Source organism: Eurosta solidaginis, chromosome 5 (assembly GCF_040869045.1).
Source record: "Eurosta solidaginis isolate ZX-2024a chromosome 5, ASM4086904v1, whole genome shotgun sequence".
Taxonomy (NCBI): domain Eukaryota; kingdom Metazoa; phylum Arthropoda; class Insecta; order Diptera; family Tephritidae; genus Eurosta; species Eurosta solidaginis.
In genome coordinates, this window is record NC_090323.1 from 187,241,131 (window position 1) to 188,394,563 (window position 1,153,433).

The window sequence follows — 1,153,433 nt, forward strand, 5'->3', positions numbered from 1 at the left end:
TCGTCGTATCTCTGCGGTCGAACGCAAAAAGTTATTTTTAAAAATACTCTTTCTAATGTCATTGATGTTCTCTCTGGCGTCCCACAGGGCAGTCATCTAGGTCCAATTCTGTTCTTGCTATTTATTATAATAAAATATTCCAAAATCCTAATGTATGCCGATGATATACAACTTTTTAGGTCGTATGCGTCTATCGAAGAACGCCCCTTGCTTCAAGCGGATTTAAACTGCCTAGTTACCTGGTGCAACGTGAGCTCAATGCCGCTTAACCTCAATAAATGTAAATTCATGTCCCTCTCTCGGAGATCTTTGCCAGCAGCCTCGTATGTAATTAATAATTTTTGTCTTTTATCAGTAAACTATTTTGTGGACTTGGGAGTCACGATAGATACTTCAACCTTCATATTAATGGTACTGTGAATAAGGCTAGAGGTGTTCTTTCATTCGTGAAACGGTGGTCCAAGGAATTTAGTGACCCTTATGCAACTACAGCACTTTTCACCACTTTAGTTAGACCAATATTAGAATACGGACCAATAGTCTGGAATCATAAATATCGAGTTCATGCAGATAGACTTGAATCAGTACAAAAGCAATTTCTACTTTTCTCTTTAAGAAATGTTCAGTGGGACTCTGTGTATAATCTTCCCTCTTATACTAGTCGGTTGAAGCTTATCAACCTTCCAACTCTTGCAAGTCGTAGAGAAATGCTAGGCGTAATATTTATGGCTAAAGTACTGAATGGATTGATTTCTAGCCCAATTCTCTTAAACGAAGTAAACTTTAACGTCCCGTCACGAGTGTCAAGACATTACAAACCTCTTCTTTTGAGGCGGTGTAGAACTAATTTCGAATTAAATGAACCTTTTCGGTGTTTGTGTCATGATTTCAACACTCATTCTAGTTAATTTGATATAACGGATTCACTTTTTACCGTAAAGAAAACTGTCCTATCCTATCTTAACTCGTAACAAAAATAAATAAATAAAATAAAAAATTTACGTACTAAAAAGTTCACTTACTTAACAATGTAGTATATGCATAATTTCTAACTGTTATTTATAATACTCAGCTGATAATTTTTATTCTGTAGCTGAGCAGTTTTAGATCTCAACGCTTAACAAACCTCCTCCTATCAACAACTCGGCAAAAGCAAAAACAAATCCGCGCGTCATGCGGATGCGCCCCTCGCGTCGGTTGAGCGGGTTTTGGAGGGTATTAATCTGTTGGGTATTATTATTATTATTATATCTGGAGGAAGCCCCTTGTGTCCGGCTATCCATACCACCATTCTTGTCGCTTGTCTATTCACTACATTTCTGCATTTACAGACTACTCTAAAGTAGGTGGTGCTTCTCTGTTGATCTGTGATCGCATATAACGATAGTCAGCGTAGATCGTAATGCACCTTGCGTCTTTTGAGTGAACCGTTCGGCATCTTCTTTTTGGCGCTTAGTTCAGTCTCTAAAAGTCTGTAATAGTTCGGTTCCTTAACGAACTAATTAAGACTAATCACTATCTAGATTAATCACTATCTAGTAATACGAATTCCAGCCTTCGGTGCAAATAGCACTGGAACCTTCTCTGTTCTCCTGGCGTATTCCCATTCTTTCGCCTTGTTAACAGGTAACAGATATGTCATCGATTTACTATTGAAGCTTTGTTGGTACCCGTTTCATTACAAGCCATTTAATCGAGGTTAATTAATAGACATGCCAAAAATTTTTCGATATCAAATTTTACAGTTTTTAAGAACAATCGATAACTTTTCGAAACAAATCGATATCACGCCGATAGCATATCGACAACTTTCCGTTAAATAATCGATGGTAAATTAGATAACAAGCCAACAACTCGTCGATAACCTTGGTTACTTCGATAAAAAAAGGATAACTCGTCTATACTCCATCCATAGCACACCTATAACAAACCTTTCTTCTCTTTCCTTTCCTTTCTTTTCCTCTGCTATCTTGCCTTGATTTCGGGGTCGGATTTTGCTCATATCAGCTCTACCGCGTGCAAGGTTAGGTTAGGTTGAACTGACCGGTCAATAACGACCTCACATAGACTGAATGTGTCCATAGTGCTACCAGAATTTGAAGGTTAATGTGGTCATATTAATCAGGTCAGTACCTTTTTGGTACTTTGTTACCGGAACGTACCGGATCTGTATCCGGCAAAATACCATCAACATCGATAACACTCCCCAAAACCTTCCGGGAGTGTCTTTATCGTTAATACAATAACAACAACGAGCTGCGCTCCGTCCATGGCGGTGAACTGGTTACAGCTATGCTCTTGATGTTCACAATCCTAAATCAATCTGTCAGTATAAAGCTGGAGACATTGGTGCTTTATCGGTAACCGTATCGGTAACCTTATAACAGCTGATTCGACCAACCTTATGAGAATCAATGCAATCGATTATTGGTGCCACTAAGGTCGTAACCGTATGTAGCCAACCAATTGGGTTTTGGTTTACCGTCGTAACGATAAACAGCTGATTACGTTAGGGATACGGATACAGCGATACGACATACGGCACCAATGACTCCGGCTTAAAGCGTTATACGACGCCACTGCGTCATGCTCATACTCTCTCTCTTGCTTACTGTCAGGACAAACAGCTGTTTGTGTTTGCTGCCACGTTGTAATCTAAAAACGTCCACCTTTGTGTGGAGAACGCGTTTTGACAGCTCGCCAATGTCGTTCAAGCAGTATGACGCGTTGGAAGTTTATTGCATTGTTTGGTGCATACATACAAGAAAATAATAAAATACTTTATTGCAAAAATAATAAAATATAAATTCTATGTAAACAAATAAATAAACCAGTTAATTATATAAACAATCAGTATTAGCAAATCTGAGTTATTCGTTTACGCGTGCGTGCGCTTGTAAGCAAAAGAAAACTCCAATCCTAAAACAAATGCACATTACCTTTTTTAGAAGTTGCTATAGTAGCAGGTTCTTTATATGCGCTTTGTTGTAGGTTTATGCTGTTGGTTGTTCACCATTCGTGTTGAAGAACCTTTGGACCTCAATGTCCAACCAACAGCAGCCACAAACTTTAGTTATCATCTTAATGCGGCCGCGTTCGCAACAGTTCAGAGTGGCAAGAAAAAGGCAATGAGAGCAATGTCTATTAAGTCTTTGGTAGTTATTAATAATAAACAATAACAAAAACAACATACTAACATTGCTATGAACCGGCCATTTGGTAGGCCAAATCGAAAGCCTAACTAATTCGAAAAAAAAAATGGTTTGCTGTGCGAGAGCAAAGTGTCAATCAATCAAGCGAAAGGAGATCAAATTTAATGCTTCTGTGCAAACAACAACAACAATAAAATGTAATGTAGTACTGATGTGCGATTTATGAGATAAATTTAGACAACAATTTTAAGCCTTATGAAATTTTAATTAAAAGTGAAAAATTGTGCAATCAAAATGTGTGCTCGAAGTGTTTATGAAAGTGAAGGGCCGGTGCTGATGTAGCTTTTGTTCATAAAATGCTAAATTCCACTGATGAGTGAAAAGCAACAAAGACTAAGTTAGTTGACTTTTTGACTGTATTTCCACTAACTGCGTCGAGTAAAAGCATCGGAACTCTCTTAGTTGACATCTTGACCTATATCTCAAGATACTTAAAGCAAATTTTCTCGAAAATTTAACGATATTTTTGTTTTTAAATCTCTATTTTTCTAACAAATTTCTATATAAAAACCAAAGCAAACCCCAGTGTTGTCAACGATCTCTTTCTGAATACTTAGGCTATGTTGAAGTAGCTCCGCAGTTTCAGGAGACCCGTTATGATACCACAAAAGAGGCACCATTACCTCTCCTCTTCCAACCATTCCGAGGTTCTGATAAAGACATCCAAATCCTTGATGTCGTACTTCAGATAGGGAGAACCAGGCAGCGCTGTCTAGCACCATTTAATGCCTGCCAGTTGCACATGTGTTGATCAACCGTTACCTTCTTTGCGTCATCATACAATTTATACAGCACTTCTAGACTTTCAGTGTGCCTACCAATAAGGCGGTGGTCTGTTAGTACTTCTACAAGTGTTAAAATTTAGGGTGTAAAAGTTGCCGACTCTCTATAGATCCCATTTTCGCCTGGTTTGCTTAGATGTCCGATCCCCTTGACTTGTACTCTTTTAGCATTAGCTTGCATGTGGCAAAGGTATACCAAAGCGTTCCTTGTCAGGAAGAATTATGTTTTGTCGTACCCTGCCTAGCAAGTTCGTAAGCAAGACAATGAGAATATCCCTCAATGTCCCTGTGTTCGAGACCCATGTGAAGTGTACACGGTGCTGCTGGGTGATCTCCTGAAGAGATCGGCAGCAGTTTCGAGTTAGTTCAGAATTGAAAGGCTAGGAGAGAAGGAGCTTCATAGCCGCTTGAATGCCGCTAAAAACTAAGATTACCTTGCCAATATGGTGTTTTCCTATCCGATTTGTGGCTTTCATGATAGCTGATACTTCTGCCTGGAATACAGAATACACTACAATGAATGTCTTCACTTGAATAGGCCCCTCCTACAGCCTTATCGTTTAACTCAGAGGGGTATATGGAAATTCTGCCGCGAGCAGCGAAGCGCCGATCAATCATCGCTGCTAGAAATGCTTACAATAAAGTTATTGGCCGCAAATGTTGTGGTCGCACAGAGGACATTGCTCCTATGATGAAAACTTTAATTGTTTAGTAAGCTAGAGTGTCCTATGGTTTCAGTACTCCAATTTACGACTCTTAAACGCAGGACTGCCGCTGCTCGGTATCCATGATCTGAAACCCTACCTTTGGCACCACTTATGCAAATTTAGGTTTGACGCCTTGCTCAGGACTGGCCATACGACTACCCCAAACAGGTCGAATAATCGCGGTATAATTTCATCTGCATGAATTGGGACATAGTTCCGTTTTTTGCCACTGAGCCTTCTACACGTACATATATAATGCAATGTACGCTTTCTTCTGACGCTGAATGACGTTATCCTACGAGTTTGCGTTTTACCCACAAATACGCCTTGGAAATAAGCTTAATCGGCCAGATTAAGGCGCACACCATACACTAGACAAACTACACTTATTGGTATTAACGCTAAATCCGCATGGGGAGGCCCACAAGGAAACCTCTTGCAATGCTACCTGCATCAGGACCTCGAAAAAATATGTCGATTTATTAAGAATAGAAAATCTTAATTTTCTCGTAAGTTTTGCTCGGAATTGAAGTTTGATACATTTTTGTTACTCTACCCCACCAGTCAGTACTCCTTATATTAATGGAAAGATGTGGCTAAAATTCTTCAATTATCTCACAGTGCGGCACCTATCGGACATTTTGAAAAGTTACTTAAAAATCGATTGATAAAGAACTCAATATGTATCGATCCTTGTCCCTTCTATTTATACCTTTGATGAAAATGAAATCTTATATTAAGTTTGTCACGAATCTGAAAATTGTAAGTCCTTGAAAGAGAAGGGATATATCCACCAATTATAATACCGAAATGACCAGGATGACAAGCTTAGTTGATTTAGCCATGACAGAGTATCCGTCCGTCCGTCTGTCTGTCTGTCTGTTTGAACGCAAACAGTTCCTTTAATTTTTGAGATATCTTGATGAAATTTGGTGAGCTGGTTAATTTGAGTGTGCGATTGATCATTTGTTGGAAAAGACTGGATCGGACCTTACTTACTTATTTAATTGGCGCTTAACCGCTTAATGGATCGGACCACTATAGCATATATTCCCCTTACAACTGATTGTTTTCATTTATTGCTCATTTTAACAACTAGAACATTGAAATTGTCAAGATCGGTCCTATATATAATATACATCCCACACAACCAATTGTTCAGATAAGAGGTTTAACGCAGACCTGTTAAATTTGAATTAGCATTAGTAATCAATTAATTATATGCCTATTTTAATGGCCAATGATTATTTCAATTGTTTTCCGTAAAAAGCAATTACTAATTGATTACCATTAGAAAAAAATCATGATTTTTTCCGATTATTGAAAAAAATCAAAAAAAATCAAAAATAATCAAAAGTAATCAAAAAAGGCGTTTTTTATTACTTTCGATTATTTTTGATTTTTCGATTATTTTTGATTTTTTTCGATTTTTTTTATTATTTCTAATTTTTTTCTGCTTTGTTGAAAGAAAAATTCTCGTTTGTTGCATGCACGGAATAATTTCTACATACAAGTATATTTTAGGATGCAATATTAAATCGTAACCGCTTATCGAGGCAAATATATATATACATGCAACATATAGGGCGAATGGTATATGAGCGTTGATCTAAACATATTCTCCGGTTTTTGATTACTTTTGATTATTTTAGATTTTTTTTTTTTTTTGATTTTTTTCAATAATCGGAAAAACGTGATTTTTTTTGATTATTATTTTTAATTAATTGAAAAGTAATCACTAAAAATAGAAAATAATGGCAAGTAATCATTAAATGGCGTTTAAAGAAAATAATCAATGGAACGGCAAATCATTACCATTAGTAATCATTATTTAACAGGGTTGGTTTAACGTAATTTCTTCCTCATTTTAACCGCTAGAAGCTTCAAATTTTCCCAGATGCTCCCAAATACGGCATATGTTGTTGCCTGAAAAATTATTAAGGTCGTCCATGTATATAGTATATACATATATATATCCGATAGAACAGATAGTTCAAATAAAACTTTTTACGTAATTTCTTCTTCAATGTAACAGCTAGAAGCTTGAAATCTCACAGGATGTTTACATATAAGGCATACATTGTTGTCTGAAAAAATCGTTAATATCGGTCGTGTATATATATCTTTATATATAAAAATCACGTGTCACATTGTTTGTCCGCGATGGACTCCTAAACTACTGAATCGATTTTGAATTTGTTTTGCACCCCGTATGTAGTTTGATCTAACTTGAAATATAGGATAGGTTATATCTCAGTTTGTAGTCGCAATATTATTTTATTGCAAATTTTGTATATGTTTATACGTAATAACAAAATGTTACGTATACGCACCGGCACTCATATTTTCAGGTGGTGCGGATATACTTTCGTGTAATAGGTTGGTGTTTAATAAAACAACGTGCTTATCAATAAAAAATATTAAAGCGAATGATATGATATCAAGTATAGCACATCACCAGGCCAGTCGAGAGGGGGGCGGGATGGGGTGATTACCCCCGGACCACGGGTTTCTGAGGGGGCCCGCGATTTAGAAGTACTAAGACATTTTTGTTTTAATTCAGGAGAGTCTTTAGTTGTTCCATGTGCACTTTTTAAGCCGAATTTCAAAAGCAATAAATATCTGCATTTCGTTTTAATATTATAGTGAAGTGTGAAAAATAAAAATCTTTATATATAAAAGGAAACGCTAAAATGTGTGTTAGTTGGTCGCCGGTGTTTGAAGAGATGCGTCGGTCGATTTTGTTCAAACGTGGACCCGGGTACCCCTAGAATGTGTTTATAGAATATGGATAACAAATGAAAGCTGTTGATGAGTGCTTTAGTACAGAGTAATATATTATACCGCTTGGTGACTAGGGTCTCAAGATATAGGCCAAAACGTGGACCCGGATATCCCTAGAATGTGTGGGTAATATGGATATGAAATGAAAGCTGTTGCTGAGAGCTGTAAAGTAATTTTCATTGTGATATTCGATTTAGTCGCATCAACCTGGCAAAACTGATAAATATGCTTGCGAAGCCGAAATAGAGACATGAATATTTACATACGTCCTATTCGATTTGCCTGAAATTTGGTATATAAATTTGCCTATATTAGTATTTACGATCCTTCTTTCCGGTAAGTAGACCAGAGACGGACTGGGACTGGGATTAGGACTAGGACTGGGACTGAGACTCGGAGTGGGACTGGGACTGGAACAAAAGAGATATACTGAGAGATAGATAGAATGAGACGAAGATGGAGATAGATGAAGCGAAAAAGATGGAGGGAGGAGCGAATAAAAGGATTAGGAAAAAGTGAAGAGGGGGAGGGCAGAGTTAGACGGAAAAAGCTTTTTAAAATGTACGCAGATAGGCCAAATTTAGGGCAGAACAACGTCTGCTGAGTCTGCTAGTATATATATATATATATATAAAACTGATTGACTAGATTTTACGAATTTTTAAAATTTCATCGGATTGATGTTCAGCTTCATTCATGAAATAAATGAGGTTTCCGCACAGGCGAAGGCATTACCTCCTTACTTGTTTATCCTAAGTATTGCATTTTAAAAGTATCTATAGCAAAATTTCCAAACTCGTACTTGTGTTTTTAAATACCACGTTCCCGTTCGTATTGCATTGTCATCATGTTCTAAAGCAGAGCCGGCCAAAAGTTGCACATTGTGCAATTTGAGTTCGTATTTTCACACAGACACTAACGATGTGCGATCACGATCATTTGCTTTCGCTTGTCACTCACTAAAATCAACAGTGAATGCAAAAGGAAAAGTCCATGCTACTTTTTGGGCACATAATAAAAACAATATGCTGCAAGGTTAAAGTGACTTTTAATACGTTTTAGTTAGTATTATTAAGTTCCTTTGAGCATACATATTAATATTGACAATTTAAATATTAATAATTAATTAATTATTAATAAATATTGACAATTTAATATAAGAAACTTTTTATACGTTCTACTTAGTTTTATTAATTTTTATAATTTTTTTTTTATTGAATAACTATATGTTTTGAAAATATATATTTCTATCTTTACATTTACTTTGTTTTATAGTTCTTTCTTAATGAAAAAGTGATTTTTTTAAGTAAATTTTGCATTGAAGAAACACCATATCTTCTTTTATAAAAAAGTTTTATCTGGCTAGCTCGACCTCCGCGTTCTTAGTTATATGAATATAAGTAAATATTGTTAGGATTAGCTTGAAATCAAATAACCAGAGTCCTTTTTAATTTCGAACTTCACAGTTCACATTTTCTTTTAGCATACTGTGGGGAGTTGTCACTCAATTTTTACACACACTTATGCAATTGTTTTAGTAATTGTGTGGCCGGCTCTGTTCTAAAGTATGTTCCAAAACTCAACACTCTAGCTCCACTAGAAGTTACTCAAAAATAGATTGCGGGATCCCCTAGTTTTTAACTGGAACAAACATTAGACCTAGTACAAAGAAAGTACTTAATAAAATGTGTTCCTATAACTACAGCCTGTGAAACTAACAGTTCTTCAAAACAGTACAGAAAACTTAAAAAGGGTGTAGAAAATCCTTCAAAATTTCAATTAGCAAATTAAAAATGCTGTTTGATTTAAATTTCATTATTTAATCAGTTTGTTTACTTTCCTTTTTTTTTTCATATGCATTTTTTATTTAATTTAAGATTTTGCAATCTCTTTGGTGCTTTACGATGTTTGTTTTCCATTTTGCTTTGTTACCACTCATACGCGAATTGTGTACATACAATGTACTTTCAAACATACCAACATACATTTGCAATATACATGATGATGAGGCTAACATGACCTGCAGCCTGCCCATTGACCTCCACTGTTTGTTTACCATTTTTTATTTGTTTTGATGGTTTGCTATGCTTTTACATTGCCGCCTTTTCTATGTTTTATATCCATGTACATAAACAATTTTTATAGGAATTTTACGTTTTTTGATGAAAAACTTAAATTTAAAAGTGGTCACTATAAGTCAGGAGAATCTTTAACTTCCCAGCAGCGAATATGAGAGACAGTCATGCAAAGCGACAACTCCGCACAACAAATTTAATGACTACATCTGAACTGGTGCTAATCGCATGCAGAGCGGGCAGCCACACTTGCATCATAAGCGCTTAAGTCTGAGCTATATGTATTTAAAAATAAGCAGTCAAATGCATCGACTATCTCAGAAAGCACCTACAACATTTTAAAAACGCTCTTAAAGGGTCTGGAAAAGAGAAAATTGCCCCATTGTAGGACATCATAATGTTAAAAGTGTCAGTTAGAAGCACTGCGAGGGGACAAAACTATAACAAGTGCAGTTTCTTATGCCATAGTTTTGCAATAGGGCGATTCGCGACAGGGTTGTAACAGTAAATGGTTTTTGCTATTAAATACACTGAGGGTTTTGTTTAAGGTAATATCTTAAATTGAACATTTTACTTAAAAACAAGAACATTAAAACTATTCAAAATCTAATCTTATTTCGAATTTAACCGAACTTTATATGGTCAGTTATGAGCTTTAAAAACATATTTTGGATTGGGGTTAGCTGAAACATTTGTTGTAGTATGCAGGTGTATTGAGGATATGATTTGATAAAATTTCATTAGCGCAGTTCATTTAGTTTGAAATATAATTATTTTCCAATTTATACGAGCCACTTTTCTGACACTAATATACTGAGTGGGCGTGGTTATTTACCAAAAAAAATAAAAAAAAAAAAAATAAATGTAAGGCGCGATAACCTCCGAAGAGATCTAAGGCCGAGATTTTTTGCCAATTTGCGTCGTGCTCCTGCTTGATTTTCCCTACAAATTCGCCGGACGGGACCTACATGTTTTAAAGCGGAGTCATTGGTGCCATTTGTAGTATCGCTGTATTCGTATCCCTAACGTAACCCTATACGATACATTGCGATCAATTAATGGTGCCTTAACCTAAAAATCGTGAAAATTTTATAAATATGAAGAAAACGCAAAAAATTACAAACATATTCCACAAAAATTAGGTCTCTTAGTCATAACGTATCCAAAACAATGAATAAAATCTACAAAAAGTTATTAAATTCACCAACTCAAATATTTTTAGGTTATGTATATGGCGAAAAACCAAAAACCAATTGGTTGGCTACGATACGGTTACGACCTTAGCGTTACGATATGGCACCAATAATCGATTACATTGATTCCCATAAGGTTGGTCGAATCAGCTGTTATAAGGTTACCGATAACGCACCAATGTCTGCAGCTTTATGCCGAATCCGAACGGCATCTGCAAGGCAGATGAGTTTTCACTGAGAGCTTTTCATGGCAGAAATACACCCGGAGCGCTTGCCAAACACTGCCGAGGGGCGACACCGCTTAGAAAAATTGTCTTCTAATTGAAAACCCTTATTTCTAAAATTTTGATGTTGCTTTGCCCGCGGTGTGAACCCAGGGCAAACGGTATGGTAGGCGGAGTGCGCTACCATCACACCACGGTGGTCGCCAAACTTTACTATTTTCAACATGCTTATATTAGCTTCACTTGTATGTATGCTTGTTTGTAGCTCTCTAGGTTAGGCGCGCAAAGGAGAGTTAGACACATCTAGCGCCAATTATTGAAGACTCGCGACAGTGGTTAACTAACTCGCTACAAAACGAGTTGTACTTAAAGCGACGGCACGAACGTCTGAGCTCTTGTGCTATCAACATTAAATATTTAAGTGACTTGTAGATACTAAAACGGCAAGGGAAATATATTGTAACGAATTTACTGCAATTCCCCTTATTTGCAATCTTCTGCTAAGGTTCGAATCACTAAACTGTTGAATAAATAACTCCAATATTGAATAATGGAAAAATGGCCTTTATTAAAGTACTTCACAATAAATAGTACTGCTATTGCTCACCAGATAGCGTCTTAATCAAAACTGCTTCATAGCTTCAATGAAACTAAACTCTCGCGCCTCTACTGTCGCCTTTTTATACTGTCTGATTTCCTCGTTGCATACTTCTAGGCTTTTCCATTCCAGAACTTACTAGTTAGTTATCAGCTACAAAATCACCAGCCAAAACTATGTTTATTGCTTCTCATAATACTTGCACAAATTATTGCCCTCTCTTGTGGGCACCTTAGATAAGATATATGCATGTGTTTGTGCGTTGCTTCTCCGCTGCTCGTATGGACATGTGTGTAGACATAATGATTGAATTATTGATGTGCATACAAATCACTGTTTAGCATCGGCTTAGAGATGGCAATACCCCTTAGTGTTGCTAATATTCGTAACAATATGTACCAAATTATGTATCGATACGTCAATTATTCTGCGAGTTTTGACCCCAACTTCGTTATCAAATCAACCCTCAAATTCCAACCTACGCGAATGCTAAAACTACAACGACAAAAATATCTAAAGCAGTATCAAGTGCGCAGAGAAGCATGCAACATTTAATAACATGTATTCGTAAGGCATAACCGCCTAAGTTGTATGTAAAAATATATGAGATTGGCTTTCATTCCTTGTGGCCACATGATACTAAATGTTGCATACTTTTCTACGCACTCGATTCTCTTTGAGATAAATTTGGCGTAAGCGAAAGCTGGAGTTTGTGACAGGATTATTTTCAGATAATTTTTGTACTACTTCAAGTAATTTCAGAATTGTTTACGGAAACATATTTGACCTTTTCTGGGTAGTTTTGTGGATCATATCGGAATCTATATTTCTGAGATAATTTCGGCACTGTTTTCGTGATCACTTCAAGTCAATCTTCAGATATTTTCAGGATTGATATATATTAAAACGAGTTTCCGTCATTGCTTGTCAAACAAAAAACAAATGAATCGTTCCAAAATACATCAGTTATCTACGCTGTCCGAAAATCGCATTTCAGGATTGTTTTAAAGATTAATTTTCGTAATATCTCCCGCTCACTTTGGCACTACACCTGCCACTTTTTTCTTGATAGTTTATAGGTTGTTTTGTAGATCATGACGGATTCTTTTCGAGATAACTCGGAGATAATTTTTGCATAGTTTTCGCTATCATTTTGGGATAGTTTCGAAATAATTTAAAAACGTTCTACAGATCATTTCGGGAGTGTTTCACAAACATTCCAAAATCAATTCGGGTTAACCTTTGGATCAAATCGAACTTTTTTAAAATACTTTTGGATCTATTTCCTGGTCCTATCAGGACTACGTCGGCATTATTTCAAGATTGTGTCAAATTCTTACCTTTCGGGGTTGGTTTGGTTAGGTTAGCTGGCGCCAGTGGGTCACACCAATGGAATTTAAATTCGTTGTTCACCTGGATTGGGGGCCGTCTTCCTCTGCTTTCATAGGCTGCTTCGGGGTAACTTTTCAATTATTCTAGTATAATTTCGCCATTGTTTTTGAAATCATAAACAATCCAGATTATTTCGGGATTGCTAATGGGATCATTTCGGCATAGTTTTTTTCATCAATATTTCGCTACTATTTCGATAACATTTAAAACTGTTTCAATGTTGCTTTCGGGACGATTTCGGAGTTATTTTAAGGATAATATAAGTTATTTTTGGATTACCTCCGGTATGATCCTCTCTCGAGACAAATGTAGACATCCATACCAAACAGCATGTGCGAATTAAAATAGGGAATCGTAATTAAAAGTAATGAACATACTTTAAGAGGGTGTGGCACGACGCATTTCTGGTTAAACCAATTTCAGAAATGTTGATCATAAATCAAAAGCCATTTCAGTTATCATCACAATACTCGGCAAATATATTATTCTACAGGGAATATGCTTGAGAAAATCGGAACGAAATCCATTAAAAACCATGCCCACTTTTATGTGACAGATTTTTACAGGGGTTATAGACGAATAAATAAAAAATAGGCAACATCCTTGCGAAATAACTTTATATCAATGCTATTTTGCTTTCAATCTAACAAGAAATAAGAAAAATTTAAATGTTTGAAAAAATTCAAAACCGGTTTTAAAAAATATCTTTTCAAAAATCTCATACACCCTTTTTCAGTTTTCAAGTTTCCTATGTATCTTTGACCGTCAAAAAACTAACTTAAAAAAATTTTGTTCATTAATCAGTTTTTTCAACTGCCATCAAAACGCAACTTCATTTTTTCCGGATTTTTTTCTGTTCAATATAAAATTCAGAAACAAACAACAAATTGCCAGAAAAGCGTCGCGTAATCGTTGATTCTATTTGTCCACTACTGTTTCAAAAGAGTTTGAACTTAACAACCAAAAACTAATTCGATACCAAATAACATTTCTTACCGGCAAACGAATAATGAAATGAAAATTCTAACGCAAAAAATGTTTATATTTTAAAACGCGAATACTGATTGCAGAAGTCATTTTGTAAGATCAAAGAGCAAAAAATTTAACGGTTAAATAATAAAAAATTTTGCAAACCATAAACACTTTTGCCCATACAAAAGTAGCAACATTTTTACCATCAGACAAATGCACCAGAGTTCTTGCAAAATTTTTAACTACAATTCGTCACGCCAGTTTCAATGTGTACAATTCAGTACTTTTTTGTGTGTTAAGTGTTCACTTTGTGCGCCCACGGATCAGCAAATAGCCTTAGCCATTTAAATACATTGAAGGCGAACCAGTTGAAGTTTTCAGCAACAACCAAAAAATTGCACAAGTGCTGAAGAGATTTACAAATTATTGTAAACAACTACGTAACTAAGGTAATTGGAGATTTTTTGTTGTATTTTCATTAATAAAGATTGGCACAAAATTTTGGCATATAACTGTTTAAAGCCAGGGAATGTATTGGGCTGCCCAAAATTTTGTCTAGTAATGTTTTTTGTTCTATCTTTAACCGCCGATGGCTGTGTTGATTAAATCAAGAAAGCTTCCTTAGTTATTCTGTTGTTATCGGGATGGAGAGCAACTCTCGCGGTTGTTTTAACTCGATCAGGGCCCGTATTACGTGTTACGATCAGTGACTGAAAACCATTTTCCCTCAAGCGATAACTGTGCAACTCTTGAACTCTTTCTAAAAATTGCAGTAAGTTATGGATCTAAAGAGTACTTATTGTCGCTAATTCGCATATGTCATTAATCCGATCAACCATTTCAGAGCTATTGTGATTTAAAAAATTAGTTTCGATCAGAGAACTAGGGATAATTTTTCCTCCTTACAAAACCTGCAAACCTGCTGGTGCTAACATTTTGGCCAGAGAGACTTCATCTAAGGTAATGTATACGATATAAGTCAATATGCGAAAACTAGTTAGACAGTGCGAGCTTCAGGGAGAGTTGGTTGAGCACGTTTTGCGTTCGTTTCCAGCAGAGAAAACTTCGAGTATTCGCTAAGAGGCAGGGCATAAGTTTAGGCACCTAATTAAGAGTTTTCCGCTCGGTGCCAGGTTAAGTTAGGTTGAACTGGCCGGTCCATGAGGACCTCACATAGACTGAATAAGTCCGTAGTGTTACCAGAAGTTTGTTTTAACGGCTCGGTGCCAAGTAGTCATGAATTCTGGTAACACTATGGACACATTCAGCCTATGTATGTGAGGTCTTTATTTATTGGCCAGTTTAATATAAACTAATATGCATGACATGATACACATACTAGCAATCCCTCCCCCGTTTTGCTGCTGTTTTGTCATATTGAACAATAATTCTAAAGCAATCTAAGGCATATTATTTCCATCTTTCCTTATGCCTTTTCCATATCTTTATAGCTTTACTCTTGCTCTTATTCCCACTTTCCCATTTTTTGTGCCTCCTCTGACTTTCTCTAGCTTTCGGCCTCGATATCCCCCCCCCCCCCCCCCCCCCCCCCTCCCGCTTGGTCTGAGGTCTTCTCTTGTTTTTGTTGTTGCACGATAAATACTCCTAGAAGGTTTTGTACAATCTTATCAAAGTTGATGGTCTTTTGCCGGATATAGAACCCTGATGTTCGGGTAACAAGCACTCACCAGACCATCTGGGGAATAATTTATTATTACCACGTTGAACCTTCTAGGCTATCCTGCCCCCACCCCGGGGTCTGCCGTCTTTCCACTTCTCTTCCACTCGGCCTCCTTTGATTTCTGTGTATTCCTCTAAAATAAACAAGGATCAATAATCCCTCCCGTGAAAAAAGGTGTGTTCTACCAAGTGCTGTTGAAGTCCGATGTGTAAACATATTAATGTTTTTAAGTTAACTCGCGCAGGGGTTGAAATCAAACCATAACAAATGTAGATTTATTAGAAACAGATAATTTTGGGTTTTTCGACGAGAGCTTTTGCCGGCTTTTTATCAGATGCTACCGACAGTTTTTTCTGCTATTGGCTTTTAACGATAACGAATTATTATCGCCCACTTATCAGTTTATTACCGGCTGGTTATCGGCGAGTCATCGGCATCTTATTGGCTTCTTATTGGCGGGTTACATATGCGTCTCGATTTTATATAGAAGTTTTATCGGTATCTGTTTCAAAACAAGCCGAGTAGTCGTCAATAACAAATCGATACAAGAACTCACAGAGAAGATCCTGTTAACTTTTCGATATCAAGTCGATATTTTTTTATATCAAATAGATAACAAATCGAATCGAAAACATTTTAATAAAATATCGATAAATAATCAAAAAAATGTTGATGATACATCGATAACACGCCGATCAAAAGTGGCAGCACTCCTATAACAAACCGATAACTTTTCAATAGCAAATTGAAATTTTTTTTGATAATCTATCGATGACTTTTATGAAATTTGATAACTTTTTGATTGCACGCGAAAAAAAAACATAGATAACACTGATAACATATCTAACTGTTCGATAACAAATTAACTTTTCGATAGTATATCGATAGCCTTTCGATAAGTTTTCGATAATAAATCTACACCTTTTCGATTTATGACACTTCGATAACAAAATGATAACTCCTCGATATCCCATCGATAACACTCTTACATTCGATGTTCCCAATACAGCATACCACTTTCAAATGCTATGCTTACGCTTATACTTACCTTAAGCTGACCGTCTGAATGCCCCCATACGATATACATGTTGCAATCGTCCCTCCCTCGAGTAATAATCCATGCTGTAATGTCATATAAAACATACATTTTTTTTTTTTATTGCAAAACTAGAAATAAAACAAAAAGAAATTTGAATAAAATCAAGCAATCATGTCACATCAAAAGGTCAAACAGTAGACAAGAAGACATTGAAAGTCTACCTTAAGGCGTACGAACCTATTAATTTTACTTTGTTTTATTGCAAAAATGTAAACCTACGCACCCCAGCCTACAAATTTACGCTGCTTGTTGTCTATGCGTCTAATTTACTTGTTATGTATTTATAGTAGCACGACAAAGTAAGGCTTTACCTTTGCTGATTAATTACGGTATGACTTTAATGGAAAATAACCAAAAACAGCTCGGACCAAAACAAAAACAAGCAAAGATAAGCAAAATTTTAAAGAAGCAAATATCAAATAAGTTAAATTTAACCAAATTGCAAGCGTACCATCGATTGTCAGAATAGTAAAAATATAATAATAGTTAAAAAAAATTGCCAAAAATGAAAACTTGTTTAACTCTTTAAGATGCGTGTGATAAAATTCACTTAAGTCGATATTCATTTATAACAAAGCGACAGCCAGTGCAGTTGCCAGACAGTGAGTGAGTAGACGAAGTCAGCCAGACATACATATGTATGTAGATAGTTACAGATGACATGAAACATTTGATGAAGTTTGAAAATTACTTTAGAGATGACGAGATTGATTTAAAACTAAAACTGAGTGGTATATGATTGAAAAAGAAGTAAGGAAGGCCAAGTTCGAGTGTAACTGAACATTACATACTCAGCTGAGAGCTTTGGAGACAAAATTAGAGAAAATCACCATGTAGGAAAATGAACCTTACTTACGTATTCTCAAAGCTGGGTATTTGTTGCCATTATTTTATTTATTAAACTACCTCGTACCGAGTATTCCAAATTAGCAAGTAAGCACAGAAGATGTGGTTTATACTCATTTATTCCATTTGAATAAATGAAAAATAACGTTCCGAAGCTTCGTAATAAGTTAATACACTCAGTGTATCAGCGCCAGTGGCGCCACCAACGACGTATGCGCAGTGACGCAACGGCGTACGGCGTTACACAGCCTTAGTACGCTCATCATTAGTTTATGTTGTTGTTGTAGTTATACGGACACTTCCCGAAAGCCTTGGGGAGTGTTATCGATGTTGATGGTCCATTCCATGATGCAGATTCGGTACATTCCGGTAACAAGCACCATTAAGATACTAGCCCGACCATATCGGGAACGATTTGGTATGACCACATGAAACTCTCTGAACAGAAGAAATGTCCATAATCTCAAACGAAGATGGCGCCTCTATAAAGTACAGAGCAGCATAAAACGCGGCGGTGTCACGCCAGAACATCACGCTCTAGATTACTCTCTTTCAAACCTTTGACAACCATCTGTACAGGGAGCACTGATACTCAATATTAAATAGCATAGAAAAATAATTGACAGAAGATTATTCCTGGTAAGATGTTATTACAACGTGTATATGGAACTTTAGTCCCACCTTATTGCAACAGCATGTTTCTCAGGACAAAACTTTATTGTTCAGGAGGAGAGTCTATAATGCGAGCAGTTTTCCACGCATGATAACTAACATCTGTGAGTTAAAAACAAATCTAAAGAGTCTCAACATCAAACTGGTTACTATTTAAAGGCTCTGACTTTGTAGTGTTTTGTCTAACCGATGATATCTTCATCCTCCTGTCGACAAAAAATAGTAGCCACTCCTGGCTTTACCCAACATGCAGTACAAAAATGCGACTGTAGTGGAATGGAATCGTGTATTTTTTCGAGGCCGACAAACCATATCTACCAAAAACATTTGCCTCTCATATTTGCGCAGATTTTTCCCTCACTCACAAGATAACTGCCCATCTGAATATACCCTTCAACAAAGGTCTTTCTTCCTTAGCAGATACAATTTAGGGCCACCATAAAAGCTCGAGTAACCGCCAATTTTTGAGACATTTCCTAGTGGCATACTACTAATTGAAGGAGATGCTCGGTCTTCTACTCTTCGCTCTAATATTTAAATCTCTAAACTAAATGGAGTTTAATAAATGTCTCTCTAAAATACTTATACATTTTTCATAAGGTGGCTTGTGGAAAGCTGGGCTAACACTCGCCAACCAGAACGAAATAGAAGTCCCACTTGTTTTACTTAGGAATGAACGTTAATTTGTTAGTGTTGTTTGAGTCGCGCACACAAATAATGACGGCGAGTTCTAACCCAGTCGGGAAAATGTGAACATGAGCAGTAGTTGACTAAGTCCCCGTTCCAAGGTAAGAGATGAAGCGGACGGGCAATGGCAAATCTAAAAACGACCGCCGAAATGGGTGAACGGTAAATCAGTGGGCAGTTTGTGGGGTTCAGGTTATGTGAGGCACTTGGTTGTTGGGTGGGTAATAGTGACCCGTTGACTAGTGGTTGGTAAATCGTGAATGGTAGCACCACACTTCCGAACCTTTGTCAAGTGTTGACTTCAAAATCAGGCAGGCGAGGCTCTGACGACCCCAAGTTCCTCATGGAACTAGGAGGTGGGGAGGGGGGGGGGGGGGGGGGCGTTATTACATAGAAGGTTTAATGTGGCCATATTAATCGCTCCCGAGATGGTCGGGCTAGTACTTTAATGATGCTTTGTTACCGGAACGTACCGGTTCTATATCCGGCAAAGGACCGTCAACAACTATAACACTCGCCAAAACCTTCGGGGAGTGTCTTTATCATTAATATAACAACACCAATAACCTTGTCGAGGTGCGCGATTGTCTATCAAACGAATTGTTTAGCGTTTGCTGGGCGTCTATTACAACGGGGGTGCATGTGGTGGTAACGGCTAGAAGTGAGAATACGTGTGGTGCTTCTGACAATATCATTCAACCTTTGATTGGTGTGTTTTGCTTATACCATAAATATGACAATAAGCAAGCGACGGCATTCATAAAAAAGCGAAGGACACGTCACTTTAGAAATTTTCAAGGATAAGGAATGAGATGCTGAAAATTAAGTGGCTTTCTTATAATGACAGTCTTTATGAATATGTTAATTAAACCTATCTTTTACAATATCATAGTTTCCTTTACTACAATAATAAAGCTTCTTTATTGTAACAAGATCTCCTAATACTTGCTCAATCACCTACTTAAATATCACCATAATTATAAAGCAAATCCACGATTAGATATTTGTGTGCCACGCCGTGTCCTTTAATGAATTCAAATTCAATTTCATGCATAAACAAAGACAAAAGAGGAAAAAAACTGAAATTCGACTATCTTCGAACAAAAGCTGTAGTAGCAAAAGTAATCGCCAAGTTGCGCCAACTTTAACGAGCGAGGTGTTTGGGTTCTAAACGAATTTAGATAGTTTGCTGATGCCCGCCCACATTGTGACGCCACAGCGCTCTTGCTGCCGTGAACACTTTTTGTACAACTAATTAGCATAATTAAGTATTAATGTTAATTGAGTGCATTTTTTCGTTGAAATGAAAGAATTTATTACTTAACACTTCAGTTTTAAGGTGAGATTTTTGGCACTCTACATTGTGTCGTGAGAATAATGGCAGATACAACAAATGCGTTGTTTAAAGCGTGAGAAGCATTACTGAAGGGTTTCATTTAAAAAAAAAAGAAAAGTACTATTGAAAAGTTGGTTCGTACATCAACGAATGACTTAGTCTTATCTTACTTCTTTAGTAATATTATCTCACTTATATTACAAATTCGAATATTTCTGAGTGAGAGACTGTTGTACAGATCTTAATGTAATGGTTTCGGAGGTTTTTGTGTTTCAAATATAGTAGAAATTTACTGAAAGTTGTTTGTCTCGTCATATTTAATTTGGAGACAACCTGGGTTTGGCGATGTGCCATCTTCAGGGCAATTGTTCCTTTCTACAGAGCGAAAAATACCACTACCTAAAATACAAATTTGGCATGGGATGACGGATAATCGTTCCAATATACATCAACTATGCACGTTGTGAAGGTTAGGTTAGGTTGAACTGGCGGGTCCATGAGGGCCTCACATAGACTGAATGAGTCCGCAGTGTTACCAGAAGTTTATTTTAACGACCAAGCTGATAAACCCTAAAAAACCAGGACCTATGTTATAAAATTACTCCGTCCTCTTGGCAAATACTTGAAGCTTTTTAGGACTTAAGCCACTTGCTGCTTCTAGATATGACACTGTATCACTCCTAACAGCTAGAATCTTAGTCTAGCAAGCGCAGGGCACGAGCACAAAACGTGCTCCATCATTTCCTCCTCCATCCCGCACTTCCTACATCTGCTATCACTAAGCAAACCTAATTTGAAGGCATGTGACGCCAGAAATCAGTGTCCCAATCAGAATAACCGTCATGAGTCTACAGTCCTCTTTTTAATTATAGAAGCAACTTTGCTAGTCTAAGGTCGTAAGACCTACACCTAATTTTCGATACTTTACAGCCCCACGCTTGAACTCATACCTTTCCCGCTTGGTCGATCATGTGCATCTCTCGCCTTCTCTTAATCTCTCCCAATTTAATTGGGACGTCTACGGAGCAAGCTTCAAGGGATGCTAGCTAGTTCATATGCTTTTTCATTCCCATCTATTCCCATATGCCCTGGGACCCAATATAGATGTATGCTTCTCCCTGTTCCGATTTCCAGAGACTGCTTATACTCTAACACACTTTTAGATGCTGTGCTATGCCAGATTATTGCCTGCTGGTTGTCAATATAAAACTAAACACGGCTGCAGTTTAAGCTATTCTCCTCCAGTGTTTCTACTACTTTGGTTACGGCTAATACTTCCGATTGGAAAACGTTACAGTGATCTGCTTCCATTACTTTGGAACCATCTGTGTACACATGTATCGCCTCGTCCGCCATTTGAGCAACCTTGCGCCAAACATCTACCTCTATTGTGGCTTGTCAAATAATCAACAAAAAAAAGTACTTGTCGAATAATTCTTACCTTGTACTTCAACAGCTCGAGAGTAATTAAGAATATTCACTTCTGTAATTTTGTTTGTCAAAATTATTGTGGCTTAAAATTGAATGCTTGAATTTCATTACGCTTAAAATACTTTTATTATATACATATTACGTAACCATAATTTAAATGTTTTTTTTTTTTTTTTCTTTTTCAGGTAATGTGATCTCGCCTTAAATGTGAGTACTTGAATTTCATTTTAATTTGTTTTTATTTATTTTTTGCATTGTTTTACACTTTCTTCTTCATTCGTATATATTTAATAAGAACTTGTTAGTACATTTTTTTTTAATTTTTATTTATTTATTATTTTTTCATTCCTTGAAGTTTTTTTTTTTATTTTTTTCCTTAATGACTTTCGGTTTTTATTTAATTTTTGTAGTTAAACTTATTTGGGCGTGTTGTGAAAAAATGTAACACAAAGATAACAGGCTGAAAATGCAGTTTGTGTGTATGTTCGCTGTGAACTGTACAAGCAAACTTGCTTTGAGTAGGACCTTGAACATGTTGAATTAGATCGAATGGTGAAAATTTGCAGGATATCTTCACGCAATGCGGAGAATATTCCTGTGAAGTCTCGGGAACTGGACTAGGGGCCCTATTATGTAACTCTATTCGAAAGTTGTCAAATCACAAACCTTTTTTTTTTTTCAAATCCGTAAGAAATTTCTTTTGGCACTGATCTATTCGAACAAATTCTATTAACGCTTCGATTTGCCTGAAATATGGTATATAGGTAGACATTTGGTTCATAAGCCACTAATAAGTGAAGTTCCGATTCAGTCATTACTGAAAGATGCTATGGAAGCAGACACAACTTAAAAATGATAACATACGATTAATTCGAGAACTTATGCTACTTTAAATGTAAGAAATTAAATATCTATTTATTTAATTTTACAAATTTAAACTGAACTTTATTTACTATCTTCTTGCAGTCCTTTTATTATTTTATTGTAATTGACTATTTGCATGCAATTAAAAACATTTTTTTAATGATTCCAAAGAAATATATTCAGTACGAAAATTCTTAAAACATATTTTTGTGTTTTATTATTGTTTTTTTCTTTTTATGCTGTTTTCCTTTTTTATACTTCACATCTCATTCTCGAATAGAGTTTTAACTTAAATTTTCTTTTCTAGTGTCTGATATATTTTTAAAAATTCGTTTTCAAAATCCATTTGTTTCAGTTTTATTAAAACCAATCAATTCTAGTTTATGTTGAGATATTTTTTAATACAACGTTTTTCCTTTCTTTTACTATTTTGTCTCTCTTGCATTTTTATTGGTTTTATTTTTTTTACATATATAAATTTCTTTTTTATTGTTATGCTACATTGGAACTAATTATTAAAAAATTGTTGTTAAGTTTAAGTGGCTTGTTTTCAATAGGGCTTTATTTCATTTCATTACATTTTATTACTTTATTTTGTTTTAGTTTTTTTTCCATTTAATTTTTCTATTTATTTCGCTCATAGTATATAATTTTTATTTTTTTTTTTAATTTTTGTTTTATATTTTTCTTTGATTTTATTAAATTGAGTTATTTGATTTTGTATAATTGTTAATTTCTTTATTTAATTTTGTTTCATTATTTTGTACGTTTTAATTAAATTTAGATTTTTTATTTAATTAAATTTTTTTTTATACAAATTTTTGGTGTTATTTTTATTTTCATTTTCTTTATTTCATAAATTTTTTTACTAGTTCCTTAAAATATTTTTATTTTTTTACTTTATCGCACATTTTTTTCAAAATAAATTAGTTCAGTTTAAATTTTTTTTGTAACTTTTAAATTTTTGCACGGGTTTTTATTTAATTTAAATATTTGTTATTATTTTCTTTTACTTAAGTTTTTTAAACTAGTTTCATTTTCTTTTGTAAATTTTTTTATTATTGATTTTATTTTTATTTAACTTTTAGTTTATTTGGTAAAACTTTCTTATCTCTTTATTTAAATTATTTTACGTAGTTTTTTTTAATTTAATATTTTTTCGTTTGTTTTTTATTCGTTTTTAATTATTTAAGCATTTTGTTTAATCTTTATTTATTCTCTACATTATTTCCTTTTTTTTTTTTTATATATTCCAGTATTTAGTTAAATGTTTTAATGTACTCTTTTCATTTTATAATTTTTTTGTAAGTTTTATTAAAAGAGATGGTTTCTTTTTATCTTAATAATTTTTTACTCTATTTTTTGTCATTTTTAAGGTTTCATCTTTCATGCTGTTTTCCCTTATTTTATATAATTTAATATTTTTATTTTGTCTTTTTTCGTGTTATTATTTTATTTGGTTTTATTAAAAGAAGAAATTAATAAATAAATGTAAGGCGCGATAACCCCCGAAGAGATCTAAGGCCGAGCTTCTCGTACAATTTGCGTCGTGCTCCTCTTGATTTTCCCTACAAATTGGCCGGACTGGACCTACATGTTTTATGCCGATTCCGAACGGCATCTGCAAGGCTGATGAGTTTTCGCAGAGCTTTTCATGGCAGAAGTACACTCGGAGCGCTTGCCAAACACTGCCGAGGGGCGACCCCGCTTAGAAAAATTGTCTTCTTATTGAAAAACCTTATTTCTAAAATGTCGATGTTGCTTTGCCCGGGGTGTGAACCCAGGGCATTCGGTGTGGTAGGCGGAGCACGCTACCATCACGCCGCTTTTATTACATGTTTTATTTTAAGAACTTTTTTCTTTCATTTTATTTTCTTTCTTTCGCTTGGCTTTTAAATTAGTTAAAATTTTTTTTTTTTTTAATTTTAGTTATTAATTATTTTCTCTCGTTTGCCTAGTTTTACATTTTTATTTATTTTTAAAATTTTTGCCTCTATAAGTTTTTAATTTTAAAACTTTTTTTTAGAATTTTTTGATAATAATTAATAAATAATTTTATATATTTCACTTTTGTTTTCATTTATTTTCGGATGAGGTTTATTTAACTTTTTTTTGTAACTGAATTGGTTTAATTTTTTTATACAGTAAATTCCAATTTTACTTATTATTTTGTAAGGAAATAATTTTTTATTTACTTTTGAAAATTTCCATATTAATTAATTATATTTTGAGTTCGTTTTTTTACTACACACATATATGATTTTTGCATTTTTGACTTGGTTATATTTTAGTTTAAATAATTTTTAAAATCTTGTTTTGGTTTATTTTTCCTAATTTGATATGAGCAATTTATTTATATCATTTCCACTTATTCTCCACGGCTAAAAAAATTGCTGCATGAAGTGTAACTGAAATAAATTTTATTATTAGCCACGAATGCAAAATTTAAATGGTCACAAGATTCTTAAAAAAATATTTTTTTATCCAAACCTACATTTCTCACTTATCCTCTATCATTTGCGGACAAGGCCATAAGAAATTACACTGCGCTTATAATATTTTCTACTAAATTATTTAAATTCTCATAAATAACAACAACAACTGCTACGTGAGCTACACTTAAATGTATAACGGTGTAGTTATTTTGTTGTTGCTGTTGTTATTTTACTATTCTTATGTTACGTGACGTTATTTTCCTAGTTGCTGCTGCAATTGTAATTTCTAGTCATATTATTGTTGTTGTACACTATGTAGTAAATATGTCCATGTCTATTCGCTTTAAAACATTAAATTGCATAACTACAAAATCTCTGAGTCCATTGAAAAATTCATTGCTTTAGCTCGTCCGCTTTTGATTACTTACTTTGGCTTTATTGTATTTGAAGTGACATGAGAGAATCGCCATGTCTGAGTCATTTGTGGCAAGTGTTCCGTTGGTCCACCGTCGACCAGTTTTGTGTTGTTTAGTCCAGTTTTATATTTTCCTATAATTTGTAGTTAGGACAAGTAACGGAGTTCACATACATTTCTCTGAATTTTACTAATTGCTACTATGATAGATCGCGTTTTTTGCATACAAATATATTTACAGTGTTGAGCAAAACTATCTATAGCATCGCAATTCTATTCAGAAAGAAAGTCTTTTAATATAAATTACGGTGAATATAAGACAAAGACGAAGGCAAAGCGAAGAGAAATATAAAGATAAAGGTAAAGGCGAAGACAATTTCTATATTGACAAAGAAGAAGCTATGGAGCAACAAGTAAGGAAGACTAAGTTCGGGTATAACTGAACATTACATACTCAGCTGCCAAATTACAGCTTGCAAAACTTTTAAATTACCTTCTTTTAAAAGTGGGCGGTGCCATGCCCATTGTCCAAAATTTTACTAGTTTTCTATTCTGCGTCATAGGGTCAACCGACCTACCAAGTTCTTCGCTTTATCCGTCTTTGGTAATGAATTATCGCATTTTTCGGTTTTTCGAAATTTTCGATGTCGAAAAAGTGGGCGTGTTTATAGTCCGATTTCGTTCATTTTAAACAGCGATCTGAAATGAGTGCCCAGGAACTTACATACCAAATTTCATTAAGATACCTCAAAGTTTACTCAAGTTATCGTGTTTACGGACAGACGGACGGACGGACATGGCTAAATTAATTTCTTTTTTCGCCCAGATGATTTTGATATATAGAGGTCTGTATCTATCTCGATTAGTTTATGCCGTTAGGGGGCCGTTATGCGAACAAAATCAATATACTCTGTGAACTCTGCTCAGCTGAGCATAAAAAGGGGCTGCGGATGGGCGCTTAACGATCTTCGCGTTCTAGGCGGTTGTTATAATTTACCTATCAGGCTTCAACGTAATTGTCCTTTTGAGTCTTGCTTGAGTTACTTTTAGAAAATTTGATTTAAGTTCCACGACATGGGGATATCCCTTGCAATTGTCACGCTAATCTCTTGACCCGGTACCCACTAGTAGATATTTTAGGACCACTTGCTCTCTCTCTTTCTGGACAAGTGGGTATCCAGCCAGATTAGCAGGCACTGGATTAGCAGGTTCTGGCCAGTTTTTCACTCCAAGAGCTCGGCGGAGTTATTACGGTTTACTAAAGTCTATTTATCGATGGTAATTGGAGTGTGCGCTGCCCGATGGAAATGCACCTTAATATCCTACAGCAACCCTAACAATATTACCTGTATGCAGGACGATAAAATGGAAGGAGCGAGTCAACCAACCGTCACCAATCCGAGGGGCATCCTGCTAAGATGTATCATATATACATATGACTTGTGGGTTGGAAAGGAGAGATGATCTAGAAAGTTCAACGTGGTTATATTGAATCGTTCCCGAGATGATCGGGCTAGTGTCCTAATGGTGCTTGTTGCAACCAAATCGGTAAAACTCCTCAAAATTTTCGTCTTTATCGCTTCAAAACGAAGAATTATATAGGTCGAACTCCACTTTTCGGCGAGCATAAAATAAATAAAAATAAATGTAAGGCGCGATAACCTCCGAAGAGATCTAAAGCTGAGCTTCTCTTCCAATTTGCGTCGTGCTCCTCTTGATTTTCCCTACAAATTGGCCGGACGGGACCTACATGTTTTATGCCGACTCCGAACGGCATCTGCAAGGCAGATGAGTTTTCACTGAGAGCTTTTCATGGCAGAAATACACTCGGAACGCTTCCCAGTCACTGCCGAGGGGCGACCCCGCTTAGAAAAATTTTCTTCTAATTGAAAAACCTTATTTCTAAAATTTTGATGTTGCTTTGCCCAGGAGTTGAACCCAGGGCATACGGTGTGATACGCGGAGCACGCTACCATCACACCACGGTGGCCGCCATCGGCGAGCATATCCAAGATAAATGTGTGCCGTAGCTTTATTATTACCTCCGTTAAAGTTCGTTGGCGATGAAAAGGGGCTAGTATCAGAAGGTGTTTGTACCGGAGCGTACTGGACTCATATCCAGAAAAGGACTGCCCACATCTGCAACACTCCCCTAAACCTCCGATGAGTGTTACAACAACAACAACAAGGCAGAACGAAACAGCCGATGAGATAACACTTAGATCTTGACTCAAATGTAGCTCTCACTCATTCGGACTTCGAAGCAACTATTAGAGGTTAATGGGAAATTAATGATCGACATTGATAAGTATCGACGACCAAACCTCTACTTTATTGAACTTTTCGAAATCTGGTGTACCTCACTCATAACAGCCTTAATCTCCAAGCACCATTTGTCACATTGAATGGTATTAAAACAGAAAGCAACTAGAAATAAAAAAAGAAAATATCACACAGCTGGTGGTTTATCCTATACAACAAAGCACAGTGCATTGACACTTGCAAATGTGGCACCTACCCAACTATATCAACAACAAAAACAACAACACTTTCATTCTTTGCACATTGAACACCTACTTTACACTATTTGCTTGCTACAAATACAACAGAAAGCTTTAGATACGCCCTTGTATTTATGTAATTGCTTTATGGTTGAGTTGCCACTTGGCAGATTTCTGCATTCTGTCACACACACACACACATATATGTATATGACATTTTGACAAGCTTCCTCCAGTACTTTCTGCAATTGCCACTTGAATGTCCTTCTCTTGTGGTGGCATTGTTGCTATATTGCATCAACAACAAGCAACACGAAATGTCAACTGTATGAAGCTTAGATGCAATACATTTGAAACTATCAATGCACTTGGATTTTATGTCAACGATTGCAGTCAGCTCGAATTTTTAGTTCCCAATTAACAAGAGAAAGACAATTCTTTAGAAAATCCTGTAATGATTCAAGTTTCAAAAATGGCCCATAGAAACATTTTATTGAAAACCCCGATAGCAGTGGCAATTTTTAGCAAACTGCGTCAATAAAATTCTTCTATTATTGTTCTCGGATAATCTAAGAAAAACTTCCATGAATTTTGTAACTGAAACAATGCAAAACATTCTGAAAAATGTTTTCGAAAAAATTTGAAAAATTCAAAAAATTTACGAAAATTTTAAACTCTTTATTTAGAGTTCTCTGGGTTTTTTTTTGTCTTCAGCAGGGCTTTTCAAAAATATTTATCTTGAAGTAAAAATCACAATACATATACAAAATTATATGTACACTAAAACTATTTTAAATTGTAAGATCATAAATGCAACCATGCCAACTAATTAATAGAATAAGCAAAAATACATCACTGTAAAGGAAGAAAAGAGAAGATGGTGGACTTCCGGTTAATCAAGAAAAGAAAAAGCGTGTTTGTTTTTCAAGGAAAAACCTAAATCGATTTGGATCGTTTGATAACCAATCTAAAAGTATTAAATTTTATAAAATTAAAAAAAAAAAAAAATAAATAAATGTCTTAAATGTTTAAAGAATTTTGGTGCAGGCAAACGGGCAAACATATGCGAAACAGAAATCATGGATTTCATAATAGACGGCATAGGAAATGTAGTGCCAAATGCACATCTACTGTTACCGGTCAAAACCCTTGATGAATTGAAGGTTTTAGTGAGCCGTTTTCCAAGAAAATATTTCACAGTAGAACCAGACTAATATTTGTTAGAAATTAAGTTATACTGTATCGAGGTCGATTACAGTTTCAGATTGGCCGAGCGGTAACTCTGAACACAAATAGCGAATTGTATTAGATTAGGTATTAGATTAAGAAATATACGATAGTGAAGATTGAAATTAAGTTATAATGTATCAAGGTCAATACAGTGCGAGCTGTAACTCTGGACACAAATAGCGAATTGTATCAGATTAAGAAATGTATGACAGTAAAAATAGAAATTAAGATAATGTATCGAGGTCGATACAGTTTCAGGCTGGCCGAGTTGTAAGATCATAAATGCAACCATGTCAACTAATTAATTGAATTAGCAAAAATACATCACTGTAAATGAAGAAAAGAGAAGATGGTGGACTTCCGGTTAATCAAGAAAAGAAAAAGCGTGTTTGTTTTTCAAGGAAAAACCTAAATCGATTTGGATCGTTTGATAACCAATCTAAAAGTATTAAATTTTATAAAATTAAAAAAAAAAAAAAATAAATAAATGTCTTAAATGTTTAAAGAATTTTGATGGTCCCCCTGGAATAAATTTCAAACTAAAATATTTCTCAGTGCTCCGATATTTTTGCAAAATTTTTTATTGTCAATTTGTTAGTGTAAATTTGAATATTATATCGTAGTGCTTTGGCTTCATATGGAATTGCTTTTTCTTTGCACTTTCATATGAAATTCAGGCACTTTCATATGAAACCAATTTATGTATATGTGAGGGCATATGAGAGTGCTATGAATTTTTTTATTTTCAAAGTGTAAATTTGTATCTGTGCCTATTCTTCAGAGCAAAACAAAAACAAAAGTGCTATAAGTGTATAGGGGTTGAGCAGCTCTGTTCTTCAGTTTCGTAGCCCAATCAGTTTAAGTTTTACAAGTTATAGGTCTCTCAAAACTCGTCTTGAAATTTTTGACAATTTTTTTTTTCGGATTGTATCTTAGATTTTGTTCATATAAAAAATAAAATTATGCGCACTTTTTATGGAAGAAAATCTTAAGATAAAAACCTTCGGGATAAATTCCCAATTGACGGACTAAAATATGGGCTACAAAACTACATACTCAAAAAAAAAACTCTTAATAAAAAGTTCGAAATTGTAGTAAAATTTTTTCGAATTTTCGATTTTTTTCGAAAACGTTTTCGAAGTAACTTTGCAAATGCACTATTCAGTAACTAAATGCATATATATAAGTTTTAAATTATAAAAAACAAAAAAAAAATACGGATTTCATAAAAATTGTCATTGCTATTTTAGTTTTCGTGTTAAAAATCGTTCACAAATTTCCCTGTGCTCTGTATGGGGTTTCCTAAGATCTTAAAATATCGAACAATGTAGATAAAGTGACAATCGTTTCAAATAGATTTGTGTGTATTAGATGTTTCGGGACCTGCCGATCCTTCGTTAGATCTTTTTGAAGTACTGAGATTCGATCCCATGTACCAACATGAATGCAAGCGCCTACCTTGCCTGTATTTAAGTTTTGTGATATAATCTTAGTGCCATTCTCTACTATTTCCATTTATCTTTGACATCATCTTTCATCGATTCCAGTCATCGTTCTTTAGAGCCCTGAGGTCCTGCACTACTCATGAAAATCACATTATTTGGTTAGTGTAGGGTGGTATTTTCTTATACAAATTTAGTTTTTTATCCTCTTTAGATATGGCCAAAGTTTAGGCAACACCCTGCAATAATCCAATAATATCTAAATGCCACCATCCCTGCCCATGTGGTAGAATTTTTGTCCTTTACATTTATTGATAAAAGAGCTCTCAGCTTTGCTCAAAGTTTCAGGCCTCTAGCTCACAGGGAAGTCACTTAATTATTATCAATTTTCCTGCGTCACCTGGCGACGTTTTTCCCTCATGTCGCATTGTCATCGAGCTTTGAATTATGTTCAAAGTTTCAAAACCTAGGCTGTACAAGAAATTGCTCAAAAATCGTTTGCAAGATTTTCCAATTTTTTAGTGCCGTTTTCACTTACCTATTTCATAAATCATCGCAAGCCAAAATGGAAACAAAAGTCAGCTTTTTTGTTGGTTTTCGTATATTCGCAATAGATTTTTGGGATTTGTTCTACAAAATATCCACAATTATCAAACTAACTGGGAATCGGTCGACCTGTGTTGGTGAAATTGACATACGAAGCTATCTGCAATCCTCCAGCTAAATTCTAACTCAACTAACGATGGTGAAAACGGTTCTTAATATAAAGGAAGTAATATGGTAAAAACAATGTCAGCTTAGAAAACGGAGAACTACTATGGACTTAGTAGGTAACTGAAAAATCCTCTCTCGACGAACAAAAATCACGCTCCACAAATCGCTCATCATACTATTGCTCGGAATCATGCACGGTGTCGAGAGAAGATGAGATGGCTCTTGCTGTGTTTGAGAGAAGAGTTCTCCGGCAGATTTATGGCCCTGTCTATGATGCCGACGCCGAGTATCCAAGGAGGTATAATGATGAGCTTTACGCAGATATGAAGATATTGCAGCAAATAAAAATCCAAAGGCTTCGCTGGCCAGGTCATGTTATACGAAGGGACGAAGACGCTCCCGCTAAGAAAGGATTTCAGTCAAAACCGCAGTTTGGAAGCAGAGCTGAGACTTCCACTGAGTTGGGAGTGGCAGGTGAAGAATACTTGACCTCCCTTGGTGCTCTCAATTGGCGTTAGTTATTGCGAAACAAAGGTAGCTGGCGTGACTTGTTACGAAACGGCCAAAATCGCTTAGGCGGTTAACCACGAAGTAACTAATGAATATGGTAACATATGAAATGCTTATCAAATTAAGGTTGGACAAATATGTATATTGGGTTATGCACTGAGCAGTTAGTATCTGCAAAGCTGAGTGGGTAAAAGTTGGAATAGATTGCAAATTGATTTTCGTTGGAAATCGGGAAAATACCAAATGTGTTTAATGGCTTTTAAAATGTGAAGTGAATGAATTGTAGATTTAGTTTCCATACATGTCATAAAAGCATAGAGTAGAGGAAGACTAAGCGGTTCTTTGAAAATACCACTAAAGATGGCGTAACGCCATCCACATGTCTCTGGTACTCCAATGGAGCAGAATTTATTTATAAGAAATTTCTGAACCTCTCGGACACTTTACAAATTGAAAATACTCAACTCCCTTGTAGAGCTCCCAGTCTAAGAGTAGTTTACTCCTCTTAGCCTTGTTGTAGTGTCGGAAGAGCAGGAAACTGAGACCACTATGTATCTTCGTCCACCACTGAGGTTTTCCTTTACTATCGTGAGTTTGAAGCTAATTTAGTCTCTAATGTACATATTTTGTTTAAACCGTCGTTGTATCGTCAGGCGATATAATTCGAAAGTCAATCAATATTTTTCCCAATCGCCAAAATAAAAACGTAACCTGTCCTTATAAACTTCTTCCACTACAACTTTGCTTTGTATACTAAAAACTATTCAGAGGCAAACCCTCTACTCTTCACATGCCCTAAGCGAGTTTTGAATATCTGGACATTCGTCCAATCCGATATTTCTTATAAACAACAAGTAAGGAAGGCTAAGTTCGGGTGTAACCGAACATTACATACTCAGTTGAGAGCTATGGAGACAAAATAAGGGAAAATCACCAGGTAGGAAAATGAACCTAGGGTAACCCTGGAATGTGTTTGTATGATATGTGCATCAAATGGAAGGTATAAAAGAGTTTTTTAAAAGGGAGTGGGCCATAGTTCTATAGGTGGACACCATTTAAGGATATCGCCATAAAGGTGGACCAGGGGTGACTATAGAATTTGTTTCTACGATATGGGTATCAAATGAAAGGTATTAATGAATATTTTAAAAAGGAGTGGGCCTTAATTCTATAGGTGGACGCCTTTTCGAGATATCGCCATAAAGTTGGACCAGGGGTGACTCTAGAATTTGTTTCTACGATATGGGTATCAAATGAAAGGTGTTAATGGGTGTTTTAAAAGGGAGTGGGCCTTAGTTCTATAGGTGGACGCCTTTTCGAGATATCGCCATAAAGTTGGACCAGGGGTGACTCTAGAATTTGTTTCTACGATATGGGTATCAAATGAAAGGTGTTAATGGGTGTTTTAAAAGGGAGTGGGCCTTAGTTCTATTGGTGGACGCCTTTTCGAGATATCGCCATAAAGGTGGACCAGGCGTGACTCTAGAATTTGTTTGTACGATATGGGTATCAAATCAAAGGTGTTAATGAATATTTTAAAAGGGAGTGGGCCTTAGTTCTATGGGTGGACGCCTTTTCGAGATATTGCCATAAAGGTGGACCAGGGGTGACTCTAGAATTTGTTTCTACGATATGGGTATCAAATGAAAGGTGTTAATGAGTATTTTAAAAGGGAGTGGGCCTTAGTTCTATTGGTGGCCTTTTCAAGATATCGCCATAAAGGTGGACCAGGGGTGACTCTAGAATTTGTTTGTACGATATGGGTATCAAATGAAAGGTGTTAATGAGTATTTTAAAAGGGAGTGGGCCTTAGTTCTATTGGTGGCCTTTTCAAGATATCGCCATAAAGGTGGACCAGGGGTGACTCTAGAATTTGTTTCTACGAGATGGGTACCAAATGAAAGGTGTTAATGAGTATTTAAAAGGGAGTGGGCCTTAGTTCTATTGGTGGACGCCTTTTCGAGATATTGCCATAAAGGTGGACCAGGGGTGACTCTAGAATTTGTTTCTACGATATGGGTATCAAACGAAAGGTGTTGATGAGTATTTTAAAAGGGAGTGGGCCTTAGTTCTATAGGTGGACGCCTTTTCGAGATATCGAAATGGGTATCAAATGAAAGGTGTTGATGAGTATTTTAAAAGGGAGTGGGACTTACTTCTATTGGTGGACGCCTTTTCGAGATATCGAAATGGGTATCAAATGAAAGGTGTTAATGAGTATTTTAAAAGGGAGTGGGCCATAGTTCTATAGGTGGACACCATTTAAGGATATCGCCATAAAGGTGGACCAGGGGTGACTCTAGCATGCGTTTGTACAATATGGGTATCAAACGAAAGGTGTTGATGAGTATTTTAAAAGGGAGTGGGCCTTAGTTCTATAGGTGGACGCCTTTTCGAGATATCGAAATGGGTATCAAATGAAAGGTGTTAATGGGTATTTTAAAAGGGAGTGGGCCTTAGTTCTATTGGTGGACGCCTTTTCGAGATATTGCCATAAAGGTGGACCAGGGGTGACTCTAGAATTTGTTTCTACGATATGGGTATCAAACGAAAGGTGTTGATGAGTATTTTAAAAGGGAGTGGGCCTTAGTTCTATAGGTGGACGCCTTTTCGAGATATCGAAATGGGTATCAAATGAAAGGTGTTGATGAGTATTTTAAAAGGGAGTGGGCCTTAGTTCTATAGGTGGACGCCTTTTCGAGATATCGAAATGGGTATCAAACGAAAGGTGTTGATGAGTATTTTAAAAGGGAGTGGGCCTTAGTTCTATAGGTAGACGCCTTTTCGAGATATTGCCGTAAAGGTGGACCAGGGGTGACTCTAGAATTTGTTTTTACGATATGGATATCAAATTAAAGGTATTAATGAGGGTTTTAAAAGGGAGTGGTGGTAGTTGTATATGTGAAGGCGTTTTCCAGGTATCTACCAAAATGTGGACCAGGGTGACCCAGAACATCATCTGTTGGATACCGCTAATTTATTTATATATGTAATACCTGCCAAAATTGCAAGGGTTTTTTATTTCGCCCTGCAGAACTTTTTTATTTCATTCTACTTAATATGGTAGGTGTCACACCCATTTTACAAAGTTTTTTTCTAAAGTTATATTTTGCGTCAATAAACCAATCCAATTACCACGTTTCATCTCTTTTTTCGTATTTTTTTCCTTTCTCGTAATTTTCGGTATAGAAAAAGTGGCGTGATCATAGTCGGATTTCGGCCCTTTTTTAAACCAATACAAAGTGAGTTCAGATAAGTACGTGAACTGAGTTTAGTAAAGATATATCGATTTTTGCTCAAGTTATCGTGTTAACGGCCGAGCGGAAGGACAGACGGTCAACTGTGTATAAAAACTGGGCGTGGCTTCAATAGATTTCGCCCTTTTTCACAGAAAATAGTTATCGTCCCAGAATCTAAACTACTACCAAATTTCACAAGGATTGGTACATTTTTGTTCGACTTATGGCATTAAAAGTATCCTAGATAAATTCAATGGAAAAAGGGCGGAACCACGCCCATTTTGCAATTTTCTTTTATTTTTGTATTTGGTTGCACCATATCATTACTGGAGTTGAATGTTGACATAATTTACTTATATACTGTAAAGATATTAAATTTTTTGTTAAAATTTGACTTTAAAAAACCCTCACTATGGTAGGCACCTTGTCGTTGGTGTGAGGGCTTAGCCGAACTCCATAGCTCCCGACTATGAGGCGGAGCTGTTTAGGACTGACATCTACGCCGTTTAGCCTCATTGGAGGGCGGCGGGATGTCGGTGACCAAGAACTGCCAACCCCCTAATCCAGGGTATTATGCGGACCGTGCCTATTGGACGATTTGCAGCCAGGGGATAAATTCGGCTGTATTCGAACGGAGCCTTCCCGATACCGGGCCATCTCGGGAAGTATTTATGGCCTTACCGCAGTAAGGGGCGCTGCTGTGGCGGACGGTTCTTTCCCCGTATATAATACTGGACCGCTGAGCCCGCCTTGTCGGGCAGGTGGTCGTACGACCAAGATGAACAACTCATTACCTGAATGTAATAAGGAGGATGTAAAGAGGAGGACTGAGTCGCAATCCAAGGAAGACAAATACGAATTAAGCGATGCGTCGGACTCGGGGAGCGAGAGTAGTGCTGATTCAATGAACTCCGTGTTGGAGAAGCACACAAATGAAAACGGAGTAGAAGAGTGGAGAAGGGTACGGAGCAGAGGAATTAAAAGAGCTCTCTCGCAGTACCGTGCAGCACTAAGAATTGTACAACGCTTGGGAGCAGTGGTCGACCCAACAGAAGTGGAGATCGAGCGCTTGGAATGGGCCCATGAAGCGGTAGAAGTAGGTCGAAGGCAGTTCAAAAGGTTTGCTGCGAGAAACCCTCGGTTCTGCAACCGGTACGAGAAGGAAGAAGCGTCGAATGGCAGAATGAAGAGGCAACGTTCGGCAGAAGGCGACAAGCCTGCTTTCAAGAGGCAGAAAGGACCCAGTCCTAGAGCCGCGAGGCAGGGCAGTCGCATAGACAAGACAAGTAGGTCCAAAACTGTAAGACAGATGGGTTCCAATAGCGAGGTAGCAACTACCTCGAAAGCTGCCAGTCAGAGGGAAGTTCCAACTACGGAAGTAGGAGATAAGACTCCGGCTTTCTCGGAGGTTCCAAAGGGAGATAACACTAAGACTCCTGCTTTTCCCGAGAAGATGAGTGATGTGGCAAAGCAGTCACTGACTGTGGCGCTGGTTGATCGTAGCAGTCCGTTCGGACAAATGACTACTGAAAGGTGGAGATCTGTGGAAAGGGAGCTTATTAGCTTAATGCTTAAGATGATGCGGGAACAACCAAGTAAGCCCCTTCCAACCTTTGATTCGGGGGGATGGTATAATGGTGTGAAGATGATAGCGTGCGACAACATCGCGAGCTTGCGGTGGCTGGAGGAAGTCGTTCCAAACCTCCAAAGGCAAGGCACGAACGCGCGGTTTGAGGTGGTGGATAAAGCGCAAATCCCCACGGTACCAAAAGTTAAGGTATGGATACCATGCGTGATGAAGTCGGAGGATACACTGCGACTTCTGCAGAAACAGAATCCGAACATACCGACACAGGATTGGAAGGTACTTACTGTATCTCGGCCTATCGAGGATGGTCAGTTCTACATCTTCCAAATAAACAAGCAGGCGGAGGATATTTTGTACACGCAGCTTGGCAAAATGTCCTTTGGCACTGGCAAAATTTACATGCGACTCAGGAAAAGAAGTCCCGAGGATAAAAATCCTAACACGCTGGAAGTGGGCGAAGTCGAAAAGGACCTCAGAAGCCTAAGGGAAAAAGACAGGTGGAGGTCCCCGACGTCACCACGAACGTGCTAGAAGAGGACCAACCGCTAAATGGTGCTGTGACTCGCACAGAGGAACACACGGCACAACATTCACGAGGGGCTGAGGGGGCCTCGAATACTCTAAACCAAAAGGGCAAGAGGAGGACGACGACGTCAAGACAAAGGTGCTGGAGGGGGACAAACAGCCCAATGGTGCTGCGAGTCCTACAGATAAACCTCCAACACAGTAAAGTGGCGTCGAGCGAACTCCTCCTAACCCTTGAGGAGGGTTCGTTTGACGTGGCGCTGATCCAGGAGCCGTGGCTCTCATCGGGAGGAAAGGTTTCTGGACTTAGCGCGCGCGGGTTTGGCGTTTACTACGCACAAACGGAAGGACGGGTGCGAGCTGTAGTAATGGTAAGGAAACAGCTGCATTCATATATGCTGCCTAATTACACCACCGAGGATCTCGTAGCGGTGGCCGTTGAGCAAAAGAATAAGCAGGCATTTATCCTGGCGTCCTGCTACATGGCCCATGCTGCGGAGGTTCCACCGATGGAGTGCAAAAGGCTAGTACAGGAGGAAGGGCGCAAAGGGCGGTTGGTCATAGGCGCAGATGCAAATGCGCACCACAATGCGTGGGGAGGAGCAGATACGAACGAGAGAGGCGAATCTCTATTTTGTTACATCCTGCAAACCAATTTGCAGATAGCCAACAGGGGAAATGTTCCTACATACATTGGTCCAACATCCAGCAATGTTCTGGGTATTACATTGAACTCCGAGCGTGATATATCAAGGTATGATTGGATGGTTCTCGATAGACCATCCTTCTCCGACCATGCGTATAAAAGCTTCAGCATCCCACTAAAGAGGGTAGAGAAGGGAGGAACCTTTAGAAACCCTAGGGCAACGAATTGGACTAAATTCCAGAAACATGTAGAAACGAAACTGGGACAACCCAAAGAGGTTGCTAATGTAGAGGAACTGGAGGAGTCGAATGAATTCCTAACAAGGACGCTTATGACTGCGTATAACAAAGCTTGCCCTCTAAGAAGATTCAGAGGAAAAGCAAAGCCGCCATGGTGGAGCAATGAGCTGAGTCTTCTAAGAAGACAGGTAAAAGAAATGTTTAAACTCGCAAAGACCGCGGAAAGCGAAGCGTGTCGGGACGAGTACAGGGATCTACTGAGGATCTACTAGCGTGAAATTACCAGGGCGAAGAGAAACTCATGGAAAAGTTTCTGTACGGACATAGAGTGCTCCAGTGAAACAGCACGGTTGAAAAAAGTCCTAGCAAAGGGAAACATAGTCCAGGGACTAATAAAGAAAGAGAACGGGGAATGGTCACGTGATAGTGAGGAATCCCTTGAGGTGCTTCTCGATACACATTTCCCATCGGGAGACGGTTTAGAAGAACCAGCAGACATCACTCACACTTCGATCACGGAGCTAGTGGTGCCGGGCTTGGTGACCGATACCAAGATCGAGTGGGCAGTGAAGACGTTTTCTAAGTTTAAATCGCCGGGCCCAGATGGTATATTCCCGGCCATGCTACAAGTCTCAAGTAGGGCGGTCGTGGAATGGCTTAAAATAATATTCGATGGGTGCATAAGACTGAATCATGTACCGCACTCTTGGAGAACTGCTCGTGTAGCTTTTCTACCAAAGGCGGGGAAGATCGGTCACGTGTATCCCAAAGAATAGACCCATTAGCTTAACATCATTTCTGCTCAAAACCTTTGAGAGGCTGATAGATGTGTACATAAAGTCCAACGTGGATGAAAAGCTGCTCTCCACAACACAGCATGCGTACACCAAAGGCAAGTCGGTGGACACCGCATTGCATAGGGTGGTAATAAGCATAGAGAAATCCCTGGAATATAAGGAGTATGCTCTAGGAGTCTTCTTGGACATTGCCGGGGCTTTCAATAATGTTGCAAAATGGGCGATTATGGATGGTCTTAATTACATTAAAGTACATCCTGCCTTAATCAGATGGATCGGTTGCATGTTAAATTGCAGAAAGATTACATCACAATGGGGATTATACGAGGCCACGAAATCAGTGGACAGGGGCACGCCGCAGGGAGGGGTGCTATCACCTCTGCTGTGGACACTGGTCATTAACCAACTGCTCAGGCAATTCGATGAGGGACCCGTAAAACTTACGGCTTACGCAGATGACGTTGCAATTGTCATAAGTGGAAAATGCCTTCCAACGATTAGTTCTTTGATGGATCGGGCGCTTCGGGATATTCATACCTGGGCATCTAATGTCGGGCTGAAAGTCAATGCGGAGAAGACGGATATGGTCTTGTTTACAAAGAGGTACAAGGTCCCAAATTGGACCAGGCCTAAGTTAGGAGCGGTGACCTTACAGGAGAAACCTTTGCACAAAATATCTAGGAATCATCCTAGACAGTAAGCTGTCATGGAAGCTCAACGTGGAGGAGAGGGTCAAGAAGGCCTCAACGGCACTCTATGCATGTAAAAGAATGCTGGGGTGTACGTGGGGCCTATCGCCCTCTCTTTCTCATTGGGTTTTTACAGCGATTGTAAGCCCTATTCTATACTATGGAGTTCTTGTTTGGTGGAAAGCCACACAAAAAACAACATACCTCAAAAAATTAGAGGGGGTATGCAGACTATCGATGCTTTGCATTACGGGAGCCCTGAAAACAACCCCGACGGCTGCACTGTATGCCATTCTGCACATTCCACCTGTAGACCTGGTAGCAAAGAACAAAGCGTTAACGACCGCAACCAGGCTCGATGCTTCGGGGCAGCTTGAGCGCCGACCATATGGCCATAGTAGTATAGCGTCCTCAGTCACAAGACGAACAGAAAGAGAGGACTGTAGACTCATGACGGGTATTCTGACTGGACACTGCCTTCTGGCGTCACATGCCTTTAAATTAGGCTTGGTCAGTGATAGCAGGTGTAGGAAGTGCGGGTTGGAGGAGGAAACGATCGAGCACGTTCTGTGCTCGTGCCCTGCACTTGCCAGGCTAAGGCTCCAGCTATTAGGAGTGATACAGCTGTCAGATCTAGAAGCAGCAAGTGGCTTAAGTCCTAGGAAGCTTCTAGTATTTGCCAAGAGGACGGAGTTATTTTATAACATAGGTCCTGGTTTTTGATAGGGTTTTTCAGTTTGGTCGTTAAAACAAACTTCTGGTAACACTACGGACTCAATCAGTCTATGTGAGGTCCTCATGGACCGGCCAGTTCAACCTACCTACCTGACTTTAAAAAATTATTTTTTTTAAGTGGGCGTGGTCGTTCTCCGATTTTGCTAATTTTTATTAAGCATATATATAGTAATAGGAGTAATGTTCCTGCCAAATTTCATGATGATATCTTCAACGACTGCCAAATTACAGCTGGCAAAACTTTGAAATTACCTTTTTTTAAAAGTGGGCGGTGCCACGCCCATTGTTTCAATTCTGCGTCATAAGTTCAACTGACCTACCAAGTTTCATCGCTTTATTCGTCTTTGGTAATGAATTATCGCACTTTTTGGGTTTTCCGAAATTTTCGATATCGAAAAAGTGGGCGTGGTTATTGTCCAATTTCGTTCATTTTAAATAGCGATCTGAGATGAGTGCCCAGGACATACCAAATTTCATCAAGATACCTCAAAATTTACTCAAGTTATCGTGATAACGGACGGACATGGCACAATCAAATTTATTTTCGATACTGATGATTTTGATATATGGAAGTCTATATCTATCTCGATTCCTTTATACCTGTACAACCAACCGTTATCCAATCAAAGTTAATATACTCTGTGAGCTCTGCTCAACTGAGTAAAAAAATTAATAAATGTGTATAAGACAAAACGAAGTACTTGCTGTCATCCAAGAATTGACTCCAAGTGGTGTCTGTGATCGCGAAACAGGGAACGGCCAACATCTTTAAGCGTCAATTAATGATGATGTATGCTTTATAGGCGACCAAAGTACTCAACTGGGGGAGTGCAAGTGAGAGTAGATATAGGGGTTAGGTTAGGTTGAGCTGGCTGGTCCGTGAGGAGCGCGTGAGGTGTGGGGGAGTAGGAATAACATTAAGAGTAGCAGTGTGAGTAAGTGTAGGAATGAGAGTTTATGTAGAAGTGGGAGTCAGAATAGAAGTGGTGTGAGACTAGGAATGAGAGTTGGAGTAAAAGTGGGGGAGAAGGAATACAAGAGGAGTGCGAGTAGGAATGAGAGTTTAATTAAAAGTGGGAATAGAAATAGAGTGAATCTAGGAATGAGCGTTTGAGTACAAGAGGAATTGGGAATGGAGAAAAAGTGGGAGTGATAGGGGGAGTTGTAGGGAAATGACCAGTGATAGTGGAGTTTGAATGGGATTAGGAGTGAGAGTTAGAGCGTGTTAGTGGGAGGATGAACAATTTTTCAAATCTAGGCAAGCCCACTTTGTGGCATGATATTATTCACAGATTAAAATTAGATATCAACCTTTTTTCACTAACGACAAATGATCAGACAAAAAGGCCACAAGAAGCCTCATAAATATCTTATGTTTTGGAAAATTTAAGTAAGCTGAGTTCCTTGAGTATACTACATTCGATCAGATTTTCAAAACCCAGAACTCTTACCACTGTGACTTCAACATTTTACATATTTCAATCTCCAAAGCACTTTGCACTTCGCACCATTAAAACGCCATAACACTCCAACTCTCAATCTATGTAAGTGCAGTGCAAATAAGCTGCTAATATAACAGAGCACGTACAGCAAGTAGTATGCAGTAGCTGTGGGCTGGCAAAAACCGGCCGGTATGATATGTATTTGATTGTACTCATACGCACACTCACCTACCGAGTGCTGCCACTTCTTGTTAGTGGAGCACAAAAACACGTCATAAAATACAGAGGCGTCGGCATCACTGCTTGCATTGCTGCTGACGCTTCCACTTGGCAGTGATGGAAGTTTCAATGCAACCGTACTCTTCAATGTGCCAAAAGAGTACTTCGGTAAGGAGGCTTTATATCCGTACGCTGCTATGAATAACCAAGAACTAACTCATTAGCCCAGTAAAAGGTAAAAAAGTGCACCCAGGAGATCGCGTACGCACTACGTCTACGTCGTCGCCGCCACGACGTCGAATGCGGTCATTGCCAAATAGTGGCCTATGACACCCTGCGGATCCATTTTGCATTTATCTACTTTTCGATAAAGATGATCACTGGCAATTGTCACGCAGATCTGTTCGTGAGTTGAAGAGTATGAGCCGGACACGGGTGCCTTTGTGGACGTTGGAACAGCGCTAGGCACTTGCAGTCAGCTTCTGGAAAGTTAGGCCTTGAGGCCGGCTAAGCAAGCACCAGGCAACCACCACCTTATAGTTAGGCATAGACCGTCACCGCCTACAATTTTATTTCTGCTTGCTAGGCTACTCTGAGGTATAAGAAGTTGCAAATTTTTTCGCAGATGCAGCAAATGGGGTACATCCCAAGAAAGCTATTAGGATTGAGTTGTTTCATAGAGTTTTTCACTTTGGTCGGCGTACAAACTACTGGTAACACTATGGGTACATTCAGTCTCTGTTTGAGTTTCTTACGGACCATTCAGACCAACCAGCAGTAGTAGGTCCGGTGCTAAAAGCGGATTTTATTCTCAGAGCTGCTGTTAGCTGTACAGATGTTACCAGTTTATAACAAATCCTTATTTAAATTCTTTGGCTTGGAGATCAGAGCCGTACATTAGCATGGCTAGGGTAATGTACATTAACGGTTTGCTTTCGATTTTTGTTGATGCTCCGATCTTTGTCATCATGCCTATACAGTAATCAACAGTTTTTAGCTAGGTTCTGCCACTAAAGTAGCCTCTAAAAGGTTGCCACCTATTTGAATTTAATTAAACTAAATGAGATATGCCGTAGGGGCATTAAGCGAAAGGGTTTTCAAGTCGCATTTAAAAAATAAGTATTTTTAGACAGAGTTGCCGCTTAGAGAGCTGCCACCTAACCTTACAAAATATATTCTTTTGTATATCCGCTGCTATCTCAGAATCAACTTTACCCATTTGGATGAAATTTTTCCAATAGGTAACACGCATCATTATTGGCCCTCTTACTTGTATCTTATTGCTAGTATGTTTTTACAAGGTTGCCACCTGTTTCCATTTTTTAAATTCAATTAGATAGACATACTAACTTAAGTATTAGACGAAAAGTATTTTAAAAAAAAATACTTCGTTCAAAATACTTCCAACGCTGCCACCTAACCCCAACTGTATATATCGCTGTGTGTGTCCGCTTTATCTCGCAAACCCGTTCGGATAAAAATGTGTAGGCCGGTGTTGGCACCATGGATTTTAACGGACTTGCCACCTATTTGTTTGAGTTTTTTTTTTCAATTAAAGCATAAATCAATGGGTATCCAGGAAAAGTTCATAATGTCTCATTTTTATCATTTTTACAGAAATTGTTCTAAGCAGGGTTGCCACAAAACCCCATTATATTTATTCCTCTGTATATCTTCTAATATATCGGAAGTGATTTCAGCTATTTGTATAAGAAAAATTATACAGATAGTTAGCACCGCACCTATAGCTCTTTTACTTGGGACGTTTTCACAGGGTTGCCACCTGTTGCGAAATTTTTAAAATGCTGAAATATGCCAATTTTTATATCAAACGAAAGCGTTTTCACTTTATGTTTGAAATAGAAATATTATCGGCTAGGGTTGCCACCTAATCTTAATTATATATTCGTAAATTGCATATTGGGAAGCTGTAGAATTTCTGAGGCCAAGTTAAGTCACGTGAAGCAAAGCTCGAAAATTCGATACCATTTTATTGGTTTCAGTACTCTTTTATTCCATAGTTCTACTACTATGGAGCAAATTCTTCATCACTGCTTCAAATAAGGAATTCGCTTGGTTGGTCGATAAAGTGCAACTTTTCGACGCAGCTGACCAGTAACAACAACAACAAAGTCAAGTACTAAATCTCTTTGTTTTTATTTTGTTTGTTCCTACATAAAATTGCGCTGATAGGAGGAGGGTTAATGCGGTGCTTGGTAATGTTAATTTTGCATTAGTTTATTGCACATGAATTATTGTTGGAGCGGCAATGTGGTCGCTGCTGTTAGTGAGACACCGGTTTGTAAGCACTGCGCTGCTTTTGTTGCTGCAGCTGCTGCTGCTTTGAACGCCTTTGATTGCCGCTCGAGTGATTGCGATTCTCCCAAAAACGTGTTTAGTATTTTGTTGGCAGCATTGAAAGGCGGTCGAGAATTTTGTGTTCGATTATTATTTTTTATGTACCTTATCTACTTGTTCACATATTTATGCGTCATAATGTACATATATAACTATGCTTCGCAAATATCAGGTTATATTTAACAGTATTGTTGTTGTGAAAGAAACAAAAAATCATTGGGAAAGGGAGGAAAAGGTGCAAATTTAAGTATTTAAAGCTTACTTAAAAGCGAAAAATATTGAATTTTGATTAAAAAGAGATAAGAAATTTTGTGTGTATACTCGAAAAAAGATAATTTGTTAACATAAATTAAAAATTTAAGTTTTGTGAAAAAAAAAAATTTGTGTAGTGATTTATAAATGTAATTAATTTATGTCATCATTAAAGTTATCGCAAAAAATTTGGTCACCGCTGTACTTTGTTCCAGCAATAAATAAAATCAAACAACAAAATCTCAGCAGCAAGTAAATAGTTGAGAAACGTGAGAGCGGTGGATTAGCTGTTTTCTGCATCGGCAGTTACAAAAAACAAGTAAATCAAATTTGTTTAATTTGTTAATATAGTGACTTTTAGTCTTAATAAGACAACTTCATATTTCTTATAATTTTTACAAAATTTTAACTCTCTCTAGTGTTTCGACCTTTCTTTAAGAATAACTTCCACCTTTTTTTCAAAATATGGTCATCTAAGCTTATTCGCTGTTTAAACTCCTCAAATAACTGGTACAGAAACGATTGCTCAGAACGTTGAGGTACGTATAACCAGAGTGCAATGACCAATCGTTCTTCTTGTTCTTCTTGTAACAACGAAGACTCTCCGCTAAGGTTTTGGGCAGTACAATCGATGATGAGTCTTTTGCCGTTGCACGTTCCGGAAATTAATACTATTTGGGTACTAGCGCGACCATCTTAGGATTGATTTGATATGACCCACACAAGCCAGCTGGGTACCGCTGGGATAAATGCCCTATCATAACACCAATCATTAAGGATAAATGCACATAAATTTAATTTTACAAGAGTCTATTTGGCTCAAACTGTTAACATTTGTTTAGAATTTTGGAATAGTGAGAGCCACGACGCCTCCTACCCGGAAAATATTTAGTTCACTATATCTCCGCAATTTAAAGCAGGAAACTAATATTTGGTATGAGAAAAAACGCTTACCTTAAATGAGGAAAACCTTTTACCAAACAAATTTTATTTAAATTAAGGAAATTTTCAATGTAATGAGTAAGAAGTTCTTATTTTTATATAAAATTGTTCCTTTGATTGAGGAAATTTTTATTATTCAATCAAGAATACTTGATCGAATATTTTTCGCAATATTTACATTTCCGAGTTAGCTTAGTGAATAAGAGTACTCGATTGTAAAGTTGTGAACTCTGACCAGAAATCCTCGACCGTGACAAGTACACAATTCAATTTTTAAGTTTTTTTTAACAATTTCTCAATTACAAAAAAAATTGTTCCTATGACCAAGAAAGAAAAAACATAAAGGAATATTGTTTGAGGAATAGATTTGAAAGTGGGAGTGAGAAGTGGTTTGAGAAGGGAATGTAGATAATGGAAATAATACACAGGAATAAGGAGAGGTAAAAGAAAAATTGAGAGAGAGGGATGGGATATATTATAACTACGTAGAGGAAGGCAGAAACACTTTTTAAATATAGAAATACCAATCTTCAAACATCACAGCCTCTGCGTATAGTTGTTTATATAGATGAAAATCTGAAACATCCTTTGGAAAAAAGTGTCAATGCAAATTTCGAGACACCTATAACTTGGACTTTGCTAGACTTAAATTCATTGGGCTACAAAACAACGAAGAAGCACCTAGCGCGCTTCGTTTGATGCCAAACCGTTTAAAGCGCCAATTAAATAAATAAGTAAGCTTGCGGAGATGACTCTTTTTTTCCGTAGGATGCGGGGCCTCTTCAATAAGATGTTTATTAGAATGCCTAGTTTTCTGAGTTTTTAACAGAACTGTATGTTCAGCAATTCGTTTTTCTCCTTTAAGGGGAGTATATACGCCTCATACGGCGGCCGCCGTGGTGTGATGGTAGCGTGCTCCGCCTACCACACCGAGGATCCTGGGTTCACGCCTCGGGCAAAGCAAGATCAAAATTTTAGAAACAAGTTTTTTCAATTAGAAGAAAGTTTTTCTAAGCGAGATCACCCCTCGACAGTGTTTGGCAAGCACTCCGAGTGTATTTCTGCATTGGAGAGCTTCTCAGTGAAAACTCATCTGCCTTGCAGATGCCGTTCGTTGTCGGCATTAAACAAGTAGACCCCGTCCCGCCAATTTGTAGAAAAAACTAAAAGATCACGACGCAAATTGGAAGAGAAGCTCGACCTAAAATCTCTTCGGAGGTTATCGCGCCTTACATTTATTTTTTTAAAATACGCCTCAATGGAAAATATCCCATGTCAGTTTTGAGCGCGGTGTCTTGACAGACCAGCAGCTTCCTTCAGTATATTTCTCATAAACTATCGAAGACGCGTAGTACAAAAGCGGCTGGTCAATAACTTTATAGGTAGCCATGAGTGTTTCTTTACCGCAAGTGCTGCCAGGGAGGGACATGATGAATCTGTTACGGCTTTGAACTTAAGTTACAATTGCGGCTGTATTTTGCGTCGCGACTTCGTGAATATGGTCGTCTAATGGAATGTTGTGTTCTGCAAGCCATTTCAAAGACGCCTAAGAAACATGAATGGCAGCGTTATCCTGTTGAAAAATTCTGTCTTCATCAATTTTATCATCTGAAAATCAAACGAGAGCTTCGTCCAATAACTCATTATAAACTTTGGAGCTCATTTTAAGGGGTTCAAGGCACATTTTTGCATTTTCCTCTCGATGAAAATTCCGCCCACACCATAACGCTGTCACCACCAAAGTGCTTTATTAACAAACGAACGTCACTGATACGCACAATGGTGTAGGCGGCATTTCCATTTAGAGGAAAAGCAAAAATTTGCCTCGCACCCCTTAAAATGTGCCCTAAAGTTTATAAAGCGATATTGGACGATGCTCTCGTTTGATTTTCATATGATAAAATGGATGAAGACAGAATTTTTCAACCGGATAACGCTGCCATTCATGTTTTTTAGGGGTCTTTGAAATGGCTTGCAGAACACAACATTCCACTTATGAAGTGGTCTGCATGCAGCGCCGATTCGAAGCCGGTAGAAAAACTTTGTAGAGCATAATTTATGGACAAAATGTCCACGGATACCTTTACAGAACTCAATTAGAGTTGAAGTTTGCTATTAAAGAATCTTGGAAAGATTTAAGCAGTATGCTCCTGTAAAGTTTAGCCAAGACGATACCCAATCGAATATATGGAGCCATTAATAAAAATGGAGGACCAATTAATTGGTAAAAATTTATTAAAATAATAAATAGTAATATAAACAAAAAAGGCAACTCTTACAGACCAATTGTACAGCGAAACACGGGGCATTCATATGGCTTAGCAGCTAAAGGCTTGCACTGATATGAATGTTGGAGATTCGAGTTCAACGCTCAGCTCCCGAAAAGCTAGCTGATGAAGAAGTGAAGTTCAGAAACATGTCCTAGTAACCATCGCCGTTTGTAAACTTACAAATTTTCTCTAATATCAATTACAAAAACCATTGTATAAAGCAATATGAGCAAAGCTCGCTAATTAAATACATATTGTAACGAATTTGCTGCAAATCCTCTTATTTGCCTTTTTGCTAAGTTCGTATCACTAAACTGTTGAATAAATAACTCCAATATTGAATAATGGAAAAAATGGCCTTTATTAAAATACTTCACAATAACACTCAAACTGTGCAACGAATAGCTTAATAACCAAACTGCTATTGCTCGCTAGATATCGTCTTAATCGTAACTGCTCGACAACTCAAATCAAACTGAATTCCAGCGCCTCTACAATTGCCGCCTTTTATACTCTTTAACTTCAACCTTCGCATCTTCTAGGCGCTTCCAGAATCTACTAGTCCAGCAGCTCTCAAACTTCTCAGCTGTAACTACAATTGCACAATTTTATAGTTTTTCTCATTGCGTACTTATAGGAGTATCTCAGATACATAATGATTGAATTATTGATGTGCATTCACGTCACTGCTTAGCATCGGCTTAGAGACGATAGCATCGCTCAGTGCTGCTAACATTCGTTACAATATGATCATATTGATATAATAGTAACAGCGGAAGTATTAAAAACAAACACTGTAAAAATCCGAACAAATGTTACTAAGCTTTCAAAAGCGCGCCTAAAAATCATATCCACACCATTAGGAATAAACTACATACAGAGTGTATGTGCCTACATGGTGATCAAAAGGAATATAAACAAAAAAGGCAACTCTTAGAGACCAATTGTACAGCGAACAATGGGACATTCATATGGCTTAGCAGCTAAAGGCTTGCACTGATATGAATGTTGGAGATTCGAGTTCAACGCTCAGCTACCGAAAAGCTAGCTGATGAAGAAGTGAAATTCAGAAACATGTCCTAGTAACCATCGCCGTTTGTAAACTTACAATTTTTCCCTAATATCAATTACAAAAGCCATTGTATAAAGCAATATGAGCAAAGCTCGCTAATTAAATACATATGAAAATAATAAATATTTAAAAATAAAGTTGCTGCGTTTAAAGGAATATGCACCTGTTCGTAGTAGTATTTTTGAATATGTGATGATAAGAGTACAACAACAACGAAAACAGGGCCCGAATCGTAACATACGATCACGAATCGGCAACCATATGAAAGAAAATTACGTGATACGTCAAACGTATGTATAAACAAAATGGGATTATAACATACGATAGCAAACGGAACGTAATTTATTTTCAATTCACAATAAATTCTACGATCCACATTAGGTTGGATTGTATTTTTAGCTTACAATAGATTTTGAACTGTCAAATTGGTTGCCAAAATATAAAAAATAAAGTAAATAACTACGATGGATCAAATTTTATTGTTTTGTTTAAGCTCCAGTAATAGCGAAGGCGATGAAAAGATAGTCCAGAGGCGGTTAAGAGAGTGCAGTAACCCTTTGGAATTATCGAACAAAGCGCAAGCATATCATTTATGTATTATATCTTTGTAACAAAAAATTATTGCAGTTTCTTGAAGAGATTGCGCTTAACTAAAGAAGCTTTTAGTTACTTTCTGGAGAAGTTAAATTTGAAGCAAGCCGATACCAAAGCGGGTGTCTTGCCATGAATTCCGTCAATATTTCCGTTTGGCTTGGATTAATTTGTTATTATATTTTACTTGGTCATCTATTTTAACAATTCTCTAACATGTTCATTGAAATTTGTGTGTATACGATCGCCAGTTTGTGTTCGAATGAAAGTGGAACGGAACGTGTACGTTCAGCCACTCGTCACGTATGTTGCGATCCAAAATTACGATCGAAGTAGTACGTTCACGTATGTCATAATCCGAAAATCATATTTTTACGTAACGAGTTATACGAACACGGATGTTACGAGTTGGCCCCAGTTTTTTTGGGCTAGTCAAATTTCCGTTAGATTGACAAAGAATATGGCCTAGAATTTGTTGTTCTGAATGCATAAACAAAAGAAAGCCAAAGTGGTAAAGTTAAAATTAAGAGTGCGTTTAAACGAATATGTATCACTGTAGCTCAAAGTAAATAAAGCTAAAAGTATAATCGAAATTAAAAAATATTTTTACCTCCATGCTGTGTACAATGCTGTCGAGGAAAACGTATAGTTTACCCGCTAAAACGATTAAGAAATATAATATTTTAAGTAGATTTTTACACAAAAGAAGAGCTAATTGTGCTACGAATTTAAATAAATAAAAAATAGGCAGAAGACTGTTATTTAATTGTTAATTGCGGAACAATTGAAAAGCGTTAAAAATTTGTTTTTTTTTTTTTTCTTTAAGCGCTCAGGCGATTTTTATAATTTTTTGTTAGATTTTTCAGGCCAGTAAAGTTCTACGCTATTCTAAATTGCACTTAAAAGGCGTACAAATCTCTGTCTCTTCACAGCTACGTCTGAATGTTTTGCGCAAGACGTATGAAAGCCGGTCTAATTGTAACTTTGTTGGAATGTTCGTCTTTAGTGGCTACCTCTTTGGGTTGTTTCAGTTTTGTTTCTAAATATTTCTGTTCCATTTCGTTGACCTAGGGTTTCCAGCGTTTCCTTCCTTCTCTACTCTCTTCAGGGGGAGGCTGAAGCTGGTATAAGATGAGAAGGTTGGTCTACCAACTCGATTTGATATCAAAAACTTTGCTGGATGTTGGACTAACATATTGTGGCGAATGTTGACATCACTAGGCTGTTACTCAAAAAGCAAGAAAATTTAAAAATGAGTAAAAATCCGTTGTGTGATAAGAAAGTACGATGTATATTAGTATTATATACTTCATTACAGTCAATACAAAAAAGTTCCACCCTCCCCCCCCCCCCCCCCCCCCCCTGTAACCGCGCATGCATCAGCCGAAGTTCTTACTCCCACATACACATGCATATAGCTAAATTACCAAGCAGGAGATACAACAGTTCTAGAAGGTGAGACATCTAGACCTTTGGAGAAATATGGGAACGAGGCAACAGAGAGCATAAAGGCAGCGCAAGCTGAGTAATAACTAATCAGTTTTGATTTAAACACGCTATTGGTTGTGAAGTATAATTGTGAAGTACTACTCCCAAAGTAATCTACATAAAAAGCAGTTTGCAAAACTGAATGAGTGTGAGGAGTGACTTATTCAACAATTTAGCTATTCGAACGTTAGCAGAAGGTGCATAAATATCAGAAATCCCCAGAATTCGTTTTGCGTGAAATCGACCAGCAGCAATTACTGGATTTCTATGCTTCCATATTACACCCTTTATTCATTCTTTGTTTTTTATTGATGTTTGCTTTTCTTATAAACATATTACTCAACGAGCTACCGGTTATAATACAAACAAGCGTTACCAAGTTTGCACCATTATTAGCACCTTGAAACAACAAAGGTAGTCATTCTTTTCAACTGTTAAAAACTTAGAGACATTCGTTGGTTTGCATGCAATTTTTATTTTACTTCATTTCTATTGCGGCTCTTTCGTCGCTTCCTACTCTTCAACACTGCATCTATATGCTATTTCATGCTCTACTTTCCACACATACCAACTATTTTGTCTTGTCCGTTTTGTCAGCAACATTCCGTCGCGCATCCATTTAGTATTTCCGTTTTTTATTTTCAGTCAGTGGTCTATTCATCTTTTCCGCATTTCTCTAAACTGTTAGTACGGTTTTGAAGTAAATATTATTTTAAACCACGCCATCTACAAGTGCAAACAGTAAATTTAGTTACTCGCTCTCACTCACTTTTCTGTTGATCTGTATATGAGTTGCTTTTATAATATTGTTTCGTCGCTCTCAATGATCATTATTTTCGTTTCGCACGTTAGGTTTTCCCGTTGCAATTTAGCAATTGTGGAAACTTTTCGCCCACATGCTGAACAGCTGGTTAGAGTACCGCAAGAAAGCAGGTCATATGTTTTGATATGCTACATAGTTAGATTTTTTGTTTGTTATTTGTAACTGTCATGTATAATTGATATTATTCTTCAGTTCTCACTCTCGTATAATTAATTTGTGGGATCATACAATGTTCTTAAGCGTTCTCTTCTCTTCTTCTTTCGAAGTCTCTAATTTAAACATTTCACTTGTTTGTTTTGCGCTTTCCCTCGTTACATTCACTCTCAGTGTCTTAAGTACTCGTGTTGAGATTATTTTATTTATTTTTGTTTGCTTAATCTTCTTTTTATTTGTTTTGCTAGTCAGCCGTCATTCAATTGCGCTATTTTTAGCTTATTATCTGTTTTATTTTGTTACTTATATTTAATTTAAAATGCAAACAAATTTCCCACTTTGTTGATTACAGTGTGTACGTCAATATGTAAGTCTTATCGCTACGGAACATTTCCAGTTTTGGTGTACTGTTTTCGTATACATATCAGGGAACGTAATTGTTTTTAGTTTTTTAATAATCTCTGGTTGGGCAAAAATTATAACTTGCTTTTTGCTGGGAGGAAGCTTTACAAATGAGTAGCCAAAGTTATATTTTAATTTTCTCTCCCAAGAGTTTCGATACTTTTGAAGCTTCTTCAGAGACTCTTTTATTTATTAATTTTGTTAAACAAATTATGGTATGTATATTAATTTTTTTGTAATTTTTTAAAGGTCGTTTAAGGTTTTGTTTTGTTGATTTTCCGACAGGGTGGATAAACGATGTATATTGGAACGATTTTCCGTCATCCCTTGTCAAACTTGGTATCGAGGCAAACCGGTTACGGCGTGGTGCCATCATCAGTGTCGATTTTCGTTCGAGAACGAAACAAACCAAATTCGAACTTATCGACATACATATGAACGTCACTATCGCCAGCTAGTTCTTTTAGGTTTAGTTTGTACATTTCCATTCTCCACTCGTGAATCCTTGCCAGATTTGGTGTAACGTGAAAATACCAGATCTTAAACTGAAGGTCCCAATCTTTCTGACATCAAGCCACAGTCTCTCTCACAATACGCTGGATAGAGCGGAAATACTTCCTCATACGCGAGAATACTTCCTCATCGATTGGTATGGCTTCCGGGTAACACTTTCCCCTCTTTTCATCATTGAAACTCCAAAAGATTGGTATCCAAGTTATTGCAACGATCGGAAAGTATTTTCAAATCTTGAGAGCGAAGTACTGCAGAACGCATTGAACAACATGAAGGACTAGTCACCTGAACGTAGGCTCAAAGTTAAATAGTTCTATTCACCAGCCGAAACGCTCATTCTTTCACCAAAGGGTATATACTTATATACTTTGACAGAAACTATGACAAACATGTCGAAGACAGAATTAAGTAAGAGCTGTCTTATTCTCCGTCATCACGGCTTGGTAGTCCGTCCTTTTTCGTTTTCTTGTAGCTATAAAAAAATTCCAGAAGGTTTTGGAGTATATTATTGATATTGATGGATATATGGGTCCGCTCTGGCAACAGGCTAGATTTCATATTACCACGTTGAACATTCTAGGTCATACTCCTCCACCTCCTACTTGCATGAAGATTACATGAAGGGTTTACCATGGCCTCTCTTGCTAATATGTTATGATACGTTCATATTCGTAATAGGATTCGCCTTGGGTAGGTGAGATTGGCCATTGCGTCGGGGAAGCCGTAAAGCTATAAAACATTTTTTGCGCTTAACACCCCTTTGGATTTCTGGTACCCCGTCCTCGAAAGGAACAGCTTCGTCCGTAGGAACACAAGAGATAAGCTCCCAGCCACGATTCTTAATCGAAAGGTGTTATAGCTTGCAATGATATTGTAGGACTAAATGTAATGCTTTATAAGAAAGACATCGTATTTGCATATACCAGTTTTCTGGAGACCATTCCCGAAAACTTAGGTTAAACTGGCTGGTCAGTAAAGGTCTCACATAGACTGAATGTGCCTATAGTGTTCCCCAAAGGGTACATCAACTAATCAACTAGACTATGATACATCGGAGATCTCTGTGCAACAAGTTCTCCATAAGAGTCCCATTGAGGCACGAATGAGACGTTTTCTCTACTCTGGGTTCTCAGCCCACGGCCTCCTCACCTATGGTTACAAAGTCTTTTTGGCAAAGCGAAGGAGACCGTTCGTTTTCTGCTATCTAAGAATTCCAAATCAGTGGCAATTTAATCTGACCGCCAAGCTGCGATCAAAGCCAAGCAGAACAGTTCATCAATGGTAGCAATAGACTGCAGCCGGTCGCTAAACGAACTATCATCTTGGTGCATCACAGCATACCTGGCAATAACTAGAAAGATACCTGAACGGACTGAGTTAAATTGGCGGAGTTGCATTGCTCCTGCACTATCTGCGTGAATATATTGGCTTGTGTTTGCTCTCACCCACCAAGAAAGCTTATGTTAGATGTACACTGGAATTCACATGTGAGATGTATAATATGATAAACTTGATCCCGCATAAACGAGAATTGAACAGGACTCCTTGTTGATCTTACTCGTGCCTTCATAGGACCATTGAGTTGGATAATAACAAGCCAATGTATTGGATGCGTGTACACAGCAAACGCATGATAATTCCAGGGAATGATTTCTTCAGAGCTGCGAAGAGGAGATAGAAAATGTTGAAGGAAAATGTCTGAGTAGGCAAAGTATTTGCCGTGCACTTTCGCTGTGATCAAATCAAGGACATTATGCGCAACATAAGACGGATAAATTGGTTCTATTTGCTACATATTTAGAGGAGAACGGGCTCTAGCTTAGTTATCTAGTGGAGCCACAACGTGCTAACTGGCCTAAGTCTGCCCCGCGGCTAATCACCCTAACCTATACTAACCTAACATTGCGATATACTTTGTATTAAATGAAATCAAAATGACGGATATGTACGGTCTCTGATATATGCATTTATCACACAGTATACTAAACATGCTTAACCTAGCAGAAAAAATATGTGAGTCGCTAAGGAAAAACTGGTTGTTATTAACTACTCTAGAACAAGAATGTCTATTAAATGGTTCTAATGGCTATTTTTCCCTCGCTTGCGCTCACTTAAAGCAAAGGACTCATCATTCGATCGACATTCATTCAAGGTTCGCTTGTTGTCGATGCGTAGCGTCGGCAACGAACTAACATATGTATCTGAATTACATTGTTGTACAGTTTGTGAAGCCACGGCGCTACTCCTCTTTTTTCATTGGTTCATATAGCTGTTCTTCCAAAAGAACATATCTTCGTATATAACTACTACGATAAAATACCTTTCAACACGGTACCATTCTGCATATCTTTCGCGACATTCTCAGCTGGGTAGTAGCTACGTTCACTTTTTGCCATTTTAGCTTTGTATACGCCGTCTCTCAATAATTTATGTCGTGCCAAATTTGAAAGTTTGTTAAACTTTTGTGTCAGTCGTCAGCCGTCAGCCACCACCTCATACGTCTAGCTAATATTTAAGTACATTTGTAAATATGTATTTGCTCTCTACATACATGTCCAATATATATTCCCAGTTGTAATCTCATACTGCTTACTCATATTAAACATTTGGCATATAGTGCCCCAAAGGAAATTTAATCAATCAGTTTATTTAAGTCGCGTCAAAGTTAATTTGTTTACTACTTTCATGTTGCTGTTGTCGTAGCCGCGGCAAAAATTTGTCCAGCCGATAAGTTTCCTTGGACTTCCGTAGAGGATATCGATGGCTTTTCGGGAGTGATCGCATTTATTGGATCGTAGAAGATGAAAAAGAAAACGGAGAAATAAAAGAAAAGAAGGGACAGTAAAGGGAGAAGAGATGAAAAGGAAGAGTGAGAGAGGAGAATTGGTATAAAATAAGGAAAGAGAGGGAGAAAAGGAGCAAATTACATAAAAAGAGACCGAGGGAGGAAGAAGGCGAGAGGAGGTTTCAGGAAAGAAAGGAAATGAAAGGAAAAGAAAGATATGGTAGGGAAAGAATAGGAAAGGAAGGTATAAAGAGAGATGAGAGGCAAGGATAGATTAGAAGTCAAAATCGAATCCGTAGGGCGTGTTATCAGTTTAGTATCAAAGTGTTAACGAGGTACGAGTTATCGATTTGTTTTCTAAATGTTTAAAAAATGTCTATCTGTAAAACGAGTTCTGCTTGTTATTGAAAAGTTATAGATTAGCATCAAAAAGTGCTTCGATATATAAGTATGTTATCAAAATTTATCGATTTTTTATCGGAGTGTTACCAATTCCTTATCGGCGTGTTATCGAAAAGCATTCGATTTGTTATCAACAATTTATGAATTTATTATATAAAATTTATTGACTTGTTATCAAAAAATTATCAGTTTGCTAGCGAAACGTTATCGAAAAGTTATAGTTTTGATATTGAAAAGTAATCGATTTGTTATCAAAAATGTATTGATGTGGTAATAACAAATTATCAATTTATCAAAAAATCATCAATTTCATATTGAAAAGTGATCGATTTGTTATCAAAAAGTTATCGATTTGATATCTGAAAGTTATAGATATTCTTTCAGAAAGTTATCGTTTTGTTATTGAAATTTTATACATTTGATATTGAAGTATTTACAAATTATTATCGGAGTGTTACCAATTTGTTGTAGGCCGATTTACTGCTATCGACACAATTTACTATAAAACAAAAATGAAATCGATCACACAGCTGTAACCAATAACAAGCCGTTAAGAAACCAATAAGACGACGTTGACTTGGCGATAACAGACGGACAAGTCCACGATCATAATTCGCTTTCGATAATAAACCGATAATAAGACAAATACTTGTGGTTATAGGCCGCTACTGATAAGATGCCGACGAAGCTCTTCTTCAAAAGTTATCGATTAGCTATCAAAAAGTACTTGATTATTTATCGATATGTTTTCAAAATTTATCGGTTTTTTATCGGAGTGTTACCAATTCCTATCGGCATGTTATCGGAAAGAAATCGATTTGTTATCAACAATTTGTCAATTTGTTATAGAAAATTTATTGACTTGTTATCAACAAATTATCAGTTTGCTAGCGAAGAGTTACGCGTTTTTACCAATAAATATTTCGTATTGTTTTTGAAAATTATGTCAAAAAGTTATCAATTTAATATCAAAAAGTTATCGAAATGCTTTCAAAAAGTTATCGATTTGTTATCAAAATATTATAAGCTTCTATCAGTAAAATGATGAGTTATCGAATTTTTAACGACGAGCTATCGGTTTGTTATTGAAGTTGTCGAAAAATTATCGACTTGTAATCGAAATGTTAACAATTTTTTATCGGCATGTTTCCGAAAAGTTTAAGTTTTGATATCGAAAACACTCAATATGTTATGAAAAAGTTATTGATTTGTTATCAACAAATTATCAACTTATCAAAAAAATTATCGTTTTGATATTGAAAAGTTATCGAATTGGTATCCAAAAGTTATCGATTTAATATCGGAAACCTATCGATATGCTTTCAGAAAGTTTTCGATTTGTTATCGAAAAGTTATGCATTTGATATTGAAGTATTTACAAATTATTATCGGCGTGTTATCGAAATCTACCGATTTTTTATCGAAAAGTTATCGATTTCTTATCAGAGTGTTAACAGTTTGTCATAGATTATCGAATTACTGCTATCGACGCGATTTACTACAAAACAAATGCCGGTTAAATTTCAAAATTAAATCGATCATACATCTGTAACCGACAACAAGCCAATAAGAAACTAATAAGACGCCGTCGACTATTTGTTATCACAGGCAAGTTCACGATCATAATTCGCTTTCGACAATAAACCGATAAGAAAACAAGAAAGAAGGCTAAGTTCGGGTGTAACCGAACATTACATACGCAGCTGAGAGCTTTGGAGCCAAATGTTGGAGTAGAATGTTGACATAATTTACTTATATACTGTAAATATATTAAATTTTCTGTTAAAATTTGACTAAAATTTTTTTTTTAAGTGGGCGTGTTTGTCATCCGAGTTTTTTTTTTATTTAGAATACATATAGTAATAGGAGTAACGTTCCTGCCAAATTTCATCATGATATCTTCAACGACTGTCAAATTACAGCTTGCAAAACTTTTAAATTACCTTCTAATAAAAGTGGGCGTTGCCACGCCCATTGTCCAAAACTTTACTAATTTTCTATTCTGCGTCATAAGATCATCCCACCTACCAAGTTTCATTGCTTTATTCGTATTTGGTAATGAATTATCGCACTTTTTCGGTTTTTCGAAATTTTCTATATCGAAAAAGTGGGCGTGGTTATAGCCCGATTTCGTTCATTTTAAATAGCGATCTGAGATGAGTGTCCAGGAACTTACATACCAAATTTCATTTAGATACCTCAAAATTTGCACAAGTTGTCGTGTTTACGGACAGATGGACGGAGGTGCGGACAGACGGACATGGCTAAATGAACTTCTTCATTCGCCCAGATCATTTTGATATATAGAAGTCTATATCTCTCTCGATTAGTTTATGCCGTTACGGGGTACCGTTATGGGAACAAAATTAATATACTCTGTGAGCTCTGCTCAGCTGAGTATAAAAATACTTGTGGTTATAGGCTGCTACCGATAAGAGGCCGACGAAGATCTTCTTAAAAAGGCCTAAAGTTTTTGTTTCCGGTAAGCTTACCTCTGTTCTGGTTTAAATTCAACCCCTAGATGAGCTTAAGTTTTTTTCGAAAACATTACTTTTTTAGACGTGCACCTGTATGTCTAGTAGGGTGGTTCTTATAAATAAATAAAAAAACAATTTTTTCCAATCTTACCCCTTTAGATGGTCATGCCCTATGTCAAAAATATCATAAATTTTGGCTCCGTTGTGTTCAACTTCACCAATAAGTGGTAGTCACGCCTTTTCTCCATCTCTAAAGTGATTTTATCACAAGGGAAAGTCTTTGCTTAAATCGCTAACTAAGATTGAAGTTCCGGGAAAAGCAACATCAAAAATTTAGAAAAACGTTTTTTCAATTAGAAAAGTTTTTTCTGAGCGGCAGTGGTTTGGCAAATTCTCCAAGTGTACTTATTCCATGAAAAGCTTCTCAATTAAGATTCAGCTGCCGTTCGGACTCGGCATCAAACATCCTGTCAATTTACGGGAAAAATCTGAAAAAAGCACGAGGCGAATTGGAACAGAAGCTCGGCCTAAATCTCTTCAGAGTAAGAAGTACTATTATCTTTTAAGAAAAAATTACCTCGACCAATGAAAGTCTAAAAGAAATAACGCGTAATGCACGCACAAACAACTCAAAAAAAAAATAAATAAATTAAATTTTGTATTACCTTAACCATAAGCTACCCAAATCAACCAACTGTTGCTGCATGTAGTTACCCTGCAGTCAAACCAATTAGTTGTATACTAGAAGAATACTGGTTTGCCAAAATCCTAACTAGTATGAGTTCTGTCTTTTTTCCATATTAGCAACTGGTATTTTTAACACGGCGATGTCCTACGAAATATCAATTGCCAGCCTCTGCATCAACATCATACCAATTAACATACTAGTCAGCCTTTGCGCCAGCATTATACCAAATGGCATACTAGTCAGTGTATGCATCGTTGTAATAACAGTTGACATACTAGTCGATATTTTCATAGCATCCTACTATTTAATATACTAATCCCAGTTGGGTTGAAAAATTACTTGAAAATTGATAAATTAGGTAAAATTTATGTTATTCATTATATTTCATATATATAAAAGGTATGTATATATATACTTATGTATATAACTTTAAAATTTATCACTTCAATACATTATACTTTGGAATAAATTTTAATAAAAATACGTACATATATATGAAAACTAAAAAGTAACGGAATAACACACGAATGTGAAGCAATCTCAAGACGCAGGGCCAGAACATTCCCACATTAAATCCCTCAAGCCAAGAGAACTGCTAGGGTTCATCATGGAAGGATGGGATGAGGTGCTGACCAATGGTCGCAGTGCAATCCTCAATAAATTATCTATCTATCTAACGGAGAAGGAACGAACCAGTAGTGGTTTACTGTGTCAAAACAGGCCAAGCTGCACTAGCGCCGTCCTGTTATGAGTGTTAATGGAGTTCAGAATGGTGGTAGTGATATGCACTTTACGGAAGTCATGCTTATGGCTGGATAACCGCACAATTTCATTTAATTGACGGAATCATAACGGCTTTAAACGTTTTCGTTACTGACTAAAGGGATAATATCGGTAGATACTGGCTGGGTTTCCGGTCTTTCTCTGTTATTCTGGAAGGGCATAGGCTTTTAACGACAAGTAGAAAAAATGTCCTAGGCTACTGATGTCCTCATGGCCAAGGTGTTTTGGCATCGGTATGGGTCTTCCGTCTGGGACTATTGATATGGAAGGCTTGGCCTTTTCAATAACTTTTTTAACCTCTGTTGAGGTAACGGTGAGAATTGACTCGTCGTGCTTGTGTTTTTGTGCCCGTTGATTTGGACGATATCTAGCATTGTCAACTGAAGTATGCATTGCAAATTGGTTACAGAAAGCACTCGCGCATTTCCTCGAGCCGACAGACGAAATTCTAGTCAAATGAATTATTTAAATACTAACTAGTATGAATAACGGCACAAAATTCTAGTCAATTAACTACTCATACACTAACTAGTATGAATAAACCCACAAAATTCTAGTCAATGAACTAGAATGTTTGCTTACTACTTTGGCTTTTGACTGCAGGGTACTTTGCCATTGTTGTGCTGCCTTTGGGTGGCGCAGCCTGGAGTTTTGTTCTGCCTCTTCTTTTTCTCAATAAAATTTTCGTGAATTTCGTAAATTTATTGCACCCAATGGCTGTGGTACACGAACAATGCGATGTAAAATCGTATTAAGTACTTTCTTATTTATATTTTATTTGTTGTGTTGTTGCATTCTGCTAATGCAATGGTTCCAATTTTAATTGCAACTGTAAATGCAACGCATCTAAGAACACGATCGCTCTTGGACAAGTTCAAACATACTCACTCATGTATGAGTGAATTATGTGCAATAAAACCAGTTTTAAGGTGCTTACCTTCTTTTATATATGGTTTTTGGTTTTTTACTTCTTAATGTATTTCTATTGTTAACTTGCTCCGGTTGTAATGAGAGTAAAATTTTGTTGGCTACTGGTCCATGCCATAAGCCATCAATCGTAGTTTAAGTATGTACATTATGGTGTCCCTATTTTTTAAATTAGCTTTTTCGAACTGGGGACTGGCCAGTTTAAGATCACCCCACATTTAAAAATTAATATAAAAATATATTTTATAACAAATTTCTTGTATTACAAAGATTGTAGATTTTCCTACTGTATGCAACTGGCAAGTTGTAGGAACATACATCTATTTTAAAGAATGGATTAAGAACTAATTAACTTTAGTTCAATCAAAGCATAGACAACCTCGTGTTATGTTTGAAAAGTTAATTTCATTTCATCATGTGTGCACATTTTTAGTTGATAACCCGAGTTCCTAACCTAGAAGCTTAAAATCGCAGTAGATTTCACGAAAAATTGCAGTAAATTTGAAAACCACATCAGAATGGAAAATGGATTTTATCATTGATTTCACGTGGGAACTTCCGGAATTGCAAAACCACCAACAATCCTGACAATTATGAGAAATTCGGCAAGGCACACAACAGAGACGTAGGTTAGGTTGAACTGGCCGGTCAATAAAGACCTTTTATTGGCTGAATGTGTCCATGGTGTTACCAGAATTTGTTTGACGAGCAAACGGAAGAACCTCAATCAGGCGCCAGGACTTATGTAATATAATAACTCCGTAATCAAGGTGATTAAGTCTTTCTCCACCTACCCCACACAATCAAACAGGGACTCTTCGTTTTTTTGCCGTAAGAAAAGGAGATACCAAATGATTCAAATGATATCAACAAACATCGAGCTAAGTGACCTCCCCCCCCCCCCCCCCCACCCCTGCGATGGATTCGAAATTTGATAGGCCAGGAATTATGTGCTAATTTGTTACAAAAATAAAAAATGTTGTGCTCAAAATTTAAGTACTGCTTTTTTAGCTCAAAAGGGGGGTCCAGCTAGACTCCCCTCCCCGCCCCTTCATTAACACTAGGTCAAACAAAAAATGTAAACGTGGGAATTGTGTGTTATTTACGTGCTTTAAGATAAGCTACGGTCTGCTCAGAAAAACATAGGGTAGGCAAGGGGGGAGCGGGGGCATATAACCCCAGACGGCAAAATCGAAATCATAAGCACTAGGCCAAACAAAAAAAAATTTTACGTGGGAATTATGTGATATTTATGTGCTCCAAGATGAGCTACGATTTGCCCGGAAAAACGAAGGGGGTGACAAGGGGATACGTGCAAAATTTTGTGCTATATGTGTGCTCAATAGTTCCAAAAGAATTTGTTTTTTGACAACTTCTAGTGCATTTTTTTAACTTCAAAAGTGGTGGATCCAACTTCTGTCGTCTGGGACTATGTGCCCCCCCCCCCCCCCCCAAACCGTAGCTTTTCTTGGAGCACATAAATACCATATAATTCCCACTTTTTAATTTTGTTGTTTGATCTGATGGCGATGGGGGGGAGGGGTCAAGCCCCAAGCTGGACCCCCCTTCTGAGATTAAAAAATAAGTACTTAAATTTTGAGCACAACATTTTTTATTTTGGGAACAAATTAGCACATAATTCCTGGCCTGTCAAATTTCGAATCCATCATAGGGGGAGTCCAGCTTGACGGACCTATATCAAATTCTCGTCCCACAGTGTTTGTGGTTGCAGTCCTTCGAAACGGCTAGACCGATTCTCATGAAGTTTTGTGAGTATACTGTATTGATTTGAATCGGATCCTATATATTTTTCATACCCCAAAATGGTAAGGATGGTCCACCCCTCAATTTTTTTTTTAGAAAAAATTTTATTTTTTTATGAAACAGCATTCCAAAATACTTCACCCCTATGGGACTGAGACTGCGATAGAGAGAGAAAGAGATGGAGTGGATAATATGATAGAGAAAAGGAGAGAGAGGGGCAGGGAGAGCAAGATGTTAAAAACAAACATCGGCCGGGTCTGCTAGAATTTAAATGAATAAATTAATAAATATTTAGTAATGTTTGACGTAAATCATCACTTGATTATTATTATCAACGCTCATTAAATTCATAATTTTCCATTATTTATACATTGTTTAACATTTCAGTGCATTTCAATAAATTGTTTTTATTGCTTCACATTACTTTTACGCCCTTTCTGTGTGCGTCATCAGATAGAGTAAAATACGGTGGTATATAAGTATGTTTGTACATATGTACATTTATGCATTGTGGTAACAGCACTTAAGCTTTAATTGAAGGCTGTGCTCATTTTGACCCTGACTTCGTTTAACTATGTGTATGTAACTACTACTTGAGCTTCAGCTTCTTGAACGAAAACAGAAGACAAAAGCACAATTTTAAATGTACCAACAAGAAATAATTTAATTATTTTTTAAGTGCACATGTATGTATTATTGTAAAATAATCAGTTAAAAAAGATTCATCGAAAGAGTCACAATGAAGATGACCTTTATGCAACTAAAAATGTGAGTCTTCTTGTAGGATTCAGTTTCACTTTTTGTTGTGAAAAACAAAAAAATCATTTTAGTTGAAATAATTATTAATTATTCACTTTTCTCCTAAGTTATTATACCTTTCATGAAAATGAAATGGTATATTAATTTCGTCACGAAACCGAAAATTGTAAGTCCTTAAAGGAAAATAGATAGACCCACCATTAAGTATACCGAAATAATCAGGTTGAAGAGCTGAGTTGATTTAGCCATGACCGTCTGTCCGTCTGTCTGTTTGTATGCAAACTAGTCCCTCAATTTTTGAGATATCTTGATAAAATTTGGTGAGCGGGTGTATTTGGGTGTCCGATTAGACATTTGTCGGAACCGACCGGATCGGACCACTATAGCATATATCCTGCATACAACCGATTTTTCAGAAAAAGAGGATTTTTGTAATATCTGACCCAATTTAACAGATTGAAGCTTCACACTTCACCATATACTTTCGTATATTGCACATATTGTTGCCTGAAAAAATTGATGAGATCGGTCGTATATATAGTATATATCCCCCACAACCGATTGTTCAGATAAGGAACTTTTCGTAATTACTGCCCCATTTTAAGAGCTAGAGGCTTCAAATTTCAACGAATGCTTAGGTATATAGCATATATTGTTGTCTGAAAAAATCATAGAGATCGGTTGTATATATAGTATATATCTCATACAACCGATTGTTCAGATAAGAAACTTTTCGCAATTTCTACCCCATTTTAACAGCTATAAGCTTCAAATTTCACCGATTGCTTACGTATATACCATATATTGTTGTCTGAAAAAATCATAGAGATCGGTTGTATATATAGTATATATCTCATACAACCGATTGTTCAGATAAGAAACTTTTCGCAATTTCTACCCCATTTTAACAGCTATAAGCTTCAAATTTCACCGATTGCTTACGTATATAGCATATATTGTTGTCTGAAAAAATCATAGAGATAGGTTGTATATATAGTATATATCTCATACAACCGATTGTTCAGATAAGAAACTTTTCGCAATTTCTACCCCATTTTAACAGCTAGAAGCTTCAAATTTCACCAAATGCTTACGTATATAGCATATATTGTTGTCTGAAAAAATCATAGAGATCGGTTGTATATATAGTATATATCTCATACAACCGATTGTTCAGATAAGGAACTTTTCGTAATTACTGCCCCATTTTAAGAGCTAGAGGCTTCAAATTTCAACGAATGCTTAGGTATATAGCATATATTGTTGTCTGAAAAAATCATAGAGATCGGTTGTATATATAGTATATATCTCATACAACCGATTGTTCAGATAAGAAACTTTTCGCAATTTCTACCCCATTTTAACAGCTAGAAGCTTCAAATTTCACCAAATGCTTACGTATATAGCATATATTGTTGTCTGAAAAAATCATAGAGATCAGTTGTATATATAGTATATATCTCATACAACCGATTGTTCAGATAAGAAACTTTGCGCAATTTCTGCCCCGTTTTAACAGCTAGACGCTTCAAATTTCACAAAATGCTTACGTATATAGCATATACTGTTGTCTGAAAAAATCATAGAGATCGGTGGTATATATATTATATACTTCATATAAACTGTCATTTTTGCCCCTTTTTTACGGCTAGAAGCTTCAAAATTCATCAAATTTCATCAAATAGTTACGTTTACGTCATATATTTTTGAAATACGTGATTCGTAGTCATAGTTTTTACATGCAGACCACAAAAAACGTGAAGCTTTGCATCCTCACACAGATTACCTACCTATTTTTTATTTTATATTTATCTTAAAAATCGTTTAGATATGTTCAAATTTCACTAAATGCTTACGTGTATAGCATATATTGTTGTCTGAGAAAATCATAGATACCGGTGGTATATATAGTATATATCCCATACAACCGATTGTTCAGATAAGAAACTTTGGACAATTTCTTCCCCATTTTAACAGCTAGAAACTTCAACTTGCACCAAATGCTTACGTGTATAGCATATATTGTTGTCTGAAAAAATCATTGAGTTCGATGGTATATATAGTATATATCTCATACAACCGATTGTTCAGTTAAGAAACTTTGCGCAATTTCTGCCCCTTTTTAACAGCTATAAGCTTCAAATTTCACCGATTGCTTACGTATATAGTATGTATTGTTGTGTCAAAAAATCATAGAGATCGGTGATATATATAATATATATATGATGGTATATATAGTATATATATATTTTTTTACGATTTCAGCCCCATTTTAACAGCTAGAAGCTTCAAATTTCACCAAATGCTTAGGTGTATAGCATATATTGATGTCTGAAAAAATCATTGAGATCGGTGGTATACATAGTATATATCTCATACAACCGATTATTCAGATAAGAAACTTTGCGCAATTTCTGCCCCGTTTTAACAGCTAGAAGCTTCAAATTTCACAAAATGCTTACGTATATAACATATATTGTTGTCTGAAAAAATCATAGAGATCGGTGGTATATATATTATATACTTCATATAAACTGTCATTTTTGCCCCTTTTTTACGGCTAGAAGCTTCAAAATTCATCAAATTTCATCAAATAGTTACGTTTACGTCATATATTTTTGAAATACGTGATTCGCAGTCATAGTTTTTACATGCAGACCACAAAAAACGTGAAGCTTTGCATCCTCACACAGATTACCTACCTATTTTTTATTTTATATTTATCTTAAAAATCGTTAAGGTATGCAGATCTGTTCACTATATATTTCTTATCTTATACATCGGATTATTCGGAGATTACGAACGGGATAAGATTATTGTTCAGCCCCATTCATGAAAGGTATGAAGTCTTCGGCAAAGCCGAAGACAGTCCCGTTCTTACTTGTTATTTTTGATAACTTCACGCAAACAAATTTAGTGCTGTGTTAACACTTTTCAGAGCAACATCAAAACCAAAGAAAACAAGTAAAGAAGGCTGAGTTCGGGTGTAACCGAACATTACATACTCAGCTGAGAGCTTTTCTAAAGTTATATTTTGCGTCAATAAACCAATCAAATTACCATGTTTCATCCCTTTTCTCATATTTGGTATAGAATTATGGTATTTTTTTCATTTTTCATAGTTTTCGATATCAAAAAAGTGGGCGTGGTCATATTCGGATTTCGGCTATTTTTTATACCAAGATAAAGTGAGTTGAGATAAGTACATGAACTAAGTTTAGTAATGATATATCGATTTTTGCTCAAGTTATCGTGTTAACGGCCGAGCGGAAGGACGGACGGTCGACTGTGTATAAAAACTGGGCGTGGCTTTAACCGATTTCGCTCATTTTCACAGAAAACAGTTATCGTCATAGAATCTATGCCTATAGCAAATTTCACAAGGATTGGTAAATTTTTATTCGACTGATGGCATTAAAAGTATTCTAGACAAATTAAATGAAAAAGGGCGGAGCTACGCCCATTTTGAAATTTTCTTTTATTTTTGAATTTTGTTGCACCATATCATTACTGAAGTTGAATGTTGACATAATTTACTTACGTATATACTGTAAAGATATTAAATTTATTGCTGAAATTTGACTTTAAATATATTTTTTTTTTTTTTAAGTGGGCGTGTTCTTTATCCGATTTTGCTAATTTTTATTTACCACATATATAGTAATAGGAGTAATGTTCCTGCCAATTTTCATCATGATACCTTCAACGACTGCCAAATTACAGCTTGCAAAACTTTTAAACTACCTTCTTTTAACAGTGGGCGGTGCCACGCCCATTGTCCAAATATTTACTAATTTTCTTTTTATTCATCCATAAATATTATTTGATTCTTATCAATACCTCTTTTAATCCTATTATTAAACCCGCATGTAATATATCCTGCCAGTTATATTAACATTGACATTTAGTTCAAACAACTTTCGTTTTGGCACAATGATGTGCACAAAAATTTAATGTTCGAATGTGTAGATACGAGAATAATTTTTATAATCATTCATTATTCCAACTGTCAATGTGCGCAAGTATAGCAAACGAGCAAGCTGCCTTAGGCCCGGTTTTTCAGTACAAGTTCAACACAGTTTGTCAGTTAAACTACGTTTAAACTTATTCTGCAGTTTTTCAGTTCACTTTAACTGAAGTTTAAGCTGAGCTTAAGCTGCCTATCTGACAGGGCTAAACTCTAGTTAACCTTTCAGTTATTTGCGTTCGTTGGAAATGGCGTCAAATATAGCCAACAAGCATTTGGGTTTGAATACCATTAGAGCCCATGTTGATAACTAGGCATACTTCTAAAATCTCAAGAGTTAATTTGAAACAGTGGCGCAACTCGAGAATCATAGCGTACTCAGCTAAAGAGGGAATTTGTTGCAAAGCAAAAAATGCTATTAATTAAGTTGAAAAAATTTAATTCCTAACTTGTGGTTCTCTAACTGGACTCGAATATTAGATTCCATACTACAGTCTTTTCACGAAAATAAAATAAAATATACATAATTTATTTTTGATTACTTACGCTTCATTACTGCTATCAACCAGGTGCTTATTCCTCAGAACAAACAGCTGTTAGTTTTGGTGGTACCACCTTGGAGATTTGTTTCAATGCCACCTCAACTCGATATGCAATGCAGGATATCAACTGGAGAAATGTGTTGAATGTTCATTTGCGAACTGTACATTTCTAAAAATCTTTCGAAATTGGGATATTAATTGGAAAATATTAATGACAATGGAGATCAACTCGAAAACTTTTCAAGGTTCGATTCGAGCTCAAGGCCAGAACAATAATTTTTTTCTAATGATAATTAATGTTATTTTTTAATTTTTCTAAATTTGAAAAATTGTATTTTGTTTTTGGAATAGTAAGTAGAAAATATTTCAGACAACCTGCCATAGCTGCGCAGATAGATCCATTTCGAAGGGTGCTAAGCCTTCAACATCAGTACGCTTGGCAGGTTGTCTGAAAAATTTTCTACTTACTATTCCAAAAACAAAATACAATTTTTCAAATTTAGAAAAATTAAAAAATAACAATTATTATCATTAGAAAAAAATTATTGTTCTGGCCTTGAGCTCGAATCGAACCTTGAATCATTTATCAATAGGCCGATAAAAACAAAAACAATTGTTAATATACCATGAGCACTCGAAAAATTTAATTTTACAAAATGTCTCAAAGCTTGAATTGTGAATGGAGAATTAAGTTGGATATCAACTCGAGAACTATATGGTTTAAATAATGATGTTGGATATCACCTCCGTTACTGGAGAAATATTTTTTCCATGTTTGTTGGGTAAACAAAATCCAGCTGTTGCCGTATCTACAAATTATCTAGATAATAAAAAACCAATGTTGCCGTGCAAAAAACCTACCACAAAGGCGGCCTTAAACTGTGACTGAAAAACTGCTCTGTAGTTTAACTGGTGTTTAAATATCACTAGAGTTTACGCAAACTTAGTTTAAGCTTAGCTTAACCAACCACTGAAAAACCGGGCGTTAATATAATGGGATCGTTGGTTAACTTGTTTTATACAGTAGGTACACTGTAATAAAAAATGTGTGGATTTATATGAAATATGTATGTGTGTGCGTTTTATATCTTTCCACAACTGCCCACAAATGCAGTATGGCATATCACGAAAGCAGAAACATAAATAAGCAATTATATAGTTGGTAGCAAAAGTGTCGGTCATACCCTGTAAATTATAAAAGGGATGAGTAATTGATGTGGAATTTTTCTTTATCATGATTATAGATAATCAAATTAAAGGGAAAAGTTATCTGCTAGCCTTGCTGTTTTCCTACACATTTTTTATTTATGTACATCAACCTGGGTCAATTTGTATGGACGAAAGTTAACCGATATCGATAGAAGAAAACTTTTCTAAGTAAAATTTTACTGCGACGCCTGCTGTTTCTATGCGCATTGCAATCAGCAAGCACAATTTAAGGACTCGCTGCCTCCAATTGCCGCAGGTATATGTTCTGCTGTTAGGAGAGATGATATTGGGTATGTCATTGCGTGATTGTGAACTGCGACTTAAATCATATTTATGTTCTACCATTGTTCAGTCACAAATACGAATAAAAATCACTGCGACTGAGGAGACAGCCATAGATCATGATGTTCCTAAAAAATACCGGAAGCTGTCAATATTATGGGCTATACAAGCAATTAAGTTATGACCCGGACTCGAAATAAAGCTAAATGTCCGAATACACTTGTAACTGGCCCCGAAAGACCAGGTTCTACAAATATTCGGAAGTGCACAACACTAGCTCATATCTTACGACAATATTTAATGAAATAGATTAAAAAAATAAATAAAAACCAACTTATTTATAGGTTAAAAGTCATTTAGAACAATGCTCTTCGTCTGTTTATTTTTACTGATTTATTTGCTTTGCACTTTTGCTGTTTTGTGAGAAAATATTGTCACTTATTTGAAAAATGATTTAAGTACATTTTCTCTTAAAAAAACGTTCACTGCTTATTAGTGCCCTTATACGATTAATGGAGTAAGTTGAATAGTCAAATATTCAATTATTCCATTTACTTGGTTAATAAAAATTTTCTTACTTGAGTAATTTAAAAAATGTCGATTACAATTTTGAAATAATTTTTGATTAATCAAATCCTTTTTAAATGAAACTTTCTTTAGGATAAAATTAAAAATGTGATTAATCGTTTAATTTGGTATTTTACAATGTGAATAATCAAATTTGAGTTATTTATATTTCGCAAAGCTCAACTGATTTCAATTACAAGCCTATCAAAATGCATTTCTTTTAAAAAATGACTTATGTTAATTTCAAACTAAATAGTGAGTCCAGTATTGCATTCTCAGTCCAATTTATTGACACTTCATTGACAATAGGACAAAAGTACAAACCCTGTGTGTATGTGTGTGTAAGAGGCTACAGTAGCAGGTCATTGGTAGTTCACTTGATGCACTATGCATGAATGTTTTGTTGCGCAAATAGACACAAGATAATATTTACATATTTACTTTACACTTCTACCCCCCGTCGAAGCCTTCGACGCAACAGTGCATGGTGACAATTGGCTTTTTATGTGTACAAGAATGACATTGTCAATAGCTATCAATTTGATTAGAAAAAATGATAATGAAATGCAATAAAAGCATTTGTTGAGATCTATGGATACTTTTTTAAAATTTTATTATTTTCAAAGTAAACAGTTTCAATTAATGAAAGACATTCTCTAGCAATATGTTAAAAATTTTAACAGCAACATTGTAACAACATTTAGAAAACAAATTTAGAAAAGTGCAATGTACCTTCTCTCAGTTATAGCCACCAGGGAGTTGAAGTATTGGTAAAATCCCAGATTTAAAAAAGAGGGATTCATATAAACTAATATGCTGTTGTATACACTCACTCTAGCCTGCTGCTGCTCGGGCGCCAATATGATTAACACTTATGCAAAGAGAATGGAATATCTGCTAACGGTGCCATAATTAATATTATTCTCTTCACTATAAGAACAAGCAAGTGCGTCTTCTATCTACAGTTATCAACAGGGTTTAGATCTCTTTAGATGTTGTGAAAGGCCAATTTTCGTTCAATTTATGCAATTTTAGAATAGCCCAGTTGTAAATGTACAAAAAGTGAGATAAGTGAGACATTAATTGGAGCTATGTATGCATGCCAGTTTAAGACGTGTAGTTTCTCAGGGAGCATGCATACTTTATTAATCCCTTTGTACGACTTCTGTATGCATATGGTTGTATAAATGCCGAATGCATACAGAATCACTAGAAAAACATGTATACATCCATACGTATGGATGTTTCATACATACACGAATAATTCTTACCGGTTTGGTCGAGCCACACCATCATGAATGTTTTCTTTATAACAGTTCAATAACCCTAAAGCATCCTGGAGCCAAACGATCGGCGGTCGTAATTAGTCTTCGATATATTCTAAGTTTATTGCTCCAACTGGCCCAATCCCTCATCAGTTATTCATATCCTGCAGTTCTTTTCGATAAAAGAATTGTTTCGAATATATAAATTTTATAAATACGAATAAAGAAAATAAAGGAAAATCAAAGAGTATTAAATTATATCCGTGCATTCAGGAAAGTGTATTTTTGCAAACATACGGTCATTGATACAGTATGCATATTTCATGCATGCATATAACCTTTTCCACTTGGGTACTAATGAATCGATCGTACTTTTTCACTAATACAGCACGCATACTTTTTCTATAAATAAATATGTATGTTTTCAATTCAAAAAATACATATGAATCTTACATACTTTTTCATGCATTTAGAACTCATACATTCTGTATGCATTCAATGTATTTCAACTTGAACGGGGAAGACCTATTTTTATAAAAAAAAAACAAAAATTGTGGCGAATTTCCCCGATGAATAAAGATAGCCTTTCTAAAAGGTCGGGTCATGCCAATTATAAAATTGTTTTATGTTTACTTTAAAATGCGTACACAGCGCGATCATATCACTATCGAGTTGGAAAATCATATAGTTACTTATCACAACAATTTAGCGAACTTTCTTTCGGTTCGACCTTTACCACATAAGTTTTTCGAAAAATTAGGGGTGGTCCTAAATCGATTATTTCTAGTCAACAACAGATCCAACCTGTCTAACAAATTTTAACCCAGCGCATTCAATAGCTTTGTATTTACGGCTTGCTAAAGATTTAAATTTTCTCTCTCTCACGCCCATTTCCCACAAATTTACTAAATTTTAAGTTTATCCAAGTTCCATCAGTTTAGTTGTATTTGTTAATGATACCATTTTTACCAATTTTTGAAATTGTCGATGTCGAAAAATTATGCGTGGTGATAGTCCATATAATTAGTTAATCCATATAATCAGTCGTGGGTCTTCACCAATGTTTTACATTTTCGAAATTCTCGATATCGAAAATGTAAGGGTGATTATAGTCTATATAATCAAACCATTAGCAAAGTTTAATCAGAATATAAGCATTCGTTAATGAATAGTCCCATTTTTTCTATTTTTCGAATATTTCGATATGGAATAAGTGGGCGTGATTATAATACATAGAATCAATTACAATCAATTACAAGCAATTTTCATCAGTTTACAAGCCTTCGGTAATAAATTAACGAACTTTTTTCATTTATCGAAGATTTCTATATCAAAAACGTGAGATTATAATCCGTAGAATCAAACCATGAGCCAAGTTCTATCAGTTTATCAGCATTCAGCAGTGAATTTTTCCATTTTCTTAAATTCTAGAAATTTTCGATATCGAAAATGTGGACGTGATTATAATCCAAAGGTCCAAGCCATTAGCTCAGTTTAATCAAGCATTTGCCTATGAACTATCCCATTTTTTTTCATTTATCGAAATTTTCGGTATCGATAATGTGGTCGGGATTATAATCTATAGGGTCTTTCCATTAGCCAAGATTCGTGAGTTTATAAGTATTCGTTATTTAATTTACCAATTTTCTCCATTTTTCGAAGTTTTCGATGTCGAAAAAGTGGGCGTGATTAAAGTGCATGGAATCAATCCAAGGGCCAAGTTTCATTAGTTTAAAAGTATTCCTATTTAATTTTCCAATCTTTTCCAGTCTCATAAACTTTGTATCTAATTTTTTCCGTTTTTCGAAACATCGAAAGATTTGGCAGACTTATACTCTATAGAATCAACCCATTAGCCAAGTTTCATCAGTATATTAGCAATCATTAATGAAATGTATCATTTTCTGTTTTTTCGAATTTTTCGATATCGAAAAAATGGAAGGGGTTTATAGTTCATAGGATGAATATATTATATTTATCAGTTTGTCGGCATTCTGTATTATACCATTTTTTTTTCGAAATTTTCGATGTTGAAAATGTTACAACTTTAAGTACAAGTATCTACGTGGGTATAAAAAAAGTTAAGATAAATTGAAAAATCAAGTTAAAATGCCAGTAAAAATCAGTTTCCTTTTTCCACCTGTTCAAACATAACTTTTATCATGAAGCACATCGAACTCAATTGTCATTTTTAATTACTCACGAGCTTTTATTACGTAAAAAAAGAAAAGCTTAAAATTTTGCAATTACAAGCAAGAAAATGCAGGTGTACTTGTACAACAAAAGCTCTGAACATTTTTCAATTTCTAAAATCGAATTTCATGCAAATTTTGTTTATGTATGTGTGTTGCTGGTAAAAGCGTTTTCTTGCCTGTGAAACACCTGTACGACCAAACAACAACAAAAAAGCAAATTGCCATTATAAGTGCCGCCTTCATTACCGTTGGGAAATTCTCTAAAAAACAATGTTTGTTATTGCAATTTTTTTTCTGCACTTGTTTTTACACTTTTTTCGTTCTCTTAATGTCTGTTTTACACTTTTTACAAGTTTTAATAAACAAATTTTTTTTTAGTTTGTCCGTTGTCGTTTTTGTGACCATAATTTTTTCTTTTTGGCGCATTTGCCTAGGCTACCATATTGTTGTTATTAGTTTTTTTGCGCATTTCACTAGTTACGTCCACTCTCAACAGGAAAATGCAATTTAGTTTTTGCAGCTGCCACGTAGTCAGCAAGAGATAAAAAAAAAAAAAAAAAAAAAAATAGAAAACTAAAAATCGAAAAGTAAAAAGCTAAAACTCGCTTCCTTTAGTAGAGTGCAGCGAAATTAATTTTTATGCAGTTGTTGCTTGGCTTTCTTTTATACCCAGTTGTAGACAGGGTATTATAACTCTAAGCGGACAATGGTGGTGTAATGGTGAATGAAGAAAAAAATAGATATAGACTCTAATATTTTAAATTGTCGGTATCGAAAAAGAATAGATTGGGATTAAAAATGAGCGAAATCGCATAACTTTCAATATCGAAAATTTCGAAAAAAAATCCAATAAAAATTTAGTAATATAATCCTATGGATTATAACCACGCATACTTTTTCGATATCGAGAATTTTGAAATATTAGACATTGGCAAATGCGGATTAACTGCTGAAACTTGGCTAATGGAGTGTACTTATAGACTATTATGACTCTTCTTTTTTCGATATCGGAAACTTCGAAAAGTTTATAATTCATTAGAGAATGCTGCTAAAATGATGAAGCTTGGCTAATGGATTGATGTTATAGTCTAAAACTAAGCCATCTTTTCGAAATCGAATATTGCTAAGAACGTAGGCTATAAGCGCGCCAAGTATTCCGAAATCGATTATTTCGAAGATTGGAAGAAATGACAATATTCATTAAGGAATGCTGATAAAGTGATCAAACTTAGCTAATAGACTGATCCCACGGACTTACTTTTTCAATATCGAAAATTTCGACAAAATCCATAAAAATGTGTTAACTAACTCCGGTAAACATTGCTAATGCATTGATCTTATGAACTTTAACTGCTCAGATTTTTTGATATCAAAAACTTAGAAAAATGGTAAAATTAAGATAATTCGTAAATGAATGCTGATAAACTGATGAAACTAATTCTATGACGCGAGCTACAATTTTTGTAAAATTTATGAAAAGTGGCATTGGAAGAAAATTGTAAACTTTTAGAAGTCACTCAAAAGCCGTTGAATATAGCACGCTTAAAATAATAAAATCGGTATACGAACGCGCCGCCGTGGTGTGATGGTAGCGTGCTCCGCCATACACACCGAAGATCCTGGGTTCACCCGCCGGGGAAAGCAACATCAAAATCTTAGAAACAAGTTTTTTCAATTAGAATAAAATTTGTCTAAGCGGGGTCGCCCCTCGGCAGTGTTTGGCAAGCACTCCGGGTGTATTTCTGCCATGAAAAGCTCTCAGTGAAAACGCATCTGCCTTGCAGGTGCCGTTCGGAGTCGGCATAATACAAGATGGTCCTGTCCCGCCAATTTGTAGGAAAAATTAAAAGGAGCACGACACAAGTTGGAAGAGAAGCTCGGACCAAAATCTCTTCGGAGGTTATCACGCCTTACATTTATTTTTTTTTTATAAGAACGCACACGCGTTTTTTGTAAAATACTTTGTTCTAAAGGTTGAACCGTTTTAAAAATTTAAATTTTTTTTAGTACAACTGATTTTCTGCCTTTACAAGGGCATGTCGTGTTGAGTATGAAAAACAATAAAATTTATAAAATGGTCCGTTTCAGCTATTTTTTTTATTAAAATGAGTCGTTTAACACAAACTACGAAAATAAATTTTTTAAATTTTTCGAAAAAAAATCGAATTGTTTAAATAGTTGTAATAAATTGTCAAGCAAATTTTTTAATTTTTATTTAGAATCTTAGAAAACTCTTTGTAGATCAACTAATTTTTCCAAAACTTTTCGAACTTTCGAATATTTTCGGAAAAAATATCGAATGTTTTCGAAACATTTTTCGAATTTGGCTACATAGTTTACGCACTCGGAGTGTTTGCCAAATCATGACCAAAGGATTTAAAAAAAAACTTTTTTGGAAATTAGCGAAAATAAAAATAATAAATTATGCAGCATTTTTTCACTCACATGTGTATGTATCAGAAATTAGCAAATTTGGACCTTTTTTATGAAACTTTACAGCTGGGCATATAATGTTCGCTACCACACACAACTTAGACATTCATACATTTTTTGACTTTGTAATAATGCTAGGTGCAGTGCCACCTGCATCTGCTGCTGAACATGTTTTCATAGTTTTAACCTGTCACTCTAATTTATCATTCTGTTTTGCTGACAACTGGCTAAGGCAATGGGCGCTTTCAGTTGAGTATTTTTGATCCACTCAACGGTTGGGATTTTGCGTCAAATAACTAAGCATACATTTTTTGCGCTACATTCGCTCAACAATTTTATTCGATTATCTGATAGTTCTTTGACATTTTAAAGTGTTGGTTATGAATACAATTTTTCCTCTTAATATTATAGTAAAGTTTGAAAAATAATTAAAGAAGTCCTTATTTCATTTGGTACTTCAGAGAACAAATTTTCTATCACTCAACTGACGGAAACATGTTTGCAACGTATCAAAAAAAATAGTGTTCGTTGAAAGCGCTCAATGTTGGGCGTAGCTGCAGCTGAACTGGATGTTTTTTTTAGTTTGGCCATGACATTTATATTTGCATATCATTTGACAAATGCAATTTTTCTGTGCTATTTTTAGTTGAAATATTTATTTGAGATTTTTAAAATGGAAAATATTTCATGAAAAGTTCTCACACATTTTATGGACATTTGAACTAATTAAAATCTTTATTTTTCATTGCAGGTAATAAATGCTACGTTTAATTTGCCACATATGCTAAGGTATGTCGAGTTGTGTTCTGATGCTAAATAAAGAAATTTGATAGATCTACGAAGATATATATATATATGTATGTACCTACACTCGTGAAGAGAAATAATAGCACTAAAAATAACTACAATATTTTGTAAGTTACGTCCTTTTATTTATTTTCGTTAATTTTGGCAATTAATTGTATAACGAAATTTATGTAAATCAATTTCGAATATTTTCGAGCATTTCGAATACTCGAAAATAAGAAAGAACATTTGCAAAACTGTTACGTAATATTTTTAGTATTTCTTTCAACATAACAGAGTAAAAATCAACAATACAACCACTTTGCATGAAAAAAGAGAATTTGGAAAACTTATTGAAATTTCGAAATTAAGTTTTCGAAATTTTTTGAAAACGGATTTGAAACTTGTTGACTTATTTTTCATTATTCATGTTCTTCATTGCACAGTTTCTAAGTTTTTGAAATTTTTTTACATGGTTTTCATTATACAAATCATTAAAATAATGTCTGAAATTAGCGAAAATAATTAAAAATGTTTGATGCAACTTAGTAATGTTTTTTATTCCTTTTATTGTACACTCAAGTGTTTTTGTGTATCACTTTTTATATTTTCTCATATCGTTAAATTTAATGCTCATTTATTATTTTATCACTTATTTTTCTCTCATATTTAGTGTGCGATTTACATACGAAATGAATTCACTATTGTTTTTTTTAACATTAAATGATAATTTTGTTTTAGATAGCAGTTGTTATATCATCATGCAATACGCATGTAAAGTATTTAGTGGCTTGAGAAAATTTACCATAAACACGCTACACTCCCGATTAGTTAAGCACTTGGGAAATTAAACGTCAAATCATGCGAGGAAAAGCACACGCATTGTAAAATATGTTTAGCTACCCAGTGGGACTAGTGATACAACTTTTGATTTAACTTTTACTAGCAATCAATTACATGATTTAACAGTTTCTAGCAATCTTCAAGCGATAAGTTAAAAGTTTCTGAGAAATTATTGCCATAGAACATATGATTCGAGTGTATAGTTTTGTACTATATGCAGCAAAGTAATTTCAGATTTTTGCAGTTTTATCGAAAGCACTTTAACATGCAACGAATAAACTTGATGCCCTATAACAATTTTTATTAAAACTAAGTTAAGTGAAATCTGTTCAATAAATTAAACTTCTGAACTAACTTGTTTGAGTCAAAGTGTAAGTTAGTCCAAATTTTGTTATGACATGCTCAAATTGGCGCCCGAGCAGTAGAATATAGTACAACAATTCTAAAAACTACATAAAGTTAATTTAAAGTTATGCCAATTATTGTGGCACCCGAACAGGAACCAATGTGATAGTAAAAAAAAAAAGATATTAAGAAAAAAACTAAGAACCACAAAACTCAAAATATTTTTCAAAATAAGTATATATACTATTCGAGTGGTGCCCGAGCAGAAGCTACTGATACATGATTCGAAAAAGAATAAATTCTATGAGCCGGAAACAAGTGAATTCAAGCCTGGCTTAAATATTTATCTCATAAAAAGGATCTGTCACCAATTAAGTGGTGCCCGGGTAGGAGCCGCTGTTGTAATTTTCGGAGAAGAAGAAATTTTTAGAGCGGCGAATAAGTAATTTCTAGCTGACTGAAATATATTTTTCATAAAAATAATATGCGACTATAAAGTGGTGCCCGAGCAGAACCTCTTGTAAAAGTTTCGAAAAAAATAAAGGCTATGCTATTAAGTGAATTCAAGTTGGTCCCAAATTTATTATTATTTGTTTTTTTATGAAAAGGATCTGCGGCTTTTCAATTGGGACCCGAGCAGGAACAACTGCTAAAATTTTCAAAACAGACTAAGTATAAGTACAACAAATAAGGGAATTTAAGTTAGCCTAAAAATTTGTTCTTAAAAAAGGTCTACAGCGCATTCAGTGGTGTCCGAGCAAAAGCCACTGGAGAAAGTTACGCAAAGGAATGCATTCTAGAATAAAAATTAGTGAATTCAAGCACTTCCGAAAATATTTTTTTCATAGAAGGTTTATGCGTCTCATAAAGTGGTGCCCGAAGAGGAACCATTGATGAAAAAGTATAAATACTAAAATATTTTTTGTTTTCATACAAAGAAATACTGCCAAGAGCCACATATAAAATTATTCAAGTCGTGCAAAAATTTGTTTTCTTCAAAAGGACCCACAACTCTAGAAGTGTCCGAGCAGAGTCTTTCCAAAAGTTAATTTTAGGCTAATAGTCCGAATGTAGTTAGTTCAAATGAATTAAAAGCAAAATATACCAAAGCGTAAGAAATTATTATAAGGTGAAATCAGAGGTCATAATATAAAAGACGAAATAAAAATTAATTACTACCATCATCGAAAACCAAAGATGAAATTTGTGGTATTGTGGCATTTTCTTTAAGCTATAAAATAGCGTTTTCCCTTATATAATACTTTGAAATCGATAAAAAGGATTTGAAATTTATTTAAGTTGTGCCTTACCAGCACCACAGTTAAAAATGGTGAGCAAGAATATAGGCTTAGAGTTAGATACTAGCAAGTTAGTAATATTTAAAAGTGAAATGGATTAGGTTTAATGCCATAAAACCAAAAAGTGAGTTAAATAAAAATACCAACTATTTGACCAGAGATGAAATCATTGGTATTGAGAGTATTTCCTTCATCAGTAAAATGTCCTCTATATAAATAAAAAATAAATTTAAGGCGTGATAACCTCCGAAGAGGTTTTAGGCCGAGCTTTTCTTCCAATTTGCGTCGTGCTTCTTTTAATTTTTCCTACAAATTGGCGGGACGGAACCTAATTGTTTTATGCCGACTCCGAACGGCATCTGCATGATGATGAGTTTTCACTGCCCTATATATAATTAATTATTATATAGACGCTCATCGCACACTCATTACAAACATAACAAACGCCGGTTCAGTGACAAGTTGGTTAAAATACTTGAAGTGGCGTCCGAGCAGGGGCAGCTAGTGAAAGTGTCGAGAATGTATAAATGCTAAGGAGCACAACTCATTGAGTTCACAAAATGTAAAGCGAAAGGATTTCCTGTCTAAAAGTCATTGTTATAAAGATAACTCAATTCAAGAGCTCAAGATAGGAGTGAATAATCTCGCACATCACTACATCCACGCAACAAAGTATTTCAAAGCCGGAAGTGGTGTTCACGTAGTAACAGTCGGTTAAAGTGTCAAAAATGTTCAAATGCTAAGGATCACAACTAAGTGAATGCTAAAGAATGAACGTGTAATAGCCATTATTAAGTAAATTCAGAATTCACTTCAAAGAACTCAAACGTGAACTTAGGATGGAAGAATCTTTCTATTCATCTCACCCATAAGACATAGATTTTCAAGGGTGGAGGATTTATCACATTCGTAAAGTGTCACATCGAAAATATTCCTACTGGATCACCAACATTTCTCCTATGAACAATTTACAAACATGAACATGAACAAAAGCCCATAAAAGTATCGAATTTTAAATAAAAATTAAATGCCTTAACCATAATCCATTTGTAAATTGTGCAGACATTATATACAAGACATAATAATAAATAAAAAATATAAAATGTTTTCCCATTCACCCATTCCATCTACACACACGCGGCGTTAAAGCTTACGCAATTGTCGGGAAATCTATTTGTGGATTTTAGAGTTCGAACTCGTTTTACTACTCGTTTAAAAGTAATTCGCATATTTACGTAAGTACGACTATGTTAGATTACATAGCGGAATTTATACTCAATGACTCCATTTAATGCTTTTCTAAGCTCATAAAGTTACTCATAAATAAAACATAGCTGGATAGATGGATGGCTGCAATTGCATAAATGATTGGCATAAGGATTCTATGCGAGCTGCAGTCATATGCTTCCTGCTTTTGTGGAACGCATATCAGCGCATAATTCATAAATATTAATGCGTATTTATTGATGTAGTACCTCAAGTGACTTGGATTTAATTGAGCCGTCAACGTTTGTATTTATATGTATGCTAACGGTTGGGTTTCTATACATACGTATGTAGATATGTGACATATGATTATAATGTTGTGCACTGATTGACACAATTTAATTTCCCGTTCCGTGATACGTAACGGTTGAGTGGGCATCAATGACTTGTGCTTCATTAATACATTTTTTATATTTTTTTATACTCAGCTGAGCAGAGCTCACAGAGTATATTAATTTTGTTCGCATAACGGTATCCCGTAACGGCATAAACTAATCGAGATAGATATATACTTCTATATATCAAAATGATTTGGGCGAAAAAATAAATTCATTTAGCCATGTCCGTCCGTCCGGCCGTCGTTAACACGATAACTTGGGTAAATTTGGAGGTATCTTAATGAAATTTGGTATGTAAGTTCCTGGGCACTCATCTCAGATCGGTATTTAAAATGAACGAAATCGGACTATAAACACGCCCACTTTTTCGATATCGAAAATTTCGAAAAACCGAAAAAGTGCAATAATACATTACCACAGACGGATGAAGCGATGAAACTTGGTAGGTGGGTTGACCTTATGACGCAGAATAGAAAATTCGTAAAATTTTGGACAATGGGCGTGGCACCGCCCACTTTAAAAAGAAATTCATTTAAAAGTTTTGCAAGCTGTGATTTGGCAGCTGAGTATGTAATGTTCGGTTACACCCGAACTTAGCCTTCCTTACTTGTTTTATAAATCATTCAGTTGTTGGTATGATAATGAGAGGAACAGTTCTAACTGCTGTTGATAATTAGTTGCTGACACAATTTCTTTTATCTATAATTCTACTAGTAGACCCGGCAGACATTGTTCTGTTGTAATTCTGGTCTATCTGCGTAAGTTTTAAGAAGTGTTTACCTCTTACTCCCTATCCTATTTTCTTGTTTTTTATTCACTCCTACCACTGCCTCTTCTTGATATATGCCTCTTTCTCCCTCACCGTTTTTCCCGTCACATCTTTTCCGCTCTTTCTTCGGCTAACTTTATCTCTTTCTCAGTCTCTTTCTTCGTCCCTCTTTTCGCTTCTCTCTAGTTCTTATTTCTTCTCCTTCATCATTTTTTTCCAGTCCAAGTTCCAGTTACAGTCCCATCCCAAAAATCGTAGTCCCAATCGCAATCCCAGTCCCAGAACCTCTTCGTGTCCCAGTCAATCCCTGGCCCATTTTCCGAAAAAAAAGTGTCGTAAATACTAATTTGGGCAAAGAGCTACCTACATATATACCAAATTTCTGGCAAATCTAGTCGTGAATAGAATTTGTTCGAATAGGTCGGTCCCTGGTCCACTTTCCGGGAAGCAAATTCACAGTAATGCTCTTCGGTTTTCCATGAAGCGAACCTGTAAATTTGAATAAAATCGTGGAATAGTAATAGAGATAGATTAAATCTCCTTATTGCACAAACATTAGCATATGCATTCAAACATACCAAAAAATGTAACTTTTGTTTAAGAATTTTAACTAAATGCTTAAAATTTTGAACGAAAGAGTATTTTTCAAAAGATTCTTAAACATTCATTTTGCATTAACTTGACAACACGCATAAAAATGTAAGTAAATATGTACGGCAAGCTGATATGAAATGTAAATACATATATACATCCATACATACCAATAAATGTGCCGAATTTAAATAACGCTAGCGGGTGCTATGTATACGTATGTGATGCATAATGTCCCACTCAACGCAAGTTTGCTCGCACAGTTCACAGCGAACAAACACACGCACTGAATTTTTTGCAAAAATGTTACTTTTGTTTAAACAATTCTCCTCATATAAGAAAGTAATCAAATATTTTTTGATGCAGAACGAAGCAAAATATTTCAAAGTTTTACTGCAAAGAAGGAATGTTAAAATCAATTCATCCGTTTTGACTTTATAGCTGTGTTAACTACTACATTTTGGCAATTTGACACCCCTATGATATATACCTTCAAATTATATTGAAAACATCAATTTCATGTAGCTAAGCTTTTAAATGCCAAAAACCGTTATAAAATCGGAGCATTATCTGCGAAGTAACGGGCGTACAATAACATTTAGCGACTTTATTTTATAAGATTTATAGATATAGATAGTAAAAGTTTGGATGTCTGCTTTTGTGACTCTATCTTTTAGTCTGGAACGATTCTGAATACAGTACCGAAACGAGCCCGAAAAAATCCTGAAATAATCTAGATAAAGTTCCAAAATAATTCCGAGCACAGTCCCAAAACGGCCCCAAATATTTCCAAATGCATACCCAAAATCATTCTAAAATACTTAGTCTCGATATGATTAAAAAAAAATAGGAAAATTCTTCCGAAAGAAAAGTCGCGACGTGGTACGCAGATGGTCTCGAAATAATCCGGAAATAATAACGGAATGATTACGAAATTATCCTCCAGCTGTCCCAAAAACTGACAAACTGACTACCTTTCCAAAATTATTTAGACCGAAATATACACAGCAGCGAAAACTAAAATAGAAGTGGCAATTTTTTTATCAAATTTCGTTAATTAGGGCCTTCATTTTTTATTTTCGACAATTTATGATAAAATTTCTACGAATTTCGTAGCAGAAACTATGCAAACCAATCTTAGAAACGTTTTCGAAAATATAAGAAATTTCGAAAAAATTTTATGAAAATATTGTATGAAATACTTTTTTGAGTGTGCAATTTTGTAGCCCCTTCAATATTGTCATTTGCATAATTTTCATATTATATTAATGTCTAATTTTTTTAGCACTGGTAAAGTACTATCCATTCTTCTCTTAAATCATTATCTTTCCTGTGAAAAATTAATAAATTGCAAACACTTTTTAATTAAAATGCCATTGGAAAAGTGTAAGCGAAAATTAATTATTCGAACTTACTTTTCTTTTAATCCTTTTACGTCCTTGCCAGCGAAAGAAAGCAAAAAAAGGATATTAAGTCAACAAGCGGTTGTAACTTACTTAGATCAAAAATAAAATTATAGCAGCACAAAAAATTCAAAATTAATGAACGGCAGCTCGAGAATGTTTTGAACGATAAAAGTGTAAGAAAGTCAGTGTCGACATTGAGGGACTTTGAGCTTACTGAGCTGCATTACAAAGCAATTAATTTGCAGTTAATGAAACAAAGCATAATTAAATGAGTTTGAAACCTGCTGAGCTTAAGAAAAATATGCGCGTACAAACGCATTTGTAAGTTTGCAATAGAACCTGTGCTGCTGAGGCATATTTATAGGCGGGTACGCCTTTACATTATTTCCAGGCACAAACATGCATGTGATTATAGTGTGAATCCAACAATTTAAATGACTTTAACTTTGCATTGCAATTTCAGTATAGAATTCTTAATGCTTCCGCTATATTCGATATTTTTCTACTGAAGCATCTTTTTTTCTGAGTTGGCTTAAGCGATGTACTTGGGATTTAATCCTGACGGAATTTGTGGCGTACAAGCATTTAATCGAAATTTCCGGACTGTCGCATGCCCTCTCCACAATTCAAGTGCGTTCGTATGAAAGGCATGTTAGTTTACTTATGTATATGGAATTACTTGCACAACTGCACTAAAAAAAATTTCACATATCTCGGATTTTACGCCCAGCAAACAAAAAATTCAATCTTGATTGAAAGAAGCGAACTATTTTCGTTCTCTCATGGCCTGCGACTCAAAGAACTTTGAAAAAAAAAAAAAAGAGAGCCTATTTGTGAAATCGAAATTATAGTTCATCAATCGAAGTATAACTTAATTTTCTTCTACATCCTCATGTAAATTGTATATTGGGTTAAGGACTGTACTCTCCTACGTCAAAAACGTTTTTTTTTTAAAGAGTCTAGTGATATATACCCGTTTTTTCCTTTTTTTTTTTATAAAAACGCTATAATCCCTGAAGAAGACCCAAAACCGTGAATGGTAAACGCCACACAATGGCAATGCTAACAAGTAAGGACGGGACTGTCTTCGGCTGTGCCGAAGACTTCATACCTTTCATGAATGGCGCTGAACAATAATCTTATCCCGTTCGTAATCTCCAAATAATCGGATGTATACGATAAGAAATATATAGTGAACAGATGTACATACCTAAACGATTTTTAAGATAAATATAAAATAAAAAATGGCAAAAAACCCCCTTATCTGAACCATCGGTTGTATGGGATATATATTATATATAGCTCCGATCGAAATGATTTTTTCATGAAATCTTCTATGATATATTAAAATAAATATCAGCAAGTTAACGTTTTTATATTGGAAATTAAGGGAGAAATTGCCAAAAATTTTTCTATTTGAACAATCGGTTGTATGGGATATATATTATGTATAGCTCCGATCGAAATGATTTTTTCATGAAATCTTCTATAATATATTAAAATAAATATCAGCAAGTTTAACGTTTTTATATGGGAAATTAAGGGAGAAATTGCCAAAAATCTTTCTATTTGAACGATCGGTTGTATGGGATATATACTATATATAGCTCCGAGCAAAGTGATTTTTTCAGAAAATCTTCTATGATATATTAAAATATATATCACAGAGTTTCACGTTTATACTTTCTAAATTAAGGGAGAAATGGCCAAAAATCTTTCTATCTGATCGATCGGTTGTATGGGATATAACTATATATAGCTCCGATCAAAGTCATTTTTTCATAATATCTTCTATGACATATTAGAATATATATCACCGAGTTTAACGTTTAGACTTTCTAAATTGCGACATGAATGACCAAAATCGTCTTATCTGAACGATCAGTTGTATGGGAGATATATGTTATAGTGGTCCGATCCTACCGGATCCGACAAATGTCTAATATAATACAAAAATACATCCTTGTGCCAAATTTCATTGAGATATCTCAAAATTTGAGGGACTAGTTTGCTTTCAAACAGACAGATGGAGGAACAGACGGACATGGCTATATCAACTCAGTTCGTCGCCCTGATCAATTCGGTATACTTAATGGTGAGTCTATCTTCTATATTTCTCAACGTTACAAACATCGGTCCAAAGTTAATATACCATTTCATATTCATGAAAGGTATAAAAAGCATACATTTTTCGCTAGATAACGCATCGATCGGATATCAAGAATTCACTATCGGAAATTCTTGGTGATAGACTTTCAAGTAACTTCCCAGTTAGCTTAAACATGGTTCGAGAAGAAAAAGTTAAGAAAGATATTTGGAAATTATGAGATCGATTGTTGCGTAAGCTTTCGGTGAGCTAGGTTACCAGTGACAATAATGGAAAAAATGTCCGCTTGGAGTCGCACGGATCGACATATTAGGAAATTTTTCAAGTTTAAGTAAATTCTGGATGAGTCAGAAAGTTTAAACATGGTTCAACAGTGTCGATAAGTTCCGGTAGGTGACGCACGCATTGTGATAGTTATTTGGAAAATTTCTTTAAAATTGTTAATCGTGTCAATGATTATTGCGTTGACCGATAATCCCATGACAATGTAATAAATAGAAGAAAAGTTCTGCTGGGTGACGCATGGATAATGATATTTAGCAAATATCCTCTACATTTCTGAGCATTGATATCGATTGTTATGTAAAAAACTTCATTTTGTGAGGGGCAATGTTGCGGTGTGTGGCGCTCGTTTCGAGACATTTAGTTAAAAAATTTGTTCAAAATATAGGAATCTGGAATGACTAAAATACATATAACACTGCCTTTATATAAATAGTAGACAAAACTTCATGAGCTCATCATACCAAGCAAAATAAGTTCATTCTGCATCTAATCCTAAATCTAAGTACTGAATTTGTGTGAAGCATCGTCATTTATTTTTATACGCTGAAATATGTCGATGACTGCATAAAGTACGTCAATCCTCGGAATTTCTTACCATCGCCAGCTCGAGTTAGCAGATACTGTGAATTTTAAAGAATACTATGACTTGTGACACCAGTGTGACTCAGCAGTTATGGGAGAGTAGCAAGTTCTATGTAAAAAGCATTTCTCAATCATCATCATTATGAATTGACGCTTAATCCATAAACGATTCGCCGTTTCGTAACAAATCACGCCAACTGCCGTATTTCGCGACAACTGTTACCGATTTAGAGCACCAATGGAGGTCAAGTCTTCTTCCATCTCGCCGACGCGTCGGCGTCACGAACAGAACTATCTATCTTCTGAAGAACTTTTCGCTCGAACACTCTAAAAGCCATCTCATCCTCTCTCGGCACTGTCCATTATTCTGAGCCATACCTCAGGACAGCTATGATGAGCGACTTGTATACCTTGATTTTTGTTTCTCGAGAGAGGACTTAGCCTTTAAATTTATTTGTCAATTAACACGGCCTTCCAATACGGTCTGAAAAGAGACACTTTGAGTAAAGGACTAAATAAATTTCCTATTTAAATTTTTTCACGTCATTAAAACGCTTAAAATTCTCATAACAAAGTTCTTTTCAAATATCTATATAAAAATAGAACAAAGCATGATGAGCTCAATAACACTAAATTAGAATCACTAACTTCTACCTGCCAGTAAATCGCGTAGGCAAGGCATACTTGAAGAGCGCATTTTGTACAAACATTTACTTCATGCTGCCTGCTATACATGCAAGACCTGCCCAAAAGAACAATACACCATAGCGAAGAACTATAAAATCATACAACTAAGCACGGAAGCTATAACCGAAAAGCAACACTGAAGATGACACGATGTCGAAGACGGTTTTTCTATGTAGAAATAAAAAATTACGAGGAAGAAAAACCATTTCAAAATAATTCAAACCGATGAATGTATATACATATCTCCTGTCAAACTTTCTTTGCAGACAAACTAGCTTCGGCGTTGTTCCATCTTCAGTTCACCTAGCCTAACCCTACCCTGCCGGAACGATCAATATTAAAAAAGAATACAAAAAGCCCTTTTTTCATTCTATAAGACGACCTGAAAGTTATACTTGCCAAGATAACCAAATTCCTTTAAACATAAGAGCCCTTCTCCTTCGCCACAGGGATTGTACTGGATTTACTACATCTGCGATATAAAAAATTCCCCGCAAGCATTTTACATTGCTCCTGTTGCATTTTCCATCTGTTGCAATCAACTTATTGGCCTTCTTTCTTCTTCTTATTCATAATCTTTTTGCGCTGCGGGCATAACGCTTTGTCCTTAAGCATTTATATTGCATTATCGCTTCTACCGCTGTGTATGGTATTTATGCATATTTTTCTATTGTGACATTGAGATTTCTACTCACTGATAATGACTTTTGTCATTGTTGCTATTGTTATTGCGAAAGTTGCAAGCCAAGCGATTGTAGTGTGTCTATATGTGGAATAAACGTGTTAGTGATGGCCGGTTCAATTATTTTAAGAAATCGGGTTTGTCAAGACCATAAACAGGTACTCCGAGCTGTTTTTGGTCGGGTAGATAACTAAACCTATCCCAGGATATTAGAACACAGTGGCTTACGTTTTTTTTTTCGGACAATGTGAGGCTGTATTGGAATCAGATTTTGGTTAGTAACGACGTGAACGTTTACGATACGACGCAGACCAGATTCATTTTGGTAATTGATGTATATTTGCACTATTTTCCGTAATTTCTTGTCAAATTTTGTTTTGGAACAGACCAGTTCTGGCGTTGTGCCATCTTCAGAGTAATTTTTCATTTCAAGAAGAACATTTTATTGAGATAAAAACCTGTTTTGGCTTTGTATAATATTCAGTGCGAATTTTCGTTCTTTAAACCAAATCTTGCAAACGATGAGCTTCGCTGCTCCATCACCGAACTTCCGTTTATTGTATCTAGATACCGTCTCCTTTCCGCTTATGTTAGAAACCGTTAGCTCTCTATAGGACCGGATCCTTTGCTTTACATCCCCGCTAAATATATCAATGCATTTAGATGGGAAATGAGCTTACCACGCAATAATGTTAGTTTTGCAATTATGATATTTTTTTGTTTTTCAATTTCCCCCATCCCTTTAGAAATTTGCTATGAAAATTTGCTGAAAGCTTTGACCCTAATATACTTATAGTTTTTGCACTTATGAATATCCTATTAAAATACCATGTAATTTTATGTTCTTGGTAATTTATGAAAGCTGCTTCTCGAAATCGAGCTGCGAAGGGCAAGATAAGGAAATAGGGTGGGTAAGAGGGAATGTGCTATTTTATATTTTGATTGTGTTGTTAAAAAATGATATGGTTTCAGAGGAAAACTATGTAAGGAAAAGTTTTCAATTGTTATGCTCAACTTAGTAGGCAGAAATAGTTCATTTCGCCCCTTTTGAAGGTGGTTCGAAAACGCAGAAGTTTAGAATGAAATGGCGAGCACAAGAGACTTGAAAAAGTAAATGGATAAATTAATTAAAGAAAAAAATGTTTCGGCACGTAAAGAGATTATAAACTAGTAACAAATCTTGTTTAGATTGCAATTAAAACTTATTGCATAGGGCAGTTATTGAAAATCAGTTTTTGAGTGCAATGCCTGATTATAGAAAAACTTACTTCAGTCAATCGGATATAGCAAACATTGAATTTAGATATTTCAATTACTAACGTTAGATATTACTATTTAAGAACAGAAATTGTACGCATCCATATTCAGGTTGAAATAATTTATTTGCATAATTTATTGCAATTTAAACAATCAATAATTTGTGAACTAATAACATTGCAATCCATAATTATGTATCACTTCTAATATTCGTATCAAGGCCAATCATGTTTGATTGCATATCAATTGCTTAAGCTGATTATACAATCATAAACCGTTACACTAATTATATTTCAATGTATGATTACGATTTGATTTTTATGATCGTTTTTTTATTACAATCAAATTGTAAGCATAACTGTTAACTGCTTAACAATCTCATAATATATTACTCGTCGATCGCACTTTTAATGTATAGACAAAGAGTGTCCTTGCATTATTTTTTCACTTTAAGTCTGAATGAGTAGAGTTCTCCCTTCTTCGAGTGATCTCTTAGAGACCCTAGAAGTAGAGTTTTCCCAAAAATAGAGAAATCTTTCACATTTCCTCATAAATATATATATAAACGTAAATTTTTTTGCTATTTCTATTTTTAGAAACAGCGTTTTTTTTATTTTTTATTTTATTGATTATTGCGTATTTAACCAAATTTTGCCGAATCAATTCTTGAACCAAATTCCGTTTTGATTAATGAAAGATTAGAGTGAATCCCTTAAGTGAATAATTAAAGTATTCGGTTATTTTTTTTTAAACCAAATTAACTGACTAAATGTCCTATGGATTACTCACATTTTTGATTAAGGAGATTGATGCGACTTGTTGCACGTTTTCTTATTCACCTTTAGTGGGAGTTTTGTTTTTTTAACAGCAAACTTAAGGTTTAAGCACCGCATTAAAATGGACAATTTTTCGTTAATAATTTTGTGAAAATGACTTGTAATTTTCCCTTTTGTTAATCGATATCGAATGATCGATTAACAACGAATTGATTAACTCGATTAGAAAAATAAAAGCACAGACTTATTTTCTCTACATAATTCTGCAGTTGTTAATTATTTTGGTTTATATCATTAGTCGTTAAAAATTAGTTTTTAAAATTATTAATCATAATTGCATAATTGGCAAAGGCCGAACAATGGCTTTATTTTTGGTTGTTTCAAAAATATAAAAATAATCATTTAACAGCTATTGTCATTTAAAATATCTGAAATAAATTGAAAAATTCAAATTATTGTACTTTTTCGAAAATTTAGTTGTTAATCATGAGAATAATATGAATAGTAATCATTCTGATTTTTAAGAATTTTGTAATAAACCTGTGGGTTTTTTTAATGCGGGGATGAGCTTCAGTTAAATGTCAATTAATAGATTTATTAAAAAATATCAGCCAATTGGAGATGGTCAAATAATTGTTTCATTTATAATGATACTTTTTTAGTTATTTATTTATTTGACAATATAAAAATAATCAATTGACAACTCTTGTGATGCCATTGAAAATCTAAGAAACATTAGAGGAATAAAAAATTATTGGACTCTTTAATCATGCAAAAAATGGAAATGGCCATGCAATTCAGCTGTGACTTAATTAAATTATTAAAAATAATCAGAAAATTTTAAATGGTCAAATAATTGTTTTAATAACGTTTTTTTATTTATTTGAAAGATATAAGACCAATTGACAACTTTTGTAATGCCATTGAAAATCTCAGAAATAACTTATAAATAAAAAAAAATATCGCGCACGTTAATCATTAAAAAAAAAAAACAAAATAAAATAAACTATGGCCATGAATCAAATAATCATGCCTATTAAATTTTATTTATTAATTGATTAACTTTTTTTAAGTTTAGTTTTCAAATATTACAAAAATAAAAATTGTAATCATTCTGATTTTTCAATGCAATTTATAATAAATCTGCTGTTTTTGTTGTTTGTTTTTATTAAATTGCATAGCTTAGTTTAAGTCAATTGCTAATTAATGAACTCACCAAAACTAATCAGCTAAGTAGAAATAGTCAATTAATTGATTTAATTCGATTTTAAAGTCCGCTGGTTTTTTCAATGCAGGGATAAGTTAATCCCTGCCAATTAATACAATTATTAAAATTAAGCGGATAATTGGAAATGATAAATAATTGTTTCAGGACTATTTTATATTATTTGATTATTTGAAAAATATAAAAATAATCAAATTACCATATTTTGAAAGACTAAAAAAACAATATTGTCAATTAATCAAATAATCAAGCAACTAAAATTGCGTTAAATAATTGATTAAATATTTTTTGTAAGTGCAGCTGTTAATCATTGCAAAAGTAAAAAATGTAATCATTCTGATTTTCGAGCAATTTTTAATAAATCTCTGTGTCCTTTTTTTTAAATGCAGGGATTTGCGTAAGTCATGTCGACTTTTCCTTAAAATATCTCCAAAGTTCATGTTATCCATTGGGGCAAAGCTCATTTTTGCGCATCATCTTCCGATAGTGGCGTGTGTCGAAAAACGCCTAAATCAATGTTCGCTCTTGCATATCATTCCGCTTTCTCTTCCTTAAGAATGAATGTACTGTTACTTCCCTCAATAGGAATTTTCTTAACATATGTGCTTTGGTGGATCATTCGACGTCTGCCGAGGAACTTTGCCATGAAACTTTTGGCCTTGTGAATTTCAGATTTATGAATCTTCAACATATACTTATGCTCATCCCAACATGCTTCACTTCCGCAATCTTTGCTAGCTAGTAAATCTTATTCTGCCTTTGAAGAATATTCAACTACTGATTCCACCATGGCTGCTTGTTTTGGCTTAAGATCTCATTAGAGAGCAGGTTCTATTAAACGCATTTATAAGCGCCTTTGGTAAGATGTTATTTGGATTCATCCAATTCTTCTACAGTAGAAACTGCCTTGGGATAACTAATTTTTTTCTTTTTAAAAATTTCTTTCGGGTTTCTAAACGCCTTGACCTTCTCTACCTTCTTTAGGACTATGCTGTAACTGATATAGACAGGAATTAGAGCGTTGACAAGCACCCCCAGCCCTTTTTACGCTCGCCCTTTTATGTCGCAAAGGCACCGCTCAGTCAAATATTCTGCCGCAATGGCGCTCGGCAAAGCTCTCGTTCTTACGACAAGGTTCCTGCTTTAGCGAAAAAGTTTACTACTTATCTGGTCTTGAGTACACGAAACATTACAAAAGATGAAAAATTTAAGTATTTTACAACTATCACTTTTTGGCCATGAATCACAGTCGAACAAAATTTTAGTTCCACGTTATTACGCAATCATTTTTGCTGCAAAAAACCTCGCAAATTCTAAATCTGACTTCAAGCGGCCATGTCACCTACGCGCATGTGCAACAAGACAACAAAAAAAAAAAATCATATACAAAAATCAAGTACAACAAATTTACTGACCTTTAAAAATTTTTTGGCACACATGCCACAACAACAATTTCCCTTATTTGGCAATTTTAATGTAGTGCAAAATTTTAATGCCAAACCAAGCGCAGCGCCAAAAGCCAACGAACCGATTACAAGGCTTAACAAGACAGCAAAAAAAAAAACCAAAACAAAAACAACAAATTACAAAAGAGTCAACCACGCAAAGTACAAAATTAAATTAACTATGCTTCTAAAATGTGTTCAGACCACGTATGTTTGTGCATATATGCAAGTACTTGTATGAACAAAATTTCGTAATAATGATAATGATTTTCTGGAAAATTTATTAAATCCCATTTATTGTAGGCGTTCTCTTATGTGCGTGTGTGGGTTTTGGTACTTCCGGTCTATACGCCCGACCGTAACATAATTTTACACAAACTATCTAAGTAACTTTAAATATGTTTGCTTGTAAGTATTTGTTCATATTCGGTAGTAGTTAAATTGTTGTTGCATGCAAATTTAAGACTAGCGAAAATATCTGTTTAATTAAAATACATAACTGACTTCTACATATATATTTTCTGTTATATGCCCTCATAGGCGTCCTTGATAAGACTTTATTAGATTCCTCCAACTCTCCCACTGAATTGTTCACGTTTTACTGAAGCAAATTTTCGAACAGGACATTGTCCCAGGGTTTATTTTCTATCCTCTTTAAAGCGGTACTAAAGCTGTTACATACATGGTCTGAGAATGTTGGCGGCTTAAGCATTTTCCAGGCATACCTGGTTTCATAATATGCAGCCCTTATACAATACGAAACACATTATTTCATGTTGCCCATTTTCGACTGTAATAAGACCCACTATCATGCCAGCGTTCCAGCTAAAACGTGCAACGTTCCACCCAACTGTTAGCTTGCACTCCAAGAAGGCTCAGGAATAAAGGAAAGACTCTCTAACGGAGTAAACTGAGTCTTTAAGCACGCAAAAGTGGCCTTTTAGCTGGCGACAGAAAAACATGCTTAGACCAGTACTGGTTTTTGTTGGGGATCTAAAAATGTGAAAGCAACAGGGCGAAAGAGCTTTATGAACAATTTTTATTTGATATGAGCGAAATCAGAAAGAAAATCAGTTAATGGAAATTAACGAACGCAGAAAAACAAATCGATTTCTCGTATATATAAAAAAAAGGAAAAGGTCTAAAAAATAAGTAGAAGTGAGGAATACGAAAAAAGAGGAGAAAGAAAATAATGTTGCAAATGATGTCAGCAAGGCAAGGAAAGGAACAGAAAGGAAAGCAAACAAGTGAGAACGGGACCTTATACCTTTCATGATTTAAGCTGAAAAATAATCTGATGAAATTTTAAAAATTCGAAAAAAATTAAATATGAGTTATATGTACATATGTATATGTATGTATATTATACGACCTAGCTTGACAATTTTTTCAGACAAAAATGTTGCCAAATAATTAATCGAACATCCAAATATACCCGATCACCGAAGTTCATCTAGATATTTTAAAAAAATTGAGGGACTCGTTTGCGTTCAAACAGACAGACGGACAGGGTTTAATCAACTCAGCTCGACATCGTGATCGTTGCGATATACTTATTGGTGGGTCTTTCTGTTCTCCTTTAAGCACCTACGATTTTCGAGACTCGGACCTAACTTAATATGTATATCATTCCTTTTTCATGAAAAGTATAAAAAGAAAATGAAGGGAGCGGTTATGGGCTTATTATGCATGTCTCACCAACGAGTTATCGGTTTGTTGTAGGTGTATTATCGACGAGGTATAGACGAGTTATTTATTTGTTATCAAAGTTGTATATATTTTGTATCGATAAGAAATTTCACCAATATGTCTCCGATTTTTTATTGAAAGGTTTTCTGTTTATCAACAAAATTGTCGAGATGCTGTTAAAAACTTCTCGATTTGCTATTGAAAAGTGATAGACTTATTTTTTTCAAAAGTTGTCGATATTTTATTTATCAAAAATTTGTCAATATTTTTTTAAAAATTTATCGAAAACTTGACGATTTGCTGTCGGAGTGATTTCGATTTGTTATCAAAAAGTTATCGATTTGCTATCGAAGTGTTACCAATTTGTTGCTGGCGTGTTATCGATTTCTTATGTAAAAATTATCGATTTGTTATTGCAAAGTTAACGATCAGTCATCAAGAAGTTATTGATTTGATATCGAAAAGTTTTCGAGTTCTAATCGGAGTGCTACCAATTTGTTTTTAGCATGTTATCCATTTATTATCTCATCGACTCATCGCTTTGTTAAGAAACAGATACCGATAAAATTTCAATATAAAATCAATAACGCATCTTCTGTAGATTGATTATTTTCTAATTTGAACTTTTATTTATTTATTTTTTTTTTTTTAGTTTCTACTTTTGACTTGAAGTTTTTTTTTTCAAACCTTAACTTTCTTACCTAAATGTTTGCACGTTTTCTTTATTTTTGACAAAAGTATTTTTAAAAAATTCAACTTTTATTTATTTACTTGAATCTTTACAGTTTACATTTAATTTTTGACTTAAGTTTCTTTCAAAATTCAATTTCTATTTTTTACTAAATTTTTTTTCTTGAACTTGACTTTTATTTTTCATAATTTTTTTCTTTTCAAATTTAACTTTTCTCTTTGACTTTAGTTTTTTTTTTTTACAAATTTTGACTTTTATCTTAGGCTTAAGTTTTTTTTTTAATTTTTCACCCGTTAGGTTAGTGCGAGGACCTCATGTAGACTGAATGATTCCTTAGTGTTACCAGAAGTTTGTTTAACGACCAAAATGAAAACCCCTATCAGAAACCAGGAACTATGTTATAAGACAACTCCGGCCACTTGCTAATACATGAAGTTTTCTAGGATCTATGATATCTTGTAGCTATGTAGATCTGACAGCTCTATCACTCCTAATAGTAGTAATCGTAGCCTGGAAAGCGCAGGGTACGACCCTCCTCGAACTCGCTGACTTTATGGTCAAGCAGCACTTACCATAAGGGTTACCTTACACTTCCTACATCTGCTATATGGACCAAGCCTAATTTAGTATCATATGAAACAAATAACCTTCAAGTGATAAAATTTCAAACATTTTTTAAATTACTAGTTTAAGAGAAATTACTTAAAACATGCGTTAGAGTCGAGTCAAAATGTCTCCTCTGTCGCTTTGGAATCCCCCAGTAGTAATTACCATTGTGAGACCAAATCAAGTATAATTCAATATAATATATTGTCACGGATATTAGCATCACTAAGCTATACCATCACTAAGGCCATGCTAAGCAGTATTTACGTCAATAACAGGGATGCACCTTAACGTTAAGCTAATCGTTTATCAAAAAATTTCCACCGTTTCCGTTGAAACACTTCGAAATATTATCGATAAAGAAATTATCAAGATAAATTGTATCTCGTTTTTAACCGAAACGAAAAGCTTTCGTTAACGTTAAAAACGTTAACGAAAACGTGATACTTTATGTTTGAATTGTGCTGGCAATGCTATAGCCATGGTGAAGCCGTAAGGTGGTAACAACGAGCGGACATACACACACAAACTCCATGTAATTTGTTTGTATAATTCGTTGGTGGTAATGTCAAAAATACTCTGAGAAATGTTCGTACTGTCAAAATTCATGAGAAAAGTTGCAATCAGCTTGGATAATGCTTTCACCTTTAATGACTCCGCCATCAATCAGCTTTGCCAGCATAGTTTGAAATTAAAAATCAACATAAACGATTTGATTTCGTTTTGATATGGCAGAAAACGAAACGAAATCATTTCGTTAATTTGACAATCTTAACGTTAATAAACGAAACGAAATGACTTCGTGTCGTTTATTAACGTTGATTATCGTAACGAAATGATATCGTTTCGTTGGTTAAGCATGCCTGGTCAATAATCAAATCATGTATACACATATATAAGGCAGCCGAGAGATGTCACACACAGATGCATTTACGCCTATGTGTGCGCGAGAGACTGTAAACTACAAACATTCACATCAATAATTCAATCATTATGTATCTACATAAACGAATAAATAATTGCGTCTACATATATGTACCATGTACGTATACGAGCAGCGGAGAGTCAGTGCACTAACACATGCATATATCTGAGAAGTTTGAGAGCTACTGGACTAGTATATTCTGGAAGCGCCTAAAAGATGTATAAAATTGTGCAATTTTAGTTATAGCTGAGAAGTTTGAGAGCTCATGGACAATGCTAGTAGATTCTAGAAAAATGCGAACGAGGAAACCAAAGAGTATAAAAGGCGACAGATGTAGAGGCGCTGTAATTCAGTTGGAGTTGAGCTATCAATCAGTTTGATTAAGCACGCGATCTGGCGGCCAATAGTAGAGTTTCATTTGAGCTATCAATCAGTTTGGTTATTAAGCCAGCGAGTAGAAAAGTATAAGTGTTATTGTGAAGTACTTTAATAAAGACCATTTTTCCATTATTCAATATTGGAGTTATTTATTCAACAGTTTAGCGATACGAACCTAGCAAAAGGGCAAATAAGAGGATTTGCAAGTAAAATCGTTACAATATTATGTTAAAATGTATTGCAAAAAAAAGCTTTTTTGTTGCATTATGACAAATCAGAGGCGTTGAGCATAAAAAATTGTGCGCACGTTCTCACAGGTAATTGCATACTTCTTGATTGATTCTTTGTACTTATCCGTACGTGATGCGCGCGTTCATAGCCTACATTGCATACTAAACAATTTATAAGGAGTTCTAAAAAAAAAACAAACAGAAATTCCTTTATTTTCCACTAAAGGAAATGTTGGTAAACTGACTAAATTATTAACTGGGTGTGTTTGTGCGGTTGTTTGATTGATTCACATTTGCGTTCACCTTAATATATGTAAGAATATATCTATTTGATGGATCACACATTGCGTGTGTCATTGCAATTTCAAACGTCATTGACAGTTGCACCACAGCGACCCAACAATGACTGCCAGAAAATTTTATATTCTTCTTTTTCACTTGCCTTTTACCTTCGTTTAATGACGCTTATATATATCTAAATATTTATGGTTTATGAACGTGTGATGAATTGATAATTTATTGGATTTCCATTGCATATTCATATGTTACGCTGGCAGAAGTGATAAAATATCCTTATACGCATAGAAATATGCGAATGCTGTTTTGGGTTGAATATTACGTATACGACCTGTAGTGCTGCTTTTGCAAAAAAAGGAAATAAAATGCAATATATTAAGAAAGGAATAAGGGAGTTCGGAATTTTCCACGCCCATTTTTTAAAACTTGAAGTTTTTCCCATTTATTGTTATAAATCCACTTGGGAAATGAAATGCCATTGATATAAAGCTCTTTTTGCAAATATATAGCATATTTATTCGTCCACGACCCTTTTAAAAATCGTTTATATAAAAGTGGGCGTGTTCCTTAACCGATTTCGTTAAGTTTTCTTCAAAGCATTCCTTACAGTAAAGGCAACCTCTGTCGAATTTTGTGACGATAGGTTTAACGATTTTTGATTTATGATTAATAATATTTGTAAAATTGATTTTCTCACAAGTGGGCGGTGCCACGCCCATTTAAAAAAAAAATTCCATATTTTTATCTCAATATCAGTCCACACGTCAAATTTCAACATTCTAGGTGTATTATTTACTAAATAATCAGTTTTTTTTTTGTTTTCCAAAATATTATATATATAAAAAGTGGGCGTGGTTATCATCCGATTTCGCTCATTTTCAATACCAATCTATTCTGGGTCCAGATAAGCTCTTGTACCACATTTGGTGAAAATATCTCAATATTTATTTATTTATTTATTTATTTATCTCGTTTTAATCTAGAAAATGTGAACATTTTCATACAGATTACAAGAAAAAAAATAGACACACAGTTATTTAATCGTAAAAACTAAAAGTTACCTAAAAGTTTACGTATATAAGTCATTTAATATCGATTTAAACATATGTTTTGTGGAGGAAAAGTCCAGACCCACAGGATTTGATAGCATATTAAACTCTTTTAAAGCTCTTGAAATTGGAGCATTAGACGCGTAATTTGTTCTAACCGTGTCCAGCCAGAAAGTATCGTGATTGCGTAGACTCCTCTGTGGGATGTTGAAACAAATTCTGGCCAGCAGAAATGGGCAGTCAATCTCTCCACTTATCAAGTCAAAAACAAAGGTGAGAGATAGAATAGAACGTCTGCTGTTTAACGATTTTAGGCTTATGAGCAAACAGCGACTAGTGTAAGAAGGAATCGGGTCATTGAAATGCAACGACCGTAGGGCAAAGCGAACAAAAACTTTTTGCACACGTTCAAGCCTGGTAATGTGACAATTATAGAATGGGCTCCAGATAAAGACGGCGTATTCTAATTTAGACCGCACAAGAGAGGTGTATAGCAATTTTAATGTGTAAGGATCGGTAAAATCAGAGCTAAATCGCTTGATGAAGGCAAGTGTTGAAAATGCCTTCGCTATTATGTAATTCAAATGGGTTTGAAACAGAAATTTACAATCGAATACAACACCAAGATCAGTAATTTCACTTAAAGTGGATAATCGAAGACCATCGATTTTATACCATGGGGGTAACGGACAGCGGGACTTTGAGTAGCAAACATGTGAGCACTTTTTTATATTAAGATTCAAGTTATTACGTTTACACCAGTCGGCAATATTATCTATATCAGATTGTAGCCTTACCATGTCTTCATTGCTCGTAATTGTCGAAAAAATCTTAAGATCATCAGCGTACAACAGAAAATTTGCGTAATTGAAACAGCTGGTTATATCATTGATGAAAATTACGAAGAGAAACGGGCCCAGTATGCTACCCTGTGGAACCTCAGAAGTCGCAATGAAAGGATCAGATGATGCCCCATCAACCGTAACCACACATTTACGAGAGGAGAGATAGGATTCAAGTCATTTTAAAAGAGTGGAATGAAATCCTAGAGCTCTCAGTTTCAATAATAAAATTGTGTGGTTCACCTTGTCAAAAGCTTTTGAAAAGTCAGCGTAAACTGAATCAACTTGAAGGCGATTTTGAAACGCAGAAATGCAGTATTCCGAAAATACGGCGAGGTTTGAGACTGTTGAGCGACCTTTAACAAAACCGTGTTGTTTATTTTTAACTATAGCCTCAAATAGTTTTGAGACTGAGGATATCTTTGAAATTGGCCGATAATTCGCAATATTGTTCTTATTACCACTTTTAAACACTGGAGTGATAGAACTGACTTTCCACGCATCAATAAACACTCCTCGTTCAAGTGATTTATTGAACAGAACTAACAATGGGGAAGCAAGGGCAGAACATTTTTTTAATAGGTATGAAGACAACCCATCCACATCGGTTTTAGTAGACATCTTCAGTTGTCGGATTCCTTCTTCTATATCAGCGAGCGTTAGGGTTAGCGATCCAAAATTTCTTGGGGAATTTATGTTCGTGTAACACACCTGATCAAAGTCAGTGCCAGCTTCGAAGTTTGACTTGAAGAAATCAGCAAAGAGATTAACAGCTTCAATAGTGGAGTGCGCTTTGGTCTCATTGAGATAGACAACAGAAGGTATAATCGAACACGATTTTCTGGAATTGACATATCTCCAAAATGATTTCGAGTTTTGCTTTATAGCCGATTCGAACTTACGAGTATAATTACGCTTCAAGTCCCTGTTCATGGATTTAAATTTACTTGAATAAAACAGAAATTTCTCTTTATATATAACAGATTTGGACAATTTAAACTTCTTGAAATATTTGTTTCTTAAATTCTTAACTTTTAACAATCGTTTTGTATACCAAGGTATTTTATATCTGGGTTTCTTAAGGATTGGGATGTGCTTAACGCAGATCTCACCTAACTTATATTTAAAGATTTCAAAGCAGTTGGCAACATCAACGTTGGAAAATATTGAATTCCAATCAATGGCATCAACTGCAAGGTTAACCATATCGGCATCCATTCGACTGAAGCAGAAATTAGTAACTTGTTCATCATAATGAACCGAAATAAACTCATAGAATTCGACCTTTAAAACGAATGGTATATGATGAATACCAGGAGTAGATAAAGGATCAAGGCATTCATTTACTCAAGTTATCGTGTTAACGGACAGACGGACGGACGGATATGGCTCAATCAAATATTGTTTCGATACTGATGATTTTGATATATGGAAGTCTATATCTATCTCGATTCCTTTATACCTGTACAACCAACCGTTTTCCAATCAAAGTTATAATACCATGTGTACAAGTACAACTGGGTATAAAAAACGATAAGAGGGAGGTGTGTGAAATTGTAAATTGTTTTCTGAGCACTCTAGAAATCGACGCAAATAAGAAGCAAAACTTCAATTTCAACGGAAAACAAGCTTATGTAAGAGCTCTTACGAAAGCTGGTCGTTCATTTCGGTCGACGGGTGTAATTTCAGAGATTTTCGACATGCGAAAAAGGATAGGAAAGTTATTGCCCGTGACTATAGCATATCATAAAGATCTTTAAAATTTTTTTCTACTTTCATGGTTCATACTATTCAGGCCCGAGAGATTTTTACGCCCCGAGCGAGCGCACCGCCACCAGCGTTAAGGAGTGGACGCAATTATATGCTGGTGGTCACGTCACAATAACGCAGCGGTTATGGTTTTTGTTGTACTTGCTAAAATACTTCCCGAAGGATTAGGGGAGTGTTGCGGATGCGGGCAGTCCTTCTCCGTATATGAGCTTGGAAGGTCTGGTACTAGCACCTTCTTTAACTAGCCCGACTGTCTCAGAAACAATTATCGAAGATCCTTAACCCACTGAGGGTATCACTCAGCTGTCTTTTTATTATTTTCTAGTGTAGTGTTTCGCCCTTCAATAAGGTTGCTTCCACTTAGGAATTAAATTGATGGTTGCGCACCAAACGATAGCTCCAGCTTCTATGGGCGGTCCCCATAACTACTCCTTGCTTTGCTTTTCGTTGGTGCATCACCGGGCACAGAACCCTTCCCTCTTTTCTAGAGTGACATCAACTCTTTTGCCTAGATCAGGGGTCGTCACTCAATAAGCGCTTTAACGCAATTGTTTTTGTAAAACACTCAGGCAAGCGCACCACACATCCCCGCACGCACGCATTCTATCCTCTCGCCAACAACCAAATGTATACTATTGTGCCCATTAGGAACTAAACTGCTATAATTTCGTGTAAAATGATTTTTGAAACAATATTTTTGGGTATATTTTTGGTTCACCTGTACGAAAACAATGAAGCTTTGTTTGATTTATTTAATAATTCAATTTTAAATTAAATTAAATTTTAATTGAACGCATGCTGAAGTATTTTTGAATACATTCAAGAAAACTATGCGATATGTTAATTTTAAAAGCTACCAAGTCCGACTGGATTTGTGTACGTGCCAGCGCCATTTCTGCTCGCTGATTGGTTGTCGCTAGTTTTTTAGAAAACAAAATGAAGAATATACATGCACTGACAAAAATTTATTTCGTCTCACTTGAACTTAAAAATTGAATATGGAATATACATATTAGTGGAAAGTTTGAAGTGAGAAGATAATTTAAGATTAACACTCATTTATCTAATAGAATATAATAAATAATAAACGTGTTTTTTTGAAGCGGTTTTATTTAGCTTGACTCTGTGTAGCGAACACAGAAATTAAAATTTAAGTAACTTCCGGATAAGCTACGAGCTTGAAACTTGGAAAATAGTTCAGAGCCCGATGACAATGCAATAATAAGAAAAAACTCCGATACGTGGCGAATGGATCGTAATATTTCAAAAAATTGTATTTGTGCTCCAATTAGGCTTATATTTGGAACACGTATTACATACGGGAATAGAAATCGCATTGTGAAAAAAACTTCCGCTAGGTGGCGCATGGATCGAAATATTTCAAAAAATCGTATTTGTGCTCCGGTTAGGCTAATATCTGGAACACATATTACATACATGAATATAAAGCGGCATATGGAAAAAATCGCCGCCAGGTGGCGCCGAGATATTAAAAAATCTTATTTTATGAATTTTCGAAGTTTTTACAGTGTACTTTTTACTAGCTCCGTCGCCATTTTTTTTTTTTTTTTTTTGATTTCAAAGTAGGTGTGGTCACGCTTCCATAAGAAGCTCTTGGCGATCCCTGGTCTAGATTAACATATTCCTGCTCAATTGACGAGGGGATGGCAAAAAGTATACACAAACATACTACTTTATGCAGCGTCCATTTCGCTGGAGACCAAGAGGTGATACTGATCTTATACTTACCAATTATTTGTTGTTTGATGCAAGTTCTTAGCACTGTATTCATAAATTAAGTTGGAAATTTGATGTGTTATATTACTTGTTGCCAATCGTCTAGAAAGTTTTCAATTATATGTGTATGTGACAAGTATTGTATACTCAAACAAAAAGGTTGCTCACGATTTATGGCAAATAATTACTATAGCATAAATGCACATTATTAAATGCACAAGATCCTGAACTACCGTAATAGTTTTATAAAGTTACCACCGTTAATTAAATTGAATACAAATTCCACTGTCATTTAGATGTATTTTCAATAAATAACTAAAAAATGCACTGTAGCATAATTGGAGTTGTTCCGATACTACCTTGCGCTCGATGCCTGTACTTGTTTAAAAGGATCGAGGAATGTAATCGCTATTAAAATAAGTATCGAGGGAAATTATTCGATACTTATTCGTGTGTAATACATTAAAAAGCTCAGTAAAACTTATAAGAATTATTTTGTTACTTACATATTAAAGCAACTTATTCATACACGCAATTGCCTCCTAATCATGGAAAATCGGCGAATGAAACGATTTGTCGTATAAACTTGCGAGTTTGGCCCTGTTAATGAGCGACGGATTTTCGAGCTTTCATGTGTTGTCTTTTATAAAAACATTGAATTTTGTTGAACGTAAAGTAATGTGAGCTAAGTCTATACAAAATTTGTGTGCAATGACTCATTCACTCATAACTTTAGAACGATCAAAAATAGGCCCAGTTTTCAGAGCGCCCCATAAACTACACTGCTACCTTATATTTCCTAATTTTATTTTAAATTTCTTGTGATTCTTGTTAAATGTGTGCCGGTGTTATTAATTCAAATAAACAACGATTTTTTTGTGCCAGCTGGTTTATGAATGACATTCAGTATTCTAAAAATCTAACGGTTTTCAGGTAGCATGTTTTACGAGAAATACGAAATTTTAAAGTCAACGAACTGATTGGACCTTATCACTGAGGCTTCAGATTTGGTAAATCTACGGTACGGCAGATCCTACAGAAGAGTCAAAAATAATCTCTCTCGGCACCTGTATTTAGAAAACAAGGTCTATTGGATTAACTTTTTACGCAACGGTCAAACTCGCCTAGGCGGTTAAGCGTCAATTCATTGTGGAGATTTCTTCTAAAAAGACCAAAATGTGTGATTTTTTCCGCGCGGAGTGTAATATTTTTTTTTTAGTCATTTTTATTTCGAACCCCAAAATTGACAAATGTGGCAAATCTTAAAACAAAATTTAGCGTGAATCGTTAAAAATACCGTCTCCACGTACTCGATACCTTAGAAGGTTATTGTACAAAGTAATCGTAAATACGCAAAGTAATCGATTATATACACGCAATTAGCCATATTAGAACAACACCAAGCATAATGTGGGAAAATGAACGTGGTAGAGTTGATATGAGCGAAACCGGATACCAAATAAAGGCAAGGCAAGTAAAGAAAGGAATTGAAAAGTAAAGTAAGGAAGGAAGGGGGAAAAAGAAAAGGACGGGGAAGGAAAGGAAAAATTAAAAGTCAAACCCGAAACTGAAAGGTGTGTTATCGAAGTGTTAACTGTTTGTTATCGATGAGCTATGTGTTTCTTATCGACGAACTATCCAGTTCTTTTGAACGAGTTATATGTTTATCATCGGTATGTTATCTACGAGTTAAGATTTTTTATCGAAGTGTTAACAGTTTTCATGGAAAAGTTGTCGTTTTTTTAGCGAAAAGTTGGGCTCATTATCGAAAATTATCGATTATTTTCGAAAAAAAATCGATATTTTATGAAAACTTATCGATATGTTATAAAAAAGTTATAGATTTGTCACCGCTGTTGCTACAAGTTTGGCTACGAACTGTTTGCATCCGATTAGCATCCCTTTGGAGGTAGTCATTAGGTTTGTAGTGGCAAAATGTAGCTTTGCGTGAGTGTCTCCTACTTACTCTACAAGGTTGTTACCGATAAGAAGCCGAAGAAGCTCCTCTCAAAAAGTTCAAAAGTATTTGCTTCTTGTAAAATTATCTCTGTTGTGTTTTTATTTCAACCCCTTGACGAGCTTTAGTTAACTTAAAAATATAAGTTTTTTAGACGTACATCTGTAAGTTTTCACATCGAACTTCACGAGTACTCTCGCTTTTTATTTTAGAAACCAGCAATATCAAGCTGTTTTCGCGCCCGAACTTTAATTTACTTGCACAATTTTTACCTTTCTTTAGAAGGTGTTTTTCTGTTTCATTCACAATCCATTATCACCATTCATATCCCCACCCCTATCAAAATTGCTATGCGTACCCCTATTCCCCCGCATATTTATTTTACAAATGTGTTAAGCAGAAGTGGTGACTTAACACCATTGGTCTGAAGTACATATGCGCCACTTTGATTGAAAGTAGACGCGAGCTGGGTCCCATGAAAGCTGCACAGGATGTTAACTAATTCCCCGTTCGTTTTACCTAGTATTTGTATTATGGCAGGGAGATTTATACATTCGAGACATAAGTCAACAAACAGCTTTGTTATGATAGAGTAAGTGCCGTCTGTAGGCTCTTCCGTATCATACTGAATTCAAAAATGCGCGCAGCAAGTAATTTATTCACTGTATTACCCGTGTATAGCATCTTTCGCAATCTTGTCGTTTCGTTAGAGCATTGTATATTCACACAGAAGCTTTTCCATGACATTCTTTTTACTCTGCTTATTTTTCGTTTGTAGATCCTCCACTGATCCCAATATTCATCACAGGATACCTCGCATAATATGTCTTCTGCTAACTTGAAAATATTCCATACTTAATTTCGAAGTAATCCCAGCTCTAGCCTTCATCATGGCGGCTATTCTTTTTCCTTCTGTGTTACGTTTTAGTTACAACTACAAAAATTTACTTGCAACCGGCCATGTGCGGCTTAAAACCTCTCTACCACATTAAAATAGAAAATGTTGTTTATTAAAAAAATAATTACTGCATGTGCTACGCAGCTTTTGCGCACTAAAATGTTAAAATTTAAAAAAAAAGTATGTAAGTACATGTGAATTTACGTTTTTGTGCCACATTTCGCCTGCGTAGCTCTCTGCGCTGATGTGTGCGGCGTTTTTGTGTGCAGTTAAGCGTTTAGTTTGTTTTTGTTTCTAATTGTAACAAAAGTAGGTTGCATTTAACAGACAATCTTTTTTTTTTTTGTTTTGTGTTTAAGCTCCTTTCATTGCCACTATATCTGTTGTGATTCGTATGTTGATGTGTTTGATTCTTTTTATACTCAGCGTGCTTTGCACACAGAGTATATTAAAGCCCCCATTACTGATACTTAGCATAGACTTGACTTGACTTGGCGTAAACTTGGCAACTTAGCCACGATTATACTCCACTTGGCGCATAAAATCTGGCATCATAATCAGCGTTGAAATTTTTTTTTAAATAAATGTCAATTTGTATGACAAAATGTCAAAATGAAATGGAAACAAACAAATGGCATCTCAAAATGTAAACGTCACTTAGAACTTACATAGAAAATCAAAATTCAACAGACTTCTAAGTCAAGTTAAGTTTTGAGTAATCAGTAACATGCAATGTTCATTTAACAGAACTGTAAGTGACAGTTCGCAAGCCAAGTCAAGTCTATGCTAAGTATCAGTAATGGAGCCTTAACTTTGATTGGATAACGGTTGGTTGTACAGGTATGAATAGAGATGGGAATGGGTAAATACCCAAATATTTTTTACCCAAAAGAAGGGTAAAACAATCTTTCGAAAAATGTTGGAAACAAACACACAAATCTAATCCAAAATGTACCCAATTTGTCCTATATTGGTGGGTAGCTAACCATTACGCTATCGGTTGAATTAGTTTTAATCTGTAATCCAGCGTTTTTCAAAAATATTTAGCCAATAGTACATGCCGTTGCAAAAATTTAAGTTTACCCAGTAAACATTTTAAGTCAAAAAAGAGTTAAAAAAATATGTAATATGCGTTTACAGTCGGTATGAGCTCATTTGGGAGGCTGAAACCAATGTATTTCCATTCTTGCAATGGTCGTCCTAGATGAAGCCTATTAACCTATACCATTTGAGCCAAAATAAGAGTCCGATATGAATCTTAAAAGGAACTTTCCGGCGTCATTATAAACTCTGATTATATGATACCTATTTGGCCTATTTATTAGGCATCGTCAGCGCTTATTGGGGGCATATATAGTTCGACCAAAAATTTTTGAAGATAAAGATGTTTGCATGCGCGAACTTCAGTGGAAAGCAGCGGAGCTTCACAAAATTCTAGTAGGTCACTTCCACCACACCACAAATTTTAACACGATTTTTAACATAATTTAAGCACACAAAATACACCGATTGTAGTTTTGGAGTGTAAAAATGTGAATTCTGAACACATTAGCTGAATAAAAAGTGTACAAATAATTGTTAAATAATAAATACAGACAGTGGTAGTTTAACAAATTCTGCTGTGGTAAGTGGTGAATGTGACCTACTAGAATTTTGTGAAGCTTGCTTCACACTATTTTTCGTCCCTGCAATGTCTCTATGTTAATATTGTCTCTGGTTCGACACACCAGCACAGAGTGTGGCAGCTTTGCGGTCACATGAAAAATGTCGAGAAGCGTCCATGAGCGGAAAAACGTCGATGAAGAAATAATAGCAAGGGTAACAATTGTGTACATATGTAATTAATTTTTTATTAATATAAAAAATTTTCGCAATAAATTATCAATATGTGTTCAAAACTTTGACATATATAAATAGTTGATAAATGATAAGTTTTCTAATTTCTGCATTTTCCATTTATTTTGGATTCATTTCGGATTCTTAAATTATGAGCATGTTTGAGGGGTAGCTTTGTTTGCGTAAATATGTGCACCCTATAAACATTCTCGAATCGCTTACAGTGCTGGAGTTCAATATGGGTCCGAAATATATGAAAAATATCAGCCTCAAAAATACTATCACCTACGAGTCTTTATGACTCCAATTTGATAAAATTATGAACAAACGAAAAAAGGAAGGAGGCCTGTATTAGACTTATGTTAGAGGCAAAATATGAGCGTGCTAGAAGTGATATAGCATTCGCTTCAGGCTTCTAAATGAGTACATAACGAGGTGCAAACGATCCAAAGTTTGGACTCCTTTCAAACTAATTGTTGACTCCGAGTGTTTGCTGGGTTGTTTCTTTAAAATCAAAACGAAAATTTTTAAATTTCAAATGACGTATAAATTTAATTGCTGAATTCTAATTCCAAGCAGTCTCGATTCAAATGATTTTTAAATACCCAAAAAAAGATAGAAAAAAGGAATATTCCAGTTATTTACCCATACAAATGGTAAATACCCGGTAAAATCCCAACTCTAGGTATGAAGGAATCGAGATAGATATAGACTTCCGTATATCAAAATCATCAGTATCAAAAAAAAAAATGTGATTGAGCCATGTCCTTCCGTCCATCCAGTCGTCTGTTCGTTAACACGATGACTTGAGTAAATATTGAGATATCTTCACCAAATTTGGTACACGAGCTAATCTGAACCCAGAATAGATTGATATTGAAAATGAGCGAAATGGGATGATAACCACGCCCACTTTTTATATATATCACATTTTGGAAAACACAAAAAACCTGATTATTTAGTAAATAATGCACCTAGAATGTTGAAATTTTACGTGTGGACTGATATTGAGACTCTTGATAAAAATTTGAAAACATTTTTCAAAATGGGCGTGGCACCACCCACTTGTGATAAAATCAATTTTACAAATATTATTAATCGTAAATCAAAAATCGTTAAACCTATCGTAACAAAATTCGGCAGAGAGGTTGCTTATACTATAAGGAATGCTTTGAAGACGAAATCGGTTAGGGACCACGCCCACTTTTATATAAATGATTTTTAAAAGTGTCGTGGACGAATAAATAAGCTATATCTTTGCAAAAAAGAGCTTTATATCAAGGGTATTTCATTTTCTAAAACAATAAATTGGATAAACTTCAAATTTTAAAAAATGGGCGTGGCACCGCCCCCTTTATGACTAAGCAATTTTCTATCTTTCGGGAGCCATAACTCGAAGAAAAATTAACGGATCGTAATAAAATTGGGTACACAAATTTTTCCTATAGCAGAAAATATTCCTAGTAAAAATGGACGGGATCGGTTAAAGACCACGGCAATTTAGATATAAAACAAGTTTAAAAGGTTTAAAAGGGTCGTAGACTAGAATAATAACCTATAACTTAGCAAAAAATAGTTTTGAATCAATGATATTGCACTTATCACGTTTTATTGTAAGAGGAAATGGGGAGACATTTTTCTTTTTAAATGGGCGGTGCCACGTCTTATGTAGAAAAGTAATTTATCTGAATGGAAATGTACAATTGAAGCTGAGTATATAATGTTCGGTTACACCTGAATTCAGACACCTTTACTTGTTGTTTGTTTGTTTTTTCTATTTTGGAATTATTGTTGTAAATACCGTCATTATACTAAATTGTGGGGAAACCTGAAAAAAATTTGACAACATAAACGATGATAACTAAGCCTAGCTAATCTACTTAAATACTTTTTTTGTCGAACAAATGCAGAATTTCCACTTGCAACTTTCGTATGATATGCAGCAAAGTGGTGGTGGTGGTTAAATACATACATACGCAATCATATGTATAAGTACATTAAATATTTTCTCTTATATGTATTTACAGACACATTAAAAAATTATTTTCCCCAAATGCGGTTATGTAAACGCCAAGAAGTCAGACTTCCCAGTCCACAAATTCTAGAAAGACTCACCAGCAGACCTCTCAGACGTACTCCCACCTGCCCGCACATTTCTTGATCAGAAAATCAACACTTCTTTAGCATTGGCTCTTCTACTCGTTTTTGAAATCAACGTTCGTTGCGATGTGGAAAGTTTTTATTGAGAGTGAAATTTGAAGAAATATTTAAAATTACAAAAAGATAGAAAATTGCAACAGTCGCAGATTATTGCGCCACCTAATGCTATTTAGTCAAAAGGTTAGCGAAAATGTAGCGATTACTTATCGAAAAGTTCTGGATATGCGATCAAAAAGCAATCGATTTTTTATCGGAGTGTTATCAATTTGTTGTCGGCATATTGTCGAAAATTTATGAATTTTTTATGAAAAAGCTATCGATTTTTTATCGACAGTTTCCGGTTTTCTATCGAAAATTTATCGAATTGCTATCGAGTTATCTATTTGTAATCGAAAAGCTATCGAATTGTAATCAGACACTTATTGATTTGTTACCAAAAAGTTATTGATTAATTTGTTGTCAGCGTGCTATCGATTTGTTTATTGTAAAGCAGATACCGATAAAACTTCAATATTAAGTCGATAAAACATCTCTAACGCGTCGATAAAAAGAGGATAAGAAACCACCGTGATGTGATCGTAGCGTGCTCCGCTTGCCACACCGTAAGCCCTGGCTTCACACCCCGGGCAAAGCACCATCAAAATTTTAGAAATAAGGTTTTTCAATTAGAAGAAATTTTTTCTAAGCGGGGTCGCCCCTCGACAGTGTTTGGCAAGCGCTCCGGGTATATTTCTGCCATGAAAAGCTCTCAGTGAAAACTTATCTGCCTTGCAGATGCCGTTCGGAGTCGGCATAAAACATGTAGGTCCCGTCCGGCCAATTTGTAGGGTAAATCAAGAGGAGCACGGCGCAAATTGGAAGAGAAGCTCGGCCTTAGATCTCTTCGGAGGTTATCGCGCCTTACATTTATTTATTTAAGAAACTATAAAAATCCAATGACTCGGGGATAACAACCCGATAAGGAACCGACGAAGCTTTTGTCAAAAAGTCCGAAACTAGTTTTTTCTGGAAAAGTGACCTCTGTTGTGGTTTAACTTCAACCACTAGACGAGCTCTAGCCAAAAACATAGAAAGCGGTAGTCTGGCTTAACGGTGTTTGACCTTCGCAGCAGTTCGAAGGGGATGGGATCGGAGTAGCCAACTATAGGCAAGAGGTGAACGGCGGATTCAGTGCAAACAGCGACCAAGAGCAGCTGACCAATAACTTAGCTAAGATAGTATGTGGCGATTGATATGATGCATCTATCGAGCAGAGCGATTGACACCAGTACCGATGGTAGGCCGGCGGGCAACGCACTAGTTCAAGAGCAACGGCTGTTGAATGAAGGTGGCGGGATAATAACAGCCTTTTATCTACGGTGAATAGCAGTGGAGGGTCCCGTACGGCATTGTTGCTTGCAAAGACTGCGGATACTGTTTAGAATGCTGGTTCTCCAACGACATGGTTGTACGCTTCGTAGAAGCTACTCAAATGGTAGGCGGAATCATGCAATCCGGAGCATTGTAGGCCGTTTGTGGACTGAGGAGAAGTATACCCATGCGTCGGTTCGTTGTAAGAGCCAGAGCTCAAGAAAAGAGCTCGTGTTTTCATAATGACCACGAGACCGTGGTCACTCAATTGTGTAACGATAAAAGTAGACTAACATGTCGTCCTCACAAAGTGAAGTGCCACTCAGCCAGCCAGCAGGAGTTTGTTAATATGCCACAAAAGATGATCCGTGCGGGGAACTGGCTACCGAGCTGGGCACCACCGTCTTCATAAATTGCAAGCCACATGATATATGTCAGGATGGAAGTAGTGTTGCGCAAGTTAGAGCGAATGGATCGGGCCGCATCGTACGGAAAGGTGCTCTGCAACACAATATTTGAAATGAGGGGGAAAAATACCAAAAGATGTATCTTATATTTGAATCCAGAGAAGACCCGCTATAGACTGGCAGAACATGTCTCCGTATATTCTATTGGACTCATGTATCTTCAACCGCCACTCCACATAGACTGAGAGTAGTCAGGTGAATCTGCCGACCAAGTGTAGGAGATATTTTTGAAACTTCTCTAGAGGAGTGCCACCTAATATAAAAAAAAAGACTTTAACTTCAAAAGCAATTGAGTATTTCATGTTTTCCGACCTCGCATCTTTCGCATTTTGTCACTATTGTTATCTTCTATCAGATCCCTACAGGAATAATGCCCGACAAGGTTGCTAAAGGTATGACCCCGTTAATGCTCAATTCTTATCCAATATATGGAAGCTGTCCATGCTACATATGTCAGACACTTGTTTTGTATTTGATCACCTCAGCTGTCAAGCTCCCTGAAGAAGACATAAAAGTGAAAAAATGCGTTGGAGAGAAAATAAATTTAACTTTGTCTTCTCATTTATCAGCCATAAAGTATAATGGGCCAGATATTGCTCTCTGTTATATCCTCAGGTAATTGATTCCTAGCATCCAACAGCAAAGAAAATCGGATTGGGTCATTATTCTGCCGTCCTAAGAAAATGTGGGTATATGCATTCTACTGACCTGACATATTGAGTACTCCCAACAATTGAGTACGAACAACAATCACGCTCTACAAGTGGCTCATCATACCTGTCCTGACGTATGGCTCGGAATCATGGACGGTGTCGAGATAAGACGAGATGGCTCTTTGAGTGTTCGAGAGAAAAGTTCTTCAAGAGATTTACGGTCCTGTGATGCCGACTGCGACTATCGAAGGATGACCTGTATGAGCTTTGCGCAGATATGACGATAGTGCAGTATAAAAACCCAAAGGCTTCGTTGGCTAGGTCATGTTATGCGAATCGACGAAGACGCTCTAGCCAAGAAAGTATTTCAGTCAATACGGCAGTTGGGAAGCACGGGAAGGGGGGAACTTCACTGAGTTGGTGCTCCCAATTGGCGTCAGTTATCGCGAAACAGAGATAGCTGGCGTGACTTCTTACGAAGCAGTGAAAATCCCTTAGGCGGTCAAGCGCCAATTAATGATGAATGATGATGACATATTGAACTTAAACTGTTTCTAACTTTCCAGCATATGCTGTTTTTATATTGAAAATAAGTATTTTGGACTAATTTGGATGTGATCTTTGGATTTATACAGAAAAAAGTTCAATGCACGCATTCGACGCATTTTTAAATGATTTATGTTCGAAAAAAATGCAGATGCCCACATTCTTGTCGCATTCAGTCCTTGTGAGGTCTCATTGGATCGGTCAACCAACTATTTGCTTAACCACTACAAATTTTCTTTAGAAAACCATAACGAACACTGATCCACGGCTTAAAAATTTGTTGCGCTCTTTGGTAAAACTATTTGTTTACTTAAAGCATTTACATTTTTGTCTATTGCTTTGTTTTCATTATCATGTCAGTGTGCTAAATTGGCTGTCATATTCGTACAAATGTTTAATGACTGTCATGCGATGACTGCTAGCAGCTAATCATGTGTGCGCATCAATTAAATCAAATCAGCTGATCTTTTGCGCGCACTTTTCCTCTCCACACGATCTTGATTATTTTAAATGATAAATGGCATATACACAGTGGTTTATATGTGTGTACAACCTATATGAACAGTCGTCCGTTTTAACTTGTTTTACGTTCATGCCTGTCGTCAATATAAATGTGATGTGATGTGAAGGTGATGGTAGTAAATCACAAAGTAATAACATCATGCGCTGATATGTAAGACGCGTGTGTATCGCCTGGCGTTGAACTTATTAAGCGGGCTCATATAATTTTACAATAATTTTATGCCACAACTTTTTACTTTGTAGAGATGTGTTCACATATATTAATTAAAATCATATTTAGCTAGTGCCATTTCAACTCAGATTCATTCGCTTTGTACTCGCAACGAAGTGTTTTTTTTATATACTCAGTTGAGCAGAGCTGGCAGAGTATATTAATTTTGTTCGCATAACGGTACCCCGTAACGGCATAAATTATTCGAGATAAATATATGTAGACTTCGATATATCAAAATGATCTGGGCGAAAAAAGAAATTCATTTAGCAATGTCCGTCCGTCCGTAAACACGATAACTTGAGTAAATTTTGCGGTATCTTAATGAAATTTGGTACGTAAGTTCCTGGGCACTATTATCAGATCGCTATTTAAAATGGATGAAATCGGACTTTAGCCACGCCAACTTTTTCGATATCGAAAATTTCGAAAAACCGAAAAAGTACGATAATTCATTACCAAAGATGGATAAAGCGATGAAGCTTGGTAAGTGGGTTGACCTTATGACGCAGAATAGAAAAGTAGTAAAATTTTGGACAATGTGCGTGGCACCGCCCACTTTTAAAAGAAGGTAATTTTGAAGTTTTGTAAGCTGTAATTTGGCAGTTGTTGAAGATATCATGATGAAATTTGGCAGGAACGGTACTCCTATTACTATATGTGTTCTAAATAAAAATCGGATGACGAACAGGCCCACTTTAAAAAAAAATTTAAAAGTAAAATTTTAACAAAAAATTAATATCTTTACGGTATATAAGTAAATTATGTCAACATTCAACTCCAGTAATGATATGGTGCAACAAAATACAAAAATAAAAGAAAATTTCAAAATGGGCGTGGCTCCGCCCTTTTTCATTTAATTTGTCTAGAATATTTTTAATGCTATAAGTCGAACAAACATTTATAAATCATTCTGGCAAGGGCGTCGCTTCTATAACGATAACTGTTTTCGGTGAAAATGGGCGAAATCGGTTGAAGCCACGCCCAGTTTTAATACACAGTCGACCTTCTTTCCTTCCGCTCGACCGTTAACACGATAATTTGAGCAAAAATCGATATATCATTACTAAACTTAGTTCACGTACTTTTCTGAACTCACTTTATCTTGGTATAAAAAATGGCCGAAATCCGTCTATGACCACGCCCACTTTTCCGATATCGAAAATTACGAAAAATGAAAAAATTCCATAATTCTATACCAAATAAGAAAAAAAGAGATGAAACATGGTAATTGGATTGGTTTATTGACGGAAAATATAACTTTAGAAAAAACTTTGTAAAATGGGTGTGACACCTACCATATTAAGTCGAAGAAAATGAAAAAGTTCTGCAGGGCGAAATCAAAAGCTCTTGGAATCATGGCAGGAATACTGTTCGTGGTATGGCATATATAATAAATTAGCGGTACCCGACAGATGATGTTCTGTGTCGCCCTGGTCCACATTTTGGCCAATATCTCGAAAACGCCTTCACATAAACAACTAAGGGCCTCTCCCTTTTAAAGCCATCATTAATAAAAACACATTCTAGAGTTACCCCTGGTCTACTTTTATGGCGATATCTCGAAAAAGCTTCCACCTATAGAACTAAGGCAGGGAGTGTGCCTTTAAAATACTCTTTAATACCTTTAATTTGATACCCATGTCATATAAACACATTCCAGGGTTACCCTAGGTTCATTTTCCTACATGGTGATTTTGCCTTATTTGACAAAGGATAAAGGAAAATCATTCCAAAAAACGTCACCCTTGGTCTACAATTTGGTCGATATTTCCCAAAAGTATGTGATATGAAATACAAACCACTTATAAACCTACGAAACCCTACGAAACCAACGCAGCTAAGCTCTCAGCTGAGTATGTAATGTTCGGTTACGCCCGAACTTAGCCTTCCTTACTTGTTTGTAATTGAATTTTATGTCGCAACTGATCATTCAATGGTCGTTTGTTTGATCACTCGTCGTGGGAGTTAATTAATTCGATTTGCTTGATCTTTTGTTGTAAACATTTTTTGCGCCGACATGCCATCAGATCGCTATCGGGAGTGGATTAATTTTATTTATTAGTTTGAAATGATAGTTCATTTAATGGCCTGCGCTGCGTTTTCGCTTAAACATGACATCTTTTTTAACAACAAATTACATACTTTGTCCGTAAGGGGCATTAAATGAAAAGAGAATGGAAAAGGAATAGTAAATAAGGTAAATCAAAATAAGTTGGTGGCAATAATGATGGAGATGATGATGACATTGACAGTGATGATGAAAAGAGACGAGGGTAAAAAAGAAGGTGTACATATGCAGATGAAAGCGAGGATAAAGGCGAAGTCGAAAACGAAGTTCCTTTATAGATAGAAGCACAATTACAGCTACGGCTGCGCTAACTACAGATTAGGCTGACAACACGATATATATAAGAGTTAAACCTACGACTACTTCAGTTTAACCTTTTAGTTAAAGATCCGAGAATTATGGTTAGGATTATAGTTATAGTGATAGCTTTGGTCGCGGTTCCAGTTACTGTCCCAATTAAGATCAAGGCTGCAGCTACTTGTAATGTGGGAACAATGTATTCAGTTGAGTAGATATGAGTGAAATCCGACTCTCAATCGGTAAACAGAAATAAATGAAATCAGAAAAATAAAAACGAAAAGTATATGTAAAGAAGGTGAAAAAGATTAATGATCGATAATGATGTGGATAATGATAACGATGCTTACGATTACGGAGGAGAAGTAAAGAGAAGAAACATAGAGCCAAGGAAAGGAGGAAAACAAAAGAAAAGGAAATGAAATGGAAAAAAAGAAAAGAAAAATACCGGACAGTAAATGCCAAAACCTCAACCGAAATCGCAGCAAAAATTGGAACCGTGTTTGAACCCGGGAAAGTGCCCACCACAAAAGGAGCCACAGCCAAATCAAAACCTACACCGGGGCTGCTACCGAAAGTCTTAACAGATATTAGGACAAAATCCGGATCGGAACCCAAACCGGAACCAAAAGCGACCCGAAACAGGAACAAAAACTGACCAAGTTTAAATAAACACCGAATTCGGAGGCAAAACGAGACCGAAACCCGGGACTGCTATAGAAACGAGAGCCAAATCCGTGACCGCAAGTAAAACGGAATCCGGGTCTAAATTTGGAATCAAAACCATACCTGAAATTGGAACCGGTGCCAAAAACGAAACGAAGCGAATCTAGGGTCCGAAACTAGGACCGAAACGAAAACCTGACTGAATTCAGAACCGAGACTGAAACTGGACCCAAAACCGAAACCGAAGCTAGAGCCTAATCTGAACCACACTCGAAAGGAAAAAGTGATCAATAACCAGACCAAAATTAGACTGAAATCGTAGCCGAACAGAAATCATACCAAAATTCAAAGACGAAACTGAAACCGACATCGCAGCTTAAACGAACTGATACTTCAGATAGTACCTAATCCAACTATGAGCCGATCAAAGAAAATTAATGTAAATATGAGAATATGTTAACGAAAAAACGTGGTGTGAGACATTGTTCTGCCCTATCTTTCGATTATCGGTATGACTTATTTGCCTTCTCTCTCTTTTTCAGTGTACCTATTCCTCTCTGCCATCACCTTCTTCCTCTACCAGCTCCTCTCTTTCCCTCTGCGCCTCTTTCTCCTTCCGTCTTTTCTCTCCCATCTTCTTGTTCTGTGTCTCCATTTCCCTCCATCCCCCTATATCTCTCTATCTTCATCGAGCACGATCGCGTCCTCTTTCTTTTCTCGGTTTTCACTAAGTTTTAACAAAACAAGATGTTGTATGTATACGGCTTCGAGTATGTTGCATAAATACGTATAAGACGCCGAAAGCAGAACGAAAAAAATTAAAAAAGGTTCAAATATAGATAGCTATGCTACCAAATCTTTGGTTTTTTCAACATTTGATCTAATTCAATATGAATGTGATGTGGTATAATGTTTTTGCTAGTTTGAACGTTTGGTTCACATCGAACAAACACACAACCCGTTTTTTTTTCATGTTTATGTTTAAACAGTTTTGATTATATTAGAAAGGAAACGAACCTTTTGAAATATTTCATATTTTTAATAATTCGTTTTTGGTTTATAGCTGTGTTAAGAGTATGTAAAACGTGTAAGTCTTCCATGGGGCCTGAGATATTTTTGAGCTTAGGAAAAGTTTGATCAAGCGAACTCGTTGCAGCTTAGGAAGGCTGGTTATCGAATACGTAAATCACACTTTTTCTACATATATGTGTACATACATTCAAACACAAACACATGCAATAATACCTGCATATAAATGATTCAGGAAGCTAATGTGTAATTTATTGCTCTTTCTTCATAAATGGCATAAATATCTGCATATTTTCTCATAATCAAACTTAGATGTACCGACCGCTTCAATAGCTATTCATTATACTCACAGTGCTTTGTACACAGAGTATATTAACTTTGATTGGATAACGCTTGGTTGTACAGGTATAAAGGAATCGAGATAGATATAGACTTCCATATATCAAAATCATTAGTATCGAAAAAAAATTTGATTGAGCCATGTCCGTCCGTCCGTCCGTCTGTCCGTTAACACGATAACTTGAGTAAATATTGAGATATCTTCACCAAATGGTACACGAGCTAATCTGGACCCAGAATAGATTGGTATTGAAAATGAGCGAAATGGGATGACAACCACGCCCACTTTTTATATATATAAAATTTTGGAAAACACAAAAAACCTGATTATTTTGTAAATAATACACCTAGAATGCTGAAATTTGACATGCGGACTGAAAATTTAAAATGGGCGTGACCTATCGTAACGAAATTCGGCAGAGAGATTGCCTTTACTATAAGGAATGCTTTGAAGAAAAATTAACGAAATCGGTTAAGGACCACGCCCACTTTTATATAAAAGATTTTTAAAAGGGTCGTGGACGAATAAAATAAGCTATATCTTTGCAAAAAAGATCTTTATAAAAATGGTATTTCATTTCCCATGTGGATTTATAACAATAAATAGGAAAAACTTCAAATTTTAAAAAATGGGCGTGGCACCGCCCCTTTTATGACTAAGTAATTTTCTGTTTCGGGAGCCATAACTCGAAGAAAAATAAACGGATCTTAATAAAATTGGGTACACAAATTTTTCCTATAGCAAGAAATATTTCTAGAAAAAATGGACGAGATCGGTTAAACACCACGCCCACTTTTATATAAAAGATTTTTAAAAGGGTCGTAGACGAAAATAATAAGCTATATCTTAGCGCAAAAGAGCTTTGTATCAATAGAATTTTACTTTCTAAATTGAATTATAACATTAAATTGGAAAACACTTAAATTTGAAAAAATGGGTGTGGCACCGGCCCCTTTTTTGTCTAAGCAATTTTCAATGTTTCGGGAGCCATAACTCGGAGAAAAATTTACATATCGTAACAAAATTGGGTACACATATTTTCCTTATAGCAGAAAATATTTCTAGTAAAAATGGAAGGGATCGGTTAAAGACCACGGCAATTTAGATATAAAACAAGTTTAAAAGGTTCGTAGACTAGAATAATAAGCTATAACTTAGCAAAAAATAGTTTTGAATCAATGATGCTTTACTTATCAAGTTTTAGTGTAAGAGGAAATGGGGAGACTTTTTTTAAATGTGTTATGTAGAAAAGTAATTTATCTGAAATGAAATGTTCAATTGAAGCTCACGCTGAGTATGTTATGCTCGATTACACTCGTACTTAGACACCTTTACTTGTTTTTTAATTAATATTAATTTAATTAACCTTTACACAATGTGATAAAGTTGTATCTGGATATATGAAACGTGGCTCATTAGCAACATTCAAATTGTTTGGTAAATCGAAGTTTGCATTTTCTGTTAAAAAACTTGTTTGATTTGACCCAAAATTCATATTTGTGTAAATTAGAACAAAAGTTGAAAAGAAATGTATACCGTATAGAAAATGAAATTTTAAAATAAAATGCAAATTGACTACACGCTGACTTTTAAGCAGGGACCCAAACTGTTATTCCTTAATAAAAAAAGTCATTCAGAAAAAATTATTTCCGGACTTTTAATTTTTTAGTCTGAAAGAAATTATTAAATCCGGACTTTTATTTTATAATGCCGAAAAAATAGTTAAATGCGGACTTTTATTTCTTAAGGACAAAACAAAAGTCCAGCCTTATAATACGGAACGGTTCATCCAAATGAAACGATTTTTTTCTTTGAGAACCCTTCTTGTATCAACAGAACGCAATGTATCAAATTTCAAAGCAATATCTCAATTGTACCACATTTTATGGCGAAATAACAGGTGCAAGTTTACTATGAAAAAGTATAAGTGTAGTACTAAAAGAGTCGGTGTAACATTTTCTATGAAAAATTTTTGGTATTACTTACGAAAACTTTCAAATACCCATATAGCTTTCAAATCTAAGACATTTAGAAGAATCTATTGGTAATAGATTCGTTTCATTTGGAGGGGTCGTTTAACAGTTATAGGGCTGGAGTTTTATTTGTCCTTAAAAAACAAAAGTCCCGATTTAACTTTTGTTTTCGGACTTATAAAATAAAAGTTTTATTTTTATTTGTGGATTTTTTTTGAATAAAGTCCGAAAAATAAAAAGGATGCATGATTCGTCATAAAAATGCTATGATTATCCTTTCTACCTTTCACCTAGCACAATTTTTTGCCCCGGACTTTTTCGATTAAAAAAAAAACAAAACTATTGAAATGGGTCCTTGTTTTTAAGTTAAGTTTGAACAGGATATAAATAGATAAAATATTTTAGAGGAATGAAATAATTCCATTATGTCAAGCATTTAATTCCAAGGGGTTAATGATGTTAAGTTGATCTATGATTTGTGTGCCGATGTAGCTACCTAGATAGATGTCTATATACATATATTTTTTTTTTTTGAATAGGTTGTTTTTTCTATTATTATTTTTATATTTTTTATTTTTTTTTTTGTCTTGTTTTTTTCTCTTCATTTAACATTTCTTTATTTAATTTCATTTCACTTGGCATCTTGTGTGCTTGCTTTGTTTTAACTGATTTTTTTTATTTGCCTTATTAGTTGTATACCAATTTCACACAGAAGCTTAATGGAATCACAATTTTATTTAATGAAATAATTAAATTTTCCTTTTCACACAGGGTCATTTACTGCATTAAGCGAACATCTGTCACCTGTCATTTATTTTCGATTGTCATATGTTACATTGAAAATAAAATCTGCCCCTTAAAGCAAAACATACTAGCTTTTTGACTTCATTAGTCATTCAATAAAGCAATAATGAGATAATAAGGAATTTATATTTTGTATGGAAGATTGAGTTCAATAAGGGCTTTAATATAGAAAACTTGACTAATTATTTCATTAACCCTCTGTGTGAAATTGGCATTAATTAAATTTTGCTCAATATTATTTTATGATGGTAAATTTATTTGTTTTTATTTTTGGGTTTCTTGGGCTTGGGCCTTTTGATAAAGGATTCAGCGTTAAATACGAGCTCAAGACTTTTAACAATAATTTTTATTAGAGACGCAGCGTGCCTAAAGCGCGCTGACGATTAAGACTTAGCAACCTTCCAAATGGATCTATCTGCACAGCTATCATAAAAATTATTGTTATAGGGCTTTTTGATTGAACTTTTTTTAAATTGGTTCTTCGTTTAGTATTATATGTATATTCCAATTTCGTTTTGTTCAATTTTATTGTATTATGCTTCATTCCATGCCTTCTTTTCTTTCCTCAGAATACTCAACAATGACCACATTTCCTCTTCTTTTGTAACTTTCGTTTTCTTTCAAAAAAATAAGTTTTGTTTTCTTTTTGCGTCGTTTAAATCTTCTAATGAAATTAACTTTTTTAATTATGAGATTCGTGAAATCCTTTTGTTGTCCTTGTTTTGTAAGCGAAAAGTGTGGTGCTATGAAAGTTAAGGATTAACTTTGTTTAGCCATTGTATAAGTGCATATACAAATGAAATCTGAAATTTCTTTATGATATTATGGCACAGGGATGTTAGAGGCGTAGGCTCCATATTACAATTGAAAATATGGTTGGTGTCATGTGGGGAAATATCGTATGCAGGACATACATACATTACGTGTGTCGGGGTTGATTCTGGACAAGTAAGCATTTAAACTGTTACAGTATCCAAAACAAAGTTGGACCAGGGTGACTCGTGTCTCCCTTGGTAGTGTGCTTTCTTCTCCTGCAAGGGTAGGATATTGCATATTAATAACGGGGTTCACTGGGCGCGTCCAGTCAAAAGCGTTTACCGATTCTGTGGGTATTTGGCTTAGGATCTGCTTATGCTTGTCTGGATCAAACGGCTGTGTTGCCAGGCGCCGGATCCCGTCATAGTGCTTATGGAGATGTTCCCTTAGCCTCCGTGGAGGCGGGGCTAGATCAAGCAGTTCTTTGCAAGGATGTCCTCGTTTATAGCAATTTAGCAAAAAACTGCCTTTTCAGCATTTCGTTGTTGTTGTTGTTGTTGTTGTAGCGATAAGGTTACTCCCCGAAGGCTTTGGGGAGTGTTATCGTTGTGATGGCCTATGCCGGATACAGATCCGGTACGCTCCGGTAACACAGCTCCATTAAGGTGCTAGCCCGACCATCTCGGGAACGATTTACATATATGGCCGGCCACATTAAACATTCGGGCCATCCCTCCCTCCCCACCCCCAAGTTGCATGAGGAGCTTGGGGTCGCCAGAGCCTCGTCTGTTAGTGAAACGGGATTCGCCGATTGAAGGCGAGGTTGACAGTTGGGTTTGGAGAAGATATATATTGCGCTGGCAACCTGAAAAGGTTGCGCTACACAACCTCTTAAATCCGGTATTTTAGTCGCCTCTTACGACAGGCATACCTACCGCGGGTATATTCTAACCCCCTAACCCGCTGGGGGTTAACGTTGTGCCTGAAGCCTTTTCCAGTATGTGTTTTTAAGACTAGGCGACCAAACTGGAAACGCGTAGGGAGCGGCCTGCCAATTGCTTTGTACGTGGTTAGCAAGGTCTCTTTATCTTTTCCCCAGGTGGTGCCGGCAAGCGACTTGAGGATTTGTTGCGACTTTGTACTTTTGATACAATGTCGGTGGCATGCGCCTCGAAGGTCAGAGTATTATCGAAAGTTACCCCTAAGATCTTTGGGCGCCTGACAGTCGGTGGTGTGTTTTCAGTATCTTTATTATGATTTCGCTGCATGAGTTTAATAACTATAAATAACCTCATATCCTCTGCCAGCACTAGAACGCCCTCTCTCAAAATTTCATTTTTCCGACCTACTTTTTTGTGATACGAAAGTTGGTACGAAAAAATTTGTATGAGAAGAGTAGTACGAAACAAGTACCATTAACAGTAGCACGAAAAAAGTAGTACGAAATGGAACAGGAAAAGGAACACGAGAAATATTCAACAAAAAAGTTGTACAAAAAAATTATTACGAACTTTTTTCGAGTTCTGGTCCTGGTTTTTGTTAGGGTTTTTCAGTTTGATGGTTAAACAAACTTCTGGTAACACTATGGACTCATTCAGTCTATGTATGTGAGGTTCTCACCGACCGGACAGTTAAATCTAACCTTAATCGTGTTACATAATTTTCAAATGTTTTGCTACGACGAAGACAGTGGTATGAAAAAAGCCACACGAAGAAAGTTGCACAAAAAACTAGTACGAAAAAATGGCTTTGTTCATGCTACTTACGTGTTGCTGCTTTTTTCGTGCTTCTTCCTAGGACCGAGCGGCATTTCCCTAATTAACTACTTGTGTGATTGGTCATCACTTTGCCGAATTTTTGACGAATTGAATTGGAAAACTCCATTAATTCGTGTGCATAGCAATAAGTAACATTTTCTTTGAAAACACAGTTATTTAGTATGAGTGTTGCCAATTGCCCCACCGTACAAACAGCTGCTTTATGTTTTATGCCGGGAGCGTGTTCACCACTTTAGTGCGGTACGCGCACGTTTTACATACCAGATTTCACCACTACATCATTGTTCTCTATTATTTATTGTTTTTTTTTCTCATTTTCTACTCACCGTAATTTGTTGTGTTTTTGTTTTCATTCTCCTTACTCACTCACTATATGCGGTTTATTTTAAAATTTCTACTGTCAGCTTGTTTACTTTTTGATTGCGTACTTTGTGTGGATTTATTTATATCTAGTCTGTTTTGACTTTTGCGTTTTTCGAAGCGTCACATTTACACACAGCCTCTCACTTTAGCATACGTGTGTGAGTGTGTGTTTCTCCCGCATTCTCATACACTTGCATCACCATAATTTATTATCACCGCTTATGCTTTAACAAATTTTCACTTTACAAGTTGGTCGCCACAGTGGCGTACTATCAATATGACAAGGTAGGCAATTGATTAGGGCCCTGATTGAATATAAACAGTTGCTCATAGAACATTAATCGTATTTCCGGAAGAAACAGTTACTTCAAAGAGCTTTTCTTGGATCTTCTATGATTTTCAATGAAATTTCGTTTATGTAGATGTCCTACTCAGGGTTATTACGAAAATTCGAAATATATGATCCTGATGATCAGAAAATCCAGCATCATATGATATTTTGCGTCCGTTTTCAGTAAAATGGGGAAGAAGCGACGATTTCTCCCTTTATTTGAAAAGTCGTTTGTGTAGGATTATGCTCTATATACAACAGATTTCGGAAAATATTTCATGATATGTTACACCTTTTTTAGTTTAAGTTCAGAAAATTGTAACTGAAGTTCAGAAAATTAAAATCGGAGTCCAGAGTTTCTGCTTGTGGTTCAAAAAATATCATTTGAAGTCCAGAATTTAAAATTAAAGTTCAGAAAATTATATTTGAAGTTCAGAAAATGGCAATTGTAGTTTAGAATTTTGATTTGTAGTTGAGAAAACAATAATTGAAATTTTCGAAATTCAATTCAACATTCTGAACTTCAATTGCAACTTTCTGAACTTTACTTGCAACATTCTGAACTAAATCTGAAAAGGTGTAGAAGCATGATAATTCATCATTAATATGCGCTTAAGCATCGGTTAAGCAAATCTGCAAACTTGAACTCTGAAAATCCTCTTGAATGAACAAATCGGTTGTGTTGGAAATGTAGTCCGAACCTATCGCTACGGACAAATGAAATTATATCTCAAACATTTAGAAATTAACAGACAAGGAGACGAAAAATAACCCCATCGGTTTAGGGGGCTTAGAATATAGCCGCGGCAGGTATGCATGTCGTAAGAGTCTCCTAAATATCAAATAGATTCAAGAGGTTGTGTAGCGCAACCCTTTCAAGGGGTTGCCAGCGCAATATATAGCTTCTACAACCCAATTGACAACCTCATCTACCCGTGGCGAATCCTGTTTCTTTAAAATCCTAGACTCTGGCGACCTCAAGTTCTTCATGGATAACGCGTAGCTCAACATCGATCTACTAAATGTCTTTTTTGTCCCTAGTGAAGTTTTTATACCTTTCATGAACATGAAATGGTATATTAACTTTGGTCCGATGTTTGTAACGTTGAGAAATATAGAAGATAGACTTACCATTAAGTATACCGAATTGATCAGGGCGACGAACTGAGTTGATATAGTCCCTCAAATTTTGAAATATCTCAATGAAATTTGGCACAAGGATGTATTTCTGTATTATATTAGACATTTGTCGGATCCGGTAGGATCGGACCACTATAATATATATCTCCCATACAACCGATCGTTCAAATACTACGGTTTTGATCATTGCTGCCGCAATTTAGAAAGTATAAACGTGAAACTCGGTGATATATATTCTAATATATAATAGAAGAAAAAAATCATTTTGATCGGAGCTATATATAGTTATATCCCATACAACCGATCGTTCAGATAGAAAGATGTTTGGCCATTTCTCCCTTAATATAGATTTTTTGAAAAAATCACTTTGATCAGAGCTATCTGTATCCCATACAACCGATCTTTCATATAGAAAGATTTTTGGCCATTTCTCCCTTAGTTTCCAATATAAAAACGTGAAACTGCGTGATATATATTCTAATATATCATAGATTTCCTGTAAATATCATTTCGATCGGAGCTATATATAATATATATCCCATACAACCGATCGTTCAGATAAGGGGGTTTTTTGCCATCTTTTCATATTTATCTTAAAATCGTTTAGGTATGTACATCTGTTCACTATATATTTCTTATCTTATATAGCGCATTATTTGGAGATTACGAATGGGATAAGATTATTGTTCAGCCCGATTCATGAAAGGTATGCAGTCTTCGAAGACAGTCCCGTCCTTACTTGTTTGTTTTCCCTTAGGCACTGCAACCTTGTGACCTTAAAACACTATCGATGGTCAGCTAAAAACTATCGCAATAGCCTTGAATATCTATAGTTTACCAACACTAGTGGAACTAGTGCTTAGGAATACCTTTATATCACATGATGATCTTCTCTTTGCAGCTGACTTACAAAATCGACACTTTCTAACAAAACAAACAATTTTAGACGACTTTCAGGCAATTTGTAGGCTACTAAACTGTGACCATTTACTTCTCAACTAAAACATGGTTACTTATTTCATTTTATCAATAGTCGCTTGTTGAAAAAAGGTTTTATAAACAAATTTTTACTAAAACCTTTGATCAAAACGGAGGTCGTATGAATCACATGCCCAATTTCCTGGACGTAGTCAAACCGACCCTGGTCTACATAAGCAAATATATATCATCCCGTGTGTGTTTTTTAGCTCTTTTGCTGTTGGCATATCCCATAGTTTACGATCTCACAATTGATTTTCTTCGTGATTATACAAACAAACGCACATCTATCAAAATTTTTATATTTCTTGACACGTTTTTTCGGTTTTTGTTTTAATTATTTCACTTCGTACGACCGCACTATGCATGTATATATATATATATATAAATATAGAAGTATCTATGCGAGTGTATGAGTGCATGACTCCCCAATTGTGGGTGTATTTGTGCACATATACACTCATATACATAAATGGGGTTGAGTGTGTCTGCATCGTAATAAAATTAAATTTGTTGCTTTGTAACGTACGCCAACTGTTCGCTCTGGGCTTCTGGTGAGAGTTCTAGACACTTTCATTCACTATGCAGCCGTTAGTTGTAAAAGCAGACCATCTTCAAGTGGAATGTAGTTAGTTTGGTCGCATTAAACGTGTTGTTCGGCGATAGATTCGAGTACCAAGTACATCCGTCTTTTATTGAAGCTGTAAAAAAAGAAAAGAACAGAAGAAAAAATTCACTTTTGTGGAACGTTTACGGAAATTTATTTAGTTTAGTAGAAATTTCCTCATCGAACGGATATCAACTGTGTGTGATGTGTGGTGTTAACTTATTAAACTGATGTATGAAACGCGGTTAACGGAAGTGAAAATTAATAAAAAGAAGTGCATTACTGTGTGTTACAAATTAATGAGCTTGATTAATAAGAACTTCAAAGAAATTAATAAAAATTAAACCTTCAGGACGAGCGTTTTTGAGGAGGGCTTTTTGTCTCCAGCCTCGCAATAATCAGTTTGAATAGCAAATTTTCATGAATCCAATAACTGGTTAGAAAATTAACAATTTGAAGGCTAAATCATTCACCTTCATTATTTTTGTTACATTTTTTTTGTGTAATTGGAAAACGATCTTTAAAAATTAAAAACATTTTTGATCAGTCGCCAAATGTATTCCCAAAAAAGTTTAGTAATCATTGCGATTAAAGTATCTGTAATAGTCAATAAATAAAATAGAAAAGGAAGATAACTTTAAAACTAAAATGACTTAAACAATCTCTAATTGATTTTATTTTTTACCAGTGACTAATCATAATATTAGCCTTCTCATTTATTTGGAAATTAAAAAAATAGTCCCGAATATTAAGTGTCAGAAAAGTTGTTTGAAATGGAAGTCTGCAACATCTTCAGATTTCTTGTATGTTTGCCATAATTGAAAAAAGTGATTAAAAATTAAAAATTTTTTTATTAGTCATTAAATTTATTCATAAGAGAAAAATTTATTAATTATTGCAACTAATAAATAAAAAATTTGCACAATAATCAGCTATAGTCAAATAATAAAATAGAAAATTAAGATAAGTTCAAAGCATCAGCAATCTCAAACTGATTCTTTTTTTTTCGCCAATGGCTAACCTCCATGATTACTTTTTAATTTTGTAGCCAGTTTAAAAAGCAATCGATCAAAACTGAAAATAGCCTCAATTAGTCATTAAACTGATTCTGAAGAAAAAATCACAAGCATTACAAAAAGGAAATATAAATTCCAAAAATGAAAAATGAAAAATGGACGACAATCCGAATTCAGTAATTATGAAATAATTATAAATCGCTGATTAAATATCTTCTTATTGGTTAGTGACAATTAATCGAAAAGATTATATAATCAATTGTAATAAAAGTAAATAGGTTCAAAACTAAAAAATACAAGTCTACGATTCCTAATTGACTATTTTTATTTTGCCAATGCAACTTTTTGGTTTTTAGTTGACTTCAAGAATTATCATTGAAACTGAAAATAATAAATTAGTAATCCACAATTTATAAATCAATGTATTCAATAATAAGCAAATCAACTACAAAACCAAAACATTAAATATAATCATTTATAATTATTAATTTTTGTTTCTGCCTAAGGCATTGGCTATGATACTTTTTTTGTAGTAATCATTGAAAATTCAAAATAGTTAATTAGTCATTTACGATTCAAAAATAACAAAAAGTTTTAAAAACACCAAAATAATCATAAATTTAAAAAAACATTAATTGTTAACAATCATTTTTATCATCATAATAATATTTTTTAGGAATTCTTTAGATGACACCAGTTGAAAGCTTTAATTGCATACCACAAATGATTAATAAAAATTTAAAATAATAACATATCATTAAATAAATAATTAAAACCGATAGTTATTGCGGTTAAACTACATTATTTGAAAAAAAGAAAAAACCTAAAAATTACAAAAAGAGTGGATAATTAGTTAAAGAAATCAACAAAAATAAAAAAAAATCAATATATAATAATAATCTATTGGATGATTTTGCAATTAAAACACCAAAATCAGAATTTAATAAGCAAACAAATTCTTAAATATTGACGAGTTTGATTACTGTAGATTTTTTGGCTTTTCGCAATTATTACCGGTTTGATTTATTTATTTGTTGATTAATTATAGTTGCTTCTTTATGGTTGTTTTTTAAATACAAATAAAAACTGCAAAAATAATCTAAAGGTAAAATTAGCAGAAAAAATTTAAAACAATACCAATAATCTTTCAGATAACTATTGATTTTTTCACTTTTAACACTTTTTCCCAATTTTTTATTATTATTCCTTGTTTGTGTGTCAAATAATAATGAACTAGTGCAATTATTTAACTATTATTGTTTTAAATTTGATTATTGATTTATTTTAAGTAATTATTTTTTAATCGCAGCTGTAATATACCACAAAAATAACTATCAAGTAAAGCAAGAAACAAACTAATTTTAAATAATCATGAACTATTTTATAATGATTAACTTGCATGTTTTTCGATTACAACTGCGAAGAGGTCTACAATTTTAAGAAAGAAAAGAAAGAAAGTAAAAATCTGTAATCATTGCAATTATGGACTATGATTTGACGAATAATTTCAAAATAAAGAAAAATAATAGAAAAAAATTCAAGAAATAAAAAATTTACAAACAGGAAATTGATTAAAAATATTATTTTAGTTTTTGCTGCTGATGACTTATGACTACTACTACTACGACATGCTTTCAGATTTCTTAGTTTTACTTAGAGAACAAATATTAAGAAATCATAATAATAATTAAGTAATCAAGCAAAGCCGGTAATTATTCAAAAGTCTAAATTAATTTATTTTCTAGTTGTAATTGAAAAATGTTAACTAAAAATTGGTGAATTATTCAAACCAGTAATTATTGCGACTAAAATATATTAAGCACTAAATAAATAATTAAAGGCGATAGTTAAAACCAGTAATCAGCAATAAGTGAAGATTAAAAGGCAATAAAATCAAAAGTAATCAAATTAGTTTTTAGGATTAGTCATACTCTTTCTGCTTTCTGAATTATCTCCACGATTTTTTTATTTTAATCATAAGCATTGACATTTTTCTTCCTAATCTTTCTGCGCTGACTTACCTTCATGATTGTATTTTAGTTTGAATCAAAAATAATCAAATAAATTTTTGTGACTATTTTATAATTTTATCAGCTGGTGACTGATCGTAGATATATATATTTTTTGTTTTTGTAATTTAAAACCAATAATAATTCCAGTTTAAAAAAAGTTTAACTAATAAAACAGATTTTCATTATTTTTTGAGTTGCATTTGGAAAATTATGACTAAAAATTATCGAATCAGTAATTGCTGCGAATTAATATCAATATTTGACAAAACAAAAAAATAAACACAAAAAAAATAAACAGAAAAATATAAAAATAAGATATCAATAAATATAAATTACGAAACTGAAAATTTACAAAATAAAAAAAGAAAAAAATATATAATTAAAAATAAAATTGAAAACAAAACTTGATTTTTTACTTGATTATTTTATATTGGGTGCTCTAATGGCCAATCTTTATCACAAATAATTGATTATTTAGTTGCAATTTAGAAATAATGATTAGAAACGAAAAATATCAATTAATAATTGAGTAGCTTTTAAAGTGTTATAGAATAATAGTCATTTATTAATGAAGTCTGCTTCTAATCTAAATCGCTTAAAATTCAAATTAACTAAAACTTAAACTAAAAGTGAATTTTTTTTAAATAAATCAGAACAAAGTAACTAAAATTCATTAAAGCTAAAATTAATCTATAAAATTTTAAACATCAATAAATAAAAATGTTTCCTAATTTTAGTAGATTTTAGTATTGAATAATCTTGCTGAGCGTATGCAATACATATTTATTTTACAACACAAATGTCAACAAATTGAAATACACACAGCCATGCACATATAAGAACATGTAAAAGTGCCGTGCATTTGAAAATCCAAGCAATCACGTAAGAATATTTAGCCACTTTAAAATATAAATAAACCACACCGACAGACAGACAGTGTCCGCCTATTTGCCAACGCCGCAAGATAACGTCGGTATCCGCCAGATAGAGAGATACATTTTGTAAGCGAACAACATACCGTGAAAAAGATAAGAAATTCAAGCAAATAAAGAACATAAAAAATAAAGAAAATATAAATGAAACGTGATTTGTACTAAATACATAAATATTTATTAAAATATATAAACGAGTAAAAAGTAAACACCACTGAAGTTACAAACATACAAATATGAGTGCTGCTGAAAGCATTAAGTAATTATAAATATATAAAAAAAAAAATAAAAAATTATGTGACAAAGATATTTGCTCAACTTGCTATATTACACAATCGAATTGCAAAAAAAAAAGAAAAAATTTAAATTAGCTATCAAATCACAATCCAAATAATCAAATTACCACCTACATTAGTTTGGAATTGCGTTCAGTTTATATGAGTGGAGGAAATAAATTCAAGTACCAAGTTTAGTGTTAAATTAACAATTTTCAATTATGCTCGCCATTAAGGAGTGTTTGATTCGTGAAGGTGTTTTAAATTTAACGTCGTCAACCAGCAATCATCATGACATCAACAATACAGCCACCAATGGGTTTACCGTTGCAACGAGCATTGTTGGCGGTGGTGGTGGTGGCAACACATTAAATATTGGCACTGTTGGTGTTAGTGTAGCAGATACAAATACAAGTGCAGGTGCTAACAATATAAACAACATTTATCGCTACAATAACAACTATAATGATGGTAGTGCCGCTAGCATTAACAATTTACGCGCCATTAACGCGAATTACAGTTACAACAATAGCAACAAGATTGGCAACGTCAATCGTAATAATCACAATTATGATATGGCATCAGTGTTGGCACTCGCCGACACCCTACAGCTGGCCGCCAATTTGAGTGATGAAAAAAGTTAGTAATTTGTTATGTATTCGTGTCAAATTTGTTTGTAAGAATTATGATTATGTTTTATCATTATTTATTCATCTATTAGTCATTCGATTATTTCCACAGGGCAAAGACTGTCTTTTTTATACTCAGCTGAGCACAGTTCGCAGGGTATATTCATTTTGTTCGCATAACGGTACCCCGTAACGGCATAAACTAATCGAGATAGATATAGACTTCTATATATCAAAATGATCTGGGCGAAAAAAGAAATTAATTTAGCCATGTCCGTCCGTCCGTCTGTCTGTCCGTGAACGCGATAACTTGAGTAAATTTTGAGTTATCTTAATGACATTTGGTATATAAGTTCCTGGGCACTCATCTCAGATCGCTATTTAAAATGAACGAAATCGGACTATAACCACGCCCAATTTTTCGATAGCGAAAATTTCGAAAAACCGAAAAAGTGCGATAATTCATTACCAAAGACGGATAAAGCAATGAAACTTGGCAGAATATGACGCAGAATAGAAAATTAGTAAATTTTTGGGCAATGGGCGTGGCACCGCCCACTTTTAAAAGAAGGTAATTTAAAAGTTTTGCAAGCTGTAATTTGGCAGTCGTTGAAGATATCATGATGAAATTTGGCAGGAACGTTACCCCTATTACTATATGTATGCTTAATGAAAATTAGCAAAATCGGAGAACGACCACGCCCACTTTAAAAAAAAAATTTTAAGTCAAATATTAACAAAAAATTTAATATCTTTACAGTATATAAGTAAATTATGTCAACATTCAACTCCAGTGATGATATGGTGCAACAAAATACAAAAATAAAAGAAAATTGCAAAATGGGCGTGGCTCCGCCCGTTTTTATTTAATTTGTCTAGGACACTTTTAATGCCATAAGTCGAACAAAAATTTACCAATCCTTGTGAAATTTGGTAGGGGCTTAGATTCTAGGACGATAACTGTTTTCTGTGAAAAAGGGCGAAATCGGTTGAAGCCACGCTCAGTTTTTATACACAGTCGGCCGTCTGTCCTTCCGCTCGGCCGTTAACATGATAACTTGAGCAAAAATCGATATATATTTACTAAACTCAGTTCGCGTACTTATCTGAACTTACTTTGTATTGGTATAAAAAATGGCCGAATTCCGACTATGACCACGCTCACTTTTTCGATATCGAAAATTACGAAAAATTAAGGCAGTCGGTTCTATGTACCGGAGCGACTCGGGATTTTTCCCGACCAAGGACTGTCATTTTAGTGTGACCCCATTTAATTTGTTTCGTCCCTCCCACAAATTGTCATCCTCCCAGCAGCCCCTTGCAGCAGGACTGCTACATATTCTCTTACTCCGGGAAGGTATCGAACCCAATCCGGGTCCGTCTCCTCACCCCGGTCCTGAGAAATGGTTTTGCTGCATTTGCCAGAAAAGAATCTTTTTAGGACGGTCATACTCTGTTCAGTGTGTCTCGTGCAAGGGATGGTTGCATCGGACAGGTTGTTCTGGGCTTGATCCCAAAACCCGACGTCCACGTAACTTTTATAAATCTTTTGTGGCTCCTTGCTGCTCACGCCCAAGGGCGTCCCGTAGTCTACGCCTAAGCGTATCCCCACTACCTTCCAGCAGCTTCGCTGCTCAGCAAGCCACAACAAGTACCCGCTGCTGCTCGCGCCCCACGGCGCCAACAACTCAAACAGCTGATACCACTCATAACTACTACCTTCGTAGTAGAGCTGGTAGCAATGCTGAGCATCAGCCCCTGCCCCCGTCTTCTTCTCCTCCCCTCTTTTCTGGCAGCAATCGTGCAGGTCAGGGAAACAGACTCTTAGTCCCTCCCTCCGTTTGCACCGTCTGCCAGCACAGAATATATAGGTTTGCGACATCCGCTCAATGCAGCTCCTGCCTTGGGTGGTGCCACTTTCCTAGATGTTCTGGTCTCCGCGACGGCAACCCCTCGACGGGTTTCATCGCGCCATGTTGCCAGGTCGCAAACCCAAATCATCCGGGTACCCCAATGCTTGCCCAAGGGCGCCCAGTCCCAAGGCCACAACAGCAATTGCGTCCTGGCCTTCCACAACCTAGGCGTAGTCACCCCTCACTTACCCCTAGAGTGGCGGCGTCACCCCTCATGCACTTCAGAATTCTGCAGTCCAACTGTAATGGACTAACTGGGAAGATTACGGAGATAGTCGATTTCATGAAGCGGCACAACATCCGCATTGCTGCGATTCAAGAGACTAAACTCACAGCAAGATCTGCATTGCAGACCTGCTCGGGTTATAATGTCCACAGGAAAGACCGCGAGAGCGGAAATGGAGGCGGCCTCGCGTTTATTATACACCACTCTGTGCAATATCATATATTTGATCCTGGCATCGACCGCAGTGACAATGTTTTAGAACGTCAAGGCCTATCTGTCCGGTCAGGCGATGCAAATCTAGAAATCATCAACATCTACATCCCTCCTGTCACCTGTTGCCCCAGTGGATACCGCCCTAATATCGAGGCCTTACTTACTGGCAACAATCGCATTATCTTAGGCGATTTCAATGCCCATCACGACCTATGGCATTCAAACTTGCGGGCGGACAGTAGGGGTGAGATGTTGGCGGATCAAATAGACGAAACGACGTTCTGCACAATTAACGGAGACGCCCCCACACGTATGGTAGGAAGCTGTCATAGCTCGCCAGATATCTCAATCGTGAGCGCAGAACTCGTAAACTGCGTCAACTGGCAGCCGATGGTAACATTGGCATCCGACCACCTGCCCATACTTATTTCGTTCGAGCGTACCGCCGACTTCATCGTCACCGAAAAACGCACTTTCATAAACTTCAAAAAAGGAAAGTGGGAAGAATATAAATCTGCAACAGACAGCAGCTTTGCTGCCCTCCCTATCCCGACTGATGCCCGCCAAGGGGAGCGTGCCTTCCGTAAGGTCATTGAATCCGCCTCGGCACATTTCATTCCCGCCGGGAGAATTCCCGAAATCCGGCCCCACTTCCCGGCGGAGGCCGCGAGCTTAGCGAGGGAACGCGACCTTATAAGACAGCTTGATCCAGGCGACCCCCAAATAAGGGATATAAACCAACGCATCAGATTGCTTGTGGACGAACACAAGCGGGCGAAATGGGAAGAGCACCTAAGAGGTTGTAACCTCTCTACCGGTGTAGGTAAACTTTGGTCCACCGTAAAGTCCCTATCGAATCCGACTAAGCACAAAGACAAAGTTTCCATCGCCTTTGGCGATAAGGTGCTGTCGGATGCGAAAAAATGCGCGAGCGCTTTCTGCCGACAATATATAATGCATCCTACGGTCGACAAAGATAGACGGAGAGCCAATAGACGTGCACATAAACACAAACTCAGCGCGTCACCAATTACCATCACCGCTAGAGAGGTTGAGGACGCCATTGGTCGCGCTAAACCATCCAAAGCAGTGGGCCCAGACGGCATAGCAATGCCGATGCTTAAAAACCTAGGGAAAGAGGGTTTCAAATATTTAGCGCATGTCTTCAACCTGTCTCTTTCCACCTTTGTCATACCCGAGAAATGGAAAATGGCCAAGGTGGTCCCGCTACTAAAGCCTGGGAAACCAGCTAACGTAGGTGAGTCATATCGTCCGATATCTCTCCTATCGCCAGTGGCAAAGACGCTTGAAGCCATTTTGCTCCCTCATTTCCAAGCACATTTGCAGCTAGCCCCTCAACAGCATGGCTTCAGAAAACTCCATAGCACTACCTCCGCGCTAAATGTCATTAGCACCCAGATAAATTGCGGTTTGAATCAATATCCCCACCATAGAACAGTACTCGTAGCGTTAGACCTATCAAAAGCTTTTGATACGGTCAACCATGGCTCGTTACTGGAAGACCTGGAAGGGTCTACCCTTCCCCCATGTCTTAAAAGGTGGACCGCAAATTATCTGGGTGGTCGGCAGGCATCGGTGCAATTCAGAAACGAAACATCAAAACAAAGGAGAATTAAACAAGGGGTGCCACAGGGTGGTGTCCTATCCCCGCTTTTGTTTAATTTCTACATATCTAAGCTACCTTCACCACCGGAAGGAGTCACAATCGTTTCCTACGCCGATGACTGCACAATAATGGCCACAGGCCCAGGCCCAAAGATCGATGAGCTATGCAATAAAATAAACGGCTATCTCCCTGATCTCTCCAGTTTTTTCGCCTCGCGAAACCTGTCATTGTCACCGACTAAATCTTCCGCGACCTTATTTACAACATGGACGCCCCAAATGTCGACCATATTGAACATCCACGTCGATGGCACTACGCTACCGACTGTCCTACACCCCAAAATCTTGGGTGTGACGTTTGATCAGGATCTACATTTTGGTGCGCACGCAACCGCAATTGTTCCAAGAATTCAGAGCCGTAATAAAATCCTTAAATCCCTTGCTGGCAGTACCTGGGGAAAAGATAAAGAAACGCTCTTGACCACATACAAAGCAATTAGCCAGCCGATTACGTGCTACGCGTCACCCATATGGTCGCCAAGCCTAAAAACCACCCACTGGAAGAAACTGCAGGCCTGCCAAAATACTGCTCTCAGAATCGCCACGGGCTGTCTTCTTATGTCCCCAGAACACCATCTGCATAATGAGGCGAGAATACTCCCCATCAGGGAGAGAAATTAGATGCTGACCAAACAGTTTCTGTTGAATACCCAGAAACCTGGGCATCCCAACAGACATCTGATTGACGAACCAGCACCGCCTAGGGGCCTAAGGAGTCATCTCCGTAAGCATTTTGAGGAAATACGGCACCTAATAACCCAGCCGTATGAAGCGGAAAAACACAAGCAGGTCCTTGGTGAACTCCATAGACAGGCGTCGGACCTTTATGTCGGGAATTGCCCGGTGAATCCAGTACTTGAAGAAAAATATCCAGAACTCGCAGAAGAGGAACGCATACTCCCCAGGGAAACGCGTGTCACTCTTGCTCAACTTCGTTCTGGATACTGTAACAGGTTAAACTCTTACCTATCCAGAATCAACCCCGACATACAAAATGTATGCCCTGCTTGCAATGTGTCCCCACATGACACCAACCATCTCTTTAATTGTAATGTGGAACCAACTCCTCTAACACCCCTTTCCTTATGGTCCACCCCTGTTGAAACGGCAAGTTTCCTTGGACTCCCGTTAGAGGATATTGATGACAATTTGTGATCGGTCGCGGCTATTAGGTGGGGCGAGCATTACTACAACAACAACAACGAAAAATTAAAAAAATGCCATAATTCTATACCAAATACGAAAAAAGGGATGAAACATGGTAATTGGATTGGTTTATTGACGCAAAATATAACTTTAGAAAAAAACTTTGTAAAATGGGTGTGAAAAATTTCTGCAGGGCGAAATCAAAAGCCCTTGGAATCTTGGCAGGAATGCTGTTCGTGGTATTACATATATAAATAAATTAGCGGTACTCGACAGATGATGTTCTGGGCCACCCTGGTCCACATTTGGTCGATATCTCGAAAACACCTTCACATATACAACTACTACCACTCCCTTTTAAACCCCTCATTAATACCTTTAATTTGATACCCATATCGTACAAAGAAATTCTAGAGTGACCCCTGGTCCACCTCTATGGCGATATCTCGAAAAGGCGTCCAACTATAGAACTAAGGCATGCTCCCTTTTAAAATACTCATTAACACCTTTCATTTGATACCCATATTGTACAAACGCATTCTAGAGTCACCCCTGGTCCGCCTTTATGGCGATATCTCGAAAAGGCGTCCACCTATTGAACTGAGGCCCACTCCCTTTTAAAATACTCATTAACACCTTTCATTTGATACCCATATCGTACAAACAAATTCTAGAGTCAGCCCTGGTCCGCCTTATCCCTAAATGGCGTCCACCTATAGAACTATGGCCCACTCCCTCTTAAAATTCTCTTTAATACCTTCCATTTGATACACATTTCATACAAACACATTCCAGGGTTACCCTTGGTTCATTCTCCTACATGGTGATTTTTCCTTATTTCGTCTCCATAGCTCTCAGCTGAGTATGTAATGTTCGGTTACACCCGAACTTAGCCTTCCTTACTTTTTATTTCTCTTTTTGGTCTTTGTAGATCAAATCCGCATATTTTAGTATCGTTTTTGGCTTTATATTACACTAACATTCCCGGCAAATGTTCTTATGTACGAACTTAAGTTTACGCGTCTAATTTGAAAAGACTTTTTGTTATTTTGATGCTCCAACTCTTCTTTAATCAGGCAGTAATTAAACAGACTTTAAATTGGTTAATTTGGGTTTTTCAGTAAGTTAATCATTAGACTTGGTTTGGCAGAATGCAAATGTAGTCTAAGAATAATTTCAAATTTTCCATCCATCCTTTTAAAACCTTTTATACTGAATGAATAAGTTTTCTACTTCTATTCCCATAACCCATGGCTTTCATGTATTAAACAAATTTTCCGCACGCTAGTTTCCCTACACCCTTCTTATCACACCCTCCCGCTATTTCGAATCACCATTGCGATGTTCTCTCCATATTTTCCTTACTCCGTTTTACCCTCCTTCGTTCCCATTTACACTGCTACTATAGCTCGGACCACCTAAATTTAGTAGTGTTATTTCATCAGACCCTCCCATACAAAAAGTGGATATCTCAGGCCCGCTTAAATTTTTCCCCAATTTGCCTTTTCTCTCGTTCACTCTCTTTATTCCTTTTTGCATTCTTTCCCTCTGGCATTTTTCCCCCTTCTTTCTTTTTCAGCTTCACGAGCACCTCTTTCTTTGCTTCCTCATATCTTCTTCATTCCTTCTTCCTCCTGCCCTACTACAGTAGAAAAACTAATTGTCATTCACTTTCCTAGAACTGCACAGTACTTCCGTTAAGATACATAGGTCGAATTTCTTTCGTAATAATGGTCTTTTACTATAAAATATGTTCAATTTCTAACAATGTCGAAAGCAGATAGCCTTTGAAAAATTCGGGAGAAAAGCCCAATGATTTTCGCCGGCTAGGCTATGTTAAGCAAGCAAATAAAAAAACCTTAGTCAGTACTCGTAAAATTCTATGTGTAAACATTGAGATGTACGTCTAGAAAACTTTTGTTTTCAAATTAAGTAGAGCTCTCCTTGGGGTTGAAATTAAACCAAACTGCCGTCGTGGTGTGATGGTAGCGTGCTCCGCCTGCCACACCGAATATCCTGGGTTCACGCCTCAGGCAAAACAACATCAAAATTTTAGAGACAAGTTTGTCAATTAGAAGGACATTTTTCTAAGCAGGTGTAGCCCATTAGCAGTGTTTGGCAAGCACTCCGAGTGTACTTCTGCCATGAAAAGTTTTGCAGTGAAAACTCATCTGTCTTGCAGATGCCGTTCGCAGTCGGCACAAAACAAGTAGGACCAGTACCGACAATTTTTAGGAAAAATTGGACGCGAATTGGAATAGAAGTTCCGCCAAAAATTTCTTTAGAGGTTATCACCCCTTACATTTATTTATTTATTTGTCGACTTCTTATCGGTAGCAACTGAAACCGACAAATTATTGCTTTAGTATCTGCCTATTATCGATGGCGAATTATTATCGTATAACTTTTTGAGAACATATCGATAAATAATCAATAACTTTTCGGTAATTAATGGATAATTTTTTTATAAAGAATCTTTAACTTTTCCATAGCACATCAATAGAATTTCGATAACAAAGCGGTAACACTTCGATAACAAATCGACAGTTTTTCGATAACAAACCAAATACTCTTGAAAAATAAATAGATAACTTTAGATAAAACATCATTAGCTCTTCGATAAACTTTGTTATGGATAGCAAATTTATAATACTTCGATAACAAATCGACAATAAATTGATAACTTTCGAGAACAAAGTGTTAACTCGTCGATAAAAAATTAATAACTCTTTGATAACCTTCGTTATCGATAGCAAATTGAAAATATTTCGATAACAAATCCAAAAAATCGTCTATACCTCGTCGATAATACGCCTATTACAAACATTTCCCTTCCCCTCCCTACTTAGAGTTTAGAATTTATTAAAAGAAATTTGAATTACCACAATTAAGGGATCAATGGCCATCGTTTTCAACTGGAAAGTGACAAACTGCCTCCTTACTCTTCCTTTTCCTGCCTGATTTCGCTCATACCAACTTTGCAGTGTCGTGACTAAACTTACGCTTGCATTCTGTATTCAGCCATACAGCATACCAATCGTAACACTACGCCTACACTTTTTGCAGCAGTACCTGACGCCCCAATCCGTGAGCAAAGATGTTCACACATTGGAATTCAAGGAGTTGATAAGCGAGATTCACAACTTTCGCAACCCAATTGTCAACCACAACTATGCGAGGCGAATTCTGTGTTTTTATCGCTACACATATCAAAAGCTCCGCCGCAGAGAACATATCCATAGAAAGGGGGACCTCAATTAATCTACTACTTGGCGTCAATTACTAACGTAACTTGCTACGCAACGTAGTTGTACTCGGATGTTTAAGTGCCAATCGATTCCGGTTATGATATCGAAACGGATACCACTTACATATTTAAAGAGTTCAACTTTTGGCTGAATACTTGGAAAAGTTGAGAAATATGTATGTACATACTCAGTTTGAGTTTCAAACGACAGTAGTAAAATTCCATAGAATGTTTATATTCTCAGTTCTTTCTATTTTTTTTCATTCCTAGTTTTCTGTTTTAGTTTTTATTTTTCATATATGGTGTGAGCGTTTTGTAATTTAATTTACTTCTGTGTACAATATATGTACATACATACATACATACATAAGTATACTACACTTCTGTTAACAACACAATAGACTTCATATCACCGCAGGTTGTTAACTACACGTGTGTGTGTGCGTCTGTTCTATTCCACTCCCTCATTAACCATATTTTTAATAAGTCTGCTGTCAGTCACTCATTCTAGTTTGTTAGTTTATTGCTCTTTATGTTAAGAGATCTTAAACATTTGATATTTGTCTTTTCTTAATTGGCTTACATATATACATAACTATAAACTACATATTTCAATATACTTAAGGGTAGTAGATAAATAGATATGCGGCATATTAATTCATGTTCTGATAATTAATTCTTTTGCAATAATGATATACATACATACAAGCGAGTATACATATCGCTGGCTTCGTGCGGAAACGTGCTAAGTTAACTTTTTATGAAAACTAAGATTTAAATGCAGAAAGATAGCAGAGCTTGAAATACGTCATTAACAAGCAAAAAAGCAACAGAAATGGCATTCTTGCTTTTTTTTTTGTAATGGAAAACTTGTATGTATATGTTGTTGCTGTTTTAGTAAAAGTAATTTGTCCCGTTAACTACACCCTATAACTCGACATTTTCTAGCGGCAACCCAAGAAAAGTAGCTGCCTTAACACCGGGTTTGCGTCATGTAAGAACGAATAGCATACAGGACATACATACATATGTATGTAAGTCGAAGTTTTGACAAGTTAGAGTTTAACCTGCAGCAATATCCATGTCGAAGTTATGCCATGAGTTTTACATGTCTCTGTGGGAGTCTTATTGACCTAGAAGGTGGGCCTGCATCAAACAATAATTCCCTAGGCCGACAGTTTAATCTTTAAGTTTGAGCTTTAATCTGGAGACAGTTGTTTGGTTACATGTATGTTGAAACAGAGATTGCTATCGAACAGCACACCCAAGTTTTCTGGGTAGCTGATAGTCGTAGTGCAATCGACTTGGATTCCCAATACTTTCGCTACTTGTGTAGATTTATTTATGAGAGATATATTTGCTTAATTTTGCTTCTGTGATTCTTACGCTTTGCTGACTGCTAAAGTTAAGTATCTTTTTCGATATCTGGCACACAAAATAAAAGCTACAGTATATTATACCAGTTGAAATGGATTCTATGCATACAGGATGTATGAAGAGGGAACTGCATTTTTACATTAAGAAAATGTTTACAAAACAAGTAAGGAAGGCTAAGTTCGGATGTAACCGAACATTACATACTCAGCTGAGAGCTTTGAAGAAAAAATAAGGGAAAATCACCATGTAGGAAAATGAACCTAGGGTAACCCTGGAATGTGTTTGTATGACATGTGTATCAAATGGAAGGTATTAAAGAGTATTTTAAAAGGGAGTGGGCTATAGTTCTATAGGTGGACGCCTTTTCGAGATATCGCCATAAAGGTGGACTAGGGGTGACTCTATAATGTGTTTGTACGATATGGGTATCAAATGAAAAGTGTTAATGAGTATTTTAAAAGTGAGTGAACGCCTTTTCGAGAAATCGCTTGACGTGGCAAGCGTAGTTGTCAAATTATTTATTTGGGGAACTGGGTTGGTCCGCCGCGGCAGAGCCCCTTGACGCGGTAAGGCCATGATTACTCCCCAAGGTGGCCCGGTGTTGGGGAGGCGCCGTTATAATACAGCCGGTGTTGTGGACCTCCTGGCTGCAAACCAGTCCAATGGGCACGGTGACGCATGACACCCTGGATTAGGAGGTGACAGTTCCTGGTTACCGATAGCATTCGACCACATCTGTCAGGTGAGCGCGGTTGCGCCGCTCCCATCTGACCAATTAGTATCGAATGCGATCGGCATAAGGCCCTGCACCGCTACAAGGTGACTGTCTTCGCAGGGGACGTTTTTCAGAAGTTTTTCAAATTTTTTCATCCAACTCAAAAAAAGTTATGAATTTTTAAAAAAAACACCGTTTTTGTTTTCAAAATGCTATAACTTTTTCAAAAATTGTCCGTTTGGGATCTTCTTTTTTTTTTAATTTGTTTTAAAATGTACCTTTCGGAAAAACTTCAAAAAAAGTTTTTTTTTGTAATTTTTCAGTTTTTCGAGATTTTTCGAATTTCGCCCTTTTTTTCTCATAAAAAACTTCAATCAATTCTGCAATCATCTCCACTAATCCCGGAGTGGGCCGAGAATTTTTTTTTATTTAATTGAAAAAAAAAACTTTAAAATTTTTTTGAATTTTTTCAGAAAAGTACATTTAAAAACAAATTTAAAAAAAAAAAGATCCCAAACGGTAAATTTTTGAAAAAGTTATAGCATTTTGGAAACAAAAACGGTGTTTTTTTTTTAAATTCATAACTTTTTTTGAGTTGGATGAAAAAATTTGAAAAACTTCTGAAAAACGTCTTTCGTAAGCTAGAAAAAGAAGAAAAACTTTCAGCCAATTCTAAAGGGGTCGGGTTCAAAATTGGTCGAAATGGGATGGAATACCCCATATATATATATGTAATAATGCCACGAACAGTATTCCTGACATGATTTCGCCCTGCGGCACCATATTGTTACGAATATTAGCAACACTAAGGGGTACTGTCATCTCTAAGCCATGCTAAGCAGTGACTTGTATGCACATCAATAGATCAATCATTATGTCTACACATATATACGTACACGCAGCGGGGAAGAGACGCACAAACACATGCAGATATCTTATCTGAGATGCTCCCAAAAGTATGCAATTATAATTGTGGAAGTGTCGCTCACAAATACACGTGCATATGAAAAGCTATACACGTGCATCTGTAGTTATAATTTTATAGCAGTAACTAAGTAAATTCTGGAAGCGCCTAGAAGATGCAACTAGGAAATCACAGAGTATAAAAGACAGCAATAGTAGAGGCGCGACAATCAGTTTGGTTTAAGCAAGCTATTGGTTGCAAAGTATATGTGTTATTGTGAAGTACTTTAGTAAAGGCCATTTTTTCATTATTCAATATTGGAGTTATTTATTCGACAGTTTAGTGGTTCGAACTTAGCAGAAGGTTGCAAATAAGCGGAATTGCAGTAAATTCGTTACAATATAATTACTGGAGTTGAATGTTGCCATAATTTACTTATATACTGTAAAGATATTCAGTTTTTTTGTTAAAATTTGACTTATAAATTTTTTTTAAAGTAGGCGTGTCCGTCATCCGATTTTGCTCATTTTATTTAGCACACATATAGTAATAGCAGTATCGTTCCTGCCAAATTTCATCATGATATCTTCAACGACTGCCAAATTACAGCTTACAAAACTTTTAAATTACCCTCTTTTAAAAGTGGGCGGTGCCACGCCCATTGTCCAAAATTTTACTAATTTTCTATTCTGCATCATAAGGTCAACCCACCTACCAAGTTTCATCGCTTTAACCGTCTTTAATAATTAATATACTCTGTGAGCTTTGATCAGCTGAGTATAAATAGGAGCTAGAAGGCTTTTTGTTTGTCCTGAAAAAATAAAAAAATGGACTTAGCACGTTTGCTCACGAAGCCAGCGATATGTTGAATAGTTATAGTGAATATAATTTTATTACATTTTGCATACAATATAGTACTACAAGTCTTTTGTTATGTCGGTATATTTTGATGTAGTTTTCTATGAAGCTCATTTCTAATAATGTCTTTTGTATTACGGACTTTCTAGCAATTATTACAGATATTATTGTGACACATTCATTATATTTTGGTTATCTAAAGGAGGTCAACTTCACAATTTCTTGATGTGGTTTTATTGGGTAAATAATGACATATATACGTCATTGGTTTATAGTATTGTAGACGGGGTTTCCATAGAAACAAAACTATCAAACTATGGGTTTGAAAAAAGATTAATTCTCAAACGCTTCCCAAATCGGTATTGAACAAATGAATAGCCGCTTGTATGAAGCAGCCTCCAGGAGTTGGCGTATTGTGAAGATCTGGTAAATCGTAAACTTACCATCTGGAACCGCACGAATAAATACAAATCAGTTTCTTGACTGTTGACTGATTGCGCGGAATTAGCGTTGTTACCTTTCTTATCGATTAGACAAGGCATACTTCAAATTTTTCGCTCTTTGCGTTACGAATATGTGAATAGTACACATCACGTTGTAGTATTCGTGAGAAAAGTTCTCCTGATGATTTATAAGCCTTCGCTTAATGTCAACGGCGTGCGTCTGAAGGAAATATAATGTTTAGATGTATGAGCTTTATGCAGATATGACCGTAGTACAGCGAATAAAAGCACCAAGGCTTTGCTGGCAAGGTAATGTCATGTGCTTGGGTAAAGTCGCTTCGGCACAAAAGTTATTCGGACTTTTATTCTGTCCTTAAAATAAAAGTCCGGATTTAACTATTTATTTTATTATATAAGTCCGGAAGTATGTTTTGCTAAGGACTTCTATTAAAAAAGGAATAACGGTTTGGGTCCCTGAATAATGAGATAATTTTACCGAATGTCTGTTAATTCAAGAGCCACACACCGTAAAAAATGTTCGCTGTTTTCTGAAATGTCTTACCGGATCCCTTCGAAGTGTTCACACAATTTCACCTCACGTTGTTTTGTTCTTTGAGGAGAAAAAAACTTGGCTTTTTCAAAGAATATCAGTAGATAATATGATCAACCTTTACTATTAATAAAGCTGCCATATTGCAAGTGATACTAATACTAGCACAGATCTTTCAACAAATCATGTTAAACTGATCCAGCTTATAAAACATGCAGCTAATAAAAGTAATTAATACAAAAGATATTTGAGTTACGCATTAGCTTTTATTATGGCTTAGCTCTAGAAATGCAAATTCTGGATCATATTGTTTACAGAAATTAATTACGTAAAGTACACATTTACGAAAGTATTCTTAATTGACTTATTTGCAAATAATAATTTACATACATAGTTATCGATTTCCATGACCGTAGCTGCATGATAGTTTAACCAAAGGTATTCATGCAAATATTTGCTTAAGATGCTTATATAAGTTTCAAGTTCAATACATAATTCTTGTGCTTTGTTCATACCTTCTTCATATTACAAGTAAATTGCACAATACACGACGTCTATTGGATTTTCATTTTACTTATGCTATTTATTTTACTTTCATGCCAAAGTACTTAGCCAATAATGTGTAGGTTCCTTCTAACCAAACAATCATAACTATTACCTTGTATAGGCGTATTCTTTTGTTAATTGAGTGCAAAAGACTTTTTAAGAAAGACTCAGGAATCTTGTATAGAATATCTCTAAAAGTCCGAAAGAATCTGCTGGCCTTTTTTTAAATGAGAATAAAAAGTATGCGTCGGGAAACTTTATAGAAAGAATATTTCCGGCTGAATAAGGGCGGCCTATAACTTAAGAGCCTGCTTACGAACTTTTAAACTCAGCGTTGATTTGAAAATTTAATAACCTTGTACGAGTTTAATCGCTCAAGCAAAGCTTGTTTTCGGGGAATACTTAGGAATAATTTTGAATTATATCAGAACATTTCGCTATTATTTTCGGAATTGTTTGAGGACTAGTTTGGAATGGTTCTTGAGCTCGATTCCTAACAATTTCCGATTCGACCGATTCAGAATTATTATCGGGATTATTTCGGAGCCATACAGCTCGTTTCTGGATTGTTTTCATGATTAATTTGTAAATATTGCGAAATTGTTTAAATTTTTATTTCAAGCCGACCCCAACAATGAGAGTATTTATAACTTGTTTTTGGGGTCATTTATGACTATTTCGGACAATTTAAGGATAATTTATATTACGTCGGGTTAGTTTAGAAATTGATTCGAGAACATTTTGGAACTGTTCCATTGTTTTCGGACCTATGAAAGAATCATTTTGGACGCTTTTTGCACCATTTCGAGATTGTTTTCTAGGAATTTCGGGGCTATACTGGAAATTTTCATAAACGTTTCGGAACTTTTTTTGCATGATTTATGGGATCATTTTGTAAATATTTCGGGAATGTTTTGAGTTTGTCTTAATGATAACAACGAGCTAATTTTGGAACTATTCATAATTGCTGTCCAGTTTATTTCAGGATTTTTTTTTTGTTAATAATTTGGTAGATATGTATGATCCGAGCATTATGACTATCTCTGTAACATTTCGATATTGTTTTGGTTAGCATTTTGTGACTGTTACCTATGATCGCTATTTCGTAAATATTTCAGAATTGTTTTAAGTATCGCTCCGAGATTGGTCTTAGGATTATATCAGCGCTTTTTGTAGTTAGTTGTGGAGTGTTGTTTCACCCTGGGAACGTTTTTTTTTCTAACGTTATAAATGTGATATTCTATGACCTCGACTAATATTAGTATTATGGGGTAAGAGTTCCAAGATTTTATTTTCTTCGAGCGGTCGGAGTCGCTGGTAAAGGCTATTAAAAACCTCACAAACGGAAGAACAGACAGTATGATTGAGGCAGGAACGTAAATCGTAAAGTAAATATCATACGTTCTCATCTCCATTAACACTTTGAGCCAATCGAAGGTGCCCTATAAATTTATAAACCAGCGTACGTAAATCTCAATTCATGGCAATAACGTAATCTCTATGAGTTGTTTTACATGCATTTCAGCATATTACCGTGTGACTTTTTGCAATCTAGTGAAAGAAATAAAATGGCTTATGTATTAGTAATCATAATTTGCTTTTATGCCAAGTTACATAGATGCGTGGAAGCTCTAAAAGTGCATAGAATTACACAAAAAAGAAAATCTTGCGTATGACCATTGATGAGGAATCATCGACCATGAACCATGAAAGATATATTCTTTTATTATACTATATTTAAAAAAATTTCATTTCATAAAAACATGAATAGAGTGTGTAGTGTTTAGCAGAGTTGGGAGTAGTGAATTAATGCTCCAGCCTTCACTCACAGTTTAGTGATAATGCAAAAAAAAAAAATATAGTGGTAGTGAAGCTGAATTCATTTCACTAAAATTTAAAAGCATGTAGTGAAAGTGTTTTCAGCTTCAGCTTAGTTCACAAACATTTTTCTTTGCTAATTTGAGTGGCGCAAATTAAAGATTTCAATAGTGATATTTTTCCTTTTTGATATTAGAGAAAAATTGCAAAGTTTACAAACGGCGATAGTTACTAGGACTTGTTTCTGAAATTCAATTCTTCATCAGCTAGCTTCTCGGGAGCTGAGTATTGAACTCGAAATCTCTAACCTTCATACTTTATACCAGTGTAAAGGCCCATGAATGCCCCTTTGCTCGCTTTGCAAGCGGTCTCTAAGTGTTGCATTTCTGTTGCTATTCTTTTCTACACCATTAGGTACGTACTAATACTATATGTTTTTAATCATAATTGTGTGGAATACTTATAGGCGCGCTATCAAGAGCTTAGGATAAGCAGTACTTCCGCTGTTCACTATTATATCAATATTATTATCTGTATTAATTAGCCAGACACGCTCATATTGCTTTATGCTAATGCACTACTCCAACTATGGTGTTTAGATAGCTTCCACGTGAGGGTCTGTACCCTAAAATAATCCACCAATAAATTGTGTTGATTAGACACTATCGGTTCGAAAACGATACTTTTCAGGGCCAAACAGAAAGGAAGGTTGGAAAGCACTCGTTTTCAATCCTGTATTGTTGGACACGATATACAGCAGCGAACAGGAAAATAGCAGTAACAATTTTTATCAAATTTCGTTAGTTAAATTTTTTTTTCGATAATTTAAAAAAGTCTACATTTTAAAACTGAAACTATGCCAAAATAGTTTTCGAAAATTCGAGTAAATTTCGAACTTTTTATTTAGAGTCCTCTGAACTTTGAAAACTTTAAACTGTTTAGCTGGAGGTCTCCGAAATTTTTTGAGCCCAACAAAGTACACGTTATAGGTCTCTCAAACTTCGTACTGATTTAGGACAATTTTTTTCCGAAGTGTTTTTTAGATTTTCTTTTATATAAAAACAAATGCTATGTGTGTTCGTATGGAAAAAAATAGATTCTAAATTCAAAAAGAAAGCAATTATTTGAGTGACTTATCTTATAGCTGGTGAAACTTATATTCCGTTTCAGCGAACAAGATCTATGATATTTATATGTACATATATCAAAGAAAAAATGAGTTCAATAAAACTGCCGACACATTCCTAAGATTTTAGTAAACATAGAAATATTTGTTTGTACGAAAAAAAAAAATGTTTGAATATGTACATAGGTCTTCATGTGTTAAGGCCACGTTCTAAAAACACGCAAATAAAGCAACTAGTGGTTCTTTTTTTGGCAAAATAAATGAAAAAAAAAAAAACCAATAGTGAATTTAATATTTGTGGTTGCCAATTGCTAGAGAATGAATAAGAATAATTATTTTGACACGCCTGAGAAGTGTTGTGCTTATTTGTACGCATGAAAATCAAACAAATAAGCAAACATTTTCTAATTTCAAATAAATTTAAGTTGCCAATATAAGGTGGCGAACGGTTTATAAAGGGTAGCGTGCTTGATTGTCATACCAAAGGTGCTGGGTACGATTCCTTATGTCGGTGATATCAAAGCTCTTAATAAATTTTCCGAGTCGACATAAAACTTGAGGCCGCCCATTAACAGAAAAAAAGTGAAAATTAGAAGAGAAGCTCGGCCTAAAATTCATCGAATCTAAATACGCTTTAATTATTGCGTATTTGTATTGCCTTTTTGAATTGATAGCAGTAAACATGTTAAGAATGTTTTCATGAAACGCAAAATTGTAAACTTTTTTAAAGCAATTAATTTTTTCTCAAACAAAATAAATATTTATTCATAAAATAAGTATTATTTATCAATGATTTATTATCATTTCTTGATATATAAACACAGAATAACGTTGCTAAGGACAGAGTTGGGGGTAGTGCATTAATGCACCAGCCTTCACTCACAGTTGAGTGGTAATGCAAAAAATATCACACTCACTCAGCTATAGGTGGTAGTGAAACGGCAAAACTTATTTTATTTATTTAGCTTAGTGCGCAAAAAATTAAAAAATAGAAAATTTCCAATAATGCTATTTTTTTGTTTTTCACTCAGCAGAGTGGTAGTGAAAAAATAAAATGAATTCAATCGATTTTTTTAGTCGTAGTAGAGAAAGGCTATTCTATAGTTATAGAAAAATGGTGCGCACTAAAATTTTTCCAATATAGAAGGCTTTTCCAAATGATTTTTTCTTTTGCAGATTATAATTTGCATAAAGGACTAACAAAAGTTCTGTAATTGACAAATTTTCATTGTATTTGTTAATCTTCTTAGCATAATTACCAGTATATTTTCACATACACAGGAGCGAACCAGTGCTGCCATTTTAGGTTTTTTCAAGCTAGATTTATCTTTTTTTCTCAGTTTAGCTTGAAAACTTGCGATTTAGCTTTAAGCTTTTTTTTAGAAATCTTTTAGCTCTTTTTAGTTTTATGTAGACTCAATTTTAAGAACATTGAATGAATTTGGGCTAGATTTAAAAAAAATTTGAGATGCCCGGAACTGATAGGGTTGGCAGATATCGAGGCGTAGTAACTTTATTAAGGCAATATCAACCAATAAAATTTTTGTTCCGTGTGTTTGCCACTCGATACGACTGTTTCATCTGCTTCGAAACCGCTCCCGAGTGAAATTGAATTTTTGATTTCAGAAACATTTAACTGGGTTTCTAAGTCCACATGTAGACAAAAGAGCTATGCACATACATATATGCTGCGTAAAACGACTGACTCGAACCGTTGCAAATCGCAACCACACGAATGAGATAACTCCTTGTTATACTCAGCGTGCTTTGCACACAGAATATATTAACTTTGATTGGATAACGGTTGGTTGTACAAGTATAAAGGAATCGAGATAGATATAGACTTCCATATATCAAAATCATCAGTGTCGAAAAAAAATTTGATTGTGCCATGTCCGTCCGTCCGTCCGTCTGTCCGCTAACACGATAACTTGAGTAAATATTGAGATATCTACACCAAATTTGGTACAAGAGCTTATCTGGGCCCAGAATAGATTGGTATTGAAATTGAATCGGATGATAACCACGCCCACTTTTTATATATATAAAATTTTTGAAAACACAAAAAACCTGATTAGTTGGTAAATAATACACCTAGAATGTTGAAATTTGATATTGAGACTTGATAAAAATTTGAAAAAAAAAGAATTTTTGTAAATGGGCGTGGCACCGACTTATGATAAAATCAATTTTACAAATATTATTAATCATAAATCAAGAATCGTTAAACCTATCGTAACAAAATTCGGCAGAGGGGTTGCCTTTACTATAAGGAATGCTTTGAAGAAAAATTAACGAAATCGGTTAAGGATCACGCCCACTTTTATATAAAAGATTTTTACATGGGTCGTGGACGAAAATAATAAGCTATATCTTAGCGAAAAGAGCTTTATATCAATAGAATTTTACTTTCTAAATTGAATTATAACATAAAATTGGAAAACACTAAAATTTTTTTAAATGGGTGTGGCAACACCCCTTTTATGACTAAGCAATTTTCTATGGTTCGGAAGCCATAACTCGAAGAAAAATTAACATATCGTAATGAAATTGTGTACACATATTTTCCTTATAGCAGAAAATATTTCTAGTAAAAATGCACGGGATCGGTTAAAGACCACGGCAAACTTAGTATAAAACAAGTTTAAAAGGGTGGTAGACTAGAATAATAAGATATACCTTAGCAAAAAAAATAGTTTTGAATCAATGATAATTCACTTATCAAGTTTTATTGTAAGACGGGCGGTGCCACGTGTTATGTAGAAAAGTAATTTATCTGAAATGAAATATGCAATTGAAGCTCACGCTGAGTATATAATGTTCGGTTACACCCGAACTTAGACACTTTTACTTGTTTTTCTGCACTTATGTCAACAGGCATAGTATTTTTGTGAAATATACCGTTAGGCCTTACACCTATAGCTCATATAAAGTTAAACTTACGTAAGAAATTATTGTAAGTCATAAGGTAGAATATAACAACTTTATTATAAGGCTTATGGACCAACAAAAGTAAGGCTTACTTACATAAGCCAAGCCCTTATTAAAAGAAAACAATTGCTGTATTAGGAACTTTATATAAGGCTTATTTATAGCCCACCCAAAATCAGGCTTACATAAGCTGTTATAATAACAAGGTTGAATAAGGATGGGTGTGCCATAGCATAACCTTATTATAAGTTTTATTGCACATATAAAATTGATTGGTCTTATAATAAGACACCATCTGACTTCAAATTCCTTTATTTTTATTCATAATAACCTATTTCAAAACTTTATTTAACCGGGGGTCACTCATCGGTTCGACCAGAACAACACATAGCATCTTAAAAAAGATGTTCTCGGATAGTGTGGAATGTTTACATCTTTCATGGGTTCTTTAAAAGGGCAAAAAGTAGATTTGCTGATTGAAAATAGTTTTATCGGCGTTCTTATTTTGCGAATAAAAAGCCATGCACCTCAAACATATTACGAATACTTAGGGTCTTTATGGCCATGTTTCGATAGAAAAGGAACTAAGTTCTTACGGGTATCATAACAGGTCAATCAGATACTGCACCAATGCTCCGACGGTGACGCATACCCACAAGCTCCCTCTGCAGGATGAGGAGGAAGAGGATTCGATTCACCACTATCTCTGCCTATATGCAGCACTACAAACCAGACGTCTCAGACTTGTGGTCGCACGGTTTTTCGACAGTCTGGCAGAAGTTGCGAAGGTGGATCTTTCAATCCTACTTAAAATCATCATAGATAGCAAGTGGTTCGGGATTCGCCACCTGGCACTCACTGAGGGTACACGCAATGGACAAAATCGTCTTCGTGTGGATGTGTGGGAAATTCCCACGCATATCTTCTTCACCTAACGTAACGTAACCTTTTTGGAGTTCCCTGATTTTGTTTGTGTGTTTGCAATTTTGTAGCCCCATCCATTGAATTAGTTAATTTTTTTACCAAAGTGTTTTTCATAACAATAACTGTTACATTTCGTATTGAAGAGAATCTAAAAAACCCCTCGGAAAAATATTTAAAAAATCCTTGCTTACTTTGAGGTTCCTATAACTTCAACATTGTAAGACTAAAATTGATAGGGTTACGAAACTGCAGAGTAAAATGTTAAGAAAACTCCAAATAAAAAGTTGGAAATTTTCCTAAAAATTTTTCGAAATCGTTTTAGAGATTGGTTTGTATAGTTTTAGTTACAAAATTCACAGAGGTTTTTTCTGAAAACATCGAAAATAAAAATTAGATAAAAAATTGCTGCTGCTATTGTTCTGTGCGCTTCTGTATTTGTTTCATATTATTCCGTTTCAAAGCAAAATTTTCGACATTTCTATATTTTTCTTAACATTTAAGCTAATTCTTTAACGCAAATTCAACGAAGCTGTGGCACGCCTTTCAAACGCGTATTTTGTATATTTATGACTGATGATATGATATATACCATATTGTGTACGCTTTTAAATATATCTTTAAAAAACTTTGATGTAAGCAGCACATCTAACGTCCATTCAATTGTTTTGTTTTATATATATAATTATAAAATTAAAAAAAAAAATTGCTTCAAATAAATGTTTTCATACATTTAAAAAAAGCAATATGGGCAATCCCCGATTATTAAAATCATATTTTGTTTTACTTTTATTGATTTGTTTTCTTTTTTTTATACCTTTCATGAACATGAAATGGTATATTAACTTTGGTTCGATGTTTGTAACGTTGAGAAATATAGAAGATAGACTCACCATTAAGTATAACGAATTTATCAGGGTGACGAACTGAGTTGATATAGCCATGTCCGTCTGTCCGTCCATATATCTCCCATACAACCGATCGTTCAGATAAGACGATTTTGATCATTCCTGTCGCAATTTAGAAAGTACAAACGTGAAACTAGGTGATATATATTCTAATATATCATAGAAGATTTTCTGAAAAAATCACTTTGATCGGAGCTATATATAGTATATATCCAATACAACCGATCGTTTAGATAGAAAGGTTTTTGGCAATTTCTCCCTTAATTTAGAAAGTATAAACGTGAAACTCGGTGATATATATTTTAATGTATCATAGAAGATTTTCTGAAAAAATCACTTTGATCGGGGCTATATATAGTATATATCCCTTACAACCGATCGTTCAGATAGAAAGGTTTTTGGCAATTTCTCCCTTAATTTCCAATATAAAAACGTTAAACTCGGTGATATTTATTCTAATATATCATAGAAGATTTCATGAAAAAATCATTTCGATCGGAGCTATATATAATATACATCCCATACAACCGATCGTTCAGATAGGAAGATTTTTGGCCATTTCTCCCTTAATTTAGAAAGTATAAACGTGAAACTCGGTGATATATATTTTAATATATCATAGAAGATTTTCTGAAAACATCACTTTGATCGGAGCTATATATAGTATATATCCCTTACAACCGTTCGTTCAGATAGAAAGGTTTTTGGCAATTTCTCCCTTAATTTCCAATATAAAAACGTTAAACTTGGTGATATTTATTCTAATATATCATAGAAGATTTCATGAAAAAAACATTTCGATCGGAGATATATATAATATACATCCCATACAACCGATCGTTCAGATAGGAAGATTTTTGGCCATTTCTCCCTTAATTTAGAAAGTATAAACGTGAAACTCGGTGATATATATTTTAATATATCATAGAAGATATTCTGAAAACATCACTTTGATCGGAGCTATATATATTATATATCCCTTACAACCGATCGTTCAGATAGAAAGGTTTTTGGCAATTTCTCCCTTAATTTCCAATATAAAAACGTTAAACTTGGTGATATTTATTCTAATATATCAAAGAAGATTTCATGAAAAAATCATTTCGATCAGAGCTATATATAATATATATCCCATACAACCGATCGTTCAGATAAGGGGGTTTTTTGCCATTTTTTATTTTATATTTATCTTAAAAATCGTTTAGGTATGTACATCTGTTTATTATATATTTCTTATTTTATACAACCGATTATTTGGAGATTACGAACGGGATAAGATTATTGTACAGCCCCAGTCATGAAAGGTATGAAGTCTTCGGCATAGCCGAAGACAGTCCCGTCCTTACTTGTTTTTTTTTGTTATAATTGTTTTGTAATATTTTATTTTATTTATTTTATTTAAGAATTTCTTTACTTAATGGTATCTTATTTTGTTGCTGAAAACATTACAAAATTGTCGATCGCCTCACACACTTGCTGGCACCATACCGCTTGCATCATGATCTCAAGATTTGTTTTTGTTTTCTTTTTATTTTCATTCAGCCACCCACCCACATTTCTGCATACTTTCTTTCTCTAATACCATGATAAATCACATTTTCATTACGAAATTTTAGAAATATTTTGTTGTGCGTTTCCTTGTGCCCTCTTTCACAATATATACCCATTTCTATTCCACTGCACTGTGTAATAATTTTTTTTTTTTTTGTGATTACTTTTGTACAGCATTGACATTGCGCCAGATATTTGGCCCAAACGGGAGCCAATTTAATGCCACTCTATAAATAAAAACTATAGGCTCGTATCTTGAAGAATTTAAATATACTCATTGAAAAAAAGTTTTGCTATGTGCATCACTGCGCATTTTATTGATGATGAAAACTTGTTGTGCCTAATTTTAAAAATGTTTTCATTATTTATTAAAATCTTATTATAAATTATGATAGTTTTTGGCTGCATCTATATATATAATTTTTATTTTTTTTGCTGTAATTCAATTTTCGCCAAAACTGTTTATATCATAAACATTATACATGCAATGAGCTATTAGGGTATCCCTTTTCATCCAGAAATTCGTGTATCGAACTTTTCAGATGGTCGCGATCTTATTTGTTGTCTGATTTGTAAAGTATACAGTTCTTTCAGTTTAGAAAATTACAATTATTTCTCAGAGTTTCTTTATCGAAAACAACAAAGAAAAGTTCTGATCTTCAGTTGTAATTTTCTGAACTTCAATTGTATACCAACAGAACAGTTTTCGCTATAATTTTAAGTTTCTTTGGCCTAGACCAATAAAATTTTATGTATGGGTCTTAAGTATCGAAATTCAAGCAATTTTGAAAATGTTAGCAGTAATATCTTAACCCCCGGAGATAATTTCGGAACTATCGCGGGAAACATTTTCAGGACTATTTCGCGTTTGTTTTCGCGATCATTACGGTGATACTTCCGTTTCGGATATACTTTAGGTATCCTTTCGGGATTGCTTCATGGCTGATTTCGGGACTAGTTGGAAATTAATTTTAGGCGCTTTTTAATATGGCCCTTTCACTATCATTTTGCGACTATCTTGGGGCCGTTTCGGGGTTACTTTAAGAATATTTGTAGATTGTATAAAGATCATTTGAACACAATGTCGGAATAATTTTAGAAATATTTTCGGGATCATTTCAAGTCTATCTCTGCATCAGTTCGGAATTATTTTTGGTTCATTTCGGCCCTATTTTACTATCTCTCGAAACATCTTCGTAATCATTTTGGGGTTGCCTCTCCTTCGAGAATGTGTTCTTGATCAAGTCAAGGGAATGTATCGTAATAATTTTCGGATTGTTTTCGAGATCATTGGCATAGTTTCGGGCTGATTTTAAGTATATCTCTGCATCGATTCGGGACTTTTTATACCCAGCTGTACTTGTACACAGGGTATTATAACTTCGATTTGATAACGGTTGGTTGTACAGGTATAAAGGGATCGATATAGATGTACACTTTCATATGTCAAAATCATCAGTATCCAAAAAAAATTTGATTAAGTCCTGTACGTCCGTCTGCCCGTCCCTTACTAGGATGACTTGTGATATCTTCACCGAATTCGGTATACGTATACGGTATAAAAATGGAAAAAATTAGATAATTCAGAAATGAATACCGCTAAGCTAATAAAATTTGATAGGTGGATTGATTTTATGACGCAAAACATAAATTCCAAAATATGTTTGAATATGGGCGTGGTACCCAGATTTAGAAGAAGAAAATTTGGAGGTTTAACTAGCCGCAAATGAAAAGCCGTTAAAGATATAACATTTAAATTTGGCCAGGACACTATCCTTGCTAAATTATATAGACTAAGTGAATATAATCGAAATCGGTTAAGGACCATAACCACTTTTCCTAAAGGTCTAACTTTAACAAAGTTTGCAATAACTATGGTATTTCACCACATTTGACTGATATTCTACCGCAGAAAGCGACTTCCTCTATTTGAATGAATTTTTGTCTTTAGACAAAAGACATATTTTGAGCTCTCATACACAGGTTTTACAATTTAAGATGTTTTTTCAGGGTTGCCATTTATTTGAATTTTTTCTTTGTTAAATTAAACAATATGTTGATATGGGTATCAAACAAATAGTACTTTACGCCCTACTTCAATTATATAATTTCTGACTAGTTTCTAAATAGGGTTTCCACATAGAGCTACAACTTTTTTGATTTTTTCTCCTTTGTAGACTTTATCCATTGTAGATGAAGTTTTATTTATGCATAATTTGGTACATTGTAAATTCTCTTATTTTGGGGATATTTATTATATTTTTGCAAGGTTGTCACTTTTTTTTAAATTAAGTGAGATATGTCATAATTATTAACCTTTAATAAGGATGCCACCTTACCTTAATTACACATTTGTTCATTGTGTAACTATAGTATTTGGGGCAAAATTGAGTTTTTAAGCAAATTTTAGTTTCATGTTTGTTTATGCCGAAAAATGTATCTGGCCAAAAATATTTAATCAAAAAGGACGCCCCTAATGTACATACATTTGTATTTGAATTTGTAAGTTTTTTTTTTTAACTTTTGCACATTTCATTATTGGAATTTTGTAAAATGCATGTAAAATTGATAAAAGTAATAATTGATGAGTCGTAAACGCCCACTGCTTGTCACAATTTAGTTCTTACATATAAGCCATTAGAAAAACATTGTCCATTATCTCCCTCTTCTACTAGTTGGTCGTTACGAGCTTTAGTAGAATTTTTATAGTTAATACATTAACTTTTTCTGCGTAGTTTCTTTAATAATTTAATCTCTAAATGTCACATTTATACTTTGTTATTGTGCAATTAAGACGTATTTTGTTTATTTGGTTTTGGCTGGCGTCCTCAATCGTCGAAAGCAAATTCGTTATTCGTAGAAAGAAAATCAATATAACCACCAATGTGTGTGTGTACTACATACAAAGTATGCTATGATGACGTTGATAGTAGACGAAAGTCCAGTCAAGCCTTGCGTGTGGGGTGGGTGGCTCATTCAACAGGCATATTTTTTACTTTTACTCGAACCCGTATTGATTTTCTCTCGATTCCAGATGGGAAACAATAGCAATAAAATGGACACGTGGAAAAAATTAAATTAGTTTTTAATTGCACTTGCTGCTCGCATACTTAAAAACTGTGTGTTCATGTGGGGAATAGTTTTATGATGGAAAATATTAAATATGCTCGCTAATGGGTTTAAGCAACACATTAAATCATTGGTGTGCATATAGTGCGCTTGTGAGTCTTAATTGCGTTGTGGTTTAAAATCAAAATTTATGAAGCCAAATAATTTATTTCCTAAATAGAGATGGCTGTTCCAAAAGCTTTCTCGCTAAGTGAGTGTAAGTTCGAAGGTAGAAGGAAGGTCTTAGAGAGGATATACGTGATGCGATAAACTGTGTAGTCCCCGAATCATGACAAATCAACTCCTTTCGACCAATGAATGAATTATCAACAGATTTACACTATACAATTTCCCAGGTCCAGATGTAGTCTTACCAGCGAAGCTACGCGAAACCTGCTTGTAGGTGATGACCTCGCTGAAATATATGTTCAAGGCCTGCATTCGAGTAAATCGGCTTCCCCTATATTGAAAAGGGCGCAGGATAAACCCTATTCCAAAGGACGCCAAGAGGGGTCATGAAAAACCAAAGAACTCCAACAGAAAAATGGAGTCATCTCTGCAGGACAAATTTGGCTGCATTCTTGGACATACAGGTAACCTTGAATAATTTTCGACGGGAACCAAGATACCCATTTTGCCCCAGGTATTAACGATACTATTTTAAACTGACTGAGGTTAACTCTGCTGTTAAGCATGATTAGCAATAGGATGGGATCTAGTGAGATCACGGCATACCATTGAAGCGAGACTCCAAATGGTGATGTCCTGTTACCTCTACTCTTGGATTGCGTTATGGATAGCATGTTGTTGTTGTAGCGATAAGTACACTCCTCGAAGGCCTTGGGGAATGTTATCGATGTTGATGGTCTTTTTGACAATTGGGTTTGGAGAAGCTATATATTGCGCTGGTAACCTAAAAGGGTTGCGCTACAAGATCCCTTGAATCTATTTGGTATTTTAGTCGCCTCTTACGACAGGCATACCTACCGCGGGTACATTCTAACCCCCTAACCCGCTGGGAGTTAGATGGCATACATCGTCAGCTTAACATGGAGCTAAAACTTTGGCCAATGTGATCAATGTAGTCATGCAGAGTTTACGGAGGCAGGCGTGCAGTTGAGCATTCCTTGCTAGCGTTAACTCCTAAATGACTTCACTACTATGACTAAAATTTTAAGTTTCAGCTTACCCTCTCTTAATGGTCAAGAACTAAGTCTTTTCGATTGTGCCAAACACGTAGGAGTGCTTCTCACGCCTAAGCTCAACTGAAGATACATATGTAGTTACATATGTAGTTTTGTTGTAGTGGAAAGCGGTAGTTTTGAACTACGTAGATAACAAAAGAGGACTACATAAGTTGACAGTCTTCGATAAAAAGTATAGGATCCCTTTTCCTGCAAGAAAGGATTGAAAAAATAGGGAACTCACTGTAAGGCTCGACTACTCAAATTTGACAGGCGGATCTAAAATGGTTTGTTATGTGAGAGTTAAAACCTTTGCTATCCATAGAGAGTCATCACAACTCACATTTTTCAGAACTGGCTCAGCGAGGTTAACTAAACGTGGAAGCAGCAGCAGTCCTGTTGAGTTTCTAAGAGAATATGACCATCACACAAAGTTAAAGAGTCTTCAGCCAGTGCTAGATGAATAAAAGGGATATATTCAGCTTAGTTGCGATACTAGCCAGGCATTGGAGTGTTAGGGTTTATGTGGGACGAAAGGGAGAACAAAATACCTCGTGTCGCAGCTGCAATCTTCCTGCAGCAGGGGAATTGATGAAGCACCTACTGAGCGACTATCCAGCATACTGTCGAAGCAGAATCCTTTTTTTGCACACCTCACAGAATTTAAGGTCGTTAAGCTAGGGTATCTCCTAAAATATATTAACTCAATGAGATGAGACTTCCACCGGATGATTTGAACATGTGTCACTTTTCTTGTAATTATTTGCATTAGTTAATTCACGATCTTGGGGTGGGGGATTGGCATTGATTGTGCTAAGAGGGGACTCACCACGGCACCCAACCAATTGGATTAACGGATACGATGATTTTCACCACATATTATCAAACTCCTACTCGCCTTTAAGCTAGAGGAAAGTGTCAACCCTAATCATTTTTTGAGGACAAATCAGTCAGATAAGGCAATGTTCAATGGAGTAAATGAAACAAATTCTTCCCGCGGCGGTTGGGCTACCACCAGAAGGTGCTAGTACTGGAGCGAATCGGATACATATCTGACAAAACACTATTCTCAAAGTCAACTCTCCTCTCAGATAAACTTCGGGCGTGTTTTTGACAAAATCGTAATCTTAGTGCAGAATTTTTCTAAAGCCAGTTTGAAACCTAGGATCGTACCTATTTTGGTTTGATATATTCTTAGATTCTTCTGTGCCTTCTAGGATTAAGTATCTTTAATCGAATACTTCATAGCCCTTATGTATATTTGAGCGTTTATAATCCACCCCAGAGATTGGACTTAATACCAGATTACTTATGCTTTAGAGGTAGTGTGGTGGCCTAACTAACCGAAGGTGCCCCAATTTTGTCAGAGTTTATACTCGTTTGTTCGTTAATTACCGTCAAGTGTTTTATGTGTGCCCACTATAGAGGGAAATCTAGAATGTAGGCGTAAGCGTAGTCTTTGCAAGTATTGCTATTGGTGGGAATATTTTGAGTAAGTGCAGGCGTAGTAAGTGGTATTCGTATGTATGCTATATTGGAGATTACAGAATGTAAGCATAATTGTAATCTCTAAACTGTAGCATGATATGGGAACAATGTAAGGCAAGGAAAGGAAAGCAAAGTTTTATTATAGATGTGTTATCGAATAGGCATAGACAACTTATCGATTTGTTATGGAAGAGTTATTATTGCTATCAATAACAAAGGAAATCGATGGGTTGTCAAATTTCCATAGACGAATGTCGAAAAGTAATCGGTTTGCTATCAAAGAGTTATCGATTTTTTACCTTAAGTTATCGAATTGTTATCAAAAAGGTGTCGATTTGTTATCGGTTGGTCATTTATCAATTTGTTGCATTTAAAAAATAATTTTATGTAAAAAATAACGAGATTATCCAGATACTAGTGCCCTACAGACACGGGAGAGCAGCTTCTGAAAGTGCTTCTTATTCCTTTATTTTACTATTGGGTATTTATTATCTCGTGGGTGTCAACCACTTAACTTAAACATACAATAACTTAAGCAGATCAAACAAGATTTATGCGACGTATTCTTGCACCATTGTCCGCCAGTTTATTTACACATTTACAAACATTCCTCTACTCTCACGCAACAAAGAAATAATTATACACGTAAAAAAAGTATAAGTAAACATAACGAAAAATTTAGAAAAAATATTCAACGTAAATATAAACATTCTAAAGAAAACACATTTTATTTTGCTGAATGCTGTAATTTGATGCAAAATGTAGTTTATTCAATTACGCAAACAAATTCCGAGCATTAGAGGTGCACAAATGTGAACCACCAAAATATGGGTATCGACCAGGCAATAAAGATCTAGATTGCATTTGCGCAAAAGTGTAAATATTTGCATTTATAAATGCATTATTTGTTCTTGTTAGTTTTATATTTATTTACTTACTCTTTTGTTGCTTCAAGTATTTTTGTTGTGATTCTTCAATGATTCAATGTCAATGCTTTGTAGACAGGGATGTCATTATACGGTTGATTCAACGTATGCAGTAAGACTTGCTTGTTCCCTGTTGCCGTGACAAGTCCTCCGACTTGTGCCACTTAAGAAATAGATCGGCCACCTTTTTTATAAGCTTTTATTTAGTTTTACTTGGCTGTTGTTTGTAATCAAATCGTGCAAGTTAAATTTGATACACTTCCCGGTGTCCGATTGAGCTGAAATATTGCACGCATGTATAACTCCGATGAAAATGCAATATTACTTTGCGAGAATTCGATAAATTAATCGATAACATAGTTATCGGTAAAGATTTGTGCTCACCTTGGCATAAAAGCCTAAGTCCTCAAGAACGCAGGTAACTTCACTTTGTTTGTGTATACAACGAACGTAGAAGTTATGCTGTTATCGCTAAATGTTGCATCCTTTTCTGCGCACTTGATTTTGTTTTACAGATTTTTGGCGATGGAATTTTAGCTACGCGAAAGTTGGAATTTTATTTTATTGTTTTATGACAGCGTGGGAATGGTTTTAATATTGTACATTTTAACGCTAGAAGCTTGAATGCTGAGAAGATAGATTTTGTAAGGTATGTGTTTGAAAACTCGAATGTTGACGTTATATGTTTCAGAGACTTGGTTTGCTGAAGATCTTGATGACAGGCACTTCAATATAAGGAACTATAATCTGGTTCGTAATGATAGAGTGGGTAAAAAGGGTGGAGGCGTTGCAATTTATTGTAAAAAATATATAAATATGAAGCCTATTTGCAAGTCGGTGGGCTCCGGTACAGAGTATTTGTTTGTTGAGTTACGTGATGCTTCTACAAAGGTCCTTGTGTCATGCGTTTACAGTCCCCATAAAACTAATAGTCATGACTTGTTACTTTCTTCCTTGTCCTCGCACATTGTAACTTATGATAGTATAATTGTTTGTGGCGACTTTAATGTTGAATCTCCTCGTTCGTGACTCGTATAGTTCCAGTCTATTGAATAACTTCTGTGGTACTGGTCTTAGTGTTGTAAATCGGGATTTTCCTACAAGGCTTGGTATTAATTGTTGTCCTAGCCTACTTGATTATTTTATTGTTTCGGACTTGGCTGTTGTTCTAAAGTTTGACCAGATACCATTTCTATCAGACCATGACCTTATCTTTTGTTCCTTTGACTTTAACTTTGACCGCTGTGACGCAAATAGCTCTTTTGCTTTTAGGGATTATCGTTTTCTTGACAACAATGCTTTGTACTCCGATTTGTCCCATGTTGATTTCAGTGAATGTTGGCGCCTCGTTACTGCCAATGAAAAACTTGGATTTCTTAATAATAAGATTCTAGATGCCTATAACAAGCATGTCCCCACTCGCTATAGCAACCCTACAAATAGGTCCTGTCCCTGGTATAACGGCCAAGTTATTTCTGCAATTAAAGCGCGCAATAAGGCATACAAATCGTGGAGGAGGATTAAAACTGATGTAGCATGGCAGGCCTACAGAATCGCTAGAAACACTGCTACTAGGATTATAAGAAACCAAAAATGTTAGTTCTTCACCTCAAGGCCAAATCCCTCATTACCTCTTAAATCTCTTTGGCGTAATTTAAAGAGTCTTCGAATATATGAAAATAAAAGGCAAGATTGTACTTTGAGTGCAGATACCCTTAAATTTTGTTCCAAATATTTCTGTGTTTCTCTGGAAGTCCATTCGAATTCTCTGCTGTTACTGAATGTGAGGTAGTAAGAAATATTCTTAAAATAAAGTCCAACGCATTCGGAATTGATGGTGTACCAATTAAATTTATAAAAATTATTTTACCATTTGTGTTGAGTACCCTTACACACATTCTTAACCACTGGATTACGACATCTTGCTTTCCTGAGTCGGCGAAGTGTGCCATAGTTAAGCCTGTTCCTAAAAAACGGTCTGCGAGCTCAGTCACTGATTATCGACCTATAAGCATTCTGCCAGTATTATCTAAAGTTTTTGAAAGGCTGCTAGCAGATCAAATCAACTCATATATTTTGAGGCATAATCTACTTTCGCCGTACCAGTCGGGTTTTAGAGCTAATCACAGCTGTGCAACTGCAATACTAAAAGTAATCGACGATATCCGAATAGCCTTCGATAATAACCAGCTCACCCTGCTCTGCTTACTAGACTTTTCAAAAGCTTTCGACTTTGTCGACCACGAGTTGATCTGTTATAAACTACAGCTATACTTCGGATTTACTAAAAGCGCCTTGATACTAATGGAAAGTTATTTAACTGGAAGAGTTCAATTTGTCAACACAGGAAGTGAAGTGTCGGGTATGAAAAACTTAATCCAAGGTGTTTCGCAGGGCTCCATCCTTGTGCCCTTATTATTTAGTATTTTTATAAACGACATTTTTTCAGTGTATAAGCACATGAGCAAGAAAAGGAGGTCCTAAATGTTCTTAATTATAACATCAAAATTTAACACGCTTTTATTAGAATAATTAGGACTGTGATATAAACTGTAAGATTTAATAATTTAGGTGTAAAGTTTTAATGTTAAAAATATATAATTATGTACAATATGGAATTTTTTTGTCGCAGACGAAAAAGCCTAATTATCGTTAAAGGTTACAATGAACTTATAAATTGTTATATTTCTTTACAGTCAATTTATTTTTTACTTTTTAGTTATTTTAAAAAAGTTTTTTTTCTTTAATTTTATTCCTTTTTAATTAAAGTTTCTGACATTTTTAGCACGCAAGAAACTTAAAAATGTACCTGTTTCTTTGAAGTTTGCTTATGAAACTTTGGGTATTTTCCAAATATTTGGGAAGAAAAGAAATTTATTATCACAAAAGGATTTAAAATACAAATTTCATCATCTGCTTCCGCGTTAATACATACGTCTAGGGTTGACTTGAGAACTGCAAGATAAAATACGATCAAACAGGATTATCTTAATAAACACTATTGCCTAAGCAACATAAAAAATTGTACAGCGAGGAAAATTTACCTCAAATTCGATCGGAAATATCCTATACAACTAGCATACTAACAGTTTATTGCTTTGTGGACGACAAAGGAAGCTGGCCTAAAGGTTTTGCAGAATCAGTTTGTTATCGCCGGTTTATGTGCGTGTTACCCATTTCTTATGAAAGTGTTGTCGATCTATTATCGGTGTGCTAACGTCGAGTATTAGACAATTTATCGAATTGTAATTCATTTTCTATAGGTTATCGACGAGTTATCGATTTTAGTCGATGAGATATATATTTTTATCGAAAATTTATCGACATGTTATCAAAAAGTTATCGTTTTGTCATCGGAGTGTTCCAATTTTGTATATATTTGTTATGGAAAATATATCAATTTGTTATTGAAAAGTTATCGATTTGTTTTCGAAGAGTGATCAAAAAGTAAACTAATACTGAAAAATTTAGATAGAGTAATACATTTTTTCAAACACAGCGATACGCAGATTATATGTTTCGGAACACGCCATTTCTTCATAAGATCCCTTTCGGGTACTTTGTTCAAACAGTACAAACATGATAGCCGTTTTAACTACAAGTGCCTTCAACCACTAGGCTAACATGTCTGTATTGAAGTTTATGACTTATCTTAGTGCCATAGCCAGGATCAGCGGGTCCCGTAACATGTAATCTAGCGGTGTTTGAAAAAACTTGTGACTATCTAAATTTTTCAGTACAAAATCAACCTTGTATTGAAAAGTTTCGGCACCACCCTGCAATTATTCAGTAATCGATTATGTATCAAAAATGTATCCATTACGTATCGAAAAATTATCCATTTGTTGTCGGAGTGTAATCAATTGGCTATCGGCGTTTTCACGATTTGTTATCGGAAAACTACAGATTTCTTCTGGACATGTTATCGATTTGTTTTCGACGATTCACCGGTTTGTTATGAAACAAATATCGATAAAACTTAAATATAAGATCGATGACTTATCTGTAAACCTTCGAGAACAAGCTGATAGTAAACAGTAACCAAAGCAAGTAACCAGCAAACCACTTCTCATAAATCCCGAAATTAATGGTTTCTGGTAAAGTTACCTCTGTTGTGGTCTAACTTCGAACAACGGGGTAGCTATAGTTAATTTAAATACATTTGTTTTCTAGTGGTAAACCTGTGTGTTTAAACATCGAACTCCACGAGTACTTGACACTCTTGTTTTTTTAGATTTAGTATTTAAGATTGGACCTGTCAGGAAGAATATCACCCTTTTCCAAAATCTGTTTCAGAACACCCTATTTGAGCATAAATTCAATACATTCTAAACCTAGATAAGGGGTTTTCAATCTTCCTATTGAGGGGCTATATATCAGAACATTAGTTTATAAGGCCTGATTACATTCACACCGGCGGACACAAAGCAACATTTGTAAAATTATTTTCACACATGTTCTTATGAGGGTCGTTATTTTCGGCACGGCAGAGCAGCACGACAACCAATCACGAATGCCGTTGTAGCCAGACTAAATCTAATTCTATTTTTGGGTAACGACAGTAAGTGGCTTCCTTTTTGTTTTGTCAATAAAAACTGAAATAGTAGTGAATAATAGATAATAACAACTAAAATTATTTTTTTCATCGTTTTTGAAACATAGTTAATATATTTTTTTTTATTTTTCGCTACTTCTTGCTATAATTTATATATGTGGCTGCAGTGGCGTTGTGAGGTGGGGACAAGGGGGCATCTTACCCCGGGCGCTACTCACAGGGAGGCGCAAAATGGTCCGCATATTTTTTCTTCTTTTGCCCCAGGCACAAGAAACCCTCACTACGCCACTGTGTGGCTGCCGCATTCAAAGTAATAAAGTAGCCAATGCATGGCTACGGTTGTCGTCAAGCTTTGCTTTATTGTGGTTGTGGTCTGTGAACAGCCCTAAACAACCTCGTTCTTGAACGAAGGAATTTGTTAAAAAAAAAAATGGTTCGGAACAATAATGACAATTTTTCCCAAAAAAATTAGATTTTCAATGTTCAAGTGTTCAGTATTTTGACTAAAAAATATAAATTTTGTTTTGAATGCAATTTCTTTCGTTCACGAACTTATTATTGTGATTATAAACAAGCCTCTAAAATTTAGAAATGATTGGCTGATTGGTTAACGAGAAATCATAACTACCGAAGGAACTTTTGAAAAAACACGATTTTGAGAAAATCACATTTAGAATTTTGAGTACCTATTTATTGCCGCTACCGCTAAGTGCAGGCAGTGGAGCACGGGAAAAAACTATCACTTTAGTTCTATTTATCTGATGTGACTGAAATTTTCAGAAAATATTCCTAAAAGTATATATTTTGGCGGCCGCCGTGGTGTGGTGGTAGCATGCTCCGCCTACCACACTGAAAATCATGGGTTCATGCCCCGGACAAGAAAACAACGAAAATTTAGAAAAAAGTTTTTTTAAATTAGAAAAAGGTTTTTGTAAGCGGAGTTGCCCCTCGGCAGTTGTTTGGCACTCCGAGTGTATTTCTGTCATGAAAAGCTTTTCATGAAGAGAAGCTCAGTGAAATCTCTTCGGAGGTTATCGCGCCTTGCATTTATTTATTTTTATATATTTTGATATTTTGATAAGTTGATTGTAATTTGAAAATTTTGGTTTGAAAATCTTTGTGTTAATAAATACAGTTTAAAACAAGTAAAGGTGTCTAAGTTCGGGTGTAACCGAACATTGTATACTCAGCGTGAGCTTCAATTGTACATTTCATTTCAGATAATTTACTTTTCTACATAACACGTGGCACCGCCAAAAAAATGTCGCCCCATTTCCTCTTACAATAAAACATGATAAGTGAAATATCATTGATTCAAAACTATTTTTTACTAAGTTATAGCTTATTATTCTAGTCTAAGACCCTTTTAAACTTGTTTTACATCTAAGTTGCCGTTGTCTTTAACCGATCCCGTCCATTTTTACTAGAAATATTTTCTGCTATAAGGAAAATATGTGCACACAATTTCATTACGACATGTTAATTTTTCTTCGAGTTATGGCTCCCGAAACATAGAAATTGCTTAGTCATAAAAGGGGCGGTACCACACCCATTTTCAAAAATTTTAGTGTTTTCCAATTTAATGTTATAATTCAATTTAGAAAGTAAAATTCTACTGATACAAAGCTCTTTTTTGCTAAGATATAGCTTATTATTTTCGTCCACGACCCTTTTAAAAATATTTTATATTAAAGTGGGTGTGGTCCTTAACCGATTTCGTTAATTTTTCTTCAAAGCATGCCTTATAGTAAAGACAACCTCTCTGTAGAATTTTGTTACGATAGGTTTAATGGTTTTTGATTTACGATTAATAATATTTGTAAAATTGATTTTAACACAAGTAGGCGGTGCCACGCCGGCGGTACAACACGCCGTAGCACAGAGGTTCGTGTCTCCCCTATTAAGCACAACTTGTTTTGTAGCGGATTATTTAACCACTGTCTTCTTCAACAATTTCCTATCCTTGCGCGCCTATCCTAGAGAGTTACAAACATACAAGTGAAGCTAATATAAGCGTGTTGAAAATACTCACTAACGGCATTGCTGTTCACAATAATGATAATATTTTGTAGTATGTTCTACCCAGCAATATATTTCTTAGAGGGCACTTAACACCCACTAACATATCATACGGGTAACGTAATTATTTTTATAAGCAATGTATGTATTTTCTTTTCTAACTTGCAAGTATTATAATAATTAGATATGTAATTGATAAGCGTAAAAATAAAATAATTATGTGCACAACATTTTTTCACACCAATCGCAATTAGGTTTTTTATATGCATATGTATCTACAAAGTTATTGTATTTGCACTTATTTATCTATGTCTACTGGCCATTGGCATTGTGCTATTTGTGTTAGGTTGAATATTTGAAAAGCTCAGCATATTTGGTATGTTCTACTTTGTTATTGAAAGCGAAATTTAAATCTAAAAAAAAACAAGTAAGGAAGGCTAAGTTCGGTTGTAACCGAACATTACATACTCAGCTGAGACCTATGGAGACAAAATAAGGGAAAATCACCATGTAGGAAAATGAACCTAGGGTAACCCTGGAATGTGTTTGTACGATATGGGTATCAAACGAAAGGTGTTAATGAGGGTTTTAAAAGGGAGTGGCCCTTAGTTGTATATGTGAAGGCGTTTTCGAAATATCGACCAAAATGTGGACCAGGGTGACCCAGAACGTCATCTGTCGGATACCGCTAATTTATTTATATATATAATACCACGAACAGTATTCCTGCCAAGATTTCAAGGGTTTCTTATTTCACCCTGCAGAACTTTTTCGTTTCATTCTACTTAATATGGTAGGTGTCACACCCATTTTACAAAGTTTTTTTCTAAAGTTATATTTTGCGTCAATAAACCAATCCAAATACCATGTTTCATCCCTTTTTTCGTTTTTGGATTAGAACTATGGCATTTTTTTAATTTTTCGTAATTTTCGATATCGAAAAAGTGGACGTGGTCATATTCAGATCTCGACCATTTTTTATCCCAAGATAAAGTGAGTTCAGATAAGTGCGTGAACTCAGTTTAGTAAAGATATATCGATATTTGCTCAAGTTATCGTATTAACGGTCGAGCGGAAGGACAGAAGGTCGACTGTGTATAAAAACTGGGCGTGGCTTCAACCGATTTCGCTCTTTTTCACAGAAAACAGTTATCGTCCTAGAATCTAAGCCCCTACCAAATTTCACAAGGATTTGGTAAATTTTTGTACGATTTATTGCATTAAAAGTATCCTAGACAAATTAAATGAAAAAGGGTGGAGTCACGCCCATTTTGAAATTTTCTTTTATTTTTGTACTTTGTTGCACCATATCATTACTGGAGTTGAATGTTGACGTAATGTGCTTACATACTGTAAAGATATTAAATTTCTTGTTAAAATTTGACTTAAAAAATTTTGTTTTTTAAAGTGGGCGTGGTCGTTCTCCGAGTTTGCTAATTTTTATTAAGCATACATATAGTAATAGGAGTAACGTTCTTGCCAAATTTCATCTCAACGACTGCCAAATTACAGCTTGCAAAACTTTTAAATTGCCTTCTTTCAAAAGTGGGCGGTGCCACGCCCATTGTCCAAAATTTTACTAATTTTCTATTCTGCGTCATAAGTTCAACGCTTTATCCGTCTTTGGTAATGAATTATCGCACTTTTTCGGTTTTTCGAAATTTTCGATATCGAAAAAGTGGGCGTGGTTATAGTCCGATATCGTTCATTTTAAATAGCGATCTGAGATGAGTGCCCAGGAACCTACATACCAAATTTCATCAAGATACCTCAAAATTTACTCAAGTTATCGTGTTAACGGACAGACGGACGGACGGACGGACATGGCTCAATCAAATTTTTTTTCGATACTGATGATTTTGATATATGGAAGTCTATATCTATCTCGATTCCTTTATATATGTACAACCAACCGTTATCCAATCAAAGTTAATATACTCTGTGAGCTATGCTCAACTGAGTATAAAAACTACAGCAGACAAAGAATTGAAATGTTGTTAAATTTTTTTATGGGTATGGTACTAAGCTATCTAGCAAGGCTGTTAGGTCAAACGAACGAATTAGCGCCACTACATTAAATAGATATGTCAATCACACTGCATTTTTTTGTGTGGGTGTGTGTTGGATTGGCTTTTTGTTTATTTTTATTTGCAAAATAGACAAAGGTTTTTTAGAAAATTCGCGCATATTTATGAATCGAAATGCAAATTAGCAGTATTGTGTTAATTGCAAAAAAAATTTATAATATAAGCACTATTACTTACACTACAAGCAGTTATGTTAACTTAAAGTAGTGGCGGAAAAAGTGTAGTTATTTACAACTAGGTCGAAGAGACCACTCTTTTTCAAAGCACACATGCAAAGCTCTGGAGAATTTGGTGGAATCTATTGATTTCATGATTACCTGCCAAAAACTCCCACGATAAGCGGGTCTAAGCAGCGTTTCAACTGAGTTTCATATCCGGTTAAGGATTGTCAATGTGGCAACACTCCTTGTTGAATAGAGCACTAAAGCCAAAATAATACTTTACACAGCAGGTCAACAAAAATACTAAAAGAGAGGAATATTGAAAATTTTAAATAGTGAAAGAGGAAAGTAGTAGAAAAAGAATAACGAAAATATGAAAATAATAAACAAAAGATAAAACTGAAAGCAATAAAAACAGAAAAAATAATTGAAAAAAAAATTTTAATAAAAATTGTGTAAGTATTTTCAATTAGAAAAAAGATTTTTTTAAGCGAGGTCGGCCCTCGGCAGCCATTAGACCAACACGCCGAGTGTATTTTTGCCATGAAAAACTCCTCAGTCGGCGTAAATCATGTAGATCCCGTCCCGCCAATATGGAGGAAAAATTAGAAAGAGCACGACGCAAATTGGAAGAAAAGCTCGGCCTTGAATCTCTTCGGAGGTTAACGCGCCTTGTATATTTATGTTTTATAACCAAATGTAAAATTTATTGAAAAATGAAATCTTCTGCCTTTTTCTATTATTTTCTTTTCTTGTTTTGTTTTGTTTTTTTTTTTCTTATAATTTGCAACAAACGTTAAATTTTTCGAAAAAAAATATAAAAAGAGCAGAAAAATTAAAAGTAGAAAAAATCAGGAGGCGAAAAATAAAAACTTTTTAAGAAAAATATAAAAATAATGCAGTTCTTTTTCTGAGCCAACTTAAAACTGGAAAACACAAAATAACGACAGAAAAAAATAAAATGTCTATAGAAAAACCGGAAAAATCATTTTAGAAAATTTATAAACAAGAAAATTTTTTAAATGTCATGATAAATTTAACAACATATTTAAAAAAATGTATGTTTATATGAGATATTAATTTAATTTTCTTTATTTTTATTTTTTTTATATTTTAAAAATTGAAAAAAAATATTTAAAGGAAAAAATTTTAATAAAAATTACTTCAAAAAAGAAGTAGAAATTGTTAAAAAAAAAAAATAAAAATAATAAGGAAGAAAATAATAAACTAAAATAAGGAAGCGAAAGCATAAGGGGAACAGAATAACATGTAAAAAAACAAAAAGTGTTATACAAAAGCGTAAAACTTATATAAAAAGAGAAGATAAATAAAACAATGTGTAATAAAAAAACAATATTTATATAAAAAAAAATAAATAAATAGCGAAAATGATAAACAATAAAATAAGAAATTTAAATAACAAGCAAAGTGTAAATGATGAAAAAATTAAGTAACTGAAAGTAAAAAATAAAAAAAAAATGCAAAGTGACAAAATAAAACATAAAAATTAAAAAAGGCGAAACTGTAGCTCTCCAAATAATAATACTCCCAGGACGAAACTTGAACCATGGGTAAATTTCTTTTTGGTTATTTGTAGACTATAACGGGTCATAGTTTCTAGGCATAATTATGTAGTTCCAAAGCTCATATTACAATCTGGGAAGATTTACTTCGTTTAAGAGAGATATACATACATTTTTATGATATATATCTTATGTTGTTTAGTCTACTACCATGCGGATAGGTAGCACAAACGGTGGTGACGTGCAACTTACTTGACAAATCTATGTGTTTACCGCCTTTCATCTCTCACTAGCAATCTTTTGCTCTCCTCCATGTGAGAGTATCATCTCCATACAGATATGAAACGGCTCAAAATTATATGGGTCAAACAATTCGTTCGCACGGCAAACGGACCTGGAGCCTAGTAGAGCTAGTACCTTTTACCTATTTCCAGAGCATACCGGATTCATATTCGTCAATATCTTGCAAACCTTTGAGAAGCATTTAATTATCAGTAAAACAACACATATCTTACCAAGCTTATTGTTACACGTTACAGTGACAGATGAAAATAATAGATTTAATTTTTATGCTTAAATTTCTCTTTTATTTTATTTTCACCTGGCCATTCGATTTACCTTAATCGCTTATTTTTTGATTTGTCATCCATTTTATGGTTCGCAATTTGTCACACCACCGTGAACTAAAAATTGCAACTGTAAATTTCAACGCGTCTCTTTGTCTCGCGGTTTCCCTTTATTATCATGGTTTATCGCTCGTTGCATCCACGGCGCAAAACAAAAAACGGTTGCATTAATTTGTGGCAGCTCACGTGCGCATTAACTTCAACTGCTTGCCAACAAAATAAATTGCATTTAATCCTCATGAACCTGACTCATTTCGTAGCAAAACAATTGGTTAAAATAAGAAATAGCAAAAAATTAAATAATCATGCTAGAAATTACAACTGCAAAAGGTCAACCCACTTCAATGCTTAATTGTAGCGAAATTAAGAATCTTAGCTGCCTGCCTACCTACCACCCATAGACTAGTTAATTGTGTCCATAACCTTAATCGCCGGCTAACTGAAAGCTAATTAAGTGGTTCAGATGGTTTTAAGCCTTTTGTTTTGCGACGGATGCATTTAACGAAGTGTGAATGTGCAATTAATTGCCTCTAAGGGCATAATTTACCCTGTTTGTGTTGTACTCTAATTTTCATTTTCTGTGTACTTGATATAATCAAAGGGGTCTCAGGTTGGATTGTGGGTGGTCGTAATAATGGTCCTGTTTGGGGCCGTTTTCATAATTGAAAACAGTTCTAAGTCTCACTTTCGTAACATAACAGAACAAAATGTTGCATAACTTAAAATAGTAAAATATAAAAACGTCACATAATATGACATCATAATATTACAGAATGACACAATATATTATCATATAGTAGAACATCACCTAACATAATTTTGCAAAAGATAATAAGTTAACTTACATACATATCATAACAAAACATAATATGAAAAAACATGGCATGCAAAAACTTAGCATAAAACATAGCATTACTTAACCCAACCAGACGTAGCATATCCCAACAAAACTTATTTCGCCCAAGCTTTGACATACTTAAAAAGTAGAATAAAACATGACATAAAAACACTACTTGACGTAACATAAAATAACTTGAAAATATCACAACTTATCGTAACCTAATTAAACTCTGCCTACTTAGGTCAGGTAGTGCCTAGCTCAACTTATCGCGAAAACATGCACGGTCCGGAGCCGTGTATAGTACAGTTGAGCGCATCGATACCAGATTATATGCTCTTGAATGCTACACATAGAGCTGCAGTGCTGTCGGAAAGGGGATTATGGAATAAACTTCTGATATAGAATGTTCTCCGCCAAGAAACTTTGTTGTTGGCTGATATTACTCCTCCATGCGTACATCTTTGTGTGGTGCTCAGCTGTACTAGGCCGACTGAAACTCAATAGTAAGTTGCTAGAAGGCAATGCCAGTTTATATACCTTTCTTATCCCTTATTTTCATCGAGGATAACACTCATCCCATAAATTGATTATCAGTTTTGATATCATCCCTAATATACGGTGGCAAGACGCAGCTCTTCCCTATGTATCTTTTATAGTCCTCAAGGGACTATTTCGATTGTACCGAAAATAGAATGCGTAACGGGCTCGACGGACATCTCAAATAGTCGCCCCTCCATTGAGATCAACTCTGTCAGAACTTGTGTTCCCTTACTGCTCCGAGCTTTAGGTGTGCTTTTCCAATAATAGAGAATTAGTGAAGGGTTCTCAATTATGCTTGAACCCGCGTTCCTTCACCTGTTGTTACTGATTCCGCTTTGTGAACTGTGCTGCTTTTGTTGTTGTGACTGCACTGCGAGCTTGTTAATGAGGGTAGTCTCGCACTTCTTGCCACCGCTGTGCACCATACACTGTCCTCGGCATTTCGGCGGGCTATGACTCTTTTCTCATTATTGGTGATGCGATCTTTTACAGGAAATAAAAACTGCTTGAATACCAAGATTTTAGCAGACCTTCTGTTCAATATCTATAGTTTTTTGAGGACTCTTTTTGTGGTACGCTTTCCGCACTTTTGGCTGTGGTATTCCGATGCGCTACAGGAACGGTCTCCTTCCTTATTTCTTTCCATAAATTTCCCACCAGTGAACTGAAAAGGGTTGGTTCACCTCGGTAAAGCCGTCATATCGAGATAAGACTATTAATCGGTAATTCAATATCCGCACGCTGACCATTCATCGGTACATCGGTACCATCGGTACGATACCTTTGCAGAGACCCTAATATAATAAGCCACTTTGCCACGGTGTAATTTTCCAAAAAGGAATTTTCAAACCTAACCTTTTGAAAAACAATTTAAAAATATTTCCACACCATACACCCTGTTTTTACATGGAAATCAAAAAAATTATTATATTTTTACTGTCAGAGCTCAAAACTTTTTTCGTGTTCGAAATAAATTTTTAAAATTCTGCAAATTTCGTTTAAAATGCTTGTATTTTCTATTCATTTTTTATACCTTTCATGAACATGAAATGTTATATTAACTTTGTTCCGATGTTTGTAACGTTGAGAAATATAGAAGATAGCCTCACCAATAAGTATACCGAATTGATCAGGGCGACGAACTGAGTTGATATAGCCATGTCCGTCTGTCCGTCCGTCTGTCTGTTTGAACGCAAACTAGTCCCTCATATCTCAATGAAATTTGGCACAAGGATGTATTTTTGTATTATATTAGGCATTTGTCGGATCCAATAGGAGCGGACCACTATAACATATATCTCCCATACAACCGATCGTTGAGATAAGACGATTTTGGTCATTCCTGCCGCAATTTAGAAAGTATAAACGTGAAACTCGGTGATATATATTCTAATACATCTTAGAAGATATCCTGAAAAAATCACTTTGATCGGAGCTATATGTAGTATATATCCCATGCAACCGATCGTTCAGATAGAACGATTTTTAGAAATTTCTCCCTTAATTTCCAATACAAAAACGTTAAACTTGGTGATATTTATTCTAATATATCATAGAAGATTTCATGAAAAAATCATTTCGATCGGAGCTATATATAATGTATATCTCATACAACCGATCGTTCAGATAGAAAGATTTTTGGCCATTTCTCCCTTAATTTAGAAAGTACTAGCAGACCCGGCAGACGTTGTTCTGCCCTAAATTTGGTCTATCTGCATACATTTTAATAAGCTTTTTCCGTCTAACTCTGCCCTACCCCTCTACACTTTTTCCTAATGTTTTTATTCACTCCTCCCTCCGTCTTTTTCGCTTCATCTATCTCCATCTTCGTGCCATTCTATCTCTTTCTCAGTCTCCTTCTCTCTTTTCTCTTCTCTCAATTTTTTCTCATTCTTCTTCATCTCTTATTGCCAGTCCCAGAGGGTGGTATGTATTTTGTTCCAGTCCCATTCCCAGTCCCACTCCGAGTCTCAGTATCAGTCCCAGTCCTAGTCCTAATCGCAGTCCCAGTCCGTCTCTGGTATACTTCCCGAAAAAAAGCATCGTAAATACTAATATAGGCAAATTTATATACGAAATTTCAGGCAATTCGAATAGGACGTATGTAAATAGGTACGTGGGTATTATTAATTCTTGTCTTTATTTCGGCTTCGCATGCACATTTATCAGTTTTGCCAGGTTGATGCGACTAATTCGAATATCACAATGAACTTTAGAGCTCTCAGCAACAGCTTTCATTTGATATCCATAATACACACACATCCTAGGGGTATCCGGGTCCATGTTTTGGCCTATATCTCGAGACCCTAGTCACTCAGCGGTGTAAAACTTACTCTGTACTAAAGCATACATCAACAGCTTCAATTTGATACCCATAATGTAAAAGCACATCCTAGTGTTACCCTGATCCACATTTTGGCCTATACCTCGAGACTCTAGTCACCAATAGGTATGAAAACTACCCTGTACTAAAGAACTCATCAACAGCTTCAATTTGATACCCACAATGTAAAAACATTGTCTACGTGTTCACGGGCCCACGTTTGGCCTATATCTCCAGACCCTAGTCACCCAGGGGTATGAAAGTTATCCTGTACTTTAGCACTCATCAACAGCTTTCATTTGATATCCATATTGTATAAACACATTCTAGGGGTACCCGGGTCCACGTTTTGGGCTATATCTAGAGACCCTAGCCTCCCACTTGTATGAAAATTATCCTGTACTATAGCACTCATCAACAGCTTTCATTTGATATCCATATTGTATAAACACATTCTAGGGGTACCCGGGTCCACGTTTTGATCTCAAGACCCTAGGCACGTAGCGAAAAAAAGGTAGACGTTGGCCGATTCTCAGACCTACCCAATATGCTCACAAAATTTCATGAGAATTGGTTCAGCCGTTTCGGAGGAGTTAAACCTCTAACACCGTGACACAAGAATTTTATATATTAGAAACTTAAATAAAAAAAAAAAATAAATGTAAGGCGCGATAACCTCCGAAGAGATCTAAGGCCGAGCTTCTCTTCCAATTTGCGTCGACTCCGAACGGCATCTGCAAGGCAGATGAGTTTTCACTGAGAGCTTTTCATGGCAGAAATACACCCGGAGCGCTTGCCAAACACTGCCGAGGGGCGACCCCGCTTAGAAAAATTTTCTTCTAATTGAAAAACCTTATTTCTAAAATTTTGATGTTGCTTTGCCCGGGAGTTGAACCCAGGGCATACGGTGCGATAGGCGGAGCACGCTACCATCACTTGGTGATATATATTTTAATATATCATAGTACATTTTCTGAAAAAATTACTTTGATCGGAGCTGTATATAGTATATATCCCATGCAACCGATCGTTCAGATAGAAAGATTTTTGGCCATTTCTCCCTTAGTTTCGAATATAAAAACATGAAACTTAGTGATACATTCTAATATATCATAGAAGATTTCCTGTAAAAATCATTTCGATCGGAGCTATATATAATATATATCCCATTCCGATCGTTCAGATAAGGGGATTTTTTGCCATTTTATATTTATCTTAAAAATCGTTTAGGTATGTACATCTTTTCACTATATATTTCTTATCTTATACATCCGATTATTTGGAGATTACGAACGGGATAAGATTATTGTTCAGCCCCATTCATGAAAGGTATGAAGTTTTCGGCACTTGTTTATTTTTGTGAATGTGAAAAATTTAATTCATAAGTTTTTCAATAAAAATTATTACTATAACTGGCGTTGAACAAATATAACAAAATAAAATTTTAAAATTTTTATATTTTGTTTAGAGTTACATATATATTTTGTATTTTGTTCATGATTTTGTAATTTTGTAAATATTCCTTCTTAAAAAAAAAAAACAAACAAACAAATTTAGCTGACATTGCTTCAAAAAAATTTTTTTTTGTGCTCAAAAAAAACTTCGAAATATTGAAAATTTTCTTTGAAATGTTTATATTTTGCATTTTGTTCATTATTTTGTAAATCTGTCGATATATATTGAAATGAAAATTTATGGATTAATACAAGTTATAAAAGCATCAAAAAAGTGTATCTTCCTGTAATCGGCTTTACCGGCCAAATTGTCAGATGTGAAAAATTAATGCAACCCTTTTTTAACCAAACGAAAAACTTGCAATTTTAATTGCACACAAATTATAATAAAAAATGTGAATAAATAACAATAAACATTACGCCAGCCAGGGTGGTAATGTAATTAGGTCATATCAAATGACATTTTGATTGCACTTACGCAGTTGCCGCCAATGGTTCATTTATTTTGTGGTTTTAATAGATTTTTGAAATTTGTGGCTTTCATTACGAAATTTGTGGCTCAAATTCCATCGTGCAATATTTACTACATTCTGCCACTTTTACCGTTCCGCCTGACGGCGTGGTTTTTATTGTGGTGTTATTATTTCGTGAACTGCATAGAAATATGCATTTGTACAGTGGTGCGCAAAAAAATACGGACAAGTGGGAAAGAATATGAAAAATTGAGCGAAACTGGACATTTGACAAGCAATGAGGGGGAAAAATATAACAAGGAGGCTTGCTTTGAGTTTATGTTGGTTTCCAATATTTCGCGAATTCCTTCCTTATCCTCATGGAGCCAATGAGGTTTCCCTACTCCTATAGGCGTTTAAATTCAGACAGCAGTATACACCGACAATGTAGCGTAATTTTTTAAAAGTATTAAATATTTACAAATAAAGCCATCTTCCCTGAAGAAGGCGCAAAATAGTGCCAAAATATAGCAATATAACTGAACTTAGCTAGAATAAGAGCGAATGTGGCATGCGCTGTGTGTCATCTTGTCTAAGAAAAGGATTTTCAGTATTCATGCTGTAACTGCCGAGTGCAAAAGAAAAACTTGTACCAATATGAAAGGCCGACGATAAGGAATGAATAAATGTGAAACTTATAAAAGTATGCGTAAAAGTTCGGTAAAAAAATAAAACTGCAGTATAAGCTGGAATTATCATTGTTTCCCTTACAACATGGACTTATCGTTATTTTGTTTTATAAGAACAATTGGGAACAATTGCAGGATCACTTAGGGATTATTTTAGGTATCATTTCGAAAAAAACTTTAAAACCATTTCGGGTAAATTTTTGGGCAGTTGAAGCATCCTTTCGGCTTCACTTCGGGACTATTTTGGGAATCATTTACAAACTATTTCGAGACCAATTCGGAAGAATTTCAGGACAGTTACAGGATCACAAAATAATCCCAAAACTATCTTAAATTGCTGCCGAAATGGTTTCGAATTAGCCTTGAAATTATCCTGAAGTTGTTTCGGAACGAACCCCAAAGTGTACCCGAAATGATGCTTCAACTGCCCCAAAATTGTCCCGAAACTGTATCGAAATGATTTGAAGTTTTAACGAAACGATACCTAAAATAAGCCCGAAGTGGTTCTGAATTGGTTCCGAATTGAATGATCCGGTATGTCTGCTTGTTATAGAAATTAATGATAAGTACATGTTTTAATGGGAAAAATGATAAGTTCAGCTGGCAGCAAAAGCTTTTTATTTTTGTTCACTCATAAAATAAATACTCTTTTATCGCCGACCTTTCACATCCGCCATAAACCGGGCGCATGACTTTTCCTCTCTAAAAACGGCACTAACCTGTTAATCTTTGAGTATACATTGGATTCTCGATAATCACTTAGGATTTCCAGAAAAGGCGTTGGACTTATTTACACTGCTCTTATGAAAGTGTCATCCGTCAGAACATACGCCTTGTGGCTTTAAAGTTTGAGTGGACTTATATGTAATTCGGGGTTTAAGATTTTAGTACAAAACAGTACCGAATTTTTTTGTGCACCACTGTACTATGTTTGTATCTCATCTAATTTTGTCATATTACAGCCTGTTGCCAAATTTTATATAAATTTCAGCTATCCTCATCTAAATATCATTCTTTTGGATTATCAATTTCACACAAGACCGCTGCAACCTATTTAGCTGAAATGCTTAAAATCGTGGGAAGAGTTTATTTTCTAATAGGTACGATTAACTCTGAGTGAAAAAATACGAAAGGCAACAGTTATTTTCCGAGCGAAATTAAAAACTTTAAAAATAACTGTTACACTCAGAAAAAAACTTCTCCCGATTGAAAAAAATGGGAATGGAATGGCACTTAGGAAATTTTTCCTCATTCGCATGGCCAAAATTTCTTCAAAATGAGGAATGAGGAAGAATTTCTTAAGTGCCATTTCATTCCCATTTTTCTTCAATCGGGAGAAGTTTTTTTTCTGAGTGTATTTAACGTGCGAAGTTAACAGCTCAATCTCTGATCCCTGTTTATGGATATGACATCTTAAGTGTGATATAATTCATGATTTTAAACTAGTTTAATTAATACACTTTAAGACTAATGTATGACAGAACATTTATTTTTTTTGTATATTTTGTATGTACTTTTTCAGAATCCGTCGACACAACACATTTCGTCAATACTAATAATACTACCAATAACGAAAATCAATCCTCAAATTGTAGTCTATCCTCCATATCAGCCACTGCCAAATCGAACTGCCAGCCAACGTCAAAAAATTACGATAAAACTAAACAACTACAACAAACACAAGAACTACAACGTAAACAACTACAAGAAAAAAAAGAACTACAACAATTGCATACAAAGTCAAAACAACAACCAACAGCTGGTACTAATAAACCGACCACACGATATCACGGTGTACATCCACATTTTCATCATCACACAGCACCAGCTTACTATACAGACGTTAACCTACATATACACACACCAAAAGCAAATGATGTTGCTGCATTGAATGAAAATTATCAAAGTGTTTATAATACACCCTCACAATTGATCAATGAGCATTATTTCCCAAAAACTAGTACAGCTACAGTGGTGCCACCACCAATTGGTACTGGAACGGCAATAATTGTTAGAGCCAATACAACATCGCCAACATCGGGTGGGGATAAAAGAGATCGTGAACGCGAGCGTCATTACTACCAAACCACCAAACAACAGCAAAAGATTGCAGCACCAGCAACAACTAAGCATTCATTAACAAAAGCAACAGCACGTGCAGCCTTTTTTCGTGGCGGTTCTGTGGGCAACAAAGAAAGAAAAAGTTGCGAGCCCTTTGTGCAAACAACGTCACCAGCAGCATTTGGACGCGCTGCAAAGAAAGGTGATTTTTTAAATTTAAATGACACAAAAACATCATATGATGATATCACATCATCACATGATGCCAACACATCATGTGATAATATCACAGATGATAGTAGTTTTGTTGCTTGTGATATAAATGAAACGAGTAGTGAATGTAGTAAAATCAAACATTTAGTTAATAAAATAGACACATCATACATAAACAACACCAACAAAAACAATCATATACCCATAACGTCCCCCACATCGACAGGTAATACATCAGCCGGCGGAGCAGCATCACCAACAGGCGTAGGAAATACATCAACATCAACTGGGCGCAGTCATCATTCAAATCGTTTCGCTGGTAAGAAACGCGCAGTGCGTGTACGCAGCGAATCACGTCCGATAAGTGCACTCTATGATATAATATGCAAGGAGAAAGGTTTAGATATTGGTACGAGTGCAACCAGCGACGAAAATTCATTGTCAGCCGCATCGAACGATATCGAAAATTATAGCGGTGGCGCTAATACAAATGCCAACCAGAACGACGGGAAGAGAAATAACAAGCAAAAGAGGAGAAATCGTAGCAGTAAAGAACGTAGCCGTAGTCAACGTAGTAATAGTAGACACGATAGTTTAAACACGCATAACGATTATTCAGAGATCTCAAATTGTCTAAACGCTTTCGTCGCAAATTCAATAGCCACATATTTAGGCGAGGAAGGAGCGGCGGGTGACTTAGCTGAAGCAATACTTTTAAATACAAGCATAAACCCTTACGATATGGATAAAAACGCCAGCGATCGCACAAAACGTGCGCATAAAACGCGTACAGCAAGCTCGCAAAAATCAGTTAGCTCTAAAAAGCGCAAAGATCATGGTAAAACGTCCAAAATGCAAACGCAAACGCGCAACAGCAACAACACAGAGCGCTATGCTGCAAGCGATGACGAATTAAATGGCGCTACAGCTGAAAGTAGTGGAGATGCTGGCGCGCGTACTAAATCATCATCAGCGCGCACCAAATATCGCACTATAGCCAGTGATGGGCGTCGTCATGCTGTGAAAACAAATGGCTTGGATAAAGCATCCTCTCTGCCACCGCGTTTATATGGAGGCGCACATATAACATCACCTTCATTTTGCGACCAAGAACAAAAACATACAGCATCATGTTACTTAAATGTGAACGGTGCTGATGCGTACACTTATGCGATGCATAAGAAATGTCCCGTTCACTGTGGCTGTCAATTGGATAAATCATCATCCAACTCAATTGGCAATCGTTGTTCATCACTAAAACATGATCAAAATGAATATCATCATCAGGCTCAATCCTTATCATTACCACCACTACCATCATCACCACCACTAAATCTATCATTAAATGCTGGTCCACCAAGTAGTGCTAGTTGTATGCGCTCGTCGCCTATCACTGCCGAGGATAATAGTTCTATAGTAGCTGCTGTTGATAGTCGTATTTCACCCGTCAAATTTTATGTTGAACCTATAAATATGACTTTGAGTGGTATGTCATCTGGTACAAGTCCTAGTGCCAGTGCTGCCGCTACTGCTATAAGTGCCAAAGGTAGTGTTTTAAATAATAAAAATGCGAATAGTAGTAGCAGTGGTGTCGTCGTAACTGAACCAACGTCCAATAGTAATTCGTCACGTTGTAATCATCAGCGTATTAGTCGCGCTCAGCAAAGACGTTTTCGTGAAGAGTTGGGTCGCTTTACGGACTTGCCGCAATTGGATTTGCTCTCACCTCGGGAAAGTGAAGTGGAGAGAGCTGTGTTAAGCGAAGATGAAGGAGTTGTAGCGGTCGTTAAAGAGGGAAAAGGCCGCTCAAGTAAGACGAGAAGGTGAGTGTTTTTGATTTGTTTTGTATTTTTTATTGTGTAGTAGTAATTGTATGGTAAAAGCTTAGTAGTGTAATATGAAAATTCAAATCAAGCTAGCGCCGTGGACGGTATCAGCGCATTGTGCTAGCACAATTACGCCAACCGATTTTTTTGCGCTGCCAATAAGATGCGCTAACTAAGCAAATTTGTGTTTATCAGTTAACAGATGTCGCTCGCTTCCTCAATCCTTGCAGCTGTCTTTAGTGAACTCTGTGCCCCGTTCAAGTGTTGCGATGAGTTTGTACTAGTATATTGTGATTGATGCTACTGGCAGCATTGCGCCACGGTATCACGAAATATTTTATCAGTATCAGTAGCGCTACCCAAGGTATCAACGCAATTGCTCAATACCATACAGAGTTACATATCCTTAAGTGTTAAGGTGTATTAAAAGTTATTCCCAGTAAACCCCGGATTTCTGTCAACAAGAAATAATCTCACAGTTAATTGTGGATCTTGGACGACTTAGAAATTGGGCTTAAAGTGAACTTTAACTCACTCCTCTCCTCATTTTTGTAGAAACTCTTTAAAGTAATTATAAATAAAAAAAAATAAATGTAAGGCGCGATAACCTCCGAAGAGATCTAAGGCCGAGCTTCTCTTCCAATTTGCGTCGTGCTCCTCTTGATTTTCCCTACAAATTGGCCGGACGGGACCTACAGTTTTATGCCGACTCCGAACGGCATCTGCAAGGCAGATGAGTTTTCACTGAGAGTTTTTTAGCTTTTGAAGTAATTATACATACCAATAAAAACTTGGCGCGTTAGTCCTCCACTTCAACCAACGCGGTTTAAGGGCTCGCCGTATTTGCAGCATCTGTTCACCGTGAAGTGCGGCCAGCTTCGGACGCGCCACGGAAACTGCGTAGGATGGAGGAAAGTTACAAAGCCGAGGCATATTATGTTAGGTTGGGTGGTAGCTGCCTTGGTAGGAAAATTCTCTTGCACAGCATGAGCACTCATTGTGATATAATAACAGTCATGTGTGATATAGCTACTTACATAGTTTGAAATAAGACCGAACTCGACCCTGGGTAAATCCTCCGAAAATCCAAGTAAGCCGAGCACACTTTCGCCAAATTCTGAAGTAAATGGAGTGACTCGATCGTTTCATCTAATAATATTTTGTGCAACTGGAGAAAAAGGGTTTTTAAGACGCACTTCATGGACCCCAGCAGGTTAGGGGGTCAGAATATACCCGCGGTAGGTATGCCTGTCGTAAGAGGGGACTAAAATACCAGATTCAAGGTGCTGTATAGCGCAACCCTTCAGGTTGCCAGCGCAATATATAGCTTCTCCAAACCCAATTGTCAACCTCACCTATACGCGGCGAATCCTGTTTCACTAACAGACGAGGCTCTGGCGACCCTAAGCTCCTTATAGAACTTGGGATTGGAGAGGGAGGGGATGGCCTGAAGGTTTAATTTGGCCACATAAATCGTTCCCGAGATGGTCGGGCGAGCACCTTTATGGTGCTGTGGTACCGGAGCGTACCGGATCTGTATCCGGCAAAGGACCATCACATCGATAACACTCCCTAAAGCCTTCGGCGAGCAACCTTATTGCTACAACAACAACAACAACAACGCACTTCATGGACTCCCATTGGTAAATGACTCATCAAAACCCCAACCGCGATCGATAGATGAGCCTTGGTGAGCCCAGCAGCTTCAGTAGATCGTCTGCAATCTATTCCGGCCACATCCGTTTTGCTAACGGTTTCCCGCAATATCCACAGTATGTATGATCAGTATGATATTCAATGCCAAGTAAGTGGTTGCTCTAGGAGCACCGCGTATGCCAATACGAGTTGCCCGTAATAGTAGACGTGTCCCATAACTAAAGCCCTCAGCAGCCAATGGCTTCTAGCCCTATCTTTCAAATCGGGCATCCAGGCACAATCATTCACGGTACACAGCAAGTTCGTTTCTCTAACATTGGTCGTATTCTTTTCGCAACGCTAATGAGACTCTGAAATAGCACCATTAAGATCTTTATGTCCATATTTGGATAGGTAAGGAACGAGCCTCCTCAACTATGCAGTAAGAGTATTTCACAGGTCATTGTGCTATTGCACTTTGACGATGGCGTATACCAACAAGTTCCCTCTGCAGAACCTGTAGAATCTTTAGTAAGTAAAGTGAAGCTCAGTACTTTAAGCAATAGAACTCAGTGGTCAGAAAGCAAATGGTTCATTGAAGACTATTTAGGGAGCATCTGATAGAGCGAATGAGTCCCCCTCCGACATTAACCGAGGGCATTACCAATGTACTAAATGTCTACGACTGGAAGTGGGGGAGTTTCCCATGTAGATCCCATCAACCTAAATCAACCAAGACAGTGATCATAGTTCAAAAACGTACATGGAAGGACTGAGTTTTGCTAATCGTGAAATCTTTTTCTTTTTTCTCGAGCAAACCCATCCTCATACGTGCTTTGATGTGGGAAAAATGTTTCAAGCCCTGTCAAAGTTGATTGCCTTAGTTAATTACAGTTTTATGGCGACTTTAGTTGACAAAACGAGCTTCGTCCAAGCTCCACACCCATTCGATGCTAGTTTGATCTCTACTTTTTGTTATGAAGGCTTTTTAAATATGAATGCACTTTCTTCTTTTTTATTTTCTTTGTTTTATTGTTTTAAGTTAAGTCGTTTATTTGCCTCTGAATGCACTAAAAAAATAATTAATAATTGTCAAATTTTCCATAATCAACATATCATCTGTTACTTTTTTGAAATGAAATGCGCTTTTCACGCAACTCACTACGTTTTTTCTATATTTGTTTAGTTAAAATAATTACGAGTATGAATGTAGATATTAGATGCATATTTACATATGTTTGCACGACTATGACTGAATGTAGATGTGTATGTTAGTATTTTAGCTTGACTGTTTTGCGTTGTTATTAAAATTTGATTAGACTTTCGCTGCAGCTATTAAAAGTGGCTCAAATGATTTCTTTCTCGTTTTAACACTCATTTTGTTTTGGTGATTTTTCTGCCACTTTTTTGCATCATAGAATTTGGCATCTCACTCTTTAGTTTCGTAAAGGGTCTCTCATTCGAGGAGCAATGTAGAAAATCTATATTAACTAGGATGTGGTGGCAAACCAATGAGGCCTTAGTTAGTTAATAAGGGGCACAGTACAGATCAAGACGAACGAACGAAGGGTGGTACTGTCACCCCTGTAGTGGAGTCTGGTAGTAGATGAACTTCTACAGAGGCTCTAAAGGAACGGAATCCGATGTCAGGGGTATGCGAACGATATTGTTATAATTGTAAGAGACAGATTTGAGAGCAACTTTTCGTATAATGTAAAGGGCATTGATGTTAACAAAATAATAGTGTATTGAGGTAGGACTAAGTATCAACCCTAACAAGATAGCCATTGTACCCTTTACTAGGAAAAGAAAACTGGAAGGGATGAAGCACATCGTAATGGATGGAATACAACCAGGTGAAATACTTGGGAGTCACGTTCGACTCTAAGCTGCTATGGAGGAAGCACGTCGACAACACCATATTAAAAGCTACAAGAGCAATAGTGGTGTGCAGACGCATTGCAGGAAGATCCTGGGGATGCAGTCCAAGGATAGTGAGACTTATCATAGTGTATGGATAAGTTGTGTGGGCATCAAGGACAACTGTGGTGACCGTACAAAAATCACTCACCAAGCTTCAACGCTTTACATCTCTCTGCATTGCGGAAGCCATGCGGCCTCTACACATAATAATTGAGCAGGCAGCCAGGAGCACTTTAGTAAACATAGCTAAAGAGGAATGTGGAAGAGCCAAAGTGATACATTCACGGTGCATGGAAAAACTGAAGGAGTAGATTCCACTCATCCAACTTCCCAGGGATGACACGACGAAGCTAATTAAATTTTAAAAGCGTTTCAAAATAGAGCTGGGGAACGAATGTACGTGGGACACCTCCAGAATCACTCTAATTTGGTACACTGATGCATCGAAGATGGTGCGGGGCCCCCGAACCAAAATGTCTCTACCACTCGGAAAATACCCAAGTATTTTCCAAGCCGAAGATTTCGCCATAAACCGGTGTGCGGAAATAAATTTACAGAAGGGATGCGCTCAAGACAATATCTTCAGTTGAAATTAAATCAACTTCAGTGCGTAGAGAGGTTAAACAGTCTAGAGGCCAACAGTACCATTCGTTTAGCCTTGGTACCTGGACACAGGAGTGGATGGTGACCAGCAAGCGGACGAACTTGCTGGGTAGGCAGCGGCCGAAAAGCCAATAGGACCTGATCCCATCATGCCGATAGGATCACACTCCAGTACCTGGTACCTTAATGGAGCTTGTTACCGCAACGTACCAGATCTATATCCGGCAAAGGACCATCAACATCAATGGAACTCCCCAAGACCTTCCGGGAGTGTCTTTATCGTTAATACAACAACAAGGGCTTAGAATAATCACGTATTAGGCATGAATGCCGTAAGTGCGACTAATATAGGTAATGCTTCACAGATGCTCTGATCCAACCAATCTTTTTATCCATCGACTCATGGTGAGCTCAAGCTGCGAAAGTTCGTAGTTTGGAAGAGCAAATTTATGGCAATTGTATTATTTTTAAATTTTGCAGGGGAGGAGGACTAGCAACATGCCTTTCCATGCTCATTTCTTAATACTTACCGGATACAGGCTCATGTAGACATGAAAGGCATTAATGTCAATAAATTGTAGAATACATAATAAAACCACACTCATGCTTTTATTTCCTTTCTGTCTTGCTATGCTCTCACTATCTCACTCCCAATCCCAATGCCACTCCCACTCTGACTACCACTCTCACAACCACTTCAAGCCCTATTCGAAAGTGCTATGTCCCTAACATAACAAAATCATAAGTGGTAGAACACTTTCACATCGGCAGGACTCTATAAAACGTTCTGGGAGTATTTTTGGTAAAACAACATCACAAACACTATCTCTCTGAGTAATCAGAAGGATATCGCTATCATCGAGAAAAGAGTGACCAAATTTCGCATCCTGCTTGGTATGTCATCTATAGGATTTTGTCAACGACTCACCCTAATTGCATCCCCTTTTATATTATTCCAATTTGTACGCAAACGTTACGCCATCGATTAGGCTGCAAATTTGTACGACTCGTTCAATAGAGGTGTGGTGGCGCCACACTGGCTGTGACTAGCTTTTTACGAATTCATGTAGACCGACAATGTTGTTGTCTTGTAGCTAGACCTAACCATCTTTTATCTGCTGATTTTAGCTGAACCGCAATCTACATACATATTGGCAAAGCTATTAATTTTCGATGTAAATTATGTTCGTTGACGTCGTCGCTGCGCATGCGCCAACAAGATTCGCAGTCACAAATTGGCTTTGTGTCGTTGACTATTCAACGTATTGCGACAGGTTATGCATGCACTCCTTTTCCGTTGTATTGCAAAAGGGGTAAGTACGGGAGGAAGTTGTTATCAATGCGTCTAAATATTTTCATTAAGTTTCTTTTGATAGTTTTCTAGTTTGCTCTGGCTAATGGCACCATTATCACTTGAACTGTTTGAAATTTAAGGCGTTTACATTTAGATACAAACTTTCCATGGCCTTTGCTTATTAATTTATGATGATCATTTGACAAGAGATCTATGTAGAGAGGCCTTTTTATGACTTTCTCGTTCGCAGTTAATTAATAAGTTGAATGGCGCAAAAAATCCAAAACTAACATTTCTTGCCACTCCCCGAATACGTTTTCATGCTTGCGATGAGTAGAGTAATATGAGAGAAAATTTAAAAAAATATATTTGTGTTGTGTTTTTTTGCATCCTGTCCAGTGAAGTTGGAAAAGATAAGGTTAGGCTCAGTTAGGTTAAGGTGTATGGTTCCTTATCACGGCTACAACTTGATAAGTACGTTCCCAACTGCTAAAAGTAACACACGTTCTAAGTTGGCGGCTCGAAAAGCTTTCAAGTCTGACGCTATATAGTTTACAAAACATGCCTTCCTTTTGTGTTTCGTCGGGTTTTCACTATGGCCCTTACCTTTCTTAAATCAACAGGTCTTTAGAGGTTCCTACAACTTGCGAAAGTTTCGTTCTCCGTATCAGATATCGATTGAGATAGAACTCACTGTGAATTCTAAAAATTTATAGCAGTTAGTATTACTAAATTTGACAAAGGTTCGGCGATATGTGGTAACAAAATATGCGTTGACAATGTAAATAGCGGGAAAACGACTGTGGTTATACACAAACCAATGGAAGCAGAAAAAGAGAAGAGGGTCCCAATACTTTGGAAGAAGCAAGTGCGTTGCAACGATTTAGTTTCCAATAGTCGAGATGTACTCAGTATATGTAAATCCTACGGAGTTGACCCCACCTCATCATCCTTCATGCTACTGCAACATGAACGGTGTTCCAGTATTTAGTTACGTGCCACAGGAACTTCCGTTAGACAGTGGCTCATAGGAACCCCAGCACCCCTCTGATATATTTGATTGTTGCACTCATAATCTCGACAGACCGCCGGCCATCCATTTCCGGCCAGAAGGATATATCTACCCTGCAAGTGGGAAGGTTCGCTGATGCGACTGGCATGTACACAGAAACAGACTACGCTGCCACTTTATCACAGCGACATCAGCTTAGGTAATTTAAATGGATGGCAAGAAGGAAGTTTTTTCGTAAATCATACGGAGATCCAAGTGAGCTGATGCCGGAATACTTTTGCCTAGTCCTGGCAAATGCTAGACAGTGAAACATTAAAGCACTCAAATTACTCCGCCTCATCCTCTATTATTTAACTTCAGCGGGATAAGGTTTTCAGTATATACGGATGCACTACAGCGACTTATGTTAAGCAGTGACCTGTCAAACCCCACTGATACATAGATGAGCTTAGTGAATTCAATAATTTCGACAGACCTCCGGCCAATCATTTTCGAACCGAAGGAACTCGCTACCCTACAAGAGGAAAGATCTATTGGTCCATCCAGTGTTGGCTAAGCTGACGCCAGGCTCATCTATATAGCTGAATTTCCAGCGAGACTCAGAATTCCTTACATCCTTCTACATCTGGATCACTTTAACCAATGTGTGCTAAGGAATTAGCGTGACAGTTGTCCGTAATTCTGGTAGAGCACATGCGATACCCAGATGATCTTAATTTTAAAATAGTTCAAGGCAATTGCAAGCAATGTCAGGCACTCCCAGATGATCCGTGATTACACCGTAGTTGAATTTAATATTTTAATAGCCGCTAGGTTATGCAAGTAGATATTGAATTATATAACCATAGTTGCTTTGTCTTAATCCCAGCAAAATCCGCTGGGAAGATGGTAGTGCGATTGGGCTTTTTAAACTACCGTAACACGTTTAGGGGCTTAGAATGTTACCGCGGTAGGTATGCCTGGCGGAGCAGGCGACTAAAATGCATAGATCTCAGTGTCGAGGGGTAAAAAAAATCGTTTCCGAGGCAATCGGTCTATTACCACATGGTGCTGGCTTCAGACCGTGCCAAATTTACATCCAACAAAACACTGCCCACGTACGAAACAGTCCGCTAACCTTCGAATAATTTTTTGAGGCTACAACATCTTAAAACTGAGGCTTACATCGCACTCTTGACACAAAGCCCCCCTACTTCTCGTCAAACTTCGACACTAAGCCAGTTAACTAGTCCATTAGCTCAGATAAATCACTCTCCTCAGTTCTTTCACAAGTGAATGGCCAAATTCGAATGTCAAATAGGTTCTTGCTCTATCCATCGCTGTCTGTTGTACTTGCAAAAACATTTTGGTGATGCTCGCCGTGCCCAGCGCATTCTACCTGATCAGCAGAGTGTTATAAGTCCGTCGCCATTAGCATTCGCGCTGTCGGGGGGTACTTTAATCGGAGAAACTGTCTTAATATTGAGAATTACATCGCTCTCTTGACACAAAGCCCCCTACTTCTCGTCCAACTTCGACCCTAAGCCAGTTGACCAGTCCAATAGCTCGGATAAACCACTTCTTTCTCAAGTGAATGACCAAAGTCGATCATAACACGAATGTCAAAGTAGATTCTTGCCCTATCCATCGCTGTCTGTTGTACTTGCCAAAATATTTTGTTAATGCTCGCCGTGTCCAGCGCGTTCTACCAGATCAGCACCCCGTAGAATAGAAGACAATGTACGTTGTTAGCTAGAGTTGAGCGTGATAAGGGGCCGCCATTAGCTTTCGCGCTGTCGGGGAGTACTTTAATCGGAGCAGCTGTTGCGGTCGCAGCTGCACTTCATTTTTATTTTTGGATTAATGCAAAGCCCGATAGTCTCCTATGGCTCCAATTAGCGCTAGCCATAGCTCGTGAATTTGCTAGTGAAAAGTGTTGTAGGAAGACTAATGCATGTTCAAAAGCCCAGGAGAAAATCCTGTCCTACCATATTCATCCCGTTGAGTTGGTATATTTGAGTAGCTCCCCAGGTCAACATCCTAGTGTTCTAAGAAACTCTCGACGAAGGTTCTCCCAATAAAATTTTGTCTACCTAGATAGTACGTTATACAATCGCATAGTAGAGGATCCACCGTCTCTTCCGCGCCTGTGAGTACCAGAACATTCCGCCCATTTAAATTTATTTCTTAGAAGATTTTCAAACTCAAGAGGAAACTTCATTCAGAATATTTCGAATCGGGCTTCAGAAGGTTAATACATTGAGGTAACTGTGACTATACGAAATTCGTTATCGTCGGTATCGTGTTTCATCTTTAACTAACTAGAACACTAGATTTGAATAGTGTGAAGTGCCACGAACACATACAAACAATGTAAAGCACTTATCTTTAGAAAACTAGTAAACCGTCAATTTCTATTTAGTTCGGGTAGGTTAATGGTTGGAAATTTCCATTAAAAAAATCCAAAAATATGTTCTAAATATACATGTTCTCGTACATACATATGTATGTATATAGTTCATGTACCTATTTCAAGCATACTCCCGCATATGTCCCTCAATTTAATGCCTCTCACTTTTGACCTTACGTATGCGTTTTTCTTTATTCTACTCATAAATTATTTGTTGTCGACAATTTGTCAATTTGGCCATTCAGACAATTGATATTTTGTAATTTTAACTATTATTTAGCATGCTAACTATCTAGTGTTGTTATTGTTTTTCGTTACTCTTATATGTTACCACTGTCGCCAGCGGCATTTCTTTCTAGGTAATTGATTGTATGAGGCGTGAAATTTTGACGCCGTTTAGATGGTTAAGCGCCAATTAAGTAAGTAAGAAATGTTGACGCCGCTTCATGAGAGGTGACGACTCCGCAATCATAGCGGCTGATATGCAATTGGTAATTCTTTTTTCACAAGAATTTTGTCGCAGTATCACGCAAAGGGCCAACACGCCTACCTAAAATATTGATTGATGAAATGTACTTTAACCCGATAATGCAAGTAAAAAGTTGTAACAAAGGTCATATATGTATGTCCTAAAGGTATGACTGCTTATTAGAAATTTTTCGTAACAATCGCACGAGCGACTTCTGGAGATTACTGGGGTTTCAATGACATCACTTTTATTATGCTCACCTCAGTCACTACCATAGTTGCCACCTTTCATTTGATAGGCGAACAATCACAGCATGGATGCCGAAACATGTACAGCACTCTTGGAGAGCTGCTCGTGTAGCTTGCCTTCCAAAGATCATATGTATCCCAAATACCTATTAGCTTAACATAATTTCTGCTCAAAATTTTTGAGAGGCTTATAGATGTGTACATAAAGTCCAATGACCTGCTCCCACAACATGCATATACCAATGGCAAGTCGGTAGACACGGCACTGTATAGCGAATTGTTAACATAGAGAAAGCCCTGGAATATAGAGAATATGCCTTAGAATTCTTCTTAGACATTGCGAGGATTTTCAACAATATATCCAAACTATATTGAAGTACATCCAGCCATAACCAGATAGATCGGCTGCATGTTAAATTACATTAAGACTACTTCACAATAGGGGTTGTATGAGGTGACGCAACCTTTGAACAGGGACACGCCGCAGGGCGGGGTATTGTTTACTAAGAGGCACAATTGGACAAGGTGTAAGTTGGGAGAAGTAACACTGCACGAGAAACCTTGCACAAAATATCTAGGAATCACTCTATACAGTAAGTTTTCATGGAAGCTCAACGTGAGGGAGGGAGTAAAAGAGGTCCCGACGGCACTTTATGCATGTAAAAAAAAGGTGGGGTGCACGTGGGGTCTATCGCCCTCTCTCTCGCATTGGGTATTTACAGCGATTGTAAAGCCTATCCTATACTATGGAGTCCTTGTTTGGTAGGCAGTCACACAAAAAAAAGCCTAAGTACCTCAAAAAATTCGAGATGGTTTGCAGGCTGTCAATGCTTAGCATTAGGGAAGCCACAACAACGACGGCTGCACTGTATACCATTCGGCATATTCCACAATTAGACCTGGTCGAAAAGAACATAGCGTTGACAACTGCAACGAGGCTTAGTGCCTCGGGGCAGCTTGAGCGCAGACCATACGGCCATAGTAGTATAGCATTATCATTGTACAGGACGAGGAGACTACCTGATCTTAGTAGCCACAGTAAAGATGTATGGTTTACGCAAGCGTGCCTAAGGGGCGGACGAGGCGATACACGTGTACACCGATGGTTCCAAGCAGTGGAAGGAGTAGGGTCTGCGGTATACTGTGTTAATCCGGAAATAAGCGTATCCTGCAAACTGCCAGAAAACTAGTGTTTTTCAGGCGTAAGTAGTAGCCGTGGTAGAAAGACTGAACTAAAATAGCTTAAACTGCAGCTTCGTCAATTATTATATTGACAGCCTAAAAGCAATTAAGGCAATAATCTCGGGAAATAATCCTTGGAAAGAATCGGGATAGTGAAATGTACATATATATTGGGTCCCTGGTCATATGGGAATAGATGCAAATGAAAAAGCGTATGACCTAGATAAAAAGAGAACGAGAGTTGCACATGATCGACTAAGCAAGAAAGGCGTGGAACCAAGTGCCGGACAGCAAAGTATCGAGGATCATGTGCAGGCCTCATAACCTTAGACTAACAAAATTGCTCTTATCATTGAAAAGAGGGAACTGTAGGCTCGTGATTCGTATTCTGACCGAATACTGCCTTGTGGCGGCACATGCCTTTAAATTAGGCTCTGTCAGTGATAGCAGATGTAGAGAGAGCGGGTTGGAGAAAGAAACGATTGAACACATTTTGCGCTTGTGCTCTGAGTTCGCCAGGCCAAGAATACAGCTATTAGGAGTAATACAGCTTACAGATCTAGAAGCCCCATTGCTCTTAGAAAGCTTCTATGCCGGAATTATTTTAAAACATGGGTCCTGGTTTCTGAAAGTGTTTTTCAGTTTGGTCATTAAGCAAACTTCTGGTAACACTAAGGACTCATTTAGCCTATGTGAGGTCCTCACTGACCGGCCAGTTCAACCTAAGCTAACCTAACAGAGCAGGTTCAACTTCATGACTTTCAAACATTTGATTAATTTTGGTTAATTTTACTCAAGTGAACAGTCAACATTTCGCAACTATGGCTCGGTTACTAGTCGCTGTTGCAGCTGCACACTGTTGAGAGATATTTTTACTAAAGAACGCTTTGTTAAACTGTGAGTAGGTCACAAGCATACACATATGCAAGTTGATAAGGGGTATATATTTGGAGTTTTATTTTTTATGAAAAAACCGCAGTTCAGTTGTAATATATTTTTAACGCGGTTGTATGAGCTTATATGTTTGTAAGGTACCTTGAAAAAGTAACTGGTTCAGAATAGTACCCGATTCTAAATAAGTATCCGTTTCAAAAAAGTACCCGGTTTTATTAAAGTACCGAGTTCTTACAATGTTCAAAAATAATACCCGTATCAGAACATGTACACAGTCCTATACGAGTAACCGGTTCAGAATAGTACCCGGTTCTAAAGAAGTATCCGTTTCAAAAAACTACCCCATTTTAATAAAGTACCGACTCTTACAATGTTCAATAATAATACCCGTATCAGAAAAAGTGCCCAGGCCTATAAAAGTAACCGGTTCTTTTATGAGGCCTTTATTTTGAAAGTGGCATAAGTCATTTCATGTCGTTTAAGTTCAGGGGTAATTTGTTGGTATCTCTTCTCGCCTCCTGTTTGTTAGAGTCCAATAGCCAAAAGATGCAATTCTTATTATTAGTATATAATTGTAGAACCATCTATATATGCGCTCGTTCAGAAATAGCAATGCGTTTAAGACCATGAGTTGGAAATGACTTATCCCACTTTCAAAATAAAGGGCTCATATATAAATGTCGCTCATTTAATTCTAAAGTGATATATGATTTTTGAGTTAATATAGAATAAATATACTTCAAAGAACTAAGAAAACACAGTTTTCATTTAATTTGATTTCAAAAAATAGCTTATAAAATACTTTCATCATACTTGCTGCAATTTTAGTGCACACCAGTGTATATAAATATGGCTTACAAGTTTTATGAAAATAAAAACTGCTCATGAACTAATCTTTCTTATTGGTTGCTTTTATGACAAATTTATTTTGCATACCCGAAATAAAACACCCTATATATGCCATGTTTATATTTGTCTACCTAAAATCAACATTTTTGGGCGGTAGGTTTGTTTAAAATGCGTTTGTTTGTTTTTGTTATTTCACTTTACTCTCATACTTCCTTGTTGGTATGTATATCTTACGCCGAAGGTTACACGGTAGTAAATTTACGGTATGTTCTTTGATAGATCGGGCGCTGGACTACATATACAGATTATGATTCCGGTTGTAGCCATGCCATGTGTTAGCTCGTAAATAGCAGGCGAATGGCGATCGAGCACTTTTTTGCGCTCAACTCAAACTTTGTCGCAAATAGGTTTGTTTGTATTCGTTTATTACGCGACTGATGTCCATATCGAGGTCCCTTACTGGGTGCCTTATGGCTCGAGTTGTCGTACAAGATCGCGTTCTCTTGATAAGGCTGCAGCTTCGTCTGGGAAATTAGGTCTAATGTAATAAATTCGGCCGATGCCAAACTCGTGTGTTCCTTGTCAGAAGCCAGGCATGAGTTTATATGTTTGGCGGTGACGATGAAGACACCTGGCGAGCTATGACAATGTTTTCGCATGCACTTATTTTTTTATCGACACAGTTAACAGAACACCCGACCCCTTCCGTTAATTTAGAACCGTGATGATTTAAAAATAATTTCACGACTATTTTAAAATTATTTCGGGACTAACTCAGGACTGTTCTAGAGTTATTTTCGGGACTAATTCATGAGCATTATGTTAACCTTTGGTAGGGTTTCTACCTTTTCGGGATTTTTTTTGCACTGTTTCGGTATCAATTTAGGACTGTTTTGGAATAACTTCCAGACTATTTAAGAATTACTTCGTGATTATTTTTGGGATCATTTCAGGGCAGTTTTAAAGTTATTTCGGGACTACTTCTGGACCATTTCGGGACTGTTTACGCAACTAATTCATGACCATTGTGTTTATGTTAAGTACAGTTTTTATATGTTCGGGATGAACTTTCGACCTGTTTTGGTATCAAATCAAGATCATTTTGGAATTATTCTTGGAATCACTAGAGACTATCTCAAAATCATTTTGTGATTGTTTTCGGGATCATAATAAAATATTCTATGGGCTATCTTAAAATAATTTTGGGACTACTTTAGGCCTATTTCGGGATTGTTGTGCGGGAATAATTCATGACCATTATGTTTAATGTTTAGAGAGCTAATTCATATTCGTTTTTGGCTGTTTTTGGGTATCAAATTAGGGCCGTTTTTAGGATGGTTCTTGTAACCACTTCAAGACTTTTTCAGAATCATTTCGTGATTGTTTTTGGAATCATTTTCAGATCATTTCAGGACTGTTTTAAAATTTATTCAGTACCATTTAGTGTTTCCGGGATTAATTTATGACATGAGTGGAGTATCATTTTAGGCTTTTCTTTTGGTTCTTTTCGGGATCATTGCAGGACGGTTTCGGAATTGAATTGGGCAGTATTTCGGGATTTGTGTTTTTATATTTTTTTGTATTGAAATTTCGAAAATAACTATTAGGAAGTGACTATTCGGCCAAAATAATGTTTCTTTTTATGGTCCAGAATGAATATAATGAAGAAAAACCACAACAAACAATTAAAGAAACACAGTGAATTATCCGTTCGAATGGGGACTGTTAATTAATAAATACCTTCCCTGGCCATATCTTCTTAAGATCAGCTATAGAATTACACGGCACTACCCTTTTGCGACTCATTTGGATTAGGGTAATCTTTTTCAGGTTGACCTCTCAATTCCCTGCTGGATATTTTTCTCTCCTTTTGTTTATGCCCAAAAAATTACTTATTTCAAATTTTGCTGCCGTTACTGAGATGTCATTTAAATTTGTGTGCAACTCATTGCGATTGTCGGTTTTAAACTCTCCTTTGCCAAAAATTATATAGGCTCATATTATATAGGAGATGCATCTTATGCCTACCCAATTTTAGTGAATAACTTCTCAAATAACAAAAACAATAGAGCACTCAAACAATAAATGAGACACCACATACTGGTAAGCGAATATATCTAGCGCGCAATAGCTGCAACAACAACAATTACCACAAGTTGTTAAACCTGCTGGTTGTGAACGACCGGCTTTGTTGGCTCTTTGCCTGCCTATGTCTGCCTACCTAACCACCGATCTTTGTATATATGTATTTTTATTATACGACTTTTGTTTGTTTGTTTTAATACAGCAAAATAAATTTTTGAATTATGTATGTACATACTTTGTATAATATGTTTTTATACTCAGTTGAGCAGAGCTCACAGAGTATATTAAGTTTGATTGGATAACGGTTGGTTGTACAGGTATAAAGGAATCGGGATAGATATAGACTTCCATATATCAAAATCATCAGGATCGAAAAAAAATTTGATTGAGCCATGTCCGTCCGTCCGTCCGTCCGTTAACACGATAACTTGAGTAAATTTTGAGGTATCTTGATGAAATTTGGTATGTAGGTTCCTGAGCACTCATCTCAGTAGAATAGAAAACTATTAAAATTTTGGACAATGGGCGTGGCACCGCCCACTTTTAAAAGAAGGTAATTTAAAAATTTTGCAAGCTGTAATTGGGCAGTCGTTGAAGATATCATGATGAAATTTGGCAGGAACGTTACTCCTATTACTATATGTACGCTTAATAAATATTAACAAAATCAGAGAAGGACCACGCCCACTTTAAAAAAAAAATTTTTTTAAGTAAAATTTTAACAAAAAATTTAATATCTTTACAGTATATAAGTAAATTATGTCAACATTCAACTCCAGTAATGATATGGTGCAACAAAATACAAAAATAAAAGAAAATTTCAAGATGGATGTGGCTCCGCCCTTTTTCATTTAATTTGTCTAGGATACTTTTAATGCCATAAGTCGAACAAAAATTTACAAATCCTTTTGAAATATATGCCATGTTTATATTTGTCTACCTAAAATCAACATTTTTGGGCGGTAGGTTTGTTTAAAATGCGTTTGTTTGTTTTTGTTATTTCACTTTACTCTCATATTTCCTTGTTGGTATGTATATCTTACGCCGAAGGTTACCCGGTAGTAAATTTACGGTATGTTCTTTGATAGATCGGGTGCTGCAGATGGTTTATACATATACAGACGTTAACTGTTTTCTGTGAAAATGGGCGAAATCGGTTGAAGCCACGCCCAATTTTTATACACAGTCGTCCGTCTGTCCTTCCGCATGGCGGTTAACACGATAACTTGAGCAAAAATCGACATATCTTTACTGAACTTATTTCACGTGCTTATCTGAACGCACTTTATCTTGGTATAAAAAATGAACGAAATCCGACTATGACCACGCCCGAAAAAGTTTTCGATATCGAAAATTACGAAAAATGAAAAAAATGCCATAATTCTATACCATATACGAAAAAAGGATGAAACATGGTAATTGGATTGGTTTATTGACGCGAAATATAACTTTAGAAAAAACTTTTTCAAATGGTTGTGACACCTACCATATTAAGTAGAAGAAAATGAAAAAGTTCTGCAGGGAGAAATAAAAACCCTTGAAATCTTGGCAGGTATTACATATATAAATAAATTAGCGGTATCCAACAGATGATGTTCTGTGTCACCCTGGTCCACATTTTGGTCGATATCTGGAAAACGCCTTCACATATACAACTACCACCACTCCCTTTTAAAACTCTCATTAATACCTTTAATTTGATACCAATATCGTACAAACACATTCTAGAGTCCCCCCTGGTCCACCTTTATGGCGATATCTCGAAAAGGCGTCCACATATAGAACTATGCCCCATGGCCTTTTAAAATACTCATTAACACCTTTCATTTGATACCCATATCGTACAAACATATTCTAGAGTCACCCCTGGTCCACCTTTATGGCGATATCTCGAAAAGGCGACCACCTATAGAACGAAGGCCCACTCCCTTTTAAAAATACTCATTAACACCTTTCATTTGATACCCATATCGTACAAACAAAGTCTAGAGTCACCCCTGGTCCACCTTTATGGCGATATCTTTAAAAGGCGACCACCACTCCCTTTTAAAACCCTCATTAATACCTTTAATTTGATACCCATATCGTACAAACAAATTCTAGGGTCACTCCTGGTCCACCTTTATGGAGATATCTCGAAACGGCGTCCACCTATGGAACTAAGGATCACTCCCTTTTAAAATACTCATTAACACCTTTCATTTGATACCCATATTGTACAAGCAAATTCTAGGGTCACCCCTGGTCCACCTTTATGGAGATATCTCGAAACGGCGTCCACCTATGGAACTAAGGATTACTCCCTTTTAAAATACTCATTAACACCTTTCATTTGATACCCATATCGTACAAACATATTCTAGAGTCACCCCTGGTCCACCTTTATGGCGATATCTCGAAAAGGCGACCACCTATAGAACGAAGGCCCACTCCCTTTTAAAAATACTCATTAACACCTTTTATTTGATACCTATATCGTACAAACAAAGTCTAGAGTCACCCCTGGTCCACCTTTATGGCGATATCTCGAAAAGGCGACCACCTATACAACTACCACCACTCCCTTTTAAAACCCTCATTAATACCTTTAATTTGATACCCATATCGTACAAACAAATTCTAGAGTCAACCCTGATCCACCTTTATGGCGATATCCCTAAATGGCGTCCACCTATAGAACTATGGCCCACTCCCTCATAAAATACTCTTTAATGCCTTCCATTTGATACACATGTCATACAAACACATTCCAGGGTGTCCCTCGGTTCATTTTCCTACATGGTTATTTTCCCTTATGTTGTCACCATAGCTCTCAACTGAGTATGTAATGTTCGGTTACACCCGAACTTAACCTTCCTTACTTGTTGTTTTTATTTTTGGGGTTTCGAGCCGAGAGCGCGCACTCTGCTCATTGAGGTTTACGCGTTGGTGAATGTCGTTTGACGATTTCGAATGGGCTTGTCAGTAGCTTAGCGTGTTTTGATTCATTTGGTTGACCGGACAAAAGTAATAGAAGTGCACACAAATTGCAATATTTAAAAATTTAACTGAAATTATTTCTGAAAAGTGTTGAACAATCTAAGAACTATGTGAGTGCTTGTGTTGGAAAAAGTTTTCGGTGATTTTCGGAAATAATTCTCATAAGACCCAAACGGATTATTCACTACATATATTCGTCATTACCGTATTTCGGGACATAAAGGAAAACAAGGTCGGGCAGGAAGGGACTTACCATTATTTTATATACTCATAAGGGAACTTCTGGATGAGTTTCCTCTCCGTGCCTCCCTTTACGGCACAACAGGCATATCTAAGGGAAAAATCCAACGAAGCTGTCTCGACAAATCCGCTCTTGTAGGGCAGGGATGAAAGCATTAATCTCAAATGCTAGATATCAGCTGAGCTTGGGGTAGTAATAAGTAAGCATTTTGAAGCAGGGACTCAACGGGTTGTTAAGCGCAATACAAAGCTTTATAGCTCATCCTCACCTAATCGAGGGGAATCCTATAACACATATGAATGTATCATAGCCATATTTAGCAGGCGCGGCTCGGGCGACCCCAAGTTCCTCAATGTGGTCATATTAAATCGTTCCTGAGTTGGTCCCGCTAGTATCTTAATGGTGCTTGTAACCGGAACTTGCCGGATCTGTACCCGGCAAAGGACCATCGAGATCGATAACTCTCCCCACAACCTTCGGGGAGTGCCTTTATCGCTACAAGAAGAAGAAGAAGGCACACCAAAAATTGGGTGGTCTCACTTCTGCTGTGGCTCACTAGTTAAAATCTTAAGATTGAGGCATACGGTGACAATGTTGCGATCCTGATATTCGACTAGGTGACTCAGCGGGTTATGTGGTTTAAAATATGCCTGCGGTAAGCATGAGTGTCGTAAAAGGCGACTATATCTACAGAGACTCTTAGGTTCGGTGGGTAAAAACAAATAATTTTCGAGGCGGTCGGGCTGGCATCGGAAGGTACTAGTACGGGAGCGTACCGGACTCGTTTCCGGCCGAGGACTACTACATCCTCAAATTTTCCTCATATTATTTGCCTTCCTCCTCCTCCTCCTCCTCCTTCGTGATGAGCGAAAGCATGGAACAAAGATTGGCAAAACCATGTGGCTGGGTATAGGAATATGCCCTTAGGCTAAAACTGAAGAAGACGTTGTTGTTGTTGTTTACTACGACTTACCAGGGAAGTACAAGCCGTTCACTCTTGAGTTGCAAAGGCTAAACGACCAGTCAATACCATTATCAAATTGTGATTTCAGACTGAACTTATATGGAGGGACTTTAATGGGAATCGTGTATTGCTTTCTACGCTTGGTAAAAGATTGTACGAAATTGCTCAAGCCGAAGAAGGGCATGACTGTCCGCTCGTAGGATCGAGGGTCAATTGTGCGAGTGTTTTGCGGGTACAACAGCAATAACAAGTACAAGAAAATTTCTCTTAAGATCTAAAGCTGGCACCCATAAATTTATTGGGGTCTTAGGACCGAACTTCCAACAATACTTTTGCGCACTTTTTGTGTTAGTGCCACAATCTAACTAGAACCTTTCTAAGATACTTCTAGAGCCAATTTTTTTAGGGTCGTTATCGTAAACAGAGATTCCAAATATTCTTGATTTTATAAACAACTTATGGCATCAAATCCAAACATATACTTCTGCGGCGACCCGGGACGCATTGACAAATTCTCTTTTGTCTTTACATATGTACCTATTTTAATTTATTCCTAAACAACAACAAAACCAACCAAGAATTAAATTTGTTGCCTTATTTATTTTCCAGATTTATAAATCGTCCCAGCCGTACACCATCACGTGGTCGCACCGGCAATAGTGTTAACGGTTCACCGCATCCTTCACGACGTGGTAGCACACATCAACACAACAATCGTAGTGAAAGTAGTGAAAGTTCATCAACGCCATTATCATCACCTCCAGCATCGAATGGTTGTTGTGCGTCGACAACCAATAATAATCGACGTATAAGTAGTGCTCCCACAACAACATCACCACCACCACAACCCGTTTCAGTGTTTGACATTGGTGGTTATTCTGTTCCTGTAAGTAACATCAGCCTTGCTGGTATTACAATCGAGGATGTAGGCTCAGCCTCATCATCAGCCGATCACATATCAACTCTTATAAAATTATCACCACTCGATATAATGACCAATTCAGCAACACCCGCTACGGAGCTGCGTCCACCGGCGCATGGTGGTGTGGCCGGTGCTGAGACAGAATTGAATTGTGCTGCTAGCGGTGCCAGTAATGGTGTAGTTCAAGTGGCCATCGCAGGTGAGTTTAAAGTGTACTTCTTGTCGAGGGTTTGATACTTTGACATTTTGTTGGTTTTTGCTACAAATTTTTTTAAGTAATTCTAGTTATTGCGTCTTTATTTTGCTAGATTTGCAGGTTTATAAAATTTAAAAAATTTAATTAAAATTTTCAAAGTTTTTGTTGTTTTAGTTCTTATTTATTTTAGCCATATAAACTTATTTATTTTGGCATGATTTGTGTTAAATTTTTGTGTGTGTATTGTTGTTAGTTAAAAAACTGTTTTTTAATAATTTAATACTATTATTTAGTTGAAGTTATAACATTGCTCATCATTAAAACATTTTCATATTATTTCCTATAAATTTAAAATTTTATTGTTTAAAGAAATATTTTTGTTTACGAGTCCTAACACAACATTCATCTATGCATCGTTTAATCCTTTTTGTGGTACTCTTCTTAAGAAAAATCTCAACAGTTGATAGAAATTTCGATTACGATTTGCATAAAAAAGTTGAAGTCGGTTTTGTCATTTGTTAAGTGTTTTCTGTATATACCTTCTAGGCTTTTCTAAATTTTTGGTCAGAATCCTTCGAGGATAAGGGCCTCGATTATATCTACCAACTCACTCAACCAATTGATGCCCTTTGCAAAAAATGCAATTTTGTATAATGAACAGTTTTAACGGTATTTACGCTATCTGCAATTCTTTTGGATTAGCTGGCATCCCGCGGCAATGAACAAGAGCCAGATAAACAATTTCGTATGTAACGACAGCAAAGATTTTAGCTAGATGATGTGTGATTCAATGTCTGAGCCAGGCAATTTGTTTTGTTTTGCATCTTTAATTCGGACGTGCCACTTACCTTTTGATAAACTCACTTTTTCAATAAAAGATGTCGCTGCGTGGCGAGATTTCCATAGCTATTTGTGACCAGGCTATGTAGAAGGACATGCAGGAACTGACTTTCTAGAATCAATCTATGTAACAATGACATTTATTTGGTATTACATATACATTGCTCAATGTGAATGACTCGGACAGATTCAAAATACTTTTGAAGTATGTCAGTGAGCCAGTTCGTTTCCGTGGGACTTGAGCGTGAATGGGAGCTGAGACGGCTACTGCTATATTCAAAATATCGAACAATGCTTCTCAAACGTTACGCACAGCTTTTGCAGGCCAAATTAATACGCACGGCACATAGCCCAAATTAATGCTGGAACTTCATAGCCACTCCTCATTTCTAATTCAAGAAGAAAGTGCTGAGCTCCCATATTAGAAAGAGGAGCTATTGTTGTACATTAGCGCTTAAGCTTATCGTTTAAGCGATAAACCGAATGATTTAAATATGCCTGTAGTTGGTTTTCCCGGGCACCAGTTCCCTAATATGAAGTACTGAAATTTCTTTAGCTTGACTCAAATCAATTAGCATTTTTTGCAGACATAAGTGGCTCCCTTCAGTTTAGGAAGATTCCGTAGCAATTCGACTTGGTTTCAATCCATCTCTTACAAAACTTATTTAAAAACACATCAAGCCGCCTGGGAAAATCTAAAAAAACCGTTGCGAACGAATACCGTGCACAAAAACGAAATCCCGGTCCCGTCCCGGCAGGTTATCATTCTGTCAGACAAATTTAATCGAATATTTTTTAGAATAAAATTTTTTACACACACAAACCGTTTTCTTTTTTTACTTCCTTTATATTAGGTCGGTTGAATGTTTGTCCGCTTTTCATACAAATCTTGCAATCGATTTTTAAGTAGCTTCTCATTGAGCTACAAACTTGAAACTTTACACATAGGTTAGAACACCGTGACAATGCAACAAAAGGGAAAAATCCGTTAGGTGGCGCACGGATGGAAATAGTTAGATAATAATTTGAAAATCCTCAAACCAACTTTTAAGTAACTTCTCGATGAGCTAGAGACTTGAAATTTCAAACTTAATTCCGAGTTCGATGACACGATACAAAAATATTCGCTAGGAGGCGCACGGGATGAGATATTTAAAAAAATCGTACGAAACGGAGGGAATTTTGGGATTGATTTTTATTTAAGTTCTCATTGAGCTACAACTGTAAAACTTCACAGATAGGATAAGTCGCCGAGAACATTTAAGAAAAGGAGAAGAAAAAAACGTTAGTTGGCACACGGATCAAAATATTTAGATAAGAATTTGGAAATTTGGTGTTTTGAGATCGATTTTAAAGTAACTTCTCATTGAGCTACAAACATGAAACCTCAGAGACAGGTTAAGACACCGTGACAAAGGAACAAAAGGAGAAAAAAATTCCGTTAGGTGGCGCACGGATCAAAAAAATTAGATAATAATTTGGATATTTTAAACCGGGCTTTAAGTAACTTCTCGATGAGGCAAAAAATTTAGAGCTTAATTCAGAGGTCGATGACAGCCGATGACACAAACGGAACGGATGGAATTTTGGGATTGATTTTTATGTAAGTTCTCATTAAGCTACAAGCGTAAAATTTAACAGATAAGTTAAGACACCGAGAAAATGTAAGAAAAGGAGAAAATAAAAATAAAATAAAAAAATGTTAAGCACTTCCTTTATATAAATGGACAAAAATCAGCGAAAAATGTCTCCTTATATAAAGACATATTCTTGCTAAACTTTGATTTTTAAATTTTGACATAGAAATTGGAAAAATATTTATGAGAAATAAAAATATAACGGTGGAGCGCAATTGATTGACTAATAATATCTCCTTTCCTACCAACTTTCCAGTCCAAGTAATGTGTGCTCCACTTTTATATTTTTACTTCTCATAAATATTTTTCCAATTTCTATGTCAAAATTTGAAAACCAAAGTTTAGCAAGAATATGTCTTTATATAAAGAGACATTTTTCGCTGATTTTTGTCTATTTATATAAAGGAAGTGCTCAAAATTTTTTTATTTTATTTTTATTTAATGTATTTCTTTGAAAAATTTGAGCTATTAGAAAGGAATCAACTACATTTTCTTATGCAGAACGAAAGTAAATATTTCATAGTGCCTCATTCTCTATTGCGAAACGAACGTTCGTTCTCTTTGACATAACGTAAGAAATGAACCAAAATGATAACAAGAATTGCTAGACGAAATCGCGATAAGATGATTCGTCCGTCTGAGCTATCGTGCGAAATACAGAATGATGCCGATAGTTTTGTTGATGATGCCCATAAGTAGCTGAGTCTCGTATCAATTTTCGTAAAAGCAAGGATATTAAAAAAAGTAATAGTGTTGGCCTTAAAGAAAATTCAGTATAGATAACTGCATTAAAGCGGCAAATCACACGAATTAAAGATACCATAAGCAGAATACATAGCAATGAATTATTCTGAACGAAATATATGGAAATAGTGACTTTATCCCTTCATTCTGGGAGCGTTCAACCAAAAAGCCACAGCGCGATGACAGAAATACCATTAAGATGTTCTTTTGAATAAATTTAAAACTGCTCTAGAAGATTCCGTGATATTGAAGGATAGTTTAAACATGAAAACTGGGACCTCAACGGTACATAATCGCTCAAAGAAAAATATTTTGTTTTACCTATGACTAGAATTAACCCCTCCTTCCACAAAAAAGCAAACTCCCGCTAAGCTGTTATCGTGAAAATGGAAACGGAACATGAACAACTGGAAACGAGTCATATTCTCTAATGGTTGCGATATAAATACATACATACATCCACTTAAGATTCGCGATATATGGTTAACCGCAAAAGTACAGAAAGATTTAGGCCTAACTGCTTTGAGTTTGCTGTGTTCGTTTACCCTTCTAGTACTTGAAAAAAAGGCCGCCTTTAAGGAAGCAATGTAGGAGGTGTTGTTAGCGTAACCTTCCAGTAACAAAATGTTACCAACTCCCTTACTCACATGTGACTCAGTCTTCCTGTATTTTTGGGGCTCACAACGCATCACGGATCTTAATTGAATATACTTATTTTTCCCTCACCAGAGAATATGACTCCTTCCCATTCGTCCCCTCAGTAATTGTTTTTTTTTTTCTGAAACCAATTTAGCGTGGGGAACGATTTTTTGTGGTAAGACAGTGTTTTTTTTTTTCTTGACTCCCTATCTTGTATACTAAGGATATATGATTTCAAGCTTGATGCCTTCTAAATCAGGTTTCCGGAAGGACGCCATAATTTTATACGATATCCAGTTATATATATTCAGTCTACATCGCCGGTTCCAAAATGGAGTGCGGTATGGGAGCTGGTGTCTTCTGTGAACATCTTAGAGTATCGCTGTCTGTAAGTTTACCCAATTTTGCTAGTATCTTCTAAGAGAAAATTCTGGGAGTTAGCTGTCTCCAGATCGTACTCTTCGGACACCTGCAAGATAACCAAGCAAACGTGGTCGAATTACGACAGTAAGAGAACCCTACTAAATAGGTCAATGAAAGAAATCTTTACTAACACTGCCACAATAACGGGACACTGACCGCATGCTGAAGGAATGGGAATCCTTTTTAACAGCATCTGCAAGAACTGCGGCGAGGAAGGCAGCAAAGAAAAAGTGCCGCACTACTTTTGTGAATGCCCAGCTCTAGCACACACTAGGTTTCTACTATGGGCAGTTATATACTGCCGGAACTTAAAGAAATAGCTAAATGCTCTGTAAAAGATATCAGCAGTTTCATTGTCCGCTCCAAATGGTTCGAACGGAGTACGACTAGCCATACGATATCAGCAGCAATTGCTTCCAGGAGAAACGTGCATCAAAATGGCGCCCTGGACTCGGATATTTGGTATCCGGGCGGCACAGCAACCAACCAACCAACCAGCGATAGCATTTAAGCTGATTTTATTTTCCAATACTTTCCTAGTCAAGTTGTGTTCCTGAAACGAATGGTTGATTCTATATTCCAGAAGTCTGCAGCGAGCAGTAACCAGAAAAACGTAAATTCCTTTTTTCAATCCCTCTCTGAATTCAACTTTGGCTTGCCATCCAACAGCTCGAATATGGCCTTAGAAATCATTGGGAAAATATCTGACTAACTTTCAGTTTTGAAACACGCTATACTTAAATACAAAAATGTGCTGCTAAAAGAAATAACAATTCAAAAGGAAATGCGGTAATAAAAACTGAATAATGATTTGATTATTGGCCAAATGGTAAACTGCTTTTGTTCCAATGTAAGTAAAAAAAAATTCCATAAAAACAAACGAATTTTCTACTTTTTCTTTTGCATTGAATTTAGTTGAATTGACGACTTAAGTCCAGATTAATGGTCAAAAGCAAATGGCATACCGGTTAAACATATGATTTGTAGTTTTCCAATAAATTTGAGAAAGAGAGAATATGAGCAAGTGATGAGAGTTGTTGGTGACCTTACTAGCGGTGGATGTGTGTCACTGCTTACAAATGTCTGTTTATATCACAAACATACATACACACAGTCGTCTGTGTCATCATTGTCGTCTGTTGACCACGTGCAGTTTGACAGATAACGGTGTTAAGTTAATAAAATAATTTGAACAAATTATAATGGGACCGTTCGTTCCCATGCCCTATTTGTTGATGTGTGTGTGTGTGTGTGTACAGAAGTTATTCAAAGACCGATTGCAGCTGGAAGAGAAATTTGTTTGTTTTTCTTGCCATATGTTTTATGTTATTGTTTCCGCATCAATAAAGGTTACAATAACTTAGATGTTTCACAGCTGGCGTGCTTTTATTTTTATGTTTTATTAAATTTTTTTTTTAATTTCTTCATAATTTTTTTCTTCATTTATTTCAAAATATTTGTGTTTATTTATTGCAACTTTTTCTTCAAATGCATTTCTGTTTTCATACTTTTGCGGATTAAAGCTTTCCTCTATACAAAATTGGCTTTAACTGTCACCAGCTGACAATTGGCTTGCATCCAACTCAGATGAGTGTCACTTGTTGACATATTTACATGCATACCTACATATTTACATATGTTTTCTTTGTTTACCTTTGTTGTTGACCCGGACTTAAGTGCACTTTTTGATACTTAAAAAAGTCTTGTTTAAGTTTGTGTTTATTAGGGTGTTTCGGAAAACAAAATTGGAGACGAGAAGGAGAACGAAAGGTGTATATATTTAGATTTTTTGATAAAGATGAAAAATATCAAGAATGGAAATTGAGATGATGTAGCAGATGAAGAGAGACAGATACAGACATAACGATAGGTTTATAATAAAGATACAACTAGCGATTGATATAGGTATTGAAATGTGATAGAAAATATGGAGAGAAAAATAAAAAGATAAGGATAAAAGTAAAAATAAAGATAAAAAGAAAGTGAAGATAAATATAAAGATAATGATGAAGATGAAGATAAGGATAAAGATAAACATATAGATAAATATATATATAAAGTTAATGATATTGATAAAGATAAGGAAAAGATAAAGTTAGATAAAGATAAAAATGAAGACAGAGATAAAGATGCCGATGAAAATAATGATAAAGATAGAAATAAAGTTAAAGACAAATATAGCAATAAAGATCAAGTTAAAGATAAAAATACAGATAGCAATAGAGATAAAGATAAAGAGGAATACAAAGGTAAAAACAAAGCAAAGTTCGATACAGAGAACGTATAACTATAGAGAACCGCGAACAGAACGAATAAAGGGAAATAGTAACGTAGTTTTTTTACGTATTCAATAACTTTTTTGTGAACTTTTTAACGAAAACACCGCGTTTTTGGCTAATCTTCAAGTAGGTAATGTGGTGAATTGGCTACCGCCTGTTTCACATTTTCCACTGCTGTCCGTCGTTGGCGATTTCTCTATAGCTTTACGTCTCTGGTTCGATATTTCGATTTGCATAGTTTCACCTATAGACTAAAGCAAAACCTTAGCAAATATTTTTGTTGAAAAAATTATCTGCGAGAAAAAATGCAAGTAAAAATAATTTTGAAAATTGTATCACTTTCTTTTATTTTCGTTTAAAAAAAAATGGGAAGTGAAAACTATGTTAACCCATTTCGACACCGTTTTCGAAAAAAAAAACAAATTTTCGAAACTTCATACTGAATTGAATATGATGAAAAAACTGGCACGTGCCAAAAAAATTTTAAGATTTAAACAATTTTAAAAACTTCTAGGAGTTTACAATATTTTTCGAAAACATTTTCGAAATGGCGTGATACAGTTTCCATTGTACAATTAATTTAAGTTTTTGTCTTTCATTTACGAAAATGAAAATGAAAATAAAACTGTTAAAATATTAAAAATCGTGGTTGTTACAATTTTTTTACTCACAGCGTACAGAAAAATAGCAGTGAAAATTTTTATAAAATTTCGCCAATTAAAATCTTTTCTTTTTTATTTTCATTTTAGGAAAAAACATCTATGAATTTTGTAACTGTAACTATGCAAACCAAACTCAAAAACGTTTTTGAAAAAATCAAAGATTCGAGAAAATTTTACGCAAATTTCGAATTTTTATTTGAAGTTCTCTGAACTTTTTTGAGTATGTAATTTTGAAACACAATCAATTTGAGTCTTACAAAGTAAAAGTTATAGGTCCCCCAAAACTTGCATTGATTTTGCACAATTTTTTCTGTACAGTGGCTCAGAATTTCTTCCACAAAAAAAATTTCACACTTTGTATGGATGAAAATCTAAAACAGCCTTCGGAAAAAAATGTTAAAAAGTGTCAGTTTTTAGTGACCTGTAACATGTACTTTGTTAGAATTAGATTGATAGTGCTACAAAACTGAGTGCTCCAAAAAATTCAGAAAATTCCAAATAAAAAATTCGATTTTTTTTTTTTGAATTTTCGAATTTTTTCGAAAATGTTTTGAGATTGGTAAGCATAGTTTTAGTAACTAAGTTCATTGAAGCCGTTTCTTAAAATACCGAACATAGACAATAATTCAATTAATTAAATTTAAAAAAAATACCACTGCTAGTTTTTTGTTCTCTGCTAGGTATTTTAATTTAAGTCGTTCGAATATTATTTATTTCTTTTGATATATTTGTCCTATACGTTTTTCTTTTCCTCGAATTAAAGTGAAACTCTTTCTCTTCTCTACAAAAATTTATTCTGCTCTCTTCTCTTATTCGAATTTTTAATTGCCTTCCCATGCTGCTACGCAAAACGCTACCATGTGACATCCTCACAGATGCTTTGCAACAATGCAAATACGACAATCACACCCACAAAACTCAGCCTAACACAACTGCGCGTATACGATCACCCAATACGAAATTAAATACAACAACAATAACAAACGCAATAAGTTTAAATAATAAGTCACCAACGAATTTAAAAGAATGTAGTGAACAACAACTACAACATCGACAATCACGTCAACAACATCAACAACAAAATCAATCGACCAATCACAACAACAGCACGAGTCACAATAATAACAACACTAGCAAAAATCCTAATTTAAGTTATAATAACAGTTATGCCATGCCCACTGAAACATTTTTGCTTAAACAAAAAGCTACAACATCAAATGGCATAAGTAACAATTCTAACATTCCTACTGCATGCACGAGAACAAAATCATTATCACCGCTTGTTATTATACCCCTACCATCTTCACCATCGCGAGCAGCGCATGCAACAAAAATACCAAGCGCGCATCAGCTGAGTCATCAACATAGTAATGCGCAACAGCAGCAACAACAGTCAAGTGTAGGCGTTAGTAAATTGCCACAACGACGGCAACAAAGTCCACTTTTAGGCGCGCAAGCGCCTTTATCACCATATGCTGCACAGGCACGTTCACCGCTTTCGCCGTGTTCGCCACATTATGTGCGTACAACAAAGTCATCGCGTTTGCGCGCAGCCGCCTTGGGTGAGTTGAGTCAGGAAATTTCATGTGATAAAAATTGGGCAGGCTAATTATAGTGGTTGGTTTTTCGGAGCTGTGAAATGCTACATACCTTTTAAAATAGCATATTTTTAGGTCTAGCAGCAAAAGTGTACTAATATGACTCATACAACTCATAAATGACTCATCTCGCTTGTAAATATGCTTTAAATATGTACTCATATTGCCAAATTAACTCTCATCTAGTGTATCACCTTATCTGATCATAGTTTATTTATTTCAGACGAGTTTTTAACCTTGTAAGCAACTTAAGCTGGTGTTTTTTAATTCAAAATCAGCTTTAACCGCCTTAAAGTATGTTTTATAAGTTTAAGCTTCAGTAAATAATATTTTGTTATCAATATTAAGCCTAAACTTGGCTCGATATTTTTATTTTTTGTGTAAAGACTTCTAATATTCATTATTGTTGAATATAGTTATGTAGTTCCACAACGAGTTTTAAGCGCTTAAATTTAGGCTTTAATATACTTGAATCAGTAATTAACATTATTGTATAATAACGACCATGTGTTAATTAGTAATATATTTTTTGTTTATTTAAACGCTAACTAATAACCTTAAGAAATTGCTCATATAAAAAATAACGCTTTTAACCAATAATGAGGTAAAAATTTCAATGGAAAGAGTTTAATGTTGTCAAATTCTCTATTCAGTACCAAAAATTCAATTGAAAAATTCTGTAATTGTCATCGAAGACAATTAATTAAAATTTTTGTAAATGTAATTAAGGTTTTCTTAAATCATGATTATTGTAGTTTTAATCGTTTCTTTTTTGCAACTGATTCGCAGCCAAAAAAAGATTTACAATGTTTAAAATACCGTTGATGTTAATTAATTTTTTTTTTAAATCTGTAAAAATATGTAATTCTGAGTGAATTAATGCTCTTATACCATACGAGTTTTGGTTGTTGACTCGTTGCATTATACATAATTTTCCCTTAAAAAACAAATTCGGTTCGGTACCTTACATATATCGGCAGTTAGTAAGAAAACTCCACCCAGAATTTATATAAAGAATGTCCTATCTCCTAATTTGTTTCGAATGCGCTCTATCTCAGAATTCGGTTGAGGAGCGCCCTATATCAGCTCAAAACTTACTAAATTTATGCTGAGGTTGGGCATTTTTGAAAAACAGCTCTGAGATAGAGCGTTTTCACTTGCAAATACTCGCTTTTTCTTGATAGAGAAAAATGCGCTTTCTCTTCTCGTTAAGAATGTGGCCGAAGGAATATACGACTCTTAGCAGAATTTTTTCGTGCGCCAGAAACTAGTTTAGCTCGCCCGTACGGTCTACTGCTTTTTAATTCGAAATTATAACCTTACGTAGCCTATACAAAAGTTAAAAATCGCTGCAGAGACGAACAAATTCGTACAAAATAAAATCATCCCTGATGAAGGTGCAAACAAGCAGCAAAACGTGTAGGAATTGCGCACATTATTGTTTTTGCGGTCTAAATGACTAAAAGAAGGAGCTTCAAGGGGTTCTGTTAAAAACCCTTTTAGTAATAAGAGGCAGTCACTATTCGTCCGGAAAAAACTTGTTATCGTTGAAACCGGCGCTAAATAAAGAACAACAGCAATGAAAGACATAGAAAAAACAGGGAGAATAGGGGCACCCATATTAAAAAATTTAAACCTTGAAACTTAAAGAAAACTTTATGTATGGGAAAGCTTCGACAGCAAATTGATTGCCTCTTCGTGAAAATTTGCACAATATGTGGGTAAAGACCTTACAAAAATGTATTTTACGGATCGGTAAATGGTTCCAATTTGTTATTGGTTATCAAGCCGACACGTCGCCTATTTTACTTTCTTATCAATAAGAATGGAAGCTGTAATACGATAAAAACATTCTAAATCGAAATTATAATATATATCTAGGGTTACATTATTGTTGTTTGTTCTACCTAGACTTTTGCTGAGCGCAGATTAGGTTAAATTAAAGATACTTTGCCGAAAATGAATTTTCCAGGCCGACACTAAAGCCACCGATGCGTCCACTGTGAAGACCTAAACGACCTTTAAAAGGTGCGTCGAACCATTTCAAGGAGTGAATGCAATTATCTATCGCCCTTGCTTCGAGTTAAAATACCTTCATAAGGCCAATTGGAAACGATACACCGACAATAGCTAACTACCCCCTACTTAGTGTCGGACAATGACATAGCAAGCTTACCTCAATGCATCTGCAGCTGGGACAGTAATCCCGTGTGAGAAAATCAACATACGTTTTCCATCAATAGGTACAGGCGCACAAGTAATTTACTGCATGCCCCCGCTTTACCTTCGAGCTAAGAGACATAAGTGTTATTGATGGCACCTGAGGCAGTCGTTGTCATTTGGCCAATCCTTGTCTTGTGAGATTCACAATGTGTGGCTCCTAGCGAAGATGTTGTTAGATATGAATTGAAACTGGGCATTGATGCTCAAAGCATGCCCAAGTCCCTCACCTTCCTAACGCAATACCGGAATATCGAGCCCATTTTCAAACTGTTGATAAAAAGAAATATAATTTCCATGTTTTTAAAAAAATTTCCCACTCCCTTGTCTCTTTGTTCTAACCATTTCGCGTATTTAAAAAATGTTCCCATTCCCTCTCTCTTCCATCTCCACCTTTCATATCATTTACCTTCTCCCATTAACACTTCATCTCTCCTTCCTTTTTTACCCCTTACATTACCAATCCCTCGCTTTTTCTTTCCCCTCTGTCCTATCATTCGCGCTCCCTCTCCCAAACCTCATATAACTCTACAACTTTACTTAAGGTATAAGTAATTAATCTCGTCTAACTCTACTGAATTTCAGTGCTCTGATATTAATGCTTCTAGAGACATGCAATATGAGAGGACATTATTTTGAGCCCACGACCATCTTTTACAGATGTCCCGTAGGTGTTTTAAATATGGTTATGATCGTTCAACCGGCTCGGATTAAAAAAACTGCTCCCAGCGAAGGAAGAAGGGTCCTTTAAACAATTCCGAAATATTCCATTTACAATTTCGAAAAAATTAGCTGGTCCATGAATGGTGAAATCCTCCCGCCTTTTTTCAACAGAAATTAGCCAGCATATCATTTACATCTGTGCGCCAAGTTTGATCCTATTCAGTAAAGCCATTCTCGCGTGATTGAGTTACAAATTATTAAATAAATATACATAGATAGAAAAAATGCTATACAAGGTTTAAGTTGCCTAATTAACAGAAATCTATTAATGTTAGAACCTAATTTTGTGTTTATATTGCGGTTGTGTAAAAAGCGATTAACCCTTTGGTTTCTAACAGCTGTATACGCAAACCCAGTACTTACAAACAGCTTTATCTTAAAACTTTCCAATTAAAAAAAAATCATGAGTTTACCTGACATATTAGTTGTTGTAACATATAGGCGTAAAACCTATACCGTACCTTCCCCTTCCTATGTATTTTGCTCTCTTGTACTTACAAAATAAATCTAAGCATGATTGAAACTAACTAAATGCAACTAACCAACCAACTGCCTTCCTCTTCCATTCCGTTTTTTGTTCTTTTTCTCTCTCTCATCAACATCGTCAATATAGATAAGAAAAAGTGTGAAGAAGACGCAGCATTATATCAGCGTTCACGTTCACCAACCTCACCACGTCCACCAACACTATCACCAAAATATCAATCACCACGTCCTTCCACAAGTTCATCATCGGCTAATGCACGTGATAGCAAACTTTCTGCTATCAGCGCATCATTGCCCAAGCAGCCGCAGCAAGCAGGAAACGGCGGTCATAAATCTACTACATCATCAGTTGATTCGCCAAAAGCATCAAAAAAACCTATACCATCCGTATCGGTATCGGTTAAACAGAATCTCAGCGAAATGCATTACAATGGTGACATCAAATCACCCAGTAGTCCAAGAAAAGTAATTTTAGTCAAACCAAAGAAACAACGCGATCCGCTCTCACCGGATACTGAGTGTACTGCCAAATTTACACATTCCGCTGGACGGCTATCAACGGCTGATATAGCCGATGCGAATTTGGTATATTCGAAGAATGGCAAACCTTTGCCACGTCCCCGCACCACAATAACTGTGAAAACGAATAAAACGACAACTTCAAATGAGGTGAAATCAAGTGGCGGTGATGAGACGTCATCTACTCAGCAAGAGCGAAGTTCGGTGAATGGTGCAACTGTAAGTTTTAAAATTGTGAGTTTCATTTGTACAGTACTTTATATAAATTGTTTTCTTATTCGAATAGCCTGATAGCTCAATGGAAGAACGCGATAAATCATCGAAACGTAAATCGAATTTGAATCGTTCATTCAACGATGAGGCCACTGTGGATAGCGGTAAGTTATTATGTAGCGTGCAAATATATATTTTTTGGTTGTAACGGAATTTTATATCATTATCATCTTCTCTTATAGTCATCAATCTCAAATATCTGCTGATAACTGCAAAATTAAGGAAAAATAAACTATTTTTAAGTATGTATTGACACAGCGTTGATAAGTTGCAATATTTCCCAATTTACAAAGTAGAAAACTTTAGAGAAAAAAAAACAAAAACACAAATTTTGTACACGATTTGTAGAAAGGTCAGTTTCGAGCAACTTTTTGTATTAAAAATGGCCTTGAGACTCATAAAGCCTATTTTGATTCACCAGTTCTCTGCTCCCTTAACGAAAAATTTCTAAGCGAAAACAACAAGAGTAGATAGAACATGTCCGACCAATCGCTCTAATGGCTCCGCGTGGCTCTCAGCAACATGATTATGGCTCCGTTTGCCTCTCAACAACATCTTTGGTAAAAAAAAAGCACGGAAAGTTAACACTCCCCAAAACCTTCAGGGAAGATCCTTATCGTTAAAACAACACTAGCGCTGCCCCATTGTTCGGTATGCGATTTTCCCCGAATCGCACTTTTTCCTTTAAATACTCTTTTTTTGAAATATTCAGGTATTTCGATGTTAATACAAAAAGTACAGAACTGAGGCTTAAAGGTTCTTAACGACCACTCAAACTCAATCGACTTCTCTTGTAAAACCTGTAAAGGAAAGAGCAAGCCCCCTGAAGGTGATCAGAATGTCTTGACGGCCTTGGAGAATCTATTAAGCGACTCTTGAATGGAGCCGATTAGAGTAAACCTATTTCGGACTGAAAGCGCTAAATGATGAGTTTGGGAAGTAACAAAAATGATATAAGAACAACCAAGCGGTTTTTGTGGAGAAGTTTCTGCGAAAACGTGAAAGGGTTTAACGAATCCGCGAGGCTAAAGAAAATCAACAAAGAAGCCTTTAGGATATCGGAGGAATGTGAATGGTGGTTGGCCAATGAGCAGCGAGTAATTCCGGAGGTTTCTGTAGGACAAACCAGAAATTGCACCACCATCGATTGCTGGCTCTGGATGCCTGTAATACCCTTGCTATTAAGTTCTTCTAATCTTCGGTACGGAAGGCACTACTTCGTAATAATTTGGAGATTTCCCTCTACCGGTTCACCATCATTAATGCTAATTGCCAACTTAGTTACATTTATTCCAAAGACCGATAAGAGCCCTACCCCCCACCTAAGACTTTCAGACTGGCCATTCTCTCGATATTTTCTTTAAAAACGTTAGCTCTCCGGTTTGATCTGTACATACCGGGAATAGTTCTTCGGGAGATACTGGTGGCATCGCAAGCATTGCAAGGGCAGGTCAACTAAAACGGCTCTCCACTCGATTTTAAAGCAAATAAAGGGGTACTACCGCTCTGGGTGTCTGGGAGCATTTAAAAATGTCCTATCTGGACGCATACTCCATCGTGTGGGTTTAATGTATCGTGTTCCTTATTTTCCTCAGTTTTTAACAGTGGGCAGACGTATTTCACCTTAACTAAATCACATTTTGTGCATTAGCTGCCAGGTCCCAATTATTATACCTGCAGGAATTTGCTCGGTTTCGAGACCTTCCGCAATTCGTCGGATTTTCTGGCGGAATTTGTGCCCTTACACAGTATGACCCTTTAGCCAGCTTATCTTCGCTGTCAAAAAGTAATGATCTCACTCTATATTTGGATCTCGTAGAGCGTTACATGCAGGCCGCGTAGCACACGCCTACCTACGATAACGAACAGAGGCTGACTTTTCCCACTGAAGTTCAAAACACCCTGTACCAGCCACTAGCCTACTTTTTTTTACCATTTTAGTCCCCTCTCACGGCATCCCTTCCACGTGATTGGTGTTGTTTTTGCTGTTGTTGTTGTTGTAGCGATAAGGACACTCCCCGAAGGCCTTGGAGAGTGTTATCGATGTTTGCGGTCCTTTGTCGGATGCAGATCCGGTACCAAGTCCGACCATCTCGGGAACGATTTGTTATGACCACATGCGACCTTCTTGGCCATCCCGCCCTCCTAACCCCTACATCCATGAGGAGTTCGGGGTCACCAGAGCCTCGACTGTTAATGAAACGGGATTCGCCACGGATAGGTGAGGTTGACAATTGGGTTTGGAGAAGCTATATATTGCGCTGGCAACCTGAAAGGGTTGCGCTACACAACCCCTTGAATCTGGTATTTTATTCGCCTCTTACGACAGGCATACCTACCGCGGGTATATTCTGACCCCCTAACCCGCTGAGGGATTGTTCTTAGCCCTCGTTTTTGTTGTTATTGTAGCTATAAAGACACTCCCAGAAGGTTTTGGGGAGTGTTAATAACGTTTATGGTACTTTGCCGTATATAGATCTGGTACGTTACGGTATCAAGCACATTACGTTCAAGGCCGACCATCTCGTGAACGATTAAGTATGATCACATTCAACCTTCTGGGCCATCCCACCCCCACCCCCTAGTTCCATGGAACTTGGGGTCACCAGAGCCTCGGCTGCTAAAGAAACCGGATTCGCCACGGGTAGCTGAGGTTGACAATTGAAGGCTTGAGCGCGCTACACAACCCCTTGAATCATTTGGGTACTTTAGTCGCCTCTTATGACAGGCATACCTGCCACGGGTATATTCTAAGCCCACTAATGCGCTGGGATATTCTAAGCTCTTAATCCGCTGGGACACTCATTTAAGAGTCCTTATACACGTCTGCATTGGCGTAAATTAAGTGTACGGCACTAGGTGACTCCGACTTGTAATTCTCTTCTCACATCTATTGTGGTATACATCGTAAGACCCTATTGTTCCATTGCGTTTCCTGTATTGCACTAATGTCAGCCTTCGCCTTCACTAAGATACCAACCATCCATCATCCTTCCCCTATATAGTTGAGACATTCCAGATGTTTGCCCCCAATTCTTAGTCCCTAAAACATTTGCGTAGTCGTCATTGCCAATGTCAATGACCAAAAGTTCCGCCTACCGCATATAGTATTTTCAAAAATTATATTAAAAAAAGATAATACAATGATAATTACATAAATATAGTTCTATGATATAAAATATTTCCAGTGTTCTAAATAATTGCCCATAACTGTCACAGCTTTTTTAAGTCCGTCGCTTTTGCTCTGCATAGCCAACACACGGTCGCAGCGGTCGTGGTTCAATAATTACAAAATGTGTAGGTACTATGTAATCACACATTCTTCATTAGGCCAATGCCATTTCGCGTACCGCTCTTCATCCGCGCTCGAACATATTCCTTACCAAAGAAAAACAAAAAATGTTACCATAAAAAGCACAGCAATTTTCCTATGAATAAATTTATTCCATATACCATTTAGTGGGCTTTCATGCAAAATCACCATTGCGCGACAAAATACATATGAGACAATACAAATTTACATATACACACACTTACAAATGTATATATATGCCTACCAATTATAATTTAATGTTAATCGTAGAATTTGTGTCAATACGCTTCGGTACGCACACACCACATGAATTTCCCAAGCGTGGAAAATTCTTTATTGTTGGCAAAAATTTTGTATTTAGTCTGCGCGTTTATCGAAGTTCAAAAAGCTTGCGAAAATATGTCACAATTACCTCGTGCCGAAAAACATTTAAAACATTTGCATTTGCACTCCTTTATCCTGTGTCAATCCTGCGATCGCTTTTCTGTATTAACCCATTTCACGTGTGTTAAATATGTTGTGCTTAGCGAAAGTTTGGCATGTGAGTTTCAATTTTTGCATTGAAATTCTTGTTAGTTTAATTGTTCCCTATTTGAATTTTTTTTTGTACTCGAAAGCTTTACTGAAATTAACATTCATAACCTTACAAATCCATACAGCCAAACTGCGTTGCTAAGTGAGTGTGAAAAGTGATTGCATTTGTGAGAAAGATCATATGAAACGGGTTCAAAATTATATCAGTTCAGATTTGTGTTAATTCTGGTAAAGTAAACTTCAATATAAAAAATATTTAACCTATGGCTTTGAAATAAGATTTTAATTTTCGAAATTGAAAATCAAAACTCAGAATTAAAAATTACAATTTATTTATTTGAAAAAAGAAGATATAAAAATTATAAACCAAAAAATAACCTATGATTAAAATTAATCAAAACTAAAAATTAAACACTTAAAATTGAGACTAAAAATTTAAGATTTGAAATTAAGACTAAAATAACTGAATTAAAAATAACATACTAAAAATTTAAATTAACAATTTTTAACAACATATAAAATAAAATCCATTAATCGGAAAATAAAAAAAAATTAAAACTAAAGTCAAATAATTAAAAAATAAGACTTAAAAATCAAAACTAACCTGAAACTAAAACTATACTCTAAAATTGAAAACTAAACTTCAAGACTAATTTGAAAAATAAAAATTAAAAACTTCAACTTTAGTTAACAAAACTAACGTAATTGGCAACTAAAAACAAAAGGAAATTAGTCATTTATGATTCTATTAGAATGTGTGAAAACAAAATATTAAGAACTATAAGCAAAATATGTGGTATTATAAACTTTAAATCTTGCTTATGATTATAGCAAAAAAAAAATTATGATTAAATAAAAATAAATCAAGCACCTAAAACTAAAACTTGAAAGTGAAGACTTCAACTGAAAACTAAAAATCAAATACAAATTTGGATTAATTCAAAACTAGATTAAAATTAATAATTCAAATTCAAAAAACCAAAAATTAATCAATAATATAAATGTGTCAAAACTCAAATTTCCGCTTTTAGAATTGATTCTAAACATTAAATCTTCAACTTTGGTTGACTAAAAAACTAAATCAAAGACTGAAAATTCAAATTTAAATTAAAAATTTACAAGTTCATGAAGTTTGATTCATAATCAAAACAAAAGTCAGAGACTTAAAAGTCGTAGTTCAAAATCAAAGATTAAAATTTAAAACTTAACTTGAAGACTAAATTAAAAAATTAAAATTTTAAATTAGAGTATAAAAAAAATTAAAAATTATAAATAAGAGATCAGATTTTTTGATTTGTCATTTGAAGAACCAAATGTAAAAAATTAACAAAAAAATAATCAACACTAAAACTCAGACACTTGAAACTAAAAACAAAAGACTAAAACCAGACAGAAACAAAATTTAAAGACTAAATTGAAATTAAAAAGTAAAAATTAAAATTAAAACTACGAATTAAGCAAAAGTATAAAAGTGAAATTATTAAAGATTAAGTAATAAAAATTAAAAAATATAAATCTTATGCCAAAAAATCAAAACCCACATAATACGTATTTAATATTAGCCGTGTTTTTTAACACGCGTATATCCGTTTACGCTTAAACTTGATATGGACTGCTAAGCGACAAACTTTAAATACACCTCTGAAATTGAATTGAAATACGCATTATACTCAGATGTAACTGAAATATGTGTCTTTGTTTCACCCTCTACACTAATTCTATGTATTCTATGTGTGTCCACAATTCATCGCAACTGATTCAGCTATATGTTATACCCTATGGCCATCAGAGCGTTGTGTCTCCGCTTTTCGGTACACCCTGTTGCTGTAGCTAGTTCTTTAACCACAGCCGCTAGATGGGTCTCCTAAGCATTATCTAATCGAAGATAGGCGTTTTTTTCATGCGCAAACGAAACGTATACGCGTGTAAAAAAAAACACGGCTATTATATTACATAAATAATTAAAAAATAATCATAAATTAAAACATATATCAAAATAAAAGTCAAGTTAGAAATGAAACAAAAACTCATAGACTAGAGTTTAAAACCAACTTAAAGGCTAGGTAGGTTCAACTGGCCGATCAATAAAAACCTCACAATGTGTGCATAGTGTTACCAAAATTTGTTTGACGGACGAAACGTAAGAACCCGAATCAGTTGACAGGAATACATCCGTCCTGTTAGAAAATACTAGACGTTTTCTAGAACCTTGCCCAATTGCTGCCTCGAGATCTAGAAAATCTGCCGTCCCTAATAGCTGACGCCTTGACCTGGCCAGCGCAGGACACGAACACAGAACGTGGTCTACCTTTCTTCCTGCTGCTCGCACTTTCTACATCTGCTATTTGTGACGAGGCCTAGCTTATAAGCATGTAACGCCAGAAGCAGTTTCCAGTTAGTATGCCCATTGTAAGCCTTAAGTCTACTCTCTTCAGAGATATGAGTCACTTTCTGACTATAGTAGATACTATAGTAGGATTTGATAATGTTAAAAATTTCGCAACCCCGCGCTTCTGCTTACGCTTTTTTTGCTTGATTAATCATATGCAACTCCTGTCTCCTTTTAATTTCTCCCAAATGGATTAGGACCTCTTCTGTCGATTCAACGAGTGCTGCACCCTCCATTTCGAACTCATCAGCATTTTCATTACCTTCCATCCCAGGTATCCCAGGAACCCAGGATAGATGTATGCTGCGACCTAAGCGAGATCTCCTCAATGCTTCTTTGCCTTCCAGTATACTTCTTGATGAAGTACTGTTTGATATTATTGCCTTGATCGCCGCCTTACTATGAATATCTATATTGACCCGACTTTCACTATAAGTTGAAGTCTTGAAAATGGAATCTCCTCCCTATATCGGTCCCAGGTCTATGAAGATGTATTTCAAAACTTTTTTGAATAAAACCATGTCTCAGAGTTATTTCCAAAAGGGCCTTACCCCAGAATGTTATTTAAAAATGGCCTTTCTCATCACGAAGTGTGATGAAATGGGACTTTTCTGACACATTCTAGGCTAGGCATTTGTTTACCAAATTGTGAGATAGTGCGTTATTCACTTTTTATTCTGAAAGAAGTTTGTCGAGAAGCTGCTCACAAAAGAGACTGCTGATGAATACTACGCTTTGCTCTGACACCTGCTCTCTGAACGCAATCTATGACTTTAACCCAGCACTGGGATCAAATTTTTGGTTGTCTACGTTTTATCACTGCACACATAATAGTGTCAGTGCGCCCAAAAAAACGCGGCGCCTAATAGAAGAGAGGTCATGTGTACACAGCCGAGCTAGGTACGGGCTCACTAACACGAGGTGTAGTGGCATCAACAAGCAAGCTTGATTGCATTTTGTCGTTGTTGCCATAACAGCACAACAGTTTTAGGGTGTACTGTCAAGGTGACCCTTCTTTTTGGAAATCAACTCAAGTCATACGGTCTAGAACGCCGAACCGCTGTTAAGAGACCTAAGCCCTTCTCTTAAGTGGCTATACTACTCGGTGGTTACATTGGTGGTCTTCAAGTCTGCACGTTCCCTTGACAGTTGGCTCTTAGCAACAGAATGACCAGAATCCGTTTCCAGCCATTCTCTGTCTCTACGCCAATCCTTTCGAAATCTATGATGATTACTGTTTATAATTGTAATAAAGGAGTGTTGGTGATCAAAAGGTAAGCCAAAGCCGATGCCACAACTGATGGGAGGGGACATGTCCATAAATGTAGTAGGCCTTGTTCCACTTAGACGGCCAACGGGCAAGTAGGAAGCCTAAAAAGCATCCACCTTACCTAAGTGATGGTGGCTCGCAGCAGTGGAAATGTATGCGTCAATGTTGTTGTTGTTGTTGTAGCAATGCTTCGCCCCACCTAACAGCCGCGACCTATCACAAATTGTCATCAATATCCTCTAACGGGAGTCCAAGGAAACTAGCTGTTTCAACAGGGGTGGACCATAAGGAAAGGGGTGTTAGAGGCGTTGGTTCCGCATTACAATTAAAGAGATGGTTGGTGTCATGTGGCAACACATTGCAAGCGGGGCATACATTTTGTATGTCGGGGTTGATTCTGGATAGGTAAGAGTTTAACCTGTTACAGTATCCAGAACGAAGTTGAGCAAGAGTGTATGCGTCAATTACAACCATTCCCGCTAAATCATCTGCTATAACTGAAGACTAAATAGCTAACGGTCCTCGTTCGTATAACCGATGCTCGAGCTTCCGGACTGATGTGGAGACGAGGTTTATTTGTGACGCATGCCCCTGAAGTCTTACCCTCCGTCTGAAGCTCTACTCGACCGTGTATTTCAGGTCAATACCAATTACTATTCACACTCTCTTAGCGCCAGTATTACTAACAAAGTTTTACTTTCATTTCGCCATTTTCTACCCTTTTCACAAGTTTATACTACAAATACATATCTTCTTACAGATGACTCCTTAGCGGCACGTCGACGTCGGCGTCGTGAACTCGGCATGGTACGTCAACTGGTACCCTCAGATGATGCGGTGGTACGTGAAATGTTATTGGCACATCAGAATAAACCAGCAGACACAAATAAATCCACAGCGGACGCTAAATCAGCACAAAACGACTTAGCTTATCACATGGAAATCGCGCGTCGCGGCTGGGATCTATTCACAACGAGTGCAATTCGTGCGCGTTCAGAAACTGGCAGTCCAAAATATGAAGTTTGTACGAAAGAAGTGACTAAAGCTAAGTCATCACATGCACGTCTGCCACGCCGTAGCGATACTCTACATCTGGGCGAGTTACGTAAACTGCGTTCGAATGATGTGAATCGTAAAGTAAATGAACGCACCAAAAGCGATTTAGCCGAAATTAAGAAAATAGCAGAACAAGCAAATGTCGAAACGGCAATGATGGCTTCGGGTATCGCCACTGAGTTAGCGGAACAAGCTGTACAACTTGTGGATTTGATGAGCGAGGCAAATGGTTTGGATCCAAATGAATGCTTTGTAGAACTTCCTACGCCGCCGCGCTATGGTCTTGGTTGTCGCGACAAGCTACCACCACCTGCACCTTCATATGCGGAGCTAGAAGTGGCAGCTGAAGCAAAAGAACGCGACTCATTACCAGCTAAGCATGCTACCTTCGTACAAGAGGAACCCATCTACTACGATCCAGAAAAGTCTGATCAGTTGGCTAAGTCTGTCTCGAATACTTCAATGGCTAGTGGTTTGCTGCGTCAACGCATGTTAAAGGCGCGTAGCATGGAGCGCGATGCTGGACATGAGCCACCAAAACTATCGCCAATACTGCGACGACGTAGTACAGATGATCCAGCATATATAACGATACCAACAACGAGCTCATCCAGTTTGCATTCAACTTCACCGTTGGCAACTTCGCATAATCATATTGTTTCGATCTTGAAAAAGAAAGATCATATTGCTGGTGAGTCCAGTTCGGCTTCCAGCAATGCATCGCCTGTTACATTCTCAGCGAATGTTGTCGATACACCAACAACTAAATATAAACGCGCTGGTATATTAAAGAAACGCTCCAGTTTGGATGAGTCGCGATATTATTCACGTTCGCACTCACCGGACGAGCGTAGCATTCTGATCAAATCGGCGCGCCGTAATTCACTTGAAGAAATTGCAGGCCTACAACAACAACAGCAACAACATGGCATACTCAAACAGAGCAGTTATGAAAGCAGCAAAAGTGATGGTTGTCCATCAGCCACCGAACCACATCCACATGGTATACTAAAAAAGAAAGATTCTACCTCGACCCCATCTGATGGGGGTACACATGCTCCAAAGCATGTATCGATCTCACAAGCTGTGAAAATGGCAGCAGCCGAGCTGGGTCATGAGGCGGCCGATAGTCAATATGCAACTGCGGCTGATCACGATGAAAGCGGCTATACACCTAATAATGAAGAATATGAAATCCGCCCTATACTCAAACTGGAAAGTACATCAAGCGATGATGCTATGCGTCCACCTAAACCCATTTTGAAAAAGAAATCTTCTGGAGATTCGGATGAATATGAAATACGTCCCATTTTAAAGACATCACGTAAAAGTAGTCGTGAAGAATTTGATTTGGGTGGCTCATTAAGTGAGGATGGACGTCACCATAGCGAACAAATGCAACTAATACCGCCAGTACGTCCCATACTAAAGACTGATTCACCGTCGAAACGTCGTTCACTCGGTGGTGCTGGCACTGATTGGCTAGATGATCAAGATGTATTTAATGATGCCGAAAATGCGAGGGAATCAGCTTTGTCACTAAAACGTCGTACACGCTCATTGGATCGTCAGGAAACACCTGTAGTGGATTTAGCTGAAGCGTTGAACGCTATCGCTACTTCACAAGCAGCGCCAGTCGAGTTTGTGTCGACACCAATCACCACGGGCGGCAGCATTTCAGTGGCCGAACGTATTAGAAATATGGAAAAGTTCTTAAATAGCGCTGGTAATTCGCCAACTTCAGTTGCGGATGGAAACTCTAGTTGGGATTCGCCTCTACAGTCCGGTGTGTCGCCAAGATTGCTGAAACCGAGCGCCATCAAACGTGACATGTACAGGGATCGCTATAAGACGCAACCGGTGACGAATGATGAGAAAATGCTGTAAGTAGAATTTCCTTCACAATTTCTATATAAAATTAAATTTATTTTTCGGCTCATAAACTGCGAGAAAGTCGTTTACCCAAAAATATAAAAATATAACTATTTTGGATCATACAGGTTAGACCCTTTGAAATACCTTCAAACCTATAAAGGCGCGTGTACACGGTGGCCCACTTCTCAGAAAAAAAAGTATCGTAAATACTAATCTAGGCAAACTGCTTCATTTATACTACTTTAGGCAAATCGAACAGTGAATATAATTTGTTTGAATAAATTGGCCTTTAATCCACTTCCCGGAAATGACACTTCATAGGAACACTCTCCGCGTTCGCACAATAAATGCTATTTATTACAATAGATCATACCCTGTCCACCCTCCGAAAACTATGGAAGTACCCCTACACCAAATTTGAAGCAAATCGGACTACAAACTGTTTAATGTTGAACAGGTCGGCTCTAATCCACTTACCAAAATTAAAAGTTTCTCAAATATTATCTTTGTCAAAGAGGTACTCTTGTACCGAATTTCAAGTGAGTCGGGCCATAAATAAGATTTTTTGGAATAGTTCGGTCTTGGCACACTACCCGGACCAAATTTTAAACACACACAAAATTTTATCAAAATTGGCCCTTTTGTAGGAGGAGTTCAGTGGCACGCACAGAAGAAATATCCCTGCAAAAAAACGTGCGATAAATCCCTAAAGAGGGTGGTCTCCGATTGATCTCTTTTGTCTGCATTGGGCCATAATTGATCCCCTCTAGTCCCTCTTGGGTACAGTTGGGATTAGTCAGTTTGAAATATGTAGCCCATTTTAAGAAATATAAAAAAACGGCAACGAAGTAAATAAAATAAAAAAGATTAGAGATGATTCATTTGAATTATCTATGAAAAACGCGGAGCCATATACTCTCTTGGAATGAGTTGACGACTTAATAATTTTTTTTATTTAGATGTATTTAACAATCTTTTGAATCTTTTGCAAGTTTTAATATTTCGTTTCAAATGTACAGAACCTCGTACCATACGAAAACTAACACTTTTTGATGAGAAAAGGGATTAGTTGTGTTGTTGTTGTTGTTGTAGCGATAAGGTTGCTCCCCGAAGGCTTTGGGGAGTGTTATCGATGAAATGGTCCTTTTCCGGATTAGTCTTCATTCGTTCCCATATATGGGTACAAAGGGGATTGGTCCAATCGTTTCCGTTTGGGTATAAAAGGGTACAATTAGTCTCTCCATAGGACAAGCTCAAACAAATGGGAACAGTTCAACGCATACAAAGAGATCAAAATTGGCATTGTCGCATGTTCCTTTGCGACTCATCCCGGATTCGTCCTAGACTAGTCGCATTTTTTGCTCGAATATATAAGATTAAATCTTCTTAGTACACAGACATTAGTACATATACATACATATAAACATACCAAAATTAGAGGCGTTATTTCTATTTCGTTGTTAGCTTTTTTAGAATACATACATACGTACATACATCCCACTCAAAGCAAGTTTGCTCGTACAATTCAAAGCGAACATACACACGAACTACATTTTCAATCTGTGACTTTTGAGTCACAATTTTTAAAATTTCACTCTCATCAATTTTTCATAACGCTCCTAAAGAAGTATAACTTCAAAATTATAAAAATTCTTTTGTGAAAAGTAAATTAGGGAACGGCGGATGTACATTTCGTATTTAGTTCTATAAAAATATATACATATATAAATTTAAAAAATACACAAGTACTGTGAAAACTTGGCAGTTTTCCACCACGTTTCATTGTTTTTATACTCAGTTGAGCAGAGCTCACAGAGTATAATAACTTTGATTGAATAACGGTTGGTTGTACAGGTATAAAGGAATCGAGATAGATATAGACTTCCATATATCAAAATCATCAGGATCGAAAAAAAATTTGATTGAGCCATGTCCATCCGTCCGTCCGTCTGTTAACACGATAACTTGAGTAAATTTTGAGGTATCTTGATCAAATTTGGTATGTAGATTCCTGGGCACTCATCTCAGATCGCTATTTAAAATGGACGAAATCGGACTATAACCACGCCCACTTTTTCGATATCGAAAATTTCTAAAAACCCAAAAAGTGCTATAATTCATTACCAAAGATGGACAAAGCGATGAAACTTGGCAGGTGAGTTGAACTTATGACGCGGAATAGAAAATTAGTAAAATTTTGGACAATGGGCGTGCCACCGCCCACTTTTAAAAGAAGGTAATTTAATTCTGCAAGCTGTAATTTGGCAGTCGTTGAAGGTATCACGATGAAATTTGGCAGGAACGTTACTCCTATTACTATATGTATGCTTAATAAAAATTAGCAAAATCGGAGAACGACCACGCCCACTAAAAAAAAAAAAATTTTTTTAAAGTAAAATTTTAACAAAAAATTTAATATCTTTACAGTATATAAGTAAATTATGTCAACATTCAACTCCAGTAATGATATGGTGCAACAAAATACAAAAATAAAAGAAAATTTCAAAATGGGCGTGGCTCCGCTCTTTTTCATTTAGTTTGTCTAGGATACCTTTAATGCCATGTCGAACAAAAATTTACCAATCTTTGCGAAATTTGGTAGGGGCTTAGTTTCTAGGACGATAACTATTTTCTGTGAAAAAGGGCGAAATCGGTTGAAGCCACGCCCAGTTTTTATACACAGTCAACCGTCTGTCCTTCCGCTCGGCCGTTAACACGATAACTTGAGCAAAAATCGATATATCTTTACTAAACTCAGTTCACGTACTTATCAGAACTCACTTTGTATTGGTATAAAAAATGGCCGAAATCAGACTATGACCACGCCCACTTTTTCGATTTCGAAAATTACGAATAATTCAAAAAATGGCATAATTCTATACCAAATACGAAAAAAGTGATATAACATGGTAATTGGATTGGTTTATTGTCGCAAAACATAACTTTAGAAAAAAATTTCGTAAAATCGGTGTGACACCTATCATATTAAGTAGAAGAAAATGAAAAAGTTCTGCAGGGCGAAATCAAAAGCCCTTAAAATCATAGCAGGAATACTGTTCGTGGTATTACATATGTATATAAATAAATTAGCGGTACCCCACAGATGATGTTCTAGGTCACCCTGGTCCACATTTTGGTCGATATCTCGAAAACGCCTTCACATATACAACTACCACCACTCCCTTTTAAAACCCTCATTAATACCTTTAATTTGATACCTATATCGTACAAACAAATTCTAGAGTCACCCTGGTCCACCTTTATGGCGATATCTCGAAAATGCGTCCACCTATAGAACTAAGGCCCACTCCCTTTTAAAATACCCATTAACACCTTTCATTTGATACCCATATCGTACAAACAAATTCTAGAGTCAGCCCTGGTCCACCTTTATGGCGATATCTCGAAAAGGCGTCCACCCATAGAACTAAGGCCCGCTCCCTTTTAAAACACTCATTAAAATCTTTCGTTTGATACCCATATTGTGCCAACGCATTCTAGAGTCAACCCTGGTCTACCTTTATAACGATATCTCGAAAAGGCGCCCACCTATAGAACTAAGGCCCACTCCCTTTTAAAATACTCATTAACACCTTTCATTTGATACCCATATCATACAAACAAATTCTATAGTGACCTTTGGTCCACCTTTATGGCGATATCTCGAAAAGGCTCCCACCTAGAGAACTAAGGCCCACTCCCTTTTAAAATACTCATTAACACCTTTCATTTGATACCCATATCGAACAAACAAATTCTAGAGTCACCCCTGGTCCAGCTTTATGGCGATATATCGAAAAGGCGTCCACCCATAGAACTAAGGCCCACTCCCTTTAAAAATACTCATTAACACCTTTCAGTTGATACCCATATCGTACAAACACATTCTAGAGTCACCCCTGGTCCACCTTTATGGCGATATCTCGAAAAGGCGTCCACCCATAGAACTAAGGCCCACTCCCTTTTAAAATACTCATTAACACCTTTCGTTTGATACCCATATTGTACAAACGCATTTGAGAGTCACCCCTGGTCCACCTTTATGGCGATATATCGAAAAGGCGCCCACCTATAGAACTAAGGCCCACTCCCTTTTAAAATACTCATTAACACCTTTCATTTGATACCCATATCGAACAAACAAATTCTAGAGTCACCCCTGGTCCAGCTTTATGGTGATATATCGAAAAGGCGTCCACCCATAGAACTAAGGCCCACTCCCTTTAAAAATACTCATTAACACCTATCATTTGACACCCATATCGTACAAACAAATTCTAGAGTCACCCCTGGTCCACCTTTATGGCGATATCTCGAAAAGGCGCCCACCTATAGAACTAAGGCCCACTCCCTTTTAAAATACTCATTAACACCTTTCATTTGATGCCCATATCGAACAAACAAATTCTAGAGTCACCCCTGGTCCAGCTTTATGGCGATATCTCGAAAAGGCGTCCACCCATAGAACTAAGGCCCACTCCCTTTTAAAATACTCATTAACACCTTTCGTTTGATACCCTTATTGTACAAACGCATTCTAGAGTCACCCCTGGTCCACCTTTATGGCGATATCTCGAAAAGGCGCCCACCTATAGAACTAAGGCCCACTCCCTTTTAAAATACTCATTAACACCTTTCGTTTGATACCCTTATTGTACAAACGCATTCTAGAGTCACCCCTGGTCCACCTTTATGGCGATATCTCGAAAAGGCGCCCACCTATAGAACTAAGGCCCACTCCCTTTTAAAATACTCATTAACACCTTTCATTTGATACCCATATCGAACAAACAAATTCTAGAGTCACCCCTGGTCCAGCTTTATGGCGATATATCGAAAAGGCGTCCACCTATAGAACTATGGCCCACTCCCTCTTAAAATACTCTTTAATACCTTCCATTTGATACCCATGTCATACAAACACATTCCAGGGTTACCCTAGGTTCATTTTCTTACATGGTGATTTTCCCTTATTTTGTCTCCATAGCTCTCAGCTGAGTATGTAATGTTCGGTTACACCCGAACTTAGCCTTCCTTACTTGTTTCATTTATTTTGTTTGTATTTCCACTTTCTGCTCTCTTTCGCACTTTCTCTAAAATTTATTTCTGGCTTAGCAAGTAAAACATTTGTGTGATGTATTTTAAGATTTATGTACATACATACATATGAAAGGCGAGAATTTTACAGTTACGCCAGCCGAACAGCTGTCACAGTCAAGGAATTGTTCTTAAATACACTCAGAAAATTTGTACGAAAGTTGAGGGTGAATTTGGTAAAATTGAAAATTTAAAAAAGTCGTGGCTATGACTTTATTAAATTTTGTGCTAAAATGCTTAGGGACTGACATATTTATTCATTTTTTTTTTTTCAAGTTTACGATTGTTTACAATGTACTTTTAGTTCAAAGTTTTATTGCTACACGCCTTAAAATATGCAAACCTTTGTTAAACAAAGTAGCATTATTGACAAATTCCTCTTTGACCTCAATATTTCGCAACAATTTTTAAACTTTTTATTACTCAACTGTGGAAATTTACCATTATACTAATTTTTTTTAATGGCTGTCACACACCAAAGTTTATTTTTCGGAGCGTTCATGCGTATTTCACAAAATAGCGTATAATAAAAAATACAATAACATCAATAATAAAAATTTTGAGTCAATTTGTATATAAAAGCAAATATTGTCATTCTTTGTAAATAAAAATAAAAAATGCAATAACATCAATAATAAAAATTTTGAGTCAATTTGTATATAAAAGCAAATGTTGTCATTGTTTGTAAACAAAACTTTGAATAGCAAAACAACATGAACGCAAAAAGTTGAAAATATACACTCGAGAGCGAATAGAATAAATAAATACACGATATACCTCCGAAGAGGTTTAGGCCGAGCTTCTCTTCCACTTTGGGTTGAGCTCATTTTAATTTTTCCTACAAAATGGCGGGAGCAGACCTAAATGTTTTATGGAGACTCCGAACGGAAACTTGAAACGGTTAGGTTTCGATTAGTGAAGCGGTTATAAACGGGTTAAAAAAAATAAATGGTTAGCAAACATATAAAAGCTATAGGGCATTTAGGTTTTGAGAAACAATTAATTTTTGAAAAATGAAACGGTTGTAATCGGTTAGGTTTTGAAACATTTATTCGTTTTGTGTGGTTTACATGAGCGAAAGTATTTTTATACTATTTACAAACACACACCAAATTGGCAATTTATATCATTTCAGCAATTTATTACGCAACTTATAATAAATTGTAATAATAAATTGCCAATTTAAAAAAACTTGCGTAATAAATTGTTTCAAACTGCAAATGCAACCTTGTAAAATGTGTTTATTGAGTAGATTTTTACGCATGGCTCAACTGTATGGTTGGCTCATCTCATCAGCTGATTTTACTTTTTTCATTTCACTGGAGTAGGGATTGTCAAAAGAAGATGGCAAACTCAAAATGAAACGAAAACATTGAACATATTTTCTTACAACACACAAAAATTTCAAAGTTTTACGTTTTCATTCCATTCGATTCGCCTAATACCAACACGCATATTTTGGCAGTCTGAACAAAGGTATGTTGTTACTGTAGAGAATTACTATTGTGTAAGCTAAATTGAGTTGTATGAACACCACTCAATTTAAATTGAAATTACCTCAATTTATTTTTCTGTTTGAACATAGTATTATTTAGAAAAGCGCCTCAGAAAAATGTTTTTAAATTTTTTACCGTCCTTTCAACTACAACCGAAATAGTTTTTTTATACCTTTATATTAAGTCGCTTTCATGTTTGTCCCCTCATTTTCATACGAATTTTTGACCCACGGAAAAATCTTTTTCGGTAACTTCCCGTCGAGCTAGACACTTTATACTCAGAGCATAGTTCAGATCTGGGAGACATTACAATGCAAGTGAAAACAAAATCCGCTAGGTGGCGCACGGATCGAGATATACAGAAAATTAATTTTAAAATGGAAATTTTGCGATCGACTTTTAACTAACTTCTCGGTGATCCAGAGACTTGAAACTTAGCACATAGTTTGCTAGTCGATGGGACTACAATTCATGGAAAACAAAATGCAGCCAGGTGGCAGATGAATCGAGATAAAGTAAAATCCCTGAAAAAACGGAGTGAATCTCGCGATAGATTTTTAAGTAGCTTCCCGGTGAGCTAGAGACCTGAAACTTGGGCAGTGAGTCCAAAACCAGGTGACAATGCAATATTTGATCAAAAAAATTTCGCTGGGTGGCGCATGGATCTAGATATTAAGAAAATTTATTTTGATTTGGGAATCTTTCAATCCATTTTTAACTAACTTCGCGATGACCTAGAGACTTGAAACTTGGCACAGAGTTCGAGCCTTTGTGACAATACAATTTGTAGAAAACAAAGTTCCGCTAGGTGGCGTGCTAATTGAGATAACTACAAATGCCTGAAAAAAGAGGGGAATCTTGCGATCGGTTTTTGAGTAACTTGCCGGTGAGCTAGAGACTTGGAACTTGGGCCGTGGGTCAGAACCTGGGAACAATGCAACATTTGATCAAAAAAAATTCACTAGGTGGCGCACGCGCATCGAGATGGAAAGAAAACAAATTTTAATTTGGGAATCTTTCAATCCATATTTAACTAACTTCGCGACTACCTAGAGACTTGAAAATTGGCACTTAATTAGAGGCCTGGTGACAATACATCTTATAGAAAACAAATTTCCGCTAGGTGACGCGCTAGTCAAGACAACTGCAAATCCTTTAAAAACGGGGGGAATCTTGCTATCGATTTTTAAGTAACTTCCCGGTGAGCTAGAGACTTGAAACTTGGGCCGTGAGTCAGAACCCAAAATTCCAAATGCCTTTTTGTAGGCAGCACTAAAAAAGCGAAAATAAAAAGATGATAAAAATAGTTTAAGGACTACCTTTATATAAATGGACCAAAAAATAGAAGGCAATTTCTCCTTTAATACAGACATAATATTGTTGAATTTTGACTAAAAAACGTTAACAATAGCTCTAGTAAAAGAATTTTGGGATTTAAAATTATAAAGGTAGAGCGCGTGTTTAAATTTTAAATAATCAATTAGTTAATCCCAAGTACATGGTTTGCCTTAAATTGAAAGATTGCGCTCCGCCTTCATAGTTTTAAATCCCAAAATTCTTTTACAAGAGCTATTGTTAACGTTTTTTAGTCAAAATTCAACAAGATTGCATATGTCTGTATTAAAGCAAAAGTTGCCTTCTATTTTTTGGTCCATTTATATAAAGGTAGTCCCTAAAATATTTTTATCATCTTTTTATTTGTTGTGATTGTTGTGTTATTATTTTACAACAGATTTTTAAAATTGATATGCCATTATTTTCATCTTGACAACTCTGTAATTCCTTTAAAAGTCCTTAAGAGCTCTGCAGTGGTTTTCGCATACTCATTTTTAAACGGTTTTATTTAGCTTGACTCTGTGTAGCGTTGTTTATGAATTTTGTAATTAAAATTTAATAACTTCCTGATAAGCTACCAGGTTGAAACTTGGAATATATCTCAGAACGTGATGACAATGCAATAAAAAGGAAAAAGAACTCCGCTAGGTGGCGCATGGATCGATATATTTAAAAAAATGGTCCGATTTGGCTCTATTTGGAACACATATTACATACAGAAGTAGAAAGCGACCCATGAAAACAAATCGCCGCCAGGTGGCACAAGGATCGAGACGCTCAAAAAATCGTATTTGTAATATTTACATACAGAAATCGCTTATAAAAGAAATTCCCGATGAGCGCCACAAGGAACGAGATATTCAAAAAAATCATATTTGTGGTCCGATTTGGCTCATATTTGCAACAAATATGACATACAGTCCGGTAGAAGTGACATCAAAATATTTGGGAGCACATAAGTTGAAATTTTGACGGTGAAATTAAAGTAAATAAAATAATTTTAAAAAATGTCAAGTTAAACGGTTTTATTGAAAACAATACTTACATTTGATAATAATAATACTAAAAGCTAGAAAATAATTAGGTAGGTGCTAGGTACTACTCATCACACTCCTCATCAATCTAGGGCGTTGATCAAACAATTCAATAAATTATTTTTAATTATTTTATTTCATATATGGTAGAAAGAAAAAAAATAAAGGGAATTATAGAGATTCTCAAGATAATAGTTATGACACATGAAATTCAAAAATTAGATGTAAAAAAAATATTTAGTTTTTCCGAGACTCTCTCAACGTAAGCTGCAAATTTAGGATGGAACTTTTGCAACTTATTCTTCGAATAATGGCTTTCTTTTCTGAAAATAATGTCGCCCTGCTCATTCTTCTTTTCTCGCTCTGAATTTGTGTATTTCTTTCACAAGACATTTTCTACTGAATAAGAAAATTTGTCTCAATACCTACAAGTAGTCAATTTGCATAGTACCAGATTACCTTGTTCAATAATTAGAATCTAAGAGTGCAACAAGAGGGTAACATTTTTTCCAGAAAAGAAAACGCCATAAGTATAATTTATTTTTTTTCACTGACTCCTAAGTTGTAATTGTAGTGTTTGGATTTTTTTTCTTTTAGGATTTTGTGTTCGAACCAGCCTAATACTTACTTGTTATGTATTTAGGTGCAAATGGGGGAGGTCTCCCCACAAAACCAGTTATTAAAATTAATTACCGCGAACTCACTCTATAAAATCTATATTGAATATTTAGTATGTACTTTAAAAAAATATAAATATATCAACAATTTTATATATGTATGTATGTGTGTATATCGCCCGTTTTATTGTTAACAGAAGTAATCCAAAATTTTAATTCTGTGGGAAAACGTAATATCACTAGACGGCTATTTTGGGATATCAAAAAATCTCGAAATATGAAATTTTTACAATAAAACGTGCCATATGTAGCTCCCCTCTAAATCATAAACATTTTCTAAGCTATCACCGCAATCAGTGTTGCTAAAAAGTGGCTTAATAAAATTTTGCTAACAATAGCCAATTGCCTGACTGACTGACTGTTGTTGTTGTTGTTGTTGTTGTAGCGATAAGGTTGCTCTCCGAAGGCTTTGGGGAGTGTTATCGATGTGATGGTCCTTTTCCGGATGCAGATCCGGTACCACAGCACCATTAAGGTGCTAGCCCGACCATCTCGGGAACGATTTATGTGGCCACATTAACCTTCAGGCCATCCCCTCCCTCCCCACCCCCAAGATCCATGAGGAGCTTGGGGTCGCCAGAACATCGTCTGTTAGTGAAACAGGATTCGCCGCGGATAGGTGAGGTTGACAATTGGATTTGGAGAAGATATATATTGCGCTGGCAACCTGAAGGGTTGCGCTACACACCCCTTGAATCTGGTATTTTAGTCGCCTCTTACGACAGGCATACCTACCGCGGGTATATTCTGACCCCCTTACCCGCTAGGGTGACTGAGTGACTGTCTAACTAGCTGGCATATTGATTATCCAATTGTCTCGGTGACAGCTTCTCTTATGTGTCGGCTGGATTATAGCAAAACTAGTCGTGCAACATTTGTCAGTTCACTATTTGTAAACGTCGCCCCAGTAGGCTTTTGTGTCACTGTATACAGTCAGTCTTGTGTATTGATATGTTTTTGTATGTTGGTACATAATTGAACGATGCGAGTGGAGCGATCGCCCCAATGACTGATTGCTATCGCTAACAGACACAAGCTAATAAAGATAATATGCAATTTTTTTGTTTTTGTTGTTATTTATTTCTCTTTTATTTGTTTAATTAGCTATTCTTTTGTTTATGTACTACATCTTTCCTATTTTTATAATATTTTTTTTATGTGTTTTAAATTAAAATACGTCTTTAATTTATCTAATTTATTTTTTAAACCAACCTATCGACGTATTAATATTATGGTGCCTCTTGAAAAGTTTTTTTTTTCAAATATTACGCGTTAAGATTTAGGAGAGCTGTAGTGCGTTGCTGTAACTTTGTTCGTCGGGACTTCATGTCAGCAATGAAAAACTTTCATTCCCCCACTTGTTTGAAAACTTTTAGATTGCGTCCTGAAGGACCTCGCAGGATCATTCCACCAAACACCTACAAAACTCACATAAAAAAAAAAATTTAACAAAAAAAGTAAGGCGCGATAACCTCACATAGTGCCAGTAAGAAATTCTAAGTTCGTGTGTAACCGAATACTATACACCCAGATCTAGATTTTTGATAAAAACACATTTTTAAGAAATGCTATAAAATTGATTGTAATAAGTAAATTGTTGTTGTTCAATGTGTGATACATCGTCGTATAGATTTAGGATGAGCTTCTCTTCAAATTTGCGTCGTGCTGCATTTTAATTTTTCTTGGAAATCGGTGGGACGGGACATAAACATTTTTTGCTGACTCCGAACGACATCTGCAAGCAGATGAATTTTCGTTGCGGAGCTTTTCATGGCTTTTCTTATAGAAAAAAAAAACTTTTCTATAAAGACTTTGATGTTGCTGATTTAACTATTTTAGGATCATTCTAGGACCCTTTCGAGATTGTTTTCAGGACTGTTTCCAGATAATTCCAGTACTGTTTCGGGATCGTTTTCGGAACTATTTCGAGTTAATTTCAAGACAATTCCAGGGCTCTTTCTAGGTCACTGCAGAAGAATTTCGGGATGGTTTTCGTGATTACGGTACGACTATTTCAGAAGAATTTTAGTATTCGAGATCCTTTCGGATTCGTTTTTAGAAGTATGGATCAATGTTCGCACAAACGCAAATACATATAATTGTACCACATAATACTTACTTCATATTATCTTTAGGTTGGCTACAAAAAAGCCTGTTTAGATAAATTTGAGAAAAATCATATCTTCTGGGACACATGTCATTGAAATTTTGTTAAAGGGCATACATATCTACATACATACATACTCATGGATCTTGGGAATGTTTTTGTATAAGTAGGTATAATATGCGGCCATGGGAGTGAAACTTAATAGGTTATATCTTTCGAGTCAGATGTCCAAGCTCATTGCAAGAGGTTCATTCAGACTATCCTATGAAGACTCGATATATTAAAATGTGTGCTTTAAAGACTTTGCGACACCCATTAACCCCTTAAAAGTCCCGGTAGTGATCCAGAAGAAGTCGCAAATCTATCCCGAATTCGTATTGAAAAAGTCCTGAATCGCCTCCAACATGTTCTGAAAAAAGTCTTAAATTGATTCGTAAATAGTTCCAAAACGGTCCTTGAAATATATCCGAATCGATCCTGTAAGCAATCCCGAATCGAAACTGGAATAGTCCAAAATAGAACTCAAATAGTTCCGAAGAAACTCCGCAAACAGTTCCGAAGTAATCCCGAAATAAGCCTGAAATAGCCCCGAATCGATCCGACAACAATCTCGAAATACTGTAATAGTCCTGAATCGCTTCCTCCATACTGCCGAATTTATCCCGAAAACAATGCTGAATTATTCACGAAAACAATTCCAATACGTAGCACGATAAAAGTGAAATTTTAACTATTATTTTTGACTTTTATAAAAAAAAAAGTAAAAACAAAGAACTTTTAATAACTTACGATCCCTGGTTTATCGGCATTCGTTTAGGAGTTGTCTCATGTTTTCGATTTTTCAAAATTTTCAATATCGAAAAAGTAAGCGTCTTTTTAGCCAGATTTGGTCCATTCTGAATAGCAGTATATTATGATATCTCAATTACAACTAGGTAGAAAATCCAAAATTGCAAATAGCGGGCACCCTAATGTGATTTAAAAAAAAATTTATGCCAAAACAATGAATAACCATGTAGGAAAATGAACCGAGGGAAAACCTGGAATATGTTTGTATGACATGTGTATCAAATGAAAGGCATTAAAGAGTATTTTATGAGGGAGTGGGCCATAGTTCTATAGGTGGACGCCATTTAGGGATATAGCCATAAAGGTGGATCAGGGTTGACTCTAGAATGCGTTTGTACGATATGGGTATCAAATGAAAGGTGTTAATGAGTATTTTAAAAGGGAGTAATCCTTAGTTCCATAGGTGGACGCCGTTTCGAGATATCGCAACAAAGGTGGACCAGGGGTGACTCTAGAATGTGTTTGTACGATATGGTATCAAATTATAGGTATTAATGAGGGTTTTAAAAGGGAGTGGTGGTTGTTGTATAGGTGGTCGCCTTTTCGAGATATCGCCATAAAGGTGGACCAGGGGTGACTCTAGAATGCGTTTGTACGATATGGGTATCAAATGAAAGGTGTTAATGAGTATTTTAAAAGGGAGTAATCCTTAGTTCCATAGGTGGACGCCGTTTCGAGATATCGCAACAAAGGTGGACCAGGGGTGACTCTAGAATGTGTTTGTACGATATGGTATCAAATTATAGGTATTAATGAGGGTTTTAAAAGGGAGTGGTGGTTGTTGTATAGGTGGTCGCCTTTTCGAGATATCGCCATAAAGGTGGACCAGGGGTGACTCTAGAATGCGTTTGTACGATATGGGTATCAAATGAAAGGTGTTAATGAGTATTTTAAAAGGGAGTAATCCTTAGTTCCATAGGTGAACGCCGTTTCGAGATATCGCTATAAAGGTGGACTCTAGAATGTGTTTGTACGATATGGGTATCAAATTAAAGGTATTAATGAGGGTTTTAAAAGGGAATGGTGGTTGTTGTATAGGTGGTCGCCTTTTCGAGATATCGCCATAAAGGTGGACCAGGGGTGACTCTAGAATGCGTTTGTACGATATGGGTATCAAATGAAAGGTGTTTATGAGTATTTTAAAAGGGAGTAATCCTTAGTTCCATAGGTGAACGCCGTTTCGAAATATCGCCAAAAAGGTGGACTCTAGAATGTGTTTGTACGATATGGGTATCAAATTAAAGGTATTAATGAGGGTTTTAAAAGGGAATGGTGGTTGTTGTATAGGTGGTCGCCTTTTCGAGATATCGCCATAAAGGTGGACCAGGGGTGACTCTAGAATGCGTTTGTACGATATGGGTATCAAATGAAAGGTGTTTATGAGTATTTTAAAAGGGAGTAATCCTTAGTTCCATAGGTGGACGCCGTTTCGAGATATCGCCATAAAGGTGGACCAGGGGTGACCCTAGTTTTTGTTTGTACAATATGGGTATCAAAAGAAAGGTGTTAATGAGTATTTTAAAAGGGAGTGGGCCTTAGTTCTATAGGTGTACGCCTTTTCGAGGTATCGCAATAAAGGTGGACCAGGGGTGACTCTAGACTTTGTTTGTACGATATGGGTATCAAATGAAAGGTGTTAATGAGTATTTTTAAAAGGGAGTGGCCTTCGTTCTATAGGTGTTCGCCTTTTCGAGATATCGCCATAAAGGTGGACCAGGGGTGACTTTAGAATATGTTTGTACGATATGGGTATCAAATGAAAGGTTTTAATGAGTATTTTAAAAGGGCGTGGGACTTAGTTCTATAGGTGGACGCCTTTTCGAGATATCGCCATAAAGGTGGACCAGGGGTGACTCTAGAATAAGTTTGTACGATATGGGTATCAAATTAAAGGTATTATTGAGAGTTTTAAAAGTGAGTGGTGGTAGTTGTATATGTGAAGGCATTTTCCAGATATCGACCAAAATGTGGACCAGGGTGACCCAGAACATCATCTGTTGGATACCGCTAATTTATTTATATATGTAGTACCTGCCAAGATTTTAAGGGTTTTTTATTTCGCCCTGCATAACTTTTTTAATTTTCTTCTACTTAATATGGTAGGTGTCACAACCATTTTATAAAGTTTTTTCTAAAGTTATATTTCGCGTCAATAAAACAATCCAATTACCTTACCATGTTTCATCCCTTTTTTCGTATTTGGTATAAAATTATGGCATTTTTTTCATTTTTCGTAATTTTCGATATCGAAAAAGTGGGCGTGGTCATAGTCGGGTTTCGTTCATTTTTCATACCAAGATAAAGTGAGTTCAAGTAAGCACGTGAACTAAGTTCATTAAAGATATGCCGATTTTTGCTCAAGTTATCGTGTTAACGGCCATGCGGAAGGACAGACGGAAGACCGTGTATAAAAACTGGGCGTGGCATCAACCGATTTCGCCCATTTTCACAGAAAACAGTTATCGTTATAAAATCTATGCCCATACCAAATTTCAAAAGGATTGGTTAGTTTTTGTTCGAATTATGGCGTTAAAAGTATCCTAGACAAATTAAATGAAAAAGGGCGGAGCCACGCCCATTTTGAAATTTTCTTTTATTTTTGTATTTTGTTGCACCATATCATTACTGGAGTTGAATCTTGACATAATTTACTTATATACTGTAAAGATATAAAATTTTTTGTTAAAATTTTACTTTAAAAAAAATTTTTTTTTAAAAGTAGGCGTGGTCCTTCTCCGATTTTGCTAATTTTTATTGAGCGCACATATAGTAATAGCAGTAACGTTCCTGCCAAAGTTCATCATGATATCTTCAACGACTGCCAAATTACAGCTTGCAAAACTTCTAAATTACCTTCTTTTAAAAGTGGGCGGTGCCACGCCCATTGTCCAAAATTTTACTAATTTTCTATTCTGCGTCATAAGTTCAACTCATCTACCAAGTTTCGTCGCTTTATCTGTCTTTTGTAATGAATTATCGCACTTTTTCGGTTTTTCGAAATTTTCGATATCGAATAAGTGGGCGTGGTTATAGTCCGATATCGTTCATTTTAAATAGCGATCTGAGATGAGTGCTCAGGAATATACATACCAAATTTCATCAAGATACCTCAAAATTTACTCAAGTTATCGTGTTAACGGACGGACGGACGGACGGACGGACATGGCTCAATCAAATTTTTTTTCGATCCTGATTATTTTGATATATGGAAGTCTATATCTATCTCGATTCCTTTATATATGTACAACCAACCGTTATCCAATCAAACTTAATATACTCTGTGAGCTCTGCTCAACTGAGTATAAAAAGTGAAAGATATGTTGCAATTTTATAGCAGATATTTTTAATGGAAGACAAGTGTGGTAAACGGTCATGCGCTTATATACATATGTATATAGTAAATCTATTAATATTTTTGTTTATTTATTTACACTCATGGAATTCATACATATTACGGTATAACCTGCATTAATGTCTTCATTCCCCTTGCCACTTGCGCTTCTTCCTCACTCTAATTCAATCACCCTTTAAAACACATGTTTCCATTCACTTTGTTAATTATTTCGTTATCGTTGCCATTCTTGGTATAAGCATTGATTGCGTCTAAGCAGCTTATTTGTTACATAATTGCTTAACTGACTGATTGACTAAGTATTTGACTAATTTGCCCACCTCGCTGTCAGGCTTGTATGTCAAATTGGATATCAAAGTAAAACGGTAAAGAGATCTAATTACTGCAAAATCAAAACGTGCAGAATCATGTAACTTATTGAAATTTTTTCTGGTTTTAATTCGATTTAGTTACCGTAGCAGAAAGTGAGATAAGTCTTAGTATTATTTCGAGAATGTTTTCGAGTTGATCATTCATCATCATTATTGCCATTCAGCGTCAGCCATTTATCCTTTTGGATTACTGACGCCAGTTGGAAACACCAAATCTTTCTCCACTTGTTTCGCCCAATGCGGTAACGGCCTTTCCTTTTCATTGGTGCCAAATATGCGTGCGGATAGATGTCGAAATAATTTCCATATATGTAGATTAGGCTTGGTTGCAGCGACGGAGAAATCACGAGGCTAAATGTATTCATATTGTTACTATACCTTTTTCAGTTTAAGTTCAGAAATTTACAATTCATGTTCAGAAATTTACAATTCAAGTTCAGAAAATTTCAATTCAAGTTCAGAATTTTCAATTTAAATTCAGAAAATTACAATTCAAGTTCAGAATTTCCAATTTAAGTTCAGAAAATTGCAGTTCAGGTTCAGAATTACCAATTTAAATTCAGAAAATTACAATTCAAGTTCAGAAAATTAAAATTTAAGTCCAGAACTTCCGAACTAAATTCAGAAAATTACAATTCAAGTTCAGAAAACTACAATTCAAGTTCAGAAAAATACAATTCAAGTACAGAATTTCCAATTTAAATTCAGAAAATTACAATTCAAGTTCGGAAGATTACAATTCAAGTTCAGAATTTCCATTTCAAGTTCAGAAAATTACAATACAAATTCAGAATTTCAATTTCAAGTTCAAAAAATTATAGTTCAAATTCAGAAATTCCATTTAGAATTCAGGAAATTACAATTCAAGTTCAAAAAATTTCATTTCAAGTTCATTTGTTCGTCAACAAAACTGAAAACAGCTTCAAAACTCAGCAACTCTGTCCTCCTGGCAAATACTAGAAACTTTCTAGGAAGTTGTTCCGCTTCGTGGCTCTGAAACTTTAAACAAGACATGAGTTCAATAGTCATGCGCTTATAGTCTCTCTTTTTAGTAGCAAGACGATTTTTTTTAACAAAATGTCGGCTTCCACCTATATTTAGATACTCTGCAACTCCACTCTTGTTTCTAGTCCTCGCCTGATTATCATGCGTAACTCACACCATCTTATTGAGAAGATTATGTTATACGATTCAAGGCCTCTGAGGATCATTTGTTTCTAGTGCTCTTTTGAGCTATAAAACACTTCCAGTTGTAGTACTATGCGAGATTATCGCTTTAACGACCGCTTGGCTGTAATTAATGTTAAAGTTAACGCAGTTGCAGTTTTCCTACAATATCTTGGTGATGGCTACCACTTCCACCTAAAAAGTGCCCCAGTTATCTGCCTGTTTGTTTGATCTGCTTATTCCCGGATCAGCAGTATACGGAATATGATACCTCCTCCATTAGTTTGGAACCATTGGGACTCCCGACAGGAAAGACTTCACAATCTTTGTGAATAGCCAATGAGAGAGTGCACCCAATGTACACTCCGTTTACTTTTTTACATGCATTCTTTACTCTCTCCTCTACATTGAGCTTTGATGACAAATTGCTGTCTACATTTTCTCCCAAATATTTTTGTTTCTTTCCTCCTAATGAACAAAACCTCATCCATCTTCTCAGCGTTGGCGGTCAACTGGTATTCAGATGACAACATATGTATATATATCCAGAAGCGCTTAATCCATCACAGGGCTCGTTGGCAAATATTTTACATTTATGATTTTTAAGGTTCGCCTGAGTACGCCGTAAGTTTGACTGTTCTGGTGACGACCGGACTAATCAATTAGTGATAGTATGTTGAATGTTCTTCAATATAATTAAGACCCTCTATGATCGCTTGTTTCTGGTTATTTTTAAAAGCCCCACCATATCTAGGAATTCACTAAAGAAGTACTCCTTGCATTTCAAAGGTTTTTCTATGTTCATGCGTGGCAATGCCTACCGACTTGTTTTAAGTGTATACGTTAACCTGGGTCGATTTGTATGGACGAAAGTTAACCGATATCGCGCCATCGATTTATCGATAGGATTGTGGCTCAGGAAAAAAAGTTCCACTGCGCATACCCAAAAAAAAAATTTTCGAGCCTGCGAAAAAAAAATGACGAAAGGGTCAATTTTTCGACCAAAACACTCCCCAAAACCCAAAAAATATTTTTTTTCTCAAAAAACTGTTATCGCCAACGTTTTTACAACAGTTTTTTGAGTGTTTTGGTTGAAAAATTTACCCTTTGGCAGGCTCGAAAACTATTTTTTGGGTATGCGCAGTGGACCTTTTTTCCTGAGCCTAAATCCTATCGAAAAATCGATGGCGCGATATGGGTTAATTTATCGACCCAGTTTGTATACGTGTTGTGCTGCAGAAAACAGCATTTCGTCCATGTTCGACTTGCAAACTATGAACTACAATCTTTCTTTCTTCAGCTTCCTCGCTTTTTAGCTGCGCGGTTAGTTATTACAGCTCCTCGATTGTCTAAACTTGCTAAACTTAGTACACATGCGCATAGATCATCATAGATTCGTTCGAAGTGGTTCTTTGGGTGTTAACAAATTATTTGAATCTACTTGGCTTTAAAGGATTTTGAGCAGAAAAGATGTTAGGTCTTTGTGGTATAAGCGGCTGATGCGAGTCACCATCCAAGAATGATGCCATTCTATGTATATGTTTGGCGCCCAATCGATTTTGTTTAAGTCACAAACAGTGACGACTCCACTCACCCCACCATTGGAATGTAAGTATGGGCTATCGACTCATCCACATCATCTGTCGCTGGAAAATGTGCATCCATGAACGTCTGAGGCACTCTCCACTACAACATGTCCATTTCCTCATCATTTTATCTGTTACTGAATTAATTCGACCCTAGATAGGAATTTCCTTGATATTGTTGTTTCGTTAGAAAATTTTCGATGCGGACCACTTTGCCCAGTTAATTTTCGGTTTTAGATCCCTGTATTCGTCCCAGCAGTAATTGCGGTCGACGAATTTTTCCAGCTTAATTCTTCATCCGCTTCAGAAGAATCCCACTCTGATTATCTAATATTTGACGGCCGTTGGCCTCGAGTGCCAATATTGGTTTAGAGCAATTGCCTCATTTGTCGGCTGCTTTATTTTTTTTCACTATTGTATCTATATTTGTAAAGAAATAACGTAAAACCTTTTTATTTGTTGTCAGCATTTTACACATCTTGTCACACTCTTTTTATACCTTTCGTGAAAATGAAATGGTATATTAATTTCGTCACGAAACCCAAAATTGTAAGTCCTTAAAGGAAAATAGATAGACCCACCATTAAGTATACCGAAATAATCAGGTTGAAGAGCTGAGTTGATTTAGCCATGTCCGTCTGTCCGTCTGTCTGTTTGTATGCAAACTAGTCCCTCAATTTTTGAGATATCTTGATAAAATTTGGTGAGCGGGTGTATTTGGGTGTCCGATTAGACATTTGTCGGAACCGGCCGGATCGGACCACTATAGCATATATCCTCCATACAACCGATTTTTCAGAAAAAGAGGATTTTTGTAATATCTTACTCAATTTAACAGATTTAAGCTTCAAACTTCACCATATAATTTCGTATATTGCACATATTGTTGCCTGCAAAAAATTTATGAGATCGGTCGTATATATAGTATATATCCCCCACAACCGATTGTTCAGATAAGAAACATTTCGTAATTGCTGCCCTATTTTAAGAGCTAGAGTCTTCAAATATCAACGAGTGCTTACGTATATAGCATATATTGTTGTCTGAAAAAATCATACAGATCGGTGGTATATATAGTATATATATGGTGGTATATATAGTATATATATAGTATATATATATATTTTTTTGCGATTTCGGCCCCATTTTAGCAGCTAGAAGCTTCAAATTTCACAAAATGCTTACGTGTATAGCATATATTGATGTCTGAAAAAATCATTGAGATAGGTGGAATACATAGTATATATCTCATACAACCGATTGTTCAGATAAGAAACATTTCGCAATTTTAGCCCCATTTTAACAGCTAGAAGCTTCAAATTTCACCGAATGCTTACGTATATGGCGTATATTGTTGTCTGAAAAAATCATACATATCGGTGGTATATATAGTATATATATGGTGGTATATATAGTATATATATATAGTATATATATTTTTTTTTTTGCGATTTCGGCCACATTTTAGCAGCTAGAAGCTTCAAATTTCACCAAATGCTTACGTGTATAGCATATATTGATATCTGAAAAAATCATTGAGATCGGTGGTATACATAGTATATATCTCATACAACCGATTGTTCAGATAAGAAACATTTCGCAATTTTAGCCCCATTTTAACAGCTAGAAGCTTCAAAGTTCACCAAATGCTTACGTGTATAGCATATATTGATGTCTGAAAAAATCATAGAGATCGGTTGTATATATAGTATATATCTAATACAACCGATTGTTCAGATAAGAAACTTTTCGCAATTTCTACCCCATTTTAACAGCTATAAGCTTCAAATTTCACCGATTGCTTACGTATATAGTATATATTGTTGTGTCAAAAAATCATAGAGATCGGTGATATACATATATAATATATATGTATATGATGGTATATATAGTATATATAATTATTTTTTTTTTTGCGATTTCGGCCCCATTTTAACAGCTAGAAGCTTCAAATTTCACCAAATGCTTACGTGTATAGCATATATTGATGTCTGAAAAAATCATTGAGATCGGTGGTATACATAGTATATATCTCATACAACCGATTGTTCAGATAAGAAACTTTGCGCAATTTCTTCCCCATTTTAACAGCTAGAAGCTTCAAATTTCACCAAATGCTGACGTATATAGCATATATTTGTCTGAAAAAATCATAGAGATCGGTGGTATATATATTATATACTTCATATAAACTGTCAATTTTGCCCCCTTTTTACGGATAGAAGCTTCAAAATTCATCAAATTTCATCAAATAGTTACGTTTACGTCATATATTGTTGAAATACGTGATTCGTAGTCATAGTTTTTACACGCAGACCACAAAAAACGTTAAGCTTTGCATCCTCACACAAAGTACCTACCTATTTTTTATTTTATATTTATCTTAAAAATCGTTTAGATATGTATGTTCAAATTTCACCAAATGTTTACGTGTATAGTATATATTGTTGTCTGAAAAAATCATAGAGATCGGTGGTACATATATTATATACCCCATATAAACTGTATTTTTTTGCCCCTTTTTTACGGCTAGAAGCTTCAAAACTCATAAAATTTCATCAAATAGTTACGTTTACGTCACATATTGTTGAAATACGTGATTCGTAGTCATAGTTTTTACACGCAGACCACAAAAAACCTAAACTTGGCACCCTCACACAAAGTACCTACCTATTTTTTATTTTATATTTATCTTAAAAATCGTTTAGATATGTTCAAATTTCACCAAATGTTTACGTGTATAGCATATATTGTTGTCTGAAAAAATCATAGAGACCGGTGGTATATATAATCTCATACAGCCGATTGTTCAAATAAGAAACTTTGCACAATTTCTTCCCCATTTTAACAGCTAGAAGCTTCAAATTTCACCAAATGCTTACGTGTATAGTATATATTGTTGTCTGAAAAAATCATTGAGATCGGTGGTATATATAGTATATATCTCATACAACCGATTGTTCAGATAAGAAACTTTGCGAAATTTCTGCCCCATTTTAACAGCTAGAAGCTTCAAATTTCACCAAATGTTTACGTATATAGCATATATTGTTGTCTGAAAAAATCATAGAGATCGGTGGTACATATATTATATGCCCCATATAAACTGTATTTTTTGCCCCTTTTTTACGGCTAGAAGCTTCAAAATTCATAAAATTTCATCAAATAGTTACGTTTACGTCATATATTGTTGAAATATGTGATTCGTAGTCATAGTTTTTACACGCAGACCACAAAAAACCTAAACTTGGCACCCTCACACAAAGTACCTACCTATTTTTTATTTTATATTTATCTTAAAAATCGTTTAGGTATGTAGATCTGTTCACTATATATTTCTTATCTTATACATCCGATTATTCGGAGATTACGAATGGGATAAGATTATTGTTCAGCCCCATTCATGAAAGGTATGAAGTCTTCGGCCCAGCCGAAGACAGTCCCGTCCTTACTTGTTAACCTTCACTGTGGACGAAGTGGACTGTGTCCGGTTTTTTGCTTGTTCTAGTTGTGTTTATTGTCAACGTCATTAATGCGAAAATCTTGTTTTTACAAAAACTCAATGACATTTGTGGGTACCATAAAACATAAATATAACAAACATAGAGAAAAAGAAAAATCTGCAAAAAAATTAATTTAAAAATTTTCCAGCGAAAACCGCAAAAATTCTAACGAAGCGCAATGCATTGCCCGTGAACCAAACGTAGTGCACAATACATCGAGCGGTGCAAAGAACCAAAGCAGAGTCAATCGTTCATTCACCTCATTCACCTGCGCAATTTGTCAATGAGTTTTTACAAAATGGTTTTTAAAATTTTTTTTTTTTGTAATTCATTTTTTTGTTTATTTATCGCAGCGGCTAATAATTTTTTATAATACTTATGCTAATTAACGTGCGAGAGAGTTGGCTGTTTTATGACGATGATCATCAACATCGTTGATGATGTTCTTTATTAACATTCACACATCGCTTTTGGTCTATGCCAAACCCCGCGCTTTCCACGCACCGCTTTGACAGCCATATACCTACCGTGGTGCCACCCAAAAAGTCAACGATGAGCCGTTGTCTTTTATTGTCATTTTACTGTTAATTGCAGAAAAAAGGTGTAAAAGGTAGAGCATAAAAAAAGAACAAAAAACAACAATATCAAATAAGTTTTAGCAAATATAATAAAAACGAGATCATTAAAGATAAACAAAAAGCACAACAAAATCTAAAACATATGTTGTACATAGTCGTTAATACAACAAGAACAACCAGAGCACAACCACGTTACTATGATATATACTAAGGCATAACAACAACAACAATAACAAACAAAAACAGTCATTAGTGTTAACGTTCTTTTTCATTCACTTGACAATTCTATGGGCTTCGACAGTTTTGACGTTTATTATTCTTTAGTTACAATTCGGTTTTGCAAGCGGGTGGTTGTTGTTGGTTAAATACGAGATTTAAGCCCACAAAGTGAATATTTCCAAGTTGTTGGTTTATATTTTTTGCCAACAAGTTAATAACAGAGGAATAAGAGCGTTTAGTTAATTTCTAGTTTATATTTGAGAAAAATTAAGAGGCGTGACAAAATGTATACAGCGAGCCTAATAGAACGGTAATTTTAATATCAATTAAGTGTTAGTGTTACAGTTAACCGGCAAAATAATTGAAAGAAGAATATTTTGCTGCTTAAACTATGGACTGCTCCAGATGTTTTCTTTTATTTGCAAGGTAAATTTGTATCTTAAAAATTATTTATTTTTTTTATTCAAAGTATGACACCGAATCAGAATAGCGTTTCGTTTTCGAAAAATGTTTCGGTTCTGGTTTTAATTATTGCCCTTTCGAAATTTTAGATACAATTATTTTTTAAAACATCTTTTTCTTTAAAATTTGAAAACAAAAAACGTCTGTAAATAAGTAATTTTCTCTAACATTGAAATTTTATTTGTAAAATATTTTGTGTGGTTCTTCCAAATTTTTCAAATTTTTTGTTTTAATTTTTTTTTTAGGTTTAAAACAAAATTTTGCGGAAAATTATGCTTTCCTTTAAATTTGAAAACAAACTTGATTTTAGGAAAGTGTACGTTTTTCTAATTTAAATCTGTTCATCTGTCTGTTTGAACGCAAACTAGTCCCTCAAATTTTAAGATATCTCAATGAAATTTGGCACAATGATATATTTTTGTATTATATTAGACATTTGTCGGATCCGGTAGGATCGGACCACTATAACATATATCTCCCATAATACCGATCGTTCAGATAAGACGATTTTGGTCATTCCTGCCGCAATTTAGAAAGTATAAACGTGAAACTCGGTGATATATATTCTAATATATCATAGAAGATATCCTGAAAAAATCACTTTGATTGCAGCTATATATAATATATATCCCATAAAACCGATCTTTCAGATAAGGGGGTTTTTTGCCATTTTTTATTTTATAAATAAAAATAAATAAATGTAAGGCGCGATAACCTCCGAAGAGATCTAAGGCCGAGCTTCTCTTCCAATTTGCGTCGTGCTCCTCTTGATTTTTCCCTACAAATTGGCCGGACGGGACCTACATGTTTTATGCCGACTCCGAACGGCATCTGCAAGGCAGATGAGTTTTCACTGAGAGCTTTTCATGGCAGAAATACAATCGGAGCGCTTGCCAGACACTGCCGAGGGGCGACCCCGCTTAGAAAAATTTGCTTCTAATTGAAAAATCTTATTTCTAAAATTTTGATTTTGCTTTGCCCGGGAGTTGAACCCAGGGCATACGGTGTGATAGGCGGAGCACGCTACCATCGGTGGCCGTTATATTTATCTTAAAAATCGTTTAGGTATGTACATCTGTTCACTATATATTTCTTATCTTATACATACATCCGATTATTTGGTGATTACAAATGGGATAAGATTATTGTTCAGCCCCGTTCATGAAAGGCATGAAGTCTTCGGCACAGCCGAAGACAGTCCCGTCCTTACTTGTTTTATATTGGTTTCCGATCGGTTGCATTATTTTGCATATCATTTGTTTTTGAATTCAAATTTGAATTTTTAAAAGAAGGTCGTTATTCCTATAGAGTTTATAATAAGATCAGAGGACTTATTATGTATCTCGATTCGAACGGAAATGCGATCCGAAAGTTGTCAAATCCGAAATAAATTTTTTTCGAATCGAGTTACTAACATTTTCTTAGTCTTAAATTTTGAAAAAATAACTTAGTTTTAAAAACGTGCATTTTTTCTCATATAGCCAAAAAATTAATTTGGAAAAATTTTTGAAAGTTTTTTTATTGGAAAGTAAAAATGATAAGAAAATTTAAGATGAGTGAGTAAAGCCTTTCACTAATAATTTATTAATGAAGAACTGATCGGATTACCAATTGTTCTTTTTCAATCCTCTCGATATTTAAAAATTAGTTTGCTTTTAATAATTCCTTTTCGTTTTTTTTTTTTAATTTCAAAGTCAATAATTTTAAACAACTTAAATTTTGTTTTAATTTGAAATTTTAAAACTTGAAAAGAGATTTGGCAAGAAATGTTTCTTTCTTCGAGATTTAACAATTTCAAAAAAAAAAAAAAATATTTTGAAAAACTATGAAAATTAATTTCGTTTTCCTGGGGTTTTACCTAGTTTTTGAAACAAACCTTCAACATTGGGGAACTAATTTAATTTTGAAAGCACATATCACGAATATACATATGTATGTAAATATAGTAATTCAATAACTTTGGGCGGCGTTTTCAAAATTTTGCAAAAAAAAAATATATTTTCCTTTAAAAAATCAATTGTTTTTTTTTTAATTTTCTTAGTTTTAAATTTTGAGAACAAATTTGATTGTAAAATGTCTGTTTTTTTTTTATTTTAACGAATGATACGTTCCTCTCCAAACTAAAAAAAAATTTTTGCTTTATTCCTCTTTCAATTTAAAAATAAATTTGCTGTTTAAATATTTTTTTTCGTTTTATTTTTTAGTTTCGAAAAAAAATTAGTCATTACTTGAATTTGAATAGAAATTTTCTTTTTAAACATTATTTTAAATTTTCTTCTGTAAATTTTAAAACAAATATCAAGAGAAAATAAATAAATTTTAAGTTTGGAAAAAAATATTTTTTTTAATATTCTTGCGTTTTTTTTTTTATTGAAAAGGAAAAGTTATTACATATTGATTGTGAGAAAACTCTCGAATTCTCTCTAGCTCGAATCAAACCAAAATAAGTTCTTATAATTAGGTTTTAACTTTTTCTTCAAATAACTTTTAATTTGTGAATTTTCTTTTTTGAAATTTCAAATTGTTTATCACAAAATAAATATTTTAGTATGAAATAAAAAAATAATAAGTACGAAAAAAAAACAAAATTATTTAAAAATATTTTAATTTCTTTTTAATTTTAAGACAAAAATTAGCATAAAATAAATATTTACACTCCCAAATTTTTAAAATGAAGTAGAAAAGATTCATTTTTCGTAGACAAATAAAAATTTAGTTTAGAATGAAATTGACGAAAATAAATTCGTTTTTGCTACACATTATTATTTATTTTTTTTGTGAAATATAAGCGAAACTTGAATTGTTTCTAATTAAAAATTTGTAATTTTGTTTTAAATAAAAAATGCCTATATTTCCTTAAATTGAAAACAATTATCAGAAAATAATTATTGTTATTTTAAATTTTGAAAATATTTTGCTTTTAGGACAAATGTTTATTTTTATGTTTTAAAGTTGAAACGAAAATAATTATTAAATTACTTAACTAAAATTTCTTAAAAAGCTGTGTATTTTTTTACAAATACTACAGGTGAATATTTTATGTTGCTGAAAAAAAAATTTAAATATCATTTTCATTTAATTTAACCAAAAAAAATGTCTTTTAGAAAGCTTGTGTATTTTTTGAAATGGATCACAAAATGTATTTTTTCTTCTAAATATTGAAAAAGTTGGTTTTTTACATCTAAAAGAAAATAAATGCCTGGCCCTTTAAGATTTTAATTTTTAAGTCAAATTTTTATAAAGTGTAGGTATTTTTTCAAGGTTCGATTCGAACTCAAGGCCAGAACAATATTTTTTTTTCTAATGATAATTATTGTTATTTCATTTATCAATAGGCCGATAAAAACAAAAACAATAGGTATTTTTTCTTTTATTGGTAATTAAATGTCACAAAATTAAAATTTGCTTTCATATGCTGAAAATAATTTGAACATTTTTTTAATTTTTTTTTATAAAACTATTTTTTTTTTTTTTTTAATTTTAGAAATTTGTACCTTTTTTTTAATTGGAAAACAAATATTAAAAATTAAACCTTTTTTCAAATGTTGAAAAAAATTAAATTAACAATTTTTGATTTTCTGTTTAAATTAATAAAAAAAAGAATTCACAAAAATATTTTTTTTTCTTTTTAAATTAAAAAAATAACTTCGTTTTTGTAAAACTTTTTTCTTGTTTTAAAAACGAAAATAAATATATAACTATTAAAATTTTAATATTTAACATAATTTCTTGTATTTTTTATTGGAAAACAAAAATTACGAATTATATATTTTTATTTTAAATTTTGAAAAAAAATTATTTTCAAAATTAGCTTAATTTAAGTTTACGTAGATACATATGTACATTCAGAAACAATGATGTAATTCATTTTTTAACAATTGTATTTATTTAAAATTTTTTTTAGTATTTTATTTGATTTTTATTTTTTGTATTCCGCATTTTGTACTTCTTAATTTTTATTCAACTTGACTTCTCATTGAACTTTTTTTAATCATTGTATTCTTTATTTCCTGTTTTTGTTTTTTTTTTATTTTGTTCCATCAAAAACAGAAATATTTTTCAAAGGTCAAAGGCATTTACAAAGCATCCTACACAATTTCCTTGAGATATTCTCCCTATACGCGCGGCGCTCTCTTGTCTTATCCAGTCTAGCAATTTATTTATAACATAAAAAAATTCTAGTTTCTGTGCCAAACATTGGCTTTTTTTGGATGATAATTTCTTTTTCAAACATGAACTATTCTACCGACGTGGCATGACTAAAAATAAATACATTGGATATGCAGTGCGCGCACACACACAGATGCATTCAATTCAAGTATTTTTTTTTTGGTTTTTTTTTTTTTCAACGCATCTAAACAGAAAAATCCCAAAATAAAGAACTCAAAAAGTAAATGAAAATGTGACTACACAAAAGCGTACGTCATTCGCTCTGAAAACAAAAAAAACATAAAACGAGGAAAATTACTGCAGAAAATTTTTGTTTGCTAAACATTAGCAAAAGTGTGCTCTCAACGCGCTTGACGCTTGTGAAAATACTTGCATACTTCGTAAATATACATATGTATGTAGGTATGTATTTTAAAGAAAGGCAAAGTAAAGCTTTTTTAGTGTATCCTCCACACATTTCGCCCTCCCCCTCTTTATGTTTAGTTGCACGTCCATCGGCCTTTCAACGTCGCCGCCGTTACTTCTTTGTGCCACTCCTCGACAGTCCGATTTCTTTGTATAATTTTTTGAATGAACAAAAAAAAAATAATCCGTCGTTTCAGCCGATCTTATTTTGCTTTTTGTGCTAAAAAAAATAAGTTTTGTATTTTTATGTTCAGTTGAGATTTTCACATACGCGAAACGCCATCGCTCACCGATCGTCGCTAAAATTTTTCCATTACGCGCGCGCGAAATTAGCTTAGCCATTTGATTTTAAACGTTTTTGTGTCAAAAAATGCTAGCGGACAAATTAATCGAATAAAACGCGTTGATCGCTTTTTGGTAAACAAAAATCATATAAAGCGATTTCGAAGGCATATTTATGAAATTAAAATTGATAAAGAGTGATAAGGGTCAACAAAGCCTATTGTCGATTTCTTATCGGTCACCGTCGTTTTAATTGTTTCAATGACCACGTTAATGGTGGTGGCGCCGGTGTACGGAAATTTTTGTTGGTTCGTTAAGCGCGCAGTTGTCGCAAATCAGCAAATTTGTAGCAAAAGTTTAAATGCGCTTAAGTTAAAGTGTTAACGCTTGATTTAGTCGGCAGTGTTGATTACATTTGATCACTTAAACGCGCGGTTGATTTGTGATTGTGTAAAGTGAAAAAAAAGTTGAAAATAAAAAATATATTTTATGCTTAAATTGAGAAATTTAAAGATATACATAATTTAAAAGATAAAATAAAAATAAAATAAAAAAATTTTTAGCACTTCCTTTATATAAATAGACAAAAATCAGCGAAAAATGTCTCCTTATATAAAAGCATATTCCTGCTAAACTTTGATTTTAAATTTTTGACATAGAAATTGCAAAAATATTTATGAGAAGTAAAAATATAAAAGTGGAGCGCACATTACTTGGATTGGAAAGTTGGTAGGAAAGGAGATATTATTAGTCAATCAATTGCGCTCCACCTTTATATTTTTTATTCCTCATAAATATTTTTGCAATTTCTATGTCAAAATTTTAAAATCAAAGTTTAGCAAGTATATTTCTTTATATAAGGAGACATTATTTTTTTATTTATTTTTTTTTTTTCTCCTTTTCTTACATTTTTTCAGTGTCTTAACCTATCTGTTAAGTTTTACGCTTGTATCTCAATGAGAACTTACATAAAAATCAGTCCCAAAATTCGCTCCGTTCCGTTTGATTTTTCTGAATATCTCAGTCCGTGCGCCCCCTTGCGAAACTTTTTGTATTGTGTCATCGGCTGTCATCGACCTCTGAATTAAGCTCTAAATTTTTAGCCTCTAGCTCATCGAGAAGTTACTTAAAACCCGGTTTCAAATTTCCAATTTATTATCTAATTTTTCCGATCCGTGCGCCAACTAACGGAATTTTTTTCTCCTTTTGTTCTTTTGTAACGGTGTCTTAACCTGACTTTGAGGTTTCATTTTTGTAGCTCAATGAGAAGTTACTTTAAAATCGATCTCAAATCACCAAATTTCCAAATTCTTATCCTAACGGAATTTTTCTCCTTTTCTCAAATTTTCTCGGCGACTTATCCTATCTGTGAAGTTTTACAGTTGTAGCTCAATGAGAACTTACATAAAAATCAATCCCGAAATTCCCTCCGTTCCGTTTGATTTTTATAAATATCTCATCCCGTGCGCAACTAGCGAATCTTTTTGTATCGTGTCATCGGCTGTCATCGACCTCTGAATTAAGTTTGAAATTTAAAGTCTCTAGCTCATCGAGAAGTTACTTAAAAGCTGGTTTGAAATTTTTCAAATTCTTACCTAATTATTTCGATCCGTGCGCCACCTAACGGATTTTTTTCCTTTTGTTGCATTGTCACGGTGTTCTAACCTATGTGTAAAGTTTCCAGTTTGTAGCTCAGTGAGAAGTTACATAAAAATCGATTGCAAAAAAAAAAAAAAATAAATAAATGTAAGGCGCGATAACCTCCGAAGAGATCTAAGGCCGAGCTTCTCTTCCAATTTGCGTCGTGCTCCTCTTGATTTTCCCTACAAATTGGCCGGATGGGACCTACATGTTTTATGCCGACTCCGAACGGCATCTGCAAAGCAGATGAGTTTTCACTGAGAGCTTTTCATGGCAGAAATACACCCGGAGTGCTTGCCAAACACTGCCGAGGGGCGACCCCGCTTAGAAAAATTTTCTTCTAATTGAAAAATCTTATTTCTAAAATTTTGATGTTTCTTTGCCCGGGAGTTGAACCCAGGGCATACGGTGTGATAGGCGGAGCACGCTACCCATCACACCACGGTGGCCGCAAATCGATTGCAAGGTTTCTATAAAAAGCGGACAAAACATTCAACCGAGCTAATATAGAGGAAGTAAAATCTATTTAAAATTGTTTTTTTTTTTTTTTTGGGAGCAACAAAGAAGATCAAATCTGCAGCTGCCACTCCCAACTCAGTGGACGTCACCCCTTCTTCTGCTTCCAAATAGCGGTGGATTGGTTATTGGTCAAAGTGTCTTTGTCCATACGCATAACATAACTTAGCTGGTGGATCCTTTAAGCTTTCATTCGCTGCACTACCTTCATATCTGCGTAAAGATCATAAACCTCATCATTATACCTATTCTTTCGATGCTCGTCGTCAGCATCGCAGACACCAGAGCAATTTTCTCTCTAACATTCCAATAACCATCTCATCTTCTCTCGGCACCGTCTCTGATTCCGAGCCATACATCAGGACAGGTATGGTGAGCGACTTTTAGAGCGTGATTTTTGTTTTTCGAGAGAGGACTTTACTTTTCAATTTGCTACTCATTTCAATATAGCACTTGTTGGCAAGACTTATTCTCCGTTTGATTTCTAAGCTGACAGTGTTTTCGCGGTTCATGCTGGTTCCCACATAGACGAAGGCCTTAACAGTTGTCCGTCAACGGTGATAGAAGAGCAAAATGGTTCAAATCGCAGTTCACAATCACATTTGCTAATAATCGCAATCACAGACCCAGTAAATTGCTACTCAGTTGGCTATGTGAACGCAGTCGCTTGACTGTGAATATATTTCATTATCTAGCAGCACAAATAACAAATTCATCGGTTTATATTGTCCACGCTAAGCTGCCAGCGAGTTCGGGAGTTGACAGGGGCATATTTTGCTACGTAGTCGCAGCACCAATTATAGGCTCGTTTCAACACTGTACCTCAAGCCGGTTATGATAAGGCGCTAATTATCATCAGTAATTTTCGCTTAACCATCTAAGCCTTTTTACTGCGCCTGGTAGAGGCGCTTGCGCCAGTGACACCCTCTTGGTCTAACGGCAGAGTATTCGTTTTAAGCTACATATGCTAGGCTCTAAGCAAGCTTGAAGGGAAATCAGTTTCGGAAACAAAAGTGTCGTACAGCGTCCTGCAGTTCGATGACTGTCTACCGATAGAGAACCTCTTATTTCGCACTATCAATCGTCGGCATTTCCATTCGTTAGGTGGCACCTAAGGTTCGAGGGCTACAAATGGCACCCTTGGAAGTAGGGTTTAGGCTTGTTCCGGAAAGTGGTAGAACAACATCGGTGCATAGTCAGCAAGGAAGTTCCCATATCCGTAACACTCCTTAAACCTTCGTCGTGGTTTTTCGGCTAAAAAACAGCAACCAAGTGATATCAAGTGTCCACCTGTTTTCCTTAACTCCAAGAGACTGATAGAGCGTACTCTTTGTACGTCGAGAAAGCACTGGACTTCTCTTTCTAATTATTTATTGACAAACGGATGTTGTTTTTTCTCTTAACGCTCGGTAGTCAACCGACGAAGTCCTTTCACATTTTCGAAATTACATCTTTGCATTTAACTCTCTAGGCCATCCTACTCCCTCCTTCCAAAACTTGGGGTCATCAGAGCCTTGCCTTCTAAGTAAACAGGGGTTGGGGAAGCTATTGAGGGGGTTAGGCAATACAACTTCTTGAATCGCAACAAGACAATAACATCAGCATATTTACAGAGCTCTTGATTTCCAGCGTCAGGAAGCGAAGTGAATAATAGTGTTAGATGTTAAATTCGAGGGTCAGTCAACGAATTGTACTTCACTAGTCTTCATCCTCATTAAAGTTACTTTCTCCATCTGTTGTTGTTGTATTAACGATAAAGACGTTTTGGGGGGTGTATCGGGGTTGATGGTCCTTTGCCGAATAGAGATCCGGTGCGTTCCGGTGACAAAGCACCGACCATCTCGGAAACGATTAATATGACCACATTAAACGGCTAGGCCATCCCGCCTTCCCTCCCCCTAGTTCTACGAGGAACTTGGCGTCGCCAGAGCCTCACCTGCTAAATATGTGTATGATACATTCATATTTGTAACAGGATTCGCCTCGCGTAGGCGAGGTTGACAATTGGGCTGCAGAAGCTTTGAAGCTATAAAACTTTGTGTTGCGTTTATCAACCCTTTGAATCTCCCTCTGTCATCTACCAAATCGCCTGGCTAAGTTATTGTTATCAGGAACGCTCTCAAACGCCTGTTCGAAGAGCAGGTTTAGAGAGACATTTGGAGATTCCAGGTTTAAGTATCAATTGCGAGACAGACAGCTAGCTTGGTTTATATCTTTAGTCGAAATTTAAAATATTTTGTACACCAAACCGACGTCCTTCCTTAAAGTCAGCCAATTGAAAACGTCCGCACATTTCGAGACACCCTTTATTTTTAAATATTTTCTTGTTTTCCTTAAAATTGTTTAGTTTATTTTTGGCACGTTCTGCAAGTTTGTATAAGTAGATTGGTAGACGGGTGTTGATGAAATCCGAAGCATTTTCCATTGCAAAATAAATACCGACGCATATATACATACATGCATACATACATACATATACACAAATCTATACATGTACATAGCGCTTAACTAACGTATACAAAACAAAAATGTTGAATGTGTAAAAAAAAACTTTGGCAAATAAAATTGTATTCCTTATCGACTGAAAATTCTATAAAAAATGCAAAGTGAAGTAATTAATTGATTTAGTTTACAAAAATTGAAATTCTTTGGTCAGCAGTGAGTTTTTGTTTAACCAACGAACAAGCGCGCAGAAGCTTTTGAAAGCGATTTTACGTTTAAAGAAAAAAATACAAAATACTATCATTCAGTTCTCAAGGGTTTTTAGTAAGTGTTTTGATTTTACACACTTGTATTAATAAATTAAAAATAAATGAAATAAATTATCTTAGTGAGCCTCTGTCGCTGTAATCTGGAGTGATATGTTAGGTTAGGTTGAACTGGCCGGTCCATGAGGACCTCACATAGACTGATTGAGTCCGTAGTTTTACCAGAAGTTTGTTTTAACGACCAAACTGAAAAACCCTATCAAAAACCAGGACCTATGTTATAAAATAACTCCGTCCTCTTGGCAAATACTAGAAGCTTCCTAGGACTAATAGCTGGAGTCTTAGCCTGGCAAGTGCAGGGCACGAGCACAGAATGTTCTCGATCGTTTCCTCCTGCAACCCGCACTTCCTACATCTGCTATCACTGACTAAGCCTAATTTAAAGGCATGTGACGCCAGAAGGCAATGTCCAGTCAGAATACCCGTCATGAGTCTATAATGCTCTCTTTTTAATGATAGAAGCAACTGTGTTAGTCTAAGGTTGTAAGACCTACACATAATCTTCGACACTTTACAGCCCCGCGTTTGAACCCACGCCTTTCCCGCTTGGTCGATCATGTGCACCTCTCGCCTTCGCTTAATCTCGCCCAATCTAATTGGGACGTCTACGGAGCAAGCTTCAAGGGATGCGCCCTTTTTAGCTAGTTCGTTCGCTTTTTCATTCCCATCTATTCCCATATGCCCTGGGACCCAATATAGTGTATGCTTCTCCCTGTCTCGATTCTCTCCAGAGACTGCTTACACTCTAACACGCATTTAGATGTTGTGCTATGCGAGATTATTGCCTTAATTGCTGCCTGACTGTCAATATAAAGGTTAACACGGTTGCAGCTTAAGCTATTCTCTTCCAGGATTTCTACTGCTTTGGTTACGGTTCTATTACCGCTTGGAAAATGCTACAGTAATCCGGCAGCCTGTAGGATTTGTTTATTTCCGGATCAGCACAGTATACCGCAGACCCTACTCTTTCCACTACTCTGGAACCATCTTTGTACAGATGTATCGCCTCGTCCGCCATTTGCGCACCCTTGCGCCAACCGTCCACCTCTATTGTGGCCTTAAGATCTCCCTCGAAGCGCAGATAGGAATCTGGAGTGATAATATTGAGAAAATTTGATATGAAAATTATATACCTACATAAATAGGCGTATGTAGTACACCTGCGAGTAAAAAACTAGCATACAATTGATTTGCAAAATTTATAAGCAGGGCAACCCAAATATGCAATAGCATATTTTTATAAGACTCGTAACCTTAAAACGAATCTAATATGCATATTATTTCACCAAAAATATGAAATTTGAGCCATACTTTATATAGCATATCTCCGTATATTTTATCATAAATGCATATTTTTGCATATTTTGCAGTTAATACTTATTTATAAGCATATTTAGCAAAAAAATTGCATTTCCCGCTTATTTATAGCAGGCAGATCTAAAATATGAGTTTTAGTATTGCAACAATTTGGCTTTAAGTCAAAGATATGGGTAAAAACATATTTGCATATTTTGGGTTGCCCTATTTATCAGTTACTTGCTTTTTTATTTTCTTAATTGTAAAAAACTTAAATGAATTGTATAACTAAATAAAAACTATGTGAAACGAATTTCGAAAAAAATTTAAATTTCAAGAATTATCAAAAATGTTATTGATAATTTCTAAATTTTTATTTCGAACTTTAGGAAGTTAACTCAAAAATCAATGTGAGTTTTATGAGACTTCTACTTTGTTTTATTATAAGGCCTCAGAGCTTTGCGCGCTTTATTTAGATCACAGTGCTTGGCCCTTCAGCCTATTGCTATATGTGGAGGTTTTAAATCTATTCAAGTACCTCTTCAGGCTTTTTACACCATACCACGAAGGGATTTAGAGTCCCGCCACCTATATAGAAAGACTCTATCTTGCCAGAGCGACGCATTCGCAAACAATGTGAACAAGTGTTTCATCCCCCAGGTCACAAAAGCGACATATTAGTGTAACGGATATATTTAACTTAATTGGGTGATATTGTAGATTAAAGTGTCCCGCACAGTGAGAGTTCGTAGGTATTCGCTGCTTAGATTAATGAGTTTGGCTCATACTCCCTTTGCTGGGTTTCAATATGAGTCCACAGAAGGGCTATCAACAAAAGAATGCTGCTAAAGCACCCTGCTTGGCTAGGTAGTCTGCATATTCATTACACTCCTGTCCTTGATTCCGGGAAACCCATCGTAACAAAACCTTGTTTTTGGCTCCCAGATCATTTAGAAGTCCAATGTCTTCATCCACTAGCTCAGAAAAAATTGTGTAAGACTTCAAGGCACGTAAGGCTGCCCGGCTGCCTGACATAATTGATTGAATAATAATATCTCCTTTCCTACCAACTTTCCAATCCAAGTAATGTGCGCTCCACTTTTGTATTTTTACTTCTCATAAATATTTTTGCAATTTCTATGTCAAAACTTAAAAATTAAAGTTTAGCAAGAAAAGGTTTTTATATAAGGAGACATTTTTCGCTGATTTTTGTCCATTTATATAAAGAAGTGCTTAAAATTTGTTTATTTTATTTTTATTTTCTCCTTTTCTTACATTTTCTCGGTGTCTTAACATACCTGTTAAGTTTTACGCTTGTAGCTCAATGAGAACTTACATAAAAATCAATCCCAAAATTCCCTCCGTTTCGTTTGATTTTTGAAAATATCTCAGTCCGTGCGCCCCCTAGCGAAACTTTTTGTATTGTGTCATCGGCTGTCATCGACCTCTGAATTAAGCTCTAAATTTTTAGCCTCTAGCTCAACGAGAAGTTACTTAAAACCGGGTTTCAAATTTCCAAATTATTATCTAATTTTTTCGATCCGTGCGCCACCGTACGGTATTTTTTCTCCTTTTGTTCCTTTGTCACGGTGTCTTAACCTGTTTTTGAGGTTTCATGTTTGTAGCTCAATGAGAAGTTACTTTAAAATCGATCTCAAAACACCAAATTTCCAAATTCTTATCTAAATATTTCGGTCCGTGTGCCACCTAACGGAATTTTTTTCTGTTTTTCTTAAATTTTCTTGGCGTCTTATCCTATCTGTGAAGCTTTACAGTTGTAGCTCAATGAGAACTTACATAAAAATCAATCCCAAAATTCCCTCCGTTCCGTACGATTTTTCTAAATATCTCATCCATTGCACCCCTTAGCGAATCTTTTGTATCATGTCATCGACCTCTGAATTAAGTTTGAAATTTCAAGTCTCTAGCTCATCGAGCAGTTACTTAAAAGATGGTTTGAAAATTTTCAAATTCTTATCTAATTATTTCAATCCGTGCGCCACCTAACGGATTATTTTTTTCCTTTTGTTGCATTGTCACGGTGTTCTAACCTATGTGTAAAGTTTCACGTTTGTAGCTCAATGAGAAGTTACTTAAAAATCGATTGCAAGATTTGTATGAAAAGCGGATAAACATTTAACCGACCTAATATAAAGGAAGTAATTAGAAACTTTCTCGAATTTTCGAATTCTTTCGAAAACGATTTTGGATTTGTGTGCATGGTTTCAGTTACAAAATTGGTAGAATTTTTTTCTTAAAATATCGAAAATAAAAAAGGAGAATTTATTTGACGATATTTGTGAAATTGCCACTATTTTTCTGTTCGATGCTGTAAATAAGTAAATGCTTGTGCATATCGATGAAAACTTTAAATATTTGTTTAATGCTACAATTATCTATACACTCGACGTGCCAATAACGATAAAGATTATTTTGTGAAGTGCAAAATCATATTATTGATAAAAATTATCAAATACCTCAAAGTCGCCGCATTTATCGCATTACAAGTAAATGCGCATATTTATGAGCCGAAAACCATTAAAAATTATTTTTTAACCACAAAATTTCTTTGTGCACTAAAAGTGTTTGATATATAAAAAGATATCATCAATAAACACCTCAATTAATCTTTCGTGAAATTTTCTACTGCCCGCACAGCTTCAAGGCCAACGCATCGCCACTCGACACCTCCTCCACATCGGCGTTCAAACCAGCCAAATCATTAGACGCTGGTCTCAACTATACTACATTTGCACATTTAAACGCCCCCTCTGCAGCGTCCAGCCACACACCTGGTAGCACCTACACACTTACGCGTTGCGCAACGCAACCGGTGCATCCTCAACAATATCAATGCAATCAATTTAACGCAGGAATTGGAGCTGAAACTGTCGCCACCAGTACACCACCACTTAGGCAACTTAATTCAGTAAGTGATACTACGACAACACCGACTACCAATAGTTACAACAACTCTAATAGTATAAGTGAACAGTTAACCCTATCGTTGGGTAGTGATAGTGAACGTATCTTTGAAATGTCCGGTATTAATGATAGTAGCTTATTGGCAACATCAGAAGGTGTTCAGAGTCAGCGCGAAGGTTCTGGTAGTGTTGTTGGTAGTGGTGGTTTGTCACGTCAAAATAGTGTACGCGCACGTGCTAATATGTTCCAACAAATGCAAGAGAAGAAAAAAAGTGTAGAGGGAGCAGCATCAACTGCAGCAGGGCTCAGTCGTGAGGGACAAACTTCACCGCGACGAGGTAAGTAAAAATTTGTATATGATATTTGAAATTCTTATGACCTTTTGTTAGGTCTAGCCTAGGAACATATATTACAATATATTTTTGTCTGTTGTATTAGTCACCCTGCTCAGCTTAGTGCGATGAGCGTTATAATGAAATAATAACCTATAGTCGGGTCATATCATTCTAACACGTAAGAATGCCTGTAATTTTTATAGAAATGAAGAACTTTGTGCTTTCAATCAAGTTTGGAAAATGTTCTGCTATGATGTTGAAGGCTGTTTTTATCCTTCCAAATCGAAAAAATATATATATCAGAATATATATTTCTGTGCAATGAGGTCAAAATTATCATCGCGGATGTATTTTAGTACGAAATAGGCCGGGTTAAAAGATTGTTAAAGGTAGAAGTTCTTGAGGTCTCAGACGTCCGCATAACAATCTTATAACGAACCATTCTTTTTACTTTTTTAACTTTTTTTTTATAAAAATGTAATGTTATACTACAGGTTTCCAAAAATTACCATTTTTGAAAAAGAAGTTATGAGTGCCATAGAACAGAATCTTTCAAAAAGTATCTAGTTTCAAAAGAGTAGGTTGTTTCAATAAGTCGAAAGTTTCAAAAAGAACCCAAGTTTGAAAAAGTAATTGGTTCCAAAAATAACGGGTTCCAAGAAAGTAAATGGTTTCAAAAAAGTAACCGGTTCAAAAAAGTTACCCGATCCAAAAAATTAACTGACGAGACACGGATTGCACAAAAAGAATTTATGACTTACAGCACTTTTCACAAATGAAATATTTTATTTTTAGCAATATATTTAAACTCTTGGTGGTTTTTTAGTAAATTAGAAGTGTACATAATTTTTTAATCGTTTTTATTTGGTTTAAAAAACAGTAGTTGTAAATACTACTTACTGAGCATTCCTTTTTTTCGCTATATTCGCCGAACGTGTTTACTTGGCTGTCTGGCAGTTCTTTAAAATTTTAATGTGTGGGTTTTGGATACGATTTTTTAGATATATCGAAAAATTGCACTGAAGATGGCACGACGCCGAAACCGGTTTGTCTCCAAACCAAATTTGGCAAGGGATGACGGAAAATCGTTTCAATATACATACATCAAAAATTATTTCATTTGGGAGTTGGGTTGTTTTTCCCTTCACAAAACTAAATTTCTATCACTCAACTGACGCAAACATTTTTGTAATGTGTCAATAAAATTGTGCCTGCTCTTTGTCCTCTTGTCCTCTCCTGTCAAAATGTTAGCCTCTTAAAATTCGGCCAAGTCTAATACTTGGCCTGACAGGTTGTTGAGGTTTCTAGAGGGTTTCTTTAAAAAAGTCTATTTGGAATTAAATTTTTTTTTTGTACAATAGTTTTTAAGTACAAGCACACGATAAAATAAAAATAATTGTATGGCGCGATAATTTCCGAAGACATTTTAGACCGAGCTTCTCTTCCAATTTGCGCCGTCCTCCTTTTAATTTTTCCGACTCCGAACGGCATCTGCAAGACAGATGAGTTTTCAGTGAGAAGCTTTTGATGGTAGATATATTCACAGATATGTTGGCCAAATCACTGCCGAGGGGCGACCCCGCTTAGAAAAACTTCTTTTCACATTGAAAAAACTTGTTTCTAAATTTTTTAACTTTGCTTTGTCCGGGACATGAACCCAGGATCTTGGGTGTGGTAGGCGGATCACACTTCCACCACACCACGACGGCCGCCACAAGCACAGGTATACCAGTGAGTAAAAAATTGCAACACATTTTGTCAGTTATTTTCTTACTTTCGTTTATTTTAAAATAAAATTTAACTAAATCTATGTCAACGAATTTCGAAAAAATTTAAAATTCGAGAGATCTTAATACGTTTTTGAAAATTTTAGAAAATTTATTTAGAATTTCAGGAAACTTATTGAGTATACAGTTTTGTGCTTTGATTCATTTAAGTGTTACAAAGTGCACGCTTTTGCAAAATTAAAATTTCCAATTTTCACTTTTTTCACCTAAAATTTTATATTTTTTTAAATATTCTAAATTTTTCGAAAACTATTTTGACTTTGGTGATCATTAAAATTTCGCAATTTTCATGAAGATTTTAGAGAACTTCTCGAACTATTTTAGCAAAATTTTTGGAAATTTGTTTAAATAGTTCTCAACTCAAGAAAAAATGTCTTAAAACGAGAAAATAGGTATGAAAATAAGGAAAAATGGTATATGGTATTTCGTTATGGAAAAAAAAAAATGGACAAGTAATTTTCTTAAAAATTAAAACTAATTTTTTTCCTTGATTACATATAGAATAATAAGTATAAAGTATGAATGTTGGCGATTTCGAGCTCAATACTCAGCTCCCGAGAAGCTAGCTGATGAAAGTGAAATTCAGAAACATGTTCTAGTAACCATGGCCGTTTGTAAACTTTGTAATTTTTCTCTAATATCAATAACAAAAAATTTTATAAAGCAATATGTGCATGTCTCGCTAATTAAATACAGAATAATTTCCTACTATTCAATCAAGTATACTTAATTGAAAAAGTTGAACTCCCTCAAATGAAGACTTCTAGACAAAAATAAAAAAAATGTTACTCATTAAATTGAAATTTTCCTAAATTGAGGAAAACATCTTTTTAGGAATTGTTTTCCTCATTTTATTTAAGTGTTTTTATTTCCTAGTGTTCATTAAAACTTGTTTTTTAATTAAGGAAAATAAATGAAAAAAGAATAACTGATGAATCATATTTGCTGCTAATTTTTTTCTCTCAAGTGTAGGTACCTGATTTGGGACAGTTCGCCATTTTTTTTTTTTTTTGAAAGAAATGAAAATACACTACTTCTAAAACTTGCGAAACTGGATGATATTTACACACATTACTTGTTTTCCCATTAGTTTAAATGTGAATTAGAAGGTACTCGAACTTACGCAGACATACATACATATGTATCTATTTATGGACTTTTTTTCGCAAAACAGTACTTGCTGCAAAAAAGTGGGTGAAATTGTTACTTTTACGAGCTACTTTTCCCAAGATATGTGCAAACTTATGTACCTACATACATAAATTTGTCATTAATATCTTAATTATGTGCTAATGGCTTGGTTTCGTGGACATTAGAGAGTAATAAGTACTTGTATTTTAGTACAGGGCACGGTGTCAATTTGTCCTCGTTTGCGGCTTGAAATGCTTGCTATATGTTTCGCGAGAACTGACTCTAATTTGGAGAGCAAAGGAGTGAGTTCAACTCTTCGTTCATCTTTCCCTCCCAACTCAGTGCTTCCAAGCAGGGTTTTCTCGCATACAAAATAACCTATCAGGGCCCGTACCGTGTTATACCATCCGTGATCGAAATCAATTTTTTAAATCGCAATAGCTCTGAATTGGTTAAACGGATTAGAGAAATATGTGAAATGGTGGCTACAAGGATTATTTAGATTCATAAATTATTATCGTTTTTACGAATATTTCGACAGTTTCTAATTTATCACCATCTTATACATATTTATGTATATGGATTTGTATATACATGTATATTTAAACGTATATGTACATTAGAGTGGTCTTAAAAATTGTTTTGCGCAAAGACTGTACCGCCCCCAGAATTTATTCCTTTGTATGTAAGTAATAAATATCACAACTCCTGGGCAGATTACACCAGCTTAAGACGTGGCACATTCCCATTGAAACTGCCCAAACACATTTTTTTTTAATTTTCGAAAGAATGCCCGACAAAATCTTATTAAAAGTTGTAATGCTGATTTACTTATAGTGTATTTATAACAAGAAAATGAAAAAGAAAACAATTTTTGCACATTTCGTGGCACTCTCCATTTTTCAATCAAGCATTTTCCAACGTTTCGGAAGACCAATTGACGTATCAAGTCAAAATCCCTTACACATATTTCTCCCACATGGTTAAGGACCACGCCTATTTTGTAAACATTTTTTTTTTTAATAAAGAATCATAGACCAATGTAAAAGATATTATCTTTGAGAAAAAAATCTTTATATCAATCGTATTTTACTTTCAAAATACCATAATAACAAGAAATTTAAGAAACTAAAATATTTAAAATACGTGTTTCACCACTCCTTCTTCGGCCACTCATTATTCTGCGTTTCGATTGCCATTACTGGAAGAATTGAAATATTGTGAAAAAAGTCTATATCGTTATTTTTTATAAATATGAATATTTCTAATAAAATCGCCCAGCGTAGCCACTGCATTATAATTCGCTGGATTATGTTGATGTGTACGCAAAGTTCGTACAGTCATAACTAAATTTTCTTCGGTACTCGCCATCGCCAACGCGTAGTGGTCCGTAAATTTTTCGAAGAACTTTTCTCTCGACACTCCCAGAGTCGCTTCATCTGCTGTTGTCATGTTCCATGCTTCTGCAACGTATAGCAGGATGGTTGCGATAAGTGACTTGTAGAGCATGATTTTCATTTACCGAGAAAGGACTTTCTTTTTCAATTGCCTACCTTGTCCTAAGTAGCATTTATATGCAATAGTGATTCAGAACTGATGTTTTTGCTTGTGTTAGTGCTGGTTCGAAATAAACGAAGTCCTTTACTATTTGAAAATTTTGGCTGACTTTCCTCGATGACGGTCGGTATTTTGTTTTGTCCTTATTCGCCATCAACTCAAAAAATTGTAAATTTCTTGTCTTTAATTTGGCAGTGCTGCCTTTAATAAACATCCTTTTTCAAAAATAGATGTCGCTGCTTGGCATGTTTTAAATGAAACACAACGGCGATATCTGCTAACTTATATATTTGTATATATCACGACCTCTATTTCTACATTCTTCCAATGATCCAATGCATTTCCGTGAGAATTGAGAGGGATACGGAGCTATAAAGCTCACTGGATAATGGCTAATATGTGTGAAGTGAGCGCGAATCATTATTTAACTAGCTGACGACCACTGCCTTAGAGAATGGAGAGGGGTTTATTTAATGATTTTGGGTGTCTTTTATAAGAAGTACTCCTCTTCGTACAGGAAATAAGTGTAAAGAGTTTCTTCACAGTAGGTCAATTCTTCTGCCACACCCATTTAAAAATGTTTAAGTTACGTCAAACGGTCTTCGAGTTATGGCTTCAGAAATGGTACCCAAAGCATTTCCATTCATTTAATTGTTATAAATACACTTTAGAAGAGAAATAGCATATTAACAACTTTTTAAAAGGTTTTGTTGGGCATGGCTCTCGAAAATTACAAAAAACCCGATTCTGGGAATTTTCAATGAAAATGTGCCACGCCTTAACCTGAAGTTATCCGCCCAAGAGTTTGGAATTCTATTACCTACATGCAAAGGAATAATTTGAGGGGGCGGTACAGCTTTTTTTTAAACTTAAAATTTTTTCATACAAAATATGTTCAGTCTAATGTATGTACATGGATACATGTATGTATATTATATTCAATGAATATATAGTTACGAACTTTAATTTATCTACAGATTCATACAGATCAACATATGAGTAAATATGTTTACATAGAAATATACATTACACTGGGTCGATTTATTAACCGATATCGCGTCATCGATTTTTCAATAGGATTTGGGCTCAGTAAAAAAAAGTTCCACTACGCATACCCAAAAAAATTATTTTCGAGCCTGCGAAATTTAATTTTTTTGACTTTTTTTCGACTTTGATGTTTAAGGTTTTTTCATGTTCGATTGTAAAATTTTCATGTATACCCTGTCCGACCAAAAAATGTCCGCTAAAATCGTTGGCGATAACATTTTTTTTGAAAAAAAAAAAAAGAAAATTTTTTTAGTAGGTCATGAAAAAAAAAACTTAAAAATAAGAGTCGAAAAAAAGTCAAACAAATGAAATTTCGCAGGCTCGAACATAATTTCTTTGGATATGCGTAGTGGAACTTTTTTTTCCTGAACCCAAATCCTATCGAAAAATCGATGGCGCGATATCGGTTAACTTTCGTCCATACAAATCAACCCACCCTAATATACATATTCTTCGTAAAGTATTAATACCTATATTTGTAGAAAACAAATGACTATATTGATTGCGAGAAATATTACACTTTAAAAATTGGTGAATAGAGGTGTGAAAACTAGTGAAAAAATAAGTACAGTTTATTACAAATAGAGTTTTATTTAAATATTGCATTAATTGTAGGAAATAAATTTCTTTAAATTCCAATACAAATATTTTTGGTAGTATATTAAAAGAGTTTAATTAACACAAGTGAGCTTTCCTGGCCTTTACAGCTGCGAAATTATCTATGATAGTGTCAAAATCGAACTGTCTCGCTGTTGGTGCTTCAATACAGAGCATGCCAAGCCCTGTAAGGCGTTCTTGAGTTGAACACGTTCGATGCTAGTTCTTTATCCTTGCAAGAACACTGAAGGAATGTTCATAACTAGGTTCTGTAACAGGTATGGTGGAAAAAGTACGTAGAGCAACACAAATGTTAGGAAAAGTTGTAGCCAGATTCAGAGCACAGATAGCATTCAACAATTCAAATGGTGACAGATTTTCGTTAAAATTTGCTGAGTAAATGTGCTTCAAGTCGAACATTTCATCTCCTAAACTCTAGGAAACGTTTAAATTATATTTGCTGACAAATTGAAAGCATTTTCTCGTATTGAAACTTCATCCATGTATCCAAATTGCCACAAAAACGAAAGGCGTTCTTCAAATTTTTCATGACAGCAAATCGTTCGATAATACCTACAATAACCCAATTAACTGTCACCAAAAAGGTGTTGTTTTTGAAATCAGTCTCGTGATCGTCGTTGATCGTCTCGTTCTCTTCACATTCATAAAAATAGGAAATGTGAATTTGCATCATACCGAATTTTACTGCTAAAACAGAAAACGAATTCAACTTTATCCTTCAAGCCGACGCCAAAAACCAACAACACCTTATGCGGGGTGCACACACGTTAAGAGATTTTTAAAAATTGTTGAAATTAAAATGATTGCTATCTACGAAATGTGATTAAAGGTGTGGTTTGTTTATTTTCTGTAAGCAAAAAGCTTGGATAGCATTTTGAGATTCCCGGGCCCCTCCAAAGCCCGGTCCCGGGGTAAATGACCCCCTCCGGCCCCCCTCTCGTCGGGCTTGAGGACAGAACAAAAGACTAGTAACTCCCAAACTATAATAGATATTTTCATCAAGGTTTTTATAATAATAATGAGCAACGCATGTGGCCATGAAAAAGGAGATGTAGAGGAGATGAGAGAGAAAATGTAGCAGGATAAGCGAAAAAATAAAAGGAGAAGGGAAAGAGGGAGAAGCGATATTTGAACAGGGAAGCGATTCTTTAAGGAAAACGACAGAGGGAAGGTGGAAAGTGAGGGTGGGAGGGAGGAACATGTAGAGCAAGAGGAGAGGAACAAAAAGAAAATGTGGAAAGTGAGGATATGAGAGAGAAACATGAGAGCAAGATGAAGAGGAGTGAAAAGAAAGGGTACAAGGAGAGGAAGTGAAAAAAGAGATGATAAACGAGTGAGGAGCTGAAAGGTAGAAAGCGGGTGGGTTTAGGATAGCGAAAAGAAGAGAGGAGAAGAAGGAAGAAAGATTGTTGAAAAACGGCGAAGAAGTCGAACAGACTAAAAAGGGAAAGAGCGAGGGCAGGAAGCCGAAAAGAGAGAGTGATGAAGGCAAAGGCTGAAAGTAAGGAGATAAAAAAGGGCAGAAGGGGAAAGCGAATTTAAAGACAGAAAGGATGTGAAAAGTTAAGGGGGCAGTTAAAGAGAAATTGAAAGGGAATAGAAAAGATGCAAGAGGAAGGAGTGAAAAGTAAGAGCGAGAGAGAACGAGGCAGAAGGATATGAAATTGAAGAAGAAAGTAATGAGGAAAGGCAAATGGTGAGAAACTTTCAAAATGGAATATTATGCAGTGTCTAAGATTGATTTGGGATTATTGTACTCAGCTGAGCAAAGCTCAAAACGTTGGCGATAACAGTTTTTTGAAAAAAAAAATATTTTTCGCTGGCTGAAAAATAATTTTTTTGGGTATGCGTAGTCCAACTTTTTTTCCTGAGCCCAAAACCTATCGAAAAATTGATGGCTCGATATCGGTTAATAAATCGACCCAGTCTAATATATAAACAATATATGTGACCCGGTCTATGAAAAGGTGGCTTATAACTCAAAAAAGAAATTGCGAGAAACAGCTGTTAAAGATAAACAATGCATTTCTTCAGTTCTTAGTAGTTTTTCTTTTGCATTATGAACAGCCATGCCCAAAAGGTCAAGCACAAACCAGTTTCTGACCGATATTTTGGCTCCATTGCCATCGATAAAAATGCTATCAAAAAAGTCTGAGGATGTTTCACCTGCCACCAAAGTGGCATCGAAGGAACCAAAGGCTTCATCGTCTTTCATTTGTGCTTTTCTTTCTCTACATTTTTAGTACACTTCTAAGCAAGTTAGGACTTTCTAGTTTTCACCATGTGAAATAGCGTCTCAAAAACTATCGAAACCAGAAAAAAGTGGAAAAAATTGTTTGAGTCATAAGCCACCTTTTCATAGACTGGGTCACATATAACTAAATTTCGTCTGTGAGCTGAATTAGAATGAAAAAGCATAGCACAGATAGTATTGATAATAAATAAATAACTTGTCAACCATAATTTTGTTATAACAGGTAATGTGCCTGAAAAAAAATTTACGAAATAAGTTGAGGACCACGATCGCTTTTATATAAACGATTTTTAAAAGGATTATAGTCGCGAATAATAACCGACATCTTTGCGAATAATAACCTTATATCAATGTTATTTTACTTCAGACGTGCTATCACAACAGGGATTGTAAAAAGATGAAGACTTTTCAAAATAGGCGTGGCATCGTCGCTTTCTTGACCAAGCATGCTGTCACGTTTCGAGAGCCATTACTAGAAGACACATTAGCGTACATGTAGTTCTCTTATAACCCTTAATGTTCCTGGATGAAATCGGTTCAAGGCCACACAAACTTCTATTTACAAGATTTTTGAAGGATTCGTAGAAAAATATAATAGACAATTCCCCCTATTGCAAGTGTCGATCGCAGTAGTAAGTAGACCGCTGAGCGATTATCGATTATCTTTATATTGGATAAAAAATATTTTTCATACAACGAAAAATGGAAAAAGTTTTGAAATCTGTTTCGAATAAGCTTACTGTGTAGAATAGGCCAAACATTATTCAGTTAATATGCCCAATAACATAATTAAATGGAAACAAGCAAAGGTGTCTAAGTTCGGGTGTAACCGAACATTATATACTCAGCGTGAGCTTCAATTGCACATTTAATTTCAGATAAATTACTTTTCTACATAACACCGCCCGTTTAAAAGAAAAATTTCTCCCCATTTCCTCTTACACTAAAACTTGATAAGTGAAATGTCATTGATTCAAAACTATTTTTTGCTAAGTTATAGCTTATTATTCTAGCCTACGATCCTTTTAAACTTGTTTTATATCTAAGTTGCCGTGGGCTTTAACCGATCCCGTCCATTTTTACTACAAATATTTTCTGCTATAAGGAAAATATGTATTCCCAATTTTATAACGATCCGTTAAATTTTCTTCGAGTTATCGCTCCCGAAGCATAGAAAATTGCTTAGTCATAAAACGGGCCGTGCCACGCCCATTTTTTCAAATTTGAAGTTTTTTCCTATTTATTGTTATAAATCCATTTGGGAAATGAAATACCATTGATATAAAGCCCTTTTTTGCAAAGATATAGCTTATTTTATTAGTCCACGACCCTTTTTAAAATCTTTTTTGCAAAAGTGGGCGTGGTCCTTAACCGATTTCGTTAATATTTCTTCAAAGCATTCCTTATAGTAAAGGCAAGGGCGGTGCCACGCCCATTTTAAAAAAAAATTTCAAATTTTTATCAAGAGTCTCAATATCAGTCCACACTTCAAATTTCAACATTCTAGGTGTATTATTTACTAAATAATCAGGTTATTTGTGTTTTCCAAAATGTTATATATATAAGAAGTGAGCGTGGTTATCATCCTATTTCGTGAAGATATCTCAATATTTAATTAAGTTATCGTGTTAACGGACAGACGGACGGACATGGCTCAATCAAATTTTTTTTCGACACTGATGATTTTGATATATGGAAGTCTATGTCTATCTCGATTCCTTTATACCTGTACAACCAACCATTATCCAATCAAAGTTAATATACCCTGTGTGTAAAGCACGCTGAGTATAAAAATTTGATCGAGAAATAGTCGACACTCGCAATAGAGGGTATATTTCTAATAAGATTGAGGAAGATCGTTTTATAAACACGCCCAATTAAGTTAATACTAGGGCCCGCTTTTTCAATACAACTTCAACTCAGTTTATCAGTTAAACTACGCTTAAACCTATTCTGCAGTTTTTTCAGTCTTCTTTAACTTATGTTTAAGCAGAGCCGATCTGGCAGGGTTAAACTATTTGTTATTTACGTTCATTGGCATGCATGCTTAAGTCCTAGGAAGCTTTTAGTATTTGCCAAGAGGACGGAGTTATTTTATAACATAGGCCCTGGTTTTTGATAGGGTTTTTCAGTTTGGTCGTTAAGACAAACTTCTGGTAACACTACGGACTCATTCAGTCTATGCGAGGTCCTCATGGACTGTCCAGTTCAACCTGACCTAACCTCTTAAAGGTTTGATAGTTGTTGTAGAATGATGTTGGATATCAACTTCAAAGCTCATATAAGAATAATTGGAGAATGATGTTGAATATTAAATCCAGAACTAGATATATATTTCTCTAAGGCTGGAGAAATTTCTTTCCATGTTTGTTGGGTATACAAAATCCAGCTGTTGCTGTATCTACAAATTTTCTAGATAATAAAAAACCAAGTTTACCGTACATAAAAGCCTACCACAAAGGCGTCCTTAAACAGCGACTGAAAAAGTTATCTGTAGTTTATATTTCACCAGAGTTTAAGCAAACTTGGTTTAAGCTTAGCTGAAGAACCGGGCCTAAGTGTAAAAACTGAAAATAAATGAACTGTACGATGAAAGCTCCCGGTTGAGTAAATACAGTTTCTTGCATTCGAACTTGAACATGCCGGGTTTTAGACGGTTTTATTTAGCTTGACTTGACAGGCAAGGTCGCACGGCCGCATGCACGGCCGTTGTGAACGAGTTTTGTAATTGAAATTTAAGTAACTTCCCGATAAGCTACAAGCTTGAAACTTGGAATATAGTTCAGAACCCGATGACAATGCAATAATAAGAGAAACAAGTAAGGAAGGTTAAGTTCGGGTGTAACCGAACATTACATACTCAGTTGAGAGCTATGGTGACAACATAAGGGAAAACAACCATGTAGGAAAATTAACCGAGGGAAACCCTGGAATGTGTTTGTATGACATGTGTATCAAATGAAAGGTATTAAAGAGTATTTTATGAGGGCGTGGGTCATAGTTCTATAGGTGGACGCCATTTAGGGATATAGCCATAAAGGTGGATCAGGGTTGACTCTAGACTTTGTTAGTACGATATGGGTATCAAATGAAAGGTGTTAATGAGTATTTTTAAAAGGGAGTGGGCCTTCGTTCTATAGGTGTTCGCCTTTTCGAGATATCGCCATAAAGGTGGACCAGGGGTGACTTTATAATATGTTTGTACGATATGGGTATCAAATTAAAGGTGTTGATGAGTATTTTAAAAGGGAGCGGGCCTTAGTTCTATAGGTGGACGCCGTTTCGAAATATCGCCATAAAGGTGGACCAGGGGTGACTCTAGAATGTGTTTGTACGTTATGGGTATCAAATTAAAGGTATTAATGACAACAAGCCTCGGATAAATACACTCTCTATTGATGACGACCATGGCAAACGTTTGAAGGACAATGAATTGAGGGCATGCACCTGGAACGTCCGCTCCCTGAATGGGATTGGTGCAGATGCCCGGCTGGTTGATGTCCTCGTCAAAGCAAAATCTGACATCACCGCCATCCAAGAAATGCGTTGGACGAAGCAAGGAAGAAAGAAGATCAAAAATTGTGACATATATTGGAGTGGCCATGCGAAAAAGCGCAGTTTCGGCGTCGGATTCGTGGTGGGAGAGAGACTTTGTCGCCAAGTGCTGGCGTTCACGCCTGTGGACGAGCGTCTCGCCGCTATCCGAATAAAAGCAAAATTTTGTAATATATCATTCATCTGCGCCCATGCGCCGACAGAGGAGAAAGACGATGAGGTGAAAGACACTTTTTATGAACAATTAGAACGCACATACGAGCGCTGCCCCCGTCATGATATAAAAGTCGTGCTTGGCGACTTTATCGCCAGGGTGGGCAAAGAAGGTGTTTTTGGCCCTACAGTCGGAAAGTTCAGCCTACTCAATGAAACTTCTCCTAACGGACTGAGGCTGATTGACTTTGCCGGTGCTCGAAACATGGTCATATCAAGCACGAGGTTCATGCATAAAAAGATACATCAAGCTACATGGCTGTCTCCTGATCGAAATACTCGCAATCAGATCGATCACGTTGTGATAGACGGACGGCATGCCTCCAGTGTTTTAGATGTGCGCACGATCCGAAGACCTAACATCGATTCGGACCATTATCTCGTTGCAGCCAAAATACGCACCCGCCTCAACGCGGCTAAAAACAAGGAACAAAAAACACAAGGAAAGCTAGACGTCGAAAAGCTTCAATCACAACAGACTGCCAATGATTTCGCAACTCGACTCTCACACCTGCTCTCTGAGGGCACAACTCATCCTGAAGGAATACAGGAGCAGTGGGAGCATATCTCCAAAGCACTTCGTACTGCCGCCGAGGAAAAAATTGGTTACCGGCGGCCACGAAAAAACAACTGATATGATGAAGAATGCCGCGTTGCAACCGAAAGAAAAGACGCTGCCTACAGGGCTACGTTAAAAGCGAGCGCGACAAGAGGAGTGTGTGAACGCTATCGTGAGTTGAAAAGGGAAGCGAGACGCCTTTTCAGGAAGAAAAAAGCAGAAGCAGAAAGGCGTGAGTGCGAGGAGCTTGAGCTGCTAGCCACCAGGAATAACGCCCGAATATTCTACCAAAAAATACGGCGACAGACGGAAGGTTTTAAGACCGGGGCAAACTCCTGTAGGAATGAAAACGGCGACCTTGTAACTGATGTCCAGAGAGTGCTTAGATTATGGAGGGAACACTTCTCTGCTCTCCTAAATGGAGGCAGCAATTCACCGCGCAGAGATGAAGAACCCGATCCCGCAATCGATGATGATGGAATATATGTCCCCCGCCCGATTATGACGAAGTTAGAATAGCAATAACCAGATTGAAAAACAACAAGGCCGTGGGCGCTGATGGATTGCCTGCGGAGCTATTCAAGTTCGGCGGCGAGGAGTTGGTAAGGCGCATGCAGCAGCTTCTTAGCAAAATATGGGCGGACGAAAGCATGCCCGACGGTTGGAATCTAAGTGTTCTTTGCCCAGTCCACAAGAAGGGGGATACTGCAAAATGCACCAACTATCGTGGAATCAGCCTTCTTAATATCGCATATAAGGTCCTTTCAAGTGTATTGTGCGAAAGATTGAAGCCCACCGTGAACCGGCTGATTGGACCTTATCAGTGCGGCTTCAGACCTGGTAAATCTACCATCGACCAGATTTTCACAATGCGCCAAATCTTGGAAAAAACCCGTGAAAAGAGAATCGACACATATCACCTCTTCGTCGACTTTAAAGCCGCCTTCGACAGCACGAAAAGGAGCTGCCTATATGCCGCTATGTCTGAATTTGGTTTCCCCGCAAAACTTATACGGCTGTGCAAAATGACGTTGAGCAACACCATCAGCTCAGTCAGAATTGGGAAGGACCTCTCCGAGCCGTTCGAAACTAAACGAGGTTTCAGACAGGGTGACCCCCTATCGTGCGATTTCTTTAATTTGATGCTGGAGAAAATTATACTAGCTGCAGAACTTAACCGCACTGGAACAATATACTATAAAAGCGTGCAATTACTGGCATATGCTGATGACATTGATATCATCGGCCTAAACACCCGCGCTGTTAGTTCTGCTTACTCCAAGCTGGAAAAAGAAGCGGTAAAGATGGGTTTGATGGTGAATGAGGGCAAAACGAAGTACCTGCTGTCATCGAGCAAAGAGTCAGCGCATATGCGCCTTGGCAACCACGCTACTGTTGGCAGCCATAATTTCAAAATAGTAAAAGACTTCGTTTATTTGGGAACCAGCATCAACACTAGCAACAACATCAGCACTGAAATCCAGCGAAGAATCAATCTTGCCAATAAATGCTACTTTTGACTAGGTAGGCAATTGAAAAGTAAAGTCATACTCTACAAGTCACTTATCGTACCCGTCCTGCTATATGGGGCAGAAGCATGGACCATGGCAACAGCAGATGAAGCGGCTTTGGGAGTGTTCGAGAGAAAAGTTCTTCGAAAGATTTATGGACCTCTACGCGTTGGCGATGGCGAGTACCGAAGAAGATTTAATGATGAGCGGCCCCCACTCCGTTGGAAGGACCAGGTGGAAAACGATTTAAACTCCCTTGGTGTGACCAATTGGCGCCGGTTGGCGGAGCGAAGGAGCGACTGGCGCGCCTTGTTGGACGGCCATAACCGTTTAGACGGTTAAGCGCCAATTAAGTAAGTAAGTAAGTAATGAGGGTTTTAAAAGGGAGTGGTGGTTGTTGTATAGGTGGTCGCATTTTCGAAATATCGCCATAAAGGTGGACCAGGGGTGACTCTAGAATTTGTTTGTACAATATGGGTATCAAAAGAAAGGTGTTAATGAGTATTTTAAAAGGGAGTAATCCTTAGTTCCATAGGTGGACGCCGTTTCGAGATATCGCCATAAAGGTGGGCCAGGGGTGACTCTAGAACTCGTTTGTGCAATATGGGTATCAAACGAAAGGAGTTAATGAGTATTTTAAAAGGGAGTGGGCCTTAGTTCTATAGGTGAACGCCTTTTCGAGATATCGACATAAAGGTGGACCAGGGGTGACTCTAGAATGAGTTTGTACGATATGGGTATCAAATTAAAGGTATTTATGAGAGTTTTAAAAGGGAGTGGTGGTAGTTGTATATGTGAAGGCGTTTTCCAGATATCGACCAAAATGTGGACCAGGGTGACCCAGAACATCATCTGTTGGATACCGCTTATTTATTTATATATGTAATACCTGCCAAGATTTTAAGGGTTTTTTATTTCGCCCTGCAGAACTTTTTCATTTTCTTCTACTTAATATGGTAGGTGTCACAATCATTTTATAAAGTTTTTTCTAAAGCTTCAATAAAACATTCCAATTACCTTACCATGTTTCATCCCTTTTTTCGTATTTGGTATAGAATTATGGCATTTTTTTTCATTTTTCGTAATTACCGATATCGAAAAAGTGGGCGTGGTCGTAGTCGGATTTCGTTCATTTTTCATACCAAGATAAAGTGAGTTAAAGTAAGCACGTGATCTAAGTTCATTAAAGATATGTCGATTTTTGCTCAAGTTATCGTGTTAACGGCCATGCGGAAGGACAGACGGACGACTGTGTATAAAAACTGGGCGTGGCATCAACCGATTTCGCCCATTTTCACAGAAGGAGTTATCGTCATGAAATCTATGCCCCTACAAAATTTCAAAAGGATTGGTTAATTTTTGTTCGACTTATGGCGTTAAAAGTATCCTAGACAAATTAAATGAAAAAGGGCGGAGCCACATCCATTTTGAAATTTTCTTTTATTTTTGTATTTTGTTGCACTATATCATTACTGGAGTTGAATGTTGACATAATTTACTTATATACTGTAAAGATATTAATTTTTTTGTTAAAATTTTACTTTAAAAAAAAATTTTGCTAATTTTTATTAAGCGTACATATAGTAATAGGAGTAACGTTCCTGCCAAATTTCATCATGATATCTTCAACGACTGCCAAATTACAGCTTGCAAAAGTTTTAAATTACCTTCTTTTAAAAGTGGGCGGTGCCACGCCCCATGTCCAAAATTTTACTAATTTTCTATTCTGCGTCATAAGTTCAACTCATCTACCAAGTTTCGTCACTTTATCTCTCTTTTGTAATGAATTATCGCAATTTTTCGGTTTTTCGAAATTTTCGATATCGAAAAAGTGGGCGTGGTTATAGTCCGATATCGTTCATTTTAAATAGCGATCTGAGATGAGTGCTCAGGAACCTACATACCAAATGTTATCAAGATACCTCAAAATTTACTCAAGTTATCGTGTTAACGGACGGACGGACGGACATGGCTCAATCAAATTTTTTTTCGATCCTGATTATCTTGATATATGGAAGTCTATATCTATCTCGATTCCTTTATATATGTACAACCAACCGTTATCCAATCAAACTTAATATACTCTGTGAGCTCTGCTCAACTGAGTATAAAAATCGCCGCTAGGTGGCGCAAGGATCGAAATATTCACAAAAATCTTATTTGTGGTCCGATTTGGCTCATATTTGGAACACATAATACATACAAGAATAGAAAGCGACCTATGAAAAAAAAATCGCCGCTAGGTGGCGCAAATATCGATATATTCACAAAAATCGTATTTTTGGTCCGATTTGGCTCATATTTGGAACACATAATACATACAAGGATAGAAAGCGACCTATGAAAAAGAATTGCCGCTAGGTGGCGCAAAGATCGAGATATTCACAAAAATCGTATTTGTGGTTCGATTTTGCCCATATTTGGAACACATAGATAATACATACAAGAATAGAAAGCGACCTATAAAAAAAACGCCGCTAGGTGGCGCAAAGATCGAGATATTCAAAAAAATCGTAGTTGTGGTCTGATTTGATCCATACTTGGAACACATAATACATATGTATATGAATAGAAAGCGACTTATGATGTCCGATTTGGCTCTTATTTGGAACAAATATTACATACAGTCGGTAGAAGTGACATCAAAATATTTTGGAGTTGGAGGAGGGACAAGCATACGTGGCGCAGAGTCGAGTGAAGTCTTTGGAATTGAGGAATTAGATTGTAACAAATTGTTAGGAAAGAGCCCTTATAATAATAAGTCACTAAATGAACTAAATAGAATGAGAAATAATAGGCAATTAAATAAAGACTAAAAACTTGAAAATAAAATAATTAAAAAAAAATTTTAAGTTAAACGGTTTTATTGAAAACAATACTAACATGAAGTAATAATAATACTAAAAGCTAGAAAATAATTAGGTAGGTCCTAGGTACTAGTCATCACACTCCTCATCAATCTAGGGCGTTGATCAGACAAATAAAAGCGTTGGGCGCGTCAAATTTCTAAAAATGTGAGGCGTAGCATAACCTGATTAAGGTTCAGTTGGTCTTATATATGACCAATAGAAATTTGACTCGTCCAACGCTTTTATTTAATTGTCTGATCAACGCCCTAGATTGATGAGGAGTGTGATGACTAGTACCTAGGACCTACCTAATTGTTTTCTAGCTTTTAGTATTATTACTACTTCATGTAAGTATTGTTTTCAATAAAACCGTTTAACTTAAAATTTTTTTTAATTATTATTTTTTTGTTATACTTAACTATAGCGTAGGGTCTACTTTCCTTCTTAAGAAATGTAAGCTCATAGATTTGTATACTAATCTTACGCACATCCTTTAACTGATTATTTAAATATTTAATTTTTTCTCCTCCACAGCACTGCCACAGTTTTCGCCAACGTCTGCTATGCTCTCCACACCACCGATAATGAGTAGCAGCCTAAACAGCAACGACGAACCGAATACAACGCCACAAAATCCGCCCAGAACAGACGAGGAAATTGGTGAGTGCAAAAAAAGAGAGTAACGGAAATGTGACACAAACAAAAGTGTGTCAATTTTATATTACATCTTCATAAGAAAAACCCAAAATCCCAAATCCTCTTATTATTTAAACCAACCAATCCATTATTATCATCATAACACGCAATCATAATCACCATAAATATCATAATAACCAATGTCGACGTTTTGGCGCTTTGAATGCAGTTGTTTGTTGTTCGTTTATGTTCGAATTTAACTTAATACATTATTCATTGTTTTGCTTATGTAATTCGAAATTGAAACGTTTATAATTTCGAATTTCTTTGATTTCGAATGTCATTTCTTTTTTTTTATTAAAATTTGCATATTACTTTCATTATAATTTGTTTGCTTAATGCGAAACAAAGAAAATTGATTAAAAAAATATGCGGCTATATATTTCATATGTACATACTTACATATATACTAAATAATATTAACTGAATGCAATGCGTGCTACATTATATATTTTTTTTTAATTGTTTTTTTTTTTTTTTGTTTTAATTTGATTGCGAATTGATTTCAATAATTTTTTGCCATGAATATGTTACTGAAATTTATAATTTTTTTTTAATAACCACGCACGTTGTTGTTGTTGCGCATGCTGTGTATGCATATATTTGTTGCGCTGTTGTTGTATTTTTTTTTCTACTTACTATTTATTAATACTACTATACTTATTATTACATATGTATGTATGTATGTATCGTATTACTTAAGCAATAATGCATTGATTTCGCATGAATTCAAAGCTACACACACACACATATAAAGGTGCAGAAAATTAAGTATGTAATTTCTTCTTCTGGTTTTGTTTTTTCTTCTCATTTCTGGGTTTGTTATTAATTCATAAATTAACCATACAGCCAATGTGGCGTACGAAATGCTCATGCATATCAATAATTACACAAACAAAATTTACTATGCAATGCATATTAGGATAGATCGTTTCTATTTCAAAGATTAAATTAAATATTAAATTGACTAATTTTTTCAAAGTTATGAACAATTTGGTTCTTATAACAAAGAACAACAAAATTAGTACGCTTCCTTGCAACAGAGTAACCCGGTATATTCCATGAAACGGGCTCGTACAGAAAATTGCACGTTTGAGCTTTTTTTTCTTCCCGTTTTAAGTTAGGGGTGAATAGGGGCCATATACCCCCAAGTTGTTAGAAACATAGGTGGCCTAGAAAATATTGCCTGACTTTGTCCTGACGATCTTTGGTCTACCTACATATTTTTAAAACATTTATATTGCCCACCTCTCCTTTCATTCTCCAGCTTTCTCTCTTCCCTGACTGTAACCCTAAACCTCGCTCTATTCCGCTAGCTCTTCCCCATCATCTTCTAATCTGCATTTTCTATTATCGGGAGAAAAAGTATACCAAAAGTTAATATAGGTAAAATATTGCCTATGAGGATACAATGTTTCATTTAAGCAAATGGGACAGTAAAAACGATTTTTTTAATTGATCGGTCCATGCATGGTCTACTTTCATGAGATATTTGTATGCAATAAAAAGCCCAACGTAATAAGGTAGCGAGCCAAATTTTCAGCAAACCGGACGGTTTTTTCCGGAAAAGTCACGAATTGTTGTGAAAGTATTGGATATTAAATATTTGGTTGGTAGGGGAGGTGCCATGCCTCCTTCTAATATATAAAATTCTCCTGTCTCTGTATTTGTGGTTACACTCCTTCGAAACGGCCCGACCGATTCCCATGAAATTTTTTTGAGTATATTAAGTAGGTCTGAAAATCGGCCAACATCTATGTTTCCTACCCATATGGTGGAAAACCGCTTAATTTTTTTTTTCAGCTTGAGACTGGTACTGGGACTGGGAATAAGGGATGGAGAAGAATAAGAACTACGAGAGAAAGTAAAAAAAGTGAGGAAGAAAGAGAGTTAGGGAAAGTTAGAGTTAGATGAAGATAGAGAGATAGTCATAGATAGAGCGGGGGAAGGACCTCTCTCTAAAGCGAAAAGAAGTAAGGAAAAAGACGGAGGGAGAAAGAAAGTTATGCAGATAGACTAAAGTTAGGGCAGAGTAACATCTGACGGATCTGCTAGTTTTTATATAATAATAATAATAGCAACTTACTTGCAAGTAATTAATTAGTGAAGACTTTCGAAAAGTTATATATGTATTAGAGCTTACGATTTCACAAGCGAGATTTTCGAGACCTGAGAAATCGAGAACTCGACTTCTCGCGAGATTCTCGTGTCTTGGAAAATCTCGCGAGCTTCTCGACATTCTTACTTAGTCGCTGTATGGACAGTATTTATACACTTCTTTTTTTTTTACTTGTGACTTTTTTGTTGATTATATTGTTTCAATGACTCAAAACATATTTATTATATGTACATATAATTTTGTTCACATTATTTTATTTTTCAACGAGACATCAAGAACACGGCTTCTCGCGAGATTCTCGAATCTCGAATTTCTCGTAATACTCGCGATCTTCTCGACTTTCAATTCAGTCGCTGCATTGGCAATATTCTATACATTTCGGGGTTTTTTACTTGTGGTTTTGCGGACATTTTGGCTTGTGCTTCAGAAGAAATCGTAAGCTCTATATAAAACAGCCAATGAATCGATGAAGTTGAATGTCGAGAAGCTCGCAAGCCTCACGAGTAATTCGAGATTCGAAAATCTCCCGAGCCTTAAGAGTGATTCGAGATTCGAAAATCTCACGAGCCTTACGAGTAATTCGAGATTCGAGAATCTCGCGAGCCTTACGAGTAATTCGAGAATCTCGCGAGAAATCTCTTCTCGAACATGTTCGAGAAATCGTAAGCTCTAATATGTATATCATATTATTTCAGAATGTTCTATTTCAGATTTTGGTTGAAGAACCTAAATGTTTTAGCTTAATTATTGCCTTCGCCTACTGACCTATGGTCTAAGTTTCAAGCTTTCCCATTTCTAAGTATCTCGACTCACGCACCAGCTAGCGATTTTTTCAGCAAGGTTGTACCATAAATAAGTTGCGATAGGAGGCATTGGCTGCAAACTGCAACTGAAAAGTTGGTTTCGATCCTTGGAAGAGTAACATGGGAAGTCTGTTTTATCTCCTTCAGACTTTGAAATCTGATAACGGGCTTCACGAGCCTGAATTGAGACAACAGTTTACCGACTCTATGTGGATTTGCGTCCTTTCATCAAATCAAACAACTAGAAGGTGGGCTATCCTGGCGAACTCTGGGCATAGAACAACATAGCCTTCATATAGACACAATATGACATGTTATGTTATTTTGTGAATACCTTAGATATCACCCGAAACAACACTTTTTTTGACCTAGAAAATCGCAAACACTTAAGTTCTATCACGGATTCTGGAAGTCCAATAGATTATTCAGATATAATTTTAAAACAAAGTTATGTGTAATATTTTAGCTACATTAGTAACAAGCCTAAGTGACGGGTGGGACATTTTGACTTTGATTGAAATTTTAAGAAATTCCTCTTTAATTGAGTCATTTGACAAGTTTTGCACTTAAAGGTGAATATTTGTTTGATACGAAGCTAATGAAATATAAAACTAATAGTGACGGGTGGGCCTTGGAAATCACCCTCCTATTTAAGTAGACGGCGACAAGTCCGAATTTCAGACAAACCATAAAAATATTTCCAAAATTGGCTGTACCATGATCAACGCCCTAGATTGATGAGGAGTGTGATGACTAGTACCTAGGACCTACCTAATTATTTTCTAGCGTTTAGTATTACTATTACTTAATGTAAGTATTGTTTTCAATAAAACCGTTTAACTAAAAATGTTTATTTTTTTTTTTTTTTTTTGTTTGTGATTATATTTAGTTCATTTAGTGACTTATTATTACAATGAATCTTTCCTGACAATTCGTTACAATCTAAGTCCTCAATAAATAATCCTTCCAAAGACCCTACTCGACTCAGCGCCACGTATGCTTGTCCCTCCTCGAACTCCAAAATATTTTGATGTCACTTCTACCGGACTGTATGTAATATTTGTTCCAAATATAAGCCAAATCGAACTACAAATACGAGTATTTTTAATATCTCGATCCATCCCGCACCTAGCGGGAGTTTTTTTTCACAAATCGATTTCTATTCTCGTATGTAATATGCGTTCAAAATATGAGCCAAATCGGACCACAAATACGGGTATTTTTAATATCTCGATCCTTGCGCCACGTAGCTGCGATTTTTTCGTAGGTCGTATTCTACTCATGTATGTATTGTATATGTGTTCCAAATATGCGCCAAATCGGACTAGAAATACGACTTTGAAATATTTCGATCCATGCGCCACCTATCGGAGTTTTTTCTTCTTCCCATATAGCATATGGAAGATTGGTTAAAGTATAAATCACCACAATGAGACATTTTCGACTCCTTTTGACGACTAAAAACTGTTTAATCAATTCTGCGATCCAAAGAAGACTCGAAATCGACTCCCTCTTATGAGTGAAAAATGATTTATTGAAAAAGCAACAACAAAATGTAAAGCGATCTCAAAAACGATTAAAATAAGATTCCAAATAGACTCTTAAATGTCTCGAGAAAGAATCGCGAAAGCTTTAAAACACACTTAAAAATTATTCCCACAAGACTCATAAATGATTGTAAATATGACTCGAAAAAGACTAAATACTGATTAGAAATATAGGTTAAAAGAGGCTCACCAAGTGTAGTCGCGCGTAGGGTACCATTTTCTCCCGACGAGGGAGTCTTTTTTGATCAGAAAATGAGCGCATATATGCTTATTTTGATCATGCTGGAGACTCGAAAAAGACTCTAATATGATTAATAATTTCAAAAAATGCTGGGTGGGTTATTATTACGTTGCGGAGCTGTCTATAAAATTGTTCAAATTATCTAAAAAACTATAAACAATTTAGCAAAAGAGACGGCGTCGTTGAATTTAGTAGGCTTTACGAAAAACGTTGAAAAATCGTGCACAGTGCTATTATTGAGTCAGTTTTGTTTTATTATATTCGATCCATCCTAACGTTACATATGGCAAGTGTAAATGTTTACACTTACGTATGCACTTATGTAGATATTTATTTAATTTTAATCAAACTGCCGGTTGTCGGTTTTCTAATGAAATGCAAAAACGAAAATTGGATAATTTTGAAAAGAAAAACATTTCACATGCATTTATTATTTTTCAATTATTTTTTGTAATTTACCGCTTCAGTCTTATTTTAAGTGATGAATTTATTGCAATGCAATGGGCGCTTTCAGCGAACACAAATGTTGATCAACTGTTGAGTGATAATTCTCTGAACGCAGCGTTGAGTATAATTTTTTCCATTCAACGGTTGGGTACGTCAAATAACTGAGCATACATTTTTTGCGCTACATACGCTGTGATTCACGGTTCGAATCCCGGTGAAACCTTTGATAACATTACAAAATTACCTGATGATGATTACGTTGGCGGTTTTCGAAATGGGTCCATCGCAATATGCCAGTAAATGTTTCTTTCTTTTCAGTTTCTCTTAGAAAACATAATAATTGAAATTCAATTATTATAAGCCGGTGTTAAGCTCATGAATTCCTAAATATAAGTATAAACTGAACACACCATTAAACAAACACATAAATTTAAGAAGTAATTTTCCTTAAAATTTAAGTATAATTATTTCATTTGGCTCAACTTGGCATTCAGAGAACACATTTTCGATCACTTAACTGAGGGAAACATGTTTGCAACGTATCAACAAAAATGGTGTTCGATGAAAGCGCCCAACGAAAGTTTCTCTAAGACCACGTTTACACAAGCCTTTTGTCTGCAAAAAATCGTCAATAGATAGTCTACACGTGTACATATGTTCCATCCCTGGGAACTATCTTATTTTCTGTCAAATTTTTACGTTTAACTTTTATTTTGTGCTTCGGATTAGAGATTACACTCTAGGGGTGGAACTTTATCTATGAAAAACAAATAAGCATCTTTAAAATTTTTTCATAATTACCGATTATGGAGGGGAAGAATTCATATCGGAAATCTAGTTATATAATAACCGATTATCAGTTTAGTACGAAAATGAAGTTAATCTCGGTATATGTAAACTAGGTCTAAGCACGATACATTTTTTGTAACTGAAAATTGATTTATTTTGAATTTTTGTTTATTTTTTTGGTCCAGAACAATTCAGTGGCACTTTCACCTGCAACAGTGGAATAAACAAACTGAGATACTTATTTACCACTCGAGAAGTCCTTGATAAGCGTCTAGTCTAAACACACCTTAACCAAATATTTTTTCGCTTTTCGATTTGCCTTGCTCACAAATGTCATTCGATATTTTCAATTTGATATTTGTATTATTTTTCTGTTGTGTTTTGATGTGTTTTAAAATTTATGTTATTTTTTTTCCAAAATTTTCGTTTGATAAAATACTAACTTTTGGATTAGCCATTGATGAATTTCACACATTTGGATAAATAATTGCAATCTAAAATTGTGCGTACATGAAAAAACGTATTTCACATAAGAAAGAATAAAAAAATTTTGCTGCCATATATAATCTTTATAGTGAAGTATCAACCACGTGATAATTTTTTTTTTCAAGTGAATTACAATTGCATTTGCAGTAATATCGACATATGTTTACATACATATGTATTAAGAGAAAAAACGTTCCAAGCAGTAGTAAGAAACTGCGAAGAAATTGAAGAAACTGTGTTGTACAGTGGTGAGGGGTGTTTTTTCAATGAATATACCCTGAAGGAAACTTGAGATAAGTTATTACTATATTTTCCTTATTTGGTGACATTGTCAGCGAAACGTGAGGCCAAAGATCTCAACATTAACAGGCAGTTTTTGCTAAATTCTCACAAACCGGGACACCCTAGCAGACAACTGTTTGATCTAGCCCCTCCTTCAAAAGGGTTAAGGGAACAAAAGCATTATGATGAGGTGTGGCACCCGTCAGCCGTAGGTAAAATCCACCCAGAATCGGCAAACGCCTTTGGCAGGACGCGCTCGGTGAACGCTGTTACCAATATGAAATATACTACTCTTGCAGAAGAAGAAAGCAGACGAGTCACATTGGCCCAACTTCGTTCTAAATACTGTAACGGGTTAAACTCTTGAGCCAATCATCTTTTAAATTGTAAAGTGGAACCTACGTCTCTAACACAAATCACCCTATGGTCCGCCCCTGTTGAAACTACCAGTTTCCTTGGACTTCCGTTAGAGGACTTTGAGGAGAGTTTGTGAGTGGTAGCAACCATTGAATGAGGCGAAGCACTGTTAACACAGCAACAGCAACACAAGCGAGAGTGAATCACAGTGAATAAGACAAAGTACGATATCTAAAGTTTAAACGTTCAAATAACAATAAGATGTGATCAGCTGACCTTTAACGTTACTATTTGCTCTCATCCTGCGGCTCATTCTTTCACTAGTTGAATGTAGCGCGCCGAATGCTCCGCTGTAGAGGTGCTATCGAATGCTATGTAGAACACCTTAGCCAGTTTGACAGATAAAATATCGCACGATGTAATGATCAGCTCGCCTTATGTCTGCATGGAGACTATGTAGTGCACAGGCTACTGGTGGATTTGCAGTGACACCACACAAAAGCAATGCTTATAGCAAAGTACTTTTTTGGAGTTCAAATGTATCGTACTAGGAACAGCGAATAATGTCGTTTCACTGTAAACATTTCCTGCAGGGAATCAAGGGCGGCTTTTCTATTGTGTCTTGGGTTTTGATAAGCCCGAAAGGATTTATCAACAGACATTATGGCGATTAGACATTTGCATTGTGGGATTGCATTACACCAGACTTCCTTAAAAGATTACAAACTTACTTTCACTTGACAAGTATTTTTGATAAATTGCAACCAGCGGGAACTGGGTTGAACTGGAGTTTGGTCTGAGAATTAGTAGTAATTGCTAAGCGCTGACATGAGCACGAATTTTTGATCTTATAAACATTTTTGGCAAAAATATTTTTATAAACGGCGTTGTACCTCGACAGTGGTGTGTTAAACAAACCCTCCAGGTGTATTTCTACTATGATAAGCTTCTCAGCAAGGTAGATGGTAAGTCACGGCAATTTTTTGGAAACAATTAAAGTAGCAAAGCACAGGTTGCAAAAATACTCTTCCTCGGAGGTATAAATGCAAAGGCAATCCACTATTTTTACGCTGGGTATGTTAAAGCCAATAATATCAATATTAACATACGTATGTCGGCAATTTATAATACGTTGGACATTTTAATTTTTTGTTTGAAAATTCATTTGGTTTCTAAGGCACGCAAAAGGAGAGATATTGCTTTTCTTCCTATGGGTTTTCTTCAATGACTGGTGTACGGTGGACTTTTCATGTCTGAAGCGGACTTCACCATAAAAAAAAACACTTCCCTTCTCGGCACCTTACTCTTTTTCAGTTTAGATATTGTCATTCGGCTACAGGTTAATCATCTCACTCGATCTTTAGCAGTGAGGAGTGCTCCCTGTAAAACATTAGTACTCTATACATCGAGTCTGCCATGGCGTGGTGGTAGCCTGCTCCGAATTGTGAATAAATTTTTCTAAGTGAGATCGCCACTCTACAGTGGTTTGGCAAATACTTCGAGTATATTTCTGTCATGAAAAGTTTCTAAGTGAATATTCATCTGCCTTGCAGCTGCCGGTCGGAGTTGGCATAAAACATGTAGGTCCCGTTCCCCCAACTTGTAGAAAAACTTAAAAAGGAACACGGCAATTTGATATTTTTTTGAGTGTTGCAAATTAATTAGATTAGTTGAGCCGAAAGGCCGCGGTTAATGAATAAAACTTCCTTTTGGTTTGTTTTATATTCATAAATTTTAATTTTGGTCGATATTTCGACTTCAATCTGAAGTCATCATCAGGCTGAAGACAAAACAATAATAATAGTTAATTACACAGAACATACATATGAACACATGAATAACAAAATATGACTTACACATATGGACATGTATGATCGACTGATTGGGAATATGACCAAAAAATTACAAAGAGGTCGAGAAAAACAAAAGAAGAAATCAAAATATAAACAATTTGGAAAAGTCCCGTAAAAATAAACAATTTTCATGAACAGTAAGGGTAAACAAAAATCATGTATACAATAACAACATTGATATGACAACTAGACTTAGCTTAACACATATGTACGTGTGTATGTACATATTTCATCCCATTTAACTATTTGACAATATTTCAAATGACCGCCTTGTGGTGTTGTTGCTTCAAAATTAAATTCCTGTAAGACTGCGCACAATTGTCTGTGTCCATTTTGAAGTTTATTCTTTTTTCATTAGGGGTGTTCAAAATATGTAGCATTTCTAAAGTGTATCGTTTGCTGTAATGTTTTTCATTGTCCAGTATAGTTACATTATAGAAGTCGGGGGAAGTGCCCTGTGTCCTTGCAGTGGGATGTTAAAGCCGTCTTGTTGTCCGAAGCATTATTCCTTAATTTAATGTTAGATCTATGAGCGGAAATTCTTGTCTTGAGTTTTAATTTTGTTGTCCCCACATATACTTTCTCGCATACGTGGGACCCGTCGCCGTTGCAAGGAATTCTGTAAATAACGTTAGATTTCTCCAGTTTTGAAATTTTGTCCTTAGTTCTGCTGAAAACTTGTTGCAGTGTGTTATTGTATGTAAAGGCTATTTCATATTTTTCTTTGTCATATATATTCGACATCTTGATCCTCTTTGAGGTTCCGGGAACATAGGTGATTGACTTGTATATTTTACAATCTTTCTCCTTTTTCAAATGTTCTTTTTTATTATTGGCATGATAATTCCGGACCAGCTTGTTAATTAAGTTTATGGGAAAATCATTTTCTTCTAAAGTTTTCTTGATTATCGCAATATTTTTGTTATGAAACATTTTATCACTTATCGTGAGTACCCTTCTAATAAAGTTTTTCGCAGTATTTATAATGGTTTTACGTTCATGCTTTGAATTATAATTGATTAGTCTCCCTGAAGCCGTAGGTTTTTTGTACCAATCAATATATATTTTATTATTTTTCCTAATGATGAGTGTGTCCAGATAGGGGAGTTCGTTGTCTTTTTCCACCTCCATAGTAAACTGTATGTTTTTGTAATACCTATTGAGTCGTGCAAGCGTGGTTTCTATTTCATCTGTTTTGACGATGACAAATAGGTCATCTACATATTTGGTCAACAGGCGTGGCTTGGTTGTTGACTCTTCCTCGAATTCCGTTAGCAGTTCTTCCAGAACTATGTCCGCTATGACTGGAGAGGCTGGTGAGCCCATTGGCATTCCTGACCGTTGTTCATAGATTTTGTCGTTATATTTAAAATATCTATTTTCTTTTACGCAAAATTTAAGAATATTCAGAAATAACTCTTTAGATAGCAACGTGTATTCTTTGATATCATTCCACTTCGAGGAAATGATTTGGATTGCAATATCCACGGGTATGCTGTGAAACAAGGAAGCCACGTCAAAAGACACTAAACTCTCATCATCGTAAATATATGTACCTTTGACTCTTTCCTTAAACTCTGTGGCATCTTTCACATTGTATTTGGACGACTTTGTAACATTTTTCAGTATGCCAACGACATATTTACACAAATTGTAGGATGGGGAATCAAAACATGAGCATATAGGTCGAAGGGGAATGCCTTCTTTGTGTATTTTTGGCAACCCATAAATCCTAGGTGGATTTGCACTTCTACAAATGAGAAGATTCTTTTCTTTTTCCTCAATGTAGCCATTGTTGAACATCTTGATTACAATTTCGTTGTTCTTATCCTGTAACTTTTTGGTCGGATCACGCTTTAAAACTCTATAAGCTGAAATATCGTTCACCATAGTTTGCATTTTTACAGAATAGTCTGTTCTGTCCATCGCTACAGTGGCATTGCCCTTATCAGCATTAAGTATCAGAACTTGCTTATTGTTTTTGAGGAACTTTTTGGTGGAGCGTAAAGTCGCACACAAATATTTGTCACGCATTGAGGTCGTCTTCTTTTTAAATTGCTCATGTATCAGTGCCGTGAAATTGTTTCTTTCAATTTCCTGCCTTTCCTTATTTTGTATTGTTTGGACAATATTTTCCCCGTCAGCTATGAATTTGAGAAGTGGGAATTTTCCTTCTTCAAATGGCATAACATATTTCGGACCTAGAGATAAGAGCCATTGAATGTCTTTAGGAATGTCTAAATGTGTGGCATTGTGAAAGAATTCTGGTACTACCCTAATGTTGAGCTTTTCTTTTTCTTTTTGTTTCAATTTTTCGTACTTGTTTATTTGTATTTTTGTAATGTTTTTAGCAAGTTTGTTTTTGAGTGGCCTTTCAGCTCAACTAATCTAATTAATTTGGAACACGACAATAATTGGAAGATAAGCTGGGCCTAAATCTCTTACGTCGGACGTCGATCACCAAGTTCCCATTAATGTTTCTATAAGTAATCGTCCTAGTTTTTAATTTCCTCTTTCATTAGTCAGACTTTCTAGTAGAATTTTTGGGTGTTATTCCCATTAACTAGCATCATACATATGTAAGCTTTCAGACTGATTTTGATTTGGCAATTCAGTTCTCTTTCGAGGAGTTCTCGCGCCTCCTCACCTCAAATTTACTTCAGAGTTTGGTAGAGGCCTGCGATGTCGTCAGCGATGATACTGCGTGAGTGATAAATATGTTCGCACTATTCGGATATATCATTAGGTTGAAGTTTGTTCTCAGGAACGAAAAGATATGACCATATCGAGTGCCCCGCATAATCCCGCCCCTCTCTATCTCAGAAATTTCGGCATCATTAGATCCGCACTTACTACATTATGTACTCAAATATTCATAATTGTACTACGATTTGCCTTGCGGAGGTGAGGTCGAGAATCGGGTTTGGAGAAGCTGTGAAGCTATACAGCTGTGCTGCGTTCAGCAACCCCTCGAATTCGAATTTTAACGCTGAGAAAATGCTATAATTTTTGAGTCGGGTGTTAAAGGGTTAAAACTGTCAAACACACGCTGAGTGCATAACTGGTTGAATGCAATAGGAATAAAAAATTAAAAATCAAAACAGTTTAAAAATAAATTAATCACGAATTAACTTATACCGGGCAAGGTTAATCTTAAGTTACATAAGTTCATTCCTTCTGTTAAATTTAAGCAGCTGTAAACTATCACACAGCACAACAACAACAAGCGCAACAACTGCAAAGTTGAATTCGAAAATCACGTGCACAAACGATACATATGAAATGGCAGCGACAGCAACAACAATAATAAAACCATGCAGTGCGCCCAAAACAAAGCCACGTATGTAGCTGTAGTTAGTGTAAAAACAACGCGCAACATTTTAAAATTAACATTTTATTTATTTTCTCTATTCTCTGATGTATATAGAGCCCACTTCGCTACCGGTATCTGAGCGTTTACGCTTCTTCACCAATCTCGCCCAAGCGGCCAATCGCTGCGCGTCGAGCTCATACGCGCGCAGTCCACCCCAACGCTACCTTTCTACGGATCGTTGCAGCAGCGTAAACTCTTACAATTACAGCAACAATAACTCCTTCACCTTTTCACCGCGCAGCAGCTATAACGGTGGAAGTAGCACTGGGACTAGCAGCGCTAGCGTAACACCAACACCAATGGATTGCTGTCAATCACCACCGCTTCTCTGCCAGCCGCAACTAATTTCGATTAACGAAATCGATTCAGCGCTGAAAATGAAAGCGAGAACTACTAATAACAGTGACGGTACGCAGAGTGCGCGCAGTGCGGCGCCTACTATTACGCTCTCAAATGGTACACACGAGACATCGGCATTTATTAAATTAACCAAGTCCAGCTCACAAACATCGCTGCCATCAGTGGTGGCGCAACGTTTATTAATGACCACTGCAACAGCGCCAGCGCGTAATACAACGGAAGCGCATGCGATTACTTCGGCATCTGAGCTAACGCCGATTACGCGTCGCATTAAAATGAAATCTGTTGGGAAGCTCCTCTTACCGTACACGTTCCTCAACAATGAACGCAATCACAGCAGCAATAATAATAGCAATGGCGGTAACAGCAATACTAGCGGTAGTAGCAATGATAGCGGCGTTATGAATGGTTACAGCGATGCGTTCGATAATGGTGAGAGTAATAACAATGATGGTGTAAGCAAACCACCACTAGTGAAGAAAATTGGTAAAATTAAATCACCATTCATAGAAAACTGTTTGCAAATGCAGCAAAAAAATCATCAGCTCAATTCGAAATGCATGAAATATGATCATAAATCGACGCCACACAATGCGCTTGCCGCACTTGAAAATAATGTTACTAATGCTGCTGGCGGTGAGCGCGATATAAGTTTGTTAGCTGCGCGCAAGCCATTACAAAATGGTAATGCCGCGCCCGCAACGCCACTAATAACGCACGTCGCCGACAGTGAAAATGACATTCGGCAAGCAGACGCTGGCAAGGAGAATAATTATTGTGAAACTAATGGAGTGCCGTTACTGACGCTCTCACCAACAGCGTCTTCGATTGCCGTTATCGAACAAACAAATTCACCTGTGGTGGAGATGCGTAAGAAATTCACGCGTATTATGAGTAGTTCAACATTATCGACAATGGCACAGCGTCATACTGCGTATGGTCTCAGCAATGGTGGTCTTAACGTGCACGGTAATGGTAGTCTGAGCAGCGGCAATAGCAGCAGCGCGCCAACAACGCCGCGTAACTCGATAATCGACGAGAAATTCGCAAAATATTTTGGTTTAAAACCAAGCACTAGCACCTGCTGCACACCGACAATAACGACTATACCAGCTAATAAAGCAACTATTGATAGTGTACAAAAAGTGAATGACGCGCATCCGCGTCTGCTTGGCGCTGGTGAAACGCGTAATCTCACGCACAACGCAAACAAATCTCCACCGCTACCGCCACCTGATTTTGTTCATACAATAAACGGTAGCGCTGGCGCATCAATGACGATGGAATACGCCAACAACAATCACGAAGAAAGTTACTCCACACCGCTTGAAGCAATTAATCATAATGTGCGCAGTAATTCGAATACACCATATTATACACCCCTAGCGAATGGTTTTTTCGATATAACCGCAACGGTAGCAGCGCCTGGCAGCGCTTTAGATGCATTAAGTAATTCAGTTCAAACAGTAACGGACGGTGCTGTGAATGCGTTACAAAGACGGCGCGACATGGCCAAACGTCCACGCGCCAATACAACTAACAATACATTTACGCCCACAACGTCGAGCGTACAAGCGGCGGCGGCAAGTCCCACGCCTTATGGTACGTCCACTCCGACCACGCCTGGATCAGGACGCACGCGTGCTTTACGTGCGCGTGCGCTTACGCTAACTAATGGTGTGCTGTTGCCGGAAGTGAAGCGTTACGAAGATATTGTTGTGACAATAGAAGAATTTCAATCAGCGTCTAGAGAATTTGAGCGTATATTTTTGGATGTTATTTGATTGCGAGAATGCGCAAGCATAACGAGAAAAATGTGCGAATGTGAAATGTGTTGCGTACCAAAAGGATACATATGTATTTACATATGATTATTTGAAATTTTGTAATATATTGTTAAATTATTATAAATTTGAAAATTAAACCAATATGCAAAATTCTAAAAAAAAAATTGCGCAAAATCCATAAATCATAAGCATAACAAAAACAGCAGAAAGTAAAACTAAAATTAAACAAACAAAAAAGATTTTGAGTTTCAAGTTGGCTAATTAGTGGTTTAGAATTATAGGTGAGGTGGGCATTATTGTTGAAAATATTTCTCAGGGCATGTGAATTTTGTAAACTTTTTGCATTTTTGTTTTTGCGGCGCATTAAAAGAATTTTTTTGAAAAGCAAACAATTACAATTTCAATCAAATTTCTATAAGTCGAAACGTAATTAAAATTCAAAATTATTTCAACTATTAGTAAGAAATTACTTAATCTAATAGTGAAAATAATTTCGGTTTTAAGTCAAAACTACTTTGAATATAGTCGCAAGTTTAGCTAATTTCTAAAACTCTGTTGACTAATTGTCAAAACTCTTTCAGCTGTTAGTAAAAATTATTTCAAAATCTGATCAATGCTATTTTAACTATTAATCAAAACTAATTCTTTTACTCATCGAATTTTTTTTTTTAATATTATCAAAATCTATTCTGAAGTCAAAACTACTTTGATTACTTATAAAAATTATTTCGAGCATTGCCAAGAATATTCGAACCATAAGTCAACACTATTCCGACTATTAGTCAAAATTATTTAGATTACTAAGAAATTTTTTACTATCACTAAAATTTATTTCACGCGCTAGTTAAAACTTTTACTTGTCAAAATACCTTCATATGCTGTCAAAAATATTCCGACTATTAATCAATACTATTTTGATTAATAGACAAAATTATTTCAATTTTATGGTTAACACTATTCGTACTTTTAATCAATCATCTTTTATTCAAAGCTATTTTGATTTTTTCTATCTTTTGCTCTAAAATATTTCGACTTTTAGTTAAAACTAGTTTGATTATTAGTTAAACAAATATCGGTGATTATAGTAAAATTGCTCTAGAATTTTTTTAACGAGTCTTATTTTGGTTATTTGCAAATAATAATAAATAAACTTTTTGCAAGTGGCTGAATGTTAATAAAAACTATTCCGATTAATAGTTAAAATTAGTTTTATTATTACTCAAGGCGACTTATTACTTGATCTGCTTTTCCTTGTCAAAGTAACTTCAAATTTTGTCAAAACCGTTCCGACTATCAACCGATCATCTATTAGCCAAAACTATTTTGACTAGTAAGACATAATTTTTTCGTCTTCTGCTCTAAAATAGTTGGGCTATTAGTTAAAACTATTTCGGTGATTATGGTAATCTTTTTCTCCATTTGTTCAACAAGTCTTATTTTTGTTATTTGCAAAGAATAATAATAATTTTATTGTAAACAGCTTAAGTAAATTTTTTTATTTTTATTTTTGATAAGAAAGACTTGGAAATTTTTTTCAAAAAGTATAAATTTTTTCTACAAGTTTCCATTATTTTGTTGACCTTTGTTTCGAAATTTTTTAGTTTAAAATAGATTTTTGAAAAATCTTTTAGAACAAAAATTTAATTTTTGAATTTTTTGATTATATACATATATTATTTCAGAAATTTTTTTAACTGCGTAATTGAAATAGGTTTTTTACATAAAATTTGTTCATGAAAATTTTATCAATTAATTCCTTTTTTGCAGTTTGTTGTTTTACTTTATTTTGAACAAAAGTAGTTTTTTTTTTTTTTGGAAAAGTATTTTTTAGTTTTTTTATTAAATGTTATCTATTTACCTACAATTGTATGGATTTTTGGTCTTTAGCAACTTTTTTATGATGAAAAAATTAATTTTTTGAGATTTTATTTAGAAAAAATTTTAATTTTTTTACAGAAATATATTGTGGCAATTTTAATGAAATTTCCTCAGTTAAATTTTTTTAGTTCTATTTATTTCGTTTTTTACCCCATATAAAGCGTGAAAAAATGGTTTTATGTAGAACAAAATCTGAAATATCTCCTGAAAAAAAAAAAATTTTCAAAAATCAATCATTCTCGCAAAATATCAAGGAACTTTAAATAAAAAGTTTGAAAATTTTTCTCGAACTCGCGAATTTTTTTTTTCGAAACCGTTTTTAAAATTGGTTTGTATAGTTCCAGTCGCAAATTTCCTAGAAATTTTTCATAAAAATTTGGAAAATACAAAGAGTAATTGCCGAATGATGTTTTTTCTTTTTTTAATTTTTTTATGGACAGTATTATGGACACTGACACTTCTAAATTTTTTTGTTAAGTTAGGCTTCTGTAATTTTTTATTGTTTGTTAATTTTTTTTTGTTTATTGAAGTTTAAATATTTTTTTACAAAAAAATATACAAATTTATATATGTATCTTCTAATTAACGTTTCGAACAATATTTTATTGAATTAGCTTTTGCAAATAGTTCAGTAAATTTTTTGGTTCTTTTTATGGTTTATTTTTTCATTACATGCATACAATTTTGTTAGTAGCGAAGTTCTAGATATGAATCCTACTTAAAAATTAAAAAGCTTTCCTTTTCCCTTTTATTTAGTAACAACTTGAAATTATTTTTGAGAAGCATTTGATATTTTATTTTATTGAATATCAAATGAAGCTATCTGCAGGATTACTACCCTTACAGTTAAATTCTAACTTGGCTTGAATTCTAACTTAACTGAAAACGAAATAATCATTCACATGCCCAACATTTCAACACAAATTAACCATAATTATCACCAAGACATCGATTGTTTTTTTTTCAACTTTTCAAACAATGCTAAAACTTGGTTAAACATAATTTAAAAAAGTGTGGGTATATAATGATATGTATGTTCTTGTTGTAGCGCTCTGTACTTGTAATTGGAGTGGAGGCAAGCGTCTTGACAAAAAATCTATAATGAATAGTTCAAGACAGTTCAATGGCTACTGTAGGCTAGGAAAAATAGCTGAGTGTGAGAACGCCTTCACTGAAGATTCGATTTCGAAAATGTTCTATCTTAGAATTCGTTTGAGTAACAACTAATTACAAACATTGATTTAAGAAGGTCCTATCTTAAATAATTTCAAAACATTTTCAGATGAGTTGGCACGGTTTTCTTCAACCAAACATAGGTCGTCTCTTGCACTCAGCCGTCGATATGACTAAATCTTTTTTATTACTATTTTTCTCAACTTTTTATTACTTAATTTTAATATTTTTTGTTATACGATAATATTGTTATTCTATTACTATTATTTTCGTTTTTCTTAAGCGCTACTGATACAAATAACTTTGAATTATTCCATTTTCATATTCCGAAATCTTCAGTAATATTAAAACATAAAAAAACATATTTCAAAAAAAAAAAAAAAACAAAAAAAAATGGAAACGAACTTGAGTGAAAATTTCGCTAAATGCTAAAAATTATTCATTCATTTACATAAAATATATTGAAGCGGCTGTATTAGCTACTGTAAAGAGCGTATAACACGCAGTCAAAAAGCTAATAAACTAAAAAAAATCTAGAATTTAATAAACTATTTGTAAAGCGTCAAAAACGCAACGATTTACCTGTTTTAAGTTAAAAGTAAACAAAGTCAAAATAAAAATGGAAGAAATAACTATGAAAATATAAAACTGTCAAACTAGAAATAAAAAAAAAAAAAATTTAAAAATCTGTAAACTATCAGAAATTATAAATACCGTTATACAAATGAAAATTTATGTAGTATATTAGTGTTTTATTGTATAATCAGCACCCATAATATATGTATGTATTTTTCGTTTTATGTATATATACGCATTATCAAATTAAAAACAAAAAACATTCTTCATTTTCCTTGAAAAATTTTTCTTTTATTATTGTTTCAATAATTTTCGTCATGAGAACTTTTGTTGGCTAATAGAAGTCACACTACTACGGCTGTCCGTTCGAAAGCCCTTTATCTCAAATTTTTTTTGGAAAACCCTATTTCCGAATCTGTTTCGAAACACCCTGTAACAGCGCATTTATGTCGAAACAGGGTGTTTTTGAAACTAATTCTTGGGCGTTCTTCAACCGGTTATTCTAGAGTTGGGTCTTCGAATAAATTTTCTGATAAAGCATTCTGAAAAAATACTTCCGTTTTATTTATGGGTTTGAACGGAAAGGAGATAACCAAATATTTGGCAAATTGAGAAGTTTTGTCTCTTTGGCTTTAAAAAAGAAGAAGAAAAATTAGTTCGAGACCCTGTAAAGTCTGCGAAATTTCAGTTTTCCTTTGATTATATTTACTTAGAGCGGAATTTACACCGCATTTACAATTCGTTAGTTTAAAATATATCGATAATATTCAGAAATTAAGAAAACGCTGTAAAATTACGAACCTATTCGAAAAAATAAGTTTTAGAGCTAGACATTTCATATCTCGATTGTATGAATTACAGAAGCGGTGGTTGATAAAGCTTCAGAATATCTTTAATAGTCAAAGCGAAACTACGTAAAATATCTGGCTTATAGCTGGCTGGTTCCCAAGCAGGTCCTTCCATTTGCAATATTTCCTGAAGTGTGGAAAAACGAGCCAGGTGAGTCTCAAAAAATACCGAGATAGGGCGTTTTCAAAGCGGCAATAGGGATGAGGTAATTGTTCACTAAGCGGTCGATTTCAGGAAAAGACGTAAGTATTGCTTTCATGCTTTTAAAATTTGTTTTAAATTTATATTAATTTTTTATTTAATTTTTTTTTGTTTCTTTGTTTTTCTGCTTGTCTTTTTATATAAATAATATCGCATGCGATTTTTAAAAGCTATACACCAACAGTGTTCAAACAAATCATAAATATTCCACTTTTTTAAAATAAACTTTAAGAGTACTAACTTTAAAAATCCACTCTTTTCCTCTCTCTCTCTCAACAGCAACATCTCGTTCACCAGCAACAAAATCTGCTTTTCTACCACCACCAACTGTTAAAGGTATACTCAAATCGAAATCGGGTTGCGTCGGCTTCATGCCGATGGATTTAAGTTCAGAGTTAAAGAATCGCTTGAAAAGTTCTACACATGCATCCGTATCGAATTTACGTAAATCGGCAACAACACACGATGCACTTTTCGCTGGACAAAGCGTTGTCGACAAAGAAAATGTTGAGCGCCCAGCTACTTCAAATGCTCGCACAATTGCTGCGCCGACAACAGCGACACCACAACATGATGATGCTGTGAGTTTAGTAAGAAATTTGTCGAGTTTAGGACGTCCACCATTAGGTGGCGCTGGGTCAGGAGGTGTTAGTAGCGGTAGAGATGCGGCTGGTGCAGGCGGTTCGCGTGCTGATACAATCGCATCAACATCGGAAGGTGAAAGTTCGGGTGGTCGTGAAATATCGGAGATAATTAAAAATAGCGCTGCTGCACGTCGACGTAAATTGAATGATGGGTGAGTTTGATGTTAAATAAGAAACAAAACAACAAAATGCTGCCAGCTACTCGTGAATTGCTGTCGATCCCTTTGCCTGCATGCAGATGACACTTTATTGCATTTAACATAAAAAATAAAATATAAAATAATAAAAAACGTGCACTAACTGCATTGCATTGCTGAAAATGTTTAAAATGTTTGATACGTAACTAACTTTTAATTATAATTATTTTTTTTTTCTTAAATTCTAGTTTAAGGAAAATGAATGTATGAAGTCATGTTTTAGAAATTTAATAAAATGATATTTGTAATATTTTTTGCTATAAAACTTAGTAAAAAAATTTAATCATACATATATGTGTGTATCTTTATGTGTACGAAAACCCTTATTCCGTTCCGGTACATGTAAGCATTTAACTTTTTTTATGTGTAATAAATATGTTTACGAATACAGCACTGTAACTAATTCTTAGTAATGATTTATGAAAATTACAGAGAGCTTTCAGAATATAATTTAGTTTTTTTCTCATTAGTAGTAGTGTCCAAACTGAGTAGTTTAAGACATACTTATTCAAGTTTAAAAATCTCCCCCAGTGCTACTGTCGATGGATTCGAGTTTATTACATTTCGTTCAGCTATTGGTTCCATTATAAATTGGTAGCTTAAGCGAAGCAGATTTCACGACTTTTTTCCTTCGATGTATATAGCATACTTTGTAATCCATTATAATTATAATTGATTATCGCTCAGAGATCGACAATCTACTGCGATCGCCACTTGCCTCACATATATTGAATGAGTTCATAGTGTTACCAGAAATTTGCTCAATGACCAAAATGGAAAACCTTATCAGAAACCAGGACCTATGTAATAAAACGATTCCGTCCTGTTGTTGTTGTTGTTGTAGCGATAAGGATACTCCCCGAAGGCCTTGGGGAGTGTTGTCGAGTTGATGGTCCTTTGCCGGATGCAGATTCGGCACGTTCCGGTACCAATCCCGACCGTCTCGGGAACGATTTGTTATGACCACATGCGACCTTCTAGGCCATACCCCCTCCCACCCCCTAGATCCATGAGGAGTTTGGGGTCACCAGAGCCTCGGCTGTTAATGAAACAGGATTCGCCACGGATAGGTGAGGTTGACAATTGGGTTTGGAGAAGCTATGTATTGTGCTGGCAACGTGAAATGGCTGCGCTACACAAACCCCTTGAATCCGGTAATTTAGTCGACTCTTACGACAGGCATACCTACCGCGGGTATATTCTAACCCCCTAACCCGGTGGGGTACGATTGCGTCCTCTTGCCAAACACTACAACTTTTTAGCACCTATGCTACTTGCTGTTTTTTGATTTGATAGCTGTGCCACTCCTAAATCCGCTATTACAAGCTTGGCCTAATATGAAAGCATGTGACGCCTGAAGGCAATGCCCAGTCAAAATACCCATCATGAGCTTCGGCCCCCTCTTTTCAATGATACAAGTAACTTCGTTTATCTGAAGTTTTAAGACCCGCACACGACCTTTGACACTTATTATCAGTCAGTGAGAAGGATAACAATTCCGCGGCCACTTGTATGCAACGCGTCTCCAATATGGTCGACGATTCTAAAAGAAACACACCGGAGGAAACTGCAGTCCACACAAAATACCGCGCTCAGAACTACCACAAGCTGTCTTCTAAAGTCTCCCGAACATCAGAGACACAGAGGCGGGGAGAGAAATGAAATACCCAGAAATCTGGGCATCCCAACAGACATCTGATTGAAGAAGACCCGCCTCATAAGAACTTAAGAAGTTATCTCCGTAAGCACTATAAAGAAATTCTGCACTAGAAAGAAGCGCAAGTAGGCCCTCAGAAACATCCACAAAAAGTCGTCGAATTATTGTGCCAGCATTTGCCCGGTGAAAGGAAAGCAACCTTCCTAGGAAGACGCCCGTCAGACTAGCTTAACTTCAATCTGGATACTGTATTGGGTTAAGCTCTTACATATCCAGAATCAATCCCGACAGACCCTATTTATGTTCCGCTTGTTAAGTCACACTACATACCACCAATCTTATTTTCAGTCGCAATCGAACCAACGCCTCCAACACCCTTATGGTCCAACCCTGTTTGAAAAAGCAGGTTTTCTCGGACTTCGCTTAGAACATATTGATGACAATTTGTGAATGATCGCGCTTAGTGAATGGGGCGAAGCAAAACAACAGTTTTTTAAATCGAAATCGGCTTTGAAAACTGGAAAATGGCCATATATGTATTTTCTGGTTGATCTCACTCAAATACACACTCCTTGTAAAAATTTCATATTATTCGAAAAGAGTAAAAAAAATATTAGCATCTTAACGTAAAATTTTTAATATTTTTCTTTTTTTTTCGTTTTTACATTATAGAAATTGCGAGTTATGCGGTTTTCAAAAGTAGTTAGTTAAATATTGAAATATTCCAAAAGACTTCAAATAACACAAACACATAAAAAACCAAGCTTGCACTTAACACACAAAAAAACATTTTTTTAAGATTCCAGTACAATAAAATATTCTAAAAATGCAATTTTACAAAATTTATATATATGTGTAAATATTTTTTTATTATTATTACATTAAGCAACTACGTCACTAAAGCGAAAACAGCAACAAAATTTTGGCCGTACCAATTGAAACCACAACCAACAACACCTCTTCAGCACGACCAAACTTGAGTATACAAACAAAACTTAATTAGCTTAAACGGAGCACAAGAAAAAGCTTATAAAGATAAAATTGAATGCATAAACGTCCCTGAGAAATGTACTTTATCTCCATAATACTACAAATGTTTATGTATTTGTATATAGAAAAGATGGCAAAAATGCATATATATGTGCTTATACTGAATGCATAAATAGAAATGTATAAAATATTTGTTGTAATAACGAATTCTGTAAACAAAATGTAGTAAACAAGAAACTGAAGTTTTTAACATTTATATTATTAATATAATTTTATAATTCTGTTATGTGTTACATGAAATATTAAATTAAAATAAACAGTTTATTCCTATTTTAATTACAAACATAAATTCAATAAAACATAAAAAAAAAATTATTAATAAATATTTACGTTTTTTTCGGTGAAAAATTTTCATGAAATTGTGTTATAATTCGACTTATTTTTTGGAAACGAAAAAAATTTAAATATTTTATAGCGCTGCTTGCTTTTCCCGCTTTCAACAACACTAATTTACAAACTACTGTTATTAACCGTATCTACTAATCACGTAAGTCCTATTTAATTATATTAAACTTGTGAATACATACCGTTGGCTTAATTCACAAAGACTCTAGCCAACAGATTTTTCGAAACTGCGTTTTTCGCAGATTCTGGTATGGCATATCAGCATAAACTCTTCGTTAAAATTTGAATTTATTGGAGCCAATTACAACGGAGATATGGCACTCTTAAAAAGCCATATCTGCATATGTGACGTGGAATCATGAAAGGGACCTATTGTGCGAAAATACCGTTGTTCGCTTTTTGAGTGATTCTTATAGGAAATTTAACGCTCTTTCCAATGGAACAAACCGCAGTTTTCTATCTTTCTCAGTTTTTTCACTAATCGCATTTAAAGCCAAATCGGACCACAAATACTATTTTTGAAATATTTCGATCCATGCGCCACCTATCGGAGTTTTTTCTTCTTATTATTGCATTGTCATCGGGTTCTGAACTATATTCCAAGTTCCAAGCTTGTAGCTTATCGGGAAGTTACTTAAATTTTAATTACAAAATTCGTTCGCAACGGCCGGCCGCTACACAGAGTGAAGCTAAACAAAAACTTTAAACGCCTTTTTCTCGAAAACTTGTTTTCGCACAACAGATCCCTTTCATGATTCCAGGTCACATATAGTGAATGTGAAAATTAAACGTTTTTTGCTTCTCTTGTAAAATTTTAAATTTGTTGGTTACAGCCTTTGTGAATTGATCTAACGATACATACAAATATGATTGATTTCATATGAAATGGACGAAGGGGTGGCAACTGGCAGAAATAGTTTTGGATGAGTTTATAAATAAATTCCCTTCAGAGTTTAGCCTCTCAATTTTCAAAATGTCAATATCTTCTAATTTCAAAAAAACAATTATGAGAAACCTATACCCATTGTAAAGGTCTACAAGTAGGATATGCAGATACACAGCCACGCTCATCTGATAAAATGCTTGTTCTTGTTCGTTTTTTTTTTGTGGATGTTATTTGGCACTGTTGTACTTCTTAGGTCCAAGAAAAGTGTAGTAGCTGCTAACGAAAACTGCGTAAAATTTTTATTGTAAAATTACAAAGAAATATCCTTATTTACTTTCAAACGAGCACTTAATTACATCTCTCTTTAAAATCCATAGGTTTTGGACAATTTTAATTACCAAATTAACAAAAACCTTCGTGTGCATGTGAGTGAGAGTTCTGACTGTTCCCTTAATCCTGAAGATCTTAACGCAGCTTTTGTGAGTCAAGTTAACCCGTCTTGTGTTAATACCTGTTTCCCAACCCCTTTCTTATATGTGGTTCCTGTTTGTCAAGTCTTTGAGTTTACATCTGTTTCGGAACTTGATGTGGTGAGATGCATAAATAAAATAAGGTCGAACGCAATCGGTCAGGACAATATACCGCTCAAATTTGTTAAAATAATTGCCCCCTATATTCTTCCTACATTGACGCATATTATGAACCACAGTATTTCTACCTCCGGCTTCCCTGATATGTGGAAGGTTGCCACGGTTATATCCGTTGCAAAAACTAAGTTTGCAGATTGTCCTAGTGACTTTCCACCTATCAGCATTTTGCCAGCACTCTCGAAAGTCTTTGAGATATTGTTTTCGGAACAAATTCAAGACCATGTTAGCAAACATAGTCTGCTATCACCATTCCAGTCAGGCTTCCGATCATAGCATAGTTGCTCCACGGCTATCATAAAAATTTTAGACGACATCAGGGCACCCTTTGACAAAAACCAGTTGACTTTATTATGCCTATTTGACTTCTCAAAAGCCTTTGACTCTGTAAACCATGACCTGCTGTATTTAAATTTAAAATTTAAAAAATTATTTTGGTTTTGATGACTCCGCAGTGTGGCTCATGCGAAGTTATTTGACGGGTAGATCCCAGCTTGTCAAAGTTGGCTCCGAAACTTCAGGTCTAAAACCACTATTGGCAGGGGTACCCCAAGACTCTATCTTGGGTCCACTACTATTTAGTATTTTTATTAATGACATATTTAATGCATGTCAGCATGCTCATATGCATGCCTATGCTGATGATGTCCAACTATATTTGTCGGGTAATCATGAGGGGACAAATGATTTATGCTCAAGATTGAATAATGACTTAACATCCATATTTGAATGGGCTAGGAAAAATGACTTATACCTGAACAGTGAGAAATCGCACGTGTTGCCTATATCTAAAAAACGAATAAGTTTCTGAAGTATTCCGCCTTAACGCGTTGCCAGTAAATGTATCCAACTCGTTTCAAAGGTGACTAATCTTGGTTTTGTTATTAACATGACGTTGACCTGTGATGATCATGTAAATTCGGTGGTTAAAAAAGTATACAATACCTTAAGAAACCTACGAATGTCTGCTATTTATACTCCTGTCAATGTTAGAAGAAAACTTGCAATTCAATTGATTATGCCGATCATTTGCTACTCTGAGCTAGTGTACAGTAAACTGAGCTCCCAGTCTGCTCATAAAATTGTAGCATTTAATCATGTTACACGTTATGTATTCGGCTTAGCTAGATTTGATCATATATCCAGCTGGAGAGCGCGTCTACTGGGCTGTGAAATCTCCGAATATCTGAAAGCTAGAAACAGCATTTTCCTTTGTCAACTTATCATGTATAAGGAGCCTAGTTACCTATATGATAAGCTAATTTTCCCAAGGTCTGCTCGAATCAACGACCTAATAGTACCAACTTATAACTATCTAACATCTGGACGGCTATTCTTTGTCAATGCTATTCGCCTATGGAACTCTATTCCAGTATCAATTCGTAGCAGTATAAATAAAAGCAACTTTAAAAATGTTCTTTATGCTCATTTTAGTTGAAACCATTATACTTCTTGAGTTTTCGCCATCAATATGTGTAAGTGTAAACAATGTTTTATTATTGAATTTAATTTGTTTATTTTAGATACTTTCTTAATTTACTTCTCTATGTTTAATATGATAATTTAACCTACATTACCCTCTGTTATTACTTTTGTTTTTTATCATTGCGATTTATCTTTTTGTTGTGCTATAAAAGATCCTAGATCTTATTGTACTAATACTCTTTGCAATAAATGAAATGAAATGATACTTTATTACAGGGGACGATTGCTAAAACACACGCTACCCAAGGCCGTCGGTTCTATGTACCGGAGCGACTCGGGATTTTTCCCGACCAAGGACCGCCATTTCAGTGTAACCCTATTTAATTTGTTGCGTCCCTCCCACAAATTGTCATCCTCCCAGCAGCTCCTTGCAGCGGGACTGCTCCATATTCTCTTGCTCCGGGAAGCTATCGAACCCACTCCAGGTCCGTCTCCTGACCACGGTCCTGAGAAATGGTTTTGCAGCATCTGCCGCAAAAAATCTTTTTAGGGTGGTCATACTCCTGTCAGTGTGTCTCGTGTAAGGGATGGTTGTATCGGACAGGTTGTTCTGGGCTAGATCCCAAAACCAAACGTCCACGTAACATCTATAAATCTTTTGTGGCTCCTTGCTGTTCACGCTCTAGGACGTCCCGTAGTTTGCGCCTTAGCGGCCCCACTACCTTCCAGCAGCCCGCTGCTCAGCAAGCCACAACAAGTACCCGCTCCTGGCCCCACGGCGCCACCAACTCATACGGCTGCTCCCACTCATACCTACAATATAATAATAATATAATATATAGTAGAGTCGGGAACAATGCCGACGTCTCCCCCTATACACTTCAGAATTCTGCAGGGAAGATCACGGAGATAGTCGAATTCATGAAGCGGAACAACATCCGCATTGCTGCGATTCAAGAGACTAAACTCACAGCAAGATCTGCACTGCAGACCTGTTCTGGGTATAATGTCCACAGAAAAGATCGCGAGAGCGGAAATGGAGGCGGCCTCGCGTGTATCATACATCACTCTGTGCAATATCATATATTTGATCCCGGCATCGACCGCAGGGACAGTGTCTTAGAACGTCAAGGCTTATCTGTCCGGTCAGGCGATGCAAACCTAGAAATCATCAACATCTACATCCCTCCTGCCACCTGTTACCCCAGTGGATATCGCCCTAATATCAGCGCCTTACTCACTGGCAACAATCACATTATCTTAGGCGATTTCAATGCCCATCACGATCTATGGCATTCAAACTTGCGGGCGGACAGTAGGGTTGAGATGTTGGCGGATCAAATAGAAGAAACGACGTTCTGCACAATAAACGGAGACGCCCCCACACGTATGGTAGGAAGCTGTCACAGTTCGCCGGATATTTCAATCGTGAGCGCAGAACTCGTAAACTGCGTCAACTGGCAGCCGATGGTAACATTGGCATCCGACCACTTGCAACAACAACCACTTGCACATACTTATTTCGCTCGAGCGTACCGCCGACTTCACCGTCACAGAAAAACGCACTTTCATAAACTTCAAAAAAGGAAAGTGGGATGAATACAAATCCTTTACAGACAACCGCTTTGCTGCCTTCCCTATCCCGACTGATGCCCGCCAAGGGGAGCGTGCTTTCCACAAGGTCATTGAACCCGCCTCGGCACGTTTCATTCCCGCCGGTAGAATTCCCGAAATTCGGCCCACTTCCCGGCGGAGGCCACAAATTTAGCGAGAACGTGAACCAGAAAGCGCTCGCGCGTGTCGGCAGAAAGCGGTCGCACATTTTTTCGCATCCGACAGCACTTTATCGCCAAAGGCGATGGAAACTTTGTCATTGTGTCTAGACGAATTCGATAGGGACTGTACGGTGGTCCAAAGTTTACCTCCACCGGGAGAGAGGTTACAACCGCTTAGAGGCTCCTCCCATTTCGCCCGCCTGTGTTCATCCACAAGCAATCTGATGCGTTGGTTTATATCCCTTATTTGGGGGTCGCCGGGATCGAGCTGTCTTATAAGGTCACGTTCTCTCGCTAAATTTGCGAACTCCGCCGGAAAGTGGGCCGAATTCTACCGGCGGAAATGAAGCCAGCCGAGGCGGATTCAATGACGTTGCGGATAGCAAGCTCCCCTTGACGGGCATCAGTCGGGATAGGGAGGGCAGCAAAGCGGTGGTCTGTAAAGGATTTGTGCCACTTTCCTTTTTTAAAGTTTATGAAAGTGCGATTTTGTGTGACGATGAAGTTGGCGGTACGCTCGAGCGAAATAAGTATAGGCAGGTGGTCGAATGCCAATGTTACCATCGGCTGCCAGTTGACGCAGTTTACGAGTTCTGCGCTCATGATTGATATATGCGGCGAACTGTGACAGCTTCCTACCATACGCGTGGGGGCGTCTCCGTTTATTGTGCAGAACGTCGTGTCTTCTATTTGATCCGCCAACATCTCACCCCCACTGTCCGCCAGCAAGTTTGAATGCCATAGATCGTGATGGGCATTGAAATCGCCTAAGATAATGCGATTGCTGCCAGTGAGTAAGGCGCTAATATTAGGGCGGTATCCACTGGGGCAACAGGTGGCAGGAGGGATGTAGATGGTGATGATTTCTAGGTTTGCATCACCAGACCGGACAGATAAGCCTTGACGTTCTAAGACACTGTCCCTGCGGCCCATGTCGGGATCAAATATATGATATTTCACAGAATGGTGTATGATAAACGTGAGGCCGCCTCCATTTCCGCTCTCGCGATCCTCTCTGTGGACATTATACCCAGAACAGGTCTGCAGAGCAGATCTTGCTGTGAGTATTGAAAAATTATTTTTTAATTTGGAAAAGAAGAAAATTTCGATTCCAAATTCAAAAAGAATTTTTAATTTGTAGAAAAATTAATAAACAATTATTTATTAAATTTTATTTCAAAATAGTTTATAATATTTTTGATCATAGACTGAATAAACTAAACTAAAAACAATTACAAAACAAAATTGCAAATAAACAATTCTACACAAATATGCATACATCAAAGAGTTCACATTAAATTTATTAAATAATTAAAATACAAATAACAAATATAACTTATAACTACAAACAAAAAAATTTCATTTTCATTTCAGTTTTATTACTAGCGCAATTTTAACGGTTGACTGCAGCTGTTGAATATTATCATATTAACTTCATTGCATCGTATTTACGGAAAAAGTAAAAGAACAAAACTTTAGCAAACATATTTATTTAGCAATCGGCGATTGTGTTGAAGTCAATGATATATATGTATTGAATTCACAATATAGTGGTTCCTCACTGTTACTACTACTCCCTTTAGCAGTTGTTAAATTTAGGTCTTCAATGCTCATCTCTTGCGGTCCAGTGGTGGAATCTGCTAAACTCATCGATTCTGAATTAATATTTACATAATCGATTAAACCTGGTTGTGCACCGCTCCTTAATGGCTGCACTAGCTCTGCATATTCCTGACCAGCTAACTCTTCAGTATTTTTTGTACTTGGTAGCGAATTGGATTTTATTGGACTTTTGGTTAATAAGGTACTCTTAACAAGATCAGTGCGATTCAAGATTATACTCTGGCTCTGACTTAATGGCTGTATTGGTAGGATATCAGATGGCGTGTGCACTATTGGACTATCATGGAGTTCCGCCATCATTTCTTCAACATTTAATACAACCGATGCTAGTGTTGCTTGTTTTGCTAAATCCTCTTGTTGCACAATGTTATCATTTACTACTAAATCTTCCATGTTATCACTTCTAGTATTGTTTAGTTCGTCATCAATGTCAGCAACAACATCATCATTATCACTACTTTTTTCACTTCTATGATCTTCAGTCATATCATTTGCAAGATTATCAGTAATATCTATAATTGTGTCATCCTCTACTTGTCCTATTGATAATTGTTCATTTCCCTTGGGAAGCTGCTGCTTTCTATCATATTCCCAAACAGCTAACCGCATTAAATTTTCTTTCTTCAGCTCACACCACTCTCTTTCACGCTTCATGCGTATATCTCGTTCGTCATATAGACACACGTCCTTGTAGCGATGTACTGCTTTTACCAGAAGTTTTTGGGTTTTTTCCTTTGTCCAACGTTGTATACGTCTTTGGCGTGTAAATTGATTAACGAAGTCTTGTACTGGATTCCAACGATACATTAACACGCGACTGCGCAGACGTAGGCATAATTCTTTTAGACCGTCCTCGTCAATTTTACGCTCCAAATCTGTACGTGTGGGTATCTAATTGAATGCAAAAAGTAAATTTTGTTATTTTTGGGGAATTTTGTAAAAGCGAGAGTATGTAGAACGATTTTTCTGTTTTTTATGGTCTAGTAGCGGTTGACATTTGCCCAGAGCGGAGAAATCTAAAACTCCTGTTGCATTCGCAAAGCTAATGTGGCAAAGCGACTGAATTCGTACCTTTCCAAAATGGTTTGATCTATCACCAACCATTCAAAAATACCGGGAAACTCGACGAGTGATGAAATAGCCGTCATCCGATACAGTTACAAATCGCTACTATACAGCGAGATAAGAGGCTTGAAATATTTCCACGGTAGGCATGCAAGTCGTAAGATGCGCCTAAAGTTCACAGATCCGAACATTCGAGGGGTCTCTGTGGCAGTCGGATGACTATCACATTCATATAAATGCTCATATCCGTATTATTCGCTAAGCTTCCGGAGTTAAGAAACTTCCTCTTGTTGTTGTGTTAACAGTGCTTCGCCCGATTCAATGGGCGCGACCATTCACAAATTGTCATCAAAGTCCTCTAACGGGAGTCCAAGGGAACTGACTGTTTCAACAGGGGCGGACCATAGGTTGGTGTTCAATAAGTGTGATAATTCACAAAGTGTCATCTAACGGAAGTCCAAGGAAGCTTGCGCTTTCAATAGGGTTTGACCAAAGAGACATGGCTGTTAGAAGTGAATTGAAAAGAAAGTTGGTGTCATGTGGGTACATATTACAGAGGATATATATTGGGATTCTCGAGTTTAATTCAAGATATGTAAGAGTTTAACTTATTACAGTGTCCAGATCGAAGTTGTGCCAGAGTGACACGCCTTTCATTGGAAGTCTGATTTCTCTTCTTTGTGTTTTGGGTATTGGACTCTGAGAATGGGGTTCGCCGTTCATTTATCGGCATTAGACTTTACCGCGTATTTGTAGATGAGGCTAAAGACCTTTGTATGCATTGAAACGGCTGAATTGTTGTGTGCGGGATCTCTTGGTAGTGCTTTCGGAGTTGTCTAGTTTAGTTCAGTTTGTTCAGTCTATGATCAAAATAAACCTACGGATTATATACAAGGTTATTAAAACTATATAAACAACTTATAACTATGTAATAAACGAAAATAATAGAAGATGAGATATATTTACATAAAATAAAATAAAATATAAGATAGATATAAATTAAGTTAAAGGCATAAGTTCAGTGTTAACTTGAAAATAGAAAAATTATTAAAAAAAATCCGTGAGAGTTTATTAAATTTAGTAAGTGCGCAAAAAATCGGGTCGAAATTGCTTATTATTGCAATCACTCAAGAAAAAATATAATAATGTTCGAGGACTCCTAGTAAATGCGACCTCCGGGATAACTGAACAATCCGAAGAGCCAGCAATGAGATCATAGACAAACATTACCAGATGTACAACTCTCCTGATTTCAAGGGGTTGGAGATTGGCAAGCTTGCAGCAGGAGTAATAGGATGGAATTGAGTAGTCAAGGTCAAGACAAATTAAACAAAACCGAATACATTTTCTTTGAATCCTTTCGATTCTGGCGGATTGACAGCTATGAATACAATTCCAGACAACCGAGGTGTATTCTAGTTTTGAGCGTACTAGAGAAATATGTATACTTCCTAGTAGAGTTTCTGTAAGCCTTCGGAAGCACTTAACAAATATGATTATGAAAGAAAAAGTAGTGTCAAAGACAACAACCAAATCAACAAATTCTTTGGCAGAAGCCAGTTGCCTAACTGAGATAACATAGAGCGTAGTTTGTAAGATAGATAACTTAGAAAGAGATAAGTGAAGAGATTATTGCCATTAAACCAATCAGCAAGATTATTTCGATCGTTTTAACGGAGCAAGGAGTCCGACATTAATTTAACGAAATATTTTATGATCATCTGCATATGAAATTAAAGCAAACCAATATCATAATAAAAAGCACAAACAAAAGAGGTCCAAGAATGCTACGCAGGGGCATTTCGGACGTTGCAAAAAAAGGGTAGGTCTTACAGTGCTCGATTTCGACAAAAAGATATCTGATACATTTTCGACAAATAAGATTTTAACCATGATAAAAAGGCAGAATAAGATCCAATACACTAGAGTTTATATAATAGGATTTTGTGTGAAATTTTAGCGAAAACTTTTGAAAAATAAGTATACATATGTATATGGTATCTACCTGGCAACCATCCTTAAACGGAGAGATGCAAAAATCGTAAAACGACGCTAGGTTAGTAACAGTAGAGGGGGCAGCACCAAACCATATCGACGCGGTTCATCAGCGTTCCTTTATGATTTTTTTTAAAAAACTTTCGGCATACTGTGAGTTTGAAAATAGGAGACATCATTTTTGTTTGAATATCTATCCATCAATAAAAGTGCCGGAAGACACAGATACATATATTGAAGATATGCAGATGGGAGTACACAAAGATAGACTACAGTACCAGATGTCAGGGATTTAAGGGGTTGTGTAGCGCAATATATAGCTTCTCCAACCCAATTGTCAACCTCACCTTCGAGCGGCGAATCCCGTTTTACTAACAGACGAGGCTCAATGGGTGTAGAGGGAGGGATGGCCTGAAGGTTTAATGTGGCCATATAAATCGTTCCCGAGATGGTCGGGCTAGCACCTTAATAGTGCTGTTACCGGAGCGTACCGGATCTGTATCCGGCAAAGGACCATCACATCGATAACACTCCCCAAAGCCTTCGGGGAGTAACCTTATCGCTACAACAACAACAACAATGTCATTACTGCCACACACACACAGAAAGAGTTTAAGGGCATGGCATTGCTATTTTAAAGCGGATCGGGCATCTTTATTTTTGTTTGGAAAATTAAAGTCGCAAATATAGTCTCACTAACTTTCCCACATTACATAGGTAACACCAAAGAAAAAGTCCTCTGCTAAATGATTTTTTTTGACGTCTCCTTATATCCCTAGGCGCAGGCGCATTAATTAGATGTCTGTAAAAATTTCGGCGGGATGGCCTAGAAGATCGGATGTTGTCATAACAAATCGTTCCCGAGATGGTAGGGCTTGGTACCGGATCTGCATCCGGCAAGAGGCCATCAACATCGATAACACTCCCCAAGGCCTTCGAGGAGTGTCCTTCTCGCACCAACAACAGCACCTACAACATGGGAGGGGAAAAACCTATTACCGTGCAGTAATCGGCCTAGGAAACACTGGGAACTACTTCTGGTGGGGAAGGGAGCTTCGAGATAAAGAAATTAAGCAAAACTTAGGATAGGGCACCACCCTGAATTAAACCTTGTTTACTTCTTCTTGGTTTGGCTGTTCTGTTCCTAACCTGCCGACCACTCAGATAGTATGCGGTCCACCTTTTAAAACAATGTGGAAGAATATAACTTTCCAAATCCTCCAGTAATGTATAGTATCTGACTTTATCAAAAGTTTTGACAAGTCTAACGCCTCTATTGTGGGGTTTTTGATACAAATCAAAACTTAGATATTTGCATTTGAAGTTGGCGATTTTCATGTGGTTGTTGTAATGTTTGTACCCACAAAAATAATTGTGAACATAAGCGTTTTGGGCGGATATAGTTTTGGTCTCCAAACCGGTGGTGGATCCACCCAGGGTAATTTTTTATAAGCGCGGCCAAAGGCCGCCAACGCAGAAAGGTGTTCTGCGCAAAAATACTGTGGATACCACCCCCGGTTTTGGAGGTACCCGCGGGTCTTTTTTAGGTTTTTCGTTAATAACTTTTGAACTAGTTAATTTTTATTTTCCGCCTTCGGATTATTAATATTGATGTCAAGACGCGTCGTTTGATACCTCTCTCGTTATTTTTGGACGCGTATTAGCAATGACATGCTGGCGTAAAGAATTAGCTTATTTAGATATGCTGGTTGTTGTTCTTGTAGGAGCAATGATTCAACCCGTTTAATAGACTACACTTAATACTTGAGGTAAAAATCCTCTAAAGGACCAAGGAAAGTAACAGTATCGAGAGGATTGACCAACAAAGAAATTGCTGGTTTCCCATTTCAATTGATTATATGGTTTGTGCAATATGTGGAGATTGGAATGAAGTACATACCACACTTATGGCAGGTGTGATCCTGGTTGCAGTTGCAGTTCTATGCTTCTATATCATTTTGATTTTTTGTGCCGGTATACGATGATGCCATTGTTATTCACATAACAGGGAAGACGCTTAGACCATTTATATATTGCAGTTAGTTTTTTAGTTTTTTAGTTCCCTCAAACGCAAGCGAGCGCAAAAATGGCAATAGTCTAGTTGAGGGATCGACTGCTAATACGATACCAAAAATATTGAGAGGTGTCAAACGACGCGTCTTGACATCAGTATTAATAATCCGAAGGCGGAAAATAAAAATTTTAACTCGTTTAAAAGATATTAACGAAAAACCGAAAAAGAGCCGCGGGCACCTCCGAAACCGGGGGTGGGATCCATTGTATTTTTGCGCAGAACACCTTTCTGCGTTCTTTTGAACGCGTTAAAATTTTTATTTTCCGCCTTCGGATTATTAATACTGATGTCAAGACGCGTCGTTTGACACCTCTCTCGATATTTTTGGTAGCGTATTAGCAGTCGACCCAACTAGACTATTACCCGCGTATTTTGACACCTCTCTCTATATTTTTGGTAGCGTATTGGCAGTCGACCCCTCAACTAGACTTTTACCGCAAAAATTTTAATGAATGTACGTACAAAATCCTCGACAAACGTTTTATATAAGCTCGGAAACTTTCGCCTTCTCTCATCACTTATGCCGTACTCCTCCATTACTCTTTCGACGGTAAGATCCTCCACACGGAAAATCATATTATTTAAATCTATTTCCATTTATAAACTTTTATTAATTTGCAAATTAACTTGGCGGAAATAAAAATAAACCGTTCACAACTCACAACAAATCGTAAATAAATGACATTCCAACACTGGTATGACACACAAAAACAGTGCTGCAGTTTTTAAGTTTGAGAATGCAGGGAAAATTAAATATGTACTTACGTACTGTTATGTGTGGTATTTTAATATGGTGCTGTGGGATTTGAAAAACTGAAAATGTGCATATGCGAAGAGAATAGGTATTTCTAGTCCAAGGCGAATCTATACCAGGTGGTGGCAAAGCGAATTCAGTCAATTCACCGTGTAGGTGAATGTCAAGCAAGGCGAATCCATACCAGGTGGTGTCTAAGCGAATTCAACCAATTCGCGTGCAGAAGAATGTCAAGTCAAAAGAAAATTTTCATAGATTTCGATTTACTGACATTTTGTTGTACAAGGCTTTTTATGGAAAATTATCAAGAAGACGCAATCAGCTGATGGGATAACACCACCTGTAATGAATTCGCCTTGTTCTAGTCTCTTTGGTATCAATGGTGTTATCCAATCAGCTGATTGCTGGTCATAGATTTCGATTTACTGACATTTTGTTGTACAAGGCTTTATATGGAAAATTATCAAGAAGACGCAATCAGCTGATGGGATAACACCACCTGTTATGAATTCGCCTTGTTATAGTCCCTTTGGTATCAATGGTGTTATCCAATCAGCTGATTGCCGGTCAGCTTGGTCTTGTCCAAGGCGAATCCATACCAGGTGGTGGCAAAGCGAATTCAACCAATTCGCCGTGCAGAAGAATGTCAAGTCAAAAGAAAATTTTTATTGATTTCGATTAACTGACATATTGTTGTACAAGGCTTTGTATGGAAAATTATCAAGAAGAAGCAATCAGCTGTTGGGATAACACCACCTCTACTGAATTCGTCTTGGTCGTGTCGTGTGGTAACACTGTCGCTAGCTGTGCTTAGCTCCATATGCAAAGAATATTTTGTCGCTACATTTCGGGTCGTGTAATGTGCATGAACCTTTATTAGGTTGGCTTGTAAGGGCCCAAACACATTCGTCGTTTGGCTTTGCCGCTAACGATGCGTCATAACTTCGCTTTTTTAATGGCATTGTTCTCAATACACAAACAACGGAATCGCAAGGCCAAAGTAACGCAAAGAAACTCAAAAACTTACGTTTTGATGGCGTTGTTATTCATATCATGAAATTTTACGAAATGCTTAAATTCTTGTTTCTTCCCAATTAAATTAAATTTTCAAAATAGTTTTATATGCATGTAAAAAAATGTTTATTGTACATGTTGTTGTTGTTGTTGTTGTTGTTGTTGTAACGATAAGGTTGCTCCCCGAAGGCTTTGGGGAGTGTTATCGATGTGATGGTCCTTTGCCGGATACAAATCCGGTACGCTCCGGTACCATAGCACCATTAAGGTGCTAGCCCGACCATCTCGGGAACGATTTATGTGGCCACATTGAACCTTCAGGCCATTCCCTCCCTCCCTACCCCCAAGTTCCATGAGGAGCTTGGGGTCGCCAGAGCCTCGTCTGTTAGTGAAACAGGATTCGCCGCGGATAGGTGAGGTTGACAATTGGGTTTGGAGAAGCTATATATTGCGCTGGCAACCTAAAAGGTTGCGCTACACAGCCCTTTGAATCTGGTATTTTAGTCGCCTCTTACGACAGGCATACCTACCGCGGGTATATTCTGATCCCCTAACCCGCTGGGGTAGTTTATTGTACATCGTTTAGCGTGGTGTCCAAAACACTAACAAAAAGCACAAGAAATTTTCTAATTTTCCTCTTGTAAGTCAAACTTAAAAATTTTTAAGTTATTGCACAGATTTTATCGCGGGCTTGGCGACTAAATTAAAAAAAAGTAACGGATATTTGTCAAAAAAGGTTGGAAAGGTTCGAAAATGTTCAAAAAAGGTTCGGTGTTAGCAACAGGCCAAATACATAAAATTGGGTCTCTATCTTAAAGTTAAAGTTAAAGTCAAAGTTAAAGTTAAAGTCAAAGTGGAAGTTAAAGTTAAAGTGAATGTTAAAGTGAAAGTTAAAGTTAAAAATAAAGTTATAGTTAAAGTTAAGATAAAGTTAAAGTTAAAGTGAAAGTTAAAGTTAAAATTAAACTTAAAGTCAAAGGTAAAGTTAATGTTAAAGTTAAAGGCAAAATTAAAGTTAAAGTTAAAGTTAAGGTTAAAGTTAAAGTTAAAGTTAAAGTTAAATTTAAAGTTAAAGTTAAACTTAAAGTTAAATTTAAAGTTAAAGTTAAACTTAAAGTTAAATTTAAATATTTAAAAATACTGTAAATAATATTATGACTCAGAATATTGAAATAAATATTACATACGTTAGCGATGTTAATGTTAGGCGCTCATTTGTTGGAGATATTTGCGTGCTTATGCAAACTTAGAAATGGTCTACACATTGTAATGGTAGCAATTTACATTTCTCCGAATAAAAAATTGGACGAGGTAGGGCATTTTATTCATCGCACTTTACTGGAGTACTCTGAAGAAGGGGAAAAAATACTTGGTACAAACGGTAATAATTTTCCACTTATCTTGACCGGAGATTTCAACATCAATTACGCTGATAAAAAATCAGAGCGGTTGACAAGTTGTCTTTTTGAAAAATTCAATTTGAAAATAAATAATGATCCAAAAGAATCCACAACAAAATATGGGACCACCATTGACGCGGTATTTTCAAGATATTTAGAGGATATGAAGTCTCAAACGAATGTTTCCTATTTCAGTTACCATAAACCTATAATTTCAATTATAAATATTCCTAAATAACCTATGTATGTACATATCTTGTAAGATAATAATAAAATTTTTTTAACCAATATTAACTTCTCCTTTATTCAATAAAAGTAAAATATTTGTTTTCTTATCGGTCACCACGCTTAAAAAGTGTAACTTGAATTAATATCAAAGACAAAACTTGAAATAATATCAAATAAAACAAAATGTTGCATAAATATTATAATTGCATAAGTTGATAATATGCAATAGCTTTACCGCGGCAGTCTCCGAGTGCCACACGTGCTTTTTTTATTTAAAAATGTGTATCTTTCTCTTTTATTACTCATTTTCTTTATAAAATTCCTTCCGCGATGGGTGCTACAACCACAAATTGAAGCCTGGATGTATATCTTGATTATTTCTTGGACCCTTGAAGAAATGCTCAAGACCGCATCTTAAGTGAAATTTTTTTAAAGAATGAGAATAATAATGAGGGAGAATACATAATTTTAATTAAACAACTTCAACTTTGGCTTACAAGGGGAAAATAAACAAATTTCGGTAAAAGTATAGTTGAGGGATCGACTCCTAATACGTTACCAAAAATATCGAGAGAGGTATCAAACGACGCATTTTGACATCAGTATTAATAATCGTATTGCGTAAAATAAAAATTTTAACTCGTTCAAAAGATATTAACGAAAAACCGAAAAAAGGCCCGCGGGTCCTTCCGAAACCGGGGGTGGTATCCATAATATTTTTGCGCAGAACACCTTTCTGTGATGGGGGCCTTCGGCCGCGCTTATCAAAATTACCCTGGGTGAGTCAAACACCGGTTTGGCGACCAAAACTATATCCGCGCAAAACATGTCCACAATTTTTTGTTTGGGTACAACAACATACAACAACCACATGAAAATCGTCAAATTCAACTGCAAATATCTCCGGACAGAGATTTTCATTTTCCGCCTTCGGATTATTGTTCTCGAGATTAATACGCGTCTTTTGACACCCCTCTCGATATTTTAGCATTCGAACTAGAATTTTACCCAAATTTCTTGAGCGTTTTCTTTTGATGATCCACCACGCCTGCGGCCAAATGTCGCAAAATTCTAATGCGTTTGTTCCAAACCGAGCTTTCTGCCAATCTATTTTTGGCATATACGCCATTCGAACAACGCCTTCCATTGGCTTAATGAAAAATCCACATTTGAAATCAATGTAAATGTGATATGAGCAGTTCTGTTGTTGTCCTTGTTATAGCGATAGTAGTTCGATTTGTAGATTGTAACAAAGAGGATAAATAAATAAGAACCACCAGTCTGCTACGAGTGGCGAGTAACCCGCTGGAAATCAAAAAAATTGATGTCTAATGTTTTCTGTGAGGGACATTTTCAATTGTCCCGCATTTATCCATGCCGTGTAGGCACCTTATGCAAATGTGATATTTGGAAAGAGAATTAATTAATTAATTAAATATGGTCGGAAAAATGAACACAAATACTTCACGAAATTATACAAGACAATTATGCACATCTCTCCCAAAAAAACTTGCGATTACCCTAACCAAAAACATTACGCAAAGTAGCGAGGGACGTCTCGTCTATATCTTTGGTTTTAATAAAATACTTACTAAAACACTTAACAACACTGTTGGCGGAAACGTCAAACCCGCAATAAATGTCAACAAAGGGAAAATCAACAGTGCGGACAGCTGTCAAGTAACAACAAAACAGTAAAATTCAAAACAAAACGCGCAAATACAATTCTTTTAAACAAACAGCTTTCTGAATGGGCCAACAAAATCGTATGCTCTCCAGATATGAAATACAAATGGACATGTATATAGAATTCATACGCCGGTCGGCTCTTTATATTTGGTGATTCGTTGCATTAAACGAATGTGAAAAGAGGCGGCTGCCAACCAACGAATTTGTTCGATACTTTGTGGTGGTTCTACTGGTGCTCCAAGCAAACAGCTGTGTGGAATGGGGCGACGTTAAAGTGAGTTGTAGGCCTCCAAGCGAATGGTGTGTGTACATAATTATTCAGTTTAACTGAACGTGTGTCAATATGTAACTGCAAAACAAGCAAAAATGTGTTTGGTTTGGTTGTGCGTCTGCGGTTAGTTGTTTGAGGCAGCCGTGGTTGGAGCGAACATTTTCAATTCCATTTTGCTGCATGAGTCAAGTTGAAGCTTTTGTTGGAGAAGGTAGTGAGTGCTCGTGATTATTTTAGTGATATTTAACGCGTAAAGTGAATAGCGTTTGGGGCTATATATACAGCGTCTAATTTTATTTTATATCCAACGTTTTTTGATCAAACGTTGGAACTAAATCTCAAAAACGCATCCGGCTGCTGTATCACTATTTTTTTTCTTGATACTAACGTTTTCGTGTTTCGCATCGTTGACTACAAAAAAGGGTCGCCTTTGTTACTTTGGTGTAGTATCGTGTGTTGTGGGCATTTGGCTCATAGGTTACCACCAAATGGAGCTCAGTCACACATTTATGACCATAAAAGTGCATAAACAAACATCTTTGTGAGTAATAAAAAAGCGGAGCCAACAAACGAAGTGAAACGTTTGCAAACAAGGCAATCAAGTAGATTGTTAAATATGAAATTATTCTAATCATTTTCAGATGACTCTAATCAATCTAACCCGAGTGCCTAAATAGCATTTTAATTAAGATTGTTTTCAACGCTTCTCAGAAATATTGCCAACAGTAAGAACGAATGCTCGTTGTTAAATTTGTTTCCATTCGCCAGCAATGAAAAGCAATAAATCGAAATATTTATAAATTGTTAAGAAGTGCATATTTGTCATAGTGTGCAGCTAATTTCGTGGCCGTGTACAGTGCATTGTACCTACAATTATCTTCTTGTTGCATATACCATCAGTTTGCGTACATAAATAGAAAAATACTGCGCCCTTTCAAGACTCAAGCGAAAACTCAAGGTTCGTATCTACTTAAAAAATTGCTTCTGTTTATTTAAAATTTTTGAAATTGTAAATCTACCTAGAACTTCAACCAATGCATTTATGTAGGAAGGCTTCTTTTTGATCATAACTACTTTTAAGATACATACAGATATGCTTTGCAACGATCAGGTAGCTAGGCTGAAATGGTATATGCCATCAGGTCGGAAATTTAAAATATTTGCTGACTGTATATAATTATTTTATAATTTTTATTTACCGTGCAACATAGACAAACATTAGTTAGGTAATGGTTTTTGCAGAGATTTAAGATAGAACTGAATGGCGAACCTATTTAGAATGTCTCCAAAATAGAGCGCTTCTACTTCCATATTCCCATGCTGTAGTTGTAGGGAGTGATATCGATGTTGATGTTCTTTTGCGAATATAGATCAGCTAGGCTCCGGTAGCAAGCACCATAATGGTACTACCCCCTCGTAAACGATTTAATATGACCCCATTGAACCTCCAAGGCTATACCGCCCTTCCATGGGGAACTTGGGATCGTCAGAGGATCGCTTGCCTAAATATGTTTATGATACATTCATATTTGTAAGGCTGAAAATTTGGTTGCGAAAGTTGTGCAGCTATAAAGCTTTAAATTGCGATTATCAGTTCCCTGCATCTCTTAGAAACTATGGTGAGTCCTACAGGTGAGGGGATGGTATCAGAACGTGCTTTACCTGGTCTTAGCGGACCCATATAAGGCAAAATACTGTCCAATTTCGTAACACTCTACAAGCTTTCGGGAAATTTATGCACTAACCTGTTGTTTTAAGGAGCATTTCCATTACACCATTCGTCGGTAATTAATGAAGTACTCTTGGTTGTCAGCCAATTCATTTATTTAGAAGGGGAGAATACCCCGTACTCCGCCCCCATGCGGTTAGGGAGCTTAGAATATACCTACGGCAGGTATGGCTGTCATAAGAGGCGACTAAAATACCAAATTGATTCATAGGGTTGTGTTGCGCAACCTTTTCAAGGTGTTGCCAGCGGAAAATATAGCTTCTTCAACCCAAATCTCAACCTCACCTACACGTGCCGAACCCTGTTACTTTAATAGCCGAGGCTCTGGCGACTCCAAATTCCTCCCACCGAAACCGGCTCGTATCCAAATCAAATTTGACAAGGGATGACGGAAAATTGTTGCAGTATACAACAATTAACCACCAAACTTTGGTCTTATATCATAATTTTCTACCTCGAACTATGTATTACTAAAAGTCTTACAAAAAAAAAAAAAAAAACACCTTCAAGTTCAAGTATTCTTTGTTTGTTTTTAAATCTCGTTTCATTTTCTATGAACTTCTCTCCTACTGTGAATAACTATTCAATTTATGTTAATATTATTAGACCATTCACACTTTTTTTTAGGCCATCAGTGTCTTCGCAAAAATCTCAAATGATGGGTGAGATAAAAAATACATAATTTCTAAAACAAACAAAAAATTTTGATTTCTTAATCAACACGATTTTTGTGAGTCGCATTTAATCGTTAACTATAAAAACTTCGCTTTTGCTTTTTAGTTATTTCATTCAAGTTTCACTTCGTAAATCGGCGCTTTTTCTTACACATTAATCAAACCCTCCCCATTATTTATGGACATATGTATCTTACTTAAGACGTAGCATTATGCAGAAACTAATATGAAATAAAAAAATCTAAGAAAAAACTTTTCTACGGTTACAAAATATATATGCAAATTCGTACAAACCTCATTACAATACTTTTATTTATTATAGGTTTATTGTTAATTTAATTTATTTTCCATACCGAATATTTTGATAAAAAATAAAAAATCGCAAAGCTTTAAAAATGATGTTGCTCTTCTTCTGCTTGTAGCGATACAAGCACTCCCCGAAGGTTTTGAGGAGTTTTACCGATGTTGATAGATCATAGATCCGGTAAAAGATCGCTGAACAGTTTTGTTAAAAAAATAATGAGCTACTATGTAGAAGTAGTTTGCTTGGATCGGCAATTGAGGCACTGATTAGCACTTTTTGTTATGATATCCATATTGTAACAAATTTTGGAGAATTTCCGATTATTATGCACGTTCTGCTAACGTTCGTATCGCTGAACTGTCGAATAAATAAGTCCAATATTCAGTATTGCAATGGGTCTTTATTTAGTCTACTTTGGGAGTAGTACAATTATACTTCAATATCACGTACTTCACAACTAATGCGTGTTTAAATCAAACTATTACTGACTACTCAGCTTGCGCTGCTTTTATACTCTCCGTGGCTTCATTCGCATATTTCTGCTAAAGTCTAAACGTTTCGCCTTCTAGAACTGCTGTATCTCCTGCTTCGTAATTAAGGTACATATAGGTATGCGTGTGTATGGCTGAGTAACAACTTCGGCTGATGACAACATCTGTGTGTGAGTTATCTCTTCGTTGCCTTGTATATATGTGTATAAATGATGATTGATTTGTTCATGTACACAAGAGTGGCAGCTTGCTTTATTGTTGTTGTGCCTTTATTTACTAACAGCCTAGTGATGTCAACATTCGCCGCAATATTTTATATACAAAGATCTTGATACCCATACAGTGAGAAGAGATTTTGGGCCTTTCTGGGTTCGCATTTTCGGCTACACCTCCGAAACAGGTTAAGCTATCAAAGTAAAAGAAACTGATCGCTTCAGACTTCAATTCCTACTGAGTGCCTTATATTTGGTACCAATGGTTATTGTATTTTGGGCGACATCTGTGAAATCTGTTAAGATATCCAAGTAAAAGACACAGTTCGTTTCAGAACTTATAAGCGCATTTTCTTTAAACCAAATATAATTAAAAGAAAATGTTGGCCCCATCTATGCCGGTCTTCATTTTGGTTCATATCTCCCCTGCAGCGAATTGCACTAGTTCCGAACTAACGCCGAGCTTTGGCATTAAAAGACGATAGTAGTTCTAATTCCGCTCCCTCGCAGTATACTAACACTTTTTACATTGTGATGTCCAAAGAAATGACATTGGCCTCCCCATATACTCCTATATTGCTAATAGAAAATGCTCGCAATGTGTTTTGAATTCGAAATCAAAAAAGGACAGCCTATAAAATTTTTGTGGTTATAGCATCATAAGTGTGACAAGAAAAAATTTAAATTTAGGTACATTCGATTATTGAATACAAAAACAAAAACGTTTAAACAACAATATATCGGCACTATGATGTTTGGTAATGTACCAAGCCTTTTGTAGCAATATAGGAGTATAACATATATGGGCCTCCCTTATGGAACTTTTTGAACTGGTTCAGTCGTAGATGATTCTAAAATAGTTGCTGTTCTTGTGTTAACTGAGCTTCCTCCCATTCAATAGGTGCGACCACTTACCAATTGGCATGAAAGTCCTCTAACGGAAGTCCAAGGGAACCAGCAGTCTCAACAGGGTTGAACCATAGGGTTGCTGCTGTTAGAGGCGTAGGTTCCAAATTACAATTAAAAAGATGTTTGGTGTAATTTTGGGATACATCGCATGCAGGGAATGTTGGAGTTTATTCTGGATAAGTAAGAGTTTAACCTACAGTATCCAGAACTAAGCTGGACCAGAGTGAATCGTTCCTCTCTTGGTAGTGCAAGTGTTGAATAATGCATATTGATAACGGCGTTCACCAGGCGAGACTAAGCTTAGGTGATTACCGATTCTGTGAAGAATAACATGGTCGAAAATATATGCTTCCCAGGAAACATCAATAAAACAGTACTCGAAAACATGGAAATCTACAAACAAAAACAAGTAAGGAAGGCTAAGTTCGGGTGTAACCGAACATTACATACTCAGTTGAGAGCTATGGAGACAAAATAAGGAAAATCACCATGTAGGAAAATGAACCTAGGGTAACCCTGGAATGTGGTTGTATGACATGTGTATCAAATGGAAGGTATTAAAGAGTATTTTAAGAGAGAGTAGGCAATAGTTCTATGGATGGACGCCATTTAGGGATATCGCCATAAAGGTGGACCAGGGCTGACTCTAGAATGTGTTTGTACGATATGGGTATCAAATGAATGGTGATAATGATTAGTTTAAAAGGGAATGGGCTTTAGTTCTATAGGTGAACGCCTTTTCGAGAAATCCCCATAAAGGTGGACCAGGGGTGACTCTAGAATATGATTGTACGATATGGGTATCAAATGAAAGCTGTTAATGAGTATTTTGAAAAGGAGTGATCCTTAGTTCCCTAGGTGGACGCCGTTTCGAGATATCGCCATAAAGGTGGACCAGGGGTGTCTCTAGTTGTACGATATGGGAATCAAATGAAAGGTGTTACTGAGCATTTTAAGGGGGAGTGGGCACTAGGTCTATAGGTGGACGCCTTTTCGAGATATCGCCATTAGGGTGGGCCAGGGGTGACTCTAGAATGTTTGTACGATATGGGTATCAAACGAAAGGTGTTACTGAGCATTTTAAGAGAAAGTGGGCATTGGGTCTATAGGTGGGCGCCTTTTCGAGATATCGCCATTAGGGTGGGCCAGGGTGACTCTAGAATGTGTTTGTACGATATGGGTATCAAATGAAAGGTGGTAAGGAGTATTTTAAAAGGGAATGGGCTTTAGTTCTATAGGTGAACGCCTTTTCGATAAATCCCCATAAAGGTGGACCAGGGGTGACTCTAGAATATGTTTGTACGATATGGGTATCAAATGAAAGCTGTTAATGAGTATTTTGAAAAGGAGTGATCCTTAGTTCCCTAGGTGGACGCCGTTTCGAGATATATGAAAGGTGTTACTGAGCATTTTAAGAGGGAGTGGGCACTAGGTCCATAGATGGACGCCTTTTCGAGATATCGCCATTAGGGTGGGCCAGGGGTGACTCTGGAATGTGTTTGTACGATATGGGTATCAAATGAAAGGTGGTAATGAGTATTTTAAAAGGGAGCAATCCTTAGTTCTATAGGTGGACGCCTTTTCGAGATATCGCCATAAAGGTGGACCAAGGGTGACTCTAGAATGTTTTTACGATATGGGTATCAAACGAAAGGTGTTACTGAGCATTTTAAGAGGGAGTGGGCACTAGGTCTATAGGTGGACGCCTTTTCGAGATATCGCCATTAGGGTGGGCCAGGGGTGACTCTAGAATGTTTGTACGATATGGGTATCAAAGGAAAGATGTTACTGAGCATTATAAGAGAAAGTGGGCATTAGGTCTATAGGTGGGCGCCTTTTCGAGATATCGCCATTAGGGTGGGCCAGGGTGACTCTAGAATGTGTTTGTACGATATGGGTATCAAATGAAAGGTGGTAATGAGTATTTTAAAAGGGAGTAATCCTCAGTTCTATAGGTGGACGCCTTTTCGAGATATCGCCATAAAGGTTGACCAAGGGTGACTCTAGAATGTTTGTACGATATGGGTATCAAACGAAAGGTGTTACTGAGCAATTTAAGAGGGAGTGGGCATTAGGTCTATAGGTGGACGCCTTTTCGAGATATCGCCATTAGGGTGGGCCAGGGTTGACTCTAGAATGTGTTTGTACGATATGGATATCAAATTAAAGGTATTGATGAGGGTTTTAAAAGCGAGTGGCCCTTAGATGTATATGTGAAGGCGTTCTCGCGATATCGACCAAATGTGGATCAGGTGATCCAGAAAATCATCTGTCGGGTACTGCTAATTTATTTATATATTCAATAACACTAACAGTATTCCTGCCAAGATTCCAAGGGCTGTTGATTTCGCCTTGTAGAACTTTTTCATTTTCTTCTACTTAATATCGTAGGTGTCACACCCATTTTACAAAGTTTTTTCCAAAGTTATATTTTGCGTCAATAAACCAATCCAGTTACCATGTTTCATCCCTTTTTTCGTATTTGGTATAGAATTATGGCATTTTTTTAATTTTTCGTAATTTTCGATATCGATAAAGTGGGCGTGGTTATGGTCGGATTTCGGCCATTTTTTATACCAAGATAAAGTGAGTTCAGATAAGTACGTGGGCTAAGTTTAGTAAAGATATATCGGTTTTTGCTCAAGTTATTGTGTTAACGGCCGAGCGGAAGGACAGACGGTGGACTGTGTATAAAAACTGGGCGTGGCTTCCACCGATTTCTCCCATTTTCACAGAGAACAGTTAACGTCATAGAATCTATGCTCCTACCAAATTTCAAAAGGATTGGTAAATTTTTGTTCGACTTATGGCATTAAAAGTATTCTAGACACACTAAATGAAAATGGGCGGAGCCACGCCCATTTTGAAATTTTCTTTTATTTTGTATTTTGTTGCATCATATCATTACTGGAGTTGAATTTTGACTTAATTTACTTATATACAGTAAAGATATTAAATTTTTTGTTAAAATTTGAATTTAAAAAAAATTTTTTTTAAAAAGTGGGCGTGTTCTTCATCCAATTTTGCTAATTTTTATTTAGCACATATAGAGTAATAGTAGTAACGTTCCTGCCAAATTTCATCATGATATCTTCAACGACTGCCAAATTACAGCTTGCAAAACTTTTAAATTACCTTCTTGTAAAAGTGGGCGGTGCCACGCCCATTGTCCAAAATCTTACTAATTTTCTATTCTGCGTCATAACGTCAACCCATCTACCAAGTTTCATCGCTTTAACCGCCTTTGGCAATGAATTATCGCATTTTTTCGGGTTTTCGAAATTTTCGATATAGAAAAAGTGGGCGTGGTTATAGTCCGATATCGTTTATTTTAAATAGCGATCTGAGATGAGTGCTCAGGAACCTACATACCAAATTTCATCAAGATACCTCAAAATTTACTCAAGTTATCGTGTTAACGGACGGACGGACGGACGGACGGACGGACATGGCTCAATCAAATTTTTTCTGGAGCCTGATTATTTTGATATATGGAAGTCTATATCTATCTCGATTCCTTTATATATGTGCAACCAACCGTTATCCAATCAAACTTAATATACTCTGTGAGCTCTGCTCAACTGAGTATAAAAACATTAGACGGTAGAATGATAAACGCACAAACACTATTTTTGACACAATTGGGTAAAATTTTTTTAGAGCATAGCACATATGGCAAATAGGAGACCTTGTGAATTGAAAAAAATTTTTGAAACTTTAAACAATTTTTACAAAAAACAAATTACAACAGACAAGCTCGCATCGACAAACAAACACAAAACAAACAAAACAAACCAACACATAACAATAGGCCAACCAAAAGAATCAACACACAAAAAGGCTCAAACGACTAAAATTGCTGACTTCTACCTGCATCTGCTAACCACACAAGCTGATCAGTAAAACCATGTACATCAATCACTTCCAAGTGCATTTGAAAAAAAGGGAAAATGTATTTCAGAAAAACATTTTATCAGTTTTCCCTTTTCTTCTCAAATATAGTTGGAGAAGCTATAGACCTTCCAGCATGCTTCCTAAACTCTTTATAAAAAAGTATTCATTCAGTGCATTTTATGCGCCTTTCAATTGTCTATTTATAAATCGAAATTTAAGCTTTGCACGTCTATTGACCTAAAAAAGCCTTATAAATAAACTCAAGTAAAAAATATATAAATAATAATTTGAGTTAGCGCATGACGCAGATTACTCGATTGCTTACTTGTAACAAACCATATAAAGATCGCAAACGACAACATTCAATAGAGGAATTGCTTGTTATTATTCTTGGTAGTACGAGTACGTATGTATGTATGTACATACAACAATGCATAAGTAGATTTGTAATCAATAATATTTTCCGGTTGTCAGTCTAGTCTGAATGTACATTCGTTTACTCTAAGTAAAACTACAACAAACACTTGGAAGCTCAATGCGAGAAGAAAACAAGTAAGGAAGGCTAAGTTCGGGTGTAACCGAACATTACATACTCAGTTGAGAGCTATGGAGACAAAATAAGGAAAATCACCATGTAGGAAAATGAACCTAGGGTAACCCTGGAATGTGTTTGTATGACATGGGTATCAAATGGAAGGTATTAAAGAGTATTTTAAGAGAAAGTAGGCCATAGTTCTATGGATGGACGCCATTTAGGGATATCGCCATAAAGGTGGACCAGGGCTGACTCTAGAATGTGTTTGTACGATATGGGTATCAAATGAAAGATGGTAATGAGTATTTTAAAAGGGAGTAATCCTTAGTTCTATAGGTGGACGCCTTTTCGAGATATCGCCATAAAGGTGGACCAATGGTGACTCTAGAATGTTTGTACGATATGGGTATCAAACGAAAGGTGCTACTGAGCATTTTAAGAGGAAGTGGGCATGAGGTCTATAGGTGGACGCCTTTTCGAGGTATCGTCATTAGGGTGGGCCAGGGGTGACTCTAGAATGTGTTTGTACGATATGGGTATCAAACGAAAGGTGTTACTGATCATTTTAAGATGGAGTGGGCATTAGGTCTATAGGTGGACGCCTTTTCGAGATATCGCCATAAACGTGGACCAAGGGTGACTCTAGAATGTTTGTACGATATGGATATCAAACGAAAGGTGTTACTGAGCATTTTAAGAGGGAGTGGGCATTAGGTCTATAGGTGGACGCCTTTTCGAGATATCGCCATAAAGGTGGACCAAGGGTGACTCTACAATGTTTGTACGATTTAGGTATCAAACGAAAGGTGTTACTGAACATTTTAAGAGGGAGTGGGCATTAGGTCTATATGTGGACGCCTTTTCGAGATATCGCCATTAGGGTGGGCCAGGGGTGACTCTAGAATGTTTGTACGATATGGGTATCAAACGAAAGGTGTTACTGAGCATTTTAAGAGGGAGTGGGCATTAGGTCTATAGGTGGACGCCTTTTCGAGATATCGCCATTAGGGTGGGCCAGGGGTGACTCTAGAATGTTTGTACGATATGGGTATCAAACGAAAGGTGTTACTGAGCATTTTAAGAGGGAGTGGACATTAGGTATATAGGTGGTCGCCTTTTCGAGATATCGCCATTAGGGTGGGACAGGGGTGACTCTAGAATGTTTGTACGATATGGGTATCAAACGTAAGGTGTTACTGAGCATTTTAAGAGGGAGTGGGCATTAGGTCTATAGGTGGACGCCTTTTCGAGATATCGCCATTAGGGTGGGCCAGGGTGATTCTAGAATGTGTTTGTACGATATGGATATCAAATTAAAAGTATTAATGAGGGTTTTAAAAGCGAGTGGCCCTTAGATGTATATGTGAAGGCGTTCTCGCGATATCGACCAAAATGTGGACCAGGTGATCCAGAAAATCATCTGTCGGGTACTGCTAATTTATTTATATATGCAATACCACTAACAGTATTCCTGCCAAGATTCCAAGGGCTGTTGATTTCGCCTTGTAGAACTTTTTCATTTTCTTCTACTTAATATGGTAGGTGTCACACCCATTTTACAAAGTTTTTTCCAAAGTTATATTTTGCGTCAATAAACCAATCCAGTTACCATGTTTCATCCCTTTTTTCGTAGTTGATATAGAATTATGGCATTTTTTTCATTTTTCGTAATTTTCGATATCGATAAAGTGGGCGTGGTTATGGTCGGATTTCGGCCATTTTTTATACCAAGATAAAGTGAGTTCAGATAAGTACGTGGGCTAAGTTTAGTAAAGATATATCGGTTTTTGCTCAAGTTATTGTGTTAACGGCCGAGCAGAAGGACAGACGGTGGACTGTGTATAAAAACTGGGCGTGGCTTCCACCGATTTCGCCCATTTTCACAGAGAACAGTTACCGTCACAGAATCTATGCTCCTACCAAATTTGAGAAGGATTGGTAAATTTTTGTTCGATTTATGGCATTAAAAGTATTCTAGACAAACTAAATGAAAATGGGCGGAGCCACGCCCATTTTGAAATTTTCTTTTATTTTTGGATTTTGTTGCATCATATCATTACTGGAGTTGAATTTTGACTTAATTTACTTATATACAGTAAAGATATTAACTTTTTTGTTAAAATTTGAATTTAAAAAAAAATTTTTTTAAAAAGTGGGCGTGTTCTTCATCCAATTTTGCTAATTTTTATTTAGCACATATATAGTAACAGTAGTAACGTTCCTGCCAAATTTCATCATGATATCTTCAACGACTGCCAAATTACAGCTTGCAAAACTTTTAAATTACCTTCTTGTAAAAGTGGGCGGTGCCACGCCCGTTGTCCAAAATCTTACTAGTTTTCTATTCTGCGTCATAACGTCAACCCATCTACCAAGTTTCATCGCTTTAACCGCCTTTGGCAATGAATTATCGCATTTTTTCGGTTTTTCGAAATTTTCGATATCGAAAAAGTGGGCGTGGTTATAGTCCGATATCGTTCATTTTAAATAGCGATCTGAGATAAGTGCTCAGGAACCTACATACCAAATTTCATCAATATACCTCAAAATTTACTCAAGTTATCGTGTTAACGGACGGACGGACGGACGGACATGGCTCAATCAAATTTTTTTTCGATCCTGATTATTTTGATATATGGAAGTCTATATCTATCTCGATTCCTTTATATATGTACAACCAACCGTTATCCAATCAAACTTAATATACTCTGTGAGCTCTGCTCAACTGAGTATAAAAAACGTGACTTCTATTAGTAATTAAACAACGCTTGCATTCATAAAATAAAAATAAGGAAAAAGAAATGATTAAAAAAAAAACGTTGTTGTTGTTTTTGTATAAGCGATAAACCTGCACAAAAAACGTCTTATACACAGATGCATCCATCTGAGAACAGAAACGTAAAAACAGCCCAAACCCAGATGATTCTTCTATAAGATAATAAACAAAAATATTACAAACTCATAACAAACAAAAAAAAAAAAAAAAATAAACAAGTAAGAACGGGACTGTCTTCGGCTGTGCCAAAGACTTCATACCTTTCATGAATGGGGCTGAACAATAATCTTATCCCGTTCGTAATCTCCGAATAATCGGATGTATAAGATAAGAAATATATAGTGAACAGATCTACATACCTTAACGATTTTTAAGATAAATATAAAATAAAAAACGGGTAGGTACTTTGTGTGAGGATGCAAAGTTTCAGGTTTTTTGTGGTCTGCGTGTAAAAACTATGACTACGAATCACGTATTTCAAAAATATATGACGAAAACGTAACTATTTGATCAAATTTGATGAATTTTGAAGATTCTAGCCGTAAAAAAGGGGTCAAAATGACAGTTTATATGAAGTATATAATATATATACGACCGATCTCTATGATTTTTTCAGACAACAATATATGCTATATACGTAAGAATTTTGTGAAATTTGAAGCTTCTAACTGTTAAAATGGGGCAGAAATTGCGCAAAGTTTCTTATCTGAACAATCGGTTGTATGAGATATATACTATGTGTACCACCGATCTCAATGATTTTTTCAGACATCAATATATGCTATACACGTAAGCAGTTGGTGAAATTTGAAGCTTCTAGCTGTTAAAATGGGGCCGAAATCGTAAAAAAAAATATATATATACTATATATATATACTATATATACCATCATATATATATTATATATATCACCGATCTCTATGATTTTTTGACACAACAATACATACTATATACGTAAGCAATCGGTGAAATTTGAAGCTTATAACTGTTAAAATGGGAAAGAAATTGCGCAAAGTTTCTTATCTGAACAATCGGTTGTATGGGATATATACTATATATACCACCGGTATCTATGATTTTCTCAGACAACAATATATGCTATACACGTAAGCATTTGGTGAAATTTGAACATATCTAAACGATTTTTAAGATAAATATAAAATAAAAAATAGGTAGGTAATCTGTGTGAGGATGCAAAGCTTCACGTTTTTTGTGGTCTGCATGTAAAAACTATGGCTACGAATCACGTATTTCAAAAATATATGACGTAAACGTAACTATTTGATGAAATTTGATGAATCTTGAAGCTTCTAGCCGTAAAAAAGGGGTCAATATGACAGTTTATATGAAGTATATAATATATATACCACCGATCTCTATGATTTTTTCAGACAACAATATATGCTATATACGAAAGCATTTTGTGAAATTTGAAGCTTCTAACTGTTAAAACGGGGCAGAAATTGCGCAAAGTTTCTTATCTGAACAATCGGTTGTATGAGATATATACTATGTATATCACCGATCTCAATGATTTTTTCAGACATCAATATATGCTATACACGTAAGCAGTTGGTGAAATTTGAAGCTTCTAGCTGTTAAAATGGGGTAGAAATTGCGAAAAGTTTCTTATCTGAACAATCGGTTGTATGAGATATATACTATATATAGAACCGATCTCTATGATTTTTTGAGACAACAATATATGCTATATACGTAAGCAATCAGTGAAATTTGAAGCTTATAGCTGTTAAAATGGGGTAGAAATTGCGAAAAGTTTCTTATCTGAACAATCGGTTGTATGAGATATATACTATATATACAACCGATCTCTATGATTTTTTCAGACAACAATATATGCTATATACGTAAGCAATCGGTGAAATTTGAAGCTTATAGCTGTTAAAATGGGGTAGAAATTGCGAAAAGTTTCTTATCTGAACAATCGGTTGTATGAGATATATACTATATATACAACCGATCTCTATGATTTTTTCAGACAACAATATATGCTATATAAGTAAATATTCGGTGAAATTTGAAGCTTCTAGCTATTAAAATGGGGCTAAAATTTGCGAAAATATATATATATATACTATATATATATGCTATATATACCACCATATATATGCTATATATACCACCGATCTTTATGATTTTTTCAGACAACAATATATGCTATATACGTAAGCATTCGCTGAAATTTGAAGCCTCTAGCTCTTAAAATGGGGCAGTAATTACGAAAAGTTCCTTATCTGAACAATCGGTTGTGGGGGATATATACTATATATACGACCGATCTCATAAATTTTTTCAGGCAACAATATGTTCAATATACGAAAGTATATGGTGAAGTTTGAAGCTTCAATCTGTTAAATTGGGTAAGATATTACAAAAATCCTCTTTTTCTGAAAAATCGGTCGTATGGAGGATATATGCTATAGTGGTCCGATCCGGTCGGTTCCGACAAATGTCTAATCGGACACCCAAATACACCTGCTCACCAAATTTTATCAAGATATCTCAAAAATTGAGGGACTAGTTTGCATACAAACAGACAGACGGACAGACGGACAGACGGACATGGCTAAAACAACTCAGCTCTTCAACCTGATTATTTCGGTATACTTAATGGTGGGTCTATCTATTTTCCTTTAAGGACTTACAATTTTCGGTTTCGTGACGAACTTAATATACCATTTAATTTTCATGAAAGGTATAAAAATAGGTAGGTAATCTGTGTGAGGATGCAAAGCTTCACGTTTTTTGTGGTCTGCATGTAAAAACTATGGCTACGAATCACGTATTTCAAAAATATATGACGTAAACGTAACTATTTGATGAAATTTGATGAATCTTGAAGCTTCTAGCCGTAAAAAAGGGGTCAATATGACAGTTTATATGAAGTATATAATATATATACCACCGATCTCTATGATTTTTTCAGACAACAATATATGCTATATACGAAAGCATTTTGTGAAATTTGAAGCTTCTAACTGTTAAAACGGGGCAGAAATTGCGCAAAGTTTCTTATCTGAACAATCGGTTGTATGAGATATATACTATGTATATCACCGATCTCAATGATTTTTTCAGACATCAATATATGCTATACACGTAAGCAGTTGGTGAAATTTGAAGCTTCTAGCTGTTAAAATGGGGTAGAAATTGCGAAAAGTTTCTTATCTGAACAATCGGTTGTATGAGATATATACTATATATAGAACCGATCTCTATGATTTTTTGAGACAACAATATATGCTATATACGTAAGCAATCAGTGAAATTTGAAGCTTATAGCTGTTAAAATGGGGTAGAAATTGCGAAAAGTTTCTTATCTGAACAATCGGTTGTATGAGATATATACTATATATACAACCGATCTCTATGATTTTTTCAGACAACAATATATGCTATATACGTAAGCAATCGGTGAAATTTGAAGCTTATAGCTGTTAAAATGGGGTAGAAATTGCGAAAAGTTTCTTATCTGAACAATCGGTTGTATGAGATATATACTATATATACAACCGATCTCTATGATTTTTTCAGACAACAATATATGCTATATAAGTAAATATTCGGTGAAATTTGAAGCTTCTAGCTATTAAAATGGGGCTAAAATTTGCGAAAATATATATATATATACTATATATATATGCTATATATACCACCATATATATGCTATATATACCACCGATCTTTATGATTTTTTCAGACAACAATATATGCTATATACGTAAGCATTCGCTGAAATTTGAAGCCTCTAGCTCTTAAAATAGGGCAGTAATTACGAAAAGTTCCTTATCTGAACAATCGGTTGTGGGGGATATATACTATATATACGACCGATCTCATAAATTTTTTCAGGCAACAATATGTTCAATATACGAAAGTATATGGTGAAGTTTGAAGCTTCAATCTGTTAAATTGGGTAAGATATTACAAAAATCCTCTTTTTCTGAAAAATCGGTCGTATGGAGGATATATGCTATAGTGGTCCGATCCGGTCGGTTCCGACAAATGTCTAATCGGACGCCCAAATACACCTGCTCACCAAATTTTATCAAGATATCTCAAAAATTGAGGGACTAGTTTGCATACAAACAGACAGACGGACAGACGGACAGACGGACATGGCTAAAACAACTCAGCTCTTCAACCTGATTATTTCGGTATACTTAATGGTGGGTCTATCTATTTTCCTTTAAGGACTTACAATTTTCGGTTTCGTGACGAACTTAATATACCATTTCATTTTCATGAAAGGTATAAAAATAGGTAGGTAATCTGTGTGAGGATGCAAAGCTTCACGTTTTTTGTGGTCTGCATGTAAAAACTATGGCTACGAATCACGTATTTCAAAAATATATGACGTAAACGTAACTATTTGATGAAATTTGATGAATCTTGAAGCTTCTAGCCGTAAAAAAGGGGTCAATATGACAGTTTATATGAAGTATATAATATATATACCACCGATCTCTATGATTTTTTCAGACAACAATATATGCTATATACGAAAGCATTTTGTGAAATTTGAAGCTTCTAACTGTTAAAACGGGTCAGAAATTGCGCAAAGTTTCTTATCTGAACAATCGGTTGTATGAGATATATACTATGTATATCACCGATCTCAATGATTTTTTCAGACATCAATATATGCTATACACGTAAGCAGTTGGTGAAATTTGAAGCTTCTAGCTGTTAAAATGGGGTAGAAATTGCGAAAAGTTTCTTATCTGAACAATCGGTTGTATGAGATATATACTATATATAGAACCGATCTCTATGATTTTTTGAGACAACAATATATGCTATATACGTAAGCAATCAGTGAAATTTGAAGCTTATAGCTGTTAAAATGGGGTAGAAATTGCGAAAAGTTTCTTATCTGAACAATCGGTTGTATGAGATATATACTATATATACAACCGATCTCTATGATTTTTTCAGACAACAATATATGCTATATACGTAAGCAATCGGTGAAATTTGAAGCTTATAGCTGTTAAAATGGGGTAGAAATTGCGAAAAGTTTCTTATCTGAACAATCGGTTGTATGAGATATATACTATATATACAACCGATCTCTATGATTTTTTCAGACAACAATATATGCTATATAAGTAAATATTCGGTGAAATTTGAAGCTTCTAGCTATTAAAATGGGGCTAAAATTTGCGAAAATATATATATATATACTATATATATATGCTATATATACCACCATATATATGCTATATATACCACCGATCTTTATGATTTTTTCAGACAACAATATATGCTATATACGTAAGCATTCGCTGAAATTTGAAGCCTCTAGCTCTTAAAATAGGGCAGTAATTACGAAAAGTTCCTTATCTGAACAATCGGTTGTGGGGGATATATACTATATATACGACCGATCTCATAAATTTTTTCAGGCAACAATATGTTCAATATACGAAAGTATATGGTGAAGTTTGAAGCTTCAATCTGTTAAATTGGGTAAGATATTACAAAAATCCTCTTTTTCTGAAAAATCGGTCGTATGGAGGATATATGCTATAGTGGTACGATCCGGTCGGTTCCGACAAATGTCTAATCGGACACCCAAATACACCTGCTCACCAAATTTTATCAAGATATCTCAAAAATTGAGGGACTAGTTTGCATACAAACAGACAGACGGACAGACGGACAGACGGACAGACGGACAGACGGACATGGCTAAAACAACTCAGCTCTTCAACCTGATTATTTCGGTATACTTAATGGTGGGTCTATCTATTTTCCTTTAAGGACTTACAATTTTCGGTTTCGTGACGAACTTAATATACCATTTCATTTTCATGAAAGGTATAAAAATAGGTAGGTAATCTGTGTGAGGATGCAAAGCTTCACGTTTTTTGTGGTCTGCATGTAAAAACTATGGCTACGAATCACGTATTTCAAAAATATATGACGTAAACGTAACTATTTGATGAAATTTGATGAATCTTGAAGCTTCTAGCCGTAAAAAAGGGGTCAATATGACAGTTTATATGAAGTATATAATATATATACCACCGATCTCTATGATTTTTTCAGACAACAATATATGCTATATACGAAAGCATTTTGTGAAATTTGAAGCTTCTAACTGTTAAAACGGGGCAGAAATTGCGCAAAGTTTCTTATCTGAACAATCGGTTGTATGAGATATATACTATGTATATCACCGATCTCAATGATTTTTTCAGACATCAATATATGCTATACACGTAAGCAGTTGGTGAAATTTGAAGCTTCTAGCTGTTAAAATGGGGTAGAAATTGCGAAAAGTTTCTTATCTGAACAATCGGTTGTATGAGATATATACTATATATAGAACCGATCTCTATGATTTTTTGAGACAACAATATATGCTATATACGTAAGCAATCAGTGAAATTTGAAGCTTATAGCTGTTAAAATGGGGTAGAAATTGCGAAAAGTTTCTTATCTGAACAATCGGTTGTATGAGATATATACTATATATACAACCGATCTCTATGATTTTTTCAGACAACAATATATGCTATATACGTAAGCAATCGGTGAAATTTGAAGCTTATAGCTGTTAAAATGGGGTAGAAATTGCGAAAAGTTTCTTATCTGAACAATCGGTTGTATGAGATATATACTATATATACAACCGATCTCTATGATTTTTTCAGACAACAATATATGCTATATAAGTAAATATTCGGTGAAATTTGAAGCTTCTAGCTATTAAAATGGGGCTAAAATTTGCGAAAATATATATATATATATACTATATATATATGCTATATATACCACCATATATATGCTATATATACCACCGATCTTTATGATTTTTTCAGACAACAATATATGCTATATACGTAAGCATTCGCTGAAATTTGAAGCCTCTAGCTCTTAAAATAGGGCAGTAATTACGAAAAGTTCCTTATCTGAACAATCGGTTGTGGGGGATATATACTATATATACGACCGATCTCATAAATTTTTTCAGGCAACAATATGTTCAATATACGAAAGTATATGGTGAAGTTTGAAGCTTCAATCTGTTAAATTGGGTAAGATATTACAAAAATCCTCTTTTTCTGAAAAATCGGTCGTATGGAGGATATATGCTATAGTGGTCCGATCCGGTCGGTTCCAACAAATGTCTAATCGGACGCCCAAATACACCTGCTCACCAAATTTTATCAAGATATCTCAAAAATTGAGGGACTAGTTTGCATACAAACAGACAGACGGACAGACGGACAGACGGACAGACGGACATGGCTAAAACAACTCAGCTCTTCAACCTGATTATTTCGGTATACTTAATGGTGGGTCTATCTATTTTCCTTTAAGGACTTACAATTTTCGGTTTCGTGACGAACTTAATATACCATTTCATTTTCATGAAAGGTATAAAAATAGGTAGGTAATCTGTGTGAGGATGCAAAGCTTCACGTTTTTTGTGGTCTGCATGTAAAAACTATGGCTACGAATCACGTATTTCAAAAATATATGACGTAAACGTAACTATTTAATGAAATTTGATGAATCTTGAAGCTTCTAGCCGTAAAAAAGGGGTCAATATGACAGTTTATATGAAGTATATAATATATATACCACCGATCTCTATGATTTTTTCAGACAACAATATATGCTATATACGAAAGCATTTTGTGAAATTTGAAGCTTCTAACTGTTAAAACGGGGCAGAAATTGCGCAAAGTTTCTTATCTGAACAATCGGTTGTATGAGATATATACTATGTATATCACCGATCTCAATGATTTTTTCAGACATCAATATATGCTATACACGTAAGCAGTTGGTGAAATTTGAAGCTTCTAGCTGTTAAAATGGGGTAGAAATTGCGAAAAGTTTCTTATCTGAACAATCGGTTGTATGAGATATATACTATATATAGAACCGATCTCTATGATTTTTTGAGACAACAATATATGCTATATACGTAAGCAATCAGTGAAATTTGAAGCTTATAGCTGTTAAAATGGGGTAGAAATTGCGAAAAGTTTCTTATCTGAACAATCGGTTGTATGAGATATATACTATATATACAACCGATCTCTATGATTTTTTCAGACAACAATATATGCTATATACGTAAGCAATCGGTGAAATTTGAAGCTTATAGCTGTTAAAATGGGGTAGAAATTGCGAAAAGTTTCTTATCTGAACAATCGGTTGTATGAGATATATACTATATATACAACCGATCTCTATGATTTTTTCAGACAACAATATATGCTATATAAGTAAATATTCGGTGAAATTTGAAGCTTCTAGCTATTAAAATGGGGCTAAAATTTGCGAAAATATATATATATATATACTATATATATATGCTATATATACCACCATATATATGCTATATATACCACCGATCTTTATGATTTTTTCAGACAACAATATATGCTATATACGTAAGCATTCGCTGAAATTTGAAGCCTCTAGCTCTTAAAATAGGGCAGTAATTACGAAAAGTTCCTTATCTGAACAATCGGTTGTGGGGGATATATACTATATATACGACCGATCTCATAAATTTTTTCAGGCAACAATATGTTCAATATACGAAAGTATATGGTGAAGTTTGAAGCTTCAATCTGTTAAATTGGGTAAGATATTACAAAAATCCTCTTTTTCTGAAAAATCGGTCGTATGGAGGATATATGCTATAGTGGTCCGATCCGGTCGGTTCCGACAAATGTCTAATCGGACACCCAAATACACCTGCTCACCAAATTTTATCAAGATATCTCAAAAATTGAGGGACTAGTTTGCATACAAACAGACAGACGGACAGACGGACATGGCTAAAACAACTCAGCTCTTCAACCTGATTATTTCGGTATACTTAATGGTGGGTCTATCTATTTTCCTTTAAGGACTTACAATTTTCGGTTTCGTGACGAACTTAATATACCATTTCATTTTCATGAAAGGTATAAAAATAGGTAGGTAATCTGTGTGAGGATGCAAAGCTTCACGTTTTTTGTGGTCTGCATGTAAAAACTATGGCTACGAATCACGTATTTCAAAAATATATGACGTAAACGTAACTATTTGATGAAATTTGATGAATCTTGAAGCTTCTAGCCGTAAAAAAGGGGTCAATATGACAGTTTATATGAAGTATATAATATATATACCACCGATCTCTATGGTTTTTTCAGACAACAATATATGCTATATACGAAAGCATTTTGTGAAATTTGAAGCTTCTAACTGTTAAAACGGGGCAGAAATTGCGCAAAGTTTCTTATCTGAACAATCGGTTGTATGAGATATATACTATGTATATCACCGATCTCAATGATTTTTTCAGACATCAATATATGCTATACACGTAAGCAGTTGGTGAAATTTGAAGCTTCTAGCTGTTAAAATGGGGTAGAAATTGCGAAAAGTTTCTTATCTGAACAATCGGTTGTATGAGATATATACTATATATAGAACCGATCTCTATGATTTTTTGAGACAACAATATATGCTATATACGTAAGCAATCAGTGAAATTTGAAGCTTATAGCTGTTAAAATGGGGTAGAAATTGCGAAAAGTTTCTTATCTGAACAATCGGTTGTATGAGATATATACTATATATACAACCGATCTCTATGATTTTTTCAGACAACAATATATGCTATATACGTAAGCAATCGGTGAAATTTGAAGCTTATAGCTGTTAAAATGGGGTAGAAATTGCGAAAAGTTTCTTATCTGAACAATCGGTTGTATGAGATATATACTATATATACAACCGATCTCTATGATTTTTTCAGACAACAATATATGCTATATAAGTAAATATTCGGTGAAATTTGAAGCTTCTAGCTATTAAAATGGGGCTAAAATTTGCGAAAATATATATATATATACTATATATATATGCTATATATACCACCATATATATGCTATATATACCACCGATCTTTATGATTTTTTCAGACAACAATATATGCTATATACGTAAGCATTCGCTGAAATTTGAAGCCTCTAGCTCTTAAAATAGGGCAGTAATTACGAAAAGTTCCTTATCTGAACAATCGGTTGTGGGGGATATATACTATATATACGACCGATCTCATAAATTTTTTCAGGCAACAATATGTTCAATATACGAAAGTATATGGTGAAGTTTGAAGCTTCAATCTGTTAAATTGGGTAAGATATTACAAAAACCCTCTTTTTCTGAAAAATCGGTCGTATGGAGGATATATGCTATAGTGGTCCGATCCGGTCGGTTCCGACAAATGTCTAATCGGACACCCAAATACACCTGCTCACCAAATTTTATCAAGATATCTCAAAAATTGAGGGACTAGTTTGCATACAAACAGACAGACGGACAGACGGACAGACGGACATGGCTAAAACAACTCAGCTCTTCAACCTGATTATTTCGGTATACTTAATGGTGGGTCTATCTATTTTCCTTTAAGGACTTACAATTTTCGGTTTCGTGACGAACTTAATATACCATTTCATTTTCATGAAAGGTATAAAAAGCAAATGGAAATAGAGGTAAACGAGATAATCTTTAAATAAGCTAGAAAACAGCTCTATGTTCGTACAAATATTTATATATATGTATGTAGTAGCTTATACAGTAGACACTCACAAATTAGAACCACTTTGTTTGGGATTCAAGGGTTTGTATAGCGCAACCCTCTCAAGGGGTTGCCAGCGCAATATATAGCTTCTCCAACCCAATTGTCAACCTCACCTACCCGCGGCGAATCCTGTTTCATTAAATTAAATGGGGTTACACTTTTTTCGCCTCGCGAAACCTGGCATTATCACCGACTAAATCCTCCGCGACCTTATTTAAAACATGGACGTCCCAAATGTCGACTTTCCTACACCCCAAAATGGCCACCAAGCCTAAAAACTACTCACTGGAAGAAGCTACAGGCCTGCCAAAATACTGCTGTCAGAACCGCCACGGACTGTCTTCATATGTCCCCAGAACACCATCTACATAATGAGGCGAGAATACTCCCCATCAGGGAGAGAAATGAGATGCTAACCAAACAGTTCCTGTTGAATACCCAGAAACTTGCGCATCCCAACAGACATCTGATTGATGAGCCAACACCGCCTTGGGGCTTAAGGAGTCATCTCCGTAAGCATTATGAGGAAATACGGCACCTGAGAACTCAGCCGTATGAAGAAAAAACACAAGCAGTCCTCAGTGAACTCCACAAACAGGCGTCGGACCTTTATGCCAGAAATTGCCCGGTGAATCCAGTACTCAAAGAACACTACCCAAAACTTGCGGAAGAGGAACGCACAGTCGCCAGGGAAACACGGGGCACTCTAGCTCAACTTCGTTCTGGATACTGTAACAGGTTAAACCCCTACCTATCCAGAATCAACCCCGACATACAAATTGTATGCCCCGCTTGCAATGTGTCCCCACATGACACCAACCATCTCTTTAATTGTAATGTGGAACCAACGCCTCTAACACCCCTCTTATTATGGTCCACCCCTGTTGAAACTGCAAGTTTCCTTGGACTCCCGTTGGAGGATATTCATGACAATTTGTGATCGGTCGCACCTATTAGGTGGGGCGAAGCAATGCTACAAAAACAACAACAACAACAACAACCTCTTTGTTCTTAGGGTGATTCTAATTTCTGAAAAATTCTAATTCCTGGACGTTTTTTTATTTGTATAAAACCTTAAAAATTAAGTCAATTTGCATTAAAAAACTATAATGCAATTTTGTCTTATTAAATTTTATTCGTAATAAAATAAATTAAAAAAATGTTTAAGTTAAACGGTTTTATTGAAAACAATACCTACATGAAGTAATAATAATACTAAAAGCTAGAAAATAATTAGGTTGGTCCTAGGTACTAGTCATCCCACTCCTTATCAATCTAGGTTGTTGATCAGACAATTAAATAAAATCTCTGGGCGCGTGAAATTTCTAAAAATGTGAGGCCCTTATTAAGGTTCAGTTCGTCTTACTTATGACTATCAATAGAAATTTGACGCGTCCAACGCTTTTATTTAATTGTCTGATCAGCGCCCTAGATTGATGAGGAGTTTGATGACTAGTACCTAGGACCTACCTAATTATTTGCTAGCTTTTAGTATTATTATTACTTCATGTAAGTATTCTTTTCAACAAAACCGTTTAACTTAAACATTTTTTTTAAATTATTTTATTTTCCAGTTTTTAGTCTTTCTTTAATTACCTATTATTTCTCATTCTATTTTTTCATTTAGTGACTCATTATTACAAGGACTCTTTGCTGACAATTTGTTGCAGTCTAAGTCCTCAATACATAATCCTTCCAAAGACTTTACTCGACTCTGCGCCACGCATGCTTCTCGCTCCTCCAACTCCAAAATATTTTGATGTCACTTCTACCGGACTGCATGTAATATTTGTTCCAAATATGAGCCAAATCGGACATCATAGGTCGCTTTCTATTCATGTACATATGTATTACGTGTTCCAGATATGGACCAAATCAGACCACAAATATGATTTTTGTGAATATATCGATCTTTGCGCCACCTAGCGGCGATTTTTTTGATATGTCGCTTTCTATTCTCATATGTATTATGTGTTCCAAATATGAGCCAAATCGGACCATAAATACGATTTTTTTTAGTATCTCGATCCTTGCGCCACCTAGCTGCGGTTTTTTCATAGGTCGCCTTCTATTCTTGTATGTATTATGTGCTCCAAATATGAGCCAAATCGGACCACAAATACGATTTTTTTGAATATCTCGATCCTTGCGCCACCTAGCGCCGATTATTTTCTTATTGCATTGTCATCCGGTTCTGAACTATATTCAAAGTTTCAAGCTTGGAGCTTATCGGGAAGTTACTTAAATTTCAATTACAAAATTCGTTCACAACGGCGGTGCATGCCTGTCAAGTCAAGCTAAATAAAACCGTTTAAAAAACGAGAAAACATAAGATAACAATACAGTGCAATAAATATCACATTCTTTTTTTTATTAAATATACACATATGTATGAATGTATATATATATACGCCAAATCAAAAAAGATCCAAAAACCAAAAACTCCAATTACAATAAATATATTTTTTCATTAAAAATACATAAAAGATCGATAGAAATACATTAAAAAAGTCCAAAATTATTCAAAAACTTCATAACTAATATCCAGCGATGTGCAATGATTTCTTGTTAGCTTCATGATAGGTATTAGAAACAGCGTTTAATATTGATGATTTATTCGATTTGATATAGCTGATTGCAGATGGTGCCAAATCAAATTCTAGGTAAAACCGCTTCCCTTAAACATTTCAGCGAATTACTTTTACTTTTGAAGAAACAATGCCAAAACTCGTGCACGCGCGTTGAATTCACACAAAAACTAACAAAAACTGTACAGAACCGTGTCGAAAATCCAACCAATACCGAGCGTAACATGAATAAATTGGGGATTCCCCTTTTTATATATATTTGCAACAAAAAACAAAATACGCTCAGAAATTAGAATTTTCGATTCTAATTTCAGATCGTGTAATGTATTGAAAAAGTTGATTCTAATTTCTGGATATTCTAATTACTAAAGGTTCTAATTTGTGAGCGACTACTGTATACAAATTGAAAATGTATTCATGCACAATTGTAGGCATTCGTATCAGTGGCGTAACTATACCATCTGGGGCCCGTGGCAAATCTTTAATTTTCATAAACTTCGAGATTTTCAGCGTTTTCATTTACATGTTGTATATGTCCCACTAATGGCCATAGGCCTCCCCTCTTAGGCAAGAGAGAATGGTCTGTAGTCCATCTTAATTTAATTTAATTTCAATAGTTAAGATATTTATTAAGAAACATCTTTTTTTTCAGGATTTCTATTCCGAAAAATTGTCGGTAACATCATCAAAGTTTAAAGATCGGGCTATGGAATTTTCAATAGATAGAATAACCAAGTTACATAACCTGTCTTGTCTCATAGAGTTTCTTATGTAGGTTTTTATCAATTATAGTTTTGAAAATGATCGTTCATCACAAGCTGTAGTCACAGGAATTGTAAGAAATTAGATTAAAGCAGTGCATACTTGAGGAAAGCTGCAAGACATAAAATGCTTTTTTATTAGTAGTATATCAGGGAGGTCTCTAATACACGACGAAATTTTTAATTCGTCTCTGCAAATGGGTCGAAAACTATAAATTTCTCTGTCAAATGATTCAGATATGTCTTTTTTTTTATATATCTCAACAAATTCTAGAGCTTTTTTTAAAAGACCAGTGTCATTTAAAACTTTTAAAATGGAAGACTGCAAAACATTGAAATCTGAAACAACACCATTCATTGGAATTAAACGCGATCTCAGTTGGTTTATAATGATGTCCAATACTCTTTGTCCAATAGCTTTAGAAAATTCGATAAAATATATTCACTATGAACAAAGTTTCCACATCTTGGAGACGCTCATCTTCGCAAAGTTCATCAAAATGACGTTTTACATTCCTCTGACGAGCTTTAGAAAATTCAAGGGTGATGGACGATTTTTCTGCTACACTATTTGTTTCCATTTTAAATTTTCAAATTAATGTCGATACCTTTCCAATTCTTCTAGACAAATTTTAAAACGTTCTAAGGCATTTGACTAACTTGAAATTGTATTGAGGTCTTTAGTTGTCTTTTTTGGATCTTAATCAGAACTTATTAAAATATACTTTTCAAATAAAAAAAAATACTCAGGTACAATATACAAAACTATTTGAGCTTGGGGCCTTTTGGCCCGACGCCCTCTTGGGTCGGGGGCCCGTGGCATTTTGCCAGCGCTTTCACCCTATTGTTACGCCACTGATTCGTATGTTTGTTCGACTTTATATAAAAAGAGAGATGGAAAAACTAATAGGGATGTATATATGTATACATTAGTACTACATGGTGGTTCAGAAGGTACACCCGTACAAAAGAGTTTGGCCAAAACGGCTTAGTCGCATTCGAGACTACACAAATATTCCAAGAAGTAAATATAACAAGGTTAGGTTCTTGTTCTTGTTACAGCGATGAAAACACTCCCCGAAGGTTTTTGTTGATGGTCTTTTCCCGGATACGGATCCGGTGCGTTCCACTAAAAAGTATCATTAAGGTACCATACCGGCCTTACGCTCTCTTTCTATGACGAACTTTGGGCCGCCAGAGCCTCGTCGGGAAGGTGAAGTTGACAATTGGGTTTGAGAAGCTATAAATTGTGCTGGCCACTCATTGAACCCCGACAAGGTTAGGTGGTAACCCCGAATTGAAATTTTTTGTTAAAATAATGTGTAAAATATCCCTTGTATCGAATAACTCATTTAAAAGGTAAACAAATCGTACCAATTTTCATTGAAATCGATTGAGCCGTTCCCGAGATTGTAGTGCGTGTACAAATATAAATCTGCGATTAAGAAGATAGCCGTGACAAATATATGGAAATTTTATTACTTGTTTTTCTTCTTGTTTTTTGTTTTTGTTAATTTGAAAAAAATTAACCTTTTATCAAACTAGGGCTGGGTGCGAGTTAGCCTAATATTCCAAAGGAAATTTCCAGCACTGCTACAATTTAGTTAAAAAGCTGTCAAAACTGTGCGAGTACATTTGACAATCTAAATTGTTTAAGCTTGGAAATCAATACAAACAATTGAAGCTTTTGTTGTATTTACAATCTGCAGATATGCATGCTTTAAATGGGTCCATAGTAGGAGTTCCCAAGATACCAATACATGAAATGTATCTCATTCAACTTGTAGGGCCTTTTTCACCGACCGTATTGCATAACATCTTGAGGGGATCTGACTGTATCTAGGGTAAATGATGCGGCTAACATTAAGCATGTCACTATTTACACATTTTTGGCCAGTAAGTGACCATTTCTGAAACATTTGTGCATTCCTTGCCATCATCGTGTGGCGATTTGGTTTCACTGCAAAAACTCAACTAATTGGCATTGTATTTACCAATCGATCGCCACACTTACCACATCACTAACCATCGCGGCCTTGGCTATATGTTAACTAATATATTTGTATGCAGATGCGCGTTTCACAGAAAATTTAGAAGTGAAAAACAAAATCGAAGAAATATCAAAAATTTTGTTTATTTTTAAAACTTGACTTTTCAATTTAGGTTGAAAGGTATGTTCAAAAAATTCTAATTTTTTTCTTTTGCACTGCCTTGCCGACAGTTTTCAGTGATTTATGTTTTTTGCGTATTTAGGTAGCAATTTAGGCAAACTCGCACACAGCCTTACTATTTAAATTAATTTCGAAAATTTTTCGAAATAGCTTAAAAGATAGTTATAGAGCTTATAAGAAATTTATGTGAATTTAGTAAACTTAAGATTTTCTTCCATAAAAAGTGTGTAAAATTTTATTTTTTATATGAAATAAAATCTGCAAAACCCTCAACGTAAAATTGTCAAGCTCAGTACAGTTCCGAAATTATCTCGAAATAGTACCGAATTATTCTGAAAGAGAAAACAATACCAAATGATCCGGAAATAGTGCCGAAAATATCCCAAAACGACTCGAAATATTCCTAAAATAGGGCACATGAAGCTATCTCGAATAATCCAGAAAACGTCTCTAAAATATCTTGAGTTACATTGATTCAAAGTATTGCTTTCCCAGTGGATTAAGCCAGAAAAACGATTTAAAAATAATTAAAAGTTCTACGGGGGACCCCTCTTTAACAAAAAAAAAAAAAATAAAAATATTGGCAAAGGATCTTCCAAGACGATAGCCATGGACAACTAAAATTAAAAATGCTTTAGAAAAATTTCTTTAAACTGTGTGGTCGTGGCAAGCCTTCAGAGCGTATATCTGCAGTGAACAGCTTCGCAGCGAAGTTCGTCCGCCATTTTATAGGAAAAAGAGCAGTACTCCATAAATTGGAAGAGTAGCTCAACTTTAAACTCCTCGGCGGTATAGCGTGCCAATTTATTATTATTATTTCAGTACCTAACACTATTTTACATATATTTTTGAAACTAAAATAGCCGGTGATTTTTTGGCGGCACCCTGTACACTTACTTTTTTTGAATTAATGCATCGGGGGTCTATGTACCTATGAATAGATGAAGCTAGAATTCTAAATTTGTCTGCACAATACAAACTGGTAAAGTGATATATATTTGCAGTTAGAATAAGTATTTACATACTTATACAAAGTGTACATTTTAACACCCACCTACAACAAGAATGCAATTGTTAAATTTTATTTTTATTGTAGGAATCAGAAGCTCCGTGGCTGCTTAAGCGTTAATAGCCAGCAGCAGACAATGACCCTTTCAAAATAAAAATCAAAATCAAAAGCATAACTATCTACCATCATGTACATTTGTCACAGTTAGGCTATCATAGTTCAATTTCATCTCAAACTTAAGGCATTTTTTTTTTGAAAGTGTTATAAGTTTACTGGTTAGAAAAAAATTATGGGAAGTCAAGGAAAATGAGCATCTGTCCTTACTAATATGGGATTCAAGGGATCGGTAGCGCAACTCAACTTTTTGAAGGGGTTGCAGGCACAATTTATAGCTTCTCGAACCCCATTGTCAACCTCACCTACCTGTCGCGAATTCTGGTTCAACTTGCTCAAATCAAATCGTTCCCGCGATGGCCGGACTAGTATCATCAACAACCATAAAACTCCCCAAAACCTTTACGGAGTCTTAAGAAGAAAACTAAAATTTCCTTTAAGTCTGTTACATCCTATAGCGGTGATAATTTTTACAAAATTTCGTCTATTTAATTTTAAGAAAAAAATTCAATGATTTTTGACCCTAAAACTATATATTTATTAAGTCTGAAAATTTTTGATAATTCCAGACTATCTTCTTTCATTTCGGCGCTTTCCCCGGACCATTTTGGGGGAATATTACAGCGCTATTACGGGATAATTCCAGAGTTATTTAGATTTAAGGTATCCGTTCTTATTTCTTTTTTATCGGCTTGTAATCGACGGGTTATAGATAAGCCATCGCCCTTTTATTGAAGTTTTATCGGTATCTGTTTTATAACAAACCGATGAGTCGTAGATAATAAATCGATAGCATGCCGATAACAAATTGTTAGCACTCCCATAAATTTTCGATATAAAATTGATAATTTTTTGATATCAAATCGATAACTTTGCCATAGAAAATCGATAACTTTTCACTGACAAGTCTTTAACTTTTCGATAGCACGCCGATAACAAATTAGCAAAACACCGCTGACAAATCGAAAACTCTTCGATTAAAAATCGATAAATATTTTATAAAATTCGATAACTCTTCGATAAATAATCGATGAGTATGCAATAAAATATCTATAACTTTTAACTTAATTTAATTATTTTTTTATCTATAACCTTATGATACCAAATCGATAACTTTTTGATACTAAATCTTTCGATATCGATAATTTTTCGATATTTATTGGATATTTTGTCAAAAGAAAATCGATAGCTTTTTGATAACTTTGCGAATAGTGTTTGATAAATTATCGATAACAAATCGATAACTCATATATAAATGATCAATAACTTTTCTGTAACAACCCTGCAAAAATCGTTGGGTCATGTGGTCCACTTGTGTCATACTGGAGTACTCCATGGATGTAATGCTGAGCTGGAGCATGTGGTACAGTCCTAGAACATCGCAATGTTAATTGGACCATATTTTTTGTATGAATTGTGGTTAATTTTGGAGCACTCGCTTGGTCCATAGCGATTACTCCATACATGCATGCATGGAGTACTCGCGATTTTTGCAGGGAATTATATAACTTTTTGATAACATATCTATAATTTTTCGATAACAGTTAGATAAAAAATCGATAATTCGTATATACGTCGTCGATAAAATGTCTATAAAAATCTTGCATACACGTCGATAATAAACCGATAACTAATTGATAAAAAAACTGCTAACACTTTCGATTCCGGTTTAAGTTTTGATTTCTAACCCTCATTACTCATTCATAAGATTAGCATAGGGACAGCAAGAACTCTCCAATCGCTCATTTTGGACCAATATTAAAATATTAACAAAACCCATCATTGTTCTCGGGAGGTTAAAGGAAGTTTTTCATTACTCTTCCTCCTGGAACCTTTTTATAATGGCACGCTTTTACAGCGAAGTTTATGAAGTAAAATGAAGTACCACGTACTCGCAATAAACTACTCAAGAGCTACACAAATGATGTTTCCAAGTTTTATTGAAATTGAAGCAAATGATTAAAATAAGTAATGACGTGTTTTTTCTGAGTGTAGTTTTTTGTGTCCACTTCCAAGTTTTTCTTTATAAGATACCAGCATTGTTAATACCCTAATGTAGTTTAGCAATGATTAATTGTGAATAAATTGCTTCTTAAATATTTGCCAATACTTGGTGACTTATGTCGATAAGCAGGCGTTCAATTTAGTTCAGCGATTACATCTGTATTTACTTAGCGAGACTTGCTCATATTGCTTTGTACAATTGTTTTGTTATTGATATTAGAGATAAATTGCAAAGTTTATAAAGATTATCAGCGATTACATATTTTAGATAATTTCGGGTTAAGCTTTTCACAGTTGAATGTTTACTTTTATTACTTTTGTTTTCATTTGGCTTCACTTCATCAATCAGCAGCTGCCATCTTTTGCAAATGTCCTAATAACAATCATTAATCACCTTATTATGAATGGAGTATTTTATGATTTACATATGTGGATTTGTTATGATAAATAATACCGGTATAAGTACATACTTTGATTTTCGTGCAAATTTTTTGTTTGTTTTCATAGCTCATTTTGATACGCAACAATAGACAATGGCACTTTGATTTGTTTAAATAGCTTAACGTATTAACTTCTTCGATCTTAAGGTGAAGTTTCTTATAAAAATAAATTGTGTTTTAATACACAATATTTCTTTAAAATTTAAAAAATATATTGAGTGCTTGATTTTGATATTTTAAAAGGAAGTGTTTTTTTGGTAAATGTTTCAAAACACCTGGCCCCCTGGGACATGGTGGAATAACCAGGTGAAGTAAGCCGTCAATTGTCTCGCTCTAAATTCTTCTTTTTTCTGTCATTCTGAAAATTTTCGCCAATGTTGTCTCCGAAAAAGTGTTGTCTTTTGCATTTTTCAGGAGTAAAATATGGTAGTTTTGGTACTTTTTTTACATAAACTAGTAGGTGAATATCGATGGACCTTTACTGGATTTAATTACAGATATTCATCATTTGAGTATCTTTCGTGCTGGCTTTCACAAGTAAGGCCGTGCTAAACCATTATGTTCATATTGCTGATGTTTCCATTATATGTATATAAATTGAAACTGGTTTTTGTTAAAATAAACTATTTGTATTCACGTCATATCCAACAAGGATTTTCGCCTCTGCAGCGCTACTGAATTCAACCCTACTGTTGGCAGCCATAATTTCGAAATAGAAAAAGACTTCGTCTATTTGGGCACCAGCATCAATATTAGCAACAACATCAGCTCTGAAATCCAGAGAAGAATCAATCTTGCCAATAAATGCTACTTTGGACTAGGTAGGCATTTGACAAGTAAAATCCTCTCTCGGCAAACGAAAATCATACTTTACAAATCAGTTATCGTTCCCGTCCTGCTATATGGCGCAGAAGCATGGACCATGACAACATCAGATGAAACGGCTCTGGGAGTGTTCGAGAGAAAAGTTCTTCGAAAGATTAATGAGCTGTACGAGCTATACGCATCAACATAGTTATGCGAATGAAAGATGACGCTCCGGCCAAGAAAGTGTTTCTATGGGAACCCGCCTATGGAAACAGAGGTAGAGGGCGGCCCCCACTCCGCTGGAAGGACCAGGTGGAAAAAGATTTAAACTCCCTTGGTGTGACCAATTGGCGTCGGTTGGCAGAGGGAAGGAGCGACTGGTGCGGCTTGTTGGATGGCCATAACCGTTTAAACGGTTAAGCGCCAATTAAGTAAGTAAGCGCTACTGAAGGCTTTCGAGAAATGTTTTTGTCATGCCTGCATCAAGTACACCAAAAGTTTCGTATTACACCTTATTTACGTAAAAACTTCGATAAAACAATGTATTTCTAAATATAGTTACAAAAAATAAAAATTTTAACTCACTGTTTTTGTTTTGCCCTAAAAATTATACCTTTAAGATGAGAGGAATGTTACAGTTATGGATTATAATTTAGAATGCATGAATCCGGCTCTATCGGATCAGCATCTTCTGTTTCTAGGTCGGCTGCCGCGTAGCTAGTATATCCCCTGGCATATTTTAGTAATTAATAACTTGGTAACATTAGTAATATATCATGAATTCAACTGTCAGTTTTTGGGGGATCTTCTGATCAAGTTTGTATAATATATACGAAGTGCGTATGTTTTAGTTCCCACTCTCAACGACAAATCAACAGAGCAGATGGCAATATCAATGCATTTTTAGGGGTGGAAACACCTTTATGAAGTATTATGGTCACTTCCAAGTGGACTGTAGAACTTTACACCAAACCCGAAACCCGTTTAAGTGTGCAAAGTTACTATAGTTCAACTATATAATGAATAACACCCCTTCATGTCCGGCCTTTCGATGAAAGCTTTAACTACAGTCGAAGTTGAGATAAGTTTACTTTAGACGCATTATTGAATTTTCCTGCTGATCACAGTTTAAGTTTTTTCATTTTATTCGATGCCACACTCGCACTGGTCCTCTATATCCCCTTTTGTTTTGGCGTTAGGTGACACTGATATACTCAAAAAACCAGTTTCTGTAATGGCTTTCGTAGCAAGGTATTAATTTTTCTGCTCCTATTTTTTCAAAGCGGGTAAATATTTAACCCTCTTCTCACCGTTGAAAATACATCCCTAAAGTTTCAGATATCGGACATCTTCTGTCTTTGTTTATTTACTTCACCTGGTGATTCCACCATGCCCTGGGGGACCGATTTATGAAACATCGTTTGTTTAGTTCAAAACATAGGGGGTGCCTCCGCTTTTCAGGAATATTTTATGGACAGGAACGTATTCTTTATTTTCTATTGTATGCCACAAAAGTTTTAGAGAGCAAAGCTCTTGGCTTTTTATTCGCATCAAGAAAAGAATACCAAACTATTTTTATGCTGGCGTATTTTTCAGTAGCGAAGTTATGCAGCTTTACTTCAAGGTTGTAGTAAGTATAATATATTAAATGAATATTCATATTTAAGGTGGAGCAAAGCTTGTTTACAAACAACCTTCGATTCGCAAACAAAAGACTGAACTTTTAACACGCAAGGCATAATATAATATTGTCAAATGGAAGGTATATAAATAACTGAAAGAACGAATTTAACAGAAGCATAAAAGTATCAAACTTAAGTTAAAATGGCTATTCCTTTTTTATGGTTGATGACATTTAAAAATGGGATAGGAGACTAAAATAGAATTCGATTTAATATAACTTTAATGTCAACCAACAAACTACAGTCAAAAATCAAATACAATGATTATGGACAGCTTTATAGAACGTTAAGTTAATTAAATACCAAACTACATTGACCAAAGAGAGTAATACATATATCTGAATATGAACGCATCTCACAAACAGACTTTAAGCAGTGAAAGGATTCGTTAACGCCTTTAGTAAGCTTTCCTCGCCACCATCTTTCCACAGCTTCGAAGGCTGCTACTATTTGAAAAATTCGTATCGTAGGATTTGTTTCTTTATCATGGCGAGTCTTATTGTAATCAAACTGTGAGTCAACAGCCCTTAAAAAGCGTGTTTTACCTCGCTGGTTAGACCAATAACCCATGCTTTAAGGTTCAAAACCAATCGAGTGACTTATCATGGCACATAACAAGCAATCTCCCTCGATAATGCAGCCCTATAAAATTACTACAGATGCCTATAACACAAATGCTCGGTGTTTTAGTTAGAGTAAGCTTTTAAGTGGGGTAGAGAGAAATTAATTTTTGTTTGCCGATATTATTCCTTCGAGTTATTTTCAGCAAATCACTTATAGACCTTACTTGAATTGCACGATTCCCTTCGTAGTTTATTGAGAAACTTTAATCGATCATTTCAGAAACTTTAATACCCCTGACTCACTTTTCGTAATTAAATTTATTATATAAGAGCATGGCACGAAAACGCGTACTTTGCAACCACCTCGTCAGCGTGGCTCATTCGAAACGCCAAATCTTTTAAAAATAGATAAGCAGTGCTGCTTGGGATGGTGTTGTTTTTTGTAGTAGCAATGAAGACACTCCTTGAAGGTAGGAGTATTAACGTTGTTGATAGCTCTTCGCGTCCGGGGCATTGTTGTTTTTGTATAAAGGTAGTGTTTCAAGATGTTGAAGCTGTTTGCCGATTAAAGACTCGGTACGCTTCGGAACTAGCACCTTCAGGTACAAGCACAACTACCTCCGGAACGATTTCATATAACCAAGCCGAAACTTCTATATCATATCACAACCTTCTTCGGCTCGCCTGCTAAAAATGAGTAAGTGGACTGGGTTGGTCCTAATACGAAATAAAATGAGTTCAATTATCCTCGAAACCTATGCTTAAAATTTAGGACTGTAACTTTTTTCGACCCAGTCTAGTGTACAATCATAATTATAGCAAGGTTCACCTCGAGTAAGGCGGTAGGAAATTGGGTTGGAGAAGGTATGATCCTATGAAGCTATGTATTGCGATTAGCAATTCCCTCGGAATCGCGTCCATTTCTACGTTTTAATTAATTACACAGAGCTTAAATTGCATTACATTTTGTTCATTAATTATAAGTCACTACAGTGCAAAAGGCCCTGACGACACTTTATGCAATTTTTCCCAAAGTTTTAATAGATTTATTTTTTCAGAACATCTTTTTTGAATTTGAAAAAAAAGCCAGTTGAAGATGTATAATTCATGGAATATTAAGGACTGTGAAGAGGAAAAACTTATGAAAAATTTTTTATTTGTTCATTTTTATACCTTTCATGAACATGAAATGGTATATTAACTTTGGTCCGACGTTTGTAACGCAGACCTGTTAAATAATGATTACTAATGGTAATCATTAGCCGTTTCATTAATTATTTTCTTTAAACGCCATTTAATGATTACTTGCAATTATTTTCCAATTTTAATGATTACTTTTCAATTAATTAAAAAAAATAATCAAAAAAAATCATGATTTTTTCCGATTATTGAAAAAAAATCAAAAAAATGGAAAAAGTCATGATTTTTTTTTGATTTTTTTTCTAATGGTAATCAATTAGTAATTGCTTTTTACGGAAAACAATTGAAATAATCATTGGCCATTAAAATAGGCATCTAATTAATTGATTACTAATGCTAATTCAAATTTAACAGGTCTGTTGTAACGTTAGAAATATAGAAGATAGACTCACCATTAAGTATACCGAATTGATCAGGGCGACGAACTGAGTTGATATAGCCATGCCCGTCTGTCCGTCCTCTGTCCGTCCGTCTGTCTGTTTGAACGCAAACTAGTCCCACAAATTTTGAGATATCTCAATGAAATTTGGTACGAGGATGTATTTTTGTATTATATTAGACATTTGTCGGATCCGGTAGGATCGGACCACTATAACATATATCTCCCATACAACCGATCGTTCAGATAAGACGATTTTGGTTATTCCTGCGGCAATTTAGAAAGTATAAGCGTGAAACTCGGTGATATATATTTTAATATATCATAGAAGATTTTCTGAAAAAATCACTTTGATCGGAGCTATATATAGTATATATCCCATACAACCAATCGTTCAGATAAGGAGGTTTTTTGCCATTTTTTATTTTATACTAGAAGACCCGGCAGACGTTGTCCTGCCCTAAATTTGGCCTACCTGCATACATTTTAATAAGCTTTTTCCGTCTGAATCTGCTCTCCCCCCTCTTCACTTTTTCCTAATCCTTTTATTCACTCCTCCCTCCGTATTTTTCGCTTCATCTATCTCCATCTTCGTCTCATTCTATCTCTTTCTCAATCTCCTTCTCTCTTTACTCTTCTTTCAATTCCTTCTCATTCTTCTTCATCCCTTATTGCCTGTCCCAGAGGGTGGTATGTATTTTATTCCAGCCCCAGTCCCAGTCCCACTCCGAGTCTCAGTTCCAGTTCCACTCCGACTCTCAGTCCCAGTCCTAGTCCTAATCTAATCCCAGTCCCAGTCCGTCCCTGGATAATACATTACTCTGTACTAAAGCACTCATCAACAGCTTTCATTTGATATCCATATTGTATAAACACTGTCTAGGCATTCACTGGCCCACGTTTTGGCCTATATCTCGAGACCCTAGTCACCCAGGGGTATGAAAATTACCCTATACTAAAGCACTCATCAACAGCTTTCATTTGTTATCCATATTCTATAAACACATTCTAGGGGTACTCGGGTCCACGTTTCGGCCTATATCTCGAGACCCTGTACGTCAATCGCAACCAAACCTATGTAGTAACTACCGCGTGAGGTTTACGCAACTTGTGTGAAAGTTTGAACAAAATCGACCGACACATCTCTTCAAACACCGGCGACTAACTAACACACATTTAAGCCTTTCTTTTTATATGTATAGATTTTTATTTTTCACACTTTAATGTAATATTAAAATGAAATGCAGATTTTCGTTGCTTTTGAAATTCGGCTTAAAAATTGCACATGGAACAACTAAAGACCCTCCTGAATTAAAAAAAATGTCATAGTACCTCTAAATAGCGGGCCCCCTCAGAAGGCGACGAACTGAGTTGATATAGCCATGTCCGTCTGTCTGTTTGAACGCAAACTAGTCCCTCAAATTTTGAGGTATCTCAATGAAATTTGGCAGAAGGATGTATTTTTGTAAAATATTAGACATTTGTCGGATCCGGTAGGATCGGACCACTATAACATATATCTCCCATACAACCGATCGTTCAGATAAGACGATTTTGGTCATTCCTGCCGCAATTTAGAAAGTATAAACGTAAACCCGGTGATATATATTCTAATATATCATAGAAGATTTCCTGTAAAAATCATTTCGATCGGAGCTGTATATAATATATATCCCATACAACCGATCGTTCAGATAAGGGGGTTCTTTGCCATTTTTTATTTTATATTTATCTTAAAAATCGTTTAGGTATGTACATCTGTTCACTATATATTTCTTATCTTATACATCCGATTATTTGGAGATTACGAACGGGATAAGATTATTGTTCAGCCCCATTCATGAAAGGTATGAAGTCCCGTCCTTGCTTGTTTCAATTGTTTCCGTATTTCGAAAAAAAATGTATTTAACAAATCTGATTTACTTTGTGAGTTATTATTTGTCCAACGCTAGCGCAGCCAAAGCGACCACTGTGGGCTGGTGGCTTCGGCCTTAACCCACCTTATACATGGCAAACATTTTATAATTAGGCTTATATGGGTAAACTCCAAATTCTTAGCCACTTTCCAATAAAACCATATTTTAATTAAGTTAGTGATTTCACTATCGAATATATCAAATAAAAACTACCAATTGATTGCGTTGGAGCAAAAACAAATTCGATACACAATGTGGTAATTGTTAAATTTTTTTTTTTGTTAATTATTTGCCGTCTACTTTCTTCTACTTTTACTATGTAAATGTTGTTGTCATTATACTTAGTTATAGTAAACGCGCTAGAAAATACAGATCAAATAATATAAAAGCTTACTAACTAAAAAAAAAAGTGAACAGGAAAGTAATTAGAAACCATCAATGACGTGATCAATTGCATGACGCTTTACAAGCACGAGCTCTCTTTTCGCTGGGGTTTCTACATCATAATGAGCATTGTGAAAATTTGATACTGCAATAGACGTTATATTAATTTTATACGCTGTCAAACATGTTGTTCGATAACAGTTAGAAATACATCTATATAAATATGTTTTTTTTTTACCGTCATACAGCAACGAACAAAAAAATAGCAGTGACAGTTTTTTTCAAATTTCGTCAAATAAAATCTTTTTATACCCAGCGTGCTTTGTGTACAGAGTATATTAACTTTGATTGGATAACGGTTAGTTGTTCAGGTATAAAGGAATCGAGATAGATATATCCATATATCAAAATCATCAGCATCGAAAAAAAATCAAGCCATGTTTGTGCGTCCGTTAACACGGTAACTTGATCAAATATGAGATATAAAATGAGCGAAATCGGACGATAACCACGCCCACTTTTTCGATATCGAAAATTTGAGAAAATGGAAAAAATGAGATAATTCAAAAACGAATACCGCTTAGCTTATGAAATTTGGTAGGTGGATTGGCTTTATGACGCAAAACATAAACTCTAAACAATTTTGGAATATGGGCATGGCACCACCCATATTTAGAAGAAGAAAATTTGGAAGTTTAACAAGCCGTTAAAGATATTACATTGAAATTTGGCAGAGACACTATCCTTGCAAAATTATATGGACTGAGTGAAGGTAATCAAAATCCGTTAAAGACCACGCCCGCTTTTCCTAAAGGTCTAACCTTAACAAAGTTTGCAATAACTCTATGGTATTTAACTACATTTGACTGATATTCGACCTCAGTAGTGGTATGTTTGAGCTAAGAACAAAACTTAAACAAATTTTGAAAATGGCCCCTTTTTTGTTACTCTTTCCAAAATACTTTTAATGCCATAAGTCGAACAAAAAATTCCCGATCCGAACGAAATTTGGCATAAACATTTTTTTCATCGCTACAAGAGTTTGCTCTGAAAATGTGCGAAATCGCCTGAAAGCCACTCCTACTTTTTATACTCAGCGTGCTGAGTATTTTCCGAGGGGAGTTTTATATTTCCTTTCAAACAAAAAAAAAAAGGTTTTACACTTTGTATGAAATTGGGGAAAATTGCAGCGGCACAAACAAATGACTGAACACCGGTATGAATGAATTTAAACTCGAGTTTAGAACTCAGCGCGCGAAAAGCTAGCTGATGATGAAGTAAAATTCAGAAACATGTGCTATTAACCACCAATAACAAAAGAAAAAGAAGAATTTTATGAAGTAATACAGCCTGTTTCACTAAATAAATACCTATAAATAGATATATTGGTGAACAGCAGAAGCATTGCTAAATCCAATGTTACTGATCAAAATCTGTTGAACGTGCCTAAAAATATTCCACACCATTTGGATTAAAAACATCGAGTATAGATATATGTACCAAAGTGTGTATAATAGGAGTAGAAGCCAAAAAGACAAAAGTTAGGGACAAAGCGGCCTTTTTTAATAAGAGTTTCAGTGTTTTTTGAGTATGCAGCTTTGTAGTTCAATTATTTTTAGTCTAATAAAATACAAGTTCGAAGAGTCTAAAAATTTGCGTTAAGTTTTGAACAATTTTTTTCGGAAGTTATTTCGGATTTTCTTCCATTTGAAAGAATTTTGACAGGCTTCTAGTTGGTAGTTGGTTATACTAAAATTGATCGGACTATAAAACTGCATGTTCAAAACGTTTCTGAAAATTATAAGAACAAATTTGGAACTCCCGAATTTTTCGAAATGTTTTGAAACTGGATTTTTAAGTAAAGAGAACAAAGAAAAAGTGTACATTATTTTGGCTGCTATTTTTCTATTCGCAAGTGTATGTATATGAACATCGCATGGGTTTTTTTCAATTCACTTATTAGTCGATATGTTTAAAATCCAGTTTTTAGTTTGTTATAATTTTATCATAAATAAGTAGATTAATGAGTTTGTACGCTTGTATAACAACTTGACTGCACAGATTCAATAACATGCAACGCCCATTTCGTTCATTTGTTTGAACGATGTATCACACGGTAGTGGGTATATTCATACTGTTGGTGAAAATGCTGTTAAGTAAGATATTGTAAACTGTCTAAAATTTTAGCATATCTGCGAGGAAATGTATACAAACAATTACTCCCAGTTTTTTCCTCATCACAAATTTTCACTGATAACTTAACTAGTATTTTTTTAAAATAAAGTAGCAAAACGGGAGGACGTTGTCCTGCATGAACATTGGTTTGACTGCAACATTTTAAAATATATGTACTTTACCCGTTTTTTCGTCGACATAGATATTCTGCATACGCTGTGAGTTTGAATGTTCAATGTAGAACCGCCTAAGCGGATCGACTGCATGTTGCGCTGTAGAAAAATTACTTCACCTTTCGTAAGAGGCGAAGAGTACAATGCCAAGTTGATTCAAGGGGTTGTGCAGCGTAACCCTTTCAAAGGGCTGCCTGCGCAATTTATAGCTTTTCCAACCGAATTGTCAGCCTCACATACCCATGGCGAACCCTGTTTCTTTAGCAGCCGAGGCTTTGGCAACTCCAAGTTCCTCATGGATCTAGGGGGTGGAAGGGCGGTTTGGCCTAGAAGGTTCTCATACTAAATTCTTCCCGAGATCGTCGGGCTAGTACCTTAATGGCGCTTGTTACCGGAACGTAGCGGATTTATATCCGGCAAAGGACCATAAACATCGATAACACTCCTCAAAACCGTCGGGGGTGTCCTTATGGCTGCAAAAACCACAACAGCAACCACAAAATCTATAAGCGGGGACGCAGTGCAAGACGCGGTATTATCGCACCATAACCAAATTTTGTTGGAATAAGTCAGTACCCTGGCCTACTTCCTGGGAAGACATGATAGAATTATGCATATAAACTTCATCGGATAAAATAAAATGTTTGCGTTTTATTTCGTAATAAGATAGATTAGACTAAACCGATTGACCGATCATAACCAAGCTCAAATATCCACTAGAAACCTTCCAGAGATGGTCATACACTAAAAATCCTCGAAACAAATGGGGATAGTCCCGGCATACTTCCAAAAACTATAGACAATATGCCCTCTGAGGCTATTGGCTTCCAGTATGTAAAATTTCTTCAAAAACCATCGAGCTGTTTTGATGACTCACATAGCCATTTACATTTAGAAAGCAACTGTGCCTTGGAAACGAGAGACCCCCTTTTAAAAAAATTAGATACCCAGTAGATCATGCAGACTATTGGCTATTGGCTATCGGTGTATCAAATTTCATCTTTATCTGTGTTTCGTTCTGGCGTTATTGAGTCTAAAAGACCTACACCTGGATATCGAGACATCCAAATTTACACATTTATAATCTTAATATATAAAAAACACGTGTCACAAAATTTTTGGTCGCGATGGACTCCTAAACTACTGAACCGATTTGAATTTGTTTTGCACCCCGTGTGTAGTTTGATCTAACTTGAAAGATAGGATAGGTTATATCTCAGCAATTTTTTTTATTTGTTTATACGTAATTATAAAATTTCATTGGTTTTTTTAATTTGTCAATATTTCGGCTTCAGTCTGAAGCCATCTTCAGGACTGTAAGTAAACACAAATGTATAAAAAGGGGGGCATTCATTTCAGATACATGGTCATTAAAATTTACGTTATGCAACTAGGTATACATATAAACGAGACACAACTTACACTTGTGGTTATTCTTTATCGACTGATCATATGTTCGGAAAACAAAAGTAAAATAAACATCAAAAATGTATACAATTTTAAAGTACAGTAAGTGTAAACTAAAATATGCACAAACAAATATATAGGGATACAAACAATAGATCAACGAATATGTCGTCATCCAACATTATGATTTGCTGATCCCAAGTATGCTGCTAGCGGAATAATTTCTGTACGCTGCTTTCTTTCATGTGCGCCGTGAGACTTGCATTTTGTGTTGTTGCTTAAGCAATAAATTGCGATATGCATATGCGCATTGGTCTGTGTCACCTTTAAAATTAATTCTCTTATCATTAGGCGTGTTCATAATGTGGAGCATTTCCATGGTGAAGCGCTTATTATATTGTTTCTCTATGTCCAATATAGTAACATTCTGGAAATCGGGATAGTGGCCCGTATCTTTACAGTGGGCCGTTAAGGCCGTTTTATTTTCCGAAGCGTTGTTTCTATGTTTAATATTGGACTTATGGCCGGAAATCCTTGTCTTTAATTTTAATTTTGTTGTCCCCACATATACCTTCTCGCATAAGTGAGACCCGTCACCGTTGCATGGGATTCTGTATATTAGGTTGGATTTCTCATCCTTTGGAATTCTGTCCTTTGTATTACTGTAAATTTGTTTCAATGTATTGTTGTATGTGAACGCTATTTTGACCTTTTCTTTGTCATATAAATCCGATCTCTTGATCCTCTCTGCTATTCTTGGGACATAGGTTATCGCTTTGTATATTTTGTTATTTGCTTCTTCAGGTTTACGTTCATTACGTGCTCTGGTATAGAAATTTCGGACCAGTTTATTGACCAAGCTACTTGGAAACTCATTATCCTCTAGAGTTTTTTTGATGATCGTGATATTCTTCTTGTGGTACATTCTGTCGCTTATTGTAAGTACCCGTCTTATGAAGCTTTTGGCGGTATTTATTATTGTACTTTTTTCGTGTTTTGAATAATAGTTAATTAGTCTTCCCGAAGCTGTGGGTTTTCTGTACCAGTCAATATATAATTTGTTGTTTCTCCTATTGATTAACGTGTCCAAGTACGGTAGTTGACCATCTTTCTCAACCTCTATTGTAAATTTAATGTTTCTGCTGTAGCTGTTGAGTTCAGTGAGAATGTTTCCAATTTGTTCAGTTTTTACAATGGCAAATAAGTCATCTACATACTTTGTAAGTAGGCGTGGTTTGCTAGTAGTTTCATTTTCGAATCTTGTTAGCAGCTCCTCCATGACAATGTCAGCTATGACTGGGGAGGCTGGTGAGCCCATGGGCATTCCTGTACGTTGTTCGTATATTTTTTCATTGTATTTAAAATATCGATTCTCTTTTATGCAAAATTTCACCATTGTGATAAATAGTTCCCTTGTTAAGGATGTATATTCTTTTATGTTTTCCCACTTTGCGGATATGATTTCAATGGCTAAATCAACCGGAATGCTTGGGAACAAGGAGACTACGTCCAAGGAAACAAGGCTTTCATCATCATAAATATATGTGCCATTGACCTTACTTTTAAATTCTGCTGAGTCATCGACATTATATTTAGAAGAACAAGTGATATTTTTGAGTATTCTCACGACATATTTACAGAGGTTGTATGACGGGGAGTCGATAGATGAACAAATAGGTCGGAGTGGTATACCTTCTTTATGAATTTTTGGTAATCCATAGATTCTGGGAGTAATAGCATTTTTACACAGTAGCTTGTTCTTTTCTTGGATATCTATGGCACCGCTGTTGAACATCCTTTGAACAATCTCATTGTTTTTGTCTTGTAGCTTGTTCGTCGGATCGCGTTTTAAAACTCTGTAGGTAGAGATGTCGTTCACCAGTGTCTGAATCTTTGTATCGTATTCGTTTTTGTCTATCACCACTGTAGCGTTGCCCTTGTCGGCATTGAGTACAAGTAATTGTTTGTTGTGTTTGAGGAACCGTTTTGTCTCTTCCAGTATTTTGCGTGTGAATTTGTCTCGTGTGGAAATCGTATTGTTTTTTAGATGGTCGTGTATCAGTGTCGTGAAGTTGTTTCTTGCCACTTCTTGTGATTCCTTATCTTTCGCCGTTTGTATAATGTTTTCCCCTTCTGCTATAAACTTAAATAGAGGAAATTTCTTGTTTTCGGTCGAGAGGGCATATTTCGGGCCCAGTGATAACAGCCATTGTATATCATGTGGTATTTCAGTTTGTGTGGTATTTCGGAACCATTGTGGTACCACCCTAATATTGAGTTTTTCCTTCTCTTGTTGTCTTAGTTTTTCGTACTTTTTTGTTTGTCTCTGTTTAATCTTGCTTGTGAGGTTGTCCAACAGTATATTTTCACTTTCGTAGAATTTGGTTGAATGGTGAGAATTAAGAGTGTGATCGATTTCTGTTCTCAGTCTATTCGCCTCCCTTCTGTTTTGTCTTAGGAGGTCATGTTTGATACATATTATCATATTTAAAAGCTTCGCCTGCACTTGATTAATGAATGTGACAACTTTGTTTGTGTACTTACGTGGAATTCTGCAATTATTGGTGTTGTTTTTTATGATGTACATAATATCTTTTGTTGCATCTCTTAAAAAATTTGGTGTTATTCCACTTCGCTTGCATCTCTCCAAGAATTTCGTCGACTCTGATATTTTAATAATTTTTTTGTTGTGTTTTTTGCTGGTATCGTTTGATGTCCCTGTTGATCCGTGTATTATATTTGTGTTTGATGGTTTGGTACACCTTAAGGGTGTCTCCGTTCTTTTGGTGTGCTCTCCGTTTGAACATTTTTGGTAATTTTTATAGCCTTATGCGTTTACGTTATGTTAATAATAATGAGCTTAAAGGCCGTGGTTAAATAAAACACAATGTTTAAAATTTCATTGGTTTTTTTAATTTGTCAATATTTCGGCTTCAGTCTGAAGCCATCTTCAGGACTGTAAGTAAACACAAATGTATAAAAAGGGGGGCATTCATTTCAGATACATGGTCATTAAAATTTACGTTATGCAACTAGGTATACATATAAACGAGACACAACTTACACTTGTGGTTATTCTTTATCGACTGATCATATGTTCGGAAAACAAAAGTAAAATAAACATCAAAAATGTATACAATTTTAAAGTACAGTAAGTGTAAACTAAAATATGCACAAACAAATATATAGGGATACAAACAATAGATCAACGAATATGTCGTCATCCAACATTATGATTTGCTGATCCCAAGTATGCTGCTAGCGGAATAATTTCTGTACGCTGCTTTCTTTCATGTGCGCCGTGAGACTTGCATTTTGTGTTGTTGCTTAAGCAATAAATTGCGATATGCATATGCGCATTGGTCTGTGTCACCTTTAAAAGACTGAAGCCGAAATATTGACAAATTAAAAAAACCAATGAAATTTTATACATTGTGTTTTATTTAACCACGGCCTTTAAGCTCATTATTATTAACATAACGTAAACGCATAAGGCTATAAAAATTACCAAAAATGTAATTATAAAATGTTACGTATACGCAGTGGCACTCATATTTTCAGGTGGTGCGGATATACTTCAGTGTAATTGCTTGGTGCTTAATTAAACAACCTGCTTATCAATAAAAAATATTATAGCGAATGATATCAAGTATAGCACATCCCAAGGCCCGCCGAGAGGGTGGGGGGTTTCTGAGGGGCCCGCGATTTAGAGGTACTATGACATTTTTTTTAATTCAGGAGAGTCTTTAGTTGTTCCATGTGCAATTTTTAAGCCGAATTTCAAAAGCAAAGAAAATCTGCATTTCGTTTTAATATTATAGTGAAGTGTGAAAAATAAAAATCTATATATATAAAAAGAAAGGCTAAAATGTGTGTTAGTTGGTCGCCGGTGCTTGAAGAGATCCGTCGGTCGATTTTGTTCAAACTTTCACACAAGTTGCGAAACCTCACGCGGTAGTTACTACATAGGTTTGGTTGCGATCGACGTACAGGGTCTCGAGATATAGGCCGAAACGTGGACCCGAGTACCCCTAGAATGTGTTTATAGAAATGAAAGCTGTTGATGAGTGCTTTAGTAGAGGTAAATTTTCATACCCCTGGGTGACTAGGGTCTCGAGATATAGGCCAAAACGTGAATGCCTAGACAGTGTGATGAGTGTTTTAGTGCTGAGTAATATATTAACCAGAGACGGACTGGGACTGGGATTAGGACTAGGACTGGGACTGAGACTCGGAGTGGGACTGGGACTGGAATAAAATACATACCACCCTCTGGGACAAGCAATAAGGGATGCAGAAGAATGAGAAGAAATTGAGAGAAGAGAAAAGAGAGAAGGAGATTGAGAAAGAGGAAGAATGAGACGAAGATGGAGATAGATGAAGCGAAAAAGACGGAGGGAGGAGTGAATAAAAGGATTAGGAAAAGTGAAAAGGGGGGGAGGGCAGAGTCAAGACGCAAAAAGCTTATTAAAATGTATGCAGATAGGCCAAATTAAGGGCAGGACAACGTCTGCCGGCTCTTCTAGTATTAATACAGATTTTCTTCACAAACTTTTTTGTTGTATTAGGAAAATTTTTCCTTGCCTAATAGGTATGTCCATTCAAGAGTCGGGAGCATCTAATTGTGCCCTAGAAAATGTGGCATTTCATTTGGGTCGGGTAGCAGTGGCACCGTAGTTAGATGAGTTAGACCATATGAAGACGTGGTTCCCATGGCCTTAGGAGACTTCACTTGTTTTACATTAGCTTTGTTAAGATTTATCCAAGATAGCTGAGTTTAATATTCTACAGCATTCAAACCGAAGTGGTGCCGCTACGTGGGATTGCCTGGGTAGATTGTGTTCTTTTGGTATAGGGTGTGCTTCAAACTCAATTACAATGTTCGCCAGGCAGGACGATGATGATGTACTTGAAAAATTTTATGTAGGTATACCGTCGAAGCAAATAAATGTTTTACGTATGGACGGATCTCACCGAACTGTTTATGGAGAAAACTTAAGTCCCTCAAATACCTGACGCACCCTGTCTATGCACATCTATAATTCTGACACTCCTTCGTGATTGCATTTCTGAACATAAAATCAAATTCGCAGAAGCAAATTCTAGATAAGCTCCCCCCATATACGTACATACATAAGTTTTAAACAAAGCCATTCCAGATTATTAGAGTGGCGTTAAAAATTCTATTGCCATTATATAAATCGATAAGCCATAGGGGGTCCATTTATGTGTTGTTCATGCAACACGAGCTTCAACTTACGATAGCAAAAGTGGTAGCCAACAAATAGTCTCAATTATGATTCATAAATTTAGTAATTTTATAGTCTAAGATTTGCTAGATGGAGCGCGTTTGCCATTGTTTGGTTAGTTTGCGGTTAATTGGCCTTGACAACTGGCGATCTCCAACTACTTCAACATATTTAGGAACCTAATAATAAGCTATTTAGCCGGCTAGGCACACGTTGGTAATCCTTTTTTTGCTGTTTGTAATCCATTTTTTATTACCTAATATTTATGTCTGACAATTTGCCTGTAATTCCATTAAATGCTAAAAATATTTTGTTAAAGCTATTTCAAATTGCTAGTTCAAGGTAAGCAACTATAGAGGAAATTGTGAAGCTGAGTTGACTGCCTGAACTAACTGTTGTTGTTGTTATTTGTATAATGGGTCGAACCATTACGTGGTAGAATTACGAGGGAAGGCTGATAATTTAGAAGTACCTTTGTTGACTTTTAACTTGCTTTTACAATTTAGCTATGCTTTGATGTACTTGCTTTATAATCCGATGCGCCCAACGTCCGGCGCTGCTATGTAAATTCCTCTTAACTACGTATGGCAGAAATATTAACCCGTTTATATATGGGAGAGAGTTCAGCCTAGGCGCAGAGTTACCTCTTTAATAGGCGAATGAAGATGCCACTGATTTGCTATTGGATCTTTTGTCAGACCTAAATCGCCTGGTCCAGATGGAATTCCTCATATTGCAGTTTGGAAAGGTGTGAAGCAAATTTTGAGGACTCTCAAATGCATCCACTCTTATTTTATCCCATTAATATTGTAAGTGTGAGATTTTGTATGTCGGTTGCCCAATCGCTAGCCTCTGTGATTAAATCATGCCACAAAGGAATGATATATTTTTTGGAAAATATAAAATTCTACGCCCCAGTCGTACTCCACTCCCCTCCATTTGAGCGGGTACGGTTTCTAAATTCGGTATAACTAAGTGTTTTTGGCTTGGATCAATATTTTATTGTATCCGTAGTATATAAATCGGTATCCAAGCAATATTTTAGAGAAATATCAGAATTATATCAGAACATTTTACGGTTGTTTTCGGAATAGTTTTACGACTTTTTCGAGACCTTATCGGAACCATGCCCAGAGTGTTAACGGATCATTTCGGGATTATTACGGACTCATTTTTTACTCTTTCAGAATTCTTTTTGACAAAACTTTGGATCTGATTAGGTTAAATTTCAGGACAATTTGGGACTATTTCGAGAGAGTTTCAAAATCATTCCAGAGATTCGTTCGAGATCATCTCGTTATTGTTTTAATAATTTCTTAGATGACTATTTAGGGGTTACGGATTTATTTTCAAGTTAATTTCGGCATTATTTAAGGGATGATCTCCGAATAGGACCATTTCGAGATTGTTTTGTAACGGGACTATTTGAGGATCATTTGGGATGTTTTTTAATTTGGTTTTGGTACTATTTTAGGTATCATCTTCGAACTATGTATCGCCGGACTATTTTATTTTTATCTCTTCATGGTTGCTTTGAGGATAGGTTTTTATCTTTTTCGGAAAAATGTCAGGATAATTTGGGATAATTTCGGAACAGTTTCGAAATTGATCCAGGTATCCTTTCAATACCATCTCAGGCTTGTTTTAGTGGTGATTTCCGGACTACTTCTGAAAAGCTTCTTGATGACTTTAGAAATAAATGCTAACACAACTTTTTGGGGATTATTCGGATTTGTTTTCAAGTTAATTTCGGTATTATATAAGGAATGATCTCCGTATAGGAGCATTTCGAGAATGTAACGGGAATATTGAGATTTTTAATTTGGTTTTAGTATTATTTAGGATGATCTCCGAACTATCTCCGGACTATTATGTGACTATCTACGGAATATTTGGGGAATATTGTAATAATTTCCGACTGCTTTGGGGTCATATCCAGATATTTTCGGAATTTTTTCCTTATATACATAATTAACTATGTCAATTTTTTAATTTTTTTATTTTTTATGTTAATTTTGCCGAAATGTGTTGAGTGGTTTTGTTTCGGCTTCAGATCTATGTATTGTCAATTCAGTCAGCATCATCATGCCAAGGAGGAGAGGAAATCTAGTGAAACAGCCTTGCAGAATCTGACTTGTTGAATTGTGTGCACTTATTTATTTAACACAACATGGGTAGTCAAAAACGGCCGGCACAGGCGCGGCGTGTTTTCCTCCATAGTCTGGTAATTGGTAATTGGTATTTGACTCCTCTCGATAGGGAGAGCACCGAGAAGTGCTGCCTTCGAATTATTCTTGACATGAAGCTGTCACAGCAAGTAAATGCGGAGAAAGGGAAGGAAGGCTTCGGCTGTGTTGTATAGCTCTTACCAAGTGTGGTATATTGGCTGTAGGACATGGTGGTAGATAATCAGCTTTATCTTTTATAGAGTTCTGGTTTGGTGGACAGAACTGGGCACTTCTACGACGGTCAATAGAATGGAAGTTGAGAAGAAATTTGCGCGTATTAAAATAAGTGGGGCCATTCGTACAACACCTACACTGGCACTATAGGTTAGGTTAGGTTGGCCGGTCAATAAAGACCTCACATAGACGGAATTTGTCCATAGTGTACCGACTACTGTGCGCCGGCTTATGCTTCTGCTGCTAGATTAACTGCTCATATAATGTTAATGAAGGAGTGGAGTGGGGAATTATTATTAGGCGGGAGTCTGGTTACCCAGCAGGATAATAAGTTTGGAAGAGGGGTGGGAGCTATTCTGTGAATCGGTGGACGGGATGCTATCCCACTCGCTCGGCTAAAGTATTGAAGCGAACCAAAGTTCAATTATTGATAGTATCTGGGTTCGGACGTATTTCACTTTCCATGTTAATATGTTAACTCAACTGACCAAAAAGTGCTATTGTTGTTGTTGTTGTAGCGATAAGGACACTCCCCGAAGATCTTAGGAAGTGTCATTGATGTTGATGGTCCTTTGCCGGATGCAGATCCGGTATGTTCCGGTATCCAACCCGACCATCTCGGGAACGATTTGTTATGACCATATGCGATCTTCTTGGCCATACCGCCCTCCCACCCCTAGATCCATGAGGATTTCGGGGTCGCCAGAGCCTCGGCTGTTAATGAAACAGGATTCGCCACGAATAGGTGAAGTTGACAATTGGGTTTGGAGAAGCTATATATTGCGCTGGCAACATGAAAGGGTTAAACCTGGTATTTTAGTTGCCTCTTACGACAGGTATAAAAGTGTCGAAGTGAACTGTTGTTGTTGTTGTTGTATTAACGATAAAGAAACTCCCCGAAAGCTTTGGGGAGTGTTATAGATGTTGATGGTCCTTTGCCGAATATAGATCCGGTACGTTCCGGTAACAAAGCACCATTAAGGTACTAGCCCGCCCATCTCAGGAACGATTTATATGACCGCATTAAACCTTCTAGGCCATCCCCCACTCCCCACCCCCTACTCCAAGAGGACCTTGGGGTCGCCAGAGCCTCGGCTGTCAGTGAACCAGGATTCGCCACGGGTAGCTGAGGTTGACAATTGGGTTGGAGAAGCTATATATTGCGCTGGCAACCCCTTTGAGAGGGTTCCGCTACACAACCCCTTGAATCAATTTGGTATTTTAGTCGCCTCTTACGACAGGCATACCTACCGCGGGTATATTCTAAACCCCCTAACCCGCCGGGGTATCAAAGTGAATTGTCCTTTAACTTAACGATTACAGGGGAAGATGCCTCTTTTCCCTTTGAGGGTTTTAAGTTTTTAAGAGCAGCTTGCTTGAAATAAACGTTAATTGTACAGGAGAGGTAACATAATGCCGAAGTCCGTAACGTTAATTGACATTAGGACCACTTCAAACGGCAAATCAATTTAAATTATGACCATATGAAATGGTTGCAACATCAGTACTAGCCCGAAAATCTCGGGAAGGATTTAGCATGGACCTTCTAGGACATAATGTCCTCCCACCTCCCTAGGAACTTGGGGTCCCCAGAGCTTCGGCTGTTAAAGAAACAGGATTCGGCACGGGTAGGTGAGGTTGACAATTGGGTTGGAGAAGCTATAAATTGCGCATATTCTAGTGTTTCCCTGACGCCAGAAACTATTTTTATTTTATAAATGGCATATAGAGAAACTATTAAATAAGAAAACTTTGTATATAAAAAGTTCAATGGCATGCGGTTGCATTATTTGCCTTGACACAGGTTAGCTCTTCTCATAAGTGCAGACTAACAATACACAAATGAAGGTAAATATCCTCGTGCAAAAATATGATTGTGCATGTGTTGGCTTTTAAGTTTCAGCTTTTTACTTCTCAGCATGACAGCTATTAAGCATTCCCCACCACCGACTTACCTCTTCTTTATCTGTATTTAAATATGTCCTGAGTAAATCCCCACTGCTCCTCACCACATCCCTACAAATGTGCCACAATTCGCTATAACTGCGACCAACAACATTTTCATTTTTTCCTCATACGGTAGCTTAAATAGTTGTAAAAAGGACTGCCGCCACCGTCTGTCGGTGCTATATGAAAGGTTGACACGTCTGTGACAACAACTGCAGTGACAATGCTTTTCAAGTATGGTGCAACAACAAACATAGTTACGAGTAGTCTTATGTAATATGCAAATTCTCGCCTTGTTAACTGCGATGTTTGTTATTGTTGCTTGTGTTGTTAAGATGTCATTATGATATGAAAATGTTATTGTTGTTGTTGTTGCGTAAATACTATTTACACTAATCTTACAGTGTCAAAGTCAACAAACTAGGCTCCACGAAATATTCCAACTGCGTGATTTTTAGCAACATGCAGCGTGCAATTCAATTGGGAGTGAGATAGCGTCTTATGAGCTTGTGAGGACAGAGTAAAATTACGGAGAATATCACCCGGATAATGAAGTTTTCAGTAGTATTATCTAGGATATAAGAATTATTTCAAATCACTAGGAATGAACAATACCCTTATAATATAAATACAGATCCTATTCAGCATATTGTTCCACTGTAAATGAAGAGTTCTTCATTCCTTTTATTTTTCCATTTATGGTCTTTCTTAAACAATCTATTTGAACTACTATGGCTACGAGTATTTAATGAGCCGACTGCGTCGGGCCCGCTTCCAAAGTGACATATCCAAAAAAAAAAAAAAGGTCTTTGAAAATGAAGTACCCTGAATCTGGATAGCTCATTTCATTAAAATGGAACTTGATCTATTCACAAGGAGATGCGACTCTTTCAAGTATCTTTGGAAAATGATAGATAATAAACTTCATGGTACAATTACTGAGGACTTTAACCATGAAAATGACATGGTGGCTCAGGCTTTGGCTAAAACAAGCGAGGCTGTTGTGACTTATTTATCCATTACTTTCCTAATTTGCTCCTTCAAGGCTTTATTTAATCGTTCCTCCATATAATCGGACTGAGGATGCAGTGCGAATGTGCTGGTGTTCCGAATGCCCTATGTTTTACACATTTCTTGGAGCATAGATGATTAAAATTTTCTGCTTTGGTCACTATGTAATTTTACTGTAATTCATTTCATTCACCGATGTGTAATCGAAATATATTGGCACAAAATATAAACACCGTGTTTTTATTTATATGACCTCGAGCCAGCAAGTAAAAAGGTGTAATTCAGTTGTTTGCAAACACTTCTGCTATGGTTTACGCTTCTTATTTCGCGATTGGGTATATCTCCGGCCATATGCGGAAGTAATCCATAACCATCCGTACGTATCAGATCAAATGATGCACCTGAGTTATATAGCCTTATTTGCCCATGCCTGCGGTATTTCGGATCTTTTGTTTTTATGATTTCACGGAACGTCCCAGTTGGCAATCCACTCTTTAACCGACTGGCGGCAATCAGTCGATTATAATCTCTGCTGAATTTTCTCCAACGTCTTCGTGATTCCGACACGAACATGTGGGATCAATTTCCTTGGGAGGTTGTCATATGATGCTCAATGTATTGGAAAACCGGATATCAATTGTAAACAGTTCCACTGTGACCAATATGACCTAGCAACAGGACTCTCTGCTCACATCTTCTCTATGCTTCAAGCCTTTTAAACGTCACTTTTTGGATTCTTTTTTCACCGCTTACTTTTTTGAAACCGTTCAGCCTAAATCCGTATATGACAGCACGGCACCATCCTTCTACATATGGTAATTAAATTTATTCCGACTTCGATGTTCTAAGAAGGAATCTAAGAAACTCTGACAATGCTGTGGGAATTCAAGCGGGTTCAACTCAGCTCGTTAAGCTGAATCACGCGGCTGAACTCAGCGATCGTGGTAGCCGCTGTTTCTTTTTGGTAAACAAGTCAAGGGCTATGATATACACCAATATTCTGGTTTGGCGTGTATGACAATTTTTACAGCTAAATGTCAACTGTTCCTGTAATTTGTAAAGTTACAATGAAAATGACAATTTGAATGTTCAACAATGATTAAGGAAGGAAGCAGACCGACTTATTACACCATTGCGTTTAATGACTGCTATGCCCTGAGTTTTTTTTTTTCAAGTCTTCAAAAACTCATAACAAACTACAATTAAATTGATGTCTCCTCATGTTTCTTTATTATGAAAACAGTGGCGAATGGTGAGAATACTATTTTTTTAATCAAAGTTGATGTTGTTAGCGAGAGTAATGGTATTCCTTTTTGCAATGAATGCGCAGCCATAAAGAAGCTTACAAAAACAAGAAATAAAACAAGTAAGGGTGTCTAAGTTCGGGCGTAACCGAACATTATATACTCAGCGTGAGCTTCAATTGTATAGTTCATTTCAGATAAATTACTTTTCTACATAACACGTGGCACCGCCCATTTAAAAACAAAAATGTCAAACTTGGTAAGTGAAATGTCGTAGCTTATTATCCTTTTAAACATCTTTTATATAAAAGTAGGCGTGGTCTTTAACTGATCCCATCAATTTTTACTAGGAATATTTCCTTCTATAAGGGAAAATATGTGTAACGAATTTTTTTACGATATGTTAACTTTTTTTTGAGTCATGGCTCTCGAAACATAGAAAATCAAAAAAAGGCGTGCCGCCCCCATTTTCAAAAATTTGCATTTTTCCCATTTCTTGTTTAAATTCCACTTGGGATAAGAAATATAATATATATAAAGCTCTTTTTTGCAAAGATATAGCTGATTTTATTCGTCCACGGCCCCTTTAAAAATCTTTTACATAAAAGTGGGAGTGGTTCTTAACCGATTTCGTTCATTTTTCTTCGCAGCTTTCCTTATAGTAAAGGCAAGCTCTCTGCTGAATTTTGTTATGATAATGTGGCGAATATTAGAATCACTATGATGTTATTAAATAATGACAACAATAAAACAAAGCAAGCAGTCACGCTTATGTACATGTACACATTAAAGCAAGCAGCCACACCTATGTACAAGGCAACGAAGAATATTGCACACACATAACCAGCAGCTCGAAGCAAAGAAAAATAATCACACATGATGTTAACATCAGCTAAGAGCAGAAGTTGTTACTCACAAATATACACGCACATAGCTAAATAACCAAGTATGAGATACAACTGTTCCAGAAGGCATGTTCGTGAAAAGTCTAGACCTTAAGAGAAATATGCAAACGAGGCAACAGAGAGTATAAAAGCAGCGCAAGCTGAGGAATAATGAATCAGTTTTGATTTTAACACGCGTTAGTGAAGTACGCGATTGTTGTAGTTGTGAAGTATTACTACAGTAAAATTGTAAATAAAGAAGATATTGCTATACTGAATATTTATTGGACCGTTCAGCGATTCGAACGATAGCAGGAGGTACAATATAATCTTACTTACTTACTTAATTGGCGCTTAACCGTCTAAACGGTTATGGCCGTCCAACAAGGCGCGCCAGTCGCTCCTTCGCTCCGCCAACCGGCGCCAATTGGTCACACCAAGGGAGTTTAAATCGTTTTCCACCTGGTCCTTCCAACGGAGTGGGGGCCGCCCTCTACCTCTGCTTCCATAGGCGGGTTCCGATAGAAACACTTTCTTGGCCGGAGCATCATCTTTCATTCGCATAACATGGTCTAGCCAGCGCAGCCGCTGCGTTTGAATTCGCTGGACTATGTTGATGTCTGCGTATAGCTCGTACAGCTCGTCATTAAATCTTCTTCGGTACTCGCCATCGCCAACGCGTAGAGGTCCATAAATCTTTCGAAGAACTTTTCTCTCGAACACTCCCAAAGCCGCTTAATCTGCTGTTGTCATGGTCCATGCTTCTGCCCCATATAGCAGGACGGGTACGATAAGTGACTTGCAGAGTATGATTCGCCGAGAGAGGACTTTACTTTTCAATTGCCTACCTAGTCCAAAGTAGCATTTATTGGCAAGATTGATTCTTCGCTGGATTTCAGTGCTGATGTTGTTGCTAGTGTTGATGCTGGTTCCCAAATAAACGAAGTCTTTTACTATTTCGAAATTATGGCTGCCCACAGTAGCGTGGTTGCCAAGGCGCATATGCGCTGACTCTTTGCTCGATGACAGCAGGTGCTTCGTTTTGTCCTCATTCACCATCAAACCCATCCTTACTTCAAACCCATTCGTTACAATAGGTTTAACGGTTTTTGATTTATGATTAATAATATTTGTAAAATTGATTTTATCACAAGTGGGCGGTGCCAAGCCCATTTTCAAAAATGTTTTAAAATTTGTATCAAGAGTCTCAATATCAGTCCATACATCAAATTTCAACATTCTAGGTGTATTATTTGGCGGCCAACGTGGTGTGATGGTAGCGTGTTCCGCCTACCACACCATATGCCCTGTGTTCGCACCCCGGGCAAAGCAACATCAAAATTTTAGAAATAAGGTTTTTCAATTAGAAGAAAATTTTTCTAAGCGGGTTTGCCCCTCGGCAGTGTTTGGCAAGCGCTCCGAGTGTATTTCTGCCATGAAAAGCTCTCGGTGTAAAATCATCTGCCTTGCAGATGCCGATCGGAGTCGGCATAAAAAACATGTAGGTCCCGTCCGGCCAATTTGTAGGGAAAACCAAGAGGAGCACGACGCAAATTCGAAGAAAAGCTCGGCCTTAGATCTCTTCGGAGGTTATCGCGCCTTACATTTATTTATTTATTTGGGTGTATTATTTATTAAATAATAAGGTTTTTTGTGTTTTCCAAAATGTTATATACATATATATAAGTGGGTGTGGTTATCATCCGATTTCACTTCTTTTCAATATCAATCTATTCTGGGTCCAGATAAGGCGTGAAGATATCTCAATATTTACTCAAAAGTTATCGTGTTAACGGACAGACGGATGGACGGACATGGCATAATCAAATTTTTTTTCGACTCTGATGATTTTGATAGTCCATATCTATCTACCTGTGGAACCAACCGTTATCTTAACAAATTTAATATACGCTGTGTGCAAAGCACGCTGATTATAGAAAAGTGACACAAAAAAAGCAAATACCAAAAAATTTAAGAAATTCATAACAAAACAGAAACCAATGCAACTCAAAAGGGAATTTTTTACCTTACTCACATTTCTGAGTCATCTCCATCTTTGCCATCTCAGCTGATATGAATGGATTTTACGAATTGTATGGCTGTAATTGCAAGTTATGAAGATAATATCCTGCAGATTTTTAGGGCTAATGCTTCTTGGCTGACTGGACGGTTTATATGAAGTTTTTATGTCTGTTTGCTTGTTCTTTTGTAGACGAGATGAAAAAAAATAGAAGCTTATTAAATCATTTCGTTAAAATATGTAACTTGTACCCAGTAAATCTATTTTGGTTCTATAATACGGAACAATTATTTCAATATGGTTTGAAATGCGTTCGCGGCACCATAGCGCACACTTAAAGCAAACGATACAACAAGCGATCTTGTCAATTTAAAATTTTTCCTTTACCAGAGCCCACAAGCAAGCTCACACGATCTCAGAGTAGTCAAAATTGTATAAAGATTGCTAAATTTTCGTCTGATTTTTGTTCAAAGTTAACTAAACGATTGCAGATATACATACATACACGTTCATTTGAAATTTATATATGTTGTCTGAAGCATAATTATGAGCTGTTGTAACTTTTAGTATTTCAACTTCAGCAATCGAATAATAAAACAAGTAAGGACGATGCTGTCTTCGGCAGTACCTATCATGAATGGAGCTGAGCAATAAGCCTATCCCATTCGTTATATCCGAATAATTGGCTGTATAGGAAGGATGTGTGTAAAGTACGTAAGCCACATTTTCGATAAATATAAAATAGATCGGTAATCCTCGCACAGTTTCACGTTTTTTGTTGTCTGCATGAGATGACTATGAATCCCTTATCTAAACAATATATCACGTCTACGTAAATATTTTTATGAAAGTTCAAAGTTCTAGCTGTAAAAATGAGGCAGAAATGACGATAATCTCCTTATCTGAATAATCGGTTTATATGAGGTATGCTACATATATGTTCGAGCTCTACGATTTATTTAGGCAACAATAAATACCATATACTTAGTTATTTGGTGAAATTTTAAGCTTATAGCTGTTAAAATGGTGTAGAAATTACGAAAAGCTTCTTATTTGAAAAATCGGTTGTCTTGTATCTGATAAATTGAGGAAGGTATGACAAAAAAACCTCTGCAAAACCGGTTGTATGGGGGATATATGCTATAGTGGTCCGATTTTATCAAGACAGTTCAAAAAAGACTAACAATTTTGATAACTTAATATACCATTTTATTTTCATGAAAGGTATAAAAATAATCATCATTTGTTAGCTGCATTATATATTAAGTTGCATAATCCGCATCAGACAAATTTCAAAATCGAAGTAATAAAATTTAATCGTCCAAATTAGTAAATGCTCATCGCTATTTCCATACATTCGTGCAAACATATAAATTGATTTTATGTTCATTTGTTGGTTTCACAATAGTGAGCGTTACGATAGCATCGATTTTTCGCAACTAAGCATCATCTTGCTCTTCAGTCATTGTTTAAGTCAATATTTATACATATTCTGACCGCTCATGTTTATTCTAATATCTCTCTTATTAGAGGGTTATTCAGTTTGGATAAGTAGAGATTTAAATTTGGTATAATTAAATCGTCTATTAAGCGAAAAGTTGCGGTACGATTAGGCTTCCATGCGAAGCAGTTTAAGCACTACCCCACAGCCCAGGGGCGTGACTTCTTAAACTCTTTAAAATCCCCCCTAACCTTAAAATACTGTAATATCTTCGTTTCAGTAGTGCAGAATAATAGCTCAGCGTTTAAATGAATGTTAACAAAGGCTGGCATACATTTTCCAATTTACAGAGTATGTCCCAACAGCCCTTAAGCAAATGTCTACTCAATCTAATTCAATTATTCGACGATATTGAATTCCGCCGGCTATCGTGTTAAGAATATGAGACCGAAAATTGCTGTCGATACGTTACCGCAAATAAATTTCAATGTAAAATAAGTTCAACAGATAATTAACACCGTGATTTTTAAGGAGCGACGTCATTTCCCAGGTATTTTAATGCCTGGCTGTAAATTATGAGTGAAATTTTTCCGTGACTGAACACTTCGCAATCACGGTTAACCTGTCACAGAGAAACAAATAGCTGCGGCAATACAGCAATTCAGCTGTTGTTGTTGTTGGTGTTGTATTAACGGTAAAGACACTCCCCGAAGGTTTTGGAGAGTGTTATCTTTGTTGATGTTCCTTTGCACGTTATATATTCGGTACGTTCCGGTAACAAGCATCATTAAGGTACTAGCCCGATCATCTCGGGAACGATTAGGTTGACCACATTAAACCTTCTAGGCCATCCCGCCCTCCACTGCTAGATGTCTCAGTAAGCTACGGGCGAGGGCGTAGGCAGAGCCGATTTTGTGGTATTGTATATATGGTGAAGTCACGGTGTTATGTGACATATAATGACAGGTAGTCGTAGCACCAATCACATGCCCATTAGTACACATTATTATAGTACTTAGTTGTGCTCATTTTTAATTTCTCCTACAAATTGGTGTGACGAAACCTTCATGTTTTAAGACGACTCCGAACCGCATTTGCAAAGCAGATGAGTTTTCATTGAAAAGCTTTTCATGGCAGAAATACATTCGGAGTGTGTGCCAAACAACTGCCCGCTTAGAAAAACTTGTTTATAATTGAAAAACTTTTCTTTAACTTTCGTTGTCGCTTGAGCCCGGGAAAGTTGGTATGGTAGGCGGAGCACGCTACTGCCGTTAAACGAAGTTTCAGGGTTCAAAATTAAAAAAAAAAACACAAATCTACTTGAATGCCTCGTAATCGAAGAACTCGAAACCGAAACTTCGTGATTGACGGCAGGCATGGCACCAGTGTCCTAGTTGTGCGCAATCTACAAGGTAAAAGTACTCACTCGGACCTCGCCCCACGACAGCTAAGATACGCACACGCCTCTGCAAAGCAAGGAAAGTGGACGCTGTGAACAAAGAATACTTCCAAGGAGAGTAAAATTCTTCTGATCATTTATTTAAGTGATGACAATGGTGTTTACAGAGTATAGTGCAGCGAATGAAAGCCTAAAGGCTTCGTGGAATTGAAGAAGACGCCCCCGCATAGAAAGGCTTACTATTCCAGCCGTATTTTATAACAGCGGACAGAGGAGATCTCCACTGAGTTGGTAGCAACAGGTTAAGAAAGACTTGAACTCTTTTTGTGATCCCAAAACAGAGATAGCTGGCGTGACTTGTTCCGCAAATTGTCCAGCGGTTGAGTGCCATGAAGCTAAATAAAATTTGTTGCTCTTCTACCACTTGCCTACCTACTATCGGGTTGTGTACCTGTAAAAACGTATGACACGCCAAACACTGGCGGCTTGTGGAGGAGCGGGCTCGTCTTTCTTGAGTATTGAATTCCCTTCATTTCTGAGACATTTTTGTCTCCATACAAAACCGCAAGTGGAAAAAATTATATCCTATTTATCAACCGGCCAGCGCTTTTGATATGTAACTTGAGGTCGAAAAATGCAAAAATGTCACGTTTAACTGACGTCGAAACCGACGACGACCAACCGAACCAATCATACAAACAGAAGAGAAGAAAATATCAAATGGGCATGGGTGGCGGGCAGTCAACGTGATTGAGCATCAAAATTCAGCATTTCCGCGCTTTACCAAGCACAAACTGCAGAGCAACAAGATTCCAAGTACTGAACGTCGCAAAACGAAGAAGTGCGATTCGGTTGAGTATTTATTTAGTACCCATAAGTACTTTCCATGTATTTCAAATTGAATAGAAGATAGAAGAAGCTGATTGCTACATGGCAATGTGTATAGCAGCCACACCTTCACAAAGCCAAATCCATTGCTTGCCATGAGCTTACTTTACGTTTGTCTGTCCAACTTTTTGCCTATATGCTAGAATATTTCTAGATAAAGTACTACACGCCTTTGTGTCTCTTTTTTTGGTTCCATCGCATCGGTGGGCGAAGTCACCAGGCATCACATTGCATTTAGTTTATTGTTCGTCACTCCAATTGTCTGTGACGTTGACGGACGCTTCAAATTTTCTTGCTTAAGTCGGCATTTTTGTGTCGCTACATTTTTGTTATTGTTATTGTTTTGGTTATTTCGAGTACAACTTGGACATTACAAGTGCTTGCTATCTGCGCGACGATGTTGCATGGTGATGGCGTTCTTGTAATTTGACAAGCTGACAGAAAATTGCAACTGCATCATTGCATTTTAAAGGGTGTCTCAGAATAAACTAACATTCGGAATGAGAAGATATTTACTCTTGTCAAAATTACAGATCTCAAGAGAGATAAATAGATAAGATAAGATAAGCACTGCTACCATTGGTTTCGTGTGCCCTCCTCTCCTTCACAGCACCTCATCCAAGCCGACTTCCCTGAAAGAGCCTAGTAATTCCTATGGTCTAAAGGGTTGCATATGGAAATGCTCTGGCCATGGCGAGCCCAACTTCTTGAAATGGCGTCGCATTCCTGGAGGATATGTCCAACCGTCTCCGCTAATCAACCACAGAACCGGCAGGTATTACTCGATTGTATGCCCAACTTATGCACGTGGCTGTTGAGTCTGCAACCCTCCCAGCAATAACCTACATTGTCTTAAGCCTGGCGTATTGCGCCAGTGTTCTTCTCTCTCTCTCTCTCTCTCTTTTAACATGCTCCAGCTAAACATGCCCTTAATTTTCGAGTATCCTGAGTATCATATGCTCTTATTTATGCCTTGGATCCTCTCTATTCTGGCTCAATTGCCTGTTATCTTATCTCTCAATTTTAATTTTAATCTTTTCTGAAAGACTACCTGCATAAGTATATCATTCCTGGAATATTGAGAGATTGGGATCTTCTCCCTTATTCTTCATGTTCCCCCCTAATAAGCACATTCATTACTGATGTTATCAATATTAGTGAGTAGTGCATAAAGAGTACCCTGGCGATGGATGTCTGACCCATTCCTTCGTACGTTTCTATATTCCTTGTCCTCCATTGTTCTAAACCGGCAAACTTACAGTCTGTATATTACCGATAAGGTCGCTTTGCCTTTCCCAAATTGCGGATGTTGTTGTGATTTTGTACCTTGGGATCAAACTCGACTGTGTGTGCGAAGAACTGGAGACAACTGTAACTTTCTAGCGGACGTATATCATATGGTAGACTTCAACTTTTTTCACTGGGCTAGAAAAGCTTAAAACATGCATACATATATACTATGCATACTAAATACATATCTACAAGCATTCCTTAATGAAAATCAAAGTTTAAATGGAAAATTCTTTATGCTCGTACAACCAAAGTATGAATATCCCAAGGAGTGAGTACTATCAGACAATAGCACATAGGAATTTATCGATTGCAATAACACAGTGTGTGTATGCCCATATTGCGAACTAAATACTAACAAAAGCTAAGAAGACAAAGCTGTCGATGCATGCAGGATAAGGGCATATCTCATACCATTTATTATTTATTTGCTTGAAACAATGGACTCCTAGGACAAGTATTGAAAATTTGAAGTGGAAATTAGATAAGGAAAAATGGGATAAAAACCAAGATTGCAAAAGGAAACAAGTAGAATACGTACTTGAATGTATGTTTATATCCACTTTGGTATGTGCAAAGAAAATGCAATTCAATTCCTTAAGTTCTACTTCCTTTGAATTGCTCTCGCCTTCTATGGAATCTAAAATGAAAGAGGGAAGAACTTGGTATTCTATGAAAAATATTTTAAGAAGTTCAGTAATCAACTGATCTAAATCTACATAGAGTTCTCATCTCATATACTTGGTATGATTTATGAGGGGACCAACACAAGTTCGATGTGTTTGTCATTTTTGAAATAACTTCACATGTTTTTCGTAAAGTACCTTGCTTGAGGCAGGCACAATGTCGTCAGTGCGGGGGCTTAACCGAACTCCACACACGACGTGGCTTAGTTACTTGTATCTACGCTTTTCCGCGACAAAGAATGACGTTGGGGAGGTTAGTGACCAACAACTGCCAACTTTCCGGAAAGTTGGTCGCCTCGGGAAGTCACAATGGCATTATTTATTTATTTATGCAACGGTGAACTCAACTTGTCGGGAAGGTGGTCGTGCGATCAAGATCAATCACTCAGAAGTTTAAAGGCAAATAAGGGGGGAAATAGAGAGAAAATAGGGTCAAAGGCATGAGCGGCGGGAAGGAGCGATAGGCAAATTAATAAAAATTAAACAAGTGGACAAAGTCACGATTAAGATCCAGCGCTTAAAAGCCGTGGTCGACACAACCGACCAAGAGAGCAAACATTTAACAGGGGCCCGCGGGCCAATACGAACTGCAAACGATATGAGAAGGAAAAAGGTTTCGGGCGGAATGAAGAGGCAATGGTCAGTCCCAAGACGTAGACACAGGGTCGTGAACCCGTTTTGAAAACTTCAACATCAGAATGAGGTGATAGTAGTGATATTCCATTAACAGAAAGCAAGGATGAAGTAGGTGATAAACCAAAGGCAGGTAACATTAACCTCCGATCTTACCTCCGAGGAGATTAAGGATGAGTTTCTCTTCCAATTTGCATCGTGCTTCTTTTAATTTTTTCGACAAACCGCGATGGCCGCTTTGAAAAAGGAACTCAATAAAAATAATATTTCAAAACGAGCCAAGTAAACCCCGTCTAACGTTTTATTCAACGAATGGGGACAATAGAGCTAAGTTGATAGGGCACAAAGTTATGCGACCTTAAGATGGATAGAGTTGCCTATAGGTTCCAAATCTCTAAACACGAGGCCGAAAAAGGATTATAATGCATTTCGTGTACCCTCCAAATAAGTTTCGCCGCCACAGAACATAAATGGTAACGAAAAGGCTGATGAGGAGGGTGCAACCCTTATAGCATTTTTGGTAGACATCCCGATTGGCTGAGATAAAAAGAGGAAGGAGGTGGACATAATTTACCAAGAAGGAAAGTAATGGAAGTAAGGTTTGTATTTCAAAGTGTCAAAGACTACGTGCTAGTCTTAGGACATTGGACTAACAAAGATGAATGGTGTTGCAGCGCACTAGCCATTGGCATTGCAGGCACATACATTAGGTAGGAAGCACTGGCTGCAGGATGAAACGGTTGGGCACACATATATTGTGTTTGTGCCTTTCGCTCGCTAGATTAGTGTTCAGTTGCCAGGAGTTCACAATTTTCCTGTCTGGGCCTTTCTATACAACTTTTTAAGCGGATTATCGAGAAATATTTACTCATCCGCCAAAAAGAGAGGAGGGAGGAGTGAGGCGGCGTTTATGTTCTGTGAAATGATAAAATGAAACAAATTTCCATGCACAATTTGTTCACATGCATAAAAACCATCTAGCTAATATCAGACACAAAACATTGGAATGGTTCGCGAACGCTCAAAACGCTCAGGTTATTAGTAGAAAAACAACTACGGCATTTTAAGAATGATTCCAGATGAATCTACATCAAACATTTCTTACTTAATTTGTAATCTCTTCTTTTGGTATATAAATTTGAAGTCCTTTGGAGTTATTAGAGCAAAACAGCCGATATACTGGACCGATTTTTCTAAAGCAATTTTTTGAAATGAAACACATAAACCAGAGATTAACAAAAATACATTTTTAAAGTGCAATTTCAGTTACACAAATTCAAATAAAATCTTAAGTTTCTATGATAGGCTGTCGGTCATGCAAGCGTTTGTACATAACCAGAGAACCCAGTAGTCCCCTAAAATTAGTATTCATATTTCTTTGCTAAACGTTTCATCACCAAAACAAAAGAAGTAGAAAAAAAACTGCATAGTTTGTTTGTTTGACAAATTAATTGCCAATTGCTTAATAGTGTTGTCATAGTTTAGACCCACAATCACATCAATTTATCGCTCCACCTTTTGTTTGGCATGCAAATCGATTCTTAATGACGTTTGTCGACTGTAAGCCAAAGCAAGCGCTTTTGTTTTTTCTATTTAACCATGGATAATAACACAAATCATTGGCCAAGACTGAGATGACTAATCTAAAGCTCAGATGGAGGCTATTTTATTGTTAGCCTTGGATCGCTTCAACGGCTTCATTGGCATAACAAAGAGGAATACAAAAACTACGATCAATGCATTGTTACAGATGATTAGAAATGAATGTGATGCAATCTCAAATTAGTATTTGTCGATTAAGCGACAATAATAGATCAAAACAACAATAACGAATAAAAGAGTATTGTTTTTAGTTTTATCGTAAACTAAGGCTCAATTCACCAGTACGATTTGCGATTAAAGGTTAAGTTTGCCTTTGCCAGCAGCGAATTTTATACAAACAGCCGTTTGAGGTTAACGTCGTATGGACCTATATTTCTATACTTTCGTATTACTTCTACATCACTCCCTTTTCTAACTAATATTATCTCATCACGAACTAATTTTACCTAATGACTTACCCTCCAGTTGATTTTCGTTCTCGCCTCATATCTAACGTCTTACGTCTCACTCTCCTTCTTGCTACCTGCTCTCATTTCTCTTTCTATTATACTCTTCCCATTCCTTTCAGATCCCTTGTTTGTCCATTTCTCAAAAATTTCTATTACCAAATGAAAGTAAGAGTAAAAGTTTGAGTAGGAGTGAGAATACGACAGTGTAAAAAAGGGCTTAAGGAGTGGAAATGAGAGAAAAAAATGGCAAAGAGAATGAGATGGGAAAAAGTGGTGGTTGAAGAGGGGAAATGAAATAATGAAAAAGGGAGGCGTAGAGAGGAAAGGACTTCCCTTCCTCGTCAACTTGTCATCTTACACCGCTCATATCAATCCAATCCCAGAAACAAGCGCTTAAAGAAATATGTTTATTGCTATAGTCAACAACTTACATTGCCAAAGGAAAAATGATTCTTTGTTGTCAGCCTAAAGAATTTTGTCTTAGTGCCTATATCCTCCAGGTTCCGAGATATAGCAATACATCGGTCCACTATTACCCGAATATCTTGGCTTAAATGCGTACTTGTAAGCCCGACGTAGCGCACTGCAGTGAGCTCCAACTTCTGCTGGCAAGCTGTCATCACATGAATAGACGGGCTTTGAGTCAACTGCGTCAACACTAAGAAGTCACAATATCTTTGAGTGTAGGGCGATGTTCGCTGTTCAAGTATCATTGGAAGGCTGCATAGCTTGGGTACCTGCTTCAACGTTTAATTTCTGCGCCATAAATAGCGAGCTTCTATCTTCCTTTCATTATTGAGAAAAATTGCCTTATCGGCGTTGATTTCCTATGAGTTCGTCATGCATTTTGATGAGTGTTGAGATTTGTTGAGGGTCTACAAAAGTAAGTCAAAAAGGACGTAGATAGCCTCATGGAAATTTTGTTCATACATTGCATACTGCAGCAAACCATCGAGTTTAGAGAGACGCCCTTCTGGGAGGAGATAAATAAAGATGAGAAAAAGTAATCTTTAGGCCACGAAATCCGTAAAGAAGGACACGCCCTACGGAGGGGTCATTTACCATTTTCTTTGGGTTCAACGCGGTCAAACTCGCGGTGTATACAGATGATGTTTTAGTTATCATAAGTGGTAAATGACAACAACAATTTGCTCCCGCTATGCATCCTTCTGTCATCTCACTAGGGTTGCCAGATTTATATTTGGGGTTCCCGGGACAAACCTCAAATTTGAACCAAATTCCCGGGATTTTTAAAAATTTCCCGGGACATTTGAAAAATAAGAAACACCTACATATTTGTATGGGTTGCTTATTTCGGCGAAATAATTTTTTGATTTATATTTATTTATATTTTTCGCTCTTTTGTCTCTACTAAAATTATCTTGTCATAATTTCTGTTTAGTCGATCATACATATCCATATGTGTAAGTCGTTTCTTTGCTACGGAAATGTATGTTTAACAAGTAAGGAAGGCCAAGTTCGGGTGTAACCGAACATTACATACTCAGCTGAGAGCTTTGGAGACAAAATAAGGGAAAATCACCATGTAGGAAAATTAACCTAATTAACCATGGAATGTGTTTGTATGGCATGAGTATAAAATGGAAGGTATTAAGGAGTATTTTAAAAGGGAGTGGACCATAGTTCTATAGGTGGACGCCATTTCGGGATATCGCCATAAATGTGGACCAGGGGTGACTCTAGAATGCATTTGTACGATATGGGTATCAAATGAAAGGTGTTAATGGGTATTTTACGAGGGAGTGGGCCATAGTTCTATAGGTGGACGGCATTTTCGAGATATCGCCATAAAGGTGGACCACGGGTGACTCTAGAATGCGTTTGTACGATATGGGTATCAAATGAAAGGTGTTAATGAGTATTTTAAAAGGGAGTGGCCCTTAGTTCTATAGGTGGACGCCATTTCGGGATATCGCCATAAAGGTGGACCAGGGGTGACTCTAGAATGCGTTTGTACGAGATGGGTATCAAATGAAAGGTGTTAATGAGTATTTTAAAATGGAGTGGCCCTTAGTTCTATAGGTGGACGCCATTTCGGGATATCGCCATAAAGGTGGACCAGGGGTGACTCTAGAATGCGTTTGTACGATATGGGTATCAAATGAAAGGTGTTAATGAGTATTTTAAAAGGGAGTCGGCCTTAGATCTATAGGTGTAGGCCTTTTCGAGATAACGTCATAAAGGTGGACCAGGAGTGACTCTAGAATGCGTTTGTACGATATGGGTATCAAATTAAAGGTATTAATTAGGGTTTTAAAAGGGAGAGGCCCTTAGTTGTATATTGGAAGGCCTTTTCGAGATATCGACCAAAATGAGTCGGGTGCCGCTAATTTATTTATATATGCAATACTACGAACAGTATTCCTGCCAAGATTCCAAAGGCTTTTGATTTCGCCCTGCAAAACTTTTTCATTTTCGTTATTGATATTATACCATTTTCTTCTACTTAATATGGTAGGTGTCACACCCATTTTACAAAGTTTTTTCTAAAGTTATATTTTGCATCAATAAACCAATCCAATTACCATGTTTCATCCCTATTTTCATATTTGGTATAGAATTATGGCATTTTTTTCATTTTCCGCAATTTTCGATACCAACAATGTAGGTCATAGTCGGATTTCGGCCATTTTTTATACCAATACAAAGTGTGTTCAGATAATTATGTGAACTGAGATTAGTAAAGATATATCGATTTTAGCTCAAGTTATAGTGTTAACGGCCGAGCGGAAGGACAGACGATCTACTGTGTATAAAACCTGGGCGTGGCTTCAACCGATTTCGCCCTTTTCGCAGAAAACAGTTATCGTCCTAGAATCTAAGCGCCTACCAAATTTCACAAGGATTGGTAAATATTTGTTCGACTTATGGCATTAAATGTATCCTAGACAAATCAAATGAAAAAAGGCGGAGCCACGCCCATTTTGAAATTTTCTTTTGTTTTTGTATTTTGTTGCACCATATCATTACTGGAGTTGAATGTTGACATAATTTACTTATATACTGTAAAGATATTAAGTTTTTTGTAAAAATTTCACTTTAAAAACATTTTTTTTAAGTGGGCGTGGTCGTTCTCCGATTTTGCTAGTTTTTATAAAGCGTACATGTAGTAATACAAGTAACGATCCTGCCAAATTTCATCATGATATCTTCAACGACTGCCAAATTACAGCTTGCAAAACTTCTAAATTACCTTCTTTTAACAGTGGGCGGTGCCACGCCCATTGTCCAAAATTTTACTTATTTTCTATTCTGCGTCATAAGTTCAACCCACCTACCAAGTTTCATCGCTTTATCCGTCTTTGGTAATCAATTATCGCACTTTTTCGATTTTTCGAAATTTTCGATATCGAAAAAGTGGGCGTGGTTATAGTCCGATATTGTTCATTTTAAATAGCGATCTGAGATGAGTGCCCAAGAACCTACATACCAAATTTCGTCAAGATACCTCAAAATTTACTCAAGTTATCGTGTTAACGGACGGACAGACGGACGGACGGACGGACATGGCTCAATCAAATTTTTTTTCGGTACTGATGATTTTGATATATGGAAGTCTATATCTCGATTCCTTTATACCTGTACAACCAACCGTTATCCAATCAAAGTTAATATACTCTGTGAGCTCTGCTCAACTGAGTATTAACAAGTAAGGAAGGTTAAGTTCGGGTGTAACCGAACATTACATACTCAGTTGAGAGCTATGGTGACAACATAAGGGAACATAACCATGTAGGAAAATGAACCGAGGGAAACCCTGGAATGTGTTTGTATGACATGTGTATCAAATGAAAGGCATTAAAGAGTATTTTACGAGGGAGTGGGCCATAGTTCTATAGGTGGACGCCATTTAGGGATATAGCCATAAAGGTGGATCAGGGTTGACTCTAAAATGCGTTTGTACGATATGGGTATCAAATTAAAGGTATTAATGAGGGTTTTAAAAGCGAGTGGTGGTTGTTGTATAGGTGGTCGCCTTTTCGAGATATCGCCATAAAGGTGGACCAGGGGTGACTCTAGAATGCGTTTGTACGATATGGGCATCAAACGAATGGTGTTAATGAGTATTTTAAAAGGGAGTGGGCCTTAGTTCTATAGGTGGATGCCGTTTCGAAATATCGCCATAAAAGTGGACCAGGGGTGACTCTAGAATGTATTTGTACGATATGGGTATCAAAAGAAAGGTGTTAATGAGTATTTTAAAAGTGAGTAATCCTTAGTTCCATAGGTGGACGCCGTTTCGAGATATCGCCATAAAGGTGGACCAGGGGTGACCCTAGAATTTGTTTGTACAATACGGGTATCAAAAGAAAGGTGTTAATGAGTATTTTAAAAGGGAGTAATCCTTAGTTCCATAGGTGGACGCCGTTTCGAGATATCGCCATAAAGGTGGACCAGGGGTGACCCTAGAATATGTTTGTACAATATGGGCATCATACGAAAGGTGTTAATGAGTATTTTAAAAGGGAGTGGGCCTTAGTTCTATAGGTGGACGCCGTTTCGAAATATCGCCACAAACGTGGACCAGGGGTGACTCTAGAATGTGTTTGTACGATATGGGTATCAAATTAAAGGTATTAATGAGGGTTTTAAAAGGGAGTGGTGGTTGTTGTATAGGTGGTCGCATTTTCGAGATATCGCCATAAAGGTGGACCAGGGGTGACCCTAGAATTTATTGTACAATATGGGTATCGAAAGAAAGGTGTTAATGAGTAATTTAAAAGGAAGTAATCCTTAGTTCCATAGGTGGACGCCGTTTCGAGATATCGCCATAAAGGTGGAGCAGGGGTGACCCTAGAATTAGTTTGTACAATATGGGTATCAAAAGAAAGGTGTTAATGAGTTTTTTAAAAGGGAGTAATCCTTAGTTCCATAGGTGGACGCCGTTTCGAGATATCGCCATAAAGGTGGGCCAGGGGTGACTCTAGAATTCGTTTGTGCGATATTAGTATCAAATGAAAGGTGTTAATGAGTATTTTTAAAAGGGAGTGGGCCTTCGTTCTATAGGTGTTCGCCTTTTCGAGATATCGCCATAAAGGTGCACCAGGGGTGACTTTAGAATATGTTTGTACGATATGGGTATCAAATGAAAGGTGTTAATGAGTATTTTAAAAGGGCGTGGGGCTTAGTTCTATAGGTGGACGCCTTTTCGAGATATCGCCATAAAGGTGGACCAGGGGTGACTCTAGAATGAGTTTGTACGATATGGGTATCAAATTAAAGGCATTAATGAGAGTTTTAAAAGGGAGTGGTGGTAGTTGTATATGTGAAGGCGTTTTCCAGATATCGACCAAAATGTGAACCAGGGTGACCCAGAACATTATCTGTTGGATACCGCTAATTTATTTATATATGTAATACCTGCCAAGATTTTAAGGGTTTTTTATTTCGCCCTGCAGAACTTTTTCATTTTCTTCTACTTAATATGGTAGGTGTCACAACCATTTTATAAAGTTTTTTCTAAAGTTATATTTCGCGTCATTAAAACAATCCAATTACCTTACCATGTTTCATCCCTTTTTTCGTATTTGGTATAGAATTATGGCATTTTTTTCATTTTTCGTAATTTTCGATAAAGAAAAAGTGGGCGTGGTCATAGTCGGATTTCGTTCGTTTTTCATACCAAGATAAAGTGAGTTCAAGTAAGCACGTGAACTAAGTTCATTAAAGATATGTCGATTTTTGCTCAAGTTATCGTGTTATCGGCCATGCGGAAGGACAGACGGACGACTGTGTATAAAAACTGGGCGTGGCATCAACCGATTCCGCCCATTTTGACAGAAAACAGTTAACGTCATAAAATCTATGCCCGTACCAAATTTCATAAGGATTGGTTAATTTTTGTTCGACTTATGGCGTTAAAATTATCCTAGACAAATTAAATGAAAAAGGGCGGAGCCACGCCCATTTTGAAATTTTCTTTTATTTTTGTATTTTGTGGCACCACATCATTACTGGAGTTGAATGTTGACATAATTTACTTATATACTGTAAAGATATTAAATTTTTTGTAAAAATTTTACTTTAAAAAAATTTTTTTTTAAAAGTGGGCGTGGTCCTTCTCCGATTTTGCTAATTTTTATTAAGCGTACATATAGTAATAGGAGTAACGTTCCTGCCAAATTTCGTCATGATATCTTCAACGACTGCCAAATTACAGCTTGCAAAAGTTTTAAATTACCTTCTTTTAAAAGTGGGCGGTGCCACGCCCATTGTCCAAAATTTTACTAATTTTCTATTCTGCGTGATAAGTTCAACTCATCTACCAAGTTTCGTCGGTTTATCTGTCTTTTGTAATGAATTATCGCACTTTTTCGGTTTTTCGAAATTTTCGATATCGAAAAAGTGGGCGTGGTTATAGTCCGATATCGTTTATTTTAAATAGCGATCTGAGATGAGTGCTCAGGAACCTACATACCAAATTTCATCAAGATACCTCAAAATTTACTCAAGTTATCGTGTTAACGGACGGACGGACGGACGGACGGACATGGCTCAATCAAATTTTTTTTCGATCCTGATTATTTTGATATATGGAAGTCTATATCTATCTCGATTCCTTTATATATGTACAACCAACCGTTATCCAATCAAACTTAATATACTCTGTGAGCTCTGCTCAACTGAGTATAAAAATGTTAAAAGATTCTTGATAATGACTTCAGGTTGAAGTCGAAATATCGAACGAATAAATATATTTTGAATACTACTAAAAAAAGAAGTTTTATTCAATAATCTGGCCTAAAGCTCAATTAAAATTATCAAATTATATTAAACAAGGCTATTAAATTTACCAATAAAATGAATTAATTTTCAGATAGAATTAAACTTTTTAAACTCATTTATTTATAACAAATATTTTTATGAAACAGGCTAATAATTAATACGTCTAATGTGTTAAATGCGAACTCAATATTCTATGGATTCATTTTGCTAACGTTATTTTAAAACACAACACTTCCCCGTGCAAAATGAATGTTTAGGTGTGCGATATGTCAAATATTGACAATATTCAGAACCACAGTAGGGATGAATTTTTCTTCTTTACAGAGTTGCATGCAATATGCTAATGACCTGAATACAATCGAAGCCGCAAATATGGCCATGTTTGGTAGCAGATTATAATTTGTTAATTTTGATTTTGTGAAAATGCCGGGACATAGCATTTCCAGGCGGAACACTTTAAAATTTGCGAAAAATACGGGATGTCCCGGCCAATACGGGATATTTGGCAACGCTACATCTCACTTAAGTGATTTCTTATCATGAGTCTACATGCACAGGGAAAGTAAATAAATATATTTCGCCCCATAATTGTATCGTTCAACGAAACGCGAACAACAACAAAAATAAAGTGAGTAAAAAAGCTGTGTATTCATCCATTTTAATGAAGTAGTAAATTGTTGCAAAATATGACACATTAACTGCTACAAGCTTCAAACTTGGAATATAGTTCAAAACCCGATGACAATGCAATAATAAGACAAAAATCGTCGCTAGCTGGCGCAAGGATCAATAATTCACAAAAATCGTATTTGTGATCCGATTTGGCTCATATTTGGAACACATAATACATACAAGAATAGAAAGCGACCTATCAAAAAATTGCCGCTAGGTGGCGCAAGGATCGATATATTCGCAAAAATCGTATTTGCGGTCCGATTTGGCTCATACTTGGAACACATAATACATACAAGAATAGAAAGCGACCTTTCAAAAAATCGCCGCTAGGTGGCGCAAGGATCGATATATTCTCAAAAATCGTATTTGTGGTCCAATTTGGTTCATATTTGGAACCCATAATACATACGAGAATAGAAAGCGACCTATGATGTCCAATTTGGCACATATTTGGAACAAATATTACATACAATCCGGTAGAAGTGACATCAATATATTTTGGAGTTGGAGCAGGGACAAGCATACGTGGCGCAGACTCGAGTAAAGTCTTTGGAGTCCTTGTAATAATGAGTAACTAAATGAACTAAATAGAATGAGAAATAATAGGCAATTAAATAAAGACTAAAAACTTGAAAATAAAATAATTAAAAAAACAAATTTTAATTAAAGGGTTTTATTGAAAACAATACTAACATGAAATAATAATAATACTAAAAGCTAGAAAATAATTAGGTAGGTCCTAGGTACTATTCATCACACTCCTCATCAATCTAGGGCGTTGATCAGACAATTAAATAAAAGCGTTGGACGCGTTAAACTTAAAATTTTTTAAAAATTATTTTATTTTCAATATGAAGACTTTTTTTGTAATGATATTCAAATAAAGTTTTCGTAGTTCCATTTTGATAAACTAATATTTCGAATGTATTTTGAATAGTTTAAAGGACGTTGAGGTAGAGGTGAATGCAATACTCCCTGGTGATGGTACTATTAGTACCGAAACGCGTAGGAGGAAAAATACTAGACATTTTTCCTGGTGTTCTTATTTTTGTAGCGATAAAGACACTCCCCTTTGTTGATGGCCCATTGCCGGATATTTCAACTTACGGCTTGAGTCTGAGTATTATCGATATTTTTGTAACCGCGACGGTTGTGAAATCACAGTCATAAATCACGTTCACAAAGATCTCTAAAACCGCTATCCGTGATAAAGTGCCCCAGGTTGGGCGCCATTGTTAGCGATGCAGATCTTTGGGTAAGAAGAAAAATTTTTTGATGTCTAAGTCTTCAACCAGAGCCTTTTCTTGTTAAAAAATTAAACTTTTTAAACTATCTCCTATGACAACACCGACTACAACAAATAATGCCCATTAAATTGTAAAAGTCATAAAAACATTACAAAAAACAATTTGCATTGCACATGAAAAGCGTAAAAATTCATAATGAATGCCGCCCGTATGATCAGTCAGCAATGTTTGTTATTGTATTCTTGTTGTTGTTTTTCTTTTGTGGTAAGGCGTCTCTCCCTCGATCGGCAAGCAGGTGGAAACTTGACTTTTATCGGAAAACTGCTATCATGAAATAAAAAACTGAAAAGAAACAACAATGTAAACATTAATCAAATAAAGTGGTAGAAAAACCTATAATTTACGCAAAGAGGCACATACATATTAGACTGTGCCGAAAATCTACTTTTTTGGAACTCAGATTCGATATTTTGAGATTGTCAACAAAGGGGACAGCTGGATATGATCGGCTCTGTGTCAACTCACTAAAAATGCTAATAAAATAGTGGCCTATGCTGATGTCTTTTTAATACTGTTATCTGGCGTTGCCCCGAAGTGATCAGCAAGATCACATAGGGATCCCTGACGAAGCTGACAGACCTAGTGCTTCTCAGATAAGAATTCCGAGTTTAAACATACCTTCCCTCATTGGCCAAAAGCTAGGTCTTTCTGGCAGAGCTAAATTAGAGGCTTATGATAGATCAGCTAGTCATAAAGTTTGGTGTAAGATTGAAATTCACGGCATGGAGGTAAACGCGGTTATTCGACCATTTCTAACATATGAAGCACTGCTTTGCTAGAGGGCGACCGAAGTTGGGGGTTTGCCTGCGAGGGATGACACGTTTACGAAATGACTGGAAGGATAGGGAGTTACTTCAGATACTTGAAGCAGAGTGACGTTTTTTGCGAACACCTTTTTCAGAGAGCCTCCCAGAACTCAATAATTGTAGGCTTTTAGGGACTCTCAAATATATAAACTAAATGAGATATTCATTGTACGTCTGAACTCCCACCGGGGCTATTGAAAATTCGTCAGCTTCCTGGCAATCTTTTGCATTGGTTGATTCGCGCGCCGTTATTTCAAAATGATGCATTAGCGCAAAGGGAAAAACTTTTTTTATCTCGAATGCTAAACAAAGCACAAACAATCTTGTATTTTTTTCTGTTGCTACGAGACGTCACTTAGTTATCAGTTGAACCTGTTTTGGCTTTGATTGACTGATGCTAGAGAAACAATTTTATTTCGGGTCAGCCTAATACACTTGCCTATGCACGGTGTATGGAAACAAACAAGACCAAATGTTAGAGCACAACCAATTCAGGAAAATATCCTTTAAAGAGTTTAAGCATTCAAGAATAAGTTGGCATAAAATCGAATTTATTACAGGACTAGTTCGGAACACTTGAGAAAATGGTTCTATTGCGATATTATTTCGTGATTGAAGTCGGTAATGGGTAGAAGTCGGTAATTAATCTGTTAAATTTAATTAATAATCAATCCGATTAATAAGAAAGATTAATTAATCATACAGTGTTTCTGATTATTTAAGCAAGTTTAATCATTTTGATTAGTCGCAAGTATGTAATAAAATTTTGATTAATTGGCATATTTCTGTAGTTGAATCTTAGCACTTTTCTAGGGTTTTTTTATAATCAAAATTATTACATATTGATTGCATTTCCTCCATTTTTCCATTTAATAGTGAACTTTTTTTAAGTAGTGAGACTATGTCCAACTATGCTTAGCATCCTTCGACACTAAAAACTATTTAGATTGTGAATCGTTTAAAGATGTTTTCCAGTTTTCCTATGCGCTTCAAACGTCTCCGATAATTTCGTTTCTTTTCATACTATGTCTACGCTTATAGCGGCCTTCCAATAAAAATTATATAAAAAAGAATGACTAAAACAAGTAAGGAAGGCTAAGTTCGGGTGTAACCGAACATTACATACTCAGTTGAGAGCTATGGAGACAAAATAAGGGAAAATAACCAAGTAGGAAAATGAACCTAGGGTAACCCTGGAATGTGTTTGTATGACATGTGTATCAAATGAAAGGTATTAAAGAGTATTTTATGAGGGAGTGGGCCATAGTTCTATAGGTGGACGCCATTTAGGGATATCGCCATAAAGGTGGACCAGGGGTGACCCTAGAATTTGTTTCTACGATATGGGTATCAAATGAAAGGTGTTAATGAGTATTTTAAAAGGGCGCGGGTATCAAATGAAAGGTGTTACTGAGTATTTTAAAAAGGCGTGGGTATCAAATGAAAGGTGTTAATGAGTATTTTAAAAGGGAGTGGGCCTTAGTTCTATAGGTGGACGCCTTTTCGAGATATCGCCATAAAGGTTGACCAGGGGTGACTCTATAATGTGTTTGTACGATATGGGTATCAAATTAAAGGTATTAATGAGGGTTTTAAAAGGGAGTGATGGTAGTTGTATATGTGAAGGCGTTTTCGATATATCGACCAAAATGTGGACCAGGGTGACCCAGAACATCATCTGTCGGGTACCGCTAATTTATTTATATATGTAATACCACGAACGGTATTCCTGCCAAGATTCAAAGCCCTTGATTTCGCCCTGCAGAACTTTTTCATTTACTTCTACTTAATATCGTAGGTGTCACACCCATTTTACAAAGTTTTTTCTAAAGTTATATTTTACGTCAATAAACCAATCAAATTACCATGTTTCATCCCTTTTTTCGTTTTTGGTATAGAATTATGGCATTTTTTTAATTTTTCGTAACTTTCGATATCGAAAAAGTGGGCGTGGTTATAGTCCGATATCGTTCATTTTAAATAGCAATTTGAGATGCGTGCCTAGGAACCTACATACCAAATTTCATCAAGATACCTCAAAATTTACTCAAGTTATCGTGTTAACGGAAAGACGGACGGACGGACATGGCTCAATCAAATTTTTTTCGATACTGATGATTTTGATATATGGAAGTCTATATCTATCTCGATTCCTTTATACCTGTACAACCAACCGTTATCCAATCAAAGTTAATATACTCTGTGAGCTCTGCTCAACTGAGTATAATAAGCCATTAAATGTTGTCGTTGCTAAAGTTAATTGCATGTGCAACTGCTTCACACATACACACACTCTCACATACTTACGCCGCTGTTATCTCACAATGGGCCAACAGACTGGTTGTGCGAACTTTGAGGTCCAACATCGGCATTAAACTCGTTTTATGCCACAACAAAGCAAAAAAAGCAATTTTTATGTATGTTTATATGACGAGCCAATGTTGCAGCAGCAACAGCAGGACCAGTGTGACAAGTGCAGGTGCCTTTGGCATCACAACAGCAACAAAAATTTTACTGCGTGGGCTAAATGTGGCAAGGAAAGTTTTTATGCGCATGCGCGGCGTTTTATAGTTCGTTCAATGGACTTTTATGGTTCCATATGCAAGTAAGTGTTTGTATTTAAGCGCATATAAATGAGAATTTGTGCGCGAGTGGGTCGCTCAAAATGAAAAAGAGATAATATTTACATGTAAATATGTACTTATGTGTAGGCAAATTGAGGTTAGTTACTGCATTTTTATATTTGCGAGAAAAACATTTTTGGCAATAAAATTTGAATGGCACAAATTCACATGCGTTCTTTTGGTGGGTAAAAGAAATAATTTCGAATTCTACGCAATAACTCTTATATTTCTTTGTAATAATGTTTCTCAACAGAAATGTATGTATGTACTTTACTAGGGGCTTCCGGAGATCCAATTTTGCAAAATTACGTATAGAAAATGCTGCGAAATTTATATTGCCTGGGTGTGTGTTGAAGGAAATGAAGATAAAAGCATACTTTTTTTTAGAAAAACGCATCGATGGAATTTTTTAATTGACAAAATTTGTTAAGACGTTACCAAAAGTTTTTTAAAGATCCAAGTGAAACTATAAACCACTATTCGATATATTAAATCAAACGCCTTATTGATATCTAACTGCTCCCAAAAAGTGGACACATCTTCCAAGTGATAGAAGGTCATACCCTACTTGGTCTTCTGAATGCAGGGCGGGCCTGCCTCTACTGGTGAGGTTTTTAAATAGATACCTCATCGGTGCTGGCGCTTATTCGCAAGAAGGCCTGATAATACTTACATGCGTTAAGTTTGCACTACTCATAACTAAATCTGCTTCCACCAAGAGGTATAAAAATGACCAGGAAAATAAAAATTGTTGGAACTAAACGTCGATCAACCTGCAACATTGCTCGAAAAAATGGTTCCTGCAAGATGTGCACCGCCTAGTGCGCTAATTGGGCACAGTCGGCACCCCTGCAACCTATTAAATGTGCCACGTAATATATTTTTTAAACGTTTACGTTTTTAACGTTTAAACATACACATGCCAAGGTGATTCATTCTAGCAGCAGTAATTATAACCCAGGTAAAAGAAAAAGCAAGCTTTTTCACGCAATATAACATCAAGAAAGGTATTCAACTATTGAAGAGTAAAGATAGACTCACGAGTAACATACTAGGCAAATTCAACAAGGGACTGATAAGGTATCTAAACAGGTAACGTTGCTAAGAAGGTTGATGGTAAACAACGGAGGAACCACAGAAATCAAAAGGAAGCTGCTGATAGACGCCACCATACCCACGTTACTTTGGGAAACACACACTTCGGAAGAAGAATCGCTGTAAACTTTTAACATCTGTACAGCGAACAGCAGCTCTGAGAGCAGTCTCGCTTATAGCACTGTATCAAGACCAGCCGTACAAGTGATTAGCGGAACAATCCCCATCGTCTTGTTTGCGCTAGAAAGAAGAAAGTTATGGGGAGCAAAAAAGCAGACTGATAAAGCAGATCAAGAAAAGTTTAGGCTGTGGCAAAAAGGATGGGAAAATGAGCAACATGTCAGATGGACAGCGAAATGAATCACAGATATTGGAGCATGAAGGTTTTCATGAGGTAAATTACTGTGTTGCTCAAATGCTCTCTGGACAGGACTAGTTCAAAAAAAAATCTGCACAGAAAAGAAATACTGAAGAACTTAAGTGTGCTTATGGCGATGCAGACGAGGACGATGCTGAACAAACTTTCTTCAAATGCTCGCTATGGAGCAAGAACCGAGGAAAGAGTCAGCCAAATCACATTCGATGAAGTAACAAGAAAAATGCTGAGGGCCCAGAGATGTGGCAACAAATCAGCAACTACATTAAAATTACACTCAGTGGAAAAAAGCGGGACTTCGTCGCAGGAACACCAAAGCGATCTTAAAAAACGAGAGGATTGAAGCAGGGAGTAAAAATTTCTAAGGATTTAAAAAGTTTAATTCTATTACTTCGCATTTATGAGTTGTGTGGCTTTGGATAATGCCTAGCTGTCTCTTTCAACTCTCTACTGCTCCAACAATTCAACAAATGGGTTTAAATAATCAATCACCTTTTTTGATACATAGAGTGGGCTACAGAGTTTCTAATCGAATGCTTTTCGAATCCAAATTTCATTTTTTATTCTATCTTACCCAATCTGCAACAGAAGATGTGATCAAATCAATCAATAAAGAATCTATCCCAAGAATTTTCCCAATATCTTGAACTTCTCTTCGAGGCTTTCGAGATATATGGCGTCACATGCCTTTAAATTAGGCATCGTCAGTGATAATAGATGTAGGAAGTGCGGGTTGGAGGAGGAAATGATCGAGCACGTTTGTGCTCGTGCCCTGCGCTTGCCAGGCTAAGACTCCAGCTATTAGAAATGATAGAGCTGTCAGATCTAGAAGCAGCAACTTGAAAGCTTCTAGTATTTGCCAAGGACATAACATAGACCCTGGTTTTTGATAGGGTTTTTCAGTTTGGTCGTTAAATAAATTTCTGGTAACACTACGGACTCATTCAGTCTATGTGAGGTCTTCATGTATCAGTCAGTTCAACCTAACCTAATCTATGGCATGCTAACCTGGTGGTAGAGGAAAACGCCATTACTATGCAGCAAGCTCAGTCACGGCATTTTTCTATCGCATTGTCATCAATTTTCACTATGTATATCTCTTTACTCTAGGCGTTTACAACGTCAGTCAGAGTTGAGTTGCGCTCCTTACTGATCGACCCACTGTTATGGTGATATCACTTCCCGATGCACGTGATAATCTTTACGCTGCCCAATTATTTTCAATGTTCAAGCAAACAAGGAATAAATCTACAAAATTAATGCGCCTCAGGGTGATGTGGTGATGGCTCAGCATCCGAGAGAAAGATTATTTTACAAGACAAAAAGCGAGCGGATCAGATTAAAATGGCATGACGACTCGTAGAAACACCTGCGTATAACAAGTGCATACTATTTTATTGTTATTATTATTATTATTATAACGTCAAGTTTTGATTGTAGGCCTTTTAGCATTCAAGCAAATTGGCAGCAACTGTGGTGCGTGCCCATGCTGGTGAGCGTTTTGTGTGTGCAATTACAGGTTTTTATGTAAAAGCTTTACGTTAAGCATAATAAAAGGCGAACAAAAAATTAATAAATATTTTATAAGCAGCTGCAATAATTGTTTTATCCGTACATATTCAATTGTGCTGTGTATGCCAACAAGTAAATACAACAAATGTTTATAAATCAAGTGTTCTTACACAGTCATGATGTGCGCATGCGCAATAGCGTGCCGCCGTCAAATACCACTTGCATTGCGCATAAATTGTATAAAAGAATTTGAAATATTTTGCTTGTCTCACCATTCGTCGAATATTATATAATAATTTTTAGAATACATGGAGTAGCTTTGTTTGCTTTTTACTACTTGTAAAATGGAAAATTACTCGTATTTGCGCTGTCTGTAGATCGTAATTGCTTGTAAATGTCTAATGATTGGCGAACGTCAGTGTCAAGTTAGAATTTATACGATAACTAGCAGACCCGGCAGACGTTGCTCTGCCCTAAATTTGGCCTATCTGCATACATTTTAATAAGCTTTTTCCGTCGAACTCTGCCCTACCCCTCTACACTTTTTCCTAATCTTTTTATTCAGTCCTCCCTCCGTCTTTTTCGCTTCATCTCCATCTTCGTCTCGTTCTATCTCTTTCTCAGTCTCCTCTATTTTCTCTTCTCTCAAGTTTTTCTCCTTCTTCTTCATCTCGTATTGCCAGTCCCAGAGGGTGGTATGTATTTTGTTCCAGTCCCATTCCGAGTCTCAGTCCCAGTCCCACTCCGAGTCTCAGTCTCAGTCCCAGTCCTAGTCCTAATCCCAGTCCCAGTCCGTCTCTGGTATACTTCCCGGAAAAAAGCATGGTAAATACTAATATAGGCAAATTTATATATGAAATTTCAGGCAAATCGAATGGGACGTAGTAAATAGGTATGTGGGTATTATTAATTATTGTCTTTCTTTCGACTTCGCATGCATATTTATCAGATTTGCCAGGTTGATGCGACTAAATCGAGTATCACAATGAAATTTAGAGCTCTCAGCAACAGCTTTCATTTGATATCCATAATACACACATATTTTAGGGGTATCCGGGTCCATGTTTGGCCTATATCTCGAGGCCCTAGTCACTCAGCGGTGTAAAACTTACTCTGTATTACAACACACATCAACAGCTTCAATTTGATACCCATAATATGAAAACACATTCGAGGTGTATCCGGGTCCATGTTTTGGCCTACATCTCGAGACCGTAGTCACCCAGCGGTGTAAAACTTACTCTGTACTAAAACACACATCAACGGCTTCAATTTGATACCCGTAATGTCAAAACATATTCTACGTGTATCCGGGTCCACGTTTTGGGCTATATCTCGAGACCCTAGCCTCCCAGTTGTATGAAAATTATCCTGTAATATTGCACTCATCAACAGTTTTCATTTGATATCCATATTGTATAACACATTCTAGGGGTACCCGGGTCCACGTTTTGGCCTATACCTCGAGACCCTAGCCTCCCAGTTGTATAAAAATTATCCTGTACTATAGCACTCATCAACAGCTTTCATTTGATATCCATATTGTATAAACACATTCTAGGGGTACCCGGGTCCACGTTTTGATCTCAAGACCATAGACACGTAGCGAAAGAAAAGGTAGACGTTGGCCGATTCTCAGACTTACCCAGTATGCTCACAAAATTTGATGAGAATCGGTTCAGCCGTTTCGGAGGAGTTCAGCCTCTAAAACCGTGACAGAAGAATTTTATATATTAGATTACAAAAAAAGTTTTCTTTTACAATGACAAGACCATCCATTGCATTACGTCCGAACTTGACGGACAGCAAATTCGCTATGTTTCAACACAAGGCGGCTGATCGAACTTTGTTAGCAGATGTCAATGTTAGAGATACTATATAGATGCGCTTGAGCTTGAAAGAAGATCATTATAAATTATCAAAATTGATCACGAGTTAAATGCGCAACACTTTAAATAAATATTTTATAGACTGTTCATGATCAGCCCTCATTTAACATTTTGCGGCATAGATTTTCGCATTTTCCATCTAAAAGCCCGAGTTAAAGTTGACATAGTTATAACGCCATAGTCATAACCATATTTTTAGTTATCCATATCAAATTGGCATCAGTTATTGGTGCCTTAACCTAAAAATCGTGAAATTTTCATAAAAATGAAGAAAACGCAAAAATACAAACATATCCTACAAAAAAATGTCGCTTCTAGGCAAAACGTATCCAAAACAATAAATAAAATCTACAAAAAATTAATAAATTCTCCAACTCAAATATTTTTAGGTTATGGATATGGCGACAAACCAAAAACCAATTGGTTGGCTATGGTATCGTAATGACTTTAGCGGTATGGTATAGCACCATTAATCGATTACATTGATTTCCATAAGGTTGGTTCGATTAGCTGTTTTATCTGGTTATGGTTAGGTCACCATTAACTGGCCCTTAATGCAGCCGAATTTTAGCATTATTAGCATGGCGGCCACCGTGGTGTGATGGTAGCGTGCTCCGCCCATCACACCATATGCCCTGGGTTTATACCCCGGGCAAACCAACATCAAAATTTTAGAAATAAGGTTTTTCAATTAGAAGATAATTTTTCTAAGCGGTGTCGCCCCTCGGCAGTGTTTGGCAAGCGCTCCGAGTGTATTTCTGCCATGAAAAGCTCTCAGTGAAAACTCATCTGCCTTGCAGATGCCGTTCGGAGTCGGCATAAAACATGTAGGTCCCGTCCGGCCAATTTGTAGGGAAAATCAAGGAGGAGCACGACGCAGATTGGAAGAGAAGTTCGGCCTTAGATATCTTCATAGGTTATCGCGCCTTACATTTATTTATTTATTTTTTTTATTTTTTATAAATTAAAAAATCAACCCTGTATTCTTCGAAAAAATTCACCCAAAGAGTGCTATGCTGTTGGTTTTTTAATAAAAGCAAACAAAAGCAAAAACAATTGTTTTTAATAAATTAATTGTACTAGCATCTTGCGCAACCAATATAAAATTCTCTTATCAAATATCAACAGAAATCAGCTGTTCTATTAACTAACAGCGTGCGCTGCCATCTAGCGTACAATAGCAACTGCCGGTAATGCAGTGCAAATATGCACAATAGTCCCATATAGATTTCCTTGTGTGCTCACAATCGTTTATTTTTAACAAATTATTTTAATAAAATATAGCTAAACAAAAGCACTACGACCAAAATTGCCCAAAGCTCGCTAATAGCCAGAGTCTCCATCTTTACAACCAAAACTTATTTTTATAGATTTGGATTCCAAATAAGAGCGCAAAAGGGACCCGTACATAAAAACAGCAATTAGAAATAATATATATGATAATTTGCAAAATGCGCATTCATACTGAAACTGGAATCGAAAGCTGCTGCATACAGTACTGGCAATTTTTGTACGACCAGCCGTGAGTTAGTGGGTCTTTAGCCGTGTTTTTTTACCTTTATATACGTCTACATTTGCGGGTAAAAAATACGCTTATTATTACTTAGATAATGTTAATAAAACCCATCTAGCGGCAATTATTGAAGACTATAACAGTGCAGTGGTTAAATAACTCGCTACAAAACGGGTTGTGCTTAGTAGTGAAGACACGCACTTATGTTGGTCATAGTGTATAACCTATAGCTGAATCGGTTGCGTCGAATCGTGGACACACACACTTTTCGGTCATAAAAAAGTGAGGAATAGCGTAGAGATAAAATAGAGACACATTTCAGTTGCAACTGAGTATAATGCGTATTGAAATTTAAAGCCCCGACACATAAGCACTTTTTCATATAGATGAGTTTAACACAAAATTATGCATTATGAGTAGATTGCACGCATTTTTATGGAGACCGGTAGAATGAGCAACACTGGCACCATCTGATATTGAAAAGTAGCCATCTCCCAAATTTTGTTACAAGCAAAGCTTAAGAAGAAGAATTTGACATTTGTTTTGGTTAAGGGTGTTGACACACTTTGCAAGTGAAATTATTTGTCCCACTGGTTGGTAAATTTTCTAACATTTTTCGCAGGTAAAAACTGTAATATAACAAATGAATACGACACAAAATATGTTATAGCAAGTATCTTTGTTATAAGGGGATAATGTTTATACCAGTGCTTCGAGAAATTTTGTATGTGAATGGGCAAGGCGTAATAAACTTCAATTGCTACGTCTGAAGTTCCTTCATATTTACAAACGCAACATCTTGGTTGATTGTGGCGATGTTATTGGAATGCATAAGCTTGTGTTAAACGCATCTATATGAAAAATGTCATTGTGGCACCGCCTTGAGCGTTCTAAATTTCTGCGCAACAATTTCATAAGTGTAGACAAAGTTATGCACTTAGCAGTTTATATAAAGTTTAAGTGCATATGTATATGCATGTAAAAAACACAGCTATTGATGTGTGTATTTACTTACTTGAGTTCATGTTTTATTCAATTTATGATGTTGTAATTGTTATTTGTTATATAAATATAGGAAATTAATCAAAAATTTACAATGTACACAAAATTGTAATGGAAACAAAAGGACATGGTTCGAAAGTTGGTAAACAAAAAAGCATATGATTTGAAGTTTGCAAAATGTGGCCAGCATGCACACATCTTCGAATCCTACGCAAATGCTAAAATGTATTTATAATTTTGGAAAACCGGGTGGAGTCATGGCCTCAGCAAAGACGAAGCTCCTATTTCTCTTAACTCCAATTCAATTTAAATCCGATTTATGGTAATGTGATCTATATAGCCATGTGTGGGACATTTGTAAAAAGTGGGGTGATTGAAAAGTGGGGTCGTGCCACGCCTTCTTATAATTAAACCCAAATTTTCTAATTCTTCTAATCAAATAGGTAGCAAATATTTGGTATATAAACTAGACTGGGTCGATTTATAAACCGATATCGCGCCATCGATTTTTCGATAGGATTTGGGCTCAGGAAAAAAAGTTCCACTACGCATACCCAAAAAAATAATTTTCGAGCCTGCGAAAGGGTAAATTTTTCGACCAAAACACTCCCGAAAATCCAAAAAAAAATTTTTTTCAAAAAACTGTTATCGCAAACGTTTTTGCAACATTTTTTTTGAAAAAAAAAAATTATATATATATATTTTTTTTTGGGTTTTGGGAAGTGTTTTGGTCTAAAAATTTACCCTTTCGCCATTTTTTTTCCACACACTCGAAAAATATTTTTTTGGGTATGCTTAGTGGAACTTTTTTTCCTGAGCCCAAATCCTATCGAAAAATCGATGGCGCGATATCGGTTAACTTCCGTCCATACAAATCGACCCAGGTTAATATAAACCGTTCATGTAGCAGCAAACACAAAAATAGCAGCGGCAATTTCGTCAATTAAATTTTATCAACGTCATTACATTTTTTAACTTAAACTATCCAAACCAATCTCAAAAACGTTTTCGAAAAAAATTCGAATTTCGCGAAAGGGTTTTCGAAAATTTCGAACTTTTTATTTAGAGTTTTTTTTTACATATTTTAGTCTGCAGTTTTGTTATGGGTCTCTCAAAATTCGCACTGATTTTGGACAATTATTTTCATATAAAAAAATAAAGCTATGCACCCCTCGTATGGATTCGTGCACATGCTGGCGGAACTTTTTTGATAGATATTGCCATCGCTTTGGCCTAAGAAAGTATTTTTTAAGTTTTTAAGGCTGTGTGTGAGTTTGCAAATTGTAACGGGAAGTTTCATAAAATTTGATCGCGAAATTTCCACGTTTGGTACGAAATTTCTAAATATCTCGCTCAGGGCGCCACTTATCCGAATTTTACTCCCTATTTATTGCGTTGTCGGGTTATGCAATACGAATCAAATAATAAGTTTGTTGCTTTGAAGTTTCGTCTCCAAAAAAAATTTATTGCATCCGTTCGATTTACCGAAATATATACATAAATCCGTCGGCCATCCAGCAATACTTTTTGTCGCTTGTGTTAAACTGCAATTGAACTCTGAACAAAGTCTTAAATTTCAAATTTCGAGCTGACTGGAAAGTGTTTTAAAAACCGATCGCAAAATTTCAAATCTCGTAAAATTTTTTTAATTATCTACCCGTGCGCCACCTATCGCAATTTTTTTCTTTTTGTTGCATTGTCACCGTGCCCTGAACTAAGTGTAAGGTTTCAAGTTTCTAGTTAGATTTCCCAAATATATCTAAATATTTCGATTCCTGATATATTTTGAAATTTTTGTATACTAAACATTCCAACTTAATAGGGCCCTAAGCCATAGTAAAGGCTAAGGTTTCCAAGTTATCGAAAAGTTGTTTAAAAGCTGAACCAAGATTCTAAAGAGTTTTCTTTTGTTTTTGTGGTTTCTAGGTTATCAGGAAAAATTTGCAAAGTTTTTAATAAATAACGATCCCTGCTCCACCTTCCGAACGTTTTTTCCCTAACTATTGTATTGTCATCTGCCTTCTCTGTATTAGATAAAGATGCAACAAAAATTGCGAGGACACGGCGAAGTACTTACTGTCATTCAAGAAATAATAGGAGCATTCGCACCTTGTTGACATATATAAATTCGAGACTGTGAAGGATTTCGTTAATTTGGGAACGAGCATTAACAGCAAAATCAATGTCAGCTTAGCAATCAAACGGCGAATACCTCTTGCCAATAAGTGCTACTTGAGACTAAATATTCTTTAAAGTGCAAGTGAAAGTAAAGTTATTCCTCTTTAAATCACTCTTCATACCTGTCCTGATTTATGGCTCGGAATAATGGACGGTGTGGAGAGAAGGATGAGATGATACTTGGAGTATTCGAGAGAAAAGTTCTCCGGTATATTTATGGTCCTGTCCGTGACGCCAACGGCGAGTAACGAATTAGGTATGGCAGATATGACGATGCAGCGAATAAAAACTCTAAGGCTTCGCTGGCTTGTTCGTGTTATGCGAATGAATGACGACGCTCTGGCCGAGAAAGTATTTTAGTCGACACCGCAGTTTGGAAGCAGAGGAAGGCGGAGAGTGCTCGCTATAAGCTTTGCTAAACGAGAAGCAATTTTTATTCTCTTATATTTTACAAGCTTTAACTGTTTCTGACACTCTGACAGCTTTTAAAATTTTCCATAAGAAACAATCTTCATAAAAAAAAATGTAATGTCTTCCAATTTGCGTCGTGCTCCTCTTGATTTTCCCTACAAATTGGCCGGACGGGATCTACATGTTTTATGCCGACTCCGAACGGCATCTGCAAGGCAGATGAGTTTTCACTGAGAGCTTTTCATGGCAGAAATATATTCGGAGCGCTTGCCAAACACTGCCGAGGGGCTACCCCGCTTAGAAAAATTTTCTTCTAATTGAAAAACCTTATTTCTAAAATTTTGATGTTGCTTTGCCCGCGGTGTGAACCCAGGGCATACGGTGTGATGGGCGGTGGGTAGACTCCCTCTGACTCTGGAAGGGCCTTCTTTCCTTTTTCTTCCATTTCCTACTTTCCCTCTATTTATGTATTCTCCTCTAGGCATGAACCACTTTTTTTATTTAGATAACTGCGGGTAAGGCAGGTGTGCAAAACCCCACCCCATTCGACGAGCTAGCAGGGGCTTGCAACCATGCCACATGCCACCTCCGCCTTACCATTAAAAGTCAGTTATCATAACAAGTATTTCAGTCGACACCGCAGTTTGGAAGCAGAGGAAGGCGGAGACCTCCACTGAGTTGGGAGAGGCAGGTGGTGGAAGACTTGACCTCCCATGGTACTCCCCATTGGCGTCTTCGCAAAACATGGATGACTGGCGTGACTTGTTACGAAACGGCCAAAAACGCTTAGGCGGTGATGATGATGATGTATTGCCATCGGATCCTGAAGTTCAAGACTTTAGTTCCATAGGAAGTTACTCAAAAATCGATTTCAAGATGCGCCAATTTTGTAATAAAATTTGAGGACAAAATGAAACCGTCCTAATATAATATAAAGGAAGTATTAAATACATATTTCGTGAATTTATTTTATAAGACGTGCAAATTAATGAACCTCTCTGCACTACTAACTGAAACAGAAAATATTAGTCAAACATTTTTTTCCAATTTCTTCCATATTTGGTACTTGCTTCCGTAGTTTTTGTGTTTGCTAAACTTTAATGCTTTTCAGTTCAGTTCACTTCCGTAGTTGGCATTTTGCTGTTAAATTTCCCATAAAAGGCTTCATCTGGTGGCGTTTTTTTTTTCAAGCCATATTTATGTAACACCTGTATTTTAAGAAAAAAAAACATACAATGAATGTGTAGTGATAACGACATTGCACAGCATTTTTATTTATCTACACTCACCTATATATTTTCATCTGCTATACGTTTACTCGTTTTGACCATAAACGTTTTCTTCATTGACGCAGCTTAAATCTGATTTTCGATACATTATAAAAAATATATTTGTAAATATACAATAGCGAGCAAGAAAATAACAACTGGAATTTTAACCGAATTTTGTCAATTTAATTCTTTTTTTTTATTTTCGATATTTTAAGAGAAACTTCCATGAATTTCGCAATTTAACCCAATCTTCAAAACGTTTTCGAGAAAATTAGAGAAAATTTTACGAAAATTTCCACCCTTTTATTTATAGTTTTCTGAATTTTTTTGAGTACGGAGTTTTGTAGCCCAATCAATTTTTGTCTAAGAAAGTACTACTTGAAGGTCTCTCAAAATTTGTATAGATTTTTCACAATTTTTTTTTCGGAAGCGTGTTTTATATTTTTTTCCATATGAAAGTTATTTTTTATATGGCAGAGAATCTGAAACACTTTTCGGAATAACAATTGTCAAATATCAATGCGAATTTTGGAAGATATGACTTCAACTATGTTCGTCTAAAATTTATTGGGCTAAAAAACTGCATACTTAAAACGTTCAGGAAAATCTTTACAAAAGGCCCGCAGTTCTCATAAAAGTTGGTTTGCATAGTTTCAGTTATGAATATCATAATTTTTTTTTAATTGTAACAAATTGTCCGTATTAACCTTTATCCCGTTTGACTTATGCTTGGTTTTCATTAGGTCAAAATGACTGACATCAAAAACTGCCCGCTGGTCAGTTGGGGTCAAAGGCGTTTCCATTATGTCACATTACTAACTTGAAGTCGATAAAGCAGTGCGTGGTTAAATCCCACGCTAAAATTTTGCGTTTATTTATTTTGCAACTCATTGCATTATTTCCCGTTGTTTCACACGATTTAGCATTATTTATTAACAGGACGCCCGTTGGCAAACGAAAATAAATTGCCAACATGTTATCAAATGAAATTTGAATTTCAAATTTGCTATACTTTTGGCACTTATTGGTCAACTTAATTGTCACTATGTAGTCAAAACGGACGGCAAGCATATTTTACGTTGTATGACAAACAGTTTTCATAGGTATTGTCAAGTTTGTCGTCAAATTTGACCCAGTGAAAACCAAGCATTAATTCGATTCCACTGATAGACTTTTGTATAACACCAATTCGAAATTTTCGAAACTGAAATCAAAATCAGAAGTTCGATTATTATAGAACTGAAGCTGAAGCTTCGTGACACCCCAATACGCACATTGCCGCTCGTTCCAAATCTCTAAACATGTTGTTTTCTAAAAATTGTGGGAATAATCATTGTTTGTGCGCCTCTGGGTGCATATGGAAGTCGAAACTTAAGCTACTTTGCTTATCCTCTGGAAAATAAGTCCTCCATCATAACCATAAAAAGCACGATGGGACGGTATATCTCTTTTAAATCTTGAGGTCATCGCTGAACACATGGATGCCGGAAAACTAAATGGCAGTGGTATCTAAGTACTTGGAAGATCTTTCACAACCTTTAAGGGTAAGGCTGGTAGCAGAGTGCTCGCTATAAGCTTTGCTAAACGAGAAGCAATTTTTATTGTCTTATATTTTACAAGCTTCAACTGTTTCTGACACTCTGACATCTTTTACAATTTTCCATAAGAAACAATCTTCATTAAAAAAAAAATTTAAGGCGCGATAACCTCCGAAGATATTTTAGGCCGAGCTTGTCTTCCAATTTGCGTCGTGCTCCTCTTGATTTTCCCTACAAATTGTCCGGACGGGATCTACATGTTTTATGCCGACTCCGAACGGCATCTGCATGGCAGATGAGTTTTTACTGAGAGCTTTTCATGACAGAAATATATTCGGAGCGCTTGCCAAACACTGCCGAGGGGCGACCCCGCTTACAAAAATTTTCTTCTAATTGAAAAACCGTATTTCTTAAATTTTGATGTTGCTTTGCCCGCGGTGTGAACCCAGGGCATACGGTGTGGTAGGCGGAGCACGATACCATCACACCATCTATTTTTATATTATAGCAACGCTTACAGGTGCCAAAATATCACCCATAGAGGAGGCTGTGCGATGGCTCTTATCTAAGAATCCCACATCCGTGGCAATTTACTCGTAACAGTAAAACTAGATTGCAGGCAGTGGCTAAAAAAACCGGCCTCTCGGTGCACCACAGCGATACTAAAGATTATCAATGCGTTAACGATTTTTTGTCAAAAAGCTATGGGGTTTTTATCGAAAACTTAACGATTATTTGTCGAAAAGCTGTCGATGTGTTTTAAAAAAGTAATCGATTTGCTTTAGAAAAGTTATCGATTTGTTGTCGGGCCTTTACAAATTTGTTACCGGCGTGTTATGGATTTGTTATCGAAAGAAATATACAATTACAAAAGTCATATGAGCAATCGAAAACCAATAAAGCCCCGTTCTTCCGATCAAGATTATGGTAATAGTTACTAATTCGTACTATTATTTATTTATGCTATTGCCACACATCTTTCAAATATCAATTTAATTTTTAAAGCTTATTTCGATGGATATTAATTGCTTTATTGTGTTTTTTTTACGATTCAATCAATTTGACGTTAATTTATTTGATTTTAATCGTCTAATCTTTTTTAAGCTGATTTTTGCATTCATTTATGTTTTGAGCGTGGTATTCAAATAAAAAATTGTATTCATAGTGTGAAACAATTGCATGCTATATTAGGGTGTACCTAATGTTTCTTGTTTTTTTTTTTGATGTTTTTATTTTCAAAAAAGATTTGTTTATACTCTTTTATATCATTTAGAATTTATACTTAAATAATGACCCGTATTTGAAGTAATCATACTTATTAAATGATTTTCGTTGTTTTTCTTTGCAGGTAAGTTTTACAAACGCCGAAATATAATATTATGGTAGCAAAGCAGTCAGTGAGTAAATAATATTTAATTCACAAACTATACCGTTAACGATTCATAAAAGAGTATTAGAGTGGCTCGCCCAAAAACCTATAATTTCCCACTGAAATTATAAAATCGTAAGACATTCCTGAAGCTAAAACGAAGTAATATAGAATCACGTGCCAGTTTTCGATTAAAGTTAGTGTGTTCTTGTGCAAATAATTACGGGAATGGAATTTACTAGAATTAAAGTTTGGAAGTCTCAACATATAAAAGATTTTGCATTTAAAATTAAATCAAATGTGATTGCATTTATTGAGTTTTGCTCACAATCATTGACTAGAATCAATCATTATGCAAAACGTACAACCTGCAATTATTTACAAGTAAAGTTTTAATAACAATCACTGATTGCACAAAAATTTTAATTGCAGTGAATCCAAAAATACTTATCAATCAATCAAGTCGGCGTCGGTGCAGTTCGCCTGTCAGCCACCATCGCATGTTCTTCAGACTATACGGCCAAATTTGTATGTGCCATCCTCGCCCTAAGATAACACTAACATCACCCCCCAAAGGTCTCGACCACAACTTGCCTTCGCGTTCTTCTTTAAAGACGGCTCGATATTCCTCATCATACCGCCGCGTGACGTGGTAGTTAAGTTCGCCATGCTTTCGCTCACACCATTCCTCTGTTCCTCGAGTCTTCCCATCCAGCTGTTGTTCGTGACCTTGCGCTTTTTTTGGCGTCTTCCGATTCCAATGTCATACAAATCGGCTATTTCCCTTGACAGCAGATCTTCTGGGAATCACCGAGATAAAACAAGGATCGCTTCGTCCGACACCGTCCGATAAGCACTTGCTATTCGTATAGCAGTAATTCCATAGTATATTCATTCCATAATATATCTTTTTATACTCAGCTGAGCAGAGCTCACAGAGTATATTAATTTTGTTCGCATAACGTTACCCCGTAACGTAATATATAGACTTCTATATATCAAAATGATCTGGGCGAAAAAAGAAATTCATTTAGCAATGTCCGTCCGTCTGTCCTTAAACACGATAACTTGAGTATTTTTTATTTTTATATTTTGAGGTATCTTAATGATCACTCATCTCAGATCGCTTTTTAAAATGAACGAAATCGAACCAAGCCCACCTTTTCGATATCGAAAAGCCGGATAAAGCGATAAAATGCGATAATTCATTACCAAAGCCGGATTAAGCGATGAAACTTGGTCGGTGGGTTGGTTGACCTTATGACGCAGAATAGAAAATTAGTAAAATTTTGGACAATGGTCGTGGCACCGCCCAATTTTAAAAGAAGGTAATTTAAAAGTTTTGCAAGCTGTAATTTGGCAGTCGTTGATGATATGATGAAATTTGGCAGGAACGTTACTCCAATTACTATATGTGTTTTAAGTAAAATTAGCAAATTCGGATGACGAACACGCCCACTTTAAAAAGAAACATTTTAAAACTCAAATTTTAAGAAAAAATTGAATATATATAAGTAAATTAATTCAACATTCAACTCCAAAATTTGTGTCCAAAGCTCTCAGCTGAGAATTTAATGTTCGGTTACACCCGAACTTAGCCTTCCTTACTTCTTGGTGGGTAATTTTAGATCCTTGGCACACTGGTGTAGCATATAATATTATTGCGCTGGCTACGTTGGGTAATAGCTGATTGGAAGCTTTAATTTATTAGGTAAGCTCCTATGGTTAGGACGAAAACAGACAGCTTGAGCTCACCGAACCCTTTTCGTTTAATTGCTAGCCATCGGCTTACTGCTTGAAGCAGATCTAGTTTCGTGGCCACTGCTATTACATCAATATCATCTGCATAGCCAACAACTTGCGTGCCACCAGGAAGGTCGATTTATAGCCCGCCGCCATGCATCGCATTCCAGAGCGTTGGCCCTAGAACAGATCCCTCCGGGAGGCCGGCATTGCTCTGTAGCCAAAATAGCTACCAATTATTTTGCGCAGGTAAGCAGGCCTGCCTCCACCTCTACCTCAAACTCTAATTCAACCGCTACCTCAATCTAACTTCTACCTCAATTTAATAAAAAGGAGTGTCAAGCACACATGAGTTCGGCACTAAATTTCGCATTTGAAACCAACACCCATTGCCAATTGCTGTGTTAATTAGAAGAAAAATATTAACATTTCCGATAACAGATTAAAGGAGGGCTGCTAATCCCTTATACAACTTGCAATGCATTGGTTGAGGGTTGAAATTACTGCTGGCGGCTTTGAAGGCTACTCACTTTTCTACTCATCCTCCAGCTTGAATACAAACACACTCATTCAAAATATTTGCTTTGTTTTGCAAACGTGCCAGAATTGTATTACAAAAATATTTGAAGAGCTTAAATAAATTTTCGCTCTGAAATGAAATTTGCCAACGGCTTGGAAAAAGAGTTAAACTAATTGAAACACCACGAAATTCAAAACGCCTTGCAGATTTCAAACAAACAAAGAATTTTTTATTCGACTTCAAAATTTCTCCCATTTTTTTCTATTTCATTTTAGCACGCTACTACATTTAACCCCCGAAGAAGCGTTTGATTCTAAGGAAGGTTAATTTAACAAGTTTAAAAATTGTCAAGTTGTGCTTTAATGCCTTGATTTGGTTCAGTGGCTGTTAGTTCCTACGCCTCCATAACTGCCGGTGGCATAGTCGATTGTGCTAATTCTGATGGTGCTTCGGTGGTTGTTGTTGAAGTTGTTGTTGGGCTCGTGGCATTCGTTGCGCTTGCGGATATTGTTGTAATGGCAGCAGATGTTGTGCTCGCGGTTGGCTGTACTGATCCTGTTGTTGTTGTTGTTGATGTTGTCATAGGTGGATGTGGCTTCACACGTCCTTCCAAGCAAGCCTGTAAGTGACTATAATTATCGGTAGTAGTTGTAACGTACAGCCGTTCAGCTCTGTGGCAACATTGCTGATGATGCAAGTCTCCGAGCCGATAACGTTCTTGTAATAGTGTGGCATACTCCGATGCATTACCCGAGATGTTATAGGTGATTTTTGTGTTGTTCGAACCCTGTGGAGGGGAAGAAATTATAAATTTTGTTTTACTAACTTCATTAGGGTGGATCAGAATGCATCAAAAGGGAGCCTCGCTTAGATAAAGGTTTACACCAGGCAGAATGGCTAACTCAGAATTACTTATCGACATCTGCCACCGGTGCGGACTTGAACAACCCCATTCGTTCAAGAGAGAAAAGGGGTGAGCGTCCCAACTAGGGCAGAGAAAGTCGCAGCGATAAAGGATGCCGTGGATATAGCACCCCAGCCGGTGCTGCTAGCTTTTGAAAGCTGAAAAATTACTCAGAAAGTCAAGCGTCAAACAAGGCTTTGAGTCTGAGTGCCTCACAAGGTTTTGAGTATGTGTATCTCACTTCGCTTGCCTTTGCCTTGCCTCCAACTATTTTAAGATCACTATCATTTGGGTTGGTGAACTGTAGGGTATTCGAAGTCCTGCATCGCCACCTGTAGTTTGCTTTTTCAAAAACGGTCATCGATTCAGCTAGGCAAACGTTGGGGACACATTTCGTTATATAGTGTACTGAGATTCTTCTAGCCGGAGGTGGATCACAGAAAATGTGCCAATATGATTGGGCTCATTAAGGCTCTTTTATCCTTTTAGGCATCTGATGGGTCACTGCTAAAAAAAGGACATTCGATATGTCTCAACGTACTAGAAAACTCGTGGTGCAGCTGCGTAAGGGATGCTTGCAGTCATCGAGTCACTTTATGAAGGATGTAACCACTTGTGGTGAGCAGATATGCTAGCGAGTCTGACTGGTACAGTCAGAAACTGAAACAGTCGGCCTGTTTGCCCACGAAGTATAATGCGGGTATCACAAGATATTTTTGAGAAAGTATTTGGAGTGATCTGAATATTGCTAGATTAACCATTTCCGGAGATTGTAATCAAAGGATAGGGTTAGAGATTAAGATAGGAATAGGGATAGTGAAAGTGATAGGGATATGAATAGGGATACGTTTGGGGACAGGGATCATCTGGAACAATTAAATTTAGACTTCTTAAAAATTGACTTATTTTTCTTTCCTCCCACCATTGACCTAAGGATATATACCATTACTTCAAAGACCGAGCCCCAGCGGGTTAGGGGGTTAGAATATACCCGCGGTAGGTATGCCTGTCATAATAAGCGACTAAAATACCAAATAGATTCTAGGGGTTGTGTAGCGCAACCCTTTCAAGGGGTTGCTAGCGCAATATATAGCTTCTCCAACCCAATTGTCAACCTCACCTATCCATGGCGAAACCTGTTTCATTAACAGCCGGGGCTCTGGCGACCCCGAACTCCTCATGGATATAGGGGATGGGAGGGCGGGATGGACTAGAAGGTCGCATATGGTCATAAAAAATCGTTTCTGAGATGGTCGGGCTTGGTACCGGAACGTACCGCATCTGCATCCGGCAAAGGACCATCCACATCGACAACAACAACAACAACAACAACAACAACAACAGCTGATGTAGATTGAATGTGGACTGAAGATTCGAATACATTCTAGACTAAAAATTAAGTGGCGCACCATGTAGTTATAAGATCGAAACCTCTCTTAGACTCTGGAAAGTTTCATTAACTTAAATATGTACTGTCTACTCACAATTCCTGAATGGCAGTGAAGCAGCTCCATGGTGTTATTTTTTGCATTACACGCAGTTAAACTTGCACAAACCGCCTCCGAGGTAACAATAATTTGACGTCGTTCCAGCATCGCATCCACATAAATTTGTTTGCGTTCTTGTTTCGCCTCCAGTAAGCAAACTTTGTAGTCTCGACTATAGTCCTCACCGGCAACATTCAAATGTGCTATATAATCGCTGAAACAAGCCATCGACATATGCGTATTCAATGCCATCAATGGTGATGTGAATAGTAAATGTGCCAAATTCTGTTGGGACGGTGCTAAAGCGTTATCGGGCGGTATTTGTGACGTCGTCATGCGAAGACCAATGCCCAGTAGTAGCGAAATTGCTAGTTTGAGCATTTTATAGCTCGCAGTGTTGACTTCTCGACGACAGAAAGTTTTTTGAGGCTTTTTAACTACAATTTCTTAGTACAGCCTCCTAACTTTGAGGTTTTGGAGGAACTAAGTGTGGCCGCGTGAGTTGTTGTTGCTTGTTCATTTATAATAAAACTATCTTTCCGCCGGAGTTACTAAGCTTTTATATCAAATACGGCAATCTTATCAAACTCGTCTGCTCGTATCAGTAGTTGGTCAATAAATACGAGCGCCTATCCCATCCAGTACCCACTTTCGTCTGCGGACTGAATATTTTATCTGACGCATTTGCCACATATAACAAATATGTAACTACTATTTAGGTTTTTGCAACTATTCTTCAGTCATAATAACAGTACACAGACTTCCCATGCGAAGAAGTGTGTATATGTGTTACCGTTATAATAAGTGCAACTCTTTTCCCAATATTTGCTTCAAGTCACTTCGTTAAGGTGCAAGTTGATTAGCGCTCATAACTACTTAGTTAAATATATGCGTTTTAGAGATAAATTATGTCATAAAATACTTATGAGGAAGTCCATCTTCATTTAGATAAAATATTATGTCTTGGGGTAAAATGCTAATGACTCGTAAAAGTAAATAAATTTAAGGTAAATAAATTAAAATTTAAAGATAAAACTAAAGATAATTCTTTTGTATCCGAGTTGCTAAAGAACATGTTGGGGATTATCATCAAGTGGCAACAAATTGTTACGAACAAGGCATAGCGAAAGAGTTTTGGAAAGTATATTAAGGTGGACCTTAAGAAATCAATACCATATCCAATACCATATTGTAACGGATTTTGGGAAGTTCCAGATAACTATGCACCTTCTGCTAATGTTCGAATCGCTGAACTGTCGAATAAATATGTAAATCCAATACTCAGTATGGCAAAATGGTGTTTATTAAGACTACTTTGGGAGTAGTACAATTACACTAATCGCGTACTTTGCTAAACCGTGTTAAAATCAAACCGATCAGTTATTCCTCAGCTTGCGCTACTTTTATACTCTCTGTTACCTCGTTCGCATATTTCTCCTTAGGTCTAGACGTTTCATGCACATGCCTATATACATGTATACCTGTAGTTTATGCTCTTCTTCTAGTCATATGTGTGAGTAACAACTTCTGCTCTTAGGTGCCGGCTACATAATCTAAAAATATTCTATACCAACTATTCCTGGATCTTCACATTCGTGTTACTGTAACAGCATTAGCCTTGAAACTGATGAAGTCTACACTCTAGCTCGAAATTTACATTTGATATCTTCGATTTAAACATTTAAAAATATCTTAAATTTTTAATCCCCATTGCGACCTTTACGAACGCCTTTTAACCTTCTCCAATAGCGGCTGTCGAGGTGTGGGGGTAGCGTGCTGTGCTTCGCCTTCCACACCGAAGATCCTGGGTTCAACTCCCGGTCAAAGCAACATCTAAAATATAGAAGGAAGTTTTCTGAATTCTCTTCGGAGGTTGTCGCGCCTTGCATTTTTTTAATATGGTCCGAAATTAATATTGTGCATCAGCATCACCATGCTGTTAGTAAATAATCACAACAACAAAAACAGCAAGCAGCCACACTTATGAACAAGGCAACGAAGAATATTCCATACACATAACCAGCAGCTTGAAGCAGAGAGATTATGTAGCCGGCAGCTAAGAGCAGAAGTTGGATAGAACCTAAAATCTCGCGTTACCATTGCGCAGATAGATTCAAGAGGTTGATAAGCACAATACAAAACTTTATAGCTTCAGAGCTTCCGCAACCCAACTGTCAACCTCACCTTCGCAAGGGGAATCCTGGAGTTAGCTTCTTTTCCGGCTTTGTATTTAATTTTTAAATATTTTGCTAAGGTGTCATTCAAGATGATCGATTTATTTTATGTTATTATATATCTTTACAAAATCTTTAATTTGTGCGTTTGTGTCATTCAATTGTCAAATGCTCTGATTGTTTGTTTATATTTATAAAATCAAGCTTAATTAATTTAAATCGTATTAAATTTAACTAATTGTAATCGATATGAAAAAATTGTGGCTTCTCACCCACCGTGTCATAACCAATGCTTCACTCATACATATGCAAATTTAATATTCACCAATCATGCAGCAAATGATCTTGTCAATCAATCAGTAGCTCCATCGCTTAACAACATTTGCTATTGTAAACTAATACAATTTTCAAAACCAGTTTTTTAATTGTTATTTTATTTTCATAATGACTTCGATTTGAACTGTGGAAAAAAAGGCAATCTGTAATTATAACGACATTTTGAAAGGTGCTTTATTTTTAGAATTTTAATCCAATCAGATGGAACCGCCAGTATTGAAGCGTAACAATCATTGTTTATGTGGTCAGCAAACTAGATTTCCTATAGTTTTTTCGCTGGGGTAATGGCGAACAAGCCGCGCTGTGCCGCGACGCTGGGGGAGCCGAATGGCGCTGTTCCGCTCGTAGTATCTTGGGTGTTTGACCCGACGATGTTTTCGACGCCGGTATCTTTTCCGCCGTTCCATTCCCTTGTAAAGGCATTATTGTCAAAGCCGCCTTCGCGGTGTTTTAAAACCGACCGTCAAGAGTTGTATCAACTGATCCTGCTCCACCAGTTGACATGCGTCGAACGTACTTAAACTCCTGACAAGTTTTTAACGGGACGGAGGCGGTGGCAATATTAACCTACCAGCTATTTCGGCAAGGTGTCATCCTTGTGTACTAAGGTGGAGGATTACTGTTACCGCCAGCTCATAGTATACTTTTCAAAATCGTATTCCAGTTCTGGTCAGCAGGATTTTCCTGATCTCGATCCCGTGGATGATTTATGAGGTATTTAAGGGCGGCATTCTATCGTCCTTCTACCAGAACTTTGGACTGTGCTGCCTTGTGCGGCACATAGCGTCATTTATTCACTGGATATGCTCGTTTTGGTTCGCTTCAATTTCCTCTATACCGTCCATCTTCTGGTTTAATTTTGTTAAGTTGAGTTTAGTTTAGCTTAGTTTAGTTAAAGTTAATTTATTTAAGTTTATTCAACTTTAATTCTTCTTGTGCCAGTCCTACTTGTTTTTGCGCCGACCAGGAAAGCTTCTGCGCAAGCCGTGTCGAAAGTTGAAGCAATTCACAGCCATCTCGCTGTGTTGGACCGAGTGGTGATAGTGATTCGACCTGGGCCCGTTACCTCCACCTTACTTTGATGGTGTGTCATTTGAAAAAACGTTTTGGTACCTCTAGCATGCTTTCCCACCTCTCTTTTAGGAAAACAAATTTTCGACGTCCAACTTGACCACTAAGACTAACGGTTTTGTTTACTGGCTTGCTATCTCGGTTTTCATGGTGCATCGATCACTAAAGCTATGCCATCCATTGTAGAGTGTACTCTTCGGAAACCATGCTGTCGGTAAGACCGTTTTCCGCCATCCGCGATTGCTACCTTAAGGAGTTACTTCAGATAGAAATATTGGTATCTAATTTTCTCTTTGAAATAAGAATCCGACGATATAAACTCTATCCTGTGTGGAAGATTCTCGCTTCGAAACATTTGTTGTTATGTTCAACAAAAGCTCTGGGCAATTATTTGCTTCTAGCCAAATTTCCTCCGCGGGTGCTCCTTTGTGGAATATGCGCAATTTTTGGGTCTTCTTGGTCACCCTCTGGATGGTTGGGTTGGAAACCGAACGTCTGCAATGTTTTCCATATTTTCCCCGTTCATTACATTGTTCGGGAGCGGGGCAGAATTTCTTAATACTGTTTCCTTGTCCCCAGGGGTTTGGGCCCGAGCTACCAGAATGAAACAAACCTTCGCATCCTTTGACATGCTTTCCGCAGCTCTGCGATTCCGCAGTTCCATAAGTGAGCGACAGTACCAATGCAGGAAACCTGTCAGCATCAATCTTGGATGTATCTGTCTCTGACCGAATTATTTGGCGGCAATCTTTCTGAAGCTAGGAGTATATCGGAAATCGGGTATCCAAACCCCGGCCGTCGACGGCTCCTACTTTAAAACCTCAACGATCAGGCTTAGGCTCCTCCGATCATCTACAGGAAATTTTAAATTGCTCCTGAAATTTTTAATGAGAGCATTCAGGGACAAGTAGAGCTTGCCATTATTTGTAGTACTAGCCGAAATTACATGGAACTGGGCTTGTCCGGCAACAAAGTTCACTCCATCAGGGTTAGCGTTATTGATCTAAATCACGGCAGTGCCGCTATTATCTATACCCCAATCACTTCTAGTTCTATTAGCCTCACGGATTGATATAAGAATTTATCACATAGCCTGGTATTAAGCTATTTAACACTGGCTTATTCTTTGAAGCAGAGAGTGCTCTGAAGTGTTCAATGATTCAAAACCTGTGAGTTACGCAGGAAGGGTTTTTAGCCGCTTTACCTCCCCACACCTCCAGCAAGCGTATTTTTGTCTGGACCTTTGCAGTCAGCCTTCCAGAGTCCATAGCCAAGATAGTCTATATTATCGCAGTTCAGGCTGTTCGGGCTACAAACTTCTCTCATTCTGTGGAGATATTTACGGATGTAATCAAGTCCTGTTAGAAATTTAGTCAAGTAGAAGTCGCTTCAAACAATAGTTTAGTTCGGGAATTAGTTCTCTCGTTCACTTGCATGCAGTACTGATGCTACACTGTCGTTTGCCAGCGTCGGATCGATTCTCTACTCGCTTCTGTTCCGTTGTCATATGTTGCTTCTTTCTCTTTAGCACGAAGTTATATCGGTATGGTTACCGCAAAGACCAAGAAAGCTTCTGCGGAGACCGTTGGGTAAAGCAATTCGCAGCGCCCCTAAGTATTTGGCCGAGGTGAGGGCAATTCGGTGCTTCCTATGTTTCATTGTATCTACAAGAGTATAGATGCAAGCAATTTTCCAGTACATGGCTTCGGGCCTCCTGTGTTTGCCATTAATCTACTCAGATTTGTCATAGTGTGCGCAGCCCTTTCACAGGCTCTTTAAATATAACCTTAATACATATTAAGTTCAACAAAGTTCATTGAAATAATTTGCTCAACTCCATTAAAAACAATCAAGTTTAACGATGAACTCTACTTAAAACAATTTCAATTTAAACAAAAATCCTTTGCTTGTAAGACGAACTTTTTTAGGAATAATTTATTTAAATTCTTCAACCAAATTTTCTGCATTTCCTTTATGTCCTACGTCAGTCTATCGGTTATTGCACTTTAATACTCCATCCATGCTTCTTTTAGTAGAATTCCACATTTTGGCGTGTCTCCCACCAACTTTGGCGCTTTTTGCCAGTCACGCACTTTCAACTTCACTTGTTTGTGAGCCACCCTCCTTTCGTATCTACCTCGTGTCATTTGCCCACAATTTGAGTTCATGCACGTTCTTCCGATGTTAACGACTTGCTGCATTGTCTGGAGTTCAAATAAAATTTCTCATCACTTTCCATTCTTTACTTTTGTAGAATATCGACCTTCGAAATACACCCGAATGCTGAATGCCGGCTGCTAGTCGTTTGTGAGTTTTTAACTTCTCAGTGCTTCGTTGCAATGCAATGTTTGTGTTTCCCCACCGGAAACTTTATAAAGCAAACATGCGGTTACCCGGCCAACAACCCACTACCCGAACTAAAGCAGCAGCAATTAATGGAAAGCAATAACAACCCCTAAAATTGCATTTACATTCCTTTTACTCTAACCATCAGCCGTGTATGTTCAAAACCTCCTTCTCCACCTGCGTTTTTGCCGCTTACACCGACGAGACTTTTGCCTTTTGTTATTTTTACTGCATGGTTTGCCTCAGCATATCCTTTTCCGCTTTTGTATAATTTTTGGTATATATACTAGTAAATGATAATTTTGTCTCTCTTTGTATCAATTGATTATTCCTGCTTGGATTCGCCTTTGTTTTGTTATCGAACTTTTTTTGTTGTAACGTCTGCTTTTCATTATCGAATTTGGTACGTATAAAATATCACCACAAAGAAAACGGATATGTAATGCCATAAATTCTGTTAACAATTTTTTGGTGCTAACATTTCAATTAAAGAGTGCTTATGAGTCCTTCGTAGTGGCATCTGTTGTTGACGACTCTTTAATTAATTTGTCAGGGATAGCAATTGGAAATTAAAAGTAAACTTAACTCTTTCTCCATTGGGTTGCTTTTTGACTCAACTTCAGTCATCATATAGTTAGTCTCACCAACGATGCTTTTTGAGCGGAAGTCTCTCACTCCCTTTTCATGTCCACAATGGGGATGTAAATTAAAAGGCGGATAGTCGAATTGGTAAAACCCCTAAAGAAATCGACAAGTTTTCGATAAGAGATCAAAAACTAATCCATAACAAATCGATAACACACCGATAACAATTTGGTATTAATACGATATAAAATCGATAATTTCGTGATAGAGCATCGATAGCCCATCGATAAATTTTCGGCAAATAATAGATAATAAATCTATAACTTTTCGGGAAGAAATCGTTGAACATTTGGTAACAGATTGAAAGTTGTTCTACAACAAGTCGATAAGTTTTTGATAGCAAATTGACAACTTTGATAGCAAGTCGATAAATAATTTGCGATAAATAACGTATAACTTGTCAATAATAAATCGATATTTCTTCGATAACAAACCGATAACTCGCTGATAAAAAATCGATGACTCATCAGTAATCTTTATTAAGGATAGCAAATTTATTCCACTTCTCTAACAATTCGTCATACCACACCTCTAACAAGCCGATTTCCATGAACAAAAAATGTATTTCTCCGTGTGATCTTTGATTTTTTTTTGCTCTGTCAGAATTAACATAATTTAAACGTAGCTTTTTGTCATTATCAGCATCTGCAAATAATCATATGGGTTTTCTGGGACCAATTTCGAGATGTTTGGGGATCAATTTGCGATAATGTCATAATAGAATCATTACGGAGCGATTTCGAGATGAGTTCGGAATTATATTGTTTCGCGTTTATTTCGGGATTATTTTGTAATCATTTTCAATTTCCTTAGGATGTGGTAACAGCCATTTTGTAAAATGGGTTACCGTTGGGTTTCCTACCCTTCCCCGCTTGACGTTTTTAGAATGACCTATGGAGTAGGCCCAGGGTTTTTTTACTTACCTTTATATTAAGTCCCTTTCATGTTTGTCCCCTCATTTTCATACGAATTTTTTACCCACGGAAAAGTCTTTTTCGGTAACTTCCCGTTGAGGTAGACACTTGATACTTAGAACATAGTTCAGATCTGGGAGACATTACAATGCAAGTGAAAAAAAATATCCGCTAGGCGGCGCAGGGATCGAGATATACAGCAAATTAATTTTAAAATGGAAATTTTGCGATCGACTTTTAACTAACTTCTCTGTGACCCAGAGACTTGAAACTTAGCACATAGTTTGCGAGTCGATGGCACTACAGTTCGTGGAAAATAAAATGCCGCCAGGTGGCAGACGAATCGAGATAAACGAAAATCCCTGAAATAACGCAGGGAATCTTGCGATCGATTTTTAAGTAACTTCTCGGTGAGCTAGAGACTTGAAACTTAGGCCGTGAGTCAGAACCCGGGGACAATGCAATATCTCATCCAAAAAAAATTCGCCAGGTGGAGCATGGATCGAGATATTTAGAAAATTAGTTTTGATGTGGGAATCTTGCAATCCATTTTTAACTAACTTCCCGGTGACCTAGAGACTTGAAACTTGGCACAGTTCGAGGCTTGGTGACAACACAATTTACAGAAATCAAAATTCCGATAGGTGGCGCGCTAAGTGAGATAACTACAAATCCTTGAAAAACGAGGGGAATCTCGCAATCGATTTTTGAGTAACTAACCGGTGAGCTGGAGATATGAAATTTGAGCCGTAAATCAGAACCGGGTGAAAATGCAATATTTTAACAAAAAAAATTCGCTAGGTGGCGCATGGATCGAGATATTAGGAAAATTATTTTTAATTTGGGAATCTTTCAATCCATATTTAAATAACTTCCCGGTTACCTAGAGACTTGTAACTTAGCACGTAGTTGGAGACCCGGTGACAATACAATTTATACAAAACAAAATTCCGCTAGGTGGCGCGCTAAGTGAGATAACTACAAATCCTTGAAAAACGAAGGGAATTTTGCAATCGATTTTTGTGTAACTTCCCGGTGAGCTGGAGATATGAAACTTGAGCCGTAAGTCAGAACTCGGTGACAATGCAATATTTTATCAAAAAAATTCCGCTAGGTGGTGCATGGGTCGAGATATTAGGAAAATTAATTATATTTTGGGAATCTTTCAATCCATTTTTAACTAACTTCCCGGTTACCTAGAGACTTGTAACTTAGCGCATAGTTCAAGGCCCGGTGACAATATAATTTACAGAAAACAAAATTCCGCTAGGTGGCGCGGTAAGTGAGATAACTACAAATCCTTGGAAAACGAGGGGAATCTTTTATTTATTTACGTATTTTCAAATAATCAATTAGTTAATCCCAAGTACATGGTTTGCCTTAAATTGAAAGATTGCGCTCCACCTTCATAGTTTTAAATCCCAAAATTCTTTTACAAGAGCTATTGTTAAAGTTTTTTAGTCAAAATTCAACAAGACTATGTCTGTATTAAAGAAAAAATTGCCTTCTATTTTTTGGTCTATTTATATAAAGGTAGTCCTTAAAATTTTTTTATCATCATTTTATTTTTCAATACTATCGCTCGGTCTATATTCATGCTATTCGCAAATTTAGCAAACTCATTTCAAACTGATGTCTTCGCTTTCCAGGGCACGTGCAAGATATTACCAATTACTACAAATAGTGGTGTTAAAAGGACATTCATCTTCTCGGAGAGCCTGGCGTATGTTCGAAATTTCATCTTCTTCTTCGAAAAGCGATAAAGACACTACTGAACAGTTTTGGGGAGTATTATCGATGACGATGCTTCTTTGCCGTATTTCTATCTGGTACGTTTTGGAAATTAGCATCACTAAGGTGCTAGCCTGACCACCCGGGAACGATTTGATGTGATCATGTCGAACCTTCTAGGTCTGTGGATTTTAGTTGCTTCATATGACAGGCCTTACCACAGGAATATTATAAGTTTCTTAACCCGCTGGTTGGTCGAACTCTCACGTTAGCAATAGTAACAAAGAGCCTGATTTGTCATTTTAGACGGCAATAAACATCGCATTTCTTTAATTTGGACGCTGTGGCATCGTAACATACTGCAAAGTCCTGCTAACTAATGAGCTAGATTGTCGTGACTCAGAAATTAATTCCTCAGGAGCGTCTCCGTGGCTTATCAACGGCGTTATATGTCAACACTAGCCTAATGATATTTGAAAATCATAGCAGTTCTGGATTGTATCTAGAAGCCTGTGTCCCTCATGCAAGGAAACGCGATCTTCAGTTATTCTAAATACGATTAGGAGGGTTATATTCGCATTAATTGTAGTATTTTCCAAGCGCCGGTCTTTTGAAGCCATATTCACATTTATGGTTGAAATACCGTACTTCAGCCCCTAGCCATGAAGCGCCTACTGTGTCATTGTCTGCGCACAGTCGAGGTTGAATGTAATTTCTCGAACACTGCCTCATAGGAAAATCTCTCAAAAGGCAAGGATATCAGATTTGGAAAACTTCTCAGATAATTAATTTGAACTGAATGACAGGAGCCACATGCTGGTTTTTAAAACTTCACTATTTTTTTCCGTTGTGTGTATGTATGTAGGTTCATTGGCCTCAGCGCTAGTTAGAGTCATTGGGGACTCTTGAAACCAATCAAACAACCAACATACATATTTCCTTTGCCAAAAAATGGTTAGTGGCGATATCAAGCTGCACTCATATCTTGAAAAAACAATTGCGTGACTCAAAATAATTCGTCTGGAACGGTCATAGACATTTAAGCGGTCCCTAAGGAACAATGGCTTTGATGACGAATGTGACTAGCTACCTTTTGCGAGTTCAACTTTAATACCAGCATATGTCAGGCAATGCTGTAAATGATAAAACGGTAGAATGGAATTAAAACAAGCAATAACGGTTTATGAGTGCACAACTTTTGGTTATTACAGCTTTAATCTTTTGTAGGCGGTCTGCAAATGCCGAACATATTAAAAATTGTTCTATCAACATTTCTACATTTACCAACAGAACAGAGCGCACACAAAGCCTGAAGTCGTTCTAAGTCTTTTCAGATGTGTTCTATTTAAAGTTGGCAAGGTTTACTACTACTACTACACTACTACTATTCAAATCACTATTCTAACACAACTTGGTTACAAAAGATTGCCGTTTATATAATGCTTTACTTTTTAACACTACACGTTATTCCAAGCTCTTATGAATTTTTAATTTCTCATTCGACTTCAAGATAGCCGTTCTTGCCTTAGGTTAACTGACCACAAAACTTTTACAACAACAGACCGAAGAAGCGAACTGCACATGATTTTCAAAGGTGGCAATGAAACTAAACTATTTGTCATTTCTACTTTATGAAGAAGTAGAACTTCACATACTTAAACTTTTTGAGCTCACCCATTATGTGAAAGAGGTCTGGTATGCAATTAAATGTGAGGTTACAGCTTAGTCGGCATTTGTAGTACATTCAACTGTCACCACAATACAACAACAACTTCACAACAACATAAAATCAATTATGACTAAGATAGTGCGCTCTTATAGCACAGCTGATGCATGAAAGTCACATGTCTCAGGGTTTTGTGGGCAATTTCAAGATAGTTAAAAAATACAGAGAGAAGGCAAGATTAATTTGATTTCATTGTTGACAATTCACAATTACAACAATACAATTATACCGCCAGTTATACGAGGTTTGTTACATAAGTCGTGAGCTGCTGTAACACCAATCGAGAACTCGACTTCTCGCGAGATTCTCGTGTCTCGAAGTACTCGTAAATCTCGCGAGCTTCTCGACATTCTTACTTAATCGCTGTATGGACAGTATTTATACACTTGTTTTTTTTACTTGTGACTTTTTTGTTGATTATATTGCTTCAATAACATTTAACTCAAAACATATTTACTATACATATAATTTTGTTCGCAATATTTTATTTTTCAACGAGACATCAAGAACACGGCTTCTCGCGAGATTCTCGAATCTCGAATTACTCGTAATACTTTCAATTCAGTCGCAATATTCTATACATTTCGGGTTTTTTACTTTTGGTTTTGCGGACATTTTGGCTTGTACTCCAGAAGAAATCGCAAGCTCTATATAAAAGAGCCAATGAATCGATTAAGTTGAATGTCGAGAAGCTCGCGAGCTTTACGAGTAATTCGAGATTCGAGAATCTCGCGACAAGGCGAGACTCGTGAGATATCTCTTCTCGAACATGTTCGAGAAACCGTAAGCTCAATTGATATTAGGGAAATATGACAAATTTTCACACGGCGATACTTACGAGGATATTTTTCTGAATTTCACTTTTTCATTAGCTAGCTTTTCGTTTAAACAACAATTACATACATTAAAAAAAAAATATCAGTTTGTGTGTGTATTCTCTGTCAACCATACCTTCAAACATGCAATCAGCGAGAGTCCTTCACCACATTAGATGTTAAATTAGATCAAATGGTGAAAAGGCCATCTGAAAAGGTCCGAGGTGTTGGTTGGTTGGTTAGTGGCTGTGCCGCCCTGATCCAAGCCCAAGTAGCGCTGAAACCGATTACTGCTAGCCGATACTCCTTTCGAAGAATTTGGTGCGGACAAAGAACATCTTGATATCTTTTAAAGAGTATTTAGCTACTTTCTTAAGTTCCGGCAGAATACAACTGCCCATAGTTAAAAACTTAACATGTGCTAGAGCTGGGCATTCACAGAGGTAGTTCTGTTTCTTTGCTGCCTTCCTCGCAGCAGCTGCATCAAATGCTGTAAAAATGGATTGCCATTATCTCAGCGCGCAGGTCATGCGGCCCTTGATTGTTTCAGTGATCATAAAGATTTCTTTCCTGGGCCTATTTAGTAGATTCTTTGTTTTCTTACTATCGTAATTCGGCCAGATTTGCTAGGTTTTTCCGACAGGTGTCTGGGGAGTACCAGTTGAAGACTTGCTAGCTCCTTGAATCTGCTATGTATGTGACCGATCTCGACTGGCAGGTGTCTGGGGAGTACCAGTTGAAGACTGCTAGCTCCTTGAATCTGTTATGTATGTGATTGATCTCGACCGCCTTCACAGCCTCCATCGGTGCGCCTGCTCTTGCAGGTTTGTCTGCCTTCTCGTTGACCTCGATGACCAATCTTAAACACTAGCTAGTAAATTCAAACTCATAAAGTCCAAACAAAAATTAACTAACTTAACTAATGACACTTTTAACCTTGACACACGCTGTTCGTTTTGTGCAACTTCCTAAGTACTATTAATCAAACAAAAAAAAAAAAATGTTGTTAGATAATGAAAGGAGCGGTTATTAATTTTTTGTTTCCATTCTAATTTTAGATTTGCAAATATGTTACTCTTATGCCATAATATGGCCAAAAATTGGTTTAGTTTCGCATTACAATATTTTGTTGCATGTTTGGCTTGTATTTAGTTGTCTTTTATGCTAAGAGTTAACCACGTAAGGGCGCGTACACACATTTCCTTCAAATTTATAAACCACACCTTGAACTTGAAAACCAAGGTCCGTTCGAACGTAACAAATATGACTCACGCCAGTGGCCAATGGTCGAAGCAAAGTATTTTGAGGTCAACGTGCTCTTTCAGGTGGGGAGCGGGCAAAAAGATATGGAAATAAAGCGAGAAAAATTAGTCAGATCAGGTTGAGGGAGAGTGAGAAGGAGACGGGGGTTGTGTTATAAGCAGAAGGAGTAAGACAGAAAGAGTTTAATGGTGTTGCTTCTTTTGCAGGGACGTCCTACTACGCCATTGCAGTTTCGTGGCCCGTGCTTGAAAGAAACCGCACAGTCTGAAGAATGCAGAAGATCGAAATGCAGTGGTCAGCCGCAATGCTTGCAAACCTCAGAGGCACTCCACTTCATACGTGTAAGGTAGGTAGGTAGGTTGAACTGGCCGGTCCATGAGGACCTCACATAGACTGATTGAGTCCGTAGTGTTACCAGAAGTTTGTTTTAACGACCAAACTGAAAACCCCTATCAAAAATCAGGACCTATGTTATAAAATAACTCCGTCCTCTTGGCAAATACTAGAAGCTTCCTATGACTTAAGTCACTTGCTGCTTCTAGATCTGACAGCTGTATCACTTCTAATAGCTGGAATCTTAGCCTGGCAAGTGCAGGGCACGAGCACAGAACGTGCTCGATCGTTTCCTCCTCCGACCCGCACTTCCTACATCTGCTATCACTGACCAAGCCTAATTCAAAGGCATGTGACGCCAGAAGGCATTATCCAGTCAGAATACCCGTCATGAGTCTACAGTCCTCTCTTTTTAATGATAGAAGCAACTGTGTTAATCTAAGGTTGTAATACCTACACATAATCTTCGACACTTTACAGCCCCGCGCTTGAACCCACGTCTTTCCCGCTTGGTCGATCATGTGCACCTCTCGCCTTCGCTTAATCTCGCCCAATCTAATTGGGACATCTACGGAGCAAGCTTTAAGGGATGCGCCCTTTTTAGCTAGTTCGTCCGCTTTTTCATTCCCATCTATTCCCATATGCCCTGGGACCCAATATAGATGTATGCTTCTCCCTGTCCAGATTCTCTCCAGAGACTGCTTACACTCTAACACGCATTTAGATGCTGTGCTATGCGAGATTATTGCCTTAATTGCTGCTTGACTGTCAATATAAAAGTTAACACGGTTGCAGCTTAAACTATTCTCCTCCATGGTTTCTACTGCTTTGGTTACCGCTAATATTCCCGCTTGGAAAACGCTACAGTAATCCGGCAGCCTGTAGGATCTGCTTATTTCCGGATCAGCGCAATATACCGCAGACCCTACTCCTTCCACTAATTTGGAACCATCGGTGTACACATGTATCGCCTCGTCCGCCATTTGCGCAACCTTGCGCCAACCGTCCACCTCTATAGTGGCCTTAAGATCTCCCTCGAAGCGCAGATAGGGAATCATGTAGTATGTTCGTCTTGTGATTGATGACGTTACACTACTATGGCCATATGGTCGGCGCTCAAGCTGCCTCGAAGCACCGAACCCGGTTGCGGTCGTTAACGCTTTGTTCTTTGCTACCAGGTCTACAGGTATGATGTGCAGAATGGCATACAGTGCAGCCGTCGGGGTTGTTTTCAGGGCTTCCGTAATGCTAAGCATCGATAGTCTGCATACCCCCTCTAATTTTTTGAGGTATGTTGTTTTTTGTGTGGCTTTCCACCAAACAAGAACTCCATAGTATGGAATAGGGCTTACAATCGCTGTAAAAACCCAATGAGAAAGAGAGGGCGATAGGCCCCACGTACACCCCAGCATTCTTTTACATGCATAAAGTGCCGTTGAGGCCTTCTTGAGCCTCTCCTCCACGTTGACCTTCCATGACAGCTTACTGTCTAGGATGATTCCTAGATATTTTGTGCAAGGTTTCTCCTGTAAGGTCACCCCTCCTAACTTAGGCCTGGTCCAATTTGGGACCTTGTACCTCTTTGTAAACAAGACCATATCCATCTTCTCCGAATTGACTTTCAACCCGACATTAGATGCTCAGGTATGAATATCCCGAAGCGCCCGATCCATCAAAGAACTAATCTTTGGAAGGCACTTTCCACTTATGACAATTGCAACGTCATCTGCGTAAGCCGTAAGTTTTACGGGTCCCTCATCGAATTGCCTGAGAAGTTGGTTGATGACCAGCGTCCACAGCAGAGGTGATAGCACCCCTCCCTGCGGCGTGCCCCTGATTTCGTGGCCTCGTACAATCCCCATTGTGATGTAATCTTTCTGCAATTTAACATGCAGCCGGGCCATCTGATTAAGGCAGGATGTACCTTAATGTAATTAAGACCATTCATAATCGCCCATTTTGCAACATTATTGAAAGCCCCGGCAATGTCCAAGAAGACTCCTAGAGCATACTCCTTATATTCCAGGGATTTCTCTATGCTTATTACCACCCTATGCAGTGCGGTGTCTACCGACTTGCCTTTGGTTTACGCATGCTGTGTTGTGGAGAGCAGCTTTTCATCCACGTTGGACTTTATGTACACATCTATCAGCCTCTCAAAGGTTTTGAGCAGAAATGATGTTAAGCTAATGGGTCTATAATCTTTGGGATACACGTGACCGATCTTCCCCGCCTTTGGTAGGAAAGCTACACGAGCAGGTCTCCAAGAGTGCGGTACATGATTCAGTCTTATGCACCCATCCAATGTTATTTTAAGCCATTCCACGACCGCCCTACTTGAGACTTGAAGCATGGCCGGGAATATACCATCTGGGCCCGGCGATTTAAACTTAGAAAACGTCTTCACTGCCCACTCGATCTTGGTATCGGTCACCAAGCCCGGCACTACTAGCTCCGTGATCGAAGTGTGAGTGATATCTGCTGGCTCTTCTAAACCGCCTCCCGATGGGAAATGTGTATCGAGAAGCACCTCAAGGGATTCCTCACTGTTACGTGACCATTCCCCGTTCTCTTTCTTTATTAGTCACTGGGCTATGTTTCCTTTTGCTAGGACTTTTTTCAACCGTGCTGTTTCGCTGGAGCACTCTATGTCCGAACAGAAACTTTTCCATGAGTTTCTCTTCGCCCTAGTAATTTCACGCTTGTACATCCTCAGTAGATCCCTGTACTCGTCCCGACACGCTTCGCTTTCCGCGGTCTTTGCGAGCTTAAACATTTCTTTTACCTGTCTTCTTAGAAGACTCAGGTCATTGCTCCACCATGGCGACTTTTCTTTTCCTCTGAATCTTCTTAGAGGGCAAGCTTTGTTATACGCAGTCATAAGCGTCCTTGTTAGGAATTCATTCGACTCCTCCAGTTCCTCTACATTAGCAACCTCTTTGGGTTGTCCCAGTTTTTTTTCCACATGTTTCTGGAATTTAGTCCAGTTCGTTGACCTAGGGTTTCTAAAGCTTCCTCCCTTCTCTACCCTCTTTAGGGGGATGCTGAAGTTGATATACGCATGGTCGGAGAAGGATGGTCTATCAAGAACCATCCAATCATACCTTGATATATCACGCTCGGATCTCAGTGTAATATCCAGAACATTGCTGGATGTTGTGCCAATGTATGTAGGGACATTTCCCCTGTTGGCTATCTGCAAATTGGATTGCAGGATGTAACAAAACAGAGATTCGCCTCTCTCGTTCGTATCTGCTCCTCCCCACGCACCACAATGCGCATTTGCATCTGCGACTATGACCAACCGCCCTTTGCGCCCTTCCTCCTGTACTAGCCCTTTGCACTCCATCGGTGGAACCTCCGCAGCATGGGCCATGTAGCAGGATGCCAGGATAAATGCCTGTTTATTCTTTTGCTCAACGGCCACCGCTACGAGATCCTCAGTGGTGTAATTAGGCAGCATATATGAATGCAGCTGTTTCCTTACCATTACTACAGCTCGCAGCCGTCCTTCCGTTTGCGCGTAGTAAACGCCAAACCCGCGCGTGCTAAGTCCAGAAACCTTTCCTCCCGATGAGAGCCACGGCTCCTGGATCAGCGCCACGTCAAACGAACCCTCCTCAGGGGTTAGGAGGAGTTCGCTCGACGCCACTTTACTGTGTTGGAGGTTTATCTGTAGGACTCGCAGCACCATGGGGCTGTTTGTCCCCCTCCAGCATGTTCGTCTTGACGTCGTCGTCCTCCCCTTGCCCTTTTGGTTTAGAGTATTCGAGGCCCCCTTCAGCCTCTCGTGACTGTTGTGCCGGGTGTTCCTCTGTGCGAGTCACAGCACCATTTAGCGGTTGGTCCTCTTCTAGCACGTTCGTGGCGACGTCGGGGACCTCCACCTGTCTTTTTTCCCTTAGGCTTTTGAGGTCCTTTTCGACTTCGCCCACCTCTAGCGTGTTAGGGTTTTTATCCTCGGGACATCTTTTCCTGAGTCGCATGTCGATTTTGCCAGTGCCAAAGGACATTTTGCCAAGCTGCGTGTACAAAATATCCTCCGCCTGCTTGTTTATTTCGAAGATGTAGAACTGAGCATCCTCGGTAGGCCGAGATACAGTAAGTACCTTCCAATCCTGTGTCGGTAAGTTCGGATTCTGATTCTGCAGAAGTTGCAGTGTATCCGCCGACTTCATCACGCATGGTATCCATACCTTAACTTTTGGTACCGAGGGGATTTGCGCTTTATCCACCACCTCAAACCGCGCGTTCGTGCCTTGCCTTTGGAGGTTTGGAACCACTTCCTCCAGCCACCGCAATCTCGCTATGTTGTCGCACGCTATCATCTTCACACCATTATACCATCCCCCCGAATCAAAGGTTGGAAGGGTCTTACTTGGTTGTTCCCGCATCATATTAAGCATTAAGCTAATAAGCTCCCTTTCCACAGATCTCCACCTTTCAGTAGTCATTTGTCCGAAAGGATTGCTACAATCAACCAGCGCCACAGTCAGTGACTGCTTTGCCACATCACTCATCTTCTCGGGAAAAGCAGGAGTCTTAGTGTTATCTCCCTTTGGCACCTCCAAGAAAGCCGGAGTCTTAGCGTTAACTCCCTTTAGCGCCTCCGAGAAAGCCGGAGTCTTAGCGTTATCTCCCTTTGGCTTATCTCCTACTTCCTTAATTGGAACTTCCCTCTGACTCGCAGCTTTCGAGGTAGCTGCTACCTCGCTATTGGAGCCCATCTGTCTTATAGCTTGGGCCTACTTGTCTTGTCTATGCGATTGCCCTGCCTCGCGGCTCTAGGACTGGGTCCTTTCTGCCTCTTGAAAGTAGGCTTGTCGCCTTCTGCCGAACGTTGCCTCTTCATTCTGCCATTCGACGCTTCTTCCTCCTCGTACCGGTTGCTGAACCGAGGGTTTCTCGCAGCAAACCTTTTGAACTGCCTTCGACCTACTTCTACCGCTTCATGGGCCCATTCCAAGCGCTCGATCTCCACTTCTGTTGGGTCGACCACTGCTCCCAAGCGTTGTACAATTCTTAGTGCTGCACGGTACTGCGAGAGACCTCTTTTACTTCCTCTACTCCGTACCCTTCTCCAGTCTTCTACTCCGTTTTCATTTGTGTGCTTCTCCAACACGGAGTTCATTGAATCAGCACTACTCTTGCTCCCCTAGTCTGGCGCATCGCTTAATTCTTATTTGTCGTCCTTGGATTGCGACTCAGTTCTCCTCTTTACATCGTCCTTACTACAATCAGGTAATGAGTCGTTCATCTTGGTCGTACGACCACCTGCCCGACAAGGCGGGCTCAGCGGTCCAGTAATATATACGGGGAAAGAACCGTCCGCCACAGCAGCGCCCCTTACTGTGGTAAGGCCATTAATACTTTCCGAGGTAGCCCGGTATCGGGAAGGCTCCCTTCGAATATAGCCGAATTTATCCCCTGGCTGCAAATCGTCCAATAGGCACGGTCCGCATAACACGCTGGATTAAGGGGTTGGCAGTTCTTGGTCACCGACATTCCGCCGCCCGCCTATGAGGCGAAACGGCGTAGATGTCAGTCCTAAACAGTTCCGCCTCATATTCGGGCGCTATGGAGCTCGGCTAAGCCCTCACACCAACGACAAGGTACCTACCCTAGTGAGGGTGTAAGGCCCTATAATTTATGGTCAATCTAATCCCGATAGACCTTTATGGTTTGCTAAAAACGAGTTGTAATAAAGTTGGACACAATGCAGTACAGTCCTGAAGCAGCGGTCACCAAAATTGAAACTGTTGCTATGTTCAAAAGAGTAAAATCATCGTAGTGGTAGTGGTTTAGTCGTTTATTACGGAGCAACGAGGCAAGACGTATGTTCGTTAATATGCTATACAAATATTATATTATTGCTCATTGCTTGCTCTTGCGATGTTGCTACTCTGCTTCTCTACTTCGGCGACTACTAAACAAAAGAGAATACTTATTTCTGAATGAACACAATTAACAGCGGACCCGGCGCCTTCTGTTAATAAGGAATCATCAGTATACACGTGTATAGTATTTTCTGTCATTTACGCACCCTTCAGCTAACCCTCCAGCTCTAATATGGCTTCAGGATGTCATTCCAATCTCAGACGCGAAATCATGTAGTCCGTTCGCCCTACGTTAGATGATGCCATATTGCTATAATCATCGGCAAATGAATGAGAAACCCAAAAAAAAATTTCTGTCGTAGCTGTAGTGACCAAGAGGAGCTGGCAAGTGTAAAAAATTTCCTTTGCAGATGTCCTTGTCAGGACACATATGGCACTTCATCGATTGATTGAACTGAAGATGGCACAACGTCGAAAACGAGTTTTCGACAAATCAAGTTTGTTAAGAGAGTATTTCATCAATACACTGCACCTGCACCCCTTATGCCGAAGAGGCTAGACGTCGACAAAGACTATAGTTAAGAATGGCCTGGTGTCTAGGAAAGGAAAAATGACACTAAAGATAGCACAACGCTAATTAATGATTAACTAACATACTTGTTCTTAAAATTACACTAATCGGCTAATGAAAACTTTTTGTGTTCTCCTAAAAAAAATGGTTTTAATTCAACGAAAAACTTACAACATGTTTTTTTCAATTATCCAAACGCTCAAGTTTCTACTTTTAATTACATGCAAATAAAATTTTAATCATATTAAAAGTAACAAAAAAAAGCTAATAAGTATGTAAGTAGCAATAAACCATTGAGCATAAGACGAGTATTGCAAAAAAAAGAGGCCTTGGCAATTGATCTCTGTACGATATCATCTGCCAGCCACAAATCATCTAGCAAATAAGCCATGCTTAAACGAAAGAGGCTTAACAAATAAAATAATTATAAAGCATGTGAGTGCTCATATACAGTGCAAATGCTCCTGAGCAAAGGTGAACTTGTGTGTATGGCCAAAGCGTGAAAATGCAATAACTCGCATTGTGTGAGAGTCAGCTCGTGGGAATATGTGAAGATGGCCGGGTTAAATTTCCAATTGCACAGCTGAGCCTGTTTAATTACCACAATATATGAAAGAGTGAATGAAGCGCTCTGAATGATAAAGCCATTGGATAGCTGAAAGTGAAGCTATCAACCAAGAGCTGTTGTGTGGTCACAAAATGTTGACACCGACTGACATTGATATGATACGAGTAGGCGCAGGCGCAGAAACGCATCTATGGTTTAATACTTGCAATTGCAAAACCAGTTGCTGTAATAGCAATTAGAGAAGCTCCATTGCAGCTGCTGATGATGATAAAGTTGTAGATGATTCTCTGATAGAGTAATTAAAACACAATGAAAGCGCTAAATGTTTGCAATAGCCAGTCAACAAGGAATCGACAGCAAATGTTTTTTTTTATCTAATGAAAACTGAGCTCAATAAAATAGCTTTAAATTAATGCACACAAATTAAATTTCGAAATTTTGTTCTTTTATTTTAATTTTCTATAAACGTATGTAACCCATTTTCATAGTACATAAATTTAATTACCTTATTTAAAATCTTCTTGAGAAATTATATTCAACGTTTTGTTGTTCCCTCAGCAGTCGGTTCTTGAAAGATTGAAATTCACCGATTTCCTTCTTCCATTTTCAAATTAAGGTAAAGTTTCTTCGTCTTGCAATCCTCCGTTTCCAAGAACTGGTTAGTTTTTCGAAACCGACTATACTTTCGAACTGGGGAATTTTTCGGTACCGATTGTTTATTAGAATCTCAGCTACATTTTAAAACCAATCACTATTTCTTCCGGTTCATTATTAAATCCGTTTCCTTCTAAAGACTGATAATTTTTTCAGAACTGATCCCTTTTTGAAAACAATTATTTTTTTGAACCGATAATATTTTTAATGCATTTTTAATCAATAGAGATAGACCCACCAATAAGTATACCGAAATGATCAGGATGACGAGCTGAGTTGATTTAGCCATGTCCGTCTGTCTGTTTGAATGCAAACTAGTCCCTTAATTTTTGAGGTATCGTGGTGGGTGTCCGATTGATCATTGGTCGGCGCCGACCGCATCGGAACACTATAGCATACATCCCCCATACAGGATGATTACATATAAGGCATACTTTGTTGTTTGAAAAATTTGTCATGATCGGTCATACATATAATATATATCCCTTACAACAGATTGTTCAGATAAAAGGTTTAACGTAATTTCTTCCTTATTTTAACCGCTATAAGCTTCAAATTTTCCTAGATGCTCACAAATACGGCATATGTTATTGCCTTAAGAATGGTTAAGATCGGTCATACATATGGGATTCAAGGAGTTGTGTAGCGCAATACATAGCTTCTCCAACCCAATTGTCAACCACACCGACGAGCGGCGCATCCCGTTACACTAACAGACGAGGCTCTGGCGACCCCAAGCTCCTCATGGGACTTGGGGTTGGGGAGGGAGGGATTGGCCTGAAGGTTTAATGTGGCCATATAAATCGTTCCCGATATGGTAGGGCTAGTACCTTAATGGCGATGTGTTACCGGAATGTACCGGATCTCTATCCGGCAAAGGACCATCACATCGATAACACTTCCCAAAGCCTACGGGTAGTAACCTTATCGCTACAGCAACAACAACATCATTCATATATTTGTATTATATAGCCTACACAACCGACTGTTCAGATCAGATGTTTAACGTAATTTCTCCATCATTTTACCACCTAGAAGCTTGAAATTTCACTGGATGTTCACATATAAAGCATACCTTTCTGTATGAAAAAATGTTTAAGATCGGTCGTATATATAACATACATATATCCCATACAACTGTTGACGAGATAGAATGATATTCCCCTCTTCAGTCGATTTTTTCTAAACCGATAACTTTCATATTTTGAAGCGATAACTTTCTTTAATCCGATAAATTTTTCGGAACCGATTACTTTCACTTAACAGATTATTTGTTAGAAACAGATAATTTTTGTATTTTGAACCGAATACTTTTTTGATCCGATAAATATTTCTGAACCTATAATTTTTTCGTAACCGATTATTTGTTAGAAACTGATAATTTTTGTATTTTGATTACTTTTTTGATCCGATAAACCGAGAACTTTTTTATTTTGAACCGATAACTTTTTTGATCGCATACATATATTATTGGTTGGTTTCGATCTAATTACATTTTATTAACAGATAATTTATTACAAATCGAATCATTTTTTACTCTTTGGTCGGATTGCTATTTTGATCCCACAAAATTTTCAGAGCTTAATAATTTTTTTGAAACCGATTATTTTTAAGAAACAGATTATTTTTATATTCTAAGCGGATTATTTTTTGATCCAATTAATATTCTGAAACCGTTTATTTTCACTTACATATTGTTGCAAATCGATAACTTTTTTATTTTTATGTTTGTTTGTTTTTAATGGTGTGTTCAATTTTTAATTATTATTAAGAATTCATGAGCTTAACACCGGTTTATAATAATTGAATATTCAGTTATTATGTTTTCTAAGAGAAACTGAAAAGAAAGGAAGAAACATTTACTGGAATATTGCGATGTTACCATTTCGAAAATCGCCACAAATTCATCGTCAGGCAAATTCGTAATGTTATCAAAGGTTTCACCGAGATTGGAATCGCGAATCACACGCAGTTGCCTTAACCACTAGGCTACCCTGCTTGTACTTGTCTCCTTGCTTAATTCAGATTCTCTTATTTCTACACTAACAACACAACTGTGACATTCTGCCTCTATTAATTTGTGTGTATGTTTCAGTTTCTCTTAGAAAAACATAATAATTGTATATTCAATTATTATAAGCCGGTGTTAAGCTCATGAATTCTTAATAATAACTACTTTTTTATTTTTAACCGCTTACTTTGTTGATCCCATCTGTTTTTCGGAATCGATTATTTGTTAGAAACCGATTATTTCTTTACATTTTGAACCGGACACTTTTTTGATTCGATAAATTTCCCCAAAGCAATACGTTTCCTGTTACTAAAACCATGGATTAGAAACTATCCTGGAATGTTCCTGAAATGTTTCCGAAATTTATCCGGAGCAAACATTTTCGCTATGCCCCAGTACCATCCCAAAATTTTAAAGAATTTTTCGGAAATTTCCTCGGCATCCTCGAGAGGGCTATGAAAAGATCCACATTAGCTACCAAACAGACCACAGAACGTAATGAAATCATAAAGGATACTAGTATTATTTCGAAAAGATCTGCGGAACCTAAAATTTGCATAGCAACTCCGAAAGGTATACAAGTTGTTCAAGGCAGCAATGCACTGGAGGGCTTTCCGAAAGCTAGGGGCGCCTAATTTTTACTTCCTTTATATTAGGTCGGTTGCATGTTTGTCCGCTTTTCATGCAAATCTTGCAATCGATTTTTAGGTAATTTTTCATTGAGCTACAAACGTGAAACTTTACACATAGGTTAGAACACTGTGAATGCAACAAAAGAAAAAAAATTCGTTAGGTGGCGCACGGATCGATCGAATAATTAGATAAGAATTTGAAAATTTTCAAACCAGCTTTTAAGTAACTTCTCTATGAGCTAGAGACTTGAAATTTCAAACTTAATTCAGAGGTCGATGGCAGCCGATGACACAATACAAAAAGTTTCGCTAGGGGCGCACGTACTGAGATATTTAGAAAAATCAAACGGAACGGAGGGAATTTTGGGATTGATCTTTATGTAAGTTCTCATTGAGCTACAACTGTAAAACTGAACAGATAGGTTAAGACGCCGAGAAGATGTAAGAAAAGGAGAAAATAAAAATAAGATAAACAAATTTGAAGCACTTCCTTTATATAAATGGACAAAAATCAGCGAAAAATGTCTCCTTATATAAAGACATATTCTTGCTAAACTTTGATTTTTAAATTTTGACGGAGACATTTCAAAAATATTCATGAGAAGCAAAAATATAAAGGCGGACCGCAATTGGCTGACCAATAATATCTCCTTTCCTAGCAACTTTCCAATCCAAGTAATGTGCGCTCCACTTTTATATTTTTACTACTCGTAAATATTTTTGCAATTTCTATGTCAAAATTTAAAAATCAAAGTTTGGCAAGAATATGTCTTTATATAAGGAGACATTTTTCGCTGATTTTTGTCCATTTATATAAAGGAAGTGCTTAAAATTTTTAAATTTTTTTTTTAATTTTATTTTTTTTAGATATTTCCGTGTAATATATGTGTGCCGGTACTTTAACCTGGGCCTTCGTTAACACAACCAAGAACATTATATAGTTTATGAAAATGGCAGACATATAAAAGGACAAAGTCCATTATATGAAGTTACTTCTGTATTATTTCAACACTTCCATTATGGTTGAATTTTATTTTCGAGCTTTAAACCAGACCTGCGTAAATAGCCTCTGGGGCGTTACAGACGTGTTGGACGTAGTATGTCATCTCATTTTGCAGCTATTTTAAGGAAAAGCTGGAAAGGAAGTGAAAATCTTTTGCTCCCCTAACGCACCTGAGGCATGGTATGCAGACCAGTTTGGTTGAACAACACGAGAAATTTGCACAGCGTGCTTTAAATTGTGCTGGTTTTACCATGGCGCACAGTTAAAGCAATCGGTATAAAAGCGGAGTCATTGGTGCCATTTGTCGTATCGCTGTAGTCGTATCCCTAACGTAACCCTGTACGATACATTGTTATCTATTAATGGTGCCTTAACCTAAAAATCGTCAAAATTTCATAAAAATGAAGAAAACGCAAGAAATTACAATCATATTCCACAAAAAATATGTCTCCTAGTCATAACGTATCCAAAACAATGAATAAAATCTACAAAAAGTTATTAAATTCACCAACCCAAATATTTTTAGGTTATGGATATGGCGAAAAACCAAAAACCAATTGGTTGGTTACGATACGGTTACGACCTTAGCGTTACGATATGGCACCAATAATCGATTAAATTAGCCGTGTTCTTTTATACACGCGTATACGTTTACGTTTGCGCGTGAAAAAAACGCCTATCCTCGCTTAAGCTGGAGACATTGATGCTTTATCGGTAACCGTATCTGTAACCTTTTAACAGCTGATTCGACCAACCTTATGAGAATCAATGCAATCGATTATTGGTGCCGCCAAGGTCGTAACCGTATCGTAGCCAACCAATTGGTTTTTGGTTTACCGTCGTAACGATAAACAGCTGATTACGTTTGGGATACGACTACAGCGATAAGACATACGGCACCAATGACTCCCGCTTTAGATAATGCTTAGGAGACCCGTCTAGCGGCAGTGGATGGCCATAGGGTATAACATATAGCTAAATCAGTTGCGATGAATTGTAGACACACATAGAATACATAGAATTAGTGTAGAGGGTGAAACAAAAACACATATTTCAGTTACATCTGAGTATAATGCGTAATGAAATTTAGTAGTACACATTTTTTGCGCATCAATTTCAGAGGTGTATTTAAAGTTTGACGCTTAGCAGTCCATATAAAGTTTAACCGTATAGACGTTTACGTGTAAAAAAAACACGGCTATTGATTCCCATAAGGTTGGTCGAATCAGCTGTTATAAGGTTACCGATACGGTTACCGATAACGCACAAATGTCCGCTTTGCACTCGATCGACATTCATTCACTGCTGAACGGCCAATTGTTGTGAGAGCGTAGCGATTGCGATACATTTATAGCATTTACTCAATAGTATAAACCATAGTACAGGTCTACAAGTAGGATATGTAGCAGCACGCAAATACACAGCCACGCTCACCTGATAAAATGCTTGTCCTTGTTCGTTTTTTTTGTGGATGTTATTTGGCACTGTTGTACTTCTTAGGTCCAAGAAAAGTGTAGTAGCTGCTAACGAAAATTGCGTAAAATTTTCATCGTAAAATTACGAAGAAATATCCTTATTTACTTTCAAACGAGAACTTAATTACATCTCTCTTTAAAATCCATATGTTTTGAACAATTTTAATTAACAAATTGTGATACTTTATTACCCGGAACGATTGCTAAAACGCCACCAAAACCGTCGGGGAGGTATTAATAGACGCGTTTTTGCCTCGCTTCCAATAATTCGAATACCTTTTCGTCTTTGGACTATTGATAACAGGACAAAACGCGTCTTTTTATTTCTCCTTCCACATTTTTGGACGGTTTATTGCAGTCGACCTCGGTTTCAAACTGTTTTTCGCGGAGAACTTTTGAGCGGGTAGAAAAACTTAGCACCCGTGTTTGTATTCTTAATACTGGAATAGCTACGCGTCCTCAGATACCCCAATCGAGAACTTTTGTATAATTTTCTGTAGGACCCATATAGAAGCATACATTTTCATACTAAATTCGCTCAAAAAAATTTACCATCACAGCAACCAATATCTGATATTCCACTCCGTTTTTTGTTTCCCTGTGACACTTCGTTCAGTGTCAAACGCATGTTCCACGCAGGTTCCAATGAGTTCCACAATAGTTTGACACTGACCGAAGTGTCAAACTGCAGTGTGTTAGAAAGAGAAAGGAATTGCTTCATTCTCATACATATCATACTTGTAAACCTGTACTATGGTATAAACCAGCGGTCCACATTTAGTTGAATAATTATTGGCGCCACTTCACACGTATTATTATTATCTTTCGTCTTTAGTTGTTGCTGAAGAAGCAGAGTAGCAACATCGGGTGAAGCTATTGTTTATTTGCGCATTTTCAAAAAGATGTTTTGCAAACAAACTTTCATGCGCAGAATGTTTTCATGGTTTAATGTTAACAATTTATTTTGTTTAAAATTTTTCCTTAGAGCCTCCTGCGATTTACAACGAGATTGACTGAATTTTTGTATGTGTGCGTGTCGGGTATTTGACGCTTGCCTCACGACTATCAAATAAAAAGCCATCAATCAACATTTGTATTGAGAAACCATAGCGTTCGGACGTGAATATGTCGTCACCGGATGATGATTTTTTTTTACTTGCAACTACAGCAGTTTTATTAAATAATAAAAAATTAATAAAAATTTTATTAAATAATAATAAAAGCTTTACAATCCATAAAGCTTGTAAACATTGATAATTTTCAATAAATGATTCAAGGTTCGATTCGAGCTCAAGGCCAGAACAATAATTTTTTTCTAATGATAATTATTGTTATTATTTTTTTAATTTTTCTAAATTAGAAAACAAAGTAATTGACAATAAACAAATCCAGCATTATCAGTGGTTTGCAACAGATGGCGCAACACTGAATAAATATGGTTGGTAAAAAGGAATATAAGTAGAAATTTGCCAGTCAAACAAACCACCGCTGTATAGCTAAATGGTTAGCGCAGCGTGCCTAAAGCGCACTGATGATGAAGGTTTAGCACCCTTCGAAATGGATCTATCTGCGCAGCTATGGCAGGTTGTCTGAAAAATTGTCTACTTACTATTCCAAAAACAATACAATTTTTCAAATTTAGAAAAATTAAAAAAAAAAATTAAAAATAACAATAATTATCATTAGAAAAAAATTATTGTTCTGGCCTTGAGCTCGAATCGAACCTTGAATCATTTATCAATAGGCCGATAAAAACAAAAACAATTTTCAATAAATTTTAATATGACTTTCTGTTCTTCCGCGCACTTGTTCATTTTGAATGTCGATACAAACTAAATACAACACTGCTGTTTTGTCAATCACACCCCGCGACTATCAAACAAGCAAGCGTCAAATGAAAAAATCAAAAATTTTTGATTTTCATCAACGTGTAGCCGACAACAAATACGTGTGTCACGAAGCCACCCGACTGCACTAACACACACAAAATTCAGTAAATCTGGTTGTAAATCGCAGGAGGCTCTTAACAAACATGCGTGCATACGTCCTAACTCATTGATCATCAACAACTAAACCATTACAAATAAGATGATTTTAGTTTAATTCACACAGCCATAGTTTTGATTTTGGGGACCCCTGGTATAAACGGAACCAAACAACAATAATGCCATAACATTTTCGACAATACCTTCTCGATTTTTGTACCGCTGCTTTGCATGTGCGCCCTGGTGAAGTCAACGCGATTCAAAGAAAGATGCGCTAATTTTCCGTGTGATGCTACCGAAATCGATTTGTTTTGATGTTGTGGGGTAAAACGATGTTGCTGTGACTCGTAGAGACCTAAATGTCTCATGTGTTCTGAGAATGTTAAGCTTTGCGGATCTGCATACCACCAAATCTATATCGGTTTGAAATGTACTGCATTACTAAATAAAATTCTTAGTAGAAATCTGTAATTATATATATTGGTTTCCGATCGGTTTGATTGATTTTCGTATATTTTTGGTAAGCTTTTCCGATCTATTCTGAACTAGTGCAAATAAAACAATTTATTTCACCTTACAGCTCGACGTTTCGCCAAATTTCCTTGGCTTCTTCTGGAGCAATTATTTGAATTACGGCATTAAATTAAAGAAATAAAACATAATTTACAAGAACAAAGGTTAAAAAATATAGAAGATTAAAAATATAAAATAAAAAATAAAACGATACCATCTACTGTGGTACACTTGTCATACTAGATTGTTTTATTTGCACTAGTTCAGAATAGATCGGAAAAGCTTACCAAAAATATACGAAAATCTGTAATTATTTTAAAATATTCCGGTATTCCTTTTCCATTTGAAATATGCCACACAGTCCAGTATGGGAAACCCCAGTTTATCTACAAGCTCTATCAAATTATGTACGGTAAATATCGGTAAACATTTACTTAGCTAACACTGGACCACGAATTTCAACTTTTTCTCTTTACCAGAAACGCCGTTATGAAATTCGTATGTAAAATCACCCCCTGATTTCGAAAATTGAGTTCATTTTTGATTCTATGGTACGGTTTTTGAGATATTTGCAATTTACCGTTATTCGAAAAAACCAAAAACATGGCTCCCTTTAATTACGTATATCTCACGAACGGGTAAAGCAATTGCAAAAAAGTTTACAGAATCGGAAAGGCGATAAAATTTTCTATGAATACATCATACATTGTTTTTTGCTCAACCAGACAGTTTTCGAGATATTAGCTAATCATTTCAGATTTTTGTTTTTTTTATGAAAAAATATGAAAAAAATTATTTTTGCGAGGGCAACATTCCAAAACCACAACTTTTTATCCAGATATTTTTGCTTTTGATAAGCTATCATCGAATAAAATCGATGCAAAACTACGTAAGTTATAAGCGATCAAATAAAAATAGCCAGGTTGCGCAACTTCAATGTATGTATACATACATATATTAAAGGTATAAAGTGCAAATGGGATATTATCCGGATAAACGAATTACACCATAACAATGATAATACTTTTTCTTTAAATAAATCAAATAGTACTTTTAATACTCGAATTGTTTTATATTAGGTAGAGAGGTTGCATCGAAAGGAAGAGTGGTTGGGTTCGAAACCTGCTGTAGGCATGTAGTTATAAACATGTATTTGCGTCACTTATGGGTAAGTATGCAGGTAGATTTTCAAAATTATAAGACACAAACAAATTTTTAAAGCCTACATCTAAAGCAGGTAGTATTTTGTTTTCCCGGCTTCGTATAAAAAGGAACCTTTCTGTCTAGGTAAGATTTGATTTTTTCAATTTTATTCTTGTTCCGAGTATAAATATGAGTTAATGCGCCTTGAAACTTCATAACATATGCAAGGCTCGCCGAAGATAGTTCAGTTCATAAGTCAAATTTCAAAACCGTGATTTATTATAAAAAATCAAATGAGTAAAAGGAAGCGAGAATTTGTTTGTAATAACGATCCAGATATGGTCTGTTTCATGTGTGGCCAATATACTATCATAAGGCGATGACGAGTATTCTCAGATCATATGAAAACTTTATACTCCAAATATTTTGGCATTGAGCCTAAAAATGCTGAAAAACCATGGACACCGAACACTTTGTGTACATCGTGTCGAGTAGAATTGATTCAGTCGGAATCAGGAAAACAAATAAAATTTGACACACCAATGATATGGAGAGAACCTACTTGCCATTCAATAGAGTGTTATATTTGTCAAACAAAAGTAGTTGACATTGGAAGATCAAGATGAGTAACCTATGCCAGCGTACCTACAGTGACATTACCAGTAATACATTCAACGGCAGTTGCGAATCCAGTTCCATTGTCAACATTAATATCTGAGTGCGGGGAATCAAGCTGTACTGAATTTCGCATAGGAAACGAGAGAAACGTTCTGTCACACGCACAACTTAATGATTGGATAAGAGATTTGGAACTATCCAAGGAAAAGGCCGAGATCCACGCTTCTCGTATGCAACAATTTAAATTTGTGTCATCCGATGTTAAGGTGATATATTGTAGAACTATACCAAGAAAGACAGTATATGCTACTGCAACGACATTCCTGGTTTATTCAAAGAGTTTGGTCAAACATATGATTCAAAAGACTGGCGATTGTTCATAGACAGCAATAAACTGAGTTTGAAGGCTGTATTATTGCATATTTGTAACAAAAAGCCTTCTATCCCGATCGTACATGCAGTAAATACAAAGGAAACGCAAAAACTACTCAAATTTATCAAATATGAAGAGCATGATTGGAAAATATGTTCGGATCTCAAAGTCGTTGCAATGCTATGCGGTCTACAAAGTGGCTACACCAAGCACTGCTGCTTCCTTTGCAAGTGGGATAGCCGAGCTCGTAGGGACCACTACGTCAGAAAGGATTGGCCGGAAAGAGTCGAGTTTACCGTTGGTGTGCATAACATCAAATACACCCCTCTTGTCAAGAAAGAGAAAATCATACTTCCACCCTTACACATCAAGCTCGGTCTCATTAAAAACTTGGTTAAGGCTTTGGACAAAGAAGGCGAAGCATTCGACTATATGAAAACAGTTTTTCCAGATATTTCTCAAGCTAAGATAAAGGAAGGTATTTTTGTTGGAGCACAAATAAAAAAGTAGATCAACAGTAATCAATTCAAAAGACTACTCTCATGAGTTGAGGCAGCAGCGTGGGAATCCTTTGAAAAGGTCGTTGCTTCTTTTCTCGGTAGACACAAAAGCCCTAACTACGAGCAGATAGTGAACGACTTAATCAATAATTATACGAAAATGGCTTAAAGGCTTATTAAAATTAGTTTCCCAAAATTCCATAACTTGTTTACCTAACTAATATTTTCTTTCCAGGCGTAAATATGTCCTTAAAAAATCACTTTCTGCACTCACATTTGAGCTTTTTTCCGGCAAATCTTGGCGACGAAAGTGACGAACATGGCGAAAGGTTTCATCAGCAAATGAAATTAATTGAGAATCGATATCAAGGATTCTGGGACGTCGCAATGATGGGTGATTACTGCTGGTTTCTAATAAGAGAAACCGATCCTAAACTGAATAAGCGTCAAAGTAGAACACATAATTATTTCGACTACATAGTAAAATTAAATTAAGATAAAGATTGTTAGAATATAGTATAAACATAAATAAATTTAAAAAAAAGTTAAAAATATGGGAAATTTCATTCATAAATTGAACTTTTAACTAAATAGAAACAGAGCATAGCTAGATATTTCACTCTTCTTTATACCATACATACGTTTTGAGGTATACGTTGAAATTGCCCAACCTGGGTATTTTTATTTGATCGCTTATAACTTACGTAGTTTTGCATCGATTTTCTTCGATGGTAGCTTATCTTTTTTTTAATTAGACAGAGCTTTACGCAAAGAAAAAACATATGGAAAAAAGTTGTGGTTTTCGAATGCTGCCCTCGCAAAGAGTAATTTTTTTCATATTTTTTCATAAAAAAAAACAAAAATCTGAAATTATAAGCTAATATCTCGAAAACTATCTGGTTGAGCAAAAAACAATGTATTATGCATTTATAGCAAATTTTATTGTCTTTCCGATTCTGTAAACTGCAATTGCAATTGCTTTACCCGTTCGTGAGATATACGTAATTAAAGGGAGCCATCTTTTTGGTTTTTTCGAATAACGGTAAATTGCAAATATCTCAAAAACGGTACCATAGAATCAAAAATGAACTCGATTTTCGAAATCAGGGGGTGGTTTTACATACGAATTTCATAACGGCGTCTCTGGTAAATTTTGGCCGTCGACCAGTATAATTTAAAAATTATCACTGGATTTTCTAAAAAATTTTGCACTTATACATACAAATATTTAAGCGCTTTTTCGACAATTAAAATTGTATTTGGAAGTTTTTCGGTTCATAAAAAAGTCAATAATAAAACTGAACCTGAAATTAATCAAAGACCTGGCGCGCTTTTTCCAGCGTGACGCGAATCAAAGTGGCTTAAACTCCGAAAACAACAAAAGCATAATAAGCTGAACAAATTTTTACTTTAAATCGCAGCATTCAAGTCAAGCTTTTACGTGTAAAAATGAAATAACAAAAGAAATATAAAAAAAAAATAAGGCGCGTAGAGACCAGCTGCGGTTTTTCGAGTTTAAGTCCGTGCCGTGATGCAGCATACGGCCAATTATACAATACAAAAAAGCAAAGCGGATAAATAAATAAAATAAAATATGCAAACATGCAATAAATGGAAACAGAGAAGTATGAATAATAACAAACGACAAAAACATCTGAAGATGTAATATGACGCAAGAAACATTAAAAACGTGATGTAAACAAGAGCTGTGAAAATATTATGAAGGTTACTCATATTGTCTGTTGGTAAACTTTTTAAAGGGATTTCCCTACTAGGTGATGAAACAAGCTTTTAAGCCGAATGTCTCTATGGACTAAATTTTTCCCCGCGGTCAGAATATACCAGATTAAAAACTTATGTTAAGTTTCTTAACTACTTAACCAACGCTCGAGGGCTGCAGAGCTGAAGCTAATCATTGCTTAGTCATATTTGTACTTACACATCGCTGGATGTATTTGCTGCTGCTATTGTTGCACTGTTTTTCGGCTACTAAACTAAAAAGCTCAATTAGGAAGCAGTATTTACGTTTTAATATGGCTCTCATCTCTTCGGGATCCAATATTTGTTCATATGACTTGGGACACAGTTTATATATCCGATCAAAACGGTATATAGCAAAACCCATACCTTTTCATATTCACACACTTGCTCTGCTCTTTCGAAGAGCAGGCATGCGCACTCAAGATGTATTGTAATTAGACGGGTGTGATGCCTGTGCAATTAGTTTATGACTCACGGCCATATCATGAATGAAGAATAGGTAAGTTTGATAAGGCGTACATAAGAACTACCACTCGGAGACAAATTTTTTTCATTGTTTGTCTACTCTCGCAGATTACCACTTGACGGCTGATTCGTGCAACGATTTATATTCTAACTAGTATTTTTCTTCTTCGCTTATATCCATTTTGGAACCTTTCGTAGCCATCTCATCTCCATGTTCCTGCTTCTTCTCCTTGTAGCGATACGAAGGTTTTTGCGGAGTTTTATCGATGTTGATGGTCATTTGACGGATTTGATCTGGTACATTCCAGAAAATAGCCTCATCTAGGTACTAGCCAAGTCATCGCTGAAGCGATTTGACCAATCCTTCAAAGTCATCCATATGCGGATTGATCCGCATATGCTTCGAAAACAGCCCAGTCGCTGGGAGCCATTTCCAATTTTGAGCCGTTTGTGTAGATTGTCCCTACTACTGTCTTAGCCCTCCTCCCATTTCTTCTTCGAAATATTGTTTATGTTCAGTCGCTGGAAGTCTGCTGTAATATAGTCTGTGTTGGAGGTTGGATCAATTTTGACATCGCACAGGCGATTTCTTATTAGGATATGATAGATTTTATATATACATGGTCTGAGACGAATGTCGTACCAAGAACCCACTCATACTAAATAGGGTCTTACTCCTTTTTGTTTTGTATCGTATCTATTATATGCTTTCTGCTTCAGCATAGTAAACGCTTAAAACACAAAGCTGGAGATCCTGCATTAAGCTCGCTTAGGATCTTTAGAAAACAATTTTCGTTGTATGATATGTAGTAAAGGTAATTTAGGGATAGAAAGAGGGACAAGAAGATTAGGAGGGAGATGCAAAAAGGAAGAAAAGATAATGGTTGAGGCCGATGGTGAGCAAAAAGAAGACAAAGAGTTAAAAGAATGGGGTGGATTAAGTAGAGAGGTTTTGTAAGAAAAAGAGAGAGAGGAAGAAGTAATGGCAGAGAACAGAAGAGTGAGAAGGGACGATAAGGGAAAGAAGAGAATGAGCATGGGATAGAAACTTCCTGAAACTATTTTAAAACACAACATTTTTCGGGTTTACTAGTCTTGATATGAAGTAAGTGGAAGTGTAGCAAAGGCCAACACTCGACAGGCTAATTTATAGGCGTTTAGGGAAATGAAACGCAACTTTTAGTTCTCTTTCGGTAGTGACAATGAACTAAAATTTCACAAGCAAATACTAAACTTGAGAAAAAATGCTAAAAAGCCTTAAAGCAAGCAAAGCATAGTATTACAGAATAGCTGATATGCAAAATAAGCTGCATCTTTGCACGCAATCGCCTGCAGACTCATACATTTGTATGTATTAGGGTGGACCAAACTATATTTTGTTTTCTTTTGGTATAGTGAAAATATTGTGCAGGGCATCCAAAAAGATATACTAAAAATATCAGCATCTTATTTTAATGTTTAGAACTGCTTCATCGTGTCTTTAGTTTTTCCATACAAATTGTATGGGGAATCACCTAAAATTTGAGCACTCAAGGTTAAAGCCAAATAATAAACGAGTCATGTTAGAGTAATATTTTTGTAGACCTTTTTTATAGGCTTTCACTTTCCTATATGAACATGTATATCTAGTGATTTGGGTTATTAGGGTTAGAGCTATGATATACATATATATTTTATAAGAACTTGCAAATGTCCCATAATCTTTGTAAAGAAATACTATAGTCGCGATGAGGCATCTATAAAACTTAAAATAGAACCCTAACATTTTAACATGTTTTTTTTGATTTCCTTAGCAGTAAATTCGTTTTTTCTTTTGGCCCACTCTACTGTGTATGCTCTTACATAAATCTCCACCTGCATTTGTAATCACTACCAAGTTGGCTACAATCAGTCGTTGTTTTTAATCGAGCTGCACAAAAAACATCCAACTCCACAGCCAACCAAACCTTCCTACGTGCAGCGGCGAGCACGAAAAAAGCAGAGATAATTTTTTTTCCTCGATTTAATGTGTCCTTTTTACTTTTGATAATATAAGAAAAAAGCTTTGGTAACGGCTAATATTTCCGCTTGGGAAACGCTACAGTAATCCGGCAGCCTGTAGGATCTGCTTATTTCTGGATCAGCACAGTATACCACAGATCCTACTCCTTCCACTGCTTTGGAACCATCTGTGTACACATGTATCGCCTCGACCGCTATTTGCGCACCCTTGTGCCAACCGTCCACCTCTATTGTGGCCTTAAGATCTCCCTCGAAGCACAGAGATAAGGAATCAGGTAGTCTGTTCGTCTTGTGATTGATGACGCTATACTATGGTGCTCAAGCTGCCCCGAGGCACCGAGCCTGGTTGCAGTTGTTAATGCTATGTTCTTTGCTACCAGGTCTACAGGTGGACTGTGTAGAATGGCATACATTGCAGCCGTCGGGGTTGTTTTCAGGGCTCCCGTAATGCTAAGCATCGATAGTCTGCATACCCCCTCTAATTGTTTGAGGTATGTTGTTTTTCTCCTCCAGGTTGAGCTTCCATGACAGCTTACTGTCTAGGATGATTCCTAGATATTTTGTGCAAGGTTCCTCCTGTAAGGTCACCCCTCATAACTTAGGCCTGGTCCAATTTTGGACCTTGTATCTCTTTGTAAACAAGACCATATCCGTCTTCTCCGCATTGACTTTCAACCCGACATTAGATGTCCAGGTATGATTATCCCGAAGCGCCCGATTCATCAAAGAACTAATCGTTGGAAGGCACTTTCCACTTATGACAATTGCAACGTCATCTGCGTAAGTCGTAAGTTTTACGGGTCCCTCATCGAATCACCTGAGCAGTTGGTTGATGACCAGCGTCAACAGCAGAGGTGATAGCACCCCTCCCTGCGGCATGCCCCTGTCCATTGATTTCGTGGCCTCGTACAATCCCCATTGTGATGTAATCTTCCTGCAATTTAACATGCAGCCGATCCATCTGACTAAGGCGGGATGTACTTTAATGTAATTAAGACCATCCATAATCGCCCCTTTAGAAACATTATTGAAAGCCCCGGCAATGTCCAAGAAGACTCCTAGAGCATACTCCTTATATTCCAGGGATTTCTATATGCTTATTACCACCCTATACAATGCGGTGTCTACCGACTTGCCTTTGGTGTACGCATGCTGTGTTGTGGAGACCAGCTTTTCATCCACGTTGGATTTTATGTACACATCTATCAGCCTCTCAAAGGTTTTGAGCAGAAATGATGTTAAGCTGATGGGTCTATAGTCTTTGGGATACACGTGACCGATCTTCCCCGCCTTTGGTAGGAAAGCTACACGAGCAGTTCTCCAAGAGTGCGGTACATGATTCAGCCTTATGCACCCATCGAATATTATTTTAAGCCATTCCACGACCGCCATACTTGAAACTTGTAGCATGGCCGGGAATATACCATCTGGGTCCGGCGATTTAAACTTAGAAAAAGGCCTTCACTGCCCATTCGATCTTGGTATCGGTCACCAAGCCCGGCACTACCCGCTCCGTAATCAAAGTGTGAGTGATGTCTGCGGGCTCTTCTGAACCGTCTCCCGATGGAAAATATGTGTCAAAAAGCACCTCAAGGGATTCCTCACTATTACGTGACCATTCCCCGTTCTCTTTCTTTATTAGTCCCTGGACTATGCTTCCCCTTGCTAAGATTTTTTCAACTGTGCTGTTTCGCTGGGGCACTCTATGTCCGTAGAGAAATTTTTCCATGGGATTCTCTTCGCCCTGGAAATTTCACGCTTGTAGATCCTCAGTAGATCCCTGTACTCGTCCCGACACGCTCAGCTTTCCGCGGTCTTTGCTAGCTTAAACATTTCTTTTACCTGTCTTCTTAGAAGACTCAGCTCATTGCTCCACCATGGCGGCTTTGCTTTTCCTCTGAATCTTCTTAGAGGGAAAGCTTTGGTATACGCAGTCATAAGCGTCCTTGGTAGGAATTCATTCGACTTCTCCAGTTCCTCCACATTGGCAATCTCTTTGGGTTGTCCCAGTTTTGTATCTACCTCTTTCTAGAATTTAGTCCAGTTCACTGACCTAAAGGTTCCTCCCTTCTCTACCCTCTTTAGGGGGATGCTCAAGCTGATATACGCATGGTCGGAGAAGGATGGTTTATCAAGAGCCATCCAATCATACCTTGATATATCACGCTCGGAGCTCACTATAATATCCAGAACATTGCTGGATGTTGGACCAATGTATGTAGGGACATTTCCCCTATTGGCTTTACGCTACAAAGCTGCAAATAAAATAAAATAATTTAAAAAAATTTTTTTAGTTAAACGGTTTTATTGAAAACAATACTTACATGAAATAATAATAATACGAAAAGCTAGAAAATAATTAGGTAGGTCCTAGGTACTAGTCATCATACTCCCTATCTAGGGCGTTGATCAGACAATTAAATAAAAGCGTTGGGCGCGTGAAATTTCTAAAAATGTGAGGCGTAGCATAACTTATTAAGGTTCAGTTGGTTTTACTTATTACTATAAATAGAAATATGACGCGTCCAACGCTTCTATTTAATTGCCTGATCAACGCCCTAGATTGATAAGGAGTATGATGACTAGTACCTAGGACCTACCTAATTATTTTCTAGCTTTTCGCATTATTATTATTTCATGTAAGTATTGTTTTCAATAAAACCGTTTAACTTAAAATTTTTTTTTTAATTATTTTATTTTCAAGTTTTTAGTCTTTATTTAATTGCCTATTATTTCTCATTCTATTTAGTTCATTAGTGACTCATTATTACAAGGACTCTTTCCTGGCAATTTGCTACAACCTAAGTCATCAATACATAAACCTTCCAAAGACTTTACTCGACTCTGCGCCACGTATGCTTGTCCCTCCTCCAACTCCAAAATATTTTGATGTCACTTCTACCGGACTATATGTAATATTTGTTCCAAATATGAGCCAAATCGAGCATCATAGGTCGCTTTCTATTCATGTATGTATTATGTGTTCCAGCATGAGCCAAGTCGGACCACAAATACGATTTTTGTGAATATTTCGATCCTTGCGTCACCTAGCGGCGATTTTTTTTCATAAGTCGCTTTTTATTCTTGCATGTATTATGTGTTCCAAATATGAGCCAAATCGGACCACAAATGCGAATTTTGCTAATATCTCGATCCATGCGCCACCTAGCGGCAATTTTTTTTTTAAAGGTCTATTTCTATTGCATGTATTATGTGTTCCAAATATGAGCCAAATCGGACCACAAATGCGAATTTTGCGAATATCTCGATACTTGCTTCACCTAGCGGCGATGTTTTTTCTTATTATTGCATTGTCATCGGGTTCTGAACTATATTCCAAGTTTCAAGCTTGTAGCTTATCGGGAAGTTACTTAAATTTCAATTACAAGATTCGTTCACAACGGCCGTGCGGCCGTGCATGCGGCCTGCCTGTCAACTCAAGCTAAATAAAACCGTTTAAAAGATCAAAAAGCTCTAAATAAAAGTTTCGAATTTTTCGTAAAACTTTCTCGAATATTAAAATTTTTTCGAAAACGTATTTGATGTTGGTTTGAATAGTTTTAATTACATAATTTATTGAACTTTTTTCTTAAACTATCGAAAATAAAAAACTAAAAGAATTTAATCGATGTAATTTGATAAAAATTGTCACTGCTATTTTCGTTCTCGCTGCTGTACATAGATCTAAGGCTCATGCGGATACGCCCAACTTCAATATATATTAAGCTTCGCTTGCATGTTCAGTTAGCATAGTTCATTGCTCATTTATTTAACTTACAATTCAATTGCATTCCCTGCACACGCCCTTCACCGTCCCACTCACAAATCACAACAACCGATTATTGGATGGTCACTCGCTGCTGATCAATGGCGCAATAGTTCCCTCGTAGGGTTTATCTGTAGCTTTGTTTGTACTTACCTTGTTTATTGATTGTTGTTGTTTTTTTTTTTTTTTTTTAGTTCATTAAGCACCTTTTTGCAACATCTTTTTCCGCGAAAGGTGTGCCAGATAACACCAGCAGCAGCCGCCCGATTTAAATTTAACTCCTTACTTCCTTCTTGATTGTGCCGAGCTTTAAATTCTCTTTTGAAAAATTTTTTTCCTGGCATATGCAGGTCTTGGGGTGCTTAATTCGTCTCATTTACTGTGTAGCGAAATCTTCACTGCTGATTAGTTGCCTGCGCTACACAACAGAGAATACTCGTCCATGAATGAATAATGAATAATGTTAACGAACTTGGATTGTTGGATGGATAAAATACGCTTACAAGTTTGCCCTCCCTACATGAAGTCAATGCACGAAAAGATGTAAAATGTGTATATGTCCAACTTTAAAGCATTGTAATTGAAGGGTATTAATGACTTCGACAATACACTTAGGCGGATAATCTGTTGTGTTTGACTGCAGTGAGATTTCAGGATTACAAAAGACAAACAAATAAACCTCTGACAGTCAGACCTCGAGTCAGCTGCGAAAAAGCTAACACTAGCAAGTTCGTGAGATCATTTTGTCCGGACGATCGCAGATGCTGGCCCGAGCAAAACCCTTTTCTGCAACTGCTTGTAGGATGAGGGGCTGTTGTTGTTGTTGTAGCAGTGCTTCACCCCATTCAATAGGTGCAATTGATCACAAACGGGAGTCCAAGGAAACTTGCTGTTTCAACAGGCCAGGACCATAGTGAGAGGGATGTTAGAGGCGTTGGTTCCACATTACAATGGTTGGTGTCATGTGGGGACGCATTGCAAGCAGGACATACATTATGTATGTTGGGGTGCACTCTGGATAGGTAAGAGTTTAACCTGTTACACTACCCAGATCGAAGATGAGCTAGAGTGACGCGCGTTTCCCTAGGGAGAGTGTGTTCCTCTTCATCATGCTTTGTAAGCGAGTTTGTTTTGTCAATACGCCTAAGTAGCTTGGTCTCAGCTTCCTCTGATCGGCGAAGAACTTATCCAAGGTTGAAGCCAGATTTATCACAGCACAGCGATGCGTTGATCCAGTGGTAGGTATTGTGAGGTCCCAGTACTCTTAATACAACAACAACGACATTTTTCTAAAAGTGTTGAATTAGGCCGAAATCTCCAATATCATCATAATTAATTCACGCTAAACAGCCTTGGTGATTTCCCCCGTTACCTAGGAAGTCACGCCAGATATGACTGTTTCGAAATAGCTGACGCCAATTTGGATCAACTTAGCAGATCAGTTCTTCCTCCACTTGCCTATTCCAATTCAGCAGAGGTATCCTCTTTTCTTTAATTCGAAATATGCTTCGCTTTAGGAAAACTTTCTGAGACAGAGTCTACAAAAATTCGCATTACATGACCTACCGCTTATACATCTTATATCTCCATAAGCTTCACCTGCAGACATCCTTCGATACAAGCAGTGTAGCAACCATGAACATAGGCAATGACTCTCCAAAATCCTTTCTCTGTATCCGACACGAATACATTTTTTTCAGATCAACTGATTTACAAAACACTTTAAATGAATAAAAATTAATACAAGGCGCGATAACCTCCGAAGAGATTCTAGGCTGAGTTTCTCTTCCGATTTGCGTCGTGCTCCCTTTAGTTTTACCTACAAACTAGCGGGACGGGACCTACATGTTCTACGCCGACTCCTAACGGCATTTGCAAGGCAGATGAGTTTTCACTGAGAAGCTTTTAATGGCTGAAATACACTCGGAAAGCTTGCCAAATCACTGCTGAAAGGCGAGCCCGCTTTGAAGAACTTTTTTCTTTAAAAAAAAAAACGGATCACGCTACCACTTCGGCTACGATATTAACACTTTACCGACTGATAATTTCAATTGGAGATCCCATTCCAAATAACCAAAGCGACGTCCTGATGCGGGCAGCAACTTTATGGTAAACGTCCCCAGTACGGATGATTGGGTGTAGTCGGATTGTTGCTTCGCTGCCGATGGCAGCATTTCCATATACACCGATGGTAGTGTTGAAGGAGCGGTCTGTTCAAAGAACCGAGAACTCCAACTCTCTTTTAGACTACCTGAGCACTGCTGTGTCTTTCAGGCGGAAGTACCTGTTATCATGGCAAACAAGGAAATATTTATTTTATTATATCAGCCAAGCGGCTATCAAATTGCTTGGCTCTTCCGCATTTAATTCTGAACTAACACTAAAGTGTCGTCGATTCTTTCAAGAGATGGCCAAATAGGACCGAAAAAAACTGTAATGCAAGGCAGGAACAATAAACCTAAGTAGGAATAAAATGACCACACTTGTAGGAGTACTTACTAAACACTGCCTTATCGCCGATACTTTTTAATGAACTAATGTGCCGGAAGTTCCCTTTCTGGATATTCTACGCCAGGCCGAGGAGTACGACATCAAGGATTTGGTAGCTATTAATATGTCCTCGAAAAAGAAAGTCCGTCGAAAAGAAGAGGTAATGGTGTATTTTTGTGGTATCACAACGGACCCCCTAACACTGGCCTATGTGTGTCTCCGCGGCAGCCACCTCAACCTCATTTAATCTAGGCTACGGATGAACCGTATAGGCATTCAATACAGAGGTAAGATCGGGGCTGACATTCAAGCGCACCCTCACTATTGCATTAAGCGCCGGATCTGGTAGAAAAAAAACTCCCAAGCGAACATGATTGTGGCTCGTTTGTGTGCATCGATTTGTTATTATGTTACTTTACTAAAATCCAGTTCCCTCTACCTTAAGAAGTGCGATCTGCATAAAAACACCCCATTGCAGAGGCGCGGATCTTCCTTTATCGGTCTGCCCGTACTGTCAACGAACTTCTGCTAAAAATCAAACTCACTAATGAAGTTCCAAAACGAGCTTCCATTAACGTCACACTAAAGGTGGCATCTACAGGCGAAAATTAGCGGTACAAAATCAACACTGTTGCATCCAGAAACAACAAAGCGCTAACAATCAGAACTACCACCTCGGCCACCTAAAAGTGCGACTTTTGAAACAAATTAGCCACACCATGCTGCTACGTCCAAACCTTCACGGCGTAACACAATCAAGTAATTGAAGTGTCGAGAGCCAAAGTGCAGCGTAATGAATATTCGTACATATTCATTTTCGCATTTCGCACGCTTCCTAAATGCTGTGCTAATTTAGTGTTGATGCAATTACCTATTTGCAAAAACAAACAAAAATTAGAATGTGGGTGCAGTGCAAGTGAACTTCGTACAACAATAAATGATGTTGTAAATGAAATATTGCATAACAATGCTAATGGGTTGTGGTTAGTATTAGTTTAAGTGTTTAACAATAGTTGGCCGGTTTAGTGTTGGTGTTGGTGCTGTGATTTTGGTGTTGCAAGGTGCAGATATGGAAAACATTGCGCTTCACTGCTTTCCTTTTTATTGTTGTTGTTCAGCAAAGTATAGCGAAAATGATGCAAACCACATCACCACCCGTCGCACCACAAATCCGTCACACGGTTGGCGCCTAAATTAGATGCTGAAAAGCTTTTGTATGAGTCATGGCTGAGAGGATGACAAGTTATGCTAATTATAACAATTTAGCAGTTTTCACTTAACACTATTGTTGGGAATGAGACGCTCACTTGGACAAAATATTTTAGCGTTGTTATAGTGTACTTAAATTACTCGAATCATTGCTGCGTTACGATACTGAAATAACATAAGACTGACCTCGATTTGAGGTAAGTCCTTCAGAGATCCGAGGAAGCTGAGACCGGGGTAGTTTGACGTAGATCTTACAAAAGCTATGCTGCTAAGTATGAAGTGACTTGACCATTCTACCTCGCCATTCATCATAAACATGCAGTGAGATGGGTAACATTTTTCTGAGCGCCTTTTGTATTCCTTCAGCTCGAAGGATATCGCTCCATTACAGATGGGTGCCTTGTCGCAGCTTACCCGAGGCCAAGAACATTACGCAAATAGCCAGCAGAACTCGCAAATGCCATGCAGCCCACCATATCTGATTTATAAATAGTTCTTCATTTCCAGAGGCTCGCACGATAGCTAAGACTGACATTGACTATTAAAAACACTAGTCCGAGAAGGCTGAGACCCAGGTGCTTTCGGGAAGTTCAATCAAAAGCTTGATAAGTATGTCATTCTTCAGGCCGCTAAAGCAAAAGAGATTTAGTTCGCGTGAAAGTGGCCAGCAGAACTCCTAATTCTCAACAGCCTGTCACATCCGATTGATAATGCTTTTATGCTCCAAGAGATCCGTGCGACAAGTCCTCCGAAGAGCCGAGGGGCCGAGACCGAGGTGATTGCGTCGATCCCATCAAAAGCTATATAAGCATGAATTACCCCGTCATCCTTCAGGCAGCCGCATACTGGCTAAGCATCTGACATCCACTTGCACCAGAAAGAATTCGCTAATTTGCTGACACTATCGATTCATCAGCTGCCACAAGCCACCGAAGCTCCAGCCCACCATATCCACTTCACAAGTGCCAATTAACTCCTAACCGAAAGAGCTATGTAAAGCATCCCATACTACACAAAGTTAGCCCAGCCCTGTCCTCCTCTCGTCTACTTTTTATGTCGATGAATAGGTGTCTCGTTTTTCACTCTGAATTGAGTAGGTATTTAAGCAGGGAGCAGTTACTGGTTCGCGGTAATCATTTTTTCTCGTCATATAGGCAAAATTCGAAAACATCCAAAATAGCCCGTAGTTCAAAACTTTATAGACCATGCCACAAAACTCAATGCAAACTCGGAACTAGATTCAAAAGTTAAATTTGGCTTGGTTCAAAAGGATCTGCTGATGATAGCCAAAGAGGTACGAGTACATTGTACAAATTGCAACCATTTAGCAGTTCGATCCGTCTTCCTTATACCAGCTCTTTTCCCCATACAAGATTACCGACTTCGTTACCATTTCCAGCTTACCCCCCCTGGTCAGCATTACGGGATTCAAAGGGGTTCATAAGCGCAATTCATAGCTTCCGCAACCCAATTGTCAACCTCACCTACACGAGGTGAATCCTGTTGCAAATATGTATGTATCATACACATATTTAGCAGGCGAGGCTCTGGCGACCCAAAGTTCCTCAGGGAACTAGGGTGTGGGGCGGTGGGATGGCCTAGAAGGTTCAATGTGGGCATATTAAATCGTTCCCGATCACTACCTAAAACCTTCGCGCATCGTTCTTATCGCAACAACAATAACAACATCTACATCAGACAACGCCAGCGGTACTGTCGACGGCATTCTGGTTTTGGTGGAGTAGTCAACATTTTCATGACACAACCACATCCCCTACTCCTCATAAAGCTTATTTGCGACCGTGCCAGTATTCGGAGGCATACCTGTGCTTACTCCTCTATTATAGCATAAGTGAGATATGGATTTGAAAGATACATCAGCCCACAAATTTTCTTTAGGGGGAGAACGTTGAATGAAGCTTTGATCGAAAATCTTTATCCGTGGGTATGCTATTGATGGGTCTTTTCTGGTAACCTATCCTCGTTCAGGGATCGCTATGCTGACTTTTTTATGGAGGGGTCTCTCTGATAGCGCCACTCATTGCTTTTAACTTCCCATTTTACGGATTTTGTATTTATTTTTAATTCCTCATCATCCGCTCTTAGTTAGCAAGTCAATTAAACTCTGTGCAAGACAAAAATATTTTTAGTATTCATCACCCCACCTGATGTGCTTTATTGCGCGGAGGCGTTTTAAGAACTTACAGACAGACTTTTCCTCCACCATATGTAGTTTTAGCGCACACCCACATTTCTCTTCTTCTATTCTTCTGTTGGCATGTCACTTAATGCTTATTAAGGCCATGTTTGTGCACTTTAGTTAACCTAATCACGAAAATGGCTATTGAAATGGTATAGAGACGATGCAATTACAATCAGCTATACCTCGCAATATGCCCATAGCTAGCTTTGTTGCTATTTTTATACTCAGCGTGCTTTGCACACAGAGTATATTAACTTTGATTGGATAACGGTTGGTTGTACAGGTATAAAGGAATCGAGATAGATATAGACTTCCATATACCAAAATCATTGGTATAGAAAAAAAATTTTATTGAACCATGCCCGTCCGTTAACACGATAACTTGAGTAAATTTTGAGGTATCTTGATTAAATTTGGTATGTAGGTTTCACGCCCACTTTTTCGATATCGAAAATTTCGAAAAACCGAAAAAGTGCGATAATTCATTACCAAAAACAGATAAAGTGATGAAACTTGGTAGGTGAGTTGAAATTCTGACGCAGAATAGAAAATTAGTAAAATTTTGGACAATGGGCGTGGCACCGCCCACTTTTAAAAGAAGGTAATTTAAAAGTTTTGCAAGCTGTAATTTGGCAGTCGTTGAAGATATCATGATGAAATTTGGCAGGAACGTTACTCCTATTACTATATGTATGCTTAATAAAAATTAGCAAAATCGGAGAACGACCGCGCCCACTTAAAAAGAAATTTGTTGAAAGTAAAATTTTAACAAAAAATTTAATATCTTTACAGTGTATAAGTAAATTATGGCAACATTCAACTCCAGTAATGATATGGTGCAACAAAATACAAAAATAAAAGAAAATTTCAAAATGGGCGTGGCTCCGCCCTTTTTCATTTAATTTGGCTAGGATAATTTTAATGCCATAAGTCGAACAAAAATTTACCAATCCTTGTGAAATTTGGTAGGGGCTTAGATTCTAGGACGGTAACTGTTTTCTTTGAAAAAGGGCGAAATCGGTTGAAGCCACGCCCAGTTTTTATACACAGTCGACCGCCTGTCCTTCCGCTCGGCCGTTAACACGACAACTTGAGCAAAAATCGATATATCTTTACTAAACTCAGTTCACGTACTTATCTGAACTCACTTTGTATTGGTAAAAAAATGGCCGAAATCCGACTATGACCACGCCCACTTTTTCGATATCGAAAATTACGAAAAATGAAAAAAATGCCATAATTCTATAAAAAATACGAAAAAAGGGATGAAACATGGTAATTGGATTGGTTTATTGACGCAAAATATAACTTTAGAAAAAACTTTGTAAAATGGGTGTGACACCATATTAAGGAGAAGAAAATGAAAAAGTTCTGCACGGCGAAATCAAAAGCCCGTGGAATCTTGGCAAGAATACTGTTCGTAGTATAACGTACATAAAAAAATTAGCGGTACCCGACAGATGATGTTCTGGGTCACCCTGGTCCACATTTTGGTCGATATCTCGAAACGCCTTCACATATACAACCACCACCACTCCCTTTTAAAACCCTCATTAATACCTTTAATTTGATACCCATATCGTACAAACACATTATAGACTCACCCCTGGTCCACCTTTATGGCGATATCTCGAAAAGGCGTCCAGCTATAGAACCAAGGCCAACTCCCTTTTAAAATACTCATTATCACCTTTAGTTTGATACCCATATTGTACAAACGCATTCTAGAGTCAGCCCTGGTCCACCTTTATGGCGATGTCCCTAAATGGCGTCCACCTATAGAACTATGGCCCACTCCCTCTTAAAATACTCTTTAATACCTTCCATTTGATACACATGTCATACAAACACATTTCAGGGTTACCCTAGGTTCATTTTCGTACATGGTGATTTTCCCCTATTTTGTCTTCATAGCTCTCAGCTGAGTATGTAATGTTCGGGTGCACCCGAACTTAGACTTCCTTACTTGTTTAGGTTGATTTTGTTGTTTGATTTCTTTCTCAATTTATTGTAGAAAAATATTAAGTTTTAGTTGTTGAAAACAAAATACAAATGTTTCGTTGCACAGTGGAGCAGTTGCTTAAAAACAGTGGAAATGCTAGACATGCAAGAAAAATTTAATTTATTTGACGTTTCTACATAAACCGGCTAAATCCATAATAATCTATTCCTATATTTGAAATAATACAAATGGATCAGTAGCAAACAAACTAACAATCGAGCGTAACTGTTCTTCGTTTGTGTTCATATGCACAACAAGTAAGGAAGGTTAAGTTCGGGTGTAACCGAACATTACATACTCAGTTGAGAGCTATGGTGGCAACATAAGGGAAAATAACCATGTAGAAAAATGAACCGAGGGTAACCCTGGAATGTGTTTGTATGACATGTGTATCAAATGAAAGGTATTAAAGAGTATTTTAAGAGGGAGTGGGCTATAGTTCTATAGGTGGACGCCATTTAGGGATATAGGCATAAAGGTGGATCAGGGTTGACTCTAGAATTTGTTTGTACGATATGGGTATCAAATGAAAGGTGTTAATGAGTATTTTAAAAAGGAGTGATCCTTATTTCCATAGGTGGACGCCGTTTCGTGATATCGCCATAAAGGGGACCAGGGGTGACTCTAGAATGCGTTTGTACACTATGGGTGTCATTCGAAAGGTATTAATGAGTATTTTAAGAGGGAGTGGGCCTTAGTTCCATAGGTGGACGCCTTTTCGAGATATCGCCATAAAGGTGGACCAGGGGTGACTCTAGAATTTGTTTGTACTATATGGGTATCAAATGAAAGGTGTTAATGAGTATTTTAAAAGGGAGTGGGCCTTAGTTCTATAGGTGGCCGCCTTTTCGGAATATCGTTATAAAAGTGGACCAGGGTTGACTCTAGAATGCGTTTGTACAATATGGGTATCAAACGAAAGGTGTTAATGAGTATTTTAAAAGGGCGTGGGTCTTAGCTCGATAGGTGGACGCCTTTTCGAGATATCGCCATAAAGGTGGACCAGGGGTGACTCTAGAATTCGTTTGTACGATATGGGTTTCAAATGAAAGGTGTTAATGAGTATTTTAAAAAGGAGTGGGCCTTAGTTCTACATGTGGACGCCTTTTCGAGATATCGCCATAAACGTGGACCAGAGGTGACTCTAGAATGTGTTTGTACGATATGGGTATCAAATTAAAGGTATTAATGAGGGTTTTAAAAGGGAGTGGCCTTTAGTTGTATATGTGAAGGCGTTTTCGAGATATCGACCAAAATGTGGACCATCTGCCGGGTACCGCTAATTTATTTATATATGTAATACCACGAACAGTATTCCTTCCAAGATTCCAAGGGCTTTTGATTTCGCCCTGCAAAACTTTTTCATTTTCTTCTACTTAATATTGTAGGTGTCACACCCATTTTACCAAGTTTTTTTCTAAAGTTATATTTTGCGTCAATAGACCAATACAATTACCATGTTTCATCCCTTTTTTCGTATTTGGTATATAATTATGGCATTTTTTTCATTTTTCGTAATTTTCGATATCGAAAAAGTGGGCGTGGTCATAGTCGGATTTCGGCCATTTTTTACACCAATACAAAGTGAGTTCACATAAGTACGTGAACTGAGTTGAGTAAAGATATATCGATTTTTGCTCAAGTTTGCGTGTTAAAGGCCGACCGGAAGGACAGACAGTCGACTGTGTATAAAAACTGGGCGCGGCTTCAACCGATTTGGCCCTTTTTCACAGAAAACAGTTCTCGTCCTAGAATCTAAGCCTCTACCAAATTTCACAAGGATTGGTAAATTTTTGTTCGACTTATGGCATTAAAAGTATCCTAGACAAATTAAATGAAAAAGGGCGGAGCCACGCCCATTTTTAAATTTTCTTTTATTTTTGTATTTTGTTGCATCATATCATTACTGGAGTTGAATGTTGGCATAATTTACTTATATACTGTAAAGATATTAACTTTTCTTTTAAAATTTGAATTAAAAAAATTTTTTTTTTAAAAAGTGGGCGTGATCGTTCTCCGATTTTGCTAATTTTTAGTAAGCAGACATATAGTAATAAGAGTAACGTTCCTGCCAAATTTCATCATGATATCTTCAACGACTGCCAAATAACAGCTTGCAAAACTTCTAAATTACCTTCTTTCAAAAGTGGGCGGTGCTACTCCCATTGTCCAAAATTTTACCATTTTTCTATTCTGCGTCATAATTTCAACTAACTTACCAAGTATCATCGCTTAATCCGTATTTGGTAATGAATTATCGCACTTTTTCGATTTTTCGAAATTTTCGATATCGAAAAAGTGGGCGTGGTTATTGTCCGATATCGTTCATTTTAAATAGCGATCTGAGATGAGTGCCCAGGAACCTACATACCAAATTTCATCAAGATACCTCAAAATTTACTCAAGTTATCGTGTTAACGGACAGACGGACGGACGGACATGGCTCAATCGAATTGTTTTTCGATCCTGATGATTTTGATATATGGAAGTCTATATCTATATCGATTCCTTTATACCTGTACAACCAACCGTTATCCAATCAAAGTTAATATACTCTGTGAGCTCTGCTCAACTGAGTATAAAAACGCATACATAATAATAAATCAATGCGCGCAAACGAACGAGAGTCCTGCTCACTTGGTAGTTTGTTTGCTACTGATCTCTCTCGTGCAGTTGTTGCATAGGAATTGACAAAATTAATGCTTTGCATGTATGAGAACGTTGATCCTTCCTCAAAAGAATATCCCAACACAAAAAGCTTTCAAGGGAAGAACTTATTCATAGACAAGCTTTGAAAGATTATACCTAAACCTACATTAACCCGGGAACTAGAGAACCATGATCGAAATGGGAACTAATAGTTCTTTAGTTGTAGTTCGGCGATAGTTAATCCTCGTCTTTGCGAAGGTGTTAAAAAGACTGAAAAGGCAATGAAAATGCGGAATTTGTAGTAAAAATGCTCTACAAATACCAAGCCCTGCATGCTGTAAGGCTAACGAAAGAGTGAAAGCTAGAAGCATTGCAAGAAGCTTTTCAGGCTTGTAAAATATATGCAAATAATATTTCATTGCTTTAATGATCCAGTTTTGATGAGGCTAAAGCAAATAGATATACGGTTAAAGACGACATGCAATTTTTTTTTGCTTTTTCTGACGTATGTATTTTCATTGATTTAAATGATATAGAACTAGCCTTTACTGGGGGACCGAGCTGCATTTTTCATGTAAAAAATAAAATTTCGTTGCACTAAAAATCTATGATTGCTTCCATGACGACCTCACATAGACTGAATGAGTCCACAGTGTTTTGTTCCGAAAAGTTTACAATAACAAAAATATATATTCCCGGAGGCAGTCGCAAAAGGATACCGATATAGTTCCGAAATTATGCCGCAACCCGAAACAATCATATAAACAGCACTAAAACAATACAGATAAAAACTTAAAAGCAATACCGAATAGTGCCGAAGTAGTCCTTGAACTTAAGTAGTCCTTAAAAGAATTCCGAAATGATTACAAAATAATTCCGAAATCCATCCATAGGTCATCTTAAAGCAGTCTCGAAATTATTTTTAAAACATTATGGAAACGGTCCCGAAAATATTACCTAAACAATTCCGAAACTATCCATAATCCTTAAAAGATTCCAAAAGTAACCCCGAAAAACTTCTAAGATTAAAACCAATTCGAAATATTCACGAAGTAGTAGACACAAAACCAAGTCGGTCTAAAATACTCCCAAATTAATCAGAAAGAATAATGAATACTCCCAAAAATCACACTTTAAACAGTTCCGAAGCGATACCGGAGTACTCCCGGAATATTTCTCAAATTTCCGAAATTATCCCGAAGCGGTTTAAAATAATTTTGAAATCCTGCTATACTTAAGCAACGATTCCGAAACTGTTCTGAAAAAAGTCGCCAGCACAATCCTGAAACGGTACCGTAATACACCAAAAGTTATTCCGATAAAAATCCGACAAAACTCCAGAAATTATGCCGATCACACTTAAAACAGCTCCGACCCGGTCCCGAAGTAGTAAAAAAATAATTTCAAAAACAATCTTCAGATAGTACTGAAATTATCCCGGACACAATACTGAAACGGTCCAAAATAGTCCCAAATAACCAGCAATAGCCTAGACAGATGCCTTAAATGATTCCAAAAACAATTCCACAATAGTCCGAAGATGACATTTAAAAAAATTTCAAAGCGGTATCTGAGTAGTCTCGAAAAAAAATAAAAAATAAATGAAAGGCGCTTTAACCTCCGAAGAGATTTAAGGCTGAGCTTCTCTTCCTGCGTCGTGCTCTTTTTAATTTTTATAACAAATTGGCGGGACGGGATCTACTTGTTTTGTGCCGACTCCGAACGGCATCTGCAAGGCAGATGAGCTTTCACTGAGAGCTTTTCATGGCAGAAATACACTCGGAGTGCTTGCCAAACACTGGCGAGGGGCGAGCCCTCTTAGGAAAATTGTCTTCTAATTCAAAAAACTTGTTTCTAAAATTTTGATGTTGCTTTGGTCGGGGCGTGAACCCAGGATCTTCGGCGTGGTAGGCGGAGCACGCTACCATCACACCACGGCGGCCGCTCGGTCTCGAAATAGTTCCTAAAAATATTAGTGAATAGTTCTAAATTGATCCCGAACATATCGCCGAAACAGTTAAAAATTGTCCCGAAACGGTTAAGAAACTATCCCGAAACTAATCTGAAAAGTCCAGAACATAATATTGAAACCGTTCCTAAGTAGGCAACAAATTATACCGAAAACAACTCTGCTACGGTCCCCAAAATTATATATATCGCTCTGAAACAGTTAAAAGTGGGCCCGAATTAATCACGAACTAGTTCTTAAAAAAATTATCCCAAACGCAATACCGCACCGGTAGAAAATAGTCTGAAATTATCCAGAAAGCTCTAGTTAGTCCCGTAATAACTATTTAAACCATACTTAAATAGTTCCAAAATAACCGCAAACATAATTCAAAACAACCCCGAAAGAGTTAAGAAACGATTGCGCGACTGTTCTCAAAAGATCCCGAACACAGCCCTGAAACCCTGGAAACAACCTTAAGAGTTCCGAAATTCTACCGATCACATTTGAAACAGTTCCGAAGCAGTCCCTAAATGATTCTTAATGCTTTCGACTAAAATAAAAAGTTATCCCAAAACAATTCCACAACGGTCCTCGAAACTATCTCGATGAAACATATCATTCCTGTTTGATTTCTCGATTTTGTCACGCTGCTCCTCATCTCTAACTCACTGTTCCATATATGTAAATATACAGCAAATAGAAAATTATCTCCTATATTATCATCGATTTTGCTTGCATGCTTTGAATGGCTTGTTTACTTAAGTAGTGCTTTTTTGTTGGGGAAGATGATTGTGGTTTTTGCGGTTTTGAAATTTGTGTTTGTTGTTTGCTATTGACGCAAAGCTGTGATAGCCACTCCCATAGTGCTTAACGTTTTTCCAATGCGATTCCGTACGTATATTTCCTCTTTCTTCACAAATTACGAATAACTATCACTTACGACTTTGTGGTTAATACAACCAAGTGAGTGTGTAACAGCCACACACACACACAATCGCACATATTTTCACTCTATGCTACATTTAATGACATGGTGCTTGTTGACTCTTCCTGACCGAATCTCATTAACGTTGGGAGTAAGAGAAAAAAACTGAAATTTATTGCAATTAAGCTTTTCACAATTTGACACACATACGTACGCAAGCTGTGATTTTCCTATTTAGATAATAATATATACGCGAGCATAACTATTTTGTTTGTATGTTTGCATAAGTGCATATATAATCTTAATACTGTCACCTGACTGCCCATTCACTGGCCCATGTAGCGCTGCAGCTCTGTTGCATTGAGTGCATTTTCCAATTAATTTCGCTTTTCATTAGGCCAAGCGAGTTTGGCAAGTTCCAACGCAGCGTTACGAGCGGATAGCTAAGGACAACTAAATAGCAGCACGACAATTTTTTACTAGTTATAGGAACACTTTTCATCAGAAACCGAGACAAATTGGTATAAAAAAGAAAATTCGGCCCAATGACGCACCAATCGAGATATTTAGAAGAGTTTTTCTAAATGGAGTCGCCGTCGGCAGGGGTTTGGAAAGGAAAATTTATCTGTTTTGCGGATGACGTTTGGGGTCGGCATGAAACCTGCGTCACAGTTTCATATGCCGCAAAAGACTGTTCACATCTGTTAAACGGCAATAGCCTTACGAAGGATCTACTTTTCGGGGTAACAAGGTTCTATCGTTGTTTTAAATGCTGAGCAAGGATACATCTGTAGTCCATATATTTGGAACATAATGATGGACTCTCTGCATGGACAACTCGAAACTCTTTGTTAATTCCACGCCTATGTGGTCGATCTCCTCTTCTTGGTAGATGGGGGACAAAAAAATGAAGGTAAGTGAGCCACTATGAGGAATTGTGCTTAACTGTAACCCCCACCTGGGGGTGGAGGAGTCGCCCACCTGTTAGTGCGTTTAAGCGGGGTCAGCATGAGGCATGCAAATCAAGTGAAATATCTAGGGCTGACCATGAGAGAAAAAAAGAATATCATCTCACACTTGAGTGTATGAAAGCGACATTGATGAACGCTTCAGGGTGGTTGCGCCGCGTCGTATGGAACGACTGTGGCTTGAGTCGTCGTGCTCTTCGTACAATATATGGTGGCCTCTTTGTAACCTGTTCAAGTATCCAGAGATGCAATGTAAGTTCTGATAACCGAACCCTCTCTTGACCAGGCGGTGATAGGGAGGGAGCAATCTCCTTTAGGTTAAGTAGGCTTTTGACCATCACGTTGATGCAGGGTGATTGGATTAGTCACAGTGATGTGGAAAGAGGGTATAAACTTAGTTAATAAGAGGAGTCCGGTGGGATAATAGTAGTGGGGGTTATATTAGGTGACATTACGGACGTTTCGTCTGTAGCAGAAAATCCAGATTTACGATGAGCCAAAGGATTGCTATTTCAATATTATATGCCTGCTCCTGTCCACCCTTTTCCCTCTATTTTCGCCTGGCTTAGACTCTGTGACGATGCACTCAACCCAACTCGTCAAAATTCTTCTGTAGAAGGGCTTTTCTACTGTAGAAGGGCTTTTTTTACTGCCGGCTGCATTCTTTTTGTGGTAAAAGTTGTTTGATTGTTAACGACTTTAAAAATTTCCACCTCCATGGTTAGGTGACCACCAATTAGCTCCTTCCTCTCAAGCACCTTCGAAACCACCTTCAATCACGGATCCGTCAATTGTGCTTGACTCAACTGATGTTACAACGAAGTGCCTAGTACAACTTGGAACATTTCTTGTTTTGCATGACAACCTTATCTTACGCTCATCTTTTCCTGCTGCTGAAGCTGCGTACATTTCCCAAATAGATTTTTTCGTTATCCTCTGGTCGATCCGTGAGGACGTCACATATTTGGAATGAGTTCATAATATAACCAGAAGTTTGCTGAAAGTGTACAATTCTATCAAAAACCAGGACACATACCTCCACTTTCATAGCAAATACTAGAAGGGATCTAGGAAATTTTGTAAGATTTTGGAAAATGGGCGTGGTACCATGTACATACAAAAGAAGACAGCTTAAAGGTTTTCAGCACGTTAATCAAAAGGCGTTGAAGTTACTTTTTGTGCAGATGACGATAATTAGTTGTAGACCACGCCCCCTTTAACAAAGAAAATTGTAAAGTCTTGCTTACTTAATTGGCGCTTAACCGTTTAAACGATAACGGCCGTGCAACAAGGCGCACCAGTCGCTTATTTGCTGGGTTAACTGCCGCCAGTTTATCAGAGTAAGGAAGCTTAAATCGTTGTTCACCTGGTTCTTCCAGCGAAGTAGAGTCCGCCCTCTTCCTCGGCTTCCATAGGCGGGTTCTGATAAAAAATACTTTATTAGCCGGAGGATCATTCGCATAACATGGCCAAGCCAGGGTAGCCGCTGCCTTTAAATTCGCTGGACTAATTTGATGTCTGCGTAAAGCTCGTAGAGCACATCATTAAATTTTCTTCTATACTCGCCGCCGGCAACGCGTATAGGTCCGTAAATCTTTCGAAGAGCTTTTCTCTAGAACACTCCCAGAGCCGCCTCATCTGATGCTGTCATGGTCCATGCTTCTGCGCTATAAAGTAGGACGGTTATGATAAGTGACTTGTAGAGCATGATTTTCTTTTGCCGAGAGAGGTCTTTACTTTTGTATTGCTTTCCTAGTCCAAAGTAGCATTTATTGGCAAGAGCGATTCTCCGCTAAGTAAGTTAGATTATTTTCTAGATTTCAGAGCAGATAATGTTTGTGTTAATTGCTGGTTCCCAGATTAACGATGTTCTTTACTATTTTGAAATTATGGCTGCCAACAGTGGCGTGGTTGCCAAGGGGCAAATGCTCTGACTCTTTGCTCGATGACAGCAGGTACTTCGTTTTGTCCTCATTCGCCTTCAAACTCATCTTTTCCGCTTCTTTTTCCAGTTAAGAGTAAGCAGAACTTACGGCGTGGATGTTCAGGCCGATGATATCAGCATACGCCGTTAGTTGCGCGCTTTTATATAATATTGTCCCAGAGCAGTTAATTTCTGTAGCTAGTATAATTTTGTCCAGTATCAAATTAAAGAAATTCTATGATAGGGGGTCACCTCGCCTGAAACCGGTTTTTTTAAAGATTGGCACATAGTGAAAATCTGCTCGATGACAGATTTGCCTGGTCTGAAGCCGCACTGATAAGTTCCAATCAGCCGGTTCACGGGTTCTTGTATGCGATATTAAGAAGGCTGATTCCGCTATAGTTGGCGCAGTTTGTAGGATCCCCTTCTTGTGGGCTGGGCAAAGAACAGTTAGATTCCGATCATTAGACATGCACTCGTCCGACCATATTTTGCAAAGAAGCTGATGCATGCGCCTTACCAACTCCTCGCCGCCATATTTGTATAGCTCCGCAGGCAAAACATCAGCGCTCGAAGCCTTCGTCATAATCAGGTGGGAGGACATTAAGTCCTTCATCATCGATTGCGCGATCGGGCTCGTTATACCTTTGTGGTACATCGCTTCTCTTCATTTAGAAGAGCAAATAATTGCTCCCTCCATGATCTAAGTACTCTCTGGACATTAGTTCTCAAAAGACAAACAGGTTTTGACGTTGTGCTATCTTCAGCGCCCAACTTCGCTCAGAACAACGACAGTATTATTATTTCAAATTTAAAAGGTGTGATGCTTACACTTAAGTTAACGGGAAATTTCTAAAAATTTAGACGTCGGAATCCATCTGGGAGAAGTCAAAATGAGACAGGAGTTGCATATCATCCATCAAGCAGGCATGGTCAAAAGCGCAGGGCTGCTAAATTTCTAAGTTTATATGCAAAGCCGATACGAATATTATACTCACAAAGTGGCTCATATCTCTGAAGAGGGAAGACTTCAGGATTACGATGGGCGTACTAGCAGGACACTGCATTCTGGTGTCACATGCTTATAAGTTAGGCCTCGTCAGTAACAGCAAGTGCAGGATGAGTGAGCTGCAGGAAGAAACTGTTGACCACGTTCTATGTTCGTGTCCTGCACTCGCCAGGTCAAGGCTCCAGCTATTAGGGGCGGCAGAGTTGCCAAATCTCGATGAAGTAATTAAGCTAGGTCCTAGAAAACTTCTAGTATTTGACAAGAGGACGGAGTTATTTTATAACATAAGTCCTGGCACCTAATTGTGGTTGTTCCGTTTGGTCGTCAAACAAATTCTGTTAACACTATGGACACATTCAGTCTATGTGAGGTCTTTATTGGCCGGCCAGTTGAACCAATTTTCAAAATTTTTAGTTATTAAATGATTTTAACTTTGTGATTGTTGTCGTGTTTCTATCGTCATGCACAGAGCTGTATGCATTCTTGTTCACAAATTGTAAGTGCATAAATGTATGCATAACATATAATTTTGTAATTTATTTGAATATCTGCAAAATGTAGCTTAATTGCATGATAAACGTTTGGGCGTTACACTGCCAAATTGCCAATTTAAACAAGTTTCAAAAAACTAAAAAAAATGTTATTGTAATAGGAGGAATTTTATTGATTTGTGTGAAATGCTACCAACTTCCAATACTGAGATTAGTCCAAATTTTATTAAGGCCGAAATAGCTGCGAAATAAAATCCACCGTAAAAGCCAGACATGAGCAAATCCTTCTCACGTCCCGCAAAAGCCATCCCAATCAGTAGTTGTCAATATGTCCAACATTTGAAAATTGTGTCACACAATCATCGTGTTGTTACCTTCGTCCTCCTACTCCACATTTTGTGGCTTACAACAAGTTTCACTGAACAAGTTTTTCTTTTGCGACTTTGCGCTCATGCATTGAAAAGGTTTGTGTATTTGCCATTTGCGCATGCGCATCAGGTTTCCTTATGGACTTTGAAGTGCACAAACAAGGAATAACAAAACAAAATCAAATAGATATTGTGACTAAAAACCAAAAGCCACAAACGTTCAAGTTAGGATGCATGAGGGGGCAATGTTAACAAAGAGTTAAAAAGCTAAATCGTCAACTGGACGTTAAATATGAAAGTGACCTGCCAACCACAACAACAACAATGATATGCCTATGGCCAAGTGACTGACTGAATGAATGACTGAGATTGAAATCGTGTGAAGGTTTGTTTTCCTTTTATTGTCAGTTGAACAAAAATAAATAAGTTCCAGGAAAATAAATGTTTTGTGGAAGTGGGTCACATGAAATTTTTACTTTCTATGGTAGAGAAGTAGTGGCATACAATAACAAAAATAATGACTATGAAACACCGATTATAATACAGAATGTGCAATTCGGAAAGTTTGGAAAAAAGCTATAATTATCATGTTGCACGAAACAATATTTCAGACTCATATTTCTCTCTTAATATGATGTTAGAAAAGATTGCAATTAAATGAACTTCTGTTAAAAAGCTATTTGAAGGATGGAAGCCCTATTCAACTTAGAGTGAAGCCACAAAAATCTCTCCTTCTGACAGGAAATACGAATTTGTTCGGCTGATACCCGAAAAAAATAAAACACTGCATCCATTGCTGGTGAAGACGTGCTCTGCTAGCTATCTGGATTACATCAAAGTGCCGGTAGGAGAAATCCCTCAAGTATAATACTTCCTGTCGTAGTGCGGCGCGGGTGTATTTTTTAATTGAGATGATTTTGTTTTTACTCAGCTTGATGGGAACTGATTTTAGGCCATGATTAATGAAGGATTAAATTGCAAAGCCAAAAATGTCTGAAAAGGCCTGATTTTCCTTTTCGGCATCTTCCAAGATGATAATAGGGTCTGTTCAGAATACAGGTACCAATCCGTTAGCATAATATTGAATTCGGCATTTGGAATGTCAAATCGGATCGATTTTAGCGGGTCTAGCAGCAGTTTAATTTGTGGCATCTGGGCTCTACATTACAATGGGTAATAAGTGTGACGTATTGATTTACATATATATTAAAAACTGGGAAGGTCTGTTGTGCCCGGTTTTAATATAATTGCTAAGAAAATGTGCGAATAACAGCTAATTGAGTTTGGACATTTACATCCGATAATTATAAGCCAAAATTTATAAATTTTTCTTATTCCGCTTACGCGTTTCGATGCCTCCGCATCTTCTTCAGGCAGTCTAGTTTTCGTTTTAAAATAGTAGTTGCTTTCTTTGTTAATACAAGCTCGAATCCCTGAGGAAGATGCGGAAGCATCAAAACGCTTAGGAGGGAAAAGGAAAACTAAAATTCTAACACTTTATAGATGTTGCTTACCTGGTTTTTCGTGTTTGGGCCTCAATCTTCCATCTTTCGCCGAATTTCTCGATAGAATTTTTATTCGCTATTTCTGTATGTACCTTTTTATTATAGGAGGGTCCTTTTCGAGTTGCAACGCTTTCTTTATAGTACCTCGATGTTGATACGAAGTATCATAAAGATATGCTCCCATTGCTCTTGTGTCTGGTTGACTAGTGCTCTCACAGAGAGCAGATTTAAGAGCCGAGATGCCCGATGCCATTGCAGTTTTTCGACGTCCAGCTTTCCTTGTTTGACACCATTCTAAGCGCTTAGATTAAGGCTGCGACGAAATAGCCATCCGAGTCGATGTTGGGATCTCGAATCTTAACGCGTGCTTTCGATCAGGAGCAAGCCCTGCAGCAAGATGGATACTTTTATGTTTAGTGGTAGAAGAATATTGAGAAAAAATAGAGTGGAAGAATGACCACCCAACCCCGAAACCTGACGGCGTGTTATCGATTTGTTATCAAAGTCCTAACGGCTTGTCAATAACTATTCTCGCCGAATTCTCGTTTTATTATGGATGGGTTTTGGGTGTTTTTATCATATTTCGACGAGTTTTCGGGTTGTTATTGATTTGTTGTCGATGTATTATAATTGAGCTATCGACAACAAACGTTACCGATGAGTTATCGGTGTTTTATCGACGGTTTATATATTTTTTATTGCTGGGTTATCGGATTGTTATAATGTTAGCGATTTGATGCCGAAAAGTTATCGATTTGTTAAACGACGAGTTTGGGCGTTCTGTCGATTTGTTATCGGCAAGTTATCGGTTTATTATCAACAGGTCAGCAGTTTGTAATCAAATATAACACTTTAAAACATTACCCAAATTGATTCCCTAAGGATCCATACAACATTCTTAAAATATCCGAAACGAATCCTGAAAGAGACCATGGGCCTTAAGCGTGGTTTCCAGATCACAAGAAAACGTTCAAAACATTATTTAATTTTCCTCTTGTAAGCTATACTTGAACATTTTTTATTTGAACATATCTTCCTATTTGATTATTAGTTTTATTTATGAAATTGCTTCCGAGATGAGTGCTACAACCATAAATCTTAGCCACGAAATATTTCTTGAGCATTTCTTGGACCCTTGAAAAAGTGCTCAAGAAATTACCATGAAATCCTTTTAGGGGTTTTGAGCGAAAGACGACTTTGTTTGTTTGTGCTACATAAGAAATATACCAACCTTTTACGCAGGAGCTGGTGTGTGAGCAATTGCTCGACTTTCATGCCTGTTTATACATCAAACTTGTTTTTTTAAACGGTTTTATTTAGCTTGACTTGACAGGCAGGCAGTACGGCCGTTGTGAAAGAATTTTGTAATTGAAATTTAAGTAACTTCCCGTTAAGCTAAAAGCTTGAAACTTGGAATATAGTTCAGAACCCGATCGCCGCTATGTGGCGCAAGGATCGAGATATTCACAAAAATGGTATTTGTGGTCCGATTTGGCTCATATTTGGAACACATAATATATACAAGAATAGAAAGCGACCTATGAAAAAAATCGCGCCTAGGTGGCGCAAAGATCGAGATATTAAAAAAAATCGTTTTTGTGGTCCGATTTGGTCCATATACATACATGAATAGAAAGCGACCTATGATGTCCGATTTGGCTCATATTTGAAACAATTATTACATACAGTCCGGTAGAAGTGACATCAAAATATTTTGGAGGTGGAGGAGGGACAAGCATACGTGGCGCAGAGTCGAGTAAAGTCTTTGGAAAGATTATGTATTGAGGACTTAGATTGTAACAAACTGTCAGGAAAGAGTCCTTGTAATAATGAGTCACTAAATGAACTAAATAGAAAGAGAAATAATAGACAATTAAATAAAGACTAAAAACGCTCCAACGCTTTTATTTAATTGTCTGATCAACGCCCTAGGTTGATGAGGAGTGTGATGACTAGTACCTAGGACCTACCTAATTATTTTCTAGCTTTTAGTATTATTATTACTTCATGCAAGTATTGTTTTCAATAAAACCGTTTAACTTAAACATATTTTTAAATTATTTTATTTATTTATTTAACTAAGCTCGGCATTTAGTTCGACGCTGAACAGTTAATGAGAGAATGAACTTAGAATGAGAGGCTCCGTGCGGACATCGTATAATGCACATACACTTGCTGCACTGACCTGAATATGTGAGCTCTGTTAGAGTTTGTTTACATACCTGACAATCACTTTCTGTTATCTCAAGAGGCTCAAATTTGATAAATACGTATTTTCGTGTGTACAAAGATATGTATGTATGTTGTTATGTATAAATGTTTGAGTAGATGTTTTTCACATTAATAACACAATGCAACCTAAAAGTTGATAAATTAAGGTTTTCTTGATTGTGAATCATCATTGTCTCATGTTTGCATGGAAAAGGTTCCAAGTACTACACTGTACATACATTTTTACTGTCCTATATTTTTATGCAAACAATTTCAATGTTTACTAATTTACTAACAAACATATCTATTTAAAAATTTAGGATTCAGTTAAATTGGTATTATAGGGTATTGAAGAAGGATTCAAGATGAGATATCATCGAAGACTTGACAAGTTTTTGTACGTCATTCTAGTTTCGTAAACCATTTTGGCCAGTTGTGTTTAGCGGAAAAGTGAAACTCAAACTTAAATAAGAAAACAAGCAAAGTGATAAAGATAATACAAGCGAAAAAGTGGAAATATTAATTCTATTCATAACACTGAGGAAACGTCATGAATATTGTGATTAAGCTAACGCTGTAAGTCAATCGTTTCACTGTAAATATGTGATTAGTCTAGGATAAATCCGGGATGAGTCGCAAAAGAGATTATAGCCAGGTTCGTTCTCTTTGTATGGGTTGAAGTGATCCCTTTTATATGAGTATGCCCTATGGAGAGAAAACTGTACCTGTTTAAGAGAAGTATGCAGTTCTAAAGAACACCAAAAAATCCGTACAAAATAACACTCAAGAAATGCTTAAGTAAAATTTCGTTTGTCAAATTTTCTCATGCAATACGCAGCTCTTAAGAAATTTCAAATACTATTTTCTAAAAATTTTTTGGAACAAATTCACCCGGCAACTCCGGTTTTTCTAAGAAATAATTGATTGTGAATTGTTTCTTAATGAAAAGTGATATTACAGAAAGCAAACCAACCAACAAAATTAAACATTTATTAAAAACAATAAGTAAAGTTCAATATTCTATGTGTATTGCGCGTGAATCATCATGAGTCGTCAAAACTTCTTGGCTACTCCTATTTTCATGCAATACCTGCGGAGAGCCCTTAATGCCTGAACGGGTAGCGTCGGATGGGACCTCGTTTATATCCCTAAGGGTATTGTTTAACATGTTCTCGTACTCGTACGAGAATTCTTCATAATTATATAATTTTTTGAAATTTGAATACAAAGTATTTAATTTTTTATCGTGTTGGTTTTCTAGAAAAATAAAACAAAAAGAAATTCTACGATAATGGAACATAAAGTACCAGTATTTTAGACTCAGTGTGTGACTCCACAATTTACTTCAATAACTCGTTTAAGTTTCACTAATTTGTTTCATTTTATCCATTTTTCTTTATTGTTTCTTGACATAGGCTTCATAAATTTCAAACAGACTAGTACCAACTGTATCCAAACAGGACGAGAGCGTATCAATTATACACCAATGTAGGTAAAAGAGATCATTCGCAGACCACTCTCTTTAGGCTATTAATCGCACGATGATTTGTAGGGACTAATGTATTGCAAACTCTTCGCAGTACTTCACTTCTTAGTTTGCGTATACTTCTGTTCCTGGTCTGGGTTCATCAACCCCATCAATTCATGACTACAATAAATTCCTGTGTCGATTCCCTGACGTGTTTTTGTTTTATGTAAATGAGGACGGTGATAGTGAAGGTCCTATCTCCAAAATAAGGTTGTAGCTCTTCAATTGATTAATCCATTTTGTCATCTCCTCTTGATTTCATACTTTTTGATGTGCGACGAGGTATAGAGAATTATCGATGTGTTTTCGAAGTGTTATAAATTTGCTATCGACAACAAAGGATATCAATGAATTTCTGATTTTTTATTGGCGAATTATCGGTTTATTATTGAGACGTTATCGATTTATTATCGCAACATTATCGATTATTCATCAAAAAATTATCGATTTATTTCTTAAAAGTTATCGATTCGTTATAGAAAAGTCGATTTGTTAAATTTATACCAGCGAAAAGTTATCGAGTTTTTATCAAAAAATTATCGATTTATTATCGAAAAGATGTCGATTATCTCTCGAAAAGTTATCGTTTCATTATAAAAAAAGTTATAATTTTACTGTCAAAAATGTATTGATTTGTTATCAAAAAATGCTCGGTATATTATCGGAAAGTTGATTTTTTATCGAAAAGTAATCGAAATTTATAATTTTTTATCAACAAGTTGCCGATTTGGTATCGTAAATTTTTCGCTTTTTTAACGGAGTGCAATCAACTTGTTATCGATTTGCTATCGATGGCTCATCGGTTTGTTATGAAACAGATATCGATAAAACTTCATTATAAAATGAAATACGTTTAAATTGCATTAATTTGTTTCCTTTTAGCCATTTTACTGCCGATTCGTTATTGTTTCTTAACATTGGCTTCATAAATTTCAAACTGGCTAATACCAACTGTATGCAATCAGGATTAGAGTGGACCAATTATACCCCAATGTAGGCAAAAGAGATCAGCCGGAGACCACTCCCTTTAGGCGATTAATCGCACGATGCTTTGTAGGGAATAATGTATTGCAAACTCTTCGTAGTACTTCAATTCTTAATTTGCGTATACTTCTGTTTCTGGCCTGGGTGCATCGACCCCATCCATTCGTGACTGAACAATAAATTCCTTTTTCGATTCCCTGATATGTTTTATGGAGATGAGGACTAACATGGTGAAGCTTACTTCCATTCTCCGTAAAAAGTTGGAGCTCTTCAATTGATTAATTCATTTTGTCATCCCCTGTGGATTTCATGCTTTCATCTAGACAATTATCGATTTGTTATCGAACAAAAGATATCAATGAGTTTGTTATTTCTTATTGGCGAGTTATCGGTTTATTATTGAGAAGTTATCAATTTACTAACGCACCTTTATCGATTTTCCTCAAAAAGTAATCGATTTATTTCTTAAAAGTTATCGATTTGTTACAGAAAAATCATATGTTCTTTATCAAAAGTTTATCGATTAGCTAAAGTTATGCCAGCGAAATGTTATCGATTCCTTATCAAAAAAGTATCGACTTATTATAGAAACGATGTCGATTATTTATCGAAAAGTTATCGATTTGTTTTCAAAAGTTATCGCTTCTTTATAGAAAAGTTATGGTTTTATTATCAAACATGTATCGATTTGTTATCAAGAAATGCTCGGTATGTTATTGGAATGTCGATTTTTTATCGAAAGGTTATAATTTTTTGCCAACAAATTCCCGATTTGGTATCATAAATTTGCCGCTTTTCTATCGGAGTGCAATCAACTTGTTATAGATTTGCTATCGACTGTTCATCGGTTTGTTATAAAACAGATATCGATAAAACTTCAATATAAAATGAATGAAACAGCTGTAACCCATCCCTTAACAAGCCGAAAAGAAACAAATAATAAACCAATGACTTGGCAATAAGATGCGAATAAAGAACCGATAACTCTACGAAAATAGTTTGTTATCGATAATAAACCGATAAAAAAACAATAATTTGTAGGTACTGGTTGTTCGTCAATCCGATAATTATTTGTATCTGATAAAGCTACCTCTGTTGTGGAAACTGTTTCCTTATTCTGCCACTGAAAAGACACCCTGTATTTTTTGAACGGCAGCTGTAGTCGCATTCTAATGCAGTCTAATCTGATTGTATTTTTATCAGTTTGCGGAAAATGGTTACCCTTTGGCGCATAAAACCCATTTGAACAGCTTGCAGTGAATACTGCATGGTCACGATTTTCGCATTAGTGCCACATTTTGTTTTTGTATTTTCATTTTTTTTTGCGCTTAACCCTGTGTAATTTTTTGCAGCTGAGAAAGTAAACTGAATGGATGTTCTTGGCGCCTCGAGTGTCAGTTCATGCAGCACTCATACACATTACACTTTATCTAACTTACACACAAGGCTACATTGCAACATTCCAATGCAACCGTTCCCCAAAAACAAAAAAAACTTAAAACGTAAAAATCAGACCGTTGCAACTTACAAGTGCTCATTAGTCGTCAGTTGTCAGCTTGTGAGTTGCTTCAAGTCGCAGTTGGTTTAGAGGTTTTGGGGCGTACTATGAAGTCATTTGTTGCATTCTACCTTATGGCTAAGGCACCTTACACTATTGTATAGTTGCGTATGTATAGAGGCAGTGAGGGGGGGGGGGGGAGTGGGGTCACTGATCCCCTAACAGAAACACTGCATAGGACTTAAGAGGCATTGACAATCCGAAAAGTGAGCCTCTAAAATTTTTGATCCTGCCCATGCTCCATTATAAGCCAACCTAATAAAATCGCACTGCGTTTTTTTAGCGCACGCAAACAACCGGTGTTTTTTGCCCTAACCCAAATAAGCATGCGTTGCGACAATGTAAAGTATGTGTGCAAACGTCAAATCTAAATGTCACGCAGAACAAAAATTCGAAATCGTGTTTGGCTTTCACGCAGCAAATTCATTTTGGGTTGCTCTCATACAAGTTGTATGTGTATGAGACATTTTTGACAGAAAATGACTTGCGTGCGTTTATATTAGGTTGGCTTGTTAGTGCGGTTCCCAAAAGTCTTATTTGAAATTTTGCTGGCAAGAATCTTAGAAAGCCTTGTTGAGTACTCGTAATATTCTTGCCATCTTCTTCTCTGCGCATTGAGCTAGAAATTTTTACTTTTCTTCTTCGGGGGCCTATACTCCTGGAAGTTAATCCACGAGTAACAGTCTTTGAAAACATTCCTGAGGTTTGACCTGGACAGGGAACGTTGTACGCTACCTTGACTTTCTTTTTCTAGAGACTTACCGAGTCGTCTAGATTTTATATTGGATGAGAATCTTCTTTCTACAAAAGCCTACACTTACTACCCTGTCTAAAAGGCTTAAAGATATTCTTTCCAATCAGATTCAAAACTCGTACGAAAATCCGATAGGGAATTTTTACAGACATCGCCCAGTTCCTTACTGATAGTTCCAAGGTGCCAGTTGATATTATAAAATCAAAGCCCTCTCGACCTGTAGAGTACTCTGAACTCCGAACAATAAAGGTAGAAGAATCACCCTCGTTACAAAATGAACTCATCTCATTCATTTAACTACTCGCTGTTGCCGCACAACGCAAGCCTATCGTTGATGTCATAGCCCATGAAAAGCTGCTCCTTGCTGGTTACTCCTCTCATAACTGGTTGCACCTCGGAGCTGGGTGCGAGCCGCGCATGAGCCATGTACGCCGATGCTATTGTTAAGCTTTACCCCTTTTATGACACCACCGTCATCACCGCAACGTCGTAAAAACTGAAATTAGGTATGAAGATAGCTTTAAGGATACTCCTAAAAGAGATATAGGTTCTCCTTTTTCTATTTTCCATGAGTGTAGAATAGATTCTAGCTACCTGGTTTGCAGGCGTTTAATATTTGGGCACCACACCCAATGTTCGTGTACTAGCCAGATAACAATGCCTTCCTCTTTGAAAAAGACTATAAAGCTGTCTGAGACAATTTAGGCGTGCTTTTCATCAACATCAGACACGGGAAACTTTGACCAACCCTCCAACCATAAGGTTGATTTTCCCTAGGAACTTCTTGTCATAATCGATATCCTCCATGTTGTAGTCTGGCAGGTACACTCAACGCCGGAAAAAGTTTTAGCTTCGTATCTCTGATGCCTAACATGAGCTTATTTTGTCTCCGCTTGAAGGACTTGTTTCCAGTTAGCAAAGATACCGGCTGGGTATTCTTCTGCAGTTGTTCTACTTTGAACAACCTTCTTCTTCTTTTTCTGTCGATAACTTTGTCAAGACGTCCATCGGGTAACTTGGGCTCTGTATTATCCAGCACTTAGTAAGCTGCTCCCAGTAAAGCTCCGTCGTGGATAATCTTATGCAGGACTTGGCTCTACTGAGAAAATCTAAAGCTGGGATGGTTTTGTTGTTGTTACTGTTGTAGCGCAAAAACACGTCCCGCAGGTTAGGGGGTGTTGAGGATGTGGCGAATCCTTTGCAGGTCATAAACCCGGTACCCTCCGCGACTACCACTTTCTGGTACTAGCCAGACTGTCAAGATGGTCTTCAACGAAAGAAACGGGAAAAACCTTGTGAAGCCGTCCGCGCACTTAGTCACCATGTAAATTATATAAAATATGTAATTCACATTAAAAAATAAAATAAAATAAAATAGAATAAACCAAAATGAAAAAATAATAATGAAAAAAAAATTAAATAAACAATAAGAAAAAAAATAAAAAAAAGAATAAAAATAAAATAAATTAAAATAAAATAAAAAAATTAAATAAAATAAAACAAAATTAAATTAAATTAAAAGCAAAAAATTAAATATATTATATAAAATAAAATCAGATAAGGAAAAAATAAATAAAAATAACAAATAAAAAAATAAATTAATAAAAAATAAAACTAATAAAAAAATTAAGTTAATAAAAGAAAATTAAATAAAATTAATAAAAAAAAAACTAAAATCAAATAAAGTGAAGCAAAATCGGGCGTTGTGTCGCTACACCTACCAGGTAGGTGCCCAAACATCTTCTCTCGCCGACAACTGACTACGCCCATGCGTCTGTACATGCATGGCTACCCACACCCATGCATATATCAGTACTAGAGATATACGCCGCCGCCGAATGTCAAAAATATCAGCGCGGTGGCGGCGGCGGCGTCCGGCGCGTTGCTATATTTTCTACTCGTTTAAGACTGTTTAGGCCATTTATTGTTCATGTCGAAAATTGGTCGGATATGGTCGAAAGTGGTATCAACGGATGCGCATCACTGCCACCTTTAAGAAACTAATTGCGGAATTTAACTCCATCTAACTGTTCATAAGGTATTCAAAAAAAACAGGCGCTAACACGGACTTTGTATCACCCAATTCACCAAGTTATTAAAACAAAACACTAAAAGAAAATTTTTATAATAAAATTGTTAAAAAAAAGCAAATTATCCAAAAAAGGTGCCGATTTAAAAAAAAAAAACAAGTAAGGACGGGACTGTCTTCGGCTGTGCCGAAGACTTGATACCTTTCATGAATGGCGCTGAACAATAATCTTATCCCGTTCGTAATCTCCAAATAATCGGATGTATAAAATAAGAAATATATAGTGAATAGATGTACATATCTAAACGATTTTTAAGATAAATATAAAATAAAAAATGGCAAAAAACCCCCTTATCTGAACGATCGGTTGTATGGGATATATATTATATATAGCTCCGATAGACATGATTTTTACAGGAAAGGGGAGAAATGGCCAAAAATCTTTCTATCTGAACGATCGGTTGTATGGGATAGGTATATACTATATACATATAGCTCCGATCAAAGTGATTTTTTCAGGAAATCTTCTATGATATATTAGAATAAATATCGCCAAATTTGACGTTTTTATATTGGAAATTAAGGAAGAAATGGCTATCTGAACGATCGGTTGTATGGGATATATACTATATATAGCTCCGATCAAAGTAATTTTTTCAGGATATCTTCTATGATCTATTAGAATATATATCACCGAGTTTCACGTTTATACTTTCTAAGTTGCGGCAGGAATGGCCAAAATCGTCTTATCTGAACGATCGGTTGTATGGAAGATATATGTTATAGTGGTCCGATCCTACCGGATCCGACAAATGTCTAATATAATACAAAAATACATCCTTGTACCAAATTTCATTGAGATATCTCAAAATTTGAGGGACTAGTTTGCGTTCAAACAGACAGACGGACGGACAGACGGACATGGCTATATCAACTCAGTTCGTCGTCCTGACCAATTCGGTATACTTAATGGTGAGTCTATCTTCTATATTTCCCAACGTTACAAACATCGGACCAAAGTTAATATACCATTTCATGTTCATGAAAGGTATAATTACATTACGATTGGCTGAAGGAATAAGCGAAATCAGTGATGCAAAATCCTTTAGTAGGTTCTAGGCGCATAAACACTCCTTTGAAATGTTTCTTACCTCATACTTAAGTTGAGGATATATGTACGTATGAGAAGGGTTTGAAAAATCAATCGGGCATATATTTAAACACCTGTTGTTTATTTGCGAAACTTTACAATAGCGTCTGAAATGTTAACACTTCATCCTTCAACACTCAAGTCGCCCGGTTTGACATTTCCTAAAGTTGGCGGCCCTATCCAAAACTAGTGCCTTGGAGCGAATCACATTGTTTATAGCCTACAACCAAGTTTAAATATAACCTACGCGTTACGGCTCCTTTTACAAATGTGAATACGTAGGCACATATATGTATTTACCAGGTGAGGCTGTGTCCTTCGCAAGAACACTCGAAGTGGTGAAGAAAAAGCTTTCCCAAGACAGTCGAACTAATGACCGTGTGTGCTACTACCATAACGCAGTGGACAGTCGAACTAGTCTGAAAACTGAAGCTACGCGGTCATCCTTTCTAAAATATTGTTTTGATTTAACGAAGACTATTGAAATCAATGTTGTGAACACAAACAAACGTCTGCAAACTTTGGTCTACATTTTAAAAATTGTATCCAGGGTCCTTGTAAAATTTAGTTATGTAGATGCGCCGAGGATTATACGATTTTCACCCATGAGTTACGCAATGACATCCACTTAAACTGCTTATGATTTAGAGGCCGGCATCCTTGGCCGAATAGTCACTCCCTAACGCTTCAAGGTGTTTCTCTGGTGTAGCTCGGCAGCATAGAGCGACAGCTTAGAAAGTCTCCGGAGCTACACCTAGAGCTTCTAGGACAGTGACGTCGACGAAGGTATGAGTTCAAAGTCGCAGTCCTATAGCTTCTGTGCTGGCATATGGTGTGAGGGTCAGGAGGCGTGGTAGCGACTGGTGGTCGGGATTGCTACTGTTTGCACATCGGGAATTGTTGCTCTTAAAAACAGCCGAAAAAACTGGAGGCTACTTGTGCCACGAGAGTCATGAGTATTAAAAGACCATTAATAGCAACCGTAAGTCGCCTTTGTGCGTGACCGCCAAGGAGCCACAAATGATTTAAAGAAACTGTGTTTGCTACGATTATTAGGAGTTAACCACAGGTGAAACTATGCTTTGCACGAAATATACAGACAAACGTGTGACCATTTTATGTATCTCTATTTCTTTTCAGCAGACGAAGCAGTATCAATTCCAAAGACCGTGGTTAGGTTCAAAGGGCTACTCCTGAAAATTTTTGAACGATCTGCGAGTTTTTGAGGCAAATGGCCAAAACGTTGATTTCCTTAAATACATGCAAATAAACCCTCTCCTAAATATTATTTTTTTAAATAGAAAAAGCAAGCTTTCTAAAGTAAGAACACCGGCGTACGTCGTCGCGCCGCCCACACCGTCGCCGCCGGTATATAATAGAGCCTACGCCGCTAAAGCCGATAAAGTGATCAGCGTAAACCTCTAATCAGTACTTAGATAATCTGTTATGCTTTGTTGCATCATTCACTTAACTCGCTTGGCAGGCTATGAATGAGTCTTAAGTAATTTGTCTACCACCTTAAAGAGTAGAAAAAAGTGAAAAAAGAAAATGTGTATTATCAAAGCTTTTAAAAAATATTTTGTTGGAAAATTATTTACCACTTTGCGTGTTATAGACTTTAGCAGTTTAGCAGCCATGCTCAAGTATCTTCCAACCGAGCAACACTAAACACTCCACTAGACAAACTGTTGCGTTTTTCTTTTACATAATTTCTTTTTAATTGATAATAAACATAAACTATCATTACTATGTATATAATAGCTTCCGTATTTAATTTCTAATTCGTCACCCCCTCACTTTTTCTCTATTTGCAGCTCTTCTTTGATTGCTAAAAGTAAAAGTCATTCCGATATTGTTGCACCAACGGGCGGTGTTGCTATTGGCTTTGGCCCACAATTACCACCGTTGGGTAGTGGAGGTTTCGTCAAGTTACGGCATGTCGATAAAACGCTAGAACAACAACACGTAGAACAACTTAAGTCCGATTCGGCGCGCATTAACCTACCATACGCACAAAGCTTACAACAACAACAACGAGATCAACAGCCACAACAGCAACAAGAGTCATTTGAAGGTAGGGCTGCGCAGGCACGTAATCCCACTGCTATACCAGCATTCTTACAAGGTGGTCTTCAACGTAGTTTTACACAGGTGAGTGTGTGTGTGTGAGTCATACAAGATAATTTAAACTTTATTTTTGTAGAGATATCAAATTTTTTATGATTATTGCTTTTATGTATCTAAATTTAAAATCAGCGATGCTTATGGAGTGTCAAAGCACTTTTAAAGGCGCTTTAAAGACAATATGCACTAAATAGAGATGCATATCCCGAGGCACCAGCTCAGTTCAGACGGTGTTTAGTGGCGTTTAGGACTCTTCGTTTTATATACAGTTATTCAGAGGAAAAACTAGATTGTCCACGTCTTCAATACCAATACTTCTAAGCAGTTTAGAATGAGCCCATCTTACAACTTTGCTCTCATTAGAACGAGCTTTTGGAGTAACCACCAAGTCAGTTAAATCTCCCTCCATTATAGTATTGTTACGAATTTTACTTGCAAATCCTCTTATTTGCAATCCTCTGCTAAGTTCGAATCACTAAACTGTTGAATAAATAACTCCAATTTGTAATAATGCAAAATGGCCTTTATTAAAGTACTTCACAATAACACTCAAACTGTGCGACGAATAGCTTGCTTAATAACGAAACTGCTTGGCAACTCAAATCAAACTGAATTCCAGCGCCACTACAATTGTCGCCTTTTATACTCTTTGATTTCAACCTTCGCATCTCCTAGGCGCTTCCAGAATCTACTAGTCCAGCAGCTCTCAAACTTCTCAGCTGTAACTATAATTGCACAATTTTATACATCTTCTAGGCGCTTCCAGAATCTACTAGTCCAGCAGCTCTCAAACTTCTCAGCTGTAACTGCAATTGCACAATTTTATAGTTTTTCTCATTGCATACTTATAGGAGCATCTCAGATATATGCATGTGTTTTTGCATTGACTCTCCGCTGCTCGTATACGTACATGGTACATATGTGTAGACGGAATTATTGTTTCGTTTATGTAGATACATAATGATTGATCTATGGATGTGAATTGACGTCACTGCTTAGCATCGGCTTAGAGATGGCAGCACTCCTTAGTTTTGCTAATATTCTTAACAGTATGATATCTCAGTACGTGATAAGTTCTGCCCTCTGAATTGGTAAAAGCGACAAAACATGGCGGTCTTTCGGTGAACGAGGACAAGAAGAAGTACTTGCTGTAAACCAAGAAGAAATCGGTTCGTTCGTGCCTTAGCAGCCAAGTCACTGTTGAGAGGTATAAATTCGATACTTTGAAGGACTTCGTCTGCTAACAGCGAAAACAATTTTAGTTTAGGCATCGAAAAGAGAATAGCTCTTGCCAAGAAGTGATACTCTGGACTGAGTAAGCAATTGAAAAATCCTCTCTCGGCGAAGAAAAAGCTCGCTTTAAAAGTCGTTCATCATACATCTCCTGATATATGACTCGAAATCATGGATGGTATCGAGAGAAGATGAGATGACTCTTGGGGCATGCAAGAGAAAAGTTCCTCGCAGAATTAATGGTCCTGTAAGTGATGCGGATGTCGGGTATTAATTAAATGGTGTATAATGATGAGCTGTATGAGCTCTAAGCAGATAGTGAAACGAATAAAATCCATAGGTTACGCTGGCTAAGTCATGATCTGTGCCGCCTGTACCTAAAATCTATAAAAGCACTACAATGGACATAAAAAGAGCAGATCGAAAATTGGCACTGAAGATGGCACAACGGCGAAGTCGAAAACGAATCATACCTATTTACATCTAGCTAGTCTCAGTGACCGTTCGTGTTTAGGCTTGTTTGTTCTCGACAGCTTCAAAGATAAGTTGATAAAACATGATCTGCTCTGACCATATATTGTGGGGAGTTCTTTAAAGTCACCTACAGAATTAAAGGAAACGGATCCACCATACAACAATGCAGCTGAATTCTATGCTACTGGGGCTTTTACTGAAGATATTCTTTAATGTTGAGTTGAGCGAGGCACAATATAGGCTAAATTCCAATACCAAGCCCAGCTTCACACATTCCAGAATTAATAGGGATGTCCCAAAAACGTATGTCAAACTATGTAGGGCTGATACGGCTATGGCCTCGAACTATTTTTTTGATGTTTCTCTTTTCCAGGCTGAGGTATTCACAGCGCTAAGGATAATGGACTATGATGTTAGAAATAACAGCCATGATGCCAACCATCTCAGAAGACTTGGGTATTTGTTTTCATTGACCAGCCTGCTAGGATTGCTTGCAGGTCACTTGACATGATGTTAACACATGACTCAGATTAGCAAATATTACAATTCAATATTTCCATTTTCCATTGAGGAGAGTGATATGATATAGCACTTTCTGTGCTAGATCATTTAGTAGACAAACACCTGGGCGTTTTAATTCCAAGTGTGCCTAATAACCGGGCGTCAACAACCAAGTGATCGAATGTCTTTTTGTGTTTACTATAATAGAAGGCATTTTTCTCATTGTCAGCGAAATGGTATGTTTATGAACATCACTGGCCAAATCAATGCCGTTGGGCGAGAACCTCACACAAACATTCCAAACGCTCGTTTCACAGCTAATAAAATCGCTCGTTTGACTTATATAATTTTTACCACATCCGCATTTTATAAATTTGTGAACGTGTGTGGTTATCACAGGTGCACTGGTGTGAATGTCAGAACTTTGAAAGGCAATCTCTTTGCCACTCCCACCGCAACTCCAGCTTTCACTCGAACTCCAAGTCACACTTCCACTGTAACTCCAGTTCCAATTCCTACTCTCACATGCACTTAAACTCCTACTCCCACTCCGATGCCACTCTCACTCCCATTCTCTTTCCTATTCCTACTCTCACACCGACTATCACTGCCACTGGCACCAATAATACACATACACCTGCTCTCCCCCTTCAAATTTCCTCATATATGGATTTCTATATGAAAAATTCGATACTTGCTTCAAATAATTACGGAGATATAGCGAAATTAAATTTTTCCTAATATGGGCGTGGCACCGCCAAGTTTGCAAAAATTCTGTATAGATATATGCTGAAATATCAATAGTTTGAGCCTGACTTGCAGTTTCGTAAAATTGTATGAGGCCAAAAAAAAACCGAGTGAGCACGAGTGCCGCCTTTTAATTCTTCGTCCAGTTTAGTTAGGAACGTTGGATGCCCATAAGTTACACATACATACACATTTATTTTTATTTCCATTTTCGTATTGTATTTTTTATTTTATTTTTTAACATACATATCTCTCTCCCTCTCTAGGTTATGGGACCCGATCAACGCACAATCGCAGTCGGCTGCAAGAAGGGTTCGATCGCCGATCGACTTGCAGCTTTGCAAAAGAGCGGAGAGGATGACTGGAAGAAAAGAATCTCAAAACGTGATGAAGTTGATGAAATACGACGCGAAAATCTCGTAAATGTAAGTAATAAGAAATTTGTTATTATCGCTATTTCATAAAACAACTTAAGTATTATTTGATAGCTATGATGTAACAACAAACAGACAACAATGAATGTTTAAAAAATACAAAAACAAGCATAAAAGTGCAAAAAAAAAAAAAAATGTGTGGTAATGAAAGAAAAGTGCAAGTAGGTTTACCACTCTTTGGTGGCCAAGTTATATTGCCAGACACAAACACCCATGCATGTACCCGTTTCATGGTGTACTTTTTTCTGGGTTGAATGTTGCATGCTTTGTTAGCCCATTGTTGTTTACATGACTTGGCTGGCTGGCTGCTTGGTTGTGGGAATGCGGTAAATGCGGAGTAAGGCACAACAAAATGCCACAAAAAAAATGTTTAAAGAAAAAATCTGTTTAATAGAGATGATCGTGCAGTGGAGTCAGCTGAATGAGTAGTAAAAGTGCAAGCGCCATCGCCGGGTTCCCCATTCCAACAACAGGTTTATGTGCAATCAACGCGTGACATGTGAAACTGTATCAGCACTCATTTAACTATGCATTGTTGTCGCCTATGAAAAGTTGAATGTTGGCAACCAATACCACCAGCAGTTAAAAGATATTTCCTTGTTTGCAGAAAATAAAAAATCTTATACAAGAAACACTGAGTTTTGTTGTTGTACGTTTGATGCACAGTAGCAGCTTGTACTCAATCATTTGCTCGCTTTTAGTTAAACTGGGTGGGAGGTGGTTTGTGTGGCTCGTTGAAATATTGCGCGCGTGCGATGGCGCGCATGCGCTCTGATTTATGCATCACAAAGCGCTTTATTGTTTGTGTTACTGCTTCTTTTGTTGTTTCTCTGCTCTATTTAAATTTTTCTTTTATTATTCAACGCTTTATGAAAAGCAAAAGTGTCACCAATCAGATTGACTTCAATGAATTTGTTTGTTTTGTTTTCACTTCATTATCTAACTTTTCATGTGTATTTATTTAATTTTTTTCTAAGTTTAAATTTTTGCATGATAAGGTAGCCATGGGAGCTATTTAAAATAAAATAAACATAAAATTATTACAAAATCCAAAAGAATCAAACTAAAGCCTTATTCCCAACACCCTGGGGGTCCTATTAAGGTGGCAGACACACTATAGTAAACAACAATATTATATATTAAATAATTTATACCTCATTTATTGGCAATTTAATACCGCAAAAAAAATTTAAAGCTGCGTCCGGTTCCGAGAAACGGGATTGTCTGCTAGCTTAAGACTCAAGCCAGCAGACACTTCGTGAAAACACGACCTACGACTTCCGAACGACTTGGATAATTGATATTACATTTATTGGCAATTTAGTACCGCAAAAAAAAATTTTAAGCTGAGTCCGGTTCCGAGAAACGGGAGTGTCTGCTAGCTTAAGACTCAAGCCAGCAGACACTTCGTGAAAACACGACCTACGACTTCCGAACGACTTGGATAATTGATATTACATTTATTGGCAATTTAGTACCGCAAAAAAAAATTTAAAGCTGCTTCCGGTTCCGAGAAACGGGAGTGTCTGCTAGCTTAAGACTCAAGCCAGCAGACACTTCGTAAAAACACGACCTACGACTTCCGAACGACTTGGATAATTGATATTACATTTATTGGCAATTTAGTACCACAAAAAAAAATTTAAAGCTGCGTGCGGTTCCGAGAAACGGGAGTGTCTGCTAGCTTAAGACTCAAGCCAGCAGACACTTCGTAAAAACACGACCTACGACTTCCGAACGACTTGGATAATTGATATTACATTTATTGGCAATTTAGTACCGCAAAAAAAAATTTAAAGCTGCGTCCGGTTCCGAGAAACGGGAGTGTCTGCTAGCTTAAGACTCAAGCCAGCAGACACTTCGTGAAAACACGACCTACGACTTCCGAACGACTTGGATAATTGATATTACATTTATTGGCAATTTAGTACCGCAAAAAAAAATTTAAAGCTGCGTCCGGTTCCGAGAAACGGGAGTGTCTGCTAGCTTAAGACTCAAGCCAGCAGACACTTCGTGAAAACACGACCTACGACTTCCGAACGACTTGGATAATTGATATTACATTTATTGGCAATTTAGTACCGCAAAAAAAAATTTAAAGCTGCGTCCGGTTCCGAGAAACGGGAGTGTCTGCTAGCTTAAGACTCAAGCCAGCAGACACTTCGTGAAAACACGACCTACGACTTCCGAACGACTTGGATAATTGATATTACATTTATTGGCAATTTAGTACCGCAAAAAAAAATGTAAAGCTGCATCCGGTTCCGAGAAACGGGAGTGTCTGCTAGCTTAAGACTCAAGCCAGCAGACACTTCGTAAAAACACGACCTACGACTTCCGAACGACTTGGATAATTGATATTACATTTATTGGCAATTTAGTACCGCAAAAAAAATTTAAAGCTGCGTCCGGTTCCGAGAAACGGGAGTGTCTGCTAGCTTAAGACTCAAGCCAGCAGACACTTCGTAAAAACACGACCTACGACTTCCGAACGACTTGGATAATTGATATTACATTTATTGGCAATTTAGTACCACAAAAAAAAATTTAAAGCTGCGTCCGGTTCCGAGAAACGGGAGTGTCTGCTAGCTTAAGACTCAAGCCAGCAGACACTTCGTAAAAACACGACCTACGACTTCCGAAAGACTTGGATAATTGATATTACATTTATTGGCAATTTAGTACCGCAAAAAAAAATTTAAAGCTGCGTCCGGTTCCGAGAAATGGGAGTGTCTGCTAGCTTAAGACTCAAGCCAGCAGACACTTCGTGAAAACACGACCTACGACTTCCGAACGACTTGGATAATTGATATTACATTTATTGGCAATTTAGTACCGCAAAAAAAAATTTAAAGCTGCGTCCGGTTCCGAGAAACGGGAGTGTCTGCTAGCTTAAGACTCAAGCCAGCAGACACTTCGTGAAAACACGACCTACGACTTCCGAACGACTTGGATAATTGATATTACATTTATTGGCAATTTAGTACCGCAAAAAAAAATTTAAAGCTGCGTCCGGTTCCGAGAAACGGGAGTGTCTGCTAGCTTAAGACTCAAGCCAGCAGACACTTCGTGAAAACACGACCTACGACTTCCGAACGACTTGGATAATTGATATTACATTTATTGGCCATTTAATACCGCAAAAAAAATTTAAAGCTGCATCCGGTTCCGAGAAACGGGAGTGTCTGCTAGCTTAAGACTCAAGCCAGCAGACACTTCGTGAAAACACGACCTACGACTTCCGAACGACTTGGATAATTGATATTACATTTATTGGCAATTTAGTACCGCAAAAAAAATTTAAAGCTGCGTCCGGTTCCGAGAAACGGGAGTGTCTGCTAGCTTAAGACTCAAGCCAGCAGACGCTTCGTAAAAACACGACCTACGACTTCCGAACGACTTGGATAATTGATATTACATTTATTGGCAATTTAGTACCGCAAAAAAAAATTTAAAGCCACGTCCGGTTCCGAGAAACGGGAGTGTCTGCTAGCTTAAGACTCAAGCCAACAGACACTTCGTGAAAACACGACCTACGACTTCCGAACGACTTGGATAATTGATATTACATTTATTGGCAATTTAGTACCGCAAAAAAAAATTTAAAGCTGCGTCCGGTTCCGAGAAACGGGAGTGTCTGCTAGCTTAAGGCTGAAGCCAGCAGACACTTCGTGAAAACACGACCTACGACTTCCGAGCGACTTGGATAATTGATATTACATTTATTGGCAATTTAATACCGCAAAAAAAACTTAAACTAACTATATATTTTCAAATTGTCGACATTAGGACCAATCGGTTGGTTCCAAATTTTTAAATATAGGATTAATACTTTAAATCTTTATCCGACCAAGCCTTTTATTTTTGACAAAAAAAATTTGCTCCGTTTAACTGATATTATCTAACTGAAAAATTAAGTATGAAGTATGTTGTACTTTTTTTAAATAAATCAGAAAAATAGAAAGGATACACGATTCGTCATGAGTATGAGCAAATATTACGTACTATATTCCCCTAAAATATTTTCGAAAATATTACATCGTCGCTCGCTAGCCTGAAGCATGAATGTCAAATTTTTCCGATTTTGTGTTACGAGGCCTCTTTGGATTACCCTTTAGACTCTCTAGGTTCTACTTAAATCTACAGCTTCCTACCTTACATGGAAACCCCAATAATTTATGCCGTTTACACGAATGTATAAATCAATCACACAAAATTGGGTCAGAAAAATGTGGTATATTCATGTTTCTCGATGACCACAAAGTAATGCTGTTCCTGTTTGTATGAAACGTTCGTTGATATGGCTCAACAATTTTTGAAATTAAGGTAAGAACAGCACACATTCATTCATTAATTTTTACTAATAATTCTAATTATTTTAAATATTTAATTATTTCTATAATAATTAAAAAATGGGATTCGGCACAACGCTATCCGAAAAAAGGGTAATTTACCAGTTGGGCCAATTCTTATAGCGTATTCGGACTCAGCGCATCAAAATTCATAGAAAACATGAGCCGCATTACCTGATCCGACTACATTTTTTAATTTTTTTGCATAGCTGTGTTAAAAAATAATTAAATCAGTTTTTAAAACTTTTGTTGTGTCAGAAAAATTAATGGGCTAAATCTCGGAGAATAAAAGGGATGCGAGCAGAACTGTTATTTCAGTTGAAAGAGCATATTGTGAGTATAATATATATGTAGATACGTTTTTACATTAGAAACTAATTCTTCTAAATTTGAGAGAGCAATAAACTTTGAAACTCGATTTCCCAGCAATTTCATTTTGGCACATTCATGCTTCTGCTAAGCGGGCGACGATATAATACGCGCTACACGTTCATCAAAAAATCCTTTTTTTTATTTCAAAGTGGAGTGTTAGTTCAAAATCATTTATGACGTGACGCCGAGCAGCTTGCCTACATTTACTTGCAGCAGGCAATTTGTTTCACTAATTGTATGCAGCTAACGCGTGCCTTTGTATGAATGCATGGTCGAGTTACCCTGCAAAAATTCGTGCGATTAATACATAAAGAGATTGGACTCCGCTCCCCTTTAGTCCCTTTCGGTTGCAGTTGCGATTAGTTTGAAATCTATGTAGCCCATTTTAAAAAATATTTAATATAAAACGCCCTAAATTTGTGGATAATATATACCTTTTTGAAAAACGGGGAAAACAACTTTCAACAAATAGATTTGGTGGCTTCGCATACCCTTCGATAGTGTTTCTGCCACGAAAATGCAACTGCTGCCTATTTGAGACCTTGTTGAACCGATAGGGACTTGTCTTCATATGTTCGCATAAAGGTACAAAAGGGACTGGTTATATCGATCCCTTTCGGTAGAAATGGGTAAAATTAGTCTTCATAGGACATGCTCAAACAAAAGGGAACAGTTGAACTCATACAAAGAGATCAAAACAGGCATTGGTCACATACTCCATTGCGACTCAACCCGGATTCATCATAGACTAATCGCATTTTTTGCAGGGTAACTACACATACATACATATGTACATATGCAATCGTAAATAAACGTACTAATCACTTGGTAAGTAGTTAGTATTTGTGTTTTACCAAACCATTATTATAAGACAATAGGATACAAATGAAAAAATTATTTCTATTCTTTTATAAATTTTATTTTCACACTTCTTTGCTCATTTTCCACTTATAACAATAAAATAACAAAATTTAATAATAACTGTTAAAATATTAATTTTACAAAAATAATTAATATAAATTATAACTTATTATTAGAAATTATTAAATTCTATTTTCGAAAAGGAAATTTTTTATATTATTACATGAGGTATCTAAACGTGTACACTATACTGGGTCGATTTATTAACCAATAGCGCGACATCGTTTTTTCGATAGGATTTGGGCTTAGGAAAACAAAGTTCCACTACACATGCCCAAAAAAAATAATTTTCGAGCCTGTGAAAATTATAATTTTTTTTTTTACTTTTTTTCGACTTTGATTTTTAAGTTTTTTTTCATGACCTACTAAAAAATATTCATTTGATTGTAAAATTTTCATGTATACCCTGTCCGACCAAAAAATGTCCGCTAAAAAAAATATTCTTTTTTTTTCAAAAACTGTTATCGACAACGTTTGGCGGATATTTTTGGGTAGGACAGGGTATACATATGAACATTTTTTTAGTAGGTCATGAAAAAAAACCTTAAAAATCAAAATTCTTCATTGCTGTGCATTTTAAGCTATTGCATAGATTTTATCGCGGGCTTGGCGACTAAATCAAAAAAAAAATCGTAACGGATATTTGTTAAAAAAGGTTCGAAAAGGTTCGAAAAGTTTCGAAAAAGTTTCGGTGTTAGCAACAAGATGATTACATAAAATTTGATCTATTTATGCGAATATTGGTTGTTGTCTTTGGTGTACATCTATCTTCACTACTGCGCCGTAGATGGCACTGGTAACCGCCAGATGCCAGATGACCTGCACGCTAGATTTAATCAATAAAAGTAAAAAATTTGTTTTCTTATCGGTCACCACGCTTAAAAAGTGTAACTTGAATTAATATCAAAGACAAAACTTGAATTAATATCAAAGAAAACAAAATGTTGCATAAATATTATAATTGCATAAGTGATAATATGCAATAGCTTTACCGTGGCAGTCCCCGAGTGCCACACGTCCTTTTTTATTATTTTGAAGGTACCTGTAATTATCAAAATGAATCAAGAGCAAATCAAACTACTTTTGGAGGAAGAAATTTCGAGTTCTGAATATAAGGATGAAAATGACAGCCAGGTTGAAGATTTGTTTGGAACATGCTATTATGGTATGTTCTAACTGTTACTGTAGGGTGAAGAAGCTTTTTTCTTACCGCGGAAAAAATTCGAAACAGGGACTGAGCTGTGCTCTAAATTAAAAGAAAAATAGCACGATAAAACTACGCCTCTTGGTGGTTCACTGTAGACTAGTTTATTCAATATAAAGAGAAATGTAGTTTAGTTCTAGTTATATAACAATAGCTGTGTTTTTTTTACTTCTATATACGTTTACGCTTAAACTTTATATGGACTGCTAAGCGACAAACTTTAAATACACCTCTGAAATTGATGCGCATAAAATTTGTCCTACTAAATTTCAATACGCATTATACTCAAATGTAACTGAAATATGTGTCTTTGTTTCACCCTCTACACTAATTCTGTCTAATAATGTCTGTTTGTATTATGAGTTCATGCTCTAATATTGAAATGTCAATGCGACAGTTATGTACATTATTAAATGGTAAGGTAATGATTGAATTTAAAGTAAATGCATTTGCAAGTGTTCCTGCCTACGACAACATGCAGCGTGTGAAAAATTCCTAGTTATACATCAAGCAAGGAATATATATGTAAGTGGAAGGAAGATAATAATCTTTTCATAGTTTTCAATCAATTTTTGTAAAATTGGAAATTATTACCACTACCACCCAACTTAAAATGTTGATGAAAACAAAAGTTTAGTGCATTGTGCTCTAATTAAATGTTGCGATATGAATTAAAAAAATACTTACTTCTTGATACACACTCTTCACGCTCGCGATTTAAAGAAATGTCGACTAAATTCGTATAAAAATAACACAAAATTCATTCTATTAATAAATAATATTTTATCACATTTATTTAGAACGCACAACTTTTTGAATCTATTTCTTATTTGCAACTGAAGAAATTCCTCAGAGCAACCTCTTTAGTTAACAAATCGCGAAACAATAAAACATCGAATTCGGCAACAAAGAAGTTGAAACCATCAAAAAATTGTACTAAATTATAATTACATACAAAAATATGCATACCCCACGCGTACCCGTTAGCGCAGGAGTCCTGCGCGCATGCCATTTGAAGCTTATCGAAATACAAACTTTTATCTGATTTTCGAAAGAAAGAAGAGCGAGATGCATTCAGAGAATTTAAACACAATGAGAAGGCGTTATTTTGGCATCCACTGCTTACGATCCATTTGCATGTGTCACGTCTTGCACTTCACCACTATTCCCCAAATTCATGTTAACTTAACAGGGTGCAAGACGTAACAGAAAATTCTCTTAACGATTTCCGCTGTTCGTCTGTTACCAAAAAATCTCTGATCAGAGCAAATATATTGGAAATTTGAATTTTTTGATTTTTTGTAAATAAATTATGATGGTTGGAAGGTTGAAGTCTTCGGCACAACCGAAGACAGTCCTGTCCTTACTTGTTTTTTTTTATATTCAAAGTGTGAATTTGAATCTGTGCCTATGATTCAGGGCAAAACAAAAACAAAAGTGCTACAAGTGTATAGGGGTTGAGCAGCTCCGATGTAAAGATATATTTTGACAAGTATAAAATACATTATTCAGTCAACAAATATAGTCAAAAAAGATTCAGAAAGCTGAATTAAAAATTATTATAAATTTTTGATCTCCTAAAGTAAACACATTTGATTCAAATATGATTCCAAAATGTGGTTGAAAAAATATATTCAGTGTTTGATCATCTAAAGTATTCATATTTGATTATTTCTTTTGTTCAATTGTATGGTAACTCATTATTTTGTCAGAAAGAATAATCAAATTATATTGATATGTAGGGAAATTGAAAATTTAATCACCTAAATGGTGAGTGGGTATAAACAAACCTAGATTGGTATATATGTACACACATATATTCCTAAACTAAAGATCAGCCTACACCCCCATTTCCCACCCACTTCATTGATACCAATATATCCATGCATAAGCTAACAAATGTTTGTAGATACACATGTTCAAATAAAAGACAAACTGTTTCAATCAACCACTTCCTACAAAAACTATTCTTACGCACAAGCATATGTACAAATCTATGTTCATATGTAAGCTAAGAAATATTTTTATATTCGCATGTTGACAAACAAAACAAAATTCACTTCAACCATCCAACCATACGCACAAGCACACATACATATGTACATATGTATGCTCATGTTTTGTATGTAAATCGCGAAATCCTGAAAACTAGCTTCCTCTTGATTTTTCATTCATAAATGCTTCTTCTTAAGTTGTTAGAATTGGTGATAGAATTCGGCAACATAGCATTTTGCAATTCGGCAACATGGCATTTGATAAAATCGTCAGAAGACAAATTTTTGCGATTTTATAAATTCCAATTTCGATGCATATTGGGGGTATTCATAATGACGAGCATAACTACTTTCATAACCCCGCACTTTTCCTATGAAATAATACCAAACTATTTATAAGCCTGTATGAAAGTACTAATATGGTAGTAAAAAATGCAAATAGACATGCACAGATATTGCCTAGTAAATGTCCACTAACATATTAGCAATATAATCTAAAAATTTCCATCCATTGTTCATATAAATTATTGCAAATAATTTTCTCATATCCTGAATTGCCGAGTTGTCACAGCTTATGGACATTTTTATTTGCTATTTGAAGCCCCCTATCATATTCTGCCGAAAAATTGTTCGCGCAGTCACGCAGCCAAATTTGCAGCAACTGTGTTGCAGTTGTAACATAAGAGTGGTGTTTTACCCGTTTCTGGCCCGAATTCGCACTGTGACGTCATACTGTATATGCTGACTTGTTTATCACATGTCAGTACAAAGTAAGAATTTTACATTATTTTCATAGATAAAAATTAATATATGGGAGCGGCGAAATAAATTAAAGTAATTTTGCGAAGAAATATAACATTATTTCGCAAAAGAGCAATAAATTCGTTTATTTTAATTTTATAATAAATTCCCCTTTTAGCTGTGAGTTATTAAAGGTATAAACGGCAACACTTTTAACCACCGACGACACATAATTTGGCTCGTGCCTATTGTATTTCGTCGGCTAATTGCTACGAGCATTGATATTTACATATCCATGGCCGTATACGCGGATTGCCATAATTGATTTGGTCGCTTCATAACGCGGAAAGCGACAAGTTGTTTTATTAATAACTTAAGACACTGCCACAGCATCAAAGCGACCAAGCTTTTCATACATGTCTGCCTTTAATTGGAGTATTATTGAATATGTATATATGTATGTACATTTGTACTTTTTTGCTTTGGTTTGTATTTTCATACATATATATTCAATGATACAATGCTCAACATCTGATCAACAGGCACATGTCTTTTGTGTATTGTTGGTCTTATTTACATATTTAAGGGTTGATTTGAGGCAGGTCAAATGTATTTAAGTTTGACTTGGCTTATCAAACCTGCCTTTGAAAATATTCAAGTACATTGTACTGAATAACACATATAAAATGCTTTAGGAAATTTCTTTATAGGTACCTCCCCTCCCACCCATAGTCCAAATAATAACTAAATAATTGTTTATTAATTCAATTGTTATCAAATATTTTATTTATTTAAATTTTTCAATTTATTAATAATTCATACTTCATGGTTAATATGCATACATTTTATGCAAATTAACGTTTTATAAATATGCAATGGATTTCGTGTGCACAGAAATTCCAAGTGTGCAAATGCCGTCGGCAAAACACTATTTGCATGCATATTTCAATTTGCATACATTTTCCTAACATTTTAATTTATTAACAAAAAGGGATGGGATAATTCATAAATGTATGATTAATTTACATACATTTCATGAAAGGGCATATTTTGGGTATATGAATAGGTTTTTGTTTGTAAAGAAATAAGCAAAATTTCTGCAATTTGCATCAACATAAAACAAGCAAATATATTGCTATTATTATATTAATTAAGTTCAAATTCGTATTAAATCATAAAACAAGCAAATATATTGCTACAAGTAATAAAATTTAAATTTAATTAATCCTACTAAATACCTATATTCCCACAAAGAAATCATATTAAGAGAAAATCCAGAGAATTTATACACCAGCTGAAACTGTTGACAGAGAATTTTTGCTGTTAACTGGTTAACATTGAAATTGGATTGTGTGTGGTGAAGTGCAAGACGTGTTCACATGCAAAAAAGTTGGAATCTAGCAAAAACGCCTTCTCATTGTGTTTAAATTCTCTGGTCTTAAGTTATTAATAAAACAACTTGTCGCTTTCCGCGTTATGAAGCGACCAAATCAATTATGGCAATCCGCGTATACGGCCATGGATATGTAAATATCAATGCTCGTAGCAATTAGCCGACGAAATACAATAGGCACGAGCCAAATTATGTGTCGTCGGTGGTTAAAAGTGTTGCCGTTTATACCTTTAATAACTCACAGCTAAAAGGGGAATTTATTATAAAATTAAAATAAACGAATTTATTGCTCTTTTGCGAAATAATGTTATATTTCTTCGCAAAATTACTTTAATTTATTTCGCCGCTCCCATATATTAATTTTTATCTATGAAAATAATGTAAAATTCTTACTTTGTACTGACATGTGATAAACAAGTCAGCATATACAGTATGACGTCACAGTGCGAATTCGGGCCAGAAACGGGTAAAACACCACTCTTATGTTACAACTGCAACACAGTTGCTGCAAATTTGGCTGCGTGACTGCGCGAACAATTTTTCGGCAGAATATGATAGGGGGCTTCAAATAGCAAATAAAAATGTCCATAAGCTGTGACAACTCGGCAATTCAGGATATGAGAAAATTATTTGCAATAATTTATATGAACAATGGATGGAAATTTTTAGATTATATTGCTAATATGTTAGTGGACATTTACTAGGCAATATCTGTGCATGTCTATTTGCATTTTTTACTACCATATTAGTACTTTCATACAGGCTTATAAATAGTTTGGTATTATTTCATAGGAAAAGTGCGGGGTTATGAAAGTAGTTATGCTCGTCATTATGAATACCCCCAATATGCATCGAAATTGGAATTTATAAAATCGCAAAAATTTGTCTTCTGACGATTTTATCAAATGCCATGTTGCCGAATTGCAAAATGCTATGTTGCCGAATTCTATCACCAATTCTAACAACTTAAGAAGAAGCATTTATGAATGAAAAATCAAGAGGAAGCTAGTTTTCAGGATTTCGCGATTTACATACAAAACATGAGCATACATATGTACATATGTATGTGTGCTTGTGCGTATGGTTGGATGGTTGAAGTGAATTTTGTTTTGTTTGTCAACATGCGAATATAAAAATATTTCTTAGCTTACATATGAACATAGATTTGTACATATGCTTGTGCGTAAGAATAGTTTTTGTAGGAAGTGGTTGATTGAAACAGTTTGTCTTTTATTTGAACATGTGTATCTACAAACATTTGTTAGCTTATGCATGGATATATTGGTATCAATGAAGTGGGTGGGAAATGGGGGTGTAGGCTGATCTTTAGTTTAGGAATATATGTGTGTACATATATACCAATCTAGGTTTGTTTATACCCACTCACCATTTAGGTGATTAAATTTTCAATTTCCCTACATATCAATATAATTTGATTATTCTTTCTGACAAAATAATGAGTTACCATACAATTGAACAAAAGAAATAATCAAATATGAATACTTTAGATGATCAAACACTGAATATATTTTTTCAACCACATTTTGGAATCATATTTGAATCAAATGTGTTTACTTTAGGAGATCAAAAATTTATAATAATTTTTAATTCAGCTTTCTGAATCTTTTTTGACTATATTTGTTGACTGAATAATGTATTTTATACTTGTCAAAATATATCTTTACATCGGAGCTGCTCAACCCCTATACACTTGTAGCACTTTTGTTTTTGTTTTGCCCTGAATCATAGGCACAGATTCAAATTCACACTTTGAATATAAAAAAAAACAAGTAAGGACAGGACTGTCTTCGGTTGTGCCGAAGACTTCAACCTTCCAACCATCATAATTTATTTACAAAAAATCAAAAAATTCAAATTTCCAATATATTTGCTCTGATCAGAGATTTTTTGGTAACAGACGAACAGCGGAAATCGTTAAGAGAATTTTCTGTTACGTCTTGCACCCTGTTAAGTTAACATGAATTTGGGGAATAGTGGTGAAGTGCAAGACGTGACACATGCAAATGGATCGTAAGCAGTGGATGCCAAAATAACGCCTTCTCATTGTGTTTAAATTCTCTGTCATTTTGTAGTAAGCACGGTTGCCACATCATGTTTTCATTTGGGACCAAAATTCATCGAAAAAGGACCAAATCTCAAAAAAGGGCCAAATTTTTCTTTTAGTTTATTGTTATACAAACAATTCGGCAATTTACTAGAGTGTCGTTTCGTTGTGAAATGTAAAAAATTTAGGATTTTTCCTTGGTTTCCTACAAAAAATAGATACCATCAGCTGAGTTTAAATTAATAAATAGAAAAGAATATTAAAAGTATACAAATACTACGTTAATTATTTAGGTATAACATTTCCACATTTCTAGGATAAGGCTATGTCTTTCACCAAATTTAATGACAATGTGCTTGCCCAAGGATCCAACACATCTCTTTTTAATGCCTCGCCTAAATTATCTCGTTGGTGAAATGTCGTTGTTCTGTTACATTTTGTTGACTGAGCAAATTTTATATTAAGAATTACATTGAAGTAAATTGAAAATTATATGTGAGTTAACGAGTGTGTGGCAAATTTTGTGAGCAGTATTTTGAATTTTTCCCTCAGTGAAAAGGAAAGGAAAGTACCAAAATCGTGGCTACTTTCTAAAAAGGACCAAAATTTAAAAAAGGAACCAACGGACCAAATTGGCAACAGTAGTGTAGCAAGTATGCGCGCTAACATGTATGTATGTACAGTTGTGAACACGAAAATAGCAGTGAAATTCTAAATGGTATGATTTTCACATTTAGCTGTGTTTTTATACATATATATGCACTCAAACATTATATGGACTGCTTAAGGTGTAATTTTATCTATTATGAAATTTTTGCGCCTAAAATTAGTACTGCTAAATTGCGGTATGCATTGTACTCAGTTGCAACTGAAATGTGTCTCTCCGTTTTATCTCTGCGTCATTCTCCACTTCTATGACCGAAAAAGGGTGTGTGTCCACTATTAATTGTAACCGATTCAGCTATAGGTTATACACTATGACCAACAGAGGTGCGTGCCTCCGCTATTCAGAACAACCCGTTTTGTAGCAAGTTATTTACCACTGCTGCGAGTCTTCAATAATTGCCGCTAGATGGACCTCCCAAACATTATCTAAGCGTTTTTTTTAACCACAAATGTAGATGTATATGAAGAGTAAAGAAGAGCAAGATCTATTTCATAATTTATGTTCTTTAGGATGGGCCAGATATAAAAAGTAAAATTTTTTCTTTTGGTATAGTAAAAATGTTGTTGAGAACAACGAAAAAGATGGTCTTTAAAAATTGCAGCTTTTAATTTTTATGTTAAGAAGTGCCTCATCGTGATTTTAGTTTCTCCATACAAAATTATATGGGAAGGTTTTGATTTTTTATTTGAAGTGTACCTGCGCTGCGTCTTAAATGATGAGCAATACCCATTCGTATAAAAAAGTGTGAGTTTCAAACAGCTGAGAAGCCGTGTTGATTTAAAAAAAAAAAATCTTAAGACTAACTTACGCACTTTTGCCATATATTCCAGGAGAATAATAGAGTTTTCTTTTCTTAAATAAAAGTCTTCCTAAGTAAATGGTAAAGCCTTAATAGAGTTACTCCTACCCCAGAAAATTATCAACATTTATAGTGCATGCAAAGAACATAAATGGCTACCCCGTGTATTAGCTGATTTTCAAAAACGCACACAGAATTATTTCCTTCATTTAAATTTTCGTCGCTAAAAATTTGTGAAGTTATGAAAATAAATTGCCACGATCAGGTGGTTTAGCAGGGTTGCTCTGCCACACCGCCATTTTTTGCAGGGTAAAAGTGTAACGCTTTTGCGTTGCGAGCCTGCAACAATTACACAAAAGAACGAAATACCCCGTAAAGGCGTTACCTGCTTTTTAGAATAGAACAAAATATATTTACAACTCTTGCGCCGCGTACAAAAATCATAGCACTTTTGCCAGAAAAGAAAACGCTATAAGACCGGATCATTAAGTAAACGTCATTAAAGCGTAGGTACACATCGAATAAAAATTCCCCATGTAATTTGTAAGAGAAAACTAGATTCGCATGATGCACCTCTTAACATTAAAATTAAAACCTGCAATTTTGACGGGCTAAATTTTTCGTTGTCCTAAACAATATTTTCTAATAGCATGAGATAGCAGGAGATCTACCCTAGTGCGTACATATGAAAACAGATATGTACAATGTGCATGCCAGGGTTGCCATTTGGATACAATTGTATACATTTAAATACATGTTTAATGAGTGGATACAAATATACAAAAAATCTAAAATGTATACATTTTATTTTGGAAGATTGAAGCTCTGTCCCTGTCATGGGAACTACAAATTTTCAGTAAGATTTCTAAAAAATGTTTGCATATGCAGTTTTATAGTAAATCAAATTTTAGACTGATATTTATTTTTTCCTTTATATCTATATTATATATATAGATAAACCGTATTTCTTCTTATTATTATTTTGTTGGTATTAGTTTTGTTTAAAATAAGTAGTGTTTGTTAAAAAACGTATAAACAATAATTCCGTTTAAATAAACGCGTTTCGTTATGTTAAATAGAAACACCTTGATAACAGCGACATTTATTTAAAACTGAGCGTTGGTAAAATTTTATAAAATTCAGTTGTGTGATCCGTTTAGCCAAAATAGTGCGGTGATGTTTTGTTTTAAATATTATTAATTTCAGAATTTTGTTTCACACATTATATAAAATTCAGACGAAATGACTCAAAAACTATGTATCAATCTATTAAAACGAATTGATACATTTTTTCAGGAATGATACACTTTAGGAACAAAAAAAATTGCGCGAGTGGCAACGCTGGAACATACATTCAAGGTAGCGAGCATACTTACTACAAATGATTTGAGTAATGACAGAGAATTTAAACACAATGAGAAGGCGTTATTTTGGCATCCACTGCTTACGATCCATTTGCATGTGTCACGTCTTGCACTTCACCACTATTCCCCAAATTCATGTTAACTTAACAGGGTGCAAGACGTAACAGAAAATTCTCTTAACGATTTCCGCTGTTCGTCTGTTACCAAAAAATCTCTGATCAGAGCAAATATATTGGAAATTTGAATTTTTTGATTTTTTGTAAATAAATTATGATGGTTGGAAGGTTGAAGTCTTCGGCACAACCGAAGACAGTCCTGTCCTTACTTGTTTTTTTTTATATTCAAAGTGTGAATTTGAATCTGTGCCTATGATTCAGGGCAAAACAAAAACAAAAGTGCTACAAGTGTATAGGGGTTGAGCAGCTCCGATGTAAAGATATATTTTGACAAGTATAAAATACATTATTCAGTCAACAAATATAGTCAAAAAAGATTCAGAAAGCTGAATTAAAAATTATTATAAATTTTTGATCTCCTAAAGTAAACACATTTGATTCAAATATGATTCCAAAATGTGGTTGAAAAAATATATTCAGTGTTTGATCATCTAAAGTATTCATATTTGATTATTTCTTTTGTTCAATTGTATGGTAACTCATTATTTTGTCAGAAAGAATAATCAAATTATATTGATATGTAGGGAAATTGAAAATTTAATCACCTAAATGGTGAGTGGGTATAAACAAACCTAGATTGGTATATATGTACACACATATATTCCTAAACTAAAGATCAGCCTACACCCCCATTTCCCACCCACTTCATTGATACCAATATATCCATGCATAAGCTAACAAATGTTTGTAGATACACATGTTCAAATAAAAGACAAACTGTTTCAATCAACCACTTCCTACAAAAACTATTCTTACGCACAAGCATATGTACAAATCTATGTTCATATGTAAGCTAAGAAATATTTTTATATTCGCATGTTGACAAACAAAACAAAATTCACTTCAACCATCCAACCATACGCACAAGCACACATACATATGTACATATGTATGCTCATGTTTTGTATGTAAATCGCGAAATCCTGAAAACTAGCTTCCTCTTGATTTTTCATTCATAAATGCTTCTTCTTAAGTTGTTAGAATTGGTGATAGAATTCGGCAACATAGCATTTTGCAATTCGGCAACATGGCATTTGATAAAATCGTCAGAAGACAAATTTTTGCGATTTTATAAATTCCAATTTCGATGCATATTGGGGGTATTCATAATGACGAGCATAACTACTTTCATAACCCCGCACTTTTCCTATGAAATAATACCAAACTATTTATAAGCCTGTATGAAAGTACTAATATGGTAGTAAAAAATGCAAATAGACATGCACAGATATTGCCTAGTAAATGTCCACTAACATATTAGCAATATAATCTAAAAATTTCTATCCATTGTTCATATAAATTATTGCAAATAATTTTCTCATATCCTGAATTGCCGAGTTGTCACAGCTTATGGACATTTTTATTTGCTATTTGAAGCCCCCTATCATATTCTGCCGAAAAATTGTTCGCGCAGTCACGCAGCCAAATTTGCAGCAACTGTGTTGCAGTTGTAACATAAGAGTGGTGTTTTACCCGTTTCTGGCCCGAATTCGCACTGTGACGTCATACTGTATATGCTGACTTGTTTATCACATGTCAGTACAAAGTAAGAATTTTACATTATTTTCATAGATAAAAATTAATATATGGGAGCGGCGAAATAAATTAAAGTAATTTTGCGAAGAAATATAACATTATTTCGCAAAAGAGCAATAAATTCGTTTATTTTAATTTTATAATAAATTCCCCTTTTAGCTGTGAGTTATTAAAGGTATAAACGGCAACACTTTTAACCACCGACGACACATAATTTGGCTCGTGCCTATTGTATTTCGTCGGCTAATTGCTACGAGCATTGATATTTACATATCCATGGCCGTATACGCGGATTGCCATAATTGATTTGGTCGCTTCATAACGCGGAAAGCGACAAGTTGTTTTATTAATAACTTAAGACACTGCCACAGCATCAAAGCGACCAAGCTTTTCATACATGTCTGCCTTTAATTGGAGTATTATTGAATATGTATATATGTATGTACATTTGTACTTTTTTGCTTTGGTTTGTATTTTCATACATATATATTCAATGATACAATGCTCAACATCTGATCAACAGGCACATGTCTTTTGTGTATTGTTGGTCTTATTTACATATTTAAGGGTTGATTTGAGGCAGGTCAAATGTATTTAAGTTTGACTTGGCTTATCAAACCTGCCTTTGAAAATATTCAAGTACATTGTACTGAATAACACATATAAAATGCTTTAGGAAATTTCTTTATAGGTACCTCCCCTCCCACCCATAGTCCAAATAATAACTAAATAATTGTTTATTAATTCAATTGTTATCAAATATTTTATTTATTTAAATTTTTCAATTTATTAATAATTCATACTTCATGGTTAATATGCATACATTTTATGCAAATTAACGTTTTATAAATATGCAATGGATTTCGTGTGCACAGAAATTCCAAGTGTGCAAATGCCGTCGGCAAAACACTATTTGCATGCATATTTCAATTTGCATACATTTTCCTAACATTTTAATTTATTAACAAAAAGGGATGGGATAATTCATAAATGTATGATTAATTTACATACATTTCATGAAAGGGCATATTTTGGGTATATGAATAGGTTTTTGTTTGTAAAGAAATAAGCAAAATTTCTGCAATTTGCATCAACATAAAACAAGCAAATATATTGCTATTATTATATTAATTAAGTTCAAATTCGTATTAAATCATAAAACAAGCAAATATATTGCTACAAGTAATAAAATTTAAATTTAATTAATCCTACTAAATACCTATATTCCCACAAAGAAATCATATTAAGAGAAAATCCAGAGAATTTATACACCAGCTGAAACTGTTGACAGAGAATTTTTGCTGTTAACTGGTTAACATTGAAATTGGATTGTGTGTGGTGCGATATGTTTCAAATGGCATGCGCGCAGGATTTCTGCGCTAATGGGTACATATGAAAAAGTTCATATTAGGGTGGTTCGAAAAAAAATTTTGTCCAAATTCTATCCTCTGAAATGTTTCAATTTGATGTAAAAATAAAACCCTCACCAAAGTTTGGTCCTATTACTCCACCCTAAGTGGTACCCGAAAAACGGATTTCCCGCCGGGTTTTAAGGTCTTGTACAGGCTTCAAACAATTTGTATGATTTTTTTCTCTAATCATATCATTTATAAACACTCTTTAATATATTGAGATCTTAATTACGATTTTTGTCCAAAACTCGTGGCCATTTGAAGTTGTGTTCTTTGACGAAATTGTGTAAACAGTTATTTCACACTTAAAAAGTGTATTGAAATGATAAAGCATAAATTCACATAGCCATAACTAAAACAATATAATAATAACATAAATTCGTAATTAAGGTCGCAATACATTAAGAGCGTTTTCAAATGATATGATTAGAAAAAAATCATAAAAACTTTTTGTAACCTGTACAAGACCTCAAAACTAGGCAAAACGGCACATAAAAGATTTTCGTAAAAAGTTGAGTAAATTCAAGTTTGGACAAAAAATAGTTGTTCCCATGTTAACGAAATGGGAAAATAAAATAAAAATATCGTACCCTGTAGAGTGGAGTTATAGGACCCATCTTTGGTGAGGGTTTTTTGTTTTTAATAAAATAGAAACATTTGAGAGGATGGAAATTGAAAAGTTGTTTTTCTCGGCACACCCTAAAGCACATATGTACCCGTTATCAGAAATCCTGCGCGCAAGCGGAAAAATACAAATACGAAATATGCACAAACTTTTCCCTGATTTTCGAAAGAAAGAAGACCGACATGTATTTCATAAACCGTTATAGTTGCGAACATCATCAACACAAAAACAATCAACATATTGATGCAACTAAATTTACGCATTACTTAAATCATTGTATGCGCGGTAACATGTACATTGTACATGTGTACATATGTATGTATGCATGTATGTTCATACGTGTTTTCGCGAAGCGTCTGCTGGCTTCAGACTTAAGGGCCCATTACTAATACTTAGAATAGACTTGACTTGACTTGGCGTAAACTTGGCAATTTAGCACCGATTATACTCCACTTAGCGCATACACTCTGGCATCATAATCAATAAGTGTCAATCTGTGAAATGGAAACAAATAAATGGCATCTCAAAATGTAAACGTCACTTAGAACTTACATAGAAAATCAAAATTCAACAGACTTCTAAGTCAAGTTAAGTGTTGCTAAGTTTTGAGTAATCAGTAACATGCAACTCACTGAATTTCGAAAGTTATAATTTATATTTATTAGGGTCGGCAAAATATAAAATTTAATTTTTCCTTTTGGTATAGTGAAAATATTTTTCAGGACAACGAAACATTTAGGCAATCAATAAGGTATAAATTATTGTAGTCGTTAGGGAGCTGTACATCGTGTTGTCAAGAAGTGTCTGCTGGCTTGAGTCTAAAGCTAGCAGACACTCCCGTTTCTCGGAACCGGACGCAGCTTTAAATTTTTTTTTGCGGTACTAAATTGCCAATAAATGTAATATCAATTATCCAAGTCGTTCGGAAGTCGTAGGTCGTGTTTTTACGAAGTGTCTGCTGGCTTGAGTCTTAAGCTAGCAGACACTCCCGTTTCTCGGAACCGGACGCAGCTTAAAATTTTTTTTTGCGGTACTAAATTGCCAATAAATGTAAAATCAATTATCCAAGTCGTTCGGAAGTCGTAGGTCGTGTTTTCACGAAGTGTCTGCTGGCTTGAGTCTTAAGCTAGCAGACACTCCCGTTTCTCGGAACCGGACGCAGCTTTAAATTTTTTTTTGCGGTACTAAATTGCCAATAAATGTAATATCAATTATCCAAGTCGTTCGGAAGTCGTAGGTCGTGTTTTCACGAAGTGTCTGCTGGCTTGAGTCTTAAGCTAGCAGACACTCCCGTTTCTCGGAACCGGACGCAGCTTTAAATTTTTTTTGCGGTACTAAATTGCCAATAAATGTAATATCAATTATCCAAGTCGTTCGGAAGTCGTAGGTCGTGTTTTTACGAAGTGTCTGCTGGCTTGAGTCTTAAGCTAGCAGACACTCCCGTTTCTCGGAACCGGACGCAGCTTAAAATTTTTTTTTGCGGTACTAAATTGCCAATAAATGTAAAATCAATTATCCAAGTCGTTCGGAAGTCGTAGGTCGTGTTTTCACGAAGTGTCTGCTGAGTCTTAAGCTAGCAGGCACTCCCGTTTCTCGGAACCGGACGCAGCTTTAAATTTTTTTTGCGGTATTAAATTGCCAATAAATGTAAAATCAATTATCCAAGTCGTTCGGAAGTCGTAGGTCGTGTTTTCACGAAGTGTCTGCTGGTTTGAGTCTTAAGCTAGCAGACACTCCCGTTTCTCGGAACCGGACGCAGCTTTAAATTTTTTTTGCGGTACTAAATTGCCAATAAATGTAATATCAATTATCCAAGTCGTTAGGAAGTCGTAGGTCGTGTTTTTACGAAGTGTCTGCTGGCTTGAGTCTTAAGCTAGCAGACACTCCCGTTTCTCGGAACCGGACGCAGCTTTAAATTTTTTTTTGCGGTACTAAATTGCCAATAAATGTAATATCAATTATCCAAGTCGTTCGGAAGTCGTAGGTCGTGTTTTCACGAAGTGTCTGCTGGCTTGAGTCTTAAGCTAGCAGACACTCCCGTTTCTCGGAACCGGACGCAGCTTAAAAATTTTTTTTGCGGTACTAAATTGCCAATAAATGTAATATCAATTATCCAAGTCGTTCGGACGTCGTAGGTCGTGTTTTCACGAAGTGTCTGCTGGCTTGAGTCTTAAGCTAGCAGACACTCCCGTTTCTCGGAACCGGACGCAGCTTTAAATTTTTTTTTGCGGTATTAAATTGCCAATAAATGAGGTATAAATTATTTAATATATACTATTGTTGTTTGCTATAGTGTGTCTGCCACCTTAATAGGACCCACCCTGGGCAAGAAACATTAAAGTGGCACAAACCTTCAAAAATATTTGGGTCGGACGACCCAATTTACGGGCGCGCAAACTGCCTTCTACCTCTGTTAAGACATACTCTGAAATCTATTTTTTTTTTATAAAATGTTTTTTTTTTTTTTACTTTTAGTATGTCAAGTGCTTACAGTGTGGAGTTCATTTCAAGAAGATTGGAAGCATCTCTCAATTTTGTTCTTTCTAAGGCCTCTATACGAGTTTCGTCAATTTGTTCATTTGAGATTATATTAAAGGCCACATAGGTTGCAGAAAACATTCTATTGTTACAGCTTTTAAAAACTTTTGCCAGTTTTATGTACAAGACAATTAAATTGTTGGTATTTATGTTTTGTTTTGCTATCTGTTTCGTATAGATTCACAAAAATTTGTAAACAAAACCCTGCTGTCATTCACAACAGTACATCTATCGGGCGTGTGGAAATCGCAATATGAAAGTTGATTTTTTACGATACGCTAGCAAGCGTTTATCGTCTATCGTATGAAAATTCATAATAGGGGTGTTACGTAAAAAAAGGCTACAAAATTTCCCCATAAATGTATCAATAAGCGTTACTTCTAGTGTAATTCGTTCCTTCATGATATTAAGGTGTCTTACTCTGATGCAGATTGGCTAATTAAACTGCACGATTTCCTCACTAGCCTTTTTTTACAAGTTTAATTCACCATACAGTGACAGCAAGCATTGAAATATATATGTAGTGTTGTCACAATAATCTAGCCACTACTTTAGTTGATTATATGCAACAAAAAACGTAGCATAATTTTAGGCGCGGTAATTTACAGTGTTGTGTTTATATGTGATGTCTGTTACCTCAATTTATTTGATCTATTAGTTACTCTACCTTTTTATGCGCAGTAACAAGCTAACCAATATAAACGCACGCAAGTCATTTTCTGTCAAAAATTTCTCATGCACATACAACTTGTATGAGAGCAACCCAAATTGAATTTGCTGCGTAAAAACCTAACTGGATTTCCAATTTTTGTTCTGCGTGACATTTAGGTCGCAACGCATGCTTATTTGGGTTAAGGCAAAAAACGCCAGTTGTTTGCGTGCGCTAAAAAACGCAGTGCGGTTTTATTAGGTTGGCTTGTAAAGGTAAAAAAAAGTATTTCATTTGATCGACGAGGTATAGACGAGATATTTATTTGTTATCGAAGTGTTATAAATAATAAAGTTTATCAATTTTTTTAATCGACGACGATTTTTCATCGAAAAGTTATCAAAAATGTATTATTATTTATTTTTTATCGAAAAGCTAACGATTTGTTATCCAAAGGTTATGTACTTTTTTCTGAAAATGTATCTATTTACGACTCAGGTTCGATTCGAGCTCAAGGCCAGAACAATAATTCAAATTTAGAAAAATTAAAAAATAACAATAATTATCATTAGAAAAAAAAATTATTGTTCTGGCCTTGAGCTCGAATCGAACCTGAATCATTTATCAATAGGCCGATAAAAACAAAAACAATAGTGTATCTATTTACTATCGTAAAGTTATTTATTTTTGACCGCTGTGCTACCAATTTGTTATCGGCCAGTTATCGATTTGTCATCGAAAATGTATCGATTTATTGTTGGAACTTTTATGCAACTGACGTTTTTTTTAGGACCAAGGAACCTGTTACTTTTTAGAGCCGCACTTTCTTGCAACGCCTTAGAAAGACTTTATTTGTTCTAAAATCGTTTACTTTCTGGAACCGGCATTTTTGGGAATCGGTTGGTTATTTGAAACCTGTTACGTTTAAGAAGCTTTCACTTTATCAGAAACGGCTACTTTTTTGTTATTTTCTTGCAATTGGCTTTTTTGGTGAAGGAAAACTGTTACTTTTTTGTTTCTTTGATTTTGGCATCGGCTTATTATCCGGAACCGGTTTCTTTTTTAGAACAGGTGACATTTTTGGGACCGGTTTTAAAATCAGTTTTGTTTTTAGAACCGGTTTTAGAATCAGGTTCTTTTTTAGAACCGGTTACATTTAAGAACTGGATAATTTTTTAAAACCGCTTACTTTTTTGAATGGTTACTTATTTTGAGCATACAATGTTTCAGATACGGTGATTTTTTCGTAATCGGTTAAATTTTTTGAACCGGTTACCTTCTTGGAAAGCGATTGTCTCTTTGGAGTTATCACTTTTTGGGAATTGATTACTTATTTCGAACCGGTTGCTTTGGAATGGCTAAATTTCTTTTTGATATTTTTAGTTATTTTTCGGAACCGGTTCAATTTTTGGAATCGGTTAACTTCTTGGAAATTGGTTATCTTTTTAAGGCTGATCACTTTTTTTGAACTGGTTACTTCTCTGGAATGGTTGCTAATTATAAAGCGTGTAAATTTGGAGATATACTAACTTTTTCTTCGCAACCGGATAAATTATTGGGATATGGTTCCTTATTTTTCGGAGCGGGTTGAATTATTGGGATGTAGTTACCTTTTATTCGGAAGCGGTTAAATTTTTGGAACCGGTTAACTTCTTGAAAATCGGTTATCTTTTTGAAACTGGTCACTTTTTTGAACTGGTTACTTATTTAGAACCGGTGACTTTTTTGAATCGGTTACTAATTTTGAAGCGTGTCATATCAGAGACATGGTTACTTTTTCTTCGAAACCGGTTAAATTTTTTGCACCGGTTACCTTCCTGGAAATCGGCTATCTCTTTGGAATTTATTACTTTTTTTGAACCGGTTACTTTTTTGTAACTAGTAGGGTTTTTGAAAACTCAGACTTTGGAACTGGTTAAGTATTTGAAAGTGCGCATTTGTAAGTAGATTCTAGACCCCACAACGGGGTTCACCTTGGAAACATTAGCGTGCGTTTGTATGCCGTTTAATTTTGAAAATACTTTTTTTTCTTCAATATTAAGCAATCAAAACTTTTTATTATTACCAATTTTAGGTATGTATGTACGTAAGTGTGTATGTCTGTCATAAAAACGCTTTCTTTGCATTACAAGTTTACCAAATTTAAAAATCTTCAGTTCACTGTCATCCAATCTATCAAACGCTTTCGTTTTCATTAGCTATGAGGAAATAGCCACAAAAGCTGGTGTGCTGGTCATTAACAAAACGGCCAACGATAAGGCCACATTTGGTAACACCAACTACAAAATTAGGCAAAGAATGCGGGTGAAATAGTAATGAGTTTGAAGGCAGTTTTGTAGATGTTTATAAAAAAATCAGAAAAAATATAAATAAAGTTTTTACACATACTACGAATTTACTGGAAATTTTATGACAAATTTGTTAACGTTTGGACTGGAAACCGATTTTTATGTTTTAATTAAATTTAATAGGTATTATCTTGTTTTCTGCTCTGGTACATACAAATTTTGTATGCACTTCTTTGCGCTCTACTTCATGTACAGTAGCTATAAAGTATTAATAACCAAGCACCAAAATTTCCAAAAAGAATCGAGGCTAAACACAGTTTTTTTCGTGCTTAGCAGCTTTACAAGCTTGCGCATCTAAGTTGTTGGTGTTTAGCGATCGCTTTACGCTTTTACCTTAATTTCGCAACAATTTTTTACACAATGTGCACAAATTGTAAAGCCGCACGTCACGCAGCTGAATTAAATATGTCTTTGAACTTTTTGGCGAAAAAAAATTTGGAGGAATTATTTTCTTTTTATTTACTGTTGTAAATTTTGAATATACAGCAGCGAACAGAAAAATAGCAGTTGCACTTTCTTATCAAGTTTCATGAACTAAACTTTAGTTTTTTTTTTATTTTCGATATTTTACGAAAAAACTTCTATGCATTTCGTGACTGGAACTATGCAAACCAATCTCTCAAATGGTTCAAAAACACTCTGGAAAATTAAAAAAAGTGTAGAATCTTATTTTTGTATAGAAGAAAATCTAAAGCACAAAAAAAATTGTCCAAAATCAATACGAATTTCTAAAGACTTTAAACTTGCTTTTTATTAGACTAAAATTTATTGGGCAACAAAACTGCATATTCAAAAAAATTCACAGAACTCCAAATGAAAATTTTTAAATATTTTTTGAATTTTTCGAAACCGTTTTTGAGATTGGTTTGCAGAGTTTCAGTTACGAAATTCATAGAAGTTTTTCTTTAAATTTCGAAAAAAAAGAAGAGTATAATTGACGAAATTTGATAAAATTGACATTGCTATTTTCGTGCTCGCTGCTGTAAATCAAAAAGTGGATTATTCAAATTCATTATATATAGACGGTCAAGGTTCCACTATCTAAAAGGTTCAAAAATGTTACTAGTTCTAAAAGAGAAAAGGTAACTTATTTTCTATTTACAGATTTTTTAAGCTTTTGAGTTTTGTTTTAAAACCAGAAGTGTGTACAAGTTTCTATTTCTAGATTTTTTAAACTTTTTGGTCTTAGTTTTCAACCAATTTTGAGAATTTATATTGAATTTTATTATAAACACTTAAGAAAGGTAACAGGTATCAAAATGGTAGCTGGTTGGAAAAAATAACCGTTTGCAGAAAATCAACCGTTTCAGTAAAAGTAACCGGTTTCAAAAGAGTACAAGCTAGGGATTTTCCCTGACCGGCTCGTAAAGGTAGTTACTTAACAATTTGTTCTGTAAAAAGTGTATCACAGTACAATTAAGCTATAACGAACTTGGCTGAGCCACTTTTCGTTTTAAGTTCACGGTTATAAGTTTGAGCCTAGATCTGTAAATGTTTTGGTCTAAATATAGAAATAAACTAAATTTGTTATACAATTTAGATTATACCCGTTTGCGTGAAAGTGAGTACGCAGGACTTGAACTTAATTAAAACAAGTAAGAAAGGCTAAGTTCGGGTTTAACCGATCATTACATGCTCAGCGTGAGCTTTAATTGTACATTTCATTTCAGATAAATTACTTTTCTACATAACACGTGGCCCCGCCCGTTAAAAAAAAAAAATTCTCTCCATTTCCTCTTACAATAAAACTTGATAAGTTAAATATCATTGCTTCAAAACTATTTTTTGCTACGTTATAGCTTATTATTCTAGTATAAACTTGTTTTATATCTAAGTTGCCGTGGTCTTTGACCCATCCCATCCATTTTTACTAGAAATATTTTCTGCTATAGGGAAAATTTGTGTACCCAATTTCATTACGATATGTTAATTTTTCTTCGAGTATGGCTCTGGAAACACGTCCATTTTCAAAAATTTTTGTGTTTTCCAATTTAATATTATAATTCAATTTAGAAAGTAAAATTTGAAATATTGATATAAAGCTCTTTTTCGCTAAGATATAGCTTAGTTTATTCGTCCACGACCTTTTAAAAATCCTTTATAAAAAAGTGGCGTGGTCCCTAACCGATTTCGCTAATTTTTCTTCAAAGCATTCCTTGTAGTAAAGGCAACCTCTCTGCCGAATTTTGTTACGATAGGTTTAACGATTTTTGATTTATGATTAATAATATTTGTAAAATTGATTTTATCACAAGTGGACGGTGCCACGACTATTTTAAATGTTTTTTTCAAATTTGTATCAAAAGTCTCAATATCAGTCCACACGTCAAATTTCAACATTCTGGGTGTATTATTTACTAAATTATCAGGTTTTTTGTATTTTCCAAAATTTTATATATATAAAAAGTGGGCGTGGTTATCATCCGATTTCGCTCATTTTCAATACCAATCTATTCTGGATCCAGATAAGCTCGTGTACCAAATTTGGTGAAGATATCTCAATACTTACTTAAGTTATCGTGTTAACGGACAGACGGACGGACGGACGGACATGGCTCAATCCATTTTTTTCGATACTGATGATTTTGATATATTGAAGTCTATATCTATCTCGATTCCTTTATACCTGTACAACCAACCGTTATCCAATCAAAGTTATAATACCCTGTGTACAAGTACGCCTGGGTATAAAAAGAAACTCGAAGACAAAAATTGCAAAGCGTCTGCCCAACAAGGTGGGCCAATGTCATGAAGCGGTATCCACTTACATTGAAAATCAGCCAGCAATATTTGAAGCCTTTGAAGAGATACCAAAAGGGAAAAACGACAAAAATTCAGCAAAGCTTCTCAGTTTCAAGCTGCTATTTCTAGCGTGCAATTCCAAACGTTGCTGTTGTTGTTGTAGCGATAAGGACACTCCCCGAAGGCCTTAGGGAGTGTTATCGATGTTGATGGTCCTTTGCCGGATGCAGATCCGGTACGTTCCGGTAACAAGCACAATAAAGGTACCAGCCCGACCATCTCGGGAAACGATTTGTTATGACCACATGCAGCCTTCTAGGCCATACCGCCCTCCCACCCCCTTGATCCCTCAAGAGTTCGGGGTCGCCATAGCCTCGGCTGTTAATGAAACAGGATTCACCACGGGTAGGTGAAGTGGACAATTGGGTTGGATAAGCTATATAATGCGCTGGCAACCCCTTGAGAGAGTTGCGCTACACAAGAATCCACGCATCAGTAAACATCAATTAAATAGACGCAACGTTGATACTGAGAGCGTCGAAGATTATTATAGAATCGCATTCTATATTCCATTCCTTGATGCATTCATAACTCATATCAAGAGCAGTTACATGAAACACCAATCAATTTTCGAAAATTTCGGTGTTTCGACAGCAACACCATAACGCACATTTTCTGCCCTCAAAAGGTTAAAATCATACTTGGGGAGTACAATCAGTCAGGAACGTTTGAATGGACTCGCTTCATTGAGTATCCATATTTGATATATCACTTTCTGCAAACGAAGTTTTTCAAAAAACCTAGGCGATTGTTGGGAAATAGTTATGGGAAAAATTAGTTTCTTTATGCTGTATGTGTTTAAAGCTTGAATATACAGCCATATTTTACTGACCGATTTTGGCTATGAACCCGAAAAACCCCCCGTAAATCTGCCACTGTATTTGAGTATACAGTTTTGTAACCCAATATTTTTGAAAACTTTCTCCAAAGATGCCTCCATTTAAAAAAAATGTTCACACTTTGTATGGAGAAAGTTAAAAACACCAAATAAATTCGAAATTCTCTCGAATTTCGAAAACGTTTTTGGGACTATTTTCAGCTACAAACTTCATGGAAGTTTTTACTTAAGTAGTTGCAAATAAAAAAGGAGAGTTTATTTAATAAAAAAACTCCACTGCCATTTTCTTGTTCGCTGCTGTAGCTCGAATCTAATTTTTGCTTGAACTTTTCGATTTGGCCGTTTAAACTAAGAAGAGCGGACAGATTTTCTTTAAACGGGCAAAGTGGCAAGATTAACTTAAATTGTAGTTTGAACTCGTCGGTTTCTGTTCAAAACCGAAATCGAATCTGTTTGGCCAGATTTTGGTGAAAATTTCCATGCACATTTAGACTTAATCAAGTACTTAACTACTTGTGAGCAAGCCATTGTGACAACAAAACATTTATCGCTTTTGTAATGGAAGCCCTGGTAATTAAAGTGGAGCGGTAGGGCGCTTGAGATCAAGCAATTTGTTTGTCAGTTAACCATTGCGTAATATACATACATATGTACATTATTATGTACTTACATACCTACGTACATACTAACCTACTAACCTATATCTATTGTCGCATTTAAAGTTCAAAGAAAAATGGGTTAAAAACTATATAAATACCCATAAAATTAAAAAAAAAAATTGTTTTTGTTTAAAAAGAAAATTCTAAACAATTATGCAAGTTTGAGTTAGGTTATATAGACATGTGTGTGTACACATAAGCATTTATATAAATAAATTTGTAAGCAATTCTTCTTGCTACACTTTGTGGTCTTCATTAATTTTGACTTGGTAGCGTCGGGCAATTTATTTCACTTTACTTGGTATAATAGTTTTCATTGGCTTTGCGTCAAGTGTCGCCGACACATTCGGTTAATTGAATCACAGCAAGCTATTGAAAAGGTACTGTGGGTTCGTTTGTGGCGAAACTTAGTCAGACCAGAAGTTCTTATGGAGAGTATAAAAAGCAAAGGTTGTCAGAAAACTTATCACAGGATTAAATAACAAAATTCTTATGACTCATTCAGAATGGCCATGCTTTAACCATTTACACTTGCGAATACGAAAAAACCAGTGAAAATTTTTATCGAAATTCATGGATTAAATTTTTTATTGGTTTTTATTTTTTTATTTTCGGCAAATTATATGAGTTTTGCAACTGAAATCATGCAAACAAATCTCAAAAACGTTTTCGAAAAAATTCAAAAATTCGAGAAAATTAAAAAAAATTTCGAACTTTTAATTTGGGGTTTTCTGAATTTTTTTGAGTTTGTAGATTTGTAGCCCAATAAATTTTAGACTGATAAAGTATAAGTTAAACGGCTCTCAAACTTCGCATTGGTATTTGACAAGTTTTTTCCGAAAATGCTTTATGATTTCTTCCATACGATGGACGAAAAGCTTATTTTTTATATGGAAGGAAATCTGAAACATTCTTCGGAAAAAAACCGTTAAAAATCAATGCAAATTTCGCGAGACTTATTACTTGTTCTTTAAAAAACAAATAAATAAATGTAGAAGAGATTTTAGGCCGAGCTTCTCTTCTCCTTTTAGTTTTTCCTACAAATTGACGGGACGGAACCTACTTGTTTTATGCCGATTCGGAACGGCATCTGCAAAGCAGATGAGTTTTCACTGAGAAGGTTTTCATGGCAGAAATATACTCGCAGTGCTTGCCAAACACTGCCAAGCGACGACCCCGCTTAGAAAAATGTTCTTCTATTTGAAAAAACTTCTTTCTAAAATTTTTATATTGCTTTGCCTGGGGCGTGGACCAGAGATCTGCTTTGAGTACTAATAAAATTAGTGCACTTAGTCATGAGCCAAAAAATTGTGTCTAAATGTGTACTTAGTCAAGTACATACAAATACTATGAGTGATTAGCACATAAAATAGAAAATACATACGAGTGCCCCGTAACACATATGTCTCATACATATATGTCATTGTTGAGTTTAAACTGATGTCATAGTCGCTTTAACTCAGTAGCACTTTGATTTCGTGCGTAATACACTGTATACTTCGTTTATCATCGGTTTTACTTTGGCGCCGTATTCAGTTTAGTTTCGTGCATAGCGTCAGAAGACTGATATGACTATATTCATTTTATTGCACTATTAGTCTTACTTATTCCAATTAGTGTTTTCGTATAACACAGTTGACTTTCTTGCTCAATAAGTCAATTGAGTACTGAACTGCTTCGTGGCTTATGAGCGGTTATTCATTTTACGAAGCATGACTATGTAAATGTGTGCTAGTTGACTTAGTCCACTAATAACCTTAAAAGATGAATGATTGCAGCTCACTGGCGTGAATCCAGAATCTTCGGTGTGGTAGGCGGAGCACGCTACCATCACATCACGGTGGCCGCATTACTTGTTCTTTGTTCGACTAAAATTGATAAAGCTACAAAAAACTCTGAATAAAAAATTTGAAGTTCTCTCGAATTTTTTCGAAAAGGCTAATAGATTGATTTGCATAGTTTTAGTTTCGAAATTCATAGAAGTCTTTATTACATTATCGAAAACGTAAAAAGAATTTAATTGAAGAAATTTGATAAAAATTGCAACTGCTATTTTCGTGTTCTCTGCTGCATATAATTTCCTTTAAATTTCAATATTTTTTATAGAAATTTATGGCCTCATTCTCTATTACGTAACGAACGTTAGTTTCGCCTCAGAGACGAGCCGCAAGAGTATTTGTACTATGTTAAACGACATAAAAGCTTTGTTCGCGTACTTTTCCAACAGAATCTTATAAACAGCCAAAATCCTCCCAACTATCAGTTGTTTCCTCTCATAGAGAAAAATATGTAAAAAAGTACGCGAACACAAATCCATCAAAAACTATCACAATTTGCGAACAGCTGATGAATTATTTGGCGGTATAAAAAATTATAAAAAAAGTTGAAAAAATGGAAAGCCCAAACAATTTAGAAGTTAAGTGTTCCCCAGGCACCTTTCAGAGAGTTGAAAACGGTAAGTATGACCTTTTAAATCGCTGAAGTAAAGTTAATGTATAAATATACATATGTGTATAATTTCATAAATAGACGCAGAGTACCGGGCTAAAGTGGCATCTCAATTTGCCATAGCAGCAAATGGAGTCTTTAGCCAGCAAATCCCGGAGGAAGGAAATGATGCCACACAAATTTTACTACCAGGCGCCGAGCCCGAGGAAGAAGAGTTGGAATTCATTTCCATAAAATCTCCCGCCGATGGAAAGTTATCCCGGTTTGATGCGCCAACAAAGATGTTAATCTCGTTAGTAAAAGAGCTGCGGCAAAAGGTGGGAAAGAGCGCCCTCTTTAAAAATAAAAAACAAATGTGGGAGGTGATCAGCACAGAGCTATGCCAGGCAGGCTATAATTTAACGCTGCACAGGTGGAAGGCAAATTCTTTAGCCTAGAGCGTCGGTATAAGAATGTGCAGTATAATAATTCTAAAACAGGCAGAGGACGGAAAACTTGTACTTTCCAGAAGTAAGTGTATCTATCATTAATCATATTTATCATTATCATTAATAATAGTTACTTTTAAGAGATTTAGACGAAATCTTTAAAGAAAGAGACACAATATTTCCGCAATGTGTTCTAGACAGCGAGAGCGAGAAGGTGGGACGGATTATGAGTCTGGATCAGCTACACCAGGTATGTTTACAGCCCATTGCTTAACAACTCCATTTTAAAAATATGTTGGAATCTTTTCAGATTCTGTAAAATCGTCTTGCAGTTCCAAGAGGAAGAAACTGCTATCGAAAGGTTTGCGGAGATGGCGGAGATACGAGAGGTAAAGAGGGAAAAGGCTGAAGAAAATATTAAAAAATTGTTGGGAGAAAATTTACGGAAAAAGAAAGAGATGACGAAGAGAGCAATTAGAGGCTCAAAAAATAAACTTGTTAGCTTCCATCGTAGATATTTTAAAAAAATAAATGATTTGTTGACCTCATCGTCGTTTTCATCATCATCATTACCATCATTTTCATCATCTTCATCCCCATCTTCATCTTCATCTTCATCTTAATCATCATTATCATTATCTTCATTATCATTATCACTTACTTACTTAATTGGCGCTTGTCTAAACGGTTATGGCCGTCCAACGAGGCGCGCCAGTCGCTCCTTCGCTCCGCCAACCGGCGCCAATTGGTCACAACAAGGGAGTTTAAATCGTTTTCCACCTGGTCCTTCCAACGCTGCGTTTTAATTCGCTGGACTACGAGGTCCTTCCCAATTCTGACTGAGCTGATGGTGTTGCTCAGCGTCATTTTGCACAGCCGTATAAGTTTTGCGGGGAAACCAAATTCAGACATAGCGGCATATAGGCAGCTCCTTTTCGTGCTGTCGAAGGCGGCTTTAAAATCGAGGTGATGTGTGTCGATTCTCTTTTCACGGGTTTTTTTCCAAGATTTGGCGCATTGTGAAAATCTGGTCGATGGTAGATTTACCAGGTCTGAAGCCGCACTGATAAGGTCCAAACAGCCGGTTCACGGTGGCTTCAATCTTTCGCACAATACACTTGAAAGGACCCTATATGCGATATTCAGAAGGCTGATTCCACGATAGTGCATTTTGCAGTATCCCCCTTCTTGTGGACTGGGCAAAGAACACTTAGATTCCAATCGTCCGCCCATATTTTGCTAAGAAGCTGTTGCATGCGCCTTACCAACTCCTCGCCGCCGTACTTGAATAGCTCCGCAAGCAATCTATAAGCGCCACGGCCTTGTTGTTTTTCAATCCGGTTATTGCTATTCTAACTTCGTCATAATCATCACTATCATCATCATTTTCTGCATCTTAATCATCATTATCATTATCTTCATTATCATCATCACTATCTCATCTTCATCTTAATCATCATTATCATTATCCTCATCTTCATCATAACTACATCATCTTCGTCTTAATCATCATTATCTTCATTTATATTTTTATTATATAATTATAACTTTTTTTAAACAATTAATGTAATGAATTATTTACTGTTGTATCCATTAAAAACCGCAGAAAAACATTTATAACATGCTAGCTAATTTATTTTAATTGTTTTTGTAAAAACTCATTTATAAAAAACTAGCAAAAACCCTTCCTCTTCCTCCTGCTCTTCCTCTTCTCCCTGCTCTTTCTCCTCTTTCTCTCCCTCTACCCTACCCCTACCTCTGCATCTTTCAGGTTAACCACCCTCATCCGAACAAAGTCTAACATTTGGTTTGGATGGGTGAGCCCGTTCTTCTGTTATAAAATTACAACGAAAAGTGGCATTAATTTTTATATATGTGACCCGGCCTATGAAAACGTGGCTTATGACTAAAAAAAAAAAGAAAGCTACTAAGAAACTGAAGAAATGCATTGTTTATCTTTAACAGCTGTTTCTCGCAAGTTCTTTTTTGAGTCATAAGCCACCTTTTCATAGGCCGGGTCACATATATAGATATATTTTTTAAACAACTTTTTGTAAGTTAACATTCATAAGTTTACAATCAAGGCTCCATAGGGATTACATATCGCATACTTTCAAGTCTTTTATAAATGAATGAAATAAATTATAAATGAAATATATAAAATTATAAATGATATATAAAGTTTAATTTGCTTGACGGGTTTGATTAAGTTGTTGTTGTATATTATCGCAGATAGGATTTCTAACAGAATTTCCACTGGTAATTTCACCGTTAACTGTTATTTCGTTTACTACCTCTGAAGTTGTTTCCGGAGTAAATTCCAAGTCAGTTTCATCAGCAAGGTTGTGCAGAACACAGCACGCCCTCACAAAGTGACACAGTTTCGTCATACCTTTTAGTTTACAATGGTATAACTGTCTAAAACGTTGCTTCAAGATGCCGAAGCTGTGTTCTATGGCTATCCGTCCAGAACTCAGTTTAATATTAAATTGTTTTTGAGCATTGGTAAGATGACCATTATCTTTATATGATGTCTCCACAAATTTGTTGCAGGGGTAAGCGGAATCAGCAAAGAGGTAGTATTCTGAAAAAAAAAAAAAAAAACAATATTAACAGCATTTTTTCGAAAAAGTTCTTACCTGTACAAAGCGATGGTAATTTGTCGTGAAGAGAAGAATTTTTAAATACCCAGCTGTCGCGGCAAGAGCCCGGGTAACCCACGAAAATATCAATAAATTTTTTTTCCTCGTTTTTCTTTCGTTTATTTGGCTGGTCTATCTTTATGTGCTTTCCGTCAATGCAACCTAGTATGAAAAATTAGTGCAAATAAATATTTGCCTTAAAGATAGTGAATTCCCTTACCTATGGCCTTGGAAAAAAGAAATTTTCCTTCAAAAAATAGACTAGACGCTTCCATTTGATGTTGAGTCGGCCACACAATGACTTGCGGACTTAAGGAGCTTATAAACATTGTAACTGGGTGAATTGCAATGCAAATTGTAGATAACGAAAGGTTATAGCGATCAGCCAAATCCATGTAACAGCAGCCTGCGTGCCCAGCAAACCACAAAAATATGAGCAAGTGCTCACTTTCAGATAAACGTTTATCGTTTCGAAGATTTCTGTAGAAATTTGAATTTGAAAACCGAACACTAAGGTTGTTAAGCAGATCTCTTGAAATCCGAAAATGATTTCGAAATTCCTTTTCGGTATATGTTGGTACAATTTCCTTGAAATAATTTAATATGCAGCTACGAGGAGTTTTTCACTGAGTAGCAGAAATCCGCTTTCGTAAGGGTTGTCTAGCGCCAGGAACTTTTGCAAAATTACAAATTCTTCATCGTCACTTTCACTATCACTCTCCGACGATGATGATTCCATGCAAATTAAAGGGGCACTAAGGAGTGATTCCTTTTCATCATTTGTACGCCACTTGCTATTTGTTTTAAAAATGAAAAGAAGCTTGAAACTAAACAAAACTGCAAAAAATCCATTATATTTACATTGATTATCGTTGTCCAAATCCCGGAATGGCAACGTTCTGTCATAGCTGGTGGATGTCCGTAAAGTTTGTCCATCTTGATCCGCGAGAGTCACCAATTCATCCAGATGTTCGACCTGATTATTTTCATTAACATATACCTTTTCCATGCTTTATTTTCCGGCTGCAATACTTGAATTAAATTTCGCAATTTGCGTAAATTACAACTAACAGTTTTTCGATCAGCTGTTTTTCTCTTTGTAAATTGCTGTTGGTAAAAATTTTACCAACAGAAAATTGCAGCTCCCTGCAAAATGAAATGTCACTTTACTCTCTCCTTTTCTTCATTTTTTGTTGGAGAGCCGGGTACGCGAACAGAAAAACTTGCAAAGTTTGCAAAATTTGCAAAATCAGCAGAAAACTGCAGTACCCGAACGAAGCTAAAGTAAAACACGTAAAGGCCGAATTCAGTACCAGGTGTTGTTATCCCAACAGCTGATTGCTTCTTCTTGATTATTTTCCATACAACGCCTTGTACTACAACATGTCAGTTACTCGGAAGCAATGAAAATTTTGTTTTGACTTGGCATTCTTCTGCATGGCGAATTGGTTGAATTCGCTTTGCCACCACCTGATTTGGATTCGCCTTGGGCCGAACGAAAATGATAGAGAACACCATTGCTAGACCAGAGAATTTAAACACAATGAGAAGGCGTTATTTTGGCATCCACTGCTTACGATCCATTTGCATGTGTCACGTCTTGCACTTCACCACTATTCCCCAAATTCATGTTAACTTAACAGGGTGCAAGACGTAACAGAAAATTCTCTTAACGATTTCCGCTGTTCGTCTGTTACCAAAAAATCTCTGATCAGAGCAAATATATTGGAAATTTGAATTTTTTGATTTTTTGTAAATAAATTATGATGGTTGGAAGGTTGAAGTCTTCGGCACAACCGAAGACAGTCCTGTCCTTACTTGTTTTTTTTTATATTCAAAGTGTGAATTTGAATCTGTGCCTATGATTCAGGGCAAAACAAAAACAAAAGTGCTACAAGTGTATAGGGGTTGAGCAGCTCCGATGTAAAGATATATTTTGACAAGTATAAAATACATTATTCAGTCAACAAATATAGTCAAAAAAGATTCAGAAAGCTGAATTAAAAATTATTATAAATTTTTGATCTCCTAAAGTAAACACATTTGATTCAAATATGATTCCAAAATGTGGTTGAAAAAATATATTCAGTGTTTGATCATCTAAAGTATTCATATTTGATTATTTCTTTTGTTCAATTGTATGGTAACTCATTATTTTGTCAGAAAGAATAATCAAATTATATTGATATGTAGGGAAATTGAAAATTTAATCACCTAAATGGTGAGTGGGTATAAACAAACCTAGATTGGTATATATGTACACACATATATTCCTAAACTAAAGATCAGCCTACACCCCCATTTCCCACCCACTTCATTGATACCAATATATCCATGCATAAGCTAACAAATGTTTGTAGATACACATGTTCAAATAAAAGACAAACTGTTTCAATCAACCACTTCCTACAAAAACTATTCTTACGCACAAGCATATGTACAAATCTATGTTCATATGTAAGCTAAGAAATATTTTTATATTCGCATGTTGACAAACAAAACAAAATTCACTTCAACCATCCAACCATACGCACAAGCACACATACATATGTACATATGTATGCTCATGTTTTGTATGTAAATCGCGAAATCCTGAAAACTAGCTTCCTCTTGATTTTTCATTCATAAATGCTTCTTCTTAAGTTGTTAGAATTGGTGATAGAATTCGGCAACATAGCATTTTGCAATTCGGCAACATGGCATTTGATAAAATCGTCAGAAGACAAATTTTTGCGATTTTATAAATTCCAATTTCGATGCATATTGGGGGTATTCATAATGACGAGCATAACTACTTTCATAACCCCGCACTTTTCCTATGAAATAATACCAAACTATTTATAAGCCTGTATGAAAGTACTAATATGGTAGTAAAAAATGCAAATAGACATGCACAGATATTGCCTAGTAAATGTCCACTAACATATTAGCAATATAATCTAAAAATTTCCATCCATTGTTCATATAAATTATTGCAAATAATTTTCTCATATCCTGAATTGCCGAGTTGTCACAGCTTATGGACATTTTTATTTGCTATTTGAAGCCCCCTATCATATTCTGCCGAAAAATTGTTCGCGCAGTCACGCAGCCAAATTTGCAGCAACTGTGTTGCAGTTGTAACATAAGAGTGGTGTTTTACCCGTTTCTGGCCCGAATTCGCACTGTGACGTCATACTGTATATGCTGACTTGTTTATCACATGTCAGTACAAAGTAAGAATTTTACATTATTTTCATAGATAAAAATTAATATATGGGAGCGGCGAAATAAATTAAAGTAATTTTGCGAAGAAATATAACATTATTTCGCAAAAGAGCAATAAATTCGTTTATTTTAATTTTATAATAAATTCCCCTTTTAGCTGTGAGTTATTAAAGGTATAAACGGCAACACTTTTAACCACCGACGACACATAATTTGGCTCGTGCCTATTGTATTTCGTCGGCTAATTGCTACGAGCATTGATATTTACATATCCATGGCCGTATACGCGGATTGCCATAATTGATTTGGTCGCTTCATAACGCGGAAAGCGACAAGTTGTTTTATTAATAACTTAAGACACTGCCACAGCATCAAAGCGACCAAGCTTTTCATACATGTCTGCCTTTAATTGGAGTATTATTGAATATGTATATATGTATGTACATTTGTACTTTTTTGCTTTGGTTTGTATTTTCATACATATATATTCAATGATACAATGCTCAACATCTGATCAACAGGCACATGTCTTTTGTGTATTGTTGGTCTTATTTACATATTTAAGGGTTGATTTGAGGCAGGTCAAATGTATTTAAGTTTGACTTGGCTTATCAAACCTGCCTTTGAAAATATTCAAGTACATTGTACTGAATAACACATATAAAATGCTTTAGGAAATTTCTTTATAGGTACCTCCCCTCCCACCCATAGTCCAAATAATAACTAAATAATTGTTTATTAATTCAATTGTTATCAAATATTTTATTTATTTAAATTTTTCAATTTATTAATAATTCATACTTCATGGTTAATATGCATACATTTTATGCAAATTAACGTTTTATAAATATGCAATGGATTTCGTGTGCACAGAAATTCCAAGTGTGCAAATGCCGTCGGCAAAACACTATTTGCATGCATATTTCAATTTGCATACATTTTCCTAACATTTTAATTTATTAACAAAAAGGGATGGGATAATTCATAAATGTATGATTAATTTACATACATTTCATGAAAGGGCATATTTTGGGTATATGAATAGGTTTTTGTTTGTAAAGAAATAAGCAAAATTTCTGCAATTTGCATCAACATAAAACAAGCAAATATATTGCTATTATTATATTAATTAAGTTCAAATTCGTATTAAATCATAAAACAAGCAAATATATTGCTACAAGTAATAAAATTTAAATTTAATTAATCCTACTAAATACCTATATTCCCACAAAGAAATCATATTAAGAGAAAATCCAGAGAATTTATACACCAGCTGAAACTGTTGACAGAGAATTTTTGCTGTTAACTGGTTAACATTGAAATTGGATTGTGTGTGGTGAAGTGCAAGACGTGTTCACATGCAAAAAAGTTGGAATCTAGCAAAAACGCCTTCTCATTGTGTTTAAATTCTCTGGTGTTATGATGTGTAAATGTGCTAAGTCGTCAGATTTAAAAAAAATGTGCTAAGTGAACCTGTCAATAATATCAATTTGAATTACTAGTCATTTCTTTGTGCGCGCATTTTATTTATTTATTTAATTCATTCAGTCTAAAAATACATGCTTTGTTTTTGTTGTTGTATTAATGATACAGACACTCCCCGAAGGCTTTGGGGAGTGTTACCGATGTAGATGGCCCTTCGCAGGATATAGATCCGGTACGTTCCGGTAACAAAGCACTATTAAAGCACTACTAGCTCGACCATTTCGGGAACGATTGATATGACCACATTAAACCTTCTAGGCCATACCGCCCTCCCAAACCCCTAGTTCCATGAGGAACTTGGCGTCGCCAGAGCCTCGGCTGTCAATGAAACAGGATTCGCTACGGTTAGGTGAGTTGACAATTAGGTTGGAGAAGCTATATATTGTGCTGGCAACCCCTTGAGAGAGTTGCCTACACAACCCAATTGAGACATACCTTTGGTGTTTGATAAATGCTTTGCGCTGACTTTTATCTACTTCAATTTTTACATGTCGATAACTACATACTTCGTTACAGACCAGTTAAAAATAGAAAACAATTCAAGCTTAAATTTATATAAGCTGTTATTAAAATTAATAACACTACTGAATCGATTTTCTAGATGTAGAGTCTTAGTTATAGGTTCATGCATAGCATAATTCGTTTTATGAGTTATTTCGATACGTAATCTATTATGCCGAAGATCACTCAGTGGAATACATGGAATGAACAAATTAGATAAATCAGAGCAATTCGTGCTAAAGTTTATTACATTATAGGCAAGCATGAGTGAGATAAAAGTTCTTCTGTCATGCAAAGCCTGAATACCAAGCAATTTGTGACTGCTGGTATATGATGGGAGGCCGTATGGCCAGGAAGCATACGTAAAGCGATTTTGTAGAAATTTTTGGAACTTTCTCAATTTTATAGGAGTTAGATTTATAGAAAGGATTCCATATTATTGAGCATTATTCAATACCACTTCTGACCAACGATATATAAAGTGCCTTCAACGCCATAGGGTTCTTAAAGTCACTGGTATTTCGTGTACTGAACCCAACCATTGCAACAAATTTTGAAACAACGAAATCAATGTGACTAGAAAAAGAGAGTTTGGAGTCAAAAATTACACCCAAGTCTTTACCCTCTTAACAATGATTAAGAGATTTAGCATTTAGTTTGTAGATAAAGTATGTGGCAGTTGTCTTTATGGAATAAAACACAACACAGCATTTGTTTGAATTTAAAAATAAATTATTGTCCGCGCACCATCTGGCAAAAGAGTCCAGGTCAGAACCGTTAGAAATAAAATAAATAAATAAATAAATGTAAGGCGCGATAACCTCCGAAGAGATTTTAGGCCGAGCTTCTCTTCCAATTTACGTTGCGCTCTTTTTTTTAATTTTTCCTACAAATTGGCGGGACGGGACCTACTTGTTTTATGCCGACTCCGAACGGCATCTGCGAGGCAGATGACTTTTCACTGAGAGCTTTTCATGACAGAAATACACTCGGAGTGCTTGCCAAACACTGCTGAGGGGCGACCCCTTTCTTCTAGTTGAAAAACCTTATTTCTAAAATTTTGATGTTGCTTTGCTCGGGGTGTGAACCCAGGGCATTCGGTGTGGTAGGCGGAGCACGCTACCATCACACCACGGTGACCGCCAATAGTTAGAAATAGTTTCACAAATAAATAGTATTTTTTGTGAAATATATAGTTTTAGTGTTTTATTTTAATCATTAAAGGGGAGGAGTGATGGGGAAACATATTGAGTAAAAAGTGCTAAGTCAAGAGAAACAAGTAAGGACGGGACTGGGACGGGATGGGGCTGAACAATAATCTTATCCAGTTCGTAATCTCCAAATAATAGGATGTATAAGATAAGAATTATATAGTGAACAGATGTACATACCTAAACGATTTTTAAGATAAATATAAAATAAAAATGGCAAAAAATCCACTTATCTGAACGATCGGTTGTATGGGATATATATTATATATAAAAATAAAAAAATGAAAGAATGAAGATATAATAGAATATTTATCACCAAGTTTAACGTTTTTATATCGGAAATTAAGGGAGAAGAAGCCAAAAATATTTCTATCTGAACGATCGGTTGTATGGGATATATACTAGATATAGCCCGATCAAAGTAATATTTTCAGAAAATCTGCTATGATATATTAAAATTTATATCACCGAGTTTCACGTTTATACTTTCTAAATTGCGGCAGGAATGACCAAAATCGTCTTATCTGAACGATCGGTTGTATGGGAGATCCGATCCTACCGTATCCGACAAATGTCTAATATAATACAAAAATACATCCTTGTGCCAAATTTCATTGAAATATCTCAAAATTCGAGGGACTAGTTTGCGTTCAAACAGACAGACGGACGGACAGACGGACATGGCTATATCAACTCGTCGACTGTCATGAATTGATTGCCATTTAAAGTATTTATATATTAATTTTGCCACTTAATTGATTTTGCCCACATTTCTCTTTCTTAACGACTACTGATACTCGAAATCAATTTGATTTTACAGTGCGAATTCACGTTTTAAGTACTTATGTTGGAGGCAGTTTTAGGTGTTACACCAAATTATAATTTTAATATATTACAGTAGTTAAGTTAACGCGATTCCTTCAGAAAGAAAGAAGATCAGAAAAGCGAACAAATATCGAGCGGGGTAGGGTCTTTGTAATCACTGGCATGGGTCTCATGCATAGAAATTGAGCGTTTGCTCTCACTGGATTTTTTAGATAAAAGGTGATTTGTTTGTTAATATTAAAAAATAAAATCCCAGCTTAAACAGGAAAAACTGAGTCTGAACAAATGCTTACTTTTTATGCCTGAGGTTTACCGTTTCGCTATCCAACAACTTTTTACCTTTTTTTTTGCAGTTTCTGCATGCATGGCTTTCAGATGTTAGTGATTCATATATAACTCTATTACACTCATCCCGGCTTTCACATATTTTTTCTCCACCGATAAACATTTTTAGCACACCTTCAAAAATACCACTTGCTACTGTATGATCGCTATCTTTAAATTTTATCGATAAGAAAAGAGCTTATCAAAATTCCGAATGCTTCGTAAAAAACAAAATTAATGCGCAATGCAGCTTTTGGTTTGTTATGAGGCAGTGTGAAAAAATAAAAAATATTGAATCGATAGATAAAATCGGCGGCTGTCATTGAACATCGCTTCTACAAAAAAAAAATTCTCGTGTTGAGAACAATCTTATAGACAGAGCATTTACAATATGAATTTCGTTACAGTTTCTAATAACAGGTCGGTCTAAAAAAGTTGAGATCGGATAAGACCGGATATCAAAACATATCATAGTTTTTTACACGATTCTAATTAATTCAATGATAATCATTCTGAACCATGTCGTAAACTACGCTAAACTCCATTATTGACCTAATTTTTATTGGATGATTGGCGAAATATGACAGAAAGTCCAAAAAATACCTATACCAAAACTACTGTTACTCTGACACGTTCCATGTGTGAACATTTTTGCTCACAATATCTAGGAACCACAAGGGTCAATAGATATGGACTCTATTTGACACCAAAAGAGATACTCAGGGAGTGAGCATAAGCCAATCAAGAATTAAAAAAGAGAAACGGAATAGGAAAAGAAAAAGCAAAATGGAAGGAAAAATAAATCAAAAGAAAGAAGGAAATATAAACAAATGATAAAATCGCTGTTGATAATAATGAACATAATAACGACAAATGTTTATAATGATAGTGAAAATGAGGGCTCTACAGTTGCAAGCAAGGTTACACTTACAGCTACGGTTAGCTACTATGATTTATGTTTACGGGTGCGATTAGCGGTACGACATTGATTATAACGGAGTTGATTTCAGATGCTGCTAAGGCTATAATTATCTTTTGGGTAACGATAACGGTGACTTATACGGCTATAGCGAAGTTGCTGCTTACTCACTATATCCCTCCGCTTCTGATTCTATCTCTTATCCCTATCCTGTATTTGTTGTTGTAACCAAACCCCGAAGGTTTTGGGGAGTGTTATTGATTGTCCTTTGCCGGATGCAAATCCGGTACGTTGCGGTAACAAGCACCATTAAAGTACTACCGACCATCTCGGAAACTATTTAGTATGACCACATGATACCTTCTAGGTCATCACGCCATTCCCACCCCCTAGAGCCACGAGGAACAACCCCGTGAATTAATTTAGTATTTTAGTCGCCTCTTTTATGCCTCCTAACCCGCCCCCTTCCTTGCCTTCTACCACTACTTCATGCTCCTTTCCTTCTCCTTTCCTTCTCCTATCTATTCCCGCCCTCCCGCGCCCTTTACCACTCTCTATACCTCCCCTTCCCAGTTCCTTTCGAATTGTAACCTCGATAGATAAATCCAAAACATGCTACTTACCAACCCTTAAGGCAAATCGTATAAGTTTAGGAGTGGCCGCGAATGGTTCCGAAAATAAGTGATATTAAATATTTGGTTTTGTATGCTACCCACCCATATCTTAGGCTCGTTTTACCATCACAAATAAAACTTTATGGAGCAAAGCAAAAGCCTAAGGCCAACAGTCGCTTACAATGAAGCAGCGCCTTCTTCTTGCAGCGATATGATATGCACGTTGAACCATCTATACAATCCAACCTCCTTCTTCCATGATAAACTTGGAGTCGCCAAAGCCCCGCCTGCTAACTAGGGGCATGGTACATTTATACTTTTAACAGGATTCGCCTCGAGTTGATAATTGGGCTGGAGAAGCTATAAATTGCGCTGGCAACCCTTTGAATCAAAGCCTCCTTTCGCTGTTATGTTTATGGCAAGAGCGTAGTGATGGTGACCTTCATTTTCGAGTCATATATGTACATGTATAAAAGTTTGAACATCATACTTCTTGAGGACTCGGTAGTTACACCTTTCTTTCTAGTAAAAACAAACTCTTTGGGTTGAAAGCTCTTCACCACTGACAAAAATATAGTAGTAAATAAATAATTATTCCAAAGTAGCACCACTTTTTATTCGTGAAGTTATGGAATGCTCTATCTCATCAATAGAGTGTGGAAATCAATGCGGAATACTACAAAGGGAAGGTTTACAGAGCCATTTACATACTAATGTGGAGAGAAGTAATGTGAAATAATATTTCTGTTTTAGCACGATCATGCACTAGGAACAACTTTGAGTGCAAAATATAAGTCGAAGATACTGTAAATACCTTAGAGCTGTTAAACTCCATCAAGTGTTTTTTAAAAGAATTTGCATCGGACCGCATATTCGTCAGTAGTGTACATACCACACAGTAAAAACGAAATAAATGATTGAAAATGAAATAATCATAAAAACTGCAATTAAGAAATACTCGCCAAAACATGCGCTTATCAGAAAAGAAAAAGAGTACACAGCAACAAAAACGCGGAGGCGAAATAAAAAACATAACAATAATAAATCACGGTTTCTACAACGAAACTTACAAAGAAACAGATTTCAGATATACCGTAAACATGAACTCCAACAAGAGAAAACAGAACACAATACGAACATTTTATTAAGAAAAAAACTGGAATGCAATAAAGCAGAGAATAAAAGCAGAAATGTAATTAAAAAAACAAATGAAAGAATTCGAACTTAAGTAAAAAGGTATGTCGTATGACTCAGTGAAAATAAACTTGAAGAAGAAATCTGTAATGTGGAATGTCAAAGTACGTAGCAGCTTTGCTCCAACACACAAAAGGGAGAGCTCTTATGCGCAACTTGCCTACGGTCAGAACAGAGGCCTTTATATGATGATGCGGTGGCTCGCTATAGCCTATTGGCGCTTCAGCTTCCGCGCATGCGCAAACATTCAACCTTGCTTGTCTGCAGTACCTCTAATAAAATCCAATAAGAATAACAAGCGTTCAAAAAATAGAAAAACATTTACGGACAATATAGCAATCAATGGCATGAGTTCGAGTAGCTGAACTGACGTTAACAAATAAGCCAATGAAACTGAGTTACATCTCATGTACTGTTGAAAAGAGTACAACAAAATCTTTGAAATCTTAGCGGCAGTAGCATTTGCTTTAGGCTGAAAAATTATAAAAACAATTCTTCAACTGCTTTCAACTTCAACTTACACAATTGTCCAATTGTTCATTTATCAAATTGAACAAAAGAACCCAATTACAGAGTTATGCACGAGTTACAAATAAGTAATATAACAACAACAAAAGCAATAAGAAACCAACTAAGCTGTAGAAAAAACATTGAAAAATCACAATGTCTGTATATGTATGTACATACATTGCAAGTGACTTTGAGATCATCTGCTGTCTGTCTAGATCTAGCAGGCTAGCGAATGCAATCGCGCGCATAAGCACATTTACCGACCAGAAGACGAGAAGCTAAAAACCTTCACAGTCAGTTAGAACTAGGATGTTGTGGTCAGCTGGTATGCCCAGTCTGTCATTTTGACGTTCAGTCAAGTTGAATTGCCATCCAAATCGTGGCAGACTATCTGCGGCAGCTGCGTGCAAACTCTAAAGTTTTTTCTTCTCTGTTTTTTTTTTCGCTTTTCGAGTGAATCATGGAAGCTGGAACCGCGCAGAGACTTTGACGTCTGGAGTCGTGATTAAAAATGAGCGCGCCATTAAGCTGCACAAATAAACAGATTTGTAGTATCAAGAAATGCATTATGCTACAGATATTTGCGCTGTAATAAAGTTGGACTTGTAAAAGTCGTAAATGATGCTGTGGTAAATCCTGTAAGAAAAATTCTAAGTAAGTCAGGTCACTCCGGATTGACTGGTAGCTGGTCTGTGATTCAATTCTTAGATTGTAAAACCCGCCGTATCTTGATGGGTGGAAGATTCACGATATGAACGCTCGGCAGTAAAAATAGGACTTAAATTAGGAATGAATAAAAGCGAGACCGTAAAGTGACACAAGTATAGTTTTTTCCATAACACGAAGGCAGCAGATCATTCAATTAAATGTAGAACTACTTCGGGACAGTGTTTCGTGGACATGTGTTAAGCGATGACTTCAAAAACACTTCGAGATTTAAAGCAACATCTAGATTCTTTTTAGAATCATTTCGAGACTATTTAGGGGCCCATTCGTAACAGCTTTATGATTGCTTCCTGATTAGTTTAGGTACCACTTCGTGTCGACTTCATTATCATTTCGAAACCATTTCGGGACAGTTGCGGGATCACTTGGGGACTATTTCCTGACTGTTTCGGATCCAATTTGGAATTTTTTCTGGATTGTTTTGGGAATAATTTCGAAACTATTTTGTGGGAATATCTCCGAATAATTTCAAGTTTATTTTAGATATCAGTTCGTGCAAAACTTTAGAACTATTTCGAGAACAATTTAATGATCACTTCTGGATTTTTTTTAGGTACCGCTTCGGTGCAACTTCAGAATCATTACGGGACAATGTCGTCACACTTACAGGGTAATTTCAGGATTACTTTGGGTTTATTCTCAGATTTGTTTCGCAACCAATTTGAAACAATTTCAGGATTATTTTAGATATCATTTCGGGAAAACTTCAGAATCATTTCGAAACTGTTTACGGACAATTATGGGGCATTTACAGGATCACTACTGGATTATTTTGCTGAATCAGTTTCATAAATACTTCGGGATTATGTTATGTATCACTTCGGCACAACTGTAGAATCACTTCCATATTATTTCGAGACCATTTTGAAACCAGTTTGGAACAATTTCAGCATTATTTTAGGTATCATTTCGGGCAAACTTCAGGAGACTCTTTCGGAACAATTTTGGGACAGTTTTAGCGCCATTTTGGGTTTGATCAGGGACAATTTTGGACTCCTTTCGAGACCAATTTGGAACAATTTCAGAATTACTTCGCAGTGTATTATTGAGTCACTTCATGCTTAATGATCAGCTTTTGCCAGGTCTAAGTTAGATGAGGGTCAGAAGGCCTGCACGCGAACTTCCCACCCTTCCACTCGGAAATATTTTTATCCGTTGAATGCTCTCGGTGAAAGATCTTAAGTAGGAATGAGAGATCCACCTTTCTTACTTTCGTCAAGCTATCGAAAATCAAAGCGACCAGTTATATTAGCCGCCTTGTCTGAAATCCAAGAATGGACTGCTCTTGCCTCCATTCGGACAGCTCTTACAGAGGGAACTCCTTGGTATACCTCGTACAAATATGCAGAAAATATACCTTTAGAAGGAAGGTCGTACCTTTCATTCCTTCCGTCCTTATAAAACTAAGATCTAAGACACTGCTCAGCTTTGGACATAAAAGTACCTAATGGTCCACTAAAAAAAGGTCATGAAGTTCTCTGCCAGAAGCAGATCATACTTTAAGTAAACCTGTCGTATTGTCATATTGTTCACGATCTTAGACAGCTCCCAAAAGAAGGTGGATCATGTCTTCAGTAAGGGTTTTTTACTCAAACCAAAGCATTTTGAAGTCTAAGTAAAATTCAGTATTGGTCCATTGAACAAAGCGGCGTATCAATTTTGAGGGTGCTTACATGCGACATGCCATCTTCAGGCCAATTGTCTTCTAAATTTATTTCGTTTTTTCACCATAAAGCTTACAAAATTTTTCTCAAACCTATGCTTCGCTTTCTCGCCTTTTGTCTGTGTTTCTTTAACATTCTCCGCATCTTTACTACCATCTTAATAAATATCAGCCTCATCGGCAAACATTTTGTTCAAACTTTACTTTGAAACTTTGTTGCTGCGTTTCATTTTTATTAGTTTGTCCTTTTTTCTTTGCTGGCTTGCCTACCTAAATGTCGAGACTTTATTGCTGTTGTCTTTATGGTTGTTTACTTGTGGTTTTTATAAGCCGCTTTTGTGACGTAAATTATTGCCAAGTCGCCCAACAACAGCGCTTAAGAACGCAACTCACGATTATGGCTTTATATGTAAACTTATTGGGCGTAGAGAAAGATGGGCCTTAAGCGCAGCGCTGCGAAAAAGATCGCGACTTAGAAAGTTATGTGCTGAAGTTATATGTAAATATGTCATTACGAATGCGGAAAGCTTATAAAAATTATCTTTGAATTAATTATTCATCGTGACACCCACTTAAATTTTAACGAATAACCTTTCACAAAAATAGGCTGGCTGTGGACTTGATTTGGAGCATTATGCAAAGACTTCTCTCAAGCAGCCGGGCGGACGTTGTGTACTTCAGGGACATATACGAATTTCTTAGCTAATTATAAAAACGGCATATTAATATTCAAGCATGTAGAGCGGGGACTCGTTTAAAGATATCCTATTCAAGAAATGTTGGATTAATAATGGAAAGTAATCTGGTGTGTCGCGTTAAGGTTATAGCTACTCCTCAAGACGGTCTGGTGTTGGAAAGGCACCTTTAAAGTAATGAATCTGCTTAGATTAGGAGGAGGAGGCAGTTTTTGATAACGGCTCGCATGCGAAAAAGTTCACTAAGGCAGATGTAGCCAGGGTCACGTCTACCTGGTTGGTAAATACAAAAGGCGCAAGCTCCGGCAATACTGCACGATTATGTCTTCACAGAGGGCAAAGAAAGACAAGGTTAATGCTCCCTACTCTATGTTTTCTCTTTAGATGAACGCTCCGTAGGTTGACCCATCTACCATCGAATACCATTACAAGCCTCCTATAAGATCCCCTTTTTCTGATGAAGATGGCGGAGTGTTCGGACTCTTTACCGCGAGAGAACAGAAGATACCTGAATCGTTCCTGTCTGCATAAGGGTGTAGGCTGATATTACCGCCCTACAGGAAAGGCGAAGGACGGAGAAAAATAAGAGAAACGTTAGGCCTTGGGACATGCATACACTACAGTGGTCATAAAGGGAAACTCAAGTCTTCGGCGTCATAGTGCCGGGATTTTCGTGGGGAAAAAACCTAGCCGCCAAGTACTGTCATTCAAGGCTGTGAACGAGCGCCTTGTAGCGGTCCACATCAAGGCAATTTTTTTGCACCAATAAACGATGCGGCCGAATTGATTAAGGTCTTCTTTGATTAGAAACAAAAAAGACGTACGATGCCTACCTACGCCTTGAAATCAAAGTCTTGATTGGAGACTTTAACGCCCAAGATCCCTTTGTCTCCTCCTGCAGTGGAAAAACTTAGCCTTCACGATTTAACATCTCCCAACGTGTTAAAGTTTATTGACTTACCCTGGCGTGCGAAATATGTTTCATCTGTAGTACCAGATTTGAACACAAACTGATACACCAAGCTTCTTGGCTATCCCCTAATGGAATAATATGAAAAAAAAATCGATCAGCGCCCTCTACTCTTACATTGTGGCAGCCAAGATACCCACACGTCTCTGTACAGCGGATAAATTGCACTTAGAGACCAAAGGAAAGTTTGCCGTCGAGAAGCTCCTCATGAAACTACAGCTGATGATTACACCGCTCGGCTCTCAATGAAATCAACCATCGACCTGATGATGTAACCGGTCATTGAGAGTATTCTTCCGTACAGCCAATCCACATAAAATAAACTAACCAGATAAGAAAACTCGTCTTGATTCGGAAAATACGACGCTGCCTATAGACTCACGGTGCGTACGGGCGCAGAAACGCGTAGGGAAGGGAGCGTCATTGTGACGCGAATTGGAAACAAAGATGTGAGGTCGAACGGCATGATTGAGATCTTCCTGTGTTAAAAATTAATTGTAGACTGCCAAAAAGTTTTCAAATTGAGCGCCGAGGCATATACCAATAACATTTCCAAGTTTACTGGGTTTTTGGCAAAGCTGTTTAGTAATACTATGTTCAATGAACGCTTGAAGGAAAAACATAGTTGGAAAATCTTTCAGAACAAGAGAGGGGACGTATACATAAATAAATAATGAAGCTAAAGCTATACATAATAAACAGATGATTCATAGTTCTTTCATTCGTGCGACTGCAACATCCAAGAAGGGAATTAAAATTATCTGTACCAATCTTTTCTTCCAACATTTCTCCATCATTTACATAGTCGTGCCGAGCCGATAATCTTGTGCAATGAATGTCAATTCTTTTGGCTTTTCTTAAGTGCCTTAAAATCGTTCGTCATCCTTTCAAGATGCAAGTTCTATTTTTACTTTTTGTTGAGCTTGAGGTTGAAGCTGAAGTAGAAAATGTTGCACATGCACTTCTGACTCATTGCGTTAATATTTAGACGTTCAATTTTCGAGATTTCTTCTTTCATTTTTATTTGGGCTTGTATGCGCGAGTACTTTATTGATCCTCGCACATCTCATTTGATATGCGAGAAAACGTGAGCGCGAGTGTGGCTCAATCGTACTTTCATCTTTCTCCAACTGTGCTTTACTTCTTAACTCGCTGAGACAATAACGTTCATTTAGTTGAGCACGTTCACTCGAAACGCTTACTAACATCACCGGTAAGCGAGTGTACAAAGCGTGCTAGTAGTTTAAGTTTTTAATGTGTGAAGCTTAAAAGCCTCCACTCTTAAGCTCGGCTTACCTTTACTTATGTGCGTCACTTCAGTTCGTTATCGCATCAAGTACAAAGTGGAATTATTTTTGTAAAGCGGATTTTAGCGATACGTGCAAGAAATTTACCGCGCCATCAGTTTTGTTTACACAGACCCTGGAGAATGACAAGTGACTAAGTGCTAAATGTATGTACTTCATAAGAACGCAACTCAATCAAAAGTGAATGATTTGCACACAAAATTATGAAATTATTGTGAATGATATGAAGAATAGGCATGTGTGTATTATTTTTTGTAAAAGAAGTTTTTTTTTTTGAGTTGGTGATAAGCGATGATTAAGAGAATCATTTAACGGATGATTAATAATTTATAATTTATTTACATCTTAAAATGATGGGAAAACAAAAAAAAAAACACAAAGAGGAATAAGAAGAAATAAAAAAATAAACAAGCAGATACTGAAAAAACAAAATTAAAAACATGAGAAATTGAATAAATAAATAAGAAACTGAATTAAATTAACAAAATTAAAAAAAAAAACAAAAAAAAAAAAAACTCAAAATAAGAAATATAATGAAAAACTAAGAACAAGAAACAAATAAAAACCAAAAGTATATGTAGTGAAAAGTTAAGTATGAGGAGGAAAAACTTACAAAAAACAAAAAAGAACAAAAAATTATTCAAAGAAAATATGAAATAAATTAAAAAAAAAAAGTTAACTGTAAAAAATAAGAACAGAAAAGAAACAAGAGAACATCAAATTAAATATAAAACATAAAATAAAATACAAAAATATAATATACACTAAAATTTTAAAAACAAGTAAAATAAAAATTATATATAGGAAAATATTGAAGAAAATACAATAAAATAGTATCAATAAAATTTAAAAAAATAAAATAAAAATTATAAAAAAATATCAAATCAACAATAAAATATGAAAATAATGCACAAACTAAAAACAAATACAAAAAAAAAAAATAAAACAATAAAAAAATAAGAAAGTAAAAAAAATTAAAAAAGAATAAAAATAATAATAAAATAAGCTATGGACAACTGTAAAAAAATGAAAATAGAAAAAAAAATAATAATAATAACAAAAAAATCACAATCAAATAGCATATAAAAAATTGAAAAATTACCGAATAAACATAACGTATAAAAAATATTAACATAAAGTGAAAAATATTCAAAAAATAGGAAATATAAGAAATATAAAATAATATAAATAATAGAAATAGATAAAAAATATAAAAACATAGAAAAAAATAAATAAAAACAAAAAAATTTAAAATAATAAAAAGAAATAAAAAAAAACTTACATTAAATAAAATAAAATATGATATACTTTGTTTTCGGCGACGGTATTAAATGTTTTTAATTTTATTGAGCTTAAGGTCAGTTATTAATTAAAATAAAATAAATTTGCAGTTAACTGCAAAAACAATTAAAACAAAACTTAAATCGGAAATTAAAATAAACCAATTGACAAAGTACATTGTAAAAAAAAAAAATATAAAAAATTTTATTATAATTAAATAAAAAAAAGCCAGGCAAAATACAAAATAAATTATGAATAGAAAAAATTAAAACAAAATAGCAAAAAAAAAAAACTTTTATAAACTAATAAAACATCTTTGTATATTACCTTAAAACTAAATAAAATAATAATAAATTATTTAAAAAAAGTATTAAATTAAATTAATTTGGATTACTTAGATAAGCTATACTGACCTCCAGCAAGACCGAAGTCTAGGCCTTTGGGGAAACTCGATCTCTAGCATTACATTAGTATCAGAAAACCTGCCAACAAAGAAGGTTGAATGGAGGTTATTAAGGAACTCAATAAACTAGGCGAAAGACAGAAGAAATCGAAGCGCAAAACAACAAGATGGTAGGCATCAGGTTGATGTGTCAAGGTGCCCCACGTTTGTACAAAAAGTGGTGCGCCAATACTAGTTCGCCCCCTATCTCTTTTATATGCTTTCAACTGGCGAATTTAACACATCGATGTCCTAGGCGGTGAAAAAAGTTCTCGTTTTCTATAGTTCCGAACTAGATACATATTTCCACTTTAGAGCTAGTTGGTTTATTAACAGTAATTCGTTGGTTTCGAACTAGTGTTAAAGTTTACATTTTAGCTCTAGTTCTTTTCGTGGTATTAAGTATTTCATTGGTCCGAAACGGAGAGAAATTCTACATGTTGCTTCTAGTACGATTTTATCTATCCCTTTTTTCGATAGTTTCGAACCAGTGAGAATACAAATGGGAAAGGCTTCGAAGTCTAGGGAAAGAAGGCATACTCATGGTCGAAGATCGTTAAAGAGCTAGTACCAGTTTTTCTTTTGTTTTTTATTTTTTTGTAGATAGTTTTTTTTATCAAATATGTGTATATTAAATATTAAATATAAAAACCCAAACTGTCGATTTTAGAACTAGAAAACATCTAGTTACTATCGTGTTAGTACCTTTTTTAGTACTTTAGGTCTAGTTCTGAACTAGAAATTGGTATCACAGGTGACTGACTTCTCTTCGGGGCGCTTATGCCACGCCTACAGCACCTCAAATCCACGATAATGACTTGGAGAGGTGTACTGACGAAACAATGAAATTACCACGGTTGCTTTATTCCATACTTAAAGATACATACATATGTAGAGGGGAAAACTGATTGCAAATGGTGACAAAGATCTTCCCCGCACGGTGTGCTAGTACAGCTCGCTATGCATACCAGAAAGATGAAGGTAGCTTGTTCTCTTTCTAGTGTTGGTACTCCCATAGCATTGCTTTTTGCCTTTCTGTTCCCATACTAGCAAAGCCTGGTAAGAACAGTGTCATCGCTAAATTTGTATCCTACGGCGATATAAGAATTTAATTTTATTTACTTTAAGATATTGAAATTTTAAGTCCATGACGCCCCACTTTAAGTACCGTTATCTTCAGTTAATTCGTACATATGTAAATTTAATTTTGCAAAAACAAATTTTTGTATTGTAAACATGCACGCAAAATAACAATAACAACAATGAGCATACCATTTTACTTTGTGAAATTAAACAAAATATCATAGATAACAAAAATAAATAAAAACAACAAATTTAAGAAAATAAAATAAACACTACAACAAGTAAATAAAAATGTGGCTACCAAAGGGGCAAAAGCGATGAAATCAAGGTACGGCGAGATAGGATTTATTATTTAGGTGGGCGGTGTCGTATGAGTGAGGCTACGCCAAAATCATGACTGCAATGAATAAGCTCGCGCCTCATACCGTTATTGTCGCTACAATGTCGCGATCACGTAGGAAATACCCCAAAAGTAAAAGGAAAGGAAAACAAAGAAAAAAAGAAAACAGATATTTTTGAAAACGTTTACCTGAATGCGAATATTTATAAAGTATAAGATCGCATTACACATACATATGAGTATGTTTGTAATTATAAAAAGAATTTGTCACAAGGCTAAAAATCGCTATTAAAAAGTAAAGCAATTTACAAACGATGATGCTCCATGCACCAGAAATAGATCATTTAAATGCGATAAAAAATATGAAAATATTTGTGAATACATAAATAAAAGTGGGTCACGTTTCGTATAATGCGTTCGACAGAAATTTAGAATAATTTTCAAAATATGTTACATAGATGTTCATAAAACGCCGCAAATATGGTGAAAAGTCAAAAGAGATATCGGAGAATCGATAATACCGTGTATGCAACTTTATAGTTTCAAACATTTCAGTATCCCATAAAATTGAAAACCTGCTACATTAATTCTTAAAACGCCAGATTACCATATTCTAGATTGTTTTGTTTAAAACTATTATTATTATTGTTATTATTATTTCGATCTATTGTGCTTGACCTTTCCGCCTATTACTGTCTGTGAAGGCTTTCAATGTATTAAGTATCTCTTTCGGTTTTTTACGCCATATCACGAAGGGACTAAGAGTCACGCCACCTAGATGGATAATCTCTGTCCTGCCAGAACGACGCATTCGCAGAAAATGTGAACCGGCGTTTTATCCTTCAGCTCACAAAAGCGACAGATTTTTGTATCGCATGGATGTAAATTACTTAGGTGGTATTGTTGACTACAGTGCCCCGTATAATACTCAGTGAGAGTTCGTAGGCCATCTCTGATTAGGTCAGTAAGTTTGGCTCTTGTTGCTGCGAGCATAAACAATTTGATCTGTCTTTGTCCTGGACATTCTATCCAGTGTTGTCTGCACTGCTTTGTTTCTCAGTTACTTATGGTTTCCCCAGCCTTGGTGAGTCCACAGAAAGGCTCTGTACCATAGAATGCTGCTCTAGCATCCTGCTTGGCTAGGTAGTCTGTCTCTTCATTATCTTCATGCGCGGTAACTCATTCACACAAAACCTTGTTTTTGGCTCCCAGATCGTTTAGCACTCCAATGCATTCATCCACTAGCTCAGAAGTTATTGTGTAAGACTGCAGGTCGCTTAAGGCCGCCTGACATAATGAAGATACTATCCGCATATGGGCCTCTTCCTAGACATTCTTCACCGCAAACTTCTTATGCGTGGATTTCTGCCTAAAAAATAGTGGAACAGCATCCCATTTGTATCGATTCCTTGAAATTCGCTCCATAGATGCCAGCTCCCGTTTTTCCGTCATCAAAGTTTGCTCCATCTGTGAACCAGACATCTAAATCAGAGTCATTATATGTATTCTCTGTTTCGCAAAGAGTTTTGTCTACAATAAACACCTCGAAATACCGTGAGCATAGCGGGATTTCCTATGAAATTTTCTTACTGCAGCAAATGTTGCCTCTTTCTCTATAAGAATAGAAATGCGAGGTATTCCCACTTAGGCTCTAAGGAGGGAACGCTCTCATAGCACCGGTTATGCCAATACAACCTACTCGATGCAGTTTGGTTAATTTTGTTATTGTTGTTTTTTGCGTGGTCCTTGACTACCAAGCATAGGTGACTATTGGCTTCACAACAGTATAAAATGTCCAGTATACCATTTTGAGAGATAGCTCTCATATTTTCCCTTTGCGTTTTATTTTCTGGAAAAAATGTTGCGCTATTAAGTTCTATCTTTTGAGTAAGGTCAGCTATCGCACTGAAAAATGGCTGAATTTGTAGGTAATTATGGCCCTTTTCTCATTCAAAGGAAAATATTTTGTGAAAGGAACACACAAACGTACAAGACAGCAGAGAAGATCGAACAGAGTTACACTCTTTTCAGAAAAGAAAACGCCATTAGAAATCATTTAAAAAATATCTTGTATTAGAACTCAATTCGCAAACACCCTATAATTCTGAGATAAGGTACTACTCAGTTAAATTCTGAGATAGCTGCTCTAAAATTCTCAGATAAATAGAAATAGAGAAATACCTTTTCCTATCGTTAATTTCATTGGAACGTTCAAGTCAGAAAGCGGATGATAAAAATTACTACAGAATTTCGGCGGCAGCTATTATAAAGAAGAAAAATTTTAAATTTTAATTTTTGTGAGCAAAAACGAAAATATACAACAAAGTATCCACAAATTATACAGCAGCGAATACGAAAATAGCAGTGACAAATTTTGGCTACTAAATTCTTCTTAGCTTTTATTTTCTATAGGTTAATACAAAACTTCTACAAATTTTGTAACTAAAACTATGCTAAAAATTTTCAAAAACGTTGTTCAAAAAATTCGAAAATTTGAAAAAATCTTAAGAAAATTTCCATCTTTTTATTCAGAGTTTTCTGAGTTTTATTGAGTGTGCAGCTTTGTAGCCCAATAAATTCTAGTCCAGCAAAGCAAAAGTTATAGGTCTCTCAAAATTGGCATTGATTTTTGACAATTTTTTTTTCCGAAGGGTGTTCGGCATAAAACAACCAGCTCCGTCTCGGCAATTTGTAGGAAAAATGGGAAGAGAAGCTCGGCCTAAAATCTCTTCGGAGGTTATCGCGCCATACATTTTTTTTATAATATATTGTACAGATGTACACATGTATATAAAACTGTGTGCATAGATATATGTGTAAGTACGTGTCTATATGAGTATTTCGCTAAATATATTAGCATGAATATTTTAAATGAAATTAGATGCGCAGTCAATTTGAAACAGCTGCATGCCAAAGTACTACGGGTCTGGCGAGTTGATTTATTGGCCAAAAGTCAAATTTTGTAACTAAAACTATGCTAAAAATTCTCAAAAACGTTGTTCGAAAAATTCGAAAATTTTAAAAAATCTTAAGAAAATTTCCATCTTTTTATTCAGAGTTTTCTGAGTTTTATTGAGTGTGCAGCTTTGTAGCCCAATCAATTCTAGTCCAGCAAAGCAAAAGTTATAGGTCTCTCAAAATTGGCATTGATTTTTGAAATTTTTTTTCCGAAGGGTGTTTTAGATTTTCCTCCATACGAAGTGTGAACAACTTTTTTGCATATGGAAGAAAATCTGAAACATTCTCAATCAATGCAAAGCTTGAGAGACTTATAACTTGCACTTGCTGTTTTTGAAAACCGCTAAAATGAAATATATGCACTCTCGAATTTATAAGGAAAGAATTTGCGTTTAAGCTATAAAACTTAAATTTTTGTTAGTAATTTAGTGATAATTTTTTTTAATTTTATGTATGAGTAGTCGAAACGAAAACATTCCATCTGACTAACCATGGATAAGTTTGATCAAGCCATTGTGTTTTTTTTTTTTCTATCTTGTCTCATGGGAATGGAAAATTCCATGGTATGGCCAAACAGAATTTATATATATAATTTTTCGAAATGGTTTTAAGGATTTCGCCGGTATCGAAAGGCCGCGCCTGTAAAAATATTAGAGAAGTTTCTTTATAACTACATAATATGCGAGAAATCTACTCGTACAATCCATATGCTTTGAGGGCATTTATCAACATCAAAAATAGCCAAAAATAAAACTGTTGTTTTGAATTTCAAAAATCTTAACGTTATTTGGGCATTTAAAAAACACTTAAAATTAAAAAAACAACAAAAAATTGGCTGAGGTATTTTCAAAAAAGAAAAAAGATGATGTACGTGAAAAAAATTACGAAAAAAAGGTTATTTTCGGACATTACCCATCAAAACTATTTCCCTGCGCTACGTCAAAAACATTTATTCTACATAGCATTTTTTTTATGCATATGTTTTACTTAGCGATTTCATTTAAATTTAATTCGTTTTTCAAATGTATATTTTTTGCGACAAAATTTTTTTTGATATATAATGGGGCATTTTTTTTCATAAATATACCATTTTTTTTTGTCACCGAAACGAAATATTTTTAAATTTCGACAATGCGAATTCAGTACCAGGTGTTGTTATCCCAAGAGGTTATTGCTTCTTTATTATTTTTCATACATCGCCTTTTAATTTAATATGTCAGTTAACCGAAATCAATGAAAATTTTCTTTTGGCTTGTCATTCTTCTGCACGGGGAATTTGTTGAATTCGCTATGCCACCACCTGGTCATGGTTTTTCATGGCATTTTTTTTATTTAATTTATTTTTATGATTTTTTTGTAATTACCGAAATAACTATTTTTTTTTTTTGTATTTTCTATTGGATTTTATTTGATACTTAACAAATACATTGTTTTTTGATATTTTTATAGCAAACGAAAAGAAATTCTGCTCATTGTTCGATAAAATTTTGTTGATATATGTTTTGCTGCCAGAAAATATAGTTAAACATCCGAACTTTTTCATTTTTTCCTTTGAAATATAACCACCGTGTTCCTTAATACAGCAACGAAGTTGTATATTTAATTACTGAAAGGGATTCTTTTTCCGTTTATTCTTTTTCAAAATACAAATAAATTTTTTTTTAAATAACGCAAGTAAATTTCTAAAACTTTTCTAAAAGCATAAAGAATTTAGAAATTACTTAAAGATAGTCTGCATATCAGAGGAACATTTTTTATAACGAAAAATCCCAATTTTAATTTTAGTCCGCTTTATCATTTTTATACATTTCAATTTCATATTCGATAGAGGAAATATCCTATACCTTTTTCATGTCCTTTTTTTTATTTTGTTCACTGAACCAGCTTTCCTGGCCCATAGTACAACGTAGATGCCTTATACTAATCTATTCTACTATTTGACTACAAAACATATTTACGTCGACCAAAATATAGATTATAATAAAAGCCAGGACGCGGTGTTGGCCACGAAAATTCTAAAGCAAAAAAGATGACCACCAAGCAATTATCACCAAAATGAATCTAGGGTAACCCTGGAATGTGTTTGTATGACATGGGTTTCAAATGGAAGGTATTAAAGAGTATTTTAAAGGGGAGTGCGGCATAGTTCTATAGGTGGACGCAATTTCAGGATATCGCCATAAAGGTGGACCGGGGTGACTCTGGACTTTGTTTGTACGAAATGGGTATCAAATTAAAGGTATTAATGATGGTTTTAAAAGGGAGTGGTGGTAGTTGTATATGTGAAGACGTTTTCGAGATATCGACCAAAATGTGGACCAGGGTGACCCAGAACAATTTCTGTCTGGTACCGCTAATTTATTTAAATATGTAATACCACGAACAGTATTCCTGCCAAGATTCCAAGGGTTTTTGATTTCGCCCTGCAGAAATTTTCATTTTCTTCTACTTAATATGGTAGGAGTCACACCCATTTTACAAAGTTTTTTTCAAAGTTATATTTTGCGTCAATAAACCAATCCAATTACCATGTTTAATCTCTTTTTTCATGTTTGGTACAGAATTATGGCATTTTTATCATTTTTCGTAATTTTCGATATCGCAAAAGTGGGCGCGATCATAGTCGGATTTCGGCCATTTTGTATACCAATACAAAGTGAGTTCAGATAAGTACGTGAACTAAGTTTAGCAAAGATATATCGATTTTTGCTCAAGTTATCGTGTTAACGGCCGAGCGGAAGGACAGACGGTTGACTGTGTATAAAAACTGGGCGTGGCTTCAACCGATTTCGTTCATTTTCACAGAAAACAATTATCGTCATAGAGTCTATGCACCTACCAAATTTCACAAGGATTGGTAAATTTTGTTCGACTTATGGCCTTAAAAGTATTCTAGACGAATTAAATGAAAAAGGGCGAAGCCACGCCCATTTTGAAATTTTCTTTTATTTTTGTATTTTGTTGCACCATATCATTACTGGAGTTGAATGTTGACAAAATTTACTTATATACTGTAAAGATTTTAAATTTTTTGTTAAAATTTGACTTAAAAAAAAATTTTTTTTAAAGTGGGCGTGTTCGTTATACGATTTTGCTAATTTTTATTTAGCACACATATAGTAATAGGAGTAACGTGCGTGCCAAATTTTATCATCATATCTTCAACGACTGGCAAATTACAGTTTGCAAAACTTTTAAATTACCTTCTTTTAAAAGTGGGCGGTGCCACGCCCATTGTCCAAATATTTACTAATTTTATATGCTGCGTCATAAGGTCAACGCACCTACCAAGTTTCATCGCTTTATCCCTCTTTGGTAATGAATTATCGCACTTTTTCGGTTTTTCGAAATTTTCGATATCGAAAAAGTGGGCGTGGTTGTAGTCCGATTTCGTTCATTTTAAATAGCAATCTGAGATGAGCGCCCAGGAACCTACGTACCAAATTTCATCAAGATACCTCAGAATTTACTCAAGTTATCGTGTTTACAGACGGATGGACGGACATGGCTAAATTAATTTCTTTTCTCACCCAGATCATTTTGATATATAGAAGTCTATATCTATCTCGATTAGTTTATGCCGTTACGGATTACTGTTATGCGAACAAAGTTAATATACTCTGTGAGCTCTGCTCAGCTGAGTATAAAAATAAATACATAACAAACAAAACTGATTTCCCACTAGATTCTTAGCGCTCGGCATTAGTTTTTAGGCAGCCAAGTGTAGCGCTGATTATTTGTTGTTGTTTCTGTCGGTATCATGCACTTGCCAACTTCTGTTCCGGCTATTGAAAAGCCAACAACAAAACATTTTGTGAATAAAAATAAATAACATTTTTTTGCTTTTAGTACAAATTATTCATTGACACAAAATAAATAAAAACAAACAATAAGGCACATATGTATGTACATACATACATATGTAAATATCGATACACGTTTCAGCAATATGAGTATGTGGCGTGTGGAGCAAGCGCAAGAGATGTGGAGGTGCTCCACGCAAACGGAGGGATCTTGTTTAGTTGAGAGCAATGACGGTTTTACTCAGTAGAGTAGTTCACTGCAAAAAGTACTGATAACCATACAAAGTTGAGCAGAATATGGTGAGAGCGCCAAGCATTCACCAATATTTCACGCTGTATTCTTTTCCTCTGATGGGGGCCAATTTTGTCTCGCATGCTCCATACAACTGTAAATGAGTATCATACTTGACTAGTCTTTCGAGCGAGCCCTCTGCGGAAGCCGGGTAGCAGCAAGCTGTGCGCAGTTGCTGGCGAGATTTCAGTTAACGCTGATATTTCGAGTTATAACGACCGTAGAACGCGACGGCAGAACGCAGTTCAAACGAGACAAAATAAAATAAAAAATTAATTAAATGCTGCAACAACAAATTGACTGCTAAAAGTGATCTCAAATAAGAAGATACAAAATGTACCTAATGGTTATTAATATAAAAATTAAAAAGAGTGTACATATTTAAAACAAAAAAAAATTAAATTTTTTTCTTAAATTACGCAAAATAAAATCAAAGTAAATAAAAATATTTTGTATATAAAAAAAAATTTTAAAAAATGTTTAATTCAAGAAATGAAAATTTGATAAAGAAAACAAAAACAACACCAAATTTAATGTTTCTTATTTGAAACATGATACAAAAAATGGAGGTAGTTCCATTTAGTGTGACGTTAGCCACTTGACTTTTGCGGGGACAATGACAATTTCACCAAAAACAAGCTACCAAATTGAAAAATGTTACGAATTTTTCTAATTTTGATGGATTTCATATTATCGAATACGACTAAATTACTTTCAGCTATTTTAAATAAAAAAGAAAAAAAATGAGTCCCATGCCTTGGAAACATTTTAATACGAAATATCAGCCTAGAAAAGAACGTTTTTAATAAGTTTTTCGAGCTCTCGAAATTTGTTTTAGTGGAAAAAACATGGATCGAAGTATGCAAAGCATGGGAATATAGCCTTCTTAAGTGTCCGTACGTTTGCTCAGAACGTTTTGACAAAACATACACGTTTGTCAATTGCTTGCTCAAAAGAGGTCCTTATAAACCGACACCGCAATTTTTTGATAAATTGTCTACTGGTCCACATTTTTTATTTTTTTATTTATTGTATAATTCAAGCGTTGCGATTTAGGAGGGAATTGTCAAACCATTTTTTAGGGAGAACATTACCCTGTAGCTCTGCAGGTTAGCCACTAGTTTTGCCCGTTGTACCAGGGGTTACCCTGGGCCAGCCCCGCCTATACACATTCTGTGCCCTTTTAGAATTGACATAGATGTGCACACTTTGGATGTACACTTTTTCTTAACATGGCTTAAGAAATATCCACTGTAGGGCCATGCTAGAACAACAGGATTTTTGGTGTATTTTTTTTCTGTCTAGCGGTCAAGCTGCCGTAAAGATATGAGTCATTAACCAATATATAAGTCGTTATCCACTATTCTTCTATAAAATGGCATGTTTTACTGTTTTCTCAATCGATATATATGCACATAAATACGTCAAAAATTTTTGAGTGGAACTACCTTCTTTTTTGTATTATGATTTGAAATGCTAGAAAAATATGTAAATATTCAAAACAAACATTTTTCGAAATTTGCTAAAAAAAACAAACTATAAAACTAACAAGTAAGGAAGTCTAAGTTCGGGTGAAACCGAACATTGCATACTCAGCTGTACACTTGAAATGCTGTTGTTGATTGTTTTGCGTGCTTAATATTGTTACAAGGCTGTGCAATAATACATATACATATGGTTCTATTCTGAACTAATTTTTCTTCGAGTTATGGCTCCCGAAACATAGAAAATAGCTTAGTCATAAAAGGGGCGGTGCCACGCCTTTTTTAAATATGAAGTTTTTCCTATTTATTGTTATAAATCCACTTGGGAAATGAAATACCATTGATATAAAGCTCTTTTTTGCAAAGATATAGCTTATTTTATTCGTTCACGACTATTTTAAAAATCTTTTATATAAAAGTGGGCGTGGTCCTTAACCGATTTCGTAAATTGTTCTTCAAAGCATTCCTTATAGTAAAGGCAACCTTTCTGCCGAATTTTGTTACGATAGATTTAACGAGTTTTGATTTATGATTAATAATATTTGTAAAATTGATTTTATCACAAGTGGGCGGTGCTCCGCCCATTTTAAAAAAATATTTTCAAATTTTTATCAAGAGTCTCAATATCAGTCCACACGTCAAATTTCCACATTCTAGGTGATTTATTTACTAAATAATCAGATTTTTTGTGTTTTCCAAAATGTTATATATGTTTATAAAAAGTGGGCGTAGTTATCATCCCATTTCGCTCATTTTCAATACCAATCTATTCTGGCTCTAGATAAGATCGTGTATAAAATTTGGTGAAGATATCTCAATATTTACTCAAGTTATCGTGCTAACGGACAGACGGACGGACGGACGGACATGGCTATAGAAGTCTATATCTATCTCGATTCCTTTATACCTGTACAACCAACCGTTATCCAATCAAAGTTATGATACCCTGTGTACAAGTACAGCTGGGTATAAAAAAAGTATATAAATATAGTTTGATGCTAAAAAATTTTAATTAAAAATAAAATTAAAGAAAAAAAGTTTCAAAATTTGCTAAAAATTACACTAATGTGAAAACAAAATATAAAACTAACTCAGCTGAGAGCTTTGGGGACAAAATAAGGGAAAATCATGTAGGAAAATGAACCTAGGGAAACCCTGGAATGTGTTTGTATGACATGTGTATCAAATGAAAGGTGTTAATGAGTATTTTAAAAGGGCGTGGGCCTTAGTTCTATAGGTGGACGCCTTTTCGAGATATCGCCATAAAGGTGGACCAGGGGTGACTCTAGAATTTGTTTGTACGATATGGGTATCAAATGAAAGGTGTTAATGAGTATTTTTAAAGGGAGTGGGCCTTAATTTAGGTGGACGCCTTTTCGAAATATCGCCATAAAGGTGGACCAGGGGTGACTCTAGAATGTGTTTACACGATATGGGTATCAAATTAAAGGTATTAATGAGGGGTTTAAAAGGGAGTGGCTCTTAGTTGTATATGTGAAGGCGTTTTCGAGATATCGCCATAAAGGTGGACCAGGGGTGCCTCTAGAATGCGTTTGTACAATATTGGTATCAAATAAAAGGTGTTAATGAGTATTTTAAAAGGGGGTGGGCCTTAGTTCTATAGGTGGGCGCCTTTTCGAAATATCGCCATAAAGGTGGACCAGGGGTGACTCTAGAATGTGTTTGCACGATATGGGTACCAAATTAAAGGTATTAATGAGGGGTTTAAAAGGGAGTGGCTCTTAGTTGTATATGTGAAGGCGTTTTCGAGATATCGCCATAAAGGTGGACTAGGGTGACTCTAGAATGCGTTTGTACAATATGGGTATCAAATGAAAGGTGTTAATGAGTATTTTAAAAGGGGGTGGGCCTTAGTTCTATAGGTGGACGCCTTTTCGAAATATCGCCATAAAGGTGGACCAGGGGTGACTTTAGAATGTGTTTGCACGATATGGGTATCAAATGAAAGGTGTTAATGAGTATTTTTATAGGGAGTGGGCCTTAGTTCTATAGGTGGACGCCTTTTCGAAATATCGCCATAAAGGTGGACCAGGGGTGACTCTAGAATGTGTTTGCACGATATGGGTATCAAATTAAAGGTATTAATGAGGGGTTTAAAAGGGAGTGGCTCTTAGTTGTATATGTGAAGGCGTTTTCGAGATATCGCCATAAAGGTGGACCAGGGGTGACTCTAGAATGCGTTTGTACATTATGGGTATCAAATGATGTATTTTAAAAGGGGTGGGCTTTAGTTCTATAGGTGGATGCCTTTTCGAGATATCGCCATAAAGGTGGACCAGGGGTGACCCTAGAACTTGTTTGTACGATATGGGTATCAAATGAAAGGTGTTAATGAGTATTTTTATAGGGAGTGGGCCTTAGATCTATAGGTGGACGCCTTTTCGAAATATCGCCATAAAGGTGGACCAGGGGTGACTCTAGAATGTGTTTGCACGATATGGGTATCAAATTAAAGGTATTAATGAGGGGTTTAAAAGGGAGTGGCTCTTAGTTGTATATGTGAAGGCGTTTTCGAGATATCGCCATAAAGGTGGACCAGGGGTGACTCTAGAATGCGTTTGTACATTATGGGTATCAAATGATGTATTTTAAAAGGGGTGGGCTTTAGTTCTATAGGTGGATGCCTTTTCGAGATATCGCCATAAAGGTGGACCAGGGGTGACCCTAGAACTTGTTTGTACGATATGGGTATCAAATGAAAGGTGTTAATGAGTATTTTTATAGGGAGTGGGCCTTAGTTCTATAGGTGGACGCCTTTTCGAAATATCGCCATAAAGGTGGACCAGGGGTGACTCTAGAATGTGTTTGCACGATATGGGTATCAAATTAAAGGTATTAATGAGGGGTTTAAAAGGGAGTGGCTCTTAGTTGTATATGTGAAGGCGTTTTCGAGATATCGCCATAAAGGTGGACCAGGGGTGACTCTAGAATGCGTTTGTACAATATGGGTATCAAATAAAAGGTGTTAATGAGTATTTTAAAAGGGGGTGGGCCTTAGTTCTATAGGTGGGCGCCTTTTCGAAATATCGCCATAAAGGTGGACCAGGGGTGACTCTAGAATGTGTTTGCACGATATGGGTATCAACTTAAAGGTATTAATGAGGGGTTTAAAAGGGAGTGGCTCTTAGTTATATATGTGAAGGCATTTTCGAGATATCGCCATAAAGGTGGACTAGGGGTGACTCTAGAATGCGTTTGTACAATATGGGTATCAAATGAAAGGTGTTAATGAGTATTTTAAAAGGGGGTGGGCCTTAGTTCTATAGGTGGACGCCTTTTCGAAATATCGCCATAAAGGTGGACCAGGGGTAACTCTAGAATGTGTTTGCACGATATGGGTATCAAATTAAAGGTATTAATGAGGGGTTTAAAAGGTTGTGGCTCTTTGTTGTATATGTGAAGGCGTCTTCGAGATATCGCCATAAAGGTGGACTAGGGGTGACTCTAGAATGCGTTTGTACAATATGGGTATCAAATGAAAGGTGTTAATGAGTATTTTAAAAGGGGGTGGGCCTTAGTTCTATAGGTGGACGCCTTTTCGAAATATCGCCATAAAGGTGGACCAGGGGTGACTCTAGAATGTGTTTGCACGATATGGGTATCAAATTAAAGGTATTAATGAGGGGTTTTAAAGGGAGTGTCTCTTAGTTGTATATGTGAAGGCGTTTTCGAGATATCGCCATAAAGGTGGACCAGGGGTGACTCTAGAATGCGCTTGTACAATATGGGTATCAAATGATAGGTGTTAAAGAGTATTTTAAAAGGGGTGGGCCTTAGTTCTATAGGTGGATGCCTTTTCGAGATATCGCCATAAAGGTGGACCAGGGGTGACCCTAGAACTTGTTTGTACGATATGGGTATCAAATGAAAGGTGTTAATGAGTATTTTTATAGGGAGTGGGCCTTAGTTCTATAGGTGGACGCCTTTTCGAAATATCGCCATAAAGGTGGACCAGGGGTGACTAGAATGTGTTTGCACGATATGGGTATCAAATTAAAGGTATTAATGAGAGTTTTAAAAGGGGGTGGTGGTAGTTGTATATGTGAAGGCTTTTTCCAGATATCGACCAAAATGTGGACCAGGGTGACCCAGAACATCATCTGTTGGATACAGCTAATTTATTTATATACATATGTAATACCTGCCAAGATTTCAAGGGTTTTTTATTTCGCCATGCAAAAGTTTTTCATTTTCTTCTACTTAATATGGTAGGTGTCACAACCATTTGACAAAGTTTTTTCTAAAGTTTTATTTCGCGTCAATAAACCAATCCAATTACCTTGCCATGTTTCATCCCTTTTTTCGTATTTGGTATAGAATTATGCCATTTTTTTCATTTTTCGTAATTTTCGATATCGAAAAAGTGGGCGTGGTCATAGTCGGATTTCGTTCATTTTTTATACCAAGATAAAGTGAGTTCAGATAAGTATGTAAACTCAGTTCAGTAAAGATATGTCGATTTTTGCTCAAGTTATCGTGTTAACGGCCATGCGGAAGAACAGACGCACGACTGTGTATAAAAGCTGGGCGTCAACCGATTTCGCCCATTTTCACAGAAAACAGTTAGCGTCATAAAATCTATGCCCCTACCAAATTTCAAAAGGATTGGTAAATTTTTGTTCGACTTATGGCATTAAAATTATTCGAGACAAATTAAATGAAAAAGGGCGGAGCCACGCCCATTTTGAAATTTTCTTTTATTTTTGTATTTTATTGCACCATATCATTACTGGAGTTGAATGTTGACATAATTTACTTACATATATACTGTAAAGATATTACATTTTTTGTTAAAATTTGACTTAAAAAAATTTTTTTTTTTAAAGTCGGCGATTTTGCTAATTTTTATTAATCGTACATATAGTAATAGGAGTAACGTTCCTGCCAAATTTCATCATGATATCTTCAACGACTGCCAAATTACAGCTTGCAAAAATTTTAAATTACCTTCTTTTAAAAGTGGGCGGTGGCACGCCCATTGTCCAAAATTTTACTTATTTTCTATTCTGAGTCATAAGTTCAACCCACCTACGATGTTTCATCGCTTTATCTGTCTTTGGTAATGAATTATCGCACTTTTTCGGTTTTCGAAATTTTCGATATCGAAAAAGTGGGCGTGGTTATAGTCCGATATCGTTCATTTTAAATAGCGATCTGAGATGAGTGCTCAGGAACATACATACCAAATTTCATCAAGATACCTCAAAATTTACTCAAGTTATCGTGTTAACGGGCGGACGGACAGACGGACGGACATGGCTCAATCAAATTTTTTTTCGATCCTAATGATTTTGATATATGGAAGTCTATATCTATCTCGATTCCTTTATACCTGTACAACCAACCGTTATCCAATCAAAGTTATAATACCCTGTGTACAAGTACAGCTGGGAATAAAAAAATTATAAAAAAATTATTTGATGCTAAAAAATTTTAATTAAAATTAAAATTAAAGCAAAAAATTTGCTAAAAATTACACTAATATGAAAACAAAATATAAAACTAAAAAAGTATATACAAATATTTTGATGCTAAAAAATTGTCATTAAAGTTAAAATTATCTACAGAATCAATAAAGTTTAAACAAATTCAAACTAACGTAACAACTTAAATAAATATTACCGGCAGTTTAAATTTTTTTTTTATTTTTCATATTTTTATTTGTGTTTCCCGCACAATTATGCACAAAATTTGGTGCATTCTGCAATTTTGTTGCATATTATAAAGAAAAAAAAAATTTAAGGTGTGACTGCACGAGTTTATGAATTTGGAACTTTTCGCTTTTGCAATTGGATACAAAATGCGTGGGCTGACACCTGAAGATGCGGCTGCTGGCAAATTAATATGCAAATTGCATACGCTTCAAAGAACTTTTTACTTGATTTACGATTTGAAATATTTTTACACATAAGCATACATATCTACATTTTGCCGGTACAAACCGCAATATATTTTTACAAATTCCATTGTAAGAACGCAAAATATTTAGTTTAATTAGTGAACTCGTAGACACAGGACATAGGCGCTCGCCACGTGCGAAATTTTTCAAAAAGTGGAGAAAAATTTTAATTAATAAAAAAGTTTGAAGAATTTTACTAGCACTAAAACTTAAAGTTAAATTTATAAATTTACTCCAAATACATAAAAGAAGATATAAAAAAAGTTCATAAAGTTTTGTGAAAGCTGTGGCTGCAAGTTATAGCAACCAAGATTAAATTGAGTTTTTGACATCATTGTGTTTCCTTACTTATATCTATGATCACATACACTTTGATGGATTTTTCTGAAAAACTTAAGATTTTATTAGCCAAACACCAAAAAGATTATGTCGAGTTTCAGTCAATATGTTTCAACTTCCAAAACTTCTTTGGAAAATTTCAAAACTCATTTTGGCAGTTATTCCTTATTACAACAGAAAATATATTTAAAATAAGAGAAGTCCAACTATCAAAGCTCCATGAACTTTATTATTTAACAAATTTAGAGCTCTTATAAAAAAAACAAAAATTTAAAAAGTTGGTAAAAAACATAAAAATATATACATTAGACTAGGTCGATTTATTAACCAATATCGCGTGGCGGCCACCGTGGTGTGATGATAGCGTGCTCCGCCTACCACACCGAATGCTCTGGGTTCACACCCCGGGCAAAGCAACATCAAAACTCTAGAAATAAGGTTTTGCAATTAGAAGAAAATTTTTCTAAGCGGGGTCGCCCCTCCGCAGTGTTTGGCAAGCACTCCGAGTGTATTTCTGCCATGAAAAGCTCTCAGTGAAAACTCATCTGCCTCGCAGGTGCCATTCGGAGTCGGCATAAAACAAGTAGGTCGCGTCCGGCCAATTTGTAGGAAAAATAAAAAAGGAGCACTACGCAAATTGGAAGAAAAGCTCTGCCTAAAAGCTCTTCGGAGGTTATTGCGCCTTACATTTATTTATTTTATTTTTATCGCTCATCGATTTTGCGATAGGATTTGGGCTCAGGAAAAAAAGTAATTTTTTCTTATTTTTTTCGACTTTGATTTTTAATGTTTTTTCATGATCTACTAAAAAAATTTCCGACCCAAAAATGTTCGCTAAAAACGTTGGCGATAGCAGTTTGTGAAAAAACAAAAATATTTTTTTGGGTATGCGTAGTGGAACTCTTTTTTCCTGAGCTCAAATCCTATCGAAAAATCGATGGCGCGATATCGGTTAACTTTCGTCCATACAAATCGACCCGGGTTAATATACATACATGCACAAATATACACGATTGAATATTGTATTTGGAAGTAAAGGTCTTCCGTATCAAATCTCCGTGAAGTTTGAGGTGTAAATATTCAGTACTTCCTTCCTTCCCCTTTTTTCTGTTCCTTTCCTTTCCTTTCCGTTCCTCTCCTTTCATTTCCCTTCTTTTCATTTCCTTTGCTTTCCTTTCATTTCCTTTCTTTTCCTTTTTATTTTCTTTTCTTCCCTTTCTTTTCTTCTTCTTTTCTTTCTCTTCTTTTCTTTTCTTTTATTTTCTTATCCTTTCTTTTCTTTTCTTTTCTTTTCTTCTCTTTTCTTTGATGATTAAAAACTGAGTAATTGTGTTTTTTTAAGATATAATTGCTGATGTTTTTTTTCGAATTGACTAACTTAATAATATCGTAGGAATAGCGGACTAAAAAAAATCATTTTAAAAAGAAAAAACTAATAAAAAACTGCAAACATAAAAATAAATAACAAAACTAATAACTAATCCCATAAAAAAATTAAAACTCGATAATAATAAAAAGCCACTGATAAAAATAAATTTCTGATTGATGATATTATTTAAAAAAAAAAATCTAATAAAGCGAAAGATTTTATTTCATAAATAAAAAAAGATGAAATAATCGAAAGCAAATACTTAATAAGAATTAACCTAAAATAAATGATATATTTTTTACAGTGCTGATATAGTGAAAACATGCCTTCTTAATATATAAAAAAGTCAATAGCAAATAAAAACTGAGACTGCAATAACCCATTTTGTGATACAAAAAGATAAACTTTGAGATAAGGAACTTACTGTGAAAAAATCATAAAACCTGCTTAAAACAGATACTCACCACAAATGCAAAATTTCACCACAGAACACAACAAAATGTGTGCAGATTACCTCGCATACCTTGAGACCTTCTGGTTTTATTTTCCCTACATCCTTCTCACATATGTCTTTGTCACACTCATACCAAAATCGTTTTGTCGCATCAAATCCGTCGCCGACGCCGACTACGAAGCCAATCGAAAAAAATACCATCGCTGCTATGCGCCAGACAGCTGCTGCCATACAATGGGACAAGCAATGCCTAAACCCAAAGCACGTAAAGCTGTAACACGCGTATACCCTAAACGTCACAGCACAGCGGCATGCAGCACCGAAGCGGATACACCGTCCATCATACAAATCAAACGTCAAGTAGAACCTGCATCCATACAAACTAATACACACGTGAATCAAATAGCAAAAATGTTCGAAAATGTGCCCACTGTTACAGTGTCACCAGTGTTGTTGGGCAAAAAAATTAATCGTGTCACACCAACAATACAATGTCAGGAGGACGATACGACGAAAAGAGCGACTGAGTCCACGCCAACTAAGTCCACTGTGTTGAATGCATCACGTCTTTCACAGCTACTCTCATCGGAAGAACTAGAGAACTCATTAAATTTGCTGCAACAACAAGCAAACGAGAATGAATGCGGTGAACCCAGTTGGATGCGTGACGCATCACCACCACAACGTTCACGAATGCGTCGACAAGCGCCCAATGCACTGAATTATGGTGCTGGCACATCGACCACACCATCAACCGTCTCGCCAGCTGCCAGCTCATCACCACTTTCCGACTCACCACCAGTACCATCTTCGCCTGTGCTCTTTCGGCCACAGTTAAATATCAAATCAAGTTTAGAGGATATTTTTGCCGCAATTGCACGCAGTGCCGAACAAAGTGATAATTTCATATATGCCGGCTGCAAAACACTCTCACCTGTCACCTCTATCGATGATATACTTTCGCAGCGTCGCCTTTCACGAACACTCTCTGCATATTCGATCAGTGATTTGTTGAATGAGGAAAGTGCGGCAATGAATGAGGCACGTGTCGAAAATTTCTTAACTGTGCTGAATAAGACTTGAGAGCGACGCTAAATGTCTACAATACACAAAATGAGAGCTTAGCTCATACCGGAGTTACAACCGACTATTTGGGGCTGTGAAATATTTTTTAGTGCGAAAGTAGTGAGTGTGTCTCTGATGAATGTATTCATTTGATGTATTCAAAGATGTTAAAAATTTGACAGCTGGCGTTCAAAAGTCACAAATGAAATGTCAAAGTGCCATGAAATAACAAAAATGCCTCGCCAACAACAACTATTTTACATCCGTCACTCAGCAGCCAGTGCACTATGGTTACTTCTCTGGCGCACAGCTGTGAACGCAGCTGTTTCCTACAATGAGTCACACGAGTCACAATGTACGTCAGTCACAACGCATGTCACAAAGTTTGCGCAACTGTTCAAATATTAATTTGTTTTTATTTAATATTTTCTCGAACGTGTTAATGACGTTTTGTTGTTTTGCGCAATAAAACGCGTGTTAATTTTTCTTCTGACAAAAGAGCAGGGAAGTCCATGCGAAAACTGTGAATATTCAATTAATTGTTATGACTATTATTGTGTAACTCCTTGTAAGAGCATAATTTGTAACTTTAAATAAGTTGTTTATGAAGTGTAAAGCTAGCAAGTACTAGAAGATAAATCCGTATGCGCGTTAGGGTGTGCCTAAAAAATTAAAGTTTTTAAACTATATTTTCTAAATATTAGAAAAAATATAATTTTTCAAAGTGATGATTTGTAATCACTTAAAGGCATAAAATCATTAAGTAAAGTTTATTTCATTCTGGAAAATATCACAGCGACTGAAAGATCACAGTAGATTGCAGATTGCCAACCATGAAAGAAAGAAATTGAATTGACGTTTACCAATAAACACAGTCACAGAGACAATCAGTGATTTTGCACTACGGTTGCGACTTTTAGAAGAAAATGGGAACGACATATAGCAGTGGGTAGCAGGATAAGCCACGTATTTATTGATTCATATTTCCGCAGCTAAATTATTATACTGCCACGAGAAGCACTGCGACTGAAAGACCGCAGCATATCATAGCGACAGCTGTGAAAAAATTGACCTAACTACTTGACGGTTTCTGAGTCTTGTTCGGAATCACGCTTATCAATTCGCGAAACCCACCGAATAGATCACGCTTCGAAAAACTTTCTTCTAATTGAAACAACTTGTTTGAAAATGTTTGATGTTGCTTTACCCGGAACTTAATCCTAGCATCTTCGACGTGTTAACGCGTAGCACTCTACCACAATTAGCCGCCATAATATAAACCACTGATTCTGTGATTTGTGCCTGTATGTGGATTACGATTGTGACATAAATCACAGATTCATTGATTCATGGTTCGCCCGCTAATTTCTGCTATGACGAGAGCTGTGATTATGTCTGTGATTGCAATTAGTGATAAACGTGATTTTGAATTGCGATTAAGATCACATAGCTCCGCCATCACTGTGCAGTCATATGCGCGGATAAAACTCGCTGCGACTGAGAAGTCACAGTTAAAAACCGCGCTATTTCTCTAAAACCACTTTATATGCCAACTCTAGAAATGTATCCGCGAAGAATAGAAAAATTGTACACTTCTAGCTACACACGTTCTGTCGCTTAGTCGAACAGAAAAATAGCAGCGGGAATTTTTATCAAATTTCGTCAATTAAACTCTTCACTTTTTATTCTCAGCTTTTTTTTGGAAAAAATGAATTTCGTAACTGAAAAAATCAAAATTAATCTCAAAAACCTTTTCGAGCAATTTCGAAAAATCGAGAAAATTACGAAAATTTCGGATTTTGAGTTCGGTGTTCTCCGCATTTTTTTGAGTATGCTGTTTTGTAGCCCAATCAATTTTAATCTGACAAAGTACACGTTATAGGTATTTTAAGATTCGCCTTGATTTTTTAAAGTTTTTTTTCGCAAGGCTGTTTTAGATTTTCTTCCATACATAGTGCGAAAATTTCTTTCTTTATATGGACGAAATCTGAAACACCCTTCGGAAAAAATTGTCAAAAATCAATGCGAAGTTAAGAGACTAAAATTTATTGAGCTACAAAACTGCATATTAAAAAAACTTTCGAGCACTCTAAATAAAAAGATCGAAATTTTCGTAAAATTTTCTCGAATTTTGGAAAAAATGTTTTTGACACTGGTTGCATAGTTTCAGTTACTAATTCATAAACATTTTTTCTTAAACTATTGAAATAAAAAAAAATAAAAAACGAATATAATTGACATAATTGTTGAAAACTTTCACTGCTATTTTTCTGTTTGCTGTTGCAAGTCATTGGTATCTAGAAATTTTATTTCAAATGTATGGCTTAATTTCGCCGGCTATGCTATTTTTAAAAATTATTTTGAAAATTGTAGATTAAAAAAATTATTTTTCCAAACACCCTAATGTACATACACACCCTAAGTAATAATCGCAACTATACACAGATCATGCTTACAAAATCAAACAGGTTTAAATACTATTAAATAATATTAATCCATTAAGTAAATAAGAGGAAGTCAATCCTTAATTCATCTAAAGATTCATATAACTGAACTAATCAAATGCGTCAATATGATTATTTGCATAATTAATGCCACGATTAAATAATTTTATTTGGCGCAATCACGTTTAACTTAAATTTAAGTATGTATTTATTCAAAGAGTACTTATTTTTATAAACAATGTGAAAATATCTAAAAAAAAAATGAAATGTATTAGTAATGTATTTTAAAATCATTTTGAGCTAAGCAAACTTCATAAATAAAATTATCATTAGTTTTAAATTATTTAGTGATGCGAATTTTATTTAACCGAAACTCTTTTGCCAGTATCTCACGAACGACTAATTTATATAACTTAACGATTGTACGTACTACACATTTATGTAATGTATTTTTATAGTAAAAAGTATTAACGATTTATAAAATTTCAATAAAAATTTTCAATGATTTCAATTAAATTAAATTTTTATTCACTTTTGGATGATTGTTTGTGCGGATCAAGTAATTTAATTGATAGGAATAATATAAAGAAAATACTGGTATGTATCATTAAAAATTATCTAGTATCATTTAGTCCATGACTTGAGCTTTAAATTTGAAGCCTCACGCTTTCGATAAAATAAAGTCTCTTGCGATAATTTTAACTCACTGAAGGCTTTTCAACAAAGCTGAAATTTTATTGCAACCACAAAGTACAACAAATATTGCAAACACATTAGCTTTTGTTCATATCTGATTGTATTTTTTAAGATTGTAAAACTCTGAGTATTTGATTGCAATCACGTTTTGCATACAATCGTTGATTGTAAAGTCGTTTGTATGTATTTGATTGCAGTCACTTTTTTGCTACAATCATTTATTGTAAAAAAATTGTTATCAGATTAATTGCAAACGAAGTGCTTACAATCAGGTTGATTGTTGATTGTAATTATTCAATCACAAACAAGCAATCAAATCTGATGGCAATATTTCATTGTAATGTGATTGTAAATTGTAAATTTAACAATCGCAAAAAAGCAATCAACTTTCATCACAATAAAATAAGCAGGACAATCGTTGATTGCAATTCAAAATTTACAACAATTTACAACTGCTATGCACGTTGTTTCCTTATTGGTAATCAGTGTTAAAAATAGAGTAGGTGCAACTGGTTGATCAATAAGCACCTCATATTCACTGGATGTATCTACATAATCAAATGCATTTTTAATGAAACGAAAAAAATGCATTTAAGTTAAAGAATTTATGCTCTAAATCACCCATGAAATGATTCTAGGACCCACAACAACATCGAAATGGTTTTCGGTAGAATAACAGAAAATTAGCACAGTATTCTTTGAATTGTATGGGCTTCGTCATGGTGCACACTCGAAAGCCATGGCTACAAGAATCAATCCACATTCCATCACCGCTGGCGGGTCATTTGCTTGGTTGCATTGCTGTCAGTAAAAGATTCGAGAGAACGAATTTCGGCACATAAGCAAGTTGGCTTAAGGATGCTTGGCCATAAATACATCCAACTGCTTGGCATATACCACAAGTTTTCTATGGCCGAACTTTTTTGCTGCTTCGCACATCTGATAACTGTGCCTACCCTAATAGGCGGTGCTATCGCTTGACGATATATATAATTTTTAATTGCATGGGTCTGCACAAGGCAGTGTCCAATAAAATGCGCTTCCACAGCAGTGGTGATAATCGTTATGCCTCTGTTTACTCATTTCATGGTTTCACATAGTCTCCATTTCGAAGTACTCTTACTGTAACTTAGGGCTTCATTCTGTATTGCGAACAATTCGCCTCTAAATTATTTCCTCTAGCAATGGTATTCTTTATCTTTTTCGTTCGGCCTTTACGTTTATTTCTTTGTGTCAAACAGGAAGGCGAAATCAATAGTCAAATGATATGTTACCATCGTTTAACATAGTGCAAATACACTAGCGATTCGTATCTGAGGCGAAACGAACGTTCGTTTCGTAATAGAAAATGAGGCCCTTAGCAGCCGACAGCAGGTCATATTCCTAGTATTCCGGTTCTAACTCACGCAGTTTCTTTCAGGCTGAGGTCTATGCCACAAAGAGAACAGCCAGACTGCTCCAGGGCAGTACGGTCTCAGAAATTGATTTAACGATCTTAGTCGACACCCAGGCCGCCTGAAGAATCCAACGTGGTAAAGTCAGGCAATTCAATTCTTCCATTGCTGGGTCCCTGGGCACAGCGAAACGGAATAAAGATGCAGATGAGCTGGCCAGAAAAGGACATAAACGATGCGGACAGCTCCGTGTGACCACCGCAGGCTCATCTCCTGAGGAAAATCGATGCATATAGGATTTGGACGACAGACTTGCTGTGTATCAATTGGCATGATTGCGAAGTGCTTTTGGTCATGTTTGGACAGGAATGGAACTAGCTCCTCTCTCAAGCTAAATAAATAATCAGCAAGGGTACTTACGGGAGTCATCACTCTTGAACGCTCTCTTGAACCGATGACCCGACGGTAGCGCATACCAATAAGCTCCCTCTGCAAAAGCTGTCAAGGTAAGGAGGAAATGGAGTCGATTCATCACTTTCTCTACCGATGTCCAGGTTAAGCATAATTTATTGAGCAAACCGATCTTGCTAAAATGCATTTTCTATGTGGGTATTCAAATAATTTTATAAGCCGCATATTCGTGATAAATACGTTTGAACGTTCCATAAGCACAGTTATGAGGAGATATATCTTGTGTTACTTATTTGTAGGCAGTCTGTGCAAAAGCCAATGAACTTTAACTTCAACTTGTTGCATTCCGCCTTCCCGCTGTGGCGCTGTTTCATATTAGGCGGACTATAAATGTGCATAAAGACGCATATTCCCCACACACTCATATATTTTATATGAATGCAATCATATCATATAGACATAATCACATATCATTGAGCAAATAAAAGCGTAGATAGGCAAACACAAATAATAACTGACAAAACTACGATTGCAACCAATTCATAAGCAACAAATAGCAGCAAAATGAATTGATGTTAAAGAATAAATAGGTATAAAAACTTTAAAAGAAAACAAAGTTGTATACATACATACATACATTTCTGTATGCGGGTGGACCAATAAAAGTTTCCTTACGTTGACCATAGAAAAAAATTCGTCAGAACTAAGCACTAGTGCGGTTCATCATGCAGGTTATAAAACTAATGCTTTTCAATTAAGTGACGCTCGCTCAGGGACGAGAGAGAAACAAATAATTTCGGGCTATTTGAAAAGAGATGCGTCGGTTTCTTATCGGTAGCAACCGATACCGACTTATTATCGACAGAGAAATCAGTGTCCAGTTATCGGTATGTTATGAGCTGTCTTGATTCGGTGATATCATTGGCATGAAAATGGTAGTACTCCGATAACAAATCGATAACTTTCTTAAAACAACTCGATGACTTTTGGAAACACCCCGATAAAAACAAGTAACGTTCCGATAACAAATCAATAAGTTTTTATTTACATACCGATTACTTTTCGATAAATAGTCGATAGCAAATTGAGAACTTCACGATAACATGCCTATACAAATTCTTAGCAATTCGATAACAAATCGATAGTTTTTTCATAGCATATCAATCACAATTGTTAACTCGTCTATAAAAGCACGATAATTCATCGATATCACTTCGATAACAAATCGATAATTTTTTGATAAAAACTCGGATAACTTTTTGAAACATTCCGATAACAAATAGGTAACGTTCCGATAACTAATCGATAACATATCAATATGTTTTGGATTACATATTGATAACTATTCGATAAATAGTCGATAGTATATCGAGAACTTCACGATAACACGCCGATACAAATTGGTAACAATACGATAACAAATCGATTGTCTTTTCATAACATAGCAATCAAATTTGCTAACTCGTCGATAATAGTACGATAATTCATCGATAACACTTTCCTTTTCTGAAAATTGTTTCTATTTGTCAGTTGGCTCAACACATCGTCTCTAAAACACAAATTATCTTCCTTAACAGAAGTACAAAATAAGGCCAATGTATATCTAAACAGTCGAACTTTTGTTAGCCCTCTTTTATAAAAAAAAAATTTTTTTTATATCATGAAGCCATAATCAACCAGTCAAATAACGTCAATCAGCTATGGCATGCCAAGCCATCCAGGCAGTCAGTTATTTTGTTAATTTGCCAACAAGACGTACCGTCCCATTCATCCATTCAAAATTGCATACACATACAATCTAAATACAAGCTCTAAGGTTGCGAGGGGCGGACTACTCCGACATTGCAGTTGTGGCATGTTGTCAATTAATTCAACCCAATTTACGTATTTACTTAATGCCAACAACTTAAATTTAGAGTTGAATTACAGAATGATAAAAAAGAGATTGTAGCTTATTATGCTTGTGATATGTGGTTGAATGGCTGTTGCATTTCTGTAAGTATAATGTATCATTGGGTATGTACCATATACTGTATATCTGTGCTATAAAAACTTAAGATGTAGCTGTGAGCGTAAAATAGAGAAATTTCAGGTCAGAAATATGGAATAATGGAATATCGCCCCATATGGCTGTGGGTAGCTGCAGCAGTTCATCAGATAACTCAATCGTCAGAGCAAGATTTAATTAAGTGTGTTGACTGATGACCGATTCTAACTCGGGCGTCGGACCATCTAACCACATTTTTATGGCTTTTCGATTCTATTAACGCTGACTATTGCAGCTTACTGGAATTCACAGAACACCTAAATTTTTTTCGCCACGTTTATTATTCATCGGCCTTTCGACATCTTTATGTTGGTGTTGAAAGTCCTCGGACAAAAGGGAGTAAGTTTTCTAACCAAGTTTGTTGACTTACCGCTATTCATGCCATGCTTCTGGAGAAGAACAATGGCCCTCCCATATTTTTGATCAACTTACTCTATAACGATACCTGATGAGAACGCTTCTCTGTTATCGATAGCACTCTCCAAAACATTCTGGGAGTATCGTTATCGCTACAAGGAGTAGAAGAAGCTTTCTCTGTCAAGTGCCGAATTTAGGCCGGTCTGTTAGTCTGCAATCTTATCTAGCATCGAAATAGCTAAATAACTTCTTAGAGGTTACCAAAGGCGGTTCTTGTATTTCTTGTAGTTTGGCAAGTGGGTGGTTGTCGGTCGGTATGAAGGCATCACCCGCACCAATTTTATGAAAAAATAATTCTCACATATTTGTAAAGCCGTGGCCAAAGTTTCACGTTGATATCTCTACTGGAATTATTTTTGACCACAAACTCCATATAAGACACCAGTGTGCGGTGGTGAGGAAGTACCTATATTGGATTATAATACCAACTCATTGAAATTGATTTTTGAGATATTTCACATATATATGTATATTCCCAATAAAATTCTTATCCAATATTCGGCTGCAACATTTTGCTTATTAAAATGTTCGTAGGCAGTGTAATATAAACAAAAAAAAAAAAAAAATTGTCTACACCTACGAGTACGAAAATAGCAGCAAAAAAATTTGCATGTTTTATTAGTTTATTGTTTTTCGCTAATTTCATAAATAAAACTATAATGAATTTTATAGGGACTACTATCCCAGCCAGCATTTTTTTGGAAATTTTAATCAAAAAATATCTAAATATCATACTCCAAGATGATTAAAAACGTTCAAATTTAAAAGCATTTTCTGTTCGAAAATTAACGTATCGTCGGAAGAAAAATGTACCATAAATGTGATTATTCTTGAATAATCATTATGATTCCTATTTCGAAACGCTTTTTATTCATATTTGATATCATTGTAAAATTGAGCTTTAATAGTTTTAGAGTAATATTTGACTGCTTTTCACAGTCATTTTCTGATCATACTCCTGCATATATTTCAATCGTTTTGGTTGAGATTTTTGAATCATTTTTGAATGCCATTGTAATGCATTTATTCTTCATATCTCATTCAAAATAGGATACTACATAATAATTTTATTTCATCAGGGGAAGAAAGCATGCGAAAGTGAGCTATTCGAACCACATCTAACTCGCAAACAAACTTGACAGATATACACCAGCGACTACAACATCCAACATCAGCATTATCGTCTGCATCTTAAAATACGGATACGATACGGGATGTTGAAGCCGTATCCAGGTATGTCAAGATAGTTTCACTTACCTGGGGTTCAAATAGCTCACAACCTATGTATTGTCCAATTATTATGTATTTTCTGGGAAGCTGAAGGGGAGAAATGGTTGGGGAAATCTTCGTTCACGAGCAGCATTACATTATTTTTGTCTTGAAGAATATCTTTTGCATAAATAATACAATTTTTATATATTTTTTCTTAGCTTCATGATTGAAAAAATATGTGTATGTGAAAAAAATAAAATTTTTAATGAAAAGTAAAATTTCAACAAGTATAAAATTCATTATTCAGTCAACAAATATATTCATAAAATATCCAGAAAGCTGAATGAAAAATGATTATAAATTTTTGATCACCTATAGTAAACACATTTGATCACCTATATGATTCCAAAATGTGATTGAAAAACTACCCACACAGCATTTAGATGATAAATTTTTGAACTTTCCTTCATATCAATACAATTTGATCACTCCTTGCGAATAAATATTGAGTTTTCATACAGTTGAACAAAATAAATAATAAAATAAGATTACTTTTAATAATCAAAAACTGAAAATCATTTTTCGATCACTTTTTGAAATCATTTTCAATTAACTTTAATGAATAAATTTTAAGATTTTATAAAAATGAACATAGAGAATAATAAAACTTGTTTGCTTTTGATGATCAATAACTGAGAACAATTTTTCATTCACAATTTGGAATCATTTTTGAATTTAAATTCTTTACCTTCGGTGATCAAAAATTTAACATCATTTTTCAATTAACTTTCTTAATCGTTGCAGACTACCTTTCTTGAATAAATGATGCATTTTTTACTTGTTAAAACTATACTTCTCATTGAAAATCTTATTTTTCGTCATTAGCTCACATTTTTTCAATCATAAAATCCAAAAAAATTAATAATATACAAAATATATTCAAGACTAAAAGTAATATAAATGCTGCTCCTTACCTAAGATGTCTTTTAGCATTTCTCTAGATGCCTCTTTCCAGAAAAGACATACTGGATGGAACCGATGTACGGAAGTTGTAAGCTGTTTGAACCGCTGGTAAGTTAAGCTTGATTGACACGCCTGGACCCGGCTTCAACATCCTCCAAGAGTTATGATTGTCAAAAACATCAAGTTATATTTAAAGAATGATATGAGACATAGTAAAATCGTGATTTTTAAAGTGACATCGTTACCATGATCTAAGATGATTATCATAGATGATGTTGGATGATGTAGTCGTGTGTGTGTACAACGGTCAAGTTAATTACTACCTGCGGTTCAAAAAGCTTACCTACTTCCGAGCGTCCGGATGCTTTCACCCACTGATAAAATATGATCTTTATATAGTATTTAGTTATGTATTAAATATGATGGAAAAATTAATTACACTCGTATTCACAAATGATTCCAAACCATCATTTAATATGATTGAAAAATGTTCTTAAATGTGATCAAAAAATGACTGTGAAAAGTAATCAAATGTTATTCCAAAAGAAGTAAAGTACAATTTTCCACTAATATCAAGTATGATAAAAAGATGAATAAAAAGTGTTTTGAAATATGAATCTTAAATCATTATTCAAGAATAATCACATTTAAGGTACACTTTTCTCCCGACGAAACATTGATTTTCGCATAAAAAATACTTTTAAATTTGAACGTTTTCAATCATCTGGGGTATGATATTTGAATATTTTTTGATAAAAATTTTCAAAAAATGCTGGATGGGTATATTCATTTTTGATCATCAAAGGTAAGCATATTTGATTATACTTTTTGTTGGTTTTTATGAAATATTAAAATTTAGTCATTAAAGGACTTCAAAAATGATTCTAAAAAGTGATCGAAAAATGCTTTTTAGTTTTTCATCATCAAAAGCATTCATATTTCATTATTTCTTTTGTTCAATTGTATGATAACTCATTATTTACTCAGAAAGAGTAATCAAATTGTATTGATATGTAGGGAAAATCAAAATTTAATCACCTAAATGCTGAGTGGGATGTAACCCAATTCCGAAAAAATTTCTAAAAATTTAAAAATTTTATAAGTTTTTAAAAATATTCGTTATGGCGGTCAATATTTTTAAGTGTTGGGATTTTCTTGAAACTCTGTATTCGGTGGCTTATGAGGTTATTTATGTATTTTTAAACTGATATAAGTTTGTCAAAAATTAAAATGGCGGTTCCTATATTGCGGTTAGCGAAAAAAACAGCTAATCGAATTTTTCGTAAAGTCAGTATTTTAAGGTTCCGCTGCCAGCAGTTTCAATGGCCAGAATGCCGTTTTAGTTTCATCTGTTTCAGTTTCGCAGCATATTTTTAGGTGCTTCGCTCATTCTAAGCATCCAAGGCAGCTATGAACTGATAGAAATATTTCCCAATGAAACACGAATTTTAACATACACCATATATATAATACTTCTATATGAATACCTTCCCATCTTCCTAATGTGCAAATTTTCTGTCAATCCTTATTTGCTGAAACTGTGCAAATGAGTGTTCTGCGCATGCGCGGACTTTGTTGGTGTTAGTGAATTGTAGTAGCGTGTGTAGAAAAAGTATTAAAGGGGTAACAACGGGTCACTATCCCCTTTACCCAACTTCAGCAAACTAATTGTTATAAAATCTCAGTTTAGTCGATTAAACAATGAAAAGGCCAACAAATACAATACAAGGCTTGATGTATTTATTTTTTAAACATGGGCTGCAGCCATACAAAGTACATTATTTACATAAATAGTAAAAAAAAAAACAAGGTGAAGAATTCATGAAAAAAATTCAAATATACATGTATAAAAATATGCTATACATAAATCCCAACAAGCATTTCCTTAACAAACGTTATATAAACGTTTTCAAAATTTTGCTTATTTTGATTTTTTAATGCAGTAAATTTTTGATGAAGTAAACAAAATATGAGTACTGGGCTGGCTGCTATGGGTAATGAAATAATATCAATTTTGTAAACTTTTTTCTAATATACTCTTTTTCGTCCGTGCTTTTTTTCGTTTCAAAAAACAAACGAATATCCAAACAAAAACTTATTACTTCCTAACACAGTTGTGTCCGGTGATTATTAAAGATGTCATTGCTAAATAAATTTTCGATGGTTATGTGATCGTCCATGATACTATTGGAGAATGCATCACTTGTATTTTGAAAAATTCTATTTATTAAACTTAATTTAACATTTCCAATTGGGCATGCCTTACTTTTTGGTGTGTATATAAGACTGTATAATTGACGTATACTGATGTGGGATTATTTTACATTTCTTTAATAATAATGGCGAATTTGGCGCTTACGCCCGTTTTGCTTTCCAAAAGATTTCATTACTTGAAAGTATCGGTTAAGCCAAAATTAAAATATTAAAAATACACATTTTAAAACATTAAAAACAGTGGTTGGTGATCCAGATCAATGTTTTTATTCAGATTTCAAGACGGAATTCATATTTATTTAGATCTAGAGATGCAGACGGATTAACAAATATTTTAAATTTACAACTAAACTAAGTATTTTTAAATAAAAACTATATAACTAAGGTACACTCTATTCATTTCACATTGTGTTTTAAGTTGAGGTACTCTATGGAAAATTTAGGAAATTATATTTTTATCACAAAGTGATTTTAAATCTGAGTAATTTAACTATGAAATTCTTTGTAAGCTCCTGTATAAACTGAAGTAGAAGGTCTCTTCTTTCGTAGAAGTGTTTTGGTAGTGGTTTCGGAATCCTCCTACCTCGTTTCCCAACACAAGTATCTTCTTCAACTATTTCCTCTGAAGAATCGGTGTTTCTGTATGGAACTAGTGCAACTTTATTTGAAATCTGCAACAATAATTTGGCTATATTCATTATAATCCTTATTAAGAAAAATCTTAATCTAAAAAATAATCGCAGTTATATATTTAAATTAACCCTAGTAAGATCCGTAAGATACGTCTTACAGACGTACGTCGTTTTAATTTTGCTCTCAGTCTCCCACAATCTTAAAGAGAGAACATTCTCATTCTCAGTTTTCTCAGCTACTATTACCAGCTTGTCAGTGGGGGTGTTTTTCAGTAGTAACATTTTTGTTTGCTAAAATATATACGATTGTTTTTTACAAATACGTCTAAGAGACGTATCGTTATATTTTACGTGACTACAAATTTTATATGTAATTTTTGCCTAAAATGGTAATTTATCTAATATTTTTTAATTATAGTTTAAAACAGTTAATTCATTCAATTGAAGTACAAAAAAATGTATTTTATTTTAATTTTTTTGCTATAAACTGAGGTCCTTCGAAAAAGACTGATTTTTGTAAGGACAAGTCCAAGACAACTCAAACTTAATTTTTAATATATTAAAAAAAATATTTTTCTTTAAAAAACATTTAAAACAAGAACATATATGAAATAAATGATTAAAAAAAAAAAACAAAAAAAAATGTAAGTTTACTTTAGGGTCCTTAAATTTGAACACATCTCTCAGACGTACGTTATCTTTCTAGGGTTAAAAAGACGAAAATAACGAAACGTGCACACCAAAATTTAAAAACTTTGTATTAAAATGACAATATTTCTGGGAAAAAAGGCTAACCTACACATTGCGAGCACAAAAAAATATAAACAAAGTGTTTTGTGCACTTGAGCCAAAATTGCCTTATCTATAACTTCGTATCGGTACTTCGTAGGACTTTAATTTTTTTGGAGCTGGTGCATATGGTAATGGCCTTTCGGTTTCCATCAAAAACAAAAAATCTAAAATAATGTCGGTTAAGCCCTTTGTGCGGATATGGCTCGATATATTTAGGCCCCTTTTTTACAAAAATTTAACGACAGCCTTGAGATTTTGTCTCCTTCTGTCGTTGTATATCTGTACTGTAATGTTTGACAGGCTGCACAGTTCAGTAGTAGTGATATAGAAGTATTACATATATGACATACACACAAATTTGTTTACCTGTATATTGACATTTAATGAAAATATGAAAATTGAGAGCAACTCGATGTTTTATAAAAAAACAACAAGTGCGACCTCTTAGATCACCTTTTTACAGAAAAAAATACGTGTCACAAGGAACAATATTTGGGGATAACGTTTGCGAATTTCCATAAAGTGCATTTTTTGAACCACTGTAATGTATATTTTTTTGGCAAAATTACCCGATGAAAAATTTAATTTTAATTTATTATATTTGTTAGTCAATCAAATTTTTATCATTTTAAGTGCTGCAATGTTTTGCGCTGATAAAATATGATTTATTTGCGAAGCTATCGAGATTTGCTATACAAATCGATCTCATTAATAATGGCAACAGGAAAAACAAATATCTAAATAATAAAACTAAAATAAGTCAGAATATATAAAGCTAAAAAATAAAAATAAAAAAAGAACAAATCGTACAGGTATATTTATAAAGAAACCAATTGCGCAAATATAGTAAGCAAAAATTACGTCAATAAACAAATTTTGTCATGCTAGGTTGATACTGTCACTGGTTTTTTCCTATACAAAGTGGCGTATGTGAAATATCTCAAAAATCAATTTCAATGAGTTGGTATTTCAATCCAATATAGGTGCTTTCTCACCACCGCACACTGGTCGGTCTTATATGGAGTTGGTGGCCAAAAATACTTCCAGTAGAGATATCAACATGAAACGTTGGTCACGGCTTTACAAATATGTGAGAATTATTTTTTCATAAAATTGGTGCGGGTCATACCTTCATACCGACCGACAAACACCCACTTTCACCGAATGTATACAAAAAGTAAGTAGATGTGGGGGAAAAGTGGTAAGATGTATCTATCGCAAATACAATGCTTAATAGGATTAAATAAAGAAATTAAAGTTATTAAAAGATCTTGCATACATAACAATAACAAAACAACAAACCCACACAAAAGTTTACATTTGCATATCGACGACTGGATAAAATAATGTCGTATGTTACATGTGAGCACATACATATAACATACGACAAAAATTTATCAGTGTGACGTTATCAGAAAACTGTCGCAAAACATAGTGCCAAAAAGTGGCAGCTGATATTAACACTTTATAATCTTAAAACTTTGACTAATAATAAGATACAAGTGCCAACGTGAGGATCGGTGAGGAACCCAACTAAAACTTTAGCTGAAATTGAAATATTTGTGCAAATAAACTCTAATAAAGGCAGTGGTGAAATTTTAAATAACAAAAAAAAAAAAACAACAACAAGCTAAAGACACTAAAATTATTTCAAAATGAAGTAAATACCTTCGACGTCAATATTCGTTTATACATATTTCAATACAATGATATTTTATGTATTTTTGAATAGCTTAAACTTGCACTTTATTTTTAACTTGCTCACACTGCAAAAACCAACTACATAACACCATAACCTCACTTTTGAAGCTATTCTTAAATAGTACAGTTCGAAAACAATAAAAACAAATATACCTTTTAAAAGGATGTTCTAATTGACACAAACTTTTCACATTGATATTTTTTATTTTTGGCCTATGGAACCGACCATTGTGCGCCGTTGATTTGTTATGAAAATAATGCTACGTTTATTCGACTCACTATTATTATTATTATTTTCTTTTATTTCTATTCCTGAATTTATGCATATGTTCACATGTGTATATCTTGCTTGTATTATGTCTTGTTCAACTAAACACCGGACATTGGCAATCAATTATGCTTTTTATCAATAAAGTTGTATGAATCATCATTTTTCCGCAATAAACTGGCAAATGAATAATACAAACTTTTGTTTAGTAGATTATCCTTTATGTTAATGAATTTTGTTTGCGCAGCACAAACATAAATAGCGCGTTCCAATAAGCCATCTAGCTCTGGATCGCCACATTGGCACGATCCGGAGCAGCACTATCAGAGTTGGCAGCACTCAAATTTTGTGTACACTTAATAGTGTGCCTATTATTTTCAGATTTTCCCCCCATCGCCTATAAAATTTTACTTAAAATGTTAAAACAAATTATCAAACTAAGAACTAGTATTATGAGTATTTTTAACCATGCCACAAATGCGATATATTTTCCATATAAAATTGTATGAGATTTTGCACTTAAAAAAGCCTGATTACTAATGCTTAACAAAAGCCTCGGCAATTAAAACACGTCTAAAAATGTCGGGAGAGTTATCAAAAGAAAAGGACGCTTATGACTGCGTGTAACAAAGCTTGCCCTCTAAGAAGATTCAGAGGAAAAGCAAAGCCGCCATGGTGGAGCAATGAGCTGAGTTTTCTAAGAAGACAGGTAAAATAAATGTTTAAGCTCGCAAAGACCGTGGAAAGCGAAGCGTGTCGGGATGAGTACAGGGATCTACTGAGGATCTACAAGCGTGAAATTACCAGGGAGAAGAGAAACTCATGGAAAAGTTTCTGTACGGATATAGAGTGCCCCAGCGAAACAGCACGGTTGAAAAAATTCTAGCAAGGGGAAACATAGTCCAGGGACTAATAAAGAAAGAGAACGGGGAATGGTCACGTAATAGTGAGGAATCTCTTGAGGTGCTTCTCGACACACATTTCCCATCGCGAGACGGTTTAGAAGAGCCAGCAGACATCAGTCACACTTCGATCACGGAGCGGGTAGTGCCGGGCTTAGTGACCGATACCAAGATCGAATGGGCAGTGAATACGTTTTCTAAGTTTAAATCGCCGGGCTCAGACGGTATATTACCGGCCATGCTACAAGTTTCAAGTATGGCGGTCGTGGATTGGCTTAAAATAATATTCGATGGGTGCATAAGGCTGAATCATGTACCGCACTCTTGGAGAACTGCTCGCGTAGCTTTCCTACCAAAGGCGGGGAAGATCGGTCACGTGTATCCCAAAGACTATAGACCTATTAGCTTAACATATTAGCTTAACACCTGCTCAAAACCTTTGAGAGGCTGATAGATGTGTACATAAAGTCCAACGTGGATGAGAAGCTGCTCTCCACAACACAGCATGCGTACACCAAAGGCAAGTCGGTAGACAACGCATTACATAGGGTGGTAATAAGCATAGAGAAATCCCCGGAATATAAGGAGTATGATCTAGGAGTCTTCTTGGGCATTGCCGGGCTTTCAATAATGTTTCTATATGGGCGAGTATGGATGGTCTTAATTACATTAAAGTACATCCCGCCTTAATCAGATGGATCGGCTGTATGTTAAATTGCAGGAAGATTACATCACAATGGGGATTGTACGAGGCCACGAAATCAGTGGACAGGGGCACTCCGCAGGGAGGGGTGATATCACCTCTGCTATGGACGCTGGTCATCAACCAACTGCTCAGGTGATTCGATGAGGGACTCGTAAAACTTACGGCTTAAGCCATAAGTGGAAAGTGCCTTCCAACGATTAGTTCTTTGATAGATCGGGCGCTTCAGGATATTCATACCTGGGCATCTAATGTCGGGTTGAAAGTCAATGCGGAGAAGACGGATATGGTCTTGTTTACAAAGAGGTACAAGGTCCCAAATTGGACCAGGCCTAAGTTAGGAGGGGTGACCTTACAGGAGAAACCTTGCACAAAGTATCGAGGAATCATCCTAGACAGTAAGCTGTCATGGAAGCTCAACGTGGAGGAGAGGGTGAAGAAGGCCTCAACGACACTCTATACATGTAAATGAATGCTGGGTTGTACGTGGGGCTTATCGCCCTCTCTCTCTCATTGGGTTTTTACAGCGATTGTAAGCCCTATTCTATACTATGAAGTTCTTGTTTGGTGGAAAGCCGCACAAAAACAACATATCTAAAAAAATTAGAGGGGGTATGCAGACTATCGATGCTTAGCATTACGGGAGCCCTGAAAACAACCCTGACGGCTGCACTGTATGCCGTTCTGCACATTCCACCTGTAGACCTGGTAGCAAAGAACATAGCATTAACAACTGCAACCAGGCTCGGTGCCTCGGGGCAGCTTGAGCGCCGACCATATGGTCATAGTAGTATAGCGTCATCAACCACAAGACGAACATACTACCTAATTCCCTATCTGCGCTTCGAGGGAGATCTTAAGGCCACAATAGAAGTGGACGGTTGGCGCAAGGGTGCGCAAATGGCGGACGAGGTGATACATGTGTACACAGATGGTTCCAAAGTAGTGGAAGGAGTAGGGTCTGCGGTATACTGTGCTGATCTGGAAATAAGCAGATCTTACAGGCTGCCGGATTACTTTGGCGTTTTCTAAGCGGAAATATTAGCCGTAACCAAAGCAGTAGAAACCCTGGAAGAGACTAGCTTAAGCTGCAACCGTGCTAACTTTTATATTGACAGTCAAGCAGCAACAATTTGGTCGTTAAAACAAACTTCTGGTAACACTACGGACTCAATAAGTCTATGTGAGGTCCTCATGGACCGGCCAGTTCAACCTAACCTAACCTACCAAAAGAAAAGTTTTGAACTGCCGACCCACGACTGATATTAAAAATTCTGTCAAATGTATGAATCTTGTATTTTTCAAATAAAAAAATTAAAGTTTTTTTATCATGATTAAAATGAATGATGCAATTATTTTATGACCTTAATAGTTTGTTTTTGGAGTGGAAAACAATTGTTAAATATTGGATGCCCTAATGCATGTGCCTGTAAGTGCTACCAAGTACAGATACCCTCTGTCAAAAATTTTCCACAAAATCAACTCGGCCGCCCTGTTGATCCGAAATTGATCCAGATAGATATCAGGATCATAGCATTGTATTTGCATGTACAATTTTTATCGGTATTTGGATCAGGTTCCCTCGGAACGCAACTAATATAAAGTTCTGTGTAGAATACCTGTTTTTGTATTGTTTGATTTCATAATAATAACAACTTATTCATGCGATTGTTTAGTTAAAGTAAACTACGATAAACGGAGAAACCACCTACAAAAAATATGGGCTTGACTTAAATTGATGCTTCAAAGTGTGTAAATCAAATTTATATGTATAGATGGAAATAAGTTTTGACGTACAATATCACCATATACATATATACATACATTAGAGCGTATCACTAAAAGAAGCTGAAAATGTGTCCACCTGGGCTCGAATACCTATTCTGTAGATTTTAAAATTAAAAAAAAAAAAAAAACAAGTAAGGAAGGCTAAGTTCGGGTGTAACCGAACATTACATACTCAGTTGAGAGCTATGGAGACAAAGTAAGGGAAAATCACCATGCAGGAAAATGAACCTAGGGTAACCCTGGAATGTGTTTGTATGACATGTGTATTAAATGGAAGGTATTAAAGAGTATTTTAAGAGGGAGTGGGCCATAGTTCTATAGGTGGACACCATTTAGGGATATCGCAATAAAGGTGGACCAGGGCTGACCCTAGACTTTGTTTGTACGATATGGGTATCAAATGAAAGGTGTTAATGAGTATTTTAAAAGGGCGTGGGCCTTAGTTCTATAGGTGGACGCCTTTTCGAGATATCGCCATAAAGGTGGACCAGGGGTGACTCTAGAATGTGTTTGTGCAATATGGGTATCAAACGAAAGGTGTTAATGAGAATTTTTAAAGGGAGTGGGCCTTAGTTCTATGGGTGGACGCCTCTTCGAGATATCGCCATAAAGGTGGACCAGGGGTGACTAGAATTTGTTTGTACGATATGGGTATCAAATGAAAGGTGTTAATGAAAATTTTAAAAGGGAGTTGGCCTTAGTTCTACAGGTGGACGCCTTTTCGAGATATCGCCATAAAGGTTGACCAGGGGTGACTCTATAATGTGTTTGTACGATATGGGTATCAAATGAAAGGTGCTAATGAAAATTTTAAAAGGGACTTGGCCTTAGTTCTATAGGTGGTCGCCTTTTCGAGATATCACCATAAACGTGGACCAGGGGTGACTCTAGAATGTTTTTGTACGATATGGGTATCAAATTAAAAGTATTAATGAGGGTTTTAAAAGGGAGTGGTGGTAGTTGTATATGTGAAGGCGTTTTCGAGATATCGACCAAAATGTGGACCAGGGTGACCCAGACCATCATCTGTCGGGTACCGCTAATTTATATATATATGCAATACCACGAACAGTATTCCTGCCAAGATTCCAAGGGCTTTTGATCTTGCCCTGCAGAACTTTTTCATTTTATTTTACTTAATATGGAAGGTGCCACACCTATTTTACAAAGTTTTTTTTTTAAGTTTTTTTTGCGTCAATAAACCAATCCAATTACCACGTTTAATCCCTTTTTCGTATTTGGTATAGAATTATGGCATTTTTTTCATTTTTCGTAATTTTGGATATTTCATAGTCGGATTTCGGCCAGTTTTTTATACCAATACAAAGTGAGTTCAGATAATTACGTGAACTAAGTTTAGTAAAGATATATCGATTTTTGCTCATGTTATCGTATTAACGGCCGAGCGGAAGGAAGACGGTCGACTGTGTATAAAACTGGGCGTGGCTTCAACCGATTTCGCCCTTTTTAACAGAAAACCGTTATCGTCCTAGAATCTAAGCCCCTACCAAATTTCACAAGCATTGGTAAATTTTTGTTCGACTTATGGCATTAAAAGTATCCTAGACGAATTAAATGAAAAAGGGCGGATCCACGCCCATTTTGAAAATTTCTTTTATTTTTGTATTTTGTTGCACCATATCATTACTGGAGTTGAATGTTGACATAATTTACTTATATACTGTAAAGGTATTAACTTTTTTTTTTTTAATTTGACTTTAAAAAAAATTTTTTTTTTAAGTGGACGTGGTCGTTCTCCGATTTTGCTAATTTTTATTAAGCATACATATAGAAATAGCAGTAACGTGCCTGCCAAATTTCATCATGATATCTTCAACGACTGCCAAATTACAGCTTGCAAAACTTCTAAATTACCTTTTTTTAAAAGTGGGCGGTGCCATGCCCATTGTCCAAAATTTTACAAGTTTTCTATTCTGCGTCATAAGTTCAACTCATCTACCAAGTTTCATCGCTTTATCCGTCTTTGGTAATGAATTATCGCACTTTTTCGATTTTTCGAAATTTTCGATATCGAAAAAGTGAGCGTGGTTATAGTCCGATATCGTTCATTTTAAATAGCGATATGAGATGCCCAGGAACCTACATACCAAATTTCATCAAGATACCTAAAAATTTACTCAAGTTATCGTGTTAACGGACGGACAGACATGGCTCAATCAAATTTTTTTTCGATACTGATGATTTTGATATATGGACGTCTATACCTATCTCGATTCCTTTATATCTGTACAATAGGCCGGGTCGATTTGTGGGGAGGCAAAAAAATCGCCCATTGCTCTGTGAAAATCATATTCTAGGGATCAAAATAAGAAACTTTGCCGAAGGAACCATACCTCTAAAACGAATTCTGAAGATGGAGCAACTACATCAACAACTATCGAAAAACCAATGAGTCATATACCCAAGCATGATGTTACTGTTTTTGGTGTGTCTACTGATTTAACTGATCTTAATTTACCAACCCATCTGGATATCTTGAGATATTAATTTTGCTTAAGCGAACGTGCTAAAACAGAACAAAAAAAGTGTTCCCATAAATCATTCACTATTCAAGTACAAGACAAGTTGATTGCAATTTGGGAAAACTTGGTATGGAAATAATGCTGAAAAAAGTGTATTTAATAAATTGAATAAATTGCTTGACAAGTATCAAGAGCAAATCAAGAGAAGAAACGATAGATAAAATTGATGAGAAGTATCATACTAGGATGGTAAAAGAACCTCATCCTGTTATTTTGAGAGAACCCAATTCTGAATTGATTGCTTACGTAGGACTGGAACATCATGCTTGGGTATATGACTCATTGGGTTTTCGATAGTTGTTGAAGTAGTTGATTCATCTTGCGGTGTAGAGGATGGTGGATTCATTGTAAACTTTTTGATTTGGAATGGTCACTTCACTTATTATTTTTTTTTTTTAAATATTTTTTTTATCTGAAATTAGCACATAAGGTCAACGGCCATAAGGTCAAATGGCCTTATCACCACTTTGAATGGCGATAAGTTTGATTGCAACTTTGCACACCTATCAAGGCTCGATGGCAATGCAATAATGTGATGGTGCGGTGACATAAGGTCAACGGCCATAAGGTCAATTGGCCTTATTACCGCATAGCCATTTAGCTGATTTTTTCATGTAAAGTGCAAAACCGGCGATTTTTTGAAATGCTTGTATCGTGAACCCCCATGGGGGTTCCAGGGGGTCCGCCACTGGCATCGGTGAGTCGGGCCCCCAAAGTTAGTGGGGGTCGGTCATACATTTGGACTCGATTGGAGCACTCTAAATGGGTCAAAGTGGGATTTTTCAAAATTTGCCCTTACCCAAAAGCTCGACCCAAATTGGGGGACATCAGAATTCTTTTTAGAGGTATGGTTCCTTCGGCAAGGTTTCTTATTTTGATCCCTAGAATACGATTTTCACAGAGAAATGAGCGATTTTTAAATCGACCCGCCCTACTGTACAACCAACCGTTATCCAATCAAAGTTAATCGGACGATAATCAGCACACTTTTTCGATATCGAAAATTTAGAAAAATAAAAAAATGAGACAATTCAAAAACGAATACCGCTCAGCTAATGAAATTTGGTAGGAGGATTGGTTTTATGACACAAAATATAAATTCCAAAAAGTCTTGGAATATGGGCGTGGCACCACAAGCCACAAATCAAAAGCCGTTAAGGACAGTGAAACACTATCCTTTCCAAATTGTATCGACTGAGTGAAGATTATCAAAATCGGTTAAAGACCACGCCCACTTTTCTTAAATGTCTAACTTTTAACAAAGTTTGTCTTAAGGCCCAAAAACATTCGACTTTTGCGTCGTTTTGGCCAATAGCTGGCTTTGGACACACACGTCTTGATGGGTATGTTCTCACTCCACCGGCAACGCAACGGGACGCCAAAGTAACGAAAAAAGAATTCCAAAACTTACATTTTGCTGCCGTTGTCACTTATTTTCCTTTTAGCTTTTGTATTTTGCTCGAATCGATTCTGTTTTCAATAGATTTTATTAAATTGTTATCGGAATATGTATGTAATTGTTGAGACTGGCTCAATTTGCTTTATACAATGGTTTTTGTTAGTGATAATTATAGAGAAATTACAAAGTTCACAAACGGCGATTGTTTCTGGAACATGTTTCTGAATTTCACTTCTTCATCAGCTAGCTTCTCGGGAGCTGAGTATTGAACTCGAATTTTCAATAATATCTTTTGTTCCTAGTAAAAAAATTTGTTATTTACTTTTATGAATTACAAAATATTAGAATTAGAGCTTTCATTTGCGTTTGATGTGGCAGGAATATCTTCAACATGCATTCTTTCAAAGTGACACCAGCGTCAAAACAACGCAATAGTCGAATGTGTTTGGTCCTTTCTGGAACTCGATTCAAAAGAATTTTTTTTCGCATGTATTTAATTCGACGGCCATTCGAAACGAATTACAGAAAATGTCCTTATCAACATCAAGCGGAGGGGAGAACACATTCTTTACTGCAAAGTTTCTATTCAATTTGGACTTTGAGTAACTGCTCAACTGAGTCCGGTTTTCTGGTGCTGTTTTTGTTAAGCTGTTTACAGTGGCGTAGTGCGGGTTTCTTGCGCCCGGGGAAAATATTTCTTTGGCGCACCCATCAAAATGTATCATTTAAAATTTTTCTTTTCCCACACTTAAAAATGTTAGATCACTTAGACGACCTTGCCCCATCGGTGATCGTAAATATGTCAGTTTTAATTTGCTGAATGAACGTTCGCAGCTACCATTTGATACTGAGATAGTCAAGAGTATTTGAAGTGTCACTTGCAAGTTTGGAAAACACATCTTCTCTATAGGAGATTATTAAAGTAAATAATTCTAACGGAGTTTTAGGTTCAATTTCTTTTCTACTGCGAAGTAATATTTTGCAGTCACATATTTCCATCGAAATCTGTATTATAACATTCACACAGCCACATATGGCACAGCGAATTTTGAAAATACATTTATAGTTTGTCTGAAATTGGAAAGTGAAGTCAGCCACTTACATAGCCGAATGATTTCGTAGTCGCACCAGTCATACCTAGAAAGTGGTAATTCTTTTGTGTAAATTACACGCCCGTGTTGTATATTGATCAGCTGTGTATCGAATGAATATTCGCCTTTTCGAGATAAAATGTTAATACTTCTATAATTACCAGTTAAAAAAAGAATACTTAAAATTTGAGTCAAAGTCGAGTGAAAATAACCCACCCATCACTCCGGAATATCTCCATTTGCTAAAATTTCAAAATCCAATCATCGATATTATGTTGGTATCTCCGTTTCTGTTGCGTTTTGATCCATTTCTGTAATGAAAGTGTTTAAAATGTTGCATTTTCTTTCTGTATCTCTTTTTTGTTTTATGAAATTGATTTTTACTCAACGAATCAAGTCGTGTAGCCCATAGTACAGCGCGTCAACGGCGCTGAAAAATGTTATCAATAATGATTCATTAGGCTATATTAGTAAAATATCTGATTGCTCTTATCTTCACAGGTTTTGTACCAAAATAAGATCACTTTTTTTGTGTTTTGTTTGTTTTATCAAATGCTGAACTCTCCGAGAAGTATTTAAGCTTTATAAGCTCAATGTGAGCAAATGGTTGTGCTCTACTCTTCTTACTCAGCGTAAACTCATTTTGATAACAGCTGCAGTGAAAGCTTTTTTCCGTATCTTATCTAGCATTTCTATTGTTAAATTTTTTGCCAACAATCGTTTGCAGGAATATCGCCCCCACTTATGTATAATGAAAATTGTATGGAGATTGCAAAATTGTTATTATGTATATTCTAAACAAACAGAGAAATTTTTACTAATTATTTATCTCACTTATCACATATTTATATGTACATACATATGTTCTTTGTTCGTACATACGCAGGTACTTGAATATTTGCTAAGTACTTTGCCTTGAATATTCAGCTTTGAAAGGTGAGCAAAAATGTACGCTCGAACAGTTGATCATCTAAACTTCATTCAAACGCTTTTGAAAACGCGCACATTGCCCAATATTTTTTACCATACATAGTGCAAATATATATACAATCATATCTACATACATTTAGAAGCTGGTTAATTTGATCTAACGAACATAGGGCGGCGCGTTCGTTCCAGTGAATTCATACATTTTTAGTTATTGTAAAATGTTCATTTTGTCACGTCTCGAAATGGTTTTTTTTTTCTACGTATTATCGGTAAAATAAATTTGTTTTGTTCTTTCCTAATTTGATGGCATCATATTTTGTGTAAACACTTGTGTGCAAAACAGATAAATCGAACATCCGCTTATAGACGGTATTCGCTCAGGTGCGAAACCTTTGACCGGACGACAACTTGCATCAGATCATCTTTTTCAAAGGAAATGAAACAATTTCTTTTGTATCGTTCAGTTGTCGGATTTGTTTTTATTTTAATATGGAACATGCATGACTAGCGATGGAGAAGGTGAAAATGGTAATTACTCGTATTATCTCCAAATAAGTAGGTATGTAAGTTTATAAAACTATAACCGCGCCAATGCGACTGCGATCACTTTCATATTCCATTTCCGCGGTACTTGTCGGTTGCACTTGAAGTACTTGAGCGATGAATCATTGTTATCCAATTAACGTAGTCGCTGTCTCAACTTTTGAATATTATTACTTGAAAGTTCCAAAATTCAGAATCGGCTTAAGTCTGACATCCAAGAAGCACTCCTCAAACATCCTTAGAGTCAAGTTGGCTTTATAATAACAATATAGCCTGCAGTTCACGTTACCCTGCAAAAAATCGTGCACTGAGTTCCTAAAGATAATGGTTTCCGATTGATTTATTTTGTCCATGGCGCATAATTGATCCTCTCTAGCAGGCCCGGTTGCAGGGGGGGGGGGGGGGGGAGGGCTCGAACCCCCAGGGAAAATTGATTTCATGATATACAAATTTATGTTTTTAATACGGTCGCTTAAAGATCGCTTGGAATTTTTAGAATATTTTTTTTAGGTCAAAGCGACTTTAAAACTGCTCAATAGTGGCAATTTGTTAGACTAAAATTTAATGGCTACAAACTGTATCTCGGGGTTTTTGATCTTGAACTCTTAAAATATATGAACGTTGTGAACACCGTAGATTTATATGGCTTTGAAATAACATTTCTATAAAAACAATTTTGAAGTAAAAACGAAATTATATAAATGGTTAAAACATGTCAATTGTGAGTGGGTTATATATGACTTTAAGTCGCGCTCTACAAAGTGTCAATCAGGATTTAGGCGAAGTAGTGGAGCTAGCAGATGCTGCCAGAAACATTTTCGTATTGAGGAGGAAACGTGCGGAATAAAATTTCAAAACAATTTTTCAAGCAACTTTGTGTATATGTGATAAGTGTGAGATTGAAATTCGAAAAGCGAGACTTGCACGCACGAATTTACAGCGTGAAATTGAAGAATACCATCGAATTTCAGTATATATTCCTTACTTGGATCTTTTCATTTACAAGACCGATTTTTGAAACACAGAGAAATTTTGTCTAACTTCACTTGTCTCTTCCCTGACAAAACACAACATTTTGATATAGAGTCTTATTGTAAATTATTCAAGAGATATGAACCTATTTTGCATTACTCATTGCCAGCAATATGGACGAGTGAGGCTCAACTGTGGAGCGAGCGCATCGCAAGGTATGAAGATTCATAATTCATTAGAAACCCTTGATATTTCTAACGCTGATGCTTTCCCCAATATACATCAAGTCTTGAGAATCATGGTTGTTTTGCCTGTTACGACTGCCGGAAATGAACCAACGTTTTGAACTTTGTCGAAGGACTTTAGCCTTACCTAAGATCGACAATGAGTGAAGACCGCCTTAATGGTCTTGCTGCGCTTAATATTCATCGCAATCTACACGTCGATGGTGAATTGGTATTAAAAGAATTTTGAATGAATGAATGAATGACATGTGTATTAAATGGAAGGTATTAAAGAGTATTTTAAGAGGGAGTAGGCCATAGTTCTATGGGTGGACGCCATTTTGAGATATCCCCATAAAGGTGGACCAGGGATGACTCTAGAATTTGTTTGTACGATATGGGTATCAAATGAAAAGTGTTAATGAATATTTTAAAAGGGAGTGGGCATTAGTTCTATAGGTGGACGCCTTTTCGAGATATCACCATAAAGGTGGTCCAGGGGCGACTCTAGAATTTGTTTGTACGATATGGGTATCAAATGAAAGGTGTTAATGAGTATTTTAAAAGGGCGTGGGCCTTAGTTCAATAGGTGGATGTATTTTCGAGATATTGACCAAATGTGGACCAGGGTGACCCAGAACATCATAAGTCGGGTACCGTTAATTTATCTATATATGTAATACCATGAACAGTATTCCTGCCAAGATTCCAAGGGCTTTTGATTTCGTCCTGCAGAACTTTTTCATTTCATTCTACTTAATATGGTAGGTGCCACACCCATTTTGCAAAGTTTTTTTCTGAAGTTATATTTTGCGTCAATAAACCAATCCAATTACCATGTTTCATCTCTTTTTTCGTATTTGGTGTAGAATTATGGAATTTTTTTCATTTTTCATAACTTTCGATATCGAAAAATTGGGCGTGGTCATAGTAGGATTTCGGTCATTTTTTACACCAATACAAAGTGAGTTCAGATAAGTACGTGAACTGAGTTTAGTAAAGATATATAGATTTTTTCTGAAGTTGTTGTGTTAACGGCCGAGCGGAAGGACAGACGGTCGACTGTGTATAAAAGCTGGGCGTGGCATCACCCCATTCCGGCCTTTTCACAGAAAACAGTTATCGTCCTAGAATCTAAGCCCCTATCAAATTTCAAAAGGATTGGTACATTTTTGTTCAACTTATGGCATTTAAAGTATCGTAGACAAATTAAATGAAAAAGGGCGGAGCCACGCCCATTTTGAAATTTTCTTTTATTTTTGTATTTTATTGCACCATATCATTACTAGAGTCGAATGCTGACATAATTTACTTATATACTGTAAAGATATAACATTTTTTGTTAAAATTTGACTTAAAAAAATTTTTTTTAAGTGGGCGTGTTCGTTCTCCGATTTTACTAATTTTTATTAAGCATACATATAGTAATAGGAGTAACGTTCCTGCCAAATTTCATCATGATATCTTCAACGGCTGCCAAATTACAGCCTGCAAAACTTTTAAATTACATTCTTTTAAAAGTGGGTGGTGCCACGCCCACTGTCCGAAATATTACTAATTTTCTGTTCTGTGTCATAAGTTCAACTCACCCACCAAGTTTCATCGCTTTATCCGTCTTTGATAATGAATTATCGCACTTTTTCGGTTTTTCGAAATTTTCGATATCGAAAAAGTGGGCGTGGTTATAGTCCGATATCGTTCATTTTAAATAACGATCTGAGATGAGTGCCCAGGAACCTACATACCAAATTTCATCAAGATACCTCAAAATTTACTCAAGTTAGCATGTTAACGGACAGACGGACGGACGGACGGACATGGCTCAATCAAATTTTTTTTCGATACTGATGATTTTGATATATGGAAGTCTATATCTATCTCGATTCCTTTATACCTGTAAAACCAACCGTTATCCAATCAAAGTTAATATACTCTGTGAGCTCTGCTCAACTGAGTATAAAAATTATAAAAGAATCATATTTTGGGATATTTGGTTTTTGTTATTGCAAGTAATTTTTAGTACCCGCGCCCCTCCTCCACCACTCTACTTCTTCCTTCGAACACAAGATTCCTTATCCCGGCAGTAATATTTTTTACTCAAACCCTCCCAAATTTTGGACAAGGAGCGTTGCACCAATTGTAAGGAACTTTGACTAATGAAAATGTATTGCAACAACGGAATCTGAATCAGACAAGTCCCTATTTGACTCCTTTGTGATACGAAAATGGACTAGTCTTCATTCGTTCTCATATGGGTACAAAGAGATTAGTCGTATCGTTCCCGCTCGGGTATAAGTGGGTACAATGGGGAATGGTATAGATACGAGTACAAATGGAAATAGATTGAGATGCTGACTTATATGAAAAGTGGACGACAATTTAAGCGGAACATTTGGCGGAAGCCAACAGATTTCAATTACGTATAAATTCATGCAGAAATAACAACTTGACTTCAGACCTTATAGCTAAACAGCGGGAGATATAGCAATGCTTTAATCTTTGACGACATAATGTATGTTCAGCCACCCGACAATGAGGAATTACGAGTTAAAAATTCCGGATTAATAACACTAAAACTCAGAAAATGAATGATGTTCAGGAGTTCAGTCAAGTGTGCTAAGCCCAAATCATAAGAAAACCGATCAGTTAGGGTTTTCAGTGCTCTCAGATCAGTAAGAATCATCAATTTTGATGACCTAATACCATTTTATATGAATTTAGCCCTGTGCTTCTATGAAAACTAACATTCACCAAATTCAATAACGCCACCAGTATTGCAAAAGGTGCTCTCCAAATCCTTTGAGGCAAGCAGAACTAAAATATTTCATTTATTACAAGAGAGTGCGATTGCGATATTACACTGATGATATTGATAATATGTATGCCTTTGAACGCGTCAGCGAATTGCGCCTTAGCATCGGCGTTACTCTCGATAGCTACAGGCTCGAAATCGTGAGTAGGCAATATAAGTTTTTAATCATACCCGTAGAGAAATACGATGCGGTACCATGGACGTATCCATAGAACATCTCCATTGAACAAAAGAAAAAAAGATTAACGACATATTTTTAAGCTAAGCGCAGTGGTACTTGTGAGTATCGAATTATATTTACAGCCCAATTCTAAATATTCCCTCGGAATTTTGTTCTCGCGGATTTTTTTATTCCCGCGGAAAAATTGCTTCAATTCTTTTCTCCTAGGGAGAACAATAATTGGGGAATAGGAATTTCGAAATTTCGAAGTCAGCTGTTTTGTCAATTGAAATTTCGTTGCGCATTTCTTATTTTGTTTAAAAATTTAAAAGTGTAATTATTGTTGCGAATTTGTTTGAACTTAAGAAATAAAATATAAACAATGCACAGTATTGTATTTCATGTGGTATTCTGAAATAAGTAATGAATTGGAGCCACAGCAACATCAACAGAGGAGCATAAGAAGAAGACGGCGGGATAACAATATTCTCGCGGAATTTTGTTCTCGCGGATTTTTTTATTCCCGCGGAAAAATTCCTCCAATTCTGTTCTCCTATGGAGAAGAACAATTGGGGAATAGGAAATTCGAATTTTCGAAGTCAGCTGTTTTGCCAATTGAAATTTTGTTGCGCATTTCTATTTTTGTTTAAGAAAATTAAAAGTGTAATTATTGTTGCGAATTTGTTTGAAATTAAGAAATAAAATATAAACAATGCACAGTATTGTATTTCATGTGGTATTCACTGAAATAAGTAATGAATTGGAGCCACAGCAACATCGACAAAGGAGCATAAGAAGAAGCAGACGGCGGGGTAACACAAATCCGTCGGAGTTGTCTTCTTCCATTCAGCAAAACAATTTTCTGGCGGACAAGTCGAGTTGAATTTGTCTTTCGTCATATGCCAAAATCTATTTAAGCCTTCTTAAAAAATCCTTGCACAATTTCTGGATGGCTGCATCAAATATGCGAAGATCTCTTCCGTTGCTTATGATATACTTTTCGACTTAAAATGTACATATTTTAGCACAAATTAGTACAAAAAAGCGTTCTTTCTTAAAAGAACCATTTTTCTTTAATTATTTTGATGCATTCCCTTTAATTTAACAAGTGAAAAACCTCCTAAGAAGTGGCAGAGAAATCTCCCTCTTACTCACATTCATAATACCTACTTTTCTCCCATAACCGGTTTCCGCTTTTTCGAACATTTTTCAGAATAGGAGGAAAGGGAGAAGTGAAAAAACTCACAAGTAATTTTTATTTAGAATACGAGGAATGGGAGAAGGGAAAAAACTCGCACGGAATTTTCGTTTAGAAATGGGCTGTACAACTAAACAAGTGCTTCTGATAATACTGAAGGATACTATAGGATATCTACCTATTACGTTTATATCTGAGGCGATTTGCCATTCTCACGGTTGAGCTCCGTTCATATTGAGAATTCCCCCCATCGGTTAGCATATGACTTTAGTTGCTCTTGTCGCCTTTTTGTCAGCATATGTAGATCATATGATAGAGGTAGCAGGGCTCATAAACCGTCAAGTGCTTCAAGCTAGTTCGAGAAAGATCTCAGAGATTCTCCCATTTGAGTTTTATTTAGCCTTAATGGCATTCTTATGCAGATGTTATAGATTTGTTCGCAACGCTCACAACTGACGTAGTTTGTTGGGTTGGCTGCCTTAGAATAGAATATATCAATATCGAATTGTTCTCGAAATGGTCGGCATTTTCGTTATGCTTGGAAACATACCGGATCAATATTCGACAAAGGACCATACACATCGATAAAACTCAAAACCTTCGTGGAAGTTCCTTATCGTTACAAGAGGATGAGAAAGAAGAGGGCTCTTGCATCGAGCAACGTTAAATGTGATCGACTCCCAGTTCCCGAGAAGAATCTTATGAAGGAAAAAGTTTGTGACTTTATCTAATTGTGCAGTTACACATACATATGTATTCATAGAAGATAATATTTTTAGAATAATTTGTTTTTACCAGCGGAGGATGTGTGTCCCTCAGCGGGTTAGGCGGCTTAAAATATACCCACGGCAGGTATGCCTGTCGTAAGAGGCCACTAAAATACCCAAATGATTCGAAGGGTTGTGTAGCATAACCCTTCAAGGGGTTGCCAGCGCTATTTATAGCTTCTCCAACCCAATTGTTAAACTCACATACGAATGCCCTCTCTTTAGCAGTCGAGGTTGTGGCGACCCCAATCTCCTCATGGAACTAGCGGATGGCGGGCGAGATGACCTAGAAGATTCAATGTGGTCATATTAAATCGTTCCCGAGACGGTCGGGCTTGTACCTTAATCGTGATTGTTACCGGAACGTACCAGAACTATATCCGGCAAAGGGCCACAAATCGTCGATAACACTCCTCTAGATCTTCAGGGAGTGTCTTTATCGCTAGAAAAACAGCAACACCAACGAATATTATGTTGACCACTGCTGAGAGGCGATCATATTTAAGAACTAGATTTTGCATGACCCCGACACACTTTTCTTCGCCGTCACTCACATTCACACTGACCATACCAAAAAATTTCACAAATGCACCCAGGTTTACTGTCACACACTGAAGTGAAAGTGCTCTTTTATCACACGAACAAAAATTAGTCGTAGCGCCGCCTTGCGTTATACATAATTTGCTCTTAAACCGTTTTTTTTTTTTCAAGCATTACAATGTGTGATGTTATCTGCCCCTTGATACCTGTCATATGTTATATAAGCTAACAAATTAAATGTAAATATGTTACTACAACACACAAAGTAATAAACAATTAAATTTGTGCAAGTAATATTTCAAGGTCCCAGAATTTCCATATATGTATGATCTATTGCCAATAGCATATAAACATCTATCATATGTAACTAAGTAGTTATGTATATGCTGTCAATTTGCAATTTGCTTGTAAATCACGATAAAATTGTTTGAAATAAATGATGTCGCAAATAGCCTTAATTTTATTTTGGATTTGTTTTGATTGCAATATTCAATGAACCGTTGAAGAAGAAAGAAGATATGGAGGGGCGTAATATGCCAAAAAAAACCAAACAACAAAGCCGGTCCATATAAGGACTAATAACATACCGACATACATACATACACCTATAGATAGGCATACAGAGACTAGTATGCAAATTTATTAACTATAAATAAGCACATATCGTTAGCTTAATGTGAAAATGTGCTAAGTCACATTTTTTGAAAAATTGTTTTTTAATGCAGTTTTAAACATGAATTCAAAATACATCGATCACAAAAAAAAATATTTTCATTTTTCATTTTTACGTGAGGTGGGCAATGATGTGTAAATGTGCTAAGTCGTCAGCTGTTAAAAAAGTCAACCTGTCTGTAATATCAATCTGAATTTACTAGTCATTTCTTTGTGCGCGTATGCTTTGTTGTTGCTGTATTAACGATAAAGATACTACCCGAAGGCTTTGGGGAGTATTACCGATGTTGATGCTCCTCCGGTACGTTCCGGTAACAAAGCACTACTAAGGTACTAGCCCGACCATCTCGGGAACGATTTATATGACCACATGAAACCTTCTAGGCCATACCGCCCTCCCCACCCCCTAGTTCCATGAGGAACTTGTGGTCGCCAGAGCGTCGGCTATCAATGAAACAGGATTCGCCACGGTTAGGTGAGGTTAACAATTGGATTGGAGAAGCTATATATTGCGCTGGCAACCCCTTGAGAGGGTTGCGAATACAACCCCTTGAAATTGTATTCACCCAATTGAGACATGCCTTTGGTGTTTGATAAATGCTTTGCTCTGGCCATAATCTACTTCAATTCTTACATGTCGATAACTATGTGCTTAAACTTACATATTTATTAAAATTAATAGTAGTGTTATTTCGATGAATCGATTTTCTAGATGTAGAGTCCTAGTTATAGGTTTATTCATAGTATAATTCGTTTTATGAGTTATTTCGATACATAATCTATTATGCCGAAGATCACGTAGTGGAATATATGGAATGAACAAATTAGATAAATCAGAGTAATTCGTACTAAAGTTTATTACATTATAGGCAAGCATGAGTGAGATAAAAGTTCTTCTGTCATGTAAAGCCTAAAGACCAAGCAATTTGTGCCTGCTGGTATATGATGGGAGGCCGTCTGGCCAGGAAGCATAAAAAAAAAAAAAAAAATAAATGTAAGGCGCGATAACCTCCGAAGAGATCTAAGGCCGAGCTTCTCTTCCAATTTGCGTCGTGCTCCTCTTGATTTTTCCCTACAAATTGGCCGGACGGGACCTACATGTTTTATGCCGACTCCGAACGGCATCTGCAAGGCAGATGAGTTTTCACTGAGAGCTTTTCATGGCAGAAATACAATCGGAGCGCTTGCCAGACACTGCCGAGGGGCGACCCCGCTTAGAAAAATTTTCTTCTAATTGAAAAATATTATTTCTAAAATTTTGATGTTGCTTTGCCCGGGAGTTGAACCCAGGGCATACGGTGTGATAGGCGGAGCACGCTACCATCACACCACGGTGGCCAGGAAGCATACGTAAAGCAATTTTTGTAAAAATTGTTTGAACTTTCTCAATTTTATAGGAGTTAGATTCATAGAAATGATTCCATATTATTGAGCAATATTCAAGACCTCTTCTGGACAAGTATATATAAAGTGCCTTCAACGTCATAGTGTCCTTAAAGTCACTGGTGTTACGTCTACTGAACCCAACCATTGCAACAACTAGAAAGAGAGAGTTTGGAGTCAAAAATTACACCCAAGTCCCTATTCTCTTGACAACGATTAAGAGATTAAGCATTTAGTTTGTAGATAAATAGGTGGCAGTTGCATTTTTGGAATAAGAAACAACTCATCATTTGTTTGAATTTAAAAATAAATTATTGTCTGCGCACCATCCGGCAAAAGAGTCCAGATCAGAACCGCTAGAAATAGTTTGACAAATAAATAGTATTTTTTGTGAAATATATAGTTTTAGTGTTTTATTTCAATCATTAAAGGGGAGGAGTGATGGGGAAACATATTGAGTAAAAAGTGCTAAGTCGGGAGAAACAATTTGTTATGATTGCGGAAATTGTGCTAAGTCATAAAATAGCTGCTGGGTTAGCATACATGATTTTTATTTATCTTTTTCAAAGCTTCTACACTCAAAAGTATTGCAACTAAGGTATCCTCATTCACAGTTTTGAAAAAATGGTTATTTCAAAAATTATTAATTTTTTTCGTCTCCTGTAAAATTTGTAAAAAGTGTCTTAGCACATTTTCACATTAAGCTAACGATATGTATGTTTATATGGGCATGCAAGTGTATATTACTAATAACTGGGCCTATATAAAGAGTCTAGAATAAAATTTTTTTAAAACAAGCATAAATAATAAAATCATTAAGGAATCTCTAATTCAACATTAAAGTGCGCATTTAAAACAAACATGGGCATGATTTACTTACATACCCTGTAGGAAATGTATAGTATATTAACTTTGTTCGCATAACGGTAATCCGTAACGGCATACACTAATCGAGATAGATATAGACTTCTATATATCAAAATGATCTGGGCGAAAAAAGAAATTCATTAAGCCCGTCCGTCCGTCTGTCCGGCTGTAAACACAATAACTTGAGTAAATTGTGAGGTATCTTGATAAAATTTGGTATGTAGGTTCCTGGGCACCCATCTCAGATATCTATTTAAAATGAACGAAATCAGACCATAACCACGCCCACTTTTTCGATATCGAAAATTTCGAAAAAGTGTGATAATTCATTACCAAAGACGGCTAAAGCGATGAAACTTGGTAGGTGGGTTAACCTTATGACACAGAGCAGAAAATTAGTAAAATTTTGGACAATAGGCGTGGCACCGCCCACTTTTAAAAGAAGGTAATTTCAAAGTTTTGCAAGCTGTAATTTGGCAGCCGTTGAAGATATCATGATGAAATTTGGCAGGAACGTTACTCCTATTACTATATGTGTGCTAAGGAAAAATTAGCAAAGTCGGATTACGAACACGCCCACTTAAAAAAAATTTTTTTTTTAAGTCAAATTTTAACAAACAAATTGAATATCTTTACAGTATATAAGTAAATTATGTCAACATTCAACTCCAGTAATGATATGGTGCAACAAAATACAAAACTAAAAGAAAATTTCAAAATGGGGGCGGCTCCGCCCTTTTTCATTTAACTCGTCTAGAATACCTTAATGCCATAAAACGAACAAAAATTTAACAATTTTGAAATTTGGTAGGGGCATAGATTTTATGACGATAACTGTTTTCTGTGAAAATGGGCGAAATCGGTTGAAACCACGCCCAGTTTTTATACACAGTCGACCGTCTGTCCTTCCGCTGGGCCCTTAACACAATAACTTCAGCAAAAATCGATATATCTTTACTACACTCAGTTCACGTACTTATCTGAACTCACTTTGTATTGGTGTAAAAAATGGCCGAAATCCGACTATAACCACGCCCACTTTTTCGATATCGAAAATTACGAAAAACTGAAAAAATGCGATTATTCATTGCCAAAGACGGATAAAGCGATGAAACTTGGTAGATGGGTTGAACTTATGACGCAGAATAGAAAATTGGTAAGATTTTGGACAATGGGCGTGGCACCGCCCACTTTTAAAAGAAGGTAATTTAAAAGTTATTTAAGAACACGCCCACTTTTTAAACAAATTTTTTTAAAAGTAAAATTTTAACAAAAAATTTAATATCTTTGCTGTATATAAGTAAATTATGTCAGCATTCAACTCCAGTAATGATATGATGCAACAAAATACAAAAATAAAAGGAAATTTCAAAATGGGCGTGGCTCTGCCCATTTTCATTTAGTTTGTCTAGAATACTTTTAATGCCATAAGTCGAACAAAAGTTTACCAATCCTTCTTAAATTTGGTAGGGGAATAGATTCTATCACGGTTACTGTTTTCTGTGAAAATGGGCGAAATCGGTTGAAGCCACGCCCAGTTTTTATACACAGTCCACCGTCTGTCCTTCCGCTCGGCCGTTAACACGATAACTTGAGCAAAAACCGATATATCTTTACTAAGCTTAGTCCACGTACTTATCTGAACTCACTTTATCTTGGTATAAAAAATGGCCGAAATCCGACTATAACCACGCCCACTTTTTCGATATCGAAAATTACGAAAAATGAAAAAAATGCCATAATTCTATACCAAATACGAAAAATGGGATGAAACATGGTAATTGGATTGGTTTATTGACGCAAAATATAACTTTAGAAAAAAACTTTATAAAATGGGTGTGACACCTACCATATTCAGACCAATTCTAAATATTCTCGCGGAATTTTGTTCTCGCGGATTTTTTTAATCCCGCGGAAAAACTCCTCCAATTCTTTTCTCCTAGGGAGAAAAATAATTGGGGAATAGGAATTTCGAATTTTCAAAGTCAGCTGTTTTGTCAATTGAAATTTCGGCGCGCATTTCTTATTTTGTTTAAAAAATTGTAAAGTTTAATTATTGTTGCCAATTTGTTTGAAATTAAGAAATAAGGTATAAACAATGCACATTATTGCATTTCATGTGGTATTCACTGAAATGAGTAATCAATTGGTGCCACAGCAACATCAACAGAGGAGCATAAGAAGAAGACCGGCGGGATAACACAAATCCGCCGGAGTTGCCTGCATTCATTCTGCAAAGCAATTTTCTGGCGGCCAAGTCGAGTTGAGTTCCCCTTTCGCCATATGTCAAAATCTATTTAAGCCTTCTTAAAAAATTCTTGCCCAATTTCTGCATGGCTGCATCAAATATGCGAAGATCTCTTCCGTTGCTTATGATATACTTTTCGACTTGACAGTGAGAATATTGTGGTAGAATGTAAATAAATATTTTAGCACAAATTTGTACAAATAAGTGTTCTTTCTAAAAATAACCAAATTCCTTTAACTATTTTGATACATTCCCTTTAATTTAACAAGTGAAAAAACTCCTATGAAATGGCAGAGAAATCTCCCTCTCCCTCACATTCATAATACCTACTTTTCTCCCGTAACCGGTTTCCGCTTTTTCGAACAATGTTCAGAATAGGAGGAAAGGGAGAAGTGAAAAAACTCACAAGGAATTTTTATTTAGAATACGAGGAAAGGGGAAGGGAAAAGCTGATTAAGTAGAAGAAAATGACAAAAGTTCTGCAGGGCGAAATCAAACGCTCTTGGAATCTTGGCAGGAATACTGTTCCTGGTATTACATAATAATAATATAAATAAATTAGCGGTACCCGACAGATGATGTTCTGGGTCACCCTGGTCCACATTTTGGTCGATATCTCGAAAACGCCTTCACATATACAACTAAGGGACACTCCCTTTTAAAACCCTCATTAATACCTTTAACTTGATACCCATATCGTACAAACACATTCTAGAGTCAGCCCTGGTCCACCCATATGGCGATGTCTCAAAAAGGCGTCCACCTATAGAACTAAGGCCCACTACGTTTTAAATAATCATTAACACCATTCATTTGATACCCATATCGTACAACACATATTCTAGAGTCACCCCTGGTCCACCTTTATGGCGATATCCTGAAATGGCGTCCACCTATAGAACTATGGCCCACTCCCTTTTAAAATACTTTTTAATACCTTCCATTTGAAACCCATGCCATACAAACACATTCCAGGGTTACCCTAGGTTAATTTTGCTAATTTAATTGTTAATTTTTTCCCTTATTTTGTCTCCAAAGCTCTCAGCTGAGTATGTAATGTTCGGTTACACCCGAACTTAGCCTTCCTTACTTGTTGAGTATGCAATTTTGGAGCCGAAAAAATTGTAGTCTAACATTGTGGACAGAACTCTTTGAGAAGCAGGAAAACAATATATTGACCGTGGCTCAGTCGTCTGGTTCACGAATGGATCAAAATTTGATGACGAATGCTGGCATTCATGACCCCAATATTTTTCAAGCAGAGATCCATGCAATAGAAGTTTGTGGTAGAGAATATCTACAAAAAGGCTTACCATCTTACATTATTCTTGATATGGAAGCCAAAACAAGCTAATGCACAGGCAGGCTGCCTAGCCAAGCATCTAATTTAGTTAAATCTATCCGATAAACCAATCTGTCGCTTTTGTGAGCTGGCAGAGACTCTCTCATCTAGGCGCAGTGACTCATAATCCCTTTGTGATATGGTGTAAAAAGCCAGATGAAGTACTTTAATATATTAAATGCCTCAACATACAGTAATAGGCTTAAGGTCAAGCGCAATATATTTACATAAAGGTCTAGATAATAATAATATTAGTCGTGCTTTTTTACATGTATATATATCTTCGTTTGCGGGTAAAAAAACGCTTATCATCACTTTGATAATGTTTAGGCCACCCGTATAGCGGCAATTACTGAAGACTCACAGCAGTGGTTAAATAAACCGCCACAAAACGGGTTAATAGCGGAGACACGTACCTCTGTTTGTCATAGTGTATAAGCTATAGCTGAATCGGGGCACACACAGTCTCGGTAATTAAAGCGAAGAATAGTCTAAAGATCAAATGGAGAGACATATTTCAGTTGCAACTGAGTATAATGCATACTGAAATTTAGCACTACTAATTTTCTGCGCAACAATTTCATAAGTGCAGAAAAAGTTATGCACTTGGCAGTTCATATAGAGTTTAAATGCGTATGTATATGTATGTCAAAAAAAAAAAAACACAGCTATTAATGGTTTGACAAAGCACAAGTTATGAGTCTCTCAAAATTCGCACAAACACAATATTTCAAAATTTTCTTCCGGAGAGTGTTTCAGATTTCCTTCGTATAGAAGAAAATATAAAACTTTCTTCCGATAAAAATTCTCAAAAATTAATACGAATTTTTATAGACCTACTAGCAGAACCGGCAGACGTTGTTCTGCCCTAAATTTGGCCTATCTGCAATACTCTGCCCTACCCCTCGACACTTTTTCCTAATCTTCCTCCCTCCGTCTTTTTCGCTTCATCTCTATCTTTGTCTCATTCTATCTCTTTCTCAGTCTCCTTCTCTCTTTTCTCTTCTGTCAAGTTTGTCTCCTTCTTCTTTATCTCTTATTGCCAGTCCCAGAGGGTGGTATGTATTTTGTTCCAATCCCATTCCGAGTCTCAGTGCCAGTCTCACTCCGAGTCTCAGTCTCAGTCCCAGTCCTAGTCCTAATCCCAGTCCCAGTCCCTTTCTGGTATACTTCCCGGAAAAAAACATCGTAAATACTAATATAGGCAAATTTATATACGAAATTTCAGGTAAATCGAATAGGACGTATATAAATAGGTATGTGGGTATTATTAATTCTTGTCTTTATTTCGGCTTCGCATGCATATTTATCAGTTTTGTCAGGTTGATGCGACTAAATCGAATATCAAAATGAACTTTAGCCACTCAGCGGTGTAAAACTTACTCTGTATTATAGCACACATCAACAGCTTCAATTTGATACCCATAATATAAAAACACATTCTAGGTGTATCCGGGTCCATGTTTTGGCCTATATATCGAGACCGTAGTCACCCAGCGGTGTAAAACATACTCTGTACTAAAGCATACATCAAAAACTTCAATTTGATCCCCATAATGCAAAAAACACATTCTAGGTGTATCCGGGTCCACGTTTTGGGCTATATCTCGAGACCCTAGCCTCCCAGTTCTATGAAAATTATCCTTTACTATAGCAATCATCAACAGCTTTCATTTGACATCTATATTGTATAAACACATTCTAAGGGTATCCGGGTCCACGTTTTAGCCTATATCTCGAGACCCTAGTCACCCAGGGGTATGAAAATTATCCTGTACTATAGCACTCATGAACAGCTTTCATTTGCTATCCATATTGTATAAACAAATTCTAGGGTACACGGGTCCACGTTTTGATCTCAAGACCCTCATTCCCAGTTGTATGAAAATTATCCCGTACTATAGCACTCATCAACAGCTTTCATTTGATATCCATATTGCATATACACATTCTAGGGGTACCCGGGTCCACGTTTTAGGCTATAGCTCGAGACCCTAGCCTCCCAGTTGTATGAAAATTATCCTGTACTATAGCACTCATCAACAGCTTTCATTTGATATCCATATTGTATAAACACTTTCTAGGGGTACCCGGGTCCACGTTTTGGGCTAATATCTCGAGACCCTATCCTCCCAGTTGTATGAAAATTATCTTGTATTATAGCACTCATCAACAGCTTTCATTTGATGTCCATATTGTATAAACACATTCTAGGGGTACCCGGATCCACGTTTTAGGCTATATCTCGAGACCCTAGCCTTCCAGTTGTATGAAAATTATCCTGTACTATGGCACTCATCAACAGCTTTAATTTGATATCCATGTTGTATAAACATATTCTAGGGGTACACGGGTCCACGTTTTGATCTCAAGACCCTCATTCCCAGTTGTATGAAAATTATCCTGTACCATAGCACTCATCAACAGCTTTCATTTGATATCCATATTGTATAAACACTTTCTAGGGGTACCCGGGTCCACGTTTTGAGCTATATCTCGAGACCCTAGCCTCCCAGTTGTATGAAAATTATCCTGTACTTAGCACTCATCAACAGATTTCATTTGATATCCATATTGTATAAACACATTCTAGGGGTACCCGGGTCCACGTTTTGGGCTATATCTCGAGACCCTATCCTCCCAGTTGTATGAAAATTATCCTGTACTATAGCAATCATCAACAGCTTTCATTTGACATCTATATTGTGTAAACACATTCTAAGGGTATCCGCGTCCACCTTTTGGCCTATATCTCGAGACCCTAGTCACCCAGGGCTATGAAAATTATCCTGTACTATAGCACTCATTAACAGCTTTCATTTGATATCCATATTGTATAAACACATTCTAGGGGTACCCGGGTCCACGTTTTGATCTCAAGACCTTAGACACGTAGCGAAAAAAAAGGTAGACGTTGGCCGATTCTCAGACCTACCCAATATGCTCACAAAATTTCATGAGAATCGGTTCAGGCGTTTCGGAGGAGTTCAGCCTCTAAAACCGTGACAGAAGAATTTTATATATTAGATAACTTGTAATTTTTTAGATCAAAATTTACTGTGCTACAAAACTATTCAAAAAAATTCAGAAAACTCCGACTAAGCCCTGTGAGACACGTCCTAACGGCCTTCAATAGGAACCAACATTTGTATTATGGGCTATGGCATTACCGATTGAAGGGGGGATATTTAAGGCTCACCCTAAGTGGCACAACTATTTTTTAGAATAAGAAAGACCGTCTTTTACTTTTGTTATTAAATTTTATTTGAAATATTCCATCTTAGATAAAAAATTTCCTACCACGCGTGCCGATAAACATTTGGATTAGGAAATGTGTGATGCAGGTGCGCTCATCAATCCATTTTTATTTCTTAATAATTAATTTAAATGTTCACTTTTAATTGCGCCTTAAAACTATTAATGCACATAAATACGTATGTATGTGTGCATCCATATTTTGAGGTTTTTTGATGTCAACATTTATAATCTGAAAATCACGAAAATTTCAAATTTGGATTTGCAAGAAAAAAAATTATAAGAGGCGACAATTTTGGGTCAACCAACACACAAAATTTGCGTTGATCAGGTGTAAAACGAGTCTATAAACAAATATATATGCAATTATATATGTATATATTGGTTCATATACATATATGCCCAATTCGTGATGTCGCATAAATGATCAATTGTTTTTCATTTATTTTTTTTTTTGCAAAATTTTTACATATTTGGCACATTATTAATTCCTTTATTTATGTTAGTCTTCTGTTTTGGAACTTAAGTGTTATTTAGTCATCCTCTAGTGAGTAACGGGAATCACTATTACCTTTTTATTATTAGATAAGACTTTGATTGTTGTTTTGTCCGCTCCTTGCCATATTGAGAGCAATTAATTTCATGTTTAAATCAAATGAGTGAGTCATACCGTTTATTCTTTTTTTTAAGTATTTATAACAACTTATAAAAAAAACAACATTAAAAAAATTGTTTGAATTATTGATAGTTATCTAATAAGGATTTTGTAGCACAACATTAGCGGGTTCTTTACATGTGTATACATCTCTACATTTGCGGGTAAAAAAAACTTATCATCACTTAAGTAATGTTAAGGAGACCCATCTCGCTGCAAATATTTAAGTGTCGGTTAAATAACTAGCTACCAGACGGGTTGTGCTTATTAGCAGAGACACGCACCTCTGTTGGTCATAGTGTATAACCTATAGCTGTATCGGTTGCGATAGAGACAAAATGTAGGGACACATTTCAGTTGCAACTGAGTTTAATTCATACTGAAATTAAGCAGTTCCAACAACAATTTCATAAGTGTAGATAAAGTTATGCACTTAGCAGTCCATATAAAGTTGAAGTGTATATGTATATAAATGTAAAAAAAAAAATACAAGTATTAATTAACGAGTACTTCAGCAGCGAACAGAAAAATACCAGTGATAATTTTAAACTAACTTTTTTTTTTGCATTAATTAATCGGTGATTGCCCTCATTGCTTTTAAATGTATGAATTAAGCTGGGTTTATTTGCATGGAGGAAAGTTAACCCATATCGCGCCATCGATTTTTCGATAGGTTTTGGGCTCAGGAAAAAAAAGTTCCACTAAGCATACCCAAAAAAATAATTTTCGAGCCTGCAAAATTTGAGTTTTTTGACTTTTTTTTTTTTGATTTTTAAGGTTTTTTTCTTAACATACTTAAAAAATTTTCATTTGATTTAAAACGCGGACAGACGGAAGGACGGACAGACGGACATGGCTAAATCAACTTAGCTCTTCCCCTGATCATTTTGGTATACTTATTGGTGGGTCTAACGGAAACATATACATAACAAGTAAGGAAGGCTAAGTTCCGGTGTAACCGAACATTACGTACTCAGTTGAGAGCTATGGAGACAAAATAAGGAAAATCACCATGTAGGAAAATGAACCTAGGGTAACCCTGGAATGTGGTTGTATGACATGTGTATCAAATGGAAGGTATTAAAGAGTATTTTAAGAGAGAGTAGGCCATAGTTCTATAGATGGACGCCATTTAGGGATATCGCCATAAAGGTGGACCAGGGCTGACTCTAGAATTTGTTTGTACGATATGGGTATCAAATGAAAGGTGTTACTGAGCATTTTAAGAGGGAGTGGGCCTTAGGTCTATCGGTGGACGCCTTTTCGAGATATCGCCATTAAGGTGGACCAGGGGTGACTCTAGAATGTGTTTGTACGATATGGGTATCAAATGAAAGGTGGTAATGAGTATTTTAAAAGGGAATGGGCTTTAGTTCTATAGGTGAACGCCTTTTCGAGAAATCGCCATAAAGGTGGACCAGGGGTGACTCTAGAATATGTTTGTACGATATGGGTATCAAATGAAAGCTGTTAATGAGTATTTTGAAAAGGAGTGATCCTTAGTTCCATAGGTGGACGCAGTTTCGATATATCGCCATAAAGGTGGACCAAGGGTGTCTCTAGAATGTGTTTGTACGATATGGGAATCAAATGAAAGGTGTTACTGAGCATTTTAAGAGAGAGTGGGCATTAGGTCTATAGGTGGACGCCTTTTCGAGATATCGCCATTAGGGTGGGCCAGGGGTGACTCTAAAATGTTTGTACGATATGGGTATCAAACGAAAAGTGTTACTGAGCATGTTAAGAGAGAGTGGGCATTAGGTCTATAGGTGGACGCCTTTTCGAAATGTCGCCATTAGGGTGGGCCAGGGGTGACTCTAGAATGTGTTTGTATGATATGGGTATCAAATGAAAGATTGTAATGAGTATTTTAAAAGGGCGTAATCCTTAGTTCTATAGGTGGACGCCTTTTCGAGATATCGCCATAAAGGTGGACCAAGGGTGACTCTAGAATGTTTGTACGATATGGGTATCAAACGAAAGGTGTTACTGAGCATTTTAAAAGGGAGTGGGCATTAGGTCTATAGGTGGACGCCTTTTCGAGATATCGCCATTAGGGTGGGCCAGGGTGACTCTAGCATATGTTTGTACGATATGGGTATCAAATGAAAGGTGGTAATGAGTATTTTAAAAGGGAGTAATCCTTAGTTCTATAGGTGGACGCCTTTTCAAGATATCGCCATAAAGGTGGACCAAGGGTGACTCTAGAATGTTTGTACGATATGGGTATCAAACGAAAGGTGTTACTGAGCATTTTAAGAGGGAGTGGGCATTAGGTCTATAGGTGGACGCCTTTTCGAGATATCGCCATTAGGGTGGGCCAGGGGTGACTCTAGAATGTGTTTGTACGATATGGATATCAAATTAAAGGTATTAATGAGGGTTTTAAATGCGAGTGGCCCTTAGATATATATGTGAAGGCGTTTTCGCGATATCGACCAAAATGTGTACCAGGTGATCCAGAAAATCATCTGTCGGGTACTGCTAATTTATTTATATATGCAATACCACTAACAGTATTCCTGCCAAGATTCCAAGGGCTATTGATTTCGCCTTGTAGAACTTTTTCATTTTCTTCTACTTAATATGGTAGGTGTCACACCCATTTTACAAAGTTTTTTTCCAAAGTTATATTTTGCGTCAATAAACCAATCCAATTACCATGTTTCATCCCTTTTTTCGTATTTGGTATAGAATTATGGCATTTTTTTCATTTTTCGAAATTTTCTATATCGATAAAGTGGGCGTGGTTATGGTCGGATTTCGGCCATTTTTTATACCAAGATAAAGTGAGTTCAGGTAAGTACGTGGACTAAGTTTAGTAAAGATATATCGGTTTTACCTCAAGTTATTGTGTTAACGGCCGAACGGAAGGACAGACGGTGGACTGTGTATAAAAACTGGGCGTGGCTTCCACCGATTTCGCCCATTTTCACAGAAAACAGTTACCGTCATAGAATCTATGCCCCTACCAAATTTAAGAAGGATTGGTAAATTTTTGTTCGACTTATGGCATTAAAAGTATTCTAGAAACACTAAATGAAAATGGGCGGAGCCACGCCCATTTTGAAATTTTCTTTTATTTTTGTATTTTTTGGCATCATATCATTACTGTAGTTGAATTTTGACTTAATTTACTTATATACAGTAAAGATATTAAATTTTTTGTTAAAATTTGAATTAAAAAAAATTTTTTTTTAGTGGGCATGTTCTTCATCCAATTTTGCTAATTTTTATTTAGCACATATATAGTAATAGTAGTAACGTTCCTGCCAAATTTCATCATGATATCTTCAACGACTGCCAAATTACAGCTTGCAAAACTTTTAAATTACCTTCTTGTAAAAGTGGGCGGTGCCACGCCCATTGTCCAAAATCTTACTAATTTTCTATTCTGCGTCATAACATCAACCCATCTACCAAGTTGCATCGCTTTATCCGCCTTTGCCAATGAATTATCGCATTTTTTCGGTTTTTCGAAATTTTCGATATCGAAAAAGTGGGCGTGGTTATAGTCCGATATCGTTCATTTTAAATAGCGGTCTGAGATGAGTGCCCAGGAATCTACATACCAAATTTCATCAAGATACCTCAAAATTTACTCAAGTTATCGTGTTAACGGACAGACGGACGGACGGACGGACGGACATGGCTCAATCAAATTTTTTTTCGATACTGATGATTTTGATATATGAAAGTCTATATCTATCTCGATTCCTTTATACCTGTACAACCAACCGTTATCCAATCAAAGTTAATATACTCTGTGAGCTCTGCTCAACTGAGTATAAAAACGTCAAAGATTTTGAAGAACTGAAGATATGCAAACGATCTCAAATCCGCTTTCGGAAAAAACTGAAAATTCGAGAACGTTTGAAAAAAATTTCGATTGTTTAGTACAGTTTTCTGAATTTTTCTGAGTCTGCAGCCTAATCAATTTTAGTCTAACAAAGTACCAGTTAAAGGTCTAGTACAAGTTAAAGGCCTTCGTGATTTTTGACATTTTTCTCAAAGCGATTTTTGAGAGACCTTTAACTTGTACTTTGTTACACGTCACTAAAATTGATTGTGCACAGACTCTAAAATTATTTAGAAAACTCGAAACAATCAATCAAAATTTTTTAACAATCTCGAATTCCCAATTTTGTTCAAAAACGTATTTGAGATTGATTAATGGAAGTTTTTGGAAGAAAGTGTTTCTTTCGTAACCCGCCTATGGAAGCAGAGGAAGAAGGCGGCCCCCACTCCGCTGGAAGGACCAGGTGGAAAACGATATAAACTCCCTTGGTGTGAGTAATTGGCGCCAGTTGGCAAGGAGAAGAAGCGACTGGCGCGCTTTGTTGGACGGCCATAACCGTTTAAACGGTTAAGCGCCAATTAAGTATGTAAGTTTTTTTTTGGCGAAATTTGAAAATTTCCAATGTTATTTTCGTGTTCGCCTGTATATATGTTTTATATAACTTAGATAAATATTTTAGTATCAACTTCCCAACTTAATTACTTCATTTCTTCATTCCAGGAATCCATTTCATTGGCACACTCACTCTCAGATAAACCATTACCTGGTTCACCTCTTATCCCAACTTCTATAGAGGGCGGCAAAGTTTCAGATCGCTTGGGTAAACTGAAAACATCTTCAGAAAAATGGAAAGATCGTATTGGTATGTACATTTTAAAAATTGTTTTCCTTGAACAAAGATATGGGAAAGTTATTTAGACGGGCTGTGATACAAGGAGTCCAACAAGCTATCAAAAATACGTTTTATGCCATAGGTTAGGTTAAGTAAGGTGGTAGCTGCCATGATATGGGATAAATCCTCCATAATCCATGTAGTTTTGGAATTAAATATTAAAGTGTGAAGCTTTATCTCCTCGTTTATGTTATCCCTTTCGCAGTAGTCTTTTTTGTAGATAACTACACAACATTGACAACTAGCCCGAGCCCATTCAAAATATCGGTTAATTTCCTAGTGTTTCCAGTATTTTACCTCGCGCAGCATGGTATTCAGGCCTGTTCTGGATTCCGATTCCGATCAATTTTTTCGGAATCGAAATGGATTGGTGTTCTCAATTTCGATTCCGACCAAAAATTATCGGTTTGAAAAGTATTGCCTCTGAGCAGTCAGAATGAAAATTAATTGGCAGATTATACACAAATGTTGCGATATTTGTCTTTCAAATAATTCTTTTTAAATTCTTCATTTTATTTGGAAGAGTTGTGTGTATTTTTTTGTTTAAATTTGAGTTAAATTGGCATAATAAATCTTTCTTTAAAAACTTCTATCAAGAAATCTATTAGGCAAACAAATTTATGCTGATCGAAATGAAGTCGACCTGTTCTGAATTCCGATCCAGCGCATTTTTACGATTCGCACGCACAATAGCACGTATTCTTGCGTCTGCGCATCAAAAACCATATCTGCAGGCATTTTTTAATTAAAATAAAATTTTATGATACTTAAACCAAAACACATAAACAAAAACAGCTGATTAAACTGGTTACCGAATCGGAATGAAAACGATTCGAAATCGACTTCGAATCAATTTTTTACAATCGGAATTGAGAACACCAAATAGAAACCGAGTCGAAATCAATGTCGTTTTACTTTTCATTCCGATTCGGAATCGCGTGGGTCGATTATGTCACGCTACAGACTGTAAGGTAATCAAAAATATTAGGAGAGACGTGTAATAATGGCCTCAGCTTACATGCGCATTGGCCAGTGAATGCGTCTGGAGTATAGTTCAGGAACAAAACCCTCAAGTCACATTCGTCCATAACCTAACGAAAATATAAAAGACGTTACTAAAAAAAATAAATGTAGGAGGCGCGATAACTTGCGAAGAGATTTTAGGCCGAACTTCTCTTCAAATTTGCGTCGTGCTCCTTTTTAATTTTTCCTAAAAATTGGCGGGACGGGACCTACTTGTTTTATGTCGACTCCGAACGGCATCTGCGAGGGGGATGAGTTTTCACTCAGAGCTTTTCATGGCAGAAGTACACTCGGAGTGCTTGCCAAACACTGCCGAGGGGCGATCCCGCTTAGAAAAAAATTTTTTCTAATTGGAAAAACCCTTATTTCTAAAATTTTGATGTTGCTTTGCGTGAACCCAGGGCATTCGGTGTGGTAGACGGAGCTTTTGCCTTCAGTCGATTATTTGCGCCAAAAACCTAAGGTTTTTTTCCAGTTAAACTTGGCTTGCTGAAAGTAGGTGGTTTGTACTACCAAGTGAAGGGTTGTTGTTGGTCAAGGAGGTATTAACCTTACCTTGTGGTGTTGCTTATCTTATCAGCTTGGTGACCATTGCATACTCTATAGTAGGTACAGTTGTGTGGTGGCTGCCCAGTTCAAGAATCACTTCGAAAACTTTTTTGGGCCGTTTTCCATATTCTTTAACGGCGATACTAGCTTTCAATTATTTAGCAAATCGGCTCGTGGCAATGGTACAGTTACGAATAAGTCAGACACCGAACTTAGATATTTTCTAAGGGTAATCTAATACATCCCGACCGAGAAATTTACGCCTCGTCCTAGCTAAGGTTAGACAGCATTAAGTGTTTGAATAATTTCATCTCCGCCTTTTTGCATGAATTCGATTAGGTGGTGCGCTCTTAACTTGCAATTATCATGAAGGATGAAACTTAGCTCACCCTAATAGCTCCGAGCTGGGGCGCTTGGAGTCTAAAACCGGCCACAAAAGCCTCGACAATTGGAAAGAGGTGTGGTTATCCGAATGCTTGCTTAGATGACCTAGGCCAAATTGTCCAGAAGTTGACAGGAAAGGACCATCAGCATTGACAAAACTTTCCAAAACCTTCCTGTCCTTACTAGAGATATGCACCGCCTATAAACGCCGCGGCCGCCGCCGATTTTTCTCGTTTTTCGCACGCCGTCGCCGAATGCCAAAAATATCGGCGCGGCGGCGGCGGCGGCGGCGTCCGGCGCGGTACTATATTTTCTACTCGTTTAAGACTGTTTAGGCCATTTATTGTTCATGTCGAAAATTGGTCGGATATGATCGAAAGTGGTATCAACGGATGCGCATCACTGCCACTTATAAGAAACTAATTGCGAAATTTAACTCTTTCTAACTGTTCAAAAGTTATTTAGAAAAACAGGCACTTTCCATGCTAGCTTAACACGGACTTTGCATCACCCAATTCACCAAGTTATTGAAACAAAACACCTAAAGAAAAGTATGATAATACATTTTTATGCTCACTTTGCATATTTTTTTTTTTTTTTCAAAAAATTAATAATGAGCAGTGAGTTCAAATAAAATGACCCAAGGCGAATATGTTTTCAAATTGTCCTCAAGTTGTTAAAAAAAAAGCAAATTACCCAAAAAAGGTGCCTATTTTAAAAAAAATTGTATATTGCGATTGGCTGAAAGAATAAGCGAAATCAGTTATGCAAAATCCTTCAGTAGGTTCTACGGGCATAAATACTCCGTTGAAACGATTCTTACCTCATACTTAAGTTGAGGATATATTTACGTATGAGGAGGGTTTGAAAAATCACAAACATCTGTTGTTTATTTGTGAAACTATACATTAACGTCTGAAATGTTAATTTTGACTTTCACACTTCATCCAACACCAAAGCCTCCCGGTTTGGCATTTCCTAAAGTTGGCGGCCCTATCCAAAACTAGTCCCTTGGAGTGAATCACATGGACATGTCAACCAAGTTTAAACATCACCTACACGTTACGGCTCCTTTTATAAATGTGAATACGTAGGCACATATATTTACCAGGTGAGGCTTTGTCCTTCGCAGGAACACTCAAAGTGGTGAAGCAAAAGCTTTCCCAATGCAGTCGTACTAATGACCGTGTATGCTACTATCCTAAATGGAAAGTCGAACTAGTCATCCACAATGACTCAAAAGGCCGGAAAACAGCAATTAACATCTTTCCACTTAAAATCGGTCGACTTTCATTCTAAAATATCGTTTCGATTTAACGAAGGCTATTGAAATCAATGTTGTGAACACAAACGTCTGCAAACTTTGGTCTACATTTTAAAATTGTATCCAGGGTCCTTATACAATTTTAATTATGTTGATGCGCTGAGGATTATACGATTTTCACCCATGAGTTGTGCAATGATATCCACTTAGACTGCTTATGATTTCGAGGCCTGCATCCTTGGCCGAATAGTCACTCCCCAAAGTTTCAAGGGGTTTTTCTGGTGTAGCTCGGCAGCATAGCGCGGCAAATTAGAAAGTCTTCGGAGCTACACGTAGAGCTTCTAGGACAGTGACGTCGAGGAAGGTATGAGTTCGAAGTCGCAGTCCTATAGCTTCTGTGCTGGCATATGGATTGAGGGTCAGGAGGCGTGGTAGCGACTGGTGGTCCGGATTGCTACTGTTTGCACATCGGGAATTGTAGCTCTTAGAAGCAGCCGAAAAAACTGGAGGCTACCTGTGCCGCGAGTGTGATGAGTATTAAAAGACCATTAATAGCAACCGTAAGTCGCCTTTGTGCGTGACCGCCAAGGAGCCACAAATGATTTAAAGTAATTTGGTTCGCGACGCTTATTAGGAGTTAACCTCAGGTGAAACTACGCTTTGCACGAGATATACAGACAAAAGTGTGACGATTTTATGTATCTCTATTTCTTTTCGGCAGACGCAACAGTACCAATTCCAAAGACCGGGGTTAGGTTCGAAGCTTCTCTGGAGCAAGTGAATGAGGGGCAATCCCTCCGCAAGGACCTACTCCTGAAAATGTTTGAACGATCTGCGAGATTTTGAGGCAAAATCCCGGATCTTTCCGAAATGGCCAAAACGTTGATTTCCTTAAAAACATACAAACATAACCCTTCCTAAATATTATTTTTTTAAATAGAAAAATAAAGCTCTTTAAAGAAAGAACACCGGCGTACCCCGGCGCACCGCCCACGCCGCCGCCGCCGCCGTTAAAGTGATCGGCGTAAACCTCTAGTCCTTACCGCTCCAAAAAAGAGAGGAAACAAGTGTTAATGGAATCCCAGAGTCTATACTGCCACATTGCCAGGAATATCCTTCTGCCCGTCTCTCTATTTATCTCAACTAAGAAGCAGGGACTATATAAAATACCTTATTGGTATATCGAAATCGAATATCATACCGACTGCCCAAACGTTGTTGAAAACGTCGCACACAACCAAAACCGCGAAAAGCACTTCTACTCACTTCAGCTATGCATACTGGCGGCTGAAGGATGATACACATTCTCGTAATTTGTAAATTTAGTAATTCCTTGAATGTTTTTACTACGTGAAACTTATTTGCTCGAAATCTTTGGACAGTTTACCCCCCTTCAGGTCGAATTATGAGCAAAACCACCATTGTTCTTTCTTGGCCGAGCTCCGGCTGTGACGAGTACATGCAGTGGATATTACTTTTAATGTCTAATCGAATTATTTTTAGGTTTTCTGCTGCAGGTGCTTCCTAAAGTGTTTTTTCCCTCATATGTGCCACTTCTAAAAGGGTCTCAAAAGGGAAGCATTTATATGGAAACTAAGAGTCTTAGTGGCGGATCCCGCCTTTGTACCATCAACATGAATATCTCACGTTGTTTCTGAATAATTGTATGCAGGAAACTTGCCAAGTCTTACTGAGTTCTTCGAACGACTCATAATATTCTCGACAGGGATTTGTTTTTGCAATGAAGTTTTCATTTTAGATCAAGGAAGTCCTATAATCCAAAAAGTAATTCCCTCAGTAATACACGTTGCAAGCCTTTTTGAGTTTAATTTCTGGTCACTCACCACGGAGAAAGGTCTTTGGAAGCAATTTTGCTAAGTTTTACGTACCATCAATACATCTCAAAATCACAAACCTGCCTCTATGTTTAGGGAACGAAAAGCCCGTCTATATAAAAGAATCTTATAAATTTATTTAATCATATATGTATCTATTTATAAAAAATCGTTAAAGTCCTTTAATAACGTTCTTCTTGTTTTCATTTTCGTACAAATGCAGAGCAATCCGATGCCTCCAAATTCACAGTCGCTGGTCGTCTACAGAAAAAAGCACAATCACCCATTGAGCTACAATTTGAACGCGCACAAAATGCAGAACCCAAGAAATGCCCACTGGAAGTCGTGCGCAGCGCCAATCAACCACAACTTGGACTAGCCAAGAGTCCATCGATGATGGTTACAAACAGCAATACAAATCGTGGTAGTGGTGCTGGTACAAATCGCCACAATACATCCCTACAACGTAGTCTAAGTGTATCAGCCGAAAGACCTGAAGTCACAACATCCAATACCAGTTCGAATTCGGATTCTGATTCGGATGGGCGTTGCAATGAAAAGGAGTCTAAAAATAAAGCAAATACAAAAAGTGCTGGAATTACAGCAGCATCGATCGGTACGCTTGTTACCGTACCACGGGCGGACGATGAAGAAACCTTCGAAAAATTCTTTGCATCAAAGAAACAAAAGACCGCAACTGCGGTGGAATGGCAACAAAAAAATGTGCACGGAGCGCATGCGAGAATGGGTGAACTCGATTTGGATAGCATTAAAGCGCCGACACAGCGGTAAGTAGAAGTGCGAGAGAAGATGGACTTATTGAGTTGTATGGCCGGTTAGTAGATGAGTGCGCGACGGGGAGAGCAGGTCTGTATGCATGACTCATTATTCTTCGGCTTTTATAGTACATTTGCAAACAAGTAGCTAAAGAAGGCGAATTCATAAAAGGTGAAAACCGAGACGAATTGATGCAAGGTTAAAAGTGAAACTCAGTTGAGCAGAGCTCACAGAGTATATTAACTTTGATTGGATAACGGTTGGTTTTACAGGTATAAAGGAATCGAGATAGATATACATAGACTTCCATATATCAAAATCATCAGTATCGAAACAAAATTTGATTTAGCCATGTCCGTCCGTCCGTCCGTCTGTCCGTTAACTCGATAACTTGAGTAAATTTTGAGGTATCTTGATGAAATTTGGTATGTAGGTTCCTGAGCACTCATCTCAGATCGCTATTTAAAATGAATATTGGACTATAACCACGCCCACTTTTTCGATATCGAAAATTTCGAAAAACTGAAAAAATGCGATTATTCATTGCCAAAGACGGATAAAGCGATGAAACTTGGTAGATGGGTTGAACTTATGACGCAGAATAGAAAATTGGTAAGATTTTGGACAATGGGCGTGGTACCGCCCACTTTTAAAAGAAGGTAATTTAAAAGTTATTTAAGAACACGCCCACTTTTTAAAAAAATTTTTTTAAAAGTAAAATTTTAACAAAAAATTTAATATCTTTGCTGTATATAAGTAAATTATGTCAGCATTCAACTCCAGTAATGATATTATGCAACAAAATACAAAAATAAAAGGTAATTTCAAAATGGGCGTGGCTCCGCCCATTTTCATTTAGTTTGTCTAGAATACTTTTAATGCCATAAGTCGAACAAAAGTTTACCAATCCTTCTTAAATTTGGTAGGGGAATAGATTCTATCACGTTACTGTTTTCTGAGAAAATGGGCGAAATCGGTTGAAGCCACGCCCAGTTTTTATACACAGTCCACCGTCTGTCCTTCCGCTCGGCCGTTAACACGATAACTTGAGCAAAAACCGATATATCTTTACTAAACTTAGTCCACGTACTTATCTGAACTCACTTTATCTTGGCATAAAAAATGGCTTGAATCCGACTATAACCACGCCCACTTTTTCGATATCGAAAATTACGAAAAATGAAAAAATTGCATAATTCTATACCAAATACGAAAAAAGGGATGAAACATGGTAATTTGATTGTTTTATTGACGCAAGATATAACTTTAGAAAAAACTTTGTAAAATGGGTGTGACACCTACCATATTAAGTAGAAGAAAATGAAAAAGTTCTACAGGGCGAAATCAACAGCCCTTGGAATCTTGGCAGGAATACTGTTCGTGGTATATTGTCGGTACCCGACAGATGATTTTCTGGATCACCCTGGTCCACATTTTGGTCGATATCGCGAAAACGCCTTCACATATACATCTAAGGGCCACTCGCTTTTAAAACCCTCATTAATACCTTTAATTTGATACCCATATCGTACAAACACATTCTAGAGTCACCCCTGGCCCACCTTTATGGCGATATCTCGAAAAGGCGTCCACCTATAGAACTAAGGATTACTCCCTTTTAAAATACTCATTACCACTTTTCATTTGATACCCATATCGTACAAACACATTCTAGAGTCACCCCTGGCCCACCTTAATGGCGATATCTCGAAAAGGCGTCCACCTATACACCGAAGGCCCACTCGCTTTTAAAATGCTCATTAACACCTTTCATTTGATTCCCATATCGTACAAACACATTCTAGAGTCACCCCTGGTCCACCTTTATGGCGATATCTCGAAACGGCGGTCCACCTATGGAACAAAGGATCGCTCCTTTTTAAAATACTCATTAGCACCTTTCATTTGATACCCATATCGTAAAAACATATTCTAGAGTCACCCCTGGTCCACCTATATGGCGATATCTCGAAAAGGCGTTCACCTATGGAACTAAAGCCCATTCCCTTTTAAAATACTTTTTAACACCTTTCATTTGATGCCCATATCGTACAAACACATACTAGAGTCACCCCTGTTTCACCTTTATGGCCATATCACGAAAAGGCGTTCACCTATAGAACTAAGACCCATTCTCTTTTAAAATACTCACTAACACCTTTCATTTGATACCGATATCGTACAAGCACATTCTAGAGTCACCCCTGGCCCACCTTTATTGCGATATCTCGAAAAGGCGTCCACCTATAGAACTAAGCCACACGCCCTTTTAAATTACTCATTACCACCTTTCATTTGATATCCATATCGTAAAAACATATTCTAGAGTCACCCCTGGTCCACCTTTATGGCGATATCTCGAAAAGGCGTTCACCATTCTCTTTTAAAATACTCACTAACACCTTTCATTTGATACCGATATCGTACAAGCACATTCTAGAGTCACGCCTGGTCCACCTTTATGGCGATATCTCGAAAAGGCGTCCACCTATAGAACTAAGGATCACTCCCTTTTAAAATACTCATTAACACCTTTCATTTGATGCCCGTATCGTACAAACACATTCTAGAGTCACCCCTGGCCTACCTTAATGGCGATATCTCGAAAAGGCGTCCACCTATAGACCTAAGGCCCACTCCCTCTTAAAATGCTCAGTAGCACCTTTCATTTGATACCCATATCGTACAAACACATTCTAGAGTCACTCCTGGTCCACCTTTATGGCGATATCTCGAAAACGCCTTCACATATACAACTAAGGCCCACTCTCTCTTAAAATACTCTTTAATACCTTCCATTTGATACACATGTCATACAATGACATTCCAGGGTTACCCTAGGTTCATTTTCCTACATGGTGATTTTCCCTTATTTTGTCTCCATAGCTCTCAACTGAGTATGTAATGTTCGGTTACACCCGAACTTAGCCTTCCTTACTTGTTCTTTTTCGTTTGGGTTTTTATACTCAGTTGAGCAGAGCTCACAGAGTATATTAACTTTGATTGGATAACGGTTGGTTGTACAGGTATAAAGGAATCGAGATAGATATAGACTTCCATATATCAAAATCATCAGTATCGAAAAAAAATTCGATTGAGCCATGTCCGTACGTCCGTCCGTTAACACGATAACTTGAGTAAATTTTGAGGTATCTTGATGAAATTTGGTACGTAGGTTCCTGGGCACTCATCTCAGATCGCTATTTAAAATGAACGATATCGGACTATAACCACGCCCACTTTTTCGATATCGAAAATTTCGAAAAATCGAAAAAGTGCGATAATTCATTACCAAATACGGATAAAGCAATGAAATTTGGTAGGTGAGTTGTACTAATGTCGCAGAATAGAAAACTAGTAAAATTTTGGACAATGGGCGTGGCAGCCCCGCCCACTTTTAAAAGAAGGTAATTTAAAAATTTTGCAAGCTGTAATTTGGCAGTCGTTGAAGATATCATGATGAAATTTGGCAGGAACGTTACTCTTATTACTATATGTACGCTTAATAAAAATTAGCAAAATCGGAGAAGGACCACGCCCACTTTAAAAAAAAAATTTTTTTTTAAAGTAAAATTTTAACAAAAAATTTAATATCTTTACAGTATTTAAGTAAATTATGTCAAGATTCAACTCCAGTAATGATATGGTGCAACAAAATACAAAAATAAAAGAAAATTTAAAAATGGGCGTGGCTCCGCCCTTTTTCATTTAATTTGTCTAGGATACTTTTAACGCCATAATTCGAACAAAAATTAACCAATCCTTTTGAAATTTGGTAGGGGCATAGATTTTATGGCGTTAACTGTTATAAAATGGTTGTGACACCTACCATATTAAGTAGAAGAAAATGAAAAAGTTCTGCAGGGCGAAATAAAAAACCCTTAAAATCTTGGCAGGTATTACATATATAAATAAATTAGCGGTATCCAACAGATGATGTTCTGGGTCACCCTGGTCCACATTTTGGTCGATATCTGGAAAACGCCTTCACATATACAACTACCACCACTCCCTTTTAAAACTCTCATTAATACCTTTAATTTGATACCCATATCGTACAAACTCATTCTAGAGTCACCCCTGGTCCACCTTTATGGCGATATTTCGAAAAGGCGAACACCTATAGAACGAAGGCCCACTCCCTTTTAAAAATACTCATTAACTCCTTTCGTTTGATACCCATATCGTACAAACGCATTCTAGAGTCACACCTGGTCCATCTTTATGGCGATATCTCGAAAAGGCGTCCACCTATAGAACTAAGGCCCACTCCCTCTTAAAATACTCATTAACTCCTTTCGTTTGATACTCATATTGCACAAACGAATTCTAGAGTCACCCCTGGTCCACCTTTATGGCGATATCTCGAAACGGCGTCCACCTATAGAACGAAGGCCCACTCCCTTTTAAAAATACTCATTAACTCCTTTCATTTGATACCCATATCGTACAAACGCATTCTAGAGTCACACCTGGTCCATCTTTATGGCGATATCTCGAAAAGGCGTCCACCTATAGAACTAAGGCCCACTCCCTCTTAAAATACTCATTAACTCCTTTCTTTTGATACCCATTTTGCACAAACGAATTCTAGAGTCACCCCTGGTCCACCTTTATGGCGATATTTCGAAAAGGCGAACACCTATAGAACGAAGGCCCACTCCCTTTTAAAAATACTCATTAACTCCTTTCATTTGATACCCATATCGTACAAACGCATTCTAGAGTCACACCTGGTCCATCTTTATGGCGATATCTCGAAAAGGCGTCCACCTATAGAACTAAGGCCCACTCCCTCTTAAAATACTCATTAACTCCTTTCGTTTGATACCCATATTGCACAAACGAATTCTAGAGTCACCCCTGGTCCACCTTTATGGCGATATCTCGAAAAGGGGTCCACCTATAGAACTAAGCCCCACGCCCTTTTAAAATACTCATTAACACCTTTCGTTTGATGCCCATATTGTGCAAACAAATTCTAGGGTCACCCCTGGTACACCTTTATGGCGCTATCTCGAAACGGCGTCCACCTATGGAACTAAGGATTACTTCCTTTTGAAATTCTCATTAACACCTTTCATTTGATACCCATATCGTACAAACGCATTCTAGAGTCACCTCTGGTCCATCTTTACCGCGATATCTCGAAAAGGCGTCCATCTATAGAACTTAGGTCCACGCCCTTTTAAAATACTCATTAATACCCTTCATTTGATACCCATATCGTACAAACGCATTCTAGAGTCAACCCTGATCCACCTTTATGGCTATATCCCTAAATGGCGTCCACCTATAGAACTATGGCCCACTCCCTCATAAAATACTCTTTAATGCCTTTCATTTGATACACATGTCATACAAACACATTCCAGGGTTTCCCTCGGTTCATTTTCCTACATGGTTATTTTCCCTTATGTTGTCACCATAGCTCTCAACTGAGTATGTAATGTTCGGTTACACCCGAACTTAACCTTCCTTACTTGTTATTTATGAATATTGTTACTGTGCATTTATAACGGTAAAAACTTGTAAGTGGACACACGGGTACCCCCGTTATGCGCTTGCGTGGTATTTTTTGGTTATGCGTTCTAGGGTGAAGAAAATTTCAAATTGAAAGGAAAATACGCGCTATTTTCCCATACTGATTCCCCACAGTGCATAATCTTTCTAGGAAAATCGTCCTGGTGATAGAAAATCAAATTCAGATCCCATACCGTGCAACAGAATGCAATATCGAACAAAATTTTGCGGTGTTCCTTTTTATTGATACTCAACAGATTGCTTTCTTTCATTTTACTGGCATAATATGTTACGAGATTTTCCTTGAAAATCACAAGCAATAAGCTAGCTTATTGTACTGAATTCGCTTTTGCGATTGAAATGCAAAGTCGGACTCAACTCTTCGTATAACAAAATTTCAAATAAACAGAAAAATCGCGTTATAAAAGGTGATGGCAAAGCGATTTCAACTCTATTCGCCTATACAGAAGAATGTCAAGCCAAAGGGACCTTAGCATTGATTTCGATTAACTGATGCCAAGGCGAATTCAGTACCAGGTGTTGTTATCCCAACAGCTGATTGCTTCTTCTCGATTATTTTTCCATACAACGCCATGTACAATAATTATGTCAGTTAATCGAAATCAATGAAAATTTTCTTTTGACTTGACATCCTTCTGCACGGCGAATTGGTTGAGTTGGTAGATTCGCCTTGCACCAACTGGTACTGAATTCGCCACGGCTCAATCCAATATATACAAGGTAATAGCAAAGCAATTTCAGACCAAATTCGTCGCACAACAGAATGTCAAATCAAAAAAAAAATTTGCTTTATTTAATTTTACTGACATCCTGTGGTATCACATTTATCTAGGAAATTTATTCAGACCCAAATCGCTGTAGAACAGAATTTGAATAAAATTTGCATTATTTTGTAAACGAGCGTTCAAATCAAAATGAAATTGAAGCCCCATTCGCCGTATTAAAAACAAAATTTTAACAAATGCCATCCCCTTGCATTGAATTCGCCTTAGAACAGAATTTGAATAAAATTTGCATTATTTTGTAAACGCTCGTTGTATGGTAACGGATTTCTCTTTAAAAAAAAAAATCGCAAAAGCAAAGAGCCAACGCACTGTACTGAATTCGCCCAGAATATAGCAAAACGAATACACGAGCGATTCGCCGTACAATGTAATGCGAAATAAGTATAAAACTTGCCTTTTCAGTTTTACTGTAACCCAAGCGAATCGAAATATGCAACGTAATTAAAAGCGAATTGAGACCCCATTCGCCGTATAATAAAAAGAATTGAATCAAATGTCATCACCTTGCTCCGAATTCGCCTTAACAAGTGTTTTGATCACTTTTTTGTTTTGTTATTCAATTCTACAAAGAAAATGTTTTGAAATATTAAAAAGGACAAAATTCGAAATTAACTTTCGCTTATCAAAATTTGTACGCTCCTTTTCTTTTTGGTTGTTTGCAGTTTGGTTACAAAACGTACCATACAAGGACCGAAGGGTCGACGAGCAGCACGTAATCCACTCAAAAGTTTAGCTGAACGCAGTGATATAACATCCGAATATACCGAAGTTAAATCGGGCGTTGCTGAACGTGAAATGAGGCGGCTAAAATTGGAGTCGTGTAAGTGTTTCAAATTAATCTAGTTTTAGGGACTTATCTTAACTTTGCTCTCCACGCTTTCTCTTTCCGTAGATGGTCATCGTAACAGTAATCTCGCGGCAGAAGCTATCGCCGGTTTAGCATCCATTGAGGACTTCAAATCGGTCGCCTTAAAATCATCATCACTGCCATTACAACAACTATGGTTGCCCTATAAGAAGCTCATGTTGCTGCATATCAAAGGACGTACGCATGTGCAGACACGATTAGTCGAACCCACCTACAAGTCGCTGAATCGTGGTGACTGTTTTATACTCATCAATGGCGAACAGCTTTACCGTTATGTCGGCTCATATGCCAATGTTATTGAGATAGCGCGTAGCAAGAAAATATGCGCCTATATAGTAGAAAATAGAGATCTTGGTTGTACCGCGTCAAATGAGGTGATACTCAATGATGGCAAGCAGTTGGCAGAACGCCATTGGAAGCAATTTTGGGATTTACTTGGCAAACCAGACGATTATCAAATTCCCGAGTGTGGACATGCCGATGAGGATGACCTCTTCGAGGCAAGCCTAATTGAGACTAATAAAATTTATGAATTCCAAGATGATTCGCTTGTGCCATTCGAAAGATACTGGGGTTGCATACCCAAAGTTGAAATGCTCGATCCCAATAAGGTGATCATCTTCGACTTCGGTAGCGAAATGTATGTTTGGAATGGCAAGACAGCGCCGAGCGATGCTAAACGCGCTGCAATCAAACTTGCACAGGAATATTTCGATACAGGCGAGGTGGATTATTCCAGCTGCTATGTAAATCCCGTTAATTATGCCACCATCGTGGGTAGTCGCGATTCGTATAAATTCTTAAGACGTTGTGAAAAACGTGGCGATTGGTGTATACTCGGTAAAATAACACAAAATATGGAGACATCTCTGTTCAAAGAGAAATTCTCCGATTGGCCTGAAGTGGAGCGCGAAGATTTAGAAAAAGATTATCTCGCGAACGGCGTGCATGCTGTGAAGGCACTCGATGGAGCAGCGCTCTATAAAGGTGAACTTTATGTCGAGCCTAATTTAGTCTTGGAGAACTCAAACTTAGGGCGTGGAAATTTCTACTATGACAACGATAGCATGCGTCACTTCGATGTTATCACAAAATCCATTGATAAATGGCAAATAAATGAATTTAACTTCGACAACGCCAAAGCTGACAGTTATAGCCATTTCTACTCCGCAGAGAGTTATATTGTACGCTGGATATATCAGATTTCGGTTACAGTGCGCGAACTAAGCGGTAAAATTTCGAATCGCGCTACGGTAGGACGTGATCGTTGTGTTTATTTCTGCTGGCAGGGCAACGATTCGAGCGCAAATGAAAAGGGCGCCGCTGCACTTCTCACCGTGGAACTGGACAAAGAAAAGGGCGCACAAAAACTTGTGGCACAAGGTGATGAATCATCGGCATTTATACGTCTCTTCAAATTGCTTTTCCAACATCGTGGACGCAAGGAAGATTGCTTACAACGCCGCAATACGTGGCGTCTCTATCAGCTAACAGGCAATATGCCCGAAGAGACTCTACTCACCGAAGTCGACTGTCATGCACGTCAATTGCGTTCACGCTGTTCAATGTTACTCGTTCATGGTGAGCAAGGTGTCGTTTATATATGGCATGGTTGTAAGAGCGCTAAGCATACGCGTGATATTGCTGAGCGCGCTATGGAGCACTTAAAGTTAGAGAAACCCGAAGATTTGTTTGTGCTCAATGTAATGGCTTTGCGTGTGGAGACGATTGAAGAAGGCGGTCAGAAAATTGCTGAATTCACCAAGGCTTTGACGGGGTTCGATGCACACGCTTATTATAGCCTGCTCACAGTTACGACCAAAGATTTCGCATATACGCCACGTCTTTTCCATTTCTCTAGCACGCAGGGTGTGTTTAGCGCAGTGGAGTTGCTATATGCTTTACGTTGCAAAGATTTACATAGTCCGTTTCCCTTTACGCAAGCTCAGCTATATCATGCTCGCCAGCCGACGACTTTTATGTTTGATGATGGTGATATGTTATGGTTGTGGATGGGCTGGTGGCCGCTGGAGGATTTGAAGAGTAAGTTGCTCAAGTTGTACACTGAAATGAAACTTAACTGTTTGTCTTTTCTTATATTTAGTTACCACCGAAGAGCGCAGCAGTCCAACAAATGAGAATCGCGCTGGCGTTAATCGTTGGATCTCCGAACGTCGCGCTGCTTTGGAGACTGCGGTTTCATATTGGTGCACCAAATTTGGTAAGCGACGTTATTTCTCTAATCCTTATGTTTGTTTTAATTTTTCCGCTACTCCACCAGGTGAAAATAATGAAAAAGACTTCCATGACATTAAAGGTTATGTTGTTTGGGCTGGCCTAGAGCCGCTGGCATTTCAAGCTCTCTTCCCCGATTGGATAGAACGTGAGGATATTAAGGAAATAAACTTGCAGGTGAGTAAAAAACTCTATGGCTAAGTTAAGTTATGCTGTACCTTTAGCCTAATGTGGCTGGAGAAGTTTGGCTTTATTTTCGGGTATCACAACGTCTGGTTTAACAATATACCTGTGGTGCAATTACAGGGGCTATAGATAATGACCTGCAGAGGTTTTCAGTGTGACTTACAATTCGATTCCTACCGATCGCTTTATCAAAGAAACTGTGTCCTTGGGTGTACTTAACTTCCCACAGTTGGGTATTGGCAAAGATCACACATACAGGCACCGTCTTTTTTTGCATAGTGTTACAGACTCCATATCACAACATAAACGAATTCAATTTTTCATATCACATCTTCGATACAATCATTAAAATCCTCTTCTACAAGAAAACATTGAAAAGATTCGAAATCCCAGTTAACTCGGACGTATCCAATATGGACCCATGGACTTAGAGAAATAATCTAGCAAGACTCCCAGACACACCCATAATTATGCAACTCCTTCACTCAACGAGAGTATTTCGACGCAGCCAGCAACGATGGCATCAAGTCTGGTCAGCCAGTGTAAGGAGTAAGCCATAAACCTAGCGTGTAGACATAGGGTTTCTTTAATTAGAATTCCGGGGCGTCATAAAATACGTGCGAAATTAAAAAAGAAAAGGCCGCTGCGCCCTTGATCTCGCAGAAGATAGTGGTCCTTGCACCCATGGGACCCAAGGTTATCAACTTTGAATTGGTGGAAGTGATCGAAGTCCTGTAGAGGTTTAATGAGTATGTGACCGTCATACGATGACCTAAGCATTTCCGGTCATTCGCACTATGAATAAAAGGGACTTATTGGAGCACTGATCGGGCACTGCACAATAGGGTGTTATGCCAAATGGATCCGATTGCAACGCAATAACTTATGTCGTAATTGCAGTTTGCTGGAGCAGAGGACTATGCGACTGCACAATGTCAAAGTAAATCGAAGTTTATTGAAAACCACTTTTAAATAGTCCCTCAGACCTCGCGGTTGTTAAGCTGGCGAAACTTCTCAAATGCTCAAAATAAATTGGATCAGTCTCTTTACAATCCTTGTCGGTTAATTTAAGAGCTGGGACATGAAAAAGGTCCTTAATTTTACGAGGTTTTCATAGAAGGTTGTTGTTGTTCTTCTTATTGTAGCGGTGTGTCTCTCGTTTTTGCGGTTGTAGAATCTATCATCCCATCATCAAAAGTATAACCTCTAGATCGATGGTGGGGCAAAACTAATGTCCCAGTGGACATAGATTGTCAATTGCTCACGAGTGCGTAAAGAACCTGAACTGCTTGTGGTCTAATAGCACTTTCAATATAGTATAGCTCCCGGGACACAGAGGGGTCGATTGTAACGAACACCTGACATCCTGGCCAGAAAGCATGCCTTATATGATCCTAAATAAGTCCTTTACCACAAGAAAAGAACTCAGACAAAAGGAGACGCATTTCAGAGAACAATACTGATCCGAAAGCTCTGGATTGCGACAGGCAGACGTATTTGTAGGTATTTAGGGTACGACATAAACGTCCCATAAATCAGTCTGAGGCTTTTGAAGGGCGTACTTACGGGTCACTGCAGTCTCAAAAGTCGCAAAAACTAGGTATTTGGTTCTGCGACTGAGTATGAGATTGCAGACCTTACAAAACAACTGGAAAATTGTAAATAGATGACGCTTGGTTTTTGGAACAATTGACAATCCCACGCCTACCAAATCGCAAGCGATTTTATGAAGTTTTCAGGTTAGCTCATTTGGTCACTGTAAAATAAAAGCCATACAAAGTTTGACAAAACTACACGATTTCACGCCCCAAGAGAAATAAGGATTCATTTTCCTTAAATGCGATGTATAACAGTTTGTTTGGGTTAATAGTGAAATGCAGAGGGAAAAGAACGGAGGAATAAAAAATGAGGATAGCTGAGTGAGTGAGCAAGAGAGTGAATGATAAGTGGAGAGGCGTGCAGGTTGAACTGGGAGGTCAATAGAGACTTCACATAGACTGAACAAAGTCTCTCGGATCCTCTAATTAATTGATATATTATTAAAAAAAATTTTATTGGGTGTATCTTCCAGGATGGTCGCACTGATGAACCCACGCCCATTATAGATGTTTTAAAGCAACTAACACAAACTGAATATCCGCTAGCCATATTAAAAGAACGTCCACTGCCGGAAGGTGTAGATCCAACGCGCTTAGAGTTATATTTAAACGCTGAAGATTTCCAGACGGCGCTTGGAATGACCAGCACCGAATTCGAACAAATGCCATTGTGGAAGCAAACCAATCTGAAGAAGGAGCGTGGTTTATTTTAATTTTAATTTTAATATACAAACAAAAATATATATTTTGATTTCTTTTTTTTTTTTTAATATTCTAAAACATATTAAGAAACTTAATGCTTAAAGACTAGAAATCCGAAAAAAAAACAAAAAAAAAATTTTATTTGATATATACATACATATGGCGTATGCAAAAAAAAAAACAAACATAACAAAGCATGCAATTCTAAATATTTTGATATATACATTTAGGCGCTTAACAGTGCACGCGAACGCACATATAAGCAATCATTTTTGATATATATATTTATATGCATATATACAATCGCTAATCAACTGTAATACATACATATTTATTAACTTTTGACATATTTATTGTATTTTACATACAACAAGAAAATTATATTTAATGCGCATGCGCACATTCTTTCTTATATAGATACATATGTATAGGTCTCATTCAAAAATATACATATAAACTTGTATAACCGAGTAACAAAAAAATTGTATACTATATTTTATGCTAGACTTTTTATTGATTAAAAACAACAAATTAAGCTTATACACCAACATATCTTTTTTAACCACTTGCATATTTGCAAAGGGAAGGCGTTTTTGAATTACATTTCTACACATTTATTTAGAAATACAATTTATAATGTTTAAACAATTTTGGGTACACCTTCGAGTAAAAAAATGGCAGCGCAAAGGATTGGCAAGTTTTATCAGTCCAATTTACTCAATTTTATAAGAAAAACTATTTCAAATAATTTCGAAAATATTTTCAACAACTTCGAAAATTCAAAATTGTTTGGAAAGTCTTTATACAAATTTTCAAATTAATTTATTAACGAAACCTATATAAACCAATCTCGAAAACACTTTCGAAAATCCTAAAAATTTTGAAAATATCTTTCTTTCATTGAAAGTCTTCGTTTTCAAATTTATTTATTAACAAAAACTATGTCAACCAATTTCGAAAACACTTTCGAAAATTCGAGAACGAAGACTGTAAACGAATTCAAAATCTTAGATTATTTCGAAATATTTGAAGAAGCTTCATGAAAATTAGAGTAACGAAAAATTAGATTCACGAAAACTATGCAAACGAATATCGAAATACATGCCAACCAAATTCGAAGCACTTCGAAAATTCGGAAAACTGTCTAAACCAATTTTTTGAAAAGATCTTTATTATAACTTTGAAGTTAATCAATAAACAAAACGGCACAGATACCAGCAATTACCAGATTTCAGAAACTTTTAAAAATAGTAATTAAAATTTTCAAATAGTTTTTAAAATTTAAGGAAGCTACAATTTGTAGTTCAGGAAGCTGTAATTTTGTAGTTCAAGTTCGCCAAAGTACAAGTTTAAAGTCTCTCAAAATTCGCAATTATTTTAGATTTTCTTAAATAAAAAAAGAATACAATAAAATGCGCTGGGGAAAAATTGTCAAAAAGCTAGCGAATTTCGAGAAGCATCAAACTTGAACTTTGCTATACTTAAATGGCTTGGACAAAACTGCATGTTCAAAAAGAATTTTGTAATAAAGTTTTTAGACTTTTTTTTATAATTGGTTTACACGAATTACATCATTTACATAAATAAAAGTTTGGAAATGCTCATGAAACTTATTTAAAAAATTTCGAGTTTTCGAAGTTTGAAAATACTTTCGAAATTGATTTTATACAAGCCTGTTCCAATTTTCACCATACTGAACTCTGGAAATGCTCATGAAGATTCTGAAAACTAAAAAAATTTTACTTCGTATTTTTTTGAAAATGTTTTCGAAATTTTTTTACACGTATTGAAATTTTTCAATTAGATACTTCAGTTCACTTCCTCAAAGCCTCTCGAATTTAAACCGAAAAATTTTATCGATATTAGGTAATCGGAACAGGTTTTCAAATCTTGTTTTAAAAATTTTCCAGAATTCAAAACCCGAAGCATAGCTAATAGTTTTCGTCATACATTATCAAATCATGTAGATTTAATAAAAATCTTTTATTCGAATTTTTTTAATAGTATTTTCACAATTAGTTTACATAAATGCCTGTTTAAATTTTCGCCGTATTGAAATTTCTCTATTTCATACTTTGAGTTAATATCTTCACGGCTAGTTAAATTGTAATCGAAAAATTTTATTGATTTTAGAAAATCAGAAAAGCTTTTTAAATCGAATTTGAAACCCGTAGTATGCCTAACTGCTTTCGTTATACAAAATAAAAAGATGGATTTTTAAGGTTTTTCGAATATGCTTTCGAAATTGCTTTATGTATATAGATTTCGTTATGCATAAAGAAAAACTAGGAAATTTATATAAAGCTTTTTAAGAACTTTTAGAATTTTTTATTTTTTTTCCAAATAGTTTTCGAATATATGTAAACCAGTTTTCGTAGATAAACAAGCATTCACAATTTTCGTGAATAATTTCTCGAATTTGAGTTAGATAGGTTTCGTTGGATAATTCATTGAAGTTTTTACTAAAATTAACAAAAATAAAAAAGAAAAAATAACTGACGAAATTCGCAAATTAAATTTGATGCTATTTCTTACTTTGTGCGACATCTAACACGCAAAAAAGAAAAAAAAAACTAACACTTCACAGCTTCAATGCACATTATTTGCGCAAACTTCACCGAATCATTCAAAATGTATAACAAAAAAAAAAAAAAAAATAAAAAAAATTTAATAATTCTTAAGTATTTATACATTTGACTTCAGCCATTTATTTATACATTTGAATAAAAGCAAATAAATTATCAAACTTTTTTAACAAAACTAAAATTTAAAAATTATTTATTGGGGAATTATGCATCAACTTTTCTTAAAATTAATTTAAAATATTTCAGATTATTCCACAAAAACCAATATAGTTAGCGCTTCCTTTTTGCCTATATTTAAATTTAACCCCTTATTGTAAATATTAAATTTTACATAAATTTGATTTTTTCAATTGTACATACATATAACTAAAATTATGTTATTATAAAAAAAAAATATTTAAAAAGAAAATTAAAATTATATTTGCAAATATGCGTTTGTTTGTTTTTATGTCTTTTATACATTTATTTATAGTTACGCTTCAAAATTTAGTTCAAACGATTTTAATATTTTACATACCTATTTACGCTTTGATTTAGTATATATAATTTTAAAATTTATGTTAAATTATAATTTAATTTTAAGTAATTTTTTAGTTATTTAAACCTTCCGTGGATTTGTGCATGTATAAACATTAATATTGCTAAGTAAATTATGTTAAATAAAGCATTATTAAACGAATAAACATTTTTTTCAAATTTAATATTTACATTCTTTCAAGCTTACATATAATGTGATTGTCTATTATTTCAAGTTTCCATCATTAACGGTTCAGGCGCTACGACGGTTAATTGGTTTTTCGATAACTACTGTGACTTTGTGTATATCTCTTGAGCCAAGCCAAATGACAAAGTTTTTGTTTTTGCAATATATAGGTACCCAATTGTAGATTAATCCACTATCTGACATAAACTTCTATCATTAAACCTTCAGGGTAAAATGCGAATTTATCGGTACACAAATGCCCAACACCAAAATTGGCCTATATCTTTTGAACCAAGCAAGATTTTTTAAACTTATTTATTGCATTATACAGCCATCTACTTATGGATTCATCAACAATTTGATATTAAGTTGCATCATTAACCCTTCGACGCAAAAATGGGAATTATCGGCACAGAAATGACCCAGCACCTAAATTGCGCAATATCTCTTGAACCAAGCAAGATTTTCTAAACTCTCTTTTTGCGTTATATAGCCACCTATTTTAAGTTTAATTCACTATTTAATCCACGGTTCTATCATTAACCGTTCAAGTGCTACGTGAGATATCGCTTTAGCAACAATTGCTGACGTCTAAACCGATTATTGTGGATATCTCTGGAAACAAGCAAAATTTCGAAATTTTGTTTGTTGCATTTTGTAGCAATGTTATGCCGCTTCACGATCTCCGTGATCTTCCCAGTTAACACATTGCAGTTTAACTGCAGAATTTTGAAGTGCACCGGGGAGACGACGTCACTCTAGGGCTAAGTGACGGATGTCTACGCCTGAGTTGAGCGAGGCCAGGATGCAATTGCTGTTGTGGCCCTGGGACTGGACGTCCCTGGGTAAGCATTGGGGTACCCGGTGTAGTTGGGTTTTCGGCCTGGCTGCATGGCGCGGGGGTTGCTGTCGCTGAGACCAGAGAATCTAGGAAAGTGGCACCGTCCAAGACAAGAGCTGCATTGGGCAAACATATATATTCTGTGCTGGAAAACGGTGCAAAAGGTGATACGGACTAGGATTCTGTTTCCCTGACCTTCTCGAATGCTAGTGCCGAAAAGAAGGGGAGAAGGAGGGAGCCGGGGGGGGGGGGGGTGCTTGCGCGCATACTACGGGACGCCCTTGGGCGTGACAAGAAAGGAAACACACAAGATTTATAAAAGTTACGAGGGCGTCGGGTTTTGGGGTCTAGCCCAGAACATCCTGTCCGATGCAACCATCCCTTGACGTGATACACGGACAAGAGTGGGACCTTCCTAAAAAGATTATTTTCCCGCATACGCAGCAAAACCATTTCTCTGGATCGGGATCGCGATCAGGTGCAGGTTCCGGATTGGGTTCGATACCTTCCCAGAGCAGGAGGATCTGCTTGAAGGATGACAATTTGTGGGAAGGACGCAACAAATTAAATGGGTTTACACTGAAAGGGTAAAATAACGAGTCGCTCCGGTACATAGAACCGGCTGCCTTGGGAAGCGACGATGCTGTAAAAGCTGCTAACTCCATCCACCAAAACTCCACAGTAGTTCACAGCTCTCTTGCATGATAAGTTAAAATGTATTGAATTTTATGGAGTTAGCTGGTTTTCATAATTTTATTGGAGCTAGTGATTTTGGACAATAAACACATACCTTTCTTTTACCACCATATGCTGAGATCGTCCTTCACTCCATCATTATCGAAAAGTCGGTTTAAGTTAAAGGCGGAACTTTACCGCATCGTCGACAATCTCAATTTATGCTCAAGCTATGATGTTATTGGACTGAACTTTGTTGATCTTAAACATGCAGATGCCGGCACTTGGTAAAGTATCTGGGAAAAGTGTCGAAGTAAAGTATCGATACTTTACTCAGCATCGAGTACGAAATACTCGAGTATTTTTCAGAAAGGTATCGATACAACTGACTCGGTACTCGTATCGTTCTATCACTATTCACACCAGTGACAAGGTACCTGCTATAGTGAGGGAGTGAAGTTTCGTAAAGAGTAGTAAATTTATTCCATTTTTTGAATAACAATACCTCAAAAATGGTAAACCGAACAAATAACATGGTGAACTAGTCACCCTCCGTTGCTACCAATTCCATGTTTTCACATATTTTTAGTGATCGTTTGAATCAAAATCATTTTCGATTCGTGTTAAATGGTCTGTAAAAATCCCGAGTCGCTTGGGTACATAAAACCTGCTGTAGGGTTATATATATATTCAACTTTAAATGTACCCACTTTAAATAAATTGAATTTTTGTTCTTGTATATTTAAATTTTTAAATGATTGTCTCAAAAATTTTCAGTCAGATATAAATTTTTAAAACGAATTGTTAGCATACATTTAGGAGGGTTGGTGTCGAAATTATGTATGTACAAAATTCTAAAAACAATATTCTGCTTTTTAAAATTCTGCTTTCAAAATTCTGTATTAAAATGTAATGTTAACAATGTTAAAGAGGTCATGTAATTATTTTGAAAAAGTGCGCCATGCACAGTAATTCTGCGTAGAACACCTTTCTGCATAGGCGGCCTTCGGCCGCGCTTATAAAAAATAACCCTGGGCTACGCCATGCCAAGTCCGGGTGTGTGGTATAACCGTGGCTACCGCCACGGTGATGTCCTTCTGCGTAGTATACCCTTCTGCGTACGCGGCCTTCGGCCGCACTTTAAAAAAATAACCCTTAGCCGATCCAACACCGGCTACGCCATGCCATGATTCCGGAATTTTGACTTCCAGAATTAAACATGCAGAATTTTGAAAAAGCAGAATTTTAAAAAGCAGGATTTTAAAAAAACAGAATTTTGTTAAAGCAGATTTTTTTTGCAATTTACAGAATTTTGTAATACAGAATAATGGCACGCTCCCCATTTAGGAGTTAATATTAAAAGATATTTTATATAAAAATAAACTAGCCTTTACCCGCGGCCCCGTCCGTAAGGAGAAAATAAAATATATGGGCTATTCACGTTAGCCTGCTTATCAAGTTATCTGTTTAAAAATTTTTTTCTGTCTAATGCATTTTATTTTTGTAATTGAGTAAAAATGAACTAAATGAGCTTATAACCTAATAGAATCCCCAAATGATCCCGAAATTATCCAGAACAAGCCACGAAATGACCCCGACGCTATCGCGGACGGATCCCGAAAACCATCCAGAAATGCCCCGGAAGGGTACCCAAAAGTTCCCGGAATAGTCCCAAAAACCCCGAAATTATAACGACACGATTCTAGACTTATCCAGAGAACCACACAGAAATGATCCCTGAAGGGTACCAAAATGATCCCGAAATAGTCCCGAAAAAGTTCCGAAATGACCTTGACGGGCTCCCGGACGGATCTCAAAAATAATCCAGAAAGGGTTCCTAAATTATCCCGACATAGTCCAGAAAAAGTTCCGAAATAACCCCGAGGGGATCCACGACGGATCGCGAAAACCATACAGAACTGATTCCGGAAGGGTCCCAAAGTCCGGAAATAGTCTGGAAATGACCCCGATGGGATCCCGCACGGATCCAGGAATGATGCCGGAAGGATCCCAAATCTATCCCGAAAAAGTAACAAAAAAAATTTCGAAATAACTCCTACGGCATCCCGGACGGATCCAGAAATGACTTCGGAAGGGTCCCCAAATGATCCCAGCAATGTCCCGACATGACCCTGATGGATCCCGCAAATCATCAAGAATTGATGCCGAAAGGGTCTCCAAATTATCCCGAAATAATACAGAAAAAGTCATGAAGTGACCCCCCAAGGGTTCCCAAATGATCCCGAAATAGTTCCGAAATTACCCTGATGGGTTCCCGTACAGATCCCGAAATCCATCCAGAAGTGATGCCGGAAGGGTCCCCAAATGATCCCGTACTAGCCCCGAAATGACCCCGACGGGACTAGAGGTTTACGCCGATCACTTTATCGGCGGCGGCGGCGTAGGCTCTGTTATATACCGGCGGCGGCGGCGCGCCGGTGTACGCCGGTGTTCTTACTTTAAAAAGCTTAATTTTTCTATTTAAAAAAATTAGTATTTAGGAAAGGTTTTATTTGTATGTATTTAAGGATATCAAAGTTTTGGCCATTTCGGAAAGATCCGGGGTTTTTGCCTTAAAAACTCGCCGTTCGTTCACAAATTCTCAGGAGTAGCTCTTTGCGGAGGGATTGTCCCTCGTTCACTTACTCCAGGGAGCCTTCGAACCTAACCCCGGTCTTTGAAATTGGTACTGCTGCGCCTGCTTAAAAGAAATAGAGATACATAAAATGGTCACACTTCTGTCTGTATATCTCGAGCAAAGCGTAGTTTCACCTGGGGTTAACTCCTAATAATCGTCGCGAACACAATTTCTTTAAATCGTTTGTGGGTCCTTGGGCGGTCATGCGCAAAGGCGACTTACGGTTGTTATTCATGGTCTATTATACTCATGACTCTCGTGGTACCCATCCAGTTTTTTCGAGCTACAATTCCCGATGATTACGAGCTACAATTCCCAATGTGGAAACAGTAGCAATCCCGACCACCAGTCGCTACCACGCCTCCTAACCCTCACACCATATGCCAGCACAGAAGCTATAGGACTGCGACTTCGAACTCATATGTACCTTCATCGACGTCACTTTCCTAGAAGCTCTAGGTGTAGTTCACCAGAGAAACACCCTGAAACGTTAGGGAGTAACTATTTGGCCAAGGATGCTGCCCTCGAAACCATAAGCAGTCTAAGTGGATATAATTGCGTAACTCATGGGTGAAAATCGTATAATCCTCGTACGTACATATATCCTCAACTTAAGTATGGGGTAAGAATCATTTCAAAGGAGTGCTTATGCCCCTAGAACCTACTAAAGGATTTTGCATCAATGATTTCGCTTATTTCTTCAGCCAATCGCAATGTATATATTTTTTTTTAAATCGGTACCTTTTTGGGTTATTTGTTTTTTTAACAACTTGAGCACAATTTGAAAACATATTCGCCTTGGGTCATTTTATTTGAATTCATTGTTCATTATCAGGGAACGGATTTTAAGGACCTAAAAATCTCTAAAAAAGGCAAAATAAAGAAGCGGAAAAGGCAGAAAAAGGCACTAAAAAACAAACAAAGGGCAATTAAAAGGCAAACAATTTATAAATAAGCAAAATATTAATTTATTTTTAAAAAGAAAAAAATCATTTTACTTAGAATTTATAACGAAAACGAAAAAACAAAAATATTTAGTTTCATTACATGAAGTTTTGTACTTTGATTTGAATTTGATTTGAATCGAGTTTTTAAACATAAAAACTTTACTTTTTAAAGTTGTAGTAACATTGCACCACAAAATGCATCTTAAAGTTTTCGGGTAGCGTTTTCAATCGATTATCGCGAAGAAATGCCTTGAAAGTACTAAAAGTACGCTCGACCTGAGCTGATACAAGTGGTACCCAATTTAAATATGGAACCGTGCAAGCTTCCAAATTATTAGGGACTAGGGCGTTCTCCTCGCCTTTTAATATTTTATCAACCGTCCTAATTGCCTCCAAACCTACGTTGGCTGTGAAAACGGCATGGAATTTTTCCAAAACCACTTTGGAAGTGGTTCCGCGCGCTTCTGAAAGCCGCCTCTGAATATTATCTAAAATATTTAATACTTCGCCAATGGGGGCTCTTAAGAATTTATATGTAAGTAAATAATTTTTTTTAGCAAACACTCTTTAAACAACCTGTTTTCTGAAGTCTTTCGAAAACCTTTTCTTCCAAAATAAATCCAAAATTATGTTTTATGTATATTAAATTTTCCAGAATAGATGCTTTGTTCAACAATTGTTTTGCGAAAGTGACATATGCCACGTCATCTACTAAGTGGTCAACTATTCTCTTTATAGAATCAAAGTTGTCGGCATAATACACAACTGCAACTAACCACGTACCCCATCGAGTAATCACCTGCATAAAATAATACAATAATAGTTAAAAGCAATAAAAACAAGTAAGGAAGGTTAAGTTCGGGTGTAAGCGAACATTACATACATACTCAGTTGAGAGCTATGGTGGCAACATAAGGGAAAATAACCATGTAGGAAAATGAACCGAGGGTAACCCTGGATTTGTATGACATGTGTATCAAATGAAAGGTATTAAAGAGTATTTTAAGAGGGAGTGGTGGTAGTTGTATAGGTGGTCGCCTTTTCGAGATATCGCCATAAAGGTGAACCAAGGTTGACTCTAGAATGCGTTTGTACTATATGGGTATCAAATGAAAGATGTTAATGAGTATTTTGAAAGGGCGGGGGGCTTAGTTCTATAGGTGGCGTTTTCCAGATATCGACCAAAATGTGACCAGGGTGACCCAGAACATCATCTGTTGGATACCGCTAATTTATTTATATATATAATACCATGAACAGTATTCCTGCCAAAATTTCAAGGGTTTTTTATTTCGCCCTGCAGAACTTTTTCATTTCATTCTACTTAATATGGTAGGTGTCACACCCATTTTACAAAGTTTTTTTCTAAAGTTATATTTTGCGTCAATAAACTAATCCAAATACCATGTTTCATCCCTTTTTTCGTATTTGGTATAGAATTATGGCATTTTTTCGTAATTTTCGATTTCGAAAAAGTGGGCGTGGTCATAGTCCGATTTCGGCCATTTTTGAAGTTTACTTCTATAGCGGCATGCATTTGAAAAAAACTGTAATGAAATTGGAAGACAACAACCATATGAATGTTGTTGTTGCGAAGCGACAACCACACCACACTCATATAGCAAAAGCACCATAGACAATCTTAAGTACGGCAGTTGACATGAAAATGAAAGCGTCAATATGGCTCATGTGGTAAGCGTTCGAATGAGCGCGCAAAGGTCGCGGTTTCGACGATGTCTACTGTTTCTAATTTTTTTTTTTGTTTCTAATTTTTTTTTAAGTATAAAATCACCATTCTTTTATTTGAGAGTTTAAAACCACACTCCGGTGCCAGAGAGTTTAAAAGCTAATTTACCATACTTACATACATATGTAAATACAAATTTGTGAAATATATATGTACATATGTGCCGTTATTTATAAGCAAAATGTTGCATATTTTGTGTTTTGAAATTATATGTACTATGTAATATTCTATTCAGTTTATTGAATTCAGCGAAGTCGGAGTAAAACGTCATAGAGATCGGGCGCGCTGTGCTTACTGTTTCCAGGTTTTCATAATTTTGTTGGTTACACCATATTGCGTTTAGGGATCGATATGCCGCGAAATAAGAACGGGGCTCGTGACCAACAGCGAATGCTAACTAGAAAAACCCCAAAAACTTCAATTGAACTCACACGTGAATGTCGTGCACGCCGGAGGACATTAATGAATGTGCTAAACAGTGAACACGGTGGTCGTAAGTACCTTTTTACACAAGTGCATATCGTCCGTTCCAAAGTAAAAATGTGTAAATCAAAATTTTCGTTTTTCGGGTTTTTATGATAAACATAAATATGAGATTGTTCTCTAAATTGAAAAATGATCAAAAGTACGAAAATTGCGTCCGTGGATGCCTTTGAATTTTTTTTTTTTTTTTTTTTTTGTAAAGGAGCTCTATGAAAAAAATTAAATAAAAGTTTAAACTCGTTTTCCCAAAAAATTTAAATTTTTAAATACATCCCTTTACTGTGGAACGAGCGATATGTATTTCGTAATCAATAGTCAAATCTTTCTTATTTGATATTTGTTGTAGTGGATATATCACCTGTGCAAGAACATCCTCCCGTTGGACATAATGATGTAGTTTATCCTTATGAGTACTCAAATACTATTACATAGATATGTATATGTACATATGTATCGCTCATTTAATTCAATTGTGTCATAACTCTAAAATTACGATTTTTGAACTAATTGCGAGAAATTGTGCCCAATGAATCATGATCTTTGTTGTGTAAACAATTTTTTTTAAGATAAAAATTAAATAATACCTGTTGACAGCTGAAATGGCTCTTCTAAAAAGCTACATATAGGTACATATGTATTTTGAAAAGTGCCACTGCTTAAAATAAATTTTTCAATTCACATTTCAGCTGATCCACAAGCGGATATACATAGTCATATTCCGTACTCACATTTTCACCGAAACACAGTTGCCCACAGAGAGTTTCAAAAAAAGTTTTTAGACAATCCGTTTGGATATGTATGCTCCGTGTGTGATCGATTGTGGTTCAAGTTGGATTTAAAACCACCACGCGCAGAACATGAACAACTTTTAAGTGAAATTATTGAAAATTATAACGCCACTGAGAATATTTTACTGTGCAATACGTGTTACATGGCTATCCAAAAAAAAGTTATTCCAACGATGTCTAAATTTAACGGTTTTAAATATCCAAAAAACCAGAGTTTTTACCACCTCTAGATTTAATTACCGAGAGACTCGTCTCTCCACGAATTCCTTTCATGCAAATAAGGCGGTTGCGACACGTTCATGGGCAATACGGAATTTATGGGCAATACGGAATTTATGGGCAAATAATTAATGTACCCGTCGACGTGAATAATATGGTAAGTCATTTACCTCGAAATATAGATGATGACCATTGCATTAATGTTCACTAGTATCGCCTGTGGTCGAAATTCGACCAACATGTATTTTTTTCAACTCAGTGTATGCATCAAGTGTTGGAAATATAGCAAACTGGTCTAACTTACTTAACTTTTTCTTTAAAATTTTGAATTTGATCTTAGGCCTTGTACTTTTTGATTGTATTTTCTTAAATTTTCTACAAACTTTTCACGTGTAATTATAACGTTTTGGTATGGAGCTCCTTAAACAAAAATATAAAATTTTTAACAATTTTTGTTGTTATATCGGCCTACTGATTTTAAGATCGCGGGTTCGAATCGAGCTCAAGGCCTAACAATAATTTTTTATCATTATTATAATAATATAAAAATTATGTAAAATCAAATGAAATTGACATAAAACTATGGTGAAATTACTTGAAATTGAATTGAAAAATAGGTTTTTCCACACCACCCGGAAGTTCCCCGTTGGCGCGCAACCGAAGTTAGTTTTGGGAGCTCGGTTCCCCAGTAGGCCTATATAACCCATATACATATATCGCCCATTTACTTCAATTGTGTCATAGTTCAAAAAAAAATACGAACTTTTAGTTAAAAACGAAGAAATTTGCTAAAGGAATTTAGCCTATTTCACGCCACCCGTTTAATTTTTTATAAATACATATATAATATGTAAGTGTGACACAAAACAAAAATTTCGAGTAGAATAGTGGATACCTTCATAAAAAATAATATTAAAATATAAAAAAATTATGTAATGAGAAAGAAAGCAGAGTTTACTAAAAAATTTTTAATTAAAGAAAAAAATAAAGTACTTAAATTGCGAAAAATTATGTGAAGTGAACAAACAGTTCAATATAAAAACGCAATAAGTGCACTTAGACTTTTTCCGGGGTTTAATGTGATCGTTGTGGAAATATGAAGATTCTAATGTTCGGATATTTAATGTTGGGATTCCCATTGAGATCTATGTACGTAATTAATTTGTATTAAATTTGTAAACACTCCATTTCATAAATATATGTGACCATATCTATGATAAAATATCGTCTGTGAACAGTACAATACTAAGATATAACAAGGCAGAATAAATTAGAAAGAAAAGAAAAACAAACAAAAACATTAATTTATTTACTAAAATAATATGAGATCTAAGCATCCGATTAATGGATATATAATCCAACAAAGTTAGCCTAATAAAAAATATAGTGAGTAATATACTGACTATGCACGCTATGAATCCGTTTGCCGTTTTGACCTAAAATCAAAGACGTTTTTGGGACGTTTTTTTGTTTCGTTTAATATACAATGTGAAATTTTCCGATTCAGTCAAGTTGCAATTAAATAATAATAAACCAATTTGAAATAAGAGAATATATAATAAAATAAAATAAGAACTAAAATAAATTAGCATAAAAAATGTAATGTTATATTTTTGTAACTTTTTTTTGTTCAGTATACGACGTACTAACGAAAATAAGGATTAAATCTGCAAATGCAAAATGGGCCGGTCAAAAATTAATTCTATTTAAGATTTTTTGGTACGCTAACAATAATTTGGAACAATTTTTTAGGATTTTGGTAAAGACTATTATAGGTAAGCGGCAACAATGGGGAACCATATTTGAATGTAGGTGAAACCAGAGAATTTAAACACAATGAGAAGGCGTTTTTGCTAGATTCCAACTTTTTTGCATGTGAACACGTCTTGCACTTCACCACACACAATCCAATTTCAATGTTAACCAGTTAACAGCAAAAATTCTCTGTCAACAGTTTCAGCTGGTGTATAAATTCTCTGGATTTTCTCTTAATATGATTTCTTTGTGGGAATATAGGTATTTAGTAGGATTAATTAAATTTAAATTTTATTACTTGTAGCAATATATTTGCTTGTTTTATGATTTAATACGAATTTGAACTTAATTAATATAATAATAGCAATATATTTGCTTGTTTTATGTTGATGCAAATTGCAGAAATTTTGCTTATTTCTTTACAAACAAAAACCTATTCATATACCCAAAATATGCCCTTTCATGAAATGTATGTAAATTAATCATACATTTATGAATTATCCCATCCCTTTTTGTTAATAAATTAAAATGTTAGGAAAATGTATGCAAATTGAAATATGCATGCAAATAGTGTTTTGCCGACGGCATTTGCACACTTGGAATTTCTGTGCACACGAAATCCATTGCATATTTATAAAACGTTAATTTGCATAAAATGTATGCATATTAACCATGAAGTATGAATTATTAATAAATTGAAAAATTTAAATAAATAAAATATTTGATAACAATTGAATTAATAAACAATTATTTAGTTATTATTTGGACTATGGGTGGGAGGGGAGGTACCTATAAAGAAATTTCCTAAAGCATTTTATATGTGTTATTCAGTACAATGTACTTGAATATTTTCAAAGGCAGGTTTGATAAGCCAAGTCAAACTTAAATACATTTGACCTGCCTCAAATCAACCCTTAAATATGTAAATAAGACCAACAATACACAAAAGACATGTGCCTGTTGATCAGATGTTGAGCATTGTATCATTGAATATATATGTATGAAAATACAAACCAAAGCAAAAAAGTACAAATGTACATACATATATACATATTCAATAATACTCCAATTAAAGGCAGACATGTATGAAAAGCTTGGTCGCTTTGATGCTGTGGCAGTGTCTTAAGTTATTAATAAAACAACTTGTCGCTTTCCGCGTTATGAAGCGACCAAATCAATTATGGCAATCCGCGTATACGGCCATGGATATGTAAATATCAATGCTCGTAGCAATTAGCCGACGAAATACAATAGGCACGAGCCAAATTATGTGTCGTCGGTGGTTAAAAGTGTTGCCGTTTATACCTTTAATAACTCACAGCTAAAAGGGGAATTTATTATAAAATTAAAATAAACGAATTTATTGCTCTTTTGCGAAATAATGTTATATTTCTTCGCAAAATTACTTTAATTTATTTCGCCGCTCCCATATATTAATTTTTATCTATGAAAATAATGTAAAATTCTTACTTTGTACTGACATGTGATAAACAAGTCAGCATATACAGTATGACGTCACAGTGCGAATTCGGGCCAGAAACGGGTAAAACACCACTCTTATGTTACAACTGCAACACAGTTGCTGCAAATTTGGCTGCGTGACTGCGCGAACAATTTTTCGGCAGAATATGATAGGGGGCTTCAAATAGCAAATAAAAATGTCCATAAGCTGTGACAACTCGGCAATTCAGGATATGAGAAAATTATTTGCAATAATTTATATGAACAATGGATGGAAATTTTTAGATTATATTGCTAATATGTTAGTGGACATTTACTAGGCAATATCTGTGCATGTCTATTTGCATTTTTTACTACCATATTAGTACTTTCATACAGGCTTATAAATAGTTTGGTATTATTTCATAGGAAAAGTGCGGGGTTATGAAAGTAGTTATGCTCGTCATTATGAATACCCCCAATATGCATCGAAATTGGAATTTATAAAATCGCAAAAATTTGTCTTCTGACGATTTTATCAAATGCCATGTTGCCGAATTGCAAAATGCTATGTTGCCGAATTCTATCACCAATTCTAACAACTTAAGAAGAAGCATTTATGAATGAAAAATCAAGAGGAAGCTAGTTTTCAGGATTTCGCGATTTACATACAAAACATGAGCATACATATGTACATATGTATGTGTGCTTGTGCGTATGGTTGGATGGTTGAAGTGAATTTTGTTTTGTTTGTCAACATGCGAATATAAAAATATTTCTTAGCTTACATATGAACATAGATTTGTACATATGCTTGTGCGTAAGAATAGTTTTTGTAGGAAGTGGTTGATTGAAACAGTTTGTCTTTTATTTGAACATGTGTATCTACAAACATTTGTTAGCTTATGCATGGATATATTGGTATCAATGAAGTGGGTGGGAAATGGGGGTGTAGGCTGATCTTTAGTTTAGGAATATATGTGTGTACATATATACCAATCTAGGTTTGTTTATACCCACTCACCATTTAGGTGATTAAATTTTCAATTTCCCTACATATCAATATAATTTGATTATTCTTTCTGACAAAATAATGAGTTACCATACAATTGAACAAAAGAAATAATCAAATATGAATACTTTAGATGATCAAACACTGAATATATTTTTTCAACCACATTTTGGAATCATATTTGAATCAAATGTGTTTACTTTAGGAGATCAAAAATTTATAATAATTTTTAATTCAGCTTTCTGAATCTTTTTTGACTATATTTGTTGACTGAATAATGTATTTTATACTTGTCAAAATATATCTTTACATCGGAGCTGCTCAACCCCTATACACTTGTAGCACTTTTGTTTTTGTTTTGCCCTGAATCATAGGCACAGATTCAAATTCACACTTTGAATATAAAAAAAAACAAGTAAGGACAGGACTGTCTTCGGTTGTGCCGAAGACTTCAACCTTCCAACCATCATAATTTATTTACAAAAAATCAAAAAATTCAAATTTCCAATATATTTGCTCTGATCAGAGATTTTTTGGTAACAGACGAACAGCGGAAATCGTTAAGAGAATTTTCTGTTACGTCTTGCACCCTGTTAAGTTAACATGAATTTGGGGAATAGTGGTGAAGTGCAAGACGTGACACATGCAAATGGATCGTAAGCAGTGGATGCCAAAATAACGCCTTCTCATTGTGTTTAAATTCTCTGGTGAAACATTTGTGCTTTCGAATTTAGCGAGTAAACATACAATTTGAAATTCACATTAGAAAACTTACATAATTGTTCCCAAAGACGGCGCGCTTGTGCATAAAGGTTTAGGTCTTTGAAATTCGCATTAGAACACTTAGATACTTGTTCCCAAAGATGGCGCGCTTGTGCACGAAAATGACTTACGATATTTGTATGAATTGTTCGAATTTACAAAAAACTTTTTCTATTAATTATAAACAAATAGAGTAATATTTGTTACCAAAAATAGGCCCATGCACTGCGACTGATCAAAACGAATCGATTCATATAACTTTTATATGATTTTACGTATGCTAAGTATGCGAAACAGCCTGTCAATTGATTGTATGGAAATTTTGTTAGCGTATTAATATATAGATATCAAGAGGAAGAAAATTCACAAATCAAGCTTTTCATCGGGATTGGTAAATAAAAGAACTCTTCGTTTATGGCTTCAATATTTGACGCAAACACCCCTATATGTTATGTGCGATATTAAAATCGATGAAAGCTTTTTCAATGAAGATAGTATTATTGAAATCAATAGAGAAGAAATAAGTGAAAATATACCACTCGAAGAAAGTCTAACTGCGCAGCAACAAACTCTGATGTGGAATGATGATGAGTATTTACGCATTGCACCTGGGCAGAATAATCTTCCGAAAAGCATAATTTTTGATAAACACGCTGAAGAACTCTCCTTTCCATCGATTTACTTAGGTCATTTCCGTAAATTCAGAGAGGGAGTAAGCGCTACACAATTTACAATAGCGACTAGTGAATTAAGGAGATATGACAGACGGGGAGTTACACCGTATCATTTATTGTACGTTGCTATCAAAATTATGAGGTTGAGTCCGTGATTCACTCACCATTGCTTTCAAGCATGTAGGAAGAAACACCAATATTACACGACAGCAAATTGAATCAGAGGAGTATATAAATAATTGTATAGAAAGTAATTTAGCTTTCTTGCGATCAATACCAAATTCTCTTTGGTATTGGAAAGAACGCAAACGGGACCTTTTCGCAATGATTCGACAGTTAGGCAAACCTACGATGTTTCTCACGTTGAGTGCCAATGAAATTGGATGGAAAAATTTAATACAAGTACTATATAAATTAAAGAATAATGGACAAGAAATATCAACGGAGGAGGCTGAGTCATTGGATTACATATCAAAAACTACGCTTGTAAATGAAGATGCTGTGACTTGTGCAATATATTTCAATAAAATAGTCAATATTATTTTGAATATTCCTCAGTTGAAGAAAAATAGCCCATTTGGAACTTTTCATGTAGTCGACTATTTTAAACGAATTGAGTTCCAACATAGGGGTAGCCCCCATGCACATACTTTATTGTGGTTGAATAATCGGATGCGCTTGGCACAGGTAAACAAAATGCTATAGCTATGATAGATCAATTGATATCAGTTTCTTCAATCGAAATTTCTGGATATATTCGCTTGCAAACTCACAAGCATACTTTTTCCTGTTACAAAACAACAAACGGTAACCAGCCTCAGAAATGTCGATTTGATGCTCCATTTATGCCGTGTAAGTTCACGACGATATTGAAACCAATGCAGAAAAATCATCCAGAATATGTTAGTTATGCTCGGCGATATAAACAATTACAAGTTAACCTCGAGAACAACGATTACGAAAGTATTGAATCATTTTACGAAGAAAATCAAGTTCCATCAGACGAAGATTACTTTTCCATTCTTGAAGCTGGCATTGTGCTGGTTTAAAACGACAGCATGAAAAATGGCAACGCTTTCAATCCTTTCATTTTTAATATATTACAATCAAATACAGATTTACAGTTCATCATCGAAGAATACTCTTGTGCTGCGTACGTGGTTGAATACGTTAGCAACTTACAGCGACAAATTCTTGAAATAATGAATGATCATCCTGAGTTCGATATAGTTGAAATAACACGGAAAATGAGTGTCAATATGCTTAACACTGTTGAATTAACAAGTCAAGAAGCAGCGTGGCACCTACTTCGTGAACCGATGTCCAAAAGTTCAGTATCCGTAGTTTATATCCCTACCGTATGGCCTATTGAACGACAGCGTATTAGACGAACACAAAAAGAATTGGATGAAATGAGTACCGACGAAAGTTCAACAAACGTTTGGAAAGAAGAGTGTGTATTCGTCGGAAGCAACGTCGTATAATTCGTTATAGAAATTATGATATAGCTTCAGATTTTAATGAATATAAACGAGAAATGGTGACTTTATACATCCCATTTCGCAATGAAGAAGCTGAAATTCTTGACGAAATTAAATTTATTGGGATCTACGATGAAAATGAAAATCATATTTTGGAACGTCGTAGAGAGTTTGAGTCAGATTTAGACATAAACAAGACCATAGAGATTTGTCGACAACTTTGTCGTGAAGATGACCAAGGGAACGAAAGCGATGAAATCCGTGAAGTTGCTACCAGATTTCCAGAGGGCAACCCATTCCAAACATTGTATGATAATCCAAATTCGAACGTAAACAGTGATTTGTGCTTATCGTCATTAAATAAACTTGGAGCTATTGCCAAACGAAAAGAAAATCTGATGCCAAATGAAGAATTTTATAAACTCATGAGGATGTCAAACCAAAAACAAAAGGAACTTTTGATGCATGTCATTCACAATCTGCAATTACAAAATCCATCTATGTTGCAAATCTTCTTCACGGGACCTGCCGGGTGCGGAAAAACTTTTGTGATTAAAATCTTGATGGAAATTTATAACCGATATTCAGAATGCGATGGATTTTGCAATGCTTATATAACTTGTGCTTCAACTGGAAAAGCTGCTATTGCTATTGATGGGGCAATGATACACACTGCACTAAAGATAATTATTTCAAAGTTGCTTCCGCTATCACTTGAAGTAGCACAACAATATAGATCCCTGTTTAAATAAGTTCGAGTATTGATTATCGACGAGATTAGTATGATAGGGCCGAGCTGTTGTCCCAATTTGATTCCAGACTAAAACGGATCACTGGTAATTTTCAAACAAACTTTGGAGGTTTGGATCTTATTTTAATTGGCGATCAACGTCAGCTACCACCTGTTCGTACTACACCGATTTATAAGCAAATCAAGAACCAACTAGCAGGTCTAACACTATGGCGAGGGCTAAAATTTTTTGAACTAAATGCAGTGATGCGACAGAGCAATCGAAATTTTTCAACAATATTAACAAAAATTGGTGATGGCCAGCTGTTAGAGGAAGAGTTGGAATTAATGGAGTCACGATTTTACTCCGAAGAGGAGGCTGACACAATTTGCCCAAATGGTATACGATTGTTCTTCGATAATCATTCAGTTGCTAATTACTATAATAAAATTTTAAACACTGCAATCGAAAAAGTCATTTCCGAAGAAACAGATGTATACATTGGTTGCCAAGGTGTTGAACAGCAAACTTTTATGAGGCAAAAATTACACAAAATGTCCGCTATCGATACAGGAGGTTTGTCTTATGAAATTACATTGGTTATCAATAAACCATACATCCTAACAACTAATATTGACGTGTCAGATGGGTTAGCTAATGGCGCTACCGGAAGCTTAATTTTTATAGAATATAATGACAATGGGGATATTGGTCGTTTATGGCTGCATTTCGCTGATTCTGCTAAAACTGGTGAAAAAATCAGAAGAAAAGCAGCGGCGTTAATACATAAGTACAATATTTCACAACTGGCAGTGCCAATAGACCGAAGAACTTCCTCTATACCATTAACACGCAATAAAACAGTTCTTGTAAAGCGAAACCATTTTCCTCTGGTCTCTGCGTGTGCGATAATGATTCATAAGTCACAAGGCGGTGCATTTGGTGAGATCGTCTACCAGTATGATAAATCACATGCTCAACAGCTACTATACGTCGCATTATCACGAGTAACATCCATCCAAGGGCTTCATCTTTTCTCAAAAAAAAAAAAAACGATTGAACATTTTATCACGGAGACCAACAGTATCCACAATTAAGTTGCGAGCTGAATTTGAAAGGCTTAACTTGAATCGACTTGAAACAATTGAAAATGTATTATATGATTTTATAAATGCGAGAAATGGATTGTCATTATTCACTTTTAATTGCCAAAGCTTACGCGCCCATTTACAAGATATTTAACTAGACACAATAGCATCATCGTCGGATTTTCTAATTCCTTCCGAGACGTGGATTGATACTGATACGTTTTTAGACATTCCCAATTTCGATAAAGTAATCCAATTTAAAATACCATATACAAGAGCTGGTGGGGTTGCAATCTACCATAACACATGACCGGGGTAGTGATGTTACTCCACAAACAACACTCAACGCAAAACAATTGGAATCAATGTCCGTTCAGATTTCTAAGGTGAGAGTACATTGGGTAGCAACAAAACAATTGTAATTGTAGCAATTTATATTTCTCCCAATAAAGCAATAACTAAAATTATTGAATTCATCCACGAAGGTTTAATAAAATTATACCACAAAAGACTACCACAAAATGCCGATGATTTTAAGTGGAGATTTCAATGTAAATTTTGCCTCGGATACATCGATTTCATTAATTGAATTTCTCGCCACCAAATTTTATTTAAAGCTTTGCAGCAGTCGCACTGAATCTACAACGCGATCAAAAACAGCAATTGACGCCGTGTTTCAAAGGAACATTGATCAAATCGAAACTTAGACATATGTTTCATATTTTAGTTATCATAAGCCACTGTTATCTTTTGTAGAAATTTGATTAATAATAATAAAATTAAAAGTCTAAAAATATTCCTTAACTTAATTTAAAGAAGGTTAAACTTCAGAATTACCGATATCTGCCAACAAACAGATTTTCAGAGTATAAAATCACCATTCATTTATTTCAGAGTTTTTAGAGTATAAAATCACCATTCCTTTATTTCAGAGTTTATAATTCAACATCACCACACTTATATAGCAGCAGAGAATTTAAACACAATGAGAAGGCGTTATTTTGGCATCCACTGCTTACGATCCATTTGCATGTGTCACGTCTTGCACTTCACCACTATTCCCCAAATTCATGTTAACTTAACAGGGTGCAAGACGTAACAGAAAATTCTCTTAACGATTTCCGCTGTTCGTCTGTTACCAAAAAATCTCTGATCAGAGCAAATATATTGGAAATTTGAATTTTTTGATTTTTTGTAAATAAATTATGATGGTTGGAAGGTTGAAGTCTTCGGCACAACCGAAGACAGTCCTGTCCTTACTTGTTTTTTTTTATATTCAAAGTGTGAATTTGAATCTGTGCCTATGATTCAGGGCAAAACAAAAACAAAAGTGCTACAAGTGTATAGGGGTTGAGCAGCTCCGATGTAAAGATATATTTTGACAAGTATAAAATACATTATTCAGTCAACAAATATAGTCAAAAAAGATTCAGAAAGCTGAATTAAAAATTATTATAAATTTTTGATCTCCTAAAGTAAACACATTTGATTCAAATATGATTCCAAAATGTGGTTGAAAAAATATATTCAGTGTTTGATCATCTAAAGTATTCATATTTGATTATTTCTTTTGTTCAATTGTATGGTAACTCATTATTTTGTCAGAAAGAATAATCAAATTATATTGATATGTAGGGAAATTGAAAATTTAATCACCTAAATGGTGAGTGGGTATAAACAAACCTAGATTGGTATATATGTACACACATATATTCCTAAACTAAAGATCAGCCTACACCCCCATTTCCCACCCACTTCATTGATACCAATATATCCATGCATAAGCTAACAAATGTTTGTAGATACACATGTTCAAATAAAAGACAAACTGTTTCAATCAACCACTTCCTACAAAAACTATTCTTACGCACAAGCATATGTACAAATCTATGTTCATATGTAAGCTAAGAAATATTTTTATATTCGCATGTTGACAAACAAAACAAAATTCACTTCAACCATCCAACCATACGCACAAGCACACATACATATGTACATATGTATGCTCATGTTTTGTATGTAAATCGCGAAATCCTGAAAACTAGCTTCCTCTTGATTTTTCATTCATAAATGCTTCTTCTTAAGTTGTTAGAATTGGTGATAGAATTCGGCAACATAGCATTTTGCAATTCGGCAACATGGCATTTGATAAAATCGTCAGAAGACAAATTTTTGCGATTTTATAAATTCCAATTTCGATGCATATTGGGGGTATTCATAATGACGAGCATAACTACTTTCATAACCCCGCACTTTTCCTATGAAATAATACCAAACTATTTATAAGCCTGTATGAAAGTACTAATATGGTAGTAAAAAATGCAAATAGACATGCACAGATATTGCCTAGTAAATGTCCACTAACATATTAGCAATATAATCTAAAAATTTCCATCCATTGTTCATATAAATTATTGCAAATAATTTTCTCATATCCTGAATTGCCGAGTTGTCACAGCTTATGGACATTTTTATTTGCTATTTGAAGCCCCCTATCATATTCTGCCGAAAAATTGTTCGCGCAGTCACGCAGCCAAATTTGCAGCAACTGTGTTGCAGTTGTAACATAAGAGTGGTGTTTTACCCGTTTCTGGCCCGAATTCGCACTGTGACGTCATACTGTATATGCTGACTTGTTTATCACATGTCAGTACAAAGTAAGAATTTTACATTATTTTCATAGATAAAAATTAATATATGGGAGCGGCGAAATAAATTAAAGTAATTTTGCGAAGAAATATAACATTATTTCGCAAAAGAGCAATAAATTCGTTTATTTTAATTTTATAATAAATTCCCCTTTTAGCTGTGAGTTATTAAAGGTATAAACGGCAACACTTTTAACCACCGACGACACATAATTTGGCTCGTGCCTATTGTATTTCGTCGGCTAATTGCTACGAGCATTGATATTTACATATCCATGGCCGTATACGCGGATTGCCATAATTGATTTGGTCGCTTCATAACGCGGAAAGCGACAAGTTGTTTTATTAATAACTTAAGACACTGCCACAGCATCAAAGCGACCAAGCTTTTCATACATGTCTGCCTTTAATTGGAGTATTATTGAATATGTATATATGTATGTACATTTGTACTTTTTTGCTTTGGTTTGTATTTTCATACATATATATTCAATGATACAATGCTCAACATCTGATCAACAGGCACATGTCTTTTGTGTATTGTTGGTCTTATTTACATATTTAAGGGTTGATTTGAGGCAGGTCAAATGTATTTAAGTTTGACTTGGCTTATCAAACCTGCCTTTGAAAATATTCAAGTACATTGTACTGAATAACACATATAAAATGCTTTAGGAAATTTCTTTATAGGTACCTCCCCTCCCACCCATAGTCCAAATAATAACTAAATAATTGTTTATTAATTCAATTGTTATCAAATATTTTATTTATTTAAATTTTTCAATTTATTAATAATTCATACTTCATGGTTAATATGCATACATTTTATGCAAATTAACGTTTTATAAATATGCAATGGATTTCGTGTGCACAGAAATTCCAAGTGTGCAAATGCCGTCGGCAAAACACTATTTGCATGCATATTTCAATTTGCATACATTTTCCTAACATTTTAATTTATTAACAAAAAGGGATGGGATAATTCATAAATGTATGATTAATTTACATACATTTCATGAAAGGGCATATTTTGGGTATATGAATAGGTTTTTGTTTGTAAAGAAATAAGCAAAATTTCTGCAATTTGCATCAACATAAAACAAGCAAATATATTGCTATTATTATATTAATTAAGTTCAAATTCGTATTAAATCATAAAACAAGCAAATATATTGCTACAAGTAATAAAATTTAAATTTAATTAATCCTACTAAATACCTATATTCCCACAAAGAAATCATATTAAGAGAAAATCCAGAGAATTTATACACCAGCTGAAACTGTTGACAGAGAATTTTTGCTGTTAACTGGTTAACATTGAAATTGGATTGTGTGTGGTGAAGTGCAAGACGTGTTCACATGCAAAAAAGTTGGAATCTAGCAAAAACGCCTTCTCATTGTGTTTAAATTCTCTGATAGCAGCTAGTGATGTATGTATATGTGTGTGTGGAATTTTACGAACACACCACACTCATATAGCAAAAGCGCCATAGACAATCTTAAGTACGGCATTTCACATGAAAATGAAGTCGTCTTTATGGTACATGTGGTAAGCGTGCGAATGAGCACGCAAAGATCGCAGGTTCGAGGCTGGCTACTTTTTCTAATTTGTTTTTTATTTTCATATAATTTCTTTTTTTTCATATAATATCTTTTTTTATCTTTAATATATGTTTTTTTAATCATTTAATGCGAAATGTCACTTACATCATAATTGCATTTGATTTGTCTTTGTAATGGAATTTATTAGGGTTGTGATATTTTGTGAGAAATAGAATTACCGATATCTGTAAACAAATGAATTTTCCTAATTTTGTTGGTTATGTTTTTTTTTTTTTTTTTTTTTGTTTTTTTTTTTTGTTTAGGGACCGATATGCCGAAGGATAACAACGGGGCTCGTGATAGACGGCGAAATGCTAAATTAAAGAAGTAAACTTCCCCTGGGTGTGCACCGCACACACTTATTTTTTTACTTTTATTTCGGCAAATTGGCGATTTTTTACGGACATCGGTGAATTGGCTGATGTTAATTGGTCCATTATATATATATATTTGTGCACTAAATATTAAAAGGCTTCAGAAAAAGTATTGTGGTTTAGTTGGTGATACTTCAATGTAGTTATCCATTGGTATGATCTTTCTTCAGTTAATTTCTCTATTTATATACATAGTTCTATTCCGCGTTTTATTTCAATGCGTATGTACATGTATTCTTTATACAGTAAAGGCCGTTTAATTATGTATAAATAGTTAAAGAAAGAGATGATATTTTTCTACAATAAATATATCCTAACCCATTTTTAAGGCCATAATCGATGGCCTTCAGGCAGGCAAGAGTCTATCATCATACAAGTGTATGTATGGTGATTAGCGGTGCACAACATACATGTTTCAGGATCGTTAGTTATGGGAAATCCCCACATAAATTGAGAATGCCTACCATTGTTTTGTATCGCGGATTTTCATTGTCTAATGAAAATAGTTTTATGTATGTATGCGTGTATATTCATTTTAGGGAAATAACGTTTTACCAAATAATCAATGACTTTCAGCCTAGAATAATTCTGTACATACATCATACAAGTTGATGGTGATTAGGGATAACGGCGCAATATATATTTTGAAGTATTGTTAATTTTTGAAATTTTTTTATGAAAGGCGGGAGACATTGCAAATTTCTCCAGCATGTCTGATTTGTAAACGTTTGTTAGCTCTTAAGAAAAGATATTTAGTACTTTTATTTCTTATAAAAAATTTTTGCATTCGCCACTGAAAAATATCCATATTTTTTGTTACGTTTTTCATAGTTTCAACGCAAACATTTAACTTTTCATAAATGCACACTTCATTTTAGAACGAAAACAAGTACATAGGTACTTAGTACTCATAGTATATTCATTGGTACAACTTGTACAACGTTTATCTCATTGTGCTTCTCGATGAGACATGTGTATGTATGAATTTCTTTGGTAATGATATGAATGCGCGTATATACAACGCAGACAAAATGCGGGTACATACGACTTCTCTTTGCATACCATCACTCATACAATACAAACTCATTGGCGTGAAGTACAATGGATACTGAGACAGTATCAGTATGTCTCATTGTACATTCACGTGTGAATGCATTCATGCAGGACTCTAGTACGTATAAAGCAACCAAGCACAGCTAGCCTGATCTATTCGTTTACATACAAAAATTGATGTGTAAGTATAATCTATGATGCTGGATGGATACAAGCTACAACGGTCTCTCACGAACTATTATCGTGTTTGGTCTTTCGTATGAAATTTAATAGAATTTCAAAGCGCAACTGCTAGCTCAGCTAATTAGTTATCAGCTGAGTGAAAGAAATTGTGCTTTTCAAACGATACGTTGAGCCAACTGTCAACAACACATCGATAAAAACGTTGAGATCGCTACGTTTGAATAACCCTGACTGAGTATGAGCACACGATTTTTTATATCGTAATCCGAACATATTGGGGCATATTCATAATCGAAATAAAATGTGACTAAGTTAGCTGAAGCATTTTTGACAGAGAGCACATATAAAATTGTGCCAAACAGTGTTAACTAACTTAACTTTGCCTATGTCGCGTTCAGTTTACAACTACTTATTGAAGATCTCTGATCTCTGTGTTAAATCTGTTTTAAAATAAAATTCCAACTTTCGCTTAGCTAAAATTCCATCGCCAAAAATCTGTAAAACAAAATCAAGTGCGCAGAAAAGTATGCAACACTTACCGATAACAGCCTAACCGCGTTAGCGTTCGTTGTATCACAGAATTTTTATACCTTTCATGAAAATTAAATGGTATATTAATTTCGTTACGAAACCGAAAATTGTAAGTCCTTAAAGGAAAATAGATAGACCCACCATTAAGTATACCGAAATAATCAGGTTGAAGAGCTGAGTTGATTTAGCCATGTCCGTCTGTCCGTCTGTCTGTTTGTATGCAAACTAGTCCCTCAATTTCTTAGATATCTTGATAAAATTTGGTGAGCGGGTGTATTTGGGTGTCCGATTAGACATTTGTCGGAACCGATCGGATCGGACCACTATAGCATATATCCTCCATACAACCGATTTTTCAGAAAAAGAGGATTTTTGTAATATCTTACCCAATTTAACAGATTGAAGCTTCAAACTTCACCATATACTTTCGTATATTGCACATATTGTTGCCTGAAAAAATTGATGAGATCGGTCGTATATATAGTATATATCCCCCACAACCGATTGTTCAGATAAGAAACTTTTCGTAATTACTGCCCTGTTTTATGAGCTAGAGGCTTCAAATTGCAACGAATGCTTACGTATATAGCATATATTGTTGTCTGAAAAAATCATAAAGATCGGTGGTATATATAGTATATATATGGTGGTATATATAGTATATATATGGTGGTATATATAGTATATATATATATTTTCGCAAATTTTAGCCCCATATTAACAGCTAGAAGCTTCAAATTTCACCGAATACTTACGTATATAGCATATATTGTTGTCTGAAAAAATCATAAAGATCGGTGGTATATATAGTATATATATATATATTCGCAAATTTTAGCCCCATTTTAACAGCTAGAAGCTTCAAATTTCACCGAATACTTACGTATATAGCATATATTGTTGTCTGAAAAAATCATAGAGATCGGTTGCATATATAGTATATATCTCATACAACCGATTGTTCAGATAAGAAACTTTTGGAATTTCTGCCCCATTTTAACAGCTAAAGCTTCAAATTTCACCGATTGCTTACGTATATAGTATGTATTGTTGTGTCAAAAAATCATAGAGATCCGTGATATATATAATATATATATGATGGTATATATAGTATATATATATATAGTATATATATATTTTTTTTGCGATTTCTGCCCCATTCAAATTTAACCAAATGCTTACGTGTATAGCATATATTGATGTCTGAAAAAATCATTGAGATCGGTGGTATACATAGTATATATCTCATACAACCGAATGTTCAGATAATAAACTTTGCTCAATTTCTGCCCCGTTTTAACAGCTAGAAGCTTCAAATTTCACAAAATGCTTACGTATATAGCATATATTGTTGTCTTAAAAAATAATAGAGATCGGTTGTATATATATTATATACTTCATATAAACTGTCATTTTTGCCCCTTTTTTACGGCTAGAAGCTTCAAAATTCATCAACTTTCATCAAATAGTTACGTTTACGCCATATATTTTTGAAATACGTGATTCGTAGTCATATTTTTTACATGCAGACCACAAAAAACATCAAGCTTTGCATCCTCACACAAAGTACCTACCTATTTTTTATTTTTTATTTATCTTAAAAATCGTTTATTTTATATTTATCTTAAAAATCGTTTAGGTATGTAGATCTGTTCATTATATATTTCTTATCTTATACATCCGATTATTCGGAGATTACGAACGGCATAAGATTATTGTTCAGCCCCGTTCATGAAAGGTATGAAGTATTCGGCACAGCCGAAGACAGTCCCGTCCTTACTTGTTCCACTTTGAAAATGACGGCTGTTGTTTGCAAGGTTGCATTCCTTTGAGTCTTCGTTTTCACCATCTGGATTAACAAAGTCATGAGCCTGGGCATTCGCGCAATTTTAGTGATGTAAATTGTATGGCGCCAGCGCCAATGCGGTGCCAGCTCAATGGTAGCTCATTGACGAAATGACTCCAAGCGAATTTTTGACGCTACTTAGTAGTGATTGCGTAATACATTTCTTTTGTGCTATTGAGTGAAACGACTTTTGTGTGTCAGGCACGAGTTTGATGTTATTGGCGCTACTGGCAATGATGACACTGAGCTGATGACGGTAGCGCTGGTAGTTCAGATTTTTTGAATCAGAGAAAGAATTGATGACCCGTGCAAATTATTATGGCTTTGGCCGTGTAAATTATTATAGTGTATTTGCACCAAATAAATTCTGCGGACATAACAACGGAGTAATTTTTGAGTTGTATATTTTAGATTTAATGCACTATTAATATGGGTGTGTTTGAGCGGCCAAATAATAATAGTATTGCTAAAGTGCTGCTAAGTTGATGGAATGTCGCTAATTTCCTAGCGATGATCAATAGATTTGTCAATATTTCGTTCAACGGACGCGCGAAATTGCCACATCTGCTAAAATTTTCCAAGATTTTCCATTCTTGATTTAACTTTAAGCTGTTATGCCAATATTTTTTTTCAAATAGGTAATTTTTCCAAAAGCAAAATAAATTACAGAAAAGATTACAGAGTTAAATGGCCTTAAAAATTCAGCTATGTTGGTTATACGCAGAAATACAACCGATGGTTGTGTCTCCGCTTTTCGCAAGCGTGAGATTCACCACGTGTGACACGCGTGATTCACCACGTCTAAGTCCCAAAATCCACGGTTAGGAATTGGCGGATTTGTATGGGACTTAGGCTGTTTTGCCAAAGTAAACACAAATCTATACCGATAACTGTGTTATCGATTAATTTATTGAATTCTCGCAAAGTAATATTGCATTGTCATCGGAGTTATACATGTGTGCAAAATTTCAGCTCAATCGGACACCGGGAAGTGTATCAAATTTAACTTGTAAGATTCCATTACATACAACAAAAGTGAAACTAAATAAAAGCTTATAATAAAAAATAAACACTTTCCGTTCTATACATTGCTTTAATTAAAATGCGGAGGTGTTTTTATTGTTCAAATTCCTGGCATCTAGAAGGAAACGTTTTTGTTTTAAAAAGCTGTATAAATATTTTCTATTTTTCATCATTAAGTGCATTGACATTTTAATTATGCACTTCTAACCAAAAACTTACACAAGGTTAAATGGGTTAAGAGAAAAAAATAAAAACTTTCCGTTCTATACATTGCTTTAATTAAAGTGCGGCGGTATTTTTATTGTTCAAATTTCTGGAATCTAGAAGGAAACGTTTTTGCTTTAAAAAGCTGTATAAATATTTCGTATTTTTCATCATTAGGGGCATTGAAATTTTAATTAGGCACTTCTAACCAAAAATTTACTCAAGGTTAAATGGGTTGAGTGAAAAAAAGCTTTCCGTTCTATACATTGCTTTAGTTCAAATGCGGAAGTGTTTTTATTGTTCAAATTCCTGGAATCTAGATGTATGTGTTTTTGCTTTAAAAGCTGTATAAATATTTCGTCGTTTTCATCATTAAGGGCATTGAAATTTTAATTAGGCACTTCTAACCAAAAACTTACTCAAGGTTAAATGGGTTGAGTGAAAAAAAGCTTTCCGTTCTATACATTGCTTTAGTTCAAATGCGGAAGTGTTTTTATTGTTCAAATTCCTGGAATCTAGATGTATGCGTTTTTGCTTTAAAAAGCTGTATAAATATTTCGTCGTTTTCATCATTAAGGGCATTGAAATTTTAACTAGGCATTTCTAACCAAAAATTTACTCAAGGTTAAATGGGTTGCCTGAACAAAATAAAAACTTTCCGTTCTATACATTGCTTTAATTCAAATGCGGCGGTGTTTTTATTGTTCAAATTCCTGGAATCTAGAAGTAAATGTTTTTGCTTTAAAAAGTTGTATAACTATTTCGTATTTTTCATCATTAAGGGCATTGAAATTTTAATTAGGCACTTCTAATCAAAAATTTACCCAAGGTTAAATGGGTTGCCTGAACAAAATAAAAACTTTCCGTTCTATACATTGCTTTAATTCAAATGCGGCGGTGTTTTTATTGTTCAAATTCCTGGAATCTAGAAGTAAATGTTTTTGCTTTAAAAAGTTGTATAACTATTTCGTATTTTTCATCATTAAGGGCATTGAAATTTTAATTAGGCACTTCTAATCAAAAATTTACCCAAGGTTAAATGGGTTGCCTGAACAAAATAAAAACTTTCCGTTCTATACATTGCTTTAATTCAAATGCGGCCGTGTTTTTATTGTTCAAATTCCTGGAATCTAGAAGTAAATGTTTTTGCTTTAAAAAGTTGTATAAATATTTTGTATTTTTCATCATTAAGGGCATTGAAATTTTAATTAGGCACTTCTAATCAAAAATTTACCCAAGGTTAAATGGGTTGCCTGAACAAAATAAAAACTTTCCGTTCTATACATTGCTTTAATTCAAATGCGGCCGTGTTTTTATTGTTCAAATTCCTGGAATCTAGAAGTAAATGTTTTTGCTTTAAAAAGTTGTATAACTATTTCGTATTTTTCATCATTAAGGGCATTGAAATTTTAATTAGGCACTTCTAATCAAAAATTTACCCAAGGTTAAATGGGTTGCCTGAACAAAATAAAAACTTTCCGTTCTATACATTGCTTTAATTCAAATGCGGCGGTGTTTTTATTGTTCAAATTCCTGGAATCTAGAAGTAAATGTTTTTGCTTTAAAAAGTTGTATAACTATTTCGTATTTTTCATCATTAAGGGCATTGAAATTTTAATTAGGCACTTCTAATCAAAAATTTACCCAAGGTTAAATGGGTTGCCTGAACAAAATAAAAACTTTCCGTTCTATACATTGCTTTAATTCAAATGCGGCCGTGTTTTTATTGTTCAAATTCCTGGAATCTAAATGTATGTGTTTTTGCTTTAAAAAGTTGTATAAATATTTCGTCTTTTTCATAATTAAGGGCATTGAAATTTTAATTAGGCACTTCTAACCAAAAATTTACTCAAGGTTAAATGGGTTAAGTGAAATAAAGCTTTCCGTTCTATACATTGCTTTAGTCAAATGCGGAAGTGTTTTTATTGTTCAAATTCCTGGAATCTAGATGTATGTGTTTTTGCTTTAAAAAGTTGTATAAATATTTCGTCTTTTTCATCATTAAGGGCATTGAAATTTTAATTAGGCACTTCTAACCAAAAATTTACTCAAGGTTAAATGGGTTGAGTGAAAAAAAGCTTTCCGTTCTACACATTGCTTTAGTTTAAATGCGGAAGTGTTTTTATTGTTAAAATTCCTGGAATCTAGATGTATGTGTTTTTGCTTTAAAATGCTGTATAAATATTTCGTCGTTTTCATCATTAAGGGCATTGAAATTTTAATTAGGCACTTCTAACCAAAAATTTACTCAAGGTTAAATGGGTTGAGTGAAAAAAAGCTTTCCGTTCTATACATTGCTTTAGTTCAAATGCGGAAGTGTTTTTATTGTTCAAATTCCTGGAATCTAGATGTATGTGTTTTTGCTTTAAAAGCTGTATAAATATTTCGTCGTTTTCATCATTAAGGGCATTGAAATTTTAATTAGGCATTTCTAACCAAAAATTTACTCAAGGTTAAATGGGTTAAGTGAAATAAAGCTTTCCGTTCTATACATTGCTTTAATTCAAATTCCTGGAATCTAGAAGTAAATGTTTTTGCTTTAAAAAGTTGTATAACTATTTCGTATTTTTCATCATTAAGGGCATTGAAATTTTAATTAGGCACTTCTAATCAAAAATTTACCCAAGGTTAAATGGGTTGCCTGAACAAAATAAAAACTTTCCGTTCTATACATTGCTTTAATTCAAATGCGGCGGTGTTTTTATTGTTCAAATTCCTGGAATCTAGAAGTAAATGTTTTTGCTTTAAAAAGTTGTATAAATATTTTGTATTTTTCATCATTAAGGGCATTGAAATTTTAATTAGGCACTTCTAATCAAAAATTTACCCAAGGTTAAATGGGTTGCCTGAACAAAATAAAAACTTTCCGTTCTATACATTGCTTTAATTCAAATGCGGCCGTGTTTTTATTGTTCAAATTGCTGGAATCTAGAAGTAAATGTTTTTGCTTTAAAAAGTTGTATAACTATTTCGTATTTTTCATCATTAAGGGCATTGAAATTTTAATTAGGCACTTCTGATCAAAAATTTACCCAAGGTTAAATGGGTTGCCTGAACAAAATAAAAACTTTCCGTTCTATACATTGCTTTAATTCAAATGCGGCCGTGTTTTTATTGTTCAAATTCCTGGAATCTAGAAGTAAATGTTTTTGCTTTAAAAAGTTGTATAACTATTTCGTATTTTTCATCATTAAGGGCATTGAAATTTTAATTAGGCACTTCTGATCAAAAATTTACCCAAGGTTAAATAGGTTGCCTGAACAAAATAAAAACTTTCCGTTCTATACATTGCTTTAATTCAAATGCGGCCGTGTTTTTATTGTTCAACTTCCTGGAATCTAGAAGTAAATGTTTTTGCTTTAAAAAGTTGTATAACTATTTCGTATTTTTCATCATTAAGGGCATTGAAATTTTAATTAGGCACTTCTAATCAAAAATTTACCCAAGGTTAAATGGGTTGCCTGAACAAAATATAAACTTTCCGTTCTATACATTGCTATAATTCAAATGCGGCGGTGTTTTTATTGTTCAAATTCCTGGAATTTTTAAGTAAATGTTTTTGCTTTAAAAAGCTGTATAAATATTTTGTATTTGTCATCATTAAAGGCATTGAAATTTTAATTAGGCACTTCTAATCAAAAATTTACCCAAGGTTAAATGGGTTGCCTGAACAAAATAAAAACTTTCCGTTCTATACATTGCTTTAATTCAAATGCGGCGGTGTTTTTATTGTTCAAATTCCTGGAATTTTTAAGTAAATGTTTTTGCTTTAAAAAGCTGTATAAATATTTTGTATTTTTCATCATTAAGGGCATTGAAATTTTAATTAGGCACTTCTAATCAAAAATTTACCCAAGGTTAAATGGGTTGCCTGAACAAAATAAAAACTTTCCGTTCTATACATTGCTTTAATTCAAATGCGGCCGTGTTTTTATTGTTCAAATTCCTGGAATCTAGAAGTAAATGTTTTTGCTTTAAAAAGTTGTATAACTATTTCGTATTTTTCATCATTAAGGGCATTGAAATTTTAATTAGGCACTTCTGATCAAAAATTTACCCAAGGTAATGGGTTGCCTGAACAAAATAAAAACTTTCCGTTCTATACATTGCTTTAATTCAAATGCGGCCGTGTTTTTATTGTTCAAATTCCTGGAATCTAGAAGTAAATGTTTTTGCTTTAAAAAGTTGTATAACTATTTCGTATTTTTCATCATTAAGGGCATTGAAATTTTAATTAGGCACTTCTGATCAAAAATTTACCCAAGGTTAAATGGGTTGCCTGAACAAAATAAAAACTTTCCGTTCTATACATTGCTTTAATTCAAATGCGGCCGTGTTTTTATTGTTCAAATTCCTGGAATCTAGAAGTAAATGTTTTTGCTTTAAAAAGTTGTATAACTATTTCGTATTTTTCATCATTAAGGGCATTGAAATTTTAATTAGGCACTTCTGATCAAAAATTTACCCAAGGTTAAATGGGTTGCCTGAACAAAATAAAAACTTTCCGTTCTATACATTGCTTTAATTCAAATGCGGCCGTGTTTTTATTGTTCAAATTCCTGGAATCTAGAAGTAAATGTTTTTGCTTTAAAAAGTTGTATAACTATTTCGTATTTTTCATCATTAAGGGCATTGAAATTTTAATTAGGCACTTCTGATCAAAAATTTACCCAAGGTTAAATGGGTTGCCTGAACAAAATAAAAACTTTCCGATCTATACATTGCTTTAGTGCAAATGCGGAAGTGTTTTTATTGTTCAAATTCCTGGAATCTAGATGTATGTGTTTTTGCTTTAAAAAGTTGTATAAATATTTCGTCGTTTTCATCATTAAGGGCATTGAAATTTTAATTAGGCACTTCTAACCAAAAACTTACTCAAGGTTAAATGGGTTGAGTTAAAAAAAGCTTTCCGTTCTATACATTGCTTTAGTTCAAATGCGGAAGTGTTTTTATTGTTCAAATTCCTGGAATCTAGATGTATGTGTTTTTGCTTTAAAAAGCTGTATAAATATTTCGTCGTTTTCATCATTAAGGGCATTGAAATTTTAATTAGGCATCTCTAACCAAAAATTTACTCAAGGTTAAATGGGTTAAGTGAAATAAAGCTTTCCGTTCTATACATTGCTTTAGTCAAATGCGGAAGTGTTTTTATTGTTCAAATTCCTGGAATCTAGATGTATGTGTTTTTGCTTTAAAAAGTTGTATAACTATTTCGTATTTTTCATCATTAAGGGCATTGAAATTTTAATTAGGCACTTCTAATCAAAAATTTACCCAAGGTTAAATGGGTTGCCTGAACAAAATAAAAACTTTCCGTTCTATACATTGCTTTAATTCAAATGCGGCGGTGTTTTTGTTGTTCAAATTCCTGGAATCTAGAAGTAAATGTTTTTGCTTTAAAAAGTTGTATAACTATTTCGTATTTTTCATCATTAAGGGCATTGAAATTTTAATTAGGCACTTCTAATCAAAAATTTACCCAAGGTTAAATGGGTTGCCTGAACAAAATAAAAACTTTCCGTTCTATACATTGCTTTAATTCAAATGCGGCCGTGTTTTTATTGTTCAAATTCCTGGAATCTTTAAGTAAATGTTTTTGCTTTAAAAAGCTGTATAAATATTTCGTATTTTTGATCATTAAAGGCATTGAAATTTTAATTAGGCACTTCTAATTAAAAATTTACCCAAGGTTAAATGGGTTGCCTGAACAAAATAAAAACTTTCCGATCTATACATTGCTTTAGTTCAAATGCGGAAGTGTTTTTATTGTTCAAATTCCTGGAATCTAGATGTATGTGTTTTTGCTTTAAAAAGTTGTATAAATATTTCGTCTTTTACATCATTAAGGGCATTGAAATTTTAATTAGGCACTTCTAACCAAAAATTTACTCAAGGTTAAATGGGTTGAGTGAAAAAAAGCTTTCCGTTCTATACATTGCTTTAGTTCAAATGCGGAAGTGTTTTTATTGTTCAAATTCCTGGAATCTAGATGTATGTGTTTGTGCTTTAAAAAGCTGTATAAATATTTCGTCGTTTTCATCATTAAGGGCATTGAAATTTTAATTAGGTACTTCTAACCAAAAATTTACTCAAGGTTAAATGGGTTGAGTGAAAAAAAGCTTTCCGTTCTATACACTGCTTTAGTTCAAATGCGGAAGTGTTTTTATTGTTCAAATTCCTGGAATCTAGATGTATGTGTTTTTGCTTTAAAAAGTTGTATAAATATTTCGTCTTTTTCATCATTAAGGGCATTGAAATTTTAATTAGGTACTTCTAACCAAAAATTTACTCAAGGTTAAATGGCTTGAGTGAAAAAAAGCTTTCCGTTCTATACATTGCTTTAGTCCAAATGCGGAAGTGTTTTTATTGTTCAAATTCCTGGAATCTAGATGTATGTGTTTTTGCTTTAAAAAGTTGTATAACTATTTCGTATTTTTCATCATTAAGGGCATTGAAATTTTAATTAGGCACTTCTAATCAAAAATTTACCCAAGGTTAAATGGGTTGCCTGAACAAAATAAAAACTTTCCGTTCTATACATTGCTTTAATTCAAATGCGGCCGTGTTTTATTGTTCAAATTCCTGGAATCTTTAAGTAAATGTTTTTGCTTTAAAAAGCTGTATAAATATTTCGTATTTTTCATCATTAAGTGCATTGACATTTTAATTAGGCACTTCTAACCAAAAACTTACACAAGGTTAAATGGGTTAAGAGAAAAAAATAAAAACTTTCCGTTCTATACATTGCTTTAATTCAAATGCGGCCGTGTTTTTATTGTTCAAATTCCTGGAATCTTTAAGTAAATGTTTTTGCTTTAAAAAGCTGTATAAATATTTCGTCTTTTTCATCATTAAGGGCATTGAAATTTTAATTAGGCACTTCTAACCAAAAATTTACTCAAGGTTAAATGGGTTGAGTGAAAAAAAGCTTTCCGTTCTATACACTGCTTTAGTTCAAATGCGGAAGTGTTTTTATTGTTCAAATTCCTGGAATCTAGATGTATGTGTTTTTGCTTTAAAAAGTTGTATAAATATTTCGTCTTTTTCATCATTAAGGGCATTGAAATTTTAATTAGGTACTTCTAACCAAAAATTTACTCAAGGTTAAATGGGTTGAGTGAAAAAAAGCTTTCCGTTCTATACATTGCTTTAATTCTAATGCGGCGGTGTTTTTATTGTTCAAATTCCTGGAATCTAGAAGTAAATGTTTTTGCTTTAAAAAGTTGTATAACTATTTCGTATTTTTCATCATTAAGGGCATTGAAATTTTAATTAGGCACTTCTAATCAAAAATTTACCCAAGGTTAAATGGGTTGCCTGAACAAAATAAAAACTTTCCGTTCTATACATTGCTTTAGTTCAAATGCGGCCGTGTTTTATTGTTCAAATTCCTGGAATCTTTAAGTAAATGTTTTTGCTTTAAAAAGCTGTATAAATATTTCGTATTTTTCATCATTAAGTGCATTGACATTTTAATTAGGCACTTCTAACCAAAAACTTACACAAGGTTAAATGGGTTAAGAGAAAAAAATAAAAACTTTCCGTTCTATACATTGCTTTAATTCAAATGCGGCCGTGTTTTTATTGTTCAAATTCCTGGAATCTTTAAGTAAATGTTTTTGCTTTAAAAAGCTGTATAAATATTTCGTCTTTTTCATCATTAAGGGCATTGAAATTTTAATTAGGCACTTCTAACCAAAAATTTACTCAAGGTTAAATGGGTTGAGTGAAAAAAAGCTTTCCGTTCTATACATTGCTTTAGTTCAAATGCGGAAGTGTTTTTATTGTTCAAATTCCTGGAATCTAGATGTATGTGTTTTTGCTTTAAAAAGTTGTATAACTATTTCGTATTTTTCATCATTAAGGGCATTGAAATTTTAATTAGGCACTTCTAATCAAAAATTTACCCAAGGTTAAATGGGTTGCCTGAACAAAATAAAAACTTTCCGTTCTATACATTGCTTTAATTCAAATGCGGCGGTGTTTTTATTGTTCAAATTCCTGGAATCTAGAAGTAAATGTTTTTGCTTTAAAAAGTTGTATAACTATTTCGTATTTTTCTTCATTAAGGGCATTGAAATTTTAATTAGGCACTTCTAATCAAAAATTTACCCAAGGTTAAATGGGTTGCCTGAACAAAATAAAAACTTTCCGTTCTATACATTGCTTTAATTCAAATGCGGCCGTGTTTTTATTGTTCAAATTCCTGGAATCTTTAAGTAAATGTTTTTGCTTTAAAAAGCTGTATAAATATTTCGTATTTTTCATCATTAAGTGCATTGACATTTTAATTAGGCACTTCTAACCAAAAACTTACACAAGGTTAAATGGGTTAAGAGAAAAAAATAAAAACTTTCCGTTCTATACATTGCTTTAATTAAAGTGCGGCGGTGTTTTTATTGTTCAAATTTCTGGAATCTAGAAGGAAACGTTTTTGCTTTAAAAAGCTGTATATATATTTCGTATTTTTCATCATTAGGGGCATTGAAATTTTAATTAGGCACTTCTAACCAAAAATCTGCTAAAGGTTAAATGGGTTAAGTGAAAGAAATAAAAACTTTCCGTTCTATACTTTGCTTTAATTAAAATGCGGAGGTGTTTTTATTGTTCAAATTCCTGGCATCTAGAAGGAAACGTTTTTGCTTTAAAAAGCTGTATAAATATTTTGTATTTTTCATCATTAAGGGCATTGAAATTTTAATTAGGCACTTCTAACCAAAAATCTGCTCAAGGTTAAATGGGTTAAGTGAAAGAAATAAAAAGTTTCCGTTCTATACTTTGCTTTAATTAAAATGCGGAGGTGTTTTTATTGTTCAAATTCCTGGCATCTAGAAAAAAATGTTTTTGCTTTAAAAAGCTGTATAAATATTTTGTATTTTTCATCATTAAGGGCATTGAAATTTTAATTAGGCACTTCTAACCAAAAAGGAAAACGTTTTTGCTTTAAAAAGCTGTATAAATATTTTGTCGTTTTCATCATTAAGGGCATTGAAATTTTAATTAGGCATTTCTAACCAAAAATTTACTCAAGGTTAAATGGGTTGAGTGAAAAAAAGCTTTCCGTTCTATACATTGCTTTAGTTCAAATGCGGAAGTGTTTTTATTGTTCAAATTCCTGGAATTTAGATGTATGTGTTTTTGCTTTAAAAAGCTGTATAAATATTTCGTCGTTTTCATCATTAAGGGCATTGAAATTTTAATTAGGCACTTCTAACCAAAAATTTACTCAAGGTTAAATAAGTTAAGAGAAAAAAATAAAAACTTTCCGTTCTATACATTGCTTTAATTCAAATGCGGAGGTGTTTTTATTGTTCAAATTCCTGGAATCTAGAAAAAAATGTTTTTGCTTTAAAAAGCTGTATAAATATTTTGTATTTTTCATCATTAAGGGCATTGAAATTTTAATTAGGCACTTCTAACCAAAAAGGAAAACGTTTTTGCTTTAAAAAGCTGTATAAATATTTCTTATTTTTCATAATTAAGGGCATTAAAATTTTAATTAGGCACTTCTAACCAAAAATTTACTCAAGGTTAAATGGGTTAAGAGAAAAAAATAATAAACACTTTCCGTTCTATACATTGCTTGAATTCAAATGCGGAAGTGTTTTTATTGTTCAAATTTCTGGAATCTAGAAAAAAATGTTTTTGCTTTAAAAAGCTGTATAAATATTTTGTATTTTTCATCATTAAAGGCATTGAAATTTAAATTAGGCACTTCTAACCAAAAATTTACTCAAGGTTAAATGGGTTGAGTGAAAAAAAGCTTTCCGTTCTATACATTGCCTTAGTTCAAATGCGGAAGTGTTTTTATTATTCAAATTCCTGGAATCTAGATGTATGTGTTTTTGCTTTAAAAAGTTGTATAAATATTTCGTCGTTTTCATCATTAAGGGCATTGAAATTTTAATTAGGCACTTCTAACCAAAAATTTACTTAAGGTTAAATGGGTTGAGTGAAAAAAGCTTTCCGTTCTATACATTGCTTTAGTTCAAATGCGGAAGTGTTTTTATTGTTCAAATTCCTGGAATCTAGATGTATGTGTTTTTGCTTTAAAAAGCTGTATAAATATTTCGTCGTTTTCATCATTAAGGGCATTGAAATTTTAATTAGGCATTTCTAACCAAAAATTTACTCAAGGTTAAATGGGTTGAGTGAAAAAAAGCTTTCCGTTCTATACATTGCTTTAGTTCAAATGCGGAAGTGTTTTTATTGTTCAAATTCCTGGAATCTAGATGTATGTGTTTTTGCTTTAAAAAGCTGTATAAATATTTCGTCGTTTTCATCATTAAGGGCATTGAAATTTTAATTAGGCACTTCTAACCAAAAATTTACTCAAGGTTAAATAAGTTAAGAGAAAAAAATAAAAACTTTCCGTTCTATACATTGCTTTAATTCAAATGCGGAGGTGTTTTTATTGTGCAAATTCCTGGAATCTAGAAAAAAACGTTTTTGCTTTAAAAAGCTGTATAAATATTTTGTATTTTTCATCATTAAGGGCATTGAAATTTTAATTAGGCACTTCTAACCAAAAAGGAAAACGTTTTTGCTTTAAAAAGCTGTATAAATATTTCTTATTTTTCATAATTAAGGGCATTAAAATTTTAATTAGGCACTTCTAACCAAAAATTTACTCAAGGTTAAATGGGTTAAGAGAAAAAAATAATAAACACTTTCCGTTCTATACATTGCTTGAATTCAAATGCGGAAGTGTTTTTATTGTTCAAATTCCTGGAATCTAGAAAAAAATGTTTTTGCTTTAAAAAGCTGTATAAATATTTTGTATTTTTCATCATTAAAGGCATTGAAATTTAAATTAGGCACTTCTAACCAAAAATTTACTCAAGGTTAAATGGGTTGAGTGAAAAAAAGCTTTCCGTTCTATACATTGCCTTAGTTCAAATGCGGAAGTGTTTTTATTGTTCAAATTCCTGGAATCTAGATGTATGTGTTTTTGCTTTAAAAAGCTGTATAAATATTTCGTCGTTTTCATCATTAAGGGCATTGAAATTTTAATTAGGCACTTCTAACCAAAAATTTACTCAAGGTTAAATGGGTTGAGTGAAAAAAGCTTTCCGTTCTATACATTGCTTTAGTTCAAATGCGGAAGTGTTTTTATTGTTCAAATTACTGGAATCTAGATGTATGTGTTTTTGCTTTAAAAAGCTGTATAAATATTTTGTCGTTTTCATCATTAAGGGCATTGAAATTTTAATTAGGCATTTCTAACCAAAAATTTACTCAAGGTTAAATGGGTTAAGCGAAAAAAAGCTTTCCGTTCTATACATTGCTTTAGTTCAAATGCGTAAGTGTTTTTATTGTTCAAATTCCTGGAATCTAGATGTATGTGTTTTTGCTTTAAAAAGCTGTATAAATATTTCGTCGTTTTCATCATTAAGGGCATTGAAATTTTAATTAGGCATTTCTAACCAAAAATTTACTCAAGGTTAAATGGGTTGAGTGAAAAAAGCTTTCCGTTCTATACATTGCTTTAGTTCAAATGCGGAAGTGTTTTTATTGTTCAAATTCCTGGAATTTAGATGTATGTGTTTTTGCTTTAAAAAGCTGTATAAGTATTTCGTCGTTTTCATCATTAAGGGCATTGAAATTTTAATTAGGCACTTCTAACCAAAAATTTACTCAAGGTTAAATGGGTTGAGTGAAAAAAGCTTTCCGTTCTATACATTGCTTTAGTTCAAATGCGGAAGTGTTTTTATTGTTCAAATTCCTGGAATCTAGATGTATGTGTTTTTGCTTTAAAAAGCTGTATAAATATTTCGTCGTTTTCATCATTAAGGGCATTGAAATTTTAATTAGGCACTTCTAACCAAAAATTTACTCAAGGTTAAATGGGTTGAGTGAAAAAAGCTTTCCGTTCTATACATTGCTTTAGTTCAAATGCGGAAGTGTTTTTATTGTTCAAATTCCTGGAATCTAGATGTATGTGTTTTTGCTTTAAAAAGCTGTATAAATATTTTGTCGTTTTCATCATTAAGGGCATTGAAATTTTAATTAGGCATTTCTAACCAAAAATTTACTCAAGGTTAAATGGGTTAAGCGAAAAAAAGCTTTCCGTTCTATACATTGCTTTAGTTCAAATGCGTAAGTGTTTTTATTGTTCAAATTCCTGGAATCTAGATGTATGTGTTTTTGCTTTAAAAAGCTGTATAAATATTTCGTCGTTTTCATCATTAAGGGCATTGAAATTTTAATTAGGCATTTCTAACCAAAAATTTACTCAAGGTTAAATGGGTTGAGTGAAAAAAGCTTTCCGTTCTATACATTGCTTTAGTTCAAATGCGGAAGTGTTTTTATTGTTCAAATTCCTGGAATCTAGATGTATGTGTTTTTGCTTTAAAAAGCTGTATAAATATTTTGTCGTTTTCATCATTAAGGGCATTGAAATTTTAATTAGGCATTTCTAACCAAAAATTTACTCAAGGTTAAATGGGTTGAGTGAAAAAAGCTTTCCGTTCTATACATTGCTTTAGTTCAAATGCGGAAGTGTTTTTATTGTTCAAATTCCTGGAATCTAGATGTATGTGTTTTTGCTTTAAAAAGCTGTATAAATATTTCGTCGTTTTCATCATTAAGGGCATTGAAATTTTAATTAGGCACTTCTAACCAAAAATTTACTCAAGGTTAAATGGGTTGAGTGAAAAAAGCTTTCCGTTCTATACATTGCTTTAGTTCAAATGCGGAAGTGCTTTTATTGTTCAAATTCCTGGAATCTAGATGTATGTGTTTTTGCTTTAAAAGCTGTATAAATATTTCGTCGTTTTCATCATTAAGGGCATTGAAATTTTAATTAGGCACTTCTAACCAAAAACTTACTCAAGGTTAAATGGGTTGAGTGAAAAAAAGCTTTCCGTTCTATACATTGCTTTAGTTCAAATGCGGAAGTGTTTTTATTGTTCAAATTCCTGGAATCTAGATGTATGTGTTTTTGCTTTAAAATGCTGTTTAAATATTTCGTCGTTTTCATCATTAAGGGCATTGAAATTTTAATTAGGCACTTCTAACCAAAAATTTACTCAAGGTTAAATGGGTTGAGTGAAAAAAAGCTTTCCGTTCAATACATTGCTTTAGTTCAAATGCGGAAGTGTTTTTATTGTTCAAATTCCTGGAATCTAGATGTATGTGTTTTTGCTTTAAAAGCTGTATAAATATTTCGTCGTTTTCATCATTAAGGGCATTGAAATTTTAATTAGGCACTTCTAACCAAAAACTTACTCAAGGTTAAATGGGTTGAGTGAAAAAAAGCTTTCCGTTCTATACATTGCTTTAGTTCAAATGCGGAAGTGTTTTTATTGTTCAAATTCCTGGAATCTAGATGTATGTGTTTTTGCTTTAAAAAGCTGTATAAATATTTCGTCGTTTTCATCATTAAGGGCATTGAAATTTTAATTAGGCATTTCTAACCAAAAATTTACTCAAGGTTAAATGGGTTAAGTGAAATAAAGCTTTCCGTTCTATACATTGCTTTAGTCAAATGCGGAAGTGTTTTTATTGTTCAAATTCCTGGGATCTAGATGTATGTGGTTTTGCTTTAAAAAGTTGTATAACTATTTCGTATTTTTCATCATTAAGGGCATTGAAATTTTAATTAGGCACTTCTAATCAAAAATTTACCCAAGGTTAAATGGGTTGCCTGAACAAAATAAAAACTTTCCGTTCTATACATTGCTTTAATTCAAATGCGGCGGTGTTTTTATTGTTCAAATTCCTGGAATCTAGAAGTAAATGTTTTTGCTTTAAAAAGTTGTATAACTATTTCGTATTTTTCATCATTAAGGGCATTGAAATTTTAATTAGGCACTTCTAATCAAAAATTTACCCAAGGTTAAATGGGTTGCCTGAACAAAATAAAAACTTTCCGTTCTATACATTGCTTTAATTCAAATGCGGCCGTGTTTTTATTGTTCAAATTCCTGGAATCTAGATGTATGTGTTTTTGCTTTAAAATGCTCTATAAATATTTCGTCGTTTTCATCATTAAGGGCATTGAAATTTTAATTAGGCACTTCTAACCAAAAATTTACTCAAGGTTAAATGGGTTGAGTGAAAAAAAGCTTTCCGATCTATACATTGCTTTAGTTCAAATGCGGAAGTGTTATTATTGTTCAAATTCCTGGAATCTAGATGTATGTGTTTTTGCTTTAAAAGCTGTATAAATATTTCGTCGTTTTCATCATTAAGGGCATTGAAATTTTAATTAGGCACTTCTAACCAAACACTTACTCAAGGTTAAATGGGTTGAGTGAAAAAAAGCTTTCCGTTCTATACATTGCTTTAGTTCAAATGCGGAAGTGTTTTTATTGTTCAAATTCCTGGAATCTAGATGTATGTGTTTTTGCTTTAAAAAGCTGTATAAGTATTTCGTCGATTTCATCATTAAGGGCATTGAAATTTTAATTAGGCATTTCTAACCAAAAATTTACTCAAGGTTAAATGGGTTAAGTGAAATAAAGCTTTCCGTTCTATACATTGCTTTAATTCAAATGCGGCGGTGTTTTTATTGTTCAAATTCCTGGAATCTAGAAGTAAATGTTTTTGCTTTAAAAAGTTGTATAACTATTTCGTATTTTTCATCATTAAGGGCATTGAAATTTTAATTAGGCACTTCTAATCAAAAATTTACCCAAGGTTAAATGGGTTGCCTGAACAAAATAAAAACTTTCCGTTCTATACATTGCTTTAATTCAAATGCGGCGGTGTTTTTATTGCTCAAATTCCTGTAATCTAGAAAAAAAGGTTTTGCTTTAAAAAGCTGTATAAATATTTTGTATTTTTCATCATTAAGGGCATTGAAATTTTAATTAGGCACTTCTAATCAAAAATTTACCCAAGGTTAAATGGGTTGCCTGAACAAAATAAAAACTTTCCGTTCTATACATTGCTTTAATTCAAATGCGGCCGTGTTTTTATTGTTCAAATTCCTGGAATCTAGAAGTAAATGTTTTTGCTTTAAAAAGTTGTATAACTATTTCGTATTTTTCATCATTAAGGGCATTGAAATTTTAATTAGGCACTTCTGATCAAAAATTTACCCAAGGTTAAATGGGTTGCCTGAACAAAATAAAAACTTTCCGTTCTATACATTGCTTTAATTCAAATGCGGCCGTGTTTTTATTGTTCAAATTCCTGGAATCTAGAAGTAAATGTTTTTGCTTTAAAAAGTTGTATAACTATTTCGTATATTTCATCATTAAGGGCATTGAAATTTTAATTAGGCACTTCTGATCAAAAATTTACCCAAGGTTAAATGGGTTGCCTGAACAAAATAAAAACTTTCCGTTCTATACATTGCTTTAATTCAAATGCGGCCGTGTTTTTATTGTTCAAATTCCTGGAATCTAGAAGTAAATGTTTTTGCTTTAAAAAGTTGTATAACTATTTCGTATTTTTCATCATTAAGGGCATTGAAATTTTAATTAGGCACTTCTAATCAAAAATTTACCCAAGATTAAATGGGTTGCCTGAACAAAATAAAAACTTTCCGTTCTATACATTGCTTTAATTCAAATGCGGCGGTGTTTTTATTGTTCAAATTCCTGGAATTTTTAAGTAAATGTTTTTGCTTTAAAAAGCTGTATAAATATTTTGTATTTTTCATCATTAAAGGCATTGAAATTTTAATTAGGCACTTCTAATCAAAAATTTACCCAAGGTTAAATGGGTTGCCTGAACAAAATAAAAACTTTCCGTTCTATACATTGCTTTAATTCAAATGCGGCGGTGTTTTTATTGTTCAAATTCCTGGAATTTTTAAGTAAATGTTTTTGCTTTAAAAAGCTGTATAAATATTTTGTATTTTTCATCATTAAAGGCATTGAAATTTTAATTAGGCACTTCTAATCAAAAATTTACCCAAGGTTAAATGGGTTGCCTGAACAAAATAAAAACTTTCCGTTCTATACATTGCTTTAATTCAAATGCGGCCGTGTTTTTATTGCTCAAATTCCTGGAATCTAGAAGTAAATGTTTTTGCTTTAAAAAGTTGTATAACTATTTCGTATTTTTCATCATTAAGGGCATTGAAATTTTAATTAGGCACTTCTGATCAAAAATTTACCCAAGGTTAAATGGGTTGCCTGAACAAAATAAAAACTTTCCGTTCTATACATTGCTTTAATTCAAATGCGGCCGTGTTTTTATTGTTCAAATTCCTGGAATCTAGAAGTAAATGTTTTTGCATTAAAAAGTTGTATAACTATTTCGTATTTTTCATCATTAAGGGCATTGAAATTTTAATTAGGCACTTCTGATCAAAAATTTACCCAAGGTTAAATGGGTTGCCTGAACAAAATAAAAACTTTCCGTTCTATACATTGCTTTAATTCAAATGCGGCCGTGTTTTTATTGTTCAAATTCCTGGAATTTTTAAGTAAATGTTTTTGCTTTAAAAAGCTGTATAAATATTTTGTATTTTTCATCATTAAGGGCATTGAAATTTTAATTAGGCACTTCTAATCAAAAATTTACCCAAGGTTAAATGGGTTGCCTGAACAAAATAAAAACTTTCCGTTCTATACATTGCTTTAATTCAAATGCGGCGGTGTTTTTATTGTTCAAATTCCTGGAATTTTTAAGTAAATGTTTTTGCTTTAAAAAGCTGTATAAATATTTTGTATTTTTCATCATTAAGGGCATTGAAATTTTAATTAGACACTTCTAATCAAAAATTTACCCAAGGTTAAATGGGTTCCCTGAACAAAATAAAAACTTTCCGTTCTATACATTGCTTTAATTCAAATGCGGCCGTGTTTTTATTGTTCAAATTCCTGGAATCTAGAAGTAAATGTTTTTGCTTTAAAAAGTTGTATAACTATTTCGTATTTTTCATCATTAAGGGCATTGAAATTTTAATTAGGCACTTCTGATCAAAAATTTACCCAAGGTTAAATGGGTTGCCTGAACAAAATAAAAACTTTCCGTTCTATACATTGCTTTAATTCAAATGCGGCCGTGTTTTTATTGTTCAAATTCCTGGAATCTAGAAGTAAATGTTTTTGCTTTAAAAAGTTGTATAACTATTTCGTATTTTTCATCATTAAGGGCATTGAAATTTTAGTTAGGCACTTCTGATCAAAAATTTACCCAAGGTTAAATGGGTTGCCTGAACAAACTAAAAACTTTCCGTTCTATATATTGCTTTAATTCAAATGCGGCCGTGTTTTTATTGTTCAAATTCCTGAAATCTTTAAGTAAATTTTTTTGCTTTAAAAAGCTGTATAAATATTTCGTATTTTTCATCATTAAAGGCATTGAAATTTTAATTAGGCACTTCTAATTAAAAATTTACCCAAGGTTAAATGGGTTGCCTGAACAAAATAAAAACTTTCCGATCTATACATTGCTTTAGTGCAAATGCGGAAGTGTTTTTATTGTTCAAATTCCTGGAATCTAGATGTATGTGTTTTTGCTTTAAAAAGTTGTATAAATATTTCGTCGTTTTCATCATTAAGGGCATTGAAATTTTAATTAGGCACTTCTAACCAAAAACTTACTCAAGGTTAAATGGGTTGAGTGAAAAAAAGCTTTCCGTTCTATACATTGCTTTAGTTCAAATGCGGAAGTGTTTTTATTGTTCAAATTCCTGGAATCTAGATGTATGTGTTTTTGCTTTAAAAAGTTGTATAACTATTTCGTATTTTTCATCATTAAGGGCATTGAAATTTTAATTAGGCACTTCTAATCAAAAATTTACCCAAGGTTAAATGGGTTGCCTGAACAAAATAAAAACTTTCCGTTCTATACATTGCTTTAATTCAAATGCGGCCGTGTTTTTATTGTTCAAATTCCTGGAATCTAGAAGTAAATGTTTTTGCTTTAAAAAGTTGTATAACTATTTCGTATTTTTCATCATTAAGGGCATTGAAATTTTAATTAGGCACTTCTGATCAAAAATTTACCCAAGGTTAAATGGGTTGCCTGAACAAAATAAAAACTTTCCGTTCTATACATTGCTTTAATTCAAATGCGGCCGTGTTTTTATTGTTCAAATTCCTGGAATCTAGAAGTAAATGTTTTTGCTTTAAAAAGTTGTATAACTATTTCGTATTTTTCACCATTAAGGGCATTGAAATTTTAATTAGGCACTTCTAATCAAAAATTTACCCAAGGTTAAATGGGTTGCCTGAACAAAATAAAAACTTTCCGTTCTATACATTGCTTTAATTCAAATGCGGCGGTGTTTTTATTGTTCAAATTCCTGGAATCTAGAAGTAAATGTTTTTGCTTTAAAAAGCTGTATAAATATTTTGTATTTTTCATCATTAAGGGCATTGAAATTTTAATTAGGCACTTCTAATCAAAAATTTACCCAAGGTTAAATGGGTTGCCTGAACAAAATAAAAACTTTCCGTTCTATACATTGCTTTAATTCAAATGCGGCCGTGTTTTTATTGTTCAAATTCCTGGAATCTAGAAGTAAATGTTTTTGCTTTAAAAAGTTGTATAACTATTTCGTATTTTTCATCATTAAGGGCATTGAAATTTTAATTAGGCACTTCTGATCAAAAATTTACCCAAGGTTAAATGGGTTGCCTGAACAAAATAAAAACTTTCCGTTCTATACATTGCTTTAATTCAAATGCGGCCGTGTTTTTATTGTTCAAATTCCTGGAATCTAGAAGTAAATGTTTTTGCTTTAAAAAGTTGTATAACTATTTCGTATTTTTCATCATTAAGGGCATTGAAATTTTAATTAGGCACTTCCAATCAAAAATTTACCCAAGGTTAAATGGGTTGCCTGAACAAAATAAAAACTTTCCGTTCTATACATTGCTTTAATTCAAATGCGGCCGTGTTTTTATTGTTCAAATTCCTGGAATTTTTAAGTAAATGTTTTTGCTTTAAAAAGCTGTATAAATATTTTGTATTTTTCATCATTAAGGGCATTGAAATTTTAATTAGGCACTTCTAATCAAAAATTTACCCAAGGTTAAATGGGTTGCCTGAACAAAATAAAAACTTTCCGTTCTATACATTGCTTTAATTCAAATGCGGCCGTGTTTTTATTGTTCAAATTCCAGGAATCTAGAAGTAAATGTTTTTGCTTTAAAAAGTTGTATAACTATTTCGTATTTTTCATCATTAAGGGCATTGAAATTTTAATTAGGCACTTCTGATCAAAAATTTACCCAAGGTTAAATGGGTTGCCTGAACAAAATAAAAACTTTCCGTTCTATACATTGCTTTAATTCAAATGCGGCCGTGTTTTTATTGTTCAAATTCCTGGAATCTAGAAGTAAATATTTTTGCTTTAAAAAGTTGTATAACTATTTCGTATTTTTCATCATTAAAGGCATTGAAATTTTAATTAGGCACTTCTGATCAAAAATTTACCCAAGGTTAAATGGGTTGCCTGAACAAAATAAAAACTTTCCGTTCTATACATTGCTTTAATTCAAATGCGGCCGTGTTTTTATTGTTCAAATTCCTGGAATCTTTAAGTAAATTTTTTTGCTTTAAAAAGCTGTATAAATATTTCGTATTTTTCATCATTAAAGGCATTGAAATTTTAATTAGGCACTTCTAATTAAAAATTTACCCAAGGTTAAATGGGTTGCCTGAACAAAATAAAAACTTTCCGATCTATACATTGCTTTAGTGCAAATGCGGAAGTGTTTTTATTGTTCAAATTGCTGGAATCTAGATGTATGTGGTTTTGCTTTAAAAAGTTGTACAAATATTTCGTCGTTTTCATCATTAAGGGCATTGAAATTTTAATTAGGCACTTTTACCAAAAACTTACTCAAGGTTAAATGGGTTGAGTGAAAAAAAGCTTTCCGTTCTATACATTGTGTTTTTGCTTTAAAAAGCTGTATAAATATTTCGTCATTTTCATCATTAAGGGCATTGAAATTTTAATTAGGCATCTCTAACCAAAAATTTACTCAAGGTTAAATGGGTTAAGTGAAATAAAGCTTTCCGTTCTATACATTGCTTTAGTCAAATGCGGAAGTGTTTTTATTGTTCAAATTCCTGGAATCTAGATATATGTGTTTTTGCTTTAAAAAGTTGTATAACTATTTCGTATTTTTCATCATTAAGGGCATTGAAATTTTAATTAGGCACTTCTAATCAAAAATTTACCCAAGGTTAAATGGGTTGCCTGAACAAAATAAAAACTTTCCGTTCTATACATTGCTTTAATTCAAATGGGGCGGTGTTTTTATTGTTCAAATTCCTGGAATCTAGAAGTAAATGTTTTTGCTTTAAAAAGTTGTATAACTATTTCGTATTTTTCATCATTAAGGGCATTGAAATTTTAATTAGGCACTTCTAATCAAAAATTTACCCAAGGTTAAATGGGTTGCCTGAACAAAATAAAAACTTTCCGTTCTATACATTGCTTTAATTCAAATGCGGAAGTGTTTTTATTGTTCAAATTCCTGGAATCTTTAAGTAAATGTTTTTGCTTTAAAAAGCTGTATAAATATTTCGTATTTTTCATCATTAAAGGCATTGAAATTTTAATTAGGCACTTCTAATTAAAAATTTACCCAAGGTTAAATGGGTTGCCTGAACAAAATAAAAACTTTTCGATCTATACATTGCTTTAGTTCAAATGCGGAAGTGTTTTTATTGTTCAAATTCCTGGAATCTAGATGTATGTGTTTTTGCTTTAAAAAGTTGTATAAATATTTCGTCTTTTTCATCATTAAGGGCATTGAAATTTTAATTAGGCACTTCTAACCAAAAATTTACTCAAGGTTAAATGGGTTGAGTGAAAAAAAGCTTTCCGTTCTATACATTGCTTTAGTTCAAATGCGGAAGTGTTTTTATTGTTCAAATTCCTGGAATCTAGATGTATGTGTTTGTGCTTTAAAAAGCTGTATAAATATTTCGTCGTTTTCATCATTAAGGGCATTGAAATTTTAATTAGGCACTTCTAACCAAAAATTTATTCAAGGTTAAATGGGTTAAGTGAAAAAGGTTTCCGTTCTATACATTGCTTTAGTTCAAATGCGGAAGTGTTTTTATTGTTCAAATTCCTGGAATCTAGATGTATGTGTTTTTGCTTTAAAAAGTTGTATAAATATTTCGTCTTTTTCATCATTAAGGGCATTAAAATTTTAATTAGGGACTTCTATCCAAAAATTTACTCAAGGTTAAATGGGTTGAGTGAAAAAAAAAAACTTTCCGTTCTATACATTGCTTTAATTAAAATGCGGAGGTGTTTTTATTGTTCAAATTTCTGGAATCTAGAAGGAAACGTTTTTGCTTTAAAAAGCTATATAAATATTTCGTATTTTTCATCATTAGGGGCATTAAAATTTTAATCAGGCACTTCTAACCAAAAATTTACTCAAGGTTAAATGGGTTGAGGGAAAAAAATAAACACTTTCCGTTCTATACATTACTTTAGTTCAAATGCGGAAGTGTTTTTATTGTTCAAATTCCCGGAATCTAGAAATAAATATTTTTGCTTTAAAAAGCTGTATAAATATTTTGTATTTTTCATCATTAAGGGCGTTGAAATTTTAATTAGGCACTTCTAACCAAAAATCTGCTCAAGGTTAAATGGGTTAAGTGAAAGAAATAAAAACTTTCCGTTCTATACTTTGCTTTAATTAAAATGCGGAGGTGTTTTTATTGTTCAAATTCCTGGCATCTAGAAGGAAACGTTTGTGTTTTAAAAAGCTGTAAAAATATTTTCTATTTTTCATCATTAAGTGCATTGACATTTTAATTAGGCACTTCTAACCAAAAACTTACTCAAGGTTAAATAAGTTAAGAGAAAAAAAATAAAAACTTTCCGTTCTATACATTGCTTTAATTCAAATGCGGAAGTGTTTTTATTGTTCAAATTCCTGGAATCTAGAAAAAAATGTTTTTGCTTTAAAAAGCTGTATAAATATTTTGTATTTTTCATCATTAAGGGCATTGAAATTTTAATTAGGCACTTCTAACCAAAAATTTACTCAAGGTTAAATGGGTTGAGTGAAAAAAAGCTTTCCGTTCTATACATTGCTTTAGTTCAAATGCGGAAGTGTTTTTATTGTTCAAATTCCTGGAATCTAGATGTATGTGTTTTTGCTTTAAAAAGCTGTATAAATATTTCGTCTTTTTCATCATTAAGGGCATTGAAATTTTAGTTAGGCACTTCTAACCAAAAATTTATTCAAGGTTAAATGGGTTGAGTGAAAAAAAGCTTTCCGTTCTATACATTGCTTTAGTTCAAATGCGGAAGTGTTTTTATTGTTCAAATTCCTGGAATCTAGATGTATGTGTTTTTGCTTTAAAAAGCTGTATAAATATTTTGTATTTTTCATCATTAAGGGCATTGAAATTTTAATTAGGCACTTCTAACCAAAAATTTATTCAAGGTTAAATGGGTTAAGTGAAAAAGGTTTCCGTTCTATACATTGCTTTAGTTCAAATGCGGAAGTGTTTTTATTGTTCAAATTCCTGGAATCTAGAAGTATGTGTTTTTGCTTTAAAAAGTTGTATAAATATTTCGTCTTTTTCATCATTAAGGGCATTGAAATTTTAATTAGGTACTTCTAACCAAAAATTTTCTCAAGGTTAAATGGGTTGAGTGAAAAAAAGCTTTCCGTTCTATACATTGCTTTAGTTCAAATGCGGAAGTGTTTTTATTGTTCAAATTCCTGGAATCTAGATGTATGTGTTTTTGCTTTAAAAAGTTGTATAAATATTTCGTATTTTTCATCATTAAGGGCATTGAAATTTTAATTAGGCACTTCTAACGAAAAATTTATTCAAGGTTAAATGGGTTAAGTGAAAAAAGCTTTCCGTTCTATACATTGCTTTAGTTCAAATGCGGAAGTGTTTTTATTGTTAAAATTCCTGGAATCTAGATGTATGTGTTTTTGCTTTAAAAAGTTGTATAAATATTTCGTCTTTTTCATCATTAAGGGCATTAAAATTTTAATTAGGCACTTCTAACCAAAAATTACTCAAGGTTAAATGGGTTGAGTGAAAAAAAAACTTTCCGTTCTATACATTGCTTTAATTAAAATGCGGCGGTGTTTTTATTGTTCAAATTCCTGGAATCTTTAAGTAAATGTTTTTGCTTTAAATAGCTGTATAAATATTTCGTATTTTTCATCATTAAAGGCATTGAAATTTTAATTAGGCACTTCTAATTAAAAATTTACCCAAGGTTAAATGGGTTGCCTGAACAAAATAAAAACTTTCCGATCTATACATTGCTTTAGTTCAAATGCGGAAGTGTTTTTATAGTTCAAATTCCTGGAATCTATATGTATGTGTTTTTGCTTTAAAAAGTTGTATAAATATTTCGTCTTTTTCATCATTAAGGGCATTGAAATTTTAATTAGGTACTTCTAACCAAAAATTTACTCAAGGTTAAATGGGTTGAGTGAAAAAAAGCTTTCCGTTCTATACATTGCTTTAGTTCAAATGCGGAAGTGTTTTTATTGTTCAAATTCCTGGAATCTAGATGTATGTGTTTGTGCTTTAAAAAGCTGTATAAATATTTCGTCGTTTTCATCATTAAGGGCATTGAAATTTTAATTAGGTACTTCTAACCAAAAATTTACTCAAGGTTAAATGGGTTGAGTGAAAAAAAGCTTTCCGTTCTATACATTGCTTTAGTTCAAATGCGGAAGTGTTTTTATTGTTCAAATTCCTGGAATCTATATGTATGTGTTTTTGCTTTAAAAAGTTGTATAAATATTTCGTCTTTTTCATCATTAAGGGCATTGAAATTTTAATTAGGTACTTCTAACCAAAAATTTACTCAAGGTTAAATGGGTTGAGTGAAAAAAAGCTTTCCGTTCTATACATTGCTTTAGTTCAAATGCGGAAGTGTTTTTATTGTTCAAATTCCTGGAATCTATATGTATGTGTTTTTGCTTTAAAAAGTTGTATAAATATTTCGTCTTTTTCATCATTAAGGGCATTGAAATTTTAATTAGGTACTTCTAACCAAAAATTTACTCAAGGTTAAATGGGTTAAGTGAAAAAGGTTTCCGTTCTATACATTGCTTTAGTTCAAATGCGGAAGTGTTTTTATTGTTCAAATTCCTGGAATCTAGATGTATGTGTTTGTGCTTTAAAAAGCTGTATAAATATTTCGTCTTTTTCATCATTAAGGGCATTGAAATTTTAATTAGGCACTTCTAACCAAAAATTTATTCAAGGTTAAATGGGTTAAGTGAAAAAGGTTTCCGTTCTATACATTGCTTTAGTTCAAATGCGGAAGTGTTTTTATTGTTCAAATTCCTGGAATCTAGAAGTATGTGTTTTTGCTTTAAAAAGTTGTATAAATATTTCGTCTTTTTCATCATTAAGGGCATTGAAATTTTAATTAGGCACTTCTAACCAAAAATTTATTCAAGGTTAAATGGGTTAAGTGAAACAAGCTTTCCGTTCCATACATTGCCTTAGTTCAAATGCGGAAGTGTTTTTATTGTTCAAATTCCTGGAATCTAGATCTATGTGTTTTTTGCTTTAAAAAGTTGTATAAATATTTCGTCTTTTTCATCATTAAGGGCATTAAAATTTTAATTAGGCACTTCTAACCAAAAATTTACTCAAGGTTAAATGGGTTGAGTGAAAAAAAGCTTTCCGTTCTATACATTGCTTTATTTCAAATGCGGCGGTGTTTTAATTGTTCAAATTCCTGTAATCAAGAAATAAATGTTTTTGCTTTAAAAAGCTGTATAAATATTTCGTCGTTTTCATTATTAAGGGCATTGAAATTTTAATTAGGCACTTCTAACCAAAAATTTACTCAAGGTTAAATGGGTTGAGTGAAAAAAGCTTTCCGTTCTATACATTGCTTTAGTTCAAATGCGGAAGTGTTTTTATTGTTCAAATTCCTGGAATCTAGATATATGTGTTTTTGCTTTAAAAAGTTGTATAAATATTTCGTCTTTTTCATCATTAAGGGCATTGAAATTTTAATTAGGCACTTCTAACCAAAAATTTACTCAAGGTTAAATGGGTTGAGTGAAAAAAAGCTTTCCGTTCTATACATTGCTTTAATTCAAATGCGGAAGTGTTTTTATTGTTCAAATTCCTGGAATCTAGATATATGTGTTTTTGCTTTAAAAAGCTGTATAAATATTTCGTCGTTTTCATCATTAAGGCCATTGAAATTTTAATTAGGCACTTCTAACAAAAATTTACTCAAGGTTAAATGGGTTGAGTGAATAAGAGCTTTCCGTTCTATACATTGCTTTAGTTCAAATGCGGAAGTGTTTTTATTGTTCAAATTCCTGGAATCTAGATGTATGTGTTTTTGCTTTAAAAAGCTGTATAAATATTTCGTCGTTTTCATTATTAAGGGCATTGAAATTTTAATTAGGCACTTCTAACCAAAAATTTACCCAAGGTTAAATGGGTTGAATGAAAAAAAGCTTTCCGTTCTATACATTGCTTTAGTTCAAATGCGGAAGTGTTTTTATTGTTAAAATTCCTGGAATCTAGATATATGTGTTTTTGCTTTAAAAAGCTGTATAAATATTTCGTCGTTTTCATCATTAAGGCCATTGAAATTTTAATTAGGCACTTCTAACAAAAATTTACTCAAGGTTAAATGGGTTGAGTGAATAAGAGCTTTCCGTTCTATACATTGCTTTAGTTCAAATGCGGAAGTGTTTTTATTGTTCAAATTCCTGGAATCTAGATGTATGTGTTTTTGATTTAAAAACTGTATAAATATTTCGTCGTTTTCATCATTAAGGGCATTGAAATTTTAATTAGGCACTTCTAACCAAAAATTTACTCAAGGTTAAATGAGTTGAGTGAAAAAAAGCTTTCTGTTCTATACATTGCTTTAGTTCAAATGCGGAAGTGTTTTTATTGTTCAAATTCCTGGAATCTAGATGTATGTGTTTTTGCTTTAAAAAGCTGTATAAATATTTCGTCGTTTTCATCATTAAGGGCATTGAAATTTTAATTAGGCATTTCTAACCAAATATTTACTCAAGGTTAAATGGGTCAACTGAAAAAAAGCTTTCCGTTCTATACATTGCTTTAGTTCAAACGCGGAAATGTTTTTATTGTTCAAATTCCTGGAATCTAGATGTATGTGTTTTTGCTTTAAAAAGCTGTATAAATATTTCGTCGTTTTCATCATTAAGGGCATTGAAATTTTAATTAGGCATTTCTAACCAAAAATTTACTCAAGGTTAAATGAGTTGAGTGAAAAAAAGCTTTCTGTTCTATACATTGCTTTAGTTCAAATGCGGAAGTGTTTTTATTGTTCAAATTTCCTGGAATCTAGATGTATGTGTTTTTGCTTTAAACAGTTGTATAAATATTTCGTCTTTTTCATCATTAAGGGCATTGAAATTTTAATTAGGCACTTCTAACCAAAAATTTACTCAAGGTTAAATGGGTTGAGTGAAAAAAAGCTTTCCGTTCTATACATTGCTTTAGTTCAAATGCGGAAGTGTTTTTATTGTTCAAATTTCCTGGAATCTAGATGTATGTGTTTTTGCTTTAAAAAGTTGTATAAATATTTCGCCTTTTTCATCATTAAGGGCATTGAAATTTTAATTAGGCACTTCTAACCAAAAATTTACTCAAGGTTAAATGGGTTGAGTGAAAAAAAGATTTCCGTTCTATACATTGCTTTAGTTCAAATGCGGAAATGTTTTTATTGTTCAAATTCCTGGAATCTAGATGTATGTGATTTTGCTTTAAAAAGTTGTATAAATATTTCGTCTTTTTCATCATTAAGGGCATTGAAATTTTAATTAGGCACTTCTAACCAAAAATTTACTCAAGGTTAAATGGGTTGAGTGAAAAAAAGCTTTCCGTTCTATACATTGCTTTAGTTCAAATGCGGAAGTGTTTTTATTGTTCAAATTTCCTGGAATCTAGATGTATGTGTTTTTGCTTTAAAAAGTTGTATAAATATTTCGTCTTTTTCATCATTAAGGGCATTGAAATTTTAATTAGGCACTTCTAACCAAAAATTTACTCAAGGTTAAATGGGTTGAGTGAAAAAAAGCTTTCCGTTCTATACATTGCTTTAGTTCAAATGCGGAAGTGTTTTTATTGTTCAAATTCCTGGAATCTAGATATATGTGTTTTTGCTTTAAAAAGTTGTATAAATATTTCGTCTTTTTCATCATTAAGGGCATTGAAATTTTAATTAGGCACTTCTAACCAAAAATTTACTCAAGGTTAAATGGGTTGAGTGAAAAAAAGCTTTCCGTTCTATACATTGCTTTAGTTCAAATGCGGAAGTGTTTTTATTGTTCAAATTACTGGAATCTAGATGTGTATGTGTTTTTGCTTTAAAAGGTTGTATAAATATTTCGTCTTTTTCATCATTAAGGGCATTGAAATTTTAATTAGGCACTTCTAACCAAAAATTTACTCAAGGTTAAATGGGTTGAGTGAAAAAAAGCTTTCCGTTCTATACATTGCTTTAGTTCAAATGCGGAAATGTTTTTATTGTTCAAATTCCTGGAATCTAGATGTATGTGTTTTTGCTTTAAAAAGTTGTATAAATATTTCGCCTTTTTCATCATTAAGGGCATTGAAATTTTAATTAGGCACTTCTAACCAAAAATTTACTCAAGGTTAAATGGGTTGAGTGAAAAAAAGATTTCCGTTCTATACATTGCTTTAGTTCAAATGCGGAAATGTTTTTATTGTTCAAATTCCTGGAATCTAGATGTATGTGATTTTGCTTTAAAAAGTTGTATAAATATTTCGTCTTTTTCATCATTAAGGGCATTGAAATTTTAATTAGGCACTTCTAACCAAAAATTTACTCAAGGTTAAATGGGTTGAGTGAAAAAAAGCTTTCCGTTCTATACATTGCTTTAGTTCAAATGCGGAAATGTTTTTATTGTTCAAATTCCTGGAATCTAGATGTATGTGTTTTTGCTTTAAAAAGTTGTATAAATATTTCGTCTTTTTCATCATTAAGGGCATTGAAATTTTAATTAGGCACTTCTAACCAAAAATTTACTCAAGGTTAAATGGGTTGAGTGGAAAAAAGCTTTCCGTTCTATACATTGCTTTAGTTCAAATGCGGAAATGTTTTTATTGTTCAAATTCCTGGAATCTAGATGTATGTGTTTTTGCTTTAAAAAGTTGTATAAATATTTCGTCTTTTTCATCATTAAGGGCATTGAAATTTTAATTAGGCACTTCTAACCAAAAATTTACTCAAGGTTAAATGGGTTGAGTGAAAAAAAGCTTTCCGTTCTATACATTGCTTTAGTTCAAATGCGGAAATGTTTTTATTGTTCAAATTCCTGGAATCTAGATGTATGTGTTTTTGCTTTAAAAAGTTGTATAAATATTTCGTCTTTTTCATCATTAAGGGCATTGAAATTTTAACTAGGCACTTCTAACCAAAAATTTACTCAAGGTTAAATGGGTTGAGTGAAAAAAAGCTTTCCGTTCTATACATTGCTTTAGTTCAAATGCGGAAGTGTTTTTATTGTTCAAATTACTGGAATCTAGATGTGTATGTGTTTTTGCTTTAAAAGGTTGTATAAATATTTCGTCTTTTTCATCATTAAGGGCATTGAAATTTTAATTAGGCACTTCTAACCAAAAATTTACTCAAGGTTAAATGGGTTGAGTGAAAAAAAGCTTTCCGTTCTATACATTGCTTTAGTTCAAATGCGGAAATGTTTTTATTGTTCAAATTCCTGGAATCTAGATGTATGTGTTTTTGCTTTAAAAAGTTGTATAAATATTTCGTCTTTTTCGTCATTAAGGGCATTGAAATTTTTATTAGGCACTTCTAACCAAAAATTTACTCAAGGTTAAATGGGTTGAGTGAATAAAAGCTTTCCGTTCTATACATTGCTTTAGTTCAAATGCGGAAGTGTTTTTATTGTTCAAATTCCTGGAATTTAGATGTATGTGTTTTTGCTTTAAAAAGCTGTATAAATATTTACGTCGTTTTCATCATTAAGGGCATTGAAATTTTAATTAGGCATTTCTAACCAAAAATTTACTCAAGGTTAAATAGGTTAAGTGAAAAAAAGCTTTCCATTCTATACATTGCTTTAGTTCAAATGCGGAAGTGTTTTTATTGTTAAAATTTCTGGAATCTAGATGTATGTGTTTTTGCTTTAAAAAGCTGTATAAATATTTCGTCGTTTTCATCATTAAGGGCACTGAAATTTTAATTAGGCATTTCTAACCAAAAATTTACTCAAGGTTAAATGGGTCAACTGAAAAAAAGCTTTCCGTTCTATATATTGCTTTAGTTCAAATGCGGAAATGTTTTTATTGTTCAAATTCCTGGAATCTAGATGTATGTGTTTTTGCTTTAAAAAGCTGTATAAATATTTCGTCGTTTTCATCATTAAGGGCATTGAAATTTTAATTAGGCATTTCTAACCAAAAATTTACTCAAGGTTAAATAGGTTAGGTGAAAAAAAGCTTTCCATTCTATACATTGCTTTAGTTCAAATGCGGAAGTGTTTTTATTGTTAAAATTTCTGGAATCTAGATGTATGTGTTTTTGCTTTAAAAAGCTGTATAAATATTTCGTCGTTTTCATCCTTAAGGGCATTGAAATTTTAATTAGGCATTTCTAACCAAAAATTTACTCAAGGTTAAATGGGTCAACTGAAAAAAAGCTTTCCGTTCTATATATTGCTTTAGTTCAAATGCGGAAATGTTTTTATTGTTCAAATTCCTGGAATCTAGATGTATGTGTTTTTGCTTTAAAAAGCTGTATAAATATTTCGTCGTTTTCATCATTAAGGGCATTGAAATTTTTATTAGGCACTTCTAACCAAAAATTTACTCAAGGTTAAATGGGTTGAGTGAAAAAAGCTTTCGGTTCTATACATTGCTTTAGTTCAAATGCGGAAGTGTTTTTATTGTTCAAATTCCTGGAATCTAGATGTATGTGTTTTTGCTTTAAAAAGCTGTATAAATATTTCGTCGTTTTCATCATTAAGGGCATTGAAATTTTAATTAGGCATTTCTAACCAAAAATTTACTCAAGGTTAAATGGGTCAACTGAAAAAAAGCTTTCCGTTCTATATATTGCTTTAGTTCAAATGCGGAAATGTTTTTATTGTTCAAATTCCTGGAATCTAGATGTATGTGTTTTTGCTTTAAAAACCTGTATAAATATTTACGTCGTTTTCATCATTAAGGGCATTGAAATTTTAATTAGGCATTTCTAACCAAAAATTTACTCAAGGTTAAATAGGTTAAGTGAAAAAAAGCTTTCCATTCTATACATTGCTTTAGTTCAAATGCGGAAGTGTTTTTATTGTTCAAATTCCTGGAATCTAGATGTATGTGTTTTTGCTTTAAAAGGCTGTATAAATATTTCGTCGTTTTCATCATTAAGGGCATTTTAAAGTTGAATTAGGCATTTCTAACCAGAAATTTACTCAAGGTTAAATGGGTTAAGTGAAAAAAAGCTTTCCGTTCTATACATTGCTTTAGTTCAAATGCGGAAGTTTTTTTATTGTTCACATTCCTGGAATCTAGATGTATGTGTTTTTGCTTTAAACAGCTGTATAAATATTTCGTCGTTTTCATCATTAAGGGCATTGAAATTTTAATTAGGCACTTCTAACCAAAAATTTACTCAAGGTTAAATGGGTTGAGTGAAAAAAAGCTTTCCGTCCTATGCATTGCTTTAGTTCAAATGCGGAAGTGTTTTTATTGTTCAAATTCCTGGAATCTAGATATATGTGTGTTTGCTTTAAAAAGCTGTATAAATATTTCGTCGGTTTCATCATTAAGGGCATTGAAATTTTAATTAGGCACTTCTAACCAAAAATTTACTCAAGGTTAAATGGGTTGAGTGAAAAAAGCTTTCCGTTCTATGCATTGCTTTAGTTCAAATGCGGAAGTGTTTTTATTGTTCAAATTCCTGGAATCTAGATGTATGTGTTTTTGCTTTAAAAAGCTGTATAAATATTTCGTCGTTTTCATCATTAAGGGCATTGAAATTTTAATTAGGCACTTCTAACCAAAAATTTACTCAAGGTTAAATGGGTTGAGTGAAAAAAAGCTTTCCGTCCTATGCATTGCTTTAGTTCAAATGCGGAAGTGTTTTTATTGTTCAAATTCCTGGAATCTAGATATATGTGTGTTTGCTTTAAAAAGCTGTATAAATATTTCGTCGTTTTCATCATTAAGGGCATTGAAATTTTAATTAGGCACTTCTAACCAAAAATTTACTCAAGGTTAAATGGGTTGAGTGAAAAAAGCTTTCCGTTCTATGCATTGCTTTAGTTCAAATGCGGAAGTGTTTTTATTGTTCAAATTCCTGGAATCTAGATGTATGTGTTTTTGCTTTAAAAAGCTGTATAACTATTTCGTCGTTTTCATCATTAAGGGCATTGAAATTTTAATTAGGCATTTCTAACCAAAAATTTACTCAAGGTTAAATGGGTTGAGTGAAAAAAGCTTTCCGTTCTATGCATTGCTTTAGTTCAAATGCGGAAGTGTTTTTATTGTTCAAATTCCTGGAATCTAGATGTATGTGTTTTTGCTTTAAAAAGCTGTATAAATATTTCGTCGTTTTCATCATTAAGGGCATTGAAATTTTAATTAGGCACTTCTAACCAAAAATTTACTCAAGGTTAAATGGGTTGAGTGAAAAAAAGCTTTCCGTCCTATGCATTGCTTTAGTTCAAATGCGGAAGTGTTTTTATTGTTCAAATTCTTGGAATCTAGATATATGTGTGTTTGCTTTAAAAAGCTGTATAAATATTTCGTCGTTTTCATCATTAAGGGCATTGAAATTTTAATTAGGCACTTCTAACCAAAAATTTACTCAAGGTTAAATGGGTTGAGTGAAAAAAGCTTTCCGTTCTATGCATTGCTTTAGTTCAAATGCGGAAGTGTTTTTATTGTTCAAATTCCTGGAATCTAGATGTATGTGTTTTTGCTTTAAAAAGCTGTATAAATATTTCGTGGTTTTCATCATTAAGGGCATTGAAATTTTAATTAGGCACTTCTAACCAAAAATTTACTTAAGGTTAAATGGGTTGAGTGAAAAAAAGCTTTCCGTCCTATGCATTGCTTTAGTTCAAATGCGGAAGTGTGTTTATTGTTCAAATTCCTGGAATCTAGATATATGTGTGTTTGCTTTAAAAAGCTGTATAAATATTTCGTCGTTTTCATCATTAAGGGCATTGAAATTTTAATTAGGCACTTCTAACCAAAAATTTACTCAAGGTTAAATGGGTTGAGTGAAAAAAGCTTTCCGTTCTATGCATTGCTTTAGTTCAAATGCGGAAGTGTTTTTATTGTTCAAATTCCTGGAATCTAGATGTATGTGTTTTTGCTTTAAAAAGCTGTATAAATATTTCGTCGTTTTCATCATTAAGGGCATTGAAATTTTAATTAGGCATTTCTAACCAAAAATTTACTCAAGGTTAAATGGGTTGAGTGAAAAAAAGCTTTCCGTCCTATGCATTGCTTTAGTTCAAATGCGGAAGTGTTTTTATTGTTCAAATTCCTGGAATCTAGATGTATGTGTTTTTGCTTTAAAAAGCTGTATAAATATTTCGTCGTTTTCATCATTAAGGGCATTGAAATTTTAATTAGGCATTTCTAACCAAAAATTTACTCAAGGTTAAATGGGTCAACTGAAAAAAAGCTTTCCGTTCTATACATTGCTTTAGTTCAAATGCGGAAATGTTTTTATTGTTCAAAATCCTGGAATCTAGATGTATGTGTTTTTGCTTTAAAAAGCTGTATAAATATTTCGTCGTTTTCATCATTAAGGGCATTGAAATTTTAATTAGGCACTTCTAACCAAAAATTTACTCAAGGTTAAATGGGTTGAGTGAAAAAAAGCTTTCCGTTCTATACATTGCGTTAGTTCAAATGCGGAAGTGTTTTTATTGTTCAAATTCCTGGAATCTAGATGTATGTGTTTTTGCTTTAAAAAGCTGTATAAATATTTCGTCGTTTTCATCATTAAGGGCATTGAAATTTTAACTAGGCACTTCTAACCAAAAATTTACTCAAGGTTAAATGGGCTGAGTGAAAAAAAGCTTTCAGTTCTATACATTGCTTTAGTTCAAATGCGGAAGTGTTTTTATTGTTCAAATTCCTGGAATCTAGATGTATGTGTTTTTGCTTTAAAAAGCTGTATAAATATTTCGTCGTTTTCATCATTAAGGGCATTGAAATTTTAATTAGGCATTTCTAACCAAAAATTTACTCAAGGTTAAATGGGTTAAGTGAAAAAAAGCTTTCCGTTCTATACATTGCTTTAGTCAAATGCGGAAGTGTTTTTATTGTTCAAATTCCTGGAATCTAGATGTATGTGTTTTTGCTTAAAAAGCTGTAGAAATATTTCGTCATTTTCATCATTAAGGCATTGAAATTTTAATTAGGCACTTCTAACCAAAAATTTATTCAAGGTTAAATGGGTTAAGTGAAAAAAAGCTTTCCGTTCTATACATTGCTTTAGTTCAAATGCGGAAGTGTTTTTATTGTTCAAATTCCTGGAATCTAGATGTATGTGTTTTTGCTTTAAAAAGTTGTATAAATATTTCGTCTTTTTCATCATTAAGGGCATTGAAATTTTAATTAGGCACTTCTAACCAAAAATTTACTCAAGGTTAAATGGGTTGAGTGAAAAAAGCTTTCCGTTCTATACATTGCTTTAGTTCAAATGCGGAAGTGTTTCTATTGTTCAAATTCCAGGAATCTAGATGTATGTGTTTTTGCTTTAAAAAGTTGTATAAATATTTCGTCTTTTGCATCATTAAGGGCATTGAAATTTTAATTAGGCACTTCTAACCAAAAATTTACTCAAGGTTAAATAGGTTGAGTAAAAAAAAGCTTTCCGTTCTATACATTGCTTTAGTTCAAATGCGGAAGTGTTTTTATTGTTCAAATTCCTGGAATCTAGATGTATGTGTTTTTGCTTTAAAAAGCTGTATAAATATTTCGTCGTTTTCATCATTAAGGGCATTGAAATTTTAATAAGACATTTCTAACCAAAAACTTACTCAAGGTTAAATGGGTTAACTGAAAAAAAGCTTTCCGTTCTACAAATTGCTTTAGTTCAAATTCGGAAGTGTTTTTATTGTTCAAATTCCTGGAATCTAGATGTATGTGTTTTTGCTTTAAAAAGCTGTATAAATATTTCGTCGTTTTCATCATTAAGGGCATTGAAATTTTAATTAGGCACTTCTAACCAAAAATTTACTCAAGGTTAAATGGGTTGAGTGAAAAAAAGCTTTCCGTTCTATACATTGCTTTAGTTCAAATGCGGAAGTGTTTTTATTGTTCAAATTCCTGGAATCTAGATGTATGTGTTTTTGCTTTAAAAAGCTGTATAAATATTTCGTCGTTTTCATCATTAAGGGCATTGAAATTTTAATAAGACATTTCTAACCAAAAACTTTCTCAAGGTTAAATGGGTTAACTGAAAAAAAGCTTTCCGTTCTACAAATTGCTTTAGTTCAAATTCGGAAGTGTTTTTATTGTTCAAATTCCTGGAATCTAGATGTATGTGTTTTTGCTTTAAAAAGCTGTATAAATATTTCGTCGTTTTCATCATTAAGGGCATTGAAATTTTAATTAGGCACTTCTAACCAAAAATTTACTCAAAGTTAAATGGGTTGAGTGAAAAAAAGCTTTCCGTTCTATACATTGCTTTAGTTCAAATGCGGAAGTGTTTTTATTGTTCAAATTCCTGGAATCTAGATGTATGTGTTTTTGCTTTAAAAAGCTGTATAAATATTTCGTCGTTTTCATCATTAAGGGCATTGAAATTTTAATTAGGCATTTCTAACCAAAAATTTGCTCAAGGTTAAATGGGTTAAGTGAAAAAAAGCTTTCCGTTCTATACATTGCTTTAGTCAAATGCGGAAGTGTTTTTATTGTTCAAATTCCTGGAATCTAGATGTATGTGTTTTTGCTTAAAAAGCTGTAGAAATATTTCGTCATTCTCATCATTAAGGCATTGAAATTTTAAATATGCACTTCTAACAAAAAATTTATTCAAGGTTAAATGGGTTAAGTGAAAAAAAGCTTTCCGTTCTATACATTGCTTTAGTTCAAATGCGGAAGTGTTTTTATTGTTCAAATTCCTGGAATCTAGATGTATGTGTTTTTGCTTTAAAAAGTTGTATAAATATTTCGTCTTTTTCATCATTAAGGGCATTGAAATTTTAATTAGGCACTTCTAACCAAAAATTTACTCAAGGTTAAATAGGTTGAGTGAAAAAAGCTTTCCGTTCTATACATTGCTTTAGTTCAAATGCGGAAGTGTTTCTATTGTTCAAATTCCAGGAATCTAGATGTATGTGTTTTTGCTTTAAAAAGTTGTATAAATATTTCGTCTTTTGCATCATTAAGGGCATTGAAATTTTAATTAGGCACTTCTAACCAAAAATTTACTCAAGGTTAAATAGGTTGAGTAAAAAAAAGCTTTCCGTTCTATACATTGCTTTAGTTCAAATGCAGAAGTGTTTTTATTGTTCAAATTCCTGGAATCTAGATGTATGTGTTTTTGCTTTAAAAAGCTGTATAAATATTTCGTCGTTTTCATCATTAAGGGCATTGAAATTTTAATTAGGCACTTCTAACCAAAAATTTACTCAAGGTTAAATGGGTTGAGTGAAAAAAAGCTTTCCGTTCTATACATTGCTTTAGTTCAAATGCGGAAGTGTTTTTATTGTTCAAATTCCTGGAATCTAGATGTATGTGTTTTTGCTTTAAAAAGCTGTATAAATATTTCGTCGTTTTCATCATTAAGGGCATTGAAATTTTAATTAGGCATTTCTAACCAAAAATTTACTCAAGGTTAAATGGGTTAAGTGAAAAAAAGCTTTCCGTTCTATACATTGCTTTAGTCAAATGCGGAAGTGTTTTTATTGTTCAAATTCCTGGAATCTAGATGTATGTGTTTTTGCTTAAAAAGCTGTAGAAATATTTCGTCATTTTCATCATTAAGGCATTGAAATTTTAATTAGGCACTTCTAACCAAAAATTTATTCAAGGTTAAATGGGTTAAGTGAAAAAAACTTTCCGTTCTATACATTGCTTTAGTTCAAATGCGGAAGTGTTTTTATTGTTCAAATTCCTGGAATCTAGATGTATGTGTTTTTGCTTTAAAAAGTTGTATAAATATTTCGTCTTTTTCATCATTAAGGGCATTGAAATTTTAATTAGGCACTTCTAACCAAAAATTTACTCAAGGTTAAATGGGTTGAGTGAAAAAAAGCTTTCCGTTCTATACATTGCTTTAGTTCAAATGCGGAAGTGTTTTTATTGTTCAAATTACTGGAATCTAGATGTGTATGTGTTTTTGCTTTAAAAGGTTGTATAAATATTTCGTCTTTTTCATCATTAAGGGCATTGAAATTTTAATTAGGCACTTCTAACCAAAAATTTACTCAAGGTTAAATGGGTTGAGTGAAAAAAAGCTTTCCGTTCTATACATTGCTTTAGTTCAAATGCGGAAATGTTTTCATTGTTCAAATTCCTGGAATCTAGATCTATGTGTTTTTTCTTTAAAAAGTTGTATAAATATTTCGTCTTTTTCATCATTAAGGGCATTGAAATTTTAATTAGGCACTTCTAACCAAAAATTTACTCAAGGTTAAATGGGTTGAGTGAAAAAAAGCTTTCCGTTCTATACATTGCTTTAGCTCAAATGCGGAAGAGTTTTTATTGTTCAAATTCCTGGAATCTAGATATATGTGTTTTTGCTTTAAAAAGTTGTATAAATATTTCGTCTTTTTCATCATTAAGGGCATTGAAATTTTAATTAGGCACTTCTAACCAAAAATTTACTCAAGGTTAAATGGGTTGAGTGAAAAAAAGCTTTCCGTTCTATACATTGCTTTAGTTCAAATGCGGAAGTGTTTTTATTGTTCAAATTCCTGGAATCTAGATGTATGTGTTTTTGCTTTAAAAAGTTGTATAAATATTTCGTCTTTTTCATCATTAAGGGCATTGAAATTTTTATTAGGCACTTCTAACCAAAAATTTACTCAAGGTTAAATGGGTTGAGTGAATAAAAGCTTTCCGTTCTATACATTGCTTTAATTCAAATGCGGAAGTGTTTTTATTGTTCAAATTCCTGGAATCTAGATGTATGTGTTTTTGCTTTAAAAAGCTGTATAAATATTTACGTCGTTTTCATCATTAAGGGCATTGAAATTTTAATTAGGCATTTCTAACCAAAAATTTAGTCAAGGTTAAATAGGTTAAGTGAAAAAAAGCTTTCCATTCTATACATTGCTTTAGTTCAAATGCGGAAGTGTTTTTATTGTTCAAATTTCTGGAATCTAGATATATGTGTTTTTGCTTTAAAAAGCTGTATAAATATTTCGTCGTTTTCATCATTAAGGGCATTGAAATTTTAATTAGGCACTTCTAACCAAAAATTTACTCAAGGTTAAATGGGTTGAGTGAAAAAAGCTTTCCGTTCTATACATTGCTTTAGTTCAAATGCGGAAGTGTTTTTATTGTTCAAATTCCTGGAATCTAGATGTATGTGTTTTTGCTTTAAAAAGCTGTATAAATATTTCGTCGTTTTCATCATTAAGGGCATTTTAAATTTGAATTAGGCATTTCTAACCAGAAATTTACTCAAGGTTAAATGGGTTAAGTGAAAAAAAGCTTTCCGTTCTATACATTGCTTTAGTTCAAATGCGGAAGTTTTTTTATTGTTCAAAATCCTGGAATCTAGATGTATGTGTTTTTGCTTTAAAAAGCTGTATAAATATTTGGTCGTTTTCATCATTAAGGGCATTGAAATTTTAATTAGGCACTTCTAACCAAAAATTTATTCAAGGTTAAATGGGTTAAGTGAAAAAGAGCTTTCCGTTCTATACATTGCTTTAGTTCAAATGCGGAAGTGTTTTAATTGTTCAAATTCCTGGAATCTAGATGTATGTGTTTTTGCTTTAAAAAGTTGTATAAATATTTCGTCTTTTTCATCATTAAGGGCATTGAAATTTTAGTTAGGCACTTCTAACCAAAAATTTACTCAAGGTTAAATGGGTTAAGTGAAAAAAAGCTTTCCGTTCTATACATTGCTTTAGTTCAAATGCGGAAGTGTTTTTATTGTTCAAATTCCTGGAATCTAGATGTATGTGTTTTTGCTTTAAAAAGTTGTATAAATATTTCGTCTTTTTCATCATTAAGGGCATTGAAATTTTAGTTAGGCACTTCTAACCAAAAATTTACTCAAGGTTAAATGGGTTAAGTGAAAAAAAGCTTTCCGTTCTATACATTGCTTTAGTTCAAATGCGGAAGTGTTTTTATTGTTCAAATTCCTGGAATCTAGATGTATGTGTTTTTGCTTTAAAAAGTTGTATAAATATTTCGTCTTTTTCATCATTAAGGGCATTGAAATTTTAGTTAGGCACTTCTAACCAAAAATTTACTCAAGGTTAAATGGGTTAAGTGAAAAAAAGCTTTCCGTTCTATACATTGCTTTAGTTCAAATGCGGAAGTGTTTTTATTGTTCAAATTCCTGGAATCTAGATGTATGTGTTTTTGCTTTAAAAAGCTGTATAAATATTTCGTCGTTTTCATCATTAAGGGCATTTTAAATTTGAATTAGGCATTTCTAACCAGAAATTTACTCAAGGTTAAATGGGTTAAGTGAAAAAAAGCTTTCCGTTCTATACATTGCTTTAGTTCAAATGCGGAAGTTTTTTTATTGTTCAAAATCCTGGAATCTAGATGTATGTGTTTTTGCTTTAAAAAGCTGTATAAATATTTGGTCGTTTTCATCATTAAGGGCATTGAAATTTTAATTAGGCACTTCTAACCAAAAATTTATTCAAGGTTAAATGGGTTAAGTGAAAAAGAGCTTTCCGTTCTATACATTGCTTTAGTTCAAATGCGGAAGTGTTTTAATTGTTCAAATTCCTGGAATCTAGATGTATGTGTTTTTGCTTTAAAAAGTTGTATAAATATTTCGTCTTTTTCATCATTAAGGGCATTGAAATTTTAGTTAGGCACTTCTAACCAAAAATTTACTCAAGGTTAAATGGGTTAAGTGAAAAAAAGCTTTCCGTTCTATACATTGCTTTAGTTCAAATGCGGAAGTGTTTTTATTGTTCAAATTCCTGGAATCTAGATGTATGTGTTTTTGCTTTAAAAAGTTGTATAAATATTTCGTCTTTTTCATCATTAAGGGCATTGAAATTTTAGTTAGGCACTTCTAACCAAAAATTTACTCAAGGTTAAATGGGTTAAGTGAAAAAAAGCTTTCCGTTCTATACATTGCTTTAGTTCAAATGCGGAAGTGTTTTTATTGTTCAAATTCCTGGAATCTAGATGTATGTGTTTTTGCTTTAAAAAGTTGTATAAATATTTCGTCTTTTTCATCATTAAGGGCATTGAAATTTTAGTTAGGCACTTCTAACCAAAAATTTACTCAAGGTTAAATGGGTTAAGTGAAAAAAAGCTTTCCGTTCTATACATTGCTTTAGTTCAAATGCGGAAGTGTTTTTATTGTTCAAATTCCTGGAATCTAGATGTATGTGTTTTTGCTTTAAAAAGCTGTATAAATATTTCGTCGTTTTCATCATTAAGGGCATTGAAATTTTAATTAGGCACTTCTAACCAAAAATTTATTCAAGGTTAAATGGGTTAAGTGAAAAAAAGCTTTCCGTTCTATACATTGCTTTAGTTCAAATGCGGAAGTGTTTTTATTGTTCAAATTCCTGGAATCTAGATGTATGTGTTTTTGCTTTAAAAAGTTGTATAAATATTTCGTCTTTTTCATCATTAAGGGCATTGAAATTTTAGTTAGGCACTTCTAACCAAAAATTTACTCAAGGTTAAATGGGTTGAGTGAAAAAAAGCTTTCCGTCCTATACATTGCTTTAGTTTAAATGCGGAAGTGTTTTTATTGTTCAAATTCCTGGAATCTAGATATATGTGTGTTTGCTTTAAAAAGCTGTATAAATATTTCATCGTTTTCATCATTAAGGGCATTGAAATTTTAATTAGGCACTTCTAACCAAAAATTTATTCAAGGTTAAATGGGTTAAGTGAAAAAGAGCTTTCCGTTCTATACATTGCTTTAGTTCAAATGCGGAAGTTTTTTTATTGTTCAAATTCCTGGAATCTAGATATATGTGTTTTTGCTTTAAAAAGTTGTATAAATATTTCGTCTTTTTCATCATTAAGGGCATTGAAATTTTAGTTAGGCACTTCTAACCAAAAATTTACTCAAGGTTAAATGGGTTGAGTGAAAAAAAGCTTTCCGTCCTATACATTGCTTTAGTTCAAATGCGGAAGTGTTTTTATTGTTCAAATTCCTGGAATCTAGATATATGTGTGTTTGCTTTAAAAAGCTTTATAAATATTTCATCGTTTTCATCATTAAGGGCATTGAAATTTTAATTAGGCACTTCTAACCAAAAATTTATTCAAGGTTAAATGGGTTAAGTGAAAAAGAGCTTTCCGTTCTATACATTGCTTTAGTTCAAATGCGGAAGTGTTTTTATTGTTCAAATTCCTGGAATCTAGATATATGTGTTTTTGTTTTAAAAAGTTGTATAAATATTTCGTCTTTTTCATCATTAAGGGCATTGAAATTTTAGTTAGGCACTTCTAACCAAAAATTTACTCAAGGTTAAATGGGTTGAGTGAAAAAAAGCTTTAGTTCAAATGCGGAAGTGTTTTTATTGTTCAAATTCCTGGAATCTAGATGTATGTGTTTTTGCTTTAAAAAGTTGTATAAATATTTCGTCGTTTTCATCATTAAGGGCATTGCAATTTTAATTAGGCATTTCTAACCAAAAATTTACTCAAGGTTAAATGGGTTAAGTGAAAAAAATATTTCCATTCTATACATTGCTTTAGTTCAAATGCGGAAGTGTTTTTATTGTTCTAATTCCTGGAATCTAGATATATGTGTTTTTGCTTTAAAAAGTTGTATAAATATTTCGTCGTTTTCATCATTAAGGGCATTGAAATTTTAATTAGGCATTTCTAACCAAAAATTTACTCAAGGTTAAATGGGTTAAGTGAAAAAAAGATTTCCATTCTATAGATTGCTTTAGTTCAAATGCGGAAGTGTTTTTATTGTTCTAATTCCTGGAATCTAGATATATGTGTTTTTGCTTTAAAGAGCTGTATAAATATTTCGTCGTTTTCATCATTAAGGGCATTGAAATTTTAATTAGGCACTTCTAACCAAAAATTTACTCAAGGTTAAATGGGTTAAGTGAAAAAAAGCTTTCCGTTCTATACATTGCTTTAGTTCAAATGCGGAAGTGTTTTTATTGTTCAAATTCCTGGAATCTAGATATATGTGTTTTTGCTTTAAAAAGTTGTATAAATATTTCGTCGTTTTCATCATTAAGGGCATTGAAATTTTAATTAGGCATTTCTAACCAAAAATTTACTCAAGGTTAAATGGGTTAAGTGAAAAAAAGATTTCCATTCTATACATTGCTTTAGTTCAAACGCGGGAGTGTTTTTATTGTTCTAATTCCTGGAATCTAGATATATGTGTTTTTGCTTTAAAGAGCTGTATAAATATTTCGTCGTTTTCATCATTAAGGGCATTGAAATTTTAATTAGGCATTTCTAACCAAAAATTTACTCAAGGTTAAATGGGTTAAGTGAAAAAAAGATTTCCATTCTATACATTGCTTTAGTTCAAACGCGGGAGTGTTTTTATTGTTCTAATTCCTGGAATCTAGATATATGTGTTTTTGCTTTAAAGAGCTGTATAAATATTTCGTCGTTTTCATCATTAAGGGCATTGAAATTTTAATTAGGCATTTCTAACCAAAAATTTACTCAAGGTTAAATGGGTTAAGTGAAAAAAAGATTTCCATTCTATACATTGCTTTAGTTCAAACGCGGGAGTGTTTTTATTGTTCTAATTCCTGGAATCTAGATATATGTGTTTTTGCTTTAAAGAGCTGTATAAATATTTCGTCGTTTTCATCATTAAGGGCATTGAAATTTTAATTAGGCACTTCTAACCAAAAATTTACTCAAGGTTAAATGGGTTAAGTGAAAAAAAGCTTTCCGTTCTATACATTGCTTTAGTTCGAATGCGGAAGTGTTTTTATTGTTCAAATTCTTGGAATCTAGATATATGTGTTTTTGCTTTAAAAAGCTGTATAAATATTTCGTCGTTTTCATCATTAAGGGCATTGAAATTTTAATTAGGCACTTCTAACCAAAAATTTACTCAAGGTTAAATGGGTTAAGTGAAAAAAAGCTTTCCGTTCTATACATTGCTTTAGTTCAAATGCGGAAGTGTTTTTATTGTTCAAATTCCTGGAATCTAGATGTATGTGTTTTTACTTTAAAAAGCTGTATAAATATTTCGTCGTTTTCATTATTAAGGGCATTGAAATTTTAATTAGGCACTTCTAACCAAAAATTTACTCAAGGTTAAATGGGTTAAGTGAAAAAAGCTTTCCGTTCTATACATTGCTTTAGTTCAAATGCGGAAGTGTTTTTATTGTTCAAATTCCTGGAATCTAGATGTATGTGTTTTTGCTTTAAAAAGCTGTATAAATATTTCATCGTTTTCATCATTAAGGGCATTGAAATTTTAATTAGGCATTTCTAACCAAAAATTTAGTCAAGGTTAAATGGGTTAAGTGAAAAAAAGCTTTCCGTTCTATACATTGCTTTAGTTCAGATTCGGAAGTGTGTTTATTGTTCAAATTCCTGGAATCTAGATATATGTGTTTTTGCTTTAAAAAGCTGTATAAATATTGCGTCGTTTCCGTTCTATACATTGCTTTAGTTCAAAAGTGGAAGTGTTTTTATTGTTCAAATTCCTGGAATCTAGATGTATGTGTTTTTACTTTAAAAAGCTGTATAAATATTTCGTCGTTTGCATTATTAAGGGCATTGAAATTTTAATTAGGCACTTCTAACCAAAAATTTACGCAAGGTTAAATGGGTTAAGTGAAAAAAAGCTTTCCGTTCTATACATTGCTTTAGTTCAAATGCGGAAGTGTTTTTATTGTTCAAATTCCTGGAATCTAGATGTATGTGTTTTTGCTTTAAAAAGCTGTATAAATATTTCGTCGTTTTCATCATTAAGGGCATTGAAATTTTAATTAGGCACTTCTAACCAAAAATTTACTCAAGATTAAATGGGTTAAGTGAAAAAAAGCTTTCCGTTCTATACATTGCTTTAGTTCAAATGCGGAAGTGTTTTTATTGTTCAAATTCCTGGAATCTAGATGTATGTGTTTTTGCTTTAAAAAGCTGTATAAATATTTCGTCGTTTTCATCATCGTCGTTTCTTCTTAAGACGTTTGAGCGGTTGATTGACCTGTACCTACGGGAAAGGATACCTCGGGGGTTACTGTCGGCTTCACAACATGCGTACTGCAAGGGCAGATCGACGGAAACGGCTCTCCATTCGATTGTAAAGCAAATAGAGGGGTCCCTAGAACACAAAGAGTATGCTCTGGGTGCCTTTCTAGACATCGAGGGAGCTTTTAACAATGTCTTACCGGGGTCAATCGAAAGAGCTCTGGTGGGTTTAGGAGTCGAGGCGGCTCTGGTTGAATTTATTAGCAAACTTCTATGCGGCAGAATTGTCGCAGCGGAGTGGGGAGGGGCCATAATTAAGAGGAAGGTGTGCAGGGGCACGCCACAGGGGGGTGTCCTATCTCCTCTCCTCTGGGTTGTGGTAGTCAACGAGCTTCTTGTGGAGCTGGAAGCCAATGGTTGTCGGGTGGTTGCCTATGCAGATGACCTCGCTATCCTAGTCAGAGGCAAATTTCTGGGCGCCCTGCGCGATGTTCTTCAGGGCTACCTGGATACTGTGGCTAGGTGGGCTGAATCATGTGGATTGGCGGTCAACCCGGGAAAAACGGAATTGGTCCTTTTCACAAGAAGATATAAGGTGCCCGATTTCAGAACTCCCTCGATTGGAGGGGTACCGTTGGTACTTTCTGATAGGGTTAAATATTTGGGGATTGTTTTGGACAAGAAACTGTCCTGGAGACCCAATGTGGAAGATCGGGCCAGGAAGTCCGCCATTGCCTTGTACTGCTGCAGAGGAGCTATCGGAAAGAGATGGGGACTCTCGCCAAGAATAGTACACTGGCTTTATGAGATGGTGGTCAAACCGATTCTGCTATATGGGGTGCTGGTCTGGTGGAAAGCACTGGACACGGCGAGCATCTCCAAAATGTTAGTGTCAGTGCAACGGACGGCGCTGATCGGTATCAGTGGCGCTCTCAGAACAACGCCTACCTTGGCACTGAACGTCATGCTGAACATATACCCAGTAGATATTGCGGGAAAGGCGGCCGCGGCAAGGTCGTTGGTCAGGCTTCGTGATATGGGATATAGACTTTCTGACCGCGGACACTCTAGCCTTCTTACCAGTTTCGACTTCATCCCGGATAGAACGGACTACTGTATGCCGATAACAGCTCCCTATACAACCTTCACCCCAGTTATTCCAGAGAGAGAGGATTGGGGAAGAGGAATTATCTGGGGCATGGGACCGGTTAACTTGTTCACGGATGGGTCAAAGCTGGATGGAAAGGTTGCTTTAAAAAGCTGTATAAATATTTCATCGTTTTCATCATTAAGGGCATTGAAATTTTAATTAGGCATTTCTAACCAAAAATTTAGTCAAGGTTAAATGGGTTAAGTGAAAAAAAGCTTTCCGTTCTATACATTGCTTTAGTTCAGATTCGGAAGTGTGTTTATTGTTCAAATTCCTGGAATCTAGATATATGTGTTTTTGCTTTAAAAAGCTGTATAAATATTGCGTCGTTTCCGTTCTATACATTGCTTTAGTTCAAATGTGGAAGTGTTTTTATTGTTCAAATTCCTGGAATCTAGATGTATGTGTTTTTACTTTAAAAAGCTGTATAAATATTTCGTCGTTTGCATTATTAAGGGCATTGAAATTTTAATTAGGCACTTCTAACCAAAAATTTACGCAAGGTTAAATGGGTTAAGTGAAAAAAAGCTTTCCGTTCTATACATTGCTTTAGTTCAAATGCGGAAGTGTTTTTATTGTTCAAATTCCTGGAATCTAGATGTATGTGTTTTTGCTTTAAAAAGCTGTATAAATATTTCGTCGTTTTCATCATTAAGGGCATTGAAATTTTAATTAGGCACTTCTAACCAAAAATTTACTCAAGATTAAATGGGTTAAGTGAAAAAAAGCTTTCCGTTCTATACATTGCTTTAGTTCAAATGCGGAAGTGTTTTTATTGTTCAAATTCCTGGAATCTAGATGTATGTGTTTTTGCTTTAAAAGGCTGTATAAATATTTCGTCGTTTTCATCATTAAGGGCATTGAAATTTAGTTAGGCATTTCTAACCAAAAATTTACTCAAGGTTAAATGGGTTAAGTGAAAAAAAGCTTTCCGTTCTATACATTGCTTTAGTTCAAATGCGGAAGTGTTTTTATTGTTCAAATTCCTGGAATCTAGATGTATGTGTTTTTGCTTTAAAAAGCAGTATAAATATTTCGTCGTTTTCATCATTAAGGGCATTGAAATTTAGTTAGGCATTTCTAACCAAAAATTTACTCAAGGTTAAATGGATTAAGTGAAAAAAGGTTTCAGTTCTATACATTGCTTTAGTTCAAATGCGGAAGTGTTTTTATTGTTCAAATTCCTGGAATCTAGATGTATGTGTTTTTGCTTTAAAAAGCTGTATAAATATTTCGTCGTTTTCATCATTAAGGGCATTGAAATTTAGTTAGGCATTTCTAACCAAAAATTTACTCAAGGTTAAATGGGTTAAGTGAAAAAAAGCTTTCCGTTCTATACATTGCTTTAGTTCAAATGCGGAAGTGTTTTTATTGTTCAAATTCCTGGAATCTAGAAATAAATGTTTTTGCTTTAAAAAGCTGTATAAATATTTTGTATTTTTCATCATTAAGGGAATTGAAATTTTAATTAGGCACTTCTAATCAAAAATTTACCCAAGGTTAAATGGGTTGCCTGAACAAAATAAAAACTTTCCGTTCTATACATTGCTTTCGTTCAAATGCGGCGGTGTTTTTATTGTTCAAATTCCTGTAATCTAGAAAAAAAGTTCTTGCTTTAAAAAGCTGTATAAATATTTTGTATTTTTCATCATTAAGGGCATTGAAATTTTAATTAGGCACTTCTAATCAAAAATTTACCCAAGGTTAAATGGGTTGCCTGAACAAAATAAAAACTTTCCGTTCTATACATTGCTTTAATTCGAGTGCGGAAGTGTTTTTATTGTTCAAATTCCTGAATTCTAGAAGTAAATGTTTTTGCTTTAAAAAGTTGTATAAATATTTCGTATTTTTCATCATTAAGGGCATTGAAATTTTAATTAGGCACTTCTAATCAAAAATTTACCCAAGGTTAAATGGGTTGCCTGAACAAAATAAAAACTTTCCGTTCTATACATTGCTTTAATTCGAGTGCGGAAGTGTTTTTATTGTTCAAATTCCTGGATTCTAGAAGTAAATGTTTTTGCTTTAAAAAGTTGTATAAATATTTCGTATTTTTCATCATTAAGGGCATTGAAATTTTAATTAGGCACTTCTAATCAAAAATTTACCCAAGGTTAAATGGGTTGCCTGAACAAAATAAAAACTTTCCGTTCTATACGTTACTTTAATTCAAATGCGGCGGTGTTTTTATTGTTCAAATTCCTGGAATTTTTAAGAAAATGTTTTTGCTTTAAAAAGCTGTATAAATATTTTGTATTTTTCATCATTAAAGGCATTGAAATTTTAATTAGGCACTTCTAATCAAAAATTTACTCAAGGTTAAATGGGTTGAGTGAAAAAAAAAACTTTCCGTTATATACATTGCTTTAATTCAAATGCGGCGGTGTTTTAATTGTTCAATTCCTGGAATCTAGAAGTAAATGTTTTTGCTTTAAAAAGTTGTATAAATATTTCGTATTTTTCATCATTAAGGGCATTGAAATTTTAATTAGGCACTTCTAATCTAGATATATGTGTGTTTGCTTTAAAAAGCTGTATAAATATTTCGTCGTTTTCATCATTAAGGGCATTGAAATTTTAATTAGGCACTTCTAACCAAAAATTTACTCATGGTTAAATGGGTTGAGTGAAAAAAGCTTTCCGTTCTATACATTACTTTAGTTCAAATGCGGAAGTGTTTTTATTGTTCAAATTCCTGGAATCTAGATATATGTGTTTTTGCTTTAAAAAGCTGTATAAATATTTCGTCGTTTTCATCATTAAGGGCATCGAAATTTTAATTAGGCACTTCTAACCAAAAATTTACTCAAAGTTAAATGGGTTAAGTGAAAAAAAGCTTTCCGTTCTATACATTGCTTTAGTTCAAATGCGGAAGTGTTTTTATTGTTCAAATTCCTGGAATCTAGATGTATGTGTTTTTACTTTAAAAAGCTGTATAAATATTTCGTCGTTTTCATTATTAAGGGCATTGAAATTTTAATTAGGCACTTCTAACCAAAAATTTACTCAAGGTTAAATGGGTTAAGTGAAAAAAAGCTTTCCGTTCTATACATTGCTTTAGTTCAAATGCGGAAGAGTTTTTATTGTTCAAATTCCTGGAATCTAGTTGTATGTGTTTTTGCTTTAAAAAGCTGTATAAATATTTCGTCGTTTTCATCATTAAGGGCATTGAAATTTTAATTAGGCATTTCTAACCAAAAATTTACTCAAGGTTAAATGGGTTAAGTGAAAAAAGCTTTCCGTTCTATACATTGCTTTAGTTCAAATTCGGAAGTGTTTTTATTGTTCAAATTCCTGGAATCTAGATATATGTGTTTTTGCTTTAAAAAGCTGTATAAATATTTCGTCGTTTTCATCATTAAGGGTATTGAAATTTTAATTAGGCACTTCTAACCAAAAATTTACTCAAGGTTAAATGGGTTAAGTGAAAAAAAGCTTTCCGTTCTATACATTGCTTTAGTTCAAATGCGGAAGTGTTTTTATTGTTCAAATTCCTGGAAGCTAGATGTATGTGTTTTTGCTTTACAAAGCTGTATAAATATTTCGTCGTTTTCATCATTAAGGGTATTGAAATTTTAATTAGGCACTTCTAACCAAAAATTTACTCAAGGTTAAATGGGTTAAGTGAAAAAAAGCTTTCCGTTCTATACATTGCTTTAGTTCAAATGCGGAAGTGTTTTTATTGTTCAAATTCCTGGAAGCTAGATGTATGTGTTTTTGTTTTACAAAGCTGTATAAATATTTCGTCGTTTTCATCATTAAGGGCATTGAAATTTTAATTAGGCACTTCTAACCAAAAATTTACTCAAGGTTAAATGGGATAAGAGAAAAAAAGCTTTCCATTCTATACATTGCTTTAGTTCAAATGCGGAAGTGTTTTTATTGTTCAAATTCCTGGAATCTAGATCTATGTGTTTTTGCTTTAAAAAGCTGTATAAATATTTCGTCGTTTTCATCATTAAGGGTATTGAAATTTTAATTAGGCACTTCTAACCAAAAATTTACTCAAGGTTAAATGGGTTAAGTGAAAAAAAGCTTTCCGTTCTATACATTGCTTTAGTTCAAATGCGGAAGTGTTTTTATTGTTCAAATTCCTGGAAGCTAGATGTATGTGTTTTTGCTTTACAAAGCTGTATAAATATTTCGTCGTTTTCATCATTAAGGGCATTGAAATTTTAATTAGGCACTTCTAACCAAAAATTTACTCAAGGTTAAATGGGTTAAGTGAAAAAAAGCTTTCCGTTCTATACATTGCTTTAGTTCAAATGCGGAAGTGTTTTTATTGTTCAAATTCCTGGAATCTAGATATATGTGTTTTTGCTTTAAAAAGCTGTATAAATGTTTCGTCGTTTTCATTATTCAGGGAATTGAAATTTTAATTGGGCATTTCTAACCAAAAATTTACTCAAGGTTAAATGGGTTAAGTGAAAAAAAGCTTTCCGTTCTATACATTGCTTTAGTTCAAATGCGGAAGTGTTTTTATTGTTCGAATTCCTGGAATCTAGATGTATGTGTTTTTACTTTAAAAAGCTGTATAAATATTTCGTCGTTTTCATCACTAAGGGCATTGAAATTTTAATTAGGCACTTCTAACCAAAAATTGACTCAAGGTTAAATGGGTTAAGTGAAAAAAAGCTTTCCGTTCTATACATTGCTTTAGTTCAAATGCGGAAGTGTTTTTATTGTTCAAATTCCTGGAATCTAGATGTATGTGTTTTTGCTTTAAAAAGCTGTATAAATATTTCGTCGTTTTCATCATTAAGGGCATTGAAATTTAGTTAGGCATTTCTAACCAAAAATTTACTCAAGGTTAAATGGGTTAAGTGAAAAAAAGCTTTCCGTTCTATACACTGCTTTAGTTCAAATGCGGAAGTGTTTTTATTGTTCAAATTCCTGGAATCTAGATGTATGTGTTTTTGCTTTAAAAAGCTGTATAAATATTTCGTCGTTTTCATCATTAAGGGCATTGAAATTTAGTTTGGCATTTCTAACCAAAAATTTACTCAAGGTTAGATGGGTTAAGTGAAAAAAAGCTTTCCGTTCTATACATTGCTTTAGTTCAAATGCGGAAGTGTTTTAATTGTTCAAATTCCTGGAATCTAGATGTATGTGTTTTTGCTTTAAAAAGCTGTATAAATATTTCGTCGTTTTCATCATTAAGGGCATTGAAATTTAGTTAGGCATTTCTAACCAAAAATTTACTCAAGGTTAAATGGGTTAAGTGAAAAAAAGCTTTCCGTTCTATACATTGCTGTAGTTCAAATGCGGAAGTGTTTTTATTGTTCAAATTCCTGGAATCTAGATGTATGTGTTTTTGCTTTAAAAAGCTGTATAAATATTTCGTCGTTTTCATCATTAAGGGCATTGAAATTTAGTTTGGCATTTCTAACCAAAAATTTACTCAAGGTTAGATGGGTTAACTGAAAAAAAGCTTTCCGTTCTATACATTGCTTTAGTTCAAATTCGGAAGTGTTTTTATTGTTCAAATTCCTGGAATCTAGATGTATGTGTTTTTGCTTTAAAAAGCTGTATAAATATTTCGTCGTTTTCATCATTAAGGGCATTGAAATTTAGTTTGGCATTTCTAACCAAAAATTTACTCAAGGTTAGATGGGTTAAGTGAAAAAAAGCTTTCCGTTCTATACATTGCTTTAGTTCAAATGCGGAAGTGTTTTAATTGTTCAAATTCCTGGAATCTAGATGTATGTGTTTTTGCTTTAAAAAGCTGTATAAATATTTCGTCGTTTTCATCATTAAGGGCATTGAAATTTTAATTAGGCACTTCTAACCAAAAATTTACTCAAGATTAAATGGGTTAAGTGAAAAAAAGCTTTCCGTTCTATACATTGCTTTAGTTCAAATGCGGAAGTGTTTTTATTGTTCAAATTCCTGGAATCTAGATGTATATGTTTTTGCTTTAAAAAGCTGTATAAATATTTCGTCGTTTTCATTATTAAGGGCATTGAAATTTTAATTAGGCACTTCTAACCAAAAATTTACTCAAGGTTAAATGGGTTAAGTGAAAAAAAGCTTTCCGTTCTATACATTGCTTTAGTTCAAATGCGGAAGTGTTTTTATTGTTCAAATTCCTGGAATCTAGATGTATGTGTTTTTGCTTTAAAAAGCTGTATAAATATTTCGTCGTTTTCATCATTAAGGGCATTGAAATTTAGTTTGGCATTTCTAACCAAAAATTTACTCAAGGTTAGATGGGTTAACTGAAAAAAAGCTTTCCGTTCTATACATTGCTTTAGTTCAAATTCGGAAGTGTTTTTATTGTTCAAATTCCTGGAATCTAGATGTATGTGTTTTTGCTTTAAAAAGCTGTATAAATATTTCGTCGTTTTCATCATTAAGGGCATTGAAATTTAGTTAGGCATTTCTAACCAAAAATTTACTCAAGGTTAAATGGGTTGAGTGAAAAAAAGCTTTCCGTTCTATACATTGCTTTAGTTCAAATGCGGCGGTGTTTTAATTGTTCAAATTCCTGTAATCTAGAAATAAATGTTTTTGCTTTAAAAAGCTGTATAAATATTTTGTATTTTTCATCATTAAGGGCATTGAAATTTTAATTAGGCACTTCTAATCAAAAATTTACCCAAGGTTAAATGGGTTGCCTGAACAAAATAAAAACTTTCCGTTCTATACATTGCTTTAATTCGAGTGCGGAAGTGTTTTTATTGTTCAAATTCCTGGATTCTAGAAGTAAATGTTTTTGCTTTAAAAAGTTGTATAAATATTTCGTCTTTTTCATCATTAAGGGCATTGGAATTTTAATTAGGCACTTCTAATCAAAAATTTACCCAAGGTTAAATGGGTTAAAAAAAAAATAAAAAATTTCCGTTCTATACATTGCTTTAATTCGAGTGCGGAAGTGTTTTTATTGTTCAAATTCCTGGATTCTAGAAGTAAATGTTTTTGCTTTAAAAAGTTGTATAAATATTTCGTATTTTCCATCATTAAGGGCATTGAAATTTTAATTAGGCACTTCTAATCAAAAATTTACCCAAGGTTAAATGGGTTGCCTGAACAAAATAAAAACTTTCCGTTCTATACATTGCTTTAATTCAAATGCGGCGGTGTTTTTATTGTTCAAATTCCTGGAATTTTTAAGTAAATGTTTTTGCTTTAAAAAGCTGTATAAATATTTTGTATTTTTCATCATTAAAGGCATTGAAATTTTAATTAGGCACTTCTAATCAAAAATTTACTCAAGGTTAAATGGGTTGAGTGAAAAAAAAAACTTTCCGTTCTATACATTGCTTTAATTCAAATGCGGCGGTGTTTTAATTGTTCAATTCCTGGAATCTAGAAGTAAATGTTTTTGCTTTAAAAAGTTGTATAAATATTTCGTATTTTTCATCATTAAGGGCATTGAAATTTTAATTAGGCACTTATAATCAAAAATTTACCCAAGGTTAAATGGGTTGCCTGAACAAAATAAAAACTTTCCGTTCTATACATTGCTTTAATTCGAGTGCGGAAGTGTTTTTATTGTTCAAATTCCTGGATTCTAGAAGTAAATGTTTTTGCTTTAAAAAGTTGTATAAATATTTCGTATTTTTCATCATTAAGGGCATTGAAATTTTAATTAGGCACTTCTAATCAAAAATTTACCCAAGGTTAAATGGGTTGCCTGAACAAAATAAAAACTTCCCGTTCTACACATTGCTTTAATTCGAGTGCGGAAGTGTTTTAATTGTTCAATTCCTCGAATCTAGAAGTAAATGTTTTTGCTTTAAAAAGTTGTATAAATATTTCGTATTTTTCATCATTAAGGGCATTGAAATTTTAATTAGGCACTTCTAATCAAAAATTTACCCAAGGTTAAATGGGTTGCCTGAACAAAATAAAAACTTTCCGTTCTATACATTTCTTTAATTCGAGTGCGGAAGTGTTTTTATTGTTCAAATTCCTGGAATCTAGATGTATGTGTTTTTGCTTTAAAAAGCTGTATAAATATTTCGTCGTTTTCATCATTAAGGGCATTGAAATTTAGTTAGGCATTTCTAACCAAAAATTTACTCAAGGTTAAATGGGTTAAGTGAAAAAAAGCTTTCCGTTCTATACATTGCTTTAGTTCAAATGCGGAAGTGTTTTTATTGTTCAAATTCCTGGAATCTAGATGTATGTGTTTTTGCTTTAAAAATCTGTATAAATATTTCGTCGTTTTCATCATTAAGGTCATTGAAATTTAGTTAGGCATTTCTAACCAAAAATTTACTCAAGGTTAAATGGGTTAAGTGAAAAAAGCTTTCCGTTCTATACATTGCTTTAGTTCAAATGCGGAAGTGTTTTTATTGTTCAAATTCCTGGAATCTAGATGTATGTGTTTTTGCTTTAAAAAGCTGTATAAATATTTCATCGTTTTCATTATTAAGGGCATTGAAATTTTAATTAGGCACTTCTAACCAAAAATTTACTCAAGGTTAAATGGGTTAAGTGAAAAAAAGCTTTCCGTTCTATACATTGCTTAAGTTCAAATGCGGAAGTGTTTTTATTGTTCAAATTCCTGGAAATCTAGATGTATGTGTTTTTGCTTTAAAAAGCTGTATAAATATTTCGTCGTTTTCATCATTAAGGGCATTGAAATTTTAACTAGGCACTTCTAACCAAAAATTTACTCAAGATTAAATGGGTTAAGTGAAAAAAAGCTTTCCGTTCTATACATTGCTTTAGTTCAAATGCGGAAGTGTTTTTATTGTTCAAATTCCTGGAATCTAGATGTATGTGTTTTTGCTTTAAAAAGCTGTATAAATATTTCGTCGTTTTCATCATTAAGGGCATTGAAATTTAGTTAGGCATTTCTAACCAAAAATTTACTCAAGGTTAAATGGGTTAAGTGAAAAAAAGCTTTCCGTTCTATACATTGCTTTAGTTCAAATGCGGAAGTGTTTTTATTGTTCAAATTCCTGGAATCTAGATGTATGTGTTTTTGCTTTAAAAAGCTGTATAAATATTTCGTCGTTTTCATCATTAAGGGCATTGAAATTTAGTTAGGCATTTCTAACCAAAAATTTACTCAAGGTTAGATGGGTTAAGTGAAAAAAAGCTTTCCGTTCTATACATTGCTTTAATTCAAATGCGGAAGTGTTTTTATTGTTCAAATTCCTGGAATCTAGATGTATGTGTTTTTGCTTTAAAAAGCTGTATAAATATTTCGTCGTTTTCATCATTAAGGGCATTGAAATTTTAATTAGGCACTTCTAACCAAAAATTTACTCAAGGTTAAATGGGTTGAGTGAAAAAAAGCTTTCCGTTCTATACATTGCTTTAGTTCAAATGCGGAAGTGTTTTTATTTTTCAAATTCCTGGAATCTAGATATATGTGTTTTTGCTTTAAAAGTTGTATAAATATTTCGTCTTTTTCATCATTAAGGGCATTGAAATTTTAAGTAGGCACTTCTAACCAAAAATTTACTCAAGGTTAAATGGGTTGAGTGAAAAAAAGCTTTCCGTTCTATACATTGCTTTAGTTCAAATGCGGAAGTGTTTTTATTGTTCAAATTCCTGGAATCTAGATATATGTGTTTTTGCTTTAAAAAGCTGTATAAATATTTCGTCGTTTTCATCATTAAGGGCATTGAAATTTAATTAGGCATTTCTAACCAAAAATTTACTCAAGGTTAAATGGGTTAACTGAAAAAAAAGCTTTCCGTTCTATACATTGCTTTAGTTCAAATGCGGAAGTGTTTTTATTGTTCAAATTCCTGGAATCTAGATATATGTGTCTTTGCTTTAAAAAGCTGTATAAATATTTCGTCGTTTTCATCATTAAGGGCATTGAAATTTTAATTAGGCACTTCTAACCAAAAATTTACTCAAGGTTAAATGGGTTGAGTGAAAAAAAGCTTTCCGTTCTATACATTGCTTTAGTTCAAATGCGGAAGTGTTTTTATTGTTCAAATTCCTGGAATATAGATATATGTGTTTTTGCTTTAAAAAGCTGTATAAATATTTCGTCGTTTTCATCATTAAGGGCATTGAAATTTTAATTAGGCACTTCTAACCAAAAATTTACTCAAGGTTAAATGGGTTGAGTGAAAAAAAGCTTTCCGTTCTATACATTGCTTTAGTTCAAATGCGGAAGTGTTTTTATTTTTCAAATTCCTGGAATCTAGATATATGTGTTTTTGCTTTAAAAGTTGTATAAATATTTCGTCTTTTTCATCATTAAGGGCATTGAAATTTTAAGTAGGCACTTCTAACCAAAAATTTACTCAAGGTTAAATGGGTTGAGTGAAAAAAAGCTTTCCGTTCTATACATTGCTTTAGTTCAAATGCGGAAGTGTTTTTATTGTTCAAATTCCTGGAATCTAGATATATGTGTTTTTGCTTTAAAAAGCTGTATAAATATTTCGTCGTTTTCATCATTAAGGCCATTGAAATTTTAATTAGGCACTTCTAACCAAAAATTTACTCAAGGTTAAATGGGTTGAGTGAATAAGAGCTTTCTGTTCTATACATTGCTTTAGTTCAAATGCGGAAGTGTTTTTATTGTTCAAATTCCTGGAATCTAGATGTATGTGTTTTTGCTTTAAAAACCTGTATAAATATTTCGTCGTTTTCATCATTAAGGGCATTGAATTTTAATTAGGCACTTCTAACCAAAAATTTACTCAAGGTTAAATGGGTTGAGTGAAAAAAAGCTTTCCGTTCTATACATTGCTTTAGTTCAAATGCGGAAGTGTTTTTATTGTTCAAATTCCTGGAATCTAGATGTATGTGTTTTTGCTTTAAAAAGCTGTATAAATATTTCGTCGTTTTCATCATTAAGGGCATTGAAATTTTAATTAGGCATTTCTAACCAAAAATTTACTCAAGGTTAAATGGGTTAAGTGAAAAAAAAGCTTTCCGTTATATACATTGCTTTAGTTCAAATGCAGAAATGTTTTTATTGTTCAAATTCCTGGAATCTAGATGTATGTGTTTTTTCTTTAAAAATCTGTATAAATATTTCGTCGTTTTCATCATTAAGGGCATTGAAATTTAGTTAGGCATTTCTAACCAAAAATTTACTCAAGGTTAAATGGGTTAAGTGAAAAAAGCTTTCCGTTCTATACATTGCTTTAGTTCAAATGCGGAAGTGTTTTTATTGTTCAAATTCCTGGAATCTAGATGTATGTGTTTTTGCTTTAAAAAGCTGTATAAATATTTCGTCGTTTTCATTATTAAGGGCATTGAAATTTTAATTAGGCACTTCTAACCAAAAATTTACTCAAGGTTAAATGGGTTAAGTGAAAAAAAGCTTTCCGTTCTATACATTGCTTTAGTTCAAATGCGGAAGTGTTTTTATTGTTCAAATTCCTGGAAATCTAGATGTATGTGTTTTTGCTTTAAAAAGCTGTATAAATATTTCGTCGTTTTCATCATTAAGGGCATTGAAATTTTAACTAGGCACTTCTAACCAAAAATTTACTCAAGATTAAATGGGTTAAGTGAAAAAAAGCTTTCCGTTCTATACATTGCTTTAGTTCAAATGCGGAAGTGTTTTTATTGTTCAAATTCCTGGAATCTAGATGTATGTGTTTTTGCTTTAAAAAGCTGTATAAATATTTCGTCGTTTTCATCATTAAGGGCATTGAAATTTAGTTAGGCATTTCTAACCAAAAATTTACTCAAGGTTAAATGGGTTAAGTGAAAAAAAGCTTTCCGTTCTATACATTGCTTTAGTTCAAATGCGGAAGTGTTTTTATTGTTCAAATTCCTGGAATCTAGATGTATGTGTTTTTGCTTTAAAAAGCTGTATAAATATTTCGTCGTTTTCATCATTAAGGGCATTGAAATTTAGTTAGGCATTTCTAACCAAAAATTTACTCAAGGTTAGATGGGTTAAGTGAAAAAAAGCTTTCCGTTTTATACATTGCTTTAATTCAAATGCGGAAGTGTTTTTATTGTTCAAATTCCTGGAATCTAGATGTATGTGTTTTTGCTTTAAAAAGCTGTATAAATATTTCGTCGTTTTCATCATTAAGGGCATTGAAATTTTAATTAGGCACTTCTAACCAAAAATTTACTCAAGGTTAAATGGGTTGAGTGAAAAAAAGCTTTCCGTTCTATACATTGCTTTAGTTCAAATGCGGAAGTGTTTTTATTTTTCAAATTCCTGGAATCTAGATATATGTGTTTTTGCTTTAAAAGTTGTATAAATATTTCGTCTTTTTCATCATTAAGGGCATTGAAATTTTAAGTAGGCACTTCTAACCAAAAATTTACTCAAGGTTAAATGGGTTGAGTGAAAAAAAGCTTTCCGTTCTATACATTGCTTTAGTTCAAATGCGGAAGTGTTTTTATTGTTCAAATTCCTGGAATCTAGATATATGTGTTTTTGCTTTAAAAAGCTGTATAAATATTTCGTCGTTTTCATCATTAAGGGCATTGAAATTTTAATTAGGCATTTCTAACCAAAAATTTACTCAAGGTTAAATGGGTTAACTGAAAAAAAGCTTTCCGTTCCATACATTGCTTTAGTTCAAATGCGGAAGTGTTTTTATTGTTCAAATTCCTGGAATCTAGATATATGTGTCTTTGCTTTAAAAAGCTGTATAAATATTTCGTCGTTTTCATCATTAAGGGCATTGAAATTTTAATTAGGCACTTCTAACCAAAAATTTACTCAAGGTTAAATGGGTTGAGTGAAAAAAAGCTTTCCGTTCTATACATTGCTTTAGTTCAAATGCGGAAGTGTTTTTATTGTTCAAATTCCTGGAATATAGATATATGTGTTTTTGCTTTAAAAAGCTGTATAAATATTTCGTCGTTTTCATCATTAAGGGCATTGAAATTTTAATTAGGCACTTCTAACCAAAAATTTACTCAAGGTTAAATGGGTTGAGTGAAAAAAAGCTTTCCGTTCTATACATTGCTTTAGTTCAAATGCGGAAGTGTTTTTATTTTTCAAATTCCTGGAATCTAGATATATGTGTTTTTGCTTTAAAAGTTGTATAAATATTTCGTCTTTTTCATCATTAAGGGCATTGAAATTTTAAGTAGGCACTTCTAACCAAAAATTTACTCAAGGTTAAATGGGTTGAGTGAAAAAAAGCTTTCCGTTCTATACATTGCTTTAGTTCAAATGCGGAAGTGTTTTTATTGTTCAAATTCCTGGAATCTAGATATATGTGTTTTTGCTTTAAAAAGCTGTATAAATATTTCGTCGTTTTCGTCATTAAGGCCATTGAAATTTTAATTAGGCACTTCTAACCAAAAATTTACTCAAGGTTAAATGGGTTGAGTGAATAAGAGCTTTCTGTTCTATACATTGCTTTAGTTCAAATGCGGAAGTGTTTTTATTGTTCAAATTCCTGGAATCTAGATGTATGTGTTTTTGCTTTAAAAACCTGTATAAATATTTCGTCGTTTTCATCATTAAGGGCATTGAAATTTTAATTAGGCACTTCTAACCAAAAATTTACTCAAGGTTAAATGGGTTGAGTGAAAAAAAGCTTTCCGTTCTATACATTGCTTTAGTTCAAATGCGGAAGTGTTTTTATTGTTCAAATTCCTGGAATCTAGATGTATGTGTTTTTGCTTTAAAAAGCTGTATAAATATTTCGTCGTTTTCACCATTAAGGGCATTGAAATTTTAATTAGGCATTTCTAACCAAAAATTTACTCAAGGTTAAATGGGTTAAGTGAAAAAAAGCTTTCCGTTATATACATTGCTTTAGTTCAAATGCGGAAATGTTTTTATTGTTCAAATTCCTGGAATCTAGATGTATGTGTTTTTTCTTTAAAAGGCTGTATAAATATTTCGTCGTTTTCATCATTAAGGGCATTGAAATTTTAATTAGGCACTTCTAACCAAAAATTTACTCAAGGTTAAATGGGTTGAGTGAAAAAAAGCTTTCCGTTCTATACATTGCTTTAGTTCAAATGCGGACGTGTTTTTATTGTTCAAATTCCTGGAATCTAGATATATGTGTTTTTGCTTTAAAAAGCTGTGTAAATATTTCGTCGTTTTCATCATTAAGGGCATTGCAATTTTAATTAGGCACTTCTAACCAAAAATTTACTCAAGGTTAAATGGGTTGAGTGAAAAAAGCTTTCCGTCCTATACATTGCTTTAGTTCAAATGCGGAAGTGTTTTTATTGTTCAAATTCCTGGAATCTAGATATATGTGTGTTTGCTTTAAAAAGCTGTATAAATATTTCGTCGTTTTCATCATTAAGGGCATTGAAATTTTAGTTAGGCACTTCTAACCAAAAATTTACTCAAGGTTAAATGGGTTGAGTAAAAAAAAAGCTTTCCGTTCTATACATTGCTTTAGTTCAAATGCGGAAGTGTTTTTATTGTTCAAATTCCTGGAATCTAGGTTTACGTGTTTTTGCTTTAAATAGCTGTATAAATATTTCATCGTTTTCATCATTAAGGGCATTGAAATTTTAATTAGGCACTTCTAACCAAAAATTTACTCAAGGTTAAATGGGTTGAGTGAAAAAAAGCTTCCGTTCTATACATTGCTTTAGTTCAAATGCGGAAGTGTTTTTATTGTTCAAATTCCTGGAATCTAGATGTATGTGTTTTTGCTTTAAAAAGCTGTATAAATATTTCGTCGTTTTCATCATTAAGGGCATTGAAATTTTAATTAGGCACTTCTAACCAAAAATTTACTCAAGGTTAAATGGGTTGAGTGAAAAAAAGCTTTCCGTTCTATACATTGCTTTAGTTCAAATGCGGAAGTGTTTTTATTGTTCAAATTCCTGGAATCTAGATGTATGTGTTTTTGCTTTAAAAAGCTGTATAAATATTTCGTCGTTTTCATCATTAAGAGCATTGAAATTTTAATTAGGCACTTCTAACCAAAAATTTACTCAAGGTTAAATGGGTTGAGTGAAAAAAAGCTTTCCGTTTTATACATTGCTTTAGTTCAAATGCGGAAGTGTTTTTATTGTTCAAATTCCTGGAATCTAGATGTATGTGTTTTTGCTTTAAAAAGCTGTATAAATATTTCGTCGTTTTCATCATTAAGGGCATTGAAATTTTAATTAGGCATTTCTAACCAAAAATTTACTCAAGGTTAAATGGGTTAAGTGAAAAAAAGCTTTCCGTTCTATACATTGCTTTAGTCAAATGCGGAAGTGTTTTTATTGTTCAAATTCCTGGAATCTAGATGTATGTGTTTTTGCTTTAAAAAGTTGTATAAATATTTCGTCTTTTTCATCATTAAGGGCATTGAAATTTTAATTAGGCACTTCTAACCAAAAATTTACTCAAGGTTAAATGGGTTGAGTGAAAAAAAGCTTTCCGTTCTATACATTGCTTTAGTTCAAATGCGGAAGTGTTTTTATTTTTCAAATTCCTGGAATCTAGATATATGTGTTTTTGCTTTAAAAGTTGTATAAATATTTCGTCTTTTTCATCATTAAGGGCATTGAAATTTTAAGTAGGCACTTCTAACCAAAAATTTACTCAAGGTTAAATGGGTTGAGTGAAAAAAAGCTTTCCGTTCTATACATTGCTTTAGTTCAAATGCGGAAGTGTTTTTATTGTTCAAATTCCTGGAATCTAGATATATGTGTTTTTGCTTTAAAAAGCTGTATAAATATTTCGTCGTTTTCATCATTAAGGGCATTGAAATTTAATTAGGCATTTCTAACCAAAAATTTACTCAAGGTTAAATGGGTTAACTGAAAAAAAGCTTTCCGTTCTATACATTGCTTTAGTTCAAATGCGGAAGTGTTTTTATTGTTCAAATTCCTGGAATCTAGATATATGTGTCTTTGCTTTAAAAAGCTGTATAAATATTTCGTCGTTTTCATCATTAAGGGCATTGAAATTTTAATTAGGCACTTCTAACCAAAAATTTACTCAAGGTTAAATGGGTTGAGTGAAAAAAAGCTTTCCGTTCTATACATTGCTTTAGTTCAAATGCGGAAGTGTTTTTATTGTTCAAATTCCTGGAATATAGATATATGTGTTTTTGCTTTAAAAAGCTGTATAAATATTTCGTCGTTTTCATCATTAAGGGCATTGAAATTTTAATTAGGCACTTCTAACCAAAAATTTACTCAAGGTTAAATAGGTTGAGTGAAAAAAAGCTTTCCGTTCTATACATTGCTTTAGTTCAAATGCGGAAGTGTTTTTATTTTTCAAATTCCTGGAATCTAGATATATGTGTTTTTGCTTTAAAAGTTGTATAAATATTTCGTCTTTTTCATCATTAAGGGCATTGAAATTTTAAGTAGGCACTTCTAACCAAAAATTTACTCAAGGTTAAATGGGTTGAGTGAAAAAAAGCTTTCCGTTCTATACATTGCTTTAGTTCAAATGCGGAAGTGTTTTTATTGTTCAAATTCCTGGAATCTAGATATATGTGTTTTTGCTTTAAAAAGCTGTATAAATATTTCGTCGTTTTCATCATTAAGGCCATTGAAATTTTAATTAGGCACTTCTAACCAAAAATTTACTCAAGGTTAAATGGGTTGAGTGAATAAGAGCTTTCTGTTCTATACATTGCTTTAGTTCAAATGCGGAAGTGTTTTTATTGTTCAAATTCCTGGAATCTAGATGTATGTGTTTTTGCTTTAAAAACCTGTATAAATATTTCGTCGTTTTCATCATTAAGGGCATTGAAATTTTAATTAGGCACTTCTAACCAAAAATTTACTCAAGGTTAAATGGGTTGAGTGAAAAAAAGCTTTCCGTTCTATACATTGCTTTAGTTCAAATGCGGAAGTGTTTTTATTGTTCAAATTCCTGGAATCTAGATGTATGTGTTTTTGCTTTAAAAAGCTGTATAAATATTTCGTCGTTTTCATCATTAAGGGCATTGAAATTTTAATTAGGCATTTCTAACCAAAAATTTACTCAAGGTTAAATGGGTTAAGTGAAAAAAAAGCTTTCCGTTATATACATTGCTTTAGTTCAAATGCAGAAATGTTTTTATTGTTCAAATTCCTGGAATCTAGATGTATGTGTTTTTTCTTTAAAAATCTGTATAAATATTTCGTCGTTTTCATCATTAAGGGCATTGAAATTTAGTTAGGCATTTCTAACCAAAAATTTACTCAAGGTTAAATGGGTTAAGTGAAAAAAGCTTTCCGTTCTATACATTGCTTTAGTTCAAATGCGGAAGTGTTTTTATTGTTCAAATTCCTGGAATCTAGATGTATGTGTTTTTGCTTTAAAAAGCTGTATAAATATTTCGTCGTTTTCATTATTAAGGGCATTGAAATTTTAATTAGGCACTTCTAACCAAAAATTTACTCAAGGTTAAATGGGTTAAGTGAAAAAAAGCTTTCCGTTCTATACATTGCTTTAGTTCAAATGCGGAAGTGTTTTTATTGTTCAAATTCCTGGAAATCTAGATGTATGTGTTTTTGCTTTAAAAAGCTGTATAAATATTTCGTCGTTTTCATCATTAAGGGCATTGAAATTTTAACTAGGCACTTCTAACCAAAAATTTACTCAAGATTAAATGGGTTAAGTGAAAAAAAGCTTTCCGTTCTATACATTGCTTTAGTTCAAATGCGGAAGTGTTTTTATTGTTCAAATTCCTGGAATCTAGATGTATGTGTTTTTGCTTTAAAAAGCTGTATAAATATTTCGTCGTTTTCATCATTAAGGGCATTGAAATTTAGTTAGGCATTTCTAACCAAAAATTTACTCAAGGTTAAATGGGTTAAGTGAAAAAAAGCTTTCCGTTCTATACATTGCTTTAGTTCAAATGCGGAAGTGTTTTTATTGTTCAAATTCCTGGAATCTAGATGTATGTGTTTTTGCTTTAAAAAGCTGTATAAATATTTCGTCGTTTTCATCATTAAGGGCATTGAAATTTAGTTAGGCATTTCTAACCAAAAATTTACTCAAGGTTAGATGGGTTAAGTGAAAAAAAGCTTTCCGTTTTATACATTGCTTTAATTCAAATGCGGAAGTGTTTTTATTGTTCAAATTCCTGGAATCTAGATGTATGTGTTTTTGCTTTAAAAAGCTGTATAAATATTTCGTCGTTTTCATCATTAAGGGCATTGAAATTTTAATTAGGCACTTCTAACCAAAAATTTACTCAAGGTTAAATGGGTTGAGTGAAAAAAAGCTTTCCGTTCTATACATTGCTTTAGTTCAAATGCGGAAGTGTTTTTATTTTTCAAATTCCTGGAATCTAGATATATGTGTTTTTGCTTTAAAAGTTGTATAAATATTTCGTCTTTTTCATCATTAAGGGCATTGAAATTTTAAGTAGGCACTTCTAACCAAAAATTTACTCAAGGTTAAATGGGTTGAGTGAAAAAAAGCTTTCCGTTCTATACATTGCTTTAGTTCAAATGCGGAAGTGTTTTTATTGTTCAAATTCCTGGAATCTAGATATATGTGTTTTTGCTTTAAAACGCTGTATAAATATTTCGTCGTTTTCATCATTAAGGGCATTGAAATTTTAATTAGGCATTTCTAACCAAAAATTTACTCAAGGTTAAATGGGTTAACTGAAAAAAAGCTTTCCGTTCCATACATTGCTTTAGTTCAAATGCGGAAGTGTTTTTATTGTTCAAATTCCTGGAATCTAGATATATGTGTCTTTGCTTTAAAAAGCTGTATAAATATTTCGTCGTTTTCATCATTAAGGGCATTGAAATTTTAATTAGGCACTTCTAACCAAAAATTTACTCAAGGTTAAATGGGTTGAGTGAAAAAAAGCTTTCCGTTCTATACATTGCTTTAGTTCAAATGCGGAAGTGTTTTTATTGTTCAAATTCCTGGAATATAGATATATGTGTTTTTGCTTTAAAAAGCTGTATAAATATTTCGTCGTTTTCATCATTAAGGGCATTGAAATTTTAATTAGGCACTTCTAACCAAAAATTTACTCAAGGTTAAATGGGTTGAGTGAAAAAAAGCTTTCCGTTCTATACATTGCTTTAGTTCAAATGCGGAAGTGTTTTTATTTTTCAAATTCCTGGAATCTAGATATATGTGTTTTTGCTTTAAAAGTTGTATAAATATTTCGTCTTTTTCATCATTAAGGGCATTGAAATTTTAAGTAGGCACTTCTAACCAAAAATTTACTCAAGGTTAAATGGGTTGAGTGAAAAAAAGCTTTCCGTTCTATACATTGCTTTAGTTCAAATGCGGAAGTGTTTTTATTGTTCAAATTCCTGGAATCTAGATATATGTGTTTTTGCTTTAAAAAGCTGTATAAATATTTCGTCGTTTTCGTCATTAAGGCCATTGAAATTTTAATTAGGCACTTCTAACCAAAAATTTACTCAAGGTTAAATGGGTTGAGTGAATAAGAGCTTTCTGTTCTATACATTGCTTTAGTTCAAATGCGGAAGTGTTTTTATTGTTCAAATTCCTGGAATCTAGATGTATGTGTTTTTGCTTTAAAAACCTGTATAAATATTTCGTCGTTTTCATCATTAAGGGCATTGAAATTTTAATTAGGCACTTCTAACCAAAAATTTACTCAAGGTTAAATGGGTTGAGTGAAAAAAAGCTTTCCGTTCTATACATTGCTTTAGTTCAAATGCGGAAGTGTTTTTATTGTTCAAATTCCTGGAATCTAGATGTATGTGTTTTTGCTTTAAAAAGCTGTATAAATATTTCGTCGTTTTCATCATTAAGGGCATTGAAATTTTAATTAGGCATTTCTAACCAAAAATTTACTCAAGGTTAAATGGGTTAAGTGAAAAAAAGCTTTCCGTTATATACATTGCTTTAGTTCAAATGCGGAAATGTTTTTATTGTTCAAATTCCTGGAATCTAGATGTATGTGTTTTTTCTTTAAAAGGCTGTATAAATATTTCGTCGTTTTCATCATTAAGGGCATTGAAATTTTAATTAGGCACTTCTAACCAAAAATTTACTCAAGGTTAAATGGGTTGAGTGAAAAAAAGCTTTCCGTTCTATACATTGCTTTAGTTCAAATGCGGAAGTGTTTTTATTGTTCAAATTCCTGGAATCTAGATATATGTGTTTTTGCTTTAAAAAGCTGTGTAAATATTTCGTCGTTTTCATCATTAAGGGCATTGCAATTTTAATTAGGCACTTCTAACCAAAAATTTACTCAAGGTTAAATGGGTTGAGTGAAAAAAGCTTTCCGTCCTATACATTGCTTTAGTTCAAATGCGGAAGTGTTTTTATTGTTCAAATTCCTGGAATCTAGATATATGTGTGTTTGCTTTAAAAAGCTGTATAAATATTTCGTCGTTTTCATCATTAAGGGCATTGAAATTTTAGTTAGGCACTTCTAACCAAAAATTTACTCAAGGTTAAATGGGTTGAGTAAAAAAAAAGCTTTCCGTTCTATACATTGCTTTAGTTCAAATGCGGAAGTGTTTTTATTGTTCAAATTCCTGGAATCTAGATGTATGTGTTTTTGCTTTAAAAAGTTGTATAAATATTTCGTCTTTTTCATCATTAAGGGCATTGAAATTTTAATTAGGCACTTCTAACCAAAAATTTACTCAAGGTTAAATGGGTTGAGTGAAAAAAAGCTTTCCGTTCTATACATTGCTTTAGTTCAAATGCGGAAATGTTTTTATTGTTCAAATTCCTGGAATCTAGATGTATGTGTTTTTGCTTTAAAAAGTTGTATAAATATTTCGTCTTTTTCATCATTAAGGGCATTGAAATTTAGTTAGGCACTTCTAACCAAAAATTTACTCAAGGTTAAATGGGTTGAGTGAAAAAAAGCTTTCCGTTCTATACATTGCTTTAGTTCAAATGCGGAAGTGTTTTTATTGTTCAAATTTCTGGAATCTAGATATATGTGTTTTTGCTTTAAAAAGCTGTATAAATATTTCGTCGTTTTCATCATTAAGGGCATTGAAATTTTAATTAGGCACTTCTAACCAAAAATTTACTCAAGATTAAATGGGTTAAGTGAAAAAAAGCTTTCCGTTCTATACATTGCTTTAGTTCAAATGCGGAAGTGTTTTTATTGTTCAAATTCCTGGAATCTAGATGTATGTGTTTTTGCTTTAAAAAGCTGTATAAATATTTCGTCGTTTTCATCATTAAGGGCATTGAAATTTAGTTAGGCATTTCTAACCAAAAATTTACTCAAGGTTAAATGGGTTAAGTGAAAAAAAGCTTTCCGTTCTATACATTGCTTTAGTTCAAATGCGGAAGTGTTTTTATTGTTCAAATTCCTGGAATCTAGATGTATGTGTTTTTGCTTTAAAAAGCTGTATAACTATTTCGTCGTTTTCATCATTAAGGGCATTGAAATTTTAATTAGGCATTTCTAACCAAAAATTTACTCAAGGTTAAATGGGTTAACTGAAAAAAAGCTTTCCGTTCTATACATTGCTTTAGTTCAAATGCGGAAGTGTTTTTATTGTTCAAATTCCTGGAATCTAGATATATGTGTTTTTGCTTTAAAAGTTGTATAAATATTTCGTCTTTTTCATCATTAAGGGCATTGAAATTTTAAGTAGGCACTTCTAACCAAAAATTTACTCAAGGTTAAATGGGTTGAGTGAAAAAAAGCTTTCCGTTCTATACATTGCTTTAGTTCAAATGCGGAAGTGTTTTTATTGTTCAAATTCCTGGAATCTAGATATATGTGTTTTTGCTTTAAAAAGCTGTATAAATATTTCGTCGTTTTCATCATTAAGGGCATTGAAATTTTAATTAGGCATTTCTAACCAAAAATTTACTCAAGGTTAAATGGGTTAACTGAAAAAAAGCTTTCCGTTCTATACATTGCTTTAGTTCAAATGCGGAAGTGTTTTTATTGTTCAAATTCCTGGAATCTAGATATATGTGTTTTTGCTTTAAAAAGCTGTATAAATATTTCGTCGTTTTCATCATTAAGGGCATTGAAATTTTAATTAGGCACTTCTAACCAAAAATTTACTCAAGGTTAAATGGGTTGAGTGAAAAAAAGCTTTCCGTTCTATACATTGCTTTAGTTCAAATGCGGAAGTGTTTTTATTGTTCAAATTCCTGGAATATAGATATATGTGTTTTTGCTTTAAAAAGCTGTATAAATATTTCGTCGTTTTCATCATTAAGGGCATTGAAATTTTAATTAGGCACTTCTAACCAAAAATTTACTCAAGGTTAAATGGGTTGAGTGAAAAAAAGCTTTCCGTTCTATATATTGCTTTAGTTCAAATGCGGAAGTGTTTTTATTTTTCAAATTCCTGGAATCTAGATACATGTGTTTTTGCTTTAAAAGTTGTATAAATATTTCGTCTTTTTCATCATTAAGGGCATTGAAATTTTAAGTAGGCACTTCTAACCAAAAATTTACTCAAGGTTAAATGGGTTGAGTGAAAAAAAGCTTTCCGTTCTATACATTGCTTTAGTTCAAATGCGGAAGTGTTTTTATTGTTCAAATTCCTGGAATCTAGATATATGTGTTTTTGCTTTAAAAAGCTGTATAAATATTTCGTCGTTTTCATCATTAAGGCCATTGAAATTTTAATTAGGCACTTCTAACCAAAAATTTACTCAAGGTTAAATGGGTTGAGTGAATAAGAGCTTTCTGTTCTATACATTGCTTTAGTTCAAATGCGGAAGTGTTTTTATTGTTCAAATTCCTGGAATCTAGATGTATGTGTTTTTGCTTTAAAAAGCTGTATAAATATTTCGTCGTTTTCATCATTAAGGGCATTGAAATTTTAATTAGGCACTTCTAACCAAAAATTTACTCAAGGTTAAATGGGTTGAGTGAAAAAAAGCTTTCCGTTCTATACATTGCTTTAGTTCAAATGCGGAAGTGTTTTTATTGTTCAAATTCCTGGAATGTAGATGTATGTGTTTTTGCTTTAAAAAGCTGTATAAATATTTCGTCGTTTTCATCATTAAGGGCATTGAAATTTTAATTAGGCATTTCTAACCAAAAATTTACTCAAGGTTAAATGGGTTAAGTGAAAAAAAGCTTTTCGTTATATACATTGCTTTAGTTCAAATGCGGAAATGTTTTTATTGTTCAAATTCCTGGAATCTAGATGTATGTGTTTTTTCTTTAAAAGGCTGTATAAATATTTCGTCGTTTTCATCATTAAGGGCATTGAAATTTTAATTAGGCACTTCTAACCAAAAATTTACTCAAGGTTAAATGGGTTGAGTGAAAAAAAGCTTTCCGTTCTATACATTGCTTTAGTTCAAATGCGGAAGTGTTTTTATTGTTCAAATTCCTGGAATCTAGATATATGTGTTTTTGCTTTAAAAAGCTGTGTAAATATTTCGTCGTTTTCATCATTAAGGGCATTGCAATTTTAATTAGGCACTTCTAACCAAAAATTTACTCAAGGTTAAATGGGTTGAGTGAAAAAAGCTTTCCGTCCTATACATTGCTTTAGTTCAAATGCGGAAGTGTTTTTATTGTTCAAATTCCTGGAATCTAGATATATGTGTGTTTGCTTTAAAAAGCTGTATAAATATTTCGTCGTTTTCATCATTAAGGGCATTGAAATTTTAGTTAGGCACTTCTAACCAAAAATTTACTCAAGGTTAAATGGGTTGAGTAAAAAAAAAGCTTTCCGTTCTATACATTGCTTTAGTTCAAATGCGGAAGTGTTTTTATTGTTCAAATTCCTGGAATCTAGATTTACGTGTTTTTGCTTTAAAAAGCTGTATAAATATTTCATCGTTTTCATCATTAAGGGCATTGAAATTTTAATTAGGCACTTCTAACCAAAAATTTACTCAAGGTTAAATGGGTTGAGTGAAAAAAAGCTTCCGTTCTATACATTGCTTTAGTTCAAATGCGGAAGTGTTTTTATTGTTCAAATTCCTGGAATCTAGATGTATGTGTTTTTGCTTTAAAAAGCTGTATAAATATTTCGTCGTTTTCATCATTAAGGGCATTGAAATTTTAATTAGGCACTTCTAACCAAAAATTTACTCAAGGTTAAATGGGTTGAGTGAAAAAAAGCTTTCCGTTCTATACATTGCTTTAGTTCAAATGCGGAAGTGTTTTTATTGTTCAAATTCCTGGAATCTAGATGTATGTGTTTTTGCTTTAAAAAGCTGTATAAATATTTCGTCGTTTTCATCATTAAGAGCATTGAAATTTTAATTAGGCACTTCTAACCAAAAATTTACTCAAGGTTAAATGGGTTGAGTGAAAAAAAGCTTTCCGTTTTATACATTGCTTTAGTTCAAATGCGGAGGTGTTTTTATTGTTCAAATTCCTGGAATCTAGATGTATGTGTTTTTGCTTTAAAAAGCTGTATAAATGTTTCGTCGTTTTCATCATTAAGGGCATTGAAATTTTAATTAGGCATTTCTAACCAAAAATTTACTCAAGGTTAAATGGGTTAAGTGAAAAAAAGCTTTCCGTTCTATACATTGCTTTAGTCAAATGCGGAAGTGTTTTTATTGTTCAAATTCCTGGAATCTAGATGTATGTGTTTTTGCTTTAAAAAGTTGTATAAATATTTCGTCTTTTTCATCATTAAGGGCATTGAAATTTTAATTAGGCACTTCTAACCAAAAATTTACTCAAGGTTAAATGGGTTGAGTGAAAAAAAGCTTTCCGTTCTATACATTGCTTTAGTTCAAATGCGGAAATGTTTTTATTGTTCAAATTCCTGGAATCTAGATGTATGTGTTTTTGCTTTAAAAAGTTGTATAAATATTTCGTCTTTTTCATCATTAAGGGCATTGAAATTTAGTTAGGCACTTCTAACCAAAAATTTACTCAAGGTTAAATGGGTTGAGTGAAAAAAAGCTTTCCGTTCTATACATTGCTTTAGTTCAAATGCGGAAGTGTTTTTATTGTTCAAATTCCTGGAATCTAGATGTATGTGTTTTTGCTTTAAAAAGTTGTATAAATATTTCGTATTTTTCATCATTAAGGGCATTGAAATTTTAATTAGCCACTTCTAACCAAAAATTTACTCAAGGTTAAATGGGTTGAGTGAAAAAAAGCTTTCCGTTCTATACATTGCTTTAGTTCAAATGCGGAAGTGTTTTTATTGTTCAAATTCCTGGAATCTAGATGTATGTATTTTTGCTTTAAAAAGTTGTATAAATATTTCGTCTTTTTCATCATTAAGGGCATTGAAATTTTAATTAGGCACTTCTAACCAAAAATTTACTCAAGGTTAAATGGGTTGAGTGAATAAAAGCTTTCCGTTCTATACATTGCTTTAGTTCAAATGCGGAAGTGTTTTTATTGTTCAAATTCCTGGAATCTAGATGTATGTGTTTTTGCTGTAAAAAGCTGTATAAATATTTACGTCGTTTTCATCATTAAGGGCATTGAAATTTTAATTAGGCATTTCTAACCAAAAATTTACTCAAGGTTAAATAGGTTAAGTGAAAAAAAGCTTTCCATTATATACATTGCTTTAGTTCAAATGCGGAAGTGTTTTTATTGTTCAAATTTCTGGAATCTAGATATATGTGTTTTTGCTTTAAAAAGCTGTATAAATATTTCGTCGTTTTCATCATTAAGGGCATTGAAATTTTAATTAGGCACTTCTAACCAAAAATTTACTCAAGGTTAAATGGGTTGAGTGAATAAAAGCTTTCCGTTCTATACATTGCTTTAGTTCAAATGCGGAAGTGTTTTTATTGTTCAAATTTCTGGAATCTAGATATATGTGTTTTTGCTTTAAAAAGCTGTATAAATATTTCGTCGTTTTCATCATTAAGGGCATTGAAATTTTAATTAGGCACTTCTAACCAAAAATTTACTCAAGGTTAAATTGGTTGAGTGAAAAAAGCTTTCCGTTCTATACATTGCTTTAGTTCAAATGCGGAAGTGTTTTTGTTGTTCAAATTCCTGGAATCTAGATGTATGTGTTTTTGCTTTAAAAAGCTGTATAAATATTTCGTCTTTTTCATCATTAAGGGCATTGAAATTTTAATTAGGCACTTCTAACCAAAAATTTACTCAAGGTTAAATGGGTTGAGTGAATAAAAGCTTTCCGTTCTATACATTGCTTTAGTTCAAATGCGGAAGTGTTTTTATTGTTCAAATTCCTGGAATCTAGATGTATGTGTTTTTGCTTTAAAAAGCTGTATAAATATTTACGTCGTTTTCATCATTAAGGGCATTGAAATTTAGTTAGACATTTCTAACCAAAAATTTACTCAAGGTTAAATAGGTTAAGTGAAAAAAAGCTTTCCATTCTATACATTGCTTTAGTTCAAATGCGGAAGTGTTTTTATTGTTCAAATTTCTGGAATCTAGATATATGTGTTTTTGCTTTAAAAAGCTGTATAAATATTTCGTCGTTTTCATCATTAAGGGCATTGAAATTTTAATTAGGCTCTTCTAACCAAAAATTTACTCAAGGTTAAATGGGTTGAGTGAATAAAAGCTTTCCGTTCTATACATTGCTTTAGTTCAAATGCGGAAGTGTTTTTATTGTTCAAATTTCTGGAATCTAGATATATGTGTTTTTGCTTTAAAAAGCTGTATAAATAATTCGTCGTTTTCATCATTAAGGGCATTGAAATTTTAATTAGGCACTTCTAACCAAAAATTTACTCAAGGTTAAATTGGTTGAGTGAAAAAAGCTTTCCGTTCTATACATTGCTTTAGTTCAAATGCGGAAGTGTTTTTATTGTTCAAATTCCTGGAATCTAGATGTATGTGTTTTTGCTTTAAAAAGCTGTATAAATATTTCGTCTTTTTCATCATTAAGGGCATTGAAATTTTAATTAGGCACTTCTAACCAAAAATTTACTCAAGGTTAAATTGGTTGAGTGAAAAAAGCTTTCCGTTCTATACATTGCTTTAGTTCAAATGCGCAAGTGTTTTTATTGTTCAAATTCCTGGAATCTAGATGTATGTGTTTTTGCTTTAAAAAGCTGTATAAATATTTACGCCGTTTTCATCATTAAGGGCATTGAAATTTTAATTAGGCATTTCTAACCAAAAATTTACTCAAGGCTAAATAGGTTAAGTGAAAAAAAGCTTTCCATTCTATACATTGCTTTAGTTCAAATGCGGAAGTGTTTTTATTGTTCAAATTTCTGGAATCTAGATATATGTGTTTTTGCTTTAAAAAGCTGTATAAATATTTCGTCGTTTTCATCATTAAGGGCATTGAAATTTTAATTAGGCATTTCTAACCAAAAATTTACTCAAGGCTAAATAGGTTAAGTGAAAAAAAGCTTTCCATTCTATACATTGCTTTAGTTCAAATGCGGAAGTGTTTTTATTGTTCAAATTTCTGGAATCTAGATATATGTGTTTTTGCTTTAAAAAGCTGTATAAATATTTCGTCGTTTTCATCATTAAGGGCATTGAAATTTTAATTAGGCATTTCTAACCAAAAATTTACTCAAGGCTAAATAGGTTAAGTGAAAAAAAGCTTTCCGTTCTATACATTGCTTTAGTTCAAATGCGGAAGTGTTTTTATTGTTCAAATTTCTGGAATCTAGATATATGTGTTTTTGCTTTAAAAAGCTGTATAAATATTTCGTCGTTTTCATCATTAAGGGCATTGAAATTTTAATTAGGCATTTCTAACCAAAAATTTACTCAAGGCTAAATAGGTTAAGTGAAAAAAAGCTTTCCATTCTATACATTGCTTTAGTTCAAATGCGGAAGTGTTTTTATTGTTCAAATTTCTGGAATCTAGATATATGTGTTTTTGCTTTAAAAAGCTGTATAAATATTTCGTCGTTTTCATCATTAAGGGCATTGAAATTTTAATTAGGCATTTCTAACCAAAAATTTACTCAAGGCTAAATAGGTTAAGTGAAAAAAAGCTTTCCGTTCTATACATTGCTTTAGTTCAAATGCGGAAGTGTTTTTATTGTTCAAATTTCTGGAATCTAGATATATGTGTTTTTGCTTTAAAAAGCTGTATAAATATTTCGTCGTTTTCATCATTAAGGGCATTGAAATTTTAATTAGGCATTTCTAACCAAAAATTTACTCAAGGCTAAATAGGTTAAGTGAAAAAAAGCTTTCCGTTCTATACATTGCTTTAGTTCAAATGCGGAAGTGTTTTTATTGTTCAAATTCCTGGAATCTAGATGTATGTGTTTTTGCTTTAAAAAGCTGTATAAATATTTACGCCGTTTTCATCATTAAGGGCATTGAAATTTTAATTAGGCATTTCTAACCAAAAATTTACTCAAGGCTAAATAGGTTAAGTGAAAAAAAGCTTTCCATTCTATACATTGCTTTAGTTCAAATGCGGAAGTGTTTTTATTGTTCAAATTTCTGGAATCTAGATATATGTGTTTTTGCTTTAAAAAGCTGTATAAATATTTCGTCGTTTTCATCATTAAGGGCATTGAAATTTTAATTAGGCATTTCTAACCAAAAATTTACTCAAGGCTAAATAGGTTAAGTGAAAAAAAGCTTTCCGTTCTATACATTGCTTTAGTTCAAATGCGGAAGTGTTTTTATTGTTCAAATTTCTGGAATCTAGATATATGTGTTTTTGCTTTAAAAAGCTGTATAAATATTTCGTCGTTTTCATCATTAAGGGCATTGAAATTTTAATTAGGCACTTCTAACCAAAAATTTACTCAAGGTAAATTGGTTGAGTGAAAAAAGCTTTCCGTTCTATACATTGCTTTAGTTCAAATGCGGAAGTATTTTTATTGTTCAAATTACTGGAATCTAGATGTGTATGTGTTTTGCTTTAAAAGGTTGTATCAATATTTCGTCTTTTTCATCATTAAGGGCATTGAAATTTTAATTAGGCATTTCTAACCAAAAATTTACTCAAGGTTAAATGGGTTGAGTGAAAAAAAGCTTTCCGTTCTATACATTGCTTTAGTTCAAATGCGGAAATGTTTTTATTGTTCAAATTCCTGGAATCTAGATGTATGTGTTTTTGCTTTAAAAAGTTGTATAAATATTTCGTCTTTTTCATCATTAAGGGCATTAAAATTTTAATTAGCCACTTCTAACCAAAAATTTACTCAAGGTTAAATGGGTTGAGTGAAAAAAAGCTTTCCGTTCTATACATTGCTTTAGTTCAAATGTGAAAGTGTTTTTATTGTTCAAATTCCTGGAATCTAGATGTATGTGTTTTTGCTTTAAAAAGTTGTATAAATATTTCGTCTTTTTCATCATTAAGGGCATTGAAATTTTAATTAGGCACTTCTAACCAAAAATTTACTCAAGGTTAAATGGGTTGAGTGAAAAAAAGCTTTCCGTTCTATACATTGCTTTAGTTCAAATGCGGAAGTGTTTTTATTGTTCAAATTCCTGGAATCTAGATGTATGTGTTTTTGCTTTAAAAAGCTGTATAAATATTTCGTCGTTTTCATCATTAAGGGCATTTTAAATTTGAATTAGGCATTTCTAACCAGAAATTTACTCAAGGTTAAATGGGTTAAGTGAAAAAAAGCTTTCCATTCTATACATTGCTTTAGTTCAAATGCGGAAGTTTTTTTATTGTTCAAATTCCTGGAATCTAGATGTATGTGTTTTTGCTTTAAAAAGCTGTATAAATATTTCGTCGTTTTCATCATTAAGGGCATTGAAATTTTAATTAGGCACTTCTAACCAAAAATTTACTCAAGGTTAAATGGGTTGAGTGAAAAAAAGCTTTCCGTTCTATACATTGCTTTAGTTCAAATGCGGAAGTATTTTTATTGTTCAAATTACTGGAATCTAGATGTGTATGTGTTTTGCTTTAAAAGGTTGTATCAATATTTCGTCTTGCTCATCATTAAGGGCATTGAAATTTTAATTAGGCACTTCTAACCAAAAATTTACTCAAGGTTAAATGGGTTGAGTGAAAAAAAGCTTTCCGTTCTATACATTGCTTTAGTTCAAATGCGGAAATGTTTTTATTGTTCAAATTCCTGGAATCTAGATGTATGTGTTTTTGCTTTAAAAAGTTGTATAAATATTTCGTCTTTTTCATCATTAAGGGCATTGAAATTTTAATTAGCCACTTCTAACCAAAAATTTACTCAAGGTTAAATGGGTTGAGTGAAAAAAAGCTTTCCGTTCTATACATTGCTTAGTTCAAATGCGGAAGTGTTTTTATTGTTCAAATTCCTGGAATCTAGATGTATGTGTTTTTGCTTTAAAAAGTTGTATAAATATTTCGTCTTTTTCATCATTAAGGGCATTGAAATTTTAATTAGGCACTTCTAACCAAAAATTTACTCAAGGTTAAATGGGTTGAGTGAATAAAAGCTTTCCGTTCTATACATTGCTTTAGTTCAAATGCGGAAGTGTTTTTATTGTTCAAATTCCTGGAATCTAGATGTATGTGTTTTTGCTTTAAAAAGCTGTATACATATTTACGTCGTTTTCATCATTAAGGGCATTGAAATTTTAATTAGGCATTTCTAACCAAAAATTTACTCAAGGTTAAATAGGTTAAGTGAAAAAAAGCTTTCCATTCTATACATTGCTTTAGTTCAAATGCGGAAGTGTTTTTATTGTTCAAATTTCTGGAATCTAGATATATGTGTTTTTGCTTTAAAAAGCTGTATAAATATTTCGTCGTTTTCATCATTAAGGGCATTGAAATTTTAATTAGGCACTTCTAACCAAAAATTTACTCAAGGTTAAATGGGTTGAGTGAATAAAAGCTTTCCGTTCTATACATTGCTTTAGTTCAAATGCGGAAGTGTTTTTATTGTTCAAATTTCTGGAATCTAGATATATGTGTTTTTGCTTTAAAAAGCTGTATAAATATTTCGTCGTTTTCATCATTAAGGGCATTGAAATTTTAATTAGGCACTTCTAACCAAAAATTTACTCAAGGTTAAATTGGTTGAGTGAAAAAAGTTTTCCGTTCTATACATTGCTTTAGTTCAAATGCGGAAGTGTTTTTATTGTTCAAATTCCTGGAATCTAGATGTATGTGTTTTTGCTTTAAAAAGCTGTATAAATATTTCGTCTTTTTCATCATTAAGGGCATTGAAATTTTAATTAGGCACTTCTAACCAAAAATTTACTCAAGGTTAAATGGGTTGAGTGAATAAAAGCTTTCCGTTCTATACATTGCTTTAGTTCAAATGCGGAAGTGTTTTTATTGTTCAAATTCCTGGAATCTAGATGTATGTGTTTTTGCTTTAAAAAGCTGTATAAATATTTCGTCTTTTTCATCATTAAGGGCATTGAATCTTTAATTAGGCATTTCTAACCAAAAATTTACTCAAGGTTAAATAGGTTAAGTGAAAAAAAGCTTTCCATTCTATACATTGCTTTAGTTCAAATGCGGAAGTGTTTTTATTGTTCAAATTCCTGGAATCTAGATGTATGTGTTTTTGCTTTAAAAAGCTGTATAAATATTTCGTCGTTTTCATCATTAAGGGCATTGAAATTTTAATTAGGCATTTCTAACCAAAAATTTACTCAAGGTTAAATGGGTTAAGTGAAAAAAAGATTTCCGTTCTATACATTGCTTTAGTTCAAATGCGGAAGTGTTTTTATTGTTCTAATTCCTGGAATCTAGATATATGTGTTTTTGCTTTAAAAAGCTGTATAAATATTTCGTCGTTTTCATCATTAAGGGCATTGAAATTTTAATTAGGCACTTCTAACCAAAAATTTACTCAAGGTTAAATGGGTTAAGTGAAAAAAGCTTTCCGTTCTATACATTGCTTTAGTTCAAATGCGGAAGTGTTTTTATTGTTCAAATTCCTGGAATCTAGATGTATGTGTTTTTGCTTTAAAAAGCTGTATAAATATTTCGTCGTTTTCATCATTAAGGGCATTGAAATTTTAATTAGGCACTTCTAACCAAAAATTTACTCAAGGTTAAATGGGTTAAGTGAAAAAAAGCTTTCCGTTCTATACATTGCTTTAGTTCAAATGCGGAAGTGTTTTTATTTTTCAAATTCCTGGAATCTAGATGTATGTGTTTTTACTTTAAAAAGCTGTATAAATATTTCTTCGTTTTCATTATTAAGGGCATTGAAATTTTAATTAGGCATTTCTAACCAAAAATTTACTCAAGGTTAAATGGGTTAAGTGAAAAAAAGCTTTCCGTTCTATACATTGCTTTAGTTCAAATGCGGAAGTGTTTTTATTGTTCTAATTCCTGGAATCTAGATGTATGTGTTTTTGCTTTAAAAAGCTGTATAAATATTTCGTCGTTTTCATCATTAAGGGCATTTTAAATTTGAATTAGGCATTTCTAACCAGAAATTTACTCAAGGTTAAATGGGTTAAGTGAAAAAAGGTTTCCATTCTATACATTGCTTTAGTTCAAATGCGGAAGTGTTTTTATTGTTCAAATTCCTGGAATCTAGATGTATGTGTTTTTACTTTAAAAAGCTGTATAAATATTTCTTCGTTTTCATTATTAAGGGCATTGAAATTTTAATTAGGCATTTCTAACCAAAAATTTACTCAAGGTTAAATGGGTTAAGTGAAAAAAAGCTTTCCGTTCTATACATTGCTTTAGTTCAAATGCGGAAGTGTTTTTATTGTTCAAATACCTGGAATCTAGATGTTTGTGTTTTTGCTTTTAAAAGCTGTATAAATATTTCGTCGTTTTCATCATTAAGGGCATTGAAATTTTAATTAGGCATTTCTAACCAAAAATTTACTCAAGGTTAAATGGGTTAAGTGAAAAAAAGCTTTCCGTTCTATACATTGCTTTAGTTCAAATTCGGAAGTGTTTTTATTGTTCAAATTCCTGGAATCTAGATATATGTGTTTTTGCTTTAAAAAGCTGTATAAATATTTCGTCGTTTTCATCATTAAGGGCATTTCTAACCAAAAAATTTACTCAAGGTTAAATGGGTTAAGTGAAAAAAAGCTTTCCGTTCTATACATTGCTTTAGTTCAAATTCGGAAGTGTTTTTATTGTTCAAATACCTGGAATCTAGATGTTTGTGTTTTTGCTTTTAAAAGCTGTATAAATATTTCGTCGTTTTCATCATTAAGGGCATTGAAATTTTAATTAGGCATTTCTAACCAAAAATTTACTCAAGGTTAAATGGGTTAAGTGAAAAAAAGCTTTCCGTTCTATACATTGCTTTAGTTCAAATTCGGAAGTGTTTTTATTGTTCAAATACCTGGAATCTAGATGTTTGTGTTTTTGCTTTTAAAAGCTGTATAAATATTTCGTCGTTTTCATCATTAAGGGCATTTCTAACCAAAAAATTTACTCAAGGTTAAATGGGTTAAGTGAAAAAAAGCTTTCCGTTCTATACATTGCTTTAGTTCAAATTCGGAAGTGTTTTTATTGTTCAAATACCTGGAATCTAGATGTTTGTGTTTTTGCTTTTAAAAGCTGTATAAATATTTCGTCGTTTTCATCATTAAGGGCATTTCTAACCAAAAAATTTACTCAAGGTTAAATGGGTTAAGTGAAAAAAAGCTTTCCGTTCTATACATTGCTTTAGTTCAAATTCGGAAGTGTTTTTATTGTTCAAATACCTGGAATCTAGATGTTTGTGTTTTTGCTTTTAAAAGCTGTATAAATATTTCGTTGTTTTCATCATTAAGGGCATTGAAATTTTAATTAGGCATTTCTAACCAAAAATTTACTCAAGGTTAAATGGGTTAAGTGAAAAAAAGCTTTCCGTTCTATACATTGCTTTAGTTCAAATTCGGAAGTGTTTTTATTGTTCAAATACCTGGAATCTAGATGTTTGTGTTTTTGCTTTTAAAAGCTGTATAAATATTTCGTCGTTTTCATCATTAAGGGCATTTCTAACCAAAAAGTTTACTCAAGGTTAAATGGGTTAAGTGAAAAAAAGCTTTCCGTTCTATACATTGCTTTAGTTCAAATTCGGAAGTGTTTTTATTGTTCAAATACCTGGAATCTAGATGTTTGTGTTTTTGCTTTTAAAAGCTGTATAAATATTTCGTCGTTTTCATCATTAAGGGCATTTCTAACCAAAAAATTTACTCAAGGTTAAATGGGTTAAGTGAAAAAAAGCTTTCCGTTCTATACATTGCTTTAGTTCAAATTCGGAAGTGTTTTTATTGTTCAAATACCTGGAATCTAGATGTTTGTGTTTTTGCTTTTAAAAGCTGTATAAATATTTCGTCGTTTTCATCATTAAGGGCATTGAAGTTTTAATTAGGCATTTCTAACCAAAAATTTACTCAAGGTTAAATGGGTTAAGTGAAAAAAAGCTTTCCGTTCTATACATTGCTTTAGTTCAAATTCGGAAGTGTTTTTATTGTTCAAATACCTGGAATCTAGATGTTTGTGTTTTTGATTTTAAAAGCTGTATAAATATTTCGCCGTTTTCATCATTAAGGGCATTTCTAACCAAAAAATTTACTCAAGGTTAAATGGGTTAAGTGAAAAAAAGCTTTCCGTTCTATACATTGCTTTAGTTCAAATTCGGAAGTGTTTTTATTGTTCAAATACCTGGAATCTAGATGTTTGTGTTTTTGCTTTTAAAAGCTGTATAAATATTTCGTCGTTTTCATCATTAAGGGCATTTCTAACCAAAAAATTTACTCAAGGTTAAATGGGTTAAGTGAAAAAAAGCTTTCCGTTCTATACATTGCTTTAGTTCAAATGCGGAAGTGTTTTTATTGTTCAAATACCTGGAATCTAGATGTTTGTGTTTTTGCTTTTAAAAGCTGTATAAATATTTCGTCGTTTTCATCATTAAGGGCATTGAAATTTTAATTAGGCATTTCTAACCAAAAATTTACTCAAGGTTAAATGGGTTAGGTGAAAAAAAGCTTTCCGTTCTATACATTGCTTTAGTTCAAATTCGGAAGTGTTTTTATTGTTCAAATACCTGGAATCTAGATGTTTGTGTTTTTGCTTTTAAAAGCTGTATAAATATTTCGTCGTTTTCATCATTAAGGGCATTTCTAACCAAAAAATTTACTCAAGGTTAAATGGGTTAAGTGAAAAAAAGCTTTCCGTTCTATACATTGCTTTAGTTCAAATTCGGAAGTGTTTTTATTGTTCAAATACCTGGAATCTAGATGTTTGTGTTTTTGCTTTTAAAAGCTGTATAAATATTTCGTCGTTTTCATCATTAAGGGCATTTCTAACCAAAAAATTTACTCAAGGTTAAATGGGTTAAGTGAAAAAAAGCTTTCCGTTCTATACATTGCTTTAGTTCAAATTCGGAAGTGTTTTTATTGTTCAAATACCTAGAATCTAGATGTTTGTGTTTTTGCTTTTAAAAGCTGTATAAATATTTCGTCGTTTTCATCATTAAGGGCATTGAAATTTTAATTAGGCATTTCTAACCAAAAATTTACTCAAGGTTAAATGGGTTAAGTGAAAAAAAGCTTTCCGTTCTATACATTGCTTTAGTTCAAATTCGGAAGTGTTTTTATTGTTCAAATACCTGGAATCTAGATGTTTGTGTTTTTGCTTTTAAAAGCTGTATAAATATTTCGTCGTTTTCATCATTAAGGGCATTGAAATTTTAATTAGGCATTTCTAACCAAAAATTTACTCAAGGTTAAATGGGTTAAGTGAAAAAAAGCTTTCCGTTCTATACATTGCTTTAGTTCAAATTCGGAAGTGTTTTTATTGTTCAAATACCTGGAATCTAGATGTTTGTGTTTTTGCTTTTAAAAGCTGTATAAATATTTCGTCGTTTTCATCATTAAGGGCATTTCTAACCAAAAAATTTACTCAAGGTTAAATGGGTTAAGTGAAAAAAAGCTTTCCGTTCTATACATTGCTTTAGTTCAAATTCGGAAGTGTTTTTATTGTTCAAATACCTGGAATCTAGATGTTTGTGTTTTTGCTTTTAAAAGCTGTATAAATATTTCGTCGTTTTCATCATTAAGGGCATTTCTAACCAAAAAATTTACTCAAGGTTAAATGGGTTAAGTGAAAAAAAGCTTTCCGTTCTATACATTGCTTTAGTTCAAATTCGGAAGTGTTTTTATTGTTCAAATACCTGGAATCTAGATGTTTGTGTTTTTGCTTTTAAAAGCTGTATAAATATTTCGTCGTTTTCATCATTAAGGGCATTGAAATTTTAATTAGGCATTTCTAACCAAAAATTTACTCAAGGTTAAATGGGTTAAGTGAAAAAAAGCTTTCCGTTCTATACATTGCTTTAGTTCAAATTCGGAAGTGTTTTTATTGTTCAAATACCTGGAATCTAGATGTTTGTGTTTTTGCTTTTAAAAGCTGTATAAATATTTCGTCGTTTTCATCATTAAGGGCATTTCTAACCAAAAAATTTACTCAAGGTTAAATGGGTTAAGTGAAAAAAAGCTTTCCGTTCTATACATTGCTTTAGTTCAAATTCGGAAGTGTTTTTATTGTTCAAATACCTGGAATCTAGATGTTTGTGTTTTTGCTTTTAAAAGCTGTATAAATATTTCTTCGTTTTCATCATTAAGGGCATTTCTAACCAAAAAATTTACTCAAGGTTAAATGGGTTAAGTGAAAAAAAGCTTTCCGTTCTATTCATTGCTTTAGTTCAAATTCGGAAGTGTTTTTATTGTTCAAATACCTGGAATCTAGATGTTTGTGTTTTTGCTTTTAAAAGCTGTATAAATATTTCGTCGTTTTCATCATTAAGGGCATTTCTAACCAAAAAATTTACTCAAGGTTAAATGGGTTAAGTGAAAAAAAGCTTTCCGTTCTATACATTGCTTTAGTTCAAATTCGGAAGTGTTTTTATTGTTCAAATACCTGGAATCTAGATGTTTGTGTTTTTGCTTTTAAAAGCTGTATAAATATTTCGTCGTTTTCATCATTAAGGGCATTTCTAACCAAAAAATTTACTCAAGGTTAAATGGGTTAAGTGAAAAAAAGCTTTCCGTTCTATACATTGCTTTAGTTCAAATTCGGAAGTGTTTTTATTGTTCAAATACCTGGAATCTAGATGTTTGTGTTTTTGCTTTTAAAAGCTGTATAAATATTTCGTCGTTTTCATCATTAAGGGCATTTCTAACCAAAAAATTTACTCAAGGTTAAATGGGTTAAGTGAAAAAAAGCTTTCCGTTCTATACATTGCTTTAGTTCAAATTCGGAAGTGTTTTTATTGTTCAAATACCTGGAATCTAGATGTTTGTGTTTTTGCTTTTAAAAGCTGTATAAATATTTCGTCGTTTTCATCATTAAGGGCATTGAAATTTTAATTAGGCATTTCTAACCAAAAATTTACTCAAGGTTAAATGGGTTAAGTGAAAAAAAGCTTTCCGTTCTATACATTGCTTTAGTTCAAATTCGGAAGTGTTTTTATTGTTCAAATACCTGGAATCTAGATGTTTGTGTTTTTGCTTTTAAAAGCTGTATAAATATTTCGTCGTTTTCATCATTAAGGGCATTTCTAACCAAAAAATTTACTCAAGGTTAAATGGGTTAAGTGAAAAAAAGCTTTCCGTTCTATACATTGCTTTAGTTCAAATTCGGAAGTGTTTTTATTGTTCAAATACCTGGAATCTAGATGTTTGTGTTTTTGCTTTAAAAGCTGTATAAATATTTCGTCGTTTTCATCATTAAGGGCATTTCTAACCAAAAAATTTACTCAAGGTTAAATGGGTTAAGTGAAAAAAAGCTTTCCGTTCTATACATTGCTTTAGTTCAAATGCGGAAGTGTTTTTATTGTTCAAATACCTGGAATCTAGATGTTTGTGTTTTTGCTTTTAAAAGCTGTATAAATATTTCGTCGTTTTCATCATTAAGGGCATTGAAATTTTAATTAGGCATTTCTAACCAAAAATTTACTCAAGGTTAAATGGGTTAAGTGAAAAAAAGCTTTCCGTTCTATACATTGCTTTAGTTCAAATTCGGAAGTGTTTTTATTGTTCAAATACCTGGAATCTAGATGTTTGTGTTTTTGCTTTTAAAAGCTGTATAAATATTTCGTCGTTTTCATCATTAAGGGCATTTCTAACCAAAAAATTTACTCAAGGTTAAATGGGTTAAGTGAAAAAAAGCTTTCCGTTCTATACATTGCTTTAGTTCAAATTCGGAAGTGTTTTTATTGTTCAAATACCTGGAATCTAGATGTTTGTGTTTTTGCTTTTAAAAGCTGTATAAATATTTCGTCGTTTTCATCATTAAGGGCATTTCTAACCAAAAAATTTACTCAAGGTTAAATGGGTTAAGTGAAAAAAAGCTTTCCGTTCTATACATTGCTTTAGTTCAAATTCGGAAGTGTTTTTATTGTTCAAATGCCTAGAATCTAGATGTTTGTGTTTTTGCTTTTAAAAGCTGTATAAATATTTCGTCGTTTTCATCATTAAGGGCATTGAAATTTTAGTTAGGCATTTCCAACCAAAAATTTACTCAAGGTTAAATGGGTTAAGTGAAAAAAGCTTTCCGTTCTATACATTGCTTTAGTTCAAATTCGGAAGTGTTTTTATTGTTCAAATACCTGGAATCTAGATGTTTGTGTTTTTGCTTTTAAAAGCTGTATAAATATTTCGTCGTTTTCATCATTAAGGGCATTTCTAACCAAAAAATTTACTCAAGGTTAAATGGGTTAAGTGAAAAAAAGCTTTCCGTTCTATACATTGCTTTAGTTCAAATTCGGAAGTGTTTTTATTGTTCAAATACCTGGAATCTAGATGTTTGTGTTTTTGCTTTTAAAAGCTGTATAAATATTTCGTCGTTTTCATCATTAAGGGCATTTCTAACCAAAAAATTTACTCAAGGTTAAATGGGTTAAGTGAAAAAAAGCTTTCCGTTCTGTACATTGCTTTAGTTCAAATTCGGAAGTGTTTTTATTGTTCAAATACCAGGAATCTAGATGTTTGTGTTTTTGCTTTTAAAAGCTGTATAAATATTTCGTCGTTTTCATCATTAAGGGCATTTCTAACCAAAAAATTTACTCAAGGTTAAATGGGTTAAGTGAAAAAAAGCTTTCCGTTCTATACATTGCTTTAGTTCAAATTCGGAAGTGTTTTTATTGTTCAAATACCTGGAATCTAGATGTTTGTGTTTTTGCTTTTAAAAGCTGTATAAATATTTCTTCGTTTTCATCATTAAGGGCATTTCTAACCAAAAAATTTACTCAAGGTTAAATGGGTTAAGTGAAAAAAAGCTTTCCGTTCTATTCATTGCTTTAGTTCAAATTCGGAAGTGTTTTTATTGTTCAAATACCTGGAATCTAGATGTTTGTGTTTTTGCTTTTAAAAGCTGTATAAATATTTCGTCGTTTTCATCATTAAGGGCATTTCTAACCAAAAAATTTACTCAAGGTTAAATGGGTTAAGTGAAAAAAAGCTTTCCGTTCTATACATTGCTTTAGTTCAAATTCGGAAGTGTTTTTATTGTTCAAATACCTGGAATCTAGATGTTTGTGTTTTTGCTTTTAAAAGCTGTATAAATATTTCTTCGTTTTCATCATTAAGGGCATTTCTAACCAAAAAATTTACTCAAGGTTAAATGGGTTAAGTGAAAAAAAGCTTTCCGTTCTATTCATTGCTTTAGTTCAAATTCGGAAGTGTTTTTATTGTTCAAATACCTGGAATCTAGATGTTTGTGTTTTTGCTTTTAAAAGCTGTATAAATATTTCGTCGTTTTCATCATTAAGGGCATTTCTAACCAAAAAATTTACTCAAGGTTAAATGGGTTAAGTGAAAAAAAGCTTTCCGTTCTATACATTGCTTTAGTTCAAATTCGGAAGTGTTTTTATTGTTCAAATACCTGGAATCTAGATGTTTGTGTTTTTGCTTTTAAAAGCTGTATAAATATTTCGTATTTTTCATCATTAAGGGCATTGAAATTTTAATTAAGCACTTCTAACCAAAAATTAGCCAAGGTTAAATGGGTTGAGGAAAAAAAACTTTTCGTTCTCTACATCGCTTTAATTCAAATGCGGAAGTGTTTTTATTGTTCAAATCCCTGGAATCTAGAAATAAATGTTTTTGCCTTAAAAAGCTGTATAAACATTTCGTATTTTTTTTTTATCGGCATTGATCCACCTTTATGCCTAAATGGCGTCCACCTATAGAACTATGGTCCACTCCCTCATAAAATACTCTTTAATGCCTTTCATTTGATACACATGTCATACAAACACATTTCAGGTTTTCCCTAGGTTCATTTTACTACGAGGTGATTTTCCCTTATTTTGTGTCCATAGCTCTCAACTGAGTATGTAATGTTCTGTTACACCCGAACTTAGCCTTCCTTACTTGTTATTTTTAAGAAGCTTTTTGAGCGTGCATAAAACTGCATTTGTAGTTTAATAGATTTTAGTGTACCAATCTTTTAGAAAAAGTGGAAGCAGCCACGAAGAACCATAAAAGTTCAGCACTACAGGCTACCTCTGAACTGGTGATGGTTGGAAAATTGTTTAAAATCAATGTCAATTTGAAGAGGCTTCGGACCTATTTTAATGAATTTGATTGAACTACCAAACTGTATACCCAAGAAGTTGGTAAGGATAGCATCAAAATAGTTGCGGAACTCTTATGAATATTTTTAAGTGTTTTTCGAGTTTTTTTGAAGTTATTTTCGAAATTGATTTGCAAAGTTTTCTTTTCACAATTTATTTAATTTTCTTTTCGATTAACGGAAAATATAATTTGTTTATTAATTTAAGTTTTGCTGCTATCTTCATCTTTACAACTGTTTGTGTATACCTATGTACAACAAAAAATGTAGATGGCGTGTCATTGGCAAATGACTTGATGTGGCGTCGAGAGTTTTTATACCTTTCATGAACATGAAATGGTATATTAACTTTGGTCCGATGTTTGTAACGTTGAGAAATATAGAAGATAGACTCACCATTAAGTATACCGAATTGATCAGGGCGACAAAATGAGTTGATATAGCCATGTCCGTCGGTCCGTCCGTCTGTCTGTTTGAACGCAAACTAGTCCCTCTAATTTTGAAATATCTCAATGAAATTTGGCACACGGATGTATTTTTGTACTATATTAGACATTTTTCGGATACGGTAGGATCGGACCACTATAACATATATCTCCCATACAACCGATCGTTCAGATAAGACGATTTTGGTCATTCCTGCCGCAATTTAGAAAGTATAAACGTGAAAATCGGTGACATATATTTTAATATATCATAGAAGATTTTCTGAAAAAATGACTTTGATCGGAGCTATATCTAGTATATATCCCATACAACCGATCGTTCAGATAGAAAGATTTTTGGCAATTTCTCCCTTAATTTCCGATATAAAAACGTTAAACTTGGAGATATTTATTCTAATATATCAAAGAAGATTTCATGAAAAAATCATTTCGATCGGAGCTATATATAATATATATCCCATACAACTGATCGTTCAGATAGAAAGATTTTTGGCCATTTCTCCCTTAGTTTCCAAAATAAAAACGTGAAACTTGGTGATATATTCTAATATATCATAGAAGATTTCCTGTAAAAATCATTTGGATCAGAGCTATATATAATATATATCCCATACAACCGATCGTTCAGATAAGGGGGTTTATGCCATTTTTATACCTTTCATGAAAATGAAATGGTATATTAATTTCGTCACGAAACCCAAAATTGTAAGTCCTTAAAGGAAAATAGATAGGCCCACCATTAGGTATACCGAAATAATCAGGATGAAGAGCTGAGTTGATTTAGCCATGTCCGTCAGTCTGTTTGTATGCAAACTAGTCCCTCAATTTTTGAGATATCTTGATAAAATTTGGTAAGCGGGTGTATTTGTGTGTCCGATTAGACATTTGTCGGAACCGGCCGGATCGGACCACTATAGCATATATCTTCCATACAACCGATTTTTCAGAAAAAGAGGATTTTTGTCATATCTTACTCAATTTAACAGATTGAAGCTTCAAACTTCACCATATAATTTCGTATATTGCACATATTGTTGTATGAAAAAATTGATGAGATCGGTCGTATATATAGTATATATCCCCCACAACCGATTGTTCATATAAGAAACTTTTCGTAATTACTGCCCTATTTTAAGAGCTAGAGGCTTCAAATTTCACCGATTGCTTACGTATATAGTATATATTGTTGTGTCAAAAAATCATAGAGATCGGTGATATATATAATATATATATGATGTATATATAGTATATATATAAATTTTTTTGCGATTTCGGCCCCATTTTAACAGTTAGCAGCTTCAAATTTCACCAAATGCTTACGTATATAGCATATATTGTTGTCTGAAAAAATCATAGCGATTGGTTGTATATATAGTATATATCTCATACAACCGATTGTTCAGATAGAAAGATTTTTGGCCATTTCTCCCTTAATTTAGAAAGTATAAAAGTGAAACCCTGTGATATATATTTTAATATATCATAGATGATTTTCTGAAAAAATCACTTTGATCGGAGCTATATATAGTATATATCCCATACAACCGATTGTTCAAATAGAAAGATTTTTGGCAATTTCTCCCTTAATTTCCAATATAAAAACGTTAAACTTTCTGATATTTATTTTAATATATCATAGAAGATTTCATGAAAAAATCATTTCGATCGGAGCTATATATAATATATATCCCATAGAACCGATCGTTCAGAAAAGGGGATTTTTTGCCATTCTTTATTTTATATTTATCTTAAAAATCGTTTAGGTATGTAGATCTGTTCAATATATATTTCTTATCGTATACATCCGATTATTCGGAGATTACTAACGGAATAAGATTATTGTTCAGCCCCATTCATGAAATGTATGAAGTCTTCGGCACAGCCGAAGACAGTCCCGTATTTACTTGTTTTTTGCTCTGTTTTATTATTGTTGTTGTTAAATGTAATTTACTTGCTATGCTGTTTGTTTATGTTGTTGTTGCTTATGTTAGGAAACCATATTTATTTTTCGATTTTGGTTTGGGTTTTTCTTTATCGTTTAGTAGTGTTGTTATGATTTTACTTTCACTTGTCATCAGCGGCATTTAACTTTTTTCCTTTTTTACGTAAATTTGGGTTTGAGCTAGGACTCAGAATGAATGGAAGACACTTTCTGTCGGAGATTGTAGAAAGCTATGATAAGCAAATATTTAAAGCAATAAAATCATACTAAAAAGGTAATGCTACTTATATATGATCTATAACACTTTGTTTCCTCTTCAACAGCGCTGAAACTAATCGCACCGTTCCGAACGAACTCAGAAATATCGCATTTGAAGATGGTACTAGTAGTTTAAGTACTGTTCCCTCGCACCTTTTCTATTTATTGAATAAGTTATGAAATTAATGCAGACTTTAACACTTCACTTTTTATCTTTACACGATTTGAAAACGAAAATATATATAAAAGTATAGCTAAATATGCAAAGGAGCGCATCCGCGATTGCTGGTTACTGATAGTAGACTGAGTTGACTGTGCTCTTGTCGGTGACGATGGCAGTACGGTGTTCGTTGGCACCTTTCCAGTCGCCGGACACGGGTGAGCATAGGAATTGCCGCAGTCTAATGGCGATGGAGGCGGCTTAAACAGAAAGCAAACTTGTCCCATAAGAATACAAAATTATTTCGATAAAATCCTCAAATGATCCCGTAAGATGCCAGACCTCATTCTGACAACAACCTCAACGAATGCCGAATCAGATCTTAAAACAATGCCAAAAATCTTTTGAAAAATATGAATGACCCCTCAACAGTGGTAACCTCTTTTGGCTGCCCAAGACTTCCTGATACACATTTCTGAAATTTGTACCAGTCCGTTGCCAAACCCTTCTCCAGGTTGAAACTGATAATGCATGTTCGGAGAAGGATGCCCTGTCAAGGACCCTCTATTCATACCCCATCCCAACATATGTAGGAACGCTACTCCTGTTAGCAATCTGTAGACTACTTTTTAGAATACAACAAAAAAGAGACTCACCTCTACCGTTAATATCGTCCCCTCCCCATACGCTGTGATACCCATTCGCATCCGCACTTATGACATGCCATCACTGCACCTTCCTTGATTCACCAGCCTTTCGAACTCCTCTGGTTGGGCTTCCACGTTATGGGCCATGTGGCTGGATGTTTTAATAAGAGACAGCTCTCGTTTTCGAACCATGACTGCAGCTCTTATACTGCTGCTCGTCTTTGTGTAATAAACGCTGAATCCGCGAGCGCTGAGTTCAGAAACCTTTCCTCCAGATGAGACTCATGGGTCATGTATCAGCGCCACATCAAACAAACCCTTCTCAAGTGTCAGGAGGAGCTCGCTCGACGCCACTTTACTGTGTTGGATATTTATCTGTAAGACTCGCTACGTCACGTAGCGCCACATTCAAGGCCTGCTTCGCAACTTTGTTCATCTTCTTCTCCGTGAAAACCAGAGTCTCATCGTTAGCTCCCTTTAGTATCACCGAATACGTTGGAGTCTGGCCACTACCTCCCTTTAGCTTTCACGTTTTTATTTCTTATTTCCTGTTGTTGTTGTTGTAGCGATAAGGTTTCTCCCCGAAGGATTTGGGGAGTGTTATCGATGTGATGGTCCTTTGCCGGATACAGATCCGGTACGCTCCGGTAACACAGCACTATTAAGGTGCTAGCCCGACCATCTCGGGAACGATTTATATGGCCACATTAAACCTTCAGGCCATACCTCTCTCCCCACCCCCAAGTTCCATGCGGAGCTTGGGGTTACCAGAGCCTCGTCTGTTAGTGAAACAGGATTCGCCGCGGATAGGTGAGGTTGACAATTGGGTTTGGAGAAGCTATATATTGCGCTGGCGACCTGAAAGGGTTGCGCTACACAGCCCCTTGAATCTGGTATTTTAGTCGCCTCTTACGACAGGCATACCTACCGCGGGTATATTCTCACCCCCTAACCCGCTGGGGGTGTACATATATATACATATATGTACTATATATATATATATATATATATATATATATATATATGTACTACAGCTTGTAGAATGCATGGCTTTCTAGAACTTCTCTCCGCTTTGCAGAATTTGAATTTTCTCTCGGGGCACTGTGTCTTTGGTCCATGCCAAGCGATCGCTCACGTCGTGGGTTGGATTAACGTTAGTTCTTTGTCCGGACTAGTAGACTACTCTTCTACCGAACGCATTGAATGCATACTACCATCGCAATCAGCGTTCGAATCATCACTGATAGCGATTTCTTCCTCCCGGGCTTGCGACGCCATCATTTTTTCACTTCTCATCCGTACTTACTTTAGAAGTTTTTGAGCTCATATTGGTCGTACGACTACCTCCCTAACAGCGATCTTGCTGTGGTAAGGCCGAAGCGGTCCGGTTGCAATTCATCCAATGGGGAGCCATGCCTTGCACCCTGGATTAGGAGGTTGAGGAGATGTCAATTTTACCTTGTTTAATATTATAAATAGTTATAAATATTTTAATGAGTTTTAAGAGAAGAGTATTAATTTTTTGTCAACTCATAATTGGTGAAATAGAAATAAATTTATGATTTTGGTTGAAGTCAGTAAAGAAAATAACAACTTTATTTAAAAAAATAAAATAAATAAATGTAAGGCACGATATCCACCGAAGAGATCTAAGGCCGAGCTTCTCTTCAAATTTGCGTCGTGCTCCTCTTGATTTTCCCTACAAATTGACCGGGCGGGACCTACATGTTTTATGCCGACTCCGAACGGCATCTGCAAGGCAGATGAGTTTTCACTGAGAGCTTTTCATGGCAGAAATACACTCGAAGCGCTTGCCAAACACTGCCGAGGGGCCACCCCGCTTAGAAAAATGTTCTTCTAATTGAAAAACCTTATTTCTAAAATTCTGATGTTGCTTTGCCTGGGGTGCGAACCCAGAGCATACTGTGTGGCAGGCGGATCACGCTACCATCAATCCACGGTGGCCGCCGACAACAACTTTATTTATCACACATTTAATGAATATAACCAAAACTATTTATTTAATCGCAATCATCAATATTTATCTCTAGATAATACCATAAAAATATCACCATTTCGACTGCTGAGTGGAATTTCACGCTATCTCAGCCACCATTTGGAAAACGCGCTACCTCTGCATAAATTTAAATTGTTTTGACATGGGCTGGGGCATTTATACAAAAAATTCTTAATGAGGCTTTCAGCCGGGATAGGGCGATGTTCCACTCAGCAGTCATATATGTAATATGTGCGCAATAAATTTTTTTATTTACGAAGTATTTTGCTTGTAGCTGTTTAAATTTTACAAAAAAAAATTATAATTTAGGTACATTTCTTCACTTATGAAAATCCCGTAATTTCTTTTATATATAAGAGAGCAGGACTTTGATCAGATAAATTTGCAAAAAACCTGAACGAAGAAGCAGTATCCAAATCAAATTCTGCCACAGCACAAAGAGCTCCTTCCACAACGCCCGGTGTTCCAGAATCTATTTCACATGAGCTAGATACACACATGGCTTCCGCATAGGAAGAGTGACCACAACAGCTCCTTTTTACTATAGTTTCTTTTCTATAATTTGCTGTATACCATCCGATAACTTCCATTTCCCTGTCCGGTTGTAATACACTTTTGCAAAGTTTTATTGTTCTTACTGTAGGATATTCCTCAAAGGGGGAGTGCATTTTAAGTATACCTAAATCTATTCCTTGGCCTCCCTTCGCTGGTCTTTTAGTAACAGGACTCGCATCGCGAGTTTGCCAGTCATTGTTTATACCAGCTTCAACTCTGATATTTGTCAGCGTATATGGGCTCAGGCACAAATGAGCTGTAACCACGTATTCCATAGAGATCAATGATCCAAGGCACCAAAAATCGTCGTTATGATATATTCCCACCACAAATGAATTATCCTTTTTATTCTTAGAACTGCTAGAACTGCTAGAACTGCTACCTTCAACGCCTAATTTCACATTTGTGAAGGTGAAAGAGAAGCCAAGCGCGACCAACAGGAGCCCGTAATTATAACGCAAATTCATCTTGTTTTGACTTTTTTAGACGCTTGTTAAATATCAAGTAAATCAAGATATGTTTTGTGGGCGTTATTTATAGATATGTGGATTGTGTGAATAAAAAAGTGGAAACTTCTAGATTTCAGGAAATGGGCACATAAAAAATATTTGGCTGTTTTGAAAAGAAAATTTTTTTGTGAGTTGTTTAGATATTTGCACAGTTTAATTGTGCTATTGAATTGAAAAAGGCCATGTGATATATAGTTTATATTTTTAATGAATAAACACAGAAAAGTACAAGAGATGTTGTTATGTTATATGTACGTCTTTATTGAAAGAATTAATAAAGTGGATACAAGATATGATATAGATTTAACGATAATAAAGTTGGCTAACAGCGTTACCGAGATGTTATAATTAATTAATTAATATTAAATTGTATGGTTTCTACCTCTGGTGCAACTATTACTGGATCATCAGGTTGTGAAGCTGCCCCTAGCGTAAGTTGTACTCTCTATGATCGGTTAATGTGGTTTAATATTTTTGCTTCCGGAGTGCGGCTGAGCTCCGTTCTTTCACCCAATTCCTCTTTCGCGTAGCTGCTGTTGCCTTGCATGTAATTTCTTTCGTCCTCTCTGTAACTTGGCTGTTGGGTGCTTGGTGCGCCGGCAGCCTATATTTGGTTTACATGCCTCTTGTAGTACTTGCTGTTGAATAAAATGGGTGCAGATCGCCCATACGCCTTATTACCTTACCGCGCAGTCAGTTGCTCAGCTGTGAATTTCCCGAAAGGAAATACACCGAATCGACAGTTGCGAATTCGCTATATCCATCTTTTTGTTGGATAAATTGTTTTGCCGACACTCGCTCGTTTACGCTTTCGGGTCGAATCAAATCGAGGCGCGTGCGTAGTCGTCGCTCTAAGAACAGTTTTTCTGTGGACTCGCCTGTTGTACTGTGTGGAGCAGTTTTGTATTGCCATAAGAACTCATTTATATTTTGTTTTAACGTTCTCGTTGTGGTCTCAATCGCTTTTAAGGCACTTTTCACCGTTTCCACATTGCGTTCCGCTTGACCGTTTGTGGCTGCGTGATATGGGGCTGTAGTTTTATGGTATTTGACGCCTACTTGGCTTAAGAATTCTTTGAACTCAGCAGACTTGTAATTCGTTCCGTTGTCAGAAACTAATACTTCAGGGACCTCATATGTTGCAATTATGTCATCCAGCAAGTTAATCGTAGCAGTTGAGGTCATTGTTTTGGTAGTTTTGACTTCTAGCCACTTGGAGTAAACATCGGTGATAATGGGCAGCATCATACCTTCGATAGGTCCTGCGTAGTCGATGTAAATTCGTTCCGATGGGGCTTTTGGATACTCCCAATGATGATAGGTTAGCTTCGGTAGTTTATTCACATTTTTTGCGCAACATTCGCATGATTTTGCCGCATTTTCGATGTCTTTATCGATACCTGGCCAGTATATAAAGAACATGCGATGCTTTTCATTTTAACAACACCCAGCTGTGCACCGTGCAATTCTTGAAGTAATTACTTTCGAAGATTCATAAGAATAACGGCCCGATGCTCGAATGTAAGATAGCCAAATGATACGTAGTACTGGCTTTCTGGGGCTTTGTACCCCGCTCTGGTGAGGCATTGACCTATTTATAGTATTTGAAGTATTTTTCCCAAACTTTGATCCCTACGGATTTCTTGGGCGATAAGTGGAGCTGTAACAGGTAGTTGTCTAATCTGTCGTATCATAAAATTATCGAATTCATCACCATATTCCGTGATGTATTGCTTTAGTTTATTTGTTGAAACCGGTAAACGGGAGAGGTAATCTGCGTTACCATTTTCCTTAGATTTTTAATAGTGACATCGAAAATAAAGTTGCTCAGGAAATCAGCATGGTTTGCCGTTCGTGATATACATAATACCGGCGAACGGTTAATTGTCTGTTATTAATGTGAAACGTCTCGCATATAAGTATTTGAAAAACTTTTGAACGGTCCATACAATTGCAGGTGCCTCTTTGCCAATTTGGTACGACTTGCGTATGCAATTGGTCATTCCTCGTTGTTGTCTACGCGGTGAGACAACACAGCACCTAAGCCCGTTTTGCTAGCATCCGTTGCTAATATCAGTGGTAGTGCTGGATCATACGGGGAAATGGTATCAAAAAGTCTCTTAAATTTTGTTTTATTTTTATAAAAGCGGTATTCATGTATAAATTGCCAAGCATCGTGAAATGCCAAAATTTTGTGCCTACTGCTATCTTCATGCTCAAGAAAAATGCAAAATTTTTCTTGAATGTTTGCTTTTGATCTGCGTACAGCGCTTAATAATACCAAAATGTAAGCTATCGATTTCAAAGCATTTTCGAAAGTATGTTTGTATTCTGTTTTTAAATACTTTCAGGGCCGAGGAGAGGGGGGGGGGGGGGGGGGAGGGCTGCCAGGGCAATCGCCCTGGAGCCCGGAAGGTTTTTGGGGGCCCGGCAAGGCAAAGCAGTATTGACAGTACTCTAACTAGGATTTCATAGATACATACATATTTTGTTGCTACATAAAATTGTTTTAAAATTGAAAATCACTTAACTAAAATCATAAGCATCAGATCAAATACTATAGGGCATAGTCATAGTCGAAATAAAATGTGATTTTAAGTTAGATAAACGTTTTTGACACAATTCCATAAGCGCTATCTGTCAAAAATGCATTTGACTAAATTTCATATCTTTCCTCTCAGATAGTTTCCAATAGAATGATTGTAACATTCAATATCAAGCACCCCACGCTTTTTACTGTGAATTAAATTATTCTGTTAATAAACTAAATTTTATTATAATTTTATTATGAGGTGATTAACTATAAAAGATTGTTTGACCTTCTACTACTGTTATATAAACTCTTTTTATACTCAGTTGAGCAGAGCTCACAGAATATATTAACTTTGATTGGATAACGGTTGGTTGTACAGGTATAAAGGAATCGAGATAGATATAGACTTCCATATATCAAAATCATAAGTATCGAAAAAAAATTCGATTGAGCCATGTCCGTCCGTCTGTCCGTTAACACGATAACTTGAGTAAATTTTGAGGTATCTTGATGAAATTTTGTATGTAGGTTCCTGGAAACTCATCTCAGATCGCTATTTAAAATGAACGATATCGGACTATAACCACGCCCACTTTTTCGATATCGAAAATTTCGAAAAATCGAAAAAGTGCGATAATTCGTTACCAAATATGGATTAAGCGATGAAACTTTTTAGTTGAGTTGCACTTATGACGCAGAATAGAAAACTAGTAAAATTTTGGACAATGGGAGTGGCACCGCCCACTTTTAAATGAAGGTAATTTAGAAGTTTTGCAAGCTGTAATTTGGCAGTCGTTAAAGATATCATGATGAAATTTGGCAGGAACGTTACTCTTATTACTTTATGCCTGCTTAATAAAAATTAGCAAAATCGGAGAACGACCACGCCCACTTTTAAAAATTATTTTTTTTTTAATTCAAATTTTAAAAGAAAAGTTAATATCTTTACAGTATATACGTAAATTATGTCAACATTCAACTCGAGTAATGATATGGTGCAACAAAATACAAAAATAAAAGAAAATTTCAAAATGGGCGTGGCCCCGCCATTTTTCATTTAATTTGTCTAGGATACTTTTAATGCTATAAGTCGAACAAAAATTTACCAATCCTTGTGAAATTTGGTATAGTCTTAGATTCTAGGACGATAACTGTTTTCTGTGAAAAAGGGAAAAATCTGTTGAAGCCACACCTAGTTTTCACACATAGTCGATGTCTGTCCTTCCGCTCGGCCGTTAACACGATAACTTGAGCAAAAATCGATATATCTTTACCAAAGTCAGTTCACGTACTTATCTGAACTCACTTTATATTGGTGTAAAAAATGGCCGAAATCCGACTATGACCACGCCCACTTTTTCGATATCGAAAATTACGAAAAATGAAAAAATGCCATAATTATATACCAAATACGAAAAAAGGGATGAAACATGGTAAATGTATTGGTCTATTGACGCAAAATATAACTTTAGAAAAAAACTTGGTAAAATGGGTGTGACACCTACCATATTAAGTAGAAGAAAATGAAAAAGTTTTGCAGGGCGAAATCAAAAGCTCTTGGAATCTTGGAAGGAATACTGTTCGTGGTATTACATTAATAAATAAATTAGCGGTACTCGGCAGATGATGTTCTGGATCACCCTGGTCCACATTTGGGTCGATATCTCGAAAACGCCTTCACATATACAACTAAGGGTCACTCCCTTTTAAAACCCTCATTAATACCTTTAATTTGATACCCATATCGTACAAACACATTCTAGAGTCACCCCTGGTCCACGTTTATGGCGATATCTCGAAAAGGCGTCCACATATAGAACTAAGGCCCACTCCTTTTTGAAATACTCATTAACACCTTTCATTTGATACCCATAACGTACAAACAAATTCTAGAGTCACCCCTGGTCCACCTTTATGGCGATATTTCGAAAAGGCGTCCACCTATAGAACTAAGGCCCACTCCTTTTTAAAATACTCATTAACACCTTTCATTTGATACCCATATCGTACAAACAAATTCTAGAGTCACCCCTGGTCCACCTTTATGGCGATATTTCGAAAAGGCGTCCACCTATAGAACTAAGGCCCACGCCCTTTTAAAACACTCATTAACACCTTTCATTTGATACCCATATTGTACAAACGCATTCTAAAGTCAACCCTGGTCCACTTTTATGACCATATTCCGAAAAGGCGTCCACCTATAGAACTAAGGCCCACTCCTCTTTAAAATACTCATTAACACCTTTCATTTGATACCCATATCGTACAAACACATTCTAGAGTCACCCCTGGTCCACGTTTATGGCGATATCTCGAAAAGGCGTCCACATATAGAACTAAGGCCCACTCCTTTTTGAAATACTCATTAACACCTTTCATTTGATACCCATAACGTACAAACAAATTCTAGAGTCACCCCTGGTCCACCTTTATGGCGATATTTCGAAAAGGCGTCCACCTATAGAACTAAGGCCCACGCCCTTTTTAAAATACTCATTAACACCTTTCATTTGATACCCATATCGTACAAACAAATTCTAGAGTCACCCCTGGTCCACCTTTATGGCGATATTTCGAAAAGGCGTCCACCTATAGAACTAAGGCCCACGCCCTTTTAAAACACTCATTAACACCTTTCATTTGATACCCATATTGTACAAACGCATTCTAAAGTCAACCCTGGTCCACTTTTATAACGATATTCCGAAAAGGCGTCCACCTATAGAACTAAGGCCCACTCCTTTTTAAAATACTCATTAACACCTTTCATTTGATACCCATATCGTACAAACACATTCTAGAGTCACCCCTGGTCCACGTTTATGGCGATATCTCGAAAAGGCGTCCACATATAGAACTAAGGCCCACTCCTTTTTGAAATACTCATTAACACCTTTCATTTGATACCCATAACGTACAAACAAATTCTAGAGTCACCCCTGGTCCACCTTTATGGCGATATTTCGAAAAGGCGTCCACCTATAGAACTAAGGCCCACGCCCTTTTAAAACACTCATTAACACCTTTCATTTGATACCCATATCGTACAAACAAATTCTAGAGTCACCCCTGGTCCACCTTTATGGCGATATTTCGAAAAGGCGTCCACCTATAGAACTAAGGCCCACGCCCTTTTAAAATACTGATTAACACCTTTCATTTGATACCCATATCGTACAAACAAATTCTATAGTCACCCCTGGTCCACCTTTATGACGATATTTCGAAAAGGCGTCCACCTATAGAACTAAGGCCCACTCCTTTTTAAAATACTCATTAACACCTTTCATTTGATACCCATATCGTACAAACAAATTCTAGAGTCACCCCTGGTCCACCTTTATGGCGATATTTCGAAAAGGCTTCCACCTATAGAACTAAGGCCCACGCCCTTTTAAAACACTCATTAACACCTTTCATTTGATACCCATATTGTACAAACGCATTCTAAAGTCAACCCTGGTCCACTTTTATAACGATATTCCGAAAAGGCGTCCACCTATAGAACTAAGGCCCACTCCTTTTTAAAATACTCATTAACACCTTTCATTTGATACCCATAACGTACAAACAAATTCTAGAGTAACCCCTGTTCCACCTTTATGGCGATATTTCGAAAAGGCGTCCACCTATAGAACTAAGGCGCACGCCCTTTTAAAACACTCATTAACACCTTTCATTTGATACCCATATTGTACAAACGCATTCTAAAGTCAACCCTGGTCCACTTTTATAACGATATTCCGAAAAGGCGTCCACCTATAGAACTAAGGCCCACTCCTTTTTAAAATACTCATTAACACCTTTCATTTGATACCCATATCGTACACACAAATTTTAGAGTCACCCCTAGTCCACTTTTATAACGATATTCCGAAAAGGCGTCCACCTATAGAACTAAGGCCGACGCCCTTTTAAAATACTCATTAACACCTTTCATTTGATACCCATATAGTACAAACGCATTCTAAAGTCAACCCTGGTCGACTTTTATAACGATATTCCGAAAAGGCGTCCACCTATAGAACTAAGGCCCACTCCCTTTCAAAATACTCATTAACACCTTTCATTTGATACCCATATTGTACAAACGCATTCTAAAGTCAACCCTGGTCGACTTTTATAACGATATTCCGAAAAGGCGTCCACCTATAGAACTAAGGCCCACTCCCTTTCAAAATACTCATTAACACCTTTCATTTGATACCCATATAGTACAAACAAATTCTAGAGTCACCCCTGGTCCACCTTTATGGCGATATCTCGAAACGGCGTCCACATATAGAACTAAGCCCCACGACCTTTTAAAATACTCATTAATACCATTCATTTGATACCCATATCGTACAAAATAAATTCTAAAGTCAGGGCTGGCCCACCTTTATGGCGATATCCCTAAATGGCGTCCATCTATAGAACTATGGCCCACTTCCTCTTAAAATACTCTTTAATACCTTCCATTTGATACACATGTCATACAAACACATTACAGGGTTACCCTAGGTTCTTTTTACAACATGGTGATTTTTCCTTACTTTGGCTCCACTGCTCTCAACTGAGTATGTAATGTTCGGTTACACCCGAACTTAGCCTTCCTTACTTTTTAATTAAAAATTATTTTCTATTTTTTAGTTCGGTTTGCTATAAAAGCGTGTTTTTTTTAGTTTTTTTAAACTATTATTTATTTTTAATTTTTTAGTTCAAGTAATTTTAAAAGTTTTAGTCGTGAGTGATGAAACCTCGAAACGCCAGCGGATGAATCCAATCCCACGGCACCGAAAAGGGCCAAGACGCAGGGAGGCTGGACGCGGTCTTTCGCCGAAATTGACAAGGGTCGAAAGATCATTGGCATTATAGACAAGAGCAGCGACGATGGCAGGATCCCGAAACAATAGTGGAAGTGGATCGAGGCCGCGCTCGCTACAGCGGCAATGTCAAGCTAATTGCCTGTGACGACGCCAGGTCGGTCAACCTCTATAAGGCCGCCGTCACGATAATAGGGGTGGTATATCCGGGCGCGCGCCTCAAGGTAGTGGAGGCGCGTGATATCCCCTCACGACCAAGGGCTAGAGCCTGGGTTCCAGTGACGCCAACGGACCCAGCTGACATCCTGGAGCTGCTCCAGGAGTACAACCCGCCACAGGTTTGGAAGTCAACCCGGATAAACCCGAGCTTGTCCTCTTCACGAGGAGGTACAAAGTACCAAATCTTACACCGCCAAGAATTGGGGGTACGTTCTTAGCGTTATCGATCAAATCAAGTATTTGGAAGTCATTCTGGATAGGAAGCTATTATGGAGTGACCATATACTGGAGCAATCCAAGATGGCAGCAGCAGAGCTGTTCACCTGCAAGAGGGCAATTGGCACCTCTTGGGGATTCTCCCCTAAGATGACCTACTGGATTTACACAGCCATTGTGCGCCCGATTCTTCTTTGTGGTGCCTTGAGCTTGTGGCCTGCACTAGCTAAAAGTACCTATATTAAAATGCTTCAAAAGGTGCAACGGAGTTCGGACCTCTGCATTACCGGGGCTCTCGGCTCCACTCCAGATTCCGTTACATAAATACATGGATACATAGATACATAGACAGATACAGGCCAAGCTAATGAAAGCGTATTAAAAAGGGCTCCAGTATGCTCTTTCGTAAATGTGCAATGCATCCCCTTCTATCATTATTAAAAGAATGCGTTCTTCGTATTATGTGCAAGGTTCCAAATCTATGGCCATTTGGGGTGGTCATAAGTTCAATTGACTTTATGTCCGTTAACCTTATGTCACCACACCATCACATCATTGCATTGTCATTGAGCCTTGATACGTGTGCAAAGTTTCAATCAAACTTAGGGCCATTCAAAGTGGTAATAAGGCCAATTGACCTTATGGCCGTTGACCTTATGCCAACACACCATCACATTAATGCATTGTCATCGAGCCCTGATACGTGTGCAAAGTTTCAATCAAACTTATGGCCATTCAAAGTGGTAATAACGCCAATTGAACTTCTGTCCGTTGACCTTATGTCCCCACACCATCACAGTGATGCATTGTCATCGAGCCTTGATACGTGTGCAAAGTTTCAATCAAACTTGTGGCCATTCAAAGTGGTAATAACGCCAACTGAACTTATGGCCGTTGACCTTATGTCACCACACCATCACATTAATGCATTGTCATCCAGCCTTGATACGTCTGCAAAGTTTCATTCAAACTTATGGCCCTTCAAAATGGTAATAAGGCAAATTGACCTTATGTCACCGCACTATCACATTAATGCATTGTCATTGAGCCGTGATACGTGTGCAAAGTTTCAATCAAACTTATGGCCACTCAAAGTGGTAATGAAGCCAATTGACCTTATGGCCGTTGACCTTATGTCACCACACCATCACATTAATGCATTGCCATCGAGCCCTGATACGTGTGCAAAGTTTCAATCAAACTTATGGCCATTCAAAGTGGTAATAACGCCAACTGAACTTATGGCCGTTGACCTTATGTCACAACACGATCACATTAATGCATTGTCATCGAGCCTTGATACGTGTGCAAAGTTTCAATCAAACTTATGGCCATTCAAAGTGGCAATAAGGCTAATTGACCTTATGGCCGTTGACTTTATGTCACCGCACCATCACATTAATGCATTGTCATCGAGCCTGATACGTGCGCAATGTCTCAGTCAAACTTATGGCCATTCAAAGTGATAATAAGGCCAATTGACCTTATGGCCGTTGACCTTATGTCACCACACCATCACATTAATGCATTGTCATCGAGCCTTGATACGTGTGCAATATTTCAATCAAACTTATGGCCATTCAAAGTGATAATAAGGCCAATTGACCTTATGGACGTTGACCTTATGTCACCACAACATCACATTAATGCATTGTCATCGAGCCTTGATACGTGTGCAAAGTTTCAATCAAACTTATGGCCAATAAAATTAAAATAAGGCCAATTGACTCTATGGCCGTTGACCTTATGTCACCACACCATCACATTAATGCATTGTCATCGAGCCTTGATACGTGTGCAATGTTTCAATCAAACTTATGGCCATTCAAAGTTATAATAAGGCCAATTGACCTTATGTCACCGCACCATCACATTAATACATTGTCGAGCTTTGATACGTGTGCCCAGTTTCAATCAAACTTATGGCCATTCAAAGTGATAATAAGGCCAATTGACCTTATGGCCTTTGACCTTATGTCACCACACCATCACATTAATGTATTGTCATCGAGCCCTGATACGTGTGCAAAGTTTCAATCAAACTTATGGCCATTCAAAGTTATAATAAGGCCAATTGACCTTATGTCACCGCACCATCACATTAATACATTGTCGAGCTTTGATACGTGTGCCCAGTTTCAATCAAACTTATGGCCAATAAAAGTTAAAATAAGGCCAATTGACCCTATGGCCGTTGACCTTATGTCACCACACCATCACATTAATGCATTGTCATCGAGCCTTGATACGTGTGCAATATTTAAATCAAACTTATGGCCATTCAAAGTAATAATAAGGCCAATTGACCTTATGGCCGTTGACCTTATGTCACCGCACCATAACATTAATGCATTGTCATCGAGCCTTGATACGTGTGCAATGTTTCAATCAAACTTATGGCCATTCAAAGTTATAATAAGGCCAATTGACCTTATGTCACCGCACCATCACATTAATACATTGTCGAGCTTTGATACGTGTGCCCAGTTTCAATCAAACTTATGGCCATTCAAAGTGATAATAAGGCCAATTGACCTTATGGCCTTTGACCTTATGTCAACACACCATCACATTAATGTATTGTCATCGAGCCCTGATACGTGTGCAAAGTTTCAATCAAACTTATGGCCATTCAAAGTGATAATAAGGCCAATTGACCTTATGGCCGTTGATCTTATGTCACCACACCATCACATTAATGTATTGTCATCGAGCCCTGATACGTGTGCAAAGTTTCAATCAAATTTATGGCCATTCAAAGTCGTAATAACGCCAATTGAACTTATGGCCGTTGACCTTATATCACAACACCATCACATTAATGCATTGTCATCGAACCTTGATACGTGTGCAAAGTTTCAATCAAACTTATGGCCATTCAAAGTGGTAATAAGGTCAATTGACCTTATGGCCGTTGACCTTATGTCACCACACCATCACATTAATGCATTGTCATCGAGCCTTGATACGTGTGCAATATTTCAATCAAACTTATGGCCATTCAAAGTGGTAATAAGGCCAATTGAACTTTCGGCCGTTGGCCTTATGTCACCACACCACCTCATTAATGCATTGTAATCGGACCTTGATACGTATGCAAAGTTTCAAATTAATCAGACTTCTAGAAACCGGTGAAAATTAAGCTCAAAGATTCCGTTACTTAGATACAGGCGAAGCTAATAAAAGCGTGTTAAAAACGGAGAAAAAGGAAAGCGTGATTGGCTCGTTTGGAGTGCAACAAAATAAGCGCTTTTTTGTTTTCCATGCCGGCTTTTCAGCAAAATTTCCGAAAATACCCGATCAGCTTTGACAAAATCTTCAGGTTATTCGAAACAAAAAGGTTGGAAGAAGTTACACGACAAAATTCCTGAACATGAAAATAGTCAAAATCATAAAACTTGCTATATAGAGTGGCGCCAATATGAAATCTCTTAGCGGAAACCCTTAAAAATGAAGCAGCTCGCTGGAGAGAGATACTTCGCAGAATTCTTGATGTTGTTTTATTTCTTGGAGAAAAAGGATTGGCGTTTAGAGGGGATAATTCGTTGATCGGAAATCTAAAAAATGGAAACTTTCTTGGTATTTTGGAACTGATCAGCAATTATGACCCCCTATTGCATGAACATTTGGAGAAGGTGAGGGAATCTCAAACGAAAAAGAATCGTCTCCAAGCACATTATTGGTCTGATGTAATACAAAATAAGTTCATAGAAATCTGTGCAAGTCAAGTAATTAGAAAGATAGAAGGCGAGAGAAAGTCCGTCAAGTATTGCACAGTAATAGTGGATGAAACCCCTGATTCGGCGCATATTGAGCAGACTGTTTTTATATTGCGTTATGTTTTATTAGACAGGTACTTCGGAAAATCCAAGAAGGCGTCTTAGAGTTTGTCGATTGTAACGCAAAAACAGGAGAAGTTATCGCTGAGCTGATTCGCAGCACTCTAAAAAAGATCACTATTCCCCTGGATGACTGCCGTGGGCAAGGGTATAATAATAGCAGTAATATGAGCGGTCATTACAAAGGAGCGCAGAGCCATATCCTGAGAGATAACTCCCTTGCAATATTTGCACCTTGTGCTTGTCATAGTTTAAATTTATGTGGAGTGCGCAAGCTGCTGTAGAAGTCATCACATTTTTCGGTATTATGCAGAAATTGTATAATATCTTTAGCGCAAGCCCTCAGAGATGGAAAATTCTCAAGGAAAAAACTAATTGCTCCTTGCACAGCATATCACAAATACAATGGTCTGCTCATGTGGATAGTCTGAAACCTTTCGCAACTCACATTCCCCAAATATTGAAAGATATTGATGAAATCAAGCTTTTGAATCTGAGTTTAGAAACACTAACGGATTTGAAAGGTATTGAAGCATATATGGGGAAATTTGAATGTATCCTCTTAGCCTCCATTTGGCTCAAAGTGTTGACGGTAATCAACCATCGAAATCTGGTACTGCAAGCTAGAAATGCCACACTGGTCGTGGAAACAGAAAATATATATATCTAATAGATCATGTTTAACGCATTGACGCAAATGCGTATTTCTATATTAATTCATTTATTGAATTTATACTCTTAAAGCTAACAATTGGAATTAAGGTTGATATTTCAAATAGCAAATATGATAATTTAAAGATAAATAATTCCACAATGGAACGAAAATTTTATGGAATGAATTTGAATAATGAATTTGAAAGATATAATTCGGGATTTGGATCCGTCTTGCGGCCGCGCAAGGGCTAGGTGGGGTTCGAGAACCAATCTCACGCAAGGGTGTTGATGACCGCGCAAGGGTTAGATTAAGTTAGGGGAGTACCGCAGCGCAAGTGCTACTTCGGTTGCTTTTATATTGAAAGATATAACTTACGATTTTGGGATAATACTTCCTTTGCTTTTCTCCTGGAGTTCGATGTGGCGTAGGTGATGATGTTTGTACTCGCTCCGGAGTTGATGATCCGATGCAAATTTTCTCAAAAGGTAGATGATGTTGGTTGCTGGTAGATGTTCGGTGTTCCACGAAACAAGAGAAAGAGTTAATGCATTGCACTTGTATTTATAACATGGATTAGTGATGGAAAGCAATTCCAACACTGTTGAATGGAAGCACTGGATGGCAACTCCAGTCTACTCTACCGCCAGGGTTGTATGAACGCAAGTCATAACTAGTGAAGTGAACGCAAGTCACTTGGAGAAGTGATCGCAAGTCACAGGTGGGGTTAGGTGACAAAAGTTCAGTTAAGGACAGGAATATCATTTGCTATTTAAGTGAGCACAACTCACTTAAACATGGCGGCCCGCTTGCACTTGTGCAAGGCTAAACCGTTGAATAATATCTTCAGGTTGAAAGTCAAAGATGATCTGATAGGTACGTATAATTCGATAGTGTGATTCTTGTAGTTTGTACAACTTTGAAGAAATCGATGGTTGAATGATAAATTTCTGATGGCTAAATTTCCATCCCAGCCGATATGATTTTGTGGATGATGATAATTGATTTCCGAAAATAGTTTCTGTAATTAAAGTCACTTTTAGTAATCTTCAAAGACATATTGTTAGGATGATTAATGATGCAGAAATAGAAATGACAACAGAACCGAGAAAGAACTGGTATGCTGGCATCCTGATGCAATGTCGCCTCTGATAGATAGATTTTAATACGATGTTGGTGAGCTCAACAATGAGTTTCGTTAGCTGCGTTATATCCCGATTGTTTATTTCCGGGTCTGCGCCACAGCTCGATGATGGATGGTTTTCGAAAGTGGACTGTATATGATAAGATTTTATTTAGAGATCAAACGGGATTTTTATCGTACTTCTCGCAAGAGGCTTGACAAAACCAAAATGACAAGATATTTCTCGTTCAAATTGAGACATGCTCGACTCCGAAGGAACTGGAGTGTTGATTCATGTGAGGCCCGTGGTCTGTAGTTTGGAGATTTGGGGATTCCAATATTTTGTATGTTTGTAGAAATAACGTTAGATAAATGCATTCTCCATATGTTTGGAGGATTTTTCACTCGGGAGAGTAAAATTGTTTTTGAGATGGGAAGATTATATAAGTGATTGATGCTGTGAGCCATTAGAAAAACTCCACACAGTTCCAATATATATATGCACAGTTCCAGCATGTATATGCTGACTATATGCGATATTTCAAAATTAGTTTTTGAGAAGCCATGATGTGAAATGGATGAAAACCCATTATGGGAAAGGGAAATGAAATATATTAGCAATACAAATATTCTAATATAACTTTTTAATGGCGATAGCAATCCTGCGGGGCGAAGGAGATTCGAATACGTGGAAATGATTTGTTTTTTCCTTTCCATATTTCCTCCCGAAGATGCAATAGAAGTGGTGCCCTTGGGTGGTGACCGTTTGGCGATAGATTGCAACTTTCCGCTAATAAATGTTGTTTTTTCTCTAGGGGTAGAGAGTATAAATTTCTTGCTTTTTGTTGGAACATTTTCCTGAATTTCAGACTTTCTGGAAGACGATGACTCTGCAATTGCTTTTGGTTAGATAGAGGATGGGATGTCTGGTATGCAGAGAGGATTCGGTTCGCAATAGGTTGGTGGTATTTGTAGAAAGTGTGATTGATGTAGCCTTTGATCCGGGCTTTCTCGTCACTGGAGGATGTAACATGGTATGAGTATGACAGGTAGAACATTGGGTGGAGGTTAGTGGTCCGCTCAGATACCAACCAAAAACGGTATTTTGCGCAAGCAAACTTCCAAAAACTCCATATCTTATTCCCTGTAGGAGGACCTGGGGTATAAGGTCACTGCCAATGACAAGGTCAATGGGACCGGGTGTGCAGAAGTATGGATCCGCAAGATCTAAATCCTGAATTTCCGAAAGATTTGGTTTTGATAGTTTAAAGGAGGGAAGAAAACTGGTCAGCTGTTTTAAGACTATGACGTTTGTATGGATACGAGTGTGATTGAGTTTCGGTACTAACGTGAGTTGACAGACACGATTAGCATTTTCTACTACTTTTCCGCCCATCCCAGTGACTGAGAAATTTTCTTTATAGGTAGGTAGTTTTAAACGGTGTTGTATTTTTTCGGACACGAGGCTTTTTTGTGAACCTTGATCGATTAGTGCTCTTAGCGTGAAGATAGAACCCCTGTGTTCGATGCTCACTAGGGCTGTGGGAAGGAGGGTTTTCTCGTTATTAGTGGAGAAATTAGCCTGAACTTCGGAGTCAGGTTTTTTGGGAGAAGGAAACTCTTCCCAATTGCCCTCGGTTAGGTTGAAGATTGGATGCCTGGACTCTTGGGAAGATTCGGTGTGTAATAGATTGGTTGCCTTTTTTGCGGATGTGCTAGGCGTAGCCTTTGATTCGGGCTGGTTGGTTAAGGGAGGGTGTAACATGGTGTGATGGTTTTTCTTACAGTGCAGACATCGGAAAGCACTGGGACAGTTGATAGATGAATGGTTGTAAGCGAAGCAATTCGTGCAAAACCGGATACCCTTCACAAATTTGGTACGCTCTGGTACGCTTAGTTTTCGGAATTCGGGGCAAGATTTAAAGGGATGACTGTCGTTGCACAATCTACAAGTAAACGCAAGTTTTTCTTGAGAGTGATAAGATTGGATTTTAGGCGAGGATTTCGATGGGAACGAAGTGCGTGATTTAGTGCCTTTATATTCATGTAGGCGTTCAACCACTTCGTGACGCTTGGTCAGAAACTGGTTCATCTGATACCAGTTAGGGAGTTCTTTCCTAGATTCTAGGGACTGTTCCCACAGAGATAGCGCTTCCTCTGGTAGCTTTGAGGAACATAAATAAATTAAAATGGGGTCCCACTCGGAAACGGAAATTCCTTGTGTTTTTAGGATCACAAGACAATCATTTATGGTGTTCTGTATCTTTTGAATTCCTTCGAAACTTTCAGAGGTAGCTTGAGGAATGTTGAAAAGCAATTTCAATTGTTTATCTATTAAGATTCGTTTGTTTTCGAATCGGGCTTTTAGCGCTTCCCATGCTAATGAAAAATTGTCATCGGACAAAGGGTATTGCTTTACGATCGCACCTGCCTTTCCTCGAGTCTTATTTCGCAAGTGATAGAGTTTCTGTACGGGAGTCAGTCTGGGATGGTTGAGATAAACGGCCGTGAACATATCACGAAAGGATGGCCAGTCCTCATAACTACCGTAAAATATTTCTGTATCACACGGTGCCACCTTGAGACAGGACACCGAGCTGGGATCGAAAGGCAGAGACTGACGGGAGTTATTGCCTGACTCCGTTGAATTCCCACGGAGGATTTTAAATTGATGCAATATATGTGATTTACAGATGTAGAAAGAGTCAGCACAAAGCTGAAATTTGTTGTGGGCTTCCTCTTTAAACTCTCCCGAAACTTCGTTGTCCTCAGCTATGCAGACGTTTTCATAGGCGTTTTTTAACGAAGCCCAACGACCGTTGAGGTCCTCTTACTTGACCTCCAATAAAGAGTCCGTTTGGTCATCAGGATTTTCCTTTTGAAAATTGGTGCAAAATTTCACCACATTGTTGGAGTCAAAGATAAATTTGGACATGATTTCTGTCGAAGAAGGCATGATTGGCGACGGTATCAAGGGTTTGATTTGATAAAATATAAACTGGAAGGAGACTACTTGAGTTCACAATTAGGATTGTGCACGAAATTTCGGTTTGATAATAGGAAAATTCGACACAACGGACGCAAGCCGAAAAACACTTATTTGGAAAGTGGACCTGGCGTCTGTCACTTGAAGGGATTGACTAAGCAATGTTAATTAGGGAATGCCCCACTGTTATCGAAGGGATTTCACAAAAAGAAACTTAGCACGGCTTACTAGGGAATTTCCCCCGAATTCACTGAAATATACGTATGATGTTGAATGTTTTGTGATACAAAATGTTTGTGTGATGTATAAATAAACGTGGTATTGTAGAATTGATGGATAATGATGGAGATATGTAGATAAGAGTAGTAGTAAACACGTTATATGTATGTAAAATAAAGTGAGATCTTCAATATTTGAGAAACCCAAGATTTGCGGTTTTCTCAAAAGATGTTATGGTTGGACGCAAGCAACGTAATCCCGCATTTATTTAGTGCACAGTTTTTAAAATTGTTGGTATTTGGTATATGTAAAGCACATTCATACAAACCGGCGTTTATATGTATGTGCACATCCGCGACTAGTGGTGTTGTATGTATGTATATACGTCAGTCCGTTTTTTGGAAAAAATCTCAACTATGAACTTGGTAAAGTTTAGAAAGATTCTGTATATATACATAAATGAATATATATATATATATATTGAATTTAACTAATCTTCTTCGGCGCAAGCTAATCAAAAAATCGAAAAAAAAATGTTGAAAATGAGTCACGCTATTCGCAAAATAGCGGACTGGAATTCCATATGTATGTATATATCTATATATATATAACCGTATATGAAAATAACGGTTAAATATACGGATTGGTGGCGAATGTATATTTTTCCGGAAAAAAACTGAGAACTGCTACTTACGTGCGGATCCTCACGGTTCGCATGATTTTTTGGTGGCTGCTTCCAACTGTAAGATCGTTCTTCTTTTGCAGTCTTATATGTGCGCCTTTCTTCGGGGAAATTGCACAGTTTGGTTACAAAACGTTGAAAACACTTGAGATAAGGTGAAACTTCTTTTAAAAATTTACTTATTATTTTGAATTGCTTTAAATTACTTTAAATTGAAACTTTTTGTTCGTAAGTAAGCACACGCGCATGGAAGATTTTCGAATCAATAACAAGTTAGCGATGGGGCGATAGCGATATATGTGGTGTTGTACTTTTTGCGTTGCCACTGATTCAAATTTGGCTCGCAAGGACCATATGTTTAACGCATTGACGCAAATGCGTATTTCTATATTAATTCATTTATTGAATTTAAACTCTTAAAGCTAACAATTGGAATTTCAAGGTTGATATTTCAAATAGCAAATATGATAATTTAAAGATAAATAATTCCACAATGGAACGAAAATTTATGGAATGAATTTGAATAGTGAATTTGAAGGATATAATTCGGGATTTGGATCCGTCTTGCGGCCGCGCAAGGGCTAGGTGGGGTTCGAGAACCAATCTCACGCAGGGGTGGTGATGACCGCGCAAGGGTTAGATTAAGTTAGGGGAGTACCACAGCGCAAGTGCTACTTCGGTTGCTTTTATATTGAAAGATATAACTTGCGGTTTTGGGGTAATACTTCCTTTGCTTTTCTCCTGGAGTTCGATGTGGCGTAGGTGATGATGTTTGTACTCGCTCCGGAGTTGATGATCCGATGCAAATTTTCTCAAAAGGTAGATGATGTTGGTTGCTGGTAGATGTTCGGTGTTCCACGAAACAAGAGAAAGAGTTAATGCATTGCACTTGTATTTATAACATGGATTAGTGATGGAAAGCAATTCCAACACTGTTGAATGGAAGCACTGGATGGCAACTCCAGTCTACTCTACCGCCAGGGTTGTATGAAAGCAAGTCATAACTAGTGAAGTGAACGCAAGTCACTTGGAGAAGTGATCTTAAGTCACAGGTGGGGTTAGGTGACAAAAGTTCAATTAAGGACAGGAATATGATTTGCTATTTAAGTGAGCACAACTCACTTAAACAGATGAAATCATTCATCTCAAAGCCATCCACTTAGCAAATTTGGGATGTGATTCGCTGCCACCATTTCAACTTCTGAACAAATTTCGTGACTTGAAGATGGAAGTATTATCTCCGAACATCTGCATAGCATTAAGAATATTTTGCACACTTCCAGTCAGTGTGGCTGAAGGGGAGCGTTCTTTTTCTATTGTCTTGCGTGAAAAATTTTTTACGTTCTACTGTGAGCCAAAATCGCTTGACAAGCCTTGGAAAATTGGCGTTGGAGTCCAGCATTGCTCACTGCATTAGTTTTGAATCGGTAATTTCCATATTCGCAGACCAAAAAGCACGGAAGGTTTTCCTTGGCTGCTTCAAGCTCTTAAAATGTGCATATTTAGAGAAAGTTAATGTAAGCAAATCAAACAATGAAATCTAACATTTCATTTATGTAAATCTTATTTTATATGAAATAAAACTGACAATGTGAATTGAAAAATTTATGTATGTTATGTTATTTTTTTTATTGGATTGAGTTTATTTTTTAGGTGGGCCCGTAAACGCGAACTGTCCCAGGGCCCCGCTCGGGTCTCTGCGGCCCTGAATATTTTTGTATTTTTTATTTGGTACTTTTATTATCACTGGGTGTGTACATTTCATACATATACATATAATTTTAATAAAACAATATACTTAATAATAACAATGTAAATAAATGTTATGTTTAATTATCGCCATTTGAATTGTCTTTGTCCTTAGTATTTTAAAGTTGAATAGCAGCCGATAGGCTCCACCCATTTTGACAATTCGGTAAAAGTCTAGTTGAGGGGTCGATTGCTAATACGCTACCAAAAGTATTAATAATCCGAAGTCGGAAAAGAAAAATTTTAACTCGTTCAAAGATATTAAACAAAAACCGAAAAATGAAACGCGGGTCCCTCCGAAACCGGGGGTGATATCCATAGTATTTTTGCGCAGAACACCTTTCTGCATTGACGGCCTTCGGCCGCGCTTATAAAAAATTACCCTGGGTGGGCCCAACACCGGTTTGGAGACCAAAACTATATCCGCGCAAAACACTTATATTTAGAATTTTTTTTGTGGGTACAACAACATTACAACAACCACATGAAAATAGCCGACTTTAACTGCAAATATCTCCCGGCAGAGATACATATTTTTTTTCCGCCTTCGGATTATTGTTGTCGAGGTCAATACGCGTCTTTTGACACCTCTCTCGATATTTTTGGTAGCGTATTAGCAGTCGACCCCTCAACTAAACTTTTACCGACAGTTCAAACACCAATTTGCTTGTAATTAAAAACCCTTTAAGGGCACATTTTCTATTTCTGTGAAATAAATTTCTATTTTTAAAATTGGTGCAAAAACCGTGCAAACAAAATTGTTCTGGGGCACATTTTCGCACGCAAGGAAAAGCACATGCGCAAAATTTTACTCTATATGATATTCCGTTGAGAAAAAAATGGCAGTATTGATGCTAGATGTCCCCCAATTCCCACATTCGGTTATTGAATACAAAAACAAAAACATTTAAAAAGCAATATATCGGCACTCTGATGTTTGGGAATGTACCTAGCCTTTTGTAGCAATATAGGAGTATTACATATATGGTCTCTACATATATTTTTTTTAAATTGCGTCGCAAATAATTTCAAACTATATTCAATTATTTTAGAAATTAGCGCCGAAATATTCCTATAATTTTATCCCAACAAAACTACTTGCCTTGACTGCCTGCGCAACGACGATACAAAGCGCCTTCAAATGCTTGAATGTAATGGATTTATACCCAATAAGCGACTGTTACAGCAACAGCCCTACCCAGAATCTTCGTAAATTATTTTCCTAACTACTACAACCAATTTAACGAATCAATTCATTTTACTTTAAACTATAAGACTTTCGATGCGCACAAGACTCTTCCAATACCAATGCAGCCTTCAATTTTGTCTTTCAGCTTCAACTGCAGCAATTACACAGCAATTAAGACCAACTTTCAATTCATTTAACTTCCTTTAAAAAGATTGACTTCTTTCAATTTTTAGTAACGTATACACGCATATATATATATATATATGTATATACTCTATCAGACCCGGAAGACGTTGTGCTGCCCTAAATTGTGTCTATATGCATAAATTTGAATAAGCTTTTTCCGTTTAACTCTGCCCTCCCCCTTCTACACTTGTTCACTCCTTAAGCTGGAGACATTGGTGCTTTATCGGTAACCGTATCGGTAACCTTATAACAGCTGATTCGACCAATCTTATGAGAATCAATGCAATCGATTATTGGTGCCGCTAAGGTCGTAACTGTATCGTAGCAAACCAATTGGGTTTTGGTTTACCGTCGTAACGATAAACAGCTGATTACGTTAGGGATACGGATACAGCGATACGACATACGGCACCAATGAATCCAGCTTTACTCCGTCTTTTTTCCTTCATCTATCTCCATCTTCGACTCATTCCATCTTTTTCTCAGTCTCCTTCTCCTTTTCTTTTTCTCTTCTCTCAGGTTTTCTCATTCTTCTTCATACCTTATTGCCAGTCCCAGAGGGTGGTATGTATTTTGTTCCAGCCCCATTCCGAGCCTCAGTCCCAGTCCCATTCCGAGTCTCAGTCTCAGTCTCAGTCTCAGTCCCAGTCTTAGTCCAAATCCCAGCCCGTCTCTGGTCTACTTGTTTACTTCCAGGAAAAAAAGCATCGTAAATACTAATATAGGCAAATTTATATACCAAATTTCAGGCAAATTGAATAGGACGTATGTAAATAGGAATGTGGGTATTATTAATTCATGTCTTTATTTCGGCATGCATATTTCTCAGTTTTGCTAGGTTGATGCGGCTAAATCGAATATCATAATGAAAATTACTTTAAAGCTCTCAGCAACAGCTTCCATTTGATATGCATAAAACACAAATATTCTAAGGTTATCCGGGTCCATGTTTTGCCTATATCTCGAGACCTTAGTCACCCAACGGTGTAAAACTTACTCTGTACTAAAGCACACATCACATTAAAAACACTTTCTAGGCGTTCACGGGTCCACGTTTTGGCCTATATCTTGAGACACTGTGCGTCGATCGCAACCAAACCTATGTGCAAACCGCCGCGTGAGGTATATGTAACTTATGTGAAAGTTTGAACAAAATCGACCGGCGCATCTCTTCAAACACCGGCTACAAACTAACACACATTTTAGCTTTACTTGATATATGTAACATATATATATAATAGGGCTGGTCGATTTAAAAATCGCTCATTGCTTTGTGAAAATCGTATTCTAGGGATCAAATCGTATTCTAGGGAAGAAACTTTGCCGAAGGAACCATACCTCTAAAACGAATTCTGGTGTCCCCCAATTTGGGTCGAACTTTTGGGCAGGGGAAAATTTTGAAAAATCCCACTTTGACCCATTTAGAGTGCTCTAATCGAGTCCAAATGTATGACCGACCCCCACTAACTTTGGAGGCCCGACCCACCGATGCCAGTGGTACACCCCTGGAACCCCCCTGGGGGTTCACCATACAAACCATACAAAGTGGGATTTTTCAAAATTTGCCCCTACCCAAAAGTTCGACCCATTTTCACAGAGCAATGAGCGATTTTTTTGCCTCCCCACAAATCGACCCGGCCTAATATATATATATGTATATATATGTGTAATTATGTACTTAAATAGGTTAGCTCATTATTTTAAAGTAGGACAGCTACCTGCCGCCCAATCACGGCTGTCTGCGAGGAACATAAAGAAGAGAAATGTAAATTGGTAGGTGTACTACAGGGATGGTAGGCAACCGGAAATACGTTGTTAAGCATTCTCCGCTGCGCTGCCAATGTGGTGGCAAATAGCATGAACTCGCAATAATGGTAGTAGCTACAAGTCTCAAGTAGGGCGGTCGTGGAATGGCTTAAAATAATATTCGATGGGTGCATAAGACTGAAGCATGTACCGCACTCTTGGAGAACTGCTCGTGTAGCCTTCCTACCAAAGGCGGGAAAGATCGGTCACGTGTATGCCAAAGATTATAGACCCATTAGCTTAACATCATTTCTGCTCAAACCTTTGAGAGGCTGATAGATATGTACATAAAGTCCAACGTGGATGAAAAGCTGCTCTCCACAACACAACATGCGTACACCAAAGGCAAGTCGGTAGACACCGCATTGCATGGGGTGGTTATAAGCGTAGAGAAAGACCTGTAATATAAGGAATATGCTCTAGGAGTCTTCTTAGACATTGCCGGGGCTTTAAATAATGTTTCTAAATAGACGATTATGGATGGTATTAATTAGATTAAAGTACATCCAGCCTTAACCAGATGGATCGGCTGCATGTTAAATTGCAGGAAGATTACATCACAATGGGGACTGTATGAGGCCACGAAATCAGTGGACAGGGGAACGCCGCAGGGAGGTGTGCTATCACTTCTGCTGTGGACGCTGGTCATCAACTAACTACTCAGGCGATTTGATGAGGGACCCGTAAAACTTACGGCTTACGCGGATGATGTTGCAATTGTCATAAGTGGAAAGTGCCTTCCAACGATTAGCTCTTTGATGGATCGGGTGCGTCGGGATAATCATACCTGGGCATCAAATATCGGGTTGAAAGCCAACGCGGATAAGACGGATATGGTCTTGTTTACAGAGAGGTACAAGGTCCCAAATTGGATAAGGCCTAAGTTAGGAGGGGCGACTCTACAGGAGAAATCTTGCATAAAGTATCTGGGAATCATCCTAGATAGTAAGCTGTCATGGAAGCTCAACGTGGAGGAGAGGGTGAAGAAGGCTTCAACGGCACTTTATGCATGTAAAAGAATGCTGGGGTGTACGTGGGGCTTATCGCCCACTCTTTCTCATTGGGTTTTTACAGCGATTGTTAGCCCTATCCTATACTATGGAGTTCTTGTTTAGTGGAAAGCCACACAAAAAGCAACCTACCTCAAAAAATTAGAGGGGGTATGCAGACTATCAATGCTTAGCATTACGGGAGCCCTGAAAAAAAACCCCGACAGCTGCACTGTATGCCATTCTGCACATTCCACCTGTAGACCTGGTAGCAAAGAAAATAGCGTTAACAACTGCAACCAGGCTCGGTGCCTCGGGGCAGATTGAGCGCCGACCCTACGGCCATAGTAGTATAGCGTCATCAATCACAAGACGAACAGACTACCTGATTCCCTATCTGCGCTTTGAGGGAGATCTTAAGGCTACAATAGAGGAGGACGGTTGGCGCAAGTGTGCTCAATTGGTGGAGGAGGCGATACATGTGTACATCGAAGGTTCCAAAGTAGTGGAAGGAGTAGGGTCTGTGGTATACTGTGCTGATCCGGAAATAAATAGATCTTACAGGCTGCCGGATTACTATAGTGTTTCCAAGCGGGTATAGTAGCCGTAACCAAAGCAGTAGAAATCCTGGAAGAAAATAGCCCAACCTGCAATCGTGTTAACTTTATATTGACAGTCAAGCAGCAATTAAGGCAATAATCTCGCATAGCACAGCATCTAAATGCGTGTTAGAATGTAAGCAGTCCCTGGAGAGAATCGGGACAGGGAGAAGCATACATCTATATTGTGTCCCAGAGCATATGGGAATAGATGGGAATGAAAAAGCGGATGAACTAGCTAAAAATAGCGCATCCCTTGAAGCTTGCTCCGTAGACGTCCCAATTAGACCTGGTGAAATTAAGCGAAGGCGAGAGGTGCACATGATCGACCAAGCAGGAAAGGCATGGGTTCAAGCGCGGGGCTGTAAAGTGTCGAAGATTATATGCAGCTCTTACAACCTTAGACTAACAAAGTTGCTTCTATCATTAAAAAGAGAGGACTGTAGACTCATGACGGGTATTCTGACTGGACACTGCCTTCTCGCGTCACATGCCTTTAAATTAGGCTTGGTCAGTGATAGCAGATGTAGGAAGTGCGGGCTGGGGGGGGAAACGATCGAGCACGTTCTGTGCTCTTGCCCTGCACTTGCCGGGCTAAGATTCCAGCTATTAGGAGTGATACAGCTGTCAGATCTAGAGCAGCAAGCGGCTTAAATCCTAGGAAGCTTCTAGTATTTGGCAAGAGGACGGAGTTATTTTATAACATAGGTCCTGGTTTTTGATAGGGTTTTTCAGTTTGGTCGTTAAAACAAACTTCTGGTAACACTACGGACTTATTCAGTCTATGTGAGGTCCTCATTGACCAGCTAGTTTAACCTAACCTAACCTAAGCCATAGTAAAAACTGTGTTGCATTGCAATCACGGCTGACTACGAGGTACGTAAAGAAAAGAAATGTAAATTGGTAGGTGTACCACAGGGATGGTAGGCAACCGGAAATACGTTGTTAAGCATTTTCCGCTGCGCCACCAATGTGGTGGCCAATAGCATGAACTGGCAATAATGGTAGTAACGTATAGATCAGTGTATAACAAAACTGCCCAATAACTCTTATTTGATTGAACAGTTTTACTTATAAAGAGTTTTCTCGCGGAAAAAACGATATAAGGAAGAGATAAGAAGTAAATCTCCTATAAAGAGAGAAAGAAAAAGAAACTCTGCTAGGAATAAACTTTTTGGTTTTGTAGGCATACACTTTTTTATAAATCAATCAACATAGAGATATACTTTGGAGTATAAATCATTTTTCTCTTTGAACAATTTTTATTTCGGGATATAAATATATAAATCTCAGGGCGTAATTTTTTTTGTTTAAAGTAAAGTATATATCAGTGTGAATTTTTATTTATTTATTATGTTATTTATATTTATTTTGTTGCTGGTGTGGCATGTTGCAAGTTGCAAGAAGATTGATTATTGGCAAATTTAGCGAGTCATTGCAGTTAGATATAAATCTAAATGCACAGCAAAGGGTTTCTCAACGACTTATTTGAGTGAGTCGACAGCGCAATTTGTTACTGTTGTAACTAATATATATATATACTAGCCTTTACCCGCGGCTCCCAGAAAAAGCCACGAAAAATGACCCCGACGCTATCGCGGAGGGATCCCGAAAACCATCCAGAAACGCTCCCGGAAGGGCCTCCAAAAGGTTCCGGAATAGTCCCAAAAAGTCCCGAAATGACGACACGATTCTAGACTGATCCAGAGAACCACACAGAAATGATCCCTGAAGTGTACCCAAATGATCACGAAATAGTCCCGAAAAAGTTCCAATGACGGGATTCCGAACGGAACCGAAAACCATCCAGAAATAATCCTGGAAGTGTCCCAAAGTGATCCGGAAATAGTCCCTAAAAAGTCCCGTAATGACCCCGATGGGATCTCGCTCGGATCCAGAAATGAATCTCGGAAGGGTCCCAAAATGATCACGAAATAGTCCCGAACAAATTCCGAAATGATCCCTATGGGATCCCGGGCGGCTCCCGAAACCATCCACAATTGATCTCTGAAGGATCCGCAAATGACCCCGAAATAGTAGATAAAAAGTCCCGAAATTACCCCGATAGGATCCCGGACGGACCCCGCAAAAAATCCAGAAATGATCCGGGAAGGATCCCCTAATGATCCCGGAATAGTCCCGAAAAGGTCCCAAAATAATACCGAAGGGATCTCGGGCGGATCGCGAAAACCATACTGAATTGATCTCTGAAGAATCCGCAAATGACCCCGAAATTGTAGAGAAAAAGAACCGAAATTACCCCGATGGGATCCCGGACGGATCCCGTAAAACATCCAGAAATGATGCCAGAGGGGTCCTCAAATGACCCCGAAATAATACAGAAAAAGTCACAAAATGACCTCGGCGGGATCCCGAAGACCATCAAGAAATGATGCCTGAAGGGTCCCCAAATGACCCCGAAATTACCCGACGTAATCCCGAAAACCATCCAGAAATGATGCTGAATTAGTTCTGATGAAGTCCCGAAATGATCCTGAAGGGATCCAGGACGGAGCCGAAAACCATGAAGAAATGATTCTTGAAAGGTCCCTAAATGATCCCGAAAAAGTCCCGAAATTACGCTTACGGGATCCTGAAAGTCATCCAGGAATGATTCGGGAAGGCTCCCCTAATGATCACGGAACAAGAACTGAAAAAGCACGAAAAAGCACCGAAATAACCCTGACGTGATCCCGGACGGATCCCGAAAAACATCCAGAATTGGTTTCTGAAGGGTCCGAAATATTCTTGAAAAAGTCCCGAAATTACTCTGACGGGATCCCGAAAACGATCCAGAAATTATTCCGGAAGGATCCCCAAATGATACCGAAACAGTCCGAAAAAGATGCCAGAAGGGTCCTCAAATTATCCCCGAATAGTCCCGAAATGACCTTGACGGGATCCCGAAAACCATCCAGAAATGATGCCGAAAGGGTCCTCAAATGATCCCGTATCAGTCGAGAAAAAGTCCCAAAATGATACCGCCGGATCCCGGACATATCTCGAAAACCATCTAGAAATGATGCCGGAAGGAACCCCAAATGATCCCGAAATTACGCTTACGGGATCCTGAAAGTCATCCAGAAATGATTTCGGAAGGATCCCCAAATGATCCCGAAATAGTCCCGAAATGACCCTGACGGGATCCCGGACGGATCCCGAAAACCACCCAGAATTGATCTCTAGGGGGCCGCAACTGACCCCGAAATAGTCGTGAAATAGTCCCGAAATTACCCGACGGGATCCCGAAAACCATCCAGAAATTATCCCGGAAGGAACCCCAAATGATCCCGGAACAGTCTCGAAATTACCCTGAAATTGTCCCGAAAAAGTCAAACAATAACCCCGACGGGATCCCGGACGGAAAACCGAAAACTATACAGAAATGATCCCGGGAGGTTCACAAAGTGATCCCGAAATTGTTCCGAAAAAGCCACGAAATGACCCCGACGGGATCCCGCACGGATCCCGAAAACCATCTAGAATTGGGCTCTGAAAGGTCCGCAAATTATCCGGAAAAAAGTCCCGAAAAACTCCGACGGCATCCCGGACAGATCCCAAAAATCATACAGAAATTTTCCCGGAAGGGTCCCAAAATGATGCCGAAATAATCCCGAAATAGTCTCCGAAATGACCCTGACGGGATCCCGGACAGATATCGAAAATCACCCAGAAATTATCCCGGAGGGGTCCCAAAATGATTCCGAAATAGTCCCGAAATGATCCTGACGGGATCCTGGACGGATACTGAAAACATCCAGAATTGATCTCTAAAGGGTTCGCAAATTATCCCAGGAAAAGTCGTGAAAAAACTACGAAGGAATCTCCATCAGATCCCGAAAATCATAGAGAAATTATCCCGGAGCGGTCCCAAAATGATCCCGAGATAATCCCGAAAACCACCCAGAAATGATCTCTAAGGGACCGCAACTGACACCGAAATAGTCGTGAAAAGGTCCCGAAATTACCCCGACGGGATCCCGAAAACCATCCAGAAATTATCTAGGAAGGATCCCCAAATGATCCCGGAACAGTCTCGAAATGACCCTGACATTGTCCCGAAAAAGTTAAAAAATAATTTCGACGGGATCCGGGACGGATCCCGAAAATTATACAGAAATGATCCCGGAAGGTTCACAATGACCCCGAAATTGTCCCGAAAAAGCCCCGACTTGATCCCGGACGGATCCCGAAAACCATCCAGAAATGATCACGGAAGAGTCCCAAAGTGATCCCGAAAAAGTCCCGAAATGGCCTCGACGGGATCCCGGACGGATTCAGAAAGCTGGATGGCTCTCTGAAGGGTCCGAAATTGACCCCGAAATAGGCCTGAAAAAGTCCCGCAATTACCCTGACGGAATCACGAAAAGAATTCAGAAATTATCCCGGAACGATCCCCAAATGATCCCGGAACAGTCCCGAAAAAGATGAAATTGTGTACACAAATTTTCCCTATAGTAGAAAAGGTTTCTGGTAAAAATGGACGGGATCGGTTAAAGACCACGGCAACTTAGATATAAAAAAGGTGCGTTGTAAAAATTAGGAATTTGCGCCCTTTTAATGCATGGCTGCCTAGTTTCTGAAACTATTTATTTAGGCGACATGTGAAATTTATTACACCAATGAAGGGGAGGGAACCAAATTGCCATTCAACGGACCGCTATATTTGTACTACAAAAGTACTTGGGGTTGGAAAGTAAGAAAAATAACCAATGCGAGCATATCTACAGTGTCATTACTAAAACTAAATTAAACGGAAGCTACATTTCCAGAATCAAATTTAACTTTAGTTCCGGCTCCAGTTTCATTGTCAACAGCAGTATCTGATTACGCGGCATCATGTTGTACTGGATTTCAAACGGAAAACGAAAGAAACTCTGTCGCAAGCACAACTCAAAGATTGGATAATGGATTTGGAGTTGTCAAAGGAAAAGGCCGAACTACACGCCTCTTGTATGCAACAATTTAAATTTGTTTCATCCGATGTTGAGGTAACATATTATAGAACGAACAATTTTCCAAGTACTATACGAAGGAGGACAGTGTTTGTTACTGCAAATACCTTGCTGGTATACTCAAACAGTTTGGTGAACCATATGATTCAAAAGAGTGGCGATTGTTCATAGATGGCAATAAATTAAGTTTCAGGGCCATATTATTGTTTTCTCAGTTAACTTTAAAACCTATCTGCCCGATAAACAAAAAAATTTTATGAAAATTTTTAAATTTAAATGAGAATATATGTATAGCCCTAAATCTGAATTCATCGTCCAGTTCCGAACGAAAAAGAGCGAGAAAAATGTAAAAAAAAAATTTTTCTGAATTGAAAATTAAATTCAGTCTAAGAAAATTATATACTAATGTGTCACTTATATATATATTATATTATATATATTATAGAACGAACAATTTTCCAAGTACTATACGAAGGAGGACAGTGTTTGTTACTGCAAATACCTTGCTGGTATACTCAAACAGTTTGGTGAACCATATGATTCAAAAGAGTGGCGATTGTTCATAGACGGCAATAAATTAAGTTTCAGGGCCATATTATTGTTTTCTCAGTTAACTTTGAAACCTATCTGCCCGATAAACAAAAAAATTTTATGAAAATTTTTAAATTTACATGAGAATATATGTATAGCCCTAAATCTGAATTCATCGTCCAGTTCCGAACGAGAAAAATGTAAAAAAAAATTTTTTTCTGAATTGAAAATTAAATCCAGTCTAAGAAAATTATATACTAATGTGTCACTTTTGTATTTATCTAATATGCTTTTTTATTTTCTTTCAGGAGTAAATATGTCTTTAAAAATTCATTTTCTACACTCCCATTTAATTTTTTTCCCGCAATAGGTTTCACCAGCAAATGAAAATGATTGAAGGTCTGTATCAAGGATTCTGGGATGCCGCTATGATGGGTGGTTACTGTTGGTTTCTCATAAGAGAAATCGATTCTAATCTAAATAAGCGTCAAAACAAGACACATAGCTTTTTCAATTATAAAATAAGATCATAAAGTTAAGACAGAATCATATGTAAATATGATACTTAAGTTTTACTATATGGATATATTTATTTGAATGCTTATAACTTTTGTATTAGTTCATCGATTTTGTTGAATGAAAGCAAATTTTTTTTTGTAATAAAATAGAGCTTAGAGAGAAAGAAAAAAATCTGCAAAAAATAAGAAATTTTCGATATCCTTCTCGCAAAGTACACATTTTTTTATATTTTTACAAAAAAAAAATTGTTTTAAATCTGTAATGATTGTTCGTTATCTTTGAATCTGCAATGCCTAACAAAAAGTTTATAGCAAATTTTATTACGTTTTAATAGCTTCAAACCGTTTTGGAATTGCTCAATTCGTTCTTGACATATATGTATATGATTAAGTGGACACAAGGTTATTCGTAAATATCTCAAAAACGCTACCATAGAATTAAAATTGATTTTCGGAATCAGGGGGTGATTTTACATAGGAATTTCATAATGGTATCTCTGGGACATTTTGGCTGTAAACCAGTGGTATTAGACAATTCATGTTAGGTAATATGTGCCGGGTGCGTTTGTGTGTTATTAACCTTCAGCTCCGGACTATGTTTTAACCAGGGGCGGAAACTGTTGTTCCTTTTATAATATAATTCCTTGCAAAACTAAAAATTTTGGACTTTTTTTTAAAGTCCGAGTTTAACTAGTTCTATCGGACTCAAAAAATAAAAATACAGATTTTACTTTTATGGAAAAAGTTGGAAAAATAAAAGAGATGCATGATTCGACATGACAATGCTATAGGGATACCAAGGACAATTTTTTGACCACGACTTTTTCGACTCCGAAAAAAAAATTATTATTATTTTCCGTCCCTGGTTTTAACAGCTGTTTATATGAAAAAGCTAACGAACAAAGTTTTATCCTAAAACGCCTGAAACTAAAAAAAAGGTGCAGATCAAGAACAGAGCTAGTTCCAGATTTGCCATATATAAGTAAATTTGTGAATAAAATGATAGATTCAAAATCAAATTATACCTGACGACGTATAGGAGACCTCGCTAGGAATTATTCAGATCTTTACAAAACTTTTTCTTTTTTCTTCCAAATAATTGCAAAACGGCTGAAATTTAAAAAAAAGTGATAAATTTTCAAACCTCACACCATTAATTTAAGAAAAAAGGTGATACATCAATCACTTTAGTGGTAGAACGAACAATGCTTATGCATCAACAATATTTTGTTGCATTTTGAACACATTTTTTAAAATTAAGCTCCATTGTGCGAAATATGATAGATTGATAGGGAATTGTACAACATATACTAACTAATTTCATTTGCCATCATCATCTGCCAATAGTCAACAAAATGTTATGGATATTACAGAACTTGCTGAAATTGTTGCTGAAAATCGGATTAAGATGGTTATAAATGAAAAAAAGTTTGTAGTCATTTTTTGTTTAATATTTTCAAAATTATTTCAGTACATACTGAGTTCCTCGTAGTTTTTTGTAATATTTATTTCTAACTCATTCGGCATTAATTTCTGATTTGGGCTGTCTATTCAAGTATTACATAGGCTGTGTTTTATTCACTTTTATTTCCCCACCTCTAACTTATAGCCCTATTTTCCACTTTTGTATTAACGTTTTACCTAAACGAGCTCTTTGTAATAAATACAAATGGTTTCTCCCTTTTTAACAAATCCATATCCGAACTATGCATGCAGCCCCTGTCTTTGTTTGGTTCCTAGATGTTTTTTAACATAATTTTATTTCATGCTAAATCTGTATTGTTTCACTTTATTTTTTAAAAAATTGTATTAAAATTTATTTTATTTCATCTCACTTTATTTTTATAAATTTTTTAATCTATTTAAATATATATATATATATATTTTTTTTTAAATTTACTTAACTTAATTTTATTTTATCTTTCTTTTATGTTATTTTATTTTACTGCATTTTTATATTTTATTTTTATTTTCTTATATTTAACTTTTTTTTTGCTATTTGTTTATTTTATATTTTTATACATTTTTTTTATTTAATTTTATTTTATTTTCAATTACTTTATTTACCTACTTCATATTATTTTAATGTATTCTATTCATTAGCCCTAATTTATTTTATTTTATTTAATTTTTCTATATATAACTGTTTTTATTTAATACTATTTTTTTCTTTTTTTTACTTTACTTTTTTTTAGTTATTTCACACTATTTTTCTTATTCTATTTCATGATGTAGAATGTTTTTGGCCGTCAATATAAACTATTTTAAAATATAATGAGCTCAAGGTGGGTTTTAAATAAAACAAATAAATATGTTTTTGTTTTAATTTATTATTACCCGATATTTCAAATTCAGTCTGAATTCATCATCAGGAGTTCTTCAACTGTGATTATTTGTTTTATTTAAAACCCGCATTGAGCTCATTAAATTTTAAAATAGCTTTTTCTATTTCATTGTATTTTATTGTATTCTATTTTAGATTATTCAGTTTCAATTTATTTTATTTTCTTTCATTTTATTTTACTATATTTAATTTTTTTAAGTTTTTATTAATTTTTATTTTATTTTATTTTATTTTAATTTATTTTATTTTATTCCATTTTATTATATTATTTGTTGTCATTAATTGCGTTTTATTTTATTTTAATTTGTTTTGTATTGTTGTATTCCATTTTATTTTAATCGATTGAATTTTATTTCGCATCTTTTTTTGTTTCATTTTATTTTATTCCATTTTATTATATTTCATTTTATTTTATTTTTTTTTTACTTTTTTCTTTTATTTTATTTCATTTTATATTGGTAATTTAACAATATTTTAATTTATTCTTCTTATTCTATTTAATTCTTTTTTAATGTATTCTATTTAAGATTATTTAGTATAAATATATCTATTTTTTATTTATTTAATTAGATTTTTTTCATTAACTTTTATTTTAATTCATTTTATTTTTTTATTTTATTTGTATTTTATTTATGATTTATATTATTTTATTTTATTAAATTTTTTTTTATTTTGTTATATTTTGTTTTACTGAATTGAATTTTATTTCATTTCGTTTTATTTTACTTTATTCTATTCTATTTAAAATTTTTTTATATAATTTTATTTTATTTTATTTTACTTTATATTAATTTATTTTTCTTATTACTTTTCATTCTATTTTAATGTATTCCATGTAAGCTTATTTAGTTTCAATTTGTTTTATTTTCTTTTATTTTATTTTACTATATATAACTTTTTTATTTAATCTTATCTTTTATATTATTATTTTATTTTTTTTAATTGCTATTTTATTTTATTCCATTTTATTTTATTTTACTTTATTTCAGTAAGTTATACATAAAATATTTTATTATGCTATGGTAAAATTAATCACGATATTTTATGTCATGTTATGCTATACCAAGTCATGTGATGTAGTTAATTCTATGCGCCATACATATTCAATAGTAGAGTTTGTTATGTTGAGTTTATGTTCGAGGATATTATGCCTTTTAGCATTTAGCTATGTTATAAAATGTTATGTTCATCTTCGATTCTAATATGATATACGATTATTTAACATGTTATGAAATTAACTGATCCACCATATACACAAAAGCTGGTTCAACGTACCGCACTGTTCAAGGTCTAATTTTTATCCTGCTCTTGTGGTAAGGGTTCAAAGACACAAACCTCGTGACAGATAACACCAAAAAACAAGTACATATACCCTTTATCATCAGCGTGGGCGTGGTCCTTCTCCGATTTTGCTAATTTTTATTAAGCGTACATATAGTAATAGGAGTAACGTTCCTGCCAAATTTCATCATGATATCTTCAACGACTGCCAAATTACAGCTTGCAAAAGTTTTAAATTACCTTCTTTTAAAAGTGGGCGGTGCCACGCCCATTGTCCCAAATTTTACTAGTTTTCTATTCTGTGTCATAAGCTCAACCCATCTACCATGTTTCATCGTTTTAGCTTTCTTTGGTAATGAATTATCGCACTTTTTCGGTTTTTCGAAATTTTCGATATCGAAAAAGTGGGCGTGGTTATGGTCCGATTTCGTTCATTTTAAATAGCGTTCTGAGATGAGTGCTCAGGAACCTACGTACCAAATTTCATCAATTTACCTCAAAAATTACTCAAGTTATCGTGTTAACGGACGGACAGACGGACGGACGGACGGACGGACATGGCTCAATCAAATTTTTTTTCGATCCTGATTATTTTGATGTATGGAAGTCTATATCTATCTCGATTCCTTTATACCTGTACAACTAACCGTTATCCAATCAAACTTAATATACTCTGTGAGCTTTGCTCAACTGAGTATAAAAAGAGCCCTAGTAAAAAGTAAATATTTCTAAAATTGAAAAAAAACCTTTTTGTTTATATTTAAAGTTCACGTGCATGACTACCTCTCTCCATTCCTCCACCCCGTTCATTTTCCTTTCGCTATAGCTTGTTGTTCTTCCCTTGCTATGTTCCTGCTTTTGCCTACACATATCAAAAGAATCGCACCATAAATAAAAGTTTCTAGAACAGGCCGATTCCTGATCCGATTCCACCAAAGTAAAGCATACCGAAAATAAACCTAGTAAAAAGGCTCCCATGTAAGAGATTTCAAGCGAATCGCAAGTATTAACCTATTCCAAATGGTATGTATCTACATATGGTTCTATTCTGAACTAATTTTTCTTCGAAACATAGAAAATTTCTTAATCATAAAAGGGCGGTGCCACGTCCATTTTTTTAAATTTGAAGTTTTTCCTATTTATTGTTATAAATTTACTTGGGAAATGAAATACCATTGATATAAAGCTTTTTTTTGCAAAGATGTAGCTTATTTTATTCGTCCACGACCCCTTTAAAAATCTTTTATATTAAAGTGGGCGTGGTCCTTAACCGATTTCGTTAACTTCTCTTCAAAGCATTCCTTATAGTAAAGGCAACCTCTCTGCCGAATTTTGTCACGATAGGTTTAACGACTTTTGATTTATGATTAATAATATCTGTGAAATTGGTTTTATCAAAAGTGGGCGGTGCCACGCCCATTAAAATTTTGTTATTCAATTTTTATCAAGAGTCTCAATATCAGTCCACATGTCAAATTTCGACATTCTACGTGTATTATTTAATAAATAATAGGGTTTTTTGTGTGTTTCAAAATGTTATACATATAAAAAGTGGGCGTGGTTATTATCCGATTTCGCTCGTTTTCAATACCAATCTACCCTATATCCAGGTAAGCTCGTGTACCAAATTTGGTGAAGATATCTCAAGTTATTGTGTTAACGGACGGACATGGCTCAATCAAATTTTTTTTCGATACTGATGATTTTGAGATAAGGAAGTCTATATCTATCTCGATTCCTTTATACCTGTACAACCAACTGTTATCCAATTAAAGTTATAATACCCTGTGTACAAGTACGGCTGGGTATAAAAATGTCAGTACCTAGCGTTGAACTGAGCTTGTTCAGTAAGTGTAGGTGCTCCCTAGTGTTTCCAGTTTCTTTCAAAGGCAAAAAAATGCTGATAGCTAGTTATGAAGCAATTGGCCAGCTGTTTGTGTGATTCCATAATGCTCGCGGAGCTTAAAAGAAGCACACTTGAGGAACCTACAGAGTTGTCAAAACTCCGCGCTTAGAACTGGCACGAGATATCTTATGACGTTAGAACATCATAAATAAATAGTGTAATCTCAACTTGAGAAAATTTTTAGAAAACTGCACTAGTAATCGATTCGATAATGATAAGAGAAGTCGCAAACTCAATTCACATTAGCAGAGCTGCTCAACCTTTTGCTGTGAAGAATCGCCGCACATACAAATTCACACTTTGAATATAAAAAAATTGCATAGCACCCACCATATGTCCTCACATATAAATTCGATGCATATGAAAGTGCAAATTTCACATGAAAGCGCACAGAAAAAGCACATGAAGCCAAGACACTTCCGTATGATATTCAAATTTACCACTTTTTATATATATAACATTTTGGAAAACACAAAAACCTGATTATTTAGTAAATAATACACGTAGAATGTTGAAATTTGACATGTGGACTGATATTGAGACTATTAATAAAAATTTGAAAAATTTATTTAAAATGGGCGTGGCACCGCCCACTTGTGATAAAATCGATTTTACAAATATTATTATTAATCATAAATCAAAAATCGTTAAACCTATCGTAACAAAATTCGGCAGAGAGGTTGCCTTTACTATAAGGAATGCTAAAATTAACAAAATCGGTCAAGGACCACGCCCACTTTTATATAATAGAATTTTAAAAGAGTCGTGGACGAATAAAATAAGCTACATCTTTGCAAAAAAGAGTTTTATAGCAAAGGTATTTCATTTCCCAAGTGGATTTATAACAATAAATAGGAGAAACTGCGAATTTAAAAAAAAATGGGTGTGGCACCGCATGACTAAGCAATATTCGGGAACCATAACTCGAAGAAAAATTAACGGATCGTAATAAAATTGGGTACACAAATTTTCCCTATAGCAGGAAATATTTCTAGAAAAAATGGACAATATCGGTTAAAGACCACGCCCACTTTTATATAAAAGATTTCTAAAAGGGTCGTAAAAGAAAATAATAAGTTATATCTTAGCGAAAAATAACTTTGTATCTAAAGAATTTTACTTTCTAAATTAAATTATAACATTTAATTGGAAAACACAAAAATTTTTGAAAATGGGTGTGGCACCGCCCCTTTCATGACTAAGCAATAACTCGAAGAAAAATTTACGGATCGTAATGAAATTGTGTACACATATTTTTCTTATAACAGAAAATATTTCTAGTAAAAATGGACCGGATCGGTTAAAGACTACGGAAACTTAGATATAAAACAAGTTTAAAGGGTCGTAGACTAGAATAATAAGCTATAACTTAGCAAAAAATAGTTTTGAATCAATGATATTTCACTTATCAAGTTGTATTCTAAGAGGAAATGTGGAGAAATATTTTTAACGGGCGGTGTCACGTGTTATGCAGAAAAGTAATTTATCTGAAATGAAATGTACAATTGAAGCTCACGCTGAGTATATGATATTCGGTTTTATATAATATTCCTGTTAATATAACTTAGACAACTTTACTTGTTTCAATTTCAAAAAGTTTCAGTGTACATATAATTTTGTATATATATTGTATTTGCACTTCAATATAAAAATTTTTGAGCAGCCCTGCACATTAGGATTCTATTAGATAAATACATTAGATTTCGATTGGAGAACTATGGTTCCTCTCGATTTGATAGTTAGGTCCCATTCTATTTGAGAACACCATGTTTGCACAGTGTTTCTCGAGTCATCCTCTAACAAGAGTCGGCAAAACCTTAGGCCGATAAATGCACGTTGGCCTCGTTCTCAGAACACAATACCCGAAACTTGAATTATAAAAAAACAACTATGCACGTCACTCTAGCTGTGACATCAGTTCCGTGTGTGCTGAAGTAGAGATATTAAACAAGTCAATTGGAAGTAGATTTAAAATCTTAAAATACTTTGAAAATTACATTGCACCAAATTGCGTCATGTTGTCTGCCACAACGGGTACCGGATCACGACGTAACCGTGTTTTTTTTTTATATTTGACATCGCACATCATTAGTAGCTAGTTTGTACTATATCAAAAACACATACCCAATTAAATTGATAAGAAAACAATTTCTTTTTGTGATAGTGAATTTTCTAAAATATCAAAACATCATCTGCTAAAGATGAAATCTTAGGTTTCTTATGGTAATGACTGGGGGAAAAAATATTATCTGTTTATTGAGGTATTTTTAAAGTTGGGTCATAAATACAAAGTAAACGTACTACATAAATTTGTTGTTGAAAATGTTTACCTGCGCCATTACATCACACCTTCACCATTGCATCGAAATTTCATTGCGACAATGTTTTGTTCTCATCAAACTAAGACTGCGAGTATTGAATTTAGGTTAATTTGCTTTTTTCTTGTTTTACATTTAAAATATACACAAATGACATACTTAAATATATTAATTTTGCTACTTTTCTCCTCTTCTCTTTCGAGTTACTCCTACGAGCTAATTAAAGAGATCGCTGATTTCTTTTTGGAACGCACCAGCATACGGCCCAAGATCGGCATCATTTGTGGTTCGGGTCTCAACTCATTATGTAACTCATTCAATGCAAAAGTTCCTTCTCGAATAATCGATTAGTCGATAATAATCGATTATTAACAAGAGCCCTAGTAAAAACTATAGATTTCTAAAATTAAGAAAAAAAAAACATTTTCGTTTATATTTACAGTTCACGTGCATAAATAACTCTCTCCATTCCTCTACCGCCGTTCATTTTCCTCTCGCTATCCCAATGCTTCTTCTTCTTCCCTTGTTATGTTCCTGCTTTTGCCTACACATATCAAAGGCATCGCACCATAAATAAAAGTTTCTAGAACAGGCCGATTCTTGATCCGATTTCAAGCGAATCCCAAGTAATAACCTAGTCCAAATGGTACGTATCTACCAAATTTCCAACGAGTCGCATAATATGTAAATTTTCTTAGAAAGATAGTCCACTTCGCGCAAAGAGAAGTATTTCAAATATTTACCTATTGGGAAGGCTGCCTAAATTTCATATTTGAAGCAAATCGCACCATAAGTACGAGTTTTTATAAAAGAACAGAATAGTGCACTTTTAGAGCAGAAAAGTTCTCTTGTGAGAGAGACACCCCTGTACCAAATTTCAAGCAAATCTTACCATAAACATTTTTAGTCCACTTCGCAGAAAACGACTACTGAAAAAAATATGAAAAGGAAATAAGGTATATAATTATAAAATTTCATCCAAAGCGGACTATTAGTTTCGGAACAGTAGGAATAGCTATTTGTTCCAAAAAAATGTGATTTTAATGGATTTGACTATATGGGAGGTGTAATCCCATATTTTAAAATAATCTTACTATGCGAATCAATATCCACAAACAGCCAGCAATATGTTGACAAAGTTTTATTGCGATCTAATGAATAGTTTGTCAGAATTTTAATTACATGCAAGTCGACATTCATTTCATTGATATTAATTTTGCAGATATTCGGTCCCATGTAAGACTAAAACATTTAATTTTTCGCATGGAATACTAACAGGTTTCGTTATTCGCGTGAAAAACTAGCATATTTCGCTTTTTCGCGCCGGAAACTAAGACAATTGAATCACGCTTGCCTTCCACGCAAACAAACGAAATGCTCTGTTCTTCCATGGGAATTTGAAACGTACTAACTTTCGTTGGGAGCGCCAAAAGCCTTAGTCTCAAGGAAATTAATTTTATGGCAATACCAGGAAGTCCTCTCATCTTCTGTATGACTTCGATGACTATTGCTTATGAGCACAGACTTTATCTGGTTAACAGGGCCAAATTACCAGCGCTACATTCATTAACTTAACACACACACAAATTTCATTGAACATATTGACTTAAGTGAGGCTACCAACACATTCATTGATTTGATCCTGCATGGTATCAACACCAAACAAAAAAAAAAAAAGTCAGTACCTGGCTTTGAACTGAGTTTATTCGGTAGGTGTAGGAAGTGTGCTCCCTAGTATTTCCAGTTTCCTTTCAAAGGCAATGAAAAGCTGATTGATTATTAAGCAATTGGCCGGCTGTTTGTGTGACTCCATAATGGTTGCAGAGCTTTAAAGAAGCACACTTGAAAAATCTACAGAGATGTTTAAACACCACGCTTAGGACTATCATGATATGTCTTCTTATGATGTTAGACCATCCTATCATACGTTAAATAAGTAGTATAATCTCGACTTGAGAAAATTTTTAGAAAACTGCACTAGTAATCGAGTCGAAAATGATAAGAGAACTCGCAAACTCAATTCTGGTTAATTATTGAGTTCAAGTGCTATATACGTTCATCTGTAGTTATAATTATATTGCGGTAACTAAGTAAATTCTGGAAGCGCCTAGAAGATGCCACGAGGAAATCACAGAGTATAAAAGCACCAGCGGCAGAGGCGCTAGAGGCACTTTCAGTTAAGCACGCTACCTGTCGGGCAATAGATCAGTTTCATTTAAGCTATCAGTCAGTTTGGTTATTAAGCAAGCTAGTTGCACAGTTTGAGTGTTATTGTGAAGTACTTTAATAATCCATTAATCAATATTGGAGTTATTTATTCAACAGTTTAGCGATACGAACGTTAGCAGAAGATTGCAAATAAGGGGAATTGCAGTAAATTCGTTACAGTGTTAAGTATAATTTATATAATTGGTCGATATTTCGCTTTCAATCTGAAACCATCCTCAGGAACAAATGAGTATACTTGATCGTCGATCAAATTATAAAACCACAAAATATATTGTGTTTTCGTAAGGGTTAACCGGGGATTGCCCGTATTACTTTTAAATGTACGAAAACATTTATTTCAAGCAATTTTTAATTTTATAATTTATTTAGTAATTTGGGAAAAATTTAAACAACGTGATACCAGGACGGACAAGGCGACAGCTGTTTCAATTATTCCTTGTAAATCTCTTCAAAGCCTTTTCTCCATGGAGTGGGAGTCGAACCCGCACTCCTACGATAGTTGAAATGGTTAAAAACGCATTCAGCTACGTCATGCTTTAGTTGTTGTAAAGTTTTTCCCAATTGCCTTCTTTTGCATATATTCTTCTACACATCACATACTTTGTATGTAATTATGTGTTGAAGTTATGCATGTTTGTAGGACGGTTTCAGAGAAACTTGGTATTGTAGAACCAGATAGAACAAAAATAGCAACAATACCAAATTTCTCTGAAACGGCCTTATAAACATGCATAACTTCAACACATAATTACCTAAAAATTTTTTTAAATTAGTTTTTTTTCAAGTTTTTAGTCTTTATTTAATTCCCTATTATTTCTCATTCTGTTTAGTTCATTTAGTGCCTCATTGTTACAAGGAATCCTTCCTGACAATTTTTTACAAATTAAGTCCTTAATACATAATCCTTCCAAAGACTTTATTCGACTCTGTGCCACGTATGCTTGTCCCTCCTCGAACTCGAAAGTATTTTGATGTCACATCTATCGCACTGAATGTAATATTTGTTCCAAATATGAGCCAAATCAGACCACAAATACGAATTTTTTAATATCTCGATTCTTGCGCCACTTGGCGGCGATTTTTTTTCATAGGTCACTTTCTATCTACCTATGTATTATGTGTTCCGAATATGAGCCAAATCGGACCACAATTACGATTGTTTGAAATATTTCGATCCATGCGCCACCTGTTGGATTTTTTTTCTTATTACTGCATTGTCATCGGGTTCTGAACTATATTCCAAGTTTGAAGCTTGTAGCTTATCGGGAAGTTGCAGTAATTTTAATTACAAAATTCGTGTCGGCCGGCGGGCTGGCCTGTCATGTCAAGCTAAATTAAACCGTTTAAAAAAGAATTGCATAGCACTACCATGTGCCCTAAGCTTTAAATTCGATTCATACGAAAGTTCCTGAATTTGACATGAAACCGCAAAGAAAAAGCACTTCCATATGAAGCCAAGGCACATCGATATGATATTCAAATTTTCACTAATTGACAACAACAAAATTTTCAAAAATATTGTAGCACTGAGAAAATTTTATTTATTCATTAAAGGGACCATCAAAATTCTTTAAACCTTTAAAATAATTTGTTTTTGTTTTTTTTTTTCAATTTAAAAAAGTTACAGTGTATATATAATTTTGTATATGTATTGTATTCGTACTTCAATATGAAAATTTTTGAGCAGCCCTGCACATTAGGATCCCATTAGAGAAATACGTTAGATTTCGATTGGAGAACTATAGTTTATCTCGTTTTGATAATTAGGTCACGTTTTATTTGAGAACGCCATGTTTGCACAATGTTTCTTGAATCATCCTCTAACATTAGAGATTCGAGAACAAGCATAGTTAAGTAATCGTCCTTTAATCTTCATCTAACTGCAGTGTTTGTTGGGATACATAATAAAGCAGGTATATAAAGAAGAGCAATGAAATTGAGAAATTAAACAAACAGTTTCTGTTAAATTCCCAAGAACCTTAGTATAAGGGGGTATCTACGAATAGATTTGGCAAACGAAAACTCAGCCGTTTGAACCAGAAGAGTATAAAAAGGCCCCCAGTCTCGTTCACAAAGAGTAGGAAAAATCTTAGGCAATAAATGCACGTTGACCTCGTTCTCAGAACACAATACCCGAAACTTGAATTATAGGAAAACAACTATGCATGTCACTCTGGCTGTGACATCAGTTCTGTGTGTGCTGAAGTAGAGATCTTAAACAAGTCAATTGAAAGTAGATTTAAAATCTTAAAATACTTTGAAAATTACATTGTACCAAATTGCGTTATGTTGTTTGCCACAACGGGCACCGGATCGCGACAGAACCAAATTTTTTTAGTATTTGACATTGCACATCATTAGTAGCACGTTTGTTCTATACCAAAAACACGTATGCAATTAAATTGATAAGAAAACAATTTGTTTTTGTGATAGTGAATTTTCTAAAACATCAAAACATCTTCTGCTAAAGATGAAATCTTAGGTTTCTTATGGTAATGACTGGGGGAAAAATTATTATCTGTTTATTGAGGTATTTTTAAAGTTGGGTCATAAATACAAAGTAAACGTACTACATAAATTTATTGTTGAAAATGTTTACTTGCGCCATTACATCACACCTTCACCATTGCATGGAAATTTCATTGCGACAATGTTTTGTTCTAATCAAAGTAAGACTGCGAGTATTGAATTTAGGTTAATTTGCTTTTTTCTTGTTTTACATTTAAAATATACACAAATGACATACTTAAATATATTAATTTTGCTACTTTTCTCCTCTTCTCTTTCGAGTTACTCCTACGAGCTAATTAAAGAGATCGCTGATTTCTTTTTGGAACGCACCAGCATACGGCCCAAGATCGGCATCATTTGTGGTTCGGGGCTCAACTCATTAGCCGATCACATTACCGATGCAGAAGCATTCGAATACGAGAGTATACCAAATTTTCCCGTGTCCACAGTGGAGGGTCATGTTGGTCGTATGATTTTTGGTTATTTAGAAGATATGCCTGTGGTGGCAATGCAAGGACGTTTTCACTATTATGAAGGCTATCCATTGGCTAAATGTTCAATGCCTGTGCGTGTCATGAAATTAGTTGGTATTAAATATTTATTTGCTACAAATGCTGCTGGAGGTTTAAATCCCAAATATAAAGTTGGTGATATTATGATTGTACGTGATCATATAAATATTATGGGTTTTGCTGGCAATTCACCGTTACAAGGACCGAATAATCCACGTTTTGGACCACGTTTTCCACCCATGACCAATGCATACGATCGTCATTTGGTACGTAAGGCACGTAAAGTGGTACGTGATATGGGCATAGAGAATGATGTGCACGAAGGTGTTTATACGTGTTTGGGTGGTCCAAATTATGAGACGGTAGCCGAATTTAAAATGTTACGTATTATAAGCGTGGATGCTGTGGGCATGTCAATGGTGCACGAAGTTATTACAGCACGTCATTGTGATTTGACAGTATTCGCTTTTAGTTTAATAACAAATAAATGTGCTACCGATAGCAGCGAAGAGGATGCGAATCATGAGGAGGTCGTTATGGTGGGCAAATCACGTCAAGCGATTTGTGGTGAATTAATGTGTCGTATGATACGTGAACTTGCAGCGGAAGTGCAGGAGAAAAATGGCACGAAATGAATGAGAGAATGAGATTAGAAATATAAGGAAAATTATTGATAGTTATTTGTTAATAGTTTCTAAGAGTTCTTTGTTTGTAATATAAGCAATGAATTGTAGCTATATAGTATGCTGGCTGAGTATAATACCTAAGGCTTGGTTTTTATTAGGTCAAAATGTGTGACATCAAAAACTGCCTCAAACAGACTCGCTGCTCAGTTGGGGTCAAAAGTGTTTCCATTATGTCACATTACTGACACGAAGTCGATAAAGCAGTGCGTGGTCAAAACCCAAACTAAAATTTAGTGTTGTTCTATTTGACAACTCATTCCATTATTTTCCGTTGTTTCACACGCTTTGGTATTATTTGTTGATGTGACGCCTGTTGGCAAACGAAACCAAATTGCCAACATACTAGCAAATGAAATTTTACTGTCAAATTTGCTATACCATTGGGCAGTTGTCGTTTACAACTATTGATCAATTTAAATGTCACTTTGTAGTCAAAACGTACCGCAAACGCATTTGACGTTGTATCAAAAGCCGACTTCTTTTATATGACCGAGTTTGTGGTCTAATTTGACATAGTGAAAACTAAGCATAATTTTGTTTTAAAGCACCTAAAAGAAGCAACAAAATTTTTTTTAATTTGAAAAAAAAAAAACAATACAAATAAAAAACTAAAACAAAACTTAGAACTCGATTAGTCAGGTATAGATTTAATTCTTTCTTTCCTTTCTTGTGTCACTTAATTTCTTTAAATATTTAAAAAAAATCGACCAATGTAAAAGAGCGAATTAATTGCTAAGAACGTTTTCTGTTATAACTGGAATTGATTAAAAAATTGATTAATTTTTGGAATAAAATATAAAATTTGACCTTACTTTTCGGTAAGTTATAAAAATTAAAAAAATACTCTTCCATTATTTAAATTAAAAATGTAAAAGCTTTTCTTCAGTGAAAATTGAAAAAAAATAAATTAAAAAAAAAAATATTAAGCTGCATTTACATTGTTCATTTGCTCAACCAATTTCTTGTGAATTCGTAAAATGACCAGTGCGAATGGATTGTATTTTTTGATCAACTTGTTTCTGAAGCAAGCAAATATTTTGGCTAAATATAAAATTTAATACACATCTATTTTTTAGTAAAAACAAGTAAGGAAGGCTAAGTTCGGGTGTAACCGAACATTACATACTCAGTTGCGAGCTGTGGAGGCAAAGTAAGGGAAAATCACCATGTTGTAAAAAGAACATAGGGTAACCCTGGAATGTGTTTGTATGACATGTGTATCAAATGGAAGGTATTAAAGAGTATTTTAAGGAAGTGGGCCATAGTTCTATAGAAGGACGCCATTTAGGGATATCGCCATAAAGGTGGACTAGGCCTGACTCTAGAATTTGTTTGTACGATATGGGTATCAAATGAAATGTGTTAATGATAATTTTAAAAGGGAGTGGGCCTAACTTCTATAGGTGGACGCCTTTTCGAGATATCGCCATAAAGGTGGACCAGGGGTGACTCTAGAATTTTTTTTGTACGATATATGTATCAAATGAAAGGTGTTAATGAGTATTTTAAAAGGGCGTGGGCCTAAGTTTTATAGATGGACGCCTTTTCGAGATATCGCCATAAAGATGGACCAGGGTTGACTCTAGAATGCGTTTGTACTATATGGGTATCAAATGAAAGGTGTTAGTGAGTATTTTAAAAGGGCGTGGGCCTTAGTTCTATAGGTGGACGCTTTTTCGAGATATCGCCATAAACGTGAACCAGGAGTGACTCTAGTATGTGTTTGTACGATATGGGTATCAAATTAAAGGTATTAATGAGGGTTTTAAAAGGGAGTGGCCCTTAGTTGTATATATGAAGGCGTTTTCGAGATATCGACCAAAATGTTGGACCAGGGTGATCCAGAACATCATCTGTCGGGTACCGCTAATTTATTTATATATGTAATACCACGAACAGTATTCCTTCCAAGATTCCAAGGGCTTTTGATTTCGCCCTACAAAACTTTTTCATTTTCTTCTACTTAATATGGTAGGTATCACACCCATTTTACCAAGTTTTTTTCTAAAGTTATATTTTGCGTCAATAGACCAATACAATTACCATGTTTCATCCCTTTTTTCGTATTTGGTATATAATTATGGCATTTTTTTAATTTTTCGTAATTTTCGATATCGAAAAAGTGGGCGTGGTCATAGTCGGATTTCGGCCATTTTTTACACCAGTACAAAGTGAGTTCAGATAAATACGCGAGCTGAGTTTAGTAAAGATATATCGATTTTTGCTCAAGTTATCCTGTTAACGGCCGAGCGGAAGGACAGACGGTCGACTGTGTATAAAAACTGGGTGTGGCTTCAACCGGTTTCGCCCTTTTTCACAGAAAACAGTTATCGTCCTAGAATCTAAGCCTCTACCAAATTTCACAAGGATTGGTAAATTTTTGCTCGACTTATGGCATTAAAAGTATCCTAGACAAATTAAATGAAAAAGGGCGGAGCCACGCCCATTTTGAAATTTTCTTTTAAAATGCAACATATCATTACTGGAGTTGAATGTTGACATAATTTACTTATATACTGTAAAGATATTGTAACGAATTTCTTGCAAATCCTCTTATTTGCCCTTTTGCTAGGTTCGTATCGCTAAACTGTTGAATAAATAACTCCAATAGTGAATAATGGAAAAATGGCCGTTATTAAAATACTTCACAATAACACTCAAACTGTGCAACGAATAACTTAATAACCAAACTGATAGCTTAAAGGAAACTGACTTTCAAAATAATCGTGCTATTGCTCGCTAGATATCGTCTTAGCCGTAACTGCTTGACAACTCAAATCAAACTGAATTTCAGCGCCTCTACAATTGTCGCCTTTTATACTCTTTGATTTCAACCTTCGCATCTTCTAGAAACTACTAGTCCAGCAGCTCTCAAACTTCTCAGCTGTAACTACAATTGCACAATTTTATACATCTTCTAGGCGCTTCCAGAATCTACTAATCCAGTAGCTCTCAAACTTCTCAGCTGTAACTACAATTGCACAATTTTATAGTTTTTCTCATTGCATACTTATAGGAGTATCTCAGCTATATTCATGTGTTAGTGCATTGACTCTCCGCTGCTCGTATACGTACATGGTACATATATGTAGACGCAGTTATTTTTTCGGTTATGTAGATACATAATGATTGAATTATTGATGTGCATTCACGTCACTGCTTAGCATCGGCTTAGAGACGGCAGCACTCCTTAGTTTTGCTAATATTCGTAACACTGCCCTCCACCTAAGTCTGATCGTCCCGATTAGACAAATCTCTCGATTTAACCGCTGCTAGCCTCTCCAAATGAACCACTTTCATTTTGGTTCGTGGTTTGCCAATGGATTGTATGCGGTACACTACATCGTTGATCCGTTTTGCAACTTTGTATGGGCCTTCCCAGTTACACTGCAATTTCGGGGACAAACCTTTTTTTCGTTGTTGGTTGTATAGCAGCACCAAATCTCCTTCCTGAAACCCTTCCGAATTAATTGCTTTATCGTGCCTCGTTTTCATCTTGTCACTCATAATCTTTGCTCGTTGCCTTACCAGATCGTGTATCTCTCTCAGCTCTTCTTCCAAGACACCACTGGATTTCTTGACATTCCTCTCCGCATCGGCATCTATCCCATACTTCAAATCAGCTGGCAGTCGAAGGTCATTGCCAAAAATTACCTTTGCGGGAGTTTGTCCCGTTGTGTCATGTACTGCCGATCGGTAGGCCATCAAAAATAATGATGTGTGTATCCCAGTCCTTATGGTACTTGTCTACTACTTTCCTTAAATGCTCCTCCAATGTTCTATTGAAGCGTTCCACCATATCATCGGACTGAGGATGCAATGCAGTTGTCCGTGTTTTTCGAATGCCCAACTTTTTGCACATTTCTTGGAACACAGCTGATTCAAAATTCCTGCCTTGGTCAGAATGTAACTCCATTGGTACACCATACTTGCAACCCATTCGTTTTTAACCACTTCTGACACTGGTTCTGCTCCTTGGTTTGGGATTGGGTATACCTCTGGCCATTTACTGAAATAATCTATAACCACCAGTACGTATTTGTTTCCGCGGTTGCTAGTAGGAAATGGACCTGCGACATCCATGGCGATCCTTTCAAATGGTGCACCTGAAATATACTGCTTCATCTGGCCATGACTTCGGGTTTTGGGCCCTTTCGCTCTGTTGCATACCTCGCAGTTGGCAATCCACTCGGTAACCGACTGACGGCAACCAACCCAATAGAATCTCTGCTTAATTTTCTCGAGTGTCTTCGTAATTCCAAGATGACCTCCACTTGGACCATTGTGCAGCTCGCTGAGCACGTCAGGAATCCTCTTCCTGGGAACAACTATCAGTTTCTTCTTGCATTGACCATCCTCACTCTCCCATACTCGATGCAAGCAACCGGATATCAATTCTAAACTGTTCCACTGTGCCCAATATGACTTCGCAATGGGACTCTCTGCTGACATCTCCTTTCTGCTTGGTCTTTCGTTTCGTTCAAGCCCTTGCATAACATGTGACAGATCTGTATCCTCTAGCTGACACTTTCTTAGTTGTTCCTTGTCCCATTCATCCGTACACGTTATAGTCATTAGCCGGACATCTATAATGTCTTCTTTAGCCTCGGTCTTTGAGCAGTGCTTGCATTCCAGACTACATGGTCTTCGTGACATTGCATCAGCATTTCCATGGGTACTACCTTTTCGATGCTCAATGGAAAAGTCATAGCTTTGTAGTCGCTCGATCCACCGTTCCAATTGTCCTTCCGGATTACGGGACTGCAGAAGTCATTTCAACGCTGCGTGATCTGTCCTGACACGGAATCGCTGGCCGTAGAGGTATTTGTGAAAATGTTTAATGCCCTCTACCAATGCCAACAGCTCTCTCCGTGTAACGCAATAGTTCCTCTCTGGTTTTCCAATTGAACGGCTGTAATATGCAACTACCTTCTCTTGTCCATCGACCAGTTGTGATAAAACGCCTCCTATAGCATATCCACTCGCATCTGTATCTAGAATAAATGTTGCTCCTGGAATCGGATATGTTAACATTGGGGCAGTGCACAAACGCTCCTTCAATGTTTGGAAAGCCACTTCTTGCTCCTTCTTCCATTCAAAAGCTTTATTTTTTCTTGTAAGCTCATGGAGGCTATGGGCTATGCTGGAAAAATTTGGTACAAATCGGTGGTAATATGTGCACAGCCCAAGGAAACTTCTTAATTCATGTAGGTTCTGTGGTCTTGGCCAATCCTTTACAGCCTCTATCTTTTCGTTCGCAGTGCAGATGCCCTCTGTCGTTACCTTGTGACCCAAATAATTTACTTCCTTTTTAAAAGCGCACACTTTTTGGGACTTAACTTCAGACCAGCGGCAGCTATTCTTTGGAAAACTTCCTCCAAGTTCCTAAGATGTTCATCAAAATTCTTGCCCAATACGATGATGTCGTCCAGGTACACCAAGCATGTTTTCCAATGTAGTCCTTTCAGTACCTGGTCCATGAGTCTCTCAAAAGTAGCTGGTGCGTTACAAAGTCCAAAAGGCATCACTGTAAATTGCCAAAGACCATCACCGACACTGAAGGCTGTTTTCTCTTTATCTTCCTCCTTCATTCCCACTTGCCAGTAGCCGCTTTTCAAGTCCAGCGTGGAAAATCATTTCGTACCAGATAGCGAGTCCAGAGTGTCGTCAATTCTTGGCAATGGGTAGCTATCCTTTTTCGTTACGTCATTCAACTTCCGGTAGTCCACGAAAAACCTCATTTTTCCATCCTTCTTTTTTACATGTACTACCGGTGAGCTCCATGGAATAGCTGATGGTTCTATGACGCCGCTGTCGCTCATTTCTTGATTGATTTGACTCACAACTTCCCGCTTCGCCAGTGGAACACTACGTGGAGCTTGACGGATCGGCCTCGCATCTCCAGTGTCAATTTGATGTTTCACAACGTTGGTGCGGCCTGGTTTAGAATCATCCTGGTCAAATATGTTCGCGTACTTTAGGAGCAGTTGTTTTGCCTTACTCTGATATGCTTTCTCTATCCCCTGCGTCCATGCCGTGATGTCATTTGAAAGATCAGTATTACTAGCTGAAACGTGTTTCTGGAGCTGTTCACAGTTAATAACTACTTCAGCCTCTTGGTATCTTCCCAAAATAGCTCCTTTAGTCAGTTTGAGTGGTGACTTGAACCCATTGAGTACTCTTACCGGAATACGTCCATCTTGTTTTGTCATAGCCAGGGTTTTTCCTATAAGTATGTTTAGTGCTGATTTGTTTGCTGCTTCGACAACCCACAATTTGTTTGTCCCAAAATCTCCATCAACCTTTGCCCAGATGACTGCTTCGGATTTTGGTGTTATTTGCTGACTCTCTTCCACCAGCACTCGTTTACTGCTGTAGCCTCTCTCATAGCCGAAATTAAGTGGTACATCCATGTTTTTATATCGCATTGTCTTGCTTTGCATGTCGATCTTGATGCCTTGGTTGATTAAGAAGTCCACTCCAATTATGATTTCATCAACAATATCTGCCACTATAAAATTGTGTAGTACCTTGACGTTCCCAATTGCGACTTCACATTCTACTTATCCAAATACCTGGGTGTCTTCTCCCGTGGCTGTACGTAATCTTGCTCCAAGCAATGGTCTTATCTTTTTGTTGACTAAATCCGCTCGAATGATGGAATGAGATGCACCCATATCTACAGTCAGTAAACGTTCCTTTCCGTCCACATGTCCTCCAACAGTAAGATTGCTCGATCTTCTTCCAATCTGCGAGATATGGGGCATTCAATTGCGGGAGCCAGCTGTCGCCCCTTGCGGCTGACTCGATTTATTTTAACGATTGAGTGGTCTTGGAGATTTGCTCATCACCTTCTGCTCTGCGTTTACGACCACCCACATTGTTGGAGCTATTGGGACCGCTGCTGCAATGTCGTGCAATATGACCTGGGTTGCCGCACTTGAAACATTTAATAACTCCGGCATTTTTCTGTTGTGATCCCTTCAGTGCTTCCAAAATTGTGTCTACCCAATCTGGTCTTTCCACTTCTACACGATGAGCTTTGTATGCTGGTTTACTCAATAGTGAGGCCGTTTCCTGAGTCAATGCATGTGATATCATTTCAGCAAATGTCAGCTTTGGGTTTGCGTATGTAGCTCGCTTCGTTTCCACGTCCCGTATGCCATTTATGAAACTCTGGATTTTTACCCTTTCAGTGTATTCCACGGGTGCGTCCGCATTTGCAAGTAGCGGTTTTGCAACTGAATTTGGAATATCTGTTTTCTATGCTCGCTTCCATAACGTCTCTCGACAGCGGCCATCAATGCTTCATAGTTGTTCCGCTCTCCTTCGGGAATCGTCTGTAGGATTTCGGCTGCTGGCCCTTTCAATGCCACGAACAGAGCTGCAACTTTATCTTCAGCATTCCAGTTGTTAGCTGCCGACGTCTTCTCAAATTGTTGCTTAAAGACCTGGAAAGGAACAGAACCGTCAAAGGATGGTGTTTTTACCTTTGGATTGCTTGCTGAAACAGCTGGGCGGTTTAATTGCAACTCTTGTATACGACCTCTCAAAGCATCCACCTCGGCTTCGATTTTTTCCTCAAAATGCGTTATTTTCTCGTCCATACGTGCTTCGAGTTTTGATGATATACGCGTCTCTTGCGCTTCGAGTTGTGTCTCCATCTTTGATGTAATCTGTGTCGACATTTCTGCCATACGCGTTTCTTGTGCTTCAATCTTCGATGTAATCTGTGTCGACATTTCTGACATACGTGTTTCTTGTGCTTCAATCTTCGATGTAATCTGTGTCGACATTTCTGACATATGCGTTTCTTGTGCTTCAGTCTTCGATGTTATGCGTGTGTCCTGCGATTCTAGTTGGGATGATATATATGTCTTCTGCTTTTCCAGTTGTGATGACATTTGTGACGACATTGATGTTACTGTCGATGTTTGAGCAGCTATTGCAGCCAATATCATGTTCAAGTCTGTGCTCGTAACTGTCTGCGATGTTTCATTTTTCTCTTCAATTTTTGTTGTTGTCTCGTCCCCATCAGGATAAAAGATATACTCGTCCACATCAATTCCTTGCGACTCCATTACCCCTCGTAGCCGTGCTTGAAGTTCGATCTTATTGCCGGTTGTATTTAATCCACGGTTCTCCAACTCCTTTTTCAGTTGCTGGATCTTCAATTGACTGAACTTTGCCATGTCCAAGTTGTATTCCCAATATTCGGAATTTATTCAACAATTCCTCTTCTGACACCAATTGTAACGAATTTCCTGCAAATCCTCTTATTTGTCCTTTTGCTAGGTTCGCATCCCTAAACTGTTGTATAAATAACTCCAATATTGAATAATGGAAAAATGGCCTTTATTAAAATACTTCACAATAACACTCAAACTGTGCAACGAATAACTTAATAACCAAACTGATAGCTTAAAGGAAACTGACTTTCAAAATAATCATGCTATTGCTCGCTAGATATCATCTTAGTCGTAACTGCTTGACAACTCAAATCAAACTGAATTTCAGCGCCTCTACAATTGTCGCCTTTTATACTCTTTGATTTCAACCTTCGTATCTTCTAGAATCTACTAGTCCAGCAGCTCTCAAACTTCTCAGCTGTAACTACAATTGCACAATTTTATACATCTTCTAGGCGCTTCCAGAATCTACTAGTCCAGTAGCTCTCAAACTTCTCAGCTGTAACTACAATTGCACAATTTTGTTAGTGCATTGACTCTCCGCTGCTCGTATACGTACATGGTACATATATGTAGACGCAGTTATTGTTTCGTTTATGTAGATACATAATGATTAAATTATTGATGTGCATTCACGTCACTGCTTAGCATCGGCTTAGAGACGGCAGCACTCCTTAGTTTTGCTAATATTCGTAACAATATTAACTTTTATTTTAAAATTTAAATTAAAAAAAATTTTTTTTTAAAAGTGGGCGTGGTCGCTCTCCGATTTTGCTAATTTTTATTAAGCAGACATATAGTAATAAGAGTAACGTTCCTGCCAAATTTCATCATGATATCTTCAACGACTGCCAAATTACAGCTTGCAAAACTTCTAAATTACCTTCTTTTAAAAGTGGGCGGTGCTACGCCCATTGTCCAAAATTTTACTAGTTTTCCATTCTGCGTCATAAGTTCAACTCACCTACCAAGTTTCATCGCTTAATCCGTATTTGGTAATGAATTATGGCACTTTTTCGATTTTTCGATATTTTCGATATCGAAAAAGTGGGCGTGGTTATTGTCCGATATCGTTCATTTTAAATATCTGAGATGAGTGCCCAGGAACCTACATACCAAATTTCATCAAGATACCTCAAAATTTACTCAAGTTATCGTGTTAACGGACAGACGGACGGACGGACGGACATGGCTCAATCGAATTTTTTTTCGATACTGATGATTTTGATATATGGAAGTCTATATCTATCTCGATTCCTTTATACCTGTACAACCAACCGTTATCCAATCAAAGTTAATATACTCTGTGAGCTCTGCTCAACTGAGTATAAACAAGCAAGTTCGGGTGTAACCGAACATTCTCAGTTGAGAGCTGTGGAGACAAAGTAAGGAAAAATCACCATGTTGTAAAAAGAACCTAGGGTAACCCTGGAATGTGTTTCTGCTACGCATCTCAGCTTAAGCGGCTAAAGTTGCTGGGTTAAACTCTAGTCAACTTAAACTGTTGTTTACACTCGGACTGAAAAACCGGGCATAAGTGATGATAAGCGTTTTTTTACCAGCGAATGCAGTTGTAAATACATGTAAAAAAACACGGCTATTAATAAACATTTAATAAAAGCTATATGTATTAATTTAAATAAACAAACAAAAGAGTTTTTCTTTCATAGTTTTCAAATACTTAAATGAAATAAATGGTAAGTAAAGCTTTCAACATCAAAGCGCTTATTGAGATCAATGTCTCAAAGAAAATAAAAAATCTGTCTTTGTTCTAAGTGAAATGATTTAATTAAAGATGCTGAAACTGGTTTGTCGTTGAAGTAAAATTTACAAGGTACGACAGAAAATCTTTCCAATATACATTACTGTCTCGAGTATTTCCGGGGTATTATGTTGGCGGATCTCATTCTATCTAGCAATCTGCCGAATCATCAACTATAAAAAAGCAAAGTGGGCCGACTTTAAAGTATTGACAGGTAATCTTTGTGCTGTTCTCCCAGCATCGCTTTATTCCCGCTGAAAGAATTCGAGAAATCCGGTCATATTTTCCAATCTTGGCGAGAGAGCGTGACCTTGTGAGACCGCAAGATGCTGACGACCGGTTAATCAGGGATATAAATCAGCGCACCAGACAGCTTGCGGATAAACACAAGCAGACGATATAGAAGAAAATCTAGAGAGCTGTAACTTCTACGTCGGTGCCAATATGCTATGGTCCGTAAAGTTCCGCTCAAAACCGACAAAGCACAATGGCATAATAACCTTCGATTTTGGCGAAAATTCCAGAATTGAAGACCAACAGACGCGCATATATACACAGTGCTTCTTTCAATACCATCAACGCCAAAGAGGTTGAACAAGCCATCAAACTTGCTAAACCATGCCGAACCTTGGCAATGAGGGATCAAGTTACCTTGCGCTCGTCTTCAACCTGTCTCTGACCACTTTCGTCATCTGGGATCCGATCAGGACCTGTGTTTGGAAGAGCGTGGAGAGAAACGAAATGCTGAGCAAAGTGAATACTCAGAAACCTGCCATCAAGAGAGTAGGAAAGAAATGATAACCGACTTCTCTGCGCGTATTCAGCCCTAGAAAATATCAGACATTGAGCATGTAACCGGAACATCCGTGATCGTATGACTCGTCACGTAGAAAAAAAGGGGTTTGGGGTTATAAAATAGGCGATCGTACTACTTGATTCGTATTCGGCATTATAATATTTGTGAACAAGTAACTAACGTAATCGCTGATTGACAACGATTTCGATAGAGTGCCTGCCATTAATTTCAGACCATAAGGATTTCACTACCTTACAAGAGGAAGTATCTGTCCATCGATTTCTTAGCTAACCGAGGTTCTCTATAAACGAAATAACCGGTACACAGCCCCATCTGGTTAGCTTCCCAATCCAATCTTGAGGGATGAAGGTGCTGAAAGCCCCACAGAAGGCAGTTTTCGGCACAAAGTAGTCTATAATGGTTGGGATAGAGTTTAAATTGTTAGGAATGCTCGAGTGCCAAAGTCAAAGCACTCATGGCTCGTAAAGCGAAACCAAATCAGCGGCCGAAGCCGCAATATTCCCGGGCATACATATGTTCAGCATTACAGTCAGGGCCAATATTATATTCACATAGCTAACTACCTGGAAATTAATCCACAATTTGATTCATTGTTCTATCGCTAACAGTACAGTCGCTACGTGGGTTAATCAGTTTAACGATAACTACTGTCGATTTGTGAATATGTATTGAACCAACCTAAATGAAAAATTTTTTGCTTTTGCATTATATAGTTACCTACTTGTAGATTAATTCATAATTAGATGCAGTGTTTTATCATTAACCCTTCAAGGCAAAATTCTGAGTTATCGGCACACAAATTACCCAGCCTGTAATTTACCTATATCTCTAGTACCAAGCAAGAATTTCTAAACTCTTGTTTTGCACTATATAACCACCTGCTTGTAGATTAATCCACTATTTTACTCCAGGTTATTATCATTAACGGTTCAATTTCAGCGTCCGATTTATCGGTTGATCGATCAGTGCTCACTACAAACTATTTTTTGAGTATATCTCTTGAACAAAACAGTATACGAAAGTTTTTTTACATTTATATAGCTACCTACTTCTAGATTGTTTCACGATTTGTTTTAAGGTTCTACCGTTAACGGTTAAGGCTCTAGGTGTATTAATCGATTTTTCGATAATTACTTTTCCTTTGTGTATATCTCTTGAGCCAAGCCAAATGACAAAGTTTTGGTCTTTGCAGTATATAGGTACCCAATTTTTGATTAATCCACAATACTACATAAACTTCTATCATTAACCCTTCATGGCAAAATGGGAATTTATCGGTACACAAATGACACAATTTTAATTGCCTTATACCTCTTGAACCAAGCAAGATTCAAAAAAAAAAAACTTTATTATACAGCTATCTACTTTTAGAATAGTTCCCAATGTGACATAAAGTTGCATCATTAACCCTTCGAGGGAAAAGGGAATTATAGGCACAGAAATGACCCAGCACCTAAATTGCGCAATATCACTTGAATCAAGCAAGATTTTCTAAAATCTTATTTCGCGTTATATAGCCACCTATTTTAGGTTTAATTCACAATTTAATCCAAGGTTATATCATTAACCGTACAAGTGCTACGTGAGATATCGCTTTAGCAACACCTTGAATGGAGTTGAGCCTCAATCTACAAAGAGGTAGCTACAATATGCAATAAAATTTTTTTGAAATTTTGCTTGGTTCTGGGGATATCAACAATAATCGATTTAGTCGTCAGAAATTGTTGCTAAAGCGATATCTTACGTAGCACTTGAACGGTTAATGATAGAATTAAATTGTGAATTAAACTTAAAATAGGTGGCTATATAACGCGAAAAGAGAGTTTAGAAAATATTGCTTGGTTCAAGAGATATTGCGCAATTTAGGTGCTGGGCCATTTCTGTGCCGATAATTCCCATTTTTGCATAGAAGGATTAATGATGCAACTTAATATCAAATTGTTGATGAATCCATAAGTAGATGGCTGTATAATGCAATAAATAAGTTTAAAAAATATTGCTTGGTTCAAGAGATATAGGCCAATTTAAGTGCTGGGCCATTTGTGTACCAATAAATTCCCATTTTACCCCGAAGAGTTAATGATAGAAGTTTAGGTCGGATAGTGGGTTAATCAACAATTGGGTACCTATATATTGCAAACACAAAGCCTTTGTCATTTGGCTTGGCTCAAGAGATATACACAAAGTCACAGTAGTTATCGAAAATCCGATTAACCGTCATAGCGCCTTAACCGTTAATGATGGAAACTTGAAATAATATTTAAGCTTGAAAGAATGTAAATATTAAATTTGAAAAAAAATGGGGAAGTGTTGGTATTGTTCAAATTCCTGGAATCTAGAAATAAATGTTTTTGCTTTAAAATTTGTATAAATATTTCGTATTTTTCATCATTAAGGGCATTGAAATTTTAATTAGGCACTTCTAACCAAAAATTTACCCAAGGTTAAATGGGTTGAGTGAAAAAAAGACTTTCCGTTCTATACATTGCTTTAATTCAAATACGGCGGTGTTTTTATTGTTCAAATTCCTGTAATCTAGAAGTAAATGTTTTTGCTTTAAAAAGTTGTATAAATATTTCGTATTTTTCATCATTAAGGGCATTGAAATTTTAATTAGGCACTTCTAACCAAAAATTTACCCAAAATTAAATGAGTTGCGTGAAAAAAATAAAAACTTTCCGTCCTATACATTGCTTTAATTCAAATGCGGCGGTGTTTTAATTGTTCAAATTCCTGGAATCTAGAAGTAAATGTTTTTGCTCTAAAAATTTGTATAAATATTTCGTATTTTTCATCGTTAAGGGCATTGAAATTTTAATTAGGCACTTCTAAACAAAAATTTACCCAAGGTTAAATGGGTTGAGTGAAAAAAAGACTTTCCGTTCTATACATTGCTTTTATTCAAAAACGGCGGTGTTTTTATTGTTCAAATTCCTGTAATCTAGAAATAAATGTTTTTGTTGTAAAAAGTTGTATAAATATTTCGCATTTTCCATCATTAAGGGCATTGAAATTTTAATAAGTCACTTCTAACCAAAAATTTACCCAAGGTTAAATGGGTTGAGTGAAAAAAAGACTTTCCGTTCTATACATTGCTTTTATTCAAATACGGCGGTGTTTTTATTGTTCAAATTCCTGTAATCTAGAAATAAATGTTTTTGTTTTAAAAAGTTGTATAAATATTTCGCATTTTCCATCATTAAGGGCATTGAAATTTTAATAAGTCACTTCTAACCAAAAATTTACCCAAGGTTAAACGGGTTGAGTGAAAAAAAGACTTTCCGTTCTATACATTGCTTTTATTCAAATACGGCGGTGTTTTTATTGTTCAAATTCCTGTAATCTAGAAATAAATGTTTTTGTTGTAAAAAGTTGTATAAATATTTCGCATTTTCCATCATTAAGGGCATTGAAATTTTAATAAGTCACTTCTAACCAAAAATTTACCCAAGGTTAAATGGGTTGAGTGAAAAAAAGACTTTCCGTTCTATACATTGCTTTTATTCAAATACGGCGGTGTTTTTATTGTTCAAATTCCTGTAATCTAGAAATAAATGTTTTTGCTTTAAAAAGTTGTATAAATATTTCGCATTTTTCATCATTAAGGGCATTGAAATTTTAATTAGGCACTTCTAACCAAAAATTTACCCAAGGTTAAATGGGTTGAATGAAAAAAAGACTTTCCGTTCTATACATTGCTTTTATTCAAATACGGCGGTGTTTTTATTGTTCAAATTCCTGTAATCTAGAAATAAATGTTTTTGCTTTAAAAAGTTGTATAAATATTTCGCATTTTCCATCATTAAGGGCATTGAAATTTTAATAAGTCACTTCTAACCAAAAATTTACCCAAGGTTAAATGGGTTGAGTGAAAAAAAGACTTTCCGTTCTATACATTGCTTTTATTCAAATACGGCGGTGTTTTTATTGTTCAAATTCCTGTAATCTAGAAATAAATGTTTTTGCTTTAAAAAGTTGTAAAAATATTTCGCATTTTCCATCATTAAGGGCATTGAAATTTTAATAAGTCACTTCTAACCAAAAATTTACCCAAGGTTAAATGGGTTGAGTGAAAAAAAGACTTTCCGTTCTATACATTGCTTTTATTCAAATACGGCGGTGTTTTTATTGTTCAAATTCCTGTAATCTAGAAATAAATGTTTTTGCTTTAAAAAGTTGTATAAATATTTCGCATTTTCCATCATTAAGGGCATTGAAATTTTAATAAGTCACTTCTAACCAAAAATTTACCCAAGGTTAAATGGGTTGAGTGAAAAAAAGACTTTCCGTTCTATACATTGCTTTTATTCAAATACGGCGGTGTTTTTATTGTTCAAATTCCTGTAATCTAGAAATAAATGTTTTTGCTTTAAAAAGTTGTATAAATATTTCGCATTTTCCATCATTAAGGGCATTGAAATTTTAATTAGGCACTTCTAAACAAAAATTTACCCAAGGTTAAATGGGTTGAGTGAAAAAAAGACTTTCCGTTCTATACATTGCTTTTATTCAAAAACGGCGGTGTTTTTATTGTTCAAATTCCTGTAATCTAGAAATAAATGTTTTTGTTTTAAAAAGTTGTATAAATATTTCGCATTTTCCATCATTAAGGGCATTGAAATTTTAATAAGTCACTTCTAACCAAAAATTTACCCAAGGTTAAATGGGTTGAGTGAAAAAAAGACTTTCCGTTCTATACATTGCTTTTATTCAAATACGGCGGTGTTTTTATTGTTCAAATTCCTGTAATCTAGAAATAAATGTTTTTGTTTTAAAAAGTTGTATACATATTTCGCATTTTCCATCATTAAGGGCATTGAAATTTTAATAAGTCACTTCTAACCAAAAATTTACCCAAGGTTAAATGGGTTGAGTGAAAAAAATACTTTCCGTTCTATACATTGCTTTTATTCAAATACGGCGGTGTTTTTATTGTTCAAATTCCTGTAATCTAGAAATAAATGTTTTTGCTTTAAAAAGTTGTATAAATATTTCGCATTTTTCATCATTAAGGGCATTGAAATTTTAATTAGGCACTTCTAACCAAAAATTTACTCAAAATTAAATGAGTTGCGTGAAAAAAATAAAAACTTTCCGTCCTATACATTGCTTTAATTCAAATGCGGCGGTGTTTTAATTGTTCAAATTCCTGGAATCTAGAAGTAAATGTTTTTGCTCTAAAAAGTTGTATAAATATTTCGTATTTTTCATCATTAAGGGCATTGAAATTTTAATAAGTCACTTCTAACCAAAAATTTACCCAAGGTTAAATGGGTTGAGTGAAAAAAAGACTTTCCGTTCTATACATTGCTTTTATTCAAATACGGCGGTGTTTTTATTGTTCAAATTCCTGTAATCTAGAAATAAATGTTTTTGTTTTAAAAAGTTGTATACATATTTCGCATTTTCCATCATTAAGGGCATTGAAATTTTAATAAGTCACTTCTAACCAAAAATTTACCCAAGGTTAAATGGGTTGAGTGAACAAAATACTTTCCGTTCTATACATTGCTTTTATTCAAATACGGCGGTGTTTTTATTGTTCAAATTCCTGTAATCTAGAAATAAATGTTTTTGTTTTAAAAAGTTGTATACATATTTCGCATTTTCCATCATTAAGGGCATTGAAATTTTAATAAGTCACTTCTAACCAAAAATTTACCCAAGGTTAAATGGGTTGAGTGAAAAAAATACTTTCCGTTCTATACATTGCTTTTATTCAAATACGGCGGTGTTTTTATTGTTCAAATTCCTGTAATCTAGAAATAAATGTTTTTGCTTTAAAAAGTTGTATAAATATTTCGCATTTTTCATCATTAAGGGCATTGAAATTTTAATTAGGCACTTCTAACCAAAAATTTACTCAAAATTAAATGAGTTGCGTGAAAAAAATAAAAACTTTCCGTCCTATACATTGCTTTAATTCAAATGCGGCGGTGTTTTAATTGTTCAAATTCCTGGAATCTAGAAGTAAATGTTTTTGCTCTAAAAAGTTGTATAAATATTTCGTATTTTTCATCATTAAGGGCATTGAAATTTTAATTAGGCACTTCTAAACAAAAATTTACCCAAGGTTAAATGGGTTGAGTGAAAAAAAGGCTTTCCGTTCTATACATTGCTTTTATTCAAAAACGGCGGTGTTTTTATTGTTCAAATTCCTGTAATCTAGAAATAAATGTTTTTGTTTTAAAAAGTTGTATAAATATTTCGCATTTTCCATCATTAAGGGCATTGAAATTTTAATAAGTCACTTCTAACCAAAAATTTACCCAAGGTTAAATGGGTTGAGTGAAAAAAAGACTTTCCGTTCTATACATTGCTTTTATTCAAATACGGCGGTGTTTTTATTGTTCAAATTCCTGTAATCTAGAAATAAATGTTTTTGCTTTAAAAAGTTGTATAAATATTTCGCATTTTCCATCATTAAGGGCATTGAAATTTTAATAAGTCACTTCTAACCAACAATTTACCCAAGGTTAAATGGGTTGAGTGAAAAAAAGACTTTCCGTTCTATACATTGCTTTTATTCAAATACGGCGGTGTTTTTATTGTTCAAATTCCTGTAATCTAGAAATAAATGTTTTTGCTTTAAAAAGTTGTATAAATATTTCGTATTTTTCATCATTAAGGGCATTGAAATTTTAATTAGGCACTTCTAAACAAAAATTTACCCAAGGTTAAATGGGTTGAGTGAAAAAAAGACTTTCCGTTCTATACATTGCTTTTATTCAAATACGGCGGTGTTTTTATTGTTCAAATTCCTGTAATCTAGAAATAAATGTTTTTGCTTTAAAAAGTTGTATAAATATTTCGTATTTTTCATCATTAAGGGCATTGAAATTTTAATTAGGCACTTCTAAACAAAAATTTACCCAAGGTTAAATGGGTTGAGTGAAAAAAAGACTTTCCGTTCTATACATTGCTTTTATTCAAATACGGCGGTGTTTTTATTGTTCAAATTCCTGTAATCTAGAAATAAATGTTTTGCTTTAAAAAGTTGTATAAATATTTCGTATTTTTCATCATTAAGGGCATTGAAATTTTAATTAGGCACTTCTAAACAAAAATTTACCCAAGGTTAAATGGGTTGAGTGAAAAAAAGACTTTCCGTTCTATACATTGCTTTTATTCAAATACGGCGGTGTTTTTATTGTTCAAATTCCTGTAGTCTAGAAATAAATGTTTTTGCTTTAAAAAGTTGTATAAATATTTCGTATTTTTCATCATTAAGGGCATTGAAATTTTAATTAGGCACTTCTAAACAAAAATTTACCCAAGGTTAAATGGGTTGAGTGAAAAAAAGACTTTCCGTTCTATACATTGCTTTTATTCAAATACGGCGGTGTTTTTATTGTTCAAATTCCTGTAATCTAGAAATAAATGTTTTTGCTTTAAAAAGGTGTATAAATATTTCGTATTTTTCATCATTAAGGGCATTGAAATTTTAATTAGGCACTTCTAAACAAAAATTTACCCAAGGTTAAATGGGTTGAGTGAAAAAAAGACTTTCCGTTTGATACATTGCTTTTATTCAAATACGGCGGTGTTTTTATTGTTCAAATTCCTGTAATCTAGAAATAAATGTTTTTGCTTTAAAAAGTTGTATAAATATTTCGTATTTTTCATCATTAAGGGCATTGAAATTTTAATTAGGCACTTCTAACCAAAAATTTACTCAAAATTAAATGAGTTGCGTGAAAAAAATAAATCTTTCCGTCCTATACATTGCTTTAATTCAAATGCGGCGGTGTTTTAATTGTTCAAATTCCTGGAATCTAGAAGTAAATGTTTTTGCTCTAAAAAGTTGTATAAATATTTCGTATTTTTCATCATTAAGGGCATTGAAATTTTAATTAGGCACTTCTAAACAAAAATTTACCCAAGGTTAAATGGGTTGAGTGAAAAAAAGACTTTCCGTTCTATACATTGCTTTTATTCAAAAACGGCGGTGTTTTTATTGTTCAAATTCCTGTAATCTAGAAATAAATGTTTTTGTTTTAAAAAGTTGTATAAATATTTCGCATTTTCCATCATTAAGGGCATTGAAATTTTAATAAGTCACTTCTAACCAAAAATTTACCCAAGGTTAAATGGGTTGAGTGAAAAAAAGACTTTCCGTTCTATACATTGCTTTTATTCAAATACGGCGGTGTTTTTATTGTTCAAATTCCTGTAATCTAGAAATAAATGTTTTTGCTTTAAAAAGTTGTATAAATATTTCGCATTTTTCATCATTAAGGGCATTGAAATTTTAATTAGGCATTTCTAACCAAAAATTTACCCAAGGTTAAATGGGTTGAGTGAAAAAAAGACTTTCCGTTCTATACATTGCTTTAATTCAAATACGGCGGTGTTTTTATTGTTCAAATTCCTGTAATCTAGAAATAAATGTTTTTGCTTTAAAAAGTTGTATAAATATTTCGCATTTTCCATCATTAAGGGCATTGAAATTTTAATTAGGCACTTCTAACCAAAAATTTACCCAAGGTTAAATGGGTTGAGTGAAAAAAAGACTTTCCGTTCTATACATTGCTTTTATTCAAATACGGCGGTGTTTTTATTGTTCAAATTCCTGTAATCTAGAAATAAATGTTTTTGCTTTAAAAAGTTGTATAAATATTTCGCATTTTCCATCATTAAGGGCATTGAAATTTTAATTAGGCACTTCTAACCAAAAATTTACCCAAGGTTAAATGGGTTGAGTGAAAAAAAGACTTTCCGTTCTATACATTGCTTTAATTCAAATACGGCGGTGTTTTTATTGTTCAAATTCCTGTAATCTAGAAATAAATGTTTTTGCTTTAAAAAGTTGTATAAATATTTCGCATTTTCCATCATTAAGGGCATTGAAATTTTAATTAGGCACTTCTAACCAAAAATTTACCCAAGGTTAAATGGGTTGAGTGAAAAAAAGACTTTCCGTTCTATACATTGCTTTTATTCAAACACGGCGGTGTTTTTATTGTTCAAATTCCTGTAATCTAGAAATAAATGTTTTTGCTTTAAAAAGTTGTATAAATATTTCGCATTTTCCATCATTAAGGGCATTGAAATTTTAATTAGGCACTTCTAACCAAAAATTTACCCAAGGTTAAATGGGTTGAGTGAAAAAAAGACTTTCCGTTCTATACATTGCTTTAATTCAAATACGGCGGTGTTTTTATTGTTCAAATTCCTGTAATCTAGAAATAAATGTTTTTGCTTTAAAAAGTTGTATAAATATTTCGCATTTTCCATTATTAAGGGCATTGAAATTTTAATTCGGCACTTCTAACCAAAAATTTACCCAAGGTTAAATGGGTTGAGTGAAAAAAAGACTTTCCGTTCTATACATTGCTTTTATTCAAATACGGCGGTGTTTTTATTGTTCAAATTCCTGTAATCTAGAAATAAATGTTTTTGCTTTAAAAAGTTGTATAAATATTTCGCATTTTCCATCATTAAGGGCATTGAAATTTTAATTAGGCACTTCTAACCAAAAATTTACCCAAGGTTAAATGGGTTGAGTGAAAAAAAGACTTTCCGTTCTATACATTGCTTTAATTCAAATACGGCGGTGTTTTTATTGTTCAAATTCCTGTAATCTAGAAATAAATGTTTTTGCTTTAAAAAGTTGTATAAATATTTCGCATTTTTCATCATTAAGGGCATTGAAATTTTAATTAGGCATTTCTAACCAAAAATTTACCCAAGGTTAAATGGGTTGAGTGAAAAAAAGACTTTCCGTTCTATACATTGCTTTAATTCAAATACGGCGGTGTTTTTATTGTTCAAATTCCTGTAATCTAGAAATAAATGTTTTTGCTTTAAAAAGTTGTATAAATATTTCGCATTTTCCATCATTAAGGGCATTGAAATTTTAATTAGGCACTTCTAACCAAAAATTTACCCAAGGTTAAATGGGTTGAGTGAAAAAAGACTTTCCGTTCTATACACTGCTTTTATTCAAATACGGCGGTGTTTTTATTGTTCAAATTCCTGTAATCTAGAAATAAATGTTTTTGCTTTAAAAAGTTGTATAAATATTTCGCATTTTTCACCATTAAGGGCATTGAAATTTTAATTAGGCACTTCTAACAAAAAATTTACTCAAAATTAAATGAGTTGCGTGAAAAAAATAAAACCTTTCCGTCCTATACATTGCTTTAATTCAAATGCGGCGGTGTTTTAATTGTTCAAATTCCTGGAATCTAGAAAAAAATCTTTTTGCTTTAAAAAGTTGTATAAATATTTCGCATTTTCCATCATTAAGGGCACTGAAATTTTAATTAGGCACTTCTAACCAAAAATTTACCCAAGTTTAAATGGGTTGAGTGAAAAAAAGACTTTCCGTTCTATACATTGCTTTTATTCAAATACGGCGGTGTTTTTATTGTTCAAATTCCTGTAATCTAGAAATAAATGTTTTTGCTTTAAAAAGTTGTATAAATATTTCGCATTTTCCATCATTAAAGGCATTGAAATTTTAATTAGGCACTTCTAACCAAAAATTTACCCAAGGTTAAATGGGTTGAGTGAAAAAAAGACTTTCCGTTCTATACATTGCTTTTATTCAAATACGGCGGTGTTTTTATTGTTCAAATTCCTGTAATCTAGAAATAAATGTTTTTGCTTTAAAAAGTTGTATAAATATTTCGCATTTTTCATCATTAAGGGCATTGAAATTTTAATTAGGCACTTCTAACAAAAAAATTACCCAAGGTTAAATGGGTTGAGTGAAAAAAAGACTTTCCGTTCTATACATTGCTTTTATTCAAATACGGCGGTGTTTTTATTGTTCAAATTCCTGTAATCTAGAAATAAATGTTTTTGCTTTAAAAAGTTGTATAAATATTTCGCAATTTTCATCATTAAGGGCATTGAAATTTTAATTAGGCACTTCTAACCAAAAATTTACCCAAGGTTAAATGGGTTGAGTGAAAAAAAGACTTTCCGTTCTATACATTGCTTTTATTCAAATACGGCGATGTTTTTATTGTTCAAATTCCTGTAATCTAGAAATAAATGTTTTTGCTTTAAAAAGTTGTATAAATATTTCGCATTTTTCATCATTAAGGGCATTGAAATTTTAATTAGGCACTTCTAACCAAAAATTTACCCAAGGTTAAATGGGTTGAGTGAAAAAAAGACTTTCCGTTCTATACATTGCTTTTATTCAAATACGGCGGTGTTTTTATTGTTCAAATTCCTGTAATCTAGAAATAAATGTTTTTGCTTTAAAAAGTTGTATAAATATTTCGCATTTTCCATCATTAAGGGCATTGAAATTTTAATTAGGCACTTCTAACCAAAAATTTACCCAAGGTTAAATGGGTTGAGTGAAAAAAAGACTTTCCGTTCTATACATTGCTTTAATTCAAATACGGCGGTGTTTTTATTGTTCAAATTCCTGTAATCTAGAAATAAATGTTTTTGCTTTAAAAAGTTGTATAAATATTTCGCATTTTCCATCATTAAGGGCATTGAAATTTTAATTAGGCACTTCTAACCAAAAATTTACCCAAGGTTAAATGGGTTGAGTGAAAAAAAGACTTTCCGTTCTATACATTGCTTTAATTCAAATGCAGCAGTGTTTTTATTGTTCAAATTCCTGTAATCTAGAAATAAATGTTTTTGCTTTAAAAAGTTGTATAAATATTTCGCATTTTCCATCATTAAGGGCATTGAAATTTTAATTAGGCACTTCTAACCCAAAATTTACCCAAGGTTAAATGGGTTGAGTGAAAAAAAGACTTTCCGTTCTATACATTGCTTTAATTCAAATACGGCGGTGTTTTTATTGTTCAAATTCCTGTAATCTAGAAATAAATGTTTTTGCTTTAAAAAGTTGTATAAATATTTCGCATTTTCCATCATTAAGGGCATTGAAATTTTAATTAGGCACTTCTAACCAAAAATTTACCCAAGGTTAAATGGGTTGAGTGAAAAAAAGACTTTCCGTTCTATACATTGCTTTAATTCAAATACGGCGGTGTTTTTATTGTTCAAATTCCTGTAATCTAGAAATAAATGTTTTTGCTTTAAAAAGTTGTATAAATATTTCGCATTTTCCATCATTAAGGGCATTGAAATTTTAATTAGGCACTTCTAACCAAAAATTTACCCAAGGTTAAATGGGTTGAGTGAAAAAAAGACTTTCCGTTCTATACATTGCTTTTATTCAAATACGGCGGTGTTTTTATTGTTCAAATTCCTGTAATCTAGAAATAAATGTTTTTGCTTTAAAAAGTTGTATAAATATTTCGTATTTTTCATCATTAAGGGCATTGAAATTTTAATTAGGCACTTCTAAACAAAAATTTACCCAAGGTTAAATGGGTTGAGTGAAAAAAAGACTTTCCGTTCTATACATTGCTTTTATTCAAATACGGCGGTGTTTTTATTGTTCAAATTCCTGTAATCTAGAAATAAATGTTTTTGCTTTAAAAAGTTGTATAAATATTTCGTATTTTTCATCATTAGGGGCATTGAAATTTTAATTAGGCACTTCTAAACAAAAATTTACCCAAGGTTAAATGGGTTGAGTGAAAAAAAGACTTTCCGTTATATACATTGCTTTAATTCAAATACGGCGGTGTTTTTATTGTTCAAATTCCTGTAATCTAGAAATAAATGTTTTTGCTTTAAAAAGTTGTATAAATATTTCGCATTTTCCATCATTAAGGGCATTGAAATTTTAATTAGGCACTTCTAACCAAAAATTTACCCAAGGTTAAATGGGTTGAGTGAAAAAAAGACTTTCCGTTCTATACATTGCTTTTATTCAAATACGGCGGTGTTTTTATTGTTCAAATTCCTGTAATCTAGAAATAAATGTTTTTGCTTTAAAAAGTTGTATAAATATTTCGTATTTTTCATCATTAAGGGCATTGAAATTTTAATTAGGCACTTCTAAACAAAAATTTACCCAAGGTTAAATGGGTTGAGTGAAAAAAAGACTTTCCGTTCTATACATTGCTTTTATTCAAATACGGCGGTGTTTTTATTGTTCAAATTCCTGTAATCTAGAAATAAATGTTTTTGCTTTAAAAAGTTGTATAAATATTTCGTATTTTTCATCATTAAGGGCATTGAAATTTTAATTAGGCACTTCTAAACAAAAATTTACCCAAGGTTAAATGGGTTGAGTGAAAAAAAGACTTTCCGTTCTATACATTGCTTTTATTCAAATACGGCGGTGTTTTTATTGTTCAAATTCCTGTAATCTAGAAATAAATGTTTTTGCTTTAAAAAGTTGTATAAATATTTCGTATTTTTCATCATTAAGGGCATTGAAATTTTAATTAGGCACTTCTAAACAAAAATTTACCCAAGGTTAAATGGGTTGAGTGAAAAAAAGACTTTCCGTTCTATACATTGCTTTTATTCAAATACGGCGGTGTTTTTATTGTTCAAATTCCTGTAATCTAGAAATAAATGTTTTTGCTTTAAAAAGTTGTATAAATATTTCGTATTTTTCATCATTAAGGGCATTGAAATTTTAATTAGGCACTTCTAAACAAAAATTTACCCAAGGTTAAATGGGTTGAGTGAAAAAAAGACTTTCCGTTCGATACATTGCTTTTATTCAAATACGGCGGTGTTTTTATTGTTCAAATTCCTGTAATCTAGAAATAAATGTTTTTGCTTTAAAAAGTTGTATAAATATTTCGTATTTTTCATCATTAAGGGCATTGAAATTTTAATTAGGCACTTCTAACCAAAAATTTACTCAAAATTAAATGAGTTGCGTGAAAAAAATAAATCTTTCCGTCCTATACATTGCTTTAATTCAAATGCGGCGGTGTTTTAATTGTTCAAATTCCTGGAATCTAGAAGTAAATGTTTTTGCTCTAAAAAGTTGTATAAATATTTCGTATTTTTCATCATTAAGGGCATTGAAATTTTAATTAGGCACTTCTAAACAAAAATTTACCCAAGGTTAAATGGGTTGATTGAAAAAAAGACTTTCCGTTCTATACATTGCTTTTATTCAAAAACGGCGGTGTTTTTATTGTTCAAATTCCTGTAATCTAGAAATAAATGTTTTTGTTTTAAAAAGTTGTATAAATATTTCGCATTTTCCATCATTAAGGGCATTGAAATTTTAATAAGTCACTTCTAACCAAAAATTTACCCAAGGTTAAATGGGTTGAGTGAAAAAAAGACTTTCCGTTCTATACATTGCTTTTATTCAAATACGGCGGTGTTTTTATTGTTCAAATTCCTGTAATCTAGAAATAAATGTTTTTGCTTTAAAAAGTTGTATAAATATTTCGCATTTTTCATCATTAAGGGCATTGAAATTTTAATTAGGCATTTCTAACCAAAAATTTACCCAAGGTTAAATGGGTTGAGTGAAAAAAAGACTTTCCGTTCTATACATTGCTTTAATTCAAATACGGCGGTGTTTTTATTGTTCAAATTCCTGTAATCTAGAAATAAATGTTTTTGCTTTAAAAAGTTGTATAAATATTTCGCATTTTCCATCATTAAGGGCATTGAAATTTTAATTAGGCACTTCTAACCAAAAATTTACCCAAGGTTAAATGGGTTGGGTGAAAAAAAGACTTTCCGTTCTATACATTGCTTTTATTCAAATACGGCGGTGTTTTTATTGTTCAAATTCCTGTAATCTAGAAATAAATGTTTTTGCTTTAAAAAGTTGTATAAATATTTCGCATTTTCCATCATTAAGGGCATTGAAATTTTAATTAGGCACTTCTAACCAAAAATTTACCCAAGGTTAAATGGGTTGAGTGAAAAAAAGACTTTCCGTTCTATACATTGCTTTAATTCAAATACGGCGGTGTTTTTATTGTTCAAATTCCTGTAATCTAGAAATAAATGTTTTTGCTTTAAAAAGTTGTATAAATATTTCGCATTTTCCATCATTAAGGGCATTGAAATTTTAATTAGGCACTTCTAACCAAAAATTTACCCAAGGTTAAATGGGTTGAGTGAAAAAAAGACTTTCCGTTCTATACATTGCTTTTATTCAAACACGGCGGTGTTTTTATTGTTCAAATTCCTGTAATCTAGAAATAAATGTTTTTGCTTTAAAAAGTTGTATAAATATTTCGCATTTTCCATCATTAAGGGCATTGAAATTTTAATTAGGCACTTCTAACCAAAAATTTACCCAAGGTTAAATGGGTTGAGTGAAAAAAAGACTTTCCGTTCTATACATTGCTTTAATTCAAATACGGCGGTGTTTTTATTGTTCAAATTCCTGTAATCTAGAAATAAATGTTTTTGCTTTAAAAAGTTGTATAAATATTTCGCATTTTCCATCATTAAGGGCATTGAAATTTTAATTAGGCACTTCTAACCAAAAATTTACCCAAGGTTAAATGGGTTGAGTGAAAAAAAGACTTTCCGTTCTATACATTGCTTTTATTCAAATACGGCGGTGTTTTTATTGTTCAAATTCCTGTAATCTAGAAATAAATGTTTTTGCTTTAAAAAGTTGTATAAATATTTCGCATTTTCCATCATTAAGGGCATTGAAATTTTAATTAGGCACTTCTAACCAAAAATTTACCCAAGGTTAAATGGGTTGAGTGAAAAAAAGACTTTCCGTTCTATACATTGCTTTAATTCAAATACGGCGGTGTTTTTATTGTTCAAATTCCTGTAATCTAGAAATAAATGTTTTTGCTTTAAAAAGTTGTATAAATATTTCGCATTTTTCATCATTAAGGGCATTGAAATTTTAATTAGGCATTTCTAACCAAAAATTTACCCAAGGTTAAATGGGTTGAGTGAAAAAAAGACTTTCCGTTCTATACATTGCTTTAATTCAAATACGGCGGTGTTTTTATTGTTCAAATTCCTGTAATCTAGAAATAAATGTTTTTGCTTTAAAAAGTTGTATAAATATTTCGCATTTTCCATCATTAAGGGCATTGAAATTTTAATTAGGCACTTCTAACCAAAAATTTACCCAAGGTTAAATGGGTTGAGTGAAAAAAGACTTTCCGTTCTATACATTGCTTTTATTCAAATACGGCGGTGTTTTTATTGTTCAAATTCCTGTAATCTAGAAATAAATGTTTTTGCTTTAAAAAGTTGTATAAATATTTCGCATTTTTCATCATTAAGGGCATTGAAATTTTAATTAGGCACTTCTAACAAAAAATTTACTCAAAATTAAATGAGTTGCGTGAAAAAAATAAAAACTTTCCGTCCTATACATTGCTTTAATTCAAATGCGGCGGTGTTTTAATTGTTCAAATTCCTGGAATCTAGAAAAAAATCTTTTTGCTTTAAAAAGTTGTATAAATATTTCGCATTTTCCATCATTAAGGGCACTGAAATTTTAATTAGGCACTTCTAACCAAAAATTTACCCAAGTTTAAATGGGTTGAGTGAAAAAAAGACTTTCCGTTCTATACATTGCTTTTATTCAAATACGGCGGTGTTTTTATTGTTCAAATTCCTGTAATCTAGAAATAAATGTTTTTGCTTTAAAAAGTTGTATAAATATTTCGCATTTTCCATCATTAAAGGCATTGAAATTTTAATTAGGCACTTCTAACCAAAAATTTACCCAAGGTTAAATGGGTTGAGTGAAAAAAAGACTTTCCGTTCTATACATTGCTTTTATTCAAATACGGCGGTGTTTTTATTGTCCAAATTCCTGTAATCTAGAAATAAATGTTTTTGCTTTAAAAAGTTGTATAAATATTTCGCATTTTTCATCATTAAGGGCATTGAAATTTTAATTAGGCACTTCTAACAAAAAAATTACCCAAGGTTAAATGGGTTGAGTGAAAAAAAGACTTTCCGTTCTATACATTGCTTTTATTCAAATACGGCGGTGTTTTTATTGTTCAAATTCCTGTAATCTAGAAATAAATGTTTTTGCTTTAAAAAGTTGTATAAATATTTCGCAATTTTCATCATTAAGGGCATTGAAATTTTAATTAGGCACTTCTAACCAAAAATTTACCCAAGGTTAAATGGGTTGAGTGAAAAAAAGACTTTCCGTTCTATACATTGCTTTTATTCAAATACGGCGATGTTTTTATTGTTCAAATTCCTGTAATCTAGAAATAAATGTTTTTGCTTTAAAAAGTTGTATAAATATTTCGCATTTTTCATCATTAAGGGCATTGAAATTTTAATTAGGCACTTCTAACCAAAAATTTACCCAAGGTTAAATGGGTTGAGTAAAAAAAAGACTTTCCGTTCTATACATTGCTTTAATTCAAATGCAGCGGTGTTTTTATTGTTCAAATTCCTGGATTCTAGAAATAAATGTTTTTGCTTTAAAAAGTTGTATAAATATTTCGCATTTTCCATCATTAAGGGCATTGAAATTTTAATTAGGCACTTCTAACCAAAAATTTACCCAAGGTTAAATGGGTTGAGTGAAAAAAAAAACTTTCCGTTCTATACATTGCTTTTATTCAAATACGGCGGTGTTTTTATTGTTCAAATTCCTGTAATCTAGAAATAAATGTTTTTGCTTTAAAAAGTTGTATAAATATTTCGCATTTTCCATCATTAAGGGAATTGAAATTTTAATTAGGCACTTCTAACCAAAAATTTACCCAAGGTTAAATGGGTTGAGTGAAAAAAAGACTTTCCGTTCTACACATTGCTTTAATTCAAATACGGCGGTGTTTTTATTGTTCAAATTCCTGTAATCTAGAAATAAATGTTTTTGCTTTAAAAAGTTGTATAAATATTTCGCATTTTCCATCATTAAGGGCATTGAAATTTTAATTAGGCACTTCTAACCAAAAATTTACCCAAGGTTAAATGGGTTGAGTGAAAAAAAGACTTTCCGTTCTATACATTGCTTTAATTCAAATGCAGCGGTGTTTTTATTGTTCAAATTCCTGTAATCTAGAAATAAATGTTTTTGCTTTAAAAAGTTGTATAAATATTTCGCATTTTCCATCATTAAGGGCATTGAAATTTTAATTAGGCACTTCTAACCAAAAATTTACCCAAGGTTAAATGGGTTGAGTGAAAAAAGACTTTCCGTTCTATACATTGCTTTAATTCAAATACGGCGGTGTTTTTATTGTTCAAATTCCTGTAATCTAGAAATAAATGTTTTTGCTTTAAAAAGTTGTATAAATATTTCGCATTTTCCATCATTAAGGGCATTGAAATTTTAATTAGGCACTTCTAACCAAAAATTTACCCAAGGTTAAATGGGTTGAGTGAAAAAAAGACTTTCCGTTCTATACATTGCTTTTATTCAAATACGGCGGTGTTTTTATTGTTCAAATTCCTGTAATCTAGAAATAAATGTTTTTGCTTTAAAAAGTTGTATAAATATTTCGCATTTTCCATCATTAAGGGCATTGAAATTTTAATTAGGCACTTCTAACCAAAAATTTACCCAAGGTTAAATGGGTTGAGTGAAAAAAAGACTTTCCGTTCTATACATTGCTTTAATTCAAATACGGCGGTGTTTTTATTGTTCAAATTCCTGTAATCTAGAAATAAATGTTTTTTCTTTAAAAAGTTGTATAAATATTTCGCATTTTCCATCATTAAGGGCATTGAAATTTTAATTAGGCACTTCTAACCAAAAATTTACCCAAGGTTAAATGGGTTGAGTGAAAAAAAGACTTTCCGTTCTATACATTGCTTTAATTCAAATGCAGCAGTGTTTTTATTGTTCAAATTCCTGTAATCTAGAAATAAATGTTTTTGCTTTAAAAAGTTGTATAAATATTTCGCATTTTCCATCATTAAGGGCATTGAAATTTTAATTAGGCACTTCTAACCAAAAATTTACCCAAGGTTAAATGGGTTGAGTGAAAAAAAGACTTTCCGTTCTATACATTGCTTTAATTCAAATACGGCGGTGTTTTTATTGTTCAAATTCCTGTAATCTAGAAATAAATGTTTTTGCTTTAAAAAGTTGTATAAATATTTCGCATTTTCCATCATTAAGGGCATTGAAATTTTAATTAGGCACTTCTAACCAAAAATTTACCCAAGGTTAAATGGGTTGAGTGAAAAAAAGACTTTCCGTTCTATACATTGCTTTAATTCAAATACGGCGGTGTTTTTATTGTTCAAATTCCTGTAATCTAGAAATAAATGTTTTTGCTTTAAAAAGTTGTATAAATATTTCGCATTTTCCATCATTAAGGGCATTGAAATTTTAATTAGGCACTTCTAACCAAAAATTTACCCAAGGTTAAATGGGTTGAGTGCAAAAAAGACTTTCCGTTCTATACATTGCTTTAATTCAAATACGGCGGTGTTTTTATTGTTCAAATTCCTGTAATCTAGAAATAAATGTTTTTGCTTTAAAACGTTGTATAAATATTTCGCATTTTCCATCATTAAGGGCATTGAAATTTTAATTAGGCACTTCTAACCAAAAATTTACCCAAGGTTAAATGGGTTGAGTGAAAAAAAGACTTTCCGTTCTATACATTGCTTTAATTCAAATACGGCGGTGTTTTTATTGTTCAAATTCCTGTAATCTAGAAATAAATGTTTTTGCTTTAAAAAGTTGTATAAATATTTCGCATTTTCCATCATTAAGGGCATTGAAATTTTAATTAGGCACTTCTAACCAAAAATTTACCCAAGGTTAAATGGGTTTAGTGAAAAAAAGACTTTCCGTTCTATACATTGCTTTTATTAAAATACGGCGGTGTTTTTATTGTTCAAATTCCTGTAATCTAGAAATAAATGTTTTTGCTTTAAAAAGTTGTATAAATATTTCGCATTTTCCATCATTAAGGGCATTGAAATTTTAATTAGGCACTTCTAACCAAAAATTTACCCAAGGTTAAATGGGTTGAGTGAAAAAAAGACTTTCCGTTCTATACATTGCTTTAATTCAAATACGGCGGTGTTTTTATTGTTCAAATTCCTGTAATCTAGAAATAAATGTTTTTGCTTTAAAAAGTTGTATAAATATTTCGCATTTTCCATCATTAAGGGCATTGAAATTTTAATTAGGCACTTCTAACCAAAAATTTACCCAAGGTTAAATGGGTTGAGTGAAAAAAAGACTTTCCGTTCTATACATTGCTTTAATTCAAATGCAGCAGTGTTTTTATTGTTCAAATTCCTGTAATCTTGAAATAAATGTTTTTGCTTTAAAAAGTTGTATAAATATTTCGCATTTTCCATCATTAAGGGCATTGAAATTTTAATTAGGCACTTCTAACCAAAAATTTACCCAAGGTTAAATGGGTTGAGTGAAAAAAAGACTTTCCGTTCTATACATTGCTTTAATTCAAATACGGCGGTGTTTTTATGTTGTTCAAATTCCTGTAATCTAGAAATAAATGTTTTTGCTTTAAAAAGTTGTATAAATATTTCGCATTTTCCATCATTAAGGGCATTGAAATTTTAATTAGGCACTTCTAACCAAAAATTTACCCAAGGTTAAATGGGTTGAGTGAAAAAAAGACTTTCCGTTCTATACATTGCTTTAATTCAAATACGGCGGTGTTTTTATTGTTCAAATTCCTGTAATCTAGAAATAAATGTTTTTGCTTTAAAAAGTTGTATAAATATTTCGCATTTTCCATCATTAAGGGCATTGAAATTTTAATTAGGCACTTCTAACCAAAAATTTACCCAAGGTTAAATGGGTTGAGTGAAAACAAGACTTTCCGTTCTATACATTGCTTTTATTCAAATACGGCGGTGTTTTTAATGTTCAAATTCCTGTAATCTAGAAATAAATGTTTTTGCTTTAAAAAGTTGTATAAATATTTCGCAATTTTCATCATTAAGGGCATTGAAATTTTAATTAGGCACTTCTAACCAAAAATTTACCCAAGGTTAAATGGGTTGAGTGAAAAAAAGACTTTCCGTTCTATACATTGCTTTTATTCAAATACGGCGGTGTTTTTAATGTTCAAATTCCTGTAATCTAGAAATAAATGTTTTTGCTTTAAAAAGTTGTATAAATATTTCGCAATTTTCATCATTAAGGGCATTGAAATTTTAATTAGGCACTTCTAACCAAAAATTTACCCAAGGTTAAATGGGTTGAGTGAAAAAAAGACTTTCCGTTCTATACATTGCTTTTATTCAAATACGGCGGTGTTTTTAATGTTAAAATTCCTGTAATCTAGAAATAAATGTTTTTGCTTTAAAAAGTTGTATAAATATTTCGCATTTTTCATCATTAAGGGCATTAAAATTTTAATTAGGCACTTCTAACCAAAAATTTACCCAAGGTTAAATGGGTTGAGTGAAAAAAAGACTTTCCGTTCTATACATTGCTTTTATTCAAATACGACGGTGTTTTTATTGTTCAAATTCCTGTAATCTAGAAATAAATGTTTTTGCTTTAAAAGGTTGTATAAATATTTCGCATTTTTCATCATTAAGGGCATTGAAATTTTAATTAGGCACTTCTAACCAAAAATTTACCAAAGGTTAAATGGGTTGAGTGAAAAAAAGACTTTCCGTTCTATACATTGCTTTTATTCAAATACGGCGATGTTTTTATTGTTCAAATTCCTGTAATCTAGAAATAAATGTTTTTGCTTTAAAAAGTTGTATAAATATTTCGCAATTTTCATCATTAAGGGCATTGAAATTTTAATTAGGCACTTCTAACCAAAAATTTACCCAAGGTTAAATGGGTTGAGTGAAAAAAAGACTTACCGTTCTATACATTGCTTTTATTCAAATACGGCGGTGTTTTTATTGTTCAAATTCCTGTAATCTAGAAATAAATGTTTTTGCTTTAAAAAGTTGTATAAATATTTCGCATTTTTCATCATTAAGGGCATTGAAATTTTAATTAGGCACTTCTAACCAAAAATTTACCCAAGGTTAAATGGGTTGAGTGAAAAAAAGACTTTCCGTTCTATACATTGCTTTTATTCAAATACGGCGGTGTTTTTATTGTTCAAATTCCTGTAATCTAGAAATAAATGTTTTTGCTTTAAAAGGTTGTATAAATATTTCGCATTTTTCATCATTAAGGGCATTGAAATTTTAATTAGGCACTTCTAACCAAAAATTTACCAAAGGTTAAATGGGTTGAGTGAAAAAAAGACTTTCCGTTCTATACATTGCTTTTATTCAAATACGGCGATGTTTTTATTGTTCAAATTCCTGTAATCTAGAAATAAATGTTTTTGCTTTAAAAAGTTGTATAAATATTTCGCAATTTTCATCATTAAGGGTATTGAAATTTTAATTAGGCACTTCTAACCAAAAATTTACCCAAGGTTAAATGGGTTGAGTGAAAAAAAGACTTTCCGTTCTATACATTGCTTTTATTCAAATACGGCGGTGTTTTTATTGTTCAAATTCCTGTAATCTAGAAATAAATGTTTGTGCTTTAAAAAGTTGTATAAATATTTCGCATTTTTCATCATTAAGGGCATTGAAATTTTAATTAGGCACTTCTAACCAAAAATTTACCAAAGGTTAAATGGGTTGAGTGAAAAAAAGACTTTCCGTTCTATAAATTGCTTTTATTCAAATACGGCGATGTTTTTATTGTTCAAATTCCTGTAATCTAGAAATAAATGTTTTTGCTTTAAAAAGTTGTATAAATATTTCGCAATTTTCATCATTAAGGGCATTGAAATTTTAATTAGGCACTTCTAACCAAAAATTTACCCAAGGTTAAATGGGTTGAGTGAAAAAAAGACTTTCCGTTCTATACATTGCTTTTATTCAAATACGGCGGTGTTTTTATTGTTCAAATTCCTGTAATCTAGAAATAAATGTTTTTGCTTTAAAAAGTTGTATAAATATTTCGCATTTTTCATCATTAAGGGCATTGAAATTTTAATTAGGCACTTCTAACCAAAAATTTACCCAAGGTTAAATGGGTTGAGTGAAAAAAAGACTTTCCGTTCTATACATTGCTTTTATTCAAATACGGCGGTGTTTTTATTGTTCAAATTCCTGTAATCTAGAAATAAATGTTTTTGCTTTAAAAAGTTGTATAAATATTTCGCAATTTTCATCATTAAGGGCATTGAAATTTTAATTAGGCACTTCTAACCAAAAATTTACCCAAGGTTAAATGGGTTGAGTGAAAAAAAGACTTTCCGTTCTATACATTGCTTTTATTCAAATACGGCGATGTTTTTATTGTTCAAATTCCTGTAATCTAGAAATAAATGTTTTTGCTTTAAAAAGTTGTATAAATATTTCGCATTTTTCATCATTAAGGGCATTGAAATTTTAATTAGGCACTTCTAACCAAAAATTTACCCAAGGTTAAATGGGTTGAGTGAAAAAAAGACTTTCCGTTCTATACATTGCTTTTATTCAAATACGGCGGTGTTTTTATTGTTCAAATTCCTGTAATCTAGAAATAAATGTTTTTGCTTTAAAAAGTTGTATAAATATTTCGCATTTTTCATCATTAAGGGCATTGAAATTTTAATTAGGCACTTCTAACGAAAAATTTACCCAAGGTTAAATGGGTTGGGTGAAAAAAAGACTTTCCGTTCTATACATTGCTTTTATTCAAATACGGCGGTGTTTTTATTGTTCAAATTCCTGTAATCTAGAAATAAATGTTTTTGCTTTAAAAAGTTGTATAAATATTTCGCAATTTTCATCATTAAGGGTATTGAAATTTTAATTAGGCACTTCTAACCAAAAATTTACCCAAGGTTAAATGGGTTGAGTGAAAAAAAGACTTTCCGTTCTATACATTGCTTTTATTCAAATACGGCGGTGTTTTTAATGTTCAAATTCCTGTAATCTAGAAGTAAATGTTTTTGCTTTAAAAAGTTGTATAAATATTTCGCATTTTTCATCATTAAGGGCATTGAAATTTTAATTAGGCACTTCTAACCAAAAATTTACCCAAGGTTAAATGGGTTGAGTGAAAAAAAGACTTTCCGTTCTATACATTGCTTTTATTCAAATACGGCGGTGTTTTTATTGTTCAAATTCCTGTAATCTAGAAATAAATGTTTTTGCTTTAAAAAGTTGTATAAATATTTCGCAATTTTCATCATTAAGGGTATTGAAATTTTAATTAGGCACTTCTAACCAAAAATTTACCCAAGGTTAAATGGGTTGAGTGAAAAAAAGACTTTCCGTTCTATACATTGCTTTTATTCAAATACGGCGGTGTTTTTATTGTTCAAATTCCTGTAATCTAGAAATAAATGTTTTTGCTTTAAAAAGTTGTATAAATATTTCGCATTTTTCATCATTAAGGGCATTGAAATTTTAATTAGGCACTTCTAACCAAAAATTTACCCAAGGTTAAATGGGTTGAGTGAAAAAAAGACTTTCCGTTCTATACATTGCTTTTATTCAAATACGGCGGTGTTTTTATTGTTCAAATTCCTGTAATCTAGAAATAAATGTTTTTGCATTAAAAAGTTGTATAAATATTTCGCATTTTTCATCATTAAGGGCATTGAAATTTTAATTAGGCACTTCTAACCAAAAATTTACCCAAGGTTAAATGGGTTGAGTGAAAAAAAGACTTTCCGTTCTATACATTGCTTTTATTCAAATACGGCGGTGTTTTTATTGTTCAAATTCCTGTAATCTAGAAATAAATGTTTTTGCTTTAAAAAGTTGTATAAATATTTCGCAATTTTCATCATTAAGGGTATTGAAATTTTAATTAGGCACTTCTAACCAAAAATTTACCCAAGGTTAAATGGGTTGAGTGAAAAAAAGACTTTCCGTTCTATACATTGCTTTTATTCAAATACGGCGGTGTTTTTATTGTTCAAATTCCTGTAATCTAGAAATAAATGTTTTTGCTTTAAAAAGTTGTATAAATATTTCGCATTTTTCATCATTAAGGGCATTGAAATTTTAATTAGGCACTTCTAATCAAAAATTTACCCAAGGTTAAATGGGTTGAGTGAAAAAAAGACTTTCCGTTCTATACATTGCTTTTATTCAAATACGGCGGTGCTTTTATTGTTCAAATTCCTGTAATCTAGAAATAAATGTTTTTGCTTTAAAAAGTTGTATAAATATTTCGCAATTTTCATCATTAAGGGTATTGAAATTTTAATTAGGCACTTCTAACCAAAAATTTACCCAAGGTTAAATGGGTTGAGTGAAAAAAAGACTTTCCGTTCTATACATTGCTTTTATTCAAATACGGCGGTGTTTTTAATGCTCAAATTCCTGTAATCTAGAAATAAATGTTTTTGCTTTAAAAAGTTGTATAAATATTTCGCAATTTTCATCATTAAGGGCATTGAAATTTTAATTAGGCACTTCTAACCAAAAATTTACCCAAGGTTAAATGGGTTGAGTGAAAAAAAGACTTTCCGTTCTATACATGGCTTTTATTCAAATACGGCTGTGTTTTTAATGTTCAAATTCCTGTAATCTAGAAATAAATGTTTTTGCTTTAAAAAGTTGTATAAATATTTCGCAATTTTCATCATTAAGGGCATTGAAATTTTAATTAGGCACCTCTAACCAAAAATTTACCCAAGGTTAAATGGGTTGAGTGAAAAAAAGACTTTCCGTTCTATACATTGCTTTTATTCAAATACGGCGGTGTTTTTAATGTTCAAATTCCTGTAATCTAGAAATAAATGTTTTTGCTTTAAAAAGTTGTATAAATATTTCGCATTTTTCATCATTAAGGGCATTGAAATTTTAATTAGGCACTTCTAACCAAAAATTTACCCAAGGTTAAATGGGTTGAGTGAAAAACAGACTTTCCGTTCTATACATTGCTTTTATTCAAATACGGCGGTGTTTTTATTGTTCAAATTCCTGTAATCTAGAAACAAATGTTTTTGCTTTAAAAAGTTGTATAAACATTTCGCATTTTTCATCATTAAGGGCATTGAAATTTTAGTTAGGCACTTCTAACCAAAAATTTACCCAAGGTTAAATGGGTTGAATGAAAAAAACGCTTTCCGTTCTATACATTGCTTTTATTCAAATATGGCGGTGTTTTTATTGTTCAAATTCCTGTAATCTAGAAATAAATGTTTTTGCTTTAAAAAGTTGTATAAATATTTCGCATTTTTCATCATTAAGGGCATTGAAATTTTAATTAGGCACTTCTAACCAAAAATTTACCCAAGGTTAAATGGGTTGAGTGAAAAACAGACTTTCCGTTCTATACATTGCTTTTATTCAAATACGGCGGTGTTTTTATTGTTCAAATTCCTGTAATCTAGAAACAAATGTTTTTGCTTTAAAAAGTTGTATAAATATTTCGCATTTTTCATCATTAAGGGCATTGAAATTTTAATTAGGCACTTCTAACCAAAAATTTACCCAAGGTTAAATGGGTTGAGTGAAAAACAGACTTTCCGTTCTATACATTGCTTTTATTCAAATACGGCGATGTTTTTATTGTTCAAATTCCTGTAATCTAGAAATAAATGTGTTTGCTTTAAAAAGTTGTATAAATATTTCGCATTTTTCATCATTAAGGGCATTGAAATTTTAATTAGGCACTTCTAACCAAAAATTTACCAAAGGTTAAATGGGTTGAGTGAAAAAAAGACTTTCCGTTCTATACATTGCTTTTATTCAAATACGGCGGTGTTTTTATTGTTCAAATTCCTGTAATCTAGAAATAAATGTGTTTGCTTTAAAAAGTTGTATAAATATTTCGCAATTTTCATCATTAAGGGCATTGAAATTTTAATTAGGCACTTCTAACCAAAAATTTACCCAAGGTTAAATGGGTTGAGTGAAAAAAAGACTTTCCGTTCTATACATTGCTTTTATTCAAATACGGCGGTGTTTTTATTGTTCAAATTCCTGTAATCTAGAGACAAATGTTTTTGCTTTAAAAAGTTGTATAAATATTTCGCATTTTTCATCATTAAGGGCATTGAAATTTTAATTAGGCACTTCTAACCAAAAATTTACCCAAGGTTAAATGGGTTGAATGAAAAAAACACTTTCCGTTCTATACATTGCTTTTATTCAAATACGGCGATGTTTTTATTGTTCAAATTCCTGTAATCTAGAAATAAATGTTTTTGCTTTAAAAAGTTGTATAAATATTTCGAAATTTTCATCATTAAGGGCATTGAAATTTTAATTAGGCACTTCTAACCAAAAATTTACCCAAGGTTAAATGGGTTGAGTGAAAAAAAGACTTTCCGTTCTATACATTGCTTTTATTCAAATACGGCGGTGTTTTTATTGTTCAAATTCCTGTAATCTAGAAATAAATGTTTTTGCTTTAAAAAATTGTATAAATATTTCGCAATTTTCATCATTAAGGGCATTGAAATTTTAATTAGGCACTTCTAACCAAAAATTTACCCAAGGTTAAATGGGTTGAGTGAAAAAAAGACTTTCCGTTCTATACATTGCTTTTATTCAAATACGGCGATGTTTTTATTGTTCAAATTCCTGTAATCTAGAAATAAATGTTTTTGCTTTAAAAAATTGTATAAATATTTCGCAATTTTCATCATTAAGGGCATTGAAATTTTAATTAGGCACTTCTAACCAAAAATTTACCCAAGGTTAAATGGGTTGAGTGAAAAAAAGACTTTCCGTTCTATACATTGCTTTTATTCAAATACGGCGATGTTTTTATTGTTCAAATTCCTGTAATCTAGAAATAAATGTTTTTGCTTTAAAAAGTTGTATAAATATTTCGCATTTTTCATCATTAAGGGCATTGAAATTTTAATTAGGCACTTCTAACCAAAAATTTACCCAAGGTTAAATGGGTTGAGTGAAAAAAAGACTTTCCGTTCTATACACTGCTTTCATTCAAATACGGCGATGTTTTTATTGTTCAAATTCCTGTAATCTAGAAATAAATGTTTTTGCTTTAAAAAGTTGTATAAATATTTCGCAATTTTCATCATTAAGGGCATTGAAATTTTAATTAGGCATTTCTAACCAAAAATTTACCCAAGGTTAAATGGGTTGAGTGAAAAAAAGACTTTCCGTTCTATACACTGCTTTCATTCAAATACGGCGATGTTTTTATTGTTCAAATTCCTGTAATCTAGAAATAAATGTTTTTGCTTTAAAAAGTTGTATAAATATTTCGCATTTTTCATCATTAAGGGCATTGAAATTTTAATTAGGCACTTCTAACCAAAAATTTACCCAAGGTTAAATGGGTTGAGTGAAAAAAAGACTTTCCGTTCTATACACTGCTTTCATTCAAATACGGCGATGTTTTTATTGTTCAAATTCCTGTAATCTAGAAATAAATGTTTATGCTTTAAAAAGTTGTATAAATATTTCGCATTTTTCATCATTAAGGGAATTGAAATTTTAATTAGGCACTTCTAACCAAAAATTTACCCAAGGTTAAATGGGTTGAATGAAAAAAAGACTTTCCGTTCTATACATTGCTTTTATTCAAATACGGCGATGTTTTTATTGTTCAAATTCCTGTAATCTAGAAATAAATGTTTTTGCTTTAAAAAATTGTATAAATATTTCGCAATTTTCATCATTAAGGGCATTGAAATTTTAATTAGGCACTTCTAACCAAAAATTTACCCAAGGTTAAATGGGTTGAGTGAAAAAAAGACTTTCCGTTCTATACATTGCTTTTATTCAAATACGGCGATGTTTTTATTGTTCAAATTCCTGTAATCTAGAAATAAATGTTTTTGCTTTAAAAAGTTGTATAAATATTTCGCATTTTTCATCATTAAGGGCATTGAAATTTTAATTAGGCACTTCTAACCAAAAATTTACCCAAGGTTAAATGGGTTGAGTGAAAAAAAGACTTTCCGTTCTATACATTGCTTTCATTCAAATACGGCGATGTTTTTATTGTTCAAATTCCTGTAATCTAGAAATAAATGTTTTTGCTTTAAAAAGTTGTATAAATATTTCGCAATTTTCATCATTAAGGGCATTGAAATTTTAATTAGGCATTTCTAACCAAAAATTTACCCAAGGTTAAATGGGTTGAGTGAAAAAAAGACTTTCCGTTCTATACATTGCTTTTATTCAAATACGGCGATGTTTTTATTGTTCAAATTCCTGTAATCTAGAAATAAATGTTTTTGCTTTAAAAAGTTGTATAAATATTTCGCAATTTTCATCACCCAAGGTTAAATGGGTTGAATGAAAAAAAGACTTTCCGTTCTATACATTGCTTTTATTCAAATACGGCGATGTTTTTATTGTTCAAATTCCTGTAATCTAGAAATAAATGTTTTTGCTTTAAAAAATTGTATAAATATTTCGCATTTTTCATCATTAAGGGCATTGAAATTTTAATTAGGCACTTCTAACCAAAAATTTACCCAAGGTTAAATGGGTTGAGTGAAAAAAAGACTTTCCGTTCTATACATTGCTTTTATTCAAATACGGCGATGTTTTTATTGTTCAAATTCCTGTAATCTAGAAGTAAATGTTTTTGCTTTAAAAAGTTGTATAAATATTTCGCATTTTTCATCATTAAGGGCATTGAAATTTTAATTAGGCTCTTCTAACCAAAAATTTACCCAAGGTTAAATGGGTTGAGTGAAAAAAAGACTTTCCGTTCTATACACTGCTTTCATTCAAATACGGCGATGTTTTTATTGTTCAAATTCCTGTAATCTAGAAATATATGTTTTTGCTTTAAAAAGTTGTATAAATATTTCGCATTTTTCATCATTAAGGGCATTGAAATTTTAATTAGGCATTTCTAACCAAAAATTTACCCAAGGTTAAATGGGTTGAGTGAAAAAAAGACTTTCCGTTCTATACATTGCTTTTATTCAAATACGGCGATGTTTTTATTGTTCAAATTCCTGTAATCTAGAAATAAATGTTTTTGCTTTAAAAAGTTGTATAAATATTTCGCAATTTTCATCATTAAGGGCATTGAAATTTTAATTAGGCATTTCTAACCAAAAATTTACCCAAGGTTAAATGGGTTGAGTGAAAAAAGACTTTCCGTTCTATACATTGCTTTTATTCAAATACGGCGATGTTTTTATTGTTCAAATTCCTGTAATCTAGAAATAAATGTTTTTGCTTTAAAAAGTTGTATAAATATTTCGCATTTTTCATCATTAAGGGCATTGAAATTTTAATTAGGCACTTCTAACCAAAAATATACCCAATGTTAAATGGGTTGAGTGAAAAAAAGACTTTCCGTTCTATACATTGCTTTTATTCAAATACGGCGATGTTTTTATTGTTCAAATTCCTGTAATCTAGAAATAAATGTTTTTGCTTTAAAAAGTTGTATAAATATTTCGCAATTTTCATCATTAAGGGCATTGAAATTTTAATTAGGCACTTCTAACCAAAAATTTACCCAAGGTTAAATGGGTTGAGTGAAAAAAAGACTTTCCGTTCTATACATTGCTTTTATTCAAAGACGGCGATGTTTTTATTGTTCAAATTCCTGTAATCTAGAAATAAATGTTTTTGCTTTAAAAAGTTGTATAAATATTTCGCAATTTTCATCATTAAGGGCATTGAAATTTTAATTAGGCATTTCTAACCAAAAATTTACCCAAGGTTAAATGGGTTGAGTGAAAAAAAGACTTTCCGTTCTATACATTGCTTTTCTTCAAATACGGCGATGTTTTTATTGTTCAAATTCCTGTAATCTAGAAATAAATGTTTTTGCTTTAAAAAGTTGTATAAATATTTCGCAATTTTCATCATTAAGGGCATTGAAATTTTAATTAGGCATTTCTAACCAAAAATTTACCCAAGGTTAAATGGGTTGAGTGAAAAAAGACTTTCCGTTCTATACATTGCTTTTATTCAAATACGGCGATGTTTTTATTGTTCAAATTCCTGTAATCTAGAAATAAATGTTTTTGCTTTAAAAAGTTGTATAAATATTTCGCAATTTTCATCATTAAGGGCATTGAAATTTTAATTAGGCATTTCTAACCAAAAATTTACCCAAGGTTAAATGGGTTGAGTGAAAAAAAGACTTTCCGTTCTATACATTGCTTTTATTCAAATACGGCGATGTTTTTATTGTTCAAATTCCTGTAATCTAGAAATAAATGTTTTTGCTTTAAAAAGTTGTATAAATATTTCGCAATTTTCATCATTAAGGGCATTGAAATTTTAATTAGGCATTTCTAACCAAAAATTTACCCAAGGTTAAATGGGTTGAGTGAAAAAAAGACTTTCCGTTCTATACATTGCTTTTATTCAAATACGGCGATGTTTTTATTGTTCAAATTCCTGTAATCTAGAAATAAATGTTTTTGCTTTAAAAAGTTGTATAAATATTTCGCAATTTTCATCATTAAGGGCATTGAAATTTTAATTAGGCATTTCTAACCAAAAATTTACCCAAGGTTAAATGGGTTGAGTGAAAAAAAGATTTCCGTTCTATACATTGCTTTTATTCAAATACGGCGATGTTTTTATTGTTCAAATTCCTGTAATCTAGAAATAAATGTTTTTGCTTTAAAAAGTTGTATAAATATTTCGCAATTTTCATCATTAAGGGCATTGAAATTTTAATTAGGCATTTCTAACCAAAAATTTACCCAAGGTTAAATGGGTTGAGTGAAAAAAAGACTTTCCGTTCTATACATTGCTTTTATTCAAATACGGCGATGTTTTTATTGTTCAAATTCCTGTAATCTAGAAATAAATGTTTTTGCTTTAAAAAGTTGTATAAATATTTCGCAATTTTCATCATTAAGGGCATTGAAATTTTAATTAGGCATTTCTAACCAAAAATTTACCCAAGGTTAAATGGGTTGAGTGAAAAAAAGACTTTCCGTTCTATACATTGCTTTTATTCAAATACGGCGATGTTTTTATTGTTCAAATTCCTGTAATCTAGAAATAAATGTTTTTGCTTTAAAAAGTTGTATAAATATTTCGCAATTTTCATCATTAAGGGCATTGAAATTTTAATTAGGCATTTCTAACCAAAAATTTACCCAAGGTTAAATGGGTTGAGTGAAAAAAAGACTTTCCGTTCTATACATTGCTTTTATTCAAATACGGCGATGTTTTTATTGTTCAAATTCCTGTAATCTAGAAATAAATGTTTTTGCTTTAAAAAGTTGTATAAATATTTCGCAATTTTCATCATTAAGGGCATTGAAATTTTAATTAGGCATTTCTAACCAAAAATTTACCCAAGGTTAAATGGGTTGAGTGAAAAAAAGACTTTCCTTTCTATACATTGCTTTTATTCAAATACGGCGATGTTTTTATTGTTCAAATTCCTGTAATCTAGAAATAAATGTTTTTGCTTTAAAAAGTTGTATAAATATTTCGCAATTTTCATCATTAAGGGCATTGAAATTTTAATTAGGCACTTCTAACCAAAAATTTACCCAAGGTTAAATGGGTTGAGTGAAAAAAAGACTTTCCGTTCTATACATTGCTTTTATTCAAATACGGCGATGTTTTTATTGTTCAAATTCCTGTAATCTAGAAATAAATGTTTTTGCTTTAAAAAGTTGTATAAATATTTCGCAATTTTCATCATTAAGGGCATTGAAATTTTAATTAGGCATTTCTAACCAAAAATTTACCCAAGGTTAAATGGGTTGAGTGAAAAAAAGACTTTCCGTTCTATACACTGCTTTTATTCAAATACGGCGATGTTTTTATTGTTCAAATTCCTGTAATCTAGAAATAAATGTTTTTGCTTTAAAAAGTTGTATAAATATTTCGCAATTTTCATCATTAAGGGCATTGAAATTTTAATTAGGCATTTCTAACCAAAAATTTACCCAAGGTTAAATGGGTTGAGTGAAAAAAAGACTTTCCGTTCTATACATTGCTTTTATTCAAATACGGCGATGTTTTTATTGTTCAAATTCCTGTAATCTAGAAATAAATGTTTTTGCTTTAAAAAGTTGTATAAATATTTCGCAATTTTCATCATTAAGGGCATTGAAATTTTAATTAGGCACTTCTAACAAAAAATTTACCCAAGGTTAAATGGGTTGAGTGAAAAAAAGACTTTCCGTTCTATACATTGCTTTTATTCAAATACGGCGATGTTTTTATTGTTCAAATTCCTGTAATCTAGAAATAAATGTTTTTGCTTTAAAAAGTTGTATAAATATTTCGCAATTTTCATCATTAAGGGCATTGAAATTTTAATTAGGCATTTCTAACCAAAAATTTACCCAAGGTTAAATGGGTTGAGTGAAAAAAAGACTTTCCGTTCTATACATTGCTTTTATTCAAATACGGCGATGTTTTTATTGTTCAAATTCCTGTAATCTAGAAATAAATGTTTTTGCTTTAAAAATTTGTATAAATATTTCGCAATTTTCATCATTAAGGGCATTGAAATTTTAATTAGGCATTTCTAACCAAAAATTTACCCAAGGTTAAATGGGTTGAGTGAAAAAAAGACTTTCCGTTCTATACATTGCTTTTATTCAAATACGGCGATGTTTTTATTGTTCAAATTCCTGTAATCTAGAAATAAATGTTTTTGCTTTAAAAAGTTGTATAAATATTTCGCAATTTTCATCATTAAGGGCATTGAAATTTTAATTAGGCATTTCTAACCAAAAATTTACCCAAGGTTAAATGGGTTGAGTGAAAAAAAGACTTTCCGTTCTATACATTGCTTTTATTCAAATACGGCGATGTTTTTATTGTTCAAATTCCTGTAATCTAGAAATAAATGTTTTTGCTTTAAAAAGTTGTATAAATATTTCGCAATTTTCATCATTAAGGGCATTGAAATTTTAATTAGGCATTTCTAACCAAAAATTTACCCAAGGTTAAATGGGTTGAGTGAAAAAAAGACTTTCCGTTCTATACATTGCTTTTATTCAAATACGGCGATGTTTTTATTGTTCAAATTCCTGTAATCTAGAAATAAATGTCTTTGCTTTAAAAAGTTGTATAAATATTTCGCAATTTTCATCATTAAGGGCATTGAAATTTTAATTAGGCATTTCTAACCAAAAATTTACCCAAGGTTAAATGGGTTGAGTGAAAAAAAGACTTTCCGTTCTATACATTGCTTTTATTCAAATACGGCGATGTTTTTATTGTTCAAATTCCTGTAATCTAGAAATAAATGTTTTTGCTTTAAAAAGTTGTATAAATATTTCGCAATTTTCATCATTAAGGGCATTGAAATTTTAATTAGGCACTTCTAACCAAAAATTTACCCAAGGTTAAATGGGTTGAGTGAAAAAAAGACTTTCCGTTCTATACATTGCTTTTATTCAAATACGGCGATGTTTTTATTGTTCAAATTCCTGTAATCTAGAAATAAATGTTTTTGCTTTAAAAAGTTGTATAAATATTTCGCAATTTTCATCATTAAGGGCATTAAAATTTTAATTAGGCATTTCTAACCAAAAATTTACCCAAGGTTAAATGGGTTGAGTGAAAAAAAGACTTTCCGTTCTATACATTGCTTTTATTCAAATACGGCGATGTTTTTATTGTTCAAATTCCTGTAATCTAGAAATAAATGTTTTTGCTTTAAAAAGTTGTATAAATATTTCGCAATTTTCATCATTAAGGGCATTGAAATTTTAATTAGGCATTTCTAACCAAAAATTTACCCAAGGTTAAATGGGTTGAGTGAAAAAAAGACTTTCCGTTCTATACATTGCTTTTATTCAAATACGGCGATGTTTTTATTGTTCAAATTCCTGTAATCTAGAAATAAATGTTTTTGCTTTAAAAAGTTGTATAAATATTTCGCAATTTTCATCATTAAGGGCATTGAAATTTTAATTAGGCATTTCTAACCAAAAATTTACCCAAGGTTAAATGGGTTGAGTGAAAAAAAGACTTTCCGTTCTATACACTGCTTTTATTCAAATACGGCGATGTTTTTATTGTTCAAATTCCTGTAATCTAGAAATAAATGTTTTTGCTTTAAAAAGTTGTATAAATATTTCGCATTTTTCATCATTAAGGGCATTGAAATTTTAATTAGGCACTTCTAACCAAAAATTTACCCAAGGTTAAATGGGTTGAGTGAAAAAAAGACTTTCCGTTCTATACATTGCTTTTATTCAAATACGGCGGTGTTTTTATTGTTCAAATTCCTGTAATCTAGAAATAAATGTTTTTGCTTTAAAAAGTTGTATAAATATTTCGCATTTTTCATCATTAAGGGAATTGAAATTTTAATTAGGTACTTCTAACCAAAAATTTACCCAAGGTTAAATGGGTTGAATGAAAAAAAGACTTTCCGTTCTATACATTGCTTTTATTCAAATACGGCGATGTTTTTATTGTTCAAATTCCTGTAATCTAGAAATAAATGTTTTTGCTTTAAAAAATTGTATAAATATTTCGCAATTTTCATCATTAAGGGCATTGAAATTTTAATTAGGCACTTCTAACCAAAAATTTACCCAAGGTTAAATGGGTTGAGTGAAAAAAAGACTTTCCGTTCTATACATTGCTTTTATTCAAATACGGCGGTGTTTTTATTGTTCAAATTCCTGTAATCTAGAAATAAATGTTTTTGCTTTAAAAAGTTGTATAAATATTTCGCATTTTTCATCATTAAGGGAATTGAAATTTTAATTAGGCACTTCTAACCAAAAATTTACCCAAGGTTAAATGGGTTGAATGAAAAAAAGACTTTCCGTTCTATACATTGCTTTTATTCAAATACGGCGATGTTTTTATTGTTCAAATTCCTGTAATCTAGAAATAAATGTTTTTGCTTTAAAAAATTGTATAAATATTTCGCAGTTTTCATCATTAAGGGCATTGAAATTTTAATTAGGCACTTCTAACCAAAAATTTACCCAAGGTTAAATGGGTTGAGTGAAAAAAAGACTTTCCGTTCTATACATTGCTTTTATTCAAATACGGCGATGTTTTTATTGTTCAAATTCCTGTAATCTAGAAATAAATGTTTTTGCTTTAAAAAGTTGTATAAATATTTCGCATTTTTCATCATTAAGGGCATTGAAATTTTAATTAGGCACTTCTAACCAAAAATTTACCCAAGGTTAAATGGGTTGAGTGAAAAAAAGACTTTCCGTTCTATACATTGCTTTTATTCAAATACGGCGATGTTTTTATTGTTCAAATTCCTGTAATCTAGAAATAAATGTTTTTGCTTTAAAAAGTTGTATAAATATTTCGCAATTTTCATCATTAAGGGCATTGAAATTTTAATTAGGCACTTCTAACCAAAAATTTACCCAAGGTTAAATGGGTTGAGTGAAAAAAAGACTTTCCGTTCTATACATTGCTTTTATTCAAATACGGCGGTGTTTTTATTGTTCAAATTCCTGTAATCTAGAAATAAATGTTTTTGCTTTAAAAAGTTGTATAAATATTTCGCATTTTTCATCATTAAGGGAATTGAAATTTTAATTAGGCACTTCTAACCAAAAATTTACCCAAGGTTAAATGGGTTGAGTGAAAAAAAGACTTTCCGTTCTATACATTGCTTTTATTCAAATACGGCGATGTTTTTATTGTTCAAATTCCTGTAATCTAGAAATAAATGTTTTTGCTTTAAAAAATTGTATAAATATTTCGCAATTTTCATCATTAAGGGCATTGAAATTTTAATTAGGCACTTCTAACCAAAAATTTACCCAAGGTTAAATGGGTTGAGTGAAAAAAAGACTTTCCGTTCTATACATTGCTTTTATTCAAATACGGCGATGTTTTTATTGTTCAAATTCCTGTAATCTAGAAATAAATGTTTTTGCTTTAAAAAGTTGTATAAATATTTCGCATTTTTCATCATTAAGGGCATTGAAATTTTAATTAGGCACTTCTAACCAAAAATTTACCCAAGGTTAAATGGGTTGAGTGAAAAAAAGACTTTCCGTTCTATACATTGCTTTTATTCAAATACGGCGATGTTTTTATTGTTCAAATTCCTGTAATCTAGAAATAAATGTTTTTGCTTTAAAAAGTTGTATAAATATTTCGCAATTTTCATCATTAAGGGCATTGAAATTTTAATTAGGCATTTCTAACCAAAAATTTACCCAAGGTTAAATGGGATGAGTGAAAAAAAGACTTTCCGTTCTATACATTGCTTTTATTCAAATACGGCGATGTTTTTATTGTTCAAATTCCTGTAATCTAGAAATAAATGTTTTTGCTTTAAAAAGTTGTATAAATATTTCGCAATTTTCATCATTAAGGGCATTGAAATTTTAATTAGGCACTTCTAACCAAAAATTTACCCAAGGTTAAATGGGTTGAGTGAAAAAAAGACTTTCCGTTCTATACATGGCTTTTATTCAAATACGGCTGTGTTTTTAATGTTCAAATTCCTGTAATCTAGAAATAAATGTTTTTGCTTTAAAAAGTTGTATAAATATTTCGCAATTTTCATCATTAAGGGCATTGAAATTTTAATTAGGCACTTCTAACCAAAAATTTACCCAAGGTTAAATGGGTTGAGTGAAAAAAAGACTTTCCGTTCTATACATTGCTTTTATTCAAATACGGCGGTGTTTTTAATGTTCAAATTCCTGTAATCTAGAAATAAATGTTTTTGCTTTAAAAAGTTGTATAAATATTTCGCAATTTTCATCATTAAGGGCATTGAAATTTTAATTAGGCACTTCTAACCAAAAATTTACCCAAGGTTAAATGGGTTGAGTGAAAAAAAGACTTTCCGTTCTATACATGGCTTTTATTCAAATACGGCTGTGTTTTTAATGTTCAAATTCCTGTAATCTAGAAATAAATGTTTTTGCTTTAAAAAGTTGTATAAATATTTCGCAATTTTCATCATTAAGGGCATTGAAATTTTAATTAGGCACTTCTAACCAAAAATTTACCCATGGTTAAATGGGTTGAGTGAAAAAAAGACTTTCCGTTCTATACATGGCTTTTATTCAAATACGGCGGTGTTTTTATTGTTCAAATTCCTGTAATCTAGAAATAAATGTTTTTGCTTTAAAAAGTTGTATAAATATTTCGCATTTTCCATCATTAAGGGCATTGAAATTTTAATTAGGCACTTCTAACCAAAAATTTACCCAAGGTTAAATGGGTTGAGTGAAAACAAGACTTTCCGTTCTATACATTGCTTTTATTCAAATACGGCGAGGTTTTTATTGTTCAAATTCCTGTAATCTAGAAATAAATGTTTTTGCTTTAAAAAGTTGTATAAATATTTCGCAATTTTCATCATTAAGGGCATTGCAATTTTAATTAGGCACTTCTAACCAAAAATTTACCCAAGGTTAAATGGGTTGAGTGAAAAAAAGACTTTCCGTTCTATACATGGCTTTTATTCAAATACGGCGGTGTTTTTATTGTTCAAATTCCTGTAATCTAGAAATAAATGTTTTTGCTTTAAAAAGTTGTATAAATATTTCGCATTTTCCATCATTAAGGGCATTGAAATTTTAATTAGGCACTTCTAACCAAAAATTTACCCAAGGTTAAATGGGTTGAGTGAAAACAAGACTTTCCGTTCTATACATTGCTTTTATTCAAATACGGCGGTGTTTTTAATGTTCAAATTCCTGTAATCTAGAAATAAATGTTTTTGCTTTAAAAAGTTGTATAAATATTTCGCAATTTTCATCATTAAGGGTATTGAAATTTTAATTAGGCACTTCTAACCAAAAATTTACCCAAGGTTAAATGGGTTGAGTGAAAAAAAGACTTTCCGTTCTATACATGGCTTTTATTCAAATACGGCTGTGTTTTTAATGTTCAAATTCCTGTAATCTAGAAATAAATGTTTTTGCTTTAAAAAGTTGTATAAATATTTCGCAATTTTCATCATTAAAGGCATTGAAATTTTAATTAGGCACTTCTAACCAAAAATTTACCCAAGGTTAAATGGGTTGAGTGAAAAAAAGACTTTCCGTTCTATACATTGCTTTTATTCAAATACGGCGGTGTTTTTAATGTTCAAATTCCTGTAATCTAGAAATAAATGTTTTTGCTTTAAAAAGTTGTATAAATATTTCGCAATTTTCATCATTAAGGGCATTGAAATTTTAATTAGGCACTTCTAACCAAAAATTTACCCAAGGTTAAATGGGTTGAGTGAAAAAAAGACTTTCCGTTCTATACATTGCTTTTATTCAAATACGGCGGTGTTTTTAATGTTCAAATTCCTGTAATCTAGAAATAAATGTTTTTGCTTTAAAAAGTTGTATAAATATTTCGCAATTTTCATCATTAAGGGCATTGAAATTTTAATTAGGCACTTCTAACCAAAAATTTACCCAAGGTTAAATGGGTTGAGTGAAAAAAAGACTTTCCGTTCTATACATTGCTTTTATTCAAATACGGCGGTGTTTTTAATGTTCAAATTCCTGTAATCTAGAAATAAATGTTTTTGCTTTAAAAAGTTGTATAAATATTTCGCAATTTTCATCATTAAGGGCATTGAAATTTTAATTAGGCACTTCTAACCAAAAATTTACCCAAGGTTAAATGGGTTGAGTGAAAAAAAGACTTTCCGTTCTATACATTGCTTTTATTCAAATACGGCGGTGTTTTTAATGTTCAAATTCCTGTAATCTAGAAATAAATGTTTTTGCTTTAAAAAGTTGTATAAATATTTCGCAATTTTCATCATTAAGGGCATTGAAATTTTAATTAGGCACTTCTAACCAAAAATTTACCTAAGGTTAAATGGGTTGAGTGAAAAAAAGACTTTCCGTTCTATACATTGCTTTTATTCAAATACGGCGGTGTTTTTAATGTTAAAATTCCTGTAATCTAGAAATAAATGTTTTTGCTTTAAAAAGTTGTATAAATATTTCGCATTTTTCATCATTAAGGGCATTGAAATTTTAATTAGGCACTTCTAACCAAAAATTTACCCAAGGTTAAATGGGTTGAGTGAAAAAAAGGCTTTCCGTTCTATACATTGCTTTTATTCAAATACGGCGGTGTTTTTAATGTTCAAATTCCTGTAATCTAGAAATAAATGTTTTTGCTTTAAAAAGTTGTATAAATATTTCGCAATTTTCATCATTAAGGGCATTGAAATTTTAATTAGGCACTTCTAACCAAAAATTTACCCAAGGTTAAATGGGTTGAGTGAAAAAAAGACTTTCCGTTCTATACATTGCTTTTATTCAAATACGGCGGTGTTTTTAATGTTCAAATTCCTGTAATCTAGAAATAAATGTTTTTGCTTTAAAAAGTTGTATAAATATTTCGCAATTTTCATCATTAAGGGCATTGAAATTTTAATTAGGCACTTCTAACCAAAAATTTACCCAAGGTTAAATGGGTTGAGTGAAAAAAAGACTTTCCGTTCTATACATTGCTTTTATTCAAATACGGCGGTGTTTTTAATGTTCAAATTCCTGTAATCTAGAAATAAATGTTTTTGCTTTAAAAAGTTGTATAAATATTTCGCAATTTTCATCATTAAGGGCATTGAAATTTTAATTAGGCACTTCTAACCAAAAATTTACCCAAGGTTAAATGGGTTGAGTGAAAAAAAGACTTTCCGTTCTATACATTGCTTTTATTCAAATACGGCGGTGTTTTTAATGTTCAAATTCCTGTAATCTAGAAATAAATGTTTTTGCTTTAAAAAGTTGTATAAATATTTCGCAATTTTCATCATTAAGGGCATTGAAATTTTAATTAGGCACTTCTAACCAAAAATTTACCTAAGGTTAAATGGGTTGAGTGAAAAAAAGACTTTCCGTTCTATACATTGCTTTTATTCAAATACGGCGGTGTTTTTAATGTTAAAATTCCTGTAATCTAGAAATAAATGTTTTTGCTTTAAAAAGTTGTATAAATATTTCGCATTTTTCATCATTAAGGGCATTGAAATTTTAATTAGGCACTTCTAACCAAAAATTTACCCAAGGTTAAATGGGTTGAGTGAAAAAAAGACTTTCCGTTCTATACATTGCTTTTATTCAAATACGGCGGTGTTTTTAATGTTAAAATTCCTGTAATCTAGAAATAAATGTTTTTGCTTTAAAAAGTTGTATAAATATTTCGCAATTTTCATCATTAAGGGCATTGAAATTTTAATTAGGCACTTCTAACCAAAAATTTACCCAAGGTTAAATGGGTTGAGTGAAAAAAAGACTTTCCGTTCTATACATTGCTTTTATTCAAATACGGCGGTGTTTTTAATGTTCAAATTCCTGTAATCTAGAAATAAATGTTTTTGCTTTAAAAAGTTGTATAAATATTTCGCAATTTTCATCATTAAGGGCATTGAAATTTTAATTAGGCACTTCTAACCAAAAATTTACCTAAGGTTAAATGGGTTGAGTGAAAAAAAGACTTTCCGTTCTATACATTGCTTTTATTCAAATACGGCGGTGTTTTTAATGTTCAAATTCCTGTAATCTAGAAATAAATGTTTTTGCTTTAAAAAGTTGTATAAATATTTCGCAATTTTCATCATTAAGGGCATTGAAATTTTAATTAGGCACTTCTAACCAAAAATTTACCCAAGGTTAAATGGGTTGAGTGAAAAAAAGACTTTCCGTTCTATACATTGCTTTTATTCAAATACGGCGGTGTTTTTAATGTTCAAATTCCTGTAATCTAGAAATAAATGTTTTTGCTTTAAAAAGTTGTATAAATATTTCGCAATTTTCATCATTAAGGGCATTGAAATTTTAATTAGGCACTTCTAACCAAAAATTTACCTAAGGTTAAATGGGTTGAGTGAAAAAAAGACTTTCCGTTCTATACATTGCTTTTATTCAAATACGGCGGTGTTTTTAATGTTCAAATTCCTGTAATCTAGAAATAAATGTTTTTGCTTTAAAAAGTTGTATAAATATTTCGCAATTTTCATCATTAAGGGCATTGAAATTTTAATTAGGCACTTCTAACCAAAAATTTACCTAAGGTTAAATGGGTTGAGTGAAAAAAAGACTTTCCGTTCTATACATTGCTTTTATTCAAATACGGCGGTGTTTTTAATGTTCAAATTCCTGTAATCTAGAAATAAATGTTTTTGCTTTAAAAAGTTGTATAAATATTTCGCAATTTTCATCATTAAGGGCATTGAAATTTTAATTAGGCACTTCTAACCAAAAATTTACCTAAGGTTAAATGGGTTGAGTGAAAAAAAGACTTTCCGTTCTATACATTGCTTTTATTCAAATACGGCGGTGTTTTTAATGTTCAAATTCCTGTAATCTAGAAATAAATGTTTTTGCTTTAAAAAGTTGTATAAATATTTCGCAATTTTCATCATTAAGGGCATTGAAATTTTAATTAGGCACTTCTAACCAAAAATTTACCCAAGGTTAAATGGGTTGAGTGAAAAAAAGACTTTCCGTTCTATACATTGCTTTTATTCAAATACGGCGGTGTTTTTAATGTTCAAATTCCTGTAATCTAGAAATAAATGTTTTTGCTTTAAAAAGTTGTATAAATATTTCGCAATTTTCATCATTAAGGGCATTGAAATTTTAATTAGGCACTTCTAACCAAAAATTTACCCAAGGTTAAATGGGTTGAGTGAAAAAAAGACTTTCCGTTCTATACATTGCTTTTATTCAAATACGGCGGTGTTTTTAATGTTCAAATTCCTGTAATCTAGAAATAAATGTTTTTGCTTTAAAAAGTTGTATAAATATTTCGCAATTTTCATCATTAAGGGCATTGAAATTTTAATTAGGCACTTCTAACCAAAAATTTACCTAAGGTTAAATGGGTTGAGTGAAAAAAAGACTTTCCGTTCTATACATTGCTTTTATTCAAATACGGCGGTGTTTTTAATGTTCAAATTCCTGTAATCTAGAAATAAATGTTTTTGCTTTAAAAAGTTGTATAAATATTTCGCAATTTTCATCATTAAGGGCATTGAAATTTTAATTAGGCACTTCTAACCAAAAATTTACCTAAGGTTAAATGGGTTGAGTGAAAAAAAGACTTTCCGTTCTATACATTGCTTTTATTCAAATACGGCGGTGTTTTTAATGTTCAAATTCCTGTAATCTAGAAATAAATGTTTTTGCTTTAAAAAGTTGTATAAATATTTCGCAATTTTCATCATTAAGGGCATTGAAATTTTAATTAGGCACTTCTAACCAAAAATTTACCTAAGGTTAAATGGGTTGAGTGAAAAAAAGACTTTCCGTTCTATACATTGCTTTTATTCAAATACGGCGGTGTTTTTAATGTTCAAATTCCTGTAATCTAGAAATAAATGTTTTTGCTTTAAAAAGTTGTATAAATATTTCGCAATTTTCATCATTAAGGGCATTGAAATTTTAATTAGGCACTTCTAACCAAAAATTTACCCAAGGTTAAATGGGTTGAGTGAAAAAAAGACTTTCCGTTCTATACATTGCTTTTATTCAAATACGGCGGTGTTTTTAATGTTCAAATTCCTGTAATCTAGAAATAAATGTTTTTGCTTTAAAAAGTTGTATAAATATTTCGCAATTTTCATCATTAAGGGCATTGAAATTTTAATTAGGCACTTCTAACCAAAAATTTACCCAAGGTTAAATGGGTTGAGTGAAAAAAAGACTTTCCGTTCTATACATTGCTTTTATTCAAATACGGCGGTGTTTTTAATGTTCAAATTCCTGTAATCTAGAAATAAATGTTTTTGCTTTAAAAAGTTGTATAAATATTTCGCAATTTTCATCATTAAGGGCATTGAAATTTTAATTAGGCACTTCTAACCAAAAATTTACCTAAGGTTAAATGGGTTGAGTGAAAAAAAGACTTTCCGTTCTATACATTGCTTTTATTCAAATACGGCGGTGTTTTTAATGTTAAAATTCCTGTAATCTAGAAATAAATGTTTTTGCTTTAAAAAGTTGTATAAATATTTCGCATTTTTCATCATTAAGGGCATTGAAATTTTAATTAGGCACTTCTAACCAAAAATTTACCCAAGGTTAAATGGGTTGAGTGAAAAAAAGACTTTCCGTTCTATACATTGCTTTTATTCAAATACGGCGGTGTTTTTAATGTTAAAATTCCTGTAATCTAGAAATAAATGTTTTTGCTTTAAAAAGTTGTATAAATATTTCGCAATTTTCATCATTAAGGGCATTGAAATTTTAATTAGGCACTTCTAACCAAAAATTTACCCAAGGTTAAATGGGTTGAGTGAAAAAAAGACTTTCCGTTCTATACATTGCTTTTATTCAAATACGGCGGTGTTTTTAATGTTCAAATTCCTGTAATCTAGAAATAAATGTTTTTGCTTTAAAAAGTTGTATAAATATTTCGCAATTTTCATCATTAAGGGCATTGAAATTTTAATTAGGCACTTCTAACCAAAAATTTACCCAAGGTTAAATGGGTTGAGTGAAAAAAAGACTTTCCGTTCTATACATTGCTTTTATTCAAATACGGCGGTGTTTTTAATGTTCAAATTCCTGTAATCTAGAAATAAATGTTTTTGCTTTAAAAAGTTGTATAAATATTTCGCAATTTTCATCATTAAGGGCATTGAAATTTTAATTAGGCACTTCTAACCAAAAATTTACCCAAGGTTAAATGGGTTGAGTGAAAAAAAGACTTTCCGTTCTATACATTGCTTTTATTCAAATACGGCGGTGTTTTTAATGTTCAAATTCCTGTAATCTAGAAATAAATGTTTTTGCTTTAAAAAGTTGTATAAATATTTCGCAATTTTCATCATTAAGGGCATTGAAATTTTAATTAGGCACTTCTAACCAAAAATTTACCCAAGGTTAAATGGGTTGAGTGAAAAAAAGACTTTCCGTTCTATACATTGCTTTTATTCAAATACGGCGGTGTTTTTAATGTTCAAATTCCTGTAATCTAGAAATAAATGTTTTTGCTTTAAAAAGTTGTATAAATATTTCGCAATTTTCATCATTAAGGGCATTGAAATTTTAATTAGGCACTTCTAACCAAAAATTTACCTAAGGTTAAATGGGTTGAGTGAAAAAAAGACTTTCCGTTCTATACATTGCTTTTATTCAAATACGGCGGTGTTTTTAATGTTAAAATTCCTGTAATCTAGAAATAAATGTTTTTGCTTTAAAAAGTTGTATAAATATTTCGCATTTTTCATCATTAAGGGCATTGAAATTTTAATTAGGCACTTCTAACCAAAAATTTACCCAAGGTTAAATGGGTTGAGTGAAAAAAAGACTTTCCGTTCTATACATTGCTTTTATTCAAATACGGCGGTGTTTTTAATGTTAAAATTCCTGTAATCTAGAAATAAATGTTTTTGCTTTAAAAAGTTGTATAAATATTTCGCAATTTTCATCATTAAGGGCATTGAAATTTTAATTAGGCACTTCTAACCAAAAATTTACCCAAGATTAAATGGGTTGAGTGAAAAAAAGACTTTCCGTTCTATACATTGCTTTTATTCAAATACGGCGGTGTTTTTAATGTTAAAATTCCTGTAATCTAGAAATAAATGTTTTTGCTTTAAAAAGTTGTATAAATATTTCGCAATTTTCATCATTAAGGGCATTGAAATTTTAATTAGGCACTTCTAACCAAAAATTTACCCAAGGTTAAATGGGTTGAGTGAAAAAAAGACTTTCCGTTCTATACATTGCTTTTATTCAAATACGGCGGTGTTTTTAATGTTAAAATTCCTGTAATCTAGAAATAAATGTTTTTGCTTTAAAAAGTTGTATAAATATTTCGCAATTTTCATCATTAAGGGCATTGAAATTTTAATTAGGCACTTCTAACCAAAAATTTACCCAAGGTTAAATGGGTTGAGTGAAAAAAAGACTTTCCGTTCTATACATTGCTTTTATTCAAATACGGCGGTGTTTTTAATGTTAAAATTCCTGTAATCTAGAAATAAATGTTTTTGCTTTAAAAAGTTGTATAAATATTTCGCAATTTTCATCATTAAAGGCATTGAAATTTTAATTAGGCACTTCTAACCAAAAATTTACCCAAGGTTAAATGGGTTGAGTGAAAAAAAGACTTTCCGTTCTATACATTGCTTTTATTCAAATACGGCGGTGTTTTTAATGTTCAAATTCCTGTAATCTAGAAATAAATGTTTTTGCTTTAAAAAGTTGTATAAATATTTCGCAATTTTCATCATTAAGGGCATTGAAATTTTAATTAGGCACTTCTAACCAAAAATTTACCCAAGGTTAAATGGGTTGAGTGAAAAAAAGACTTTCCGTTCTATACATTGCTTTTATTCAAATACGGCGATGTTTTTAATGTTCAAATTCCTGTAATCTAGAAATAAATGTTTTTGCTTTAAAAAGTTGTATAAATATTTCGCAATTTTCATCATTAAGGGCATTGAAATTTTAATTAGGCACTTCTAACCAAAAATTTACCCAAGGTTAAATGGGTTGAGTGAAAAAAAGACTTTCCGTTCTATACATTGCTTTTATTCAAATACGGCGGTGTTTTTAATGTTAAAATTCCTGTAATCTAGAAATAAATGTTTTTGCTTTAAAAAGTTGTATAAATATTTCGCATTTTTCATCATTAAGGGCATTGAAATTTTAATTAGGCACTTCTAACCAAAAATTTACCCAAGGTTAAATGGGTTGAGTGAAAAAAAGACTTTCCGTTCTATACATTGCTTTTATTCAAATACGGTGGTGTTTTTATTGTTCAAATTCCTGTAATCTAGAAATAAATGTTTTTGCTTTAAAAGGTTGTATAAATATTTCGCATTTTTCATCATTAAGGGCATTGAAATTTTAATTAGGCACTTCTAACCAAAAATTTACCAAAGGTTAAATGGGTTGAGTGAAAAAAAGACTTTCCGTTCTATACATTGCTTTTATTCAAATACGGCGATGTTTTTATTGTTCAAATTCCTGTAATCTAGAAATAAATGTTTTTGCTTTAAAAAGTTGTATAAATATTTCGCAATTTTCATCATTAAGGGCATTGAAATTTTAATTAGGCACTTCTAACCAAAAATTTACCCAAGTTTAAATGGGTTGAGTGAAAAAAAGACTTTCCGTTCTATACATTGCTTTTATTCAAATACGGCGGTGTTTTTATTGTTCAAATTCCTGTAATCTAGAAATAAATGTTTTTGCTTTAAAAAGTTGTATAAATATTTCGCATTTTTCATCACTAAGGGCATTGAAATTTTAATTAGGCACTTCTAACCAAAAATTTACCCAAGGTTAAATGGGTTGAGTGAAAAAAAGACTTTCCGTTCTATACATTGCTTTTATTCAAATACGGCGGTGTTTTTATTGTTCAAATTCCTGTAATCTAGAAATAAATGTTTTTGCTTTAAAAAGTTGTATAAATATTTCGCATTTTTCATCATTAAGGGCATTGAAATTTTAATTAGGCACTTCTAACCAAAAATTTACCCAAGGTTAAATGGGTTGAGTAAAAAAAAGACTTTCCGTTCTATACATTGCTTTTATTCAAATACGGCGGTGTTTTTATTGTTCAAATTCCTGTAATCTAGAAATAAATGTTTTTGCTTTAAAAAGTTGTATAAATATTTCGCATTTTTCATCATTAAGGGCATTGTAATTTTAATTAGGCACTTCTAACCAAAAATTTACCAAAGGTTAAATGGGTTGAGTGAAAAAAAGACTTTCCGTTCTATACATTGCTTTTATTCAAATACGGCGGTGTTTTTATTGTTCAAATTCCTGTAATCTAGAAATAAATGTTTTTGCTTTAAAAAGTTGTATAAATATTTCGCAATTTTCATCATTAAGGGCATTGAAATTTTAATTAGGCACTTCTAACCAAAAATTTACCCAAGGTTAAATGGGTTGAGTGAAAAAAAGACTTTCCGTTCTATACATTGCTTTTATTCAAATACGGCGGTGTTTTTATTGTTCAAATTCCTGTAATCTAGAAATAAATGTTTTTGCTTTAAAAAGTTGTATAAATATTTCGCATTTTTCATCATTAAGGGCATTGAAATTTTAATTAGGCACTTCTAACCAAAAATTTACCCAAGGTTAAATGGGTTGAGTGAAAAAAAGACTTTCCGTTCTATACATTGCTTTTATTCAAATACGGCGATGTTTTTATTGTTCAAATTCCTGTAATCTAGAAATAAATGTTTTTGCTTTAAAAAGTTGTATACATATTTCGCATTTTTCATCATTAAGGGCATTGAAATTTTAATTAGGCACTTCTAACCAAAAATTTACCCAAGGTTAAATGGGTTGAGTGAAAAAAAGACTTTCCGTTCTATACATTGCTTTTATTAAAATACGGCGGTGTTTTTATTGTTCAAATTCCTGTAATCTAGAAATAAATGTTTTTGCTTTAAAAAGTTGTATAAATATTTCGCATTTTTCATCATTAAGGGCATTGAAATTTTAATTAGGCACTTCTAACCAAAAATTTACCCAAGGTTAAATGGGTTGAGTGAAAAAAAGACTTTCCGTTCTATACATTGCTTTTATTCAAATACGGCGGTGTTTTTATTGTTCAAATTCCTGTAATCTAGAAATAAATGTTTTTGCTTTAAAAAGTTGTATAAATATTTCGCAATTTTCATCATTAAGGGCATTGAAATTTTAATTAGGCACTTCTAACCAAAAATTTACCCAAGGTTAAATGGGTTGAGTGAAAAAAAGGCTTTCCGTTCTATACATGGCTTTTATTCAAATACGGCGGTGTTTTTAATGTTCAAATTCCTGTAATCTAGAAATAAATGTTTTTGCTTTAAAAAGTTGTATAAATATTTCGCATTTTTCATCATTAAGGGCATTGAAATTTTAATTAGGCACTTCTAACCAAAAATTTACCCAAGGTTAAATGGGTTGAGTGAAAAAAAGACTTTCCGTTCTCTACATTGCTTTTATTCAAATACGGCGATGTTTTTATTGTTCAAATTCCTGTAATCTAGAAATAAATGTTTTTGCTTTAAAAAGTTGTATAAATATTTCGCATTTTTCATCATTAAGGGCATTGAAATTTTAATTAGGCACTTCTAACCAAAAATTTACCCAAGGTTAAATGGGTTGAGTGAAAAAAAGACTTTTCGTTCTATACATTGCTTTTATTAAAATACGGCGGTGTTTTTAATGTTCAAATTCCTGTAATCTAGAAATAAATGTTTTTGCTTTAAAAAGTTGTATAAATATTTCGCAATTTTCATCATTAAGGGTATTGAAATTTTAATTAGGCACTTCTAACCAAAAATTTACCCAAGGTTAAATGGGTTGAGTGAAAAAAAGACTTTCCGTTCTATACATTGCTTTTATTCAAATACGGCGGTGTTTTTATTGTTCAAATTCCTGTAATCTAGAAATAAATGTTTTTGCTTTAAAAAGTTGTATAAATATTTCGCATTTTTCATCATTAAGGGCATTGAAATTTTAATTAGGCACTTCTAACCAAAAATTTACCCAAGGTTAAATGGGTTGAGTGAAAAAAAGGCTTTCCGTTCTATACATGGCTTTTATTCAAATACGGCGGTGTTTTTAATGTTCAAATTCCTGTAATCTAGAAATAAATGTTTTTGCTTTAAAAAGTTGTATAAATATTTCGCATTTTTCATCATTAAGGGCATTGAAATTTTAATTAGGCACTTCTAACCAAAAATTTACCCAAGGTTAAATGGGTTGAGTGAAAAAAAGACTTTCCGTTCTATACATTGCTTTTATTCAAACACGGCGGTGTTTTTATTGTTCAAATTCCTGTAATCTAGAAATAAATGTTTTTGCTTTAAAAAGTTGTATAAATATTTCGCAATTTTCATCATTAAGGGTATTGAAATTTTAATTAGGCACTTCTAACCAAAAATTTACCCAAGGTTAAATGGGTTGAGTGAAAAAAAGACTTTCCGTTCTATACATTGCTTTTATTCAAATACGGCGGTGTTTTTAATGTTCAAATTCCTGTAATCTAGAAATAAATGTTTTTGCTTTAAAAAGTTGTATAAATATTTCGCATTTTTCATCATTAAGGGCATTGAAATTTTAATTAGGCACTTCTAACCAAAAATTTACCCAAGGTTAAATGGGTTGAGTGAAAAAAAGACTTTCCGTTCTATACATTGCTTTTATTCAAACACGGCGGTGTTTTTATTGTTCAAATTCCTGTAATCTAGAAATAAATGTTTTTGCTTTAAAAAGTTGTATAAATATTTCGCATTTTTCATCATTAAGGGCATTGAAATTTTAATTAGGCACTTCTAACCAAAAATTTACCCAAGGTTAAATGGGTTGAGTGAAAAAAAGACTTTCCGTTCTATACATTGCTTTTATTCAAATACGGCGGTGTTTTTATTGTTCAAATTCCTGTAATCTAGAAATAAATGTTTTTGCTTTAAAAAGTTGTATAAATATTTCGCATTTTTCATCATTAAGGGCATTGAAATTTTAATTAGGCACTTCTAACCAAAAATTTACCCAAGGTTAAATGGGTTGAGTGAAAAAAAGACTTTCCGTTCTATACATTGCTTTTATTCAAATACGGCGGTGTTTTTATTGTTCAAATTCCTGTAATCTAGAAATAAATGTTTTTGCTTTAAAAAGTTGTATAAATATTTCGCAATTTTCATCATTAAGGGTATTGAAATTTTAATTAGGCACTTCTAACCAAAAATTTACCCAAGGTTAAATGGGTTGAGTGAAAAAAAGACTTTCCGTTCTATACATTGCTTTTATTCAAATACGGCGGTGTTTTTATTGTTCAAATTCCTGTAATCTAGAAATAAATGTTTTTGCTTTAAAAAGTTGTATAAATATTTCGCATTTTTCATCATTAAGGGCATTGAAATTTTAATTAGGCACTTCTAACCAAAAATTTACCCAAGGTTAAATGGGTTGAGTGAAAAAAAGACTTTCCGTTCTATACATTGCTTTTATTCAAATACGGCGGTGTTTTTATTGTTCAAATTCCTGTAATCTAGAAATAAATGTTTTTGCTTTAAAAAGTTGTATAAATATTTCGCAATTTTCATCATTAAGGGTATTGAAATTTTAATTAGGCACTTCTAACCAAAAATTTACCCAAGGTTAAATGGGTTGAGTGAAAAAAAGACTTTCCGTTCTATACATTGCTTTTATTCAAATACGGCGGTGTTTTTATTGTTCAAATTCCTGTAATCTAGAAATAAATGTTTTTGCTTTAAAAAGTTGTATAAATATTTCGCATTTTTCATCATTAAGGGCATTGAAATTTTAATTAGGCACTTCTAACCAAAAATTTACCCAAGGTTAAATGGGTTGAGTGAAAAAAAGACTTTCCGTTCTATACATTGCTTTTATTCAAATACGGCGGTGTTTTTATTGTTCAAATTCCTGTAATCTAGAAATAAATGTTTTTGCTTTAAAAAGTTGTATAAATATTTCGCAATTTTCATCATTAAGGGTATTGAAATTTTAATTAGGCACTTCTAACCAAAAATTTACCCAAGGTTAAATGGGTTGAGTGAAAAAAAGACTTTCCGTTCTATACATTGCTTTTATTCAAATACGGCGGTGTTTTTATTGTTCAAATTCCTGTAATCTAGAAATAAATGTTTTTGCTTTAAAAAGTTGTATAAATATTTCGCATTTTTCATCATTAAGGGCATTGAAATTTTAATTAGGCACTTCTAACCAAAAATTTACCCAAGGTTAAATGGGTTGAGTGAAAAAAAGACTTTCCGTTCTATACATTGCTTTTATTCAAATACGGCGGTGTTTTTATTGTTCAAATTCCTGTAATCTAGAAATAAATGTTTTTGCTTTAAAAAGTTGTATAAATATTTCGCATTTTTCATCATTAAGGGCATTGAAATTTTAATTAGGCACTTCTAACCAAAAATTTACCCAAGGTTAAATGGGTTGAGTGAAAAAAAGACTTTCCGTTCTATACATTGCTTTTATTCAAATACGGCGGTGTTTTTATTGTTCAAATTCCTGTAATCTAGAAATAAATGTTTTTGCTTTAAAAAGTTGTATAAATATTTCGCAATTTTCATCATTAAGGGTATTGAAATTTTAATTAGGCACTTCTAACCAAAAATTTACCCAAGGTTAAATGGGTTGAGTGAAAAAAAGACTTTCCGTTCTATACATTGCTTTTATTCAAATACGGCGGTGTTTTTATTGTTCAAATTCCTGTAATCTAGAAATAAATGTTTTTGCTTTAAAAAGTTGTATAAATATTTCGCATTTTTCATCATTAAGGGCATTGAAATTTTAATTAGGCACTTCTAACCAAAAATTTACCCAAGGTTAAATGGGTTGAGTGAAAAAAAGACTTTCCGTTCTATACATTGCTTTTATTCAAATACGGCGGTGTTTTTATTGTTCAAATTCCTGTAATCTAGAAATAAATGTTTTTGCTTTAAAAAGTTGTATAAATATTTCGCAATTTTCATCATTAAGGGTATTGAAATTTTAATTAGGCACTTCTAACCAAAAATTTACCCAAGGTTAAATGGGTTGAGTGAAAAAAAGACTTTCCGTTCTATACATTGCTTTTATTCAAATACGGCGGTGTTTTTATTGTTCAAATTCCTGTAATCTAGAAATAAATGTTTTTGCTTTAAAAAGTTGTATAAATATTTCGCATTTTTCATCATTAAGGGCATTGAAATTTTAATTAGGCACTTCTAACCAAAAATTTACCCAAGGTTAAATGGGTTGAGTGAAAAAAAGACTTTCCGTTCTATACATTGCTTTTATTCAAATACGGCGGTGTTTTTATTGTTCAAATTCCTGTAATCTAGAAATAAATGTTTTTGCTTTAAAAAGTTGTATAAATATTTCGCAATTTTCATCATTAAGGGTATTGAAATTTTAATTAGGCACTTCTAACCAAAAATTTACCCAAGGTTAAATGGGTTGAGTGAAAAAAAGACTTTCCGTTCTATACATTGCTTTTATTCAAATACGGCGGTGTTTTTATTGTTCAAATTCCTGTAATCTAGAAATAAATGTTTTTGCTTTAAAAAGTTGTATAAATATTTCGCAATTTTCATCATTAAGGGTATTGAAATTTTAATTAGGCACTTCTAACCAAAAATTTACCCAAGGTTAAATGGGTTGAGTGAAAAAAAGACTTTCCGTTCTATACATTGCTTTTATTCAAATACGGCGGTGTTTTTATTGTTCAAATTCCTGTAATCTAGAAATAAATGTTTTTGCTTTAAAAAGTTGTATAAATATTTCGCATTTTTCATCATTAAGGGCATTGAAATTTTAATTAGGCACTTCTAACCAAAAATTTACCCAAGGTTAAATGGGTTGAGTGAAAAAAAGACTTTCCGTTCTATACATTGCTTTTATTCAAATACGGCGGTGTTTTTATTGTTCAAATTCCTGTAATCTAGAAATAAATGTTTTTGCTTTAAAAAGTTGTATAAATATTTCGCAATTTTCATCATTAAGGGTATTGAAATTTTAATTAGGCACTTCTAACCAAAAATTTACCCAAGGTTAAATGGGTTGAGTGAAAAAAAGACTTTCCGTTCTATACATGGCTTTTATTCAAATACGGCGGTGTTTTTAATGCTCAAATTCCTGTAATCTAGAAATAAATGTTTTTGCTTTAAAAAGTTGTATAAATATTTCGCAATTTTCATCATTAAGGGCATTGAAATTTTAATTAGGCACTTCTAACCAAAAATTTACCCAAGGTTAAATGGGTTGAGTGAAAAAAAGACTTTCCGTTCTATACATGGCTTTTATTCAAATACGGCTGTGTTTTTAATGTTCAAATTCCTGTAATCTAGAAATAAATGTTTTTGCTTTAAAAAGTTGTATAAATATTTCGCAATTTTCATCATTAAGGGCATTGAAATTTTAATTAGGCACTTCTAACCAAAAATTTACCCAAGGTTAAATGGGTTGAGTGAAAAAAAGACTTTCCGTTCTATACATTGCTTTTATTCAAATACGGCGGTGTTTTTAATGTTCAAATTCCTGTAATCTGGAAATAAATGTTTTTGCTTTAAAAAGTTGTATAAATATTTCGCATTTTTCATCATTAAGGGCATTGAAATTTTAAGTAGGCACTTCTAACCAAAAATTTACCCAAGGTTAAATGGGTTGAGTGAAAAAGAGACTTTCCGTTCTATACATTGCTTTTATTCAAATACGGCGGTGTTTTTATTGTTCAAATTCCTGTAATCTAGAAACAAATGTTTTTGCTTTAAAAAGTTGTATAAACATTTCGCATTTTTCATCATTAAGGGCATTGAAATTTTAGTTAGGCACTTCTAACCAAACATTTACCCAAGGTTAAATGGGTTGAATGAAAAAAACGCTTTCCGTTCTATACATTGCTTTTATTCAAATATGGCGGTGTTTTTATTGTTCAAATTCCTGTAATCTAGAAATAAATGTTTTTGCTTTAAAAAGTTGTATAAATATTTCGCATTTTTCATCATTAAGGGCATTGAAATTTTAATTAGGCACTTCTAACCAAAAATTTACCCAAGGTTAAATGGGTTGAGTGAAAAACAGACTTTCCGTTCTATACATTGCTTTTATTCAAATACGGCGGTGTTTTTATTGTTCAAATTCCTGTAATCTAGAAACAAATGTTTTTGCTTTAAAAAGTTGTATAAATATTTCGCATTTTTCATCATTAAGGGCATTGAAATTTTAATTAGGCACTTCTAACCAAAAATTTACCAAAGGTTAAATGGGTTGAGTGAAAAAAAGACTTTCCGTTCTATACATTGCTTTTATTCAAATACGGCGATGTTTTTATTGTTCAAATTCCTGTAATCTAGAAATAAATGTGTTTGCTTTAAAAAGTTGTATAAATATTTCGCAATTTTCATCATTAAGGGCATTGAAATTTTAATTAGGCACTTCTAACCAAAAATTTACCCAAGGTTAAATGGGTTGAGTGAAAAAAAGACTTTCCGTTCTATACATTGCTTTTATTCAAATACGGCGGTGTTTTTATTGTTCAAATTCCTGTAATCTAGAAATAAATGTTTTTGCTTTAAAAAGTTGTATAAATATTTCGCATTTTTCATCATTATGGGCATTGAAATTTTAATTAGGCACTTCTAACCAAAAATTTACCCAAGGTTAAATGGGTTGAGTGAAAAAAAGACTTTCCGTTCTCTACATTGCTTTTATTCAAATACGGCGATGTTTTTATTGTTCAAATTCCTGTAATCTAGAAATAAATGTTTTTGCTTTAAAAAGTTGTATAAATATTTCGCATTTTTCATCATTAAGGGCATTGAAATTTTAATTAGGCACTTCTAACCAAAAATTTACCCAAGGTTAAATGGGTTGAGTGAAAAAAAGACTTTCCGTTCTCTACATTGCTTTTATTCAAATACGGCGATGTTTTTATTGTTCAAATTCCTGTAATCTAGAAATAAATGTTTTTGCTTTAAAAAGTTGTATAAATATTTCGCATTTTTCATCATTAAGGGCATTGAAATTTTAATTAGGCACTTCTAACCAAAAATTTACCCAAGGTTAAATGGGTTGAGTGAAAAAAAGACTTTTCGTTCTATACATTGCTTTTATTAAAATACGGCGGTGTTTTTAATGTTCAAATTCCTGTAATCTAGAAATAAATGTTTTTGCTTTAAAAAGTTGTATAAATATTTCGCAATTTTCATCATTAAGGGTATTGAAATTTTAATTAGGCACTTCTAACCAAAAATTTACCCAAGGTTAAATGGGTTGAGTGAAAAAAAGACTTTCCGTTCTATACATTGCTTTTATTCAAATACGGCGGTGTTTTTATTGTTCAAATTCCTGTAATCTAGAAATAAATGTTTTTGCTTTAAAAAGTTGTATAAATATTTCGCATTTTTCATCATTAAGGGCATTGAAATTTTAATTAGGCACTTCTAACCAAAAATTTACCCAAGGTTAAATGGGTTGAGTGAAAAAAAGGCTTTCCGTTCTATACATGGCTTTTATTCAAATACGGCGGTGTTTTTAATGTTCAAATTCCTGTAATCTAGAAATAAATGTTTTTGCTTTAAAAAGTTGTATAAATATTTCGCATTTTTCATCATTAAGGGCATTGAAATTTTAATTAGGCACTTCTAACCAAAAATTTACCCAAGGTTAAATGGGTTGAGTGAAAAAAAGACTTTCCGTTCTATACATTGCTTTTATTCAAACACGGCGGTGTTTTTATTGTTCAAATTCCTGTAATCTAGAAATAAATGTTTTTGCTTTAAAAAGTTGTATAAATATTTCGCAATTTTCATCATTAAGGGTATTGAAATTTTAATTAGGCACTTCTAACCAAAAATTTACCCAAGGTTAAATGGGTTGAGTGAAAAAAAGACTTTCCGTTCTATACATTGCTTTTATTCAAATACGGCGGTGTTTTTAATGTTCAAATTCCTGTAATCTAGAAATAAATGTTTTTGCTTTAAAAAGTTGTATAAATATTTCGCATTTTTCATCATTAAGGGCATTGAAATTTTAATTAGGCACTTCTAACCAAAAATTTACCCAAGGTTAAATGGGTTGAGTGAAAAAAAGACTTTCCGTTCTATACATTGCTTTTATTCAAACACGGCGGTGTTTTTATTGTTCAAATTCCTGTAATCTAGAAATAAATGTTTTTGCTTTAAAAAGTTGTATAAATATTTCGCATTTTTCATCATTAAGGGCATTGAAATTTTAATTAGGCACTTCTAACCAAAAATTTACCCAAGGTTAAATGGGTTGAGTGAAAAAAAGACTTTCCGTTCTATACATTGCTTTTATTCAAATACGGCGGTGTTTTTATTGTTCAAATTCCTGTAATCTAGAAATAAATGTTTTTGCTTTAAAAAGTTGTATAAATATTTCGCATTTTTCATCATTAAGGGCATTGAAATTTTAATTAGGCACTTCTAACCAAAAATTTACCCAAGGTTAAATGGGTTGAGTGAAAAAAAGACTTTCCGTTCTATACATTGCTTTTATTCAAATACGGCGGTGTTTTTATTGTTCAAATTCCTGTAATCTAGAAATAAATGTTTTTGCTTTAAAAAGTTGTATAAATATTTCGCAATTTTCATCATTAAGGGTATTGAAATTTTAATTAGGCACTTCTAACCAAAAATTTACCCAAGGTTAAATGGGTTGAGTGAAAAAAAGACTTTCCGTTCTATACATTGCTTTTATTCAAATACGGCGGTGTTTTTATTGTTCAAATTCCTGTAATCTAGAAATAAATGTTTTTGCTTTAAAAAGTTGTATAAATATTTCGCATTTTTCATCATTAAGGGCATTGAAATTTTAATTAGGCACTTCTAACCAAAAATTTACCCAAGGTTAAATGGGTTGAGTGAAAAAAAGACTTTCCGTTCTATACATTGCTTTTATTCAAATACGGCGGTGTTTTTATTGTTCAAATTCCTGTAATCTAGAAATAAATGTTTTTGCTTTAAAAAGTTGTATAAATATTTCGCAATTTTCATCATTAAGGGTATTGAAATTTTAATTAGGCACTTCTAACCAAAAATTTACCCAAGGTTAAATGGGTTGAGTGAAAAAAAGACTTTCCGTTCTATACATTGCTTTTATTCAAATACGGCGGTGTTTTTATTGTTCAAATTCCTGTAATCTAGAAATAAATGTTTTTGCTTTAAAAAGTTGTATAAATATTTCGCATTTTTCATCATTAAGGGCATTGAAATTTTAATTAGGCACTTCTAACCAAAAATTTACCCAAGGTTAAATGGGTTGAGTGAAAAAAAGACTTTCCGTTCTATACATTGCTTTTATTCAAATACGGCGGTGTTTTTATTGTTCAAATTCCTGTAATCTAGAAATAAATGTTTTTGCTTTAAAAAGTTGTATAAATATTTCGCAATTTTCATCATTAAGGGTATTGAAATTTTAATTAGGCACTTCTAACCAAAAATTTACCCAAGGTTAAATGGGTTGAGTGAAAAAAAGACTTTCCGTTCTATACATTGTTTTATTCAAATACGGCGGTGTTTTTAATGCTCAAATTCCTGTAATCTAGAAATAAATGTTTTTGCTTTAAAAAGTTGTATAAATATTTCGCAATTTTCATCATTAAGGGCATTGAAATTTTAATTAGGCACTTCTAACCAAAAATTTACCCAAGGTTAAATGGGTTGAGTGAAAAAAAGACTTTCCGTTCTATACATGGCTTTTATTCAAATACGGCTGTGTTTTTAATGTTCAAATTCCTGTAATCTAGAAATAAATGTTTTTGCTTTAAAAAGTTGTATAAATATTTCGCAATTTTCATCATTAAGGGCATTGAAATTTTAATTAGGCACTTCTAACCAAAAATTTACCCAAGGTTAAATGGGTTGAGTGAAAAAAAGACTTTCCGTTCTATACATTGCTTTTATTCAAATACGGCGGTGTTTTTAATGTTCAAATTCCTGTAATCTGGAAATAAATGTTTTTGCTTTAAAAAGTTGTATAAATATTTCGCATTTTTCATCATTAAGGGCATTGAAATTTTAAGTAGGCACTTCTAACCAAAAATTTACCCAAGGTTAAATGGGTTGAGTGAAAAAGAGACTTTCCGTTCTATACATTGCTTTTATTCAAATACGGCGGTGTTTTTATTGTTCAAATTCCTGTAATCTAGAAACAAATGTTTTTGCTTTAAAAAGTTGTATAAACATTTCGCATTTTTCATCATTAAGGGCATTGAAATTTTAGTTAGGCACTTCTAACCAAACATTTACCCAAGGTTAAATGGGTTGAATGAAAAAAACGCTTTCCGTTCTATACATTGCTTTTATTCAAATATGGCGGTGTTTTTATTGTTCAAATTCCTGTAATCTAGAAATAAATGTTTTTGCTTTAAAAAGTTGTATAAATATTTCGCATTTTTCATCATTAAGGGCATTGAAATTTTAATTAGGCACTTCTAACCAAAAATTTACCCAAGGTTAAATGGGTTGAGTGAAAAACAGACTTTCCGTTCTATACATTGCTTTTATTCAAATACGGCGGTGTTTTTATTGTTCAAATTCCTGTAATCTAGAAACAAATGTTTTTGCTTTAAAAAGTTGTATAAATATTTCGCATTTTTCATCATTAAGGGCATTGAAATTTTAATTAGGCACTTCTAACCAAAAATTTACCAAAGGTTAAATGGGTTGAGTGAAAAAAAGACTTTCCGTTCTATACATTGCTTTTATTCAAATACGGCGATGTTTTTATTGTTCAAATTCCTGTAATCTAGAAATAAATGTGTTTGCTTTAAAAAGTTGTATAAATATTTCGCAATTTTCATCATTAAGGGCATTGAAATTTTAATTAGGCACTTCTAACCAAAAATTTACCCAAGGTTAAATGGGTTGAGTGAAAAAAAGACTTTCCGTTCTATACATTGCTTTTATTCAAATACGGCGGTGTTTTTATTGTTCAAATTCCTGTAATCTAGAAATAAATGTTTTTGCTTTAAAAAGTTGTATAAATATTTCGCATTTTTCATCATTATGGGCATTGAAATTTTAATTAGGCACTTCTAACCAAAAATTTACCCAAGGTTAAATGGGTTGAGTGAAAAACAGACTTTCCGTTCTATACATTGCTTTTATTCAAATACGGCGGTGTTTTTATTGTTCAAATTCCTGTAATCTAGAAACAAATGTTTTTGCTTTAAAAAGTTGTATAAATATTTCGCATTTTTCATCATTAAGGGCATTGAAATTTTAGTTAGGCACTTCTAACCAAAAATTTACCCAAGGTTAGATGGGTTGAATGAAAAAAACACTTTCCGTTCTATACATTGCTTTTATTCAAATATGGCGGTCTTTTTATTGTTCAAATTCCTGTAATCTAGAAATAAATGTTTTTGCTTTAAAAAGTTGTATAAATATTTCGCATTTTTCATCATTAAGGGCATTGAAATTTTAATTAGGCACTTCTAACCAAAAATTTACCCAAGGTTAAATGGGTTGAGTGAAAAAAAGACTTTCCGTTCTATACATTGCTTTTATTCAAATACGGCGGTGTTTTTATTGTTCAAATTCCTGTAATCTAGAAACAAATGTTTTTGCTTTAAAAAGTTGTATAAATATTTCGCATTTTTCATCATTAAGGGAATTGAAATTTTAATTAGGCACTTCTAACCAAAAATTTACCCAAGGTTAAATGGGTTGAATGAAAAAAAGACTTTCCGTTCTATACATTGCTTTTATTCAAATACGGCGATGTTTTTATTGTTCAAATTCCTGTAATCTAGAAATAAATGTTTTTGCTTTAAAAAATTGTATAAATATTTCGCAATTTTCATCATTAAGGGCATTGAAATTTTAATTAGGCACTTCTAACCAAAAATTTACCCAAGGTTAAATGGATTGAGTGAAAAAAAGACTTTCCGTTCTATACATTGCTTTTATTCAAATACGGCGATGTTTTTATTGTTCAAATTCCTGTAATCTAGAAATAAATGTTTTTGCTTTAAAAAGTTGTATAAATATTTCGCATTTTTCATCATTAAGGGCATTGAAATTTTAATTAGGCACTTCTAACCAAAAATTTACCAAAGGTTAAATGGGTTGAGTGAAAAAAAGACTTTCCGTTCTATACATTGCTTTTATTCAAATACGGCGATGTTTTTATTGTTCAAATTCCTGTAATCTAGAAATAAATGTTTTTGCTTTAAAAAGTTGTATAAATATTTCGCAATTTTCATCATTAAGGGCATTGAAATTTTAATTAGGCACTTCTAACCAAAAATTTACCCAAGGTTAAATGGGTTGAGTGAAAAAAAGACTTTCCGTTCTATACATTGCTTTTATTCAAATACGGCGGTGTTTTTATTGTTCAAATTCCTGTAATCTAGAAATAAATGTTTTTGCTTTAAAAAGTTGTATAAATATTTCGCATTTTTCATCATTAAGGGAATTGAAATTTTAATTAGGCACTTCTAACCAAAAATTTACCCAAGGTTAAATGGGTTGAATGAAAAAAAGACTTTCCGTTCTATACATTGCTTTTATTCAAATACGGCGATGTTTTTATTGTTCAAATTCCTGTAATCTAGAAATAAATGTTTTTGCTTTAAAAAATTGTATAAATATTTCGCAATTTTCATCATTAAGGGCATTGAAATTTTAATTAGGCACTTCTAACCAAAAATTTACCCAAGGTTAAATGGGTTGAGTGAAAAAAAGACTTTCCGTTCTATACATTGCTTTTATTCAAATACGGCGATGTTTTTATTGTTCAAATTCCTGTAATCTAGAAATAAATGTTTTTGCTTTAAAAAGTTGTATAAATATTTCGCATTTTTCATCATTAAGGGCATTGAAATTTTAATTAGGCACTTCTAACCAAAAATTTACCCAAGGTTAAATGGGTTGAGTGAAAAAAAGACTTTCCGTTCTATACATTGCTTTCATTCAAATACGGCGATGTTTTTATTGTTCAAATTCCTGTAATCTAGAAATAAATGTTTTTGCTTTAAAAAGTTGTATAAATATTTCGCAATTTTCATCATTAAGGGCATTGAAATTTTAATTAGGCATTTCTAACCAAAAATTTACCCAAGGTTAAATGGGTTGAGTGAAAAAAAGACTTTCCGTTCTATACATTGCTTTTATTCAAATACGGCGATGTTTTTATTGTTCAAATTCCTGTAATCTAGAAATAAATGTTTTTGCTTTAAAAAGTTGTATAAATATTTCGCAATTTTCATCATTAAGGGCATTGAAATTTTAATTAGGCATTTCTAACCAAAAATTTACCCAAGGTTAAATGGGTTGAGTGAAAAAAAGACTTTCCGTTCTATACATTGCTTTTATTCAAATACGGCGATGTTTTTATTGTTCAAATTCCTGTAATCTAGAAATAAATGTTTTTGCTTTAAAAAGTTGTATAAATATTTCGCATTTTTCATCATTAAGGGCATTGAAATTTTAATTAGGCACTTCTAACCAAAAATTTACCCAAGGTTAAATGGGTTGAGTGAAAAAAAGACTTTCCGTTCTATACATTGCTTTTATTCAAATACGGCGATGTTTTTATTGTTCAAATTCCTGTAATCTAGAAATAAATGTTTTTGCTTTAAAAAGTTGTATAAATATTTCGCAATTTTCATCATTAAGGGCATTGAAATTTTAATTAGGCATTTCTAACCAAAAATTTACCCAAGGTTAAATGGGTTGAGTGAAAAAAAGACTTTCCGTTCTATACATGGCTTTTATTCAAATACGGCTGTGTTTTTAATGTTCAAATTCCTGTAATCTAGAAATAAATGTTTTTGCTTTAAAAAGTTGTATAAATATTTCGCATTTTTCATCATTAAGGGCATTGAAATTTTAATTAGGCACTTCTAACCAAAAATTTACCCAAGGTTAAATGGGTTGAGTGAAAAAAAGACTTTCCGTTCTATACATTGCTTTTCTTCAAATACGGCGATGTTTTTATTGTTCAAATTCCTGTAATCTAGAAATAAATGTTTTTGCTTTAAAAAGTTGTATAAATATTTCGCAATTTTCATCATTAAGGGCATTGAAATTTTAATTAGGCATTTCTAACCAAAAATTTACCCAAGGTTAAATGGGTTGAGTGAAAAAGAGACTTTCCGTTCTATACACTGCTTTCATTCAAATACGGCGATGTTTTTATTGTTCAAATTCCTGTAATCTAGAAATAAATGTTTTTGCTTTAAAAAGTTGTATAAATATTTCGCATTTTTCATCATTAAGGGCATTGAAATTTTAATTAGGCACTTCTAACCAAAAATTTACCCAAGGTTAAATGGGTTGAGTGAAAAAAGACTTTCCGTTCTATACATTGCTTTTATTCAAATACGGCGGTGTTTTTATTGTTCAAATTCCTGTAATCTAGAAATAAATGTTTTTGCTTTAAAAAGTTGTATAAATATTTCGCATTTTTCATCATTAAGGGAATTGAAATTTTAATTAGGCACTTCTAACCAAAAATTTACCCAAGGTTAAATGGGTTGAATGAAAAAAAGACTTTCCGTTCTATACATTGCTTTTATTCAAATACGGCGATGTTTTTATTGTTCAAATTCCTGTAATCTAGAAATAAATGTTTTTGCTTTAAAAAATTGTATAAATATTTCGCAATTTTCATCATTAAGGGCATTGAAATTTTAATTAGGCACTTCTAACCAAAAATTTACACAAGGTTAAATGGGTTGAGTGAAAAAAAGACTTTCCGTTCTATACATTGCTTATATTCAAATACGGCGGTGTTTTTATTGTTCAAATTCCTGTAATCTAGAAATAAATGTTTTTGCTTTAAAAAGTTGTATAAATATTTCGCATTTTTCATCATTAAGGGAATTGAAATTTTAATTAGGCAATTCTAACCAAAAATTTACCCAAGGTTAAATGGGTTGAATGAAAAAAAGACTTTCCGTTCTATACATTGCTTTTATTCAAATACGGCGATGTTTTTATTGTTCAAATTCCTGTAATCTAGAAATAAATGTTTTTGCTTTAAAAAGTTGTATAAATATTTCGCAATTTTCATCATTAAGGGCATTGAAATTTTAATTAGGCACTTCTAACCAAAAATTTACCCAAGGTTAAATGGGTTGAGTGAAAAAAAGACTTTCCGTTCTATACATTGCTTTTATTCAAATACGGCGGTGTCTTTATTGTTCAAATTCCTGTAATCTAGAAAGAAATGTTTTTGCTTTAAAAAGTTGTATAAATATTTCGCGTTTTTCATCATTAAGGGAATTGAAATTTTAATTAGGCACTTCTAACCAAAAATTTACCCAAGGTTAAATGGGTTGAATGAAAAAAAGACTTTCCGTTCTATACATTGCTTTTATTCAAATACGGCGATGTTTTTATTGTTCAAATTCCTGTAATCTAGAAATAAATGTTTTTGCTTTAAAAAGTTGTATAAATATTTCGCAATTTTCATCATTAAGGGCATTGAAATTTTAATTAGGCACTTCTAACCAAAAATTTACCCAAGGTTAAATGGGTTGAGTGAAAAAAAGACTTTCCGTTCTATACATTGCTTTTATCCAAATACGGTGGTGTTTTTATTGTTCAAATTCCTGTAATCTAGAAATAAATGTTTTTGCTTTAAAAAGTTGTATAAATATTTCGCATTTTTCATCATTAAGGGAATTGAAATTTTAATTAGGCACTTCTAACCAAAAATTTACCCAAGGTTAAATGGGTTGAATGAAAAAAAGACTTTCCGTTCTATACATTGCTTTTATTCAAATACGGCGATGTTTTTATTGTTCAAATTCCTGTAATCTAGAAATAAATGTTTTTGCTTTAAAAAATTGTATAAATATTTCGCAATTTTCATCATTAAGGGCATTGAAATTTTAATTAGGCACTTCTAACCAAAAATTTACCCAAGGTTAAATGGGTTGAGTGAAAAAAAGACTTTCCGTTCTATACATTGCTTTTATTCAAATACGGCGATGTTTTTATTGTTCAAATTCCTGTAATCTAGAAATAAATGTTTTTGCTTTAAAAAGTTGTATAAATATTTCGCATTTTTCATCATTAAGGGCATTGAAATTTTAATTAGGCACTTCTAACCAAAAATTTACCCAAGGTTAAATGGGTTGAGTGAAAAAAAGACTTTCCGTTCTATACATTGCTTTTATTCAAATACGGCGATGTTTTTATTGTTCAAATTCCTGTAATCTAGAAATAAATGTTTTTGCTTTAAAAAGTTGTATAAATATTTCGCATTTTTCATCATTAAGGGCATTGAAATTTTAATTAGGCACTTCTAACCAAAAATTTACCCAAGGTTAAATGGGTTGAGTGAAAAAAAGACTTTCCGTTCTATACATTGCTTTTATTCAAATACGGCGGTGTTTTTATTGTTCAAATTCCTGTAATCTAGAAATAAATGTTTTTGCTTTAAAAAGTTGTATAAATATTTCGCATTTTTCATCATTAAGGGAATTGAAATTTTAATTAGACACTTCTAACCAAAAATTTACCCAAGGTTAAATGGGTTGAATGAAAAAAAGACTTTCCGTTCTATACATTGCTTTTATTCAAATACGGCGATGTTTTTATTGTTCAAATTCCTGTAATCTAGAAATAAATGTTTTTGCTTTAAAAAATTGTATAAATATTTCGCAATTTTCATCATTAAGGGCATTGAAATTTTAATTAGGCACTTCTAACCAAAAATTTACCCAAGGTTAAATGGGTTGAGTGAAAAAAAGACTTTCCGTTCTATACATTGCTTTTATTCAAATACGGCGGTGTTTTTATTGTTCAAATTCCTGTAATCTAGAAATAAATGTTTTTGCTTTAAAAAGTTGTATAAATATTTCGCATTTTTCATCATTAAGGGAATTGAAATTTTAATTAGGCACTTCTAACCAAAAATTTACCCAAGGTTAAATGGGTTGAATGAAAAAAAGACTTTCCGTTCTATACATTGCTTTTATTCAAATACGGCGATGTTTTTATTGTTCAAATTCCTGTAATCTAGAAATAAATGTTTTTGCTTTAAAAAGTTGTATAAATATTTCGCAATTTTCATCATTAAGGGCATTGAAATTTTAATTAGGCACTTCTAACCAAAAATTTACCCAAGGTTAAATGGGTTGAGTGAAAAAAAGACTTTCCGTTCTATTCAAATACGGCGGTGTTTTTATTGTTCAAATTCCTGTAATCTAGAAATAAATGTTTTTGCTTTAAAAAATTGTATAAATATTTCGCAATTTTCATCATTAAGGGCATTGAAATTTTAATTAGGCACTTCTAACCAAAAATTTACCCAAGGTTAAATGGGTTGAGTGAAAAAAAGACTTTCCGTTCTATACATTGCTTTTATTCAAATACGGCGATGTTTTTATTGTTCAAATTCCTGTAATCTAGAAATAAATGTTTTTGCTTTAAAAAGTTGTATAAATATTTCGCATTTTTCATCATTAAGGGAATTGAAATTTTAATTAGGCACTTCTAACCAAAAATTTACCCAAGGTTAAATGGGTTGAATAAAAAAAAGACTTTCCGTTCTATACATTGCTTTTATTCAAATACGGCGATGTTTTTATTGTTCAAATTCCTGTAATCTAGAAATAAATGTTTTTGCTTTAAAAAATTGTATAAATATTTCGCAATTTTCATCATTAAGGGCATTGAAATTTTAATTAGGCACTTCTAACCAAAAATTTACCCAAGGTTAAATGGGTTGAGTGAAAAAAAGACTTTCCGTTCTATACATTGCTTTTATTCAAATACGGCGGTGTTTTTATTGTTCAAATTCCTGTAATCTAGAAATAAATGTTTTTGCTTTAAAAAGTTGTATAAATATTTTGCATTTTTCATCATTAAAGGAATTGAAATTTTAATTAGGCACTTCTAACCAAAAATTTACCCAAGGTTAAATGGGTTGAGTGAAAAAAAGACTTTCCGTTCTATACATTGCTTTTATTCAAATACGGCGATGTTTTTATTGTTCAAATTCCTGTAATCTAGAAATAAATGTTTTTGCTTTAAAAAGTTGTATAAATATTTCGCAATTTTCATCATTAAGGGCATTGAAATTTTAATTAGGCACTTCTAACCAAAAATTTACCCAAGGTTAAATGGGTTGAGTGAAAAAAAGACTTTCCGTTCTATACATTGCTTTTATTCAAATACGGCGGTGTTTTTATTGTTCAAATTCCTGTAATCTAGAAATAAATGTTTTTGCTTTAAAAAGTTGTATAAATATTTCGCATTTTTCATCATTAAGGGAATTGAAATTTTAATTAGGCACTTCTAACCAAAAATTTACCCAAGGTTAAATGGGTTGAATGAAAAAAAGACTTTCCGTTCTATACATTGCTTTTATTCAAATACGGCGATGTTTTTATTGTTCAAATTCCTGTAATCTAGAAATAAATGTTTTTGCTTTAAAAAGTTGTATAAATATTTCGCAATTTTCATCATTAAGGGCATTGAAATTTTAATTAGGCACTTCTAACCAAAAATTTACCCAAGGTTAAATGGGTTGAGTGAAAAAAAGACTTTCCGTTCTATACATTGCTTTTATTCAAATACGGCGGTGTTTTTATTGTTCAAATTCCTGTAATCTAGAAATAAATGTTTTTGCTTTAAAAAGTTGTATAAATATTTCGCATTTTTCATCATTAAGGGAATTGAAATTTTAATTAGGCACTTCTAACCAAAAATTTACCCAAGGTTAAATGGGTTGAGTGAAAAAAAGACTTTCCGTTCTATACATTGCTTTTATTCAAATACGGCGATGTTTTTATTGTTCAAATTCCTGTAATCTAGAAATAAATGTTTTTGCTTTAAAAAATTGTATAAATATTTCGCAATTTTCATCATTAAGGGCATTGAAATTTTAATTAGGCACTTCTAACCAAAAATTTACCCAAGGTTAAATGGGTTGAGTGAAAAAAAGACTTTCCGTTCTATACATTGCTTTTATTCAAATACGGCGATGTTTTTATTGTTCAAATTCCTGTAATCTAGAAATAAATGTTTTTGCTTTAAAAAGTTGTATAAATATTTCGCATTTTTCATCATTAAGGGCATTGAAATTTTAATTAGGCACTTCTAACCAAAAATTTACCCAAGGTTAAATGGGTTGAGTGAAAAAAAGACTTTCCGTTCTATACATTGCTTTTATTCAAATACGGCGATGTTTTTATTGTTCAAATTCCTGTAATCTAGAAATAAATGTTTTTGCTTTAAAAAGTTGTATAAATATTTCGCAATTTTCATCATTAAGGGCATTGAAATTTTAATTAGGCATTTCTAACCAAAAATTTACCCAAGGTTAAATGGGATGAGTGAAAAAAAGACTTTCCGTTCTATACATTGCTTTTATTCAAATACGGCGATGTTTTTATTGTTCAAATTCCTGTAATCTAGAAACAAATGTTTTTGCTTTAAAAAGTTGTATAAATATTTCGCAATTTTCATCATTAAGGGCATTGAAATTTTAATTAGGCATTTCTAACCAAAAATTTACCCAAGGTTAAATGGGTTGAGTGAAAAAAAGACTTTCCGTTCTATACACTGCTTTTATTCAAATACGGCGATGTTTTTATTGTTCAAATTCCTGTAATCTAGAAATAAATGTTTTTGCTTTAAAAAGTTGTATAAATATTTCGCAATTTTCATCATTAAGGGCATCGAAATTTTAATTAGGCATTTCTAACCAAAAATTTACCCAAGGTTAAATGGGTTGAGTGAAAAAAAGACTTTCCGTTCTATACATTGCTTTTATTCAAATACGGCGATGTTTTTATTGTTCAAATTCCTGTAATGTAGAAATAAATGTTTTTGCTTTAAAAAATTGTATAAATATTTCGCATTTTTCATCATTAAGGGCATTGAAATTTTAATTAGGCACTTCTAACCAAAAATTTACCCAAGGTTAAATGGGTTGAGTGAAAAAAAGACTTTCCGTTCTATACATTGCTTTTATTCAAATACGGCGATGTTTTTATTGTTCAAATTCCTGTAATCTAGAAATAAATGTTTTTGCTTTAAAAAGTTGTATAAATATTTCGCAATTTTCATCATTAAGGGCATTGAAATTTTAATTAGGCACTTCTAACCAAAAATTTGCCCAAGGTTAAATGGGTTGAGTGAAAAAAAGACTTTCCGTTCTATACATTGCTTTTATTCAAATACGGCGGTGTTTTTATTGTTCAAATTCCTGTAATCTAGAAATAAATGTTTTTGCTTTAAAAAGTTGTATAAATATTTCGCATTTTTCATCATTAAGGGCATTGAAATTTTAATTAGGCACTTCTAACCAAAAATTTACCCAAGGTTAAATGGGTTGAGTGAAAAAAAGACTTTCCGTTCTATACATTGCTTTTATTCAAATACGGCGATGTTTTTATTGTTCAAATTCCTGTAATCTAAAAAGTTGTATAAATATTTCGCAATTTTCATCATTAAGGGCATTGAAATTTTAATTAGGCACTTCTAACCAAAAATTTACCCATGGTTAAATGGGTTGAGTGAAAAAAGACTCCGTTCTATACATTGCTTTTATTCAAATACGGCGATGTTTTTATTGTTCAAATTCCTGTAATCTAGAAATAAATGTTTTTGCTTTAAAAAGTTGTATAAATATTTCGCAATTTTCATCATTAAGGGCATTGAAATTTTAATTAGGCACTTCTAACCAAAAATTTGCCCAAGGTTAAATGGGTTGAGTGAAAAAAAGACTTTCCGTTCTATACATTGCTTTTATTCAAATACGGCGGTGTTTTTATTGTTCAAATTCCTGTAATCTAGAAATAAATGTTTTTGCTTTAAAAAGTTGTATAAATATTTCGCAATTTTCATCATTAAGGGCATTGAAATTTTAATTAGGCACTTCTAACCAAAAATTTACCCAAGGTTAAATGGGTTGAGTGAAAAAAAGACTTTCCGTTCTATACATTGCTTTTATTCAAATACGGCGATGTTTTTATTGTTCAAATTCCTGTAATCTAGAAATAAATGTTTTTGCTTTAAAAAGTTGTATAAATATTTCGCAATTTTCATCATTAAGGGCATTGAAATTTTAATTAGGCACTTCTAACCAAAAATTTGCCCAAGGTTAAATGGGTTGAGTGAAAAAAAGACTTTCCGTTCTATACATTGCTTTTATTCAAATACGGCGGTGTTTTTATTGTTCAAATTCCTGTAATCTAGAAATAAATGTTTTTGCTTTAAAAAGTTGTATAAATATTTCGCATTTTTCATCATTAAGGGCATTGAAATTTTAATTAGGCACTTCTAACCAAAAATTTACCCAAGGTTAAATGGGTTGAGTGAAAAAAAGACTTTTCGTTGTATACATTGCTTTTATTCAAATACGGCGATGTTTTTATTGTTCAAATTCCTGTAATCTAGAAATAAATGTTTTTGCTTTAAAAAGTTGTATAAATATTTCGCAATTTTCATCATTAAGGGCATTGAAATTTTAATTAGGCACTTCTAACCAAAAATTTACCCAAGGTTAAATGGGTTGAGTGAAAAAAGACTTTCCGTTCTATACATTGCTTTTATTCAAATACGGCGATGTTTTTATTGTTCAAATTCCTGTAATCTAGAAATAAATGTTTTTGCTTTAAAAAGTTGTATAAATATTTCGCAATTTTCATCATTAAGGGCATTGAAATTTTAATTAGGCACTTCTAACCAAAAATTTACCCAAGGTTAAATGGGTTGAGTGAAAAAAAGACTTTCCGTTCTATACATTGCTTTTATTCAAATACGGCGATGTTTTTATTGTTCAAATTCCTGTAATCTAGAAATAAATGTTTTTGCTTTAAAAAGTTGAATAAATATTTCGCAATTTTCATCATTAAGGGCATTGAAATTTTAATTAGGCACTTTTAACCAAAAATTTACCCAAGGTTAAATGGGTTGAGTGAAAAAAAGACTTTCCGTTCTATACATTGCTTTTATTCAAATACGGCGGTGTTTTTAATGTTCAAATTCCTGTAATCTAGAAATAAATGTTTTTGCTTTAAAAAGTTGTATAAATATTTCGCATTTTTCATCATTAAGGGCATTGAAATTTTAATTAGGCACTTCTAACCAAAAATTTACCCAAGGTTAAATGGGTTGAGTGAAAAAAAGACTTTCCGTTCTATACATTGCTTTTATTCAAATACGGCGGTGTTTTTAATGTTCAAATTCCTGTAATCTAGAAATAAATGTTTTTGCTTTAAAAAGTTGTATAAATATTTTGCATTTTTCATCATTAAGGGCATTGAAATTTTAATTAGGCACTTCTAACCAAAAATTTACCCAAGGTTAAATGGGTTGAGTGAAAAAAAGACTTTCCGTTCTATACATTGCTTTTATTCAAATACGGCGGTGTTTTTATTGTTCAAATTCCTGTAATCTAGAAATAAATGTTTTTGCTTTAAAAAGTTGTATAAATATTTCGCATTTTTCATCATTAAGGGCATTGAAATTTTAATTAGGCACTTCTAACCAAAAATTTACCCAAGGTTAAATGGGTTGAGTGAAAAAAAGACTTTCCGTTCTATACATTGCTTTTATTCAAATACGGCGGTGTTTTTATTGTTCAAATTCCTGTAATCTAGAAATAAATGTTTTTGCTTTAAAAAGTTGTATAAATATTTTGCATTTTTCATCATTAAGGGCATTGAAATTTTAATTAGGCACTTCTAACCAAAAATTTACCCAAGGTTAAATGGGTTGAGTGAAAAAAGACTTTCCGTTCTATACATTGCTTTTATTCAAATACGGCGATGTTTTTATTGTTCAAATTCCTGTAATCTAGAAATAAATGTTTTTGCTTTAAAAAGTTGTATAAATATTTCGCAATTTTCATCATTAAGGGCATCGAAATTTTAATTAGGCATTTCTAACCAAAAATTTACCCAAGGTTAAATGGGTTGAGTGAAAAAAAGACTTTCCGTTCTATACATTGCTTTTATTCAAATACGGCGATGTTTTTATTGTTCAAATTCCTGTAATGTAGAAATAAATGTTTTTGCTTTAAAAAATTGTATAAATATTTCGCATTTTTCATCATTAAGGGCATTGAAATTTTAATTAGGCACTTCTAACCAAAAATTTACCCAAGGTTAAATGGGTTGAGTGAAAAAAAGACTTTCCGTTCTATACATTGCTTTTATTCAAATACGGCGATGTTTTTATTGTTCAAATTCCTGTAATCTAGAAATAAATGTTTTTGCTTTAAAAAGTTGTATAAATATTTCGCAATTTTCATCATTAAGGGCATTGAAATTTTAATTAGGCACTTCTAACCAAAAATTTGCCCAAGGTTAAATGGGTTGAGTGAAAAAAAGACTTTCCGTTCTATACATTGCTTTTATTCAAATACGGCGGTGTTTTTATTGTTCAAATTCCTGTAATCTAGAAATAAATGTTTTTGCTTTAAAAAGTTGTATAAATATTTCGCATTTTTCATCATTAAGGGCATTGAAATTTTAATTAGGCACTTCTAACCAAAAATTTACCCAAGGTTAAATGGGTTGAGTGAAAAAAAGACTTTCCGTTCTATACATTGCTTTTATTCAAATACGGCGATGTTTTTATTGTTCAAATTCCTGTAATCTAAAAAGTTGTATAAATATTTCGCAATTTTCATCATTAAGGGCATTGAAATTTTAATTAGGCACTTCTAACCAAAAATTTACCCATGGTTAAATGGGTTGAGTGAAAAAAGACTCCGTTCTATACATTGCTTTTATTCAAATACGGCGATGTTTTTATTGTTCAAATTCCTGTAATCTAGAAATAAATGTTTTTGCTTTAAAAAGTTGTATAAATATTTCGCAATTTTCATCATTAAGGGCATTGAAATTTTAATTAGGCACTTCTAACCAAAAATTTGCCCAAGGTTAAATGGGTTGAGTGAAAAAAAGACTTTCCGTTCTATACATTGCTTTTATTCAAATACGGCGGTGTTTTTATTGTTCAAATTCCTGTAATCTAGAAATAAATGTTTTTGCTTTAAAAAGTTGTATAAATATTTCGCAATTTTCATCATTAAGGGCATTGAAATTTTAATTAGGCACTTCTAACCAAAAATTTACCCAAGGTTAAATGGGTTGAGTGAAAAAAAGACTTTCCGTTCTATACATTGCTTTTATTCAAATACGGCGATGTTTTTATTGTTCAAATTCCTGTAATCTAGAAATAAATGTTTTTGCTTTAAAAAGTTGTATAAATATTTCGCAATTTTCATCATTAAGGGCATTGAAATTTTAATTAGGCACTTCTAACCAAAAATTTGCCCAAGGTTAAATGGGTTGAGTGAAAAAAAGACTTTCCGTTCTATACATTGCTTTTATTCAAATACGGCGGTGTTTTTATTGTTCAAATTCCTGTAATCTAGAAATAAATGTTTTTGCTTTAAAAAGTTGTATAAATATTTCGCATTTTTCATCATTAAGGGCATTGAAATTTTAATTAGGCACTTCTAACCAAAAATTTACCCAAGGTTAAATGGGTTGAGTGAAAAAAAGACTTTTCGTTGTATACATTGCTTTTATTCAAATACGGCGATGTTTTTATTGTTCAAATTCCTGTAATCTAGAAATAAATGTTTTTGCTTTAAAAAGTTGTATAAATATTTCGCAATTTTCATCATTAAGGGCATTGAAATTTTAATTAGGCACTTCTAACCAAAAATTTACCCAAGGTTAAATGGGTTGAGTGAAAAAAGACTTTCCGTTCTATACATTGCTTTTATTCAAATACGGCGATGTTTTTATTGTTCAAATTCCTGTAATCTAGAAATAAATGTTTTTGCTTTAAAAAGTTGTATAAATATTTCGCAATTTTCATCATTAAGGGCATTGAAATTTTAATTAGGCACTTCTAACCAAAAATTTACCCAAGGTTAAATGGGTTGAGTGAAAAAAAGACTTTCCGTTCTATACATTGCTTTTATTCAAATACGGCGATGTTTTTATTGTTCAAATTCCTGTAATCTAGAAATAAATGTTTTTGCTTTAAAAAGTTGAATAAATATTTCGCAATTTTCATCATTAAGGGCATTGAAATTTTAATTAGGCACTTTTAACCAAAAATTTACCCAAGGTTAAATGGGTTGAGTGAAAAAAAGACTTTCCGTTCTATACATTGCTTTTATTCAAATACGGCGGTGTTTTTAATGTTCAAATTCCTGTAATCTAGAAATAAATGTTTTTGCTTTAAAAAGTTGTATAAATATTTCGCATTTTTCATCATTAAGGGCATTGAAATTTTAATTAGGCACTTCTAACCAAAAATTTACCCAAGGTTAAATGGGTTGAGTGAAAAAAAGACTTTCCGTTCTATACATTGCTTTTATTCAAATACGGCGGTGTTTTTAATGTTCAAATTCCTGTAATCTAGAAATAAATGTTTTTGCTTTAAAAAGTTGTATAAATATTTTGCATTTTTCATCATTAAGGGCATTGAAATTTTAATTAGGCACTTCTAACCAAAAATTTACCCAAGGTTAAATGGGTTGAGTGAAAAAAAGACTTTCCGTTCTATACATTGCTTTTATTCAAATACGGCGGTGTTTTTATTGTTCAAATTCCTGTAATCTAGAAATAAATGTTTTTGCTTTAAAAAGTTGTATAAATATTTCGCATTTTTCATCATTAAGGCATTGAAATTTTAATTAGGCACTTCTAACCAAAAATTTACCCAAGGTTAAATGGGTTGAGTGAAAAAAAGACTTTCCGTTCTATACATAGCTTTTATTCAAATACGGCGGTGTTTTTATTGTTCAAATTCCTGTAATCTAGATATAAATGTTTTTGCTTTAAAAAGTTGTATAAATATTTCGCAATTTTCATCATTAATGGCATTGAAATTTTAATTAGGCACTTCTAACCAAAAATTTACCCAAGGTTAAATGGGTTGAGTGAAAAAAAGACTTTCCGTTCTATACATTGCTTTTATTCAAATACGGCGGTGTTTTTAATATTCAAATTCCTGTAATCTAGAAATAAATGTTTTTGCTTTAAAAAGTTGTATAAATATTTCGCATTTTTCATCATTAAGGCATTGAAATTTTAATTAGGCACTTCTAACCAAAAATTTACCCAAGGTTAAATGGGTTGAGTGAAAAAAAGACTTTCCGTTCTATACATTGCTTTTATTCAAATACGGCGGTGTTTTTATTGTTCAAATTCCTGTAATCTAGAAATAAATGTTTTTGCTTTAAAAAGTTGTATAAATATTTCGCAATTTTCATCATTAAGGGCATTGAAATTTTAATTAGGCACTTCTAACCAAAAATTTACCCAAGGTTAAATGGGTTGAATGAAAAAAACACTTTCCGTTCTATACATTGCTTTTATTCAAATACGGCGATGTTTTTATTGTTCAAATTCCTGTAATCTAGAAATAAATGTTTTTGCTTTAAAAAGTTGTATAAATATTTCGCAATTTTCATCATTAAGGGCATCGAAATTTTAATTAGGCATTTCTAACCAAAAATTTACCCAAGGTTAAATGGGTTGAGTGAAAAAAAGACTTTCCGTTCTATACATTGCTTTTATTCAAATACGGCGATGTTTTTATTGTTCAAATTCCTGTAATGTAGAAATAAATGTTTTTGCTTTAAAAAATTGTATAAATATTTCGCATTTTTCATCATTAAGGGCATTGAAATTTTAATTAGGCACTTCTAACCAAAAATTTACCCAAGGTTAAATGGGTTGAGTGAAAAAAAGACTTTCCGTTCTATACATAGCTTTTATTCAAATACGGCGGTGTTTTTATTGTTCAAATTCCTGTAATCTAGAAATAAATGTTTTTGCTTTAAAAAGTTGTATAAATATTTCGCATTTTTCATCATTAAGGCATTGAAATTTTAATTAGGCACTTCTAACCAAAAATTTACCCAAGGTTAAATGGGTTGAGTGAAAAAAAGACTTTCCGTTCTATACATTGCTTTTATTCAAATACGGCGGTGTTTTTATTGTTCAAATTCCTGTAATCTAGAAATAAATGTTTTTGCTTTAAAAAGTTGTATAAATATTTCGCAATTTTCATCATTAAGGGCATTGAAATTTTAATTAGGCACTTCTAACCAAAAATTTACCCAAGGTTAAATGGGTTGAATGAAAAAAACACTTTCCGTTCTATACATTGCTTTTATTCAAATACGGCGATGTTTTTATTGTTCAAATTCCTGTAATCTAGAAATAAATGTTTTTGCTTTAAAAAGTTGTATAAATATTTCGCAATTTTCATCATTAAGGGCATCGAAATTTTAATTAGGCATTTCTAACCAAAAATTTACCCAAGGTTGAATGGGTTGAGTGAAAAAAAGACTTTCCGTTCTATACATTGCTTTTATTCAAATACGGCGATGTTTTTATTGTTCAAATTCCTGTAATGTAGAAATAAATGTTTTTGCTTTAAAAAATTGTATAAATATTTCGCATTTTTCATCATTAAGGGCATTGAAATTTTAATTAGGCACTTCTAACCAAAAATTTACCCAAGGTTAAATGGGTTGAGTGAAAAAAAGACTTTCCGTTCTATACATTGCTTTTATTCAAATACGGCGATGTTTTTATTGTTCAAATTCCTGTAATCTAGAAATAAATGTTTTTGCTTTAAAAAGTTGTATAAATATTTCGCAATTTTCATCATTAAGGGCATTGAAATTTTAATTAGGCACTTCTAACCAAAAATTTGCCCAAGGTTAAATGGGTTGAGTGAAAAAAAGACTTTCCGTTCTATACATTGCTTTTATTCAAATACGGCGGTGTTTTTATTGTTCAAATTCCTGTAATCTAGAAATAAATGTTTTTGCTTTAAAAAGTTGTATAAATATTTCGCATTTTTCATCATTAAGGGCATTGAAATTTTAATTAGGCACTTCTAACCAAAAATTTACCCAAGGTTAAATGGGTTGAGTGAAAAAAAGACTTTCCATTCTATACATTGCTTTTATTCAAATACGGCGATGTTTTTATTGTTCAAATTCCTGTAATCTAAAAAGCTGTATAAATATTTCGCAATTTTCATCATTAAGGCATTGAAATTTTAATTAGGCACTTCTAACCAAAAATTTACCCAAGGTTAAATGGGTTGAGTGAAAAAAAGACTTTCCGTTCTATACATTGCTTTTATTCAAATACGGCGGTGTTTTTATTGTTCAAATTCCTGTAATCTAGAAATAAATGTTTTTGCTTTAAAAAGTTGTATAAATATTTCGCAATTTTCATCATTAATGGCATTGAAATTTTAATTAGGCACTTCTAACCAAAACTTTACCCAAGGTTAAATGGGTTGAGTGAAAAAAAGACTCCGTTCTATACATTGCTTTTATTCAAATACGGCGATGTTTTTATTGTTCAAATTCCTGTAATCTAGAAATAAATGTTTTTGCTTTAAAAAGTTGTATAAATATTTCGCAATTTTCATCATTAAGGGCATTGAAATTTTAATTAGGCACTTCTAACCAAAAATTTACCCAAGGTTAAATGGGTTGAGTGAAAAAAAGACTTTCCGTTCTATACATTGCTTTTATTCAAATACGGCGGTGTTTTTATTGTTCAAATTCCTGTAATCTAGAAATAAATGTTTTTGCTTTAAAAAGTTGTATAAATATTTCGCAATTTTCATCATTAAGGGCATTGAAATTTTAATTAGGCACTTCTAACCAAAAATTTACCCAAGGTTAAATGGGTTGAATGAAAAAAAACACTTTCCGTTCTATACATTGCTTTTATTCAAATACGGCGATGTTTTTATTGTTCAAATTCCTGTAATCTAGAAATAAATGTTTTTGCTTTAAAAAGTTGTATAAATATTTCGCAATTTTCATCATTAAGGGCATTGAAATTTTAATTAGGCACTTCTAACCAAAAATTTACCCAAGGTTAAATGGGTTGAGTGAAAAAAAGACTTTCCGTTCTATACATTGCTTTTATTCAAATACGGCGGTGTTTTTATTGTTCAAATTCCTGTAATCTAGAAATAAATGTTTTTGCTTTAAAAAGTTGTATAAATATTTCGCATTTTTCATCATTAAGGCATTGAAATTTTAATTAGGCACTTCTAACCAAAAATTTACCCAAGGTTAAATGGGTTGAGTGAAAAAAAGACTTTCCGTTCTATACATTGCTTTTATTCAAATACGGCGGTGTTTTTATTGTTCAAATTCCTGTAATCTAGAAATAAATGTTTTTGCTTTAAAAAGTTGTATAAATATTTCGCAATTTTCATCATTAATGGCATTGAAATTTTAATTAGGCACTTCTAACCAAAAATTTACCCAAGGTTAAATGGGTTGAGTGAAAAAAAGACTCCGTTCTATACATTGCTTTTATTCAAATACGGCGATGTTTTTATTGTTCAAATTCCTGTAATCTAGAAATAAATGTTTTTGCTTTAAAAAGTTGTATAAATATTTCGCAATTTTCATCATTAAGGGCATTGAAATTTTAATTAGGCACTTCTAACCAAAAATTTGCCCAAGGTTAAATGGGTTGAGTGAAAAAAAGACTTTCCGTTCTATACATTGCTTTTATTCAAATACGGCGTGTTTTTATTGTTCAAATTCCTGTAATCTAGAAATAAATGTTTTTGCTTTAAAAAGTTGTATAAATATTTCGCATTTTTCATCATTAAGGGCATTGAAATTTTAATTAGGCACTTCTAACCAAAAATTTACCCAAGGTTAAATGGGTTGAGTGAAAAAAAGACTTTTCGTTGTATACATTGCTTTTATTCAAATACGGCGATGTTTTTATTGTTCAAATTCCTGTAATCTAGAAATAAATGTTTTTGCTTTAAAAAGTTGTATAAATATTTCGCAATTTTCATCATTAAGGGCATTGAAATTTTAATTAGGCACTTCTAACCAAAAATTTACCCAAGGTTAAATGGGTTGAGTGAAAAAAGACTTTCCGTTCTATACATTGCTTTTATTCAAATACGGCGATGTTTTTATTGTTCAAATTCCTGTAATCTAGAAATAAATGTTTTTGCTTTAAAAAGTTGTATAAATATTTCGCAATTTTCATCATTAAGGGCATTGAAATTTTAATTAGGCACTTCTAACCAAAAATTTACCCAAGGTTAAATGGGTTGAGTGAAAAAAAGACTTTCCGTTCTATACATTGCTTTTATTCAAATACGGCGATGTTTTTATTGTTCAAATTCCTTTAATCTAGAAATAAATGTTTTTGCTTTAAAAAGTTGCATAAATATTTCGCAATTTTCATCATTAAGGGCATTGAAATTTTAATTAGGCACTTCTAACCAAAAATTTACCCAAGGTTAAATGGGTTGAGTGAAAAAAAGACTTTCCGTTCTATACATTGCTTTTATTCAAATACGGCGGTGTTTTTAATGTTCAAATTCCTGTAATCTAGAAATAAATGTTTTTGCTTTAAAAAGTTGTATAAATATTTCGCATTTTTCATCATTAAGGGCATTGAAATTTTAATTAGGCACTTCTAACCAAAAATTTACCCAAGGTTAAATGGGTTGAGTGAAAAAAAGACTTTCCGTTCTATACATTGCTTTTATTCAAATACGGCGGTGTTTTTAATGTTCAAATTCCTGTAATCTAGAAATAAATGTTTTTGCTTTAAAAAGTTGTATAAATATTTCGCATTTTTCATCATTAAGGGCATTGAAATTTTAATTAGGCACTTCTAACCAAAAATTTACCCAAGGTTAAATGGGTTGAGTGAAAAAAAGACTTTCCGTTCTATACATTGCTTTTATTCAAATACGGCGGTGTTTTTATTGTTCAAATTCCTGTAATCTAGAAATAAATGTTTTTGCTTTAAGAAGTTGTATAAATATTTCGCATTTTTCATCATTAAGGCATTGAAATTTTAATTAGGCACTTCTAACCAAAAATTTACCCAAGGTTAAATGAGTTGAGTGAAAAAAAGACTTTCCGTTCTATACATTGCTTTTATTCAAATACGGCGGTGTTTTTATTGTTCAAATTTCTGTAATCTAGAAATAAATGTTTTTGCTTTAAAAAGTTGTATAAATATTTCGCAATTTTCATCATTAATGGCATTGAAATTTTAATTAGGCACTTCTAACCAAAAATTTACCCAAGGTTAAATGGGTTGAGTGAAAAAAAGACTTTCCGTTCTATACATTGCTTTTATTCAAATACGGCGGTGTTTTTAATATTCAAATTCCTGTAATCTAGAAATAAATGTTTTTGCTTTAAAAAGTTGTATAAATATTTCGCATTTTTCATCATTAAGGCATTGAAATTTTAATTAGGCACTTCTAACCAAAAATTTACCCAAGGTTAAATGGGTTGAGTGAAAAAAAGACTTTCCGTTCTATACATTGCTTTTATTCAAATACGGCGGTGTTTTTATTGTTCAAATTCCTGTAATCTAGAAATAAATGTTTTTGCTTTAAAAAGTTGTATAAATATTTCGCAATTTTCATCATTAAGGGCATTGAAATTTTAATTAGGCACTTCTAACCAAAAATTTACCCAAGGTTAAATGGGTTGAATGAAAAAAACACTTTCCGTTCTATACATTGCTTTTATTCAAATACGGCGATGTTTTTATTGTTTAAATTCCTGTAATCTAGAAATAAATGTTTTTGCTTTAAAAAGTTGTATAAATATTTCGCATTTTTCATCATTAAGGGCATTGAAATTTTAATTAGGCACTTCTAACCAAAAATTTACCCAAGGTTAAATGGGTTGAGTGAAAAAAAGACTTTCCGTTCTATACATTGCTTTTATTCAAATACGGCGATGTTTTTATTGTTCAAATTCCTGTAATCTAGAAATAAATGTTTTTGCTTTAAAAAGTTGTATAAATATTTCGCATTTTTCATCATTAAGGGCATTGAAATTTTAATTAGGCACTTCTAACCAAAAATTTACCCAAGGTTAAATGGGTTGAATGAAAAAAACTCTTTCCGTTCTATACATTGCTTTTATTCAAATACGGCGATGTTTTTATTGTTCAAATTCCTGTAATCTAGAAATAAATGTTTTTGCTTTAAAAAGTTGTATAAATATTTCGCATTTTTCATCATTAAGGGCATTGAAATTTTAATTAGGCACTTCTAACCAAAAATTTACCCAAGGTTAAATGGGTTGAGTGAAAAAAAGACTTTCCGTTCTATACATTGCTTTTATTCAAATACGGCGATGTTTTTATTGTTCAAATTCCTGTAATCTAGAAATAAATGTTTTTGCTTTAAAAAGTTGTATAAATATTTCGCAATTTTTATCATTAAGGGCATTGAAATTTTAATTAGGCACTTCTAACCAAAAATTTACCCAAAGTTAAATGGGTTGAATGAAAAAAACACTTTCCGTTCTATACATTGCTTTTATTCAAATACGGCGATGTTTTTATTGTTCAAATTCCTGTAATCTAGAAATAAATGTTTTTGCTTTAAAAAGTTGTATAAATATTTCGCAATTTTCATCATTAAGGGCATTGAAATTTTAATTAGGCACTTCTAACCAAAAATTTACCCAAGGTTAAATGGGTTGAATGAAAAAAACACTTTCCGTTCTATACATTGCTTTTATTCAAATACGGCGATGTTTTTATTGTTCAAATTCCTGTAATCTAGAAATAAATGTTTTTGCTTTAAAAAGTTGTATAAATATTTCGCATTTTTCATCATTAAGGGCATTGAAATTTTAATTAGGCACTTCTAACCAAAAATTTACCCAAGGTTAAATGGGTTGAATGAAAAAAACACTTTCCGTTCTATACATTGCTTTTATTCAAATACGGCGAAGTTTTTATTGTTCAAATTCCTGTAATCTAGAAATAAATGTTTTTGCTTTAAAAAGTTGTATAAATATTTCGCAATTTTCATCATTAAGGGCATTGAAATTTTAATTAGGCACTTCTAACCAAAAATTTACCCAAGGTTAAATGGGTTGAGTGAAAAAAAGACTTTCCGTTCTATACATTGCTTTTATTCAAATACGGCGATATTTTTATTGTTCAAATTCCTGTAATCTAGAAATAAATGTTTTTGCTTTAAAAAGTTGTATAAATATTTCGCAATTTTCATCATTAAGGGCATTGAAATTTTAATTAGGCACTTCTAACCAAAAATTTACCCAAGGTTAAATGGGTTGAATGAAAAAAACACTTTCCGTTCTATACATTGCTTTTATTCAAATACGGCGATGTTTTTATTGTTCAAATTCCTGTAATCTAGAAATAAATGTTTTTGCTTTAAAAAGTTGTATAAATATTTCGCAATTTTCATCATTAAGGGCATTGAAATTTTAATTAGGCACTTCTAACCAAAAATTTACCCAAGGTTAAATGGGTTGAATGAAAAAAACACTTTCCGTTCTATACATTGCTTTTATTCAAATACGGCGATGTTTTTATTGTTCAAATTCCTGTAATCTAGAAATAAATGTTTTTGCTTTAAAAAGTTGTATAAATATTTCGCAATTTTCATCATTAAGGGCATTGAAATTTTAATTAGGCACTTCTAACCAAAAATTTACCCAAGGTTAAATGGGTTGAATGAAAAAAACACTTTCCGTTCTATACATTGCTTTTATTCAAATACGGCGATGTTTTTATTGTTCAAATTCCTGTAATCTAGAAATAAATGTTTTTGCTTTAAAAAGTTGTATAAATATTTCGCAATTTTCATCATTAAGGGCATTGAAATTTTAATTAGGCACTTCTAACCAAAAATTTACCCAAAGTTAAATGGGTTGAATGAAAAAAACACTTTCCGTTCTATACATTGCTTTTATTCAAATACGGCGAAGTTTTTATTGTTCAAATTCCTGTAATCTAGAAATAAATGTTTTTGCTTTAAAAAGTTGTATAAATATTTCGCAATTTTCATCATTAAGGGCATTGAAATTTTAATTAGGCACTTCTAACCAAAAATTTACCCAAGGTTAAATGGGTTGAATGAAAAAAACACTTTCCGTTCTATACATTGCTTTTATTCAAATACGGCGAAGTTTTTATTGTTCAAATTCCTGTAATCTAGAAATAAATGTTTTTGCTTTAAAAAGTTGTATAAATATTTCGCAATTTTCATCATTAAGGGCATTGAAATTTTAATTAGGCACTTCTAACCAAAAATTTACCCAAAGTTAAATGGGTTGAATGAAAAAAAACACTTTCCGTTCTATACATTGCTTTTATTCAAATACGGCGAAGTTTTTATTGTTCAAATTCCTGTAATCTAGAAATAAATGTTTTTGCTTTAAAAAGTTGTATAAATATTTCGCAATTTTCATCATTAAGGGCATTGAAATTTTAATTAGGCACTTCTAACCAAAAATTTACCCAAGGTTAAATGGGTTGAATGAAAAAAACACTTTCCGTTCTATACATTGCTTTTATTCAAATACGGCGATGTTTTTATTGTTCAAATTCCTGTAATCTAGAAATAAATGTTTTTGCTTTAAAAAGTTGTATAAATATTTCGCAATTTTCATCATTAAGGGCATTGAAATTTTAATTAGGCACTTCTAACCAAAAATTTACCCAAGGTTAAATGGGTTGAATGAAAAAAACACTTTCCGTTCTATACATTGCTTTTATTCAAATACGGCGATGTTTTTATTGTTCAAATTCCTGTAATCTAGAAATAAATGTTTTTGCTTTAAAAAGTTGTATAAATATTTCGCAATTTTCATCATTAAGGGCATTGAAATTTTAATTAGGCACTTCTAACCAAAAATTTACCCAAGGTTAAATGGGTTGAATGAAAAAAACACTTTCCGTTCTATACATTGCTTTTATTCAAATACGGCGATGTTTTTATTGTTCAAATTCCTGTAATCTAGAAATAAATGTTTTTGCTTTAAAAAGTTGTATAAATATTTCGCAATTTTCATCATTAAGGGCATTGAAATTTTAATTAGGCACTTCTAACCAAAAATTTACCCAAGGTTAAATGGGTTGAATGAAAAAAACACTTTCCGTTCTATACATTGCTTTTATTCAAATACGGCGATGTTTTTATTGTTCAAATTCCTGTAATCTAGAAATAAATGTTTTTGCTTTAAAAAGTTGTATAAATATTTCGCAATTTTCATCATTAAGGGCATTGAAATTTTAATTAGGCACTTCTAACCAAAAATTTACCCAAGGTTAAATGGGTTGAGTGAAAAAAAGACTTTCCGTTCTATACATTGCTTTTATTCAAATACGGCGATGTTTTTATTGTTCAAATTCCTGTAATCTAGAAATAAATGTTTTTGCTTTAAAAAGTTGTATAAATATTTCGCATTTTTCATCATTAAGGGCATTGAAATTTTAGTTAGGCATTTCTAACCAAAAATTTACCCAAGGTTAAATGGGTTGAATGAAAAAAACACTTTCCGTTCTATACATTGCTTTTATTCAAATACGGCGATGTTTTTATTGTTCAAATTCCTGTAATCTAGAAATAAATGTTTTTGCTTTAAAAAGTTGTATAAATATTTCGCATTTTTCATCATTAAGGGCATTGAAATTTTAGTTAGGCATTTCTAACCAAAAATTTACCCAAGGTTAAATGGGTTGAATGAAAAAAACACTTTCCGTTCTATACATTGCTTTTATTCAAATACGGCGATGTTTTTATTGTTCAAATTCCTGTAATCTAGAAATAAATGTTTTTGCTTTAAAAAGTTGTATAAATATTTCGCATTTTTCATCATTAAGGGCATTGAAATTTTAATTAGGCACTTCTAACCAAAAATTTACCCAAGGTTAAATGGGTTGAATGAAAAAAACACTTTCCGTTCTATACATTGCTTTTATTCAAATACGGCGATGTTTTTATTGTTCAAATTCCTGTAATCTAGAAATAAATGTTTTTGCTTTAAAAAGTTGTATAAATATTTCGCATTTTTCATCATTAAGGGCATTGAAATTTTAGTTAGGCATTTCTAACCAAAAATTTACCCAAGGTTAAATGGGTTGAATGAAAAAAACACTTTCCGTTCTATACATTGCTTTTATTCAAATACGGCGATGTTTTTATTGTTCAAATTCCTGTAATCTAGAAATAAATGTTTTTGCTTTAAAAAGTTGTATAAATATTTCGCAATTTTCATCATTAAGGGCATTGAAATTTTAATTAGGCACTTCTAACCAAAAATTTACCCAAGGTTGAATGGGTTGAGTGAAAAAAAGACTTTCCGTTCTATACATTGCTTTTATTCAAATACGGCGATGTTTTTATTGTTCAAATTCCTGTAATCTAGAAATAAATGTTTTTGCTTTAAAAAGTTGTATAAATATTTCGCAATTTTCATCATTAAGGGCATTGAAATTTTAATTAGGCACTTCTAACCAAAAATTTACCCAAGGTTAAATGGGTTGAATGAAAAAAAACACTTTCCGTTCTATACATTGCTTTTATTCAAATACGGCGATGTTTTTATTGTTCAAATTCCTGTAATCTAGAAATAAATGTTTTTGCTTTAAAAAGTTGTATAAATATTTCGCAATTTTCATCATTAAGGGCATTGAAATTTTAATTAGGCACTTCTAACCAAAAATTTACCCAAGGTTGAATGGGTTGAGTGAAAAAAAGACTTTCCGTTCTATACATTGCTTTTATTCAAATACGGCGATGTTTTTATTGTTCAAATTCCTGTAATCTAGAAATAAATGTTTTTGCTTTAAAAAGTTGTATAAATATTTCGCAATTTTCATCATTAAGTGCATTGAAATTTTAATTAGGCACTTCTAACCAAAAATTTACCCAAGGTTAAATGGGTTGAATGAAAAAAACACTTTCCGTTCTATACATTGCTTTTATTCAAATACGGCGATGTTTTTATTGTTCAAATTCCTGTAATCTAGAAATAAATGTTTTTGCTTTAAAAAGTTGTATAAATATTTCGCAGTTTTCATCATTAAGGGCATTGAAATTTTAATTAGGCACTTCTAACCAAAAATTTACCCAAGGTTAAATGGGTTGAGTGAAAAAAAGACTTTCCGTTCTATACATTGCTTTTATTCAAATACGGCGATGTTTTTATTGTTCAAATTCCTGTAATCTAGAAATAAATGTTTTTGCTTTAAAAAGTTGTATAAATATTTCGCAATTTTCATCATTAAGGGCATTGAAATTTTAATTAGGCACTTCTAACCAAAAATTTACCCAAGGTTAAATGGGTTGAATGAAAAAAACACTTTCCGTTCTATACATTGCTTTTATTCAAATACGGCGATGTTTTTATTGTTCAAATTCCTGTAATCTAGAAATAAATGTTTTTGCTTTAAAAAGTTGTATAAATATTTCGCATTTTTCATCATTAAGGGCATTGAAATTTTAATTAGGCACTTCTAACCAAAAATTTACCCAAGGTTAAATGGGTTGAGTGAAAAAAAGACTTTCCGTTCTATACATTGCTTTTATTCAAATACGGCGATGTTTTTATTGTTCAAATTCCTGTAATCTAGAAATAAATGTTTTTGCTTTAAAAAGTTGTATAAATATTTCGCATTTTTCATCATTAAGGCATTGAAATTTTAATTAGGCACTTCTAACCAAAAATTTACCCAAGGTTAAATGGGTTGAGTGAAAAAAAGACTTTCCGTTCTATACATTGCTTTTATTCAAATACGGCGATGTTTTTATTGTTCAAATTCCTGTAATCTAGAAATAAATGTTTTTGCTTTAAAAAGTTGTATAAATATTTCGCATTTTTCATCATTAAGGCATTGAAATTTTAATTAGGCACTTCTAACCAAAAATTTACCCAAGGTTAAATGGGTTGAGTGAAAAAAAGACTTTCCGTTCTATACATTGCTTTTATTCAAATACGGCGATGTTTTTATTGTTCAAATTCCTGTAATCTAGAAATAAATATTTTTGCTTTAAAAAGTTGTATAAATATTTCGCAATTTTCATCATTAAGGGCATTGAAATTTTAATTAGGCACTTCTAACCAAAAATTTACCCAAGGTTAAATGGGTTGAATGAAAAAAACACTTTCCGTTCTATACATTGCTTTTATTCAAATACGGCGATGTTTTTATTGTTCAAATTCCTGTAATCTAGAAATAAATGTTTTTGCTTTAAAAAGTTGTATAAATATTTCGCAATTTTCATCATTAAGGGCATTGAAATTTTAATTAGGCACTTCTAACCAAAAATTTACCCAAGGTTAAATGGGTTGAGTGAAAAAAAGACATTCCGTTCTATACATTGCTTTTATTCAAATACGGCGATGTTTTTATTGTTCAAATTCCTGTAATCTAGAAATAAATGTTTTTGCTTTAAAAAGTTGTATAAATATTTCGCATTTTTCATCATTAAGGCATTGAAATTTTAATTAGGCACTTCTAACCAAAAATTTACCCAAGGTTAAATGGGTTGAATTAAAAAAACACTTTCCGTTCTATACATTGCTTTTATTCAAATATGGCGGTGTTTTTATTGTTCAAATTCCTGTAATCTAGAAATAAATGTTTTTGCTTTAAAAAGTTGTATAAATATTTCGCATTTTTCATCATTAAGGCATTGAAATTTTAATTAGGCACTTCTAACCAAAAATTTACCCAAGGTTAAATGGGTTGAGTGAAAAAAAGACTTTCCGTTCTATACATTGCTTTTATTCAAATACGGCGATGTTTTTATTGTTCAAATTCCTGTAATCTAGAAATAAATGTTTTTGCTTTAAAAAGTTGTATAAATATTTCGCATTTTTCATCATTAAGGCATTGAAATTTTAATTAGGCACTTCTAACCAAAAATTTACCCAAGGTTAAATGGGTTGAATGAAAAAAACACTTTCCGTTCTATACATTGCTTTTATTCAAATATGGCGGTGTTTTTATTGTTCAAATTCCTGTAATCTAGAAATAAATGTTTTTGCTTTAAAAAGTTGTATAAATATTTCGCATTTTTCATCATTAAGGCATTGAAATTTTAATTAGGCACTTCTAAACAAAAATTTACCCAAGGTTAAATGGGTTGAGTGAAAAAAAGACTTTCCGTTCTATACATTGCTTTTATTCAAATACGGCGATGTTTTTATTGTTCAAATTACTGTAATCTAAAAATAAATGTTTTTGCTTTAAAAAGTTGTATAAATATTTCGCAATTTTCATCATTAAGGGCATTGAAATTTTAATTAGGCACTTCTAACCAAAAATTTACCCAAGGTTAAATGGGTTGAATGAAAAAAACACTTTCCGTTCTATACATTGCTTTTATTCAAATTGGCGGTGTTTTTATTGTTCAAATTCCTGTAATCTAGAAATAAATGTTTTTGCTTTAAAAAGTTGTATAAATATTTCGCATTTTTCATCATTAAGGCATTGAAATTTTAATTAGGCACTTCTAACCAAAAATTTACCCAAGGTTAAATGGGTTGAGTGAAAAAAAGACTTTCCGTTCTATACATTGCTTTTATTCAAATACGGCGGTGTTTTTATTGTTCAAATTCCTGTAATCTAGAAATAAATGTTTTTGCTTTAAAAAGTTGTATAAATATTTCGCATTTTTCATCATTAAGGGCATTGAAATTTTAATTAGGCACTTCTAACCAAAAATTTACCCAAGGTTAAATGGGTTGAGTGAAAAAAAGACTTTCCGTTCTATACATTGCTTTTATTCAAATACGGCGATGTTTTTATTGTTCAAATTCCTGTAATCTAGAAATAAATGTTTTTGCTTTAAAAAGTTGTATAAATATTTCGCAATTTTCATCATTAAGGGCATTGAAATTTTAATTAGGCATTTCTAACCAAAAATTTACCCAAGGTTAAATGGGTTGAGTGAAAAAAAGACTTTCCGTTCTATACATTGCTTTTATTCAAATACGGCGGTGTTTTTATTTTTCAAATTCCTGTAATCTAGAAATAAATGTTTTTGCTTTAAAAAGTTGTATAAATATTTCGCATTTTTCATCATTAAGGCATTGAAATTTTAATTAGGCACTTCTAACCAAAAATTTACCCAAGGTTAAATGGGTTGAGTGAAAAAAAGACTTTCCGTTCTATACATTGCTTTTATTCAAATACGGCGGTGTTTTTAATGTTCAAATTCCTATAATCTAGAAATAAATGTTTTTGCTTTAAAAAGTTTTATAAATATTTCGCAATTTTCATCATTAAGAGCATTGAAATTTTAATTAGGCACTTCTAACCAAAAATTTACCCAAGGTTAAATGGGTTGAGTGAAAAAAAGACTTTCCGTTCTATACATTGCTTTTATTCAAATACGGCGGTGTTTTTAATGTTCAAATTCCTGTAATCTAGAAATAAATGTTTTTGCTTTAAAAAGTTGTATAAATATTTCGCAATTTTCATCATTAAGGGCATTGAAATTTTAATTAGGCACTTCTAACCAAAAATTTACACAAGGTTAAATGGGTTGAGTGAAAAAAAGACTTTCCGTTCTATACATTGCTTTTATTCAAATACGGCGGTGTTTTTAATGTTCAAATTCCTGTAATCTAGAAATAAATGTTTTTGCTTTAAAAAGTTGTATAAATATTTCGCAATTTTCATCATTAAGGGCATTGAAATTTTAATTAGGCACTTCTAACCAAAAATTTACCCAAGGTTAAATGGGTTGAGTGAAAAAAACACTTTCCGTTCTATACATTGCTTTTATTCAAATACGGCGATGTTTTTATTGTTCAAATTACTGTAATCTAAAAATAAATGTTTTTGCTTTAAAAAGTTGTATAAATATTTCGCAATTTTCATCATTAAGGGCATTGAAATTTTAATTAGGCACTTCTAACCAAAAATTTACCCAAGGTTAAATGGGTTGAGTGAAAAAAAGACTTTCCGTTCTATACATTGCTTTTATTCAAATACGGCGATGTTTTTATTGTTCAAATTACTGTAATCTAAAAATAAATGTTTTTGCTTTAAAAAGTTGTATAAATATTTCGCAATTTTCATCATTAAGGGCATTGAAATTTTAATTAGGCACTTCTAACCAAAAATTTACCCAAGGTTAAATGGGTTGAATGAAAAAAACACTTTCCGTTCTATACATTGCTTTTATTCAAATTGGCGGTGTTTTTATTGTTCAAATTCCTGTAATCTAGAAATAAATGTTTTTGCTTTAAAAAGTTGTATAAATATTTCGCAATTTTCATCATTAAGGGCATTGAAATTTTAATTAGGCACTTCTAACCAAAAATTTACCCAAGGTTAAATGGGTTGAATGAAAAAAAACACTTTCCGTTCTATACATTGCTTTTATTCAAATTGGCGGTGTTTTTATTGTTCAAATTCCTGTAATCTAGAAATAAATGTTTTTGCTTTAAAAAGTTGTATAAATATTTCGCATTTTTCATCATTAAGGCATTGAAATTTTAATTAGGCACTTCTAACCAAAAATTTACCCAAGGTTAAATGGGTTGAGTGAAAAAAAGACTTTCCGTTCTATACATTGCTTTTATTCAAATACGGCGGTGTTTTTATTGTTCAAATTCCTGTAATCTAGAAATAAATGTTTTTGCTTTAAAAAGTTGTATAAATATTTCGCATTTTTCATCATTAAGGGCATTGAAATTTTAATTAGGCACTTCTAACCAAAAATTTACCCAAGGTTAAATGGGTTGAGTGAAAAAAAGACTTTCCGTTCTATACATTGCTTTTATTCAAATACGGCGATGTTTTTATTGTTCAAATTCCTGTAATCTAGAAATAAATGTTTTTGCTTTAAAAAGTTGTATAAATATTTCGCAATTTTCATCATTAAGGGCATTGAAATTTTAATTAGGCACTTCTAACCAAAAATTTACCCAAGGTTAAATGGGTTGAATGAAAAAAACACTTTCCGTTCTATACATTGCTTTTATTCAAATACGGCGATGTTTTTATTGTTCAAATTCCTGTAATCTAGAAATAAATGTTTTTGCTTTAAAAAGTTGTATAAATATTTCGCATTTTTCATCATTAAGGGCATTGAAATTTTAATTAGGCACTTCTAACCAAAAATTTACCCAAGGTTAAATGGGTTGAGTGAAAAAAAGACTTTCCGTTCTATACATTGCTTTTATTCAAATACGGCGATGTTTTTATTGTTCAAATTCCTGTAATCTAGAAATAAATGTTTTTGCTTTAAAAAGTTGTATAAATATTTCGCATTTTTCATCATTAAGGCATTGAAATTTTAATTAGGCACTTCTAACCAAAAATTTACCCAAGGTTAAATGGGTTGAGTGAAAAAAAGACTTTCCGTTCTATACATTGCTTTTATTCAAATACGGCGATGTTTTTATTGTTCAAATTCCTGTAATCTAGAAATAAATGTTTTTGCTTTAAAAAGTTGTATAAATATTTCGCATTTTTCATCATTAAGGCATTGAAATTTTAATTAGGCACTTCTAACCAAAAATTTACCCAAGGTTAAATGGGTTGAGTGAAAAAAGACTTTCCGTTCTATACATTGCTTTTATTCAAATACGGCGATGTTTTTATTGTTCAAATTCCTGTAATCTAGAAATAAATATTTTTGCTTTAAAAAGTTGTATAAATATTTCGCAATTTTCATCATTAAGGGCATTGAAATTTTAATTAGGCATTTCTAACCAAAAATTTACCCAAGGTTAAATGGGTTGAATGAAAAAAACACTTTCCGTTCTATACATTGCTTTTATTCAAATACGGCGATGTTTTTATTGTTCAAATTCCTGTAATCTAGAAATAAATGTTTTTGCTTTAAAAAGTTGTATAAATATTTCGCAATTTTCATCATTAAGGGCATTGAAATTTTAATTAGGCACTTCTAACCAAAACTTTACCCAAGGTTAAATGGGTTGAGTGAAAAAAAGACTTTCCGTTCTATACATTGCTTTTATTCAAATACGGCGATGTTTTTATTGTTCAAATTCCTGTAATATAGAAATAAATGTTTTTGCTTTAAAAAGTTGTATAAATATTTCGCATTTTTCGCATTGAAATTTTAATTAGGCACTTCTAACCAAAAATTTACCCAAGGTTAAATGGGTTGAGTGAAAAAAAAGACTTTCCGTTCTATACATTGCTTTTATTCAAATACGGCGGTGTTTTTATTGTTCAAATCCCTGTAATCTAGAAATAAATGTTTTTGCTTTAAAAAGTTGTATAAATATTTCGCATTTTTCATCATTAAGGGCATTGAAATTTTAATTAGGCACTTCTAACCAAAAATTTACCCAAGGTTAAATGGGTTGAGTCAAAAAAAAACCTTTCCGTTCTATACATTGCTTTTATTCAAATACGGCGGTGTTTTTATTGTTCAAATTCCTGTAATCTAGAAATAAATGTTTTTGCTTTAAAAAGTTGTATAAATATTTCGCATTTTTCATCATTAAGGGCATTGAAATTTAGTTAGGCACTTCTAACCAAAAATTTACCCAAGGTTAAATGGGTTGAGTGAAAAAAAAGACTTTCCGTTCTATACATTGCTTTTATTCAAATACGGCGGTGTTTTTATTGTTCAAATTCCTGTAATCTAGAAATAAATGTTTTTGCTTTAAAAAGTTGTATAAATATTTCGCATTTTTCATCATTAAGGGCATTGAAATTTTAATTAGGCACTTCTAACCAAAAATTTACCCAAGGTTAAATGGGTTGAGTGAAAAAAGACTTTCCGTTCTATACATTGCTTTTATTCAAATACGGCGGTGTTTTTATTGTTCAAATTCCTGTAATCTAGAAATAAATGTTTTTGCTTTAAAAAGTTGTATAAATATTTCGCATTTTTCATCATTAAAGGCATTGAAATTTTACTTAGGCACTTCTAACCAAAAATTTACCCAAGGTTAAATGGGTTGAGTGAAAAAAAAGACTTTCCGTTCTATACATTGCTTTTATTCAAATACGGCGGTGTTTTTATTGTTCAAATTCCTGTAATCTAGAAATAAATGTTTTTGCTTTAAAAAGTTGTATAAATATTTCGCATTTTTCATCATTAAGGGCATTGAAATTTTAATTAGGCACTTCTAACCAAAAATTTACCCAAGGTTAAATGTGTTGAGTGAAAAAAAAGACTTTCCGTTCTATACATTGCTTTTATTCAAATACGGCGGTGTTTTTATTGTTCAAATTCCTGTAGTCTAGAAATAAATGTTTTTGCTTTAAAAAGTTGTATAAATATTTCGCATTTTTCATCATTAAGGGCATTGAAATTTTAATTAGGCACTTCTAACCAAAAATTTACCCAAGGTTAAATGGGTTGAGTGAAAAAAAAGACTATCCGTTCTATACATTGCTTTTATTCAAATACGGCGGTGTTTTTATTGTTCAAATTCCTGTAATCTAGAAATAAATGTTTTTGCTTTAAAAAGTTGTATAAATATTTCGCATTTTTCATCATTAAGGGCATTGAAATTTTAATTAGGCACTTCTAACCAAAAATTTACCCAAGGTTAAATGGGTTGAGTGAAAAAAAGACTTTCCGTTCTATACATTGCTTTTATTCAAATACGGCGGCGTTTTTATTGTTCAAATTCCTGTTATCCTAAAATAAATGTTTTTGCTTTAAAAAGTTGTATAAATATTTCGCATTTTTCATCATTAAGGGCATTGAAATTTTAATTAGGCACTTCTAACCAAAAATTTACCCAAGGTTAAATGGGTTGAGTGAAAAAAAGACTTTCCGTTTTATACATTGCTTTTATTCAAATACGACGGTGTTTTTATTGTTCAAATTCCTGTAATCTAGAAATAAATGTTTTTGCTTTAAAAAGTTGTATAAATATTTCGCATTTTTCATCATTAAGGGCATTGAAATTTTAATTAGGCACTTCTAACCAAAAATTTACCCAAGGTTAAATGGGTTGAGTGAAAAAAAAAATTTCCGTTCTATACATTGCTTTTATTCAAATACGGCGGCGTTTTTATTGTTCAAATTCCTGTAATCTAGAAATAAATGTTTTTGCTTTAAAAAGTTGTATAAATATTTCGCATTTTTCATCATTAAGGGCATTGAAATTTTAATTAGGCACTTCTAACCAAAAATTTACCCAAGGTTAAATGGGTTGAGTGAAAAAAAGACTTTCCGTTCTATACATTGCTTTTATTCAAATACGGCGATGTTTTTATTGTTCAAATTCCTGTAATCTAGAAATAAATGTTTTTGCTTTAAAAGTTGTATAAATGTTTCGCATTTTTCATCATTAAGGGCATTGAAATTTTAATTAGGCACTTCTAATCAAAAATTTACCCAAGGTTAAATGGGTTGAGTGAAAAAAAGACTTTCCGTTCTATACATTGCTTTTATTCAAATACGGCGGTGTTTTTATTGTTCAAATTCCTGTAATCTAGAAATAAATGTTTTTGCTTCAAAAAGTTGTATAAACATTTCGCATTTTTCATCATTAAGGGCATTGAAATTTTAATTAGGCACTTCTAACCAAAAATTTACCCAAGGTTAAATGGGTTGAGTGAAAAAAAGACTTTCCGTTCTATACATTGCTTTTATTCAAATACGGCGGTGTTTTTATTTTTCAAATTCCGGTAATCTAGAGATAAATGTTTTTGCTTTAAAAAGTTGTATAAATATTTCGCATTTTTCATCATTAAGGGCATTGAAATTTTAATTAGGCACTTCTAACCAAAAATTTACCCAAGGTTAAATGGGTTGAGTGAAAAAAAGACTTTCCGTTCTATACATTGCTTTTATTCAAATAAGGCGGTGTTTTTATTGTTCAAATTCCTGTAATCTAGAAATAAATGTTTTTGCTTTAAAAAGTTGTATAAATATTTCGCATTTTTCATCATTAAGGGCATTGAAATTTTATTTAGGCACTTCTATCCAAAAATTTATCCAAAGTTAAATGGGTTGAGTGAAAAAAAGATTCCGTTCTATATATTGCTTTTATTCAAATACGGCGGTGTTTTTATTGTTCAAATTCCTGTAATCTAGAGATAAATGTTTTTGCTTTAAAAAGTTGTATAAATATTTCGCATTTTTCATCATTAAGGGCATTGAAATTTTAATTAGGCACTTCTAACCAAAAATTTACCCAAGGTTAAATGGGTTGAGTGAGAAAAAGACTTTCCGTTCTATACATTGCTTTTATTCAAATACGGCGGTGTTTTTATTGTTCAAATTCCTGTAATCTAGAAATAAATGTTTTTGCTTTAAAAAGTTGTATAAATATTTCGCATTTTTCATCATTAAAGGCATTGAAATTTTAATTAGGCACTTCTAACCAAAAATTTACCCAAGGTTAAATGGGTTGAGTGAGAAAAAGACTTTCCGTTCTATACATTGCTTTTATTCAAATACGGCGGTGTTTTTATTGTTCAAATTCCTGTAATCTAGAAATAAATGTTTTTGCTTTAAAAAGTTGTATAAATATTTCGCATTTTTCATCATTAAGGGCATTGAAATTTTAATTAGGCACTTCTAACCAAAAATTTACCCAAGGTTAAATGGGTTGAGTGAAAAAAAGGCTTTCCGTTCTATACATTGCTTTTATTCAAATAAGGCGGTGTTTTTATTGTTCAAATTCCTGTAATCTAGAAATAAATGTTTTTGCTTTAAAAAGTTGTATAAATATTTCGCATTTTTCATCATTAAGGGCATTGAAATTTTAATTAGGCACTTCTAACCAAAAATTTACCCAAGGTTAAATGGGTTGAGTGAAAAAAAGACTTTCCGTTCTATACATTGCTTTTATTCAAATACGGCGGTGTTTTTATTGTTCAAATTCCTGTAATCTAGAAATAAATGTTTTTGCTTTAAAAAGTTGTATAAATATTTCGCATTTTTCATCATTAAAGGCATTGAAATTTTATTTAGGCACTTCTATCCAAAAATTTATCCAAAGTTAAATGGGTTGAGTGAAAAAAAGATTCCGTTCTATACATTGCTTTTATTCAAATACGGCGGTGTTTTTATTGTTCAAATTCCTGTAATCTAGAGATAAATGTTTTTGCTTTAAAAAGTTGTATAAATATTTCGCATTTTTCATCATTAAGGGCATTGAAATTTTAATTAGGCACTTCTAACCAAAAATTTACCCAAGGTTAAATGGGTTGAGTGAGAAAAAGACTTTCCGTTCTATACATTGCTTTTATTCAAATACGGCGGTGTTTTTATTGTTCAAATTCCTGTAATCTAGAAATAAATGTTTTTGCTTTAAAAAGTTGTATAAATATTTCGCATTTTTCATCATTAAGGGCATTGAAATTTTAATTAGGCACTTCTAACCAAAAATTTACCCAAGGTTAAATGGGTTGAGTGAAAAAAAGACTTTCCGTTCTATACATTGCTTTTATTCAAATAAGGCGGTGTTTTTATTGTTCAAATTCCTGTAATCTAGAAATAAATGTTTTTGCTTTAAAAAGTTGTATAAATATTTCGCATTTTTCATCATTAAGGGCATTGAAATTTTAATTAGGCACTTCTAACCAAAAATTTACCCAAGGTTAAATGGGTTGAGTGAAAAAAAGACTTTCCGTTCTATACATTGCTTTTATTCAAATACGGCGGTGTTTTTATTGTTCAAATTCCTGTAATCTAGAAATAAATGTTTTTGCTTTAAAAAGTTGTATAAATATTTCGCATTTTTCATCATTAAAGGCATTGAAATTTTAATTAGGCACTTCTAACCAAAAATTTACCCAAGGTTAAATGGGTTGAGTGAAAAAAAAGACTTTCCGTTCTATACATTGCTTTTATTCAAATACGGCGGTGTTTTTATTGTTCAAATTCCTGTAATCTAGAAATAAATGTTTTTGCTTTAAAAAGTTGTATAAATATTTCGCATTTTTCATCATTAAGGGCATTGAAATTTTAATTAGGCACTTCTAACCAAAAATTTACCCAAGGTTAAATGGGTTCAGTCAAAAAAAAAACCTTTCCGTTCTATACATTGCTTTTATTCAAATACGGCTGTGTTTTTATTGTTCAAATTCCTGTAATCTAGAAATAAATGTTTTTGCTTTAAAAAGTTGTATAAATATTTCGCATTTTTCATCATTAAGGGCATTGAAATTTTAATTAGGCACTTCTAACCAAAAATTTACCCAAGGTTAAATGGGTTGAGTGAAAAAAAGACTTTCCGTTCTATACATTGCTTTTATTCAAATACGGCGGTGTTTTTATTGTTCAAATTCCTGTAATATAGAAATAAATGTTTTTGCTTTAAAAAGTTGTATAAATATTTCGCATTTTTCATCATTAAGGGCATTGAAATTTTAATTAGGCACTTCTAACCAAAAATTTACCCAAGGTTAAATGGGTTGAGTCAAAAAAAAACCTTTCCGTTCTATACATTGCTTTTATTCAAATACGGCGGTGTTTTTATTGTTCAAATTCCTGTAATCTAGAAATAAATGTTTTTGCTTTAAAAAGTTGTATAAATATTTCGCATTTTTCATCATTAAGGGCATTGAAATTTTAATTAGGCACTTCTAACCAAAAATTTACCCAAGGTTAATGGGTTGAGTGAAAAAAATACTTTCCGTTCTATACATTGCTTTTATTCAAATACGGCGGTGTTTTTATTGTTCAAATTCCTGTAATCTAGAAATAAATGTTTTTGCTTTAAAAAGTTGTATAAATATTTCGCATTTTTCATCATTAAAGGCATTGAAATTTTATTTAGGCACTTCTATCCAAAAATTTATCCAAAGTTAAATGGGTTGAGTGAAAAAAAGATTCCGTTCTATACATTGCTTTTATTCAAATACGGCGGTGTTTTTATTGTTCAAATTCCTGTAATCTAGAAATAAATGTTTTTGCTTTAAAAAGTTGTATAAATATTTCGCATTTTTCATCATTAAAGGCATTGAAATTTTATTTAGGCACTTCTATCCAAAAATTTATCCAAAGTTAAATGGGTTGAGTGAAAAAAAGATTCCGTTCTACACATTGCTTTTATTCAAATACGGCGGTGTTTTTATTGTTCAAATTCCTGTAATCTAGAGATAAATGTTTTTGCTTTAAAAAGTTGTATAAATATTTCGCATTTTTCATCATTAAGGGCATTGAAATTTTAATTAGGCACTTCTAACCAAAAATTTACCCAAGGTTAAATGGGTTGAGTGAGAAAAAGACTTTCCGTTCTATACATTGCTTTTATTCAAATACGGCGGTGTTTTTATTGTTCAAATTCCTGTAATCTAGAAATAAATGTTTTTGCTTTAAAAAGTTGTATAAATATTTCGCATTTTTCATCATTAAGGGCATTGAAATTTTAATTAGGCACTTCTAACCAAAAATTTACCCAAGGTTAAATGGGTTGAGTGAAAAAAAGACTTTCCGTTCTATACATTGCTTTTATTCAAATAAGGCGGTGTTTTTATTGTTCAAATTCCTGTAATCTAGAAATAAATGTTTTTGCTTTAAAAAGTTGTATAAATATTTCGCATTTTTCATCATTAAGGGCATTGAAATTTTAATTAGGCACTTCTAACCAAAAATTTACCCAAGGTTAAATGGGTTGCGTGAAAAAAAGACTTTCCGTTCTATACATTGCTTCTATTCAAATACGGCGGTGTTTTTATTGTTCAAATTCCTGTAATCTAGAAATAAATGTTTTTTCTTTAAAAAGTTGTATAAATATTTCGCATTTTTCATCATTAAAGGCATTGAAATTTTAATTAGGCACTTCTAACCAAAAATTTACCCAAGGTTAAATGGGTTGAGTGAAAAAAAAGACTTTCCGTTCTATACATTGCTTTTATTCAAATACGGCGGTGTTTTTATTGTTCAAATTCCTGTAATCTAGAAATAAATGTTTTTGCTTTAAAAAGTTGTATAAATATTTCGCATTTTTCATCATTAAGGGCATTGAAATTTTAATTAGGCACTTCTAACCAAAAATTTACCCAAGGTTAAATGGGTTGAGTCAAAAAAAAACCTTTCCGTTCTATACATTGCTTTTATTCAAATACGGCTGTGTTTTTTTTTGTTCAAATTCCTGTAATCTAGAAATAAATGTTTTTGCTTTAAAAAGTTGTATAAATATTTCGCATTTTTCATCATTAAGGGCATTGAAATTTTAATTAGGCACTTCTAACCAAAAATTTACCCAAGGTTAAATGGGTTGAGTGAAAAAAAGACTTTCCGTTCTATACATTGCTTTTATTCAAATACGGCGGCGTTTTTATTGTTCAAATTCCTGTAATCTAGAAATAAATGTTTTTGCTTTAAAAAGTTGTATAAATATTTCGCATTTTTCATCATTAAGGGCATTGAAATTTTAATTAGGCACTTCTAACCAAAAATTTACCCAAGGTTAAATGGGTTGAGTGAAAAAAAGACTTTCCGTTCTATACATTGCTTTTATTCAAATACGGCGATGTTTTTGTTGTTCAAATTCCTGTAATCTAGAAATAAATGTTTTTGCTTTAAAAGTTGTATAAATATTTCGCATTTTTCATCATTAAGGGCATTGAAATTTTAATTAGGCACTTCTAATCAAAAATTTACCCAAGGTTAAATGGGTTGAGTGAAAAAAAGACTTTCCGTTCTATACATTGCTTTTATTCAAATACGGCGGTGTTTTTATTGTTCAAATTCCTGTAATCTAGAAATAAATGTTTTTGCTTCAAAAAGTTGTATAAACATTTCGCATTTTTCATCATTAAGGGCATTGAAATTTTAATTAGGCACTTCTACCCAAAAATTTACCCAAGGTTAAATGGGTTAAGTGAAAAAAAGACTTTCCGTTCTATACATTGCTTTTATTCAAATACGGCGGTGTTTTTATTTTTCAAATTCCGGTAATCTAGAAATAAATGTTTTTGCTTTAAAAAGTTGTATAAATATTTCGCATTTTTCATCATTAAGGGCATTGAAATTTTATTTAGGCACTTCTATCCAAAAATTTATCCAAGGTTAAATGGGTTGAGTGAAAAAAAGATTCCGTTCTATACATTGCTTTTATTCAAATACGGCGGTGTTTTTATTGTTCAAATTCCTGTAATCTAGAGATAAATGTTTTTGCTTTAAAAAGTTGTATAAATATTTCGCATTTTTCATCATTAAGGGCATTGAAATTTTAATTAGGCACTTCTAACCAAAAATTTACCCAAGGTTAAATGGGTTGAGTGAGAAAAAAACTTTCCGTTCTATACATTGCTTTTATTCAAATACGGCGGTGTTTTTATTGTTCAAATTCCTGTAATCTAGAAATAAATGTTTTTGCTTTAAAAAGTTGTATAAATATTTAGCATTTTTCATCATTAAGGGCATTGAAATTTTAATTAGGCACTTCTAACCAAAAATTTACCCAAGGTTAAATGGGTTGAGTGAAAAAAAGACTTTCCGTTCTATACATTGCTTTTATTCAAATAAGGCGGTGTTTTTATTGCTCAAATTCCTGTAATCTAGAAATAAATGTTTTTGCTTTAAAAAGTTGTATAAGTATTTCACATTTTTCATCATTAAGGGCATTGTAATTTTAATTAGGCACTTCTAACCAAAAATTTACCCAAGGTTAAATGGGTTGAGTGAAAAAAAGACTTTCCGTTCTATACATTGCTTTTATTCAAATACGGCGGTGTTTTTATTGTTCAAATTCCTGTAATCTAGAAATAAATGTTTTTGCTTTAAAAAGTTGTATAAATATTTCGCATTTTTCATCATTAAGGGCATTGAAATTTTAATTAGGCACTTCTAACCAAAAATTTACCCAAGGTTAAATGGGTTGAGTCAAAAAAAAACCTTTCCGTTCTATACATTGCTTTTATTCAAATACGGCGGTGTTTTTATTGTTCAAATTCAGGTAATCTAGAAATAAATGTTTTTGCTTTAAAAAGTTGTATAAATATTTCGCATTTTTCATCATTAAGGGCATTGAAATTTTAATTAGGCACTTCTAACCAAAAATTTACCCAAGGTTAATGGGTTGAGTGAAAAAAAGACTTTCCGTTCTATACATTGCTTTTATTCAAATACGGCGGTGTTTTTATTGTTCAAATTCCTGTAATCTAGAAATAAATGTTTTTGCTTTAAAAAGTTGTATAAATATTTCGCATTTTTCATCATTAAAGGCATTGAAATTTTATTTAGGCACTTCTATCCAAAAATTTATCCAAAGTTAAATGGGTTGAGTGAAAAAAAGATTCCGTTCTACACATTGCTTTTATTCAAATACGGCGGTGTTTTTATTGTTCAAATTCCTGTAATCTAGAGATAAATGTTTTTGCTTTAAAAAGTTGTATAAATATTTCGCATTTTTCATCATTAAGGGCATTGAAATTTTAATTAGGCACTTCTAACCAAAAATTTACCCAAGGTTAAATGGGTTGAGTGAGAAAAAGACTTTCCGTTCTATACATTGCTTTTATTCAAATACGGCGGTGTTTTTATTGTTCAAATTCCTGTAATCTAGAAATAAATGTTTTTGCTTTAAAAAGTTGTATAAATATTTCGCATTTTTCATCATTAAGGGCATTGAAATTTTAATTAGGCACTTCTAACCAAAAATTTACCCAAGGTTAAATGGGTTGAGTGAAAAAAAGACTTTCCGTTCTATACATTGCTTTTATTCAAATAAGGCGGTGTTTTTATTGTTCAAATTCCTGTAATCTAGAAATAAATGTTTTTGCTTTAAAAAGTTGTATAAATATTTCGCATTTTTCATCATTAAGGGCATTGAAATTTTAATTAGGCACTTCTAACCAAAAATTTACCCAAGGTTAAATGGGTTGCGTGAAAAAAAGACTTTCCGTTCTATACATTGCTTCTATTCAAATACGGCGGTGTTTTTATTGTTCAAATTCCTGTAATCTAGAAATAAATGTTTTTTCTTTAAAAAGTTGTATAAATATTTCGCATTTTTCATCATTAAAGGCATTGAAATTTTAATTAGGCACTTCTAACCAAAAATTTACCCAAGGTTAAATGGGTTGAGTGAAAAAAAGACTTTCCGTTCTATACATTGCTTTTATTCAAATACGGCGGTGTTTTTATTGTTCAAATTCCTGTAATCTAGAAATAAATGTTTTTGCTTTAAAAAGTTGTATAAATATTTCGCATTTTTCATCATTAAGGGCATTGAAATTTTAATTAGGCACTTCTAACCAAAAATTTACCCAAGGTTAAATGGGTTGAGTGAAAAAAAGACTTTCCGTTCTATACATTGCTTTTATTCAAATACGGCGGCGTTTTTATTGTTCAAATTCCTGTAATCTAGAAATAAATGTTTTTGCTTTAAAAAGTTGTATAAATATTTCGCATTTTTCATCATTAAGGGCATTGAAATTTTAATTAGGCACTTCTAACCAAAAATTTACCCAAGGTTAAATGGGTTGAGTGAAAAAAAGACTTTCCGTTCTATACATTGCTTTTATTCAAATACGGCGATGTTTTTGTTGTTCAAATTCCTGTAATCTAGAAATAAATGTTTTTGCTTTAAAAGTTGTATAAATATTTCGCATTTTTCATCATTAAAGGCATTGAAATTTTAATTAGGCACTTCTAACCAAAAATTTACCCAAGGTTAAATGGGTTGAGTGAAAAAAAGACTTTCCGTTCTATACATTGCTTTTATTCAAATAAGGCGGTGTTTTTATTGTTCAAATTCCTGTAATCTAGAAATAAATGTTTTTGCTTTAAAAAGTTGTATAAATATTTCGCATTTTTCATCATTAAGGGCATTGAAATTTTAATTAGGCACTTCTAACCAAAAATTTACCCAAGGTTAAATGGGTTGAGTGAAAAAAAGACTTTCCGTTCTATACATTGCTTTTATTCAAATAAGGCGGTGTTTTTATTGTTCAAATTCCTGTAATCTAGAAATAAATGTTTTTGCTTTAAAAAGTTGTATAAATATTTCGCATTTTTCATCATTAAAGGCATTGAAATTTTAATTAGGCACTTCTAACCAAAAATTTACCCAAGGTTAAATGGGTTGAGTGAAAAAAAGACTTTCCGTTCTATACATTGCTTTTATTCAAATACGGCGATGTTTTTGTTGTTCAAATTCCTGTAATCTAGAAATAAATGTTTTTGCTTTAAAAAGTTGTATAAATATTTCGCATTTTTCATCATTAAGGGCATTGAAATTTTAATTAGGCACTTCTAACCAAAAATTTACCCAAGGTTAAATGGGTTGAGTGAAAAAAAGACTTTCCGTTCTATACATTGCTTTTATTCAAATAAGGCGGTGTTTTTATTGTTCAAATTCCTGTAATCTAGAAATAAATGTTTTTGCTTTAAAAAGTTGTATAAATATTTCGCATTTTTCATCATTAAGGGCATTGAAATTTTAATTAGGCACTTCTAACCAAAAATTTACCCAAGGTTAAATGGGTTGCGTGAAAAAAAGACTTTCCGTTCTATACATTGCTTTTATTCAAATACGGCGGTGTTTTTATTTTTCAAATTCCGGTAATCTAGAAATAAATGTTTTTGCTTTAAAAAGTTGTATAAATATTTCGCATTTTTCATCATTAAGGGCATTGAAATTTTAATTAGGCACTTCTAACCAAAAATTTACCCAAGGTTAAATGGGTTGAGTGAAAAAAAGACTTTCCGTTCTATACATTGCTTTTATTCAAATACGGCGATGTTTTTGTTGTTCAAATTCCTGTAATCTAGAAATAAATGTTTTTGCTTTAAAAAGTTGTATAAATATTTCGCATTTTTCATCATTAAGGGCATTGAAATTTTAATTAGGCACTTCTAACCAAAAATTTACCCAAGGTTAAATGGGTTGAGTGAAAAAAAGACTTTCCGTTCTATACATTGCTTTTATTCAAATAAGGCGGTGTTTTTATTGTTCAAATTCCTGTAATCTAGAAATAAATGTTTTTGCTTTAAAAAGTTGTATAAATATTTCGCATTTTTCATCATTAAGGGCATTGAAATTTTAATTAGGCACTTCTAACCAAAAATTTACCCAAGGTTAAATGGGTTGCGTGAAAAAAAGACTTTCCGTTCTATACATTGCTTTTATTCAAATACGGCGGTGTTTTTATTGTTCAAATTCCTGTAATCTAGAAATAAATGTTTTTGCTTTAAAAAGTTGTATAAATATTTCGCATTTTTCATCATTAAAGGCATTGAAATTTTAATTAGGCACTTCTAACCAAAAATTTACCCAAGGTTAAATGGGTTGAGTGAAAAAAAGACTTTCCGTTCTATACATTGCTTTTATTCAAATACGGCGATGTTTTTGTTGTTCAAATTCCTGTAATCTAGAAATAAATGTTTTTGCTTTAAAAAGTTGTATAAATATTTCGCATTTTTCATCATTAAGGGCATTGAAATTTTAATTAGGCACTTCTAACCAAAAATTTACCCAAGGTTAAATGGGTTGAGTGAAAAAAAGACTTTCCGTTCTATACATTGCTTTTATTCAAATAAGGCGGTGTTTTTATTGTTCAAATTCCTGTAATCTAGAAATAAATGTTTTTGCTTTAAAAAGTTGTATAAATATTTCGCATTTTTCATCATTAAGGGCATTGAAATTTTAATTAGGCACTTCTAACCAAAAATTTACCCAAGGTTAAATGGGTTGAGTGAAAAAAAGACTTTCCGTTCTATACATTGCTTTTATTCAAATACGGCGATGTTTTTGTTGTTCAAATTCCTGTAATCTAGAAATAAATGTTTTTGCTTTAAAAGTTGTATAAATATTTCGCATTTTTCATCATTAAAGGCATTGAAATTTTAATTAGGCACTTCTAACCAAAAATTTACCCAAGGTTAAATGGGTTGAGTGAAAAAAAGACTTTCCGTTCTATACATTGCTTTTATTCAAATACGGCGGTGTTTTTATTGTTCAAATTCCTGTAATCTAGAAATAAATGTTTTTGCTTTAAAAAGTTGTATAAATATTTCGCATTTTTCATCATTAAGGGCATTGAAATTTTAATTAGGCACTTCTAACCAAAAATTTACCCAAGGTTAAATGGGTTGAGTCAAAAAAAAACCTTTCCGTTCTATACATTGCTTTTATTCAAATACGGCTGTGTTTTTTTTGTTCAAATTCCTGTAATCTAGAAATAAATGTTTTTGCTTTAAAAAGTTGTATAAATATTTCGCATTTTTCATCATTAAGGGCATTGAAATTTTAATTAGGCACTTCTAACCAAAAATTTACCCAAGGTTAAATGGGTTGAGTGAAAAAAAGACTTTCCGTTCTATACATTGCTTTTATTCAAATACGGCGGCGTTTTTATTGTTCAAATTCCTGTAATCTAGAAATAAATGTTTTTGCTTTAAAAAGTTGTATAAATATTTCGCATTTTTCATCATTAAGGGCATTGAAATTTTAATTAGGCACTTCTAACCAAAAATTTACCCAAGGTTAAATGGGTTGAGTGAAAAAAAGACTTTCCGTTCTATACATTGCTTTTATTCAAATACGGCGATGTTTTTGTTGTTCAAATTCCTGTAATCTAGAAATAAATGTTTTTGCTTTAAAAGTTGTATAAATATTTCGCATTTTTCATCATTAAGGGCATTGAAATTTTAATTAGGCACTTCTAATCAAAAATTTACCCAAGGTTAAATGGGTTGAGTGAAAAAAAGACTTTCCGTTCTATACATTGCTTTTATTCAAATACGGCGGTGTTTTTATTGTTCAAATTCCTGTAATCTAGAAATAAATGTTTTTGCTTTAAAAAGTTGTATAAACATTTCGCATTTTTCATCATTAAGGGCATTGAAATTTTAATTAGGCACTTCTAACCAAAAATTTACCCAAGGTTAAATGGGTTAAGTGAAAAAAAGACTTTCCGTTCTATACATTGCTTTTATTCAAATACGGCGGTGTTTTTATTTTTCAAATTCCGGTAATCTAGAAATAAATGTTTTTGCTTTAAAAAGTTGTATAAATATTTCGCATTTTTCATCATTAAGGGCATTGAAATTTTATTTAGGCACTTCTATCCAAAAATTTATCCAAGGTTAAATGGGTTGAGTGAAAAAAAGATTCCGTTCTATACATTGCTTTTATTCAAATACGGCGGTGTTTTTATTGTTCAAATTCCTGTAATCTAGAGATAAATGTTTTTGCTTTAAAAAGTTGTATAAATATTTCGCATTTTTCATCATTAAGGGCATTGAAATTTTAATTAGGCACTTCTAACCAAAAATTTACCCAAGGTTAAATGGGTTGAGTGAGAAAAAAACTTTCCGTTCTATACATTGCTTTTATTCAAATACGGCGGTGTTTTTATTGTTCAAATTCCTGTAATCTAGAAATAAATGTTTTTGCTTTAAAAAGTTGTATAAATATTTAACATTTTTCATCATTAAGGGCATTGAAATTTTAATTAGGCACTTCTAACCAAAAATTTACCCAAGGTTAAATGGGTTGAGTGAAAAAAAGACTTTCCGTTCTATACATTGCTTTTATTCAAATAAGGCGGTGTTTTTATTGCTCAAATTCCTGTAATCTAGAAATAAATGTTTTTGCTTTAAAAAGTTGTATAAGTATTTCACATTTTTCATCATTAAGGGCATTGTAATTTTAATTAGGCACTTCTAACCAAAAATTTACCCAAGGTTAAATGGGTTGAGTGAAAAAAAGACTTTCCGTTCTATACATTGCTTTTATTCAAATACGGCGGTGTTTTTATTGTTCAAATTCCTGTAATCTAGAAATAAATGTTTTTGCTTTAAAAAGTTGTATAAATATTTCGCATTTTTCATCATTAAGGGCATTGAAATTTTAATTAGGCACTTCTAACCAAAAATTTACCCAAGGTTAAATGGGTTGAGTCAAAAAAAAAACCTTTCCCTTCTATACATTGCTTTTATTCAAATACGGCGGTGTTTTTATTGTTCAAATTCAGGTAATCTAGAAATAAATGTTTTTGCTTTAAAAAGTTGTATAAATATTTCGCATTTTTCATCATTAAGGGCATTGAAATTTTAATTAGGCACTTCTAACCAAAAATTTACCCAAGGTTAATGGGTTGAGTGAAAAAAAGACTTTCCGTTATACATTGCTTTTATTCAAATACGGCGGTGTTTTTATTGTTCAAATTCCTGTAATCTAGAAATAAATGTTTTTGCTTTAAAAAGTTGTATAAATATTTCGCATTTTTCATCATTAAGGGCATTGAAATTTTAATTACGCACTTCTAACCAAAAATTTACCCAAGGTTAAATGGGTTGAGTGAAAAAAAGACTTTCCGTTCTATACATTGCTTTTATTCAAATACGGCGGTGTTTTTATTGTTCAAATTCCTGTAATCTAGAAATAAATGTTTTTGCTTTAAAAAGTTGTATAAATATTTCGCATTTTTCATCATTAAGGGCATTGAAATTTTAATTAGGCACTTCTAACCAAAAATTTACCCAAGGTTAAATGGGTTGAGTGAAAAAAAGACTTTCCGTTCTATACATTGCTTTTATTCAAATAAGGCGGTGTTTTTATTGTTCAAATTCCTGTAATCTAGAAATAAATGTTTTTGCTTTAAAAAGTTGTATAAATATTTCGCATTTTTCATCATTAAGGGCATTGAAATTTTAATTAGGCATTTCTAACCAAAAATTTACCCAAGGTTAAATGGGTTGAGTGAAAAAAAGACTTTCCGTTCTATACATTGCTTTTATTCAAATACGGCGGTGTTTTTATTGTTCAAATTCCTGTAATCTAGAAATAAATGTTTTTGCTTTAAAAAGTTGTATAAATATTTCGCATTTTTCATCATTAAGGGCATTGAAATTTTAATTACGCACTTCTAACCAAAAATTTACCCAAGGTTAAATGGGTTGAGTGAAAAAAAGACTTTCCGTTCTATACATTGCTTTTATTCAAATACGGCGGTGTTTTTATTGTTCAAATTCCTGTAATCTAGAAATAAATGTTTTTTCTTTAAAAAGTTGTATAAATATTTCCCATTTTTCATCATTAAGGGCATTGAAATTTTAATTAGGCACTTCTAACCAAAAATTTACTCAAGGTTAAATGGGTTGCCTGAACAAAATAAAAACTTTCCGTTATATACATTGCTTTTATTCAAATACGGCGGTGTTTTTATTGTTCAAATTCCTGTAATCTAGAAATAAATGTTTTTGCTTTAAAAAGTTGTATAAATATTTCGCATTTTTCATCATTAAGGGCATTGAAATATTAATTAGGCAGTTCTAACCAAAAATTTATCCAAAGTTAAATGGGTTGAGTGAAAAAAAGATTTTCCGTTCTATACATTGCTTTTATTCAAATACGGCGGTGCTTTTATTGTTCAAATTCCTGTAATCTAGAAATAAATGTTTTTGCTTTAAAAAGTTGTATAAATATTTCGCATTTTTCATCATTAACGGCATTGAAATTTTAATTAGGCACCTCTAACCAAAAATTTATCCAAGGTTAAATGTGTTGAGTGAAAAAAACACTTTCCTTTCTATACATTGCTTTTCTTCAAATACGGCGGTGTTTTTATTGTTCAAATTCCTGTAATCTAGAAATAAATGTTTTTTCTTTAAAAAGTTGTATAAATATTTCCCATTTTTCATCATTAAGGGCATTGAAATTTTAACTAGGCACTTCTAACCAAAAATTTACTCAAGGTTAAATGGGTTGCCTGAACAAAATAAAAACTTTCCGTTACATACATTGCTTTAATTCAAATGCGGCGGTGTTTTTATTGTTCAAATTCCTGGATTCTAGAAGTAAATTTTTTGCTTTAAAAAGTTGTATAAATATTTCGTATTTTTCATCATTAAGGGCATTGAAATTTTAATTAGGCACTTCTAACCAAAAATGTACCCAAGGTTAAATGGGTTGAGTGAAAAAAAGACTTTCCGTTCTATACATTGCTTTTATTCAAATACGGCGGTGTTTTTATTGTTCAAATTCCTGTAATCTAGAAATAAATGTTTTTGCTTTAAAAAGTTGTATAAATATTTCGCATTTTTCATCATTAAGGGCATTGAAATTTTAATTAGGCACTTCTAACCAAAAATTTACCCAAGGTTAAATGGGTTGAGTGAAAAAAAGACTTTCCGTTCTATACATTGCTTTTATTCAAATAAGGCGGTGTTTTTATTGTTCAAATTCCTGTAATCTAGAAATAAATGTTTTTGCTTTAAAGAGTTGTATAAGTATTTCACATTTTTCATCATTAAGGGCATTGAAATTTTAATTAGGCACTTCTAACCAAAAATTTACCCAAGGTTAAATGGGTTGAGTGAAAAAAAGACTTTCCGTTCTATACATTGCTTTTATTCAAATACGGCGGTGTTTTTATTGTTCAAATTCCTGTAATCTAGAAATAAATGTTTTTGCTTTAAAAAGTTGTATAAATATTTCGCATTTTTCATCATTAAGGGCATTGAAATTTTAATTAGGCACTTCTAACCAAAAATTTACCCAAGGTTAAATGGGTTGAGTGAAAAAAAGACTTTCCGTTCTATACATTGCTTTTATTCAAATAAGGCGGTGTTTTTATTGTTCAAATTCCTGTAATCTAGAAATAAATGTTTTTGCTTTAAAAAGTTGTATAAATATTTCGCATTTTTCATCATTAAGGGCATTGAAATTTTAATTAGGCACTTCTAACCAAAAATGGGTTGAGTGAAAAAAAGACTTTCCGTTCTATACATTGCTTTTATTCAAATACGGCGGTGTTTTTATTGTTCAAATTCCCGTAATCTAGAAATAAATGTTTTTGCTTTAAAAAGTTGTATAAATATTTCGCATTTTTCATCATTAAGGGCATTGAAATTTTAATTAGGCACTTCTAACCAAAAATTTACCCAAGGTTAAATGGGTTGAGTGAAAAAAAGACTTTCCGTTCTATACATTGCTTTTATTCAAATACGGCGGTGCTTTTATTGTTCAAATTCCTGTAATCTAGAAATAAATGTTTTTGCTTTAAAAAGTTGTATAAATATTTCGCATTTTTCATCATTAAGGGCATTGAAATTTTAATTAGGCACTTCTAACCAAAAATTTACCCAAGGTTAAATGGGTTGAGTGAAAAAAAGACTTTCCGTTCTTTACATTGCTTTTATTCAAATACGGCGGTGTTTTTATTGTTCAAATTCCTGTAATCTAGAAATAAATGTTTTTGCTTTAAAAAGTTGTATAAATATTTCGCATTTTTCATCATTAAGGGCATTGAAATTTTAATTAGGCACTTCTAACCAAAAATTTACCCAAGGTTAAATGGGTTGAGTGAAAAAAAGACTTTCCGTTCTATACATTGCTTTTATTCAAATACGGCGGTGTTTTTATTGTTCAAATTCCTGTAATCTAGAAATAAATGTTTTTGCTTTAAAAAGTTGTATAAATATTTCGCATTTTTCATCATTAAGGGCATTGAAATTTTAATTAGGCACTTCTAACCAAAAATTTACCCAAGGTTAAATGGGTTGAGTGAAAAAAAGACTTTCCGTTCTATACATTGCTTTTATTCAAATACGGCGGTGTTTTTATTGTTCAAATTCCTGTAATCTAGAAATAAATGTTTTTGCTTTAAAAAGTTGTATAAATATTTCGCATTTTTCATCATTAAAGGCATTGAAATTTTAATTAGGCACTTCTAACCAAAAATTTACCCAAGGTTAAATGGGTTGAGTGAAAAAAAAGACTTTCCGTTCTATACATTGCTTTTATTCAAATACGGCGGTGTTTTTATTGTTCAAATTCCTGTAATCTAGAAATAAATGTTTTTGCTTTAAAAAGTTGTATAAATATTTCGCATTTTTCATCATTAAGGGCATTGAAATTTTAATTAGGCACTTCTAACCAAAAATTTACCCAAGGTTAAATGGGTTGAGTCAAAAAAAAAACCTTTCCGTTCTATACATTGCTTTTATTCAAATACGGCTGTGTTTTTATTGTTCAAATTCCTGTAATCTAGAAATAAATGTTTTTGCTTTAAAAAGTTGTATAAATATTTCGCATTTTTCATCATTAAGGGCATTGAAATTTTAATTAGGCACTTCTAACCAAAAATTTACCCAAGGTTAAATGGGTTGAGTGAAAAAAAGACTTTCCCTTCTATACATTGCTTTTATTCAAATACGGCGGCGTTTTTATTGTTCAAATTCCTGTAATCTAGAAATAAATGTTTTTGCTTTAAAAAGTTGTATAAATATTTCGCATTTTTCATCATTAAGGGCATTGAAATTTTAATTAGGCACTTCTAATCAAAAATTTACCCAAGGTTAAATGGGTTGAGTGAAAAAAAGACTTTCCGTTCTATATATTGCTTTTATTCAAATACGGCGGTGTTTTTATTGTTCAAATTCCTGTAATCTAGAAATAAATGTTTTTGCTTCAAAAAGTTGTATAAACATTTCGCATTTTTCATCATTAAGGGCATTGAAATTTTAATTAGGCATTTCTAACCAAAAATTTACCCAAGGTTAAATGGGTTGAGTGAAAAAAAGACTTTCCGTTCTATACATTGCTTTTATTCAAATACGGCGGTGTTTTTATTTTTCAAATTCCGGTAATCTAGAAATAAATGTTTTTGCTTTAAAAAGTTGTATAAATATTTCGCATTTTTCATCATTAAGGGCATTGAAATTTTATTTAGGCACTTCTATCCAAAAATTTATCCAAGGTTAAATGGGTTGAGTGAAAAAAAGATTCCGTTCTATACATTGCTTTTATTCAAATACGGCGGTGTTTTTATTGTTCAAATTCCTGTAATCTAGAGATAAATGTTTTTGCTTTAAAAAGTTGTATAAATATTTCGCATTTTTCATCATTAAGGGCATTGAAATTTTAATTAGGCACTTCTAACCAAAAATTTACCCAAGGTTAAATGGGTTGAGTGAGAAAAAGACTTTCCGTTCTATACATTGCTTTTATTCAAATACGGCGGTGTTTTTATTGTTCAAATTCCTCTAATCTAGAAATAAATGTTTTTGCTTTAAAAAGTTGTATAAATATTTCGCATTTTTCATCATTAAGGGCATTGAAATTTTAATTAGGCACTTCTAACCAAAAATTTACCCAAGGTTAAATGCGTTTAGTGAAAAAAAGACTTTCCGTTCTATACATTGCTTTTATTCAAATAAGGCGGTGTTTTTATTGTTCAAATTCCTGTAATCTAGAAATAAATGTTTTTGCTTTAAAAAGTTGTATAAGTATTTCACATTTTTCATCATTAAGGGCATTGAAATTTTAATTAGGCACTTCTAACCAAAAATTTACCCAAGGTTAAATGGGTTGAGTGAAAAAAAGACTTTCCGTTCTATACATTGCTTTTATTCAAATACGGCGGTGTTTTTATTGTTCAAATTCCTGTAATCTAGAAATAAATGTTTTTGCTTTAAAAAGTTGTATAAATATTTCGCATTTTTCATCATTAAGGGCATTGAAATTTTATTTAGGCACTTCTATCCAAAAATTTATCCAAGGTTAAATGGGTTGAGTGAAAAAAAGATTCCGTTCTATACATTGCTTTTATTCAAATACGGCGGTGTTTTTATTGTTCAAATTCCTGTAATCTAGAGATAAATGTTTTTGCTTTAAAAAGTTGTATAAATATTTCGCATTTTTCATCATTAAGGGCATTGAAATTTTAATTAGGCACTTCTAACCAAAAATTTACCCAAGGTTAAATGGGTTGAGTGAGAAAAAGACTTTCCGTTCTATACACTGCTTTTATTCAAATACGGCGGTGTTTTTATTGTTCAAATTCCTGTAATCTAGAAATAAATGTTTTTGCTTTAAAAAGTTGTATAAATATTTCGCATTTTTCATCATTAAGGGCATTGAAATTTTAATTAGGCACTTCTAACCAAAAATTTACCCAAGGTTAAATGGGTTGAGTGAAAAAAAGACTTTCCGTTCTATACATTGCTTTTATTCAAATAAGGCGGTGTTTTTATTGTTCAAATTCCTGTAATCTAGAAATAAATGTTTTTGCTTTAAAAAGTTGTATAAGTATTTCACATTTTTCATCATTAAGGGCATTGAAATTTTAATTAGGCACTTCTAACCAAAAATTTACCCAAGGTTAAATGGGTTGAGTGAGAAAAAGACTTTCCGTTCTATACATTGCTTTTATTCAAATACGGCGGTGTTTTTATTGTTCAAATTCCTGTAATCTAGAAATAAATGTTTTTGCTTTAAAAAGTTGTATAAATATTTCGCATTTTTCATCATTAAGGGCATTGAAATTTTAATTAGGCACTTCTAACCAAAAATTTACCCAAGGTTAAATGGGTTGAGTGAAAAAAAGACTTTCCGTTCTATACATTGCTTTTATTCAAATACGGCGGTGTTTTTATTGTTCAAATTCCTGTAATCTAGAAATAAATGTTTTTGCTTTAAAAAGTTGTATAAATATTTCGCATTTTTCATCATTAAGGGCATTGAAATTTTAATTAGGCACTTCTAACCAAAAATTTACCCAAGGTTAAATGGGTTGAGTCAAAAAAAAAACCTTTCCGTTCTATACATTGCTTTTATTCAAATACGGCGGTGTTTTTATTGTTCAAATTCCTGTAATCTAGAAATAAATGTTTTTGCTTTAAAAAGTTGTATAAATATTTCGCATTTTTCATCATTAAGGGCATTGAAATTTTAATTAGGCACTTCTAACCAAAAATTTACCCAAGGTTAATGGGTTGAGTGAAAAAAAGACTTTCCGTTCTATACATTGCTTTTATTCAAATACGGCGGTGTTTTTATTGTTCAAATTCCTGTAATCTAGAAATAAATGTTTTTGCTTTAAAAAGTTGTATAAATATTTCGCATTTTTCATCATTAAGGGCATTGAAATTTTAATTACGCACTTCTAACCAAAAATTTACCCAAGGTTAAATGGGTTGAGTGAAAAAAAGACTTTCCGTTCTATACATTGCTTTTATTCAAATACGGCGGTGTTTTTATTGTTCAAATTCCTGTAATCTAGAAATAAATGTTTTTGCTTTAAAAAGTTGTATAAATATTTCGCATTTTTCATCATTAAGGGCATTGAAATATTAATTAGGCAGTTCTAACCAAAAATTTATCCAAGGTTAAATGGGTTGAGTGAAAAAAAGATTTTCCGTTCTATACATTGCTTTTATTCAAATACGGCGGTGCTTTTATTGTTCAAATTCCTGTAATCTAGAAATAAATGTTTTTGCTTTAAAAAGTTGTATAAATATTTCGCATTTTTCATCATTAACGGCATTGAAATTTTAATTAGGCACCTCTAACCAAAAATTTATCCAAGGTTAAATGTGTTGAGTGAAAAAAACACTTTCCTTTCTATACATTGCTTTTCTTCAAATACGGCGGTGTTTTTATTGTTCAAATTCCTGTAATCTAGAAATAAATGTTTTTTCTTTAAAAAGTTGTATAAATATTTCCCATTTTTCATCATTAAGGGCATTGAAATTTTAATTAGGCACTTCTAACCAAAAATTTACTCAAGGTTAAATGGGTTGCCTGAACAAAATAAAAACTTTCCGTTATATACATTGCTTTAATTCAAATGCGGCGGTGTTTTTATTGTTCAAATTCCTGGATTCTAGAAGTAAATTTTTTTGCTTTAAAAAGTTGTATAAATATTTCGTATTTTTCATCATTAAGGGCATTGAAATTTTAATTAGGCACTTCTAACCAAAAATGTACCCAAGGTTAAATGGGTTGAGTGAAAAAAAGACTTTCCGTTCTATACATTGCTTTTATTCAAATACGGCGGTGTTTTTATTGTTCAAATTCCTGTAATCTAGAAATAAATGTTTTTGCTTTAAAAAGTTGTATAAATATTTCGCATTTTTCAGCATTAAGGGCATTGAAATTTTAATTAGGCAATTCTAACCAAAAATTTACCCAAGGTTAAATGGGTTGAGTGAAAAAAAGACTTTCCGTTCTATACATTGCTTTTATTCAAATACGGCGGTGTTTTTATTGTTCAAATTCCTGTAATCTAGAAATAAATGTTTTTGCTTTAAAAAGTTGTATAAATATTTCCCATTTTTCATCATTAAGGGCATTGAAATTTTAATTAGGCAATTCTAACCAAAAATTTACTCAAGGTTAAATGGGTTGCCTGAACAAAATAAAAACTTTCCGTTCTATACATTGCTTTAATTCAAATGCAGCGGTGTTTTTATTGTTCAAATTCCTGGATTCTAGAAATAAATGTTTTTGCTTTAAAAAGTTGTATAAATATTTCGTATTTTTCATCCTTAAGGGCATTGAAATTTTAATTAGGCACTTCTAACCAAAAATTTACCCAAGGTTAAATGGGTTGAGTGAAAAAAAGACTTTCCGTTCTATACATTGCTTTTATTCAAATACGGTGGTGTTTTTATTGCTCAAATTCCTGTAATCTAGAAATAAATGTTTTTGCTTTAAAAAGTTGTATAAATATTTCCCATTTTTCATCATTAAGGGCATTGAAATTTTAATTAGGCAATTCTCACCAAAAATTTACCCAAGGTTAAATGGGTTGAGTGAAAAAAAGACTTTCCGTTCTATACATTTCTTTTATTCAAATACGGTGGTGTTTTTATTGTTCAAATTCCTGTAATCTAGAATAAATGTTTTTGCTTTAAAAAGTTGTATAAATATTTCCCATTTTTCATCATTAAGGGCATTGAAATTTTAATTAGGCAATTCTAACCAAAAATTTACTCAAGGTTAAATGGGTTGCCTGAACAAAATAAAAACTTTCCGTTCTATACATTGCTTTAATTCAAATGCAGCGGTGTTTTTATTGTTCAAATTCCTGGATTCTAGAAATAAATATTTTTGCTTTAAAAAGCTGTATAAAGATTTCGTATTTTTCATCACTAATGGCATTGAAATTTTAATTAGGCACTTCTAACCAAAAATTTACTCAAAGTTAAATGAGTTGCGTGAAAAAAAATAAAAACTTTCCGTCCTATACATTGCTTTAATTCAAATGCGGCGGTGTTTTAATTGTTCAAATTCCTGGAGTCTAGAAGTAAATGTTTTTGCTTTAAAAATCTGTATAAATATTTCGTGTTTTTCATCATTAATGGCATTGAAATTTTAATTAGGCACTTCTAACCAAAAATTTACTCAAGGTTAAATGGGTTGCCTGAACAAAATAAAAACTTTCCGTTCTATACATTGCTTTAATTCAAATGCAGCGGTGTGTTTATTGTTCAAATTCCTGTAATCTAGAAATAAATGTTTTTGCTTTAAAAAGTTGTATAAATATTTCCCATTTTTCATCATTAAGGGCATTGAAATTTTAATTAGGCAATTCTAACCAAAAATTTACCCAAGGTTAAATGGGTTGAGTGAAAAAAAGACTTTCCGTTCTATACATTGCTTTTATTCAAATACGGTGGTGTTTTTATTGTTCAAATTCCTGTAATCTAGAATAAATGTTTTTGCTTTAAAAAGTTGTATAAATATTTCCCATTTGTCATCATTAAGGGCATTGAAATTTTAATTAGGCAATTCTAACCAAAAATTTACTCAAGGTTAAATGGGTTGCCTGAACAAAATAAAAACTTTCCGTTCTATACATTGCTTTAATTCAAATGCAGCGGTGTTTTTATTGTTCAAATTCCTGTAATCTAGAATAAATGTTTTTGCTTTAAAAAGTTGTATAAATATTTCCCATTTTTCATCATTAAGGGCATTGAAATTTTAATTAGGCAATTCTAACCAAAAATTTACTCAAGGTTAAATGGGTTGCCTGAACAAAATAAAAACTTTCCGTTCTATACATTGCTTTAATTCAAATGCAGCGGTGTTTTTATTGTTCAAATTCCTGGATTCTAGAAATAAATATTTTCGCTTTAAAAAGCTGTATAAATATTTCGTATTTTTCATCATTAATGGCATTGAAATTTTAATTAGGCACTTCTAACCAAAAATTTACTCAAAGTTAAATGAGTTGCGTGAAAAAAAATAAAAACTTTCCGTCCTATACATTGCTTTAATTCAAATGCGGCGGTGTTTTAATTGTTCAAATTCCTGGAGTCTAGAAGTAAATGTTTTTGCTTTAAAAATCTGTATAAATATTTCGTGTTTTTCATCATTAATGGCATTGAAATTTTAATTAGGCACTTCTAACCAAAAATTTACTCAAGGTTAAATGGGTTGCCTGAACAAAATAAAAACTTTCCGTTCTATACATTGCTTTAATTCAAATGCAGCGGTGTTTTTATTGTTCAAATTCCTGGATTCTAGAAATAAATGTTTTTGCATTAAAAAGTTATATAAATATTTCGTATTTTTCATTATTAAGGGCATTGAAATTTTAATTAACCACTTCTAACCAAAAATTTACTCAAGGTTAAATGGGTTGCCTGAACAAAATAAAAACTTTCCGTTCTATACATTGCTTTAATTCAAATGGAGCGGTGTTTTTATTGTTCAAATTACTGGATTCTAGAAATAAATGTTTTTGCATTAAAAAGTTTTATAAATATTTCGTATTTTTCATCATTAAGGGCATTGAAATTTTAATTAGGCACTTCTAACCAAAAATTTACTCAAGGTTAAATGGGTTGCCTGAACAAAATAAAAACTTTCCGTTCTATACATTGCTTTAAGTCAAATGCAGCGGTGTTTTTATTGTTCAAATTCCTGGATTCTAGAAATAAATGTTTTTGCTTTAAAAAGCTGTATAAATATTTCGTATTTTTCATCATTAATGGAATTGAAATTTTAATTAGGCACTTCTAATCAAAAATTTACTCAAGGTTAAATGGGTTGCCTGAACAAAATAAAAACTTTCCGTTCTATACATTGCTTTAAGTCAAATGCAGCGGTGTTTTTATTGTTCAAATTCCTGGATTCTAGAAATAAATGTTTTTGCTTTAAAAAGCTGTATAAATATTTCGTATTTTTCATCATTAATGGCATTGAAATTTTAATTAGGCACTTCTAACCAAAAATTTACTCAAGGTTAAATGGGTTGCCTGAACAAAATAAAAACTTTCCGTTCTATACATTGCTTTTATTCAAATACGGTGGTGTTTTTATTGTTCAAATTCCTGTAATCTAGAATAAATGTTTTTGCTTTAAAAAGTTGTATAAATATTTCCCATTTTTCATCATTAAGGGCATTGAAATTTTAATTAGGCACTTCTAACCAAAAATTTACTCAAGGTAAATGGGTTGCCTGAACAAAATAAAAACTTTCCGTTCTATACATTGCTTTTATTCAAATACGGTGGTGTTTTTATTGTTCAAATTCCTGTAATCTAGAATAAATGTTTTTGCTTTAAAAAGTTGTATAAATATTTCCCATTTTTCATCATTAAGGGCATTGAAATTTTAATTAGGCACTTCTAACCAAAAATTTATAAAAGGTTAAATGGGTTGAGTGAAAAAAAGACTTTCCGTTCTATACATTGCTTTAATTCAAATACGGCGGTGTTTTTATTGCTCAAATTCCTGTAATCTAGAAACAAATGTTTTTGCTTTAAAAAGTTGTATAAATATTTCGCGTTTTCCATCATTAAAGGCATTGAAATTTTAATTAGGCACTTCTAACCAAAAATTTACTCAAGGTTAAATGGGTTGCCTGAACAAAATAAAAACTTTCCGTTCTATACATTGCTTTAAGTCAAATGCAGCGGTATTTTTATTGTTCAAATTCCTGGATTCTAGAAATAAATGTTTTTGCTTTAAAAAGCTGTATAAATATTTCGTATTTTTCATCATTAATGGCATTGAAATTTTAATTAGGCACTTCTAACCAAAAATTTACTCAAGGTTAAATGGGTTGCCTGAACAAAATAAAAACTTTCCGTTCTATACATTGCTTTTATTCAAATACGGTGGTGTTTTTATTGTTCAAATTCCTGTAATCTAGAATAAATGTTTTTGCTTTAAAAAGTTGTATAAATATTTCCCATTTTTCATCATTAAAGGCATTGAAATTTTAATTAGGCAATTCTAACCAAAAATTTACTCAAGGTTAAATGGGTTGCCTGAACAAAATAAAAACTTTCCGTTCTATACATTGCTTTAATTCAAATGCAGCGGTGTTTTTATTGTTCAAATTCCTGGATTCTAGAAATAAATATTTTCGCTTTAAAAAGCTGTATAAATATTTCGTATTTTTCATCATTAATGGCATTGAAATTTTAATTAGGCACTTCTAACCAAAAATTTACTCAAAGTTAAATGAGTTGCGTGAAAAAAAATAAAAACTTTCCGTCCTATACATTGCTTTAATTCAAATGCGGCGGTGTTTTAATTGTTCAAATTCCTGGAGTCTAGAAGTAAATATTTTTGCTTTAAAAATCTGTATAAATATTTCGCGTTTTTCATCATTAATGGCATTGAAATTTTAATTAGGCACTTCTAACCAAAAATTTACTCAAGGTTAAATGGGTTGCCTGAACAAAATAAAAACTTTCCGTTCTATACATTGCTTTAATTCAAATGCAGCGGTGTTTTATTGTTCAAATTCCTGGATTCTAGAAATAAATGTTTTTGCATTAAAAAGTTATATAAATATTTCGTATTTTTCATTATTAAGGGCATTGAAATTTTAATTAACCACTTCTAACCAAAAATTTACTCAAGGTTAAATGGGTTGCCTGAACAAAATAAAAACTTTCCGTTCTATACATTGCTTTAATTCAAGTGCAGCGGTGTTTTTATTGTTCAAATTCCTGGATTCTAGAAATAAATGTTTTTGCTTTAAAAAGCTGTATAAATATTTCGTATTTTTCATCATTAATGGCATTGAAATTTTAATTAGGCACTTCTAACCAAAAATCTACTCAAGGTTAAATGGGTTGCCTGAACAAAATAAAAACTTTCCGTTCTATACATTGCTTTAATTCAAGTACAGCTGTGTTTTTATTGTTCAAATTCCTTGATTCTAGAAATAAATGTTTTTGCATTAAAAAGTTATATAAATATTTCGTATATTTCATCATTAATGGCATTGAAATTTTAATTAGGCACTTCTAACCAAAAATTTACTCAAGGTTAAATGGGTTGCCTGAACAAAATAAAAACTTTCCGTTCTATACATTGCTTTAATTCAAGTGCAGCGGTGTTTTTATTGTTCAAATTCCTGGATTCTAGAAATAAATGTTTTTGCTTTAAAAAGCTGTATAAATATTTCGTATTTTTCATCATTAATGGCATTGAAATTTTAATTAGGCACTTCTAACCAAAAATTTACTCAAGGTTAAATGGGTTGCCTGAACAAAATAAAAACTTTCCGTTCTATACATTGCTTTAAGTCAAATGCAGCGGTGTTTTTATTGTTCAAATTCCTGGATTCTAGAAATAAATGTTTTTGCTTTAAAAAGCTGTATAAATATTTCGTATTTTTCATCATTAATGGCATTGAAATTTTAATTAGGCACTTCTAACCAAAAATCTACTCAAGGTTAAATGGGTTGCCTGAACAAAATAAAAACTTTCCGTTCTATACATTGCTTTAATTCAAGTGCAGCGGTGTTTTTATTGTTCAAATTCCTGGATTCTAGAAATAAATGTTTTTGCTTTAAAAAGCTGTATAAATATTTCGTATTTTTCATCATTAATGGCATTGAAATTTTAATTAGGCACTTCTAACCAAAAATTTACTCAAGGTTAAATGGGTTGCCTGAACAAAATAAAAACTTTCCGTTCTATACATTGCTTTAATTCAAGTGCAGCGGTGTTTTTATTGTTCAAATTCCTGGATTCTAGAAATAAATGTTTTTGCTTTAAAAAGCTGTATAACTATTTCGTATTTTTCATCATTAATGGCATTGAAATTTTAATTAGGCACTTCTAACCAAAAATTTACTCAAGGTTAAATGGGTTGCCTGAACAAAATAAAAACTTTCCGTTCTATACATTGCTTTAAGTCAAATGCAGCGGTGTTTTTATTGTTCAAATTCCTGGATTCTAGAAATAAATGTTTTTGCTTTAAAAAGCTGTATAAATATTTCGTATTTTTCATCATTAATGGCATTGAAATTTTAATTAGGCACTTCTAACCAAAAATCTACTCAAGGTTAAATGGGTTGCCTGAACAAAATAAAAACTTTCCGTTCTATACATTGCTTTAATTCAAGTGCAGCTGTGTTTTTATTGTTCAAATTCCTTGATTCTAGAAATAAATGTTTTTGCATTAAAAAGTTATATAAATATTTCGTATTTTTCATCATTAATGGCATTGAAATTTTAATTAGGCACTTCTAACCAAAAATTTACTCAAGGTTAAATGGGTTGCCTGAACAAAATAAAAACTTTCCGTTCTATACATTGCTTTAATTCAAGTGCAGCGGTGTTTTTATTGTTCAAATTCCTGGATTCTAGAAATAAATGTTTTTGCTTTAAAAAGCTGTATAAATATTTCGTATTTTTCATCATTAATGGCATTGAAATTTTAATTAGGCACTTCTAACCAAAAATTTACTCAAGGTTAAATGGGTTGCCTGAACAAAATAAAAACTTTCCGTTCTATACATTGCTTTAAGTCAAATGCAGCGGTGTTTTTATTGTTCAAATTCCTGGATTCTAGAAATAAATGTTTTTGCTTTAAAAAGCTGTATAAATATTTCGTATTTTTCATCATTAATGGCATTGAAATTTTAATTAGGCACTTCTAACCAAAAATCTACTCAAGGTTAAATGGGTTGCCTGAACAAAATAAAAACTTTCCGTTCTATACATTGCTTTAAGTCAAATGCAGCGGTGTTTTTATTGTTCAAATTCCTGGATTCTAGAAATAAATGTTTTTGCTTTAAAAAGCTGTATAAATATTTCGTATTTTTCATCATTAATGGCATTGAAATTTTAATTAGGCACTTCTAACCAAAAATCTACTCAAGGTTAAATGGGTTGCCTGAACAAAATAAAAACTTTCCGTTCTATACATTGCTTTAATTCAAGTGCAGCTGTGTTTTTATTGTTCAAATTCCTGGATTCTAAAAATAAATGTTTTTGCTTTAAAAAGCTGTATAAATATTTCGTATTTTTCATCATTAATGGCATTGAAATTTTAATTAGGCACTTCTAACCAAAAATCTACTCAAGGTTAAATGGGTTGCCTGAACAAAATAAAAACTTTCCGTTCTATACATTGCTTTAAGTCAAATGCAGCGGTGTTTTTATTGTTCAAATTCCTGGATTCTAGAAATAAATGTTTTTGCTTTAAAAAGCTGTATAAATATTTCGTATTTTTCATCATTAATGGCATTGAAATTTTAATTAGGCACTTCTAACCAAAAATTTACTCAAGGTTAAATGGGTTGCCTGAACAAAATAAAAACTTTCCGTTCTATACATTGCTTTAATTCAAGTGCAGCGGTGTTTTTATTGTTCAAATTCCTGGATTCTAGAAATAAATGTTTTTGCTTTAAAAAGCTGTATAAATATTTCGTATTTTTCATCATTAATGGCATTGAAATTTTAATTAGGCACTTCTAACCAAAAATTTACTCAAGGTTAAATGGGTTGCCTGAACAAAATAAAAACTTTCCGTTCTATACATTGCTTTAAGTCAAATGCAGCGGTGTTTTTATTGTTCAAATTCCTGGATTCTAGAAATAAATGTTTTTGCTTTAAAAAGCTGTATAAATATTTCGTATTTTTCATCATTAATGGCATTGAAATTTTAATTAGGCACTTCTAACCAAAAATCTACTCAAGGTTAAATGGGTTGCCTGAACAAAATAAAAACTTTCCGTTCTATACATTGCTTTAATTCAAGTGCAGCGGTGTTTTTATTGTTCAAATTCCTGGATTCTAGAAATAAATGTTTTTGCTTTAAAAAGCTGTATAAATATTTCGTATTTTTCATCATTAATGGCATTGAAATTTTAATTAGGCACTTCTAACCAAAAATCTACTCAAGGTTAAATGGGTTGCCTGAACAAAATAAAAACTTTCCGTTCTATACATTGCTTTAAGTCAAATGCAGCGGTGTTTTTATTGTTCAAATTCCTGGATTCTAGAAATAAATGTTTTTGCTTTAAAAAGCTGTATAAATATTTCGTATTTTTCATCATTAATGGCATTGAAATTTTAATTAGGCACTTCTAACCAAAAATCTACTCAAGGTTAAATGGGTTGCCTGAACAAAATAAAAACTTTCCGTTCTATACATTGCTTTAATTCAAGTGCAGCTGTGTTTTTATTGTTCAAATTCCTGGATTCTAAAAATAAATGTTTTTGCTTTAAAAAGCTGTATAAATATTTCGTATTTTTCATCATTAATGGCATTGAAATTTTAATTAGGCACTTCTAACCAAAAATTTACTCAAGGTTAAATGGGTTGCCTGAACAAAATAAAAACTTTCCGTTCTATACATTGCTTTAATTCAAGTGCAGCGGTGTTTTTATTGTTCAAATTCCTGGATTCTAGAAATAAATGTTTTTGCTTTAAAAAGCTGTATAACTATTTCGTATTTTTCATCATTAATGGCATTGAAATTTTAATTAGGCACTTCTAACCAAAAATTTACTCAAGGTTAAATGGGTTGCCTGAACAAAATAAAAACTTTCCGTTCTATACATTGCTTTAAGTCAAATGCAGCGGTGTTTTTATTGTTCAAATTCCTGGATTCTAGAAATAAATGTTTTTGCTTTAAAAAGCTGTATAAATATTTCGTATTTTTCATCATTAATGGCATTGAAATTTTAATTAGGCACTTCTAACCAAAAATCTACTCAAGGTTAAATGGGTTGCCTGAACAAAATAAAAACTTTCCGTTCTATACATTGCTTTAATTCAAGTGCAGCTGTGTTTTTATTGTTCAAGTTCCTTGATTCTAGAAATAAATGTTTTTGCATTAAAAAGTTATATAAATATTTCGTATTTTTCATCATTAATGGCATTGAAATTTTAATTAGGCACTTCTAACCAAAAATTTACTCAAGGTTAAATGGGTTGCCTGAACAAAATAAAAACTTTCCGTTCTATACATTGCTTTAATTCAAGTGCAGCGGTGTTTTTATTGTTCAAATTCCTGGATTCTAGAAATAAATGTTTTTGCTTTAAAAAGCTGTATAAATATTTCGTATTTTTCATCATTAATGGCATTGAAATTTTAATTAGGCACTTCTAACCAAAAATTTACTCAAGGTTAAATGGGTTGCCTGAACAAAATAAAAACTTTCCGTTCTATACATTGCTTTAAGTCAAATGCAGCGGTGTTTTTATTGTTCAAATTCCTGGATTCTAGAAATAAATGTTTTTGCTTTAAAAAGCTGTATAAATATTTCGTATTTTTCATCATTAATGGCATTGAAATTTTAATTAGGCACTTCTAACCAAAAATCTACTCAAGGTTAAATGGGTTGCCTGAACAAAATAAAAACTTTCCGTTCTATACATGGCTTTAATTCAAGTGCAGCTGTGTTTTTATTGTTCAAATTCCTTGATTCTAGAAATAAATGTTTTTGCTTTAAAAAGCTGTATAAATATTTCGTATTTTTCATCATTAATGGCATTGAAATTTTAATTAGGCACTTCTAACCAAAAATTTACTCAAGGTTAAATGGGTTGCCTGAACAAAATAAAAACTTTCCGTTCCATACATTGCTTTAAGTCAAATGCAGCGGTGTTTTTATTGTTCAAATTCCTGGATTCTAGAAATAAATGTTTTTGCTTTAAAAAGCTGTATAAATATTTCGTATTTTTCATCATTAATGGCATTGAAATTTTAATTAGGCACTTCTAACCAAAAATCTACTCAAGGTTAAATGGGTTGCCTGAACAAAATAAAAACTTTCCGTTCTATACATTGCTTTAATTCAAGTGCAGCTGTGTTTTTATTGTTCAAATTCCTTGATTCTAGAAATAAATGTTTTTGCATTAAAAAGTTATATAAATATTTCGTATTTTTCATCATTAATGGCATTGAAATTTTAATTAGGCACTTCTAACCAAAAATTTACTCAAGGTTAAATGGGTTGCCTGAACAAAATAAAAACTTTCCGTTCTATACATTGCTTTAATTCAAGTGCAGCGGTGTTTTTATTGTTCAAATTCCTGGATTCTAGAAATAAATGTTTTTGCTTTAAAAAGCTGTATAAATATTTCGTATTTTTCATCATTAATGGCATTGAAATTTTAATTAGGCACTTCTAACCAAAAATCTACTCAAGGTTAAATGGGTTGCCTGAACAAAATAAAAACTTTCCGTTCTATACATTGCTTTAATTCAAGTGCAGCTGTGTTTTTATTGTTCAAATTCCTTGATTCTAGAAATAAATGTTTTTGCTTTAAAAAGCTGTATAAATATTTCGTATTTTTCATCATTAATGGCATTGAAATTTTAATTAGGCACTTCTAACCAATAATTTACTCAAGGCTAAATGGGTTGCCTGAACAAAATAAAAACTTTCCGTTCTATACATTGCTTTAAGTCAAATGCAGCGGTGTTTTTATTGTTCAAATTCCTGGATTCTAGAAATAAATGTTTTTGCTTTAAAAAGCTGTATAAATATTTCGTATTTTTCATCATTAATGGCATAGAAATTTTAATTAGGCACTTCTAACCAAAAATTTACTCAAGGTTAAATGGGTTGCCTGAACAAAATAAAAACTTTCCGTTCTATACATTGCTTTAATTCAAGTGCAGCGGTGTTTTTATTGTTCAAATTCCTGGATTCTAGAAATAAATGTTTTTGCTTTAAAAAGCTGTATAAATATTTCGTATTTTTCATCATTAATGGCATTGAAATTTTAATTAGGCACTTCTAACCAAAAATCTACTCAAGGTTAAATGGGTTGCCTGAACAAAATAAAAACTTTCCGTTCTATACATTGCTTTAATTCAAGTGCAGCGGTGTTTTTATTGTTCAAATTCCTTGATTCTAGAAATAAATGTTTTTGCTTTAAAAAGCTGTATAAATATTTCGTATTTTTCATCATTAATGGCATTGAAATTTTAATTAGGCACTTCTAACCAAAAATTTACTCAAGGTTAAATGGGTTGCCTGAACAAAATAAAAACTTTCCGTTCTATACATTGCTTTAATTCAAGTGCAGCGGTGTTTTTATTGTTCAAATTCCTGGATTCTAGAAATAAATGTTTTTGCTTTAAAAAGCTGTATAAATATTTCGTATTTTTCATCATTAATGGCATTGAAATTTTAATTAGGCACTTCTAACCAAAAATTTACTCAAGGTTAAATGGGTTGCCTGAACAAAATAAAAACTTTCCGTTCTATACATTGCTTTAATTCAAGTGCAGCGGTGTTTTTATTGTTCAAATTCCTGGATTCTAGAAATAAATGTTTTTGCTTTAAAAAGCTGTATAACTATTTCGTATTTTTCATCATTAATGGCATTGAAATTTTAATTAGGCACTTCTAACCAAAAATTTACTCAAGGTTAAATGGGTTGCCTGAACAAAATAAAAACTTTCCGTTCTATACATTGCTTTAATTCAAGTGCAGTGGTGTTTTTATTGTTCAAATTCCTGGATTCTAGAAATAAATGTTTTTGCTTTAAAAAGCTGTATAAATATTTCGTATTTTTCATCATTAATGGCATTGAAATTTTAATTAGGCACTTCTAACCAAAAATTTATTCAAGGTTAAATGGGTTGCCTGAACAAAATAAAAACTTTCCGTTCTATACATTGCTTTAATTCAAGTGCAGCGGTGTTTTTATTGTTCAAATTCCTGGATTCTAGAAATAAATGTTTTTGCTTTAAAAAGCTGTATAAATATTTCGTATTTTTCATCATTAATGGCATTGAAATTTTAATTAGGCACTTCTAACCAAAAATTTACTCAAGGTTAAATGGGTTGCCTGAACAAAATAAAAACTTTCCGTTCTATACATTGCTTTAATTCAAGTGCAGCGGTGTTTTTATTGTTCAAATTCCTGGATTCTAGAAATAAATGTTTTTGCTTTAAAAAGCTGTATAAATATTTCGTATTTTTCATCATTAATGGCATTGAAATTTTAATTAGGCACTTCTAACCAAAAATTTACTCAAGGTTAAATGGGTTGCCTGAACAAAATAAAAACTTTCCGTTCTATACATTGCTTTAATTCAAGTGCAGCGGTGTTTTTATTGTTCAAATTCCTGGATTCTAGAAATAAATGTTTTTGCTTTAAAAAGCTGTATAAATATTTCGTATTTTTCATCATTAATGGCATTGAAATTTTAATTAGGCACTTCTAACCAAAAATTTACTCAAGGTTAAATGGGTTGCCTGAACAAAATAAAAACTTTCCGTTCTATACATTGCTTTAATTCAAGTGCAGCGGTGTTTTTATTGTTCAAATTCCTGGATTCTAGAAATAAATGTTTTTGCTTTAAAAAGCTGTATAAATATTTCGTATTTTTCATCATTAATGGCATTGAAATTTTAATTAGGCACTTCTAACCAAAAATTTACTCAAGGTTAAATGGGTTGCCTGAACAAAATAAAAACTTTCCGTTCTATACATTGCTTTAATTCAAGTGCAGCGGTGTTTTTATTGTTCAAATTCCTGGATTCTAGAAATAAATGTTTTTGCTTTAAAAAGCTGTATAAATATTTCGTATTTTTCATCATTAATGGCATTGAAATTTTAATTAGGCACTTCTAACCAAAAATTTACTCAAGGTTAAATGGGTTGCCTGAACAAAATAAAAACTTTCCGTTCTATACATTGCTTTAATTCAAGTGCAGCGGTGTTTTTAGTGTTCAAATTCCTGGATTCTAGAAATAAATGTTTTTGCTTTAAAAAGCTGTATAAATATTTCGTATTTTTCATAATTAATGGCATTGAAATTTTAATTAGGCACTTCTAACCAAAAATTTACTCAAGGTTAAATAGGTTGCCTGAACAAAATAAAAACTTTCCGTTCTATACATTGCTTTAATTCAAGTGCGGCGGTGTTTTTATTGTTCAAATTCCTGGATTCTAGAAATAAATGTTTTTGCTTTAAAAAGCTGTATAAATATTTCGTATTTTTCATCATTAATGGCATTGATATTTTAATTAGCACTTCTAACCAAAAATTTACTCAAGGTTAAATAGGTTGCCTGAACAAAATAAAAACTTTCCGTTCTATACATTGCTTTAATTCAAGTGCAGCGGTGTTTTTATTGTTCAAATTCCTGGATTCTAGAAATAAATGTTTTTGCTTTAAAAAGCTGTATAAATATTTCGTATTTTTCATCATTAATGGCATTGAAATTTTAATTAGGCACTTCTAACCAAAAATTTACTCAAGGTTAAATGGGTTGCCTGAACAAAATAAAAACTTTCCGTTCTATACATTGCTTTAATTCAAGTGCAGCGGTGTTTTTATTGTTCAAATTCCTGGATCCTAGAAATAAATGTTTTTGTTTTAAAAAGCTGTATAAATATTTCGTATTTTTCATCATTAATGGCATTGAAATTTTAATTAGGCACTTCTAACCAAAAATTTACTCAAGGTTAAATGGGTTGCGTGAACAAAATAAAAACTTTCCGTTCTATACATTGCTTTAATTCAAGTGCAGCGGTGTTTTTATTGTTCAAATTCCTGGATTCTAGAAATAAATGTTTTTGCTTTAAACAGCTGTATAAATATTTCGTATTTTTCATCATTAATGGCATTGAAATTTTAATTAGGCACTTTTAACCAAAAATTTACTCAAGGTTAAATGGGTTGCATGAACAAAATAAAAACTTTCCGTTCTATACATTACTTTAATTCAAATGCAGCGGTGTTTTTATTGTTCAAATTCCTGGATTCTAGAAATAAATGTTTTTGTTTTAAAAAGCTGTATAAATATTTCGTATTTTTCATCATTAATGGCATTGAAATTTTAATTAGGCACTTCTAACCAAAAATTTACTCAAGGTTAAATGGGTTGCCTGAACAAAATAAAAACTTTCCGTTCTATACATTGCTTTAATTCAAATGCAGCGGTGTTTTTATTGTTCAAATTCCTGGATTCTAGAAATAAATGAATTTGCTTTAAAAAGCTGTATAAATATTTCGTATTTTTCATCATTAATGGCATTGAAATTTTAATTAGGCACTTCTAACCAAAAATTTACTCAAGGTTAAATGGGTTGCCTGAACAAAATAAAAACTTTCCGTTCTATACATTGCTTTAATTCAAGTGCAGCGGTGTTTTTATTGTTCAAATTCCTGGATTCTAGAAATAAATGTTTTTGCTTTAAAAAACTGTATAAATATTTCGTATTTTTCATCATTAATGGCATTGAAATTTTAATTAGGCACTTCTAACCAAAAATTTACTCAAAGTTAAATGGGTTGCCTGAACAAAATAAAAACTTTCCGTTCTATACATTGCTTTAATTCAAATGCAGCGGTGTTTTTATTGTTCAAATTCCTGGATTCTAGAAATATATGTTTTTGCTTTAAAAAGTTGTATAAATATTTCGCATTTTTCATCATTAAAGGCATTGAAATTTTAATTAGGCACTTCTAACCAAAAATTTACTCAAGGTTAAATGGGTTGCCTGAACAAAATAAAAAGTTTCCGTTCTATACATTGATTTAATTCAAATGCAGCGGTGTTTTTATTGTTCAAATTCCTGGATTCTAGAAATAAATGTTTTTGCTTTAAAAAGCTGTATAAATATTTCGTATTTTTCATCATTAATGGCATTGAAATTTTAATAAGGCACTTCTAACCAAAAATTTACTCAAAGTTAAATGGGTTGCCTGAACAAAATAAAAACTTTCCGTTCTATACGTTGCTTTAATTCAAATGCAGCGGTGTTTTTATTGTTCAAATTCCTGGATTCTAGAAATAAATGTTTTTGCTTTAAAAAGCTGTATAAATATTTCGAATTTTGATCATTAATGGCATTGAAATTTTTATTAGGCACTTCTAACCAAAAATTTACTCAAGGTTAAATGGGTTGCTTGAACAAAATAAAAACTTTCCGTTCTATACATTGCTTTAATTCAAATGCAGCGGTGTTTTTATTGTTCAAATTCCTGGATTCTAGAAATAAATGTTTTTGCTTTAAAAAGCTGTATAAATATTTCATATTTTTCATCATTAATGGCATTGAAATTTTAATTAGGCACTTCTAACCAAAAATTTACCCAAGGTTAAATGGGTTGCTTGAACAAAATAAAAACTTTCCGTTCTATACATTGCTTTAATTCAAATGCACCGGTGTTTTTATTGTTCAAATTCCTGGATTCTAGAAATAAATGTTTTTGCTTTAAAAAGCTGTATAAATATTTCGTATTTTTCATCATTAATGGATTGAAATTTTAATTAGGCACTTCTAACCAAAAATTTACTCAAGGTTAAATGGGTTGCTTGAACAAAATAAAAACTTTCCGTTCTATACATTGCTTTTTTTCAAATGCGGCGGTGTTTTTATTGTTCAAATTCCTGGATTCTAGAAATAAATGTTTTTGCTTTAAAAAGCTGTATAAATATTTCGTATTTTTCATCATTAATGGCATTGAAATTTTAATTAGGCACTTCTAACCAAAAATTTACTCAAGGTTAAATGGGTTGCTTGAACAAAATAAAAACTTTCCGTTCTATACATTGCTTTAATTCAAATGCAGCGGAGTTTTTATTGTTCAAATTCCTGGATTCTAGAAATAAATGTTTTTGCTTTAAAAAGCTGTATAAATATTTCGCATTTTTCATCATTAAAGGCATTGAAATTTTAATTAGGTATTTCTAACCAAAAATTGACTCAAGGTTAAATGGGTTGCCTGAACAAAATAAAAACTTTCCGTTCTATACATTGCTTTAATTCAAATGCAGCGGTGTTTTTATTGTTCAAATCCTGGATTCTAGAAATAAATGTTTTTGCTTTAAAAAGTTGTATAAATATTTTGTATTTTTCATCATTAAAGGCATTGAAATTTTAATTAGGCACTTCTAACCAAAAATTTACTCAAGGTTAAATGGGTTGCTTGAACAAAATAAAAATTTTCCGTTCTATACATTGCTTTAATTCAAATACGGCGGTGTTTTTATTGTTCAAATTCCTGGATTCTAGAAATAAATGTTTTTGCTTTAAAAAGTTGTATAAATATTTTGTATTTTTCATCATTAAAGGCATTGAAATTTTAATTAGGCACTTCTAACCAAAAATTTACTCAAGGTTAAATGGGTTGCTTGAACAAAATAAAAATTTTCCGTTCTATACATTGCTTTAATTCAAATACGGCGGTGTTTTTATTGTTCAAATTCCTGGATTCTAGAAATAAATGATTTTGCTTTAAAAAGTTGTATAAATATTTCGCATTTTTCATCATTAAAGGCATTGAAATTTTAATTAGGCACTTCTAACCAAAAATTTACTCAAGGTTAAATGGGTTGCTTGAACAAAATAAAAATTTTCCGTTCTATACATTGCTTTAATTCAAATACGGCGGTGTTTTTATTGTTCAAATTCCTGGATTCTAGAAATAAATGTTTTTGCTTTAAAAAGTTGTATAAATATTTCGCATTTTTCATCATTAAAGGCATTGAAATTTTAATTAGGTATTTCTAACCAAAAATTGACTCAAGGTTAAATGGGTTGCTTGAACAAAATAAAAACTTTCCGTTCTATACATTGCTTTAATTCAAATGCAGCGGTGTTTTTATTGTTCAAATTCCTGGATTCTAGAAATAAATGTTTTTGCTTCAAAAAGCTGTATAAATATTTCGTATTTTTCACCATTAATGGCATTGAAATTTTAATTAGGCACTTCTAACCAAAAATTTACTCAAGGTTAAATGGGTTGCTTGAACAAAATAAAAACTTTCCGTTCTATACGTTGCTTTAATTCAAATGCAGTGGTGCTTTTATTGTTCAAATTCCTGGATTCTAGAAATAAATGTTTTTGCTTTAAAAAGTTGTATAAATATTTCGCATTTTTCATCATTAAAGGCATTGAAATTTTAATTAGGTATTTCTAACCAAAAATTGACTCAAGGTTAAATGGGTTGCTTGAACAAAATAAAAACTTTCCGTTCTATACATTGCTTTAATTCAAATGCAGCGGTGTTTTTATTGTTCAAATTCCTGGATTCTAGAAATAAATGTTTTTGCTTTAAAAAGTTGTATAAATATTTCGCATTTTTCATCATTAAAGGCATTGAAATTTTAATTAGGTATTTCTAACCAAAAATTGACTCAAGGTTAAATGGGTTGCTTGAACAAAATAAAAACTTTCCGTTCTATACATTGCTTTAATTCAAATGTAGCGGTGTTTTTATTGTTCAAATTCCTGGATTCTAGAAATAAATGTTTTTGCTTTAAAAAGCTGTATAAATATTTCGTATTTTTCATCATTAATGGCATTGAAATTTTAATTAGGCACTTCTAACCAAAAATTTACTCAAGGTTAAATGGGTTGCTTGAACAAAATAAAAACTTTCCGTTCTATACATTGCTTTAATTCAAATGCAGCGGTTTTTTTATTGTTCAAATTCCTGGATTCTAGAAATAAATGTTTTTGCTTTAAAAAGCTGTATAAATATTTCGTATTTTTCATAATTAATGGCATTGAAATTTTAATTAGGCACTTCTAACCAAAAATTTACTCAAGGTTAAATGGGTTGCTTGAACAAAATAAAAACTTTCCTTTCTATACATTGCTTTAATTCAAATCCAGCGGTGTTTTTATTGTTCAAATTCCTGGATTCTAGAAATAAATGTTTTTGCTTTAAAAAGTTGTATAAATATTTTGTATTTTTCATCATTAATGGCATTGAAATTTTAATTAGGCACTTCTAACCAAAAATTTACTCAAGGTTAAATGGGTTGCTTGAACAAAATAAAAACTTTCCGTTCTATACATTGCTTTAATTCAAATGCAGCGGTGTTTTTATTGTTCAAATTCCTGGATTCTAGAAATAAATGTTTTTGCTTTAAAGAGCTGTATAAATATTTCGTATTTTTCATAATTAATGGCATCGAAATTTTAATTAGGCACTTCTAACCAAAAATTTACTCAAGGTTAAATGGGTTGCTTGAACAAAATAAAAACGTTCCTTTCTATACATTGCTTTAATTTAAATGCAGCGGTGTTTTTATTGTTCAAATTCCTGGATTCTAGAAATAAATGTTTTTGCTTTAAAAAGTTGTATAAATATTTTGTATTTTTCATCATTAATGGCATTGAAATTTTAATTAGGCACTTCTAACCAAAAATTTACTCAAGGTTAAATGGGTTGCTTGAACAAAATAAAAACTTTCCTTTCTATACATTGCTTTAATTCAAATGCAGCGGTGTTTTTATTGTTCAAATTCCTGGATTCTAGAAATAAATGTTTTTGCTTTAAAAAGCTGTATAAATATTTCGTATTTTTCATAATTAATGGCATTGAAATTTTAATTAGGCACTTCTAACCAAAAATTTACTCAAGGTTAAATGGGTTGCTTGAACAAAATAAAAACTTTCCTTTCTATACATTGCTTTAATTCAAATGCAGCGGTGTTTTTATTGTTCAAATTCCTGGATTCTAGAAATAAATGTTTTTGCTTTAAAAAGCTGTATAAATATTTCGTATTTTTCATAATTAATGGCATTGAAATTTTAATTAGGCACTTCTAACCAAAAATTTACTCAAGGTTAAATGGGTTGCTTGAACAAAATAAAAACTTTCCTTTCTATACATTGCTTTAATTCAAATGCAGCGGTGTTTTTATTGTTCAAATTCCTGGATTCTAGAAATAAATGTTTTTGCTTTAAAAAGCTTTATAAATATTTCGTATTTTTCATAATTAATGGCATTGAAATTTTAATTAGGCACTTCTAACCAAAAATTTACTCAAGGTTAAATGGGTTGCTTGAACAAAATAAAAACTTTCCTTTCTATACATTGCTTTAATTCAAATGCAGCGGTGTTTTTATTGTTCAAATTCCTGGATTCTAGAAATAAATGTTTTTGCTTTAAAAAGCTGTATAAATATTTCGTATTTTTCATAATTAATGGCATTGAAATTTTAATTAGGCACTTCTAACCAAAAATTTACTCAAGGTTAAATGGGTTGCTTGAACAAAATAAAAACTTTCCTTTCTATACATTGCTTTAATTCAAATCCAGCGGTGTTTTTATTGTTCAAATTCCTGGATTCTAGAAATAAATGTTTTTGCTTTAAAAAGTTGTATAAATATTTTGTATTTTTCATCATTAATGGCATTGAAATTTTAATTAGGCACTTCTAACCAAAAATTTACTCAAGGTTAAATGGGTTGCTTGAACAAAATAAAAACTTTCCGTTCTATACATTGCTTTAATTCAAATGCAGCGGTGTTTTTATTGTTCAAATTCCTGGATTCTAGAAATAAATGTTTTTGCTTTAAAGAGCTGTATAAATATTTCGTATTTTTCATAATTAATGGCATCGAAATTTTAATTAGGCACTTCTAACCAAAAATTTACTCAAGGTTAAATGGGTTGCTTGAACAAAATAAAAACTTTCCTTTCTATACATTGCTTTAATTCAAATGCAGCGGTGTTTTTATTGTTCAAATCCCTGGATTCTAGAAATAAATGTTTTTGCTTTAAAAAGCTGTATAAATATTTCGTATTTTTCATAATTAATGGCATTGAAATTTTAATTAGGCACTTCTAACCAAAAATTTACTCAAGGTTAAATGGGTTGCTTGAACAAAATAAAAACTTTCCTTTCTATACATTGCTTTAATTCAAATGCAGCGGTGTTTTTATTGTTCAAATTCCTGGATTCTGGAAATAAATGTTTTTGCTTTAAAAAGCTGTATAAATATTTCGTATTTTTCATAATTAATGGCATTGAAATTTTAATTAGGCACTTCTAACCAAAAATTTACTCAAGGTTAAATGGGTTGCTTGAACAAAATAAAAACTTTCCTTTCTATACATTGCTTTAATTCAAATGCAGCGGTGTTTTTATTGTTCAAATTCCTGGATTCTAGAAATAAATGTTTTTGCTTTAAAAAGCTGTATAAATATTTCGTATTTTTCATAATTAATGGCATTGAAATTTTAATTAGGCACTTCTAACCAAAAATTTACTCAAGGTTAAATGGGTTGCTTGAACAAAATAAAAACTTTCCTTTCTATACATTGCTTTAATTCAAATGCAGCGGTGTTTTTATTGTTCAAATTCCTGGATTCTAGAAATAAATGTTTTTGCTTTAAAGAGCTGTATAAATATTTCGTATTTTTCATAATTAATGGCATCGAAATTTTAATTAGGCACTTCTAACCAAAAATTTACTCAAGGTTAAATGGGTTGCTTGAACAAAATAAAAACTTTCCTTTCTATACATTGCTTTAATTCAAATGCAGCGGTGTTTTTATTGTTCAAATCCCTGGATTCTAGAAATAAATGTTTTTGCTTTAAAAAGCTGTATAAATATTTCGTATTTTTCATAATTAATGGCATTGAAATTTTAATTAGGCACTTCTAACCAAAAATTTACTCAAGGTTAAATGGGTTGCTTGAACAAAATAAAAACTTTCCTTTCTATACATTGCTTTAATTCAAATGCAGCGGTGTTTTTATTGTTCAAATTCCTGGATTCTAGAAATAAATGTTTTTGCTTTAAAAAGCTGTATAAATATTTCGTATTTTTCATAATTAATGGCATTGAAATTTTAATTAGGCACTTCTAACCAAAAATTTACTCAAGGTTAAATGGGTTGCTTGAACAAAATAAAAACTTTCCTTTCTATACATTGCTTTAATTCAAATGCAGCGGTGTTTTTATTGTTCAAATTCCTGGATTCTAGAAATAAATGTTTTTGCTTTAAAGAGCTGTATAAATATTTCGTATTTTTCATAATTAATGGCATCGAAATTTTAATTAGGCACTTCTAACCAAAAATTTACTCAAGGTTAAATGGGTTGCTTGAACAAAATAAAAACTTTCCTTTCTATACATTGCTTTAATTCAAATGCAGCGGTGTTTTTATTGTTCAAATCCCTGGATTCTAGAAATAAATGTTTTTGCTTTAAAAAGCTGTATAAATATTTCGTATTTTTCATAATTAATGGCATTGAAATTTTAATTAGGCACTTCTAACCAAAAATTTACTCAAGGTTAAATGGGTTGCTTGAACAAAATAAAAACTTTCCTTTCTATACATTGCTTTAATTCAAATGCAGCGGTGTTTTTATTGTTCAAATTCCTGGATTCTAGAAATAAATGTTTTTGCTTTAAAAAGCTGTATAAATATTTCGTATTTTTCATAATTAATGGCATTGAAATTTTAATTAGGCACTTCTAACCAAAAATTTACTCAAGGTTAAATGGGTTGCTTGAACAAAATAAAAACTTTCCTTTCTATACATTGCTTTAATTCAAATGCAGCGGTGTTTTTATTGTTCAAATTCCTGGATTCTAGAAATAAATGTTTTTGCTTTAAAAAGCTGTATAAATATTTCGTATTTTTCATAATTAATGGCATTGAAATTTTAATTAGGCACTTCTAACCAAAAATTTACTCAAGGTTAAATGGGTTGCTTGAACAAAATAAAAACTTTCCGTTCTATACATTGCTTTAATTCAAATGCAGCGGTGTTTTTATTGTTCAAATTCCTGGATTCTAGAAATAAATGTTTTTGCTTTAAAGAGCTGTATAAATATTTCGTATTTTTCATAATTAATGGCATCGAAATTTTAATTAGGCACTTCTAACCAAAAATTTACTCAAGGTTAAATGGGTTGCTTGAACAAAATAAAAACTTTCCTTTCTATACATTGCTTTAATTCAAATGCAGCGGTGTTTTTATTGTTCAAATCCCTGGATTCTAGAAATAAATGTTTTTGCTTTAAAAAGCTGTATAAATATTTCGTATTTTTCATAATTAATGGCATTGAAATTTTAATTAGGCACTTCTAACCAAAAATTTACTCAAGGTTAAATGGGTTGCTTGAACAAAATAAAAACTTTCCTTTCTATACATTGCTTTAATTCAAATGCAGCGGTGTTTTTATTGTTCAAATTCCTGGATTCTAGAAATAAATGTTTTTGCTTTAAAAAGCTGTATAAATATTTCGTATTTTTCATAATTAATGGCATTGAAATTTTAATTAGGCACTTCTAACCAAAAATTTACTCAAGGTTAAATGGGTTGCTTGAACAAAATAAAAACTTTCCTTTCTATACATTGCTTTAATTCAAATGCAGCGGTGTTTTTATTGTTCAAATTCCTGGATTCTAGAAATAAATGTTTTTGCTTTAAAGAGCTGTATAAATATTTCGTATTTTTCATAATTAATGGCATCGAAATTTTAATTAGGCACTTCTAACCAAAAATTTACTCAAGGTTAAATGGGTTGCTTGAACAAAATAAAAACTTTCCTTTCTATACATTGCTTTAATTCAAATGCAGCGGTGTTTTTATTGTTCAAATCCCTGGATTCTAGAAATAAATGTTTTTGCTTTAAAAAGCTGTATAAATATTTCGTATTTTTCATAATTAATGGCATTGAAATTTTAATTAGGCACTTCTAACCAAAAATTTACTCAAGGTTAAATGGGTTGCTTGAACAAAATAAAAACTTTCCTTTCTATACATTGCTTTAATTCAAATGCAGCGGTGTTTTTATTGTTCAAATCCCTGGATTCTAGAAATAAATGTTTTTGCTTTAAAAAGCTGTATAAATATTTCGTATTTTTCATAATTAATGGCATTGAAATTTTAATTAGGCACTTCTAACCAAAAATTTACTCAAGGTTAAATGGGTTGCTTGAACAAAATAAAAACTTTCCTTTCTATACATTGCTTTAATTCAAATGCAGCGGTGTTTTTATTGTTCAAATTCCTGGATTCTAGAAATAAATGTTTTTGCTTTAAAAAGCTGTATAAATATTTCGTATTTTTCATAATTAATGGCATCGAAATTTTAATTAGGCACTTCTAACCAAAAATTTACTCAAGGTTAAATGGGTTGCTTGAACAAAATAAAAACTTTCCTTTCTATACATTGCTTTAATTCAAATGCAGCGGTGTTTTTATTGTTCAAATTCCTGGATTCTAGAAATAAATGTTTTTGCTTTAAAGAGCTGTATAAATATTTCGTATTTTTCATAATTAATGGCATCGAAATTTTAATTAGGCACTTCTAACCAAAAATTTACTCAAGGTTAAATGGGTTGCTTGAACAAAATAAAAACTTTCCTTTCTATACATTGCTTTAATTCAAATGCAGCGGTGTTTTTATTGTTCAAATCCCTGGATTCTAGAAATAAATGTTTTTGCTTTAAAAAGCTGTATAAATATTTCGTATTTTTCATAATTAATGGCATTGAAATTTTAATTAGGCACTTCTAACCAAAAATTTACTCAAGGTTAAATGGGTTGCTTGAACAAAATAAAAACTTTCCTTTCTATACATTGCTTTAATTCAAATGCAGCGGTGTTTTTATTGTTCAAATTCCTGGATTCTAGAAATAAATGTTTTTGCTTTAAAAAGCTGTATAAATATTTCGTATTTTTCATAATTAATGGCATTGAAATTTTAATTAGGCACTTCTAACCAAAAATTTACTCAAGGTTAAATGGGTTGCTTGAACAAAATAAAAACTTTCCTTTCTATACATTGCTTTAATTCAAATGCAGCGGTGTTTTTATTGTTCAAATTCCTGGATTCTAGAAATAAATGTTTTTGCTTTAAAAAGTTGTATAAATATTTTGTATTTTTCATCATTAATGGCATTGAAATTTTAATTAGGCACTTCTAACCAAAAATTTACTCAAGGTTAAATGGGTTGCTTGAACAAAATAAAAACTTTCCGTTCTATACATTGCTTTAATTCAAATGCAGCGGTGTTTTTATTGTTCAAATTCCTGGATTCTAGAAATAAATGTTTTTGCTTTAAAGAGCTGTATAAATATTTCGTATTTTTCATAATTAATGGCATCGAAATTTTAATTAGGCACTTCTAACCAAAAATTTACTCAAGGTTAAATGGGTTGCTTGAACAAAATAAAAACTTTCCTTTCTATACATTGCTTTAATTCAAATGCAGCGGTGTTTTTATTGTTCAAATCCCTGGATTCTAGAAATAAATGTTTTTGCTTTAAAAAGCTGTATAAATATTTCGTATTTTTCATAATTAATGGCATTGAAATTTTAATTAGGCACTTCTAACCAAAAATTTACTCAAGGTTAAATGGGTTGCTTGAACAAAATAAAAACTTTCCTTTCTATACATTGCTTTAATTCAAATGCAGCGGTGTTTTTATTGTTCAAATTCCTGGATTCTAGAAATAAATGTTTTTGCTTTAAAAAGCTGTATAAATATTTCGTATTTTTCATAATTAATGGCATTGAAATTTTAATTAGGCACTTCTAACCAAAAATTTACTCAAGGTTAAATGGGTTGCTTGACCAAAATAAAAACTTTCCTTTCTATACATTGCTTTAATTCAAATGCAGCGGTGTTTTTATTGTTCAAATTCCTGGATTCTAGAAATAAATGTTTTTGCTTTAAAAAGCTGTATAAATATTTCGTATTTTTCATAATTAATGGCATTGAAATTTTAATTAGGCACTTCTAACCAAAAATTTACTCAAGGTTAAATGGGTTGCTTGAACAAAATAAAAACTTTCCTTTCTATACATTGCTTTAATTCAAATGCAGCGGTGTTTTTATTGTTCAAATTCCTGGATTCTAGAAATAAATGTTTTTGCTTTAAAAAGCTGTATAAATATTTCGTATTTTTCATAATTAATGGCATTGAAATTTTAATTAGGCACTTCTAACCAAAAATTTACTCAAGGTTAAATGGGTTGCTTGAACAAAATAAAAACGTTCCTTTCTATACATTGCTTTAATTTAAATGCAGCGGTGTTTTTATTGTTCAAATTCCTGGATTCTAGAAATAAATGTTTTTGCTTTAAAAAGTTGTATAAATATTTTGTATTTTTCATCATTAATGGCATTGAAATTTTAATTAGGCACTTCTAACCAAAAATTTACTCAAGGTTAAATGGGTTGCTTGAACAAAATAAAAACTTTCCTTTCTATACATTGCTTTAATTCAAATGCAGCGGTGTTTTTATTGTTCAAATTCCTGGATTCTAGAAATAAATGTTTTTGCTTTAAAAAGCTGTATAAATATTTCGTATTTTTCATAATTAATGGCATTGAAATTTTAATTAGGCACTTCTAACCAAAAATTTACTCAAGGTTAAATGGGTTGCTTGAACAAAATAAAAACTTTCCTTTCTATACATTGCTTTAATTCAAATGCAGCGGTGTTTTTATTGTTCAAATTCCTGGATTCTAGAAATAAATGTTTTTGCTTTAAAAAGCTGTATAAATATTTCGTATTTTTCATAATTAATGGCATTGAAATTTTAATTAGGCACTTCTAACCAAAAATTTACTCAAGGTTAAATGGGTTGCTTGAACAAAATAAAAACTTTCCTTTCTATACATTGCTTTAATTCAAATGCAGCGGTGTTTTTATTGTTCAAATTCCTGGATTCTAGAAATAAATGTTTTTGCTTTAAAAAGTTGTATAAATATTTTGTATTTTTCATCATTAATGGCATTGAAATTTTAATTAGGCACTTCTAACCAAAAATTTACTCAAGGTTAAATGGGTTGCTTGAACAAAATAAAAACTTTCCGTTCTATACATTGCTTTAATTCAAATGCAGCGGTGTTTTTATTGTTCAAATTCCTGGATACTAGAAATAAATGTTTTTGCTTTAAAAAGCTGTATAAATATTTCGTATTTTTCATAATTAATGGCATTGAAATTTTAATTAGGCACTTCTAACCAAAAATTTACTCAAGGTTAAATGGGTTGCTTGAACAAAATAAAAACTTTCCTTTCTATACATTGCTTTAATTCAAATGCAGCGGTGTTTTTATTGTTCAAATTCCTGGATTCTAGAAATAAATGTTTTTGCTTTAAAAAGTTGTATAAATATTTTGTATTTTTCATCATTAATGGCATTGAAATTTTAATTAGGCACTTCTAACCAAAAATTTACTCAAGGTTAAATGGGTTGCTTGAACAAAATAAAAACTTTCCGTTCTATACATTGCTTTAATTCAAATGCAGCGGTGTTTTTATTGTTCAAATTCCTGGATTCTAGAAATAAATGTTTTTGCTTTAAAAAGTTGTATAAATATTTTGTATTTTTCATCATTAATGGCATTGAAATTTTAATTAGGCACTTCTAACCAAAAATTTACTCAAGGTTAAATGGGTTGCTTGAACAAAATAAAAACTTTCCGTTCTATACATTGCTTTAATTCAAATGCAGCGGTGTTTTTATTGTTCAAAGTCCTGGATTCTAGAAATAAATGTTTTTGCTTTAAAAAGCTGTATAAATATTTCGTATTTTTCATCACTAAGGGCATTGACATTTTAATTAGGCACTTCTAACCAAAAACTTACTCAAGGTTAAATGGGTTGCTTGAACAAAATAAAAACTTTCCGTTCTATACATTGCTTTAATTCAAATGCAGCGGTGTTTTTATTGTTCAAATTCCTGGATTCTAGAAATAAATGTTTTTGCTTTAAAAAGTTGTATAAATATTTTGTATTTTTCATAATTAATGGCATTGAAATTTTAATTAGGCACTTCTAACCAAAAATTTACCCAAGGTTAAATGGGTTGAGTGAAAAAAATACTTTCCGTTCTATACATTGCTTTTATTCAAATACGGCGGTGTTTTTATTGTTCAAATTCCTGTAATCTAGAAATAAATGTTTTTGCTTTAAAAAGCTGTATAAATATTTCGCATTTTTCGTCATTAAGGGCATTGAAATTTTAATTAGGCACTTCTAACCAAAAATTTACTCAAGGTTAAATGGGTTGCTTGAACAAAATAAAAACTTTCCGTTCTATACATTGCTTTAATGCAAATGCAGCGGTGTTTTTATTCTTCAAATTCCTGGACTCTAGAAATAAATGTTTTTGCTTTAAAAAGTTGTATAAATATTTTGTATTTTTCATAATTAATGGCATTGAAATTTTAATTAGGCACTTCTAACCAAAAATTTACCCAAGGTTAAATGGGTTGAGTGAAAAAAAGACTTTCCGTTCTATACATTGCTTTTATTCAAATACGGCGGTGTTTTTATTGTTCAAATTCCTGTAATCTAGAAATAAATGTTTTTGCTTTAAAAAGCTGTATAAATATTTTGTATTTTTCATCATTAATGGCATTGAAATTTTAGTTAGGCACTTCTAACCAAAAATTTACTCAAGGTTAAATGGGTTGCTTGAACAAAATAAAAACTTTCCGTTCTATACATTGCTTTAATGCAAATGCAGCGGTGTTTTTACTGTTCAAATTCCTGGATTCTAGAAATAAATGTTTTTGCTTTAAAAAGTTGTATAAATATTTTGTATTTTTCATAATTAATGGCATTGAAATTTTAATTAGGCACTTCTAACCAAAAATTTACCCAAGGTTAAATGGGTTGAGTGAAAAAAGGACTTTCCGTTCTATACACTGCTTTTATTCAAATACGGCGGTGTTTTTATTGTTCAAATTCCTGTAATCTAGAAATAAATATTTTTGCTTTAAAAAGCTGTATAAATATTTCGCATTTTTCATCATTAAGGGCATTGAAATTTTAATTAGGCACTTCTAACCAAAAATTTACTCAAAGTTAAATGGGTTGCCTGAACAAAATAAAAACTTTCCGTTCTATACATTGCTTTAATTCAAATGCAGCGGTGTTTTTATTGTTCAAATTCTTGGATTCTAGAAATAAATGTTTTTGCTTTAAAAAGTTGTATAAATATTTTGTATTTTTCATCATTAATGGCATTGAAATTTTAATTAGGCACTTCTAACCAAAAATTTACTCAAGGTTAAATGGGTTGCTTGAACAAAATAAAAACTTTCCGTTCTATACATTGCTTTAATTCAAATGCAGCGGTGTTTTTATTGTTCAAATTCCTGGATACTAGAAATAAATGTTTTTGCTTTAAAAAGCTGTATAAATATTTCGTATTTTTCATAATTAATGGCATTGAAATTTTAATTAGGCACTTCTAACCAAAAATTTACTCAAGGTTAAATGGGTTGCTTGAACAAAATAAAAACTTTCCTTTCTATACATTGCTTTAATTCAAATGCAGCGGTGTTTTTATTGTTCAAATTCCTGGATTCTAGAAATAAATGTTTTTGCTTTAAAAAGTTGTATAAATATTTTGTATTTTTCATCATTAATGGCATTGAAATTTTAATTAGGCACTTCTAACCAAAAATTTACTCAAGGTTAAATGGGTTGCTTGAACAAAATAAAAACTTTCCGTTCTATACATTGCTTTAATTCAAATGCAGCGGTGTTTTTATTGTTCAAATTCCTGGATTCTAGAAATAAATGTTTTTGCTTTAAAAAGTTGTATAAATATTTTGTATTTTTCATCATTAATGGCATTGAAATTTTAATTAGGCACTTCTAACCAAAAATTTACTCAAGGTTAAATGGGTTGCTTGAACAAAATAAAAACTTTCCGTTCTATACATTGCTTTAATTCAAATGCAGCGGTGTTTTTATTGTTCAAAGTCCTGGATTCTAGAAATAAATGTTTTTGCTTTAAAAAGCTGTATAAATATTTCGTATTTTTCATCACTAAGGGCATTGACATTTTAATTAGGCACTTCTAACCAAAAACTTACTCAAGGTTAAATGGGTTGCTTGAACAAAATAAAAACTTTCCGTTCTATACATTGCTTTAATTCAAATGCAGCGGTGTTTTTATTGTTCAAATTCCTGGATTCTAGAAATAAATGTTTTTGCTTTAAAAAGTTGTATAAATATTTTGTATTTTTCATAATTAATGGCATTGAAATTTTAATTAGGCACTTCTAACCAAAAATTTACCCAAGGTTAAATGGGTTGAGTGAAAAAAATACTTTCCGTTCTATACATTGCTTTTATTCAAATACGGCGGTGTTTTTATTGTTCAAATTCCTGTAATCTAGAAATAAATGTTTTTGCTTTAAAAAGCTGTATAAATATTTCGCATTTTTCGTCATTAAGGGCATTGAAATTTTAATTAGGCACTTCTAACCAAAAATTTACTCAAGGTTAAATGGGTTGCTTGAACAAAATAAAAACTTTCCGTTCTATACATTGCTTTAATGCAAATGCAGCGGTGTTTTTATTCTTCAAATTCCTGGACTCTAGAAATAAATGTTTTTGCTTTAAAAAGTTGTATAAATATTTTGTATTTTTCATAATTAATGGCATTGAAATTTTAATTAGGCACTTCTAACCAAAAATTTACCCAAGGTTAAATGGGTTGAGTGAAAAAAAGACTTTCCGTTCTATACATTGCTTTTATTCAAATACGGCGGTGTTTTTATTGTTCAAATTCCTGTAATCTAGAAATAAATGTTTTTGCTTTAAAAAGCTGTATAAATATTTTGTATTTTTCATCATTAATGGCATTGAAATTTTAGTTAGGCACTTCTAACCAAAAATTTACTCAAGGTTAAATGGGTTGCTTGAACAAAATAAAAACTTTCCGTTCTATACATTGCTTTAATGCAAATGCAGCGGTGTTTTTACTGTTCAAATTCCTGGATTCTAGAAATAAATGTTTTTGCTTTAAAAAGTTGTATAAATATTTTGTATTTTTCATAATTAATGGCATTGAAATTTTAATTAGGCACTTCTAACCAAAAATTTACCCAAGGTTAAATGGGTTGAGTGAAAAAAGGACTTTCCGTTCTATACACTGCTTTTATTCAAATACGGCGGTGTTTTTATTGTTCAAATTCCTGTAATCTAGAAATAAATATTTTTGCTTTAAAAAGCTGTATAAATATTTCGCATTTTTCATCATTAAGGGCATTGAAATTTTAATTAGGCACTTCTAACCAAAAATTTACTCAAAGTTAAATGGGTTGCCTGAACAAAATAAAAACTTTCCGTTCTATACATTGCTTTAATTCAAATGCAGCGGTGTTTTTATTGTTCAAATTCTTGGATTCTAGAAATAAATGTTTTTGCTTTAAAAAGTTGTATAAATATTTTGTATTTTTCATCATTAATGGCATTGAAATTTTAATTAGGCACTTCTAACCAAAAATTTACTCAAGGTTAAATGGGTTGCTTGAACAAAATAAAAACTTTCCGTTCTATACATTGCTTTAATTCAAATGCAGCGGTGTTTTTATTGTTCAAATTCCTGGATTCTAGAAATAAATGTTTTTGCTTTAAAAAGCTGTATAAATATTTCGTATTTTTCATCATTAAGGGCATTGAAATTTTAATTAGGCACTTCTAACCAAAAATTTACTCAAGGCTAAATGGGTTAAGTGAAAAAAATAAAAACTTTCCGTTCTATACTTTGCTTTAATTAAAATGCGGCGGTGTTTTTATTGTTCAAATTCCTGGAATCTAGAAGGAAACGTTTTTGCTTTAAAAAGCTGTATAAATATTTCGCATTTTCATCATTAAGGGCATTGAAATTTTAATTAGGCACTTCTAACCAAAAATTTACTCAAAGTTAAATGGGTTGCCTGAACAAAATAAAAATTTTCCGTTCTATACATTGATTTAATTCAAATGCAGCGGTGTTTTTATTGTTCAAATTCCTGGAATCTAGAAGGAAACGTTTTTGCTTTAAAAAGCTGTATACATATTTTCTATTTTTCATTATTAAGGGCATTGACATTTTAATTAGGCACTTCTAACCAAAAACTTACTCAAGGTTAAATGGGTTAAGAGAAAAAAATAAAATCTTTCCGTTCTATACATTGCTTTAATTCAAATGCGGAAGTGTTTTTATTGTTCAAATTCCTGGAATCTAGAAGGAAACGTTTTTGCTTTAAAAAGCTGTAAAAATATTTTCTATTTTTCATTATTAAGGGCATTGACATTTTAATTAGGCACTTCTAACCAAAAACTTACTCAAGGTTAAATGGGTTAAGAGAAAAAAATAAAAACTTTCCGTTCTATACATTGCTTTAATTCAAATGCAGCGGTGTTTTTATTGTTCAAATTCCCGGAATCTAGAAATAAATGTTTTTGCTTTAAAAGCTGTATAAATATTTTGTATTTTTCATCATTAAGGGCATTGAAATTTTAATTAGGCACTTCTAACCAAAAATTTACTCAAGGCTAAATGGGTTAAGTGAAAAAAATAAAAACTTTCCGTTCTATACTTTGCTTTAATTAAAATGCGGCGGTGTTTTTATTGTTCAAATTCCTGGAATCTAGAAGGAAACGTTTTTGCTTTAAAAAGCTGTATAAATATTTTCTATTTTTCATTATTAAGGGCATTGACATTTTAATTAGGCACTTCTAACCAAAAACTTACTCAAGGTTAAATGGGTTAAGAGAAAAAAATAAAAACTTTCCGTTCTATACATTGCTTTAATTCAAATGCAGCGGTGTTTTTATTGTTCAAATTCCCGGAATCTAGAAATAAATGTTTTTGCTTTAAAAGCTGTATAAATATTTTGTATTTTTCATCATTAAGGGCATTGAAATTTTAATTAGGCACTTCTAACCAAAAATTTACTCAAGGTTAAATGGGTTGCTTGAACAAAATAAAAACTTTCCGTTCTATACATTGCTTTAATGCAAATGCAGCGGTGTTTTTACTGTTCAAATTCCTGGATTCTAGAAATAAATGTTTTTGCTTTAAAAAGTTGTATAAATATTTTGTATTTTTCATCATTAAGGGCATTGAAATTTTAATTAGGCACTTCTAACCAAAAATTTACTCAAGGCTAAATGGGTTAAGTGAAAAAAATAAAAACTTTCCGTTCTATACTTTGCTTTAATTAAAATGCGGCGGTGTTTTTATTGTTCAAATTCCTGGAATCTAGAAGGAAACGTTTTTGCTTTAAAAAGCTGTATAAATATTTTCTATTTTTCATTATTAAGGGCATTGACATTTTAATTAGGCACTTCTAACCAAAAACTTACTCAAGGTTAAATGGGTTAAGAGAAAAAAATAAAAACTTTCCGTTCTATACATTGCTTTAATTCAAATGCAGCGGTGTTTTTATTGTTCAAATTCCCGGAATCTAGAAATAAATGTTTTTGCTTTAAAAGCTGTATAAATATTTTGTATTTTTCATCATTAAGGGCATTGAAATTTTAATTAGGCACTTCTAACCAAAAATTTACTCAAGGTTAAATGGGTTGCTTGAACAAAATAAAAACTTTCCGTTCTATACATTGCTTTAATGCAAATGCAGCGGTGTTTTTACTGTTCAAATTCCTGGATTCTAGAAATAAATGTTTTTGCTTTAAAAGCTGTATAAATATTTTGTATTTTTCATCATTAAGGGCATTGAAATTTTAATTAGGCACTTCTAACCAAAAATTTACTCAAGGTTAAATGGGTTGCTTGAACAAAATAAAAACTTTCCGTTCTATACATTGCTTTAATTCAAATGCAGCGGTGTTTTTATTGTTCAAATTCTTGGATTCTAGAAATAAATATTTTTGCTTTAAAAAGCTGTATAAATATTTTGTATTTTTCATCATTAATGGCATTGAAATTTTAGTTAGGCACTTCTAACCAAAAATTTACTCAAGGTTAAATGGGTTGCTTGAACAAAATAAAAACTTTCCGTTCTATACATTGCTTTAATGCAAATGCAGCGGTGTTTTTACTGTTCAAATTCCTGGATTCTAGAAATAAATGTTTTTGCTTTAAAAAGTTGTATAAATATTTTGTATTTTTCATAATTAATGGCATTGAAATTTTAATTAGGCACTTCTAACCAAAAATTTACCCAAGGTTAAATGGGTTGAGTGAAAAAAGGACTTTCCGTTCTATACACTGCTTTTATTCAAATACGGCGGTGTTTTTATTGTTCAAATTCCTGTAATCTAGAAATAAATATTTTTGCTTTAAAAAGCTGTATAAATATTTCGCATTTTTCATCATTAAGGGCATTGAAATTTTAATTAGGCACTTCTAACCAAAAATTTACTCAAAGTTAAATGGGTTGCCTGAACAAAATAAAAACTTTCCGTTCTATACATTGCTTTAATTCAAATGCAGCGGTGTTTTTATTGTTCAAATTCTTGGATTCTAGAAATAAATGTTTTTGCTTTAAAAAGTTGTATAAATATTTTGTATTTTTCATCATTAATGGCATTGAAATTTTAATTAGGCACTTCTAACCAAAAATTTACTCAAGGTTAAATGGGTTGCTTGAACAAAATAAAAACTTTCCGTTCTATACATTGCTTTAATTCAAATGCAGCGGTGTTTTTATTGTTCAAATTCCTGGATTCTAGAAATAAATGTTTTTGCTTTAAAAAGCTGTATAAATATTTCGTATTTTTCATCATTAAGGGCATTGAAATTTTAATTAGGCACTTCTAACCAAAAATTTACTCAAGGCTAAATGGGTTAAGTGAAAAAAATAAAAACTTTCCGTTCTATACTTTGCTTTAATTAAAATGCGGCGGTGTTTTTATTGTTCAAATTCCTGGAATCTAGAAGGAAACGTTTTTGCTTTAAAAAGCTGTATAAATATTTCGCATTTTCATCATTAAGGGCATTGAAATTTTAATTAGGCACTTCTAACCAAAAATTTACTCAAAGTTAAATGGGTTGCCTGAACAAAATAAAAATTTTCCGTTCTATACATTGATTTAATTCAAATGCAGCGGTGTTTTTATTGTTCAAATTCCTGGAATCTAGAAGGAAACGTTTTTGCTTTAAAAAGCTGTATACATATTTTCTATTTTTCATTATTAAGGGCATTGACATTTTAATTAGGCACTTCTAACCAAAAACTTACTCAAGGTTAAATGGGTTAAGAGAAAAAAATAAAATCTTTCCGTTCTATACATTGCTTTAATTCAAATGCGGAAGTGTTTTTATTGTTCAAATTCCTGGAATCTAGAAGGAAACGTTTTTGCTTTAAAAAGCTGTAAAAATATTTTCTATTTTTCATTATTAAGGGCATTGACATTTTAATTAGGCACTTCTAACCAAAAACTTACTCAAGGTTAAATGGGTTAAGAGAAAAAAATAAAAACTTTCCGTTCTATACATTGCTTTAATTCAAATGCAGCGGTGTTTTTATTGTTCAAATTCCCGGAATCTAGAAATAAATGTTTTTGCTTTAAAAGCTGTATAAATATTTTGTATTTTTCATCATTAAGGGCATTGAAATTTTAATTAGGCACTTCTAACCAAAAATTTACTCAAGGCTAAATGGGTTAAGTGAAAAAAATAAAAACTTTCCGTTCTATACTTTGCTTTAATTAAAATGCGGCGGTGTTTTTATTGTTCAAATTCCTGGAATCTAGAAGGAAACGTTTTTGCTTTAAAAAGCTGTATAAATATTTTCTATTTTTCATTATTAAGGGCATTGACATTTTAATTAGGCACTTCTAACCAAAAACTTACTCAAGGTTAAATGGGTTAAGAGAAAAAAATAAAAACTTTCCGTTCTATACATTGCTTTAATTCAAATGCAGCGGTGTTTTTATTGTTCAAATTCCCGGAATCTAGAAATAAATGTTTTTGCTTTAAAAGCTGTATAAATATTTTGTATTTTTCATCATTAAGGGCATTGAAATTTTAATTAGGCACTTCTAACCAAAAAATTTACTCAAGGTTAAATGGGTTGCCTGAACAAAATAAAAACTTTCCGTTCTATACATTGCTTTAATTCAAATGCGGAAGTGTTTTTATTGCTCAAATTCCTTGATTCTAGAAATAAATGTTTTTGCTTTAAAAAGCTGTATAAATATTTCATATTTTTCATAATTAATGGCATTGAAATTTTAATTAGGCACTTCTAACCAAAAATTTACTCAAAGTTAAATGGGTTGCTTGAACAAAATAAAAACTTTCCGTTCTATACATTGCTTTAATTCAAATGCGGAAGTGTTTTTATTGTTCAAATTCCTGGAATCTAGAAGGAAACGTTTTTGCTTTAAAAAGCTGTATAAATATTTTCTATTTTTCATTATTAAGGGCATTGACATTTTAATTAGGCACTTCTAACCAAAAACTTACTCAAGGTTAAATTGGTTAAGAGAAAAAAATAAAAACTTTCCGTTCTATACATTGCTTTAATTCAAATGCGGAAGTGTTTTTATTGTTCAAATTCCCGGAATCTAGAAATAAATGTTTTTGCTTTAAAAGCTGTATAAATATTTTGTATTTTTCATCATTAAAGGCATTGAAATTTTAATTAGGCACTTCTAACCAAAAATTTACTCAAGGCTAAATGGGTTAAGTGAAAAAAATAAAAACTTTCCGTTCTATACTTTGCTTTAATTAAAATGCGGCGGTGTTTTTATTGCTCAAATTCCTGGAATCTAGAAGGAAACGTTTTTGCTTTAAAAAGCTGTATAAATATTTTATATTTTTCATCATTAAGGGCATTGACATTTTAATTAGGCACTTCTAACCAAAAACTTACTCAAGGTTAAATGGGTTAAGAGAAAAAATAAAAACTTTCCGTTCTATACATTGCTTTAATTAAAATGCGGCGGTGTTTTTATTGTTCAAATTCCTGGAATCTACAAGGAAACGTTTTTGCTTTAAAAAGCTGTATAAATATTTTATATTTTTCATCATTAAAGGCATTGACATTTTAATTAGGCACTTCTAACCAAAAATTTACTCAAGGCTAAATGGGTTAAGTGAAAAAAATAAAAACTTTCCGTTCTATACTTTGCTTTAATAAAAATGCGGCGGTGTTTTTATTGTTCAAATTCCTGGAATCTAGAAAAATATGTTTTTGCTTTAAAAAGCTGTATAAATATTTTGTATTTTTCATCATTAAGGGCATTGACATTTTAGTTAGGCACTTCTAACCAAAAACTTACTCAAGGCTAAATGGGTTAAGAGAAAAAATAAAAACTTTCCGTTCTATACATTGCTTTAATTAAAATGCGGCGGTGTTTTTATTGTACAAATTCCTGGAATCTAGAAAAAAATGTTTTTGCTTTAAAAAGCTGTATAAATAATTTGTATTTTTCATCATTAAGGGCATTGACATTTTAATTAGGCACTTCTAACCAAAAATTTACTCAAGGTTAAATGGGTTAAGTGAAAAAAATAAAAACTTTCCGTTCTATACATTGCTTTAATGCAAATTCGGCGGTGTTTTTATTGTACAAATTCCTGGAATCTAGAAAAAAATGTTTTTGCTTTAAAAAGCTGTATAAATAATTTGTATTTTTCATCATTAAGGGCATTGACATTTTAATTAGGCACTTCTAACCAAAAATTTACTCAAGGTTAATGGGTTAAGAGAAAAAAATAAAAACTTTCCGTTCTATACATTGCTTTAATAAAAATGCGGCGGTGTTTTTATTGTTCAAATTCCTGGAATCTAGAAAAAAATGATTTTGCTTTAAAAAGCTGTATAAATATTTTGTATTTTTCATTATTAAGGGCATTGACATTTTAATTAGGCACTTCTAACCAAAAACTTACTCAAGGCTAAATGGGTTAAGAGAAAAAAATAAAAACTTTCCGTTCTATACATTGCTTTAATTAAAATGCGGCGGTGTTTTTATTGTTCAAATTCCTGGAATCTAGAAAAAAATGTTTTTGCTTTAAAAAGCTGTACAAATATTTTGTATTTTTCATCATTAAGGGGATTGAAATTTTAATTAAGCACTTCTAACCAAAAATTAGTCAAGGTTAAATGGGTTGAGGAAAAAAATAAAAACTTTCCGTTCTATACTTTGCTTTAATTCAAATTCGGCGGTGTTTTTATTGTTCAAATTCCTGGAATCTAGAAAAAATTGCTTTTGCTTTAAAAAGCTGTATAAATATTTTGTATTTTTCATCATTAAGGGCATTGACATTTTAATTAGGCACTTCTAACCAAAAACTTACTCAAGGCTAAATGGATTAAGAGAAAAAAATAAAATCTTTCCGTTCTATACATTGCTTTAATTAAAATGCGGCCGTGTTTTTATTGTTAAAATTCCTGGAATCTAGAAAAAAACGTTTTGGCTTTAAAAAGCTGTATAAATATTTTGTATTTTTCATCATTAAGGGCATTGACATTTTAATTAGGCACTTCTAATCAAAAACTTACTCAAGGCTAAATGGATTAAGAGAAAAAAATAAAATCTTTCCGTTCTATACATTGCTTTAATTAAAATGCGGCGTTGTTTTTATTGTTCAAATTCCTGGAATCTAAAAAAATATTTTGTATTTTTCATCATTAAGGGCATTGACATTTTAATTAGGCACTTCTAACCAAAAATTTACTCAAGGTTAAATGGGTTAAGTGAAAAAACCAAAAACTTTCCGTTCTATACATTGCTTTAATTCAAATGCCACGGTGTTTTTATTGTTAAAATTCCTGGAATCTAGAAAAAAATGTTTTTGCTTTAAAAAGCTGTATAAATATTTTGTATTTTTCATCATTAAGGGCATTGACATTTTAATTAGGCACTTCTAACCAAAAATTTACTCAAAGTTAAATGGGTTAAGAGAAAAAAATAAAAACTTTCCGTTCTATACATTGCTTTAATTAAAATGCGGCGGTGTTTTTATTGTTCAAATTCCTGGAATCCAGAAAAAAATGTTTTTGCTTTAAAAAGCTGTATAAATATTTTGTATTTTTCACCATTAAGGGGATTGAAATTTTAATTAAGCAGTTCTAACCAAAAATTAGTCAAGGTTAAATGGGTTGAGGAAAAAAATAAAAACTTTCCGTTCTATATATTGCTTTAGTTCAAATGCGGAAGTGTTTTTATTGTTCAAATTCCTGGAATCTAGAAAAATATGTTTTTGCTTTAAAAAGCTGTATAAATATTTTGTATTTTTCATCATTAAGGGCATTGACATTTTAATTAGGCACTTCTAACCAAAAACTTACTCAAGGTTAAATGGGTTAAGAGAAAAAAATAAAAACTTTCCGTTCTATACATTGCTTTAATTAAAATGCGGCGGTGTTTTTATTGTTCAAATTCCTGGTATCTAGAAAAAGATGTTTTTGCTTTAAAAAGCTGTATAAATATTTTGTATTTTTCATCATTAAGGGCATTGAAATTTTAATTAAGCACTTCTAACCAAAAATTAGTCAAGGTTAAATGTGTTGAGGAAAAAAATAAAAACTTTCCGTTCTATACACTGGTTTAGTTCAAATGCGGAAAGTGTTTTTATTGTTCAAATTCCTGGAATCTAGAAAAATATGTTTTTGCTTTAAAAAGCTGTATAAATATTTTGTATTTTTCATCATTAAGGGCATTGACATTTTAATTAGGCACTTCTAACCAAAAACTTACTCAAGGCTAAATGGGTTAAGAGAAATAAATAAAAACTTTCCGTTCTATACATTGCTTTAATTCAAATGTGGAAGTGTTTTTATTGTTCAAATTTTTGGAATCTAGAAAAATATGTTTTTGCTTTAAAAAGCTGTATAAATATTTTGCATTTTTCATCATTAAGGGCATTGACATTTTAGTTAGGCACTTCTAACCAAAAACTTGCTCAAGGTTAAATGGGTTAAGAGAAAAAAATAAAAACTTTCCGTTCTATACATTGCTTTAATTCAAATGTGGAAGTGTTTTTATTGTTCAAATTCCTGGAATCTATAAGGAAACGTTTTTGCTTTAAAAAGTTGTATAAATATTCTGTATTTTTTATCATTAAGGGCATTGAAATTTTAGTTAAGCACTTCTAACCAAAAACTTACTCAAGGCTAAATGGGTTAAGAGAATAAAATAAAAACTTTCCGTTCTATACATTGCTTCAATTAAAATGCGGCGGTGTTTTTATTGTTCATATTCCTGGAATCTAGAAAAATATGTTTTTGCTTTAAAAAGCTGTATAAATATTTTGTATTTTTCATCATTAAGGGCATTGACATTTTAATTAGGCACTTCTAACCAAAAACTTACTCAAGGTTAAATGGGTTAAGAGAAGAAATAAAAGCTTTCCGTTCTATACATTGCTTTAATTCAAATGCGGCGGTGTTTTTATTTTTCAAATTCCTGGAATCTAGAAAAAAATGTTTTTGCTTTAAAAAGCTGTATAAATATTTTGTATTTTTCATCATTAAGGGCATTGACATTTTAATTAGGCACTTCTAACCAAAAACTTACTCAAGGTTAAATGGGTTAAGAGAAGAAATAAAAGCTTTCCGTTCTATACATTGCTTTAATTAAAATGCGGCGGTGTTTTTATTGTTCAAATTCCTGGAATCTAGAAAAAAATGTTTTTGCTTTAAAAAGCTGTATAAATATTTTGTATTTTTCATCATTAAAGGCATTGACATTTTAATTAGGCACTTCTAACCAAAAACTTACTCAAGGTTAAATGGGTTAAGAGAAAAAAATAAAAACTTTCCGTTCTATACATTGCTATAATTAAAATGCGGCGGTGTTTTTATTGTTCAAATTCCTGGAATCTAGAAAAATATGTTTTTGCTTTAAAAAGCTGTATAAATATTTTGTATTTTTCATCATTAAGGGCATTGAAATTTTAATTAAGCACTTTTAACCAAAAATTAGTCAAGGTAAATGGGTTGAGGAAAAAAATAAAAACTTTCCGTTCTATACATTGCTTTAGTTCAAATGCGGAAGTGTTTTTATTGTTCAAATTCCTGGAATCTAGAAAAATATGTTTTTGCTTTAAAAGGCTGTATAAATATTTTGTATTTTTCATCATTAAGGGCATTGAAATTTTAATTAGGCATTTCTAACCAAAAACTTACTCAAGGTTAAATGGGGTAAGAGATAAAAATAAAAACTTTCCGTTCTATACATTGCTTTAATTAAAATGCGGCGGTGTTTTTATTGTTCAAATTCCTGGTATCTAGAAAAAGATGTTTTTGCTTTAAAAAGCTGTATAAATATTTTGTATTTTTCATCATTAAGGGCATTGAAATTTTAATTAAGCACTTCTAACCAAAAATTAGTCAAGGTTAAATGGGTTGAGGAAAAAAATAAAAACTTTCCGTTCTATACATTGCTTTAGTTCAAATGCGGAAGTGTTTTTATTGTTCAAATTCCTGGAATCTAGAAAAATATGTTTTTGCTTTAAAAAGCTGTATAAATATTTTGTATTTTTCATCATTAAGGGCATTGAAATTTTAATTAGGCATTTCTAACCAAAAACTTACTCAAGGTTAAATGGGTTAAGAGATAAAAATAAAAACTTTCCGTTCTATACATTGCTTTAGTTCAAATGCGGAAAGTGTTTTTATTGTTCAAATTCCTGGAATCTAGAAAAATATGTTTTTGCTTTAAAAAGCTGTATAAATATTTTGCATTTTTCATCATTAAGGGCATTGACATTTTAATTAGGCACTTCTAACCAAAAACTTACTCAAGGCTAAATGGGTTAAGAGAAAAAAATAAAAACTTTCCGTTCTATACATTGCTTTAATTCAAATGCGGAAAGTGTTTTTATTGTTCAAATTCCTGGAATCTAGAAAAATATGTTTTTGCTTTAAAAAGCTTTATAAATATTTTGTATTTTGCATCATTAAGGGCATTGACATTTTAGTTAGGCACTTCTAACCAAAAACTTACTCAAGGTTAAATGGGTTAAGAGAAAAAAATAAAAACTTTCCGTTCTATACATTGCTTTAATTAAAATGCGGCGGTGTTTTTATTGTTCAAATTCCTGGTATCTAGAAAAAGATGTTTTTGCTTTAAAAAGGTGTATAAATATTTTGTATTTTTCATCATTAAGGGCATTGAAATTTTAATTAAGCACTTCTAACCAAAAATTAGTCAAGGTTAAATGGGTTGAGGAAAAAAATAAAAACTTTCCGTTCTATACATTGCTTTAGTTCAAATGCGGAAGTGTTTTTATTGTTCAAATTCCTGGAATCTAGAAAAATATGTTTTTGCTTTAAAAAGCTGTATAAATATTTTGTATTTTTCATCATTAAGGGCATTGAAATTTTAATTAGGCATTTCTAACCAAAAACTTACTCAAGGTTAAATGGGTTAAGAGATAAAAATAAAAACTTTCCGTTCTATACATTGCTTTAGTTCAAATGCGGAAAATGTTTTTATTGTTCAAATTCCTGGAATCTAGAAAAATATGTTTTTGCTTTAAATAGCTGTATAAATATTTTGCATTTTTCATCATTAAGGGCATTGACATTTTAATTAGGCACTTCTAACCAAAAATTAGTCAAGGTTAAATGGGTTGAGGAAAAAAATAAAAACTTTCCGTTCTATACATTGCTTTAGTTCAAATGCGGAAGTGTTTTTATTGTTCAAATTCCTGGAATCTAGAAAAATATGTTTTTGCTTTAAAAAGCTGTATAAATATTTTGTATTTTTCATCATTAAGGGCATTGAAATTTTAATTAGGCATTTCTAACCAAAAACTTACTCAAGGTTAAATGGGTTAAGAGATAAAAATAAAAACTTTCCGTTCTATACATTGCTTTAGTTCAAATGCGGAAAGTGTTTTTATTGTTCAAATTCCTGGAATCTAGAAAAATATGTTTTTGCTTTAAAAAGCTGTATAAATATTTTGTATTTTTCATCATTAAGGGCATTGACATTTTAATTAGGCACTTCTAACCAAAAACTTACTCAAGGCTAAATGGGTTAAGTGAAAAAAATAAAAACTTTCCGTTCTATACTTTGCTTTAATAAAAATGCGGCGGTGTTTTTATTGTTCAAATTCCTGGAATCTAGAAAAATATGTTTTTGCTTTAAAAAGCTGTATAAATATTTTGTATTTTTCATAATTAAGGGCATTGACATTTTAATTAGGCACTTCTAACCAAAAACTTACTCAAGGCTAAATGGGTTAAGAGAAAAAATAAAAACTTTCCGTTCTATACATTGCTTTAACTAAAATGCGGCGGTGTTTTTATTGTACAAATTCCTGGAATCTAGAAAAAAATGTTTTTGCTTTAAAAAGCTGTATAAATATTTTGTATTTTTCATCATTAAGGGCATTGACATTTTAATTAGGCACTTCTAACCAAAAATTTACTCAAGGTTAAATGGGTTAAGTGAAAAAAATAAAAACTTTCCGTTCTATACATTGCTTTAATTCAAATTCGGCGGTGTTTTTATTGTTAAAATTCCTGGAATCTAGAAAAAAATGTGTTTGCTTTAAAAAGCTGTATAAATATTTTGTATTTTTCTTCATTAAGGGCATTGACATTTTAATTAGGCACATCTAACCAAAAACTTACTCAAGGTTAATGGGTTAAGAGAAAAAAATAAGAACTTTCCGTTCTATACATTGCTTTAATAAAAATGCGGCGGTGTTTTTATTGTTCAAATTCCTGGAATCTAGAAAAAATGATTTTGCTTTAAAAAGCTGTATAAATATTTTGTATTTTTCATCATTAAGGGCATTGAAATTTTAATTAAGCACTTCTAACCAAAAATTAGTCAAGGTTAAATGGGTTGAGGAAAAAAATAAAAACTTTCCGTTCTATACATTGCTTTAGTTCAAATGCGGAAGTGTTTTTATTGTTCAAATTCCTGGAATCTAGAAAAATATGTTTTTGCTTTAAAAAGCTGTATAAATATTTTGTATTTTTCATCATTAAGGGCATTGAAATTTTAATTAGGCATTTCTAACCAAAAACTTACTCAAGGTTAAATGGGTTAAGAGATAAAAATAAAAACTTTCCGTTCTATACATTGCTTTAGTTCAAATGCGGAAAATGTTTTTATTGTTCAAATTCCTGGAATCTAGAAAAATATGTTTTTGCTTTAAATAGCTGTATAAATATTTTGCATTTTTCATCATTAAGGGCATTGACATTTTAATTAGGCACTTCTAACCAAAAATTAGTCAAGGTTAAATGGGTTGAGGAAAAAAATAAAAACTTTCCGTTCTATACATTGCTTTAGTTCAAATGCGGAAGTGTTTTTATTGTTCAAATTCCTGGAATCTAGAAAAATATGTTTTTGCTTTAAAAAGCTGTATAAATATTTTGTATTTTTCATCATTAAGGGCATTGAAATTTTAATTAGGCATTTCTAACCAAAAACTTACTCAAGGTTAAATGGGTTAAGAGATAAAAATAAAAACTTTCCGTTCTATACATTGCTTTAGTTCAAATGCGGAAAGTGTTTTTATTGTTCAAATTCCTGGAATCTAGAAAAATATGTTTTTGCTTTAAAAAGCTGTATAAATATTTTGTATTTTTCATCATTAAGGGCATTGACATTTTAATTAGGCACTTCTAACCAAAAACTTACTCAAGGCTAAATGGGTTAAGTGAAAAAAATAAAAACTTTCCGTTCTATACTTTGCTTTAATAAAAATGCGGCGGTGTTTTTATTGTTCAAATTCCTGGAATCTAGAAAAATATGTTTTTGCTTTAAAAAGCTGTATAAATATTTTGTATTTTTCATAATTAAGGGCATTGACATTTTAATTAGGCACTTCTAACCAAAAACTTACTCAAGGCTAAATGGGTTAAGAGAAAAAATAAAAACTTTCCGTTCTATACATTGCTTTAACTAAAATGCGGCGGTGTTTTTATTGTACAAATTCCTGGAATCTAGAAAAAAATGTTTTTGCTTTAAAAAGCTGTATAAATATTTTGTATTTTTCATCATTAAGGGCATTGACATTTTAATTAGGCACTTCTAACCAAAAATTTACTCAAGGTTAAATGGGTTAAGTGAAAAAAATAAAAACTTTCCGTTCTATACATTGCTTTAATTCAAATTCGGCGGTGTTTTTATTGTTAAAATTCCTGGAATCTAGAAAAAAATGTGTTTGCTTTAAAAAGCTGTATAAATATTTTGTATTTTTCTTCATTAAGGGCATTGACATTTTAATTAGGCACTTCTAACCAAAAACTTACTCAAGGTTAATGGGTTAAGAGAAAAAAATAAGAACTTTCCGTTCTATACATTGCTTTAATAAAAATGCGGCGGTGTTTTTATTGTTCAAATTCCTGGAATCTAGAAAAAATGATTTTGCTTTAAAAAGCTGTATAAATATTTTGTATTTTTCATTATTAAGGGCATTGACATTTTAATTAGGCACTTCTAACCAAAAACTTACTCAAGGCTAAATGGGTTAAGAGAAAAAAATAAAAACTTTCCGTTCTATACATTGCTTTAATTAAAATGCGGGGGTGTTTTTATTGTTCAAATTCCTGGAATCTAGAAAAAAATGTTTTTGCTTTAAAAAGCTGTACAAATATTTTGTATTTTTCATCATTAAGGGGATTGAAATTTTAATTAAGCACTTCTAACCAAAAATTAGTCAAGGTTAAATGGGTTGAGGAAAAAAATAAAAACTTTCCGTTCTATACATTGCTTTAATTCAAATTCGGCGGTGTTTTTATTGTTCAAATTCCTGGAATCTAGAAAAAATTGCTTTTGCTTTAAAAAGCTGTATAAATATTTTGTATTTTTCATCATTAAGGGCATTGACATTTTAATTAGGCACTTCTAACCAAAAAACTTACTCAAGGCTAAATGGATTAAGAGAAAAAAATAAAATCTTTCCGTTCTATACATTGCTTTAATTAAAATGCGGCCGTGTTTTTATTGTCAAAATTCCTGGAATCTAGAAAAAAACGTTTTGGCTTTAAAAAGCTGTATAAATATTTTGTATTTTTCATCATTAAGGGCATTGACATTTTAATTAGGCACTTCTAATCAAAAACTTACTCAAGGCAAAATGGATTAAGAGAAAAAAATAAAATCTTTCCGTTCTATACATTGCTTTAATTAAAATGCGGCGGTGTTTTTATTGTTCAAATTCCTGGAATCTAAAAAAATATTTTGTATTTTTCATCATTAAGGGCATTGACATTTTAATTAGGCACTTCTAACCAAAAATTTACTCAAGGTTAAATGGATTAAGTGAAAAAACCAAAAACTTTCCGTTCTATACATTGCTTTAATTCAAATGCCACGGTGTTTTTATTGTTAAAATTCCTGGAATCTAGAAAAAAATGTTTTTGCTTTAAAAAGCTGTATAAATATTTTGTATTTTTCATCATTAAGGGCATTGACATTTTAATTAGGCACTTCTAACCAAAAATTTACTCAAGGTTAAATGGGTTAAGAGAAAAAAATAAAAACTTTCCGTTCTATACATTGCTTTAATTAAAATGCGGCGGTGTTTTTATTGTTCAAATTCCTGGAATCCAGAAAAAAATGTTTTTGCTTTAAAAAGCTGTATAAATATTTTGTATTTTTCACCATTAAGGGGATTGAAATTTTAATTAAGCACTTCTAACCAAAAATTAGTCAAGGTTAAATGGGTTGAGGAAAAAAATAAAAACTTTTCGTTCTATACATTGCTTTAGTTCAAATGCGGAAGTGTTTTTATTGTTCAAATTCCCGGAATCTAGAAAAATATGTTTTTGCTTTAAAAAGCTGTATAAATATTTTGTATTTTTCATCATTAAGGGCATTGACATTTTAATTAGGCACTTCTAACCAAAAACTTGCTCAAGGTTAAATGGGTTAAGAGAAAAAAATAAAAACTTTCCGTTCTATACATTGCTTTAATTCAAATTTGGAAGTGTTTTTATTGTTCAAATTCCTGGAATCTAGAAAAATATGTTTTTGCTTTAAAAAGCTGTATAAATATTTTGTATTTTTCATCATTAAGGGCATTGACATTTTAATTAGGCACTTCTAACCAAAAACTTACTCAAGGTTATATGGGTTAAGAGAAAAAAATAAAAACTTTCCGTTCTATACATTGCTTTAATTAAAATGCGGCGGTGTTTTTATTGTTCAAATTCCTGGTATCTAGAAAAAGATGTTTTTGCTTTAAAAAGCTGTATAAATATTTTGTATTTTTCATCATTAAGGGCATTGACATTTTAGTTAGGCACTTCTAACCAAAAACTTGCTCAAGGTTAAATGGGTTAAGAGAAAAAAATAAAAACTTTCCGTTCTATACATTGCTTTAATTCAAATTTGGAAGTGTTTTTATTGTTCAAATTCCTGGAATCTAGAAAAATATGTTTTTGCTTTAAAAAGCTGTATAAATATTTTGTATTTTTCATCATTAAGGGCATTGACATTTTAATTAGGCACTTCTAACCAAAAACTTACTCAAGGCTAAATGGGTTAAGAGAAATAAATAAAAACTTTCCGTTCTATACATTGCTTTAATTCAAATGTGGAAGTGTTTTTATTGTTCAAATTTTTGGAATCTAGAAAAATATGTTTTTGCTTTAAAAAGCTGTATAAATATTTTGTATTTTTCATCATTAAGGGCATTGACATTTTAGTTAGGCACTTCTAACCAAAAACTTGCTCAAGGTTAAATGGGTTAAGAGAAAAAAATAAAAACTTTCCGTTCTATACATTGCTTTAATTCAAATTTGGAAGTGTTTTTATTGTTCAAATTCCTGGAATCTAGAAAAATATGTTTTTGCTTTAAAAAGCTGTATAAATATTTTGTATTTTTCATCATTAAGGGCATTGACATTTTAATTAGGCACTTCTAACCAAAAACTTACTCAAGGTTAAATGGGTTAAGAGAAGAAATAAAAACTTTCCGTTCTATACATTGCTTTAATTAAAAGGCGGCGGTGTTTTTATTGTTCAAATTCCTGGAATCTAGAAAAAAATGTTTTTGCTTTAAAAAGCTGTATAAATATTTTGTATTTTTCATCATTAAGGGCATTGACATTTTAATTAGGCACTTCTAACCAAAAACTTACTCAAGGTTAAATGGGTTAAGAGAAAAAAATAAAAACTTTCCGTTCTATACATTGCTTTAATTCAAATGCCACGGTGTTTTTATTGTTAAAATTCCTGGAATCTAGAAAAAAATGTTTTTGCTTTAAAAAGCTGGATAAATATTTTGTATTTTTCACCATTAAGGGGATTGAAATTTTAATTAAGCACTTCTAACCAAAAATTAGTCAAGGTTAAATGGGTTGAGGAAAAAAATAAAAACTTTCCGTTCTATACATTGGTTTAGTTCAAATGCGGAAAGTGTTTTTATTGTTCAAATTCCGGGAATCTAGAAAAATATGTTTTTGCTTTAAAAAGCTGTATAAATATTTTGTATTTTTCATCATTAAGGGCATTGACATTTTAATTAGGCACTTCTAACCAAAAACTTACTCAAGGCTAAATGGGTTAAGAGAAATAAATAAAAACTTTCCGTTCTATACATTGCTTTAATTCAAATGTGGAAGTGTTTTTATTGTTCAAATTTTTGGAATCTAGAAAAATATGTTTTTGCTTTAAAAAGCTGTATAAATATTTTGTATTTTTCATCATTAAGGGCATTGACATTTTAGTTAGGCACTTCTAACCAAAAACTTGCTCAAGGTTAAATGGGTTAAGAGAAAAAAATAAAAACTTTCCGTTCTATACATTGCTTTAATTCAAATTTGGATGTGTTTTTATTGTTCAAATTCCTGGAATCTATATGGAAACGTTTCTGCTTTAAAAAGCTGTATAAATATTTTGTATTTTTCATCATTAAGGGCATTGAAATTTTAGTTAGGCACTTCTAACCAAAAACTTACTCAAGGCTAAATGGGTTAAGAGAAAAAAATAAAAACTTTCCGTTCTATACATTGCTTTAATTCAAATGTGGAAGTGTTTTTATTGTTCAAATTCCTGGAATCTATAAGGAAACGTTTTTGCTTTAAAAAGCTGTATAAATATTTTGTATTTTTTATCATTAAGGGCATTGAAATTTTAGTTAAGCACTTCTAACCAAAAACTTACTCAAGCTAAATGGGTTAAGAGAATAAAATAAAAACTTTCCGTTCTATACATTGCTTCAATTAAAATGCGGCGGTGTTTTTATTGTTCATATTCCTGGAATCTAGAAAAATATGTTTTTGCTTTAAAAAGCTGTATAAATATTTTGTATTTTTCATCATTAAGGGCATTGACATTTTAATTAGGCACTTCTAACCAAAAATTTACTCAAGGTTAAATGGGTTAAGTGAAAAAAATAAAATCTTTCAGTTCTATACATTGCTTTAATTCAAATGCGACGGTGTTTTTATTTTTCAAATTCCTGGAATCTAGAAAAAAATGTTTTTGCTTTAAAAAGCTGTATAAATATTTTGTATTTTTCATCATTAAGGGCATTGACATTTTAATTAGGCACTTCTAACCAAAAACTTACTCAAGGTTAAATGGGTTAAGAGAAAAAAATAAAAACTTTCCGTTCTATACATTGCTTTAATTAAAATGCGGCGGTGTTTTTATTGTTCAAATTCCTGGAATCTAGAAAAATATGTTTTTGCTTTAAAAAGCTGTATAAATATTTTGTATTTTTCATCATTAAAGGCATTGAAATTTTAATTAAGCACTTCTAACCAGAAATTAGTCAAGGTTAAATGGGTTGAGGAAAAAAATAAAAACTTTCCGTTCTATACATTGCTTTAGTTCAAATGCGGAAGTGTTTTTATTGTTCAAATTCCTGGAATCTAGAAAAATATGTTTTTGCTTTAAAAAGCTGTATAAATATTTTGTATTTTTCATCATTAAGGGGATTGAAATTTTAATTAGGCATTTCTAACCAAAAACTTACTCAAGGTTAAATGGGTTAAGAGATAAAAATAAAAACTTTCCGTTCTATACATTGCTTTAGTTCAAATGCGGAAAGTGTTTTTATTGTTCAAATTCCTGGAATCTAGAAAAATATGTTTTTGCTTTAAAAAGCTGTATAAATATTTTGCATTTTTCATCATTAAGGGCATTGACATTTTAATTAGGCACTTCTAACCAAAAACTTACTCAAGGCTAAATGGGTTAAGAGAAAAAAATAAAAACTTTCCGTTCTATACATTGCTTTAATTCAAATGTGGAAGTGTTTTTATTGTTCAAATTCCTGGAATCTAGAAAAATATGTTTTTGCTTTAAAAAGCTTTATAAATATTTTGTATTTTGCATCATTAAGGGCATTGACATTTTAGTTAGGCACTTCTAACCAAAAACTTACTCAAGGTTAAATGGGTTAAGAGAAAAAAATAAAAACTTTCCGTTCTATACATTGCTTTAATTAAAATGCGGCGGTGTTTTTATTGTTCAAATTCCTGGTATCTAGAAAAAGATGTTTTTGCTTTAAAAAGCTGTATAAATATTTTGTATTTTTCATCATTAAGGGCATTGAAATTTTAATTAAGCACTTCTAACCAAAAATTAGTCAAGGTTAAATGGGTTGAGGAAAAAAATAAAAACTTTCCGTTCTATACATTGCTTTAGTTCAAATGCGGAAAGTGTTTTTATTGTTCAAATTCCTGGAATCTAGAAAAATATGTTTTTGCTTTAAAAAGCTGTATAAATATTTTGCATTTTTCATCATTAAGGGCATTGAAATTTTAATTAGGCATTTCTAACCAAAAACTTACTCAAGGTTAAATGGGTTAAGAGATAAAAATAAAAACTTTCCGTTCTATACATTGCTTTAGTTCAAATGCGGAAAGTGTTTTTATTGTTCAAATTCCTGGAATCTAGAAAAATATGTTTTTGCTTTAAAAAGCTGTATAAATATTTTGCATTTTTCATCATTAAGGGCATTGACATTTTAATTAGGCACTTCTAACCAAAAATTAGTCAAGGTTAAATGGGTTGAGGAAAAAAATAAAAACTTTCCGTTCTATGCATTGCTTTAGTTCAAATGCGGAAGTGTTTTTATTGTTCAAATTCCTGGAATCTAGAAAAATATGTTTTTGCTTTAAAAAGCTGTATAAATATTTTGTATTTTTCATCATTAAGGGCATTGAAATTTTAATTAGGCATTTCTAACCAAAAACTTACTCAAGGTTAAATGGGTTAAGAGATAAAAATAAAAACTTTCCGTTCTATACATTGCTTTAGTTCAAATGTGGAAGTGTTTTTACTGTTCAAATTCCTGGAATCTAGAAAAATATGTTTTTGCTTTAAAAAGCTGTATAAATATTTTGTATTTTTCATCATTAAGGGCATTGAAATTTTAATTAAGCACTTCTAACCAAAAATTAGTCAAGGTTAAATGGGTTGAGGAAAAAAATAAAAACTTTCCGTTCTATGCATTGCTTTAGTTCAAATGCGGAAGTGTTTTTATTGTTCAAATTCCTGGAATCTAGAAAAATATGTTTTTGCTTTAAAAAGCTGTATAAATATTTTGTATTTTTCATCATTAAGGGCATTGAAATTTTAATTAAGCACTTCTAACCAAAAATTAGTCAAGGTTAAATGGGTTGAGGAAAAAAATAAAAACTTTCCGTTCTATACATTGCTTTAGTTCAAATGCGGAAGTGTTTTTATTGTTCAAATTCCTGGAATCTAGAAAAATATGTTTTTGCTTTAAAAAGTTGTATAAATATTTTGTATTTTTCATCATTAAGGGCATTGAAATTTTAATTAGGCATTTCTAACCAAAAACTTACTCAAGGTTAAATGGGTTAAGAGATAAAAATAAAAACTTTCCGTTCTATACATTGCTTTAATTAAAATGCGGCGGTGTTTTTATTGTTCAAATTCCTGGTATCTAGAAAAAGATGTTTTTGCTTTAAAAAGCTGTATAAATATTTTGTATTTTTCATCATTAAGGGCATTGAAATTTTAATTAAGCACTTCTAACCAAAAATTAGTCAAGGTTAAATGGGTTGAGGAAAAAAATAAAAACTTTCCGTTCTATACATTGCTTTAGTTCAAATGCGGAAGTGTTTTTATTGTTCAAATTCCTGGAATCTAGAAAAATATGTTTTTGCTTTAAAAAGCTGTATAAATATTTTGTATTTTTCATCATTAAGGGCATTGAAATTTTAATTAGGCATTTCTAACCAAAAACTTACTCAAGGTTAAATGGGTTAAGAGATAAAAATAAAAACTTTCCGTTCTATACATTGCTTTAATTCAAATGTGGAAGTGTTTTTATTGTTCAAATTCCTGGAATCTAGAAAAATATGTTTTTGCTTTAAAAAGCTGTATAAACATTGTGTATTTTGCATCATTAAGGGCATTGACATTTTAGTTAGGCACTTCTAACCAAAAACTTACTCAAGGTTAAATGGGCTAAGGTAGGTAGGTAGGTAGGTTAGGTGGTAGCTGCCCTGATAAGGATAGCTCACTTGGACAACACGAAGGTCCGTTGTGATACCACATACATCAAAAATAACGGTGACCTAGATCCAGCTACTTAGAGAATCGTTGGGTAGCAACGATAAAGCTCCGAATGATACCGATCTCAACTTTGGATATATCCTCGGGAGATCCAAGTGAGTCGCGACCGAAGTACTTTCGCCTAATTCTGGCAAAAGCTGGACAATCAAGCATAAAGTGATTTGGTGATTCCACCTCATCATCCTCCATACAGCTGCAGCAGGATGGAGTTTCCAGTATATGGAGACGTACCGCATGGATACCCATGGGACAGTGCCCTGTCAAAACCCCAATGACCATTGATAGGTGAGCCTTAGTGAACCCAATTATTTCAGCAGACCTCCTGCCATCCACTTTCGGCCAGAAAGATCTTGCTACCCTGCAAGACGTGGTATCCGCCCAACGTTTGCTGAGCTGATTCGAGGCCCAGCTATGGAGGAGCAATCCACAGGTGGCCAGCGGGATCCCGAAGTCCCTACAGCCATCTTCATCCGGTTCAGTTGTACCGATGCGGGCTAAGAGATCCGCTTGACAGTTACCCGGGATATCACTATGGCCCGGGACCCAGATAATCTTAATTGTAAAATAATTCGATGCAATCGCAAGCGAGGTCAGGCACTCCCAGACCACCCTCGATCGCACTGTAGTTGAGCTCAAGGCCTTGATAGCCGATTGGCTATCAGAGTAAATGTTAAATTCCCTAACCGTGGTAGCACTGGATAGCATTCCATCCACCGCATCCTTAATCGCAGCAATTTCCGCTTGGAATACACTGCAGTGATCAGCCAACTTAAACTTGCGGCTTAAATTTAGCTCTTGACAAAAGACCCCCCCACCAACCTTTCCATCCCGCTTTGACCCATCCGTGAACAAGTTAACCGGTCCCATGCCCCAGATAATTCCTCTTCCCCAATCCTCTCTCTCTGGAATAACTGGGGTGAAGGTTGTATAGGGAGCTGTTATCGGCATACAGTAGTCCGTTCTGTCCGGGATGAAGTCGAAACTGGTAAGAAGGCTAGAGTGTCCGCGGTCAGAAAGTCTATATCCCATATCACGAAGCCTGACCAACGACCTTGCCGCGGCCGCCTTTCCCGCAATATCTACTGGGTATATGTTCAGCATGACGTTCAGTGCCAAGGTAGGCGTTGTTCTGAGAGCGCCACTGATACCGATCAGCGCCGTCCGTTGCACTGACACTAACATTTTGGAGGTGCTCGCCGTGTCCAGTGCTTTCCACCAGACCAGCACCCCATATAGCAGAATCGGTTTGACCACCATCTCATAAAGCCAGTGTACTATTCTTGGCGAGAGTCCCCATCTCTTTCCGATAGCTCCTCTGCAGCAGTACAAGGCAATGGCGGCCTTCCTGGCCCGATCTTCCACATTGGGTCTCCAGGACAGTTTCTTGTCCAAAACAATCCCCAAATATTTAACCCTATCAGAAAGTACCAACGGTACCCCTCCAATCGAGGGAGTTCTGAAATCGGGCACCTTATATCTTCTTGTGAAAAGGACCAATTCCGTTTTTCCCGGGTTGACCGCCAATCCACATGATTCAGCCCACCTAGCCACAGTATCCAGGTAGCCCTGAAGAACATCGCGCAGGGCGCCCAGAAATTTACCTCTGACTAGGATAGCGAGGTCATCTGCATAGGCAACCACCCGACAACCATTGGCTTCCAGCTCCACAAGAAGCTCGTTGACTACCACAACCCAGAGGAGAGGAGATAGGACACCCCCCTGTGGCGTGCCCCTGCACACCTTCCTCTTAATTATGGCCCCTCCCCACTCCGCTGCGACAATTCTGCCGCATAGAAGTTTGCTAATAAATTCAACCAGAGCCGCCTCGACTCCTAAACCCACCAGAGCTCTTTCGATTGACCCCGGTAAGACATTGTTAAAAGCTCCCTCGATGTCTAGAAAGGCACCCAGAGCATACTCTTTGTGTTCTAGGGACCCCTCTATTTGCTTTACAATCGAATGGAGAGCCGTTTCCGTCGATCTGCCCTTGCAGTACGCATGTTGTGAAGCCGACAGTAACCCCCGAGGTATCCTTTCCCGTAGGTACAGGTCAATCAACCGCTCAAACGTCTTAAGAAGAAACGACGAGAGACTGATTGGCCTGAAATCCTTAGGTGATACATGAGAGCTTCTGCCGGCCTTCGGAATGAAAATAACCCTAACCGTGTGCCAAGACTTCGAGATATAGTTAAGCCTGAGGCAGTGAGTATATATGATGGCCAACCAGCGGCAGGAAATTCCCAAAGACCTTTGAAGCTGCGCAGGAATGATTCCATCCGGGCCCGGAAAAATGGGCTAAGAGAAAAAAATAAAAACTTTCCGTTCTATACATTGCTTTAATTCAAATGTGGAAGTGTTTTTATTGTTCAAATTCCTGGAATCTATAAGGAAACGTTTCTGCTTTAAAAAGCTGTATAAATATTTTGTATTTTTCATCATTAAGGGCATTGAAATTTTAGTTAGGCACTTCTAACCAAAAACTTACTCAAGGCTAAATGGGTTAAGAGAAAAAAATAAAAACTTTCCGTTCTATACATTACTTTAATTCAAATGTGGAAGTGTTTTTATTGTTCAAATTCCTGGAATCTATAAGGAAACGTTTTTGCTTTAAAAAGCTGTATAAATATTTTGTATTTTTCATCATTAAGGGCATTGAAATTTTAGTTAGGCACTTCTAACCAAAAACTTACTCAAGGCTGAATGGGTTAAGAGAAAAAAATAAAAACTTTCCGTTCTATACATTGCTTTAATTAAAATGCGGCGGTGTTTTTATTGTTCAAATTCCTGGAATCTAGAAAAAAATGTTTTTGCTTTAAAAAGCTGTATAAATATTTTGTATTTTTCATCATTAAGGGCATTGACATTTTAATTAGGCACTTCTAACCAAAAACTTACTCAAGGTTAAATGGGTTAAGAGAAAAAAATAAAAACTTTCCGTTCTATACATTGCTTTAATTAAAATGCGGCGGTGTTTTTATTGTTCAAATTCCTGGAATCTAGAAAAATATGTTTTTGCTTTAAAAAGCTGTATAAATATTTTGTATTTTTGATCATTAAGGGCATTGACATTTTAATTTGGCACTTCCAACCAAAAATTTACTCAAGGTTAAATGGGTTAAGTGAAAAAAATAAAATCTTTCCGTTCTATACATTGCTTTAATTCAAATGCGGCGGTGTTTTTATTTTTCAAATTCCTGGAATCTAGAAAAAAATGTTTTTGCTTTAAAAAGCTGTATAAATATTTTGTATTTTTCATCATTAAGGGCATTGACATTTTAATTAGGCACTTCTAACCAAAAACTTACTCAAGGTTAAATGGGTTAAGAGAAAAAATAAAAACTTTCCATTCTATACATTGCTTTAATTAAAATGCGGCGGTGTTTTTATTGTTCAAATTCCTGGAATCTAGAAAAAAATGTTTTTGCTTTAAAAAGCTGTATAAATATTTTGTATTTTTCATCATTAAGGGCATTGACATTTTAATTAGGCACTTCTAACCAAAAACTTACTCAAGGTTAAATGGGTTAAGAGAAAAAAATAAAAAATTTCCGTTCTATACATTGCTTTAATTAAAATGCGGCGGTGTTTTTATTGTTCAAATTCCCGGAATCTAGAAAAATATGTTTTTGCTTTAAAAAGCTGTATAAATATTTTGTATTTTTGATCATTAAGGGCATTGACATTTTAATTAGGCACTTCTAACCGAAAGCTTACTCAAGGTTAAATGGGTTAAGAGAAAAAATAAAAACTTTCCGTTCTATAGATTGCTTTAATTAAAATGCGGCGGTGTTTTTATTGTTCAAATTCCTGGAATCTAGAAAAAAATGTTTTTGCTTTAAAAAGCTGTATAAATATTTTGTATTTTTCAACATTAAGGGCATTGAAATTTTAGTTAGGTACTTCTAACCAAAAACTTACTCAAGGCTAAATGGGTTAAGAGAAAAAAATAAAAACTTTCCGTTCTATACATTGCTTTAATTAAAATGCGGCGGTGTTTTTATTGTTCAAATTCCTGGAATCTAGAAAAATATGTTTTTGCTTTAAAAAGCTTTATAAATATTTTGTATTTTTCATCATTAAGGGCATTGACATTTTAATTAGGTACTTCTAACCAAAAACTTACTCTAGGTTAAATGGGTTAAGAGAAAAAATAAAAACTTTCCGTTCTATACATTGCTTTAATTAAAATGCGGCGTTATTTTTATTGTTCAAATTCCTGGAATCTAGAAAAAAATGTTTTTGCTTTAAAAAGCTGCATAAATATTTTGTATTTTTCATCATTAAGGGCATTGACATTTTAATTAGGCACTTCTAACCAAAAACTTACTCAAGGTTAAATGGGCTAAGAGAAAAAAATAAAAGCTTTCCGTTCTATACATTGCTTTAATTAAAATGCGGCGGTGTTTTTATTGTTCAAATTCCTGGAATCTAGAAAAATATGTTTTTGCTTTAAAAAGCTGTATAAATATTTTGTATTTTTCATCATTAAGGGCATTGACATTTTAATTAGGCACTTCTAACCAAAAACTTACTCAAGGTTAAATGGGTTAAGAGAAAAAATAAAAACTTTCCGTCCTATACATTGCTTTAATTAAAATGCGGCGGTGTTTTTATTGTTCAAATTCCTGGAATCTAGAAAAAAATGTTTTTGCTTTAAAAAGCTGTATAAATATTTTGTATTTTTCATCATTAAGGGCATTGGCATTTTAATTAGGCACTTCTAACCAAAAACTTACTCAAGGTTAAATGGGTTAAGAGAAAAAATAAAAACTTTCCGTTATATACATTGCTTTAATTAAAATGCGGCGGTGTTTTTATTGTTCAAATTCCTCGAATCTAGAAAAAAAATGTTTTGGCTTTAAAAAGCTGTATAAATATTTTGTATTTTTCATCATTAAGGGCATTGACATTTTAATTAGGCACTTCTAACCAAAAACTTACTCAAGGTTAAATGGGTTAAGAGAAAAAATAAAAACCTTCCGTTCTATACATTGCTTTAATTCAAATGTGGAAGTGTTTTTATTGTTCAAATTCCTGGAATCTATAAGGAAACGTTTTTGCTTTAAAAAGCTGTATAAATATTTTGTATTTTTCATCATTAAGGGCATTGAAATTTTAGTTAGGCACTTCTAACCAAAAACTTACTCAAGGCTAAATGGGTTAAGAGAAAAAAATAAAAACTTTCCGTTCTATACATTGCTTTAATTAAAATGCGGCGGTGTTTTTATTGTTCAAATTCCTGGAATCTAGAAAAATATGTTTTTGCTTTAAAAAGCTGTATAAATATTTTGTATTTTTCATCATTAAGGGCATTGACATTTTAATTAGGCACTTCTAACCAAAAACTTACTCAAGGTTAAATGGGTTAAGAGAAAAAATAAAAACCTTCCGTTCTATACATTGCTTTAATTCAAATGCGGAAGTGTTTTTATTGTTCAAATTCCCGGAATCTAGAAATAAATGTTTTTGCTTTAAAAAGCTGTATAAATATTTTGTATTTTTCATCATTAAGGGCATTGACATTTTAATTAGGCACTTCTAACCAAAAACTTACTCAAGGTTAAATGGGTTAAGAGAAAAAAATAAAAACTTTCCGTTCTATACATTGCTTTAATTCAAATGCGGAAGTGTTTTTATTGTTCAAATTCCCGGAATCTAGAAATAAATGTTTTTGCTTTAAAAAGCTGTATAAATATTTTGTATTTTTCATCATTAAGAGCATTGAAATTTTAATTAGGCGCTTCTAACCAAAAACTTACTCAAGGTTAAATGGGTTAAGAGAAAAAATAAAAACTTTCCGTTCTATACATTGCTTTAATTAAAATGCGGCGGTGGTTTTATTGTTCAAATTCCCGGAATCTAGAAATAAATGTCTTTGCTTTAAAAAGCTGTATAAATATTTTGTATTTTTCATCATTAAAGGCATTGAAATTTTAATTAGGCCCCTCTAACCAAAAACTTACTCAAGGTTAAATGGGTTAAGAGAAAAAATAAAAACTTTCCGTTCTATACATTGCTTTAATTAAAATGCGGCGGTGTTTTTATTGTTCAAATTCCCGGAATCTAGAAATAAATGTCTTTGCTTTAAAAAGCTGTATAAATATTTTTTATTTTTCATCATTAAGGGCATTGACATTTTAATTAGGCACCTCTAACCAAAAACTTACTCAAGGTTAAATGGGTTAAGAGAAAAAAATAAAAACTTTCCGTCCTATACATTGCTTTAATTAAAATGCGGCGGTGCTTTTATTGTTCAAATGCCTGAAATCTAGAAAAAATGTTTTTGCTTTAAAAAGCTGTATAAATATTTTGTATTTTTCATCATTAAGGGCATTGACATTTTAATTAGGCACCTCTAACCAAAAACTTACTCAAGGTTAAATGGGTTAAGAGAAAAAAATAAAAACTTTCCGTTCTATACATTGCTTTAATTCAAATGCGGAAGTGTTTTTATTGTTCAAATTCCCGGAATCTAGAAATAAATGTTTTTGCTTTAAAAAGCTGTATAAATATTTTGTATTTTTCATCATTAAGGACATTGAAATTTTAATTAGGCACTTCTAACCAAAAACTTACTCAAGGTTAAATGGGTTAAGAGAAAAAATAAAAACTTTCCGTTCTGTACATTGCTTTAATTAAAATGCGGCGGTGTTTTTATTGTTCAAATTCCCGGAATCTAGAAATAAATGTTTTTGCTTTAAAAAGCTTTATAAATATTTTGTATTTTTCATCATTAAGGGCATTGAAATTTTAATTAGGCACTTCTAACCAAAAACTTACTCAAGGTTAAATGGGTTAAGAGAAAAAATAAAAACTTTCCGTCCTATACATTGCTTTAATTAAAATGCGGCGGTGTTTTTATTGTTCAAATTCCCGGAATCTAGAAATAAATGTCTTTGCTTTAAAAAGCTGTATAAATATTTTTTATTTTTCATCATTAAAGGCATTGACATTTTAATTAGGCACTTCTAACCAAAAACTTACTCAAGGTTAAATGGGTTAAGAGAAAAAATAAAAACTTTCCGTCCTATACATTGCTTTAATTAAAATGCGGCGGTGTTTTTATTGTTCAATTTCCCGGAATCTAGAAATAAATGTCTTCGCTTTAAAAAGCTGTATAAATATTTTGTATTTTTCATCATTAAGGGCGTTGAAATTTTAATTAAGCACTTCTAACCAAAAATTAGTCAAGGTTAAATGGGTTGAGGAAAAAAATAAAAACTTTCCGTTCCATATATTGCTTTAGTTCAAATGCGGAAGTGTTTTTATTGTTCAAATTCCTGGAATCTAGAAAAAAATTATTTTGCTTTAAAAAGCTGTATAAATATTTTGTATTTTTCATCATTAAGGGCATTGACATTTTAATTAGGCACTTCTAACGAAAAACTTACTCAAGGTTAAATGGGTTAAGAGAAAAAATAAAAACTTTCCGTCCTATACATTGCTTTCATTAAAATGCGGCGGTGCTTTTATTGTTCAAATTTCTGGAATCTAGAAAAAAATGTTTTTGCTTTAAAAAGCTGTATAAATATTTTTTATTTTTCATCATTAAAGGCATTGACATTTTAATTAGGCACTTCTAACCAAAAACTTACTCAAGGTTAAATGGGTTAAGAGAAAAAATAAAAACTTTCCGTCCTATACATTGCTTTCATTAAAATGCGGCGGTGCTTTTATTGTTCAAATTTCTGGAATCTAGAAAAAAATGTTTTTGCTTTAAAAAGCTGTATAAATATTTTTTATTTTTCATCATTAAAGGCATTGACATTTTAATTAGGCACTTCTAACCAAAAACTTACTCAAGGTTAAATGGGTTAAGAGAAAAAATAAAAATTTTCCGTCCTATACATTGCTTTAATTAAAATGCGGCGGTGTTTTTATTGTTCAAATTCCCGGAATCTAGAAATAAATGTCTTTGCTTTAAAAAGCTGTATAAATATTTTGTTTTTTTCATCATTAAGGGCGTTGAAATTTTAATTAAGCACTTCTAACCAAAAATTAGTCAAGGTTAAATGGGTTGAGGAAAAAAATAAAAACTTTCCGTTCCATATATTGCTTTAGTTCAAATGCGGAAGTGTTTTTATTGTTCAAATTCCTGGAATCTAGAAAAAAATTATTTTGCTTTAAAAAGCTGTATAAATATTTTGTATTTTTCATCATTAAGGGCATTGACATTTTAATTAGGCACTTCTAACGAAAAACTTACTCAAGGTTAAATGGGTTAAGAGAAAAAAATAAAAACTTTCCGTTCTATACATTGCTTTAATTCAAATGCGGAAGTGTTTTTATTGTTCAAATTCCCGGAATCTAGAAATAAATGTTTTTGCTTTAAAAAGCTGTATAAATATTTTGTATTTTTCATCATTAAGGGCATTGAAATTTTAATTAGGCACTTCTAACCAAAAACTTACTCAAGGTTAAATGGGTTAAGAGAAAAAATAAAAACTTTCCGTTCTATACATTGCTTTAATTAAAATGCGGCGGTGTTTTTATTGTTCAAATTCCCGAAATCTAGAAATAAATGTCTTTGCTTTAAAAAGCTGTATAAATATTTTGTATGTTTCATCATTAAGGGCATTGAAATTTTAATTAGGCACTTCTAACCAAAAACTTACTCAAGGTTAAATGGGTTAAGAGAAAAAATAAAAACTTTCCGTTCTATACATTGCTTTAATTAAAATGCGGCGGTGTTTTTATTGTTCAAATTCCCGAAATCTAGAAATAAATGTCTTTGCTTTAAAAAGCTGTATAAATATTTTGTATTTTTCATCATTAAGGGCATTGAAATTTTAATTAGGCACTTCTAACCAAAAACTTACTCAAGGTTAAATGGGTTAAGAGAAAAAATAAAAACTTTCCGTTCTATACATTGCTTTAATTAAAATGCGGCGGTGTTTTTATTGTTCAAATTCCCGGAATCTAGAAATAAATGTCTTTGCTTTAAAAAGCTGTATAAATATTTTTTATTTTTCATCATTAAGGGCATTGACATTTTAATTAGGCACCTCTAACCAAAAACTTACTCAAGGTTAAATGGGTTAAGAGAAAATAATAAAAACTTTCCGTCCTATACATTGCTTTAATTAAAATGCGGCGGTGCTTTTATTGTTCAAATGCCTGAAATCTAGAAAAAAATGTTTTTGCTTTAAAAAGCTGTATAAATATTTTGTATTTTTCATCATTAAGGGCATTGACATTTTAATTAGGCACCTCTAACCAAAAACTTACTCAAGGTTAAATGGGTTAAGAGAAAAAAATAATAACTTTCCGTTCTATACATTGCTTTAATTCAAATGCGGAAGTGTTTTTATTGTTCAAATTCCCGGAATCTAGAAATAAATGTTTTTGCTTTAAAAAGCTGTATAAATATTTTGTATTTTTCATCATTAAGGGCATTGAAATTTTAATTAGGCACTTCTAACCAAAAACTTACTCAAGGTTAAATGGGTTAAGAGAAAAAATAAAAACTTTCCGTTCTATACATTGTTTTAATTAAAATGCGGCGGTGTTTTTATTGTTCAAATTCCCGGAATCTAGAAATAAATGTTTTTGCTTTAAAAAGCTGTATAAATATTTTGTATTTTTCATCATTAAGGGCATTGAAATTTTAATTAGGCACTTCTAACCAAAAACTTACTCAAGGTTAAATGGGTTAAGAGAAAAAATAAAAAATTTCCGTTCTATACATTGCTCTAATTAAAATGCGGCGGTGTTTTTATTGTTCAAATTCCCGGAATCTAGAAATAAATGCCTTTGCTTTAAAAAGCTGTATAAATATTTTTTATTTTTCATCATTAAGGCATTGACATTTTAATTAGGCTCCTCTAACCAAAAACTTACTCAAGGTTAAATGGGTTAAGAGAGAAAATAAAAACTTTCCGTTCTATACATTGCTTTAATTAAAATGCGGCGGTGTTTTTATTGTTCAAATTCCCGGAATCTAGAAATAAATGTCTTTGCTTTAAAAAGCTGTATAAATATTTTGTATTTTTCATCATTAAGGGCGTTGAAATTTTAATTAAGCACTTCTAACCAAAAATTAGTCAAGGTTAAATGGGTTGAGGAAAAAAATAAAAACTTTCCGTTCCATATATTGCTTTAGTTCAAATGCGGAAGTGTTTTTATTGTTCAAATCCCTGGAATCTAGAAAAAAATTATTTTGCTTTAAAAAGCTGTATAAATATTTTGTATTTTTCATCATTAAGGGCATTGACATTTTAATTAGGCTCCTCTAACCAAAAACTTACTCAAGGTTAAATGGGTTAAGAGAGAAAATAAAAACTTTCCGTTCTATACATTGCTTTAATTAAAATGCGGCGGTGCTTTTATTGTTCAAATGCCTGAAATCTAGAAAAAAATGTTTTTGCTTTAAAAAGCTGTATAAATATTTTGTATTTTTCATCATTAAGGGCATTGACATTTTAATTAGGCACCTCTAACCAAAAACTTACTCAAGGTTAAATGGGTTAAGAGAAAAAAATAAAAACTTTCCGTCCTATACATTGCTTTCATTAAAATGCGGCGGTGCTTTTATTGTTCAAATTTCTGGAATCTAGAACAAAATGTTTTTGCTTTAAAAAGCTGTATAAATATTTTTTATTTTTCATCATTAAGGGCATTGACATTTTAATTAGGCACTTCTAACCAAAAACTTACTCAAGGTTAAATGGGTTAAGAGAGAAAATAAAAACTTTCCGTTCTATACATTGCTTTAATTAAAATGCGGCGGTGTTTTTATTGTTCAAATTCCCGGAATCTAGAAATAAATGTCTTTGCTTTAAAAAGCTGTATAAATATTTTGTATTTTTCATCATTAAGGGCGTTGAAATTTTAATTAAGCACTTCTAACCAAAATTTAGTCAAGGTTAAATGGGTTGAGGAAAAAAATAAAAACTTTCCGTTCCATATATTGCTTTAGTTCAAATGCGGAAGTGTTTTTATTGTTCAAATCCCTGGAATCTAGAAAAAAATTATTTTGCTTTAAAAAGCTGTATAAATATTTTGTATTTTTCATCATTAAGGGCATTGACATTTTAATTAGGCACTTCTAACCAAAAATTTACTCAAGGTTAAATGGGTTAAGTGAAAAAAATAAAAACTTTCCGTTCTATACTTTGCTTTAATTAAAATGCGGCGGTGTTTTTATTGTTCAAATTCCTGGAATCTAGAAGGAAACGTACTCAAGGTTAAATGGGTTAAGGGAAAGAAATAAAAACTTTCCGTCCTATACATTGCTTTAATTAAAATGCGGAGGTGTTTTTATTGTTCAAATTCCCGGCATATAGAAGGAAACGTTTCTGCTTTAAAAAGCTGTATAAACATTTCTTATTTTTCATAACTAAGAGCATTAAAATTTTAGCTAGGCACTTCTAACCAAAAATTTACTCAAGGTTAAATGGGTTGAGGGAAAAAAATAAAAACTTTCCGTTCTATACATTGCTTTAGTTCAAATGCGGAAGTGTTTTTATTGTTCAAATTCCAGGAATCTAGAAATAAATATTTTTGCTTTAAAAAGCTGTATAAATATTTCGTATTTTTCATCATTAGGGGCATTAAAATTTTAATTAGGCACTTCTAACCAAAAATTTACTCAAGGTTAAATGGGTTGAGGGAAAAAAATAAAAACTTTCCGTTCTATACATTGCTTTAGTTCAAATGCGGAAGTGTTTTTATTGTTCAAATTCCCGGAATCTAGAAATAAATATTTTTGCTTTAAAAAGCTGTATAAATATTTCTTATTTTTCATAATTAAGGGCAATAAAATTTTAATTATGCACTTCTAACCAAAAATTTACTCAAGGTTAAATGGGTTAAGTGAAAAAAATAAAAACTTTCCGTTCTATACTTTGCTTTAATTAAAATGCGGAGGTGTTTTTATTGTTCAAATTCCTGGCATCTAGAAGGAAACGTTTTTGCTTTAAAAAGCTGTATAAATATTTTCTATTTTTCATCATTAAGGGCATTGACATTTTAATTAGGCACTTCTAACCAAAAACTTACTCAAGGTTAAATGGGCTAAGAGAAAAAAATAAAAACTTTCCGTTCTATACATTGCTTTAATTAAAATGCGGCGGAGTTTTTATTGTTCAAATTCCTGGAATCTAGAAGGAAACGTACTCAAGGTTAAATGGGTTAAGGGAAAAAAATAAAAACTTTCCGTCCTATACATTGCTTTAATTAAAATGCGGCGGTGTTTTTATTGTTCAAATTCCTGGGATCTAGAAGGAAACCTACTCAAGGTTAAATGGGTTAAGGGAAAGAAATAAAAACTTTCCGTCCTATACATTGCTTTAATTAAAATGCGGAGGTGTTTTTATTGTTCAAATTCCTGGCATCTAGAAGGAAACGTTTTTGCTTTAAAAAGCTGTATAAATATTTTCTATTTTTCATCATTAAGGGCATTGACATTTTAGTTAGGCACTTCTAACCAAAAACTTACTCAAGGTTAAATGGGCTAAGAGAAAAAAATAAAAACTTTCCGTTCTATACATTGCTTTAATTAAAATGCGGCGGTGTTTTTATTGTTCAAATTCCTGGAATCTAGAAGGAAACGTACTCAAGGTTAAATGGGTTAAGGGAAAAAAATAAAAACTTTCCGTCCTATACATTGCTTTAATTAAAATGCGGCGGTGCTTTTATTGTGCAAATGCCTGAAATCTAGAAAAAAATGTTTTTGCTTTAAAAAGCTGTATAAATATTTTGTATTTTTCATCATTAAGGGCATTGACATTTTAATTAGGCACCTTTAACCAAAAACTTACTCAAGGTTAAATGGGTTAAGAGAAAAAAATAAAAACTTTCCGTCCTATACATTGCTTTCATTAAAATGCGGCGGTGCTTTTATTGTGCAAATGCCTGGAATCTAGAAAAAAATGTTTTTGCTTTAAAAAGCTGTATAAATATTTTGTATTTTTCATCATTAAGGGCATTGACATTTTAATTAGGCACTTCTAACCAAAAACTTACTCAAGGTTAAATGGGTTAAGTGAAAAAAATAAAAACTTTCCACGTTTCTGCTTTAAAAAGCTGTATAAACATTTCTTATTTTTCATAACTAAGAGCATTAAAATTTTAACTAGGCACTTCTAACCAAAAATTTACTCAAGGTTAAATGGGTTGAGGGAAAAAAATAAAAATTTTCCGTTCTATACATTACTTTAGTTCAAATGCGGAAGTGTTTTTATTGTTCAAATTCCTGGAATCTAGAAGGAAACCTACTCAAGGTTAAATGGGTTAAGGGAAAGAAATAAAAACTTTCCGTCCTATACATTGCTTTAATTAAAATGCGGAGGTGTTTTTATTGTTCAAATTCCTGGCATCTAGAAAGAAACGTTTTTGCTTTAAAAAGCTGTATAAATATTTTCTATTTTTCATCATTAAGGGCATTGACATTTTAATTAGGCACTTCTAACCAAAAACTTACTCAAGGTTAAATGGGCTAAGAGAAAAAAATAAAAACTTTCCGTTCTATACATTGCTTTAATTAAAATGCGGCGGTGTTTTTATTGTTCAAATTCCTGGAATCTAGAAGGAAACCTACTCAAGGTTAAATGGGTTAAGGGAAAGAAATAAAAACTTTCCGTCCTATACATTGCTTTAATTAAAATGCGGAGGTGTTTTTATTGTTCAAATTCCTGGCATCTAGAAGGAAACGTTTTTGCTTTAAAAAGCTGTATAAATATTTTCTATTTTTCATCATTAAGGGCATTGACATTTTAATTAGGCACTTCTAACCAAAAACTTACTCAAGGTTAAATGGGCTAAGAGAAAAAAATAAAAACTTTCCGTTCTATACATTGCTTTAATTAAAATGCGGCGGTGTTTTTATTGTTCAAATTCCTGGAATCTAGAAGGAAACATACTCAAGGTTAAATGGGTTAAGGGAAAAAAATAAAAACTTTCCGTCCTATACATTGCTTTAATTAAAATGCGGCGGTGCTTTTATTGTGCAAATGCCTGAAATCTAGAAAAAAATGTTTTTGCTTTAAAAAGCTGTATAAATATTTTGTATTTTTCATCATTAAGGGCATTGACATTTTAATTAGGCACCTTTAACCAAAAACTTACTCAAGGTTAAATGGGTTAAGAGAAAAAAATAAAAACTTTCCGTCCTATACATTGCTTTCATTAAAATGCGGCGGTGCTTTTATTGTTCAAATTTCTGGAATCTAGAAAAAAATGTTTTTGCTTTAAAAAGCTGTATAAATATTTTTTATTTTTCATCATTAAGGGCATTGACATTTTAATTAGGCACTTCTAACCAAAAACTTACTCAAAGTTAAATGGGTTAAGAGAAAAAATAAAAACTTTCCGTTCTATACATTGCTTTAATTAAAATGCGGCGGTGTTTTTATTGTTCAAATTCCCGGAATCTAGAAATAAATGTCTTTGCTTTAAAAAGCTGTATAAATATTTTGTATTTTTCATCATTAAGGGCGTTGAAATTTTAACTAAGCACTTCTAACCAAAAATTAGTCAAGGTTAAATGGGTTGAGGAAAAAAATAAAAACTTTGCGTTCCATATATTGCTTTAGTTCAAATGCGGAAGTGTTATTATTGCTCAAATTCCTGGAATCTAGAAAAAAATTATTTTGCTTTAAAAAGCTGTATAAATATTTTGTATTTTTCATCATTAAGGGCATTGACATTTTAATTAGGCACTTCTAACCAAAAACTTACTCAAGGTTAAATGGGTTAAGTGAAAAAAATAAAAACTTTCCACGTTTCTGCTTTAAAAAGCTGTATAAACATTTCTTATTTTTCATAACTAAGAGCATTAAAATTTTAACTAGGCACTTCTAACCAAAAATTTACTCAAGGTTAAATGGGTTGAGGGAAAAAAATAAAAACTTTCCGTTCTATACATTGCTTTAGTTCAAATGCGGAAGTGTTTTTATTGTTCAAATTCCAGGAATCTAGAAATAAATACTTTTGCTTTAAAAAGCTGTATAAATATTTCGTATTTTTCATCATTAGGGGCATTAAAATTTTAATTAGGCACCTCTAACCAAAAATTTACTCAAGGTTAAATGGGTTGAGGGAAAAAAATAAAAACTTTCCGTTCTATACTTTGCTTTAGCTCAAATGCGGAAGTGTTTTTATTGTTCAAATTCCCGAAATCTAGAAATAAATATTTTTGCTTTAAAAAGCTGTATAAATATTTCTTATTTTTCAAATTCCTGGCATCTAGAAGGAAACGTTTTTGCTTTAAAAAGCTGTATAAATATTTTCTATTTTTCATCATTAAGGGCATTGACATTTTAATTAGGCACTTCTAACCAAAAACTTACTCCAGGTTAAATGGGTTGAGGGAAAAAAAAAACACTTTCCGTTCTATACATTGCTTTAGTTCAAATGCGGAAGTGTTGTTATTGTTCAAATTCCTGGAATATAGAAGGAAACGTTTTTGCTTTAAAAAGATGTATAAATATTTCGTATTTTTCATCATTAAGGGCATTAAAATTTTAATTAGGCACTTCTAACCAAAAATTTACTCAAGGTTAAATGGGTTAAGTGAAAGAAATAAAAACTTTCCGTTCTATACATTGCTTTAATTAAAATGGGGAGGTGTTTTTATTGTTCAAATTCCCGGTATATAGAAGGAAACGTTTCTGCTTTAAAAAGCTGTATATATATTTCTTATTTTTCATAATTAAGAGCATTAAAATTTTAATTAGGCACTTCTAACCAAAAATTTACTCAAGGTTAAATGGGTTGAGGGAAAAAAATAAACACTTCCCGTTATATACATTGCTCTAATTCAAATGCGGAAGTGTTTTTATTGTTCAAATTCCTGGAATCGAGAAGGGAACGCTTTTGCTTTAAAAAGCTGTATAAATATTTTGTATTTTTCTTCATTAAGGGATTGAAATTTTAATTAGGCACTTCTAACCAAAAATTTACTCAAGGTTAAATGGGTTGAGGGAAAAAAATAAACACTTTCCGTTCTATACATTGCTTTAATTCAAATGCGGAAATATTTTTATTGTTCAAATTCCTGGAATCTAGAAGGCAACGTTTTTGCTTTAAAAAGATGTATAAATATTTCGTATTTTTCATCATTAAGAGCATTGAAATTTTAATTAGGCACTTCTATCCAAAAACTTACTCAAGGTTAAAGGGGTTGAGGGAAAAAAATAAACACTTTCCGTTCTATACATTGCTTTAATTCAAATTCGGATGTGTTTTCATTGTTAAAATTAATGCACTCTAGAAGGGAACGTTTTTTCTTTAAAAAGCTGTATAAATATTTTGTATTTTTCATCAGTAAAGGCATTGAATTTTAATTAGGCACTTCTATACAAAAATTTACCCAAGGTTATATAGGTTGAGGGAAAAAAATAAACACTTTCCGTTCTATACATTGCTTTAATTCAAATTCGGATGTGTTTTCATTGTTAAAATTCCTGCACTCTAGAAGGGAACGTTTTTTCTTTAAAAAGCTGTATAAATATTTTGTATTTTTCATCAGTAAAGGCATTGAATTTTAATTAGGCACTTCTAACCAAACATTTACTCAAGGTTAAATGGGTTAAGTGAAAGAAATAAAAACTTTCCGTTCTATACATTGCTTTAATTAAAATGGGGAGGTGTTTTTATTGTTCAAATTCCCGGTATATAGAAGGAAACGTTTCTGCTTTAAAATGCTGTATATATATTTCTTATTTTTCATAATTAAGAGCATTAAAATTTTAATTAGGCACTTCTAACCAAAAATTTACTCAATAACCTTCCCGTTCTATACATTGCTTTAATTCAAATGCGGAAGTGTTTTTATTGTTCAAATTCCTGGAATCGAGAAGGGAACGCTTTTACTTTAAAAAGCTGTATAAATATTTTGTATTTTTCTTCATTAAGGGATTGAAATTTTAATTAGGCACTTCTAACCAAAAATTTACTCAAGGTTAAATGGGTTGAGGGAAAAAAATAAACACTTTCCGTTCTATACATTGCTTTAATTCAAATGCGGAAATATTTTTATTGCTCAAATTCCTGGAATCTAGAAGGCAACGTTTTTGCTTTAAAAAGATGTATAAATATTTCGTATTTTTCATCACTAAGAGCATTGAAATTTTAATTAGGCACTTCTATCCAAAAATTTACTCAAGGTTAAATGGGTTGAGGGAAAAAAATAAACACTTTCCGTTCTATACATTGCTTTAATTTAAATGCGGAAGTGTTTTTATTGTTCAAATTCCTGGAATCTAGAAGAAATCGTTTTTGCTTTAAAAAGCTGTATAAATATTTTGTATTTTTCATCAGTAAGGGCATTGCATTTTAATTAGGCACTTCTATACAAAAATTTACCCAAGGTTATATAGGTTGAGGGAAAAAAATAAACACTTTCCGTTCTATACATTGCTTTAATTCAAATTCGGATGTGTTTTCATTGTTAAAATTCCTGCACTCTAGAAGGGAACGTTTTTTCTTTAAAAAGCTGTATAAATATTTTGTATTTTTCATCAGTAAAGGCATTGAATTTTAATTAGGCACTTCTATACAAAAATTTACCCAAGGTTATATAGGTTGAGGGAAAAAAATAAACACTTTCCGTTCTATACATTGCTTTAATTAAAATGGGGAGGTGTTTTTATTGTTCAAATTCCCGGTATATAGAAGGAAACGTTTCTGCTTTAAAAAGCTGTATATATATTTCTTATTTTTCATAATTAAGAGCATTAAAATTTTAATTAGGCACTTCTAACCAAAAATCTACTCAAGGTTAAATGGGTTGAGGGAAAAAAACAAACACTTTCCGTTCTATACATTGCTTTAATTCAAATGCGGAAGTGTTTTTATTGTTCAAATTCCTGGAATCGAGAAGGGAACGCTTTTGCTTTAAAAAGCTGTATAAATATTTTGTATTTTTCTTCATTAAGGGATTGAAATTTTAATTAGGCACTTCTAACCAAAAATTTACTCAAGGTTAAATGGGTTGAGGGAAAAAAATAAACACTTTCCGTTCTATACATTGCTTTAATTCAAATGCGGAAATATTTTTATTGTTCAAATTCCTGGAATCTAGAAGGCAACGTTTTTGCTTTAAAAAGATGTATAAATATTTCGTATTTTTCATCATTAAGAGCATTGAAATTTTAATTAGGCACTTCTATCCAAAAATTTACTCAAGGTTAAATGGGTTGAGGGAAAAAAATAAACACTTTCCGTTCTATACATTGCTTTAATTTAAATGCGGAAGTGTTTTTATTGTTCAAATTCCTGGAATCTAGAAGAAATCGTTTTTGCTTTAAAAAGCTGTATAAATATTTTGTATTTCTCATCAGTAAGGGCATTGAATTTTAATTAGGCACTTCTATACAAAAATTTACCCAAGGTTATATAGGTTGAGGGAAAAAAATAAACACTTTCCGTTCTATACATTGCTTTAATTCAAATTCGGATGTGTTTTCATTGGCAAGGCACAAGGCAGATGAGTTTTCACTGAGAGCTTTTCATGGCAGAAATACAATCGGAGCGCTTGCCAGACACTGCCGAGGGGCGACCCCGCTTAGAAAAATTTTCTTCTAATTGAAAAATCTTATTTCTAAAATTTTGATGTTGCTTTGTCCGGGAGTTGAACCCAGGGCATACGGTGTGATAGGCGGAGCACGCTACCATCACACCACGGTGGCCGCGTTCTATACATTGCTTTAATTCAAATTCGGATGTGTTTTCATTGTTAAAATTCCTGCACTCTAGAAGGGAACGTTTTTTCTTTAAAAAGCTGTATAAATATTTTGTATTTTTCATCAGTAAGGGCATTGAATTTTAATTAGGCACTTCTATACAAAAATTTACCCAAGGTTATATAGGTTGAGGGAAAAAAATAAACACTTTCCGTTCTATACATTGCTTTAATTCAAATTCGGATGTGTTTTCATTGTTAAAATTCCTGCACTCTAGAAGGGAACGTTTTTTCTTTAAAAAGCTGTATAAATATTTTGTATTTTTCATCAGTAAGGGCATTGAATTTTAATTAGACACTTCTATACAAAAATTTACCCAAGGTTATATAGGTTGAGGGAAAAAAATAAACACTTTCCGTTCTATACATTGCTTTAATTCAAATTCGGATGTGTTTTCATTGTTAAAATTCCTGCACTCTAGAAGGGAACGTTTTTTCTTTAAAAAGCTGTATAAATATTTTGTATTTTTCATCAGTAAGGGCATTGAATTTTAATTAGCACTTCTATACAAAAATTTACCCAAGGTTATATAGGTTGAGGGAAAAAAATAAACACTTTCCGTTCTATACATTGCTTTAATTCAAATTCGGATGTGTTTTCATTGTTAAAATTCCTGCACTCTAGAAGGGAACGTTTTTTCTTTAAAAAGCTGTATAAATATTTTGTATTTTTCATAAGTAAGGGCATTGAATTTTAATTAGGCACTTCTATACAAAAATTTACCCAAGGTTATATAGGTTGAGGGAAAAAAATAAACACTTTCCGTTCTATACATTGCTTTAATTCAAATTCGGATGTGTTTTCATTGTTAAAATTCCTGCACTCTAGAAGGGAACGTTTTTTCTTTAAAAAGCTGTATAAATATTTTGTATTTTTCATCAGTAAGGGCATTGAATTTTAATTAGGCACTTCTATACAAAAATTTACCCAAGGTTATATAGGTTGAGGGAAAAAAATAAACACTTTCCATTCTATACATTGCTTTAATTCAAATTCGGATGTGTTTTCATTGTTAAAATTCCTGCACTCTAGAAGGGAACGTTTTTTCTTTAAAAAGCTGTATAAATATTTTGTATTTTTCATCAGTAAGGGCATTGAATTTTAATTAGGCACTTCTATACAAAAATTTACCCAAGGTTATATGGGTTGAGGGAAAAAAATAAACACTTTCCGTTCTGTACATTGCTTTAATTCAAATTCGGATGTGTTTTCATTGTTAAAATTCCTGCACTCTAGAAGGGAACGTTTTTTCTTTAAAAAGCTGTATAAATATTTTGTATTTTTCATCAGTAAGGGCATTGAATTTTAATTAGGCACTTCTATACAAAAATTTACCCAAGGTTATATAGGTTGAGGGAAAAAAATAAACACTTTCCGTTCTATACATTGCTTTAATTCAAATTCGGATGTGTTTTCATTGTTAAAATTCCTGCACTCTAGAAGGGAACGTTTTTTCTTTAAAAAGCTGTATAAATATTTTGTATTTTTCATCAGTAAGGGCATTGAATTTTAATTAGGCACTTCTATACAAAAATTTACCCAAGGTTATATAGGTTGAGGGAAAAAAATAAACACTTTCCGTTCTATACATTGCTTTAATTCAAATTCGGATGTGTTTTCATTGTTAAAATTCTTGCACTCTAGAAGGGAACGTTTTTTCTTTAAAAAGCTGTATAAATATTTTGTATTTTTCATCAGTAAGGGCATTGAATTTTAATTAGGCACTTCTATACAAAAATTTACCCAAGGTTATATAGGTTGAGGGAAAAAAATAAACACTTTCCGTTCTATACATTGCTTTAATTCAAATTCGGATGTGTTTTCATTGTTAAAATTCCTGCACTCTAGAAGGGAACGTTTTTTCTTTAAAAAGCTGTATAAATATTTTGTATTTTTCATCAGTAAGGGCATTGAATTTTAATTAGGCACTTCTATACAAAAATTTACCCAAGGTTATATAGGTTGAGGGAAAAAAATAAACACTTTCCGTTCTATACATTGCTTTAATTCAAATTCGGATGTGTTTTCATTGTTAAAATTCCTGCACTCTAGAAGGGAACGTTTTTTCTTTAAAAAGCTGTATAAATATTTTGTATTTTTCATCAGTAAGGGCATTGAATTTTAATTAGGCACTTCTATACAAAAATTTACCCAAGGTTATATAGGTTGAGGGAAAAAAATAAACACTTTCCGTTCTATACATTGCTTTAATTCAAATTCGGATGTGTTTTCATTGTTAAAATTCCTGCACTCTAGAAGGGAACGTTCTTTCTTTAAAAAGCTGTATAAATATTTTGTATTTTTCATCAGTAAGGGCATTGAATTTTAATTAGGCACTTCTATACAAAAATTTACCCAAGGTTATATAGGTTGAGGGAAAAAAATAAACACTTTCCGTTCTATACATTGCTTTAATTCAAATTCGGATGTGTTTTCATTGTTAAAATTCCTGCACTCTAGAAGGGAACGTTTTTTCTTTAAAAAGCTGTATAAATATTTTGTATTTTTCATCAGTAAGGGCATTGAATTTTAATTAGGCACTTCTATACAAAAATTTACCCAAGGTTATATAGGTTGAGGGAAAAAAATTAACACTTTCCGTTCTATACATTGCTTTAATTCAAATTCGGATGTGTTTTCATTGTTAAAATTCCTGCACTCTAGAAGGGAACGTTTTTTCTTTAAAAAGCTGTATAAATATTTTGTATTTTTCATCAGTAAGGGCATTGAATTTTAATTAGGCACTTCTATACAAAAATTTACCCAAGGTTATATAGGTTGAGGGAAAGAAATAAACACTTTCCGTTCTATACATTGCTTTAATTCAAATTCGGATGTGTTTTCATTGTTAAAATTCCTGCACTCTAGAAGGGAACGTTTTTTCTTTAAAAAGCTGTATAAATATTTTGTATTTTTCATCAGTAAGGGCATTGAATTTTAATTAGGCACTTCTATACAAAAATTTACCCAAGGTTATATAGGTTGAGGGAAAAAAATAAACACTTTCCGTTCTATACATTGCTTTAATTCAAATTCGGATGTGTTTTCATTGTTAAAATTCCTGCACTCTAGAAGGGAACGTTTTTTCTTTAAAAAGCTGTATAAATATTTTGTATTTTTCATCAGTAAGGGCATTGAATTTTAATTAGGCACTTCTATACAAAAATTTACCCAAGGTTATATAGGTTGAGGGAAAAAATAAACACTTTCCGTTCTATACATTGCTTTAATTCAAATTCGGATGTGTTTTCATTGTTAAAATTCCTGCACTCTAGAAGGGAACGTTTTTTCTTTAAAAAGCTGTATAAATATTTTGTATTTTTCATCAGTAAGGGCATTGAATTTTAATTAGGCACTTCTATACAAAAATTTACCCAAGGTTATATAGGTTGAGGGAAAAAAATAAACACTTTCCGTTCTATACATTGCTTTAATTCAAATTCGGATGTGTTTTCATTGTTAAAATTCCTGCACTCTAGAAGAAATCGTTTTTGCTTTAAAAAGCTATATAAATATTTTGTATTTTTCATCAGTAAGTGCATTGAATTTTAATTAGGCACTTCTATACAAAAATTTACCCAAGGTTATATAGGTTGAGGGAAAAAAATAAACACTTTCCGTTCTATACATTGCTTTAATTCAAATTCGGATGTGTTTTCATTGTTAAAATTCCTGCACTCTAGAAGGGAACGTTTTTTCTTTAAAAAGCTGTATAAATATTTTGTATTTTTCATCATTAAGGGATTGAAATTTTAATTAGGCACTTCTAACCAAAAATTTACTCAAGGTTAAATGGGCTGAGGGAAAAAAATAAACACTTTCCGTTCTATACATTGCTTTAATTCAAATGCGGAAATATTTTTATTGTTCAAATTCCTGGAATCTAGAAGGCAACGTTTTTGCTTTAAAAAGATGTATAAATATTTCGTATTTTTCATCATTAAGAGCATTAAAATTTTAATTAGGCACTTCTATCCAAAAATTTACTCAAGGTTAAATGGGTTGAGGGAAAAAAATAAACACTTTCCGTTCTATACATTGCTTTAATTTAAATGCGGAAGTGTTTTTATTGTTCAAATTCCTGGAATCTAGACGAAATCGTTTTTGCTTTAAAAAGCTGTATAAATATTTTGTATTTTTCATCAGTAAGGGCATTGAATTTTAATTAGGCACTTCTATACAAAAATTTACCCAAGGTTATATAGGTTGAGGGAAAAAAATAAACACTTTCCGTTCTATACATTGCTTTAATTCAAATTCGGATGTGTTTTCATTGTTAAAATTCCTGCACTCTAGAAGGGAACGTTTTTTCTTTAAAAAGCTGTATAAATATTTTGTATTTTTCATCATTAAGGGCATTGAAATTTTAATTAGGCACTTCTATACAAAAATTTACCCAAGGTTATATAGGTTGAGGGAAAAAAATAAACACTTTCCGTTCTATACATTGCTTTTATTCAAATTCGGATGTGTTTTTATACTCAGTTGAGCAGAGCTCACAGAGTATATTAAGTTTGATTGGATAACGGTTGGTTGTACATATATAAAGGAATCGAGATAGATATAGACTTCCATATATAAAAATAATCAGGATCGAAAAAAATTTGATTGAGCCATGTCCGTCCGTCCGTCCGTCCGTCCGTCCGTTAACACGATAACTTGAGTAAATTTTGAGGTATCTTGATGAAATTTGGTGTGTAGGTTCCTGAGAACTCATCTCAGATCGCTGTTTAAAATGAACGAAATCGGACTATAACCACGCCCACTTTTTCGATATCGAAAATTTCGAAAAACCGAAAAAGTGCGATAATTCATTACCAAAGACAGATAAAGCAACGAAACTTGGTAGGTGAGTTGAACTTATGACGCAAAATAGAAAATTAGTAAAATTTTGGACATTGGGCGTGGCACCGCCCACTTTTAAAAGAAGGTAATTTAAAATTTTGCAAGCTGTAATTTGGCAGTCGTTGAAGATATCATAATGAAATTTGGTAGGAACGTTACTCCTATTACTATATGTACGCTTAATAAAAATTAGCAAAATCGGAGAAGGACCGCGCCCACTTTTAAAAAAAATTTTTTTTTTAAGTAAAATTTTAACAAAAAATTTAATATCTTTACAGTATATAAGTAAATTATGTCAACATTCGACTCCAGTAATGATGTGGTGCAACAAAATACAAAAATAAAAGAAAATTTCAAAATGGGCGTGGCTCCGCCCTTTTTCATTTAATTTGTCTAGGATACTTTTAACGCCATAAGTCGAACAAAAATTAACCAATCCTTTTGAAATTTGGTAGGGGCATAGATTTTATGACGTTAACTGTTTTCTGTGAAAATGGCTGTATAAATATTTTGTATTTTTCATCAGTAAGGGCATTGAATTTTAATTAGGCACTTCTATACAAAAATTTACCCAAGGTTATATAGGTTGAGGGAAAAAAATAAACACTTCCGTTCTATACATTGCTTTAATTCAAATTCGGATGTGTTTTCATTGTTAAAATTCCTGCACTCTAGAAGGGAACGTTTTTTCTTTAAAAAGCTGTATAAATATTTTGTATTTTTCATCAGTAAGGGCATTGAATTTTAATTATATAGGTTGAGGGAAAAAAATAAACACTTTCCGTTCTATACATTGCTTTTATTCAAATTCGGATGTGTTTTTATACTCAGTTGAGCAGAGCTCACAGAGTATATTAAGTTTGATTGGATAACGGTTGGTTGTACATATATAAAGGAATCGAGATAGATATAGACTTCCATATATAAAAATAATCAGGATCGAAAAAAATTTGATTGAGCCATGTCCGTCCGTCCGTCCGTCCGTCCGTTAACACGATAACTTGAGTAAATTTTGAGGTATCTTGATGAAACTTGGTGTGTAGGTTCCTGAGAACTCATCTCAGATCGCTGTTTAAAATGAACGAAATCGGACTATAACCACGCCCACTTTTTCGATATCGAAAATTTCGAAAAACCGAAAAAGTGCGATAATTCATTACAAAAGACAGATAAAGCAACGAAACTTGGTAGGTGAGTTGAACTTATGACGCAAAATAGAAAATTAGTAAAATTTTGGACATTGGGCGTGGCACCGCCCACTTTTAAAAGAAGGTAATTTAAAATTTTGCAAGCTGTAATTTGGCAGTCGTTGAAGATATCATAATGAAATTTGGTAGGAACGTTACTCCTATTACTATATGTACGCTTAATAAAAATTAGCAAAATCGGAGAAGGACCACGCCCACTTTTAAAAAAAATTTTTTTTTAAGTAAAATTTTAACAAACAATTTGATATCTTTACAGTATATAAGTAAATTATGTCAACATTCGACTCCAGTAATGATGTGGTGCAACAAAATACAAAAATAAAAGAAAATTTCAAAATGGGCGTGGCTCCGCCCTTTTTCATTTAATTTGTCTAGGATACTTTTAACGCCATAAGTCGAACAAAAATTAACCAATCCTTTTGAAATTTGGTAGGGGCATAGATTTTATGACGTTAACTGTTTTCTGTGAAAATGGGCGGAATCGGTTGATGCCACGCCCAGTTTTTATACACAGTCGTCCGTCTGTCCTTCCGCATGGCCGTTAACACGATAACTTCAGCAAAAATCAACATATCTTTAATGAACTTAGTTCACGTGCTTACTTGAACTCACTTTATATTGGTATGAAAAATGAACGAAATCCGAATATGACCACGCCCACTTTTTCGATATCGAAAATTACGAAAAATGAAAAAAATGCCATAATTCTATACCAAATACGAAAAAAGGGATGAAACATGGTAAGGTAATTGGATTGTTTTATTGACGCGAAATATAACTTTAGAAAAAACTTTATAAAATGGTTGTGACACCTACCATATTAAGTAGAAGAAAATGAAAAAGTTCTGCAGGGCGAAATAAAACACCCTTAAAATCTTGCCAGGTATTACATATATAAATAAATTAGCGGTATCCAACCGATAATGTTCTGGGTCACCCTAGTCCACATTTTGGTCGATATCTGGAAAACGCCTTCACATATACAACTACCACCACTCCCTTTTAAAACTCTCATTAATACCTTTATTTGATACCCATATCGTACAAACTCATTCTAGAGTCACCCCTGGTCCACCTTTATGGCGATATCTCGAAAAGGCGTCCACCTATAGAACTATGCCCTACACCCTTTTAAAATACTCATTAACACCTTTCTTTTGATACCCATATTGTACAAACAAATTCTAGGGTCACCCCTGCTCCACCTTTATGGCGATATCTCGAAACGGCGTCCACCTATGGAACTAAGGAATACTCCCTTTTAAAATACTCATTAACACCTTTCATTTGATACCCATATCATACAAACGCATTCTAGAGTCACCCCTGGTCCACCTTTATGACGATATCTCGAAACGGCGTCCACCTATAGAACTACGGCCCACTCCCTTTTAAAATACTCATTAACACCTTTCGTTTGATGCCCATATTGTGCAAACGCATTCTAGAGTCACCCCTGGTCCATCTTTACGGCGATATCTCGAAAAGGCGTCCATCTATAGAACTTAGGTCCACGCCATTTTAAAATACTCATTAATACCTTTCATTTGATACCCATATCGTACAAACGCATTCTAGAGTCAACCCTGATCCACCTTTATGGCTATATCACTAAATGGCGTCCACCTATAGAACTATGGTGCACTCCCTCATAAAATACTCTTTAATGCCTTTCATTTGATACACATGTCATACAAACACATTCCAGGGTTTCCCTCGGTTCATTTTCCTACATGGTTATTTTCCCTTATGTTGTCACCATAGCTCTCAACTGAGTATGTAATGTTCGGTTACACCCGAACTTAACCTTCCTTAATTGTTTTTACGTAAATTTGGGTTTGAGCTAGGACTCAGAATGAATGGAAGACACTTTCTGTCGGAGATTGTAGAAAGCTATGATAAGCAAATATTTAAAGCAATAAAATCATACTAAAAAGGTAATGCTACTTATATATGATCTATAACATGTTGTTTCCTCTTAAACAGCGCTGCAGCTAATCGCACTCGTTCCGAACAAACTCAGAAATATCGCATTGGAAGATGGTACTAGTAGTTTAAGTACTGTTCCCTCGGACCTTTTCTATTTATTGAATAAGTTATGAAATTAATGCAGACTTTAACACTTCACTTTTTATCTTTACACGATATGAAAACGAAAATATATATAAAAGTATAGCTAAATATGCAAAGGAGCGCATCCGCGGTTGCTGGTTATTGATAGTAGACTGAGTTGACTATGCTCTTGTCGGTGACGATGGCAGTTCGGTGTTCGTTGGCACCTTTCCAGTCGCCGGACACGGGTGCGTATAGGAATTGCCGCCGTCTAATGGTGATGGAGGCGGCTTAAACAGAAAGTAAACTTGTCCCATAAGAATACAAAATTTTCCCGATACAGTCCTCAAATGATCCCGTAAGATGCCAGACCTCATTCTGACAACAGCCTCAACGAATGCCGAATCAGATCTTAAAACAATGGCAAAAATCTTTTGAAAAATATGAATGACCCCTCAACGGTGGTAACCTCTTTTGGCTGCCCAAGTCTTCCTGATACACATTTCTGAAATTTGTACCAGTCCGTTGCCTTAGGGTTTCTAAAGGTTTTTTCCCTTCTCCAGGCTGAAACTGATAATGCATGTTCCGAGAAGGATGCCCTGTCAAGGACCCTCTATTCATACCCGATCCCAACATATGTAGGAATGCTACTCCTGTTAGCAACCTGAGGACTACTCTTTAGAATATAACAAACAAGAGACTCACATCTACCGTTAATATCGTCCTCTCCCCATACGCTGTGATACCCATTAGCATCCGCACTTATGACATGCAATCACTGCATCTTCCTTAATTCACCAGACTTTCGAACTCCTCTGGTTGGGCTTCCACGTTATGGGCCATGTGGCTGGATGTTTTAATAAGGGACAGTTCTCGTTTCGCCTCTATTGCCACCGTTACTAGGTCTTCAGTGCTGAAATTAGATAGAAAAAACGAGCATAGGTGTTTTCTAACAATGACTGCAGCAGTTGTTTTTGTTGTTGTTGTAGCGATTAGGTTACTCCCCGAAGGCTTTGGGGAGTGTTATCGATGTGATGGTCCTTTGTCGGATACAGATCCGATACGCTCCGATAACACAGCACCATTAAGGTGCTGGCCCGACCATCTCGGGAACGATTTATATGGCCACATTAAACCTTCAGGCCATCCCTCCCTCCCCACCCCCAAGTTCCATGAGGAGCTTGGGGTCGCCAGAGCCTCGTCTGTTAGTGAAACGGGATTCGCCGCTCGAAGGTGAAGTTGACAATTGGGTTGGAGAAGCTATATATTGCGCTGCACAACCCCTTGAATCCCATGACTGCAGCTCTTATCCTGCTGCTCGTCTTTGTGTAATAAACGCTGAATCCGCGAGCGCTGAGTTGAGAAACCTTTCCTCCAGATGAGACTCATGGGTCCTGTATCAGCGCCACATTAAACGAACCCTCCTCAAGTGTCAGGAGGAGCTCGCTCGACGCCACTTCACTGTGTTGGATATTTATCTGTAAGACTCCCAACGTCATTGAGCTGTTTATCTCTCTCCAAATTCTCCGCCATTGCACTCATACAATACATTTTTGTCGCTGTTTCCGGGGTCTGTAGGTACGTTTCTCCCTCCTCTGCTTGAAGCGTCTTTGCTAGACTCGCAGCATTATTGAGTCCAATTGCAACACCTCTACCTTTCGGTCGACACCAGCCCATTGGGGTTGTTGCAATCTAGTAGCACCACATTCAAGGCCTACTTCGCAACTTTGTTCATCTTCTTCTCGGTGAAAACCAGAGTCTCATCATTAGCTCCCTTTAGTATCACCGAATAAGCTGGGGTCTGGTCATTACCTTCCTTTAGCTTTCCCGTTTTTATTTATTATTTCCTCTTCCTGTACTACAGCTTGTAGAATACATGGCTTTCTAGAACTTCCCTCTTCTCTCCGCTTTGCAGAATTTGAATTTTCTCTCGGGGCACTGTGTCTTTGGTCCATGCCAAGCGATCACTCTCGTCGTGGGTTGGATTAAAGTTAGTTCCTTGTCCGGACTAGTAGGCTCCTCTTCTACCGAACGCACTGAATGCATACTATCATCGCAATCAGCGTTCGAATCATCACTGATAGCGATTTCTTCCTCCCGGGCTTGCGACGCCATCATTTTTTCACTTCTCATCCGTACTTACTTTAGAAGTTTTTGAGTTCATCTTGGCCGTACGACCACCTTCCCAACAGCGGCCTAGAGTTCAGAGTGGGGATAAAAACCATCCGCTACAACAGCGCCCCTTGCTGTGGTAAGGCCGAAGCGGTCCGGTTGCAATTCATCCAATAGGGAGCCATGCCTAGCACCCTGGATTAGGAGGTTGGGGAGATGTCAATTTTACCTTGTTTAATATTATAAAAAGCGATAAATATTTCAATGAGTTTTAAGAGAAGAGTATTAATTTTTTGTCAACTCATAATTAGTGAAATAGAATTAAATTTATGAGTTTGGTTGAAGCCAGTAAAGAAAATAACAACTTTATTTTTCATACATTTAACGAATATAACCAAAACTTTTTATTCAATCGCAATCATCAATATTTCTTTCTAGATAATACCATTAAAATATCGCCATTTCGACTGCTGAGTGGAATTTCACGCTACCTCTGCATAAATTTAAATTGTTTTGACATGGGCTGGGGCATTTATACAAAAAATTCTTAATGAGGCTTTCAGCCGAGATAGGGCGATGTTCCACTAAGCAGTCATATCGTTAGCTTAATGTGAAAATGTGCTAAGTCACTTTTTTTGAAAAATTGTATTTTAATGCAGTTTTAAAACTGAATTCAAAATACATCGATCACAAGAAAAAAATATTTTAATTTTTAATTTTTACGTGCTATTTGATATGATGTGTAAATGTGCTAAGTCATCAACTGTTCAAAACAATGTGCTAAGTCAACCAGTCAATAATATCAATCTGAATTACTAGTCATTTCTTTGTGCGCGCATTTTATTTATTTATTTAATTCATTCAGTCTAAATGTACATGCCTTGTTGTTGTTGTTGTATTAACGATAAAGACACTCCCCGAAGGCTTTGGGCTGATGTTGATGGTCCTTTGCCGCATTTAGATCCGGTACGTTCCGGTAACAAAGCACTATTATGGTACTAGTCCTACCATCTCGGGAACGATTTATATGACCACATTAAACCTTCTAGGCCATCCCGTCCTCCCCACCCCCTAGTTCCATGAACAACTTGGGGACGTCAGAGCCTCGCCTGTCAATGAAACAGAATTCGCCACGTGTAGGTGAAGTTGACAATTGGGTTAGAGGAGCTATATATTGCGCTGGGAACCCCTTGAGAGAGGTGCCTACACAACCCAATTGGGTTCACCCAATTGAGACATACATTTGGTGTTTGATGAATGCTTTGCGCTGACTTTTATCTACTTAAATTTTTACATGTCGATAACTACATACTTCGTTACAGACCAGTTAAAAATAGAAAATAATTCAAGCTTAAACTTATGTAAGCTGTTATTAAAATTAAGAATACTACTGAATCGATTTGCTAGATGTATAGTCCTAGTTATATGTTCATTCATAGCATAATTCGTTTTATTAGTTATTTAAATAAAGAATCTATTATGCCGTAGATCACGCATTGGAATATATGGAATGAACAAATTAGATAAATCAGAGCAATTTATGCTAAAGTCAAGCATGAGTGAGATTAAAGTTCTTCTGTCATGCAAAGCCTGAAGACCAAGCAATTTGTGCCTGCTGGTATATGATGGGAGGCCGTCTGGCCAGTGAAGCATACGTAAAGCAATTTTTGTAAAAAATGTTTGAACTCTCTCAATTCTATAGGACTTATATTCATAGAAAGGATTCCATATTATTATTGAGCAATATTCAAGACGACTTCTGACCAAGGATATATAAAGTGCCTCCAACGTAATAGGGTCCTTAAAGTCACTGGTGTTACGTCTACTGAACCTAACCATTGCAACAACTAGAAAAAGAGAGATTGGAATCAAAAATTACACCCAAGTCTTAACTCTCTTGACAACGAATAAGAGATTTAGCATTTAGTTTGTAGATAAAGTAGGTGGCAGTTGCATTTTTGGAATAAGAAACAACACGTCATTTGTTTTAATTTAAAAATAAATTATTGTCTGCGCACCATCCGGCAAAAGATTCCAGATCAGAACCGTTAGAAATAGTTTGACAAATAAATAATATTTCTTGTGAAATATATGTATAGTTTTAGTGTTTTATTTCAATCATTAAAGGGGAGGAGTGATGGGGAAACATATTGAGTAAAAAGTGCTAAGTCGGGAGAAAAAATTTGTTATGATTGCGGAAATTGTGCTAAGTCATAAAATAGCTGCTGGGTTAGAATACATGATTTTTATTTATCTTTTTCAAAGCTTCTACACTCAAAAGTATTGCAACTAAGGTATTCTCATTCACAGTTTTGAAAAAAGAAGGTTATTTCAAAAGTTATTCATTTCTTTTCGTCTCCTGTAAAATTAGCACATTTTCACATTAAGCTAACGATATACATATGTATATTGGACAGTTAAAATTTTTCTTAATAAGCTATTCTACTCACATTTGCGGGTAGGTAAATTTCAAACGAGTCAACATACGAAAATATGAATATAGTTTTTTTTGAGATCGTTCAAATTTCTAGAAGAATATAAAATCGTAATGAGAGACCGCCTTTAACATTAAAGTAAATAGTTAAAATGTTTACAAGCTTACTTTTTCGATGTCATGAACAACATTTTCACTACGTCAAAAGGAAACAAGTAAGAACGGGACTTCATGAAAGGTATGAATGAATAATCGGATGTATAAGATAAGAAATATATAGTGAACAGATCTGCATATCTTAACGATTTTTAAGATAAATATAAAATAAAAAACAGGTAGGTACTTTGTGTGAGGATGCAAAGTTTCTGGTTTTTTGTGGTCTGCGTGTAAAAACTATGACTACGAATCACGTATTTCAACAATATATGACGTAAACGTAACTATTTGATGAAATTTGATGAATTTTGAAGCTTCTAGCCGTAAAAAAGGGGCAAAAATGACAGTTTGTATGAAGTGTATAATATATATACCACCGATCTCTATGATTTTTTCAGACAACAATATATGCTATATACGTAAGCATATGGTGAAATTTGAAGCGTCTAGCTGTTAAAAAGGGGCAGAAATTGCGCAAAGTTTCTTAACTGAACAATCGGTTGTATGAGATATATACTATATATACCATCGATCTCAATGATTTTTTCAGACAACAATATATGCTATACACGTAAGCATTTGGTGAAATTTGAAGCTTCTAGCTGTTAAAATGGGGAAGAAATTGCGCAAATTTTCTTATCTAAACAATCGGTTGTATGGGATATATACTATATATACCACCGGTATCTATGATTTTCTCAGACAACAATATATGCTATACACGTAAGCATTTAGTGAAATTTGAACATATCTAAACGATTTTTAAGATAAATATAAAATAAAAAATAGGTAGGTAATCTGTGTGAGGATGCAAAGCTTCACGTTTTTTGTGGTCTGCATGCAAAAACTATGACTACGAATCAGGTATTTCAAAAATATATGACGTAAACGTAACTATTTGATGAAATTTGATGAATTTTGAAGCTTCTAGCCGTAAAAAAGGGGCAAAAATGACAGTTTGTATGAAGTGTATAATATATATACCACCGATCTCTATAATTTTTTCAGACAACAATATATGCTATATACGTAAGCATTTGGTGAAATTTGAAGCTTCTAGCTGTTAAAATGGGGTAGAAATTGCGAAAAGTTTCTTATCTGAACAATCGGTTGTATGAGATATATACTATATATACAACCGATCTCTATGATTTTTTCAGACAACAATATATGCTATATACGTAAGTATTCGGTGAAATTTGAAGCTTATAGCTGTTAAAATGGGGTAGAAATTGCGAAAAGTTTCTTATCTGAACAATCGGTTGTATGAGATATATACTATATATACAACCGATCTCTATGATTTTTTCAGACAACAATATATGCTATATACGTAAGCAATCGGTGAAATTTGAAGCTTATAGCTGTTAAAATGGGGTAGAAATTGCGAAAAGTTTCTTATCTGAACAATCGGTTGTATGAGATATTTACTATATATACCACCGATCTCTATGATTTTTTCAGACAACAATATATGCTATATACGTAAGTATTCGGTGAAATTTGAAGCTTATAGCTGTTAAAATGGGGTAGAAATTGCGAAAAGTTTCTTATCTGAACAATCGGTTGTATGAGATATATACTATATATACAACCGATCTCTATGATTTTTTCAGACAACAATATATGCTATATACGTAAGTATTCGGTGAAATTTGAAGCTTCTAGCTGTTAAAATGGGGCTAAAATTTGCCAAAAATATATATATATATACTGTATATATATACTATATATACCACCATATATATACTATATATACCACCGATCTTTATGATTTTTTCAGACAACAATATATGCTATATACGAAAGTATATGGTGAAGTTTGAAGCTTCAATCTGTTAAATTGGGTAAGATATTACAAAAATCCTCTTTTTCTGAAAAATCGGTTGTATGGAGGATATATGCTATAGTGGTCCGATCCGGTCGGTTCCGACAAATGTCTAATCGGACACCCAAATACACCCGATCACCAAATTTTATCAAGATATCTCAAAAATTGAGGTACTAGTTTGCATACAAACAGACAGACGGACAGACGGACATGGCTAAATCAACTCAGCTCTTCAACCTGATTATTTCGGTATACTTAATGGTGGGTCTATCTATTTTCCTTTAAGGACTTAGAATTTTCGGTTTCGTGACGAAATTAATATACCATTTCATTTTCATGAAAGGTATAAAAATAGGTAGGTAATCTGTGTGAGGATGCAAAGCTTCACGTTTTTTGTGGTCTGCATGTAAAAACTATGACCACGAATCAGGTATTTCAAAAATATATGACGTAAACGTAACTATTTGATGAAATTTGATGAATTTTGAAGCTTCTAGCCGTAAAAAAGGGGCAAAAATGACAGTTTGTATGAAGTGTATAATATATATACCACCGATCTCTATAATTTTTTCAGACAACAATATACGCTATGTCCGTAAGCATTTTGTGAAATTTGAAGCTTCTAGCTGTTAAAACGGGGCAGAAATTGCGCAAAGTTTCTTATCTGAACAATCGGTTGTATGAGATATATACTATATATACCACCGATCTCTATGATTTTTTCAGACAACAATATATGCTATATACGTAAGCATTTGGTGAAATTTGAAGCTTCTAGCTGTTAAAATGGGGTAGAAATTGCGAAAAGTTTCTTATCTGAACAATCGGTTGTATGAGATATATACTATATATACAACCGATCTCTATGATTTTTTCAGACAACAATATATGCTATATGCGTAAGCAATCGGTGAAATTTGAAGATTATAGCTGTTAAAATGGGGTAGAAATTGCGAAAAGTTTCTTATCTGAACAATCGGTTGTATGAGATATATACTATATATACAACCGATCTCTATGATTTTTTCAGACAACAATATATGCTATATACGTAAGCAATCGGTGAAATTTGAAGCTTATAGCTGTTAAAATGGGGTAGAAATTGCGAAAAGTTTATTATCTGAACAATCGGTCGTATGAGATATATACAATATATACAATCGATCTCTATGATTTTTTCAGACAACAATATATGCTATATACGTAAGCATTCGTTGACATTTGAAGCCTCTAGCTCTAAAAATGGGGCAGTAATTACGAAAAGTTCCTTATCTGAACAATCGGTTGTGGGGGATATATACTATATATACGACCGATCTCATAAATTTTTCCAGGCAACAATATGCGCAATATACGAAAGTATATGGTGAAGTTTGAAGCTTCAATCTGTTAAATTGGGTAAGATATTACAAAAATCCTCTTTTTCTGAAAAATCGGTTGTATGGAGGATATATGCTATAGTGGTCCGATCCGGTCGGTTCCGACAAATGTCTAATCGGACACCCAAATACACCCGCTCACCAAATTTTATCAAGATATCTCAAAAATTGAGGGACTAGTTTGCATACAAACAGACAGACGGACAGACGGACATGGCTAAATCAACTCAGCTCTTCAACCTGATTATTTCGGTATACTTAATGGTGGGTCTATCTATTTTCCTTTAAGGACTTACAATTTTCGGTTTCGTGACGAAATTAATATACCATTTCATTTTCATGAAAGGTATAAAAAGTATTTCTAGTACATACATATTTCATAGAGAAATAAGCGTGTACATAATAAGTAATAATTGCGTGCGCTTCAATTACTTTATTATTTAAGTGTTTTAATACTATGTTCAAACAGAAAAATAAATTGAGGAAATTTCGATTTGAACTGAGTGCTGTTCATACAACTCGATTTAGCTTACACAATAGTAATTTGATAGCTGGTTGGCTCATCTCTACAGCAAGAACATACCTTTGTTCAGACTGTCAAAATATGCGTGTTGGTATTAGGCGAATGAAATGGAATGAAAACATAAAACTTTGAAATTTTTGTGTGTTGTAAGAAAATGTGTTCAATGTTTTGGTTTCATTTTGAGTTTGCCATCTTCTTTTGACAATCCCTACTCCAGTGAAATGAAAGACATAAAATCAGCTGATGAGATTAGCCAACCATATAGTTCAGCCGTGCGTAGCTGACGTTTAAATATACTCAATAAACACACTTTACAATGTTGCATTTGCAGTTTGAAACAATTTACTACGCAATTTTTTTTAAATTGGCAATTTATTATATGACAAATTGCGTAATAAATTGCCCAAATAGTATAAATTGCCAATTTGGTGTGTGTTTGAACCTAGTATAAGAGAATTTGCCAAAATTGAAATAAATTGAAAAAAAAAAATTGTGGTAAAAAGATAGCTTAAGCAAATTTATTCGGAACTAAAATGAATGGTTGAAAGTATTTTTTGTGATTTTTTCGAAAACTTCCAAGAATAAAATGTTTTATAATAAAAGTCAACTGCTGAATTTTATGAAAAAGTAAAAAATAACTGTTTGACTTTCGACTTTGTACAAAACGAGTAAGGAAGGCTAAGTTCGGGTGTAACCGAACATTACATACTCAGCTGAGAGTTATGCAGACAAAATAAGGGAAAATCACCATGTAGGAAAATGAACTTAGGGTAACCCTGGAATGTGTTTGTATGACATGCGTATCAAATGGAAGGTATTAAATATTATTTTAAAAGGGAGTGGGTCATAGTACTGTGGGTGGACGCCATTTAGGGATATCGCCATAAAGGTGGACCAGGGATGACTCTAGAATTTGTTTGTACGATATGGGTATCAAATGAAAGGTGATATTAAGTATTTTAAAAAGGTGTGGGCCTTAGTTCTATAGGTGGACGCCTTTACGTGATATCGCCATAAAGGTGGACCAGGGGTGACCCTAGAATTTGTTTGCACGATATGGGTATCAAATAAAGGTATTAATGAGGGTTTTAAAAGGGAGTGGTGGTAGTTGTATATGTGAATGCGTTTTCGAGATATTGACCAAAATGTGGACCAGTTTGACCCAGAACATCATCTATACCGCTAATTTATTTATATATGTAATACCACTAACAGTATTCCTGCCAAAATTTCAAGGGCTTTTGATTTCGCCTTGCAGAACTTTTTCATTTTCTACTTAATATGGTAGGTGTCACACACATTTTACACAGTTTTTTTCTAAAGTTATATTTTGCGTCAATAAACCAATCCAATTACCATGTTTCATCCCATCTTTCGTATTTGGTATAGAATTATGGCGTTTTTTTCATTTTTCGTAATTTTCGATATCGAAAAAGTGGGCGTGGTCATAGTCGGATTTCGGTCAATTTTTATGCCAATGCAAAGTGAGTTCAGATAAGGACGGGAACTAAGTTTAGTAAAGGTATAACGATTTTTGCTCAAGTTATCGTATCAAGGGCCCAGCGGAAGGACAGACGGTTGACTATGTATAAAAACTGGGCGTGACTTTAACCGATTTCGCCCTTTTTCACAGAAAACAGTTACCGTCCTAGAATCTAAGCCCCTAATTTCACAAGGATTGGTAAATTTTTGTTCGACTTATGGCATTAAAAGTATCCTAGACAAATTAAATGAAAAAGGGCGGAGCCACACCCATTTTGAAATTTTCTTTTATTTTTGTATTTTGTTGCACTATAGAATTACTTTAGTCGAATGTTGACATAATTTACTTATATACTGTAAAGATATTAAATTTTTTGTTAAAATTTGACTTAAAAATAATTTGCCTGTAAGGTCACCCCTCCTAACTTAAGCCTGGTCCAATTTGGGATCTTGTACCTCTTTGTAAACAAGACCATATCCGCCTTCTCCGCATTGACTTTCAACCCGACATTGGTTGCCCAGGTATGAATATCATGAAGCGCCCGATCCATCAAAGAGCTAATCGTTGGAAGGCACTTTCCACTTAGACAACTGCAACGTCATCTGCGTAAGCCGTAAGTTTTACGGGTCCCTAATCGAATCGCCTGAGCAGTTGGTTGATGACCAGCGTCCATAGCAGAGGTGATAATACCACTCCCTGCGGCGTGCCCCTGTCAACTGATTTCGTGGCCTCGTACAATCCCCATTGTGATGTAATCTTCCTGCAATTTAACATGCAGCCGACCCATATGGTTAAGGCTGGATGTACTTTAATGTCATTAAGACCATCCATAATCGCCCATTTTGAAACATAATTGAAAGCCCCGGCAATGTCCAAGAAGACTCCTAGAGCATAGTTGTTATATTCCAGAGATTTCTCTATGCTTATTACTACCCTATGCAATGCGGTGTCTACCGACTTGCCTTTGGTGTACGCATGCTGTGTTGTGGAGAGCAGCTTTTCATCCACGTTGGACTTTATGTACACATCTATCAGCCTCTCAAAGGTTTTGAGCAGAAATGATGTTAAGCTGATGGGTCTATAGTCTTTGGGATACACGTGACCGATCTTCCCCGCCTTTGGTAGGAAAGCTACACGAGTAGTTCTCCAAGAGTGCCATACATGATTCAGCCTTATGCACCCATCGAATATTATTTTAAGCCATTCCACGACCGCCATACTTGAAACTTGTAGCATGACCGGGAATATACCATCTGGGCTCGGCGATTTAAACTTAGAAAACGTCTTCACTGCCCATTCGATCTTGGTATCGGTCACCAAGCCAGGCACTACTCTCTCCGTGATCGAAGTGTGGGTGATGTCAGCTGGCTCTTCCTAATCTGTTTGCAGATATCTTTGGGAGTCGGCGTAAGACATGTATGTCCCGTCCCGCCAATTTGTACGAAAAATTGACAGGAGCACGACGCAAATGGGAAGAGAAGTTCGGCCTAAATTTCTTGAGGAGTATTGCGCACCTTGTATTTTTGTTTTATTTTGTAACTTGTACTTAGTTATGTACTTAAATTGGTTATGCTACAAAACTGCATATTAAACAAGTAAAGGTGTCTAAATTCGGGTGTAACCGAACATTATAAACTCTGCATGAGCTTCAGTTGCACATTTCATTTCAGATAAATTACTTTTCTACATAACACGTGGCACCGCCCGTTTAAAAAAATGTCTCCCCATTTCCTCTTAAAATAATATCATTGATTCAAAACTATTTTTTGCTAAGTTACAGCTTATTAGTCTAGTCTTTCAATTTCAATTCAATTTCATCTTTTTCGAGACTGTTCCGGGATCATTTGGGGATCCTTCCGGGATAATTTCTGGATCCCTTTCGGGATCCCGTAAGGGTAATTTCGGGACTTTTTCAGGCCTATTTCGGGGTCAATTTCGGACCCTTCAGAGAGCAATTCTGGATGGCTTTCTGAATCCGTCCGGGATCCCGTCGGGGCCATTTCGGGATCACTTTGGGACTCTTCCGGGATCATTTCTGTATAGTTTTCGGGATCCGTCCGGGATCCCGTCGGGGTTATTTTTTTTTGCTCTTTCGTGACAATGTCAGGGTCATTTCGAGACTGTTCCGGGATCATTTGGGGATCCTTACGGGAAAATTTCTGGATAGTTTTCGGGATCCTGTCGGGGTATTTTCGGGACTTTTTCACGACTATTTCGGTGTTAGTTGCGGCCCCTTCGAAATCATTTCTGGTGGTTTTCGGGACAATTTCAGGGTCATTTCGAGACTGTTCCGGGATCATTTGGGGATCCTTCCTGGATGTCTGGATGTCTTTCGGGATCCCGTCGGGTAATTTTGGTACTTTTTCACGACTATTTCGTGGTCAGTTGTGGCCCCTTAGAGATCATTTCTGGGTGTTTTTCGGGATCCGTACGGGATCCCGTCAGGGTTATTTCGCGACTTTTCGGGACTATTTCGGGATAATTTTGGGACCCTTCCAGGAAAATTTCTCTATGATTTTCGAGATCCCTTCGTAGTTTTTCGCGACTTTTTCTGGGATAGTTTGCGGACCTTTTAGAGATCAATCCTGCATGGCTTTCGGTATCCGACTATTTTGGTGTAATTTTGGGACCTTTCCGGGATCATTTTAGGTCTCTTCGAAACCGGTAGTTCAGCACACATGGCCGTGGATTTACTGCAAATTATTCGTAACTAAAATTCGGTATGTTTTATCTTCAATATCTAACACAGCTTTTTCGTTCTATTTTTAAATGAATCCTGTAACGAACTGTATATATAATTATAGTTGTATAATTACAATTTTTGTAATATTTTACGAACTAAATACCCGAAAAAGCAACACTATTTTTATTTAAAAAATTCTCTTTGGTTTTAGCTAATTGTAGTTTCACTCCTTTGTTCTATGAGTAGTAATTCTTTCACACCTGTCATATCAATTAATTTAACTTAAAAACATATATTAAAAACAAATGGCAAGCGTGCCTTTCAGGTTATCAGTATTTTTTTTTTACTCTATTACAAAAAAAAGATAAATTGACAAAAATGATTTTTAAACAGATGTCTTGATAAGCAGGCTAACGTGAATAGCCCATATATTTTATTTTCTCCTTGCGGACGGGGCGGCGGGTAAAGGCTAGTATATAAATGGGAAAGTTTCGATGTTTGGATGTTTGTATGTCCAGACGTTTGTCTTTGTGCCTCAATCACGCAAGAACGGCTGGACGGATTTGGATGAAATTTGGCACATGTATAGCCAATAGTCTAGAAGGATCTACTAGCTATATATTTTTGAAAATAGGGGAAGTTCCCGTCCCCTAGGAACAGTTATAATTTAATTATTATATTTTTTCGTCTTTGTAACTGAATCACGCTGGAACGGCTATATGGATTTTGATGAAATTTGGACACAGGCAATAGTATACTAGCGAAATTTTTTTCGAACATGGAAAGGGGGGTGGGGGTCCTTCGAAAAATTACTTTTTAATAATTGTTACACATTATAACTTTACTTTTACTGACCTTCACCAATATTACAAAATCAATAGGTCAAATAAGTCGAGGGCTTACAAAATGAGCAGTGACACCCTCCGTCCCCCCTCCCCTCCCTTTCTCACCCCCTCTGGTGTAAAATCTATAAATTGTTATAACTCAATATAGCTTTTCTCCTAAATCAATAGTTTTTGCTATCTGGCACATACAGATCGAGATCTAAACAATTTTGGAAAAATTATCAGTAGTCCTCTCCTTCTCCTCCCTCCATCCTCCCTCTTTCATTTGTTTTTATTAGCACGATTTTATTAGCTTTACCTGTATGTTTCTTTGTAACTCATATCGGGACACTTCCGTGATAATTTTTGGATTGTTTTCGGGATCCGTCCGGGATTCCGCCGGGGTCATTTCGAGACTTTTCCGGGACTATATCGGGATAATTTGCGTACCTTTGAGAGATAAATTATTGGTAGTTTACGGGATCATTACGGGACTTTTTCGGGGTCATTTTGGGTCCCTTCTGACATCATTTCTGGATGGCTTTCGGGATCCGTCCGGGATCCCGTCGTGCTCATTTCAGAATTCTTTTTGGGACCAATTGGGGTACCTACCGGCGTCATTTCGGGATCATTTCGGGTCCCTTCGGCATCATTTCTGGATGAATTTCGGGATCCCGTCAGCGCAAATTCGCGAATTTCAAGAATCATTTCTTCATGGTTTTCGGATCCGTCGTGGATCCCGTCAGGATCATTTCGGGACTTCGCCAGAACTATTTCAGCATCGTTTCTGGATGGTATGCGGGATTCCGTCGGGCAATTTCGGGACTATTTCGGGGTCATTTGGGGACCCTTCAGGCATCATTTCTTGATGGTTTTCGGGATCTGTCTCCGATGACCCCGACCATTTCGTGGCTTTTTCTAGATAATTTAGTTCTTTTTTTTACTCTATTACAAAAATAAAACACATTAGACAGAAAAAAAAATTTAGAGAGATAACTTGATAAGCAGGCTAACGTGAATATATATGGGGTATTCCATTCGATTTCGACCAATTTTGAACCCGACCCCTTTAGAATTGGCTGAAAGTTTTTCTTCTTTTTCTAGCTTACGAAAGACGTTTTTCAGAATTTTTTCAAATTTTTTCATCCAACTCAAAAAAAGGTATGAATTTTTAAAAAAACACCGTTTTTGTTCTCAAAATGCTATAACTTTTTCAAAAATTGATCGTTTGGGATCTTTTTTTTTTAAATTTGTTTTTAAATGTACTTTTCGGAAAAAATACAAAAAAATTTTTAAAGTTTCTTTTTTGTAATTTTTCAGTTTTTCGAGATTTTTCGAATTTCGACATTTTTTTTTTCTCATAAAAAACTTCAATCAATTCTGCAATCATCCCCACTAATCCCGGAGTGGGCCGATTATTTTTTATTTTTTTTTATTTAATTGAAAAAAAAACTTTAAAATTTTTTTTGTATTTTTTCCGAAAAGTACATTTAAAACAAATTTAAAAAAAAAAAAGATCCCAAACGATTAATTTTTGAAAAAGCTATAGCATTTTGAAAACAAAAACGGTGTTTTTTTTTAAATTCATAACTTTTTTTGAGTTGGATGAAAAAATTTGAAAAAATTCTGAAAAACGTGTTTCGTAAGCTAGAAAAAGAAGAAAAACTTTCGGCCAATTCTAAAGGGGTCGGGTTCAAAATTGGTCGAAATGGGACGGAATACCCCATATATATTTCATTTTCTCCTTGAGGACGGGGCCGCGGGTAAAGGCTAGTATATTATAAATGGGAATGTTTGAATGTTTGTATGTTTGGATGGACGGATGTGGATAAAATTTGGTACACATATAGCCAGTAGTGTAGAAGGATCTACTAACTATATTTTTTTGAAAAGGGGGGGGGGGTCCCCGCCCCCTAGGAACAGTAATATTTTAATTATTGTATTTTTCGTCTTTGTGATTGAATCACACCAGAACTGCTACACGGATTTTGATGAAATTTGGGACAGAGATAATAGTCTACTGGAGTACATGGAAAGGGGGGAGGGGGTCCACGACCCCTTCGAATAATTACTTTTTAACAATTTTTACACATTATAACTATACTTATAGCGACCTTCACCAGTATTACAAATTCAATGGGTAAAATAAGTCGAGGGCTTACAAAGTGAACAGTGACACCCTCCGTCCCCCCCTCCCCTTCCCTTTCTCTCCCCTCTGGTGTAAAATATTTAAATTGTTATAACTCTATATAAATTTTTTTCCTAAATCAATAGTTTTTGCTATCTGGCACATACAGATCGAGATCTAAACTATTTTGGAAAAAAGATCAGTGCTCCTCTCCTTCTCCTCCCGCCATCCACCATCCTTCAATTATTGTTATTAGCACCCTTTTATTAGCTTTACCTGTATGTTTCTCTGTAACTCATATCGAGACCCTTCCCGGATCATATTTGGATGGTTTTCGGGATCCGTCCGGGATGCTGCCGTGGTCATTTCGAGACTTTTCCGGGACTATTTCCGGATCATTTGCGTACCTTTGAGAGATAAATTCTTTACGGTTTCCGGGATCATTTCGGGAATTTTTTGGGGTCATTTTGGGACACCATTTCTGGGTGCCTTTCGGGATCCATCCGGGAACCCGTCGGGCTCATTTCAGGACTTTTTAGGGATAATTTGGGGTACCTACCGGTATCATTTCGGGACTTTTTCGGGATCATTTGGGGTCCCTTCCCGTATCATTTCCGGACGGTTTTCGGGATCCGTCTGGGATGCCGTCGTGGTAAAATCGGGACTTTTTCGGAATTATTTGGAGTCCCTTCCGGCATCATTTCTGGATGGTTTTTAGGATCCGTCCGGAATCCCGTCGGGCTCATTTCAGGACTTTTTAGGATCATTTGGGGTACCTCCCGGCATAATTTCGGGAATTTTTCGGTATCATTTGGGGTTCCTTCCGGCATCATTTCTGGATGGTTTTCGGGATCCCATCGGGGTGAGGACCCTTTCGACATAATTTCTGGATGGTTTTCGGGATCCGTCCGGGATCCCGTCAGGGTCATTTCGCGACTATTATGTGATCATTTGAGGACCTTTCCGGCATCATTTTTGGATTGTTTTCGTATCCGTTCGGGATCCCGTTGGGGTCATTTCGGGACATTTTCTGGACTAATGCGGGATCATTTGGGGTACCTTCCGGCATCATTTCTAGATGTTTTTTGGGATCCCGTCGGGGTGAGGGCCCTTTCGACATAATTTCTGGATGGTTTTCGGGATCCGTCCGGGATCCCGTCAGGGTCATTTCGCGACTATTATGTGATCATTTGAGGATCTTTCCGGCATCATTTCTGGATTGTTTTCGTATCCGTTCGGGATCCCGTCGGGACTTTTTCGGAATAATTTGGGGTCCCTTCCGGCATCATTTCTGGATGGTTTTCGGCATTCGTTCGGGATCCCGTTGGGGTCATTTCAGGACTTTTTCGGGATCATTTGGGATACCTCCAGGCATCATTTATAGATGGTTTTCGGAATCCGTCAGGGATTCCGTCGGGGTCATTTCGAGGCTTTTTCGCGACTAAAACGGGATCATTGGGGACCCTTTCGCCATCAATTCTGGATGGCCTGGGGGATCCGTCCGGATCATTTCGGGATTATTTGGGGATCATTCCGGGATCCGTCTGGGATAATTTCCGGACTTTTCCTCAACTAATACGGGATCATTTGGGGACCCTTTCGGCATAATTTCTGGATAATTTTCGCGATCCGTCCGGGATCTCGTCGTCTTTCGGGTTCATTTCTGGATAGTTTTTGGGATCCATCCGGGATCCCGTCAGGGTTATTTCGGGACTATTCCGGGATAATTTGGTGTAAGCTAACCATGTAGGTTAGCTCTGGTTTGCTCACCTTCACCAATTGGTGCGTCGCCTCCACAGCGTGGTTGTCCTCGTTTTGTTTCTTTTCGCAGGATCTTATGCGGCAGTTACCCACGAACGTACGTCGAAAAAACGTGTCAGCTGACACGACCTATCTTATGAATGTGCAATGTAAACGAAACTCACCGACGTACAACACCCGAACGTACGTAGCCCGGAACGTAGAAATCAAAACAATTTTGATTTTTTCCATAAGAACGTGTCAGCTGATTGCTCGCTCACTAGACAGAGTTGCCTAGTAAACTTTTGTGCGCTAATTTTTGATCGTTTGCAATTTTTTGCAAAAACACCTAATTAAAGTTTGAAAAATTGTGAAAATAATTCGAAATAATTATGTAAAAGTGCAGATTATAAATATGTAATCTATTTATACTTATTTAATATTTATTCCGGCCTTTTACAATATCAAAAATTAAATTGGAAAAAGTTGATGTTTCCATAAGCCTACATGCAAAATGGTCAATGGCAACAGTGCTTATCTGTAAACAATACACGCCCAAATATGTTATGTACATATACACAGACGCACACATTGATTCGTACGGGCTTGAGGGTTCGGTCAAACGTGTTTCGCACGACCAACGTCCGTACGTACGGCACACGTCGGTGGGTAATTGCCGCTTTAGCGTGGCGGTCGTCCTCGCCACGTTCTATTTGAATTAAAATTCCCAATTTAATTTTGAAGGGCTATAAGCACTTTTATTTTAATTAATTAATTATTAAACCTGCAAACACGTCGGTCGCATCGTGTGCAAAATTTTTTATTCATTTGTCTACATCATTTTTTATGTACATAAGTGATGTGGGCCGCAGTTGCATTTGACATGCGCGTTGCCAACTGCCCGCGCCTGTCAAATGGAACTAAAACTCCACGCACATAGCTTATGTTATATAACGGATGTGAGAGTTTACTTTATCCTTACATCATCCTTCCTTTATAAATAAGAATTTGGCAATTCGGCCGATCGCAATTGCCACTTTCTTCTTTAATACTATATAAATTGGTTCGAATGAACGAAAATTAAGGTGTACCTTCCTTTTTGCGATTCGTTCATTCGAAGCAATTTTTCATTTTATATAGCTAGATTAGCCCTATTTTAGATTTTTAACTCACTAGCATTACACTAGTGTTTACTTATTTAATTATCTTCTTTTTATTTGTTTTTTTTTTGTTTTGTTTATAATACAATTCAATTATGAAATCTTTAGTTTTTTATCTCTATAGAAAAGTATATATATATATATATATAAGTACTTAGTAGAAAATAGTTTTCCATATAGAATATTGTAGGTTTTATTTTTGCCTTAGTGGCTGTTTACATGCTAGTTAAAAAAAATTTTGGATTTTTTCCATCAAATTTACGGTTTATTCGACGTATTAAAGTAATCTTAATTTACTTTACTTAGGCGATTTTTATGTACTACTTTTTCTTTGTTCTTAACTTCATCGAAAATAGTTACGTTGGGTTCGTTGATTTTAGTTATAATAAACGGACCTTGATAAATATTTTCGTGTTTATGATGTGGTTCTTTCTGTAAAAGTACTTTATCTCCGATTTTGACAACTAAAGGTTGTGCCGTTTTATCGTACAGATTTTTACTTTGTAACTTTTTTTTATTAATTTGGTTTTGTGCCATTTTGTATGCTTTCTGCATCCTAAACTTAATTTCTTTGGCATAGTTTTCGACATTATAGATTGGGTCAATTTTTTCTTCTGTTAATTCATTAGGCAAAGTTGCCTTTTTCCCAAAAACTAACTCGAAAGGAGAAAACTGGTTGTCGAAAACTGTGCTACTCGTAGTATTGTGTAGGAAAGTAAAGTATTTTAAATAAACATCCCAATCAGAAAAAGAATCTTTTAAATATGCACGTAAGTACTCATTAAAAACTCTATGATTACGTTCAATCGTGCCAATAGTTTCGTGATGGTATGCAGTTGAAAAATTATGTTCAATATTTAGAAGTTTAGTTAATTCTTCAAATAATTCATTTTTAAATTCTGTACCTAAATCTGATTTTATGGCGCTCATTACGCCGTAGGTTAAAATAAATGTTTCGAAAATGGCTGAAGCAATTGTTTTTGCTGATTTGTCTGGTATAGCAACTGTTACCAGATATTTGTTCATGTCGCAAATCATGGTAAGTGCGAACTTGTTACCATATTTGGACTCAGGTAGGGGTCCTATTGTGTCAATTACTAGTATATCAAATGGTTTACAAGGAGTTGGTGTGAAAACAAGTTTTTCTTTTGTTTTAGGTTTAACCTTGTTTAAGGGACAGTCTTTACAACTTTTGATATATTTCGATATATCACGAGTCATGTTCTTCCAATAAAATTTTGTTCGTAGTTTTGCGTAAAGTCTTTTCATTCCGCAATGTCCACCAGAAATGGGATCATTATGGTAAATTTTCATTAGTTTTAATTTTGTATCCTCATCTGTTACTGTCTCCACTGGATCTGTTAGTATAATTTCTAAAGATTTTAAAATTTTACTTCCAATATTTTTAAAATTTGTAATAGTATAATGTTCGAACAAAATATCGTTTTCAGGCCATTCAATTTGCTTAATTTTGCGTTTTCCGGCTTCTGATTCAAGCCTCGAAAGTAATTTCTCTAAAGTAATTATTTCGTTAACAAGCTCAAAACTAAGTAACTCGAGTTTCTTATGTTTAATATGCGCAAAAATTCTTAAACTTGTTGTTTTATTATTTTTATCGTACGTAATTGCAGATCTAATTCGTGGAATCTTTTTTCAAAAATTAAATGAAAATTTGTCGTAGACATGTAAAGTAAGTTGTTTTTCGTCGTTTGCCTGTTTTGCCATTGCCCTTGTCTGTACTGCCAAAATTTGTTTGTTAGCTTCTTTAATCTCATCCATTGTGATACGCGATAATGCATCAGTACAAACGTTTGATTTACCCTTATATAAACTATAGTAAAGTTATATTCAGATAGTTCCAGCCTTATTTTTGAAAGTTTTGAAGATGGGTCTTTCATGTTGAATAAGTATACTAGAGGTCTATGGTCTGATTTTACAATGAAATGGGTACCATACACATATGGCCGAAATTGCTTTATTGCGAAATAAATAGCTAAGAGTTCCAACTCTATAATTGGTTTTTTCTGCTCTGCTTTATTAAATGCTTTAGAAGCGAAGCAAATTGGTAAATCACTACCTTCCTGTTCTTGGCTTAAAATAGCGCCACATTCAGTTGTGGAAGCATCAACAGTAATAATGAATTGTTTAGTAAAATCTGGATATTGAAGTAATTTTGGTGAAAGTAACGCTGCTTTCAAAGATAAAAATGCTCTTTCGCACTCAACATCCCATACAAATTCAACTCTTTTCCTGCTTAATCGATTCAGAGGCGCTGCCAGAGACGCAAAATTAGGTATAAACCGTCTGTAATAGTTTGCAAACGCGACGAATCGTCGTACGGCGTCTTTATCAGTCTGTTTTGTATACTTTTTAATTGCGTTTATTTTAGAGTCGTCTGACAACAAATCTTTGGCTGAACATTTGTGACCTAAAAATGTAACTTCTGGTCGTAAAAAGTTGCATTTATTTGGGTTAAGTTTGAGACTGAAAGACCTACAAGTATTGAAAACTTTTGAAAGATTTTTAATGTGGTGTGCTTCACTACAACCTATGACGATAATATCGTCGACGTACAAAAATGCGACATTGGGTGGTATACCCGAAAAAGCTATTGTCATCATTCGTGAGAATGAATTAGGTGCTATATTTAAACCGAATGGAAGCACTTTCCATCTAAATGCACCTCGGTCAGTGCTGAAAGACGTAATGTCACGTGAGTCAGGACGCAAGGGGATTTGATGAAATACCGAAAAAAGATCTAATGTGGAAAAATACTTTGCTCTAAAGAGATTATCTAGAATATCGTCAACTCTAGCTAGTGGAAATTTATCAGCAATGAGTTTTTTGTTTACTGCGCGAAAATCTACGCACATACGATAAGCTTTTTGACCATTAGTATCTTTCTTTGGGACTACAATCAAAGGACTATTGTAATTCGAATAACTGGGTTCAATCAAATTGTTGCCTAACAATTTATTTACTTGGCGATTTATTTCTTCGCGTTGAGTGTATGGCAATCGATAGTTTCGAACATATACCGGCTCGTTGTCTGTCAATCTTAATTTTTGCTCGTAGAAGTTGTTTAAAGTCATTTTGTCCGTGTCAAGAGCGAAAATGTCGGCATAATCAATGCAAAGGTCAATTAATTTACTATGAGTATATTGAGGTATTTGATTTTTTAAAATTGAAGTCAGTTTTTTCGTACGTTTGTCTTCTGTTTCTGTCTTGTTAATTGTATAAACATTATAATTTTAAAGTTTTTCTGTCCGAATACTTTTTCTTTTCACATACTTTACATCATCAGTGGTGTTAATGACTTTAATTATTGGGTTACTGGAATTAACAATGCACCTAGCTGTGAAAACACCCTTTTCAATTTCTTGTGAGTCCACGAAAAGTGGCTCGGGTGAATTTCCTAAATCAAAAAGTCTGAATATTTCACATCTCGGAGGAATGATACAACTGTCGCTTTCTGTTCCGTGTAGGATTGGTATCGCGACTTTTTCATTACCTACCCAAAAGGAAATACTATTTCTTTCATAATTAATAATGTATTTGTTAATTTCAGAAAATCTTTACCTAATATGCCATCGGATGGAATATTAAAGTCTTCATCTACTACATGTAAAGTATGTTTAAGAGAAAAGTTTGAAAAATTTAGATTTACTGTTATTTTACCTAAAGTAGAAACTGAAGTAGAAGTGACGCCGGTAATGTTGATAATGTCGTTTGTGTTTAAGGAAATATTACTGTCTAAACATGATATCTTTATTAAAGAAATGTCGGCTTGAGTGTCTACTAGGAAGGAACGAAATTTTTGTGACTCGTTAAATTGCAATTCTATGAAATCTGAGTAATTTAAATTTAAACAATAGATGGCTATTGGTGAGGGAAGTTCGCTTACTCGCTTAGTTCGTCCTTCCCCAGTGTTCGCTCTTGAGGGGCACTGGCGTTTAAAGCGCGAACGTTTGCGTTTCTACCTCTAAAGTTGGATGATCTCGAATTGTTACCTCTATTGTTACTATTGTTTGAATTAGGATTTGTATTTGAATGCGTATTATTATTGTTATTACTTTGGTATCTATTTCCGTTATAATTCCTATATTTTGATTATTCTTACCGTTATAATTACTATTGTATGAAAATGAACTATAATTATTTATATAACCAGTATGCCGCGATTTGGGTAAAAGCCTCGATAACTACCACGTGAATTTCTGAATGTACTGTTACCACGTGATCGAAAAGCTAGAATCTGATGTTCAGTTACTTCGTTGTTTTGTTCTACAATTAATTTCGCTACTACGTCTTTCGGATCAGTAAATGCCGTTGAGGCTAAAATGGTTTTGACTAAATTGGATTTTGCGTTTAAACGACACACGTTAACAGTTTGTTCGACTGCCATTTCATGAGCTTTCGCTTGAGTGATCCTTCAATAATAAGAGACCGCTCAAGTGAGTCAGCTATATCTTCAACTTTTTTGCAAAATCTGTGTAATTCTTATTGCTAACGTGCAACGCTGCGATCCTCCCTGCTACAACTTTCGAGTTGTCTGGTTTGATCCTACTCCGTAGAGCTACTTTGATTTCATTCACTGAAGTTACTTGTGTTGGTATTGCTTCACGGGCTTTACCCTCCAGTTTTGATTTTAAGAACGCTATAAAAGTATCAGTTAAATTTGCAGTAGCGAATTGTTCAAGTAATACAATTTTGTCTATAAAAGAATCAAGTGCTAGAGGATCACCACTGTAGATTTCTCTAATAGAATTAGCACATGTGTTAATGAAAATTCTCTTTTCCTCAGGTGTTGCCATGATTTGATCGTTAAGATCTGGAGCTGAATTAGCAGAAGGTAAGGCCACGTTTGTTCTTTTTGGATCGTTAAGATCTTGGTTTAAATTAGTAGAAGGGTTAACTAAGGTTGTACTATTTGAGTCGTTAAGCTCTGATTTTAAAGTAGAAAAAGTTGAAGTTAATTGTGCACTATTTGAATCGTTAAGATTTGAAGCTAAATTAGAAGTTAAATTTTTACTGGATGAATCTTCGAAGCCTGAAAAATCTGTTGACAAAGAAAATCTATTTTCCAGGTTTGTGACTTCTTCGGTCGAAGATGAAGTTAAACTTTCGCAGCTTGTGGCTGATTTATCGGAATCTGAAGTTTTGTGAACTCTCTTCCTATCTCTAAAGTTGTACATATGTAGTTATCAGAATAGCATAAGAACACAGTTGAAACTACTATGAAATTAATGAAGCACTTGTTTGGATGTAGGAATTTGTAATTGAAGCTGAAATGTTGAGGGAAAAAAGGTAAAAAAAATTTTTTTTTTTTTTTTTTTTTTTTGAAAGTTGAACTGATTTATAGTGAATAGTTGCTAAAGAAATATTTAACAATTTATTGGAAGAATTAATTGAAACTGCAGTAAACTTGTATGAAAAATCTAAAAAAAGTAATTGAATTCAAAATGGCTCAAAAGTATCTAAGTATTAATTGGTAAACGTCTCAAAATGTGGTAAAGTTGTTCAAAAATCAATTTATATTCACGCTTTATTTAAAAAAAAAAACATCGTATATTTTCACGGACGCACCGCTTTATAAAAAATCTCACTTGGCTTTTCACGGGACCACCGTTTATATCAAAAAAAAAATGTTTAATTGGTTTTAGCGGAACCACCGCATATTTAAAAAAAATTACTTGGTTTTTAACGGAACAACCGCATATATCGAAAAAGTTAATTGGTTTTAACAACCCACCATTTATATCAAAAAGTTAATTGGTTTTTTAACGAACCACCGATTATATAAAAAAATTCAATTGGTGTTTCACAAACCACCGTTTGTCAAAAATCCAAAATTTATATAAAATGCGAAATTATTTTAATTGAAACGCGAAGGCACCGAATTCAATACAAAAATTTTAAATTTTACTATACGTACATATATACTTACGTTTAAAGAAAAAAATGTTAAATACATATATATATAATAGGGCGGGTCGATTTAAAAATCGCTCATTGCTCTGTGAAAATCGTATTCTAGGGATCAAAATAAGAAACTTTGCCGAAGGAACCATACTTCTAAAACGAATTCTGATGTCCCCCCCTTTGGGTCGAACTTTTGGGTAGGGGCAATTTCAATTCTACCTGCTGTGTCTTGTGGTGGCTTAAAAAAAACAACACAAGCAATTTTACGATCTGCAATTGTTTCACAGTGATACCTCCATTTTTTAAAACGGTTGAATAAAAAACCCACACAACTATGTTTACGACATGCAAATGCATCACAATGATGCCTTGGTTTTAAAACCGGGTTGTAAAAACGCTAATTTCTAATAATTTTTTTTAATTTCTTTTCTATTACTAAGTTAAATTAATTTTTTCATTTACATATGTTCTGACTAAATAAATTTCTAAAGAGAAAAATACACTCAAAAAAGAAAAAAAACAGGCATTTCAAAGTGGAGTTTTTCAAAATTTTCTCCTACGACCCAAAGGGGGGGGCATCAGAATTCGTTTTAGAGGTATGGTTCCTTCGGCAAAGTTTCTTATTTTGATCCCTAGAATATGATTTTCACAGAGCAATGGGCGATTTTTTTTGCCCCCCTCCCCCCCCCACAAATCGACCCGGCCTAATTGTACTGCTGCGCTGCCGCTAAAATGATGGCTGCCGCTGATACCGCCAATGCTACTGCTGCTGGAGTTGTTTCTGCTGCCGAAGTCGCTGCCGGTGTTGTTGCTGCTGCTGATGTTGCTGCTGGCAGTGGTGGTGGTATTTAAAAATGGCGATGTTTTACTGTTGGCTAGTGGCGTGGGTTATATACATATATATATTTGCCGTTATTCAATGGCGTGATTATAATCGTAAAAAATTTTCTATTTTGAATTTTATATTACATTTGTATTATATCTGTACCGTTTATTTGTAGTTTTTAGCACATTTTGTTAATTAAAAGAATTTTTGTATTATTTCTGTTTAATTTAGTCGTAGAGTTAGTTACCTTGCTAAAAATTGTCTTTTCCAAAAGTATTTATTATTGTATTATTTCAGATATATTTATTTGTAGCTTTTAGGCAATTTTATTATTTAAACGATTTCGTTCCTTTGTATTATCTCTGCTTCATTTAAACGTAGTATTAGTTGTCGTATTAGTTTTATTTTATCAATAATTTTCTCTTTGTTTTAAAAAATGTTTATTTCACTGCCACTGCCACTTTCCCTACACCACTCTACTCACCACTCGCCGAAATTGATAAAAATGACCGGGCTCCAGCCTCACGGTCGCCATGTAAGCTAACCATATAGGTTAGCTTTGGTTTGCTCACCTTCACCAATTGTTGAGGGTTATTTCGGGACTATTTCGGGATCATTGCTGTATAGTTTTCGGAATCCGTCCGGGATCCCATCGGGATTATTTTGGGAGTTCTTCCGGACCATTCCGGGATCATTTGGGGATCATTTCGGGACTATTTCCGTATCTCTTTCGTCATGATTTCTGGGTGGGTTTCGGGATCCGTCCAAGATCCCGTCGGGGTCATATCGGGACTTTTTCGGTATCTTTTTGGGACCCTTCCGAGATCATTTCTGGGTAGTTTTGGGGATCCGTCCGGCATCCCGTCAGGGTAATTTCGGGACTTTTTCTGGACTATGTCAGAGTAATTTCGGGACTTATACTTGATCATTTCTGGATGGTTTTCGGTATCCGTCTGGGATTCCGTCAGGGTCATTTCGGGACTTTTTCGGGACTATTTCGGAATCTATTCGGGACTCTTCCGGGATCATTACTGTATGGTTTTCGGGACCCCGTCAAGGTAATTTCGGTACTTTTTCGGGATCATTACTGCATGGTTTTCGAGACCTCGTCAGGGTAATTTCGGGACTTTTTCGGGGTCATTTGGGGACCATTCCGGCATCATTTCGTATGGTTTTCCGGATCCGTCCCGGGATGATTTTGGGACCCTTCCCGCATCATTTCTGGATAGTTTTCGGGATCCGTCCGGTTCCCTGTCATTGTAATTTCGGGACTATTTCGGGATCATTTGGAGACCCCTCAGGGATCATTTCTGAATTTGTTCGGGATCCCGTCGGGATTATTTCGGGACTATTTTGGTACCATTTTGGGGCCCTTCCGGGATCATTTACGGACTCTGCGAAACCGGTAGTTCAGCACACATGAATTTTTAAATTATGAGCTTCTGTGGCCATGGATCTGCCGCTAATTATTCGTAATTAAAATTCGGTATGTTCTATCTTTAATATCTATCTAGCACATTTTTTCGTTCTATTTTTGATTTTTATACTAAGTTGAGCAGAGCTCACAGAGTATAATAACTTTGATTGGATAACGGTTGGTTGTACAGGTATAAAGGAATAGAGATAGATATAGACTTCCATATATCAAAATCATCAGTATCGAAAAAAACTTCGATTGAGCCATGTCCGTCCGTCCGTTAACACGATAACTTGAGTAAATTTTGAGGTATCTTGATGAAATTTGGCATGTAGGTTCCTGGGCACTCATCTCAGATCGCTATTTAAAATGAACGATATCGGACTATAACCACGCCCACTTTTTCGATATCGAAAATGTCGAAAAATCGAAAAAGTGCGATAATTCATTACCAAAGACGGACAAAGCGATGAAACTTGGTAGGTGAGTTTAACCTATGACGCAGAATAGAAAATTGGTAAAATTTTGGGCAACGGGCGTGGCACCACCCACTTTTAAAAGAAAGTAATTTAGAAGTTTTGCAAGCTGTAATTTGGCAGTCGTTGAAGGTATCATGATGAAATTTGGCAGGAACGTTACTCCTATTACCGTATGTATGCTAAAGAAAAATTAGCAAAAGCGGAGGGCGACCACGCCCACTTAAAAAAAATTTGTTTTTAAGTCAAACTTTAAAAGAAATTTAATATCTTTACAGTATATAAGTAAATTATGTCAACATTCAACTCCAGTAATGATATGGTGCAACAAAATACAAAAATAAAAGAATATTTCAAAATGGGCGTGGCTCCGCCCTTTTTCATTTAATTTGTCTAGGATACTTTTAATGCCATAAGTCGAACAAAAATTTACCAATCCTTGTGAAATTTGGTAGGGAATTAGATTTTAGGACGATAACTGTTTTCTGTGAAAAGGGCGAAATCGGTTTAGGCCACGCCCAGTTTTTATACACAGTCGACCGTCTGTCCTTCTGCTCGGCCGTTAACACGATAACTTGAGCAAAAATCGATATATCTTTACTAAACTCAGTTCACGTACTTATCTGAACTCACTTTGTATTGGTATGACAAATGGCCGAAATCCGACTATGGCCACTTCCACTTTTTCGATATCGAAAATTACGAAAAATGAAAAAAATGCCATAATTCTATACAAAATACGAAAAAAGGGATGAAACATTGTAATTTGATTGGTTTATTGACGCAAAATATAACTTTAGAAAAAAACTTTGTAAAATGGGTGTGACACATAACATATTAAGGAGAAGAAAATGAAAAAGTTCTGCAGGGCGAAATCAAAAGCCCTTGGAATCTTGGCAGGAATACTGTTCGTGGTATTACATATATAAATAAATTAGCGGTACCCGAGAGATGATGTTCTGGGTCACCCTGAACAACATTTTGGTCGATATCTCGAAAACGCCTTCACATATACAACTACCACCACTCCCATTTAAAACCCTCATTAATACCTTTAATTTGATACCCATATCGTACAAACACATTATAGAGTCACCCCTGGTCCACTTTTATGGCGATATCTCGAAAAGGCGTCCACCTATAGAACTAGGGCCCACTCCCTTTTAAAATACTCATTATCACCTTTCGTTTGATACCCATATTGTACAAACGCATTCTAGAGTCAACCCTGGTCCACCTTTATAACGATATCCCGAAAAGGCGTCCACCTATAGAACTAAGGCCCACTCCCTTTTAAAATACTGATTAACACCTTTCATTTGATACCCATATCGTACAAACAAATTGTAGAGTCCCCCTGGTCCATCTTTATGGCGATATATCGAAAAGGCGTCCACCTATAGAACTAAGGCCCCCTTCCTTTTAAAATACTCATTAACACCTTTCATTTGATACCCATATCATACAAACAAATTCTAGAGACCCCCTGGCGATATTTCGAAAAGGCGTCCACCTATAGAACTAAGGCCAACTCCATTTTAAAATACTCATTAACACCTTTCATTTGATACCCATATCGTACAAACAAATTCTAGAGCCCCCCTGGTCCACCTTTATGGTGATATCTCGAAAAGGCGTCCACCCATAGAACTAAGGCCCACTTCCTTTTAAAATACTCATTAACACCTTTCATTTGATACCCATATCGTACAAACAAATTCTAGAGTCACCCCTGGTCCACCTTTATAGCGATATCTCGAAAAGGCGTCCACCTATAGAACTAAGGCCCACTTCCTTTTAAAATACTCATTAACACCTTTCATTTGATACCCATTTCGTACAAACAAATTCTAGAGACCCCCTGGTCCACCTTTATGGCGATATCTCGAAAAGGCGTCCACCTATAGAACTAAGGCCCACTTCCTTTTAAAATACTCATTAACACGTTTCATTTGATACCCATATCGTACAAACAAATTCTAGAGTCCCCCTGGTCCACCTTTATGGCGATATCTCGAAAAGGCGTCAACCTATAGAACTAAGGCCCACTTCCTTTTAAAATACTAATTAACACCTTTCATTTGATACCCATATCGTACAAACAAATTCTAGAGTCACCCATGGTCCACCTTTATGGCGATATCTCGAAAAGGCGTCCACCTATAGAACTAATGGACCGATTTGGTTGAAATTTGGCACACATATAGGCAATAGTGTAGAAGGATCTACCTGCTATATTTTTTTGAAAAGGGGAGAGGTCCCGCCCCTAGGAACAGTTATAATTTAATTATTGTATTTTTTCGTCATTGTGACAGAACGGCTACACGGATTTTGATGAAATTTGGGGCAGAGACAATAGCCTACTGGCGAATTTTTTTGGAACATGCAAAAGGGGGAGAGGGTCCAACGACCCCTTCGAATAATTACTTTTTAACAATTTTTACACATTATAACTTTAATGGGTAAAATAAGTCGATGGCTTACAAAATGAGCAGTGACACCCTCCATCCCCCCTGCTCTCCCTGTGGTGCAAAATCTATAAGTTGTTATAACTCAATGCAAATTTTCTCCTACATCAATAATTTTTGGTATCTGGCTCATACCGATCGAGATTTAAACAATTTTGGAAAAACGATTCCCTTCTCCTCCCGCCATCCGTTCTCCATCAATTGTTTTTATTGGCACGCTTTTATAGCATTACCTGTATGTTTGTTTGTTTCTATCTTTTCATTCGCTTCAACGCGCCTGCTGCCTTATTAACATGCTTTTATAATTAGCTTCAAGTTATTTGCAATCCCGTCAGGGTCCTGTGGAGACCCTTCCGGGATCTTTTCGGGATCCCGTCGGGGTTGTTTTGGGTATTTTTCGGGACTATTCCGGGATCATTTCTAGATGGTATTCAGGTTCCCGTCAGGGTCATCTCGGGACTATCTCGGGATCAATTGTTAACCCTTCCGGCATCATTTTTGGATGGTTTTGGGGATCCCGTCGTGTCATATCGGGACTTTTTCAGGACTATTTCGGGTCAATTTTGGGATTCTTCCGGTATGATTTCTGTATAGTTTTCGGGATCCGTCCGGGATCCCGTCGGGGTTATTTTGGGTCTTATTCGGGACTAGTCCGGGATCATTTCTACATGGTATTCGAGATCCCGTCAGGGTCATCTCGGGACTATCTCGGGATCATTTGTTAACCCTTCCGGCATCATTTCTGGATGGTTTTGGGGATCCCACCGGGTAATATCGGGACTTTTTCCGCACTATCTCGGGATCATTTGCGGACGCTTCAGAGATAAATTCCGGATGGTTTTCGGGATCCCGTCGGGGTCATTTCTGGACTTTTTCGGGATCAGTTTGCTACTCTTCCTGGATAATTTCTGGATGGCTTTCGGGTATCCGTCCGGGATCCCGTCGTGGTCAACGCGGAACTTTTTCAGCACTATTTCGGGATCATTTTTGGACTCTACCGGGATCATTTCTGTATAGTTTTCGGGATCCCGTCAGGGTCATTTCAGGAAATTTTGGGGACTATTTCGGAATCATTTCCCATTAGGGTAATTTCCGAACTTTTTCGGGATGATTTTGGGACCCTTCCGGCATTTCTGGATGATTTTCAGGCCAGGGTAATTTCGGGACTTTGTCGAGATCATTTCGGGATAGTTTTCGGAATCCATCTGGGATCACGTTGGTACGGTATCCTTCCGAGATCATTTCTGGATCTCGTCAGGGTCCTTGTGGGACCATTTGCGGATCATTTGGGGGCCCTTCCGGCATCTTTTTCGGGACTGTTCTGGGATCATTTGGGGATCCTTCCGGGATAATATCTGGAATATTTTCGGGATCCCGTCAGGATAATCTCCGGACTTTTTCAGGACTATTTCGGGGTCAATTGCGGACTCTTCAGGGATAATTTCTGGATGATTTTCGGGATACGTCCTGGTACCCTTCAGGGTCATTTCGGGGCTTTTTCGGTGCTATTTCGGAATCTTTTGGGGACCCTTGGGGGATCATTACTATATGGTTTTCGGGACCCCGTCAGTGTAATTTTGGGATTTTTTGGAGTCATTTGGGGACCTTTCCCGCATCATTTCAGTATGATTTTCCGAGTCCGTCCTATATTTCGTCAGGGTCATTTCGGGACTTTCTCGGGACTACTTCGGGATCATTTTGGGACCTTTCCCGCATCATTTTCGGATAGTTTTCGGGATCCGTCCGGCAACCTGTCATTGTAATTTTGGGATTATTTCGGGATCATTTGGAGACGCCTCAGGGATCATTTATGGATGATTTTCGGGATTTTTCCGGTATGTTCTATCTTTAATATTTAGCACAGCTTTTTCGTTCTATTTTTGATTTTTTTAAATGAATTCTGTAACGAACTGTTATAACTATTGTGGCATTACCACCATACAAGATATTTGTATTTATGTAAATGCCAGAAGAAGTCTAGCTTGTAATGCACAACCAAATGAGTTTCACTTTCGACCACACACAAATAACTCATAGTGACATAGTCATAGCGGCATAGAAAAGTTATATTGAACCTAGCGGGGAGCCGTCTCCGTTTACAGTTGTTTAACCCATATGCGTCACACTGACTAGCTCACGTATCGATCCTGATCGACAGCGTCGGTTTGTCAGTACGACTGACCAAATATTATTACATAGTTAGGTAATAAGAATATTCTGCTGACTAGGTATATAGAAATATAATGTAGTTATTCTTAGTGTGTAAGTATTGTACATAAATGATGTAATAGTATTGTAAGTAATTTTACTAAAAAAGAAAAAGTATTCATGAATAAAGAACAATCAGATTTCTGCGCTGAACATTAGCGCCAGGAAAATCTATTTTGTTTTAATTTAAGTTAATGTATTATATGGCGATCCTGCCAGCTCAGTTAATATATTATAATATAATTAAACTTTTTGTAATATTTGAACAAACTAAATACCCGAAAAAGCAACAATATTTTCATTTCAAAAATTATCTTTGGTTTTAGCTAATTGTAGTTTTACTCCTTTTGTTCTATGAATAGTAATTCCTTCACCCCTCTCATATCAATTAATTTAACTTAGTGACAAAATTTATTATTTTTAATTCAGAAAAACTGTATTTTACTATTCACGTAAGCGTGCCTTTAAGGTTATCAGCTCATTTTTTTACTCTTATTACAAAAATAAAATACATTGACAAAAATTATTTTTAAACAGGTATCTTGATAAGCGGGGAAACGTGAATAGCCCATATATTTTTTTTTCTCCTTGCAGACGGGGCCGCTGGTAAAGGATAGCTTAGTAAGTGGGGTATGTGTGCTTTTCCGTAATTAATCTGGTTTTATGGCAGTATACAATAGATCACATAATTATTTTGCGAACAAATATAACTTAATAAGTAGGGTATGTTTGCTTTCCGCATTTAATCTGGTTTTATGGCAGTAAACAATAGATCAAATAATTAGTTTGCGAACAAATATAACTTAATAAGTGGGGTATGTGTCCTTTTCCGTATTTAATCTTGTTTTCTGGCAGTATAAAATAGATAACAAAATTGGTTTGCGAACAAATATAACTTAATAATTTGGGTTTTCCGTATTTAATCTTGTTTTATGGCAGTATAAAATAGATCGCATAATTAGTTTGCGAACAAATATAACTTAATAATTTGGGTATGTGTGCTTTTCCGTATGGTAATATGGTTTTATGGCAGTATAGAATAGATCACATAATTAGTTTGCGAACAAATATAACTTAATAAGTTGGGTATGTGTGCTTTTACGTATTTAATCTGGTTTTATGGCAGTATAGAATAGATCACATAATTAGTTTGCGAACAAATATAACTTAATAAGTTGGGTATGTGTGCTTTTACGTATTTAATATGGTTTTATGGCAGTATACAATAGATCACATAATTACTTTGCGAACAAATATAACTTAATAAGTAGGGTATGTTTGCTTTTCCGCATTCAATCTGGTTTTATGGCAGTATAGAATAGATCACATAATTAGTTTGCGAACAAATATAACTTAATAAGTTGGGTATGTGTGCTTTTACGTATTTACTATGGTTTTATGGCAGTATATAATAGATCACATAATTAGTTTGCGAACAAATATAACTTAATAAGTTGGGTATGTGTGCTTTTACGTATTTAATATGGTTTTATGGCAGTATAGAATAGATCACATAATTAGTTTGCGAACAAATATAACTTAATAAGTTGGGTATGTGTGCTTTTACGTATTTAATATGGTTTTATGGCAGTATAGAATAGATAACATAATTAGTTTGCGAACAACTATAACTTAAAAAGTTGGGTATGTGTGCTTTTACGTATTTAATATGGTTTTATGGCAGTATACAATAGATCACATAATTACTTTGCGAACAAATATAACTTAATAAGTAGGGTATGTTTGCTTTTTCGCATTTAATATGGTTTTATGGCAGTATAGAATAGATAACATAATTAGTTTGCGAACAAATATAACTTAATAAGTTGGGTATGTGCGTTTTTACGTATTTAATATGGTTTTATGTCAGTATAGAATATATCACATAATTAGTTTGCGAACAAATATAACTTAATAAGTTGGGTATGTGTGCTTTTACGTATTTAATATGGTTTTATGGCAGTATACAATAGATCACATAATTACTTTGCGAACAAATATAACTTAATAAGTAGGGTATGTTTGCTTTTCCGCATTTAATCTGGCTTTATGGTAGTATAGAATAGATCACATAATTACTTTGCGAACAAATATAACTTAATAAGTAGGGTATGTTTGCTTTTCCGCATTTAATATGGTTTTATGGCAGTATAGAATAGATCACATAATTAGTTTGCGAGCAAATATAACTTAATAAGTTGGGTATGTGTGCTTTTACGTATTTAATATGGTTTTATGGCAGTATAGAATACATCACATAATTAGTTTGCGAACAAATATAACTTAATAAGTTGGGTATGTGTGCTTTTACGTATTTAATATGGTTTTATGGCAGTATAGAATAGATCACATAATTAGTTTGCGAACAAATATAACTTAATATGTTGGGTATGTGTGCGTATTTAATATGGTTTTATGGCAGTATACAATAGATCACATAATTACTTTGCGAACAAATATAACTTAATAAGTAGGGTATGTTTGCTTTTCAGCATTTATTCTGGTTTTATGGCAGTATAGAATAGATCACATAATTAGTTTGCGAACAAATATAACTTAATAAGTTGGGTATGTGTGCTTTTACGTATTTAATATGGTTTTGTGGCAGTATAGAATAGATCACATAATTAGTTTGCGAACAAGTATAACTTAATAAGTTGGGTATGTGTGCTTTTACGTATTTAATATGGTTTTATGGCAGTATATAATAGATCACATAATTAGTTTGCAAACAAATATAACTTAATAAGTTGGGTATGTGTGCTTTTACGTATTTAATATGGTTTTATGGCAGTATGCAATAGATCACATAATTACTTTGCGAACAAATATAACTTAATAAGTAGGGTATGTTTGCTTTTCCGCATTTAATATGGTTTTATGGCAGTATAGAATAGATCACATAATTAGTTTGCGAACAAATATAACTTAATGAGTTGGGTATGTGTGCTTTTACGTATTTAATATTGGTTTATGGCAGTATAGAATAGATCACATAATTAGTTTGCGAACAAATATAACTTAATAAGTTGGATATGTGTGCTTTTCCGTATTTAATCTGGTTTTATTGCAGTATACAACAGATCAAATAATTGGTTTGCGAACAAATATAACTTAATGAGTTGGGTATGTGTGCTTTTCCGTATTTAATCTAGTTTTATGGCAGTATACAATAGATCAAATAATTAGTTTGCGAACAAATATAACTTAATAAGTAGGGTATGTGTGCTTTTCCGCATTTAATCTGGTTTTATGGCACTATACAATAGATCAAATAATTAGTTTGCGAACAAATATAATTTAGTAAGTAGGGTATGTCTGCTTTTCCGTATTTAATCTGGTTTTATGGCAGTAAACAATAGATCAAATAACTAGTTTGCGAACACATATAACTTAATAAGTAGGGTATGTGTGCTTTTCCGCATTTAATCTGGTTTTATGGCACTATACAATAGATCACATAATTAGCTTGCGAACAAATATAACATCAATAATTTTTGGTATCTGGCTCATACCGATCGAGATTTAAACAATTTTGGAAAAACGATTCCCTTCTCCTCCCGCCATCCGCTCTCCTTCAATTGTTTTTATTGGCACGCTTTTATAGCATTACGTGTATGTTTGTTTGTTTCTATCTTTTCATTCGCTTCAACGCGCCTGCTGCCTTATTAACATGCTTTTATAATTAGCTTCAAGTTATTTGCAATCCCGTCAGGGTCCTGTGGAGACGCTTCCGGGATCTTTTCGGGATCCCGTCGGGGTTATTTTGGGTCTTTTTCGGGACTATTCCGGGATCATTTCTAGATGGTATTCAGGATCCCGTCAGGGTCATCTCGGGACTATCTCGGGATCAATTGTTAACCCTTCCGGCATCATTTTTGGATGGTTTTGGGGATCCCGTCGTGTCATATCGGGACTTTTTCAGGACTATTTCGGGTCAATTTTGGGATTCTTCCGGTATGATTTCTGTATAGTTTTCGGGATCCGTCCGGGATCCCGTCGGGGTTATTTTGGGTCTTTTTCGGTACTAGTCCGGGATCATTTCTACATGGTATTCGAGATCCCGTCAGGGTCATCTCGGGACTATCTCGGGATCATTTGTTAACCCTTCCGGCATCATTTCTGGATGGTTTTGGGGATCCCACCGGGTAATATAGGGACTTTTTCCGCACTATCTCGGGATCATTTGCGGACGCTTCAGAGATAAATTCTGGATGGTTTTCGGGATCCCGTCGGGGTCATTTCTGGACTTTTTCGGGATCAGTTTGCTACTCTTCCTGGATAATTTCTGGATGGATTTCGGGATCCGTCCGGGATCCCGTCGTGGTCAATGCGGGACTTTTTCAGCACTATTTCGGGATCATTTTTGGACTCTACCGGGATCATTTCTGTATAGTTTTCGGGATCCCGTCAGGGTCATTTCAGGACACTTTGGGGACTATTTCGGAATCATTTCCCATTAGGGTAATTTCGGAACTTTTTCGGGATGATTTTGGGACCCTTCCGGCATCATTTCTGGATGATTTTCAGGCCAGGGTAATTTCGGGACTTTGTCGGGCTCATTTCGGGATATTTTTCGGAATCCATCTGGGATCACGTTGGTTCGGTATCCTTCCGCGATCATTTCTGGAGGGACTTTTTCAGGACTATTTCGGGGTCAATTGCGGACTCTTCAGGGATAATTTCTGGATGATTTTCGGGATACGTCCTGGTACCCTTCAGGGTAATTTCGGGGCTTTTTCGGTGCTATTTCGGAATCTTTTGGGGACCCTTGGGGGATCATTACTATATGGTTTTCGGGACCCCGTCAGTGTAATTTTGGGATTTTTTGGAGTCATTTGGGGACCTTTCCCGCATCATTTCAGTATGATTTTCCGAGCCCGTCCTATATTTCGTCAGGGTCATTTCGGGACTTTCTCGGGACTACTTCGGGATCATTTTGGGACCTTTTCCGCATCATTTCCGGATAGTTTTCGGGATCCGTCCGGGACCCTGTCGTTGTAATTTTGGGACTATTTCGGGATCATTTGGAGACGCCTCAGGGATCATTTATGGATGGTTTTCGGGATTTGTTCGGTATGTTCTATCTTTAATATTTAGCACAGCTTTTTCGTTCTATTTTTGATTTTTTTAAATGAATTCTGTAACGAACTGTTATAACTATTGTGGCATTACCACCATACAAGATATTTGTATTTATGTAAATGCCAGAATAAGTCTAGCTTGTAATGCACAACCAAATGAGTTTCACTTTCGACCACACACAAATAACTCATAGTGACATAGTCATAGCGGCATAGAAAAGTTATATTGAACCTAGCGGGGAGCCGTCTCCGTTTACAGTTGTTTAACCCATATGCGTCACACTGACTAGCTCACGTATCGATCCTGATCGACAGCGTCGGTTTGTCAGTACGACTGACCAAATATTATTACATAGTTAGGTAATAAGAATATTCTGCTGACTAGGTATATAGAAATATAATGTAGTTATTCTTAGTGTGTAAGTATTGTACATAAATGTTGTAATAGTATTGTACGTAATTTTACTAAAAAAGAGAAAGTATTCATGAATAAAGAACAATCAGATTTCTGCGCTGAAGATTAGCGCCAGGAAAATCTATTTTGTTTTAATTTAAGTTAATGTATTATATGGCGATCCTGCCAGCTCAGTTAATATATTATAATATAATTAAACTTTTTGTAATATTTGAACAAACTAAATACCCGAAAAAGCAACAATATTTTCATTTCAAAAATTATCTTTGGTTATAGCTAATTGTAGTTTTACTCCTTTTGTTCTATGAATAGTAATCCCTTCACCCCTCTCATATCAATTAATTTAACTTAGGGACAAAATTTATTATTTTTAATTCAGAAAAACTGTATTTTACTATTCACGTAAGCGTGCCTTTCAGGTTATCAGCTCATTTTTTTTACTCTTATTACAATAATAAAATACATTGACAAAAATCATTTTTAAACAGATATCTTAATAAGCGGGGAAACGTGAATAGCCCATATATTTTATTTTCTCCTTGCAGACGGGGCCGCTGGTAAAGGATAGCTTACTAAGTGGGGTATGTGTGCTTTTCCGTATTTAATCTGGTTTTATGGCAGTATACAATAGATCACATAATTACTTTGCGAACAAATATAACTTAATAAGTAGGGTATGTTTGCTTTTCCGCATTTAATCTAGTTTTATGGCAGTAAACAATAGATCAAATAATTAGTTTGCGAACAAATATAACTTAATAAGTGTGGTATGTGTCCTTTTCCGTATTTAATCTGGCAGTATACAACAGATCAAATAATTAGTTTGCGAACAAATATAACTTAATAAGTGGGGTATGTGTACTTTTCCGTATTTAATCTTGTTTTATGGCAGTATAAAATAGATAACAAAATTAGTTTGCGAACAAATATAACTTAATAATTTGGTTTTTCCCTATTTAGTCTTGTTTTATGGCAGTATAAAATAGATCGCATAATTAGTTTGCGAACAAATATAACTTAATAATTTGGGTATGTGTGCTTTTCCGTATTTAATATGGTTTTATGGCAGTATAGAATAGATCACATAATTAGTTTGCGAACAAATATAACTTAATAAGTTGGGTATGTGTGCTTTTACGTATTTAATCTGGTTTTATGGCAGTATAGAATAGATCACATAATTAGTTTGCGAACAAATATAACTTAATAAGTTGGGTATGTGTGCTTTTACGTATTTAATATGGTTTTATGGCAGTATACAATAGATCACATAATTACTTTGCGAACAAATATAACTTAATAAGTAGGGTATGTTTGATTTTCCGCATTTAATCTGGTTTTATGGCAGTATAGAATAGATCACATAATTAGTTTGCGAACAAATATAACTTAATAAGTTGGGTATGTGTGCTTTTACGTATTTAATATGGTTTTATGGCAATATATAATAGATCACATAATTAGTTTGCGAACAAATATAACTTAATAAGTTGGGTATGTGTGCTTTTACGTATTTAATATGGTTTTATGGCAGTATAGAATAGATCACATAATTAGTTTGCGAACAAATATAACTTAATAAGTTGGGTATGTGTGCTTTTACGTATTTAATATGGTTTTATGGCAGTATAGAATAGATCACATAATTAGTTTGCGAACAAATATAACTTAATAAGTTGGGTATGTGTGCTTTTACGTATTTAATATGGTTTTATGGCAGTATACAATAGATCACATAATTACTTTGCGAACAAATATAACTTAATAAGTAGGGTATGTTTGCTTTTCCGCATTTAATATGGTTTTATGGCAGTATAGAATAGATAACATAATTAGTTTGCGAACAAATATAACTTAATAAGTTGGGTATGTGCGCTTTTACGTATTTAATATGGTTTTATGGCAGTATAGAATATATCACATAATTAGTTTGCCAACAAATATAACTTAATAAGTTGGGTATGTGTGCTTTTACGTATTTAATATGGTTTTATGGCAGTATACAATAGATCACATAATTACTTTGCGAACAAATATAACTTAATAAGTAGGGTATGTTTGCTTTTCCGCATTTAATATGGTTTTATGGCAGTATAGAATAGATAACATAATTAGTTTGCGAACAAATATAACTTAATAAGTTGGGTATGTGCGCTTTTACGTATTTAATATGGTTTTATGGCAGTATAGAATATATCACATAATTAGTTTGCGAACAAATATAACTTAATAAGTTGGGTATGTGTGCTTTTACGTATTTAATATGGTTTTATGGCAGTATAGAATATATCACATAATTAGTTTGCGAACAAATATAACTTAATAAGTTGGGTATGTGTGCTTTTACGTATTTAATCTGGTTTTATGGCAGTATAGAATAGATCACATAATTAGTTTGCGAACAAATATAACTTAATAAGTTGGGTATGTGTGCTTTTACGTATTTAATATGGTTTTATGGCAGTATAGAATAGATCACATAATTAGTTTGCGAACAAATATAACTTAATAAGTTGGGTATGTGTGCTTTTACGTATTTAATATGGTTTTATGGCAGTATGCAATAGATCACATAATTACTTTGCGAACAAATATAACTTAATAAGTAGGGTATGTTTGCTTTTCCGCATTTAATATGGTTTTATGGCAGTATAGAATAGATCACATAATTAGTTTGCGAACAACTATAACTTAATGCGTGGAGTATGTGTGCTTTTCCGTATTTAATCTGGTTTTATGGCAGTAAACAATAGATAACATAATTAGTTTGCGAACAAATATAATTTAATAAGTATGGTATGTGTGCTTTTCCGTATTTAATCTTGTTTTATGGCAGTATAAAATAGATCACATAATTAGATTGCGAACAAATATAACTTAATAATTTGGGTATGTGTGCTTTTCCGTATTTAATCTGGTTTTATGGCAGTATAAATTAGATCACATAATTAGTTTGCGAACAAAGATAACTTAGTAAGTTGGGTATGTGTGGTTTTTAGTATTTAGTATGGTTTTATGGCAGTATACAATATATCACATAATTAGATTGCGAACAAATATAACTTAATAATTTGGGTATGTGTGCTTTTCCGTATTTAATATGGTTTTATGGCAGTATAGAATAAATCACATAATTAGTTTGCGAACAAATATAACTTAATAAGTTGGGTATGTGTGGTTTTCAGTATTTAATCTGGTTTTATGGCAGTATACAATAAATCACATAATTATTTTTCGAACAACTATAACTTAGCGCGTGTGGTATGTGTGCTTTTCCGTATTTAATCTGGTTTTATGGCAGTAAACAATAGATCAAATTATTAGTTTGCAAACAAATATAACTTAATAAGTATGGTATGTGTGCTTTTCCGTATTTAATATGGTTTTATGGCAGTATAAAATGGATCAAATAACTAGTTTGCGAACAAATATAACTTAATAAGTAGGGTATGTGTGCTTTTCCGCATTTAATCTGGTTTTAGGGCACTATACAATAGATCATATAATTAGCTTGCGAACAAATATAACTTAATAAGTTGGGTATGTGTGGTTTTCCGTATTTAATCTGGTTTTATGGCAGTATCCAATAGATCACATAATTAGATTGCGAACAAATATAACTTAATAAGTTGGGTATGTGTGGTTTTCAGTATTTAATCTGGTTTTATGGCAGTATACAATAAATCACATAATTATTTTTCGAACAACTATAACTTAACGCTTGTGGTATGTGTGCTTTTCCGTATTTAATCTGGTTTTATGGCAGTAAACAATAGATCACATAATTAGCTTGCAAACAAATATAACTTAATAAGTATGGTATGTGTGCTTTTCCGTATTTAATATGGTTTTATGGCAGTATAAAATGGATCAAATAACTAGTTTGCGAACAAATATAACTTAATAAGTGGGGTATGTGTGCTTTTCCGTATTTAATCTGGTTTTATGGCAGTATACAACAGATCAAATAATTAGTTTGCGAACAAATATAACTTAATAAGTGGGGTATGTGTGCTTTTCCGTATTTAATCTGGTTTTATGGCAGTATATAATAGATCAAATAATTAGTTTGCGAACAAATATAACTTAATAAGTATGGTATGTGTGCTTTTCCGCATTTAATCTGGTTTTATGGCACTATACAATAGATCAAATAATTAGTTTTCGAACAAATATAACACAGTAAGTAGGGTATGTCTGCTTTTCCGTATTTAATCTGGTTTTATGGCAGTAAACAATAGACCAAATAACTAGTTTGCGAACACATATAACTAAATAAGTAGGGTATGTGTGCTTTCCGCATTTAATCTGGTTTTATGGCAGTATAGAATAGATCACATAATTAGTTTGCGAACAAATATAACTTAATAAGTTGGGTATGTGTGCTTTTACGTATTTAATATGGTTTTATGGCAGTATAGAATAGATCACATAATTAGTTTGCGAACAAATATAACTTAATAAGTTGGGTATGTGTGCTTTTACGTATTTAATATGGTTTTATGGCAGTATAGAATAGATCACATAATTAGTTTGCGAACAAATATAACTTAATAATTTGGGTATGTGTGCTTTTCCGTATTTAATATGGTTTTATGGCAGTATAGAATAGATCACATAATTAGTTTGCGAACAAATATAACTTAATAAGTTGGGTATGTGTGCTTTTACGTATTTAATATGGTTTTATGGCAGTATAGAATATATCACATAATTAGTTTGCGAACAAATATAACTTAATAATTTGGGTATGTGTGCTTTTACGTATTTAATATGGTTTTATGGCAGTATAGAATAGATCACATAATTAGTTTGCGAACAAATATAACTTAATAATTTGGGTATGTGTGCTTTTCCGTATTTAATATGGCTTTATGGCAGTATAGAATAGATCACATAATTAGTTTGCGAACAAATATAACTTAATAAGTTGGGTATGTGTGCTTTTCCGTATTTAATATGGTTTTATGGCAGTATACAACAGATCAAATAATTAGTTTGCGAACAAATATAACTTAATAAGTGGGGTATGTGTGCTTTTCCGTATTTAATCTGGTTTTATGGCAGTATATAATAGATCAAATAATTAGTTTGCGAACAAATATAACTTAATAAGTATGGTATGTGTGCTTTTCCGCATTTAATCTGGTTTTATGGCACTATACAATAGATCAAATAATTAGTTTTCGAACAAATATAACACAGTAAGTAGGGTATGTCTGCTTTTCCGTATTTAATCTGGTTTTATGGCAGTAAACAATAGACCAAATAACTAGTTTGCGAACACATATAACTAAATAAGTAGGGTATGTGTGCTTTCCGCATTTAATCTGGTTTTATGGCAGTATAGAATAGATCACATAATTAGTTTGCGAACAAATATAACTTAATAAGTTGGGTATGTGTGCTTTTACGTATTTAATATGGTTTTATGGCAGTTTAGAATAGATCACATAACTAGTTTGCGAACAAATATAACTTAATAAGTTGGGTATGTGTGCTTTTACGTATTTAATATGGTTTTATGGCAGTATAGAATAGATCACATAATTAGTTTGCGAACAAATATAACTTAATAATTTGGGTATGTGTGCTTTTCCGTATTTAATATGGTTTTATGGCAGTATAGAATAGATCACATAATTAGTTTGCGAACAAATATAACTTAATAAGTTGGGTATGTGTGCTTTTACGTATTTAATATGGTTTTATGGCAGTATAGAATAGATCACATAATTAGTTTGCGAACAAATATAACTTAATAAGTTGGGTATGTGTGCTTTTACGTATTTAATATGGTTTTATGGCAGTATAGAATATATCCCATAATTAGTTTGCGAACAAATATAACTTAATAAGTTGGGTATGTGTGCTTTTACGTATTTAATATGGTTTTATGGCAGTATAGAATAGATCACATAATTAGTTTGCGAACAAATATAACTTAATAAGTTTGGTATGTGTGCTTTTACGTATTTAATATGGTTTTATGGCAGTATAGAATAGATCACATAATTAGTTTGCGAACAAATATAACTTAATAAGTTGGGTATGTGTGCTTTTACGTATTTAATATGGTTTTATGGCAGTATAGCATAGATCACATAATTAGTTTGCGAACAAATATAACTTAATAAGTTGGGTGTGTGTGCTTTTACATATTTAATATGGTTTTATGGCAGTATAGAATAGATCACATAATTAGTTTGCGAACAAATATAACTTAATAAGTATGGTATGTGTGCTTTTCCGTATTTAATCTGGTTTTATGGCAGTATACAATAGATCACATAATTACTTTGCGAACAAATATAACTTTATAAGTATGGTATGTTTGCTTTTCCGCATTTAATCTGGTTTTAAGGCACTATACAATAGATCAAATAATTAGTTTGCGAACAAATATAACTTAATAAGTGGGGTATGTGTGCTTTTCCGTATTTAATCTGGTTTTATTGCAGCATACAACAGATGAAATAATTGGTTTGCGAACAAATATAACTTAATAAGTTGGGTATGTGTGGTTTTCAGTATTTAATCTGGTTTTATGGCAGTATACAATAAATCACATAATTATTTTTCGAACAACTATAACTTAACGCGTGTGGTATGTGTGCTTTTTCGTATTTAATCTGGTCTTATAGCAGTAAACAATAGATCACATAATTAGTTTGCAAACAAATATAACTTAATAAGTATGGTATGTGTGCTTTTCCGTATTTAATATGATTTTATGGCAGTATAAAATGGATCAAATAACTAGTTTGCGAACAAATATAACTTAATAAGTAGGGTATGTGTGATTTTCCGCATTTAATCTGGTTTTAGGGCACTATACAATAGATCACATAATTAGTTGCGAACAAATATAACTTAATAAGTTGGGTATGTGTGCTTTTCCGTATTTAATCTGGTTTTATGGCAGTAAACAATAGATCACATAATTAGTTTGTAACAAATATAACTTAATAAGTATGGTATGTGTGCTTTTCCGTATTTAATATGGTTTTATGGCAGTATACAATGGATCAAATAACTAGTTTGCGAACAAGTATAACTTAATAAGTAGGGTATGTGTGCTTTTCCGCATTTAATCTGGTTTAAGGGCACTATATAATATATCACATAATTAGCTTGCGAACAAATATAACTTAATAAGTTGGGTATGTGTGGTTTTCCATATTTAATCTCTTTTTATGGCAGTATACAATAGATCACCTAATTAGATTGCGAACAAATATAACTTAATAATTTGGGTATGTGTGCTTTTCCGTATTTAATATGGTTTTATGGCAGTATAGAATAGATCACATAATTAGTTTGCGAACAAATATAACTTAATAAGTTGGGTATGTGTGCTTTTACGTATTTAATATGGTTTTATGGCAGTATAGAATAGATCACATAATTAGTTTGCGAACAAATATAAGTTAATAAGTATGGTATGTGTGCTTTTCCGTATTTAATCTAGTTTTATGGCAGTATACAATAGATCACATAATTACTTTGCGAACAAATATAACTTTATAAGTATGGTATGTTTGCTTTTCCGCATTTAATCTGATTTTAAGGCACTATACAATAGATAAAATAATTAGTTCGCGAACAAATATAACTTAATAAGTTGGGTATGTGTGCTTTTCCGTATTTAATCTGGTTTTAGGGCACTATACAATAGATCACATAATTAGTTTGCGAACAAATATAACTTAATAAGTTGGGTATGTGTGCTTTTCCGTATTTAATCTGGTTTTATGGCAGTATACAACAGATCAAATAACTAGTTTGCGAACAAGTATAACTTAATAAGTATGGTATGTTTGCTTTTCTGCATTTAATCTGATTTTAAGGCACTATACAATAGATAAAATAATTAGTTTGCGAACAAATATAACTTAATAATTTGGGTATGTGTGCTTTTCCGTATTTAATATGGTTTTATGGCAGTATAGAATATATCACATAATTAGTTTGCGAACAAATATAACTTAATAAGTTGGGTATGTGTGCTTTTACGTATTTAATATGGTTTTATGGCAGTATAGAATAGATCACATAATTAGTTTGCGAACAAATATAACTTAATAAGTTGGGTATGTGTGCTTTTACGTATTTAATATGGTTTTATGGCAATATAGAATAGATCCCATAATTAGTTTGCGAACAAATATAACTTAATAAGTTGGGTATGTGTGCTTTTACGTATTTAATATGGTTTTATGGTAGTATAGAATAGATCACATAATTAGTTTGCGAACAAATATAACTTAATAAGTTGGGTATGTGTGCTTTTACGTATTTAATATGGTTTTATGGCAGTATAGAAAGATCACATAATTAGTTTGCGAACAAATATAACTTAATAAGTTGGGTATGTGTGCTTTTACGTATTTAATATGGTTTTATGGCAGTATAGCATTGATCACATAATTAGTTTGCGAACAAATATAACTTAATAAGTTGGGTGTGTGTGCTTTTACGTATTTAATATGGTTTTATGGCAGTATAGAATAGACACATAATTAGTTTGCGAACAAATATAACTTAATAAGTATGGTATGTGTGCTTTTCCGTATTTAATCTGGTTTTATGGCAGTATACAATAGATCACATAATTACTTTGCGAACAAATATAACTTAATAAGTATGGTATGTTTGCTTTTCCGCATTTAATCTGGTTTTAAGGCACTATACAATAGATCAAATAATTAGTTTGCGAACAAATATAACTTAATAGGTGGGGTATGTGTGCTTTTCCGTATTTAATCTGGTTTTATTGCAGTATACAACAGATCAAATAATTGGTTTGCGAACAAATATAACTTAATAAGTGGGGTATGTGTGCTTTCCGTATTTAATCTTGTTTTATGGCAGTAAACAATAGATCAAATAACTAGTTTGCGAACACATATAACTTAATAAGTAGGGTATGTGTGCTTTTCCGCATTTAATCTGGTTTTATGGCACTATACAATAGATCACATAATTAGCTTGCGAACAAATATAACTTAATAAGTTGGGTATGTTTGGTTTTCCTTATTTAATCTGGTTTTATGGCAGTATACAATAGATCACAAAATTAGATTGCGAACAAATATAACTTAATGCGTGGGGTATGTGTACTTTTTCGTATTTAATCTTGTTTTGTTGCAGTATAAAATAGATCACAAAATTAGTTTGCGAACAAATATAACTTAATAATTTGGGTATGTGTGCTTTTCCGTATTTAATCTTGTTTTATGGCAGTATAAAATAGATCACATAATTAGTTTGCGAACAAATATAACTTAATAATTTAGGTATGTGTGCTTTTCCGTATTTAATATGGTTTTATGGCAGTATAGAATAGATCACATAATTAGTTTGCGAACAAATATAACTTAATAAGTTGGGTATGTGTGGTTTTCAGTATTTAATCTGGTTTTATGGCAGTATACAATAAATCACATTATTATTTTTCGAACAACTATAACTTAATGCGTGGGGTATGTGTGCTTTTCCGTATTTAATCTGGTTTTATGGCAGTAAACAATAGATAACATAATTAGTTTGCGAACAAATATAACTTAGTAAGTATGGTATGTGTGCTTTTCCGTATTTAATCTTGTTTTATGGCAGTATAAAATAGATCACATAATTAGATTGCGAACAAATATAACTTAATAATTTGGGTATGTGTGCTTTTCCGTGATTAATCTGGTTTTATGGCATTATAAATTGGATCACATAATTAGTTTGCGAACAAAGATAACTTAGTAAGTTGGGTATGTGTGGTTTTTAGTATTTAGTATGGTTTTATGACAGTATACAATATATCACATAATTAGATTGCGAACAAATATAACTTCATAATTTGGGTATGTGTGCTTTTCCGTATTTAATATGGTTTTATGGCAGTATAGAATAAATCACATAATTAGTTTGCGAACAAATATAACTTAATAAGTTGGGTATGTGTGGTTTTCAGTATTTAATCTGGTTTTATGGCAGTATACAATAAATCACATAATTATTTTTCGAACAACTATAACTTAACGCGTGTGGTATGTGTGCTTTTCCGTATTTAATCTGGTTTTATGGCAGTAAACAATAGATCACATAATTAGTTTGCAAACAAATATAACTTAATAGGTATGGTATGTGTGCTTTTCCGTATTTAATATGGTTTTATGGCAGTATAAAATGGATCAAATAACTAGTTTGCGAACAAATATAACTTAATAAGTAGGGTATGTGTGCTTTTCCGCATTTAATCTGGTTTTAGGGCACTATACAATAGATCACATAATTAGCTTGCGAACAAATATAACTTAATAATATAACTTAATTAGTAAGTAATAAATTAGATCACATAATTACATAATTATTTTGCGAACAAAGATAACTTAATAAGTTGGGTATGTGTGGTTTTTAGTATTTAGTCTGGTTTTATGGCAGTATAGAATAGATCACATAATTAGTTTGCGAACAAATATAACTTAATAAGTTGGGTATGTGTGCTTTTACGTATTTAATATGGTTTTATGGCAGTATAGAATAGATCCCATAATTAGTTTGCGAACAAATATAACTTAATAAGTTGGGTATGTGTGCTTTTATGTATTTAATATGGTTTTATGGCAGTATAGAATAGATCACATAATTAGTTGCGAACAAATATAACTTAATAAGTTGGGTATGTGTTCTTTTACGTATTTAATATGGTTTTATGGTAGTATAGAAAGATCACATAATTAGTTTGCGAACAAATATAACTTAATAAGTTGGGTATGTGTGCTTTTACGTATTTAATATGGTTTTATGGCAGGTATAGCATAGATCACATAATTAGTTTGCGAACAAATATAACTTAATAAGTTGGGTGTGTGTGCTTTTACGTATTTAATATGGTTTTATGGCAGTATAGAATAGATCACATAATTAGTTTGCGAACAAATATAACTTAATAAGTATGGTATGTGTGCTTTTCCGTATTTAATCTGGTTTTATGGCAGTATACAATAGATCACATAATTACTTTGCGAACAAATATAACTTAATAAGTATGGTATGTTTGCTTTTCCGCATTTAATCTGGTTTTAAGGCACTATACAATAGATCAAATAATTAGTTTGCGAACAAATATAACTTAATAAGTGGGGTATGTGTGCTTTTCCGTATTTAATCTGGTTTTATTGCAGTATACAACAGATCAAATAATTGATTTGCGAACAAATATAACTTAATAAGTGGGGTATGTGTGCTTTTCCGTATTTAATCTGGTTTTATGGCAGTAAACAATAGATCAAATAACTAGTTTGCGAACACATATAACTTAATAAGTAGGGTATGTGTGCTTTTCCGCATTTAATCTGGTTTTATGGCACTATACAATAGATCACATAATTAGCTTGCGAACAAATATAACTTAATAAGTGGGTATGTTTGGTTTTCCTTATTTAATCTGGTTTTATGGCAGTATACAATAGATCACAAAATTAGATTGCGAACAAATATAACTTAATGCGTGGGGTATGTGTACTTTTTCGTATTTAATCTTGTTTTATTGCAGTATAAAATAGATCACAAAATTAGTTTGCGAACAAATATAACTTAATAATTTGGGTATGTGTGCTTTTCCGTATTTAATCTTGTTTTATGGCAGTATAAAATAGATCACATAATTAGTTTGCGAACAAATATAACTTAATAATTTAGGTATGTGTGCTTTTCCGTATTTAATATGGTTTTATGGCAGTATAGAATAGATCACATAATTAGTTTGCGAACAAATATAACTTAATAAGTTGGGTATGTGTGGTTTTCAGTATTTAATCTGGTTTTATGGCAGTATACAATAAATCACATTATTATTTTTCGAACAACTATAACTTAATGCGTGGGGTATGTGTGCTTTTCCGTATTTAATCTGGTTTTATGGCAGTAAACAATAGATAACATAATTAGTTTGCGAACAAATATAACTTAATAAGTATGGTATGTGTGCTTTTCTGTATTTAATCTTGTTTTATGGCAGTATAAAATAGATCACATAATTAGATTACGAACAAATATAACTTAATAATTTGGGTATGTGTGCTTTTCCGTATTTAATCTGGTTTTATGGCATTATAAATTGGATCACATAATTAGTTTGCGAACAAAGATAACTTAGTAAGTTGGGTATGTGTGGTTTTTAGTATTTAGTATGGTTTTATGGCAGTATACAATATATCACATAAGTAGATTGCGAACAAATATAACTTCATAATTTGGGTATGTGTGCTTTTCCGTATTTAATATGGTTTTATGGCAGTATAGAATAAATCACATAATTAGTTTGCGAACAAATATAACTTAATAAGTTGGGTATGTGTGGTTTTCGGTATTTAATCTGGTTTTATGGCAGTATACAATAAATCACATAATTATTTTTCGAACAACTATAACTTAACGCGTGTGGTATGTGTGCTTTTCCGTATTTAATCTGGTTTTATGGCAGTAAACAATAGATCACATAATTAGTTTGCAAACAAATATAACTTAATAAGTATGGTATGTGTGCTTTTCCGTATTTAATATGGTTTTATGGCAGTATAAAATGGATCAAATAACTAGTTTGCGAACAAATATAACTTAATAAGTAGGGTATGTGTGCTTTTCCGCATTTAATCTGGTTTTAGGGCACTATACAATATATCACATAATTAGCTTGCGAACAAATATAACTTAATAATATAACTTAATTAGTAAGTAATAAATTAGATCACATAATTACATAATTATTTTGCGAACAAAGATAACTTAATAAGTTGGGTATGTGTGGTTTTTAGTATTTAGTCTGGTTTTATGGCAGTATAGAATAGATCACATAATTAGTTTGCGAACAAAGATAACTTAGTAAGTTGGGTATGTGTGGTTTTTAGTATTTAGTATGGTTTTATGGCAGTATACAATATATCACATAAGTAGATTGCGAACAAATATAACTTCATAATTTGGGTATGTGTGCTTTTCCGTATTTAATATGGTTTTATGGCAGTATAGAATAAATCACATAATTAGTTTGCGAACAAATATAACTTAATAAGTTGGGTATGTGTGGTTTTCGGTATTTAATCTGGTTTTATGGCAGTATACAATAAATCACATAATTATTTTTCGAACAACTATAACTTAACGCGTGTGGTATGTGTGCTTTTCCGTATTTAATCTGGTTTTATGGCAGTAAACAATAGATCACATAATTAGTTTGCAAACAAATATAACTTAATAAGTATGGTATGTGTGCTTTTCCGTATTTAATATGGTTTTATGGCAGTATAAAATGGATCAAATAACTAGTTTGCGAACAAATATAACTTAATAAGTAGGGTATGTGTGCTTTTCCGCATTTAATCTGGTTTTAGGGCACTATACAATAGATCACATAATTAGCTTGCGAACAAATATAACTTAATAATATAACTTAATTAGTAAGTAATAAATTAGATCACATAATTACATAATTATTTTGCGAACAAAGATAACTTAATAAGTTGGGTATGTGTGGTTTTTAGTATTTAGTCTGGTTTTATGGCAGTATAGAATAGATCACATAATTAGTTTGCAAACAAATATAACTTAATAAGTATGGTATGTGTGCTTTTCCGTATTTAATATGGTTTTATGGCAGTATAAAATGGATCAAATAACTAGTTTGCGAACAAATATAACTTAATAAGTAGGGTATGTGTGCTTTTCCGCATTTAATCTGGTTTTAGGGCACTATACAATAGATCACATAATTAGCTTGCGAACAAATATAACTTAATAATATAACTTAATTAGTAAGTAATAAATTAGATCACATAATTACATAATTATTTTGCGAACAAAGATAACTTAATAAGTTGGGTATGTGTGGTTTTTAGTATTTAGTCTGGTTTTATGGCAGTATAGAATAGATCACATAATTAGCTTGCGAACAAATATAACTTAATAATATAACTTAATTAGTAAGTAATAAATTAGATCACATAATTACATAATTATTTTGCGAACAAAGATAACTTAATAAGTTGGGTATGTGTGGTTTTTAGTATTTAGTCTGGTTTTATGGCAGTATACAAGAGATCACATAATTAGATTGCGAACAAATATAACTTAATAGTTTGGGTATGTGTGCTTTTCCGTATTTAATTTTGTTTTATGGCAGTATACAATAGATCACATAATTAGTTTGCGAACAAATATAACTTAATAATTTGGGTATGTGCGCTTTTCCGTATTTAATATGGTTTTATGGCAGTATAAAATGGATCAAATAACTAGTTTGCGAACAAATATAACTTAATAAGTAGGGTATGTGTGCTTTTCCGCATCTAATCTGGTTTTAGGGCACTATACAATAGATCACATAATTAGCTTACGAACAAATATAAAATAATAAGTTGGGTATGTGTGGTTTTCCGTATTTAATCTGGTTTTATGGCAGTATACAATAGATCACATAATTATATTGCGAACAAATATAACTTAATAATTTGGGTATGTGTGCTTTTCCGTATTTAATATGGTTTTATGGCAGTATAGAATAGACCACATAATTAGTTTGCGAACAAATATAACTTAATAAGTTGGGTATGTGTGGTTTTCAGTATTTAATCTGGTTTTATGGCAGTATACAATAAATCATATTATTATTTTTCTAACAACTATAACTTAATGCGTGGGGTATGTGTGCTTTTCCGTATTTAATCTGGTTTTATGGCAGTAAACAATAGATCACATAATTAGTTTGCGAACAAATATAACTTAATAAGTATGGTATGTGTGCTTTTCCGTATTTAATATGGTTTTATGGCAGTATACAATGGATCAAATAATTAGTTTGCGAACAAGTTTAACTTAATAAGTAGGGTATGTGTGCTTTTCCGCATTTAATCTGGTTTTAGGGCACTATACAATAGATCACATAATTAGCTTGCGAACAAATATAACTTAATAAGTTGGGTATGTGTGGTTTTCCGTATTTAATCTGGTTTTATGGCAGTATACAATAAATCACCTAATTAGATTGCGAACAAATATAACTTAATAATTTGGGTATGTGTGCTTTTCCGTATTTAATATGGTTTTATGGCAGTATAGAATAGATCACATAATTAGTTTGCAAACAAATATAACTTAATAAGTTGGGTATATGTGGTTTTTAGTATTAAAGTCTGGTTTTATGGCAGTATACAATAGATCAAATAATTAGATTGCGAACAAATATAACTTAGTGCGTGGGGTATGTGTACTTTTCCGTATTTAATCTTGTTTTATGGCAGTATAAAATAGATCACATAATTAGATTGCGAACAAATATAACTTAATAATTTGGGTATGTGTGCTTTTCCGTATTTAATCTGGTTTCATGGCAGTATAAATTAGATCACATAATTAGTTTGCGAACAAAGATAACTTAATAAGTTGGGTATGTGTGGTTTTTAGTATTTAGTCTGGTTTTATGGCAGTATAAAATAGATAACAAAATTAGATTGCGAACAAATATAACTTAATAATTTGGGTATGTGTGCTTTTCCGTATTTAATATGGTTTTATGGCAGTATAGAATAGATCACAGAATTAATTTGCGAACAAATATAGCTTAATAAGTTGGGTGTGTGTGGTTTTCAGAATTTAATCTGGTTTTATGGCAGTATACAATAAATCACATAATTATTTTTCGAACAACTATAACTTAATGCGTGTGGTATGTGTGCTTTTCCGTATTTAGTCTGGTTTTATGGCAGTAAACAATAGATCAACTAATTAGTTTGCGAACAAATATAACTTAATAAGTATGGTATGTGTGCTTTTCCGTATTTAATATGGTTTTATGGCAGTATACAATGGATCAAATAAGTAGTTTGCGAACAAATATAACTTAATAAGTCGGGTATGTGTGCTTTTCCGCATTTAATCTGGTTTTAGGGCACTATACAATAGATCACATACTTAGCTTGCGAACAAATATAACTTACTAAGTTGGGTAAGTGTGTTTTTCCGTATTTAATCTGGTTTTATGGCAGTATAAATTAGATCACATAATTAGTTTGAGAACAAAGATAACTTAATAAGTAGGGTATGTGTGCTTTTCCGCATTTAATCTGGTTTTATGGTAGTATACAATAGATCACATAATTAGATTGCGAACAAATATAACTTAATAATTTGGGTATGTGTGCTTTTCCGTATTTAATTTGGTTTCATGGCAGTATAAAATAGATCACATAATTAGGTTGCGAACAAATATAACTTAATAATTTGGGTATGTGTGCTTTTCCGTATTTAATCTGGCTTTATGGCAGTATAAATTAGATCACATAATTAGTTTGAGAACAAAGATAACTTAATAAGTAGGGTATGTGTGCTTTTGCGCATTTAATCTGGTTTTATGGTAGTATACAATAGATCACATAATTAGATTGCGAACAAATATAACTTAATAATTTGGGTATGTGTGCTTTTCCGTATTTAATTTGGTTGCATGGCAGTATAAAATAGATCACATAATTAGGTTGCGAACAAATATAACTTAATAATTTGGGTATGTGTGCCTTTCCGTATTTAATCTGGTTTTATGGCAGTATAAATTAGATCACATAATTAGTTTGAGAACAAAGATAACTTAATAAGTAGGGTAGGAGTGCTTTTCCGCATTTAATCTCGTTTTATGGTAGTATACAATAGATCACATAATTAGATTGCGAACAAATATAACTTAATAATTTGGGTATGTGTGCTTTTCCGTATTTAATTTGGTTTCATGGCAGTATAAAATAGATCACATAATTAGGTTGCGAACAAATATAACTTAATAATTTGGGTATGTGTGCTTTTCCGTATTTAATCTGGTTTTATGGCAGTATAAATTAGATCACATAATTACATAATTAGTTTGCGAACAAAGATAACTTAATAAGTTGGGTATGTGTGGTTTTTAGTATTTAGTCTGGTTTTATGGCAGTATACAAGAGATCACATAATTAGATTGCGAACAAATATAACTTAATAGTTTGGGTATGTGTGCTTTTCCGTATTTAATCTTGTTTTATGGCAGTATACAATAGATCACATAATTAGTTTGCGAACAAATATAACTTAATAATTTGGGTATGTGTGCTTTTACGTATTTAATATGGTTTTATGGCAGTATATAATAGATCACGTAATTAGTTTGCGAACAAATATAACTTAATAAGTTGGGTATGTGTTCTTTTCCGTATTTAATCTTGTTTTATGGGAGTATAAAATAGATCACATAATTAGTTTGCGAACAAATATAACTTAATAATTTGGTTATGTGTACTTTTCCGGGAGACGGTCGTTTTGATACGTGCTCCGTGTTTTTATTAAAAAAAAAAAAATAGTAAACAACATACAAAAGCGCTAAAAAAACGTACAACATCTAACAACTGGTGCGGGAAGCTGTATTCAAGTGGACAAATCTAAAAACATAGTTTGGGAGAGTGGAGTATTTAGGTGGTTAGTAATTTGCAAAAGCTATCTGCTGTGCTGCCATTACCCAGAAACGATAAAATATAGAGACATTGCATAGACGAAAAATAGTGTGAGGTAAGCTTCACAAAATTCTAGTAGGTCACATTCACCACTTACCACAGCAGAATTTGTTAAACTACCACTGTCTGTATTTGTTATTTAACAATTATTTGTACACTTTTTATTCAGCTAATGTGTTCAGAATTTTAACTTTTACTCACTAAAACTCCAATCAATGTATTTCTGTGCTTAAATTATGTTAAAAATTGTGTTAAAGTTTTTGGTGTCGTGAAAGTGACCTACTAGAATTTTGTTACGCTCCGCTGCTTTCCACCGAAGTTCGCGCATGCAATATCTTTATATTCCAAAATTTTTGCATTACCGCAGTCGGCGCGCTGCAAACATCGCCAAGCACACTTTCACACAAACGCCTGCTGATACGCTGAGTACGGATGAGAACATCAACAACTTGTCAAGCCGCTTTGTTGCTATACTGTCGCTACTAACTGTGCTCTTTATTTTGTGTTTTTGACTTTTCTTTGCTATCATTAACTTAGTGCGAAAAATTAGCGCCCGATAAGCACTGAATTTGTTTACAAAGGCTAATAATACAAAAGGCAAGTGGAAGACATAAAGGAGTAAACAGTGTCAGCCAAAAACAGGGCTGCCATCACGGTAGAAAAATGTATATTTATACATAATTTTTAGTTTATTTTTTGAAACCAGTCTTGCGATATTTAAAGTTGTGTATCACAAAGTTGCCATGTAAAGTTGCATATCTTTTACATTTTCTTTACAATGTCAGCAGATTGCAAAGAATGTACTGCGAATCTGCTTCAGGTAGATGACATAGTAGCATGCTCTGGTGGATGTGGCTATAGTTTCTGCTTGAAATGCAGTAATATTAAAAGAAATGAAAAAAGGTAATAGAAGATAATATGAACATAAAATGGTTTTGTAATGTATGTGCATTATCGGATACCAATCCAAAATTTGTGGAAATCAAACATTTGATTAATAAATGTGAAGAAACAAAAATGAAATCCGTTGATATTAAACAGATAGTCGAGCAGATATTTTGTAATAAATCCTCCCAGATTAAAAGTAGCATTACTACGGAATTCAACTCCCTTTTAGAGCATAACATAGAAGTAAAATTGATTGCAATGAAGAATGAGATAGTATAAGATTTATCTAATGAATTAAAAAAGAGCAATGAATTGCTTAAAGATTTACGCGTAGCAAATAATCAGTCAGAAAAACTATCTTATGCTCAGGTCGCTTCAGTAAATGAGAATAAAATTGTCATTAAACCGAAAAAGAAGGGCAAAAAAGCTAAGCAAACCAAGGAAGCTCTAAAAAAGTTGTTGAATCCACCGAAGGCCTTGTTAAAAATGTTAAAGAAGTAAATAGTGGTGCCATTATTGTAGAATGTAAAAATAAAGACGCCTGTGGAAAAGTTCAGCTAAAGGTAAGAGAAGGTATTGGAAACGATTACGAAGCAGAGAAAACAAAAAATAAGAATGAAATAAAAAAGAAAATAAAAATTGTTGGTTTAACTGAAAAAGTTAGCAATGAGTGTTTGGTAGAATGCTTAACTAAGCAAAATGACTCATGTAACGGAAAGGATTTTAAAGTGTTAAAACTGTATGAAAATAACAATCGTAGAGAAGTAAGCTACATTGCGTTAGTGGAAACAGATGCAGTAACATTCGATAATGTGTTGCAACAAAAGAAACTATATATAGAGTGGGATACTTGCGTCGCTTACGAGCATATAAGTGTTTTGAGGTGTTCTAAATGTCTGGGATATAAGCACAAAGCAGCTGATTGCACGAATAAAGTAGCTTGCAGCAAATGTGCTGGACCCTATGATAGAAAGAGTGCACATCTAACATTGTTAATTGTGTAAACTTGTTCAAAAAAAGTTATTGACGTCGATGCTAGCCATTACGCTGTCAGCAAAGATTGCCCTGCGCATATAAAAAATATTCGCAGCCAAGAAATAAGGCACGAGTTTAGCAACGAATACCAGAGTAGCTAAGTTGTATATATTTAAATATTAGCAGTATCGTCGCCAATAAAGCTGAACTAGAGCGTCTGATAGATGTACATAAACCACATTTAATATTTTGTTCGGAGACTTGTTCGACTGAAGAAATAACGAATGAAGAGCTACAGATACAAACATATAAACTTGTACGGTGCGATTCCTACAGCAGGTACACAGGCGGTGTGCTAATATATATAAATGAAATAATTGAATACTCAATAAGTTACAACAGAACATTAAACAAGAACATCTGGTGTATTATACTAAAAGTTAAAAATATTTTCCCCCAATACCAAATAGCTCTGATATATCACTCACCGAGCTCGAGTGATGCAGAATTTATAACGTACTTATACGACATTTTAAATAATAACTGCGTAACACAGGATAATATTATCTTTGTGGGCGATTTCAATATAAACCTTTACAAGAGCACAACTTATAGTAAACAGTTAGTTGACTTATTTCGATCCTTTGCTATGGAGCAAAAAATAGATTTTTATACACGAAAGGGCGATAATACAGATACATAAATCGAGTTGTTATTTACCGATTGTAGCTCTATATCATGTTCCAAATTAGAAGAGTTTCAGATTTCAGATCATGAAACGATTAAATTCAAAATCAAATTACATAAACTATTTCAGATAAGAACGAAGAGAACAATAATTTTTTGGGAAAATTATACAAGCGACAGCCTTGTTAATGAATTACGACAGCTTAACTACACTGACTTTGAAAATCTGATTATATAATACGCTATCAAGCGCAGTGACCACTCTGAATACTCGCATAATTATTTTGCGAACAAATATAACTTAATAAGTTGGGTATGTGTGCTTTTCCCTATTTAGTCTGAGTTTATGGCAGTATACAATAGATCACATAATTAGTTTGCGAACAACTATAACTTAATGCGTGGGGTATGTGTGCTTTTCCCTATTTAATCTGGTTTTATGGCAGTATATAATAGATCACATAATTAGTTTGCGAACAAATACAACCCAATAATTTAACTTAAGATTTTTAAGAATTAATGAGCTTAACACCGATAAATGATAATTGTGATTTTATTATTTTTGGTTTTGTTGGGAAAAACTGAAAAGAAGGAAACATTTACTGGCATATAGCGATCGCACCATTTCGAAAACCGCCACATCATCCTCAGGCAATTTCGTAATGTTTATTTATTTCAACAGGTTTTACCGGGAATCGAACCGCGGTAAAACTGCTGAAATGACAATCGCCTAACCATTGGACTATTGTGTGGTATTTTCTTCTTGGCTGCAGTGAAGAAGAGTGGTACAATACCAATAACAAAAAGCACGCCTAGTACAAATTAATATAGGGACAGAATGTCTGAAATTGTGCGAGAGCGTGAAAATGGGATAAAACTGAAATAATAAAATCTATAAATTGTTATAACTCTATATAAATTTTCTCCTAAATCAATAGTTTCTGGTATCTGGAACATACAGTTCGAGATCTAAACCATTTTGGAAAAACGACCAGTGGTCCTCTCCTTCTCCTCCAGCCATCCGCCCTACTTCAATTGTTTTTATTAGCACGCTTTTATTGGCTTTACCTGTATGTTTCTTTGTAACTCTTTATTCGCTCCAACGCGCCTGCTGCCTTATGGTTTTATAATTAGCTTCAGCTGAATTGTAATCCCGTTAGGGTCATATCGAGACCCTTCCTGGATCATTTATGGATGGTTTTAGGGATCCCGCCGGGGTCATTTCGGGACTTTATCGTGATCATTTTGGGACTCTTCCGGGATAATTTCTGTATAGTTTTCGGGATCCGTCCGAGATCCCGTCGGGGTTCTTTTGGGACATTTTCGGGACTATTCCGGGATCATTTCGGAACCCTTCCGACATCGTTTCTGGATGGTTTTCTGGATCCGTCCGGGCCATTTCGGGATCATTTGGGGTATCTTCCGGCATCATTTCTGTGTGATTTTCTGAATCTAGAATCGTGTCGTTGTCATTTCGGGTTTTTTTTGGTGCTATGCCGGGGACTTTTGGAGACCCTTCCGGGGCATTTCTGGATAGTTTTCGGGATCCGTCCGCGATAGCGTCGGGGTCACTTTTCGTGGCTTTCTCTGGGAGCCGCGGGTAAAGGCTAATATATATATATAAGTTACAATAGTAACAAATTGCGCTGTCGACTCACTCAAATAAGCCAATATGTCATTGAGAATGCCTTTGCTGTGCATATCCCTAACAGCAATGACTCTCTAAATTTGCCAATAATCAATCTTCTTGCAACTCGCAACATGCCACACCAGCAAAAAATAAAAATAAATAACATAATAAATTATTGTAATTATAAATATTATTATTATTAGACGAAAGAAAAACACGTCAAGTAAGTATGAGTTACACCGGAAGAGAGAAAGAAAGGTTGCTTTTATTGGGTATAAAAAGGAAGTTAATAACAAGATTCACAATAGATTATTCTTGATGGTAATTCATTCACAATACCCTCACTGAATTATCATTATTATGTATAAACAAGTTTAAATTCATAAATAAATTTCATTAGGTTGATTATTTAAGTCCCAATTTACTCGTGAAATTTGATTGCTTTTCAGCTGTAACACCTTTTGTTAGTATGTCGGCTGGCATTTCATTTGATGTCAAATATTTTATTTCAATTTCATTGCTATCAAGCTTCTCACGAATAAATTTGGCTTTTATGTCTACGTGTTTTGTTCTAAAAGAATAAGAGTTATTTAAAACAATGTGTATAGCGCTCTTATTATCTGAATAAATTACTGTACATCTTTCAAAGTTAGTATTTAATTCATTTCTAATCGTTTGAGCCATACGCTTTCCTGAATAGCAGACTGAGAAACTCGGCTTCTGTGGTGGAGAGTGCTATAGTGCGCTGACGTTTTGTACCCCATGATACTGCTGCGCCTTGAAACGTAAAAGCATAGCCTGTTGTTGATCGTCTACTATCGACATCAGCAGCCCAGTCTGCATCGCAAAATCCCGTTATTTTATCCGCATCTCTTGTGTAAACAATGCCCTTATCAATCGTGCCCTTGAGATATCGCATGATTCGTTTAACAGCTACCCAATGTGCTTTGCCAGGATTTGCGTTAAAGCGACTTAACATGTTGACTGCAAAGCATATGTCAGGGCGAGTTACTTGTGCGGCAAACAGTAGGCTACCAACTACTTGCATGTAGGGACATTTGTCATTTACGCTCAACTTTGTTCTTTGGACACATATCAGATGTAAGTTTCTGGTTAATATCCACTGAGGTGGATATTGGACTGCATTGATCCATGCCAAATCGAAGTAAAACATTTTGAATGTACTGGGATTGATCTATTTTAATTGACCCAGTTGACTTATTGCGCGTTATGTGAACGCCAAGTATAGAAGACGCTTCTCCCATGTCTTTCATTTTAAATATGTCACTTAGTTGGTTCTTTAATTTTTCTATCTGACTAAGGGAGCTAGCGAATATAAGCACATCATCGACGTAAATGGCCACATAGAGCAGTGTATTGTCTGTTTTTTTATAGTAAATACACTGGTTAACATTACTTCGCTGCAGATCAAATTCCAACAGTACCTCATTTAACTTTTCGTTCCACACTTTGCTCGATTGCTTGAGCCCGTAGAGCGATTTTACCAACTTGCACACTCTGCCGCTGTTGTCATTAAAGCCCTCTGGCTGTCTTACGTATATATCTTCTTTGATATTTCCATTCAAAAAAGCTGATACTGCATCCATTTGGTGAATTATCAAATCATGTTTTGCAGCGAGGGCAAGTAGATACCTAATTGAGGTGTACCTAGCGACTGGAGCAAATGTCTCGTCGTAATCGATGCCCTTGATTTGTGAAAATCCTCTCACAACAAGCCTTGCTTTGTAACGAACTGGCTTTCCGTTTTTATGGCCGCCTTCCACTGATGGGAGTCTACTCTGGCTAGGGATTCTTCTAATGTGTTAGGATTTGTCGAATTCTCAGTTGCATAAAAATTTAGGTTTGCATAATGTTTGTTCGCGATTCGTTTTGACCTGCGTAAATTTAACTGGTCTGCCTGTTCATTTTGAGAATCGACACTCTCGTACTCTGCAGAGCTTTCATCTGACAATTCATCTTGACTTTCCCCTCTTGAATTGTTAGATTCTTGAAACTCATGTTCTTCAACTTTAAACTCAATTTCATCATTTTTTTGTTTGCAGTGATCGTTGGTTTTTTCATTGTATGCATTATTGTTTATGGGATCATCACATCCATCCACTAAGGGGTAAAATAAATCATCTATATTCAAATTGTCATTCATATCTGCAGGTTCTTGAGTATTTTCGAAAAAAACTGTGTCCCGACTGATTATTATTTTTTTCTTTTTGCATCATATAAGCGATATGCCTTGCTTTCATTGCTATATCCAAGAAAAATACATCCCAATACAATACATCTATTCCCGTTGTTAACATAATTTTCGCGTCGCCAATACTCTTAACAGAGATTTTATTATTATTTGCCACAGTCACGCTTTTATTTTCAACATTTCGCTTATTAAACAATATTTTGCTTTCGTTTACCATATGTGCGCTCGCGCCCGAGTCTACAAACCAATCAGCTGAATTCTCTCCATTTGCCATAAACGATGCTAATAGGACTGCCTTTGTGTTCTTTTGCTTAGAAGGGTTGTATTTTTTGCGCCTATTAGGACAATATTTGTTATAATGACCAAATTCTTTACAAGAATAGCATTGTATTTTAGACTTATCAATTTTGTCTTTTTTACACTGAAATACACTGTCGCTATTCTTTTTATCAAATTTGGCATCCTGCAAAAGGAGATTTTTGTCTGAATCTATGGTTAGTTTAGATTTTGTGTTTTCCACTGCTATGACCAGCGAGCGGAATTCACCTGGAAGACCTGCCAACATAAGTGAGGCCACCAATTCTTCATCTATATTTAGACCCGCAGTTTGCACTTTCAGTGATGTCATGACCACGTTGTTAATGTAGTCTTGCATGTTATCGCAATCTTTAAGTTTTAATTGAACTAATTGCTTTAACAATTCAACTTTCCTAGTTAGTCCATTGTCTTCATAAGCTGCAACTATAGCACCACAAGCTTCTTTCGCACTCCCAGCTTTGGCAATGTGCGCAAAGTTCTTGGGTTCAACCATGAGCGTGATTTCTGCCATTGCGCGTTCATCTGAGTAGATTTCTTTTTCCGTGCGATTCTCCGATAATCCTTTTTCAATTATCTTCCAGGAGTTTCGCAATACCAGGTATGACTTAGCATGCCTCTTCCAGGTGTCGAAGTTCTCACGCCCTCGCAGTTTCTCGAACGGGAAGGTAATTGAACTGGTACTTGACATTTTATCGAGTTTAGCCGAACCAATCTTTTACTGTATGCACGCTATTATTTGCTTATTCGCAAGTATATATTGGTTTTCTACTAATATAAAATTATTTTTCGCGACAAAGGCCCATAACCTATTGTAATTATAAAGATTATTATTATTAGACGAAAGAAAAACACGTCAAGTAAGTATGAGTTACACCGGAAGAGAGAAAGAAAGGTTGCTTTTATTGGGTATAAAAAGGAAGTTAATAACAAGATACACAATAGATTATTCTTGATGGTAATTCATTCACAATATAAATAAATAAAAATTTACACTGATATATACTTTACTTTAAACAAAAAAAATTACGCCCTGAGATTTATATATTTATCTCTCGAAATAAAAATGGTTCAATGAGAAAAATGATTTATACTCCAAAATAAATCTCTGTGTTGATTGATTTATAAAAAAGTGTATGCATACAAGACCAAAAAGTTTTTTCCTAGCAGAGTTTCTTTTTTCTTTCTCTCTTTACAGGAGATTTACTACTTATCTCTTCCTGATATCGTTTTTTCCGCGAGAGAACTCTTTATAAGTAAAACTATTCAGTTTTGTTATACACTGATCTATACGTTACTACCATTATTGCGAGTTCATGCTACTTGCCACCACATTGGCAGCGCAGCGGAAAATGCTTAACAACGTATTTCCGGTTGCCTACCATCCCTGTGGTACAGCTACCAATTTACATTTCTTTTCTTTACGTACCTCGTAGGCAGCCGTGATTGGGCGGCTAACATTGGCTGACTTCTCAAGTTCAATGCAACACAGTTTTACAATGGCTTTGTTTGCACAAAAAATTTGGACGTCAGCATGAGTTATAAAAGAATAAAAATAGAAAAGATTTTTGTGAGAAAGGAAACGTTACTAACTTTTCTTATTGTTCGTAATTGTTCCTAATATAGTGTGTACTTGAAACGGAAACTTGGGCAGGTAGCAGTCCTACTTTAAAATAATGAGCTAACCCATTTAAGTACATAATTACACATATACATATATATGTATATATATCTTATATATAACAAGTAAGGCTAAAATGTGTGTTAGTTTGTAGCCGGTGTTTGAAGGGATGCGCCGGTCGATTTTGTTCAAACTTTCACATAAGTTGCGTATACCTCACGCGGTGGTTTGCACATAGGTTTGGTTGCGATCCACGCACAGGGTCTCGAGATATAGGCCAAAACGTGGGCCCGTGAACGCCTAGACAGCGTTTTTACATTATGGGTATGAAATTGAAGCTGTTGATGTGTGCTTTAGTACAGAGTAAGTTTTACACCGATGTGTGACTAGGGTCTCGAGATATAGGCCAAAACATGGACCCGGATAACCGTAGAATGTTTGTGTTTTATGCATATCAAATGGAAGCTGTTGCTGAGAGCTTTAAAGTAATTTTCATTGTGATATTCGATTTAGTGGCATCAACCTGGCAAAACTGATAAATATGCATGCGAAGCCGAAATAAAGACATGAATTAATAATACCCACATACCTATTTATATACGTGCTATTCAATTTGCCTGGAATTTGGTATATAAATTTGCCTATATTAGTATTTACGATGCTTTTTTCCAGGAAGTAAACCAGTAGACCAGAGAGGACTGGGATTTGGACTAGGACTGGGACTGAGACTGAGACTCGGAGTGGGACTGGGACTGAGATTCGGAATGGGACTGGAACAAAATACATACCACCCTCTGGGACTGGCAGTAAGGTATGAAGAAGAATGAGAAAAACTTGAGAGAAGAAAAAAAAGAGGAGACTGAGAAAAAGGTAGAATGAGACGAAGATGGAGATGGATGGAGATGAAGCGAAAAAGACGGAGGGAGGAGCGAAAAAGTGTAGAGGGGGAGGGCAGAGTTAAAAGGAAAAAGCTTATTAAAATTTATACAGATAGACAAAATTTAGGGCAGCACAACGTCTTCGGGGTCTGCTAGTATGTAATTGCTGCAGTTGAAGCTGAAAGACAAAATTGAAGGCTGCATTGGCATGGGAAGAGTCTTGTGTGCATCGAAGGTGTTATAGTTTAAAGTACAATGAATTGATTCGTTAAATTGGTTGTGCGTCTTGTAGTAGTTAGAAAAATAATTGAGGAAGATTCTGGTTAGGGCTGTTGCTGTAGCAGTCGCTTATTGGGTATAAATCCATTACATTCAAGCGTTTGAAAGGGTTTTGTATCGTAGTTGCGCAGGCAGTCAAGGCAAGTAGTTTTGTTGGGACAAAATTATAGATATATTTCGGCGCTAAGTTTCTAAAATAATTGAATATAGTTTGAGATTATTTGCGACACAATTTAAAAAAAAATATGTGGAGACTAACACTTCAGTTTCTTGTGGTTGAAAATATGAATGAACTGCTAACAACGTTGGACCGTACGTTATGGAAACTTACAAAACTTGGGTTGGATACGCTGCATCTGCAGTAGAGTATTTTTGAGCACAAGATTGATGCCCAAGGCATGCACAAATCAACCGAGCATATCGACGCTATACTACATGCACCAAGACATACAGCAATCGAGCAACTACAACTATTTCTAGGTAACGTAACACTAGAAAGGCCATTGCGTGATATTATGAAAAAAGTGAAATTTTATTGGCCACCGGCCGCCGAATCGGCATATAAGAGCATAAAGCAAATTTTGGTTTCACCACAAGTGCCAATGCCGTATGATCCAGCACTCCCACTAGGATTAGCAACGGATGTTAGTAAAACAGGCTTAGGTGCTGTGTTGTCTCACCGCGTAGACAACAACAAGGAACGACCAAATGCTTACGCAAGTCGTATCATGAGTCTAATAGAACAACGCTATTCCCAAATTGACAAATAGGCACCTGCAATTGTATGGGCCGTTCAAAAGTTTTTCAAATACTTATATGCGAGACGTTTAACATTAATAACAGACAACTAACCGCTCGCCGGTATTATGTATATCACGAACGACAAACTATGCTGATTTAAGCCACTTTAATTTCGATGTCACTATTAAAAAACCTAAGGAAATTGGTAACGCAGATTACCTCTCCCGTTTACCGGTTTCAACAAATAAACTAAAGCAATACATCACGGAATATGGTGATGAATTCGATAATTTTATGATACGACAGATTAGCCAACTACCTGTTACAGCTCCACTTATCGCCAAAGAAATCCGTAGGGATCAAAGTTTGGGAAAAATACTTCAAATACTAGAAATAGGTCAATGCCTCACCAGAGCGGGGTACAAAGCCCCAGAAAGCCAGTACTATGTATCATTTGGCTGTCTTACATTCGAGCATGTGTCGCTATTCTTATGAAACTTCGAAAGTAATTACTTCAAGAATTGGACGGAGTACAGCTAGTTTATTCTTTTATATACTGGCCAGGTATCGATAAAGACATCGAAAATGCGGCAAAATCATGCGAATGTTCTGCAAAACATGCGAATAAACTACCTAAACTCACCAATCATCATTGGTAGTATCCAAAAGCCCCATCGGAACGAATTTACATCGATTATGCAGGACCTATCGAAGGTATGATGCTGCTCATTATACCGATGCTTACTCCAAGTGGCTAGAAGCCAAAACTACCAAAATAATGACCTCAACTGCTACGATTGCCTTGCTGGATGACGTAATTGCACCATATGGGGTCCCTGAAGTACTAGTTTCTGACAACGGAACGAACTTCAAGTCTGCTGAATTCAAAGAATTCTTAAGCCAAGTAGGCGTCAAATACCATAAAACTACAGCCCCATATCACCCGGACACAAACGGTCAAGCGCAAAGCAATGTGGAAACGGTGAAAAATGCCTTAAAAGCGATAGGGACCACAACGAGAACGTTAAAGCAAAATATAAATGACTTCTTATGGCAATACAAAAATGCTCCACACAGTACAACAGGCGAGTCTCTAGCAAAACTGTTCTTAGGGCGACGACTACGCACGCGCCTCGAATTGATTCGACCCGAAAACTTAAACGAGCGAGTGTCGGTAAAACAATTTATCCAACAAAAAGATGGGTATAGCGAATTCGCAACTGTCGATTCGGTGTATTTCCTTTCGGGAAATCCACAGCCGAGCAACTGACTGCGCGGTAAGTTAATAAGGCGCATGGGTGAACAGCACTACGAACCAAATACGGGCTGCCGGCGCGCCAAGCACCCAACAGCCAAGTTACAGAGGGGACGAAAAAACTACAAGGCAACAACAGCTACGCGAGAGAGGAAATGAAGGAAAGCTCAGCCGCACTCCGGGAGCAAAAATACTAAACCACATTAACCGATCATAGAGAGTACAACTATCGCTAGGGGCAGCTTCACAACCTGATGATGCAGTAATAGTTGCACCAGAGGTAGAAACCGTAAAATTTAACATTAATTAATTAATTATAACATCTCGGTAATCCTGTTAGCCAACTTGATTATCGCTAAATCTATATTATATCTTGTATCTACTTTATTAATTCTTTCAAAAGTACAAACTGTGTTGTTATGTTCTATGTACGTCTTCATAGAACATAACAACACCGTTTGTACTTTTCTGTGTTTATTCATTAAAAATACAAACAATATATCACACGGCTTTTTTCAATTCAATAGCACAATTAAACTGTGCAAACATCTAAACAACTCACAAAGAAATTTTCTTTTCAAAACAGCCAAATATTTTCTATGTGCCCATTTCCTGAAACCTAGAAGTTTCTACTCATTTTTTTATCCACACAATCCACATATGTATGTATAAATAACGCCCACAAAACATATCTTGATTTACTTGATATTTAACAAGCGTGTAAAAAAGGCAAAATAAGATGAATTTGCGTTATAATTACGGGCTCCTGTTGGTCGCGCTTAGTTTCTCTTTCACCTACACAAATGTGAAATTTGGCGTTGAAGGTAGCAGTTCTAGCAGTGCTAGCAGTTCTAGGAATAAAAAGGATAATTCATTTGTGGTGGGAATATATCATGACGACGAATTTTGGTGCCTTGGATCATTGATCACTATGGAATACGTGGTTACATCTTATTTCTGCCTGAGCTTATATTATATGCCTAAGCGGACAAAAATCACAGTTGAAGCTGGTATAAACAATGACTGGCAATCTCGTGATGCGATTCCTGTTACTAAACCACCAGCGAAGGGAAACCAAAGAATAGATTTAGGTATACTTAAAGTGGACTGCCCCTTTGAGCAATATCCTACAGTAAGAACAATAAAACTTTGCAAAAGTGTATTACAAACGGACAGGAAAATGGAAGTTATCGGATGGTATACAGTAAATTATAGTGTAGAAACTATAGTAGAAAGGAGCTGTTGTGGTCACTCTTCCTATGCGGAAGCCATTTGTGTATCTAGGCCATGTGAAATAGATTCTGGAACACCAGGCGTTGTGGATGGAGCCCTTTGTGCTGTGGCAGAATCTCATTCGGATAATGCTTCTTCGTTCATGTTTTTTGCAAATGTATCTGATCAAAGTCCTGCTCTATTATATATAAAAGAAATTACAGGATGTTCATAAGTGCTGTTATAAATCAAATGCTGTCATAAAAGTATGTAATACTTCTAAATTAATGGTACAGTACAGAGAGGGTACACTCGCAGACATCTTAGTGCTGATATATTTCTATTAAAATGTTTTTGTTTTTCTTTTCCATGAGGAAATGTACCTAAATTATAATTTTTTATTGTAAAACTTAAACTGCTACAAGCAAAATACTTCGTGAATAAAAAAATTTATTGCGCACATATTACATATATGACTGCTGAGTGGAACATCGCCCTATCTCGGCTGAAAGCCTCATTAAGAATTTTTTGTATAAATGCACCAGCCCATGTCAAAACAATTTAAATTTATGCAGAGGTAGCGCGTTTCCCAAGTGGTGGCTGAGATAGCGTGAAATTCCACTTAGCAGTCGAAATGACGATATTTTAATGGTATTATCTAGAAAGAAATATTGATGATTGCGATTAAATAAAAAGTTTTGGTTATATTCATTAAATGTATGAAAAATAAAGTTGTTATATTCTTTACTGACTTCAACCAAACTCATAAATTTATTTCTATTTTACCAATTATGAATTGACAAAAAATTAATACTCTTCTCTTAAAACTCATTGAAATATTTATCGCTTTTATAATATTAAACAAGGTAAAATTGACATCTCTCCAACCTCCCAATCCAGGGTGCTAGGCATGGCTCCCTTTTGGATGAATTGCAACCGGACCGATTCGGCATAACCACAGCAAGGGCGCGGTTGTAGCGGACGGTTTTTATCCCCACTCTGAACATTAGACCGCTGTTGGGGAGGTGGTCGTACGACCAAGATGAACTCAAAAACTTCTAAAGTAAGTACGGATGGGAAGTGAAAAAATGATGGCGTGGCAAGCCCGGGAGGAGGAAATCGCTATCAGTGATGATTCGAACGCTGATTCCGCTGATTGTATGCGTTCAGTGCGTTCGGTAGAAGAGCGATCTACTAGTCCGGACAAAGAACTAACGTTAATCCAACCCACGACGAGAGCGATTGCTTTGCATGGACCAAAGACACAGTGCCCCGAGAGAAATTCGGAAAAGCGGAGTGAAGAGGAAGTTCTAGAAAGCCATGTATTCTACAAGTTGTAGTACAGGAAGAGGAAATAATAAATAAAAACGTGAAAGCTAAAGGGAGATAATGGCCAGACTCCAGCTTATTCGGTGATACTAGAGGGAGCTAATGATGAGACTCTGGTTTTCACCGAGAAGAAGATGAACAAAGTTGCGAAGTAGGCCTTGAATGTGGCGCTACAAGATTGCAACAACCCCAATGGGCTGGTGTCGACCGAAAGGTAGAGGTGTTGGAATTGGACTCAATAATGCTGCGAGTCTAGCAAAGACGCTTCAAGCAGAGGAGGGAGAAACGTACCTACAGACCCCGGAAACAGCGACCAAAATGTATTGCATGAGTGCAATGGCGGAGAATTTGGAGAGAGATAAACAGCTCAATGACGTTGCGCGTCTTACAGATAAATATCCAACACAGTAAAGTGGCGTCGAGCGAGCTACTCGTGACACTTGAGGAGGGTTCGTTTGATGTGGCGCTAATACGGGACCCATGCTTCTCATCTGGAGGAAAGGTTTCTGAACTCAGCGCTCGCGGATTCAGCTTTTGTTACACAAAGACGAGCAGCAGGATAAGAGCTGCAGTCATGGTTCGAAACGAGAACTGTCCCTTATTAAAACATCCAGCCACATGGCCGATAACGTGGAAGCCCAACCAGAGGAGTTCGAAAGGCTGGTGAATCAAGGAAGGTGCAGTGATGGCATGTCATAAGTGCGGATGAGAATGGGTATCACAGCGTATGGGTGGGGGGGGGCGATATTAACGGTAGGGGTGAGTCTCTTTTTTGTTATATTCTAAAGAGTAGTCTACAGGTTGCTAACAGGAGTAGCGTTCCTACATATGTTGGGATCGGGTATGAATAGAGGGTCCTTGACAGGGCATCCTTCTCGGAACATGCATTATCAGTTTCAGCCTGGAGAAGGGAAAAAACCTTTAGAAACCCTAAGGCAACGGACTGGTACAAATTTCAGAAATGTGTATTAGGAAGACTTGGGCAGCCAAAAGAGGTTACCACCGTTGAGGGGTCATTCATATTTTTCAAAAGATTTTTGCCATTGTTTTAAGATCTGATTCGGCATTCGTTGAGGCTGTTGTCAGAATGAGGTCTGGCATCTTACGGGATCATTTGAGGATTGTATCGAGAAAATTTTGTATTCTTATGGGACAAGTTTACTTTCTGTTTAAGCCGCCTCCATCACCATTGGACGGCGGCAATTCCTATACGCACCCGTGTCCAGCGACTGGAAAGGCGCCAACGAACACCGAACTGCCATCGTCACCGACAAGAGCATAGTCAACTCAGTCTACTATCAATAACCAGCAACCGCGGATGCGCTTAGTATGATTTTATTGCTTTAAATATTTGCTTATCATAGCTTTCTACAATCTCCGACAGAAAGTGTCTTCCATTCATTCTGAGTCCTAGCTCAAACCCAAATTTACGTAAAAACAATTAAGGAAGGTTAAGTTCGGGTGTAACCGAACATTACATACTCAGTTGAGAGCTATGGTGACAACATAAGGGAAAATAACCATGTAGGAAAATGAACCGAGGGAAACCCTGGAATGTGTTTGTATGACATGTGTATGTATGGGTATCAAATGAAAGGTATTAATGAGTATTTTAAAATGGCGTGGACCTAAGTTCTATAGATGGACGCCTTTTCGAGATATCGCCGTAAAGATGGACCAGGGGTGACTCTAGAATGCGTTTGCACAATATGGGCATCAAACGAAAGGTGTTAATGAGTATTTTAAAAGGGAGTGGGCCGTAGTTCTATAGGTGGACGCCGTTTCGAGATATCGTCATAAAGGTGGACCAGGGGTGACTCTAGAATGCGTTTGTATGATATGGGTATCAAATGAAAGGTGTTAATGAGTATTTTAAAAGGGAGTATTCCTTAGTTCCATAGGTGGACGCCGTTTCGAGATATCGCCATAAAGGTGGAGCAGGGGTGACCTTAGAATTTGTTTGTACAATATGGGTATCAAAAGAAAGGTGTTAATGAGTATTTTAAAAGGGTGTAGGGCATAGTTCTATAGGTGGACGCCTTTTCGAGATATCGCCATAAAGGTGGACCAGGGGTGACTCTAGAATGAGTTTGTACGATATGGGTATCAAATAAAGGTATTAATGAGAGTTTTAAAAGGGAGTGGTGGTAGTTGTATATGTGAAGGCGTTTTCCAGATATCGACCAAAATGTGGACTAGGGTGACCCAGAACATTATCGGTTGGATACCGCTAATTTATTTATATATGTAATACCTGGCAAGATTTTAAGGGTGTTTTATTTCGCCCTGCAGAACTTTTTCATTTTCTTCTACTTAATATGGTAGGTGTCACAACCATTTTATAAAGTTTTTTCTAAAGTTATATTTCGCGTCAATAAAACAATCCAATTACCTTACCATGTTTCACCCCTTTTTTCGTATTTGGTATAGAATTATGGCATTTTTTTCATTTTTCGCAATTTTCGATATCGAAAAAGTGGGCGTGGTCATAGTCCGATATCGTTCATTTTTCATACCAAGGTAAAGTGGGTTCAGATAAGTACGTGAACTGAGTTTAGTAAAGATATATCGATTTTTGCTCAAGTTATCGTGTTAACGGCCATGCGGAAGGACAGACGGACGACTGTGAATAAAAACTGGGCGTGGCATCAACCGATTTCGCCCATTTTCACAGAAAACAGTTAAAGCCATAAAATCTATGCCCCTACCAAATTTCAAAAGGATTGGTTAATTTTTGTTCGATTTATGGCATTAAAAGTATCCTAGACAAATTAAATGAAAAAGGGCGGAGCCACGCCCATTTTTAAATTTTCTTTTATTTTTGTATTTTGTTGCACCATATCATTACTGGAGTTGAATCTTGACATAATTTACTTATATACTGTAAAGATATTAAATTTTTTGTTAAAATTTTACTTTAAAAAAATTTTTTTTTTAAAAGTGGGCGTGGTCCTTCTCCGATTTTGCTAATTTTTATTAAGCGTACATACAGTAATAAGGGTAACGTTCCTGCCAAATTACATCATGATATCTTCAACGACTGCCAAATTACAGCTTGCAAAAGTTTTAAATTACCTTCTTTAAAAAGTGGGCGGTGCCACTCCCATTGTCCAAAATTTTACTAATTTTATATTTTGCGTCATAAGTTCAACTCATCTACCAAGTTTCGTCGCTTTATCTGTCTTTTGTAATGAATTATCGCACTTTTTCGATTTTTCGAAATTTTCGATATCGAAAAAGTGGGCGTGGTTATAGTCCGATATCGTTCATTTTAAATAGCGATCTGAGATGAGTGCTCAGGAACCTACATACCAAATTTCATCAAGATACCTCAAAATTTACTCAAGTTATCGTGTTAACGGACGGACGGACGGACGGACGGACGGACGGACGGACATGGCTCAATCAAATTTTTTTTTGATCCTGATTATTTTGATATATGGAAGTCTATATCTATCTCGATTCCTTTATATATGTACAACCAACCGTTATCCAATCAAACTTAATATACTCTGTGAGCTCTGCTCAACTGAGTATAAAAAGGAAAAAAGTTAAATGCCGCTGATGACAAGTGAAAGTAAAATCATAACAACACTACTAAACGATAAAGAAAAACCCAAACCAAAATCGACAAATATGGTTTGCTAACATAAGCAACAACAACATAAACAAACAGCACAGCAAGCATTTGCAAAAAACTCTATAGTGTGTCACGTACACGAACATTTTGGCCCCTGGTTGAACCTTGGCTGGCTCAGTATACAACGGGTAGTGGTTCCCAACCCTTCTTCTTCATTCACCTTCTTACCCCCACATACTCCTCAACCACAGGAAGCCCGCCCTACCTTGGACCGCTCGCTTCATCAAATCGTACCCTAGCGGTCGCCCTCTTGCCATGCTCCATCCCCTCCATTTACCTCTTCGTCATACCATCTTCACTACCCCAACAAATAAATTAACTCCTCATTATACCAGTATACATGACATCAAAATATATTACAAATAAAAATCTTGCAAGAAAACATACCAAAACAAGTAAGGAAGGCTAAGTTCGGGTGTAACCGAACATTACATACTCAGTTGAGAGCTATGGAGACAAAATAAGGAAAATCACCATGTAGGAAAAAGAACCTAGGGTAACCCTGGAATGTGGTTGTATAACATGTGTATCAAATGGAAGGTATTAAAGAGTATTTTAAGAGAGAGTAGGCCATATTTCTATGGATGGACGCCATTTAGGGATATCGCCATAAAGGTGGACCAGGGCTGACTCTAGAATTTGTTTCTACGATATGGGTATCAAATGAAAGGTGTTAATGAGTATTTTAAAAGGGCGTGGGCCTTAGTTCTATAGGTGGACGCCTTTTCGAGATATCGCCATAAAGGTGGACCAGGGGTGACTCTAGAATTTGTTTGTACGATATGGGTATTAAATGAAAGGTGTTAATGAGTATTTTAAAAGGGAGAGGGCCTTAGTTCTATAGGTGGACGCCTTTTCGAGATATCGCCATAAAGGTGGACCAGGGGTGACCCTAGAATTTGTTTGTACAATATGGGTATCAAATGAAAGGTGGTAATGAGTATTTTAAAAGGGAATGGGCTTTAGTTCTATAGGTGAACGCCTTTTCGAGAAATCGCCATAAAGGTGGACCAGGGGTGACTCTAGAATATGTGTGTACGATATGGGTATCAAACGAAAGGTGTTAATGAGTATTTTCAAAGGGAGTGATCCTTAGTTCCATAGGTGGACGCCGTTTCAAGATATCGCCATAAAGGTGGACCAGGGGTGACTCTAGAATGTGTTTGTACGATATGGGAATCAAATGAAAGGTGTTACTGAGCATTTTAAGAGGGAGTGGGCATTAGGTCTATAGGTGGACGCCTTTTCGAGATGTCGCCATTAGGGTGGGCCAGGGGTAACTCTAGAATGTTTGTACGATATAGGTATCAAACGAAAGGTGTTAAAAAAAAAAAAATAAATGTAAGGCGCGATAACCTCCGAAGAGATCTAAGGCCGAGCTTCTCTTCCAATTTGCGTCGTGCTCCTCTTGATTTTTCCCTACAAATTGGCCGGACGGGACCTACATGTTTTATGCCGACTCCGAACGGCATCTGCAAGGCAGATGAGTTTTCACTGAGAGCTTTTCATGGCAGAAATACAATCGGAGCGCTTGCCAGACACTGCCGAGGGGCGACCCCGCTTAGAAAAAATTTCTTCTAATTGAAAAATCTTATTTCTAAAATTTTGATGTTGCTTTGCCCGGGAGTTGAACCCAGGGCATACGGTGTGATAGGCGGAGCACGCTACCATCACACCACGGTGGCCGCCAACGAAAGGTGTTACTGAGCATTTTAAAAGGGAGTGAGCATTAGGTCTATAGGTGGACACCTTTTCGAGATATCGCGGTAAAGGTGGACCAAGGGTGACTCTAGAATGTTTGTACGATATGGGTATCAAACGAAAGGTGTTACTGAGCATTTTAAGAGGGAGTGGCCATTAGGTCTATAGGTGGACGCGTTTTCGAGATATCGCCATTAGGGTGGCCCAGGGGTGACTCTAGAATGTGTTTGTACGATATGGGTATCAAATGAAAGGTGGTAATGAGTATTTTAAAAGGAAGTAATCCTTAGTTCTATAGGTGGACGCCTTTTCGAGATATCGCCATAAAGGTGGACCAAGGGTGACTCTAGAATGTTTGTACGATATGGGTATCAAACGAAAGGTGTTACTGAGCATTTTAAGAGGGAGTGGGCATTAGGTCTATAGGTGGACGCCTTTTCGAGATATCGCCATTAGGGTGGGCCAGGGTGACTCTAGAATGTGTTTGTACGATATGGGTATCAAATGAAAGGTGTTACTGAGCATTTTAAGAGGGAGTGGGCATTAGGTCTATAGGTGGACGCCTTTTCGAGATATCGCCATTAGGGTGGGCCAGGGGTGACTCTAGAATGTTTGTACGATATGGGTATAAAACGAAAGGTGTTACTGAACATTTTAAGAGGGAGTGGGCATTAGGTCTATAGGTGGACGCCTTTTCGAGATATCGCCATTAGGGTGGGCCAGGCTGATTCTAGAATGTGTTTGTACGATATGGGTATCAAATGAAAGGTGGTAATGAGTATTTGAAAAGGGAGTAATCCTTAGTTCTATAGGTGGACGCTTTTTCGAGATATCGCCATAAAGGTGGACCAAGGGTGACTCTAGAATGTTTGTACGATATGGGTATCAAACGAAAGGTGTTACTGAGCATTTTAAGAGGGAGTGGCCATTAGGTCTATAGGTGGACACCTTTTCGAGATATCGCCATTAGGGTGGGCCAGGGGTGACTGTAGAATGTGTTTGTACGATATGGGTATCAAATGAAAGGTGTTACTGAGCATTTTAAGAGGGAGTGGGCATTGGGTCTATAGGTGGACGCCTTTTCGAGATATCGCCATTAGGGTGGGCCAGGGGTGACTCTAGAATGTTTGTACGATATGGGTATAAAACGAAAGGTGTTACTGAACATTTTAAGAGGGAGTGGGCATTAGGTCTATAGGTGGACGCCTTTTCGAGATATCGCCATTAGGGTGGGCCAGGCTGATTCTAGAATGTGTTTGTACGATATGGGTATCAAATGAAAGGTGGTAATGAGTATTTGAAAAGGGAGTAATCCTTAGTCCTATAGGTGGACGCTTTTTCGAGATATCGCCATAAAGGTGGACCAAGGGTGACTCTAGAATGTTTGTACGATATGGGTATCAAACGAAAGGTGTTACTGAGCATTTTAAAAGGGAGTGAGCATTAGGTCTATAGGTGGACACCTTTTCGAGATATCGCGGTAAAGGTGGACCAAGGGTGACTCTAGAATGTTTGTACGATATGGGTATCAAACGAAAGGTGTTACTGAGCATTTTAAGAGGGAGTGGCCATTAGGTCTATAGGTGGACGCGTTTTCGAGATATCGCCATTAGGGTGGCCCAGGGGTGACTCTAGAATGTGTTTGTACGATATGGGTATCAAATGAAAGGTGGTAATGAGTATTTTAAAAGGAAGTAATCCTTAGTTCTATAGGTGGACGCCTTTTCGAGATATCGCCATAAAGGTGGACCAAGGGTGACTCTAGAATGTTTGTACGATATGGGTATCAAACGAAAGGTGTTACTGAGCATTTTAAGAGGGAGTGGGCATTAGGTCTATAGGTGGACGCCTTTTCGAGATATCGCCATTAGGGTGGGCCAGGGTGACTCTAGAATGTGTTTGTACGATATGGGTATCAAATGAAAGGTGTTACTGAGCATTTTAAGAGGGAGTGGGCATTAGGTCTATAGGTGGACGCCTTTTCGAGATATCGCCATTAGGGTGGGCCAGGGGTGACTCTAGAATGTTTGTACGATATGGGTATAAAACGAAAGGTGTTACTGAACATTTTAAGAGGGAGTGGGCATTAGGTCTATAGGTGGACGCCTTTTCGAGATATCGCCATTAGGGTGGGCCAGGCTGATTCTAGAATGTGTTTGTACGATATGGGTATCAAATGAAAGGTGGTAATGAGTATTTGAAAAGGGAGTAATCCTTAGTTCTATAGGTGGACGCTTTTTCGAGATATCGCCATAAAGGTGGACCAAGGGTGACTCTAGAATGTTTGTACGATATGGGTATAAAACGAAAGGTGTTACTGAACATTTTAAGAGGGAGTGGGCATTAGGTCTATAGGTGGACGCCTTTTCGAGATATCGCCATTAGGGTGGGCCAGGCTGATTCTAGAATGTGTTTGTACGATATGGGTATCAAATGAAAGGTGGTAATGAGTATTTGAAAAGGGAGTAATCCTTAGTTCTATAGGTGGACGCTTTTTCGAGATATCGCCATAAAGGTGGACCAAGGGTGACTCTAGAATGTTTGTACGATATGGGTATCAAACGAAAGGTGTTACTGAGCATTTTAAGAGGGAGTGGGCATTAGGTCTATAGGTGGACGCCTTTTCGAGATATCGCCATTAGGGTGAGCCAGGGGTGACTCTAGAATGTGTTTGTAGGATATGGGTATCAAATGAAAGGTGGTAATGAGTATTTTAAAAGGAAGTAATCCTTAGTTCTATAGGTGGACGCCTTTTCGAGATATCGCCATAAAGGTGGACCAAGGGTGACTCTAGAATGTTTGTACGATATGGGTATCAAACGAAAGGTGTTACTGAGCATTTTAAGAGGGAGTGGGCATTAGGTCTATAGGTGGACGCCTTTTCGAGATATCGCCATTAGGGTGGGCCAGGGTGACTCTAGAATGTGTTTGTACGATATGGGTATCAAATGAAAGGTGTTACTGAGCATTTTAAGAGGGAGTGGGCATTAGGTCTATAGGTGGACGCCTTTTCGAGATATCGCCATTAGGGTGGGCCAGGGGTGACTCTAGAATGTTTGTACGATATGGGTATAAAACGAAAGGTGTTACTGAACATTTTAAGAGGGAGTGGGCATTAGGTCTATAGGTGGACGCCTTTTCGAGATATCGCCATTAGGGTGGGCCAGGCTGATTCTAGAATGTGTTTGTACGATATGGGTATCAAATGAAAGGTGGTAATGAGTATTTGAAAAGGGAGTAATCCTTAGTTCTATAGGTGGACGCTTTTTCGAGATATCGCCATAAAGGTGGACCAAGGGTGACTCTAGAATGTTTGTACGATATGGGTATCAAACGAAAGGTGTTACTGAGCATTTTAAGAGGGAGTGGCCATTAGGTCTATAGGTGGACACCTTTTCGAGATATCGCCATTAGGGTGGGCCAGGGGTGACTGTAGAATGTGTTTGTACGATATGGATATCAAATTAAAGGTATTAATGAGGGTTTTAAAAGCGAGTGGCCCTTAGATGTATATGTGAAGGCGTTTTCGCGATATCGACCAAAATGTGGACCAGGTGATCCACAAAATCATCTGTCGGGTACTGCTAATTTATTTATATATGCAATACCACTAACAGTATTCCTGCCAAGATTCCAAACATTGTTGATTTCGCCTTGTAGAACTTTTTCATTTTCTTCTACTTAATATGGTATGTGTCACTCCCATTTTACAAAGTTTTTTCCAAAGTTATATTTTGCGTCAATAAACCAATCCCATTACCATGTTTCATCCCTTTTTTCGTATTTGGTATAGAATTATGGCATTTTTTTCATTTTTCGTAATTTTCGATATCGATAAAGTGGGCGTGGTTATGGTCGGATTTCGGCCATTTTTTATACCACGATAAAGTGAGTTCAGGTAAGTACGTGGACTAAGTTAAGTAAAGATATATCGGTTTTTGCTCAAGTTATTGTGTTAACGGCCGAGCGGAAGGCCAGACGGTGGACTGTGTATAAAAACTGGTCGTGGCTTCCACCGATTTCGCCCATTTTCACAGAAAACAGTTACCGTCATAAAATCTATGCCCCTACCAAATTTAAGAAGGATTGGTAAATTTTTGTTCGACATATGGCATTAAAAGTATTCTAGACAAACTAAATGAAAATGGGCGGAGCCACGCCCATTTTGAAATTTTCTTTTATTTTTGTATTTTGTTGCATCATATCATTACTGGAGTTGAATTTTGACTTAATTTACTTATATACAGTAAAGACATTAAATTTTTTGTTAAGATTTGAATTAAAAAATTTTTTTTTAAAAAGTGGGCGTGTTCTTCATCCAATTTTGCTAATTTTTATTTAGCACATATATAGTGATAGTAGTAACGATCCTGCCAAATTTCATCATGATATCTTCAACGACTGCCAAATTACAGCTTCCAAAACTTTTAAATTACCTTCTTGTAAAAGTGGGCGGTGCCACGCCCATTGTCCAAAATCTTACCAACTTTCTATTCTGCGTCATAACGTCAACACATCTACCAAGTTTCGTCGCTTTATCCGCCTTTGGCAATGAATTATCGCATTTTTTCGGTTTTTCGAAATTTTCGATATCGAAAAAATGGGCGTGGTTATAGTCCGATATCGTTCATTTTAAATAGCGATCTGAGATGAGTGCCCAGGAATCTACGTACCAAATTTCATCAAGATACTTCAAAATTTACTCAAGTTATCGTGTTAACGGACAGACGGACGGACGGACGGACATGGCTCAATCAAATTTTTTTTCGATACTGATGATTTTGATATGTGGAAGTCTATATCTATCTCGATTCCTTTATACCTGTACAACCAACCGTTATCCAATCAAAGTTAATATACTCTGTGAGCTCTGCTCAACTGAGTATAATTATTGCTTATCGTATGTTTCTACTCTTCAAAGCGCTCTGCCTATAAGCAGAAAACAAAGCTAGAAATAATTCCCACAAAACATAAAAAATCAAAAAACCTACCTATAAGAGCTCTGATAGATGGCTATGTATATATATATGTATAAGCCTCTATGGCAAAAAAAAATATACGTTTGGGTTGAAAAAAAGATTAAAATATGGGCAGAATCGCTTTCCATATACAAAAAATGGTAATACTAACATCAACATACATATAAAACTAACTCTTCATATCTTAATGACTAATTTTTATCATTTTTGACCTCGCAAATAACGTAAATTAAAATTGAACTACCCTATTGAGGGATTTAATGGCAACAATACCCACACAGACAAACTTTTATGTGCTTAGCATGTTCCGCAAACCAGTGTTATTCTATAAAGTTTCGTCAACAGTCTTTTGCTTGTCCTTTATAGGACACCATAGGGTATGCCCAAAAAAACTGGATTAACCCAAAAAAATAAAAATTACTGATACTTCAAAATTTACGTTTCACAAAAGGATATTTGCGTGTGCGCATATTAAAAGGTTTACAACATGTATATATGTATATATGTATGAATCAGAAAAGCTTAGACATTATCACTTACGGCGAGTTGTGCCTTTAAGCCTCCCGCGCTGAATTTTCTAGGCACACTACAAAGAAAATTATTAAAAAAAAACTGCTTGAAACCCTCTTTTCCTATAAACTTACATCTCGCCGTTTGGATGTGTTGCACAAAGAACAAAAATTCCAATTTCTGGCTCGCACGACTCTAGGTATCCCGTGGCACCATGTACCGTGACTTCCTGCAACGCACAGGACTTTAATTAAATTTATAAAACCTCGCATAGATAGATATCCACATATATCGGCGTACATGCATACATATATATCTATACAGAGACCTGTATGTACGCATGCACATATGTGCATATCCATCCCCAGTCACTACATAAAAAAAATCACTCTCACCTTTTTTTTTTTACCGCCTTCTGCACTAAAATACGCCAACTCCTTTGCTGCAGTTCCTCTTTGGGCACTTTGCCCATAAAAACAATAAAAATGTAAACTTTTAAAAAACTTGAAAAAAAAATTTTTTTTTTACACCACTCTTATTACAAACAGCGCGGAGCAGTCGTATGCCGTGACGATAACTTTTGGTACTATACCGTAAGCACCTTTGGTATGCCCTTTTATGTCTTTCCCTCTTAACATTAATCCTCTATCCTTCATTATCCGCTAATCGTTAGCGGATTACTACCGAGCTACTCTTTGTTGCTTTACTCCACTTTATACCACATATTTTATTAAAAAAAATCCGTCCGGCAACACTTCAAAAGCTTTACCTTCGTTGGCTTTAACGAGCGGTCCCTATTAAGCGGGTTAGAATCCCCAAAAAAAAACATTATGCCAGCCCAACGCGGGGAACACCCACCCCTGACAAGCGTTTAAAAGTACATACATACAAGTCAAAAAAGTGCACTAAAAATAAAAAAGAAAATAGTAACAACAATTTATGTAAACATGATGACGTAGCTATTTGAAAGTACATTTAACAACAACAATAATAAATGACAGCTAATACAAAAACAGCAAGAAAACTCTCGACGCCACATCAAGTCATTTGCCACGACACGCCATCTACATTTTTTGTTGTACATGGTATACACAAACAGTTGTAAAGATGAAGATAGCAGCAAAATTTATATTAATAAACAAATTATATTATTCGTTAATCAAAAAGAAAATTAAATAAATTGCGAAAAGAAAACTTTACGGATCAATTTCGAAAATAATTTCAAAAAAACTCGAAAAACACTTAAAAATTTTCATAAGAGTTCCGCAACTATTTTGATGCTATCCTTACCAACTTCTTGGGTATACAGTTTGGTAGTTCAATCAAATTCATTAAAATAGTTCTGAAGCCTCTTCAAATTGACATTGAATTTAAACAATTTTCCAACCATCACCAGTTCAGAGGTAGCCTGTAGTGCTGAACTTTTATGGTTCTTCGTGTATCAAATGGAAGGTATTAAAGAGTATTTTAAGAGGGAGTAGACCATAGTTCTATAGGTGGACGCCATTTAGGGATATCGCCATAAAGGTGGACCAGGGGTGACTCTAGAATTTGTTTTTACGATATGGGTATCAAATGAAAGGTGTTAATGAGTATTTTCAAAGGGCGTAGGTCTTAGTTCTATAGGTGGACGCCTTTTCGAGATATCGCCATAAAGGTGGACCAGGGGTGACTCTAGAATGCGTTTGTACAATATGGGTATCAAACGAAAGGTGCTAATGAGTATTTTAAAAGGGAGTGGGCCTTAGTTCTATAGGTGGACGCCTTTTCGAGATATCGCCATAAAGGTTGACCAGGGGTGACTCTAGAATGTGGTTGTACGATATGGGTATCAAATGAAATGTGTTAATGAGTAATTTAAAAGGGAGTGGGCCTTAATTCTATAGGTTGACGCCTTTTCGAGATATCGGCCAAAATGTGGACCAGGGTGACCCAGAACATCATCTGTCGGGTACCGTTAATTTATTTATATATGTAATACCACGAACAGTATTCCTGCCAAGATTCCAAGGGCTTTTGATTTTGCCCTGCAGAATTTTTTCATTTTCTTCTACTTAATATGGTAGGTGTCACACCCATTTTGCAAAGTTTTTTTCTAAAGTTATATTATATATATAGAAGGACCACGCCCACTTTTAAAAAAAAATTTTTTTTAAAGTAAAATTTTAACAAAAAATTTAATATCTTTACAGTATATAAGTAAATTATGTCAACATTCAATTCCAGTAATGATGTAGTGCAACAAAATACAAAAATAAAAGAAAATTTCAAAATGGGCGTGGCTCCGCCCTTTTTCATTTAATTTGTCTAGGATACTTTTAACGCCATAAGTCGAACAAAAATTTACGAATCCTTCTCAAATTTGGTAGGTACATAGATTCTATGACGGTAACTGTTCTCTGTGAAAATGGCCGAAATCGGTGGAAGCCACGCCCAGTTTTTATACACAGTCGTCCGTCTGTCCTTCCGCATGGCCGTTAACACGATAACTTGAGCAAAAATCGACATATCTTTAATGAACTTAGTTCACGTGCTTACTTGAACTCACTTTATCTTGGTATAAAAAATGAACGAAATCCGACTATGACCACGCCCACTTTTTCGATATCGAAAATTACGAAAAATGAAAAATATACCATAATTCTATACCAAATACGAAAAAAGGGATGAAACATGGTAAGGTAATTGGATTGTTTTATTGACGCGAAATATAACTTTAGAAAAAACTTTATAAAATGGTTGTGACACCTACCATATTAAGTAGAAGAAAATGAAAAAGTTCTGCAGGGCGAAATAAAAACCCTTAAAATCTTGGCAGGTATTAAATATATAAATAAATTAGCGGTATCCAACAGATAATGTTCTGGGTCACCCTGGTCCACATTTTGGTCGATATCTGGAAAACGCCTTCACATATACAACTACCACCACTCCCTTTTAAAACTCTCATTAATACCTTTAATTTGATACCCATATCGTACAAACTCATTCTAGAGTCACCCCTGGTACACCTTTATGGCGATATCTCGAAAAGGCGTCCACCTATAGAACTAAGCCCCACGCCCTTTTAAAATACTCATTAACACCTTTCTTTTGATACCCATATTGTACAAACAAATTCTAGGTTCACCCCTGCTCCACCTTTATGGCGATATCTCGAAACGGCGTCCACCTATGGAACTAAGGATTACTCCCTTTTAAAATACTTATTAACACCTTTCTTTTGATACCCATATTGTACAAACAAATTCTAGGGTCACCTCTGGTCCACCTTTATGGCGATATCTCGAAAATGCGACCACCTATACAACAACTACCACTCCCTTTTAAAACCCTCATTAATACCTTTAATTTGATACCCATATCGTACAAACACATTCTAGAGTCACCCCTGGCCCACCTTTGTGGCGATATCTCGAAACGGCGTCCACCTATGGAACTAAGGATTACTCCCTTTTAAAATACTCATTAACACCTTTCTTTTGATACCCATATTGTACAAACAAATTCTAGGGTCACCTCTGGTCCACATTTATGGCGATATCTCGAAACGGCGTCCACCTATGGAACTAAGGATTACTCCCTTTTAAAATACTCATTAACACCTTTCTTTTGATAACCATATCGTACAAACACATTCTAGAGTCACCCCTGGTCCACCTTTATGGCGATATCCCTAAATGGCGTCCACCTATAGAACTATGGTCTACTCCCTCTTAAAATACTTTTTAATACCTTCCATTTGATACACATGTCATACAAACACATTCCAGGGTTACCCTAGATTCATTTTCCTACATGGTGATTTTCCCTTATTTTGTCACCAAAGCTCTCAGCTGAGTATGTAATGTTCGGTTACACCCGAACTTAGCCTTCCTTACTTGTTATATTTAAGAAGCTTTTTGAGTGTGCTTAAAACTGCATTTGTAGTTTAATAGATTTTAGTGTACCAATCTTGCAGAAAAAGTGGAAGCAGCCACGAAGAACCATAAAAGTTCAGCACTACAGGCTACCTCTGAACTGGTGATTGTTGGAAAATTGTTTAAAATCAATGTCAATTTGAAGAGGCTTCGGACCTATTTTAATGAATTTGATTGAACTACCAAACTGTATACCCAAGAAGTTGGTAAGGATAGCATGAAAATAGTTGCGGAACTCTTATGAAAATTTTTAAGTGTTTTTCGAGTTTTTTTGAAATTATTTTCGAAATTGATCCGTAAAGTTTTCTTTTCGCAATTTATTTAATTTTCTTTTTGGTTAACGAAAAATATAATTTGTTTATTAATTTAAATTTTGCTGCTATCTTCATCTTTACAACTGTTTGTGTATACCATGTACAACAAAAAATGTAGATGGCGTGTCGTGGCAAATGACTTGATGTGGCGTCGAGAGTTTTCTTGCTGTTTTTGTATTAGCTGTCATTAATTATTGTTGTTGTTAAATGTACTTTCAGATAGCTACGTCATCATGTTTACATAAATTGTTGTTACTATTTTCTTTTTTATTTTTAGTGCACTTTTTTGACTTGTATGTATGTACTTTTAAACACTTGTCAGGGGTGGGTGTTCCCCGCGTTGGGCTGGCATAATGTTTTTTTTTGGGGATTCTAACCCGCTTAATAGGGACCGCTCGTTAAACCCAACGAAGGTAGAGCTTTTGAAGTGTTGCCGGACGGATTTTTTTTAATAAAATGTGTGGTATAAAGTGGAGTAAAGCAACAAAGAGTAGCTCGGTAGTAATCCGCTAACGATTAGCGGATAATGAAGGATAGAGGATTAATGTTAAGAGGGAAAGACATAAAAGGGCATACCAAAGGTGCTTACGGTATAGTACCAAAAGTTATCGTCACGGCATACGACTGCTCCGCGCTGTTTGTAATAAGAGTGGTGTAAAAAAAAAATTTTTTTTTCAAGTTTTTTAAAAGTTTACATTTTTATTGTTTTTATGGGCAAAGTGCCCAAAGAGGAACTGCAGCAAAGGAGTTGAGCGTATTTTAGTGCAGAAGGCGGTAAAAAAAAAAGGTGAGAGTGATTTTTTTTATGTAGTGACTGGGGATGGATATGCACATATGTGCATGCGTACATACAGGTCTCTGTATAGATATATATGTATGCATGTACGCCGATATATGTGGATATCTATCTATGCGAGGTTTTATAAATTTAATTAAAGTCCTGTGCGTTGCAGGAAGTCACGGTACATGGTGCCACGGGATACCTAGAGTCGCGCGAGCCAGAAATCGGAATTTTTGTTCTTTGTGCAACACATCCAAACGGCGAGATGTAAGTTTATAGGAAAAGAGGGTTTCAAGCAGTTTTTTTTTAATAATTTTCTTTGTAGTGTGCCTAGAAAATTCAGCGCGGGAGGCTTAAAGGCACAACTCTCCGTAAGTGATAATGTCTAAGCTTTTCTGATTCATACATATATATATATATATATATACACGTATTCATTTACCTATATGCGATTTTTTTGGAAACGGCAATCCAAAGGCAAATTTTCACACTTCAACTTTTCGTATACATACCTATACATACAATTAGTTTTTCTGCCTACAATCTAAGGATAGATTGCAGATTTTTTGTAATACCTAGTCGGCGGTGGCCCGAACAACCCCGCCTTTTTTTTGATGCCGTAATCGTGGACATACGCTGTGGTACCCAGGAACCTCTAATGAAGTTTTTCCATTCCCAACAATACATTTTCTATGAAGACCAAGTGGCGCGAAACAATTAAATTCAAAATTACATGTATATATTGTGAATGTGTTGTTTGAGCATTTTATTTGTTGTAAACCTTTTAATATGCGCACACGCAAATATCCTTTTGTGAAACGTAAATTTTGAAGTATCAGTAATTTTTATTTTTTTGGGTTAATCCAGTTTTTTTGGGCATACCCTATGGTGTCCTATAAAGGACAAGCAAAAGACTGTTGACGAAACTTTATAGAATAACACTGGTTTGCGGAACATGCTAAGCACATAAAAGTTTGTCTGTGTGGGTATTGTTGCCATTAAATCCCTCAATAGGGTAGTTCAATTTTAATTTACGTTATTTGCGAGGTCAAAAATGATAAAAATTAGTCATTAAGATATGAAGAGTTAGTTTTATATGTATGTTGATGTTAGTATTACCATTTTTTGTATATGGAAAGCGATTCTGCCCATATTTTAATCTTTTTTTCAACCCAAACGTATATTTTTTTTTGCCATAGAGGCTTATACATATATATATACATAGCCATCTATCAGAGCTCTTATAGGTAGGTTTTTTGATTTTTTATGTTTTGTGGGAATTATTTCTAGCTTTGTTTTCTGCTTATAGGCAGAGCGCTTTGAAGAGTAGAAACATACGATAAGCAATAATTATACTCAGTTGAGCAGAGCTCACAGAGTATATTAACTTTGATTGGATAACGGTTGGTTGTACAGGTATAAAGGAATCGAGATAGATATAGACTTCCACATATCAAAATCATCAGTATCGAAAAAAAATTTGATTGAGCCATGTCCGTCCGTCCGTCCGTCTGTCCGTTAACACGATAACTTGAGTAAATTTTGAAGTATCTTGATGAAATTTGGTACGTAGATTCCTGGGCACTCATCTCAGATCGCTATTTAAAATGAACGATATCGGACTATAACCACGCCCATTTTTTCGATATCGAAAATTTCGAAAAACCGAAAAAATGCGATAATTCATTGCCAAAGGCGGATAAAGCGACGAAACTTGGTAGATGTGTTGACGTTATGACGCAGAATAGAAAGTTGGTAAGATTTTGGACAATGGGCGTGGCACCGCCCACTTTTACAAGAAGGTAATTTAAAAGTTTTGGAAGCTGTAATTTGGCAGTCGTTGAAGATATCATGATGAAATTTGGCAGGATCGTTACTACTATCACTATATATGTGCTAAATAAAAATTAGCAAAATTGGATGAAGAACACGCCCACTTTTTAAAAAAAAATTTTTTAATTCAAATTTTAACAAAAAATTTAATGTCTTTACTGTATATAAGTAAATTAAGTCAAAATTCAACTCCAGTAATGATATGATGCAACAAAATACAAAAATAAAAGAAAATTTCAAAATGGGCGTGGCTCCGCCCATTTTCATTTAGTTTGTCTAGAATACTTTTAATGCCATATGTCGAACAAAAATTTACCAATCCTTCTTAAATTTGGTAGGGGCATAGATTTTATGACGGTAACTGTTTTCTGTGAAAATGGGCGAAATCGGTGGAAGCCACGACCAGTTTTTATACACAGTCCACCGTCTGGCCTTCCGCTCGGCCGTTAACACAATAACTTGAGCAAAAACCGATATATCTTTACTAAACTTAGTCCACGTACTTACCTGAACTCACTTTATCTTGGTATAAAAAATGGCCGAAATCCGACCATAACCAACCTTAGTTCTATAGGTGGACGCCTTTTCGAGATATCGCCATAAAGGTGGGCCAGGGGTGACTCTATAATTTTTTTGTACGATATGGGTATCAAATTAAAGGTATTAATGAGGGTTTTAAAAGGGAGTGGTGGTAGTTGTATATGTGAAGGCGTTTTCGAGATATCGACCAAAATGTGGACCAGGGTGACCCAGAAAATCATCTGTCGGGTACCGCTAATTTATTTATATATGTAATACCACGAACAGATATCCTTCCAAGATTCCAAGGGCTTTTGATTTCGCCCTGCAAAACTTTTTCATTTTCTTCTACTTAATATGATAGGTATCACACCCATTTTACAAAGTTTTTTTCTAGAGTTATATTTTGCGTCAATAGACCAATACAATTAGCACGTTTTATCCCTTTTTTCGTATTTGGTATATTATTATGGCATTTTTTTCATTTTTAATAATTTTCGATATCGAAAAAGTTGGCGTGGCCATTTTTTACACCAATATAAAGTGAGTTTAGATAAGTACGTGAACTGACTTTGGTAAAGATATATCGATTTTTGCTCAAGCTATCGTGTTAACGGCCGAGCGGAAGTACAGACTGTCTACTGTGTATAAAAACTGGGCGTGGCTTCAACCGATTTCGCCCTTTTTCATAGAAAACAGTTATCGTCCTAGAATCTAAGCCTCTACCAAATTTCACAAGGATTGGTAATGTTTTGTTAAACATATGGCATTAAAAGAATCCTAGACAAATTAAATGAAAAAAGGCGAAGCCACGCCCATTTTGTAAATTTCTTTTATTTTTGTATTTTATTGCACCATATCATTACTGGAGTTGAATGGTGACATAATTTACTTATATACTGTAAATATATTAAATTTTTTGTTAAAATTTTACTTTAAAAAAATTTTTTTTAAAAGTGGGCGTAGTCGTTCTCCGATTTTGACAATTTTTATTAAGCATACATATAAAAATAGGAGTAACGTTCCTGCTAAATTTCATCATGATATCTTCAACGACTGCCAAATTACAGCTTGCAAAACTTCTAAATTACCTTCTTTTAAAAGTGGGCAGTGCCACGCCCATTGTCCAAAATATTTATACAGCTTTTTAAAGCAAAAAAATTTACTTCTAGATTCCAGGAAGTTTTTTTTCACTCAACCCACTTAACCTTGATTAAATTTTTGGTTAGAAGTGCCTAATTAAAATTTCAATGCCCTAAATGATGAAAACGACGAAATATTTATACAGCTTTTTAAAGCAAAAACACATACATCTAGATTCTAGGAATTTGAACAATAAAACCACTTCCGCATTTGAACTAAAGCAATGTATAGAACGGAAAGCTTTTTTCACTTAACCCATTTAACCTTGAGTAAATTTTTGGTTAGAAGTGCCTAATTAAAATTTCAATGCCCTTAATGATGAAAACGACGAAATATTTATACAACTTTTTAAAGCAAGAACACATACATCTAGATTCCAGGAATTTGAACAATAAAACCACTTCCGCATTTGAACTAAAGCAATGTATAGAACGGAAAGCTTTTTTCACTTAACCCATTTAACCTTGAGTAAATTTTTGGTTAGAAGTGCCTAATTAAAATTTCAATGCCCTTAATGATGAAAACGACGAAATATTTATACAACTTTTTAAAGCAAGAACACATACATCTAGATTCCAGGAATTTGAACAATAAAACCACTTCCGCATTTGAACTAAAGCAATGTATAGAACGGAAAGCTTTTTTCACTTAACCCATTTAACCTTGAGTAAATTTTTGGTTAGAAGTGCCTAATTAAAATTTCAATGCCCTTAATGATGAAAACGACGAAATATTTATACAGCTTTTTAAAGCAAAAACACATACATCTAGATTCTAGGAATTTGAACAATAAAACCACTTCCGCATTTGAACTAAAGCAATGTATAGAACGGAAAGCTTTTTTCACTTAACCCATTTAACCTTGAGTAAATTTTTGGTTAGAAGTGCCTAATTAAAATTTCAATGCCCTAAATGATGAAAACGACGAAATATTTATACAGCTTTTTAAAGCAAAAACACATACATCTAGATTCTAGGAATTTGAACAATAAAACCACTTCCGCATTTGAACTAAAGCAATGTATAGAACGGAAAGCTTTTTTCACTTAACCCATTTAACCTTGAGTAAATTTTTGGTTAGAAGTGCCTAATTAAAATTTCAATGCCCTAAATGATGAAAACGACGAAATATTTATACAGCTTTTTAAAGCAAAAACACATACATCTAGATTCTAGGAATTTGAACAATAAAACCACTTCCGCATTTGAACTAAAGCAATGTATAGAACGGAAAGCTTTTTTCACTTAACCCATTTAACCTTGAGTAAATTTTTGGTTAGAAGTGCCTAATTAAAATTTCAATGCCCTTAATGATGAAAACGACGAAATATTTATACAACTTTTTAAAGCAAGAACACATACATCTAGATTCCAGGAATTTGAACAATAAAACCACTTCCGCATTTGAACTAAAGCAATGTATAGAACGGAAAGCTTTTTTCACTTAACCCATTTAACCTTGAGTAAATTTTTGGTTAGAAGTGCCTAATTAAAATTTCAATGCCCTTAATGATGAAAACGACGAAATATTTATACAGCTTTTTAAAGCAAAAACACATACATCTAGATTCTAGGAATTTGAACAATAAAACCACTTCCGCATTTGAACTAAAGCAATGTATAGAACGGAAAGCTTTTTTCACTTAACCCACTTAACCTTGATTAAATTTTTGGTTAGAAGTGCCTAATTAAAATTTCAATGCCCTAAATGATGAAAACGACGAAATATTTATACAGCTTTTTAAAGCAAAAACACATACATCTAGATTCTAGGAATTTGAACAATAAAACCACTTCCGCATTTGAACTAAAGCAATGTATAGAACGGAAAGCTTTTTTCACTTAACCCATTTAACCTTGAGTAAATTTTTGGTTAGAAGTGCCTAATTAAAATTTCAATGCCCTTAATGATGAAAACGACGAAATATTTATACAACTTTTTAAAGCAAGAACACATACATCTAGATTCCAGGAATTTGAACAATAAAACCACTTCCGCATTTGAACTAAAGCAATGTATAGAACGGAAAGCTTTTTTCACTTAACCCATTTAACCTTGAGTAAATTTTTGGTTAGAAGTGCCTAATTAAAATTTCAATGCCCTTAATGATGAAAACGACGAAATATTTATACAACTTTTTAAAGCAAGAACACATACATCTAGATTCCAGGAATTTGAACAATAAAACCACTTCCGCATTTGAACTAAAGCAATGTATAGAACGGAAAGCTTTTTTCACTTAACCCATTTAACCTTGAGTAAATTTTTGGTTAGAAGTGCCTAATTAAAATTTCAATGCCCTTAATGATGAAAACGACGAAATATTTATACAGCTTTTTAAAGCAAAAACACATACATCTAGATTCTAGGAATTTGAACAATAAAACCACTTCCGCATTTGAACTAAAGCAATGTATAGAACGGAAAGCTTTTTTCACTTAACCCATTTAACCTTGAGTAAATTTTTGGTTAGAAGTGCCTAATTAAAATTTCAATGCCCTAAATGATGAAAACGACGAAATATTTATACAGCTTTTTAAAGCAAAAACACATACATCTAGATTCTAGGAATTTGAACAATAAAACCACTTCCGCATTTGAACTAAAGCAATGTATAGAACGGAAAGCTTTTTTCACTTAACCCATTTAACCTTGAGTAAATTTTTGGTTAGAAGTGCCTAATTAAAATTTCAATGCCCTTAATGATGAAAACGACGAAATATTTATACAACTTTTTAAAGCAAGAACACATACATCTAGATTCTAGGAATTTGAACAATAAAACCACTTCCGCATTTGAACTAAAGCAATGTATAGAACGGAAAGCTTTTTTCACTTAACCCATTTAACCTTGAGTAAATTTTTGGTTAGAAGTGCCTAATTAAAATTTCAATGCCCTAAATGATGAAAACGACGAAATATTTATACAGCTTTTTAAAGCAAAAACACATACATCTAGATTCTAGGAATTTGAACAATAAAACCACTTCCGCATTTGAACTAAAGCAATGTATAGAACGGAAAGCTTTTTTCACTTAACCCATTTAACCTTGAGTAAATTTTTGGTTAGAAGTGCCTAATTAGAATTTCAATGCCCTTAATGATGAAAACGACGAAATATTTATACAACTTTTTAAAGCAAGAACACATACATCTAGATTCCAGGAATTTGAACAATAAAACCACTTCCGCATTTGAACTAAAGCAATGTATAGAACGGAAAGCTTTTTTCACTTAACCCATTTAACCTTGAGTAAATTTTTGGTTAGAAGTGCCTAATTAAAATTTCAATGCCCTTAATGATGAAAACGACGAAATATTTATACAACTTTTTAAAGCAAGAACACATACATCTAGATTCCAGGAATTTGAACAATAAAACCACTTCCGCATTTGAACTAAAGCAATGTATAGAACGGAAAGCTTTTTTCACTTAACCCATTTAACCTTGAGTAAATTTTTGGTTAGAAGTGCCTAATTAAAATTTCAATGCCCTTAATGATGAAAACGACGAAATATTTATACAAATTTTTTAAGCAAGAACACATACATCTAGATTCTAGGAATTTGAACAATAAAACCACTTCCGCATTTGAACTAAAGCAATGTATAGAACGGAAAGCTTTTTTCACTTAACCCATTTAACCTTGAGTAAATTTTTGGTTAGAAGTGCCTAATTAAAATTTCAATGCCCTTAATGATGAAAACGACGAAATATTTATACAACTTTTTAAAGCAAGAACACATACATCTAGATTCCAGGAATTTGAACAATAAAACCACTTCCGCATTTGAACTAAAGCAATGTATAGAACGGAAAGCTTTTTTCACTTAACCCATTTAACCTTGAGTAAATTTTTGGTTAGAAGTGCCTAATTAAAATTTCAATGCCCTTAATGATGAAAACGACGAAATATTTATACAACTTTTTAAAGCAAGAACACATACATCTAGATTCTAGGAATTTGAACAATAAAACCACTTCCGCATTTGAACTAAAGCAATGTATAGAACGGAAAGCTTTTTTCACTTAACCCATTTAACCTTGAGTAAATTTTTGGTTAGAAGTGCCTAATTAAAATTTCAATGCCCTTAATGATGAAAACGACGAAATATTTATACAACTTTTTAAAGCAAGAACACATACATCTAGATTCCAGGAATTTGAACAATAAAACCACTTCCGCATTTGAACTAAAGCAATGTATAGAACGGAAAGCTTTTTTCACTTAACCCATTTAACCTTGAGTAAATTTTTGGTTAGAAGTGCCTAATTAAAATTTCAATGCCCTTAATGATGAAAACGACGAAATATTTATACAACTTTTTAAAGCAAGAACACATACATCTAGATTCCAGGAATTTGAACAATAAAACCACTTCCGCATTTGAACTAAAGCAATGTATAGAACGGAAAGCTTTTTTCACTTAACCCATTTAACCTTGAGTAAATTTTTGGTTAGAAGTGCCTAATTAAAATTTCAATGCCCTTAATGATGAAAACGACGAAATATTTATACAGCTTTTTAAAGCAAAAACACATACATCTAGATTCTAGGAATTTGAACAATAAAACCACTTCCGCATTTGAACTAAAGCAATGTATAGAACGGAAAGCTTTTTTCACTTAACCCATTTAACCTTGAGTAAATTTTTGGTTAGAAGTGCCTAATTAAAATTTCAATGCCCTTAATGATGAAAACGACGAAATATTTATACAACTTTTTAAAGCAAGAACACATACATCTAGATTCCAGGAATTTGAACAATAAAACCACTTCCGCATTTGAACTAAAGCAATGTATAGAACGGAAAGCTTTTTTCACTTAACCCATTTAACCTTGAGTAAATTTTTGGTTAGAAGTGCCTAATTAAAATTTCAATGCCCTTAATGATGAAAACGACGAAATATTTATACAGCTTTTTAAAGCAAAAACACATACATCTAGATTCTAGGAATTTGAACAATAAAACCACTTCCGCATTTGAACTAAAGCAATGTATAGAACGGAAAGCTTTTTTCACTTAACCCATTTAACCTTGAGTAAATTTTTGGTTAGAAGTGCCTAATTAAAATTTCAATGCCCTTAATGATGAAAACGACGAAATATTTATACAGCTTTTTAAAGCAAAAGCACATACATCTAGATTCTAGGAATTTGAACAATAAAACCACTTCCGCATTTGAACTAAAGCAATGTATAGAACGGAAAGCTTTTTTCACTTAACCCATTTAACCTTGAGTAAATTTTTGGTTAGAAGTGCCTAATTAAAATTTCAATGCCCTTAATGATGAAAACGACGAAATATTTATACAACTTTTTAAAGCAAAAACACATACATCTAGATTCTAGGAATTTGAACAATAAAACCACTTCCGCATTTGAACTAAAGCAATGTATAGAACGGAAAGCTTTTTTCACTTAACCCATTTAACCTTGAGTAAATTTTTGGTTAGAAGTGCCTAATTAAAATTTCAATGCCCTTAATGATGAAAACGACGAAATATTTATACAACTTTTTAAAGCAAGAACACATACATCTAGATTCCAGGAATTTGAACAATAAAACCACTTCCGCATTTGAACTAAAGCAATGTATAGAACGGAAAGCTTTTTTCACTTAACCCATTTAACCTTGAGTAAATTTTTGGTTAGAAGTGCCTAATTAAAATTTCAATGCCCTTAATGATGAAAACGACGAAATATTTATACAGCTTTTTAAAGCAAAAACACATACATCTAGATTCTAGGAATTTGAACAATAAAACCACTTCCGCATTTGAACTAAAGCAATGTATAGAACGGAAAGCTTTTTTCACTTAACCCATTTAACCTTGAGTAAATTTTTGGTTAGAAGTGCCTAATTAAAATTTCAATGCCCTTAATGATGAAAACGACGAAATATTTATACAACTTTTTAAAGCAAGAACACATACATCTAGATTCCAGGAATTTGAACAATAAAACCACTTCCGCATTTGAACTAAAGCAATGTATAGAACGGAAAGCTTTTTTCACTTAACCCATTTAACCTTGAGTAAATTTTTGGTTAGAAGTGCCTAATTAAAATTTCAATGCCCTTAATGATGAAAACGACGAAATATTTATACAGCTTTTTAAAGCAAAAACACATACATCTAGATTCTAGGAATTTGAACAATAAAACCACTTCCGCATTTGAACTAAAGCAATGTATAGAACGGAAAGCTTTTTTCACTTAACCCATTTAACCTTGAGTAAATTTTTGGTTAGAAGTGCCTAACTAAAATTTCAATGCCCTTAATGATGAAAACGACGAAATATTTATACAACTTTTTAAAGCAAGAACACATATATCTAGATTCCAGGAATTTGAACAATAAAACCACTTCCGCATTTGAACTAAAGCAATGTATAGAACGGAAAGCTTTTTTCACTTAACCCATTTAACCTTGAGTAAATTTTTGGTTAGAAGTGCCTAATTAAAATTTCAATGCCCTTAATGATGAAAACGACGAAATATTTATACAACTTTTTAAAGCAAGAACACATACATCTAGATTCCAGGAATTTGAACAATAAAACCACTTCCGCATTTGAACTAAAGCAATGTATAGAACGGAAAGCTTTTTTCACTTAACCCATTTAACCTTGAGTAAATTTTTGGTTAGAAGTGCCTAATTAAAATTTCAATGCCCTTAATGATGAAAACGACGAAATATTTATACAACTTTTTAAAGCAAGAACACATACATCTAGATTCCAGGAATTTGAACAATAAAACCACTTCCGCATTTGAACTAAAGCAATGTATAGAACGGAAAGCTTTTTTCACTTAACCCATTTAACCTTGAGTAAATTTTTGGTTAGAAGTGCCTAATTAAAATTTCAATGCCCTTAATGATGAAAACGACGAAATATTTATACAGCTTTTTAAAGCAAAAACACATACATCTAGATTCTAGGAATTTGAACAATAAAACCACTTCCGCATTTGAACTAAAGCAATGTATAGAACGGAAAGCTTTTTTCACTTAACCCATTTAACCTTGAGTAAATTTTTGGTTAGAAGTGCCTAATTAAAATTTCAATGCCCTTAATGATGAAAACGACGAAATATTTATACAGCTTTTTAAAGCAAAAACACATACATCTAGATTCTAGGAATTTGAACAATAAAACCACTTCCGCATTTGAACTAAAGCAATGTATAGAACGGAAAGCTTTTTTCACTTAACCCATTTAACCTTGAGTAAATTTTTGGTTAGAAGTGCCTAATTAAAATTTCAATGCCCTTAATGATGAAAACGACGAAATATTTATACAACTTTTTAAAGCAAAAACACATACATCTAGATTCTAGGAATTTGAACAATAAAACCACTTCCGCATTTGAACTAAAGCAATGTATAGAACGGAAAGCTTTTTTCACTTAACCCATTTAACCTTGAGTAAATTTTTGGTTAGAAGTGCCTAACTAAATTTCAATGCCCTTAATGATGAAAACGACGAAATATTTATACAACTTTTTAAAGCAAGAACACATACATCTAGATTCCAGGAATTTGAACAATAAAACCACTTCCGCATTTGAACTAAAGCAATGTATAGAACGGAAAGCTTTTTTCACTTAACCCATTTAACCTTGAGTAAATTTTTGGTTAGAAGTGCCTAATTAAAATTTCAATGCCCTTAATGATGAAAACGACGAAATATTTATACAGCTTTTTAAAGCAAAAACACATACATCTAGATTCTAGGAATTTGAACAATAAAAACCACTTCCGCATTTGAACTAAAGCAATGTATAGAACGGAAAGCTTTTTTTCACTTAACCCATTTAACCTTGAGTAAATTTTTGGTTAGAAGTGCCTAATTAAAATTTCAATGCCCTTAATGATGAAAACGACGAAATATTTATACAACTTTTTTAAAGCAAGAACACATACATCTAGATTCCAGGAATTTGAACAATAAAACCACTTCCGCATTTGAACTAAAGCAATGTATAGAACGGAAAGCTTTTTTCACTTAACCCATTTAACCTTGAGTAAATTTTTGGTTAGAAGTGCCTAATTAAAATTTCAATGCCCTTAATGATGAAAACGACGAAATATTTATACAGCTTTTTAAAGCAAAAACACATACATCTAGATTCTAGGAATTTGAACAATAAAACCACTTCCGCATTTGAACTAAAGCAATGTATAGAACGGAAAGCTTTTTTCACTTAACCCATTTAACCTTGAGTAAATTTTTGGTTAGAAGTGCCTAATTAAAATTTCAATGCCCTTAATGATGAAAACGACGAAATATTTATACAACTTTTTAAAGCAAGAACACATACATCTAGATTCCAGGAATTTGAACAATAAAACCACTTCCGCATTTGAACTAAAGCAATGTATAGAACGGAAAGCTTTTTTCACTTAACCCATTTAACCTTGAGTAAATTTTTGGTTAGAAGTGCCTAATTAAAATTTCAATGCCCTTAATGATGAAAACGACGAAATATTTATACAACTTTTTAAAGCAAGAACACATACATCTAGATTCCAGGAATTTGAACAATAAAACCACTTCCGCATTTGAACTAAAGCAATGTATAGAACGGAAAGCTTTTTTCACTTAACCCATTTAACCTTGAGTAAATTTTTGGTTAGAAGTGCCTAATTAAAATTTCAATGCCCTTAATGATGAAAACGACGAAATATTTATACAACTTTTTAAAGCAAGAACACATACATCTAGATTCCAGGAATTTGAACAATAAAACCACTTCCGCATTTGAACTAAAGCAATGTATAGAACGGAAAGCTTTTTTCACTTAACCCATTTAACCTTGAGTAAATTTTTGGTTAGAAGTGCCTAATTAAAATTTCAATGCCCTTAATGATGAAAACGACGAAATATTTATACAGCTTTTTAAAGAAAAAACACATACGTCTAGATTCCAGGAATTTGAACAATAAAAACACTTCCGCATTTGAACTAAAGCAATGTATAGAACGGAAAGCTTTTTTAACTTAACCCATTTAACCTTGAGTAAATTTTTGGTTAGAAGTGCCTAATTAAAATTTCAATGCCCTAAATGATGAAAACGACGAAATATTTATACAGCTTTTTAAAGCAAAAACACATACATCTAGATTCTAGGAATTTGAACAATAAAACCACTTCCGCATTTGAACTAAAGCAATGTATAGAACGGAAAGCTTTTTTCACTTAACCCATTTAACCTTGAGTAAATTTTTGGTTAGAAGTGCCTAATTAAAATTTCAATGCCCTTAATGATGAAAACGACGAAATATTTATACAACTTTTTAAAGCAAAAACACATACATCTAGATTCTAGGAATTTGAACAATAAAACCACTTCCGCATTTGAACTAAAGCAATGTATAGAACGGAAAGCTTTTTTCACTTAACCCATTTAACCTTGAGTAAATTTTTGGTTAGAAGTGCCTAATTAAAATTTCAATGCCCTTAATGATGAAAACGACGAAATATTTATACAACTTTTTAAAGCAAGAACACATACATCTAGATTCCAGGAATTTGAACAATAAAACCACTTCCGCATTTGAACTAAAGCAATGTATAGAACGGAAAGCTTTTTTCACTTAACCCATTTAACCTTGAGTAAATTTTTGGTTAGAAGTGCCTAATTAAAATTTCAATGCCCTTAATGATGAAAACGACGAAATATTTATACAGCTTTTTAAAGCAAAAACACATACATCTAGATTCTAGGAATTTGAACAATAAAACCACTTCCGCATTTGAACTAAAGCAATGTATAGAACGGAAAGCTTTTTTCACTTAACCCATTTAACCTTGAGTAAATTTTTGGTTAGAAGTGCCTAACTAAAATTTCAATGCCCTTAATGATGAAAACGACGAAATATTTATACAACTTTTTAAAGCAAGAACACATATATCTAGATTCCAGGAATTTGAACAATAAAACCACTTCCGCATTTGAACTAAAGCAATGTATAGAACGGAAAGCTTTTTTCACTTAACCCATTTAACCTTGAGTAAATTTTTGGTTAGAAGTGCCTAATTAAAATTTCAATGCCCTTAATGATGAAAACGACGAAATATTTATACAACTTTTTAAAGCAAGAACACATACATCTAGATTCCAGGAATTTGAACAATAAAACCACTTCCGCATTTGAACTAAAGCAATGTATAGAACGGAAAGCTTTTTTCACTTAACCCATTTAACCTTGAGTAAATTTTTGGTTAGAAGTGCCTAATTAAAATTTCAATGCCCTTAATGATGAAAAATGCGAAATGTTTATACAACTTTTTGAAGCAAAAACATTTATTTCTAGATTACAGGAATTTGAACAATAAAAACACCGCCGTATTTGAATAAAAGCAATGTATAGAACGGAAAGTCTTTTTTTCACTCAACCCATTTAACCTTGGGTAAATTTTTGGTTAGAAATGCCTAATTAAAATTTCAATGCCCTTAATGATGAAAATTGCGAAATATTTATACAACTTTTTAAAGCAAAAACATTTATTTCTAGATTACAGGAATTTGAACAATAAAAACATCGCCGTATTTGAATAAAAGCAATGTATAGAACGGAAAGTCTTTTTTTCACTCAACCCATTTAACCTTGAGTAAATTTTTGGTTAGAAGTGCCTAATTAAAATTTCAATGCCCTTAATGATGAAAAATGCGAAATATTTATACAACTTTTTAAAGCAAAAACATTTATTTCTAGATTACAGGAATTTGAACATTAAAAACACCGCCGTATTTGAATAAAAGCAATGTATAGAACGGAAAGTCTTTTTTTCACTCAACCCATTTAACCTTGGGTAAATTTTTGGTTAGAAGTGCCTAATTAAAATTTCAATGCCCTTAATGATGAAAAATGCGAAATGTTTATACAACTTTTTGAAGCAAAAACATTTATTTCTAGATTACAGGAATTTGAACAATAAAAACACCGCCGTATTTGAATAAAAGCAATGTATAGAACGGAAAGTCTTTTTCTCACTCAACCCATTTAACCTTGGGTAAAATTTTGGTTAGAAGTGCCTAATTAAAATTTCAATGCCCTTAATGATGAAAAATGCGAAATGTTTATACAACTTTTTGAAGCAAAAACATTTATCTCTAGATTACAGGAATTTGAAAAATAAAAACACCGCCGTATTTGAATAAAAGCAATGTATAGAACGGAAAGTCTTTTTTTCACTCAACCCATTTAACCTTGGGTAAATTTTTGATTAGAAGTGCCTAATTAAAATTTCAATGCCCTTAATTATGAAAAATGCGAAATATTTATACAACTTTTTAAAGCAAAAACATTTATTTCTAGATTACAGGAATTTGAACATTAAAAACACCGCCGTATTTGAATAAAAGCAATGTATAGAACGGAAAGTCTTTTTTTCACTCAACCCATTTAACCTTGGGTAAATTTTTGGTTAGAAGTGCCTAATTAAAATTTCAATGCCCTTAATGATGAAAAATGCGAAATGTTTATACAACTTTTTGAAGCAAAAACATTTATTTCTAGATTACAGGAATTTGAACAATAAAAACACCGCCGTATTTGAATAAAAGCAATGTATAGAACGGAAAGTCTTTTTTTCACTCAACCCATTTAACCTTGGGCAAATTTTTGATTAGAAGTGCCTAATTAAAATTTCAATGCCCTTAATGATGAAAAATGCGAAATATTTATACAACTTTTAAAGCAAAAACATTTATTTCTAGATTACAGGAATTTGAACAATAAAAACATCGCCGTATTTGAATAAAAGCAATGTATAGAACGGAAAGTCTTTTTTTCACTCAACCCATTTAACCTTGGGTAAATTTTTGGTTAAAGTGCCTAATTAAAATTTCAATGCCCTTAATGATGAAAAATGCGAAATATTTATACAACTTTTTAAAGCAACAACATTTATTTCTAGATTACAGGAATTTGAACAATAAAAACACCGTCGTATTTGAATAAAAGCAATGTATAAAACGGAAAGTCTTTTTTTCACTCAACCCATTTAACCTTGGGTAAATTTTTGGTTAGAAGTGCCTAATTAAAATTTCAATGCCCTTAATGATGAAAATTGCGAAATATTTATACAACTTTTTAAAGCAAAAACATTTATTTCTAGATTACAGGAATTTGAACAATAAAAACATCGCCGTATTTGAATAAAAGCAATGTATAGAACGGAAAGTCTTTTTTTCACTCAACCCATTTAACCTTGGGTAAATTTTTGGTTAGAAGTGCCTAATTCAAATTTCAATGCCCTTAATGATGAAAAATGCGAAATATTTATACAACTTTTTAAAGCAAAAACATTTATTTCTAGATTACAGGAATTTGAACAATAAAAACACCGCCGTATTTGAATAAAAGCAATGTATAGAACGGAAAGTCTTTTTTTCACTCAACCCATTTAACCTTGGGTAAATTTTTGGTTAGAAGTGCCTAATTAAAATTTCAATGCCCTTAATGATGAAAAATGCGAAATATTTATACAACTTTTTAAAGCAAAAACATTTATTTCTAGATTACAGGAATTTGAACAATAAAAACACCGCCGTATTTGAATAAAAGCAATGTATAGAACGGAAAGTCTTTTTTTCATTCAACCCATTTAACCTTGGGTAAATTTTTGGTTAGAAGTGCCTAATTAAAATTTCAATGCCTTAATGATGAAAAATGCGAAATATTTATACAACTTTTTGAAGCAAAAACATTTATTTCTAGATTACAGGAATTTGAACAATAAAAACACCGCCGTATTTGAATAAAAGCAATGTATAGAACGGAAAGTCTTTTTCTCACTCAACCCATTTAACCTTGGGTAAAATTTTGGTTAGAAGTGCCTAATTAAAATTTCAATGCCCTTAATGATGAAAAATGCGAAATGTTTATACAACTTTTTGAAGCAAAAACATTTATCTCTAGATTACAGGAATTTGAAAAATAAAAACACCGCCGTATTTGAATAAAAGCAATGTATAGAACGGAAAGTCTTTTTTTCACTCAACCCATTTAACCTTGGGTAAATTTTTGGTTAGAAGTGCCTAATTAAAATTTCAATGCCCTTAATGATGAAAAATGCGAAATATTTATACAACTTTTTAAAGCAAAAACATTTATTTCTAGATTACAGGAATTTGAACATTAAAAACACCGCCGTATTTGAATAAAAGCAATGTATAGAACGGAAAGTCTTTTTTTCACTCAACCCATTTAACCTTGGGTAAATTTTTGGTTAGAAGTGCCTAATTAAAATTTCAATGCCCTTAATGATGAAAAATGCGAAATATTTTTACAACTTTTTAAAGCAAAAACATTTATTTCTAGATTACAGGAATTTGAACATTAAAAACACCGCCGTATTTGAATAAAAGCAATGTATAGAACGGAAAGTCTTTTTTTCACTCAACCCATTTAACCTTGGGTAAATTTTTGGTTAGAAGTGCCTAATTAAAATTTCAATGCCATTAATGATGAAAAATGCGAAATGTTTATACAACTTTTTGAAGCAAAAACATTTATTTCTAGATTACAGGAATTTGAACAATAAAAACACCGCCGTATTTGAATAAAAGCAATGTATAGAACGGAAAGTCTTTTTTTCACTCAACCCATTTAACCTTGGGTAAATTTTTGGTTAGAAATGCCTAATTAAAATTTCAATGCCCTTAATGATGAAAATTGCGAAATATTTATACAACTTTTTAAAGCAAAAACATTTATTTCTAGATTACAGGAATTTGAACAATAAAAACATCGCCGTATTTGAATAAAAGCAATGTATAGAACGGAAAGTCTTTTTTTCACTCAACCCATTTAACCTTGAGTAAATTTTTGGTTAGAAGTGCCTAATTAAAATTTCAATGCCCTTAATGATGAAAATTGCGAAATATTTATACAACTTTTTAAAGCAAGAACACATACATCTAGATTCCAGGAATTTGAACAATAAAACCACTTCCGCATTTGAACTAAAGCAATGTATAGAACGGAAAGCTTTTTTCACTTAACCCATTTAACCTTGAGTAAATTTTTGGTTAGAAGTGCCTAATTAAAATTTCAATGCCCTTAATGATGAAAACGACGAAATATTTATACAACTTTTTAAAGCAAGAACACATACATCTAGATTCCAGGAATTTGAACAATAAAACCACTTCCGCATTTGAACTAAAGCAATGTATAGAACGGAAAGCTTTTTTCACTTAACCCATTTAACCTTGAGTAAATTTTTGGTTAGAAGTGCCTAATTAAAATTTCAATGCCCTTAATGATGAAAACGACGAAATATTTATACAGCTTTTTAAAGCAAAAACACATACATCTAGATTCTAGGAATTTGAACAATAAAACCACTTCCGCATTTGAACTAAAGCAATGTATAGAACGGAAAGCTTTTTTCACTTAACCCATTTAACCTTGAGTAAATTTTTGGTTAGAAGTGCCTAATTAAAATTTCAATGCCCTAAATGATGAAAACGACGAAATATTTATACAGCTTTTTAAAGCAAAAACACATACATCTAGATTCTAGGAATTTGAACAATAAAACCACTTCCGCATTTGAACTAAAGCAATGTATAGAACGGAAAGCTTTTTTCACTTAACCCATTTAACCTTGAGTAAATTTTTGGTTAGAAGTGCCTAATTAAAATTTCAATGCCCTTAATGATGAAAACGACGAAATATTTATACAACTTTTTAAAGCAAGAACACATACATCTAGATTCTAGGAATTTGAACAATAAAACCACTTCCGCATTTGAACTAAAGCAATGTATAGAACGGAAAGCTTTTTTCACTTAACCCATTTAACCTTGAGTAAATTTTTGGTTAGAAGTGCCTAATTAAAATTTCAATGCCCTAAATGATGAAAACGACGAAATATTTATACAGCTTTTTAAAGCAAAAACACATACATCTAGATTCTAGGAATTTGAACAATAAAACCACTTCCGCATTTGAACTAAAGCAATGTATAGAACGGAAAGCTTTTTTCACTTAACCCATTTAACCTTGAGTAAATTTTTGGTTAGAAGTGCCTAATTAGAATTTCAATGCCCTTAATGATGAAAACGACGAAATATTTATACAACTTTTTAAAGCAAGAACACATACATCTAGATTCCAGGAATTTGAACAATAAAACCACTTCCGCATTTGAACTAAAGCAATGTATAGAACGGAAAGCTTTTTTCACTTAACCCATTTAACCTTGAGTAAATTTTTGGTTAGAAGTGCCTAATTAAAATTTCAATGCCCTTAATGATGAAAACGACGAAATATTTATACAACTTTTTAAAGCAAGAACACATACATCTAGATTCCAGGAATTTGAACAATAAAACCACTTCCGCATTTGAACTAAAGCAATGTATAGAACGGAAAGCTTTTTTCACTTAACCCATTTAACCTTGAGTAAATTTTTGGTTAGAAGTGCCTAATTAAAATTTCAATGCCCTTAATGATGAAAACGACGAAATATTTATACAAATTTTTTAAGCAAGAACACATACATCTAGATTCTAGGAATTTGAACAATAAAACCACTTCCGCATTTGAACTAAAGCAATGTATAGAACGGAAAGCTTTTTTCACTTAACCCATTTAACCTTGAGTAAATTTTTGGTTAGAAGTGCCTAATTAAAATTTCAATGCCCTTAATGATGAAAACGACGAAATATTTATACAACTTTTTAAAGCAAGAACACATACATCTAGATTCCAGGAATTTGAACAATAAAACCACTTCCGCATTTGAACTAAAGCAATGTATAGAACGGAAAGCTTTTTTCACTTAACCCATTTAACCTTGAGTAAAGTTTTGGTTAGAAGTGCCTAATTAAAATTTCAATGCCCTTAATGATGAAAACGACGAAATATTTATACAACTTTTTAAAGCAAGAACACATACATCTAGATTCTAGGAATTTGAACAATAAAACCACTTCCGCATTTGAACTAAAGCAATGTATAGAACGGAAAGCTTTTTTCACTTAACCCATTTAACCTTGAGTAAATTTTTGGTTAGAAGTGCCTAATTAAAATTTCAATGCCCTTAATGATGAAAACGACGAAATATTTATACAACTTTTTAAAGCAAGAACACATACATCTAGATTCCAGGAATTTGAACAATAAAACCACTTCCGCATTTGAACTAAAGCAATGTATAGAACGGAAAGCTTTTTTCACTTAACCCATTTAACCTTGAGTAAATTTTTGGTTAGAAGTGCCTAATTAAAATTTCAATGCCCTTAATGATGAAAACGACGAAATATTTATACAACTTTTTAAAGCAAGAACACATACATCTAGATTCCAGGAATTTGAACAATAAAACCACTTCCGCATTTGAACTAAAGCAATGTATAGAACGGAAAGCTTTTTTCACTTAACCCATTTAACCTTGAGTAAATTTTTGGTTAGAAGTGCCTAATTAAAATTTCAATGCCCTTAATGATGAAAACGACGAAATATTTATACAGCTTTTTAAAGCAAAAACACATACATCTAGATTCTAGGAATTTGAACAATAAAACCACTTCCGCATTTGAACTAAAGCAATGTATAGAACGGAAAGCTTTTTTCACTTAACCCATTTAACCTTGAGTAAATTTTTGGTTAGAAGTGCCTAATTAAAATTTCAATGCCCTTAATGATGAAAACGACGAAATATTTATACAACTTTTTAAAGCAAGAACACATACATCTAGATTCCAGGAATTTGAACAATAAAACCACTTCCGCATTTGAACTAAAGCAATGTATAGAACGGAAAGCTTTTTTCACTTAACCCATTTAACCTTGAGTAAATTTTTGGTTAGAAGTGCCTAATTAAAATTTCAATGCCCTTAATGATGAAAACGACGAAATATTTATACAGCTTTTTAAAGCAAAAACACATACATCTAGATTCTAGGAATTTGAACAATAAAACCACTTCCGCATTTGAACTAAAGCAATGTATAGAACGGAAAGCTTTTTTCACTTAACCCATTTAACCTTGAGTAAATTTTTGGTTAGAAGTGCCTAATTAAAATTTCAATGCCCTTAATGATGAAAACGACGAAATATTTATACAGCTTTTTAAAGCAAAAGCACATACATCTAGATTCTAGGAATTTGAACAATAAAACCACTTCCGCATTTGAACTAAAGCAATGTATAGAACGGAAAGCTTTTTTCACTTAACCCATTTAACCTTGAGTAAATTTTTGGTTAGAAGTGCCTAATTAAAATTTCAATGCCCTTAATGATGAAAACGACGAAATATTTATACAACTTTTTAAAGCAAAAACACATACATCTAGATTCTAGGAATTTGAACAATAAAACCACTTCCGCATTTGAACTAAAGCAATGTATAGAACGGAAAGCTTTTTTCACTTAACCCATTTAACCTTGAGTAAATTTTTGGTTAGAAGTGCCTAATTAAAATTTCAATGCCCTTAATGATGAAAACGACGAAATATTTATACAACTTTTTAAAGCAAAAACACATACATCTAGATTCTAGGAATTTGAACAATAAAACCACTTCCGCATTTGAACTAAAGCAATGTATAGAACGGAAAGCTTTTTTCACTTAACCCATTTAACCTTGAGTAAATTTTTGGTTAGAAGTGCCTAATTAAAATTTCAATGCCCTTAATGATGAAAACGACGAAATATTTATACAGCTTTTTAAAGCAAAAACACATACATCTAGATTCTAGGAATTTGAACAATAAAACCACTTCCGCATTTGAACTAAAGCAATGTATAGAACGGAAAGCTTTTTTCACTTAACCCATTTAACCTTGAGTAAATTTTTGGTTAGAAGTGCCTAATTAAAATTTCAATGCCCTTAATGATGAAAACGACGAAATATTTATACAGCTTTTTAAAGCAAAAACACATACATCTAGATTCTAGGAATTTGAACAATAAAACCACTTCCGCATTTGAACTAAAGCAATGTATAGAACGGAAAGCTTTTTTCACTTAACCCATTTAACCTTGAGTAAATTTTTGGTTAGAAGTGCCTAATTAAAATTTCAATGCCCTTAATGATGAAAACGACGAAATATTTATACAACTTTTTAAAGCAAAAACACATACATCTAGATTCTAGGAATTTGAACAATAAAACCACTTCCGCATTTGAACTAAAGCAATGTATAGAACGGAAAGCTTTTTTCACTTAACCCATTTAACCTTGAGTAAATTTTTGGTTAGAAGTGCCTAACTAAATTTCAATGCCCTTAATGATGAAAACGACGAAATATTTATACAACTTTTTAAAGCAAGAACACATACATCTAGATTCCAGGAATTTGAACAATAAAACCACTTCCGCATTTGAACTAAAGCAATGTATAGAACGGAAAGCTTTTTTCACTTAACCCATTTAACCTTGAGTAAATTTTTGGTTAGAAGTGCCTAATTAAAATTTCAATGCCCTTAATGATGAAAACGACGAAATATTTATACAGCTTTTTAAAGCAAAAACACATACATCTAGATTCTAGGAATTTGAACAATAAAACCACTTCCGCATTTGAACTAAAGCAATGTATAGAACGGAAAGCTTTTTTCACTTAACCCATTTAACCTTGAGTAAATTTTTGGTTAGAAGTGCCTAATTAAAATTTCAATGCCCTTAATGATGAAAACGACGAAATATTTATACAACTTTTTAAAGCAAGAACACATACATCTAGATTCCAGGAATTTGAACAATAAAACCACTTCCGCATTTGAACTAAAGCAATGTATAGAACGGAAAGCTTTTTTCACTTAACCCATTTAACCTTGAGTAAATTTTTGGTTAGAAGTGCCTAATTAAAATTTCAATGCCCTTAATGATGAAAACGACGAAATATTTATACAGCTTTTTAAAGCAAAAACACATACATCTAGATTCTAGGAATTTGAACAATAAAACCACTTCCGCATTTGAACTAAAGCAATGTATAGAACGGAAAGCTTTTTTCACTTAACCCATTTAACCTTGAGTAAATTTTTGGTTAGAAGTGCCTAACTAAAATTTCAATGCCCTTAATGATGAAAACGACGAAATATTTATACAACTTTTTAAAGCAAGAACACATATATCTAGATTCCAGGAATTTGAACAATAAAACCACTTCCGCATTTGAACTAAAGCAATGTATAGAACGGAAAGCTTTTTTCACTTAACCCATTTAACCTTGAGTAAATTTTTGGTTAGAAGTGCCTAATTAAAATTTCAATGCCCTTAATGATGAAAACGACGAAATATTTATACAACTTTTTAAAGCAAGAACACATACATCTAGATTCCAGGAATTTGAACAATAAAACCACTTCCGCATTTGAACTAAAGCAATGTATAGAACGGAAAGCTTTTTTCACTTAACCCATTTAACCTTGAGTAAATTTTTGGTTAGAAGTGCCTAATTAAAATTTCAATGCCCTTAATGATGAAAACGACGAAATATTTATACAACTTTTTAAAGCAAGAACACATACATCTAGATTCCAGGAATTTGAACAATAAAACCACTTCCGCATTTGAACTAAAGCAATGTATAGAACGGAAAGCTTTTTTCACTTAACCCATTTAACCTTGAGTAAATTTTTGGTTAGAAGTGCCTAATTAAAATTTCAATGCCCTTAATGATGAAAACGACGAAATATTTATACAGCTTTTTAAAGCAAAAACACATACATCTAGATTCTAGGAATTTGAACAATAAAACCACTTCCGCATTTGAACTAAAGCAATGTATAGAACGGAAAGCTTTTTTCACTTAACCCATTTAACCTTGAGTAAATTTTTGGTTAGAAGTGCCTAATTAAAATTTCAATGCCCTTAATGATGAAAACGACGAAATATTTATACAGCTTTTTAAAGCAAAAACACATACATCTAGATTCTAGGAATTTGAACAATAAAACCACTTCCGCATTTGAACTAAAGCAATGTATAGAACGGAAAGCTTTTTTCACTTAACCCATTTAACCTTGAGTAAATTTTTGGTTAGAAGTGCCTAATTAAAATTTCAATGCCCTTAATGATGAAAACGACGAAATATTTATACAACTTTTTAAAGCAAAAACACATACATCTAGATTCTAGGAATTTGAACAATAAAACCACTTCCGCATTTGAACTAAAGCAATGTATAGAACGGAAAGCTTTTTTCACTTAACCCATTTAACCTTGAGTAAATTTTTGGTTAGAAGTGCCTAACTAAATTTCAATGCCCTTAATGATGAAAACGACGAAATATTTATACAACTTTTTAAAGCAAGAACACATACATCTAGATTCCAGGAATTTGAACAATAAAACCACTTCCGCATTTGAACTAAAGCAATGTATAGAACGGAAAGCTTTTTTCACTTAACCCATTTAACCTTGAGTAAATTTTTGGTTAGAAGTGCCTAATTAAAATTTCAATGCCCTTAATGATGAAAACGACGAAATATTTATACAGCTTTTTAAAGCAAAAACACATACATCTAGATTCTAGGAATTTGAACAATAAAACCACTTCCGCATTTGAACTAAAGCAATGTATAGAACGGAAAGCTTTTTTCACTTAACCCATTTAACCTTGAGTAAATTTTTGGTTAGAAGTGCCTAATTAAAATTTCAATGCCCTTAATGATGAAAACGACGAAATATTTATACAACTTTTTAAAGCAAGAACACATACATCTAGATTCCAGGAATTTGAACAATAAAACCACTTCCGCATTTGAACTAAAGCAATGTATAGAACGGAAAGCTTTTTTCACTTAACCCATTTAACCTTGAGTAAATTTTTGGTTAGAAGTGCCTAATTAAAATTTCAATGCCCTTAATGATGAAAACGACGAAATATTTATACAGCTTTTTAAAGCAAAAACACATACATCTAGATTCTAGGAATTTGAACAATAAAACCACTTCCGCATTTGAACTAAAGCAATGTATAGAACGGAAAGCTTTTTTCACTTAACCCATTTAACCTTGAGTAAATTTTTGGTTAGAAGTGCCTAATTAAAATTTCAATGCCCTTAATGATGAAAACGACGAAATATTTATACAACTTTTTAAAGCAAGAACACATACATCTAGATTCCAGGAATTTGAACAATAAAACCACTTCCGCATTTGAACTAAAGCAATGTATAGAACGGAAAGCTTTTTTCACTTAACCCATTTAACCTTGAGTAAATTTTTGGTTAGAAGTGCCTAATTAAAATTTCAATGCCCTTAATGATGAAAACGACGAAATATTTATACAACTTTTTAAAGCAAGAACACATACATCTAGATTCCAGGAATTTGAACAATAAAACCACTTCCGCATTTGAACTAAAGCAATGTATAGAACGGAAAGCTTTTTTCACTTAACCCATTTAACCTTGAGTAAATTTTTGGTTAGAAGTGCCTAATTAAAATTTCAATGCCCTTAATGATGAAAACGACGAAATATTTATACAACTTTTTAAAGCAAGAACACATACATCTAGATTCCAGGAATTTGAACAATAAAACCACTTCCGCATTTGAACTAAAGCAATGTATAGAACGGAAAGCTTTTTTCACTTAACCCATTTAACCTTGAGTAAATTTTTGGTTAGAAGTGCCTAATTAAAATTTCAATGCCCTTAATGATGAAAACGACGAAATATTTATACAGCTTTTTAAAGAAAAAACACATACGTCTAGATTCCAGGAATTTGAACAATAAAAACACTTCCGCATTTGAACTAAAGCAATGTATAGAACGGAAAGCTTTTTTAACTTAACCCATTTAACCTTGAGTAAATTTTTGGTTAGAAGTGCCTAATTAAAATTTCAATGCCCTAAATGATGAAAACGACGAAATATTTATACAGCTTTTTAAAGCAAAAACACATACATCTAGATTCTAGGAATTTGAACAATAAAACCACTTCCGCATTTGAACTAAAGCAATGTATAGAACGGAAAGCTTTTTTCACTTAACCCATTTAACCTTGAGTAAATTTTTGGTTAGAAGTGCCTAATTAAAATTTCAATGCCCTTAATGATGAAAACGACGAAATATTTATACAACTTTTTAAAGCAAGAACACATACATCTAGATTCCAGGAATTTGAACAATAAAAACACTTCCGCATTTGAACTAAAGCAATGTATAGAACGGAAAGCTTTTTTCACTTAACCCATTTAACCTTGAGTAAATTTTTGGTTAGAAGTGCCTAATTAAAATTTCAATGCTCTTAATGATGAAAACGACGAAATATTTATACAACTTTTTAAAGCAAGAACACATACATCTAGATTCCAGGAATTTGAACAATAAAAACACTTCCGCATTTGAACTAAAGCAATGTATAGAACGGAAAGCTTTTTTAACTTAACCCATTTAACCTTGAGTAAATTTTTGGTTAGAAGTGCCTAATTAAAATTTCAATGCCCTAAATGATGAAAACGACGAAATATTTATACAGCTTTTTAAAGCAAAAACACATACATCTAGATTCTAGAAATTTGAACAATAAAACCACTTCCGCATTTGAACTAAAGCAATGTATAGAACGGAAAGCTTTTTTCACTTAACCCATTTAACCTTGAGTAAATTTTTGGTTAGAAGTGCCTAATTAAAATTTCAATGCTCTTAATGATGAAAACGACGAAATATTTATACAACTTTTTAAAGCAAGAACACATACATCTAGATTCCAGGAATTTGAACAATAAAAACACTTCCGCATTTGAACTAAAGCAATGTATAGAACGGAAAGCTTTTTTAACTTAACCCATTTAACCTTGAGTAAATTTTTGGTTAGAAGTGCCTAATTAAAATTTCAATGCCCTAAATGATGAAAACGACGAAATATTTATACAGCTTTTTAAAGCAAAAACACATACATCTAGATTCTAGGAATTTGGACAATAAAAACACTTCCGCATTTGAACTAAAGCAATGTATAGAACGGAAAGCTTTTTTCACTTAACCCATTTAACCTTGAGTAAATTTTTGGTTAGAAGTGCCTAATTAAAATTTCAATTCCCTCAATGATGAAAACGACGAAATATTTATACAACTTTTTAAAGCAAAAACACATACATCTAGATTCCAGGAATTTGAACAATAAAAACACTTCCGCATTTGAACTAAAGCAATGTATAGAACGGAAAGCTGTTTTAACTTAACCCATTTAACCTTGATTAAATTTTTGGTTAGAAGTGCCTAATTAAAATTTCAATGCCCTTAATGATGAAAACGACGAAATATTTATACAGCTTTTTAAAGCAAAAACACATACATCTAGATTCTAGGAATTTGAACAATAAAAACACTTCCGCATTTGAACTAAAGCAATGTATAGAACGGAAAGCTTTTTTCACTTAACCCATTTAACCTTGAGTAAATTTTTGGTTAGATGTGCCTAATTAAAATTTCAATGCCCTTAATGATGAAAACGACGAAATATTTATACAACTTTTTAAAGCAAAAACACATACATCTAGATTCCAGGAATTTGAACAATAAAAACAATTCCGCATTTGAACTAAAGCAAAGTATAGAACGGAAAGCTTTTTTTCACTTAACCCATTTAACCTTGAGTAAATTTTTGGTTAGAAGTGCCTAATTAAAATTTCAATGCCCTAAATGATGAAAACGACGAAATATTTATACAGCTTTTTAAAGCAAAAACACATACATCTAGATTCTAGGAATTTGAACAATAAAAACAATTCCGCATTTGAACTAAAGCAATGTATAGAACGGAAAGCTTTTTTCACTTAACCCATTTAACCTTGAGTAAATTTTTGGTTAGATGTGCCTAATTAAAATTTCAATGCCCTTAATGATGAAAACGACGAAATATTTATACAACTTTTTAAAGCAAAAACACATACATCTAGATTCCAGGAATTTGAACAATAAAAACACTTCCGCATTTGAACTAAAGCAATGTATAGAACGGAAAGCTTTTTTAACTTAACCCATTTAACCTTGATTAAATTTTTGGTTAGAAGTGCCTAATTAAAATTTCAATGCCCTTAATGATGAAAACGACGAAATATTTATACAGCTTTTTAAAGCAAAACACATACATCTAGATTCCAGGAATTTGAACAATAAAAACACTTCCGCATTTGAACTAAAGCAAAGTATAGAACGGAAAGCTTTTTTTCACTTAACCCATTTAACCTTGAGTAAATTTTTTGTTAGAAGTGCCTAATTAAAATTTCAATGCCCTTAATGATGAAAACGACGAAATATTTATACAGCTTTTTAAAGCAAAACACATACATCTAGATTCCAGGAATTTGAACAATAAAAACACTTCCGCATTTGAACTAAAGCAAAGTATAGAACGGAAAGCTTTTTTTCACTTAACCCATTTAACCTTGAGTAAATTTTTTGTTAGAAGTGCCTAATTAAAATTTCAATGCCCTTAATGATGAAAACGACGAAATATTTATACAGCTTTTTAAAGCAAAAACAAGTAAGGTCGGGACTGTCTTCGGCTATGCCGAAGACTTCATACCTTTCATGAATGGGGCTGAACAATACTCTTATCCCGTTCGTAATCTCCGAATAATCGGATGTATAAGATTAGAAATATATAGTGAACAGATCTACATACCTTAACGATTTTTAAGATAAATATAAAATAAAAAACAGGTAGGTACTTTGTGTGAGGATGCAAAGTTTCAGGTTTTTTGTGGTCTGCGTGTAAAAACTATGACTACGAATCACGTATTTCAAAAATATATGACGAAAACGTAACTATTTGATGAAATTTGATGAATTTTGAAGATTCTAGCCGTAAAAAAGGGGTCAAAATGACAGTTTATATGAAGTATATAATATATATACGACCGATCTCTATGATTTTCTCAGACAACAATATATGCTATACACGTAAGCATTTGGTGAAATTTGAACATATCTAAACGATTTTTAAGATAAATATAAAATAAAAAATAGGTAGGTAATCTGTGTGAGGATGCAATGTTTCACGTTTTTTGTGGTCTGCATGTAAAAACTATGGCTACGAATCACGTATTTCAAAAATATATGACGTAAACGTAACTATTTGATGAAATTTGATGAATCTTGAAGCTTCTAGCCGTAAAAAAGGGGTCAATATGACAGTTTATATGAAGTATATAATATATATACCACCGATCTCTATGATTTTTTCAGACAACAATATATGCTATATACGAAAGCATTTTGTGAAATTTGAAGCTTCTAACTGTTAAAACGGGGCAGAAATTGCGCAAAGTTTCTTATCTGAACAATCGGTTGTATGAGATATATACTATTTATACCACCGATCTCAATGATTTTTTCAGACATCAATATATGCTATATACGTAAGCAATCAGTGAAATTTGAAGCTTCTAGCTGTTAAAATGGGGTAGAAATTGCGAAAAGTTTCTTATCTGAACAATCGGTTGTATGAGATATATACTATATATACAACCGATCTCTATGATTTTTTCAGACAACAATATATTCTATATAAGTAAATATTCGGTGAAATTTGAAGCTTCTAGCTGTTAAAATGGGGCTAAAATTTGCGAAAATATATATATATATACTATATATATATACTATATATACCACCATATATATACTATATATACCACCGATCTTTATGTTTTTTCAGACAACAATATATGCTATATACGTAAGCATTCGCTGAAATTTGAAGCCTCTAGCTCTTAAAATAGGGCAGTAATTACGAAAAGTTCCTTATCTGAACAATCGGTTGTGGGGGATATATACTATATATACGACCGATCTCATAAATTTTTTCAGGCAACAATATGTGCAATATACGAAAGTATATGGTGAAGTTTGAAGCTTCAATCTGTTAAATTGGGTAAGATATTACAAAAATCCTCTTTTTCTGAAAAATCGGTTGTATGGAGGATATATGCTATAGTGGTCCGATCCGGTCGGTTCCGACAAATGTCTAATCGGACACCCAAATACACCTGCTCACCAAATTTTATCAAGATATCTCAAAAATTGAGGGACTAGTTTGCATACAAACAGACAGACCGACAGACGCACAGACGGACATGGCTAAATCAACTCAGCTCTTCAACCTGATTATTTCGGTATACTTAATGGTGGGTCTATCTATTTTCCTTTAAGGACTTACAATTTTTGGTTTCGTGACGAAATTAATATACCATTTCATTTTCATGAAAGGTATAAAAATAGGTAAGTACTTTGTGTGAGGATGCAAAGTTTCAGTTTTTTTGTTGTCTGCGTGTAAAAACTATGACTACGAATCACGTATTTCAACAATATATGACGTATACGTAACTATTTGATGAAATGTTTTGAATTTTGAAGCTTCTAGCCGTAAAAAAGGGGCAAAAAAATACAGTTTATATGGGGTATATAATATATGTACCACCGATCTCTATGATTTTTTCAGACAACAATATGTACTATACACGTAAGCATTTGGTGAAATTTGAAGCTTCTAGCTGTTAAAACGGGGCAGAAATTGCGCAAGGTTTCTTATCTGAACAATCGGTTGTATGAGATATATAATATATATACCACCGATTTCAATGATTTTTTCAGACAACAATGTACACTATACACGTAAGCATTTGGTGAAATTTGAAGCTTCTAGCTGTTAAAACGGGGCAGAAATTGCGCAAAGTTTCTTATCTGAACAATCGGTCGTATGAGATATATACTATGTATACACCCGATCTCAATGATTTTTTCAGACATCAATATATGCTATACACGTAAGCATTCGGTGAAATTTGAAGCTTCTAGCTGTTAAAATGGGGCCGAAATCGTAAAAAAAAAATATATATATACTATATATACCATCATATATATATTGTAACGAATTTGCTGCAAATCCTCTTATTTGCAATCCTCTGTTAAGTTCGAATCACTAAACTGTTGAATAAATAACTCCAATATTGAATAATGGAAAAATGGCCTTTATTAAAGTACTTCACAATAACACTTATACTTTACTACTCGCTGGCTTAATAACCAAATTGATTGATAACTCAAATGAAACTCTACTATTGCCCGCCAGATCGCGTGCTTAATCAAACTGATTGATAGCTCAACTCAAACTGAATTACAGCACCTCTACATCTGTCGCCTTTTATACTCTTTGGTTTCCTCGTTCGCCTTTTTCTAGAATCTACTAGCATTGTCCATGAGCTCTGAAACTTCTCAGCTATAACTAAAATTGCACATTTTTTATACATCTTTTAGGCGCTTCCAGAATCTACTAATCCAGTAGCTCTCAAACTTCTCAGATATATGCATTTGTTAGTGCATTGTTTCTCCGCTGCTCGTATACGTACATGGTACATTTATGTAGACGCAGTTATTGTTTCGTTTATGTAAACACATAATGATTGAATTATTGATGTGCATTCACGTCACTGCTTAGCATCGGCTTAGAGACGATAGCATCGCTCAGTGCTGCTAACATTCGTTGCACTGCCCTCCACCTAAGTCTGATCGTCCCGATCAAACAAATCTCTCGATCTAAACGCTGCTAGCATCGCCAAATGTACCACTCTTCTACTCCGTGGTTTCTCAATGCTTTGTATGCGGTAGATGGTATCACTGATCTTCTTCACAACCTTGTATGGGCCTTCCCAACTGCACCGAAATTTGGATGGAACATCTTTCCGCCGGTGAGGGTTGTATAACAGTACCAAATCTCCGTCCCGGAAACCTTCCGAATTATTTTCCTTACCGTACCTGTGTTTCATCTTACTACTCCTTATCCTGGATCGTTCCCTCGCACTCTGTTGCTCGGCCAATGAGGAACTACTTCGCAGAGCTTACGCTGGACGGATTTGCTTTGCATAATCAGTATTGTTCCGACGCTTCACAACAGTAGTGTTCCTTGGCTTGAAACCACCCTTGCATTCTTTCTTCGTTTTAGTACGTCCGTTAAGGCTTTTAAATGCCAGTGTTTCTCTCACAGGTATCTTCGGTTTTGAATTGTTTGGCCCATTTGTTCCATCAACCTTTACCTTTGAATTTCGTGGCCTTCGTCGAGTCTTCTCCACCAGTACCCGATTACTGCTGAACCCTTTTTCCAAAATAAAGTTAAGTGGCACATCTTGGTTCTCATAACGCATCACCCTTCTCTGCATATCGATCTTGATGTCATGGTCAACCAAGAAATCCACTCCCAATATAACTTCATCAACAATCTCCGCCACAACAAATTTGTGTAGAACCATGACCTTCCCAATCAATACTTTACATATCACTTCTCCCTGAACTTGGTTATACTCGCCAGTGACCGTACGCAACTTTGCTCCAGGTAACGGTTTTACTCTCCTGTTGACCAAGTCAGATCGGATCAAGGAATGAGATGCGCCCGTATCTACAGTCAGTACTTGTTCTTTGTCATCCACATTCCCTCTGACTGTAAGACTGCTCGATTTTCTACCAATTTGCGACACAGATATCACAGGGCATTCAATAGCTGGATCTAGCTCTCTACCTCTTACTCGCTCTTGCTCATCTCCTCCAGCTTTGCGTTTACGCCCACCCACATTGTTGGAACTATTAAGGCCAAGATCGCAATGACGTGCAATGTGACCGGACTTCCCGCATTTGAAGAATTTGATAACTTTTTCACTCCACTTTTGCGATCCTTTCAGCGCCTCCAATATTGCGTCTACCTACTCTGGCCTTTCTACTTCCACACGGCGTACTTTGAAAACTGGCTTACGCAATAGCGACGTCTTGAGTCAGTTCATAGGATACCGTTTCTGCGAATGTGGGTTTTGGGTTTGCATATGTCGCTCGCTTCGTTTCTACGTCCCGTATGCCATTCATAAAACTCTGGATTTTTACCCTCTCGGTGTACTCCACGGGTGCCTCCGCATTTGCCAAATGTGGCAACCTTTCAACATCCGAAGCAAACTCCTGCAATGTCTCATTTGCTTTTTGGTAGCGGTTTTGCAACTCAATTTAGAATATCTGTTTTCTATGCTCACTTCCATAACGTCGTTCTACAGCAGCCATCAATGCTTCATAATTGTTCCGCTCTCCTTCGGGAATCGTCTGTAGGATTTCCGCTGCTGGCCCCTTAAATGCCACGAACAGTGCAGCAACTTTATCTTCCGCATTCCAGTTGTTAACTGCTGCGGTCTTCTCAAACTGTAGCTTGAAGACCTGGAAAGGAACAGAACCGTCAAAAGATGGAGTTTTTACCTTCGTATTACTTGCTGAAGCAGCCGGCCGATTAAGTTGCAATTCCTGTATATGACCTCTCAACGCATCCACCTCTGCCTCGAATTTCTCTTCAAACTGCGTTATTTTCTCGTCCATACGCGCTTCGAGTTTTGATGCTATTTCAGTTGTGTTTCCATCTTTGATGTAATCTGTGTCGACATTTCTAAAATATGTGTCTCATGTGATTCCAGCTGGGATGCCATATATGTCTTCTGCTCTTCCAGTTGAGATGACATTTGCGATGACATTTCTGAAATACGTGCCTCCTGTGCTTCCAGCTGAGTTTCCATCTTGGATGTTATGCGTGTCTCTTGCGATTCCAGTTGGGATGCCATATTTGTGGATATTTGTGATGTTATACGTGCCTCTTGCGCTTCCATCTTGGATGTTAAACGTGTCTCCTGCGATTTTAGTTGTGATGCCACTGTCGATGTTTGAGCAGATATTGCAGCTAAAATCATGTTCAAGTCTGTGCTGGTAACCGTTTGCGATGTTTCGTTTTTCTCATCAATTTTTGTTGTCTCCTCGCCAACAAGATGAAAGACATACTCTTCCACACCAATTCCTTCTGCTTCCATTGCCTCTCGTAGCCGTGCCTGAAGTTCAAGTTTAACGCCGCTTGTATTCAATCCACGGCTCTCCAACTCCTTCTTTAGTTGCTGGATCTTCAATTCACTGAACTTTGCCATGTCCTTGTTGCCCTCTGGAATTTATTCAACAATTCCTCTTCTGACACCAATTGTAACGAATTTGCTGCAAATCCTCTTATTTGCAATCCTCTGCTAAGTTCGAATCACTAAACTGTTGAATAAATAACTCCAATATTGAATAATGGAAAAATGGCCTTTATTAAAGTACTTCACAATAACACTTATACTTTGCTACTCGCTGGCTTAATAACCAAACTGATTTATAACTCAAATGAAACTCTACTATTGGCCGCCAGATCGCGTGCTTAATCAAACTGATTGATAGCTCAACTCAAACTGAATTACAGCGCCTCTACATCTGTCGCCTTTTATACTCTTTGGTTTCCTCGTTCGCCTTTTTCTAGAATCTACTAGCATTGTCCATGAGCTCTCAAACTTCTCACCTATAACTAAAATTGCACAATTTTTATACATCTTTTAGGCGCTTCCAGAATCTACTAGTCCAGTAGCTCTCAAACTTCTCAGATATATGCATGTGTTAGTGCATTGTCTCTCCGCTGCTCGTATACGTACATGGTACATTTATGTAGACGCAGTTATTGTTTCGTTTATGTAAATACAAAATGATTGAATTATTGATGTGCATTCACGTCACTGCTTAGCATCGGCTTAGAGACGATAGCATCGCTCAGTGCTGCTAACATTCGTTACAATATTATATATATCACCGATCTCTATGATTTTTTGACACAACAATATATACTATATACGTAAGCAATCGGTGAAATTTGAAGCTTATAGCTGTTAAAATGGGGCCGAAATCGCAAAAAAAAATAGATATATACTATATATATACTATATATACCATCATATATATATTATATATATCACCGATCTCTATGATTTTGGACACAACATTATATACTATATACGTAAGCAATCGGTGAAATTTGAAGCTTATAGCTCTTAAAATAGGGCAGTAATTACGAAAAGTTTCTTATCTGAACAATCGGTTGTGGGGGATATATACTATATATACGACCGATATCATCAATTTTTTCAGGCAATAATATGTGCAATATACGAAAGTATATGGTGAAGTTTGAAGCTTCAATCTGTTAAATTGAGTAAGATATTACAAAAAATCCTCTTTTTCTGAAAAATCGGTTGTATGGAGGATATATGCTATAGTGGTCCGATCCCGCCGGTTCCGACAAATGTCTAATCGGACACCCAAATACACCTGCTCACCAAATTTTATCAAGATATCTCAAAAATTTAGGGACTAGTTTGCATACAAACAGACAGACGGACAGACGGACATGGCTAAATCAACTCAGCTCTTCAACCTGATTATTTCGGTATACTTAATGGTGGGTCTATCTATTTTCCTTTAAGGACTTACAATTTTCGGTTTCGTGACGAAATTAATATACCATTTCATTTTCATGAAAGGTATAAACATATATCTAGATTCCAGGAATTTGAACCATACAAACACTTCCGCATTTGAACTAAAGCAATGTATAGAACGGAAAGCTTTTTTTAACTTAACCCATTTAACCTTGAGTAAATTTTTGGTTAGAAGTGCCTAATTAAAATTTCAATGCCCTCAATGATGAAAACGACGAAATATTTATACAGCTTTTTAAAGCAAAAACACATACATCTAGATTCCAGGAATTTGAACAATAAAACCACTTCCGCACTTGAACTAAAGCAATGTATAGAACGGAAAGCTTTTTTTCACTTAACCCATTTAACCTTGAGTAAATTTTTGGTTAGAAGTGCCTAATTAAAATTTCAATGCCCTTAATGATGAAAACGACGAAATATTTATACAGCTTTTTAAAGCAAAAACACATACATCTAGATTCTAGGAATTTGAACAATAAAAACACTTCCGCATTTGAACTAAAGCAATGTATAGAACGGAAAGCTTTTTTCACTTAACCCATTTAACCTTGAGTAAATTTTTGGTTAGAAGTGCCTAATTAAAATTTCAATGCCCTTAATGATGAAAACGACGAAATATTTATACAGCTTTTTAAAGCAAAAACACATACATCTAGATTCCAGGAATTTGAACAATAAAACCATTTCCGCATTTGAACTAAAGCAATGTATAGAACGGAAAGCTTTTTTTCACTTAACCCATTTAACCTTGAGTAAATTTTTGGTTAGAAGTGCCTAATTAAAATTTCAATGCCCTTAATGATGAAAACGACGAAATATTTATACAGCTTTTTAAAGCAAAAACACATACATCTAGATTCTAGGAATTTGAACAATAAAAACACTTCCGTATTTGAACTAAAGCAATGTATAGAACGGAAAGCTTTTTTCACTTAACCCATTTAACCTTGAGTAAATTTTTGGTTAGAAGTGCCTAATTAAAATTTCAATGCCCTTAATGATGAAAACGACGAAATATTTATACAGCTTTTTAAAGCAAAAACACATACATCTAGATTCTAGGAATTTGAACAATAAAAACACTTCCGTATTTGAACTAAAGCAATGTATAGAACGGAAAGCTTTTTTCACTTAACTCATTTAACCTTGAGCAAATTTTTGGTTAGGAGTGCCTAACTAAAATTTCAATGCCCTTAATGATGAAAACGACGAAATATTTATACAGCTTTTTAAAGCAAAAACACATACATCTAGATTCTAGGAATTTGAACAATAAAACCATTTCCGCATTTGAACTAAGGCAATGTATAGAACGGAAAGCTTTTTTTCTCTTAACCCATTTAACCTTGAGTAAATTTTTGGTTAGAAGTGCCTAATTAAAATTTTAATGCCCTTAATGATGAAAACGACGAAATATTTATACAGCTTTTTAAAGCAAAAACACATACATCTAGATTCTAGGAATTTGAACAATAAAAACACTTCCGTATTTGAACTAAAGCAATGTATAGAACGGAAAGCTTTTTTCACTTAACCCATTTAACCTTGAGTAAATTTTTTGGTTAGAAGTGCCTAATTAAAATTCCAATGCCCTTAATGATGAAAACGACGAAATATTTATACAGCTTTTTAAAGCAAAAACACATACATATAGATTCTAGGAATTTGAACAATAAAAACACTTCCGCATTTGAACTAAAGCAATGTATAGAACGGAAAGCTTTTTCACTTAACCCATTTAACCTTGAGTAAATTTTTTGGTTAGAAGTGCCTAATTAAAATTTCAATGCCCTTAATGATGAAAACGACGAAATATTTATACAGCTTTTTAAAGCAAAAACACATACATCTAGATTCCAGGAATTTTAACAATAAAACCACTTCCGCATTTGAACTAAAGCAATGTATAGAACGGAAAAGCTTTTTTCACTTAACCCATTTAACCTTGAGTAAATTTTTTGGTTAGAAGTTCCTTATTAAAATTTCAATGCCCTTAATGATGAAAACGACGAAATATTTATACAGCTTTTTAAAACAAAAACACATACATCTAGATTCCAGGAATTTGAACAATAAAACCACTTCCGCATTTGAACTAAAGCAATGTATAGAACGGAAAGCTTTTTTCACTTAACCCATTTAACCTTGAGTAAATTTTTGGTTAGAAGTGCCTAATTAAAATTTCAATGCCCTTAATGATGAAAACGACGAAATATTTATACAGCTTTTTAAAGCAAAAAACACATACATCTAGATTCTAGGAATTTGAACAATAAAAACACTTCCGCATTTGAACTAAAGCAATGTATAGAACTTAAAGCTTTTTTCACTTAACCCATTTAACCTTAAGTAAATTTTTGGTTAGAAGTGCCTAATTAAAATTTCAATGCCCTTAATGATGAAAACGACGAAATATTTATACAGCTTTTTAAAGCAAAAACACATACATCTAGATTCTAGGAATTTGAACAATAAAAACACTTCCGCATTTGAACTAAAGCAATGTATAGAACGGAAAGCTTTTTTCACTTAACCCATTTAACCTTGAGTAAATTTTTGGTTAGAAGTACCTAATTAAAAATTTCAATGCCCTTAATGATGAAAACGACGAAATATTTATACAGCTTTTTAAAGCAAAAACACTTACACCTAGATTCCAGGAATTTGAACAATAAAACCACTCCCGCATTTGAACTAAAGCAATGTATAGAACGGAAAGCTTTTTTTCACTTAACCCATTTAACCTTGAGTAAATTTTTAGTTAGAAGTGCCTAATTAAAATTTCAATGCCCTTAATGATGAAAACGACGAAATATTTATACAGCTTTTTAAAACAAAAACACATACATCTAGATTCCAGGAATTTGAACAATAAAACCACTTCCGCATTTGAACTAAATCAATGTATAGAACGGAAAGTTTTTTCACTTAACCCATTTAACCTTGAGTAAATTTTTGGTTAGAAGTGCCTAATTAAAATTTTTATGCCCTTAATGATGAAAGCGACGAAATATTTATACAGCTTTTTAAAGCAAAAACATTTATTTCTAGATTCCAGGAATTTGAACAATAAAACCACTTCCGCATTTGAACTAAATCAATGTATAAAACGGAAAGTTTTTTCACTTAACCCATTTAACCTTGAGTAAATTTTTGGTTAGAAGTGCCTAATTAAAATTTCAATGCCCTTAATGGTGAAAAAGACGAAATATTTATACAACTTTTTAAAGCAAAAACATTTACTTCTAGAATCCAGGAATTTGAACAATATAAACACCGCCGCATTTGAATTAAAGCAATGTATAGAACGGAAAGTTTTTTTTTCACTCAAAGCATTTAACCTTGATTAAAGTTTTGGTTAGAAGTGCCTAATTAAAATTTCAATGCCCTTAATGATGAAAACGACGAAATATTTATACAGCTTTTTAAAGCAAAAAACACATATATCTAGATTCTAGGAATTTGAACAATAAAAACACTTCCGTATTTGAACTAAAGCAATGTATAGAACGGAAAGCTTTTTTTTCATTTAACCCACTTAATCTTGAGTAAAATTTTTGGTTAAAAGTGCCTAATTAAAATTTCAATGCCCTTAATGATGAAAACGACGAAATATTTTTACAGCTTTTTAAAGCAAAAAACACATATATCTAGATTCTAGGAATTTGAACAATAAAAACACTTCCGTATTTGAACTAAAGCAATGTATAGAACGGAAAGCTTTTTTTCACTTAACCCATTTAACCTTGAGTGCCTAATTAAAATTTCAATGCCCTTAATGGTGAAAAAGACGAAATATTTGTACAACTTCTTAAAGCAAAAACACATACATCTAGAATCCAGGAATTTGAACAATAAAAACACTTCCGCATTTGAACTAAAGCAATGTATAAATCGGAGAGTTTTTATTTTGTTCAGGCAACCCATTTAACCTTGGGTTTATTTTTGATTAGAAGTGCCTAATTAAAATTTCAATGCCCTTAATGATGAAAAATACGAAATATTTATACAACTTTTTAAAGCAAAAACATTTACTTCTAGAATCCTGGAATTTGAACAATAAAAACACCGCCGCATTTGAATTAAAGCAATGTATAGAACGGAAAGTTGTTTTTTCACTCAAAGCATTTAACCTTGAGTAAATTTTTGGTTAGAAGTGCCTAATTAAAATTTCAATGCCCTTAATGATGAAAAATACAAAATATTTATACAGCTTTTTAAAGCAAAATCATTTACTTATAGATTCCAAGAATTTTAACAATAAAAACAGCGCCGCATTCGAATTAAAGCAATGTATAGAACGGAATTTTTTTTTTTCACTCAAAGCATTTAACCTTGAGTAAATTTTTGGTTAGAAGTGCCTAATTAAAATTTCAATGCCCTTAATGATGAAAAATACAAAACATTTATATAGCTTTTTAAAGCAAAAACATTTACTTATATATTCCAGGAATTTGAACAATAAAAACACTTCCGTATTTGAACTAAAGCAATGTATAGAACGGAAAGCTTTTTTTCACTTAACCCATTTAACCTTGAGTGCCTAATTAAAATTTCAATGCCCTTAATGGTGAAAAAGACGAAATATTTGTACAACTTCTTAAAGCAAAAACACATACATCTAGAATCCAGGAATTTGAACAATAAAAACACTTCCGCATTTGAACTAAAGCAATGTATAGATCGGAGAGTTTTTATTTTGTTCAGGCAACCCATTTAACCTTGGGTTTATTTTTGATTAGAAGTGCCTAATTAAAATTTCAATGCCCTTAATGATGAAAAATACGAAATATTTATACAACTTTTTAAAGCAAAAACATTTACTTCTAGAATCCTGGAATTTGAACAATAAAAACACCGCCGCATTTGAATTAAAGCAATGTATAGAACGGAAAGTTGTTTTTTCACTCAAAGCATTTAACCTTGAGTAAATTTTTGGTTAGAAGTGCCTAATTAAAATTTCAATGCCCTTAATGATGAAAAATACAAAACATTTATACAGCTTTTTAAAGCAAAAACATTTACTTATAGATTCCAGGAATTTGAACAATAAAAACACCGCCGCATTCAAATTAAAGCAATGTATAGAACGGAATTTTTTTTTTTCACTCAAAGCATTTAACCTTGAGTAAATTTTTGGTTAGAAGTGCCTAATTAAAATTTCAGTGCCCTTAATGATGAAAAATACAAAACATTTATACAGCTTTTTAAAGCAAAAACATTTACTTATATATTCCAGGAATTTGAACAATAAAAACATCGCCGCATTCGAATTAAAGCAATGTATAGAACGGAAAGTTTTTTTTTTTTTTCACTCAAAGCATTTAACCTTGAGTAAATTTTTGGTTAGAAGTGCCTAATTAAAATTTCAATGCCCTTAATGATGAAAAATACAAAATATTTATACAGTTTTTTAAAGCAAAAACATTTACTTATAGATTCCAAGAATTTTAACAATAAAAACAGCGCCGCATTCGAATTAAAGCAATGTATAGAACGGAATTTTTTTTTTCACTCAAAGCATTTAACCTTGGGTATATTTTTGATTAGAAGTGCCTAATTAAAATTTCAATGCCCTTAATGATGAAAAATACGAAATATTTATACAGCTATTTAAAGCAAAAACATTTACTTCTAGAATCTAGGAATTTGAACAATAAAAACACCGCCGCATTCGAATTAAAGCAATGTATAGAAGGGAATTTTTTTTTTTTCACTCAAAGCATTTAACCTTGAGTAAATTTTTGGTTAGAAGTGCCTAATTAAAATTTCAATGCCCTTAATGATGAAAAATACAAAACATTTATACAGCTTTTTAAAGCAAAAACATTTACTTATATATTCCAGGAATTTGAACAAGTTTTTTTCACTCAATTCATTTAACCTTGAGTAAATTTTTGGTTAGAAGTGCCTAATTAAAATTTCAATGCCCTTAATGATGAAAAATACAAAATATTTATACAGCTTTTTAAAGCAAAATCATTTACTTATAGATTCCAAGAATTTGAACAATAAAAACACCACCACATTCGAATTAAAGCAATGTATAGAACGGAAAGTTTTTTTCACTCAATCCATTTAACCTTGAGTAAATTTTTGGTTAGAAGTGCCTAATTAAAATTTCAATGCCCTTAATGATGAAAATTACAAAATATTTATACAGCTTTTAAAAGCAAAAACATTTACTTATAGATTTCAGGAATTTGAACAATAAAAACATTTCCGCATTTGAACTAAAGCAATGTATAGATCGGAAAGTTTTTATTTTGTTCAGTCAACCCATTTAACCTTGGGTATATTTTTGATTAGAAGTGCCTAATTAAAATTTCAATGCCCTTAATGATGAAAAATACGAAATATTTATACAACTTTTTAAAGCAAAAACATTTACTTCTAGAATCCAGGAATTTGAACAATAAAAACACCGCCGCATTTGAATTAAAGCAATGTATAGAACGGAAAGTTTTTTTTCACTCAAAGCATATAACCTTGAGTAAATTTTTGGTTAGAAATGCCTAATTAAAATTTCAATGCCCTTAATGATGAAAAATACACAATATTTATACAGCTTTTTAAAGCAAAAACACATACATATAGATTCCAGGAATTTGAACAACAAAAACACTTCCGCATTTGAACTAAAGCAATGCATAGATCGGAAAGTTTTTATTTTGTTTAGGCAACCCATTTAACCTTGGGTATATTTTTGATTAGAAGTGCCTAATTAAAATTTCAATGCACTTAGTGATGAAAAATACGAAATATTTATACAACTTTTTAAAGCAAAAACATTTACTTCTAGAATCCAGGAATTTGAACAATAAAAACACCGCCGCATTTGAATTAAAGCAATGTATAGAAAGGAAAGTTTTTTTTTCACTCAAAGCATTTAAACTTGGGTGAATTTTTGGTTAGAAGTGCCTAATTAAAATTTCAATACCCTTAATGATGAAAAATGCAAAATATTTATACTGCTTTTTAAAGCAAAAACATTTACTTATAGATTCCAAGAATGTGAACAATAAAAACACCGCCGCATTCGAATTAAAGCAATTTATAGAACGGAAAGTCTTTTTTTCACTCACCCATTTAACCTTGGGTAAATTTTTGATTAGAAGTGCCTTTTTAAAGCAAAAACATTTACTTATAGATTCCAAGAATTTTAACAATAAAAACACCGCCGCATTCGAATTAAAGCAATGTATAGAACGGAATTTTTTTTTTCACTCAAAGCATTTAACCTTGAATAAATTTTTGGTTAGAAGTGCCTAATTAAAATTTCAATGCCCTTAATGATGAAAAATACAAAACATTTATACAGCTTTTTAAAGCAAAAACATTTACTTATAGATTCCAGGAATTTGAACAATAAAAACACCGCCGCATTTGAATTAAAGTAATGTATAGAACGGAAAGTTTTTTTCACTCAATCCATTTAACCTTGAGTAAATTTTTGGTTAGAAGTGCCTAATTAAAATTTCAATGCCCTTAATGATGAAAAATACAAAATATTTATACAGCTTTTTAAAGCAAAATCATTTACTTATAGATTCCAAGAATTTGAACAATAAAAACACCGCCACATTCGAATTAAAGCAATGTATAGAACGGAAAGTTTTTTTCACTCAATCCATTTAACCTTGAGTAAATTTTTGGTTAGAAGTGCCTAATTAAAATTTCAATGCCCTTAATGATGAAAAATACAAAATATTTATACAGCTTTTTAAAGCAAAATCATTTACTTATAGATTCCAAGAATTTGAACAATAAAAACACCGCCACATTCGAATTAAAGCAATGTATAGAACGGAAAGTTTTTTTCACTCAATCCATTTAACCTTGAGTAAATTTTTGGTTAGAAGTGCCTAATTAAAATTTCAATGCCCTTAATGATGAAAAATACAAAATATTTATACAGCTTTTTAAAGCAAAATCATTTACTTATAGATTCCAAGAATTTGAACAATAAAAACACCGCCACATTCGAATTAAAGCAATGTATAGAACGGAAAGTTTTTTTCACTCAATCCATTTAACCTTGAGTAAATTTTTGGTTAGAAGTGCCTAATTAAAATTTCAATACCCTTAATGATGAAAAATACAAAACATTTATACAGCTTTTTAAAGCAAAAACATTTACTTATAGATTCCAGGAATTTGAACAATAAAAACACCGCCGCATTTGAATTAAAGCAATGTATAGAACGGAAAGTTTTTTTCACTCAATCCATTTAACCTTGAGTAAATTTTTGGTTAGAAGTGCCTAATTAAATTTCAATGCCCTTAATGATGAAAAATACAAAATATTTATACAGCTTTTTAAAGCAAAATCATTTACTTATAGATTCCAAGAATTTGAACAATAAAAACACCGCCACATTCGAATTAAAGCAATGTATAAAACGGAAAGTTTTTTTCACTCAATCCATTTAACCTTGAGTAAATTTTTGGTTAGAAGTGCCTAATTAAAATTTCAATGCCCTTAATGATGAAAAATACAAAATATTTATACAGCTTTTTAAAGCAAAAACACATACATATAGATTTCAGGAATTTGAACAATAAAAACACTTCCGCATTTGAACTAAAGCAATGCATAGATCGGAAAGTTTTTATTTTGTTTAGGCAACCCATTTAACCTTGGGTATATTTTTGATTAGAAGTGCCTAATTAAAATTTCAATGCACTTAGTGTTGAAAAATACGAAACATTTATACAACTTTTTAAAGCAAAAACATTTACTTCTAGAATCCAGGAATTTGAACAATAAAAACACCGCCGCATTTGAATTAAAGCAATGTATAGAAAGGAAAGTTTTTTTTCACTCAAAGCATTTAACCTTGAGTAAATTTTTGGTTAGAAGTGCCTAATTAAAATTTCAATACCCTTAATGATGAAAAATACAAAATATTTATACTGCTTTTTAAAGCAAAAACATTTACTTATAGATTCCAAGAATGTGAACAATAAAAACACCGCCGCATTTGAATTAAAGCAATGTATAGAACGGAAAGTTTTTTCACTCAATCCATTTAACCTTGAGTAAATTTTTGGTTAGAAGTGCCTAATTAAAATTTCAATGCCCTTAATGATGAAAAATACAAAATATTTATACAGCTTTTTAAAGCAAAATCATTTACTTATAGATTCCAAGAATTTGAACAATAAAAACACCGCCACATTCGAATTAAAGCAATGTATAAAACGGAAAGTTTTTTTCACTCAATCCATTTAACCTTGAGTAAATTTTTGGTTAGAAGTGCCTAATTAAAATTTCAATGCCCTTAATGATGAAAAATACAAAATATTTATACAGCTTTTTAAAGCAAAAACACATACATATAGATTTCAGGAATTTGAACAATAAAAACACTTCCGCATTTGAACTAAAGCAATGCATAGATCGGAAAGTTTTTATTTTGTTTAGGCAACCCATTTAACCTTGGGTATATTTTTGATTAGAAGTGCCTAATTAAAATTTCAATGCACTTAGTGTTGAAAAATACGAAACATTTATACAACTTTTTAAAGCAAAAACATTTACTTCTAGAATCCAGGAATTTGAACAATAAAAACACCGCCGCATTTGAATTAAAGCAATGTAGAGAAAGGAAAGTTTTTTTTTCACTCAAAGCATTTAACCTTGAATAAATTTTTGGTTAGAAGTGCCTAATTAAAATTTCAATGCCCTTAATGATGAAAAATACACAACATTTATACAGCTTTTTAAAGCAAAAACATTTACTTATAGATTCCAGGAATTTGAACAATAAAAACACCGCCGCATTTGAATTAAAGCAATGTATAGAACGGAAAGTTTTTTTCACTCAATCCATTTAACCTTGAGTAAATTTTTGATTAGAAGTGCCTAATTAAAATTTCAATGCCCTTAATGATGAAAAATACAAAACATTTATACAGCTTTTTAAAGCAAAAACATTTACTTATAGATTCCCGGAATTTGAACAATAAAAACACCGCCGCATTTGAATTAAAGCAATGTATAGAACGGAAAGTTTTTTCACTCAATCCATTTAACCTTGAGTAAATTTTTGGTTAGAAGTGCCTAATTAAAATTTCAATGCCCTTAATGATGAAAAATACAAAATATTTATACAGCTTTTTAAAGCAAAATCATTTACTTATAGATTCCAAGAATTTGAACAATAAAAACACCGCCACATTCGAATTAAAGCAATGTATAGAACGGAAAGTTTTTTTCACTCAATCCATTTAACCTTGAGTAAATTTTTGGTTAGAAGTGCCTAATTAAAATTTCAATGCCCTTAATGATGAAAAATACAAAATATTTATACAGCTTTTTAAAGCAAAAACACATACATCTAGAATCCAGGAATTTGAACAATAAAAACACTTCCGCATTTGAACTAAAGCAATGTATAGATCGGAGAGTTTTTATTTTGTTCAGGCAACCCATTTAACCTTGGGTATATTTTTGATTAGAAGTGCCTAATTAAAATTTCAATGCCCTTAATGATGAAAAATACGAAATATTTATACAACTTTTTAAAGCAAAAACATTTACTTCTAGAATACAGGAATTTGAACAATAAAAACACTTCCGCATTTGAACTAAAGCAATGTATAGATCGGAAAGTTTTTATTTTCTTCAGTCAACCCATTTAACCTTGGGTATATTTTTGATTAGAAGTGCCTAATTAAAATTTCAATGCCTTTAATGATGAAAAATACGAAATAATTATACAACTTTTTAAAGCAAAAACATTTACTTCTAGTATCCAGGAATTTGAACAATAAAAACACCGCCGCATTTGAATTAAAGCAATGTATAGAACGGAAAGTTTTTTTTCACTCAAAGCATATAACCTTGAGTAAATTTTTGGTTAGAAATGCCTAATTAAAATTTCAATGCCCTTAATGATGAAAAATACAAAATATTTATACAGCTTTTTAAAGCAAAAACACATACATATAGATTCCAGGAATTTGAACAACAAAAACACTTCCGCATTTGAACTAAAGCAATGCATAGATCGGAAAGTTTTTATTTTGTTTAGGCAACCCATTTAACCTTGGGTATATTTTTGATTAGAAGTGCCTAATTAAAATTTCAATGCACTTAATGATGAAAAATACGAAATATTTATACAACTTTTTAAAGCAAAAACATTTACTTCTAGAATCCAGGAATTTGAACAATAAAAACACCGCCGCATTTGAATTAAAGCAATGTATAGAAAGGAAAGTTTTTTTTTCACTCAAAGCATTTAACCTTGAGTAAATTTTTGGTTAGAAGTGCCTAATTAAAATTTCAATGCCGTTAATGATGAAAAATACAAAATATTTATACAGCTTTTTAAAGCAAAAACATTTACTTATAGATTCCCCGAATTTGAACAATAAAAACACCGCCGCATTTGAATTAAAGCAATGTATAGAACGGAAAGTTTTTTTCACTCAACCCATTTAACCTTGAGTAAATTTTTGATTAGAAGTGCCTAATTAAAATTTCAATGCCCTTAATGATGAAAAATACAAAACATTTATACAGCTTTTTAAAGCAAAAACATTTACTTATAGATTCCCGGAATTTGAACAATAAAAACACCGCCGCATTTGAATTAAAGCAATGTATAGAACGGAAAGTTTTTTCACTCAATCCATTTAACCTTGAGTAAATTTGTGGTTAGAAGTGCCTAATTAAAATTTCAATGCCCTTAATGATGAAAAATACGAAATAATTATACAACTTTTTAAAGCAAAAACATTTACTTCTAGAATCCAGGAATTTGAACAATAAAAACACTTCCGCATTTGAACTAAAGCAATGTATAGATCGGAGAGTTTTTATTTTGTTCAGGCAACCCATTTAACCTTGCGTATATTTTTGATTAGAAGTGCCTAATTAAAATTTCAATGCCCTTAATGATGAAAAATACGAAATATTTATACAACTTTTTAAAGCAAAAACATTTACTTCTAGAATCCAGGAATTTGAACAATAAAAACACTTCAGCATTTGAACTAAAGCAATGTATAGATCGGAAAGTTTTTATTTTCTTCAGTCAACCCATTTAACCTTGGGTATATTTTTGATTAGAAGTGCCTAATTAAAATTTCAATGCCCTTAATGATGAAAAATACGAAATAATTATACAACTTTTTAAAGCAAAAACATTTACTTCTAGAATCCAGGAATTTGAACAATAAAAACACCGCCGCATTTGAATTAAAGCAATGTATAGAAAGGAAAGTTTTTTTTTCACTCAAAGCATTTAACCTTGAGTAAATTTTTGGTTAGAAGTGCCTAATTAAAATTTCAATGCCGTTAATGATGAAAAATACAAAATATTTATACAGCTTTTTAAAGCAAAAACATTTACTTATAGATTCCAAGAATGTGAACAATAAAAACACCGCCGCATTCGAATTAAAGCAATTTATAGAACGGAAAGTCTTTTTTTCACTCACCCATTTAACCTTGGGTAAATTTTTGATTAGAAGTGCCTAATTAAAATTTCAATGCCCTTAATGATGAAAACGACGAAATATTTATACAGCTTTTTAAAGCAAAAACATTTACTTATAAATTCCAGGAATTTGAACAATAAAAACACTTCCGCATTTGAACTAAAGCAATGTATAGATCGGAAAGTTTTTATTTTGTTAGGCAACCGATTTAACCTTGGCTAAATTTTTGATTAGAAGTGCCTAATTAAAATTTCAATGCCCTTAATGATGAAAAATACAAAATATTTATACAGCTTTTTAAAGCAAAAACATTTACTTATAGATTCCAAGAATTTGAACAATAACACCGCCGCATTCGAATTAAAGCAATGTATAGAACGGAAAGTTTTTATTTTGTGCAGGCAACCCATTTAACCTTGGGTAAATTTTTGATTAGAAGTGCGTAATTAAAATTTCGATGCCCTTAATGATGAAAAATACGAAATATTTATACAACTTTTTAAAGCAAAAACATTTACTTCTAGAATCCAGGAATTTGAACAATAAAAACACCGCCGCATTTGAATTAAAGCAATGTATAGAACGGAAAGTTTTTATTTTGTGCAGGCAACCCATTTAACCTTGGGTAAATTTTTAATTAGAAGTGCGTAATTAAAATTTCGATGCCCTTAATGATGAAAAATACGAAATATTTACACAACTTTTTAAAGCAAAAACATTTACTTCTAGAATCCAGGAATTTGAACAATAAAAACACCGCCGCATTTGAATTAAAGCAATGTATAGAACGGAAAGTTTTTATTTTGTGCAGGCAACCCATTTAACCTTGGGTAAATTTTTGATTAGAAGTGCGTAATTAAAATTTCGATGCCCTTAATGATGAAAAATACGAAATATTTATACAACTTTTTAAAGCAAAAACATTTACTTCTAGAATCCAGGAATTTGAACAATAAAAACACCGCCGCATTTGAATTAAAGCAATGTATAGAACGGAAAGTTTTTATTTTGTGCAGGCAACCCATTTAACCTTGGGTAAATTTTTAATTAGAAGTGCGTAATTAAAATTTCGATGCCCTTAATGATGAAAAATACGAAATATTTACACAACTTTTTAAAGCAAAAACATTTACTTCTAGAATCCAGGAATTTGAACAATAAAAACACCGCCGCATTTGAATTAAAGCAATGTATAGAACGGAAAGTTTTTATTTTGTGCAGGCAACCCATTTAACCTTGGGTAAATTTTTGATTAGAAGTGCGTAATTAAAATTTCGATGCCCTTAATGATGAAAAATACGAAATATTTATACAACTTTTTAAAGCAAAAACATTTACTTCTAGAATCCAGGAATTTGAACAATAAAAACACCGCCGCATTTGAATTAAAGCAATGTATAGAACGGAAAGTTTTTATTTTGTGCAGGCAACCCATTTAACCTTGGGTAAATTTTTAATTAGAAGTGCGTAATTAAAATTTCGATGCCCTTATTGATGAAAAATACGAAATATTTATACAACTTTTTAAAGCAAAAACATTTACTTCTAGAATCCAGGAATTTGAACAATAAAAACACCGCCGCATTTGAATTAAAGCAATGTATAGAACGGAAAGTTTTTATTTTGTGCAGGCAACCCATTTAACCTTGGGTAAATTTTTAATTAGAAGTGCGTAATTAAAATTTCGATGCCCTTAAAGATGAAAAATACGAAATATTTACACAACTTTTTAAAGCAAAAACATTTACTTCTAGAATCCAGGAATTTGAACAATAAAAACACCGCCGCATTTGAATTAAAGCAATGTATAGAACGGAAAGTTTTTATTTTGTGCAGGCAACCCATTTAACCTTGGGTAAATTTTTGATTAGAAGTGCGTAATTAAAATTTCGATGCCCTTAATGATGAAAAATACGAAATATTTATACAACTTTTTAAAGCAAAAACATTTACTTCTAGAATCCAGGAATTTCAACAATAAAAACACCGCCGCATTTGAATTAAAGCAATGTATAGAACGGAAAGTTTTTATTTTGTGCAGGCAACCCATTTAACCTTGGGTAAATTTTTAATTAGAAGTGCGTAATTAAAATTTCGATGCCCTTAATGATGAAAAATACGAAATATTTATACAACTTTTTAAAGCAAAAACATTTACTTCTAGAATCCAGGAATTTGAACAATAAAAACACCGCCGCATTTGAATTAAAGCAATGTATAGAACGGAAAGTTTTTATTTTGTGCAGGCAACCCATTTAACCTTGGGTAAATTTTTAATTAGAAGTGCGTAATTAAAATTTCGATGCCCTTAATGATGAAAAATACGAAATATTTATACAACTTTTTAAAGCAAAAACATTTACTTCTAGAATCCAGGAATTTGAACAATAAAAACACCGCCGCATTTGAATTAAAGCAATGTATAGAACGGAAAGTTTTTATTTTGTGCAGGCAACCCATTTAACCTTGGGTAAATTTTTGATTAGAAGTGCGTAATTAAAATTTCGATGCCCTTAATGATGAAAAATACGAAATATTTATACAACTTTTTAAAGCAAAAACATTTACTTCTAGAATCCAGGAATTTGAACAATAAAAACACCGCCGCATTTGAATTAAAGCAATGTATAGAACGGAAAGTTTTTATTTTGTGCAGGCAACCCATTTAACCTTGGGTAAATTTTTAATTAGAAGTGCGTAATTAAAATTTCGATGCCCTTAATGATGAAAAATACGAAATATTTATACAACTTTTTAAAGCAAAAACATTTACTTCTAGAATCCAGGAATTTGAACAATAAAAACACCGCCGCATTTGAATTAAAGCAATGTATAGAACGGAAAGTTTTTATTTTGTTAGGCAACCGATTTAACCTTGGGTAAATTTTTGATTAGAAGTGCCTAATTAAAATTTCAATGCCCTTAATGATGAAAAATACAAAATATTTATACAGCTTTTTAAAGCAAAAACATTTACTTATAGATTCCAAGAATTTGAACAATAACACCGCCGCATTCGAATTAAAGCAATGTATAGAACGGAAAGTTTTTATTTTGTGCAGGCAACCCATTTAACCTTGGGTAAATTTTTAATTAGAAGTGCGTAATTAAAATTTCGATGCCCTTAATGATGAAAAATACGAAATATTTATACAACTTTTTAAAGCAAAAACATTTACTTCTAGAATCCAGGAATTTGAACAATAAAAACACCGCCGCATTTGAATTAAAGCAATGTATAGAACGGAAAGTTTTTATTTTGTGCAGGCAACCCATTTAACCTTGGGTAAATTTTTAATTAGAAGTGCGTAATTAAAATTTCGATGCCCTTAATGATGAAAAATACGAAATATTTATACAACTTTTTAAAGCAAAAACATTTACTTCTAGAATCCAGGAATTTGAACAATAAAAACACCGCCGCATTTGAATTAAAGCAATGTATAGAACGGAAAGTTTTTATTTTGTTAGGCAACCGATTTAACCTTGGGTAAATTTTTGATTAGAAGTGCCTAATTAAAATTTCAATGCCCTTAATGATGAAAAATACAAAATATTTATACAGCTTTTTAAAGCAAAAACATTTACTTATAGATTCCAAGAATTTGAACAATAACACCGCCGCATTCGAATTAAAGCAATGTATAGAACGGAAAGTTTTTATTTTGTGCAGGCAACCCATTTAACCTTGGGTAAATTTTTGATTAGAAGTGCGTAATTAAAATTTCGATGCCCTTAATGATGAAAAATACGAAATATTTATACAACTTTTTAAAGCAAAAACATTTACTTCTAGAATCCAGGAATTTGAACAATAAAAACACCGCCGCATTTGAATTAAAGCAATGTATAGAACGGAAAGTTTTTATTTTGTTAGGCAACCGATTTAACCTTGGGTAAATTTTTGATTAGAAGTGCCTAATTAAAATTTCAATGCCCTTAATGATGAAAAATACAAAATATTTATACAGCTTTTTAAAGCAAAAACATTTACTTATAGATTCCAAGAATTTGAACAATAACACCGCCGCATTCGAATTAAAGCAATGTATAGAACGGAAAGTTTTTATTTTGTGCAGGCAACCCATTTAACCTTGGGTAAATTTTTAATTAGAAGTGCGTAATTAAAATTTCGATGCCCTTAATGATGAAAAATACGAAATATTTATACAACTTTTTAAAGCAAAAACATTTACTTCTAGAATCCAGGAATTTGAACAATAAAAACACCGCCGCATTTGAATTAAAGCAATGTATAGAACGGAAAGTTTTTATTTTGTTAGGCAACCGATTTAACCTTGGGTAAATTTTTGATTAGAAGTGCCTAATTAAAATTTCAATGCCCTTAATGATGAAAAATACAAAATATTTATACAGCTTTTTAAAGCAAAAACATTTACTTATAGATTCCAAGAATTTGAACAATAACACCGCCGCATTCGAATTAAAGCAATGTATAGAACGGAAAGTTTTTATTTTGTTAGGCAACCGATTTAACCTTGGGTAAATTTTTGATTAGAAGTGCCTAATTAAAATTTCAATGCCCTTAATGATGAAAAATACAAAATATTTATACAGCTTTTTAAAGCAAAAACATTTACTTATAGATTCCAAGAATTTGAACAATAACACCGCCGCATTCGAATTAAAGCAATGTATAGAACGGAAAGTTTTTATTTTGTGCAGGCAACCCATTTAACCTTGGGTAAATTTTTGATTAGAAGTGCGTAATTAAAATTTCGATGCCCTTAATGATGAAAAATACGAAATATTTATACAACTTTTTAAAGCAAAAACATTTACTTCTAGAATCCAGGAATTTGAACAATAAAAACACCGCCGCATTTGAATTAAAGCAATGTATAGAACGGAAAGTTTTTATTTTGTGCAGGCAACCCATTTAACCTTGGGTAAATTTTTAATTAGAAGTGCGTAATTAAAATTTCGATGCCCTTAATGATGAAAAATACGAAATATTTATACAACTTTTTAAAGCAAAAACATTTACTTCTAGAATCCAGGAATTTGAACAATAAAAACACCGCCGCATTTGAATTAAAGCAATGTATAGAACGGAAAGTTTTTATTTTGTTAGGCAACCGATTTAACCTTGGGTAAATTTTTGATTAGAAGTGCCTAATTAAAATTTCAATGCCCTTAATGATGAAAAATACAAAATATTTATACAGCTTTTTAAAGCAAAAACATTTACTTATAGATTCCAAGAATTTGAACAATAACACCGCCGCATTCGAATTAAAGCAATGTATAGAACGGAAAGTTTTTATTTTGTGCAGGCAACCCATTTAACCTTGGGTAAATTTTTGATTAGAAGTGCCTAATTAAAATTTCGATGCCCTTAATGATGAAAAATACGAAATATTTATACAACTTTTTAAAGCAAAAACATTTACTTCTAGAATCCAGGAATTTGAACAATAAAAACACCGCCGCATTTGAATTAAAGCAATGTATAGAACGGAAAGTTTTTATTTTGTGCAGGCAACCCATTTAACCTTGGGTAAATTTTTAATTAGAAGTGCGTAATTAAAATTTCGATGCCCTTAATGATGAAAAATACGAAATATTTATACAACTTTTTAAAGCAAAAGCATTTACTTCTAGAATCCAGGAATTTGAACAATAAAAACACCGCCGCATTTGAATTAAAGCAATGTATAGAACGGAAAGTTTTTATTTTGTGCAGGCAACCCATTTAACCTTGGGTAAATTTTTGATTAGAAGTGCGTAATTAAAATTTCGATGCCCTTAATGATGAAAAATACGAAATATTTATAAAATTTTTTAAAGCAAAAACATTTACTTCTAGAATCCAGGAATTTGAACAATAAAAACACCGCCGCATTTGAATTAAACAAATGTATAGAACGGAAAGTTTTTATTTTGTTCAGGCAACCCATTTAACCTTGGGTAAATTTTTGATTAGAAGTGCCTAATTAAAATTTCAATGCCTTTAATGATGAAAAATACGAAATACAACTTTTTAAAGCAAAAACATTTACTTCTAGAATCCAGGAATTTGAACAATAAAAACACCGCCGCATTTGAATTAAAGAAATGTATAGAACGGAAAGTTTTTATTTTGTGCAGGCAACCCATTTAACCTTGGGTAAATTTTTGATTAAAAGTGCCTAATTAAAATTTCAATGCCCTTAATGATGAAAAATACGAAATATTTATACAACTTTTTAAAGCAAAAACATTTACTTCTAGAATCCAGGAATTTGAACAATAAAAACACCGCCGCATTCGAATTAAAGCAATGTATAGAACGGAAAGTTTTTATTTTGTTCAGGCAACCCATTTAACCTTGGGTAAATTTTTGATTAGAAGTGCCTAATTAAAATTTCAATGCCCTTAATGATGAAAAATACGAAATATTTATACAACTTTTTAAAGCAAAAACATTTACTTCTAGAATCCAGGAATTTGAACAATAAAAACACCGCCGCATTCGAATTAAAGCAATGTATAGAACGGAAAGTTTTTATTTTGTGCAGGCAACCCATTTAACCTTGGGTAAATTTTTGATTAGAAGTGCCTAATTAAAATTTCGATGCCCTTAATGATGAAAAATACGAAATATTTATACAACTTTTTAAAGCAAAAACATTTACTTCTAGAATCCAGGAATTTGAACAATAAAAACACCGCCGAATTTGAATTAAAGCAATGTATAGAACGGAAAGTTTTTATTTTGTGCAGGCAACCCATTTAACCTTGGGTAAATTTTTAATTAGAAGTGCGTAATTAAAATTTCGATGCCCTTAATGATGAAAAATACGAAATATTTATACAACTTTTTAAAGCAAAAGCATTTACTTCTAGAATCCAGGAATTTGAACAATAAAAACACCGCCGCATTTGAATTAAAGCAATGTATAGAACGGAAAGTTTTTATTTTGTGCAGGCAACCCATTTAACCTTGGGTAAATTTTTAATTAGAAGTGCGTAATTAAAATTTCGATGCCCTTAATGATGAAAAATACGAAATATTTATACAACTTTTTAAAGCAAAAACATTTGCTTCTAGAATCCAGGAATTTGAACAATAAAAACACCGCCGCATTTGAATTAAAGCAATGTATAGAACGGAAAGTTTTTATTTTGTGCAGGAAACCCATTTAACCTTGGGTAAATATTTGATTAGAAGTGCGTAATTAAAATTTCGATGCCCTTAATGATGAAAAATACGAAATATTTATACAACTTTTAAAGCAAAAACATTTGCTTCTAGAATCCAGGAATTTGAACAATAAAAACACCGCCGCATTTGAATTAAAGCAATGTATAGAACGGAAAGTTTTTATTTTGTGCAGGAAACCCATTTAACCTTGGGTAAATATTTGATTAGAAGTGCGTAATTAAAATTTCGATGCCCTTAATGATGAAAAATACGAAATATTTATACAACTTTTTAAAGCAAAAACATTTACTTCTAGAATCCAGGAATTTGAACAATAAAAACACCGCCGCATTTGAATTAAAGCAATGTATAGAACGGAAAGTTTTTATTTTGTGCAGGCCACCCATTTAACCTTGGGTAAATTTTTGATTAGAAGTGCGTAATTAAAATTTCGATGCCCTTAATGATGAAAAATACGAAATATTTATACAACTTTTTAAAGCAAAAACATTTACTTCTAGAATCCAGGAATTTGAACAATAAAAACACCGCCGCATTTGAATTAAAGCAATGTATAGAACGGAAAGTTTTTATTTTGTGCAGGCAACCCATTTAACCTTGGGTAAATTTTTGATTAGAAGTGCGTAATTAAAATTTCGATGCCCTTAATGATGAAAAATACGAAATATTTATAAAATTTTTTAAAGCAAAAACATTTACTTCTAGAAACCAGGAATTTGAACAATAAAAACACCGCCGCATTCGAATTAAAGCAATGTATAGAACGGAAAGTTTTTATTTTGTTCAGGCAACCCATTTAACCTTGGGTAAATTTTTGATTAGAAGTGCGTAATTAAAATTTCGATGCCCTTAATGATGAAAAATACGAAATATTTATAAAATTTTTTAAAGCAAAAACATTTACTTCTAGAAACCAGGAATTTGAACAATAAAAACACCGCCGCATTTGAATTAAAGCAATGTATAGAACGGAAAGTTTTTATTTTGTGCAGGCAACCCATTTAACCTTGGGTAAATTTTTAATTAGAAGTGCGTAATTAAAATTTCGATGCCCTTAATGATGAAAAATACGAAATATTTATACAACTTTTTAAAGCAAAAACATTTGCTTCTAGAATCCAGGAATTTGAACAATAAAAACACCGCCGCATTTGAATTAAAGCAATGTATAGAACGGAAAGTTTTTATTTTGTGCAGGAAACCCATTTAACCTTGGGTAAATATTTGATTAGAAGTGCGTAATTAAAATTTCGATGCCCTTAATGATGAAAAATACGAAATATTTATACAACTTTTTAAAGCAAAAACATTTACTTCTAGAATCCAGGAATTTGAACAATAAAAACACCGCCGCATTTGAATTAAAGCAATGTATAGAACGGAAAGTTTTTATTTTGTGCAGGCAACCCATTTAACCTTGGGTAAATTTTTGATTAGAAGTGCGTAATTAAAATTTCGATGCCCTTAATGATGAAAAATACGAAATATTTATACAACTTTTTAAAGCAAAAACATTTACTTCTAGAATCCAGGAATTTGAACAATAAAAACACCGCCGCATTTGAATTAAAGCAATGTATAGAACGGAAAGTTTTTATTTTGTGCAGGCAACCCATTTAACCTTGGGTAAATTTTTGATTAGAAGTGCGTAATTAAAATTTCGATGCCCTTAATGATGAAAAATACGAAATATTTATAAAATTTTTTAAAGCAAAAACATTTACTTCTAGAATCCAGGAATTTGAACAATAAAAACACCGCCGCATTTGAATTAAAGAAATGTATAGAACGGAAAGTTTTTATTTTGTTCAGGCAACCCATTTAACCTTGGGTAAATTTTTGATTAGAAGTGCCTAATTAAAATTTCAATGCCTTTAATGATGAAAAATACGAAATAGTTATACAACTTTTTAAAGCAAAAACATTTACTTCTAGAATCCAGGAATTTGAACAATAAAAACACCGCCGCATTTGAATTAAAGAAATGTATAGAACGGAAAGTTTTTATTTTGTGCAGGCAACCCATTTAACCTTGGGTAAATTTTTGATTAAAAGTGCCTAATTAAAATTTCAATGCCCTTAATGATGAAAAATACGAAATATTTATACAACTTTTTAAAGCAAAAACATTTACTTCTAGAATCCAGGAATTTGAACAATAAAAACACCGCCGCATTCGAATTAAAGCAATGTATAGAACGGAAAGTTTTTATTTTGTTCAGGCAACCCATTTAACCTTGGGTAAATTTTTGATTAGAAGTGCCTAATTAAAATTTCAATGCCCTTAATGATGAAAAATACGAAATATTTATACAACTTTTTAAAGCAAAAACATTTACTTCTAGAAACCAGGAATTTGAACAATAAAAACACCGCCGCATTCGAATTAAAGCAATGTATAGAACGGAAAGTTTTTATTTTGTTCAGGCAACCCATTTAACCTTGGGTAAATTTTTGATTAGAAGTGCCTAATTAAAATTTCAATGCCTTTAAATGATGAAAAATACGAAATATTTATACAGCTTTTTAAATCAAAACATTTACTTCTAGATTCCAGGAATTTGAACAACAAAAACGCCGCCGCATTTGAATTAAAGAAATGTATAGAACGGAAAGTTTTTATTTTGTGCAGGCAACCCATTTAACATTGGGTAAATTTTTGATTAGAAGTGCCTAATTAAAATTTCAATGCCCTTAATGATGAAAAATACGAAATAGTTATACAACTTTTTAAAGCAAAAACATTTACTTCTAAAATCCAGGAATTTGAACAATAAAAACACCGCCGCATTCGAATTAAAGCAATGTATAGAACGGAAAGTTTTTATTTTGTTCAGGCAACCCATTTAACCTTGGGTAAATTTTTGATTAGAAGTGCCTAATTAAAATTTCAATGCCCTTAATGATGAAAAATACGAAATATTTATACAACTTTTTAAAGCAAAAACATTTACTTCTAGATTCCAGGAATTTGAAGAATAAAAACACCGCCGCATTTGAATTAAAGAAATGTATAGAACGGAAAGTTTTTATTTTGTTCAGGCAACCCATTTAACCTTGGGTAAATTTTTGATTAGAAGTGCCTAATTAAAATTTCAATGCCCTTAATGATGAAAAATACGAAATAGTTATACAACTTTTTAAAGCAAAAACATTTACTTCTAGAATCCACGAATTTGAACAATAAAAACACTGCCGCATTCGAATTAAAGCAATGTATAGAACGGAAAGTTTTTATTTTGTTCAGGCAACCCATTTAACCTGGGGTAAGTTTTTGATTAGAAGTGCCTAATTAAAATTTCAATGCCCTTAATGATGAAAAATACGAAATATTTATACAACTTTTTAAAGCAAAAACATTTATTTCTAGATTCCTGGAATTTGAAGAATGAAAACACCGCCGCATTTGAATTAAAGAAATGTATAGAACGGAAAGTTTTTATTTTGTTCAGGCAACCCATTTAACCTTGGGTAAATTTTTGATTAGAAGTGCCTAATTAAAATTTCAATGCCCTTAATGATGAAAAATACGAAATATTTATACAATTTTTAAAGCAAAAACATTTACTTCTAGATTCCAGGAATTTGAAGAATAAAAACACCGCCGCATTTGAATTAAAGAAATGTATAGAACGGAAAGTTTTTATTTTGTTCAGGCAACCCATTTAACCTTGGGTAAATTTTTGATTAGAAGTGCCTAATTAAAATTTCAATGCCCTTAATGATGAAAAATACGAAATAGTTATACAACTTTTTAAAGCAAAAACATTTACAATAAAAACACCGCCGCATTTGAATTAAAGCAACGTATAGAACGGAAAGTTTTTATTTTGTTCAGGCAACCCATTTAACCTTGGGTAAATTTTTGATTGGAAGTGCCTAATTAAAATTTCAATGCCCTTAATGATGAAAAATACGAAATAGTTATACAACTTTTTAAAGCAAAAACATTTACTTCTAGAATCCACGAATTTGAACAATAAAAACACTGCCGCATTCGAATTAAAGCAATGCATAGAACGGAAAGTTTTTATTTTGTTCAGGCAACCCATTTAACCTTGGGTAAATTTTTGATTAGAAGTGCCTAATTAAAATTTCAATGCCCTTAATGATGAAAAATACGAAATATTTATACAACTTTTTAAAGCAAAAACATTTACTTCTAGATTCCTGGAATTTGAAGAATAAAAACACCGCCGCATTTGAATTAAAGAAATGTATAGAACGGAAAGTTTTTATTTTGTTCAGGCAACCCATTTAACCTTGGGTAAATTTTTGATTAGAAGTGCCTAATTAAAATTTCAATGCCCTTAATGATGAAAAATACGAAATATTTATACAATTTTTAAAGCAAAAACATTTACTTCTAGATTCCAGGAATTTGAAGAATAAAAACACCGCCGCATTTGAATTAAAGAAATGTATAGAACGGAAAGTTTTTTTTGTTCAGGCAACCCATTTAACCTTGGGTAAGTTTTTGATTAGAAGTGCCTAATTAAAATTTCAATGCCCTTAATGATGAAAAATACGAAATATTTATACAACTTTTTAAAGCAAAAACATTTACTTCTAGATTCCAGGAATTTGAAGAATAAAAACACCGCCGCATTTGAATTAAAGAAATGTATAGAACGGAAAGTTTTTATTTTGTGCAGGCAACCCATTTAACCTTGGGTAAATTTTTGATTGGAAGTGCCTAATTAAAATTTCAATGCCCTTAATGATGAAAAATACGAAATATTTATACAACTTTTTAAAGCAAAAACATTTACTTCTAGATTCCAGGAATTTGAACAATAAAAACACCGCCGCATTTGAATTAAAGCAATGTATAGAACGGAAAGTTTTTATTTTGTTCAGGCAACCCATTTAACCTTGGGTAAATTTTTGATTGGAAGTGCCTAATTAAAATTTCAATGCCCTTAATGATGAAAAATACGAAATATTTATACAACTTTTTAAAGCAAAAACATTTACAATAAAAACACCGCCGCATTTGAATTAAAGCAACGTATAGAACGGAAAGTTTTTATTTTGTTCAGGCAACCCATTTAACCTTGGGTAAATTTTTGATTGGAAGTGCCTAATTAAAATTTCAATGCCCTTAATGATGAAAAATACGAAATAGTTATACAACTTTTTAAAGCAAAAACATTTACTTCTAGAATCCACGAATTTGAACAATAAAAACACTGCCGCATTCGAATTAAAGCAATGCATAGAACGGAAAGTTTTTATTTTGTTCAGGCAACCCATTTAACCTTGGGTAAATTTTTGATTAGAAGTGCCTAATTAAAATTTCAATGCCCTTAATGATGAAAAATACGAAATATTTATACAGCTTTTTAAATCAAAAACATTTACTTCTTGAATCCAGGAATTTGAACAATAAAAACACCGCCGCATTTGAATTAAAGCAATGTATAGAACGGAAAGTTTTTATTTTGTTCAGGCAACCCATTTAACCTTGGGTAAATTTTTGATTGGAAGTGCCTAATTAAAATTTCAATGCCCTTAATGATGAAAAATACGAAATATTTATACAACTTTTTAAAGCAAAAACATTTACTTCTAGATTCCAGGTATTTGAAGAATAAAAACACCGCCGCATTTGAATTAAAGAAATGTGTAGAACGGAAAGTTTTTATTTTGTTCAGGCAACCCATTTAACCTTGGGTAAATTTTTGATTAGAAGTGCCTAATTAAAATTTCAATGCCCTTAATGTCGAAAAATACGAAATATTTATACAGCTTTTTAAATCAAAAACATTTACTTCTTGAATCCAGGAATTTGAACAATAAAAACACCGCCGCATTTGAATTAAAGCAATGTATAGAACGGAAAGTTTTTATTTTGTTCAGGCAACCCATTTAACCTTGGGTAAATTTTTGATTGGAAGTGCCTAATTAAAATTTCAATGCCCTTAATGATGAAAAATACGAAATATTTATACAACTTTTTAAAGCAAAAACATTTACTTCTAGATTCCAGGTATTTGAAGAATAAAAACACCGCCGCATTTGAATTAAAGAAATGTGTAGAACGGAAAGTTTTTATTTTGTTCAGGCAACCCATTTAACCTTGGGTAAGTTTTTGATTAGAAGTGCCTAATTAAAATTTCAATGCCCTTAATGATGAAAAATACGAAATATTTATACAACTTTTTAAAGCAAAAACATTTACTTCTAGATTCCTGGAATTTGAAGAATAAAAACACCGCCGCATTTGAATTAAAGAAATGTATAGAACGGAAAGTTTTTATTTTGTTCAGGCAACCCATTTAACCTTGGGTAAATTTTTGATTAGAAGTGCCTAATTAAAATTTCAATGCCCTTAATGATGAAAAATACGAAATATTTATACAATTTTTAAAGCAAAAACATTTACTTCTAGATTCCAGGAATTTGAAGAATAAAAACACCGCCGCATTTGAATTAAAGAAATGTATAGAACGGAAAGTTTTTTTTGTTCAGGCAACCCATTTAACCTTGGGTAAGTTTTTGATTAGAAGTGCCTAATTAAAATTTCAATGCCCTTAATGATGAAAAATACGAAATATTTATACAACTTTTTAAAGCAAAAACATTTACTTCTAGATTCCAGGAATTTGAAGAATAAAAACACCGCCGCATTTGAATTAAAGAAATGTATAGAACGGAAAGTTTTTATTTTGTTCAGGCAACCCATTTAACCTTGGGTAAATTTTTGATTAGAAGTGCCTAATTAAAATTTCAATGCCCTTAATGATGAAAAATACGAAATAGTTATACAACTTTTTAAAGCAAAACATTTACTTCTAGAATCCACGAATTTGAACAATAAAAACACCGCCGCATTCGAATTAAAGCAATGCATAGAACGGAAAGTTTTTATTTTGTTCAGGCAACCCATTTAACCTTGGGTAAATTTTTGATTAGAAGTGCCTAATTAAAATTTCAATGCCCTTAATGATGAAAAATACGAAATATTTATACAGCTTTTTAAATCAAAAACATTTACTTCTTGAATCCAGGAATTTGAACAATAAAAACACCGCCGCATTTGAATTAAAGCAATGTATAGAACGGAAAGTTTTTATTTTGTTCAGGCAACCCATTTAACCTTGGGTAAATTTTTGATTGGAAGTGCCTAATTAAAATTTCAATGCCCTTAATGATGAAAAATACGAAATATTTATACAACTTTTTAAAGCAAAAACATTTACAATAAAAACACCGCCGCATTTGAATTAAAGCAACGTATAGAACGGAAAGTTTTTATTTTGTTCAGGCAACCCATTTAACCTTGGGTAAATTTTTGATTGGAAGTGCCTAATTAAAATTTCAATGCCCTTAATGATGAAAAATACGAAATAGTTATACAACTTTTTAAAGCAAAAACATTTACTTCTAGAATCCACGAATTTGAACAATAAAAACACTGCCGCATTCGAATTAAAGCAATGCATAGAACGGAAAGTTTTTATTTTGTTCAGGCAACCCATTTAACCTTGGGTAAATTTTTGATTAGAAGTGCCTAATTAAAATTTCAATGCCCTTAATGATGAAAAATACGAAATATTTATACAGCTTTTTAAATCAAAAACATTTACTTCTTGAATCCAGGAATTTGAACAATAAAAACACCGCCGCATTTGAATTAAAGCAATGTATAGAACGGAAAGTTTTTATTTTGTTCAGGCAACCCATTTAACCTTGGGTAAATTTTTGATTAGAAGTGCCTAATTAAAATTTCAATGCCCTTAATGATGAAAAATACGAAATATTTATACAACTTTTTAAAGCAAAAACATTTACTTCTAGATTCCAGGAATTTGAAGAATAAAAACACCGCCGCATTTGAATTAAAGCAATGCATAGAACGGAAAGTTTTTATTTTGTTCAGGCAACCCATTTAACCTTGGGTAAATTTTTGATTAGAAGTGCCTAATTAAAATTTCAATGCCCTTAATGATGAAAAATACGAAATATTTATACAATTTTTAAAGCAAAAACATTTACTTCTAGATTCCAGGAATTTGAAGAATAAAAACACCGCCGCATTTGAATTAAAGAAATGTATAGAACGGAAAGTTTTTTTTGTTCAGGCAACCCATTTAACCTTGGGTAAGTTTTTGATTAGAAGTGCCTAATTAAAATTTCAATGCCCTTAATGATGAAAAATACGAAATATTTATACAACTTTTTAAAGCAAAAACATTTATTTCTAGATTCCAGGAATTTGAAGAATAAAAACACCGCCGCATTTGAATTAAAGCAATGCATAGAACGGAAAGTTTTTATTTTGTTCAGGCAACCCATTTAACCTTGGGTAAATTTTTGATTAGAAGTGCCTAATTAAAATTTCAATGCCCTTAATGATGAAAAATACGAAATATTTATACAATTTTTAAAGCAAAAACATTTACTTCTAGATTCCAGGAATTTGAAGAATAAAAACACCGCCGCATTTGAATTAAAGAAATGTATAGAACGGAAAGTTTTTATTTTGTTTAGGCAACCCATTTAACCTTGGGTAAATTTTTGATTAGAAGTGCCTAATTAAAATTTCAATGCCCTTAATGATGAAAAATACGAAATAGTTATACAACTTTTTAAAGCAAAAACATTTACTTCTAGAATCCACGAATTTGAACAATAAAAACACTGCCGCATTCGAATTAAAGCAATGCATAGAACGGAAAGTTTTTTATTTTGTTCAGGCAACCCATTTAACCTTGGGTAAATTTTTGATTAGAAGTGCCTAATTAAAATTTCAATGCCCTTAATGATGAAAAATACGAAATATTTATACAGCTTTTTAAATCAAAAACATTTACTTCTTGAATCCAGGAATTTGAACAATAAAAACACCGCCGCATTTGAATTAAAGCAATGTATAGAACGGAAAGTTTTTATTTTGTTCAGGCAACCCATTTAACCTTGGGTAAATTTTTGATTGGAAGTGCCTAATTAAAATTTCAATGCCCTTAATGATGAAAAATACGAAATATTTATACAACTTTTTAAAGCAAAAACATTTACTTCTAGATTCCAGGTATTTGAAGAATAAAAACACCGCCGCATTTGAATTAAAGAAATGTGTAGAACGGAAAGTTTTTATTTTGTTCAGGCAACCCATTTAACCTTGGGTAAATTTTTGATTAGAAGTGCCTAGTTAAAATTTCAATGCCCTTAATGATGAAAACTACGAAATAGTTATACAACTTTTAAAGCAAAAACATTTACTTCTAGAATCCAGGAATTTGAACAATAAAAACACCGCCGCATTTGAATTAAAGAAATGTGTAGAACGGAAAGTTTTTATTTTGTTCAGGCAACCTATTTAACCTTGGGTAAATTTTTGATTAGAAGTGCCTAATTAAAATTTCAATGCCTTTAATGATGAAAAATACGAAATATTTATACAGCTTTTTAAATCAAAACATTTACTTCTAGATTCCAAGAATTTGAACAACAAAAACACCGCCGCATTTGAATTAAAGAAATGTATAGAACGGAAAGTTTTTATTTTGTTCAGGCAACCCATTTAACCTTGGGTAAATTTTTGATTAGAAGTGCCTAATTAAAATTTCAATGCCCTTAATGATGAAAAATACGAAATATTTATACAACTTTTTAAAGCAAAAACATTTACTTCTAGATTCCAGGAATTTGAAGAATAAAAACACCGCCGCATTCGAATTAAAGCAATGTATAGAACGGAAAGTTTTTATTTTGTTCAGGCAACCCATTTAACCTTGGGTAAATTTTTGATTAGAAGTGCCTAATTAAAATTTCAATGCCCTTAATGATGAAAAATACGAAATAGTTATACAACTTTTTAAAGCAAAAACATTTACTTCTAGAATCCACGAATTGAACAATAAAAACACCGCCGCATTCGAATTAAAGCAATGTATAGAACGGAAAGTTTTTATTTTGTTCAGGCAACCCATTTAACCTTGGGTAAATTTTTGATTAGAAGTGCCTAATTAAAATTTCAATGCCCTTAATGATGAAAAATACGAAATATTTATACAACTTTTTAAAGCAAAAACATTTACTTCTAGATTCCAGGAATTTGAAGAATAAAAACACCGCCGCATTTGAATTAAAGAAATGTATAGAAAGGAAAGTTTTTATTTTGTTCAGGCAACCCATTTAACCTTGGGTAAATTTTTGATTAGAAGTGCCTAATTAAAATTTCAATGCCCTTAATGATGAAAAATACGAAATATTTATACAACTTTTTAAAGCAAAAACATTTACTTCTAGATTCCAGGTATTTGAAGAATAAAAACACCGCCGCATTTGAATTAAAGAAATGTATAGAACGGAAAGTTTTTATTTTGTTCAGGCAACCCATTTAACCTTGGGTAAATTTTTGATTAGAAGTGCCTAATTAAAATTTCAATGCCCTTAATGATGAAAAATACGAAATATTTATACAACTTTTTAAAGCAAAAACATTTACTTCTAGATTCCAGGAATTTGAAGAATAAAAACACCGCCGCATTTGAATTAAAGAAATGTATAGAACGGAAAGTTTTTATTTTGCTCAGGCAACCCATTTAACCTTGGGTACATTTTTGATTAGAAGTGCCTAATTAAAATTTCAATACCCTTAATGATGAAAAATACGAAATATTTATACAACTTTTTAAAGCAAAAACATTTACTTCTAGATTCCAGGAATTTGAAGAATAAAAACACAGCCGCATTTGAAATCAAGAAATGTATAGAACGGAAAGTTTTTTTTGTTCAGGCAACCCATTTAACCTTGGGTAAATTTTTGATTAGAAGTGCCTAATTAAAATTTCAATGCCCTTAATGATGAAAAATACGAAATATTTATACAACTTTTTAAAGCAAAAACATTTACTTCTAGATTCCAGGAATTTGAAGAATAAAAACACCGCCGCATTTGAATTAAAGAAGTGTATAGAACGGAAAGTTTTTATTTTGTTCAGGCAACCCATTTAACCTTGGGTAAATTTTTGATTAGAAGTGCCTAATTAAAATTTCAATGCCCTTAATGATGAAAAATACGAAATATTTATACAACTTTTTAAAGCAAAAACATTTACTTCTAGATTCCAGGAATTTGAAGAATAAAAACACCGCCGCATTCGAATTAAAGCAATGTACAGAACGGAAAGTTTTTATTTTGTTCAGGCAACCCATTTAACCTTGGGTAAATTTTTGATTAGAAGTGCCTAATTAAAATTTCAATGCCCTTAATGATGAAAAATACGAAATAGTTATACAACTTTTTAAAGCAAAAACATTTACTTCTAGAATCCACGAATTTGAACAATAAAAACACCGCCGCATTTGAATTAAAGCAATGTATAGAACGGAAAGTTTTTATTTTGTTCAGGCAACCCATTTAACCTTTTGTAAATTTTTGATTAGACGTGCCTAATTAAAATTTCAATGCCCTTCATGATGAAAAATACGAAATATTTATACAACTTTTTAAAGCAAAAATATTTACTTCTAGATTCCAGGAATTTGAAGAATAAAACACCGCCGCATTTGAATTAAAGAAATGTATAGAACGGAAAGTTTTTATTTTGTTCAGGCAACCCATTTAACCTTGGGTAAATTTTTGATTAGAAGTGCCTAATTAAAATTTCAATGCCCTTAATGATGAAAAATACGAAATATTTATACAACTTTTTAAAGCAAAAACATTTACTTCTAGATTCCAGGAATTTGAAGAATAAAAACACCGCCGCATTCGAATTAAAGCAATGTATAGAACGGAAAGTTTTTATTTTGTTCAGGCAACCCATTTAACCTTGGGTAAATTTTTAATTAGAAGTGCCTAATTAAAATTTCAATGCCATTAATGATGAAAAATACGTAATATTTATACAGCTTTTTAAATCAAAACCATTTACTTCTTGAATCCAGGAATTTGAGCAATAAAAACACCGCCGCATTTGAATTAAAGCAATGTATAGAACGGAAAGTTTTTATTTTGTTCAGGCAACCCATTTAACCTTGGGTAAATTTTTGATTAGAAGTGCCTAATTAAAATTTCAATGCCCTTAATGATGAAAAATACGAAATATTTATACAACTTTTTAAAGCAAAAACATTTACTTCTAGATTCCAGGAATTTGAAGAATAAAAACACCGCCGCATTTGAATTAAAGCAATGTATAGAACGGAAAGTTTTTATTTTGTTCAGGCAACCCATTTAACCTTGGGTAAATTTTTGATTAGAAGTGCCTAATTAAAATTTCAATGCCCTTAATGATGAAAAATACGAAATATTTATACAACTTTTTAAAGCAAAAACATTTACTTCTAGATTCCAGGAATTTGAAGAATAAAAACACCGCCGCATTTGAATTAAAGCAATGTATAGAACGAAAAGTTTTTATTTTGTTCAGGCAACCCATTTAACCTTGGGTAAATTTTTGATTAGAAGTGCCTAATTAAAATTTCAATGCCTTTAATGATGAAAAATACGAAATAGTTATACAACTTTTTAAAGCAAAAACATTTACTTCTAGATTCCAGGAATTTGAAGAATAAAAACACCGCCGCATTTGAATTAAAGCAATGTATAGAACGGAAAGTTTTTATTTTGTTCACGCAACCCATTTAACCTTGGGTAAATTTTTGATTAGAAGTGCCTAATTAAAATTTCAATGCCTTTAATGATGAAAAATACGAAATAGTTATACAACTTTTTAAAGCAAAAACATTTACTTTAGATTCTAGGAATTTGAAGAATAAAAACACCGCCGCATTTGAATTAAAGAAATGTATAGAACGGAAAGTTTTTATTTTGTTCAGGCAACCCATTTAACCTTGGGTAAATTTTTGATTAGAAGTGCCTAATTAAAATTTCAATGCCTTTAATGATGAAAAATACGAAATAGTTATACAACTTTTTAAAGCAAAAACATTTACTTCTAGATTCCAGGAATTCGAAGAATAAAAACACCGCCGCATTTGAATTAAAGAAATGTATAGAACGGAAAGTTTTTATTTTGTTCAGGCAACCCATTTAACCTTGGGTAAATTTTTGATTAGACGTGCCTAATTAAAATTTCAATGCCCTTAATGATGAAAAATACGAAATATTTATACAACTTTTTAAAGCAAAAACATTTACTTCTAGATTCCAGGAATTTGAAGAATAAAAACACCGCCGCATTTGAATTAAAGCAATGTATAGAACGGAAAGTTTTTATTTTGTTCAGGCAACCCATTTAACCTTGGGTAAATTTTTGATTAGAAGTGCCTAATTAAAATTTCAATGCCTTTAATGATGAAAAATACGAAATAGTTATACAACTTTTTAAAGTAAAAACATTTACTTTAGATTCCAGGAATTTGAACAATAAAAACACCGCCGCATTTGAATTAAAGCATTGTATAGAACGGAAAGTTTGTTTTCACTCAACCCATTTAACCTTGAATAAATTTTTGGTTAGAAGTGCTTAATTGAATTTCAATGCCCTTAATGATGAAAAATCCGAAATATTTATACAACTTTTTAAATCAAAAACATTTACTTCTAGATTCCAGGAATTTGAACAATAAAAACACCGCTGCATTTGAATTAAAGCAATGTATATAACGGAAAGTTTTTATTTTGTTCAGGCAACCCATTTAACCTTGGGTAAATTTTTGATTAGAAGTGCCTAATTAAAATTTCAATGCCCTTAATGATGAAAAATACGAAATATTTATACAACTTTTTAAAGCAAAAACATTTACTTCTAGATTCCAGGAATTTGAAGAATAAAAACACCGCCGCATTTGAATTAAAGCAATGTATAGAACGGAAAGTTTTTATTTTGTTCAGGCAACCCATTTAACCTTGGGTAAATTTTTGATTAGAAGTGCCTAATTAAAATTTCAATGCCTTTAATGATGAAAAATACGAAATAGTTATACAACTTTTTAAAGCAAAAACATTTACTTCTAGATTCCAGGAATTTGAACAATAAAAACACCGCCGCATTTGAATTAAAGAAATGTATGGAACGGAAAGTTTTTATTTTGTTCAGGCAACCCATTTAACCTTTTGTAAATTTTTGATTAGAAGTGCCTAATTAAAATTTCAATGCCCTTCATGATGAAAAATACGAAATATTTATACAACTTTTTAAAGCAAAAACATTTACTTCTAGATTCCAGGAATTTGAAGAATAAAACACCGCCGCATTTGAATTAAAGAAATGTATAGAACGGAAAGTTTTTAATTTGTTCAGGCAACCCATTTAACCTTGGGTAAATTTTTGATTAGAAGTGCCTAATTAAAATTTCAATGCCCTTAATGATGAAAAATACGAAATATTTATACAACTTTTTAAAGCAAAAACATTTACTTCTAGATTCCAGGAATTTGAAGAATAAAAACACCGCCGCATTTGAATTAAAGCAATGTATAGAACGGAAAGTTTTTATTTTGTTCAGGCAACCCATTTAACCTTGGGTAAATTTTTGATTAGAAGTGCCTAATTAAAATTTCAATGCCTTTAATGATGAAAAATACGAAATAGTTATACAACTTTTTAAAGCAAAAACATTTACTTCTAGATTCCAGGAATTTGAACAATAAAAACACCGCCGCATTTGAATTAAAGCATTGTATAGAACGGAAAGTTTGTTTTCACTCAACCCATTTAACCTTGAATAAATTTTTGGTTAGAAGTGCTTAATTGAATTTCAATGCCCTTAATGATGAAAAATCCGAAATATTTATACAACTTTTTAAATCAAAAACATTTACTTCTAGATTCCAGGAATTTGAAGAAGAACGGAAAGTTTTTATTTTGTTCAGGCAACCCATTTAACCTTTTGTAAATTTTTGATTAGAAGTGCCTAATTAAAATTTCAATGCCCTTAATGATGAAAAATACGAAATATTTATACAACTTTTTAAAGCAAAAACATTTACTTCTAGATTCCAGGAATTTGAAGAATAAAAACACCGCCGCATTTGAATTAAAGCAATGTATAGAACGGAAAGTTTTTATTTTGTTCAGGCAACCCATTTAACCTTTTGTAAATTTTTGATTAGAAGTGCCTAATTAAAATTTCAATGCCCTTCATGATGAAAAATACGGAATATTTATACAACTTTTTAAAGCAAAAACATTTACTTCTAGATTCCAGGAATTTGAAGAATAAAACACCGCCGCATTTGAATTAAAGAAATGTATAGAACGGAAAGTTTTTATTTTGTTCAGGCAACCCATTTAACCTTGGGTAAATTTTTGATTAGAAGTGCCTAATTAAAATTTCAATGCCCTTAATGATGAAAAATACGAAATATTTATACAACTTTTTAAAGCAAAAACATTTACTTCTAGATTCCAGGAATTTGAAGAATAAAAACACCGCCGCATTTGAATTAAAGCAATATATAGAACGGAAAGTTTTTATTTTGTTCAGGCAACCCATTTAACCTTGGGTAAATTTTTGATTAGAAGTGCCTAATTAAAATTTCAATGTCTTTAATGATGAAAAATACGAAATAGTTATACAACTTTTTAAAGCAAAAACATTTACTTCTAGATTCCAGGAATTTGAACAATAAAAACACCGCCGCATTTGAATTAAAGCATTGTATAGAACGGAAAGTTTGTTTTCACTCAACCCATTTAACCTTGAATAAATTTTTGGTTAGAAGTGCTTAATTGAATTTCAATGCCCTTAATGATGAAAAATCCGAAATATTTATACAACTTTTTAAATCAAAAACATTTACTTCTAGATTCCAGGAATTTGAAGAATAAAACACCGCCGCATTTGAATTAAAGAAATGTATAGAACGGAAAGTTTTTATTTTGTTCAGGCAACCCATTTAACCTTTTGTAAATTTTTGATTAGAAGTGCCTAATTAAAATTTCAATGCCCTTCATGATGAAAAATACGAAATATTTATACAACTTTTTAAAGCAAAAACATTTACTTCTAGATTCCAGGAATTTGAAGAATAAAACACCGCCGCATTTGAATTAAAGAAATGTATAGAACGGAAAGTTTTTATTTTGTTCAGGCAACCCATTTAACCTTGGGTAAATTTTTGATTAGAAGTGCCTAATTAAAATTTCAATGCCCTTAATGATGAAAAATACGAAATATTTATACAACTTTTTAAAGCAAAAACATTTACTTCTAGATTCCAGGAATTTGAAGAATAAAACACCGCCGCATTTGAATTAAAGAAATGTATAGAACGGAAAGTTTTTATTTTGTTCAGGCAACCCATTTAACCTTTTGTAAATTTTTGATTAGAAGTGCCTAATTAAAATTTCAATGCCCTTCATGATGAAAAATACGAAATATTTATACAACTTTTTAAAGCAAAAACATTTACTTCTAGATTCCAGGAATTTGAAGAATAAAACACCGCCGCATTTGAATTAAAGAAATGTATAGAACGGAAAGTTTTTATTTTGTTCAGGCAACCCATTTAACCTTGGGTAAATTTTTGATTAGAAGTGCCTAATTAAAATTTCAATGCCCTTAATGATGAAAAATACGAAATATTTATACAACTTTTTAAAGCAAAAACATTTACTTCTAGATTCCAGGAATTTGAAGAATAAAACACCGCCGCATTTGAATTAAAGAAATGTATAGAACGGAAAGTTTTTATTTTGTTCAGGCAACCCATTTAACCTTTTGTAAATTTTTGATTAGAAGTGCCTAATTAAAATTTCAATGCCCTTAATGATGAAAAATACGAAATATTTATACAACTTTTTAAAGCAAAAACATTTACTTCTAGATTCCAGGAATTTGAAGAATAAAACACCGCCGCATTTGAATTAAAGAAATGTATAGAACGGAAAGTTTTTATTTTGTTCAGGCAACCCATTTAACCTTGGGTAAATTTTTGATTAGAAGTGCCTAATTAAAATTTCAATGCCCTTAATGATGAAAAATACGAAATATTTATACAACTTTTTAAAGCAAAAACATTTACTTCTAGATTCCAGGAATTTGAAGAATAAAACACCGCCGCATTTGAATTAAAGAAATGTATAGAACGGAAAGTTTTTATTTTGTTCAGGCAACCCATTTAACCTTTTGTAAATTTTTGATTAGAAGTGCCTAATTAAAATTTCAATGCCCTTAATGATGAAAAATACGAAATATTTATACAACTTTTTAAAGCAAAAACATTTACTTCTAGATTCCAGGAATTTGAAGAATAAAACACCGCCGCATTTGAATTAAAGAAATGTATAGAACGGAAAGTTTTTATTTTGTTCAGGCAACCCATTTAACCTTGGGTAAATTTTTGATTAGAAGTGCCTAATTAAAATTTCAATGCCCTTAATGATGAAAAATACGAAATATTTATACAACTTTTTAAAGCAAAAACATTTACTTCTAGATTCCAGGAATTTGAAGAATAAAACACCGCCGCATTTGAATTAAAGAAATGTATAGAACGGAAAGTTTTTATTTTGTTCAGGCAACCCATTTAACCTTTTGTAAATTTTTGATTAGAAGTGCCTAATTAAAATTTCAATGCCCTTCATGATGAAAAATACGAAATATTTATACAACTTTTTAAAGCAAAAACATTTACTTCTAGATTCCAGGAATTTGAAGAATAAAACACCGCCGCATTTGAATTAAAGAAATGTATAGAACGGAAAGTTTTTATTTTGTTCAGGCAACCCATTTAACCTTGGGTAAATTTTTGATTAGAAGTGCCTAATTAAAATTTCAATGCCCTTAATGATGAAAAATACGAAATATTTATACAACTTTTTAAAGCAAAACATTTACTTCTAGATTCCAGGAATTTGAAGAATAAAACACCGCCGCATTTGAATTAAAGCAATGTATAGAACGGAAAGTTTTTATTTTGTTCAGGCAACCCATTTAACCTTGGGTAAATTTTTGATTAGAAGTGCCTAATTAAAATTTCAATGCCCTTAATGATGAAAAATACGAAATATTTATACAACTTTTTAAAGCAAAAACATTTACTTCTAGATTCCAGGAATTTGAAGAATAAAAACACCGCCGCATTTGAATTAAAGCAATGTATAGAACGGAAAGTTTTTATTTTGTTCAGGCAACCCATTTAACCTTGGGTAAATTTTTGATTAGAAGTGCCTAATTAAAATTTCAATGCCCTTAATGATGAAAAATACGAAATATTTATACAACTTTTTAAAGCAAAAACATTTACTTCTAGATTCCAGGAATTTGAAGAATAAAACACCGCCGCATTTGAATTAAAGAAATGTATAGAACGGAAAGTTTTTATTTTGTTCAGGCAACCCATTTAACCTTTTGTAAATTTTTGATTAGAAGTGCCTAATTTAAATTTCAATGCCCTTCATGATGAAAAATACGAAATATTTATACAACTTTTTAAAGCAAAAACATTTACTTCTAGATTCCAGGAATTTGAAGAATAAAACACCGCCGCATTTGAATTAAAGAAATGTATAGAACGGAAAGTTTTTATTTTGTTCAGGCAACCCATTTAACCTTGGGTAAATTTTTGATTAGAAGTGCCTAATTAAAATTTAAATGCCCTTAATGATGAAAAATACGAAATATTTATACAACTTTTTAAAGCAAAAACATTTACTTCTAGATTCCAGGAATTTGAAGAATAAAAACACCGCCGCATTTGAATTAAAGCAATGT

General features: G+C 34.1%; 5 protein-coding genes across 47 annotated transcripts; 3 read left to right on the forward strand and 2 right to left on the reverse strand.

The window, feature by feature from the left end:
- Positions 1 to 126,412: 126,412 nt before the first annotated feature.
- LOC137251880 (supervillin-like) lies at positions 126,413 to 631,704 on the forward strand. Of its 28 annotated transcripts, none has more exons than XM_067786789.1 (21): positions 126,418 to 126,901; positions 127,514 to 127,704; positions 130,231 to 131,339; positions 179,907 to 182,481; positions 201,861 to 202,372; positions 210,469 to 211,155; positions 214,748 to 215,358; positions 215,426 to 215,516; positions 223,679 to 225,857; positions 263,419 to 264,023; positions 281,636 to 281,761; positions 301,198 to 301,714; positions 488,649 to 488,985; positions 492,180 to 492,338; positions 611,006 to 611,147; positions 616,456 to 617,020; positions 624,001 to 624,158; positions 624,231 to 626,249; positions 626,311 to 626,427; positions 626,488 to 626,618; positions 628,699 to 631,704. In XM_067786789.1, the coding sequence occupies exons 3-21, from the start codon at positions 130,922 to 130,924 to the stop codon at positions 628,936 to 628,938; spliced, it is 12,189 nt and encodes a 4,062-aa protein (XP_067642890.1). In that variant the 5' UTR covers positions 126,418 to 126,901; positions 127,514 to 127,704; positions 130,231 to 130,921; the 3' UTR covers positions 628,939 to 631,704. The 28 variants fall into 28 exon arrangements, with proteins under 28 accessions (XP_067642913.1, XP_067642890.1, XP_067642892.1 ...); XM_067786791.1 differs by having other exon boundaries at positions 130,234 to 131,339; XM_067786794.1 differs by having other exon boundaries at positions 130,319 to 131,339.
- cav (caravaggio) lies at positions 310,672 to 316,973 on the reverse strand. 2 transcript variants are annotated; one of them, XM_067786836.1, is made up of 2 exons: positions 316,764 to 316,973; positions 310,672 to 312,058 (listed from the first exon to the last, which is right to left on the reverse strand). In XM_067786836.1, exons 1-2 carry the CDS (start codon positions 316,896 to 316,898, stop codon positions 311,033 to 311,035), a joined length of 1,161 nt encoding a protein of 386 aa, XP_067642937.1. In that variant the 5' UTR covers positions 316,899 to 316,973; the 3' UTR covers positions 310,672 to 311,032. The 2 variants fall into 2 exon arrangements, with proteins under 2 accessions (XP_067642937.1, XP_067642938.1); XM_067786837.1 differs by lacking the exon at positions 316,764 to 316,973 and adding an exon at positions 316,128 to 316,660.
- Positions 415,393 to 787,846, reverse strand: LOC137251888 (threonine-rich protein). Of its 4 annotated transcripts, XM_067786854.1 has the most exons (3): positions 787,732 to 787,846; positions 787,585 to 787,660; positions 415,393 to 416,092 (listed from the first exon to the last, which is right to left on the reverse strand). In XM_067786854.1, the coding sequence occupies exons 2-3, from the start codon at positions 787,591 to 787,593 to the stop codon at positions 415,700 to 415,702; spliced, it is 402 nt and encodes a 133-aa protein (XP_067642955.1). In that variant the 5' UTR covers positions 787,594 to 787,660; positions 787,732 to 787,846; the 3' UTR covers positions 415,393 to 415,699. The 4 variants fall into 4 exon arrangements, with proteins under 4 accessions (XP_067642955.1, XP_067642956.1, XP_067642953.1 ...); XM_067786855.1 differs by having other exon boundaries at positions 787,585 to 787,767; XM_067786852.1 differs by lacking the exons at positions 787,585 to 787,660; positions 787,732 to 787,846 and adding an exon at positions 579,192 to 579,275.
- Positions 540,774 to 567,266, forward strand: LOC137251886 (uncharacterized). 12 transcript variants are annotated; one of them, XM_067786845.1, is made up of 2 exons: positions 540,774 to 543,617; positions 563,087 to 567,266. In XM_067786845.1, exon 2 carries the CDS (start codon positions 563,252 to 563,254, stop codon positions 564,317 to 564,319), a length of 1,068 nt encoding a protein of 355 aa, XP_067642946.1. In that variant the 5' UTR covers positions 540,774 to 543,617; positions 563,087 to 563,251; the 3' UTR covers positions 564,320 to 567,266. The 12 variants fall into 12 exon arrangements, with proteins under 12 accessions (XP_067642946.1, XP_067642948.1, XP_067642944.1 ...); XM_067786847.1 differs by lacking the exon at positions 540,774 to 543,617 and adding an exon at positions 543,691 to 543,709; XM_067786843.1 differs by lacking the exon at positions 540,774 to 543,617 and adding an exon at positions 553,695 to 554,105 and having other exon boundaries at positions 563,129 to 567,266.
- A 4,692-nt stretch (positions 787,847 to 792,538) lies between the features above and the next one.
- LOC137254352 (purine nucleoside phosphorylase-like) lies at positions 792,539 to 794,358 on the forward strand. The gene has a single exon (XM_067792001.1). It carries the CDS (start codon positions 792,539 to 792,541, stop codon positions 793,457 to 793,459), a length of 921 nt encoding a protein of 306 aa, XP_067648102.1. The 3' UTR covers positions 793,460 to 794,358.
- The last annotated feature ends 359,075 nt before the right edge of the window (positions 794,359 to 1,153,433 follow it).

Excerpts from the sequence above, each read along its gene's own strand:
- LOC137251880 (XM_067786789.1), top strand. The coding sequence starts at position 130,922 with ATGCTCGCCATTAAGGAGTGTTTGATTCGTGAAGGTGTTTTAAATTTA. Across the intron at positions 225,858-263,418 it reads ACGAATGATGAGAAAATGCT|CTTCAAGGCCAACGCATCGC; the intron begins GTAAGTAGAATT and ends CTGCCCGCACAG. Across the intron at positions 611,148-616,455 it reads AAAATGGAAAGATCGTATTG|AGCAATCCGATGCCTCCAAA; the intron begins GTATGTACATTT and ends GTACAAATGCAG.
- cav (XM_067786836.1), bottom strand. The coding sequence starts at position 316,898 with ATGGAAATAGATTTAAATAATATGATTTTCCGTGTGGAGGATCTTACC. Across the intron at positions 312,059-316,763 it reads AAACGTTTGTCGAGGATTTT|ATACCCACACGTACAGATTT; the intron begins GTACGTACATTC and ends GCATTCAATTAG.
- LOC137251888 (XM_067786851.1), bottom strand. The coding sequence starts at position 418,077 with ATGCTCAAACTAGCAATTTCGCTACTACTGGGCATTGGTCTTCGCATG. Across the intron at positions 416,093-417,693 it reads TTCACTGCCATTCAGGAATT|GGTTCGAACAACACAAAAAT; the intron begins GTGAGTAGACAG and ends TCCCCTCCACAG.
- LOC137251886 (XM_067786845.1), top strand. The coding sequence starts at position 563,252 with ATGCAAAATTTCACCACAGAACACAACAAAATGTGTGCAGATTACCTC.
- LOC137254352 (XM_067792001.1), top strand. The coding sequence starts at position 792,539 with ATGACATACTTAAATATATTAATTTTGCTACTTTTCTCCTCTTCTCTT.